The sequence below is a fragment of the Lemur catta genome, chromosome 11 (assembly GCF_020740605.2).
Source record: "Lemur catta isolate mLemCat1 chromosome 11, mLemCat1.pri, whole genome shotgun sequence".
NCBI lineage: Eukaryota > Metazoa > Chordata > Mammalia > Primates > Lemuridae > Lemur > Lemur catta.
This window is the reverse complement of record NC_059138.1, coordinates 40,019,908-41,139,089: the sequence shown is the minus strand read 5'-3', so window position 1 is coordinate 41,139,089 and position 1,119,182 is coordinate 40,019,908. Positions and strand designations below refer to the sequence as shown.

The 1,119,182-nt window shown below is 37.4% G+C and overlaps 16 protein-coding genes, 2 long non-coding RNA genes, 1 other non-coding gene and 2 pseudogenes across 40 annotated transcripts; 12 read left to right on the top strand and 9 right to left on the bottom strand.

The window, feature by feature from the left end:
• Positions 1 to 267: 267 nt before the first annotated feature.
• PHTF2 (putative homeodomain transcription factor 2) lies at positions 268 to 114,189 on the bottom strand. 3 transcript variants are annotated; one of them, XM_045565570.1, is made up of 18 exons: positions 114,010 to 114,189; positions 82,096 to 82,175; positions 50,376 to 50,432; positions 43,881 to 43,950; positions 43,102 to 43,260; positions 40,422 to 40,587; positions 39,332 to 39,496; positions 28,899 to 29,085; positions 26,598 to 26,753; positions 21,866 to 22,084; positions 14,466 to 14,594; positions 12,705 to 12,977; positions 12,340 to 12,471; positions 10,125 to 10,211; positions 7,652 to 7,807; positions 5,856 to 5,951; positions 3,461 to 3,586; positions 268 to 2,807 (listed from the first exon to the last, which is right to left on the bottom strand). In XM_045565570.1, the coding sequence occupies exons 2-18, from the start codon at positions 82,138 to 82,140 to the stop codon at positions 2,787 to 2,789; spliced, it is 2,244 nt and encodes a 747-aa protein (XP_045421526.1). In that variant the 5' UTR covers positions 82,141 to 82,175; positions 114,010 to 114,189; the 3' UTR covers positions 268 to 2,786. The 3 variants fall into 3 exon arrangements, with proteins under 3 accessions (XP_045421526.1, XP_045421524.1, XP_045421527.1); XM_045565568.1 differs by lacking the exon at positions 114,010 to 114,189 and adding an exon at positions 50,035 to 50,046 and having other exon boundaries at positions 82,096 to 82,323; XM_045565571.1 differs by lacking the exons at positions 268 to 2,807; positions 3,461 to 3,586; positions 5,856 to 5,951; ... (4 more) ...; positions 14,466 to 14,594; positions 21,866 to 22,084 and having other exon boundaries at positions 25,985 to 26,753; positions 114,010 to 114,166.
• A 192-nt stretch (positions 114,190 to 114,381) lies between these two features.
• On the top strand, positions 114,382 to 118,458 carry TMEM60 (transmembrane protein 60). The gene is made up of 2 exons (XM_045564688.1): positions 114,382 to 114,710; positions 117,758 to 118,458. The coding sequence occupies exon 2, from the start codon at positions 117,808 to 117,810 to the stop codon at positions 118,207 to 118,209; it is 402 nt and encodes a 133-aa protein (XP_045420644.1). The 5' UTR covers positions 114,382 to 114,710; positions 117,758 to 117,807; the 3' UTR covers positions 118,210 to 118,458.
• Positions 118,459 to 126,897: 8,439 nt separating this feature from the next.
• Positions 126,898 to 192,080, bottom strand: RSBN1L (round spermatid basic protein 1 like). The gene is made up of 8 exons (XM_045564059.1): positions 191,451 to 192,080; positions 165,452 to 165,568; positions 157,334 to 157,974; positions 145,079 to 145,216; positions 142,533 to 142,675; positions 138,906 to 139,073; positions 129,940 to 130,048; positions 126,898 to 129,854 (listed from the first exon to the last, which is right to left on the bottom strand). The coding sequence occupies exons 1-8, from the start codon at positions 192,022 to 192,024 to the stop codon at positions 129,213 to 129,215; spliced, it is 2,532 nt and encodes an 843-aa protein (XP_045420015.1). The 5' UTR covers positions 192,025 to 192,080; the 3' UTR covers positions 126,898 to 129,212.
• A 41-nt stretch (positions 192,081 to 192,121) lies between these two features.
• On the top strand, positions 192,122 to 214,070 carry LOC123647090. 2 transcript variants are annotated; one of them, XR_006738133.1, is made up of 4 exons: positions 192,122 to 192,377; positions 208,547 to 208,664; positions 213,488 to 213,681; positions 213,936 to 214,070. It is a non-coding gene; the product is annotated as an uncharacterized LOC123647090 (long non-coding RNA). The 2 variants fall into 2 exon arrangements; XR_006738134.1 differs by lacking the exon at positions 213,488 to 213,681.
• A 21,188-nt stretch (positions 214,071 to 235,258) lies between these two features.
• Positions 235,259 to 326,290, bottom strand: PTPN12 (protein tyrosine phosphatase non-receptor type 12). The gene is made up of 18 exons (XM_045564305.1): positions 325,923 to 326,290; positions 287,439 to 287,547; positions 279,736 to 279,812; positions 278,172 to 278,267; positions 276,463 to 276,501; positions 271,225 to 271,296; positions 266,526 to 266,585; positions 264,431 to 264,573; positions 258,895 to 258,961; positions 256,261 to 256,338; positions 256,066 to 256,164; positions 251,981 to 252,066; positions 245,772 to 246,748; positions 241,836 to 241,913; positions 240,495 to 240,562; positions 239,569 to 239,599; positions 236,654 to 236,761; positions 235,259 to 236,122 (listed from the first exon to the last, which is right to left on the bottom strand). The coding sequence occupies exons 1-18, from the start codon at positions 326,019 to 326,021 to the stop codon at positions 236,061 to 236,063; spliced, it is 2,349 nt and encodes a 782-aa protein (XP_045420261.1). The 5' UTR covers positions 326,022 to 326,290; the 3' UTR covers positions 235,259 to 236,060.
• Positions 326,291 to 326,584: 294 nt separating this feature from the next.
• LOC123647088 lies at positions 326,585 to 342,934 on the top strand. The gene is made up of 2 exons (XR_006738132.1): positions 326,585 to 326,950; positions 342,646 to 342,934. It is a non-coding gene; the product is annotated as an uncharacterized LOC123647088 (long non-coding RNA).
• Positions 342,935 to 357,170: 14,236 nt separating this feature from the next.
• On the bottom strand, positions 357,171 to 357,666 carry LOC123647087 (annotated as a pseudogene).
• A 67,113-nt stretch (positions 357,667 to 424,779) lies between these two features.
• LOC123647084 (gamma-secretase activating protein) lies at positions 424,780 to 517,192 on the top strand. 9 transcript variants are annotated; one of them, XM_045564295.1, is made up of 33 exons: positions 424,780 to 424,856; positions 424,941 to 425,217; positions 446,277 to 446,353; positions 447,329 to 447,385; positions 450,593 to 450,662; positions 450,971 to 451,024; positions 458,393 to 458,481; positions 461,416 to 461,485; positions 462,680 to 462,729; positions 466,510 to 466,614; positions 466,844 to 466,903; positions 467,858 to 467,901; positions 468,731 to 468,816; positions 474,169 to 474,246; positions 475,518 to 475,595; positions 479,086 to 479,178; positions 479,309 to 479,526; positions 481,124 to 481,193; positions 481,736 to 481,818; positions 485,298 to 485,351; positions 493,772 to 493,900; positions 494,719 to 494,777; positions 495,494 to 495,525; positions 497,879 to 497,940; positions 501,458 to 501,553; positions 503,829 to 503,899; positions 504,361 to 504,455; positions 510,799 to 510,918; positions 511,738 to 511,799; positions 513,013 to 513,114; positions 513,271 to 513,370; positions 513,779 to 513,880; positions 517,112 to 517,192. In XM_045564295.1, the coding sequence occupies exons 2-32, from the start codon at positions 424,974 to 424,976 to the stop codon at positions 513,868 to 513,870; spliced, it is 2,700 nt and encodes an 899-aa protein (XP_045420251.1). In that variant the 5' UTR covers positions 424,780 to 424,856; positions 424,941 to 424,973; the 3' UTR covers positions 513,871 to 513,880; positions 517,112 to 517,192. The 9 variants fall into 9 exon arrangements, with proteins under 9 accessions (XP_045420251.1, XP_045420250.1, XP_045420249.1 ...); XM_045564294.1 differs by having other exon boundaries at positions 517,108 to 517,192; XM_045564293.1 differs by lacking the exon at positions 517,112 to 517,192 and having other exon boundaries at positions 513,779 to 514,515.
• CCDC146 (coiled-coil domain containing 146) lies at positions 516,263 to 708,845 on the bottom strand. 4 transcript variants are annotated; one of them, XM_045564288.1, is made up of 20 exons: positions 708,704 to 708,845; positions 707,040 to 707,278; positions 640,855 to 641,021; positions 580,241 to 580,323; positions 576,794 to 577,003; positions 555,548 to 555,605; positions 552,472 to 552,648; positions 550,327 to 550,400; positions 549,235 to 549,462; positions 548,090 to 548,276; positions 537,508 to 537,603; positions 536,763 to 536,933; positions 533,853 to 533,941; positions 533,595 to 533,759; positions 531,733 to 531,957; positions 529,826 to 530,054; positions 525,596 to 525,724; positions 525,044 to 525,181; positions 518,072 to 518,320; positions 516,263 to 516,776 (listed from the first exon to the last, which is right to left on the bottom strand). In XM_045564288.1, exons 3-20 carry the CDS (start codon positions 641,008 to 641,010, stop codon positions 516,573 to 516,575), a joined length of 2,868 nt encoding a protein of 955 aa, XP_045420244.1. In that variant the 5' UTR covers positions 641,011 to 641,021; positions 707,040 to 707,278; positions 708,704 to 708,845; the 3' UTR covers positions 516,263 to 516,572. The 4 variants fall into 4 exon arrangements, with proteins under 4 accessions (XP_045420244.1, XP_045420245.1, XP_045420247.1 ...); XM_045564289.1 differs by lacking the exons at positions 707,040 to 707,278; positions 708,704 to 708,845 and adding exons at positions 653,349 to 653,426; positions 662,842 to 663,022; XM_045564291.1 differs by lacking the exons at positions 525,044 to 525,181; positions 525,596 to 525,724.
• Positions 613,963 to 620,207, top strand: FGL2 (fibrinogen like 2). Its single transcript, XM_045564303.1, has 2 exons — positions 613,963 to 614,660; positions 616,886 to 620,207. The coding sequence occupies exons 1-2, from the start codon at positions 614,048 to 614,050 to the stop codon at positions 617,590 to 617,592; spliced, it is 1,320 nt and encodes a 439-aa protein (XP_045420259.1). The 5' UTR covers positions 613,963 to 614,047; the 3' UTR covers positions 617,593 to 620,207.
• Positions 663,313 to 707,624, top strand: FAM185A (family with sequence similarity 185 member A). Its single transcript, XM_045564304.1, has 8 exons — positions 663,313 to 663,913; positions 666,120 to 666,229; positions 671,188 to 671,280; positions 675,794 to 675,932; positions 683,422 to 683,463; positions 689,189 to 689,284; positions 693,137 to 693,271; positions 706,703 to 707,624. Exons 1-8 carry the CDS (start codon positions 663,469 to 663,471, stop codon positions 706,813 to 706,815), a joined length of 1,173 nt encoding a protein of 390 aa, XP_045420260.1. The 5' UTR covers positions 663,313 to 663,468; the 3' UTR covers positions 706,816 to 707,624.
• A 1,474-nt stretch (positions 708,846 to 710,319) lies between the features above and the next one.
• Positions 710,320 to 893,586, bottom strand: FBXL13 (F-box and leucine rich repeat protein 13). Its single transcript, XM_045564287.1, has 21 exons — positions 893,430 to 893,586; positions 875,848 to 875,951; positions 875,294 to 875,384; positions 869,869 to 869,936; positions 869,103 to 869,257; positions 866,113 to 866,222; positions 863,012 to 863,179; positions 831,141 to 831,236; positions 827,542 to 827,674; positions 804,130 to 804,182; positions 798,484 to 798,584; positions 788,058 to 788,187; positions 770,669 to 770,767; positions 770,019 to 770,136; positions 769,752 to 769,914; positions 765,059 to 765,178; positions 764,179 to 764,305; positions 741,349 to 741,432; positions 727,354 to 727,488; positions 717,989 to 718,152; positions 710,320 to 710,620 (listed from the first exon to the last, which is right to left on the bottom strand). The coding sequence occupies exons 1-21, from the start codon at positions 893,502 to 893,504 to the stop codon at positions 710,428 to 710,430; spliced, it is 2,487 nt and encodes an 828-aa protein (XP_045420243.1). The 5' UTR covers positions 893,505 to 893,586; the 3' UTR covers positions 710,320 to 710,427.
• Positions 729,138 to 729,244, top strand: LOC123647811. Its single transcript, XR_006738351.1, has one exon. It is a non-coding gene; the product is annotated as a U6 spliceosomal RNA (small nuclear RNA).
• Positions 787,952 to 818,888, top strand: LRRC17 (leucine rich repeat containing 17). The gene is made up of 4 exons (XM_045564279.1): positions 787,952 to 788,117; positions 806,662 to 807,568; positions 812,195 to 812,350; positions 818,154 to 818,888. Exons 2-4 carry the CDS (start codon positions 806,797 to 806,799, stop codon positions 818,549 to 818,551), a joined length of 1,326 nt encoding a protein of 441 aa, XP_045420235.1. The 5' UTR covers positions 787,952 to 788,117; positions 806,662 to 806,796; the 3' UTR covers positions 818,552 to 818,888.
• Positions 893,587 to 893,673: 87 nt separating the features above from the next.
• ARMC10 (armadillo repeat containing 10) lies at positions 893,674 to 910,198 on the top strand. Its single transcript, XM_045564286.1, has 6 exons — positions 893,674 to 894,167; positions 899,680 to 899,828; positions 901,831 to 901,965; positions 904,134 to 904,310; positions 908,709 to 908,780; positions 909,724 to 910,198. The coding sequence occupies exons 1-6, from the start codon at positions 894,029 to 894,031 to the stop codon at positions 909,976 to 909,978; spliced, it is 927 nt and encodes a 308-aa protein (XP_045420242.1). The 5' UTR covers positions 893,674 to 894,028; the 3' UTR covers positions 909,979 to 910,198.
• A 4,195-nt stretch (positions 910,199 to 914,393) lies between these two features.
• Positions 914,394 to 950,929, bottom strand: NAPEPLD (N-acyl phosphatidylethanolamine phospholipase D). Of its 5 annotated transcripts, none has more exons than XM_045564285.1 (5): positions 950,882 to 950,929; positions 935,522 to 935,831; positions 923,944 to 924,590; positions 919,734 to 919,848; positions 914,394 to 914,591 (listed from the first exon to the last, which is right to left on the bottom strand). In XM_045564285.1, exons 2-5 carry the CDS (start codon positions 935,813 to 935,815, stop codon positions 914,463 to 914,465), a joined length of 1,185 nt encoding a protein of 394 aa, XP_045420241.1. In that variant the 5' UTR covers positions 935,816 to 935,831; positions 950,882 to 950,929; the 3' UTR covers positions 914,394 to 914,462. The 5 variants fall into 5 exon arrangements, with proteins under 5 accessions (XP_045420241.1, XP_045420238.1, XP_045420237.1 ...); XM_045564282.1 differs by lacking the exon at positions 950,882 to 950,929 and adding an exon at positions 949,812 to 950,107; XM_045564281.1 differs by lacking the exon at positions 950,882 to 950,929 and adding an exon at positions 949,884 to 950,107.
• Positions 916,684 to 916,813, top strand: LOC123647918 (annotated as a pseudogene).
• A 39,031-nt stretch (positions 950,930 to 989,960) lies between the features above and the next one.
• On the top strand, positions 989,961 to 1,001,546 carry PMPCB (peptidase, mitochondrial processing subunit beta). Its single transcript, XM_045564278.1, has 13 exons — positions 989,961 to 990,066; positions 991,058 to 991,198; positions 991,940 to 992,026; positions 992,442 to 992,571; positions 993,625 to 993,823; positions 994,214 to 994,293; positions 997,029 to 997,141; positions 998,338 to 998,481; positions 999,722 to 999,882; positions 1,000,797 to 1,000,882; positions 1,000,962 to 1,001,050; positions 1,001,199 to 1,001,274; positions 1,001,365 to 1,001,546. The coding sequence occupies exons 1-13, from the start codon at positions 989,968 to 989,970 to the stop codon at positions 1,001,427 to 1,001,429; spliced, it is 1,470 nt and encodes a 489-aa protein (XP_045420234.1). The 5' UTR covers positions 989,961 to 989,967; the 3' UTR covers positions 1,001,430 to 1,001,546.
• Positions 1,001,547 to 1,002,045: 499 nt separating this feature from the next.
• DNAJC2 (DnaJ heat shock protein family (Hsp40) member C2) lies at positions 1,002,046 to 1,030,103 on the bottom strand. 2 transcript variants are annotated; one of them, XM_045564276.1, is made up of 17 exons: positions 1,029,789 to 1,030,103; positions 1,027,805 to 1,027,995; positions 1,022,919 to 1,022,994; positions 1,015,731 to 1,015,829; positions 1,014,631 to 1,014,772; positions 1,012,857 to 1,012,937; positions 1,012,011 to 1,012,076; positions 1,011,420 to 1,011,511; positions 1,011,224 to 1,011,345; positions 1,010,653 to 1,010,802; positions 1,007,469 to 1,007,557; positions 1,007,327 to 1,007,396; positions 1,005,683 to 1,005,867; positions 1,004,795 to 1,004,895; positions 1,004,567 to 1,004,674; positions 1,002,477 to 1,002,631; positions 1,002,046 to 1,002,176 (listed from the first exon to the last, which is right to left on the bottom strand). In XM_045564276.1, exons 1-17 carry the CDS (start codon positions 1,029,850 to 1,029,852, stop codon positions 1,002,102 to 1,002,104), a joined length of 1,866 nt encoding a protein of 621 aa, XP_045420232.1. In that variant the 5' UTR covers positions 1,029,853 to 1,030,103; the 3' UTR covers positions 1,002,046 to 1,002,101. The 2 variants fall into 2 exon arrangements, with proteins under 2 accessions (XP_045420232.1, XP_045420233.1); XM_045564277.1 differs by having other exon boundaries at positions 1,027,805 to 1,027,906; positions 1,029,789 to 1,029,860.
• Positions 1,030,104 to 1,033,073: 2,970 nt separating this feature from the next.
• Positions 1,033,074 to 1,046,742, top strand: PSMC2 (proteasome 26S subunit, ATPase 2). Its single transcript, XM_045564275.1, has 12 exons — positions 1,033,074 to 1,033,243; positions 1,037,292 to 1,037,329; positions 1,037,898 to 1,037,979; positions 1,040,012 to 1,040,111; positions 1,041,381 to 1,041,512; positions 1,042,131 to 1,042,203; positions 1,042,583 to 1,042,678; positions 1,043,667 to 1,043,831; positions 1,044,730 to 1,044,817; positions 1,045,998 to 1,046,200; positions 1,046,295 to 1,046,391; positions 1,046,479 to 1,046,742. Exons 1-12 carry the CDS (start codon positions 1,033,174 to 1,033,176, stop codon positions 1,046,634 to 1,046,636), a joined length of 1,302 nt encoding a protein of 433 aa, XP_045420231.1. The 5' UTR covers positions 1,033,074 to 1,033,173; the 3' UTR covers positions 1,046,637 to 1,046,742.
• A 5,773-nt stretch (positions 1,046,743 to 1,052,515) lies between these two features.
• Positions 1,052,516 to 1,083,620, bottom strand: SLC26A5 (solute carrier family 26 member 5). 3 transcript variants are annotated; one of them, XM_045564271.1, is made up of 18 exons: positions 1,083,416 to 1,083,620; positions 1,082,794 to 1,082,933; positions 1,077,261 to 1,077,371; positions 1,075,990 to 1,076,156; positions 1,074,923 to 1,075,087; positions 1,072,887 to 1,073,039; positions 1,069,514 to 1,069,596; positions 1,064,506 to 1,064,653; positions 1,062,999 to 1,063,112; positions 1,062,091 to 1,062,168; positions 1,060,842 to 1,060,937; positions 1,060,528 to 1,060,634; positions 1,057,466 to 1,057,535; positions 1,056,368 to 1,056,460; positions 1,055,548 to 1,055,655; positions 1,054,578 to 1,054,778; positions 1,053,891 to 1,053,945; positions 1,052,516 to 1,052,900 (listed from the first exon to the last, which is right to left on the bottom strand). In XM_045564271.1, the coding sequence occupies exons 1-18, from the start codon at positions 1,083,565 to 1,083,567 to the stop codon at positions 1,052,707 to 1,052,709; spliced, it is 2,235 nt and encodes a 744-aa protein (XP_045420227.1). In that variant the 5' UTR covers positions 1,083,568 to 1,083,620; the 3' UTR covers positions 1,052,516 to 1,052,706. The 3 variants fall into 3 exon arrangements, with proteins under 3 accessions (XP_045420227.1, XP_045420229.1, XP_045420230.1); XM_045564273.1 differs by lacking the exon at positions 1,060,842 to 1,060,937; XM_045564274.1 differs by lacking the exons at positions 1,052,516 to 1,052,900; positions 1,053,891 to 1,053,945; positions 1,054,578 to 1,054,778; ... (3 more) ...; positions 1,060,842 to 1,060,937; positions 1,062,091 to 1,062,168 and having other exon boundaries at positions 1,060,524 to 1,060,634; positions 1,083,416 to 1,083,567.
• Positions 1,083,621 to 1,119,182: the final 35,562 nt, after the last annotated feature.

Here is a 1,119,182-nt window from a genome sequence, read left to right as displayed (position 1 = left end):
CCAATCATATAATAGAAGTATTAGAATGGTTAATGATCCTACTGTTGGTCTCTCATGCTGTATTCACGTGGCAAAATTGTTTGTTTACAAATACCACTATCCTTCTGACAACGAGTTTTAACATCTCAGGCCACAGCCAGTTTACTATATTCAAAAACAAACAAGTAAAAAAACATTAGTGATTAATAGCGTTTTGGTGATGAAAAGCTGTGTATGTATGTATTACTCTTTCATGTTCTGAGAATCATAACAAAATCTGAAATGTTAGAAGTTATAAAAAATTTATTTTCACTCCCCCCAAATCTAACAGTTACAACTAAAGTTTATGCTATTGTAAACAAAATTACCATAGAAATGTATATGACTTGAAAATTTTAAAAAAATTGTCAATCATAGAATGTTTTATTTTAAACTTGCTGTTCAAACTTTCAAATACAACACGTGGCAAAGAAACAACAGTTAACACACATCTGCCACAGTTCTATTTTTTGAACTGCCTTCTCTGTATTATGTGATATGTTACAATTTCTTTCAATTTTATACATTCAAGGTATTCTTACAGGCAGCAATGTCAGTTCTTCTGCTTTGAAAATAGTTCAGTTAATGTGCTGAAATTGCTTAAAATGACAACTTTTTCCTTTTAGTATTCTACTGCTGCCCACATTAATGACATAATTCAACATATTGTTAATATTAATAAGTCGTTGAGAGGTATACTATACTTAATAAGTCAACTCCCAACTCTAAGTTAAATTGAACTTCAATCTAAAACAAGCATTTTCCTAAACTATTATACTCAGCTACTTTTCTCAAAAATATTTCCATATTTCCATTCTGACATAAGGTTTTTTGTGTGAGATACAATAGTTTCATCTTTTATTCCTAACAGAACTCATGCTGTACTTTTTTTCTCAAAATATATTGATATATTCTGTGCAAAATGTTAAGTTCTTTATAGGTATGTACCATATTTTGAAAAAGTTTATAAAATATAATTCCTAAAAACAACCACAACATTAGACAATAGAAGAGGAAGAAACGTTATCAGACAAAGCCTAATTTTTCACATGAGAAAGTAAGTATGTTCTTAAAGCTCCAGTATTACATTCCTTGAAAAAACTCAGAATGCACTTTGGTCATATTAAACATATTAGAACATAGGCAAATAAAACAAAATGCTTTCTGTTGTTTTCTACACGAAGAAACTACACTACACAATGAGGCTGAACTGAGGCTGATGGAAAGGAATGGTAAGAGCAAAGTGATATGACATGGCTCTGTTCTCCACACATTCCTGATTTTAAGATTATGATTTGGGGATTAGAACTGCACCAATCAAATAAATTATTTACAATTAATTATTTTAAATTTCTTAAAACATGGTAAAAATGTGAGGATATTCAACATGATACACTTTGCACCAAGAAAATTCTAGATTGTTTCCAAATAAATTCTTTGTTTTAGAAAACCAGATGCTCAGCTAAAAAAGAAAAAAAAAATCACAAAACCATTTTATGTTTCATGTAATTCCTAAAACACTCTTGATTGTACAAATATAACAACTTAAATCAAGGCCCAATGTAAGATACTATCATATTCGCCCTACTTACCTAACATGCCAACATGGTAAGTTCTCACTGGACACTTGGCAAATTATTGGCAGGGAGGGGAGGTTAACTTTCTAGGTTAAAAGCATCTAAAATAGCCCTTATATAATGGGAGTGGGGTGGGGAGGATGCACCAGATAGATTTATAGGATAGATTTGCAAGCTGAAGCTGTCTTTTCCAAAAATTTGGATATAGTTTCATAACTAATAATCAGAGGAATATTTTATTGGTTGTTAACCTTATTCTTAGGTTGTTCATTTGAGTGTGGTATGAATAGCATACACTATAGTGTACCATAGGGAGAAAATTATTTTACTTGAGTAAACATAATGTACTTTAGTAATATCAATAGGCACTTCACTTGTGAGATGAGTACATACCTCACTCAAAAGGATACCATATCATGCCCTAGTACACTATAACATATCCCATATAAAGATACGCATTAAAAGTAATAATTTTTAAAAGTGCACATTTTGAGCATGCACAGTTGGAGCTGTGCAAACAGCCCAGTGTTTCAAATAAATACAATTATAACGAGTTAATTTTTATCAAAATATCTTACAGTATGGTAACCATTTACAATTATTGCTCTATTACGAGTTTTATCATCAAAGAGCACTTGTTGACCTGTTATGTAATACCGTATATATTAATACTGAAGGGTGCTTAAACTGCAGCTTAATTAGTTTAGATCCTGGCATTGTACCAAAATAATTCAAGAGAAACCCTGACTGAATCTTGATTTACCAAAGAAAATGCTGTATTTGTTTAGCTGAGTTGAATGCAGTATTCCAAAGTTAAAGAATTTTTCATCAAGTAAGGCAAGTTCACGGCATTGACAGAGAAACAGTGCTTAGTAATGGCTTCTATTTTCAGAATTTGTTATTTTTGCCAATTATTTATGAGCAATTACCAGGATCTCAAGTATCTGGATATCAGTTTCATCACCCTTTCAACAACTAAGTACATCAATGCTTAAAAATAAAATATAAAGACTAAATGTAAAAAAACAGTGAAAAAGTAAAATAAATATAAGAATTGCACAAGAAAGTCTGATGTAAACACTTCAATTTCCCAGCTGAGACTCCTGAAGCAAAGAATCAGTGACTGCTTTCAGGCAGCTTAGTCAGTACTCTTATTCTGGAAAAGAGGCTACATCTTTTTTTCCTGAATCGTCATGATTTAATCTTCCACAGCTAGAGAGAGAGAAAAAAATAGAAGTAGTGATCATTAGAGCCAGTTTTAATATCAAAACTTAAATTATATCATGTAATACTACCTTTTGTTTAAATTCCATTCACAAACAGTGCAGGTTCTAATATTTAACCCCTTTACCCTTTTATTTTTAAGAATTCACCATAAACACAAAGAATAAAAATCAGATTTCTCTTGCTTTCTTTTATTGGCAAGTGGCAATATGTATATACTACTTGTTTAATATGATTATCCTACACCTTACTTACAGTTGTGCATATATATTGCTATATAGATAAATAATACGACTTTTGGCCAAAAATAGAAATTGGGCTCTTTTTTATCACCTAAATTAGATTCAAATTATATGAGTAAAAATAAATACCTCTACTTATCCTACATAAGAAGTCCTATTTGTAATATATTAACAGTAAATACTGTTCCAAATTATTAATAGCAGTTCCATCATTATAAGCCATGAATATGTATCATTCTTTGAAATTAACTGTGAAATTATTTTCACTAATTGCATATAATCTTATCAAAATGACTCCATTATTGTGCATGTGAGATCTCAAAAGAGTGAGAAGGTAAAATAAGTGTTACAAAAATGCAACAGGGTACTGAGAAATAAAAAATATGTTTAAGCTCTTACCTTTAAGTTAAATCCAAGCAAGTCACTGATAACACCAGAAACGGCTGACAGGATGACAACCTGGGTGATGTTGTAAAGCAGCGGATTCATTGTAAGCCCATATAATCTAAAAGGACTGTCCAATTCCTAGCAGAAGAAAAAAAGTTAGCCCCAGATTCAACAAGAATTATTAGTTAAACTAATTCAGGGCAATATATGAGAATTTTAAAAAGTACTTTTCAAAAAATTGTAAGTTACGGATAGTTTTAGAAAGGATAAACTTGGTCGAATTTGAAATAAGTAAATTTTACTAGTAGTTTTAATGTTTTTAAGGCAAAAGTGACTTCTTTAAAAGAACTCTATAAATAAGTTTATAACTCTAATTTCTGTCCCAAATGAATGACAGAGTATGAATGAATGAGTAAAGTATTGGTCTAGTTAGCAGCTATAAGGTTAGAGAACATTTTGTAGTACAAAAGCTAGAATACAAATTCAAAGAGCTCAATATCTTTTTGAAGAATTAGAAATTTAATTAGCCAATTTTCTGATAATAGTAGTAATATGTAAAAACTCCCCTTTGAACCAATTCATTTTCAAATATGTGAATTAATCAATTAATTGACTGATTCAAACATTTAAAGTTCTATTATATGCCAGGCTCTGTGCTAGCCTGAGAAGATTCAGTCCCTGTGCTGAAGGATCTTACAGTTTAGTAGACATGCAAACAAAATAATTAAACTATGAGAGTCCCATTACAGAGATAATGTATAAAAAGCATTAGGGCCATAGCGGAAGGTGCTCCAGAAACTTTGTAGGTATTCTGTAAAACACATAAGAACATGGCATACTTGAATTGCTACAGGTTGCTCAGCATTGTTAGAGCCCAAGTACAAGAGAGGAAGTACTCTAAACTTACAAAGTTGGGTACTTAAACTTAAGTAAAGGGTATTCTTTAGGCAAATTGTACAGATAGACTAACACTAAAGGAATTTAAACAAGGAAATAGTGTATCACACATTCATGTGAGAAAGATCACTGGGCCAGCAACGCAGAAGATAGATTAGAGAGCAAAGAGACCAGAAGCAGGAATGTCTATAAGGAGTTCAGTGTATCAGAAGCTCATATGAGAGACCAGGGGCTCACAAAGGAAAAGTACTGATAGGGAAGAGGGGATGAATTAGAAGATATTTAAGAGATTGAATCAATGGACTTGAGAGTTTCTTGGCTGTGAAGAGTGAAAGAGAAGGTACAATCAACATTTAGTTCCAGGTTTCAGACTAGAAGACTATGTATGATCAGAAAGGGTAACACTGTTGTGCTTTGTATTAGTTATTTTTATACTTCTTGCTCCTCTGAGATCGTAGCTGCTCATTAACTCTCATCTTTGTAGCCCCCTCCTGTCTAGCACAGTGCTTACACTCTAAAGATATCCAATATACATGTATCAAGCAAACATAAAACTATCAATTCAAGGTATTTTTCCCATAGAGCATTTTGTTAAAAAATGGAGTTTGCCTGTATTATCTTGCTTATTATTTAAATGTCATCATCTTCCTCAGGATACTTAAAGGGATTAAGAAGGCCATTTGTAACTTCTTATTTTATTATATCCCCACCCACCTCCTCTGAACCCTTTCAATGCCTAATATACTGTGAGGTGTACAGTCTATACCTCATTCATACTTTTTAGTTGACTGAAGAATTAACTGTAACACTGAGATACAATAAATTTTATACCATTCTCTGAAACTTTATAAACTCTTAAGAATTCAACTGGTTATAGAAATTGAGATTTTAAAAAATATTTTTTTAAGAAAGAAAAGCATTACCAATACTGTACATACTAATACTCTAAAGCAGTGGTAAAAATATTTTATTATCCCCAAAGAGTTATTATTATGAGACCAAATACACCAAAGTTTTTTTCTCTTGCTGCTTTTAGAAAAAAAATACATCAAAATTGTATTCCTTTTGATTGTTACCAAAACTGATATCAAAATTAAGTGTTTATTGATGCTACATACTTATCATGATGATTATGTATTCCAACTTTTTAAGATAACTCAGGCCAAGCAGAAGACTACTGAGAAACAAAAAATGAAAAAATTCCCAAGTTAACATCATCTTCTTTTTTGATATCTATTTTAAGTTCCAGAAGGTATAAATTTCCAAAGATGCCAACCTCTACAATACCCTAGATATTAAAAGTCTTGATATGTAATTTCCAAAGAATTATTTGGATTAGTTTTACAATGAGAAGTAAAATATAAATTGCATGAATGCACCTAAATATAATTTGGAAACAATCTGAGTAATCGTGAAAACCAAACACAAGGTAGGATCTATAAAAAGAAGAGTAAATACAACAACAGAACAGCATATTGTACATTATATCTATTTTCAATTCTATTCTTACCTTTAGTAGTTTAGTAGCCAGTTTTAAAACATTATTCACTAGTGTCAGTTCCTCTTTTTTGTTAGGTTTTTTCTCCATTTTCAAGTACAGGTTTATCTTTTATAAAAAAGTAAATAAAAATATTTAAAATCATAACACATATACATTTTTTAAAGGACCTGAAAGATATTCACTAAAATATTAATAGTGATTCTCTAGGTACTGAGTTTATAGGTGATTTTAATATTCTTTACTGTATTTTCCAAATTTCCTATAATAAACCTACATTATTTTATAATAGGAAAATAACTGCTATTTAAATACTTTTCAAATGTAATCAAAAGCCAAACAAAAATGAAAAACTGGATGGTATTATTTAAAATGAGAGACATTTTAATCCCAGAGCCAAATCAACTTAAAAAATAATAATTAGGCCAGGTGTGGTGGCTCAAGTCTGTCATCCTAACACTCTGAGAAGCTTGCTTGAGGTGAGGAGTTTGAGATCAGCCTGAGCAAGAACAAGACCCCCATCTCTACAAAAAAATAGAAAAATTAGCCAAGCGTGGTGGCGCACACCTATAGTCCCAGCTACTTGGGAGGCTGAGGCAGGAGGCTCACTTGAGCCAAGGATTTTGAGGTTGCAGTGAGCTATGATGACACCACTGCACTCCAGCCAGGGTGACAGAGCGAGATTCTGTCTCAAAAATGAACAAAAAAAAGAATAATTAGAATAAATCAATTGGTTTTTGATTTCTTAATTTAAAGGACACTCAAAATATATTTGTATAGTTTTGTTATCCACTCTGTAATAGACAATCCCAGGATGCCTTCCCTGTCTACACTACGGTTCCTGTTTTTGAAAAATGCTCTAACCTCAAGCCTGTAGAAGAAGCCGGTCTAGGCAACTGTGCTTTATCCCACTTGATCCCACCTTTGCACCTCCAATCTGGCAGCCATGGCTCATTAGGCTGGGGTGTACTCCCAAACCAAAGCTAGTCAATGTACTGACTGGTGGCACTAACATAATATCTGCCAGATATTATACGAACATGAACGGAAAAGTTAGTGAAGTTCAAGCCAGAGCTCATGTTGAGGCAAGTCCAAACCACATGTGAGCCAAAATTACAGGGTAGTAAGTCTACACAGAGGCCACTGGAAGAAAGGTACAGAGAAGAGCAGAAATGAGAAACCATTAGCCTCAGAGCAAGTTGGAGGAAGTGGCTGACTTTGTCCAATTCCACAAGGCCCAAGTATACTTTCTTAGAGATCTTTACCTTTGCTGGCTACTCTCTCCTTTCCTTTTAATTGAGCATATTGAACAAGGCTATGATTCTTTAAAATCAAATTATCCTAACTAAAATATTCAACAAGTTCATTGGCAGTAAGTTGTTTTATATAATTCCTATGAGGTGGTGAGAGGAAAATATTTAACAAATTCATTCAAAATAAAATTAATAATCAAAATCAGTACACTTTATGCTTTCTATTGAGGACAAATTCATACGTATTCAAATGTGGCTCTGCTACACTGCAAAGCAAACATATCCCACCAATGGTTTAAAATCCATCATTTCTATAAATGGTACTTCCTTCTTGTCAAATGAAAATGGGACATAAAGTAGATTTGAAATCTGAATCAAGGCAGAAATACTGAAGAAAGGCTTGTGTCCCATCAAATTTTAAGTTTTGCTTTATAGCACAAATGACCTTCATCAAATAAAACATGTTCCTAAAAATCAAAGTAAATGAAAACATTTAAACTTAGTATGTACATTACATAGACATTAATTTATAGCATAATAGGCATGCATACTCACCTGTTCAGTAAGTAATATTGAGGTATTGCTGTATTTTTTACTTGTTTCTGATCCAAGGGTAACAAATCTTAGGAGAAAAAGTGTTAAGGAGATGCACCAGATTACCAGTTCCCAGTTGTAGTGACAATCAAGGAAGATCTCATGAACATGAAGCAGCTGAAAGTGAATGAAAAAAAGGTAACATGAAGCACCAATGTGAATGAAACAATTTCTTTTTAAAAGAAATATTTTACTTTATACAGATTGTTCATAAATATACATTTTAAAAACATTCCATCTTTATTATGAACTATTTTAAGCACATCAGAAGTATAGAGTATAACGTAATTAACATCAATGGGAGCCTCTACCCAGTTTTGTCAAATCTTAATACTTTGCAATATTTCTTTCAGATTTTTGAAAAATAAAATATTATAGATTTAGTTAAAACCCCTTTAAACTTTTCCTTGATCATTTCTCTGCCCCACCCAAGAGGTAATGAATTTTGTGTTTTTCTCTTCCATGAACATTTTTATAGTTTAGCTACATATACATCCTTCAACTATGTCAATTTTTATATTTTTAAAATTTATATAAATGTTATATTATTCACATCATTCCTCAGTTTGCTTTTTATTCCACTAAACCTTGTTTTCAAGATTTACCCATGATAATACATTTAGCTCTAAATTTGTTCATTTAGATGCCTATATTATAGTTTTAAAAAACCCTCAAATTTACTGGCCTACCCTATCAATTAATATTTTGTTGCCAATTTTCCTTATTACGAACAATGTTGCAATAAACATTCTTATGTGTCTCCTTGTGCAAAAACGTAAGACTTTTTCTAGGAGTTAATATCTAAGAGTTAATATCTAGGAGTTAAAATGCTGGGTCCTTGGATATTACATCTTCAACTTTATTAAATATAATAAATTTGTCTCTAAAACAGTTGTACCAATTTATACTCTCAGCAGTGTATCAATTGTGTACCTTTGCCTTCATTTTTGTTGACACTTGTTATTATCCCAAAGCAGTGTACATTGCCCTCATTTTTGTAGACACTTGTTATTATCTAACTTCTTAACATCTGTCAATCTGATGAGTATAAAATGTTCTCTTATTGTTTTAATCTTACTTTTCCTAATACTTAGGGAGAATAAATATATTTTATATGCTTATTGGTCACTGAGTTTCCTCTTCTGTGAATGACCTTTTTATATTCTTTTGTTGTTGTTGTTTTGAGACACAGTCTTACTCTGTTGCCCAGGCTGGAGTAGCTCACTGCAGCCTCAAACTCCTGGGCTCAAGCAATCCTCCTGCCTCAGTGTCCTAATAGCTAGGACTACAGGCATGCGCCATCACACTAAGCCTGCCTATCTATCTATCTGTCTATCTATCTATCTATCTATCTATCTATAGAAACAGGGTCTTGCTATGTTGCTCAGGCTGGTCCCAAACTCATGGCCTCCAGTAATACTCCTGCCTCAGCCTTCAAAAGTGCTGGGATTACAGGTGTAAGCCACCATGCCTGGGCCCCTTTTTATATTCTATATCTACTTTTTTCTATTAGGTTGTCTGTTTTATTTATTGTTTTGTAGAAGTTATTTATATATTCTGAATAACAATCCTATTTAAGTCATGTTTTCCCAGTATCTTTTTCTAGACTCTGATTTGTTGTTTATGATGTCTTTTTTAGCACATAAAATTTTAATTTTTATTTGTGATTAAATTAAAAATTTTGTTTTTCACATTTAGATCTTTAATCTTTATGGATCTTTAATCTTTATGGGAACAAAATTGATTTTTTATGTTGATGTTATATCTATTTCTGTTCATCTTGATCTTCTAAAAAATATATCATACTTTTAATAATGTGTCTGTAAAGCCACTTGGATGTTCTATATAGTCTATGATTTTTTTTTCTTTCTAAACATTATACCCTTTATTTCTTTCCTGTCTTTGCTGACTAGTGCCCTCCATCAAAATGTTGACTAGAAGAGGTAGAGAGGGTAACTTTGCCTTACTGCTTTATGTTTTATAGCACAGAGTGTATCCTAAGGCACTTGTGTATTTCCTGACTAATCTTGGCCACTGCGCATTCTTTTTCAGAGCATGTAGCAGTCAAGTCACAGTGACAATTCAGAGATTAAGAAATTAAAAAAAAAAATTAAATGTGAATAAATCAGCCATTTGTGGAACAATTTCATAACTCATAAGTTGTTCTGAGAAATAACCAGAAGGATTCTAAGCAAAAATTACTATATATTTATTCAACAGATATTTGAGCATATGTGTTCATTGCTCATGACAGAAAGATAATATGTACTTATTAATTCTACTGAAAGAAATAAACTGTAAAAAAAAAAATTTCAAAACTTGTCCAACTAGGCTTACTTATATTGTTACTTTGATTATTTATTATTATAAAGCTTTCTGAAATTTAATATATATATCTGGTTGTTTAATTTCCACAAGGAACAAGTTAACTCACCTGGGCACAACAGATAAATACAACTGAGATAGTCAACAAGAAAGCAGATGAAACTATTACATCAACTGATCGCTGAGGACCTCGACGCTGGGGGGGGAAGCGAGGAAAGAAAACATTTTTAAATATATTTACTAATTAGCACCTAATTTCCATACTTTCAATTAAGGTGTTGATCCATCACTGTGAGTTGATCATAATTTACAATGCTGAAAATGTACCTAATTTGTCAGACGGATTTTAATTATACAGTGTTATTATTTCTTGAGGATTTGCAACAGAGTGAAAATGGTGTGTAAGTACTGAATTTTTAGCATAACTTTCAAATATTTCATTTTGTAAAACACTAATTATTTATCCAACAAATATTTATTAAGCAAGCTCAGAACTAGGCACTTTGTTAGGTGCTAGAAATACAGTAGAGCAGGGGTCCCCAACTTATGGTGAGTTGTATAATTATTTCATTATATATTACAACAAATATAGAAATAAAGTGCACAATAAATGTAATGCACTTGAATCATCCTGAAACCATCCCCCCTCCCCAGTCTATAGAAAAATTGCCTTTAATGAAAACAGTCCCTGGTGCTAAAAAGGTTGGGGACCCCTGCATTAGAGAACAAAAAAGACATGGCCTCTCTACCTTTATAGGAACTAGTAGGAGAGTGAGACAGCAAGCTCATAATCACAGATTTTTGTGATAAACTGTGACGAATGCTATGAAGGAAAGGTATAGGGTGCTTTGAGAAAATTGTCAGGGAGACTTCACTGATTTGAGGGTTAGGAGTGTGGGCCTGGGAAGATCTTCCTAAGGAAGTAATATTTACACCAAACTAAAGGGAAAAGGCAGGATGGCACATGAGAGTGTTCTAGGCAGAAGGAAGAGCATATGCAAGAGCATAAAGCGGGAAGAAACATAATGCATTGAAAGGAATGAAGCAGTCTAATGTAGCTGGAATGCAGTAGGTTAGGGAGGAAAGTGTTTCAAAACGAGACGAGAGAGACAGGTGGGTAAGGCAGGACCTAGACCATGAAGAGCATTATAAACTCATGTTAAGATTTTGTGCTTTATCATGAGAGCACTGGAAAAACTCCAAAAAGTTTTAATAATTATATGGTCAGACCTGCATTTTTAAAAGATCTCTGATGGCAGACTGAAGAAAGTATTAAAAGCAAGAAATATGAATACTGGAAGGCCAGTTAAGAGGCAAGTGTAGTAGTAGCCCAATCCAGAAGATGATTGATAGTTTCAATGAGGGTGGTGGAAATGGAAACAAAAAGAAGAAAATGGATTTAAGATATATTCTGGAAGCAGAAAGAAGATGAATTGGTGATAAATTAGATGCCAGAGATTAATCAAAGATTAATCTAGGTCTGGGTTTACACACTTCCCTCATTGAAGCTTAAGCTTGTAAGGGTAGGGACCTTCATCTCATCGGTAATGAATGGCATGGATGGATTCTCACTAAGCCAAGTATAAAAGATTATATTCATCCCTCCATACAACACAAATGTCAGTGAGAAAAAAATAATCCATGCCAATTTGTGCTATTGCCCACTGGAGTTGAATTTAACAAATTAAATTAATAAACAAACATAATTTTTATTAGAAAATATAGGGACAGATAAATAGTACAAACTTTTTTTTTATTTTTCATTGTTATTTCAAGATAAAAGACATTAAAGATCTAGGTATGTCAGAGGACAGTTTGTCTCTGGGTCAACTTTACTAAAGATACTGACAGTGTTTTGAATAAACATCATTCAAAGTTACATTATTACTCCAAATATAATGGAATTCACTGCTACTTAATGCAACAAAAAATAATCCTGAGAAAAAGTGTTTTCCTAAAACTAATTCAGATGTTTTCCTTTTTCCTCCATAGTTTTTTTAGGAAAATTAGTAAAAAGATTAAAGGAAAATAATGACATTAAAAGAATGACAGAATAGCAAGCTAAAATTTTAAAACAGTAATAGGTTACTTCAATGAGGAAACTCATTGGTTACAGATTATTTTTTTAAATTCTTTTTTAAGTAGTGGGCTCCCTCTGCTGGCTTGTGATAACCAGTCCAGGTAGAAACAAAATCCTTAATCCAGCTTCTGAGTAAGTAGAAGCTGGTGACTACAAATCTAGAGACACATATATATTGACAAAGAAGTTGGAATTATCAGAGGGAGCTGGCATATTAAGAGTACTTTCATCACTACCATTCTACCTTAAGATAGGAACGGAGAGATAGCCACATTTTTATATTCTGTACTTTCTTCAACCGGAAATGAGGAACCTCAGATTTTCGAGCCCTCCTTGCAGATGTTAAATGTCCAAAGAGTTTTGCAAAAAGTAATCGCTAAAAAAGATTAAGATGAGGATTAATTTTCAAGTAGATTACCAAAGAAAAACAAAAATCAACAAAATATGGATTGTTAAGATTTTATTTGGTTAAGTATCGTAAAAGCAAAACAGAAAAATAATTAGATAAAAATGATTTAATGAAATACTAAAATATTTCAGGAATACTTGAATATTATGAAAATGATAAATTATTTTCTATTCAGAAGTCTGTATTAGTATTATACCCACCTGTTTGTAAGTTCTTTCTGCTACACAGAGCAAAAAAAAGAAAATCCACACAAGAGACACACGAACCACAAAACTTATTATAACCATAGAAAGAACTATGACATCTTCATTGGACCCAAATGCAATCATATAAAGTTCTGAAGCAGAATGTGCTGTGAGTTGTTCCAAGTCTGTAGCTTGAGAGAGTCGGAAAACAAATGGAGTTAAACCCAGGATTAGAGAGATTGCATTTCCAAAAATCTGGTATCCTATTCCTGGTATATGGTTGTTTACCTTGAGGGAGCCAGGGGGAGAAAGGAAGAAAGAAAAATTTATACATAAATTTTATCTATAGTAAAATTAATTCCTATTAAGCATTATTTTATTTACACGATAGTAATATGAAATCATTAAATTATGTTAGTTTTAATACATGAATAATGAAATCTGAATTCAAGTCTGAGAGCCTATTACACATAAAATGTCATTAATTCTTCAGTTTTCAAAAACAATTCATTATCAGATCTCTTAATTCAGTAAAACGATGATAAAAGGACCAAATCTCAGTCTTATCCAGATGTAGGGAAAAAAAATTACGTATCTCTATTTCAAAAGTTAGAAGTATTCACAAATACTGTAAAATTAAAGAGAATGAGATCTCATATCCACTTAAGTTCAATTTGTTAAAAAAAATTCTAGAATTATACTTATCTGGTAAATTTATAGCTTGCGTTTTTCTTTAAAGAGTCTAATATACAAATAAATGTCTCCCTAAACTCTAAAACCATTTTAGAAGAGAGATGAAAGAAGGGGGAAGAAATTAAATAGAGGGGAAAAAAGGTAAAAGAATTATAAAAATAGAAATGAAATAATGGGAAAATATAAGAGTTTCCAACATGCTAGCTTGGTAGAACTAAAAGGGACGTTGAATATCATGTAGCTAACTTTTTAAATTATACATTAGATAAATGAGACTATTTTAAGTTAAGTGATCTGCTAATTCACAGATAGTTAAGGTATAGAGTACCAACTAGGTGCAAGTCTCTGGAGACTCCCTAGTTAGCTGCGGTTAATTGCACATGCTGAGATATGTAATGGAAGTATTATTAATTCTAGACCAGGTTATTTTAATTCCTGTCTTACAAAAAGTATAGACAAGAGTTTCAGCATAATAATGTACCAAAGAAATTCAGAATTGCATGTTAGATCATGCCTAATTGTCCAGAGAAATCAGTAAATTTTACAAAGTAATTATCTGATGAAAGAAATAATTTAATAGAAAATTAAATCCATAGTATTTGTACTACTTCAAACTACTCAAGATTTTTTACCACTATTTGCATTACTTCTATATATTTAAGCAGGCAAGCAAGTATTAATATGAATGCAAATTTACTAGGTTTTTTTTTTCCAGGTTTTAAATACTAATACATAAATGAATCAGTAAGGATGATACAGAAAAGTAAATCTTCATCAAAACCTGTAATACATCTAGCAGCTCCTCAGTTTTATCCACTGAAAACAAAAGAAAGAATAATATAAAAGAGGAAAATTTTAGATTGTATCATCTATTATTGGCCAGAGGAATGAAAACACTAGTAGATGAGAGTGGTTTAGGGACAAATCACTGTTTAAATCAGATGAAACCAAATATAAATAACCTTTTTTCAGGGTGAAAAAATGAGGTGAGTAGGTTATTAATATAACATTGCAGTAATTATTTTATATTGGTAATCATTAAGTCTTACTATTTAACTAAAAGAATAAAATTTAAAAACTCACTCTGTTCATTATCATTCCACTGATTTCAAGTACAGACATGTCTGCTTTCTTACAGTCATTGCCTTCCCATACTATAGCACTTATTTTTTCTAATCCTGGGTGGGAACTATGGAGCCAGGGCAAATGACTCTATAAAAAATAAATACAGATTGGTAAATATACTTATCACATTTCATAAATAAAACATGTATATATGAAACTATATATATCTCTATATACACATACAATTTTACACTAAAAATAAAAATTGCTGAATACATTTATCATATTTTATAAATGGAATGTCACGAGAAATTACACATTGTAAAAATGTTTAAGAACTTTCTGTAACAGGTATTAGGCAACCTATTTACATACATGACACATTTTAGTATATTTAATATATTAACATATTAAAAATACAGTAAAATGTGTCAGCAAAAGTACTTAGTTGTCAATCAGTCTACATAGCTACCAGTATATAAATGCTAAAATGAGTATCAGATTGTCCATACTGATCATTGTCCAACTTATGATCATTCAATTAAAAAAGATTGACAGCTGAGATTTGAACCTCTTTGAAAGACTTGATGCAATCTCATCCTGAAAAAGACTCTTCCTTATATACTTACCTTTAATATCTGATTTAGTTACTTTTCTGATATTTTAATCAAGTATTTCCCCAAAGGATCAATTAAACTTTTCTTCCAGACAGAGCAAATATTGCAAAGCAGAAGCACACAGAACTAGAAATATTCTCCAAGGTAGAATAAAGTATCTCTCAATGTTTCAAGGAATAAAAAAAAAATGAAAATTTTAGTATGAAGGATCAGACGCTTAAGTTTGTTGGGGTTTTTTGGTTTGTTTTATGTTTATAATTATAAGAACAAAACTTCAAAATAGAACAGCTGGGTTAAAGATATCAACAAAATGAATGAAACACTAACTTTTATATAATCAGACTTTGAGAGGAGAAGTAACAGTAAAAGATTAGAACCAGATTGGGGACAATTTGTTTGTTTATATTACAGTATTTCTAAATTATAATTTTTGGAGTTTTCTTTTCTTTTTTTTTTTGAGACAGAGTCTCCCCCTGTCACCCAGGCTAGAGTGGGGTGAAGTCATCATAGCTCACTGCAATCTCAAACTCCCGGGCTCAGCAATCCTCTTGCCTCAGCCTCCCGAGTAGCTGGGACTACAGGTGTGAGCCACCACATCTGGCCAATTTTTTTATTTTTTGTAGAGACAGGGTCTCTTGCTCAGGCTGGCCTTGAACTCTTGGCCTCAGGCAATCCTCCTGCCTTGGCCTCCCAAAGTGTTAGGATTATAGGAGTGAGCCACTGTGACTGGCCTCTAACTTAATCAGTAGATCTCTGACATTCTAATACTCAAATTTTATAACATGTTTCATTAAAATAACTTCTAATAATAAACAGAAGAATCTACTCTAGTTACATTTATTCTCCGGAGGATAAAAATGTGACTAAAATACGGTAAAGAAATGTTTCTGCAAATTTAAGGAATATATATAACACTTTCCTCTAGGGGGAGTAAAGTTGCATTGATTCATTTCATCTGACGTTTAATAATAATTCAATAATATGTAAGAAAACAGAGTTGGGAAATTTTTATCTTTTCCAAAGATACAGGATTTTAATATACATTAACTTTTATAACATTTATTTCACTATTTGAGGGACTTAGGAGCTCTGAGATACTAGTTATTAACTACCAACTTAATTCTTCAAATGATGTTTCCTAATTTATTCCCAAACAAAATATTCTAGTTTAGGATAGAAATAATTTGCACCAAAATATATATCAAACTTTCTCTGGAAATTTAATAATTGTGAAATACAACAGAACCAAAAAGCCAGAAACAGAAAGTACGAGAAGATGAATGGAAAGAATGTTAAGCCTGAGAGGCAACAGATTTCAACCACTGATTTATAGATTTTTTTTAACTCTCAGTCAGTAACAGTGAAGTAAAGGTCTTCCAATTACATGAAGAAAGGAATATCAATACCAAGAAGGTCCATCTAGAGACAAAAATAGGAAATCAAGAAGTTCTTCACTGTCCTTCCAAAGTACTCATTTTGCCCCCTGCTACCTTCCCAGTAACTCTAACTGGCATTTGATATCATATTCTTATTTTTAGAAAGCCAACAGGCAAGAGGGAAGATAGCAATTAGAAACTGGTGAATTTAAAAAGGTTAATTAAAAGAACGCTATATCGTGTGTCAAATGTATACTGAAAAACAGTCTTGTGGAAATGTATACTGCTTGTAGTGTGCAGAGAGCAGCATGACATGAAACACTTTTTTAAAGGCTCAGGAAAAACGGAACAAAGAAAGCCATTTTATGATTTTATCACATAGGTTCTTCTAAATACATTTCTAACTAAAATTTAGAATTCTGTTAATGACTGTTCTTTATTCTCATCTAAAATCTCAACTGCTTTGATCCTCGTTTCATTCAAAACTGCCTGAAAACCTTAACACTTAGATAGTGGGATGTTTTATTTCAAATAAATTCACCATGACAACAACTTGACTGGTATTTCCAACTGTAGGAATGTAGTCATTTAAAGCTTTACCTACTAAAAAATGCATTTCACTTGAAAATGGCTTTATATCTTATCACATATTCAGCCATGACTAGAGGAGAAAATTTTTCTCCCGTAAAAATGTTTCAGTTACTATTTTCAAAGAAAATAAAACAAAACAGAACTACGAATTTGGAAATATTCTGATTAGAACACACTAATTCAAATACTCAGTGTTTCTTCATGAGGAGGGATTTTTATCATCTTTATGGTGGGCAGAGAAGGGTCCTCCAAACCTAACAGACTTTGGTCAAACAAGAAAAAACCTGGTAACTTTTCAGTAAAGGGAGCTACTTCCCATCACTCATCTATTAGTAAAACTAAAAACATCAGCTCATGTTTTAGAAAGTCTGAGAATAAAAAAATGTGTATTAAATCATGTCTTTAATTCAAAAGCAAAACCAATAGAAGCCTAGGATACCATAATTAGATATGCAGAGTAGAACATATAAAATGTTTATCTCACCAAAAAAGGAGCACAGTGGTGTAACAGAATTAGGGGCAATTTGTTCTATATAGACATCATAAAACAATTTTTAAAATCATTTAAGAAAGGCCTAATTGGCATGTTTGGAAAAAACTTAAATTTTGTTTCAGGCACTCAACTAGTATCTTTTGATGCCTACTATGTACCAGGCTCCGTGTGATACAACAATGAGCAAAAAACACATGGTCCCTGCTTCTATGCTGTTTATTGCTATCTCTGGGAAAATAGCTCATAGGCATTTCAACCTCAACCTCAATTGCAGTTATTAGTCTCAGTGACTTAGATAAATATGCAGATGACTCATTTATTACCTTATTCTCTCATGGATTGTTCATTGTTTTTTCATTTCTTCAATTCCAGGGGACCTTCAGCTACTCCCATGGCCACACCCCAGACTTTGCTTCTATACATAATTGCTCTACTTGGAAAATGAATCTTACACCACAACTTCCCATCTTATGAGGTTTCTCATTTTAAAACACTTGCTCCCTTGAACACACCACTTATCCTTCAATTTACTGTCTCTTCCTTCTCAATCTAACATGTCTAGACTCCCACCACATCCATCATTTCAATTGTTCTCTCATGTTCCTTGAATAGCAACTATTAATTGAGAACCTACTCTGTAACTCTGGGCACATTACTCATCTTAGAGCCTCCATTTTCTCATCTATAAAAAGAAAATAAATTACATTGCCATAGGTTATAGAGATTACATGAGATAATGCATCTAGATTACTTTGCACAGTGCCTGGCATATAGCAAATGATTATGATATGTTAGCTATTGTCATGATTATTACAACTACATTCCAGAAAATGTCTCCTAACTGTGCGAAATAGCCAAGTACAAATTCATGGTTTCAGATTCTAGCTGGACTCTCAACAATGTGGCAATGTGATTCTTTCAATGTGTTCACTGGCTTTAATGCATACACATACTCTCAGTCCTCTATCTCCACTCCCTAACAAATGATAACTTCAAGTCTTTACTACCATGCACAAGACCCCTATCGTATCATCTCCCTTCTTATTGTCAACAGACCCCCTGGACTCTTATACTTTACAGAATAGAGCTCATATGATAATAACTCTCTTATTGTCTTGCTGCTTCGTGTACTCATCCTCCCCCTCCTCCTATCTCAGCAGAAGATGTATTGCTCTTTTTGCTGTATGCTAAGCTCCCTAATTATGCTTCCCCTCCAAAATCGTAAGAAACCTCATTCTACCAATCAACAACTTTTTCTCCTGTACCTCTTCAATTCTTCCCTACTGATTGTCTCCTATGTATATAAATGTGCCCAAATATCTCACATATTGGGGAGTGGGGACCAAAACACTCTTTCAACTCTTTTTCCCTAACTACTACTTCATTTCCTCCAAACTTTCACTGCCACGGTTTTTGAACCTCATTCCCCATTCTCACTCCTCAACTCCCTGTAGCAAAACTTCTTTTCCCCTGATGCTTTTCCTGTGGCTGAAGCTAAAACCAATGGATATATATTTTTAATTGAAACATATTGGTCTGATACAGAATGATACTGACAGTTGGCTTTATCATATTTTAACTTTATCCCTTATTTGCACCAGATATTTAGTAAGTGAAATATTACAGGTAAACTTGAAACCTACTTTGTACACTTCCCTGCTCCATTCCCTTCCTTTATTCCCCAGATATATTATCCTAGATTTGGTGTTTATAATTCCTTCGCATGTCTTTACATTCCTACTGAATATGCTTTTAGCCATAAACAATATACAATACAGTTTTGCATGTTTCAAAACTTTATATAAATAGCATGACGTATGTATTGTTCAGCAACTTGCTTTTTTCACTTACAATTATATTCACAAGACTTATGTTGATTTATACAGCTCAGTTCATTCAATTTCACTGCTCTATATTGTTTTATCACATGGCATGATTTATTAATTCCATTATTATTGGCTATTACCTTTTAAATTTTCAGTATCATGTACAATGTAATGAATACTTTTTTATGTCTCCTTGTGACCATCTTCTAAAGTTTCCTTGAGATGGGATAAAGGGTTTTAGAGTATACAGAACTTCAATTTTAATACATAATGATAAATTGCTCTCTCCAAAGTAGTTGTGCATATTTATACTAATATCAGCATTTAATAAGAGTTCTTTCTTTATATTCTTGCCAACATTGAAATTTACCAGGTTTTATATTTTGACAGTCTTATCAGTATGAAATGTTATTTCCTTATTCTAATTTATATTTCCCTGACTACTATACCAAGTCTGACCATCATTACTTATATTTTTTATTAGCCATTCTGGTGAGTTGCTGTTCACATTCTGTTCATTTTTGTAGAGTCACTTTACTTATTCATCTGTAGGAGTTCTTTATGTGCTCTAAGCAATACAATTGTGATAGTTAATGTGTTGGAAATATCTTTTCCCAGCCTGTGGCTTGTCTTTTAACAATGTTTGTGGTTTAATTTGTAGCCCTAAGTTTTAAATTTTAAGATATTTAAATTTATTTCAAATTTATCAATCTCCCCATGTTGGTTGCTTATGCTTTTCATATCTTGTTTTAAAAAAGTCTTTAACATGAAGTAACAAAAATTTTTCTCTTATATTTTCTTCTAAATATTTTTAAGTTTTACTTTTTCACATTTATTTATCTGGAATAAATTTTCATGTATGAATAATCATGTGACACACAACCAGAGAGCCCATCCTTTTCCCACTGATTTGTAATGCATTATAAATTATAAGCATGTGCCTATTTTTGGGTTTTCTATCCTGTTCCATTGGTCTATTTGGTATACACCGATACCACATTATCTTAAAGTATTAAATTTAAAGTTTTTATGTTCAAAAGGGACAGTCCCCTGCTGTTATTCAAAATTATTTTTGCTATTCTTGATATTTTGCTTTTTAATATGGACTTTCAATCAGTTTAAATCCAACCAAAAACAGTCAGACAAACAAACATGCTGATAGGATTTTGATAGAAAAAGCAGTGATAATGGGCACTGACTGTGTCTTGTACATGCCATTAACAGAAACCCTTCCAAAATTTCATCATTAAATGATAGGTTTTGAGAAGTGCTACACTTGTGTCCCCTCTACCCAAATAGTATGTTGAAGCCTAAATCCCCAGTGTGATGGTATTTAAGGTGGGGCCTTGGGAAGAGGAAGACACCAGAGGTCCCTCTTTCTGCAATGTGCGGACACAAGGGAAGATGGCTGATGTAAACCAGGAAGAGGGCCTTCACCAAGAACCCAACCACACTGGCAACCTGGCAAACTTCCAGGCTCTCGAACTGTGAGCAACAAATGTTTGTTGTTTAAGCCACTCAGTCTATGGTATTCTGTTACAGCAGGAGGTTCTTTGATGGCTACCTTTTATAAGATTACGGGAATTCTCTTTTCTTCCTCCAGTTTTCTAAGCATTTACTTGGTTTTAATGACAGGATTTGATGAGGAGCTGGATAAGAGAGAGAAGATGTGGAAGAGTGAGGATTTTAAATGACCACCAAGTTTCCGGACTGGTGAGTGGAGGAGACGCCACTATCCAAGATTTTGAGTGTAATAAGAAAAACCGATTTATAAGGGAAGATTGATTAAATTTTAGGTACTGGTGGGACATTCAAATAAAGATATTCTATAAAAGTGTGGTGGCCAATCTGAGTAGTACCCTACTCAGATGTGGCTATTCCGCATTTGAAATGTGGCTAGTCCAAAAGGAGATGTGCTATAAGGGTTCACGCTGGATTTTGAAGACTTAGTATAAAAAATGTAAAATATTTCATTAATATTTTTCATATTAGTTATATGCTGAAGTGATAATATTATGGGTTAAATAAAACATTAAAATTAATTTCCCCTTTTTGAAAGTTTTTAATGAGGCTACCAGAAAATTGAAAATTATATATATGTGACTCTCATTATATTTCTACTGGATAGCATTACTATAGGTGCTTGGAGATACAAACTTGATATTTATGAGATGTAGATCAGTGAATATAATATCATTGGTGGAATTTAGACCAAGGTGTATATAAATCTGACCGTGAAGTATGTTAAGTAAAAAAAGGACTAATACACCTGAAACACAGTTTGACTTACAAAACTCCATTTACCAGCAACTTTTCAGGAACATACACAACCACAATATAAATACTGAGATCTATGTTCTGATGAAGCCAGACCACAGCTCACATAAAAAGAAAAAAAAATTTTAGGACTATTATTTAGTCAAGTGTAAGTTTTTTCTTCACCTCTGTAAAATTTGAACATATATTCAAAGGAGCTTGACTGAGAGGTCCACATAACCCAAAACTGTAAACCAACCTGATGAAAAGGGTCGTCTCTATATTCTTTTTTCACACATGGATTAATCTGAGGATTTTCCACATCTGTCTCACTGGTACAAGATGAACGGCATTCTGCACAATGTAACAAGTCTTCCCATAATACATCTTCTGTTTCAGATTCTGGCCTTGTACTCTCAGAATCCTGTCTGGAACTTGAACAGCGAGAGCTGCAACTAGTACCCGATTTAGGGGCATCCTGAAATCAAGATATTCTTTGACATTAATACAATTTATGTACCCTTTCCAACTCAAAGGATTCTATCAGAACCATATATTGCTACTTTTTGCAAAAACAACAAATACACTGTCAAAAGACAGTGAAAGAGATAGCAAAACATTAAAAATATATTCATTTTTAAGCACTAACAAAAGGCCCTCGTACCAAAATGTATTTGATTTCATATTTCAGCTCAGATGATACTTTGCATACAATGGTTGTGCCTATTTTCTCTTAAATTTTGATTTAAATTAATTTAAAATAATTTTTACTGAGTAAAGAATGGTTAATAGCCATCTTTAGAGCCAAGTATGTTCAAATCTTTGGATTTCTTTTTAGCTATTCTCTGTAACTAAGATCTGTCAATTGCACCTTTAAAATATTTTATATTACCCCTTTGTCTCTCCCATGCTATAGCCAGAGTTCAGACTGTATCATTCATACCTTCATTGTCATAAGCACCTCCTAATTGACCCCTGCCTAAAAGGCCTTCTCCTTCTTTCCCGAGTAACTTTTCTAAAGTGTAGCTGTTCTTTCACTTCTTTAACCAAAGTCTTTTCCTGGTTTCCCTCAGCTCTCCTTCAAAAAGTTCAAATTCCTTCACTGCAACATGCTTGTCTTCGTATGCGCTACTTTTTGACTTTGTCTTCTACTTCATACTACAACCTATTCTTCCAGTGATATTGGGCTAATCCCTAGCCCCTAAACATGGCTTGTTCTTTGCCACTCTAGCCTTTGATCATGTTCCTATCTCTTATCATTAATCCTGCTCTCCTTTAAAGAGACGTTGAAAATTAAATGAGCATGGTAGCTTTTAATCCAAACCTGGCACAAAGCAGGGACTCAACAAATGTTAGTTTAAGGCCACCTACCTAGAAGGATCACTTTGTCCCTGAAGTCAGTTATTATCATTTATCTTCACTTGACAATAAACTTTGCATTGCTTTCCAGAATCTAATATACTGTCTGCCTCAATTAAATGTCCATGTATTTCGTATTTGCAAATAGATCGTAACTTTCAAATGTAAGTACATGAAAGACGGATTTTTTTTTTTTTTGCCATCCTTACCACAGGTAACAAAATATCCTGAATAAGAGGTACATTATACATTATTGATAATTAATCTGTTGATATTAGACTGGGGCACCATGAATCCATATTTAGTGTATTGACAGAGTGATTCTGAGAGAAAGGCTGTTTGTTTAGGGAGAAGTAAAAATTTTTTTTAAAAGAGATGAACAGGAAAATGAATAAAGAAATAAAAAGAGAAAATAAAGGAAAAGCAGGGCAAAAATCACTCTGCTTTGTTTTAGAAACAGCACTCCAAAAATATTTCAGACTCAGTAATGTCAACCAGAGTACTTAAAGTATAAGAAGTTTTCATTATAACAATTGTCATTAGATAGCAAGGCACAGAAAATACTAAGTTTTCAGTAATCGCAAATTTGACATTTTTGATAAAGCTAGCTTATTATCTAGCACCAACTTATGATGCAGACTTGTTAATCAGATTCAGAAATAAGTTAGCAGGATTAAAGGCCTGTTACTGTTTAACTGAAACTAATGACTTATTTCAGGGATAAGGAAATATCTATAATTCTTTGTGTGTTTTGTCAGATAATGATTAGTAAGTGGGCCATTTTACAAATGGAAAATCTAAAAATTATTGCCCATAATTGCTTATATTTCAAATAGAATTTTACCTGCAATATCTGTGATGAACAGCTACTCTGAATTTTACTACAAACTGTTGAATAAAGTCTAAAAATAGGAAATTTTACAATTGAAGAAAATTGTTCAAATTAACCACATTTTGGTTTGCTCTGCTCATTTCAAATCTTTACACAGATAGCCAAAACTGAACATATCAAATTTAGAGGACACACAGTATTTATTTGAAGGGAATATGCATTTATAAAATAAATGCTTTGTGCTAAGCTATTTATGTATAAGCTTATTTAACCCTAACAATCTGAAGAGGATGGTCTTATCTCCCCATTGTATGGATGCACAAAAGACTCTTGAAAAGTTAAATATTTTTCCCCAGGTCATTTAAATGATCTTACTCCAAGCCCACAGTTTCTTCATTATGCTTCCTACCTACCAAATGTTACCTTTATTAGATGAAAAGCTAATCTACAACTGGGAGTAAAAATTGGAAAACACTTATAGAGTTGAACAAGGACAGGACAGAGCAGGAAATAGGATAAACGCTTAAAAGAAGCTATCAGTTCCCTAGGACACCTCCCGCATCCCAGATAACCAAGTAATCCCACCACTGTCCTTTCAACAGGAGACTGGAAGAAGTCAACCAGATACAGTATTTATTAATAGATAGAAAAAAAGGGCAAAAACAAGGGGATTAAACAAAAGTCTACACATTAAATGAAAAGATTTCCCACCTTACACCCAGAAGGTGCCAAACACCATGGCAGCCTGTTTTATTATCCCCCATCCTCATTCCACCAGAAGACTGGATGATTCTTCCTGAAAAACTAGAAGCCCCTAAAAAGTTTATTGATAGATACTGCCTGCCATCTGGGAGGCTTACAACAAATGGCTCTGTTCCTCACCTGTCATATCTTATAGTGAAGCCCACCAGTCCCACTCATGCACAAAATTCTTCCCCAAAGGATATTTTTTTCATTTCTTTTTGTTTATCAGTTGGAATACTTTTATAAAGAGAAATTAAAGTTCAAACTATTTTATCTTTGGCTCCTGAGTCCTTCTAAAAAGACCTTAGTAGTCTTTAATAGCTTTCTTGCTCTCTATCGTATCAAGAGGTTCCCAGGTAATTCTGTGTATTTCTTGCAACAGTCAGAAATCAGGCTTCAGCTATTTCTTCAAGAAGGCCTGTTTTTTTGTTTTGTGGATTTTTTTTTTTTATGTGATAAATGGCATAAAGTAGGTGCTAGAGATGCTTGTTCATTGTGTTTGGGTGGGCCTAAACAATTTTTTTGTGCCTCATTCTTAAAGAAAAAAATATGACCAGTAATTTGAAAGGAGTATAGCAATTTATATCATAAATAAAAATGTAAAACAGCACTACAAATCTTCTGTCTCAATTTTATTTATTCAAAAGAGACTTTATTTTGCTTTTTTAAAAATGTCCCCTTTTAAAGCTAGTTTGACTTCAGAGAGTCAAAATTTTTTAGAACTGAATGCAGCTTTTTAAATATCTTTCAGTCTAAGTTCTTCATTTTACAGATGAAGAGTTTGATGACCAGATTTTATTTTTATGTAATCTTTTATATATTAAAAAAGATTTAAAACAATCAATGCCTACCAATTATCAGCCTTACTTAGCTTGAAATCTAGAAGATTTTAAGCAACATATTTATTTAAAAGTTAAGATTAGTAGAATAATGTTCTATCCTTCAAGACTTTCAAAATAATTCAAAATACAGTTGCCAACCAAGAAGAACAAAATCATGGGGGGTGAGAAAAGTATGTCTACAGCCAAATAATTCATTCTATAGGAGAGGGCTCAAACAGCCCTCTAGCTCCCTTCCAGCATCAACTGACTTCTAATGGTATGAAGAGTAAGACTATGATTTCACAAGCTTAGTTATCGGGTTTAGGAGAAGGACACAGTACATCAAATGATGTGGTTTAAGAGGCAATGAACAGATAGACATACAGGCATCAGCGTCTAATGGCAGCCACTGAGAAAAGAAATGCAACCATAGTCACCAGAAAAATTAACTAGAGAAACAACCACAGAGAAGAGTGTGCAAAGAAGTAATTCTGCTAATTTTAATACTCTGAAGGCATTCATATTCTAGCACAGTGTAATACTGGATTTTTCATAAGTTTAACCTAAAATCATGAAGGAAAAAAAATACTGATATACTTCAAAAAGAGTAGAGGGTAATGCTAAGTGACATAAGGTAAAATTGATTTGCCTTGAAGCCAGATAATTTAGTATTCTATCCTTAGACTAGAAACTGAAAATTCAAATGAATGAAATTCTTTTTCTATTTAAATAATTTTAAGCTCAAGAGATATGACAAAGTTTGAAAAGGGTTTAGAGAAAATAAAAATCAATAAGAAAAAATGGAAACGAAGAAAAAAAGAACTGAATTTTAGAGTATGAAGACTTAATAACCAGTGAGAGTAATATGAAGGAAAATACTTAGAATAATAACTTTGCTATAATCAAGAATTATAAAGCCTTTCAAATTGTGAAAAACATGAACACAGAATCTGCAGATTATCTCACCACAATGGTCTTCTTTAAAAGCAAACAATGTATGAGTCTTCAAAAATAATGCACAAAATGAGTTCAAATATGTGATTCATTGTCACTATGTGTGCAATACATAAATCTAAAACTGCTACTCTATAAATTCAGATCATATAATAGTAGCAGATATTGATAGTAATGGGAAATATTTATTTCAACAGTAATTTTCAATTGCTGAGAAAAGTTATAAATTAGTAACATAGAAAATAGCTATGTAGGTATATATTTAAGGCCAAAGTGTATACCTCATTAGGATAATGTTTCTTATAATGGTGTGCCTTTCTATTCCGAAGAACACTTTCAGAAGTCCTGTCCACATGACGGCGTAGTGAGTATCCTGTCTCAGGACCTTCCTCACTGGAGACTTCATCAGAGATATTTGTTACCGTCCTTTGGGTATCCTAAGTTGGGAGTACACACAGAGGATTAAAATAGGTAATTTCTAACTGAACTTTTAGCTTTTAAACTGCAAGATTTTAAATTATATACACATGCATACATATATCTTCAAAATACCTTCAAATACCTCAAAGGGATTAGTACTACCCAACTTTCTAAAAACAATGTCTTAAATCAGTGATGATATTTTTAAAGTACATTTACTTTTAAAAGTATTTCGATAGCCATTTGTCAAACATTGCTCTGTAACATTTTTGTTCATAGACATTTGAAACAGCTAACAAAAATAAAAACATATAAAACAGAAGAAAAGCAGAACAGAGACCATTTAAAAGAAACTGAGAGACATGAAAGGAACTAATTATACTATTTCTTTCTAAACTGAAAAAGCCATCAATTATAAGACCCACCCTGCTGATTCAATAATGGCTTATGGGCAAGAGGGAGTGAATGATAGTTGCATGTGTGCACATACCAGATAGACAACATTCTGTACACATCAATTTGTAAGAGACATCTAGATTTTAGAAAGTCTGAAACTAAAAGACTCCAGAGCATATGTTTTATTGATATCTCACGTTCCTCACATAACTTTACTATGTAATACAAACCTAAAAATGTGTTTGAAAGTTGTATGATTGAAAACTTACCTATTGAGTGATTATAATGATGTGAGGTTCATATTATAAGAGAGCTAAATGCTTGAAAAATCAGAGTAAGGGACCATATTTCACTGCAGGCCCATGCTGTGCTGTAGCTACTGGTACTGAAATTATGTGTCTGTTCAAGTAGTAACACATACTTTACCCAAAATAAGTAGTAACACAAAGTTTACTCAAAATTAGACAACCCTCTTTTCTTTATTTTCCTTAACACAAAACATTCATGCTTACATTTGTAACAGAGGTAACATCTCTTAATTTGAACTCATTTTTTTTTTTACTGTAACAGATTTTAAAGAATAAATTATTTAACAAAAAAAATCAGTGAAACAAAGAAATAGAAGACATTACACTAGGTCTTGTTACAATGAACTCAGAGTCTCTCTATTATTTTGGAAAAGTAAACAAATAATTGTTCCCTTTAACAAACATTTCCTTAATAAGAGTTTTTTCAGATTAAAAACAAAACAGATGTGCTGAGAGCATAGGTAATGAATGTAGAAAAAACAAGACATTTTCATATGAAGAATATGAATAGAAAATTGGTTTTCTACTTCAGCTTTCTGAATAATTTATATGTTTCACTTAATGCAAATTCTTACACATATGGAAGTAGGGAAAGAAAAAGTAAGGCTTAACAAACAACAACTATAAAGTGCTTTAAACATTTTGGAAGATTAGAACCATCAATCAGTTCATAAGTACCAAACTATACTGGCAATCAAGTTTAACCACACAATACTTTACCTGATTTTCAGCTTCATTCATGTTATTTATAAAGGCTGGCAGAATAAACTCTGGAGACAATACTTAGTTTAAGGTCAACTATTAATATTAGATCTAAGTCACTTTGTTAGGTAGATAGTGAGGGACCTCTGACTCTCCTAGAGACAAAGGCAGGTGCCCCAAACAATTGCCACACCTGGGAGAAGAAGGAATGCCCTGCCAATCTGCCAGTCACAATTTAAAGCACCAACTGCAAAAGAATGCAGAGGATTCCCAGCCTATAGGCCAAGTACCACAGGCACAATAGGGTCTGGAAGGGGCTCAGAACAATCTAAGGCTAATTATCATGTCATTACCTTAAATCTGCACTGCAGTTCCCCCCACCACGGACTTTCAGAGAGGATCACAGGATAACCACATGCGCAATAAGACTCAGGTTATATAACTCCCAACTGCCTATCAAAGCGGTTCCACGGTGACATTTGAACCATAAGGAGGGCCCAACCTAGGCAATATAAAACAGGATCCCAGACCATAATCGGAGCCCTCCTGTTACAACAGGGGGCCCATTCACCATCTATGGTGAATGTATCTTACTTCGCTCAATAAACTTCCCCTGGTGCTTGCCTTGCTTTTGGTGTGTCTGGTCATTCTTCCCCCAAGAGCACACCAAGAACCAAGAACAGACTGCTGACCTGACAACTTCACATTAGCTAATATAAAATCACACAGGCAAATTATTTTAAATGTCACACTTACTTTGCTAGGAGCATTCCTCAGTGTTCCTGTATTCCAGGTTGTCTCTTCTGGTCTAATAGTTTCACACTGAGTTTCATGATTTTGTATTCCATCTTCACTGTTTTTAACAGTCTTTTTCCCATCAAGGGATACATAGCCATTGTCAGTTTCAGTAGATTTGTCAATTGAATTCTTTGCTTTCTTTGATCTAAAAAGAAAAATGTGCAGAAGCATGTTTGGACTTAGCTTATTTTGAATGGGTTATTGATAGAAATTATAATCTGTTAATAATTACATCTGATAGTTATTTCTCAGAATTTTAATGGCCACCCTATTTTCAAAATAAATAATTGAGAAATATAATATCTAACAGATAAAATAAACATGTAAATTAATGTCCTACTTCAGTTGATTTTACAGGTTTTAAGGTCTTACAAATAGCAATTCTAGGAGACATGCCCTAACTTATCAAAAAATTCTTAGTCAAAGTCACCTGGTCTTTGAGCAAAATCTAGGATCAAAATTTTGCCCATTTCTTTATGGTTAATAATATACTTTGAAGTTTTAGTTTGAAAACGATCTTAGTAATTTTCAGGTTAAGTTGCAATTAGTAGTTTAACTTAGTTTTAACACTCTACCCAAATACTTTACCATTAGTATGTATACATAAATATCTGATAAACTCATTTTAATATATAATTCATTTTAATATAAAATGGAGAATAACATCTTTTCTAACATAAAAATATATGAAAAAATGGAAAACTTTAAATAAGGTTCTAAATAATAGAAGAAGTAAAAGTGAAGACTACAATGAAAATAAAGAAATAACCTCTTTCACCCACTGAAATAATCTCTGGGAAAAAACACTAGTAATCATGCAGCTTATAAATACCCAAAGGGCTAGAGAATTGAGGATATTCATTTACAGGAATAATTTTTTTTCAATATATAAATACTACATGGGAAATAATAAACAAGATATTTTTTATTAATAGGCAAATGCTTGGGGAGTCCTCTTCAGAGACAACAGTGGGTGAAATAATGGTTATCCAAAAGAAATGGTTAGTAGAAATATAATGTAAGTCCCACACATAATTAAAATGTGCTCAATGCAGATTAAGTCTATCATAAAACATTTTAAAGCAATTATATTTAAATAAATTCCCTTGAATTTTCCCCAGAGGTATTAGTTTTGTAAGAAAGGAAAAATAAAATTAGTATATTACCTTCAATTAGGTCAAAAAACAAGTTTTTTTTAAATGAACACACACATACAAAACCCTACATTTTCTTTAACACTACACTTAACACAGTTCTATTGGCATCTCTATTTTAGAACTTGGCAGGACTTACAACTCACCTATTCTGAATGCTCACTTTGGAAACAAGGAATCAGAAGCACAAAGAGGTATAAGCGACCTTATTTAAGGTCACATGGCCAGCTAGAAGCAAAGCTAGCACTACAGTACAGACCTTCTGACTATGAAGTTGATTATATCTCCATACTACCTCCAACTGTCCACTCTTTGGGGAACTGCCTATTAGGATTTCTTAACACACTCTTCAAAGCCCAGAAGGTTTGTGTCCTATGCTAATAGGCCCTTCTTCTGCAAGTTTCCTAAAGGAGACAGATAGACCATATTTCCCATACACTCTACAGAGCACTGATGCTTTTTAGTCATTCAGAACCCATCTCCATGGAGTAGCAAGACTGGGAAGCCCAATCTGCTGACCTTTTTTTCTTTCTATATGATCCTCAGAAGCATGGACAGATCAAGGGAACAAAGAGCCACAGAATAGAGATCATTTAAGAGCAGCAGGGAGAAGGGAGAACATGAATTACAGCAGAGAAGAGAATGGGCAAAAATAGAAAACAAAAGGCATACAGGAAACTTGCGAACTTCTCTGCCTGGGGAAGAAAGTGATAGAAGCATCAGTTATTAATTGTTCCCTTTACCACATCTGCATTTTGAACATTATGCAAAATGAAGTTATTTAATATCCTGAAAATGTCAGAAACTCAAAGATAAAGAAGAGGGAGTGTGCTGGAAAGGTATGTATGAAGGCTTATGGAAATTAGACTAGGCTGAGAAGGAAGGGGGAAAGGCGATAAATGAATTGAAAGAAGAGTGGAAAAGCTGATAGAACCATTAATCAGACAGAATGTGCAAGAAGAAAAAAATTTATTTGGGAAGAAAGATGGAACATGCTGAGAAACATGAGTGGGCAATTGAATACATGGGCCTGGAGGCCAGTAGCTCAAAGCATAAACAGCGGATGAAAATTTGGGAAACCATGCCAAGTGAACTAGAACTCTACAGGTCAAATGAAAGATCTTTGAGTCAGTAAAAGCTGTTGCTTTAAGCATTTTTCTAAGGGACATGTGTTCTTTCCTTAACAGGACAGGGTAAAAACTATGTCAAACTAGGTAGAAGAGTACTACTAGTAGCACTCATTACAATACCTTTCAGCTACCTCTCACTTCCTTCCGTATCTCTGCTTCTTTCCAGTCATCCGTGGGTTGTTTCTCTCCCCACTATCTCCTCAAAGTATATGTAATACTATCAGGAGACATAAACAGTAAGTTATTAAGCTATAGTAGCTGCTTCATGCTTTTCATGAACCAAATGCAGATCAAGCTGCAATGGCAAAAGAAAATACTAAATGTAAGCACCACTCTCAGAGTTTACACAGTAGCTCAAAGTACAAACAAAGGCAGCCTCAGTGGCTGGTAATGACAACACTTGAAAGAGTATTATTGGAGTGGGACAGCAGGAGCACGCCAGTGAGTCAATAATGGCAGCCCATTTGAGTACAATATTAGGGCAGGGTGCCAGGTGCAGCCTGGCAGGGTCAGGAGATGGGCTACATACAGGGGATTAATTGAATAAATAAACACATTGACAATAATGGAATTGGGTTCTTTACTGATGGAAAAAGTAGATATAAACATAAAAAGGAGAAAAGATAGAGTGAACCCCTGGTATCGTATTTGAATTAGAGCTATCATTACAAATTCATGGTTTATAATATATAAGGATAGCTATAGAAATAAATATAAATGTTAAGGGATAAACACACATTTTCTTGCTCTGCCACTGAAAAGGCCTGGGGTTAGCAACACCCCAAAAGCAGTAAGGACACCTTGCACCCAGATTTTGGTTTCTATACACCAAAAAAAAAAAAAAAAAAAGTAGCTGATTCCAGGGCTGGGGCAGAAGGAAGTAAAAGTAGACCCTGAAACGTTTTTTTTGCACCAGAAAGTAAAGAAATGCTCAAAGAATGATAGAGGCATGTCAACATTAACAAGGAAACTGTTCAAAGGGACACCACTGGCTAAAGTTGGGTCAATCTGATCATCAAAATAAATAATGTAGTAACAAACTGAATAAAATAGAAATCTGTGAGTAAATAGATTGCTCAGAATCTATTTGTGAGTAAAGGGAAAGCTTCTTCTTAAAGTAGAATGCCAAATAATAAATGTAGAAGGAAGGATGAAGTTAGACAAATCACCATTTGGGAACCATCATAATAATAATTTGGGCAAGAATCATCAATGAATGCTAAAACTAGAAGGTGAAAGTGGATGAGAAATGAGTTGCAGTTGGCCCTCCATATCTGCAATTCCACATCCAAGGATTCAATCAACCTCTAATTTAAAATGTAATTAGGCTTAATATGATTGTAGTACTTAACATGTCCAGACTTTTTTCCTTGTCATTATTCCCTAAATAATACAGTATAACAACTATTTACATAATGTTTACATTGTATTAGGTAGTATAAGTAATTGAGATGATTTAAAGTACATGGGAGGATGTGCATAGGTTATATGCAAATACTATGCCATTTTCTATAAGGGACTTGAGCATACTCAGATTTCGGTATCCTCAGGGATCCTGGAACCAATCACCCAAAGATACCAAGAAATGACTGCATTTTTAGCCTTAACACATCTCAGGATATTTGTTGATTATTAAAGGAAAAATAAATTTATTTTGGAAAAATCTGGCAGACATCATCTTAACCAAGTGATTAATGTAAATATCACTAGTAATGGAACAAATCCACACTATTTGCCACCTGATAAGATGCACTGATTTGAACAAAGTGTCACTTTTGTGATATTCCTGTCAAAAATGCATAATTTAGGTTTAATCATAAAGAAACATTAGGCAAATCCAATGGTGTGCTGGTAAATGTTTAACAACAAGCTCTCTAGGGGAAAAAGTCCTTGTTTATGTATTTCCTGACTTCTATGGTGCCAATAATTCCACCATGGCCAGTTTCAAGTACCAACTGATATCACTGAACATAAAATTGGGAAGAAATATGAATATTCTGTTCTCACAAGTTACTTGGAGCTAGATCCAGCATACCACTGGCACAAACCCAAACTGAGGAACATTCTACAAAGTGGCTGCCCTGAAGTCTTCAAAAAATGTGAAGAGCATGAAACTCAAGGAAAGACTGAGGATCCATCCCAGATTGAAGGAGACTAGGAGACATGATCACTTGGCGTGGCAAATGATCCCAGATGACAGCTTTCTTTTATAATAAAGGACACCAATAAGGGCAATTAGCAGAATTTTAATCAGGTCTCAGGATGAAAGATACACGAGTGTTCTTTGTGTTGTTCTTGCAACTTTTCTGGAAGTCTGAAATTGTTTCAAAATAAAATTACATATTGAAAAAAGCACAAACTGATTTGTCACCTGATTAGGGCATTCTTTGAATTTGAGCATAAAGAAAATGCTAGAGCTAAATTCTAATTATTGCAAGAAATGAGGGTCAAAACCTGCCGGGCACGGTGGCTCACGCCTGTAATCCTAGCCCTCTGGGAGGCCGAGGTGGGTGGATAGCTCAAGGTCAGGAGTTTGAGACCAGCCTGAGTGAGACCCCGTCTCTACTAAAAATAGAAATGAATTATCTGGACAACTAAAAATATATATAGAAAAAATTAGCCAGGCATGGTGGCGCATGCCTGTAGTCCCAGCTACTTGGGAGGCTGAGGCAGGAGGATCGCTTAAGCCCAGGAGTTTGAGGTTGCTGTGAGCTAGGCTGACGCCACGGCACTCACTCTAGCCCGGGGGCAACAAAGTGAGACTCTGTCTCAAAAAAAAAAAAAAAAAAAAAGAAGGTCAAAACCTGTGGCTGCTCCAGGCCAGGTTTAGTTTTACCACTAATTGCTATGTGATTCACATTGCTATTACTAAGTGAAAGTAAGAACCTCAAAGAATAATATGAATTTCTCAAAAGGAACACAGGTTTCTAAAACTCAGATGTTTAAATAATTCATCCTGTTCTCTTGCTTTAGGGGGTAAAAATACTAAGGAAAGGCAGTGGAAGTGAGAGATTTACTTAAAAAATAAATATTGTAAAATTTTACAACATATATTTTAACGAAAAGCTACTTCAGGCTGCCTGCTCCAGGCCAAGAGTGGCACTGAGTCACTGTATCATGAATGTGTGTGTGCAAGTGAGCCACACTCCTGAACAGGAAGATCAGTTGCTTTCACTTCAGAGGTAGGCAGTGTGACCCAACAGCCAAGGCATGACAGGCACTGCCGTCATTTTGACATGTAGACTGGAGACACACAAAAAGAACCTAGAAAGCTCAGAGCAGTTGAAAAGAGCACTGGCCTGAGAGTCAAGGCCTCCCGGCTCTGCTGTTATTAAGTGATTCCAGTGTTACGAGGAACAAATCAGGATGAAATCAGTGAAAAGTTTTTTGTAAATTACAAACATTGTATCGGATGTTACCAGTTTTATTGGCTTGACCATGATCTCACTGGTGGATTTTGAAAAGCTGTTTACCAAACTGAGTATAATAAAGAGAAAACAGTTTGTATTTAATTGGAAGACAGTTCAGTCAGAACCTCATTTTGACATGGATAGGATATGATTCAAGCATAAAGCAAGGAAACTTGTCATTTAATACTATCAGAAAATGTGCAACTTCTGATAGGCTTTTTAGAATATTGAAAATTGATTATAGATTTTCATTTGCCACTCTGAGAATCCCTAAGATCCTAGGAGATGTTAGTTAGAAACAACTAAACTTGGTGATTTTCAGTATTCTTTTAAACTCTATATTCTACAATTCTTAGAGGAAAAAAATCTCAGATTCAATTCTGTCTTGGGTGTTGATGAAGCTTGTAGGAGTAACTAAGGGCTTTTCCTTGGAATATCCATTGATGCTGAGGGAGAAGGGCCTAGATGAAGGACCAGCAACCCAGACCTCACCAATCACCTAGGCAGTGAGCCATCATAAGGCCACAACTCTCCTCAACTCTGCCTTAGCTGCTCACCCTCGTATTCCCAGCTTCTTGAGTTTACCAAACATCTCTATTCAGAAAAATGATATAGGAATGATGTTATTAGAATTCCCAGAACCATCCTTCTTGTAAAAACACTGCATTATTCAACCCCTTGTTTAAATTCACTTTCAAGACCCAACTAAAATGTGAAGCCTTCCTAACTTTCCTAGGCAGAGATAGCTGTATTCTCCTTCATGCTCCTAGGGCATTTTGTTTCCACTTATAACACTGTATTTTAATGGTATATATGTGATTCTCCTCCAATAGCCTTTCATCTACAGCACTGTATTCCCAGTATGTAACACAATGCCTGGCCTATGATAGGTGCTTATTAAATATTTCTTGACTAATAAGAAAAAAAGTATTTCCTGCATTGGATTTTGAACCGAAAACATGTAAACAAACCAAGTGCAATTGGTCATGATCAAGGCTTAGTTTTATAATTAGCCTGCCACTTTGATCTTTGGCTAGCATGACCTGTGTAGAATTTTCTTTAAAGTACTATACTTCACATTCAAGGAGTACTGCTAAGTCAAAGCTACTCTTGGAAGGGAATGACCCTTAGACATATATGCAGTATAAGCAGGGCACAGTGGCTCACACCTGTAATCCTAGTACTTTGGGAGGCCGAGGCAGGACGATTACTTGAAGCCAGGCGTGTGGGATCAGCCTTAGCAAGAACAAGACCCCCATCTCTACAAAAAATAACAAAAATCAGCCGAATGTGGTGGCATGCGCCTGTAGTCTCAGTTACTCAGGAGGCTGAGGCAGAAGAATCATTTGAGCCCAGAAGTTTAAGGTTGCAGTGAGCTATGAGGACACCACTGTACTCCTGCCAGGGTGACAGAGTGAGACTCTATCTCAAAAAAAAAAAAAAAAAAAAAGAAATATGTGCAATACAATCACCTTAGTTCCTTTGTGAGCTAAATTATGCAAATAAAAATGCAAATAAATATATGATCTATATACATAAATCATAAAACTGGATGTGTTTTTCACATTGAAAACTAAACAAAAAGTTAACACAACTTTTAAAGGACTTGCTAGTTCATAACATTTCAAATCTATTGTATTAAACATAAAAACTACTGTGCATATTAACCATGAAAACTAATGTGTATATTAAAATACAGAGGGAGGTTCACTTGCTCCCTGCAGCTCACCTCCTGATGCACAGCCCAGCTCCTAACAGGCCACGATCAGTCTGTGGCCCAGGGGTTGGGGACCACAGGCTTAAACAACCAAACTATTTAAGCCATAGTCAAGAAAAGCCAAATTTTAATCCTTATACCAAAAATTTCTAAAGGGACAGCACACCACTTTAACTTATATTTTGCAGGGCATGCCATTCTGTGAAGAAAATCAATTTATTAAATCTTAAACTTTCCCTTTAGTGTTAAAAATGGTAAATACTAAATCTAAATGTGACAGGAATTTTAAAGGTAGGTGAATCAGGCACATAAGTTAACATGTGATCTGGTTTTATTCTGATATTACCAAGTCAATTTATATAAGTTACTTTCTCTCCTCAAAAAAAGAGCATAATTCCTGTTTTCTGTTTTTAGTGATATTGTGATGGCAAAACAAATTTTAAAGGACACGAAAGAAAATTTAGGATCTATTTGAATTTCAAAGTATTATACTGAAGAGATACACAATGAAGATATAATTATTTCTATTCAATAGAAACTAAAATTATGCCAATTAAGATAAAAATTCACTGAAATTAAAGTACTAAATCCTTGAGAAATATAATTAATTTTTATATCTTTTTAAATTTATATTTTCTTAGGCTTTGTTTCCTTAGGTTCATAAAGGTTTTTAAAAGTAATTCCTAACTTTTTCAAATGAGAAATACTGTGCCCTATTTTATTTTTTTATTTATTTTTTTTTTTTTGAGACAGAGTCTCACTTTGTTGCCCGGGCTAGAGTGAGTGCCGTGGCGTCAGCCTAGCTCACAGCAACCTCAGACTCCTGGGCTTAAGCGATCCTACTGCCTCAGCCTCCCGAGTAGCTGGGACTACAGGCATGAGCCACCATGCCCGGCTAATTTTTTTGTATATATATTTTTAGTTGGCCAGATAATTTCTTTCTATTTTTAGTAGAGACGGGGTCTCACTCTTGCTCAGGCTGGTCTCGAACTCCTGACCTCGAGCGATCCACCCGCCTCGGCCTCCCAGAGCTAGGATTACAGGCGTGAGCCACCGCGCCCGGCCTTGTGCCCTATTTTAAAAAGAATAGTTTTATCTTAAGAATGAAATGTTTTATCTTAAGAATGAAATGTACTTAGAGATGACAAATAGCACCTTTCCAATTTAGAAATCCAAGATTTTAAAATAGTGGTTCTCATCCTAACATTTAAAAATCATCAAAACACCATACACAAAGCCTAGACATTTTTGTGGTTATTCATTTATTTTTCCATCGGTTATGTTAAATGAGATACCTTAATAGAAGTATCCAGCTTTTTGATCTATGAAATAATTTTGTTAAGGCTCAGTTGATATTTCAGTTTAAGCCCTTCCTGACTTAACAAAGCCTGAGGGAAGATGACATCATCAAGATTTCTAAAATCAGCTTAGGATTTCTAAACTTAACATTTCTCTTAGGACCTTTCTGTACCTAATATTTAAAAACAGTCTCATTCATATGCTGGCAAACCAGCCCCAAAATAAGACAGCTGAAAATAGTACACTGTTAAAAATATTCAGATGTACAGTTCTCATGATTATAGAGAATAAATCCAGTGGGTTAGCCACTGTAATGGATACCCATATAATAGTAGTCTTGGTCATGGTCATCCTGCAGCCCAACAGGAGGAAAACTGAAGTCTGGATCTCATTTGACTACAGAAAGATGATAAACTTCCAAAGGTACCAACCTGTTAGTTTTAGGGGGATTCTGAACACTACACATAATATAGCATCAGTTTTAGACAACCAAAACAACTAAATGATTCCCAAAAAGCAAATTATATCCACTATGCTATTTATAACTGCTTATCTGAAAGTCTTGAGAAATGTTTCAGAAACTGCCTTTGCAGTGATTAAACTGTTTGCATCCTAATATTAGAAAGAAGAGCTATTTTTTTAAAAGAAATGACTAATGAGAGAGATATAGACAGAATCCAACACAAGTTAAAAAAGAAAAACATATTGTCTCTGAAGAAAGAAGTAATTGGAATAGCCAGGGTTTCAACTTAATCAATGCCATGTTACTGCAAACTATTAAGATTTGGAAAACTTTCCCAAAAATTACAATCAAAGAAAATATGCCCAGGATATAATTGCTTAGTTGCATAATGCATGATAGACTTTATCATAAGAGCACAATCACAAATTGACAAAATATATTAGTAAAGGAGTTAACAAACTGACAGAATAGTTATTTGCAGTATCCCTTTTCTTCATTTATTAATTTAGTACCTGTCATCAGTTACACTCAATATTTTGATCATAGCTTTTTAACAGTTCAGATTTATTATAAGTATATGTAAAATAGTAACATAACTCTTAAATGTTTTGAATTAAATATCCAAAATAATAATAATATAAGATTGAGTTAGGTTTAATTTATTTTTGAAGTTTGCTGTAATTATATTTTCCTATTTGGTTTGATGGCACAAACTATACAAAAAGCCCAGCATAAAAAACTAGAATTTCAAACTAAAGTATATATTTTATTCATTTAAATAATAATGCCTATGTGTTTTATTTCCAATAAATTTGTTTAACTGAGGCAGGGACTCAGAAGAAAAAAATTTCATACAGCTCATGACGTATTAGCCAATTTTGATCTATAATGCAGATAAAAATAAATTAACCAATTAACAGAAGTAAAATAGTACTTAAATATAAAAGAAATCAGAATCAAAAAATCCTAACTATATTTTGGTAGTGTGTATATATATATATATATATATTTATTCTTATACAGATGTATTTATACATAACCCAAAGTAAATTTTATCTTCTCTATATTTTCATTATCTATAGTATTATAATTTATCAAAACAAAATCCATAATGAGGCTGTCATATTTAAAGTAATTAATATTCATTACCTTAGACTGAAGTGCCAGAAAAGGGATAGTGCATCTCTATGCCATATATAGCCTTAAATAAATACAAACCCTGATAAAAAGAAAGCAGCATGCCAGAGATCTCTGAAGACAGCGCCAACGCTGTAAGAGGTGCTTGTACCATGGCTCTGAACTGCTCCTTCCTGTGTGTTATCTGTGGTACTAGAACCATCTCCTTCCCTATGTACTTCCAAATGGGCTGCTTTTCTTAATTTCCTTTATCAGAAGAGATTAAGAGTGGAAGGCAGCTTTAAAATTTTAACAACCATTTTCTCAGCAGTACGATCAAAATTTCGAAAAACATAAACACAGGAACTTTATTTAATACATAATAAAATTTAGATTTACTTTATAGTATTTAATCCAAATATCATGGTGTATATTCAAGACCAATTTCTATAAATGTTAAGGTATTGTTCCCTGCTCATACTGACAGGTCAGTGGACAGAAGATTGTAAGGATCACATTTCTTCCCTATTTGAATGCCACTTATCTGCAGATGAAGAAAGAAGAAAATTTAGACTGGAAAGAATTATAATCTAACTGATTAGCAACGCTGTTTATCTAATGTAGGTATTATCTTTTAAAAATGAGATGGGCTTAAATCTTAACACCCAAAAACTGCAAATGTCACAATCTCTTAGCAACAATATTCAAAAGAGGAATTGTTCCAAAAGACCCTTAAAACAGAACTCCATTGTACTGAGTGGCCAGTGAGACTTGCTATGTTTACTTAATCAAAGGGTAATATTAAACAGCTTCAAATAGTATATAATAAATGCTTTAGCTGAAATTTCTTCTTGGCTCTTGCTTTTGCCAAAGCATCTTAGAAACACAAGGTTTGTAAGTAGTGGGAATTATTGACAACTCTAGCTAACGTATATTCCCTACATTGATATTAAGTGACTAGAAATAAGCTTCAAGGAAAAAAACAAAAAAACAGACATGTGGTCTCAAAATGGCCGTGAGGCAAATATAAAAGCTAAATCACTTGGTTATTGATTCTGAGGCTCAGTGCTTTATTTGAAAGAGCAACTGTATGAGATAACATTTTACTCCATGAAGGTAAGAGCAGTCAAAAACAATCCTGGACTCAATATTATGGAAATCTATAAAAGGATCACTTTTAAACAGACAGTACCTTCTTCGTTTACCCCCTGTACTTAGAGAAGGTTTGGGGGTTCTTGTTGAAACAATCTGGCAGTGCACAGTTCCCAGGAGCAGCATCAGCCATATTGGCCCAATCACTTCTGTCAGAGGTATGCTATGTGGGCTAGAAGCGGAACAGAATAACACTATTGCAGCAACTACAAAAAGGGAAAAAAAATATGCTTAATTATAGATCTGATAGTCACTTCTTCAAAACTTTTAAAATTGTTTTTATATCACTTCTTGCCAGATTATTTTTCTAAATTTAAATGAGTTTAAAATGTACTCCAGACAAGCTCTTTCAGACTATTTTACTGTTTGCCACAGCCTAACCATGGTATATTTAGTAATAAACTCTTGGAGCAAGAGGATAATCAACATAGGCCAGGCATGGTGGCTCATGCCTATAATTCCAGCACTTTGGGAGGCGGAGGCAGGAAGATCACTTGAGGCTACGAGTTCAAGATCAGCCTGAACATAGTGAGACACCATCTCTACAAAAAATAGAAAAATCAGCTGGGTGTAGTGGCATGTGCCTGTAATCCCAGCTGCTTGGGAGGCTGAAGCAGGAGGATTGCTTGAACCTAGAAGTTTGAGGTTGCAGTGAGCTATGATCATGCCACTGCATGCTAGCTTGGGCAACACAGCAAGACAGTGTCTCCAAAACGAGAAAAAAAAAAAAAAGATGATAACCAACATAATCTCTAAAGTACACACCTCAACAATGCAATGAAAGTTAGATGTATATGAATCTAAGTGTAAGATCACAATTGAAAGAACCACACTAACTTCAAGTACATTTATTTCTTTGTTTTATAAAGAAGGAAGTCTCATGGTAAGTATAATGAGGCTATAAAGAGCTTCTTATTAACAGAGGTCTATCTCCTTAGAATTAATAATGTAAACTTACTTAGGCATATTTTCCAGGGAAACCACCCAACAATGCTTACCATTACTGCATGAAGGGGTAATCTTGTTTTTGGCTGCTCAGCATCCCTTAGACTTTCTGTACATAAACTCTCTTTACCTTTTAGGAGTCTCCCTTCTTTATCTGTCTACCAAATGTTTTTATTTCTTTTTTTCAGGGATACACATGTAATCTAGGCTTGCCACAGTTTCAATAACTCTGAGCATAGTAGCTAATAAAAAGATGGGTAAGTGATCTAAGGAGGGCCAATCAGAATCTTTTCCAGGGACTAACACAGGTGCTTGAAGAAGGCCTTTCTCCTAGATCACAAACACTAAAGACAATGAAAATATGAAATTGCCAGGGACCATCTCAGCCACTATTCAGAAAGAGCCAACCTAGGAGTGTGACTGGCAAGGAAGGAGAGTCAACAGCATAAAAAGCGAAGATATCACCTGAGCCTCTAGATCCAGCCATGCCTGAATCCAGGGCCTAGGAGTACCTAATTCTGTTTTGAAACAAGTGGAAAATTTTAATATTAGAAGATTTTTGATCATTTTGTTAAGTACCATCATTGTAATGTAGTCATGCAATATGCATATTTTGAAGAGATGTATTCATATTGATATATTCAGGGGTACAATGTCTTGATATATATAATTTACTTTAACAAAACAGATTTAAGTAAACATCCCAAAATGTTAATAATTATTAAATCAAAAAGATGGGTGTATATGGGTGTTAAGGTGACCATGTAATTTATCATTTAAACTAGGACACTTCTGAGAGTGAAATAGGGGCTGTTAAAAGCACCAGGACAACGTGAGTAAACTTGGATAGTTGGACAGTCCAAGGTAAATTAGGACATATGGTCACCTAGGTTAGACTTCAAACTGGGCTTTACCTACCATACTTGGTGACTGTGTGGCTTTGGTCTCTCAGGTCTGTCAGGTCCTATGTTTATAAGGTAGGCATAGTAATAGTACCTAGGCTGGGCATGGTGGCTCAGGCCTGTAATCCTAGCACTCTGGGAGGCCAAGGCAGGAGGATCAATTGAGCTCAGGATTTCGAGACTAGCCTGAACGAGACCCTGTCTCTACTAAAAATAGAAAAATTAGCTGGGTGCAGTGGCATATGCCTGTAATCCCAGCTACTGGGGAGGCTGAGGCAGGAGGATCGCTTGAGTCCAAGAGTTTGAGGTTGCAGTGAGCTATGATGATGCCATTGCACTCCAGCTGGGGTCTCACTCTGTCTCAAAGAAAAAAATAGTACCTATATTTCACTGGGTGGTTGTGAGAATTAAATGAGATCCAGAAAGCACTTAGTGTATGGTGTATAGAAAGAATTTCAATAGAATGAGGACAGCTCAGATCACAGTGGCAAAAGGTACAGAAAAAAGAAACCATACCTAAGGCATGAAAAATAAACTTGTATAGTTTGTATTTTTTAAAAAAAGACTGGTGTGTGTGTTATGGGGGATACATTTTGAAGAGGTTTTCTTTCCAATTTTTAAAAATCATCTCAATTTCTATTTTTCTTTAGCCATCTAGAGATTCAAATTTTCATAAAATTATATTGGAAAATAACTGCTTTGTTTTCTTAAACATTTTATATACCAAACCAGTTTTTGTGTCTTATTAACATACTCATACTCACTTTATACTCAGTAGTTGTTACTATATATTTAAAAAAAAGTCTTAGTAACCCTAAAAATATAACATGCTGAAAGTTAAAAGCAAAATGTATGTCCATCACTCAATTATACCTTGAAGAAGATAAAGTACAAGAAGCCAGAAAAAGATGACCTTTGATGTTACTTGTAACCACCACCGGAAGAAAAAGGGAAAAAACACAACTCGAACAATTCCCTTTCTAGTCAGAGAAGTCCAAGGACTTTCAGGCTTAGCCTTAGCAAATGCAGACCCTGGAAAAAAGTAAAATAAATGATATATATAGAGAGAGATATATTTTTTAAATCCAGAGTAGCAGAAAAGAATCAACTTCTATTCAATTCAGAGTATAATCTCCTCAGATAAAAAATTTCAATGTTTGGAAAAACAACACATATAACTTTATTCTGTACTATGCTATGAGTGAGAAATATCCAATTTTGAGTAATAGATGCTTTTAAAAATATCCTTCATGCTGTATTAACTAACTCAGGTACTTTGAAAAACATTATTAATTGAAATTAACAGCAGAATTTCCCCCACATATTTTACAAATATAGGACAATATTCAAATGTCAGTTCTAGTTTGGAATTACAAATTACCACTTTAATTTTTATAACCAAGTCCTATAGTTTAATAAGTAAACATGAGCTGTTACTCTTTTACACTTATTTCTTGGAATGATCTTTAGTGTGAGGAAAGACTAATCAGTAAGATTTAAATGCTTCCACTCTCTTTTTTATATTACTACTGCCTTCATTTAGGCTCATAATGCTTTTATTGCTGCAAATATATATGTATATAGCCTATTTTGAATTGTTCCATCAAGGTGAATGTCTACGTGTATTAAGCATTTATTTGTCCAATACTCACCTCTTACAAGATCAACATCTATGAGGTCTGGTTTCACATGAGCTGTTTTCTTTGGTTTATTCCTTAACCCCTATGATATATTAAAAGAAGTACTGAAATTATATATACACATATTATTTAAAAATCCAGAATAGCAGAAAATAATCAACTCCTAAACATTTCAATTTAAATAAAGTAATAATATACACAACAATGTAACACATTATACATTTGTTACAAATGGAACATAATTATAGTATTGTAATAAATTTGATTACTTTCCTAGAGGATATATTTAGGGATATGTGTAACATGCGAGGCCTGTTTATTATTAACAGTAAAATTATAATACAAAGACTATCATTATCAAGCAAACTCAGGTGTACAGCCTGAGATGGTCCAGAGGATTGCATTGGCCCCAGATTGACATTAGGAGAGTATTGAGGCTAGCTCGGGGAACAGTGGCCCCCAAGGGCCCTCAAGGTGTGATGCTGGGGGTGTTATTGCAGAAAGCAGTAGATCACAGAGCTGAGGACCAGATCGAGATGCAGACTTCTCGGCAGGTACCAATCAGCTGAGAGCCAGGATGATGCGTATCTCAGGGCTGCCACCATGTTCACATGCCAACCAACCAATGATCAGAATGCAATGCCACCTCATCGCCTCAGAACTTAGATACTATAACAAGGAAGAGGGAGAGGAAGAGGCAGTTATTGTGAATTGAATTTAAATTTGAAATTATTGAACACTGACTAAAATTAAGTTTCTACCATCAGTGTACAGAGTGGAAGTGAGGGGCGGAAATCAAAATTAGTGGCTAAAAAAACTATGGAAAAATAAGTCATTTTATTACTTAAGACTAGGATGTTAAGAATTAGAAGAACTTAAGCTAAACTCCTCTGGAGCCAAGTGCTAAGAGATGACACAAGTGTTGAGATGATTTGCTTATTATTCATTAAATTAAGCAAGTAGGCCAGGTACAGTGGCTCACATCTGTAATCCTAGCACTGTGAGAGGCTAAGATGGTAGTACAGCTTGAGGCCAGGAGTTTGGGACCAACCTGGTCAACACAGCAAGACCTCGTCTCTATAAAAATTAGCAAAATTTGCCGGGCATGGTGGTGCATGCCTGTTGTCCCAGCTATTCGGGTGGCTGAGACAGGAGGATCACCAGGGCCCAGGAGTTTGAGGTTGCAGTGAGCTATGATGTTGCCACCGTACTCTAGCCCAGGCAACAGAACAAGACTGTCTAAAAAAAAAAAAAAAAAAGTATATATATATATATATATAATATATATTATATATATATATATTATATATATATATAGCAAGTAACTGTGCAGTAAGTCCTTTCTTTGGTTCTAATCCAGGTAACAACCTCCTAAAGTAAAAGTCTGATTAAGTACTGCTTGCATCTAAAACAAAGAAAAGGATAGCATTTGAGGTCAGAATTAACTAAGATGTCTGAACCAAAAATATACCCTGAAACAGAGATGCAATTAACCTTTGGACTCCTTCAGATAGTCTGTCCTTCTGAAGTACCCAGAGACACACACACACACACACACACAAAAAAAAAATATGAAGGAGAAGGAAAAGGTCAGGGTTTAAGATAGCAATGATAATTTTTACATATAGTCGATTCCCATATTTGCAAATTTGCCTACTTGCTAAAATTTAGCTGTACCCCCAAATACTCAGAGTGCTTTTGCCCTCATTTACAGACATGCGCAGAGTGGCAAAAAAAAGTTTAGCTACCCAACTTGCACCTTCCCACAGCTGAGGTCGAACAAGGCAATGCTTTACCTTATTGTTTCAGCTCTCATTACTGTAAACAGGTGTACTTTTCACTGTCTATTTAGTGTCATGTTTTTCACATTAGTTGGCAACTTTGTTGTTTAAGATGGCCCTCCGGTATAAGTGATGCCTAGTGTTCCTACATATAAGACGACTGCGATGTGCCTTATGGAGAAAGTATGTATTAGATAATCTCTGTTCAGACATGATCTATAGTGCTGCTGCCCATGAGTTCGTTGTTAATGAATCAACAATATATACTGAATAGGTGTTTTTAAACAGAAACACATATAAAACAAAGTTATGTACTGACTGGTTGACAAAAGTACTGTGATCAAGGGCTCACAGGTATCTAACTCTGTATTTCCCTAGCAGCAATGGTTCAGTATTTGCTAATTAAGTGTTCATGGTGACTTCATAGAACATAGCTACCACAAACAATGAGAATCAACTGTATCTGTACTCTATTTCCCATTTTAATGTCATTATAGAGTGGCTGATAGATTATAAATCATTTCCAAGATTTTTCAAATTAGAAAGCCTTTTTTTTTTTTTTTGAGACAGGGTCTCCCTCTGTTGCCTGGGCTAGAGTGCAGTGACATCATCATAGCTCACTGCAACCTCAAACTCCTGGACTCAAGGGATCCTCCTGCCTTCTGAGTACCTGGGATTACAGGCTTACCCCACCACAGCCAGCTAATTTTTATATTTTTTGTAGAGATGGGGATCTCACTTTTGCTCAGGGTGGTCTCAAATTCCTGGCCTCAAGTGATCTTCCCACCTCGGCCTCCCAAAGTGCTAGAATTACAGGTGTGAGCCACCGCACCACACCTGGAAAGGCAATTCTAATGAAAACATACATTTAAACAAAATTTTGTTAATAAAGTACTATTTTGCTTTGGTATAAAATTTATTACAATGAGATTTTTACCTTTATTAGAGTCAAAAATTTGAGAATAGTAACATTTTAATTCATTTCTTTTATAATTGTTTCTCTAACAACTTGAAAATAACTTCATTGTCAATGTTTTCTGACTAATCTGAAGCTTAATTTACTGCTGTATACCTAAAATTTTTATTAAGATTCTTTTAAGAACTGAAGTCTTTATAATAAGAGAAACAGCGAATTGTCTTGATTTATGCAACTGTTGTTTTTCAAAATGCTCCTTCTAACTTGACCTTATTTATATGTGGTTCTTTTGTTATTTTATGTGCTATTAAAACATTTCTTTTCAGCTATATTGTACAGCCACATTATAATTGCCAGTTTTGGTAACATTTTTCCTTCCCTTCAAGGTAGCCTATCGGAATAAAGAGTTTAAAAAAACAAAAGCAGAAAAATTTCACTGATAAGTCTAATATTAATAATTTTATTTGCAAAAATAAAAGCCATTAGCACCAAGACATGAGCATTCATAAAATCTGATTTTAATTAAGTAGATTTTTAAGTTGGAAAATTTTAACTTGGTTAGAGGTAAACTACATTCACACAAGGAGCACAGCTTTCAGTACTACCATAGACCTTCAAAAAGTTTAAATGAACAAATGCAAAATGAAAACTAGTTTTTAAAAAAACAGAATGAGGAACTACTGATTTATGCACAAACTAGAAGGTAGAAACAAGCAGTAAAAATGCAATAAATCCCCAAGAATCAAAATATTTTCTTTATTGAATATACATTTAAACTTTTATAGTACACTCCTATAGTGAAATGACTCAAATGCAGTAGTATGAAATTTTGCATTTTTAAAAAATCTCTAAGTATACAGATAATGTTGAGCCAAAAAATGAAAAGGGCTGTTTAAGTTTAGAAAGTACTTCTCTTCAGTGACACAGACTTCCTGTGCTTTCATTGAAACTATTGTATACTTAGACTCTATCAAAGCACATAAATGTTAGTTTCACTTTCCAGAATTCCTGTTCAGTTCCCCAATCCCTTTTTCCTCTATAATCACTTTACAAGCTTTTTGGTGAAGCTTTGAAAGTGTAGTAGGTAATAAAACAGGGAAAACTTCCACATTTATTTTTAAATTTTGGTAAAGGTGATCAGCAAATGAAACAAAGTTTTTAGTTATAATTTCTAAAATGTTTAAGAAAAAATAACTTCCAACTTACAAAGATTTTATACTTTAGCAATATCAACTATGGGTCTTTAATTTGAAAAATAAAAATTTTCAAGAAATATATTTCCATATCTTTCTTTGCTTAATTTGTCACCACTTTGACAACTAATGAGAGAATCGATTATTACGTGGGATGAATTCAATACATTTGGTATAATGTTCTCTAAACAAAAGGTGAGTATTTAGGTTTTTTTTTTTTTATCAAATATTAACATTAAGACATCACAGTTATGCACCTCTCTACCTTCCTTAGAATAAACATAAAATTATTTGACGCTATAAATTTGCCTCCACTAGACTATTTAGCAAAAATGGAACATGCTTTTAGGCTTGTCAACAAACTGACCCTCTACATTCATAATAATAAAGAGTAAGTTTTAATACTGTTTTTAATTCTTCAATTACTATTACAAAGTATTACCTTTAAAGGTAAACATATTTCAGAATGAAGTTATAGGAACCAACTTCACTAAGATCATCCTGTCAGTGGCACCAAGTAGCAACTAACATAATCCTTCCTTACCCTAACTTCTATTTAGGCATTAAAATAGCTCTTTTAAAAAAGAAGAAATTACCTATGTAATGTAGTAGTTTGTGATGAATGGCTCCCAAAAACTAAAAAATTATTTTGGTATATATTTTTTGAGGTTTTTAAATTTCAAAAACTTCCAAATGTGTCAACTGATAACATATCCTCTCAGGTACTTAATGTCTTCTGTCCAATGAATTACAGGCTTTGTAACTATCAAAGAGTATAAAAGGCTTCGCGGCCTCTTACAAGACCTCTCTGCTACTCTTTATCTGCTTGACTATCCCCAACTCTCTTAATACCCTCTCCATACTATTTTCTCATAAATCTCCTACTTCTTTCCTTCTTTACTTGCAACTCTTTCTTTGCCTATCTATTAAGTGTTGGTGTTTCCCAATGTTCTGTTCTCAGCCCTTTTCTTTCATCCTTCAATGGAAATCTATTCATCCCTATGGCTACATCCATGTAGTATGTACAATATATAATAAACACACACATATACACACTTTATATAATAAACTGAGGACTCCCAAATCTCTCTCCCAAGTACCAACTAGATATTTCTAAAACAGAATTCCAAATCTGTTCCTCTTCCAGTATTATACCTCGTGCTGCTTTAGTGAATTTGAGAAAATATAAATTTAATTTTCTGCTTAAAATCTTCTAATGTCTCTTCCATTGTTTTCTAGATTATGTCTAAACTCTTGGTAAGGCAGCCAAACCCCTTCATAATCTGACTTCCATCTTCCCTTCTAGTTTTACTCCTAACCACCCTCATCTCCTTCCTCCACCTAACCTATTACCAAATCAAACTTCTTGAGGATTCCTGACTCAGTCACGCACCTTCATTCCTTTATGCATATTTTTATATGCTTTCCTTCTGTCCAGAATGTCTTCCTCATTCTTCTCCCCAATGTCTGTCAAACTCAGTTCCTGAACCACTTCCTCTATGAAGTTTTTCTTAGCTAACCTTCCCAGGGTTGTCTCTCCCTGCACTTTCCTATAGAGACTTAGACATGCCTCTCTTACTTGAATTTGTCTCATTTGTAATTATGCATCTCACCTATAAAACTATAATCTATTTCATCTTTCTGTCCCCATGACTTAATCCTATATTTAAGGCACACCACAACTTTGTTAAATGTATTAAGGTATAAAAATAGTTTAAGATTAAAATTGATGAATGGCAAAGAATTTGCTCTTTATTATAGATGACTAAGTTATCTAAAAACTAACAGATTTTTTTGAACAGATTTTTAAGTAACTATAGACATTGGTTTTCAATCTAATGTAAATCTTTCTATTTAAAACAGGAAATGTCAAGTAACTAAAGTAACATTCTCTAGGCCCAAATTAAATTTAGCTCGTGCAGGAACACACTGATTAGTATCTATGCAAATGAAAAATATAAATCTTATTACCAAAAAAGAGTGCTGAGAAACAACAAATTTAGTTTTAAAAGTAGTTTTCATGCTAGCAAGTTAGCCTATGAGAATATCTTTTTGGCATAAGAGAGATGACTGCATGTTCAGGAAGAAAATATCTACTACAAAAATATTTTAATTAATGCTTTACTTTCCTAAATTCTTTTTAAAAATGACCAACTTTTCAGCGACTCTTTTTGAGTCCAAGGCATTCTGTTAGTAGCACCAAAACGCAGATCTCAATTAAGCAGAGCAGCATTTGCACAGGATCACTCAGGCGGGAAAAATCCTGAAACACTTACCAGTTTAATAAACTGTACAGAGCAATGACAGCATCAAAAGGGAGGAAAAGCAAACTAGAAGTATAAGGTGACAAGTGAAAGGGGAAAAAAGCTGACAAAAAATAATAATTAGAAATTAAATTTAAAAAGAACAGAAAGATGCTAAAAAGCAAAAAAAAAAAAAAAAATCAGAAGTAAAGACACGTGACTATGCCATCCTAAAAGAGCTTATCTCTTTATTTAAAAGTTTAGATGAATATTAATTTACACCTTAAATGTATATGAAAAAATATTACATAAAATGTGATTAATAATCAGTTCAAGGAAGTATATTTCAGGATAAAATGAAATAAACTTGTTACCTTGATTTCTCTTTGTTCAACAGATTTTTCCCATATTTGTTGATCGTATGCTCCAATCTATGAAAAGAAAAAAAAAAGACAACACTACATTAAATGATCCTTGCTGGTACCCATTAAATAGGTACAACTCTGTCTGAACTACATGCAACTCAGTGTTCATTCAGCACAGATTAGATTTAGCTATCTCAGACTTCTAGAATCAATATTGTTATTGCAGTGGTTCTTACAGTATGGTTTCAGGACTAGCAGTATTATAATAGCATCACCTTGGAATTTCTTAGAAATGTAAACTCTCGCCAGCACAGTGCCTCATACCTGTAGCACTTTGGGAGACTGAGGCAGGAGGATCACTTGAGGCCAGGAGTTCAAAACCAGCCTGGGCAATAGCGAGACTCTGTCTCTACAAAAATAAAAAAATTAGCCGGGCATGGTGGTGTGTGTCTGTAGTCCCAGCTACTCAGGAGGCTGAGGCAGGAGCATCGCTTGAGGCCAGGAGTTGGAAGGCTGCAGTCAGCTATGATGATGCCACTGCACTCCAGCCTGGGCAACAGAGTGAGACCCTTTCTCAAAAAAAAAAAAAAGAAAGAACAGAAAAAGAAATGCAAACTCTCAGGTTCCACCTCAGACTTACTGAATCAGAAATATGGGAGTAGAGGATCCCCAAAAGCTGTGTTTTAAAAATCTCTCTTGATGATTCTGATGCTTGAAAACTACTGCCCTAGGGTATCTTTTATTTTAAATAAACCCAATTGCTACAGCTCTGCTACATTTGAGGAGAAAACTCCCAAGTGGTAAATCCTTTATGGAGTTTTTTTAAAGAAGAAAAATACTAATATTCCATACAATTAAAAATTCATAAATATGCAGACCACAATTACCACTTAAAGTTTAAATTGGAAAATAAAGTTGTGAAGTGATTGAAGACAGGGAAAAAATTAAGCAGTAGAATTTCTTAAAGCTTCTATGTCTACTATTCTTAAACGGTAGAAAGTTCTCTGAACTATACCTTCAACAGGGCAGGATAAACAAATCATTATTTATTCATCATTCTGACCCAAGTTCTTTGCTGTCAGTTCCTATTGTTTCCAGTTTCCACTCAATTCCCTATATCCAAAAAGATACTGAAATGGGTCAACAGCATATAATTATGATTGCATTATTTGCATTAACTGAAAATTAGAATCCTAAGAAATTAAAAATATTTCAGATAATCACACTTAGACTAGGACAATGACCAGAGATAGGCAAAGATATTATAAGGAAATTCAGGAAAGAGTACTTTCTGACTCATGACATAATCTACCCAAAAGTCCTTTTACCTTCATATTATTTTTAATCTCATTTTCGAAAAATGGCAAATCAAGAACACCAGAAGGTAGATATGAAGCAGGCAGAATAAGAGAGTTTATTAAATGTCTCCATAAGAGCTATCTTATTCATACTAATTTCTTTGGTCCTGTAAATCCTGTTTTCTTTTTCAACATTTTCTGTGATTCCATTCTTATTTTTAAAATCATGTTATGATATACTACCCTGAAGATTAAAATCTTGTAACACCTAGACCATGCTACTTAGACTGAACAACTCAATATTATGTAACTAACACTTTCATCAGTCTCTATAAAGCAGGATTAAGAAGTCCTAGGTAAACAACAACCAACTAGTTATTTCTAATGCTAGAGCTGACCTGCAGCGACTAGTTGCCCCTTACCCTCCTAAATTCTGAATCCAATCAATCATTTTCCTTAAAATCAAAAAGGTATGTATGGAAAAATAGATTCCATATGAATAATTCTGCTCTAACTTGATAATTCAGAATGACTGGGCTTAGTGTAATCAAAATTTATTTTTTTTAAATGTGTAACTATTTCAAAGCACTGTATACTTTTCATTGAAACTATAACCAAAACTAATAAAGAATAGGTACCAATATGTTTTAATAATTACTAATATTTTGGCAGTATTTTGTTTTGACAAACAAAAGTATGCCTAAATTCTCTTTAAAAGAGCTGCTAAAAAAAAAAAAAGCTGTGTTTTTATTTCAAGGTGACACAAGAATATGGACATGGAGATACACAACCCACAGACTAAAATCAGGGGAAATAAAATGATGCCTATGAAATGTACAAAATTAGAAATCCATGTCAGTCCCTGGCATAACTGGGTTCAGTACAACCCCAGCAGGGTACTCAATAGCCCCAGGTTTAAAAAGGTACAGAGAGTCTAAGAAACCCTGTAGTGAAGCAGTGGGTAAAAGTGGAAAAGCTTTTTGAAGGCTGTGATACTTCTCTTATAAATAGCAGAATACAAATCTTAAAAAGGGGTGGGGGTGATGGTGGATGGATGTTCCTATAAAAGCCAGAGAATAAAATGAATTGCTGTACTAGAGAGACAATTTTACTCAAAGATTTGACAGATGAGAGGAAGGACAACTTCTATGGTAACAGAATGACTCGTGGAGTCCTAATTCTTTTGTCCTAATTCTTTTTTAACTAATAAGTGTTATTTTCAATTATAATACAAGCAACTAAATGTCTTTGAAAGTGAAGGAATCAATTCTCTTTTGCAGCAGACTTCTGTTGTTTTGAAAATACTACCAGTATGGTCACTTTAGTTACATAAGCAAATAGACTACTTTCTTGAAGAAAACTGTGAGGATGCTGTTAACCTAAATGCAGGTACTTCAGATGTTCAGGGTTCTGCTTAGTGATGTATATGCCCTTAACTAATTACCCTGACATATATGAATTCAGACTGAATTGTCTCTAAAAATTGTTTGTTTCTTGGAATGTGTGTGTAGTACATCAGAGGCCTCATGAATAGGAGCCTAGAAAGCACAATGAAGGAATTCTAAAGACACTATCTGGCCTTAAGTCTCACTTTATTCCCAGCTGAAATCTGGCAAGACAGTGGATCAGAACACTTGTGGCTAGAGTCAAGCTATTCCCTGAAAGAAACACAATTCTATTGTCAATCATCATAGAGCAAGAAAAGAAGTGATACTTAGACTGGGGAAGAGAAGAACCATATTCCCAAGACTTAGGGTCATGGATCAAGAATTATTTCCAAAGCTGTGCTACCAAAATTAAAAAACAAATAACAGTATCTTTTTCAAAGTTTCTATTTTACATCTGACGCACATATACTTGGCAGACTTGACCAAGTCACATAAACTTGATAGCTATTTCTTTTTTGTATTTCTTCTATACAAAATTAAATCACATGTCCAAGTTCAACTATAGTTCTCTGTGAAAAGTAGGGAAGAAAATAACATTATTTTTTAATGCCATACAAAATATTAAAAGAAGCTCAGTAGTAACATTTGTCTAACAGAACAAGGATTTTAATCAGATAATGTCTTCAACTGAGAAAAAAATACTAAGTAATATTATATTTTGGCTACTTCTATTAATAAATTTTAGCTGCCTCCTAAATGTCCTTTCCCTTCCTCTCTTCTCCCAATGTCTCCAGTGTTTGGGTGTTTAGAAAAGTGCCTAACATTCTAAAGAAACAAAAGGATACATACTCAAAAAATGCTTTGTTGGTAGATACTTAAAAACAGAAATACCAGGGTAATTAATGTGTGAGTAGTTATACAGCTATTCAACCATGCTCTTCATAAGTGATGATCTGTTTCAAGGAGGGAAAAACACGTTTCGATCGTATTATAAGAGGAGATTCTGAAATCCTGATTTACATTTTGTAACCAATAGTTTTGTCCATGTTAAGAATGTGAAGTTCATTCTCTGATGCCTGGCTATGGTAAGCAATTTTATCAACGCTTTTGTTATTATTCCCAGAGATGCCCTGAATACTGTAAGACTTTAGTGCACTCTTGCCCAACCAGAACTGACCTTTACAGTCAGCTTTTTCTATTCCTAGTCCCAGAAGATCAAGCACATTGTCCTCTACAAAGTCACCCTGTATCTTCAACAGGTCTGGCAATCCTATACCAATCTCTTACAATACTCCTTCCTCATAATGACAGCAAGGACAATTCTAAATAATCTTCCTACAAGCTTTAATTCCTAATTACTGCGACCATCCCCATTCCGGCAGAATTTCTAGCCAGTTACCTCCTTGAGAAGATTGAAGCCATAAAATACAAATTTCATTTTCTGTCTTCTCCACCTCTAGTATCTATTTTCTTTTCTACTTTAGTTTTCCTTTCTTCTTATCTTTATAAATAAACTTTGAGCCATTATAGAGGTCAAAATTGATTAAAAAAAAACACAACTAGGGAGCAGTATCCTGAATGTGGTAATAAGATTAAAAAGAAAAAAAGCAGAAATAAGGAACTGAGATACTAGAATTTACTAATATCAAGCAGATTAAAATGGAATTAAGTGAGTATTCTTTAGATGTTTTCTGAAAATGTTTCTACTGAAGGCTGTTATAAAAGAAAAATGAACATGTTATAAATTTGAAATTAACATAGCTAATGCTATATTACATATATAAATGTATATAGCAGATATTTAGAAGGATACATGAAAACAAATAATAGTGATTATCTCTTAGAAGTATGAAAGAGAACAGTACTTTTCCTTTCTGCATGATATTCATCTCTATCACTTTTCCCCCCATAATAAGGAGAGGGAAAGCAGGTACTACTTTTATAAATCAGGATTCTAACCCAGGTCTGTTGGACTCCCAAGTAATTTGAACTAGTTATCTTAGAAACTAAACATGTTTCACAGTCCTAACACCAAATAGTAATTTTACAGAAAATCATATACTTCCTCCTACCATCATTCTAATTTTATATCTTTCTACATGCTGAGACAAAATGGGAAAGGGTGAAGAAGAGAGGAAGGCATGAGGGGGATGTGGAGGCAGTAAAGTCACAGAAAGGAAAGGTGAGAAAGGGGGAGGATTAGAGAAAAATATTGCCTTTGTCTAGACATCTGCCAAGGTCAGCTCTGGCTCCTACAAAAAAAATTTGTAAAGAATATGATGATATCAAAAGTACAAATGTTAACACCTCAATAATTAGATGGTGAAATGGGAAACAAGTATCACTTAGGAATTCTAGAAAAAAAATATCTTTGAAAAACAATTTGAAAAGCTACTCTTAGGCTATCCAATTACCCCTAGGCCATCACATTCAGAACAGCAGCCCGGTTCAGGTATCAAGAGGCTAACGAGAAGGTGTCTTGCTTCATGAAGGCACTTATCAATAGTTTAATTCAATTAAGTGCTTGGATAAAACAATAAGAGTTCACAAATAAACATAAGGCAAACATATTTTAAGCACCTAGTTTCCTCAACTAATGAACAGACATACCGTAACACAGTATGTCAAATTCGTAATTTTTCCTGACATCACCATGCTTAGTTTCATTTTTCTGAATCTCATTTAAGAAACTCAGAAAAGCAAACTATTAATTCTCACAAACACCAAATGCCATACAAAAAGAAAATACAGAGCCCCAATCCCTTCCTAGCTGGGTTCTTAATATTTGTTGACAGGAGTGGAAAAGATCATGGACTGTACAAGAGACCTGGATTTTTATCCTCCCTCCTCCATAACCAGTCTTACAGACTCGGGCCGTGAGGCCTCTGTATAATGGGGACAACGAAACATTTCAAAGAACTGAAATGTGAAGATAGCGTCTGGTTTATAGCTGGGGCACTATAAAAATATTAGTTCTTTCCTTTTTTGGCAAATCTTAATCTCTCTAGGCTTCAATTACCGCATTTTAAACTGATAAAGCTGAACTATATTTAAATTAGTTATGACGACATTTATACTAACTAATAATGATTTGGATGGCTACAGAGAGTTTTTTTATGTATCAGTATGGGAAAGAAAAAATTCAATGCTACTGTGAAAGCAGGCAGAAGCAAGGAAAGTATTATAGCTGGAAATGTCTGGACAAAAGGTATAAAGAAGAAAGCAAAATTAGGGGTGTGTAGATGAATGTCTTTTTCCTAATTAACAACCAATGAAATATTTTTGATAATTGTTTAATTGAAAACTGAGCTGTCAACACCCAAAATCTCATTTGCCCAGACTCCTAAAATATATGGATTACACTGTCATAATGATCTGTCTACAAGTTTAATAAAAGAGAAAATTGAGAAGTATGCAATATAATAAAGTTAATGTGACTAAACAAAATAGTGGATGTGAGAATAAAATGCTAATTACCAATGAAGGAAAATCATAACTATAATCCCTAAAATTAGGTTGTCATAAAGAACATTCCAAAAGTATTTCCAGTACTTCTGTTCATACTGCTAAAACATATGGAAGAGACATTTAGAGTCACTTAAAACCATTAGGATGATTGATAATACAAAAAATATTTACTCAAAATTAGTAGAAACTACTTATTTTATCATTAACTTTCAATTCCAAAGTAAAGTTCTTGATGCTTTAAATATCAAATAGGTTTTCACTGTTTTTTGTTCATAACTACTGCCTCTCAAAGAAATCTGCCCATTGAACACCTAGCAATATTTCTGAATCCTGTAATTGCTCCTAAAAAGCCTCATTTCTAACCTGCTATCTTGAATAGCAATTTTCATTACTACTTAATTTATATGCTACCCTATTCTATTCTTTTGTTTTTTTTTTACAATGTCCTATTTTAATCAATATATTGTTCAGTGTTTCCAATTGTCCATTACATACATGTACGTACACACACACACACACACACACACACACACACACACTCCCTTAAGTCAGAGTTTAGAGAAGTCAGATACTCAGGTGACTTTAATAATGAGAATCAAATGAGGAAGTTGAATCACTTAATTATACAATCTAAACTATGAATGATGATGTCAGACAAAAAGTGCGGCCTGAGAAAATATCAAGAGCTAGTAACTCTTTTTTTTTGAATCCGTAACAATTACCAAATCTCTAACTTTTCTGAGTCAATCTTTTCTTAAAACTCTAAAAAACATATGAAAGGCCAAACCATAGAAGCCTTTTAACCCAATCATCAAAAATATTCCCCTATAATTCTAAGGGGGGGGTACCTTAAATGGTTAGTATTCAAATTTAAGGTACCCTAATTGGGGAAAGAAGTCTAAATCACGGAATATTATTTAATATTAATTATAAGAAAAGAGTTTTCTTTGCAACCTCTTGCAAACCTCTTTGTTTCAACTGTGACTTATTTCTTCTGTTATCAATCATTATCAGAATCGTATCATAATCAAAAGTGTTACTACAGAAAAGTCAAGCTGCTTGAGTAGAAGGCAAATTTAAAAAAAAAAACTTTAAAAAAAGATTTGAAAGCTTTTGGCGGAGGGGAGACTGTGACTTTTTAAGGAAGAAAACAGATTTCTAGAAGTCAATCAATTTATATATCTAGCTAGCCTCTGATATGTGGATCAAAACATTGAAATTTTAAAACATTCTCATCTGTAGATACTAAAATCTAATTATCAAAGATCTCATTTATTATAATTAAAGCTAAAGTCACTTACAAAATCTTTCCACTATCATCTAAAACCACACTCTTCCGAAATTAACCCTAAATGTGTATTACAAGCCATACACATATAATCCAATCACAAATCGTGACCAAGTTCCTATTGCCTATGAAAAGCCAGTTAATGATATCGTAAAACATGGACTCAAGTTTAGAAAAAAGTCTTGAAGAGTATTCTTTAATTCAGTGAAGAGAAATGATTATGGTAGAATCTGTTTCTAAGAAATCACAAATCCAAAGAAAAAATATTCAAAAAGTTAGTCATAATTCAGACAGGATCAGGCACGTTCAGGATGGTATGGCAGTAGATAAAGTTAGTCATAATTCAAAGTAGAATCAATTAAGCATATTGTACATCAGTGAGAGATGGTCTGCAAAGAGCAATATTTGTGAGATAAGAAGTACAAGAATAGGAAACTTAACTGGATATGGTGGCATGGGCAATAAAGAAAGATGACAATTTCTGGCGTAAGTACCTGGCACTGCACTGGTACCATTAACTATGACATGGAATAAAAGCAGATTTGAAAAAGGCCATTGGAGCCATAAGACAGCCAAGAATTATGGCTAGAGTTCAAGAGAGTTGGGAAGGTACAAAATCTGGAACTCAGCAGCATAAACTAGGTGTTTGGATGTTATGTGACCAATTTGATCACTTAGGGAAACTGAATAGCTTAAGGAAACCAAGAACAAAATATTAAGAAGGATAAATATTCAAATGGAGGAGAAAAGAATCAAAATCAGGTAAGGAGACTTAGAAAAATTAGATACATAGGAAGAGAACTGGGATGATATACTATAATAGATGCCAAACAAGGAAAGAGTTTCAAGAAAGAAGGTAAAACAAGAAGAGCTAAAAATACTAAAACATTGTGAAGTGGTTAAAGCACTGATATATATTTCAAATAATCTTAATCTCATTTAAAAAGCAGGCAAAGTCAACCAGGTGTAGGTGCTCACGCCTGTAATCCCAGCCCTTTCAGAAGGTGAGGTGGGAGGATCGCTTGAGCCCAGGAGTTTGAGACCAGCCTGGGCAACATAGTGAGAAACGATTTCTACAAAAAATAGAAAAATTAGCCAGGTGAGGCGGCACACATCTGTAGCCCCAGCTACTCAGGAGGCTGAGGCAGGAGGACTGCTTGAGACCAGGAGTTGAGGCTGCAGTGAGCTATGATGACACCACTGTACTTTAGCCTGGGCAACAAAGTGAGATTCCGTCTCTTATTTAAAAAAAATAGTAGGCAAAGTCATTAGATGAGATTTGGAAGGTAGGGAGTTTGGGGAATGGGAGACAATACAGAAGGTAAGAAATAACCACTTGAAGAGACAGAATATACTGTCAACTAGATAGAAGTGATGAGGGATACCAGAAAGAGCAGATGCAGCTGAGTTGGTATTGGAAGCAGTCCGCTAAGTTGTTTATATTTTTCCTTTTACCACCAAGTAACAGCCCAATATCAGCAGTGGAATTTAAATATCCACATACACCCTATCACCAAATATCTACGCTATGCCAGGCATGACACTATATACTTGACAAGGTCCCTCATTTAATCTTCATGGCTTTCCTTCTCTTTTCCCCCTGCTTCCCCTGAACAATTCAGTGCTAATGCCATTAGATGGAGCAGAAAGCTGGGTGCCAGAGCCACAGTGAAGAGAGCCTGAGACATGGGGGTGGCTACGCATGGAGTATCAGTCCAAGCGGAACGTGGAGGGGGACTCTGTTGCGTGAAAGGAGTCAGAGCCTAAGCAGGGTGAGAAGGACAATCATGTGTGGGGTAACCCAACACACAGGGTGTCAAGCTCAATCAGGGTAAGGAGGACATCCACTTCTAGGACATTCTGGTGTGAGGTGTTGCAGCATAAGAAAGATGAAGAGGGTATCTGCATACAAGATGGGATGGAAGCTGAGATGCGAGACTGGTTATATACGTGGGGATTAATGTCTCAAAATTCTAAAAATGTTCCTCTGTGTTTACTCAGTATTTATAAACCTCTTAATAAGAGATTAGTTCAATAATTTAAAAATGCTATTTATAAATATGGGAATGGTTTAATAAATACATTATGGCATATTTATAGAATAGAATATTATAGTCATTAAAATTATATCTTTTAAAGGATATTTAGTGATATGAGAAAGCACTTTTGATAATGTTACATGAAAACGGGAGAGTAAAAAAAAAAAATGACCCTAATTTTGTTGAGGAAAAATCACAATGTTAACAGGGTAACTGTGTAATTTTAATTTTTATTATACTTACCTACATTTTCCACTTGTCCTATGATACACATGTATTACTTTTACAATTATGATAAAAACAACATTTAAAAAATCAAGAGGAATTGGAAGCTACTATCCTTGAGTAACGAGTGTTAGGCACTAGGCTAGGTGCTTATGAATATATTTACCCATGGAAAAGTACAGTGAGTAGAGGGTGGCAAGTCATTCAGAAAGCAATTGCCACTGCTCCCAATCAATTTAATAAAGTCTCATTATGAAAATAAACGATGCTTTTCCTAGAAGATATATAATAGAAACTTTCAGCTAAGAAGCTACATTTTTTTTAGCAAAACTGTGAGAATTCTAGTACTATAAAAGGGTGGGTAGATAGGTTAGATCCATCCACCCATCCATCCATCCTAGGACATCAGAAAAAAAGTGAGTTAACCAAAATGCTGAAACATACCAATCGCCCAAGAAAACAACAATATTCCATTCTTGTTGCAGAAGGGTAACTTAAATTGCATTAGGTGGTGATGGAAAGAATTCAACTGGTTCACACAGGAAAGGGAGGGAATGGAAAGAGGGAGCCAGGCAAACAGCTTCATGGTGGAACTGGGAGAACTCCAAGTTCTGGAAGAAGCCAAGGAAAGAAGGCTATCGTCAACTCTTCTGGCCTCTGCAGCAATGAGCAGGGGTTGGCCATATGAGAAGCAGCAGCAGCCATGGACTATTTCATCTGATTCCTCCCTGTTGTTTCCCTTCAGTTCTTAAAAGAGATTAAAAAGATTAACCCTCAGAGCTAGTAACACTAGATACAGTGTGATTTCAGGGGTTGCTCAACAGCCCTCAAATGTCATGCCACCATCTTTAATATTTAAAGATTTAAGGAATTAAATCTTTAATTTAGAGATTAAAAACACATATCTACTTGATTCAATATCTGATTCTCATTTACACTTAAGTAAAATCAGTAAATCAACCACTAAGCATAAAGGACTGAAGTTCTGCTATATTCTGAGAAGGGCTCCCAAGCATCGTGTGTGTTATTTGATCCTGCACATCCTCCTCCCCAACAATGATCCAAAGTAAGACATCTGACTCAAGCTGAGCCAATCAGATTTTCTCTCCATTCCAAATGTCAGATGAACAGGAGAAACACAGAGATGGAGGGCCAGCAGGGAGGAATAAAATTAACATTAATAACAGAGCCCAACAGAGAAGTTTTTAGAAATTCTGCTGCTGAAATTCAGCACAGCCCTGGTTTGCCTTTCCTTCCCAAGTCTTAGCTGTCTGCTGTTGGCACAGTTTACAAGTGTAGTGAAAAGTAGAAGCAGACAGTGGCGTTTTTTCCTGGCCCAACTTTAATGAGAACATTGCTGTTAATGCAAACCAATACCAGTCTGCATAATTTATGAAGATTGTTTATTTTCCAACTTGCTGGTACATGGCAGTATGTTCTGAATGGATTTATTAATCAAACTACTATGTGATTAATAACCTTTCCTAAAAAGTAATATTAGCAAAGATAATTTAACTTTTGCTTTTCTACTTAACCTAACCTGGGATCATGAATTATGAAGACCCTGATAGGAAAGAAAGGTCGTTAATTATCTTAATCATAGGAAAATAATACAAATATACTCTACTTTGTCAATCATAAAGTCAAAATACTTTATCCAAGGCAATATTAAAATTCTATTTAATAAACCTATAACATTAATTCCCAAGTGTTAAAAGCTTTTAGAGCCAAATCCATAAAATTTAAAATAATCAATTAGTAATTATTTGGATTTTTTGATAAATGCTATTTGAGTTATTATAGAGTGGAAATTATTGAAAATTATTTTAAATAGCTTTTGAAAAGCCAATTATTACTTAAAAATCAACAATTTGGTTTAAAAAAAGGGTTGACTTCTTTAGCTTCTAAATCAGAGAAACACAGTGAAAGATGGAATGTAAACTTTACTTTGTCTTCATTTTACCACTAATAGTGTTGTTCTTATTTTATATTCCAAACTTAAGGAGAAAAAGAACTCCAGAAAACATGAACTTCATCTTCTTATATTCATCAACATTGGCCATAATTCTCTTAGTCACACATGCATTTATAAACATTACATTTACTCAGTTAAATAACATTGACCGAAGTCAACCTAGTCAGTAAATGTGTAAGACTTATAATAGACTAGATAAATACACTTAAGTTAAAATACTAGTTCTATTAAAAAACAATAACTGCTGCCACCATTTATTGAGTATTTGCTGCTCCTTGGTAGCAGTCCAGGCAGGGAATGAGACACAGAGAACAAGTTTAATGCCACTCATCTACCTGAGAGCCCATAGCCAGGTGAGGGAGAAGTAGAAGAAACAGGCCAGATTTGGTTGTAAAGTTGGGAGCAAGAAGTGCAGATACTGAAGCCCAAAAGTAAGAAGTGCCGATACTGAAGCCCAGACCAACTGGGTTTAAATTCTGGCTCAACTATACAGTCACTATGTGACCTTTAGGAAATGACTAGACTTCTCTGAACTTTAATTTCCTCAGTTATAAAATCGGAATAATGGCAGTAATACCTATTTTATAGGGTTGTTGTGATTATTAAATGTATGATAAATACTTAGGACATTGTGTAGTACATAGTAAGTGTTCAATAAATGTTACCTGGGGTTTTTGCTTTTGAGACAGTTTCGCTCTGTTGCCCTGGCTAGAGTGCAGTGGCATGTTCATGGCTCACCTGCAATCTCAAACTCCTAGGCTCAAGCAATCCTCCTGCCTTAGCCTCCCCAGCAGCTAGGACTATAAGGTGTGCGCCACCATGCCCAGCTAATTTTTTCTGTTTTTGGTAGAGACAGCGTCTCACTCTTGCTCAAGCTGGTCTTGAACTCCTGAGCTCAGGCGATCCTCCCACCTTAGCCTCCCGGAGTGCTATGTTACCTGTTATTATTTGTCAACAAGTACAACCATGACACAGGAAGCTGTGGGCCAAATATTTAAACAATGTAATTTAATCTTCATGACAACTCTTTAAGTAGATAGAGATATCCCAATTTTAAAGAAAAGGACCATTTACAATTGCTACAAAAAAATAATAAAATACCTAGGAATAAATTTAACCAAGAAAGTAAAAGATTTCTACAAGAAAACTATAAAACACTGAAGAAAGAATTGAAGAGGTTACAAAAAAATGGAAAGATATCCCATGTTAATGGATTGGAAGAATTAATACTGTGAAAATGATCATACTACCAAAAGTGATCTGCTGATTCAATGCAAACCCTACCAAAATACGAATGACAGTCTTCACAGAAATAGAAAAAACAATCCTAAAATTCCTGTGGAACCACAAAAGATCCTGAATAGCCAGAGCAATCTTGAGCAAAAACAACAAAGCTGAAGGTATCACACTACCTGACTTCAAAATATATTACAAAGCTATAGTAACCAAAAGAGCATGGTACTGGCATACAAATGGACATATAGGCCAATGGGACAAAATAGAGAACCCAGAAATAAATCCACATATTTACAACCAACCGATTTTCAACAAAGATGCCAAGAACATTCAGTGGGGAAAGGATAGTCTGTCAATAAATAGTGCTGGGAAAACTGGACCTCCATATGCAGAAGAATGAAAATGGACCCCTATCTCTCACTATATACAAAAATCAAATTAAAATGGATTAATATAAGACTTATATAGGTCTTATATAAATATAAGACCTAAAAGTACAAAAGCACTATAAGAAAACATTGGTGAAACACTTCAGGACATTGGTCTGGGCAAAGACTTTTTGGGTAAGACCTCAAAATCACAGGCAACAAAAACTAAAAGTAGACCAATGGGATTATACACACTAAAATGATTCTGTGCAGTAAAAGAAACAACAGAGTGAAGAGACAACCTACAGAATGGGAGAAATTATTTATAAACTATCCATTTGACAAAGGATTAATAACCAGAATATATAAAAAACTAAAAAAACTCAATAGCAAAAAACAAATAATCCAATTAAAATATGGGCAAAAGATATGAATAGATATTTCTCAAAGAAGACATACAAATGACCAACAGGTATATGAAAAAATGTTCACCATCACTAATCATCAGAAAACTGCAAATTAAAACCTCGATATCACCTCACCCCAGTTAAAGTGGCTATTATCAAAAAGACAAAAAATAATAGATGTTGGTGAGATGTGGAGAAAAGGGAATGCTAATACACTGTTGGTGGGAATGGGCACTATGGAAAACAGTATGGAGGTTTCTCAAAAAACTAAAAATGAAACAACCATATGATCCAGCAATCTTACTGCTGCATATATATCCAAATTAAAGGAAATCAAGATGTCAAAGAGATATCTGCACTCCGATGTTTTTTTGTAGCACTATACACAATAGCAAAGAGATAGAATCAATTTAAGTGTTCATCAATGGATGAATGGATAAAGAAAATGTATATATAAGCAATGGAATATTATTCAGGCATAAAAAAGAATGAAGTCTTGTAATTTGCATGGATGGAAGTAGAGAACATTATGTTGAGTGAAATAAGCAGGCACAGAAAGACAAATATCACATGTTCTTACTTATATGTGGGAGCTAAAAAAGTGGGTCTCATGGAGATAGAGAATAGAATGATGGTTACCAGAGACTGGGAAGAGGGGTGGATAAATACAGGTTGGTTAATGGCTACAAAAATACAGTTAGATAGAAGGAATAAGTTCTACTGCTTGGTAGCACAGTAGAGTCACTACTGTTAACAATATTGTATACTTAAAAATAGATAGAAGATTGAAAATGTTCCCAATACAAAGAAATGATAAATGTTTCAGGTGATGGATATCCTAAAGGATTTGATCATTACACATTGTATGCATGCATCAAACTGTCACATGTACCCTATGATATGTACAACTATTATGCATCAATTAAAAATTTAAAAAAGTTTTAAAAATCAAACAGACATAAAGAACTTTAATCGAAAGTCAAAAGATAGCAAACAACAGAACCAGACTCGAACACAGGATGTTTGACTCCATGGGCCTTGTTTTCTGCTTCTTTTTTTTTTTTTTTCTGCTTGATTTTTAAGTCATCAGGATTCATAGAGTACAAATACGACCCGTACCTGTGTGTGGTACAAATTCAAATTGCTTATGCCAAAATGAACGGGAACATGTATTTAAAAAGCTCTCAGATATTGTGCTAGAACTTTCTAAAAAGTCAGCATTATCACTCACATTTTAAACATGAGGAAACTGAGTCTCAAAAAGGTTGAAATAACTTGCCCAAGGTCAGACAGATTTTGAGATACAGAAGTTGGATTCCACCTACAGGCACAGATGCCCATAGGTATACCATTACATAGTGCTACCTTCCTAAAATAAATATGAATTGTCTTTTCTCAAAACAATAACAATTTGTGGATACTGCTAGTCTTAGTAGCATAAACCATTTCAAACTACTTGTTTAAATAAGAATTAAGTAAACACACCTATTTCAGATATATCCATTCTTTAACTTGCTGAAATTTGTTTTTAATTTATTCAATTCCTAAGAATAGCTATCACTTTTTCTTTATATTCATGACTGTAATTAAAAGTCCAACTTTATTACTTCTTTTGCATATAAGAAGCTAAATGCCATCCTAGGAGAGTGGGAAAAGTTTCTACCAAGGCACTTCATGTGGCGGGGGGGGGGGGGGGGGGGGGGGGGAGGAAATGTTTAACATGAATGTGTATATTTCTGAAATCTTCCTCATCTGTATTAACTACTTTAATAAGAGGTATTGGACATGATTTATCCCCCAAAATATAACTTGTTTTAAAGCTCAGCCAACCTTGTAAATTCCTTGAATTTACTAAAACCAAAAGATCACATGCATAGAACTGCATAGATGTTCTACTGCATCAAGCTATAGATTAAACATTTACTTTATTATCCCTACCACCCAATCTAAGATGATGTTCAGAGCAAAAAGTAAAAGCTCTCATGTATTTCTTGTCAACTGTTATCTACTATTAGATAATTTTTTTCCTGTTATACAACAAAATTTCTTAGCTGCCTCACCTTGGATGGAAGGCAGTTAATGTTAATAATGTAAATGATAATAAGAACAATAATAGCAATAACAAGAAATAGCATTTATCAAGTGCCTAACATACTTTCCATGTATTAACTAATTTAATCTTCATAACACTATGAAGTAGATATTCCTGTGATCCCTATTTTATAGTTACTTAGGTTGTACAAGGTTAAACAGTAAGTAGCAGAACACAGGAATTCAAACCCAGATAGCCTGGCTCTACAGCTGAGCTCTTACCTACCAGTAATTTAGTTCACATTCCCACACAAAAACTACCCTATGTTTTCTTCCCTTGGTTCTGATCACTAAGAGGTGTCTGGAAAGGACAGCATTTAATCCCTAATCATTGTCAGATACTTCTGCCTCTATTGACTCTCCAGGGACTGTCTTGCCAGCAGGGAAGCTGTCAGAGCCTGTCAAAAAAGCAAATAAAAATATACAAAACTCTTCATGAAGTCCAACTTAGCTCCCAAAATATGTACAATTATTACTATCATCAGTAATCACAGGGTAATTATAAGGATTAAATGTGCTAACACATATTGAGCTAACAATAGTCACCAACATGCAAAAGTTCAATAAATGTTAGCTATTGCATCATCTGGATGAATTACCTAATGCTTCCTTTTCTGTCACATTGCAGCATGAGACAAGGAAAGAATGCATATGACTATTTGCATTCTTTTAGTATTCATCACAGGAAATACTCTGGTTTATCATTCCAAAACATAACCCTGACTAAATCACGTGTACATAATATAAATCAAGACTACAGCACCTTCCTTGTTTGCATATTTCTAACAGTTTACTATAAACAGCATGAAAAGCTGTAACATATTTTAAAGCAATTTAAATGCCAAGAATATTAACATGTACTGGTTATTTAAATATTTTTGTATTTTAAGAAATACCTAACATATTATGGCTACTCATTCATTTGAAATAAACAATGGGACTATGAAACATCTGAATTATTCAAAACTTGTTTGGCTTCCTTTTAATTACTTATCCAAGGTAAAATTAAAATGGAGAGAAAGGATAAACTGCTTCTGAGTGCTCAGGCCAGGTCCCCCAGAATTTGAATCCAGGGAACCTGGACAACTGTCATCACTGGTCAAGAAAAAGGTTTGCTACAATTGCAAGAGTCTGGTGGCCCTAAAACTGCTACTAAGGGTGACTACCAGTAGGCCTACGAAAGTTATACCTTTAACCTTCACTATGTAGGATTAGGGGAAACTGTGCAGAGGAAGAAATCAAATATTCACTTACAGTATTTGTTAAATTTATAATGAAATATTTAGATAAGACTGTGCTAAAGTACTAATCTTTGTCAAGTACATTGTGAAGGATTTGCAATTTTACACTGTACAGACCAGTATTAACTTCTATTACTGATAAAACAACTGAGGCTTTAAGAGATGTCAGGTTTTACACCTAGTATTTGGGGGCAGAAACCTAAGTTCTGCCTTCCAACTTGATGCTCAGACCACTGCACCATACTCTCTTATGTAAAGTATCATCTACAGCCTAGTATTTTTCTAAGTATGTTCCACAGATACTCAGGGGGAAAATATTAAGTCAAATAAATTGAGAAAATGTTTTCTCTACCTGCCTCTTAGATAGTCACACTATGCATTATTTGCACGGTGAAATTCTGTAATCATAAAACCCGTTTACCTTTGCCTCACTCAGTTATTTCCCAAAGTGATTTAACACAAAATCCCTTTATTCTACTAACACTTATTAACATCATGCAGGACACACTTTGGGAAATGGTACTTATAAGCTAAACTATTTGGATTAATACTTAATATAATAGTTAGCGTACAGAGACTATTTCACAGATTTGACTATTCAATAAATTAAACCAAGTCACTTGAGTAAGTGGCTAGCTTGGTGCATGGCACATCAAAGGTGCTCAATTTAAGAATGAAGAACTATATGAACTAAAAGCTTAATTTACATATTGTCTCCTGACAGCACTGTTATCAAATTAACAAACATTTCCAAGTATCAAGTATAAGGTAAGGCCCTGAAATAATGGAGATAGAAAAATAACAATTCTTACTCTCATGGATTAACAGGGGAGATTGATTATACTGTAAGTCAGGCTGTGATAGGTGCTAGAATAAAAAAATGCCATTGTAATACAAATGTGTAAGAATAACTAATATTATAAAAGAGATTCCTAAATAATTGTTGTTAGATGGAGCAGAATGAATTTAGCTTCTATCTATACCATGAACATCTCAGGATATTTATATCCAGGATGGTGAAAGAGAATCAGGATCTATCTCTTATTTTCCCTGTCTCTGCCCCTATAGAGAAAGGATTGCTTCCAATTCAAATTTGTTTCCTCAAGGAATATACTCAAATACTACCAGGGTAATGTCAAATAGACTCAAGCCAATCTGAATAAGCTCCTATTGTCAAGACAGAACTATCTGAGCATAATTAAGGACAATAACTCCAACAGGTAGAAACATATCAAGTATCTTTAAAGCCAAGAGTTCATAATGATAGTTACACAAACCAGCAACACAGTGTTGACTTTTGGAGGATGCTAGGTAACTACTGCCACATTACTTTGTAAAGTTGGAAAAAGAGAAAGAATCAAGAGAAAAAAAAAAGCATGATACTACTGCCATGAAAAGAACACACACAACTTTTCTATAGGAGCACTGGGAAAGGATACCTAACCCAGTTTCCAGGGTATTATGAAAGATGTGCTTGAGGGAAGATATCAGCTTTGAGTTTTAAGGACCAACTTGAGTTACTTTTAAAAAATTAAGAGTAGAAGTGGGCATACTAAACACTAAAGTGAGAAACAGCATGTAGAGACTTCAAATAGTTATATTTGTTGGAGGGATGGTGTTAGAGGTAAGAAAAGTTGAAAGCTGGAAGGGGAAAAAAGTGAGGTGGTAGAGCTAACTGGAATTAGATCAGAAAAATCCTTAAAGGCCTGGTGAAGAAACTTAGGAGTTTATACCATATACAAAAGAAAGCCTTTGAAGAGTGTTAAACAGGTAAGTAAGAAGGTCAAATTTTTGTTTAAGATAAATCAATCTGGTCTGTATAAGAAGAAACTATTCATATTTAACTAGAACAAGAATGAAGGAACAATGAAGGAAGGGGATCACAGCAGACTTCAGAAATATTTTAAGATAAAAGCAGCTCATATTAGTGGGTCCAAGTTCACATCTTTTCTGCCATCACTAATAACTGAAGCACACAAAATTGTGAACAGAAATCATCTCTTACTTGTTACTACCTATAAATGTAACATGCATTTTTACTGATGAGAAAATACCTAGAAAATACAGAAGAGGATTAAAATAGTTTTTAAATCATCTCTAATTCCACTATATATGGCTACCCTAACATTTTGGTATGTATTATTTGGGCCTTTATAAACTCTACATATGTGTACATGTGTTTACAAACTTGGCTTATCATTACACATGTGGGTTTACAACCTATTTTCTTTCCACTTTGCTTCAGAAGCATTTTTGAAACATTCTTCTAAAACTGTTTAGTCTGGTATCCTCTTATTTGAAATTTCTGTCAATGTCATGGCCAAAGAAGTGGTGGTTTATTATTTTAATTTGTAATTCTTTGATTACTGGTGATGTTAAACATTCTTATATGTGTGCTAGCATTCTCCTTTCTTTTGTGAATTACATGTTTATTCTGACATTTTCTATTGGAATGTTTGTCTTTTTCTTTTTATAAATAAAAAAACACATAACCGGTCTAGCACGGTGGCTCACGCCTGTAATGCTAGCATCCTGGGAGGCCAAGGCGGAAGGATCACTTGAGCTCAGGAGTTTGAGACCAGCCTAAGCAAGAGCGAGACCTTGTCTCTACAAAAAATAGAAAAATTAGCCGGGCCCAGTGGCACACCTCTGTAGTCTCAGCTACTCAGGACACTGAGGCAGGAGAATTGTTTGAGCCCAGGAGTTTGAAGTTGCAGTGAGCTATGATGATGCCACTGCATTCTAGCCAGGGTGACAGAGTGAGAATCTGTCTCAAAAATAAAATAAAATAAAGAATATGTACCTTTTTCTGGTCAAAAGAAAAACAAAGCAATAACAGTATGGTGATTAAAAGAACAAATTTAGAGGGTACTTTATGTGAGTTCCTACAGGACTTTAAAGATAATTTTATTGTAGCATTTACCATAAAGTATAATTGTTATTGGTTTACATTTTGGTTCCTCCATGATAAAGAGTTTCCTAAAGAACTCATTGCCTGATACATAGTAGGCCCATCATAAATGTTATTTAAATGTAGATGGGTACACATCCTATCAGAACATTATTTTTTGTAGAGAGTCTTGGTAATAAAAGTCATTAACCCATGTGTAATAACACTTTAGCTCTAGAATTATGCTGAGACCTTGAAAAAAGAAAAAAAAAAGAGAGAAAAAGAAGAAAAATAGTCTTTAATCTTAAAAATCAAACTGTGCTGGTAAAAATAAATGTAATGAATTTTCCCTATATAACATCAATGTAATGAGGCTCTACCTAGTAATTTTTTCTCCTACTTTACTACCAGCAAATAAAAATAAATCACATAACAAAGTGTCACAATGGACCAAAAAAGCAGTAACTGCAAACATATCCTGCAGCCTACCACTTTGAGATCAGAAAAATAAAACCTCGTTCCTCTGATTCCTCAAAGCTCTAAAAGAATTAAATTTTAATAAGGCCACCTTACTAACCTGCTGTTTCTATGTTTTTTACTTGTTTAGAGATTATACTAAGCTCCACAAACCAGATAAACCAAAGCTCTATCTGTAATTCTGATCCCATTATAGGGGATAGGGGAAAGACCAACAACAGAAAGCAAACTAAAGCAAGATTCCACTTAAAATGACCAGGTAAAATATATCCTAACAAAGATATTAATTCTGGGCAAAAGTTCAAATGGCAAACTTTTAGGCTGTACAGCTTTCTCTAGCTGTGAATCCTTGGTACTGAATCAACAGCTTTTATTTGAATAAACTCTATGGGCCACTGGGCAAAGACCAATTTAGCTTCTATGTTACTCTGCTAAACAGCATTTATAAATGTCATCCTTTGTAGAACTATAAACATACAGCAGTTAACAACAGTGTTTTAGTTACAGGCCTTTCAAAATGGGTTCATTTGCCTAATTTTAGGCTGCCCATGGTAATCTACCAATTTATTTCACCACTATGTCTGTTACCATGGTTAAAGATAAACTGACTGCAAGATATTTGGCATAGAACTGGCAAACATTATATCCTTGACTAACATCTTTATTTTAAATCTATTCATCAGAGAATGAAAAAGGTTAGAGCCTAGTTTTCCAGTAAGTCATAAAATATTTTTCTTTCCAACACCCCGTAGGTATAAGAAGCTTCATTTATTAAAGAACTTCAACTCTATTCAAATAACATAGTTTCTTGGATCTCCTCATACCTGTGTAAACAACTATTTTAATTTTTAGGCACTGTATCTGGCAACTGCTGTAGGCAAGTACTTCCTTTAAGTGGAATAAAAAAAAGTCATAAGCAAATGACTACAGCATTTCAAAGAAGTGTATATTATATAGAAATTCCAAGTTCTGATGTACCAAGGTATTTGCAAAACAAAAGCAAAACCCTTCTATTACCAAATACTTACCTTCTAAAGAGAACAAATATGAAATAAACACTAAGCATTTGGATGTTTATATAATGCCTGAACATGGTGAAATATGTCTCAAAAACCTTAAAAATAAAGAATTTTCTACTGATACTGTATTTATGAATTGAGTACTGCGTATAGATCCCCTTGGATCCTATAAACATTACTGTAAAACAGTCTAGAAGGTTATTGCTAGGGAACAGTGCAAGGTATTTTTTTCTGTGCTTCCATTTTCTTTACCAATGGGAATTGAATCTACTCTCTTAAGTATAGGTACTGCTAGTTCAAAAAATGAAATTCTATAAACTCATGGTACAGTTGACAAGCCTAGGTTTTAAAAAAAAGCAAAACAAGACCTGGAGTTCGTTTATCTTTCAACGTCTCAGTTTTCTCATCTGTAAAATACAGATACTAGAAAAGTTAACTTCTAAGTACCTTTCCCTTTATACATCTCTGATTCTTTAGTAAGGTTAGGTTCTAGCACAAGGTAACCTCAAACAATGATAGCCTCAATCAAAACAAAACCAAGCAAACAACAAAACCAAAAGAAATGAGGGTTTCTGAATCACGAAAAAAGCTATAAGCAAAATCAATTCATTGGAGTAGTCATTGAATTTTTACCCAAGGAAAAGATTTCTCTCATGTGTTTCTTTGGAGCAATGTAATTTGTTTACCTACAATTCTACTAACTGATAAACAACAAATCAAGATAACGCCACTGAAGTGAAAATTCACACAAAGGACAGATAAATCACAATGTATCATAGACCAAAGCCATAAATAACAGATAACCACAAATCAGGAAAATATTAGAAAATGGTCATTATTATTCCATTTGCAGTGTTAAAGAACTTTTGAAAAGAGTCAAAATTAAAACAAAGTTTCCTCATTTAAAGAAAGATTCCCAGAGAATTTACCAAACAGCATAGTGCATTCCTCAAAATTACCAAGTACAATTAGGTGGTGGTAAACTCAAACTATGTCTGCCCTTCTATTATCTATTCTATCTACTTTTTAACGCATCATTTGTTCTGCTCCTTCCCAAAACACCTCTCTTTACCATGATAACAAAGTACTTCAAAGGATCTCAAATAAAGAATGATACATGCTTAGGAAAAAACTATTTAGCGTTAGAATTTAAAGCAAAGGATAAGGGACAGACATTAAATGCACATAAGGAATTCTCAAAAATACAAAACAAACTAGACCACTTCTTCTAATGGTGTTTTTCCACTTAAACAGATTATAGAAATGTTCAATTTCAAAAAATAATTAACTAAAACTTTTATTAACCAAATACATTATGAATAACACTCCATATTTGGCAAAAGTGAACAGAAGTCAGAAAACCGCTATAGAAATATTTATTGAATGTCTACTGTACACCAAGCACTGTGCTTGGTGTTTACATATGTTATTTCATTTAATCATCACAGCAATCTTAAATGGATTCTCATCTCAATATTATAGGTAAAGAAACTAAGGCTCAGAAGAGTTAAGAAACTCACTCAAGGTTGGTAAATAAAAATAAAATCAGCTAACTTGGGATCACTCAGGAAAGCCAAACATATCCTCCAGTACAGAATCAATCTAAACTACTACATAATTAGCCCTGAATACAAAATCCTATAGTATTGAATACAGGGATGGTTTTTCAATAGCCTGTAGCAATTACAGAAAAAATACATTCTTCATATATTTGATTTCAATAAGAGTTTGAATTTTTAAAACTTCACACTTCAACTCAACTGTTACAATTTTATGACTGAAACAATAAATTAATATTTTATATACATTTAAATGTAAACTTTTATATATAATATTGTTTGGTCCTAATAGAAACAATCAGCATTTTAAGAGATAGCCAATAATTTATCATCAAGTAGGTTTGACAATCCTCCAAGACTAAGACACTGAGAAATGTAAACTCTGGTTTAACTTTCATGTACTTTTTTATTTAAAGAATATTTATTATTAATTATAATAAACAAGATAGCAAACCTCATAATAGTTAGATTAGATAAAGAACCCAAATACCTATGTATGTCATAAGAACTGAAAGCAGGAAATTATGCTTGATTCTACACAAACTCATTTCTTAATACTTCACATAGGAGGAACTAAGTGATTAACAATCTTAACAAAGATATGAAGAAAATACTTAGGATCCTGGTCTTCTCTTACTCAGTTCTTTACTGGTAGTCTAGGATACACCTACACAGAAGGAAATAAAGCTACAAATCTCCATATGGAATCCACTGAAACCAATAATGTGCTTCAGTTATACTTCTGCAGTGGGTTGGATAGTGTCCTACAAAAATTCATATTCACCAGAAACTCAGAATGGTTACCTTATTTGGAAATAGGGTCTTTGCAGATGCAATTAGTTAAGGATCTTGAGATCTTAACTTAGGTGGGCCCTAAATCCAATAGAAAGAGGAGAGGACACAGAAACAGAGGGAAGACAGGCATGTGAAGATGGAGGCAGAGTGGAATAATGCATCCACAAGCCAAGGAACAAGAAGGATTGTTTACCAGAAGCTAGGAGAAAACATGGGACAGTTTTCCCTCAGAGCCTATCTCCAGAAAGAACCCACCCTGTTGACAGTTTAATTTTGGACTTCTGGAATCCTGAACTTCTGTTGTTTTAAGTCATCCAGTTTGTATTAATAGTCATTTATTATAAAAGATCTAGAAAACCAATATAACTTCTTATAATATCTTGATAATAACCACTGAGTTAATCTATTTCATTATCACAATAAATCAAACCATGAGAATATATATGAAAGCAGTCTGGAAAAAAATGCTATTTAAATGTATGGTCGGTACTCTAACATCATCATCACCATCATCATTCCTGCTGTTAAATTAACAAATATGCATATGTAATACTAACTCTCCCTTTTTTAAAAAAGGTATATACCTCTCCAAAAACTCTCCCATCAGAAGTCACCTAAAAAATTTCTTAAATTAAACAAATGAATTATATAAACATCTTCTCAGTCTGTTTTTCACAGGAACTTTAGTATAGGAGGAACAGTGGCCTGAAAGTCAGCAGGCCTAAGTTTGGTTCTATCACTAATTTGTGACCATGATCAAGTTATTAGCATCTATGGGTATCAGGTTTCTTATCTCTAAAGGAAAAGGTTTAACAGAAACTAGATAATCTACAAAGTCAAACTCTTGACTACCACACAGTATAGTTTCTTTTTTCCTTATAAACAAATAAAACTAAAACCCAAATTATTTAGGCTACAGATACTCAAACTGGAGAGAGTCTGTGTGGGTTAAAAATTAAGAACTTTAACAAAAATGGGGAAGAAAAATCTTAAGTAAAAAGGGAAATATTAAAGCAATTCAACCAACCAATCTATTTCTACTAGGATAAGTCTTATTTTTGGTAAGTGACATTAAAAAGGAAGAGGTGGAAAACATGATCAGTGACTGAAAGCAAGCAAAACTGAGGTTTATAAATGCCACATAACCATGACTTTGCTATGTAAGTGTTAGACAACAAACATTAACTAAATACCCACTGTTCTAATACTGGATATTAGAAGTCTGACATTTTAGATTTTTCATTTACACGTAAGAATCTTTTTAGCCTCAGGAGAATCTTCAGAATCCATGAAATAAAGTACCCTGATAAGTTTGGGGAATATGAAGCAGCAATAACAGTAACTCTCATTTACTGAATGCTTACCCAGTGTGAAGCATTAACATTTTTCATATATCAATAATTAATCCTCAAATAAATACAAAAGATGGTATTATCATCCCTTTATATACATGAAGAAAGGTGGAATGTGGAAAAGTTAGGCAACTTATCCAAAAATTAATTAATTCATTAATTCCATGGTTCAAGACTTTCAAGAATAAGGATGCAAACCTCTGCTTTCCAAAACCCAAAACCTGTGTTCTTGTTACCTATTATGGTACAGTTCCATAAGGCAGTCACCCTCAGAGTGTTGTGACTGAAAGAGAGCATGGGCTTTTGATGTGAGTCCTGTTTTACACATGGGCTCAGTTTGTAAAAATTCATCAAGCTGACTTATATTCTGTGTGATTTTCTAAATATTTACTATGCTTCTAAAAAAAATACACACAGACACACACCCCCTCTATGCATTTAGTCAGACTCTTTCTTTTGCAAGTAAAAATTCAAATCAAACTAGTTTCAACAAAAGAAGGGGAATTTATTGCCTGATACGGCTAAACTATTCAAAAGTCTGGGTGAAGCTAATCTCAGGTGGAGAGAATCCGGGCACCAAAGTACCATGATGCCATGTAGTTGTCTTTATTCCCATTCCTGACCTTCTCTGGTGCTATCTCATTCTCTTTCTGTCCACAACTTTCTACATGCTGTAGTAACAAATCTGGAGGCTGCTCCAGACTTTCATCCTGCACAGTGCTCTTTCGCCCATACCATATTATAATATAAAGCATGGTAATTTAAAATTACATTAAAGATTTAATAGTACACATGAAAATATGGTTCAAGAAAGAAAACATAGAAGAGAAAATGTAATAAGCCCATTTGTCTACGGCTAACTACTTTTTAGTAGATCTTAATTTTCTATCTACAACTATAACCATCCAGAGGCAAAAGAGGACTGAATGGGAAACTATATCCCATCAGAAAACATTTCTGTGTGTCACCTAGGATGCTTTCAGCACCAAGAAACTAAAAACTTCAAATGACTGAAAAATAAGGGGATCTATTATCTCACACAATAAGAAGTCCCAAAGTAGGACACTTTCAGGGTTGATTAATCCTGTGGTTTGGTTCAATAAGTCTTGAAAAAATCAGGTTCTTTGCATCTTTTAATTCTGCCATTCTCAGACTATTGGTAAGCTCCTCTCATGGGAGCAAGGTCACTGTAAAAGCCCAGGCAGCAGAGCTTCACCCACCAACATCCAGAGATAGGAAACAGACCCTCTGTTTCATATCATATTGTATTAAATTAGTTAATATATGCAAAGCACTGAAAAAATGCCTGACACATAATAAACATTACAGAAATTTGTTATTATTATTATTGGTTCTGTTTTTAGGACATGAGAGATTTTTCTCTGAAGGCTATAAGGCCTATGAAGGAGAATGAATTCCTTAACAAAGTAGAGGCTCTTCCAACAGGGAAAAAAGTCACGTCAGGAATGGTTCTGGGTAGCAAACCTACTGAATCCCAGTCCTCCATACAATCTTTCTTCTCAACGGGCTTTTAACGTATTAACTGCCATATGAATTGTATTTGACTCACACTAGTTTTGAGCCTGGGGCCTCGTGAAACATATGTAACTTACACATCTCTTCACCTTGGGAGCCACGAGAACTATTTTTCAAGTTGCATATAACTCACGCACAGAAAACGATAAAAAGTAACAATTTTTTCATTAAATTAGGATCATTTTGTTTTTGAAGTTTTTATTCTATTTTTGTAATAAAACACCATGGCCCCAAGGGAAAAAAATTTTTTTCTAGCATGGCAGTCAATGTGTTAAAAGAAGAGGAGTCTGGAGGCATCTTGGGGCTTGTTCTGACACCATAGAGAAAGTCCTCTGTGGCAGGAAGGAATAAGCCAACCCAAGAAAAGCGAGCAAAAAAGGCAGACAGATACATCTAATGATGCTCTGGTCTGGAGAGTCAGTCAACCCTGAGGTAAGCTTCACCACTCTGTGTGGTTTAGCTTGAAAGCCAGTAAACTTCCCCTAACAAGACAGCTTAAGTTGGATTTGTCTTACTTGCAAAACAATATTGACTGATGAAGGAAGGATAACCAAAAAGGTAAATAACTGCACAGGTTTCTGGAGTTGAAAGCTGAGACTTAATACTTCTTAACCATTTGTGCAATCCTGTGCAGGCTACCACTCTGAAATACCACACGTGTACTTCAGGACATACACACACATGTACACACACACACACACACGCGCGCATGTGAATGCACAGACACATGCACGTTAACATAGCTGAACTTTACTAAAAAGGTAGAGAATTTAAAGTTCCCAACTATTTATAACTGACAACAGTTATCAATCAAGGTCATTACTCAGGCCTGTTTCTCATTTAAATTACTAAATGAATCCCACTGTTGGCTCATATTTAGAAGTCATTACACATATTCGTTAGTTTTCTTGCTGGCCACTGACTCCTTAAAGGCAATGACCAAGATCTAAGATCTATATCAAATAGTTCTTCCTCAGTTCTGTAGAGTAAGTTCACTATTTTACTATCTCCATACGATGTTGCTAGTGCTTTTCTTCTCTTTCAAACTGGGGAGTATTTCTAAGCCACCCTTCTCTTACATATTCATCTCCTGAAAATAAGACCTCATTCTCTCATAACTTGATCTGCACAGTCACAATACAATCCTATGGCTCATCAATTATCTTTGAATCCTTATCACTTAAGGTTCCTATTAAGATGCCTTCCAAAAGATAAATAATTCCTTTTCCTTGGAAACAAGAAACTAGAAATATGAAAGCAAAGTATTTTGTTCAACTGCTCACTATTAACTAAAGACTATTCTGGTTTCTCCCCTGTTGCCATTCTTGTTGCATTAACTATTCCTCCAAGTTAATAACTGAAAACTACCTTGTACCAATAGGAACTTTCAAGTTATTCATGACTATCATAGCTATAATAATACAAAATGAAGTTTAAAATTAGATATTAAAGGACTTTAAAAATCTCAAGTAAACCATACATAGAATAATTTATTAAAAAATACCTGATATTTAATTAGAATTTCTATATACTTCTATAATAACTTAAAATAATAGCTGTGCACAGTGGCTTACAACTATAATCCCAGCTACCCAAGGGGAGGTGGGAGATGGATCACTTGAGGAGTTTGAAATTAGCCTGGGCAAAACAGCAAGAACCCCTTTCTACAAATAAAGTGAACAAAATTAGCTGGGCACAGTGGTGCTCACCCATAGTCCCATCTACTTGGGACGCTGAGGAGAGAGGATCACTTGAGCCCAGGAGTTCAAAGCTACAATGAGCTATAATCATGCCACTGGCACTCCAGTTGGGGGGACAGAGTGAGACTCCATTTAAAATTTTTTTTTTTAATTTTCTCCTGTAAATTTCACATCTGTTATTAAAGCTCATGTTAAAACAGTCCACAAACAAAGTAATAGCCTTTGCAGCTAGTGTTCAGTACTCAAAATAAATATGTAAAAATGTTACCATTTTCCAGTGGGGAAAAGTGATTCTAAATTGAGTTACTACCAAACAAATATTCAATAAAAGGAAGGTGAATGTTTCTTGGTTTTTATTTACAGTGAGACTGCCCATCAAGAGCTGGATACTATTGATTGACAGTCACAAAACCAAAGGTTGTTAAAATATCAAAACCTTTTAAAATCATCTAATCCAAAACTTCTTAACTCAGGTTTCAAGACAGATATGTGACATTATGTGCTTATGTACATTATATACATTTTTCTCCAAATAAGATCCTTAGCTTTTATCACAATTTTAAAAGGATCCATAATTGAAAAGAGAACCATTATCTAGTCAATACAGAGAAGTAGAAATTGAGGCTCAAAGAAATAGTTATTTGCCCATGGTCAAATAATCAGCAAGTACAGTTACAGTACACAAGAGTTCTTTTCACTGCAGCATAAACACTTCTAAAACGATTTTTTCTAAGCATATATTTAAGAGAAAAACAAATCTGAATGACCTCAGAGTAGTGAGGAAACTCTCAGGCTAATGATAAAAGGAAATACTAACGGCAGCCATGAAGCATGACTTGAGAAAAATCCATTCAATATGGAACAGAAAGACAGAGGTTCTAGGATGGTCATTTCCAAGAAACTGATAGAATACCTAAATATGACTATTGCAACAAAAGAAGTTTTACTGTTCTACCAAAGACTTTGAAGAACTCAAAAAAAAAAAAAAAAAAACCTATCAAAAGGGGAAAAAAGTCTGCAAATACGGTAGTACATGACATGGCCCAGCTCTACACAAACATAATAATGTAAGCATAAAATGAATACTGATTTGACGAAAATTTTTAGTCACAGAGAGGATAGAGGGAGGAGGCTTAGGAGGAACTTACAAAAAGCTAAATCCTAATTATACAGTCAAAAGTCAACAAGTAACATCTACAATGAAATGACCAAGAAAAGACAAGGTAGGTACATTTAAAAACATAAAGTAAATACCATAAAAAACAGTGTTATTCAACAGGGCACATTTGCATTTTGAGCAGGGCAATTACTTGTTATATGGGGCTGTTTTCGAACACACGTCAGCAAACCAAGACCTGTGGGCCAAATCTAGATCATTGCCTGCTTTTGTAAATTCAGCTTTTTTGGAACACAGCCAGGGCCATTCATTTTACATATTGTCTATGGCAGCTTTTAAGCTACAATGGTAGCACTGAATAGTTGCAGCAGAGACCCATGGCCCTCGAAGCCTAAAATATTTACTATCTGGCCCTTTATAGAAAAAGAATGCCCGCCCTACTTTAGAGCATTTTTATGACATTTAATACCTCTGACTCCCATCCATAAAATGCTACTATCCCCCCAAAAGTAATTACGAAAATTAAAACCTCACATCCCACATTTACAGTCCCCCTCCCCAACTTCCTAGCAGGGATAAGAAGTGGTAGAACTTCAGGTTCAGAACTACTGAGCTATAGAGTTTAAAATGATTGCCTCTGGGGAGCAGAACTCAGAGATTGGATGAGGACAAGGAAGGGTAGTACTAGCGGCTGCTATTTTTTTTTTTCCAGTAAGCTTTGAAACATTAATCTTTCAAAGTATTCACATGTATTTCTTTAAGAAAATTAAATTTAAAAGCAAAAGCAAAAAAAGGTGCAAATTAAATTTAGTTAATGGTTCTGGCAACTGTCTAACAAAATATGTGATTACATTTGCTGGTATATTTTACAACATGTGTTATGGTTGCTCTGGAAAATTTTTTGTTTACATACATCCAAAGCTGCTAGGTAAATGACCCTCAGATAAGAGAGGTGTTACTGTGCTAACTTAATGTAAGTATAATATTTCAAACCCTCCAATCCCTAGAAAAGTCAACCAAAATATGTTTTATAAATGATCTTCAGTGAAGTCTGAAATGTTTAACATAAGAAGCCAAAAAGAGAAAATATTTGATAAACATTACTTCCACAAGTAGAAATTAGGAAAGAGAAAAACTTTCAAAGATAAATGTAGGAAATTTAATTTTTTTTTAATTTTCTTTAATTCAGAATTTTCTTTTATTTAGCTCTTTAGATAAGCAGTCTGTTTTTTAAGTTGATGAGAAATTTAAACATAAAGGCAACACTAATATAGAACTACAAAAGACTGTATTAATAGTATGTCAGCATCAATATTTCCAATTAAGTACCTCATATGAAAAATTTATTACTTATCTGTGGCATGGTCTACCCAGAAAATAAATAACACATACAAAGACAGACCATATTCTTAGGTTTGTCTAATCTTTAAAGTGTTTTAATTATCACTTATTTTCAATTCAACTAAATTAAAAATTGTCTGGTTTTCTCCCACATAGGAAAAGCTTTATATATTGTTAATAGGCACCTGAAGAATAAGGCATCAAAATGTTTTAAAAGGTGAAAACAAACATAACTCACTACATACTCAAAAAAAAATCTAAGATATTACATAAAACAACATACATTTTAAAGAATGTAAATACTCTTCAGAAGTATAGTTTATTGTTTTTTTTAAAAGGCATATATTCTTTCAAACTTTATAAAGAAAACATTACATTGGTAAAGCTTACTTTGAAATATATAGGATGATACAGGTAGTTTAGTTGTAAAAATTCTAAAACATCAAAATAAGCATTTACTATTTCAGTTTATAAAATACAGTCCCCACGGGTTTATTTTACTGAAAAGATTCACCTATTGAATTGTAAGGTACAAAAAACAGGTTAAAAATTGTTGATATAAAATTATAAAGCTATGCTAACCTTTCTTTTAAAAAAATTAAAGAAAAATTTTAATACTATAAAATGCTAATATATCTATAATCTTGGAATCTGGTTTATATTATAACTGACCATAATTAAGCTAGATATTTTGATATTATAGAATAAAAAGTAAAAAAAATATTTTTAAGCATCACCTTTCTAATTTATTTAGAGGTAAAATACCACAAAGAAAACTAAAATAATCTTCCACTAAAAGTCCTAAAATCTATTTTGTCATTATTTTAGGCAATATTTGACATAAATCCATAGCATAAATAAATATGCATTTTTGGAATTAAAACATTTTAAAAGTTAAAAGTTTTGACTATCAACTTACCTTCTTTTGATACCAGACTATAGCATCTGTGACTTTGGACGCCATTTATTCCACTGAAATCACACATTAGTCATTTTAGGCTGTGCAAGAGAGAAAAACACACAACTTTACTTCCACCTTCCAAAAGGAGACTGAACAGCATGCATAGGTAACACTCTGGTTACTTGCAGAGCAAAGGGTGTATGACTATACTTATATTACACCCTTCCTCATTACTATTTTAGCAACAGGTCCTCTTAAGTAAACAAAAATCAGTTGCCATAATAAAAGAAGGTTCTTTTAGCATGACTGTAACACTTGAATTTTCTTACAAAATAGGTTGAATTTTTTAAAAAATAAATCTTTTAAATATATCTGAGAATTTCCCAGGTTATACTAAAAATTTTTCATTTATAAATTCACATATAATAGAAACCAGTTCATTCACTCAGTCACAGATCAGTTTTGCTGTAGTTTTAGGAACTAGTGTCAATTACTATTGCTAGAGGATGGCTTAATAGAGATGCCAAAATTTATAACTGTATTTAATTTTCCCTGACACTCAGAAAACACAAAACTGAACTAAAATCAAATAATCCAAGAAGCCTAAAATTTATTTTTAATACCAAGCCAATATTAGTTAATAACAATAATAATTAATATTAAGGACTTCTCAGATATCACAGTTTGCTAATATTTAGAAATATACCCTAAGTCATTTTATAAGCATCTTTCTTGTGTTTGTCTAAGAGTATTGGGTACTAAACTTAAAGATTCCTTAGCCCTAGAGAGAATTCCAGACTGATTCCAATTAACTACAAAATACTCTTCTAGTCATAAGATGACACTGGAATGGAGGGCACTGCTGGTCTGGTGTTAAGAATGAACCTAAAACAGCTTTAAAAGCAAATACTGTCCCTAGAACTTGTTACAAACAAGGATCATCTAAGGCCACATAGGATCTCAGGGAAATTCTGGGGTAAAGCACCCTGCTGAGCCAATCCTAGCACATGCAGATCTGCAACTATAGAAAAGCTACCACTACAATTTGCCACAGTAAACAAAATACCAGACATTTTATATACCATTTTTGGGAGCATGGTATGCTTCTGGAGCATATTAGTATTCAAACATACTGAAAATCATTAGCAAGTTCAAATGTTCAGATGATCAACTTCTACACTTTAAAGTAGAATCTACTTAATGCCTGTATTTTTGAGAGTGTTATAACCAAATTATTTTATTACCTTTCCTAATATATTAATGATTCTGTCTTTAACTGATTAAATTCAAACAAATTATGTTTGAAATTCCTGAAAAATACCCTGACATAATGGAAAGAGGAGGAGAACAGAGTTAAAAGACCTGGCTTCAAATATTGGCTCTGTTATCTAGTATATAATATTAAAGAAGTTACCCTAATCTCTTTGAACCCCGGTTTCTTTCACTTGTAAAATAGGAATAACTGTACCTACCCATCCGTTATAGGATTTTTGTGACCAATAAAAAATATACATAAAATGCCTACCACAGTCCAGGACATATAGTGTTCAATTCAATTCTAATTATTTGTATTACTTTTATATTAAAAAATTCCCCAATCCAGGAACTGGGAAGTATTTATATTTCCTTTTTTAAACATGGCAAACGGTTTAGAGAGGAATACATGGAATCATGTTCTGTTGACATTGAAAATAAAAATAGCTACCTGATTATGTTAAAATCACAATATCAACTCTCAACTATATACACATGGATTATTTAGATATTTCAAAGTTCACCTCCACTTAAATTTCTCAACAGGTGTGGCCACCTTCATTTCTCTCACCAGGGTTTTTTTGAGATGCTCCCCCTAACTGACTTAAAATCTCCCATTTTGGTTTTTCTGTCCTGGAAAACTCTGGGTATGATTAACCACATTTCATCTTAGAGGTTTTCTTTCCCGTTGATTTTGACAGGGGACTATTCATTACAACACTACATCTTTATATTTGTTTGTCAAGACAATTTTGTATGTTTCCCAAATTGATTATAACCCACGTGTCCCATGCAAACTATGAAAAATGGTACAAAAGTATGAGAATATCAACTTTTCACTTTATCTCCTTTTTACTTTACCCAATCTTTATTGACAAAAATTCCAGATTATCTACCAAGATAAAGATCCTCTCTCCTAACCCCCAAGAGTGTAAATAATATACATTTCATATAAAAAATGGGAAAGGATTTTTTTATCACCCATTTTATTAAATGTATGACACATTTAATATGTTTAGGGAATATTTAAATGGTCATATACAAATAATAGTGTTTTCTGTTTAAAGAAAAAGTTTCAATGAAAATGAGAAAAACACTGACTGTCTCAGAATAAAATGATCCAAAAGACTTTAAAAAAATATGTTTTGGTTTACCAAGCTACACTTAAAAATAAATTTTAAAAATCTAAAAGTACACTAGATATATAAAGTGTTCTAAATATTTTTAATTATATTTATCTGGGTGTGCAGAAATAAAAATTCAATCAATTTTCTGTTTTTAAAAAAAGCTTTCTCCAGTAATGGTAAGGTTTGCTCTACAAACTCATTTAATGGTTTTTCCATTATGTCAACAACCTTTCAGTGACACTGAATGGCTCATACCTATTTTTAACACAGGTTTTACAACATGCTGAGATAGATTTCTGAACCAGACATCTGACAAAGCACACTCAAAGATACCCAAATTACACATGAGTACAAACAAGAATTAATAAATCAACAAATGATTTCATGGATAATAAAGGTTATTTCTAAAGACTTTCTGAATTCTTTGATTCTATGACAGTCCAGGAATATAGGTATATACCTCCCTCTTGTCATGATAATTCTGGTTAAATAACTTTTAACATTAAATTATATCACAGTTAATTTACAGAATAAAAAGCTTACTGTTGACCTTGAATAGAGAATCTTAATCTTTTCTGATCGACTGATCTGATACAAGGATGCGTATTATGACACAGAAATATTACAATCCTAAAACAACATGGAAATAATCTAATTCTAACTGCAGGTATAGTATTCAAATCTTGCTAGAGTTACTCTAAGCTAATCCAAACCTTGACACAGATTTAATCATCATACTTTATGAAAACATATGAAATTATTCTTCACTATATCAATTTCCACACAAAATACATTTATGATACCAAAGTCCAGAGTGGAGGGAAAGATGACTACAGAAGAGATAGTACGTTAAGTCTGCCTTTATAGAATCTCACTGTCAAATACAGTTGACCCTTGAACAACACGGGTTAGAACTGCATGGGTCCACTAACACGTGGAGTTTTTTAATAAAAGTTACAAGAGTGTACCTGCCTCTCCTGCTTCCTCTTCCACCTCCTCCACCTCTTCTGCCTCTGCCACTCCTGAGACAGCAAGACCAACCCCTTCTCTTCCTCAGCCTACTCAGTGTGAAGACAATGAGGATGAAGAAAACCTTTACGATGATCCACTTCCACTTAATGAATAATAAATATATATTTTCTTAATAACATTTCTTTTCTCTAGCTTACTTTATTGAAAGAATACAGTATATAACACATAACATAAAAAATACATGTTAATCGACTGTTTATATAATTGGTAAGCCTTCGGGTCAACAGTAGGTTATTAGTAGTTAAGTTTTTGGGCAATCAAAAGTTACACATGGATTTTAAATGCACAAAGGGTTGGCACCCCAACTCCCACATTGTTTAAGGGTCAACTGTATAATAATGCCAGGTGTATTTTTTTGTACAGAGCTAGTCAAAGAAATTGTCAGATTTTTAACCATTTCCTATGTTATAAAAAAAAATTGTCCATCAAATATTATGTAAGGTTACAATGTACTTCTTTCATTATTCTCAAACAAATTTCTCTGTTCCAGCACGACACTCACTAGGCTCAGAAAACAATTTATACCCACCCCTGACACTTTACTTGTACTGTTATTACCAGAAAAGAACCCCAAACTCTGTAAAATAATTTAAAGAGGTTTATTCTGAGCTGAGTGTATGTGACTTACAGCCCAGAGCACATGTTTTCAAGAGGTTCTGAGAATATGTGCCCATAGTAGCGAGGTTACAGTTTGGTTTTATACATTTGTGGAAAAAGGAATTACAGGTAAGATCATAAGTCAATAAACGGAAGGTGTACATTGGTTTAGCCCAAAAAGGCAGGGCATCTTGCAGTGAGGGAGGCCTATAGGTGGGTTTAAAGATTCTTTGATTTGTAATTGGTTAAAGAAATGAAGCTTTGTCTAAAGGCTTGGAATGTTTTTCATTTCATTTCTTTCTTTCTTTCTTTTTTTTTTTTTTTTTGAGGAGAAGGAGAGAGGAGTTTATTAATTTGCTGGCAAATGAGGAGGCTGGCAAACTCCCACCTTAAAGTACCAGCGTCCAGGACTGTTTTAACTTAAAATAAGGATGTTTGTTAATCAGAGACATTTATGGAAACTCCAGTCAGAATCTGTTAAGTAAATTGATGGCCTGTAGGTGTGGTTTAAGCTTTGTCTTGCATGGCCTTAGGCCTGTTAATGATTTAGGTTTCTTAATGTAACAAAGAGTAACTCCAATAGGGAGGGGGCATTACAAGGTGTGTTTGACCTCCCTTTTCCTCATGGCCAGCAACTCAGTTTTAAAGTTCTTTCTGGGATCTCTTTGGCCACAGGAAGTCCATTCAGTTGGCTGGGAGGCTTAAGATTTCATTGTAGTTCACACTCTTATTCCCATTCTATCCTTTGCTCCACTCATCCATCCTTCTAAATCAATTCAAATCCTACTTCTTCCAAGATGAGGCTTCCTTACAGGTGCCCATCTGGACTAAAAAATGTTGAAGCTTGATGTCTCTTTTCCAGCATTGATCTGTACTGTATAAATCTGTCATTTAAATAAAAATGCAAAGCAATACAACTATATAGGTCACTCCAGGAAACACTTCAGGAAAAAAAGGGGCATCATTCTTTGTGTCTCACTAAGTACTCAGGGCACTGTAATACATGGCAGAGGAAGAAGAGCAGAGAAAAAGCAATGACTAAGTATCAGGAGGACTGGGTTATATACTCAAGTTCTAATACTGAGAGGTGTGTGCCATTGAATAAGTTACTGAGTTCTCTGGACCTCAGCTTGTCACCACTGCCATCTAGCCAAATATTCCACAACTCAATAAAGGTTATTCCAGCGACGTACAGGAGTTCCTTTGCATTCCTTTACTAGCACACCCAAAAACATTAATATTAGTTAAATCGGTATTAATATATTGAATTTAACATAGTTGAAACTATTAAACAAAATGGAAAAGACTTATTTTTAAAAGGTTATATAAATCTCCTTAGGCCCTGACATTATCATCCTATTCCAACAACCTTTTGTCACCCTCCACTGCTTACAGAATAAAATCCATAACTCCTTAAAAATTGTATTTAGACCCTCTATAATCTGACCCTAACCTAATTACTCAACATCTTCTCATATATTCTGTATTTCAACCATGCCATACTTCCTGCATTTTTCTACCACTGTGCCAAAATTAACACTTCTCTTTCCAAAACAAGGAAGATTTTGACAAGGGCTCTTAAATTCCATTTTCTCCCCAAGTTTTTCCCAAATTCCTCCATTCAAGATTTCTCATCATGTTCTCTGTTCCCATAAGAGTAGTACCCCCTTATCTGAGGTTTCATTTTCTGTGTTTCAGTTACCCTCAGTACAATAAGATATTTTGAGAGAGAAAGATTGCATTCACATAACTTTTTATTATAGTATACTGTTATGATTGTTCTATTTTATTTTTGTTACTCTCCTACTGTACCTTATTTATAAATTAAACTTTATCATAGGTATATATGTATAGGAAAAAACACAGCATATATAGGATTTGGTACTATCCATGGTTTCAGGCATCCACTAGGGGTCTTACAATATATCCCCTGTGTATAAGGGGTACTACTCTACATTCAATATATCATTTTGTATAGATTTTGGTGTACTTATCTGTATGTGTCCACATCCCCAACCACAAGTTCTTTGAGAGCAGTCCAATGCCTTTATTATCTCTGAATTTTCCTATAGCTTTTTGTCTATATTTAACACAAATGTTTACAAACCAAATTAAAAAGTAGCCAAAATACCATCACAGATGAATGAATTTAAGGGCTAGAAGTGAAAACTCTACCTAACTCGTGTACTACCCCAATATACACATAAACACACAAACATACTCTTTCTTAACATTAAAAGGTACAAAGTTATTGTAAAGCATAATAAATATAGCTGGTTTACTTACTGACATGCCACTCAATCAACCAATATATAACTATTTGCAAATCTAAAGGTCCAATGAATACGAGTTAAAGTCAAGCCTGTAAAAACTAGTCTAACTCCATTCCTAAATGCTAAAGTTAAATATAACTCAGTTGCCTCCTCCACAGTTAAAGCAAGGAATTTTTGGACCTCGGAAACTGGGAACAAAGCTGCTCTGCCCTTAAAAGAGTAATAAATGCCAAGGTTCAAATCAAATTTTTCATACTGATACTGAAGCTAAACAAAAAGAATGCAACCTTCTACTAGTTTCAGGTAAGCTACTTTGTAATCATGTGACCTATAAATTGTCACAATTTCTAGAGAAGACTTTCATTATTCATCTGTAATGAGGATAATATTCCACAGAAATGTTGTGAAAAATAAACACATACTATGTGCTCAAAGTTGTTTCAACCTTAGGATAGAAAAACAAGAGAATTTTGTATTGAGGAAGTGTCAAGAAGGAAATAAACAGGAAGATATGAATGGGATATGATGGGATACTTTTGGAAAGGATAGTCAAAGAATTCTTCCCTGAGATGATATGAGAATTGAGATCTGAAGGACGAAAAGAGTCAGCTACGCTAAGTATTGAGGGAAGAACATCCCAGGCAGCAAGAACGGCAAACACAAAGACCTTGGGACATCGATGACAGTGGTTCAAGATGAAGTCTGAGAGGGAAACAGAAGCCATGCATCACAGATGCCATAGCAAGTAATTTTATTATAAATAAAACAGAAAGCAATTTCACAGATCACTTTAATGAAATGATGGGAATGAATTTTATCACCTAAGAAAAGTATAATTAGAGAACAAAAAGGTCCAGCCCTAAGTCCTCTACTACTCACAGAAAAGGTGGATTAAGAGAGGCCAAGAACTGAAAGAAAGCAAGTGAATATGATGTTACAGAATCTGAGAGAGAGGAGAGTATTTCACAAAGAATTAAGAAGGCAGCTAGAAGACCCCTGGGTTAGAGGTTAGAATTTCAATGGAGTTGAGGAGATGTAAGACAGATTGGAATGAGAAGACGAAATGGCAGTTAATGAAGACTACAAATATAAAAAAAAAAAAACTGACAACATAAAAATATAGCACTTCTATCAAAAATATTATAAACAATGTTAAAAGACAAGCAACTGACAGGACAAAAAATATCTGCAATTGATAGCAAAGGAATACTATCTGAATTATTTAAAGAATTCCTACAAATCAGTAAGAAAATGACAAACCCAACAGAAAACTGGTAAAGGGATAAGAAATAGATAAATCACAGAACAGGACATTATAAAAAGGCCAAATATGAAAAAAGAAAGTTTCACTAGTAATCAAAGACATTCAAATTAAAATAATTAGGTCTTTTTGTACTATAAGATTGGTAAAATTTTAAGTAAAATTCAGTTTCAGTGGGTGTGGGAGAAATGTGTACTTTTATTTACTAATATTGGGCAACATAGTGAGACCCTTTCTCTACATAAATAAATAAATAAATAAAATAAAATAGTACTACATGTATCTCTGTACTACTGCCTAAAAAAAAAAAAATAGTACTAGACGTATGGTGGTGTGCACCTGTAGTCCTGGCTACTTGGGAGGCTAAGGCAAGAGGATAGCTTGAGCCCATGCATTGGAGGTTGAAGTGAGCTATGCTCATGCCATTGCACTACAGCCTGGGCAACAGAGAAAGACCCAATCTCAAAAATAAAAATTAAAAACATTTTTAATAAAAAAAAAAAAAAAGAAATCCTGACCAATTAGTAACATTTAGATTTTTTATTCCATGATCACCAAATTTTTTCAGTTTTTTTCTATATTTAAATAGATTCAAGGCTTACTGCTGATTCTTTCACAATGGGCCATACCTGAAGTTATTATATTACTGTTTCATTTTGATTCATTTAAGGCTGACTTGATTTAATCATCAAGCAGTACTTGTCAAGAAAGTATCTGGAGTGCTATATGCCTTGATCTCTTATATGTTAGAGAACATCTGCTTGCTTCCTGTGTATTTGATTAACAATTTGGTTGGCATGGCAGAGACTGCTAATCAACTTACATTATTCTTTTACCCCACTGTCTTCTTAAAAAATTTTGCTGGCACATTGTTGTCCAAAATAAAGACCTTTCCTAATCTTTCTTGCAGCCAGGTGTAGCCATGACTATGTTCTAGTCCAGATACAAGCAAAAGTGTTGGGTAGAACTTCTAGTTGGGGAAAGCCCTTTTGTTCTTTTCCCCTTCCCATTACATGCTCCCTCCAATGCTATTTTAATGGCTGTCGCTCCAGCAGCCACCATGGACAGTGACAATGAGATTAGAAGCCAGGTGTATTCAAAGATAGGTAAGAACCTGAGTTGACTTCAGGAAAGCCACTGTACTGTTCTGGATTGACTACTTCCATACTTCTTGTACTCAAGATAACAAATCCTTATAGTTTAACCCACTGTTATTAGTAGTCAAACCAAATCTAACTGATATTTGGGCATAATACTTTGGGCACAGGCTCTTTCCATCAAAACTTGGTAAATATTGCTCCATTGTCTTCTGGAATTGACTGCAACTAAGAATTTTGCAGCCAGCTTGAATTTTTTTCCCCTTTGTGTAGGTCATATTCTTTTTTTGGCCAGAATGCTAAAATAATTCTCTATTTTTAAAGTTAATAACTACTAGGGTATGGTCAATTTTAATCATGTCATAAAATTTTTTCCTGGTATTCAGTGTGCCTGTCTATCTACACATACACATTTCATTTTAGAAATTCTTATCTGGATTATATTTCTGAATACTTTTTCTCTTCAATTTGTTGTAGTCCCTATTTCAGGGATACCAGTTATTCTTATGTAGAATAGTCTTTTCATAGCTACTTTTTTCTTTTGTTTCCTGTAGCATATTTATAGAGTTGCCATGCTAATTTTTAAAATTATGTTTAATAAGGGGAGTGCTATCCTGAGCTCCTATTTAGTCTAATATCCAACAGGTTCTCCTCAACCACCCTTAACACCTTTCTCACCTTAGTTGGGATCATTTTTATTTGTGTGCACACATATATACGCACACACACACAAACTTCACTTTGAGAAATGGGTACTATTTTTAATCTACTTTTCTATAATCCAAGACACAGGAAAGCAAGAGCCAAAATTGGACTGAGTATAGGCATGGCTGAGGTGCCATTTAATGCCCTGTACCAGGACCATCCCCCAGTCAGGGGGCTAGCCTATCTTCATGGGCTGTGGATCTTGCCCTTAACTTAGAGTGTCATTCACAATGGCAGTGCTCTCTGCCTCGGCTGAGGCTCAGCACGGCTGTACACAGTCCTCTCAAGGATTTTCTCCTTGACTTTTTGCTCCCTTCTCACTTCTTAGGTCTGCTTCTCTAAAGAATATCATTGAGAAACCTTAATATTTTGTAGGCTGCTTCTTTCTTTAGTTTTGTTTCTGGGATATGGGTTAGAATTAGAAGCCTTATCACACATAGCTAGTATCTTCTCATTCTTTCCTTGTCTTCTACTTTTTGAAGTATTTGGTATAGGCTGCTTCTTTCCTCTCCCTCCCCCACCGTTCAGTTTTTCCTTGTTTCATTTGGTTTTAGTGAAGGAAAATTCTGTGATCCTACTTCATTTTTACTCAGAAATCTCTATATTTACTTTTACTAACATCTGTTTTTTAAGAACTAGCCTCAATTTTTTAAGTTACTGACTCAACTAAAAAGTAAAATTTAAATATTCTAAGATAGGGTTCTAAACTAACAACAGTTGCACTTTTACTTCTGCTATTTCTAACAGAAGGAAGTAAAGAAAAGACACCGAGTTTCAATTCTTTTTATAAAATCAGGATACTAAGCAGAAAACACAGGGCCATAAATTAAGCTCTCTGTGAATTGAACTGTCACAACTACCTCCAAGAAAAAACTAGAATGCATTTTCCCTCCTCAAATCTATTCCTCCTTTACTAGGTATTTAATTTTCCAAGCAGGGGACCCCCTCTTGTCTCCTCCCCTTTCTCTGTAGCATATTTGTAGAGATGCCATGCTAATTTTTTTTATTATGTTTAATATGGGGAGTGCTATCTTGAGCTCCTATTTATTTGACATCCAATAGGTTCTCCTCCCACCACCACAAATTCTATCCCTGGTACATAGAAACCACTCAATAAATATAAAGGAATAAATTAATATAGCCTATTCGACATATCTCCAAACATCTCTCATACAATCCCTCCCTGGCCCCACTACCATAGATCTGTAACTAACTGATATGGTCTACTACCAGGACTACTCTAACAGTCTTTTATGGTTTCTTCATTTTTACCATTTATCTTTTTAAAATACTGACCTCATCACTTAAAAATCTCTACTGATTTCCCATTGCCTAAGAAGAGAGTTTAATCAGCACTGTATACAAGACCCCCTTTTTTACAACCTGACCATACATTTACTGCACTTCCAGTTAGTAGCATCCATCATCTCTACCTTCTTCCACCCAGGACCACTTACCTACCCTCCCCAACCTCTTATGTGTATACATATCCTACATTCTAGCCATGGGAGTTTACAAATATATAATTTCAGGCTTGTCTTCTAGTCCTGGTAATATTTCCTCTGTCTAAAATAACTTTCTCCTTGTTCTGACCTATTTGACAAGTTACTTTGACTCTTAAGGAAATTAAATTGTGAGAACATATAAGTGATGGTGTTCAAATAACTTTACTACCTAAGTATTAATTTGAGATTTAAATATTTCAAATTTTGAAGGGTTACATTGGCAAGATGGCTGACTAGAGACACCTGGTGCTCTTCCCCCCCTACAAGAAAGGTCCAAGTCAATGAATAAACACCTAAGCTTAGACTGGAGTGTTGAAGGGAGAGCATCTGGGAGTGGAGATGCACCTGTGGTGACTGGAAATCCAGGAAAGCAGCATGGAGGCAAACAGCTTCTGCAGCCCCATCTCCCCCATCTGGACTGGATCTGCCCAGAGTGAGGAGGGACTTCCTGTTCAGGAAAAAGGTAAGCAAAAAATCCCCACCAGCACCACTGCCACTGCAAACACCTCCAGTCCTTACTACAAAAGAATCCACAGTCCTCACAAGCCCTGAACTCAGTTTGAAAAGATGATGGGAATTCACACAGCTGCACTGCCCTGGATTAGGAGTACAAAGTGTGCACTTCCCAGTTCGACTAACTCCCTATAAGAAAACTGATGCAGCAGGGTACTACTATCTTCAGACCAGAGCCACCACTGGAGTGCACCCTGCTCTGGGGGACAGTAGGTACTGCACCTCTCCAGCACTAGGGCTCCATCTTCATCCCACCAAGCCCACACGGCCCACCTGGCCGAACACCACAACCCTAGCTGCATGAAGCACGGGCCCAGATCAGCTCTAACTCTGGTCCTGCACGGCAGGGAAACCAACCCCCCATCCCACTACTGCATTTCCAGCCAAAGGAACAGTCTAGTACTTCTGCCCAGGGTGAACTTAAGCTGTTTAAGCCACTGTATGTCCTCCAAGCGGAGACAACCCTGAACCTCCAAGCGGCTGATACACTCCTCAGGCCAGTGGAACAGTTATGTGTCCATGCTCAGGACCTGAAAAACAGCCCCACAGTGCCCACCCCCACCCCACCCCCTGCAGACATGCCCTGGCCCGCCCAATGGCCCTGCACCCAAATCAGGGCCTGAGAAACAATCCCTCAAGCCCCCACTGACAGGCACACTCTCAGCCCATCTGAGCTGCTGTGAGCCCCAGATCCAGATCTGAGAAACAGCCTCACAGGCCACTTCTAGCAAACACGCCCCAAAGCTGGCCAAGTAACCCTGCACCTGCAACCTGTGCCTACGAAACAGCCCTGTGGGCCATCTTCCACAGAAACAGCCACAGGCCAGCTGAGCCAAAAAGCCCTGTGGCCATCCTCCACAGAAACAACCCCCAGGCCAGCAACCCCAGCCCTGTGTAGCCATGTCAAAGGCCTGAGAAACAGCTCCATGGGCTGCCCCTGGCAGACACATCCCCAGGCCAGCCAAGTAGCCTTGTGCCTGTGTTCAGGGACAGAGAAACAAAACTGCCAGCTGCCCTTAACAAACATGTCCCCGAGCTGACTAAGTAGTTATGTGCCCAGTACGGGCCCCCAGAAACAGCCCTGAGAAACTGCTCCTGGCAAGCATGCTCCTCAGGCCAGCTTAGCAACTGCCTGCCCATGCTCCCTGCCAGAGTAACAGTCCTGTGGTCCCAATCCCAGCAAGCCCCTCCAAGTTGGCCAACTCACCATGTGCATATGCATGTGCCCTTGGCCTGAAAAACAACCCCACAAGCCCATCCCTAGCAAAGCTACACCACCACTGCCCAAAACATTCTCAGCCTAGGACACTGAAACACACACAAAAATCACTAGTGTGGATTACAGCTGAATCAATGGAGACTACACTACTGAGTCCACCTACAGCCAAGGCCAATGCATCCCACCAACCAACATCCCAAGACCCATTTACGTGAATAAGTCTCTCCATTTGAAACCTACTCCATAAAACCAGAAAACCAGACTTTTCTACCAGATGCATAGAAATCAACATAGGGACACATCAAACATGAACAAACAAGGAAATGTGACACCTCCAAAGGAAAACCAAAATTCTCCAGTAACATACCCCAATCATAAGTAAACATATGAAATGTCAGAAAAAGAATTCAAAATAATAATTGTAAGGACACTCAGTGAGATACAAGAGAATACAGACAACTGATCAAACTCAGGAAAGCAATTTATGATTTGAATGAGAGATTCAAGAATGAGACTGATATACATAAAAAAGAACCAAACAGAAATCCAAGAGCTAAAGAATGCAATGAATGAAATAAACAATACAATCTAGAGCTTCAGCAACAGACTAGATCAGACAAAAGAAAGAATTTCTAAACTTGAAGATAGGTATTTTGAAAGAAAGAGGCTGGGCGCAGTGGCTCGTGCCTGTAATCCTAGCACTCTGGGAGGCCGAGGCAGGAAGATCGCTCGAGGTCAGGAGTTCGAGACCAGCCTGAGCAACAGTGAGACTCCATCTCTACTAAAAAAATAGAAAGAAATTAGCTGGACAACTTAAAAATATATACATATAAAAAAATTAGCTGGGCATGGTGGCACATGCCTGTAGTTCCAGCTACTCGGGAGGCTGAGGCAGGAGGATCGCTTAAGCCCAGGAGTTTGAGGTTGTTGTGAGCTAGGCTGATGCCATGGCATGCTAGCCTGGGCAACAGAGCAAGACTCTGTCTCAAAAAAAAAAGAAAAAAAAAAAAAAGAAAGAAAAGAATAAAAAGAATGAAAGTAAGTCTACAAGACTTATGAGACACCATTAAGTGACCAAATATTCATATTATGGGTGTTCCAGAAGAAGAACGGAAAAGGAAAAGAAAACATATTTAATGAAATAATAGCTGAAAACCTCCCAAGTCTTGGGAAAGAGATGGACACCCAGTTCCCAGGTCCAGGAAGCTCAAAAAGTCCAAATGAGCCTCACCTGGGGGCACATTATAGTCAAACTGTCCAAAGTCAAAGACAAAGAATGAATTTTAAAAGCAGCAAGAAAAAAAAAAGTGTACAGTCACACATAAGGGAATCCCCATTAGACTAACAGCAGATTTCTCTCCAGAAACCTTACATGCCAGGAGAGAATGGGACACTATCTTAAAAGTACTAAAAGAAAAGAAAAAGAAAACCAAAAAACCTGTCAGCCAAGATTATGTCCAGCAAATCTAACCTTCAGAAATGAAGGAGAAATAAAATCTTTCACACACAAGCAAAAACTAAGGAAATCATCACCACTAGACTAGCCTTAAAAAAAATGCTCAAGGGAGTCTTACATCTGTAAGTGAAAAGATAACCACCATCATGAAAACATGCAAAAGTATAAAACTCACAGGTAGAGCCAACATACAAAAAAGAGAAAAAATCAAACCTTATAACTATAGAAAACCACCCAACTTCAAAAATAAATAAGAGATGAAGTAAGAAATAAAGGATACAGAAAACAACCAATAAAATAACAAGAGTCCTCACCTGTAAATAATAACCTTGAATGTAAATAGATTAAATTCCCCATTTAAAAGATACAGATAGTATTGGCCTAGGCAAAGAATTTATGAAGACGACCCCAAAGGCAACCACAGCAACAACAAAAATTAACAAAGGGGACTTCATTAAACTCGAAAGCTTCTGTACAGCCAAGGAAACAATCAACAGAGTGAATTGGTTCACATTCTGTGACAACCTACAGAATGGGAGAAAATATCTGCATCCAAAGGGCTGATAACCAGAATCAATAACAAACTCAAACAAATCAGCAAGGAAAAAAATCAAAGCTCCCATAAAAAAGTGGGCAAAAGACAATGAAATGAACCTTTTCAAAAGAAGATAGACTAATGGCTGATAAATATATGAAGAAATGCTCAAAGTCTCTAATCATCAGGTAAATGCAAATCCAAACCACAATGAAGTATCACCTAACCCCAGTGAGAATGGATTTTATCAAAAAGTCCCAAAACAGCAGATACTGGCGTGGAAGTGGAGAAAAGGAACACTTTATACACTGTTGGTAGGACTGCAAACTACTACAACCTCTATGGAAAATAGTACATAGATACCTCAAAGAACTAAAAGTACACCTACCATTTGACCCAGCAATCCACTATTGGGTATTTATCCAAAGCAAAAAAAGTCATTTTATCAAAAAGACATGTGCACTTAAATGTTTACTGCAGCATAATTCACAATCACAAAGATGTGGAATCAACCCAAGTGCCATCCATACATGAGTGGATTAATAAAATGTGGTGTGTGTATACGGAGTACTACGCAGACATAAAAAAATGGTGAATATCTTTTGTAACAACCTGGATTGACCTAGAGACCATTTTTCTAAGTGAAGTATCACAAAAAGGGAAAAACAAACATTGCATGTACTCTCTATTAAATTGAAACTAATCAATCAACACCCATGTGCATATATGGTAGTAAAACTCAATGGAAGAGGGTAGGAGAGGGGAGAAGGTGACAGGTAAAGTTACACCTAATGGGTACAATGCACACCACCTTGGTGATGTGTACACTTATAACTTTGATTCAAACTGCACAAAAGCAAAAGATGTAATCAAAATGTTTGTACCCCCATAATATTTTGAAATTTAAAAAACAATAAAAGATACAAATGGGCTGAATGGATTTAAAAAAACAAGACTCAACTATATGTTGCCTATAAGAAATTTACCTCACTTGTAATGACACACGTAGACTAAATGGGAAGGGATAGAAAAGCATATGTGATGCAAACAGAAACCAAAAGTGAGCAGGAGTAGTTGTACTTATATCAGACAAAACAGACTTCAAGTCAAAAGCTGTAAAAAGAAATAAGAACATTATATAACAATAAAGGGATCAATTCAGCAAGGGAATATAACAAGTGTAAACATGTATGCAGCTAACACCGGAACACCCAGATATATAAAGCAAATAGTATTAGATCTAAAGGAGAGATAGATCCCAATGAAGTAATAGCTGGGGACTTTAACATCGCACTGTTATCATTGGATAGATCATCTAGACAGAAAATAAACAATTGCATTTAAATTGCACCAGAGACCAAATGGAACTAATAGACATTTACAGAATATTTCACCCAACAGCTACAGAATAGACATTCTTTACATCAGCACATGGAACAGTCTCCAGGACTAACCATATGTTAGGACATAGAACAAGTCTCAAAAAAATTTTAAAAATTGAAATCATATCAAGTATCTTATCTGATTACAAGTGAATAAAATTAGACATCAGTAACAAGAGGAACATTCAAAACTATACAAATACATAGAAATTAAACAGCATGATCTTGAACAACCAATAGATAAGAAATTAAAAATGAAATTTTAAAATTCCCTGAAACAAATGAAAATAGAAGCACAACATATCAAAACCTATGGGACACAGCAAAAGCAGTATTAAAAGACAAGTTTATAGCAATAAATGCCTGCACTGGAAAACTAGAAAAATTTCAAACAACCAACCTAGCAATGCATTTCAAGGAAATAGAAAAGCAAGAACAAAGCAAATCCAAAATTAGCAGGAGAAAAGAAAGAATAGGGTCAGAGCAGAAATAAATGAAATTGAGACAGAAAAAATATACAAAAGATTAACAAAACAAAAAGTTGGTTTTTTGAAAAGATAAAGTTGACAAATCATTAGCTAAATTAACTAAGAAAAAAGAGAAAAGATCCAAACAAATAAAATCAGAAATGAAAAAAGACACATCACAATGAATACCACAGAAATACAAAGGATCATTAGGGACTACTATGAACCATATGCCAATAAATTTGAAAACCTAGAGAAAACAGACAAATTCCTGGACACATACAACCCACCAAGATTGAACCAGAAAGAAACAGAAAAATCTGAGAAGACCAGTAACAAGATTGAATCAGTAATAAAAAGTCTCCCAACAAAGAAAAACACAGGCCTAGATGGTTTCACCACTAAATTCTATCAAATCTTTAAAGAACATTTAATACCAATTCTTCTCAAACTATTCCAAAAAAGTAAAGCAGATGGAATTCTTCCTAACTCATTCTACAAGGCAAACATAACCCTGATACCAAAACCAGACAAGGACACAACAACAAAAAAGAAAACTACAAGCCAATATCCCTAATGAACATACACATAAAAATACTTAATGAAATACTAGCAAACCAAATATAACAATACATCAAAAAGATAAAATGTCATGATCAAGTTGGATTTATCCCAGCAATGTAAGGATGGTTCAACATACACAAATTAATAAAAGTCATACATCACATCAACAGAATGAAGAACAAAAACTATATGATCATCTCCACAGATGCAAAGCATTTGATAAAATTTAACATCCCTTCATAATAAAAACTCTTAATAAATTGGGTATAGGAGGAAAGTATTTGTTTTAAAATGGCCCCCATGTATAGCACTGAAGTGCTGTCTAGTGTTCCTAGGTGCAAGAAGGTTTTAATGTGTCTTACAGAGAAATATGTATGTTAAATAAGTTTCATTCAGACATGAGTTATAGGGCAGTTAGCTGTGAGTTTAATATTAACAAATTAACAATAAATAAGGTATCTTTAAAAGGAAACATATCAAACAAGGTTAGGTATTGATCAGCTGACAAAAATGTTGTGACTAGTGGTTCACAGGGACTTAACTGTATTTCCTCTAGGAGCAATGCTTCAGTATTGGCTAATTCAGTGTTTGCAATAACTTTATAGAACACAGCTACTGTGAACAATAAGAATCTGCTATAATTGGACTTACAGACTGAGCTTGTAATTAGTTCTGAGAAGGTATCTGAAAAGTTAATGGTGAAGTAGAAATGAGGGCCAAATAGTCTTTCCTACATTTTCTTCCCCTATGGTTAACAGTAGCCAATTTAAAATTAGAATATATGGCTTTAAATATGCCAGAATACTTCCTAGGGACAAGAGAATATTCTTGAACCTAGATCATTTTTAAAATGATGAATGTATGACTTGACACCAAATCTTACAATTTTATGTAACATCATTAATATACCCAGATCATCAATTCAGGGTTAATAAATACTGTTTGGAGGCTTTGTTCCATATTACTACTAACTACCAAGCCAACTGGCCTTAACTACCCAGAAATTGGGAAATGCAACACCATTTAACAGCCACTACCCCCAAAACATTCTTCTAATCTGAAGGAATTTTCAATAAATCAGGAAACCAATACTTCAATTTCTAGTCTATTCAAATCCGCATCACAGAGAAAAATATTTCATAAACATACTGTAACTGTTATTTAAGCCAGAATCATGAGCTAAGCCATGTATAGATAATTCTTTTCATTGTTGCCTAATCTTTTCAGCAATATAAGACACACAGAAGGTGCTCAATAAATAAAACTGTTCTAATTCTTTTTTCCCCTTCACAGATCAGAACTTTGCTATTTCCTCCTACTTTCCCACCTCCTCTTTTTAATATAGTCAGTTATGCTTTTACCGCTAACACTATTCCTGAAAGCTCTCTTTAAGGACATGGATGACTTCCACTTGCTAAATCCAATGGTCAGGTCTCAGTTGTTCATCTTATTCAAACTACTGGCAGTATAGGACACAGCTGATTATGTTCTTTCCTCCTGGAATACATCATTCACTTAGCTTCTAGGAAACCACTCTCTTTCAATTGTTCCTCCCTTGCCACTCCTTGGTTTCCTTGCTTGTTCTCTTCTTTCTGAGTTCAGTCTTTGGACATCTTCACTCAGTCCCTGGGTGAGGACATCAAATATCTTGGTGTAGATTACATCTGCAGCCCAACCTGTCTCCTATATCCACTAGATTAGAAAAAAATCAAGAAAGTTTCCCTACTTGAGGATTTCTTGGAGCCTTTAACGTGTTATCGTACATTATAAATATCCAAGAGGAGATTATGTACACATTATTTCTCACACTTGTTTAGAACAGAATCCTTTCCTAATGATGCATCTTGTGAGACATACTACTGACTAAGCCACTAAATATAGCAAACTTATCTTTCAAATAGTTCCAACTTCTCAAAGCACAAATTAATTACATAAAAATAAGCAAATTTTTCCTGAGTGGAGATAATAATTGATTTTGAGGTCTGCAAGTCAGCTCACTTCACTAGAAGAGAGCTTGCCTCAAAATTTTCCTTAGGCAGAGATAAATTTATATCTCTCTTAAATTCCATTCATCTATATTAGTTATATACTCTAAATGAACACAGAATAAGTGTCCCATGTCTTCTACCTTCAAACAATTTAATATAATAAGCATATGCTATCGTAAATCTTTTTCCAGACTATATGTGGCCAGCTCCTTCACCTATTCTTCACATAACATGATTTCCAGACTCCTCTCCATGCAGGTTCTCTTCCTCACCAGATAGCATCTAAGTAATTCCTGGAATCCAGCTGGTCAACAAAATAATCTGTTTGTCTGAAGAATACAAAACACAGTAGAGCTATAATTCTTTTAATAAAGATATGATCACTTGGTCACATAGCCTAAGACTATATTCACTTTTTTATTTTCAGAAATCATGACACCAGTTAACTCAATATTCCTTTCTGAAAATAAAGGTGTATTACACATACCCTCACACAAATATGTATACACTTAGCTTTGTCCACGGAGAGGGCCTAGAAGCAATGACTCCTCAGTAGCAATCAGCATACCTAGCACCCAGATCTGTAAATATCATTTCATAGTAAAAAGAAGCAAAACTTCTTAGAGAAATGTCTGATTCCAGGTCCAGTACAGGATGGTATCACGTGAATCTGGAATATCTTGTTGGGTCAGAAAGTAAGAAAATGCTCAAAGTATCATAGGGACATTGGGAAAAGGATAAAACAAGAATACACGAGTCCATATCTATATGAATAAATGGATGAATGAAGAGCGGAAGCTTTATCACAGGAAGGCCGTGGATAAACACAGAAGATATTAGAGAATTGGAAAAATCACCATTTGGCACCCATCTTGATAATAACTGATTCATACAAGAATCATCAATAGATGTTTAACCAATAAGTTTGAGAGTAGCAGAATACTGACATAATCTCAAAGTACCTCTCCACCGGTATTTATATTATAAAGACTAAAATAGTGATTTCACCATAGAGAAACCTAGCAGATACCTTCTTCACTAAATGACCAAAATGATCATAACCAGTAATAGGAGAAATTACAGCATTTTCTTCCTCATATACTGCACTGGAAAGTATACAACATTATGTCTGTGGTCTTCCTATCGAGAATACATAACCTGAACCTAATCATGAGCAAAAGTCAATCAAAATCAAAATAAAGTTCATTCTATTAATACAAAATAACTGGCCTCAACACTTAAAAAAAATGTCAGTATCATGAACTACAAACATAGGCTCAAGAACTGTTCCAGTATAAAAGAAACTAGTGAGACATCACAACAAAATGCAGTACGTGATGCTGGATTTTTTTTAGCAATAAAAGTACCGTGATAATGGGTAAAATGTGAACAATATCTGTAGATTAGAATGTAGTATTGTACAAATGTTAATTTTCTGATTTTGATCATTGTATTGTGTTTATGTAGGAGAATGATCTTGTTTTGGGGAAATAAAAACTCAGTTATATAGGAGTAAAGGACTATTATGAGTCAGAAAATAAGTAATATATATGACTCCATCTATCTATCTATCTATCTAAATATCTATCCAGAGAGAGAGACCGATAAAGCAAATGTAGTAAAATGTTAACATTTGGGTAATCTGGGTGAAGGATATACAGGAATTCTTTATATTATTCTTGCAAATGTTTTAAAGTCTAAAATTATATCAAAATAAAAAAGAAGAAAATATCATAAGCTTTAACTGAGTTTTAAAATACCTTTCTCATGTTAATTTGTTATATGCCAAAGTACTTATAAAACTTAATACACATAAAATACTTTAACTTAACACACATAAAACTTTCCTCTTGTAATTCAGTTTATTTTTTCATTTAATATGGTGGTAGTGGAAGAGAGATACAGGGTAGAAATAAGAAAACTAGCCTGTGCTTAAATTTAACCAATTCACATAATCCACCTCTATCAGAAGAAAAGCTAAAGGTCATTACCTTAGAATTTATCTAGACATATTTTAAACACACACACACATACACACAAAGTTTTGTTGTCAAGAACTAGGTTTATAGAATAAGAAAATGCAATTAGTTACTTACTTTTTAACTAATCACACATACCTATCTTTGTTTCCAGTGAAACAGGAATGTTGAGGAAGATGAACATAAACACATTCAGCCAATCAACATATGCTGTGCTCTAGTTCTGGCCATGCAAAACTAACACACTATAAAACTGTGGGACTTAATAACAGCAATATATACTTTTGTATTTTTCCATTTAAAAATGGTACTTTTGTATTTTCCATCTACATTATTACTTTAAAACTCAATATACGGGAATCCAACTTGTAGCCATGATGAAGTAATGAGGAACAGATCAATCTTTCCCCCATTAAAAGTAAAAAAATTAGATAAAATATGTGAAACATTTTCAGATCTTGGGCAACAGGAAGCACATCCCTCAAAGTGTGGAAACAAAAAAGTGAGCCCTATGATTGCTCAAGTGTGCTGCCTGCTGAGTTTCCAGGAAGCTGTGCTAGGAGGAGAAAACCAGAGCTTCAAAATATTCCCAAGCTGAGAAGACAGATTTGAGTATTCAGAGATATCAAGGCGGCTAGAGTTCCCAGGGCAAACCACCAGAGAGGAGACATCTGCATAAAGAGACCTCTGGAGCTCTGCAGAGGATTCCCCTTAAGTTTTCAGCAGAGTATCGATCAGCATATGTGTAAGAAAATTACCCGAAACCAGGGAAAGAACCCCCAGAAGGGAACAGGAAGAACAATTACCAAAGTTGATACAGGGATGAAAAGAATCCACAGCCAGAGTGGAGAAACCCTGTAATGATGAGTAACAGCTAGAATATTCAGAAGGGTATCGCCTCAATAGTAAGGCCAAATTAGCCTTGTACTAAAAGAAGCTCAAGTCACACCAAAGCTTTAAAAGCAAGCCTTGGAGAATTAAACTATTTCCAAGTTACTTAACTGTGTCCTAGAATAAAACTCAAAAATACTTAAAAGAATACAAAGAAAATACAGCTTCACACAACATAAAATACACAATGTCTGGCATCCAAACAAAAAGTAGTAGGCATGTGAAGAAAGAGGAAAATACAACCTATAATGGGAAGAAAAACAAAAACAGAAACAGACCCAGGAATGACAAAGATGACAGGATTTGTAAATAAGGACATTAAAACATCTCTTATACACAAAACATTGCTAAAAGAAATCAACGACTCAAATAAATGGAAAGAAATTCCATGTACATGAATTGGAAGACTTAATATTGTTAAGATGTATCCAAAGCAATCTATAGACTCAATACTACTCCTATCAAAATCTCTATGGCATTTTTTTGCAGAAATAGAAAAATTCATGTTAAATTCATATTGTATCTTAAAGGAACCACAAATAGCCAAAACAATTTTGAAAAAGAACAAATTTTGAGAACTCACAGTTCCTGATTTTGAAACATATTACTAAGCAATAATCAAAACAGTGTGATACTCCATAAAGACAAAAAGAGAAATAGAATACATATCCTAGAAATAAACCCTTGTATATGGGTCAAATAATCTTACAACAAGGGTACCAAGACCACTCAATAGGGAAAAAACAGTCTCTTCAACAAATGGTGCTGAAAAACTGGATGTCCGTATGCAAAAAGATTGAAGGTGGACTCTTATCTTACACAGTATACAAAAATTAACTCAAAATGGATTAAAGACCTAAATGTAAAACCTAAAACTATAAAACTCCTAGAAGAAAACACAGGAGAAAGCTTCATGACATTAGACCTGGCTATGACTTCTTGGATTTGACACTGAAAGTACAGGCAACAAAAGCAAAAATAGACAAATAGGACTACATCAAACTTCAAAACTTACATGCATCAAAGGACACTACAGAGTAAAAAGGCAATCTACAGAATGGGAGAAAATATTTTCAAATCGTATCTGGTAAGGGGTTAATATTCAGAATATATAAAGGACTCATACAACTCAACAACAAATAAACTGATTAAAAAGGAGCCAACAAGCATACAAAAAGATGCTAAATATCACTAATTACCAGAGAAGTACAAATCAAAACCATAATAAAAACAAAAACAAAAAACAGAAAATAACAAATATTGGTGAGGATGTGGAGAAACATTGTACAGTATTGGTGGAATTGTAAAATGGTCCAACCACTATGGAAAACGGTATGCACATTCCTCAAAAAATTAAAAATAGAACTACCACATGATCCAGCAATCACATTTCTGTGTATATATCCAAAAGAATTGAAAGCAGGGTCTCAAAGAGATATTAATATTAGATCACCCATGTTCACAGCAGCATTATTCACAATGGCCAAGAGGTGGAAGCAACCCAAATGTCCACCAACAAATGAATGGACAAACAAAATGTAGTATACACATATCATACAAAGAATATTATTCAGCCTTAAAAGCAGAAGGCAATCCTGTCACATGCTACAACATAGATGGACCTTGAGGACATTAAGCTAAGTGAAATAAGCCAGTCACAAGATGACAAATACTGTATGATTCCACGTATATGAGGTACCTAGAATAGACAAAGTCATAAAGACAGAAAGTTGAAAGATGGTTGCTTAGGACTAGGAGGAGGGGGAAAAAGGAGTTATTGTTTAACGAGTACAGAGTTTCACATTTGCAAGATGAGAAAGTTCTGGAGATCTGTCTCACAACAATGTGAATATACTTACCATTACTGACCTGTACACTTAAAAATGGTTAAGATAATAAACTTTATGTTATGGATTTTTTAACTACAATTTTTTAAAAACAGCTATTATAAATTCCATGTATTCAAGAAAGTAGAGGAAAGCATGAGCATGTTTAAGAGAGACATGGAAAAGACAAGATCGAAATTGAACTTGTATAGATGAAAAATTCAATGTCTGATAAAAAAATGTACTGGATAAGATTAACAGCAGATTAGAAACTGGCAGAAGAAAAGGTTAGTAAACTTGACAACATTGCAATAGACATTATCCAAAATGAAACATAGGGAGGGAAAAAAGACTACAAAAAAACAAGCAATGAACAGAGCACTGTTAGCTTGTGACAATATCAAGTGGCCTCACGTATGTATAACAGGAATATCATAATGAGACGAGAGAGAGAATGACAGAAAAACTATCTGAAGAAATAATCGCCACAATTTTCCTAAATTTGATGAAGATGATAAATCCGCAGATCCAAGAAGCTCAACAAATATCAAACATAAGAAACATAAAGAAACTGCACCGCAACACATCATAATAAAGGTGCTTAAAACCAGTGGTAAAGAGATAATCTTAAAAATAGCCAGAGAAAAAAGATACTTTGTGTATAGAGGAACAGTAAATTTTGTGTGAGGAGGGGAAAAAAAAGCAAATGAGAAGGTAGGGGAGCAATATCTCTAAAGTCCTGAAAGAAAAAAATTGTCAACCTAGAATTCCATCCCGGTGAAAATATATTCCAAAAATAAACTTAAAATACTTTTCAGACATAGGAAAGCCAAAAGAATTCATAATCAGCAGTCCGGCATTACAGTAAGTGTTCAAGGAAGTCCTTCAGGCAGAGGAAAAATGATACCGGATGGAAATCTGTACCTACGTGAAAGAATGAAGAGCCCTGAAAATAATAAATATGTGGGTAAATTTAAGAGCCTTTTAAAAAATTATCTTTAAATTTCTTTAAAAGAGAATTCACCATTTAAAACTAAAAAGTCAATAATATAGTATGGGATTTATAACGTATACAGAACCAAAATGAATGAACAGCACAAAGTTTAAGAAAGGGGAAACAGAAGTACACTTGTTACAAGGTTCTTATATACTATACGAAGTAGTTTTTTTACTCAAAAGTAGACTGTGGTAAGTTAAATACATATACTGGATGCTACAAAAAAAGAAAAAGAAAAGAAAAAGAGCTATAGATAATAAGCCAAAAAAGGATATAAAACAGGGTTGTAAAAAATAATCAAATAATCCAAAAGAAAGCAAAAAGCACAGATGGGATAAACAAAAAAATAGCAAGATGGTAGATTTAAACTTAACAACAATTTCAATAATCACATTAAATTTATTAATAAATGATAAATTAAAAGGCAGATTAGGAAACTGGATTTTAAAAAGCAACACCCAACTATATGGTGTCTATCACAAAGCCACCTTAAGCAAAAACATAAAAATAGGTATAGAGTAAAAGGACAGAAAAAGATATACCATGCTAACATTAATCAAAAGAAAGCTGGAATGGGTGTACAAAATAGATTTCAAAACAAAGCATATTACCAAGGATAAACAGGACTATTTCACAATGATTAACAAATCCAATTCATGAAGAGATCATAACAATTCTAAATATGCATGCACCTAGCAACAGAACTTCAAAATATATGAAGCAAAACTCAACAGAATTGCATGGAGAAATCAGCATGTCCACAATTACAGAGATTCAACTATTATCTCAAAAACTGATCAAACAAGTGGACAGAAAATCAGCAAGGATATAGAAGACTTGAACAACCCTATCAACCAACTTGACTGACAATTACAGAACACTCCACCCAATATTTTTCTCAAGTGCATGAGTCATTTACCAAGACAGATCATATTCTAGGCCATAAAACAAGTCTCAATAAATTTAAAATGATTCAAATCATATAATTTATGTTCTTTGACCACAATGAAATTAAACTGGAAATCAGTAATGAAAAAAAAAATCTTTAAAAATACCCAAATATTTGGAAACTCATCCACATACTTCTAAATAACCAGTGAGGTCAAAGAAATCACAAAGGAAATTAGCAAGGATTTTGAACATGAATAAAAATGAAAATACAATATATCAAAATTTGTGGAATGCAGTCAAAACACTATTCAGAGGAGAATTTTATTAAACACTCATTTTAGAAGAGAATAAAGGTTTCAAATTATGAGCTAAGCATCAACTTATTTTTTTTTTTAAACAGAGTCTCACTCTGTTGCCTTGGCTAGAGTGCAGTGGCATCATCATAGCTCACTGCAACCTCAAAGTCCTGGGCTCAAGCAATCCTCCTACCTCAGCATCCTGAATAGCCAGGACTACAGGTGCATTCCACCACACCTAGCTAATTTTTCTACTTTTTATAGAGATGGGGTCTAGCTCTTGCTCAGGCTAGTCTCCAACTCCTGGCCTCAAGCAATACTCCCTCCAGCTTTGGCTTCCAAAAGTGTGAGGAATACAGGCGTGAGCTACTGCGCCCGGCCATCATCAACCTTAAGAGTCTAGCAAATTAAGAGCAAATAAAATGCAAAGCAAATAGGAGAAAGGGAAATAATAAAGAATGGAAATCAATGAAATTGAGAACAAAAAATCAATAGAGAAAACCAAAGGATGATTCTTTGAAAAGATCAATGAAACAGATATAAAACAGATCAATAAACCTTTAGGCAAAACAGGAGAAAAAAGGAGAAAAGACACCAATAACCAGAGTCAGGAATAAGACAGAGGATATCACTATAGATATTATATTATAGACATTAAAAAGATAATAAAAGATTATGACCCATTTCATGCCACTGAATTCAACAACTTAGATTAAATGAACAAATTCCTTGAAAAATACAAACTATCAATGCTCACTCGAGAAATAAATGGAATAGCCTTTTGTCTATCAAAGAAAATGAATTTGTAATTAAAGTCCTTCTCACAAAGAAAACTCCAGCCTAGATATGCAAGTCATTTAGTATTGCTTGAAGTTTAAGATACATTGAGGGATCAAATATTTATCAACTATCACATGCAGACACTAAGGATATAATTTTGATATGACTATGTCAGTATTTCAGCAAAATCATTCTGAAGGAAGCTGCGTGAAGAATTGATTAGAGGCTAGGTGTGGTGGCTCATGCCCGTAATCCCAGCATTTTGGGAGGCCAATGAGGGAGGATCATTTGAGGCCAGGAGTCTGAGACCAGCCCAGGCAACATAGTAAAATCCCATCTTTACCAAAAGAAAGAAAAATTAGCCTGGTATGGTGGCATGTGCCTGTAGTACTAGCTATTTGGGGGTCCTAGGTGCAAGGATTACTTGAGCCCAGGAGTTTGAGGTTGCAGTGAGTTACGACTGTGCCATGGTACCCCAGCCTGGGCAACACGCTGTCTCAAAAAAGAAAAAATTGATTAGTATGAGGATAAATTAAAAGTAACAAAATCGCCGGGTGCGGTCGCTCACGCCTGTAATCCTAGCACTCTGGGAGGCGGAGGAGGGTGGATCGTTTGAGCTCAGGAGTTCGAGACCGGCCTGAGCAAGAGCGAGACCCCGTCTCTACTAAACATACAAAGAAATTATTTGGACAACCAAAAATATACAGAAAAAATTAGCCAGGCATGGTGGCCCATGCTTGTAGTCCCAGCTACTCAGGAGGAGGCTGAGGCAGGAGGATTGCTTGAGCCCAGGAGTTTGAGGTTGCTGTGAGCTAGGCTGATGGCACGGCACTCTAGCCCGAACAACAGAGTGAGACTCTGTCTCAAAAAAAAAAAAAAAAAAAAAGAATTTTAGCAATAAATAAGAAAATAGTTGAGAGATTTGAGAAAGCAAGTCTCTTTCCTTATACACTTAATTAACGGCATTGTAACCCTATTTCAGTGATATTTTTTCATTATCATTTAGAATAGCAAAATCCTATTTACTCACTATACCTGGTTTATGATTCTGACCTACTTTCTTCAGAAAAAAAATTGAGAATGTGAAGCTCTCTCTCTATATTTTTCCTTCTTTTATATGTGGGTGCAGTGATTCTTTATTCAACTCTGCCTGTTGAATCTTAGCTCTTTTTAGGGTTTTATTTGCTTGTTTGCCTTTTTCTGACTTTCTTTATTCTATTTGGGAACTGCATTTAAAATTAAAAAAATCTGTTCAAATTAGTCAAATAATTGCAACAACCATTTTTTGAGCAAATATTGTAAGCCAAGCACTTTATCAAGTGCTTTACATATCTCATTTAATTCTTAAAATCTTGCAAAGTAGGTGTCTCATTTTATGAATAAATGAAACTGAACCTCAAAAAGATTACATAATGAGTCCAAAGTCACACAATTGGTAGATAGCGGAATTGGGACTTGAACCTAGGTCTACAGAGTACCAAAACTCATGTCACATAACTTTCACAAATTTTTGGCTCTTACAGACACTATACTGAATGTTTTACTAAGTACTTTCATTCATGCAACAAATAGGAATGTCAACTACATGTCTTCAAAATTTCTGTACATGTACTTTTAACAGCCCCTTTCCCTTACTGTTTCTCAACTGGAAAGCTGCATACTATGTACTTTTTTTCCCTTTACTTCCTCTCATTAAATGTCAAATTTAATCATGCTATGATTTTTATCAGGTAGTGGTTCAGCCACAGCTATTTCCTGCCCTAGTTCCTGTTCACTACCTAGAATGAAGTCCAGTATGAAGTTCTTTCCTAGTGCTCTAAAACTATCTGTTCTAGGAAACAATCAGTTGTTCTCATATGAAAATTCCTCTATATTATGTGTCATTTTAGCAATTTCTATGAGGCTAACAAGCTAGACTAAAAATGCAGTTTTCCTAAATGTCATAAATATTTTCAACTTAGTCATGTGATTCAGGCCACCAAGTGATGTTCCATATTTATAAATTCAATGTGAGTATGTATGGCTCTGTGCCAACCTTACAGGAAGATATAAGGTGGAGACTTTCTCGAATTTGCAGGGGCAGTCCCAATTTAACACATTCTGTCCCACTATCATGTCTCAAGTAGGGGTTAACAAAAGACAGTCAACATATATGCAAAAGGGAGCTTGCAATATTGACTCCATGTGGCTACAGACAAGGTAAAGGGGTTCAGGGATGGCAACGGTCACTTTGGGATTCTTTTATAAACAATCCCAAAATTAATTAATTAATTTATTTATTTATGAGACAGAGTATTACTCTGTTGCTGCAGGTAGAGTGCAGTGGTGCCATCATAGTTCACTGCAACCTCAAACTCCCAGGCTTGGGCAATCCTCCTGCCTCAGCCTCCCTAGTAATTGGGACTAGAGGCGTGCACCACCATGCCCAGCTAATTTTTTCTATTTTTAGTAGAGACAGGGTCTTGCTCTTGCTCAGGCTTAGGCTGGTCTCAAACTCCTGAGCTCAAGCAATCCTCCCGCCTCAGCTTCCTAGAGTGCTAGGATTACAGGCATGAGCCACTGCACCCGGCCTGTCTATACTTTCATTGACTCCTCTTCCTATGAAGGCAGAGACTCTACAGTACTCTCTTACAGTAATATATAAGAAATAATTATTATATACAGCATATATAATAATTATTCCTTATCCAAAATGCCTGGGACCAGAAGTGCTTTGGATTTTGGACTTTTTCAGATTTTGGAATATTTGCATACACCTAATGAGATATCTTGAGGATGGAACCCAAGTCTAAACATGAAACTCATCTATGTTTCATTTATACCTTATACATACAGCCTGAAGGTAATTTTATACAATATTTTTAATAATTTTGTGCATGAAACAAAGTTTTGACTGAATTTTAATGCAACCTGTCACATGTGGCCAGGTGTTGTGTGGGGTCATGTTGGCAATCAAAAAGTTTTGGATTTTGGAAAATTTCAGATTTCAAATTTTGGATTTTTGGATTAGGGATTGTCAACCTACATATTTCATATTGTATTGTCATCATGTGTTCAAATATCCATCTCTCCCACTAAATGGATGCTTCTGAAAGACAGAAGGTTCTTCCAGCCCTATATACTCAGCAATATTCAACAGTGTCTATTATACAGTGATCTCAAAGTGTTACTAAATATGTACAATGCTAGATTCAGTTTATGGGTCTGCAGCATTATTTTCCACTGATTAGTCTCCTTCTACCAAGTCTCTAAGAAGCCAGTTTTACTGTGGTAGTAAAGATAATGGCTTGAAACATAGGCTTTGGGATCAGATTGCTTGGATGTGAATCCTACCTCCACCAACTCACCAGTGAAGAAATCTTGAACAAATGAGTAACCCTTGGTTAACTCATCTATAAAATAGGCAGGACAGTATTCACAGTACCTACCTCATAGGATTATAAGGATTAAATGAGATAATGTATCAGTAGTCCAACTATTTTTTGATCCTCATTTTCTCTACACGCCACCCTAAATTTTCTTTGAGTCAGTCTAGTGAAGGCTTTTTCATTATAAATTCCTTGTAATTTGGCATTAAATGGATAAGTCAAAAATATTTGTGGTTTAAAAATTATGCAGGTCACCTTGTTCATTTTTAGGGCCAATTGTCCAGTGCTCAGTTTAGGCTCAAAAAAAGTTTACTCTTGGAGGCATGACTGTAGTAGAATGCCTCCATTGTACACTATACTTGATTTGCTTAGAACATTTTCATGTTCTACCAGAAAGTGCTGAAAATTAGAACACAGACATTCCCCACCTCACTAACGCCTAACTTAATAATGTCTGATGCACCTAGACAACTAACCTGTGTGGGAGGCAGGCTATTTCTAGAGCAAAAAACTTTCCTGGAACCACTTTGTTTCTGGTCCCAGACAGGGCTCATTCTCCCCAGACCTCCAGATTTCTCTCCTCTAGAATCTGGAGGCTGAGCCACTACAACTGACAAGTCACACCTATCTCCATCTCTTAAAATTAGCAGCCTGTACACAAAATCCAAGTTAGGATTTCAAATGGTTATGCTATTTTACAGCTCTTTAGGCTAAAGTGCATAGTTTCCAAATTCTCAGAATTGTCCTTCCAACATTAAAAATATTATTTTAAAAAATCCAGTTTGGAAGAAAACAAATTTTACAAAAACACTGGAAAACAAGATCAAATACTAACTCTATATCTAAAGTGTCACAGGAAATAGAAAGGAAAGAAACGTTTAAAAATGTTTGGTGAAAGCTTACCAAAAACTGTAAGATCAAAGTATCACGCAAAGTAATCTCAGAGTAAGCAACTGTAAGAAAGCAACTGTAAATTACAAAATATTTAATATATTCACCGTGAATTTCAAAACTACTTGGCATGTAAAGTACATACTGAGATTAATAAATTGTTCCAGAGTCCATACTTCCCTGGCTAGTATATGTTAATATAAAGCAGTTCCTTGTTTTTGCTAGGCTAAAAATAAAAACGGTGACAGGTCAGTGACAGAATGAACCCTAAAGTTATACAAGGATGTGTTAAGTTAGAAAGCCATGACTCAAAGGAACAATACCAGAATGCCGGCTGTCAACACTAGACAGACAAAAATAAGAAAAGGTGAAGCATGCTGGTGGACCACGGTATTGTTCCAGCTGGAAAAAATAGCCCTTAAGGCCCGTGCATAGTATTTCAGCACCCAACCCGCAGTCAGCGTAGGGGTCAGAACACTAAACTGCCGCCTGCTGAGCGGGGGCAGGGCAGCGACCCTCCTTCCCAGCCTGCGCCCGCGCGCGCAGAGCCGCCGCCCCCTCCTCCAAAGCCCGCCCCTCCAGCCGCTAGCTGACCTCTCCCCGCCCGCCCGCGCTCGGCCACTCGAAACGCCTGCACGCCCTTCCAGGACCCTACGACCCCCAGAGCACAGTGCCAAGGGAAGGAAGCAAAGGAGAGGGGTCTGAGGAGGAAGCACAGGGGCGGGCGCGGCGGCACCAGTGAGGGCGGCGAAGCTGGGCTTCGGCCCATCACCATCAAAGCTTAGGCTCGGGAGGAGGGAAGTTGAGCCTCTGCCACCAGCCGGATGATGGGAGGGGGCCGCGGCTGACCGGGGCCCACAGGTACCGGAGGCTGCTGGGGAAGTCACCGGCGGCGGAGGGCGACGCGTTGGCCCCGCAGCCCCCACCTCCATCCCGCCGGCCGCTCTCCTCCCTCGTCCAGATCCATCCTCGAGATTCCGTCAGAACCCGACGACCTCCACACGGCCCACCCAAGCGCCGAGGTGATGCCGCTCTTACCGTAGGAGCGGGCGCCGCGCCGCTAGGAGGCGGCTGGGGTGGACGCCGCTGCTGCCGCCGGAGCCCGAGGAGCCACAACGAGGTTGCCGGCGGGCGCCCTGCCTGCGGAGCGTCGCCCCGCCCCCTGGCCCGCAGGATTTTGCGCCGCAGCCTGCAGTCTCCGCGCGCGGGCGGGGAGGACCCGTGAGGGGGCGGGGCGCCCAGAGGGGGCGGGGCCGAGCGCTGGCTGGTCTGATTGGCATCCCTGGGCCCAATGGGACCACGGAAACTCCAGGCTGAGCTTGGACTGACTTTCCTCTTAACCCGTGGCAGTAGAGAGGCGGGCCTAGTGGGTTTTTTTATTGCTGCCTTTTTGTCGAACCCGAATTAAGGAAAGGTCGGTTGGTTTGCACTGGCGGACAAACGGTCCAATTACCGCGGGGAGAGGGGCCTCTGAACCCAGATTGGCGTCCTCTGTACCTTATAGGGTAGGCTCAGTGGCGGCGAGAACCAGCCCCGGATGTGGGCGCGGCACTGAGGTAGAACTGAGAGATCCTCTACCGCGGCCGTTTTGGGAGGCGGAACTGAATGTTTTTCTTAATTATCATGTGACGGGTTCTGGATTTAATGGGGGGAAAAGTGTGGAGAAGGACAAGGATCCAAACTGGCGAATTTCCCGATCTTCGCGCCCCTGTCCACTCTCCCGCCAGCGGCGCTGCCAGGTGAGTCCAGGGCTCGGCCTTGGCCCCTACTGTGCCCCGGCGCTGGCCTCCCGGTGCCTCCGTGGGTTGTGCGGCCGAACACCCCCAACCCGTCGCACTCCCTGCCCAAAACGCGCACTCAGCTACCTGCCTGGCACCAGGGCTTCTGTGAGCATCGTGAAAGAACCGCGTTAAACTCCAAAATGTGTTGGGCCCACAGCCCAGAAGGGTGGGGAGTCCGTTTAGGGCGCCACGAGCCGACCGTCAGTGTTTGAAGACGAAGAGCAAGGAGAGTTTAGTTTAGGAGGGTCCTGAAGTTCCAGGGACAGGTAGGTTCCCAAGTCAGCCAAGTTGTAAGCAGAAGGCTGTCCCTTTGAAGGGCCAAGGTTGTTGGAGCACAGGCCTTTCGAAAGCGACTCATTATGAAGAATTATTTGTGGGCTCCTTAAGCACAATTGTCTTTGGGATGAGGCGAGTCCACTTGGAAGAGTGCCGGCAGTAGCGAGAGAAGGGAAGTAAGGGCAGATAGTGAGACGCAGGTGATGTGGGCAGGGCTCTATATTTCCATATGGGGGCAACTCCTAAGGTGTTAACAATGGATAAACAATCATGTGAACAAATACATAACTATCTTCCTGGTACCAGAAATAACCACCTTAAGTTGGAAAAATTTTAGTTGAGCAAATTTTTGTTTTGGAGTACTCGCCTCCTTCTGCCATGAGGAGAAAGGAGAGTAGTAGTAGGGAATAGATAGGACTGCTTAAATTGATGAGGATGTAAATGTAAAATTGGGGTCGTATGTCATCGTTGTAGCTCAGAATACAAGCATACATCCTTCAGTCATTTACATATCATAAGCGCACTTCCCCATTGAGGGTATTTTCGTGCAGATGCATACTAAACTTTGTTGCACCCCACATTATAAAGCTTATAGCTGCAATAGGATTATGTTCTTTGCATCCTTTCACTTCCAGTCCTAAAGAACCTGTGGTGGGTGCAGACACCCTTCCTATAACCAGTTGCTACTCAGTTCTTTATGAGAAAATATGAAGCTTGTCTCATGTGATGACAGATGGAAAGCTTGTGTTTAAGCAACTGTATTATTGTAAACCTGTTTTTCAAAGGTTCACAAGAGCAGCCAGATAGATTGGAGATCAGGATTGGGTAAACAATTTGTAGGATGAACGTCAACTATAGTTACTCATCAGCAGGCATACCTCTTCCCTTCCTTCCAAATTCAGTTCCACATCCCACTGTATGGTAGCCTCTGGCAGGGAAAGAAGACCAGCATGGAAAATGCCTTCCTGGGGGCAAAAGCACTGCAGTGTGAAGCATCTGCCAGTTAGGTAAACAAGTGCAAGTAGATGGGTATAAGGGCAAAGAGGTGAGTTAGGAGACTCATACCTAACTATTGAAATAAAACAAATGTGTACTTACTATGCACCATGATGGCCACCACTATTTATAGTAGTAGAGATGTTGCAGAGTACATCAAAGTACTAAAATATAATTGAGCACTCTAGTCTAAGGTATTTGGTTCAGCTAGCCAGTTTCTTTACCTTTGTCTTGTTTCTTATCTTCCTGCATCTTTACTCCTAACTTTTCCCAGCCATGCTTTTGTTCCTATTCCTACCATCTTCAGATCTTTTTCTATCAAGTAGGTCTCATCTTCAGTCTTTCATTCCCCAGTGGCTTATTTCGCTGAGCTTATAATCATAGATTCCTCCTTTCCTGAAATTTTCTCAATTTTCATATGTTCTCTCCCTTTCTCAATTTCACATCTTATCTTTTATTTTCTTTTCTCCAAATATCTAAGGGAATAAAGTGTTCTCAACTGTCTCCATTTCTTTACCTTCTGTTAACTCCTCACCCAACTGCATGCAGTCTGGCACATGACTTCCCATTCTCCTTACCCTGTTTCCAAATGGTCACAAGGGTTGCATAAAAAACTTGATTAAGTGGAGAAACATACTATAAACCTATATGTGAAGATTAAATATAATAAATGTTTAAGCTAAGTTGTAGTTAATACATTCCCAATTAAAATTCCAAGTTTTTAAGAATTAGCTTAGCAATTTTAGCATTGAAAAAACAAAAGGGCAAAATAGAAAATACTCTGGAAAAGATAACAGTGAATAAGTACTAAGCGTTCCAGATATTAGGACACATCCTAGAGCAATGGTAAGTCATACAGTATTAGTGCAAAGCAGACATATATATATCAGTGAGATGGAATAATGATACAAAAAATAGTCCCAATTATAGAATGTAGCATCTCATAATCACAAAAATTCAAAAGTTATTAGGTGGTCCTGAATACTAATTGGATAGCAAGTAGAAAAAAAAAAAAACTACATACCACAACCAAAAACATACAGTGAGAATTATCAAAAGGAAAAAAAAGAGAAATCTTAGACAAAGAAAATAGATATTTATAAGAATTTTAATGAGAAAATAAGAATTTAAGAATATAAGACCCATACATTAAACTATGTGAAAACCCAGTGTTACCAGTGCCTTCTGGTAATATATCAGTTAACCCAACAACCTCTTTATAATCTTAATTCTACTTGATGTCCTTGCAATTTTTTTTAACCATTCCCTCCTTATAAAACTCTCCTTTCTTGGCTTGATATCTTTTCACTACTTTGATTTTGAATGTTTTTTCTTTGTACCCCTTGAAATTGAATGAAAAATTACAGATCTGGAAATGTATGGGGAAATTAAGAATATCCCTCAGGTACAGGAATAAATAAAGTCATGAGTGCCTAGACTTGAGTGATAGCATTGAAGAGGAACAGACTGCTCTTGAGATATTTTGAATAGAGCTTATACCCAGTGGCTATACTAAAAATTTTATTGTACTTTGTCATGGGCTAGAATGAATGATGGATATAATGTCAGTGATTGCTGTAAGTTATAGAGGTTTTGAAAGGAAGAATGGTAGAACGTTTTTAAAATCAGGAAGTCAGTGAGTGGGAAAGAGCCAGCTTTGTTTCCTAGGAATGGAAGTGATATTTTTTTTTTCCTGGTATAAAACCAATCTTGACTTTTTTTCCTTCTCTTAGGGTATATTTCCCTTTTTTCGACCCTGCAACAGCTTCTTTAAACTGTTTAAATGAGAATGTCCTTGGCTCAGAGAGTACTACTCACCTGGCTTTTCACATTACTCTTCTTGATCATGTTGGTGTTGAAACTGGATGAGAAGGCACCTTGGAACTGGTTCCTCATATTTATTCCAGTCTGGATATTTGACACTATCCTTCTTGTCATGCTGATTGTGAAAATGGCTGGGCGGTGTAAGTCTGGCTTTGACCCTCGACATGGATCACACCATATTAAAAAAAAAGCATGGTACCTTATTGCAATGTTACTTAAATTAGCCTTCTGTCTTGCACTCTGTGCTAAGCTGGAACAGTTTACTACCATGAATCTGTCCTATGTCTTCATTCCTCTATGGGCCTTACTGGCTGGGGCTTTAACAGAACTTGGATATAATGTCTTCTTTGTGAGAGACTGACTTCTAAGTACATCATCTCATTTCTATTGCTGTTCAACAAGCTATCTATCATTAAAGTGTTCTGAATCTTTGCAAGCTTCAAGAATACCGGAGAACTGAGGGAAAATACCAAATGTAGTTTTATACTGCTTCCATAAAACAGGATTGGTGAATCATGGACTTCTAGTCAACCCAAAGCTTAATTATTCAGTATTTGAGTTATTGAGATTCTTATTATCTCTATGTAAATAAAGTTTGGTTTTGACCTCATTTGTCTACATGACTCTTGAATAAAATGTTTTAAGTATGTGGTCAATATTTAAAGTAAATACAAAATCTTTCATCTACATATTTGAATAAAGTTTAATATACCATCACTTTATTATGACTAAAGTAAATGCCATTTGTGCTTCTAAATTATGAAGAAAAAACCGAATTACTGACATAATTAGGGGTACCACTTCATGTTTACATTCAGAAAGAATCTGAGGGTTTGACAGAATTTTTATCTAGGCTAAGTTCACTGTTACCTCTACCTTCAGGTTGGGACAAATCATTTAGAGATAGTATGTTAAAAAAGCAGAAACTTGCCTCTTCCTAAAGTTAGGGGGCCCTTACATCCTGTTTCTATCAGGACAGGCCTAGTTTATGCCTGGTGTCCTGGGGTTCCAGGGTATCAGTGCCCCTTTCACTCTTAGAATGTACGAGGAAATTAAGAATATCCCTCAGGTGCAGGAATAAAGTCATGAGTGCCTAGACTTGAGTGATAGCATTGAAGAGGAACAGACTGTTCTTGAGATATTTTGAATAGAGCTTATACCCAGTGGCTATACTAAAAATTTTATTGTACTTTAAGGCTATAAGGAATGATGGATATAATGGTTTGAGAAATGGTCCTAATTTGAGAAATTATATGATCACCCTACCAAGGTACTTAGCTAATTCCAATGAAGCAAAGGTTGCAGTACTTATAAAAATTCCAAAGAGGGGCTGGGCCCAGCAGCTCATGCCTGTAATCCTACACTTCAGGAGGCCAAGGTGGGTGGATTGCTTGAGGCCAGGTGTTTGAGACCAGCCTAAGCAACATAACCAGACCCTGTCTCTACAAAAAATTTAAAAAATTACCCGGGTGTGGTGGTGCATGTCTGTAGTCCCAGTTACTCGGGAAGCTGGGGCAGGAGGGTCATCTGAGCCCAGGAGTTTGAGGTTGCAGTGAACTATGTCATGCCACTGCACTCTAGCCTGGGTGACAGAAGACCTTGTCTCAAACAAAACAAAATCTAAAGAGGTTGAATGGTCTTTTATAACCCAGGATCTTAAAAAGTAAGATGGTTGTTCTTGCCATATACAAGCCTCACTTTTAGCTCTGGGAGAAATCTAAAGTGGTATTCTGTTTTATAAAGATCTTACTTAACAAAGTGATTTCTGGCTGCAAATACAGAAGGTTGCTTTAATATAGCATTTTGGTCTGATTCTCTCTTGTAAAGACAAATAACATAAGTTATACAACACAACAAAGTAATACAGCTTAACTCCTTGTTAGGCATTTGAAACTAAAGAGCTAGCCTGAGTAAATCTATCAATTGCAAATGTTTTGTTGTCTTATAATTGGTAATATATTAGTATTTGGGATATGTAAAAAATAGGATTGAGAAGGATAGTTAACATTGGGAACTGAATATTCCAGCTTGATCAGATACTCCTAATTCAAATGAGAGATCCAAACTATTTGGTCTCTGGAATCTATAATTAAATTCAAAGTAGAAGAAAGCTTTCATCTCTGCAAGAAACTATCCAGGAGGATTTTGTATTTCAGGAATAACTATTCATGCATATATTATCAAAGTATAATCTCTCACAGGAAAAAGGAAAAGAAGGGACAGTACCACATGCAAACAATCAGCTAGGCCAGGAGTCAGCAAAATTTTTCTGTAAAGAGCCATATAGTAAATATTTTAAGCTCTGTGGGCCTTATGGTTTCTGTTGCAACTACTCAACTCAGCCCTTGTGGCAGAGAAAGCAGCTGTAGACCATGGCTATGTTCCAGTAAAACGTCACTTATGGAAATAAAATGTAAATTTCATATAATCTTCACACCACAAAATATTCTTTTGATTTTTGTTTCAACCATTTATAAAGCCATAAAAACCATTCTTGCCTCACGGGCCATATAAAAACAAATGGTGGGCTAGATATAGCTTATGAGCAGTAGTTTTCTGACCCCTGAGCTAGCCATAAAACAAACAAAAGCAGAAATTTTGTATGAGATTACTAAGAGGAAAGGTGGAACAGGTCTCTTCCTCCCCCAAACAGTTCTAACAACAAGGAAGGAAGAGAGAAATTGGGTAAGAATTATATGTAAAAGGCAACACAATAACCAACCTGTTTTTACATGAAGATCAATCCATTTTAATAGCATTTGAAGGGTCCCCAGAAAGTAGAACTCTTCTCTTATTTAATTTGGTATACTGCTACACTAAATAAACACTTGAAACAGTACAGTAAGTTATCATTGATGTGTGTCTCAGTAGTTAGAATACATTAAAACATTAATAAAAGACATTAAAGATAGAAATTATGCTTATAGGTGGAAAAAACAAAACATGGAATAAACAATTAGTATTGCAGAAAAATACCTTCCTAGGTTTGTTTTTAGTTATAGGATTCTTTCTTCATAATACAGAGGTGTTTACTAATGATGTTTAACAATAAACACACTGTGCCTCAAGAAAGAAACTTAAACATCAAAGGCTCTTATTAAAACCATTATGTTCCAGGTCATCATAAACATGTAACTTACTCTGTTTTGGATAAAAGATTTGTTATCAAAAATTCTGAGTAAAAGCAACCCATAAACAAAATAACTTTCTATAAGACTTGAAAATTTAAAAAGTAGGAAAGAGACATTCAAAGGACCACAGCTTATTCAGTAACATTTCATGAACACAGAGGCTGGATATGGCAGCCTCAGCCAGCCATATGAAACATGAACACAAATCCACCAATGGAGAGTTTTCAAGCATCAAGAAAAATACATATACAAAGCTTCAAGAAGTAGAACCCAAAGCTTGGGTTAGATCTTACTGTAATTTTACCTCACAAATTTGAGCATCTGGTTTCCACTATACTTTTACACAGTGCAGCAAATAAGAGGAACTAATATTGACTAATGAACAGAAGTGATGGCCAAAGGAGAAGATACCATAGAATCATTTTCACATAGGGGCAGGCATACCACTACGCACCTGAATCATCAAGAAAAGCAATTATTTCTCTTTATTTAGAGGAAAATTATCAGAGTACTTTTAGCATTATGTTAAGAAACAAGTCACAAACTGCTAAAGGAGTTTCCTTTAATGTTGACTGGTCATGTTTTCACAGTAAACATCATCCTGAGCTCAAAGCATTATTGGTGTCCTTATACTTAGTGACATAAATATTGAAGATACATAGGAGTTACACAATGTTAGAATGTGGGGGAGGGGTGCAAGGGACACCTCTTTATTCTAATGATTAAGAAACTAAAACGCAGATAAATGAAATTAGCCCACGGTCACTGATAAATGGAGTTTCACTTCAAATTGTATTTCCACAAATAGGTCTCCTATTGAAGAAATTTTAAAAAGCATCAATGGAAGATACTAGTTTTCAAACATTAAAGATAACTGCTGAGTTAAAAGTTTGCATGAAAGGGACCTAGCTTATACTTTTGATGTTTCGCTCATTTTGCTTTGCCCTGTATTCAAATCAGCCAATCATACCGTATTACATACAAGGCAATTGTCTTTTTTTTTGCTATATACTACAATTATAAATTTGTAATTCACTTATATCAGAAATAAGCAGAATGTGACAAGACTTGATTTTGAATTGGCAGCCCTGGGCAACATAGTGCACTAAGAAGTTTTTGATGTCTACCTACCTCGCCTTGACCCTATCATTAAAATTTTTTCCTTTATCTGGATGCCTATCCTTTGTCCAAAATAAGATGAATATGTAGAGGAGATAATTAGTGAGGAAGGTATGAAATGATTAGGTGACACAGCACACAACTCTTCTAACTATTCTTTTGACTATTTTCATTCTAAGAGCAGAAGCTAACACTTATAGAATGTCTATAATAATCCAAAGAATCTAAGTAAACATTTGGCATGTCGTCATTTAATTTTCACCACCAATTAACAGAATAGATATTATCCTCCCATTTACAGATGAGAAATACAGACTAAGTGATTTTCTCAAGGTTATGCAAATGTTATTATTCCCTTTTAATGAACCACAGCAATATTGCTACAAATGCCCTCAGTCTAATATCCCAGTGAAGTGGCTTTACAGGATTGTCTGTGAAAATGTGCCACCTTTATGTCATCCCACTCCTACAACAGGATGGATATAGACTAAATATTGCAGGTTATCATCTTGCTTCAATATTTTCAATTTTTACATGTATCAGTACAGGGAAAACCCACAAAAGTTTAAAACACAATGCCTCTCTGATAACCAGATTTTATCTTAACAATTAAGACTTAGAAATAGTGAAATTCTGCCTCAGACTATGAGATATTAAGTAGTTGCTCATATATTTGCCATTTTAATCATTTTAGGCATAGTTACCTTTAGTAACTATAATTTTTCAGTGTATCTCCAGAAAAAATTAGTTGAAAGAAAAGATGTTGGGTAGGTTTTACAGGTTTAATTGTTTATACAATACTCTCTCCAAATTGTCCAATGGGTCTGAAAATCTAATAGCTATCTTCTTAAACTTTATTCATAAGACTGTACTATAAAATAAAAGTTGGTTTCTTTATAGTGCTAAATCTAATTTTCTACACTTTACTTTCTGTTGCAATCTTAAAATTACATCATAATTAAAGTCAGAGACTGACTTTCTAAATTATAGAAACCTATTTTGTTTTACCCACCCCTATGGTACTTTTGTTCCTTCAAATATTTATTGAACACCAACCCTACTATATATTAGGTGTTGAGGACACAAAGTGATAAAGGAAATTCCTAACTTCTAGTTCATAGTTTAGCTAGAGTCCAACACGTACTTAACTAATATGTATATTAAATGGAATGAGCAAAGGGGTACAAGAAGGAGAGAGATTTGGTTCTACACCAGTTACTGGGGGAGGGAGATGAGATCAGTAAAGTCAATACAGAGGAGACGATGTTTAAGAACAGTTTTTTTTTTTTTTTCTTAAGAGACAGGGTCTCTCTGTGTCACCCAGGCTGAAATGTAGTGGTGAGAGATCATAGCTTACCACAGCCTCAAATTCCTGGGCTTAAGCAATCCTCCCATCTCAGCCTCCCCATTAGCTGGGATACAGGCATGCACCACCATGCCTGGCTAATTTTTCTTATTTTTTGTAGAGACAGGGTCTATGTTGCCTGGGCTGGCAACTCCTCGCCTCAAGCAATCCTCCACCTCGGCCTCCCCGCCTCGGCCTCCCAAAATGCTGGGATTACAGAAGTTAGCCTAAGAGAAGTTTTGAAAAGAGAAATAAGATTTTGTTGTATTCTCGTTATTTATTTCCCCAGCAAAGTAAAGCATTTTATAAGTACACAGAAGAAACAGTAAGTACTGCCATCTGGTAAAGCAGAAAATTGGACACATCAAATAGAAGAGATTGTGGTACATGATGGCTGGAAATGTAGTGCTATATAATAAAGGCTTTTCGGTGCTATGCTCAACATTTGGCCTTTATTTTGATGAAAGGAGGAGCTATAGAATACTTCTTAGTAGAAAAGTAATAATAATTTCTGTCTTAGGTTAATCTGTTGGTAACATAAAGCATGGATTGGAATAATGAGGGAAGGGCAAAGGAGAGCAGATAGCCTGGAACATTTTAGGCTATTTTAAGAGTTCAGGTGAGAGGAACATCTACTATGACTGTGATGTGCCAATAGTAGTAAATGAATCACAAACATTTCTGGAGTCAGCTCAAAATGTAATGTTGGACACAGAGAAAAATAAAAATCGCATTACTATAAGATGACTACATAAAAAGACAGTGATGCCAATAACCAAATTAGGGAGGAAAGGAACAGCTAATGCTTGATGGCAAAGCAGAAGAGAAGAATTTAGATTTGACCATATGGATCATTAGAACTTAAGTGAAAAACCAGGCTGACTGAACTCATGTGGTCATGAAGATGGCTCAGGGACAGAGTGTAGAGGCCTAAAGGAAAGACCATGGAGACTGCCTTACATAGTGGTAGACAAGTGAAGAATCCTTCCATAGAAATTAAAAAACAACAATACAAAGAGCAGGTCATAAAGAGTTTTAAAGTGTAAATGACTGGTAAGTGCTGCAAGGGTTACACAGAAATACTAAGAAGTGCAGCCACTAGATTTGGCAGTGAAAGGTTAACATTTGAGAAAACCATTTCACAGGTGAGTAAATGTGAGGATTTAAATGGAGTTCTAGTGAGATGAGGAATGAATGGTAGATGAGGAAGCGAAGGCAGACAGTATTTCCAAGAACTCAGGAAAAGAGATGGAACAAGAGCATTAACAGAAGCCAGACTCATTAAAAAAATTTTTTAAAGACAACAGAGTTGATAAGTTTCACATAAAAATCTGGCTCAGTTAAAAAACAAATAAATACAATTTCAAGAAAAGAAGAAACTTTGTATTGGGGGAGGGGGGAATCAAATTATCTGTCCAAATAAATTTTTCAACACTGTATTAAACAAAGTATTTGTGACTATAATATTGACTTGCCTCTCAGTCTGCACACTTAATAGTCTTAGATGGCATAAAAGCTGTGAACTTTATAGGAAAGCACAGATATAACATTTTTAAAACAGATGCATAAATTCTAAATTTCAAAAATGTATACAAGAATCCGGAGTTCTCATATTTTAATGGTGTAGTTTTGGTAGGCAGATCATAGTAATGAAACATACAAGTAATAAATTTTACTTTTAATTTCTACTTCAATTTTACTCATCCATATTTTGTTCTGAGCTCATTCATATTCCCTGATTGGGTCTGAAGTTCAGAAAGAGCTGGAAGTGAAGATAACCTGAAATGAAAGATAAGGTTTTTTTTCCCCTCCTTTCCCTGCTCTTAAAGTAGTGTTATGATATAAAACATCTATAAACTTACAGGGGAAAGATACCTCTGCTTTTAGATTCTTGTGTGCTTGACATTCAAAAAAGCAATAATTTCCATCTGCAATACGCACTGGGTTACAGAAAGAACTCAACAGAAAAGTCAGAAGGTCAAAGGACTTAACAGCTCTCCTGAGTTGTCCTCTTAATCATCTTATCTGAAGTGTACTGTCAGTGCCAAGCATATCAAACTATTTCATGAAATAGACAATGCATTCTAAAACTAGTAAAATCTTATTTACATATTAAAGTAGTTAACATCAGGTAGGAGAAAGAGTAAAAGCTATTCTACCACTCTGAAGACCTACAACCCTTCATGTCACTTTTTAGCAGCCTAAAAGTATTTTAAAAAGAATGGCACTTTTTTTGTCCTCCTTTCCTGAGACAGAAATAGTAATGCTTAGGGGGAAGAAGGGAAATATGTATCATGCCATTCGCAGCACCCATACCTAACTATAGTTTAGATAATCCTCAATATTCTCTGTTGACATAAATCAACTTTTGAATTCATTTTTAAGAGAAGAAAAAGATTTTCAGATTGGAATCATTTCAAGATTTTATGGTTTCTGTTGAAGACAGAAAAACAAGAACTTTTAAAGATGACAAAATTAAAGTAAAATGTCAAATTGAAGAAAATAATTACAAAACAAAGGTAAAAAGATTATGGTTATTTTAGTATTTATTGAAAGATGGAAGACAAGGAAAATACCTCTCAAACTGCAAAAACAAATCTTGCACCTTTGCTAAATGTAAAATGAATTTTAAGATATTTGCTATACAATGACAATGAACTTGTCCAAAAAATAAATGAATGCAAATTTACCAAAACAGCGCTAATTTATTATTTACAAAAATGTTCTTGCCTGCCATGAGTATTTGAGAAAAAACTGTTTTACACTCAGGAACATTAATGAAATACCTTAAAGACTTAACCTAAAAAATAAAATCTTCCCCACCCTCCACAATGCAATACCCCCAAAAAGTTACAAAATGGATTAAAAATGAATACACGTGGAAACAAACATAATATTGCCAACAATCTTACACACAAACACGCACATGACATGCACACACACACACACACACACACACACACACACGTTGTGCTAGATCAACCTAATCTTTATTTAAGGTCAACAGCCTTGGTGACAAGGAAGATAATGTATATGGCTTCAGTAAAGTTTGCAACTAAATAAACAAATGCTTAATTCTTTTGCTAGCTAACCAGCTAACCTGAGTGTGGGATATATATTTCTTAGATAGCTAAAAGGGTATAAACAAAATTGAGCAGGGCGGGGTGGGGGGGAGAAGCACTGTAGCAGACACCACTGAGGTACCTTAGGTTTTGTGTAAAGGTCTGTATATCCATTTAATAATTTACATAACAATTATTTATTCTATATAGTATATGACCATATAGAAAATATTTTAAGTGCTTTATTGTTCTGGTCCAAGAGACTGGAAATAAAAGCAAAAAACTTGTATTCAGATAAAGAACTGGAATGTACTCACTAGAAAACAATTAATATAATGAAATAATAAAATAGAAAATTTTTGTGTGTAATAAAGGTAGTCAACAACTCAGAGTGCATCTGAAGAGGATTTTAAAATTATAACCCGTAAGACAAAGAACATACACATTAATGAAGGCGATAACAAGGTTGTATCTTGAAATCTTGAGCCCACTGATTTACACTACACCTCCACAGAGATGTATGCTTTTTATAAAACAATTAAATTTTCAAATTATGGGTAAGTTTGACTAAGGGTTATATACGAAACTATACCTAAAAGTAACCACTATGGTTGTTTTAGATATGCCTTTCTTTAAGATAAACAGTTTAAGGCTCATGTATTTTGGAGGGATACCCTAAAGACATTTTCTTACAGTATACATCTATGTATATGCTACTGGAAATCTGGAAATAAAACACATCTTGTTAAATATAACACCCTTCAATTAAAAAAGAAAAAGCAGAAAAACATTTTAACCAAATCCCTTCCTCTTTCTCAATACAGTTTGTTAAGAACGTTTGTCTCCCAAAAACGTAGGTGCAAATCCATAAATTTAGCTTAAAACATAAGATTAAATAGGTGGGGAGCAGGATAAGACAGTGACATATAAAACAAAAACCCCTTCTTACACTGCCATGATTTATATCTTCCCTATCCCAAAAAACTTCCTATGTTGCAAACATTGATTTCCTACAAACCATCAAGATTTCCTGTATCTGCCTTCCCTTTTATTAAACTAGGGGTCAGAACTGCCATCATTACTATAAAGTAATTTTTATTTGTTCTGGTGAAATGGCTTCTCCCTAAGCAGAAACACAAGCAGTTTTGATGGGTACCTCAAATGAGGCCACAACAGAAACTACTAAAATGGAAATAGTAACAGCAGCCCAAAGGCAGCATAAAGAACCCCAGTTGAAAGTCATCAGCCAAAGTATGGGCCCAGAATATGTCAAAAACAAATAAAATAAAATAGATTTGCAATAAGCAGAATTCCTTCTATCAACATATACAAAGACTTTTGACTTTTAATTACAATAATGGAAGCAGCTGAAGTCCATCATTAAGAGATTTGTTTTACTCATCTTTAGTTAGGCAGTGGCAATCCTGTCTCCTACCTCAATTTACTTTCTACAGCTTCTTTTGAAAAGGAAGTACTCCGAGTTATTTGCCTTGCTGGAGTAGGGAGGGGGATCCTGAGAAAGATGAGGTACCACATAGTTTTCTGTTAGTTGTATCTGAATATGGCAGTGGAGTCACTGTCATTGCCCTTATTTTATGATTTTGTATTTGCCATATTTTCTCCCATTCTGTAAGAAAAATGTAAAAGAGGATTTTAATTGCTCACAATAAAACTTTCCGTAACTAAAGACTTTTTACTCAGCTACTAATAAGTATAGTACAAATCCTTATTAGTAAGAAAATTTTCTAAATTTCTTATTCCATACACAAAGAAAGAAAATTTGTTAGGCCTATGTAATCTGGCCACATAACTTCATTACTTAGAAGGGTTAGATATTATTAACATACCATGTTTAACCCAACTTTCTAAAACTGTTTCTATTACCTAAACTGCTTTCTTAATGTCGAACATAAATATTTTTAAATGTATTCCAGGGAGCAGGGCTAAGAAGTTTCACATATTCATCTTATTCAGCAATTTAAGAAAATTATGCAAAATATGATATACATATATACATTCCCATACATACACACACACATATATATGCTTTCTTAATTGAATCTTGGTATTTAAAAATGCCTGCACAGTGTGGGGAATTTAAATATTTATGAGATTTGGATACATACATTTGCACTCCATTACCACTCTAAATGGATATACCAGCAGAGAGAATATATTAAACAAATGATTTAAATGAATTGTCAGTTTGTCTTTGCAGATCCAACAGAAAACATATTTATTATTATGAACCTTTATTAAGTGGTTCACATTTCAGTATAAATCACACTAAAAAGGTTTTTTAAAAGCTATTTACACTACAGTGCTGACACGTTTAAAATGAAAAAAAAAATTGGTATAAATAAGCTCTATGGAAAAGCCTTAAATTGTCAAAAAAGAATTCTGGCTCATATTACAAAAAATATATATATATGTTAATGTCAGCTCTATTCTAAAACCTATAATTCCAACTCAAATGATTTTTTAAAGACTCCTGTAAGTTCAAACCTGCAATGTTTACAGTGCATCTGGCCCTAAGTGCTTGATACTTCACAGTTACGGACAGGCACTGAGGAATGTTACAAAGCTACATAAACTATATTTTGTAACAGACTTGGGAGCAAGTCCTTGGCTTGCTTTCAGAATTCATGAATTTTTATTACATTATTAAATTTTTTTAAAAAAAGAATTTTAAATGTTATGTACAAATTTAACACAAAATGTCATCATCTTTTTTATCTTGATTTGGATGTGATGAACTATGTTGCCTTGAATCAACTAGACTTATGAGACTCCCAGGGCACAATTCTTCCCTTAAATCTTTGTTGCTATTTTCAAATTTAGAATCCATGTGGATCTTAAATTCTGTAAATTGAACATGATCCAATTTTGTTTTCACATTCTTGCCATCCGTATTATTCGGTGCTCGAGTCTTTTCAGGAATATTAGCATTCACAGGTTCTTCCTTGATTCTTACAGATGCAGTAGGTTCATGTTTAATCTGCTGTAATTCATATTTAGAATGAAGCTTGTCTGAAAAAACAGAATCCAAGGAGGATTTTCTTACAGCACAAATCATGTTGTCAGTGTGAGGTCCAAGAACTGATGATGTGGAATCTGATGATGTGCCTATTTCATGAGTAGCTGTATTCTGGGAAGAGTCCTCCTCTGAGTGGTATAATTTGAGCCGAACATGCCATGCTAAACTGCATACAGCTGAAACTGTCTTGAACTGGTGAACAACATTCCTTGGAATAAAATAAATGTCATTATCGTACAGCTGAATCCTGGCATAGCGAATGCCTTCTCTCCTCAGTTGATTAAGTTTTGCATCATCAACCCACTGGACACACTAAAAAAACAGAAAGAAAAGAAATACAAATAAGCCTTTTCCGTCATAAAAATGAAACCAAAGACAATAATGGTATAAATTATACCTGGGACAGTGGAGGTTCATGTAAATCTAACTGCATTCGTTGAACTACTTCTAAAAAATCCTCAGCATGAAAACAAATTACATCTTTGGTTATTCGGGGTTGATCAGGCCTAAAAAAGAAAATGAGATAATAAAGTATCTGCCATAATGTTTCACTCTGTTAAGTCCTTATTAAATTCAAAGCAAAGATAGTTTATATTTAATACCAAAGTACTGTCTTACAAATAACGTTAAATTGTAATTAGAAAAACATTTTACATATTTAAACAAAGGGTTGACACCATGAGTTTCAACCAAAACACAGATTAAAAACAACTCATTTCATTTTATTAAAGCTATTTGTCACAAGATTTTGAAAAATTAAAATGATTTAAATGGGCAAACCAAGAAAATTGTTTCTTTTTAAGAATAAGGTCTATATTTCATAAATGTAAGTGCTAAAGTTGAAATATATAAAAATTAGAAGTAAATACAGGAAAAGGGAATCCTTTCTTTCCACAGAAGATATATATAACAGCACTGATGCATAAAACCCATAAATAACTGTTAATAAATTAAGAGACATTCATTATATAAGCACTAATAAACTGTTGGTGTACTCTGGGGTTATGTCTTTAAATATAATTCTAAAATTCTTAATTAGGAATATATGAATACATTTTTACAGAGGTACTCAAAAATGGATTTTGGAATGAAATTTCAAGCAACATAAATACAAAGAAAATCATACCAAGGCAAATCATAACCAAATTTCTAAAAACCAGTGATAAAAATCTGAAAATCATGTACTACATTATCTACAGGGAAAGAAGGATTAAGAATGACTGCAGGCCGGGCGCGGTGGCTCACGCCTGTAATCCTAGCACTCTGGGAGACCGAGGCGGGCAGATCGTTTGTGCTCAGGAGTTCGAGACCAGCCTGAGCAAGAGCGAGACCCCGTCTCTACTAAAAATATAAAGAAATTATACGGACAGCTAAAAATATATATAGAAAAATTAGCTGGGCATGGTGGCGCATGCCTGTAGTCCCAGCTACTTGGGAGGCTAAGGCAGAAGGATCGCCTGAGCCCAGGAGTCTGAGGTTGCTGTGAGCTAGGCAGACGCCACGGCACTCACTCTAGCCTGGGCAACACAGTGAGACTCTGTCTCAAAAAAAAAAAAAAAAAAAAGAATGACTGCAGACTTCTCATCAAAGACAACATAAGCCAGAAAATAATAGACTATATTTTTAAAGTACTGAAAGAAACAATCTAGAATTCTATACCCACCAAAAATATCCTTCAAAAATGTGAAATAAAATATTTTCAGACAAACAAAACCTGAGAGAATCTGTCACCAGAAGGCCAGCATAACAAAGAATGTCATATGTTGAAGGAATTCCTTTAGGCTGAAGAAAAATGATACTTAGATGAAAATACAGATCTATGCAAAGGAAGGTAGAGTATACATAATAGTAGATATGAAAGATATTTTATTCTCATTTTTTAAATCTCTTTAGAAATAATCCCTTAAAGCAAAAGTAATAAAATACTGTGGGGTTATAGTATATGTAAAGTAAAATATGACAACAGCACAGAGGCTAGAAACGGGGAGGGGAGGGAGCAATAACAGGAAGTATACTGTTGAAAGGTCCTTACACATTACAAAAAAGGTATAATACTATTTGAAAGTATGGGGGCCAGGCATGGTGGCTCATGCCTGTAATCCTAGCACTCTGGGAGGCCCAGGCGGGTGGATCGCTCAAGGTCAGGAGATCGAGACCAGCCTGAGCAAGAGCAAGACCCCATCTCTACTAAAAATAGAAAGAAATTATCTGGCCAACTAAAAATATATAGAAAAAAAATTAGCTAGGCATGGTGGCGCATGCCTGTAGTCCCAAGCTACTTGGGAGGCTGAGGCAGTAGGATCGCTTAAGCCCAGGAGTTTGAGGTTGCTGTGAGCTAGGCTGACACCACGGCACTCACTCTAGACCGGGCAACAAAGCGAGACTCTGTCTCAAAAAACAAAAACAAAAACAAAAAAAACAACTATTTGAAAGTAGACTATGTTAAGTTTAGAGCAAAGAAATGAATGAAACACAGAGCTATAGCTAGTAAGCAAACGGTGCAGGTAAAAATGGAATGCTAAAAATGACAAAAGGGAAAAAGGAATAAAGAATAGAGGAGGTAAATGAGAAAAAGACAGTAAATTTAAATCCAAATTTATTGTTATATGAATATTAAATATAAATGGTCTAAATATGCCAAATTAAAAGGCAGAGATTGTCCCCGGGTTAAAAAAAAAAAAAAAAAAGGCAAGACTCAACTATATACTATCTACATGGACCAATAATAATATAGACAGACAGATAGGTTTAAAAAAAAAAAGCATGGGAAAAGATACAGCATGCAAATACCAATCATTAAGAAAGCTGAAATAGCTATATTAACATCAGACAAAGTCAACTTCAGGACAAGCAACATTACCTAAGATAAAAAGGGCATTTTATAATGATAAAAGGGTCAATTCGTCAAGAAGAAATAATTCTAAATGTGTAGTTGCCTAATAGCAAAGCTTCAAAATACATGGAACAACCTTCAAACAGTATGCTAAGTGAAAGGAGCTAATCACAAAAGACTACATATTATTTTATGATTCCATTTATATGAAATGTTCAGAACAGACAAATATATATAGACAGAAAGTAGATTAGTGGTTGCCTGGGGTTGTGGAGGATGGAGAATTGGGGGAGGGTAATAGCTAAAGGGTACAGAGTTTCTTTTTGAGGTGATGAAAATGTTCTATAATTGACCACAATTATAGATGGTTGCACAACTCTGAATATACTAAAAACCATTAAATTGTACACTTTAAATAGGTTATTAAATCTCAATAAAGATGTTACAAAAGACAAAATACATGGAGTGAAACTAGAGAAACTGAAAGGAAAAATAGACAAAGCCAATGTTAAAGTTGGAGATTAACAAGTAGACAAAAATCAGCAAGGATAGAGAAGACTTGAACCCCATTATCAACAAAGTTGATTCACTTGGCATTTATGGAGCACTATCCCCCAAACAACAGCAAAATATACATTCTTTTAAGTGGACATAGAACATTCATCAAGACAGTCCATAAAACAAGCCCCAAGAAATTAAGGACTAAAACCATACAGAATATGTTCTCTGACCACAGGGAATTAAATTAGAAATCAAAAGCACACACACACTCAAAAAAACAAAAAACAAAAAACAAAAAAAAACCCTGCAAAAAACCCCTGAAATATTGGAAAATAAATAACACTTCTTAAAAACAAAAAACCAAGGATTAAAAAAAACAAATCAAACAGGAAATTAGAAATGTTCTGAACTGAATAATAATGAAAATGTAATATCAAAATTTGTGAAATATAACCAAGGTAGTGCTTAGAAATTTCATTTTAAAAACTCATATTAGAGAAGAAAAGTCTCAAAGCAATCATCTAAGTTTCCAACTTAAGCTAGGAAAAAGAGCAAAATCTTTTCTTAAAAATAAGAAAGAAAGCTTGCCACAGTGGCAGCACCTTTCATCCCACCTACTCAGGAGGCTGAGTCCGGAGGATTAATTGAGACTAGCCTGGGCAACAGAGAAAGAAAGGAGACACCATCTTAAAAAAAAAACAAAAACAAAAAACCGCAAGCAAAAACAATGAAAAGGAAAACAAAATACAACAGAAAAAAAAGTCAATGAAATAAATAAAATTAATCAACAAACTGTGGCAAGACTTATTAATATAAATACAAAAATCACTAACCGTATTAGCAAATTGAATCTAGCATTATATATAATGTATTATGTATAATCATTGTATTGTTAAATATTTTATAATGTATATACCATATATATCACACACACACACACACACACACACACACACACACACACACACACACAAAACCCTCCCTTGGTTATTCTGTATTATCATACATATCATATATATGGAAAACATATATACATACCTCTCTTGGTTATTCTGCATTATACATGTAATACAGAATAACTGGGGAGTATGTATGTGTGTACATACACGTTCTTTGACTCGCAATGGGTTATGTCCCAATAAACCCACTTTTAAGTTGAAAACATTGTAAGTCAACCCACTGTAAGTCAGGCCCCTCTTATTATGATATATACATGATTATTGATGGCATGTATATATGTAGCATGTACCTCATATATACATCATATATATACCACATATAATATATAGAGATGCTGCTCAACTTATGAGGAGGTTACATCCTGACAAACCTACTGTTAAGTCCAAAATACATAGTAAGTCAACCCACTGTAAGTCAGGCCCCTCTTATTATGATATATACATGATTATTGATGGCATGTATATATGTAGCATGTACCTCATATATACATCATATATATACCACATATAATATATAGAGATGCTGCTCAACTTATGAGGAGGTTACATCCTGACAAACCTACTGTTAAGTCCAAAATACATAGTAAATTAAAACTATCCTAAGTCCTTCAACTTACAATGGGGTTATGGTTTCCAGTGAATGCGTATTGCTTTCATACCATTGTAAAATTGAAAAATCCTAAGTGGAAACATCCTAAGTCTGAGAACATCTGTATAATATATAACATAATCATAATATGTATCATAAGTATAATAATACAGAATAACCAAGAGATTTTTAATCCCAGGAAAAGTAATGGAATTATAGAATTACAGGTTCTTAGGTTAAATGTATGTTTAATATTTTAAGAAACTGCAAAACTTTTCTATAATTCCCATAACGGTGTATGAAAGTTCTGGTAAATCCATGTCCTTGTTAGCTTTTGCTATTGTCTATTCTAGTGAGTGTGTAGTGTTATCTCACTATGGTTTTAGTTTGCATTTCCCTTATGGTACAATCATATTGAGTTTCTTTTAATGTGCTTATGGGCCATGTGTATATCTTCTTTTGTAAAATGAATGTTCAAATCTTTTGCCCAGTTTTAATTGGGTTGTTTATTTTCTTATTTTTAAAGTCTAAGAGTTCTTTATATATATGGATATAAATCATATACATATGACTGGTCTATAACTTGCCTTTTCAATCTGTAGCTTATCCTTTTTATTATCTTAACAGTATCATTTGAAGAACAGTTTTAATTCTGATGATGTCTAAGTTTATCAATGTTTTCTTTTACAGTTCATGAAATCTTTGCCTAATGCAAAATTTTCTTCTGCATTTTCTTCTAGAAGTTTTATAGTTTTAATGGTTACAATTAGTTCTATGACCATTTAAATTTTTTAGTATGGTGTGAGACAAGTCAAGGTTTTTTTTTTGTTGTTTTTTGTATGATGCTGTTGTCCCAACGCCGTTTTCTTAAAAAGAACCCTTTCCCCATTAACTCATCTTCGAACCTTCAGCAAAAATGAATGATAGGTTTATTTCTGGTTAAACGACAGTATAATGTTCCAACGATCTATACGTCTATCTTTATTCCAGTATCAACCTCTTAATTATTGTAGCTTCACAGCAAGTTTTAAAATGATAATGTGAATCCTCCAACATTGTTCTTTTCCGCTCCCCCAAATTGTTTTGCCTATACCAGGTTTTTTGTGTTTCTACAAGAAAACCTAGTGGGATTTTGATTAGGATTGAGTTAATTTATAGATCATTTGGGAAAGAATTGACATTTATATATGTGATCTTTAATTTTTCTCAACAGTGAGAAAACTTATAGTTTTAAGTATACAGATCTTGTGTATTTTTTTAACTTATCTCTACGCATTTCATGGATTTTTTTTAATGCTATTGTGGCTTTAAATTTTATTTTCCAAATATTTATAGCTTGTATGTAGAAATATAATTCACTTTTCTATATTAATCTTTTATCCGGTAACTTTGATAAATGTGCTTATTAATTCTAATGTTTGTTTTGTAGATTTAGAATTTTCTCTGTATATAATTATTTTGCCTTACCTTAACACTCTACAATTCATTCCTATGTATTTACTGAAAAGAAATGAAATTGTATGTCCACACAAAGACTTGTAAGTAGATGTTCATAACAACTTTATTCATAAAAACCCCAAACTGAAAACATCTCAAATAGATAAACCAACTGTAATATATCCATACAATGATATACTACTTAAAAATCAAGAAGAATAACTACTAATACATGTAACAGCATAGATGAATTTCAAAAATTTAAGCTGAGAGAAAAAAGTTATGCACATATACCATTCTATCTACATGAGATCCTAGGCTAGGCAAAACGAAACTATTAAAAACAGAAAATTAATAGATGTCTGGAGCTGGGGAGAGAATAGGGGAGGTTAATAGTCAAGAGGTATGAGGGAAATGAAATGTTCTACAGCTTAACTGTGTTAGTAGTAGGTAACATGGGTGTAAATATTTGTTAAAACATATCAAACTGTACACTTAAAATCAGTGTTTTACTGAATGCAAATTATACTTCAATAAAGTTGATTTTTTTAAAAACTGTATTTCTAAGAAGCAACCTCAGGTATATAAATCTGTGTAAATCTTGTCACAATAATGCATAGTTATATAATTTGATCAATAATTCACAAGCCTTGTCCTATTTAGCTGGAGATTTCTTTGCAGTAAAAACAATTCCAATCTTTCAAGTTGGTGTTAAACCTGACACGAAAATAAAGTCAAGAATCTATTAAAAATACCTCAAAACCTCTTGTATTCTTGAGAAAAAGAACAGACTCAAACACTAAGATAAAGAAAAAGAGAAAGGAGACAACTTCCTTTTGTATCATCAAAGCATAATAAAAGGATCATAGATCACATTCACATCAGAGCCACAAAGCCCTCCAATAGGAAAAATTACTTTCTTGTCATCTTTAGTATTAAGAAATTAAAGCAGCACTGATACAGGAATCAAACTGTATTTTGCAATAATGAGAAAAATTATATCTAGCAGTATCTCATTCCAAAATCTGTCTTAAGCATATTTTTTCGTTGTTTTGTTTTGTTTTGGATACAGAGTCTCACTCTGTCGCCTGGGCTAGAGGGCAGTGGCATCATCCTAGCTCACTGCAACCTCAAACTCCTGGGCGCAAGCAATTCTCCTGCCTCAGCCTACTGCGTGGCTGTGACTACTACAGGCAGGCGCCACTACACTGGGCTAATTTTTCTATTTTTCCATAGAGGTCGGCTCTCGCTCTTGCTCACTCTGGTCTCAAATTCCTGGGCTCAAGCCATCCTCCCACCTCAGCCTCCCTGAGTACTAGGATTACAGGCATGAGCCACCATGCCCAGCCTGTCTTAAGCATATTCTTAAATCTAGTCATCTGATATATTAGTTTGCCAATAGTCCTTTTCACTGTGAAATTGGTAGCCACAAAAGTAGTTTGTTATTCAATGAATATTTATTGAGACCTATGGTAGGTCTGTGCAGGACAGAACATAATCTATAACCTTGAGTTGCATATAAAGTAGAAGAGAGAGCATATACCAACAATAATTTAAAGGAGTATAAGATTTAAACACAAAGTGCTGAGGCCTTTTGAAGCAGGAATATTTATCTCTGAAAGGAAGTATAAGTATGTGGGCTGACTTTATTGAACACCATCTATAAATCAGATTTTACCCTAAGTAAATCTTCTTAATGCCACTCTTAAATCCTTTATACCAAGCATTTGAAAAAAACCTCACTAATTTGAAACAGGAGTTTGCAATGATTTCCACAGAGATAAATTTGCCTTTAATCTTTGACAAAATTAATATTTTAAACTAGATTATAGGAAGAGCATAAAAATTGTATGAGAACAACCATGGATATTTGAAAATTATCATTTAACTTAAATACAATTCAATTATAAATTACTATTGAATTACAGACTACTGTTTTCATAAGGAACTCTTAGGGTTGGTTACTTCAGCACTAGCTACACTGCGTATCTGACAGTGATAAAACTTCATTTATTTTAAAAAGAGAAAGCCAAGTTATACTGGCCTTTTCCCCCACTTAATATTAATTTATAAAATACTACTATAAGTTTTCCCTTTTTAACAAGGAGTCAATCCTGTATTAGTAGCCCTTGAAAATAACATTTCCTTATGTAGAAAACACAGGTTTTGTTCATAAAACCTTAGAAAGCTATACAACAATATTATTTTGTATATTCAGAATTAAAAATGGTTTCTTTTTACTTAGGAAGAGTCTCTTGCTTATTTCATATCTAATACAACTGCTAAGCAAAATAGCATATTCCAACTCAGGTTGCATACTCAAATGATAATCAATTTAGAAAAAATCTAACTGAGCAAACTTAATTAATAAAGCTTTGCTATATAAGTTTTATCAATTTAATAAATGGAAAGTTAATTAACATATGGAAGTACATCTCATGTATTTTAAAGAGAATAATCCACTTTTTTAATTTACCAAAATATTCAAAGTGAAGCCTGTAAGCAAAGCTGGAAAAAATGAATATGCAAAGGCAAACAAATACTTAATAAAGAGATACCAAACCTCAGAAAGGGCGCAACAGAGTAGAACAGGAGAAAGAGAAAGCATAAGAAAGAGTCTGAAGTCAAATCTGAAATCAGTCTCAGCTCTACCACTTGTTAACTATGTGACTGTAAACAAATTATTTGATTGCCCTGAGCCTTAGTTTCCTTATGGGATAAATATAGACCAAAAAGTAGTTGAGAAAAATTAAATGAGATGACATTGGTAAACAGGCACCAAGTGAGCCTTAGTTTTCCTTTTAATTTTTTTTACCTCTAGTCACTTAGAAAATGAAATTAATTCTTTCAGTCAATCCAAATGACTGAAACTACATTCTAGCAATTTAAAGTCTTATTTAGTACAATTATATAATTAGGATATCCAAATACTGGGGGAAAAACGAATTTTTTTTTGAAAGGATAAATTACTAAAAACTTTCCAAAGAAAAAGAATTTTTGAAGCCAAGAAAGCCTTTCATTAAAATAGCAATAGTTATATATACCACTCTCCACAGTGTACAGCCTTCAGCACTCCAACAGCAGCTGTAGTCTGTCGTTCAAAACCTTGTCCTATATGATCTGCATGAGCTCTTGTCCTGTCTTCAAAGAGCATCTCACGGGGCTCACTGGTTCGAGGTAGGTACTGAAGGTTTTTTATTTCATTGGTAGTTCTGGGTTTTAAAGAAAATTACATTTATATACTGAGGCTTACTTGCAAACACTCAAATTACATAATTCAAACAAAAGCTTTTAAATCTCTTGCCTTCAATGTCTAGTTTTAAAATGAACAAGAACAAACAAAACACACATACAATTCCCTCATTTTTCTATTATGCCCTTCACAAAAGTGGCAGTTGTAAGGAAATACATATTCAGATTAAGAAACTAAATTACCAATGGTGTTGTTAACTCAGGTTTCCCTATAACCCAGCATCTCCACCTGTGGTTTGGGTCTATAATCTATGTGGAACTATGCCCCTACTCATATCGCTTAGCTAACAGAATATATATATATTTCTGAAAGAAACAGGTAACTTTTAAAAATGCACTAACTGAACATTCAATTCAAGATATGCCAGGTACTAATCTAGGCACTGGGGCTAATGAATGAGACACTTAGACAGATGAGACCCCTACTCTCATGGGAGTTATATTCTAGTGAGAGGACTAAACAAATAAATAAATTATCAAGAAAACAATAGGCAATAAGTGCTTCCACAAAACATTCATGGTTTATTGGAGGTAGAAGGAAAATCTTAGCTCTTCCTTAAACCACAGTCATCTGCCACCAGCTGTGTCCTCCACTGCTCACATACTAGAATGCATGTGCATTCAGAAGCTGCTCCCTACTTAGTGTCACTCATTGCAGAAACCTCTCCAATTTTGTTATAGAAGGGGAAAAGGGTAAGAAGAACTTCTTCAGGTGGGAGTCATAATCTTACCTATTTTCCTCTATGGTTTTTCTGTTGCTTCCAGAGACAACTCTGGATTGCCTCCATACTTGTATCATCTTATTCTAGTCAGTCTTCCTAAGGGTCACTGTACTTTATTAGTTCTATAATTTCCCATCCTTAATCCCTACTATTTATTTGCTGTTCTTTGTGTACTCCCTGCATTATAGTCTTAAAACACACACACACACACACACACACATACAAATAATGCTAAAATATGTGTTTTTGTTCTTGGTGATTAATATTCTACATGTGTCAGAAAGCTAGATGTCATTGTTTCCTGTGGAAAGCTAACAGGCTCTCAAGCTCACAAATTTGGTCTCATTAATGCCACATTCTGATAATTAAGACGTATATAGCACTAAACACAGTTCCTGACATAGCGTTATTACCAGTTGGTCAGACTACTGTGATATGAAAACATCACACATACCATGGATGGTATATACTGAGGTGCATGGAAGGTCCTCAAGGGGCTTAAAATTATATCTAAAAGTTTGCATATACCTGCATTGTTTTGGGAAGAGACTTTCAGGTTATGAAACTGATTCATAAATTCTAAAAGAAGTTAAGAATCACTGAGAAACACATCAATTTTACCATTTACTACCAATTTATAAATTAACTTCAAAAATTTCATTCATCTAATAAATAATTAAGCACTAGGCTCTATATTTAGGTGCTAAAGACACATTAGTAACAAGCCCAACATAGTCCCTGCCTTCATACAACCTACAGTTTACTCAATGACTTTTGTCCCTGCTTTTTCTTTTTAAATTAATAATTACTGTAATCATCTTTAAGTATCCACAGAAAAACCTGTTATCTCCCACAGCATCACATGCTCCATTCCCATCAATGTTAACCTAGTGTACATTTTTCCACATCTTTCTCTGTGCTTACACAAATATACATTGACACAGGGACGTTATTTCTTTTCATAAAAATAAAATCATATTAGACACATTACTCTACATTTGGCTCTTTTCAATTGTCATGGATATCCATCCAGATCAAAAGACATTAAAAAAAAAACTCTATTGTGGCTATTTCACCATGTTCTTTAATAGGAATGTACAAAAACTATTCAACCATTCCCCTGCTGATAAGCATTCAGACCATTTCAAACTTTTTACTCACCACAAACAACGCTACAATTAACATTCTTATTTACCTTTAGGGCTTTTGTTTCTTGGGATAGATTACCATAAGTAGGGGTGCTAGATCAATGACTTGTATGTTAAATTTTATGAGCTACTGTCAGATTACTTTCACAAAATGATTATAGCAGCTCATCATTCTGTCAACAATATATAAAAGACTGCTTCTTCACATACCTACAGTCTATAGTATTACTACTCTATTAACAATTTTTGCCAATATAATGGATAAAAATATTAATATCTTAGTTCTTTTAAAATATGCTTAACCGCTTAAGGTCTACTTTCCCACTGGGTTGTTTACATTTTTCTTGTCAATTTGGGAATGCTCTTGTACATTAACTTTAGTCTGTCACCTGTTACACATGTTTTAGTCCAGTCTGTCATAGTTTTGAACTTTGTTGTTGCTCTCTCTTCTCTCCTAAATAGTATTGCCGCTACTTTCTTGCTTAGGAAGGTCTCTTCCAGGCTTCAAAATTTTATTCTAATATTTTGTTTTATCTGTTAGTTTAATTCTCTAACTTACTTCTTGCATGGGGTAGGGGCTCTACCTATGCTTTGTTTCAGATGGACTGCCAATTGCCAGAATTATTCATTAAATAAACCTTCCTTTTCCCATCTACCTCATATATTAAGTTTCCGATATATTCAGGTTTATTTCTGGACTCTATTCTATTCTAATCATGATCTACTATTTGAGCTTCACAGTAATTTTTAATATCTAGTAACATAAGCTCTCTGCCTCACTTATCTTCTCTTTCACTGAAAAGTTTTCCTTCCTAAAAAATGTTAAAATCATTGTATCCAGTGCTGGGAGTGTGGGTCCAATTGAAATGCAAAAAAATTTAAAGAACAATCATTTTTATCTAATCCAGAACACAGTAGAGCTTTCCATTTGTTTGCATCTTATTTTATATCCTCTATGTTTTAGTTTTCTTAATGTAAGTTCTGAATATTTCTCATCAATAATATTTCTGTGGGAATGACATTTTTCTATTCCTAATTACAATTTATTGTCATTTCCCTTCATTTCTCATGTCTTATTTACATTTGATGATTTATAACAAATTCTATCAGCATGTGTAGCTTTTTCTTTTTGGAAACAGAGTCTTACTCTATTACCCAGGCTGGAGTGCATTAGCCTGATTATAGCTCACTGCAGCCTTCAACTCCTGGGCTCAAGTGATCCTTCTGCATCAGCCTCCCAAGTAGCTAGAACTACACGCGTGTGCCCCTACACCCAGCTAACTATTATTTTTTGTAGAGACAGGGTCTCACTGCATTGCCCAGGCTGGTCTTGAGCTCCTTCCAGCAGTCCTCCCACCTCTACCTCCTACAGTGCTGGGATTACAGGCATGAGCCACTGTACCTAGCCATGGATAACTATTTTTAAATTTACACTCTAATCATGCTCTAAACTGTCCCTTCCTCCCTTCTCCAATTTTCAACACACAAACACACACAACCTAACAGACAAACACCCATCCCTGGCAATAAAAATGTGTATCCAACATACCTTTTCCTTTTGAAAGGTGACTTTGGCATATCAGCCACAGGGATCATTTGTTCTCCTGGACGTACCCACATGATGGGGCCATCATCACTATCTTTTCGACTCTCTAATTTTAGACTAGATAGTGTCCCCCATGGCAGTGTACACTAGAGACAAACAATTACATAGGAACCAATTATTTTCAAAATGTTATCTTCAAGTACATAGTCTTTAACAAGTACTTGACAAAACATACTTTCGTACATACCTTTATACTTAAGCATTTGAAATATATACTTATATTAAATATATCCCAATACATTTTGTTTTTTTTTTTTTTTTTTGAGACAGAGTGTCACTTTGTTGCCCGGGCTAGAATGAGTGCCGTGGCATCAGCCTAGCTCACAGCAACCTCAGACTCCTGGGCTTAAGCGATCCTACTGCCTCAGCCTCCCGAGTAGCTGGGACTACAGGCATGAGCCACCATGCCCGGCTAATTTTTTTGTATATATATTTTTTAGTTGGCCAGATAATTTCTTTCTATTTTTAGTAGAGACGGGGTCTCACTCTTGCTCAGGCTGGTCTCGAACTCCTGACCTCGAGCGATCCACCCGCCTCGGCCTCCCAGAGCTAGGATTACAGGCGTGAGCCACCGCGCCCGGCCTAAATATATCCCAATACATTTTGCTTCAAAAAGTTCTATTTAAAACACACCAAGAGAATAATTATGCTTGGATGGCTCTGTCCCCTAAACCTGCCAACAATATGATTCACTGTATTCATCACTTGTTATTCTATCTTCTTCTACCAAACATATGGGTCACATGATGTTAGTAAATTCACAAATTAAGCAGGTGCTCTCCATAAGAATCTATAAAAACAAAATGAGCTTAATAAATGGATACTTCTCGGATTACTAATAATCAAAAATCCAAAAAACAAGGAAAACCAAACCAAAATCCAAATTTATTTGTTTAGTAGTTTCTTGAAGAGGTTGTTGGCCTGAACCAGAGATTAAAATTATTATAAAAGAAAACAACAGAAAAGAAAAGAGAGAGAAAAATGAAGGGGAAGAGGAAGAGAAAAGAAAATAAGATGAGACTGAGGGCCACTGCCCACGGAATGGTGAGAATGGTATTTTAAAAAAAATTCAATTCCTCAAAAAGGGGAGGATTGTCAAATCAAATTTCCTTAGAAAGAATGTGTTTAGCTCAATTGCTTTGAAAATAAAACTGAAGGAACTATTTAAATACCATTCAGTAATTTTTTTAAAGTATCATGCAAATGCAACCAAATTCCATGATGTGACCAGTCAGGAAAATCAGAAAAGGAACAAAAAGTTTAAAAGGAATAAAAAGGAAAAGACAGGGCAATGGAACAGGGTAAAAGAGAAGGGGAAGAAAAAGATATATACACATATGGAGTAGAAAACTGAGTAAGCAGAAGTGAAAAAAGGAGGCCGGGTGCACTGGCTTGCACCTATAATCCTAGCACTCTGCGAGGGCAACGCGGCAGGATTGCTTGTGTTCAGGAGCTTGAGACAAGCCTGAGCAAGAGTGGCACCCCGTCTCTATAAAACATAAAAAAATTAGGCAAGCATGATGGCATGCACCTATAGTCCCAGCTACTTGGGAGGCAGAGGCAAGAGGATCACTTGAGCCCAGGAGTTGGAGGCTATAGTGAACTATGATGACACCACTGCACTCTGCCCAGGGAAACAGAGTGAGATGAGACCCTGTTAATCAATCAATCAAATTTTAAAAATTAAAAAAAAATTAAAAAAAGAAGAAGGGATGTTAAATAGATTATGTGGTACTAGAGATTAAACTGATCTTGTCACATTCTGCTGCTCACTTGGACCCTAAATTTCAGTGTAGTTTAACACTGACCTTAGAATTACTGATTAAATAATTAACTACACAGCTCAGAAAGATTTCTCTCTCAGTGGGATAGCCCCAGCAGCTCACAATAAGAAACATTTTCTGGAATGCAGACAGTGTTAAAAAAAATAAATAAATAGAAGGAATCTGGCTAGAAATTATTTAAAGAATTTAAAGGGGCCTTAAGCTACACTGTCCAAACATCTTATGGATGATGAAACTGAAGCCCAGAAAGTTTAAACAGCTTGCTCAACTGAGCTATGTATAGCGAAGGCTAAATTGTAGATGTTAAATTTCCCAGGCCAGTTTTCCACAATGCCAAATTGCCATTCCTTGGTCTTATACATTTTAGTTTAGTAAACATCCTTCCTGTACTTCTTAAATCCTCTGGTACTCAGTTTATAAAAAGCTGAAAAACCGATAGAACCTAATTTCCTAAAGTGGCAGTAACAGGTGTTATGCTTCTTTTAGGTCCAGCACTTAGCTTTGCCATTATATAATAATTAGGACCTGAGAAGTCACACGTACACACCACACAAGAATTACTTCAGTTTCCCATCTCTTCCCTTCCTTACCTCCAATGCAAATAAAACCAAAATTTTTCTAATTTTGAAATGGCCATTTATTTGTATTGCCTGTAGCATGAAAGCAGCACCCACAATTTAGACTGCTGACATCATTTTCTCTTACTTTTAAAAATGGTGAATTTTCCAACATGTCAAGGAACTCAGGAAAGTAATCTCCCACTTCTTCATCAACTGCTCCCACCAAGCTTATCTGTCGCATTGGGCCAGCTCTGTAAGTACCATGAGAATACGTTCTTTTTACCTGAAGAATACAGATTTTATTAAAAGTTACACGTAAGATAATGCTTATCACTATGTAACAATAAATTATTATACTGTCTCAGAATATTACATCATAATATGAGGCAAGCGAAACAAAACAAAAAAGCCTTTACTAGCAACAATAAGGACTTATTTATTTATTTATAGCTGCTTCTTAAACAGATTTCAAACATTATACTTTCTTTTTAAATTAAATCCTCTTCCTTCAGATCCTCATGCGTGCTAATAAAAAAATTAATTAATTAATTAAATCCTCATCGCTGTGATAAGGAATTTTTTAAAAACCTGTACTAAATCAAGTTATTTTACCTTCTCTAACTACTCCCACACACTACTTATGAAAACACAGTTCAGATAAACAGCATAATTCTATCTAGACAAATGACTACAACATAACTATAACATCTCCTTACAATACAGGAGTTCATTATCTGATTTATAATGCCACTGAAATTATATTCAAAAGTTGGTATACCAGCCTTTTTCTAAAGCAGTGGTTCATATCTTTTTATGGGGATTTTTAAAACTAGACCCTCAGAAAAAGTTAAATTTAACCATCACCAGTGGTTTGTATGCCTAAAAGGCCAACAGGGATGATCTTCCTTTCTAGATCTTATCAGATTAACTAGGACCCAGTTTATATCTCTATTATTAATTCCAATGAAAATCTACTAGAGACTGAGAATCAGGAATCCTAAGACCCAAATCTACCTTTGCTACCTATCAGCTATGTGACCTTCAGAAATCATTTACATTCCTTGAGCTTTGGTTTCCTGAACTGGAATGTTTAACCTTAGACTGCTGAAGAAAACTTTAAGCTGAATCTTATTTTAAGCAAAACAACTTCTTTTCATAAACAAACCAAACAAAATCCTAATTATTTCTTTCTCTGGATTAGCCTTTGTGGTCACTAAATTTAGAAGACCAATTTGTCCCAGTTTGCCCAAGACTATTCTAGTTTTAAAACTGAAGGTCTTGTATCTCAGGCAAATCTGGATGGTCAACCTTTCATAGATACAGATTCACATCAAAAGATATTCACATCAAAAGTTGAATCCTCACAATCATAGCTGGTATAGTATCACCACATAACAAAGTATCTAAGTGCCAACCCACATATTTCCATAATGGAACAATTTAAGACAGAATTGTATTAGTTATCATAATAAGCAAAGTGGTATAATAATGACAGAATTCCCTAATAAGTTTATTTACCAGAATTCCAAGCTTAAGTTTTCATAAACTGTCACAAATAAATTTCTCACAACAACACACCATTCCTTCAAGTCTGTGCCCCTATCTTGTACTCATTGTCTCATCTTTTTTCCTCTCTCCTAAAAGTTCCTATCACCTCCTATACCGAGAGAGCTAAAAGTTAAAACCTGACTCTACAACAGACTTAGAGCTCTAGATGTCTAGCTGCCTTAATAGCACCACAATAAGAAAATCAGTCAACAGTATGCATTTCTGTAATGCAGTCTAACAAACCTAAGGGTATCAATCTGAACTCCAGAAAATTTACCAGAAAATATCACATCAATTCTGTTAAGTGACCCTAACATATGTTTTAAGAGACCTCATGGCCATTAAGAAAGGGAAATCAAACAACTTACACTATAAAACACAAACTTTCCAAGTGCTTTGAAATATATTATTTGGCTTTTAAAAGTCAAATTAGGGAGGTACTATTACTATTTCCACTTATACAAGTAAGTTTTCTGTGCATAAATTTCCTTATCTAAATCACATACCTAAATCATTAACTAGTTCCAACAAAGCCAGAATCAAGTAAGTCCTTGCCACCAAGTTTGTTCATTCTACTGCATCACAGTATCAATAATGATCAACTGAATAATGTGGGCAGTTTATCATGGGAGGAGGAGGCAGGTGTTAGGAGAGGAATTTTCAGTAAGTTAATTCTTCTAAAATACTAAGCACAACTCAATTTATGAGCTCTCCCAAAGAAATGGATGCTTTAAATGTACTTTTAAAGCAAAAATCAAATGGACTGATATCTGCTGGACTTTTTTCCAAGGGAGTATTTGCAAGAGTTGAATATATGGATACAAACGAAATACCAACAAATAAAGAATGCTCTTTAATGTGAATGTTAGGAGAGATTTAGGAGTCAGAGACAATCCTCTCTGAGGAAATATGTCTGAAATTATAACAGTCAATTTATCTAGTAGGTAAAATGAACTCATAATATACATAATAGTTAATATCTCAAATAATTGAAATAATTGTTCTAAATTCCAAAAGCCTGATTCCATTCTACAAAAAAGAAAAAAACAAAAAGTATAACTATAGAGACTAGGGGATAAGTAACAATTAACAATCAAAAAACCAGAACTATTTATTAATAAATTTAATATTCAGTCTTTGTAGAGTAAACTTTCTGTATTTAAATGTGAATAAAAACATGTATCACTGAGCAACAGAAGTACTTTACTAACTCAAGTACTTTACTAACTTCGGCCTGACCACATATTGCCATTTTAGGTTAAAATGAAAATTTCTTTGATTGAAAGAGTATTATTGACCTAGTTTTCGTATTTCACTCAAGTTACACATTTATATTAATTTCCCCAAGTTTACAAATGTTGCTCTTTATTTAAAAATAAAATAAAGCACATGTCTAAATTAGTACAGAACTAAACATTGAAAATTTTAACATGATAGACTGACTAAATCAGAACTTGATTTTTCCTGCCATCCTATATCTAGTTTGGGGACTATCTAAGAAGAGGTTTTACCTTTTGAAGATTGTTTTTAAGTATGGTCCTAATAAAATTAAAAAATATTGCAAACAATTTTTGGGAGAACCTGAATTTTTAAAGTAATACGGATTCCACTCAGATTGTACTCTTAACTATCCTAATTAAATTTTTATAGTTAGTTCTTCCCACCTTATAGCAAAATACCTACAAATGCATGCAGATTATACGTAAAATTCACCTACACACATAACTTACTATCTAACAAAAGTACACGTCTCTCTCCCTTTTAACCAAAATGTATTAAAACTGTAAAGTAGATCCTATTTGCCCACTATTAAAACCAAAGGTAAATTCTATTAGAAAATATTGTCTTTATAAAAACTCTGCATTCTTAGCTATCACGTTTAAAACAAAACAGTAATTTTCTTCCAAAACATGTATTCTACAAATATTAAAGATAAAACTATGATAACCAAATTGAAGATAAAATATATTTAAAATTACATCTCTAAAATTAAATTGAAGTCATCAAAATTTTAATTTATAAAAGTAATTTGAATTTTAAAACATTATCATGTAACTTTTCATTATGTATCATTTCATATAACTTTCTAGTTATATAACTCAGAATTTTAAGCCCATACTAAATCAGTTGTAACCATTAACTTAATATTTTAAACATGACAAATTACACATAACAATGTATTCAAATTCAAAAAGTATATAACTCCTGATGAAATATATAGATGGCACTTAAGCTGTTAAAACAAAATACAAGAATAAAATTCACACTCTTCGCAAAAATGTAAATACTTCTTGATTTTTGGTGACACCTATTTTATTGCAATACTATACAGCAAATATCCACAATTCACCTTTTACATAGAATAAAATTAAATCTATAATATCATAAAAAAATAAAGCCTCAATTCTGTAAAAATCACCTATGGAGACTATGAAGGAGTCAAGGGAGTGGGGTAGGAGGAGGGAACAGGTAAGGATTGGGAGGAATTTCTAAATAGCCAAAATAAATGCCACAAGGACTAAATCATAAAAGTCACCTTCTTACATATGTTCATCTCTAAAATCATAAAGGATAAGAAACCATAAATTTAGAAGGGGAAGGAAGGGCAAGGGGCAAACACAGCTGTAGCTACCTTAGGACATCTGTATTGTAACATCATAATGACAAACCGGAACTAACAAAGAGTTACATTATGTTGCATATGTTCAGTAAAGAAGATTAAAAAAAAATGTTGGTACTTAAAACTATACGATTCTATTATATAGAAAAATCACTTATCTGGAAAACCTCACATCCTGATGATGCTGGATGTGAGCTTACTTTATTTACTCTTATTCACTTCAATAAACACTAACCAAACCAGTTTTCTGATACAGTTAAAAAATTAACCTGAAAAAAAATCAAAACATGTCACTGCTTTAAAATATACCCACTTCTTAAAAAAGAAAGGTACTGCATTACAAAGACTATGCATATGGCTGGTTTGTCTTGATTTCGGTGTAGATCTCTGAAAAATAACACAATAAAAGATAGGCATGATACTTAATTCTATATTTTTGTGAAAGCTTATATTTAAACAGTGTCCATTAGAAAAGATTTAACATTTTTAATCTACATCTCCTCTTTAACACACCCCCTCAAACCTACGACCACGATGGCCACATTTTCACTTATTTTTCTGTATATTTTCTATAAAGTTATGAAGAGAAAGAAAAAAGCAGCAAGTTGGACACTTACTGCATCCAATATCAGTAATAAGTGTCAATAACAAAATCTCAGAAGCTTCGGTTAACAGAAAATGAATTAAATTCTACTAATTAAAATTCTATTCATTATTCCTCATATAAAGTAACCTTAAAAAAAAATTCTATGATTCTGAGGTCTGCTTGCTACAAAGAGGAAAAAAAACCTTCCTAACAGGAAATTGACAAAAATAAATCTATAAGACTTCTTACTGTTTTCTCTTATTTTACTTATAAAAATTGCTGCAAAAAGGGATAAATACAGTAATATTTAATTAAAAAAAAACCATAAAGAATGACTCACTTGAAACAAGTTGCTATTTCCCAAAATGTGTTCCTTAAAAAGAGGATTCTATAGTCCAATAAGTTCGGAAAAGCATTCTTGTTTCAGAGGTTCACCATGCACACTGGTTATTAAAGTTTCTGACAAGCCTCACAGCAAGTAAATATAACTTATTTGGTCCAGCATTACACAAATTATTTTGACTTCAAAACCTGTTTTTCTTATAGCTGTTTTAGTATACCTATTAACATCCCAAGATATTAGAAGTTTCTCAAAATACTTTAATAGTAATCCATAATAAATACGGAAGATATAGATGTTTTTAGCTTGTAACAGCACCAATTTGAAGAAAATACAGAAATAGGATAATTATTAAAGCCAAAAATTGGAGGGATGAAGGTAGAAGAGGCTGTTGGTTCAATTCTGGGTATTTTCTTTTTTAGGGGATTGTGTGGAGAGAGGAGTCCCCTATTTTTAAAAACAAGGCCCACTCATCACATTCTTACTGAGGTAATCCAAACATCTGACATAAATGAGTGTGCCACAAGGGGGAGCCATTCCCCATCACATCTGGCATGTACTTTCAAATCAAAATATAATAGGTAATGAAATTTAATCATTTTATTTCAAAAATATCCATATAACTTTAACCAAAATTAGAAAAAATGTGTTATTATCAATTTTTAAAGTAATAGAGTAAAGGAAAAAAATCTTTTCTCGATTAAGGCATCTGGTGCCTTTCATAATAATATTTTGTATAAATCGGTTTGTAAGTATTTCAAGAGCATGTGGCAGGCACAATTGGTCAAAACGAAAATCTAGCACAAAGACAGGCAATGTTTCAAAGATGAAATATCAAATTGTCTTTCTTGGCCTAACAATGAATGACCCCAGCATGAATTCAACAAATTTGAGTTTTCTCCCCTCATTCTGCAGAGAAGCAGGTGTAACAGATCAGATTTAATAAGTTTCATTATTAAAATACTAGACCTTTATTCATCAGTTATTAATAATACTATGATATAAGTTACCTGAGAAATAATTTAGAACCATGACAAAATAAAGGTAAGATTTACAGTTTGGAGGTGGAGTGAAAATGGTTAGAAAACAATTGCTCGGTATTCATATTCTCATGGTTTTTAGTACAGGGTTCAGAATGCACACTGATTCAATATAGAGTGACAAGACAGAAATCTCATTTTGACATAGAAAACTCCTGTTTTACTTGCCTTGTTGTATGCCTAACATCAAGGGCATAGTAGCAAAATAAATGTCTGAATGAATATACTGAAATAGAGATGACAGAAAAATTAGAACAGATGTGGTAGACTGCAAATGGCCACAAATTCTTTCCAAGCTTGTATGCTCACTTCTGTGTAATGTGACTGTGCTACTCCTATCATCAAGAAGTCAAGTCTATTTGCCCACCCATGAATCTGGGTTTGGCCATGTGACTTCCTCTGGTCAATGGGACATAAGCAAACACAACACAAGAAGAGGCTTGTACACTGGGGTTTGCCTTCTTTCTATTCTATGGAACCCTGCAACTACCACCATGTGAATGAGCCCAGGCTAACCTGCTGGATGAGAGAAATGTGGCCCTCACCCCAGCTGACATGTACCAACCACACCCACCGTATAAGCGAGGTCTCCCAAGACCAATTGGTTTGTCAACCACCAGACATAAGAATGAAGTCATGTAGCCCCAGCTGAGGTGGCAAAGACCAAAAGAATTGTCCAGGCAACCCAAAGAATTATGAGAAATAACTTTTTTTAAGCCACTATGTTTTGAGGGTTTTGGATTATATGTTAAATGAAGTAACTAAGGCAGGTTACAAACCTTGGAAAAAGTCTGTATGTTTAATTCTCAAATAGGCTTTTATGATACAGTATGATATCATACCACTAACCTCAGGGCCACAACATTAGAGAAATAACATGATCTATTAAAATATAATTACATCTTAAATCCACAAGGTTACCAGAAAAATTAAAATATATATAAAAATACATATAAAATTCCACATGGTCCTTAAAACTTCAGGCAATTTGCAAGGATATAGATGAAGACAGAAAACAGTTATACAAGTAAAAAGAATTCCAAAATCAAAGACCAAAGAACAACAGGTTGTCTTAATCCTTTGTCAGTGTCCTTTGTGTATGTGCATATAACATAAAAATACCTATGTAAAATATATACAAACATAATATCTCAAATTAAAATGTATTCAAGGATAAAGCTGAACAGATACAAAATGAGTATTTGTGAAAACTACAAAGTAATATTACAGAGATAAACACTATCACTTATAAAGATTACAGAAGTGACTATATAATTTGTCATCTTTTAGTATATATAGAATTTAAGGCATATGATTTTGGTTGCACTGATGTTAATTTAAAAACCAAAACAAGGCCGGGCACAGTGGCTCATGCCTGTAATCCTAGCACTCTGGGAGGATGAGGCAGGAGGATCGCTTGAGCTCATGAGTTCAAGACCAGCCTGGGTAATTATAATGAGACCCTGTCTCTATCATTAAAAAAAAAAAAAAAAAGCCTGCCGTAGTAGCATGCGCCTGTAGTCCCAGCTACTTGGGAGGCTGAGGCAGGAGGATCGCTTGAGTCCAGGAGTTTGAGGTTGCAATGGGCTATAATGGTGCCACTGCACTCATGCCTGGGCAACAGAGCAAGACCCTGTCAAAAGAAAGAAAAGGAAAAAAAGAAAGAAAAGAAAGCAAAGAAAGAAGGAGAAAGAAACAAAGAAAAAAAAGAAAAAGAAAGAAAAAGGAGAGTAAAAAGACAAATGAGTACCATGATCACAGACTAGAAGATTCAATATTGATCGTAAAGATATCAATTCAACCCAAACTTATCTATACACTCAATGTATAATACCAATCACTAACCTAGCAGATTTTTCCATGGAATTTGAAAAGTTGATTCTAAAGCTTATATGAAAATGTAAAGAGCCAAGGAAATCTTGAAGAACAATAAAACTAGATATCAAGATTTATTATAAAGCTATAGCAATTAGGGCAAATAGAGAAACGGAATCTAAGAGAGCCCAGAAACAGATCCACACATATATGATCAACTGATTGGCTATGACTCAGGTAACACTGTAATGTAATGAGAAATGGGTGTCCTTTTGATAAATTACGCGGAGTACTCTGAATACTTACATGGGAAAACATGAACCTTTATCTTTACCTCGTATCATATGCAAAAATCAATTCCAGATGAACTGTAGATTTACACATGAAAGGTAAAACAATGAAGTTTCCAGAAAAAAATTTCAGAGACTATATTAATGACCGTGGTAGGCAAATATTTCTAAAATAGATCATAAGAAGCACTAATCATATACAAGAAAAAAATTATAAGTTAGATTACATTAAACATTAAGAACCTCTAGTCATCAACAGACAGCCACCTGAAGTAAAAAAGCAAGACAGTAAGTGAGACGAAGTATTTGAAATACATTTAGCTAACAAAAATATTCTTATCTGGAATATATAAAGAAGCCCAAAAAATCAACTAGAGAAAGAAAGCAATTAAGAAAATGGACAAAAGAATAGACCAGGTATTTTACAAAAGAGGATATTCAACAGGATAATAATCATATAAAATGGTACTTGGCACCCTTAGCCATCAAGAAAATATAAATTAAACCTCAGAGAGATACCACTTGCACAGTCATCAAAATGGCTAAAATGAAAAAGATAGACACAACTAAATATGGCCAAGGAACACTGCTAGTGGGGATGTAAACTGGAATAACAACTTTGGAAAACTGGCAGTATCTAGCAAAGCTGAATATCTGTATAGCTTTTGATCCTGAAATTCCAATCTTAGGTATATACTCAACAGAAACACATACATATGTGCTCATCAAGACATACGTGCAAAAATATTCATAGCAACCCTGTGGTAACAGTCCCAAACTGGAAACAACTCCAATGTGGTATATGCATACAATGGAATACCACATAACAAGAATATGAACATTGCTACTTACAAGATTGATGAAACCCACAAACATTATACTGAGGGAAAGAAACCATACACAACAATGTAAGTACTATTTTATTCTATTAAATAAAAATTTAGAAACAAGCAAAATTTATCAGTGGTTTTTGAAGTCAGGACAGTGATTACCTGAGTGTTTATGTAGTGATGTTGGGGGATAGACAGAGAATTGATTAAAAAAGGGTTTGGGAAAGGCTTCTGGCTACTAGTAATATTCTACTTTTTAAAATCATGGGTGTGTCCACTTTGTGAAGATTCATCAAGGTATACATTTATAAATAAGTGTACTTTTCTGTGTATATATTATACTTCAATAAAAAGTTCACTGAAGAAAGTCAGGCATGGCATGGTAGCACATCTATAATACCAGCACTTTGGGAGGTCAAGGCAGGAGGATCACTTGAGGCTAGGACTTTAAGACCAGCTTGGGCAACACAGCAAGACCCGTCTCTACAAAAAAATAAAAACTAAAAAAAAATCAGTCAGCAGTGATGGAGCACGCCTGTAGCCCTAGATACGTGGGAGGCTGAGGTGGAGGATCACTTGAGCCCAGGAATTCAAGGTTATAGTGAGCTATGATCATGCCACTGCACTCCAGCCTGGGTGACAGAGCAATACTCTGTCTTTAGAAAACAAAAATTCAATTCCTGGAGGGATACCACAAATTAGGTTAACAGACAGAATTTTTTTGCTGAGAGTACTCAAGGGATTAGAAATAGAACTGAGCTGGAATAAGTATGCTCATTTTTCTTCTCCTGCTTTCTCTTTTGGGTCTCATTCAGTTTCATAAAGCCAAAGCCTAAGGACAAACCCAAGGTTACCTCCCAGTCTGCAGACAACAATTTGCTCAGTCTCCTAAGCTCTTAAAAAATCAAGTGAAGTAAGAATTCAGCGTGGGGAAAACATGAAATGAGCAGTTCCGGGATGCTTTTCATATTCTCCCCCACTCACAGGAATGATAAAATCTGAAGGATCTTGTGATAAACGAATATGGTCCTTGCACACACAGTTTCCTTCAAGTCTAAAGCTAAAGCAGCAAAAGCAGCTGACATGTTTAGGTCACCAAGCTAGCAGATCACACAGATATGGGGCCAGAGTTAGAGGTGTTAACAAAGAGGATACATCTGCCTGGACTGTTTCCTGTTTGCAATATATATTACCCAAGAAGCCTGAAAAGGTGGTGGCAACCAGCGTAGGTGGCTCATCAAGGACTTGAGACCCACAACCTAGCACACACTAGCATGATTAATGAGTCCAGCATCTCATTTTATTTAATAACAAAAGCCATTTTCATGTTGTACATATTACATAGTTAAGATGAATATTCTTATCACTTAATACAAAATTAATAATTCCTATCCTTATTTGAAAAGCACATAATGTGATGGCACATCAACATAAGTATTATAACATTTAAATGATTACAGTAATAAATTTGCATATTATGACTGCAAGAAAGTTTGTGGTATTGTGGAAACAACTGGAATTGGGAGGCAAGAGGCCTAGCATAAAACCTGACATTTAGCACACATATAATAAATGACAAATAAATGATCTAATGCTGAGGGACACTGAGTATGATGTTTTCTCTGTGTCTGTTTCTTCATTGCCAAAATAAGAGAATTAAAGTTATTACATATAAAATGCCTAGAACAGTCCTTGACACAGTCAGTACTCAATAAATAGCAGACTCTATTACTAGATGCCAGTCCTAGTTCTGCCACTAAATTCAGGTATAATTTCAGACAAGTAAGTAACCATTTTGGAATTCTATAAAATCACAGGACTAATAATGGTTGCCCTATAGCTTCCTTTCCACTCTAAAAAAATATTTAAATTTCAATTCTCAAGCATGTTACATTAGGGAATAGTTCCCCCCCCCCACATTAAAACTTTAAATACTGCCTTATTTTCTAGATTATAGCATGCTATAGAATATACACTAAACATACTGTTGGGGGAAGGAGGATTGGTATGTGTGGACATGACTGAACATCCAAACTATCTTTTAAAGTAGAGACTGTAACTTGAATACCTATCAAAAAAAAAAAAAAAGAATATACATAGAATAAGGAAAAGAGCCCTAGATGAGAATTAAGATTTTGTTCTACTCATGGCATTGCTGATAACCTTAAAACAATAAGTTACTCTTCTCTATGTCTGTTTACTTATTTGTAAGCTAAGTTGAGACAAGTGGGGATAAATGATCACTAAGATCCATTTGGGACTTCTTTTACTTTTTTTCTCCTTCTAAACTAGAATGTTGTCAATTATTACTGTTTCTAGAAAACCAAAACCTATACCACCAATAAATGAGAGAATTGGCCAATCTCCTACCCTAAACAGTTCCTAATCTGAGGATAGGTGTGATGATGGCAGGGGCCTTTTACATGGGCCTGTATTCACTTTCAAGAACCAGTGGACTGGCCGGGCCAGGTGGCTCATGCCTGCAATCCTAGCACTCTGGGAGGCCAAGGCAGGAGGATAGTTTGAGCTCAGGACTTCGAGACCAGCCTGAGCAAGAGCGAGACCCCATCTCTACTAAAAATAGAAAAAAATTATATGGACAACTAAAAATATATATAGAAAAAATTAGCCGGGCATGGTGGCACCTTCCTGTAGTCCCAGCTAGTCGGGAGGCTAAGGCAGAAGGATTGCTTGAGCCCAGGAGTTTGAGGTTGCTGTGAGCTAGGCTGACGCCATGGCACTCTACCCTGGGCAACAGAATGAGACTCTGTCTCAAAAAAAAAAAAAAGAACCAGTGGACTTAATTCTGTCTCTGCTTTCTAGAATAAAGTATATTCTATTCTACACCATAGAGAAGGGTAGGAAATGGAAATTAATTCAATACATGCACTTTCCTCACATAATTATACAATAAATGATGATTTCTTTGTCAGTACCTACTATGTGAGGAACCCAGTGCTAAGTACTTTTAAGGCATTATAAAACTAAAAGGCAATTTTAGGTGACTTTCAGGAAAGAAAACTGTTTTAAGGACTGGAAAATACATGATTAAATTCATTTCATTAGGTCCAAAAGATAAACTCTTGCAAAAAAGGACAACAGAATCTTAATTATTCCATTAATTATCTTTAAGAAAACAACAGATAAGTAGAAACAGAAATTTAAACTCTGAAATTCACATCAAGAAAGTAATTTAATACTTCCAAATGGTTTCATGATACTCTTACCTTTTTATTTCAAACATATAGCAGAATTAGGAAAAAAAGAACAGAAACTTGTCTAAAATATATAATTAAAAGTTATTATTTTAAAAAAACTAAAAACCTCTTACCTGAGCATGAAAATTGGACATAGTTGTTGTCTCTATATCTTTCTTTCCCAATATCTCCATTTTCACTGGTGAATTGGGAAAATTAAATGAAAAGTAGTCTAAAAAGTCAGGTAAATAAGTAGCTGCCCCATGAACAATACCCATTACATAGAAAGCTGCAGAGTTTTCATTTTCACTGAACACTAGACCCACAAACTCTTCTGCAAACCTCTCCATCTCCACAGGAGACAGGTGGGAGAGTTCGTTACTGTAAGCATGGATAACCGATGCACCTCCATTAGGCTGGTGCTCAATGTGAATCAGCTGTTTGAATTCCAAAGTGTCCAACCTTTTGAGGTTATTCTGAACTCGTGGCTCCTTTAACGAGACAAATGGAAACTCACTGTTCTCTGGAATTTTGGAATCATAGTGCTTGGTATCCAAATTCTTTCCAATGTAATCCTTTATGTTATCATTTAGGATGCCTTTGGCTTCTTGATCTTCAACATCAGATAACAATCCTGAGCAGATGGTCTGAATAGATTTGCTATACATTTTTGGACGCTTCCGTTTTTCATTCTCTTTGTGTTTCTTTTTCTTTTTCTTCTTTACCTTTTTAATTTGTAAGTCTTCTACATTTGTTTTTGGTTTCTCCTTCCCACCTGTTGGGAAAAATTTTTTTTGAAACTCTATATTTCAATTACTTAAAAAACCATGCTTTAGGAACTGTTTTGTAATAAATAAGAAGTTTACTTCTAAAACTTCCAAAAATTTACCCAGAATTAATTTTATATTTGTGACTCATTTTGCACAGTACTGATAATGAAAATTTAGTCAGTCTCTCTCATTCACTATACACACATACACACACACATACAGATGAAGACTTATGACAAAATTACACCTATGGTGTGCGTGCTACCATTCTGACATAGAGTAGAGGCTCAATCAGTGTTTGTTGAAGTAAAGAGATGAATGTTTTAGAAAGCATAATCTTCAAATTTTAAAAGCAGAAATTCAGAAATGCAAAGTTGAACAAAGGTCAATATGAACAACACCCTCTAGATATTTCCCATTGATACATATTATCAATTTTACTTTACCTCAGGTCTTAAAAATTGCATCTACGTGTCAAGGAGATTTAAAAATCATAAAGGAAGGAAAATACTTGTATACTACAACAGCAACAAACACAGTAATTCCTTAGCTTTTTACTGAATTTCCTCCTTAGTAAATTACTCTTACATCTAAAATGGTCTATTTTAGGTCCATCACAGTTTACAAAATTCCCAATGAAGACTCAGCAAGGTACTGTAAAGGAGATGACAAAATCAGAATCATCTCTCATGTCCTAAGTTCAAATGATACCCATGTACTGGTAAAGAGATGAATAAAAAGGTAAAAGATGTGGGGCATTATATGCTTGTATATTAAAGAGCTTCTGTGAACAAAAGCAAGTAGACTCTGGGCTCAGAAATTTAGAAATCCAAAAAGTAAAAGATTAATCCACAGGCGCTATACAGCTATAAAATCTAAGTGTACATATAAGTATTTAACATAATCACAGTTATATTCATTTCTATATAAGAAAAATTTAAAAAGTACACATCCTCACAAGAAAGATAACTGTAAAAAGCCACTGAGCTAAGGGTTGGGAAAAGAAGGCATTCATTGTTTCCACCTGTTATTTCAGTTTCACAGATAACCTGCCATGATTGAAATTCTCCCAACCAGTTTCTTTTCTTTTCTTTTTTTTTGGAGAAAGAGTCTTGCTATGTTGCTGGGGCGAAAGCGCAGTGGTGTCACTACAGTTCACTGCAACCTCGAACTTCTGAGCTCAAGCAATCCTCCTGCCTCAGCCTCCCAAGTAACTGGGACTACAGGTGAACGCCACCATGCCAGGCTAATTTTTTTTATTTTTTGTAGAGATGGGTCTCGCTTATTGCCCAGGCTGGTCTTGAACTGCTGAGCTAAAGCGATCCTCCTGCCTCAGCCTCCCAAAGTGCTAGGATTATAGGCATGAGCCACTGCACCCAGCCCCAGCCACCTTCTTTTCCTAAATTTTTCCAACTTCACATATCTTTTATTCCTGTTTCCAGTGAGGGTATGTTCTATTTTCAAAAATAAGCCCCTCTCACCAACTCTAAAAACCATTGCTGAATAGTCTTCTCTTGACCACTAAACTTCTCATAAAGAATCATCTATACCCAATGCTTTTGGCCGGGCGCGGTGGCTCACGCCTGTAATCCTAGCACTCTGGGAGGCTGAGGCGGGTGGATCGCTCAAGGTCAGGAGTTCGAGACCAGCCTCAGCAAGAGCGAGACCCCGTCTCTACTAAAAATAGAAAGAAATTATCTGGCCAACTAAAATATATATAGAAAAAATTAGCTGGGCATGGTGGCGCATGCCTGTAGTCCCACCTACTCGGGAGGCTGAGGCAGTAGGATCGCTTAAGCCCAGGAGTTTGAGGTTGCTGTGAGCTAGGCTGATGCCACGGCACTCACTCTAGCCAAGGCAACAAAGCGAGACTGTCTCAAAAAAAAAAGAGAATCATCTATACCCAATGCTTTTCCTTTATTACCTTACCATTCTTATTGCTTAAATTCTGGTTCTATTTTCAGTATACTCCAATATGCATTCCCAGAATGCTGAAATATCAAACCCAATGATATTTTCTCGAATCATTCTTCCTGATCTCTCCAAGATTTGACAGAATTATCCAGCTCATACTTGATCATTTTTGACTTCCTTGGTAAAACTTAGTTTTTGGTCTAACAGCCATATAACTGTCTCTCATCCTGAATGCTGAAGCCATATTAACCTTTCTATAAATTTTTATGTATTGTTCTGATCACAGTCATCCCTTGGCTAAACTGCTTTCAGGGGCTCTCAATGCCTACCTATAAAGTATAATCTCTTCAGTCTGGAATCCAAAGACAGTGCCCTCAAGTATCTCAAGCTCTGGTCAAACTACACTACTTATAATTTCTTACAAAACATATCTAGCCCTACCTTATCTTTCTACTACTGGCAAACACATTTCCTCTCTCTAGAACACCTTTTCCCCTTGCTCAGTACTCATTTCTTTAACAATGACTATTATGTCATTTCTTTCAAAAATCATTTCACTCCTAATTCATAAAAATTGTCTGTTTCATTCATAGTATACCTCCATATAACATATGTCCTTCAGAACACTATATGAGTGAAAAAAATAATTTTTATATTGATTCAGAGTGAAATGATAATTCTTCTATCATTGTATCCCTCACAGTACTAATATATTGCTACACATAACACTTAATGAAACTATGAATGAAAAAATCTGTCTTACCAACATACTACCCTGAAGTTTACAGTTTTTTCCCTTGCCTCCCTTTCAGTCAAGTTTTTCCACATACAAATACCACTAAATAGTATCCCTGAAAACAACAAAAATTATCTCACGGTGACAGCAATTCTATAAAAGTGAAATTTAATGTTAATAAATTAGTATTAATAAATTAGTAATTTTAAAAATTCATAGAAGCGACAATTCCTACGTGTGCAATGAAGACGAAATTAGTATCATCGTGAAAAGCAAAAATAGAAAACTGTCGACATTATTCGTTGCATAGGTTTGTAAAGTCATAAAAGGCAAAGTGTTAATTCTCTAAAGAGTCTATCTGTAAGTAGTTAAGAAATATATTTGAATAATATTAACAAAGTCATACTTCCTGCCTAGGTATGAACTATCAAAACATCAGATTCAGGTTAGTATCTTAAGAACAAAATTAATAACAAAAAAGTAAAACTGTGGACTAACCAAATGGAAGATGAAAGAGTAATGTATGTAAGCAAAATAAAAAAAATCAAGAACAAAGATAGTTGTGAAATAAAAAACAGAATTTGAAGAAGTTTAAAGGGCACAGGTGTGAATAACAGCATTCCTAAATCCTATAACTGAATATACATGTAAAACTGCATAAATTAAATTGTGTGATTGTTTGCCAAAATAAACAAAATTTCTAAATAGATAACATACTTGAGACTGCTATCCTTAGAAAGGCCTGCATGTGAGGTTGGCCCTTAGCTAGAATCTGGGAACTTGTATTTTGGGAGGTTTCCCACCGTTCCCTGATAAGAATGGTTCACTGTACCTAAATGGTTTGTACAAACAATATAGTTTATGCTGAACAGTTGTTTTCTTCTGGAAGTCTGGAATTTTGGTTTGTGGTAGGCAGACAGTGCCTATGTGAACAAAAATGCCCAGTAAAAATTCTGGGCACTGAGTCTCTAATGAGCTTTCCAAATAGATAATGTTTCACTTGTGTTGTCACAATTCACCGCTGCAAGAATTTAGTGAATCCTATGTGACACCACTGGAAGAGGACTCTTGGAAACACATGCCTGGTGTCTTCCAGACATTGTCCCATGTGCTTTTTTTCTTTGCTGATCTTACTTTGTATCCTTTCACTACAATAAATGATAGCCATGAGTACAACTACATGCTGAGTCCTGTGAGTCCTCCAAGCAAATCAAGAAACCTGAGGGTAGTCTTGAGAATCCCTAATGGCCACAGGTAAAATGCATTCTTTACATTAAACCAAACTGATTTTAAGAGCTTTATATAATCTCTAACTCATTTCCTGTCTCTACATATGAAATGCAGTAGATGTATTTGTAGAAAATTTTTAAATACTTTAAGGAAATAAGACCATTTTGAATATCAATTTTCTTCTCTTATACGAAATAGTATTTAAAGTACATATTAAATATATAATTCTTCAACAGAACCAATAAAGGATCCTGATAAGTACCTGTAACAGAAAGAATAGAACTGCTATCTAAGTAATCTGTACCATCAAGAAATATAAGATTATGTATAAAACAAAAGTATAGGGTTGACACAGACCCCTCCCCCAAGCCACAGACACATTCACACAGTGGATCACAGGCATATGTAGTGGACCACACACACACAGAGCACTATAGATATACACATGCACAAAGAGTCAGAGCCAGAGACAGAAAACACAAGACTGGGAGTGAAAGAATCAGAAACAGAGAGAGATGCAGACACATATATAGCCAGAGAGAAAAAGACACAGAGACAGAACGAATCACACACAGAAACAGATACAAAGACAGCCTGTGTTGTCAATGGCTAATTTCTTACACACACACACACACACACACACACACACACACACACACACACACACACACACACACACATATATATAAAACCTTTTAAAATCACAAATTCACTGGCATTTATTTCTACCACTATCCTTAGTATGCTTTTTGTGTTAATACAGTGAAAAATAAAGGTTACTGAGAAAAACGGAATCTTATTTCATATCTGATATGAAATTAATATATAATATGTATATAAATACATTATCACACATAGAAAAAAGGTAGCAATAGGCTTACTATTTTTATCCTTTGGTCTCTGAGGAATGACTTTGTTTTTTTCACACTGCGATTGTTGTCGCTCTACCTGCTATGATTTACCTACCTGTGACCTTTACTACACTACCAATAACCTTGGAAACTGGCTTCTTTTAATCCCCACTCCACCTGCTCACCAGCAAACTTCTTTAATATGTTATAATGATAACACACTCAAAAATACTATAATCATAACATGTCTGTTCTTGTAACTTATTAATAAGCAAACTAAAAATGGCTGGAACATACATGTATGTTCAGGAAATGCAGTTAGTGAACTTAGTATAAAAGGATGAGACCCACTAAATAAGCTTATGTTTCAAACTTATTCCTTTAAACTATTTCTAAAAGGGCAAATAATCCAATTTTATCATTGAAAAAATATTTGCAAGATTCTTACACTAATAAAAAACTTTTTAGCATGCATAGAATTGTGTATATTAACTCCAGTAATACAAAAACTTGACACAATTTTTAAGAAAAACCTGGAGAAAATGAAACTGGTGAGGAATAGAGTTAGCATCTATTTTAGATTTTCAAATGCCATCATCAAACGATCAGTGCCTGTGTGGTCAACAGTTTGCAACAGTAGAATTATCAGAAGAAAAAATTATAAGGAAAGACTAAAAGCTGGAGGCCATAAAGTAAAAGGGGGCACATAGTAGTAAATAAAAGTATAACACTCCATCAAATTGAATCTGTTGTTGCTCCAGGACACCAACAACAAAGGAGGCCTTTCCCTGACCAGAGGCTCACTTGAGAAATGGCCACACATGCTGAGCAAATTGTTTCAGCTGGATAATAATAGATAACACTCATTGCTTTCTATGGGACAGGCACTATTTTCCAAATGAATCATGTTTTTATTCACTTAATTACTTATATAATACATGCTGAGGAGAGGACACAGTTTGGTTTTGTTGCTATTTGATCACAAAAGTTAATCTTTCATACATGTTTACAAGAAAGATTCATACCCACTTATTGATTATCTGTGAGCCAGATACCACACTCAGCATTTACCCTATACTTTCTTACATAATAATCATCACAACACTGTATGGCAGCAATTATTACTTACCTTCATTGTAAATACATCTCCCCCTAAATTTTCCCATGGTCATCCCAGAAGTCACAAATGCATTTCCAAATCTACCTCATTCTTTTTCTTATCATCACTAGTTTCAGTTTAACTCAGTTCAAAATAACTCCTAAATTTCTGTCTACTTCAAAGTCAAGGTTAATATTGTATATTCTTAGAAAACCTCCATTTTTAGGCTATTTTAAATTTTATTTGCATGTATAATCTCTACATTCACATAACTGACACTGTTAGGAATCTAGTATTCAATAGACAACATACGAGCTTTTTGTAAGTATTTCTAAGATAGGTTCTTTCTCAAGTGACAGAAATTTATATCACTGTACATTCAAATAGATAAGAAAGGAACTATTTGACTAAATCAGTAAAAAAATGACTGTTTTACTCAACTAAGTAAACAAAATCATTAATCATTAGCTGCTGTATAGAACTGGTGTGGTTAGATGCAATTCTTGCCTCAAAGGCTTACAATCTCATTAGACAACACAGATAAAACACATTGGAAAAAGGAACAGAACAAAAGGATCATGACCATTAACTAAGCAGCCATCAACTTAAGCTCTGAAATGTTTCTTCAAGGTTGAAAGAATATCATAGAAAACAGAGTTCTGAGACGTAGAAAATAGAGTTTATATAAAGTGCCACCAAACAACATCTGGAAACATGACAAAGAATGAAATGAAAACATAGAGTTTAATATTCTTTTTATCTTAAATAATATAAATTAACCAGTTATTCTGTTGCACATGCAGTGCTGTGGCCTTTTCTCCCTTATGCAGATAAAAAGACTTATCAACACATAAATTCAATATAAAATTAATCAAGGTCAATGTATTCTATTCAGCAACTGTCAACTTGACAGGACAGCTAATGAATTTGCTAGCTGTCTAGCAACCAAATGCTATTGATTCTTCTTACCTTGTTGAGGAATTTAAGACTGTCTTTACTTCTATTCTACCATAGATTCACTCTAAAAAAAGTTCAAATTCATTAATAGTTTCTGTATTATACTTATCATCCAACAGCTTACCCCCAAAATTCTTCTCTCCACCCCACCCCCATGTATATAAAACAGCAACTGAATGCAATTTTAACAATAGAGAAAAATAGGAAACAAAAAGAGGATATTCTTAAACACGCAAGAAACATAACTCTTCTGATTTAGCTCACAGTAAAATGTTCTCTCTAAATCCTAGACTATGGCATGGTGACTACACAGTCAAATATTTGTAAAAAGATCAATTCTTTCACCATCCCTATCATGCTAAAAATTGCTTCAGTAATTTTTCTTCATTTCTTCCTTTTGTTTTAGAATAAATATGGATAAAGACTCGTAATACAAACACAGAATTAGATAACTTATTTTAAAATAATTTAAGAAATCTAGTAGCTTAATGAAGCTTAACCTTCATAACTCTAAATAAAGATGTTACTATACAGATTAGAACTCTCCACTATTACATTTACTTTCTATTTCCTCATCATTAATATATACTCTGCAAAATTCAACAGCAAATAACATTTCTTATTTTATTCATTTAGCCAATAAGTATACTTAACAATATAATAAAGGAGAACTAAAATTACTGAATAAAACTTACTTTTTAGCAAAATTTTTACTTCTCCATTCTCTTTCTTGATCTCATTCATTACTTTATGTTTCTTTTTTTCTCTTTCTTTTTCTTTGTCTCTCTCTTTAATTTTGTCTTTGATTTTATCTGAAAAACAAAATAAATATTTAAAACCATTACAATTTTATTTTTCTCAATAAACTATAGTTTAATTTCTAGAATTACAATACACAAAGGAAATGAGAATGAGAAACAAATATACCTTTTTTTCTTCCTCTCAGGTTTTAGGAAATATTTCTAAATTTCCTTTTTTATTAAACATGAAATACATGCCAAAATTTATCATTATGCATTTCATTCTAATGATTATCCTTCACTTACTTCATGTTAACCTAAATATTAGACTTATTTCAAATCCCTTAAAATAATTGGCTAACTTTAACTCAAGAGAAACCTCCAGTTTGGAAAAGCACTAAGCTTTGAAACTGGGCATATCTAAATTAGTAACATAACATCAAAAAAATTACTCAATCTCAGTTTCCTAATCTGTAAAATGATAGTTGATACCTACCTCATAAGGTTATTATAAGGCTTAAATGAAAAAGAATATAAAATGACTATGCAGAGCCCGGTATATATAAGACTAGATGTTAATTCCCTCACTCTTGCACCTTTTAAAAAGAATATGACTAATCTGATTAGCTGGTGATATTGCAATACTAAAATAAAAGGCATAAGAACTCTAGAAATCACTTACATTTAAAAATTCAAGGCCAGGTGCGATGGCTCACGCCTGTAATCCTAGCCCTCTAGGAGGCCAAGGTGGGTGGATCGCTCGAGGTCAGGAGTTCGAGACCAGCCTGAGCGAGACCCTGTCTCTACTAAAAATAGAAATAAAAATTATCTGGACAACTAAAAATATATATAGAAAAAAATCAGCCGGGCACGGTGGCGCATGCCTGTAGTCCCAGCTACTCGGGAGGCTGAGGCAGTAGGATCACTTAAGCCCAGGAGTTTGAGGTTGCTGTGAGCTAGGCTGACGCCATAGCACTCACTCTAGCCCGGGCAACAAAGTGAGACTCTTGTCTCAAAAAAAAGAAAAAAAAAAAAAATTCAAGCTTTGAGCTTATGTATTTCATATCTTATTTCTTGTTTGTTCAATCAACTTCTTATGCACCCAGAAAAAGACAAGATATAGAGGAGAATGGAAGTTCTTGCCCTTAAAAAGCTTATGATTTATTACAAAGCCATGATGGGAGCACACAAAAACTGTAAAATATCTTGGAATATAATAGAGATTACATAGTGTATACGCATACTGAATAATCTCTTAAACAGTCCTTCCTACACTACTTTCTTTTCTATAAATACTAATCCAAACCTAATCACCTAAAGATTAGATTACTATCTAGATCAGCACTGTCCAATATAATGCTAGCCACCTATGTAAATTTACATTTTCTGGTAGCCACATTAAAAACATAAAAAGAAACAGGTAGAAATAATTTTAATAACATATTTTATTTAACTCAATATATTCAAAACATTATTTCAACATGGAACTGTTATTAAAAAATTATTGAGGTTTTTATATTCATTTGTTCATAAGATTTCAAAATCCAGGGTATATTTTACATTTACGACATCTCAATTCAAACTAGCTCCACTTTAAGTGTTCAACAGCCACATAAAACTAGTGACTACCACATTTAAATAGCACAGATTTTCAAAAAATTCAATCCATATGACTAATAAACCTATTTTTAAACTTCAATAATAATTCAAAAATACAAATTAAAAGATGCTATTTTCACCTATAAAACTGACAAATACTTTTTTTAAAGTGATAACACTTCAACCTGATGAGAGGACAGTTGATGATACAGCAAACAGAAACAGGAATTCACTAAGTCAACAAATATGCAGTCTTGAGTTTAAGAAAAAGGTTAAAGATAGCAGAGGTGATGAATAAGGTAGATCTTTGTCTGTTCGCATATAACTTAAATTCTACAGGATGTCCCAAAAGTCACCATACATAGGGAAAATGAAAAATTGTAGCTAAATGTACGTTTATTTACAAAATATTCATTATAAAATTTTACAAAACTTTTCCTTTGTATGGAGACTATTATGTATGGTGACTTTTGGGACACTCTGTAGAATAGATCCGACTGTCCTCACATTTCTGATTAGTTTGCTAGTCTTGCTTTCTGATGTTTAAAGTCCTTGAAATCCTCTCAAAGGCTGCTATCTAGCTATATACTCCAAATTGCTGGAGCTTAGAAACATAGGTAGGTTAGTATTTCCTAAGAAACCAAACATTTTCTTAAAAATGAACTATTTATCATTTAAAATTACAACTGAAGAAAAAACTTATCTGAAATGTCTCCATATTTCTTTTTCTAATCATCCATGTTAACCTTATACATATATAAGCCTAGACTTCTAGATCTTTCAGCAAGAACAGGATTATGATGGAAACAGTACCCTAGTATCATTGCTTACTATAAAACATTACTCCTAAGCAACATATATATCCCTTATTCAACTATGACAATCTTGATACTTGTCACAGTAAAAAGTAGCTCCTCACCAAAATGTTGTGACCATCCTATCCTAAATGATTGCCATGTATTTTGATTCCTAATGAAACTATATCTAGATCTCCTGTTAAAATAGTATTGATGGGTTGGGCGCAGTGGCTCACGCCTGTAATCCTAGCACTCTGGGAGGCCAAGGCAGGTGGATCGCTTGAGCTCAGGACTCGAAATCAGCCTGAGCAAGGGAGACCCCGTCTCTACTAAAAATAGAAAAAAATTACATGGACAACTAAAAATATACAGAGAAAAAATTAGCCGGGCATGGTGGCGCATGCCTGTAGTCCCAGCTCCTCGGGAGGCTGAGACAGGAGGATTGCTTGAGCCCAGGAGTTTGAGGTTGCTGTGAGCTAGGCTGACGCCACGGCACTGTAGCCTGGGCAACAGAGTGAGACTCTGTCTCAAAAAAAAAAAAAAAAGAAAAGAAAAAAAAAAAAAAAAAGATCATTCACCATGATCAAGAAGAATTCATCCCAGGGATGCAAGGATGGCTCAACATACACGAATCAATAAACATGATACATCACATTAACAGAATCAAGGACAGAAACCATATGATCATTTCAATAGATGCTGAGAAAGCATCTGACAAAATCTAACATCCTTTAATAATAAAAACTCTCAACAAACTAGGTATAGAAGGAACATACTGTGTTAGTCTGCTTGTGTTGCTATACAAGAATACCTGAAGGTTGGGGGTAATTTATAAAGAAAAGAGGTTTATTTGGCTCATGTTTTTGCAGTATGTACAAGAAGCATGGTTCCAGCATCTGCTTCTGGTGAGGGCTTCAGGAAGCTTCTAATCATGGCGGAAGGGGAAGAGGAGAAGGCATGTCACATGGTGAGACACGGAGCAAAAAAGAGAGAAGGGAGGTGCCAGCTCTTGCATGAACTAAGGAGTAAGAACTCACTCATTACCATGGGGAGGGCACCAAGCCAATCATAAGGGATCTGGCCCCATGACCCAAGCACCTCCCAATAGGCCCCACCTCCAACAGGGTGATCAAATTTCAACATGAGATTTGGAGGGGAAAAATACCCAAACTGTGTCACATACCTCAAAACAATAAAGGCCATACAGGCCGGGCGCGGTGGCTCACGCCTGTAATCCTAGCACTCTGGGAGGCCGAGGCGGGTGGATCGCTCAAGGTCAGGAGTTCGAGACCAGCCTCAGTAAGAGCGAGACCCCGTCTCTACTAAAAAAATAGAAAGAAATTATATGGCCAACTAAAAACATATATAGAAAAAATTAGCCGGGCATGGTGGCATATGCCTATAGTCCCAGCTAGTCGGGAGGCTGAGGCAGTAGGATCCCTTAAGCCGAGGAGTTTGAGGTTTTTGTGAGCTAGGCTGACGCCATGGCACTCACTCTAGCCTGGGCAACAAAGCGAGACTCTGTCTCAAAAAAAAAATAAAATAAAATAAAGGCCATACATGACAAACCCACAGCTAATATCATGCTTAATGGAGGAAAACTGAAAGCCTTTTCTCTAAGAACTAGAACAAGAGAAGGATGTCCACTTTCACCACTTTTATTCAACATAGTACTGGAAGTCCTAGCCAGAGAAATTAGGCAAGAGAAAGAAATAAAGTACATCCAAATTGTAAACGAAGAATTCAAATTATCCTTGCTCATAGACAACATATGATATTTAGAAAAACCTAAAGACTCCACCAAAAACTGTTACAACTGATAAGCAAATTCATCAAATTTTTAGGTCACAAAATCAACATACAAGTATCAGTAATGTTTCTATACACCAACAACAAACTAACTGAAAAATCAAGAAAGCAATCCCATTTACAATAGCTACAAAAAACATAAAATACCTAGGAATAAATTTAATCAAAGAAGTCATAAGATCTCTATAATAGAAACTATAAGACACTAATGAAAGAAAGTGAAGAGGACACCATGAGGAAAATGAAAAAATATTCCATGCTCAAAAATTTAAAGAATTAATACTGTTAAAATGTCAATACTACCCAAACAATCTACAGATTCAATGCAATCTCTATCAAAATACCAATGACATTCTTCACGGAAATAGAAAAAAGAATCCTAAAATTTCTGTGGAACCACAAAAGGCAAATAGCCAAAGAAATCTTGAGCAAAAACAACAAAGCCTCTGGAGGCATCACACTGTGACTTCAAAATATACTATCAATACAAAGCCACAGTAACCAATGGTACTGGCATAAAAACAAGACATAAAGACCAATGAAACAATAGAGAACACAGAAATAAATTCACGCATTTACAGCCAACTCATTTTCAACAAAGGCGTCAAGAACATACAATGGGGAAAGGATAGTCTCTTCAATAAATGGTGTTGAGAAAACTGGATATCCATATGCAGAAGAATGAAGCTAGACCCTTATCTTTCACCATATACAAAAGTCAAATCAAAATGGATTAAAGACAAATATAATACCTGAAACTACTAGAAGACAACATTGGCAAAACACTCCAAGAATTATTTTATAGATAAGAGAAGACTGACACTTTATTTTTTAAGCATTCTAATCACTTTTTTTGACAATCCCTGCAGCAGAATCTAACCACTTTTTTAAAATATACTACAGGCCAAGCACAGTGGCTAATGCCTGTAATCCTAGCACTCTGGGAGGCTGAGGCAGGAGGATTGCTTTAGTTCAGGAGTTCAAGACCAGCCTGAGCAAAAGCCAGACCTCATCTCTACAAAAAATAGAAAAATTAGCCAGGTGTGGTGGCACATGCCTGTAGTCCTAGCTAAACGGGAGGCTGTTGTAGGAGTATTACTTGAGTAGTAGGAGTTTGAGGCTGCAGTGAGCTATGATGATGCCACTGCACTCTACCTAGGGGTGACAGAGTGAGACTGTTTAACAAAAAAAAAAAAGGAAACTGAACCCCTCTCCTCATAATCGCCCCTTTCATACATAAAAAAGAAAAAATATATACTACATACTTTCCTGTTTTCTAAAATATAAAAAATATAATTGTCTTCTCATTATGACAAAAATTTTAATCCATTATCACTCTCATATTAATGACCTCAAAAACAGAAAAAATTAACTATTGAAAATTAAAAAATAGTGGTTAAGCCTCATTTCATTTTATTATCTTCACTTCATCCTCATCTATAATTTATCAATCCAGGAAAGAGAAATAATAGCTCTAACTTTTGGCAGTCACCTACAAGCCCATTCTTATTTGTTCTATGCTAAGAAACTAAACAGGGTCCATTAGTAATACACTGTATAGTAAAGTAAGCAGGTTCTCTATCTCTATTACAACAAATTTCACATGGTATTCTAGTTAATTACAAACATATTTGTCTCTTTATCATCTTCATCCCCACCAGCGTATACTCCTTGAGGGTAGAGAAGGCTCTCTTTCCCATAAATGCTCATTCAATGCATGAAACAGACTTTGTGATAAAGTGAGAAATTATTGTGTTATTTTCTATAGTACAGCAATGATTTTTCTCTTCTCTAAGGTGTTCTGGGTTCAAATTTGTTAATCATTCCTTCTTTCCTCTGTCATGCCACAGCAGAAAAGGAAATTCTTACTCCTTAAAGTCTCCTAGGAATAGTTTCTCAAATTTATTTCCCTTATTAACTGGTCTGCTCATTTCTAACAACAAGTTTTACAATTTAATGAAACTACTCCTCTATAACATTAGGGATCCAAGATTTTTCTGGGTAAGCCTAAATAAAAACAAATAAGTTTCCCCAAAAGACAATGGGCTAATTTCCATTTTATGTAGAGTTCTTTTTTGTTTAATTGACAAGTAAAAATTGTATATATTTATGGTGTCTGACACATGTATACATTGTGGAATGGCGAAATCAAGCTATTAAACATATGCATTATCTCACATATTTATTTTTTATGGGTCAGAATACTTAAAATCTACTCTTAGCAATTTTTAAATAGACAATATAATGTTAAATGTAGTCATCATGATATAACAGATCTCTTGAACTTACTCTTGCTGTCTGACTGAAATTTTGTGTCCTTTGACCAGCATCTGCCCAATCCCCAGACTCTAGTAATCACCTTTTACTCTCTGTTTCTTAGTTCAACTTTTTTACACTCCACATACAAATAAGATCATATAGCATTTGTCCTTCTGTGCCTGGCTTATGTCACTTAAGACTATGTTCTCCATGTTCATCCATGTTTTTGTAAATGACAGGACTTCCTTCTTTTTTAAAGCTGAATAGTATTCCATTGTGTATATATACACCACATTTTCTTTATTCACTTATCCATTGATGGACACTTAGGTTGATTCTACTATCTTGGCTATTATGAATATTGTTGCAATGAACATAGTAGTGCAGATAACTCTTTGACATAATGATTTCATATCCTTTGGATATACAGCCAGTAGTGAGATTGCTGGATTATTCGGTTGTTATATTTTTAGTTTTTTGAGAAACCTCCAAACTGTTTCCCATAGTGGTTATACTAACAGTGTACAAGGGTTCCCTTTTCTCCACATTCTCACTATATGTTCTCTTTTTATAAAGAGAACTCTTATAATACAAAAAAAAAAGAAAACTAGAAAAATTAAATGTTAAAAATAGAAAACAATAAAATACCAAAAGTGCAAAGGACATAAAAGAGCAAATTTCAAAGAATGTTAATGCTAAATAAACATGAAAATAAATTCAACCCTATCAGTATTCAAAGAAATACAAATTAAAAGAATATAAAACCGTTTTATACCTACCAAATTAACCATTTTTTAAAAAACAAGAATAGCTCTGGCAAAGGTGCAGTGAATTAGGCACTTCTACACAATGATAATGAGTGTAAACTGAAAGTCTTACTGTAGGGCAACTTAAAATGTAGAACAAGCATTAATACTGATCAATCCTGGACCCTACAATTCCATTGCTAGAATTAAAAAAAAAAAAAAATCAAGCTTGCAAAAATACAGTTATCTCTCAGTATCAATGGGAGACTGGTTTCCCCATGAATACCAAAATGTCGCTACTGTGATCTGCAGATGCTCAATTCCTTATATAAAATGGCACAGTATTTGCTATAACCTATACACATTCTCCCATATACTTTAAAACATCTCTAGATTACTTATAATATTAATAGCTAATACAATTTTAAGTGCTATGTAAATAGTTGTTACACTGTATTATTTTTATTTGCATTATTTTTTATTATTGTATTTTTTATTGTTTTTGAATATTTTTGATCTGTGGTTGGTCAAATATACAGATGCAAAACCCAGACACAGCAGGCCAACTGTACATATATATACACAAGGATCCTCATCCCATATTATTAATAATAATAGTGATAACTGTAAATAACTTAAATTTAATAATGGAGGGTTAGTTAAATAAATTTGGGTATACTCATATACTGAAAAATTATGAAGCCATTAAAAATCACATTTAGGCCAGTGGGTTATGCCTATAATCCCAGTATTTTGAGAGGCCAAGGTGGGAGGATGGGTTGAGGCCAAGAGTTTGAGGTTGTAGTGAGCTATGATGATGCTATTGTACTCCAGCCTGGGTGACAGATTGAGACTCTGTCTCAGAGAGAAAAAAAAAAAAAAAAATCATGTTAGGTGTTAGTAAGAGTCAACATCATGGGGAAAATCTTAATAATATGTTAGGAGAAAACTGCAAGTTAATATATATAAATGTAAATCTATACCAAGGATCCCAAGACCATCATATATATGTATGTATGTGCATACATATGTGTACATATACACATATACATACAGGGATCTTAAAAAAAGGAAAATCATTCAAAAGTTTATATAAACTCAATCCTCCCACATCAAATAGTCAAGAGATCATTTCACTCTCACACCTTGGGCAAACACTGAATTTCATTTTTTAGAGAAACTAAACAGGCTTCAATACTCAGGCACCCCACATAAGGCAAAAAGAATGGAACTAAAAACAAGCTAACTGTACTTCCCTAAAATGCTTAAGCTGACTTATATTTAAATAAAGAGCTTTGGGAAATTAAAAATAGCAAAACTGAAAAACTTACAAGGTTAGAACTCCCAAAAAGCAGAGCAACAAGACAAAGAAGTGGAAAATGGCAGAAAATAAGCTGACCTAAAAGTAAAAGGATCTATTCAGGAGGTCCAATATCAAATTAAATGAAATTTCAGAAAAAGAAACCAGAATTTTATAGCGAATAAAAATATCAAATGAATAGTAAAATAAATTTTCCCCAAAAGGACCAGTCTGATAGGGAATGAAAGATTCCATTAGGGATAAGTATAAAGAATGGAATCTGACACCACAGCCCCATCCATCCACACTCACAGGATTTCAGTATACAAGGAAGAGAAAAGATCCTAAAAACCTCCAGAGAAAAGAAAAAAGTGAAAAAACAGATCACATAAAAGATCAAGTAACTGAGGAACTGGACTTTTCAACACCAATAGTACTTAGATGCTAGAAAGCAACAGAGCGGCAGTGCCTTCAAAAATCCTGAGTGAAAAATAATTTTTAAGCTAGAATTCTATAATCTCCCAAACTATCAATTATGAGGGAAAACATATTCAGACAAGCAAAAATTCAAAAAAATTTACCACACATGCAACCTTTCATTGGAAGTTACTTCAGGGTATGCTCAAGTAAATTAAGTAAACAAAGGAAGAAGACATGAGATCCTGGGGAACCTGGCACAGGAGAGCAGAGAAAATACCAGAATGAAAGCTGTGCAGCTGGCTCAGAGGGTAATCAGTTCAAGGTGAAGTACAAGAATGGAGCACTGTAAAAACAAGACCTCTGGGGAAAAAGGGGAGAATTGGCATATTATCTCTTATCACAGAACACAGAAGTTAGGGTAGAAAATGAAGCAGTAAGTATATATATAAATGTAAAAGAGATACAATTTTTAAATACACAAAAACCAAGAAAGCCATACAAAAAAGGATCTCTTTCTAATCTGCATTGAACAGCATTTGCAAAGTAATTATAGGCACTGATTATTGCTTTAACTAAGGTATGTGAAATTATTAAAAACAACAGGAAAGAAGCTAGGTTGTAACAGAGGTAATTGTTATCTATCTTAACAAGAATACAATATATGTCTAAAACTAAATAATCAAAAAAGTAGTATGAGCATTTTATTCAGAAATTTGGAATTAAAAGTTGATGAGAGGCCACAGTGGCTCATGCCTGTAATCCTAGTACTTTGGGAGGCTGAGACAGGAGGATCACTTGAGGCCAGGAGTTTAGAACAGCCTGGGCAACATGGTAAGACCCCATTGCTATAAAAAATTTTTAAAAATTAGTCAGGCGTGGTGGTGTGCACTTGTAGTCCCAGCTATTTGGGAGGCTGAGGCAGGAGGATCACTTGAGCCCAGGAGTTTGAGGTTGCAGTAAGCTATGAAGACACCACTGCACTCTAGCCTGAGCAACAGAGAAAGACCCTATCTCAAAAAAAAAAAAAAAAAGTAGATGAGATAACTAAAAGAGTTATAGCTGGGGCATGGGGAGGTTGGATAGGGAAAGCTAGGGCTATTTTTATTATAAACCGTTCGATGCTGTTTGATTTTTTAAATTAAATTTTATTTTTTAAATTTACAAAGTCACTGTTTTTCAACCCAAAACACATAATGCCAGTCTAATCATGAGAACAGACAAGTCCCAATTAGGCAGCATTCCAAAAAATACATAACTAATACTCCTTAAACTGTCAAGGTCATCAAAAAGCAAGGTATGTCTGAGATACTGTCACAGCCAAGAGAAGCCTAAGGAGACATGACAAATGAATGTAATATGGTATCCTGGATGGGATCCTTGAACAGAAAAAGGATATTAGGTAAAAAATTAAGGAAATCTGAATAATGTATGGATATTAGTCAATAATAATATATCACTATTGGTTCATTAATTGTGGCAAATGTACTATATAAGCCAGATTTTAATAATTGGGGAAACTAAGTATGAGGTATATGGTAACTCTGTACTATCTTTGCAACTTTTCTGTAAATCTAAAACTTAATCCTAAAATAAAAAGCCTATTAAAAAGGTATAAAGGCAAAACAATGAAAAGAAAGGAATATAGACACAGATACACTTGTATGTACTTGTGTGTATAAATTTAACAATATATAACAGAAGAGCTCCAAAAGACAGTTAAGTAAAAAGAGTAGGTTAAAGAAGAAAGCATATAGTACACTGAGGCTTTTAAAAATAAACTACATAATCTTTTCTGCTGCAGTGTACGTGTACATATGTATACACGTAAATGTATAAAAAAATCTGAAAGGAAGAACACAAACAACAGGGCCTTCTAGGAAAGGAAGAAAAGGAACTACTGCTTTTTATTTCACATGCTTCTAAATTATCTGAAACTTCTACAATAGAAAGCAATTCATATATTATATATTATTTGTGTAATTAAGTTAGTAGCCTAAATCTCCTTCCTCAAAGAATCAATAATTATGTTCATTTTTCAAAAAAGCTTTAGAATCACTCACAGTATATGAGAAGGAAAGACATACAAGAGAAACACACTTCAAAGTAAAACACTGAATTAACATATAACACAATGTACATACTCACATATACACAGGAAAATAATCTTTTTCCAAAGGTTTCCTTTCATTAAAACTCTTCAAATGCTGTTCTGCATCACTTTATACACATTATTTCAAAGTTATATTATAGTTAATCAAGAGGAGAACAAAAGCAAAGGAGAAAATAAACAATTACATATGCATTCTGAATATGCATACACATGTACCTTATTTATTAGGTTGAATAGCTTTTAAGAAAAAAACCTCCACACCATATTTTGACTCATCAAACCACAGATTTTGGTATAAAGGAAGTTCTGTATATAGGTTAAATTTTTTTTAAATAAAAGTGTCATAAAAATCTACTTCTTAAGAAATGTTGATAGAATTAAATCCATTTCTTAAGAAACCTTGGTAGAATTTCATACTAAAATTTTTAACCACAATACATTCTTGTAGCACAAACCTCAAATAGGCTTCATGCTATCACAGTTTTGCCTGCCCTAGATATAAGCCATAAGTCCCACCATAATAATGCAGGCTATGAAATTAATTGGTCTGAACAACACTGATGTTCCTCTTCTTCCCCCTCCCAAACCCAGCCAGGAATAATGTATGGCTGGAAATGGACCAAAGAACAAGCAGGGGCCGGCTGGGTGGCTCACACCTGTAATCCAAGCACTCTGGGAGGCCAAGGCGGGAGGATCGCTTGAGCTCTGCAGTCCCAGAGGAGCCTGAACAAGAATGAGACCCTGTCTCTACTAAAACTACAAAAAATTACCCAGGCATGGTGGCATACGCCTGTAGTCCCAGCTACTCCGTAGGCTGAAACAGGAGGATTGCTTGAGCCCAGGAGTTTGAGGTTGCTGTGAGCCAGGGTGACACCAGGGCACTCTAACCCGCATAACACAGTGGACTCTGTCTCAAAAAAAAAAAACAAACAAAAACAAAACACCAAGGAGGAAGTGGAAGAAAAAGAAATGTACAGAATTTTAATGAGGAAGCAGAAGGGAAAGTAGTTACAAAATGGTAAGAACATAAACAGAGAAAGATGAAGGAGATGAAGGACATGGTAAAAAGAGAAAGGACTTCACAAACAGTAAATGTGGAAAGAAGTGATTTATCATACCCTCTGCCCAACACAGCTAATCAAGGCTACTCAGCCCTTTCTCCCTGGACCTTGCTGCAATATAACATTATTCACCTTCTCCTCAAAATTTCTCCCTAAATTTCAGTGAAACTGCACAATCCTATTTCACTACTCCCTCATTATCATAATCCTATCATTCTAACCTGCACATTTCCCTGGGACCTGTCCTAGGCATGCTTCTCTTTTCTCTATACTGCCTCTAAAAATGCACTCCTATGACTTACACTAACATTTCCTGGCAAATGAATTTCCAAACTAATCTCCCAATCCAACCTCTCTGCCAAACTCCATGCCCTCATCTCCATAAGATATATTTAACACCAAAATTACTATCCTTCTAATATAAAAGAGGCTCAAGTTCTCCTTCCAATTTCCTATTTATATTAATGTCACATCTTCTAACACCCATATACAAAAAAACTCTCAATAACTTTAAACTTCCTTCTTCAGTTTTCCTCTAACTTTAAATCACTTGACCAGTTCAGTCTATTTTTCCATTGAAGTATCTCTGTCCTCTTTTCTCTTTCCACAGTCACCACCATAGTGGATTCTCATTAGCTTTTGGAAGAAGGGGTCTCCCTACCTATACCCTCTCTCCTCTCCACCAATTCACTTAACAGAGTGACCAAAAAATACTCCTTAAAAATATGGTTTACCAGTTTGTCACTCTCTTTTGCGTAAAGCAAATTAGCAAACAGACCCAGCTTACCTCTACCCAAAAAAAAAAAAAAAAAAAAATCCCAAAACATGCCATTCAAAAATCTTCACTGGGAAGACTCACCTTCTTTTTAGCCTTTTTTTCCAGTACTCACCCACATGTGTAATAAGAGTCCAGACTGTTTATCATTATTTAAATGTCTTATTCCGATATTTTTGCTAATACCATTTAGTTGGAATGTCTTTGCCTATTCCAACTCTGCCTGTCAAAATTCTACACATCCTGCAAGATCTAGCTGAAATTCAGTTACTTGCATTAAATACTCCTTGATCCCTACAACTACAAATGATCGTATCTTCCCCCTCCTCCTTTTATGATTTCAATTCTTACTTTTTCTATAGCTTTCTCTACCTGCCCTACTGGTTTTGTAAGCTCCTTTGCAGTTATCATACTTATTCATCTTTGTTACCTCTATAGAACCTAGAATGAATAGTGCTTTGCATGCAACTGAATGAAGTTTCCAGGGAGCAAGGGAAGAATAGGGTTAAAGTTAAAAAGAAACAAATCACTAGAGAATAAGCATCCAAAGGATTATCAATCACACTAGACAAATAAAAAGCAATATGCAGAAAAAGAAACAAGATGAGCAACAATAAGGAATGTCTTTACATTGCAGCTAATTATCTCTCCAATCAAATTACAAATTCTGTAAGGGCAAGAAACATAAACAGTTTTCCTCTTTGCACCTCCCCCTTACCTCCAGTGCCAACCACACAATAGTCAATAAAAAAAAGTTGTTAAATCTACAAAAGAACAAATGAAACAGAGAGGACAAACTAGAGAAATCATGATGTAATAATAAGAAAGTAAATGCTTTTATAAGACTCTAGAAATAGAATATAGCGGAGGTAGGACAAGAAAAAAATGGGACATAGTGTTGGAAACAAGCACTGCCAGAAAAAATTTCCACAAAACTGATTTTTTCATAGAAAACAACTTAGAGATCTCACCTACTCCCCTCATTTTACAGAAGAGAAGACTGAAGCCCAGAGAATTAAAATGATTTTTACAGGACAGAGACTGAATAAGTGGCAAAACTAAGTTTCTCACCAGCTCTCCTAGTTTCTAGTGAAAACTTCTTATACCAAGCTTTAGACAGAAAAATCAATAACACAGTAAGAACTCTTTAGGCCACAAATGTTTCATGGTATTTAGCTAGTAAGAGAAAACTCCTAATTTATAACCTGTACATATAAACACTACTTTACTTTAGGCTCTTGTGCACCGAGTCTTCCCCGGTAGACATAGTTATATAGCAGGGGAAGAAATTATGTAGAAACCAGTTCCAGAAACTTAAAGGGAAAAGAAGAAAACACTTCCTTTCCAATTAAGGAATAGCTGAGATTTGACAGGCTTGAATTGAAGTACATGGTATTTAAAACACCTGACTCTAGCACTGTTTCCCAATCATACTTACGGACATTGCTAAAAGGGTGAATGGTACTTATGAACCTAACTGTAAAAACTGATACATGTTAAGAACTCTGAGATTTGAAATACTTGTGCAGATCTAGTCAATTAAGAACATAAGGACTTGTGAATCGCTGAACCAGGGAGAACTGGGGAGCTTTTCTGTTGCTTATACTTCTAAAATCAGGAGCTTGTAGTAACTGATCTCTGAAGACCTCTTCTTCTCTAATATTCCTTGATTCAGTTTCTATTATATTTTTTCATAAAGGGGAAAATTTAATACAATGACTCACACAGTAACACCATCCTATGTTTTATACAGTAATGCAAAAAATGTTTTCACCTGAAGATATTATGAGGAAATTCAAATTGTACAATACTTATCTCTTACTATTCAAGAATAAGCAGATTGCTTTGGTTAACATATTCTAGACTCAAAAAAAATAAAAACACCAAACAAAAAAATTAATTTGGACTCCTACCTAATTTTGTGTCTAAAAAATTCCAAATAGAGCAAAGATTTCAATACATAATGTTATATAAAAGGCTATTTAAGAAAATATTTTTATGAACTAGAGGTGGAAATAACTTTTCTAAGAAAAAAAGCCAGAAAAGTAAAATATTGATAAATTTGAATTCATAAAAATATAAACTTCTATTTGAAAAAAAAAAGACAGAGCACACCCCCTTAAACATTGTTCATGAACTAATGACAATTTAGGAAAAAAATGCAACAATAAAGGGCTATTATGCCCAATATACAAAGTTTCACAAATCAATTTTTTTTTTTAAGGAATGGAGTCTCACTATGGTGCCCACACTGATCATGAACTCAAATCAATTTTTAAAAAAAGAAAAATATGAGTCCCTTAGACTGGGCAAAGTACATGAACAAATAAATGAAATACAAAAATATGCTCAATAATCATTAATAAATGTAATTAAAAATGTCATTTTCAACAGTCAAAATGTCAAATATTTTGAAATCTGAAAAAATTCAGCATTGGAAAGAATGTAAAACAATGGGCAGTCTCACATACAATACAGCTCCTACAGCAAACTGTTTACCTTTCAAGAAAGCATTATGTATCAAAATTTAAAGGATACATACCTTTGACCACCACCTCCATAACTCAACTTCTAGGACTCTAACCTAAGAAAGTTATTAGACAAGTGAATAAATCTATACCTATGAAGTTTTATTTTAGTATCATGTATAATAAAAAAATCTAATGTACCACAATATGGTATCAGTAAAATTTATTATGGTTTATCCATATAATACAAACAGGAATACTAGGTAATCGATTAGAATTGATGATACAGTTTTACATATATCGATATACAATAATATTCTAATGTACCCCAAATGAAAAAAGCAGGTTGCAGAACATACAAAGAATCGAGTGTGTGAGCACTAAAAAAATCATATATGTGTATGTAAGATTTGTATACATGCAAAAAAGCGTATGTATAAAAAATTCTATACATGTAAATACTCTTTCAGATGCTTTTCTTCACAACTTTCCTATAGTATATTTTTTAAATGAGCATATAGTTTTGTAAGTAGAAAAATAAATTAGGCAATTTTCATTATGACCACAAAATAGTATCACGCAATTATAAAATGTCAAATGAGCTTACAAAGAACCTTCAACATTTGGTCCAAACCTCTCGTTTTACAGATAAAGACCCTTAGACTCACACAGGTTTTACTCCTTTCCTTCACAACACAAGTTGGTGGTAGAGCAAGAATTTGCTCCTAAGGCCTCCTGATTCTCAGTCCTGTGCTTTTTCTGCTGTATATTACACAACATGTATGTTTAAATTCGTAATTCTACCTACATGAAAGTATGAAAAACAGGTAAGATTTTACTAAAAATGATAATTTACATTATACTTAAATATGGCTAGCTTTGAACACAGAATAATTATACCCAAGATGCCACTATTCTGGAATTAAAAAAATATATATTCCAACTGGGCACAGTGGCTCACGCCAGTAGTCCCAGCTATTTGGGAGGCTAAGGCAGAAAGATAGCTTGAGGCCAGGAGTTCACAGCTGCAGTGAGCTATGATCACATCACTGAACTCCAGCCTGGGAGACAGAACAAGACTCTTCCTCTAAAAAAGAAAAAATATTCCCTCCTTTATTATATCTACTCATTCCCAAACTGTTGTTGGTTAATAGCTTTTGTTAACAAACTCAAATTAAAAACATAAAATATCCTCTTTGTATAATGTAGTGTTAAGCTTCATTATTTTCAGGTTAGAGTATACAGAATGGCAATTTGGATAACAAGCTTAAACAAACATAATTCAATTAGTATTACCCACACAGCTCAGTTGCTTTCTAGTTCTCATGTCATTAATACTTGCCTCTTATGCTTACTTGACAATCTGCTTATTGTCTGTGAGCTGCTTGGTCAACCTCTTATGCCATTATCACCTTTCTGCTGCTCTCAGTTTGAAATATCCACCAAAATTGACCTAACAATCAGCCATCTCTTCTGAGCAGGCAAAAGGGGCTGAAATGTACTACAAAACGTTCATTTCTAAAATATTTATCCAGAGATTGAGGGCCTGACCCAAAACAAGATACTCACGGAACCAGATTTCAGAGTTTACAGTCTAGTGATGATGACAAAAAAAGTGATCTAAATGAAGTAAAGAAAGTTAGGACAGAAGAAGAACAAAGTGTTACAGGAATTGAAGAAAACTGAGTCCAGAGAGTACTTAAAGGCCTCCCTTTCAAGCTGAGACCTAAAAGATGAGTAGACATTAGCTAGGTGTAGTACAAATGTAGAGGTGGGGATGGAAAGGTAATGGGTAAAGAAGCCTGTAGGCAGCAAGGAGCACTGAGGAGAAGCTGAAGAATTAAACAAGGATATGATCATCCAGAGCTTTATTAGACATTTTAAAGAAGCTTGAACGTGATCTTATAAATAGAAGTACGAATCATTTTATCACTAAAATCACTTCATTTAACTAATACAGTAGGCTTTAATATCCATGTCTCCAATTCTTCTCTCAGCCAATCCATCCTACACAATGCTACCAAGTTATTATTCCTAGAATACCAATTTGAGTATATTATTGCCCTGTAAAAAAAACGGTGTCTTGCTGTTGTCCACAAAACAAAGTCTGAACTCCCATCCTGGCAAAAAGGTGGCAGATTATGGTAGACTTTCAACTGCCATACCATCTTATCTCTCAACTTTGCACAAAAGCATCAATCCCACCCAAATGGTTCTGAACATATCATGCACACTCCTGATGCTACAAATTTAACTCACACTACATCCCCCCACCTCCAGTGCCAACTCCACCGACAAGCCTGTCTCCTTCATCTCCATTTACCTAAATCCCACTCTTCCTCGACATCCCAGTTTACTCCTTTGGCAAACAATCTCACAGTGCAAGATATGATTCTAGATAAGGGAGACTTAAAAACAAAATACCAAAGTTTGCATAGTAGTTTAGAGCTAGGGCTCTGAAGCCATACTATCTAAAAATCTGAAACCTAGATGTACTACTTATTTTATATTTAAATTTTGAGTTTCCAGATGGCATTTATGAAAGGCTAATATCTAACTAAACTTCAAAGAAGTTCTGAAAACTATGCCAGGCATGGTGGCTCACACCTGCAATTCCAGCACTTGGGAGGCCAAGGCAGGATGTCTGCTTGTAGCCAGGAGTTCAAGATCAGCCTGGGCAATACAGCAAGACCCCACTCCTAAAAAAAAAAAAAAAAATTAGCTGGGCGTGGTAGCACATATCTGTAGTCCCAGTTACTTGGGAGGTTGAGGTGTGTGGAGTGCTTGAGCCCAGCAGTTTGAGGCTTTAGTGAGCTATGATCATGCCATTACACTGCAGCCTGGGCAGCAGAGCATGACCCTGTCTCGAAAATAAAAAAAAGAAAGAAAGAAAAAAGAAAGAAAGAAAAAGAAAAGAAATTGGCATAGGCTTTTTATTTTTGGCCCATATTACCAATATTGTAACAGATTACCAACTGTAACTGAACTATTATAATCAACATTTATCTACAAGCACTCTGCAAACACTCTTCTAAAACTCAAACTATGGTGAATTGAGAATTCAAGAAAAGTATTTTACTATAAGATTCTGGTTACACAGATAATAATAAACTTACATTATTTACTTTGGTACTCTAAATCAAAACAGATTGTCAAACTTTAATCTAGATATAGGAGTAGCAATTTATTCTGAATTCCCTACCCTGAAAACTAATTCATTTTATATTTAGAAATAATTCTTTAATCCCCAATGAAATGGGTGATTGAGGCTGGAATCACTAATTGATAATAAAACCATTAAGTAAAAGATAGTTTGGGAATTGTATATTCACAAAACATCACCCCACAGATTACTAACTAAATGCAAGTAGAAAAATAAACCACTACACAATGGAGAGACCTAGTGATCAGCTAAATAATCAAAGTTAGCACCGTTAATAGTACAACCTAAATATGTAGGGCTCCTGATGAGATGCACTATGAAGTACAACTATGAAATACTCTTACCAAAAATGTTTAATCTAAACTTAATCAAGTCTATCTAGCTAGCTAACATCCAGTTTACAATAAATACAAACGATCAAGGTAAACATCCCCACAGTAAAATAATTATTTAAAAATTATGACTATAGGAAAATCTGTAAGATAGCAGGTATGTTAGACTGGTATCTTCAAGAAGTCAATGTCATACTAAAAAGTCAGTGTTATGTGAATTTTATCACAATTTTTAAAAATAGTTTTTTAAAAAGAATTAACCTAAAAAATATACAAGTAAATCTATTCCAGTTTGGCGATATACCAAATTCATGATAGTATAGGGGTTGAGTTTTATTGGCGATACATCAATTAAGGATAATTTGGGGTAGACGAAGAATATCATTTTTTTTAACATATACATTGTTAAAACCTTAGAAGCATTATTAGTTATGTAATGAAAAAAAATTCAGTCCTAGTTTTATTTGACTGGGGTTTTTTTTTTGTTTGTTTGTTTCAGTTTTTGTTTTTGTTTAAGAGACAGAGTCTCACTGTCACCCAGGATGGAGTACGGTAGCTCAATCATACTTATTATTACCTCTAATTCCTGGGCTCAAGTGATTCTCCCACCTCAGCTTCCAAAAATGCTGGGATTAAAGGTGTGAGCCACTATGCTTTGCCCAGTCTTAATTATTTTTAAGCGAAATTATTTATGTCTGGAATATGCTTTAAAATGCTGGAACAAAAAATAAATACGTAAAGATGGGAAGATAAAATATGAATTGTAAAGTGTAAACTGTTGAAGCACTATGATGGGTACACCCAGAATTCACTGTATACTGTTCTGATTCTTTTGTGTTAAAAATTTTCATAATGAACTGTTTAATTATTTTCAATCCAAATTCAAAAAAAAGTAAAATATACAACATAAAGTTTAATGTACAACCACAAATGAGACTGGGCACGGTGACTCAAGCCTATAATCCTAAGATTTTGGGAGGCCAAGGTGGGAGGATCACTTTAGGCCAGAAATTTGAGACCAGCCTGAGCAATACAGCCAGACACCATCTCTACAAAAAACAGAAAAATTAGCCAGGTGGCACACACCTCTAATCCCAGCTACTCAAGAGGCTGAGGCAGTAGGATTGTGTGAGCCCAGAAGTGTGAAGTTGCAGTGAGCTATGATGAGGCCACCACACTCTAGGCCAAGCAACAGAAGACCCTGTCAAAAACAAAAACAACAAAAAACTATGAAATGTAAATTTCTTTAAAAAAAAAAGTTACTGTTCATTCTAATACACACCACATATTCCCGAAAACGAGGATACCATGGGAATATTAGATAGGTTATACCTATCCATGAATACAGTGAAACTAAATGCCTCCAATGTATTAGACAGGAAAAGAAAGGTTGGGAACATCCCTTATAAAATCCTACAATATGTCCAGTTTCCATGAGTCTAACAATCACCCTACAGAATTACGAAAAACGTATCCCTATATAGTAGTTACGTATAAGCTTAAAAGGGCGAGTGATTTGATTAACGTCACACAAATAGGAACAAATCAAAATAAGGCTAAAATTCAAGATCTCCTTTTGAAAAATATACCCAAATACCCAAACAACAGGGAGAAAAAGAAACAAAAACACCTACTCCATCTCTGATAACTAAAAGATACTGTAACTATAACCTAAAATTAAATGTATACAGACAAAAAGCTGATGGAGGAATGGTAAATACCTCATTATAGTGGGGGAGAGAAAGAATGACAAACAATCCTCTTTAACCTGCACTACCCCGGAAAAGCAAGGAAATTGGAGGTACTGGAAAAACAAAACGCAGAACATGCAGCCCCCGCCCCACACACACTCCTAAGGGAAGGAGAAAGATACAGTCTTCAGCAAAACTGAAGCAGAGTGGCTCCAGGCTCAGGGGCATCCGACAAAGAAAAGGAGAGAAGCAAAACGTTGGTATGAAAACAGGGAGACTGAGTGAAAATTTATGAAATGAATGGCAAGACTTGTAGCTTTCTTCCCCAACCAAGCACTAGAACCCTGCCATGTAAACTTATTACCTCAGCCAACCCCCTTGCTATAGACTGAATTGTGTCTCCCCAAAATTCATATGTTGAAGCCTTAATATCCAATGTGACTGTATCTGGAGATAGGGCTGTTATGAGGTAAGATTAAATGAGGTCATAAAGGCACAGTCCTGATCGGAGAGACTTATAAAAGGAAGAGAAAGACCTTTCTTTCCATGAAAGGAAAGATCATGTGAGCACACAGGAGAAGGCAGCTGCCTGCAGACTGGGAAAAGAGGACCACTTACCAGAACATGGCCATGCTGGCACACTGATCTCGGGCTTCCAGCCTCCAGAACTATGAGAAAATAAATTTCTCAAAATACCAGTCTATGGTATTTTGTTATGACAGCCCAAGAGACTAAAACACTCCTCCTCTCTCCATCATTCCACCCACACAGAAGCAGAAAAATGAAGGACCTTTCCTTACCTGAAGAAACTGAAAGCCTTCTTACCCAACAACCCGAAAACAGAAATAAAAACATAGGAGTGCATTAAACACTAAGCCCTCCTCATGCATGTCCAATGAGCTTTCAATCAGCTTTGGTAACTCCCTCTTAAATATAAAGGAACTGCTAAGGATCACACAGATCTGAAGAAAGCCTCCAACTAAAAGGAGGAGACCAAAACAAACAGAAAAAAGTTAGAAGAACCAAAAACAATGGAGGGAACAGAAGAACATTTCAAGGAAACTATAATTAATATCCTTGAATAGATAACAGAAGATCCTGCACCCATGAAAAAGGAACAAAATGTTCTAATACAGAAAGACCAAGAGCTCTTAAAATTTCTTTTTTTATCTCCCAGAAATTAGAACAATAGATAATTTTTTGGAGGTCAGATTTCTTAACATCAACATTGGACACCAAGCAATACAGAACACTACCTTCAAACTTTTGAGGGAAAATAATTTTCAATACATCTCTCAACACCCAGTCAAGTGTAAGGGTGAAAATAAAATCCAAAAAATATATACTTCCCACTCACTCTTTCATGGTATTAGTAGAGGAAACCAAAATGAGGGAATAACCAAAAGGAAGGCATGGTATCCAGAAAAAAAAAAAAAATTCAACAGAAGTGAAAGAAATTCCCAGAATGTCAGCTAAGGGAAGTCCCAAGATGACAGCCATGCAGCAGGCCTAAAGAGGAAACAATCCAGGCTGAAGCAGAAAGGACAGTACAGAAGGGATGTCTACAGGAACAAATGGAACTGATAAGTTTATCTGACAGATCTGCCCATGCGGAAAATTGTACTGAGAAGCATTTTATGGAGCTGCTGGAGGGTACAGAAAGACTTTGCCAGAGAAAACTAAGCAAATGAAAAAAATGAGGCATGAAAAATAAAAGGTTATACAAGAAAATGAAATCATAGTAAACTATTCTCTCAGCAGTGACAAATATTTGGTCATACGATAAAAATCCTGAATATAAATTTAACCTAAAATTGTGGAGTAACAATATTAGAAAGACACAGGAGAGTGTACTTTGAAAAATCTTCAAATACTTATCCCTTTAAAAATCACTGACAATGGCCAGGGGTAGTAGCTCACCCCTAAGATCCTAGCACTCTTTGGGAGGCCAAAGCAGGAGGATCACTTGAGGCCTGGAATTCGAGACCAGCATGGGCAACACAGTGAGACCCCTCTACAAAAAATACAAAAATTAGCTGGGCATGGAGGTGCATGCCACCTGTAGTTCCAATCACTCAAGAGGCTGAAGCAGGAGGATCACTTGAGCCCAGGATTTCAAGGTTATAGTGAGCTATGACAACACCACTGCACTCTAGCCCAGGCAACAGAGCAAGAACCTGTCTCTAACAAAAAAAATAAACAAAAATGTAAAAATAAAATAAAATAAATTACCCAGGCATGGTGGCACACACCTGTAGTCCCAGCTACTTAGGAGGCTGAGGTGGGAGGATTGCTTGAGCCTAGGAGTTTGAGGCTGCACTGAGCTATGATCATGCCACTATACTCCAACCTGGGCAAGAGAGCAAGAGCCTGTCTCTAAAAAAATAAATCAATAAAATCACTGACATTTACATACCTCAAATTATTCGATTCTAAGAAAATCTTCTATTTTCCAATAGAGTTAAATTCTGTAACTACACTTTCAAGGTAAAAATTCAGTGAAATGTTCCAGTTTTGTCTTGGAATACCTCACAGGGTCATTCTAAGGGAGAAAAAGTTAAATGCAAAGCAAGAATATTAACTAAAATTAGAAGATCTATACAAATTTTATTGGTTACTGGAAACAGTTAAGGCACACTCATATCTAATGATATGTTTGTTCTGTTGTTTGCCATAATATAATCATAAATGTTAGATACCTGCAGTACATGTCCACTTTTATCAACTTAATAATTTATTCAATCTTACAGGAAAATGGGTTGTTTATTCCTCAGCAGTTACCTCTATAAGCACCAAAACCTGGTTATTTTCTAGTTTTAAAAATCTAAAATGTTTTGCGCTTTTTCTTTTTATAAGAAATAAATTTAATTTTTACTTAATGACTCAAGCTATCATGCAAGTGAACTACAGCAGTATGACCAGATGGCCTTAGAGATTTTAGGTGTATAAGGCATCAAGCCCTATTATTAGTATGCTCAGTTTATAAAATAATTCTCTTGCTCACCACTCAAAGTTATTGTCAATGATCCTTCCTCTATCAGGACTGACCTATCTTTAAATTTGTTATGGGGTTTAAAAAATTAATAACTATGATTCAGATTCAAATAGCATTTACTAAATACCCTCCCAGGTCCCTTCACGTACATGCTTTCATTTAGTTCAAATACTTTCTATTATAATGGTCACCAATGTAAAAATAAAGCAGTTCTAAGAACTACTTAAAAAAAAGCCTACTACAAATAAATACAAGAGCTTAATTGTTTAATGGAGTGGGGGGGCGCAGACCTTTTGAGTGTGTGAGAGTTTTGTTTTGTTGAGGGAGAATCTATTTTTCTTGTGTAGATGTCTTTATGGCAAACTTCCGGTTCTGACTCAGATTGTTCAATCAGCTATGTACAACTGAGGGGTGGTTACTGAACTATGTACAGTAGAATTGACGAAGGTTTTCACAAAAAGCACAGCAAAATGAACATTGTATTACAAACCAGGACTTCTATATTTTCAATTATATCTATAATAACGGTATTCTCACAATTTTAATACCACTATTTAAGAATCTTAATTGGTTAAAACAGAACTTCAACTTGGTTAAATCCAAACTTCAGAAGGATTTGAGTACTTCCCAAGAGGGGAAGATTTTCACCATTAAATTTACCATCAAGACACTGCAAAGCAAATCTTTTTCCTTGTTAGTTTTTCCTCAAAAAAATAGCAATTCTATCCCCCAAAATGAAAATCTTACTTACAATAGTGTTAATATCTTCTCACTACTTGAAGAACCCACACAGGTCACAAGAAAACATCTCCTCCACATCTTAATGTAAAAGCTATCATTGCTTATATTCAGGCTTAGTAATGTAAGTGATAGCCCTCATAAGGAGAATTCTAAATGTAATTTAAAAGACCATAAAAATTTCTCTTTAACAGCCATTTCACTTAAGGGCTATCTGTGTACTTCATATTTGTAAGTTAGACTTAAAGAATGATTACTTATTTCTTTTCAGCCATTCCAATACTCCAATAATGTAGTACTCACATTCACTTCCTCATTCAGAAAACTAAGAGCAAATGTGCACATTTACACACCACAAATGGGACTGATACCAAGCTGCATATGGATGGTCTTCCAGGCATCTAACTCTCAAATTTTATATATAACCATTAAAACGAATTGCTTTAAAATACTAACCACCTAAAATTCCTGAGTAAAAGTAGTTTAATTCCATCCTTAAAACCACTTTGTAAAAGCAACACCCTCCAAATCTTTACATTGCATCAGAGTACCTGATGGCTGTGCTTAAATGTCAAAGCTTTGCTCCACAGGCAAAAAAACATCAAGAAAGAAGTAGTACTGTTGCTACATGTTCCCGCAGCATTTTTTAAGTTGTGAAAATAAACCATTCCAATTCAAACAATTTTTCGTGATCTAAGCTATTACTAGGTCAGCAATGCTAAAACTGACATGTCATTTTTTCCTAAATAACAAAAGACTTTGACAACACTGTGTAGTAATGTAGACTTACAATAAAGATAATATGCTTTAAGCTTGTGATCGCATGAAGATCCACAGCTAAATGACAGGAACACCTATTTTAAAGAAATACTATCTGAAAAATTCTATGACTAGCCTACATTTAAAGAGGAAAACTGACCGTGCCTGAAAAGGACGCTCAAGAATTAAGCCTTTTTCTGATGCTAAAACATTTTACAGCCACTTGATTTGGAAAAAAAAAAAAAAAAAAAGGTCAAAGCTCCTGTTTTTATCATTTGGGGCAGAAAAAAAGAATATGGCTGAAAATTCTTTCTGAAAGGGTGGTATTTCAAATAGGACCATTCAAAACACTTAAGAATATGCAGCGGAGCAGACGGTGAAGGGACGGTACCTTACGAAACAGCACACTTCGGGCCCTGCACGCTACCTCATTTTCCTAATAGGGATGAAATGCTCAGGCCTCTGGTAGCTTCCAGCTGACGCCAAAGCTCTCCACACCCCTTTTTTTGACAGGATTTTCTGGTGTTGGAGACTATGTCACAAATATGAACTCCCGAGATCACGTCTAAACGGTGTAATAATCAAACAAGCATCGTTTACAAGATCAAACCCTTCTATCTCCCGCTCTAGCCTAACATACCTAGAAGGGTCCTCTACGTTGATTTCTACAAATTCTGCAGCGCATTAACTGGAAGGAAGAAACGGCATGGAAAAGAAGAGTTTCGGCCATTCCCCTCTCCGCGACCGCAATTACAGGCTCCATTTCCTGTCCCCTTAGGGACTGCAAAATCGCCTGCTGAGAACCGGACGCCTCCCGCTCTCTCCAGGCTGGCGCACGCGGCCGCCGCGCTCCCCCTTCGCGGGCCCCTCGGGCGCGAGACGCGGCGGGGACCCCGGCGCCCTCCCCTCCCCCTCTCGGCGGCGGCACCCACCTCGCGGCGGCTGCTTCACCTCGCCGTTCTCCTCCCGGGCGGCCCCGCTGGCCTCACCGAGGCCGTGCCTCCTCTTCTCCTTCTCCCGCTTCTCCTTAGGTCTGCGCGACTTGGCGGTGGCCGCGGAAGCGGCGGCCGGCAGCAGGAGATGGTGCGGCTGAGCGTGCAGCAGCGTAGGAGGGACCAGCAGTTTGCGCGGCACTGGCTGAGACAAGGAAGCGGAGGCTGACGAGGGAACGGCCGTGCCAACGGAGAAAGAGAAACTGCTCCGAGAAGAGGACGGGGAGGGGGCAGCCGACAGAGCGGAGAAGCTCCAAGAGGCAGGGCTGCCATAGCTCTGAGGCAAAGGTGCCGCCGGCGGCGGCGGCTGCAGCTGCCTGCTGTTCCCGCCGCTGCCTCCTTCTCCGTTCACTCTCCGCGGCGCCTTCTTCTCCTCAGTCCGGACCTTCTTGGCGGACAGAGAACCCGGTGGGTCCCGGGACGAGGGCTGCAGCTTGCCGAACGGTTCTTTCTCCGAGGTGGCGGCGGCGGCGGCACCAGCGGCGCCGCGCACTGGGCTCGGGGGCTCCGCCATTTTGCGCTCCTGTTGTATTTACTCTCCTCCGCTCCCCGGTGCGGGGCAGGGGGCGGGCCCTCGGCGAGGGGTGGGGAAGGGGCGGAGCGGCTGGGCTACCGGCCGGGACCTCCATTGGGTGAGGCACGCTGAGGGATCCATTCTTGGAACCAATGAAAGGCGCGAACGTGAGGCGACGGGGCGGGGTCGCCAAGCGGACCCTCTTTGGAGGTCAGAGCTCCGCGGGGCGCGGCTAGTGTTTCAGCGAACTGCGGGGGGGGGCGTCTTCCAAGTGGTGCCAGCTTGAACTCGGGTGCACTGTGGATGTCCGGGAAGAACCCCCACCGCGGACCTCAAAATCTGCGCTGGCCGAGGTAGCGACCGTCTCTGCCTTGAAGACTTTGTCTTACATGTTCCACTTTCTCTTCCTTTCTCTCTGGGGTGCCTTTGGTCTCTCCCTGCCTCTGCCGGTTCAAAAAGACGGATTTCTGGGATGCTCACCTCAGAGGAGAAAATTTTGTTGGGAATTAAATCCTTCCTTTTGTTAGTCGATAGTCGATTGGTGGGAGGTGCTCAAAATCATTTGGTGTGGTGACAAGGTATGTTCCTCTTGCTAAGACCTGGAACTCTAAGCTCTGAGGGAGATAACTTCCTGCAAACCTAGAACTTTCGGATTTTGAGCTTGAAGGTAAGACTCTCCCTGGGTTTGGAGACTTTTTTGAACTATTATGATTGGACTCTTAAAAGATTTTAATTTTATTATAATTATTATAACTTGGACACGCCAGGAAAAAAACGTTGGCAATGTTTATAGATGTTTGAAAAGCAAGATTTTTTTTTTCAGTTTCTGTATTTTAGCATTTAGTTGACACCCTGCATGTTTGATGTTTGGAAGCTTGTTTTTTGATTTTTAACTTTGAAGACAAGGAATTCGGGGAGATGAGTTTTAGCTTAGAAGGAATGTGAGGAGATGGGTTGCAATACAGTTGTAACCGTAGCAAATATGAATTTAATTGAATTCGATCTCACATGAAATCAGAAGGTCAAAAGACTGGATGGAAAAAGAAATCAAGTCAGGAAATGGACTCTTCGTCTTTCTTTTTCACACTATGATTGCCAGATAAAATACAGGATGTCTAGTTAAATTTGAATTTCAGATAAACAGTGAATAAGTTTTTAGTATAAGTATGCCTTATATAATTTGATAAATAGTTATACTAAAAACAAAATAAACCTATTCTTTGTTGATCTGAAATTCAAGTTTAACTGGGTGTCCCTTCCTCCCCCCAATAAATCTGACAACCATACACTAATCCATCCTTTCTATGCTTTTTTTCCCTATCCAACCTAGAACCTGTGATATATTATTAATATTGGTACCAAACATTTGCCAGCACCTCAATTTCTCACACTCTAATTCTCTTCATCTCTGTCTATGCTGCTAACCCCTCAGGTCATTACAACTACCTGCTTTTCTACGTCCAGGCTGCCAAGCATTGTCCCCTTTCTTCTATTTAAATGTTGAAATTCTTCGGGGTGTGCTTTGATCTTTATCTTACTCTTCATCCTTCCATGTGATGCTATTCATCACAATATCTTCAGTTATCTTGTAAATATGGAGAATTCCCATGGAGAATTCCCAAGTCTTTCTATCCTGCATTGACCTTCCTCCTAATTCCTGGTTCATATCCACATACCCAGTGAACATCACAGATACCTCAAACTTTATACCACCCATTCTCACCCTCTCAAGTATCATTCTCCTGCATTCCTTATCCACTTTGTACTTCAAGCTACAGACATGAGAATCTTCCTTGACTCCTTTTTTCCCCTCACTCTCTGCATTCAATCAATCACCATCTCTAGTCAATTTCCCTTCTCCATTCCTACTGCTGCTTCATGCCTTCAGACCTCAAAGTAGCTTGCATTTTGTCAATGATTTCCTTCCTAACTGGTCTTTCTGTCTCCAGTCCTCTATCTTCTAAACTATCCTCCATGTTGCTACCAAATTTATATTTCTAAAATACAAACTTGATTATGCTTGTGTCTCTTTAGTAATCCCCTATTACATATATAATAAAAGTCACACTTTTTAGTGTGGCATACAAACCATTCTTGGCATAACCCCAGTGCTCCTCTCTCACTTTCCTATGGCTTCCCTGTTTCATCTGTTATGAACTATGGATACATTCTGTTTCCTCTGCCTGATAAACCCTAGCAAAGTTCTCCTTATCCTTTAAGATTTGGGTCAAACATCTCCCTAGTAGCGTGTTTCCTGATCTGCCAAGCTAGGGTTGATCATTCCTTTGCACCATCATCATGCTTCCTAGGATTATTTAACATATTGTTCTCTGCTTCTAGCCTGTGAGCTCTTCAAAGACAGGGATAATTTGTTATTTATGTTCGTATGGATAGTATCTGGGGCATGGTCAGAGCTCAATAAATGTATGTTGTAAAAAAGTTCAGGTTTATGATCTTTAAGATGAAAACCAGAGGTTACAAACTTAAATGCCAAATATCTCAGTGGGTGTCTTAGTCCCTTTTGTGTTGCTGTAACAAAATGCCTGAGACTGGGTAGTTTATAAACCACAGAAATTTATTTTCTCACAATTCTGGAGGCTGCAAAGTCCAAGACCAAGGCAAGTTTGGTTGTCTGGTAAGGGCTGCATCTTCCTGAGGGGAGGAACACTATGTCCTCACATGGTAGAAGGCAGAAGGACAAGCAGGCCGAAGGCTGCACAAAGCCTCGAAAGAGCATTAATCCCATTCACCAGGGAGGAGTCCTCATGGCCTAATCACCTCTGAAAGGCCTCACTTCTTAATACCATTACATCGCCCATTAAATTTCAATACCTGAATTTTGGAGGGGATGCATTCAAACCATAACAATCAGGGCCAGGTTGAATGTAAGATAAGAGGAAGTATTGGGGACTGTGGAAACCTGGAATACATGCCTTATCTATAAGATACATTTGTGCTCCTCAGCTCTAGCAGATTATTTCCATATGGAAATGAAATGAAGTGGTCCTACTTGCTAAATATATGGTTGTTTTGTTGGGGATGGGGGAAGGTTGTTTGGTTTTTGTTTTTGAGACAGAGTGTCTCTGTGTTGCCTGGGCTAGAGTGCAGTGGTGTCATCATAGCTCATTCCAACCTCAAACTCATGGGCTTAAGTGGTCTTCCTGCCATTACAGGTGTGCGCTACCATGCCCAGCTAATTTTTATATCTTTTGTGGAAATGAAGTCTCACTATTACCCAAGCTGGTCTTGAACTCCTGGCCTCAAGCAATCCTCATACGTTGGCCCACTGCCAGCCATAGGATGTAAATTTTTTTAAAGTGAAGTTCCTAAGAAACAATGTAAGCCAAACAAAACATCTATGAGTCAGGTATAACCCACAGCCAACCAGGCCGACTTCTGGTCTAGAGAAGAATGACTTAGTTTTGTTAAAGTACCTTTACAGAGTTTATTTATTTTAATTCATAGCCCTACCTTTGTTGATTGCTGCAATAGATGCTAACCAAATATACCCAAACTTTTACCCATAATAAATATGTGTTAGCAGTGCTTAGAGCTGTCCTCTGTACTTAGAATCTGGTTTCTCTGTACATAAGTCCTCCTATATTTCTGAGCTGAACTGCATTTTCGTTCTGTAGGTATACTATCCTTGGGGCTTTTCCAGGTTGCTGACCTCCTTGGATGAAGAAGGCAATTCTCTTCTCTGTTTGGCCCTTGTACTTTATGCAACCATGTACTAACCTTAAAGACATTTCTTCTACCCTGTGGCATGGACATCTCAAAGCCCTACCTCTACCACATTGACCTCCTCATCTTTATGTGTCTTTCTCACTTGAATCAATCACTGGCCAGTTTTAAAAGCTGGTTCTATGCTTTAAAAAAGCCTAACCTTTTCAACTTTCATGCTGTCAGTTCTAATTTAGTCCATAGTCTAGTACAGGGGCCAGCAAACTTATTCTGTAAATAGCCAGATAGTAAATACTTTAGGCTTTGCAGGTCATGTGGCTTCTGTGGTAACTACTGCTTATAGCACAAAAGCAGTCATAGACAAGAAGTAAATGAATAGGCACGGCTGTGTTCCAATAAAACTATGAAATGAGGAGACAGGATGGATTTGGCTTGTAGGTCTTAGTTTGCCAACTCCTGCTCTAGGATTTTGATTTTTACCTTTGTACCATGTGAAAACATTGTTGAACATCACTTGCCACAGTCCCAATTGTTCACACTACTTCTGCACTGGCTTTTTCTTTGTTCCTTAAACATATCTCTTCATGCCTCAGACCGTTTTCCCATACTCTTTCCCCTGCTTGGAACGTTTCCTTCCTCCTACTGTCAACTCTCCTCTTTCAGATGTCATAAATACATTCCTTGACCATTTAATTTAAGGTGACTCTCTTTTTTATTATTCTCTCTCACAGCATTCTCTTTTTTTCTTTCAGAGCACCTATCACAGTTTGCAGTTATTTTACAATTATTTGTTTGCTTTCTATTGTCTCTGTCCCTCAGTAAACAGTAAACTCCATGAGGACAGGAACCATATCTTTCTTATTCACCCTTACTCACTAGTGTATCTCTAGAATCTAGCATAATGCCTTGTACACATTAAACACTCACCAAATATTTTTGGAATGGGTAAATCAGTGACTCAGCCTGAATTCTGAGTAATCAATTTGTTTTCGCCAGGAACTGAGAGAACAGTTCTATAGTAGTCCAAAGGTATATTCACAAAGAAAGTCAAAATTTTAGCTTTCTGCCAGGCACAGTGGCTCACATCTGTAATCCCAGCATTTTGGGAGGCCAAGGAGGGAGAATCACTTGAGGCCAGGAGTTCAAGATCAGCCTGGACAACATAGTGAGACCCCATCTCTATAAAAAATTTAAAAATTAGCCAGGTGTGGTGACACATGCTTGTAGTCCTAACTACTTGGGAGACTGAGGAAGGAGGATCACTTGAGGCCAGGAGTTCAAGGTTTCAGTGAGCTATGATCATCTTACTACAATCTAGCAGCTTGCCTGATAGAGCAAGACCCTGTCTCAAAAAAAAAAAAAAAAAATTAGCTTTCTGATTAATCAAGTTATACCAAATATGCATTTCTGTCAGTATTGCTGTTTCTTAATGTATTAGTACACTGATACATTAAAAATTCGTATAACTCAGAGTGCCTTTCTATGACTCTTTTCCAAAAATACAGAATAGCTCTAAGTGCAAAAAGCCTATAGATCAACAGTGAGAATACCCCCTCCCTCCACACCTAACCTTTTGAAAGAACTATTGGAATTAACAATAGAAAAGGAAACTTATACTTTAAACAGCGTAACATTATGCTACTATCCTTTCTACTGACAGATAGAACTCCTATTAAGTTTGATATGCATATATACATACAGTATATGATAAGAGAATACGCTGAACCATAGATTTATACATTTATCCAGCATCCACCAACACTGAGCTCTGTAATAATTACGTAAATCCTTTCCCTCACCTTGATGATAATATCATCATTATTAAACATAGGAAGTAGAAAAGAGCCTATTTTAGGTCCCAGGGTTGAGACAAACTACTATGTTGTAAATAGAGGTATTGCATACAGAAATAACTGAAGTAACTCTGGTTAAAAAAATAAAAGGCAATTATTAAGAGACTGGGTTACAGAAAAAAATTAAAGCAGCTAAATAGCCTTTGTTTAGCCATATAGTATCCAAAAATAAATAAAAGGTAGATATGGGGACACTGAGGGAGAATCGTCTGTCAACTTCAACTGCCACTGTCTGTATACTTAGCTCAAAAACATTTCAAACTCCATGTCAGCTCCTTTTCACAATATTTTATAGGTTCCTCCTCTTTTTAGACAATATTAAATATTGGAGGCCCTCAAGTGTCAATTTAAGGGCCTTTTTTCCCCCTCACATTATTCTTTTTCCTGGGCAATCTCAAAAACTCCCATAATTTCAATAAATTATTTTTATATTAATGGCTCCCCAATTTATATCTCTAAACCTGACTGCTCCTCTGTCTGCAACCTAACTACTTATCATCCTCCATGGATGTATCAGCACTTCAAACTCAACGTATCTATGGCAGAGATTGCCAGTTTCCTGCTGAGTATCTGTTTCTTCCCTTCTCCCTGCCTTCATTGAGGTTGCATTGTATCTACTAAGGAAAAAAAAAAGTAGGTTGCTTAACCTCCCTTCTCTTAGGGAAGGCAATGAGGTATCAGAGGAAAGCTTTGGTGATGCTTTCAGGAAAGCTCCTAGGCCAGGGGAAACTTGGAGTGGGCAAGGGGCAGTAATCACCAAGATTAGAATCTTTCAGCCCGTGTTTCTCTTATTCAGCATTTCAAGTAATTCAGGTAAACTGTAAAATCATAACCAGTAAAATCATTTTACAACAAATGTGACCTAACCACTTACTCAACCACAGTCGTCTTTACAGTTTGAATGTGTACTTAAGCTCAGGGGAAGGACAGCAAACTGGGGAAAAATAAAATTGAAAATTGTAAGTGAGGAATCAGCCACTGCCTAAAGGCTTCATTGGAGAGTCAGTAGCAACCACAAAGCAAGAAGTAGAAGGTAAAAAGAGTAAAAGGGGCCAAATAGAGTAAATAGGGACTATCCACAAATGTCTCTTCTGGGGTTAATTTTGCTGCCAGGATTTTTATGTGGAAGGACATCGGCTCATTTTGATGCCTATTTTAAGAAAGAGATAGGAAGCCTATAAAAGGTATGACAGGAGTCTTATTCAGTGATGTAAATTTCTAAAAAGAAAATAAGTTTTGTAGTTCTATCAGTTCTCCAGGAAGAGGGAACTATTTTAGGTAAGAACTGGGGGGTAGAGGGTAGAGTGTATTTATTCACACCTTGAAACCTAGATATGGCAAAGAGGGGTAAAGAAAAATGATAGACTCATAAAATGTCTAGATTGAAAACCTACCCCTATACCCAACTTGTGGATTTTCTTTACCATATTTATATTCTTAACTTTCTTTTTGAGCAGGAAAACCACACATTCAAAATAACCATTTTCAGCTTCATAGTTTGTGCCATGCTATCAGACCATCACTTGTGGGTAGGAAAATAATGTTTTCTGAGTGCCTTATAAAACTCTCATGTTTGTGGATATTTTGCATCATCTCAGTTTTTAAAAGTTTTCCAAGGCATTTGTAAAAACTGAGCTGAAATCCATGTTCATTCTGTCTCTAAACCAGTTTTCTTTTTAATATGTCCTATCTTACTGGAGGAAGCAGAAGTCTAAAGCATCAAAATTTTAAATTCAAACATTGATCAGGCCTTTTTAGAAGTTTCAGTTAATTAAAGTGTTATATTCAGAAAATCTACATGCAAAAAAGAAAATGGAGTGTTTCCCAGGGTACTGACAGACACCAGTGCTTTTATCTCTTAGAAAAGAGCATGTGCTGTGGTTTGAATGTATCTCCCAAAGTTCATGTGTTGGCAACTTAATCCCCAGTGCAACAGTGTTGAGAAGTGGGACTTTGAGAGATGATTAGGTCATGAAGACTCTGCCCTCATGAATGGATTAATGCCATTGTCACAGGAGTAGGTTAGTTATCTCAGGAGTGGGTTCCTGATAACCCACAGTTAGGAGAAGAGTACACCATTCTGTGCAAGTACTGCACATGCCAGTATAGCCAAGAAGTTACAAAACTATGACTGTCATAAAGTTATCATTTCATTATTTTAATTTTGCAGCTTCTACTTTGAAAAGCTGGTCTATATAATTTATGTACAATGTCATGAGGTAACAATAGGGTGATATCCTTAGTTGTATATTTTACCTCAGATTCAAGTACTGGCTTTTCTTGATTCCCCTCAGAATAATAACTGCTTCTATACCATTAGTTTAAAAATAGATGTATAATTAAAACAGCTAAACTAAAGAACCATCAAAAAAACAAAACCCTTTTTTAGTTAACTTTTTAAGTCTAACCCAAGCTATGATTAAGTTTCTTTACATTGTAATTCTTATTCTTAGGATTTTAATGCTAATCTTTTCCCTGTTTAATCCCTATATTTGGTTTTACTGAGTGGAAAATACAAAGTTCTATACTAATGTCGCTGGGAGTTTTTAATCTGTTAGTGAAAAGACAGAAAAGGAGGTGCAAATCAGGCACCAGGAATACCACCAAGGCAGGAACCCGGGGGTCAAGGTTTGCCAAATCCAACCTTGACAGCATAGATGTACAAGTAAAAGTGCAAAGCAAAGAGGATATGCTGTTTGTCAAATGTGTGATAGTATGGGCGCCCAGTCTCTTCAGCTTCTTTATAGTGAACTGCCAGTACGTAGGCATAGATATTAGAGGCACACAGTTCCTCTTAAATGTTGCTTGATGATGATGCCAAGTGAAGTGCTTCAATGATTATCATAGGAAGAGAAGCCTAAAATGATGCAACACCAATATAAACTACAAGGATACAATCAATCATAACATGGGGTACTTACAAATGAATAAATAACTCAGTTTGGGGATTAAATAACTCAGTTTGGGGATTAAATACCATTTCTGATTCTCCAGGTAGAGGCATTAAGCAGAAAAACACAAGTACATTAGTGGCAAATGAATTTTTTTTTTTTTGCAAATGTGAAGGACATTGTTACCCTATTTCTATCTGCAAACTAATGTCTGTGACCACTTATGACAATTGAAAGCATAAATAATATTTACATAAATTTTTATTGCTTCTCCCCCCTCAGATAATGTCATGTTTATATTAATAGTAACATATATAGCATAATTTTTTTTTTTGCTAGTCAATAATGTTATTATTTTCTACAGTTTCTTTATTCCTTGGTATACTGCCACATATGCTAGAGGTGCTTCTCTTACTGTATATTTGTGGATTCCCTTCTTTAGTTTATCTTCAACTAATTATTAAATAGTTTTTTTCTCTTATTTGCCACATACATTAAGTTTTTTAGTCAGTAAATATTTATTAAGCACCTACATATGGCCAAGCACTAGGCTAAGTACAAGAGACAAGGCAGATATGGCCTCTATCCTCATGGAGCTAACTTTAATCACAAGATCTGTTTACAAATAATGTTTTCCTTGGTGTTTTGTTGTTCAAGACTGTGATCTCATTTCTTACTGATTTATTCATACAACAAACAATATTGAATATCTACAGTGTGCCCAGCACTCTGTGACAATGTAATTGACAATATAATTGAGATTAGTGGGCAAAGATGGGGAGGGACTTTCTAGGCTGAGGAAAGAACAGTTGGAAAACGATATGGAGTAATAACTTATTCAGTGTGGTATTCTCCATGAGAAGTTCATTGTGGTTCAAGTATAGGGGACATGAAGTGCTGTAAAAGGAGAGGAGTCTCTAAAATGGGTGAGAGCCAGATTTTGCAAGGTGTTGCTCTTGACTGCCTTGACATGCTGAGGAGTCAGTGAACACCTTTTGTTAACTTAAGGGCTTTAATGAGGAAGAGTGAAAAATGTTCACATACCCATGTTTCACTTCCTGCTGATTGTTCACAGGCTTCTCGAGGTACTGCTTTCTAACTTTAGCTGACCAGTTCTATATGTCATGCAGAACCAATTTGCCTTTTAAAATACCCATATAAAACTTGAACACTATTTCAGTTATCACAGCTTTTTTTCAAACCAAATGATATTAGGGAACCTTGAAATTCTGAAATTAGATTTACCTTTGCTCTTACTAAACAGTTACCAGAATTCAAAATGTCTATTCATTTTACGCAACTAATCTGTTTAGCTCTCTTATTTATATTTCTATTTATGAGTACTCACATTTTTTATTTGAAAGCATAGAAATATTTTGAAAGTAAAACAGCAAAATTGTTAAATATTTTTATATTGGTTACAAAATGGTAATTAGGTACCTTCTTCCTGATTTTTCTCTATTTTTAAAAATGAGTATATCTTTTGAAGATTTTTTACCACATATACAGAAGCAAAAAAAAAAAACAAGAGAAAATAGTTTAAAATAGTGTTAAGCTAAATAAAGCCAAAGAATGTTTAACTAATGATTATTGTTATATGGGAGATCAAGTTAATACCCCATTCTTGAAAAACCTGAAAGTGAGGCCAGGCGCAATGGCTCAGGCCTATAATCCTAGCACTCTGAGAGGCCGAGGTGGGAGGATCGCTTGAGCTCACAAGTTCAAGACCAGCCTGAGCCAAGAGCAAGACACTGTCTCTACAAAAAATAGTAAAATCAGCTGGGCATGGTGCCGCGTGCCTGTAGTCTTAGCTACTTGGGAGGCTGAGGCAGAAGGATCACTTGAGCCCAGGAGTTTGAGGTTGCAGTGAGCTAGCTATATGATCCCTGCTACTTTAACTGGGGCGACAGAGTAAGACTCTGTCTCAAAAAAAAAAAAAAAACAAACCTGAAAGTGGAATCTGTTTGTAGTGTTAGAGTGAACCTTTCCTTAATTTCAAAAAGCATATATTAAGCACTTACCTTATCCCAGATCCCATTTTAGTCAGTAGAAATACAAAATGAATAAAACACAGTCCCTGTTCTCAGTGGACTTGTTATCTAAGGAAATGTTAAATTAAACTACATGAAATGGCATTATTTTTATAGGTCAAAAATGGTCAAATACCAGTTCAGCCTAACATATATATGTAAAGAGAGATTTGCAGTAATAGAAGTATGAACAAAGTGCTTCATGCTGGCCAGAGCAATCAGTGAAGGCTCCCCAAGGGGGATGACATTTGAGCTGAGTTTCAGAAAATGATTGGGAGTTCACCATGTGTTCACAGGAAATGAAGAGAATGAGAGAATGAGGGCATTCCAGAAATAGGAAACAGCTTGTGCAGAGTAGTTGAAACGAGAAAGAGCCTAGCACATGTGGGAAACTGCAAACAGTTCAGACTCGTTGGAATGCTGAATATGTTAGGAGTGACGGGAGATGAGGCAGGCGAAAAAAGCAGAGGGCAGATTGTGGAAGGTTGTTAAGCCAAAGAGCTTGACTTTATTCTTAGATCGATAAGATGTGTGTAATCCAGGGAGTGTGCAAGGCAGTCTGTCAGGGTTCAGAAAGAGAATATTATTACTTCCTTTGTCTTTTTTAAATTTCAAATTGTATAGGAGTTATAATGTATATAATTCTTATTACAGTACTGGACATAGTTTATAAATAAATAAATATACACATATTATGGTGTGTTGCAGCTTAAATTGTGTACCCCCAAAATTCGTATGCTTAAGTGCGAACCTCCAGTATCTCAGACTGTGACCTTACTTGGAAATAGGATCATTGAAGATGTAATTAGTTAAGTTAAGGTGAGGTCAAGTTAAGATGCAGTAGAATGGGCCCCTAATCCAATATGACTGGTGTCCTTATTAAAACGGGGAGTTTGAACACAGACAGACACACAAACAGGAGGAAGATCACTTGAAGCTGAAGGCAGAGATTGGGCGGATGCTTTTACAAGCCAAGGGACTCCAGAGATTGCCAGCAAGGCCGTAGAAGCTAGGGGAGAGGCATGAAACAGATTTTTCCTCACAGCCCTAGAGGGAACCAGCCATGTGGATACCTTGGTTAGGACTTCTATCCACCAGAACTGTAAGACAAGAAATTTCTGTTGGCCATGTACAGTGGCTCACACCTGTAATTCTAGTACTCTGCGAGGCCAAGGCGGGAGGATCACTTGACCTCAGAAGTTCAAGACCAGCCTAAGCAAGAGTGAGACCCTGTTTCTACTAAAAACAGAAAGAAATTAGCCAGGCAACTGAAAATTGAAAAAATTAGCTGGAGGTGGTGGCACACACCTGTAGTCCCAGCTACTCAGAAGGCTGAGGCAGGAGGATCACTTCAGCCCAGAGGTTTGAGGTTGCTGTGAGCTAGGCCGATGCCATGGCACTCTCTGGCTTGGGCGACAGAATGAGACGCTATCTAAATAAATAAATAAGTAATTTATTTATTTCTGTTGTTTAAGCTGTCTAGTTTGTGATACTTTGTTACAGCAGCCCTAGCAAACCGATACATATTCTAAAAGTTGAGAGACCCTGATTAGATGATGGGGAGCCTTTGAAGAGTTGATGTATGTTTAAGAGTCCAAATTATGTATGTCTTATCTGTATTCAGTCTCTATTTGATAATTTAACTTGAAATGATTTCTTGACTTCTCAGTACTAATTCTACAGCCTTAGTTTCATGAAAGACAATGTTTCTCCACAGACCAGGGTTGGGGGTGGGGTGGGGGTGGAGGCAGAGCTCTGCATCCCCTGGACCCCGAGGGTTGGGGACTACAGCCGTAATAGACATTTAGTAAATATCTGGTAAATTTAATGGAGGAATAAATGTGTAAATAAATGGATGCATGGGTTTGTTAGTGTGGTACAATTAATAGATTTTTACTTCATTTCTCCACTTTCCAAATTTCCTATTAATATGCTTGTATAATTGACTACATGTTTGTGTTACTGGTGTTTGTTTTTCAAGTCGGCTGACTGACCCTGTATATTTATATCTTCTCCCCCTTGAGATTCCATTAAAATGATAATAAAGAAAAAGAAAAGATGTAAAAATCACAACATGAAGAGAATAGCAGGGAGGCCATCCATGGCTAAGAGGTTACATTTCTGGAAGAAAAAAACTGGTGGAGGAATAGCTGGTAAATAAAGAAAGAGGGCGGGGAACAGTGCAGTCCAGAATATGTGGAGAGGGAGAGGGTAGCCAAGGAGACAGCCAGTCCTTTCTGCAGAACCAGGGAATATGTCAGAACAGGGAAGCACCAGGTCATACCAAGAATAAGGTATTGAGAGGGTGGGTACCAAAGAACTCAGAGAGGATCTTGTTACTATTCTGTCAGTTATGCAGGTGGCTTAGGAATGGTGAGGGAGAGGACAAATAAAACAATAATTTGGCTTTGAATTATTTTGGTTATTATTATTCCATCAGAGGCCTGCCTACCTGGAAGCTGCAGTTCCTTTAAGATGTGAGAAAATTATCGGGGCAGTTGTACAGGCACATACTGAGTTGCCTCATTAAAAAGGCAGCAGTGACTGGCAAATCTTAAGGCAAACCTTGCCTTCACATGGAGCACTTGTGTACTATTAATATACCTGATAAATTTAACTCTTGCCACTGCTTCATTTTTCCCTTGCAAGAGATTAAAAGATTAAATGTAGTCCAGGTAGCCATTCCAAACTAAATTAAATCTTAAAAATGCAACAAAAGGGAATTTATTAGTCTTATTTGCTGAGGTTCTAGAGAGTAAAACTACAATGGGTGAGAATAAGAGAGGAAAAAATTTTGGCTCAGTAAAAGAAATAACTTTCTAACAATTGGGGCAATACAAAGTAAAACAGGTTACTCTGAAGTAGTAAATCCCCATTTGTTGAGAAACTGTAGGCTAACCAATGTTATAAAACAACTGTCAGCCTCACAGCTCCAGGAAAGGTTATTTTTAGTATATATTAGGGGGAAAAGAGTTTTGTCTTAATGTCCCTCTGAGTTATCTACCAAGCAATTGCTCCTTAGCTTCACAAACACTTCTCTGCCAGCCCCTAGGTTTCTGCTGGCTACTGCCTAGAACTACAGATAGAGTGCTCACGAAAAGATATGCATTTTTGCCAGTATCTTCTCCCAATTTCTAGCTTCTTTTTTTATTCTCTTGACAGCATCTTTTGCAGAGCTGAAATTTTCTATTTTAATGAAATCCACCTTATCAATTCTTTCTTTCATAGATACTGCCTTTGGTGTTGTATTTAAAAAGTTGTTGCTAAATCCTAGGTCATCCAGATTTTGTTCTATGTTATCTTGTAGGAGTTTTAATAGTTTTTCATTTTACATTTAGGTATGTGGCCCATTTTGAGTTTATTTTTGTGAAGGGTATAAAAGGTCTGTGTCTAGATTCATCTTTTTTTTTTTTTTTTGCGTGTGCATGTACATGTCTAATTGTTCCAGCACCGTTGTTGAAAAGACTTATCTTTTCTCCATTATATTGCTTTTGCTCTTTTGTTAAAGATCAGTTGACTGTATTTATGTGGGTCTATTTCTGGGCTGTCTACTCTGTTCCATTAATGTATTTTTCTATTCTTTCACCAATACCACACTCATGATTACTGTAGCTTTATAGTAAGTCTTAGTAGTGTCAGTCCTTTAACTTTGTTCTTCTCCTTTAATATTGTGTTGGCTATTGTGGATCTTTTCCCTCTCCATGTAAACATTAGAACCAGTTTCTTGATATCCACAAAATAACTTGCTGAGATTTCGACTGGGACTGCATGAAATCTATAGATCAAGTTGGGAAGAACTAACATCATAACAGTATTGAGTCTTCCTATCCATGAACAGGGAATATCTCTCCATTTATTTAATTCTTTGATTTCTTTAATCAGATTTTTTAGTTCTCCTCATATAGATCCTGTACATATTTGTCAGATTTATAAGTTAAGTATTTATATTTTGGGGGGTGCTAATATAAATTACATTGTGCTTTTAATTTCAAATTCCACTTATATTTTAAAAACCATTTTCCCTTGCTTTTGCTGCTGTGTAGTAAAATCTTTTCAAGAGAGATACAGGTTGAGCATCCCTAATTTGAAAATACAAAAATCTAAAATTCTCCAAAATCCAAAACTTTTGAGCACTGACATGATAGTGACCTTTGCTTTCTGAGGATTCAACATATATAAACTTTGTTTCATGCACAAAATTATTAAAAATATTGTGTAAAGTTACCTTCAGCCCATGTGTAAGGTGTATATGAAACGTAAATAAATTTTGTGTTTAGATTTCAGTCCCATCCCCAACGTATCTCATTATATATATGCAAATATTCCAAAATCCCAAAAAATCTGAAATCCAAAACACCTCTGATCTAAAGCCTTTCAGATAAGGTATACTCAACCTGTACTCACTAGCGATAGTTTGCTACACAGCAATAGATAACTAGATTGTTTCTCTGCCTTTTTTCCCCCATGCCATTGACTTTTTAAAAACAATATCAAGTCAGTTATCTTATAGAATAATCCACATTGTCAACTTTCCTTGTGACCTCATTTACACAGAGACCCAGGAGAAACTTTGAAATTACTTTCCTCAAGGGCTTGATTAAATTCCTGGCCAAATGCTACTGTTTTTCCAGGCTTGATCTGGGGGTTTAAGGGGATTGTAGGAGTCCTGTGGGTACAAAGATAGATTGGATGCTGTGACTTCACTCAACTGCTAAAGTAGTGAAATGGGCAGGAAGTTGAACCAATTGGCCTTGGCTCTAATATTCAGTTATTTATTGATTCTTTTTGATCCACTTGTCTCCATCTCTAATGTATCATCTATCTGGGTTTCCTTCTTCCATTTTTGCTCCCTACCAAACAATTTTTCAACAGCTAAGAGTAATCTTTACAAAATGTAAATTATATTCTATTACCTGTCCCTTCATTAAACTCTTTGCTGGTGTCCCAGGACACTTAGATTTGATTTTTTATTAATTATTTTTAATTTATTAATTATTATTTTTATTTATTTAGTATTATTATTATTTTGCCCATCTGCTTATATATTGTCTATCCCCAGTTTTTAACAGGGCTTGGCATGGTCTGGTCCTTGCCTACTTCTTCTCCAAATCAACTTGTACTCAATAAGTTCTGGGTATGCAGACATTCATCCAGTCACACACAAATATTTCTTTACTACCTGTACTAATTTTTCCTCATGAAACCTAACATCTTGTTTTTTAAATAACCCCAGGTCTTTCCTGTCTCGGGCCTTTGTATGAAATAATCTCTCTGCTTAGAATGCTTTTCTTTTCACTTCTCATTACTTTTCTGTTGCATTTAAAGTATCTTTTCCTACTCCCACTGTAGAACCCTGTTCATTTCCTTCATAACTGGTATAGAGATTATACATGTATATAAAAATTGGGGGCTAATATCCCATGAGGCCCAGATCATGTTCATTTGGCTCATCACTATATACTTATAGCTTAGCATAATAACTGCTAGTACATGGTAGGAACTCAATGAATATTTGCGAAAGAAATGAAGACTCTGGATATATTTTCATTGAAATGATTGACTGATGACCACATTGTCTGAATAGCTTTATTATTTATATCTTTTTACATGTATGCTTTAAAAAAACATTTAAAAAAAACTCCCCTAACTGTAGTTTATGGGCTGTTAGATTGGCCACCTGACCTATCTTGATACTAGAAAAATGGGCCATTTAATAAATATCACAAATACAAAAACCCTTATCTGAAAGACTCCACAGCTATCCCTAACATCTCCTTATGGTGCTAGTTTTTGTAACAATCTAAACATATGAAAAGTTTCTGTAGTTCCAAATATTTGTCAGTTTACAGTAGTATGATTATAAGTCATGGCTGATAGAAAAAACAAATGTACTAAACTGGAAAAACAGGTTTTTGAGTCTATGAGAGTCCAAAGGTGGCAAAAGTATAGTTCAATGAGTAGCACACAAACAAAAACTGTGAGAAGAACAGAGATAAAAGCAGAGAAAGGGTAGTCCCATGAGAAATGTATTTTTGTGAACAATAAGCATTATATTCTTGACCAGGTGGTTGTAGGACAGACAGCTGTGTTGGCCACAAAGGAGACCAAATTAAAGAGGATGGATGGATTCTTATAAATCCAGTCCCACTACTGAAAAGCAACTCCAAGCCCTATGATGATAGGTAAGTAGCATCTTTATTATCCACATCCATGTAAATTCTTTTCATTCGGCTAACAGATTACACAGCAAACATAGAATATACATTCACAAAATATAGAACCTCCAAACTAGATACGAGAAACAAGGATTTAAGGCAGGGCATGGTGGCTCATGCCTGTAATCCTAGCATTCTGGGAGGCTGAGGCGGGAGGATGGCTTGAGGTTAGGAGTTCAAGACCAGCCTAAGCAAGAGTGAGACTTCATCTCTACTGAAAATAGAAATGAGTACAGGAGTTTGAGGTTGCTGTGAGCTAGGCTGATGCCACAGCACTCTAGCTCAGGTGACAAAGTGAGACTCCATCTCAGAAAAAAAAAAAAAGAAACATTTTTACAAATGGCCTGTCCTCTAGGATGGGGTAAACTACCTAAAGTAATTCCTGCATATTGGACTTTTACACAAGATTTAATTTGAAGAAAGGGTTCTATTACTTTAAAAAGTCTGAAAACTACTTGTCTAAAGGGTGGCAGAACTATACAATGACATGTGGATTTTTAAAAAGAGTATTTCAAAGTGCTTTTGATGATTTGCATAAAGCTAAAACTTATCAAATATTTCGTAGCCCACAGAGATCTAAAATGCAGAAAATATACACAAAAATATTTTTTGTATTAATGTATTATTTAACATATTGCTAACTTCTGGATTTTGCTTACTTACAAACAGGCTCTAAAGAGGTACATCTGAGTTTAGGGTGTTATCCCTGGCCTTGAAAATCAGTCACATCATACTGTTTTGGAATCTCAGGCACATGACTAATGTATGACTTTTATAAAGAAGGACTAGTGGTCCTTAACACTTGAAGATTATGTAGCTAGAATAGCACATGCTTTGCCTACAGTCCTCCCCACACTGGTGATACACTGTTATGCTGTTCACAGCCATGTCTTCTGTTGGTAGGACCCTGGCTCAGTTTGGGCTGGCATAACAAAGTACCATAGACTGGATGGCTTATAAACAATTTATTTCTCACAGTTCTGGAGGCTGAAAGTCTGAGATCGAAGGGACAGCATGGTAGGACTCTTCTGAGTTGCACACTGCAGGCTTCTTGTATCTTCACATGGCAGAAAGAGAGTGAGCTAGCTCTCTCTGGACTCTTCTGTTAAGGGTACTAATCCCATTCCTGAGGGCTCTACCCTCATAACCTACCTCCCAAACATCCCATCTCCAAATACCATCACATTGGGGATTAGATTTTAACATATGAATTTGGTGAGGAGGAACACAAGTGTCCATAACAGACCCTATTTCTTTTTTATCTTTCTTTCTTTTTTTTTTTTTGAGAGATGAGGTCTCACTATTTTGCCCAGGCTGGTCTCAAGCTCTTGAGCTGAAGGATCCTTCCACCTCAGCCTCCTGAGTGGCTGGGACAGCAGGCACACGCCACTGGCTGCAGGCTTCATATCCCATTTTTTATTTTGGCTCCACTCACTTCAGCCTCTCAAAGTGCTGGAATTATAGGCCTGAGCCACCATTCCTGGCCGATCCTCAAAAGCTTTGTTTATCTCCAGTAGAATTTTTTAAACTTTGTATCCTCTTTTACAGTTTAAGTTGACATCTAAAATATATTTATCATGATTTTAAATATTTACTAAGGTTGTCATTTCTAGTTTACTATAAATATTGGGGGTTTGGGGGGAGGTTGTTTTGGCAGGGAGTTTGTGTGTGTTTTTGAGACAGGGCTCTATTGCTTGGGCTAGTGTGCAGTGGCATCATCATAGCTCACTGCAACGTCAACTCCTGGGCTCAAGTGATCCTCCTGCCTCAGCCTCCCAAATATGCTGGGACTGCAGGTGTGTGCGCACCACCACACCCAACTAATTTTTCTATTTTTTGTAGAGACGAGGTCTTGCTATGTTGCACAGGCTGGTCTTGAACTCCTATGCTGGGAAGGTGATCCTCCTGCTTCACCTTCCCAAAGTGCTAGGATTAAAGGCATGAGCTACCTTGCCTGGCCAATGTTGATATTTAAAATAAAACTGTTAGTCTTTAAAAAAAAAAATTACTGTCTGATGTATATATTTTTGTTCAGATAAATTCCACCTCACTTTGCTGTGGAATTAGACTAGAGAGTTGCCACTAGGCAGGGTTACTATTTGGCCTGTATTTTTCTCACAAAGCGTTGGATCTGCGCAAGTATTTGAACAAACACATGATGGAGACTCAGTTCTTTGCCATGCTATATGAATGAGATGATTTTTTTCTGTATGTTTTTAAAGACTGATAATACCAACTGTTGGCCTGAACCATCAACAAGTGCCAACTTGGCTCCTCGTGCACTGTGTGTACCTGCAGCATATGTGAGCTACACAGTGCAACCCCAAGCAGTTGAGTGAATGAACCAATTGTGTATGGTTGTTTAGTATCATTCACTTAAAAATCGGAAGATGTCAGTATTGTATGGCTTCCTTTGTGAACAGGAATGTCCTGACTATATTTTGCTAGTGAAAAATATAACACAGGTGAATTATATATTAAAGTAGATTTGCTGAACTTTAAAATATTTATGGGCAGGGTGTGGTGGCTCACACCTGTAATCCTAACACTCTGGGAGGCCAAGGCAGGAGGATTGCTTGAGGTCAGGATTTCGAGACCAGCCTGAGCAAGAAGAGACCCCTTTCTACTAAACATAGAAAAAATTAGCCAGCTGTGGTGGGATGTGCCTGTAGTCCCAGCTACTCGGGAGGCTGAGGCAGTAGGATCGCTTGAGCCCAAGAGTTTGAGGTTGCTGTGAGCTAGGCTGACACCACACAGCACTCTAGCCCTGCTAACAGAGTGGACTCTGTCAAAATAGTAAAATAAAATAAAACAATAAAGTAAATAAAAATTTATAACTCTCCTATGTCACCTTTGGCTCTTTTCATATTATTTTACTAAATTGAAAATAAGTTTGTATGTCTCTGGAAAGGGGAACTGGGTAGCTGGAGACAAGTGTGGGAAGGAAACTTCTATTGGCTACCCTCTTGTAACTACTGAATTTTAAGTCATGTGAATACATTGCATTGCATTTCAAATTTAAAATACAGTTTAAAAAATAAGGGAGTTAAATAGTTAATTATGTAATACTTTAAAGCCTTTGCTTTCCAGAATTGTAAAATGTATTTATTTCATTTTCAATCTTTAACACATTTCTCTATTTCTTGAAGATTTATCTAATTTTCTAACAAGCAAACACAGCGATAACATAACAGCAACGTATGCCAGGCATGGTGACTCACACCTGTAATCCCAGCACTTAGGGAGGCGGAGGCGGTAGGATTGCTTGAGCCCAGGAATTTGAGACCAGCCTGGGCAACATAGGGAGACCCCATCTCTATGAAAATGTAAAAATTTAGCCAGATTTGGTGGTGCCTGTGTGCCTGTACTCCCAGCTACTCAGGAGATGGAGGCAGGAGGATTGCTTGATGCCAGGAGTTTGAGGTTATGGTGAGCTATGATGACACCACTGAATTCTAGCCTGTGTGACAGAGTGAGACCCTATCTCAAAAAAAAAAAAAATAAATAATAATAATAATAATAATATGATAACATACCAGCAACAAGGAAGTCACCACCAGAAGACATCAAAACAGTATAGTAAAGCTAGATTAGCAAGAAAGGGCCAAAACTAAGACTGAGACTCTACTTTTTATTTTAAAAATTGAAAGATTAGTACAATGGACAGTCACATTAATTAAATTTCACCACTTATGTGTTATATATACTGCAGTTGCTTTATCAGTATAATCTGTATGGGTTTTCCACAGTCCTGACAGGCTCTAGTGCTACCTAGGACTTTGATCTTGTTAACAACTTCACCAGTATGTCCTATTAGGACTTTGCCCTGTGAAACCCTACAGCATGTTATTCTCCTATCACAATAGCTGCTGGTGTGGTATCCTCAAACACACTGCAAATCTGAGAATGCTGCCTGCTTTTACAACTTGGATCTGGGCCCATTTATGGTGTATGAAAATCATGAGAACTCAACACTAATTGAATCGATCATTAACTCATGTTAGATGTGTTGTTGGGCAGTGCTGTGGGATTGGCCTAAGGAAACGGAAGAATTAGGGCTCCTTGGAGGAAGAGGAGTGATGGCCTAGTCCTAGGGAACATGAGGGAAGAGGCAGCCAGCTAATGGAGTTAAATGGGATGTGTATAACATCTCAAGACCAGGAAGGGAAAGGGGAGGGAACCCCAAGAGGGCAAAAATTAGCCCTTGAAAAACAAGAAAGGAAAGCAGGGTTTAGATGCCAAACATAAAGGGAAGTAGAACACAAAATGAGATTACTGTTAGAATATCTACATCTAAGTTAAAAACAAATTATCAGGCTGGGCGCGGTGGCTCACACCTGTAATCCTAGCACTCTAGGAGGCCGAGGTGGGTGGATCACTCGAGGTTAGGAGTTCGAGACCAGCCTGAGCAAGAGCGAGACCCCGTCTCTACTAAAAATAGAAAGAAATTATATGGCCAACTAAAAATATATATAGAAAAAATTAGCCGGGCATGGTGGCGCATGCCTGTAGTCCCAGCTACTTGGGAGGCTGAGGCAGGAGGATCGCTTAAGCCCAGGAGTTTGAGGTTGCTGTGAGCTAGGCTGACGCCACGGCACTCACTCTAGCCCGGGCAACAGAGCGAGACTCTGTCTCAAAAAAAAAAAAAAAAATTATCCTCAGGCTAACAGGTTTAAAGTAAAAAAAGTAATGCAGACTTTGTTCTTTCATCACAAGAAAAAAGAGTGTGTAAAAGAAATAAAGAGTGTGAAATGGAGAATAAATATTTGTCTCCATACGTTGCCCACAAGGTCTCCAGAAAAGCAGAAGGTACTTCAGAGAGGGAACTATTTCCGCTGGAAAAAGCGAGAGAATTCTTACCAATTCAGGACCATGCCCGGGGAATCTGATGCGGGATAAACCCCAAGAGGCCAGAACAACTGCTCACCACACTTTCTTCCCACCTCATCCCCCACCACACAGAGGAAATACTCTTATTCGGGAGGTGAGAAGCACTACCAGAGCTCCTCTCTGTTCTTGCTAACTGGGTCCCAAAGAACCCAAAATGTTTTCTTAAAAACATTCTTCACACTGATGGTTTTTGTTAAATACAACCCATTAAAAGCTCTTCCTGTTTTCTAAGTTATTTCTATTTAAGTACAAATTGAATTCAGTTGTTTCAAGAATAGTATATACAGAATTCTAAATTATAACCTCCATCAATTTCTAAAAAGCTTTTTATTTTATTTCATTTTAAAGGTGCTCTGGAGTGCAGTGGTATCATCACAGCTCACTAGAACCTCAAACTGCCAGGCTCGAGTGATTCTCCTGCCTCAGCCTCTCAAATAACTGGGACTACAGGATTGCGCCACCACGCCTAGCTAATTTTTTCTTATTTTTTGCAGAGACAAGGTCTTTCTGTGTCTCCCAGACTGGTCACAAACTCCTGGGTTCAAGGGATCCTCCCCTGCCTCAGCCTCCCAAAGTGGTGGGATTACAGGCATGAGCCACCGCACCCAGCTCTTAAAAGCTTTTTAGTTTAATGTTTACAAACTGGGTGTGGGGATGCACGCCTGTAGTCCCAGCTACTTGGGAGGCTGATGTGGGAGGATCCCATGAGCCCAGGAGTTCCAGGCCAGCCTGGGCAACAGAGACTCCGTCTCTTAAAAAACAAAACAAAAACCTATTTGCACAATATTTAGTCTCTACTTCCATTGCTATGTTTGTTTGCTTGTTTATGTACTCCCATGACTTAACTTTCTGTTTAACTTAAATTTCAAACTTGGGAACCAACTCTTCACATAGTTAATCATTCATGTCTAAATGTCTTGCATTTGATTGAACATGCCCAGTTCTTTTAACAATTTCTCATAGGTCTAATTTCATAAACCTTTAATCAGTTGCTGTTCTCCTCTGTACACTCTCCAAGTTTTTTTCTCTTTATACAGCATGGCACATACATAGTTTGTTCCAATTGAAGCCTGCCTAATGCCAAATAAAGCAAAAATAATTGCTTGCCTCCTTTTTTACACATAGGCCTTAAAACAATCCCATAAAGTATTTGTCTCTTATTTCAACATAGAGAAAGTTCATCCAGTTTAACACCAACCATAATTGTTGGATCTTGCTTGGCTTTGTTTCATTGTGGCTGTCATAGCTGGTATTTCCACATTTGCTGCAATTCAATAGCATATTAAAAGTTACATGTTAAATTCACAAAAGGGTTTCTTCCACATTCTTTATATCTTTAAAGATTGTCCCATGAACAGTTGGTGTAAATGTGAATTTAGTGCTTGGGGTCTCAAGAACTAAGGCTCGAAAAACTCCAAGTATTTTTGTGGTGGAAACTGGACAGAAGGATCCAGGTGGAGAGACATCAGGAGAGATTGCTGAAAACTGTGAAAGAAGCAGGCTGTCTTTGTTTTCTCTTGTCAGAGCTATTTGGCTGTAAGCAAAGGAAACCAATTTTGGCTAATGTAAGCAAAGGAGAATTTGTTGGAAGGATACCAGAGGATTTTCAGTTGGCTGGAGAACCATCCTTAGAAACTTAGCAAACATCAAGAATGCTCCAAAAAGCAGGACTCTCAGCCACGGTCTAAAGAAGAGGGTTAGCATCCACTTCTTGGGACTGTTACTTGGTTCTTCAGTCATTGGGAGTTCTAAACCCTGGACGCTGGATGTGAGGCACTGTGGGAGATGCTAAAGGTGTTAAGACAAAACCAGTGCCCTTTGGAACATTACAGTCTAGGAAGGAGAGAAATACACAAATAATGAAATATTTATGTTAAACATGCTATAAAAAAAGGAAAATGTGTTAAAAGCTGACTTCTTAGTTATCTGCTGGTTACAGAGAAAATAGACATTCCCAGTAACTCTCACCATAACTGTGGTTGCTGGTGAAGTACCTTTAGGCTAGTTTTAACAACTTCTCATTTATTTTCTTGTTCAACTTCTCCATTCAGATTCTATGATAGTTCTAGTCGGGTAAATGACAAAATGAAAAGCACCAGTCCTTGAAGATATAATGCATTACTTTACAAACACCCTAGGCTATGTAATATGTCTTTAGTGCTTGTTTTACTAGAGTAAAGGAAATTCTCACTTTCAGAGGATACCTCATCTATAATACATCATTTTCTCAGATGTCCTCTTGCTCAACACTTGCAGCCTCAGTGAAATAATGCATTGGTATGTCGCGTTCTGAGATGATGTGGTTGCAAATAATTAACCTGTAATAAGGCACCAAAGTTTTTATTTATCTGTGTTTATGTATGTGTACACAAACAGAGGACTATGAGGAGTTTTAAAAATCACTTTCTCACATGCACTCCAGTATGATTTCCTGAGAGAGAAAGTGGTAAATAACTCCTAGCTAGTATGCACGGAGTTATATTCATACATAAATCACAGCCTATTTTTATGGCCATTTTGAATTATTTTTATATTTTCAGTTCACGTTTTAAAACTTTGCCCATGCCCAAAGAGATAGAAGAGGGAATTATGAATGAGTGTATCAACATCTAGATTACACAAAAACAAAATGAGTCTATGAACGTAATTGTTAGTCTCAGCCAAATGAAAACTCTTACAGTAATGTGAAAATCTTCCTTATGTTAATAACATGAGGGAATCAGCCAATTTTATGTTTTTATTTTAACAATAAGGTTTATTTATGCCTTTTTAAATAGTGTACTTGTTTTATTGGTGTTACAAGTGAAGTAGAAGTAGTAGGAGAAGTCATTATATTTAAAAATTAGATGATCTGTATTTTAGTGATCCTAACATAACTGATTTCATTATTCTTGTATTCTTAACATTATTAAGCGAACACTTAACAGAATACTTTTGTAATTTTATTTTCTTCTTTTACCTATAAAATTGTTGGGTTTCTTTTCTTTTTCTTTTTTCCCCCAAATCTGGGTGTATCCATGGAAATATTAATACATCACACAGGTAAACATCATCCATTCCTTGTAATAACATGGAAAAATTTAAGAAACATTGCTCTTTAATACTCCCAGGGTCTTTGGAGATGGTTCAGAAATTACAGAATGTTGATGAAACTTGATTGGGTTCTTTGGGGATAGTGCAAAAATCACTGAATGTTGATGGAACTTTGTAATTTTACATTTCTTAAATTTAAAATCATTTCTTGGAGACTTAAAATTCAGGCTAGTGTTGGACTACCACAAGCATCCATGAACACTTCATTTTGATCATCAGGTGATATCTTCCATTCTCTTCCTCTTCAGGCCATTGTTCTTATGTTTGTATAGATGTGGTAATGCCTCCTCTCGGTACCAAAGTCAAACTCATCCAATCTGTCAAAGTATCTGATACCAGTGACACTGATTCCTTACACTCTCAATGACTTAACGGGATTTAGTGGAAGAGTCCCTTTAGCTTTTCCTCTTTTATCACGGCCCCCTTGCATTAAACTCTTGCATGAATCTCTAGGAGCTACAATGGGTGAGAGGTTACCATGACAGACTCACAATTATCCTTTCCCTCAGACACTGGGCCAGTTGCCTGTTCAGAGATAATTCTTCGTGGGTTTTGCATTTCTACACATCTGGTGAGTGAAGCACTGACTGCCCTTTGTTCAAGACTGTCTCTTCAAGGATGCTTGTGTAGCAGATAGTCTTAGAAAATAGAAATAGTATCTCCCAGAGTGAAGGAAAGCACGCTTATTTATTGTCCATTATGAAAAATTCAGGTTCCCTAAGCTGAAGGTTCCTCTCCTGTAATGCAACCCACTGTAAGAGCACGTATCATCTGGCCTTCTTTGCATCCCCCTGTGGGAATTGGGACTCTGCAAAGTAATGCCAAAACCGAACCAAAAAAAAAAAAAAAAAGCCCAGATATTCTGACTATTGCTATTGCTGTGAGTAACAAATTCTCTTTCCTTTCTGGCTGAGGAGTCTAACATCTACTAGCATCCATGTGACAGGCTAACTTTTTGGCTTGTAAGGAGGGTAAAATCTCAGCCCTATGAGGTAGATAACCTTTATTCTCCCTATTCCATAAATAATGAAATTGAGAGAGGTTATGTGATTTGCGTTAATATTGCACAAAGATAAATTACTAGCAGTAATTTTATTAACACAATCCATTTATTTGGAGGCAAACAGACATGAAATTCATAGTCACTCCTTGTCTGATTTTGTGGCTTGCTTATAAGAGCATCCTAAAAGTAATAAATAATTCAAGTAATTTTAGTAATTTAACTGAAAGTGAGAATACATCATGTGACAATAGCCAAAAGGTGGAAACAACTCAAATGCCCAGTGACAGATGAATGGATAAACAAAACATTGTATATCCATACAATGAAATATTATTCAGCCTTAAAAAGGAGTGAAGTTCTGATACATGCTACAACATGGATAAACCTTGAAAATTTTATGCTAGGTGAAACGTAAGCCAGACACAAAAGAATAAAAATTGTGTGATTCCACTAATATGAGGTACCTACATTAGTCAAATTCATATAGACAGAAAGTAAAATGACAGTTACCAGGGGCTGTGGGTGGGAGGAATGGGGAATTATGGTTTCATGGATAGAGAGTTTCAGTTTGGGCTAATAAGTTCTGGAGGTGGATGGGGGTAATGGTTGCACAGCAGTGTGAATATGCTTGATGCACTAAATTGTATGCTTAAAGGTGCTTAAAGGGATGATAAGTTTTATGCTATGTATACTTTACCACAATAAAAAAAGAATATGTAATGTAGCAGAGACTATTATGATCCCTGAGTATCCATTTTTCTTTTTTTCACTTTTAATAATAGCTCTCTTCTTTATTCTAAATGATGGGTGGGCACATGTCTGCCCAGCTGGAGACATTTCCCAGCTTCCCTTGCAGCTCAGTGTAGCCATTTGAAGTAGGTTGTGGTTGATAAAATGTGAGTGGAAGTGATCATTATTACTTTTGCTCTGATATCCTTAAAAATGAAACTGCTTACTCTCTAAACATTCTTTTGCCTTATTCATGGGCTGGAATATAGACATGGTACTGGTGAGCTACCTCAACCTCATGTGGTTGAAGACAACTGGAGCAGTTGCCTTTTTGCTCAGATATGGAATCTATATGCTAAGGCTAGTAGAGACACGTTGCCATCTGGGTCCCTGGCTGAAGTCATGGAGCAGAGTCTGTCTATCTTCAGACTGTTACAGAGGGGGAAATAAAATTATATCTTATTTAAAACAATGTTACAGCAACCTAGCCTAAACATTAACTGTTAATAACACAGCTAACAGTAAATTAGCACTTACATATCAGGCAGTGTATTCAGCTCTTTATACAGATTATCTGATTTAATCTTCTCAACAATCCTATGATCTAGATTAGTATTATTAACCTCATTCTGTAAGTGAGGAAATTGAGGCACACAGTGGGTTAAGTAGTTTGGCCAAGATAATGCAGCTAGTAGATGGTAGAGCTAGGAATTAAATTTAGGCAGTTGACTTCAAAAACTACCTTTCATTGATTAATTTTATTATGTCCCTTAACAGAATTTGAGATGCTTGGAGGGCTAAAAACAGAGGAATTTCTGTTCTACCAATCAATAGTTTTCCAGTTGTTCAGTTTCATGTTCAGTACCTCCATAGGAAAAATGAATTCATAAAATTGTTGATTATCTCCTTTTATTTATTGTTTTGCATTATAGAATCTTAATTTGAGAGGGAATTTTTAGATATTGCAGACATGGAAATTTTATGTATATTAAAATTTCCAAAATAATTTTGGAGACAAACATGGAGTTTTTTACTTTTGTTTTTGCCAAGGTAAGTAAAATTTTAAAAACTATTATTCATTCTCACTATTCACAGAAAAGACATTTTAAATTCAAAATAAGCAGGAAATTCACAGAGAAAAGAAATTTAAACAAACTACATAAATATACCTTCCACCAACATTCACTGCTTGAATTCTATCACATTCCACCAAGTAGCCGTGAGCCTGTGGTGTGACATGACTCACTTGAAAGAGAGTATTTTCTCTGGGTTTGCTTTAACAACAGTCATCACTGGGCCATTTGAAAGTCTTGTGGGGGAGTCTACAAATCAGACATTTCTTAAGAGAGGGCAGCAATTGCTGTAGCAGGACATTGCTTTGCACATCTAACTTCTTATAGTTTATTTCATTAAACTGAATTTGATGACATGGAAATAGTGTATACCTTATTTCCTCGAATATTTCCATCTCATAAAATTTCTCCTCATACCTGTTTTGGATATAAAATAAAAGGTGATTTTATGGTTTTAAATTCTCTATTCTCCCTACCTCTAGATCCCCACCCAGATAGGCTACCCTTATGATCTGTAATAGGAAAACGGATAGATTTGAAATTACTGTTTATGTTGTTCTCCACACAGGAACAATCAAAAAATAATTTCTCTCATTCTGCTATAGAGGCAAAAAATATTTTTTAAAATTCTCCTAATAGATGTTTGAGATGTATGTTAGTTTGGTGAACTTGTGCTGAACATGGAAATTCCCTTCCAGGCCAAGGAAGTATCAAAGATAATTATCACCTTAAAAAGGTAATTTAAAAATTCCAACATACTTCAGCTTCCTCACATACCACCAATCTGTGGGTACAAAAGGAGTGTTACATTAACTGTCATGATTCAAAGTCCACTGGCTCTGCTCTCACTGATTCACAGAAGACATTCAGCCCCATTTCAAAACTTCACATTTGTTTCTGGGAAGCCCATTCTGGAAAGTTTTCCTGTGGCTCCCACCAGAAGGCAGTGCTGCTTCTGCCCAGCAACAGGCTTCTGCAGGGCCTGCCCCAGCAGAGTCAGCGGAGCCCCAGCGGGGGATGCAGTGTAAGCCTAAGCTGCCTTTCTTGCTGCACAGAAGGGAAAAATGGTCATTTCTGTATAGTTGCAGCCCCAGATCTAGGATAATCAATCTATGCTCTTATTTTTATGTTAAAGCTTATTTTTGTTTTGGGTTTTCTTTTTTTCTTTTTAAGGTAACTTCCCAGTGGAATCCTCAGGATTATTTTAGGTGTTTGGAAAAAGGAGTTACATTTTATATTTATTTTTCCTTTTCAGAATTTAACAGTATATATTATTATGTAGCTATTTTGAGCCCTATTACATTTAAAAGCAGGCTAATTATCTTAACTTTGATTAATAATGACAGCAAAGGTATGAAGATTATATTTGGAATCAAACACTTGAATTCACTCATTCCTTCAAGATTTGGAGCACTGGTATGTGCCAGGTAGTGTTTCTATCTACATGCTAGGGACAAGAGAGTGACAATCCACAAATTAGCAGTAATTTATTTCATGTTATCAGCTCATTTCCACAACTATAATAACATCCTGACTTCAAGTTTTCTGAGTTTCTGATCTAAAGAACTGCTACCTTCAATAGCAGAAATCATTTGAGAGGAAGACGGGCCAGTGATGTATTTTCTCCTTTACAATTAAAGTAGCTGTAAAAAGAGGAAGGGGAATTATGAGGGTAAAGATAAAAAGTGTTGCAGTCTTCTTGCTGGATTTCCGATTGCGTGTCTCAGTCTAATTGATGCCATTTACACTCCACACAACTTCTTCCCTATACCTTCCCCAGTTCTTGACACTTTGGGACTACAGATGAATTTACTTTCTAATGCATTTTATGGCATTTGGAAGCCCTCCAGTGGCCAAATACTATACCTGAAAAAAATCCTTTTGCTGTGCTGAAGGTTTAGATGTGAAGTGTACTCATGTTTACAACTTACTTTGAAATCCATTTTTTAAAAATAGCTTAATGGATAAATAGAGGGATGCATAGATGGTTAGACAGGGGATAAAGAAAATACAGCAATGTTAATTGCAGAATCCAGGAGATGGGCATATGGGGTCACTGTATAATTCTTTCAACTTTTCTGTATTTGAACATTTATATAATAAAATACGGAATAAAATCTTTTTGCTAGACTGAAGATTGATGGCTTGTAGTTCAAATTATTGAAAATTTTGTTAAGACAACATTTAAACTGTCTTTCAATAAAATTATCTTCATTAGTGAATATGGATTAAGTTTTAAATATTTGAAAAGCACATCTGTTTCTTTTTAGAAAGTTTAGACACTGTTGATGTGAAATAGCTGTATGATTTGTTTTTTAAAAAAGTCTTCTTATCTTCCTAGAATACCTATTTTACAAACTCAGAAAATTGTTAACATGTTAACTGAATTCACTTTTTAAATGAGAGAGGCAATTGTTTGAGAATTGTTGACAACACTTTTTCTTAGAGGAGATGCATTGTTTCAGGTTCAATGAAGAGAACAAAAATCCATCCTTAATTGGTTTAAGCCAAAAGGGATTTATTACATGATATATTACAAAAGGTTGACAGGGTTAAAGAAACAGCCTATAGGCTGAGCTTCAGGAGTGACTCACAAATCTTCCCTATAGACCTGGGCTGTCACAGGACTGCTGCTCATGCCAGGATGTGGACGCCACGCCTACAGCCACAGGTTCCAGAGCCACATCACCTTTGCTGTAATACACCCCATCAAGAAGGATGCCTCATACCCTGCCTCTCCCTCACTCAATTCTGAATTCTTCGCTATACACAGGCGCCTCTAGTGGTGAATTTAAATCACATCCATAACCCTAGCTGCAAATGAGGCTGAGAAATACATTTTTAGCCTTCCAGATGTTAAAGCCCAGGAAGGCATATTAAGAGGATGATGGCATTAAATGAAAGGCTGCTGGGAACTTTTTAATGAACAGATCGGGCGGACAGTGTCTGAACACACAGATCAATATTACTACTGAGACTACTAGCCGCAATGAAATGAACCTCCCAGTGGGCGCAATGGGAAGTAAATGGCAACACTTATGAAGCATTCTTGTTAAAAATGTCAAACTTGAATCAAGGAAAGCCTCCAGATCTAACTGCTAGGTTTACAAGAAATAGAGAGATGGAGGCACATGTTACCACCACCAGAGAGATGCAATCTGCAAAATCCAGAGTGTGAGAAACTCTACAGGACAAGTGGCACAGTTTCTTCAACAAATAAATGGCAAGGGAGAAAAAAAAAGGGAGAACCCACATGAAATTTCAGAGACATATTGAGTAAATGTAGTGTGTGAACCTTATATGGATCTTGATTCAAACCAATTGTCAAAAACATTTCATGAGACTCTTGGGAAAATTCGGGTAATTTGTCGTATCAAGGAATTGTTGGTTTTTATAGATGAGTTAATGGTATTGGGGTTATGTCAACAATCACTCCAATCACTTTTACAAAAAGCTCTTTGCTTTTCCACATTGTCATACTGTACATTGTTTCTCTTTATTTTATGGCTGTGTTCTTTATACTGGAGAGAAAATGTATTGTGCAAGGCATTTTACTTATGTTAAATAATCCTTGTCACTATCCTATAATATTGGTAAATTATAGTGTTAATTGAGGCTTTGGAAACACCTATTACAGCCTTTCTGAAGTAGATAAAAACAAATGTCTATTTTTTTTTTTATTTCAGTAGATTTAGGGGGTACGAGTGTTTTTTGTTACATGGATGAATTGTATAATGCTGAAGTAAGGGCTTTTAGTGTACTTGTCACCGGAATACTATACATCCTACCTGATAGGTAGATTTTTATCCCTCACCCTTCCATCCTCCTTTTTAGTTTTCAATGTCCGTTATACCACTTTACCACATATACCCCTCGTTTAGCTTCCACTTATAAGTGAGAAAGTGTGGTAACAAATGTCTATTTTAAAGTACACTTAGTATGTCTACAAAAGAACCAGGAAGCAGGCAGTTGAGGGAAATAACACCCTAAGGCTGCAGTCCCCAGCACCTGGGCTGTGGACCAACACTGGTCCGTGGCCTGTTAGGAACTGGGCCACACAGCAGGAGGGGAGTGAGCAAAGCTTCATCTGTATTTACAGCCGCTCCCCATCGCTCACATCACTGTATAACCTGCACCTCCTGTTAGATCAGCAGCAGCATTAGATTCTCATAGCGTGAACCCTACTGTAAACTGCGCATGCAAAAGATCTAGGTTGTTCCTTCCAGGTGAGAATCTGATGCCTGATGATCTGAGGTGGAGTTGAGGTGGGGAGTGGCTGCAAATACAGATTATCAGTTTTAGAGAGGTTTGACTGCACAATAAATGTAATATGCTTGAATCATACTGAAACTATCACCCATCCCCACCCCCATCCATGGAAAAATTATTTTCCATGAAACCGGTTCCTGGTGCCAAAAAGGTTGGGGACCACTGCCTTAAGGCATCTTAGCTAATTGATGGGTAAGGTAAATTGTCAGATAACATCTCCTTTCAAGAAAATAGATGTCAGATTCCATTATATTAGATGTCCAAAGCATTTTCAAAATGTTACCTTGTCCCTGAAACTGTGAGAGGGGCAGTTGTCTCATTATAAAGATGAGCAAAAACCGAAAGCTTACCCCCAGCCAGGGTGAAATAAGTGTGAGAAGTACATTGAGAGTCTTGGTGTTATCAAACACACCAAAGGGGATGACACCTGGGCCATCAGTGGCCCTAAAACTAGTTGACTGCAGTCTTGACTTCCTAAATCTGCTAATGGGCTTAGGCCATGTATTCTGATCATTTTTTTCTTGTGGGAGGAAAAAAACCCCAAAAACTTAAATATTATGGTGGTTTGTGGCCCTTTGAAGTGCAAATCAACTCAACAAAATCTTATTCCTTAGTATATGACTTCTCTCACTAGGGATAACTTAACTTACAATTTTCAGAAACACTGGCTGAGGCCAAAAGATGTTTTATTTAGAATGCTTTGACTTTAAGCTAGGCATGGTGGTACGTGCCTATAGTCCCAGCTACTTGGGAGGCTGAGGAGGGAAGATCCCTTGAGGCCAGGAGTTCAAGACCAGCCTGGCAACGTAACATGACCCCATTTCAAAGGGGAAAAAAAAGAATAGTATGATTTTAAAATCATGTTTTACATTCTTGGAAATGGATACCATTATGTTGAAAAACTTTTAATTTTAAAAACTAATATCTTTTCTTAAAAGTACAATACAGATCCTTTCTTTTCAGATAGTGATTGAACTGCAAAATAAAAATACTGCCTTGCTTTCCTAAAAATGATCCACTGGATTTTTTTCTCCCAAGGAAAATTGTAGAATCTCTGCCTAATGGAGTATTGGTACTTAGGTGATTAAAGGGATGACTAGATAGCTTCCCTGGGGAATTGCACCCCATTTGGCTTGAGCTGTCTACCTACAGTGAGCTTAGCTTATTAACTGGTAATTGCTAATCTCCCCTAAACTTTGTGCTTTGTAAACAATCTAAAACATGTTGGTAAGCTGTTTTGAATTGGTTTTAGGTTTTTTTCCTCCCTTACTCTTGGTTATTTGGAATTGCTGTATAATTTTCTAGTTTGAATTTTAGATGTGAGTTTGCTGTTCTTTATCTTGAAATGACATTGCCCTGGAGAAATACCAGAAATGTTATCTATGCATGTCTCTGAAGTTTATATAACAGGAATCAAGCCTGAAAAAACTGCCCTCTTCACCCTGACTGCCTGCCACCTCCATTCAGACAATTTCCTTGCAAGTACTGTGCATCTGGGTTCACTTGTAAGCAGAAAATTGGGTCAGGCACTCAAGGAGCTTGCAAGCTAATATGGAAGATATATTTTATAAATAGCTAATTTTAAATGATATGGAAAAACTGTATAGAATGCAAGAGCTAAGGAGGCTTGATGGAAGAAGCAATTGATCCTGCCGAAGTTCAAGGAAGTGATATATTAAGAAGTAGGAAAGGCTTCATGAAGAAAGTAAAGTTGGTGTACTTTGAAAGGAATGTAACTCCACTTTTGCATTTGGAGAAGGTGGTGAGGGTGTTCCATGCAGGGAGTGGGTGGCATGTTGGGTGCAAGGCACAAAGGTGTAAAATTCCAAGATATATTTTGGGGCCAAGTTTCTATAGTTGAAGGTTAGGGTGGAGGAGGTAGTGGTGGCAGATAAGGCTAGAAAGCTTGGAGAGCCACAAAGCATGGCATGCTAAGTCTCCCTTCTCTCATGGTTACTTCTCTGGAAGAATTACTTAAATTGAGCTGTTACTTAAATACATAATGCCACGTAACTCCAGTTCTGCTTCATCTTCCGCATCCCTTCATTGAGTATAGAGGGATCAAAATTTGCCTTCATGGTAATCTTGGACAAGTTACTTAACTTCTATTCATCTATAAAAGGGAGATTGAAGATAGTGCCTATCTGGTCAGTTAAATGAGTTACCTACAACGGTATGTGGACACAGTAAGCACCATATGAGTGCTTGCTACGTAAGTTGTAGGCAGGATATAGCACTATCAGAAATTCTCAAATAATTCTTTTAAGGAATTAAAAAAAAAAGGATTTTAGATCTGTTTAGATTTGTGTTTACTTCTCATCATAGGCTTAAGACTTTTCACAACAAAAACCATTATATAGGCCGGGTGCGGTGGCTCACGCCTGTAATCCTAGCACTCTGGGAGGCCGAGGCGGGTGGATCGCTCGAGGTCAGGAGTTCGAGACCAGCCTGAGCAAGAGCGAGACCCCGTCTCTACTAAAAATAGAAAGAAATTATATGGCCAACTAAAAATCGATATAGAAAAAATTAGCTGGGCATGGTGGCGCATGCCTGTAGTCCCAGCTACTCGGGAGGCTGAGGCAGTAGGATTGCTTAAGCCCAGGAGTTTGAGGTTGCTGTGAGCTAGGCTGACGCCATGGCACTCATTCTAGCCTGGGCAACAAAGCAAGACTCTGTCTCAAAAAATAAACAAACAAAACAAAAAAATCATTATATATATCATTATAGCCTTATAAAAGGTAATTGCTAAAAGGACTATTAGTATGCCATTTTATTTTAGAGTTTAAATAAATGCTTTTCCAGACCCAGGAGCTTCTTACACAGTTTTATTAAACAAGTGGGTATATTTCAAATCATTTAAGGCTTGATTTAGGACTTTGGAAATTCCTTGGCTTTTAGTTATAGCCTTTTGACATTTTCACTGTTCATTACCAACTCGATCTGTGGGAAGGAAAAGAGGCCACATAGGGCCATTTTATACAACTATGAACAGTGGAAAAGTGACAGTAGATAGAAGAAAAGTAGAATTTACGTTAAATATTCATTGACTTATGACATATTCTAGTCTCCATTGTAATTGTTTCAGTTATACTTTCTACATAATAACCTGCAAAAAAATAATGGTTTTAAAATAATACTTTATGGTTTCTCACTGCAGATTAGGAAGACTCAGCTGGATGATTTTCTTCCATGTGGTGTTGGCTGGGACTAGCTGGGCATCTCCGTGGCTTAGCCTGAGCGTCTTTACATGCCTGCAGGATCTCAGGACACTGAATTGGCCAGGTCTCTTGGGGGCTAGACCCAGCCAGAATCAGCCCAGAAATACATCTGCTCATTTTATTGGTTAAAGCAAGGCACAAGGCCAGCCCAGATACTAGGGGTGGGAAAACAAATTTGACCTTGATAGGAGGAGCTGCAAAAACATTGTACTACAATTTCTAATCCACCACAGTAGCTGACCAGGTTAACTATAAAATTAGTGTTGACCAAATTGGTAAAGTTCTGGATTCTGACTTCTGCTCCCCACAATGTTTAAGGTCATTTTGCCCTAGAAATCGCCTTACTGCAGGATAGGAAGTAGACAGGAGAGAGTGAGGGAAAGCACATGAATAGCCATCATCAGGTTTCAAGATGTATTTTTTTCTGTTTTTTTAGAGACAGGGTCTAGCTATGATGCCGAGGCTGGAGTATGGTGGCTATTCACAGGTGTGGTCATAGTACACTGTGGCTTCGAACTCCTGGGCTCAAGTGATCCTCCTGCCTCACTCAGCCTCATGAGTAGCTGCGACTAAAGGTGTGCACCACTGAACCCAGCCTCAAGATGTATGCTTTCATGCCTATGGATGACATTTGACTTAAGTTACCAGCCCCTTTTCTAGTGAGTTAACTAACACACAAGTTTCTTATCCATTAAAGCCTATATTCCTAGCTTCTCTGAAATATAAAGGCATATAATAGGGTCAGTTATTAAGAGTAAAGATTTTAGAATAGGAGCTAGGTTTAAATTCAGGCTTTGTCACTTTGTGTGACTTTAGATGCATTATCTCAAGTCTGTAATTTTCAGATTCAACCATAAGACAGATAATATTTACCACACAAGATTTTTGTGAAGATTGAATAAGATAATATATACAGAGATCAGCAGAGTGCCTGGTATATGGTAAACATTCAACAAGGTTAACCATTTTTATTTGATAGGTAGGCCTGAGTATACATGAATGAATGTAAATTGAAACTTTAACATTTGCTCAAGCCTCTAGCAAAGTGGGTCTATGGGCCATTTAGCACTACGGTCTTCATTCCCAACCAGTAAAGCCACCCAAAAAAGCTTTTAGGCTATCAGCTTTCTCAATTTTGAGTATCTTTCCAGACTTTTTTGACCCATAAATTTCCTCTTGGTTTGCTTTCCTGCCCCCTTGTGGTAGATGGAGGAAAAGTTAGATGATATTCTAACTCCTATTGCCACTCAAACTTGTAAAAGATTTCAATATTTTGAATCCTTAGTCAAAGAATCCAACTTTCAAAAATCTTTGATCATGAGTTAAAGTGAATTCAAATTAAAGTCTAAATGGGGCCATGCGCGGTGGGTCATGCCTGTAATCTTAGCACTCTGGGAGGCCGAGGCAGGTGGATCGTTTTGAGCTCAGGAGTTCGAGACCAGCCTGAGCAAGAGTGAGACCCCGTCTCTACTAAAAATAGAAAGAAACTATCTGGACAACTAAAAATATATAGAAAAAATTAGCCGGGCATGGTGATGCATGCCTGCATCCCAGCCACTGAGGAGGCTGAGACAGGAGGATTGCTTGAGCCCAGGAGTTTGAGGTTGCTGTGAGCTAGGCTGATGCCATGGCACTCTAGCCCTGGCAACAGAGGGACTCTGTCTCAAAAAAAAAAAAAAAAAGTCTAAATGGAAAACTTCTATTAATACCTATGAATTTCAATTTATTTCTGTTACATGGAAATTGATATTGGTAGATGGAACAATTATTACAATGAACAACTCATTTTAGATTGAGAAGATCTAAGAATACTTTGTTATTCTGAATGGCAATAGAAAATTCCCTATAAACTGCATTTCGCTTTTCTGAAACAATGAAATGTATATATAAAGAGAATCTTAACTGTAAAAAACTTTCTCTTAATGTTGATACCAGCTAATCTCTATGGGACTCGTAGCTTAGTATTTAAAAAATTTTGGAGCTGGGCACAGTGGTTTATGGCAATAATCCCAGCACTTTGGGAGGCTGAGGTGGGAGGATAGCCTCAGGCCAAGAGTTTGAGACCAGCCTGGCCAACATAGTGAGACACTGTGTCTACAAAAATTTTTTTACAAAATTAGCTGGGCATGGTGCTAAGTGCCTGTAGTCCAAACTACTTGGGAGGCAGAGAGGGGAGGATTGCTTGAGCCCAGGAATTCAAGGCTGCAGTGAGCTATGATTACTCCACTGCACTCCAGCCTGGGTGACAGCAAGATCCTGTCTCAAAATAAAATAAATAAAAATGTTTGCATAGAAGCTACATGCAAAATATTATTGTGTACTTATGTCAAACACAATGAGAAAAGCTAAATACTTAGATTTTGTTTAATACAGTATATTATTTAAATGTTTTTTTCACATTCTTGTTTTAGAAGATGTTGGAAATATTCTAGTAGATTACATTAATATGCATGTAGACAAAGCCAAAATTTAGAAGGCACAATACTTTAAAATATCACAGATGTATGGAAAATCTGTACACTTGTGTACTTATTCAACTGTTAATCCTACTGTAGAATTTTTTGATCAGGAAAAACTTTTTTTGGTTCTTGATTTCCAGAAAAAAATATTTTAAAGAGACATTTAGACTATTTTTCTATTCACTTCATGTTTGGCTATTTGGGTATAAATCTGTAGTAGCTAAAGAATATGTTCTTTCTGAAGTATTGGCAAGAGTTCTAAAGTCACAAATACTATTACATTTAATCATGATAACAGTACATATATGCCAAGTTATCTCTAAAAAATGTAAAAATGATTGGAATCTTTGGAATTCTCTTCCCCCACTAATTCAACAAAGCCGAGATTTGTTGTAGTTCAGAACACACAGCCCCATCTCCCTCAGCTACCCAGGCATTGCTGTTTTTCTCTCATTATTAATTACTGATCATTTGCATGCTTTATAAGATTTATGCACCTTGAAGACACATAGAGGAAATGGGTTGCAACAAACCTGTTAAGAAAATAATTTATATTCAAAACTAGACCTACTTTGCACATTTAGCATAATATGCAAGGACTGCTTATTGAGTGGAAAATGCCAAAATGTTCATTAAAGCCTTTCAATTCTCCATCTGCCAGAATGAAAACATGAGCTTCTGGCCATTAAGGCTGTGTAACAAAGACCCCAAATTGGAAAATAAAATATTAAAAAATTTAAATTAACTCATATCTCATTATTTAGAAAGCTATTTATAGAGATCTTTCACCTCCTTGATTAAGTATATTCCTAGGTATTTTATTTTCTTTGTAGCTCTTGTGAATGGTGTTGAGTCTTTGATTTGACTCTCAGCTTGACTGTTATTGGTGTATAGGAATGCTACTGATTTGTGTACATTGATTTTGTAACCTGCATTTCTCTATCAATTCCAGGAATCTCTTGGTGGAGTCTTTGGGGTTTTCTAGGTATAAGATCGTATCGTCAGCAAAAAGCGATAGTTTGACCTCCGCTTTCCCGATACGGATACCATTATCTTTCTCTTGCCTGATTGCACTGGCTAGGGCTTCCAGTACTTTTTTTTTTTTTTTTTTCAAGGCAAGCATGAAAATGAGGTTTATTGAGGAAAGAAAGACAGGATTCTCAGGAAAGAGCAGGATACAGGTTTACAGAGTGTGATACATACACCACAGATGACGACTGGACCCACTGTCACAGCAAAGGGAGAGCAAAAGGAAGGGTGCAAAAAGAAAAGAAAAAAAAAGGCCAGCAAGCACTATGTTGAATAGAAGCAGTGACAGTGGGTACCCTTGTTCTAGTTCTTAGTGGGAATGCTTTCAGCTTTTCCCCATATAGTATGATGTTGGCTCTGGGTTTGTCATATATGGCTTTTCTAACCTTGAGGTATGTTCTTTCTGTGCCTAATTTGTTTAGGGTTTTTATCATGAAAGGGTGCTGGATTTTGTCCAATGCATTTTCTGCATCTATTGATGATTTTATGGTCTTTGTTTTTGCTTCTGTTTATGTACTGAATCACATTTATTGAAAATTTGCATATGTTAGAACCATCCATGCATCCCTGGGATGAAGCCCACTTGGTCATGGTGGATTATCTTTTTGATGTACTGTTGAATTTGGTTTGCTATATTTTATTGAAGATTTTTGCATCTATATTCATAAGGGATGTTGGTCTGTAGTTTTCTTTTTTTGTTGTGTCCTTTGCCGGCTTTGGTATCAGAGTGATACTGGCTTCATAGAATAAGTTGGGGAAGAGTCCCGCCTCGATGTTATGGAATAGTTTCTGCAGTATGGGTACCAGCTCTTCATTGTAGGTCTGCTAAAATACGGCTATGAAGCCATCTGGTCTGAGGCTTTTCTTTTGTTGGAAGATTTGATTACTGCTTCAATCTCGTTGCTCGTTATTGGTCTATTCAGGAGTTGTATTTCTTCCTGACTGAGTCTTGCGAGGTTGTGTGTTTCCAGGAATTTGTCCATTTTGTCCATTTCCTCTATGTTTTTTAGTTTATGTGCATAAAGATTTTCACAGTATTCACAGGTGATATTTTCTATTTCTGTGGTATCAGTTGTAATATCTCCTTTTTTATTTCTGACTGGGCTGATTTGGGTCTCTTCTCTTCTGTTCCTGGTTAATCTAGCCAGAAGTCTATCAATTTTGTTTATCCTTCAAAGAACCAACTTTTTGTTTCACTGATCCTTTGTATTATTTGTTTTCCATTTCATTTAGTTCTGTTCTGACCTTAGTTATTTCTTTTCTTCTGCTGGCTTTGGGTTTGGTTTGCTCTTCAATTTCTAGTTTGTTGAGACATGTCATTAGATTGTTAATTTGTGACCTTTCTGTCTTTTTGATGTAGGCATTTAAGGCTACTTATAACTGCGTAGGGCTGCTTTTGGTGAACCCCATAGATTTTGATAGCTTGTGTCCCCTTTATCATTCATTTCAAGGAATCTTTTGATTTCCATCTTAATTTCATTATTGACCCAATAATCATTCACCAGCAGGTTATTTAATTTCCATGATTTTGTGTAGCATTGGGTGTTTCTCTTGGAGTTTATTTCTAGTTTTATTCCACTGTGGTCTAAGAAGATACATGATATGATTTCTATTTTTTTTTAATTTGTTGAGACATGTTTTATGTAGATCTCTACAAAGAGAACTACAAAACACTGAGGAAAGAAATTGTAGACAACACAAACAAATGGAAAAACATATCATGCTCATGAATCAGTAGAATCAGCATTGTTAAATGTCCATACTACCCAAAGTGATTTACAGATTCGATGCAATCCCTATCAAAATACCAACATCATATTTCACAGATCTAGAAAAAAAAATTCCACACTTCATTTGGAACAAGAAAAGAGCCTGAATAACCAAAGCAATCTTAAGCAAAACACAAATCTGGAGGCACCACATTACCAGACTTTAAACTATACTACAAGGCTATAGTAACCAAAACAGCATGGTATTGGCACAAAAATAGAGACAGGCCAATGGAACAGAACAGAGAACCCAGATATAAAACCATCCACATACTGCCAACTGATCTTTGACAAAGCAGACAACAATATACGCTGGGGAAAGAAGCCCTATTCAATAAATGGTGCTGGGAAAATGGGATAGCCACATGCAGAAGAATGAAACAGGATCCCTACCTCTCACCACTGACAAAAATTAATTCAAGATGGATAAAAGACTTAAATGTAAGGCATGAAAGCATGAGAATTCTAGAAGAAAATGTTGGAAAAACTGTTATAGATATCAGCCTAGGCAAAGAATTTATGAAGACGACCCCAATGGCAATCATGGCAACAATAAAAATAAATAAATGGGACTTGATTAATTTAAGAAGCTTCTCTGGCCGGGCGCGGTGGCTCACGCCTGTAATCCTAACACTCTGGGAGGCCGAGGCGGGTGGATCACTCGAGGTCAGGAGTTCGAGACCAGCCTGAGTGAGACCCCGTCTCTACTAAAAATAGAAACAAATTATCTCGACAACTAAAAATATATATAGAAAAAATTAGCCGGGCATGGTGGCGCATGCCTGTAGTCCCAGCTACTCAGGAGGCTGAGGCAGGAGGATCGCTTAAGCCCAGGAGTTTGAGGTTGCTGTGAGCTAGGCTGATGCCACGGCACTCACTCTAGTCCGGGCAACAAAGTGAGACTCTGTCTCAAAAAAAAAAAAAAAAAAAAAAAAAGAAGCTTCTGCACAGCTAAGGAAATAATCAACAGAGCAAACAAACAACCTACAGAATTGGAGGAAATATGCGCAAGCTATACATCCAATAAAGGATTAATAGCCAGAATCTACAAAGAACTCAAGCAAATCAGCAAGTAAAAAACAAACATTAAGAAAAACCCACCCCATTAAAAAGTGGGCAAAAGACATGAACAGAAGCTTTTCAAAAGAAGATAGACAAATGGCCTATAAACATATGAAAAAATGCTCAATGACAATACTATATAAAAGTGCGGAAAGGATAATTTTCTCAATAAATGGTGACTGGTCAATAAAAAAAAATACCTCATATTGTATATGAAAAAATTAATTCTGTAGATTTAGATAAAAACATAAACCAAAAAATAAAGCTTCTAGAAACACTGTAGATCATTATCTTGGGTTGGGCAAAGATTTCTAAAAGAGGACACCAAAAAGCATTAATTAGAAAAGATTGATAACTTGGACCATTAATAGAGTGAAAGAACAAACCATAGGCAAACCCACAAGCATTAAGAGGCAGAATATATAAATAATTCCAATAAATCAATAAGAAAAAGACAACCAAAGGAAAAAACCTGCAGAATTGCTGAATTATAGGGTATGTGTACATTCAGCTTTAGCTGATGCTGCCAAATAGTATCTGCTTGAGACTTGAACAGGTAGTTCACAAAAGAGTATATCCACATGGTAAGCATGTCAAAAGGTGCTCAACAGCATTAATCGTCAGGGAAATACATGTTCAGATTAGGCAATGCCACTACATTACCTGTTAGAATGGCTAAAAGGAAAATTACTGGCCATACCAGGTCTTAGCAAGAATTTGTAATAATTAGAACCATTTTGGAAAACTGGCATTATCTACTAAAGCTGAAATATAACATGCATACCCTATAATCCAAAAATTCCATTCCTCAATATATATCCAACTGATAGATGTACATGTATGTACATCAAAAGATACATGCAAATGTTCACAGCAATATAATTTGTAAGATTCCCAAACACCAAATGTCTATTAATAGCAGAATGGACAAATTGTAGTATATTCATACAATGTAAAATCTTATACCAATGAAAAATGAACAAACAACTGCTACACATATGAAGATGAACAAATCTCAGAAGCTCAAGGGGGAAGCTTCTCAGTGGCTGATACTATTCTTTTGCTTGACCGAGGTGGTGCACATGGGTGTGTATACTTTATGATGATTAACATGATTTTTGCATACTTATGAATACATGTGTACTTCAATAAAGATATTCCAAAAAACTCCTTCCCAACCAAAAAAACAATCTTTACAAATGATTTTAGTACCCTGTACCATATTACACAACTCATTAAGTGTTAAGGGGCTAAACATTTTTTCAGTTATACTTGAGTTTAAGTTTTATTAGGAAAAGATACATTATAGGAATGTCTGTGTCTTGTGAGTGTCAAGCGTCCACTGTATGACCATTTCTTTATGACTAAAACATAAATTAAAACTTTCAAATTCTAAGGGATCAACATGAAGATCATTTAGCTTTAAAAATTTTTAACATGAAACTATATTACTTTCTCCTCCACAACAATCCCCCTTCTACTTAAATAAGGTTATTCCATGTTATTTTAGTTTCCTAATTTCTTCAGTCTTTTGTATGCAGAGGGAAAAATACATATATATTATAAAATATACATTATATTATAAAATATCATAATATATATATATCCATCAATTTCAATCCATGGTGTCAAAATTTAGACTTAGTATTTATGGATGGAACCTGTGTTTCAGTCATAGGATGAGAAGAAACCATTTCTGCCGTTTCTCAGCCTCACCTCTGTTTGGTGTTCTATTAGGATTTTGGTAGGCTAATAATGATAAGGATGAGAAGGATGCCTAGGGCTGCCTCAAAGTACTTAGAATTGACAGAACCATATTTTTTGCTGAAGATGCTCCCTATTCTTTAAGAGATTAAACTACATTTGTAGCCATGCCTTAAAGAGCTTTCAGACCAAGTCAGCAAGAAGACTGATAGTATGTCTAATTTCCTAGGAATGAGGAATGAAAAACCAAGGCAACAAGTAGACACTGTAAAATTGTTTTTGTTTTTTTTAATGACAGGTCAAATATTCTGAAACTTACATATATTCTGATAGTCTTCTAATCCCAGTTGAGTTCAAATATTAAAGTAACACACACAAGCTAAGAGAATTCAATATTGTTCCAAGGCACTTACTGAATCTCCATGACTAGATGAAAACAAGAACAATTGGGATGAACAATTAGACAGTATATAATATAAAAATAACTTTTTGCTTACAATTTACAAAATGTATTATTATTACAATCTTTGATCTCTGATAACCTGCAATGCTGGCTGCATGAATCCAGCAATTTTAAAATTCAGAAACTATTTTCTAAAACTTCAGGGCAAATAATTTACAAATAAGGTACACAAAAATTTAGACCATGCAGAAATTTCTTACATCTTCTGTTAATAATATTTCATATGATTGCAACTTTATCAAATTATATACCTACTTGCCTGATACATATACAAAATAATGCATACATGATAAAACAGCAAAAGAGTAGTCCATAAACTCAATTTATCATAAAAGTATTACTATATTAACATGTCTACAAGCAGCGTGTAACAGGGTTAAGAGACATTAAGGCAATAATACTTGAAGTTACAAAATAAACCATATATAATACTTTTTCCTAAGTGTAGTATAAGGCAGGTAGATGGTCCCAGCAAGAAAATATTAAGGTAACAATCTACACTGCTGTTAGTCCCACATCTTGAAGATGGAATACTATAAATCTAGCTTTCAGTGGCACTTGAATTTTCCAGTATAATTTAAAGTGTCTTTTAGCTCCCTGAATTATGTCCATTCTGAAGGTGGATCTCTTGGTCCTTTGGGTTTTCCACAGCGATTACCAAAACCTGTAGTCAAAACACAACAGCTAGTCAGTGTTCAGAAATACTTGCATACTACTAAAACTATGTCCACAGACATCTTCGTTTTCTGGAACAAATAAATTTCACAAGGGAACTTAGAATTTAAACCAAATAAAACTTTGCAAATACAAGACAATCATACATTTATTTTGGGTAATTGAAAATAATTGCTTTTTTAAAAATTTTTCTGCTAAAAATAAAACAAATTTTATCACAATGTAAGAAAAACATCTAAGATATTTTAGTCTAACACAAAAGATTTGCTTATATACTGCAGTTTTTTATTTTAGTTTTTAACCTCAGTGTGGAACAAAATAAATTAAGTATTTTACTTATTTCATGATTAATTCCAAGCAACTTTGATCACATTTTATTCTTGTCAAGTGTCATTTCAGAACCTGAATAAATCATAGTACATTGTTTTAAGAAATTCCTGGAATGATGGCAAATGACCTTTTCTCATTCTTGCCTGTGTTAACTACTTCAAGTTTTAAAATTATTTATTAAACAAATTACCAATATCTGTGGCTCCTGTTGGACTTTCTGATATTTGTTCTTTCTTGTCACTGAAAACAGGTGGACATTCTGTACAAGTCTCTGTGTGAATACCTCCTGCTGTAAGATCTAAAATGCAAAACAAAACCCTTGTTAATCACCATTCTTTGTAGCATCATGCATAGAACACTTTAATTTTTTTAATGTTGGCAATGAGTTAAAAGAGCAAATTTTCTATTGGTCATCATAACTTCAGAGACCCAGATAAATATAAATACAGGGGTAGTGAGCACAGAAAATCATGTCAGGTGTTCTTGCGGGCACCTAGAAATCTGTAGTGCAATGTAAAGATTCTCATTGGCCGGGCGCGGTGGCTCACGCCTGTAATCCTAGCCCTCTGGGAGGCCGAGGTGTGTGGATCGCTCAAGGTCAGGAGTTTGAGATCGGCCTGAGCAAGACCCTGTCTCTAATAAAAATAGAAATAAATTATCTGGACAACTAAAAATATATATAGAAAAAATTAGCCGGGCATGGTGGCACATGCCTGTAGTCCCAGCTACTCGGGAGGCTGAGGCAGTAGGATCGCTTAAGCCCAGGAGTTTGAGGTTGCTGTGAGCTAGGCTGACGCCACGGCACTCACTCTAGCCCGGGAAACAGAGTGAGACTCTGTCTCAAAAAAAACAAACAAACTTTATTTCATAAATCTAGATCTTGGCATATTATATTTCCTTAAGGTAGTTATATTAAATGCTTATGTTCTAAAGCAATAATTGCAACTGAAATCAATGGCAAACAAGTTCATAGTTAATTAATGAACTATTTGCCCCCCAAAACAGTAATTCTTCTTTTAAAGTTTTATGTTATTAAATTATAGTTTACTCATTTAATTACCAATGTGTAATATTAGTAACAAAAGAAATTAACTATTAATACATTCATTCTTTCACAACCTTTATCACATCCTCTACACCCGTGAGGAACCTTTCTGGAAACTTGGACTATAAGTCAAATAATAGATGATCCCTGTCCTCAAGATGCTTACACTCTAGAGAGGAACCAGCAAACTTCTTACAGAAAATAAAGCTGGAGAACAATAAAGCTAGAGTGAATATTCTAGGCCTCGCAAGGCACATCCACCTCTGTCACATATTCTTCTTTGGTTTTGTCACTTTGGTTGTTTTTCTTTCTAAACAGTTCTTTAAAAATGTAAAAGCCATTTGTTCAGCTCAAGGTCATAACAAAAAAATAAGTCAAGGGCAGGATTAGGCATGTAGACTGCAGATTGCCAACATCTGGTCTAGCAGGAGACACAGAAGTACATTATTATAGTAGTATGGTAAGTTTTATAATAAAATTATGCATAGAGTGCAATGGAGTCAGAGAGGAGAGGCATATAGATGAAACTAGTGGTGGTAAGGTATTCAGGGCCATCATCTAGGAAGAAATGATGATCCAGTCTAAATACCTCAATTTTCATGTTTTATGTTAAATAAATTTTTTATTAGCCTACAGTACCTAGTATTCCCAGGTGGTCTCCCATCTAGCCAGGCCCAACCCTGCTTAGCTTCCAAAATCAGAGGAATTTAGGTACGTTCAGGGTAGTATGGCTGTAGACAAAGGCCTCAATTTTCTCAGTGAAGTGAAGGTCATTTAAGAGTTAGTGGGACTGATAATTTTAGAAGTAAAGGTTTGGAAAACTCAGGGGAAATAGAAAGGGTACCAAATACAGCATATAAGAGAGGCAAATGGATGAAGACTCAAAGTTGTAGATTCAATCTGTAAAACTGAGTGACAGTCCCCAGTAACATTCAGTAATTCTGTGGCATAAAATAAAATAGTTTGGGAGTTAAGAGCAAGAAATCTGAGGATAACTTGTGACTAGGGTGATGGCGATGGTACTAGGTTGGATAGAGAAGGAAGAGAAACCAGAAAGGAGATGACAGACTTTAAGAAAATAGAAGATTGAGAGATCCAACAGTAGCAGTAATATAGTAAAAATGATAGTAAGAGCAATGCTACCATTTGAGTGACGCAGTGTTTGATACTTTATATATGTTGCCTAATTAAATCTTCACAACACTCCTCTAAGGCAGGTACTATCGTTATCTCCATTTCACAGGTTAAGAAAATGGAGGCTCAGAAAGATTAGGTAACTTGCCCAAAGCCACCTCATAAGTGATGGCAAAAATGGGATTGCAATCTAGGCCATCTTGGCTCTAAAGCTTCTGTTCTTTTCATTATAAAAAGAGACAGACAGTAATAGAGTTTATGAGATAGAATAGACCCATAAGGCCAAGATTGAGAATATAATCACAAAAGAGAAGAACTGAAGCAGAATGGAGGGTAGTGGCAGAGGCAACAGGTGAATTGAAGGCATTGTATGGACTAGGATGTTCGATGACTGACTTACATGGTCACTGACTTATAAAAACTAATGTAACTTGACCTATTTTAGCATGATAGCAAAAGCAACATGGCAGAAAAATTTTCTAACTTGGAATATAACACTAGTTTGAGCTACATAACTTTATTGGTCTTCACAAATAATGTAAAAATCCTAAAACAATTGAATTTTATGGAGCCAAATCCATCATCTAGGTAAATTTGCAGCATTTATTTAAGTCAGGCTCTAGCTTCTCAGAGTTTTTATAAACAATAGAAAATAAAATATAGGAAAATGTCTAAAAAAATAATTTCTTTTCCATTAGCCTGTAACTCCCATGATTTTCCAGATCAATAGTATCTGGTGGTACTAATTAACTTGAAGAATTATACTATATATATTAAGCTTCTACAAGAGCGGTCCTAGATATGATATTTCTACTTACAGAAATAACCAAATAAATAGCATGAACCATGATGTGCTATTATGTTATGGAAAGTAATCTATGAAATCTATAGCAAAAAGGAAAAAAAAAAAAAATCTCAAAACTTACCACATTTTTCATTTCCAAAGGTCATCAAGCCCTATAAGGAAGAAATTTAATAGTGATTATAGGTCATTCATTTTATTGTACTTATTTAATACAAATAATAGAAAGCCAGGTCTACTATGTGTAGATATATATCCCAAAAAATCAGGGCCTATCAGAGGGAAAGAAAACAATTAGGCCAAAAATTTGTAAACGTTATATTGTTTTTGGAAGTAAACGTTTCTGAATGAAAACTAAAAAAGCAGGAGATACTGCACAAAGGAACATACAGCTGCATTTTGCCAGCCATCTACCATATTTCATCAAATTGTGATATCACTGATTATAAGACAGCATTATTATGGGCTATTTTATGTGCCAATTAAACTATATCATAACAATGTCTTAAAATTGATTATAAAATATAGCCCAACTTCAGAGCTATTAATACATGGGGGAAAATATGAAAAATATTAATGTTAATAAAAATGGTATTTCCCATGGCCAAAATATTTAACTACCAAAACATTTCCTAAATGTGAAAGAAATCTCAAGTGGCCAGAAAAACTAAAGAGAGGGACTAGCATTACAATAGGAAGAATACAGCAATCTAGGAAAAGTGCTATGACCCTTGAAAATAATAACTCCTGCTCCTTTTATACCTCCAAAATGATTTGGAACATGGCATAATTTATACATTTCAAAAATAGCTTGGGAGAATAATACTCTGAAGTGATTGTTCTACGTAGATCAAGTTACCCTTTTTAAAAATTTCAGATCTCACATTTCATATAGGCTTTTCATCCAAAATCTTAACACAAGGAAATGCTGATCAAAAATTATAAACTATATTTAATGGTCTTAAGATGACAGTTATTATAACAAACTGTAAGAAAAGTTCACAAAAGAGTAAAAATATTAAGCTATAGCTGTTCCAATCCCAAACTCACTTCAGATTTTTTTTGTTCAGGCTGTTCCTGACTTTGAAGTTCACTCCATTCAGATCTTATAGGTGTATCTGAGGAAAATGAAATCTTAAAATTAACATCTTTAATTCTTCAAAATTTTTACATTAAAGGAATATACAAAAATTGATTGATTCTAAATATTTTTAGAAACTATCACTTCCATAATTTTTTTTTTTTCTTAAGACAGTGTCTCACTCTGTTGCCCAGGCTATAGTACAGTGGCATGATCATAGCTCACTGCAGCCTCGAACTTCTGGGCTCAAGAGATCTTCCCATCTCAGCTTTCCAAGAAGCTAGGACATAGACATGCACCACTGAACCTGGCTAATTTTTTTTATTTTTTGTAGAGACAGGGTCTTGCTTGTTGCCCAGGCTGGTCTTGAATTCCAGGCCTCAAGCAATCTTCTTGTCTCAGCCGCTCGACTAGCTGGGATAACAGGTATGAGCCACCACCTGGCTTGCATCCATAAAAATTTTGTAGTTTCTACTGATTCAAAAAAATTCCTTTAAGTTTCCTTTCTTAAAATTTAACTAAATGAATTCAGTCATCAGAGTTTACTATAATCTGTAGATAATGTGAGAGACTTAGATAAGTAAAATATAATGCTTTGCTGTTTTCAACATTTTTTAAAAAAAGATTTAAAATTTTTATCATTTTTTTGTAGAGATAGAGTCTTGCTATGTTGCCCAGGCTGGTCTCAAACTCCTGGTTTTATGTGATCCTCCTGCCTCAGCCTCCCAAAGTGCTGAGATTACAGGCATGAGCCACCACACCTAGCCTGTTTTCAACATTCTTAAAAATCAGTCAAAATTATTAACGTATTGGTAAAGTGTAACTCATTAAACTAGTGAGCACCATCACTGTGCATGAGACACTATAAATACATTCAAGCTGTTTCTGCAATCCTTCTTAGGGGGTAAAGGGAGAGGTATACTATCAATGTCAGTGATACCTACCCACAACCCAGCTTAAATGTTTACTTACCTAAACCGGCACCAAGTGAAACAATTAATGTCTTCATAAATAAGTGCTACTTTTAATGAATGAAAAGATACCAGATTGCAAACTTACAATCACATTTAACTGAATTCTAGTATTCTAATTCTAATGTAAATATAGCCCCTTTAGCAATCTTAGCAAGCAAAAAACATCATTTAAAAGTATTTTACAAATAAGGAATTAAAAGCATTTGTCAGTATCAATCCCAATTTGTTTTTGAATTTAATTATGTAGCTCAATAACTACTAGATTAAAATTAGCTATATTTTTCAGAGTTTAGTATTACAGTATGAAGTAAATGCAAAAGCAAAAGAGACACTCACTATGTTCACTTGCTAATACAAAAGATTCAGGAGTTCTTTCAGGTAGGGGAGGAGGTGAATCTTCACTAACATCAACATCTAAATTAAATACATAAAATTTAAACAAATTATTAAAAGTTAACATATTATCTAAAAATCAGAGAGCTTTCTTGACATTCTAAAAACCCTGTCACAAGTATCTAAGAGAATCAGTTTATAAAAATGCAGAAAATAAACAAGAAACCTTTTCTACTCAAAATCATTATCAAGAAGAGTTACAAAGCTTACTGAGCAAAGAAGAATGAACTCTATCACTACAGCACATAGAAAATGAGCCTCCCATGACGTTCCTAACACTCTACAGACAATACTTCATATTCCGAGTCTGAATGCAATCTTCAGTAGAGAAACCAGCAGCCAAGTGACTTCTCTACTGGGATTACTTGATGATGCTTGGAGTCTAAAAAGGAAAGCTTTGGTCATCTGACTTAAGCCATTGTTTCACAAACTGGATTTTGCTGCTTAACTCCTTTCATGATTTTTGCCATACTACATACCATCTGTCCTATTCACTTTTAAAACTTCATTAAAAAAAATAACAACAAAACTCACTTGTTTTAAATTTAACTACGTATTTCAGTCATATTTTAAATAGCAATAACAAACAGCATTTGAAGTGCTAGTTATTTTTCTAATACACATAAAAATATAGCTGTTAAAAAATTTTAAATGTTCACTTATTTAATGCCTAAAATCTTGCAAACAGTGGCACATGACTGTACTTTGATTACTCACTGAAGCCATGTACAAGTTTTGCACTAGTAAAAACAAAATTAACTCTTGGAAAAGATAATGGGAGCCTTATCATGGCTTAGGGTAAATGAGTGTATCAGATCTGAGTTTTTACTGGAGGTACAGAAAGAAAACACAAGGATACCATCCTGTGCATGGACTCTCAGGTGCGGGAGAATGGGATAAAGAAAAGGAAATGTGAGGATCCTGTATTATTTTGTCTTGGCCTTGCACACCATTCTTAAAAAATGAACAAAATATTGCGATGATACTCTGCTATTTTACCACATCTGACAGGGTACACATTAAAAAGAGATTGAAAAAGCCTTTTCAATTTTCAACAAATATGAGGTGAGTATGATTGCTCTTGCCCCTCGTACATTTATTTACAGCTGGAGACACAAGAAAATACAGCCTCTGGTCTTGCTGAGAGAAGAGTTCTGGAACTCTCTCTTGCCACTAAAGAACTATCTACCTTATTGAGTAGTGGCAGTCTGATTGAGTCATCATCGTATTTCTCCTTGCCCTCTTGTTACTAACAGGCTCACAGTGGAGAGATGGCTGTTGGAAGGAAGGGACACAGAATCTTGGCATTGTAGTACCATTTCCTAAATTAAGTGAACAAAGCAAGAAGGGCAGTTTTGCTTGTTTATATTAAGTATTTATCAAGTATCTTTCAGAAACTCTGTACTTTTTCCTCTCATGACAGTCCTCACCCTTAAAGACTTTTATTTTCTAACTATGCTCCTTGCTTTTCAACTGCACGTTTCTCCCTGGATTTCTGGACCACCTTTTCTTTGTTACAAACTTGTTTTAGGGGTTATCCAACCTGTGACTGCACATTTTTCATAGCCTTTTGCAAATCACATACTGTAGCCAAATCTGAGAAATCTTTCAGAAGGCCTAAGTCAAGATTAAAATCAGAATTCATAGTCAGGAAGTTCTGTCAGGCAGTAACTTACGCAAAAGGTTATTTTAGGTATCAATACAAAATTATTCAGTTATACTCATGCACTGCATAACGACATTTTAGTCAACAACAGGACCACAGATACAACAGTAGTCCCATGAGATTATGATACTGCATTTTTACCCTACCTTTTCTATGTTTATATATACAAATACTTACCACTGTTATAATTGCCTACAGTATTCAATACATTAACATGCTACATAGGTGTATATCCTTGGAGCAATAGACTGTCCTATACAACCTAGGTAGGGAGTACCCCCCATCCCAACTAGGTTTGTGTAAGTATACTCTATAATGGTCACACAATGACAAAATTGCCTGGTGCATTTCTTAGAAAATATCCCTATCATTAAGCAACATATCACTGTAATTCACCAATGAATTCTAAGACAAAAAATCCCTAATTCTGGTGCCAATGGTTCTACAAGATAAATAATCTACAAAGGCAATAAAAATAATCAACAAGGTAGATGTTAATACTTAGCAACACATTAATAGGGCTACTTGTAGTTATGCTGCAACAAAGAACATTTAAACAGGAAAATCTTCAGTTAATATCAAACCAATAGCATAGTTAGGTAGGGTGAAAAGATATCAGAAATAACATTTGCAGCTATTTTTGCTTTGAAATACAAAACTGAAAGAACAGTAATGAGCTGGTATATAGCAGAGATGTTTCAACTATCCCTGTACAATATGTTTTACTTTAAAGGAAGCTGTTCTATTATCACCAAAAGACTGGTCATATGGCAGTAACTCATAATGAGCATATCATATCATGCACCCTTCCTGCCCTCACTAAATTCTACTTCTAGTAATGGTTTTAAAAAAAAAAACTTCCTAGGTATAAGACAAATGCCTGATATACTTAAAAAGACCAAAATGAAAATTTCTTGTCCATATACTTTCTTGTATAGTTACAGCTGGGCAGTTATATTTCAAACTCTGAAGTTGAAGAAGAAAAGATACTAATAATTTAAAATTACATTAAACTGGTAAAGTAATATTTACTACATTGTTATCTTCTGAAGATCCTTCAAACAAAACACAGGAACATCAAGAAAATAAAATTGTGTAATTTAAGAAATTAGCTTACACTCATACATTCTCAAGACAAAAAATACAGTATCTGTGAGTTGGGGAAAATAAAAGCACCATAGTAAGGGTGGCAGTATATTGGGTCAGAAATTTAAAAGGACAATTATCTTTTAAGTTCACAGTACTTATTTTGTCTGCACATTAGAAATACCAGTCTGTATATACCAATCTGTAATACCAAAATTCGCTGACAGGTAAATGACCATTCATTATCAAAATATCAGTACATAGTTTTCATGTTTATACATCTGCTCTCAACTCTATGGTCTGTTTAAGAAGGAAACCATGATTATTTTTAGCAGAACAAAGTGGAGTTTCAAGGACCAATTTTGTTAAGACTGCTTAAAGAAGAGTCATTAATTAAATAATAGCTTTGATGACTAGATATGTATAACACTACTGAATGAATTAAGCTGCCTATATTCTGCTGAATAGCTTGTAATATTGTTTCTGGGTTAAACTCAGGATTGTAAGCACCCTTATTTGCAAGCATTTGTGAAGAGAGTTTAAAAAAAAAAGGTTATTTTGTTGTTATAGGAAAGATGACTAAAATAGCTATTTATGAGAAACATGGGTGAAATTAAATGGCTAACCAAGCCATTCTATAATATTTTTGCCACTGTTACTTTGAGTGATTCTATTTTCCCTAAATTATTTTGAGTTATTCAATCAGATAAATTTTTGTTTTTTCTTTAAGAGAAGGGGTCTCTTTCTCACTATGTTGCCCAGGCTGGTCTCAAACGCCTGAGCTCAAATGATCCTCCTGCCTCACCTTCCCAAGTAGCTGGGACTATGGGCATGCACCATCGAGCCCAGCTTAAAAGCTATAATACAGAAGAAAAAGAAAAGAAATTTTCTAGTTACAACAATTATGATATTTTGGAAACACAAAACCCAGTAATACAATGTGACCAAGTTAAGGTAACAATAACTAAAAGCTTATTTTAAAAAATTAGTATCTGAACCAACTAAATTTCTCGTAGGTTCTAGAATGTAGTGTGGAATAAAATATAATGAATTAATACAGCTAAAGTGCTTAAAACAGTGACTGGCACACAGTAAAGATATTTAAGTGTTAGACACTATATTATTACCTTTTTCAGCACCTGAATGTATAGTTCCTGCTATATCATGTCTAGCAATGAACATTGGCAATACTTTCCTAGTAGAAATGCTTTCAGTACTAGTGGCAGCAGAAACTGTGGCACTTGCTGTTGAAATGTTAGTTTTATTCTTGGTCACAGCACCATCACAGTTCCTTTCATCTGAGTCTGAGTCATCAGAGTGAAGAGGATTAGTAAAACTCAGGGGTGCTCCGAATAGAGGTGAACTGTTATGATGATCCACAAGATCATGGGTTTCAACTTGTGTTGTAGGGCTTGGTGTTGAACTCACAGTTTTCATAGTTTGATAGTGGATATCTGAGGATTTTCCTTCAGATGAATCAGGTATGGGGATGGCATTTTCTGGTCTATGAAATGACCATGTTTCATGTCCCTTCTCATCAAGAGGCAAGCAGTCTGGCCTTGGAGGTGTGTCTGAATTCTTCTGTGAATCTTCTGGTGGAGTAACTGAAACTCTGTTTGACTGTGTTGTACTGCAGTCCACACAAGAATTCTGAGTAATATCACCAACTTTTAGTTCCCCTGGACTTAAGTCCTGTGTCTTAGAGATTTTATCAGTTATGCAAGGTGAAGATGATTTAATTTTAATTGCATGTCCCCTATTCAAAAGTGTGTTCCCATCAAAACTTCTTGGTCCCTCTTGGAGAGGGACCTTCTTAATCTCAAAACTTAGATTTCGCTCCAATTTTTTATCTATCTGTTCAATAGTCGATTCATTTTTCCCTGGAAGTTCTGTTGATTTATTATAGTTTCTGTTGAGGTCTGTTGAATGTTGTTCTGATGAAACCATGTGTAACACTGGCTTTGGATGGTATCTGTCATTGTCCTGCCACACAGTAGTGACTGTTGGAAAAGCTGAGGGGGGAGAAGGTGTTAATATGGGTGGCACTGGATGAGGTTCTGGTGGCTGCAGTATTTCTTCTTTAGCATCCCCTTCTACAAGGCAACTGAAAAACAAACATTAAAAAAGGCTATTTTAAGAATGTCTTTTCTTTTGAAAATAAGTTGTTAGATGACAATTATGTAGCCAAACCTATTATATTAAAAGCCATTACAATCTGTGGTTATGAAGAAAAAATTATAACTTTTCAGACTAAGAAGATTTAATGTTATCAAGATTATACATATACTCCTTAAAAGTGAAATACAAGACTTTTTCTTTTTTTTTTTTTTTTTTTTCAGACAGGGTCTTGTTCTGTCACTTGGGCTACAGTGCAGTAGTGCAATCATAGTTCATAGCTCACTGTAACCTCAAACTTCTGGGCTCAAGCAATTCTCCCGCCTCAGCCTCCTAAGTAGCTAGGACCACAAGCTCATGACACCACACCCAGCTAATTTTTTTTTTTTTTTTTTTTTGAGACAGAGTCTCACTTTGTTGCCCGGGCTAGAGTGAGTGCCGTGGCGTCAGCCTAGCTCACAGCAACCTCAGACTCCTGGGCTCAAGCGACCCTACTGCCTCAGCCTCCCGAGTAGCTGGGACTACAGACATGTGCCACCATGCCCGGCTAATTTTTTCTATATATATTTTTAGTTGTCCAGATAATTTTTATTTCTATTTTTAGTAGAGACGGGGTCTCGCTCAGGCTGGTCTCGAACTCCTAACCTCCAGCGATCCACCCGCCTCGGCCTCCCAGAGGGCTAGGATTACAGGCGTGAGCCACCGCGCCCGGCCAACACCCAGCTAATTTTTAAAAATTTTGGGGAGAAAACAGGATCTCACTATGTTGCCCAGGCTGGTCTTGAACTACTGGCCATAAGCAATCCTTCCACCTTGAACTCCCAAAGTGCTGGGATTATAGGCATGAGCCACCACCATACCCAGCCCCCAAGTACAACATTTTTAATGAAAAACAGTAGTCCCCTCCCATAGCCCTCCAGTTAGCCAAAGGTATCTACTTTCAACTTTTTTTCACAGCTGCTTCTGAGATTTAGCTCCGTATTTCAAAATGTTTTCATTGTTATTTCTTGATCTTTCTGTTTCACATGTTCTCTACTGAATTCCTGCTATGGAAGTGTCCTTCTTTCCAATACTCTTATATTGTCATTTTTGATTAGTTCAATCTTGTAACTGTAGATATTATTATTCACACCTATGACACTGTGACTTAACATCTTTTCTTCTGTAACTTCTTGTTTTTCCCTTATGATTACCTTGAGTTTCTGATGGCTTAGTTCTCTATATCATCAGTAACTCAGATCTTCTAACTTTCCTGTACATTTGTATACCTCCTCTCAATAAGGACAAACACACCAGGTAACTACCAATACCACAGACATCCCTCTTAGAAACCTTGAGCCTCCTGCTCCAGTGTGGACCACTGGCTCCCTAGGCCACCACAGAGCCGACGTTCTTTCCAGTTTCAGACTCTCCTGTTTCCTAGATCCTATCTTCCTCTTCCTAGGTACACTCCCTTGTTTCAGTGACTTACATCTTATAGTTGCTTTTTAAGAACTATTTATAAGAGGGATTGCATATTTGAGTGTTATATTTTTGATATTATTTTTTCAAAAGGTATAGAATTCTAGATATGATATAACTTGCCTCCAGAATTTTAAAGTTCTGATTCCTATTCCTTTAACTGTGAGCTGTTTTTTTTTTTCCCTCTTCTCACTTGGAGCTTATTTATTTATTTATTTATTTATTTATTTATTTATTTATTTATTTAAGAGTCAAGGCCTTGCTATGTTGCCCACGCTAGAATGCAGTGAATGAATATTCCCAGGCAGGATAACAGCACACTATAGCCTCTAACTCCTGGTCTCAAGTGATCCTCCTTCTTCAGCCTCCCAAGTAGCTGGGACTACAGGCTATGCCACTGTGCCTGGTTTTCTCTCACAGCTCTTAAAGATTCTTCCTTTTTATTCTAGATGTTTTACAATTTCATGATGTAACTTTTAAAAATCTATTTATTACAATTTTATTTTTATCCATTATATTGGGGAACATGATGTACACTTACATTCTTTTTTTGAGACAGGGCCTCACCAAATCTCCCAGGCTGACCTCAAGCTCTTGGCCTGGCCTTAAGCTAACCCCCCACCTTAGGCTCCCAAGTAGTTGGGACCACCAGCGCACACCACCATGCCCAGATAATTTTTTTCATTTTTTGTAGAAATGGGGTCTTGCTATGTTGCTCAGGCTGGTCTTGAACTCCTGGCCATAAGTGATCCTCGCACCTCAGCCTCCCAAAGTGCTAGGATTACAAACATAAGCCACTGAGCCTGGCCTGATTTTTCTACTTTTACCCAGCCACTTTCTTATAAATTAACCATCTTAAGGCAACTTATTTGGGTTTAATACAGTTGTTTAAAAAAAGAATAAACAACACAAAAAATAACATTTCAAAAAAGAAACAGAAAAAAGTGAAGTAAAATAATACCTATTTTATGTGACATGAATTTCTCCCATTGCCTAATTTTCTACTTGCCATTTTCCCAGGGTCATAGTTTACCAATGTTCAACCACATTCTGTACTATTTGAGGATGAAACAAATTAGGTAGCTTCAAATGCCTTCATTTGGACAGACTTCAACAAATGTCCTCACCTATCCAGGATATTCCAAGAGCTACAGATTTTAGACTATCCTGGATAGGATACGTATGACAGTCTAGTTCATTTTCCCAGGCACCACTTAAAGGGAATAAATATTCATGTATTTCGACAAAATACAAAACTCCTTCATGGCCTCTAAAACATCACTATTTCCTGGTTTTCCTTTATCCCTGGATTGTTCTTTTTCTATGGCTTTCTTTTAGTCTGCTCTTCACAAATTTTGGTGTTTACTAGGGTCACCTCCTTGGTATTTTGTTATGTTATACCCAAAATATGAAAGATTTTATCCATGCCCAAGACTTCAATTATCAGTTATACACCAAACCTCAATAAACTTTTACCTCCAGCCTAGACATCAAAATAACTAAAGCACGACCACATTCTGTCTTCCTCTCAATCCTAGTCCTACTTAAAATTATTTGATTAGAGAGGCATTAGAAGCAAAAATCAAGTGTATTGTCACTGTCTCTGAAATATTAAATAGATTATGAAAAATTTACTAAGACACGCACCCTTTTGTGTCTCCACAGTAAATTTGTTGATAGCTTATAAGAAAGAAACAGCTAACGAGGTATACTTCTGACTCACTGGTTTAAGTGAATAAATTATAAAGAATTGTATTAGTTTAACAACAGAAAATGAAATGTGCTATTCAAAATCTACAATATGATTTCTTTAAGTATTTATAAATCAAAAGCATTTGGGTGATTAAGTCTAATACAACAAACATGAGCCTTGCTCTCTAAATTCTTTCTCCACTAACATGCATTTTAAACAACCAATTAACTTGTTTACTACAGCTATATGAAAAACAAAGTATACTGTTTTTACTTTTTATCATTCTTATGATTTTTTTAATTTCAGTTATATGCGGGAACAATTTACAATAGTTCTAAAACTCATCTCAACTTGGAAGTCACAAGGCACTCTGTGGAACACAATGAAATTCTGGCATTTGACTCCACTGCATAAAGAAGAAAAAAGACAACCTATGCATGTAATATAAACCACACAGGCATAAAACTTTGAGCATATATGCCCGATAAAAACCTGTCTTAAGCTGAATGGATATTTTTCTGTTAAAACTCATTTACTACTTCTCTATTATCTTTTTGGTTTTTAAAGAATAACAGGAGTCAAACTTTTGAAGAGGTACAGGAGAAAGGCTTAAAATTCAGAATAGGCTATTCCTATTTTTCCTATAAAATTAGGAAAAGGCTATCACTCTATGTTGTTAGAGGCAGAAAAACATATAAATCATACCTATCAGTATAGACTTTGAGAACCGCTATATTGGCTCAATTTCAAAAACCAAATTAAAGATTATTAGGGTAGCAAAAATGTTCCTTAATCTCCTTTAAGGCCAGTAGTTTCTTTTAGGACCCCAGAACTCCTAGGTGGGACAGAGAAGTTAGAGAACTAATAGTTTATAAGTTTCAGCTGGCTACCTTCCACAGGAGGCTAAAATGCCGCTTTTGGTATATACCAAAGTGGAAATAAATCAGGAAAGAAATACTGGAAGTTCTGTTAGTATGCAGTTAACATCTTAAGTATTTAAATGTTGAGACCTAACCTCAACTGTATATGCTCCTTAGAGAGGCATAGAAAGGTTTTCCAGAGACTATAACAACTACCACATCTTTAAAAAGCTACTACGACAGGTCAAGCATGTATGTAGTTATATGCTTTATATACATTATCACTAGTTGTTACAACGTTGAAAAGTAGTACTGTATCTCAATACAATGAGGTAAAGAATTTTCAGAGAAGTAGCTTGCCCAAGTTCATTCAGTTGGTAAATACTGAAGTTAAAATTTGAAATAAGATCTACCAATGTAAAAGCCTCTTTATACAAGAGTATTCTGCCTCTTTCCATACTCAGAAATATTCCTTCATGGGCAGTTAGAATCTTGTACGGTCAAAATGGGAACAAATTGCTCCTGTGAAGTTCAGGGTTCTGACCAAACCTTTAGTTACTGAGTAAAGTTGTAGACTTTTTCTTTTGTAAAGAGGAATGATCTCATTAGGGTGATCTCTTGGCATTAGTAACTCAAAGCCAAGACCCAACCCTAACCATCTCACCCAACTTTAGACAACTTCCACCAAACTTTTCAGGGGGAAAGAAAAGAAAGAGAAGGGAAGGGGAAAAGAGGACACAAATATATATAACTTTAACTATTATACATAAGCGTGGTATGAAAGCAAGAAAAATAGAAATAAACCCATCTTTGCTAGCAATGTAATTAAACATCTTCACATAATTTCTTCAACATGCATACAATTTTTGGCAACCATATTACTTATTCAGTCATCATGAGAAAATGTAAATCTTTAGAATAACTAAAATTTTAGTTATACCATGTACCAAAACATGGACTACAGTCAATTCATGGTCGTGTTCACTGTTCTGGTACAGTGTACTATTAAAATTTCATCCAAAATGAAACAAAAATTTTAGGTCACCAGTAACAAATCAGTTGCCATACATATACTGCAGCCTAAACAAAAGACCAATAATAAAAGTTATAAAAGTAACTTAGAAATATTCAGAATTTGTCATTTTAATTAACACTGAGTAAAAATAAAAGTAACCTTTCAAAGATAATTTTCAAAGATATACAATACCTGCGGGTCCTTGGTGGTTTTGGAGGAGGAGATTCTTGTTTATCAGGATCTATGGAGCTGACTATATTTTCAGTGTTAATTTCATTCTGCCAAGGGGAAAAAAATGCTTCACTAAAGTTAGCAGAAAAATAATTTTCCTTCCTCGTATTTCAAGTAATTGTTTCTGGGCTTTTCAATTTTGAAAACAATGCCAATTTTGCCAACTTAAAAAAAAAAACATGAGTCCTATATTTTGGATCCATATTTTAGCCCGAAGAGCCAAACTTTAATGAGCAAGATTTATATCAAAAACCAGCCCATCACCAGTTACTGAAAGATCAAGTGTGTACAGCAGCATTTCAACACATTTCAAATGCCACTGTAAAGAAACAGATTTCCCAAGAAAATAAATATCAAAGAAGGTACCTTCCCCCTACCAATTCCCCCATCCAAGGATCACTGCCACTAGAAACCTGACACGTACAGAGAGGGAAAAAAGCCAACGAAATAAGGCTTATATCCTTTACCTTTCCAAACCTTTTTTGGACTACCCCACTGTGATTCCCCATTACTACTTAGTACTTTTAAGCTGGTCCTAGGATTCATTTTAATCATTCTTTGCCCCACCCTCCCTGACACCATGTGTAGAGCCCTACTCCTTTAAAGAATACAGCCCCTATATCACTGACTAGCCAAATAGACCCCAGAAAGCCGGGGAGAGCCCATCCAGGGATATCCTTGGTTCTTGCTGGTCACAAGGACCAATGACATCATTAACAACATTGAAGTTCCAGATCAATACAAATGTAAGAATCTTAGGTTTAGGATTGCGAATGGAGGAGCTGTGGAATTAAAATATTCCCCTGAATTAGTTTCATTCTCAAAGCACTTCATATTTATCCAGCTAGGCTATGTTAATTCTGGGGCAGAAGGCAGGAATGCTTTTCATCCTTGCCTACATCTCAGAGATTAATAATTGTAGAAAAAAGCCATCTTTACATATATTATCAATTAAGTAACTCTCAAATTGTAATTGCATTTTATTTTGTAGTTGTTGTTTTCTTAATCAAAAGGCATTTCTACCATGCCCATCACAGCAGCTTCTTTATCTTTATAACTGTTACTTCAAGTATTTCCAAGTAAAAAATAAATAAAGATCTCAACTTCCCAGCAATTTTAAGTGCACCTGTCTCCTGATAATGGATTAGAAGACTTTTCTACATCTAATTACCTGATCAAGAACAACAGAATTATACCATAAGACTGAAAACCTTCATCTTTAATTAAAGACACCTATCATAATAGAGTCGTTTGTTGCAGGGATATCTACTATAGGTAGGGTGACCACGTAATTTATTGTCCAAATCACGACTCTTTTACAAATGAAAGGGGAACACTATTAATTACTACACCCAGACAACAACTATAAACTGCTACTGCCTTACACAAATCAGGACTTTTGGTCAACAAAGTTTTAAATCCTCAGGCTCCACCAGAATTTAGAGACTCTGCATCATAAGGATGCCCCTGACATATTACTGATCATTTGTTTATCATTTCTATTAATCACAACCATACTCTTATGATAATACTCATTAATATTTTGTACCAAAATGTATAAATATTTGCATAAAGTAGGTTAAATAAAAATTAAAGGTGAACCATATGAAACTGCTTCTATTGAACTATTTAAAAAAAAAATAACTCCATGAAATAATTCTGGAACATAAAGCATTTTAAAAAAACTTTTACCTCTGCAGTAAGTTTGTTAGAGAAATTGTAAGTGGAGATTTTTTTACTGTTTTTCAAAGCATAGCTTCTAAATGATAAGTATGTATTTCAAATCATTTCACTCAACCACACAGTTCTAAGATGATTTTCCCCAATTTTTTAAATTCCACATTTTCTCTAACTGGGATTTATGGTCTGCAACCATATACAGCCATACTATAAAAACAGTGATCTATATTTAAAAGTTCCCAGAAAACAAGATTTCTTAAGAGAAAAATATTAAAAACCTATTTAGAATGATAATCCATCTTTTCCATATCTATCCCTTTGTCCTACTTTTTTTATCCATCCATCCATGGAAACATACATATCTCTCAAACATTTAGTGTGTTTCTGCTATGTACCAGGCAATGAGATGAAAAAATAGGTTTGAAGTAACCACTTTTCTGCTATTGGGTAGTATTTCATCTCATCTCATATAAAGTATGACTTTTTCCTTGTATTCCTTAGTCATTTGTAAAGCTCTGACCCATTAGATAGAAGCAGCCTATGACAGAATTATAATCCTAGTGTGGATTTCAGGTTGTAAAAAAGGATGAACTCATGAAATAAAATCTTAAAATGATCAGGTAATGGGAAAAAGAAGATAAAAGAGTGATGCGATATTTATTGCACATTTCCTGGAGATTATCTAAATATAGTTAAAAGCTTTAAAAAATACAACACTGAATACTTCAATAAAAGAATTTTCTATACATTTTTAAAATGTAATGCTCCTATATATTAAAGGAACCAGTGGTCTAAAAACACTTATATTTCTAAGTATAAGATCCTCACCTTTGAAATTAATCTTGCATTTATGGAAGAAAATAGAAATATTTTCAATTAAAGTTTAAAGAAAAGTATATAGCCTACTCAGCTTTTTGAAATATTAAGTATCTCAATTTAGATAAAATTATACAAAATAATAGACATTCTATTGTATATTATAAATACTTGGCTAGATTCAGAAGAAGTTAAAACAGGATTTAATCAAATTAAAGGGAAAAAGAGATGGCAATGTAGGAGGCCTAGTTGCACAATTCCTGTTAATTAAGGAATAATAATGAGGTCACATACATAAATTTTAAAAACTTGAAATCGTCACTTGGCTAATTAAGAAAACACACAGTTCCTAAAACTCTTGGACCGATATTAGGTTATCTTATGTTGACATCAGCATTTGGTAACAAATCTCTCATTTGGAACACCAAAAAATTGCAAACAAATATCCTGGGAGATTGACAAAACCATTTAAGGGGGAAAAAGGAAAACAAAGGTTATAAAATTTGCAACTCATTTCCTCATACTTGGTGTATCATGTGATAGTTATTGTAGGTTCAATGATAAAGATGTAAAAAAAAAATTCTACTAAATAAACAGCTCAGCACCTTCAGGGACAAGGAGATTACATATAAAAAGGAAACAAGAGAACTGGTTAGAAAATAGAGGCAGAAATAAGAACACTTTGAAAATACAGTATTTTTATCAAGTCAAGTTTGAATATCCAATAAGATTTAAAAGATCTAAGATGACATTCAACTACAACAAAAAGGGACTTAATTGTAATCTTATAATTCTGGTTAATTAAAAAGTGTATTACACAAATAACTACAACTACAACCTTATACTATCATGACCAAGAACAAAACAAAATTCAAGTACAATCAACTAACTTACAATTATTTAAGTGGCAGTAGAAGGAAAGAGGAAAGAGAAGAATACAGTTAATTTTTAATTTATTATTATTTTTTAATTTTTTTTTTGAGACAGAGTCTCACTCTGTCACCTGAGCTAGAGTGCTGTGGCATCAGCCTAGCTCACTGCAACCACAAACTCCTGAGCTCAAGCGATCCTCTTGCCTCAGCCTCCAGAGTAGGTGGGACATGCCCAGCTAATTTTTTCTATTTTTAGTAGAGACCAGGTCTCACTCTTGCTCAGGCTGGTCTCGAACTCCTGACCTCAAGCAATCTTCCTGCCTTGGCTTCCCAGAGTGCTAGAATTACAGGTGTGAGCCACTGTGCCCAGCCTGTAGTTAATTTTTTAGAAAATAATTTATATTTGAAATAATAATGAATTATATGATTTTTGACATAAGATCTTCTTTCTACCCTTATTTTATTTAGAATATTATTTAACTTATATTGGAGTCATTAAATATCTATCATAACAGAAATACAAACAAGAAAACGAGTTAACAAAATCCAGGTTAAGTAAAAATAACTGTCTTGTACAGTTTCCTGTTAGATAAAACACAAGATGACAATTAAAAGCTAAATGTTACCTCTTGGTAAAAAGCAAAAGCTTACTAAAATTAATAGGCCAAGAACACCTACCACTCCATCAGCAATTTTCTGGGCTCCGTGAATTTCATACAGTTGTAGCTGTTTTTCAAACAGTTGGGCAATAGCTCTATGAACAAGCTCATATTGTTCCTATTAGGGAAATGAATGATAAACAAGGGAAAAGACAATTTTAAAAGCAAGAAGGCATTTATAAAAATATAGTTTATAAAGTGAAATAAACTATACCTTTGTTTGTACTGCAGAATGCCTTTGTGTTCTCATTTCTTGTATTAAATTAAATACATTAAATTCCTCTGGTATTTTCTAAAACAAAGAATATTTAAACTTTGGACATTTATTCAGAAAACAGTAAAATAGTCTTCAATTTTTCATATAAAACTTACATACATGCTGGTTTATTACAAACATTTACTGAGCACTACCTACCACATATCAGACTCTGTGCTTGGCATTGTGAATACATAGCTAATCTTGACCCTCAGCAGTCATGCTGGGGAGCCAGATCTGTGAACAAATAAATATCCAGCCAAAGCATAAGTGCAGTGTAGTGGGAATAAAGAGGCTATAACTGACTGATAGGTGTGTAGAGTGACAATTTAGTTGAATATTAAAAGAAGACTATCCCATAAAAAGTGAAGGAAATACACATAGGCAAAGCAGACTGAATGTATAATCTATTTGGGATTGAGAAGTTTGATGTGGACAAAGCCAGTAGTACTGGCTATGTAACGACCAGCTAAAAGAGCTAGGTAAAAATACAGAGCCCTGAGCTCCATCTTGGAGGACTGTTTGTGAAAGATCTTAGATGATTTTGTACATTTGAAATTGGGACTGCTGCAATAGGCAACCTTGACTTAAGACATGATAGTCAACCGACTTTTGTATCAGGGAAGATGACAGTCTGAAAGAGAGAAACTGGTGGAAGTTTAATGAAGCGGAATTACTAGAACTGTAATCAGCAAGAGTATCTTGGAGTGATGAAGAAGATGGAAGAGTTGAGAGTGATTCCCAGGTTTATTGCTTAGGAGTCTATATACATCAAAAGATTTTTCACATCAACATTAACCTAAGCCACAAGGTTATATTTATAAGAAGCCTAATTCAATTAAATGGGGATTATGTTCAAAATACACAACTTTTAAAATGACCAGATGTTTACTTTGTTTGCTGTCATTAAGTGCCTCTTCCCATTCCAATTTATTTATTTGTTTTTTTGAGACAGAGTCTCACTCTGTTGCCCAGGGTAGAGTGCCATGGCGTCAGCCTAGTTCACAGCAAACTCAGACTCCTGAGCTCCAGGAATCCTACTGCCTCAGCCTCCCAAGTAGCTGAGACTACAGGCATGTGCCACCATGCCCAGCTAATTTTTTATATATATATTTTTAGTTGTCCAGCTAATTTCTTTCTATTTTTTTAGTAGAGACAGGGTCTCACTCTTGCTCAGGCTGGTCTTGAACTCCTGAGTTCAAGCGATCCCCCCACTTCGGCCTCCCAGAGTGCTAGGATTACAGGCGTGAGCCACCACGCCCGGCCCCCATTTCAGTTTTAATCTTTGACGTTTATGCTAAAATGTGATAGAATCCTAGTTAAATTTCATTCACTTAAACATGTTCATTTGGGTATTAGGAGATGATTATAGTTTTTGAGGAACACAAAAATAAAATTTAACACCAGAAAGCTTTTGAAGGAATTGATTAAAAACTTCCCAATGCAGGCTGGGCGCGGTGGCTCACGCCTATAATCCTAGCACTCTGGGAGGCTGAGGTGGCGGATTGTTTGAGCTCAGGAGTTCAAGACCAGCCTGAGCAAGAGCGAGACCCCGTCTCTACTAAAAATAGAAAGAAATTATATGGACAGGTAAAAATATATAGATAAAAATTAGCCGGGCATGGTGGTGCATGCCTGTAGTCCCAACTACTCGGGAGGCTGAGGCAGGAGGATTGCTCGAGCCCAGGAGTTTGAGGTTGCTGTGAGCTAGGCTGACGCCACAGCACTCTAGCCCAGGCAACAGAGTGAGACTCTGTCTCAAAAAAAAAAAAAAAAAAAAAAAAAAAACAAACTTCCCAATGCATACAAAATGAAAATATTACAGAACTAGGAAAAGACTAAATATATATACAATGAGGAGACCTGTGTTTTTCAAATCTATAATGAGGGCTGAAATTTATCTTTGTGTCTTCCATAGATCAAACACAATTTCTTCAAAACAGCAGTGGGAGATACAACAATCCAAACAATAGCAACAGTAATAAGAACTATAATAACAATGTACAAAGCACTTGCTACATGCCACACATAGTTCTGAAGAATTTAACAAAGTTTCGTTTATTTCTTACCCATTATTACTATTGTTATCCCCATTTTCTCATGAAAAAAATTGAGGCATAATGGCATTAGTACTGTGACCAAGATCCACAGCTAGTAAATGACAGAGCAAGCATTTTAAACTGAGCAGTTTGGCTCCAGAGTCAGTATTCTTCAACCACTATACTATAATGTCTCTAGTAGGCATAAACATTTACTGAATGGAATACACTTATACCTAGAATAAATATAAAAGGCAATGAGAATTCTGTATTGGAAAAGTCAATGTACAGTTTGCATCCCTACTGCAGGTATTCATTCACCTAGAACAATACTCTTACCCTGTTTGCCCAGTGCATTATATCAAGGTAATATGCAGCATTTATATCTTTTCACTACCTTTTCTTTACACCTTCCTACATAGTAACGCTACTTCAGAAAAAGTAACATGTAAAACAAAATATATATTTAATATGTACTTAATTAATTTACTGCAATGAATCATAAAGTCATAATAGATCACTGGATAAAATGCTACATAAAAATTATTCTTACCCCAGCTTTCAGTAAATTCCACGTATAATCTATGGCACAAATGGCACCTGTTCTTCCACAGCCTGCACTACGGATATAAAGTTTGAAAAAAAAGTTTAATTTTTGTGATAAAAGAAATATAAATGTGGATGGACATGTTAATATTCAGAAACAAAAAATCATTGAAAAAATTTGACAATATTCTATTTATTTATTAAACAAACTACAGATTAAAGTGCGTGCATGGCAACATCCTTCACATTAGTTTTTGACAGTAGTATCCCCTTATTCACAGGGAATGTGCCCAAGATCCCCAGTGGATGCCTAAAACCATCAATAGTATTGAATCTTATATATAATACTATGTTTTTCCTGAGACATACATACCTAAGATCAAGTTCAATTCATAAATTAGGCACAGTAAGAGATTAACAACAATAATAATAAAATAGAACAATTATAACAATATGCCAGTACTACTATTCTTGTGCTTTGGGGCCATATGGGAGCCGGGAACCTGCTGCCTTCTGATTTCAAGATTCATCTTTTTTAAGCACCAAAGGAGGCAAGAAAAGCATCATTTTTCTCTGCCGCACCCCTTTTAATAAAAGGATTTCTTCTGTAAAATTTGGATTCAGTCAAAACGCCACAGTCAAGGGTCCAGAAGGCCACATGTGGCCCCAAGGCTGCAAGTCCCCCACCCCTTCGAGATCGCTGGTAACTGAAATTGAGGTAACTAAAACCTCGGATAAGGGGGACTACTGTCTATCTTTGTGTAATTTAATTTAAGGAACTTCCAAGAGTGACTCATAGAATACCTATGAGCCTTCAGTTTGGAAGTCTAATTCTACCTCAGAAAACTTTGACTAGCTAATAACATCTTGCAGAGATAAATTTATTCTATGTTCAAGATGACTCTTGTGTTCTAGAGCAGAGGAAGAAGAAAAGACAGTACATCATTTCAATGTGCAAAAAGATAAAGAATGCTACAGGCCCTAGAAATTGGATTGAGCACCAGCAGTGACTTCACTAAGACAACAAAGGCAACTGATGCATTCTCATCTCCTAAAGTATGAATGGGAAGCTGGAGAATGTACTGTAAAATGCCACAGGTTTTTCTCTTTAAAACATGACAAAAATACTTTTAAAAAACTGATTCTCAACTAGAGGAAGGCATATGTGCCTTAGGATTAAGTATTGCTACGACTAATTAAAAGATGCAACTGACATCACCAGAATAATTTTTAGGCAGAAAAAAAGTTGTGTAGCATTTTAATGCACAATTTTGAAACTTTTCAAAGTGCCAGTAGATTAAGTATGTAATCTAAAAATTCCTGATAAAATTACATTATAAGCAACCTAGTATGACTTTTAAAAGCTCTTACTAATAAACACAAATAATATTAATTTTTAGCTGTTCATACATTTCTGAATTCCATGTATTGAAATATTTCTAGAATTTAGAGTTATTAGGACTAAATGATATATATTTAAAATTTGATAGTTAAAAGTATGATATTACAAAGACATAGACAACCATATCAGTGAAACATAACAGAAAATTCAGAAACAGATCTCAGTATATGTATGTATTTATTACATAATGGTGAATTCTCCAAAGGGGAAAGATTAGACTGTTCAATAAATGGTACAGGGAATCACTACCAATGAAGAGCAAAAATCAGATTCTTACCTCATATCTTAACAATGAAAAATACACCATATGGATTAAAAATATAATGTTGAAAACTAAATCTATAGAAGTACTTAGAAATAGGCAAAATTTTTACACTATTCTGTTAGAGAAAGACTTTCTAAGCATATCTCAATGAACAGAAACCATAAATGAAGAGATTCACAAATCTGACTACATGACAATGTAAAACTTACATATGCCAAAACATAGGCAGTAGACATGAATAACTACGGTATTAACAACATGATGAAAGGTTAGTATCTTCAATATATAAATATATAAAAATAACTTGCATAAATATTAAAAGATAAATGCCTGTTATAAAATAATAGGCAAAACATACAAACAAGTACTTCACAAAAGATGTAAATGACCAAGAAAAAAAAAACTTGCCTGTCATATAGGTATTGCTAAAAAGCAAACAAAAAGATAACACATTATTGGGGAGGGTATAGAGAAACAGGCACTTTTCCATACTCCCATTGGTAGGATTAATTGCCATCAATTTTATGGATAACAAATTTTAAAATATGTATTAAAAAGAAGAAAAGTGCATGTCCTTTGACCTAGAAATTCCACTTCTAGATATTTATCCTAATAAAATAACTGCAGATGTGCTCAAAGATTTAACCATAAGACTAGCAACTAAAGTAAACTAAAAACAAAAATACTGACTGGCCACTGAGCATTTAAGTTGTTATTTAAAACAGCTGAAAAAGGAAGGGAGGGAGGCCGGGCTCGGTGGCTCACGCCTGTAATCCTAGCCCTCTGGGGGGCCGAGGCGGGTGGATCGCTCGAGGTCAGGAGTTCGAGACCAGCCTGAGCAAGACCCCATCTCTACTAAAAATAGAAAGAAATTATCTGGCCAACTAAAAATATATATAGAAAAAAAAAAAAAGGAAGGGAGGGAGAAGTAATAAATTAAAAGCCAAAGAATGAAGGTTAAATATATAGTACAGTTAAATTGCATTACAGAAGAATACTTATCCAATCTGGAAAGACATATAGTAAATGGGGAAACATTCTTTGAAAAAATACTATACATATACATACACACACTAAAAGGACACATTTTAAAGTTTTAACAATGGTTATCTCTAGCAGAACTGGTGGAAGGAAAAAGAATTTCCTTCCTTTTATGGATGTGTTTTCTAAATCATTAGTTAACATACTGCTTTGGTTGTTTAAAAATGTTAAATGGTCAATTTATTTTTTAATGGAAAACCTTAGTGAAATGGAAGTACAATAGAACAGGAAATAATTTCAACTAACTTGTAAAGAAGTCAAGTCAAATTAATTTATCTTTTAATTCCACAATTAAATAGATTTTTTTTCTTTTTAACCAGTCAACTACTTAATTAAATGGTCAAATACTGAATTAACTACAGAAAAAATTGCTTTAATTAACCAAGTTGTTAACTGATTCCCACATTTCCAACAGCAAGTAACTTTCCTTTTTACTTCACTAATTATAGGTACTGCAATCAGACCAACTGGATAAGAAAACTATCTTCAGTGCTTCATCTTGACTAAAGAAAAAAAAATCCTTTAACTATTTCAGTAATTAACAGTAAATCCTAAGTCTGAAAAAACTTCCTTTTTTTTTTTTTTGAGACAGGGTCTTGTTTTATCCCCCAGGTTGGAGTACAGTGGTATGATCATAGCTCACTGCAGCCTCGAACTCCTGGCTGGGCTCAAGTAATCCTCCCACCTCAGACTCCAAGTAGCTGGGACTAGAGGTACATGCCACCACACCTGGCTAATTATTAAAATTTTGTAGCAGTGGGGTCTCACTATGTTCCCCAGGCTGGTCTTGAACTCCTGGCCTCAAGCGATCCTTCTGCCTCAGCCTCCCAAAGTGCTGGGATTACTGGCCTAAGGCACCCTGCCAGGCTCATTTACTTTTAATAATAAATGTGGATGCAGATAACGTGTCAGTTAGAAGGATAAATTGATAGCAGTCTTATGAAATAAAAAAGTACTAGGATTGTAAGGCCTTTAGAAGAATCTAATGCAAACTAAAATTAAGAACAGAATTATCACCTTAGGATTCAAGTAGCTTTTACTATTTAGAAACCCATACACTGACCTATTCTAATGAAATTCCAAAAATTAGGTTTCAAAATACCCTATTATCACCCATATTATAATGACATCTATATACTAAACCCACTGCAAACATTTAATATTTTCTTGACTAATTCAATTTTATGTTATTCATTTTAAAAGGGCATTCTCCATAACATTCCTAATTCCATAATAGAAATTTATGCTTAAAAAAAGCAAAACCATGTGACTACTATATTTTATCTTTGTTTAGTTACACTGCTTAGTATCTTTCCTTAAGTATGTATTTCCTTATTGAGTTTCTTGAATACTCTATTGAAAAAAAAAGTCATCCAATGGAGCCAATACTTTCCTAAAAGCTTTCTAAAGAGAGCAACAATGAGTTCTATGAGCAGAGCCATAGGTTATAATCCAGAAGCCACTTGGTATACAGAGGTTGTCAGATGAGGCAGGGAAAAAAGGATTGTCAACATTTAAGGATCCAAGAGTTATACAGATGCTTATGATCTATCGGCCATAACAGGCATTCTTAATTTCCCTGACCTGACCAAAAAGTGTAAGGACTTTTTCCTCCCAACTGGAACATTTTTTGCTCTTTATTATTAAGAGGATTGAGTAGTAGCCTGATAGTTGGAGAAATGGCCAGATAACAGAAACAGCCCAAAATGTTTAAGAACAGTTGGGTATCTAAAACTGACTTATCTTAGAGAAAATATATTATAGAATTAACCCCCCTCTTGGAATCTAAAATTAAATACCCCTCTCCCCAAGAATTAATATTCTCATATTCATTCCCCCAAAAGTTAAAGGCAGGGTTGCCATGAATTCTTACATGTCCAAATGACTAATTTTGCAAAACCTAATTGAGCTTCAAACATCATTTGAATAAATGAACGATTTCTATAGAGCAAGTTAAAGTAGATGCATCTATACTTAGTACTTTCATTTTCACAGACTGAACAACATCAGTAATCATTTAGTCTTATATAATATGTATAATGAGGTAATCTGCCATAAAACATAATTTGATTAAAATGGCTAGTAAATGTGTATTAATGTTACCTTACTACAATGTAAGAGTGCTAGCTTCCTATCAGTAGCTATAAATAATATAATTTCATGATATGACAGGAAGTGGTGCAAATGTGAAAACTGATGCTCCTCAGGAATGGAAATGGGATTGAGTTTTTCATCAATTCTAAAATATACTTTAATCTATACTGTAACAGCTCTGAAACTGGTATATATCTTACCATCAATGGCTTCTTAAAATGACATTTCCCTTAAAAGTGGCAATGATTGTCCACTCTTAATGTATATAAAATAAAGTGTCTTAGAATTGATAGTAACTTAGATCAGTAAGACCTATATATGTATATCTATATACATTTTAAAAATCTCATGTCAATGTTTATCAGGTATGAAAATTGCTTGGTCATTATTTCAGGAAAGTCAGTTAAAAGAAAATATTACTATATTGACTTTAAAAAGTAGAGTATGATGGGCATGTATGAGATTATATGCTCTAGTTGGTGAATAATAAAGCGTATGCATAGCTTTCCATCATATGAATACCATTTCAAATAGATGATCTTACATTTTAATGTAACATTACTCTAAATAGTCTGTCAACCAGCTGAGACTACATCAATTTAAAAGGTCTCAGTCTCAAACATACTATATATCAAGGCCAGGAGAAATTCAGGATTACTTTCATATTAATGCAGAAATAAAACCTTATTTAACATTAAACAAAAAATATAGTATTTCTATGTTTGGGAAATTCTTTTGTACCTGCAATGAATACAAATAGGCACATCTTCATGTTCCTGATATTTCCTCATTAAGCTTATCATGTCCAGAATAGAATCAAATGATGAAGGAACATCATGGTCTGGCCAGTTCACATAATGAAACTGATACAGCCTACGAGATTCCTTCAAGAAAAACAGAAATTCAACAATTATGAAAATACATTTGCAAACTTTAAAGCTGCATATCTCAATTACCATTTCTAAGCTATCTCTGTGTGATATTTAGCATTGCTTACAAAGAAAAAGAAAAACCAAATAAATAATAGTCTACACTTTGTGACTGCTTACCACATGCCAAGTATGATCTAAGGGCTTCACAAGTAATAACATATTTAATCCTGAGAAAAGTACTGTTAATACTATCTATCCTAATTTTATAGATAAGCAAATTAAGACAGAGAGACAAAATGACCTGCCTGAGTTTCATAGGAAGTGACCAATGTGGGATCTAAACCTAGCAGTCTTACTTCTAAAATATGCACTTTAATCATTACACTATGTATACTACTTAATCCACACGATTGATTAAATGGATGAGCAATATCCCATAAGCATTATGTTAGAATTTATTATAATTAGTCTAGTAGACTATTAAACTGAAAAAGAACTTAGAAACAAACCTGTCCAATCCATTTGTCTTATTATATATCAGTGGTTCTCAAAGCATGGTCTGGGTACCCCAACCCCACTGACCCTTTGGTGGGGGGAGAGGAGCTGATGAGTTTTAAATAATTTTCATAATAATGCTAAATGTTCTTTGCCTTTTTCTTTAACAGCTAATGGTATGCATGCTTGTGTATTCATGTTTTTAAAAAATTTTGAATTTAGTATATACTGAAAGATATAACCCACATAAACAAAAGCTTTTTGGAATCCTCCATAATTTTTAAGAATGTAAAGGAATCTTGACATCAGAATATTTTGAGAACAATTATTCTAGGCGTTTAACAGAAAGAGCAGTGCTTGGAATCTAGGCAAAACTGTATTCAAATTCTACTTTTGCCATTTATTGAATAACTTTAGGTAAGCTATTTAACTTCTCAAAGCCTCTGTATCTTCATCTATGTGCAATGGAGTTAACAGTATCTGCTACTATGAAGTTAGGAGGATTGAGATGCCTGATACACTACAGAAATTCAATAAAGAACTTATTATTACCATAAATTAAAACACAGTAACCAAAGCATAATAAATGACTCATCTAAAGGGACGTGATTAATAAAGTCAGGGGGCAGTGAGAGTACTGGAACTGTCTGCTTATCAACAAGAAGGTAGCATGTTGTTGGTATGTTTACAAATGCGTGAGTTTGGGAAGAATGATGTACTTCTTGACGAAGATGAATTACTTATAATGGCTTAAAAATTAGTATATTAAAATAGAGAGATGAGGAAGAAGTTGACAGGCATTCTTTTAATGTCCATCAGGCTTTTCTTTGATTCTTTCCTAGGGACATTATCATTTTATATAGCTCTGAGACACTGAAATCAAGGACTTTAAGTATAAACAATATATATCTAAAAGGAGACCTAGCTTTGATAGTAATTTGTCTTTAAAAAATTGTAAAGTAGTAAAAGAGGGTAATAATTATGTAAAAAATGCAATAATCTGCTTACTGCAATAAGAGAAAAATATTTGTAGCAAAGAAGGTGTAAGTATTCCAAAAATAGTAAATTTAATTTAGGAATAGCTGTTCTAAGAAATAATTTATATTACCTTAATATATATAATAATTTGATAAGCATAAGTCTCAAGATACTGAATAAAACCTAACAACTCTGATGTTCTTCATTATTTTACATAACTAAAAATAATTTCCTTAACTATGTTAAATAAGATAATATACTATATATTTTCTCCTTGAAAACAATTCTTTTTTTTTTTTTTCCATTCTCCTTTCTAATTGTATTTCAAGTCTTTTCAAAACAAAACCCTGGGAATAGCCAGATTCAAGTATGCCCCTGGGCTTGGTCCACTGTTGCAGGAGTCTTAGGGATCCTCACACACATGCTTGAGTCATTCATTCACCAATGGAAAACAATTCTTAAGAGACTGTTTCTAAATGGGAAGTACCTACATTTTGAAATTCAAGTAAGAGTGTCCTAATGAAATAGTCTGTTCTTGCTTGTTCATCCTCCTAAATAAAGAGAAACACTTGTGAGTCAGTGAAAACATTAAAACAAAAACATAGACATATCAAAACAAACAAAATACTTGTATCAAAGTCCACAATATAAATTTTTTTTTTTTTTTTTTTTTTTTTTTTGAGACAGAGTCTCACTCTGTTGCCTGGGGTAGAGTGCCATGGTGTCAGCCTAGCTCACAGCAACCTCAAACTCCTGGGCTCAAGCAATCCTCCTGCCTCAGCCTCCCGAGTAGCTAGGACTACAGGCATGAGCCACAATGCCCGGCTAATTTTTTCTATATATTTTTAGTTGGCCATATAATTTCTTTCTATTTTTAGTAGAGATGGGGTCTTCCTCTTGTTCAGGCTGGTCTCGAACTCCTGACCTTGAGTGATCCACCAGCCTCGGCCTCCCAGAGTGCTAGGATTACAGGCATGAGCCACCGCACCCAGCCCCACAATATAAAATTAACCTTTAAAATTCCAAATGTACCTGAAAATTACAAAAACAACCATTCTAAGTCATCAGTTTCCTTAAGGTGATAGATATGCTAATTACTCTGATTTGATCATTCTCCATTGTACACGTGTATTGAAATATCACACTGTATCCAATAAATATGTATTATTGTATCAATTAAAATAATAATGATAATAAAAGAGCTAGCAAGCCATGAAAAGACATGGTAGAACCTCAAGTGCGTATTACTAAGTGAAAGAAACCAATCTGAAAAGGCTACATACTCTATGACTCCAACTATATAACATGCAGGAAAAGGCAAAACTATGAAGACTGTAAAAAGATCAATAGTTGCCAGGGTTTGGAGAGGTGAGGGGAAGGGATGAACAAGTAGAATACAGAATTTTTAGGGCAATGACGCTACTCTGTATGATACTACAAAGTGGATACACATTGTTATACATTTGTCTAAACCCACAGAATGTAAAATACCAATAAACCGTAATGTAAACTATTGAACTGTGGGTAATAAAGATGTGTTCATGCAGGTTCATCAATTGTAACAAAGGGACAACTCTGGTGGAGAATGCTGATAATAGGGGAGACTACACGTTTGGGGGCAGGAAGTATATGGGAAATCTCTGTAGCTTCCTGTCAATTTTATTACCTAAAACTACTCTTAAAAAAATAAAGTCTTAAAAGTCTTCTACCAAATATACCAAAGCAATACAAACAAACAAGAAACAGTGAAGTTGGAAATCAAAGAATGTTTTCTGTTATACTAAGAAACTTGAAAAAAAATGTTTATTAAAAAGCTTGTATAGACAGTAAAAATAAAAAAGGCATCAATTTGTTTATCTAAGTTTCTTTATATTATTTTTTTTAAAAGACAGAAATGTCCTGTTAACCAATTACTTAGTCAGGAGTCTATTGTCCAATAAAAGATTTGCAAAGTAGTAATCATCTCCAGAATCATGTAACAGAAATAATACAAACAGAATGTCACTCCTCAGTACTGACTATCATATCCCATCTTCAACCATTTTATCTTTCCGTAAGGCTTGATTTTCCCTACCTAACACTCAATTCTCAATTAACTGGACAGCAACTGGGAAAGGAAGGGGGAAGAAAATCCCAAATTATTATTATTATTATTATTGATGGTAACACAACCACTTTAGAAGTTTCTTATTGTCATTTAGTCGAAGCATTAGAATGAAGCCTTAATAAAGTTTGCCACTAAGTAAAATTTTTTTTGCCTAATAACTCATTAAACAAATTATTTTTTTCCCTAATAACTAATAGTTAAAAACTACAGATAGTTTAGGATAATTATCAAGAGCAACAGCATATGTTGTTTTATTAATAAAAACGATACTCACTATTATGCCTGCTTTAATTTTTTAAATCACAGTAATTTATTTTGAACTTTACTTTTATCAGAAAGGAGTATGGATGAGAATACTGGTCTAAGACTTAACTTTTCTGTAAAGGGCCAGATAGTAAATATTTTTGGCTTTTTGGGCCATGAAGTCTGTTTATTCAACTTTGCTATTGTGACAGACAAATATATAAATCAACAGGCTGTGCTCCAATAAAACTTTATTTAGAAAACAGGCAGTGGGCTAGATATGACCCATGGGTAGGATGCGGACATCTAATCCAAGTGGTTACATGCAGCAACATGAGACTGAGCTCCTCTTAGCCAGTCCTCACCATTTCACGACTTTACCTTCCACCTCATCCCCACAGCAAGTGAGCTTCAGAAAAGACTGTTATCTCTTAGTCTCTCGAACACTTTCATTGCCAAGTAGTCAAGTCACTCACTCTGGTTATTTTCACTAACATAATTTCTATTTATAAATTTCATTTTTGTTTGTAGTTAAATCAGTGGTAACAAATGCTGAGTTGTGTGAAACAACCATAAGACATACAAATTACTTTCCATTTTGAAATCTGTAAAGAAAAATTTTGTTTCTTCAGCATGGATCAATCCAGACACTGATAAATCAAATATCTTACCCAGAGAACTTTTAAATTCTTTTTTAGTCTATTAAAAAACCACCCAAAAAGTCAATTCATCTTTTTTCAAATTATAAACTATTTCATTCTTTCCTCTATTGATTATTTTAAGTTGTTTACTGCTCCTGATTCCCAGATGTTTAAAAATCTCAAACTGTTTTGTTGTTGAATGTTAAGCATTTGTTTTCACTTGAATTGTGAATGTTTTCACTTGAATTATGATGTTCACTATAGTTACCTTATTGCATTTAAATTTACAAATGTTCAGCATAACTACATTGCACAGAACTAGGTTTCCTGGGCTGTCCAGGGACCTAATATTATAGAATACTTTCTGCATTAGTGAGGGGGAGAGGTGTTCCCTCTCTGAAGTAGACAGTTTGGTGTATATTGGTTATTACTCATTCCAAATAAAATAAAATACTGAATTAAAAAAATTTTTTACACTTAACCTACCAACAGTTAATTCTCACCGGCACCTTAGAGTATTGACTGAATATTTAATCCAAAAAGTTCAACTGTGAGTTATAGTTAACATTACAAAAATCCCATTGCATTTATAAAGTAGACAGCATAATACAGCTTTAAATCTTTTTCTCCATCAACCTAAAAAGCACTGGATTTTGAGTATGCGTAAGAGGAATTCAGAAGTACAACTATGTCATAAGATTATGGAGTTCTTGAACACATTAATGACAAATAAAATTATAGAAATTATGTTTCATTTGACCATGGAAAACAAAGTAAAAAACAAGTAATTCTGAGATGGGGAATGTGATAGTCAATTTTTTTTTTAAGAGACAGTCTCACTATATTGCCCACGCTAGTCTTGGATTCTTGGCTCAAGTGACATACCTGCCTCAGCCTCCCAAGTAGCTGGGGCTACAGGCACATGCCTCTGTGTCTGGCTAATTTTCTATGTCAACTTGGCTGGGCCATAGAATGACCAAAATACCTGTGCAAACATTATGAGCTGTTTTGGGTGATATTAACATTTAAACTGGCGGACTTTGAGTAAAGCAGATTGTCCTCCATAATGTTGGTGGGCTTCCTCCAACAAGTTGAAGGCCTGAATAGAATAAAGGACCAGCCTCTCCTAAGCAAGACAGAATTCTCTAGCAGACTGCCTTCATCTGTAGCATCAGCTCTTCTTGGTTCTATAACAGACCGTTTTCGAATTAGAACTGAACCTCAGTTCTCCTGTTCTCCTGCCTACCCTGCACATTTTGGTCTTGATGGCCTCCATAACTGCATAAGCCAATTCCTTATATCTCTTTATATGCATGCGCACACACACACACTCCCACCCCCTATTGGTTCTGCTTCTCTGGAGAACCCTAATTCAGGCGAATTATTTAATTTTCATGTATGTTCGTTCAATCATGGTCTTTTTAGTTGAGCAAATAAACACTATTTCTTCTAGGTGATTAAGAAAGATGCTATCATGTGGCACCTAAAGAAAACTGTTGGTCCTATTTTAAAGTTCCCTTACATTTTACTTCTTTTTGTCCAACCCCTTGTTTTTCCTACTTCTCTTTCTTCCTTCATTCCTTTTGTTTTTTAATCCATTTTCTCAGATTTTTGCTATGTTAGTTTTTGAGCTTGAATTTAACTCATTTCCAGAGGTCTTAAACAGTAAAGAATACATTTTCAGTTTCTTATCAAATTATCTGCCATAAAGGATCAATCTTTGCCAGGATGATAGTTCTCAAACTCAACCTTATACATAATTGTAACAATTTTGGGAAGCATAACATAAACATGAAAGATTAACATGATACACTACACCTGCTTGACTCATCAAGGGTCTTTTCCATTTATGCAATTTGAAACAAATATACCAATTTCCAAATAGACCACTCAAAGCATACTGTTACACTCACTTTACTCATATAAGCATTAACTGTCAATCGATATACAAAGGCTAAAACAGAATTAACAAAATAACATACAAGGAAATTATATATTTATGAAAATTTCAGTCATCTCAAAAACTTCTGAATTTAAAAGGACTATAAAAATAAACACTATTAATATTTGTTTATTATAAGTATAGTACAAGTACTTGGCTTATATAAACCTTGGTTCATAACACATTATAATTTAATTATTCTTCAGTCTAGCATGCCAATTTTCTCATTAAAAATATTTATAAAAATAGGTACTTACACAAGAAATTTTAAATGGCGCAAACGTTATAGGGTCTTCTCCATACAAAGGCCAATAGCGCTCACATTTTTTCTGTTATCCAAAAAAAAAAAAAAAAAAAACCAAAAAAACCACACAACAATTAGTGAGTAATCCAATCCATATGGTAGTTTTTCTTACATTTTTATAAATATTTTGTGTCCTGGGGTTCAGCTTGCTACTCTTTCCCCAAAACAGAAACACTGACATCAGTAGGCAAGGAGCTAGGAGAGCTAAGACCTACCCAATTGTTATTAAAGGTAGGCTACTGTGTCCTCTCCAAAATTAGTCAAAAGAACCTTATTAATATAGTATCAAATGTTCAACATAAGGCTACCTGCCTATCTGGTCTACAGGGTAGACCAAAAATCCTCCTCTAGAAAAGAAAAATTGCCTTAAATAGTGTCTGGCATGAGGAGATCCATTTAGGGTTGCCAGGCAAGTTTTATTGCTTATAACATGACAGACAATCTCTACAGTATCTGGATGAATTCTCATGAAGTGTAAAATCTGTGAAAAAGTGGACAGATCATTCTACATGGCATCAGAAGAATGCTGCAAGTACTAATTTTACTGTTTTATTGACCTTTAATTTCTTGTAAAAATAGGAATAATAATCTTTATCTTATAGGGTTGCTGTATTTACTAAATAAGAGTGTATTTCAAATGTTCTATGGATGGTAAAATCCCTCTACAACCATAATACATTATTTTAACTACCCATTGTATTTGAGATTACAGAAAGTGTAATCAAATATTTTCCTCTCTTGCCTTCCCATTTTAAACAGGTAGAGAAAAATAGCAGAAAATTCAATTTTCATTAGTTTCTAATAATAAGACTTACCATTTTAGAAAATTAGGTGAGTGAAAAGCCTAACTTTATAGAAGATACAGTGTTTTCAGATGCTAAGAAATGATGTAATTATTTATCAAGACCCAATAAAAAGGAAGATAAGTGACCATTTAGCTTAAATAAATCTTTCAGCAGTGGGAAATATATCTGTTCATGAATTTCTAATTAAATTCTAAGAGTTCCAAATATAAATGCAGTACTACTCACAGGGCAACAAAGTATAATAGAACTGTCTGGTATGTCAGGTTAGAGGAAATACTACTAATATTTTAGAGGCTTAAAACCATAGGTAATCCTTAAACATAATTTCTCAAGAGAAGTTTATAGAAAACGATAACAGTAAACTATTTTGGGGAGCTTTTAAATTTTGTCTTCTATCTGGTAAAGTTTTAATATCTTGAAACAAACAGACAATTTATAAAAGATTCATTTAGGTAAGAATCAAAAGCTGTGTGAATAACTTGCCCTTCATTCAGATGAGCAGTAAGTAAGTAAGAATATTGGTATTTAGATTCCCAGTATAAAACTAATAACAATTAATATCAAAAACTATGTGTAAAGCCTCATATATGCACAATCTCTAATACTGCAAGGTGGGTATTATTTTCATTTCAGAGATGAGGAAACTGAAACTCAGATGGAACTGTCCTGCACCATAATCAAAACGCTAGTAAAGGGTAGGTTTATCTGATTTCATTATCTTTCCATTAAGTCATATTCAAAGCCAAGAGCAAAGTCCAAGTTACCCAAAAATTTCATAGGTCCTAATTCATTCACAATCTACTACTAACAAGACACTATGAATCACAAAACTTTAACTTCAAAAAATTTGTACCCAATACACCTTAATTTTTCATCAAGTACTACTACTGATAACAGTGTGAGCTCATTCATAGAATGAAAAAATACATCCTAAACCTTAAGAATAACTTCAAGAAAACATTAAGAGAATGAAATTAAAATTTCCTAATACAATGATTAATAATAGTATTGAAGTATATATTGACAATACTTAAACAGATAACTTGATTACTTAACAACTTCTCAGTTTTTATATTTTCTAGACTTAGATTTTTCATTTTCTGTCCAACATTACTTAATATTGGTAAAGATGTGGTTGAGAGGAATAAAAAGAAATTGAAAATAAGGTTTCTCAATTATTAATATTTCACATAACTGAGAGATATATCTTGCTTTTGTAATATATCTCTTACTAAGAAAATTAATAAAAATTTTTATAACTTAAAAATAATTTTAGTACATTAACAAATCACATTAGTATAAGAAAATTTCAAATAAAAATATTATATCATTTAAGTTTGATTTGTATGTCATGTGTATAGAAAGCCACACTTTTATTTTATTTAAATACCTATTCTCTGTAAATATTATCACTTACTAATACGAGGACTTAAGAATATATGCTGCAGGACAACATAACGGTTTTGAAACAAATTTCACTTGTACACAGCATAAAAATACCAATGTTTAAAAAGACAGTAAAAACAAACAAAAAATATTGTGGTATTTGTAAAAAGACTAATCAGAATAGTCAAACTATAAATTAATGATAATCAAAATTACTTTAACACATTTTTATTTGCTCAATTATATTTTGTAATACCACCCCACTTCAGTCCATAAATGGTGTTCTACTTACAACTATTAAATATTTGAAAATTAGCAGGTAACAGTATATAATCAGTTATTTTAAGTACAGGCATACCTCATTTTATTGTACTTGGCTTTACTGTGCTTTCCAGATATTATGTTTTTTGTTTGTTTGTTTGTTTTTTATTTTACAAATCAAAGGTTTGTGGCAACCCTGCACCAAGCAAGTATATTGGTCCCATTTTTCCAACAGCATATGCTAACTTCAGGTCTCTATGTCACATTTTGGTAATTCTCACAGTATTTCAAACTTTTTCATTATTATTAAAGCTGTTATGGTGATCTATGATCAGTGATCTTTGATGTTACTACTATAATTGTTCTGGGATGCCACAAACTACACCCATTTAAGACGACAAACTTAATTGATAAATGTTGTGCACCAACCAGTCATTCCACTGTCTCTCTCCCTCTTCTTGGGTCTCCTGAGACACAATACTGAAATTAGGCCAATAAATAACTCTACAATGGCCTCTAAGTGTCAGGTAAAACTAAGAGTTGCACTTCTCACTTTAAATCAAAAGCTAAAAATGATTAAGCTTAGTGAGAAAGGCACGCTGAAAGCCAAGAGAGGCCAAAAGCTTGCTAGTTAGCCAAACTGTGAATACAAAGGAAAAATTCTTGAAGGAAATTAAAAGTGTTACTCCAGTGAACATATGAATGATAAGAAAGCAAAAGAAAGCATATCAGCCTTACTCCTGATATGAAGAAAGTTTTAGAGGTCTGGACAGAAGATCAAACCAGACATAACATTTCCCTAAACCAAAGTCTAAACCAGAGCAAGGTCCTAACTCTCTTCAATTCTATGAAGGCTGAGAGAGTTGAGGAAGCTGCAAAAGAAGAGTTTGAAGTTAGCAGAGGTTGGTTTATGTGGTTTAAGGAAAGCTGTCTTTGTATCATGAAAGTGCAAGACAAAGTAGCAAGTGCTGATGTAGAAGCTGCAAGAAGTTATCCAGAAGATCTAGCTGAGATTATTAAAGAAGGTAGCTACACTAAACAGATTTTCAGAATAGACAAAACAGCCTTATATTGGAAAAAGATGGCATCTAGGACTTAAATAACTAAAGAAAAAAAGTCAATGTCTAGCTTCAAAGGACAAGCTGACTTTCTTGTTAGGTGTTAATGCAGCTGGCGACTTTAAGTTGAAGCCAGTGCTCATTTACCATTCCGAAAATCCTAGGACCCGTAAGAATTATATGTCAAATCTACTCTGCCTGTGCCTATAAGTGGACCAACAAAGCCTAGATGACAGCACATCTGTTTACAGCATAGTTTATTGAATATTTTAAGCCCAATGTTGAGACACACTGTTCAGAAAAAGACTCTTTTCTAATTATTACTCATTGATAAGCACCTGGTCAGTTACCCAAAAGCTCTGATGGAGATGTTCAAGGAGACCAGAGCTGTTTTCATGACTACTAACACAACATCCATTCTGCAGCCCATGGGACAAAGAGTAATTCTGACATTCAAGTCTTACTATTTAAGAAATATATTTTGTAAGGCAACAGCTGCCATAGATAGTGATTACTCTAGTAGATCTGGGCAAAGTACATTAAAAACCTTCTGGAAAGAATTTACCATTCTAGATACAATTAAGAATATTCATGATTCATGGAAGGAGGTCAAAATATGAACATTAATAAGAGTTTGGAAGAAGTTCATTCTAACCCTCACAGGGTTCAAGACTTCAGTGGAAGAAGTAACTGCAGATGTGGCAGAAACAGCAAGACAACTTGAATTAGAAGTGAAACCTGAAGATGTGACTGAATTGCTGCAATCTCATGACAAAACCCTAACAGATGAGGAATTCCTTCTTATGGATGAGCAAAGAAAGTGGTTTCTTGAGATGGAATTTCCTCCTAGTGAAGATGCTATAAACATTGTTGAAATGACAATAAAGGATTTAGAATATTACATAAACTTAGTTGATAAAGCCGTGGCAGGGTTTGAAGGGACTGACTCCAATTCTGGAAGTTCTCCTGTGGGTAAAATGCTATCAAACAGCATCACATGCTACAGAGAAATCTTTCATGAAAAGAAGAATCAATTCATGCAGCAAAGTTCATTGTTGTCTTTTTTTAATAAACAGCCACAGCTACCCCAACCATCAGCAACCATCATCCTGATCATCGAGCAGCCATAAATGTTGAGGCAAGATCCTCCACCAGCATAAAGATTGACTCAAAGGCTCTGATGACTGTTAACTTTTTGTAGCAATAAAGGATTTTTAAATTAAATTATGTACATTTTTTAGGCACAATGAAGGCTACTGAATACTTTAGAGTGTAAACATAACTTTTATATGACTGGGAAACCAAAAGATTTGTGTGACTCGCTTTACTGTGATAATTGCTTTATTCTGATATTTGCTTTATCATGGTGATCTGGAACTGAACCTGCAATATCTCTGAGGTATGCCTATATGTCATAAAATGTACTTACAAAATGTTAAAAACAAACAAACAAACAAAAAGCCCTTACATGCTTTAGAGTATTTTTATTAGAGTATTTTATTCCTCGTATTAAATAAAAGCAACAGCAGAACCCAAAAATAAAAGTATCTACTTTACTTAGGCTCAGACTATACTACTACTACTTACTACTACTACTACTAATAATAATAATAACAATAATAAAAGACCAGGAATATTTATCCCTAAAAATGAAATAATAATAAGAAGAGATATACATACCCTTCCCATCTCAAATTCTCTACAGGCCATTACAATGATCTAAAAGGAAGCAGTGGTGGGGAGTGGGATGAAGAAAATATCAGTTAAACACAATTTTACTTTTTAATAAAATACAAATTTCAAGAATTACTTTTCAACCTGAACAGAAGTATACTTGGTCTTTCTAAAAAAGTAGTTTTAATATTAAATGTATAAGTTAAAGAAATTATCAGAATCACACCTTCCAAATAAGGGCTGACCATATAGCAACAAATTAAATTGGTTCCAGTCAACAGGATTTATTTGGTTTGAATTAAATTATGTGAATCTTACAGATTTACTTCTGACTTTTGAAATTATATTAAAATATCACTTTTAGGATAGTTTTCTAATTAAATAGAACTATTAATTAAAATGCATTTAATAGAATTATCTAAAGAATGAGTGCATTTAATTTAACACCATCTTTAAACATAAAGTTTATTGTATCTGCTCCCCCTTTCCAACATTTTACAAGGCAAACTTCCAAACATATAGCAACGCTGAAAGATTTTTATAGCAAACACTGTATAGCTCCCATCTATATTCTACCATTAACACTTCACTATAATTGTTTTATCACATAGCCATCCCTCTATCAACCCATCTTATACATTTCAAAGTAAAATGAGGACATCAGTACATTTACCCCTAAATGCTTCAGCATGCATATCATTATCTAGAACTCATTAATTTTTATAGTGTTTACAGTATTTTCCCCTTGAGGTAAATTTTACATATAATAAAATGTACAAATTTTCAGTGAATACTAAGTTTTGACAAATGGCATACATCTGTGCAACACAAACTCCTATCAAGATACAGGATGTTTCTATCATCCAGAAAGTTTCTTCATGCTCTTTCTCAGTCAATCCCCAAGCACATCTAGTTTCAAACTGAAGTATCAGCAAACACTAACGACTGGAATTTTTCCCTCATTTTACTAATTTTTCAAAGACTAACAAGGGGTGCCAGTGCTTTAAAATCATTATAATGCCATAGAAAAATACTGTTACAATGCTCATAAGACAGGAATGAGAGCTCCATATTACTGATTTTCCACATACACACAACCAAACCATCACCAGAACAAATGCTTAGGTTCCCAGGGTAATACACATTAGTACAGAGTAGCTCTCTGCAGTATCCTAACTCACTTATTTTCTGGTTTTTATTGTTTTGGGGTTCTTCTGCTTTTTTTTTTTTTTTGAGACAAAGTCTCTATGTTACCCCAGCTAGAATACAGTGGCATTATCATAGCTCACAGCAACCTCTAACTCCTGAACTCAAGTGATCCTCCTACCTCAGCCTCCCAAGTATCTGGGACTACTGGAGTGCACCACCAGGCCCGGCTAATTTTTTAATCTGTTGTAGAGACGAGGTCTTGCTATGATGCCCACTTTGGTCTTAAACTCCTGGCCCCAAGCCATCCTCCTGCCTTGGCCTCTCAAAGTGCTGGGATTATAGGTGTGAGCCACCATGCCTGGTCCTATCACACACTCTTAAAATCTAGACTAGCTTGTGAGACTTTAATGATATCCTAAAAATCAGTTTCTGTCTTTTTAATAAATGTCACCTATAATTAAACATGTCATATGGCTAAAATGTCCTCTCATTCCTTATTCAGTAAAACATCCTATGTCATTACATACATATTTCTCAAAATATATTATGAAAGGTAAATTACTTACTACAACATGGTACTCCCATATCATCCTCCAAAAATCTATTACGGTGTTTGCTAAGGGTCCTTGGGTTGCCACATATGCTTTTGGCCCATACACACCCTAAAATGGTTAAAATCAACTTTTACATTTATTATGATTACCAAAAATATTTCATTACCTAAATCTTAAGGTTGCAAATTTTATTAGTAATACTGTTGTTTTCACTTAAAGCATTTCTAAATAATGTTTCTTTCATAGTACATAAAAGCATGGCAAAGTGTATTCAATTCACTTCTGCTTTTGGTGACTATTACACTTTTGTGTGTTTATTAGACATAGAGCACAGAATTGGTAATGAAGGATTACCTTATACTAATTGAAATAATTATTTACCTAGCAATTGAAAACAAAAACCCCAATACCTAGTTAACAAAGCTAGCTGTAGCAGAAATATAAGAATATAGTTTAATTCTAAAAACAATACTAAAACTAGTTAGGTTTTAAATAACAAACAGAAAATATACTCTAACAGGATAGCTGACTAAAATATTGAACTACCACATAACCGAATCATACAATGAATCAGTGTCATTAACGATTAAAAACTATAACTTTTAACAAATGTCCTTATAAAAGATATGTACATTGACAAGATCTGAAACAGCAAACCATTTATTTATTGTGTTTTGTTTAACCTATTAATTTTGGTTTTTACCACCATTATAACAGAATTGATTTTGTTGAAAAAGAAGTTTTTATTTAAAACAATGACTGTTCAGTGTTGGCATAGATATTAACTTTACCACATAAATTCTTACCACTTAATATTTGTCAATAAAATATCATATTAAAATATGTATACATAACATATATGAATGCCTGAAAATTATACTGTCATATGACTAGAAAGATTCAAAAGCACAGAATAACTGATGGAACAAATCAAAGCCTTATATTTAAACTCAATCAAGTGGCAGTTTGCATCTGTCTCTATTGATTATTATATAAGAACCTGACTGCTTTTGATCAAATGTATCCAAATAAAGGTTACCAAAAAAAAGACTATTTACTCTTGGATTTGGGTTGCCACTTAAAACAGTGACAGTTGCCAAAAGCTTTAAATTTATGTTCCATAATTTAAAATTAGTATTATCTAGTAATTCCAGCCCTACTAATTTATCCCAATAAATTATTCAAAAGAACAAAAGATGTTCACTGTGATATTGTTATCAAGAAAAATTGGAAACCACCTATATGGTTTCAGCAACAGAGAATGACCATGTATATCTGTGTACATAAACTCAGAAGGGTAACTGAAAAGATGACCTAGTAATAGGTAAAGTATTTATAAGCCTTCAATGTAAAAGAAACAAAACAACAAATATTATCTCCGTTACCATAAAATGAAGCAAAACTTTATGAATAAGGAGGCTAGAAGGAAAGCATATAAAATGTGCCAGGGCAGTGATTTTATTTTTATTTCTTTTGCTGTTGGTACCATGTTTAGGCAATCTAAAGTTTTAACAAAACTGGTATGCAGGATGACATTAAGTATGGCAGAGAAATACCGTTTATAATTAATACATACCTTAATAAAATTTGCATTGATATAGTCTGAATCTTGAGAAGGAGTCTTTAAAGTCAACTTAACTCTGCTGTGATCAACTGTAAGAAAAAAAAGGACATTCTATAAATTATGTCCTATTGGCACACAGGTATTTCCTAATAAAGCATAAGCAAAGTTATGTAGATAACTAAGAACATTTACTCTTGAAAACAATTAATGAAAATGGACTCTAGGCACTAGCAGGGTAATTTCTAACATTATACTGATAGGAAATAAATCTTAAGACAACAACAACAACAACAAAAAAAAAAAAACAGTGATGTAAAGCAGTGTATTAAATTTGCAATCTGAATCATCTCTGGAACTCTTTTAAAATACAAATTCCAGGGCATTATCCCAGGTTTACTAGAGCAGAGTCTAGGATATAAGCCTCTGCAGTTTTTAATGAGCATACCAGGTGACTGATAAATACTAACCAGTGACACACAAGCTCATTTGCCAAAATTCTTATTAGGAAATCTAACTTTCATACTTCACATGAAATTATAAAAATTAAGTAAATTGTGACAAATTAATGAATTGACATTATATATAAAATGTGCTCAATACTTCACTTGGCCAATAATATTTACTAATGGGTAATGTCATTCAGAATAAAAAAATTTACAATAAAAGTCCAAAAACATAAATTTTATTAATTTTGTAAGTATATATTTTTAAATTTTTTAAAAATAAAAGTAATATGTACATAATTTTTAAAAAGTAGAACTTAAAGGTATAAGATGAAAAGTAAGTCTTCCCTTGCCATTTAATTCCAGGGCTCTCTCTTTCCCAACAAGACACTAGGTTTAAAAAACATAATTTTACACATATACCTATATACTTTGAAAAACTACACAAATGCAATCATCCTACATATACAAGGTGTTCTGTACCTTGTTACTTTTCAGTTAGTAATACATCTCAGAATTTTTCCCACACTGCTGTACATACATCTGTTACCAGCATTGCTGTAGGGTAAATTCCTAACAAAGGAATTGCTATTTGCCTTCTAAAAGGTAAATAACAATTTATGCGATATAGGTGTTACTGATAAGAGTGGGTATTATCAAACCTTTTAATCACTGACAACACAAACAGTAAAAATATCTTGTTTTAATTTGCATATCTTGAATTATGCAAATGGTGTTTTAATATATTTACTGATTATGTACATTTCTTTTTCCATAAACCGCTTGTTTATATCCTTTGCCCATTTTTCCATGTATATTTTTTCCTACTAATTTCTATGAAATCTATGCAAAAAGAGAAACCTAACCCTCTGTTATAAGTAATGCAAATAGTTTTTTCCAGTTTCTGTTGAGGCTTGAAACTTTATTTAGAAATAATTTTGTATTTATAGAAAAATTATAAAAATAATAGAGAATTCCCATATACCTCTCATTGAGCTTCCTCTAATATTAACATTTTACATCACCACAGGACAATTATCAAAGCAGAAAACTGTTATAAAACTATTAATTAACAGACTATACAAATTTTACCTATTTTTTTCTATTAATAGTATCTTTTTTCTCTTCCCAGGGTCCCACATTACATTTAACTATTATTTCTCTTTAATCTCTTCCAATCTAGAAAAGTTCCTTTGATTGATCTTTTCTTATGACTGGAATGAGGTTATGCATTTTGATAAGAATACCACAGAACGATGTTCTGTCCTTTTCAGTACAACACACCAGGGGGTTGATGATATCCATGTAACTTGTGATGTTAACCTTAGTCACTTGGTTAATATGGCATTGGTTGGTGTCTCCATTATAAAGTTACTATCTTTCTCTTTGTAATTAATAAATATTTGGGGGAGATACTTAAGACTATGAAATCCTAAAGTAATAGGATTGCCTAAGATTTGTTGTCTCTGGATTAAAAAGGACCATAACATGTAATGTAACATATCATTACCATTATCATCACATTATGGTCCCTTCTAATCCATGAACAATAAATATTAAAGGTAGTTAAATACAAAAAGAAATGCACCGTGGCTCATGCCTATAATCACAGCCACTTGGAGGCTAAGGAGGGAGGATGGCTTAAATCCAGGAGTTCCAGACCAGCCTGGGCAACATAGTAAGAGCCTGTCTTAAACAAACAAAATAAAAACAACCAAGCTAAGAAAGGAAGGAAAGAAGGGTGGGTAATAGACATGAATAAAATTCTTAGCAAAGTCTTAAAGGACAGCTAATGAATAACTAACTAATTTTTCATTGCCCAACCCTCCCTTTTTTTGAGACAGGATCTCACTCTATTGGCCAGGGTAGAGTACAGTGGCATCATCACAGCTCATTGCAACCTCAGATTCCTGGACTCAAGCGATCCTCCTGCCTCAGCCTCCCAACAGCTGGGACTAAAGGCATGCGCCACCAAACTTAGCTAATTTTTCTATTTTATTGTAGAGACAGGGTCTCGATATATTGCTCAGGCTGGTCTTGAACTCCTAGCCTCAAGCAATCCTGCCTCAGCCTCCCAAAGTGCTAGGATTAAAGGTGTGAGCCACCACACCTGGCTTGAGGCCAAATATTATACATAGCACCAAGGCCCGGTTTTGCTGATTTAATTAATAAACTTATTTTTGATGTGATCTTCTTTGTAAATTTGTAGGAAGAGACATATAAGAAAGACACACTGGCTTCTAATAAAAATTATTCATCTCCTCACCATGTTTCCAGGAAAGAGAATGTTTACATGTTTATGAATGCTCTGTCATTTATTTCACTCCACCGTACATGCCACCCCCCCTTTACTTTTTTTATACTATTTGGGATAGGAAATATACATACAAAAGAATGCTAAGTGAGAATAGAATATTCAGCAGTTAAGAAAATGTTGGTTAAGTAACTATAAGAAGCTTTCTCTTACCATGTTTGCCAGTAATAAGGGGTCCCATTTAATTACCCTTATTCATATGTCAGAGTAGCCGCCATTCAAAGTATCTCAAAGGTAGAGTACAATAGTTAGTTTACCATTGGGTCCTCGGTAAATGTTTCTGGTAATTGTAAATCCAAATGAGAACAGTAGCTCCCAAATGACAGGACTGGTGCCAGGCTGGCTGCAAGTAGGCTAGGAATTTCTTTCTTTCTTTTTTTTTTAATTTTCTAAGATGGAAGATTTTAAGCACATACCAAAATAGAATAGTATAATGAATACTCGTATATCATCCATTATCCAGCTTTAATAATTATCAACATTTTGCCAATTTTATTTCATCTATCCCCAGTCATTCAAAAGCTGGGAAAAGCACATTAAAATACAAGATTTCTGGAGTCCTAGATCTTGCAGTAAGTTTAATTCAGTAAGTTCAAAATGGGGTATAGAAATGTTTTTTTTAAAACTCCCCATGAAAATTCTAAGATAGGCAAATTTTGTAGTCATTGCCTTATACTATATGTATAGTATATTACTGAGAATTTAAAAGTCAATATTATGCTACCTATAACATATCATGTATATTTTTAATATTCTTTATTGGTGCTCTTATTTTTTTAAATGTATTTGTTTATTTTCAGAGACAGGATCTCGCTCTGTTGTCCTCGCTGGAGTGCAGTAGCAAGATCACACATAGCTCACCGCAACCTCAAAGTTCTGAGCTCAATTGATCCTCCCACCTTAGCCACCCAAAGTGCTGGGATTACAAGTGTGAATCACCTTGCCTGACCTATTGGTCTACTGCTAAGCATAAACAAGAGTAGAAAAAATCTAAATATCAAAGAAATGAAAATAATCATTCCTTTCCACGGTTTTGCTGACTGCCTCTACAATCCCCCAAGAACCCAACTCCAGATACAGCCAATACTGGCTATACAAGAGGCTCTTTAAAGTAGCACCCTCCCCAACAAACATTAATAAACTATGGCAACAAAAAGAGAATACATAAACATTGTCACCTCCAAGAAAACAGAGACCTCTTATTACTAAATCTTAGCTCTAAGAAATAAAATAATCTCCATAATTAACATAAGATTAGGCAGGGTACCCAGATCTAAAGGCTAGCTCAATTTTAGCCCTTTCAAGAGACAAAACACAAGTCATCCCTTGACCTAATAGTACTTAGAAATTTCTCAAATCTGGGACTAACTTCAGTATCCAGAATACATTAAGAACCCTTATAATTCAAAAAATTTTTTTAAATGTACAAATGATTTGAATAGACTTTTCACCAAAGAAGATATACAAATGGCTAACAGCACATGAAAAGATGCTCAACATTATTTTTCATTAGGGACATGCAAATGAGAAACATGACACCTCTATACACCCACTAAAATAACTATAATCTACAGGAACAACAGCAACAAGTGTTGATGGGGATGTGACGGAACTGTGACCCTCATATACTGCTGTTGGGAATGTGAAATGGCCACTTTGGAAAACAGTTTAGCAGTTTCTTATAAAAGTGAAATATAAGCTTCCATTGACCCAGCAATTCCATTTCTAGGTATCCATCCAAGAAAAATAAAATCTTATGCCCACACAAAGACTTTTATGGAAATATTCACAGCAACATTATTCAAAATGTTTATGAACTGGTAAATGGATAAACAAAATGTGATATATCTATACAGCAGAATATCATTCAACAAAAAGAATGGACTGAATCTTAAAAACATGCTAAGTCAAAGAAGCCATAAAAGACTATGTATTGTATGATCACATTTATGTTAAATGTACAGAAATGGAACATCTATAGAGATAGAAAGCAGATTAACAGTTGCCTAGGGCTGAAGACTTCAGATCTTTTGGGGGTGATAGAAATATCCTAAAACTGGACTGTGTTATTTGTTGCATAAATCCAAATTTACTAAAAAATCATTGAAATATACACCTAAAATGGGTAAATTTCATGGTATATAAATTATATCTCAAATCTATTTAAAAATTATTATTTCTGTAAGCACTGGACATGTTTAACATGCAAAGGAAATTAATGACTTAAATTATTCTCTAACAGAGTACATCTATCTCTCAGTACAATTATTTTCAATATAATTTTCCAAATCAAACTAACTAGGAATTTACTGGAAACTTTAAATAACTTAAAGGAAAAAAGGCACTGCCACCCTGACTAAAGCACAGTGATTAAAAGCTTAGGCTCTAGGACAAGGTCTCTCCATTTCAGCACCACTGCCATTTCAGCCTGGGTAATTCTTTGTTGTGGGGGACTGTATCCTATGTATGTAGGTAGTGTAGCAGCATCTCTGACCTCTACCCATTAGATGCCATTAGCAGCCTGTCCACCTCCAAACTCCAGTTTTAACAACCAAAATGTCTCCAGACATTGCCAAATGTGCCTTGAGGTACCAAATCACCATAGTCAAGAACCAACACTTTGGATATAAACAGCTTAGGTTTAAATCCTTGTCCCACACTATAAGCTGTGTGACAAACTGTTTAACCTCTCTGTGTCTCAGTTTCCTATCTGCAAAATGGCTTATAATATTAAGTACCTAATAATTTTGTTGTGATAATTATGATAAATAATCTATCACAAAAATTGGCAAACACTATAATCAGGGCTTTTATTTTTCAGATAAAAAAATAAAAGTTTAATATCACTAACATTTCCCCCCACCCCTAAACAAAATTATAAAGCTTCCCCCTTCTATTCCCACCTTTCTCTCTGCCCCTCATTCCAACTATATTATACTCAATAGCACAAATCACCACGTGACACATCATGTATGTTAATTTATATTAATTGTCCTGCACCTTGACCAAAAGATAAGATCCAAACAGGCAAGGATTTTTGCTAGTTTGTGTTTTGCTGCATTGCCTGTACATAGTATATGCTCAAAGCTTTTTGTAAAATGAATGAATGAATGAATGAAATAACACCTGAAAAAAGAAACCTGTAACTGTTTAATATTTATTTCCCCAACAGAAAAAGAAACTGGAAAGATTATCACTTGGAGTGATACATTAATAATTTCAGAGCACTGTAAGATTACCTCAAGATTATTCTGCTTAATACAAAGTGTCCAGAAACCCATGCCATCACCTATTCTGACTGAGGTGGACTGGTGCTATGGTCTGAATGTTTGTGACTCCCCAAAATTCATATATTGAAAGCTAATCCCCACTATAATACTATTAAGAGGTGGAGCTGTTAGAAGGTAATAGGTAGGTCATGCCCTTGTGGATGGGATTACTGGTCTTATTTAAGAAGCCTGGGGGAGCTCGTATGCCCCCTACACCACGTAAGAATGCAATAAGGAGGCACTATTGATAAACCAGAGAGCGAGCCCTCACAAGAAACCAAATCTATCTGCTGGTGCCTTGACCTTGGAATTCCCAGCCTTTAGAACTGTAAGAAATAAATTTCTGTTGGTCATAAGCCACCCAATTTATGACATTTTTGTAATAGCAGCCTGAATGGACTAAAACAACAGGTGAAGAAAAGAAACTATATTTTATAAAAGCTTAATGAGTAGTTATAATACTATGAGCTAGGTACAATCTAAGCATTTTATATTAACCTATCTAATATTCAAAATAATCCTAAAAAGTATTATTATTATAATCTCCATTTCACAGATGAGAAAACCAAGGCATAGAGGGGATAAGTTCAAGGTCATACAGCTAGAAAGTGGTGGAGTCAGGATTTGAACTTCCAGAGTCAGAACTCTACCATTATGCTATCTTACTACTTGTTAATTCTGCCAACACTGGCTATCCACACATTCCACAGCTGAGAACAATGTTGAATAACAACAACAAAAAGATGAAGAATTACATTTAGGCAAAGAAGTCAATGAGGAAAAGAGGGAAGAAGACAAGAGAGGGAGAAGGTAATCGGAATAAGGGATATGAAGAAAATTTCAAAAATGGAGACTGGTCAATGGCATCAAAATATTATAGTTAACAGAAAAGAATGAACACTTTTTGAAAAAAGACCACTGAATCTGGGCAATTAAAAAGTTACTGGGAACTTTATCAAGGAAATTTTTGAGAGAACAAGCTTTAAGAATGAATGAGAGTTGTCGAAATGGTGTCACAGAACTTAGATAATTCCTGATACCGGAAGAAAAAAAAAGACTACTGGCAGGTTTAAGAGACAGCAGGTACAAGCTAAAGTTTTTATTTTATAAAATGGGGACACATTTAAGTACACGTCTGGAGCTGAAGTTATTTTGTCAGAAAACTATATATCTAAGAATATAATAATAATTATTATTATATAATGCTATTAGTCTAAGACATGCTCAGACATATATATTCAGAATGGTGAGAATAGCAGACACACAGGTTTTTGAGTCATCTTATGGTTCATTTTTTCCATGCATAATTAATCAATTAAGGTTCTTGTGACTAAATAACAGATAAGTCAGTATTTTTAGCATTTTATAAAATTTATTCAATTATCCATATTTTATTTTTATGAAATAACTTTTTTAAACAGAGAGTTCTGTTCTTACTTTGATTTTCAGTATTTAAAAGTAATTTAGTATTACAGCAACTGTGATGCTTAAAGGGAAAAAACTAAACAACAACAAAAATTACTATCAGAAGGAGAAAGAAGCACAATTACAAATTATAATCTTGTAGTATATGTTGAAAGAGAGGCTAATTACTACTTAACAATCAGACTCAGGAAGAATATAGCTAGTTAGGTTACAAAAGGCTAATTAGCATTTCTATTTGTTCTATCAAGGGCATTTCAGACTTACATGGCAGTATGTCCTTATATCTGTTCTTTTTAACATTTTCTTCTTTTTCTCCAGTGGCTGTGGGATATATTTTTTCTGTTCTATATTTAGTAGACAATCTTCTTAATCGCTTAAAATATAAAAAAATAAAAATTGAAGTTTAGAGAAACATTGATATTTTCAAAATTTTAATGATTTACAAAGTCTTCACTGAATTTTGCTGACCCCAAGTCCTCACAACTCATTTTCCTATTTCTCTAAGGTCTTAATTTCTCCGTCCCTTAATAATTAACCCCCAAGGACAATTTCTTTTTTAGCATAAGTGCAAACATGATTAACATTTATTTCAAATGAGCAGCAAAGAGGGCAACTAGAAGAGAAGAATTTAAAGATATGATTAATAAGCTGAGTCAGAATATTTAACTCAGTCCTTAACATACTCAAGTAATTTCTCTGTTAAACTAAGGGTCCCAATAACCAAGTTAAAATCATGCTTAAAAGAATTATGTACAGGTTTCTTTATTCCTTCTCTCAATAAACCATGAGCACCCATGATGTGCCAGGCTCTCTTCAAGACATAAGCTAATAATTACTTATAAGACACTGCAAAACAAAGTTCTTTCATACCAAATTGGAAATGTCCAACAAAGACCAATTCTGCTTATTCACTGCATTACAGAAGTGGTTTGTGGGTTAGTGACAAATTCTTACCACATATGGCAGTAGGGATGTTATTTGGGCTGGAATATTTCTGCATGTCAGTAATACACTTCCTGCTTTCAGAAGCACTGAAAGTCGGCATTGTGAATTGTTTAAATTCTACTCAACTACACTGCTGAAATTTAATTTCAAAGGAGCCTACTTTCTTTCAGGCTTAAAGCCATATTGAAAGCATTCTGGTGTTACTATTCAACAGATTATTAAATACAAATGAAACGAAAAAGAAGTCTGGCAAAATTTAACTTTTTCACCATTTGATTTTTGCTACTGGTAATGCTGATATTTAAGGAACTAAGAACGTTATGCCTTTATTTTTAAAAATCAGATAGAGCTTTAATACAAGATTCTTGCCTTATGCTTGTTATGATATACTTCAACAAAAATAACTTGAAATACTTTAACAAATAGGCACTTACATATAGAATAGTAAACCTTTTGCTTTTCTTTGAAAAACTACTAAATTTTATTATCACAATCTTAAAAACATTAATAAAATAGAAATTTTTTTTTCTTTAAGATAAAAAGACTAGAATCTTGTTGTGCACTGGCATAATGCCAAAGTAAAATTCCCAGCATTTATGATACTATTTCCTGTAGTAACAGAGTTCGCAAAATATGTGCATGTGTTAGGGGGAAAAAAACTGTATTCAAAAGTAAATGGGCTATTGGTGAGAGTGTGGGGAAAATCTAAACTTCAATACAGTGTTGGTGGAAAGGAATATTAGCAAAACCCTCAAGGAAGGTAATCTGGCTATTATAAATGCATATAACCCCTTAACCAGGGAATTTTACTTTTACAATTCTGTCCTCCAGATTAAAATGGCACACATGTGAAATGATGTACGTATGAAGCTATTTACTGCAGCATTGTTAATAATAGCAAAAGACTGCTAACAATCAAAAAAAATCTATTAATAGAGGACTGGCTAAAGAGATTTATATCATTCATACAATCAAATATAATATAGCTGAAAAACAAATGGGGAAGCTCTTTATATAGTGAGATGGCAATATCTTGAAATTATGTATTAAGCGTAAAAGGCAAGGAACACAGTAGCGTTCTACTGGTGTTAAAGATAATTAAAAATATATTTGTACTTCCTTGTACATATGCATATGAATAAAATATCTCTGGAAGAGAAACAAAGGTGTCTGTGGAGAAGGGAAATGGGTAGCTGTGGGAAACAGATGAGAAGACATAACTATACACTTTTTCACACCTTTTGGATTGTATGAATGTATTGCCTGTTCAAAAACTTGAATGTTAAAAAAGTAAACGGAAAGTAGAAAAGATTTCATTACTGCATGTTAACAAAGATCCTCAGTTACTTATATATATATCTGGCGTATATAATTAGAATTTTTGTATTTTCTCTGTTCAAAGGTTAAATATTTGAAAAGAACATTAGGTTGATGTCACTGAAAACCTATATAAAAGAAAAAAAAACTACAAAGCAAAGAGAAGAGTGGCTGAATTTAATTATAAAATGTAAATGTACTTCTGGAATACCTGGTACAATCACTGCAAGTATTCCTCTGTTACATGAGAAATTATGTTGAGAAATGTACAAAAGTTTTACATGAAATGACTTTCCATTTCTCATATAATGAACCCTGAGAACACTTTTGTCACAAATAAATACCTAATTTAAGCCTGGATTTTTATTTATCCAGTTTTCTTAAAGGCTGACACACCATCGGATACTTTCTACATCAAAGCTTAAAATAAAGAATGCTCTATTAAAATAAAAGTCTACCAAAGTAGTATGCTTAGAAATTTTTATGCCCGTCAGAGATACAAAGGTGGTCCACAAAACACACAAAAACTTTGTTGTGTACTGAAAAAAAAATTGACTTCAAAAAAATTCTACCCAACTGTATTAAAAAGACATATTCAAGTAGGGACTTATTTCCTACCAAAAAATGTCAGCTTTATAGTTAGCTGCTTGAATTAAAATTTTGGATCTTCCACTTTCTAGCTATATGACAATGCACATATTTAACCCCTCTGTGTCTCATTTTCTATAAAATGGAGAAAATACCCCTACCTACACTCAGCAAAAAGCCTGGCACATAAAATGGCTAAATAAGTGTTAATTATTATTATTGAGTCAACTACTGAAACTCTCTAAATGTTATTTGCTACTTCAGATTTATTTCTTTAAAATCTTTCCTAGATCAAAGATCAAAAGAGCCGCACATTCTGGGCCAATTTGTCTGCCTGAAACTATTGAGTATTATAAAGGAGTTTATCTGTCAAACTTGAGCATGCTTCAGATCACCTGGAGGACCACAAAGGCTTCACCCCCAGAATTTTTAATTCAGTAGGTCTGTGGTGGAGCATGATAAATTGCATTTTAACAAGTTTCCAGGTGATGTTGCTGCTTCTGTAGCCATGCTTGCTTTAAGAACCACACTGGTATAAGGTCTCTGGGCTCTAAAAGAAAGAGTACTGTAATTGATTAGCATGGAGAAATGGAGGTTGATTTTCAACAATTTTAGGTTCCTCTATTTTATATACATGTTGACAGTATCAAATAATTTTGAGAAAAATGACTATGGATTTTTCCTGGGAAATTGAAAAGGGTTAGGGTTGAAGAAGAAAAAAATGTAGCTATCAAGTAGCAAAAAAAAAAAAGATTGGTGGGAGGAAGAGACCATGGTTCAGCAGCAAGTAAGCACAAAAAGCACTGGCTGTAAGAAACAAAAAGGGGTTAAATAAAAGAACTAAAAAATTCTGAGCAATGGCAAATGAGAAAACCAAATCTCTTTTCTAAATCTCTTTTCTATCTTATAAAACACTAAACAATCCAACACTGTATGGATTATGGTAATGCTTTACATCAGCAGTGTGAAAGGGGGGGAACCCCACCATTGTTGCTTTCCAAGATTCCACCTGAAAAAATTCCCATGATAACCATCTTTCTGCAATCTGTATATGCTTTTTCTTTGCTTCTTAGTGGTTATTCCATTTGCACACCTCCAAATCTTATCTATCTTCACATTTTAAGCCCTAGCTCCTATAGAGTTTCTGATGCCCCACATCCAAAAATATTCTTTCCCTTCTGAGTTTTTACCTTTATATGTAGTCTTACAACACTCACGATTTCTTACTCTAATGATAAACATACAAAGAGAATACATCTTATTTCCCCTATTAAAACTATAATCTCAGAGTACAAAATTATTGTCAGATATCTGTAATGCCCTGAATCCCTAGGGAATTCTCTTATTAAATATGTTGAATAAATTAATCTTACAGTAAGATTTGATTTGGCCTAAAGCAGAAGGTTTTATTTTTTAACACCACATCAACATTAATGTCCAAATAGTTCTTGAATAGAAGTAGCACCAAAGCTCATTTAATTAGATGAAACAAAGTATCTACACATATAATTTTGTTTTAACTTCCTGACCATCATTCTATTGTCTCTAGTGAAGCTGTTATTAATACTAGCAAATAAGCAGGAAAAAACCTCTATATTATAGAGAAACATGCCATAATATACTAAGAAACTTTATTCATAAACACAGTGCTTTGTGACAGACTGAGAACAGCACTGAACTAAACACTAATAAATGTGTTAATAAAAGTAACAATTATTTCACATAATCCTAAAGCAAGAAAAGACAATAATTTACTGTCTGAACTGGGCAAAAATACAGTTAAATGTTATATGTACATAAGCATATGGATACCCACCACACCCTTTATCATGTATAGCTTTTTTTTAATACTAAGCAAACAAACAAAGGCCTTTAAGAAAGACATTGCCAATTAAGTCTACCCTTAAAGGTCTTTTAAAAAATCACATAAATAAACTCCTTAAATAACTGCACTCCCCTATTAGTTACTGTTCTAAAAGACAAGTCTGATCATTTTAGTCCCACACTTAAAAACCCTCCAATGGGTCTATTACCTACCTCCAAGGGGTCTACCACCTCCAGGAAAAACTACCAATTCCGTGGTTTCATTATAAAATATTCCGAATGCTGCCTAATTTCCTAGCTTCTTTTTATAACACTCTCTTACCAGGAGTTTGATGTTTCAGCCATATAAAATTACTTACCACCACCACCAACAACCACCACCAGTAATTCCTCCAGCTCTTAACCATCACCAGTTTCACAACTGTAACTCAATCTTGCTGTTGAGTTAATAGCAGGATTCTGGCTAAAGTGCCATTTCCTTTGTGAAGCCTTTCTTGAACCTTCCCTCCTTAACTCCTCAGCCTTCTGCAGTGAATCCATAATACACTGCTCCACTACCATTTAGAATTTCTGATGCAAACAAAATCTGAGTTTAATATTCACTTTGTTATAAAGTTCCAAATAAATTATTTTCTCTTTATTTCTTAAACACAAAATTTATAGACCCTAATCCTAAAATCAATAAATGGGATTCTCAAAGGCCTCCAAAAGTCACAAGCAATGTGAGTATCCTCTTTAAGACATCCTTTTGTGTGTCAAGATTTGAGTTCTTAAAAGGGTAGAACAATTTCATTGTTCATCTAAGGACTGAAGCTACTGAGAATATGTTGTGTGAAATTTGTTAAATATCTCCAGAGTCAAACAACTCTCTACTAGACTGTCCACTGGGTGTCTCATGGGCATCACAAACATCACTAACAGCACCACCGTTTAACAGTTTCTCAAGACAAAAACCTAGGACTCATCTCGGATTTGTTCCTTTACCTCATCCTTCCCTCATCAGCAAGTCTGATTAGATCTGCCTCTAAAATAGATCTAATTCTCTTTATATTTGCTGAATAGACTTTGAACTGAGAATACATGAAACAGACAAGTATTCATTTGTTGCTAGACTTTAATTCAGGACAATTAAGAAAACAACAAATGAACACAAATCAAAAAACTGAACTAAGATGGAAATTAAGCTAACTCAAATTCATTTTGGAATAAGATGGGATATAAATAAATTAAATACTGGAGCTTAAGATCTCTGATGCTCTGTTACTAGACCACATACCACTGCCCCAAATTCCTCAATGTCATAACAGTTAAAAAACAGAAGTTTCCTAAGACATTACTTTTAGTAAATATGCACATAAGAATATATAAATTTTAAAACTGTACCTTGTATCATAAAACAACAGTTATCTTAAGCTTAAGAGTCACACTGTAGCCAAATATTAAGACTACTTAACCCACAAATCATGCTTTTGTCACTGCTCTGAAAAATTTCTGAGGTAATTACTGGAGAATTCATCTGAATTTTAAAAAGTAGCAGGTTTGAGACAGTTGGCATTCAACAGTAATTGTTAAATGAATAAATTCATCTGGTTTTATACCTGAAAATTTTAATTATCCTCAGTCACAAAAACCACTCAATATTAATACTATTAATTTAACCCTACCATACAAGTTGCATGGTAAGCAAATCAAAATAAATTCTTTTAAATCCCAAATACAAAGTACTAGCAGCAGATAGTAAAATTAGAGTATGACCTCCATCCTAAGTACACTATACTATCTCTAACTGACTTTAAATCTTTATAAACATATGAAAAATATGCATACTACTACTAATTGTTACAAGCAGCTAAAACAACCAAAAGGTCTTTCAACTATACAACTGCAAAGTCTACCTTTAAGTGCAAAACATGCAACTCTCTGCCTTTCAAAATTCATCTTCCTATCTTTGCTCACACTTTACCCAGTGCTGTACAACTTGTCTGGCGTTCTTTTTTGGAAATACATGGCTATGCCTCCTCATTTGAAGCTACGTCAGGACTGATAATAAAGAAAATAACTTTTAAGTAAACAGGGGTCAGTCTCATGGGTCTTTGGGTAACAAAATGATTCTGTGCTTTGCTCATGTTTCAGTTATTCCCCTATTTGACTGCCAAGCAAACTCCTTGCTTTCTATGGTACTAGCTCAGTACAGAAATCATCTTGATGAAACATTTCCTGAGAAATACTGGCACACACACCCCCATCATCCACTTCCTCCTCTCTCTTCCTTATCTCTACCTACAGCCCTTTATGTACACTTCTAATCTAGGACATATCCCAATGTATAATAATTATTTATATATATCCATATACTTATCCTTGATAGAACATGAATTCCCTGAAGATGCAAACTATATCTTCTTATTCTATTAAGACCGGCCACTATCAACATAACCCCACACAAACAGCAGGGAGTCAATAAACTGTTTAGGTCTTCTTAGGTGGTGATGTAGGAGAAAATAGGTACAATTCAGAATTGACCAGTATACTTAAGAAACTATTTTCTCTCTCCTGCTTGGACTTCACAATGGAACAGCTCTGAGTCAGAGAGGCTGGAGTTCAATTCCCAGTTCCATCAACTACTAGCAAAGGAAATCTCCAACATAGGCTTATAATCCTCCTGAATGGGTATAGCAGTAGTCCTTAATTTTGAGACTTTGTTTTTAAATAAAACTTTGTACTATAAACTTTATATTTAAAAATACTAAATATAGCCAAATCATAAAAACTTTTAAAAAAGAGTAATAAAAAAAATAACCAAGCCTGTAATCTTTTCAGGAGGATGGCCCAGACGATAAGCAAATGATTTTCTTTTCTTAAAGAAAAGCTCCTGTCCCCTGGTGAGAAAATCACAAACTTGTAATGCCAGTTTGCCCTCTTCTTACCCTGAAGGTGCATTTTTATGATAATAAAAAGTAGAATACCACTTGAATTAAGGAGGGCAATAAAATTCTGTCACATATATTAATTTTATTAAAATGAAGATAACCTAATACAGTAAATGGAAAAGAAAAGTGTTCCCTGGTCTGATTATTTCATTTTTGTTTCAACTCACAAGGCCCTTGCCTTCTCTTCCATCTGTTTACTCATTTATCCTTAACCATCCTTAATCTAGACTCTCTCCATTTAACTCATGCAACTACTGGTTCCACTGATTTTCCAAATCAACCCAATTTCAAATATTTTGTCCTATTGTCCCCACAGTAAATGGCTCAGAAATTCCAAACTCTGGGTATTAAAACCATGGCTCCTGAATACACCTTCCTTCACCTGGTTATGTGTCTTGATTTTGATTTAAGAAAACACAATCACTATAGTCCTGTTTAGTCTTCACAGGGGAACACTCTGCCAAACCCAAATTCCCAAAGTATTCCAAAGCAACCCATCACTAATTATCTCATAAAATATGATATAAATATACAGTAAAAGAGAATATCAAGTTCTAGTTTTAACACATTAAGCAAAAATAACATCAATTCTTTCTCTGCAAGAAAATAAAACAAAGACCCCCAAGTAAATAGCACAAATGCAAAATTCCTATTTATCTTTGCAAAAATAAATATAGCACAGGAAAAGTCATTTTTGTAGTTTAAGTGAGCTCAATACTTATTTACCAACTTGATGGAAAAATGAATTATTTTTTGCAACACTAGAGACTACCACAAAGCTGTGGTCAGCGACCAAACTTTCTAAAGAGAGATTGCACTTCCTGGTGAACCTCTAACTCTTGAACCCCCTGAAAATTTCATTTTTTTCCTTTACTACTCTCCTGAAATTACTTTTGTGAAGTCACCAAGAATATCCAAAAGACATCAAAATCTTAATAACCTCAATTCCTATAAAGTATTTAACACAGATGATCCAACATTCCCACCAACAGCACACAATTTTACATTGCCATATGATCCCATCACACAAAACCATAACATGTATTGGCAAGGATGAGGAGAAGCTGGAGCCCTTGTGCACTGTTGGTGAGAATATAAAATGGTGCAGCCACTATAGGAAACAGTATGGTGGTTCCTCAAAAAATAAAAATAGAATTACCATATGATTCAGAAATTCCACTTTTAGGTATATACCCCAAAGAATTGAAAGCAGGGCCTTGAACAGATATTTATACATCCATGTTCATAGCGGCATTATTCACAATAGCCAAAACGTGGAAGCAACCCAAGTGTCCATCAACAGATGAATAGATAAACAAAATGCAGCATATACATATAATGAAATACTGTTCAGCCTTAAAAAGGAAGTCTTGACACTTATTACAACATGGTTGAATCTTGAGGATATTAAGGAAATGGAAGCCAGTCACAAAAATACAAGTATTATACAATTCTACTTGTATGAGGTACCTAGAAAAGTCAAATCCATATAGATAAAAAGCTTAGTATTCCATGGTGTGTACATATTTAAAAAAAAGAAACAAAGAAAGTAGAATGGTGCTAGAAGCTGGAGGTTAAGGGAAGAATGGGGAGTACTTTAATGGAAGAGTTCTAGTTAGTTGCACAACAATGTGAATGTACTTAACACCACTGAACTATACACTTAAAATTTTACCTGACCTATCCTATGCCAGGTACTGTTTTAGGTGGTACAGATACAGCAGTGAATAGGACAAAACCCTGCTATAATGTGGCACACATGCCAAAAGTATATCCTAGTCATAAAGTATTTATCATTTCTGCCTTTTATATCTATCATTTGTTTACTCATTTTATCCCATCACTACCAATGCATTATAATTCACTGTCTGACAGATATAATCTCCTACATTTCTTTTTATCCCCCCCAGTGTCTAGTATCTTCCAAATATATACTCAATAAAACATGGCAAGTCTTTTAGACATAATAGGCACTGATAACCACATTCAGAACATCACATAGTCAGTGAATTGGCACCCTATTATCACATTTATAACTCATGCAGTTCAATAAGTTGAGATAATACAGTTTGTATAACTGGAGAGTTTAAATTTAAAATGCAATTCGAAATTTAATCTTTGTGGTTTACTATCATATTGACATATGAAACTGATTAAAAAGTGAAGTATAACTTATTGAAAGTAATATCTCCTTGTCCTAAATAACATACCTGCAGACAGTTTTTGATTCACTTCTTTATTGTATTACATACAACATCACCAAGGAAAGCTTTCAATCTTTTACCATCAGAGGAAAATGTACAGAATAAAGGGGTCAGATAATACAAACATGTAAAAAACTCATCAACATGTAAAGAGTGATCTAACACATTATTCTGCATATAATCATACTCAGAGGCATGATTTATTACAGCTAAAGGATACAAAGTGAAAACAACAAAGGGAAAGGCATATCAGACAAAGTCCAGAAGAAATTAGGCACAAGCTTTCAAGAGTCCTCTTCCAATGCAGTCACACAACATCCACTTAGTTCCTGCAGCAGGTGTGACAACACATGTGAAATGCTGTCCACTAGGGAAGCTCACTGGAGATATAGTGCCCAGGGCTTTTACGGGAGGCCAGTTACATAGGCACTCTCTGCTTAACACGTGCCAAAATCCCAGACTCCCAGAAGGAAAGTAGGTGTTCAACATAAACCATATTGTTTGTACAATTTGGGCACAGTGAGCCACTCTTATCAGGGGATGATGGGAACTCTCCCAAAAGTCCAAGTGCCCAGACACCAGCCAAGGGCCAACCCTGCAAGCAGGACTTTCCAAGGATAGCAGTCTCAGGCTTGCTATGTTAACTCTTTTCTGCATACAAGTATAAAATGAAAAAGTAAAACCCCTCTCTCTCCTTCACATCCCTATCCTTTTAGGTAGCAACCATGTTAAACCTCCTTATTAATACATATTTTAGATTATTTCACAAAGATTTTTGCAACAAACACACTTGCATATACTATTTCATGCACATATGCAAATATTTTAAAGGAAAGATTCCTAGAAATTGACATGCTGTGTCAATCAGCATGTACACTATCAACTCTATTCGAAGTGGCAAAACTGCCTTCCAAAATAGGCTTCAGCAGTTTACCCTTCCATTAACACATCTAGAAACACCACTTTTTCCATATCCTTGCGAACATTTGCTATTCTCAATTTCTGAATTTTGCGATTATTATCAATTTTTGAATCTTACCAAATCTGGTGGATCATTCCCAAAAGTTAATGTTGGTTAATTTCAAATTCTCTGATTATTGGAGAGATTGGTGATTTTTTCCTGTTCGTTAATTATTTGCATTTTTCTTCTGTTAATTATCACACCATATGTCCATGTTTCTACTGGAATGTTCTTTTTATTGATATATAGAAGCAACTCATGGATTTTGGGTAATAATTCTCCATCTGTTAAATACATTGAAAATATTTCATCTTTATCTATTGCTTATCTTTGTATTACCTTTTGTATTATAGATGTTTTCAATTTTTATGAGGTCAAGCTTTACCCCTAAATAGTATTTCACTAGTCAGTTTACATTGGCATACTGACTCCCTCCAGATAAGTGTCCACTAAACAAAAAAATTTACCTAAATAGGGTAACACTTTTTATGTTTTGAATATGTCCCCTCTGAAATTCAGGTGTTGCCAATGTGATAGTTTTAAGAGGTGGGGCCCTTAAGGTGTGACTACGCCATGAGGGCTCCTCCTAGGGTGATGATATTAAGGCCCTCATAAAAGAGGCTTCAGGCAGCATTGCACTAGTTTTAGTTTTGGTAGCTTGCCCTTCCATCTTTTGCCATATGAGGATGTAGCAAGATAGCCCTCACCAGATCAAATGCTGGTGCACCCTGATCTTCAACTTCCAAGTCTCCAGAACTGTGAGAAATAAATTTCTGTTCTTCATAAATTACCCAGTCTCAGGTATTGTGATAGCAGCACAAATGGACTAAGACAACACTATCTTTTGAACTTGCTTACTTTAAAGTAGTATGAAGAAATCTTGTGATTTAGCTACCATTTAATATTACAAAGGGATGTCTTAGGCAGAGTGGTATTAGCTTGCCATCACTTTGTGAAGTGATAATTGTTAGCTATCAGCTAATTTCTAACAGGATGAGGCCATCAGTGTGACTCAATACTTCACTGTCACCTTGATTTCTCTGAGCCACATAACATGCTTATATAAGCCTACTTAATATGTAGCATAGGTATACCAGCAATCTCTGGGATTAAATTATTTTAGAGCATATCCCCTATAATCAAATAACATTCATTGTTTAAATTAGAAATTCTCTGCTGGATAGCACATTTCATGAATGACAAAGACCAAGTCTAAAGTCTACTTTTACCCATGGAGAGGTGACTTAGCATTTATTCTAAGAACTGATAATATTTTAACCAATGTTTTGCTGTCTTAATCCTTACAAATTTGCCAATAGCTCTACTATATTAGTTACTTCTACAAATGTTCTTGATTCCTTAACTGGTTTTCATCATTCCTGCCACTGTTTCTTTGCTCAAAGGGTTCTCTCCACCAAAATTCACCCATCCTTTCTGGGCTCATCTTAAAAATCCTTTCTTATTGGCCAGGTGCGGTGGCTCACGCCTGTAATCCTAGCACTCTGGAGCTTTTCCAAGGCAGGTGGATCGCTCGAGGTCAGGAGTTCGAGACCAGCCTGAGCGAGACCCCGTCTGTACTAAAAATAGAAAGAAATTACCTGGACAACTAAAAATATATATATAGAAAAAATTAGCCAGGCATGGTGGCGCATGCCTGTAGTCCCAGCTACTCGGGAGGCTGAGGCAGTAGGATCGCTTAAGCCCAGGAGTTTGAGGTTGCTGTGAGCTAGGCTGACGCCACGGCACTCACTCTAGCCTGGGCAACAAAGTGAGACTCTGTCTCAAAAAAAAAAAAAAAAAAAAATCCTTCCTTATAAAGCCTTGCATGATCCTCCTCCTAACAGTATGTGATTTTTCACTTTTAAGAATCCTCATTGCACAACAATGTGAATGTACTTAATGCCACTGAACTGTACACTTATAAATGATAAATTATGTTACGTACATTTTACCACAATAAAAAAAAAAGGTACAAACAAAAAAGAATCTGCCACTCAGTCCTAACAACAAACTGAAAAATCAACAACTCTTCTTAGATCCATAAGAGAAGTGAAGTCACAGGGCAAACTGCTGCCCCCAAAACTGGAGAAAATGACAGGCAAATACAGAGAATCACAACTTACAAAAGCAGAAACGCTAGAGCAGCAACCTCCATTAGAAAACTGAACTGTAACTGATGAAATGCTAGAGGCTCAGTGTGGACAACTGTGTGAGTTAAAACCTCCAGGTGGACCGAATTGGGGGGATGCCCCACACTTTTGTGAATTTTACCTCTGGGAGTGCTACCACAGAAAGTATCGGAGAAAAATTTCCTCATGCTTCTGGCAGGAGGAGGGAAAAGGGAGCCATTTTGCAACACACCAAAGCATTCAGTTCTTCTGAACAAGGTCTGCCTTAAGCAGAAACTAGTTAAACAAAGTTAACCTGCTGGGGTTTTAGCAGAGCTTTATAGACCTGAGGAAAGGGAAATATTGAACTCTAGGCCCTTGAAGCATCCTAGGCTGAGGAAGATGCTGAAAAACAGGTGTGAAGTTTACAGTCCAGAGGTACATGTTCACTAAAAGACTGAAACTTAATCATAAGACTATAGAACACAACCCTTCCCCCAACAGCTTACCACCACATTTCTAAAGGTCTGTTTACAGTAGTTCCTTTTATACACTTCATCATGTCTGGCTATCAAGAAAAAATTACAAGACATACAAAAAGGCAAAAAACAGTTTGAATAGACAGAGCAAGCATCAGAACCAGACTCAGATATGGGAGGGATACTGAAATTATCAGACTGGGAATTTTAAACAATTATGATTAATATGCTAAGAACTCTAATGGATAAAGTAGACGGCATGCAAGAATAGATGGGTAATGTAAGCAGAGAGACAGAAATTCTAAAAAACAACCAAAAAGAAATGCTAGAGATAAGAAAAGAAAAAAGAGAAGAGGAGAGGAGAGGAGAGGAGAGGAGAGGAGAGGAGAGGAGAGGAGAGGAGAGGAGAGGAGAGGAGAGGAGAGGAGAGGAGAGGAGAGAAGAGAAGAGAAGAGAAGAGAAGAGAAGAGAAGAGAAGAGAACACTGCAATAGAAATGAAAAATGCCTTTGAGATTAGGAGACTGCATATGGCTGAGAAAAGATTCTCTAAGCTTGAGAATATCTTATTAGAAACAAAAGACTGGGGGGAAAATAACCTAAAACAGAATTTTAAAGAACTAGGGGGAACAACTGCAAAAGGTGTATATATTTATAATGGCAGTAGCAGAAGGAAAAGAAAGAAAGGAACAGAAGAAATATTTTAAACAATAATGACTGAGAATTTCCCCTAAATAAACGTCAGAAACCAAACCACAGACTGAAGGAGCTCAGAGAACACTAAGCAGAATAAATGCTAGAAAAACTGCACTTAGGCATATCATTTTCAAACTAACCAAAAAAAAAAAAAAATCAAAGATGAAAAAATTGTTAAAGAAGGGAGGAAATCATCTTATCTATGGAGGAGCAAATATAAGAATTACATCTGACTTCTTTTCAGAAACTAAGCAAGCAAGAAGAAAGTGGAATGAAATATTTAAAGTGTTAGGAGGGAAAAAAAACCACCAGTCTAGAATTCTGAACTGTGCAAAATTATCCTTCAAAAATGAAAGAGAAATAAAGACGTTCTCAGACAAACAAAAATTGGGGGAATTTGTTGTCACAGACCTGCCATGTGAGAAATATTAAAGGAAATGTTCAAATCAGTTATTTAGGGAGAAGATAAGTTATAAAGGTCTAAAAACTCATATCTACATAAAGGAATAAATCAGAAAAAAAAATGAAGGAAAAATTAAAACTTTTATTTTTCTTAATTGATCTAACAGATAACAGTTTGTTGCAAATAATAATAGCAAAAGCATATTTGATTATGTATGCCGTGCATGTATACTTATGCTTATTATGAGATAATGCCAGCAAGGATACAAGGGATGGGAGGGAGGAATTAGGATTATTTTGTCATTATAAGGTAATCTCACTACCCATAAAGTGGTTTAGTGTTATCTGAAAATGGACTTGTATTAGTTGGAAATGATTGCAAATGCTAAGGTGACATTAAAACCAGTACAAAAAGAAATACAACTGATATGCTAAGAAAGGAGAGTACATGGAATCGTGTAATATGCTCAATTAAAACCGCAAAAGGCAAAAAAAGAAAAGAAGACAAAAATAGGAACAAAGAACAAGGGCAAGAAATAAAAAACAGTAACAAACATGGTAGCCATTAATCCAAATATATCAGTAATCACTTTGAACATCAATGGTCTAAATTTAGCAATTAAGACATTGTCAAAGTAGATTTAAAAACAAGACCCAGCTACATGCTGTCTATAAGAAAACCCACCTTAAATATAAAGACAAATATATATTAAAAGTAAATGGAGAAAGATATATCATGCTAAAACTAATCAAAAGAAAGTGGGAATAGCTATATTATTAATTTCAGATAGAGCCAACTTCATGGCAAGTGAAGGTTATCAGGGATAAAGGGCATTACATAATGATAAAGGGGTCAATTCTCCAAGAAGACATAACAAAACAATTCTTAGTATGTATATGTCTAATAGTGCATCAAAATATGTGAGGCAAAACTGATACAACTGCAAGGAGAAATATTTGAATCCAGTATTACAGATGGAGATTTCAACACCTCTCTATCACAAATGTATCAGTAATCACTTTGAACATCAATGTTCTAAATGTATCAATTAAAAGAGATTGACAATACAGCAGGCAGAAAATCATTAAGGACATAGTTGAACTCAACACCACCAATCAACCAGATATAATGGATATCTATAGATTATTTTATCCAACGACCACAGAATAAACATTCTTCTCAAGCTCACATGAAACATTCACAATGACAGACGAAATTCTGCACCATAAAACATACCTCAACAAATTTAAAAGAACAGAAATCATACAATGTCTGCTCTTGGGCCACAATGGAATTCAACTCAAAACCAGTAACAGAAAGCCAGGAAATCCCAAAATACATGGAAATTAAACAACACACTTCTAAATAACACACAGGTCAAAGAAGAAATCTCAAGAAAAATTTAAAAAATACTTTGAACTAAATGAAAATAAAAACACAACTTATCAAAACATGTGTGATGCAGCAAAAGCACTGTAGAGGGAAAAATCTACAGCAATGCATGCACATATTAGGAAAGAAGAAAGATCTATACATGACTCACTGCAACCACGTGATAAGAAACATACAGTTGACCAGTTAACATCTGTTTTCCACAACACTGGTAGGCTAAAAGCAGCCTGTTATTCATACTTTTACATACTGAATTAGTGCTAAACTCTTTCAACTGAGAGTTTTATGTTTCGGTGAAGTTGTTACATTGATAAAACAGACTTTAAAACTTTAAGAAGGGGTCATATTATTTAGCAAAGTACACATTAACTAGTAGAGTACTAAAGGCAAATGAACAGAAATAAGGTAACTGACAAGTTTGCAGAGATGGAGCCGCCACCTCCTCTTGATTAAAAATGGCTCACATACAGTATTTTGAAAATCTTTCCATATTAATGGGCACAGGGCACTAATGTTCTATCCCTACACAGGTATATCTAAGGAAAAAGATTCTGACCAACAGTTCAGAGCCAAGAGAAATGTTAACAAATTCTCTGGGGTCAAGCAACAATTTATTTCATTCAAAGTTTCTGCTAATCAGTCTCTCTCTCTCTCTTTCTCTCTTCCCCCCCCCCATTCCTTCTCTCCATCTCCCTCTGTGTGTGTCTCTCTCTCTCATCTCTAAGTTACAAGTGGATGATCATGCTGCTGGTGCTCACAAAAACTGCACTGAAAAAGGCAGCAAAACATAATAAAGAACACAGGTTTTACAGTTGGAATAGTTCTGCCACTTATTACCCACCCATGTGACCCTGGGCCAAGTTCAGTTTCCTCTTCTGTAAAAACCGGACTTGGATTAGCATGAGGATCTAATGGAAAGCACCTGGTGATACTTATTACAGTTTATTATATAAGCAAGGTATATAACATATATACACCATTATCTGTGTTGGCTGTTGAACACACTTTGTAAGCATATGACAATGATTAATTTATTTAACAAGATTCACAAAGCACCTATCATGTGACCACTGGCTAAGCACCAAAAGTATAAAGACAAATAAGACCCAGTCCTGGCCAATGAAAACCTCACAATCTAGTAGTAGAAACAGAAAACTACATAATTGCAATCTATTATGGTAAATATTAATAAAGACAGCTACAAAGTGCTGTGGAACCAAAAAAGGAGAAGTAGGTAATACCTTTATTCTGTCAAACCCAATCTATTTCCATCAACAGTTTTCTGCCATATCATGTTACCATTTAATGATTACCACTCCCACCCTCCCTGTCAGATTGATGCAACTCCACAGGGAAAAGTTCTGTATGGTATTATATTACCTACTAGTTGGAGTTTTATTGCTCTTAATGCCCCAGTCAAACTGAAGAACAACTCTGGCATCTGTTTCCTCACCTGTAAAATGGATGTAATATCTTGCTCATTGGATTGCAGTGAGAAGTATGAGAGTTCATTAAGTACAAACTGGCACCAACCCAACACTTGCAAGGTGTTTTAATCACCTTCTTGATTCCATAATCTCTGGGTTTTAAGCTAATTATGGTTCCAACAGTCAATCATCTTGCTTTAGAGGGAGAGCACAACAGTAAACAGTAGCACAAGGGTGGCAGCATGGAAAGTAAAGAAATATAAGGATCCAGGATTAAGAGAAAAGGAGAGAATGACAGTAAACCAAATCAACAGACCAGCTTCTTGACTGGTCTGCTTGCCCCTTCCCAGCTTCTCTTCTCCCTAAAATGCTATAGCAGGTTACATGTCAGGGCAACTCATATATACCACAGGATTTCATGGAAAAAGGCAATTCTCCCACTGTTTTAATAATTTTAAAAACCCATTCTCCCTATAAGCATTACCTAAAAACTCTTTTAATATCTTCCATTTTAAAAAAATCAATTAAAAAAAAAAACTTTTTAAAAAAAAGGCAAATTTACCCTACCCATTTCTCAGTGCTTTTGACAAGGTCATCCATGACTTCTATTTGCCAAATCCTGGTTTAAATCCAAATTCTTTTTCCAACTCCTGAATTCACTTGGCCTCTACAATACCCTCCAGGTTCTACTCCTAACTCTCCAGCACTGAGAGCAACCAGACACTTAAAGGTCCCCAATGTTCTGTGTTTCTCTCTCTCTGTTATTCTCAGTATATATATTCTTTATCCCAAGAATCTCACCTTCTATGAGTCTAATGATCACCAATACACAAAAAAATTCTGGCTCTATAGGGCCAACCCTAACACTAAATTCATCTGAGATCTAAATTCATTACTATCACCTCAATATCTTCCAGACAACTCCAACTCAAAACCTCTAAAGTTAACTACCTAACTTCTCAAACTGGTCTTTCCTCTTGTACTCTCTATCTCATCACTATCACTTAGCGTCCAAGGTAGCTTGGGTAAGTTTGTCCTCACCCTCCATTTTTACCAAGTCTTGTTAATGCTACCTAAGAATTGCTTTCCGAATTCATCCCTTTTCTTCATATTTACTGCCATTGTCTTTAGGCTCTCCTGATTAAACTACTGAAATAGCTCTCCAAATGGTCTCTGCGTCTGTCCTTACCCACTATAGCCTCTTCTCTACAGAGCAGCTGGGGTGATCTTGTTAAAATAAAATGTAAGCAATACAACATCATACCACCGAGTAAAACCCAAAAGGTCCTCATCTCACTTAGTGTAAAAGCCAAAGTACTTTTGATGGCCTTCAGGAACCTAGATGGTATGCTAAACTCCGAACCCTACCACAAATCTACTATTCTCTTTCTCATTCATTCTGCTCAAACACACTGGCTTCCCTGACATTTCTTCAACATCTCAGGTTCTTGGGCACTTACTCTTTCTGTCTGGAACGCTCTTTCCACAGATAACCGCATGGCTCACTCCCTCACTATTTCAAGTCTTGGTACAATGGCCTAACCACCTGATGTAAAAACATTTCCTGTATCTGACATATGATAGATTGATCATATTAATAGCCTATTTTTCAACCCTTCCTATCTTTTTTTTTTCTTTTGAGACAGAGTCTCACTCTGTTGCCCAGGCTAGAGTTGCCATGGCATCAGCCTACCTCACAGCAACCTCAAACTCCTGGGTTCAAGTAATCCTCCTGCCTCAGCCTCCCAAGTAGCTAGGACTACAGGGACACACCACCATGCCCGGCTAATTTTTTCTATGTATATTTTTAGTTGTCCATATAATTTCTTTCTATTTTTAGTAGAGACGGGGTCTCACTCTTGCTCAGGCTGGTCTCGAACTCCTGACCTCGAGTGATTCTCCCGCCTCAGCCTCCCAGAGTGCTAGGATTACAGGTGTGACCCACCGCGCCCGGCCAACCCTTCCTATCTTAAAACTACATGTAACTATGCATTTTTTTTTTACTTAAAAGGTGGCATCTATTTCCCTACCCCTTGAAGTTGGGCTGGCAATATAATTTGTCTTAACCAATAGAACGCAACAAAAGTGACAGCGTGCCAGTTCCAAGCCTAGACAAGCCTTATGTATTTCTCCTCACTTGCTTTTGTACTTCTGCCACAGCCACAAGAGTGCCCGGGCTAGCCTGCTGGGGAATGAGAAACACGTGGAGCAGGGACTTTCAAATAACCCCAATCATCCTACTCACAGCCAAGATGGATGTGCTGACAGCCAGCTGGCCCCCAGAAATGTCAATGAACCGAGTCAAGATTGGCAAAACTGCCTAGCTGACTACCCACAACATGTAAAAGCATGTTATTGTATGCGACTGAGGTTTTATGGTTGTTATACAACATTATTGTGGCAATAGATAACTGATACACAGCACTTGTTTTTCTCCCTACTCTGCTTTATTGTTCTTAGCATCTGACCTACTATTATAAATATTTACTTGTTTATTAGGTTATTAGGACTCTTGCCAATAGAATGTAAGCTCCATAGGGAGTTGTATTATTCAGGGTCTAGGATAGGGTCTGGTACATAATATTAATAGGTCTTTAATACTGGCTGAATAAAAAAAGGAGCATGATGATTTTAGTAAAACCACTGCGATCTATGTATCTTTATTAGATACCTTCTTCATCTACAGAAACTGTTAAACTTAGAACCAGCCTTTGAATCACTATTTCACAAAGCGTTAAAATCAAGACTTTTATAGCATAATATGATTTTAACAAGCAAATACACTTTTCTGTACGACTAGTAGATAAATTTTTAAAATTTAGAAACATTACTTGCATAAACTTTATCTCATCCTTTTCTAACTTTTGGCATGTGTTTTATAATAAATTTTAGTACAGTAATACAAGTGTATAACTTACAAATTAATTAATATATATATGTAGAAGGTACATACTGAGAAAAGTAGGTGATCAAAGCTTTGGAGATCACTGGCTTGGAGGATGATTAAGTGAAAACTCCTAAATATAATAAAAATGAGGTCTTTTATGATCTGCTCCCAATCTCCCTTTCCCTTAATAGATTTGCCACCTTCTACATAGACCAAGGCAAACAAAGGCCCACTAGTTGCCTATTTTTATAAATAAAGTTTTTATTTGAACACAGCCACATCCAACTGTTTATGTACTATCTATGGCTGCACCGTAACAGCAGTGTTCAGTAGTTGTATAGAGACCATATGGCCTACAAAGCCTAAAATATTTACTGTCTGGACCTTTAGGGAAAAGTTTGCCAACCCCCGCACTCTAGCCCAGCTGTTCTCAAAGTGTGGTCAGCAGACCCCTGGAGGGCCTCATGCTTTTGTGGTCTGTAAGTTCAAAACTATTTTCATAAAAATACTAAAACATTATTTGTCCTTTTCACTCTGTTGACATTTGCACTAATGGTGCAAAAGCACTGGTGGGTAAAATGCTGGCAACTTACCACAAACCAAGATAGGAATACCAAACTAACTAGTAGGCACTGTATTCTTCATCACCACACATTCATAAGAAAAATAAAGCCCAGTTTCTCTTAAGAGTATCTTCAATGAAGCAGTAAAAACTACAAATTTTATTAAATATTGACCCTCATGTACATGTCTTTTTAATATTTTGTGTAACAAAATGGGAAGTACACCTAAAACACTTTGGCAGTATACCAAAGGACAATGGTTGTCTCCAGGAAAAGCTCTTGTGCAATTATTTTCAGTTACAAGCTGAACTAGCCACTTTTTCCCATGGAATACCATTTTTATGGACAAACTATAGTTATCCAGATTTCATATCTGACAGACATTCTCTTGAAAATGAACAAAGTAAGCCTATCACTTCAAGGAAAACAACTGGTAGTACTAAAGCTTTCAAGCAAAAAGCAGAACGTAGGAAAAAACCTGAATTCACCACTATGAGCTTAACAGCTTGCCCATACTTTGAGACTTTCTGATGAGACTGGTGGTAATATTAACTTACATGATTACTTGATATTGTAAATAAAATGCATCAACATTGGGAAGTTCTAAAAAACTCTGTGAACCAGTATTTTCCCAGTAACAAATGTGTAACATTTCAAAATCACACACAAGTTAAAAAAATCTATTCAAAATGCAAGAAAGGCCAAAGTTTTTAAAGTAACAGAATAAGAAAAGTCAGTTGATATTATTTCAGATTCCACATTGCAACTAATCTTTAAGAAACTACTGTGTGTGTAGTTTTGATACAGTATCAAAAAAGGATACAGGCTAATAATACCCTCCTGCCTTTCCAACCTGTATGAAGCTGGATTTTCTTCATATACATCAAGCAATATAAGATAGAGCAACAAACTGAATGAAGCAGATGAGAATCCAGCTGTCTTCTATTTAGTCAGACACTAAAGGGATTTGCAACAGTGCCAATCTCTTCGCTAAATTTTTTAGAAAAGCTATTTATAAAAATATTTATATATAAAAACAGTTATTTTTAAATGAATAAGTATTTCTAAAACTTCTCAGTTTCAATTAATTTCCTGTGCTATCTTAATTAGTTCTTTTTTATTCTAAATTTTAAAATGGGAAAATTATGGAAGAGTCATTAGATTTAATTTGTGTAGGTTGGTCCACAGCCCACAAAAGGAAACTACTATGGCTATTTATGAGGAAGTATTCATAAGGAATGTTAGAGTGGTTTTATGAGTTGGTAAAATGATTTCCAAGATTTCTTTTAGTTCTGAGATTCTATTAATTCAAAATACAGGGATTCATATTACTTTCAATGACCTACCTTCTCTGTCAATACTTCTATTAGTGAGCAATAGAAAATATAAGAAAGCTTAGAAAGAAAATAAACTAATTTCAAAGGTGTGAAGTAGAAGAGTAAATCCGACATTCTGAACTTATCACTCTCTTATGCACAGGCAGTACAAACTGTGGTTCTGGAATGAACTACCTCTGTTACTTTAAGCAAAGCCAATACTTGAAGATAATAATGTAGGACTTTTTTTTTTTTTTTTACATCCTACACAGATCAAATGGCATACACTGCATTCAAGCAACATATAATCATTCCCCAAATAAAACACTATTTTCTATACATTACTTGTATTTTCCACATAAAAGCCAGAGCATGGGCCCCAGTCAAAGGGTGGTGTTCTTCAAGGATTTTACTCCACCACATACTTACTCTATCTTTAATTATTAAGATAACAAGAATATTTCACTCACAGTCTTTGTGAGGACTATTTGATATAATTAAAGCAAAGTGATCAGTATAGCATCTAGGATATAAGTGGTCAACAAGTATTACTCTAATATTTCCAATACCACTTATCATAACTCTATTTGCATAAATGTATTTATCTCTGTCCTCCTGAACTCCTACCAAATCATCATCTCCATGTGTGCAACACTTTGTGTACTTAGTTCACTAATATATTCTCAGTACCTAGGAGAACATCTGACATATAATAGGCATTTAATAAATACTTGTGACAGAATGATAGCAGGAACAGGGCAACCACTGTAACTGCTAGGGATTTTTAAAAAAAACTGACTGCCCCCAAAATGCTTAACATTAATGGTAATGTTGAGTGTTACTTAAATCCAAAAGGTACAGGAATGTCCTGCTTCATGTTACAGATAGGGACCTCTAAAAATACTGTTTTTAAGTCTCTTTAAATATACCAGAGGAACTTCAGGGGGTGAGGCAGGAAAAATTAGACAATTTCTTGTGCTTTCTGATAAAAAAAAATTGGAGAGGTTAAAGAGAAAGTGGGTAAAGAGGCTAAGTATGTAAAACACCTACATACTATGTGCTTAGCATTAATAAATGTGAACCTTCTCTCCTCTTCTCTCTTCTCAGCAAGTTCTTCCTTATGGTGACTCATAATCTGCTTTCCTCTTTATTTTTATTTTATTTTATTTTATTTTATTTTATTTTTAAAGATGGGGTCTCACTCTTGCTTAGGTTGGTCTCAAACTTCTGAGCTCAAGCAATCCGCCCGGCTTAGCCTCCCAGACTGCTAGGATTACAGGCATGAACCACCGTGCCTGGCCTGCTTTCCTCTTTTAACGCTTCATCCCATTCTGCCCTCTCTGAAGCTAACAATAAGTTTTCTTTCTCAGTAGGAAATAGCAAAAGAAAGAGCATGCATTTGAGGATCAAGCTCCAACTACATTACCTTAGGGACTTCTCTCAGGATGTTTTCTCATTTATAAAATAAAACCAATAGCACTTATCGTTCACAGGGTTAGCTGCTGATAAAATTAATGTTAAATGTCAGAATTCAAACTTTAAAATATTACAGGATAAAAATTTGTTTTAGGGTAACAGAAATTATATAGATACAGTATGGAATAACCTGATATGTAAACTCAGATTATAAAAAAGACCTAGAGATATTAACTGCAACAAACTTACTGTGAGCCAAAAGCAAAAATATTTTTTTAAAAAGTCAGAAGATCTGTTTTCTTCAAAAAGTAAGATACTCTAAGTTTCTAGATGCCACAGTTTGAAGGACAATGAAAAATTAAAAAGTATTTGGCCTATTGTATTAGAAATGGTTGAGAGTACTGAAAATGTTTGGTGTGAGAAAATGCGTTAGAAAATAGATCATCTGGGCCATGCATGGTGGTTCACATCTATAATCCTAGCATTTTGGGAGGCTGAGGCAGGAGGATTGCTTGAGGCCAGGATTTTGAGACCAGCCTGAGCAACAGTGAAAACCTGTCCCTACAAAAAGAAAGGAAGAAAGAAAGAAAGAAAGAAAGGAGAGAGAGAGAGAGAGAGAGAGAGAGAGAGAGAGAGAGAGAGAGAGAAAGAGAAAGAGAAAGAGAAAGAGAAAGAGAAAGAGAAAGAGAAAGAGAAAGAGAAAGAGAGAAAGAAAGAAAGAAAAATTAATTCGGCATGGAGCACCTGTAGACCCAGCTACTCAGAAGGCTGAAGCAGGAGGATCACTTGAGCCCAGGAGTTTGAGGTTGCAGTGAGCTATGAAGACACCACTGCACTCTAGCCAGGGCAACAGAATGAGACCCTGTCTCAAAAAAAAATAAAGAAAAGTAAAACAGATAATCTATGACTGCTTTCAAGTGTTTGAAACAACCTATTGAACAGGATAGAGGAGAGTAAACTACATTGATATGTATTGACTCTGAACCAGGCACTTTTGTATCCTTTTAAAATTAAAGATTCACTGAAAATGTTCTCCCAATTATTAAAACAAATTGTGTTCATCATAGAAAACAGGAAAATGCAAAAAAAAAAAAGTATAAAGAAAAATTATCCAGAAGTCCAACTTCAAAAGCAGCCTCATGTGGGCCTTGGACCTCCAGTGGGTCTGAGCCTGTGGCTGCAGCAGTGCACTTGCCCACCCAGGATGGCCAGCTCGGTATCTGTAATGCTGCTTCCAGCAGCCCTGCAGGACACTGTGCTTCAGCCTGACCAACTGTGGGGCACGTGTACTTCGACCCCTACCTCAGCAAAGATAAAAAGGATGAATGCTTGATTTGTAATATTCCTTGTCATACAGTTTTACTTTCAAAGCATACTGACTCAGATATTTAAGCCTTCTTTGTGGGCATAGATCGCCTGTCTATGTAAGAAGTACTCCAGAGAAACCTCCTGGATTTCAGACTTTTAAGAAAAATATAGGAAGAGATTATTAGCTTTCTATAGAGAAAAGATTTCTAAGTTGGAAGAATCCTTTAGGAAGTCAGTGCTGCAGACAGAACCCCTACAAAGCAAAGCTACATGGGCATCTGTTGCAGCTACTTCACTCGTCCCTGACAGAGGGAAATGGATGGAAGTTGGCCTTACTCCTGCCCCAATGAGAAAAGGAATCAACCGAAACAGATTATGGAGGAACCTGAATTCCAGGATAAGAAGGTGGAACTTTATTTAATAGGGAATAAAGAGCCACTCACAGCTTCAGTGGACAAACCCTAGTTCCTTGGCAGCTGGATGGAGCATGAGTCCCCTCTCCCTGCCCAGCTCACCTCCCCAACACCTGTGCGCTTCCAGACAGGACATACTCCCTTGTAGGCACAACTACTTCCCTGGAGCCTCCCCTGCAGGTCTCCACCACGCACCTCAGAGGCTGGATGCCTGCTTTTGTCTGTCCTTTGGTGCACTTGTGGCCTTGTTTTCAGAGACAAATTCGTGGCTTCCAAGTGCCCACAGCTTAATGAGGAAGAATTCTGTCCTATTAGGTCGGTCTTCTGGTTTTCCATAGCATCCAGGTAATTGGATGAGGACAGGGAATACTCAAGACTTACAGGCTAAATTGATTTACACCTCGCTGGGTATTAAGTTGCAAACTGTAGCTGAAGGACCAGAATGCAATAAATTAAAATTCCAAAGTGAGGTGCTAGCGCAGATATGAGCAAATATTTTCTGTAAATGGCCAGACCAGACAGTCTCCATTGCAGCTGTTCAGCTCTGTCCTTGAATGGCAGAAGCCATCATAGACAGTGTGGAAGTAAAGAGATATGGCTGTGTTCCAATACAACATTAACAACAACAAAAAAGATAATCATCACAACAAAAGATATTTAAGTTTACTTCTAATATTTTTATATTTTATTTGTTCAAGGGACCAACTGTGTCAGAGGCACTAGAAATAAAATAAGTAAATAAATATGGAGTATATATAATTACAAACTGTGAGAGTACTACAAAGCTCTTGAATCTGGGCTAGCCTTGTGACTTGCTTTGTCCACTAAAATGCTGGAGAAGTGACACTACGTGGGTTACAGAATATAGGCCTCTAAGAGACTTTGCAATTTCTTGGATCCTTGAGACCACCAAACTGTGAAAAGGCCTAGAATGAAAAAACAAGTGGATAGAGGACCAGAAAAAACAAGTGGATAGCCGGGCATGGTTGCGCATGCCTGTAGTCCCAGCTACTCGGGAGGCTGAGACAGGAGGATTGCTTGAGCCCAGGAATTTGAGGTTGCTGTGAACTAGGCTGATGCCACGGCACTCTAGCCTGGGCAACAGAGTAAGACTCTGTCTCAAAAAAAAAAAAAAAAAAGAAGATGGTCAACAGTGCTGAATGCTAAAGAGGGATCAAGAAAGATAGGTACTACATGAAGTATCCACTGGATATGTCCAGGAGGTCTAAGGAATAATGGCAAATGCAATTTCGGCAAAATGACAGAGCTAGAAATTAGCTTACAATGGGTCAAAGAAATGAAAAGGAGGTCAAGGAAATGAAGCCAGCCAATGCCTACCTAACTACGCTTTCAAGAAAGCTCACTTTTAGCGTTCATTTTACTATTAATAACAATTCCTTTGAAAGTTGGACTTTCACAAAGAACTATTCTATTTCTAGCTTTAAAAAATTAAAATAGTCATCTCCTTATCTTTCCAAAGAAAAAAGACCAAAGCATCTGGTATATATTAAAATATTAAAATCACATTTCTCTTATTTTAATGATTCATCTTCTATCTAAATTATAAAGTAATTTTAAAAATTAAACTTTTTACTTTTGTACAGTATCTAATAATGCCAGTAAATAGGTTTAGAGATAAATATTTGAACATGTTCAATTATTTCAGTTGCAAAATCCTATTATTGATAGCTACCTACTCTACATTTCTATTTACATTATTCTAAGTAAAGAATTATAAACTGCTAGGCATAAATTACAGAAGTTTCCTAAATTACACAGTACATCCCAATGTAATACCCATTTCCAACACACATTAATGAATCTTAGGTACAAACAGCCAACTGACAGAGTATATGGAAAAAGGTGAGTAGAAAAATAGAGAGGTGCAAAGGGAGGCACAAAGCCAGGCAAGCAGACACACAGGCACAGAGACAGGTACACTGACAGCCAGGCGAACACAATGCACAATACATAAATTTCAGATGATTGATGAACTAAAAGAATTATAATTAGACTAATTTTAATAATGCAAAATCTACTGTGAAGAAAATATATTAGTCTTTCAGATAGTGATATATTTCAGATGTATGTTCAGGGAGTGAATCATAGTGACTAGATACAATACTCTGATAAAATTGACCTTCAGAGCAGTATTTCCTTGTAAGAAGGTTCCGTATTTTAACAATGAAAAATTATAATTTAAATCTTAGGTATCATAAATATGTAGCTTAAGGATAATCTTAATTTTACAGTTTTCACACAGAAACCTTAATATTTTGCCTGATGTGCAGTGTGTACTGTAAATGTGGAATAATGCTCTGCCGGAGCCAACAAAATGTTCTCCCAAGTCACAAGGACTCTTTTTACTTCTTTTTTCTTCTCTGTAAGAAGGTGGGAGGAGTTCATATAGGACTAAAACCTTAAAATAGTAATTTTTATTTCAATTTTGCTTCAAGGATTCTGTACTAGACACTCTTTAGGCTACCTGCCTAGTTAGCAAATCATCCCTTCCTTTCTCTAAGAAAATATTCTTCCATATACATATGAATGAGCTCACCACTTTGGTCAACTCCACATTTTTATAATACACAACACCCATCTCACTGGCAAGCTGATTGGTTTTTTTCAGGAAAATGAAAATGAGATGTAGCAATTCTAGTCCTTCTGAGCTCTTTCCCTAGACTGGGGTAAAAGTGAAAGAGATAGGTTAGATTACCATAAGGGATGCCTTTATTCAGCATATGCAGCCCAAAAACAGTAAGAGTCAAAATATAGAGAGATAAGTTTAAAGAAGGTTTGCAGAGAAGCAAAGACAAGTATCCAAGCAGCCCCAAAGAGACAGAGAAAACTGATAAAACATGAGAACCATCGAAAGACACAGAGGCTGGCATAGAACAAACAAGTCACCTAGGTTACAGATGGCTCTCCATTTCTTGGTTCCCATCCTTCAAGCGGCTCAAGGACAGTATTTTATTGCAATAAATTATTTTTTCACTTAGGCTAGTTTGGAAGTAGGCCACAGCCAAAAATCTATAGTGACAGAAAAGTTTTTGTGATTTTCAGGATATTTATGCTCCACTCTTAAACATTTGTTTACTTTATTGACTTTTCCCCTAACTAGTAAGAATGTAAATGTTGGCCTAGGCAGCATCATGTCATAGAAAAACTGTCTGCTATCATGACCTGCGTCAAACTGAGCTCTGCTGCCTTTCTAACTGCATCACCTGTAATAAGCTCCTTAATTTTTAAGCAGTTTTAATATTCTTCCTATCACTAGAGTCTGACTTCAGGAGTAAAACCATCATATACAACGTGGGAAAGAATGTATCTAGAAAAGCTATTTACCACATTTTTGTAGCATTCCCTTCCTTTATCATTTTGGTTCTAGTCACAAATGTGTAGTCTCAAAACCTCTTCAGAGTCATCTTATGGAAAACTCACATTTGCTGAGCAACACAACGTAAGAAAGACACCCATCATTACCAATAAGGTGCCTGTGTCCTAAAGATTTACACTTAATGTAATTTTTTTACAGGGCACTTTTAACAGATCTGACAGAAGTCAATGAAAAATACTGATCTAGTCTTCTAAGAACCACATAAAGAGAGAGTACTACTTTATATATCTAAGATGAAGTATTAATAAAATTACCAGATTTAAGAACACTGACTATGTAGCTAGAACTTGATTTTAAAAAGGTACTGTTGTAAGATTAAACAACTATGCCAAAATAATAGAACATTAAAACCCTTCTCACGAAAACACTCAGGAATACAGAGGCCAATTTCATATTCATCTCAAACTTAGCATTTAAATTGATTTCCCTTTGGAAATCCCATTATTTGGGTATATGAGCTTTGCTTACTTTATACACTGCCACCCTGTTCCTCTCATCTAAAACCCACAGTTCTTATCTCCATGTCTTTGAAAGTGTTCTTTTTTTCCTACATTTGAAATGTCTTTTATTCACCTAGTCCACCTGACAAATTCTTCCTTCAAAAACTAGCTTAAATGTGGCTTCTTTGTAGAAACTGTCCATGATCTATTCAGGCAGATGTAGGCTCTCCTGCCTCTCTAGTTTAAATCCTGAATACACTTCCACTGGAGCAATATGACATCTTATCATTGAGTATCCTATACATATTATGTTAGGAGCTTTACATACATGTTATCTTGGTCTTTCCAGGTAGGTATTATATCCCCAATTTCTCTGGATAACTTCCTCATGATCATAGCAAGGCCAGGATAGAAATTAATGTCTGTATGGCTCCCAAGCTCATTATCTTTCTACTAGTCTAGAGCTTCTAAGGTATTTGGGACCCAAACTCCTTGAGAATCTAAGAGCTATGAACCTTCTTTCCGCCAAAATGAGCTTACACACAAAATATTATATATAATTTGAAAGGATCCACAGATACCCTGAAACCCATCCACTGTCCCAGGGAAAAGTCCCTATTGCTTCTCACAAGTCTGTTCAGTTAGTAAACTTCCTGAAGGAAATGACTGCCATCCTTTTGACTGCCATCTTTTTAACTGCCAACTCGAAACATAGTGCCTAGGGAATGGTGGGCACTCAAGTATCTCAATAAATATCTTCTGTATGAATGGATAGATGTTAGAGACTAAGGATGGATGACAGGCTCTTTGCATTCCTTCAGAGCCTACCAAGGTAGCTACTCAAATGTTATCAAATAGCTTTTTATATGCAGATTACACCTAAAAAAGAGTTATTACAGGAAATGTATTAACATACATCCCAAAGTCTCTGAGATTAACATGATCCTCAGTCCACATGCTCCAGGAAAAACTTGTAGAGAGCAACTACTGTTTGTTTCTTACATCTGCCATAAACCAGCCACAGACCCTGTAATATTATACAAACAGAAACAAGATTTTTGTGTGATTTCAGACGGAAAGAGATAATTGTCAAGGCTTGACTGCATGAATCTAACAAATGTAAATACTTCAGGAAATATGAAATGCTAGGAGAGAAGTTCAACTCATATTTGGAAGAGACTAGTGGTTTAGAACAATTTGCCTATCATCCGATTTACCTTAGCAATTTTTCAACTCAAATCTAATTAAACGTTTTTTATTCTTACGGCACTGAAAATTAAATTTTACAATGGAGAATAAGTGCTTTAAGAAAAACTGAGCTAAAATATTTATCCTAGAAAGTGAGAATGAATTACATTTTTGCTTCTAAGTTCTAGGTGAAAGTGGTGAAGTCATTCTAAATTTTTAGCTTTCTGATCTATAAAAGAAACATTTACTAAGAAAAGGAAAAAGTATGTTCAATGGCACATCCACAGATAAGCAAGATTTCACTCATCTAGTGAGTATGCTCAAGTACCAGGAATAGCTTATTCCAGAGGGAAGAGGATACAAACTACAAAACATAGGAGTTTAACACTGGAAAGGTAATGTGAGACTATGTTAAGAAGGCTCTGGAATGCTAAGCTAAGAAGTACAGACTTTATCCTATAGGCCTGTGATTCTCAAGTAGGGGCAGTTAAAAAACAGAGGGAAGGGAGAAAGGAAAACCAGGGAATCAAAATTGGGAATAGAAACAGATATATGATTACAGTTTGAAAAAAAGCAGAGCTTGGATCTCATGCTTTGAGTTGGCTTAGGCATTTAAAACTTCCAATAATTTTAATGGTCATCAAAGAGAGCCATGAGTTTTTTTAACTTGTACTTTTTGATAATGAAAATGAAATCATGTTTCTGATGTGGTCCTATATATATATATACATATTAAAGAAAATATACAACTAAGAAGTAACACGGGGACTCAATCCACATCTCCTGATTTAACAATCTGTATGGTTTCCACTAGCCTACAGATGCCAACCCTTGAAAGTGGTATTTTAGGAAAGTGAGTATGATATGTGGAATGGACTGGATGAGGCAAGACACTAGAGGCAAGGAGAGAACAACTATCATTTGTAATCACTCCCCAAATACCCACAAGTTCACTATTGTCTAACAGATACCAGTAATATGGGATCTGGATTTTAATGATTAAATCCAAAGCCAAACGTTTAAAATTAGACATTTTATTAAAAAGAATACTGTAAGATAATGTCAACAAAATGATACATGAGGTATAGGATGCACAAGTAGAGAAGTTACCTTAAGTGGTACTGAATCCCTATGTATACCAAGCAAGTGTCCAGAGACATATATGTACATGTAGCACTATTTTTCAAATTTATATAGAAATAACTGACTACTATAGATACAGAGAAGTGGTTATCATATGAACAAAAAAATTAAATCTAAGTGTTAATGTCTTACTTTCAGTTCCATCGTTTCAAAACCCTTTTTCCAAACTAAATGTCATATGTTAGAGGAAAAAAAGCTAACAATATTCCAAAAGTAAACAGTGAAACATTCTTCAGAATTACCACAAGGTAAGTTTTTAGTTTACTTACTGTCTCAGTGAGCCATGCCTGCAGTTACTTAAAAGTTCACTTCCACTTTTGAAATTGCAATTAATAAAATCATATTTATTTAAAAGGTCTGAATTCAGCCTAGCTCTTTACCTTGTATTTTCTTTTTCAGTGAATACTCCAAATACAACTACAGTTATGTGAGCACATCTGTGTGTAGGAGGGGGAAAATCAGTTTTCATGCTAGTCTAAAAGACAAGCCCTTAGACCATTTGAAGAATTCACCTTAAGAATAAATCTCTGTCTTACGGCATTAAGCTCACCTACAATTTCTGCTCATGCAATGGACATTAGTGCCTATTAAATGCCGGGCACTATATTAAGCAATGGGGATACAGAGATAATTAAGTCCCAGGCTCTAGCCTTGGAGGCTTTCAGTCTGGGTTAGACAGAAATGTAAATGTTTATGAAGCTAATGAAAGGACTGCTATAGACACAGAGAAGTGTTTATCATATGAACAAAAAAATGAAATCTATCTAAGCGTTAATTTCTTACTTTCAGTTTCATTCTTTCAAAACCTTTTTCCCAAACTAAATGTCAAATATTAGAGGAAAAAAAGCTAACAATATTCTAAAAGCAAATATAGTAAAGCATTCTTGAGTATTATGATGGGGTAAATTTTTAGTTTACTGTCTCAGTAAGCCATGTCTGGAGAGTTTCTTGAAAGCTCACTTCTACTTGTGAAGTTAGTTAAAATATAAATATGTTTGGCTAAACACCCATCAAAGGATGGATGAGAAAAGCATAACTAAACCAGTGGCATTGGGAAAGCACTAAGATTAGCTCAAATGCAAGGACTGGAAAATATTTCCTATCACTCCAGTTTTGAAAGACAAGTTAGTCATACAAAAACCTACAAGCCAACCATAACCACTTCACACCTTCTGGGATACCCATCATCAAAAAGACAGATAACAACAACTATTGATGAGAATGTAGAGAAACTGGAACCCTCATATACTCCCGATGAGAATGCAAAATGGGCAGCAGCATTGGATAACAGTTCCTCAAAATGTTAAACAGAGTTATTATATGACCCAGCAACTCTACTCTTAGGTATACACCCAAGAAAAGTGAAAACGTATGTCCACACAAAGACCCGTACACAAATGTTTGTAGTATCATTACTCATATTAGCTTTACTGAAAACAACTCAAATACCCATCAACAGATGACTGGATAAACAAAATGTGATATCCATACAATAGAATATTATTCAGCCATAAAAAGGAAAAAGTACTATTAATCCATGCTACAACATGGATGAACCTTGAAAACATTATGTCAACGGGAGTCAGTCACAAAACACCAAATATTGTATGGCTCTATTTATACAAAATGTCCAGAATAGGTAAATTTATAGAGACAGAAGTTGGATCAGTGGTTGCCTAGGGCTAGTGGGAAGGGGGAGGAATGACTGCTAATTGGTATAGGGTTTCTTTTTGGGGTGACGAAAATGTTCTAAAATTGACTGTGGTGAAGGTTGTATAATTTCAAAATATACTAAAAACTACTGAATACTTTAAATGAATGAATTTTATGTTACATAATTATATCTCAATAAAGCTGTTATTAATTTTTTTTAAAAACCTACAAGCCACAATACTGAATACTTACACAAATAATAAAAATTTACTTATCTAGACTCTACAGCATAAAATCTTTGCAGGCTTTCAATCTTCCCTCCCTTTCTGTTTTCAAAAAACAAACTTCTAATCAAAAACGTCAGAGGTCTTACTTAACAAAAAGGCAATGCTCTTGTTATCTGTCTTTTAAAATTATACTTACACAACAATCATTTCACACATAGATAAGAATAACATGAAAATTATTCTATATTTCTCATTTCTTTTTTTAAAAAGGCAGTGAGAGGGGAGCTCTCCTTCAACCTGTATCTCCTTCTAGCTTTTACCATCTACTTTCAAAATGTTAAAATAAATGGAAGGAAACTATACCCACATTCTACCTATTTTTTTCTCAACCCACTATAGTCTGGCTTCTTCCCATACCCAAATCCAAACTGCTTTATTCTAGTCACCAAAGTACTCCTACTTGCCAAACGGAATGGGTACTTTCTCAACTTCACTTTACCGGTCGTCCCAGCATTATTTGACTCTGGTAATAACTCCTTTCTTGAAACTCTCCCAGGCTTTTCTGATATCTCTGGTTCTCCTCGCTACCCCTTTGACCACACCTTCTCAGGAACAATCACTAGTACTTCCTTCTTTTGGCTGCTCTTTTAAAACTGACCTCGTCAACCTAAAGCTAGTCACTCTATATGCTTGTCAGAATAAGCTCATTTATTCCTATGCTTTCAACTATCTCCTACATGCTTATTTGATGATGCCTAAATCTTTAACTCCATCGTGTCAGAAATCTTGAGCTTCTTGAACTCTATCTACATTTCTACTGGATGTCTCACAGGCACCTCGGTTTTAATATGTACAAAACTAAATTCATCCTCTTCTTCCCTGGAACTTGCTCCCACAATCTTGTTTGGTCTCCTCTACTTGTTTCTCCAAATGGTACCTTCTAGCTTGGGTGATAGTTTACCAAGCTAAAAATCTTAGAAATCACATTACTAGTAGACTTTTTTCTCCTTTACTACCCACATCTAGTGAATCATTGAGATTTCTTTCTTAATCCTCATCAGATCCATTGTACACTCTCTATTCCTTCTGTCTTAGTTGACTTTAGGCCCTCAATATCTCACTTCTTTTATTTCAATAGCTTCCCAAATTCCATCCTTCATACTGCCATCAGAATCGACTTTCTCAAACACAAATGACTGTGTAAAATGACTGTTTACCTTCTTTTGAAAAATTATTTATTATTTTTTTTGTAGAAACAGGGTCTTGCTATGTTGCTGGTCTCGAACTGGCCTCAAGCGATCCTCCTGCCTCCACCTCCCAAAATGCTGGAATTACAAGCATGAGCCACTGTACCCAGACTGTTCACCTTTCTTAAAACATTCAGGAGCTCTCCAGAGACCCCGAGTAGTGATTCTGAACTTTTCTACCAGAACCTATGTGAGGGATATAACTGAAGGCTCACAATCAATCTCAAAAAGCAGGTGGAAGGGAGGTGGGGGCAGACACTGCTTGAGTGTTAGGCCAGCATGTCTACTTTCTTAACTCCTCCTTACTTTCCCTGCGACTCTAAGAGTTGCAGTGCAGAACTATTCAGAATTGTTACTATTGGTCTATAGAATAAAATCTAAACAGAGCATAGATTTAAAAATCTTCACCATCTGACCTCTACCTTTCCCAGCATCACTTTTAGCCTTTACCTTATATTATTAGCTCACTGGTTTTCAAAATATAGTTAAGGAACTCATCCCTCACCCCAAGATCATTTCAGGGAATCTGTGGGAGTAAAACCTAGGTCTGTCAGACATGAATGTGCACCACCCTACTTTCTGCATTTACTTGCCATGATCATAGTCTCGTCATTTTGTAAAGACTAAAAGTTGAGACAGGTGAGATCAAGTTCTAGATCTGCCACAAACTGGCTGTTTGTTAATTTGTCTATTAGCAAAATCAGCATGTTTTCAACATGGAACTGGGGGCAATAGTTTTACACAATCTTTAAGAGAATGGGAGCACAATAGGCCAAGGCCAGGAATAAACAACTCATAGAATAAATACTAAATGACAGGTGGAAAAATTTCTATCCTCAATGGTAATTGAGAAATTCAAATTAAAACAGGATACCAGCTGGGCACTGTGGCTCACACCTGTAATCCCAATACTTTGGAATGCTGAGGCAGGAGGATCACTTAAGGCCAGGAATGTGAGACCAGCCTGGGCAATATAGTGAGACCCTGTCCCTTAAAAAAAAAAAAAAAATTATCTGGGTGTCGTGACATGCACCTGTAGTCCCAGCTACTTGGAAGGCTGAGGCAGGAAGATTGCTTGAGCCCAGGAGTTTAAGGCTGCAGTGAGCTATGATCATCCCACTGTACTCTATCTAGGCCTGGGCAAAAGAGTGAGACACCATCTCTAAAAAAGTAAATAAATAAATAAAAATAAAACAAGACAACATTTTCAATATCAAATAAAGATCAAGATAATTATGATATGAACACTCATGTATTACTGACAGTTGTATAAACTGACACAACTTTTTCAAAGTTATTTATGAACATGTACTAAACGTTTATATCCTCTTACCTAGTATTACTGGAAAGATATATTATGCAATAATGAAAAATATATAAGTTTTAGCATAAACGTCAATCACAGGATTATTATAGATTAATAGTGGAAAATAGAATGAGCCCTAAACATTCAACCATAAGAAAATGGGGTTAAGATACAAACTAGTCACCAGGTAAAATATTACACAGCTACTTAAAATTATTTTTACGAAACAGTTATAATGAAAAACACTTATCAAAATGTTAGGTTAAAAAAAAACCCATGAATTACAAAGTATGTATGATACGTGTAGTTATGGCACAGAAGTATTGAAAACACGAACAGAGGTAGCCTCTGGATTATGGGACTTGAAAACATCTAGATAGAATAATGGAAAGAGCACCATGCTTTGAGTCAGAGGACAGTTTGAATGCTCACTCCAACTCTCCTAAGTGTAAGGCATTATTAATTATTATTCCATAATTTCCAAATCTGGAATAAACATTATTACTCTATAATGGAACAGGGTTATAATAGCAAGATTATCTCTAATGCTCACTTCTAAAACGTTAAGATTTAAAAATGCATTTTTAATCCACATCAGAATTTAAGAATAATAGAACAGTTAGAATCTATCTGCTGATCTTTTTTTTCCTTTCCATGCCAGAGGGACATAGTTCCTCTCCAGCCTTCCAGTCAAGGGAAAAAGCTGCACCAACTACTCGCAGCCTTAATTATAGCTATTGCTTATCAAGTCAGGAAATAAAAAAAGCAAGCACTATAAAAGAATAGCCTTAGTCATCAAATCTCCAGTGTAGAATCACCTAGCTATGCCTAGGTATTACAGAAGAAAAAGGAAACTCCTTTAGTCCTTGAGAAATGAAACCTCCAATAGGAATCCCTGACTCATCCCCAAAGCATGAACCCTAAGGCTAGTTCCCCCGTGCAGAAGTTCAGAGACTGGGCACCTGTCCTGATGGCCTGCATCACCAAACAATGCTCCTTGCTGACAGGATAGACCCAGGGATAACAAGATGACTAGCATGCAAACAAGAAATGGCCAGGGACCATACTACCTCTTCTTCCATAACCAAACTAAGACCATAAAACACTAATTTTACACATCTTAACTCAAATATTTTCTACCACCTTTGCTAGAAGGTAGTAAAAAAGGGACTCTATCCAATTATTGTAAATGACACCATTCAGAAGATACCAATATAATTAAAATTCTCAATAGTAAGAAGGGGAAATGTCCTCTCCTTTGACCTTTTCAAATCAAAAAATAGGTTTTCAAAAATACATAGGCTAAATAACGAGAATGTTTAAAAATAAGGAATACATTACTTAACCTATATTTTCCAGTCTTCAAAGGATATTAACAAAACTTTACTTTTATTGTCTATTATTGATCTGGGAAGCAGGAATCACACAGCGCCACAATACTATTACAATATTGTGTAAAACCAAGGATCTATTTTATAAGCCGTCAAAAATGTTAACGCTAAAGCATTACTAGACCGAAGCCTCTTTAAAATGTGAAAAACTACTTCAGTACTAAAAGTCATTTCACCTGCATCTTGAAAACGACTGTACTTTGAAATAAAAACTAGCCAATGTTTGCTGCTCATTCATTTTATGGATATTAACTGTGTATCCTATTCATAATCAAATCTCAGAGTTAAGTGATTATTCTTGGAGGTGTACTTTGCCTAGGATCAAAATTTTCCCTAGCTGATTTCTCATTTCCGACCCCCACCAAGGCTAAGGAGCAACCACTTCCCAAAGTCCCACTTCCTTTTCCATTCCCCAGACCTCCAGGGTTTCCAACGCCCCAGTCTTGCGCAATATCCGTAGGAGCAGCAGCCGCAACCACCGCCTCCTAAGCCGGGAAACAACCCTAGAGGGAACATTGTCCAGCAGAAAAATAAAAGGGGCGGGGAGGGGGGGTAAAGTAGGAAGTCGACTTCTGGTCCCACGCCTTCAGATCTGACCCCCTCAAAGCGATGTAGCTAGCAATTTCACGAACGAGACTTTTAACCCTCCCCTCCCCTCAAGCCTGCCTGCACAAGCAGAGGGCAGAAAGGAGAGGGGGGCCGCCGGGAAGGTTATCTCCTAGTTCAGGGCTTCGGCCCGTATCGTCGCCTCCGCCCCACCAGGACTATTGTTCCCAAGTTCCCCACCCCCACCCCGGATAGGAAGTAATAGTCACATCCCCTCCGCCTTCGGCAACATCCCCTAGAGAGAGTCCGAAGTAGATTTCCTTCAGGATGACCCCCCCACCCACATTTACCCCCTCAACCTCAAGTCACGTTGACCCCAAGACCCCCCACAAACCTGAGTCTCAGCAGAGAAGAGACGGGACAGGGGTAAACAGATATTAGGTAAACAGAAATTCCTCATGGACAATCCTTTCCCGAGTGTTGGAAATAATAATTACGAACCCAGAAACGGCAGAAGTCCTACCTTGCCCACTTTGAGACTAGCTTGAGCAAAGAGACCCCACGAGTTAATGCCAACCTCAGTATCTCCATTGCTCCGTCAGCCGCGATCTGTTCGCCTCCCTGGTCGCAGCTAGACACACTGCCGCGACCCTCCCGGGAGGAGCAGACTGGGCGGGGAGATGTGGAAAGGCGAGTCCCCGGCCTGCACCTCACTCGCCTCCGGCTCCCGGCCCGAGAAACAATAGGTGGTCGCAGGCGGCGGTGCACGGGCTCGGCCCGGCGGCCGCTCCCTTCGCGCCCCGGGCGCCCGCAGAGGGGGTCGCGAACACGGGAGAAGAATAGAGGCCGAGGGACAGAGGCGGTCCCACTCCCCGTCAGCCTCCGAGACCACTCGGCCCTCGGGGTCCGTGCGCGCCCCCTCCGCCCCTCTCCTCACAGCCGCACACAAAGCACTGGCTGCTCGGGCCGGCCGGGAGAGGCGGCGGTGGGCTCCGGCGCCGGCTTGAAGAGGCAACAGCGAGGGGAGAGACTCACCATGAAGTCCCGGGCGAAGTTGTCCTCCCCATTGTGGTCCGGACTCTTCATGGCCTGGACCCTCTGGATGAATTTCCTCAGGATCTCCACTTGCTCCATCCTCCTGCGTCCCCCCGGCTGCGGTCGCTGGCCCCCCCGCCTCCCGCCCGCCCGGCGCAGAGCCCGCTCCGTCGTCCCCAGATCGCTCCCCGAGCCCGTCCCTCCCTCCCGACCCCCGCCAACCCCCACTGCTCCCGCCTCCTCCCCACCGCCCTAGGCAGCGGCTGCGGTGGCACCGGCCCGGCTCCCGACACCACAACTTCCAGGAGCAGCTGCCGCTCTCCCACAGTACGGAGCGAGCCGCTGCGGCTAGCGCCAACCCCAACCCCCAGCTTGCTCCATCCTCCTTCCCCGCCCTCCTCCTCCTCTGTCGGAGACGCCGCCGCCGCCGCCTCAGGAACACGGCTCTCCGCTCGCCCTGCCCCCCTTCCCGGTTCTTCCTCCCCCCCCACCCCCCACTAGCAGCCGCAGCCGCAGCCGCCTCTCCCCACGGGCGCGCCCCCGCCGCCACCCAGATGCGCGGCCCCGCGCCGCGACTCCGCCCCAAGCGCTCCGCCCCCGCCCGCCCGCCTCCGGGCCACGCCCCCAACCCCCCCCCACCCCCCGTCCCCAAGGCCCGGGCCCGGCTTGGAAGGCACTTCAGCGGTCTGCGGGGCGACGGGACTCCACTTCCGGGGCGTGGCCCCACCCGGGGAGCTCAGCTGTCTGAGGGTTGTTGGGAGGAGAGTTGATTCCTCTGGATGAGGGAATGCGACTCTGAGTGGGGAGGACCTAGTCGTTCGGAGTAAGACTTCAGTTGGAACTTGCGGTCTCACCGCCTGCTAGGGAGGAAAAGCAGATTTCAAGAGTGCTTCAGCGCCGCCGCCAGCCCTGGGCTGGGACTACAAGTCCCGGCCTGCGGGAACCCAGGAGCGGGGGCGGGGGAGGGCACTGGTGGGAAGAGAGGCATGCTGGGAACTGTAGTAGTGTCACCTCCGCGTTCGTAGCAGGTAGGTGCTCGTTTTACTACTGGCTTGGCGAGAGTGGGCAGTCAGAAGGCTTTGGCACTTTGGGAGCCAGCTGCGGCTAAGAGAAGCGAAACGTCTCTTGAGTGAAAGGACTTTTGTTCTTTGGAAATCCCTTTAAGCCCTGGCGAGTGAGCGCCTGGTCTTGGGAGTGCCTCCTTCGCATGCGAAGCATGTAGTAGGGGCTCAGTGTTTGCTGAACTGAAGGGAATTTGTCTCCCTGCTTTTAGATTCCTAGCGCTTCAGAACTGAATGAGGGACTTTCCTCCGTAGTGTGGGCTTTATAAATCTTTATTCATCTTTGTCTTCTAATTATCAGAGTATATTCTGGTCTAACTCATCATTGCACAAATAAAGTGATTTGCCCGGGGTCCCCCAGCATATTCTTAGCAGAGCCAAAACATGAACTCTAGTCCTTTTGCTTTCACCTCATCACCATACTGACCCTCACGAAGGTAAACTTCTGGTAATGTGACAGAACAAAAGGTTTTGATCAACGGACATACTTTGGTCACTTATACCCACAAACAACATTTTTTACAAGGCAGATTGGTGGGGAAATTTGGTTATAATAAGAAATATCAGTGGTAGGACACTTTCCCTGATGAATGTTTAGAAGCACTATGGAATTTAATGAAAAACGCCTTTAAGAAAATAGGTATGAGTAGCAAGATATAATTTATTTACTTTTTTAAAAAAGGAAAATATTTCTCTTTCAAATAATGCAACTAATATATACCAATCCACTCTTCTCCTCAGAGAAGTACGCACTTCCACATGTGTCTTTCTCGGTCTTTTCCCATGCATTTATATATGTGTGTGCATGTAAAGAGATACAGTTTTGCTGTGTGTTTTAAAAATTCACTTGTAGGAATAGTTTAATTTCTAAGGTAAACTTTATTTGAAGCAAAAGTATTCATTATTTTACTTTAACCAGATACTGAGATTCAGTTTCATTTGATGTGAGAGGTGGTCAGAATCTGGGCTTGATCATGCTCACTGTAGATTCTACTTTCCCCTTAGAAATGGGAAAGAAATTAGACTGTAGGCAAAGAAATGGGTAGATGATCAAGAGTGCCTCCACTTTAATATGTCAAAAGAGCATACAAACCAGATGGTGATTGGTAAAGGATATATATGCTGGACAAGTTGTGTAACAGTCTAGTGACAGTCTGATATATTGTTGTGAGAACTGTTACTTGTTTGAGGTATTGAGACGTATTTTGGCTAGTGTTTTAGTCTTTTTTTTTTTTTTTTCTTGAGACAGAGTCTTGCTCTGTTGCCCCAGGTAGAGTGCAGTGGCATCATCATAGCTCACTGCAACCTCAAACTCCTGGGCTCAAGCCATCCTCCTGCCTCAGCCTCTCAAGTAGTTGGGACTACAGGTGTGTGCCACCTGCCCAGCTAATTTTTTTCTATTTGGGGGTCTCACTTTTGCTCAGGCTGGTCTTGAACTCCTGAGCTCAAGTGATCTTCCTCAGCCTCCCAGAGTGCTAGGATTACAGCCGTGAGCCACTGCACCCAGCCTTAGTCTTTTGTTTTTTTAATTATCTTTTTATTGGCAGTGTCTCTCTTACAACACTTGGGGTTTCTTGAGTTCTCAGCAGCTACCTTTGGAATCACTGTAGGTTACAGAAAATTAATATAAAGTACCTCCAAGGATTTCAACTCTTTGGAAAGGCTTAGCAGTGTTTTCCTTGGTACCTGTTTTTCTTCTTCTTTTCAATATATTTGGGTCTTGTTTCAAGCTACAGATGTTTTTTGAGCACCTCAAAATATGGAGGGTTATGCTGTGTGTGGAATATACAAAAATGTTTTGGGGATGACTCCTTCTCCTAAGGAACATATATGTTAGTACATAGTACAGGAGACAGGAAAAACAAACTCTTAGTTACTTTAAGTTAATAAATGCCAAATAAGTGACACAGACAATGAGGGGTTTAATAATTCTGAGAAAATTGTGGACCAGGCTGTTGGAGCATGAGGTGGTCACAGAGGTAAGAACATGAAGGATAAGTGAAATTAGGTTTGAACAGGAAATAGAACACTGAGACAAGAGAAGTGATGAAACAAAAAGCATGAGGACAGCAAAGCAGAAGTTTGAAGATTAATTACATAGGTATGAAGGCTCCAAAGTAGAAGACAGGATTCTGGAGAATTTTGAATGTCTTGTTAAGGATTCATACTTGATATTGTAGGCATCGAGAGGCACAAGAAATTCCTGAGGAGAGAAGTAAAATTGTGAAAATTAAGAAAATATTAATCTGGTACTTTCTGGATAAACTGTGAATTAATAGGGGAGAGAATGGAATGAGGGATATCAGGAGCCAATACATGAATCAACAAAAGCTAAAACTGAGAAATGCAAATACAAAGATATAGATGGAGGTGAAAGAGACTTTGAAAGAATTCACAGAACTAGATGACTGACTTAGAGGACAGAAGAAGGTTGAATTAAAAATGACTGAAATTAGTAGTCACATTGGAAGAGATCAGAAAGTTTAACACAGGCTGTTGATAGTATGGGCAAATGGGCCCTCTTATACACAGAGAAATTGGCACAGTGTCTTTGGAAGGCAGTTTGGCAATATATGTATCAAAATTGAAAAGGCATGCATGCTTTGACCAAAAAATTGCTCCTATAAGAATTTATCCCAGCAAGAGTAAGACCCCATCTCTACTAAAAATACAAAGAAATTAGTTGGGCAACCAAAAATAGAAAAAATTAGCCGGGTGTGGTGGCACACGCTTGTAGTCCCAGCTACTTGGGAGGCTGAGGCAGGAGGATCATTTGAGCGCAGGAGTTTGAGGTTGCTGTGAGCTATGATGATGCCACGGCACTCTAGCCCAGGCAACAGAGCGAGACTCTGCCTCAAAAAAAAAAAAAAAGAATTTATCATATCATATATAGCTGTAATATATAATACCTATATTACATATAGTTATGTTTATAGCTGTATGTAAATATACATGCTTATTTCAACATTATTTGTAATGGCAGAACAGAAAACAACATACCTGTCTATCAAAAGGGCAGTGCTTCATAAACAAAATAACATATGCAATGAAATTCTATGAAGTCTTTAAAAAAAAAAGAAAAAGAAAAACCCTATATGCAGAAATGGAATAGGCCTCAAGATCTACTTATTATAAATGAGAAAAACAAGGCACACATTGTGTTTGTGGTATTATCCCATTTATATAAAATTTAAATGAGGATAGAATGTTTGAACATACATAGAATTTTTCGGAAGAATACTTTAAAAACTGTTAGCTCTTGTTGCCTCTAGGAGGGCCTTCAGAATCTTTAGTAGAAAAGGGACAATTTCCAAGGTGTACACCTTTTATATTCTTTACCATGTGCATGCATTACTTTTCCAATGAAATTAATCTAATGAAAAATTTTTTTTTAGAATTTCAGTCCAGGCTGTGGGAAGAATGGCAATGTCTTTAATAGATATAGACAAATCAAGGGAAAAGGAGGCAGAACTTCTTTGGAAGATTTTTAAAAATGGCACATGACAGGCCAAACTATAAAAGGTTACCCACCTACACCAAGGTTCTCTTCTCAGGGAAATCGACTGCCTTGCCCATCCTCAGCCACAGCCATGTGATTGGGCACTTGACCCAAGTTAATCCATTTAGACTGGCCAGTGACCTATGGCCTGGTGTAGGAAGGTGGTCTGGGCCAATCATTTCTCACTCTTAGGAATCTGAACTTGGGAACCTAGAGAGAATAACTCATTAAGCAGCAAGAGCAGAGCTGAGTGTATGCCATGGGGTAGAATTAGGAATTTGGCACGCTGAAGCCTTGTGTGAGAGTAGAAAGTATAAAGAATTTGATTAGTCAAGAAAAGAACATTAAGCAAGCAGGGAGCAATATGTGGAGATGTCATGATATAACCCATGTGGCCAAGGGGGAGATAGAATATCTGGAGTAACCTGACTTCCTAATAACTTTCAGGACAGGTTTGGCTGACATTTATTCAACCAAAATAAATCTTGCTTTTCTTGAAACAGAATAAGGCAGTAATTAAGAGCATGGGCTCTGAAGTTAGAGAGATAAAGGTTCAAAAACTTGCTTCATTTCTTACTCAGAGCAAGTCGTTTAACCTCTCTAAGCATCAGTTTCCTTTCTGTAGGAAAGCCACCTGGTGCTGTTTTAATGAAGTATGTTTCAGTATTGGTATACTGCACATTACACTTGCTCATAGAAAACACAAAATAAGAACTGGTTAAACTGACAGAGTGAATGATTTCTGAGCCTTTTACCTTTTTACCCCCTGCCTGATGTAGGCTCCTTTCCTAATCACCAGCCATATTCAACCTGGGTAAATACTCAAGGAATGAGAAGAAACCTAAATATTGTTTTTTAATAATCTCTCTTCTTAGTACTTAATACTCTGTGAAGGTTTGAGTGGGAAGGAGTTTAAAACCAATAATCCAAAAGAGGTTCCAGGATTATCTACTTGTTTCATATTCACAGTACCACTTTCCCCCTTAACTCAGGTGAAAGTAAAGCTTTCTATCTGCATAGAAATTTTTACTTTTGGAGTATTTTTACATCTATTCTCTCATAAAAGCTACCTGTGTATGGCTTTCACAGTACTTGATGGCTCTTTGTGGGCTATTTTTTTTTTTAAACAACTCTGGGTAGTAATTTGATATCATTGTCCTCATTAATAGATGAAAAACTAAATATAACACAGGGAGTGAATATGATTAGCTCACTTGTAGGAAAAAAAAAATGTCAGCTGCATGGCCAGAACCTACAGGTCCTGAGTTTCTAGCTTGTTGCATAAACCACTGAGTCACTATACATTTATACCTGGTGTGATTTAAGTGAAACTACAGATGAAGTCTGAAACCATTGCTGAGATTCACCCATAGTACACTTCTAATATTAACTTGCCATTTCATTCTACATCCCTCAGTCCTCTCTATACTTTCTTTCTTTCTTTCTTTCTTTTTTTTTTTTCTCTTTTGAGCCAGGGTCTTGCTCTGTTGCCAGGCTAGGGTGCAGTGGCATCATCATAGGTCACTGTAACCTTAAGTTCCTAGGCTCAAGCAATCCTCCTGCCTTAGCCTCCCAAGTAGCTGGGACTATAGGTGTGTGCCACTGCACCTGGCTTATTTTCCTTTCTTTTTTTTTGTAGGGACTGAGTCTCACTTTTGCTCAGGCTGGTGTCAAACTCCTGGCCTCAAGCAGTCCTCCCGCCTTGGCCTCCTGAAGTGCTAGGATTGCAGACATGACCCACTGCACCCAGGCATATACTCTTAAACTGTATCTAAAATGGACTCCTAGAGAGGAAGTTATGGGAAAGTGAATAAGAAGGAAAGGAAATTCCTCTCTAGTTTATTCCTGGTCTCCCTTACTCCCTCATTCCTAGCCTAGTCACAGCAAAAAAACCATTAAACATTTTTAATCTGTGAATTTTTTGTTGAAATATGTAATCTAATAAATAGGGAACTGGTGATAAGAAAACATAACTTTTTAGTTTCCTAGGGTAGCTTAAGATTTTCAGAAAAAAGGCACATAAAAATGGAGACAAGTTTGAAAAGGATGAAATTTCTTTAATGTTTAATATATATTTCTAAGCTAAATATTTCAGAGCTTTTTCACATATTATCCTCATAATTGTTTATCCTCATAACTCTTAGGTAGGTCAGGTATTATTATCTCCATCTTTATAAGTGCATTAGAATGCTAGTAGGGATAATAATGCCTAAGCTTATAGAAATTACGTGATTTGCCCAAGGTCATACAGATAGCAGAACTAGAACCAAACCCACATGACTCTCTACTCAATGAAAACTTAAGAGTGTTACACAACAATGGCTACACACAATAGTAATAAATGCTAACTGCAGGAGAATGCAGTTAAATCTACCTACCCTCTCCTCTAATTTTTCTATCTCATACTTCTTATGCTATTTCATTTAACAAAGAAAAATTAATATTTTATAAATAATTTCAAAGTCAAATACTACCTGAGCATCTAATTAATTAGTGGTCTTTCAACACTGTGGCATTTAGTTTCTGTATTCAGGAACAGTTAATTAACAAGGCCCATGAAATATGATTGTGCCATATAAAATCCATTTACTATATTGATTGAGGTCAGCAGGCCAAACCATCAGTGAAACAAAACAAGCAAAAATTCACTTCATTCAGTGATCTAATATTTTAGGCTAAAAATAAACTGTGATTCCACTTACATGAAGGTATCTACAGTAGTCAAATTCATAGAAACAGAAAATAGAATGGCGGGTACCATGAAAAAGTTCTGGATATCCGTTTCATAGCAATGTGATTACAGGTATACTTAAAACTACTGAACTGTACACTTAATAATGGTTAAGATGGTAAATTTTATGTTTTCTACCACTAGAAAGAAAGAGATAGAGAGAAAGACAGAAAGACAAGAAAGACAGAAAGTAAAAAAGAGAGAAAGAAAGGAAATGTATCATTTGGAATGATGATGAAGTACTGGATGGAGATGGTTAGTGGTGATGGTTGCACAATAATAAATGTACTTAATGTCACTGAACTGTACACTTACAGCTGATTAAAATGGTAAATTTTATGTTAGGTCTCTTTTACTACAATAAAATAATAAAGTTCCAGTGTGATTTTGTATTTTTGTCACATTTGCTGTTCTGTGAAAAACTTTGCACTTCACATTTCTGTGTAGCCAACTAGAAAGCTGAGATTTCTTTTAGCCTCTCAGTTATTTAGTGTATAGTCAAACAAATAATTGGTGGTGTTAGGGAGCTATGCAAGTTTAAATTAAAATCTATAGAGGGAAATTTCATTTCCAAGATTTACTGTAGCGTTATGCAAAAATATTTTAATGCTCATAGAATTCCACAAGTCACTTATGTGATTAATATAGCATTTCAAGAAGCCCATTTCGTAGTCATGAAATTCAAGTTCATTCAGTAGTTGAAAATTTGTTAAAAGGCATTTACTGTTAATAGTTATTCATTATTCGTAGCTTTCAACTAATGAACACTTTATGATTTTAAAATTATTTTTAATTTCCTTTTAATATGCTCTACCAGTTGCTTTGTAATAATAAAAATATACTTTAAAAATAGTTCATTTCAAACTTTCAGGTATATATTTCATTTTTCAAAGAAATTAGCCATGTAATTTATTAAGGCAATTATTTGCTTTCTCATTGTCAAATTTTAAATAGTTCCATTATTTCAAAATTCTAATGAAATATTTGCTTATATCTTTCTTCAGTAGTAACTTGTCTTCTACAGATCTTTTGCTTATTTTTCTAGTTGATTGTTTGATATTTAATGTTTCTTTAGTGGATTCCAATTTGCTCTCTGTCTTTCTCCGGTTCTCCCTGACTGATCTTTCTGTTATTTGTTACATAAAATACTATATTAAGTATATTCATAATATGTCACAAATGCAATATCGTGTGTCACACAGATGAGACTAGGCAGTGATTTTATTTTTAGTGAGTAATTTGTGAGACAATATTAATCACACAATGCTTTTAACAGTTAAATTTTTTAATTTTGTATTTGTATGTTCTAGGGAGATACTTATGATTTCTACTAAAACCCTCAAAGCTGCCCAGACAGCCCTTTTATCCATTCTTGGTCAACTGCCATGATTTTACCACTCTCCTCAAGCCCTACATCCTTCTTCCTCAATCTTAGAATAAAAGGGAGTTATCAAGTTTTAACTGACTCAGTCTCTCTCCTTTCGAAGTGAAATCTGGAAATCGCAAATTTACCCCTATACTTACCTGTTTCTCTCCGATATTAGGATTCGTAATTCTTTTGAAAGTTAGCCTCTTTACCTTTTGACCTCATTTATACTTTTCTATCTTTTCCTACTCTTGCTATACAAATATTAATATCTCCTCTCCTTTATCTTTAGTCTTTTCCCCTTCACTGATTCTTTCTCCTTATCCTACAGAATACTTAAGATTCCCATAAACTACTGCCCATCTCATGGAACCCACAACAATCTGACTACTGGCACATTTCTCCTAAAGGACCTCCTGCTTGCCAGATCTCATGACCTCTTAGTTTATATCCTTCTTGACCCTTCTGCAGCATTTGACCCTTTTCTATAAATGACCTTCCCTCTTAAAATTCTCCCTTTTTTTAGTTTTTTTTAGAAATAGAAGTGAAATTAATATAACATGTAATTAACCATTTTCAGGTGAACAATTCAGTGGCATTTCATATATTTACAATATTGTACAACTACCACCTCTAGTTCTAAAACATTTTCATGACCCCAAAAGGAAACCCTATACCCACTAAGCAGTTGCTCCCTACTCCTTCCTCCCCTTAAACCCTGGCAACCACCAATCTGTATTCTGTCCCTGTGGATTAACCTATTCTGTATATTTCATATAAATTAAATCATACAGCATGTGACCTTTTGTGTCTAGTGTCTTTCACTTGTATAATGTTTGTTTCAAACTTTAATATCTTGCCATATTTGCCTCAGATTTTATTTAAATAAGAAAACATTCCATGTCTGGCGCGGTGGCTCACAGCTGTAATCCTACCACTCTGGGAGACTGAAGTGGGAGTATCACTTGAGTTCAGGAGTTCAAGACCAGCAAGAGCAAGACTCCTGTCTCTACAAAAAATAAAAAAATTAGCCAGTGGTGGTAGCGCACACCTGTAGTCCCAGCTACTCGGGAGGCAGAAGCCCCAGGAGTTTGAGGTTGTAATGAGCTATGATGATGCCACTGTACTCTAGTTGGGGTGACAGAGGGGGACTCTGTCCCCCCAAAAAAAGAAAAGAAAACATTACAGATAGAGTTAAGGTGCCTTTGTAGTCCTTCTCTTCTCTCCCCAGAAATAACCATTATCTTGTATTTAGAATTTTTATTGTCCCAATGCGTGTATAACTGTATATTAAGTAATGTCTTGACTTTTTTTATCTGTAGTAAAAAACACATAACATAAAATTTACTATCTTAACCACTTTAAAGTGTTGGTTAGTGTTATTTACTTTATTGTACAACAGATCTCCAGAACTTTTTCCATCTTACAAAACTGAAAATCTGTTTATTAAATAATGTTTCCCCATTTCCTCCTCCTCCTAGCTCCTGGGTAACCACCATTCTTTCTGTTTCTGTGAATTTGACTACTTTAGATAGTTCATATAGGTGAAATCAATCATACAGTATTTGTCTTTTTGTGACTGACTTATTTCACTTAGCATTTCTCAAGGTTCATCCGTGTTGTAGCATGTAAAAGGATTGCCTTCCTTTTTAAAGCTGAATAATATTCCATTGTATGTACATGCCACATTTTGTTTATCTATTCATCCATTGGTGGACATTTATGCTGTGTCCGCCTTTAGAGGGTTATAAATAGTGCTCCTATAAACATTCATGTACATGCATTTGTTTTAAGTACCCCTTTTCACTGCTTTGGGGTATATACCTAGTAGGGATATCACTAGATCATATGGTAGTTCTATGTTTAACTTTTTTGAGGAGGCACCAGACTGTTTTCTATAGCACCTGCACCATTTTACATTCTTACCAGAAATGTACAAGAGTCCTAATTTCGCCACATGCTTGCCAACACTTGTTATTTTCCTTAAAATTTTTTTTTCTTAATTTTTAGCCATCCTACTGGGTGTGAAATGGTACTTCATTGTGGTTTTGGTATACATTTCCCTAACGACTAATCACGTTGAGCATATTTTCATGTGCTTGTTGGCTATTTGTATATCTTCTTTGGAGAAATATCTACTCAAGTGTTTGCCTGTTTTTCAGCTAGGTTCTTTGTCTTTTGTTGAGTTGTAAGAGCTCTTGTATATTCTGGATATTAGACCCTTTTCAGATACGTGATTCTGTAGGCTGTCTCTTTCCTTGGGTTTTTAAAACACTACTCTCTGCTATTTTCCTCCTATCTCTCTTTCAAAAAGTAAATTATATTCAGCAGGTAACTTTGAATACCCAGTATATTGTTAGGGACTGTTTTAGGTACTGGTAACAAAACTACAAATATTATTTATTCTCTGACACCTTTTTATTTCTTTCACTGTCTTCCCTATTTCTCTTAATGCCTTAATATGATTGTATTCCGGAGTTATGTTGCCTTCTGTATGGAGGCCTCCTGTCACCTCTTTGTCTCCGAAAAAGCCTGTTTAACCTTCAAGGCCCAATCTGGACATCACTTTCTCTGGGAGCATTCTGTGACTTCACCAGGCAGAATCAATCATTCCTTCTTTGCTCCTATAGCACTTATACATTTAACACAATATTATAGTCTTTACATTTATAATTGTTTATATTTCTAGGTTGTGAGCTCCTTAATGTAGAGATCTTATCTTTGTAGCAAATAAATCTTTCCCAAGCTCCTAGTAAAAGTCTGGCATACAGTAGTTATTTAAAAAATATTAAATTAATTGTTAGACACTGCATTTTAAAAAACTTTTTATTATGGAAAATATCAAATTTATAAAAGTGAAGAGAATAGTAAAATGAGTCACCTTTAATAATTATCTACACAGTGTGTCAATTTTGTTTTATCTAAATCTCTTCCACACTCTCTTTCCCCTGGATTATTTTAAAGGAAATCTCAGAAATCATGTATTCATAGTTTTCTGACATTTTTAAAGGAAAGATTTGAACATTAAATATAGAACTTTAGTTTCCCTGAGGTCAACTAACTGGAACCCTCAATGAATTCTCCTCCAGTTTTAAAAGAACATGACAAATCATGAGAAATTACTTGCAGCTGGGTGCGGTGGCTCACGCCTGTAATCCTAGCACTCTGGGAGGCTGAGGCAGGAGGATTGCTTTGAGCTCAGGAGTTCCAGAGTAGCCTGAGCAAGAGCGAGACTCAGTCTCTACCAAAAAGTAACGGGGGAAAAAAACCCAGCCAGGCATTGTGGCACAAGGTGCCTGTAGTCCCAGCTACCTGGGAGGCTGAGGCAGAAGGATCACTTGAGCCCAGGAGTTCCAAGCTGCAGTGAGCCATGATGATGCCACTGTACTCGGGCTAGAGGCAACAGAGCAAGACCTAGTCTCAAAAAAAAAAAAAAAAAAAAAAAATCAGTAGGTTCTAGTATTAAAACAAATCCAACTTAACTTCCTGAATTTCCACACTTAGGAAAACTCAAATGACAAACTGATATTCATTATTACCCTGAGCTTAAGGTATTGCAAGATCTAAATTATCACAGGAAGAGCTAAGATCAACTATTTTACTTAGACAGGAAATATACTTCTCTGTGGTAAAGTTTTTTTAAAAGAACATTTTTGTTGAATCTTATTTCACCAGAAAATGTTTCATTGTGTTTAGATATGACATAGCTAGAACCCCAAAGTGTTTTTTAATTTCATTGAATAATGAAGTAATGTTATGTGAGGATTGTTCAGAATATTGAAAATTACCACTATATTTACTTCTTGTAATCTAATAAACATTTTTTGAACTCTTTCTACTTCTGACATATCCTTTGGGACTCTAGTTGAAACTTAGGAAAGTCTTTTCTGATACACCTCATGATTACCACTTTGCGACTGCCCTTGTCCAAGCACTATCATCTCCCACCTGCCTTTTACGATCATCTTCTAACTGGTCTCTCTGTATCAGCCCTTGACTGCCTCTGCCCCAAAGGGTCAGATCACCTCCCTCCTCTGCTCAAAACCCGCCAGTGGCTTCCCATCACACTAAGAGATGGCATGCAACATTCTCAGTGGAAGTGGTATTGACCACTAGGGTGTGGTTTGGAAAGTTGTGGGAGTATTGTTGGTTTTACCATGATTGAATGGCATTGAGTGTGTGTGGTAGCCTGGACTGCTAGACCATCCTACAAATTCCCTCACTATGAAGAATTGTCTGTCATCCTGCATGACTTCCTTTATTAAATCAATTTTGAGGTATCATTTATATACAATAAAATGCACCCGTTTTAAGTGTACAGTTTGATGAGTTTTGACAAATGAATACACCCATGTGACCACAACAACAATCCAGGTATAAAACATTCCTAGCACCACAAAAAGTTCCGTTATGTGCCTTCTGCATGACTTTTGAATATTCCTTTGGATATTCTTGAAGGTGGAAAACCTGTTTATAATTATCTAAGCCAAGAGCCTAACTCCATTTTTATATAAATAGAAAATACTTCAGCATGGGTTTAATGTACTCTTGATTTTCCAGAAATGCAACTATCATGTAAATTAAGGGAAGATGGTACTTTGTTAAAAATTTTACCAGAGGTTTGCCATTTTGGAAAATCATGTCAGAGTTAGCATCAGTATCACCATTCATAGCATTTGATACAAGAAGACAACACTCCTCTATCAGTCTGCGTATGCGGTGATTCTACATAAAAGTATAAACACCTATTTCATTATGTCTTTCACAATGTTCATATCTGCACATTTACATATTGAAATAGATATTATTATAAATTACTTTCATGTATTTCTCATTTATATTACAGGTTTTGCATTGTATTGGTTATTTTGAAGTTAAGTGTGTACATAGGTTATAATATTTGTACTCTTCATGTCTCTTCCCTGTCTTGTTTCTCTTATAGAACTTATTGGTCCCTGAACAACTTTATATTTTACTTATTCATTTTTTGCTTATTTGTTGACCTGCCCTTCAACCTCCCCCACATAAGATAAAATTTAAACCTCATGAACAGGGCTACAACATATGGGTTGGTACTGGTGAAAAAAAATTGTCCAATTTGTTAGCAAAATGGCATTTGTTTTGACATGCTACATAGTCAGCCCTGGACTCCTTTTCTTATTTTCTGGCCTGATATATTGTACTGGCTTCCCCCATTCCTTCATCCTTTTATAAAGGCAGCAGAGCAGCATCCCTAGAGTTTAAAATAGTGCCTAGCACAATAAATATTTATTGAATGAGTAAATATCTTTAAAACTCTAAGAGAGGCTTTTTGTGTGATTTAATCTGCACTTAATTTCAGCTAAAAGGCTGAGAAGCAATGTGTGTGATTCAATCTGAAAATTTGAAGATTTAATTTTTTTTACTTTTATATGGTTTTCTAAAGAATAATACAAAGTATATTACTTGGAAAGTGCTGTTTACTCTCCTTTATGCTGTAAAAGTCAGTTGATTCATAGTTATTTAAAGGTTCAGTTGTATTCTCTTCCTCATTAAGAGGATTGATACCTATAACCTAGTGTTATTTATAAGCCTTACCAATAAGGCACACTGATGTGTGTCCCACATATGGTATAATTAGCCTAAGTCATAAATTACTCATCAATCATATTGCCCCCAGGTGTTAGAGGCAATATATGGTGTCTTTCTTAAGACTAAAATTGAGGAAACACTGTTAATACAAATATATATCATTAATTTGAACTCCTACTGTTTCATAAATTGAGTTAATTTGCTTGAACTGAGCTAAAACGTTTACCCTTGCATGATCTCTGAATACAAGCAGATAGAGCAGTAGTTTAGGATAAATGGAATTACGAAAAGATGACCAACCTATTTAAAAGAACAACCATCTTGCAAGTAATCATTTGAAGTAATCTTTTATTTATTCAGCCAATATTTATTAAACAGCTATATGTACCAAGCCTGGGTCTGGAAATACAAGCATACATAAGGCATAGTCCCTACCTTTAAGGAATCTACAATTGAATACATAGGAATACAAGCAAGTAAACAAATAGGTACAATAAAATGTCATAGTTACCAGGATAGCAGTCTTACAGGGGACACAAGAGGATAGAGTGCAATGGTCATATCTACCTGTGGAATTAAAAATGTAGTCTTCAAAGAGAAAGATTCAAACTCAATCTCTGAAGTTAAGAATGGGATTGTGTGGGCTGAGCAGATGGCAGGTGACATGAGAATATTTTGGGCATAAAAGGCAACATGATCCAGAGGTTTGAAATGATCCACCTGGTTAGCAGAATTGTTTGGCAGGGTTGGAGCACAGACTACTACTGTGGGAGTGAAGTGAGATAAGGCTAGAGTGGTGGGCAGGGACCAGAGCATGGATAGCCTGGTACCGTGTACTAGAGGAATTTGAGCTTTATCTCTTAGGTAATGGAGAACCAGTGAAGGCCCTTAGGCAGAATAATGACATCTGCTTACTTCTCTGGTGTGTCAGCAATGGATTAGACAAGTAGAGCAAGAGGTAAACTTTTATATAGTACATATGAGCAATGTTGGGATCCTGAACTAAGAATGTAGTAGTCAAGGTGATGAGGAAGACAAGAGAACTGCTAGAATATAAGACATGCTGATCAGTTATAGACAGTGGCATGGTGAGAAGAAGGAATAAGGACAGGAGTTGCTATCTCAGATATATTCAAGATCCAGGCAAGTGACATAAATGAATGAAAGGAGCCTCAGTATCCCTTGTGGCCATTATGAGGACTACACGAACCAGGAGCTCATCTACTATTCATTTCTAGCCAGTTGTTTCATGCAGGTAGGGCCCGCTGTTACCTTATCTTCCGATTTTTAAAAAGAAGCCTAAATATGCATTTTATGTGAAATCTCCCAAATCTTAAATGTTGTTCTAAAGTTTTTAAAAGAACTGTCTAGACCAAATAAAAACAACTTCAGTAAATAAACAGGCAGATTGGAGCCTGTATTCTGGGATAATTCTTGATTTCTGCCTTAAATGATTAGAAATATGGTTACCCACTAAGAGAGTGGATGTATGGATATGTTTGTTAGTGACCAGATGCTGAAGGTGATAGGGATAAGAGGCAGAGTTGCATTGACTATGTTAGAGAGTACAATGCCATTTGAGACCCCCTTGGTTCTGTTTTGTTTGTTTTTAGTAAGCTTAAGCCTTTGCTCTGCTTTCTAGTATTATAGAATGTTACTGAGGAGTTATTCTGGTATTTCCGAAGAAAACTATCCTAGGCAGTTAGTAGGGAGAATTAGCCAGCTTCCTATGTGGTGAGCTCCTGATAGAATCACAGATGTTTTAAATAACAAGAAGGTTGATTTGCATAAAGCATTGAGGTCTCAGTCATGGTTATCTATTAGAATCACCTATGGGGCTTTAAAAAATACTGATGCTCTAGGCCCTGCTCAAAGTAAGTTAAATTGGAAGCTCGTAGTCCTGCTCCAGATCAAGTAAATCAGAAGCCCTTCCCAGTTGATTCTGCTGTATTTCCAAGGTCGAAAATTACTGACCTTGTGGAACTAGAGTCACCTTGAACCACTTGGGAAAAATAAAAGAGTTATTCCCATATTTATAATAATGATAATTGTTATTCATAAACTTAAGTCTGTAAGAAATAATGCTTTTGTCTACTTTCTATCATAGTTTAAGTTCTATTTTGTGCCTCCAATCCCATCAGGCTGACAAAAAACTTAACAGGAATATTTTAAGCCTCCTCTCCTCCCCCAATTATGGTAGATTCTGGTACCTTACACATTGCCAAGTTGTCACATGTTATCATCTTGTTCAGCTAATCAGGCAGTACAGCTGAGACAATTACCACCCCAGCTGTCATGTGTGGTGGCCTTCCAAGATAGCCCCTAGTGGTCCTCAGCTGATATTCATGTCCCTATGTAGTCTCCTCCCACGTCATACCTAGGTTGGTCTATGTAATAGAATTCAGGGAAGTGATGGTATGTGACTTCTGAGGCTATATCAAAAAAGACATGGTCACATCTGACTTGCTCTCTTGCATGTCTCACTCTGGGTGAAGCCAGCCACCTTGCATGAGGACACTCAGACAGCCTTATGGAAAGATCCACATGGCGAGGAACTGAGACCTTCTGCCAATAGCCAGCACCAACCTGCCAGCCATATTGAGTGAGCCATCTTAGAAGTGGATTCTCTAGCCCCGGCCAAGCCTTCAGATGACTGCAGCCATGGCTGATATTTTGAATACAGCCTCATGAGAGACTCTGAGCCAGCACAACCCAGCTAAGCTGCTCCTGAATTCCTTACCCACAGAAACTATGTGAGGTAATAAATGTTTGTTGTTGTTTTAACTCATTGAGTTTTCAAGTGGTAATTTGTTATACAGAAATATATAACTAATACAGCATGGCTCCTTTAGGTCTGAACATTGTCTTTTCCTTACATGATACCACAGAAGCACAGGAATTCTGCTGTTTCATGAGGCATTTGTAGTATGGAAATTATTGTGAAGTTGCCTATGGCCCTTTTTGCCCCAACATACCATGTAATTACTCCTTCACTGGACTTGCACCTTCCTAGTCTTTCTGCTTAGCCCCCAAAGCCTAAGTTTTCTTCTTTTCCCAGAAACAGAGACCTATTTTTAGACCTCCTGTCCTTTATCCTCAGCCTGGGGGTATTTTGTTTCTTTCTTGGGGAAGTCCTTCTCCTTGTCTATAGCTGTGATACTTTTGTACTTCAATCTTGTTAACTTCTCCTGGACTTTTGGAAATAAAAGTCAGAAAACTTGCAAGCCCTGCTTTCTACCATTTTATAATCCCTCCCATGAGACAGTGAACACGTGGCTAGCTCCTTGAATTGTGGTAGATATAGAAGGAAAAGGGAAATTGAAGGGAGGAGAAATCATTTGTGAATATCTCAAAATACTATCCTACTAGAATTATCAACATGCGTTGAGTGTTTACTGTGTGCCCCACGCTATACCAAATGCTTTACATATTTTATCTCATTTAATCCTTATAATAATCTATGAAGTAAGTACTATTATCATGTTTATTTTACAAACAAGACAGGTTTAGAGAGATTAAGTAACTTGCCTCAGTGTCACAACTTGTAGGTGGCAAAGCTGAGACTCTACCAGGAATCTGTCTGAACTCCCAACTTCTAGCCCTTGACCATCACTGTGCAGGTTCTTTCCATGTGTTTGGGGAAGAAAGAAGGTAGGTGGGTCTAAGGATGTGTTCCTTTGGCTTCTTTTATTCCCATAAATGAGTATTCCAGTCACACCTAAGACTTATCTGTTCATTAAAACATTTCTGACAGTGGCTTCCACTTGGCAACACTTTATAGTAGGCAGACCTACCCTGTGCACTTGAAAATTTTAAAACTACAGCTCTTTTAGAATACTGTTGAAATCATACATTTCATTTAGGTCATCCATCCATCCAGCAAATGTTTTCCAAGTGCCTGTGCTATAAGTACTATGTATGATGCTGAGGATACCAAGATAATTCAGTACTCACCTTGAGTTATGTGTGTGTTTGGATGAAACAGACATAAAAACTAATTACAGCAGTGAGATAAGCTGTGTACCTAAATAGGCTATGAATATTTGTTCTGGAATGCAAAAGAAAAATACTAATCTCAGCATAGGTATATCAGGGAAAACTTCCAGAGGCAACAAGCCTTCAAGGATGAGGGGGAATTCACCACTAGAACATTCTGGACAGAGGAAGTGGTGTGGGCAAAGATTCTTGACAATTTTGGAGAGCTGCACACAGTTGAGAATAATTGGAGAGCATGATATATGCTTGTTAGGGGCTAGATAATGAAGGAGCTTGCTATATCATGCTAACAAATAAAAACGATTAAAAATCTCACTCCACAGATATGCTTTGTTTGGTGTAGTGTTTTTTTTAATTGAATTTGAATAACTTAAGAAAACATATATTGTCCAGTCTTCTATCTCAGGCCCATCTCTCCATATTTAGGTTTCCTAGCTATCCCTGCAGATGTTGGCGTTTACCCTCTCCGCTACAGCAATGGGGAGTTACTGAAGAATATCTTTTTTTTTTTTTTAGAGACAGGTTCTCACTCTGTTGCCCAAGCTAGAGTGCAGTGGCACAATTGTAGCTCACTGCAACCTCAGACTCCTTGGCTCAATCTTCCTGCCTCAGCCTCCCAAGTAGCCAAGAATTACAGGTGTGTGCCACCATGCACACTAATTTTTAAAAATTTTTGGAGAGACAGGTCTATGTTGCATAGGCTGGTCTTGAGCTCCTGGCCTCAAGCAATCCTCCTGCCTTGGCCTCCCAAAGTGCTGGGATTACAGGCATGAGCCACCATGCCTGGCCTGAAGAATATCTTAAAACATAGATAACATGAATGTATTTGCTTTTTTAGAGAAGACGATTCTGGCTTACTGTGGAGGATGAATGATGAAGTCATATGGGAAGAGGTGACAAGCAGTAAAAGATGTAGAGATGTCTTCTCGGGCTGCTATAACAAAATACTGTAGACTGGGGAGCTTAACCAATAGATATTTATTTCTCACTGTTCCAGAGGCTGGGAAATACAAGATTAAGTTGAGGCAGATTAGTTCTTAGTGAGGGCTCTCTTCCTAACTTGTAGATGGCCATCTTCTTACCATATCCTCCAATAAAAGAGAGAGAGGGTACTCTGGTTCCTCTTCATATAAGGACACTAATCCCTTCATGGAGGCTCCACCCTCATGACTTCATCCAAACCTAATTACTTGCCAAAAACTATACTTCCTAATACCATCACATTGGAAGTTAGGGCTTCAACATATGAGGTTTTGGGGGGGATACAAGCATTCAGGCCATAATAAGACTTCCTGGGTGAGGAGACTGAGGGAGAAGAAGGAGTCATGAGTCCCAGTTTCCCACTGAATGAATGGTGGTGCTATTAACCCAAAATGGAGAACACAAAAGGTTTCTGTGTGTGTGTGTGTGTGTGTGTGTGTGTGTGTGTGTGTGTGTCTATGCATGAAGTTGTAAAAATCCTTGGGAAGGATTATGGAGCAATTACTAAAGTCCATTTAGTGGCTATCAGAAATACCTAGGTGAGGTTCACCGGAAGACATATCAAAAAAATTTTTTTAATTTTTTTAATTTTTATTTATTTAGTTTATTTCAGAATATTACAGGGGTACAAACATTTTGTTACATGAATTGCTTTTGTACAGATTGAGTCAAAGTTATGAGTATGTCCATCACCCAGATAGTATGCATGGTACCTGTTAGATGTGAATTCACCCAGCCCCTCCTGCCTTGCAACCTGCTGAATTTTACAACCATATGTGCACATGAGTATTGATCTGTTAGTTCCAATTTAATAGTGACTTCATGTGGTTGTTTTTCCATTTTTCTGATACTTCACTTGTAAGGATTGTCTCCAGTTCCATACAGGGTGTTACAAAAGACATTAGTTCACCATTATTTTTATGGCTGAGTAATACTCCATGGTATACATATATGACATTTTATTAATCCACTCATGTAGTATTGGACACTTGGGTTGTTTCCATACCTTTGTGATTGTGAATTGTGCTGCTATAAACATTCAAATGCAAGTGTCTTCTTGATAAAATTACTTTTTTTCCTTTGCATAAATACCCAGTAGTGGGATTGCTGGATCAAATGGTTTACTTTCAGTTCTTGAAGGTATCTCCACACTACTTTCCATAGAGTTTGTACTAGTTTGCCACCAACAGTGTATAAGTGTTCCTTTCTCTCTGCATCCATGCCAGCATCTGTTGTTTGGGGACTTTGTGATATAAGCCATTCTCATTGGAGTTAAATGACATCTCATTGTGGTTTTGATTTGCATTCCCTGATGATTAGAGACATTGAGCATTTTTTCATAAGCTTATTGGCCATTAAACTATCTTCTTTTGAAAAGGTTCTGATCCTGTCTTTTGCCCACTTTTTAATTGGGTTGTTTGTTTTTTTCCTTGCTGATTTGTTCTTTGCTGATTCTGGTTATTAGTCCTTTATCAGATGTATAGCATGCAAATATTTTCTTCCATTCTGTAGGTTGTCTATTTGCTTTGTTGATTGTTTCCTTGGTTGTGCAGAAGCCTTTTAATTTAATCAAGTCCCATTTATTTAATTTTGTTGTTGCTGTGATTGCCTTTGGGGACTTCATAAATTCTTTCTCTAGGCTGATATTGATAAGAGTTTTTCCAACCTCTTTTAGAATTCCTATAATTTCATGCCTTAGGTTTAAGTATGTTATCTATCGTGAATTAATTTTTGTGAGTCATGAGAGGTATGGATCCTGTATTGGTCTTCCACATGTGGCTATCCAATTTTCCCAGCACCATTTATTGAATAGGGATTCTTTTCCTCAGTGTATGTTTCTGTCTGCTTTGTCAAAGATCAGATGGCAATATGATGATGGTTTTGTGTCTCAGATTCACTGTTCTGATCCATTGGTCTAGGTCTCTGTTCTTGTGCCAATACCATCCAGTTTTGGTTACTATAGCCTTGTAGTATAGCTTGAAGTCTGGTAGAGTGATCCCTTTTTTTTGCTTAAGGTTGATTTGGCTATTTGGGGTCTTTTCTGGTCCCATATGAAATATAGAATTATTTTTTCTTGATCTGCAAAAATGACATTGGTACTTTAGTGAAGATTGTGTTGAATCTATAAATCACTTTGGGTAGTATAGACATTTTAACAATGTTGATTGTGCTGATCCATGAGCATATGTTTTTCTTTTTGTTTACATCCTCTGTGATTTCCTTTCTCAGTGTTTTGTAGTTCTCCCTGTAGAGATAGTTCACATCCTTAGTTAAATATATTCCTAGGTATTTTATTTTCTTCATTGCTATTGTGAAAGGTATTGAGTCTTTGATTTGGTTCTCAGCTTGACTTTTGTTGGTGTATAGGAATGCTACAGATTTGCATACATTGATTTTGTAGCTTCAGACTTTGCTCAATTTATTTATCAATTCCAGGAGTCTCTTGGCAGAATATTTAGAGTTGTCTAGATATAAGATCATATCTTCAGCAAAGAGCAATAGTTTGACCTCTTCTTTCCCCATTTTGATACCCTTGATTTCCTTCTCTTGCCTGATTGCTCTGGCTACGACTTACAGCACTATGTTGAACAGAAGTATTGATGGTGGATAACCTTGTCTGGTTCCAGTTCTAACCAAGAATATTTTCAATTCTTTCCCATTCAGTATGATGTTGGCTGTGAGTTTGTCTTATATGGGTTTTATAATATTGAGGTATGTTCCATCTATGCCTATATTCGTAAGAGTTCTTATCATAAAAGGGTGTTGAATTTTGTCAAATGCCTTTTTTGTGTCTATTAAGAGGATCATAGGGTCTTTGTTTTTGCTTCTATTTATGTGGTGAATCACATTTATAGATGTGTGTATGTTGGACCATCCTTGCATCTCTGGGATGAAGCCCACTTGATCATGGTGGATTATTTTTTTGATATGCAGCTGAATTCAGTTTGCGAGGATTTTATTGAGAATTTTTGCATGTATATTCATAAAGGATAGTGGTCTGTAGTTTTCTTTTTTCGTTATGTCCTTTGCTGGCTTTGGTATCAGGGTGATATTGGTTTCATAGAATGAGTTGGGGAGGATTCCTTCCTTCTCTGTTATGAAATAATTTCTGCAGTATAGGTACCAGTTTTTCTTTGTAGGTCTGGTAGAATTCAGCTGTGAAATCATCTGTTGAATTGTTCCCTTCACCATTATATAATGACCATCTTTGTCTTTATTTACTTTTGCTAATATGAGAATGGCTACACCAGCTTTCTTTTGGTTTCCATTTGCATGGAAAACTTTTTTCCATCCTTTCACCTTCACTCTGAATGAGTCCTTGTGGGTTAGGTGTGCTTCCTGGAGACAGTAGATACTTGGCTTCTATTTTTTTATCCATTCAGCCAACCTATATCTCTTGAGTGGGGAGGTCAAGCCATTCACATTTATTGAAAGAATTGATAAGTGGGTGGATTTCTGTTCATCGTGTTGAGTAGAACTTTATTGCTTCATGTTATCTCTTGAGCCATTGTGGTATCTGAGCTCTGACCTTTAGCTTTTCAGTGGTTTTACACTGGTGGGTGTCTATTGTGCTGATCCGTGTATGATACAGATCTGAGTACTTCCTGCAGGGCAGGTCTGGTCTTTACAAGTTCCCTCAGTGTTTGGTTATCTGAGAAAGTCTTTATTTCTCCCTCATATAAGAAGCTTAGTTTTGGGATAAAGCCCACCTGGTCATGATGAATTATTATTATTTTTTTTGATGTGCTGTTGGATTCAGTTTGCTAAGACTTTGTTGAGGATTTTTGCATCTATATTCATAAGGGATATTGGTCTGTAGTTTTATTTTTTTGTTATGTCCTTTCCTGGCTTTGGTATCAAGGTGATATTGGCTTCATAGAATGAGTTGGGGAAGGTACCATCCTTCTCAATGTTGTGGAATAATTTCTGCAATATAGGTATGAGTTCTTTGTAAGTTTGGTAAAATTCAGGTGTGAACCCATCTGGTTTGGGACTTTTTTTTGTTGGAAGATTTTTAATTGCTGCTTCAGTTTCTGTGCTTGATATTGGTCTGTTCAGGGATTCTATTTCTTCCTGACTGAGCTAGGGAGGTTGTGTGTTTCTAAGAATTTGTCCATTTACTCCACATTTGGAGTTTTTGAGCATGTAGATTTTTATAGTATTGAAAGATAATGTTTTGTATTTCTGTGATGTCTGTAGTAACCTCTCCTTTTTCCTTTCTAATTGAGCTTATTAGAGTCCTTTCCTTTCTAGTTTTTGTCAATCTAGCAAGAGGGCTGTCAATTTTGTTTATTTTTTCAAAAAACCAACTTTTGGTTTTATTAATCTTCTGTATAGTTCTTTTATTCTTGATTTCATTTAGTTCTTCCCTGATTTTAGTTATTTCTTTTCTTCTGCTAGGTTTAGGATTGATTTGCTCTTTCTTTTCCAGTTCCTTGAGATGGTTTATTAGTTTGTTGATTTGTAAACTTTCTGTCTTTTGGATGTGAGCATTTAATGCTATTAGTTTTCCTCTCAGGAATGCTTTTGCTATATCCCACAGATTTTGATAACTTGTATCCCTGTTATCATTTAGTTCAAAGAATCTTTTGATTTCCATCTTGATCTCCTCCCTGACCCAATAGTCATTCACCAATAGAGTGTTTAATTTCCATGACTTTGTGAAGTGGTGAGTGTTTCTGTTGAAATTGATCTCTAATTTTATACCACTGTGATCTGAGAAGATACATGGTATAATTTCTATTTTTTTTAATTTGTTGAGATCTGATTTGTGGCCTAGGATGAAATTGATTTTAGAGAAAGTTCCATGAGCTGATGAGAAGAATGTATATTCAGCTTTATTTGAATGGAATTTTCTGTAGATGTCTGTTAGACCCATTTTTTCTAGAGCTCTGTTTAAGTCCATTGCTTGTTTGCTTATTTTCTGCTTGGAGGATCTGTCCAGTTGGGTTAATAGGGTGTTGAAATCCCCAGCTACTATGGCATTACTGTTTATCATGTTATTTACGTCAAACAGGGTTTGCTTTACGTATCTGATCTCACTCCTGCGTTGGGTGCATAAATATTAAGAATGTCCACACTACCTAAAATGAGCTACAGAAGTAATGCAATTCCTATCAAAATACCATCATCATTGTTTACAGATCTAGAAAAAATAATTCTACGCTTTGTATGGAACCAGAGAAGACCTCATATGCCCAAAGCAATGTTAAGGCAAAAACAACAAATTAAGAGGCATCAGTCTACCAGACTTCAAGCTACAAAGCTGTAGTAACTCAAACAGCATGGTACTGACACAAGAACAGAGATATAGACCTTTGGAACAGGACTAAGAACTTGCATGTAAAACCAGCCTCATATTGTCATCTAATCTTTGACAGAGCAGACAAAAATATACACTGGGGAAGAGAATCACTATTGAATAAATGGTGCTGGGAAAACTGGATTAACCGCATGCAGAAGAGTGAAACTGGATCCCACCTCTCATTTCTTACAAAATTCAACTCACAATGGATAACAGACTAAGAATTCTAAAAGAAAATGTTGGGAAGACTCTTACAGACATCAGTCTAGGCAAAGAATTTATGAAGAAGACCCCCAAAGCAATCATAGCAGCAACAAAAATAAATAAATGGGACCTGATCAAGTTAAAAAGCTTCTGCACATTCAAGAAAACTATCATTAGAGTTAATAGACAACCTACAGAATGGGAGAAAATATTTGCATGCTACACATCCAATAGAGGGCTGATAACAAGAATCTATATAGAACTTAAGAAAATTAACAAGAAAAAAATCAAGCTGTACCATCAAAAAGTGGGCAAAGGACATGAACCGAAACTTTTCAAAAGAAGACAGAATAGTGGTCAGCAAACACATAAAAAAGTGCTCAACATCTCTAATCATTAGGGAAACGCAAATCAAAACCACAATGAGATATCACCTAACACAAGTGAGAATGGCCCTTATCAAAAAGTCCCAAAACAACAAATGCTGGCGTGGATGTGAAGAGACTGGAACACTCTTACACTGCTGGTGGGACTATAAATTAGTACGGCTGCTGTGGAAAGTAATTTGGAGATATCTCAAAGAGCTAAAAATAGGAATACCATTTGATCCGGCAATCCCACTACTAGGCATCTACCCAAAGGAAAAAAAGGCATTCTGTAATAAAGACATCTGCACCCGAATGTTTATGGCAGCACAATTCACAATTGCAAAGATGTGGAAGCAACCCAAGTGCACATCAATACATGAGTGGATTAATAAAATGTGGTATGTGTATACCGTGGAATACTATTCAACTACAAAAAACAATGGTGAACTAGCACATTTTATATTATCCTGGATGGAGCTTTAGCCGATCCTTCAAAGTGAGGTATAAGAATGAAGAAAAAAGCACCACATATACTTGCCATCAAATTGGTACTAACTGATCAACACTAAGGTGCTCACATGGAAGTAATATTCACTGGGCGCTGGTCAGGTGGGAGGGGGCTGGTGGGGATGGGTAAACTCACGACTACTGAATGTGGAGCACACTGCATGGGGGAAGGGCAAGCTTATAGCCCTGGGTTGGGCAAGGCAAAGGCATTATATGTAACCAAAATGTTTGTACTCCCTTAATATTCTGAAATAAAAAAAAAAGAAGCTTAGTTTTGCAGCATACAAAATTCTAGGCTGGACATTATTCTGTTTGAGAAGACTGAGAATGGGGCCCCAGTTCCTTCTGGCTGGTAAGGTGTCAGTTGAGAAGTCTGCAGTTAGTCTAATGGGTTTTCCTTTGTAAATTACCTGCTGCTTTCTTCTTATGGCTGGTAGGAGTGCCTCTTTCGTGTTTACTTTGGCCAGTCTAATGACTAAGTGTCGTGGTGATTGCCTCTTCACAGTGAATCTCCCAGTGGTCCTTTGAGCTTCTTCAACCTGGATATCTAGATTTCTAGCAAGGTCAGGGAAATTTTCCTCAATTATTCCCTCAAATAGGTTTTCCAACCCTTGTGTATTTTCTTCTTCACCCTTAGGGATGCCTACGATTCTTATGTTAGGCCTCTTTACATAGTACCATATATCTCGTAGATTTTGTTCATTCCTCTTGTTTCTCAGTTCTTTCTCTTTGACTATCTTGTTTAACTCAAAGGTATTGTCTTTACGCTCTGAGAGTCTTTCTTATACCTGATCCAGCCTACTCTTAAGGCTCTCCATTGTATTTTGTATTTCCTTGAATGAATTTTTCATTTCTAGAAGTTCTGTTTGACTTTTTTTAATAATTCTATTTCCTTAGTAAATTTTTCCTTCATTCTCTGCATTGTTCTTGTTGTTTCTTTGTGTTGGGTTTCTATTTTCTCTTGTTATTTCATTGAGCCTCCTTATAATCCGTTCTCGAAATTCTTCATTTGTCATTTCAATCTTTTCATCTTGGTTGATATCCATTGGTAAGGAGTTATTGTTTTCTTTGGGGATGTCCTTTTGTTCTGATTTTTCATGTTTCTGGAGTTCTTTCACTTGTTCCTTTGTATCTGGGCTCTCGGTTGAGACCTGGGAGTGCTAGCTGTCTCCAGGTCCCCAGGGATTGATCCCTGAGCATGCCAGGGAGAGGAGTGCTGGTCATCAGTTGCCTATGGAGTGTCCTAGCAGGTGTGACATACCTCTTGGGTTACCTCTGACCTGCTGTCTTCACCTCTTCCCAACAGTGTGTAGTGAGTTAGGTCCCCCAGCTTACTCTCAGTGATGGTGAGTAGTACTTGTGAGTGTGAATCAGCCATACCTGTTTGCTTGAATTGGAAGATGCTATGATGGGCTATATCCTTGTTGTCCCTGTCATTGGTTGATATTGTGTGACAGAGCCAGCTGCCGAGGTGTTCTTTTGTGTCAGTGGTAGACTTTGGTCCCCCAAGTGGAGTACTTGAGTGTCCCAAGCTTTAGGAGGGACCTATAGCTCCCAGGGGGTTTCTTGATGTCTACCACCTCCAAGGTTGGGGGAGGAGCAAGGCAGTTCGTGACTAGGTTGTGGGAACCAGAAAGGCTTTGCTAAGCCTTGTCAGGGCTCAAAAATGTCTTAAATGTTCTTATAAATATTGTGACATATTTATGTCATAAATCAGGGGACATGGTAGGACATGTTGGAATGTACTGATGGTAACAATAAGACATAATATTTAAAATGGAAACTGTTCTGGAAAATCTGGGATATATAGTCACTGAATATAAAAATTACTTGGTTTTTTCATCTGGGTTCCCTTTAATCAAAGGTGTCTCTGAATGAAAATGCTATCATTAGAATGTGCATGTTTAAGTAAACATCTCAGGTACAGCTAATCAACTACAGGTATTTCCTCATTCTCATCTTAAATAATAATTTCAAACTCCTTCCTACTATATTTTTCCACAGAGCTATTAATGGGAAGCCCCATCAGCTGACTTGAGTTTCCTCTCATTTTCCCAGCTCACATTTACTGGAGGTGTTAATAGGAAATATAATGTCTGAAAGACAGGAAGCAGGAAAGACGGGGGTGGTCTTCACGGTGGATACTCAGGCATTGAGTACCCTTAACTTCATGAAAATCAGTTCTGCAATCTGTAAAGTATCCAACGCACTCAAAATATAGAGTAAATACAAGAGGGAAAACCATATTGTAGCAATATCTCCCTGTTATTTCACACATATTAGTATGTTATAATTTTTACAACTCTTGTTAAACCTGATTTTATGCTAGAAATAATTGTCACAAACTTTCACAAAACTTTAAAAACACAATTAGCCTACCCAAAATTCAGTGAGATACTATTTAGAATGCAAAGATGTATAAGACATTATTCCTTCCAGGAATTTAATACTTAATAGAGGAAATAAAACACATGCATAAAAAAGAAAATAACATAAGCTACTATATTGTGTCAAACAAATAGTTCTAATGATAAGTATATACTTATACAGATAGTATACAATTAGTACAAATAATAAGGAAATAACAGTTTTTTAATCAAAGGAGCCAAAACAGTATTTGTTATTAAAATGGACTTAGATTATTTATAACATATACATAATATACTCAGAAATGTTTTAGTACTAGCCAATACAATAATACACTTATAATATTCAGAGTAATGACAATGAAAGATAGTCTTTTTTATATATTAAATATTATGTTATTACTAAATTCTAATTTATGAAGTAATCAATTCATAAGAAAGTCAAATCTTCACTTTAAAGTCATAAATTATGGAGCATATGTTTTAAAAGTATAAAATAAATAATTGTTTTTAGTATTACATCCTTTTTTTTTTTTTTAAAGAAATGGGGTCTCGCTCTGTCGCCCAAGCTGGAGTACAGTGGCACAATAGCAATCATTGCTCACTGCAGCCTCAAACTCCTGGGTTCAAGTGATCCTCCCAACGTCAGTCTTCTGAGTAGCTGGAATTTCAGGCAAAAGCCACTACACTTAGCCATTACAGCTTTTATAATAACTTAGATTTTTTTTTTCTTATTCCAAAAGCAATACATGTATACATGTAGAAAATTTAGAAAAAAAATCAAATAAGCAGTAAACAGTAATGATTTTAATATTATAAAGTAAATATTTTGACTCATGAGGTAGGCTAAGTTATTTGTACTAATCCTCCTACTAAAGTAACTAAAAATGCTGGAAAAATATAAAGAAATAATTTAAAAGCATTGAAGAGATGGGAAAACTGAAACCCAGAAAGGTTAGTGAACACAGAAGCCATTTGCTAAAGGCATGTACCGATCCCTAGCAAATTTCACCATTCATTTTGATAGACTTGTGGCTATCAAAGTGCCAGGCCAACACAGCAGGGAATCCAATAGACAATTTAGGCTCAAACAGTAAGTTGGGACTCCAAAAAAAATACACCTCTGGGCTAAATGTAGAGATAAGCCAGTGCTCAGTATGCCAGTTTGGATGTGCATTAAATGGATGGTTTCAAGGAACGTCAGGCTTTAAACTTGAATTAAGGTGGTACCAATTGGTAGTACCCTCAGTCCCTACCAGAGATAAATAAATTCTCTCAGGAGAAAAATCTTTGGTTTCAAATTATTACTTTCAATAACTTTCAAGTGCAGTGAGCAGTGCACAAAGATAATGAGGTGCATAAGGAAATCTGGTCCTATAAGCAAGATTCAAAGGAAAAGGACATTAAGAAACAGACCCACAAAGATTTCTGGGTGTCTGACACAGACTGTAAAACAACTATGCCTTCTGTGATTAAAGAAATAAAAGACGACTTTGATAATATCTTCAGGGAATAGAAAACTATCAAGTGATACAGCAGATTTGAAATGAATATTTTGACCAAATGGAATAAGTTTAACTAGTTTTTTCCCCCTGTGTTTAGACTTATTAATTAAATTGGTGCTTTTAGTTTTTTAGCATCATGTTTAGAGCCTAAATCAATTTACTATGGCCAAAAGTGTTAACCTTAATAGCCCTGGAGAATATAGGTGATATTATTATTATCGTTATATGTTAGAAAAACCATAGTACCTCAATGAATAGTCATTATTCAAGTCTTAGTATTTTAACTTACAACGATACTGATTTACTGTTCTTCCATTTGTACTAAGGTCATTAGTTCTGACATTTAAATCAGTTCTCTGACATGTCAGTCTGTCCAACTTAAGAATATGAAACCAAACTTAAACACAGTGAAAAAAAGAACTTACCACTAGATCCCTGTATCAGTTAGGATTAGCTCCAGCTATGAGTAAAAGACCCAAAATAACAATGGTTTAAACAAGGGAGACTTTTCTTCTTTCACTCATATAAAAGTCTAGAGCTAAAGTGGTCCAGGGCTGTTGTAGCTTCCATTCCCAAGATCACCTCATGTGCCAACTGGACTATTCTAGCTTTCACGACCATATTCCGGTCTGTCTGAAAGAGGAAAAGAAGAATCAGGGGAAAAGGACACATGCCACCTGTCTTTTAAAGAAGGTGTCCATGAACTGCCATACTCTGCTTACCTGTAAGAAAGAGAAAAACAACCCCTGGCATCTAAGAGCTGCCCTAGCATTCACAGTAAGGCCTTGGTGTTCTCCTATTAAACATACGCAATTTCAAAGAACACCAACATCCGACAGCACCATTCTCTGACCATGATAGATCAATATAAAAACAAGACTACCCCATAATTATGCCTGAACACAGACAAACACATGAGTATTATTCAAACTGCAAAGTGACCAAATATCTCCCTAGTCTGCCTATTATGGTTTGTTACTGACTACAGTTTTAGCTGTGTTTCTTTCATTCCTCCTGATAACATTTTAAGATACCCAGTTATAGAATTGCCCCTGCTCTGACAGCATCCAATAAAGCTCTGCTTCCTTCAACCCTCCCTAAAATCATCTAACACAAGGCAAATCCTATAGTAAAGCTTTTCTAATATCCTCTTTACTGAGACACCCATGGTTCCCCATGGTGTGTATTCTCCCTTGGTACAACAAGTGATAAACCCAACTTGTTCAACCACTACCCTATTCCTGAGGTCTTTGGGTGGAAGGCATTGACACCTATCCTTGGCGATAAATTAGTTATAGGACCACACTCAGTCGCACAGTTTGCTGAGAAAAGTAGTGTCTTCCTTGGGTTATTATGTGTTCACCGAAAATTGGAGTTTCTATTGTCATAGAAGGGAGGGAGTATAGGGGTCAACTAACCATCTCTTCCACAATCTTCAAGCTAAAGAAAGCCAAGAGGGTTTTTTAAATGCCACTATTTAAAATAAGTGTGTGCCACGAAACAAGAAGGTAAGTTTAGAAAATAAATAATTAATGTTTAATGTTTAACTACAGCTCTGTCATGTAATTAACTGACAGAATCAAAGAAGCCAAATTTTTTTTAGGACACAATTAAAATTTTCTTTAAATATTTCTTTGGGGAAGGGGACACCACACTTCTACACAATGAAGAGAAACTAAGTCCACTGGTCTTTAATTAGTTTCATCTCCTATGCCATGAATTCATAGGGAACAGGTCCCAGCACCTCAGGCTCCTTTCCATTGCTTCTCACAAAGTGTGAGATGCCTATTATGCCATGAATTCATAGGGAATAAGTTCCAGCAGCTCGAGCTCCTTTCCATTGGTTCTCACAAAGTGTGCTTCTCTAGATGGAGCAGGCTGGTGCTTCGGTTGAACCCAAGTACTTTTCTCTTTGACTTCATTCTTTTTCTGATCATTTTCCTACACACGTTTCAGGAAGCTATCTTGGCTCTTTGAGTGCTTAATATGCTCAGTACTCACATTAATCCTCATTAATCCTCTTGGTAAGAATCTTGCCCTTAACTTGTTTGTTTACAACAATTCCAACAGCATGCTGGGTAACACTGTAGACTCTTCCAGTTTTGCCGTGGTAACATTTGTGGGGCATGCCTTTTTGAACAGTACCCATTCCCTTCATGTCTACAATATCACCTTTCTTGTAGATTCGCATGTATGTGGCCAAAGGAACAACTCCATGTTTTCTAAAAGGCCTAGAGAACGTGTATCGGGTGTCCCTCCTCTTTCCCTTTGTGTTAGTCATTTTGGCGAATTACTGGAAGATGGCGGCTCCCAAAGAAGCCAAATTTTAAGTTCAATCTCTCTTTCAGAAGAGGGAAAGATGTCCCAAGTGAAGAAAGCATAAATTCTATAAAGGAGAGCAGGCCAGGCACAAAAGAGAAATCAACTGGACCAAAACTAAATACAAAAAACATGTTGCAGAATATGACATCCTTTGTAAGCTCCATCCCAATAGGAGAAAACAAACAAACAAAAATGATTGTTGATGATGCATGATGTATAAATAAATACTACTAATTAACTACAGTACTATATAAGCAAAAATGGAGGGAAGGATTGTTTTTTTTCTGGGAAATGGGAGAAATGTAAGTACCAGCCTCACAGAGGAGGTAGTATTTTAGTGTGCTTTCAAGAATGGGTAGGAATCTACTAACATAACTACAGGTTTTAAGGAAATAATAATAAATGAATAGATTTTTCTGCATTTGATAAAGTAAAGGTTGTCATTTTTGGAAAAAAAATGCTGCCAATATGATGAGGTTTTAAGATTAGAGTGAAGGCTGGGTGCAGTGACTCTCGCCTATAATCCTAGCACTCTGGGAGGCTAAGGTGGAGGATCACTTGAGCTCAGGAGTTCCAGACCAGCCTGAGCAAGAGCAAGACCCCCTTTCTCTACAAAAAGCAGAAAAATTAGCCTGTAGTGCATGCCTGTAGTCTCAGCTACTCAGGAGGCTGAGGCAGGAGGATCACTTGGGCCCAGGAGTTTGAGGTTGCAGTGAGCTATGATGATGCCACTGTACTCTAGCCAGGGTGACAGTCAGACTCTGTCTCAAAAATAAATAAATAAATAAATAATAAAATTCTAGTGAGAAAGGCAGTTGGTTCTAGTGTTGTCAAGATTTTCCTGTTAAGAAATTACTTTTGGGCCGGGCACAGTGGCTCACGCCTGTAATCCCAGCACTATGGGAGGCCGAGGCGGGCGGATTGTTTGAGCTCAGGAGTTCGAGACCAGCCTAAGCAAGAGCGACACCCCTGTCTCTACTAAAAATAGAAAGAAATGATTTGGACAGCTAAAAATATATATAGAAAAAATTAGCCAGGCATGGTGGCTCATGCCTATAGTCCCAGCTACTCGGGAGGCTGAGGCAGGAGGATCGCTTGAGCCCAGGAGTTTGAGGTTGCTGTGAGCAAGGTTGACACCACGGCACTCACTCTAGCCCGGGCAGCAGAGTGAGACTCTGTCTCAAAAAAAAAAAAAAAAAAAAAGAAATTACTTCTGATATCTTTGGGCCAGCTCTTTGTGTTTTTATTTTCTACAGGTAAGCTTATTAGATTAAAAAAAAAAAGGACAGAAAAAAAAATATTCCTGGATTCATTGCTTAAACAACAACAAAGTCATTGTTATACATTTAGATTCATACATGTTTCTTCAGAGATGCTTGTTAAAGTCCCTTCAAAGAAAGGGTCCCATGGCCTAATGAAGATACTCCTCTCCTGAGTTTTTTGCAGACCAAAACAAGGCAGAAGTGTTGAAAAAAAGTAGGAAGAGAAAGAACATTGCCTCTTGTGTTATGTTGGTCTGCCACTAAATGCAATATTAGATGATTGATTTCTACAGCTTCATGAATAATAATAATAGCTAACATTTTTTGATCCTTTATATTCATTATTTCATTTGAACCTCCAAACAACTCTATGAATTAGTTATCATTCTAATTTTACAGATGCCCAAGGTCATGCAGCGTATAAGGGGTAGAGTTGACATTTGACTGCAGGCATTTAAATTTTAGAATCTGAACTCTTAACCACAAGTGTATGATACCTCCAATTATAACATATAATAAATAATATAGCAATATATTATTTGTAAGTAAATGAAGAATTGAGTAAATATGATGTTTAAGGGCAATAAAAAGAAAATCATCTGTTTTGAGCAAACATTATATGCCAGGCACTGTACTGTGTGCTTTACTTATTTAATCCTTATATCACTTGCTATAAAGTAGGTATTCTTTTTTTTAGTCCCATTTTACAGATATGACAACTGAGATTCAGAGAGCTTAGACAATTTATACAGGGTAACCTCAGGTCTCACAGTAAAATTCATGCTCTTGATCACCATGTAGTGTTGCATATGGTTATATTTCATGCTTATATTTCAACACTGAACAAGATGTTTGCTATTTTTGGTAAGAAAGTTCTAGGTTAAGTTACCTTGTAGTTTTCCACATTTTTTATTTTATTTAAAACATATTTTCAGTAGGTGGTCAGATTCATCATATTGCCCATAAATGTCACTTAGAGAATGGAGAATGATTTTAATATTGTAATAAAATATAACATTAATATATATTTGTTTTTAAATTATCTCATATTTTAAGATATTATAAAGCTAAATATACATCATTCTTTAAATAGTGTTTTTTTGGATGATTCACAATACTATTCCTTTCTGTTAATGGAGATGTAAAATTACTATTTTTAAAATTCAGAATTTAAGTAAATTGCATTTCCAAGTCACAGCTGGTAAACCATGCCCCTCTAACTGATGTTTTCCTCATTTAAGTTTTGGATGTCACAAAATACCAGGATGATAGCATCTGAAAGCTGGACAAGACTTCTTAAATTATATAGTCCAACCTCCTCATTTTACAGATGAAGAAACTGAGGTCTCAAGAGGTTAAAATAATTTGCCCAATGTGACAAAACTGGTAGTGTTAAGGAGTGGTTAGAGGCCTTTCTACTATCTGCCCTCACCCCCAGCCATGCTAAACAAAATACTATCTAAATAATGAACATACCATCTGGGTGGAAATGTGCGTGCTATGTAATAGAACTTGAGGACCCTAAAATCTATTAGAGTTCTCCCACATCACCTCAGGTTTACTTAGATAAAAACTGTTTGCTGTGCAGTCATGGAATCAAATTGCTGTTCTCATGTCTCTCTCTTCTATATAAATTCTGGAGTCTTCACTATGTCAGAGCCAGTTGACTTCAAGTACAATTTCTATATTTATGGTGGTGGTACTGAGTCCACTCACAACATACTTATTATAATGCATATATTGCACTTACTCTGTCCACACGCATGTTAAGTATTTCATGTGTATTATTTGGTGTTACCAGGTACCCTATGAGATAGGTATTACTATTATCATCTCCATCTTAGAGATGACAAGACTGAGGCACAGAGAAGTCAAGACTGTATAAATTGTAAGTGGGAAAGCTGGGAGGACTTCAAACACAGGCAATCTGGATCCACTACACAAATGCCTCTTACAGTGTAACATTCATAGGTCTTTCCAGAAAAATTTTTAAGCATCTGTCCTCAGAATTTCTTGCATTACATATATCTTCTTGATTTTTAATTAACTCTTTTGCTTTAAGCAAAATAATTCTCCTTTAGAGGTTTTTTAACCCCCTCAGATCATGCCAGCGGTAATTCACTTTTGACATAAATTTTCAATCAACAAAATAAGTAAAATACAGTCTTTGGAAAAAAATTTAAACAATGTAAAATATGTGAAGAGTGAAAATCTCTCTTAACCTCCCCTCCAATTCTATTTTAATTTGATTTTTCCAGTTGCTTTCAATCTGTTTTCAAAGCTACGTTTATAAATGTTATACATATCTCTATATATATCTATACATGCACACATGTGTGTATATATATGAACACATATGTTTGTGTAAATATATGAAATTCATACTGGTTTTTAAAATATTTTAACACATAAAATTCTTCATTTTGTTAAAAAATTTTTTAAAAATTTAATCAATGAAATGTCTACGTGTGGTTTTAAAAAAATCAAATGATTGGCCAGGCGTGGTGACTCAAGCCTGTAATCTGAGCAAGCACTTTGAGAGGCTGAGGCAGGAGGTTTGGTTGAGGCCAGGAGTTCAAGACTAGCCTGCGCAACATAGCAAGACTCTGTCTCTACAAAAACTAAAAAAGTTAGCTGGGCATGGTGCTGCACCTATAGACCCAGCTGCTCAAGAGGCTGAGGCAGGAGAATCACTAGAACCCAGGAGTTTGAGGCTGCAGTAAGCTATGATGATGCCACTGCACTCCAGCCTGGGCAACAGAGTGAGACCCTGTCTCAAAAAAAAAAAAAAAAATCAAATACTAACAAAAGCTTTATAATAAAAACAGCAGTCTCCTGTCCTACCTTTCCCCATCTGTCCTGCCCTCAACAGTTGGGTTTTTTGAAGGTTACTTCCAAAATCACTTAACATGCTTATAATGCTATTTCTTAGTTTATCAATTTAAGACTTTGTATTAGCTATCTATGGCTTGTGACAAATTATCTCAAAACATAATGGCTTAAAATAACAAATATTTATTATATCACAGTTTCTGTAGGTTAGGACTCTGAGAGCAGTGTGACTGATTCTGGCTCAGAGCTGCAGTCATCTGAAGGCTTGACTGAGGCCTGGAGGACCCACTTGCAAGAATGGCTCACTCCCCTGGCTCCCCTGGCTATTGGCAGGAGGTCTCAATTTCTTCTTTTTTTTTTTTTGCCCCCTAGGCCTCAATTTCTTGCTAGCTGTTGGCTGGAGGTCTCACTTCCTCACTACCTTGTCCTCTCCACTGGGGCTCATGACATAGCATCTTGCTTCCTCTACATCAGGTGATCCAAGAGAGTACAAGGGAAGAGGAAGCTATGGTGCTTCTTATGACCTAGTCTTCAGAGTTACACACTGTCACTTGCACTTTATTCTATTTGTTAGAAGTGAGTCAGTAAGTCCAGCTCATACTCAAAGGAAGGGGAATCAATCTCCAACTTGTGAAGAAAGGAGTATCAAAGAATTTATATACATACTTTAAAACCATCACAGACTTTGTTTACTCTCTGGTATCTAGACATGGATTTAGCATTCTTATAACCCCACCCCTGTCTACTCTTCCCCATCTACCCAATAGACTTAGGTCTAAATATAAAGTCCTTGTTTGCATTATTATGCTTATATAAGTAGTGTTCATTGTAAGGCCAAGCAGGATCCTATGATTACATTTTTTTCCTTATGTAGTGTTTTATTTTTCCTAGAGTTTCTAATACTCTTTTTCTCCCCTTTATCATATCCCAATTATTTTTCCCAAATACTTCCTATCCTGTGCTGGGGTTTTTTTGAAGGGATCAGCTGGCTTCCTTCTTATCCATATCCCCTACTCTCAGCTGTTCCCTCTTTGGCTACCTGTCTTCCATCTTCTTTAGAAATCTATCAAAATGTCTAACCCCTTCTTCTATTCCTCTGTTGTCCTTGTCATTGTGGGTTTATATGGTGTTTTATTCCTTTACTATCATTTTAACGAGGCTTTAGTGTAATCAAATTATCGTCTTTAACTGGAAGACTACCTGATGCCTTTTAAAGGCCACACGCTATTTCACAATATGAATGTACCATGACTTACTTAGCCTTACTCTTAATAAAAGACATTTAAATCTTTTCTTTTTTGGTGAATGTCGTTATTTGTAGATCTTTAAATGAATGTAAAAGTGTTTCTATAGAATAAATTTCTAAATTTGTTATGTTAAAAAATATGTGGTTTTGTTAATTTTAAAAGATTCAACCAAATTGTTCCACAAAAGCTGTACCAGTTTAACCTGAAATTGACTTTTGACCATAGTTGTTCATACCTAGACAATAAGCATCCCGGGACTAAGCAAAAATCCTTCTATTTGCCATAGCCTCTTCATGAAAGAGTAGAAGGAAAAGATACATGAGCTGTTTCCACAGCAGCATAATGACAATTCCATCTTTAGCCTATAAACAGGAAGTAAAACCAGGATAAAAACATAACTTCCTTCATTTTCTTTCTCTTTTTTTATTTTATTTTTTTTTACCACGTCACGTCCTCTTCCTAGACTTCCTTCATTTTCAATGAGAAAAGCATAGCAAACATCCTCCCATCCAAATCCTGCACACACACACACACACACACACACACACACACACCTAAATATTCAGGCTGCCACCTGTAGATAGTCACATTCACAATTAAAATTCAGGTTTTTAACCAAATGGAAACAAGAGGCCCAGTGAAAACTCACAATGTATTTTAATGCTTGTGCTCAGACATTTTCATATCATATCTATATATCATATCTCTTCACACTCCATTGGCCAAAGCATGACATATGGCCACACTCAACATCAGTGGGTCGCACTATATAATCCTCTTTTAGGAATCCTGTACTTGGGAACACTCACTGCATTCTACTTTAGGTGACCGTATTTATGTTGTGGGTATGATGAGGAGGTGAGAAGAAAGGAACTGCCACAATTGAGATCTTACTCTTCTGATAGGACAAGTGCTTAAAGATAATTAGATATCAGTGTAGAAGACTAGAGGCTTTACTTGTATTGCCATGATGAAAAAAAGAAGCAGATTACAGTGCAGTGAGTCTGCAATCAGATTGCATGCTGGGCTGCTAATGGGCATGAGGTTTCTTTTTGAGTTGATGAAATGTTCTAAAATTAGATTGTAGTTGTGTTTGCACAACTCTGTGAAAATACTAAAAATCACTGGAGAGTATAGTTTAAAAGGGTGCATTTCATGATACATGAATTATTTTTCAATAAAAATGTTATAAAAAACAATTGCATGCTGGGGTTGTAAACTAGTACCTTCTATAATTTCAGAAACTATATTTTTCTTGGGTAATGTTAAAGAATAAATTCAGAGAAGTGATAGCTGATATTTTTAAAACTCAGTTTTACTACATTTTAAATAAATGTAATAGCATCTATGTAGTTTTTAAGCTGTTTATTATAGAAGGTTTCAAACACATACAATAGCAGGATAATATAATAAAGCCCATATACCCATCACTCAGTTTCAACAATTATCAATTGATCAGTTTTGTTTTCTCTATACCTCAGATTATTTGAAGTGCTAAGATATCATGTTTTATCTGTAGATATTTAGTATATTTATCTAAAAGATAATGACTCTACCATTTAAACATAATCACAGTGTCATTTTGCAGGGCCAAAAAACAATACTAACTTTTTAATCATCAGATATCCAGTCTTACTCTTATTTTCCTGATTGTCCTATAAATAATATTTTTGTGAGGTCTTTTTTTACTTAAAGAAAATCTAGTACTGTGAATTATTATAAAAGAATTATAGTATTCAGAGCAAGAAAATACATTCTTAAATGTACCTAAATCATTTCCTATAAAATGCTAAATATTAATATTAACTTATTCTCTATACTATTTGAATCTTCTAACTATGGCTATGCATTATTTTTCTTTAGAAACTAAATATTAAGAATTCTCTAGGTATTCAATTTTTGATGTCTTCTTATTCTCTTCTGTTAAAAAATAACAAATGTTACTTTTTAAATACAGTGAGAGAAAAGGCTGAAGCAAAGGAAAAGAGTTAAGTATACAATGCAGCCAAGAATGCACATATACCATTAAGCCCTATACAGCTGCTAAGAATGGGCTGCAAATTTTTCTCTAGACTTTCTAACAATAAGAGGGGAATAAGCTGGTGAGATACACAAGATGCCATTTCATGAGAGAAAAGCAAACAAATTGCTTCAGACAAGCATAACTAGTGCTCTTAATAAAGCTAGAAGAAAATTTCTCCTAAAAGTCCTCATGGAAGATTCTGCTTTGTAAAGAACCTGGAATCAACACTTGCTATAGTCAAATACAGGGTTTTTAGGGCTGTTTTATAGCATCCCTAAATATAGGCTGATGACAGCCACCAAAGTGAAATCAATAAGAGCAATACTGACACTAGAATGCCAGAAGCATGATGTGATCCTGGCATTCAGTTCTCTGCTGGTCTGACTGATTTTAGGATATTCGTAGGCATCAGAAATGCAGATGACTACAGGGGCCAGGCAGGTACTTTAAGGAGTAAAGCCTGCTGCCTGGGAGGTAGGGGTGTGTGAGTGTATGTGTGTATGTGTGTGTGTGGGGGGGGGGGGCAGTGGCAGGGTTGGGGGGGAGAGAATTGTGACCACTGGAAAACCTCTGCCCTAACTAAATGGAGCCACAGTCTTTTTTCAGCTCCAGCAGATGTTGCTATGTAGGGATGTCGGTACAGTGTTGCCAGATCTGCTATATTTGAAATCTCAATTTTTCAATGTTGGCTAAAATTTTTAAAAATACTATGTGGGTCAAACAAAATAATTTCATGGGCTAAATCAATCCCAGTTTTTAACTGCTTATCTAGAAGAATGGATTGATTTCATATCTTTCAGGTAATGCTTGCTTCTCTCAGCACACATACTTGTTTTAATTATTTTCTAAGTTGGTGATATGATTGACTTCTCTTGCAAAATAGAGTTGCTTAAATAACATGGGTTCCTGAATAGAAAGCCAAAAAAAGGAAGATAAAGGTAATTTTTTTTATTAATCATTTATTTTCCATCACTTGATCATTTTTTCTCAGTTTTCATGAAATGATCAAATGATCAGCAGAATATTAATTTTAGAGCTGGGTTTCTTTCATGGTACACTTGGAACTGACCCAGAAGAGGCCAAGCTTATTTCACAGAGGACAAAAATGACGTGATGTCAGTACTTAAGAGGGCATCTCCTTCTTGTTTTTGTTCTTACATTTATACTTCCCACCACTGATAGTAATGCTTGCTATTCTGTTATTAAGATGTAGCCAATTCAGAGTTCACACATGATGGTGGACTGGAAGATTTGACCCCTAATTTTATTAGAACCAACAAGTACTATGGAAATGTCTACACATGGATGCATGGATGCTCTCGTTCTTACATACTGGCTTCTATAGCTAAGCCCTTCTGACACATGCTTATTACTAAGGCTAATTTGAGAAGAATGCTCCAATAGAGTGATCTTCATTAGGGTTTTCTCAAGGACAACAAGTATATTTGATGAATTTACATAGCTCTTGGACTGACAAGGGTCATATTCCAAGATGACTTCAAATATTCAGTTAATCAAAATCAACTTCACATACTACATTCAGATAAAAACTTCAGAGACACAGAAGTATATGTCAGTTGTCTTTTTCTGTTGTAAATCCAGGGAACAATTTGAGATTTTAAAAACTTAGGTATAAAATCAAATGATTTATAGTAATAAGGGAGTTTTCTAGAATATTTGGAGTACATGGCATTACATTAATAGTGTACATATTTCTATTTGGAGCTGTTTGACATGTTTGGAAGTAAAAACTACAGTATGATAGTAGATTACATCTAACTAAACACACATCCCCAGCATCTACCTCTTGTGTTAGAGTATTGTTTGTCAAGAGTTTTCTTTAAATGTAAGCTTTAACATTATGTACCCAGACATAATGTTAGCTTTTAATTATAATAATTGGTAAATTAAGAAAAACTTTAATTAATATTTTTTTACAATGTATAATTATCTGTATTTTTTCCAGAAGGATTTGAAGTCATTTATAATAAAGTACAGAGGTATTTTTGTTAAAAAAAAAAAAACACAAGAGAAAAGAACAAAATCCAGTTTATGAATATGGTGGTGGGAGCAGAAGGTATAGCAATGGTGAATTGTTAACCTGAAAACTTAAGCGTGAATAGATGATAAAATTGAGTTAACTCTGGACTTCTTGGTTAAAAAGGGAAATACAAGTTGTGTAGTTTTTATTAACCCCCTAAATAAAAACTAACTGATAAGAAGAAATATCATCTGGCATTAAACTCTAAGGAAGAAATTACCAGACAGATGTTGTTAGAAAGGACATTAAACAAATAAAAGTATCATCAAATTGCAATCTTATGAAAGATGTCAAAATATTCTTTATGTGGTCATTTCAACATAGACTTTTGGCAGAAGTCCAAGAACATTACATTAAATAGATTTCTACAAAAGCTGAAGAAATGTAGATTGTCTTTGTACTTTTAGGGTGACGATAATGTCTACAGGGACAGAGTCAGTAATTGCTTTGCCTCTTAAAGCATCCCACTCAGTAAGCAATGAAAGAAATGTTGAATACAACACATTTTAAGACTCACAAACCTTCTGAGATCTTGTTGTCATTAATTAAGCCCGTATTACTCATGTCATAACATATGCATGTTAGGTGCCCCAGAATTTTCATGAATATCTCACCTTTAGATGGTCCTTAAGTGTTTACATATAATGTACATATCCACTTGGCCTAAGGAAGTGTTACATGTACTTTTTTTTTTTTTTTCTTTTGAGACAGGTCTTACTCTGTTGCCCAGGCTAGAGTACGGTGGCATCATCATAGCCCACTGCAAACACCCACTCCTGGGCTCAAGTGATCTTCCTGCTTCAGCCTCCCAAGTAGCTGTGACTATAGGTGCACACCACCATGCCTGGCTAATCTTTTAATTTTTTGTAGAAACGGGGTCTCGCTCTTGCTCAAGCTGGTCTTGAACTCCTGGCTTCAAGCAGTTCTCCCTCTTTGGCCTGCCACAGTGCTAGGATTACAGGCATGAGCCACCGTGGCCAGTAGAGTTATGCTTACTATTCATTCACTCTCTGAGATGTATATATATTGAATTCTGTATTCAATTACTTTTCTCATGCGATCTATAGATAGTTAATTTTTACCTATAGTAAGGTGAAGGTATACAGTTAAAAAGAAAAAAACTTAAACAAAACCACATGAGTCTAGTTTGGGAAGAATATTTTATATTGTTAATAATCCAAATAATTAAAATAATAATAGGCAAGGGATTAAAAATATTCAGAAAAATTTCCAGACTCTCATAAACTTTTATCTGGCTATTTGATCTAGCCATTAGTATTTCTGATAAGAGCAGGTGTTTCTGGTCAAGTTCATATGTATTTATTTTGAACTTTGACTTTGGGAACCCAGACAGCTAACATAACATGCCAGATAGTTTTGATCATAAAGGGTGATAAAAGATGAAAAGTAAAATGTTGAAATGCAAAGCCTGTATTAAACTCCAAAGTTTAAACCTAAGAATTTTCTCAACTCCTGTCCCTTGTTTTGTGGGAAATTTTGTGTGGCATTAGTTTGAAATAGGTGAGGAACCTCTCCAAAGACAGCAGAAAGGATGAGATTAACTTTATTGAGTCTCTCCCATGATAGAGATTATGAAGCATAATGCTTCTGAAATGCTGGCCATATTTTATAGGCACTACATGTTGGGGTTCCCTTAACTGAAATGCTTGAGACCAGAAGTGTTTTGCATTTTGAATTTTTTCAGTGTTTAGAATATTTTCATGTACACAATGATATATCTTATGGATGGGATGGGACCCAAGCCTAAACATGAAATTCATTTATGTTTCATATACAACTTATACACATAGCCTGAAGGTAATTTTATACTCTATTTTTAATAATTTTGTGCATGAAACAAAGTTTGTGTACACTGGACCATCAGAAAGCAAAAGTGTCATTATCACAGCCATCCACGTGAACAATCTTTGGTTGTTTGGCATCACTGTTATTCCTGACTCTGAATTTATATGCTATCAAAAAGCAATCATTTTCTTACATTTATTCACACATAAATACTTAATAGTTTTTAAAAATGACTTATCATTAATGCAGTGAAGAAATAATGTGTTCAAGATAACAGTGTAGGCCAGGCGCGGTAGCTCACGCCTGTAATCCTAGCACTCTGGGAGGCCGAGGTGGGTGGATCGCTTGAGGTCAGGAGTTCGAGACCAGCCTGAACAAGAGCGAGACCCCCGTCTCTACTAACAAATAGAAACAAATTATCTGGCCAACTAAAAATACATATAGAAAAACAAAATTAGCCGGGCATGGTGGCACGTATGCCTGTAGTCTCAGCTACTCAGGAGGCTGAAGCAGTAGGATCGCTTAAGGCCAGGAGATTGAGGTTGCTGTGAGCTAGGCTGACGCCACGGCACTCACTCTAGCCCGGCAACAGAGTGAGACATTGTCTCAAAAAAAAAAAAAAAAAAGATAACAGTGTAGCACAGTAGCATCACCCGAATACCTGTATCAGCTGTTAAACAACAGTAACAAAAACGGCAGGCTTTTTCAGTCTCCACCTACCATGCTGTGTTTTGGTTAAAATGTTACTGTACATTGTATTTGGGGGGAGGGGGATGAGAAGAAACATCAAAAGCACTTGAGGGACCAGGAAGTGGGTCCTCTAGGGATGAGGAGGCATTCTGCTGGGTGGCTTTTCAAAATGTTTCCTTCTGCCTCATTAATAACGGTTTTTGTCTTAGAAATCTCTCTCTTCTTGGTCAAGCAGTATAGTCCCAGCTTCTTGGAAGGCTGAGGCAGTAGGATCGCTTGAGGCCCAGGAGTTGGAGACCAGCCTGGGCAACAAAGCAAAACTCCATCTCTTGAAAAAAAAAGAAAAAAAAATCTTTGATGGTACAAACTGACATAATTTTTTATTTTGTTATGAATCCTCACTGAATGCTCTGTCCTTCAATAAGCCATCACATATTTTAACCATATCATCTATAGGTACTTTTTCTACAGTGTTAATGACGTCATCTTCGTGATCATTGTTATCATGATCACCTTGATTCAGAACCTTTTCAGCTATTTCACCATTGGTTAATGAATGAACAACTGGAAGCCCATTAATGATGTTAAAAACTTCTTTAATGTCCACTTCTTTCACCTTACTGATAGTCTCTGAAGGTATATTTTTGGCATAAGTAAGGAGATCAGACATCATTTTCTTCTCACTTGACATACAGAATCCTTCAAAGTCACCACCTTGTTTATCACCATCACTGCACATAGTCGCAGGCCACAGGTTGCACCAGGCATGCACAACTATGTCTTTAGTCACAGTGTTCCAAGTGTTGGCAACAGCATTTATGGCATGCTTCGTGCTAAACTCCTCCTGAAAACCTTTCACATCCATGCCTCTGTTCACTGCTGCTAATATGCTGTTCAGGAAAGTATTTTTGTATTTATTCTTCATTGATCTAAGAATACCTCATCACATGGCTAAATTAATAAAGTCATAATTGTGGGAAAGTATGTGGCATAAACATTATTTTTGATGAGAATTTCAGCTGGAGGATAAGCAGAACAGTTGTCAAGGGGAAAAATCTTGAAGTCATAATCCAGTCCAACTTCCCTGCTGTGAGCATGAGCTGCTGGTACAAAATGTTTGTGAAACCAATCAGAAAAGATGTCCCTGGTGATCCATGCGTTTTTGTTAGCATAACAATGGACTAGTAAGAAATACACTCCTTTAAGAGAGCGAGTACACAAGCTTTTGCCTACCTGAGCAAGTTTACACTTTTGCATGCCTGCTGCATTAGGACATCCCAGCATAGTTATCCTCTCCTTGGCATCCGTAATTCCTTTAGAGGCTGTCTGAACAGCTGAAGTCAGTATCTTTCCAGGGCAATAACACCAGAAATCTGATGTTTCATCAGCATCATAGACTTGTTCTGTTGTCATATTTTCATCAGGGATGACCTTGATAAACTCATCAATAAATTTTTCTGTTGATTCATGATCAGCAGATGCTTTATCACCACATATCTTTAAAATTTTAATGTCGTGTCTTTTCTTAAATTACTGCAGCCAGCTTGTTGAATATTCACAGTTCCCTTCAATTTTCGGTTCATTGTAATAGATCTTTGCATGTTTCATGATCAGCATGCCATTAAGTGTTCACTGCAAGACTGATGAATTCACTCTTTCAATACACAATCAAGATCTTCATTTTTAGTTTTATGTGGTGTTTTTCTGTTTTTCATTAACTTCTGCTCATCACTTTCAGCAGAGAACTTTAATAGTTCATCCTTCTGTTGCTTCAGGTCATACATGGTGGTCATTCTGACACCACATTCTTGCATTTTTCACACACCCCTGTCCAGTTCCTCCACCAGCTTTACTTCCTATGCTATAGATAAACATAAATCCTTCCTCTTTTTCCTATCACTGTTACCCATAGTGGTATCTCCAGGCCGTTTTGACATTTTTAATAATATGTCTACACCACAGAGTAGAGAATAAGCAAAAAAAAAAAAAAAACGGGGAATAGACAGGTAGATCTTGGCTCCACATGGGGCATTGTGGGGGAACCTGCTATTGGTGCATCTGTCCTGCAAACATGCCATTTTATTACCCTTTGTAGCTTGCATGGAGGAATCTGGGCATGCACAGGAAAGATATATCACAGCTGCAGGGGAATGGAAGGGTCTTTTTTTTTTTTTTTTTTGTGGATGCTGAATAAACTCTGTGTTGAATACTTGCATTTTGGCTGTGATACATCACTTGGGGGCATGTGTGGAATTTTCTACTTGTGGCATGCTGTTGTTGCTCAGAAAGTTTCAGATTTTGAAGCATTTTGGATTTCAAAATTTTATTTTTTGTATTTATTTATTTATTTTTTTGAGACAGCGTCTTGCTCTGTTGCCCAGACTAGAGTGCCGTGGCATCCTCCTAGCTCACAGCAACCTCAAACTCCTGGGCTCAAGTGATCCTTTTGCCTCAGCCTCCCGAGTAGCTGGGACTACAGGCATGTGCCACCATGACCGGCTAATTTTTTTCTATATATTTTTAGTTGTCCAGATAACTTCTTTCTATTTTTAGTAGAGACGGGGTCTCGCTCTTGCTCAGGCTGGTGGATTTCAAAATTTTAAATTAGGTTAACTTGTATATGTTCTTAAGTCCCGTCTACTACTTCTCATAAATGAGGAAACAGACTCAAGTCAAGTAACTTGGCCAATAAAGTACACCAAGTGAGTGTCGTAATGATAGTAGTCATGAGGAAGCTGTTTCCAAAGGGGGTTAGGCAACCACCCCAAAGTCTCACACTAAGCAAGTGGCAGAGCCAGGATATAACTCCATAGTCCAAAAGCAGCATTGTCAACCTAGAGAGACCACAGAAATACAGAATTTTAGAATTGAAAGAGACTTCACAGATTTTCTAGTTAGTTCAACCTTCTCCAGCACACGAATTTTACATATGTGGAAACTTAGGAAATAATTTTAATGTACTTTCAAAAGACGATAAGGTGTGAAATTATTCCTTCAGTTTAATTCTTCACCTAATGTAGACATTCACATTTTAATAAGTAAACGAGAGGAAACTGTGATAATAATTGTTAACTTTTTTGTGGAGAGAAGGATGTTGCTGGTAGTGGGATAATCATCAGTGAACTAAATGAACAAAATCTAGGTACTTGTGCTTTCCTGAGCTCTCCATCCTTGTGTCCCCCTTCTTCCCCATTTTCCTGTTGTATGCTTATGAACTTGTTGAGGGCAATGTGGGAATTTAGATAAACCATAAAGGTTTATTTTAGGAGTATGAAGTTCCTCCAAATTAGTCTATTCTTTACCAATTTCCAATTGGAAGTACTTTTGTTTTCTAAAACAATTACAAGAGGTTGCCTATTAAAAGAAAAAAAAAAAGTTGATCTGAAAACCCAAACTGTAAGTTTCTCCAGATAATCTGTTTCCTAGATCTCTTGCAGAATAAAAATCTTTTGTAGTGTGATAGTGTATTTTTTTTGCTTTGGGTAGAAATGAATACTCACGGTATTTGATCTTTAAAAAAGACAGCTCCTTTGACTCTCATTCAAAGCAAAGGTTATCCTCCCCTACTATCTCCAGGCATGGTGTTCGTGGTCCACAGAGCTGCTTTCTATCAGAGAACTTATTCCCCTGAGAGAACTACTTTCAGGATGGAGATTCCACAGACATCCTTTCTCTACCTAGGTCCAGTGTTTGCTCATCCTTACAATCAGAAAGTTCATCTTTGCATTTACCATATATAATTCCTACTGCATTTTCCGTGGCTCTGCCTGCTGTCCCAACTGGGACAAGCTGAAGAGAAATTTACTCACCAAGGAGCCTTCCCAAACTCTCAAGCAGATAATGCTCACTGGGGTGCTTACTGCCATGTGAGGTGCCAGAACAAATTGTAATGTGCCCACCATGCCCTTTAAGTGACAGTAATTGCACTCTGATGCCCCACTCAGACTGGCCACCCCATGAAATCTCAGTACCTCCAAATTATTCTGTTCCTCTCCCTCACATCTCCCATCAAAACAACTACTAATTAGGTATTAAGAGTGGAGCAAAGTGACTTTCTGGTGAAATACTTTTCATTTAGGTATAAATGATTGAAAAAGATTTTTTTCTGCAGCAGGCATTTACTTTTTAAAGCAAGCACCTATTGAGTAAGGAATAAAATGCTTATCACTGAAAGATATTAGTAGTTGGGGCTAATATTACTTCCTTTCAGGCCTGCTTAGAAGTAAGTTTAGAAATAACAATGAAGTGCTTAGCAGGTTATATTCATAAAGAAAATAATATCTATTATTAGTATTATATCTTGTGTTCCAAATTGCTTTTGATTCTATAAATGATATTTCTATGGCTTTATCTGAAAAGTGTTCTGCTCTCTTACAGTCCATGTTAACAGTTCTGAAATGCAGAGTAGACCAGTAAGCTCAATTTCTTAAATTTGTCCTGATAGGTCTAATTGTATATCCTTTGAAGATTTTGGTTGCTTTTTCCTGGAATCTCTAATTAACTAGTACTATATCTATAAACACTTATTTCTAATATTACTATAAAATGCATACATTTTAAATGTGAAAAGCCAAAACAGAAATGTTGCTGTAACTAAGCCCTAACCAATACTGATAACAAAGGAAGGATAACGTCATGATTAGTAAAAAAAATTTTTTTTTTGAAACAGGGTCTTGCTCTGTCACCTGGGCTAGAGTGCAGCGGCATCATTATTGTTCACTGCAACCTCAAACTCCTGGGCTTAAGCGACCCTCCTCCCTAAGCTTCCCAAGTAGCTGGGACTACAGGCACATGCCACAACGCCTAGCTAATTTTTCAGTTTTTTGAAAAAAAAAGAGATGGGGTCTTGCCCTTGTTCAGGCTGGTCTTGAACTGCTGATCTCAAGCAAACTTCCCGCCTCAGCCTCCCAAAGTACTACGATTACAGTTGTCTACCATGCCCGGCCAAATTTTATAATATTGTTTATAGATAATACTAGACTAATTTTTAAATGTGCCACTTTCCTACCTCATATTTAGAATGGGAATCACTCTAATCCTCTATTCTTTTGTATTTTTCCTAATATACTTATATATACTGCATTCTGTACCACCTTTGTGCTTGAACAGATTGTTTTTCTTGTCTAAAGTAATTACACTACTGGTATCCCACCAAGCATCTTCTGTTCTTATTCATCCATTTCCCTATCTTGACAGAAATTTTAAATTGGTTTGGTAACCACCCTACCCAGTTTGAGCTTACCTTAATTACCATGATTCAAAATATCAGTGGAAGTGCTAAATGGTAGAGAGTTCAGGACTGACCTTTTAAGACCATATTCAGTGCCCAAGTGCCAGTTAGCTGTGATAAGATGATGGAAAGAAGGAAACAATGAAAATGTGGGAAAATATTAGGAAAAAGAAAGAAGACAGAATGAGACAGAGCGATCCAGAGATCCAAATATTCAGAAAGAAAGGGATATAAATGGATAATAAGGCTAAATGGGAGAACCTGGAAAAGGAAAAGTCATGTCTGCAATATAGAGGAAGATATATGGTCAATAACATTTCAATCTATACACCAAGTCTTACTTAAAGCTGGCATACCAGAGATTTCCATTACTTCCAGTGCCTATTTCCAAAATATACTTTTAAGATAATTTTTAAAATTTACTAATAGAATTTTAAAAAAATTTTTTTCTCAAAAGTTAATCTCCTTTCTTTCTTTCTTTTTATTTTATTTTATTTTATTTTATTTTATTTTATTTGAGACAGGGTTTCGCTTTGCTACCTGGACTGGAGTACAGTGGGGTGATCATAGCTTACAGCAGCCTGAAACTCCTGGGTTCATATGATCCTCCTGCCTCAGCCTCCCAAGTAGTTAGGGCTACAGGAGTGTGCCACTGTACCTCACTAAGTTTTTTATTTTTTGTAGAGATGGGAGTCTTGCTATATTGCCCAGACTGGTCTTGAATTCCTGGTTTCAGGCGATCCTCCCACCTCAGCCTCCCAAAGTGCTAGGATTACAGGGATTAGCCACCATGCCCAGCTTAATATCCATTTTATAAGGAGAAAAATTAATAACATTTACATTTAGTTTTGGCTAACACATAGAAAGAGATTATTCACATAAAAGAATTGCAGTGTGATATGTTAGAACAAGCAGGAGTTTAAGATCCAGGTAGATTTGTGTTCAAATCGTATCTCTTTCATTGACTACCTATGTGACCCTAAGAGAACCACTGAATTCTCTTGCCTCAGTTTCCTCGGGTGCAAAATGAGGCTAAAATTGCAATCTTTCAGGCCTGTAATAAAGTTTAGAATAATGTACCTAAAGTGTTTTGAAGGTAGTATTCATAAAATGAATGAAAGCTGTGTTTATTAGATCATGTAGTCCAATTAGTCATGATATAAGTAATGCTTCTTACCTGGATCCCTGGCATTTTGTTTAGTAGCAGGGCCTGTATGTTATCTTATTTTGCATGCTTGGTATTTTGTCACTAAATATGAAATTATAATATTCAGAAAACAACCCACACCAAATAACTCTAAAATTTCATCTAATTATTTCCTTTTTGCCACCAGCACTTTGTCTTCTTTTGCTAATGGGCACCTTTACCAGGTGGTCAAGTTAACTTCACTGATGAGAAAAGCTCTCATCATGTGCCCCCTGATGTGATGCACCGAGGACACATCATCACTTGTTAAGCATTCTCGCCAAAAATACCTACGTTGATCTAATAATGAGAAGCTTCAAAGAAATCCAAATTGGAAGATATTCTAAAAACCAAATGGACTGTATTCTTTAAAAATGTTAATGTGAAAGAGAAAGTGTGAGAAACTTTTCAAGATTAAAAGATATGACACTAAATGCAACAAGGGATCCTGGATTGGATCCTGGAGTAGGGGGACATTTGCTATAAAGATTATTATTGGGAAATTAGTGGAGTTTGTATATAGACAGTATAGTAGATAATAATATAATATTGTATTAAGGTTAAATTTCCTGATTATGTAAGAGAATGTGTGTGTGTGTGTGTGTGTGTGTGTGTGTGTGTGTGTATACACACACAAACATATACAGCTAGGGACAGAGACAGAGACAGAGACAGACAAAGCAAGCACTAAACTGCACGTGTCAAACTGTTATAAATTGGTGGATCTGGGTGAAGAGTACCCATGAATTCTTTATCATATTCTCAGGACTTTCCTGTAAGTTTGAAAGTGTTAAAGAATTTATCTTGTTTTATAGAAAGCAGTTGATTTCTTGATGCAACTAGCTGACTTTTTAAGTAGAATTTACTTAGAAATGGCCAATAAATCCAAATCAGGCAACCTATTAAGATTACAGTAACATAATTGATGCCTTATTCTCATGAATGTCCTTGAAAGAAGTAATGAGGGTGATGAATTTTCTCTTATCCTTTTAATGGGTGGTTCTCCTAGGCAAGTACAAGATTATGCATAGATATGCACTTAAAAGTTTGCATTATAAACCTGAACTGAACTGATGATTAACTGGAAAGCAGTGGTTACAATGAAGGGTATTGAACTTCCATATGCAAAAGTTGTATCTAGCAAATAAAAATTAAACCTTCCTTGGGAAAAATAAATCTCAATTTAGCACATTGATCTTCAGAGCAAACTATGTATACATTTTGAGTAGTCATTACAAATATTTTAGATGTGTTTTCTCTGAGAATTTAAGAAAGTATCTCTCATAATTTTCTCTGAAATCTGGAAATAAGATTAAATATTACTTTTTGGTATTTGGTATTTCATTTGGTATTTCATCTTTTCTCAAAAGATAAAAGGGGGTCTTGAATGTTTCATGTTTCCCCTCTTTATTAGGAATGAAATTCCTTATAGGTATAATCAAAATATGCTATGTTTTCAAACAAAATACAAATGGTACTATTATTTGTATTTGCATCATTTCTATGTTTTCAATTTTATGTGCATACATTTTAAGCTATAATTTTGGATTCTACTTGTTTTTATTTTAAAAATCAATAAATTTCTTTTATAAAGGTAGCAAAAAGCAAGTGCTGATTTATTTAATATGTTATCCAGCTGAGAAATGGTCACAGGATCCAAAAAGCCCTGTGTCATGAAGTCAGAGAAATAATTCCTAAGTTGTGGAGGCTGAGTGCTTTTGTAAGTCTCTAGGTGGTCTGGCCGGATTTCCGGGTTGAATTATAACAATCTTTTCTGTCATGGGATGCCTTGCCCAGATTGTGCAATGAAACTATTAAAACCAAGCAAACCTGTTGCTCAACTACTTCAATCCTGTTTCTTCTGTATCCAAATCAGGTTATTTCCATGTAAACATAGTTTAATAGAATATTTACCATCTGACATTGTAAAAATTTCTGTGGAATTGCTGATTAAAAAAAAATAGTTTGAAATTATGCTGTGAGCCAGCTGAGACTCAGAAGGCTATATTGTCTTGATAAAATTTGGGTACAGCCAAGAACAGGTGACATCAGATGCAATTATTTGACAGGTGGTTCTCCCTTTCTCCTTCGGCCTACCTGGGCTACCCACAAACTCTTTATTTCTCATCCTATGACTATGCCACAGGTGTGGTGGGTGTGGCACATACCACTGGTACAATGCTGGAAAAGGTGCTTCCGCTTCCCACCAAGGCCAAAGACCAGGTTGGTCATTCAAATAGGAGTGAATGGAGTTTTTCTTGCTTTGGGGCAGAAGGTGGGAGAGAAAGAGGAGTATATGAATCTTTCTGACAAGAGAGCTTATTAAGTCCTAGTTTCAATTGTTCTAAGTTTTTATAGTTTTTACACAATGACTTTGATAGTTGGCCATTTATTTTCTTTGAAGTAGATTTACTTTTATGCTTTGTGTTCTGCCTTCCCAATCTATGCTGAGAAAAATGTGGATCAACTAAGATTGCACTCAATTTCAATTTGTACTTAATTCATTAACTCTTCAAGCATTAATCATTCAGAGAAAACTAAAACAACTATGATGACAGAAAATGGATTTGGAAAATTTATTTTTAAAAGGAGAGGGAAAGAAATTGCCAACCTTTCTTTGGGCAGTACTGTGCTATAACTTGCCATCACCAAGATCTGAAATTTCAGGAATTCTGTTGCAAAAATTGCTCTCGCATAAGATTTTTTTTCTTCTTTGCTTTATTCTATAATGTTTAGAGCCCACAGCTACATTATGAGAACATTTCAGGGTCTAAACCATGTAAAGATACCCAGATTATTAATCATATCTATGTAATAATAAGTGATTACTGAGGGCCCACTATGTGCCAGTCACTGTGTGCCAAACATACAAAAATAAGCTCCCAGTCAGATTGAGGGTATATATACATATATGAACAATATACAACAGTCACAGAGATGTTAAAAGAGATAACTACAAAAGTACAACTGCGACCAGAGAATGGAACAACTAATCGTGCCAGAGAGAGTCAAAAAATGTGGTAATATTTGATCAAGGTCTTAAAGGATGACTAGAGATTCATCCAGTGGGTCCACCCAGTGGGAGTAGGCATTCCAATCCCAGGGAACATTGTTTGTAAAAGCATGGAGGCCTGAAATGCCAGATAAGTCCAGAAAGTGGCCTGGAATCACTGGAATTTAGGGTGCAAAGATTAAGCATAACTTCCTCTCACCAGTTGGCTGCCTCTCTCAGCTGACTCTCACATTCCCCTCTTGGGATCCACTCCTGCTTCAGCTCCCAATGCAACAGAGCTTTCTCTCACCCAGCACCTCTGGTACTAAGTAGATAATTTCTGAGCTAGATTACAAGCATCCTTTCATGATATGGACAAATTTTGTGCCTCTGTCTGTGTATTAATCTCTAACAAAGCCAGTCCTGCTCAGTCTGATTACTAACTATGCATTAGGGTTTATTTCTAAAGACTTTTTGGCTATTTCCAAGTCTATCCTTAAAGAGTAGAGATTTATTAACATGTGAGATACTTAAAAGAATATATTGCAAGTCCTGAAAGTACTCCTGAGTGGTATTCCATAAATGTTTTCAGAAAAGCTAGCCTCTCTTGTAACCTTTTAAGATGATTCTTTGAAGAGATCTCTCCTTTGGATGTGCAAATTCTAATATATTTTAAAATAATCACATATTGTTGATTTTTTAGATATGATAATTATACTGTGGTTATCCTTTCTAAAAAGTCACTTTTTGGAGATATGTACTAAGGATAGTAAGTGTAAGGATAAAATGATGTGATGTTTGCTTTAAAATATTAATAATCCAGTGACGAGAGAAGAGAGCAATGGGGGGTAGTATAGATGAAATAATATTAGTCATATGTCAATAGACACATGGGATTCATTATGCTAGTCTATTTTTGCATATGTTTTAAATGTTGAATAAAAAGTGAAAAAAATTCACCTAACATTATAGTCACACTTCATCTTGTATTAGTGAGTGGGAAAAGAATAGTTGTTTTCACAAATATAAAAATTAATTTTTGGCTCATGCCTGTAAACCCAGCATTTTGGGAGGCTGAGGAGGGCAGATACCTTGAGACCAGGTGTTTGAGACCAGCCTGAGCAACATAGCAAGACCCCATCTCTACACACACATATACAAAAAAATTTTTTTTTAAATTAGCCAGGTATGGTGGCACATGCCTATACTCGGGAGGCTGAGATGGGAGGATTGCTTGAGCCCAGGAGTTTGAGGTTACACTGGGTTATGATCACACCACTGCACTCCAGCCTAAGTGACAAAGCAAGACCCTGTCTCTAAAAAAAAAAAAAAATTCATTTTTAAATGTCATAAGTTCATTACCACCTCCAGGTTGGAGGAATCTGAGTTCTTTATAAGGACTTGTAATACCTTTTGCTATAAAAGAATTGTAATACATATTCATATGTATCATCTTTTAATAACTCTAAAGGTAAGTAGGCAGCTAAACATATATTGCAGTCTAACAATATACACTAAAAATTCTTTTATCCCAGAAAATGCATCACTTCTTATTTCAGCTTGTTATTGTTTTTGATTTTACAGCACAATTATACTATGAACACTAGTTAGTAAATATTAGCAAACCTAAATATAGAAGTGTTTTCCTCTCTGTTCCAATGTGTCCCTTTACATTGATTCATTCTCTTTATAGCACACTCCTCCAACTTTTCAAAAAAAATTTTTTAAGAACTCCAGGCATTCTTGGACAGTAAAGATCGTGCTGAAATCAGATTTCTCTTTAATTCAAATTGTTTAGCCTATAAAGTAGCTTACGTAATGTGATATGTTCAGGTCCTCTCTAGCATATGTTTTGTTACAGGAATGGTGAGGTGACTCGGTGGGTCCTCTTCTTCCCCGGGAAAGCACACAGGCTTGGTGAGCTTACCTTCAGACCTCTGAGATCTATTGGAGATGAATAATTACAGTAGGTAAGGTTTACTCGCCCTATTTAACTCACCGCTGAACTCATACAAGTGTACTTTGTAGTGGTTCTTCTCCTTGCTCCAAATCCAGCTTAATTAACACACCCTAGTTCTTAACTTTTTCGTTTTATAAATCACCTCTGCAAATTCCAATTTATACATTTTCCAGGATGCTTTCCCCCTTTAGGTGAATATTCCCAAAGTGTGACCCAAGGACCACCTGCATCCAAATCACTTGGAGTGCTTGTTAAAAATGTACAATCCTGACCCCACTGCAGACATTCTGGATTAGAATCTCTGGAGGTAAAACCTGGAAACAGGGATCCTCATGTGTTTAAGACTGACAGCTAAGCTATGGAGAAAGTTTTCCATTGACTACAGAATGGCAGGACCAAGAACAATAGACCACCACCACTCTGCTCCTGCCCACTCCTTCTTTAAAAGTGTATTTCCTCAAGTTGTGAGATGCACTGTTGACTTAATGACAGCTCCTTGTACAAAAAGAATTTTTAGAAATATTAAATGTAAAAATATCTGTCAGTTCTAGAATCAAAGAAACTGGCATTATACATATGTTTTACAAATTGTCTAGTCACTTATCTTAGTAGTAAATTATTTTAAAATAGAAATATACCCTATAAAATTTAAATGGTTAGACATTCTCATCTTTTTGACATTTTTTTAAGTTGTGGGTATTTTATGCCACTGGGAAGATACCACTTAGGCAAATTGTGCTGGGTCCTCTTCAAGCTAGCATGATATAGGGATATGAAGGCCAAGAAAAATTTTATGGAAATCAAGTTCCAGATATTCAATTTCCCTTTACACTCCTTAAAACTGATCTGCCTGAGGACACACCTTTTCCATCTCTTCTTTTACATACTCCTCCCCCATGATCTCATATTTTAAAGAAGAAAGGCCCCCGTCACCCTAATTATACTATTGTATGTTACCTTGGAGTAGAAAAACCTCTGGAACCAACCATGATAATTAGAAACACAGTATATTAATTGGTATTAGTGTTGAGAAAGGGAGTCACATTAATATATGAGTAACAAATCCTTTTGCAATTAGGTGTTTTCCTAGTTTATTTTCAATAAGCAATTTGTAGATCTTTGCAAGAAGATCTACAATCGAGTTGTCACCAGATCATTAAAAAATAATTTTTTTTTTTGAGACAGGGTCTTGCTCTGTCACCCAGACTGGAGTACAGTGGCCAGATCATAGCTCACTGTAATCTCAAACTCCTGGGCTCAAGCAATCTTCCCACCTTAGCCTCCCTAGTAGCTGGGACTATAGGCACACTACCACAGCCAGCTAATTTTTTTTTTTTTTTTTTTTTGAGACAGGGTTTCGCTCTGTTTCCTAGGCTAGAGTGCAATGGCGTCATCATAGCTCACAGCAACCTCAAGCTCCTGGCCTCAAGTGATCCTCTTGCCTCAGCCTCCCAAGTAGCTGGGACTACAGGCACGTGCCACTATATCCAGCTAATTTTAAAATTTTTTTAGAGATAGACTCTCCCTATTGCCCAGGCTGGTCTCGAGCTCCTGGTCTCAAGTGATCCTCCTGGATCAGCCTCCCAAAGTGCTAGGATTACAGGTGTAAGCCACCACACTGGGCTAGATTTTAAAAAATTTTTGTGTACAGATGAGGTCTTGCTATGTTTCCCAGGCTGGTCTTGAACTCTTGGCCTCAAGCTGCTATCCTTCCTCTTTGACCTCCCAAAGTGCTGGGATTACAGGCATAAGCCATGGCCCCTGGCCTCAAAAATAAATTTTGATGATAGATTGCCCCAAAAGTTTTGGCATGATTCTGACAGAGTGCAAAGAATTAAGAGCATTGCTTCTATTCCCACCTACTAATTTTCTCAGCAAACAAATTTTCTCAGCATTTACTTTAATATTATAATAAAACAGAAAAAGTTGAGGGCATAAACTGAGAATGAACTGTGTTTCAATTTAGCAATAATTCATTCTTATCTACAGAGAACTAATTTTAGCAAAACCAGCCTGGCCCCATTCAGCTCATTAAGAGATACATTTAAAACAAAAATTTACTTTTCCTGTTTAATAATGACTTATCAAAATTTATAACATATTCATGTTGTTTTCATCAATAATAATTGAAATAACTCAATCCAGAATAATTTTTAAACATAGCTTCATGATCACAGGACATAATTTCAACATAAATACTTTTACTGTATGATAAGATAATTAATAAAAAGATTTTCAGGAATAAAAATATGTGATAATAGAATAAAATTCTTTAGTAGAAGCAGAATAGAAATATGAATTTAAGGAGAAAAAAGAAAGGTACAAAACTTCTGATTATTAAAGAACAGCTTGTTCATATATTTTTTAAAAATAGATGATGTATTTAGATTCTATTAGATAGATTTTTTTAAAGTGCTGTAATATTTTTATTTTAAAATGATAATATTTACAATACATTAGAAGTTACATTCTTTGCAACTTTTTAAACTTGGGATCAAAAATGTGAGATGTCAGCTTAATGTACAAGAGGATACAAAGCTTTACAAAATTCTTTTGGAAGTGTTTGCCAAGTAAAAAGTTCGAAGACCACTATTTTGGGAAACCCAATCCAGAGATCGGTGTGTAGAATAGACTAGAACAGGGGAAAATGAGGAGAAATTGGGCAGAGCACCAGTTAGGAAACAAATGATTTTTTCCAGACATAAGGAATTTGAACCATATTAAGTTCATAGGCATGGAAATTAAGAGAAACAGACTGAAACCAAAAACTACTAGGCTACTAGGAAATAAGAATTATTAGTGTCTTCCTTGCTTCATTTCAACTTAGGTTTTAAATACCATCAAAACTGAGTTTCTTAATGTTTTCCACCTGTTGACTCTGCCCTGACCTGGTCCTGAACTTCTTCCTTCCTTCCCCCAGTATTTGTCAGACATTCTGTGAAGTGTTGGAGCTTCTAAAATGGTAAACGACAGGTCCCTGGCCTCTGATAGCTTCCATTCTAGTGGGGGAGCTTACAGCTGAGTATGATGCCTAGAGAGAGCTCATACATGGCTGACACAATTCCACCCCGCTCCCCTTTGTGGCATGCTACAGGACAGGGAGCTAAACCCTCCGTTTGCCAGACTCCCTCAGATCCACACGTGACCCAGCCTCTGCCAAACAGACGTATGAATGTGATATTTGGACAACAGAAGTGGCCTTTCTGCTGTTTCCACTAGCAAGCAAGGATGTGGAGGCTCTGTTTTTTTTGTTGTTGTTGTTGTTGTTTGTTTGTTTGTTTTTGTTTTATGGCAATGTAGCAGAGGCCTCATGATTTGGTTTGTATTTCTTTGGGTGCCAGGGGTATCCATTTTGCTGGCATAGATCTGGACCTAGGCTGTGTGCCTGCAGCCAGCAGTTGGGGCAGCCATTTCCTTATTCCTCAGCTTTCTGACCATTCCTCAGTTTTCTGACCATGGCACAGGCCATAGTTACCTTGGTTGGCACTTCTGGCAATCATTTCTGGAGGCTCAGCCTGGAGACTATTTCCCCAGCTTTTCTAAGAATTTTGTAAGCACCTAATTCGGTATATTAAGTTCCCTTGGGTTTCAATTAGCTAAAATGGCTTCTTGTATTGGCAACCAAATCCTGGCTGATACAGATGAAGCCCTGAATCATTCCTCTGAGCCCTCCACCAGCCTCCTGTATTGTTCCCTAAGCCTATTTATTGTCAAACAGAGCTGGATCCAACCAGCCAGTGGTAACCCTGGAATGCTACATTGTTATTGAGTTGTTCCTCCCCTGTGAGCTTTATTCTCAGAACTAGGCTCTGGCATGACTTGTTCTGGATGGTCCTCCTTTTGGGGAACTAGAGCCTCTCCTGCTCTATCTGGCAAAGGCTATTTATTCATGAACAGATCTAAATGGTGGCTTCAGAAGTATTGAACCCTTTCTGCCTCTGTATTCCACTCACCTGCTTGGACCTCCATAGCTTCCCCTTGAACCTCTGTTGTGCCCTTTGGATAGCATGACTTACCTTACTGCTCCTCCACAGGGTGTCTCTCTATGATGGGTCATTTCCTTTAGAGCACTGCTTCTCTTTAGTTGCCCTTAAAAGTTTCCTTGGAATCTAATTCAAAATGCCCCAACCCAACCCTGATTGAGTAGGGGGAGGTGTGGAGGGAAGTCTGCATTTTTAATAAGTGCCACAGGGCATTCTGACCCACCAGGACCTTGCACTACACTTGGACAGCTCTCTGATCTCAATGCCCAGCCCATTTAAGTGGGTGGGACAGAGTGTCCTTACTCCTTCACTCTTCCCAGTGCTGTGAGGGTGAGAAAAGAGAGAGGTTAAAGACAGTCTGGAGATCATAAACTTGGGTGACTAGGATTATGATTGTAGCACTGGTTCACACAGGGAAATAAAGAAGGGAAACCAGTTTTGTAGAGGAAGATAATGAGTTCCATTTGAGACATGTTGGGTTTAACATCCAAGTGAAGAGGTTCTACTGTTGACAGCCAGTAATGGATTTGATGACTCAGGTCTGGAGGTTGATTAGTAGGATTCTCTGCTAAGACTTCAGAGAATCACTGCTGTCGCTAAATTATTTTTTTAATATGTTTCAACCATGGTTGTCCTAAAACAGACACAAAGCTATTAGTAGCATTACCACTGTGACATGGAGTCAAGTATACTTTGTATTTTCTCCTGGGTCATGTAAGAGGAAAAGTGAGAAGATTCATGGCAGGAAAATCAGCGTTACAGCTCTTCCCTAGGAGATGCTTAAGGCTCATCTCTTCCCACCTCCCTTAATCCTTACTCCCCTTCCCTCAAGCCCACTGAGAAATATACTTTGGTTGTATAAATTGGAGAAGGAAAAATTGTGTAGGATGAGGGTAAGAGAGGAGAATAAAAACTAAGGCTAGGAGTATTATCGTAAATATTTCAGCTGTACACAAACCAGGTTGGGTAAAACAATGAAGCTCCTGTAAATATCGTACAGATATCTGTTAAAGGGGAACTCCAGACTCTTCTTCCAAACTTATTGTAAAAGTTCTGTTTCTGTTCTCTCTAGAAGTTAAAGCCACAGTGGCTTTCAAGCTCTCTTTTCAAGTGAAATCTTTTGCAGAAATCATATTTCATGACTGTAACTGTACTGATTGAGTTCAAATATATACCGTTTACTTATTCTAATAAGTTGTTACCTGAGTTTCATGAGCAAAATGAGGCTATTTTGATGGAGATAAAAATATAAAACTAGAATGTGTGGGCAATGGTTATATGTAAGCAAACAAATTTATTTCCAATTTGTATTGGTTGCATGGTATTGATAAAATCCTGATCCTGCCGGGGGGTGGTAGGTCACACCTGTAATCCCAGTGCTTTGGGAGGCTGAGGTGGGAGGATGGCTTGAGGCCAGGAGTTCGAGACCAGCCTCGGCAACATAGCAAGACCCGATCTCTATAAAAAAAAAAAAATTTTTTTAAATCCTGATCCATTCAGAAAAGTAGTTGCAAATGCAACACTTTTTTTTTAACAACATGTTTTGCAATCTTGGGATTCTGTAGATAAACAGATGTGGTATGAGAACCCTAATTTTGAAATCTACACAAAAATGATTTAATTTTGTCAGTCATAGATATTCACTGAACACTTGGTTTATTCTAGAACTGAGATTACATTAGAGAACAAAACAGACACCTGGAATTTATAGCCTAAATTCTGCTAAACATAGGTAAATAGATAGAATTAAACAAATAATCATGAGTAATTAGAGGTGCATAAATTGTAAGTTGGAAGAAATTCTAAGTATGCTGTTAATATATGACAGGAGACCTAACCTTGTATAAAAGTGGTCAAAAATGTTTTTCCTAAGAAAATGATGTTTAAATTGAGAAATGGAGGTTGAACAGGCAAAGGGAAGGAGAAAAGAAAAGTATTCTCGGTGAATGGGTCCGTATGTGCAAAGGCCCAAAAGTGGTAGAGAGCATGGTTTATATGAGAAACTAAAGGTCTGCACGGCTTTTCCCCAAGGGAGCAGGGAGGGTGATGAGCTGTACATAGAGGCCATTGTAGGGACTGTTTAGCCAGTGCATTAAGGTAATTTGGAAAGTATTAGTGGATGTGTTTTTAATCCCAGAACTATATTAACCTTCAACCCTTCACCACTTGAGCTGTAAACCAAGAGGTGTTTCCCCAAGAGGCAGAGGGAGTGCTACAAAGAAAGCCAAGAACAGAAACTTCAAATTCTTGGCTTTTAAGTTTAAACCAAAAAAGTAACAGGCTGGGCATTAGAAAAATGTGGACAGTATACTTGCTGAGTAAGAGTATTGTACGGAGCCTGCATGGGCTTCCAGAGAGTTAGACCTGAGCATAGCCTCACAGATAAAGGTGATCCCAACTGGGTGGGGAGACCAGCCATATGTTTTCCAGCATGGCCAAAAAGTGACACTTAGAGCACACTAACCAGGAGGGTGCTGGTGAGGCCATGCAAACACTGAGGGCAGCAAATGATTAGAGGAGGGACAAGGGGTCAGTATGCTGGAGTAGGATTTGGGACCACCAGTTAATATAGTTCTTATATTATCCTGACATATGTATGTTATGTATTTGGGCATTACTTGAAAGACAATGGAAAGCCATTGAAAGATTTGAAATAGAAATTTGATGATGATATCGCTCTAGCTGGGTATAGAGAATGATTTGAAGAAAGTGAGAATGATCTAGAGGGAAACTGTTAGAAAGTTATTGCAATAGTCCAGGCAAGAGATGATGGTAGTCTGCGTAAGGATGGCAGCAGTGGAGATGAACAGAAATGGACAGTTTACAGGTATCTCTCTCAGTCTACTCAGGCTGTCATAACAAAATACCATAGATTGGGTGGCTTAAACAAAATTTATTTTCTCACAGTTCTGGATGCTGGAAGTGCCAGAGCAAGGTCTGGTAGGGTCGGTCTCTGGTGTGGGCTGACTTCATGGCTTGCAGATGGCCATCTTCTTGCCACGTCCTCACATGGTGTGGAGAGAGAGGAAGAAAAAGAGAGAGACAGAAAGCAATCTCGCTCTCTTCCTCTTCTTCTTCTTCTTCTTCTTTTTTTTTTTTTTTTGAGACAGCCTCTCACTCTGTCACCCTGGCTAAAGTGCAGTGGCCTCTTCATAGCTTACTGCAACCTCAAAGTCCTGGGATCAAGTGATTCTCCTGCCTCAACCTCCCAAGAAGCTGGGATTACAGGTGTGCACCACTACGCCCAGCTAATTTTTTCTATTTTTTGTAGAGACGGGCCTCACTCTTGCTCAGGCTGGTCTTCAACTCCTGGCCTCAATCAATTCTCCTGCCTCGGCCTCCCAGAGTGCTAGGATTACAGACATGAGCCACCGTGCCCAGCCACTCTTCCTCTTCTTATAAGGCCACAGTTCTGTGGTATTAGGGCCCCATCCTTTTGACCTCATTTAACCTTAATTACCTCCTAAAGACCCCAGTAGAGTCACATGGGGTTTTAGGGCTTCAGAATATAAATTTGGGAGGAACACAATTCAGTCCATAGTAATATCTTATACCTTTAGGAAATAGTGCCTGATTGGGTGTGGGGATGAAGTAGAAGACTGTAGGGAGAGTCAGCAATGACACCTAGGTTTCTGGCTTGAGCAGAAATGATGGTGCCATTTGTGGAGATTGGGATTACTGGAAATAGAAAAGTTTTGGGGGGAAATAGCTGAACTTAAATTGGTTAAACATGTTCATTTTGAAGTATCTATGAGCTATCAAAATGGAATTATCAAATGGGTAGTTGGTTATATGGACCTGGAATTCAGAAAACACATCTGGGGTACAGATGTTAGATTTAGTACTCATCTGCCTGGAGATGGTGTCTTAGTCTGTTCGTGGTGCTATAAGAGAATACTATAGAATATACCATTGATTATCAATTTCTCACAGTTCTGGAGGCTGAAAAGTCCAAGATCAAGGCACCAGCAGATTCAGTGTCTAAAGAGGGCCCACTTCCTGGTTTATAGCCCCTGCCTTCTCACTGTTACTTCACATCATGGAAGGGGTGAGGGAGCTCCCTGGGGTTCCTTTCATAAGGATTGGTGCCGTGAATCCTCTGCCTTCAAGACCTAATCACTTCCCTAGGAACCCACCTCTAAATAATATCACATTGGGGATTAGGGTTCAAAATATGAATTTTGGGGGAACATAAACATTTAATCTATAACAGATGATCATTAAGCCATGGGAGTAAGAGTCCTTAGGCAAGTGGTTCTCAAACTTAAATGTATTTCAAAATCACCTGGACGGTTTTTTAAAACAGATTGCTCGGCCGCACCCCCAGAGTTTCTGATTACTATTGTACTTTCAGGGGCAGCATGAACATTTTAAGGCTTCTGAAATATGCTGGCAAATTAATTTCCAGAGAGCTGCTAGCAATTTATATTTTTACCAGCTAAGTATGAGAAAGCCTGTTTCACTGTACCCTTTTGTGCATTGAATATTGTAATTTTTGAAATATTAGAAGCAAAAAAGTGATTTTATTGCAATTTTGTCTTGCACATCTTTTTTTAAAATTTTCATTTATTTATTTTTTTATTAAGAAGGGGTCTCACTGTGCTCAGGCTGGTGTCAAACCCCTGAGCTGCAGCTATCCTCCCGCCTCGGCCTCCCAGGAAGCTAGGACTACAGGCATGAGCCACCGCACCTGGCCACATCTTTTTTTATCAGTGTGATGGTGAACTTTTTTTCCCCCACATTTTAAAATGTTGTCTGCGTGTCCTTTGGTTTTTGGTAAAAACCTTTAAGTTTTTACTTATGTATATTTTAACATATTTATTCTTACGATCCTTTAATATACGTCATTGCACTTAATAATAGGCATATCTGGGAGCAATTTGCACTGATGAAGTGTGCCCTTAATGTGTATGAATCTTCACATTTAGGCAGGTCTTTAATATTTATCTATGTGAATATGATGAAAATACTCTGCTACTGATATTATTCCAAGTTGAGTAATATAAACATGTGCCCCATATAGTGCTAGAGATGGTTTCCAGGTATAAGTAGGGTGAGTAAAAACAAGACAGTCATTCTAATTGACTCTAGGCTGTCCTGTGGCCTTTTAAGGGGGGAGGGGCCCAGAAATTCTTCCTCTTCTTCTGAAAGAACACACTTACTGCTTTTAGTAAACTGGACATGACCTAATGTTCCATCTTACATGATCCCATTGCATGTGAAAGCCAGCCCAAATGCTTAGCCAGACAGTAGTGAAACTACTGATGATAAACTGGATCCTTCTGGGAGCTCAGCTGTCTTGTCTCTGTGTCTTTTTCAGTCAAAGCTGGGTTACTTTCTGACAGCCTCTTTCATTCAATGATGTTAGATGACTTGAAATTATGCTTCAATGTATGCTTCAAGTACTTTATGACTCTTTCCTGGCCTGCAGCCTCCCTTATTAATTTGTCATAACATCTGCCTTGGCCCCCTGTCATCACTTGTTTTGGCACCTGACAACCTCAATGCAATGAAGCTGGAATTAGGTCTGGTTTGATGGCTGTGAAGCACATGTTCTCCAGTCATCATCAAATTGCATGTATTAAACACCCACCCTAGAGTGAGTTAGTCATGGCTAGGGAGATTTTCCGGCTCTCTGAAGTAAGCATAGCCAGCAGATTTTGCAGATAAAATGCACAGGGCATGATATGGCATCATAACAAGGTCAACTCTCTTTACATTCAAAGGGCATGGGAGTTTACAGTATATTTTCACCGAATAAAGATTTAGAAATCCTCTAGCTCTTCTTAGATTGGGGAAAGAGCAGAGAATGGTGGAATGGACCCAAACTCTAAGTTCAGACAGATCAGTCTTCTGGTTGTGTGACCTGGAGCAATTTTCTTCATTACTCAGAATTTGTTCCTTCATTTGTGAAGTGGGGTAGTACATATCTTACAGAGCTATTGTGAGAATGAGGAAACATGTAAAACACACTGCAGGTGCTCAAATATCAGTTCCCTTCCCTTACTGACAAGGAGTAGCCATGACTTTATGAAAGGGATTTTCAGTACATGACTAGGACTCAGAGGGTAAGTTTTTCTTTAATGAGTAGCCTAATTCTTAGCTTATAATGGCTCAGCCACAAGGACTTGAGTAATTGTTTTATGGCTTTGAACTTCCCTTAGCACAGGGCCCCACCCAGCCCATATGAAAATGAATGCCACTGAGCAGCCACGTGTTGCTCAATTCTGAGCTCTCTCAACATACATTTGTAAAAAGGAACTTAGTGGCCAAGAATTAAATACGTTTGAATATTATGTACAAAGAGCAAGAATCCCAGTAAGTCCAAGGACTCTTGTATGTCATGTTCTTAGTGTGACGATCTCCCAGTTCTTTTTACAGTCCGTGATGATGGAAGATGGGGAAGTAGAAAGCCAGAGAATGTTCCTGTTTGGGGCTCCGTGTGAAACCTCGGGTGCAGTTTCCTGCCAGGCCTCCACTTTCCGTTTGCTGGAGAGTTTTCACAATCAAAGTTAACACCATAATTAGAACTTTCAAAAATCACAAATTAGATAGAAATGGCTGGGCTTTAGGCTGCACTGATGCAGAGTGAGATAGAACAACTCAACTTAGACATCTGATTGATTACCCATCATCCATATCCAGTTATTAAAATGGTATCATTAATGGCTATCAGCAAGACATGATCAGATTAGTCTCCTTGCTATTTACTTCAGATTATTTTTAATTCCACTGTTTTGATCAATTCAGACTGATATGTCCCCACACAACCTTCAAACCCTTTTAGTTCAAATTTGACAGATGTAATTGTTTGAATATATTTTCTTATAAGTATATGGAATAAAAGTATGATTCTTGGAATTTATACAAAATATGATGTAATTTAGAGGCTGGTTATTAACTTTATAAAAGAGATTTCTTCTCTAGTTGAAACTTCTCTGGTTCAACTAAGTTGGTGATAAGGTAATGGGAAAGATGGGCAGGGAGGCTTGGGAAGAGCTCTGTCCTAGATTCTAGGGCTGTTACCAACTAGTTTTGTCACACTGGTTACATCAGAGAATTCTCTAGTCCTCAGTTCCTTAATAGTAGGAAGTTGAACAAAATAATCGCCATGAGTTCTTCTGTAAATTTAAATTATAAGAACTCATCTATTATATAAATCAATTATATATCAACTCATCTATTATATAAATATAAATTTTCCATCTTGGAAATTCTGACTCTCTTGTGAAATTGTTAGTGGAGTCAGGAATTTCTCAAACTATTTCTCATCAGTCTTAGTCCTACCATTAAGTGCCACTGGTAACAGACTTCTAGATATTTTATTATAACCACAATAATTTAATATTAAATTCAAGGACATTTGGAGAAAAAGAAAGGTTTGAGTTAAAACCATGCCTAAATATGTCTCATAGGATTATGAATTTATTCAATAAGCTTGCAAAAGTTTCCAGCTAATGCAGTATTATGTTTTTCAACTTATCTCTATAAAGTCTATTGAGCAGTGCCTTTCCACTTTGATTCAAATTTATGCAAACTGACACAGTGAATACACTTTACTTCAAATCATACCTATCATAGCACACAACTTGAGTCCTAAATTTAAATTCATATTGTACTATGATTCCCTTGCCTTCTTCTGTTACATTAAAGAAGGATGATGATATTACTTAACCAGATTTTTGGACATTTAGGATAACTATTATTTTTAAAAAGTGAAAACTGAAACTCCACTAATAATAAGAATTGACTATAAAAGTGACTCACCCAATTTGGTGGTCAGCCTATTTTTTTAAAAATAAGATTTGAATGGAAAATTGAGAAAGCAAAGGACTATTAATAATGACAAGAGGTGGGTGTATGAACAGGTGTAGCAGATTGTGGTGACAGATATGTGAAATTATTGCAATTCTAAAGAACCACATCCCCATTTTTTTGTTACCTTCTCAGCAAATGGTGGTTTTATGATTCGGAAAAAGATGTACTGAATATTGAGACAAGACCAGTAGAATCTTTTTCATTTAAGAGGGTGGAAAGATTTCAACTTAAAATTTTAGGACTCAAAAATAAGAATGAGTATTGTTTTAATCTGAATTTTACACCAGTGAATGAGGTTAAACATGTTCATAAACATTTATAATGACCATGACCAGAAAGTCCTGGCCACTATTATTTCTTACTTGGGTGCCTGCAGCAGCTTGCTAGCTGTTTCCAATAATGATTCTTAATTCTGCCAACAAATTGACCTTCTAAAACACAAATATGATCGTGACCTTCTGCTGTTAAAACACCTTCAATGAATTCCCATTGCCTTCAGAATGAAATTCAAACCTTCAACATGAAATAAAAGATTCTTTATCATCTGACATCTGCCCTTCTGTTCAACCTTATCTGCCAGCACTCTTCCTCTCTCCAGTTTAACTCCTTGGTCATGCTGAACCAGTTTTACTTCTTTAAACTCACCTTGCTTTCTCATCACACTTTCATAACTCTGCATATACTGTACCTCTCGCTTAGAATGGTTTTCCTTACTTCTTCATGTGGAAAACTCTTACTCATCCTTTAAGACTCAGCCACCATCTCCTTTATTTATTTATTTTTTTTTGAGACAGAGTCTCACTCTGTTGCCCAAGCTACAGTGCCGGGGCGTCAGCCTAGCTCACAGCAACCTCAAACTCCTGGGCTCAAGCGATCCTACTGCCTCAGCCTCCCAAGTAGCTGGGACTACAGGCATGCGCCACCATGCCAGGCTAATTTTTTCTATATATATTTTTAGTTGTCCAGCTTATTTCTTTCTATTTTTGTTAGTAGAGACGGGGGTCTCACTCTTGCTCAGGCTGGTCTTGAACTCCTGAGCTCAAATGATCCGCCCATCTCAGCCTCCCAGAGTGCTAGGATTACAGACGTGAGCCACCGCGTCCAGCCGCCATCTCCTTTCTTGATTTGTGCTCACTTCTCCAATTTTGTGTTTTGTCAGTACGCTCCTGTTGCATTTTCTGATACCCCTCTGAATACTTCATCTTACTCTAAATCCCACTTCATCATTGCTCTGTAATGCAATTGTCTTTCTCAAAACTGAAACCTCTTAGAGGAGAAGGACTGTGTCTTGTTCATCCTTTTCCCTCAGCACTTTAGCATAATGCCTGGCACACAGCAGGCATTCTGTAAATGTATGCTAAAATAATCAGTGCAGAAATAGCCCAGGAAAGAAAAGTCCAACGTGGAGTAACTTTAAAATAGGATTAATTATGACAATTGTTGGTTCAAATTGTTTTTAATGCTATTGAAGCTGCTACAACCTACAAAAAACGGCCAAAAACAGGATAAGAAAAAAGAAACTCACAGTAAGCATTATTTTATATTTGTCCAAAAAGAATCACATTAAAATAACAACTTTTTCTGATACTTTTTTATTTTACTTGGAAAGAAAAAAAAATTATAATTCATAATTTCTCTCTCTCAGGCTGCATTTATCACTGGCATCTTAAATCTCTGAAACCTTATCAATCACAGTTAAAACAGAAGAGATAACTACTGTTTATACTTCATCAACTATTTCCATAAAGTTTTTAGAAATTTTACTTTTATGTTCACAATGTACTTCTGTGAAAAATGAAAGTACCCATGCAGGATGCTTTTGTAGGGAAAAACAATAGGCAAAGCAAAGATGAGCTCCATAAACTCAGACATCCAGGAAATATCACCTTATTTTTCTGTTTGCCTATAATGCTGTGAACTTAATTTTACATAAGCCCCAGTAGGAAGTTAACGAGAGATGACAGAAACTTAATCTTGGTCAATTCTTACTTCTCTTTTCTTGAAGTCTAGGGGCTAATTTAGTTCCCAGGTGTCAGAGGTGGGTGGAGAGAAGGCGTGTTTGGTCCTTGTTCTCATCATCTAACCAGCTATTTCTCAAGTGTTTTTCAATACACGCATAGGCAAATGACATGGTACAACTATAGGCCACATCCAGTTGACAGTCGTCTGAAATTGGCTATTGCAGACATCTGAAATTCTGAAACCAAAAGTGATAGCATACTGCTCTCTACCAGAACTGAGTGACAGATTTTATTATCTAAGCTCCAAAGCATTTAATATGCCCTATGAAAAGCTCATACCAATTCCAAAAAAATTAAAAATGTTACACAGGGTTAGTGCGTGTAATGGGTTCTAAATCAATTTGAACATTATTATATATGAATGGTTCAATGTATGTAATATTGTATTGTACAATAAAGTTAGAAGTAGATGATTTTTATTTATAGGAAATCATGATTGCCAAATAAATCCCATGGTTTTAAACACAAAGAAAAATAATAATAACGGCTTTGAAACATACAAAAATATCAGCCCACCCAGAACAAGGCCGCATGTGTAGCCTTGAATGTAACAATAGAAAAAAGGCAGAAAAATGCATTCTGAGGTTTAACAGTGATTATTTTGGGGCAGAAAGATCACTGGTGATTTAATTTTTCCTTTTGTTTTAATCCTTTTCTAAATTTTCTATAGTGCAGACATATTATTTTTAGAATAAAAATAAATTGCTTCTCTAATGTTCTGCCTTTGAAGGCATTGTCACTGAGACAGAGGGGTTTTGTGCATGTATGTGAAGTGTGAAGGTGATCTGAAGGTGGATTATACTCTAGTGTAGGAGAAACGCAAGTGATGATGGGGATGAGGAGGGCATGCAATATTGGAAAGGGCATTCTCTGTCTTGAGAGGGCAGCTGTTACTCATTGCCAGCTGACTATTCTAATATGAGAATACCACTTGGTGTCAATTTTTCACAAGAAGCCAGACATCTAGATTTTTATGTGAAATTTTTAAATGTTGCAAATAAATAATTTTTTTAAATTATCAACACTATTTCTGCTAAACCAAAGATGTCTCTAAGCCAGATGTAGTGTCCAGGCAGTGCATTTGTATGTCTGCTTAGACTTCCTGGTTCATCCTTGGATAAATTAATTTACAGTGCTTCCCAACATATTTGACAACAGGGCACACATGAAAATACGATAATATTTGTACAGAACACTGAAAGAAGCTTCTTGTTGCCTAGAGGTAACCAAATTGTGGCCTCTTAGTGACTAGGTCTCAGACCTCTCCCTTGAATTATCGAGGGGCTGAAGAATTAACTATCTTGGGCATCCTTATAACCCATTTTCAGCACCCACCATGACACAGCACATTCGGCATTAGAAAGCATGAAATAATGTCTGGAAGACATGAGACAAACATAGCTGTTGGTGGGTGGTAGAACAGGAAACAGGGATGTAGGGAGAAATCCCAGGACATGCAGAAGTCCTTGGTAGGAAGCCGGGAGGGTGGCCAGCTAGACTAGAGCACCTCAGTGAGGAAAGAGCTTTAGTCCTGATCAGCTGATGTGAGTTCCTTGAAGACAAGGAGTGTAGAGGTCTTTGTATCCCTGGGGCCTGGCTCAGAGGCTGACATAGAAAGTGCAAAAAATGTTTGTTGAATAAATGAAATGAAATACCAGGGTGCTGATTCAGTAAGGAGAGGCCTGACCTCAAGTTTCTACCACTGTGTGGGAATGGCCCAGACACACCTACCTCTCCTTCCTCTTCTCTCTACTCCCTTCCCTGAGGACTTTGTCTTATCTTACCAATCAAACTGGTTTTTCTTACAACCCTCAAAAAATACTCTTGGGTTTATTGTTTTTTTCCTATATTCTTTCTTTCTTTCTTTTTTCACAATAGGGTATGATGCAAGAAAGGAAATGCTAGCAGTATAACTGAGAGTACACAAAGATTTCTAAGGGGCATGAGGAGCCTAAAGGTTTAGTGGAATCAGTTTCTGGACCTTTGACTTTCCTCATTTTCCTTAAAACTGATCTGCCTGAGGACACCTTGTGGTGTCTGCTTTCTCCTTTCTCACCTTCCCTGGCACAATCCCTCCCTCTACCACCTCCCTCTTAAGATTTTACAGCAGCACATCGCCCTGGGGTGGAACAACCTCTGAAGTGCCAAACAAAAAGACAATTCAAATTATTGGTGTGGGTGGTGAGAGGGGAGCATAATTATAATAACTGGATAACAAGTCCTTTTGTAACTCAGGAGGTTTTTAGTTCTTTACTTTCAACAAAATTAAAGGAGGAACTAATTGAGTGGTCAGTTAGCAACTCATTAAAAAATAATTTTTGATGATACATTGCTATGTGATTTTAGTCGTGTAACTCTGAAGGTGTTCAAGTAATTGCAGGCCATTGCTATAATAAAACTCCTTCTGGTCTCCTCTACTCATTTATGTGAATAAGTTTTTTCACAACTTACATTAAAAAAGGGAATATAGTAGGCCAGGCGGTTGGTCATGCTTGCAATCCCAGCACTTTGGGATGCCCAGGCAGGAGGATTGCTTGAGGCTGAGAGTTCAAGGCCACCCTGATCAACATAGTGAGACCCCATCTCTGAAAAAAAAAAAAATTACCTGGGCATGGTGGCACATGCCTGTAGTCCCTTGGAGTCTGAGGTGGGAGGATTGCTTGAGCTCAGGAGTTAGAGGTTACGTGAGCCATGATCATGCCACTGTAGTCTAGACTGGGCGACAGAGTGAGACACTTTCTCTAAAAAAGAAGGAATAAAATGGAAGACTAATTCCAGCATTCTAGTAATAAGTAATATTAACCCACAGATACGTAAACTAATTGAAAGAAAAGGCCAATTATCTCATTACAAGATGCATTTACAATAAAATTTTAACCTTCCATACTTAACATTTATTTAAATATCTTATTTGTGCTGGTTGATCAATTTTGTCTATGTGATAACTATATAATGATTACATACAAAAGAAAAATAACAGCATTACAGAGCCAGAGGATATTTCAATTTGTATATATATTTTTATTGCAAAGAATTATGATAGAGTAATCAATAAAACATTTCCAAGCATCAAAATACGGCATATTAGGATAACATTTTTTTGGGAAAATGGAATGGAAATAAGAGTTCAAGGAGAAAAGGAAATTATGTGAAATTTATGACAATTAAAAATTTTGTTTATATATTTTTAAAAATGGTGAATAGCAAATCTTTATGCTATTTACATTCTTTTGATTATATTTAAGAGTGATATAATAGTTTAATTTTAAACATGTCAATAGCTTTCATACACCAGAAATCTCATCCTATTCCACTATTAAGTTCATGATGAAAAAGTTTAGATGCAAATTAAAAAATATATGAAGCAATATAAAAGTTTTTCAAATTTATCTTAGGGAGTAGGCAAGCAAAGTCTGAAGACCACTGATTCAGCAGCCAGGTCTTGGATCTTAGGACCAAATACAATTCTATTTACTTTTTCTACTGGTAAGAGATTCCATCTTCAGAATGTAATAATCTGCCTTAGTACTTCTTTAGTGGAGCAGATACTAAAGAATGCTACAAGAAAATCTCAGTAATTAGCCATTACTTAGTAATAAGAGGAAAACATCTAGAGTATTTAGCTTTAAATAACTTCTAAATATAGATGATTCACACAAACTTGGGATCAAAGATAACTTCCAGATTTCTAGATTGAGGTTCAGAAGATGATATTATTAATGACAGATTGGAAATACAGAAAGAAAACCAGGTTTAATGAGAACGTGTCTTAAGTCATATTCTAAGTGGGGCCTGAGATGGGGATTCTTGTTCCATTGATTTGTTGGTGGATTACTCTTAGGAAAAAGGTATTAAGGGAAACAGGATAGGGCAGGGGAAAAAAGCCAAGCAAGAATGTGTCTCAACTGGAGATCAGTTTCAGAAAAATCCTCTGGGAAGGCAGTAATTGTACCACAGAATTGATCCCACCTTGAGGCAAGGAGGCTAGCTTCCAATACTCCATATCATTGGCTGTGGTCTTCCTTGGTGGAGGGGCAGGAGAAAAGAAGAGGGGTGAACATAGTCTTCCTGGAGAGTCACCCCATCCATTTAGCCAAGGGGAGTTTTTCACGGAAAGTGGCACCAACAAGTACAGGGGGTTTGGGCAGCGTACCAACAATAGCCACTACATCATGGTACAGGCAAGGTGTTTGAGAAGATGTATTAACACAAAGCTAGAAATTCAAGTTAGGAAAATTTGTCATTTAACACATACTTATGAATTATCTGTATAAAGTTGAGTATTAAAGTTAAGGTGATCACTCTACAGAAAGGGATTTATGCAATTGAGAAATACCCATCTATAATCTATTTTAAAAAGTGCTATATTGTTCATTAATAGAAAAGTAAGTAAATATATGATTCTGTGGAGACAATTCTAGCCCAGAACTCTTCTCTGAGTTCTAGATCTACATTTCCAACCACACCTGGGATGGCTCCTAGACAATTTGTCTATATCATGCCCTCTATTCCAATACTGACACCATGATTTCCCTCCCAGAACCCAGAGCTGGTTTCTCTTCTCAGTCAATATCCAGACCCTCAGAGTTTCAGGCACCTGTGCCCCCTGCTCCTGCTCCTGCTCCTGCTCCTGTGGCTGCTGCACCTGCAGCTCCTCCTGGATTTCCTGCAGGCTGGGGCCTGAGACAACACAGACAAGAAAAAAGAAAAGAAAAGTAGGTGATTTCTCCTGTTTTCTCTGAGCATTAGGGATCCCCTTTCTTGAGCCAGAGCTAGAAGCCTTCTTCTGGAGCTCTCTTTCTCCATGCCCAGTTCCTGCTTCAGGGTTCAGGCTGCCTTGAGTCCACGCAGGAGATACTGGAGGGAATAGAAAACAGGAAACTCCCTGTTTGTTCAGGATGACTTCAAATTCTGGTCTTCTGTTCCAATCAATCTACTTGCTACCATTTCATTTTCAAAGTACTCAAATAGCTGCTACATGCGTTTCATCCATTTTATACCTACGTTTAGTGGGAAAGACAGGGTGGAGTCTTGGAATTGGAACCTCTGTATTCTGTATTTTAACTTCTTATTAAAGGATAAGCATTTTCCATTTTTGTCAGATAGTTAACGGATCCATCTCTCTCCCTCCGTCTCTCTTTCTCTCTCTCCCATCTTAACCATTTTTAAGTATATAATACAGGAGTGTATTATATACTAGGTGCACCTTGTTGTACAACAGATCTCTAGAACATTTTCATCTTGCAAAACTGAAATTCTGTACCCATTAAATAGCAACTCCCCATTTCTCCCTCCCCCAAGCCCCTGACAACCCCTCATACTGTACTCATGACTGGACATTTAGGTTGTTTCCAATTTCTCCCTATTAAAAATTGTGCTGAGTAGATGGTGGGAGAGTTTAGGAAAATCTCTCTTTTTGTGGGGCCTAGGCCTTCTAAGAAAATTCCTGTTATAAAAGAGAGACTCTCTCTTTTGCCAACTTAATTTAGTTGACACTAGTAGGCTTCAAGTTAAAAGAATGACCAAACAACTCTGTTACAATGCAATAGTTTGAATTTAGGGGCAGATGTTAAGTTGGCCTGTTAGACCACGACTGGCTTATAGCAGTGTAATTTGAGGATGCATTCCTGGCCATTTTGCCTGGCCATTGTTGATAAGACCCATGACGACGTCTAGATAGGCCCTCTGGCTCTCTCTTTCCAGGTTAGCCTGGCATAACAGGTTGGTGGTCAGTGCCATTATTTCATCTGCTGGAACCTGTAGAAGGTGCTGCTTTCCTCTCCTGTGGGTGTGAGGCAGAGACTGTAATCTCGGGAGACCCACAGACATCCAGATGCTTGCAACTCTCCCCACCATCAGTATACGCTTTACATCTTCCCTAGAGTGGTGAGAATTAGAACCTTTACTCCCTCCTGGGGTAGGGATGCTCATCTCTCAACCTACTGAGTCTGCAAGAGGTGGCATAAAACTTGCTTTTTGTTCTATTGTATATTATGAGTCTGCATTCTCTGGGTAAGGGCTCACTTGATTAGAGGAAAAAGAACCAGATTTTAGTTCCAACTTGTGTAGTAGGAAATTACTCTGATTTTCTTGTCTTAATCTCTCTATAGGGTCAGATTTATCTCCAGAAAGATGGTACCAATTTACATTTTTACTAAAAATATATGAAAATGCCTGTCTCACCACACCCTTACCAATAATTCTCATTTTTAATATTCATTAATTTGATAGATAAAAGATGGCAGTTTCTTTTTTAAACATGTATTTCTTTAGTTGCTAGTGAAATGGAACACTTTTCCATGTTCACTGCCAGTTGAATTTCCCCTTTGGTGAATGGTCTGTTCTAGTTCATTGGCCATCTATCTTCCCACATGTCTTTACATGTTATCTTTTAAAGATTTATTGTTTAGAAAAATCAGTCATGAAAATATACAGAAGTATAATGAAACTCTATTTTAGCTCTGAAATCATTTTACTGCATTGTTTATTCCTGGTTTACCTAGGAGAATGGTGGCAAAGGTCACATTAAGAGCTGAAATCCAGAAAGACTCCAAAGCCTAAATTAAGACCATGCCATAAGCTTTCTTCTAACTTTTGAAGTGCTCTTCCTCCTGCCCTGCCTGCCCTCTGGTGGAGGTGCTAATGAGCAGGCCAGGAGATCACCTAAGCTCTAAGGAGGAAGAGTGAAAAAGACCAAGGTAAACCTAAATGGCAAACCACTTCCAAATAATTAAAGAGCCACTGTTTGACTTAGAACAAACCTCTGTTCCTTAGTTTTTCCAACATTAAATGAGGACAGCAGTATTTATCATAAGACTATTATTCCCAAGGTGATAACTTTCCATAGGTACTGCTGTCCACCTTTGGTCTTGCTTACCTGGGATAATTCACACCTAGGAAAAACATTTTTCCCCAATTCTATATCTGGAAAAGAATGCAGGTTGGTATAGTATAAAAACCAGTGGACCAGGAACTGAGGGTTCTGTTTCTAGCTCTGGCACTTGCTAGTTAGTTGGATGTCTCTGAGTAAGTCTCTCAACTTCCCTGAGTCTGGGTTTCTTCATCTGTAAATTAAAAATAATATTAATGGGCCGGGCGCAGTGGCTCAGGCCTGTAATCCTAGCACTCTGGGTGGCCGAGGTGGGTGGATCGCTCGAGGTCAGGAGTTCAAGACCAGCCTGAGCAAAAGCGAGACCCCATCTCTACTAAACATAGAAAGAAATTATCTGGCCAACTAAAAATATATATAAAAAAATTAGCTGGGCATGGTGGCGCATGCCTGTAGTCCCAGTTACTTGGGAGGCTGAGGCAGTAGGATCGCTTAAACCCAGGAGTTTGAGGTTGCTGTGAGCTAGGCTGACGCCACAGCACTCACTCTAGCCCGGGCAACAGAGTGAGACTCTGTCTCAAAAAAAAAAACCAAAAAAGGTAATAATACTGGGTGTATTGTGAGGTTCAAATGAAATAATGGCAGTAAAAGTGCTTTGCAAACAATAAAGCACTCTTTAGATCTAGGGTAATATTAATACAGTGTTGACAACTCTTTTCTCTGAATCAACATTTAACTTGACTTGATTGTCTGTGTATTTTAGAATAAGAAATAATAATTTATCCTTTTAATCTTCAGCACATAAATAAAGCCTTTGGTCTCAGATCCATAGAAAAAGTAAACAGTATGTCCTGATGTGACCTAAGTCTGAGTGTGGACTCTCTAGATCGGTGGTCCCCAACCTTTTTAGCACCAGGGACCAATTTCATGGAAGACAATTTTTCCATGGCCCAGGGGTTGAGGGGATGGCGAGTGATGGAAGCAGCTGTAAATACAGATCAGATGAAGCTTTGCTCACTTGCCCGCTGCTCCCCTCCTGCTGGGCAGCCGGGTTCCTAACTGGCCACAGACCAGTACCAGTCCTCAGCCAGGGGGTGGGGACTGCAGCTCTGGATCTCACTTTCATTTTTGTTTTAATTAAAGAATTGAAAGAGTGCAAGGTTTAAAATTATACCTTTCAGAACTAGTCATTATTTAGTGAGTATATTTCAAAAATATTGCTCATGTCTTTAAAATAAATTATCAGTTTCTTTTATTGTTACCTTAGCCTAAATGTAAATTTATTGACATGGTGATGATAATAATATTTAGGGTCTTCCAAAAAAATTTCCTTGAAGCTGTGACAATTTAGAAGATTTAAGTATTTAAACATATTAAATGTTTAAGTTGTTTGTATGTTTTATTTTGTGTGGCTGAGGATAATTGTGAAAACACATAGAATTATGTAACTAGAAGAGTTCAGAATTCTGCCTTCCTTTCTCGGCTATACGCACAATCTCTTATCCTTCTTCCCACCCTATTATAGTAGGATTTACTAGAAGAAACTGAAAGAAAAAAGGTAGCTATCTGAAAAGAGATAAAACTGTCAAAGGTACCTGGTCCAAGTCACCATTATTCTTGCCTAGGTCTTTACAATAGCCTCCTATCTGGTTTTCCTACTTCAGTCTGTTCTTAAAATAGCAGTCAGAATAATACAATCCAAGTCGGATAATGTTGCTTATCTCCTCAAAAACCTGTAAGGGCCTTTACTTCTCAGTCCTCTTTTCCTGCCTAGCCCTCACTCCCTCAGTCCAGCCACACTGGCCTCCTTGACCACACAGCACACGTTAGCCTCAGAGCCTTGCTGTGAAATGCTTTTCCGTCAGGTATCTGCATGAGTGGCTTCCTCACCTCCTTCAGGTCTATTCATCTTCTTGGTGGGGCCTTCCCTGTCACCTTTTTAAAAATTGCAACTCTTACTCCATCCTTTTATCCCTTCCTTCTATACCACTTACCAACATCTAACATATAGTATGTTTACTTATTTCTTTTGTTTATTGTCTGTCTGTCCCTCTAGAATGTAAGCTCATGAAGGCAAGGTGTCTTGTCCATTTTGTTAAGTTCTGTACCCTTAACACCCACAAGAGTGCTTGGCTCATAGTAAGTGTTCAATAAATGTTTGTTGAATGAATGAATGAAACAAAGATAAGCCATGCTCTTATTTGGTTTGTAACACTGTAAAAATCGCAAAATTTTCATCTAAACTTAAAAAAAACTGTAAAACTTTTGATATCTTTGGATGATGGTATCTATTATTATCCAAAGTATTAGTGTCCTTTTCTTCCATACCTCCATTCTCACCAATACTTTGGCCATTCTGTATTTCTAGAATCAACATCTCCTTTAATCCATTACTGTGCTTTCTAGCATAATTGTGTAAACTACTCACAGTTTGTCATGAAAGGGGGAAAGAATTGGATAATAATGAAATACTTGTCTTTTGCTTTCTTTGACACTTTAATCTCTTGATTGTCTTAGTTTGGCCATCCATTTGCTGACTTCTCTTTCTCCCCCATCTCCAAAATACAGGTATTACCAACGGATCTTGCTTGGATTTCTTGTCTTGCTTTGCCTGTTCTCCATTAGCGATCTTATCCACTTTTATGGTTTCCATGATCTCCTTGTCTTAAATTACTTTCAAATTTGTAAGCCCAGTCTTGACATTTCTTACTGGCCCTAATTCTATGTTTCCCCAGCTGGGCCATCTTTCAAGTTCTCAAACCTCATATGTTAAAAACCAAATTTATCTTTTTCCTTTAAAACTGGCTCCTGTTCCAGTTTTAACAGTAACTTGTTTCTGTTAATGACCCTGCCTTCTTCTAAATTTGGAAATATTTCTAAGGCTTGTAATCTTTCATGAGTTTCTTCACATTATCAAGCCTTGTTGCTTATACTTCTAGAACATCTTTTTTTTTTTTGGAGATAGAGTCTCACTCTGTCACCCTGGCCAGAGCGTAGTGATGTCAGCATAGCTCACTGCAACTTCAAACTCCTGGGCTCAAGCAATTCTCCTGCCTCAGCCTCCCGAGTAGCTAGGACGAGAGCCGTGTGCCATCACACTCAGCTAATTTTTCTATTTTTTGTAGAGATGGGGTCTCACTCTTGCTCAGGCTGGTCTCAAACTCCTGAGCTCAAGCTATCCTCTTGCCTTGGCCTCCCAGAGTGCTAGGATTACAGGCATGAGCCACTGTGCCCAGCTGAATATCTCTTGATTCATCAAAATATCTCTTGATTTCAGTAGATTTGGGATGGGGCCTGAGATTCTGCATTTTTGTTATGCTTCTGCATCAAGCTGAATTGCTTGTTGCTGGTCCATTGACCACATTTTGAATAGCAAGAGCCTGATCTAGGATAACAATGGCCACCTGAACCTAGTCTTCCACTTTCTATTCCATGGCTATACCTAAGAAAGACTGAATTCTTTTTCAAAAATAGAGATTTGATATTGCCCAGTCTTGCTTTTTCTATGTCACAGAAGATTTGTGAAGTTACAGACAGATGATAAAAATTCAAATCAGCCATAATGATCAATTCAGATTTAATCATTAACAATTTGATGTATATTCTTTTAGTCCTTTCTTTTTTTGCATGTAAAAATGTATTCAGGTTATATCTGTATTTTTTACATCATAAAAGGATCATTTATCTTTCTTTTGTTGCCCAGTGTACAAATTTGCTTTCTATGTTTGAGGCTTTCTCTATCTTATAAAGTAGAATCTGCCTTCTCTATATGATAAAAGCACCTGATGTTCTTTCTCTTAACCTTCCTTACAACTGGGAACCAGGCACTTGCTGCAGCCATGCAGATGAATCCTCTTTAGACTGATTCAGGAGCTGGTGGGTCAAAGCAGCAGGGATGACGCAGAATCTGCTCTGGCCAGGGCACAACAGTGATGGCAGCTGCATCCGGTTTCCAGCCGCAGCAGAGACAGCTGTTGTAAGGCAGTATGCAGTGTCCAGCACCCAAGGAGTTGGCAGTGCAATCCATGGGGTCACTGCTTGGCAGCTGGAGTGGTGACTTCATGGGACCAGCTCTGCAGAATGCTTTGGGTATGGTCCTTGCTAGCATGATTCTCCTTCCCACCTTTGCTTCTTAAACTGGCTTAAAAGTTGACTTAATTTACTAGGAACAAACACTAATGATATTAACAATAACTCTTAGTGTTTACTGTTTTTCAGGCAAATTTCTAAGTGCTTTATGTGTAGTAACTGATTTAATTTTTACAAGAACCCAGTGAGGTATGGACTGATATTATTTCCATTTTACAGACGATGAAACTGAGTCACAGAGAGATTGGGTTATTTGTCCAGGGTCACAGACTATATATAAAAGGTGACTCTGAAACGCAAACCTCATCAGTCTGACCTACTTCTTCAGAGCCCTGACTGATATACGTGCTGTTTTGTAACCTAATTTTTTTCATGTAACAAAATTTCATGAGCATTTCTATGTCATTAAATATTCATTTAAATATTTAAAGTAGCTGTATAGTGTTCAATAATAAGGATGAATCATGATTTATTTAGACAACTCCCTATTGTTGAACATTAAGGATACCTTGGTGGCTAAACTTTTTAAAAAATATATCTTTGACTATTTCCTTGGGATAAAGACTTAGAAGTGGAGTGCTTGGTCAAGGTGTATTCAAATTGCCTTCCAGAAAGATTATTCCTATTTACACACCCAGCAGTGTATGGGAAGCCTTATTATCATTGAATTAATATTATATTAATGTTATATTTTTTCTTTGTGGTAATGCAAATGATATATAGTTTTCTCGTAAATTTGAAATTATTTAAACATTTAAAAATACATTTATTGGCCATTTGTCAAAAGTTATTCTGTGAATTGCCTTCTCCATCACCTATGGGATACAACTGAAACTACTTCATTTCAAGGCTCTTCCTACTCTGACTCCGACTAATTTTCTAACAAGTTGTACAGGTCCTAAATATTCACTCTACACAATCATGGGAATTATTTCATATTAGATTGAACTGTATGAATGTGCTATTTTTGTGGCCAAAAAACAAAAATGATCAACCACTGACAGTTTTATGTGGTGAAACCTTGTAAATCTCCAAAACTTTTGCTCTCGTACTATAATGCTTTCACAAATGCCTTTTGCCACTCTCTGCTTGGTGAAATGCTCCTACTTCTTTATGAGGCTCAGTTCATGAGTCAGGTCCTCTCTCCCCAATTCTCATGTCCCCCTACCCAAGTCCTCCTCTCACCCTCAGCTTAGGTAACTGTAAATCATCCCTCTTCACCATTTCCACTCTCATTCTTTCCTATCATAGCTGTGGAAAGATCCCAGGGCATTGTAGCTGGATAATAAGTTTGCATCAGCCTGGCTCAGGGTGAGCCCTCTGTTGCTCATCATTGGTAGAGACTATGTCGTCCTTATTTTGGAAGCCACAGTAATCAGCAAAGTTTCTGGCTTGCAGCAGATGAAAACTAGTAACTTCAGGGCCCAGAAAGTACCTTATTAGCCAAATACTACTTGCAATTTCCTTCCATGTTAAATAAGGAAGAGCATATGTAATACCTTCTAATTGGATGGTTGGTATTTTGTTTGGAATTGGTCCTCCTTATTTTGAATCCTCCATCTCTCTAATTCATTTTTTCCTATATTTTCAAATGTGGTAATTACATTGCAATTCAGTGAAATTATTTTATTCCATGGTACAGTTCTCAAGAGTGAATCAGCACAGCTCTCTAGCTAGCTAAATAAGTAATCAGCATAGTTTCCAAGGAATAGATTCCATATTTGTCCCTTTTAACCATATTCACCTTTTCTGTTACGTGGACTGTCAGAAACTTTTAGTGACTTCCATGAAACACTAATGCTATAGATAGAGTTACAATATTACAACAAGCTTCAAGAAACATTAAATGTAAAAATATTTTTTAAAAATTAGAAATATTTAAACTGAATCTTAATAAGACCAAGTCTTCTATTTATATGAGGGATATACTACACTATTAATCTAAGGTTCACTTATAGGAAGAATATCGTGGAATTATAAAACTTTAAAGGTGAAAGAAACCTTCAAGGTTTTCAGAATGTGCTCTTTGGTGAAAAAATACAAATGGGAGTGGGGGAAAGAATAGTCTGAGCTTAGATTTGGCTTCATGTTCCCTCTCCAGTTAATGTGAGTGATGTTCCAACTCTTGCTCATCGTTTCTGAACCACATGTCCTGTCCTAGCCATTCCTGGAACAAGTTCAGAAGAAGCAGCTGTAACACCAGACCTCCTCTGTGTTTGCATTCAGAGGGGACTGGGTGTTGCTTTATGTGCCCCTCCCCCTTTTCCCCCCAGACATCCAGACAGCTCTGGCCTTTTCTTTCCTGCTTGCCCATTAGGCATGTATATGCTCAGTATTTTGTATTTTGTAAGTGAGCTCCTCTAACCAAGGGACTGGTTCAATGATTAGATCCAAAGATCCAGAAGATATGCTTGAGATTTTTAAAAAGGGGGATGGGGCATTATAATAAAAAAGACAGATACTAACAGTGTTCGTGAGAATGTGGAGAAACTAGAACCCTCATACACAGCTTGTGGGAGTGAAAAATGGTGCAGCCAATTTGGAAAACAGTCTGGCTGTTCTTCGAATAGTTAAACATAGAGTTACCATATGATTCAGCAATTTTACTCTTAGGTTTACTCAAGAGAAATGAAAACATATGTCCATGCAAGAACTTGTACACAAATGTTCACAGTGGTGATATTCACAATAGCCAAAGAGTAGGAACAACCTAAATTTCCATCAACTGATGAATGGATAAATAAAATGTGATATATCCAAAATATAGAATATTATTCATCAATGAAAAGGAATGAAGAGCTCATCCATATTATAATATGGATGAACCTTGAAAACATGTTATATAAAAGAAACCAGTAACAAAGGACCACATGTTGTATGATTCCATTTATATGAAGTTCCCAGATAGGTAACTCTATACAGACAGAAAATAGATTAGCGGTTGCCTGCAATGATGGCTAAGGGGAGTGGAGAGTCTTTTTGAGGTAATGAAAATGTTCTTTTAATAAAATTGACTGTGGTGATGGATGTACAAATCTGTGAATATACTAAAAGCCATTGAATTATACACTGTAAATAGGTGAATTGTACAGTATGAATTACATCTCAATAAAGCTATAAAAAATAAAAAAGAGGTGTGTGGTTTTTACATTTAATTTTGTTTTCTAGTACTTCTCTGGCTAGCTGGACATTCCCATGCCTAATTTCAGACTTGCTTTGTCCTTTGATTCTGCTTGAAGTCTAGCCAATAGCTAATGTAGTAGGGTGGAAATCTGACTCACACTATAACTTAGACATTAAGGGAAAATATAAGTTCTTCATGTAGTCTACAATCATTCTGGCTTTCCTCCTGAATCCCCAACTGATGGATAGCAGGAAAAATGAATGGCATATGTAATTACCAGTGTCTGGAAAGGCCAGTACAGTGGAAGGAATGGCTGGGGCTGATTTACCTGCACCTATCACACACTATTCTTGCTATAACTATATTCACTCAAATGACTAATAGGACAGTCAGTGTGGTGCACCATGTGTATGATTCTGAATTCTTGTCTTGATTCTTCATTCTGTGCCTTGTTTTGGCCTCCATTATCTGTGTGATTCAAGACTTGCTTTGAACTCCTGGATTTGTGTGCTCTGTTACTCATGAAGGCTCTCTTGACTTCTGACTACTGGCTCTGTCTTGAGCACTGGTTCCCAGGCAATGTCAATGTCACTGGGTTTGCTGTATTCCCGTAGCTGGTCACAAAGGTTCATTGTTTTAGTCTCCGTCATGGCTTCTGATTCCATCTCTATGACCAGTAGCTGGCTGGGTGATAATATAATTGTTTTGTGGGCTCCTAAAGCATTAGATCTTAATAGAATACACAAAATTATTTCCTTCTTCTGAAACTATTTGTAAAAGCTCTCTAAAACATTTTAAATAAAATTCACCCTGTTTTTATAATTTTATATTGATGATGCTATGAGCACTTATTTTACTTTTAAAGCTGTTTTTGTTTGTTTTTTGGAAAGAGGACTGCCTGGCATTGATGCTTTGAACAGAGGGAAGTACAAAATAGTATTAGTTGTCTGAGGGGGGAGATAAACTATGATTATGTTTGCTTTTCAAATAGTTTTATCTTAACCTAATCAAATCAGTGATGTGACAGTTCAGAAAGGAATTCAGAGTACTTACTAGTGCTTTGAGTGATTTATATTCTAAAGGATTGTGACTTCTATAAACAACCAAAAATATTTCAAAATTGTCATTCATTCAGGAGTGAAACTTAGCATTGATATAGGGTCCTGTATTCTGAGTGCCTGGGAAGTAATTTTTACTACAAATAATACTTTATTTGGGGGAAAAATAGGAATTTTAAGAATATTTAACATAATATGAATGTATATTGAGTTTATAAAGAGATCAATTTTTTTTTTAGAAGACGACAAAGTTCTTTAATATCAGAAAGTTCTTCTTAGTCTCTACAGATATATTTTCATGAGGCTACAGATTTTGAAGAATATAGTACCAGGTGCTGCCCTTCTGTAGGAAAAGTTTACTCTGGTTCGTATGGCCTAATACAGCTCGCCCTAATCTTTTGCAGTCTCACCCTAAGAGAGATCAATTTGATTAAAATATTTGACTACTAAATGAATAAGGATTTGAGAATGTATAATAGAATAATAGTAGACTACAGGATTTTTTATTCAATATAAATTATCTATGTGCTATTTTATACATATGTGTACATATATAAATTAAAATTTTAGGGATATATATTTATTTATTCTTAGGTATAAGTATTTATGATGCCCCAAGATTCAGCTGGATATAATTATCACTTTAATCAAACTATACCTGTTAATTCATAAATGTTAACCTAAGATGTGAAAGGTTGATAATGACAATTTTTAGAAAATGTACTCTTTTGATTGTCTGTTTTCTTATTCAGATATTCTAAAGTATTAAGAGCTGTAAAAAATGACTGAGTAGGCCAGGCACGGTGGTGCATGGCTGTAATCCTAGCACCATGGGAGGCCAAGGTAGGAGGATTGCTTGAGCTCAAGAGTTTGAAACCAGCAACTCTACAAAAAATAGAAAAGTTAGCTGGGCATGGAGGCACGCACCTGTAGTCCCAGCTACTCAGGAGGCTGAGGCAGGAGGATCGCTTGAGGCCAGGAGTTTGAGGTTGCAGTGAGCTATGATCACACCACTGCACCCTAGCCAGGGTGACAGAGTGAGACTCTGTCTAAAAAAAAAAAATCCCAAGCCATTTGTAGCAACTCTAAAGCAGCTGTAGCAGAAATGCTAATACAACATGAGGTGAAATTACAGAGATCACTAGACCTGAAAAAATGCAACGATGATAGACAAAGAACAGTCGAGAAGGAAGAATGATTGGAAATGAGAAGAAGAATGAAGCATCAAAGGATTGATCCTCCTGCCTCAGCCTCACTGGAACTGGGACCACAGGTGCATGCCACCTACACTTAATTTCATGAGAACAATGAAAAAGGACTGGCTGCTGCTCCTGTTGCTCCACAGGAAGCAATGGTACTGGGCAACAAAACAGAGAGAAATACTCAAGAATGGTGAATGTCTTATCCTGGCTGTTTCCGTCCCAGTATCCTCAGTGAAGTTTCTTCTGATGATACAATAGAGATAATATTCTGGATGCAACATTACATAAAAAGGCATTATTTTGACTCCTTCCTCTGCCTTGAAAATAGTAATTTGTCTTCATTCTCAATGTACATTAGAATTTATATCACCTGAATAGAAAAGATTTCAAATTTTCACTCATTTAGTGATAGCATTGTTCTTTAGGAGAGAGTTGCCCGATAAGCAAAAAATGTGTGGGATGTTAAACTTTTGTAATTATTTAAAAGAAACAACTCCTAAATATGCTGCATTAATATAGTTGTAAATTGGAAGTTGCCATTTTTGTGAATGAGGAGCTTATAGAAAAAGAGACATGATTCTTGCCTGCACAAAATCCATTCTCCACATGTCTGACCTTTTGAATGATTGTTTTAAGAATATAAATGGCATCATTCCCTTTTTTGGGACTTCCCATTGCATTTAGAGTAAACTTTAATTTCCTTAACAAGTTTTCCAAAGATCTGCAGATTTTCCCCTGCATTTCCCCGGGGGCATCATCTCAGGCTTCCCCTTGCTCATACTGGCTTGCTTTCTAGTTCTTGAAAGAACCTAATTCTTTCCTACTCCAGAGCTTTGGGATATGCCCTTTACTGGGAATGTCCTTTTTCTAACCCTCATGAGGTTAATTCTCATTTATTCTTAATTTCTCAGCTAAATGTCTCTTCCTCAGAAAAGCCTACTTTGATTTCAGAAGTCTCTTTTACTTACCCTTTCCCTTCATATCAATTGTTACAATTTGTAGTTATGTGTTAATTTGGTGCTTCTTTTGTCTAAATTAGATTAGAAGTCCTGTAACATCGGAGATCATGTCCATTTTGTTTACCTCCCTATACTCAGTGCCTAGCATAGTGCTTGACACATAGTAGGTACTCAGCAAATACGTAATGATTAGATTACCAAATATACAGCAGAATGGACACTGTATTTTAAAATATAAATGACAAATTATCCTATAATTTTAACATTACAATGTATCGAATTTGTTCACAAATGGTTGTATTCCAAAATTTGCAAACTGGTTATTTGACATTCAACTTATATTTGTCTATAGAAAACTGTCATTGTTGGTCCAGGCCTGGGCCTGCTGAAAGTAACAATTGCAGATGTTGTGCAAGCTCACCTCCATCCAAATGGAGGACTTTAGACCTCAGTTTCAAAATCAGGATTCCTAGTTTTCAGCCTCCACATAATTTTTAAGGCTTTTGTTTTTATGAATTTAAGACAGAAATAATGTATTTAAAAGATGTTTAGTTTTCTTTACTTTCAATGTCTTTTTCGTAATTTAAATTTTGTATGAGGAGAGAGAAATGTTGTAAAGTTGTTCCCAGCATAAGGTGTAGCCTTAAGTAGCTGGGAAAATGGACAGCTTCTATTAGTAGTTTGGAATGAGATCTCTTTGCACACACTGAGGTTTCAGCACAGAGCAGTAGCTCCCAGCATATAACAGAAATGTGTTTGTGGCCTGGGGCAGTGTGGGGGTCGAGGAGAGGGAGAGATTCTGCTTGGAGGAGGGGGAAATTGTTCCCTTGTATGCTAGAGTGTTCCCTGCTGTTTAGTCACAGTGGCAGCTGCACAGCCCTAACTGCTGTTGGAATGCTGTGTCTCAAAGACCTCATCAACTGGCACAAAAGTGGCCACACAAAAATGCAGGCATATTTCTTAAAGAGCCCAATGTTAGTTGGGCATCATAAGAACAATTATTCATTGCAGCTTTCTCTCCTTGAGGTCAGTTAAAATCAAGTCCATTTTGCTTTCAAGTCTCTCCCAGACCTAGAGAAGCATATTAGGCTTGGAAAGGCCTAAGTGGCTAGCTTTCCCTTCCAGAACAGGAATTTCCTCTGCAATACCCCTGACAGATGTTCTCCAGCCTTTGTTATTGCGACAGGTCTCATTGATACATATTTCACTTCCTTACGCTGCAGTGAAATCTGCCGCCCTGGACTTTCACCCCATTTGTCTTTGTTCAGCTCTCTGGAGCTATGCAGGGTACGTCTAGTCCTTCTTCGACAAGACAGTTTTTCAGACATTTAAAAACATCTTCTCTTCTAATTTTTCTTTTTCCAGGTAAAATAGCTGCAGCTCTTTCAACTGTACCTTTTGTGGATGGTGTATTCACGTGGAAAATGTATGAACAACATCACTAGGCAGACCTGGGTTCTGTTAATTTGTTTATTCAATCATTTATTCCTCTTGATTTATTCCCATTAATAAATAGAACATTACAGTCATGATAAATGCTACAAAGGAGAGGTACGTGATTCAATGAGTGCATCCACTTCGGAAGGATTTGACCCAGGAAGGGGAAGTAAGCTAAGGCTCTCTTAGGAGGTCAAAGTTGAGCTAACAAGGTAAAGAGGAGAGGAAGCACTTTCCACGCAGAAGGAGCAGTATGTATAAAGGCCTTGTGGTTGGAGGGACATATGACGGAGGTAACACTTATCCTCCGGGATCTTTTAACTTCTGCGTAATTCCGTGCCCGGCCTAGCACTGCCTTTTAAAAGATTGCAACCTATATGTCAAGACTGTAGTCTGGGTTAGAGTGGCAGGGTATTGAGTTTCCATCTCGAAGAAGAAATGGAGGCTGGGCGAGGTGGCTCACGCCTGTAATCCTAGCACTCTGGGAGGCCGAGGCAGGCGGATCGTTTGAGCTCGAGACCAGCCTGAGCAAGAGTGAGACCCCATCTCTACTAAAAAAAACATAGAAAGAAATTAGGTGGACAACTAAAAATATATATAGAAAAAATTAGCTAGCATGGTAGCACATGCCTGTAGTCCCAGCTACTCGGGAGGCTGAGGCAGAAAGATAGCTTGAGCCCAGGAGTTTAAGGTTGCTGTGAGCTAGGCTGACGCTACCACACTCTAGCCCCAGGAAACAGAGTGAGACTCTGTCTCAAAAAAAAAAAAAAAAAAAAGGAAATGTGCTGAATTGATTAAGTCCTTGGTTTAAGATTCTTTATGTTTACAGACCACAAACAACTGTGGTTTAATATTGCAAGCAGTTTTCTTCTTTGTAGAATTAAAAGAATTTGCAAAATAGAAACTAAACCAATGTGCGTGTGTGATTTAAAATATAACCACTTACCAACACCACTCTGCATTTATTTCATACTTCAGATGCTTCTCATGCTGTGCTAGGTCAGGGACCATAAAAGACATATTAATGCATGTCTAGTTCTGCAATCAATAAAGTTAATTTAAATTATCCTCTAACAGGTCAGGTAAAAGATTAGTATTTAGGTCTGGGATTAACTAGTAAAAATAGGCCATTCTGTGATATCCTAAGGGACATAGCACAGTTCAGGTTTTAAGGTTCAAAGAAAATCTATTTTGAGAAATGTATGAGACAAATACTTCATTATGGACAGGTGTGTATTCCACTGGTGACGATATCTTTATCGTGAGTCCCCAAGACATTATTTCTCTATTAAGATAGAACACTTCTTTTCCTCACCAACTTCAGTCCTATCAATTGAATTTGTTTTCCTCCTATTCCTCTTTATTTTTGAAATATATTCTCCAGTCACATTTACCTTACTCCTCCTCCTCCTCCCCCTCCTCCTCCTCCTCCTCCTCCTTCTTTTTTTGAGACAGAGTCTCACTCTGTTGCCCAGGCTAGAGTGCCGTGGCGTCAGCCTAGCTCACAGCAACCTCAAACTAATGGGCTTAAGCAATCCTCCTGCCTCAGCCTCCCGAGTAGCTGGGACTACAGGCATGCACCATCATGCCCGGCTAATTTTTTTCTATATATTTTTAGTTGTCCGGCTAATTTCTTTCTATTTTTCTTTTTAGTAGAGACAGGATCTCATTCTTGCTCAGGCTGGTCTCAAATTCCTGAGTTCAAACAATCCATCCACCATTACAGGCGTGAGCCACCGTGCCCGGCCCTGCCATTTACCCTTCTTTTCTACTAAGTTTGCCAATAAGGTCTCTAATTTTATCAAAACTGGATTACTAAAGCATCCTCTTAGCTAGTCACCTACCCTAATCTTTTTCTCTTAGGTCTATCTTGCACTCTTTTGTCTGACTGATTTTCCTAATATAGACCTTTCATCAAGCATCCTTTTACTCCAAAAGTTTCAGTGGTTGTGTTGAATCAGGTGCTACATTCTAAAGGATCCCCGTGCTCTGATCCTATCCTGCCTCTTCATCCTTATTTCCCACTTTCCCCAACGTGCATCTGCTCATCAGGGTGGTCTCACTATCCTACATGTGAATTCCTGCTGTGGTTCCTGTGTTGGTTCCTTGTGCTGGTACCCATCCTCCCCCATCCTCTCCATTTAGCCACTTGCAGCTCATGGTTCAAAATCCAGCCCAAGCTCTACCTTGTCCATGAAACATTTTGTATTTCTTATTAACTGCAGTGATTCCTCACCCCAATACACACTGCACCATCCCAATTAGCAATTGATACATGTACTAGCATCTGTAAGAGACAAAAACTCAAATCTCAGTGGCTTCACATCATAGAAGTTATATTTGCTGTTCACTGATGACACTATGTAAGTATTGGTGCATTGGTGGTGGGGATGGGGTCGGGGGAAGGGGCACTGTACTTTTTGCAGCCATTTAGAGACCTAGGGTGATGGAAGCTCTGCCGTCTTTAACACAGAGCTCCCAGAGTTGCCCTGGGCATTAGCATTCATCTGGAAGTTGGAAAGAGAGTAGAGAAGGCACATCTGCTTCTTAGCCATCTTGGTCCCGAAGTGACATGTCAGAACACTTTTGCCAGTAAGAACTGCGCACAGGGCTCCACCTTGTGCCGGGAAATGTACCCCTTGGCTGGGTATCCGCATCCTTGGAACTATGCTACTCTGTGGAAGAGAAGCACAAATCCCAGGGGAGCAGCTAGCTATCTATGTTATAATGTTTTCCTGTATTGATTTCTAATTGCTTTATGTGTGTTGTCCTGATATCCGCAGCTGGATTTTACACTGAAAGGAAAATCCCACAAATATACGCAGCAAGACAAGAGTCTGGCATTTAGTGCGTGCTCAGTGAATGTTTTTGTTAAGTAACAGAATAATGTATGTAGCCTTTTTGTTTGTTTGTTCTTAATTCCTAAATTAAACAAGAAAGAGAAACAAAAACCGACAAATCCCTAGGGGTTTTGTCTTTGCCTTTTTAAAGAGCACTTTGCAATGTCTTCTTCACTTCACACATAGAAAGTGAAATTTAGCTGCATTGTCTTCAATTTCAGAATAATAACACTATTTTTTTGCTTCTGTAAACTATTTTTAATCAGTACATCTTATTTCTCTTTCTTTTCCTGTCTTTCTTATTATAGAAAAATTAACACATATACAAAAATAGAGAGGGTATTATAATGAAACCCCATCCACATATCACCTGGCTTCAACAATAATTGACTCGTGACCAGTCTTGTTTCATCTATACACTCACTTCCCTCCCACACTAAATTTTTTGAAGCTAAACATAAATATCACATTATTTCACGTGTAAATATATCTGTTTGTATTACTAATAGATAAGGACTAAAAAAATAAACCCACAAGACTATATCTCACTTAAAAATAACAGTAATTTCCTTAATATCACCAAATAATCCAGTGGTATTCAAATTTTCCCTAGCTTTTTAAACAATTGGGCTGTTCAAATCAAGATCCAAACAAAGTCTAAGTGTTTTTATGACACACACACAAAATAAAGAGGGCAGGAGAAAACATAGACGTGATGGATTTGTGTATGGCATAGTGTGATGATGGTGTGTTTCATTGGTGTGTACTTATTTAATATCTCCAAGCTCATTAAGTTGTATACATTAAATATGTACAGTTTTTTTGTATGCAAATCATACCTCAATAAAATGCTTTAAAAAAAAAACCAAAGAAACTCCACCATTAAGAAACTTAAAAATAAAAAGACCCAAGCCAGGTCTACATAATACATTTTAGACAGTAGACATACCTCTTAAATATTTTAAAAATTACAATTCTTCTCTCTCCTTGCCTTTTTTCCCTTGGAATTTATTTGTTGAAGAAACCAGGATATTTGTCATATAACAATTCTCATATTCTGCATTTGACTGATTCCATCCTTATGGTTTGTGTAACAGTTTAATGTACCTCTGCCCACTGCATTTCCTGCAAACTGGAGTTGGGTCTAGAATCTTGATCAGATTCAGGTTTGATTTTTCATCAAAGGTGGGGGTTGTGTGCAGCAGGCATATAATGTTTGGTTACCTCTCCTTTTTTTTTTTTTTTTTTTGAGACAGAGTCTCACTGTGTCATCTGGGCTAGAGTGCAGTGGCATGATCATAGCTTACTGCAACTTCCAACTCCTGGGCTCAAGTGATCCTCCTGCCTCAGCCTCCCAAGTAGCTAGGACTACAGGTGTGTGCCACCACACCCCACACCCAGCTAATTTAAAAAATTTTTTATAGAGACAGGGTCTCACTATGTTGCTCAGGCTGGTCTTGAACTCTTGGCTTCAAGTGATCCTCCCACCTAGGCCTCCCAGAGTGCTAGGATTATAGGTGTAAGCCACTGTGCCTGGCCTAAATATTATTTAAATACTCTATTTTCTTTATTTATAAAAGAGCAAGTAAGAATCATTTTCTACCAAAACAAACACAAAAAAGAAGGTATTTAACTTATACTGTTCAGGCTGTCTATTCCATGTTCTCCTATATGAGCAAGAAAAGAAAAAAAGGCAATATATTTTATATGATAAGCTTTTAAAATGTTCTATAATAAACATTAATGAATCCTGGAGTACCAGAGCTTAAGAGACCTTGGAGAGCAACCTCAGCACTTCATTTACTGGTTAAGAAACTGAGGACTAACCAAGTTAAATGACTTGTTCAACTTTCCACCTTCACATGACTAACCAATGGCTGAGCCAGGATTAATAACAGTTGTTAAATCAAAACCAGCCCTGGTCCCTGAGCTCTTTCCATTATACTACATAATGCTAAATTATTTTAAATGTTCCTCTATCAATTTTCCCAACACCTCCTTAAAAGCAGAGTATCATTGTCTGGAGTTAATAGTGAGAAACTTGAACTGCATGCTTGAAGACACACAAATGCCAGTGAAAGCAGCAAAGTGGAATCCATGTCTGTTTAGTGATGCTTGATTGACAGGCAGTAAATGTATATGAGCCTAAATGTATATGTGTATAGACATTAATGCAAAGGCATAAAGAAAAATGACAGCTAGTGTGCCTGGAAGTTCTTGACTAGTCGCACACATTCATATATGAAGGGTAGAATTATAGGGCAGATTTTATTTTATTTTTGGCTTTTCTTTTTTACTTTTAATTGTGGAGAATTTGAAATACACACAAAAGTACACAGAATAATGCAATGAATCCCTCTGTACCCATCACTCAGCCCCAATATCCATCAACCTAAGGCCAATCGTGTTCCATCCCTGCCCTTATCCAATCTCGTTCGTACTATTTTGAAGCAAATTACAGACATATCATTTCATCTTGACATATTTGAAGTGTATTTCTCTAGAAGACAAAAAACTCTTTTTAAGAACATAACCACAAGATCAATTATCATATCTAAAATTCTAACACAAATTCCTTGAAATCATCAAATAGGCAATCAGTATTCAATTTTCCCATTGTTTTGAAAACATCAACTTTTTTAGTTATTTTTTTAAAAATCAGGCTCCAATCCCACACATTGCGATTATTTCTCCTTGAGCTATATGTTACTTCTCTCTCTTTTCTCCTTGCAATTTACTTGTTGAAGAAAACATATTTTTGAGCTATAGCTTTTCCCACAGTCTGGATTTTGCTGCTTATATGCTCGTGGTGTAGTTACAAGGCGGCTTTAAACATTAAAGAAAATGTTGATGCATATTATCATTGGTTTTCACCTAATTTTGTTGGTACTATTTGATCACAGCTGGAAGTCAGGGGAAACCAGCATTTCTGGTGCATCCCAGCTGTCTGTGAGCACTCTGTGACTGGGTTAGGTGCGTTTGTCAGCATGAGCAGCTGCTGTCAGGCCGAGAAAGTTGGTCTCTACTGCCCCAGTCCTTTCCTGCTCTCTATCTAAATTGGACCTCTTGCTACATCTTTTCAGAACATCCTCTACTTTTCCTTCACAGCAAATGTCAGAATTAACCATAGCAGACTTTGACATTTTGTAGTCAGAAAAGTCAGGAGTGCACGAATGTAACTTGGTGTATAACTGAATTCTGTATAACAACATAAGCCATGATTTCCAGCTAGGAATAGAAAAATATACATTTGACAATTTGTGGTCATCGCTTCCAGATGGGAACTTTTTGTCTTGCTCTAAGAACCACAACAGATTCAATTCTTCCTTCCCCTTTTCTTCTCCCCTGGGGAGAACTAAGTTCCTGGGCCAGGGTTATCCCATATGGTTCTTTACTTGGTCCTCATCCTTAACTGAGGTTGGGGCTATTTCTTCATTTCACAGGCTTGCTATGTAAGCACCAAGGTCAGTCCTCCAAACAAGACAGTAAGGGGAGATTCAGAGGCGGCCAGAGTAGAGAATAGATGCCAGTAGATGCTGAGAAGCCACCCCTGGCACCCTGTTTCTTGCTGGGGCAAAGCCAAGGGAGGTAATTGTAATGCCCAGACTTATTTAGGAGCATCTCAAGTTTGGAACGGCACCCAGTCAACAGGACATCCGAGCAGTAGGTACTGAGGGGATCCTGGCAGATGGGCTGAGGACAGCATGATCACAGAACCCTGCACATTCCTGGATGGTGTGGGGAAACTGCTGAGAGGGTCTGAGCCCCTGAGGAGTTTGAGGGTAGTATGGAACCAAGAGAGACTGGGTGTGTGTGGACCTTGAGGCTGGAAGCAGGGACAGGAACCACGGACACCAGAAGTGGATGCCAGATACCACTTGTGATAAACTGCCCTCAGCTGATGCACGTATGTGGCTCACCAAGGACTATATGGACAACCTCACTACACAAGCCCCTCGTCCCCTGATGCTGGAGGATAGTTGAGGCTTCCTGGAGAAATTGGGTCATCCTCATGAAAAACGGAAACAGAAGAAGAAGAGCAGAACTTTGAATGAACATTCACTCATTTTATACTGAAAGAGTCTGAGTTATTTTCAAGTGGCAAGATTGAGTTAATTTCCCTTCCATCAGCAGAAAAGGGACACAAGAATTAAGTTGAATTCTGTCAGAAAAGATAAAGGCATATTCCAGTACATATGGGTTATGGCTATAAATTTTAAACCGACTACACACCTCACATTTATGTGTTTAAGTATCTGTCTTTCCTAGATTGTAAGTTTCATGAGGGCACAGACCAAGCCTTTTTTTGTTCTGTATTCTTGGCACCTAACCCAGTGCTTATTAGCACCTGATAGATCCTTGAGAATTTGTGGAATGAATGTTAGACCCACACATAAGAGTACCTTCCACAGTACTTGGCATGCAACAAGTGCATAGTAAATAATAATTTCTTTCTTCTTTCCTAGTGGAATGTATATTTCTCTGGGCATAGTCCATCTTGCTGGTGAAAGTCAATTCTGTCTTAGGTGGCTCTAAAGTTAAATCTGCTTTGGTTGTTTTCACGTGACTTAAGAAACTGAAGACGTAGTATTTGTCTTCTCTGACCCTATTCTGTATCCGAAGGGTGTACTGGATAAATAGCAGTAGCACATCTGCAGAGGGTACATTGAGTGAAAGATGGTGAATAGCAGTGGTGACTGCACCACCACCAGCACAGTCCTGGCCCTTCCTTAACTGCAACATGTTTTATCCTTTTGCTTCTCCAGTACCTGGGATCCGATCTGTTTTCATTCTCCTCTCATTTTTCCATGCCACTCTTCTGGCCTGCTCTTCCCCAGTCATGCCTCCTGCCTCCACCCCCACTTGCTCAGGATTCATTGTCTGACTCCTAGGACCCAGTTTACCTGGGGAGCTCTGAGCATTGAGCCCTGCAGTTCCAGAACTCCTGGCCAGAAAGGGGCCATACATCCAGGATGGTGCCCATTTCAAATAGAGCCATCTTGTTTTGAGAAAAACAAAAAGGAATTTTATAAAATATGTCAAAATGCAATTTGTTATCAATCATCTTTAAATCATTAATGTGTGTAGTCCCTCTCATTTATAAAAGTATTTGAAGCCAGCAGTGGTGGTACGAGCCTGTAGCTCCAGCTGCCTGGGAGGCCGAGGTGGGAGGACTGCTTGAGCCCAAGAGTTCGAGTCTAGCCTGAGCAAAATAGTGAGACTCTTGTCTCAAAAAACAAAAAAAAGTATTTGGGGTAAGCATATCTTAAGTTGTAAATTAATTCACTAACTATTAAAAAAAATTGTGAGCTCTGATTTTGACTTGGAAAATATGGACCCTATATTATAAGTGCTTTTCCCAAATTCACCTAATAAGAATTACCTGTGCTGCTTGTTAAATATACAGCTGTCCTCAGCTCTTCCCCTGGAGATTCTGGTTCAGTTGACATAGTGGTCCTATATTTTGTTTTTTCTTTAGATTATTCTTTTGACCTGACAAGTTTAAGAAAAATTGCCTTGTTTAAGACACAATTGCCTTGTGTCAACAAGGGCTGATAAGATAAAAACACATGAGGTATTTGAACATAAGCTGAGGAGAAGGAAGAAAGAAATTTCAGGGTGAAAAGGAATTTGATCCAGCACTGTTTTTCCCCTCAATATGAATATATCTGTGTGAATGCTGATGATCAAAAAAAAATTATGGCATTATGAGAAACTGATAATATTGATTAATGGACTAATAATATTAATGGTGGCAAAAGATTCTGAACTATCAAAGTAACAACAATTAAAAAAACCTAAGGCTGTGTAAAATGATACTAGTTAGAGTCATTTCAATGATCTCTTTACTTTTGTATTTTATTACCATTTAACACAAACAATTAAGTATTAACAATTAACATCAAATGTGTCTGATTAAGCTGTTTCATTTGATTAGAACAGTTCTCTCCTCCCTCTAAATACCTATTTATATCTTTATATAATCAGTCTTCATAGGCAGTTGTATATGTAGCATGTTACCTTCTCAACCTTAAAATATTAGAGGGAATACCGCACAGATAAGTCCCTTCCTTTATTCTTATTTTTTGAATTTTAAAGCACATACCTCTCAGAATAGCAGTTTGCCCATTTTATAATCTCTGCCTCCTTTGAGAATTTTGTTCATTTCTCTTCCATCCATGAATTGAATTCCACACTTCAAAATGTACTCCACTTGGTGAAGAACAGCACTTACAGAAAAGGAAAACCCCAAACCTTTGTACTTCGAGGCCTCTACAGGCTGAGAGCTTAGTCACCTTTCATTTCCTGCAGTCTCAGGGTCTCTGGGATGGAGGCATCCGGGAAGGGGAGCTTTCAGGGAGCTTGCCATCCTGGAGGAGGTTGCTGCCTGTGAGGGGCAGGAATAACCAGGTCTCTGGTGAGCCAGCGATGGGCTTTTGCTCCTGGACGACCTCACATGCTGGAGATGAAGAGGTGCCTTGTGGAAGCCAGCAGTCTGGAGACTTCCAGGTTTTCTGGTTCATGATCCTTTCACAGTGCCCATTGCTTAAAAAGTGAGATTATTAAAACTTATGATTCCCAAGGACCTTAGTTTTTGTAGCATGAATCTCTTCTTAACAAGACGCGGCATAATATGAAAGAGGGTTAGTAAGTAGTGCAGGTTTTCAGGCTGTTGGTACTCTCCTCTCCCCAGGGTCTGTGGCTGTGCTGTTTTGTGTCAGCGTCTGGCTTCTGGCCAGAGACGGCATATTTCTAAGTCTCTTGCACTGAAAACTGTTGTCATTTGAAAAAATTCCCAGTTGCTTCCCAAAAGTTCAGTACTTTTAGAGGTTTTGTAGCTGTGCAATACTGCCTATTAGTTTAATATTACCCACTGTCTGCCTGCTTTTATGTAAGTAACAGCATGTTGCTGCCAGATCAGATGCTGATGGAATTCAGCATTGAAAGGCCTTGATCATATTATCCAAAAAAATTAAATTTGGGTTTTATAGACTTGCACTGCTGCTGCCCATATTCAGCAGTCTCACCATTTCCCCTCCTCAGATGTCCCTCCAAATTTTTTTTTCTTACATCACTAAAGAATGAAAAAACAATGCCTTCAGTTTCATGCAACACAGATATTCATGAATCAAAGGAAAACGGCACTGATAGGAGAGGCAGATTGTATTAATATTAGAATTATTTGGGCCCTTAGCTTGACTTCCTTCCTGGTCGATGCAGTCCGTTCGTTCGTTTGTGTCTGCCTATCCATCTGTGAAAAGCAGGTAATTACACCTGTTCCTCATTTACCTTGGGGGATGTTACAGAAATTCATTTTGAAAGTCTATAAAGCTTTTTGAGCATGGAGAAGTGTAATTGCAAGAAAATACATTGTCATTGCAGTGGTCCTTGAAAATCTTAAGTAATTCTAGTCATCAATATATTGATGAATATACATTACTCAGTCTCATTAAATAAAAGTTGACTCTTCATGCTCTGTGAGTTTTTCCCAAAGTGTGTATGTCTAAGAGGAGGGAATTTGGGGAATGGAAAATCAGCCACAAATGCAGGTTTTAAATAATCCATTTCCTTTTAACTCACTTGTATCCAGGCTTTAAGCTAAAGGAGATGAGCTGAAGAAATGACATAAAGTAAGCAGCAATCCTAAACCCCACTGTGCAGACTCTTATATTTTTCTGACTCATGATCAAATATGATCACTTGAGCCAGAAAAGATTTCTTCAGGTCGGAAATGTTTGTTTCTGCCAAAAAAGTTCCTGTATAAATCTTGGCAAATCACTTAGACCTTTTTAATTGATATTTTCCTAAAGATTTGAAAGAAAATCAAAAGTCAATTTACATAATCCCTAAAATGTCAGTTGTCAATAATTAAGAGGCAAGGCTATCACAGATATATAAGATACACAAGTTTTTTCCAAAATATCATTTTACCTGTTATTAAATTATCTTTTGAAGAGGAAAGCAACAGCTGTTTCCTGAAAATTGCAAAAATTGCACTAACAGTGCTAAAATTGCAACAGCAGTGTGGGAAACAAGAGTGAGGAAAAGTACAACAAATATATGTATTAATAAACTCAGAAATCCAGAATGAAATGATTCTTATTTTCTTCTGTTCCACAGCACTCATCCCTGACTTCCCATTATGAAAATGAACAAATGTGTGTTAAATGCCCACTATGTGCTGGAATAGTGGTTCTCAAGTGTGATTCCCGAGGTCAGCTATGTCAGCATCACCCTGAAGCTTGTTAGAAATGCAAATAAGAAGCTCTGGGGGGCGGAGCCCAGCAATCAGTGTTTTAACAAGCGCTCTGTCAGGTGCCTCTTAGAACTGGAATTTCACAGGGTGCCAGGAGTGAGGGGCTGGGTGGGGCTTCCTGTGGCCAGTGTGGGTAGTGGCTCATCACTAAGAGCACAAAGCTTATCCCTCTGACTCATTAGAGGGTGCTCCTCTTGCAGAACCAGCTCAGGATCTGTGTTTTGGGAAAGGAATTATTTTCCTCTGGGATTCAGATCTCATTCCAGGTAAAATGCTCAATGGGAGACTTTCCAATTTGTGGTTAATACTACGTGCCATGAAAACAAAGCTTCTCTCTATTGCTCTCATAGTGCTCAGTTTCAGAGTATGAGGAGGGGCCCAAGATGGAGAGAAAAAGCACAAGAGGGCTGAAAAGGATTTTCTGCCTACAATTGCCATCTGTCATCTCTTCTACCCCTCCCACTGCTCTCTCCCCCTTTCCTTTTGACCTCCCTGTGCCCGGCATGCTCTCCAGTGAACACTGGCAGAAGAATGAAGGTGAGAATGTGCTAGAGTTGGCTCAGACAGAAGATGCTGCAGGCGATCGCCCAACGAGGCCATTAATCTGCGCCATTCCCATTCCGAGGGGTGAGTTGCACCTTAGCTAACCCACCCCACTCTAACTCCCTCTTCTCAGACAAAAAGCAATTTTTAGAAATAGAACTTGTCTTTCACTTCAACAGGATGTGACTATGATGTATGTTCTGATTTCAGCTGGTAGTGAGCTGGCTTCTCCTAGGAACCCCCATCTACCCAGTCCTTGGGATAGGATGCAGCCAGCTTCCTGAGGTGTATGACCTGGGACCCACAGAGCATTTCCGTCCTCCTCATACAGTCTAGCAGTCAGACTAGGGGACTAATCATACTTGGAATTACTATTTCCTACAAGAAACCTTCCCTTAGGAAGCTTTGTAACATTTCTTTACAACATCAAAGACTGGGAGAGAACACGCTTTAATTTTCACCTATGACTTGAAATTAATATGTAAATATACAAAAGAGAAAGGAAATTGGGTGGACTCAGGAACCTGAGACATCTGTATTCCAATATTAATTTGTTTCTGAGATTATTATTTAGCTGCGTACATGAGGGAGACTTCTGAATGATGGAGAGAGGCTTGGTTTATCTAGATTGCATATAATCAATATGCAAGGAATTAGGATTTTTCTGACACTGAAAGAAACCTTGACTGAGGCATTTAAAGCAAAAATTAACAACACTGCTTGAATCTTAGATCGTTCTATTCGCGTTAAACTACCCCAAAGAACTATCAGGCAGCTATCCAGTGGCCTGTGGGAAAACCTACAATTTGATTTTTGAGAGGAAATTGGGGGGTAGAAGAGAGTTTTTGAAAACTCTCCCTAATATTTCTTAATCCTTAATTCCATTTTCCTGGTTTGCTTTGTAGAATTTGTCTTATACTGCTACACAGGGTATCTTTCACTGTTAAAATTTTAGTGTTTCCTTGGTTACTAGAGTTGCAGGTTTCTCCTAAGCCTCTCTCCGTACATGAACTTGGTGACAGGGGTTGGGAAGTGGGTATCTTTTTTGGATTATTTTATTGCCACTATAGTTGAGAATCATAGCACTGCTTAGAAGCAAAAGAGACTTGGGGATCACAGTTCAACCTTTTATTTTAAAACAAGGAAACCAAGACCACAAAGGTTAAATGACTTATCCAAGGTCACAGAGCCAGCTGATGCCAGGGCTGTGACAAGAATTCAGGCCTCTTAACTCACAGTCAAGTACTGAGTACACTACTCTATTGCTGGCTTTTTTTTTTTTTTTAAGTACTTGAAATTCTTTACCCTCTTGAGACTCAGTTGAGCATTTGGCCAACCTGGTGTAGATGTCAGGCTTTTTCTTAAGCACATGGTTTTGATACTATCAAAGGACACCCGGACAGGGAATTGTATTATCTGCTCCCAGGGGTGGACACAGATTAGATGGACATTTGGAGGCTCGAGGCCCTGAAGAGAAAGGTGACACATTACAGGGTTCAGGTTGCCATTACTACTAAGCATTCTGATGGCTTCTGATTCCAGGCAGGAGAGGGGGATATCTCTTTCCCACTGGCTCTACTTTGTCTCCATATATTCTCTCCCAGCAGACCCAGAGATGGATCTTGACTAAAAGGATAGACATGTGGCTCATCTTTTTAAAGAAAAATTCTGTGATGGAGGAGGGAGCCTCAAAATTTGGAAAAGGTGCGGATTTTTGAGAATGAAGAGAGCTCAAATTAAACATATTTTAAAAAATTAAACATAAGGGGGAACATTAGTGGAAGCTTCAATAAAATTTTTAAAAGATCACCTACAAATCTCAATACTTCCACAAATTATTTTCAGAAAAGAAAAGGGGTTTGAAGCAGACTGATTTATGGCTATTTTGATGATTAATCACTTGGATCTTCTTTTGAATGTGCTGGGCTAGTTGCAATTTCTCTAAAGTCATCAGTATTATTAGCATTCACGTAAAGAAAGGTTCAGAGGTTTACTTTGGCACAGTAAAATCTTTTTCAAAAAGATTGTCTATGATAATGGTAATTTTTTTATACCTCAGGTCAAACCACATTCCCTTTGTATATTGTGATTCATGGTAAGATGAATAAAAAATAAACCACTATTGAAATAAAGAAAAAAGAAGCTACTTAACGAAGAAGATGATCTTTGAGTACCTAATGAGTCAGTGTGTATTCACAGAACTTTGATCAATGCTTGCAGGGACTATTTTGTTCTGAGAACAAAGACACCAAAGAGATAGCCACTGGGAGGAGAATGAAGGGAGGGAAGAGGCTACCATGGAGCACTGGAATCAGGAAAAATTTCCCAGCCCTAATTATCAAAGCCAACTGGAGGGGACAGCAGCTGGGGAAAAAAAAAATTTCAGAGCCACAAACACGTGAAAAGTACAGAAAACGTAATGTTCCTAGCAAGGAGACACATCTTTCATTAATGATCACCTACAACATGTTGTCAAAGTAAAATCTTTTCAGCAAAAAAAGGTTCTTGTAATTCAACAGCTGAAGGCCAGCATTTCCCTTCCCCCCACAACTGACACTTTCTAGAGCAGGGGTCCCCAACCTATGGCGAATTGTATAATTATTTCATTATATATTATAATGTAATAATAATAGAAATACAGTGCACAATAAATGTAATGCACTTGAATCATCCCAAATTCATCCCCCCCACCCCCAGTCTGTGGAAAAATTATCTTCCATGAAAACAGTCTCTGGTGCCAAAAAAGTCAGGGACCACTGCTCTAGAGAGATGACACAATCCCCCGAATTTGAGCATTACATCTTACAACAAAATATTTAATTTTAATCAAATTTATTTTCTTAGGGGGCATTCAAAAGAGTGTACTAACACTCCACTTTCAAGATGGTAATGTATTTACTTATTTGTGATTATTCAAGCCCCTCAATTAGCTGACTTGGTTCCTCCAGGAATTGTCCCTCCAGAGGTTGTGACAATAGATCTTCTGTGGAGGGAATTACTGGGAGGGCGTTCAGCTTCAGTAAAGGCGCCTTTCAGGGTAAGCGGGAGCTGGGGGCCCGGCTGCCAAGGCTTTAATGAATTGCTTCACATCTCTCTCGTGGCTTCTACTGTGTTTAGAAATTTGAAAAAAAAAATCTATGTACGGAAACACATGGCAGTTGGACATTAAAAGTCTGCTACACACAAATATCTGTCGTACATTTCTTATAAAATGTCTAAGTGCTGTTCATGAAATTCACAAAGGATTTCATGAAGTCAATGTGTACATGTTTAATGAAAATGTTTTTGTAATAGATATTTATTCCTTGTCATCAATTTGCCTATGAAATGAAGTCATATGATTGCTTTGAAAAAAGTTTAATTTTAGTAATTTTTTCCCCCTGAGACCAGTTAATGGAAGTTTCCTATTAAGAAGAAAGGACAGTCATTTAAAAGGTTAAAATAAGTTTCCATCATGCTTCTCCTATTATTTGACTATGGCTTATTCCAGGCAGTTTTGGAGAATTAAATTCATAGAGCCCAGGGTTAATAAGTAGTTATTTTCTTTACGGGTTTGCAGTAAAAGGGGGGAAATGCAATCTGACTGAAAATGCTTGCATCTTCTAACAATTCAATGTTTTAAATCAAATCTTCCCATGTCACTAAAGTTTGCTTTCAGCACAATAGGAGATATTTCCTTATGTCAAAAAAAAGAAAAAAAAAACTTCATGAGGCTTCAGAAACACAAATTTGTCTGATAACATTTGTTTTCAAAAATATTTTTCATTTTGAAACACATCACAGACTTACAGAAAAGCTGGGAGTGTAGTATAAAAAACCCTTTTTCTGAGCTATTTCAGAGTAATTGTTGATCTGATGTTTCATTACCCTCAAATACTTTAGTATGTATTTTCTGCAAACGAGAATGTTCTATGTAACCACAGTACAAACATCAAAATCAGGAAATTAACCTTGACACACCACTGCCACGTAACCCTCAGACCTGCTCCATTATAGGGAAAAGTCCAGGGCAGGATCATGTGGAACATTTAGCTGCTGTGTCTCTTTAGTCTCCTTCCATCTGGAACAGTTCCTCAGTCTTTCACTGACTTTCCTGACCTTTGGCACTTTTAAAGATTACAGTCCAGTTATTTTGTAGAATGTCTTTCAATTGGGTTTGTCTGTTTCCTCATGATTAGATTAAGGTTATTAATTTCTGGAAGTGGTTGTATCCTTTGATTTCCATTTGTCCCATTGCTGATGATATTCACTTAATTAAGATGGTATATACCAGGCTTAATAAGTATTTTGTGAGGTAGTACTTGGAAACTATCTGGATATCCTGTTCCTCAAACTTTCAATGTACCTATATGTATTTAATATATGGATGTGGGCCAGGCATGGTGGCTCACGCCTGTAATCCCAGCACTTTCGGAGGCTGAGGTGGGAGGATCCCTTGAGGCCAGGAGTTTGAGGCTGCAGTGAGCTAAGATCAGGCACAAAAAAAAAAAAAGAAGACAAAAAAACATATGTATTATATATTTAAGACATATATCTGTATATATGCAGATACCATATGTGTATATACAGATGTTTGTGTATTTCTATCCCTGTGGACTCACAGTTTTATTAGATTATGCTTCTTTATTATCATTGTTTATTTTGATTCTCAAGTTATCCCAGAGGTGGCCAGTTACCAGCTCCCTTACACTGGCCCCTGTGTCCTTCTGACATGTCTTCATCATTCTTTGAGCATTTTCTTGATTTCTGGCACTACAAGGTGTTCCAGGCTCATCTTATTCGTTCCTTGTGCCACGTGCGTTGATTGACATATGGGTATTGCTGCTCCAGGTGTTCAGTGGACAGAACTAGAGAATATACATGTATATGCACATATGCATACACACATTTACATATCTATATCTCCCTCTCTCTCATTACTTATCTATTGAAAACTATAAGTTTATGCCAATACCTACAATTCCAATCCAACACTACAGGCTTTTAGTTTTACCTCCTTTCTTTGTGACTCCCTTGCCTGCTGGTGAAGGATATGGCTCACATTATTGTTAACATATTTATTTAACTGATCCAACCGCGTGTAAGTAGTCAATCTCCCATCTTACCTGCCATCCTGTGCAGATGCCCTCCCCAACCTACTTGAAATGTGATAACCCTGGCTGGACTACCGCTCCTTACCCACGTGGACGCCCTCCTCACCCTGCTTGGACTCTGACATCTCACTCCTCGAGCTCTCTCCCCACCCCTTTGAGCTCTGACATTCAAATTTTGGTCAACACCCTGCTCTTAACCCCACCTGTGCAGATGCATACACTTTTTGCCTCATCTGATGGTTTTTAGGATGGGATTGTTTAAAAAGAGAAGGGGAAAGAAAACTAAGGGGAAGGGGAGGGAATAAAGGGTGGAAGGAGGAAGGAGAAGGAGGAAGAGGGAAGAACATTTATGTGTAAACCACAAGTAAGCAGATTAAGTTTCTGTTTGAAAATGATACAGTTTTAATAAGAGAAGAATCTAAGAAGCCACCTAAAATGGAGTTTCTGACTGACGTAGGATATAACATCCTTATATTTTCTTGGTCATTATAAGTAATGCTAAAATTTATGTATTCATCCTATGAAATGAATTATCACAAATGGCAACGTTCACATGATTATGTATTTCTCAGATGATTTCTTCATATTTTGTACATTCCATTGTTTGTTTTTTAATTTTTTTTTTTTTTTTTTTGAGACAGGGTCTCATTCTCTTGCTCAGGCTAGAGTGTCGTGGCATCATCACAGCTCACTGTAACCTCGAACTCCTGGGCTCGGGCGATCTGCCTGCCTCAGCCTCCCACGTATGTGGGACCACAGGTACACGCTACTACGCTTGGCTCTGTTTTTCTTTTTTTAAGGCTAGTCATCAGCTAATTTTTAAAAAGTTTTTTGTAAAGAGGGATTTTTGCTATGTTGCCCAGGCTGGTCTTAAACTCCAGGCCTCCAGCAATCCTCCTGCCTTGGCCTCTCGAATTGCTAGGATTACAGGTGTGAGCCCTTGCACCAGCCTCTCTGTGGTTTGCTAGAGCTTGTGGTTTACTAGAACTTATGGCTATGGCCTGGTTCAAACTTTTAGAATCAATACTTGCCTCCATTTTAGCTTCCTTTCTGGACTGAGACCCTTAGCTCTGGGCTATCTCCAAACCTTGCCCACCCAAGCCTATCTTCACCTGGTCCTCTCCATGGTGGAGAGTGAGGTAGTGCTCCAGAGGTGGAAAGATCTTCGAATTAAGTAGCAGAACCTTGCTATTCAAAATGCCATCTGTGGACCAGCAGCATCAGTATGACCTGGGAGCTGGTTAAAATGTGGCCTCTTCAGCCACCCCAGCCTGCTGAATTAGAATCTACATTTAACAAGATCTTCAGGTGACTTGAATGCTCATTGAAGTTTGAGAATCCCTGATTTGGCATGCTTTTAGCACAAGCAACAGAAAACCCAACACAAACTGGCTTATGTAATAAAGGAAATTTATTGACTCATGTAATTGAAAAGTCTGCTGATAGAATAAGTTTCAGGTGATATGATCCAGAGATTCTAAGGTTACCTGGACTTTGGAACTAACTCTTCCTTCTTATCTAGGCTTTTTTCTCTAAGCCTACTCCCATAACATTACTTCATTTTATTGTAATAAAACAATACAAATATATAGAATAATGTGTTTTAATAAGGATTCAAACAAAAACTTGTTATAGTGCTCTTTGGTCTATGTCTGAAATTTTGAAATGACCATCCTTAAAATTGAGAGCCTTGGTTGCAAGTAAAATAAAAGTATGACTCAATTGTTGTTTAAACAATAGAGAAATTTATCATCTCTAATATCAGAAAGGCAAGAGGTAGTGCTGGCTACAAAAATGACATGTTGGGGCTCTTTTTCTCTATAGTTCTCTGGACTCTGCCAAACTCCATCTTCAGTATGGCACCAAGATGGCTGAAATTCCAGGAATCATCTCAGACCTTGAAATATCTAAGGGCTAAAAGGGACCATCTTTTCCCAGGTCTCCTGTTTTAGGAATAGAGAAGTCTTCCTCAGAATCACTATAGCAGAGGTTTTCTTACAACCCATTGGTCAGAATTGGGTTACATATCATGACAGAGATTTCTAGTTGCTTCTGAATATTCATTGCATCCATGTTTCGTAATATTGTCCTGATTTTTATCTGAGTACATCCTTGGCCAGGTATATTTCCTTGCCTCCTTTGAAGCTATATTTGGTCATATAATTAAAGTCTGGTCAGTAAAACATAAGTAGAAATGCTCTGTAAAACTAGGAAGTATCCCTATAAAGGAAGTAGCAACTCCCCTTTTATCCTTCTTTCATTCCGATTTCTGGAATGCAGACATGATGGTTGAAGCTTTTCACAATCTTGGGTCATGAGGACAAGGATACACTCAAGGTCTCATGGAGCAAAAAACTGGAAGGAGCCTGGGTCCCTGCTAACTTCAGGGACCTGCCCTATGAGCGTTGGACTATGTACCTTCAGATTAATGAGAAAATCAAATCTGTGTTTAATTTACTGTTACTTTGGGTTTTCATTAACTTCTGGTGAACCTATTCCTAACTAACCACCTGAATGAGAGGAACTGAATTTTGGGGACTGATGAGGAACACCACATTCCTTATTTCTTTTAAAATATACTGAATATTTCTACCAAAAATAAATTACTATAGCAAAGCAGAATCTTCAATATTGACGTAAGAAGCTACCTCATGTAAGTGTTTTAGCATCTTAGTTAGAAAATTTAGATTATTTCCTGAGAAGTGCAGAGGAAACTTACTTATTATGTACCCTTTAGATTCTGTTGGGTTTTTGGGTAACCTCTGTTAATTTTAAGAAAAAATTCTTGGCTGTCCTCCCAAAGGAGTAGCCCCCAAAGTGTGAGGTTTGTTTTTTAGTTAATTCACTTCTATTTAATTTCAACACACAAATGTATTAATAAAAAATGTTCTTTTAGCACATTTATTGTTCCACTGAATGCAAATTTCAAACTTAATATCTTTAGTCATTTCCTTAAGATACCTGACAATTTGACTTTTGTATTAGATTTTGTTAAATAGGCCACTAACTCAAAATCAAATTCTACACTTGCCCATTTCATGGAGCTCATTCTTGGTCAGGAGAGTGGAATTTTTCATTTTAACATCTCTGTTAAATAAACTATCTTCCACATACAAATGATTCACTCAACCTGCATTTCTTATTCCTTTAGTTTCTTTCAAATCTAAAAACTCAAGATGAAATTACAAAGAACCTAAGCTATCTTGAGAAAACCATAGCTCTGAGCTTTGTGTTATCTCACTGTGGTCTCAGAATTCCACCCTAGTCAGGGTGTGTGGTATTTATCCACACACTAGACATATCCAGACTAGAAATCCTTAGACTCGAAGATAACTTAAGAGTCCTCTAATTCAGCCTGCTGGACCTAATCAACAAAAACACCAGTAGCAGGAAGCTACAGCTTCATTGTTAACTAGCTTTGCTACTTTAGATCAGATACCTTTTTGAGCCTTGGTGTCATCTATAAAGTAAGGGCTTTGATTATAAGATCTTTAAGTCTCCAACTCTATGCTATGCTCTGATTTTAATGAAGATGGTTTTATTTTTTAAATCCCCCCAAAGCAGAAATATGTCTACTTCACCCAAAAGCCAGTTCTAGTGCTGAATGATTCTATGAGGGAGCATTTAAATAAATAAGCTATGATAGTCTCCAGTTCTATTTTTTCTGGAGTTGAAGGATAACCCATCAGCATTCTTCTTCCATTAACTCTTCACAAATTTTAAGACAATAAGTAACACTTCCTCAGTCTTTTTTCTACACTCCAAAATTTAGTCATTCATATAGTACCTTTATGATTTTTGCCATCTTGTTTATTTCTCACCTCTATGCTGACTTTTTTTTTTCTTAAGAGACACAGTCTCACTCTGTTGCCTGGGCTAGAGTGCCATGGCATCAGCCTAGCTCACAGCAACCTCAAACTCCTGCACTCAAGCAATTCTCCTGCCTCAGCCTCTGGAGTAGCTGGGACTACAGGCACACACCACCACGCCTGGCTGATTTTTTCTATTTTTAGTTGCCCAGCTAATTTTTTCTATTTTTTTAGTAGAGACAAGGTCTCACTCTTGCTCAGGCTGGTCTCGAACTCCTGAGCTCAAGTGATCCTCCTGCCTTGGCCTCCCAGAGTGCTAGGATTACAGGCGTGAGCCACCTCGCCTGGCCTTTGCTGAGTTTTTTAAACTTTAATTTGAAGATAATTTTATTTTTATTTTATTTATTTATTTATTTATTGAGACAGGGTCTTGCTCTGGTGCCTGGGATAGAGTGCAGTGGCATCATCATAGCTCACTGCAACTTCAAACTCCTGGGCTCGAGCGATCCTTCTGCCTCAGCCTCCCAAATAGCTAAGACTACAGGTGTGTGCCACCAGGCCCAGCTAATTTTTTTATTTTTTGTAGAGATGGGGTCTCGCTATGTTGTTCAGGCTGGTTTAGGAGTCCTGGCCTGAAACAATCCTCCTGCCTTGGCCTCCCAAAGTGCTAGGATTACAGGCGAAAGCCACTGCACGTGGCCAGTTTGAAGAGAATTTTTATGTCATCAATGCTTGACTATAAAATTAGTCCTGCTTGGCAAAACTATTAACAGAAGTTAACTGCAAAAATAAAAACAATGGAAACAGTGAATTTTAAAAATTGGCAAACAAGGACATTTCTGTATGACAAAAGAAACAAGCTTCATTTCATATGAAATATTAGTTGCAAGAGCTCTTCATTGCTTCAGTGGCCTCCCTTTTATTCACTGACAATATTAGCCTCATTAGGCCTTTATTTATATTAAATCTTCATGCACTTCCCAGGTGGGAGGATTTTCCTAGGTATATGGTGGTGAGTAGTGGAGTTCACCTGAAATCATCCACTACCTCAGTTGGAGAAACATGTCTCTAGGGGAAAAAATCAAGACTATTTTACATTTAGTTGTAATTTTCAAATTTTAGTAAGCCTAAAAGAGTGTGCATTCACCTGGGGCTAGAATGCACACTTCTAGGCCTTGCCCAGGTCTAGAGACCAGGAGTCTGCATTGTCAAACAGTGCCCCGAATGACTTCAAAGCAAGTAGTTTTCAGACCCTAACTTTGAGAAACGTGAAAAAGCATTCTTTAGTATGCACTCATTCTTCAATAATTGTTGAGCACCTTTCAGGGTGCTCTGTTAGCCCCTGGTGGGAGGCAGAGGGGTTGTGCCAAGACTCAAGATACAATTTTCATGTCTCAAGGCAATACTGTATATGATTGTCAGATGAGGGGTACTAGCAGTGCTACTCTAAGTGCTTAGGGTTGGGAGGTTTAATGTAGGCTGCAGCTGTGAGAAGGCTCTGTAGCTCCAGGCTGTAAGGACCTGAAGATTTTTTTCTGGGAGGAAGGAGGGTGGAATCAGAGTTCTGGGAGCCAAGTCAGCCTGGACTGGAAGTCCTAGGTGAAAAGGCTTGAAGGCTCAGGTAAAGAGTAGGCACTTCACCTTGGGGCAGCGAGCTCCGTTACAGGGAGAGTAATAACCCGGTGTCGATGCTCAGCATAGACTGGCCCTGGCGGTGCCCATGGCATGCGCTTGAACGGAGAGGACGCTGAGCAGTGGCGAGGTAATGAAAACACTAGGGAGAGGGAAGGAGGTGAGAAGGTGCTCAAGATGACAGGCGCCCCTGGAAGAATGAGAGCATTTTTAAGGGCAAATCTCTGCAGAGGGAATCCTAGACCATTCAGCTTTCTGGAACTAGTGTAGGGAGCTAACAGGCAAAGAGCACCTAGTTCGTGTTAAGCTAATTAACTCTTTTTAGTGTCTCTTAAAATAGAATCACCGTCGTCACATGTTCCCAGCTGTCCCTTATTACCTAAACACTAATAAAACACCACCAGCCCGCAGCTGGGTAGACTATGCAGCTGTGGGGACCTTGAACCTCCTCCGGCGACCCAGCTCTCTCTAGCCAAGCGGTTTCCAAGCTTTGCTGCAGCGTGGAATCGCCTGGGGGGGGGGGGGAGAAGAACGTGCCCACCCTCCACATCTAACGTGCAGCAAAGTTTGGAAACCATTGGTCTGGCCACATCGCCGGGGAACTGAAAAAAAAAAAAAAAAAAAAAAAAAAAAAACAAAAACAAAAAAAAACCCAATTCCTTCCGCCCGTCTGTCCTGTGCTCCGAGGGCTCATGCTGTGGCCTGGCTCCCCCGCGGTCGGGCGCCGGGAGGAGGCGGCGCCCGGGGCTGCTCGGGCCGGGACGCAGCAGAACCGAAAGCAGCGGGCGGCGGGGGAGGCGGGGAGAGGACGGGGGGCGGGCGCAGTGGGTAGCAGGGCGAGGTGGCGACCCAGGGCCGGGAATGCCCACGGCGCGAGGCTCCCGAGCCGTCGGGTGGCCGCGTCCGGGCGATGGCCCTCCGTCTGGTCGCCGACTTCGATCTCGGGAAGGACGTGCTCCCGCGGCTGCGGGCGCGGCGGGCGCTGTCGGAGGCCGCCGGGGCCCGAGGCGGCGGCGCAGGTGCGGGAGGCGCGCGTCGGGGTTGGCCGCAGGGTGGGGGCGGGGAGGCGGAGTCGTCCACACCCGGGGGGGAGTCGTCCACACCCGGGGGGCTCCCAGGACCGGAGCAGCCCGCGGCTCCGCCAGCCCGCGAAGGTTGGTGCCCGAGCTTGCCTCTGTAGGGTCCCGGCTTTTTGGCTTTGCCACCCTCGCCCCCGGCCACTGGCTGAAGGTCGAGCTGGGCTGCACCACCTCCCCTGGCGAGGCCTCCAGCTTCTGGCTGCTGGGTGCCCGCGGCAATTCTCCCGTAGCAGAAAGGCCGGGGCGCTAGTGGGACCCCCAGCATCACCTCACGGGGAGCGCGTCGAGGGGCAGCTGCGGGGGCGGGCGAGGTCCTTCTCCAGGCTTCGTCCGCGTCTCACCTGCCCGGGAAGGGTCGTCGGCGGGATGGGGGCTCCGCCAGGATAAGGGGCACCTGGAAGTCGCGCGTTTTGCGTTTTGAGGAAGAAAAGATGGATCGTGGCCACCAAGCCATATAAGTAACAGTTGCCTGGTTTGTCCCGCGTTTGTGAGACGTCTTTATGCGTCTGTGTGAACAGTGTCCGTGATTGGGGGGACACGCCGCTCCGGATGTGCAGTGTGAGAAGGCGGGGGTCGGCCTTCGGGCTGCGGGCGGCGAGGTCGCGGAGAAGCACCGAGCCCCCGCGGCACCACTGAGCGCACCGCTTGCGCCAGCCGCAGGCCTGGAGCGAAACAGCGTGATGCTCCGTCTCCTGCCCAGCCTCCTCGGGGTGAACTGGAACACACTCCCAGCAGCTGAGGCTTTGGTCTGCCACAAAGATCCTTGTTTTGATTTGGGTGAGAGGGTGAAAAGTGACTTTTGAGCCTTCCCAGCATTGATCTACTTTAAAGAAGGGGAACCCTGTGATTTCCCAGTTTTGTTTTTGTTTTCTTTTTTTAAAGAGAAGTTTGCTGTAAATAATGGAGCATCTTCAGGGCTTAAATTCAGTTTCAAAGCAGGGTGGCCCCTGGGTCCCACCTGGTGCATGGGACACTTTAGTGTGGCCTTCTCCCCTTTGGTTTTCTGTAAACACTACTTTAGAGGACATTTTTTGGCAGGGGTTTCAGATTACATGTATCTATAAGTCTTTTCTCCTAAATTCCAGTGAAAGTTTTCCATTGCTATCTTATATCTTCACACTATTCTATGGCTTTAGAATTATTTGTAGGTTTCCTTGGCTTGGCATGTTAGTTACAAATAAGGAGTCATGTCAGTGTAGCCTACGCCTTGAATTTGCTGTTAGTGTCGTTATTAGTAAAACTTTGCTCTTTTGTGGGGGTAAGGGGGTGAGGGAGAATTTAAAGACTCCCCAATTTCTAAAAAGTCTTTGAAGGTTTAACTTTTTGAAATACAACAGGCAGCTTTAAGTCTGCCTTCAGCTACAAAGCAGTCCTTTTTCTGAACTTGCACCTTATTTTGCTAAATGGCAGGTGTCTGCAAATAAGTTAGATGAAGTGTGAAATGCCACACCCTTATGTTTCAGAAGTGGGTGTTGTGATTGAAAAGCTGTGTGCGACCAGTTGGATTTGGCTTCTTTGTATCTTTCACTCATCTGGGAAGAAATATAAACTTGTGTATTGATGTTCCACTGAACAACAGATACAACTGGGTCCTCAGAAGGTAAACTTACTGGAAATAGTAGCTTTTCTGATATTGGTAGTAGTTTACTCTTTCAGAGCAAATATCTTGACAAGATATTGGTTCTATTATACTAAGAGGATTGTTACCTCTGATAATCACCAGTGGGTGGTAGCTTTAAAAAACCCACAAGTTAATTCCTTTTTGACTGTAATATATAGCAGTGGCAGGGCAATCTGGGATTCTAATTTCTAGCAGAGCCATTACTACACACATTTGTGCAAATTATTTTCCTTTCAAAGTCCCAGCTTTTCAAATGTAAATTATGAATAATTATACCATTGTCTCCTCTCCACTTATTTGCTTTCTAAATGTGAAGCCTTCATATTTTAACATCAGCAAATACAATTGAAGATATCTTAGCGGTGCTAAGTAATTATTGTTAAATACATATGGTATATTCCTGGCAAAATATCCAGGGAGCTGAGTTAAGTCAGCTGTGGAAATTCTGTGCATATAAGGTACCATTTTAGTCAACAAGGAGTCAAGGAATAAGGAGACCAGATTTAGTTCCTGAATTTGTTCCTGGTTGTGCGGTGAACTTCAGGAATGGTCTCCCCTGAAATAAAAGTTGGTTAAAAATCAAGACATTAAAAGAATAACATATTAGCTATAAATAACATTGAAAAACCAAAATGAAACCATGTTCCCACTACCTAGCTTATAAATAGAACAATATCAAGACTTTTGAAGGCTCTTGTGTGCCCTATCAGATCCTATTTCTCTCTCCCCCAGAGGTTAACAACCATTTAACCTTTTGTTTTAACCTTCCTTTGACTTTTATTTGTAGTTTTAACCCATATGAATATTTCCCTAAGCAAAATATTTCATTTTACTTGTCTGTGAACTTTAATAGTAAACAGAACCATACTGTATGTATCCTTTTTGCCTCTTTTCTCAATATCATAAGATTTATCAATATTGACAGGTTAGCTGTAGGTCATTATTTTTCACTGTTGTATAGTATTCCACTGTGTGACTATATTACACAACGTGAGGGTGGACATGGAGATACACCACTTAGATTGTCCTTTCAAAGAAGGGCTTGTGCCAGGTGCTGTGAGTATGGTGAGCAAATAGTCTTCAGCTGTCAGCCCCTTCAGGGATTGCTGAGGGCTGCATCACCCAACTTTTCACTCCCTTTTGAGGTGGTATTTAAACGCCTGGCCATTTTGACTCAACATGGGACAACTCTGGCAATCCATTTCAGTTCCGGAGCTTCCCCTATGGGGGACTCCAAGTTCATCTGAGATTATGGGGCCTGCATTGCTGCTTGGCTTCTTCCCCTACCACAACCTGCTTCCTGTCCTTCCTCTTACAGTGTTAATCCCACTCTACTAAGCACTCCCTGATGAATATACTAGGTACTGAATTCTGTCTCAGAGTGCTTCCCAGGGAATCAAGTTTACTTACCCCTTTTCTAAATGTTTCTGGGATTTTCTATCATGGTCAATGCTTTTAATAACCACCTGGTACACACAGGCACAACTATCTCTAGGATGTATGTCTAAGAGTGGAGTTGCTTAGTCATAGGCTATGCACATCTTCACTTTTCCTGGGTAGTGCCAAAGGTTTTCCAAAGACGTATACTTATTAACACCCTCGTTTGTGGTGTGGCAATGTTTCTGATCCTCACAAGCCCTTGATAGTTCCAGATTTACAATTTTTTTTTGTTCAAACTAGTGGATCTAATTGTTATTTCATTGTGCTCTGAAGTCAAGCATCTGTGTGTGTTTATTGGCCATTTGAATTTCCCTGTCTGTGAAGTCTGTTCATTATTTGTCCATTTTTCTATTCTGTTTTTTTAAGTATTGACTTTTTAAAGGGGTTCTTTATGTATTCTGGATTCTACTTCTTTATTCATCAGATGTGTTGCAAGTGTTTTCTCTCAATTTGTTCCTTGTTTTCTCAGTTTGTGATGGTGCCTTTGATAAACAGAAGTTCTTAATTTTAATGTCTAACTTGAGTCTTCCTTTAAAGTTTACATGTGCTTTTTTTCTTTTAAAGAAATCCTTCCTTACTCAGAAGTCATGAAGACATTTTTCATTTTTAAGAGCTTAATAATAGCATTGATTTTCATATTTTTCAATCTACCTGGAATTAATTTTTGTGTGATAAATGATGTAGGAATCCAGTTTTAATTTTCCATTTTAATAGCTTTTTCAATGTTACTAACCAAATGGTCCTCTGGTCCTCACTGATAACAAAGCCACTTCTGTCACACATCAGTCTTTGTATGCATAGATCTCCTTTTCTGAGTTCTTTGTTTTGTTTCATTATCTCAACTTGAGATGACAACATCTTAATAACTATGCTTTATGCTAAGTCTTAATACCTGGTTGGGTAAGTCCCTCCACCTTAGCATTTTTCAGGAGTATCTTGGCTATTCCATGCCCTTTGATCTTTCACATATATTTTTGAATTCACCTGTCAGATTTCACCAAAAAGTCTATGAGAATTTTGATTTGAGTTGCATTGCCCCTACAGATCAGCTTGTGGAGAATTGGCATTTTTACAATATTAAATCTTCCCAACTATGAACAAAGTATAGTTTAGATTCTTTTAATGACTCTTTAGTAAGTCTTAGAGTTTTCTCCGTGAAGGCTCTGCACACTTTTTGCTAGATTTTTCTCTAGGTTATTATCATTGCTCTCACAGCACGTTTGAAAACACATTCTAACTATTACTGGTATATAGTGATACAATAGATTTTACATATTGATTTTTTGCATCCCAAATCAAAATCTCTTGTTGGGGTGGATTACATCTTCAAGAAACTAAGATCTGTGGCATGTAAATTTTCTAAGGTTTAAATGTCATACGTATTTAACCCTGGAAAAAATACAGGTTTTGTTGCCCGCTTTGATTATTCTTGGATTTATGATATACCAGATTGATTTAATCTTTCAGATATTGTAATCATTCATGTTTGCCAGGGAAGTGATATACTTAGCGGGTGACTCATTCAGGAGTAATGCTTTTTTTTGTTGTTGCTTCCTGTATTCCCCTAGGGTGACTTGGGGACTAGGAGGTTGCCTTGGGTCACATTGTTTTCATTTGTTTCATTATTCTCTTGCTGCTATCCTTCCTTTTTACTTTTCTTTCCCCTACTTTCCTAGTCTCCTTTTCTCATCTCTCTCTTTATTGCTGCTTAACTACTCCATTCTTGCTTTTTCTCATTTTATTCAGAATATGAAATATAAATCACATCATGATGTTTATAGGGTTTAGGAATTACAATATCTGGTCATGTTGAGCCTGAGGATTTATGTGAATTATTTACAGACTAGGAATAATCATATTTTATCACCTCTTGATCTATGTGTTGGGAGCTAGTTCAACGTTTTGTATACGGCTCTGTGACTTTTTCTTCCCAACTAGGGTTATTGAATAGACACAAAATACTTTTGATTTTTGTCTCCTAGCAGTTTGGAATAAAATTTACACATTTGACAAACATCTTCCTATACAGTGAAATCACTTGTTTCACAAATAATAGATTGAAATGGAGGAAAATATCTGGCAAACCAGCTTTTATGTCAGTTATAACTTGCCAATACCTTTAATATCTAGGAGGTACTCTTCTTTCTTTCCGAGGTTTGCTTATAAAAGTATCTATCAAGATGCTACATTTTTTTTTCTTCATGAGCACTAAATACACTGAACTGTAAAATTAAACCACATTTCCTCATTTGAAATTGCTAAACTTCCTCCTCTGGACTTTCCAGTGATGAATTGGGAGAAGAGTCAGAATGAATAAGCAAAGAGGTTCTTGAATACCTCTTCTAAAAGGGTGTGTTAAAACATGAGCAACCAAACTAGGGAGGAAGGGCTGATAGGTTAATACTGTGTGGTGAGACGTTGGTCTCTGAATTTCCAACATTGCCAAATTTGTCTATTTCAAATGTCCTTGAAATGTGAACGATGTACTTGACTGCAGGGTTATTCAAGTCTGCAGTTATTACCTAATGTATCCCTGAAAGCATTAATTTTTATTTCTTTCAACTCTGGCTACCATGGTTATATTATAAGCTGGTCCTAGTTATGGTATCTAATGAATGTTGCGTAGTGTATAATACAAACAATCATATACTAAGTGTTCAGTGGTTCTCAATCCCAGCTACACATTAGAATCCCCTGGGGAACTTAAAAACACATACACACCAGAGAGTCGGCCCCACACCAGCCCCCAAAAATCAGAATATATTGGGTAGGGCTTAGGGCATCAGTGTTCTCTTTCAAAGCTTCCCTGATGATTCTAAGACAGCCAGAGTTGAGAACCACTGGTTTAATGAAATAAGCATGTACCGTTTGCTGTAATCTGCATTTATTGGAAAATTTTTCTCTTAATTTTTTAGTGATTTGAAAATTAGATGTACTTTTGCAAGTAAATTGGATTTTGTTAGCAAGATTTCTTGTAAAGGAGTTGCTTATCTTAGCCGAAACTTTTTAAGTGTACTTTCGTGAAGGTCTCTCCCAACATCCTTATGATCTTGAAAGAAAAAAATACTTCTCAAAACATTGACACATTGCATTCCAGAAGTTTGAGTCATGTGTAGGATTGCAAAAGAACTCGTTAAAATTTTCTTTAGATGTCTACAAAATCTACCTTAAAAGGATTTTTGAGTAATTATCCATTTTTGCATTGTAAGCTTGATACAAGACACTGAGCCCGTTATTTTGTTTACTTTTTTCTGGGTTTGAGATCAGTCTGTGCCACTTTTTCACTGTGATATTGGCCAAGTCTGTTTACCTAATTGAAACTCAATTGTTTTATTAGTACATTAGGCCTGCAATACCTTATATGGTATGGATGAAATAGAAACAAGAACTCTTTAAATTGTGAAGTACTGTTTAGCAGTAAGCTAACTGTTTGAATCCTATTCTCCTAAGACACCAAATGATTATCCTTATTTTTAAAAATCAGTGTGCAGTGTCTGACAGCTCTCTCTCTCTCTATATATATATATATATATTTAGAAAAATGCGTATACCCATATATATAAAAAATCCTTCCCCCATCCCCACAAGATCCACAGACTTGCTTCCTGTAAGGTGTGGGTAAGAGGGATCTCAGGACAATGCTTAAGACCTCAGTGAAGCCTGCTCTTCTATCTAAATGTTTCCCAGCTCCAGTGCAGATGTCCAGCTCACCAATTATTATTTTCATCCTGTTTTTTCCTTTTAATTTTTTATTTAATTATTATTATTTTTTGGGAGACAGGGTCTTGCTGTGTCCAGGGGAGAGTGCAGTGGTGTCGTCACAGCTCACTGCAACCTCCAACTCCTAGGCTTGGGTGAGCTTCCTGTCTCAGCCCCCAAAGTAGCTGGGACTATAGGTGGGTGCTTCCACACCCAGCTAATTTTTCTATTTTTTGTAGAGACAGAGGTCTTACTATGTTGCTCAAGCTGGTCTTGAACTCCTGGTCTCAAGCGATCATCCTGCATTGGTCTCCCAAAGCGCTAGGATTACAGGTGTGAGCCATAGTGCCTGGCCATATTTCTTCCCTTTTAACTAGGAATACAAACTGAAATTTGCTCTGAATTATAGGATGTTTTGTATATGTTTTGTCTGAATATTAGAATTTGTCATAATGTAATATTTTAGCATCTAAAAACACTGGTCATGTATGGGGAAAAATAAATCAAGTTTAAGCAATTTGTGAGAAGTTTTGAGGAAGTTGATAAAATATGCATTTTTCCCCAATTAATGATAATTATTGATGCTGTATCTATTAATGCTAAAATCTTTTAAATGTAGAATTAGGAGAAATATCCTACAATTTTAGAAGAAAGATGATAGTTTATAAGTTAAATGTTTTGTGTAAAGAGTCATCATGTCCTTCACAAAATACAGCTTTCAAACAAAAAAGTACACAGATTATAAGTGCGCAACTCAGTTAATTTTCACAAAGTGGAACGCACTTGTGTAACTAGCACTCGGAGCAGGAAAGAAAACTTTAATAGAATCTCAGAAGTCTTTTATATTCCTTTTCAGCAGTCACTCATCTAACACTGTAGATTAGTTTTGTCTGTTTTTAAAACTTGTATATAAATTGAAACATACAGTTTGTACTTTTTTTGGTGGTGGGGGAGGTTACTTTGCTCAGTTAATTGTATGTTATAGCATGTTACGGTCTTGTTATATAGTATTCCATTGTTTGGATATACCACAATTCATCTCTTGATGGATATTTTGGGTTTCTGGTTTGGGCTGCTATGAACTGCAGTAGTATGAACATTCTTATGTGTCTTTTGCTGAACATATGTTTCTGTTGGAATATATGTACAAGTGTAATGAGTAAGTCATATATGTTCAGCTTCATTAGATACTGCCAAGCAGTTTTCCAATTTATACTCCCATCAACAGGGTATGAGAGTTTCAATTCACTGTTTTTGGCATCACATAATATTAAAACATAAGTCAATGATGCATGTTATAATTTTTAGTATAACTAATAAATAGCAAAAGAATATATAACTGACAAGTTAATAGGTGGGAGAATGAAATAATAAACTCTGATTAGTCCAGAAGATGGCAAAAAAGGGTAAAACAAATATATGATAGAAAACAAATAGTAACGTGATACATATAAACTCAATATATCTGTAAGTACATTAAATGTAAATGGACTATATACCCCAATTAAAAGATTAAGAATGTCAGACTGGGGGAAAAATCCCAAGTGGATATTCCTTATAAGATACATATTGTAAATATAAGGACATAGGATGATTTATAATAAAAGAATAAGAAAATTATACCACGTAAGCACTAACAAAAAGGAAGCTGAGGTAGCTATACTAATATCAAAGTAGACTTTAAAAAAATTATTGGAGATAAAGGACATTTTATAACAAGTAAAGAGATTGGCTAGTCCAGCTTCTGGTTTAAAAACTTCCATGTGATTTTTCAGACCCGATGACATGCCATTACAAAGGCTTTACCTGGCAGGCCTCATAGGGGAAAGCTGCCCTCTCCAAACCAGACTTGGTATCTGGCTGATGCAGGGCAGTCCCTCAAGGGAGTTGCAGTCACTACTCAGGCTTCCCTAGCTGGCCATACACTTACACATAGCTGCATTCCTAGCCCAGGTGCCTTCATTTGGAAGCCTCTTTTTATCAGGGGCCTCTGCTAATACCACCTTAGCAGAGGAAAATGGGGAGCTTTGAAGACACTTTTTCTCAGTACTTTTCCACTCCTAGCTCTTCTCCCTCTCCCTCCTCTCGGCTTCTGGATCTATAATACTGCAGGAACCTTTTTGGGGGGCTCTCTTGGTAGTGAAAGAACCCCATATCTGCACTGACCCACCTGACACTTGACCAATGGCACTGTTCCATGGAAAATAGGGAAGTCAGCACTTTTCTCTGGTTCAGCCTCTTGCTTATAGCATCACAGTAAGTGATTAAAACCTTGACTGTTATTTCTTTTTTATCTGATTGCTTTAAGTGACTACTCAGATACCTGGCAGATCAGCTGAGTGCCTAACAAGGATTAATCCACCGGGAAACTATAACAATTTGTATGCCTCTAGTAATATGGCCTCAAAATACATAAAGCAAAAGCTAATACATACTGGAAATTTATTGTAGTATAACATACAGAAAAGTATACAGTCAAGAGTGTGCAGCTCAGTGAGTTATTGCAAAGTAAGTATATCAGTATACCCAAAATATACAACATTACCAACACCTAAGAAAACTACTTTGAGATACCTCTCAATACTACTCCTTTCTTCTTCCTTAAAGGTCACTACCGTTCTCACTTAAAATAGATAAGCTTTGCCTGTTTTAGAACTTTATATAATAGAATTATCAATATATATTCTTTGTACTTAGCTTCTTTCACTAATATATTTGATATGTTTTTAAACATCTTCTGAGTATTAACTTGCTGCTATTATCATTTCAGATGTTTTAGAAAATGATTATGAGAGCTTACGTGTACTAAATGTTGAAAGAAATGGAAATATTATTTATACCTATAAGGTACGTGTGTATTCTTTTTTATTGCAGTAAAATATATATAACATATTTACTATTTTAACCATTTATATTCTCTTTACAGAGTTCTATATTTACCTTATTGAGGGGTAATAAGACTTACTGGCATTTAACTTTTGTTAAAGGCATTTAACCTTTAACATATGACCTTGTTTTTTGTGTGTGAGATTGAATAGGATGACTGAAATTCAGTCTTATGGGATGTTTTCTCTTTTTAAAAGAAAATAAAACTACGGGCACATTTGACACGGTACTCAAAATTTTTGAGTATTTGAACAATCTCATTTTCCAGAGGGAAAAATGCCAAGTAAAATATGTCTTAACCTAATTAATGTGTTACATTTTTATCTTTGAGAAATGTTAAATAAGATTATTCAGACTTAGATATGCTAGGACTTTTGAGGCATTATCTAACAATGTGTTTTCAATGTTGTTTTCTAAGGAAAATTTAACGTTACTGTTAACTTTAGTAGAGACACATGAAAGAATAATTTCAATGGCCGGTTTGCTTTGTATGGGTTTTGATTTCAAAATTTCAAATTCTTTTGATTTCAAAAATATTTTGCGTCTAAGGATGGTACCTTTAAGGAATTGGATGATTCCAAAAGTTTTACTTATAGGAATATCATGGACTTATTATCACCACTCCTATTATCCGTCACATATGTTCTCAAAGATATAAACGGAGATACAAAAAGATTTACTCCTTTACCATGCTCAGGCCTACTAGACGGGGTCTCCCAAATTCACTGAGCTGCACCTGTTGATCCGTTTTATTTTTTGAGCCCAAATGACTAGCAGAGTCAGGTTTAGTACCTTTCTGACATGCACAACAAGCTTCCTTTAAAGTGCTTATTGCTAAGATTGGTTGAATTATTGCAGGTTTGCTTTAAAACTAGTAACATTCTAACTTCCTAAACAATGACATTTAATACATATCTTGCTAATTTTTTTTTTTAGGGTGATAAGGGAAATATCTTCTTTGGATTATATGATTGCCAAACCAGACAAAATGAGGTAAAAAAAAATTACCATAAATCATAGATTACTCATTGTTTACTGCTTTTAGAGTTTCCTTTTTTCTGTCTCCTCCCTTTACATAAAAGTTTAAAATAATGTAGTATAAAATGAAGTTACAGGCCTCGCACAGTGGCTCATGCCTGTAATCCTAGCACTTTGGCAGGCCAGGAGGGGGAGGATTGCTTGAGGCCAGGAGTTCAAGACCAGCCTGAGCAAGAGTGAGACTCTGTCTCTACAAAAAATAGAAAAATTAGCCAGGTGTGGTGCATACCTGTAGTCCAAGCTACTCAAGAGGCCGAGGCAGGTGGATGGCTTGAGCCCAGGAGTTTGAGGTTGCAGTGAGCTATGATGATGCCACTGCACTCTAGCAGGGGTGACAAAGTTGAGACCCTTTCTCAAAAAAACAAGACAAAACAATAAAAAATAAAATGAAGTTGTATATAAGTTCCAACTTCATTTTCTAAAAATTTAGTTTATATTTCTTTCATTTTCTTCTCCCTTTACCATCTCTTGGTCCCATTATCTTAGAAAAACAAAAGTACAAGGACTCCTGGACCAAAATGTCAGTTGAAGTCTTTTAGTCCTTTGAGATTTAAGTAAAGTTGTCTCAAACCAATTATCCTATATTCTGTAAGAAAGTAGGAAGTCTGATGCCATCTTCGAGATATATGTGCTCCCAGGTCATCTCATAATGACCTCTGGCTCTGAATTCTGCTTCTGCATAACCTGCCCTTGTCTTGCTTCTCACTACTGCTCAATGATCTGAGTGTGGAACTCAGCCCCTTTTCTTTAATTTTTCCCCAAACTGCTCACATAAAGTATTGGTTGATGTGAAGGTTTCCCCTTTCCTGTTCCTTTGGCTAGAGAGAATGGGGGTGTGTGTGTTTTTGTATGCTCCTGTCAGCATTTCTGTTGTTTTCACTTCTTTAGCTCCAAGTCTGGGATATATGATGCAAAAGTAAACCCAGGAAATTCACTACTGTGTCATTCCTCAGGGCCTGTGGTCCCTGGAGGGTCTGCCATCTTTTCTCTACTTTTTAGAGTTGTCCTAGATTTGTTTTATATATTATGTCCATTTTTAAGATGTACTTAGAGGAATTAGGGAGAAATGAGTTGACTCTATCTCCATCTCTGTCTCTTTCTGAAGGTTTGACTGAAAAATCTTTCCTTGCAGTAGCCAAATGGGAAGCAATGTATTACTTTTAAGTAGGCAGGTTGCAAATACCTTTCCTTCCTCACCCTTCTCACCTCTTCCTCCACTCCCTTTCATGCAGGCCTTCCCTGTTAGTGCACACAAGAGTGGAGATGATCTAAGCTGGTTGAATAAAAGGGAACAATGGGCTTTACTGGGAATTTGGGATATGGACTCTTCTTTCTTCTACTGTGGCAAGCAAACCCACTGGGTTGAAACTGCTGTGGCTTTGGGGAATAGAACTTGCAGTTCCATTTATGGAGGCTTAAAAATGTATTGAACCCAGAAAGCTGAGAGAATGGATATTTCCAGCTTTGTATCAAGCCAATGCTGAAGTCATATTCCTTAGACTACAATTTGATGAGGCACTAATTGCCTTTTTGCATAAATTACTTTGGAGAAAATTTTTTGATGCTTACAATTGAAGAATTCTGATACTTGCATACCTTTTGGCCCAGAAATTCCACTTTTAGGTTTTGTTTCTATAGAACTGCCTGCACAAGTTCACAAAGATGTAAAAGGAAGTTCACTGGATTATTATAATACCTAAAAGTAGGAGGCAAACTAAATGCCCATTAGTAAATTCTTTGGAAATTGATACAGCCATTAAAGGATTAAGAACTCTGTAAATGTATACTGGCACAGAAGTCTCTTTAACACATACTGTTACACGAAGAAAAGCAAGTTGTCAGAATAATATATTCCATTTATGTTAAAAAACTTGTAAGAAAAATGATATAAATATATACTGAAATTTCATTTTAAGAGATCTGGAAGGCTACAGAGAGAACTATAAACATGCTTCCTTTTGGGAGGGAGTTGGAATTGACTGTATGATGGAGTGTTTATATCTCTCGAATTCTTATTTGGTAATATTTGCATCTTTTAAACATGGAGACTAGTTATTTTATAATTAAAATGATAAAACATTAAAAATTAAGTATATACATCCACGATTTTTCTTATAAGTTAGAACTCCTCAATTTAGAGCCAGAGTGAAAGGAAACCAAAATTTCTCACGTGAATTCAGTACATTTTTATTAACTGAAACTTCATTTTTTCTAATCAATTGCTCCCTGACTTTCCCAATATTTTCCACTAACTTTTGGTTTTAGTGTATTCTCAGTTTTTTTTTTTTTGAGCATGCATGTATTAATAACCTTAATACTTTTGCTATTTACTGTTTTTCTTTGCCTATTCTCTCCTGAGGTCTAAGACTTTTTATCTTTCCTTTACCCTCTGAGTGTACTTTAAGAGAGCTTGCCTAAAATAATTGATTTTTTTCCAGTTCCTCAATTCTGCACATCACATCCTCCTCCTTTCATGGCCATTTTCATTTTCCTTAATATTCAAGGAAATGGAATCTTGCAAAATTTTGAAGGTTTCAAATTGCAACAAGAAAAAAAAAGGATTAGTGATAGAAGACTACTTTTTGGCCCCCTATCTATGGAAGTCCTCTAGGAGATGCACTTGTGACAGTCTCTAAGACATAACTAATGATATAAGTTGTGTAATTTGATTAAAACTTTACCTACCTCAGTAATTATAATAGCTAACATTTGAGTGCTTAGTGTGGCAGACATTGTACTAAGTGCTTCATATAGGTTATCTCACTTGATCTTCCTAAAAATCCCGTGAGGGTAGGTAGTATGATTCCTATTTTACTGATGAGGGGATAGAAAGGCTGAATAATTTGTCCAAATACACAACTGGCAAGTGGTAGAGTCAGGATTTGAACCTGGATCTATTTGAGGTCAAGGTCTGTGCTCTTAACCACTGTGCTTGGTTGTCTCATGGCTGAGTTTCAGTGCCAAACATGGCCTACAATAGCAAACTTTTTTCATAAAGAAGGCTCTGGAATGTCTCAGTATGGCTAAACTAGTTTATTGATGGTTCTTTAGTAAAATATTTTGCCCCAGTGATACTTTGTACAGAGCTTAATGGGAGTTTATATTCATACAATTGTTATTTAATACGAAGCTCCAAATTAAAAAATATTTTTATTTTAATAGCATCTGTATACCTTTGAGAAAGACTTGCAGGTTGTCAGTTGCTCTGTCAACAGTGAGAGAACTTTGCTTGGTAAGTTGAACTCTTATTGCTATGTGTCAGTAACTGAACTTTATCTTTTAGGAGTTCCAAAGTATTGAATTTTTGCAATATTTGATTATTCTATAACAATGACTTTCTGGGAAAGAAATGTTCTTGGGAAATTAGGTTTGACATAAAGAATCTGTAGAGTATACCTATGAAAAAGAATGCTTTGTAGTCTACCTTAATCTTCCACTGACAGGTCTTTGAGCCCTCATTTATTTTCAGATATAAAATAGTAAACTTCAACAGCCACCCCATGGATCAATTGCTAATGAATTTTTTCCTTTTTCCATTAGCTGCAAGTTTAGTTCAATCTACTAAGGAAGGAAGAAGGAATGAGCTTCAACCAGGTAATGAAATTATAAGTGCATATTGGTAAATGAAGTTTTATTTTTACTACTTACTAAAATTTCAAGCATCTTTAGAAATAGCCTTATGATATCTCAGAATGAGAAGGCAAAGGTCATATCAAGCATGAACAAGGTTTTCTTTAAAATATCTTTTGCAACTAAACAGGAAAGTGCAGAAAATAATCTAACAGTGAATAGCAGAAGTATTAAGATGGTAATTATCACATGCAGAATAAATAAATGCTAAACTAGAAACCTATGGTTAAAAGCTGGTGTAAAAGTTTGGGAAAGTCAAGAATACCATTTTTTTCCTTATATCTGGCTAAGTACTGATTGGTACCAAACACATTGTGAATAGTCCCCAAAAGCTCAATTCCATTCATTTGCCAAGGCCCACTTTACAGGTTGTAGCTAGCTGTGTGATGGGCCCTTGTCCCTCCCCCTCCCCTTTAAAAAAAAATATTCTGTATCATTTCTCCGTCTATAACCCAACAATGTTGAGTGCCTGCTGTGGGTCAGGCACTATACATGGCACTGAGGATACAATGGTATGTAAGAGAGGTGTGGTAACCACCCTGGTGGAGCTTTCAGGCTAGTCCTGGCTTTCGATTGCAGATGCATACAGTTGCCAGAGAGAAACAGACTGTAAGAAAAAAAATTGACCCAGAAGATGTCTTTCCCCTCACCCATTTTTAACACAGAAACCTAGAAATATTTTTTCTCTTTAATGAAAAAGAGTTCAAGAGCTACAGGGACTAGTGGTGGGGTGGGGGGCTCCCATGGAGGACCTCAAAGGGGAGCCACTACGTAATCGGCTCTGGCTTTTTGTTGTCACTAGTCCAGTGGGGTCAGCTTTTCAATTTATCAAGGGAAGTCTGGACTTTGATATAGAAATCTAACTTGTAAATATTGACTCGCATATCTTTAGAAATCCTCCTCGGGCAATGATAACCACCTGCGGGCTGGAGCCAGCCTGTGGACTACCGTTTTCCAACTTCTGGTCTAGTAGGCCCCATCAGCCATGTACTGTTCTGATCCCAGGTGCTTTCCACCCATTCTGTTTGTTTGGCACTTAAATCCCTTCTATTGTTAGCATAGTTCCCATTTAGATGTGTTCTCCTATGGTCACATGGGATGGAAAAACCTTTGTACGTACTTTCCACATGAGGCTTATGAGGCAATTCCGGGCTTCTTATGACACATGTTTCCCCGCAGAGCCAGCCTAGCGTGGCAAGGGAGCCACAGCTGGGTCTGGATGGGACCTTCTTGGGCCTCAGCAAGAGAGTTTATGGGCGACGTCGGTGGGCAGGAGGCTTACCCTGAAACCTCATCGTTCACATTACTCACCCTTACCGCCCCCCTGCGTGAAATGCTGAGAACCACAGCAGCCTCCCTTGCTTCTGTGCCATGCTCCCCCTCTTATCAGCACCCTCAGCACTCTCTGCTCTTTTTAGAATTGGGAGCAATGCTCACTTCAGAGGAGATGGTGCTGGACTAGGTTAAGTTAAATATGATCTGGGACATTGGTGTCCTGACTCCTAAAACAAGGATATGGACAAAACCAGGATATGGCCCTGACCTATGGGCTAATGAACCCCTTTATCCAAGAAGGGGAAAAGCCTAGCCGCTTGCATTCCTTGACACAGGCTGGGCCTCTGCACAGAACCTTGGGTGGCTCCCTGTGCCGCCCGGTTCTTCTTGTGCCTTATTCCTTTTAGCCTTGAACATTCTTTGCTCTGGTAAACCTGGTAGTAACTGTATTTTTTGCATGATGTTGACCATCTATGGCTCATTGTCACACAGAACAGTAATCATTTGTGATTATATTATAAAATGTACTTTCACACCAGCTTTAAGTTTTATTTGATTATAACCTTATATTCCATATAGGTGTGCATCCTCAGTCTTGTAATTTTGATGTATCTGTAGTGAGATTATCTGCTTACATCTTTAAAAACATCACCATGGGCTGGGCACGATGGCTCATGCCTGTAATCCTAGCATTCTGGGAAGTTGAGGCGGGAGGATCGCACGAGGCCAGGAGTTTGAGATTGCAGTAAGCTATGATGATGCCACTGCATTCTAACCAGCAGGGTGACAGAGCAAGACCATGTGTGAAAAAAAAAAATAGCATGAACATTATTAGTGTATCAGATACCTCATAGCTTTACATTGTAGCTCAGCTTGTATGCCAGCCACTGTGGTGAGAACCAGCCCTGCCCAGGTGTAAATTGATAGTGCCTGACCTCAGCTGCTCTACCTACTTCTTTTCTGCCCTAGGCCCTTGGGAAAATCTGTTTAGAACCTTATACACGTACAACCCGGAAGTATGGTTGGGCATGATGCCCAATAGGGCAACCCATGACCAATGGGGGGGCAAGGAGCTGAAGGAGAAATGGTCCTACTTTCCATCCCTAAAGTGGATAATTCTGGGTACACTCCAAGCAGATCCAAGGTGGTTGCTAATTTGATAATCCCGCACTTCACCGGTATACTTTGCTTCCCTGTCTCATCCTCCTCAGTCCCTCATGCCAACCCCTGGCTAGAGTGATCCTAGGGTAATCTTGTCCCCTAAGATAACTTGTTAGTGTGGGTCTCCCCACAAGTAGGGTCTGAGGCAAGGATTTGAGTGCAGTTAGTTTTTTGGGGAAAGCCTGTTTCTGGCAGAGCAGACGGCCAGCACAGGGGTCCTGAGGCAGGGCTGCGCCTGGTAGACTCTCTCTTCAAAGTCAGTGAGGAGGTAAGTGAGGCTGGAGTGCACTGAACAAGGGGCAGAGTGGTGGGAACTGAGGCCCGAGGAAAAGGTGCGTGAGGTGCGGGCAGACCACCTACACCCTAGGAGGCCACTGCAAAGACTTGGCCTTCACCCTGAGCAAGATGGGAAGCTCTGTGGATTCCTAGCAGGGGAGTGGTCTGACTGAGTTTGTAAAAGGATCGCTGTAGCTGCGTGGAAAATAGGCTGCAGGGAGGACACGGGGAGAGCAGGGAGTGGTTGGGAAGCTATTACAGTGGTCCAGTGGCTTCGACTAGGGGAGCGGAGCCAGGGAATAAGTGGTTGTGCTTGGAAATATTTAAAAGATTGAGTTGTCAGGATTCACTGCTGGGTTTGAAAGGAGCATGAGAAAGAGAGGCAAGTCAAGGATGACTCGCTCCAAGGTTTTTTGACCAGAACAGAAAAGGGTGGGTGGGTGTGTGTGTGTGGATGGGAGGGGCAGGAAAGAAGAGTTTGATTTTGGACATGTCCGTTTGAGATGCCTAATGGATGTCCCTGTGGAGAGGTGAGGTGGCAATTTGGATGAGTCAGAAGTTCAGGTAAGAGGCTGGGGCTAGAGATACCTATTTGGGAGGCATCAGTGTATGGGAGGTATTGCTCATCACGGGAAGGTTTCATTTCATTCGGTTAAGATTTCAGATGTGATGCAATCAGAAAGCACTATGAGACCTATTATAATCTTTTGTCCTTTGAACAAATATATTGGAAATGTTTATTTCATCTGTCCATGAATGATCTTATAAGCCATTTGATTATAAAATGTAGTTTGCCTCAGGCATTAACACTCTGCTTAAAATGAGATTTTTTTGTTGCAAATGAGACAAACTATAACATCTTTCATTTAAACAAAGTAGGATTCTTTGATACACATACTTTACAATGTAGTTTTTATCAGCAGTGTTGCTTTTCTTGTGGCTGTGGCAGAGTTAATGCTTCATTAAGAAAATGGCCTTCCATAGGAAGCCCCCTTTGTCCTCTGCCACTTGGGAGGTGCATTTGCCACCAGGCACAGCAGATCCCCACTGGGCAGCAGTTGGGATGAACACATTTATCCAGGACCCTGCTGCCACTGATCCTCCAGCGCTTCCATGTGCCATCGTGGACAGTTAAGTGCCACAGATGCTCCGTGGAGCTGTGGTTTGGTTCAGGAGCTCCCGTAGCCAAAGCTCCTCCAGAACCAGCCCTGCTGGTCTCCTGCAACCTGTCACCATTTCACAACCTGTACCTTTACCTGCGTCAGGCCAGGTTCTTTTGCCCACCCTCCGTCCTCCTCCTGTCACACCTATCCCTGTGCCTGCATCCTGCTATCTCTCCTTCCCATGGTATCTAGACCCTCTGGGTCCTGTCTTCCCCTTCGGTGATGCCTCCCAGAATCCACTGATATCTTGTTCTCTAAATTCTTAATTTAGCAGTTCATATGGAAGCATGGGATTTTATGGCTGAAAGTGACTGCAGACATAATCTGGTTCTGTAGCCTGTGTTGTTTTTTTTTTTTTTTCTTTTTTTTTTATTTAATAAGAAGGACTTGAGGCCTAGGAAAGCTTGATGATTTGCTAGAAAGTGTACATTAGGTCAGTGGCAGAGCTGAAACTAGAATTGTTTGTTGTCTCTAGAATTCTAATCCTGAATGCTTCCTGTTTCACTGTGAAAGCATATGGTATGTTATTGGGAGCAATTCTTATTTGCAAAGGTTTACTCTTTGCAAATAGAAATTATGCTAGTTAGTTAAATGTGTGGGCTGTACTACAGAAGGGAAAAATTGGTGTAAGAAGATGGTTTCTGCCCTTGAAGATCCTTCTATTTTAAAGGTGAGGAAATTTAGCTGATAGCCGGTTATCTCATTTGCATAGAAATTCATGCTAAAAGGAACAAATATATGGTGAGTCCTTATTTTTCCAGTGAGGAAGTTTTCCCTGTCCCCCATCAAAAGTTTTTTTTTTTTTTCCAAGTTGAAATATATGAACTTTTGGGGCAAGAGATAAAAATAATAAAATATCAGCTTGTGCTATTTAATATATTAATTTAGTCACACACATTTAAAATAATGTAACAATAAGAAAATTGCTCCCCCCCATTCTCACCTTTCACAGAACATTTCTATTTTTTTTTTTTTTTTTTGAGACAGAGTCTCGCTGTGTTGCCCGGGCTAGAGTGAGTGCCGTGGCGTCAGCCTAGCTCACAGCAACCTCAGACTCCTGGGCTTAAGCGATCCCTCTTGCCTCAGCCTCCCCAGTAGTTGGGACTACAGGCATGCGCCACCATGCCCAGCTAATTTTTTCTATATATATATTTTAGTTGACCAGATAATTTCTTTCTATTTTTAGTAGAGACAGGGTCTCGCTCTTGCTGAGGCTGGTCTTGAACTCCTGACCTCGAGCGATCCACCCACTTCGGCCTCCCAGAGTGCTAGGATTACAGGCATGAGCCACCGTGCCCGGCCCTATTTTTCTTTTTTTTTTATAATATATTTTTAAAAGAGGAAGGGTGAAGAGAAAGGAAGTAACTTGTATGTATAAAATGCCATCTCTGTAGCAAGCACTGTTAGAAATGTTGTATGTATCATTTAATCCTTTCAAATTTTGTTTTTATTTCAGCATATTATGTGGGTACAAATGTTTAGGTCACATGTATTCCCTTTGCCCCTCCTGAGTCAGAGCTGCAAGTGTGCCCATCCCACAGACTGTGCACCGCACCCATCCACCCTGAACGTGCCTGATCTCAGAAGCTAAGCAGGGTTGGGCCTGGTTAGTACTTGGGTGGGAGCTATGTTTCTTCTCGAGTATCTTTTACACCAATGTCTTTCTTATTCCCGGAGGCATTTTTAAGTCATTAGCAGATTTCCAAGGCACCTTGCCTTTACCTTGGTTGTATGGTTCTGTCACTAGGATTTTCATCCTAAGCCACAAGTACCCATTTATCAGACATTTGATTTTCATTTGTTCTGGAGTTGTATATTTGTGATTCCACATGATAACTCACTCACTGTCTTGCTTTTTCAAGACAGTTAAAATATTGTAATATTTGAAAGGCATGTTTATGGAGATATCCAGTCCTCATAATTGTTAGGCCATATTCCAGAAATTGTCCTATCAATACATCTTTTTGCCCTTTTTCTTAAATTAAGCAGTATTGTCAGGTTACTTTCTTAAATATTGAAAACAGGCATTGATTAATTTCTAGACTGCTGTGCCATCCCCAAATTGTACATTATCATTCAAAATAGTCATTGAGAGAGCACCTGATCATATTAGAGTCTCTCTATTTTGTTTTTTAGAGACAAGGTCTCACTCTGTCACCCAGGCTGGAGTGTGGTGGAATCATCATAGCTCGCTGCAGCCTCAAACTCCTGGGCTCAAGCGATCCTCCTGCCTCAGCCTCCCGAGTAGCTGGGACTACAGGCATGAGCCACTGCACCCAGTCTGAGGGTCTTAATGAGAGCTCAAATATAAGGCAACTACTTCTTTTCTATGGTTTAATCTTGGGGGAGGGGGAACTTTGTTCTAAATTTAGGTATCTGTGGTGACTCCATTCTAGCCTGTGTCCATGGACTTCTCCTTAAATGTTATCTTCTATGACATTTGCTCAGATGTGACACTAAGGAAATAAGTGGTTCATTATCAGTGCTCTACCACCATCCCTGAGGGAAACCCAGTTTCTGTCCTACTGATAGGTACTGCCAGCCTTAGCATGTTCACCAGGAAGATCTTTATGTTTTCACACACAAGCAGTATTTGCTATTGTGCGGCAGAACTGGAGTGACACTGAATTGAATTGTGTTTGTTTAGACTGAGAAGCCTAGAGGCCCCTTGCAGCTCTACTAAAATGGCTGAGGGATGGGTGGGAACTTGTTCCTCACTCCGTGCACATTGACTTCTCCCTTGGGGTGTTCTCTGTATCTATTTTGGATTTTAAGAAGTGTCAAAGTCAAACTTATAAGTCAGAGTGTCAAACTTTAAGAAAAGTACCTTTTCTTGTGGAATAGCTAATATAATAGCTAACACATTTACATTTTCAAAGTTCAGACATGCCCAATTTGCAAATTGTAGAATCATGATAATTGAGGGGCAAAATGATGCCCATTAGAATCCAGTTTAACAGGCATTCTCATATATTGCCGGTAAGAACAAAGTCATATATGATAACCTGTTTCAGAAGCCACTGTGTTTTAAATGTGATGCTTTTGTGTAAACTTAGGAATTCTTATAACCTGAAATTTGTCTTCCCTGGTATCTGCTATTGTTTCCAGGGTTGCTCAGAGACTTCCCTTGTTATGTTTGCGTTTTTTGAATATCCTGTGGTTTTCATAACAAAATGCAGCTTCTTCAGGGCTCCTGAGGGTGTGTGTGGAAGGCAGGTCCTTTGCTGGGCTAATTGCTTTTTGGGGGTCCTGGAGTCACCACACATCCCTAGAGAGTGGAACTGGGAATAGCTTTAGAGTTTAAGTCACCTAGAGGGAATGTATGATGATGGTAGAATTATTTTGTTAGCTACAAATGTAGTAAGATTTACCAGGAAATTCCTCTTCCTACTTGTTTTGCAAAAGATAATGTGTGATATTCTAATCTTCATTACTAAAAGCCTCCTTTTCTCTGCAGGATCAAAGTGCTTAACTTTGTTAGTTGAAATCCACCCTGTTAACAATGTGAAGGTTCTAAAAGCAGTGGATAGCTATATTTGGGTACAGGTAAGTAGGCGTGTCATTTATCACTTATCTCATTAATCCAAAGGCATGAAACCTAGAGGTAATGGTGTTGACAAAGTATTTTCACACACATTATCACATTTAATCTTCAAAGTAATCTTGTAGGATGGGCAGCAGCTAGAAGTATCGGCATTTCCTTTGCAAACATGGAAATTAAGAACCCAAACCTAGTTCTTCTGACTATTATACCATCATTTGTCTGATAGTAATTATAATATTTTATGATAAAATATAGAATATTAAAACACATTTAAAGTAAGCTTTAAAATGGTTAATTAGATTAAATATCTGATTAACTGACTGAATCCCCAAATTTATCAACTTCATGAGTTGATACAGAAACATTGCATGTATAATGCAGGTGGAATAAGAATAGTCAGTCCTCATTATTTCCAAATTTCATATTTGCAAATTCTCCTACTCACTAGAATTTGTTTGTAAGAAGGCACAGTGCCTTCTTGTTTTAGCTCTTATACTATAAACAGGTATTGTGTTCATGGCCTAGTGCCATGTTTCAAATTTTGTGCTTTTTCTTGGTGATTTCACTGTTTAAAATGGCCCCCAAGTGCAGTGCTGAAGTGCTGTCTAGTGTTCCTAAGTGCAAGAAAGCTGTGACAGTGCCTTATGGAGAAAACACGTATGTTAGATAAGCTGCATTCAGGCATGAGTTACAGTGCTGTTGGCCAGGAGTTCAATGTAAGTGAATCAAAAATATGTGTTAAATAAGGTGTCTTTAAGTCGAAATGTACATGAAACAAGGTTTATGTATTGATCTCTTAACAAGAATGTTGCTATCAGAGGCCCGCTGGACCTATCCGCTTGTGGGTTTTGATCATAATTCCAAAAGACACAATCTTGAACGCCATAATCCTAAATGTTGAAATTCCAAAAGATCAAGATCCCAAGTCTAAATCCATAATGTTTAAAGTTCTAAAAATCACAATCATAAGATAGATAGTATACCTGAGTGTTTATGCTTGCAAAAAATATGTATGTTGTTGTTGCCTATTTTATTGTGTAAATTGACCTATGAAGTATTCTGTTGTGTTTTTATGTTTCTCAGATAAATCCTCTTTTAAAAAGCAAAATACATATGTATATATTTTTTTTGAAATGGGGGTCTTCCTATGTTGCCCAGGCTGGTCTTGAACTCCTGGCCTCAGCAATCTTCCTGCCTCAGCCTCCCAAGTAGCTGGCACTACAGGTGTTTACCACTGTGCCTGGCTAATAAATACCTTTTAAATAATTTTTAGAATTATATTTTCAGAATCATGTTTTTGAGATTTTGATTTTGTTGAGATTGTGATTTTGGGGATTTTGGACTTTAGGGATTTTGATCTTCTGTGTAGATTCCTATTTACAATGCAAAAAATCACCTTGAATGCTTTTGTTAGAGCTGTGTCTGAAGCCTGTCTATTTGTTTTTTGGCTTCTAGGCCTTGCTGTAGGGCTGCTTCATAACAGAAAAACAGCACCCACATAAATAAGACTTTTAGAACTGTTCTCACTGATTGTCATGTAAAGACTAAGGAAAGGTCTAAAAGTTAGCAGTTGCTGCTTATTAGCACCTCAGTCCACATCTCCTTCCTAAGCAGGCGTGCCCTGCCACCTCTGCAAGCCTGGGGGGCCACACCACCTCCTGGAGGAGCACCCCCTTATTTTGAGGCGCTGAGCGCTTGCTCTCTCATCGTATGTACAGTGTCACTCGTCTGTTTTTCCTCAACCCCAGTACACAAAGTATCTTGTCTGATGTGTGCAACTTCACGAATCTCGAAATAATTCCATATTATTTTTGTAGCTGAATTCTGCATTGCTGTCTTTTTTTTACGATTTTGATATTGCTATGAAGAATGGTATACAGTTAATGTTTTGTTTTTCAATTCTAAAAGGGAAACTCGACTATAAATACTAAAAAAAAATTAACCAGTTCTATTCCAACTTTTGAAAATCTAGGATACCAGGTAATATTTGATCATGAATTTTTCTGGTTTTAGTGAAGCTGCTGACTGTCTAATTGGGACATAAAAAGTTATGTCCTTTCATAATGGTTTCAAGTTTGGGGGGGGAAGAACAAAATTCACTGGTCTTTCATACCACAAAATGAAACTGCTGATTTATAGTCACCCTTTCAGTGATGGCAGAATTAAGTCACTGGCGTCATCCTATGACCAGTTTTCCCTCGTTATCACAGCCGACAGGCTCAGGCCTTGTGTTGCGGGCGGCCTGCTTTGTCCTGTGGGCAGGTACGTAGTGGCGGGCCTGTGTGGGAGAACACCCAGAAGGAGGAATGGGGTGGATTAAGCTTTTCCTTCCCAGTGGCAGTCATTCTGTGCTTTGAGGCTTGTAAATCCTTGACCATGTGCCACACCGTGACTCACTGTCCTTTCTTGGAAAGTCCCGGGTTGCGTTTTGCTTTGTCTCTTCGATTGTGAGACTTTGGAAGTTGTAGTGGGGAGAGTGTTATTTGGGTATCAAATTATATACCGGGTTTAGTTGCACAACAGCTAAACCTGGTATATAAGGTGTGTGCATGAAATAGAACATTCTATTTGTGTGAAATAGAATATTCTGTATGAATGTTGTTTGCCTTGTTTCTGATTGGCCGCAGAATCAAATATTCCAAATAGGAAGCACCATCCCTAGAAATAGCTTCAATTTGAGCCTTACTGTTTAAATGAAAGATGACAGTGCTGCACCTGAGATAAATTTTTCCCTGGAAAACTGAGGTCCTGAAAATGTTCCTCTTTCCTGCTTGCTTTGACCTGTGGTGTGTGTGTGCGCATGTGATTCCCCTAAACTATTTTGTGATTCCCAATTCCTTCTGTGATAGTAATAGTATAGTGATTATGCACACCTTTTGAAATATTTGTGCAAGCAAGGGAGTTGCTTATGATTTTGATTACTTTCCTTTCCACAGTTCCTCTACCCATATGTTGAAAGCCATCCTCTTCCAGAGAACCATCTGTTGCTGATTTCGGAAGAGAAATGTAAGTGTATTTTTGGGTGATATATGGGGATTTCATGAATGCCACATAGCTTCCCAGTGAAGTGTGGGACATGATTGAATCTTCTAATTGTCCACTGGCCATTGCCAAGGGTCCACAGACTTTTGATGTCCATTTGGGACCTAGAATTACTAGGGAAGGGCTTTTCCTTTGGCTCCCAAGTGTGATTCCTCAGGCTTTCCTCAGTTTCCTCATCCTGAGAATGATGGGCTCTTGTATACGTAGATTTGCAATTTTGTCACATGGTAGGATGTTTGTAGAACAGTTGCACAGGTCATGTTTGCCTTTAGTCCATCCTCCCTTGGGATATCTGTCACATCTGACTATGATAATAAGGAAAGAGGCTTGGATCGAGGGGAAGGAGGAGAAAGCTTTAGTAGCTAGAAGATTCCATGGCCCAACTTGAGGACACATACTAACTTGGGCAAATTCAGACAGAGGCAAGTAAGATCGGGGCATGTTGTTTTTAAGTTTGGGGAGGCAGGAAAAGACAAAATTCACTGGTGAGCTTATCTAGTAAGCTGTCTTTCATGTCGTAAGATGAAACTGCTGGTTTATAGTTGGAAGGACAGGCCTGAGGGGTTAGGTTTGTGTTTCAGTCTTGCTCAATTTTCTTTCTCACATTTTTGTAACCAGAACCAACAGGAGGTAAGTATGCCTGAATCTAAGTTGTTGCTGATAGAAAGGGACCATCTACACGTTGACTCAGTTTTCAGGGTTTTGTTAGTATGAAATTGACCTCTATAAAAATATCTCCCCCAGATACCTTGTGTAATAAGTTGTCTGTCTGATATGTTCATACAAACAAGCGTTTGGTATCTGGAAGTGGAAGATAAACTCTGCTAAATGAGCCCTATGTAAGACTGATAGCATCAGGCAGGCAAATGGCTTATTGAGGGAACCTGGGGAGCAGAAGGGCTAAATGCTTCACATATTGGTGATACTGAGGAGCAGAGTAAATGCTGGAGTTTACTCCACTTTAAAAGACTGTAAAGGGAGAATTGGAGAAAGGTAGTTTTTTCTTTTCTCTATCAGGAGAATACTCTCTGTGATGATATTATTTTGCAGCCAGTTGTTTAACCTGTATTGCTTTTATAAAAATTTGTAACTGTTAGATGAAAAGAGTACTTGTGTTTCCTGAAGGTTAAATTATCTCTTTGTTTCTTTTTTTAAAAGATATTGAGAAATATCGTATCCAAGTTACCCAAGAAGATGGAAATAGAGTGGTAAAGATTTGAAATTCCTTTTGCTTCAGTGTTTCTTCCACAAAAGAGCTGCATTTCTAGACTGTTAAAGATAGTCATGTTGTTGATACATAATGTTTTCTATATTTGATGTCATTCAAATTACAGACTTGCTATTGTAACATGTGAAACGATACAAATGTATATGAAGTTAATTATCCCCTTTAGCTATATCTCAGCCCCCAGCCTGTGTGGGTCTTTCCTCAGCTTTTACCTTGCTCATGCAAACCTGTGCAAGGTTAGATGCACATATGTGGGGATTTGATTTTTTACCAAAAGAGAACCATAATGCATACATTAACCTGCTTGTGTGTTTGCTTTTTCCTTACTATATCAGAAGTATCTCTATAGGTTACTAAATAGAGATACAACTAATTGGTTATTTTTTTGAATTTTTATGCTTATATACACATAGATAACATGGGATCATAACAGATATGCTGAGGTTTTATATAATGTCATTTTCTTTTCTTTTTTTGCTTGTTTTCTACATCTCCCTTTTCTTTTTACCTCTAACTTTTGTTCACAACCTGGAATGTATCCTTTTATTCATTTATTTTTTTAGACAGAGTCTCACTCTGTTGCTTGGGCTAGAGTGCCATGGCATCAGCCTAGCTCACAGCAACCTCATACTCCTGGGCTCAAGCAATTCTTCAGCCTCAGCCTCCTGAGTAGCTGGGACTACAGGCATGCGCCACCATGCCCGGCTAATTTTTTTTCTATATATATTTTTAGTTGTCTGGCTAATTTCCTTCTATTTTTAGTAGAGACGGGTCTCATTCTTGCTCAGGCTGGTCTTGAACTCCTGAGCTCAAACAATCCTCCTACTTCGGCCTCCCAGAGTGTTAGGATTATAGGCATGAGCCACCGTGCCGGGCCTGGAATGTATCCTTTTATACTTTTCTCCATACTTGTATAATCTCCTACTCCCACCTCTGATACACCCAGGGGTTTGTTTATTATTCACTCCATTCAACTTGGTGAATTACTGACAAGTCAACTAGAGTAGCTCCAATTCATTCTCTTTAGAAGTACATAATAGTTCCCAGTGTAAATATCCACATTTTCTTAACCATTCTTCTGTGGATGGATGTTCACTTGACTCCCAGTTTTTTTTGTATTATTAATCATCTCAAACATTTTTAGTCTTACAGCTTTATGTTTTGGTATATACATTTCTTTGGGCTAACTCCTCAGACAAATTGTTGGGTTGATGGGCATGTGCACTTAATAAATTTCAGCAGATTTTGCCAGAATACTTTGCAAAAAACTTGTAACAATTGACAATTTTACAAGCAAAATGTAAGAGTACCCTTTCCCTCTATCTATACCATTGATAAGTGTATTCACCTTTTCAAAAATTTCTAATTTGATTGGGTGTAAGTTGATACCCTATTATTATCTTAGTCTGTATTTCCCTTAATATTAATGAGTTTAAGCATCTTCTCCTATGTGTATTGCTATTTGATCTGCTTTCTGAAGATTGTTTAGTTGTATCCTTATCTGTTTTTCTGAGTTGTTTTTTCTTGATAATTTATTAGTATATTATTGATATTAAAGTGATTTTTCTTCAATATTTAGTCTGCATCAAAGTAGTCTTTTCCTGAAAATTTTAGTTTTAAAGATATATGAACAAAATGGAAATAGAAAATGGCATTTATTAATTATGTATGGGCTATTGAAAGTCTCAAATCAAAAGGCCTGGCTGGAAAAATTGCCAAAAGAAAGTGTGTGGCCAGAGCTCTGGGCTACCAGTGGTCACCAGTGGCTAAGTAGAGGAGAGCACCAGAGACAGGGACAGGGGTCAGAAGACCCCAAGAGGAAAGACCAAGGCTGAATCCCAGCGCCAGTGAGGAGAATTTAGAGAGAGTTTAATAAGCAAGATGGGGTCAGGAACTGGGAATGAATGTAGACAGAGGACTGGCTTAGTGTTGAGAGGGTTTGGGAGATGAGAGACAGAGACAGATCCATGGTGGGAAGAATGAGGGGACGCCTGTCAGTAGCCCAGAAAGGATTCTGCCAGCCAAGCTGGTATAGCCTTGGAATTCCTTCATTCATGTGTTCCCTTCCAAGAAAGAAGCACTTCTGCCCTCATTCTTAAAGGCTTGGATGACAGCTTCTTACAGCAGTATGCAATTCCACATATCCTTCACAACATCTCTGCATGATAGAGGTGGCATCATAATTATCCCTAGTTTTACAGAGAAGACAGCAACCAAGACTCACAGAGGTGAGGTGTCTTTAGAGAGGAAAAATGTGAGACTTGAACCTGGGTGTAATGAATATCACCATAATGTGATATTCATGTTCTCATCAGTATATGCCTTTATCTACCCCAATGCAACAAATTTCAGAAAAATCGAAGGATTTTCCAAGGTTTACAGACAGCTGCTGTTGGATCTTTTCTCTAGCATCACTTTCCTCTGGCCTCAATGTAATGGACCTGGGCAAGCAAGAAACAGAGAGATACAACCCATTATCCCTTTGTGCTGTGCGGCTGTCACATGTTCAAGTCAGCCTTGGTGGAGAAATCTTTTAGGATTAGAGAGGGTTTAGGCATGAATATGGACCATCCTGGCATTCCCTTTCCCACTTATTTTTTCTACCTATCTTCATTCTTCCCTCACTTATCTCAATGTAGATTACTTCTGCTTAATAAGCATTTGGAGGAAAAGTGAATTCTTAATGCCTCTGTGAAGTTATTTTGAGGTTAGCTAATGCACTGAAAGGGCACTGGCAGGGTGCCAGGACCCTGGGACTCAGGCCACGCTGAACTGAGTGTGCAGCCTAATCTAACTTCTCTGGACCTCAGTTTTCTCACTCCTAGAAAGGTTGCATTACATGGTTTCTGGAATGTTCTGATTCTAAGTTTCCAAAGTTCTTTGATTTTGTTACTTAGTAAACAAATATTTTACATGTGTAATATCATTGGTAATTTACTCTTGTACACCTTATTTCATTTTTTTTTGAACAAGCATTCCTTGAATACTATTATATACTAGAAACAATCAAGACATTGAAAATAGAAAGGTGCTGTAGAAGAGTGTATACTCACTGGGGGAGGCTTACAGCATTAATTAAAATGTAATTGTAATAGAAGCATGACAAAGCACCATAGGAATAGAGAGGGGAGGAGCTCTGCCTTCATCTTGGGGTGATGAGGGACAGCTTTGTACAGGAAAGCAATGCCTCAGTCAGGTCTTGAAGGATGAGTAGTTAAGTATTGAGAGATGGGGAATATCATCATACTCATTGTGGAAGACATAAAGGTAAGAAGCGTGGCCAAAGCCACATGGTTGGTTTATGGTCAGACTGGGCTCATTGCCTAGTACTTCTGCTCCCAGGCCTGAGTTTTCACTGGCATCACAGCCTCTATCTTAAGTAATGAAGTATTCTTGGCTGCAGAGGTCTGACTGGGGGGGTTATGTACAAACTAGGAAGTTCTGAATTTTCTATTAATGCAGCTGTTGATTTATGGGAGGTGTGGTCTTGCCTTCAGCAGTACCAGCCTGTCTGTTAAACTAGGAACAAGAATAAAATAGTATGTTGTAGAGTGTTTGGAAAGAGGAAATAATGGAATGATATGCCTTAAAACTTTTCTGGAAAGATTATATGTGTGTTGAAGTTGGGGGAGGTGCTAAAAATAAACTGTGGAAATATTTGTATCATACAGATAGATATGGAAAATAATTATGAACTTCAGATATGTTCTCCTTTAAGAGTTATTTATTTATAATTTTTTTTTTTTTTTTGCCCCTTTAGGTGATTAAAAATCCTGGCCATCTCTCAAGAGACCGAATAGCTGAGGATTTTGTTTGGGCTCAGTGGGATATGTCAGAGCAGAGATTATACTACATTGACCTGAAGGTGAAAACTAGTCCATGGACACTCCTTTTTATAGGAATAATTTTATTTGACATTATCATTACTGTAATTTACTAATCACTACATTTTCATTGATATGACAGTAAATTAAGGTTTATTAAAAATAATGAAAAGGTTTGCATTACTGTTTGCTTCTTGACTGCTTCTTTTTCTTTTTTTCCTAGCATTTTTGTCTTGTTTTGGTAATATGTGATTCTATTTTCTCTTTTAGAAATCAAGGAGTATCTTAAAATGCATCCAGTTTTATGCTGATGAGAGCTTTAAGTTAATGGTAAGTCTGGAGAATGATCGGGGTACAGGAAATTTTAAAACACATTGCCCCTTTTTTAAGAAAATTGCTATCATAAATGGCATCTTAGCATTCTTGACGTGTTAGTCATTTCTATGAGCAAGTAAAATAGTTCTTGCCATCTCAGTTCAACTCTGTAACAAAGGCAAATCATATAGGTTATTATAACACACAGGAAATCTCTACTAGCTGAATGCCTCACATTAAAGAAACAAGTGTAAGTTGGGAGTACTAGGAAGTAATACATGTGGTCTATTTATAATAGATAGCTTTAAGTGGTTGCAAGTTATTTGACTGAAAAGGACTTGTGAGGAGGGTGGATTTGAGAATAAAGAAGAAAAGCCAATGAGAGAGTATAGTTTAATTAATAAAAATCTAGCATTATTCCTGAAAAAGCTTTTTGGAACATTAGTATTGTTGTGAGGAGTCCCCAGTATTTTTATCTGTGATGGATAGTATGTTGTTGTTCTTCTTAAGTAGGACTAATATTGGAATCTAATACAGATTGTTATCACACCATTACAAGAATTTCATTGGCCCCTCCTGCCCTTTTGTTGGCTTACCTACTCTTCCAACGACACCCAATCCTTCCTTCCTTCCTTTCTTATGTGGTCATCTATCTTATAAAAGGCTACTGCTTCCAATTGGCCTATTATACGACCCATTTATGATATTCAAATCTCAGGCAAAGTTTGCCAAGCATTAGCCCTCTAAGAAATAAATACACATTAAGCTTATGATTGTATGTAAACTCCAGAATATTCCCAGTGAACTTTCTGTGCTGTGAATTTGGGTTATGACCTCTAAAAATAATGATGGCTGAATGGGCTTTTCATCGTCAGGCAAGCACAGCACTGACAGGCTTGCTCTGGTTGTCAGAACTGTCATCACTTAATGTCATTTTTGAGTTCATTTTCTACTGATTTTTTTTGACAGTTTGAAGCACCCTTGGACATATCATTAAGTGACTCAGGATTTCAGTAAGTTATTTATAGATTGTAGCTAATTTTTATAGATCCTTGTGGGCAAAATGATTATATTCCTAATCCATGCTCTACAGATAAGTGTATACTATGTGTGTGATACTTTTTATATTCTTGTTCTCTGTAGGGAATATAAATAGTTTTATTAAGAGTGAACACAGAATTTTCATATAGAGTCAATTGTATTGATTTTCTCAGCCATTCATTTCTGTAGGGCATCTCATTTATTATTATGTATGGATATGCTTTTCTCCCTGTGAGATTCAGTGACTCGGAGAGCTACGTTTAGAGTCAAGCCTTTTTTGTAGCCATCCAAGATTTCACAGGTCAATCCACTTGTAGCTCAGCTGAGTCTATTGCATTACTTTCTTTGGATTTCCTTTTTTACAGAGAAGGCAAGGTTTTTTCTTTTCTAGACTACTTTACGTGTAGTAAAGACATGAGACACTTTTGAAAAACAAAAGGCCATCAATGTGTAGAAGAAATGAAAGTCTTCCTGAATTGAAGCAATGATAATTCTAAACTGTTAAATATATCACTAGCTTTATTTCATCATGTATGAACATTTAGTTGTGTTTCTTTTGAAACATAATATTAAAAAAGTTAAAAAATCAGTTGAAAGTAATATATTTTTTTCTATATTGCCAGGACAATGCCATTTATGTACCAAGTATTAAATTACTGAATTTATTAACCAAAAACAGTTATCTACTTAGATTTCTCAGGAACATGTTTTGCTTTTGTGGCTATATTATAGTAGCTACATTCTTTATGAGGGGATGGATATTTTTAAATGCATTTGATAATTTATTCTTTATGTTCTTAGACTTGTCAACTTTGGATGTGATTGTCATCAAGACCAAGAGAAATTATCCAAACACCTGACTCTGTGTGTTTTTACCAACCATACAGGTACAACCAGTGTTGTATTTATTAATTTATTCAAATGTCTGTGAGTTCTAGACAAAGTCCTCATTTAGCCATATGGATTTTGAAAATGAAATGTAACAGGGCTACATTCTTATATTAGTGATCATGTGGATTTTCATATATCAAATTATCTTCTCCACTGATTTTATACATTTGCTGTCTGTATCAAAGGGGCCACAGTCAGCAGAGTTACTGTTATTATTTGTATCATTCTAGTGGGAGTGGATTTGTATTTAATTTACACTTTCTCACCTCCGTCTTTTAACAAGTGGCACACAGTGATCGTGATGCTTTCTGTGTCAGGCTTACTGATGTGTTTGCGTTCTAAACTTACGTACCTGGCTCTAAGAGCCATGCTAAAACCTACCCATCTAACAATCAGAGCTTGACATAAAGTTGTTAGTATACAGTATACAATATTCTGTTCCTTCATACCTGTTTATTATACATAGAGAAAATGAGAAAAAAAGAATACCTGAAAATGAGAGAAGAATGTGATTACATTCAATGAAAACTGCTCCTTACTTCGGTAATCATTTAAATAATCAACTCTGATAACTAAATATAATAGCCATTTTAATCTCCTAACTACAGTGGACATTTACTAGTTGAGTTGAGTAGTACTTTGGCTAGAACTGTATTCTTTTAAAGTCAAGTTATGTAGTATTTCTCCATTAAGCCAACATTTATTGAGCTCTTAATGTTTGCTGGGTATTGGGGATACAGTAATGAGCAAAACAGGCCTAATCTTTATTAGTAGTATAAAGGTTGCTATTTGGTGTGCATTTTGGACATGATATAAGTGCATGCATAATGTTTAAATAGAAGTATGATAAATATTATGAATGAGCATTATAGGAAGCCATGAGAGCATATGATAGAGGTTTAATTGAAGATACTTGTATCTTCAGTTGTTCTAGTTCAGCCCACCCCTCCTTGTTTCTTCTCTCCAAGACAGTTGATCCTATTCTGTCTTAGTCCTGAAAATTAGTCCTTTTCCCACCTCACTCCTGCATAATCCATCCCAGTTTTTGCTGTCCAGCCCAGGTCCCCTTGGCCACAGAGTCCCTCCATACACTAGTCCTGGGGAGTTCAAGGAAGAAAGTGAGATTTCAGGGGAGACTTGCAGGATTGTATGAACTCAGGCCAGCAGAACTGAGGTGTAGAGTAACCAAGGAGGGGAGTTTGCGAGGGAAAGCTGGAGAGGCAGGCCGGGGCCAGACTGCCTGGGACCTTGTGGATCATGGGAGGATTTTACATTTTATCCTAAAAGCTGTGAGAAGTCACTGAAGTTGTTTTTCTCATTATGCAACTTATTTTGAGAAATGTTTAAGCTCACCAAAAAGTTCAAAAGTAGAGCAAACATCCTTGTACTGTTTACTTAATCATATCATTTATAGTGTTTGCTTTATTATCCTCCCCATATACAAGTATCATTTTCTTCTTTTTGACCTAACCATTCACACATAAGTTGGAGACTTTATAACAGTTTACCACTAGATAATTCACATACCTCCTTTGGTTAAGGACGTTCTTCTACGTAATATCTGTTCCATTATCACTGAAAAATTAATTATGTTAAGCTTTATTTATATTCAAATTTCCATAGTTTTAAAAATGTCATGTGTATGCATCTATATGCAAATATACATACATATAACTTTTAAAGTCAGGATCTCATCAAGATTCGTGTATTACATTTGCTTATTAAATCTTTGCAGTCTCTTTTAATGTTAATGTACAACAATCCCCACGTCCTACCCCTTGCCTTTTTTTTCTCTTCACAACATTGACATTTTGAAGAGTCCAGGACATTTTGCCATCCGGAATGTCCTACATTCTGGATTTGTCTAGTTATTTCCTTGCATAGGCATTTAGCTTTTCCTCTGTCCTCTACATTTCCTGTAAATTGGAAGTTACACACAACTGTTTAAAGGTATAGTTAGACACAGTTTAACATTTTCAGTGAGAATACTTCATTAGGTGATAATTTCATTTGTATCAGATCAGGTGACATATAATGTCAGGGTGTCCTACGGTTAGTGACCCTGTTTGGTCATATGATTAAGTAGTAACCACTGTGTGTCCTTTATAAAGGTACATTTTAACCTCTGAATTAGTAATTTGTAGTGTGACACTTTGCCACCATGTGACTATCCTTTTCCCTAACAACTTTTCACCTGGCAATTTTAGTATCCACTGATGCTCCTACACTGAAGTTTTCTAAGCAGGCAATGACATGTGTAGATATGTATTTTACAAATTTCACTGTGGCTGCTGTGTGAAGAATGGATTGAGGCAAGACAAAAAGTGTGAAAATGAGCAGTTAGGATGAAGTTGTAGGTGAATGTTTGAGATGATAGTTGCTTAAACTAGAGTGGGAAATAGAGTTGGAGGGAAATAGATAGTTTGGAGATGGAACTAAGAGGACTTGCTATAAATTAGATGGAAAGGGATGGTTCTCAGATTTCTGGCATCAGCAAATAGGTGAACAGTTTTACCATTTACTGAGGTATAGGGGTTTGGGTGGGCCTGGAAAGGAAGATCATGAGTTTTGTTTTAAGCATATTATCTATGAGATCTGGAGCTTAGAAGAGGGGCAGAACTAGCAGTGAATAAACGTGAAAGTTGTCAGAATGTAGCTGGCATCTGAAGTCCTGGGAAGGTGGGTATAGGGTCATAAGAGAAGACATTTGAGAATAAGATCTGGAAGCATAAATATATAAAGGTTAGGTGGAACATCCAAAGGAAAAGAAAAATATTTGGAGAGAGGAAGGAGGAAAACCAAAACCAGTGTAATATTAGAGGGGAGCGTCACAAAGGAGACAAACAGGTAGTGAGAGGTGGGTCTGGCAGCACGAGGTTACTGTGAGCTGTTCGTGTTGGGGAATTGAGGTGAAATAGTGATTGTGCTGGGTTAGTGGCATATGGGGTTGAAACAGTCATAGTAGCATGTGTAGACATGAGAGAGGCAGCAGCCAGAGGGGAAAGTGTGATTTAGGGAATATTATTTTTTTAAGATGGTAGGGACTCTAGCATATTTCAATATATACAGGATATACTTGGAAAAGAAAAATACACAGTAGAGAGGACTCACTGGTAGAGTGAATTTGCTTGGAAGGCAGGATGGAGTGGGATCCAGGGCTCACGTGGAAGGAGCAGGGTAAATTTTTCTCTGGTTCTTTGCTTGAAATCTATCAGATATAAACAATCATTTTAGGCTTTCATTCTATGTGGTTTTTACTCCTTTTGATTTTATTCCCACAGGAATTTCTCATGAACAGTAGCAGCTGTAACTTATAAATGGACTATTTATGACATCTTATTTAATCCAATGTTACGCTTATCTGGCATAAAACGTGAAAGAGTCTGTTTTTTCCTTTCTCAGCGATGTCGGGGAGAGTAGAAAATGAGCCTTACTCTTCACAGTCAGCTTGGAAATAGAAAAAAATGAGCCTGTTTCAAGTGAGATGCTTCCAGATTTAAGGTGAAACAAGCCAGAGAAGCAACCTTTTGGTTTTTGACTAATAAGTTGTCAGTTCATGTATTTCCCAAATTACTTTTCAGAAATGATTATTTTACCTTTGTTAAGACAAAATCTACTCCAGCAAAGTAGGCCTGGAGAAGGAAGCAGATAGCCTAATCCAAACATGGCTCCCTCTAGAATAGCTTAATTCTTCTCCAGCACAGAGGCCAGAAAACGTGGTTCATGAGAGGAATGCAAATAGACTCAAGGCCTTCTATGAACTTGATTTTAACTCTTTACATTAGTGACGATGATATAATAAAATTTGACCTTCAGTTGTTACATCTTGGCCCATTGGGAGCTATTTTGTCCTTTCAGCTTTATTTGTTACATTCCTGAAAGCATCTTTGTCCTGAATTTCCCTGTCCTGAGAATTCCAGTTGGCTACCTTCCGAGGAATCGGAGCTCACAATCTGGATGAGGGGTGTGCCCATGAGCTTGATGGTGGGCAAAAGCGTAGCTGCTGTTGACAGGCCACTTGTGTATTATTGAAGATTATGCGTTCTTACACATTTTTCTAATAAGTCTCTTACAGTAGGAGGATAAATCAGTCTTTCTAAGCATTGACAGGAAAGAAAATATTCTCATTCCTTCCCTGACAGTCAACTCTGAATCTGCATTCATTATCATTTTAAAACCTTTGCTAATTTGAAAGGAAAAATATGGTGCCTTGTTTTAATTTTTATTTCTTTATTCCTAGAGAGTCTGAAGCTTTATCTTTTTCTTAAAGCAATTTCTTGCTCCTTGTGATTATAAAACATAAAAGAATGGATAAACCCGTGGTTTTTTGCTGATGATATGTTTGCTGTATGAATGTAGTCAAAGTGGTACAGGAGACTTTTGTAACTCTTATAATTATTATTTTGTTTATGCGTTAGTGATAGATTACTTTCATTCTCAGGAAGTCTACTGTAATTTTAAAGAAAAGTTATCACTATGTGCTTAGTAACCATAACAGTAATTTTACATGTAACAGAATTGTTACCATTTTATCTGATAAAGTTATTCTTTTTTGTTGTTTTGTGTTTCCAAGATAAATGTGCTTCTAACCATATATTGCAGTTTTAAATGTCATTAAAAATAGTCACAAATTATAATATTATAACAGAATGCTTATAAATGTCCTTGAATAGCCTTCTTAGGGGAAATGGGCTTTTTTTCCCCTACAAGATTCTTTGATAAAGGAAATAGTGGGGTATAATAGAGGAAAAATTGAAATCCACTGAAGTAGAGTGATGCTTGAATTCACAGCTGGTCAACTTTATCAATAGCTCTGGGACTAGACCCCAGGTTTCCTGACTCCTTGTCAAGTTGCTTTCTACCTGGCAATCTCCTATTTCAGTTAATCACATAAACACTAGCATTAGAAGTGTCACTTTAAGCATAATTCCCTCCTTTGTGGGCTATTGATGGACAGCTGCTGGGGACAGTGTACGGTTTTACACATTGAGAGGGGGGAAGGCTGAGGCTGTTCTGGAGTGGTGGGTAAGGGAAGGCAGTCAGTGCTTATCTGGAAAGGCCACTCTATGCCAAGAGCTCTTCTTTGGCCTTGGGCCAGTATCTTCAGTGACCCACATATGAGTGGGTATGGACTCAAACACCACATTTAGTCTTGTTGCCCCATAAGATAGATTACGCTTTGCCTTTCAGTCAAGATAAACAAGACTGGAAGCTTTCTGTAAAGAGGAGAAGAACATGTTTTTGATAAACTGGTTAAGTGTTAAGAAGTAAGGTTAAGTGGCTTAGGAACCTTACTTCTCTATGACATAGATTCTTTTTAACTCTACTAAATGCCTTTTTACTTCTAGGAAGTTTGTGTGTCTGTTACAGCCCGAAGTGTGCTTCTCTGGAACAAATTACATATTCAGTGTTTTACATTCATAAAGGTAATTTTCATTTCTTCTTTTTTACTTTTATTTAGTCACTTTTTCCAAGCAATAGCAAACTAGATAGATTTTAAGTCTTATTATCTTGCAGTCAATTTTTATCATTACATTTTATACCTGTATACCTATATAATGTTTCCTGAAAAAAGTTACTAATGGTGAATATTAATTATTTTTACATAATTCTTACGCTGGCCTATATCTTTTTCTAGGCCTGGGTACCAATCCTAATAGATGTATTTGCCCAAAGTGTGTTTGCTTTATAGTTATTACTAATTGGAAAGTATCTATAGATTTAACTTATGGAGTTACATAGGATAGATCTAAGCTATATTTATTCCATCTTACACATCTATGGCCCAAGATTTTGATACATCACAGGTGGGGAGGCAGGAGTAAAATGCCCAACCTCTTCCAGTTCTGTAGTAGATCACAGCATGCCATTTAATAGTTTTAGTCTGAACCATGCTAAGGAGTAATTATTTTGATCAATTAGTTCCTTAAAATTAGTATTTGTGTAGTACACACTATGGATGGAGTTACAATTTTTTAAATATGACATTTTTTCCCAATAATTAAAACATTTTATGCCAAGCCATACCACAGTCTGTTATTCTGCAGAAGTGCCTAACATTACCTTCCAAGGTTATAGATCAAAGTAAAAAAGTTTAAGAAGTTAGTAATAGACAAACCAAAAGTTCAGAACTAGACTTATATATTATACATGCTTAAATAGTCTAAGTTTGAGATTTTGTGGAAAATTTTTGTATGTTTTCTAATGATTAATGGTGAAAACTAGTAAATAAAGCTTTCCTGAAGATTAAGAGTCAGAAAAGTAGAAAGTAAAGTCCAATACGCTGAGTTTGGTAGATGGTCTACACTTCCTAACTAAAAGTGGAGTTTGTAAGCGACTCAGGGAGGTGTGAGGGTCTCGGTGACTGCATGTACGGCAGTGAGCCTGCGGGGGTGAGGCTCTGGTCTCTTTCATCTCTTGGATCCTTCCTTCCCTGAACAGTTCACTTCTTACTGTGGTCCAAGATTACATATAAGCCCAGAACAACTACTGGATTGTGACTGCACACAGACGATCCACCTTCAATGCCGGCTTCTGGAGAATGTGGGAAACTATGAAATCTAGAAGTCAGAGATGTCTGCTATATTAGTTTCATAGTCACTAAAAGATGAGAGTGTTACATAGACTCACCTTGGGTGGAGTTGCAGTTCTTTATTTCTTAACATTCTTTCTCTGGCTCCATGTTCTCTCTCTGCAGGACACAGCAAGACCTTCACTGCTGCTCTCAGGAGTGCTGGCTCACACGTGACAAAAGGCATTACTTTTCTCAACCTTGGTGGGTGATGGAGAGAAGTGCCTCTCTCTGCTCTGGCCGTTCCCTCTGCACGTGCCACGCTTCAGCCTTCACACGCCCCTCGTCTTCTCTGTGTGCCCCATTTCTCATGCCTCTTTGACACTCAGATTGTGATGACTATCAATGACCCTTTTGAAGCCCAGTGGAGGAGAAGGTTTTCTCTGGAACACACCCCTTCTTAACTCCATTGGCCTTTGGGCCTGTGGGACGTGTCTCCCTTTTTAGAGAGCCTAGGCTGTGAGCTCCATGTTTTGGCAGCAGTCTTAAAAGCCATTTGTTAGTATAGAAATGATACCTGTGTGTGGGATGTTCCCTAACTGCCTATGAGAAATAATCCATCATGCTGTCTCTTACTTCTAGAGAGGCTGGGGCTTTTGGGAAATTGTGCATTTCCTATTGCTAATCATGAAAATCTTCCAAGTCCCATTAATGATTTATGGATCAACTTGAGTGAGTTGCTTTCATTGACTAAATATGGTGAAGGGAACCTGAGTATTAGGTTTGAGCATATTAAAGGAGTCTGTAATGAAGAAAATCTAAAAAGCGTTTATCGTACTTCCCTACTGAAAACTGCTTTTTCATGCCAATTGGGATGTGGGGCACAGTTTAGCACAAGACTGAGGACTAGAACTATTACTTGCCTACATATGGGACATGGCACAATATTTAAGAAAAGAACACTTCAGGTTTAGAGCACATGATTCTTTGATGTCTTTTTCCATCCCTATTTCCCAGACTGTCTACTGTCATGACAAAGGTTTAGGAAAGTGCAATGTGAGAGAACTATGCAAAGTGAGAACTAAAACTGATAAGAAAGTCCATAAAAAGATTTTTATTTTGAATGATACTACTGATGTGGTTAGATATCTTAGGCTAAGTGGGGCCAGTATGTGGCAAATCTTAACATGATCTCTGAACCTGTGGGAAATGGCCTTGAGAAGCCTGGTTCCACTGCTTCCTGTGACAAGAGAGATATAAATGTAAGGTTTCCTGGGTCTGGGGCTTGACCTTACCAGCAATAATGTATCAGCGTCCCATCTCAAGAGTGATGTGGGAAACTTTCCACTAAGAAAACTTAGCATTTTTTTAGGGCAAAGGTATCCTCCTCCTCTTTTTTTTTTTTTTTTTTGTTTACCCCTGGGAATGACTTGAAAAGCGCAGGCATGACTTAATCTGTGGTCTTCAGAGTGTGGAGAGGGCAGAAATATGAAGCTTTGTGAAAACAGGCTGTGTTACATAAGTTATCTTTCCTCCTTAAGCATATTTTATGGGCACAAAATTGTACCCAAGATTAAAACTGTTCTAGTAGTAATTTTTCTGACAATATTTTTTTGAGTAATGTATTTTTTTGCTATTAATTGCATGCAATTTCCCTGAATTGTCACCCTGTTTAAAGGAGCTTATATTGATTGAAATATTAAAGAACAGTGTTTTGAAATTCTCCATGAACCCCAAACACTTCTATATAAGAAAGATACGTTTATAAATAAAAAGCTATCATTTATTTAATGAATGCTACATGTTAAGTATTTTACTTAAAAGATCTTGATCCTTATAGCAATTCTTCTTGGTGATATAATCCCCATTTTATAGGTAATGAAACTGGGGTTCAGAAAAGGTGAGATGTGTACCCAGGCTTATTTTGGTGTCATTTGTTTGAGGGATACTATATTAGTTTTTCTTATTAAATTTTATTTTTAATTGACAAGTTGTAATTATATATATTTATGGGGTACAGTATGGTGTTTCGATACACATATGCATTGTGGAATGATCACATCAGTCTAATTAGCACATTCTACTTAGTTGTTACTGTGTACCAAATTACCGCAGACTTAGGGCTTCATACAATACAAACATTCTATTATAGTTCTGAATGTCAGAAGTCTGAAAATGAGTCTTAAGGGGCTAAAGTCAAGGTGTGGGCAGGACTGGCTTCTTTTTGGAGGCTCCAGGGAAGAATTCGTTCCTTGCCTCCACCAGCATCTACAGGCTGGTCATTCTTGGCCTGTGGCCACATGACTCCATTGCTTTCTTGTCATATGGTCGTCTTCTCTTCTGTAGTCAAATCTCCCCTTATAAGGACTTTTATGCTTACATTGGGTCCAACTGGATAATCCAGGATACTTTCCCCATTTCAAGATGCTAATCACATCTATAAGGTCTCTCTTAACATACTCACAGGCTTTGGGGATTAGCACATGAGTATCTTCAGTCGAGGTCATGCAGCCCACCACACGTACTGCTGACATATTTACTACTACACATGTAGGGACTGAATATCTCTAGAGCCTACTCACCAAATGCCAATAGGAATCCCCTTACCCTTACCCCAAAGATGTGACACCCCAGAATACCCTATTATATTTTCAAATGTCACCTCTCCCAGGGACATAGTACCACCCTAATTAACTGGCTAAGTGGTAGAGCTAGGAGTTAACTAGTTCATTTGATGCCCGAACCCTTTCCCTATGTCCCACTGTATCATTATTTGTGTGCTTCTACCAAAGTATTGTCATAATAAGATTATCACAACCATTTGTGCCAGTCACTTTAACATCATTTAATCCATGTTGACTGAAAGGACACTTATAAGTCAACTGGTTTGAGTTTTATATCCTCTTTCCTTTCTTTTCCATAGAACGCCTTCTATGCAAATGATTAGCATGTGTTTCTTTCCTTCTTAGAGAAAGGAGGCTAGCTGGCTTATTTATAATCTAAATGTTTCATCTATATAAAATTCACTACTATCATGTGAATTTGTTTTTTCTAAGATCCTAGAAAAATTACTGGCAAGGGCTACTTCTGCCCTCCCATTCTCCAGAAACCTATTTTTTACACCTTGTCTCAATCTGGGTACAAATGTTCTTGGTACAAAAATATCTAGTGCAGGGACCGAAGGTATGAATTCTAGGCAGCTAGCTATGCAAGGAATTAAATTAGTACTTCATAAAGTGTCAGTGTGTCTGCAGAGATTGTTTTGATGAATATCAATTTAAAGTTTCTCTAAACAAGATGATGATGATGATGATGAATGGACAAACCTGGTGAACTAAATTTTAGAGCTTCCCCCAAACTGGCAGAAATTATGAAGAAAATTCCCATTATGAGCTATTCCCAGTCTTTCAGATTCAAGAATAATTCATGTTGCTTGATATTTTTTATTCTGATTTGTTCTCAGAGGTCATTTAGATTCACATGAAGCCACAATTCACTTAGAAACAAAACTACAGGTATAAATCAAGATAACCAAGGCTAAATCTCTGAAAAAATTAGCCATAGATAGAAATAAATGAGATCTGGCTAGTGAGATGAAATGTATTGGCATCAGACGGGTTGTTATTACATTGGTAAGAACTTTGGTGTTTTAAGAAGTTCAAAGAAAAATAGGGATAGTGTGAAGTTCTGGGCTTTATCTGTACCTGTATAGCTCTTACCACATGTAGATGACTTAAACCTTTCTCTTTTATAGACTATTATGTGGCTGTTTACTTACCTGGTCATTTCTTCCATCTGCTTAACATTCAACATCCGGACTTGATCTGCCACAGTCTCTTTCAGACAGGTATGACTTTAGTTTTTCTCTCATGGATATGGCCCATTTGGGTTTATTTTGACTTTGATATCTATGTTTGGGTGAGAGGAGGTTCTTTTATTTCCTGATTTTTTTTTCTTGTCTTTTGTTTTTTTGCCAGGAAATAATGAAATGATTGATATGCTACCTCAAAGTCCTTTACAGTCACTGTCAGGGTGCCTGGTCCTGGATTGTTGTTCTGGAAAGCTCTATAGAGCACTCCTCAACCAGTCGTATTTATTACGGTTCCTATGGAACACCTGCCTAGACTGTGAGAAGATGGCCGCCCTGCACTGTGTGCTGTCCTGTGGCCGAGGCCTGCAGGTCCTGGAAGGCCAGGTGCGAATATAGCTCACGTTTAAAAATTAGCAAATAGACAACACCGAATGTACTTTATTTAGTGGTTGAAAATGATCAGAAGTTATTTTCATTTGGTAACAGCTAGTGAGGTTTATGGTCTCTGTCTTAATTCCAATATATTCTTCTTTTGTGGTCCATTTTTATGGATCCTTACAAGACCTCAGGCTGAGGGTATGTCTGTTTTTTGAGTTCTCTCTTTTCCATATTGTGAATCAATGTGAAACTATATAAGTAACATTCCAAAGAAATGCTCAGTCAATAATGTTTCTCAAATATTTACTTTTTCTCCTGGTCTATATTTGGTGCACAAATGTCAAAGGCTAAAAACTGGTGGCAGATATTTATAACACTTTTAATAAAGATAGCTTATATTTGTATCACACATTATAGTTTACAAAGCACTTTCATACATTCTCTTGTCATTTAATTTTTACAGCTATCGTGTGAAGTCAGAGAAAATCCCCTTATCACACTTGGCTGGGACCAATGGGTGGCTGGTTAATTAAAAAAAATACAGTAGAAATTTTATTTTACACCAAAGCGTAAAAATGTACATTTAAGGCCTTTTGATGTAAATTAAGACCTTTGTGCATCAGCTAATTGGAGTTCGGAGTCATTTTTCTTACATAAAACCACTAGGAATGTGTCATCTTTAACTTCCTGTTACTTTTTAAAGATTTTTATTTCTAAGAACAATAATTTAAAGACCCTTCCAAAGCAATCTGTACATATCAGGCATTTTTTTACCCAGTCTTTTATATTTGTCTAACCTACATCTAGTTTTTTTAGTAAGTGTTTTAGAGACGTACCTTTGAGTCTTTCCAAAGCATTCAACTTTTATTGACCCAGTGACACTTTTTGCATCTGTATTTCACTTGTCTACAGTGATATTTTATTAAATTACCTAATTGTGAAAATAAGCACAACTAGCATACATAGGTTTGGAATAAAACAGCTTATTGGTGGGAACAGAATGTGGGCGTGCATCATGGGGAGGCATGGCTTTATGATATCCATCAGTTCTGAGGTCGCAAACAGGGAGTGTTGTCATTGCTGCAGCAGGTGAGGATGGCTATGGGGATTGAGAGAGCTGTCGATAGAGCAGGGACCATGCCTCCCTTGGGATGGCAGTGGAGTGACGCTCACACAGGTTAACTGGTGTACAGCGTTCACACTGATGGACTGAGCTGGGATTCACACCCCGGCCTGCTGCCTCCAAGCCTGGTGGTTTGTGCTGCTTTGTTTTCTCCTGTATCCCACAGCCCTTCCCACTGGTGCTTTGCTATAACGTGACCCATTCTAGTCAAAACAAATAAACATTGGTTTGAAGAAGATTTATTTGGGTACCAACCAAGGACATTTATTAAAAAGGTGTATAAAAAGGATCTCATTAATACTACTTTACCTACCCAGAATTGCATCATATATCTTGAAGATAGTGTAGAAGTGAATACATTCTTAGGCAATTCCAAAATAGATGCAGAATTTAAAAGATTCATATATATTTGTACTTCTTCGGTGGCAGGGGTGGCGTATAGATTTAAATACCAACAGAGTTCTGTCTTACTTTCTAAAGATTATTCAATGGGTTTCTGAGAACGTCTCTGCCTGCCATTCATTTGACCTCATTCAGGAATTTATAATTGGTAAGTGTGCTGATGTTGCACCTTAAGTTGAATACTTGACCCTTTTGCTTGAGGGAAAGCAGTAAATTGATAATGAATGCCTCAACCTGTCAAAACTCTGCTTAGGAGCACTTTTTTATAAAAAATACTCCATTGCAGTCAGCAGCTAATTAAATTTCATTCTCTTGTGGTTTCCTGAGAAGCAGTGGCTGTTCAGAGACTCATGAGATATGAGATAGGATCTTGATTCTGTGACCTTATTAGGGATTGTTTTTTTTCAGTAAAATATAACTTTTTTAGCCTGGTTTTGTTTTGGCTGGTTCCACATGAAGTGCTATAATGTCATCTGGGTAGATACAGTGCTAAATAAAAATTCTTTGAAATTATTCTGATTGTGAAAAAGCAGAACCTGAACAATTTAGTCAGTAGATAAAATCATAATGGTTAACCTTTTGAGGATGAGGGGTAGGCTATGAAAACTTTTGTTGGTTTGTTTGAAATAAGTCAGCTGCCTTCTTATTAAACCACACCTTTTTTTTTTAATCTTTCAAAAATATACTCAGCTTCTTCATATTGGAGTGTATATCCAGAGACAAGTAATGTGGACAAACTTTTGCCTTATTCCTCAGTGCTCACTTGGAATACAGTAAGTTTAAAACTTTGTATTCTGCATGCAATTAAAAATTCACGGTTATGGGTCAGTTGTAGGACATCCCCGTTACAGTAACCAAGGTTGTGATTTCGATTTCTGTTGTGACTGATAAGGAACTGAGCTGAAATTTTCTGGCAGAAAAGCAATGGTGAGTCCCTGCTTGTTGGCCAAAAATATTTATATGAAAAACAGTGAAGTTGACGGAGAAGATACACAGGGTATTTATTACTCTTCCTACTACCAGGCAGAACTAAACTTCTATAATGGTGTTTTTATAAAATGTTATTTTAATTTTCTTAGTGACTAGAGTGGGTTAAAATGTTCATTAGGTTTTTACAAATGAGGACTGGCTGGATCATTGCTGTTATACTTGGTAGATTAGGACTTTCCTGGCCCCTTTTCCCAGCCTCATAAAATCTGTAATAACTCTAGAGCTTCAAGATCAGTCAAAGGCAACAATCTTAGGCGCACTCACTCCATTCAGCCTTTTCTTCCTGTAGGTCTGGACTCCCTGCTTTCAGATTAGGAAGTGGTGAGCTAAAACACTGTTCGTGTTCTCTTTAGCACGGTGCAGTAAACCGAGCTTGGTTGAACTAGCAAGTGAAAACCATGCTTAGGCTGCGCCTGAGAAAGTTCTGCCTCTTTTCCTTTCATATTTAGAGGTTGGAACTGTGTGCTTGGTTTTGAGGCAGCGGTTTGTATCAAAAAGGCATTTAGAAAAATAAACTGAATTTAGGTAACACAGACATAGGAAAATATGTACTAGGATAAATTGTGAAACTTCCCATTTTGTATTTAGATCGTGTCTGAATATAGTCCTTAAAAAAGGTGTGTCAAGTGTGTTTGATTCACTTCTAAGTTTTTGGTATGCACAGTGGTAGTGTTTTCCTAAAGGCAACCTGTGTTTTTTTTTTTCTTTTATCATTAATAGTTATTAGGTTTTTGTGCCTAACCGTAGAATTATAAGGGTAAGACCTGAGCTCGTTCCTGCGTAGGCTGCTGTGTTCTTCTTTAAGAACGCTTGCGAATGTACATGCAGACTGTGCGGTGATGTGGCAGGAAGTCTGCAGGTTACACCGGCCCACAGTCAGGAAATGCACATCTCAGCTCCCTCCCCTCACCGCCTGCTGTCGAGTCCTGTGTTCAAAGTGTCCGGGAGGCAGGGCCTGGACCACTAGTTCCCAGGGTTGTGTTAAAACACTGAGAATGTGTTAAGTGAATGTGGTATGAGAATAGCATCCTGAGGACAATGACACCGCAGCACTTACGCACTTTTCGAGACTCTGTGGGGCAGAGGTGCCATTGTGGAGGTACACAGAGTGACATCAGGAAGTCCAATATAAAGGAACCCACAGTTCTAACCTCTGGGTACTGAGCTTATCTTGGGGTTTACCATGTCGCTTTAAACTTCTTGTGGTCAGAGTAGGTTACTTTAAAGTTCTCTTCTAATCCTGAAATTCTATGAGCCTATGCTTATCTTTAGCACTGGTGTAAATCATTTGTTTTCCTTTCTCTAATTCACAAATTGTTCTTTTTTTTTTTTTTTTTTTTTTTGAGACAGAGTCTCACTTTGTTGCCCGGGCTAGAGTGAGTGCCGTGGCATCAGCCTCGCTCACAGCAACCTCAAACTCCTGGGCTTAAGCGATCCTACTGCCTCAGCCTCCCGAGTAGCTGGGACTACAGGCATGAGCCACCATGCCCGGCTAATTTTTTCTATATATATTTTTAGTTGGCCAGATAATTTATTTCTATTTTTAGTAGAGACGGGGTCTCGCTCAGGCTGGTCTCGAACTCCTGACCTGGAGCGATCCACCCGCCTCGGCCTCCCAGAGGGCTAGGATTACAGGCGTGAGCCACCACGCCCGGCCTACAAATTGTTCTTTTTAAAAAAATTTTTTTGTTTTTTCTTTTGAAGCAGGGGTAGTGAGGAGCAGGGTTCAGTTTTTTTTTTTTTTCTTTTTGAGTCCAAGTCTCACTCTGTTGTCCTGGGGTAGGGTGCAGTGGCATCATCACAGCTCACTGCAACCTCAAGCTCCTGAGCTCCAGTGATCCTCCAGCCTCAGTCTTCCGAGTAGCTGGGACTATAGGCATGTGCCACCACGCCTGGCTAATTTTTCTATTTTTAGTAGAGATGGGGTCCCACTCTTGCTCAGGCTAGTCTCAAACTCCTGAGCTCAAGGGATCCTCCTGCCTCGGCCTCCTGGAGTGCTAGGATTACAGGTGTGAGCCACCATGCCTGACCTACAAGTGTTCTTAATGCTATGACCTTAATAAAAGGTTGCCACAATAGAAAACATTAATTTCGTCCCTCCATATGGAGAAAACTGACTTGGATTTTTAAGACACTAGAAAATATGGTACTGTTACATAATCCTGAATTATGCTTCTCAAACAATTATATCTATTGTAAAATGCTATTGTTATACTTATTTTTAAAGTGTTATTGGTAACCTAAAACTGTGGTAAAATTTTAATGCTTTTTAAGTGTATCTTCTGTTGCTGAGTAATGCTGAATGAAGCACATAATAGATTCCTGTCACAGGCTTTCTATTGTCACAGTGCAGAACTCAGCTTCTTGAATGTTCTGAAAAAATTATTTCTCCATCGCTGCAATGCCCCTTTTCACAAGAATATTATATATCCTTTAAATCTATGCCATTTAAATTCTAAACAAATGCCAATTTTTATTTCAATATAACATTTCCTTAATTATTTTCTCATATGCCATCTATTTTCTTAAGGAAATGAAAGCTGAATTGACCAGATGAGAGGCTAATTACATAATTAACATAGGGACACACTTTTCAAAATAACAGTGAATAAAGGGCAATTTTGAAAGTTTTTCTTCTTATTAAATTTCTATTTTAATGTTTACTGGTTAACACCGAGTGTCACCATTGGGACTTCCTGGTGTGAATTGCTCACCTTTCAGATTCACCGTGGTGGTAGCGCCACAGAAGCTCTTTATCGGGAGCTCTTATTTATGAAATTAAGGTGGACAGAAACATTTTCCTCTCAAGTCATGGAAGAATCCAATTGTTCTTGGTTACTTCTAGTGAGCCAGTGACCAACTATAAGACATTTAAGTGAAAGGAGGAGGAAGGAGTACAAATGACAGAACAGTTCGCCTTTATCATTACATTTGGTGCAAATGCAATTTGCCTCATTTTGTCCTAAGTAGAAACGTATAAAAAAATAAACCATTTGCTCTCTGTTTCTTCATAGTCTTTTCCTTTCCTTTAGAGACCCTGTCAACTATTCTGATTGTGACTTTAAAGAATATTTCCCTTCCCGAGACAAGAGATATGCTGTGTTCCCTGATATTTATATACTCCAAGGTTTATTTAAAGTAGAGATTAGCAAACTGGAGGCTGCCCTCAGCTTCTGTCTGTGCAGAAACACTTCCTGAAAGCTTGAGCTGGTGGCAGTTGATACATTGAACAGTTGTGTATATACATTTTTCCCCACTGCAGGAAATTCCTGGAATAACCCTTGTGACAGAAGACATCGAGTTGCCTCTTATGAAGGTAAGTCCCTTACAGCGAGTGACTAAAGCACAGACATATGTGACTAAATAAAGCTCTGCTGCCCTGAGTATTATGGTGGTTCCAGAAGGGATTGCAAATGGGCAGGGCAGGGTGTAGGGGCTGGAGGCGTTGGGCTGGTTCTCTGGGGATTCCTTCCTAAGTGGGTGAGTGGTCAGAGTATGATGGGGATTTTTAGACATGCTCTTTGAAGAGGAAAGTTTCCTGAAGATAGGAGAGAATTGCGGCGCTCAACCTAAACTGCATGGAACTGGCACTTGCCACTGTGCCTCAAACCAGTCCATGCTGGAGGAGTTCTTGTGAATTATCTTTAGAGAGCCTGGTAGCTGTTTTTACCTCATTTGCATTGTCTCTAACTCAAAACGTGCTGTGTGCACATGCACACACACACACACACACACACACACACACACACACACACACACAATTTCCCATCTTAAAACCATTAAGTAACCTGGGCTGGAATTATCTAATTTCCTTTGGTTCTAAGAACAGCTTTTCTGTTTCTCAAGCGTGATCTATATTGGCTCGTCACGTGGTCTCAGTCAAGCTCTGAACATTAAGCTGTAGCTATTAGTGTCTTTCTGCAGTCTGGTGGTTTCAGAAGCGTTCCAGAGGACAACAGGGAGAATAGGGCGTGGGGGGTGAGTAGAAAAGAATATGCATGTAGTTAAAAACTGGGGAGTGTTTTAGCCAAGCTTCCTTGAAGCTGCTTTGTTGCTTTTGGCTTTGCCTCCTGGTAATTATAGCTCAGTGTGGACTGGAAAATGTCAGCATCTGGCAGCAGGTGGCGCAGTGTGCTGCTGCCTTTTATTTATTAGATACATTGCATTCTTTGGGATCCATGAAGGATTGGCCAGCCCTGGGCAGCTGGGGGAAGGCCACAGTGTTTGAGATCACAGTGATGGACCAGGGCAAGAGAGGGCAGATTGGAGCTGGCTTTAGTGGTTCTAGGTTTTGATCCTAAGAGTCCCTAAAGACAGAGGGATGGGCTGTGTTTCTAGGCAGAAGCGTGCGACCGCTATGAAGCCCTGCTAATGTAGGAAGATGAAGGGAAAAGAAAGGTTTTATTAATAGTTCAAAAGGCGTATTAAGAGATTCCACCCTTTCACTTCATTGTTTCTGCCTTTACCAGTAGTCCTATCAAATCCATGTTTTTAATGGACAAACAACAATCTAATGAAAAAAAATTCTGAAAGAACTGTATAATTCTGCAGTTCATAATATATCAGCTGTGTATTTCCCCCTATTTCCCCTTGGTCTTTGTCATAGGTATGCATGTTTTACCTAGTAGTAATTGTGATCTAGAGATATTTGATAAATATTACAAATTATGTGTTTCTCATGTTGCTACATAAACTCTATAGGATTCCACAGGGTTGCTGTGTCTTAATTCACTTAATCATTCTGTTTTGGGACAGTCTCTAGCCCCCTTAAAAAAATTTGCTGTTAAAAATGATGTTGCAGTGAATATTTTATACATACAGTTTTTCTTTTGATTTGTTCCCCTAAGGCTAAGTACCCAGGAGTATCACTGGGTGAAAGACTACGACAGTTTTTATAGCTTTTAATTTTATTGCTAAGTTGATATTCAACATAAGTTGTGATAATTTACACTGTTACAAGGGATTTGTGAGTTAATCAGTTTTACTATAACCTTATTGACGCTGTGTATTTTCATTTAAAAAAAATAAGTACAAAAGAGTGATGGGAAGGTCCTCTTGAGCTTTTTACCCATTGGCTTAATCTAAGAATATGATTTGGCTTTGCTTAGGCACAAACTAGCTTATTTTTGCACTCTGCTTTCTGTGTGTGTGTGTGTGTGTGTGTGTGTGTGTGTGTGTGTGTGTGTGTGTGTAAAATGATGTGTTATGTCTTCCATGTTTTCTTCTCCTTTGACCTTCACTCCATCTTTCTCCTCACTTTTTTCTCTTCTCCCCATATCTTTAGCATTTGGCTTTGCAGTTGTTTCCCGTTAACCACTCCCACACATGTGTGGGAGCTCTTTGGCAGCTCCACGTGTGTTCATACGCTAGCGGTTACCTAGGACAAGTTTGATGCATTGCAGATCTCTTAGACCCTCGCCACACGGACATGATCCATCAGGGAAGGCAGAGTACACTGCTGGACTGGCCTTGCGCTCAAGAGAAGATGGTACTGGATTTAGTTTGACCTGCTGCCTCCACCCCCACCCCAGTCGCTCAGCGTGGGAGACTGATCAGCACCCTCTGGTTCACAGAACACCTGGCCCTGAGAGTGCTCATTTGTTTCCCCATCTCTCCTTGCACAGTACCACTCACTGTAAGCTGCTGCCTTTGCCTTTAACCTACTTCTTCTACCCCAGGCCCCAGCTTAATTACACCACATGGACCTGATTGCATTGGCACATCCCACCCTCTGCTGCTCCCTCCCTAGTCCCAGTTATGGGACTGTTCTTGTCATGCTTCCCTGGTAGGAGCTGGCTCTGGACACTCAACACTTGAATCGTAAATTCCCTTGAGGAGGTGTGCTTGCTGCCAGACTCTTTCCTTGAGGCCCGAGGGATCCCTCTTTACTCTGACCATACTTCCATTCTCCTTGGTAGACGAGTGCTGTGATAAGGAATCAAGAGAGGGAAGGGGAAAAAGAAACTATATATGCTCTTTCCTCCTATGCTCTCTGCAAAATTAGCATGAAGTGGAGCACTTTGTGAGTATTTAATATACACGATGGTCTGAATGTTTGTGTCCCTCTGAAATTTCTATGTTGAAGTCCTAACCTCCAAGGTGATGATTTTAAGTGGTAGAAGCTTTGGTGATTGAGATTAGGGCCCTTACAAAAGAGATCCCGGAGAGCTAGCTCACCCCTTCCGCCACATGGGGGAGGTAACGGTGAAAACACGGCTGTCTGGGAAGCGGCCCTCCTCAGACAGCAGATCTGCCCACACCTTGATTTGGGACATCCCAGTCTGAAGAACTATGAGAAAAAAATTTCTGTTTATAAACCACCCAGTTTGTGGCTAGAGTGGACTATGACATATATGAACACATTAGGGTGCATAAACCAGTTGAATTAGAAAATTGTTCCCTGAAAGACAAAAGATTTCCTCACTTTATAAATGGTTCCTGAAAGAATTTACGAGAAGTATATTGAAACAAGGTCCTTGCCTTAAAAGGAATGTCATCAAGAGTGACCTTCCCAAGAATGATTTTATCCCTCTAAACTATGGGTTGCTCTACAGAAGTGGTGACTTTCATTAAAGGTTAAAATTGCCCTTGATTTTTATAATAAGAAGAGATACTATTAAAACTATCCAACCACAGGAAGCATGTAAGGATTTTTTTTAAAAAAGGAAACAGGCTGGATATGGTGGCTCATGCCTGTAATCCTAGCACTTTGGGAGGCCGAGGCAGAGGGTTGCTTGAGCCCAGGAGTTGACCAGCCTGAGTAACATATCGAGACCCTATCTCTACAAAAAAAAATAGCAAAAAATTAGCCAGGCATTGTGGCATGCACCTCTAGTTCCAGCTACTCAGGAGGCTGAGGCAGAGGATCGCTTGAGCCCAGGAGTTGGAGGTTGCAGTGAGCTAGGCTGACACCACTGCGCTCCAGCCAGGGCAACAGACTGAGACACCCTGTCTTACACACAAAATGGAAACATAACTTAAACATAAAGATAAAGGAATGGACAATGGAGAAATGGGGTACTCCTACCAAAGTCTTTTTAAAGTTAGATACCTTTAGTGTATTTAATCACTTGTTTAGAGATTATTAACTACCTTGGAAGGCTAGAAAGAATTAAAGCTCCTTCCTGCTTATAGCCACTCACACGTGAGGGTGTCAGTGCAGAAGTCTTTCAGTGGCCTGATGCCCCTGAGCAACTGGGAAAAGTACAGGTGACACCTAGGTTGTTCTCCATTTAGAGACTGTCTGTATGCTGCTTCACTTAAAAAGTGTTTTTAAAAAGATATTCTTTTAATTGGACAGAGCATAGTTCATTGCTTAGTGAAGCACAAAAGACACTTTTTTCCCTTGGCTGCCACAATCAAAAGGTTTGTTAGAGATCCAAAGTATTAGCACAATTACAATCTAACTTATAACTTTTAAAAATTAGAATTGTTGCTTTGACCAAGGTATAACATGTCTGGAAGTGTCAGTTGGATGTGTGGGAAATATTAATTTTTCACAGTTTAGTTTGTATATATTTTGTGGGACAATCACTAATAGTTATAGTGAGTTCAGTTAATATCAGAAACCATAATTTTATGATGTCACAAAACAGCATTACTTATTATAAACAGACCATGAGGCTGGTGAATTCATGCCTGTCATTTCTGTAGAGATGAGGTATCTTCAATCTGCTTCCTAGATGATGAAATTTAGGAACAGACTCAGGACCCAAGGACTCCTATTTTTGTTCCCCTCCCACCAGCCACTAGGCTGTCCTGCTCTTACTCATAGTTGTGGTCAAAGACACAATGTTTAATTTTTAAGGTTGAGAGGAAGGGAATATCTTAGCAGTAGCTTTCTCAGGGCATTTGCTGATTTTTGAGATGGAATAGTTTACAGCCATATTTGTTGATTTCGTTAAAAAAAATCCAGTCCATTAAAAATGGATAATAGAGTTACCTAACTGGGCAAAGGAGGGGAAACTTTTGCTAGATATTGAGGAAGGAGGAGAAGGTCCATTTATATTCAGGAGACTTTGAAGTTGCAGCATTCATTTCCCTCAGTGGGCAGCATGAGGACTTCTTGTCACTTGTCCTGTGTGTGGATGTTCCTGTTTGGAGCATCTTAGTTTAGTATGGTGCCTTGCTAGCTTTATGTACAAGTAGACATTTTCTATTGTATTCTGCCTACGATGGAGGAGGTGGGTCGCTGTGTTTCTGGGGGCTGTAAGTAAAAGCTGATACCGAGATGGGATCCACTGAAGAGCCGGACAGGATTGATACAATACTTTAGCTCTGCTGGTTGAGTCCTGGCACACAGGATGAAGTGTTCTCTCTGAATTGGCCTCCTCTCCTGTACGAAGATGCTGGTTAATCAGCAGAAGTAGGACCAAAGCCAGAAGGCCTTTTGGAAATGAAAGGCAGATGTTTTTTTCTGGCAGGAACTTGCAGATGAGCCAGTACCACAGGGCTTTTTTTGGTTTGTTTTTGGATCCATTGGCAATCGAAATCATAAATGGGAAACAGTCCCTTGGTGTAAACCGTTGATCCTCTTGTGTTCAATTAATAGTTGTGATGGGCTACATTTGGCAATTATTTTGTATCTTCCTAAGAAACAGAATGAGGTTATTTCTGAAGAATAGACTTGGAATAATTTTCCTTCTTTCAAAATCAAACTTTAAAACTCTCCTTTGTGCAGGAAAATGCTCCTGTGTCATTCCTTGAGAATCTGGTTAATTCTAACACCAGAGTCTCCCAGAAGTAGCTAAATTCATGGGTGTTTTTCTTACAAAACATTTTTATGAATTATTTTCTTAAAGCACTATGAGCTCTTTTCAAGTAGCTGATGATGTGCTTCATGGGCTGCTGTGGCCTTCACCGTGGTGCCTGGTGTCCCGATGCGTACAGCACTTGGCATCCACCTGGCTGGCCAAGCGCTGGTTGGCGGCTAGAGTGGTTGTCTGTGCTGCCAGGCTCATGCTTGAGCCTGGGTGGTGAGATGCTGTGCCTTGGCTGTTAGGATGTGATTGTTCAAATTCCTACTCTCCCCTCCCCTCCATACTGGGTTACAACATCTAACATGGTAGGCTGGAGCTACTCTTATTCTCTGGGTTAATGAGCATGCTGCTGTTAACTTGGCATTTAGGATTCCTCAAAGATTGGCTTTAAGCTCATCTTTAACCACGTCTCCTGTTTTTAAACCACGCAATCACAAGTCTTCAGACAGCTGGTTCTTTATCAGCTTCTAAGCCAGAGGTATAGGTAGAGTAATACGTTTGAGGGTGGGAGGTGACTGGGATTACTCAGACATGCTCAAGCAGTGTTCTCAGTCCTGGCTGAACATTAGGATCACCTGGGGAACCTGTGAAACTCATGAGGCTCAGGTCACACCCCAAACCAATTAACTTACTTGGGGGTGGGACCTGCGTGGTTCTAACGGCAGCCGAGGCTGGGAGCCACACGCAAGAGGCTGCTGTCTTCCCCACAGAAAATGAAGTGCTGTTGTCTGTTTGCCTCTGATCTAAACCCACAGCCCGTGTCCTGGTCTCTCAGTCTTTGCTCACATCCCAAGGGGCCCACCTGGACTGTCCTCTCCTTATCCTTCGCTTACTCAAATCCATTTCCGTCCCCCGTGCAAGGCTTCCAAATAGACCTTCCAATTTACAGTGATCTCTGTGAATTCTTATAACTTAAAAAAATTGCATCAGTTATTTAGTTGATACCAAATAGTGACATATACATTTAATTGTTTTCTTTTGGTACTCTCTTAAATATTATAGATGTTATTATAATAAGCCAGTGGCCTCCCTGAAAGACATATAAATTCATGTGAAAATATTTTTGGGACTTTTGCCTAACAATATTTCTTACTTAAATATAGATTTTTCCTTTTGTTTTAAATTTAGATCCTTTTCCTTCTAACTCTGTGGTTTTAAACTATTTTAGGCTATAGATTTCTTTGAAAATCTGATGCAAGACCATGTCCCCAGAAAAGTGCTTATACAAACGCAGGCTGCCTGTTCCGTGCAGTCAGAGGGTGCTCCAGCCCTCTACAGCCTGTCCGTGGACCTGTGGAGGGCTCCGTTTACCTGTTTATTCTTGGCTGACACATGGATATGCTGATCAGTCTGATCATTACACAGTATATACATGTATCAGAACATCATATTGTAACCCATAGATACATACACTTATTTGTCAATTAAAAATAAAACTAAAAAGGAACCCTCCTCCCCAAAAGGTAATGAGGAAAGGGATTTTTAAATGGAGTGAGAAGGAAGTGTGATGCGTGGGGTCTTATAATGTCAGGACAGGGGCTTGAGAGGACGAGGCCAGAAGACAGGTAGAGGGCACCTAAGTTTCTCCCCTCCCATGTGCTGTCCTGGGCAAGGTCGGGGTGAACTGCATCATGGCACTCCTGTGGCAAAGCGGGCAGCATTAATAGCTTAATTGGCCGCTAGATGTCCCCACAACACCAATTCATTTTCTGGCTTTTGGCAATAGTGTGCCGGAACCCAGACCAAGACAGCAGAAAGCTGTAGTGACTTCCGGTCAGGGACCTAATGCTGCCAAATGTCTGCAGGATTTGTCTTATTATTTGTTTGTTTGTTTCCCTAATACAAAGGAGGGTGGATAAAGGAACATTTATCATAAATAAATGGAAAGGGAAAGAAAGGTGAGCGAGGTAGGTCAAGTGAGCAGCGAGACCTGGCTCCAATGTTTGTTTTTATCTCCCTTGGAAGGGGGACTTTCTTGGAAAGAATTTTTTCTGTCTCTGGGAGAAGGGATGTTGGCTGGATGGGCATTTCAGGCTTCAAAAACAGCAAGTGTTAATATTATCGTGTAATTCCCTTTACTGATACTCCAAAATCCATTTCAAACCAATTGTGACTGTCCTTTGACTAAAAATGTGAATGATGTTCTATTATTCAACATTAGGGCATCTTTCTTTATTGCTGTGTATTTTGTTTTCTTATTTCCTTGCAATCCAGCCAGGTGTGTCACCATAGCAGGCAATAGCTCACTTTGTTTTATAGCCACACATTGTACCCCTGGCCCCAGTCAAATCTTTTATAAATGCACATATTTTGGCAAGAAAGTGTGTATCATAAACCTGTCTTCATTGGCTTAAAAATGATTTGTGTCAGTGTATCCTTCAACATTAAATGTATTAACATTGTATTTTTTTATTTAAAAATGAATACAATTCATTCTTGCTTCAGGGTAGTACAATTATATCAATAAATCAAAGACTAGATAGAATGCCAACAAATTCTGGAGTATTGACAACTGAATGTAAAATTAGTTCATCTTTTTTTGATTGATAGGTTTTGAAAAATATCTTTGGAATTAAATAAGCTTAGCAGGAAAGTAAACCGAGTCCTCTTGCCCCAAATGTTATGAACATTCTCTGAGTGAGCATGGCACTGTTGACACAACCTAAGTCATAAAAATGGGTCCCTAGGGAGGAAATGACTTGATGTGTTTAACGTAGGCTTCCCTGCTAAGCCTTAACTGGGGGAGTTCTATGGGTTTTAGGAAATGAGCAGCAGTTCTGTGTTATAAAAAGAGGACAGAAAATGAAGTGCAAAGGCAAGACTCTTCCTGTTGGGATGAGAATGCCATTCTTCATGGGAAATACTCAGAAATGCTGCCACGTGAGAGCTGGGGAAATAAGACTTGGCGTGATACTTGCTGGGCAGTTTGGGCACAGGGCCTGCTGCTTAAGGTTGCTCGTGTTTTTGTCTCCTACAGGTGCACAGCTTTAAGGGCTACTGGGAAAAACTGAACTCCAACCTAGAATATGTTAAGTACACCAAGCCACACTTACACTATAACAACAGTGTGGTCAGGAGAGAATGGCACAACCTGATCTCTGAAGAGGTACGTGTGGGTCGGTGAGAACAAAGCAAGTGTAGCCAAAGGGTGCTGGATTAGGCACAGGGGATGCCTTTAAACTGTGAGGCTGGCTGACGTCTGCAGTACCCTTCCCAGTGGCTGGGCACTTTGACATTGTCATTTGTAGACAGGTGCTCCTATGATCTCTGTTCTCCTGAGGAGGAAACTGAAACTCGGGGAGGTTAAAGGATGCTCAGCTCATTCAGAGTAGAAGTACAATTAACATTCATGGCTTGGGTGTGTTCTCAGGTTACTTTTATAGTTAAAAATTGATTTACTAAATAAAAAAATCTAGGTGTTCCCAAATTAGTGGTTGCTAGGGGCTGGGGCAGTTGAGGGGAGGAGAGTGGATGTGACTATGTGGGCGTGGCACAAGGAGATCTTTGGGGTGATGGAATAATTCTGTATCTTGACTGTGGTGGTACATGAATGTGCATATGTCATGAAATGACATAGAATTACACACACATTGTGCCAATATCACTTTCCTGATTTTGATTGTATTATAGTCATCTGAGATATAAGCACTGGGGGAGACGGGGTGAAGGGTACTTGATGTCTGTAGAATTGTCATATATAGTTGAGTGTTACATATAACATAGTTGTAACTTCCTATGGAGCTGTAATTATTTCAGATAAAATGTTTCTTAAAAAATTTTTTAAAAATCTAGGTGTTCTGATTAACTGGAAAGTGTATTTCTTCTTTCTGAAGTTCTTACCTATATTGCATTATGTCCTTGATGTGAAAAAAGTCATCCACAAAACCTTCACCTTCCATACTCCTGACATGTTCTCACTCCTAGAAAACAGGAAAAAGAAGGTCCACTGCATATGTGAGGAATATTCTTGATGATGCAATAAAGTAAGTAAAATTAAAGGTTATTGTATCTGTAAGATAGTTAACTTTTACAGTTATCTTGTTGGCAGTCTTTCATGGAAGTAGCTTGCTTTTGTTGGATATCCTCAGCAAAATGATACTGTCAGCTTCGTGAATGCAGGCACGTGGGCCCTATTCTGGAGTTTGGTGCTGGAAATTCTAGAGGGAAAAGCTTATATGATAAACCTCAAAGACTTGCAACCTGGGGATGGATGATTTATAATGTATAAGTGGTAAAGAAAGTTCTTTATTAAGTGAACTCCTTAGGGGGAAGGGCAGACAGTAGGTTGATTTTTTTTTTTTTTTTTTTTTTTTTTTTTTAGTATTAGTGGGCTGGTGAGCTTGCTCTTATTTTGAAAGCATATTTTCCGGATAGATGAGTCATCTCAGAGTGCTGAAAGTATAGGCCCCATTCCAACCTCTGTTCTGTTTTCTGTCCCCATTATTCCCAATAACTGAGAGCTGCAATTGTTCTAAATTATTGCTGTTGTTGGCACTACAGGGTTTTGAAATTTTATAATTGCCTAATGTGGTTTTTGCTACATTGACTGAAGTTTTTGAGGTTTCCAGCAGCCTGAGAACAGTTTGTGCGGTGGTTTTATGGGTTTTCAAAGGAGAATATCTTTGTGTATGGTATTGTGGCTTTAATTTTTTTAAGATAAATGCTTTCTGTGTGACTAACATGGCTAATTTCTTTGTAGGGTGATTTCTAACCTAGAAGCGAGGAATTTGGGTAAGAAAAGACCTGTGATGAAGCTTTCTGGATTTCAGTCAGTGTGTCCTGTGTCACGCTGTTCATCCTACCACTGCGGGTTGGCAGGAAAACCACTTCCAGTAGTGCAAAGGAGGCAGCACTCTTTAGCATCTTCCTGTTAGAGTGGCCACACTGCTCTTTCCATGTCTGTCCAGGCACTAGGACCTTCAGGGACAGCCGCTGAATGTGCTTTTGCTAAAGGAGTCCCTGGGTGTTTGTCCTCTGGTTTTCATTATTTCTTATCACATAGTTGATCTAACTCACGTCCCTCTGGCTGTACCCACAGGAATTACTTTGGCAATTCCTTGGCTTGGTGCCGCTTTCTCTCCAGCTGTCTGACCATACAGGGTCTTTGACTTATGCACTCTTCATTTTGGTTAAAACTTGGGCACACACTGGGCTAAGTCCTAGGGGTACAAAGAATGAGGAGCCTTCAGGCAAACAGTGTGGCTCTTTGGGAAGAGCCGTGGGCTCAGGAGCCAGACAAAACTGGTCTTAAATTCCAACGCTGCCATGTGCTAACTGTGTGTTCTTGGGCAAGTCATTTATTCATTTCGTGCGTTGTTCTCCTCAGGGCTAGGTGAGGAGAAAATGAGAGTAAGTGGGTTAATGTGGTAGCACTCAGCGCAGTGCTCAGTCCATGTGGGTACTTGAGGTGGCTGCTTTGTCACTGGTGTGTGAGGAAGAAATGCTAACACACCGTTTTTAAACCAAGCCACAGGTACTAGGTAACCCCTAGGTGCTAGGTCAGGGGTGGGGATGGTTGAAGGAGGCAGGGAGGTTGGAAGAGGCTTCCTAGGTTGGAAAAGGCTTCCCAGAAGGGTGACATCTGAATTAAGCCTTTACAAAGAAGGGGGACTTAGGTGAAATGGGGGAGGGGAATGCTGAGGACATTCCAGTACAAGCATTTTCGTAGTTGTCACAGGAGCATTTTTATACCTCATAAAGTTCAGCCTTCACTCAATGTGCTGTTGTTGTATATTCCACTCCTATTTCATGGGCTTGGATGTTTTAGGTACATGCTGGGTGACCCTAGTGGAAATCATTTCATGCAGTGCATTGCTGCACGTCCTTCAGCTGTGCACACAGCCCGGTGAACTGTGATGGTGACCTTGTGTCCAGCCCAGGCTCACAGAGCCTGGGCTCACCGAATAGCTGGGGAGTGTGGGGGGCACCTGCCTCTGCCTGTGTTACCAGGCCATCCATGCCTGAAGCCAGGGCTCTGCCCTGCCAGACAGGTGTGTGACTGTGTGTGATTCAGGGTCCCCCTCCTTGCATTGCCAGGGGTCTGTTGTGATCTCCCCTCCTGCCTTGCTTAGAGCTCCTGCTCCGTGTGTGCGTCAGGACTGTTTGCAGCCTGTTACTGGTCATTCTCTCTTAATGCACTTCAGGAAACTCTTCCCCTTCCTTGCACGTGCTTTGCTTGTGTTAGTTTCCCATGAAGAACGCCGTCACTGCCTGAAACGGGACATTCTGTGAAATTCAGAGCTGTTGGGCTCACATTTTGAATTGTTTTATCTTATTCGTGAGGGTTGTATAGGATCCAGGTAGGATGCATCCCTGGGGGTCAAGAGGTATCTGTGCCCTCCAGAAGCAGTTGTTGGCCCGCCGAGCAGGGCAGTTCTGCCATCTTGCTTGGTGCTGGGCCTCAGGTTTTAGGAGAGGGAAAACAGCACGAGGGAGTGGGGTCAGAGGAGCATCAGGGCAGATCTTCCAGGAGCTGTTTGCCTGCCCCTCCGGTCTTGCTAGTGCAGTGCAAATCATGGTGGAGAAAGTGCCATTTGATTTAACCTTACATACCAGCTTTCCATCTTGTTCTAGCCACTTCTGCAGTCTGATAACTTGTGCCAATTAGTATTATTTGCCACAGTAATTGACTGGTCCTCTCAGCTCAATTACTCCCAAAGTCACTGAATTATAGGGGTCACATAATCCTTCCACTGAGCCCTGTCCCTCGGTTTATGGCCCCCTTAGGGTTAAGAGAGGGCTCACTTCCCTGTGTCACCAGTGGAGCAGAGGTTCTTAGTCAGTGGTGAGTTTTAGTGTTGAAGAAAAATCAAAGCTAGAGCCTATTGGTGTTGGGGAATGTGTTCCTTGTTTTCCTCCTTTCTTGGTCTTTCCCTCTGTCTCACAGAGCTTTCTGTGTACCACCTGAGTCACAGGGTCAGCTGTCACCCTCAGGGCACCCTCAGCTAATGAAAACTCTTCATCCTGTCGGGGAAGTGTTGTCTTCCCAATGAAACAGAGAAGGGAAACCCAGACTGATTCTTCTTCCTTCTAACCCATTTCCTGAAAACTATCAGAGTTTGACAGTTGCTCTGTTTAATTTCAGAGCCAAGATTAACGCCCCTCTTGCAGGAGGAAGATAACCACCAGAGGCTACTGATGGGGCTGGTGAGTGGTTTCTGGGCTCCTTAGGTGACAGTAAACAATGGGCCCCACAAAGAGGGAAGAGGGCTAGATTGCACTTCCTGTTATAATTTTATTCTTCGTTCATTCTTTCAACAAATAGCTGTTGCCAGTCACTGTAGACCCTGTGTGTTCAGTGGTAAGCAACACATACATGACTTCTGCCCTCTTGGAATACACAATTGAGTATGGAGACCACACATTTATCAGTCACATCAATCAGCATATAGTTACAAACCATGATAAGTGGTGAGAATTTTAAAAAGGAAAGAGCAATGTCTTTGTGGCATTTGTATTTGGGGTTTAAAATACAACAGAATTAAAGAATCACATTTCTCAAGAAGTCCAATTGGTAGGATCACCAAAGAACCATAAAGCAAAATAAAGAACAGAATTGGTAAATCCAAAATATTTTATATATTTTTAATACTGTATGAAGTTAAGAATGAAACAGTCTATTACCTTAGATATGGCAAGTTTAAAAATATTAGAGAAATATATAAATCTATATTTTTACCCTTAAAAATTCTTGTTAAATAGTTTTCTTTGCAAATAGAAATTACCAAACTTGATCCAAGAAAAAAAGAAACGCTAAAAGCACAATAACCATAAAATAATTGGAAAAAATGTTAAAGATTTTCTCCAAAGAAGGCCCCAAGTTATTTAATGAGTTCTGTGAAACTTAAGGGCCAGATCAGTCCCATGCTGTGTAAGGTATTTTTTGAAATAAGATAGAAAGCTTCTCAATCACTTAAAGCCATCATAACCTTAAAACCAAAATGTGACAATGATCTCTTTTTTTCTATGAACATAGATATCACAAGCCTAATTAAAATACTTTAAGTGGTCTCTTGAAAATACAACATGGCCAAATTGGATTCTTTCCAGGAAGGCTTAATATTAATGTTAGGAAATCTATTAATGTAATTCATCATATTACAAGGGCAAAGAAAAAAAAGATAATCTCTGTAGGTGCTAAAAGATGATAAAAGTCAAATTCCACTCTCGGAATATGCTAACTCAGTAAGACAAAGAATAGTCTAATAATAGTCAGCCTCCTTTGTAATGGACTGCTGGAGGCATTCCTGTTAAAATCACAAAGAAGTTAAGGATCTTTGATATTTTCACTATAATTTTTTGTTTTAAAAATTATAGCCAATACAATAAGAAACCAAAATAAAAAAAAAGGATGCTATGATTGTCTAATGCAACAAACAAAATAATCAACTGGGAAAATGGAAAATAATAAACAGCAAGATAGTAAGCTAGTGATTTCCATACAAGTATTTTCTTTTTTTAATTAAGATTAACCAGTTAGAAAAAATAATGAAAAACAATATTCCATTTCCAATCCTTAGTGTCTAGGTTTAATAAAATTATAACCAAAAAGCCAATGAAACTTCTCTTACAATTGACTCAGTGATTCACTTGGCAAAGAGGAGTGGAACTGGTGTCACCAGATGTCTGAACGTGTTACTGATCTGCAATAATAGAAACAATCAGTGTGTATACAAAAATAGTCAATAGACTCTAGTTTAAATTACAATCTTTAGTGTATAATAAAAGGTATTTAAAATCAACGTGGGAAGAAGGACTTTTTTAAATCTATTGGTCAGTGGTTAACCATTTGTAAAAGAAAATTAAGTTAGATTCCTCCTACCCCAAATACCACCATTTATACCATAAACCAACAGAAATATCAGATAGATTAAGGAGTTTAATATAAAAATTAAACTGTGTGAATTTAAATAAAATAAGCAGGTAGTTAAATAATATTGAAATAAGGACTTTAAAATATATTATTGAATATAGATAGGAAAAGATAGATTTGATGCAATGAAACTTAAACAGGCAAACAATAAATCTGGGGGAAAATTGCAACATATGTGACAAATGATTAGCATTTAGTGTATAAATTTTACAAATCAATAAGAAAACGATACACTAGGAAGGAAATGGACAAAGGCTCTGACCAATTTTCAAAAGGAAATGTTCAGAACCACCCACTGCTAATGTTCAGCATTGCTGTGATCAAATGACAAATAGCACAAGTGGGTTCCTCATTTTGGTTTTTTGCCTATCAAATTAGCAAAGATTTAAACATCATACTAGCAAAATTCAAGATACGGAGAGTTGGGATAACCTCATGAATTTGCAACCACTTGAAAATTAGTATAAGCACAGTGGAAGGCATTTTGACAGTGTCTTGCAAACAGTAAATATGTGATCCAATAAATTCCATTTCTAGGAATTTAGTCTGACAAAATAATTGAGGATATGGCAAACAACTTTTGTATGAGGATTTTTTTTTGTGGTATTATTCACAGTAGTAAAAGAAATATCCCATATGTATAAGAAGGGAATAAATAATTCAATTATAGTACTTTTCATAAGATTAAATACTGTGAAGCCGTGAAAACTAGTATGGTAAAGAATTTTTGATGGCATAAGGAAAGTATTACATGAAAAAACAGATTACAAAACATTAGAATGGGTGTGCACACCAGAAAAAAAGGAAAAATAACCCCTAAAATGTTAATGTACATGGTAGGATTATGAGTGATTTTAATTTTTTATGTTTATTGTAGAAGAGAGAAGCACAAAAAATATGTACTATTTGTTAAACAGAAGAAAAATTTAAATTTTTAAAAGCCAAATTAATTAGCAAATGCAGGAGACTGAATTGAAATAAGATATCACCGTGTCTTGGCCCTGAAGGGCATGGGCTAGGTTTTACTCAGGGTGTTACATATGTGAATATCCTAAAATATTAAGTAGATGATCTGTGCATGTATGATGTCTGTTGTACAATTCCCATGTTTACTGGTGCAGTGATCCAGGCCTCTTGCTGAGCAGAGCATCTAGGCAAAAAGGGAGAAGGAAGGAGGAGAGAAAAAGCAAAGGGTGGGGCAGGCTGGGAATTCCAGCCACTGAGTGGGGAGGCCCAAAGATGATCAGAATGGAACGGGCATAGAAACAGACGATTCAGAGGGGACAGAATGATTATTTCATTACCTTTACATGTCAAGGGGCTGTGTCGAGTGTCTCTGGCCATTGTGCAGAGGAAGTTACCTGATGCATTTCCTTTTACTCCTGCCCACAGTAGCACAGACATTCCACGTGTAGAGTTGTTCCTGGCAATTCCCCAGGGCTCCCGGAGTGGTAGATTTCAATTCTTTGATAAATCCCACAGCCTTTGACTTCTAAGTCGGTGACTTCCACTGCCTTCTTTGGAAGATTCTTATCAGGGCCTAGAGCCTGACTCTAAGTTGCTCACCAGGCTTTGGGTAAATTGTAAGTAGTTCCCCTTGAGGAAAATGCTGGGGGCCCCTGATTTGTGCTCACCCAGAGAAACATTGAGAATTATACATTTCTGTTGGTGGGATCTTCAGATCTAATGTTTTCCATATTGATAAGGAATGTTAATAAATGGATCTAATTCAAACCAGTTGCCAGGTGAGTGGGTAGGTTGTGACTTATCTAATGCATATCCTGTTTTCAGATGGTATCTGAGCTACGAGACCATCTTTTGAGACACCTACAGGGTGTAGAAAAGAAGAAAATTGAACAGATGGTTCTGGACTACGTTTCAAAACTGGTTGGTTTTGCTTTTTATTCTCTCTCTCTCTCTCTCTCTCTCTCGCTCTCTCTCTCTATATATAGAGTTATATATATATAATTCTCAGAACACGTTTCAGTGACCTCATTTGTGTGTTTTTCAAATTAGGTTTTTGGAGATCTCTCCCATTCTTAAACCAGTATATTTGGTGCTATTGACTGAGGAAAGAGACATAGAAACCTTAAACAAAGAGAACTTGGTTTTGAAAGTGGCTTATTGCCCTCGTTTCAAATAGTAATTATATACTCATGGAAGCATAGGACAATGAATTTAGTGTGGTTGCCAAATGTTGACATCTCATCTTGGCAACTCTCAGATCCTTATTAAAAAGTAATGATTTCTGTACATGGAGGTTTATGAAGACATGAGAGAACTTGAACTTCAATTCTTAATTAGTTCCAATAGCCCAACTAGGCCAGAGTCTGGCTCAATTGTATAAGTATAACCACATTAGAGTCTACTGATGAGATTAGCCAGTCATTACCTGGTAGCCAATCATTCAGATTGTGTGATCCATATTAATAACACTACTCTATAACTAAATAGAAGTTATGTGACTAGGTTGAATTTTAAGTCTGTCTTGAAAAGACGTATGCTTCAAAAAGCATATGCTTGGAATCTAGAAATGATATGTTTGACACACTTAAAAAAATTGCCCAAAGAACACTCCATTATTCCTCCAAGTTTGGGCAAGACCAGTGTGCAGATGAGCCAGTGGATGAACATAGATTTTTTGCATTAAATTCTGGATGATTACATTTGTTAGATATAACCATCATTTAATCTCTTCATGATTAACTTTAAAATTTTCTGCCTTTATTGCAGTCATTAGTGTCTTTTTAAAATAATATATTTGAATTTCTATAGTAAGGGTTGAATGTCATAGTTTTTAATATATTAGGAGAAGTTGGTATTTTCATATACAAATATTTATAGTCGGGTCATCAAATCTTTCTTAAATCTCCTCAGTTGAACTGTGCCAAGAAGCTCACTTTGTGAATGTGTTACTGATCATCCCATGTTGATATTAACTTGTTTTCTGTATGTGTGTGTGTGTGTTTTAACTCACAACACATTATTTAACACATCCACCTATCACCTCTTTCTGTTGACTTTAAATTTCACCTTCCAAAGTGTTAAGAAGAAGGGTTTTTATTCAAGCATTGTTTTTCGCCATGATTTTAGTTATTAATGTAAAAGTTTTAACACTAGTTTAACAACCTCTAGAACCAGTAGGCCCAGAAATGACACATGTGTCATCTCAGAAAATTCAATGTCCCTGACTTTCTGGCTCCGGCCAGATATCCCTGTCCCTGCCCAGCAGCAACCAGCCGTGCCGCCTACTCCCCTGGAAGAAGGGTGGCTGGGTAGGCTTTCCAAAACGTACCCAAGGGTACTGCAGAACCTGATTATATTGACGACGTGTTTACTCAGCTTGACTTCGGCCAAAGAGAAACTGAGACTCTGTGTCATTGAGGATATACAGTGTCTGCCTCTGAGTCTATGGAGAGTCTATGGAGATCCTTTCTGCTTTCCCCGTTCTTAGCCCATGTGTGCAGCGCTCCATGGAGACCGCCCTGCTACCAACAAACGTGTTCAGTGTAGAATGGGTTTCTTGATAAAGTGCTAAGGTAAAGAAGGTGATCTACTCTGATTGATTATGATCACGGCTTATTGATCACTATGTTCCAGTCAACGTGCCAATGAAATCTTACAACAAACCTATGAAGTACTTCCCCTTCATTTTACAGACGAGGACACCGAGATTTGGAGGGAATTAGGTAACTTGCTTAGGCTTACACAAATAGTAAAATAATAGACTGTGGACTTGATTCCAGTCTTACTCCACAGCTCATGCTCATGACCTCCATTCTGTTCTGTCTTCTTTCTTCTGACTGTCAGCCCTTGGCCCTTGCGGTGTAACGGGCCTAGAGCAAACCCGGTGGCTCTTGACCTTCACTGGTGGATGAGAGCTGTGAGAGTGAATGGTAGGGCCAGGGAGCCGGGCCAGGGAAGCTCAGCGGGGGCACTGCGGCACAGACAGAGGGTGCTCTGTTAGAGTCTGGCGTGTTCAGTCTTTGCATTTTGGATTCCAGTGCCTCAGAATTGACCTCACGAGGGCTGGTTGTGTGTCTGGGCACAGCCTGAATGCCAGCTGCCCTGAATGTGCTTGTCAGAGCCGTGGAGGCATAGCTGCAGGGGCCTTAAGGGGAAGGATAGGAGCAGTGGTTCATGCACTATCTTTATCCTCCAGCTGGATCTCATTTGCCGCATACTGGAAACCATTTGGAGGAAACATAATCTTCATTCCTCGGTTCTCCACTTGTACGCAAGTATTTCTCACTCTCTTTTATCATAGTGCACACAGAGCCAAAAAACCTGATTGTTGTTTTAGCAAAGCTCTTTTGAAACTTACTAGTTCAAAGCAATTCTCACCAGCCCCAGCACCATCTATCTTAGTTGTATACTCAGCATTTAAGGTTATGCCCCGTTATTCTGCCATCCTCTTTCCCTGGCATGTGGATGAGGAGGGAGGGACACGTGAGCAGTACTGCCAAGAAGGGGAATTTAAGTTAATACAATTTGTAATTTGTGTGCCTGCTGTCTGGGTAGATTCTAGACATCAGGCTGATGGTCACTGTTGTTTCATGAGGCTTTCTACAGAGCATCCATTTCACAATTAGCATGAATCCCCCCATACGTGATACTCAGAGCCACTGCTCAGGACACATGGGGTGTCGGAGGTGAGCTCCTTGGTTGACGTGCTGCTTTGTCATTTTACCCAGCAAGGGGCATGGCAGTGCTGCTGAATTTGCAGTCTTTCACATCATGACCAGGATTTTGGACGCTACTGACAGTTTGTGTTTACCTCTGCCTCCTGGTAAGTCTTGGCTCTTTTATCCTTTGGTATAATACATTTGTTCGTTCTTCTTCACATGGGCTCTGAACTTTGGCATATTGAGTTTACTGATGAGACCTGTGTGGGAGAAATTGTGTGTCTGGTGTCACTGTGAGAGATGAGCCCTAAAGTTGGTCTCTGCGGACCAGAGCTCCCCTGACAACTAGACGGTGCTGTAGCTTGGGACTGACTTCAGACAGCCTAGGCTGGGCCCCATACCACCTTCTAGGATAATTTGAACCAGTAGAACTGTGGCGGGGAGCTCTTTCTCTGATGTCTCCAGGCCTAATTTATCTGACGGAGATGTCTGACAGTTAACACTCAGAAAGAAGTTGTTTGGCTTGGTGCCAAGAATTGAAGTGATTCTTATGTGCTTGAAAGCTAGAAATTTCCCTTAGATTTTGACACTGGACCAAGTCAGGCCTCAAAACACCCTTGGGACATGTATATGCAGTCATCCATTTAATTGGTCATTTGTTCATTCAGTCAACAAATATTGGTTTAGCAACTATTACATGCCAGGTAATGTGCTAGAAATTAGAGCAGTTGTAAAGATTAATAAGCTCTAATTAGGAAGATGTGCATATTAAGTCAGTATCCATTATAAGAAATAAGATCCTGTTTGTTATAGACTATCTGCCTTGTGTTCATTATATATAAGTTCTTTTTTTATTGTGTAATTATTGTGTAAGAACACTTAACATGAGATCTATCCTCTTGACAAATTTTTCACTGCACAATACAGTATTGTTAACTCTAGGCACAATGTTGAATAACAGATCTCTAGAACTTATTCATCTTATGTAACTGAAACTTTATACCCGTTAAACAGCAAATCCCCTTTCCCCCTCTTCCCAGCCCCTGGCAACCACCATTATGCTCTCTGTTTCTGTGAGTTGACTATTTTAGATACTTCATGTAAGTGGAATCGTGGGATATTTGTCCTTCTGTGACTGGTTTATTTCATGTAGCTTAATGTCCTCCAGGTTCATCCATGTTGTCATGTATGGTAGGGTTTCATTCCTTTTTAAGGCTGAATAATATTCCATTGTATATTATTTTGGGAGGGGGACTGAGAAAGGGGGTTCAATTTCTTTTTCTTTTTTTTGAGACAGAGTCTCACTCAGTTGCCCTGGGTAGAGAGCAGTGGTGTCATCGTAGCTCACTGCAGCCTCCAACTCCTGGGCTCAGGTGATCTTCCTGCCTCAGCTTCCCAAGTAGCTGGGACTACAGGTACATGCCATTGACACCCAGCTAATTTTTCCATTTTTAGTAGAGATGGGGTCTCACTCTTGCTCAGGCTGGTCTCAAACCCCTGAGCTCAAGTGATCCTCCCGCCTCTGCCTCCCAGAGTGCTAGCATTACAGGCGTGAGCTCCATGCCCGGCCCCATTGTATATATGGTCTACGTTTTTATCCATTTATCTGTCAATGCACATTTAGGTGGTTTCCATATCTTGGCTATTGTGAATAACGCTGTAATGTACATGGGGGATACATGTATGTATCTCTGCAAGCTCCTGATTTCAATTCTTATGGATATATACCCAGAAATGGGATTACTGGACCATATGTTAATTCTATTTTTAAATTTTTGATACATGTATGTATCTCTGCAAGCTCCTGATTTCAATTCTTATGGATATATACCCAGAAATGGGATTACTGGACCATATGTTAATTCTATTTTTAAATTTTTGAGGAACTTCCATACATTTTCCACCGTGGCTGTACCACTTTACATTCCCACCAATAGTGTATAAGGGTTCTAATTTTTCCACATTCTTGCCAGCACTTATATTTTGTGCTTTTGATAATAGCTATCCTGAGAGGTGTGAGGTGATATCTCTTTGTGATCTTGATTTGCATTGCCCTGATGATTAGTGATGTTGAGCTTCTTTTCATATAATTTTTGGCCACTTGTATGTCATTTTTTGAGAAACGTCAATTCAAGTCCTTTTTCTTTTTTTTTTTTAAAGAGACAGGAGTCTTGCCTCAAGCAACCCTCCCACCTCAGCCTCCCGAGTTGTTGGGTTTACAGGCATGAACCACTGTGCCTAGCACTTTGCCCATTTTTTAATCGGGTTATTGTTTTCTTGCTATTGAACTGAGTTCCTTAAGTGTTGTGGAGTATTAACTCCTCATTAGATATATGCTTTGCAAATATTTTCTCCTGTTGCATAAGTTGTGCCTTCACTCTGTTGATTGTTTTTCTGTGCAGAGCTTTTTAGTTTGATGTAGTCCCACTTACATATTTTTACTTTTGTTTTTTGTACTTTTGTTGTCATATCCAAGAAATCATTGCCAAGGCCAATGCCATAGCATAGAGCTTTCCCCCTATGTTTTCATCTAGGGGTTTTTACAGTTTCAGGTCTTACATGTAAGTTTTTAATCCATTTTGAGTTGATTTTTGTGTTTGACAAAGATTAGGGTCCCATTTCATTCTCGTGCATGTGGATAGCCAGTTCTCCCAACATCATTTATCAAAGAGACTATCCTTTCCCTATCGTGTGTTCTTGGTGCCTTTGTTGAAGACTGGTTGCCTATATGTGCACGGGGTTTATTATTGCATATAAGTTCTAATGAGGGTTAAGCTTTATGATAGCTATAACTACACAATATGTGTCAGCTGGTTTTATTTAGTTCATTCATATATATCTATCCATCCATTCATCCATCATTAATTCATTTCTTTGTTTTAATTAAGCCAACACCTATATGGTGCCCATTTTGTGTACTTCACATAAAAATTAGCACATTTAATTTTCATAACAATCCAAGTGGTGGAAACGTAAATTGAACCACATTAAATTGTCAGTATTCAACCAGTTTTTGACCAATAAAAATGGCACTTTCATATAATCTCACTTAATATTGCTTCTAGTTTATAGATGGAAAACTAAGGCCAGAAAGGCTAAATAATTTGCCTAAAGTCACACAGCTATTAAGTGACAGAGCTAATATTCAAATTCAGGTACTCTAGCTCCAAAATCTATGCTTTTAACTACTGTTCTGTGCTGCCTGTTGAATTTTATGTTCCAGTTGCATTAGTCGATGTTGAAAGTGGCTATTTATGGGCCCAAAGAATCCCCACAGTATATCTCACTTTTATGAGATATACTGCATTTATGATATGTCTGCATTTATGATATGTCTGATACAGTTTGAAATCCTTCATGCTTCCTCCTTCTATATGTCTTATTTTAGAAGATCTCCTCGTAGTGGAGGTACGAAAGGAGTTTCTTTTCACTATAAAGGGATTCAAAAGTGACCATTCATGAGGTGAATGGATGGTTTACAATTATCCCAATGGAATATGAATTATCAGGTGGGTTTCGTGAAAACTACACATGGCTTTCTGGCTTAAATTATTTAATTATTTCTTTTTTTTGAGGCAGAATTTTGCCATGTTGCCCAGGATGGTCTCAAACTCCCAGCCTCAAGTGATCCTCCCACCCCAGCCTCCTGAGTAGTCTGGATTAAATTCTCAATTGTTAACAAAAAACCTTGGTAGGGGAATAGATTGAAAATTTCAGATTTATTCACCACAGATGTTCAAATCCTTTTTAAAATAAATGAAACTGACTTAGGACATTATTATGCCTAACCAAGCATAAAAATCCATTTTCTACAGAACTCACATTCCTTCATGGGGATAGGAAGGGAAAACATGGAAAAATGTTCTCCATAGCGATTGAGCATTATTATGAGTAAACTTAATGGCTTGGTGTCCATGGGTCAGGTAAGGAAGAGCAGTTTCTCTCTCCTTTTCCCTTAAGTGTTTATTTCCCTCCAGCGACATGAAAATAGAGGGGTGAAGTGACAGTGCAACGTGTGTGTGCGTGCCACCTTCATGTGTGTATAAATTCAGGGTGCTTACATGTGTACACGTGTAGGCATGCTCACTTCCCAGGCCTACTGCACTGGTGAGGACTGTTTGAGTGCCACGTGTCAGACACTTATGACCTGAATTGGTTAAAGAAAAGAGGGGAATGAAGACCACAAAAAAGAAGTCATGGTTTAGAGTGAAGGTATTTGCTGTTTAGAAAGGACCTGTGTTCTCGCTGGCTAGAGGTGGTCAGGAGCCCTGGAGGATGAGGACTAAAGTTGGAGGGAACAGATGCGTAGGTATAGCCAATTTGCTCTGGTGATAAGAGCTGACATCGGGAAAGGGAGCCAGGAACGCACTGAACTTGGGACTGTGCCCTAGAGATAGAGGATGTTGGGTCGCCAGGAATCTTTAAAACATGGACACAAGGCTGGAGGAGAAATTTGGAATCCAAGAAATCAATAAAATCAGTAATCTAGTATAAACTTTTCCTCAGAAATAATTTGTAACATTTTTTTAGTTTGGGAAGAATTTCTAAATGCATTTGAAAAATCCCATGTTGATTAGCTAGTAAAATTCATGATTTTTTTTTAGTTCAGGAAAGCCAGTAGACTCATCCTGTCAGCCCATTAACATATGCTTGTGGGCAGAGTCTGTACTTCATTTGACCCTTGATGTTACCAGGACTTAAGACTGTCCCACTGCGTGTGATTTAAGTGCTCAGAGAAAATTCAATGATTTCTCTGAATCCATGCCCTGCTCCCTGGGCATCATTCCTTTGCATGATTCTTCTCCATCATTCCCACATTCAGTCTGTCTCCAAGCCTGTACGTGTCACCCTGCCTCTGACTCTTTCCCTCTTCGTTCATTGTCGATGTCGTGTTATGTGTTCAGGCAATAGGCTCCCTGCGGGTCTTCATACCTCCTGTGGCAAACTGTTAACTCCAGTCCATTCTTTGCTTGTTGCCACATTAATATTTCAAAAGTAAAACTCAAATTCTCTTTCTGTCCTGCTCAAAAACTTTCAGTGCCTCCCCAAAGTCTCCTAAATTAATAAATTCCCTGCTGTCATTCAGCATTCAACCTCAGTCACATACACTGCAAGCACAGAACTGGTCACATTAAGAAAATGTGATTATTTGATAGTCTGCCTCCCCCGTGAGACTGCAAAGTGCATGAGAGCAGCATTTGTGCCTGTTTTGCTCATTATTGTACCCCTAGCCCCTTCCCCAGTGTACGGAAGGGATTTGCTGAATAAACCTCTCCAAGCTTACCCCTCAATCATTCCTCTCTCATACAAGATTCCAACTCAACTGGATCATTTAATGTGTCCTGAATTTGCCCCACACTCTCTCACCTTCGGGCCTCTGTTCATATTGTCCCATTAACACAGCTGCCAGTTACTGAGGCAGGATGATATTATGGTGAAAAGCCCAGGCTAAAATCCCACAGCCTGCACTCAAATTTCAACTCACTACTTGCTATTTATATAATCCTGGGCAAGTTTCTTAGCTCCTTGTGAATCTTAGTTTCCCCACCTGTGAAACGGGAGTCTAGTCATTCCCACCCCATGGTGATATGTGAGGATGAAATGAGCCAGTGCACAGATTGAGGGTCTCAGTACATGGTCCAGTACTGGCCACTGTTCTTAGGCTTTTTATAGACCTGGCTGTAGTTCTCAAAGCAGCCCAGTGGAGAGAGGTCCTAGTGATTCCACTGTGGGGATGGAGAAATAGAGGCCCAGAAGGTCTTAGTTACCTACAGCTGGTAAGGACTACAGCAGGATTCTCACCTAGATCTGCTCAGGCTGAACCTGGCTTTTTCTACTGTCTCCATTCAATGTATTCTCTTGCCTCATTTCTACTCCTAGAAGTTGCATTTATCCTTCAAAGCTCCCCTCAAATGCCATTGCTTCCAAGAAGGCTTTTTCTGATACTCTCCTGGTCTGATATCTTCCCCCATGCATGTTGCTTTTATCTTTTGTCATTAATAGTATAGGTAGCGCTCTAGGTTGGTGTGGGTAGCACTCCCCGTGAGACCCAGGTTGAGAGAGTGCCCACCTCTGTCGAATCCCTACAGATCAGGCATAAAAACTGTTCCCTTCTGGTCCAAATGTTTTTCCCTGTAGCAAAATGGTCCCCATCCCAATAATTAGCCTGGGTGTATGGTGTTTGAAGCTCTTCTCTTTTGCTATCTGACTATAGAACTACAAACATATTAAACTGAGAAACCACTTTTCATTGAGCAGAACTTGCCTCTTTTTGCCTAGGAAGGGACCCTAGGAGAAAGGAATATATACTTGGCACTTACTGTATGCCCAGCACAATATTTAGTTGTATTAATACAAAGAAGGAAACTTAGACCTTGTCTTCAAGGAATTTAGTTGACTGCAGGTGCCAAGCACTGAGCTAAGTGCTCTATTCACGTGATCTATTCGTCCCCTCCAGGATGCCGGAGATGCCGGCTGACTATTGCCCTCCTGGATCTCTCGTCCTAGGTTTTCACACTCTGCACACCATCCTTGGAGTTCACTGTCTCCCTTTGCACAACCTGCTGCATTACATCGATAGTGGATTGTTGCTTCTCACGGAAACAGCTGTCATAAGGCTCATGAAAGGTAAGAGACCCCGAGTTTGCCAGAGCGCTAGTCCCACCTGAGCACTACCAGGGCTGGCTTCCTGGATGTGTGACCTGTGTAGTCACTCGGGGCCGGCTGCACTCAGAAGGGTCTTATGCTCCGTTTAATGCTCTGCATTAAATCTTGATATTCTTAGTATTTGAACAAGAGCCTCCTCATTTTCACATTGCACTGAGCCCCACACATTACATAGCTGGTTCTGTGAACACAGTCCATTTCCTGTAACCAACCTATGGCCAATTTAAAGTGCCTTAGCCCTCAAGAGGCCCCAAGGGACTTCTCAGTGTACACACAGGTATTGGATTTCTTTTCTGTACATGAGGGCTAGGAGACTCCATAGGACTGTTTCTCAAGAAAGTGCCATGAAATGGCTTACTTTCAGATGACTAGCTTTGACATCTCAGAGTTAGACCTGAAATGCAACAAAAATGAGAGACACAGTGCTTATGTGAATTTGAACTTTAGGGTCTGTAGGATAATCACTCAAATTACTCAATTATGATATTTTAATACATGAGTTTTGTTAATATAGATTTTAAAGCAGTTGTCATTCCTCAAGGGTACCTTCTGTTTTAAGTTGGGCAGTAAAATTGCTTTGTGCCTGGCAACCTGTTACAGAAAAAATCCCTCTTTATTCGGAGAGTCACAAACCGAAGTTTTCAAAGTGTTGTTAGATTAGCTTGAGAATACAAGGTTGGGATATGTATTACCAGGATGAATCACTCAAATATTAATACCTCACTGCGGTATTAAAATGGATATTCCTGTTTTGTTTGCCAACCTCTAACTTTCTTGTAGATCTGGACAATACAGAGAAAAACGAAAAACTAAAATTCAGCATCATTGGACGGCTTCCTCCGGTAATCCCGAATTATATTTTATTTTCTCCCTAAGCCTTGGCATGACCCTCCTTCAATTTCTTCTTGCAAGAGGAATGTTTACTTGCTTTGGGTTAAAGTCAATTAAATTGTTTCACTTTTTTAGCTCTTTCCAAGAAATCCCATCCATCTCCACCCCTGTCAGCCGTTTCCCACTGGGCCTACAAACTGCCAGCTCTTCTGGCTCTGCGCTCGCCTTGGCACAGCCCAGGAAGAGCATTTAGCCATTTTCTCCTCTTAGGAAACCACACTAATATTTATATCTGAGTCCGAGAAGGAGCGACAGGGGAAACATGTGCTTTTGGCATTTAAACTGATAAATTTAAATGCAGGTGAGGTCAGAAGGTTCTGGAACTGCATTTCTTCCTACTGCATTTGTACTGTGGCAGGAAAACATTCCCAGGTCAAAGGAAAAATGAGAAACATGAGAGGAGGAGTTATGAAGGCACTCCTGTGTGTGTGTGTGGGGGGGGGATATTAGCTTACTGAGTCGGAAATATTATGAAAATATGAAATTCCAGTGCAAGGTTGTCCGAGCCTCTGATTCGGCAAACTCCCTGACCCTAAGAGCCCCAGCCAGTTCTGTCCGATGTTTACATACCTTGAGCGCTGTCCTCCCACGAAGGGCCGTCCTTGCCTTCTGGACCTAATGTCTTGCTCCGTAGCAGCCCCTCCCCTGCAGGTTTACTGGAGCAAAGGCAAGAATAGAAAACAAAGCATATTTTCCATAGCTAGATCTCTCTGGGGGAACATTGCTGAACATTTAGTTTGATTTTCTTTTCCCCCCAGTACTCTTAGGGAATTAAAATCTGCTAGGCAAGACAATGGCAGAGAAGTTGATGTACACATGCCTACACCCTTTAGTTTCCTGTCAAAACATCAGTTAGAGTTGGCATGCACATCTCCAGGTTTGAAGAGTAGCAGATAAACTCCGTTTCAGATAAAGAATTTGGCAACATCAGTGTATAAACTGCTTTCCTTGAGGTAGCATTTAAAGGAGTATTTATTCAAAATTCAGAAGCATATCTCATAGGAACATGGCCTTTCTTCAACAGTGCTTAATCATAAAGGGCCTGTCGTTTAGACTTACTACTTTAGAATAATACTTTTAAAATTATGAATAGATATAAGGTATGTTTATTTAATGCAGTGTGAGATATATTCTCCTCCACATATTTTCCAATTTGCATAATAGCTTATTGGTCAGAAGATCTGTAGACTTTGGGATCATCCTATGAGTTCTAACATCATTTCACGCAACCACGTGACACGGCTGCTACAGAACTACAAGAAACAGGTGAGTCTATGAGACACAACCAACTAAATGCTTTTTGGATCCTATATGCCCATTTCAACATATCCATGTGGGCAGCAATTGTAGCTCTTATCACTTTATTTAAATTTGTGCTCTTTTTGGAGAATCAACTTATACCAGAAGTGGTTTCCCTTTTAGCCTTGGAATTCTGTGATTGACAAGTCGTCATTCAGAGTAGAATTTCTACCTCTGAACTACTTCATTGAAATTCTGACAGATATAGAATCCTCCAATCAAGGTAATTCACTCCTCTGTTCTCAGGGTTTTCTACTTTTCTGTTGATACATCAGTTCGCCCCTATTCACTTGTGTGAACTGTTTCTTCCCAAGATACTTCTTACTTACAAGTAGGTCCTTATTGCAATTGGTTTTCATTAACAATTTATACAATTTACTACCTAGAGTAAATTACCAAAGGCATAATCACCTTTGAAGTTTTACAAGGGTTTAAGGGGTTTAAAGCCCATTTTCTTGATAGAAATGCTCTTTCTTGGTGTAAAGTTTAATAAAATTTAACACGTTCTCAGAATAATATAAAATATAAAACAATTATGATTTTGGGGAGCTATAGGGCACAAAGTTATAAATGTTCTATGGTTCCATAGTCGCTCTTCCTCCCCCACCCCCACTGTTTTTCTTTTCCCCAGATCTGTATGCTGTTCAAGGACATGACAATGTGGATGCGGAATTTGTAGAGGAAGCCGCTCTGAAACACACCACAGTGCTTCTAGGCTTATAGAAGAGAAAATGTAATTGGATCTGCTTCTAATATTTTAATCTTGCTCATTAACTTTATTCTTGTTGAGACTTCTTTAGCAACATTTAAAATTGGTAACAAAAATCTGAATATATTGTTGAGCCATCTGAATTTTGATTGGGTCTTTGTTCAGACAGAACTAAACTGCTGTACCTCATTCCAGTTGTGAATCACCATTGAGCATTCAAGTGTAGAGAAATGAATAGTCCAAGGAGGCAGACAATGGCATAAATGATGCTCTTCCTAGTGGCTTGTCTCCCTAGCTCTAGCTTAATAGGCCAAGAGCTAGTTTCTGTTGCACTCTTGACATATGCTTTAAAACTGTAGGGAACAGTGGTTGGAAAGCAAAAACTAGGTATGTCATTGAAATAACATATAAAAAGCAGAAAAATATTGCATAAGAACACTACTTGGAAAGAGGCTAATTTTAAAAAAAAAACTGAATTTGGACTAAATCAAATCTGCCATCTCCAGTACAGAATAATTTGTAACATACAGTAATTTGTGCTTAGTATTTAGAGTGGTGTTTGTGTTTTGATAGTTAAGATTAATCTGTATTTAATTTTTTATATTTATAAAAGTTTGATTTAGTAATATCTTGTCATTAAAAAGAACTCTGAAAGTTTTGGCCTGACTTTTCCTGTTTTTTGAAAATAGCCTTTTTATTTGAGCCAGGACTCATAAGTCCATGAACATGTTCCTCCAGTGGCCCTCACGACGCCTGACTGGTTCTACCATTTTCCTTTTTCTCTTTTCTACAGTGACTTCATTCTGACCCAAGGTCAGCCCATAACCCTTTGCTTTTCTCTCTTCACACTGAACTTGTGAAATTTTAATGATTATAAATATCACTAGCTGGTATGATCATTCAGTTTATTTTCTAAAGTCATTGTATTGTAAAAATTGTCCTTTCCTATAGAATTTCCCTTTTGGGTCAAACACTTCATGGGACACCAAGACTCAAAATCTTGGTGCCAAATCAGCAATGCAATGCTGATTCTTTCTCTTGATAAGGTCATTGTCTTTCAATCCCTGCTTTCATTCCTTTTCATACCTGCATTGTTTCAGCTGCTTCCTAAGGTCTAATTTATCCAACACATATTTGAGATAAACTTTAGTTTGATCCTGTCACTCTGCTCATAATCCTTCAAAAACTTGCCATTCTTTACAGATAAAGTTCAAACTCCTTGACTTACAAGGTTTCCCAAATTCCAGCCTTTTACAATATGAACACTCAGTCCAGCCAGGCCACTTCACTGGGCCTTGAACACAACTTTTCTCTTACTTCCAAACCTTGCTCAGGCTATTTTCCTCACCTGGAATCCCTCTCACCTTTTAAAATCTTATTCATGTTCAAGGGCCAGATAAAAATTCCCATTTGACTGTGGTCCAGGCCATTCCAGCACGTGGTGGTGCCTTCTCTGAACCAGTAAGCATACATTGTAATATGTAAGCATAAATCCTTGTGATTTCTAAAAAATATTTTTCTATTAAGTTGTTCACACCTCCTATGTGTGTATTTTTTGAATCCTCAATGAGGTTACTGATTCCTAGACACAGGAATGATGTTTAAGTATTATGCAGTGTCTCCTTGTGTTAACCACATGGCTTATACAGTGTTACTTATCAAGGGCACTCCCAAGTAGTTGCTTTTTAATGACTTCACAAAGCAATCAGGTTAGATTTAGGACTCATAGACTGAGAATGAGATTAAATTTCTCTCTAGTCTGGCAGGATGGGGGCTTGAAACAGATTATGTGTGATTTAGCAAAATGAAGGGATGGTGATATTTCTTACTCCACGTTGTGACAAAATTCATAACTACTACCACTACTAAAGATTGTTTCAGTGTATTAATGAATGAAAATCACATCTTTCAAAACTACATGAGAACCTTGTACATGAGCAAATATGTCAGAATTAGGAAAATACACTTGGGTGAAATGCAATAAAATTAGAGTAATGAAGAAAAGTAGAACTGGCCTCATTTTCAGTTCTTTCCACTCACATGTAAAGTTATAAATATTTTAACTGAGATTTTGAAAAATCTGGTATCAGAACTTTATTTACAATAATGTGAAAAATCTGGGTTTATAAGGAAGATAAATTTAGGGCATAACTATTTTTGCAGCAAAGGGATTCTTGTAAAAAGAATCGCCATAACATTACTTTAGAAATGACAAGCCTCACTACTGCTTTTTGCATGACTTAGGTTTACCAACATTGCCTTCAAGTGCCACTTCTCACTCAACAAAGTGAGTTATGCCTTTGTGATACTTGGGATATTTTCCTTTTCAAATATTCCGCATTTTTAAAATACATACATTGAACAGTATTTTTTCTTTAATGAGCAAAGACCACTCTGCTAGTTTCTGTACTTCATTGAAAATTGTTTTATTTTTAGTGCATTTTTATAGCATCTTGCCAACTACATATTTCTGAAATATCAATATAAAGAGTAAAAAAGCAACTCAAATATATTGTTTGACTTAATTGTAAGACAATTTTATGTCCTCAATATTATGTAAAATTTAGCTGGTGTAAAAGGAAACCATGTTCTACTGTTAATTGTGGTTACCTTATTTATCTGTAATTTTACAACTATCCTCACATTTTCCAGGTGTTGGGTACAAGGAAGCCTGTTTGAAGTCCTCTCCTTGAGAGCCTGGGACTGGTTCACATACTCAGATTTCAATTGGCTTTATAACAGGTTTCCTTATGTGCCTCATATTGGCCCCAGGTTCGCTGGGCTTAAAAGGAGCCAAAGCGCCATATGGTTTTGGCAAAGGAAGAGTGGCGTCTGCTTCTGGGATGTAGGCATTTGGACGCTGCTCTGCGGTCGTGTAAACTCCATTGGGCAGCAGGTGACTGTCTGCTTCCAGGAACTCCTGCAAAGAATGATTTTTCCTTTTCACTTTTCTGAAAACTCTGGTGAAATCACTTCATCCTTGGGTCCCAAAATACACAGCTGGGCAGTCTTTGGGGATTATCAGCCAGCACAGCCAAAGGACAAAAGAGTAGGAGGGTGGCGTCACCAAACACGAGCACATGTGTGCATGTTGTATCTCACTGGAACAGGCAGTACTGCTCTAGCATCACACTGTTCTGCGGGGTGAGGGTTTCTATCAATAAAAGACTGTTGGTGGGTCCTAAACGTTCTATGTTCCAACCTCAATTATCTGTTATCAAGCACTAATTATTTCCCTATTTTTGACAAAGGCAGGACCACATATTTCCTTTGGTAAGTCGTTGATGAGGAAATGTTACAATAGAAGAGAGAAAGGATTGAAGTGGAAGCAGAGAAGAAAAATGGCCAGCAGCTTGCTTTGAGTCTCAAGGTCTTTAAGATTCTGCCTGTGCCTCTGAGAAAGTCTCTTATGGCCACAAAAATAACTTTACACAATGGAGACAGGTAAATGACAGTGGGACACCACAGGTAAAATCTGAATGCCCTAAAATGTATAGTCCCAAACCGTATGGAGATTACAAACCCTGTGCTGGGGCATTCCTAGTGTATGCGTGGAATACAGCTTTTTCTTGGGTTAGGGAGTGAACGGTGGTCCTTTTGTGTGACATCACGTGACAATCTAAGAGTGTGCTGTATGTCCCCAGGATGCAGTCTCCTTGGAAGAGATGCCTAATTCCATTCTAAGAATATTGAAAGGTCACGGGTAGACAGAAGAACTGGGCATCCACCTTGCAGGTGGAGCCAGTGACAGACCCAGACTCAGGCCAGTGGTGGGAGAAGGTGGCACTGAGGCCCGTGCTGTGCAAGTTAAGCATCTGCAGAAGGCTGTGGCGATCGTAGTATGGCTGCAGGCCTCCCAGTGTGTTGTGGAGGCCACAGGACATGGGCATGGAAGAGTCAGGTGTGGTCTGAGCAGGGGTGTGAAGACAGAGACGGGAGACCTGTGCCTGCCTGGGCATTGCGATGCTGGGGGAAGGCCCGGAGGTGAGGCTGTCGGGTGGGCCCTGATGCTTTCCAAGTGTCCTTCAGGGAGGGCTATGGCTCTTTGGACTGCTGAACTTACCTATGTAATATAAAAAAAAAAAAAAAAAACCTTGTAATGACTATTGGGACTTTGTGTGTGGTAGAGTGGGAAATTGTTCCTATGTTGTGGGAAGAATGACCCCTGAAAGCAGCCTCGCCTGGCACAAATGCAAAACAGGAGCCAAAGCTTACCCGAGACTTCTCAGCAATGGCCAAGGCACACATTTCTTCATCTCGAAGGGCCTTCAGCCATTCTTTCTCAATCTCCTTATTGAGTGGCAGACCCCTCTCCATCCTGGAATTGCAAGAGAAGATGAATTCTTCTTTCTCCTTGACTTCCTTCTGCAGTTCAATGGTCAGGGCTTGTTTCATGGACAGCTCAGCAACCAGAGCCATCAGCTTTTCAGTAGCATCTTTGATCCTTTTCTGGTAGCCGTTCATCTAGAATGAAAGAGCCCAGGGCTTAGACTGTGTATACGTGCCATCAAGACTTGCAGGAAATGGCAGGCTGCTGGCTGTCTATAATGGTGGGAGGCATTCTTTCCCGAAGGAAGGGCAGTCTAACTGGGGCTTCATAGAAATTAGGCACTGGAAGAGACCGCAGATGGAGCCCAACACCCTGGTGTGTAAAAATAAGGACAAGGAGAGGAAAGAAAAAGATTTGTTATCTAATTGCTGGACTTGGATAGCATTGAGGGGAATAGTTTAAGGTCTATTTTTTTTAAGAGGTGAGGAGAGAGGAAAAAATGTTCTTGCCTAAGTTCTGACCTAATTTTGCCGTGTTATTAGCTTGTCACTTATCCAGGGGAAAAAATCTGGTAAAACAAACTCTTTGCTTATACAAGATAATCAGCCAAGGTCTTGATGTGAAATGATTTTTTAATGAAAACTATCACCTCAGTGTGTTAGCATTGTTGATCATAATTTCTGGGATGCATCCTTCTTAGGTCAGAAGCAAGCATGAGCTGAGCAGGGGACAATTTGGTCAATAATTTGAAAGGGGAGATGTTCCTGTATTGTTTTTTAAACTTTTCATGTCAGCTATTTAGCATCAATAGAGTTAAACAAGACTAACTGAAAGAAATAACTTCAAGAGATAGGAAAGAAGTAAAACTGGAACTGGTGGTTCCTGTAAGCTTCTTGCTTGCAGAAGGTGAACCTTTTAGTGTGGCCATAGCCATGGTGGGGAGGTTGAGTGGTGGCACCTCCACGACAACACTCACCAGAGTTCCTCTTACTTTGCTTTCTTGCTTTCTTCGTACCATGTCGCTATACTGACATTACATATGTATTTGGGTATAGTCTGTCATCCTGTAAGAATGTACTCTTCACGAGGACAAGGACTATGTGTTTTATTCATCATCATAGATCCATTATCCAGGGCAGTGCTTGGAATATAAGGGGCACCAAACAAAATGAAAACTAAATATTTTCTGAATGAATGAATTCTTAGTCTATTTTATTCTTCAGTCTTTTGGATCAGGATAAATTCAGACATGAAAATGAAATTCCAAATGCTACACCTAAACTTGAACACCTTCCTCTCCTAACAGAACATACACTCATAACTGCACATCTGCTCAGAGAAATGTTGCTGCTAGTCCTTTGCCTGCATCTGAAAATGTAATAACTAATTTTTATAGACAAACTTCGTCTCCCTAAGGATGTTGGGAATATGAATTTTTATGACTCTTCTACATTGAACTTTTCGGAAGCATGTTTGAATAGAAATGACTACCGTTTAAAGTTTCAATGATGAGTCATTATCTTAACGGGGTATAAATGCTTTTGTTACATGGATACTTTTTATAATGCTTAAGTCGGGGCTTTTAGTGTGACTGTCACCCAAGTAGTGTTCATTGTACACAGCAGATAGGTTCTTAACCTTCCCCCCACGCTTTCCTCTTCTTGGATTCTAATAATCTTTATAGCTCTGTGTCCACATGTGCCCATGAATTAGTTCCCAATTATTAAAGAGTACATAGGGTGTTTGTTTTTCCATTGCTGAGATACTTAGGATAATGGTCTCCAGTTCCATCCAAGTTGCTGCAGATGATACTATTTCACTCCTTTTTATGGTGGAGTAGTACTCATGATGTGTATATATACCACATTTTCTGAATCCATTCATGAATTGATAGGCACTTAGGTTGATTCCACATCTTTGCAATTGTGAAATGTGCTGCAATAAACATTCGTGTATAGGTGTCTTTTTGATAAAATGACTTTTTTTCCTTTAGGTAGACACCCAGGAGTGGGATTGCTGGGTCCAGTGGTAAGTCTACATTTCTTTGAGGAATCTCCATACTGTTTTTCACAGAGGTTGTACTAATTTGTAGTCCCACCAACAGTGTATAAGTATTCCTTTCTCTCTGCATCCAGTCTAGCACCTATTGCTTTTTAACTTTTTAGTAATGGCCATTCTGACAGGGGTAAGGTGCTATCTCATTACTGTTTTAATTTGCTATCTGATGACTAGTGAAGTTGAGCATTTCTTTTCATATGTTTGGCCATGTCTCTGTCTTCTTTTGAAAAACTTCTATTCATGTCTTTGGCCCACTTTTTAAAGGGGTGGTTTATTTTTTTCCTTACTGATTGAGTTCTTTGTAGATTGTGGACATTAGCCTTTTATTAGATGTATAGCTTGTGAATATTTTCTCCCATTCTGTAGGTTGTCTATTTACTGTGTTGATTATTTCCTTTGCTGTGCAGAAGATTTCTAATTTAATCAAGTCCCATTTATTTATTTTTGTTGTTGCTGTATTTGCCTTTGGGGTCTTAGTCATAAATTCTTTGCCTAGGATGATGTCTAGAAGAGTTTTTCCTACATTTTCTTCTAGAAATTTTATGGTTTCATGCCTTACATTTGAGCCTTTTATCCATCTTGAATTTTTATATATGCCAAGAGACAGGGGCCCTGTTTCATTCTTCTGCATGTGGGTATCAGTTTTCCCAGCACTATTATATTGAGTAGTGCTTCCTTTCCCCAGTGTATATTGTTGTCTACTTTGTTGAGGATCAGTTGGTTGTAGACAGGTTTTATTTCTGGGTTCTCTATTCTGTTCCATTGGTCTATGTCTCTACTTTTATACCAGTACCGTGCTATTTTGGTTACTATAGCCTTGTAGTACAATTTGAAGTCTGGTAAGGTGATGCCTCCAGATTAGTTCTTTTTGCTTAAGATTGCTTTGGCTATTCAGGCTCTTTTTTGGTTCCAAATGAAGTGTAGAATTTTTTTTTCTAGATCTGTGAAGTATGATGTTAATATTTTGATGGGGATTGCATTGAATCTGTAAAACACTTTGGGTAGTATGGACATTTTAACAATGTTGATTCTGCTGATACATGAGCATGAGATATTTATATCATCTACGATTACTTTCATCAGTGTTTTGTAGTTCTCCTTGTGGAGCTCTTTCACCTCCTAGGTTAAGTAAATTCCTAAGTATTTTCTTTGTAGCTATTGTGAATGGTATCGAGTCTGATTTGACTGTCAGCTTGACATTTATTAGTATATACAGATACTGCTGATTTGTGTACATTGGTTTTGTAACTTAAGACTTTGGTGAATTTATCAATTCTGGGAGTCTTCAGTGGAGTCTTTGGGATTTTCTAGATACGAGATCATATATTTAGTGAAAAGTGATAGTTTGAATGCCTCTTTCCCAAGTTGGATACTCTTTATTTCTCTCTCTTTCTTGATTGCTCTGGCTAGGACTTCCAGTACTATGTTGAATAGAAGTGGTGACAATGGGCACACTTGTCTTGTTCCAGTTCTTAAGGGGAATGCTTTTAGCTTTTTCCCATTCAGATGATGTTGGCTGTGTGTGTCATATATGGCTTTTATAATTTTGAGGTATGTTCCTCTGATTGATGCCTAGTTTGTTGAGGGTTTTTATCATGAAAGGGTGCTGGATTTTATCAAATGCTTTTTCTGCACATATTGAGATGATCATATGGTCTTTATTTTTGCTTCTGTTTATATGGTGAATCACATTTATTAATTTGCATATGGTGAACCATCCTTACATACCTGGGATGAAGCTCACTTGATCATGGTGAGTTATTTTTTTTGATGTGCTGTTGAATTTACTTTGCTAGTATTTTGTTGAGGATTTTTGCATGTATATTCATGAGAAATATTGGTCTGTAGTTTTTTTCTTTTGTTGTTGTTTTTGTGTCCTTTCCTGGCTTTGGTATTAAGGTGAGATTTAACTTTTGGGTGTTTTTACACTGTTGAGTATCTATTGTGCTATTCTATGTATAATGCAGTTCTGAGTATTTCTTGTAGGGCAGATCTAGTAAAAAATTCCCTTAGTGTTTGGTTGTCTGGAAAAGTGTTTATTTCTACATAATTTATCAAACTTAGCTTTGCAAGATACACAATTCTTGGCTGGCAGATGTTCATTTTAGAAGACTAAAAATGGGGCCCCAATCCCTTCTGGCTTATATAAGGTCTCCACTGAGAAGTCTGTTTTTAACCTCATGAGTTTTTCTTTGTAGATTAGTTGTTGCTTTCATCTTGCTACTTGTAGAATTTTCTCTTTCATTTTGATTTTGGCCAAGTTGATGACTGTGTGTCTTGGAGATGTCCTATTTACTATGAATCTTTCCAGTGTTTGATGACCATCTTGTGTCTGAATCTCTGGCAATACTAGGGAAGTTTTCCTCAATAATTCCCTCCAATAGATTTTCCATGCTTTTTTCTTTTTCTTCTCCCTCAGGGATACCTATAATTTGTATATTAATTTTCTTCACATAGTCCCATATTTCTGAATAATTTTTCTTTCTTTATCGTCTTCAATTTGACTAACTGGGTTAGTTTGAGAGCCTTATGTTCAAGCTCTAAGATTCTTTCTTCTGCTTGGTTTAGACTGTTACTGAAGCTCTCTGCTATATTTTGAAATTCCCTAAATCTCTTTCATTTCTTTAAGTTCTGTTATATACTTTCTTATGTTGTCTAGCTCTTTAGTGACTTTTGCAGTTTTTTCAGTGAATTCCTGAAATTATTTTGGCTTTATTTTGATGGTTTTCAACCTTTTCTTCAATTCCATTAATCTTATTTGCCATCCATATTCTGAATTCCATTTCCAACATTTCAACAATTTCCTTTTGGTTGGGGTCCACTGCTGTAGATCTATTGTGATCCCTTGGGGTGTCAAACTTTTGTTTTTTTTTCATGTTGCCAGAGTTCCTTTGCTGGTTTCTTCTCATGAATCCTCTTCTCTCAGCAGAGGGCTGATAGGGTTGCAGGGCACCTGGTTCTCCTTTGCTGGGAACTCTCCTACTTAGTGAGAATAGGAGGAGTCCCTAGTTGGTGCTTTCATTTCCTACTTTGGAAGATTGACCCGGCAGGCGCAAGGCAGGCACAGCGAGAGCCTGTAAGGCAGCTGTTCTGCTTTGTCCTGTTCCCTTGTGATTGTCACAGTTCAAGCTGGTGCTGGGTGATCTTTGTGTGGTGTTGTGGGTTGTTGCCCATGCTGTTGTTGGGAGCTTGAGTTGGGGACTGGGCAATACACTTTTCATGGAAGCTGACATGGTGGGGGACTGCTCTACCTTGGTCTCCCCCCAGAGGTGATAGTGGAAGCTGGGTGAAGCTCTCTAGGCAATGGTCGGGGTTGTCTAGGCTGTGGGTGTTTGCTCACACCAGATCCAGGTGAGATGCTGTCTTGAGGGTCCCTGGTGGAGCGTTGGACCACAGGTGGTTCCCACCAGGCAGAGCTGCAGGGCTCAACTGCAGCTGGGAGCCATGGGCCCAGGAGTAGTGGGAGCCTCAGAGCTGGAGCTGAGGCCTGGAGGCAGGGCAGGAGCTGGTTAGCAGCAAAGGAACCATGGAGGTGGAACTGTGAAGTTTTGTCATTTTTATTTTACTTTTATGCTTCCGCTAAGATGCCTTCCATTATTAGACTGATCGGTCCAGTGACGGTTGTGAAATTCAGAACTTTAACTCATAAAATAAGAAATGCTAAGATCTTAGTTGAACTCAGGAACCTTGCCTGAATTAGCATATCTGATGTTTCTTTAAATGTTTCCTGGCTTCTTTTTGCAAAATGAATTTCCTTTCTCTGGGGGAAGGGAAACTAAGATCTTAGCATTTCTTATTTTATGAGTTAAAGTTGTGAATTTCACAACTGTCACTGGACTGATCAGTCTATTAGAGAAGTCATAAGAATGTAAGCATAAAAGTAAAATAAAGATGGCCTGAGATTTACAGTAATTTCCTTTTAGGTGTGCCAAAACTGTTTGTAGGACAGGACTGATTGTTATTCAGTCAATAAATGGTTTGCTAGAGTCTAGTAAATACCAGGCACTGGGAAAATGAAGAATGAAGAGCAGTTGTTGCCCTCAGGAGCCTGCAGTCCTGGGCATGGGTGTTACCATCTCCTGTTCCCCTGACTAGACAGTGTGAGCTTCATAGGGTGTGGGCACTATGTCCCTTCCTCTTTGTTTCCGCCTCATGCCTGGCATGAGGGTAGCACATGGCAAGGTTTGGTAGTTACTGCTGACTGGCTGAAGTCCCTGTGTTGGTGGGATACTCCAAGGGCCCTAGGAGACAGTGGGCCCTCAGGTGGCAACTGTCCTGCTGGCTGTTCCTTTCAGTGGAGCTTCTAAGCAGTCCCAGCTCCCCCAGCCCCACCCTGCGGCTTTGAATCTGCAGTCCTGGTATCTTCAGTTTCTTAAATTAGGAAGCTCTATGTTACTGGCCTTTCCTCACTGGTGGGGCCTGGCAGTGGCTCCATCCCCATGGTGCAGTCAGCCTGTAACGATCCCCTTCCATTTCTGGGGTCTGGCTAAGTTCTGGATTGGAGCAGTTCCTACTCAGACTGCTGGACAAGTGAGGCCTTCCATTCACAAGGAAGTAGAAAGGATTTAACTTTGTGCATGAGATGCAAAGATAACAATTATCATATTTGAGTAGTTGCCCTGTTAAGTGAAACTTTTATATTGTCATTGAAAAGCTTGAGTTTTCTCACTATAAAGTGGATTCATTCAGGGAACAGGATTGAAACTTATTCTGGCCAATTTTCTGAGTTGCCCTTATATTTCTTTGTTTCCCTAGTCATAAAGCCAAATTATCCAGTGCTTCTCTCAATAAATCAAGCAGTCTGTGGAAGATGAAAGGTAAGAAGGAGTAGAGGCGAGAATGTGGGGGCTCGGGCAGACCTTCTTGGCTAAGAACAGTGTGTCCTGCTTGCAGGCCTGTGTTTTGCTGCAGAGCCTGTCTGTGAGCCGGGAGACCTGTTCATAGATGAAATCCTTCTCCAGTAACTTCTCCTCCTTCTTGGCCAGCTGCAGTTCCAGCTAGGGTTGAAAATAATTTCAATAAGAAACAAAGTCCTAAGACAAAATCTGATTTCCTAACGAGAGCACTAGCCTCCCACCCGCTACAGCTCTGGAAGTTCTTCCCACCATGGTGGAGGGTGACCCTCACACTCTATCTAGCAGCTAATGTGTTTCCATCAGGAAGACCAATTGCTCCTTCAAGCCACAAGAGAAGGGTGCTTTTAGACTCTTGAAACCAATGGCTTTTAACGTCTTTTGCCAAGTATCTAAATCAAGCTTAGACCTTGTTACTAGATTACAATGAAAGGACTGTATTGGTGGTTAGAATAATGAAGGATAGGTCTGTTGGCATAACATGAAACATACCACAGATATCTGTAAACCTGTATCAACAAGGGGCTGATGGATGCAGTCTTAAGCAAGAATATTTACCTCATCTAATTTTTTGATCATTTCTTTTTCGGTCAGATCTTTCCCTGGAAGGTGGCGAGCTCTGTTCTTGCCCTCAGGATTTATAAACTGTTTCTCCAGGTCTTGTATTCTGTCTGTGCATTGTGAAAACTATTAAATAAGAAAGAAACATTACCTTTAGAACTCCTTAGCTCAGTAAATCTTAAAACCACACAGCCCAGGGTCTTTAGAATCTCAGGTGAGGGTGGAAGAGAACTTTTTTCTTAACACTCCCCTGGCTGGGACCTGGGGTGAAGCCGTGTTTCTGCTTATTCATCACACTGCAATGGTGATGCCTATGCTCGACTCTGCAAGGTGTAGTACCTTCTGAGTCAGGGAAAAGGCTGACTTCCTAGTAGCGCTTTGATTGCTTCCCATTCTGTGTTGTATTCATGGGATGATGTTTGGTTGCAGGGCTCAAAGTATACAACCTTCACCTCCTCATTGCAGGTTGTCACGGAGACCAGGGTAGCCAGAATACAACATGCTGGATCCCATTTTAAAACCCTTTGCTGGCAGTAGGTTTAATGGCTTCTCAAAGAAGAAAGTTCTTAATTACTGGGTCAATCCAATGTATACTCTGTGAGGAATAGCTTGAGCTATTTGCATCTTTTCTGCTAAACCAGCAAAATAGTGTCTTATTTATCAACTATATTTTTTGAGTCAGTGAGACTTTGGAGGTGGATGAAGAAATATGGCTATCCCTAAATAGAAATGGTAGCCACACTTAGGGAGAGATGTGGATCATGGTGACAACTAAGAGGCATCAGTTACAGTTTTCCTGCTAAATAGCCCTATAATCTCAGGGCAATAATTTATATATTCTCAATTGTTGTTAAATGACAAGAAGTGGCTCGGTCTGAAAGGGGTTGATCCACTGAATGAGATAGTTTATTTAAAGTGTTTTACAACATGTCCAAGAGTGATACAGGTAGAATTCTAAAATTTTAATTTATGTTCCTCCTCTATATAAAAGGATTGTAAATGGTGTCATAATTGTCTTTTTCTTCTCTCCACATTCTTTAATTGCCCTTAGTGTAGAATTGTACATATATAATCAAGCATTTGTTGTATTAATATTTAATGTTACCTTTTTAATTAGGAAACTAAATAAAAAACAAAAATATGGTGCTTGCTTATCAAAGGGGTACCTAGATTTTATTTCCCCATTAGTATTTGAGCAAAAACTGTCCACTTTGTCTTTATAAAATAGCATTCTTGTGTCCTAAAACAGTTCATGTGACTTCCAAGATCCCTAAAATGGAGCCATTACAAGAACCAGGAGAATATGACTCATGATAATCCTTGGATTAGACTGTTGGACAACTGAAAAAAGATGCAAACCTTAAGAGAATTCTGAAAATTATGCAAAAAATGGGAAGAAGACTTAAAAAAAAAAACACCCCAAGCACTGCAGCTGTAACAAATAACAGGACATGACTGGGATCCAGCACCACAGGCCAGCGCAGAAACGGCTTGCCTCAAGCTAGAAATGTCACAGCATGTCCTTTAAGGGCACACATGATTACTGCTGAGTAAACAATCAAGTGCAGTATGAAGGCTAATTAAAAATTTTCTAGTCAACTGTTCTTAAACTTAGAATTAACTCTGGTAGAGTAGGTAACTGGTAAGAGTCCACATGTCTCAATTCACATGTAGTCAGAATGGTAAAGGTTCACCATAAGGCAGGGCATGCAGTGTCATAAAATGCATAAAATTTCTCTTGGTAAAACAAATTACATTTCACCCTGGATAACTGGTCGTCCTAGCAATCAGACAGATGGAAATCAAGAGCATCCAAATGGGGGCAGAAGAGGTCAAACTATTGCTCTTTGCTGATAACATGATCTTATATCCAGAAAACCCCAAAGATTCTGCCCTGAGACTACTGGAATTGATAAATTCAGCAAAGTCTCAGGTTACAAAATGAACATACACAAATCAGTAGCATTCCTATATGCCAACGACAGTCAAACTGAGAACCAAATCAAAAACTCAATACCTTTCACAACAGCAACAAAGAAAATAAAGTACCTAGGAATATATTCAAGGAGGTAAAAGACTTCTACAGGGAGAACTATGAAACACTGAAGAAGGAAATAGCAGAGGATGTAAGCAGGTGGAAAACCATACCATGCTCGTGGGGCGGCAGAATTAACATTGTTAAAATGTCTATACTACCCAAAGTGATCTACAGATTCAATGCAATCCCTATTAAAATACCAACATAATTTTTTGCAGATCTAGAAAAAAATAATTCTACGCTTCATATGGAACCAGAGAAGACCCCGTAAAGCAAAAGCAATCTTACGTAAAAAGAACAAATTGGGAGGCATCAATTTACCAGACTTCAAGCTATACTACAAGCCTACAGTAACTAAAACAGCATGGTACTGGCACAAAAACAGAGACATAGATCACTGGTTTTATATAATGAAATGACAAGTATTTTTTTCTAAGAATAATTAATTTTATCCATTGAATGGAAGTACTGATTTGCAATTAGCAAAAAGAATATGCTTACACAATAGAGAAGACATTGTTCTTATTGAATCTAAAGTCCTTTTGTGCTGCTGGGCATCTCACAGTTTAAGATGGGCAAAGAGGGACCTGAAGCTGCATTTCAGGAAAGAGCTGGAGAGAGCCAGACTATTCTGTAAAATAGAGTGAGGCAAGTATGGAGTTCCTGGAGGCAATCTTGGGGGGTGAGGCTGTGCAGGGAGAAGGGAAGTGAAAGATGGAAAGACAAGCTAGGTGAAGGTACTGTGTGGGGTACAGCACCTTGGGGACCGTCTCTAGTGACAGAAGGGCTCCAAGGAACTGTAAAGAGCATGGATGTCTGAATCTGAGTGAAGTTCTTTGCATTTCTGTAATGTAACCCTACACACCATTGCCCCAAATCTTCAATGAAGTCAGCTCACAGCCCAAGGCCTTGGCCGAATGGTCCTGTGTAGGCACAGCCCGAGGAGGAGTGAGTCCCGAGTCTGCACTGACATGATGCAGAAGTGGAACAGGCACTGTGTGTGTGGGCTGATGAGGTGATGCTTCCAAATGAACCCATTGTTGGAAGCAGGGCTCAGAGCCTGGTGAGGTTTGCAAGAGGCCAGCGGGACTTTCTGGCTAATTGATCTAAATTTGGCCACACATGTTAAAGAAATGAATGGGAGAACTTAAGGCTAAGAAAACACTGGAATCAGAACCTTGGCATTTTGTACAAACTGAAAGACGCCATCATCTATGTCATATACACCTATGCAAATGGCATACAATGTGAAGGCAGAGCCATCATCCAGTTCCATGAAGTCCTGTGACGCCCCTTGACATGTTTAAGTCAAAAAATAAATAAAAGGAGGGCCAAAAAGTGGCTATAGCATGAGCTGATGAAAAACATTTACTTACAAACCTAGAAAAAGAATGGAAGGCTTGCTCCCAGATTTTGAATAATTCTAATTATCTTGGGGGCAGAATTTTTTCTTCAAAATTTTTATACTTTCATAAAATTAAGACATTCAGTTAAAAAATTTTGTAATCAGAAAAAACCCAAAAGCAAAGATGACATTTTAGAAAAAAATGTTATAGATTTTTTCCTGCTACACACTGAATCAATGGGACAAAGTTTAGGCCACAAATTTTTACTTCTAATTTTCATTAAGAGAAAAAAACTCCAAATATTACATGTGAAGAAAGTAGCTTTATATTCATGTTTAATTTTTTGCTATTTCATATTTGAATTTTTTGGCTTTATTCCACTTTTAAAAATGCCATGTCAGAGGCCAGGTTACGCAGTTAAAGGAGAATCACAGGAGTTAATAGGAGTCTAACTATATGTGATCGCCAGTTAATACTAAGCAACAAACTCCTGGCAATCTCTTGCTGGGGGCAAGAGTATAAAAAATAGCAGAGCTAGATGGTCCCCAAGATCTTTCCAGCAAGCATCAACAACATAATCATGGTGAGCATAGTGAGAGCCTAGATGAAGTTCTGAGCCATGAGAAAACTGAGCCCAAGATAACTCCTAAGTTTCAAAAAAGGCAGACAATGCCTCATGAGAAAAAAAGACAGTTTGTATCATGGATGCCTGAAGCACAGATTCCATCTTAGAGTTGTGTTCAAAGGCCTTTTTAAATAAGACATACCTCATACAAACTACACACTAATAAAGGGGGGAAAAAGCAAATGGTCTGAGGAAGTGTCCCCTGACCACTCTCCCACCTGAATCTGGAGCAAGGCTATGTCTGCGTCCAGGGACCTCTTGGTTGGCAGTAATTTTCGGGTCACATGAATCTGTCTCTGTTTCTCGGCAATCTTCAGTTTCAGGAATCGGATCTTTTCTTCCAGGACATGTAATTCAACTTCCCCATTTAGTTTCATCCTCTCTTGGATATTTATTTTTTCATAAAAAATGCACACTTCTTCTTCTCGCTCTATCAGCTGAACGCCACTGTGGTTAAATTCAGAGGCAGAGGCTAAGTGGGCGTTGAGGCCACTGTTTTACGAGTCATAGCGGTTCCCTCTAGCTTTGGGCACATATTATACATCAACATAGCATAATTCTAGAAGACAATAGATATTTACCAATGGCTTTCTAGTTAAACTACATACACGCTCCGGATTTTTCTGGGGATAGGAGAATTGCTTAGCATCTAGACTTTGAGGCCAACCATGTAATTGGCGGGCCTGTGTCTCTGCAAATCCCAAAGGTTTTCCTAGGGTGGGAAAGAATGTCATTCCCAATGCATGAACAAAGTGATCCACAGTATGATTTTCTGCAGACCCCTTTCTTAGGCCAGACTCGCCAACCAAGGCCTGGCCAGCAGCACACAGGCAGGGGGCCAGGGATTGTGTTTCTGGTCTGAGTCTGCTCTGTATTAAGTTGCCAGGCACATTAGGATCTTTAAAAGTTGACTATTTCTTATGCTAATTTCCCTATAAACAGACAAAAATCTGTCCTTTGTTTCCTCCCCATATTCTCCTCTCAAGAAGGGGGGGTCTTTCCCTGGTATGATTACAAAGAATTTTCTAACTCCAGCAGCTCTGGTTTGTGTGACTGATCATGCCCCATGGATCTGAACAGGGCCTGGGAGCACACTGTCCAAATGCTTTGGTTTGTGCCAGGAGCCAAAAAGGAATTTTTTCCCCTCAAAGGAAAACCACCAGCTCTTTGAAAATGTGCTGTTCTTTGAAGGACCCTAAAGGTCTTCCCACGTGCTATGCATACACATTATCTCAGAGTTCGACCTTTAATTGCTCTTATGTATGACACTCTTCCCTCGAAACGTGTGCACATGGTTATACTTGGCTAATCGTAGCTCTGTATTTTCTCATTTACCTTTCAAAGGCCCCTCTCATGATCCTGAAGCCAGGAGCAACATTTTACCACGTTTTTGTACACTCAAATGCCTTACACAAAATAGCACAAAAAGTCTGATGAAAAAAAAAATGTGATAACAAGCTGTGCATGCTGGTGTGTGCTTGTAGTCCCAGCTACTTGGGAGGCTGAGGCAGGAGGCACACTTAAGCCCAGGAGTTTGAGACCAGACTGGGCAACATGTACTTCATCTCAAAAACAAAACAAATCTGATACCAGGTGTCATTACTCCAGGGCTCCACAATCTCACATTCCAATTTCTCAGAGCATAAGCAATTTGGAGGAAACTGCTAAAATAATAAATTGATTAATGATATAATTGCAGCGTGGAAGAAACAATGTCACTCATAAAGGTCATATTTACTTGCTGATAAAATGAACTTGGAGAATGCAGAATAAATATTATAAGACCAAAACTGCTACAAAAGTGGGTACAAGTTCCAAAGACTGATTTATATCAATTACACTGAAAGAATTTGATGTTATCAGAGGCATCCTGACTGGTAGCCTGGGAAAGGACTTTGATCTCCAAGCAAGCAACTTCCCAAACCCTCCTCTTTGTTTCTTTTATGAGAACATTTCTTATTTTTAGGAGAAATACATAGCCCCGCCCCTCCCCTCCAAAGGCCAATGAAGTCTGAATGCCAAAGGTCCATCATTACTCACTGTCCAGTCTAAGTAGAAAAATGGGTGACATTTCTAAACTGAATCCCTTGGTGCTCTATTCTCACAGTAGGTTCCTGGTTTTTACCTTTCATTTCGACACTGAACGGCTCTTTCGTATTTTTTGCGAAGCTGCACCATCTCCTCTTCCATGGTTGTGATGATATTGGCAAGTCTGTCAATGTTATTTAACTGGATTTCCTTCTTCTCTTTCATTTCCTGAAGTTTTGATACAATTTTGCACACATCATTTTGCATGCTCTCTCTGATGGTAACATTGTTGGCGTGTTTCAGCATGCAATTTTGTAGCTTTCTTTTAAAATAATGGGACAAGGGGTAAGGTTATGGTTTTCTTTAGTTTCTTAAAAACAATGAAGACTTCTGAAACACAAGCACTATCAAATTAGATCTTGCTTCAGTGTGTCCCTTGAAATGACAATAGTAGTAGTGACAACGATATTCATCCTGTGATGCTCTCCAGGCATTTTTATAATCCTCCCAGGTTTCAGATCCTCCCTCTCTCCAGATTAGGACAGTTTTCCTTTGTGCCCCAAGGTTGTCCTGACACCCTTTATCAAAGCAAGAGACTGTAGTCATTCCTTTATTGCTCCATCATTCTCAGGAGACTGCTCCCTAGAACAGTGCTCCCCAACCATTTTGGCACCAGAAAATGGTTTAGTGGAAGACAATTTTTCCATAGACCAGGGCACGGGGGGTGGTTTCAGGATGATTCAAGCGCATTACAGTTATTGTGCAGTCAGACCTCTCTGCTAACGGTAATCTGTGTAGCCACTCCCCAGCGCTAGCATCACCACCTCAGCTCCACCTCAGATAACCAGGCATTAGATTCTCATAAGGAGCCACAACCTAGATCCCTCGCATGGGCAGCTTACAGTAGGGTTTTCACTCCTATGAGAATCTAATGCCCCTGCTCATCTGATGGGAGGCAGAGCTTATGTAGTGATGCTAGTGATGGGAAGTGGCTGTAAATACAGATGAAGCTTCGCTCACTCCCTGCTGCACAGCTGGTTCCTTAACAGGCCACAGACTGTTACCAGTCTGCAGCCCGGCAGTTGGGGACTGCAGCTCTAGAGGACGGAGATGGTTATGTCCAAGAATGTCCGTTAGACTTAAGATGGTGCCTGACTCAGCATAGGGTCATAATTAATGCTGAATGAGTACGTGATCTCTATAAATGATATTTTATTTTCATGTGGGATAAGAATCTTATTAAGAAATTATATTTTCCTTTTCATTGCTCCCCTAATGAGGCCATTTTGTAATATCTTTATTAAAGGAAACTGGGCAATAACGGCCACCAGAAAAAGTTCGGGTTGTACTGACTCAATAAATCCTCATGATCATCTACTGATGCCTAACATGGGGGAAAGAGTCCAATAGAACGTGGCACATGGTAAATAATAAATGGAAAAAAAAGAAACATTTTCCAGATACTCTTCTGTTTTTACATGGATTAGTTCATTCAATAATAAAAAATCCTCTGAAATAAGGATTATTTTTATGGATAAGGAAAGGGAACCCAGAGAGACAAAGTAGCTTGTCCAAGATCACACAGCTCATAGGTGGCAGGGGTGGGATTGGAGTCCGGACAGCCACCTCTTTTCACCACTCTGCTATATTGCTTTATATTGCTATAAAGCACATGAGATGCTTTAAATCTACAACCAGCGGGTGCCGGTTAATAAACAATTTGATTGTCTTCTCTCTTCAAATAAAAATTATTAGATTTGTGCTTTTCTTTATAATCAGGCAAGTAAAAGTCATCATAATAAGCAAAATTATAATAATGTAGTTTTTCATTCATTTAAAAAAAGATGGCTCCCAAACAGAAGTAGAAGGAATCATGTTCAGATGCTTCAATTATCATAGTTTAGAGTTCAGATGAATAAGATAAACCTTTGAAAGGCCAATAATTATTATAACACTTACCTTTCTTCAGTAACTGCATTGTTTCTTAAAATTTCAAGTTCATTTAATGACATTTTATGCCGTTCTTTTATTTCATTTACTTTCTGATGAGCTTTGTGAACTAAGTTAACAAATTTGTTTCTTTCATTTTGAATAGTGTCGTACAGTTTAGCAAACTCTCTGAGTCTGTGAAAATAATAAAGCATTTTTTTAAGCTTGTGAAATAAAAATCGGTCTTTTGCCCCCAACTAAATAGGTAAATCATCACATATTTTTTACCTCCGATGAATTTCTCGTTTTTTCTTCTTGTGTATGCTGATTTCAAGATCCTTTACTTTGATTTCCTTAACAATGTTGTTATATTTTTGCTGAAATGTAAAAATCATGTGTGAAATAAACAACAACATATGAATACTCCCAGTTTCACTCCGCATTGTTCCCATCCATTAAGGAAAATTCTATCTTGGCCTAGGCTGGGTTGTGCATATGAGGGTGAGGGGTAGCGGGGAGATCGGAAATAGCCTGGCTGCAGAACTGATGCACACTGCTAGGACAGAGGGTCACTTAAGGAAGGGAAAGAAAGACAGGGGAGAAAAGGAAAGGGGCTTGCACAAGTTGGGTTTGAGGAAAAGTCTGGGGAACTTTTGAGAGAGAGGAAGAGTGACTGTGACCTGCATAGCTGGACTGGGTGAGCTCGGAGTTAGTTTATGGAAGATCGATGAGGGAGGAGGATTTGGAATAATTTTTTTTGTAGTCAGTTTTGATAAGCATTATAAAAGTCGAACCCTCTGTGGTATTTTGTGAGAGATTGAAGCAGCGATTTCAAGGTGCCTTTCCACTCTTTTGTATGTTGGCTGTGTTTTCCTACACGATAAAGCAGCATGTTGAGGCCAGCTGTAAGGAGGCGTTACACAGATCACACGTGAATATTTTAAAAGAAGGCAGTTATATTTCTAAACTTCTAAAAATATATCAAGGGCTAAATACGTTGGTAGTGTTCTTCAAATTTAAAGACACTGAATTGAGTCCTTCATCTGGGAAAAGAAAGGTATTCAAAGATGAAGTATTTGCTGGTAGAAACTAGAGAAAACAGTTTCCATCAGCCTTCTCTCAAGGCCTGTGAGAGCAAAACCCATTTAGCTTGAGTGACTCAAAAGAAACAAGGCATCAGAGAGCCAAGATGATGTGCAGCAATTTTATGTTGTTCTTATTGAGAATTGGGGTGAGGAAGAAACTAACATTTCAGTAATTGTGTATGTGAAGAATAATACATAAAAATGCAGTGTCATCTACTCTGTCTTGGGGGGTGATAGCAATGTTGGTTTTTTCCCTTCACTTTTTGTCTTCTTTTAGGAATGTAGATGCCGTGTGAAAGTAAGACAATAAGATTGACTGCCTGCTTATGGAAATTACAGCTAATGTTCAACAGACTAATTCCCGGTTCTAAGAATACTCAAAGGATAAACAATATTTTTCCTTTATCAATTTCCATATCGCAGGAAGTGTCTTGTACCTTATATGAATTAACTAATTATGAGGTTTGCTTTACATAGTCACACATAGGTAACGAATGTATCAGCTTTTGATATTAATTGAAATTGTCCAATTCGTAAAACAGATTAGCATTTCTAAAATTTCTAAAGAGAGAAGGAAGGACATTTCTAACTAGGAAAAACTCACAGGAGTGGAATCTTCTCAGCCCACACCAGGTTGTTTTGAAAGTGCTGTTCTGGACCAGGGCCATCCCAGACCCTGACCTTGGTGGACATGGCCTTCCCGCATCTCTGTGCTCTCCTCTCCTTGATTTGCTCCTGCTCCTCCTGTTCCCTCAGGCTGCCTTCCTTTCCTCCATCCTCCCTCGCCACTGTCTTCCCCTTCTTTACTCTAGCAAAACCCAACTAGCCTGTGAACTCCACTGGGCTTACTGTGGCCTTCATGATGCAGTCCAAACTGGCTAACATGGGTTAGGTGACCTTTATCTGACCTCTCCTGCTCTCCCTGTTTGACATCCCTTCCCCCCATCTTCCCAGGTGCCAACCATGCTGAACTTCTTTTCATTTCTCAGATGCTAAGGTTGGAAAACAAACAGTACAGGGGGATGTGAAGAGTTTGCTGTGAGTTGTGTGATACAGATCTCCTCAAGTCTTCTCTGCAAAATCTACTTAAGCTCATTGCTCAGTAATGCTTTGCTGTGAGTTCTTTCATGCTATCCCATGTAAATAATTACTTACAATGAGAACAAAGGTTGCACTTAGAAACAGACAACATCTGCATCACATGATAAATCCACGTATTCCATTTTAGTTATATGTCGTATCTTATTCATTTTTAACAAGGAACTTCTGGACATAATCCTTATGTGGGATAAACGGTGCTAGTGTTAGAATTTTCGCTAGCATGACAGGAGTGTTGTTTTTGCCATTTGTTTTATTGTTGTTCTTGTTTTGGGATGTTGCACTGAGTCAGCTCTGGCACTTTGTAGGAGCCCAGGAAAATCATGGTGTGAAGCATTAACTAAGGGTATCCCGGCATTAGCTTAAATGGTGGCTGGATGAACTTGGGAGGGAGAGCTGTTGAATGCCACCACTCTTGAATTGTTCCTAAGAGAATCACAGTGGAATCTGGGACAGTAGTGAATCCCAGAGGACATTTGCAGCCTATCCAGCTGCCAGCCCTGTCCACTGGAGGCACCTACCTTATTACTGAAATTGCTATCTGTTCAAATCCTCTGCTCTTTGTCAGCGATCCGTCTCTTTTTCCCTCTCGATTGTTGACTATTGCTAATTGAATCCTGGGAGTATTTTTCAGTGTATAATGGAGTCTCATTTAGGGAAGATTTGTAGTCACTGGCACTTGAAGGAGACTTACAATTACAGTCATCCCTCGGTCTATGCTGGGGATTGGTTCCAGGACCCCTTGACTATAGCAAAGTCCACACATACTCAAGTCCCAAAGTCCTGCAGAACCCACCTATACAAAAGTGGGCCCTCTGTGCAGGCAGGTTTAGTATCCCTGAACACTGTATTTTCCATCTGTGTTTGCTTGGAAAAAAGCCTTATCATAGTGAGCCCAGCAGTTCAAATCTGTGTTGTTCAAGGGTCGACTGTATAGCTTTCCAAAGCACTGCATTAAGATGAGGCTACCGTGAACTCTTCTAGTCATTAATGAATGGTTACAAAATGCAGTTACCTGAGCTTTCAGGAAATCCTTGGACTTTTGCTCCTTTTCATCAATTTTTATTTGAGTCATACGGACAAGGGTGAATACCAGCTCTTTCATGTTTTCTTGCTCCTTTAAAAGCTTGTTTTCTTCTGCAAGTTGCTGTTCTACTAACTTAGATTCTGCTTCTGATAGAATTTTCTTTTGAAAAAACACAACATAACTTATTTGTTTGAAAGAATACAATAAGGCTAGCATCTTAGACTACCTTTTCATTTACTGTGTAGAATTTATTTTATTAAAATATAAAACAAACTCACTCTACTGTCTTAGCTTAATTTTTTTTTCTTTATTTTATAAAATAATGTGCAAACCAGTGTGTTAACATGGTAGAACTTATTCAGACTGCATCTTCAAGTTTAGAAAAAGAGACATAAAAACATGTTTTAAAATACCTCAACTGTAGCTTGAATAAACAAAATTTGAGAGTTTTTTATTACACATTGGTGAAATGAAATACATGTTGTTTACTTTTAAAATAATTTTAAAATCTCATTACTTTGTATAACTTTTGCCAGTTTCAACACATCCTTTTTTCTCAAATTTAATGTGGTGTTGGAGGGCGCTTTGAGAGGAAGAACTAGGCCCACATTAGGCAGGATCATACTCTATTTGATGACTATCTTACTGATGAAGATTCATTGAGCATAGTTAAAAACACAGTTTTGTATCAAACTATTCTTAGATAGAAGCTTAAATGAAAGTTGATATTAACCTGTTGGGCCAAATTCCTCTTAGCTGCTTCAACTTCCTTGTGGAGCTCTTTCCTTCTCTCAGATAATGCAGAATCATCTTTAGGGATAGCTTCAATCTGGAAATCAAAATTTAAAACAGGCATTTATATAAGAAAGAAATCTTCAATGCCATGTAGTCAACCCCATCACATGTTTTGAAATGGTGGGCAAATTATGATTCTCAATTTTATAGGCACTGTCTATTATGCCAAATATTCTTTATAAAGTTATGGCAAACTAAAATATGAAGACCTGCCAAAAATCTATGATTCAGCAGCTGCATATATTTTATCATTCATTTAGAAATAAAATCAATCTTACTAAAAATAGCTAACATTTTTTGAGCATAGACCAAGTGCTTGGCAAGGTTCTAAGTACCTATATATATGATCTTATTTAATCCTTACGATAACCCCAGAAGGTAGGCAATATTATGTCCAATGGTACAGATAAGAAGAATTAGGCACAAAAATATTTAAGCAACTTGTCTCAATGGTGCAGGTGCAAACCCAGGCAGTTAGACTCAGAGCCCCTGACCTTAATACTACATTATACTGCCTAACTCATGACCTAGCACTTTGGAAACGTGCATATACTATGACTATTCAAATGACAGTTATAAAATGTGAGTTCGTTTATGAAATTCTATAGGTTAAAGAAAAAAATGAAGCTATTTATTAATAACAGTGGGAATAATTTGCTATTTATACATAGTAGTTTGATTAATAACTAGAAAGTTCTTACACAAAAGCTATTTGACTTCTTTGTTGATACCCTAAACTTCCATCATTATGTTTCTGTTGTATTGGCTTGCACTTCTGTCCTATGTTAAAGTCCTTCAGGGAGAAGGCAACATCTTATTCTATAGTCTTTGTTGCCCTATGAGGGGTGAGTTTGTTAGATTCTTTATGATAAACAAGAAATCAGAGGGGAAGATACTTGGCCGCCGATGGGGGAAGGGGTACCATCTGAGGCAATAGGAAGGGTCATCTTGGTGCTTATAGCCTACGTGACTTAGAGAAGACTCAGAGTTGGATTTTTTTTTTTTTTTTTTTTGAGACAGAGTCACTCTGTTGCCCAGGCTAGAATGCAGTGGCGTCAGCCTAGCTCACAGCAACCTCAAACTCCCAGGCTCAAGTGATCCTCCTGCCTCAGCCTCCGAGTAGCTGGGACTACAGGTATGCACCATGATGCCTGGCTAATTTTTTTCTATTTTTTAGTAGAGACTGAGTCTCACCCTTGCTCAGGCTGGTCTCAAACTCATGACCTCAAGCAATCCTCCCACTTCGGCCTCCCACAGTGCTAGGATACAGGTGTGAGCCAGTGTGCCCAGCCAGAGTTGGATCTTTATACCAAAATCACATGACTCCAATTTGATGTCATTCATTTCCTACTGTGACATCATGCACTTTTAGGCATCAAGATTGAATACTGGCTAAAACTTGTCCTAAAAAGGGAACGCCACACTGTTTAGTCATTTAAAGGTCACCTAGCAGGATCTTTCTGAGGGTCATGCTGCTATTTTAAAATAGTTCAAGTGTCTTTGGATACCCTCTCATCCACGAATGAGTGTATCTTCAATAGCAGTTTCTGTACCCTCAGGTGCCCCGTGATGTCCTGCTTCCCCTCCCTCTCCTACCACGGAGAGCTAGCTGTCAAGAAGCACACACTCGACACAAGAAGATGAGACGTGGTCTTGTGGAACCTACATAACAATATACAGAATGGATATTGTTTTAATGGATAAGTGCTTTAGCAGATCAAAAAAGGGAGAACTCAACATAGACTTGAATGATCAGGGGAGACTTTATGGAAGAGGTGAGAAGTCGGCATGGAGCAGCTTGATTTCTTCTGGAAAGTCAAGCCCTCTTGGATGGAGGAAGTCCAGCAAGTATCTTGGGGCCCCGTCCGGTTCTCTGCAATAGGTGGGCCAGGAATAAGCTGCTCCTCACGTTCTGCTCCCAAGTGTGGGCAAATCTGTACATACATGCTAAGTGGGACCAGGAAAGCTTACAAGGTTTTGACATAAAATGTGCTGAGAGCACACTCACCAGCTACTGTGTCAACTAAAGGCTCCTGACAGATTGTCCTGGTTTGAGGCCTCAGACATTTTGTTGTTTCCAATGTGTTGAAGTGCAAACCATACTGCAATGAATTGTATTCATTTTTGAACTCTGGCTAGCTGCTGGTCTGACCCCTTTTCCAATTCTCCATAAACCCAGCTCTCTAGTTTCAGGCAAGAATTAGGTATACTTGGTTTTGTGAAGAAGTCACAAGGGGAGCCATTGGTAGCTGAGCCTGCAGTTGCCTAGCCAATAGCCATGCTCTATTTGACCTTAGTAACAGAACTCCATTTGTGTTTAGAGTTGCAGTGTATCCGGGAGTCCTCAGACTGCTTTGCAGTTGGGGGTGACCATATGAGCCAGGAAAAGCCAATGAAATATAAGGGGAAGCCTGCGGAGGCGGGTGCCTAGAAAAATGTCTGTTTTCCTGTTAAAAAGGCAGAGCCAGCCAAGTCAGCTAACACGTGCCTTTTGCTCTCTGCCCTCTGCCTTCTTGTGTGAGCCTGTGCTTAGAGGTAGAGTAGCCATGGAGAAGAAATATACACATTAAGGATGACAGAAAAGGGAGTTAAAAGAATCCTGAACTTTTTGTTACGTAAAATTACCTGATGTGCCTATCTCTGTTCTTTATGTTATGTGAATAAAACAACTCCCTATTTAGCAAAGCTGCTGTAGTTGAGTTTCTGTAACTTGTTGAAGCCAACTTGCAAACCTAATTGACATATCTTTTGAAAGGAAACCCTCCTACGGTAATTTGGAAAATAGGCTGGAGTTAGACTAAAGTCTCCATTAATGCAAGAGGACAAAAGATCTATGAAGTATCAAAGTTCTAATTACGTGGTCTGAGGTGACAAGATAGATACCATTACTTTTGAGTCCTAAATTCCATATATCAGCAGGTTTTGTAAGCTTATTTTAGTTCTTTGGTTTGGTTTTTATAATGTAGCATTTCACACTTAAAAAACGTGTTTATTAGAACCAACCAAACAACAGAAATGGGTAAAAATTAAACATCTTCTGCTCCCTGCTCTGCTTCAAATGCTACTCCCCAGGAGTCACTGTTAATAGTTTTAGTGTCTGTTCATCCAGATATTTTCAATGCATGAATAATCATCAGTAACTTTCATAAAAGTTCTGAAACTAAACAGTTCTGTTGCTGTAAACATCCCAGTTAATTGATAACAATGAACCTTAGTTTAATGCTTTGATATTTTTCTAAAATATTCTAAACGTTCATGGGGCTTGTGTCTTGAGTTTCCGGGAGAGGCTCTCTGTACAGTCAGATGTCACGGGAGAACCAAACACTTGTCTCTGGGGGGAAATAAATTCTGAAGAACTACTGGAGCCCTTCATGCTTACCTTTTATCTCTTTCCTTTCTGGATTGCACGCAAGTCTGAAATGTTCGCTAGAGCTGGGAGTGACTGGCCTGACCCACCCCTATTTTCAAGTACTGCCAGCTATGGGCAGTGGCTGGGATAATTATAAATTGTAAGGTCAAAGAGGAAGTTAGTCTCTTACTGAAACCGTACTAGGACAAAAACATAGATTGTTCTTAAAATCAATGAAGGAAGGGGATTTTAATACATTTTAATTTCTGTTCATTTTACATTCTGTGGGTGCTAGTTTGTGAACTTAATAGCCAGTAGTGTCAAAATATATTATAAATATTAATAGCTTTTTTATTTATTAAAATCTGAACAACTTGTGAGCATTCCACTGCGAACTCCTCTTCAGTCCAGGGCCATTCCTTACATATTTTGTGGATCCAGACCAAACTACAGCAACAAGCCTCACCAGAAGACACAGCTTCCAATTAGTTTTATAGCATCCCATGCTTAAATGTAAGTAGATAACCAAGGACCACCATATAGTAGAGGAGAGTTTCTAATAAGAAAGAGACAAAGTCAAACAAACAAACAAAACCAGCAAAAAGTAACTTGAAGAAAATAAAGTCTACTTAGGAAGAAGAAGAAGAAAAAAGATATCCTCAGTGAGGAAAGGACTGGGCACTGTGGCTCACGCCTGTAATCCTAACACTTTGGGAGGCTGAGGCAGGAGGATCACTTGAGCCCAGGAGTTTGAGGCTGCAGTGAGCTATGATGACACCACTGTATTCTAGCCGGGGTGACAGAGTGAGGCCATGTCTCAAAAAAAAAAAAAAAAATCCTTAGTAAGGTACGAGAAGATATGGAATAAAAATAAGTGTACTATAAAAAAGAAACATTCAGAGAACAAAAAGCTCATGGAAATATGAAATATGATAGCAGAATGAAAGAATAGAAGGGTTAGAAGGAAACATTGAGGAAATCTCTGTTTTGGCAACCCAAGAAGACAAAAAAGAATGGAAAATAAAAAAGACAAGGAAATCAGAGGACTATTTTAGAATGTCCAAGATCTGCCTAAAAGGAGTCCAAGAAAGAATAGAGAAAATAGAGTGGACAAAATTCAAGACAAAGTATCAGAACTGAAGGACATAGGTTTCCATATACAGAGAACCCACTGCGTGCCCAGCACAGTGGACATCATGGGAGTATCACTGTGAAATTTAAAAATTCTGGAGGCAAGTAAAAGATCTCACAAGCCTCAAGCATGGAAGAAAAATGATTTCAAGTAAAGAATCACTAATCAGAAAGATACCAAGTTTTCTGAATAGTGACTACAGAAATTAGAAGACAATTAATTAATGCCTTCTTTCTGAGGGAAAATTATTTCCAACCTAAAATTCTATGACCAATTCAATTATTAATTAGGTGTATGGCTGGTGTGAGGGTAAAATATTTTCTGTTATGCAAGGTCTTCTGACACGCATTTTCTGGCACACAAAGTCTTAAAAAATTACCTTCCACTCACATTTTCTCGGGAAGCTACCAGAAGGCATGCTCCCCTGACAAAAAGAAAGTAAGCTAAGAGAGCAAATAGAAGAGATCCTTGAAATAGGGAATCCGACACAGAGAAGAGGTGGGAGGTGTTACCAAGATGGTGAGAGCAGGGCAGAAGCATGTAGAGAAATGGGACTGGTTTGTAACAAGGCAGAAGGTGAGAAAGAGAAAAGCAGCCCCTGATGCCCAGGAGCCGGCCTGGCACAGCCAGGCCCGGGTGTTCTGCTGAACATAAACAATTTCACAAAACATCAGCTTCAGACAAAGCCACTCTGTGATCACGGTGGATCAAGACAAATATAAGACCGCTTCATAACTGGGTATGAACACAGACAAAAACATGAACATTGTTCAAGCCACCAAATACCATACATTCTCCACATGCAGCTGCCTTTACCAGTTACAGCCCTTAGCCTCCGTCTAGTCTTTACTCTTTCTAGCTAAGATTCATTAAGATATTCAACCATAGGATTACTCTCATTTCCTGACAACATCCAAATTCAGGGCAAAGTCCCATTTTCTGAAACCATCCCCCAAATCATATAACCCAAGTACACATGCTATAAGTCCTTTCTAATACCCTCTAGTGACACTCATTACAATCTTCCATGGCATGTGTTCTCCCTTGCCGCAATGTGTAATAAACTCAACTCATTCAACTACAGGTGTGTGCCTGTTGGTCTCTGGCTAGAAGTCATTGGCAAGGCTCATGAGTGATTTCTTCAAAAGATTAAATCTAGCACCTCTTATATTATCCTGGATAGAGACTGAGCCCATCCTACAAAGTGAGGTGTCACAAGCATGGAAAAACATGCACAGCATGTACTCACCATCAAACTGGTACCAATTCATCCACACTAAGGTGCTCACGCAGTAGTAATACTCACTGGGTGCTGGTCAGGTGGGGGGGTGAGGGGCATAGGAGTGGGAGGGGTAAACCCACAGCTAATGGAAACGGGGCACACTCTATAGGGAAGGATACGCTTGTAGCCCTGGCTTGAGAGAGGCAAATGCATTTTATGTAACCAAAATGTTTGTACCTCAATGATATCCTGAATTTTAAAAAAAGATTAAATGAATGGGCTAGCAAATGTGTTTTAACATACTGAGAGCAAATTTATACAATTGGAGAAGAGTTTGGGACTGAACTAATCATAAGTACGCAGAAAGTATGCAAATGAAAAAATGGAATGTTTGTAAACACCTAGAAATACAAGATTTTGTAAGGAAGGGTAATTATATAATATTACATGGCTCAGGTGTGACTAGTCTTTACATATTCATAATAATGTAAACACCAAATTCTGAACTAACCAAAATTATGACATGAGACAACTAGGTGTGTGTGGAGGGACAAGAAATGTGTGTGTGGTGAACAGGGGTCTAAAAAAGATCCAAAGCCTCATCTTTTATATTGAGAAGTACAAAGATCAAGTCTAAAACTAAAAACTCAAGTAGCAGCATTGTAAGCATGTTACTTAGGGTATGAAAATATAGCAAAAGAATCAGCTGAAGGAATAGCACTTGATCAGGAAGAGGACTTGATTAGGAACAGGAAATACATGGAAAATTTTCCTTTCTATGGCCGGAGCAGACATCACTGATCAACCCCAGAGCTCCTATCTGACAAATTAGCACTGGGCCTCAGAATCCTTTGCAACACAGTCACTGTAGGGAGCTACAACCAAATGAATGGAGCCGACACTTGAGATGAAACCTATTTGCCTCATATGATCTTTATGATTCATCCCAGTTATTTCATTCCATGATAATGTGAAATAAGGATCCACTGAATGTCTTAAGCAGGTGAGTGATACATGAATGTGTCACTTGAGAATATTAATTTGGTAGCAAAACGGAGGACAGATGGGACAGGGAACGAACTGGACTCATGGAGAACAGCAGCTGGTGGGCAGCTGCAGTCATTCAGGTGGTGCATAGTGGGTACTGAGACAAGTCTCTGAGGTTCTTCAATAGGGCCTGAGGATGCCATCTTCTCCACAGGAATGAAATAGTCATTTCATAGTCTTTCCTAACTACAAAATTATCTTTAGCTTTTCAAAAAGTTTCTATGTATAAAGGAAGGGAAGCAGTATTTACTGAGTACCTTCTTGGTAACACACACTTTCCCATTTGTGATCACTCGTATTCCTTACAATAATCCCAGTTCAAAGGTTGGGAAACACCTAACATAGGAAGAAGTTCAACAGATCTAGGATGTAAACCTGACTCCTCCTGACTCAAAGTTAAATCTCTCCTCCATACAGTATGTTGTCACAATTGCCTTGAACACCAGAAGTGAGTCATGAAGACAGAAAAATGCAGAATCACTTTTAAATCAAGGGAAAGAGAGATGAAATCTCTAAAAAACCCAATAAAGAAAAATTATAGCATACATAAAGTGGCATAGTTCCTTGCTTACCAAGGATTTTGTTGTTGTTGTTGTCACCACCTCGGACATGATGTTATGTTTAGAAATAGAAAAACCTTACAGAGTCATGATATTCTAACCCTTAAAACATGATGGTGAATGTCAGAGCAAAATCCCAGGAATAATTGTCTTATTTCTTTTCAGTTTAAATTGGAAATCAATAAGAGCCATGTTTCAATGCAAAGGTGTACTGTAATGTGCAATATCATTACATGAGAGTATGTTGTCTTTGATTAAGGAATCTTCCAGGTTCCAGTTTGTCATGCCAACCAACATGGTCATTAAAAGCTCTGATGCTTTTGCCAAACTCCTGCAAAGTCTGCCTGCCCCTGGCAGGCCCATCTTCTACTGCCCATGCCTAGACTTGGCAAATGCCCCCAGGGGGGAAAAGGCCACCCATCTCTGCTCACCAGCAAGTGACTGTGCCTTTCTGAAATTTACTTTCCACAATTCTCATGTGTTTTTCAAAAATATATGATTTTTAGTTTATTTTTTTCTGGCTATTAGGGCAGGATATATGATCCATCACAACATTTTATATTTTAACTAAAAGTAGAACTAGCAGAATTACATTTTGTATTATTTTATGTCTCCTTTCTATGGTACTTAATCTAGATTTTCTGGTAGAGGCAAACTTAAGTCTTTTTAGTGTACGTCATCTTTTAGAACCAATCTTGTGATTTTTATCAATGTATAACCATTTTTGAGATCACCAGTAAGTATTAATTTATGTGACAAGTTATCTTACTACCTCTATTTAAGTTACCTTACTCTAATGGGAATTCTTTGTTAATTTACCATTAGAAATATATTTAACAGATTAATTTGACTTATTACTGTAATCAACAAGACTGGTTATTAAAAGCAGTGATAATTTTTATCCTATTGTTTAAAGAAATCTTCCTGAATGTTATTTGGTCAATAAACAAGAGTTGTTTTATCAATAAAAGCAACACTTGCTGGTTTTAAGAGTCTCCTAACTCATCACATTTAGGTTTCCGTCAATACTTTTTTTTTCCATCACTACTTTGAAAAGATATTATACCTACTATTTACTGTAATCTCACTATGACTGAGGTGGGCTGGCCACAGGGTCTGGGTTTGCCCAAAGTTCCAATTTAACATTTTAATGCCCTCAGCCTTGGGCTATGATGGAGTAGCTTATAGTAAACCAAAGCTTCCAATGAGAATAACTTGGAAAGTTGTGTTAAAAATATGTTTGAAGGCATTGGAGTTGCAATAGTAAATAGAGTTAAAGACTTCAAAGGTTCTAGCATTTCCTGGAAAGTAGTGAAGTATTAATTTATACTGGACTCTAATAAGTCAAGGATGACTATTGTAATCTTTAGGGTTAGTAACCATCCAAAGAATAGAAATAGAACACAAAACTAACTAATGCATATCTAAAATGGGGAAAACAGAACAATATAAAACTTTGATTAATCTAGAAGAAGAAAATATAGGAGAAGAAAGGAGCATAAAACGGACAGGACAAAGAGAAAGCAATAGTAATATAATAAATAAAAGGTAAAGTGTATTTACAATTACATTAAATGTTAATTTTTGGACTGAATACAAAAATTAAAAGGCAGAACTTATCGGGCCAGATTTTGAAAAGTAGATGCTATGTACGTGAGACACACAGAAAAAGTGAAAGTAAATGGATGGGAAATTAAATATCATGAAAAATCTAACCCTGAAAGACCTGGTGTAACTGATCTTATGAGACAATAAACCTTTAAGACAAAAAGCATTACTAGTGTTAAAGAGATTTCAGAGCGATAAAAATAAATCTACGTGCTGGAACTGCAATAAAACTATTAAAAATGTAAAAGAAACACAACTAACTGTTATATTTATTTTGCAGAAGAGTAAAAAACACATTTGGCCTCACTGAGATAGAAAAATTAAAATTAAAAAATTATGAGTGCCATCTGACAGCAAGATCAACTGCTAGCGATTTGTAACACTCACAACCCCAACCAGTTTTTTCACACCTTGCTTAAGGTTGGTCTTTCAGTCAGGACGGGCTAAATTATGCTACAGAAATACACAACCCCAAGTGTCATGGCTTCGAACAACAAAAACTATTTCTTACAAAACCTGTGGCGCATCAAGTTGACTCTCTAAGGCCACCATTGGCTCAGAATTCCCAGCAGCTCCAATTTTCAGCACCTCTGTATCATCATGTCCTTCCACAATCGCCACAGGAGAGGGAAAAATAACTAGAAAGTCTCATATTGGCAGTTAGATGTTCTAGGCTAGATGAGACATGGATCACTTCTGTCCACAATCCATCGGCCATGACCCTGCTCAACTGCAAGGAGTGTGAGGAAGTATAAGCTTCCCATGTGCCCAGGAGGAGGAGAGAACTAGGTATAGGTTAGAATCAGAAGAGTCTATTGTTGGAAACTCCTGTTTAAAATTTCTGAGGTCAGGAACCTCCACATAAGGTGCTGGAGCATGACAATCCCAAAGAGAATGGGAAAGGTTTCCCAGCTGCTTCATCTCAGAGACTGATCCCTTCTTCACCAAAGGAAGCATTGACCAAGGTTCTAGCACAAGGATGCAGCCCTCTCAAGGATTCTCTGCCTTTTCTGTAGCGCTTGGTCATTTAGCACAGGAAGTGCCATCTGAGTGAGAAGTCAGAGGCATTGGGACGAAATCCCCTCACTTGGGAACCCGGAGGTACTAAGCAAGTAACAACTGTTTTGAGCATCCTCTGACTGGAGTACACCTCTGACGCTGCACAAAAGTAGCCAGGTAGTCTGACACTGGGTTCTGGATTGCCCTTGGCTAGTTGGAGGTGCAGGCTACTGACCATCTATATTTACATAGTCTGCCATGACACTGTGCTGGGTCTCTTTTAACTGGTAAAGATAGTGATCCTCTTGGCCCTACCTTGTAGTGAACTCTCTAGCTGTTCTAGAACTGGATGACCCAGTTACTTCCCCAGGCCAGGCTGATGCCTGATCCAAACAAGACATTTCTCTAATTTGGGGCTAGCAAAAAGAGACTGAAAAATATTATAAGACTACAACAGGCTCGATGCATTTGAAAATTACCTTTTGTCTGTTACTTTTCTTTACTTGTCTTTCTCTACCGATAGCAGAAACAACTTCCTAAAATATTTTTGCTTCAAAAGATAGCACTGAGCTTAAAAATCAGATAGTGCTTTACAACACTCACCTCTAATAGAAGTCTTTGATGCATTGCTTGAGTTTGATTGAGAGCATCCCAGGACACTTTTAAGAGTAGTTCTGTCTTTTTTAAATTCCGAAAATCTCGCTCTTTCTCTCTTTGCTTACGAGAAAGCTCATCATGGTAGTTCTGCTTGTCAATGAGACTGTTTCGTAAATTGAGATCCAAGATTCCTCTGTTCCAGGTAAAGGGAGAAAATGGAAGTGATGTGTCATGAGCTGTCCTACATGTTTTTCAGATCTTACCAAGACAGCATGCTCAGTATGTACATATAGAACTATTCTCATGTTAGAATCACAAATAGTAAATAATGCCTAAAGCAATTAGGTTTATGAGTTGGTGTCATTTAGCACTGCAGTCTTACAAAACTCCCAAATGTAATGACAGATTGGCAGAGACAGAAGCCCCTGTTTCCCTGAAATTTTAATTAAAAATAGGACATAAAACTCTCCCAGGGAATCACATCATGAAATTACTTCCATTAGGAAAAAGTCAAGATTAGCTCAGAAATGCCATACATTTGTTGGTAAAATCCCTGAACTTTACAGCACACTCCAGTGATATAATTTCCCAGAGGTACATTTCAGAAACTTACAACATACAATAGATTATGTCCATAAAATTTGGTCACAGAGAATTGAAGAAAATGATGAGTAAAGGATGAAAAAAAGACTTCAAAATGCTTCATCTGATAATGTTTGTTTCTTTGTTTTATTTATTTATTTAGGAGATAGAGTCTTACTCTGTCATCGTAGCTCACTGCAACCTCAAACTCCTGGGCTCAAGTGATCCCCCTGCCTCACCCTCCCAAGTAGCTGGGGCTATAGGAGCATGCCACTACACCTGGCTAATTTTTAAAATTTTTTGTAGATGCGGGGGTCTCACTATTGCCCAGGCTGGTTTTGAACTGGCGTCAAGCAATTCTTCCACCTTGGCCTCCCAAGGTGCTAGGATTACAGGCATGAGCCACCATGCCCAGCCTGATATATTTTTTATATTATTGGTAAAAATAGATTTAAAATTCTTTAAGAATGTTTATTAAATCAACATAAAACTGTTTGGGATTGTTTTGAATCCTCAAATATAAATTGAAGAGAACTTTAGATGACAGAACATACATAAATACAACTAACCTTTCAGTTAGTGAAGTTGCTTCATTCTCTCTGGTTAATTCCAATAGCTTGATCAGTTGGTTATATTCTCGTTCTTTGACTTCAAGTAAGGCTCGTTTGCCTTCAACTTCCTTTATTACATCTTCCTTCTCCTCCACTATAGCACTGACTTTGTTTTCAACTTTCTTTAGGGAGTCATTTAGCTCTTTGAATTCCTGTTCCAAGACAATTTTCTTCTTTTCCAATTCTCTATAGGGGATACACACACATACACACGCATGTGCATTTGCCTTCCTTTGAGCCCATGCTGTCTTTACCTGTTCTTATTTCCTAACCAAGCAGCAGAAGAGCGAGGCATAAACCCAGTGATCCCAGAAGTGGGCATCTCCACTGAGCGCCATTAAGGGCAGAGATATGCCCAGCCTCCCTACTTTCTCCCCAGATCCCAAGTGCTAATATCTCCTGTGATTCTGCCCTCATTCTGACCAGCCTCTTGGAACTGACCTGAATCTCTCAACTTTGGTGCTGGTGAGCTTGGTTTTTAGAACTGTTAATAGTGCCTGGTTCATTTTCCCTTCTTCTTTTAAGATCAGTCACCAGAGCAGTCATATTATTTTTCCAAACTTTTTACATCTTCACTTTACCTTTTTTGGTTTCCTTAAACCCCAAGAATTTCCTCAAGGACCTGTGCATCCAAATGTGCTCTGAATGTCTAAGGATGTCATACATGTGACTAGGTGGCAAAGTGAGGAGGTCCCATCATTTGGGCTTTAGGCTGCTGGCTGCCTGACATACCTCTGGACCATGCAATTCTAACCAGTTCAAATAATTTATCCCTTGCACAGCTCTGTTAAAATCAATTGAAGTTCTCCATTTATAGGTTGGAAACAGAATCTTGACCCATAATTAAGACATAAATATTATGAATGATAGTCATTTGCTGCACTCTTTTCCTTTAAAGAACTTGATATACACAACCTAGACAGGGCTAAAAGCAGATATTTCTAGAACTGTAACAGTAATTTGATGTGTCCCCTGGTTAGTACTCTTGTTTTAGTGTATACCTATAACTTGGGCTGGGAGGGATTCAAAAATAAAAATATTAAATCATACACTTTTTTGCGTGTTATTTTTTCTATCTCTTTTGCAGTTTGTACAGGAATAGTTTGATGGTGGGCCACATCATCCTGGAAAAGAAATGGAATAGTGTTAAATGATGTAATCTTGAACCAGAAGCAATTAAGACAAGCAAATTAAATAGGAGAGGGAAACTACAGTGCGTAGAATCCTATCTGCCTTGTGTGCTTTAATTATTCCATCAAACACTCATAATGGCCTTGTAAGATAGATATGTTTGTTACCATTTTAAGGAAGAGGTAACTGAGTGTAACAAATGCTGTTGGTGCTCTGTAAGATTCCCTTTACGGAGGAAGAGATGCCCCTCGATTTACAATGGTGTTATGTCCCAACAAATCCATCATAAATTGAAAATATCTCAAGTCAAAAGTGCATTTATAACACCTAAACTACCGAAATCAGAGCTCAGCCTAGCCTACTTTAAACATTCTTAGAATGCTTAGACTAGCCTACAGTTGGGCAAAATCACCTAACACAAAGCCTATTTATAATAAAGTATTGAATATCTCCTGTAATTTACTGAATACTGTACTGAAAGGGAAAAGCAGAATGGTTGTGTGTGTACTTGAATTACAGTTTCTATTGCTCTCACACCATCATAAAGCTGAAAAATCACAAGTTGAACCATGGTAAGTTGGAGACGGTCTGTACACCCATCCCTCAGATGCTGCAGGGGTGACTGCTAACAGTTCATGCCTAATCTCCTCTCCCCTGCATTGCCACTGGCTGAGCAGAGCTGCCTTGTCAGGGAATAGGAGGGTGGTGGAGGGAAGACAGGAGCAAGCTGTGAGCAATGACTAATGATGTGGGGATATATCAGCCCGTGCCCCTTGCCTCTGGGGGGTGCGGTTCATGAATTCATGACTTCTCCACGGGATCAGGGTGAGACTACAGTTCTCCTGAAACTGCATTTTCCCCACTTCTTCCCCAGCTCTAGCCTGCTTCCCTCAGTCCCCTAGAGGATTCCCCTTGGAGCTCTCCCTCAATCCGTACTTGTCTTGGGCTCTGCTTCTGGAGAAACCTGCCTAAGATTCATGCTACGAGAAGTTAAATAATTTTCCCAAAGTTACACAGCTAGTAAGTGGCAAGGCCTTGATCAGAGCTAAGTTTGTCTAACGTCACTTTCCATTACGCTCTGTGGATCCATGGAAGCTTCAGTTTAAGTCTGAAGATGCTTATGTCCGTGGCAGTGTTCACATAAGAGTCCCTTCTTGCCTAGGAATCACACTGGATTTTGAGGCCTGGGGTGACATGTATGCGTGGAGGTTGAATATATCACTGCAGTGTGGCAGGGTGACACATTTCTGTGGGATCTTGCTCAGTCCTGAAGAAGATCCAAGTTTTTTGAGACTGAAGTTTGTACAATTTGGTGGGCCCTCTTTAAGAAAAAGAGTTAAAAAAATTACAAATGCTAAATTAGGTGCAGGGCCTTGGAAGAGGTTCATGTACGTGAAGGGCTTGAAGTTTAAGCTTCATTGGTTTCCTGGTAAGCCCCTCCCTGCTCAGTTCCTGTGTCCTGCGTAGCAGCTGGGCACACCCTGGCCAATGGCTCTAAGACTCTTAAGGCAAAAGAGGTCAACATGTGTCATAATTATCCTCTAAGCCAATGAATCTCAGATATTGTTTTTTAAACTCTAGGTTATTTAAATAGTTTTAAAGAGTTATACATTTTTCAAAATAAAATGAATTGTAATTCATGGTCTTCTAAAACATAAATATAGGCCTCTCATAACTTTTATGGTGAGAGGAAGTGAAGTGGAGTCAAACAGACAAGGATAAGGTAATACAAATATACACAACAGGTTAGGACATTTGGTTGCTCTTCAAGGAAGCAATTCCATTTTTGACACTCATTTCCAATACCGAAAAATGTTTGGTGAGGTCTGGAAATATTTTCCTCAGAGTCAGAGCTCCAAATTAGAGTAATGCTCCCAAACATCCTAAAGTCTTTTGTGAATTCCCAGAGCCTAGGTTTAGTTTGGTAGGATCTGTCACAATGCAGAACATTTCTGTTTGTGTGACAATACCCTTCTTTGTCAAACCTTCTAATCCTGATACCCAGGTATTTTCACATCCATGCAGGTACAATGTTTAAATGTTTATGAACTGTAAGCAGCACACCTTTAGGACAACCTGATATTCCATCAATTCTTCCAGTTCCTTCTTCTCCTTTAGTAATTGCTTTTGTTTATATGACAAATCTTCCCGTAAAGTTTTAATTTCTAATTTCTTCTGTATAACTTCCTTACGTAATTCTTCAGTGCTTTCTTTCAATACTTTCATCCTCTTCTCCATTTCCTTTAAAAGTCATGAAAATGATCAAGTTGTATAATCTGAGCAAACATGTCTCTACTTGAAAACTGAATTAAAATAATTTCACTCAGCATTTTGATTCTATTTGTTTTGAGGTTCGTGAATGATTTCTCGCAAAGTTAAATGCAACTTAGGATTTCTGACATCTGCAATAAAGGCATGACAATTATACTGCATGTATAATTAAATATTTTACATTAGATTTGAATTCTTTTTTTTTATTTCAGCTCATTATGGGGGTACAAAATGGGATGCCCCCCATCCCCCTGAGTCTGAGCTTCAAGTGTGTCCATTCCCCAGACAGTGCTCATCGCACTCATCACGTAGGTATGCACCCATCCCCTCCCTCCATACCCCCGGTCAGAACTTCAAGCGTGTCCATTCCCCAGACAGTGCACATCGCACTCATCAAGTAGGTATACACCCATCCCTTCCCCCTAGCCCCTCTTTTCTATCTTCCTATATTTTAAGTGTTTTTTCTGAGTTAATTTTTATTTCATACCAAAAAACATGAGTGAAAATAAAGTCTGTTTTTCTAGGAGCTTTGTGATTTGACAAAGTCTGATACAAATAATCTTTGCACATCTGGCTTATGGTTAACCTCAATCATATGGGAACTAAAGATAAGGGAATTCATATTTGGAATACCCAACTCTTTGTACTCCTTAATCCCCCACTTTCTTATTAATATCACTTCTCTAGATCATGCATATTCTCACAGATTCTCCCCAAATATCCTCTACTCCAGATTAAATAGATCTTTGTTTTCCAGTATGATTATCTGGGGAATATTTGCCTTATGGGAGAGAAGCCTTTTTATACTCAGAAAGTCTATACTTCACTTTGTAGTCCCATCTACTTGGGAGGCTGAGGCAGGAGGATCACTTGAGCCCAGGAGTTAAAGGCTGTAGTGAGCTATATCCTTCCACTACACTCCAGCCTGGGCAGCAGAGCATGACTCTGTCTCTTAATAAAAAAAAAAAGAAAAAGAAAAGAAAAGAAAAGAAAAGAAAGAAAGAAACAAAGGAAAAAGAAAGAAAGTCTACACATTACTAATAGAAACTAAAAATAAAATCCTAAGCTCCCCTGCTCCACTGACTTACTGAATGAACCCCCTCTTGGCCAAAGGTCTCCCCCAAAAACCTTAAAACTGAGTTCCTGGCCATGATGGGAAAGGAGGTCAGACACACTTCCTTATACCTCCTCCCTTTTGGAGTTTAGAAACAACAACTGACCAGCATTAATGTTAAAATAGAGATGATAAGACTGACAAAATAGATTCTTTATGGCAATAAGATACCAAGTTATTAACAAGACCTAAGGCTATGCGAGACAAGGGTTAAGTCATGTCTTATAATCCATAAAATCTAGTTAAACAGGTTTTTTTTTTTTTTTTTTTGCTATCATGGTGTCACATGACAGATAACAGACCAGCTGTCTTAAGCATTCCTTCCTACTGACTCTAAATGTTCAGGCAAGACTTAACACTCGCAACCAATTGCCAACTAAAGAATCCCTAAACCCACCTATAACTTGGAAGCTCCTGGTTTGAGATGAGTAACCTTTTGGGGCTGAACCAATGTATACCTTGATTTATGATTTTACCTGCAATTCCTGTTTGGCTGAAATGTGTAAAACCAAACTGTAACCCAATTGCTTCGGGCACACGTTCTCAAGACCTTTTGAGACTGTGTCTCCCCAGGCCACAATAACTCGTATTCAGCTCAGAATAAACCTCTTTAAAATATTTTACGGAGATTGGTTTTTTCTGTTAACTCTAATGACTAAGTGGATGAATCCATTTAACCTGTTCTGGACTTTTTGTATATCTTCCTCCTTCCTCTAATGTCAGAAGAGAGTACAATTAGTGAACCTATGATCTGGAACTAAAATTCAAAATGCTTTTCCCCCTAAAATCTGTAACCATCATTGCAAATGATGGTTAGGTGTACTTAAATAGAATTAATAGTAGTTTACCCTGTGCTAAATGGGTTTTTGTGGGCTGGCCTTGGAATTAAACCACCATCAACACACTTTTAAAATATTAGAAAGTGGAAGCAACGTAAAGTGTGATGATCTATTTACTTTCTATAATAAATCACAAAAAATGGCCACAAATTCTTTCTATTCCCCAGTATATCATGCCCCTCTGCAATGTGTCTTGATCATTCTTCCCATTAAGAAGTAGGGCCTATTTCTTTACTTGGCCATGTTGCTTGCCTTGATCAATGGGATGTTGCCAAAAAACAATTTAAGCAGAGACTCAAAAAGTTCTCACATGTTGGGATTTGTTCTCTCTTGAGGCTGAAAAACCCTTCCACCATCATGTGACCAACTAGTGACATGTGACCTTAGACCAATGAGCCTGCCAACTGGCTGACATATGAATGAGCCATCCTAGACCACCCAGCCCCAAGGGAGTCAGCTCAGACCAGAATAATTCAGAATTGTGAAAAGTAAGAAATAGTGTTGTTTTAAGCCATTAAGTTTTGGGATGGTTTGTTAATGCAGGAATAGATAAGTGATACATCATCTTCATAAAATTTTTTTGGTGATAACAAGATATTTAGAAACCTATGGGGGTAATAGTGATAGCAAAATAATATTTTTAAGTGCCAACCCCAGAATCTTTTTTTTTTTTTATTCTGGAAACAAAGTAGATATTATCCAAGTTAATTAGATACCAAATAGTAAAGCCTATAATAGGCACCACTTATATTTACTCCAGAAGTTATGCAGATATCCTCCCAGCATCATTCACAGTTAAGACTTCTCAATCTTACAAACGTTTCAGGGTATGATTGTTGTGATAAACATTAATATTTAAAAAAAAGGGATGTTTGAATCCAGCTGTATTTAACACTCTGGATCATCTAAGACTTACTCCTGGCTTAGGTATCCTCTCAAATTCTTTTATTATGAGCCTTTTTTCTTCGTTTAAGCTGTAAAAGAAAAAGAAAAATCAAGTTTGACAAGGTATAAAAGAGTAAGCTCTCTCTGTATTAATAACTTCCTATTTTTTCTCTTTAGAATGCCATTCCCACGATTGTCTGCCCGGCAACCTGGTGTCCATCCTTTGACAGCTTTTCTGACTCCCACAGGCCCATTTAGGTGCTTCCTTCTCCCCAGCACTCCCATGACACTGTGTACACCGCCCATGGGAGCAGCTATCTCTGCACACTGTAACTGTGTGGGAGCATGGCCCTCCCTCAGGACTCAGGCTCCTTCCAGGCAGGCTCCTTTATGTTCAATAACTGGCAGTGGGCTAGCGCCTGCCTGGATTACTACCACAAACTCCCAAATGATCTCCTACCTCACCCGCCTCCACCTTTGCCCATTAAAATCAATTCTCCACCCAGCACCATGGTGATGTTTTAACAACGGAAGCAAGATCACATCACTTCCCTGCTTAATAAATTCCCATCATACCTGGGCCAAAATTTAAACTCTTTTCCCAAGCCTACACGGCCCTGCATAGTCTACCTGTCCAACCTCACTGCCTACCACTCTCTGGCTCCAGCCACACTGGCCTCCTTGCCAAGCCTGTTCCTGCCTCAGGGCCTTTGCCCCTTTTGATCCCTCCAACCGGCATGCTCTTTCCGCAGATCTTCGCATAGCTCACTCCTTCCCTCACGCAGATCTGTAGCAGGTGTCACCTTCTCCTAGAGGTGCCTGAACATCTTATCTAAAACAGCACCAATACCCTTCACTCTTTCCTTGTTCTGCTTTGCCTTTCTCTATAGCAGTCGTCACTACCTGACGTTACATGCTTATTTCCCCGCTAGAAAACCTAGTTCCCTGTTTACCACTGCACCATCCTCTTAAAAAGTGCTCACACAGAGTTGGCATCCAAAAAATGTTTATATGAATAAAGGGCATGACTGAAATTAGTTTTATTCCTATTTTCATTATTTTGAAGTAAAATAATTCATATGCTAAATGAGAAAAGGGCAGGTATATGGAAATATATCTGCCCTCAGAATGACCTATCACATCCCATTCTTCTACATCCACATTGAAGAAAAATCTCAGGGAAATAAATCATGGAAGGAAAGACTCCATGGTTGTTCAGAGATGTGGAGAAGGGTTATTCCAAGAGCTCAGTTTCAGTTTTATACGGTAATTTCACTCTTGATGTATAATATTAAAGAGGAACAACATAGAATCAGAGAATGCTAGAGCTAGAGGAAATTTTCAGAGACCCAGATGTGGTAGGGATGAGGACATTCAAGGACAGATTTAGACTAAAAAGTATCAAACTCTGATTTGAAGGATAAGACCAGGTGGCCAGAACTTGTCTTTACTTCTATGTTATCACTGGCTAAGTTCATAGGATCTGCCTTTGGCCCTTGTGACAAATATATCGCCATGTGTTTCCCCGACCATTTTCCCTTCCTGGACACACAGGGGAACATTTCACAGCCTCCCTTTCATTCAGATTTGGGGCCACAGGACTGATTCTTGCCAAGGGAAGGTGAGTGGAAGTAAACATCAAATGTCTTCCACAGTCGTGTTGAACTTGGAAGGCATGTTGTTCCCATTGGCAAAGCTACAGGATGGAAGAGGCTACATGACTTGCACCGGACTGTGCTGTGAGCCAGAAACAAAATTTTATTATGTTATCCCACTGAGATTTTAAGATTTATTTGTTATTGTTGCATAGCTGAAGCTTAACTTCTTTGCTTATTCTCTATGCTGTTTCCACAGATTCAATTATAGTGATGACTTACAAATTTATATCTCTAGCTCAGAATTTCCCTGCAGCTCCACATTTTCATTTTCAGTTTCTTATTGGACAATTCCAGTTGTGTGTACCAAAGACTCCTGAAATTAAAACTCATCATCTTCCCCTCTGAAACCTGTTATTCTACTCTCTCTCTCAGAAATGGCATTTCAATTCACTTAATTTTCAAAATTATAAGCATGACAGTCATTCTTGAAGCCTGTCTATTCCTTGCTTCTTTCAAGGTTTTCTTTTTTTTTTTTTTCTTTTTCTTTAGCTTTATTGTGAGGCATTTGGAATATATTTCTTTGGATTGACCCTGTTTGGGGTGCATTGAGCTTTTTGAATATGTGGGTTTATTTCTTTCACCAAACTTAGGAAGTTTTCAGCCATTATTTCTCCAAATTTTTTTCATCACAATACCTCCTCTCTTTCTGCAACTCTGATGACATGAATTAGATCTTCTGCTATTGTCTCACGGGTGCCTAAGATTCTCTTCATTTTTATTCAATATTTTTTCCTGTTGTTCAGATTCCATAATTTCTATTTATCTATCTTCAAGTTCACTGACGTCTGTCATCTCTAATTCCATCTAGTTAGCTTTTTGAAGTTATATCTTTCAGTTCTAAGTTTCCATGTAGGTCTTCTTTACATTTTTACTTACTTTCTGAGACTTTCTATTTTTCATTCATTTCACAAGTGTTTGAAATTGTTTGTTGGAATATTTGTATAAAAGCTGCTTTAAGGTCTTAGTCAGATAATTCAAACACCTGTATCATCTCCATATTGCTATTTGTTGATTCTCTTTTCTCATGCAAGTTGCTATTTTCCTGTTCCTTTATATGCAAAAAATTCTGGATTGTACCATAGACATTTTGAACATTAAATAATGAGATTCTGGGTCTGGTTTGTGAAAAATGTTGATATTTTTGTTTTTAGCAGACTTTGTCACGTTCAGGTCAAAGGGTTCAGCCAACTTTCCAGGGGCTATGAGTTCAGTATCAGTTCAGTTTCCAAGACCTTTACAGTGCTATTCGGATCTTTCCTGCATGTGTGCAACCCATTGGCAAGTTTGGGATCTGGGAAGTGGACCATCTTATCTCATCTTATTGGTAAACTGGTTAGGGTCAGATTCACAAATGCACAGCTTTAGGGTGGGCCCAGAAGTTCAGAAGCAAATTAATCGGTTTACTTTTACAAGCTCTTTCTTCTCTGGGATCTCTTCAGCACTTTCTGAATACTTGGATCTTCTCCTTTTTGGACCTTCAACCAGGAGGGGAGAGATTTAGTTGCCCTGTGCTGTCTTGTACTTCTGCAGCTGTGCTCACATCTGGGGCCAGGCAGTGAGAGGACGAGGATGGACACACACACACACACACACACACACACACACACACACACACACACACACACAAGAAGCAAAGGAGATTTTCCCATTCTCTTGAGAATCACAGCTCCAAAAGTAGCAAAGGTTCCCTTCCTTTTTGGCTCCTGTGGGCTCTACCTACACGGGGCCTCTGCTACTGCTGCCTCAGTATTGCTTAGGGGCTGAGGTGTGACAGAATGGAAAGGAAAAAAAGGCCAAACAAAACAGGGGGTACGCTCTCTGAGCATTGAGTTCTTTGCCTGTTCCTTGAGCCAGAACCAGAGGGCTTTTCCTGGTGCTCTCTCTGTCCAGGACAATGCCTACTTTTATATTTCATGCTGTTTAGCATTCAGGCTAGGGGATACCAGAGGGGGGGAAATGATAAATTCACCAGTAGTTCAGTGGTGGCGAATTTTGAATTCTGATCTTCCATAATTTTCTTGCTACTGTTTACTTTTCAGAGTCCTCAAATATATGCTGTGCACATTCCAGCCAGTTTTATAGTTGTGCTTAGTAGGAGAGACAAGAGAAAGTGGGTTTGCTCCATCTTACCTGGAACCAGAGCTCATCAGATGATGTTTAAGGCCATAGGACTGGATGGGATAACTTCAGGAAAAATTATAGATAGAAATAGGAAGAGTACTAAGTACTGGTTTCTGAGATTCCAAAATTTAGAAGTCCAGCAAATGAAGAGAAACCATAAAAAAAGCAAAATATTTCTGGTTTTCATTCCTACATGTAAGAAGCTTTGAAGGCTATACTCTATCCTGTTAAGTAAAATGCTGAACAAACTGAAAAATCAACAACTCTCCTTGAAGTAAGGTCACAGGGCAAACCACTGTCCCCGAAGTTGGAGAGACAGTGAATACAGAGAATCACAACTCGCCACAGCAGAAACCCACAGGCAGAAACCTCTGCAGGGACCTGTGCTGGGCAGGAAAAGCTAAATTGCAATCGATGAATTTCTGGGGGGTCACTGTGGAATTCTGAGGGTGAAAGTCTCCAGTAGGACACAGTTTTGTGAGTCTTACCAGGAACTTAACCAGTTCTTCACAGTGAATATTGAAGAAAAAACTCCTTGTGTTCCAGGAGGGGGAGGGGAAAAGGAACCATTCTGAAATATAACAGAGTATTCTGTTCTTCTTAACGAGGCATGCCCTGAAAAATTATTTAACCAGAGCTTAACCTGCTAGGATTTTATCAATGTCTAACTTACATGGGGGGAGTGAAATACCCAACTCTAGCGTACTCTAGCCATTCTCTCCCTAACTAAGGAGGATTGAAGGGTCATGGGAAGCACTGATGAAGTTCACAGTTCAGAGGCACAGCCTCACTTGCAGACTGAGACCTAATCATGGGACTACAGAATGCTGCTTCTTCGTTCACACCTTACATCCATCTTACTAAAATCCTATATAAAGCAGCTCCTTTTACCTAACACATCATATCTGGCTATCACGAAAGAATTGCAAGGCATACTAAAAGCAAAAAAAGAAAAAAAAAAACAGTTTGAAGAGACAGAGCAGGCATCAGAACCAGATATGGCAGAGATATGTGAATTATCAGACCAGGAATTTAAAAGAATTTTGATTAATATGCTAAGAACTCTAACGGATACAATAGACAGCACACAAGAACAGATGGGCAGTGTAAGCAGAGAGATAGAAATTCTAAAAAAGAATAAAAAGGAAACGCTAGAGATAAAAAGCACTGTCATAGAAATGAAGAATGCCTTTGATGGGCTTATCAGTAGAATGGACATGGCTGAGGAAAGAATCTATGAGCTTGAGGATATCTCAATAGAAACTTCAAAAACTGAAAAGCAAATATAAAAAATACTAGGAAGAAAACCCCCCAGAACAGAATATCTAAGAACTATGGGACAACTACAAAAGGCATAAATATCCATAATGGGAATACCAGAAAGAGAAGAAAGTGAGAGAGGGACAGAAGAAATATTTGAAGCAATAATAACTGAGAATTTCCCTCAAATTAATGTCAGACACCAAACTACAGATCCAGGAAGCTCAAAGAACACCAAGCAAGATACATGCCCCCAAAAGCTACACCTAGGCATATAATATATAAATTGCAGAAAATAAAAGATAAAGAAAGATCCTGGAAGAAGCTAGAGGAGCAAAGGTAAGAATTACATCTGACTTCTTTTGAGAAGCCATGCAAGCAAGAAGAAAGTTGAATGAAATATTTAAACTATTGAGAGAAAAAAAACATCAACCTGAAGCTCTGTACCCTGTGAGATTATTATTCAAAAGCAAAGGAGAAATAAAGACTTTCTCAAACAAACAAAAAAATTGAGGGCATTTGTTGCCAGTAGACCTACTTTGTAAGAAATATTAGAAGCAGCTCTTTAGAGAGAGAGAAAAAATACATAAGTCAGAAACTCAGATTTACATAAAGAAAGAACATTAGAGAAGAAATAAGTGACAATAAAAGAAAAATTTTTATTTTTCTTCTTCTTAATTGAGCTAACAGATAACAATTTGTTCAAATCTATAATAGCAGCAATGTAATCAATTATGTATGCATATATATATTTATATATGCCTATATGTAAATGAAATGGATGATAGTGATACAGGGGATGGGAAACAGGAATAGGATTATTTCGTTATTATAAAGTACTTGAAGTGGTATAGTGTTATTTGAAAATGGTTTTGAATTAGTTGTAAATGAATATTACAAACTCCTACGCAACCACTAAAGCAAGTAAAAAAAAAAAAAAGAAGTACAACTGATATACTAAGAAAGTAGAGAACAGAATTTTATAAAATGCTCAGTTAAAACCACAAAGGCGGAAAAAGAGGGAACAACAAAAACAGAAACAAAGAACAAGAGCAACAAATAGAAAACAGTAACAAATAAGATATATGTTAATCTAACTATATCAATAATCATGATAAATGTCCATTAAAAGAGATAGTCAGAGTGGATCAAAGAAACAAGACACAACTATATGTTATCTACAAGTAACCCACTTCAAATATAAAGGCACATATAGGTTAAAAGTAAATAGATGAAGAAAGATATATCATGCTAGCACTAATCAAGAGAAAGTGGGAGTCATTATATTAATTTCAGACAGAACAGACTTCAGACCAAGGAAAGTTTATCAGAGATAAAGATGGGCATTACATAATGATAAAGGAGTCAGTTCTCTAAGCAGGCGTAATAATCCTTAATGTATACCCACCTAACAACAAAGCATCAAAATACATGAGGCAAAACCTGATAGAACTGCAAGAAGTAGTAGATCAATCTACCATTATAGTTAGAGGCTTCAATACCCCTCTGTCAAAAATGAACAGATCCAGAGGCGGAAAATCAGTAAGGACATAATCAAACTCAGAAATGCCATCAATTGGATATAATTGACATCTATAGAAAGAAATGCCAGAACTTTTTCTGAAAGCCAGTCATCATTGTAAGTTGAGATTAACAAACAAAAGAAATAGAAAATATTAGGAAGTACAGACAGTGAATGGGAACATATGGTTTTCTTCAGTTCTTGATGAGAAGAATAAAAAAAAACCTATTTGTGTCATATTTTTATTTTAACTGATAGGATGAGATGGCATGTTGCTAAAATGAGATTTTGGAATTTGCTTCAAATAGGGTTACCCTGAATGTTCGAAACAAAATAAATGACTTGATACAATTGCTTGTTTATTTTCTTCTTCCAATAACCTTATTATGAACTCTGTTTTATCTACCAGACTTCCGGGAGTCTGAGACAAATATTTTTCATTGTTCTTGCTAGTCTGCATTTAATGGCTATTAAAGTCCCAAAGAAGTTATAAGATTTTCCAAGTGTGAATGATAAAAACTTTAAAATATAGAAAGATTATCTATAAAGTAAAAGTGAGAATACATGGAGTATTATGTCTATTGGTTTTATTAAATAAGCAGATCCCACTAGATCTGGGAAAATGAAGCTAAAGGTGCAGGCACATCAGGTATTATTTTTTTATGAAATTGTATTTACAATAATGTAGATTGAGGTTAATGTGATAAATATGTCACATTGGATTTAATATAGGTTAGCCATCCAGACTACAAATTGAAACTGAATTTTTCAGAGCTTTAAATACTCATTCCTTTGCTTTTAGAGCTTTCACATAAATTGGCGATATTTTACGTCTCAGATATTTAACCTACACCTTGGGCATGCTGCCACCAGGGGGAGGTAGTGTGCTGCCATCTTCTGGTTATAAAAGCAACCTGAGTGTTCCTGAGTTTCAAAATGGTGACATAAAGCTCTTCCACAAGATATGACTTATGGTCTTTTCTTTAAATAAATATAAAACGATCTTTTCTTTTAACAAATATAAAGTGGCTAATTCTTTAGGATATTTAAAACATATTTCAGTCATGCATTCTTCTCTTTTTATTAAATACCAATTGACTTATTTCCTGTAAAACTGTGTATTTTTCTATTTATAGAGAAAGATCATAATCCTATCCTATCACACCATGATTGATAGTGTTTATTTTCCTTGTATCTTCTTTTTTTTTTTTTTTTTTTTTTTTTTGAGACAGAGTCTCACTTTGTTGCCCGGGCTAGAGTGAGTGCCGTGGCATCAGCCTAGCTCACAGCAACCTCAGACTCCTGGGCTTAAGCGATCCTACTGCCTCAGCCTCCCGAGTAGCTGGGACTACAGGCATGAGCCACCATGCCCGGCTAATTTTTTTTGTATATATATTTTTAGTTGGCCAGATAATTTCTTTCTATTTTTAGTAGAGACGGGGTCTCGCTCTTGCTCAGGCTGGTCTCGAACTCCTGACCTCGAGCGATCCACCCGCCTCGGCCTCCCAGAGCTAGGATTACAGGCGTGAGCCACCGCGCCCGGCCTTTCCTTGTATCTTCTAATAAAATATTAAATGTGAAAGTATGGTTGAATCCATTTTTATCTAACATTTAATTAAAATATTTTCCCAAGTTTTAAAAAAAACTTCATAATTAATCATTTAATATTTATTTTCAAGGTTTTCTATTGGGTGGATGTACCATAATTAAAATAACCCTAAATATTATTTATCATACACCGAACCTGCCATATGCCAAGTGCTTCATATGCATCATATCTGAACTTTACAACTTTGGTAAGTATTGTTATCCTCATTGTACAAGTGGGGAAACTGAGGACAAAGTCACACAGTCAAGGCTAAAGTGACATTCAAACTCAGCTGTCTCTAGAAAGCATTATTATTTAAATATTCCACTATTTTTTAGAATTTGCTTCCAATTGATCACTTTTATAAATAATGTTGCCATAAACAACTTTAAGTATTATATCTTTTTTCTCCTTTTGGATTATCAGTTTTGTGTGGTATTACTGGGGCAAAAAATTTGTGTTTGTGTACCTCTTGGTATATATTAACTCCTAACTCTTAAAAAATTTTATTTCAATAGATTTAGGGGGTACAAATGGTTTTTTTGTTACATAGATAAATTGTATAGTGGTGAAGTCAGGGCTTCTAGTGTATCCATCACCTAAATAGTGTGCATTGTACCCAACAGGTGATTTTTCATCCTATCCTCCTCCCTCCCCCCTTGTGAGTCACCAATGTCCATTATACTACTCTGCATGACTATGCATACTCATCATTCAGCTCCCACGTATAAGCGAAAATATGCAGAATTTGTTTTTCCATTCCTGAGATACTTCACTTAGGATAATGGCCCCCAGTTCCATCCAAGTTGCGGCAAAAGACATTATTTCATTCTTTCTCATGGTTGAGTAGTGCTCCGTGGTGTGTGTGTGTGTGTGTGTGTGTGTGTGTGTGTGTGTGTATCCACTCATCAGTTGATGGACACTTACGTTTTCATATCTTTGCCATTGTGAATTGTGCTGTGATAAACATATGAGTGCATATGTCTTTCTGATTGAATGACTTCTTTTCCTTTGGGTAGATATACAGTAGTGGGATTGCTGGATTGAATGGTAGGTCTATGTTTAGTTCTTTGAGGAACTTTCATACTGTTTCCATAGAGGTTTTCCTAATTTGCATTCCCACCAAGAGTGTATAAGCTTTCCCTTTTTACTACATCCATGCCAACACCTACTGTTTTTGCCTTTTTAATAGTACCCATTCTGACAGGAGTAAGGTGGTATATCACAGTGGTTTTAATTTGCATTTCCCTGATGACTAGTGATATTGAGCATTGTTTTTATATGTTTGCTGGCCATTTGTATATCTTCTTTTGAAAAATGTCTGTTCATGTCTTTTGCCCAGTTTTTAAAAATTTCAGAATATTACAGGGTACAAATATTTTGGTTACAAGGATTGCTATTGTACTACTTGAGTCAAAGTTACAAGTATGCCAATCACCCAGATAGTGTACATTGTACCCATTAAGTATCATTTCATCCATCCCCTTCTCCCCCCTCCTACCTGCTTAATTTCTGCTGAGTTTTACTTCCATTTGTACACATGGGTGCTGATTGGTTAGTTCCAATTTAACAGTGAGTACATATGGTGTTTGTTTTTCCATTCTTGTGATACTTCACTTAGGAGAATGGTTTCCAATTCCATCCATATTGTTGGACAAGGTATTAATTTTTTTATGGCTGAGTAGTACATGGTATACATATACCACATTTTATTAATCTATTCATGAATTGATGGGCACTTGGGTTGATTCCACATCTTTGCAATTGTGAATTGTGCTACAATAAACATTCCAGTGCAAGTGTCTTTTTGATAAAATGACTTTTTTCTTTGGGTTAATAGCCAGAAGTGGGATTGCTGGATCAGTAGTAGGTCTACTTTTAGGTCTTCGAGGAATCTCTGTACTATTTTCCATAGGGGTTGCACTAGTTTGCAGTCTTACCAACAGTAAGTGTTCCTTTCTCTCTGCATCCATGCCAGCATCTATTGTTTTGGGACTTTTTGATAAAAGCCATTCTCATTGGAGTTAGGTGATATCTCATTGTGGTTTTGAGTTGCATTTCCCTGATGGTTAGTGATGTTGAACATTTTTTTATACGTTTGTTTGCCATTAGTCTGTCTTCTTTTGGAAAGCTTCTGTTCGTGCCTTTTGCCCACTTTTTAATAGGGTTGTTTTTTTCTTGATTTGCCAGAGTTCTTTGTAGATTTTAGTTATTAGCCCTTTATAGGATGTATAGCATGAGAATATTTTCTCCCATTCTATAGGTTGTCTGTTCACTCTGTTGATTGTTTTGTTGGCTGTGCAGAAGCTTTTTAATTTAATCGAGTCTCATTTACTTATTTTTGTTGTTGCTGTATTTGCCTTTGGGATCTTCATAAGTTCTTTACCTAGGCCAATATCTAGAAGAGTTTTTCCAACATTTTCTTCTAGAATTCTTTTAGTTTCATATCTTAGGTTTAAGTCTGTGATCCATCTGGAATTAATTTTTCTGAGTGGTGAGAGGTGTGGATCCTGTTTTAATCATCTACATGTGGCTATCCAATTTTCCCAGAACGATTTATTGAATCGGCATTCTTTTCCCCATTGTATATTGTTGTCTTCTTTGTCAAAGGTCACATGGCAACATGTGGATGGTTTTTTATCTGGACTCTGCATTTGGTCTATGTCTCTATTTTTGTATCATGCTATTTTGGTTACTATAGCTTTGTAGTATATAGCTTAAAGTCTGCTAAAGTGATACCTCCTCATTTGTTCCTTTTGCTTAAGGCTATTCAGGCTCTTTTCTGGTTCCAAATGAAGCACAGAATTATTTTTCCTAGATCTGCAAAAAATGACATTGGTATTTTTATGGGGATTGCATTAAATCTGTAAATCACTTTGGGTAATATGGACATTTTGACAATATTGATTCTGCTGATCCATGAACATGATATGTTTTTCCATTCGTTTACATCATCTGCAATTTCCTTACTCAGTGATTCATAGTTCTCTTTGCAGAGGTCTTTCACCTCCTTGGTTAAATATATTCTTAGGTATTTTATTTTCTTTTTAACTATTGTGAAAGGTATTGAGTCTTTGATTTGATTCTCAGCTTGACTGTTGTTGGTGTATAGGAATGCTACTGATTTGTGTGCGTTGATTTTGTAACCTGAGGCTTTGCTGAGTTTATCAATTCCAGGAGTTGACAGAATCTCTTGACTGAATCTTTGGGGTTTTCAAGATATAAGATCATACACGTTATCAGCAAAGAATGATAGTTTGACCTCTTCTTTCCCCATTTAGATAACCTTAATTTCCTTCTCTTGACTAATTGCTCTGTAGGACTTCTAGCACTATGTTGGTAAGTGGTAACAGTGAGGATCCTTGTCTTGTTCCAGTTCTAAGTGGGAGTGCTTTTAACTTTTCCCCATTCAGTATGATGTTGGCTGTGGGTTTGTCATGTATGGCTGTTATAATTGTGAGATATGTTCCATCTATGCCTATTTTGTTAAGAGTTTTTATCATGAAAGGGTGCTGAATTTTGTCAAATGCTATTTCTGCATCAATTGAGATAATCATATATGCTCTTTGTTTTTGCTTCTGTTTATGTGTTGAATCACATTTATGGATTTATATATGTTGAACCATCCTTGCATCCCTGGTATGAAGCCCACTTGGTCATGGTGGATTGTTTTCTTGATGTGCTCCTGAATTTGGTTTGCTATTATTTTATTGAGGATTTTTGCATCTATATTCATAAGGTCTGTAGTTTTCTTTTTTTGTTTTGTCCTTTCCTGGCTTTGGTATCAAGGTGATACTGGCTTCATAGAACAAGTTGGGGAGAATTCCTTCCTTCTTGATGTTATGAAATAATCTCTGTAGGGGCCGTGTTATTTCTTCCTGTTTGAGCATTGGGAGGTTGCGTGTTTCCAGGAATTTCCCCATTTCTTCTACATTATTGAGTTTTTATGAGTAGAGATTTTTATAGTATTCACAGATGATATTTTGTATTTCTGTGGTATCAGTTGTAATATCTCCTCCTTTTTATTTCTGATTGAGCTTATATGGGTCTTTTCTTTTCTATTTCTGGTTAGTCGAGCAAGAGGTCTATCAATTTTATCTTTTCAAGGAGCCAACTTTTTGTTTCATTAACTCTCTGTATTATTTTTTATTTTCAATTTCATTTAGTTCTGCTATGATCTTAGTTATTTCTTTTCTTCTGCTGGGTTTGGGTTTGGTTTGCCCTTCCTTTTCTAGCTCCTTGAGGCAATTCATTAGATTGTTGATTTGTGATTTGTCTTTTTGATGTAGGCAGCTAAGGCTAGGAATTTTCCCCTTAGGGCTGCTTTTGCTGAATCCCATAGATTTTCATAACTTGTGTCCCCTTTGTCATTTAGTTTCAGGAATCTTTTGATTTCCATCTTGATTTCCACCTTGACCCAATTGTTAAGCAGTAGGTTAATATCCATGACTTTGTGTAAACTGAGTGCTTCTGTTGGAGATGGTTTCTAATTTTATTCTACTGTGGTCTGAGAAGATACATGGTATAATTTCTATTTTTTTTTTTTTTACTTTGTTGAGACATGTGGCCTAAGATGTGATTAATCTTAGAGAATGTTCCATATCTTAGAGAAGAATATATATTCAGTAGTTTTGGGTTCAATATTCTATAAATGTTTGTTAGGCCCATTTGCTCTAGAGTCATATTTAAGTCCAGTGTTTATTTTCTGCTTAGAGGATCCGTCCAGTTCTGTCAGTGGGGTGTTGACATTCTAGTTATTATGATGCTGTTGTTTATCACTTTGTTTAGATCTCACAGAGTTTGCTCTATGAATCTGGGTGTACCCTTGTTAGGTGTATAAATGTTTAAGATTGTTATATCTTCTTATTGAATTTCTCCCTTTATCATTCTATAACAACCATCTTTGTCTTTCTTTACTATTGTTGATTTGAAGTTTATATTTCTGATATGAGAATGGCTACACTAGCTAGCCATTTGCATGAAATATTTTTTTCCATCCCTTCACTTTGAGTCTGATGATCCCATGTGGGTTAGATGTGTTTCCTGGAGACAGCAGATACTTGGCTCCTATTTTTTTAATCCATTCTGCCAGCCATGTCTTGAGTGGGGAATTCAAGTTGTTCACATTTATTGAAAGAATTGATAAGTGGGATGCATTTCTGTTCCTCCTGTTGAGTAGAGTCATATTTCTTTGCATTACTTCTTAAACCATTATTTTATATGGGCTCTGAGCTTTAGCTTTTGGGTGATTTTACACCGGTGGGTGTCTGTTGTGCTGATCAATGTGTAATGCAGATGTGAGTACTTTCTGCAGGGCAGGTCTAGTCTTGGCAAATTCCTTCAGTATTTGCTTATCTGATAAAAATCTTTATTTCTCTCTCATATAAGAAACTTAGTTTTGCAGGATACAAAATTCTAGACTGGCCATTATTCTGTTTAAGAAGACTGAGGATGGGGTCCCAGTCCCTTCTGGCTTATAAGGCCTCAGTTGAGAAGTCTGCAGTTAGCCTGTTGGGTTTTGTAAGTTACCTGATGTTTTCACCTTATGACTCACAGGAGCGCCTCCTTCATGTTGCCTTTGGCCAGTCTGATGACTATGTGTCATGGTGATTGCCTCTTTGCCATGAATCTCCCAGGTGTTCATTGAACTTCTTATACCTGGATATCAAAATTTCTAGCAAAACTCGGGAAATATTCCTCAATTATTCTCTCAGATAGGTTTTCCAACCCTTGTGTGTTTTCTTCTTCACCCTCAGGGATGCCTGTGATTCTTGTTTGGCCTCTTTACATACTCCCATATTTCTTTCTTATAGACTTTCTTCATTCCTCTTATTTCTCTGTTCTTTGTCTTTGACTGACTTGTTTAATTTGAAGGTGTTGAGTTCAAGTTATGAGATTCTTTCTTCTGCCTGGTCTAGTCTATAAATACAAAACATTCCACTGTGTTTTGTATTTCCTTGAGTGATTTTTCATTTCCAGAAGTTCTATTTGATTTTTTTTTTAATAATTTGAGTTCTTTAGTGAATTTTTCATTCATTTCCTGTATTGTTTTTATGATTTTTTTGTGTTGGTTTTTCCATTTTCTCTTGTGTTTCATTGACCTTCCTTATAATCCATATTTGGAATTCTTTATCTGTCATTTCAATGTTTCATTTTGGTTGGTGTCCCTTGGTAAAGAGTTGTTGTTTCCTTTTTGGGGTGTCCTTTCACACTGATTTTTCATACTTTTGGAGTTCTTTCACTCACTCCTCCTTATCTGGCCTCTCAATCCAGTCCTGGGGGTACTAGGCATGGCTTGTGGGCCCATCCCCCCACCCCCAAAGTTCAATCTCTGTGCCAGGGAGAAGAGTGCTGGACCCGAGTTTCCTATGAGATGTTCAAGCGGGTTTGATGCTCCTCTTGGGTTGCCACTGTCCTGCTGTCTTCACCTCTTCCCAGCAGTGAGAATTGTGTTGGGTGCCCCAGCTTAATCTCCAAGATGGTGGGTGATACTAGTGAATATGAATCAGCCACGGCCTGTTTGCTTGAGTTGGAAGACACTATGATGAGCTGTAGAGTTGTTCTCCCTGTCATTGGTTGATGATTGTGTGAAAGAGCCAGCTGCTGAAATGTTCTTTTGTGCCTGTGGTAGGCTCTGGTCCCCCAAGTGGAGTACTTGAGTGACCCAAGCTTTAGGAGGGTCCATGTAGCTCCCAGAGGGTTGCTTGATCTCTGCCACCACTGAGGTGAGCAGAGGAGCAAGGCAGTTTGTAGCTAGGCTGCAGGAGCCTGAAAGGCTTTGCAAAGCCCTGGTGGGACTCAGTTGTTTTTCCTGCCATCAGAGGGAGCTCTTGGCAGGGGATCAGGACAAGCTCCCGACACTGGGAAGGCTGTTCACAGAGGAGGGGGCTAAATGCTTGAGTGTTAAGGCCCCACTCTTACCCAGTAGTGCAGTTTTTCTGCAGGTAGGGTGGGCACTCCCCCAAATCCCAGCTCCCTGGATCCCCACAGCACACTCTTGGGTGTGCTCCCTCACCACCCAAGTGCAGCTCTCAAACCTCCCCCTGGGCTGTGTGTCTGACCCACTAGCATGTGTCTCTGTGAAAAGCCAGTGGGCAGGGAGTTCCCAGATTGTGCACCCCTGTTCCACTACAAGTCCTCAAAGGAAGAGGTGTGGGCCCATCTGTCTGTGGGGACCTCAGCCAGAAGCACGTGCCCAAGTGTCTGCTCTTGATCTTCTTGGCACAAACTGCTCTCCCTGTTGTAATGAGTGGGGGGAGGGGCCGCAGCATCCCATCAGTTGGTGTGCCTGAGTGTGGGGCATTTGGTTGCCATGGAGCCAGGGGCTAGACCACTCCCTTTCGAATACCACCCCTTATCCAATGTGGCGGTTTTCCAGTGGGGAAGATGGGCACACTCACAGAGCCCCATTCCTCAGCACCCCACCACACTCTCCCGTCAGATATGTCTGCATGGGCTTCCTTCCCACCTGAGTCCAGCTCCCAGACTTGTCCCCTGAGTCCCCCTGCAACCATTCTCATGTCCGGGGAGCACTGGGACTGGCTTGCTTATCTGAGCTGCCAGCATGCGACCCTGAGAAACACCAGCAGGCAGGAAGTTCCCAAATTGTACACCCTTGTTGCACCACAAGTCCTCAAGGAAAGTGGTGGGGGGCCCCGCTCTCTGTGGAAACCTCAGTCTGGAGCCTGCAGGAGAGAAACTGCCATTTGTGAACTTATCAGCTCAAACTACTCTTGCAATTGTAATGGGCGAGGGAGAGGCTGTAGCTCCCCGTCAGCCTGAGCTCAAACTGCTTTCTCAGTTGGTTGCCGTAATTAGGGGAGGTGCAGGGGAGGAAGTGTCTGGATGGAAGAAAACCAATACTCTGGCCTCTCGTGGTACTCTCCTTCCTGGGGGAGCCCCTCAGGGACTGCCCAAACTCCTAGGGCTCACTAGTTCACCCCAGTATTCCTTACTTTTTGCTGTGCCTGGGCTCAGGGAGGATAGAAAAGCCTTCAATAAACTTAGTGGCTCACTGTTCACTGAAAGCATGTAGGAGGGGGATTGCCTACTTTTTAATGAGGTTGTTTTTGTCTTGCTGATTTGAGTTCCTTCCTTGTAGATTCTGGATATTAGTCCGTTTTTGGATGTATAGTTTGTGAATGTCTTCTATTCTGTAGGTTGTCCATTGACTCCATTGATTACTTCTTTTGCTACGCAGACACTTTTTAGTTTAATTAACTCCATTTATTTTTGTTTTTGTTGTATTTACTTTTAAGGTCTTAGTCAAGTTCTTTGCCTAGGCCAACGTCCAAAAGAGTTTTTCCTAGGTTTTGTTCTAGGATTTTTATGGTTTCAGGTCTTACATTTAAGTCTTTTATCCATCTTTATTAGCTTCTAACCTTTTAAACTCACGTTAAATTTTAAATCTGACATTTTCCAGCTTTCCTAAGGGAGCTTCAATGTCAAAGCTCCTTAGGATTTGCTTCCTTTCTGCAACAAAATAGTCCTAACTACAACCATGTCATCAAAGGTTTTTGGTTTTAAGGATGTGTGGGTGAAGAGACAATGCAGGAAGCCTTCACATGCTGATGTGCAAGAGGCTTCATTCACCATAAGGAGTAGAACCAGCATGAATGGGTGGAAGTTGCAAGCAGGTAGGTTTCTTAACCAGTCTGGTAACCACTGAAGTGTAGGAGCTTTCCAAAGTTGGAATGAGCTACTGTGGGATGCTGAGAGCTCCCTGTCACTGGAAGTGTTTAAACATAGACTGAATGATCACTGAGTGAAGGCTCAGATGATTCTAACATGTGGTTAGGGCTGAGAACCACCTTTAGAACTAATAGTTCTCAAACTCGAATGTGATGTCAGAATCATATAGGAAGCATATAAAAAATTCAAATATCACTTTGTGTTGGGGGGGTTGGGCAGAGATCATAATCATTACTTTTGGGTTTGAATCTGCCTTTTAAACGGTATCTCAGGTGTTTCTCTTTTAGTTATCTGAGCACTACATTCTGAGAAACCTGTTCTAAGCTTGTTCTAAGATATTGATTGCCACAAGGAAACAAGAAAGGTTTTTTTTCGTTTTTTTTTTTTAAGTTAAGAAGACAAAATCTGTTCTAGCTTTGTTTCCTTAGTACTAATCCTGAGTACTAATCCTGAGCATGCCCCTCTGTCATATTCTAATTTTCTGGAATTCTGAATTGCTAAAATCATCCCTCTTTTCCTTTCTTACCAGATCTGTTGTTTCTTGGTTCCCATTTTGCTGTCATTACTGGGCCAAGAATGGAAAACAACTAATAAGGCTGGGAGTGGTGGCTCACACCTGTAATCCTAGTGCTCTGGAAGGCCAAGGTAGGAGGATCACTTAAGGTCAGGAGTTTGAGACCAGCCCGATCAAGAGCAAGACCTATCTCTACTAAAAATAGAAAAAATTCGCTGGACATGTTGGCACACACCTGTAGTCCCAGCTATTCAGGAGGCTGAGGCAGGAGGATCACTTGAGCCCAGGAGTAAGAGCTACGATGATGCCACTGCACTCTAGCCAGAATGCTAGAGTGAGACTCTGTCTCAAACAAACAAACAAAAACAAACAACAACAACAACAACAAAAACAACTAATAAATCCTGCATAAGCAGCAAGGACCACAGGAACATCTAAGGGAGAGTAAATAGTCACTAAGGTCAGGGTCACTTCAGGACAGCACATGTGCAGCCTGGTGTCCCTGCCTCCATCTTCACACTGCAACAGACAATGCTAACTGACCATGGCCTTGCTTCTCAACCAACCAAAACTTGTCAGAATGTGTAAGATTTAGTATGAGAGACACAACGTATCTGTTCAATATTTAGGAATTACTAGAAAGCAGAAAAGCTGAAAGAGGTAACAAAGGTAACAAAGTCAAGGCAAGGAAAAGGTTGAAGAGAATATTGGAAAATCTTTTCAGAGAAGAGATAATTTAGAAAGATATTGACTTCCACTTTGTTTCAAAAATAAGTTCTCAATAGTATTTAACTACTTCATTTATTTATAACACATTTATTTAACTTATTTAAATAGGTTACATATTCTTTTCTGAACTGCATATTTATTAAGAGGTCATCAATGAATATAATCCTAAACCTGAAACTATTGTAAAGTTAAATAGATTTAATTATTAACCAACCATATAATTATACTTACTATTAGCATTTATTAAAGAATTTATATTACATAAAAACCCAAGAAAAGTCAATAAAATTACAGAGTAAAATCCTTTCTCTAAAGTATTCCAACAAGATGTTGTTCTTAGTAGTTGACAATGATTCAGAAGTTCCTAAAGAGACTGGGGTGGAAGGGTGCTAGTTATTTGGGCTTCTATGATCTAGACACTGAATGAGACTTTGTTGTGCTGGTCTGACAAACATCATCTGTATATTGGGATGAATAGTTTTCTCTCTTTGACTTAGTTTCTTTATTTTTATGTGGGGATGGAAATATCTACTTTTTTCCCGGGGGTGGGGTGGGTGTTGAGTGAATTTGTTCCTGTACCATGTACAGTCATGCGTTGCCTAACGACAACCTAAGGATATATTCTGAGAAACGTGTCATTAGACGATTTTGTCATTGTGTGAATATCAGAATGGGCTTACACAAACCTAGATGGTACAGCCCATTCCTCCTAAGCTGCAAACCTATACAGCATGTTACTGTACTGAATACTGTAGGCAACTGTAACACAATGGTAAGTATTTATATATCTAAACATAGAAAAGGTACAGTAAAAATACGGTATAAAAGATAAAAAATGGTACACCTGCACAGGGCACTTACCTTGAATGGAGCTTGCAGGACTGGAAGCTGCCGTGGGTGAGTCAGTGAGTGGTGAGTGAATGTGAAGGCCAGGATGTCACTGTACTCTACTGTAGGCTTTATAAACACTGTACACTCAGGCTACACTAAATTTATTAAAAATTTTTCTATGATAATAAATTAACCTTAGCTTCCTGTAACTTTTCTACTTTATAAACTTTTAAATTTTTTAAACTTTTTGAATCTTTTTAAATAATATTTAGCTTAAAACACAAACACATTGTACAGCTGTAGAATATATGTCTTTATATCCTTATTCTATAAGCTTTTTGAATTCTTCTTTTTTTTACTTTTTAAACTTTTTTGTTAAAAAACTAATACATAAACACACACAGTAGCCTAGGCCTACTCAGGGTCAGGATCATCAATATCACTGTCTTCCACCTCCACATCTTGTCCCACGGGAAGGTCTTCAGGGGCAGGAACATGCACAGGGCTGTCATCTCTATGATAACAATGCCTTCCTCTAGAACACCGCCTGAAGGACCTGCCCAAGACTGTTTTACAGTTAATTTTTTTTTTATAAGTAGAAGGAGTACTTTAGGATGATAAAAAGTACAGTATAGTAAATACTAGGCAATAGGAATTCTTCAGTTCCATTATATCTCATGGGACCGCCATCATATATGCAGTCTGTCACTGATTGAAATATCGCTAAGCAGCATATGACTATAATACTAAATATTTACTATGTCAAGCCAATGAAATATATAGGCTATAATTCTTTCATGGTATTTCTTTTGGTATCACCATCATTTTTATGAAATTGTGCTTATTAATTCTTGACCTGCTAACATTTGAGAATGCAAGGAAATCTGCTCAAGCTAAAGAATCACACATTACAAATCCAAAAAGAATACACACTAAACATTTCTGCAAATGCGCATTTTCAATGTTCTTGTTCATTGTAGGTCACTATGTACCATCCCCTCCCTGGCTCAGTGAACAATTTGCCTGTCTATACCTAAAAGGCAACAGTTCTGGGATTTTTTTTTTCTTGGCAGGAATACTTGGAAATTTTAAACAACTTAAATATCAACTGACTTATGTTCCTCTTACCCTTTCATGGAAATGTCAAGCATTCTTATATTCAATACTAATGAACAACCACCAATTGTTTTAATTTCATTATTTTCTCAACTGAAAGAGTGCTTACAGAGCACAGAAATAGCTAGGCTTTCTTTTTATAGCTCTCCAGCTGTAAAACAAGTTTAGATTGAAAGACTAAAAAATCCAGTTTTTCCCCCTGAATAGAATTCTTTTGATTAAATTTGCCTTCTTTATCCACCTCCGAATTAAAAAAAAAAAATTGGCCCCAAAGACAGGATTTAAAACCAAGAGCTTGCAAGGTCTTCAAGAGGTCACTCAAGTCATTTGCTTGTCTCTACGCAGGACTGAATTATATATATTTGTACTGTCAGAAATCTACCTACTCTTAAAACAGCCAGAGAAAGTTCTGCCACCTTAAATGGTAACAAATTCTAGGAGAGAGCATTTGGCTTTCTCTCCCATACCCGGGCACAGCACACAGCACACCACAACACAAAACCTGAATGGCAATCATTTTCAAATTTAATCTAAATAGTGTGACTTGCTGAATAAACTCTTCCCCTGACTTGCTACTCCAGGGGAAGAATGTTAGAGGAGATTTTGGAAATAACATTTGTCCTTTTAGCAATAAATGTCTGCTTTAGTTCACTAAATGTCATAAGCTAGATTTAGATATATAAATGTGTCTCCCAAAAGAATATAGCTTTCTTTCTCGATTCTGGGGAATAGTTTAGTATTATACTAGGAGATGAAGGTTGAAGATGTGGTCCTGTTGTTGCTATATTTGAACAGAGAGAGCCAGAGGTGACCCTCAGCTCATGGAGGCTGGTTTGGAAAGGTGTGTGGGGAGAAACACTCGCCACGCAGACTTGTGATCTGGTACGGCCACAGTCACAGGGCGAGGGGCTAGTCAGGGCAGGGAGAGGGCAAGAGAGTGCCAAGTCCTTGTTCTGCGGAGTGTGTTCTTTGGCTGCAGCTCTCAATGCTTTACGGCTTTTCTAACACTTGAAAAACATGGCAGAGATCTCTGCCACCTAAGCCTCTTTTCTAGAAGCTGTGTAACCTTGTTCAGGGACTGTCCATTCTAGGGCATCAAGGGAAGAACTAGCCCTGTAACCAACCATTGTCATACTCCTTGTACCGAAAACGACTTCCTAATTGAGTTTGCTATTTCTAATTGTAGTTATGTGGAAACAGCTTTGCTGGTATCTGTCTCAGTGTGCTTGAGAGAACTGTGTACTTACCTATTTAACCTGTACTGATTATGGCTCTCTCTTTCCTTCACTGCATTATATTCATTTTGATACTTGAGAAGTTGTTCTCTCATTTTGGAGACCTCTGTGGAGAATGCTTCCGGAAATTTATCAGCTTGCTGCAGGTGAAACTGCTGCTGTTGTATTTGCTCAGCGAAGCGTTTGGCATTCTGTAGCAGCTGGACCTCTGACTCTTGTGTGCTGGGTAACATGAAAACAGAGATATGCACAATGAGAAGTGTACACCCTTGATATGCTCAGTGTCTCCTTGGGGCTCTAGTGAGGACAGCTGCTCCCCATTCCTGGGTTCAAGTCAACTCAGTAGCATTTTTGTGCCAAGTCGAGTTGGCCCTCCATATCCATGGATTCAACCAACCACAGATTGAAAATGTTTAAAAAAAATTTCATCTGTATTGAACACGTAAAGACTTTTTCTTGTCATATAGCCTCTCAACCACTGGTCCCCAATCTTTTTGGCACCAGGGACCAGTTTCATGGAAGACAATTTTTCCACAGAATTGGTTGGGGGGAGGCAGAGCTCAGGTGGTGATGCAAGCAACGGGGAGCGGCTGTAAATGCAGATGAAACTTTGCTCGCTGGCTTGCCCGCCGGTCACTTCCTACTATGCAGGCTCCCCCTCTTCCTACCTTCATGGAAGATAATTTTTCCACAGGCAGAGGGGGCGGTAGAGCTCCACAGTGGAGTTCCGTGGCCTGGGGCTTGGGGACTGAAGCTCTAAATAATACAGAATAACCACTATTTACATAGCATTTACATTATATTAGGTATTATAGGTAATCTAGAGATGATTTAAAGTATACGGGGAGGATGTACATAGGTTATGTGGACACACCACACCATTTTATATCAGGGACTTGAGCAATCTGTGGATTTTGATTTTGGTATCTTGCGGGAGGTCCTAGAAATAATCCCTCATGGATACTGAAGGGTGATGTACTATATAGCATATAGCATGTCCCTGTATTCTGCTAGGTGCTAGAGGTAAATAAGGCTCAGTTCCTGGCCTCAAGAAGTGTGCAATCTAGCAGAGAAGAAGAGACATAAATAGGTGGCTGAAAGACCAGGTGACATGTACTACCACTGCTGTCTAGATCAAGACACTTGGAGATGACAAAGAAAGGATTACATTCAATGAGAATGTGATATTTGCACTTAACTTTGAAGAATGACCATGACTTTGTAGGAGGGAGTAAATGACAGGGGAACCTCCCCAGCAACCCTGGCTTTCCTAAATTCTTCTGACATGATTGTAGGAAAATCTTTTCTCCCTTAGTGAACTCAGAAAAGACATACATTTTTCCAGTGGCACTTTACTAAGAAACTAGGAAGAAAAATTCCCCTATGAAATAATGGACATAAATCAATTTACGGATTTCTGATCCTAACTTGGATGCCTGGCTAGAGCTGGACTTGAGTGTCACAGCAGAAGGGGATTCTTACAACCGTAATTATATGCTATGGCTTTGGCTCTGTCTAGGGAAAGGGGCTGAACATCTGGCAGAGGATGTAGAAATTGGATTTGGCAGAATCCCCAGTATCTTCTAGAACTGACCTATGCCCCAGCCCTACCGGTAGACATGATTCTTCTTTCCCAGAAACTGTCATATTCAGAAGCTACCTCTCCTATTCAGAAGCAAGCCCTTGCCATTTCCTGTTTTAAAGCCGGCACTCTAATTTTGGTGTAAGCCCCCCACCCAGTTTCCTCACCAAGAGAAATCTTCGGAGATGCCCAATGACTTGATTAAGTCTATCTCAAATGAAATTGCCAGCTCCACCCATTTTCCCAGGCTTGAAATGCCATTTGCTGTATAGCATCTAGCGAAACATTTATTGGGATATAACATGTTCCAGGCACTGTGTTAGGTACCAAATAGCAACAACAATGGCTACAATGACACCACAAATCATTTCCATTAGTGAAAGCTGAAGTTATTCTATTACAATTCAACTTCCTTGAATGTTAATATACTTTGTAAATCTAAAGTTATCTGATCTCCTTAATATGTCAGTCTTCAACTATTGGAATTGTAAGGTGTTGGCCCAGGCCACAGTACCTGTTTTCCCACAGAAAGAGGAGGACGAAGTGGTTAAGGTTGCAGCCAGAATACAAATGGCAATTTAACCAAATGTATATAGTGAATGAAATATAGTGTCAACAGAGGGGAATTTAAAAGCTCTTCTAACATGGTTTCTAAGGAAAACTCATTCAGTTTCAGTTCAATATTTCCAGCCTCTATCTCCCCACGTGCAGCTCTAGAAGCTGAGTGGAGAGTCCACCTCATCATGCCTTTCCCGTCCACTGGGCAGTGGGAGAGGGAGAGAGTAGTGGGTGTTTGTAACGGCAAGAGAGGGAACTAAGGGGTCAAGAGGAGGTAAAATGTGGGTAGTAGAAGGAAGTGACTGCTCTGCAACACAACCTGGAAGCAGGAAGAAATAACGCCATAGCCTGGGTCCTGCACTGCTATTCGTCACTGGGGCCCAGGGAGCTGAGCTGTGGTCCAGGGGAGGAGAAAGTCAAACCTTGTAAAGTTCCACTGGGTTCTAGAGAAGAGCTGTCCAGAGGGTGAGAACAGCTGCAGTGTTCCTTGAATCTACAAAGAGGCTTGGAGGGGTGTCCTGAGATCTGCATGGCGTTTTCTCCCAGTTAAGTGCAGTGTGAAGAGTATTGAAAAAAATTACTCTAGACTTTCCATTTCAAGCCTCCAAATCTCTGAGTTCTCCCTAGGAGCAAGTCTTAATGAGGGGTAGAAACTGGTGGACAAATACCCCAGTTTCCTCACCCTTCAGCGGGAGACTTTTTTTTTTTTTTTTGAGACGGAGTCTTGCTTTGTTGTCCGGGCTAGAGTGAGTGCCGTGGCGTCAGCCTAGCTCACAGCAACCTCAAACTCCTGGGCTTAAGCGATCCTCCTGCCTCAGCCTCCCGAGTAGCCGGGACTACAGGCATGTGCCACCATGCCCGGCTAATTTTTTCTATATAGATTTTTAGCTGTCCAAATCATTTCTTTTATTTTTGGTAGAGATGGGGTCTCACTCTTGCTCAGGCTGGTCTCGAACTCCTGACCTCGAGGCAATCCACACGCCTCGGCCTCCCAGAGTGCTAGGATTACAGGCGTGAGCCACCGTGCCCGGCCAGCGAGAGACTTCTGATGTGTGTTGTGCACAGACACTCACTCACAGGGCCCCAGTTGTGTGCAGTGTCACTCTGCAGATTAACACATCCCCCTCTGGATTCCTGCCATCCCTGTCTCACTTCTGCTCATTCTCATGATACTTTCTTATATCACTTCTCAAACCACTTGAACTCAAATCCTCGCGCCTCAGGTCTGCTTTTGGAGGAATGCAAGTATGGACAGGTCTTATCACAAGTAAGAAATTTAAGGATGATAAAACATGCCTCCATATTGATAAATAGCGTACCTCACCACGGTGTCATGCAGCAAGGTATACTTGGCTTTTAACTCCGCCATTCTGGTTCCAGGAAGTTTTCCCATAGCATGTAACTAGCAAAGAGAACATAAGGTCACTATTAATCACCACCCTTTTTGGGCTTAAGCAGGACATACAAAGGATATACGAATATCTTATAAAACCTTCCAGTTAAACATTAGAGAGGATGCACATGAGGCAGTGTGGCACGTTGGAAAGAGGCTGGGTGTTTGGAGGAAAGAGCTCTAGTTCTATTCTGCCCTCAGTAAGTTCTGTATTGTTAGGCAAGTCTTTTCACTTCCCTAGGCTGTGATTTCTTCATCTGGAAATTGAGGAAATTGAGTTAAATTCTTCTAATTCTAAAAAACCTCTATTTTGAGGTTTAGCAAATAGTCTGAATAGTGTAGGTTACTAGGATGGCTATTTGTAATTTGAGAAAATGAATAATTACTAAACACCTATCATGGGTGTTGCTCATTAGTTATTTCCTTTTCAAAAATGTTTTGTGAAGTAGAGATTATCATCTCCATTTGAAGCTAAAGCTTAGAAAAGTTCAGTGATTTGCTCAGTGTTGTACAGCTAGTTAAAGGCAGAGTCAGAATTTAAATGCAGGTGGTTCCGCTCCGAAAACCTGTGATCACTCCCTGGTACCACCGTTCCTCTGCCTCCACTGTCAAAGAAGCATGAGACGTCTACGCAGTACATAAAGAGGCATTATTTGTTCCTTTTTCATTTCTGATAAAAGAACTTTTGACTTACTCTCTGAATTAGGTGATAATTAGTTAATAGACATAACACAATATTAAACACTAAGGTTCTACCTTATTAAAACCATAATGCAATGACCATTTGTATTAGCTTTGACTTTAACTGAACTGCTAGTGACACAGTATCAAAAAATAGGACCAAAGAAAAGATTTGTGATGTTCACCACCCTGTTGTTCTTACCTCCAAAATATTTCTTGAATCCATCTACTTTCTCCTCCCTTCCCTGATCCCAGTGTCCAAGTCACGTCATCTGTCAGTTTGGCCACTGCAAAACCTCCTGACTGCCCATCTGCCTTCCAGGGAGAGCTTTTTAAAAATTAGGCAAAGTCATGTTCTGCTAGGTGCTTAAAACCCTTCAAGTGGAATAAAATTCCAGACCCTTGGTATTCACACCCCTGAGGTCGTGCATGACCCTACGACCCTCCCAGCCTCCTCCTACAACACCCTATTCTAGCTTGTAGTGCTTCTGCCACACTGGCTACATTCGATTTCCATAAAGACATGAATCTCTTTCCTTCTCCAAGGCCTCTGCATTAGCCCTTTCTCACTTTTCTCCCATTTTGCTCCAATGCCTTCTTCACACCTCAGCTTAAATATCAGTTCATAAGACCCTCTCTGACACCCAGATCTAAGGGAGATACCCACATACACTGCCCCCCCCAAAGAACTCTGTACTTAACATATAACGTTAGAATCCACAATCATAAATTTATTTATGTGATTAAAAAAATTCTTTACTTCCCCAGCTATGTAAGTCCCATGAAGAAGGGCCTGGGTTATCTTGTTCTTCACTGTATCCTCAGCCAGAGTAGTATCCTAGGCACTGGTCCTTGTAAACTTATATTCATTAGCAAATGAATACATGTAACTGTCAAAATGCATAGGTCTGAATTTACACAGTGAGGTTTCATGGTCTTTCTACCCAAATCTGGACAGAAAAACACTGGACAGTTAAATGCACTGTGAAACTGTTTCTTCTTTTGAAAGTGTTGGGGATCTTTCATGAGGCCCACATTAGCTAGTGCAAGGCCTGGGTTCCAATCCCCACAACCCTCATTTTTTATCTGTGGGTGAAATATAGTGCACAGGATCTTTAAGACCTTTGAGGAGGCTCTACCTCCCACTGCACCAAATATCTTAAGATGTATTTGTACATCATCTTGAACATAATTTATATATTTTTTTGTTTTGTTTTGTTTTGTTTTTGAGACAGGGTCTTGCTCTGTCTCCCAGGCTAGAGTACAGTGGCTTCATCACAGCTTACTGCAACCTCAAACATTTGGGTGCAAGAAACCTCCTGCCTCCCAAGTAGCTGGGACCACAGGTATGTGCCATCATGCCTGGCTAATTTTTCTATTTTTTGTAATGACGGGGTCTCACTCTTGCTCAGGCTGGTCTGAAACTATGAGTCTCAAGTGATCCCCCCACCTCGGCCTCCCAAAGTGCTAGGATTACAGGCGTGAGCCACCGAGCTCTGCCATACATGTAACTTTTGAACTGTTGAATTGCTGGTAGTAAGTTGAGTTATGTTACATTTTATAGATATTTAAACACATTTATTTTGGTTCTGCAGTTTTCTCTCTGTATTTTTGAGCCGATATATAGCTTATTTTGGGTCTCAAACATTTTTGTTGGTTTCTGAAAGGGTGTAGGCCATAGGCATGGTGCCTTTAAAATCTAATAAGATAAAAAAAAAAAAAACAAAACCTTTACACATAGAGACTCTTAAAGGAAAAAAGTTGCTGGGAAAATGTTATGAAAAGGTAAGTGTATAAGCATGTATTTGTATACGTATGTGTGTATGATGAAGGCCAAGTTGGGGCTGGCCTTGTAACTAGCCACCAGCCGGCTTCTGGAGGTGAACCACTAGGTAAGGAAATTGTGGGCTCATCTATTCAAAAACACATATGGTATTTAGTTTTGTTCTTAAGCTGAAAAGACCATTACCCCCTATCTACTGTTCCCTGTATAACAGAAACAGAAATGAACATAACATGTGCCCTGCCCTAGGTAGCTCAAAGTTTGAGGAGATAGACAAAAAGAAATTACAGAATACTGAAACTATACTCTATTGTTCTGTTGCTAGTAAATAGTTGGATTTGGTTTTTTGTAATTATTTCCTTTATATTGTAAGTTAAAGCAATTAAGTACGATTATAAATTATAGACCCCTCCTGGGGGTGGGACTTCCAGAGTGGTGGGGTGAAGAGCTTGAGGAATTCTCTCTCTCAAAGAAACATTGATTAAACTGGTAAAAATAACCTAAGACAACCATTTAAAGTCTCTGGGAATTGACCTAAGGGCATACAAAAAATTGAGAAGCATTTATTCAACAAAATCTACTGAAACTCAGTAAGAACAGTGGAGAAAGTGTGGCATTTGAACCATGAGCCGCATCTGTCACCCCCAGGCTCCATATTCTGGGCAGGCCTGGCAGACAGTGAAGTAAGAGCCTGTCTCCTCTGCTTTCCTGTTGCTGAAGAGCTATTCCAGGTGGGTGGGACAGCTGCTGCAGCACTGTCCCCCTCCTGTCCCAGGGGTGGCTGCAGCTGCTCAGCAGTGCCCATCCTCCCTCCCCAGTGTCCTGCTCTACAGGGCGTCTCTGGGCAGGGCACACAGGAAAGATCAAAGTTTCCCACAGCCCCAGCTCCTGCTCAGTAACAGGGAGGCTCTGACCAGGGTGGGGACTGAGCAAGCTGTGAGGACCTGCAGCTCTGCTTGACTTTATTTGGAACAGAGCATAGAATATCCATGCCCAAGAGCATAGTCAAAAATAATAGCTATCACAAGGGCTAACAGAGGAGGCTGCTAGCTTTGTGACATCAGGAGAGCCAGAGCAGAAGTTTAACAGAGAAACTGGGGTGAGAGAGAGTCAAAGTCACACTCGATACTGGTGGTCTAGGAGGCTGTGGAAAAGCCCAAGGTTGTGACCACCCAAGAACAACCAGACAAGGTATGTCCAAGCTATCAGTGCACTATAAACTCCCTGACCTTTGAAAGTGGTCCCCAAGCCACACACAGAGCCAATGGAAAGGATGAAAACCTTCCTGGCTCAGAGGGCTTAGGCACAACCTCAACCAATCAGTGGCTGACCCAGGGGCAACCCCCAGGAAGTCAAGCTTAAAAATAAAAACAAGGAAAAAATATCAAAGCAGGAACATCAGAGGCTGAGCACACATTGTGGGGAAATGCACTTCACAGAATTAGTCCAGCCAAGTCACTAAACAAATAAACATAAGAACAGTAAAAATACCAAAGTTACAGCAACAAGCAGCCTGGGAGGATCAGAATCCAGAGTTGCTACAATATATTTTCTAAAATGTCCAGTTTTCAACAAAAAATTATGAGACAAGCAAAGAAACAAGAAAGTGTGACTGCTACACAGTGTGATCCTTTGTGGTTTTTTTTTTTTTTTTTCCTCTTTTTTAAACACAGGGAAAAAATAGAGGCAGAAACTGCCTTGGGGAGAGTGCAGATGTCAGACTTAACAAAGATGTCAGAGCAGCTATTATAAATATGTTTGCAGAATGAAAGGAAACCATGTTTAAAGAACTAAAGGAGAATATGGTAAAAATTCGTCAAATAGAAAATATCAATAAGGAGAAATTTTTAAGGAGCCAAATTGAAATTCCTAAGTAGAAAATTGTAATAATTGAAAAATTCACTAGTGGAGTTCAACAGTAGATTTGAGCAAGCAGAAGAATCAGTGAACTTGAAGACAGTAGAAATTACAGTAGTTCTCACTTATCCTTGGGGCAGACGCTCTAAGACCCCCAGTGGGTGACTGAAATTGCAGGTAGTACCAAACCCTATATATGCTATGCACAAAGTTCTTTTACCTTCTTCACAATTTCACAGGTAGAAGATTAGTTCATACCACAGATCTTAGCAACCTCAGCACATGATTCTTTTTCTTTCCTTATTAAGTCAAGAACTTTCACCTCTTCACTTAAAGAAAGCACGTTATGGTTTCTCTTTGGCATATCCTAATTACCTCGTGCTTTGAGGCCATTATTAAGTAAAATAAAGGTTACTTGAACACAAGATCTGTTAACTCTTATGGTTACTAAGTGATTAACAGGCTGGTAGTGTCTACAGCATGGATGTGCTGGACCAAGGGATGATTCACATCCCAGGCTGGATAGAGCAGGACAGTGCAAGATTTCATCATGCTACTCAGAATGGCACAAAATTTAAAAGTTATGAATTGTTTATTTCTGGAATTTTCCATTTAATATTTTCAGACCATGGCTGACTATGAATAACTGAAACTGCAGAAAGCAAATTGTGGACAAATGGGCACTACCGTATATAATTTGAAGAACAGAGAGAAAAAGCATGAAGACACATGAACAGATCTTCACAGAAATGAGGGACACCTTTAAGTCCACCAACTTACATGTAATGGGAGAACCAGAGAGAAAAGGAACAAAAAATATTTGAATAAAAAACTTTCCAAATACGATAACAAAACACCAATCTACACATCCAAGAACTCAATGAATTCCAAGTAGGATAAACAAAAAGATATTCACACCCAGACACATCATGGTCAAACTGCTGAAAGCCAAAGATAAAGATAAGATCTTGAAAACAGCAATAAAAAAAACCCCAAAGCCAGCTCATTATGTACAAGGGAATCATAGTAAGAGTAACAGTTGATTTCTCATTTAAAATAATGGAGGACAGAAAGCTACGGAACGAAACAAACAAAAAAAAAACCCTAGCTGTCAATCGAGAATCTTGTCTCTATTAAAAATATCTTTCAAAAATTAAAGGGAAATAAAGACATTCCCAAGATAAGCCAAAATAGAATAATTTCTGGAAGATTTCCCTTATAAAAAATACTAAAACAAATTCTTCAGGCTGAAAGGAAGTGACATCAGACAATAACTCAAATCCACATAAAAAAACGAACCATATACCCAAGCAAATTGAAAACATATGCTCATACAAAAACTTGGACACAAATGATTATAGCAGCTTCATTTGTAATAGTCAAAAAAGAATCAACATGTCTGTCAATGTTGATATAGAATGTATATAAGAAAATGTATTCATATAATAGAATATTGTTCAGCCATAAAAAGGAATGGAGTCTTGATACCTGCTACAACATGGATGAACCTTGAAATCTACACGCTAAGTGAAAGAGACCAGACACAAAAGGCCACATAATGTGTTATTCCATTTATATGAAATATCCAGAGTAGGCAAATCTACAGAAAGTGTATTTAGTGGTTGCCGACAGATATGGCAGTTGGAGGGAAGTGACTATGAATGGGTACAAGGTTTCTTTGGTACAGTGGAATTATTCTAAAATTAGAACGTGATGATTATATAACTCTGTATATATACCAAAGACTATTGAAAACACTTCAAAAGAGTTTTATGGTATGCAAATTATAACTCAATAAAACCGAAATTCTTAAATGTAAATTATATTAGAAATCAAGATTTTCAGTGGTAAAGAAATAAATAACACTATAAAGTTAAAACTGAATTGTAAATATGAGTATAAACTCATGATTTAAAAAATTTCCTAGCTTTGTCCATTAAAACGGTCTAGAAACAATGCCCCCTCAGCAACAATGAGCACTCCCCATAGCACATTGTGGTCTTTAACAGCATTTCCACTAAAAGACACTAGGAAGTGTCAGAGAAATGACCAATTTCAGGTCCAGTATAGGGAAGATACAAAATGAAGCTGAGATATCTTGTTACGCCAGAAAGCAAAAACTGTATGTAGAATATGATCTTATTTTACATATGAGTATGAGAATATACAGAGATCCAGAAGGATAAGAACTAATATGTAAAAATGATGTTCTTTGGGTGGTAAGAATGTGTTGATGTTTTTGTTTTTGCTTGCTTGTATTTCCTACTTTTTTCCAATGCACATGTACTGCTTTTAATAATAAAAGACTATTAAAAATGTGCTTGCAGACTATTGCTGTAAACAAGGAGTCAGAACAGAATTTTGGACTAGCGGATTCTATCCTCAGATCCTAGTGGTAACACAGCCAGATTCTAGTTTTGACTTCGCGAATGCTCAGCTGTGTTTTCTCTAAGTTGAGTCCTATCTTTGCCAGCAATGGTGTGAAGCCTAATGGCAGGTGGGCCAGGGATGTATGTTGGCAGGTTGAAACACACAAGCAGCAGGAAGCCTGGAGAGGTTTCCTTTCCCGTTTGCTGTCTTCATCACGCCATTGGCCTTTGGTGCCTTAGGAACCCGTGAAGAAAGCTGACAGGGCAAAACACCGGATACATCTTTGCAGTTTCTACATTAGTTGGAGAAGCTAAAGTCATAGATGTTCAGAAGGACAGTTCATAAACTTTGTTATTTTGGTCTTCTCTACTAAAATAAATCTCTTTTAAAAAGAAAAAGACCAAACAAACTATAGAGAATAGATTTTAGCCTCCTTAAAAATAAAAAATAATTGGATGTTAACATTTATCAAAAAGTGACTTTTCTGTGAATTGTAAACTACCTCTTTAAGCAGGTCTATCCCTGTTTAGAAACTTCAGACTCAGTTCTAGCTGATGAAAAAGCATCACTCATAAGCAGTATCAGACATGGAAAAAAATGGTTGCATTTTCACATTGCATAATACAAACAGAAACCAAGTTTGTCATGTTTTAAAAATGCAGAAACCAGGTTTGTCATGTTTTAAAAATGCAGATTCTAAGGAATATAGATCGCATAAAGGTCAATCTTAAATTGTCAAAGAGTATACACAACGAAAGGTTAGATAAAATGTCATAGGTTCACACATAGGACTTCACAATGGGCACTTGTGTTACTGAATTGCCTTGTTGGTCATTGTGACTGGAAGGAAACATTTACTCTAGAGATAAAGTTTAACAAGAGTTCGTGATTCATGGATGACATGTAATAATAAGGAAAAAATTTCAAAAATTGAAATTGTAGAACATTCCAAGGAAAGTAATAGGTCAATAAGAGCTTTTACCAAGTGAACTTATCTGGAAGGGGGGTCAGCCTAAAGAAACAATTAGGTGCTTGTGTGGGTGTGTGCAGGGAACCTGGATTTGTCCAAGGTGGTCATGGCTATCAGCCTACCCTGTTCTTGTGGCTTCTTTGACATTACCTACTGGTTTGGCCTCACTCTGGGAAATGGTTGCCATGCTCTGGGATGTAATATAAACTTGAAAGCTTAAATCCTTACCATTCTCACCCCCCTCTCACCCTCTCCTTTTCACTGCTGGAAATAACATAGCCATTTCAAATTTTTTTCCAAGGGCAATTGAGCTCTCCACACTGCTTCATCACGCCTTTGACTTTTCTCCTTAGTTGTGATTAATCTACCAAGCTTTACCTTCCTCACACATCTGACTCATTCACAGAAAACACGAGGCCACGTATTCCTTTCCTCCTGGTGAAGGCCAACCCATCCACCTGTGCTCTCAAACATACACTCTCCCTTCCTCTTCCGGGCATTAAGTCATTAGCTCTAGCTTCTCTTCTGTATAATCTCTTCTTCTCTTTACTGCCTCAACGTAGTAGTTGAGTATATCACAAGTGGACTTTGGTTTGAATTACAGTTCAGCTACTTTTTAACCATGTGACTTAGAGTGATATTTAACCAATATGTGCCTCAGTTTCTTCAGTTGTGAAAGAGAGAAAAAAAGAGTCCCCATTCCATAAGACTGTAGTGAAGACTAAATGAATCTATGTACATATAGGGTTTAGCACAGTATCATAGTATAAAAATAAGGGCTTAATCAGCATCAGCTATTATCATTATCCTTCTCCTCAACCTATGAATTTGCTCATCTTTCTCATTTAACAAACAAACAAAACAAAACCCACCGTGGATGCTATGCTCCCATCTATCTATTACCCTTCCTTCTCTCCTTCACTTTTCATTTAATTCTTCTCAAAAGAGTAGTCTCTGCTCTTCCTGTCCACCCCTGACCCTTCCAGGCACTCACCAATCTGCAGTAACCAGACTGCCAGCACAATGCCAACTTAGTAAGCTGACCAAGGTCTTCCTCATTTCTCTGGGTGATGAGATTTTTCTCTTTATCACTATTTTTTAGTGATTTGATTATGTGTCTTGGTGTGGTTTTCTTTGGCTTAAGATTTGTTCAAAGTTTTCGTATTATGGGACATTTTCATCCATAGATTCTGATTACATATTATTAGGTATTTTCATAGAATAAACCACCTATATAACATGCATGCACAAGTCCCTATCACTTCTTATGGAGACTGCAGCAACAGCCGACTTCCCTGGCTTTAAGTCTTGTCCTCCTTGCGTCTGTCCTATATGCTGCCAGCAGAGCACTCTATCCAAATACAATTCTCACCTGGCTTTACACTCTTCAAAGGCTCCCATCACCTTCAGAATCAAGCCGAGTTTCCTTAACATGGTGTATAAGGATCTTCACTGTCTGGCAGCTGCTGCCCTCTCCGAATCTGTCTCCTTTCTCTCCCCCATCACCCATGACCATTTCAGTTCTGTGATACCAACTATAGCTCCTGTGATGAGTAGAATAATGCCTCCCCCCAGGAAGATGTACAAGTCCCAATCCCTGGAACCTGTGGGTCCCTTTCTTTACATGACAAAAAGGAATTTGCAGATGTGATTAAGAGCATGGACCCTTGAGATGGGGAGATTGTTGTGGATTATCAGGTGGGTCCAATCTAATCATGTGAGTCTTTAAAAGCAGAGAATCTTTCCTGGCTGGGTTAGAGAGGGGATGAAATGGAAGGGGGAGGAGGAAAGATCTGAACTGTGAGAAGGACTTGACCCACTGCTGCTGGCTTTGAATATGGAAGAAGTCATGAGCCAAGTACTGTTGGTGGCTTCTAGGGGATGGAGAAGGCAAGGAACTAGATGTTCCCCTAGGACCTCCAGAAAACAATGTGGCCCTGGCTACACCTTGATTTTAGCCAACTGAGGCCTGTGTTGGACTTCTGACCTATGGAATTACAAGATGGTAAATTTGTGTTGTTTAAGCCACTAAATTTGTGGTAATTTGTTATGGCAGCAGTAGAAAACTGATACAGTTCCCAAATCATGCCATGTCTTTGCATGTTATTTTCTCCCACCTGGAATTTTTTCTCTTTCTCATACACTTGGAGCCCTCTTATTCTTCCTTTAACACATCTCAGTGGTCATTTCCTGTGGCTCCTTCAAGTGACACTTCCAGGCAGAATTAATGACCTCTTTCTTACTACTACTTCTGTATTTTCAGATGCATCTACTATGCATATGTCATACAGTGTTTATCAGCATATGTTTAAACGTCTCCCCCAATAGGCTGTGTGCTCTTTGGTGATAGGAACTCTGCTGTATTCATTAAACTGTTGTTGATTTAAGTTTACCTTAAAACTAATGAGGTAGTTGGAAGAATTCATGTTCATTCACTCACTCCCATTCCAACATATCTGTCACAGAAAGCAAATGTAAATGGAGGGACAGAGTAAAGCAATTTGGCCTGTATGTAGGCCTGGAAGGGCAGAGAATGTACCAGGCCAAACTGGCTGCCTTGCCCACAGCTTCTCTTTCCCCCTGGGTGGTTGGCAAGGTTCACAGGATGAGCAGAGAGCTCTGGGACTGCTCCCTCCAGCTGTTTGTTCCTCCTTTGGTGGCCCACCATAGGAATGTGAGGGGGAGGCCAAAAGAGGTGAACGGGGCCTCTCAAGAGTTAAGGTAGCAAATGCAGTGGACATTGTGGATGAGTAATGCAGGTGCTTAACTATACGTATGATTCAAAGTTAAATTGCAATATTTTAAGATACATGTATGCCCAAATAAATAAAAAAGCATGCCTAAGTACATATGTCACTCCCTTTAAAACACCCACATTTGTCCCAGTGAAACTGCAACTGCTTGGAACTTGAACAATTATTTAACCCTTGTTTAAAGTTATTTCCTCCCTTCCTCCAAAAGATCCTGGGGAGAGATGGCAGCCGGCTGGAGTGGCTGTGGCCTGAGGAGGAGACAATGGGCCAGACTGAAACTCAGATGCCTCTTTAAGAACTTCAAAGGGTGAGCCAATGGTTAAGCACAAAGAACCTGATAGGCCAAAGCTATAAAAGGCATCCACATGAGGATTAGAACATAATCGAAGAAACAGAGTCAGGTCAAAACCAGCAGAATGACTAAAGTCATAAAACGGGAACCAGAGGAGTTGGGTGGGGGCCGGGTTGGGCCTTGAGTGGGTTCAGGCAGTGAAACCTGAAATAGAGCCAGGGCATTTAGATACAGAGAATCTCTCACACAAGGGTTGCCAATGTCTGAAGATGTCCACAGCTGGTCATTTGTTCATCTCACTTAGTTGATCATAAACCAAGCCACGGCCCTGATCCTGCCCTAAGAGGCTGTCATTGTAAATGTAGGAGAACCCAAAGAACAGCAGGCTGGACGCCTGGGCCTGGCTGCTCACTGCTTCCTACTGCTGAGTAGCTGTGGACACCCACCTTTTAGGCCCCCTCTCATGTGCTGAGAGCATCTCCCTTCTCAGTCTGTCAGTGTGTCCCAGCTCTGGGCTGTGAGGTAGGGGACATAAGTGCTCCCCACAACGAAGAAAGTTTGGGACCTCTGGTGCCCACCTTCATGTCTTGAAGATGCTGCTGCCCACAGTGTTCTTTCCAGTATTCACCAATTACAACGTATTTAGCATGGGGCATCCCGGGGTGCTCTCCACTTCCCCTTCTGGCAGGCAGATTGTGATGAACAGTGAAGCCTTTCATGACTAATTACAGAAGTAGTCTCTAACAAAGAACAAAAACTCAAAGTTGCAACTTGAACTTCCCCATTGATACCACAAAATGGAACCTAGGAACAGAACATGGGGATGTTTGAGTTGTATTCTTGCTAATTCACTGGTAAGGGGGCTTTAAATCCTGGCAGTATATTTGAACAAGCCATTTACTTTTGTCAAATTTATTCCCAGGTATTTTATTCTTGAGATTTTCCCCTCAATTTCATTTTGGATCATTTATTGCTAGTGTATAGAAGCCATTCAATTTTGTTCACTAAAATTATTATTTATCATGCAAGTAGAGATCAAACTTCAGAACTCTAATATAAGTCTTTTTATTTGTGCTGCAAATGTTTCATTTTGGGCAGAGTATCTTTGGCTCTTCTGTTCACTTGATATATCCTGAGCATCTAGAACACTGCCTGACACTAAAGTACTCACATGTATTTACTGAATGAGGCCACCGTATCTCATATGTTCCTCAATGACAGCACGTGTCCTGTTGTGTTGAAATCATGCCCACGTCTGCCCACCAGATGGGAAGCTCTCTGAAGGCAGGGATCATTCAAGTGCCCCAAGAACCTCGCACAGTACATGGCACACAGCAGGTGCTCAGCACATGTGTGAAGAATCTATCAGTCTGTAGCAGGATAGAGCTGCACCATGAAGGGTTGAGCATATGGCTGAAGGAAACCTCAATGTGTGGCTTTCCCTTTCCCGTACACACGTGATTTGGGCCAAAATGATCATCGAGGACATTACCAACACCAGCAGCCTGGAGGGTGCGTATATGTGTGTATGTGTGAAGGAAAAAGAACCTAAACTTGATATTGATGGTGGGAGATTTAGGGATTGGTTGGTTGTATGTGGAATACACACTCCCTATAGAATTTGGAATGGAATATTAAGAGTCTTTGAATAGAAAACTTCTAAACATTTCCTCCTGACAGCTTGCTATCCAGGGAAAGTCCTCAACTCAGCACGATCTACCTCCCAGGATGTATAACTTCAGTAGATTAGGGGGCCAAACTGAAGTATCAAAGAGATTCAAATCCTTGAGTAAAGCACAAAATCCAATACCTGACTATCTGAATCCTAACACTTTTTAGAGAGCAAAAGAAAAGATTTTTTAAATAACTACATGAGTATTATAAAGTGTTATATTTAAATCTAAAGTAAGATCCTCTGACTCTTAGTTTGTACACTAACATGAACCAGTTAGTCATCTTATAAATGTCTTTAAATAGCATAATTGACTTGTAAGAGAAAATAGCTATTACCCGTGGCAATTATACAACAAGATTATGCTGGAATTTCCTCAGAAAAGGGTGGGATATTCAGAAATTAGTAGTTTTCCAAGAAATCTGGTTTTTATGATACTTAAAGACATAGTTTTTAAGCTTGTCTTGGTTTTTGAAAAAGAGAAAACTGTATAACTAAGTTTAAATTTAAGTTTTTCACTTGATAGCAACTGTGATACCCAAGTAGAAATTTTTTAAAAGTTTAAAAAGTAGCTTCTAACAAACATTACACCAAACACAGCTGTTTCTAAGTTCACTAAGTTGACCATTACAAAATAGCTTAATATGTTTTCTGGCAAACAATAAATAGCCTCATTTCATGGAAATGCCACATTTCCAGTTATTACTGGTAGTTTGCAACAGTTTAAGGATATAGAACCATTTCTACAGATTTCTATCGGAAAAAGAAAGTAAATCTCTTAAAATATGTAAGATAGACCTTAATCCATGTTGTAATAGTATATTTCATGCCAGAGATTGCAAACTCGCAGTCAACAGTATAAATACACTCTTCAGGTGTTTTTAGTGTGCACAATTAAAAAAAAATTTAGGAAATTCACTGGTAACATTTAAAAATTGGTATATTTTGCCACAAAAATCTGAGTTTTCAGCTTCTCTTGAAAAATTATTAGATTTGATGACACTGGGTTCACATTCTAATGCTGCCACAATCAACTGGTATTTAGCACAGGCTGATTTTTCAGAAGTACTAAAAGAGGCTACCCCACTCATTCAATGTATGCACACATACTAAGTCTGAGACTGCTTCACTCAGTTATATTTTATTTGTGAATTTTGTAGGCTTTTGAGATTGGGACGTTGCTTCATAATTTATATGATAAGTTATATTAAAATTTATTTTTATAAATTTATATAAAACTTATAACCTTAGATAAATTATAAAGGTTATAAGCTATATGCGGGTATATGCAATACACACATTTGTACATACAGTCATATGCTACATGATGATGTTTCAGTCAATGATGGACCACATATATGATGATGGTCCCATAACATCATAATGGAACTGAAAAATTCCTTTTCTTTCTGTTTTTTTTTTCTGTTTGTTTTTTGAGACAGAGTCTCGTTTTGTTGCCCAGGCTAGAGTGAGTGCCGTGGCATCAGCCTAGCTCACAGCAACCTCAGACTCCTGGGCTCAAGCGATCCTACTGCCTCAGCCTCCCGAGTAGCTGGGACTACAGGCATGGGCCACTATGCCCAGCTAATTTTTTCTATATAGATTTTTACTTGGCCGATAATTTCTTTCTATTTTTAGTAGAGACAGGGTCTCGCTCTTGCTCAGGCTGGTCTTGAACTCCTGACCTCGAGGCAATCCACCCGCCTCGGCCTCCCAGAGTGCTAGGATTACAGGCGTGAGCCACGGCGCCCGGCCTCTGAAAAATTCCTATCACCTAAGTGACATCATAGCTGTCCTGACATCATAGCACAACGTGTTGCTCAGGTGTTGTGGTGATGCTGGTGGAAACATACCTGCTGTGTTGCCAGTTGTACAAAAATGTAGCACAGTACAGCGATGTCCTAGGCCTTCACATTCACTCACCACTCACTCACTGACTCACCCAGAGCAACTTCTAGTCCTGCAAGCTCCATTCATAGTAAGTGCCTTATACAGCTATGCCATTTTTATCTTTTATACCATATTTTAATTGTACCTTTTCTATGTTTAGATATGTTTAGATACACAAATACCACTGTGTTACAATTGCCTACAGTATTCAGTACAGTAAGTAACATGCTGTACAAGTTTGTAGCTTAGGAACAGTAGGCTACACCATGCAGCCTAGGTGTGTAGTAGGTTATGCCATCTAGGTTTGTGTAAGTACCATCTATGGTGTTCACACGGTGGTACTGCCTAACGATGCATTTCTCAGAACATATCCCCATAATTAAGCAACGCCTGACTATATATATGTAGAAAATGTCATTTAACTGACTGAAAGAATGGCTGCCCATTTCTTAAAACTTTTGTACAAACTTCTTGAAATGTCTTATTCCTTGGAATTCTGTCTGTCTCCCTTCTCTGTACCCTCCTGAGCTTAAGGCTGTATGACTGTATCACTTGAAGTTTAGAACTCAGTACTTTAAAATTTCAGAGACTTTGTTATTGTTTTTCCACTTCAGTTTCTGATAATTTTATGAAAAGATCATATAAACAAGAGTCTTTGTATAAACAAGATGCTTTGTTGACTAATCAAAATATTAAGAAGTTATTTATATTGAAATATTTTGCTACTTGGATACTGACATTTTCAATTCAATAAGACATACATCATGGAAGGAAAAAAGACTATGAGGACACTGTGAGAAAATGTGTTGGTCAGCTAAATTTTGTTAGGGCTGAAAAACAGGAAACGTTCAGTTAACACGAAGAACTTTGCATTATCCTTGCTAATGATCCCTTTGGTGCTGTACTTCATGAGCTTCGACAGAAAAGCAAATTGTAACTTGTAAGGGAAGTACAGACAAATTCTGAACAACTTATTCCAGCAGTTATCATTTCAGTAGAGGTTTAAGCCAAGTAGGAAGTAAACATGCAGTAATGCAGTCAAAGGAGACAATTATTTCCAGTCAAGCTCTAGCAAACTCAGGATTCTAAGAAGGGAATTACCAGGACAAATATAACTTATTCAGAAGTTGCATGGTTTCTGATTTTTGATAAGATGGAAGACTGGAAATTCCGCCAAGGTAGGGACCATGTCCATCTTTTTCACTACTGTACCCCTAAGGTCTCTAGCCCATATGGGACTCACAAATGCTTGTTCAATAAATGAATGATAGAGTATACATGAGTGCCTAGGAAATAGCAGTCATTCAATCAGTGTTTACTGAATGAAAAATTCATGAAATGAATTTATTCACCAAATATTTACCAAATTAATGAATATAGGAAAAGTACAAGTTAATTTTTCTCTTATATCTTGTTAAAAATTAATGCTGAAGGCCGGGCGTGGTGGCTCACGCCTGTAATCCTAGCACTCTGGGAGGCCGAGGCGGGAGGATTGCTCGAGGTCAGGAGTCTGAGACCAGCCTGAGCAAGAGCAAGATCCCGTCTCTACTAAAAATAGAAAGAAATTATATGGACAACTAAAAATATATATGGAAAAAATTAGCCGGGCATGGTGGCGCATGCCTGTAGTCCCAGCTACTCAGGAGGCTGAGGGAATAGGATTGCTTGAGCTCAGGAGCTTAAGGTTGCTGTGAGCTAGGCTGACGCCATGGCACTCTAGCCTGGGCAACAGAGTGAGATTCTGTCTCAAAAAAAAAAAAAAAAATTAATGCTGAATATTTTTATTTAGTTTTTGAGAAATTTTTATATAACATTTATTATTTAGGTGATTTACATGAAATAGGTATTAAATCCAAAATTTATGAAAATAAAGGAAAACAAAACTCAAGATGATTGAGAAACTTGAGCAAGGATGCAAAGCTGATCAGAGGCTTTGTCAGGATTTGACCACAATGCCATTCTGTTACTCATTTCTAAGTGAATTAGAGAAACTGAAAAATAAGTAGCATGACCTTGTTGATGGCATGGAGACAGTGTCAAACACATTTAAAGTTTAGGTAGTCTAGGTTGGCAGACATAAAAGACCATCTGGGTGTGGCCAAGATTCATAGAAGGATACTATGTCAAATTAATGCTGTGAGGAATGGTAAGGAGAAGATGTATTAGCTAATTTCACTGTCACTTAGAGTATAAAACCAAGAGATAATATCAAAATCAATTATAAAAAAAAGAAGGGACTCAGGTATTATATAATGATATGAATATAAAGATAACTATTATAACAAAAGCACAAACTTTCCTAAATTGGAGAAGTTATACTATTAATAAAGACAGACATTTACAAATATAAAGAAAAGACACATCTTAAAGTAGTGTTACTATGGGAAGAGGGAGGGACCAGGGTAAAAGGGGTTAGGGATGGAAGCTAGAAATCTTTGAATATACTTTGTTTTGTAGATATGATCTAGAATAATATATTACTCTATTATTAAATTTACAAGCAACTGTTAAAATCTGAAAACAAAATAAATCAATTGAACGTTATTATGTATCAAGTTGGAGCATAAATGCACTGAAAGGAACCATTCCAATTTGACTATAAATCCTAGGTAGATTTTTTCCTAAGGACAAAAAGACCTGTAACTGTATTCTGTAATCACATCACTGGTGGGAGTGTTATTCTGAAACAGTTATATACTGTGAGGTACAGTAAATGAATAATTATATTAGTATCATTGAAACCAGGATTTTGATGTAGAAAAAAGAGATACATCTGTAAGATTGAAGAGGTTAAGTAAATTCCCTATCTTACTCACTTTGAATTGGTAAGTAATATAATGATATTTTTATATATGAGATATATATTTCCCAGCTTTGTCCACTAGAAAGGTATAGAAACAAAGATCAATCTAGCAGCAATGAGCACCTCTTGTCCCCAGATTCTAGTCTCTACATACCATTTCCCACTAAAAGAAATAGGGATCCTTTGGAGAAGTGACTGATTTCAGGTTTGGAGCATGGACACAAATGAGCCTCGAACACCTTGTCATATGAGAAACCAAATAAGCTACCACAGACTACTAGAGTCACGTCAGAGGGATTCAGAGTCATGTTGAAAGGCTCTTACTGCCCCTAAATGGGTCAGGTTGACTGTTGGTAAGGTAATAACTACAAAGGACTAAATGAGTTCACAATTATACTTAAAAAGGAAAAAACTCTCACCTTTGGAGGATACTAGGGAATCGATTAAGCACTTTGAAAACTGGAAAATCAAAGGAATGAGTTGTATTTAACATGACTTTACTGCATGAACTCTACATCAGGGGAACCAAATAGTTGAGCAGAAGTTTCCCTTTTTAGAAGAATTCTAATTAATTCTGTATTAATTCTAATACATGAAAAAAATGACAATATTACAATATTGCCATTTTACAATCCCTGATGAATTAGTGGATCCAGGCGAGGATTATCAATGGTGGGTAATAATACCAAAGGGAGACAACTGGCATTATGTGCCTCCCAATAAAAGTTCATGGCACCACCTAGAAAGTAGTCTTTTTAAAAAAAGAGAAAAAAATTTAAATGTGACCTGGATCAAGCCTCTATGAACTAAGCCTCCATGAATGTAAAGGAAATACAGACCGTAGTAAGCAAAATCCAGACGGTGGGAAGTTTTATGGGAAAAATGACCCAGCTTTTAAACAAGAATTGTTTGCTATATTACTCTACCTCCTTCCATGTGGGCTAAAGTCAACTAATGACACTAAGAGGCTTAGCCACTAACCATGGGGAATTTACTATCTTTTAAATGCTAATTTCAAACAAATAGTCAGCATCTGCTTAATTATGAAACTCCAAGAGCATTCCCATTAAAATCAGAACTAAGGAAAGGGTGCCTGATATGAGCATGATCATTGATCTTAATTCAGAAAATGTTTACCAAGGCACCTATACAAAAAAAATGATGTATACATACGGGAAAGAAGGACAAATAGCCATTATTTGTAGCTGATGTAAATGCCTACATGAAAACTACAAAATTATTACAGTATGGTAAGGTGATCATTTATAAAATAAATATATAAAAATATAGCTTTCCGATTTAATAAGAAGTTTTAAAACATATTGAAGAAAAAAAATCCCATTCACAATAATATAAGACAAAAAAATCTGACAGTACACATACCAAGAAACATGAAAGAGCCATGTAAGAAAATTACAAGAGTATATGGGGAAACATAAAAGAAGATTTGAACATGTGTCCCAGGATAATAAAAAATAAATACTTCAAAAGAGGCCAATAATCTTCAAGTTAATAACTAGGAGTTTTTGGAACATAAAAAATTATAAAGTACACTTGGAATAATAAATTATTGAAATCTTGAAATAAGAGCAATAAATGTGAACTCTCCCTTTCAGATTTAAGATGTATTATAAATCCATGATATTAAAATGGTATGATAGTAGCATCAGAACAAAAAGCCATATCAATGTAGCCAAATAGCTCAGAAACACACCTTGTAAGTATAATTATAATATAGCATAAGTATGATTTCATATGTGATAAAATGTGCCATTTCAAGTTAGTGCAGGAAAAGATGGAATTCATCAACACATTGTACTGTAAGAATCCATCAACCATTTGTCAAAAAAGTAAAGTTAGGTCCCTCCCTCACACTTTACTTTAAAATAAATTCCAGAATATGAAAATTCAACATAAAAAATAAAACCACAAAATAGAGAAAAATATAGATTGTTTTAAATCTGACTAGTATTGGGAAGGAAACATAAGGAAAAGATTAATGGATATAAAACGCAACATCTAAAGACTTCCATATATCAATAATACTATAATTAGAAAATCAAATATCAAACTTGAAAAAATATGCAAATTTGATATACAATACAGATGTATAAAAAGGTATTACAAATGAAAATGAAAAAGAAAAATACCAAATAGAAGAATAGAGGTCATGAAAATGTAAGTCACTAAAAATAAATCCAAATGACAAATAATTATATGAAAATTAAAGAAATTAGTTATTTTTGGCATATAATACTGGAAAAGTTTTATAAAGAATAATACCCAGTTTTAACAAAAGTGTGGGAAAATAAACACATGCTTTTGGTAAGGGCTTAAATATTCATAGCTTTTTTTTTTAAATAGGCTATGTGACAATCTGTTCTAAACGTCTGAAAAGGTATATATGCTTTGAGTTCAGCAATTTCACTTCAGGGATTTTGTCTTAAGGAAATAATCTACAACTGCCCAATGATATAAATGTGTATGTATATGAATATGTATGTATGTGTACATATATTTGTATGTATATAAAAATGACAGGTACTGTAGCATTGATTGTGAGAGTGAAAATTTGAAAATAACTATCCCCTAATAAGGGAGTGGTTAAATAAATTTTAATGCCATTTTTCATTATGCACCTGTTAAAGTGATTATATAGATGTACTTTGACACAAAAAGGCACAAGTTAAAAACAATATACAACTGACAGTATCAAGTTTCAAGAATATGAAGCAATGGGGAGGAATATTGGAAATATATTGGAAAAATCCTTCTCTTAAAGTGGAAGAACCACAAACTCTGTGACAAAGCATTTCCATTCCTTAGTAAATGACTTGCCAAGGTGCATACACAAGTATACCAAGAGACATGTACAAGAATGTTCAAGTAACCTTATTTGTAATAGATGAAAATTGGAAACAATTCCAATGTCTATTAGAGATATAATGGATAAATAATATAAACATACAATAGAAAAATATACGCAATATGAGTAGCTGTCTCAAATACAATATAGAGTTAAAGAACCCAGACACAAGAGAATACATTTTGTATTATTAAATTTATATCAAGTTTTAAAAACAGGCAAAACCAAAGTATCGTGTTTAGGAATTCATGCTTAGGTGGTAAAACTACAAAGAACAACAAGAAAAGCATGGTAGCTACTTTAGAGTGGGTGAAGGGGAATAAGAGGAATTTCTGAGAGCTGACAATGTTTTATTTTTCAACCTGGGTGGTGGTTAGTTGAGTATTTGATCTGAATTATGCATATTTATTTTGCACACTTTAATGTATGTTTATTATACTTCACAACTTAAAAAGATTAAAAACTATTAGAAGATGATCTAATTTTTATAAAATTACACATACATTTATACATACATGTACTTATATATATTCAGAAAAATATTCCAAAATGTTAAAAGTAGTAGGATTACATTAAATAACAAAAAACAACCCAATTCAAAATGGGCAAAGGACTTGAATAGACAACTTTCCAAAGAAAATTATACATATGACCAATAAGCACCTGAAAAGATGCTCAACATTATCATAAGGGAAATGCAAATCAAAAGCACTTCATACTCATTATGACATATTATTAAAAAAGAAAGAAAACAACAAGTATTGCTGAGGAGGTGGAGAAAATGGGACCCTTGTACGTTGCTGGTAAAAATATAAAATAAAAAGGGTACAACCACTGTGGCAAACTGTATGGTGGTTCTTTAAAAAATCAAATATAGAATTACCATATTACCCAGCAATTCCACTTCTGGGTGTATACACAAAAGAATTGAAAGTAGGGACTTGAACAGATATTTGTACACAATGGTTCATAGCATTATTCACATTTATAGCATTATTCACAAGAGCCCCAAACTGGAACTAACCCAAGTGTCCATCAAGAAATGAATGCATAAACAAAATGTGACAGATATATACAAACAATGGAATATTATTCAGCCTTAAAAAGGAATAAGATTCTGATACATGCAACAATATGGATGAATCTTGGGGACATTATACTAAGTGAAACAAGCCAGACATAAATGGATAAATATTGTATAATTCCACTTATGAGGGGTGACTAAAATAGTCAAATCTGTTAAGACAAAGCAGAACAGTGGTTACCAGGAGCTAGTGGGGAACAGAAAATGGGAGTTATTGTTTAATAGGCAGAGTTTCAGTTTGGGGTGATGAAAAAGTTCTGGATATGAATAGTGGTGATGGTTGCACAACAATGTGAATATACTTAGTGCTACTAAAATATATACTTTAATTTTTAACTTTTTTACTTCAAAATACTAAGCCAGTACAAATGTTTTTGTTACGTGGATACCTTGCATAATGCTTAAAGTGGGGCTTTTAGTACACTCATCACCAGAATAGTGTTCATTGTACCCAAAATAAGTTTTTACCCCTCACCCCCTTCTTGGATTCTAATGGCCTTTATGTCTCTTTATGCCCATATGTGCCCATGATTTAGCTCCCAATTATTAAAGAATACATGTAGTGTTTGTTTTTTCATTCCTGAAATTCACTTAGGATAATGGTCTCCAGTTCCATCCAAGATGCCACAAATGACATTATCTCTTTCCTGTTTATGGCTCAATAGTACTCCATTTTTAATCCACTCATGATGTGATGGGCACTTAGGTTGATTCCACATCTTTGTGATTGTGAATTGTGCTGCAAGAAACATTTCAGTGCAGGTGTCTTTTTGATAAAAATGACTCTTTTCCTTTGGGTAGATATCCAGTAGTGGGATTGTTAGATTGAATGGCAAGCCTACTTTTATTTCTTTGAGGAATCTCCATACTGTTTTCCACCGAGATTGTATTAATTTGCAGTCCCATCAACAGTGTATAGCATTCCTTTCTATGTCCATGCCAGCATCTATTATTTTTTGATTTTTTAACAATGGCCATTCTGACAGGGGTAAGGTGATATCTCATTGTAGTTTTAATTTTCATTTCCCTGTTGATTACTGATGTTGAAAATTTTTTCATAGATTATTGGCCATTTGTCTATCTTCTTTTGAAAACTTCTGTCCGTGTCTTTTGCCCACTTTTTAATGGGGTTGTTTGTTCTTTTCTTGCTGATAAGCTTGTTTCTCTCATTCTGTAGGTGTCTGTTTGCTCTGTTGATTATTCCCTTTGCTGTGAAGAAGCTTTTTAATTTAATTAGTTCCATTTATTTATTTTTGTTGTTGCTGTATTTGCCTTTGGGGTCTCAGTCATAAATTCTTTGCCTAGGCCAATGTCTGTAAGAGTTTTTCCTATGTTTTCTTCTAGAATTTTTATGGTTTCATGCCTCATATTTAAGCCTTTTATCCATCTTGAATTTATTTTTTTATATGATGAGAGATAGGGGTCCTGTTTCATTTTTCTCCATGAGACTATTCAGTTTTCTCAGTATAATTTATTGAATAGGGCTTCCTTTCCCCAGTGTATGTGGTTGTTTGCTTTGTCAAAGATTAGTTGGTTATAGGTAGATGGTTTTACTTCTCGGTTCTTTATTCTGTTCCATTGGTCTATGCCTCTACTTTTATACCAGAACTACATTGTTTTGATTACTGTAGCCTTGTGGTATAATTTGAAGTCAGGTAATGTGATGCCTCCAGATTTATTCTTTTTGCTTAAGATTGCTTTGGCTGTTTGGGCTACACTTTTTGGTTCCAAATGAAGCTAAGGATGTTTTTCTAGATTTGTGAAATATGATGTTGATATTTTGATGATGATTGTGTGAAATCTGTAAGTCACTTTGGGAAGTATGGACATTTTAACAATGTTGATTCTATCAATCCTTGAACAAGGGATGTTTTTCCATTTGTTTGTGTCATCTGTGATTTCTTTCATCAGTGTTTTGTATTAATAGCTCTCCATGTAGAGATCTTTCATGTGCTTAGTTAAGTATATTCCTAGGTATTTTGTTTTCTTTGTAGCTATTGTAAATGGTATTGAGTCCTTGATTTGATTCTCAACTTGACTTAGTATATAGGAATGCTACAAATTTGTGTACATTGATTTTGTAACCTGAGACTTTGCTGAAAGTATTTATCAATTCTAGGAGTATTTTGGTGACTTTCGGGTTTTCTAGATAAAAGATCATATCATCAATGAACAGGGATAGTTTGATCTCCTCTTTCCCAATTTGGATACCCTTTATTTCTTTCTCTTGCCTTACTGCTCTGGCTAGAACTTCCAGTATATGTTGAATAGAATTGATAACAGAGAGCACCCTTGTCTTATTCCAGTTCTTAGGGGGAATGCTTTCACCTTTTCCCCAGACAGTATGATGTTGGCTGTGGGTTTGTCATACATGGTTTTTATTATTTTGAGGTATGTTCCTTCTATGCCTAGTTTGTGGAAGAAAACTGTACACTTAAAAATGGTTAAAATGGTAAATTTCATGTTATGTATATTTTACCACAGTCAAAAGAAGTAGTCGTATTGTAGTTATATGCATTTCTATAATTTCTAATTTTTTACAGTAAGCATTTTTAATTTATAGTCATTTTTTTAAATTTGTCATATGCCTTCTAGAATGTAGCTCTTGGTAGGATGTGGCACAAGAATGTTTTTAATTGTCATTCTAAAAATTTATATTCTAAGCCAGACACCCTACATAAGTATAAACATAGAAAGACAAATGGGAAAAATATTTATAGAAACAGATTAGTATATATTGGTGAAATTATCTAAATCATTTTCATGTACAAGGCACATGAATAACACATTTGGAAACTCCAAATTGTTTTGAAAGACCTAAGAAATTGTATTACTTTCTAAAATCCCAGAAGCATTGTACTAGGAATTTTAATGTGGGTAAACTATATTTTTGTAGCATTTTCTCTATAGTCTAGCTACAAATTAAGGGTATTAAAGAGATCAATCTGGAATAGATGGTTTGGAAATTAGGAGACCTAAGAAGCCTCAGTCAGGCTTGGAAAGGTCAGTTAGCTTTTCCCAGGCCTGTTTTCTCATCTGTAAAATGAAGGGGCTGATGTTGATAAGGTATAACATCACTTCCTGAGGTTATATGGCACTGCAAAAAATTAGCTTGAAATGGCTATATAAATATTAAAGTTGCTTTAATAAACTCTAAAAGCTATTTGATCTATTTTATATAAATTAATTCAACTCCCACCTGACAATATTACTTTGTAATTTGCTATAGTAATAGTGTTTTAAGATAAGAAAAACTCAAGAAATTATAATGAATTGAATTGTTATGGTAGCAAATAATTCCACAGCAAAATTCCTTTAAACATTTGGAAATTGTGTATGTTTGCTAAAAATTTACACTGTTTGTTAAGTTAAGCTATTTGGAACTTGGATGTCCTAAAAGTTTATTTAACTTTGTTATTGGGTATTGTAATATTATAAGCCAAAGTTTACTAACAAGAGCTTTTTAACAAAAATGCTTATTAACAAGATTGGCCACTGTCAAAATGATGGAAAAGGCATTTATCTTTGCCGCCCTAATTCTCTGATTCCAATGATGTCCCCTGACTTTTTTCTTTCTATATCCACTCTGGGGAAAAACATTAGCTTTGCATATAGACTTAATATCTTCATTAAACAGAACATATAGTCAGCTCCTACACCATGATTTACAATTTCTCTTCTTCCCTTTCCCACTCACTTTCCCTTGCTTCTCTCTTCTCTGTCTCTTTAATTTTTACCCCACTATCTTCATCTCTCTGGATTCTACTTCATTTCACTCTGCTATATTTCTGTCTTTTATGTTTGGGTGGGAATTGGAGGGGAAAATTAGAGAAGACAGGCCACATAATAAGCATCAGATGTTCGCTATTTGCGGAGCCATGAAGAAGTGCAACTTAAATGTGCCCTAGATTCTTCAAGTCAGGCCAGGCTCCTTTTCTGGTGCTTGCCTTATAAAGGAAAAAATTAAAATCTCCCAATATATATGTTTCTCAGTTGCTACAAAGCAGTTTCTTCTCCCTCCCTACCTCCAGTGCTTCCTATTGCAGAAGCAAAGAAATAAAAAGGAGGGCGGGGGCAGGGGGGGAAGGGAAAACAGCAAACATAAAAAGCAAAAGTTTTAATCTATTTACCTCCTATAGTTTTATATTTCCAATGCTGTAGGGCTATATCTTTATTCTGTGTTACAGTAATTAAAGTCATGAGCTGCAAAACGATGTTTCAATCAACAACAGTGGCCCCATAAGATTTTATCATATTTTTATTACTGTATCTTTTCTATGTTTAGATATGTTTAGATGTGCAAATATTTACCATGGTATTACAACTGCCTACAGTATTCAGTACCGTAACCTGCTGTACAGGTTTGTAGCCCAGGTACAATAGGCTATGCTATAAAGCCTAGGTGTGTGGAAGACTATGCCATCCAGGTTTGTGTAAGTGCACTCTATGGTGTTTGCACAACAACAAAATTGCCTAATGATGCATTTCTCAGAAACTATCCCTGTCATTAATCAACTCATGACTGTATTTATAGACTCTGTGCCACCTTTGTAGTATAATTTAGAAAAAAAATACTCTAAAAGTGGCCATTTCAGAGTTAACAAAAAGTTAACTAACAATGATGTGGCAAAATGGAAAGGAATTGAGGGGTTCACAAAAGATGTCCTTACTGAACCCCACACTAACACCAAATATGTTGCCTCTGCCCAAGATGGGCTCTGGCTTGAAATGCATTGCTCTGCAACTTAAAGCTCCACAAAGTCAGGGATGTGTCTGTTTTTTTACCCTTGTCATCCTCAGTGTTAGGACAGAGCCCAGTCCAATAAATGCAAAATAAGTATTTGTTGAATGGATGAACAGCTAAAAAGAAGTAGATCTATTGGAATTAATGATATAATTAAAGAATATATATTTATGTTTATATCTTGATCTGCTTTGCTATTATATGGCTTCTAATTGGTAACATTTAGAATCATAAAATGTTACACCCAAAAAGGACTTTACAGATCTCTAATCTGACTGTTGTATATTACAGATGAGAAAACTAAGACCTGGCTTCCTAAGGCCTTGTTAAGTGGCAAGAGAGTTAGTGATTCTTCACCAAGAACATGAACGGGTTCAGTGACTACCACTCTAAGGCTCTTTTCACTCTGTCACAGCTTGCTATTTTTTGAGATGTTCACAGTAATAAATGGAGATTTATTTTAAATCTTTATTTATATGTGACTGACACAATTTACATGTCTATTTTGTCACCTCTTTGTGCAACAGCAATTGTTGCAGCTGAACTTCGTATCAATTATTAAAACACATGTCATATTTATACATATAAACATGATAAAATAATTGTGTTAAATACACAGGCAGAAGAAGCTGTGACAAATAATGGTGGATAGTTTAAAATTAACAAAATAAGGGCCAAGAAATTTTACAGCTGTTGATAATGATCATGAAGTAGTTTTGTTCTGCCCTGAAAAGTTTTCACTGCAAACAACAGGAAATGACTCAAATGATAGATAATATCAAACTAGAAGCAGAACAAGAAATACACTAAATAAGATAATGCTATACCTCAGAATGCTATACTTTAAATCATGTTTAAAAAGATTTCCTTAGAAGAACTTAGATGAGAACTACAGATGGGTTTCAATGTTAATATTAAAATTGAAATATTTACTCCATTTCATAAATTTTCTTTAGTTACCAGAACAGCGGAAATGGCCTTTAAATTGACATTTATTGAGAATTCACATGCTGACATATGTATCTCATAAAATAAACTTAAGAGTCTAAAGAACAAATTTCAAAGAATGTAAGACAGGCATTTAAAAGATATGCATTCACCATGAAATTATTCAGTTAGCATGGAATTAGTAGTTTAATATTTTTTACTTTTCCATAATAGTTTAATTAAGCAGCACACTATTCTTATGAATAAATTGAAATATGAAAATAAATTCCTAAGCTAAATTTTATGATTAAATGTATGTTTATGTGGATTATATAACATATATATCACATGAAATTATATAACATTATATAGCATATCCATGTAATGTTATATATTATATAAATTCATATTTATATATTATTTCAATATGTCAAATAAAGACAGATAAACAAAACCCCAAGGAATGCAAGCAATAGAACAGGTAAAACCAAATTAACCATCTCAGCTTAGAATAAATGTTTAGGCATTCCCAGGTATTTAAAGCCATGAATTTTGTAACAACATACAGTCAATCTTCATTATTCATAGACTGTCTTTATGATTTGCCTGCTCTCAAAAATTTATGTGTAACCCCAAAATTAATACTTGTGGCTTCTCTGGATCATTTATGGACACATGGAGAGCAGCAAAAAATTTTGAGTTGCCAAAGCCCATATTGCCAGCTGAAGTCGAAGAAGGTAACTCTCTGCCTTCTTTTTTAGATCTCATACCATAAATAAGTATCTTTTTTGTAGTCTATTTAGTGCCATGGTTTTTTCACATTGTTGTGCTTTTTGTTGGTGATTTCACTGTTTAAAATAGGCACTGAGCATAGTGCTGAAGTGCTGTCTTGAGGTAAGCTCAAGAGAGCTGTGATGTGCCTTATGGAGAAATTACATGAGTTAGATAAGCTTCCTTCAGGCTTGAATTATAGTTCTGTTGGCCATGAGTTCTGTGCTAATGAATCAACAATATATATTCAATAAGATGTCTTTAAACAGAATCACACCTAAAATAAACTTATATATTGATTAACAAAAATGATAGTACCAGAGGCTCATAGAAACCTAAATCTAGGAACAATGATTCAGTATTTGCTAATTCAGAATTCATGCTGACTTTATATAAAATAACTACCATTCATAATGAAAAACGAAGGCAAAATTCAGAAAGCCACAATTTGATTTTTCTAATTTCTTTGACTTTATTGTTTTGTTTTAGGAATATGAAAAGAAACTTAAGGTCAATCTCCAATACAAGAAATAAAGGTAAATATATTTTGTTTCCTAAACATTGGTTATATAAAACTTTCTAAGTCTCTAAAAATTTATGGAGATGACAGTAAAGTTAGATGCCATGTTCCATGAAATTCTTGGATCCTCCATGATCCCTGGTTTGGTGTGGAGTACGTAACAAAAAGATCTTGTTGACAGATATTGACTGATGGACATTCCAAGACTCTGGTAGAATATTCCAGTTCTATAAGTTCTTTTTTTTTTTTTGATGTTTGTAAATTTCTTTTTATTTATTTATTTATTTATTCAGGATATTATGGGAGTACAAACATTTTGGTTACATGTAATGCTGTTTGTCCCATCCAAGCCAGGGCTACAAGTGTGTCCCTCCCCCCATACAGTGCTTTCTGCTTCCATTAGTTGTGAATTATCTCCCCCACCCCACCCTGACTGGCACCCAGTGAGTATCACTACCATGTGAACTACTTAGTGTTGGGCAGTTAGTACCAATTTGATGGCGAGTACATGTGGTGCATGTTTTTCTATCCTTGTGATACCTCACTTCAAAGGATGGGCTCAATCTCTATCCAGGATAATATAAGAGGTGCTAGATCACCATTGTTTTTTGTAGTTGAGTAGTATTCCATAGTATACATATACCACATTTTATTAATCCACTCATGTATTGATGGGCGTTTGGGTTGTTTCCACATCTTTGCAATTGTAAATTGTGCTGCTATAAACATTTGAGTGCAGATGTCTTTATTACAGAAAATGTCTTTTTTTCCTTTGGGTAGATGCCTAGTAGTGGGATTGCTGGATCAAATGGTATTTCTATTTTTAGCTCTTTGAGTTATCTCCAAATTACTTTCCACAGGGGTTGTACTAATTAGCAGTCCCACCAGCAGTATAAGAGTGTTCCTATCTCTCCACATCCACACCAGCATTTGTTATTTTGGGCCTTTTGATAAGGGCCATTCTTACTGGACTTAGGTGACATCTCATTGTAGTTTTGATTTGCCATTTCCCTAATGATTAGAGATGTTGAACACTTTTTCATATGTTTGGCTGGCCATTAATCTGTCTTCTTTTGAAAAGTTTCTGTTGCCCATTTTTATTGATGGGCTTGTTTGATTTTTTCTTGTTGATTTTCTTAAGTTCTATATAGATTCTTATTATCAGATCTTTATCAGATGTGTAGAAAGCAAATATTTTTTCCCATTCTGTAGGTTGTCTATTTGTTCTAATGATAGTTTCTTTGGCTGCGCAGAAGCTTTTTGATTTGATCAGGTCCCATTTGTTTATTTTTGTTGCTAGTTCTATAAATTCTCACCTGAGAATCCCTAGATACCCCCACTGAAGACTTGGGCTTCAGCACATCAAATAACTGTATGTTCTGTGGTCTCATTAATAGTGGATTAGTGGATTTGGCTGTTTCTGCCCTATACTTCAGTTGGTCTAGAAGCCTTAAGGATTCACATAATAGATATTTCATGGTAGGTCCATACTGCAGGGATTTCTAGTCTGAATCTCTTCATCTATGCCAGAATGAAGCACTTCATCTATGCCAGAATGAAGCAAGACATACCAAAGAACCTACCAACTATTATTCTAGCTTTAACTAAAATCAGACAATTCTTGATCTCTCTCTCTGGGTTGCTGATATCATGATTTTGTTTAAAGTTCTTCCCATGAAATTTATGATGAATAAGGACTAAGACCTCTAGGGAATATTAAAGTAAACATCATTTACTGTTGACATTTCAAATCAAGTAGTTTAAAAAGTGAATGTTTTAATTTTCTTATCAGAAAAGCACATACTCCCTAAGGAACAATCAAAGGTTCCTGAACTTAATAAATCAGAAACCACAAATATGTTAAATTAATAAGCTTAATATCAATGAAAAGATCTCAATACTACAAATAACAATTGTTGTTAAATTTATTTACTTTCTTTGGTACAAATAGAAATATAAAGGATTTCTTTAAAACTATATTAGGGGAAACAAAAATTTATTTTAGGAATCTGAGGTATAGACAATGCAGATTCTCTCTTAAATATACTTTGTATTAAAAAAAGTCCAAACATGTTGTGAATTTAGCCTAATCAAAGTAATTTTCATACATGACTTATAGAAACAAATCTTGCTACTTGAAAATCCCACCATGTTTTGGTATCAAACAATTTGTTTAGATTTAAAAAAAATATATCCATGAGTGAATATAATGTGTCAGTGCTGCATTGAGGGCAGATTTGGGATAGAAAGGAAGATTCTGATATTGCCATGAGGAATCAGTAGCCAATACTAGGAGTCAGGGCAGCTTAGCATAAAAGAATCCAGAAAGGCTTTCAGCAAGAGGGAGGAGACAAAGTCAGAGGATGGGAATTCCACAGGACTCAAGGACAAGGAAGTCAGCTCTTCAGGTTTTGATTTTCTGATGGCCTCTTCCTTCCTGAAATCACCTCCCCTGGTGTTCATGGCTCTCCTGTCCTCTCCTGGTTTTCGTCCTATTTCTTTGACCATCCTTTTGGTTCCTGTGATTTCAAATTGACATCTACATCTATTCTGTGCTGATTTTCATACCCAGAGGCCCAGCTGTTTTCCTAGTTATTTCTATTTGGTGGGCTGTCAATGATTAAAATTCAATGTACTGAAAATGGAAATACTACACTCTCCCAAACCTACCGTTCCCTCTCCACCATTACCATGACATTACTTAACTGCAATCAGAGTCATACTTCAGAGCTCTCCTTCCATTCTCCCCTCCTTCCATTTTTTAATGGCTCACCTGATCCTATGGCTTCTACCACTCCCTGGCAATAACATCTTCATCCCCTTTACCACCCTCCTGCCACCATGCTGGTTCACGTCTCACCTGGTGCCTGCTGCCTCACTACTGCCTCTCACCTAGAACACCACTTCCCACTAGTTTCTAGCAAAGATTCACTCCTAAAGGTCGTCCCAGGGGTGGAAAACAGGATTCTATTTTCGTTGCTCAAAAACCTTCAGTGTCTTCCCATGGATCTAAGCATTGATGTACGTACCAGGCTCTCCACACGGTTCTAATATATCTTCCCCATATTATCTTTCCTCCTATGTGACAGCGTGGAACAAGAGAAAAGACGTAAACTTTGGAGTCAGATGCAGATTCAAATTCCAGCTCTGTCTCTTAAAAACTGTTAAACCAAAACTAAAAACTGTTAAATGACCAGGCAAGTCATTGACTGCTCTGAGTCCTTTGCTCATCTGCAAGTGCAAGTAGTAATTGTAGAGATAGCACAACACTTTCTGCTCCCGTGGGTTATAAACTCATCAGGCGAGTTGAGCCTCTCTCATGTGGTAGTCACTTAGCATCTGCCTTGTAGTCACCGGCTAATGATTTTTTTAAATTGAAAACCCAGAGGATGACTTACTATGTGTCGATCAAACTGGTTAATAGAGCAGTTCTCTACCTTTACTTGGGGAATTTCCTATGGATCCTGAAAGGACAAGAGCCAGTTCCCCAAGTACATCCAAGCTTTTTAGGTGGAACTATGCCACTGGCCCTTGGCTAAGGGCAGTGTGCAGAGCTCAAGAATCAGCAGCAGTGCTTGGAAAGCAAATCTCCGATTTAAAGAACGACTCCAAAGTACAAGAGAGTCAGAAAGTTGCACTTCTGTTAGGTTTAGAAACTTTTAAAAGTGCTTAGGATTTCACATGCAAGTCCATTATGAAGGAAATACAAGGTCCTCAATGCCTCTTTCTATGAAGGAAAAAGGGATTTTTGTCTGGTTTGTTTGCTAGCATAGCCCAAGTTCCTAGAATAGAATCTCACATGCAGAGGGTGCCTAGTCAATATATAATGAAGGAATAAATGAATGAGTGAATGAAAGCAGCTGTGGCATGCATCTTACATATGCTATAGCACAGTGCTGAGCACACAGGAGAGCCTTAATACTCGACTAACTGAATATAAAGATTTATATCCTAACCAGTCTAGAGCATTTAATAAAGTACCAGAAACTAAACATCACTCCTATATATTTCCCTTTTATAAAATATTTTAACCTATATTATCACCATTCTCTTTCTAAAATTATCTAATCATTTATTTCTCACCTCACAATGGGGGTGTATCACAGCTTGAAAGTGGGTGAGGAGAGAGAAATGAAATTAGGAAATTAAGTAGATATTTTTAGCTGGAGAGTTAAAAATTGTCTAAAATTGGTTTGAATACATTGAATGGAATGAAGAAAAACAAATGATTTTTAAAATGCTGTAAAAAGATGGAGGAAAATGAGTCATAAGGTGTGTAGAATTTGTTTGACAAATGTGTTTGGAAAGAATGTCACATTTATATAATGCATTTTTTTTCCCCGTAAGCACTCAAAGTTTTTGTAACTGTCATTCCTGTATGAAGGAAGAATAGATAAATTCCTCTGCTACAGGTGCAAGAACAAAGGCTCAGTAAAGTTAATGATCTATATTTACAATCAGAGGTAGAGCCGGGGTTGGAAGCCAGGTCTCCTGAGTATTCTAGATACAGTCATGGGAGCTTGAAGTGAGCCTGCTACACTTCAAGAACACGAATAGGGTTTGGCTAGAATGAAGGGGGTATATGGAAAAGTCACAGGAAATTGGGTTAAAGAAACAAACATGAGATAGATTACAGAGTGTTTTAAGTAATACAATAAAGAATTTGGATTTTTATCCATGTCAGTCATTTTGAAATTATTTTTAAAGCAATAAAATCCTTCTTTAATAAGACATCTGACATGAGATGTTGATATGCATTAAAAGGAGGTGGTTTCTCCAACTGAAGCCGGTCCCCCTTCCTCTCCTCAGTCTCTGAGGAGAAAAGTTTGGAAACTGTCACTAGTGCTGACATGTTTTGAACAAGGCGATATACCAAGTGGCCTAGAGAGCAGGTGGGGACAGAAGTAAGAGGCCTGCCTGTCTGGCCTGCCATGGGAGGGAGAAACGTCAGAACAGAAACTGAACGGCTCAGAGATGCCAGTACAATTAGAGAATGGTGACGGGCAAAGGAGGCAGCTGCTGGTGTTGATGGAAGACAATGATGTGCTTTTAAATATGTTTTAGGCAATTGGATATTTATGTACACTACCCTATGGTTAAAGGAAAAGAAAGCAGCACTCTTTTCCTCTACTAGTTTTCTTCTTTTTCAAATAGATGAAGTCAAAGTCCATTGCAAGACTCAGAAAGGTGCACTTTGTTATATTTAGAAACTTTTAAAAGTGTTTAAGATTTCACCTGAAAGTCCAACGAGCAGAAAATACAGGTTCCTCAATGTGCCCTTCTAAGAAGGAAAAAGGACTGTTTCTATTTCAGTAACATTTCTGTTCTTCAAACAGTTTGGATAATCAGCACATTAATTATAATCTCTAAGAACTATTTTTCCAACAGAGTTAAGTATAATTAAATGATTTACTTCAAACATACGTATACCAAATTGTTTTCGAAATGCAAGACTTTTCTTGTGCTTTATAAATCATGAATGTGAATGTTATTGAGTATGTGCATCCGACTTGGCTACAATAATTCTGATGCATATTATTTTGATTGAGACTAAATTACAGTTTTTTTTTTTTTTTTGGCAAAAGTGCATTCGATGAGGACGACCTCTTCTTCCTGTGCGTTTCTGCAACTTGTGATGCAAACGCTCCCGCCCTTTTCTGGGAACGCAGAAAGCCTGACTCAGGCAGCTGCGGCTATTAAAGCGGCTGCAGCGCTGCTGGCTCCCTGCTGGGGCGAGCGGCGCCGCGGAGATGAAGCTAGCTGGCTGGTGCTGGCTGAGCTCAGCTGTCCTTGCCACCTACGGTGTTCTGGTGGTGGCCAACAATGAAACAGAGGAAATTAAAGACGGAAGAGCACAGGACACCTGCCCGGTGAGACTAGAAAGCAGGGGCAAATGCGACGAGGGAGGGGAGTGCCCCTACCAGGTGAACCTGCCCCCGCTGACTATTCAGCTCCCGAAGCAGTTCGGCAGGATCGAGGAGGTGTTCAAAGAAGTCCAGAACCTCAAGGAAATCGTAAATACCCTAAAGAAATCTTGCCAAGACTGCAAACTGCAGGCTGACGACAACCGAGATCCAGGCAGGGCTGGACTGCTGGTACCCGGCACGGGAACCCCGGGAGAGGCTGAGAATAACAGAGTTAGAGAACTAGAGAGCGAGGTTAACAAGCTGTCCTCTGAACTAAAGAATGCAAAACAGGAGATCGACGTACTTCACGGTCGCCTGGAGAAGCTGAATCTTGTAAATATGAACAACATAGAAAATTATGTTGATAGCAAAGTGGCAAATCTAACATTTGTTGTCAATAGTTTGGATGGCAAATGTTCCAAGTGTCCCAGCCAAGAACAAATACAGTCACGTCCAGGTATGTATAATAATGTTTTCTTATCATTTGTTCATAGATGTTATATGGCTAGACAGTATCTATAAACATTAACCTGAGAATATAAGTTAACTAGATGACAGATTCAATAAGCCTTTTATTCATCAAGGTGTACAGGAAAAACATATCTTCTCAATGTGACCGTAGAAATGACATGTGACCTAATTATAAAAATCATGATTAGTTCTGTAACCATAAGAAAGCACTTTCAAGATTTTATTTACTAATGCCAGACCGACACACAAGCAGAAGGAGGGGGTGGGGGCAGTGGGGGGGGGAGAAAGAGACTTTCTTAATGTTTTAGTACATTTAACTTATCTATCTCTTCACTAAGGTGTTTGAAAACAATAAAGATAAGGCAGTGTTCGCAGTTGTGCTTTGTTCATTGGAAATCAGTTTTTCTTATGGTTGGCATCGAGAAAAGGACAAGTCCCTCTTGAAAGATTTTGGAAAGTAATCTGTAGTTCATAATCCCACATATCTATAAAAATGAGAGATTGTATAGATGGAATAAAATCAGCTTCATGTGGGTATAAAACTTTTTGCTTTGAGAACTAGTGGCAGAAAAATGTTTTAAGGGGAGAGTTTTGGCATGCCACTTAAGGGAAGGAGTACATTTTTATTTCTATCTCTTTTACCTTAAGCTAGAATTCAAGGATATAAAAATAGAACTCATCCTCACCATCTAAGTGACTTGAATTAACTTTAATAAATATATGTGAAGGACCACAGACCTAACTACCTACTCTGCCCATGAACTAACAGTGACATTGGTTCCCCCAAACCATGGCTTTCCACCTGAGTTCCTGGGACTGCTGCAGATGGTCTTGTTACACTTTGGAAAGCCATCTCTGCGTTAGACCTCTACTTACCATAAATGTGAGGTGGAAGGGACATGTAGAGATCACTTTCACTGGAGCAAGTACCTCAGGCATGCTCCACCCCCAGGGAATCTGCCAGTGAAAGTGGGCCCTGGTTCCAACGAACACTGTTAACAACCCTGGCAGCCTGTACCTCCATGTACCCTGCACATTGCAAATCAGAGGTCCACATTTTAGGAGACATCACTGGGTGCACGTTAGATTTGATGGTGCGTAACAACATATGATGATATTAACAAGACTATTATTCTATTTTTCTCCTTAAAGTTTTTGGGAAATACCTGAATATTCTGAGTTCTAAATATACATGAATAGATTTTTGTGACTTATGGTATTCTTATATTAAAATTACCTTATCTGTCACAAATTTTTATAAAAATTATCTGGCAGTAAATACCTGCCTTGATTCCTACAGAACTCTGTTAACTGATTATTACACTCATTCTGAACATAATCACCTGCCATTTCTTTCTAGAAACCAAACATGTGAAATAGTGGCTAAATACTTTCCTGGGTAATTAAATTCAGAACAAGAATATTGATATATTATTGAAGAAAGATTTCACTTGAGCTTCTTTATATAGTTGTCAAGTAAATGTGAATTTATGATCAATGCTGCACATTAGAATTTTAATGCATCACTTGGAACATATCCTATCCAACTTTCCTACAGCAGAGACTATCAGCCCATTTAGGTGAAAGGAAATAGAAGTCTGTGTTTCCTCTGTATGCATGGAATGCAATTCTAGGATAGTTGGTATCATCTGAATTTTAAGACCAAGGAATATAATGTTTATGAAAATAAGCTTTGCTGCCAACCAGATCTAAGTTCATGTCCTGGCTCTGCCACTCAATGCTTGTGTGAACTTGGGCAAGCCACTGATCCCCTTTAAGCCTAAATATTCTCACCTGCAGATTAGTAAGAATACTTACATCATAAGGCTGATGTGCACATTAACTGAGAAAATGTTATCCAATCTTTGGTAGAGTGCCTAGACTAGAACATATAGGTAACCCTCACTAAATATAGTAACTTACTAAAACTATGACTTTTACTTATCTTTTTCTTGTTGTTTGTTGTTGATGTTGTCACTATTAGTACCAACCAAGAGTATATTAGGAGGGCCCTTTCTGCTTTTTAATGTCAGATTCTTGTTCTGAGGCCTTCACAAGCATTTGCTAAACAGATTCAAGTACATTTAGCAGAGGAAAGTTTCATTATTGCCATTGATTGAATTACCAAGCCGCTTTTGTACGTGTAAAGAATTCTTTGGATGTATAGTTTTTCTTAACAAAATCCAATGCCTTCTTTTCTTCCCCCTTCAGTTCAACATCTAATATATAAAGATTGTTCTGACTACTACGCAATAGGCAAAAGGAGCAGTGAGACCTACAGAGTAACGCCTGACCCCAAAAACAGTAGCTTTGAGGTTTTCTGCGACATGGAGACCCAGGGGGGAGGCTGGACTGTGCTGCAGGCGCGTCTCGACGGAAGCACCAACTTCACCAGGACGTGGCGAGACTACAAAGCAGGCTTCGGAAACCTCAGAAGAGAATTTTGGCTGGGCAACGATAAAATTCATCTTCTGACTAAGAGTAAGGAAATGATTCTGAGAATAGATCTTGAAGATTTTAATGGTGTTAAACTCTACGCCTTGTATGATCAGTTTTATGTGGCTAACGAGTTTCTGAAATACCGTTTACACGTTGGTAACTATAACGGCACCGCTGGCGATGCCTTACGTTTCAATAAACATTACAACCATGATCTCAAGTTTTTCACCACCCCAGACAAAGACAATGATCGATATCCTTCTGGGAACTGTGGGCTCTACTACAGTTCAGGCTGGTGGTTTGATGCATGTCTTTCTGCAAATTTAAATGGCAAATATTATCACCAAAAATACAGAGGTGTCCGCAATGGGATTTTCTGGGGCACCTGGCCTGGTATCAGTGAGGCACACCCTGGTGGCTATAAGTCCTCCTTCAAAGAGGCCAAAATGATGATTAGACCCAAGCACTTTAAGCCATAAATTGCTAGCGCTCATGCCTCCAGGTATTCATTACCTAATAGGGCAATCAATTATTTAAGCAGTTTAGAATATGCCTTGTTTTGTATTCTTTTTCCATGGCTCAGAGGTAAAAATTTACCTCTGAGTAGTAGCTTCTTATGCTGCAAAGCATTTGAAATAAAGCTGAAAAATAATACATTTTAAAGGAGTCCTTTTTTGCCATTAAGCTGTTATCCAGTGAAAACTTGCAAGCAATTGGGAATGTTGAGAATTATACATTAGATTTATAATTCTTTTCGTTTCTATTAATTGAAAACTTTTCTATTACTTGTATTGCTGGCTACAATTAAAAATAGTGTTTATTCAGCAGGCTAGATTCTACACAAATAATCTGAACTTAGGCTGTGACTTAAGCACATCTTTTCAAGCTACAATTATTTGGATAATCTTCTATCTGAGATAAACTGACTCAATTTATGGTATTTACTCTGGGTCAGGAAGACCCTATAATAGCATTTTCGTTCCCAGATTAAGGGAAATAATATACAGAATTAAAGCTGTTCATATATTATTGATGAAATGTAAAATATTTGTCATTTGAAATATTTTAAACTGTGGTAGCTTCGTGTCACCCATAAAAGCATTTAGGAAATAGTGTAACCTTAAAGACCATGGTTTAAATGTAATCCATTGTTTATAATTCAGATGTTTGATTGTTGAAAACTGCTTTAACATGAAAATTAGCTTCCTCTGCTTGAACAACAGTTGTTAATTTAAAATTGTTCACTACTGTGCTAGACTACTGGTAGGCTTTCTTTTGTGGGGCCAGGTGTGGGTGGGGAATTCATTTATTTATAGGCTATAATACTCTGAAGGCCAATTTTATATCCAAAGCAATAATATCATTAAGTGGTTTACTTCATAGAAAGCTAAGTTTTCTAGGACAAACAGATAAATGTATTTATTGAAAACATGAATTTTAAAACACACAGAATAGTTAAAATATTATATGTTGCAACCCTAACTGGTGGATTGACTATTTTACTATCAGAAATGAAAGATAGGTATTTATTTTTCTAACCAAAGTATCTGTAGCTTTTATAATTCATTAATTCTGGGATGCTAAGTATCATATTAAAAAATGATAAAAAATGTTTAATTTCATTATTATAAAAATGGATCATTTCTGAGAGAACAGCCGTATTCTGCATGTTTAAAAAAACTCTAGAGTAAAATTTGAAGTAACTCACTGTACTGTATGTGAGTCATAGCAATAAATCTTATCTTTAATTTCTGGTGTCTGTTTCTAATACACTAACCAGGTTTAAAATATACTTACAAAGATGCATCTTTACTCGTTATTTGAAAATGATTAAGGAGGACAGTTGCTTCAGATAACAAATTAATTTTTCAAATATTAATCCCTAATAGAAAGTTTTAATCGAAAAGAAGCAAGATATTCCTTTAAAAATATATAACACACAGGTTTTCAGGTAAACATGAAAATTAAGTTATTATGAATACTATTAAAAAATGTTAAAGAGAAATGGAAATAGAATTAAATGACCAAAATGTAAAATATAGATTTCAAAGACTGTGTATCTACTAAGTGGGATACCAAATGTAAATGATGTAACTGATTTTCTCTTTTTTTTTGCTTTTTAAAAAAGACTAAAAAAATTTTGATATTATACAGTGTATTTGTTTCCAATAAGGGCATTTTCATTTACTCTATATAATTATAAATATATGTATAAGTAAATTCTGTGATCAAAAATGGACTTATCACAAGATAAAGTTCTAAAAAATATATGCTCATATACAGAGTGTATATTGATTTAATGGGAACTAGGTATCATTTCAGGAGAATTTGGCAAATAATTCATTAATCCACGTAAATATTCAAAAGCTTGTTGTTCTGTCTTTCCAGATAGGGATGGATCCTTTCCTTATTCAAAGGATCAAAATTTTATTTTCCATTATACTTTTATGTCACTTTTCTAATAAATTCTGTAACGTAGAAATTGCTTTTCAGAATCATTTCATGTCACTCAGTATAAAATATATTCTAGACTTTGATACCATCTTTAACATGTTCATGGAAACAGATTGTATCTGAGAGAGTCTTTTGCCTTTAACATAACTATTCACTAATACATGCTAATATTAATAAATGTGGATTGACTATTTACAAACATAATGTTTAGAGTCTTATCTTGGTTCCATTTGATGGCTAATATTTGTTATGTTAATTAAGACTTTATTTCTAAATATTATCATTCTTTGAAAATATTTACTGAAACTGGATCTATAGAAATTCCAGGTGGAGCTGATTTACCTATAATTGTGAAAAAAGTCAAATTTTACTTGTAAGTAGTAACATTCCAAATGGATTAATGACACATCTGTCCAATAAATAACAAGCTTACATATACAAAACATAAGAAGTATCTGAGCAATAAAATTTGCTGGTCCTTACTTTTGAATAGCTACCCAAGAAAAGGTTTTCAAGGTAAAAGTGATAGGTAATATCATCACAATAAGCTCTTGTTTAAAATGGTTTTCTTTTTTACGTATAATTAGGTTTATGTTTCATGTCTTTTTAAAACTTTGTAAAATAAAAGATTTAGTCTTCATATCTTTTTATTCTTCAATGTGGAAACATTAAATATTATTGTTTGTAAGATATTTATGTATTTACTCTTATCTGAAAAGTTATCTGTAAGATATTTATGTATTTACTTAATCTAGACAATATCCTTGACTCTTTGAAGACTTTAACGAATACTGTTTCATTAACCGGAAGATAGAAGCAAATATTGGAACGCTATGGTCTTATTTCCCTCTAGAATACTGTTGAAACATCTAAAACACAAAAGTTTCAGTTTCATTTTGTGGCATTCAATTCCATTTCCTCTTTTTCCATCATCATTGTTGCTGCTCTGGTTAACCCTCATCATCTCCTTAGGATAATGCAAATGCTTCCTAATAGTAGCTTATTCCTGTCCATCTTTCACATCACTTGCAGAAAGATCATTCAAAAATACAATTTTGATCATTTTATCGTCCTGCTTAGGACTTTCAACTACTCCTATTTCCTGTAAGATAAAATCCATCAAATAACCCACTTGTCCACGAACTGATTTCTTCCATTACTCACACTCCTGCCATTCCAAATGCATGGTTATGCTCAAACCAACCATGTTTTCTCTCGGCTTCACTACTTTGCAAGTACTGTCCCCTTGGTCCTGATAGATGCCATCCTTGACCCCCACTGGGTCTTATTTTATCACCCATGATTAAGAGCAGGGACTCAGGAGCCAAACTTCCTAGTTGAATTTCAGTTCCACTATTTGCAAGCTGTATGATCACGGGCAAGTCATTCAATCTTAATGCTCTTTGGTTCCTTCAATAATAAGATAGGGACAATAATAGAATCTGCCTGATGGAGTTATTTAGAGGATTAAATGAAATAACATATGTAAAGCACCTAGAACATACATATGTATTTAAAGTGTTCCTCCCCACTCCCTCCTGCTGTTATCTCTTCTAGGCAGACTTCCCTGATGATATGAGGTGATGTTTGGCACCTCTCTTCTTTGATCATATACATTCTGTATATTCCTTATTATACATTACATCATTCAATAATTGTCTAGGTTCTCCCCTGAAATCAGTCTGTTTGAATAGGAGTAAAGGAGATTTGAGATGGGAGTATTGTTACTCCAAGTAGTTAACAATATGTTGCCTAGAGGAAGAGCTATAGTCTAAAGAAGCCAGAGGTATAATTGGGAAAGGAGTGGGTACCAAATCTAGGATTTGAATGATTGTGAACACAGATGAGATGTGATTGACGCCAGATAAGACCACAGCAAGAGAGGATCAGATACAGTAAGTTCTCACTTAACATTGTCAATAGGTTCTTAGGAACTGCAACTTTAAGTGAAACGATGTACTGCATAACAAAACCAATTTTACTATAGGCTAATTGATATAAACAAGAGTTAAGTTCCTACAGCATGCAGTACACAGGGGCAGATGGCTGTACCAGGCTGAACAGTGATTGTTCCACCTGAGTTCCTAAAGAAAAAAGCAGCATTTTTCATACTACTTACACTATATTGTAATTTTGAAATTAATTTTAATATAAAAATCCATGAATCTTTTAATTTTTTTAAAAAAATTATAGATTAGACTCAAGATCCCTTTGCAAACCACCTTCAGTTTCAATCTCCTCCCTCTCCCCAGGGAGCTGAGGTGGCCGGTTCCAAGCTCTCATTTCATTCTGTGTGTTGCCAAATTGCAACGTCTACGAAATCATAGCCTTGCCAGGTCTCCTTTGTTTACTGATTGGAAAGAGGAAATGAGGAGAAATGGGAGTACTTGGAAAACTCCAAGTACCCTGACTTTCCAAATGGAACCTTCCTTGCTCCTTGAAGTTGTTCCTCTCCCAGTGTTTGAAAGGGCTCTTCTCTTGCTGGAAGACACTGTTGCTTTCATTCCTGAGGAACCACTCCTAATTCTCCTTTAGACTCCTCCATCCCACTCCTCAGCATCTACAGATCTGTAATCAAGGCAAGCCCTGGTATCAATTATACAGTCAAATTGGAGGAGAAACTTTTGCTAATTTATATTAGCAGAAGGCTGGGGAAGACATGTAGAGACAGACTGAAGTTGCCTGACCAAGGAAGAAGAAACAATTTTAGATATGACTGAATTTATTGATATAAGCATATTTACTAGAAATTATGAATTTAACAGGCTAGCTTGAGCAGACATGTTTGTTTCTAATAGTTTGCTTATTTAGTTAACACAAACCTAGATTCAATAGCCGCTCATGCTCACTAAAGTTGAAAAGCCAGAGATGGCTTAGAATTCAAAGACTCATGGAGATAGAAATGCTGGGGTAAATTGAGCTTTAAGCCATTCAAAAAGTATTTATTGAGTGTAAACCACATGCCAGTCAGTCTTCTAGGAGGCTGGAGATATAGCAGTGACCAACACAGACAAAAATCCTATACTCATGGAGTTTCCATTTTACCAAAGGAGACAAATAAATAAATATGAAAAATACCATGGATAATTAAGTAGGATAAGGGAGTGCTAGAGAAGGGGGTGCTATTTCATACAGAGCAGTCAGGAGAAGCCTCTTTGTGGAGGTGGCGTTTGAACAGAGACCTAAAGAAATGAGCGTGCGAGCCCCGCAGATCACCAGGATGAGCGTGTTCCGAGCAAAGGGAGCATCAGACGCGGAAGCCCAGAGTCGAGGGAGTGGATGGCATGTTTGAGGGTCAGCAAAGAGGCCCATGGGTAAAAAGCAGAGCCTCTGGGGTGGTGAGGGTATAGGAGATCAGAGAGAGCTTGGGGGTGGGGGAGGGACAAGGGGTGGGGTGCCAGATCATCTAGGCCTTGTGAGCCATGGTAAGGATTGTGCCTTTTACTCCGAGTAGATAAGATCCTTGAGGGTTTTGAGCAGAGGCAGCTCATGATCTCATTCAGTTTTAAAGGGATCACTCTTGTTTCTGAGTGGAGAATAGACTGTAAAAAGACAGGGATTGAAGCAAGGATGCCAGTTGGATAGTATTTGCAATAATCTTGGTGAGAAATGATGAAAGGTTGCAGTGATATGCATCTATTTTGAAGGCAGAGGTGACAAAATTTGCTGATCAAAGGCCAGCCAGCAGTAAATAGTAAAAACAATGAGAGGTGTCGTAGAAAACCACAAGATTTTAGCCTGAGTGACTTTGAAGGATGGAGCTACCAATAACAGAAATGGGGAAATCTGCAGGGGGGCCTTTCCGGAAAGTGAGTGGGGTGGGGTGGGTGGGGCAGGGGGTTGGAATCAGAGGTCTGAACAGTCTAAGTTCAAACAGCTTTAAGACATCCAAATGGACATAGGCATAATGTCTGAAGTTCAGGAAAGACATTGAGGGCTCAGAAAGGCATTTGAGAATTGCTGGGATACAGATGGTAATGAATCCAAGGGACTAGATGAGACAACCTAGTAAATAAGTGTACATGGAGCAAAGACTTTCACAGAGGTGGCCCTGGGACAAGGTGACCGCGTAGAGGTTGGAGATGAGGAACCAGCACAGGTGCATCCCACCCAGTAACCGTGTCTTTTGAGGACCCAGGGATGCTTCTTTATGGAGAGGGCAGAGTTTTATTTCACCTGGAATATGTACTTATTCTAGATGATTTTAGATTTGGATTTCCTTTTCCTTGCTTCTGCCAGCAACAGTGTTTTGTTGCTTTACTGGATGTCTTAAAAAGCCACTGTGGTATTACACAGTGGCATTCTGCAAAATATTGCTCTTGACTTAGGAAGCCACTTCAGTGGTAAAAGAAGGCAATGACCTATTGAAGCCTTAGATATTGCACCTTTTGGGAGATACCACCTTGTGAGGTTGGGGTGTTGGGATGCAGTTACTGTGTGTGTGTGTGCATGTGTGCATGTGTGCACCTGGGTATGTATGTGCATACTCATATGCATATAGCAAAAGAAATGAACTAGGCCACAGACCAAACCTTTCTCATTCGTCAACAGTGTACTGCCCAAGTTTGAAGAATCATTTATGGTCATTTAAAACCTAGGGTACTACTTTGCTATCATTATAAACCTTTAGTTAGAGACTAGTTTCACTCCCTTTCTCTTTAGAGACATTAATGATCTTAAAACTTGTTTCTTTCACAAATGTTTTCAAGAAATTGTTCAAGTTAGAGGCAACCTAAATCTCATATTTCTAATAACTTCCAAAGTGTTAACACTGGAATGGCTATCAATGAATCTGACTGGCAATTTTCACTCAATGTTAGATCCAGCTTCAAGTAGAAATGACATACGAGTAGATTTCCCTTATAAACCACACACAGGACATGTGCATATATGTTGTGCATGCATGCTTATACATGTTATTTGTAACACATATGTTATAACACAAGGAAGTCTGCCCATCAAAATAAAGCAGATATGCAGCTCTTACATGTAGTTAAAAGTCAGTACAACAAAAATCACCACGGGCCAACGGCTAATTTTAATCAATGTTACATACAATACCTTGCTATAAAATTGAACTTTAGATAGTTTAAACTCCCATAACAAATTCTATGCTATTAATGCTGCTGTTATTCCTTGCACTATTCCTTCTTTATTGCCTCTCTCCTCTTCCACAATCCCAGAGCATGACTGCCCTTTACCCTGTCCAGACTTTGCTCTTTCTACAGTCCCTGTGTCAAGTCAGCAGCCTGCTGTCCCTGTGCCCATACTCAATTCTGCCTCTGCACTTGTACTCACCTAAGTCCCAGGGGGAAGCCAAAATTAAAACCATGATCTAACTAATTGGTGGTCCACATCTCACAGTATGGTCTTTCAAAAAGATCTTATTATTTTCTTAGCCATTTCGGAAGGAAATCTACACTTTACCTCTAAGAATATATAATCTCTATACTTTCCTTTTGAAACAAAATAATCACATTTTAAAATAAACATACATGTCTTTTTTTCTTAGCCCCTCAAAATAACTGATATTACTATTAAATATTGAATCCAATAAATATTTTACACTTTTGCCTACTATGTGCATAGATAGCATGGTGCTATATGCTTGTTACAGTATTTTGAATAAGACTTCTTAAAATAGTAGTTTTCTAAATTCTCAAAATCTGAGTTTCATTTCTAGTATGCAAGATTTTCTCTGGGTAATTAAGGAAAATGATACTGTGTATGATGAATTGCCTCTCTAATTACAAAAGGCCTTCTACAAAGGGCAACATATTTGGGAACACATGATCTGTTCAGTTATCTCTGGAAATTGGTTTTCTCATTTTCTACAAGAAACAAGCAATTTGTGTTTATGTTTAAAAGTTTATCAAAGAAGAGTCCACAAAATCATTTACTTGTATTTATTTCCCATTCAGTAATGGTAATATTTTTTTCAGTGACTCTAAGTAACCTATTTTTTGTTTGGGGATTCTTGCTTCTACATACCAATAATGCTAAGCAGCTGTCACTTGCTGAGTGCCAACCATGTGCTGAACACTTTCCTAGGAGCATTTCCAGTGATATCTGTTTGTTCTGATTAATGCTGCAGTAAGGAGGCAATGCTTTACACTCACTAAAAGTCTTCCTTGAGGAAAAAAAAAAGGCCCTTATTATCTATAAATTGCTTATCATTCATAGACCATTATCCATTTTCAGCCTTCCTGACATTCTTGGTAGTATCCCTCTGACATTCAGCGTGAATCTAGGAAGTGGAAAATGATTCCAATTATATCTCAGTTTAAGGTAAACATCTCTTTTTGTATCTTATCAAAACGATTATGTAATATTTTGTTGACAGGAGATATTTCAAAAATTAATATATTTTCAAATGTGTTAATGTCCCTACTTAACCTAGTGGTTAAAAATTATTTTCTTCCTTCAGCTAAGTCAAATTTATAACAACTCTGACAGAAAAGGCAAACAAGTCTCTACGCTCTCCAAACATTATTTTACTCCCATGGTTACATGGCAGAATTCACTGATGAGCATATTCTACTTCAGTCACAAAGCACTTTGTAAGTTCTTTGGAAGCTGAAGACTTATTATGTAAACCCCTAAGTTCTTATTTTCATCTGTTAGATAAAAATGACACGTATAAAATGTGTCATTTACATGAATGGTGTTGGTGATGGTGACTTTTTAATTTCTATCCTATACTGAGTAAAATTATTTAACATGATCAAGCCAACTGTTAGAAATTTAGAAAGGCCCTGATATCATGGATAATTATTGAAGTTGGGCAGGAAAAATCAATACTTTCATGATGATGCAGGGTTGGTATTTAACATACCGAGCTGCTAGTGTGGAGGTTTTCAAACTGTGTCCCCCGCGACCCTGAAGTTCTACAGACATATTTTTGGAATGCCAAAGGAGGCAGGGTTGGGGAAGAAACCAAGAGAATGTGTGATGTGTGAAACACTGCTCAATTGGAATAGTTCTGCTTTTATTCTATATCTTGGGGCTCCATCTTCAATTTCACTTTTAAAAAAACATGTTTTATTTTTCAAAACAACATTTGAAAATCATTGCCTCTCTATTGCATATCCTTTGGAGGCTAAGCTGACAAAACAAAACTGGAATAGATGCATGATGGTTCTAACTTGAAATATTTAAATCACTGAGAACACAGGCTGACTTGATGTGGGAAATGCATTCAGAAAAAGGAAAAATGTTTTCTGAGTTTAAATTTGCTTTTTAAAATCATGGTTCAGGAGTGTGATTATTTTAGTGGAGGGCTTTGATAATTACTGGATGCATTTGCTCTTTTGATAATCTTGGAGTGGCTTTCTGCAAGACAGTGAGCTAAGAGTTTGCAAGGAACATCAAGGTTAATATTATATGCTTCCTGCTCTTGAAGTTCCTAAAGCTACTATAGATTAGCTCAAAAAACAGGAAAGAAAATAGTAAGCGACATGAGGTAAATGCAAGTATGATGCAGACAGATGACAGAAGCAGAAATGATCACATTTTGTCAGGAAGTGAGATGCTTCCAGAAAAAAGATGGGATGTGAGCTGTCCTTGAGAGACAGGTAGAATTGTGGAGCACAGAAACGGGGAGGCGAGCACTCCTGGCCGAGGTGCAGGATGAGTAAAGGCATCACAGGGTGGAAAATCAGGAGCTAGTTAGGAAAACAATACTACATCTAATTCGGCTGGAGCATGGGCTCTGTGGCAGGGGACAGTAAAGTCAGGAAGAAGGGAATGGTGGAGACAGTAAGGGGATTTCACTGTGGTAATCCTTACGAAAAAGCAAGGAAAATTTCAAACCTAAGTACAGTCTCCCCTGCCACCTATTAGTCGCTCGGTTCTGTGCCTGGCCTGTGAGGTGACGGGGGGGGGGGGGGGGGGGGGGGGGGGGGTGGCGGGGGGGGGTGTTACTGGGTGGGAAGGAAATCTGGCAGGAACTCTGAAGACGGCTTTACAAAATAATGAAAAGGCCAAAGATATCAAGGGGAAGATGGGCTGAGATACAGAGAGGAAAACCCAGCCCGAGGGTGGGAAGGCAAGTCTCTGGAGGAGATTTAAAGAGGAGTAAGAGGGGTATAGGAGAGTCATCTGCTGCAATGGGGACTTTGGGGAAGTTTTGTCGCTTCATGTGCTGTGGAACTCCCGCCTCCATTTCCTAAAGGGGACTTCAATACAGCCACGTTACTTCCCAAGGCTTGCTGCAGGCAGATCTGTGTTTCCTTTAGGCTGTGCTGAGATGGATGGATCTTAAGGTGGGAGTGAGAAGGCTCAGGTTTATTCCAGTCACTAAGTATCTGTACAGAGCAGGGGTTTCCCCAGTGGTGCCTCGGGGGGTGGGGGGTGGGGGGTGGCGGGGCTGGCAGTGATGAAGGGGAGATGATGTAGGGGTGAAGGGGAGAGAACAGGGAGCCTTCAGCTGCCTCCTTTACTCCTATATCCACCACATTCAAATCTGTTTTTTATACATAGTGTTTTTGTGTAAGATTTCCACTAGAATAAAAGTGTAAAAAGCAATTGAAAAAGAGGGAGAAACCACCATGGTAAGCAGTGAGGTGCCCTGAAGGACGATGAGCTGAGAAATGTATCATCACTGTAAAGAGAGGCTCAGAGAATGGGAGTGACCAGCTGAAGTCTGCACAGCCGGAACGCACAAAGCTGGAACTAAGAACAGCTTTTACTGAACCACTTTTCCCCAACCTTACACTGATCAGCGAGTTTTCTCTCCAAGCCATCAAGATGTAAGATATTCTGAGCTTGTCCCTTCTTAGTTGTGGCTTTAAAGACAGCAAAATTCCTACCTTCTTAGCCTGAGGCTTGATGTCAGATAATTCTTATGTCCCCTTATTTCATACTTCTGATGCCACCCAGATGTATCTGTTTGACTCCACTTGGGTTTGTAGGGGTTGAAAATAGCTAAAGGACTTTCGCCTCCGAAGATAATGGACTTGGCATTAGGTTCTAAGCTTGCTGCTGCTATCTCCTTTCTGTTTCCCCTCACACCAACGTGTATATATACCAGATGGAACAAAGGTTAAAATATGATTACTCAAACCATCAAGGCACTAGGAGAAACACAGGAAACAAATTTACAACCTCTGAAGAACAAAGGTCTATTTAAGTACAATACAAAATCCTGAAGCTGTAAAAGATCAATAAGTTCAAGCACATAAAAATGTAAGTTTCCACATGGGGAAAAACCACCATAAACAAACTCAAATGAGATCCAACAAACTGAAAAAATTTTTGCATTGCATATATGCACAAAGGCCTACTTTTTAAATGTATGAAGAGTTCCTATGCATCTCTAAGAACAAAACAAAGTGCCCAATAGAAAAATGGAAAAAAAGAATGTGAACAGAATTCACAAAAAAGTACAAATGGGTCTTTGTACTAATCATGTGTGTAGCTTCTGCAGAGTTGATGCTTTAACATCTGCCCTATATGCATGGCCTGGTTACACCTTGTTCTGGACAACCCAATAATATAATATGCCTGAGTCACCTGCCTCCCTCATCGGTGTCCCCCTCCACCCCCAACACTTTTAAAAAGCAGACTAATCCAGAGCCTATACCCCCACCTACACTAATCACCACAGTGCCAGATACCAGACAACTAGGGACATTCCCTCTGCCCCAGAGCCCACTGAAATGATTCAAACTAGCCAATCCTAAGCCTGCTTACCCTGCCTCGGCTGTTCCTTACTTTGGAAACCACAATAAAGGCTTATGCCCAGAATCCTCCCTCTTCCTCCATCTCCTGACCAACCCTGGTACTTTCCCACGTGATGCCCTCCCCACCCCTGCAGCCTGGTGTGCCCCCTCCCTTGGAGCTGTGAGGAATAAACTGTCACTTCAGTGACAATCATCTCCTGATCTGTTGGCCTTCCTGTACCTCAAATTTGCTATTAATATACTATATTTTAAACAAATTTTCTATTAATATGCTATATTTTAAACTATATCTTAAATGTATGAAAAGAAGCTCCATTCCACTTATTTTAAGATAAATAAAGTCTGTAAAACGAAATAGCATTTTTCCCCCTATCGGAGAGACAAAGGTCAAAAAGTTAGATGGCACATAATTCTGATATGAGTAATGAGACATTCATTTAATGTTGGTGAGAACGTAAATTGTTACAAGCTCTATAAAGAGTACCTTGGCAATAGAAACAGAAATTTTAAATACACAAACCCATCATCCAGCAATTCCACTTTGGGGTATATATCTAAAAAATTTGAAAGCAGGATCTTGAAGATATATTTGTATCCCCACATTCATAGCAGCACTATTCACAAGAGGTGAATATAGCCAAGAGGTGGAAGCAACCCAAGTGTTCATCAATGGATGAATAGGTAAACAAAATGCGGTATAAACATACAATGTTATTCAGTCTGAAAAAGGAAAGAAATTCTGACACATGCTATAACACCAATGAACCTTGGTGGCATTATGCTAAGTGAAATAAGCCACTCACAAAAAGACAAATACTGTACGATTCCACTTACAGGAGATATATCTAGAGTGATCACATTCATAGAAACAGAAGGTAGAATGGAGGGTGGTTGCCAGTGTCAGGGGGAGGGGGAAATGGGGAGCTGTTTAAGGGGTAGAGTTTCAGTTTTACGTATGAAAAGGCTCTAGAGACCAGTTGCCCAACAATGTGCATATACTTAACACGACTCAATTGTGTACTTAAAATTTTATAGTATATTTTATCACAATTAAAGATTTTTTTTTAAATGAGCAAACTCATTAACCCAGCAATCCCATGATAAGGAATTTGTCCTTTCAATATGATTAGTTCAGTGTGAAATGATGCGTGTATAGGGTTATTCACTCTATCATTGTCTGTAATAGCAGAAGATTGGCAATGACCTAAATATCTTATAACAGGGAACTAGGTAAAGTAAGTGTGCTCCATTCATGTGTTGAAATACCATACAAGCAATAAAAAGAATATAAAAGTTGTATATGGATATCAAGAAAGTATGTATACTACTACTTGCTTGTTTGTACAAAGACTTTCTGTAAGGCTATATAAAAGATTGTTAATAATGGTTGCCTCTGAAGGGGACTTCAGATTGTAGAATGGGGTGGGAGGCTGGACTTACTTTTTTTTTCCTTTTTTATTTCAGCATATTATGGGCTATTCTGTACCTTTTGAATTTTGTACTGCATGCATATTTTATGTATTAAAATAGATATATAGCTATTCATATATATATTATATAAATATATAAAACTAGCCCCATGGTGAATAAACTTTATTTATCTGACTCCCTGATACTCTGTTCTTTAACTTCCCAGTCTGGCTTGCATCTCACTGCTTGACCACTGAGAACCTGATCTGGCTTGCCTAATGAAAACTTCAGTGATTGCCTTGCCTTAGATGACTTTTCTGGTGTTGATTCCTTTTAACTCATTTAACTGATGTTATTAATACCTGTAAATCCAGTTACGAGATGGCCAAATTCTCAACCTACTCCTCTCTTCTGTTTATTCCCCAGGGAATCTACCCAACAGACAACAGTGCCTTCTCTTCTTCTACCTATATATATTAATTGAAAAAGGTATTCTTTATTTTAATCCTTAAGCTTCCATCTTTAGTCCCCAATATGTTCAAATGATTCTTGGATTACTAAAGGTACTACGTTTTGCAAAATGCACATTCTCTACTGAGAGCCACAAACCTCCAAAAGCCAACTTACTTTCTCCCTCAAGGACTTTCTTTCTCAAAGGAGAAAACAATACCATTAAGTATTTTTCCTAATTTAACTTTATTTATTTATTATTATTATTATTATTTGAGATAGTGTCTCACTCTGTTGCCCCGGCTAGAGTGCAGTGGCATCACTGTACCTCACTACAACCTCCAACTCCTGGGCTGTGGCAATTCTCCTGCCTCAGCCTCCCGAGCAGCTGGGACTACAGGCGTGCACCACCACACCCAACTAGTTTTTCTATCTTTAGTAAAGACGGGGTCTTGCTCTTGCTCAAGCTGGTCTCGAACTCCTGAGCTCAAGAGATCCTACTGTCTCGGCCTCCCAGAGTGCTAGGATTACAGGCTTGAGCCACCATACCCAGCCCAATTCTTATTTTGAAAAGCAACATCTGTTCACATTGCCTATTAGAAAAATCAGTATCAAAGTTTAGATGATTGTGTTAATATTTAATCAAGTTGCTGTAACAGTAGCTAAAGAACTAATGAAAAATAAAGAATTAAAACTTTATTACATAATTAAAAAAAACCCATGTGCATGCACACATACCAACTAGGACCTGATTATGTCAGAGAAGGAATAGAAAAAGATAAAGGGAAGAGAGAAAACATACCACACAGACAAAGGGGCAGATGGGCCGCTGAGGGCAGAGTGTTTTCCTCATTCCCAGCCCTGGGCCTGGCACACTGCAGACGCTCAGTACAGATTTTCAGAATGAGTAAAGGAAGATAACCTCACAGATTACCTGTGAGGCAGTGAAGGACCAATTTTCATTTTTTCTCTTTACCTTTGCCAATTCTCTGTCCCTGATTTTCAACATTCTTCTGACTGTCACCACTAATCATGGCTTTTTCAGATAGTGTTTTTCTGACAACATCCCAGCTTCCTGGCCATACCCAATCTTCATGTTTATCATTTTAAAGGTGCCAAGAGAAAGGATATGCTAACAGGGGACCTTCTTTCCTTTTACTCTGACCACTTCTGCAGTGTACAGTTTTATTGATTGAATTTAAGGCTATCAATGTACTTTACAAAGTGGAATATGGCCTGTAATCTTGTAATCCTAATACAAATTTTTAATCTTTGTAAATAGACATGAGCCATGCCAATATCTCAAATATTTAAGTGCATCCCAGGCATGTCCCAAGGTCTTCTTCCATACTGGAAAGACTTATGATTTTGTACCCCACTGTTAAAGTAAAAACAACAATGGACCCTACCTGTATTGTTTAATAAGCTATCAGTCTGTTTCAAGTTTCTTGACAGCCAAATAAAATCTTGAAAAATTATTCTTGCAAGGCTGCCCGGATGTCTGAAGGAAAAGTGAAAACATGCCAACAATAGCAAGATTTGTAGAAAGAGTTTAGAAAGAAATTTAGTTTTTTAAAGCACAGCTTCTAAGTACAGCTGTTAGTGAACTGTGATAACCCCATTAAGAAAAGGATAGGGAAACTAATGGAAATATTTAAATAACAGAGTGTTACATATTTATCTTTATTTTTAATAAATAGCTTATTTTAAAAGTCAATTTGCAAAATCCTAAAATAGTAATGTTTAAAAATGAGAATGTCAAGTGGACAATGTCAAGTGGAATGTGTGCTAAGTTAGGAGACAGGGGACTGGGTTCCAGGTTCCGCCCACATGCATACACCAGGGCAAGTCGCAATCTTTCACAATCTTTAAGACAAAAATAATGGTGTCTCAAAATTCCTATTACTTATAGAATCCTTAGGAAAAATACATACTTGAAACTACTTTGTTAGCTTACCTAGGGTGGGAATCTTTTCATCTTTATAACCTGATTAATTGGGTATAAAAATAGAAAATGTTTCGATTCCTTAAAAATATTTTAAATTAAATGAGGGATTATCTCAAGAAACTCATTTGTAGCACCATAGAAGGTCCCACCTACAAAATGAAGCTTTAGGAGTATCAGAAAAGCACCAATATTTTCAGTAATTAATTAAAAGTTTATTTAAAAATCCAATAATTTATATGCTACCACCCTTAAGAGAACCAAATATATAAAAAATAAAACATCTTTTCAATATGTGAATAGTAAAAGATAATTTTAAAAGTATGAAATTAGGTAAGCAATAGCGATATCTTTTTATAAATATACAGTGGTAGACTGTGCTGTTAAATATATTTAAGTAGCAAGTCACAAACCTTTCAGAAAGCATCAGAATACTATCAAGAACCTCCTATGTCTAGATCTTTAGCCAGGGACTTCCCTGGTAAGTTCAAATCCACATACTGGGCATTTCCCCTCAGACCTGTTGCTTTTTCTAAATTCTCTATCAACAATGGTGCCACAATTTAGCCAATTTCTTAAATCAGAATTGCAAGCATCAATTTAGACTCTTTCCCTGACCCCCTCCCATCCAAACACTAAGTCTAGAATTTTATATTTCCTTACTATCTCTCCTAAATGTATTCATTCCTTTGTCCTCATTGCCACTTCCTTAGTGGCATCTTGATCACTGAAATGGCATTCTAATTGGTGAGGTGGTGGGAATGGAGAAGAGATGAATTTAGGAGACGTTTACAAGAGAGAACTGATAGTATAGAGGAGAGGTAGGTTTGGGAGAAGAATAATGAATTTAGTTTGGAGCATGTTTAGTCTGTGGTGCCTTGGGGTCACCAGAGGGGAGATATTCCAAGTATGTGCATGTATGGGTGTGGGCAAGAAAAACAGATTCACAGGGGACCCTGCGGATATGGATGAAATATCTCCCCTCTTGCCTTACTGCCTCAAAAAGCCTTTCCAGATCATCCCACCCCACAGTGACTGACCCTTCCCCTCAATTCTCATAACACTGCTTGTACCTTCCAGGTTTACAACCATGCACCTTTTGTTGACATGTAACATTTCAAGCTTCTTGTTCCCAAAGCTTCTAAAGAATAGGAACATTTTATATGCTTTATGTATATGAATTCTCTTGGTATCTAGCACAATCTAGCACACAGGAGGTACTCAAAACAAAGGAGTTAAAGGATAAATTTGATTTCAGTAGCTTTAATAACAATATTAACATCTCCTAGCATAGTGCCTGACACAAAAAGGGTGCTGTATAAATATCTTTTAAATGGATTAAGACTTATGTCCATCGTTATTCTTCACAAACTTCTTAATATCTCACTTCTTACCAAATCTGACATGCAACTAAAACTTAGATCCAAATACTGCTATTTATTACACATTTTTAAGAAGCACAACAGTTCATAGTTTTATATGTTAATATAACATGCTTTAGTGAAAAGGTCACATTACAAACATACTCCATCTTCATCTACTCACTCACGATTACTTGTAAACATCCACGCTCTACTTTTACAGTTTGATAGTCTATCCTGACTCACACTGTTACTTCCTTAGTGTTTCCCTACAACGTTCACTCTCCCCTTCGTGCCTCCCAAATGCTCCCATGCTTCCTTTTCTCTACCCCTTGGCTAAGTCAGTTCAAAGACTTAACAATGAGTGGCACAAGAGTTATTTTCAGGAAATGAAGAGAAGGGAGGAGCTGATTTGGCTCTGGGTAAAAAGCAAAGAGCCAAAAAGCTTAGGGAAGATAGTGTTTTGATTTTGGCTCATGGCATTAAGACAAAATTATGGCTTCTAAGTCTTGGAAAAGTTCAACATCCATCTGACACACTGACCCTTGACAAATGAGGTCACATTTACAAATCAGTGCTACTTTATATAAGCACTTATAGATTGGAGGAGAAATCCTAACTTGGGGCAACTAAACCATGGAAATTATAACTTATATTAACTCCGGATACGTGACAGCATCCAACATGATGCGCACTGGAGTGTATGTTGGTGCAAGCTTTTTGGAAAACCCATTGAAGGTCTCTACTAAAGCTTAATATAAACCTTGACTATGACACAGTGACCCCACTCGTAGATATGTACTCAAGATAAATGAGTTCATAAGGCATGCACAAGAATGATCAGAGAACTTTATTCATAATCATCAAAACAGGTAACAACCCATTTCTCTAAATAGGACAGAATGGACCAAAATTATGGTAATATTCACACAGTACGATACTATGCAGCAATAAAAAAGAACTTCTGCCACACACTGTTAATGAATCTCACAGATATGACAGTGAGCAAAGGAAACCAGACACAAAGAAAAATATACTGTATGATTCCATTTATGTGATGTTCAAGAAGAGGCAAACTAATATCCGGTGATAAGCCAGAAGAGTGGTTCTGTGGGGTGGGAGCCACAATTGGGAAGGGTCTCAAAGGAGACCTCTGGCTTGCTGGACATATATCCTGATCTAACAGAGAACATGGTGGGAAAAAGGATTAATTAAAGAGACAGGTATTTAAAAGAGACATTTAACCCTCACACTGACAAAGAGCACAGGAGGAAAATACGGGGAAGAATGATAAATTCAGTTCTGATCATGTTGGTTGTAGGCACATGTAAAAATTAGCTTAATATTTGTGAGCTTTACTGTATATTTGTTATACCCTTAATTTCTTTTAAATAAAAAGACAATGGGGTGGTATCAAATTTTCGATGGCCAAGAAGAGTCTGGGGAGCGCCAGGCCTCATAGTCAGGCAGTGATGGCAAAGCGGGGAGCAGGTGTCCAGCATTAACCCACGGTCCATTGATGGCAGCTGTGTGGCTTGCGTCCCAAGCAGCGCTTAACATTCATCCCAAAGAGTGAATTAACACAGTGTAGTTCCTGCCCTGTTAGGTCTTCTTGCTTAATGTGATCAGAATGTCAGTGGGAAACTAAATTTTCTATGCAAAATACTTTGTGATGAGAAGATACTCCATTAATATCTGTTAGCAACTAAGCACCAAGTGACAGGTGCAGCCTATGAATGCTGGAAGACTCGAGAGGTTGGAAAAAGCCCTGTAAGCTGGTTACTCAGGCAGTTTTCTAAAGGACGTGTGATTTTTTACTATTACGGTTGCTTTATAATTTGGCCTTGAGGTCTCTCTGTTGAGAGTGGCCATAAGCCAAAATAGCCACTCTCTAGGAGAGCCCTGATGGGCGGGGAGTTAGGTTCTCTTGTGTGGGTCAGGTGAGACACAATGAGGAGGTGAAAAGACAATGCATGAAATTAAGCCAGGATTTGAAAGGTTAGAAACAGATGCCAGGGGTGCAAACTGTGGTCTATGCAAGTATTTTGACTTTTTAGTTTGAATGGCACAGACTTTTAAGAGGCAATGTGACTAGGCGGGTTTGTGGATAGCCATGACCTTACATCATGTATTTTGAAGGCATGCCATTTCCCCAGGCATCTGAATTTATTCCCTCTAAATATGGGAGAGTCCCTGCCAATGGGAACAACATAAACCGAAGATCACGGGAGTCTAACTGAACGACTAGATTATAAAAGTAGTTTGGGTCCAAATTGCAGAATGCCATGAACGTCACACTGAACACATTCGTCAGGCAATATTAGCTGACAGCATGATGCCCATGCATTGCAACTCAGTGGTGCTGGGCCAGTTGTGCAACTAGCATTAACAACAGCAAACACTGTAAGCAGCTTCTGGTTCTTTCAATGTGATGCCAAGCTTCTGGGCCTTTGGAAGTGGATTCCTGACTGCTTTCTTTCAGCCGCCATCTGAACTCGTGCTATTCTGCAGATACAGCTTCTGTTTAGACAACTGAAGGACAACTTTACACAAAGTAGGTTAAAAACTTCTAATGCCCATACATATTCGAGTAATGTTAAAAGAAATACAAAATGAAGCTATGGATGCCAATTAGGAACGATATCTTAGTAGTGCTTATTATGGGAATAAAGTTGTCTGAAGCCAGTAATTTGTTCTGCAAGATTTTGCTGGTTTGAGGAACAGTTCTCATGTAATAAAATTGCTGATGTTGATACTACTCAAAAGGGTCGGTAAGACAGTTCTTTGATACTATTATTGAAAGCTCTTATTTTTCCACTTTAATCAGAGGCTTATCATACCCAATGATTAATAACTATAATTTATCCATATGTATTGAGAGATTTTTGAAATATTTAATAAATTATTAGACTGAAGATCAATATGCACAAGAGGTTTTCCTAAGTTATCTTTTAATTTCTTTTTGTTCTTGTTTTTTAGAGACAGGGTCTTTCTCTGCTGCCTAGGCTGGAGTGCAGTGGCCTCATCACAGCTCACCGCAACCTCAAACTCCTGGGCTCACGTAATCCTCAGCCTCCAGAGTAGCTGGGACTACAGGCAAACCACCATACCTGGCTATTTTAACTATTTTTTGTAGAGACCCGTCTCCCTCTTGTTCAGGCTGGTCTTGCACTCATGGCCTCAAGCAATCCTGCTGCCTCGGCCTCCCAGAGTGCTAGGATAACAGGCACGAGCCACCGTGCCCGACCTAAGTTCTCCTTTAATTTTACAAAACAACCCTTTTGTGCTTCTTTATCTTTGGCTTTAAAAAACTTGAATATCATTTTTCCTGTTAGCATAACTTTTGCTAGAAAGCAACTCAAGTTGTGATTTTTACTGTTATGGTTTCTTTATAATTTGCCCTTGAGGTCTCTCTGCTGAGAGTGGCCATAAGCCAAAATAGCCACTCTCTAGGAGAGCCCTGAAGGGTGGGGAGTTAGAGTCCCCTCTGTGGGTCAGGTGAGACACAATGAGGAGGTGAAAAAACAATGCATGAAACAAAAGAAATGTATTACTTACAGATCCCAGAGGTTTTGGGTGCAGATAGGGGCACTGAGAAGTCTGGAGATGGCAGGGAGCTCAAGCCGTGGGTAGCGGGAGGATGAGGGTGTTAGAGAGAGAGGGAGGAAGAACCTGTTCGACTATGCCTTTATTGAAATCCGTGGGCATTATCCCTTAGCTTTCCCGCAGGAGTTGTAGATTGGCTAGTTTAAAGAAAACACATGGCAGCGGGGGGATTTATTTATATGACTCTGGTGCTGACCCTTAAGTTTTACTACAGTTAGCAGCTGTGGGGTGTGTCGGGTTTGAGATCAGTGGGATATAGAAACAATACAGCTATACTGAAAACAATCACAAGGGGAGGGGACGTTTTAACTAGGCCAAAGGGGATAGGGTATGACTAGCTTTCAAACAACTTAAGTCAGACCTAAAAAATGGATGACTCTACATCATGACTGTAGTTGGTACAAATTCTTTGGCAGCAACTATATTCAATAGATTTAAGACACAAATTTAGCCTTATTTTTGGTTGGATTGAATTATTAAGGGTAGTGGTGTAAAAGTAGAAATCCATTGCAAAGTTGGACATACGATGGATTTTAGCAGAAATAGAGGACTCTGATAACTTAAAAATATTAAGACTAAAGGTATGAAATCATGGTTTGAAATATATAAAGACAGTTGTAGAAACAGATAAAAATTTGTGTGAATACAAATATTCATGCATCTCTTTCCTTCCTCTGACCACTGAGAGAGCCTAGAAGCAATGACATACCGGGAGCAGTGACCATACCCAGCATTCAGATCTTAGTTTTCAAACATCATTCTCCACTAACAGGAACCAGGGATCCTCCAAGAGATGGGCTGGTTCCAGGGCTGGAGCAAAGGAAATACAAGATGAGCTTGGAATACATTCCTGTGCCAGAAAGTAAAGAAGGGCACAAGGAATGATGGGAACATGTCAAAGGACAAATAAGCCTACTTGAAGGGTGTACACTGGCCAAATATGAGACAATTAAAGCATCAAAAGGAGTAATGATAGTAATGGATTATAATCCACTGAATAAAATAAGAAACTATAAGTCCACACTAATAGACAAACAGACCAATAAATAGGAAAGAAGAGAAAGTTCTTCCTTTCTAATAAATGTAGAAGGAATGATGGAATTAGAAAATCAGCACTTGGCAACCATCATAAGAATAATTGATTTGGGCAAGAATCATCATCAAATGTCAAACTACTAGGTGAAAATTTTAGGAGGAGTAAGACACTTATATAGTCTCAGAGTATCTCCCCTTAAGGTGCTTATTAATTTCAAACAGAAAAAATAATAAATAGAAGGGAAAGCTGAGAGTCACCACCTTAACCAAGTGATCAAGGTTAACAACACTAGTAACGGGACAAGTCAACATCATGTGCTCCTGATACGGGTTACTTGAGAAGAACGTAACATTTTGTCTGTGGCAGTTCCAAAAAAAATGCTTAACTTGAATCTAATAATGAGAAAACCTGACAAATCCACGTTGAAAGAAATTCTACAAAATAATTGGCTTATACTCTTCAAAAGTATCAATGTCATAAAAACTAAATAAATACTGAGAAACCATTCTAGATTAAAAGAGGCTAAAGAGATGACTACTTAATGCAATGTATAACCTGAAATTTTCTTTTGTTATGAAGAACATCACTGAGACAACTGGCAAGATCTGAATTAGGTCTGTAGATTAGATAACGGTATTGTTATCAGTGTTAATTTCCTTATATAATGGCAGTATGATTAAGTAAGAGAATGAACTTATTTTTAGAAAACATACTGATGCATTTAGGTATAAAGGGGCATCATGTCTTCAGAGAGAGAGAGGTTGAGAGAACCAGAGGCAGAAAGAAAATAATATAGCAAATGTGGTAAGATGTTAATGTCTGAGGAATCTGGGTGAAATGTACATGAAAATTCTTCGTACTGTTCTTGCAAATTTCCTGTATGTATGAAATTATGTCAAAATAAAAGAAAAAGTTAAAACTATTGAAAAATGTAAACAATTTAGCAATTTACATTTAGCATTTACCTACACACATATATAAAATGCTATCGTTTTAAAGATTACTTTTTTTATTGCATCCTATTCCAATTTGGTTTTGCTTCTTGGTTTTGAATAAACTCCGTTTTTGCTTTAAAGACTTTATAAGCTTATTTTTACTATGACTATCAAATTTCTTAGAATGTTTTATTCAGTTATATGTACATAAAGTTAATAGTCTAGAATTCAAATGTCCTCTAAACCGTTTTCTAAAGTACAGCTCTCAGGCACGGCAAGGTAACAGTTGCTCATGTAGTCAGCCATTACTTAAAATAAACAACTCTCCTCACATATGGGTATTTCCTAAATGTTCATCTTGCTTTTTAAAAATCAGACAATGAGAATATATAATTTATTATATTCTCCTTTTTGTTTCTTTGCTTATAGAAAACAGATTTCAGTACTCTACTACAGTAATTATAGCTAGGTAAATGTTTATTCTTTCTATCATTGTATGATACAAGATCTTTTATCTTCATTTCATGGAAGTAAATGTAGTATATACAATGATTTTAAAAAATCTCCTTTTTTATTTCATGTGCCAACTCATGAAAGGTACATGATTGACTGCATATACATGCAAATATTTATTATACTACAAAAGTTACGGAACCTACACTACTGCAACAGTTCGCAACTACACAAAACACTCTTAGAAGAAAAGGCGGAGATCCTTTTGCGTCAAAGTGCTTCAAACTGTACCTTTTGCCTACAGGATATATGTAATAAAGAATGTTGACAGTGATATTGGCTTCATCTGAATTTTTAAGTAGATGATGATTCAGATTTTACTACAGGAATATAGAAAGAGAACTGTACCTCCTGCAGAAAAATGAAAGCTGGAGTTTGAGATAACTCAACAAATCGCTCATCTTGAAAGTTAATTGTGGGTGCTACGGCATAAATGGGCTCTTGATCCTTTTCATCTTTCTCCTCTTCCTCTTCTTTTTCTGTGTCTGTGGTACTGTCTTCCATTTTTCACAATTCTAAAATAAAATTAATCCATATTTAGTGGTTTAGAAGTGCCTTCACTTATAAAGTAAAATTAATGAAAAATAATAAAAGTAAGCAAAGTTCAACTGGAATAAGCTATTCTTTAATGAAACTATAAATCAGGAAAGTAAGCTATAATCTTGTTATTACAGGCTGCTTTGTAATAAAGATATTCTCTATTGCTACATTCAAATCAATAATTCTTATTTTTAAAAAGTAGAGAACTGTTGCATTAATTGGAAAATAAAATATATAACTAGAATATAAACTCTATGAGGGCAGGAACTAAGTTTCTGAGTTTACTGACCATCATAGCAGGCACTCAATTACTATTTATTGAATGGATAAATAAATATAACCTTCACCCTTAAAATATAACACAAAGTTAAATCCAATTTCAATTAATTTGGAAAATACAAACCAGCAGCCAGACTGAGAAATGGGCATGAGCAGAGTTAAGGCTATGCAGAAACAAGCTCTTGAGGATCCAAGTCTAGGGAAGGAACAAAGACAGCAAGGGTTGCACTGGTGGCAGGGCTGGTGGGTGTCTGATCTCAGGCAAGAGACTCTTTGCTTTCCATTTAATAAAATGGAACAAAAAAATTGCAGTGAGAAAGCAAGTCAGCATCAGCCTAGACATTTATGGAACAAGTAGGCAGAAACCTCTGTAGCTATCCCATCGGGTTAAGCACACTTTGCTTTCGGATGTCTCTATAATCTATATCTTGTACGTACTTCTGTAGCTGCCCTTAAAACACTGTATTTTAATTTACTATTTTTTCATATTGTCTACCTTATTAGACTTCTTAGAATAGGAACTATATCTTTACCCATATACCTTCAACACCTAGAAAATAAACACCCTTACTAGAATGTGCACTAAAAATAATTACCAATGGAACAAACCAGTTCTGCTACTCTTCTAAGGTCTGAAGAATATTATAATTGCAAGTAATTTGCTTGACTTTTCAGAAATAAAATGCTTAATGCTAAATCAATGAAGTAACAATAATTCATTCACTCCTTTTGGAAAGTTAGTTTGTCTAAAACCAAAGTCCCATAGAAGCAAATCTGAGGTTCTTCTGTAATTGTTGTGGGCAACTGCTAATACCAGCTTTGAAAATTTTTCTTCCCCAAAGCATATTGACAGGGCCACCTACATAATTTGCAGGGCCTAGGGCAAAAAATAAATGTGAGGTTCCTTGTTCAAAAAGCAAGAGAAAGTGCTATTAAAGTTACCAAAATACAATGTTTTCCCTTTAAAAATATTTTATGACTCATCAAATGTAATAGGGATAATAGTGATACATAAGTAAAAACATAAATGTACAAATTCCAAGACAATATTTTGGTGTCATAATTTTATTTAAAATAAATAATAATAATATAATATCTTGATGATTGATCATAAGATTTTTCTGGCTCACTTTTCTGCAAATTCGTTTACTAGGTTATCAAAATTTGTACTTATTGCAACTTCATTTTCAATTGATATAATTGAAAGTGATGTTGATCATTCTTGGGAAATGCAAGATCATAAATAATTTTTGACAATTTTTAATTTTGAGAAGAATCTTCTTGCTGATACATCTGTTACTGGAATTGATAGGAATAGTTATAGACTGCAACAACATTTAGATACATTTCTGATAAATCATCTCAAAATATAACTTCCAGAGCTGACGACTGTCATGGAACAATTTTTCTAAAAAGATTTAACTCTTCATACAAATCATTTTCATGTTCAAACCAAATTTTAAATGTAAATTTATCCAATATTCATTTTATTGTTTCCTCTAACACTTGCTGTACCTTGAGGTTGTTGTGCAAGAATCCAAAAGTGGCTTTATGATTTGTATATGCACCAAAACACTTGCTTATATGCATTCTATTGCTGTGTGTTCAATTATAAAGAAGAAATAAAATTAAAAATGGCCTTCTTTATTAATACTTTGCTTATTTAATGCTGCATGTGAAAAGTGTTCTTTTCTGTAGAATGCAATGATATTTAAATTTAATTTCTATTTCTAACCCCATGGATATTTGATTTGTGATGGAGATTTTAAAACTGGAGTTTTAAACTCTGAAGAATTTTAACAACTCCCTGATATGCTTTATTTCAATGTTCATGTGTTTGCTTTTATTTTTTAATAATTTAAAAAAATTTCTGCATGAATGTCAGCAATTATAGTCCTTACTATATGTGCAGATGCCACAGGGACAGGTTCTGGGGACAAGCCTCCTACAGTGGGTCCCAGAGATGTCCCCATGCAGAGCCTCTTCTTTCTCCCAAGGGCATGACTGTGCTAGCTGCCCCTATTACTTTTGCTGTCACTGCTGCTTCTGCTGCTGTCGCCGCCATTACTGCTGCCAGTCTGGACCCATGTGCTGGGCCAGGTGCCTTGGGACTCTGCAGTACCCCAACCTGCTCTGAGGCATGCATTTGAGCACCAGGCCACCAGGCCAATTGCTCAACTGCACTGCCTGCCATAGCCACAGGCTCAGGTCTGTGCACACCGCCACTGGCCTATCTCTGCTGATCATGTGCATGCTCAATTGTCCCCATAGTTTTCACTTTACAGAATACAAGCTCAAAAATAAAATTACTAAGCATTTAAAGATGGTAACACCAGGACATTAAACCAACTGCACGGCCCTTCTGGGAGTGGGTCCTTTTGTGACTGCACAGGTAACACATCTATGAAGCCGGCCCTGTATATTAGCCATTGATTTGCTCATGTATTCAAGTGGACCTGTCAGGTTTCAGTGTGAAATGTCAGTTCTTGGCACACCCATGGCCAAAGAATGACCAGACACACCAAAATTAGGCAAGCATAAAAATGAGGTTTAGTGAGGAGAGAAAGATAGGATTATAGCGCAAGAGTAAGATATAGGTTTACAGAGCGTGATACATAGGCCACAGATGATGACCAGACCCACTGTTGCAGCAAAGGGAGAGCAAAAGGAAGGTCGCAAAAAAAAGGGGGCTTGGTTATGGTCTGGGTCTTGTTTTATGGTGTCCAGATAGGGGCCTTCTCATGGTTGAAACATCACCATGGAACCACTTTGATTGGACAACTGGGGAGCTGCATGACCTGAGTCTTACTGCGCATGTGGGTCCTAGGTCACGTTCTGGACTTTATGATACCTGTGCTGCTTGGCTCATGGGCTAGAGAGTCCTCTGCATTCTTTTGCAGCTGACGCACCAAGTTCTGATTGGCAGATTTGTAGACTATTCCCTCCTCCCCCAGGTATGGAGAATTAGGGTGGGGCAAGACCAAGATGGAGGCAACAGCACCCACTCTCAACCCCAGGAGACTTGGAATACCTCACTATCTACCTAACAGACCCAGAACTGTTTCTAAAAGGACCCTGTCTTAGCCCACAAGGTCTCCAGTGTTCCACTTTGGTGACATTGGGATGACTGCCCCTCTGGAGAGAGAGTTGGTAAGGTGCCTCCATTACATAAGGGAATGCCAGTTTTCATACTTATCCACAAATGCATTGAGATGTCTACATTAAATATGTACAGCTTTTTATGTGTCAATTATACCTCAATAAAAGGGTTTTAAAAAAAGAAAGGGAGAGTAAGTAGGAAAGTAAGAAAACACAACAGAGGCACATAAAAAAGTCTCATGTGAATTAAAACCTAAAATACTGATTAATCTAGATAATAGGGAGGAAGGACTTACGTAGATAACAAAGTTTAATAGATAAAACAATAAATATTCAAAGATTAGTTAATATAGAATTGCAAAGTCCATTGTGTTAATGTTACTATGCTGCAAGCAATATGACCTATGGCTGTAAATAAAACAATGAAATAATATTCTTAGGCTACAGTGATATAAACAACAGAATGTTTATAAAATGCCTTAAATTCCTGGTGAAGGAAGAACTACATTTGTATTGGGTATAGTAATTCTAGAGAATTTCCAAAATACCTAAATCAATTAAGCAAATATTTATTGAGTCCTTTTTTTTTGAGCAGAGTTTCACTCTGTTGCCCTGGGTAGAGTGCTGTGGTGTCAGCCTAGCTCACAGCAACCTCAAACTCCTGGGCTCAAGCAATCCTCCTGCCTCAGCCTCCCAAGTAGCTGGGACTACAGGCATGCGCCACCATGCCCGGCTAATTTTTCTATTTTTAGTAGAGACAGGTGGAGACAGAGTCTTGCTCTTGTTGAGGCTGGTCTCAAATGCCTGACCTCAAGAGATCCTCCTGCCTTGGCCTCCCAGAGTGCTAGGATTACAGGCATGAGCCACCGTGCCCAGCCTATTGAGTCGTTTTATGAAGACCAAGATCTACAAAGAGGCAAGCAATTTATAATCTAAAGAAGCAAGACAGGGAAATAACTAGCTCTATAGGGTAAGGTAATATAAGCCCAAATAAAAGGCAATGTTCACAATTGCTTAAAAAGCAATTTGTTGCTTGGAATTTAGACTCTAATCTCTAGGCATTTTTTGCACAGAGGAGTTATCTGAGTTGTAAAGAGATTGGTGACAGCGAGAAGAGCGGTTTGGAAAGGGTATGTATCTGGAGGCTGGCAACCAGCCGCTGTGCTACGGGTAGGAGACAGATAACAGCAGTTAGCAAACCAAACAAAGTTCTTCACCTCACAGGGCCCACAGACTGGTGGCAAGACAGATATTAATCAAAAAATCACAGCCAAATTTTTTAAAGTTATAACTGAAACAGGTGCTATGAAAGCTCGGACTGCAGAAACAGGGTGGCCACATACTGCGCACTTCCGGGGGTGCCATTGGCACAGCAAGTTCTGCAGGGCAGCAGCCCCCACTGAAGGAGCCAAGGCAGTACCATGCTATGCTGCAGGAGTCTGAAGAGGAGAGGATGTGGTCTTATGAGGCTTTCGAGAAAGCAGAGGACTTGACACGCCAGCTTTAGACACACAGAGAAGACGAAGGCCAGTGAAGGAGAAAAGAAGCTAAATATAAAGGGTTAGTCCCATCACAGAACATTCAACTCCTCTGTTAGTCACACTTCATCTAAGGGTTAAAATAGAAAGCCAAAATAGGAAGCTTCACAAAGAATAATGAAGCAATAAACATTGCAGGGTATGCCTTGTTTTGTAATACACACCACTACTTCCTCTTCTTTAAAGTGAAACATAGGTGATCATCATTTTGTTTTGATTTTGAACTCTTAAGGAAATTTGTTTTCTTGATAGTTACAAGAAGCATGTGCAAAAACCAAACACCACATTCTCCAGAGAAGGGGGCAGGATACACAAAGGATGTGATTTTTTTTGACAGTAAAATGGCAATGCTTCAAGAAAGATGTAGCAGGAAACCACACTATCTTTCAATATTACTCATCACTGAACAAGAACAAGTTTTGCTCATTTTAGAAATAGCAGGGAGTACTGTCAATTGAAACATGATATATTTCTCTCCTAGTCCTACACAGAACCTGAGCATCTTCTTTGTAACTTAGCTCTTCTAACTGACCTGGAAACATGATTGTGGTCCTTCCCCCAGCAGCCCATGGTTCTAGAAGGTTAACTATTAATACAAAACTTTCTACAGTAAGTCAGAGCCAAACATCTTGGAGGAAGGGAGAACTCTGAGACACTTCCATTTTTTTTTCTTGTTTTCCTAATTATTAAAAAACATAGAAATGTCAAAATAGGGTTATAAAACTTGTGGTATAAAATTGTATGACAGGTGCCTCTCAATCCTGTCAGTATGTCTCTGTGATTATATGCACATTCTCTTTTGGAGATAATGTTAACAGTCTGTGTTGAAGGTCCATCCTGAGAGCTTTTGGTCCACAATATAACAGGCTCAGAATAGCGGGCAGCCGACCTGACATGAGGCACACCTCAGATCCACGTAACGGACACAACAGTATCAGGTGTTACCAAATTGGCAGTCCTATTAATAAACGCAATAGATAAAATGCGATTATTCGCATCTACATCTTATATTCTATGTACATTATTCAATACTCTTTTTTACTATACAAAGACAAAATTAGACTTGAAACATTTTTTTAAGACATAGATACATGTTTTTAAAAAGAGGGGTTAAAAAGCTTTGTCATTCCAAGACCCAACAACAAAAAAAAACCCACAACTTTTTTCTGTTCCTAAAATCACAAAAAAGAAAAATACCCTCTCAAAAAAAGAATCCTACCAAATCCCCATTCAGGCACAGGAAAAATGAAAACTCCTGCAGTAAACACGTACAGATAAAATTTGCCTCATAATTGAAGTGTCAAAATAACGATGTGGCTTGAATTACCTTTAATTAAAAACACACAAAAGAAAGCAAAACTCTGAGAGAAGGCGCCAAGTGCGTATCTAGCCATTAAAGTCAATGTTCACATGTTTTAGGCAGTTAAATCTTAAATTATGTGCCTGTGTAATCAGTGAGGAATCTGTTAATTGCCCGCGCTCCTGGGGAACCCAAGGCTCCCTTAGAGAAAAAGCACCGCTCCCTCCGGGGGCTGGAAGGGTGCCGAGAGCGCTAGGCCCCGTCCCTCCCCATTTCTCGCTAGCTTCTTGCCTTCCTTTGCCCACCCCCACCATGCCCCAAGCACAGACCCAAGAAAAGTTCCTCACCCTTTCTTCAAAGCTTTTAAAATATTTTCCCCTTTTCTTCTCAGAAAACTGCATAGCCAAAATGAGCACTGTATTACTCATTTCTGAGTAGGTATAACGTGTGGGGTCATGATTGGGAAGCGCCAGACACGTGGCAGAACTGTCAGAGAAACAGACACGATTTTGTCTCCGCATACCCTCCCTCCCGGTCGCCCCTGCCCACGTGCAGGCACCCCCACCCAGTGCACCTCATAATGAAAACATTCATGTAACACTTCACAATTTAAACAAAGCCTTCCTTCAAATTATTTCACTTAATCCTGACAACCATGTACCATAAGAATTATCTCCATTTTGTAGAGGAGGAAACTGAAGGTCAGAGAGTATAAATGACGTGCCCAAGATAACACAGCAGTAAATGGCAGTATTTATTCAAACCCATGTCCCCTGGCTGCAAATCCACTACCCTTTCCCATTACACCATGCAAGAATCTCTCTGTGGTCTTAGCAAAGCCCTTTCCTCTTGGCCTTCAATAGCCAAAAGCAGGATCAAGGGTCCAAGCAGACTGACGAAATTCAACTTCTGTCACTGCAACAGTGTAAGGCTAGGACTCCTTTAGCAAAAAGCAAGCCAACACAATGTAAGTCAATTAAAAATAAAATAATTCTCATAGAGCAATGATTATTAGGCAGTCCATGAGGTGAAACAATGGGCTATAGAATTTGTTGCTACAGTTACAAACCAAAGGAAAGCCTTCATATAAACACAGTGTGGCAAGAAACACTGGTTTCGTATCTGCAATAATTTATAGTCATTCCGCAAGTCCAGGCAGACTTTAGAAATTCAAAGGGTGCCCAAAAGGCCCTATCAGTTCCCTTAATAGTTTCCAAATAATTCAGTGTGAGTCTCAGAGACTAAGAGGAGGTTTGGAATGCCCAAGTAGGTTTAAAGCTGACAGTCTTCCAGAAAGTCTGTAAAGCAGAGATTCTACATGTTTGAGTGCAATCTAGAGTCACACTGTAGGCCACTCCTCTTGCTTTCTACAGAAATGTGCACATTTTAAAAATTCCACTGTCCTCTGTGCTTGTATTTTTAAAAATGGTACCAAAAAGCACACTTATAACATTACAATAATTACAATTATATAGTAGTCTACATATCTTATCTAATTAGGCAATTGCTTTGCAACTCTGCTCGGTCGTTTACCCATTTCCTCTTCCCCATACCCTGGCCAGTAGGAATGTGGACCTACACTGGTCTGTTTGCTTAGCAAAGAACTTCATGACATACGAGCTACCATTGCTTCTAGGGTCCTCCCTTCTTCCACCTCCTCCTCCTAGTATTTCATCTAAGACCTGGATTAGTGATGTTGACTTATTCTACCAGGATGGCAGCACGGAGTAATGGAAATGACTACTTTGAAGTTCATCAATTTAGGCTTGAATCTTATTCCTCCCCTTCCTGTGTGACCTTGGAGAAAATATTCAACTACTAAGTGGCTATTTCCTAAACTGCAAGATGATTTAAGAGTTATCATGAAGATTAAATGGGACAATGCATGTGAGGTCTCAGCCCAGTGCCCAGCATATAGTCCTCAATAAATGTTAACCCCCTCCTACCACTACCTGGTTCTTTTGCTTCTCATATATAATGTTTCTTCAATCATTTTGACAGGGAACAAATAAACAGAGGTCACCCTGGAGATGGACCAAATATTTCAGTAATCTATGGGCTGGAAAAGATGGTCTGAGTCCTCCAGCATGAATGTGTCCCAGAGCATTCCTTTAGGCTTTGGTGCAGGAGACTTGGAAAACCTAATCTTCCAATCTCACTGTGAAATGTTCAGTCCAGGATAAGAAAGACTGTACAGGACATTGAGTATTAGAGCAGGAGAAAGGGAACGATACAATTAAATAAAAGTCCTTAAGGGAATACATGTTGACTCCAAGTCAGGGGAAGAGCTACCTTAGACAATAAGTGAAGTAGGCAAAGTTCCCCCTCCCATGTCGGCAAATTTCATAGCCTCCTCTTTTTGTTGCATAAGTATTTCCTGTTCTCAGGCTCTCACTGGCCCTAGGCAGATCTCCACTTTAGTTTTCCTCTCTCCTGGCAGCATCTCTTACTTAATTTATTTCCTTCCTTTAAGGGCAAAGGTTCTTACATTAATTATAGGGTTAGAAGAATATTTGCCAAGCCAATCCTACCTTTACATTGGAAGAGGAAATTCAAAATAAAAATAAACAAACAAGTGTTTCTCTGAGTTGGGGAACAAGGAGAGCTGGTGAGAAAACAAGTTGACATTAAGCCCGAGGCACCCTGTCCACCTAAAACAAGTCTTAAGAAAGGAAATGGTAGAACCTGGATATTCAAGAATATCAAGGGAACAACATGCCTCCCTTCCCAGGTGGGACTTGGAGAAAGTGGCAAGGTTTCAGAGCCACCACCACTGTCACCCCTTTATGTGATGAAGCAGAGAGGACTACCTAGGCAGAGAGGGGAATGGGAGAGGTGTGGGGGCTGGTTGGGAGCACAACACCCCAAAGCCCTTAAAGTTGTGAAGAACAGACACTGCTCCAGAAAGCTCTGTGGACCATGCAAACGAGAATCAGATGGGGATGCAGCATTCTCAGAAGACGCCAGCATGGATGCCCATGTCTGAGACCCAGGTGGGAGCACAACTCGGGAGGAGCCGGCATGGTCAGACAGTAACCACTGACCCGACAACCGTCCTGAAACCATATCTAATGACCCTGGACTTAGGTCTCATGCCCAGGAGGAAGAGAGGAAAGGGAATCATGAATTGACTCAGTTTTTTAAAGTCAGCTTTATTGAGGTATAATTTATATTCAATAAAACTCCCAATTTTAAGCGTGCAATCTGATGAGTTTTTACAAATGTTGACAGCTGTGCAGTCATTACCACAAACATTTTCATTGCTTTAAATAATTCCTTTGTGCCCCTTTGCAATCAGTCCTTCAACATCCCCCTCTCACCCCCATCCTCTCCAGGCCTGGCACTTGATAACCACCTTTCCTAGAATTTCATGTAAATAGAATATGTTATGAACTGAATGTTTGTATCCCCACAAAATTCATGTGTTGAAATCTAATCCCAATGTGATGGTATTTGGAGGTGGAGCCTTTGGGAGGTAAGAAATCATGTGGGTGGAGCCCTCATGAATGGGATTTGTGCCTCTATAAGAAGAGGCCAGAGAGCTAGCTAGTCCTCTTTCTGCCACAACAAGAAGTTGGCAATCTGCAACCTGGAAGAGGACCCTTATCTGAACTCAATTATGCTGCCACCCTGATCTCAGACTTCTAGACTCTAGAACTGTGAGAAATAAATTTGTGTTGTTTACAAGCCACCCAGTCTATAGTACTTTTATATACCAGCCCACACTAAAACAGAATTATAGATGTGTCTGGCTTCTATTACCTAGATTCATTTACATTGTTGTGGGTATCAGTATTTCATTGCTGAGTATAATTTCATTGTACAAATGAGCCACAATTTATTTGCCATTTACCAGTTGACAGACATTTGATTTGTTTCCAATTTTTGGCTATTATGAATCAAGTTGCTATGAACATTTGATCATGTGACTACACGTTTTCACTTCTCTTGGGTAATACCTACGAGTGGAATTGCTGGGTTGTATGTTAAATGTATATTTAATTTTATAGGAAACTGCCAAATTGTTTTCCAAAGTGGCCGTACCTATACTCCCACCAAAAATGTACAAGGGATTCCAGTGGTTCACATTCTTGCCAACACTGGTTATGGCCAGTATTTTTAGTAATAATTTTAGACATTCTAGCAGATGTGTAGCAGTATCTCAAGGTTTTAATTTGCATTTCCACAAGGATTTATTATATTGAGCATCTTTTCATATGCTTATTTGCTATTTGCATATCTTCTTGAGTGAAGTGTCTGTTCAAATTTTTTTTGTGTGTCTATTTTAAAAAATCAGGTTGTTTGTCTTCCTATTATTAAATTGTAAGAGTTCTTTGTATATGCTGGATATAAGTCTTTTATCAGATATGTTTTGTGAATACTTTCTCTCAGTGTATAGCCTTTTCATTTTCTTAGCAGTATCTTTTGAAGACGAAATCTATCAGTTTTTTTCCTTTTGTGGTTCATACTTTTTGTATTCTATATAAGAAATCTGGTGGGCATCAGGGAAGATGGCTGACCAGAGACACCAGCTGCCAGAGTATCTCAGAAAGAAGGAAAAGTTTTAGATGAACAAGAAAGAGCAAACAATCAATCATAGATTGGGTGTAATTCCAAGGGAAAAGTGCCAGAACCTGCAAGAGATTCCATGGGAAGAAGAACAGAACAAGAAAGAGCAAGATATCAGCAGAAGTCAACCCCCCAGCGGGTTGGAGTCCAGTGAAAAGGGTAGGTGGAGCGGTTTGTTTCTCCCTCCCTCACATCTCTGGCAGTCAGCAGGCTCCTGAGCTGCTGGAGAGACTTTCTAGCCTCATGAGTCCAAAAGCTGCTGCTGCCATTAAACTGGAAGCTTCTTGAGGACAAAGCACCAGGCTGCCAGACCCCTTGGGACACTTCCTGTCACCACAGACCCAAACCAAGATGGCAGATGCCATACTGTTTCTCCACCCATCATGCACCTTTGTCCTCCCCATGGGGATTCAGCCCCTCAGTTTTTGTCTTGCTCATTCCCACATAAACATTTCCCAACTATGGCCCAGACTGCAGGAGCCACAGGGAGTTGCTGGGTCCCAGGTGATCTGTGTGATCCCAGAGACTGGACATTCCGAGAGGGCTGCCTTTGGAAAGAGGGACAAAAACAACCAGAATGCTAGCTTTCCCCCATTCACTCTTTTCCTCTCCTTCCCCTCCCTTGCCTGTAGCTACCAAGACAGACACTTGAGCCAGGGCTCTCAAGAACTGCTGCTTCCCCTCTGCTGGGGCTTCGAGAGAGAGTGAGGCTCAAATCTTTCCTCTTAAAGACCTGCAGAGGACAGAGGGGTACTCAGACTGTGAGCTCCCTGCTCACCAGCCCTCCCCAGTGCTGCCTGCCTGGCTGCTCCATCAGAGCAGGGCACACCCTAAAGTTAAGAGACATCAATCTGCTTGAGCACCCCCACAGGCAAATCGGGACCAGCATGCTTCTCCCTGGCATGGTCAGGGATTGATCTTTGGGGACCCAGGGACAGGCCTGCAGCCCAGATCCTATACCCCAGGACTCAATCATGTTGCTCAGGGGTATGGAGGGGAGATTTGTGAACAAATCTTGGGAGGCATGGGAGCCCGAGTGGGCAGAACTAAAAAGAGAACATAGTGTGGGTCCCAGCCACAGCACACTCATGGAGCAACCTTGCCCCCACAAGAAAGCTGTGCTTTCAGCCCAAGGTAGGATCCTGGACAGGCAAGCTCCCAGCCTGCAGTGCCATTGCTAGGAAGCTCAGCTAGATTGAGTTCCTGCCTGCTGGCAGACGCCAGAGAGAGGCCATGGAGCAGGGGAAGGGGGAGAAGAGCAAAACCCACTCCAGCAGCCAGATTTTGGATTTCAGATGGACTCTGCCTCCACAAGCAGACTTTCTGGCTGGATGGATGGGGCCACCTCAACCCATCCCTGGTGGCTGTTCCTAGAAGGCTGAGAGTAGATCTTTCACCCCCACTAAAACAGCTACCTTATCAGCTTTTCTGGTGCCTAAGGGCAGGTTCACCCAACCCAGCCCTGCCCAGCCTCACTTCTTCACCCACCTCTGCAATGATAGAGAATAAGGACTCACCTGGAAGTTCCAGGACCCCACCCCCCACCTGGGACATTCCAGTGCTTCTCTTGAGGGGCTAGAGCTGGTCACAGGTTCCTAAAAAACATTGCATCTTGTTACTTCTGGCAAGCACCACTTACTGATAGGGCGTTCAATTTGCACAGACCTTTACAGCATTTACTGACTCAGTCATACAGGGTATGGTTGATTCTTACCTGCAAGCACCATCTACTGTCTCAGAGATTAAACTTTGTTCTTACTGATTCTCTGCCTTCTAGATCTGTTCATTTTTGATAGAAGCATGTTGAAGTCTGCAACTATAATAGCACATTCAAATTTCTCTGAGCAGTTCTATCAGGTTTTGCTTTACCTAATTTGATGCTCTTGTTAAGTGCATATATGTTAAGAATTGTTATGCCCCATTGGATAGTTGATCCCTTTATCATTACATAATGCCCTTCTTTATCACTGATAACTTTCTTGCTTTTAAGTCTGCTGTGTTTGAAATTAACATAGCTACTCCTGCTTTCTTTTGATTAGTATTAGTATGGTATATTTTTCTACATACATTTGCTTTTAATTTATATGTCTTTCTATTTCAACTGGATTTCTTATAGACAGCCTATAGTTAGGTCTTGTTTTTTTGATCCACTCTGACAATTTCTGTCTTTTAATTGGTACATGTAGACCATTCCTGTTCAAAGTGATTACTAATATATACTAAGCCTACACTTAACATCATCAATACGTTCTTGGAAACTGTGACTTTAAGCAAAACAACACATAATGAAACCAATTTTACCAAAGGCCAATTGATATAAACAAGAATTAAGTTGCCATAGCATATTTCTGGTCACAAAAACATTACCAAACTTCTAAATAAAAACCCCAAACGCTTCTAATATTAAACATTGAAATAAATGTGAGCTATATATAAATTTAAGAAATATTAATAAAAACAAGTAAGATAATTATTTACCTAATTGTTGGTGAATCAGTGAATGATGGCAGTCATAGTGGTTGTGGGTTAAATCAAGGAATAAAGGTTTGCAAAGAAAAAATTGAAAGGAGTACCTCCTATCACCATGAAGTTCAAAACCAAACAATAACAAATATGGTGGGCTGGATGAGCACTTTTGTACTGCATTGTTTATTGTTGTGCATTTATATGATTATTGTACATTTTATGAATTTTAATTTTACAATAATTTGTATTCATTTTCCGACACACTTATTTCAGATCAGGGTTGCAGGTGGCCAGAGCCTATCCCAGCAACTCAGGAGGCAGATCAGGAACCAACTCTGGACAGGATGCCATTCCATCACAGGGCGCGCTCACATACATACACATACTTACTCAAACTGGGACAATTTGGACCCACCAATTAACCTAATGTGCACATCTCTGGGATGTGTGAGAAAACCAGAGTACCCAGAGAAAACTCATGCAGACATGGGGAGTAGATGCAAACTCCACACAGACAGTGCCCTGGCCAGGAATTGATTTTTTTTCCCTCATCAACATTATAATGAAATGACATTGAATGAAACCACATTATTTGAGGAACTGCTGTAGTTCAATTCATATTCACCATATTTTTTACTATTTTCTATTCATTGCCCTTGTTCTTTGTTCTTATTTTTGTCTTCTGCTCTTTTTCTGTTTTGTGGTCCTAATTGTGCATTTCATATGATTTCATTTTCTCTACTGTTTAGAATCAGTTATAAGTCTTTCTTTTTACTATTTTTAAATGGTTGCCCTAAATTTTTGATATTTATTTCCAACTAATCCAAGTTCACTTTCAAATAACACTAAGTTGAACAACTCTTGAACAACATGGGTTTGAACTGCATGGGTCCACTTACACACGGATTTTTTTCAACTAAATGTGGATTGAAAACACAATATTCTTGGGATACAAAACCCGCATGTACATATAGAGGGCTGACTTTTCTCATACTCCGGGTCCACAGGGCCAACTGAGGACTGAGGGACTTCTGTCTGCAAAGATTTTGGCATCCACAGGGGTCCTGGAACCAATTTCCCCACAGATACTGAAGGACAACTATATACTGCTTCACCTTACAACAAAATAGTCATAATTTGTCCCTCTCAGCCATTATATCATTGCTGTCATTCATTTCACTTATATATAAGCATACATAAGCACATATATACATACCTATGCATAGATAATTGTTGATTTTTTAGTCTGTTCAGCTTTTGACTTGTTAGGCTGGAGGGACAACTTCCAAGTTCCTTACATGCAGAATCCGAAACCAGAAGCTCTTTTATTAATATTTCTTTTTGTTGCCTAATTGCATTGTATAGGAGCTACAGTACAATGCTGAATAAAAGCGGTGAAATAAAGATGTTCCAGAACTTAAGGAGAAAGCATTCAGTCTTTCATAGTTAAGTGTGGCATTAAGTGTAGATTTTTCATAGATTCCTGTATTAGTTGGAGAAGTTTCCTTTCTTTCCAAGTTTATGGAGAGTTTTTATCAGGAATGGGCATTGGATTTTGCCAAATACTTAAAAAAAAATCTATTGAGATGATCATATTTTTCCTTTGTATAGTCTGAGTGGTGAATTACACTGCTTGATTTTTATAGTGAAATCAGTCTTGCATTCCAGGGATAAACCCCACTTGGTCATGATGTATTATCCTTTTCACATATTGTTGATTTCAATTTGCTTATATGGTGTTAAGTATTCTCCTTCTATGTTCATGAGGGAGATTATCTTGTATGAATAGTTCTCTTTTCTGGCAATATCTTTGTCTAATTGGTTATCAAGGTATTACTGACCCTCATACAGTGAGTTTGGAAGAGTTCTCTTCTAATTTTTGGAAGAGTTTATATAGAATTGGTTTTTTTTTTTTTTTTTTTTTTTTTTTTACTTAAAGTATTTGGTAGAATTCACCTGCAAAGATATCTGCTTCACAGATGGAGTTTTCTTTTTATAGATGATTTTTTAAAATTCATTTTTAAATTTATATAGAGTAAAAACCACTCTTTTTGTTTATAATTCTGTATGTTCTATCAAATGCTTGTAGTCATGTAACCATGACTACAATCAAGATGCAGGACAGTTCTTTCCCTTTCCCCAAAATGTGAATTATTTTGTGCTACCCTTTTGTAGTCAAACTTTACCTCCATATGTAAATCCTGGCAACACTGATCTGTTCTCCATCTTTGCATTCCATTATATGGATGTACTACGATTTGTTTTTCCATTCACATTTGAGAGACATTTAGGTTGTTTCAAGGTTTTAGGCTATCATGAATAAAGTCTTTCATAATCTGAGCTGGCATTTGTTGGGATCTTTTCCCTTGAGAACTGGTCAGATTTTCCTGTTTCTGGTATGTTGAGTAATTTTGGATTGCATGTTGGACAATTTGAACATTATGCTGTGAAACTCTGAGTCCTGTTAAAATCTTTTAGAGATATTGATTTTTTGTATTTGTTTTAGTAAGCAATCGATCTGGTTAGGCTCAGATCACCAGTTCTGCCATGCCTTCAGGGGCAGTGATTCCAATATATAATTTTCAAGCCTTTTCTATGCACTTTGGGTCTTTACATTACACGCAATACTCAGAAATTATTCTGGGACCTTGGTGGTATTTTTATTGTAGTTCGTTTCTCAAAGCCTTAACTGTGCTTCTCTTCTCCATATCTGAGTGCGATGAGTGTTCAATACCCACAGTGGATGCCTGAAACTGCGGACAGTACTCTCTATCTGCAGTTTCAGGATATGTGTACTGTGGCCTATACATACACCATGGCCATAACTTTTGCAGTTTGAGGTGCAACAGCAAAACCAGCACAAATTTATTTTTCCTTCTTCACAATTTCACAGATTTGTTCTTACCATAGATCTCAGCAACCGTAGCATATGATTTTTTTTTCCTTATTAAGTCGAAAACTTTTATCTTTTCATTTAAAAGAGGCACTTTGTGGCGTCTCTTTGGCATATCCAAATTGCCAGCATCACTACTCTTGTGCTTTTGGGCCATCACTACGTAAAATAAGGGTTACTTGAACACAAGCACTGTGATACCAGGACAGTCGATCTGGTAACTAAGATGGCTACTCAGTGACAATCAGGCAAGTAGTGTAGGCAGCGTGGATATGCTGAACAAAGGGACAATTCACATCCTGGGCAAGATGGAGCTTGTACAGTGCAAGATTTTATCATGCTACTCAGAATGGTGTGCAACTGAAAATTTATGTATGTTTATTTCTAGAATTTTCCATTTAATAATTTTGACCTATGGGTAACTGAAACCCCAGAAAACAAAACCAAAGATAAGTGGGGACTACTGTATTCCATGTTTATGCAGGTGTGGGGCTGACCTTGTTACTTGTTCAAATACAAACACAGAATTGGGGATCACCTTCTCTAGTTCTCTCCTGTATGAGATGTCCCCCAACACTTTCCAGCTTTCACGGGCCCCCTTTGTTGTGGCTAGAAAGATCGTGTTCTCTTAGTTTTTGCTTTATGCTGCCATTCAGTTCCACATAGTTGAGGCTACCCTTAAGGTAACACAGCAAGAAAAAAGAGAAGGGTGTGAAGATTCTCCCCCCCCACCCCACTTTTTTACCAGTTCCTCTATTTAGAAGGACAGTGTTCTCTTTTATTCTTTGGTATCCTCGTAGCCTGGCAGTGGCAGTGCAAATCTGTGTTTGGAGCTGGCCTTGGAAGAGCAAAAAGAAAAGAAAAAGACATGGATTTCGCTGAGCCCTCTGTGTTGTAGGACTCCCTTTCTTCTTTACAGTTCTCAGCTTGGTTTGCTTTTGGGTGAAAGCCAGAAAATAAAGGAAGAAAAAAGGAAATTCAAATTCATTGGTAATATCTTATTTCTTAAACTGGGTGTTAGGTACAAAGATGCTCTTTTCACTCTTATTCTTTATACCTTATTAATACTTTATATTCATACTTCTGTATGAATTAACTACTTTGTATAAAAAATATGAAGCAAAAACAAGAGAAAATAAATAAAAATCAAAAACCTGGCCCATGACCATGGAAATTGGTAGGGCTCTGACTGAAGCAAATGCAGAATTGTTCCAGAGGGGCATTATTATAATCCAGAATTTAAGGGATTTTCACAAAAAAGAACTCCTGCTGAAGATCAGCTATGAATAAAAATTCACAAGCCATGACAGGAAATAAATCACCATGAGAGAGAGACAGAGTTCATGCACCAACAGAGAAATAGCAACCCCAAAACAGAACAGAATACCATAATTTTATGTAATATGTTTAAAATAATTAAAGAGATAAGAGAAGGTAAAGAAACCACAATAAATAAATAGGGCAGTTTAAAATAAGAGAAAGCAGATGTGTAAAAGAGCAAAATAAATCTTCTAAAAGCAAAAATACAGTCACTGGGATGAAAAACTCAATGCAGACATTGAACATTGGGTTAGCAAAGATTAGGAAAGAATTAGTGAATTATATGATAAATTTGAAGAAATCATCCAGACTGAAATACAAAAAGAGGGAGAAGCACAACTCATGTGAACACAAGTTAAGAGACGTGAATGATACAATGAGAAATTCAAATATATGTCTAGGTTACGAGCTCCAGAAGTAAAGAATAGAAAGAAGATGGAGAGGCTGAAGATTTACAAATTGAAGGCCTTAGATAAAGAAAGCATATTGACTCCTGAGTGAGGTAAGTAAAACAAAGGCAGAATATCAGTTCTCTACAAATCTTCCGGAAAATGTAAGAGGGAACATTTTCCTCCTAATTTTACCCTGATACCAAAACCAGAAAAAGATGTAAAAGAACACTTCAGACCAATATCCCCCATGAAAATATAATAGAAAAATCCTCACAGACGTTAGCAAATTTAATCTAGAAATTTATAAACAAGATAACATAACATGATCAAATGTAGTTTATCTGGGAATGAAAGGTACTTCAACATTTGAAAATCAATCATTGTAATACACCCCATAAATAAATTAAAGAAGAAAAACCATATGATCATCTCAATAAATGCCGAAAAAACATTTGACAAAATACAACATTTGCTCATGATAAAAAGTCTAAGAAAAAAGGCAATATATGTAACCTAAATATTTGTACCCCTGAAATATGCTGAAATTAAAAAAGAAGTCTAAGTAAATTAGGAATTAAATTCCTTTAACCTGCTAAAGGCCATCTGTGAAAAACCAGAGCTAACTTCATAGCTGCTGGTGAAATACCAAATGCTCTCCCCCATAAGATTGCAAATAAGATGATTTCTGCTTCCACCACTCCAATTCAATATTGTACAGCCATCTTAGAAAAGAAATACAAGCCATACAGATTATTAAAGAAAAAAAGGACTAAAACTGTCTCTATTTGCAGTTTTACATAGAGATTTCAAATAGGACTACCTACATAGTAAATATTTCTCAGTATTGTTAGTTATTAGTTTATGTTATTGAGTTTATTAATATTTCATAAGAATAATAGGTCATAAAATATATTTCTTTTTAAATAGTTTATAATTCAGAAAATTAAATTCCTATGGCTTTCCTCACTTAAACCGAATTACTGAATCCTGTTTTGTTTACATTTTCTTCTGAGAACTCTCTCATGCCCTCTGCTGTTCACTTATTGAACATAAATCATTAAATAAAATATTCGTTGACATTTATATTTACATGGTAAGAAATCTTTCACCGATTTGACAATTAGAGTCAGTCTTAGGAAACAATATATGCTAAAAAATGCTTTTAAATTTTTTTCTTATTATAAATGCAATATATGTTCACCATTAATAACGCACAAAACATGAAATAAGCACTCAATCTCACTGTTTAAAGATAGCTACTGTTACCAAGTGGTGTCTATCCCTCGGGAATTGTTTGTATGCAGTATAATTTTATATTAAATTTATTAGTATTACAGAACTGAGATCATAGTATACATGCACTTTTGTATTTGGTCATTTCACTTATTAGGGAATATTTCCCATATCATTGACTCATCTTCAAAATATAATGTTTAAATTGTTGTATAATATTCCAGTGTGGCCAGGCACAGTGGCTCACACCTGTAGTGCTAGCACGGTGGGAGGCAGAGGCGGAAGGATCGCTTCAGGTCAGGAGTTTGAGACCAGACTGAGCAAGCGCGAGACCCGTCTCTACAAAAACTAGAAAAATTAGCCAGGCATGGTGGCGTGAGCCTGTAGTCCCAACTACTCAGGAGGCTGAGGCAGGAGGATTGCTTGAGCCCAGAAGTTTGAGGTTGCAATGAGCTATGATCACACCACTGCACTCTAGCCCTGGTGACAGAGCGAGACCTTGTCTCACAGAAAAAAAAAATTCTGGATGTATACTAATTTATGTAATACCCTCTTATTTGGGGGAATTTAAATTGATGAGATTATAAGTAACCCTATAAAACAAAATTCATTGAACATCCCTAATTTTATGCTTACATCCTAAAAAGTATAATTTCTGGGTCACAGATAAACATATTTTTAAGCCTTTTCATGCTTATTGCTGAATTGAACTCTAAAAAGTTTTCACTAATATATATTCCCACCAGAAGTATATGTTCATGACCACAGAAATGGCTTTTTAAAACTGAACAGGTAAAAATATCTTATAAGTAAACTATAAATAAGGAGAAAAAAGTTATATATTATTCTCTATCTACTAAGTGAATAATTTGTTTTTTCAAAGGTGTCAGGAAAATAGAAGGTCCTTTTAGTAGAGTGATAAAAGGGCCAGACCTTCTAATTGCTTGATCTTAATGCTTCTGAATCTGTTTCCTAATCTATAGTGTAAGAAGAAGAATTGTCCTGCTAAACAGAGAGTTTACACTTTGTTTAGTTTACACTCTCATAAAACACCCTGTTTACAGTGAGATGACTCATATGAACATGTTTTGAAAACTATAATGTCATATAAATGGAAGGTACAATATTTTTTAGTCACTATTGTCATGTGGACAGACTTGATACTCATTATTTTTAAGTGTCTATAATGTTTTAATATCTTCTATCAATCTTAGTACAATTTTCTCCATTTTCAACCTCATATGACCAGAAAAGTAACTTTCCAATCAATTTTATTTGAATATATTGAATTATATTTGAATGTATTTCAGTTTTGTTTATTTGAATATAGTAAAATAATTATTATGAAACATAGACAATTATGGTTCAGTTGCCAATTACATTAACTTAGTTTGTCTCAGAAAAGGAAAAATTACCACAGAAACAGAATTATCTATTAAGGATTCATATTTAATCCAAAATCTAGTATTTTTACAAAAAATTTGAGTACATTATCAACGTACTTAAACCAGTGCCTTTTTCAAATTTCTTTTCAAAGTTACGCCTGTGAGTTTTCATAAAAAAAGATATCTTGAAGATTAGTCTGGATAATCATGACCACATGAAAAACACAAAACCAAGGACGGAACCACTATTCATTCAGTGGGCATTTCTGCACTAAAGGAAGAAGAATAAGGAGGGAGGAAGGACCAGGAGGAGAACAGAAAAGAGGAAATGATAAGAAAACACTGCATTTTACAAAATGTAATGGTTAGCAAAGAATGTGTGGCTTCAGCCCTTTAGCCCAGTCTGTCTCTTTATCAGTATAGCTCCCAGGAATTTTGGCCATTGCACTTAGCCAAGAGCTTCAATTTTTGAAGGCATCCAGTTTTAGAAATTACATTTTATGAAATGTCATTGCTTGCAGGTGTCTTAGCTAAAAAACTTAGGGAATAATTTATAGGAAGAGGTAGAGGCACAGAAAGGGAGAGAGAAACCAGGCAGGAAAGGAAAAAATAAATCTTTGTTTTTCTTTTTCATTATTTTATTGCCTATAGAATAATTAAATATAAAAGGTAAAAGAGACCGTAGACATTTAATGCAATCCTCTTCATCTTAAAAGTGAAGAAATGGGTCCAGGTGACACAAATAAACCAGTGGCAGAGCCAGGAAAATAATCTGACGCCCTGTCCCACACTCTCCACTGCATATGTTGATTTTCTCTCTTTTTGTTTTTTGTATCTTTTTTTAGTCTCCAAACCGAGGATCAGTGTAGTCAAAGAGATCAATGGTGCTCTCAAAACCAGTTCTGATGTCTCAGTAACATAGAATCAATGCTAAATACATTGAAATAAAAATACAGTACATTGCAATTTTGTAGACTATGTGAGCTGCGTTCCCATCCATTTTCTTATTTGATCCTTACAAAAACCCTTTGAGGCAAGGGAGGTATTAATGTCTTTATTTTAAAAGCCAGCAATTAAAACCCAAAGACGTACAAAGATTGGCATAAGGTCACTTAGGGTCAGGAAGGAGCCAGATTCCTATATTTGCTACTGAAGAGGGAGTTCCCTCAAAAAGCACCAGTTTGGCTCTTTACTTTCTTGCCAAGAGATTCTCCATCCAAGGAGGACTCCCCAGCACTAGTTTAGTGAAGCCTGGGTCTAACCACCCACAGAGACTTCTAGTTTGCACCTAGTTCTCATCTTTAAAAGCGCAATTTCTTACCCTTTGCCTTGGTCCTGGTCCTTCTTTAGGCTCCTATGTCTCTCTTTGGGTTTTGGCCTCCTGGGTCTCACTCCAAAGCTCCACCCTCTCCAAACAAGAAGTCGCGTCCTCAGTATCCAAGGTGACCACGCAGCGTTAGCTCTTGCCCTTTCCGCGCTTTCCATTGGCCAGTTGGAGTCCCTTGTAGATTTCCCCCCCCCCCCCCCCTCCAATGGCCAATGGGCTTGAGGCAAAGGGCGCGCGCCTTTCCCAGCCCAGTCTAATACCGGCCGTGCTGCAGGTCTACTCTTGCGCACTGCCTCCTGGGATATGTAGTTTATAAAGCGAACAGCCCTTCGACGTCCGGCCCCTTTAGAACTACCAATCCCGTCGGCCTTAGCGAAAGGGGCGGGAGTAGGCGAGGAGTCTCGGTCAGAGTTGATTCTTACAAGTTTTGAAAATCCAACTTGCTGCTGTGCCGCTGAGGTTTAAATCGCCTTGCTAAGGGAGCGGGCTTGCTCTTGCTTCAGCAGACCCTCGCAAAGTCTCCTTTTTGACTTGAGGCGGCCCAGCGGCCCAGCCGATTGACTGTGGCAAGTCACCCTTCTGTCGCTAAGGTGTTCTAAGTGAGGGCGAGAGGGGCCTCCCATGCTCACCTCCGGCTTAAGCTGGGGGCCTGGCTGCCTCCGGCTCCGCCAGCTCCGAGCGTGGGCGGGCGCGGGGCCCTGGACTTGTCAGGCTTGCCAGGCCAGGCCGTGCCACTCAGGTGAGGGCGAGCGATGGCCCGATTCGGAGGCCGAGGTTCCTCCGCCTGGCCCGGCGCGCCGGACTCTGAGGGAGTGGACGCTGCCGGTGAGCCCATTCGGTCGGCTGCGGGCGCGGCTCCCGTGCCACCTGGCCGTGAGGCCCCTGGACCCTCTCACCTACCCGGATGGCGACCGCGTGCTGGTCGCGGTGTGTGGCGTGGAGGACGGGGCGCGGGGCCTGGACGGCCTGCAGGTGAAGTACGACGAGGCTCTGCAAGAGATGGCCATCGTGTCTGACACCATCGACCCCCAGGCGTCCGTGGAGGTGAACGCGCCCCTGAAGTTTGGCAAGTGAAGTGACGTTAAAATGGGTTTGAGTTCCCGGGCCGCATAGCGGACTGCTTATATTTGGCGGACGTGCACTTTTAATTGTGCCCTTTGGACCTGGCTTTTTGACCTAATTTACACTTGTCCCCTTGGGAAGCCGCCTCTTTTCTTCTGTTTTACTCTGAGTTACTGAGCAGTATTTAAGAATTAGGTTCCTAGTTATAAAAATGTTATACGTCAAATGGAAACATGATTTATAATACTCCAAGTCAAATAACATTTGTGGAGCTCCTTGTGTTTTCCTCTGTCACTTTGTCGTAAGCAAACTGGCTTATTTTTCAAGATTGAGGTTCTTGATAATCCATCCAATGATATGGCAATCCATCTACATTTCCCCCTGTTCACAGCGTGAGAGTCTGTTCCAAAACAGCCATGTCTATAGGATATTCCGTATCTAACCTGGACCAAGTATTTGGTTTCAAATAGACACCCAGCTTCTTACTGATGTTCCCATTCTTTGTGGCCTAAGTTCTCCATGAGTAGCAAGTTTTGAAGAAAACACATAGTAAAACTGCTTGAGAAAATTTCAGTAATAACGCCTTCAAGAAGATATGTTTCCTAGGTATTTGGGTTTCGTGTTACTTCCCAGATGCAAGCCACTGTGCACTGTATGAAAATATTAATATATCGTGAGAGAGAGAGACCACATTCATATAACTTTTATTACCGTATATTGTTATAATTGTTCTATTTACTAATTATTGTTACTCTCTTATTGTGCCAAATTTATGAATTAAATTCCATCATAGGTGTGTATATAGGAAAAAACAGCATATGTAAGGTTCGGTACTCTCTGTGGTTTCAGGCATCCATAGGGGGTCTTGAAACATACCCCGTGCAGATAACGGGGCACTACTGTACTGTTATTGTCACCATTTCAGATGAGGGAATTGAGATACAGAAAGCTGCATAAAGTAATTATTTATTGTGGATGAACAAATAGAAAAAAATGGCTTCGTGAAACTTACATTATGGTGGGGGTAGATCAAGGAATATATGCCTACTCTCAGGTATAAAATGTTGGAGTTAGGATTTAAACTGACTGGAGTCCGTTCAACCACTATGCTTCTCAACTCTTAAGTAGCCTCAGCGAATGACACTCTGCTCTCAAAATGTATCAGTTTGGCGTGGGGAGGAAGATTTACCAATAGTACAAAATAGGCTGAATACTGCATTGAAATAGAGCTACGCAAAGTTTATGTCAGCACAGATGAAAATGGATACTATCTTTACTGGTGATTCCAAATCTCATTATTTTTTGCTTCCTCTTTTTAGAGCTAGAACTCCATTTCCAATTTACTGTTTCCATACATCGATTCCACAGGCCCCTCAAATCAACATAACTCAATTTTTTTCATACTTGTTCCTATAGTTTGTCTATGTCTATTACCTGTTTCAGTGAATGGGTGAGAATAGCATTAACTACCACTCAGTGTCTAGCCTTAACTTCTCCACCTACCCAGTAAGAATAGAGTATCTTTAGAATCTGTTTCCTTCTCTCTTTATCTAACAATGCTGCCCCTTTATGTGAATTAGGTATTAAATGTCAATGTTTTAAATATTTTTTGTACCTAGAGATGCCTAAGGTTACACCTTAAATTGACAGCCAAGGATGGCATATGTGATTCCTTATTTTCCAAACTTTCTTCATATATCACTGTTATTTACTTACAATCTTGTGATTTTAATACTATTTATTACTGGGTTATTCAAAGTTGTTCCCATTTTTAAAAATTACTCCAAATATCTTATGATATAACTGCATGGTCATATTTTCATTTAGGTATGAAAGGTTAGAAGTAGGATTTGAAGACTTAAATCATACTAGAGAAGAAGCTTCCATGATCTTCCACAGGGAGTACCTACAAGAATTGCAGTCTCTGCCTCTTTTATTTTCCATTTGTGTTATTTTCTCTCTTTAGACGATATAGGCCAACAGAAATAACTGCTCTGTTTCTAAAAATTGGCAGACAGGCCATTGCATTTGGTCCTGTTGTCATGGTGGAGAGCCCTTACCTTTAGAGAGAGACTATTGACAACTATGCTCTCTCCAGGATTCAGAAATATTATGGATATAACTGAGGAGCTGGATTTCTATAGTATACTAAAATGCTGTGGAGTTCATTTACTGTAGTGCTAACTTGTTTTTTCTTTTTTTACTTCTAGGTTTGAATATCAAGTCATCAGGGTCTGGCTGTGTAAAAGTTCAAAATATTGAATGTGATGATTGCAAAATTGAAACTGAGCAGGGGAACAGCATCTTGCAATCTGTGAAGGTATAAGCATTTTTCTAATTTTGTTTCAATATTATTTTTTTAAACCCTTAAACTGTAAACTATAATATCAAACTAAAGAGATTATTCTATTTTTCAGAATATCATAATTTATCCATCTTTCAGTAATTCTTTTTTTTTTTTTTTTTTTTGAGACAGAGTCTTGCTCTGTTGCCCAGGCTAGAGTGAGTGTCGTGGCGTCAGCCTAGCTCACAGCAACCTCAAACTCCTGGGCTCAAGCGATCCTACTGCCTCAGCCTCCCGAGTAGCTGGGACTACAGGCATGCACCACCATGCCCGGCTAATTTTTTCTATATATATTTTAGTTGGCCAGATAATTTCTTTCTATTTTTAGTAGAGACAGGGTCTCACTCTTGCTCAGGCTGGTCTCAAACTCCTGACCTCGAGCGATCCACCCATCTTGGCCTCCCAGAGTGCTAGGATTACAGGCGTGAGCCACCGCGCCCGGCCTCATCTTTCAGTAATTCTTTATAAAAATTTTGCCTTGAAATCAGTTCTGGTTTCAAATTACAGAGGTTGTAGCAACTTTGAAGGTTTCACCTCATATTTCTTTTAGATTTCATTTCAAAGTATACAGTGAAACTAATAGCATATTCTTGGTATTTTGAGATCTTATTAAAGAAATTTTAGTTTTTACAAATGATTTTCTTCTGTTTATTAAAGAATAAGGAAAAGTTTTTATGCACTATAACTGTGCTTAAAATATTAGGTTACTTTAATTACATTTTTAATGTACCAGGTACTTAAGGACTAAATAGAGCTATTTGTGCAAAACAACAAATGGTTCATCTTATTTTATAATTAGCATTTTTATATTTAATTTTCTTAAAATTAGATTGATCTCCCCTATAAATGATTTGAAATATGTCTTTGATAGGTTCTAGCTTATTGTTACTTCTAGCACTTCTTGCATTTGCATAGTCAAAACACAATACTTTTACGAACTTTGATAGCATGTGATTTTGTTGAAGAGAAGTCTACCTATCTTTGGTTCACGTTTGCAAAGCATTTTCATTTTTAGATTTATAAATACTATTAAAATGACTAATTTGATGCATTTTTAATTTTTACATTATTTTGGATTTTTTAATCTACTTTTATTTGCATCCATCCACACATAATCATTTCAAATAAATTTAGTTGCACAAACATCATTATAGATTAAGAATACTGTTACACACCCTTTTAGCAAGATAGGTTGATTCAGGTTTGGTTATAGAAGATAGCTTAATGAGGTCTTCATGTTGAATGACTAACTGGATGAGAATGCTATGGTTCCTTCTTGTCCTTAGAAATATTTTGTTCAATCACTGATGGTTAAGTTTCAGAAAATTAATTTAGAATATTATCCTCTGAAGACTTAGTTTGAGATTTCCAATTTCACAATCAAAATTAGAATCTAATGTACTATTTTCTGTCTCTTTGCATTCATATTTTGATTCGTCTGATAATTCTGAAAGATCTTTCTCTGTCAGTTTTCTTCTTTTTTGCCTTTATGGGCATAGAATAAAAAATGGTTTTTCAACCTTGCCACTATTGACATTTTGGGCCAGATAATTCTTTGTTGTGGGGGTGAGGCTGTCCTGTGCAATGTAGGATGTTAGCACCGTCTCCCGTCTCTACCTTCTAGATGACAGTAACATGCTCCTAAGTTAGGATAAGAAAAAATGTCTCCAGACATTGCCAAATGTCCTCTGGGTTACAAAATCACTTCCAGTTGAGAACCACCATTCTAGGCAAGTCCATCATTCTTCTATTTTCTTATTATTAATATGTTAGTCTTTTTTTTAGCATAGTTGGGAATAATTGATGAATAATGATGAAATAACTCCTATGATGACGAAATAGCAAAATGTTATAAGACATATGAAAAATAAGAATACTCTTATTCCATAATGTATTTTAGATTTATAGGGGTCCAGTGGACTGATACGGTAATTTCAAGATAAATGAATTTTATTTGATTTTTCAAAAGTCAGTAAATTTTCTGTTCATTCTTTGAAAAACTTCTAAGGAAAGAAAGTCATGAAAAAGTCAATCCTTACAAATAAAATAGCTCAAAAAAGAAAATGAAGAACTAAATTGGGCCAGTGGATCCTAATGGTATACCAAGGGTTGAGAGAATTATTCTTGAGATTTTAGGATTTAACTGATGTAAATTCACAAATGAGAACGCTTTGGTAAAATATCTGGTTTAAGTTTTAAATGTAGTACAATATCATTACCTTGAATTAGTGATCACCTGTTGATACAAGTTTCTCTTTCACTTATTTTAAGGACTTGAAATATAGTTGATCTATGTAATAAAATTTTTGTAGCAATAATAATACCTACTGTTAATGGGTCCTTATGATGCAGCAGGAATCCTAGCTAAGGCTTCATTTAATTATCTCCATTGAGATATCTTCCTTGAATTATCTCCATTTTATCAAGTAAGAAGCTAGGAGGCACCAATACATTGAAGAACTCACTTGAGTTCACATAGCTAAAAAAATTGAGTTGGGATTTGACCTTGGGTCTCCTGATTTCCAAGCTCATGCTCTTTTCACCTTTCTTTATTGTTCAAGCAAAATGTAGGGCAATACCACATTTATTCAGTATCCTTAGGGAGTAAAGTAAGTAAGTTTTTTAGGCAACAGACCCTCTACTAATTGAATGCCACACATTTACATTTTTTAAATGCAGTATAATAATTTTCTTTTCTAAATAATTTATAATTTATTTAAATATTTATTTTGACTGGTTTTATGTTTTTAAAAATTTTCTATTAATAATCCATTGCACATTGTGAATTAGATGAGCTTTAAATTATAACAGTAGCTCTTAATTTTTTGAACCTTAGACTGCTTGGAAAATCTGATGGTTGTCTCCTTAAGAAAAAAATGCACATGTATATGAAATTTTGCTTTCAATTTTGTAAGTTTCACAGACTTTCTAGAAATTCATGTAAGCTTGGTTAAGAATGCTTGATTTAAAACAGCAGGTGCTTTAGAGATAGTCTTTTCTAAAGTTCATCAATTATTTGGTTGATAAAGAGTATATTAAATACAATTTGACTTCAGACTCATGTTTCTATGGGCATGAAATAGTTAACTACGCTGTAATACAGATTTTTTTTTTTTTTTTTAGACAGAGTCCCTCTGTGTCACCTCAGCTAGAGTGCAGTGGCATCATCCTAGCTCATTGCCACCTCCTGAGCTCAAGCAATCCTCCCCTGCTGAGTAGCTGGGACTAAAGGCATGGGCCATGATACCCAAATAATTTTTCTGTTTTTTGTAGAGATAGGGTCTTGATCTTGCTCTTGCTCAGGCTGGTCTCGAATTCCTGAGCTAAAGCAATCCTACTGCCTTGGCCTCCCAGATTGCTAAGATTACAGGCATGAGCCACCACACCTGGCCTATAATATAGATTTTTTTAAAAGAATGATTCATTGTACTCTTTTCACTAAATTTTTTGAAATTTATTCCTGGGCTATTTTATGTAAGGTTTTACTGTATTCTCTCTAAGTAAAGCAACCAGAAACTATATGGTTGTTTTGAATTTTTGTCTCCCTACCTTTTAGACATTTTTCTGCAGTTGCCAGTCATGATATTGGTAAATTTGCTTTTGCTATTTTTCTTCCTCTTCAACTTCTGCTATTTACCTGTTCTTTATCTCTTTATAATTATATGGCAGAACTGAAGACATAAGTGATGGTTAAGGGAAAATAAACTATTCACAAAAAAAAAAAAAATAGACCAAACATCTAATGGCTCACATACAATTATAGTTCATTTCTCACTTGGTCCAAGTGTGTGGATTGCTCCTTTTCTTTCAGAGATTCTTAGTTCCTTCCATCTTCTGGCTCTGCCATCTTTCAGAGCATTGTTATAATCTGCATCCACCTGGTAGAAAGGAAAGAAAGCACAGAGCAGTGCCTATTCTTCAAAAAATGCCAACCTGGAAAAGGCACATTACATTTCCACTTACTTTCTATTGGTTAAAACTTAATAATACCTAAGAGGGTAAGGGAAGCTGGAAAATGTGGTCTCACCACAGGCCATGCTTTACTGCTTTTACTTTGGGAAAAAAAAGCAGATTTTGGTGGACCAATAGTAGTGTTTGATGTAGTTGCCAAGCACCAAATCAAGTCACTCTTTCTCTCTCTCACAAACACAAACACACACACACACACACTTTTTTAAAAATCTGGCAGAGGAGGCTAACTGGCTTGTGAGTGATGTTTTATTTGTGCTTGAAGGCATTTTCACTTCCAGTTTCTGAGGTGTGTCATACTAGAAGGTTTAACAGTGGGCTGTTACAATAAGTGTATTCTATCCTTCAGACCACTCCAGCCTTCAGAGTATAGATTTTGGAATCACACAGAGCTTGATTCTAATTGTTAGTTTAGATTTTTTTTTTTTTAAGTTATTTAACCTTTCTGAGTCTTGGCTTTTCTTCCTTTGTAAAATGGGAACAATGTAATATCCATCTCTCTGGGTTGTTGTGAGTATTAAATGATAGTTCATGTAAGGTAGGTAACATTGCATCTGGTGCAGAGAAAATGCCAAGTAAGTGATAACTATTACTGTTATTATTAATAGTAACGATGAGTATTAATAATGATGAATAGTAACTGACTATTGTTGTCATCCTCATCATCCTTAATATTAAGTTAGCTGGTCATAGTGATCTTTGATTCCCAAGCCCTTCTTCAGTGGAGCTACTGGAAGACCCAAGTATCTCGTCTTTTTCCCTTTGAGTCCAGGTGGCTTATTTAATCCTTTTAACAGCCATTGAATTTTTTTTCTAGTTGATGTCATTAGTCCAAACAGTGAGTTTCTATTTCTTTTGCTGTTATTACTGTTAACATTAATAAAGAAATGTTGAAATGTTTCATTAGTACAAGTCAAACTTATTCTCTCTTTTTCTCTATATGTATTTTTGTATTTATCTTTCAGAGTCAAAAATTGCATGTTCAGACAAAAGGAGGCAAAGTGATCTGTCTGGGAACAATTTATGGAAATATAGATATTCATGCATCAGATAAAAGTGTAAGATTGAAACTTTCTTTTTTTTAATAGTTAAAATTTTGTTTCCATTTGGCTCACAGAGTGGGGAGGTTCTATAAAATTTCTGATGTAATCTTTCCTTTTTAATACATTTTAGGTCATTAGTAAATTCAAATTCGAAATTGAAATGATAAAATATTGTACAATTTAAGTTTTAGTTTGTAGTTTAATACTTTTGACAATTATTTAGTTCCTAATCTGGAATCAATAAATACTTAAATGCTTACTATTTAATTTTAGTTCCAAAGAGATTTTTATTTTTATGATCATACATTAAAATAGGTCATTAAGTAATATCTCCAGTATTTGGATTGGATTTTTCTTATGTATTAGGTTTATTTGAGTATTTTCTAAGACTTGTTATTTCCCCCTTAGGCAAATTGAGGGATGTTTCAAAACTTTCTTATTTTCTGCTTCAGTATTTTCCACAAGGTGGCACCATTAGATAATTTACTGCTCTCTAAAAGCTTTTTTTTTTTTTTTTTTTTCTTTTCCTTTAATTTTATCTTTTTTTCTTTTTTGTAGTTGTCAGTATTTTAGTAGTTATGGGAAGATAGTTTGTATTTTTTAAGCAACTTCTTTTGTTGCTTTCTGTGATTTGGCATATTATTAAGAGTAAGGCTATAATTTTATAAATCTAAATTGTCAGTTTTTCTAATGTGATCAATAATGTTTTAAATCTTTGAGAAGAATCTAAGTTTCCTTTTACTTTACAATTATGCAATTTGAAAGGGTCTTTTAAAGTAAATTTGCTAAATTCTACAGTCAGCTTTATTCTTAGATAATTGGTGGGGAGGAGTTGTGAGCATATTTTGTAGGTAAATTATTGTTGGCATAATTAAACAAAGTAGATTAGAACACTAATTGTTTCTATTGATATCACTTTATTTTCCACCACCTTTCTCTTACAATCTATGGGAGGCTGTTTAAGCCCAAACATTTCAATACACCCTTTAAATTAAACTAGGAAAATGTTGAAAGATACCATGTGGCCTTATGCAGCAGCTCTTTTGAAATGGCATTTAGTTTCACTTCTCAGATAGCTGTGGTCTTGGAGGTACAAGAGGGAAATTAGACAAGTTTGTGGCACCTTCAAACTCAGTTCCTTGCATGATTGCTAATGTTATTTGAAATGACCTAAGTTACCAGCATATTATATATTTATATTCAAATATATTCAATTATTTGCTATTTTGAATATTTTGGCTACTGTTTCCTCTCATTAGTTATTTGTCCCAACTTTTATGGTTTATTGAATATTCATTTATTCCTACTTTCTATTACACTATTTTATTTCTTGCCTGATTCAGTTTTACGATGTACTTTATTATATACAGTGTTAATTTTTAATGCATATTTCTAAGTTGGTTTATCAAAAAACATTAAATACTTATGGAATCTGTTAACTTTTAATATATAACTTTCATAGGAGTGTGCTTTTAATATTTGAGAGGCAGCATAGTGAATTGCTTAAGAGCACAGAATTCAGAACCAAACTACCTGTGTTTGACTCCTAGCTTGGCAATTTACTAAGCTCTGTAATGTCAGACAACTTAACTTAGCCTGTGTGTGTCTGTTTTTTGGAAAACAGGATAATAGTAATGGACCTAACTCAGAGGGCTGTTATGAGGATTAAATGAGTTAATACAGGCAAAATATTTATAACAGTGTCTGGCACATAGCTAGCTTTAATATAATACTGTGATGCTGATGATAAATCTACCAGTTAATTTCCCTGAGACTCAGTTTCATTGTTCAGAAACAGATGGTAGTATTTGTTTTGTCTACTCAACAAGATTGTGAGAATTAAGTGAACACTATAAACAATAGCATTGTTATTTACATAGCTGTTTTTAAATTCTATCATTAATTTTAGTATCTTAAATTGGTTTTATAACTTAAAAGGGGATATAGAAACCCATTTCATCTGACTTTTTGGTGAATTAATGACATAGTTTTCAGTTTTTCTCCCTTTCTTAGTCTGGGCTACAAAGCCACCGTACTTCCTTAAGACTTGGTTTTCATTATTTTTAAGAAGTACAATAAGGATTATAAATAACACAATTATTTATAATAACTTTTAAGAAGTTATACATATTTATAATAACTAAATTTATGAAGAGTTTTCCTTTTATGTAGAAAAGAAAAATCAATTTAGAGCAATGCTTCTGTCAGAATGGTGTTGATTTTGGGGTCGACTTTTTATTCTTTCTTTAAATAGCTACTTCAATTAATAAGCAAGCTATACAGTTTAATCTAGGGAGTTTATTTATGATGCTTTTTTCCCATTAGCATGAATGACTATAAATCAGAGTCTCAATATTTTCCTGTAAACTGTGGTATCCTACGTTTAATTGTTTTAGTTAGAACCTGATATAGTACATTATATGTGGCTATTAGTGAATTTTGAATGTCTTTGAAATTAATGGAATGATCGGTTAACTATATTGTATCGTGGGGACAGTATTGTGGTTTCACATGCTTTCATTTGCTTTGGTGGAGCAAGGGAGGATATTTTTCTAGCTTCCTAGAAAGTAAAATATTTAGTCTTTAATGAACAAAGCAAATCCGTGGCATTTTCCAGATACTTATAAGGAGTATCTTGATGGCTTTATTTGGTTATGGGGAGAGTCCAATCAGAAGTGCCCCTTTGCCAATTTAATTAAGTTTCAAATATTCTTTAAATATTTATCTTTTGGTGTTCCCTAAAATAGCCTCACTATTTACAAAAGGCTAGAGTATTCTTACTTTGTTGCCTTCTTTATGGAAATACTTGGAGAATTTGAAACCATGAGCAGAAAGCAACTTTTCACAAAGAAATTTTGTAGGTAAAGGATAATTTTTTCAGGAATTTTATACCTTTACTATAAAGCTGAGGAAGGCAAAACATATGTACTTTCACAAATACAAATGTAGGTATCTATCTTTGACAGATTTATTGAAACTAGATTTAAAGTAAAAATTCCCATGAATTTATAATTAGCTTAAAAGAAAACTTCAGTAGATAAGAAGCAAACAGATGTATATTATATACTTAATAATTAAGTCCATTAAAAAAGAGAGTTATATACTTTAAATCCAGAAGGGAAAGTAATTCTCATTTGCTTGCCATAAGAACTTCTGGGTACTTTTCTTTCTCTTTTTATACTTTTGTCTTCTAATATTTTAGTATTCTTGAAACTCAATTCTTATTAGATAACATCTTGAACTCAACAATTTTTGAAGGACCTATTTGGAGTGGATGATACTGATGCCAATGGTTGAAAAACAGTGATGTTATTTCTTTAAACACCCTACTGTACTGTTTGATATTTGAAGTTGTCCTGGGACAAGACCATGGCAAGCCTTCCTGGTGATTGTTTTATGTCAACAATTTTATATTACACTCGCTTTATGCTTATAAAACATTTGTTTAAAATAGTATAAAGATGATTGGAATCTTTTACTAGATATCTTCATTTTACATTGTAAACAATATATGATACCTATTATCTATTATACATTTTACATTGTGGACAATATTTGATATCTATTATCTATCTATTATATACCTAAAGGGATATTGAATTTTGTTTGGGAAGCTTAAAGATAAAATATAAAATTCCTTCCATTTTGTTCAACTGAAAGCTATTGGCTTACTAAATGTAAAGTGGAAAGTATCTAGAAATAATAATATATTCACTACATTAACATACTCAAGGAGAAAAATCATGACAGCTCAACAAAGTATGTGTTAAAATTCAAACTCATTTGTGACTGAAATAGCAATAACAATAAAACAAATTTGAAATAGAAGAGAACCTCCTTAATCTGATAAGAGGTATCTAAAAGATACTTGTAGCAACCGTCACACTTAATGAAATGTTGTAAGCTTTCCTTCTGAGAACAGGAATAAGGTAAGGATGCCTGCTATCCCATCACTTCCATTAGCTGTTTTTCACTCTTGAATTGGAGGCCTGAGGCAGATGGTTGAGGCAAGAAAAAGAAAGGGAAAAAAAGTATTAATATAAGGATGGGAAGGGAGGAAATGAAGTTATCACTGTAGACAAGATTTATGCATGTAGAATTTTTAAAAATACAGATAAAATTAATGAGTTGAGTGAGGTTGTTGGATTAAGATCAAATGCAAAAGTCAATTAAGATAAAATGAAAATTATAAAGATACCTGTATAATAGCACTTAAATATATCAAATAGGAATAAATCTGACAAAAGATGAAGAATTTTACAAAGAAAATATCAAACATTATTAAGAGAAATCAAACAAGACCTAAATAAATGGAAGGATATATTTGGTCTAGTCCACATTCTATTATACAAAGAATGCACTATTGCTCACAATCTTGTAATTAGAGTCAGGGAATCAGAGTCAGTAAAGTGATTGTGTAATAGGTAGTAACTTTTTATATCATTACCCCCTAATTCCATAGGTATTATTTTGGCTTTTTACCAGTCTTTGTTTTATACTAAACTGATTAGAGTCTTTCTTTTACTAGACTGTGACTGTAGATAAACTGCAGGGAAGTTCTGTTAATATATCTACTGAAGATGGTTTGCTGAAAGCCAAGTATCTTTATACCGAATCGTCATTTCTGTCTTCTGCTGCTGGGGATATTACATTAGGAAGTGTTCATGGTAAGTTGACAAAGTCCTAATATGTCCCAGACTTTCTACATAGCATAAATTTTAAGAGATGACTCTTTCTCTATAGTTGAAAAAGGATCAGGAAACTGGCCTTCTAAATAATTAATTGCCGACTAACCATCTTTTTAAAAAAGCATAAAAATAAAATGACTCATAAACTAATTTAATTTTATTTTGGCAAGAGATGCAAGATTATGCTGTTATATATGAAGCTAATAGTTATTCTGGTTTTTTAGTGTGTTTCTTTATACAGGAAACAAATAACAAAGAAATATATGCAGGAAATGAAATAAAAGCAGTGTTAGACAAAGATAGGTTCTGAGTGGTTGCTTTTTATGTTATGGCAGGAAAGCTAAGAGTTAAATTAATGAAACATTTGGGTGTAATCTAATTATAGCAACTTAGTGATACTAATTTTGGTTAAAATGCTTTGTATGCATTTGTACTGGCAACAGTTTTTCTCAGCATCATGTCATTTTTAGTTTTCTTTGATTAAATACCCTCTTGTGAGTTCTAAAACGCGTCTCTGAAGACTAGTAATATTACATAGTTAATGTTTGAAAGAAGAGAGTATAATGGTGAGGTAATGTGGCAAAAGGCATGCTGGCATTCAGTGTCACTCAGCCTGCTTCTTAAATTTCCACAGAGCAGATGATTCAAATCCAAGCATTTTTTCTGAAATATATATAGATAGAATTAAGAATCACTTATCCTGGCAAGAAGTATAGCATATACACATCTGCTAAATGCCTTTTGGACTATATTCCAGGAAGTACAGACTTGGACTTTTTCCATATATAGTCCACTGATTTCACTTATATAGTAAAGCTAAATGTTGGTATCTATACACTTTGAAAACCCCCCAAATTTTAGTAGTGAGCACAAATTAGGTGGTATTAGAAAGCATGGTTTGTGCTTGCCATGCTGTGTAGCAATTTGGTAAGCTGTCTTCTGGTTTTAAAAAAATTCTTTTAAAAAGTACTCATATTCTTGAAATAATTCTTGAGCCTCAAATTAATGGTTAAATGTCAACCATTCTTGCAAGGTTAAGGTATTATTTGAGCCCAAAATAGCTTGAGTACAAGTAGAGCTGTATCCAGACAAAGCAAATGGTTTTGTAACTTATTCATGTATTTAATTTCTATTCAGTTGTACATGAAGTAGATCTGGTAATTTGCAACCCTTCATATTTAAAAATGACTTTTATAGAAGAATTGTATTTCATTATGGTAAGCATAATGAAAAATACTATACTTAATATATTTAGTAGCTTTTACTGGAAATACAATTCCTTATCAAGTCAGATGTTGATTAACATCCATGGCAAAAGTAGCTCCATTTTCTGCAGGGCTTTATACCATGTTTACACTAAATTCATTAATGTTTAATTTCTTTGCTTTAAGTCAGATAAGAATTTAATTTGGTACAGTTTATCATTAATTGTGTACATGATAGTAAAACAGGTGTACTTTTCTGAGGCAGTCTCAAAGTAATCTGGGTCTGTTTATTTAAAGTAGCTGAAATGGAAACAAACTGCTAGAGATAAAAGACTTAATTCCTTAGCTTTTGTAAAGCCTTTTAATATTTACTGACCTTCACTATGAAGTCAAGTACCTTTCCAAGCTGGTTTAAACCTAGGTCTTCTTTTGGACTATTGTTTCAGGTTGGGTTTCCGTGAAAGCAGACACTCTAAGATGGAAATTAGAATGCAGCAAATTTACTAGGGAGGTGTCTTGGGACCAATGCCATGTAAAGGAAGGAAGCCCGATTACCATGGGAGAAGTTGGACTGTGATGCAGTTTCAAGAAACCCAACAGGGAGCTCTAAAGCTGGAATGGTCCCTCAGACTTGTCTCAAGTTGGGGTGAGGGGAACTGGACCTTTATATCCCCAATCATTAGATGCAGGCTGTCCCAGGAAGGAGTGTGATCCTGGGCCAACGTGGCTCTCTTCAGCTGATGCAATTCCCAAAAAGAGCTGACAGCTGAGGGCTGTCGGCCAGCAGTACTTCCAAGAGCTGGGAAAATAAACCCTTCAGTTATGAGGACGGTCAGGATGAGCAATTACAGCATCCACTACAGTTATATTTATTTATTCATTCAATACATTTATTAACCACCTACTGTGTGCTGGATTTCCAGGCACCAGGAGTGCAAAGTTAGGCAGGAGATGAAACCCTATCCTTCAAGAACTCACAGTGGAGTGGAAGGACCGAATGTCCTTTCTTCCTTTTCTCAGTCACTGCTATCCCCTTTGGGATGCTACCTCCCACCTCATTCCAATTGTTGTCCATTATCACCCTCCCTCAGCACAGTGCATTCTTTTAGCTATTTCTCACAGCTCCTTTTGTACTTCAGAAAGAAGGAATAGGGGAAGGGAAAATTTGATACAGTTTCAAATTACAGTTATTTTCACAGAAGTAACTGTTAAAAAGCTTACATGTTGTTCAGCCCTGCTTTCCCCATCTAGTCTTTGGCCCTCACTCTGCTTTGGCTTTCTGGTATATTCAAGAGAGAAATAAGGAAGGAAACCCCTCTTCATTCCTAGTCACACCCCAGTGCCTTGACTATTTTTTAAATGACGCTTCAGACAAGCCTAAGTGTCTTGTCTCCCTCTCCCGTATCACCTTTCTTTCCATCCTTGTCCTAAGGGATTATGTGAACATGCTGTTGGAGTTTGGAGTTTAGGGGTGGGACGGGTATTAGAAAAGCAGGCAATAATTTAGTACCACATCCTCATAGGTGAGAAGATTAGAGTCATGACTGGTGAAAGTAAGTTCCTATGTTCTACTATTGGGATTTTAACAGGAAGTAATGTCTCCCGAGTATCCTCCCAAGCTGGAACTCTGAATGTACATTTCTGTGAATTCTTTGTTCTAAATGCTGATGGTTATATAACACAAATTAGGTATATATGAATATTTTGGCTATATTTAAACAAGCTGGCTTGGGAATCTTAAAACTTGTTTACATGGAAAATATGCTCCTACTTCTTAGCACCTGACTGACAGAAAACAAACTTTGAGACTATATGCATTCTAAGACCTACTTGTTTAGGATTTATTTAGTTTGGCTTCTTTTTTTAAAGTAACGCTTGAACTGTTTTTTCTTTTCCAGATGGAGTTGAAAAAAATCCAACATATAAATTTTATAAAAAAACCATTTTTACATAAACATAATGCAACAACTGTATTTTTGGTAGATTTTACTAGGTATATGATTTTGGGGCCCTTGTGCCAATAGGCGGGTGGGTGGTTGTTTGAAAGCAAACATGTATTGAGTGCGTAAATTGGCCAGCCCCTTTCATTTAATGGACAATTGGCTGTTTTCAAATGAGGAAGATGGGAAATGTCTCATTGTTTACTCTCAATTGCAAGTTAATCAGTAGAATAGCAAGGATTTGATCCTGGTTTCTTGCCTTTCTAGGAGATGTTTTTAAACAGTGTTCAAACAAATTTCTGTACATAGCCACCGTGAACTTCTTGATTGAGACTGCAAATTCCTTCATCACTTTGAGGGTTTCCTGGATCACTCTAGAGATGTTTCCTCTAGGCAGACAGCACTATAACACAGGTGCACTGCTTCAGCTGTGTTCTGTATTGTAACCCTGAGTTCCAGGACTATTTATTATGCCTTATGACATCTGACACAAAATGCATATGTTCCATACAGTGTTCAGGCTCAGCTCCATAGTGGCATTCAGGGACTGGACTACTTACATAAAAGTGATGTTGCTGTCTTAAGTGTATGGCTTCTAAGGCATCCATTGAAAGGAAGAGAGAGCATGAAGTTTATTTCTGGTCTGTATTTTCTATTTGTTTATATACCCTGATGGCAAACTAACATCTAACATATTACTGTTAGTGGTTTGTAACTTAGAAGGTGCTCATTAATGAGGAAAAGAATAATGAAAGGACCAATTTATCTTTCCTGGCCTTGCAAATTGATTCCGGTGTGTGGAGAAGATAAAAATCCATCCTAAATGTTTTTTCAAATGGAATTTTTAAGTATAGCTAATTGTATTTTCTAGATACAAAAATGAGTGTGGTAATTGAATAGTCATATTTATTATTTGTAAAGTTGGTTGAATCACCTCTATTAAGTATGTGTGCCTTGTAATACAAAATAAACTAGTTTATTCATTGACTCAAATATTCAGTGTTCTGGCACTGGGAATCTAGTGGGGAGAATAGGTACTTGGATAGTTTATGTTTAGATATAAAATTTTGCAACAGTTTACTATCTGATTTCCTTCTAAGTAATCAAAAATTAAATTTGGTTCTATGTGAAGTATATTTTATTACATTATGATATTTGAGTATGCTTTTTAAAGAATTCTATACACATGTATAAAATATACATGTATTTATATGTATTCTACTAAATATATTTTCAAAATATAAATTTAGTTTCCTGATTCTTAGAGACAAAGAAAAACTTCCTTAAAATGGTTTGCTGGGATTGGTTTTATTTATAACATGTAATTTAAACAAATTGATTAGGTTAATATGTCAGAGTATTTATGATAGTTATTTTAGTGAATTTTTTAATTTTATGCTATTATTTGGAATAAATGATTAATAAATACAACATATTTTAAATATTTAGATTCCCTAGGTAACTTAGAGTCTTATTTTAGGTTCTTTGGGAACATACCGTAATTGAAAAATTGCTAAGTATTAGTTCTCATATTTTCTCTGTACTTCAAAACTCCTTTGTTCCCAAAAGATTGGACAATATGTACATGCTTAAACTTTTCCCTAATTACTACTTTTGGATTTTAGAAATTTTCACAGAAGTAAAATTTACATTAACTATACAAACATAAGTGATAACTTTGATAGCACTCAGAATTTCACAAAGAAATGCCTCAATTTGCTTTAAGAAGGACTTTTAGGCCGAGCGGGGTGGCTCACGCCTGTAATCCTAGCCCTCTGGGAGGCTGAGGCAGGTGGATCGCTCGAGGTCAGGAGTTCGAGACCAGCCTGAGCGAGACCCCGTCTCTACTAAAAATAGAAAGAAATTATCTGGACAACTAAAAGTATATATAGAAAAAAATTAGCTGGGCATGGTGGCGCATGCCTGTAGTCCCAGCTACTGGGGAGGCTGAGGCAGGAGGATCGCTTAAGCCCAGGAGTTTGAGGTTGCTGTGAGCTAGGCTGACGCCACGGCACTCACTCTAGCCTGGGCAACACAGCAAGACTCTGTCTCAAAAAAAAAAAAAAAAAGAAGAAGAAGGACTTTTAGTCACTAGTGAATTTATAAATCTGCCTCATGAACTTAAAAGTCAGAAATAATATTAAATTTTTTTAAAAAGAAGCTTTTATCAGATTAAATATAATTTTATCAGATTAAATAAAATATTTTACTGAAATTCTAGTATTTATTCTTAGGTCTATGATGAAGTTTTGGTTTGATTATCATTTTGATGCTTGATGTTGAATCTGGACACATAAAACTTCTTTATATGAAATACTAAAAAGGAATTAGAGCTTTGTTTCTGGTACAGTGCAGGTTTTCCATCCTCCTCACTGTAGCTATTGTAGTCTATTAGAAATGCATGTCAAACATGTCATTCTCTTACATAAACCCTTTTCTACTGCTTCGGTGACCTGCCTAACCATACCTCTTCCCTCTTCTGACCCTATGCTTTGTCTTCTAAAATTACATAATCTCTTACTTTTTCCTGTACATATTCTTACCTGTTTTATACTTCTGAGTCTTTGATCAGAGCCCTTGATCATACTGACCATGCTGTTTATATTCTGCCTGAAATGCTGTTCCTAGCTTTTAAAAAAATCTCATTGACTTTTAGTAATCTTTCAGTACTCAGCTAAAGCATCCTCACCTCATCTCTGGCTTTCCGTTGACCCAGAAATTCTTTCCTAATTATAAAGTCCTCAAGAGCAAGGATCATGTTTTATTCACTCTGTAGTCTTAGAATTTAGCACTATGGCTTGCAAATAGTAAGAACCTCCGTTCCCATATCCCTCCCCTCCAAAAAAGAAAAAAAAAAAAAAAGGGACTTAAACTTTAAGAATATTTGAAGAATATTTGATTGCTCTGTTTGGACTACAAGAGTATATGTGTTATTTTAACCACAATTACATTTCTTTTAGTGAAGAAAAATAAACCAATATTTATCTTTAAATTGACTGCTTGTTTTTTTCCTCTGACCATGTTAGAATAAAGGGTTGCAAACTAGGAAAAACTATATATTTTCTCAAATGTTGAGATTTGTGGCAAAGTTTCATAACTTGAGAATAGTATAAGTACACATAGTTATTACTGACCATATGACATCTGCTTTATTGGCCAATATTTGTATGTGATGGTGAATCTATATTTACTGCATTTGAAAATTGGAAGAGAGTGTACACAACACACCAATGAAATATTTACTTAACATTTAACAGGATCTTCACAGCCTTGTAACTAACTTACTGACTTGAAAATAATTTTATGAGCTTCTGCACACAAACCAAGTTTTTGTTTCTACACATATGTACCCCTTCTTCATATACTCACATGAAGTATGATGGAATGTTAGATGTTTAAAGGAATTTTTGCAATCAGGCAAATGATCAAGTGCCTTTTTGGTTTTTTCCAGATATTCGTACATGTCAGTATTTATAAGGTACATGAAATGAGAGATGAGTTTATTTATCCTAAATTAATTCTGAGACAGAAGTTATTCCTTTACTTTTTAGTGTAGTCGGGAATTATTTTAGAAGAAGTAATATTATTGCTTACATTTTGGTGGAGTAAATATGAGTTCCTGGCTCCAGGAGTACTTATGCATATAAAAACACATATGAAGAAAATCCTACTACTTTTGGTATTAGAGGAAGGGGCTGGGAAGAATGGTTGTAATATCCCATACTTGTCCTGGAAAATATATTTTCATTGAAAGATAGAAATCTTTGAAGCTTCTTTTTGTTAGTTATACCTCCATATATTCATTATTCCTAGCCAAAACCACTTTAACTCGTGGCTCAGAAACTACTTTAATCTAACAGACATAGCAAATGAACTGAAAAATAAAAGTAATTATTTTTTCCATACAATATTTTAAGTGTTATTTGGTTCAAAACTTGGCTTTATGTGGTCCGATAAATACCTTGATGTTTAGGTTGAAAATGTATAGTGAGTACATTTGATTAATTTTTTTCATTTATAGGTTTTAGAAGTATCATCATTTTTCCTCTGTGTTTCAAGTATGGTGGTTTGTTTTGTAGCTGTGCTATAAAAGTTTTAGATTTTGGAATAGAGGAAGAGGTTTGCATAGATGCTTAAAGCTAGTTCTTTCAGAACTACAACTAAATCTCTAGATTTGTGATATTGAGAAAAATTGCCAACAATAACAACAGTTATTAAATAACATGATAGATATCTAACCAAGTTTTAGGGTTCTATATAACAGTTCGTTTCTAGATTATCCCTAATATATAAAATTATCTTTTCTTTTTCTCTCTTTTACAGGTAATATAACATTACAGAGCAAGATGGGTAACATCACAGTAGGTATGTGCTAAGCTTCTAGTTGGTAAATTAAATTTTGCCCACTTTTAAAAATAGCTATATTTGTGATACTTTATTAGAATAAATAAGTCTACAGTTTAGCTGATGAACTTGACAGGATCCTGATTTGCAAGTCAACTATAGGCAGACCCAATGTATGAATATGTATACTCAAAGAAAATTACCTGAGCTGGTATTAAGAAATAAAATATAAATTCCTTAAGTTTTTCAAATAATATTGTCTTTGAGAGAAATAAAGATATAAATTATATCCCTGTTTATTGGTCCCAAAATTGTGTTAACATTTGAAGACAACCCTGAGTATACCAGTAACATGTATTGAGTGCCTACTATGTGTCCGGAATTCTTTTAGGTACTGGTGAATGTATCGGTCAAGAAGACATAGTTTCTGTGCTCAGAGTTTCTGTGCTCAGAGACCTCATCTTCTCTGAATGCTAGGAAGAAAACAATAAGCATGTAAATGTCAAAAGGTAATTTCATTTCATGATAAGTGCAATGAAGAAAAGAAAGGGTAATAAGATAGAGATTGGGGGAAAAGAAAGCATCTTCAGTTAGGCAACCAGGGGTGGTCTGGAGAGGGGAAGTTTAAACTAAGGCCAGAATAATGGGAAAAAGGCACGTACAGCTCTTTGATCCTGGTGAATGATCCTTAACATGTTGTTGTAATTGGTTTGCTAGTATTTTGTTGAGAATGTTGGCATCTGTGTTCATCAGGGATATTGGCCTGTACTTTTCTTCTTTTGTAGTATCCTTCTCTGGCTTTAGTATGAGAGTAATGCCAGCCTCATAAAATGAGTTTGGAAATGTTCCCTCCTCTTCAGTTTTTTGGAAGAGTTTGAGAAGGATTAGTGTTAATTCTTCTTGAATTGTTTAGAATTCACCAGTGAGAGTTTTTTGATTATTGATTCAATCTTCTTACTCATTACTGGTCTGTTCAGATTTTCTATTTCTTCATGATTCAGTCTTGGTAAGCTGTATGTTTCTAGGAATTTATTTGTTTCTTCTGAGTTATCCAATTTGTTAGCATATAATTGTGCTTAGTAGTCTGTTATGATCCTCTGTATTTCTGTGGTGTCAGTTGTAATAGCCCCTCTTTCGTTTATAACAGTATTTTTTTGAGTCCTCTCTTTTTCCTTGCTTAGTCCAACTAAAGGTTTGTCAATTTTGTATACCTTTTCAAAGACCCAATTCTTAGTTTTGTTGATCTTTTCTATTGCTTTTCTGTTCTTTGTTTTATTTATTTCTGCTCTGATCTTTATTATTTCCTTCCTTTTGCTTAGTTCATTCTTTTTCTAGTTCCTTGAACTGTAAAGTTAGGTTGTTTATTTGAAATCTTTCCTTTTTCATAATGTAGGCATGTATGGCTATCAACTTTCCTCTTAGAACTGCTTTTGCTACATCCCATACATTTTGGTATGTTGTGTGTTTATTTTCATTCATCTCAAGATATTTTAAATTTCACTTTTGATTTCTTCTTTGACCCATTGGCTGTTCAGGCAATATTATTTTCTTTAATTTTCACATATTTGTGAATTTTTCCGGTTGTTCTCCTGTTACTGATTTCTAGTTTAATACCATTGTGGTTGGAAAAGATACTTGATATGATTTCAGTCTCCTTGTATTAGTTAAGACTTGTTTTGTAGCCTAATATGTGATCTGTCCTGGAGAATGTTCTGTGTGCATTAGAGGAAAATGTGTATTTTGCTGTTTTGGGATGGAATGTTCTGTACATATTTGTTAGGTTCATTTGATCTACAGTGTTGTTCAAATCCACTGTTTCCTTATTTATTTTCTGTTTGGATGAACTATTCATATTGTTGGCAGTGGGATATTAAAGCCTCCTACTATTATTGTATTGCTGTTTATTTCTTCTTTCAGTTCTGTCAGTATTTACTTTATATATTTAGGTGTTTTGATGTTCAGTATATAAATATTAATAATTCTTATATCTTCTCAGTGAGTTAAACTCATTATATGACCTTTTTTGTCATTTGTTAGGCAGGAACCAAATCTGCAGGTGGCAGATACGGGCCAGGAGGGTGGTTCCTAGCGGCAGAGAAGCCAGGGCACCAATCGGGGAAGGGACTGCAGGAAAACGCAGAACACCTGACAATCATGTATATCGATCATCTGGTAACATCCCACACCTCCTGTAGGCCCTCAGCTGGACCAGGCCAATCAAAGGAAACCACCTGGGAGTCCTTAACATCTTTCTCCACTCACGTAGACTGACCCATTCTTCTCTCTGGAATATATTTTCACTTTGTGTAGCTTCCTTCTTTTTGCAATACAAACTGTGTGGAATTGCTTCCTGTCTGTGGTCACTCCATCACGAACTGGGCCTACCTGTGATTTTTCTAAGCAGGGAGCCAAAGAACCAGAACAATAGTCCACCAAGAGGCCAGACCTGACATCATTTGTGACTGTTTTTGACTTAAAGTCTATTTTGTCTAATATAAGTATTGCCACTCCTAACTTCTTCTGGTTACCTTTTACATGTACTGTCTTTTTCCAACTCTTCACTTTCAGTCTATGTGTATCCTCAAAGCTAAAAATGAGTCTCTTATAGGCAGCAAATTGTTAGATCTTATTTTTTTTATCCTTTAAGTTACTCTATATCTTTTGATTTGAGAATTTAAACAATTTATGTTTAAAATAATTACTGATAGGTAAGAACTTACTATTGCTATTTTGTGAATTGTCTTTTGGCTGTTTTGTACTTCCTGCATTCCTTTCTTTCTATCTTGCTGTCTTTGGGATTTGATGACTTTTTTGTGGTGGTATACTTTGATTACTTTCTCTTAATTTTTTGTTGTGTATCTGCTATAGGTTTTTCGTATGTGGCTGACATAAAGTATTGTACAGTTATAATATCCTATTTTAAGCTGATACCAACCTAACTTCAAACACGTACACAAACTCTATACTTTTACTTCTCTCAGCCCCACATTTTAGGTTATTGATGTTAAAATTTACATGTTTTTAATATTCTGTATCCAAGAAGAAATTATTGTAGTTATTTTTAGTACGTTTTTAAATTTTTATACCAGAGTTGAAAGAGACTTACTTAACCACCATTACAATTATTAGAGAATTCTGAATTTGACTATGTGTATACCTTTGCTGGTGAGTTTTATACATTCGTATTTTTACTTGTTAATTAGTGTCCTTTCATTTCAGCTTGAATAACTCCCTTTAGCATTTCTTGTAAAATAGGTCTAGTAGGAAAATAGACTAAGTGTTCCTCTCCATGATTCCTTTATAAAGAAGAATAAGTATAGTTATGATCCTTTGTTTCTAGTTTAGATAATATAATTGATAAATTTCTTATCAGTCATTTGGATTTTGCTATATATATTTTAACCTATTTCCAAGCTTCTCTCAGAAGCTGAAATACTATTAAAAATTTGATTATGTATGTATCTTGATTTTCCCTGGATTTGCATTTTTAAAATAATATCTTTCTTCTGGAACACTAGGCCATCTTCCAGTTAATAAAAAAAAAGAAAAAGAAGAAGAACAACATCATCTCTTTTTAAATTTTTTCTTATTTTAAATATATATATATATATTTGCCTTTTGTTCAGAGACACAAAAGGCAAAAAAAAAAAAAAATTTAAAAGCATACATTACCAATATCTGTTTCTTTGGTTGCATGTAGCGTTAGCTGGTGGTTGACATCAGTTTTTTCCCTTTTGTGTGTGTAATTTTCCAAGAAAACTCAATGGTCTCTGTCAGACCAACAAGATCTTTGCCCAGAATTATAATGAACAAAAACTCTCTGTTGGAATCTACTTATTACTACCACTGTCTGGACTAGCAGTTTCTGTTCACTTATTAATCACCCTCTGTTGCATATTTCCCTTAACGATCTCTCTCCGATCTACAGAATTTCTCCTTATGTAACTCCAGAAAAATGAAATTATGTGGATGAAGCCTTAATTTTACTCTTGATAACTAATTTTAGTTCCAAAATTTGTATTATAGAAAACAAAAGAAAAATAGAGGTTGTTTCACTGCATAATATCTAAATATCACCTTTACTTTCTCTTTTGAAAACATATCTTAATTTTTAATTTTTTTTTTGACAGCTCCCAAGGGATGGGCCATTATCAGAGCTCAAGACTGATAACATGAGGATATAATTATTTTGTGGCTTAGGATGTAATTACTTAGCTCTTGTTTATTTCCCATTTGGGACCAAAAACAGAAGTGAAAGTATTGTTTATGAGCCACTTAGAAATCCTATTTGTTTGTTTTTTCCCCTTGGAGAAAGAAAAGAATCAAACTGATGTTTCACATACTTTACTTTGTTCAACCTGGGATAATATATATATTGTATAGCCAACCTTTTTTTTTTATTATTACCATAATGTATTTTTATTTGTCTTCTTTTAGGATTCAGTAAGAAGTTTTAAAAGGAGTTTCTGTTGGTACTTAAGCAGTGAAATAGTCATCTTTGTCCAGCTATTCTGTTACTTATCTACTAGTGATAGCATTTCCAAACACCAGTGTTTACTTTTGAAACTTGAAAACTAATTATATGGGGTCTGAGAAAGAACATTTTTCAGTATAGATTGGAGATAAATTATTATCAATGAACTTGGAGCTAGATTTTAAATATTTTATTCCAAAGTTCTTGTCTTTGGAGTCATTTAAAATTTCTTTTAAAGAAAAACGTTTGTAGATATACAAATGTTTTCTCTCCACATTTTATAAAAAGTACGATATAACTTTTACCATACTCTCTCCTTAGTTTCCACTTTGAAGTAAAAAAAAAGCTCCTGATAAAATATGCTTTTTAAGAGGCCTCTCTAAAAACAATATGCTTTGGCCTTCTCCAGGCAGTCAGATAGAATATTAAATTAAAGAATCAGTTGCCATGGGAGTAGAAGAAGGAAAAATCACTTAGCACTCACTCTTCAAGATCATTCTCTTACTTCCTTATTTCTAACTCTATTTTCCCTTGAACTTGAAATACTGGGGTCATGGATGAAACAGGGAAATTTGAGTGTGGACTCAGCACTACCTTAATTATGATTTTGTTACCTTGACGTAAGGATGTCTGTTCAATTCCAGAAATTTGAAAAGAAATATATATAAACAAGCTTCACCCACTCTTCAAATGATTCCTCTTCCCCATCTCTTAATGTCCCTCTAAGAAATGTGACAAAACCTTATGTAATCTTTTACTATTAGGAGTACTAAAATTTTAGTACTAGCAAATTTGCTAAAAGGAAAAATTATGAGAGATTTTGATTTTTGTTAACTTTGCTACTGCTTATATGTGACTGTATATGAGGTAGAATTCTTTGGTAATTATTGAAATTTTATAAAATTTGTTAATATGGTAATAAACTAAATCTATCAATGATGCTTAATGGTCTTGGCTGTCAAGGTTCTATTGCTTGCATACTGTCCTTCCTACTCATTAGGTTTTAGAGTAAATGTTTAGAGTTAAATTATTCAGGTTAAGGTAAATGTAGAGATTTTTAATTAGTTGTCTAGGTGTAGATTTCTAGATTTCTGATACCGTTTCCATTTTAATGAAAATGATGGCATTGTTAGGAGGAAAATATAAAACCTTGCAAGATTCTTTGCTCCTTTTCCTAATACTAAAGCAGAGCCTTTTATTTCAAGTTTACAATTCCATTTACTGAAGTAAGAATGATTATATTACACTTAAAAAGTTTTTCCTTCTTCTCAGGTTCATCCTCTGGATGTCTAAAAGCCTCAACTCATCAGGGTGCCATAGATGTTTATGTCAGCCAACTGGGGAAAGTAGAATTGAAATCCCATAAAGGTTAGCCAAATGGAATGTTTTATTTTGACATACGGTGTAAGGAAATTTACATAACACTTCAGAAACAGATGGTCAAATTATCTATATTGACATAGTGATTTCAAGAAAATGTCTTCTGATAGAACTTGATTTAAAGACTGATCTACTTGCTGTCCAGACCAGTGATCTTTACAACTTTTGGGACAGATGGCCATGAAGACTATCTTTCCCTTTGTAGTACAAACAAAAATGCTGTAACGTTTTGACTGTTACTGTGAAATTTTTTTAATGTTGCTATGTGGGTTTTTCAGTTTAGTCTTATGTTTGAAATAGAATATTTGGAAGGAAAACATTTCCATACATTTTTTTTGGAAGCTTTTCTACCAGTCTGTAAGTGGCACTTCTGAGGCTATCAATGTAGAGTAATAGTTTTCAAAGTGTGATCGTGAAATAAAAGTATCACCAAAGTGGTCCTCTAAAGTGATTGTTGACTTAGTCTTTTGAGGTATCAAGACTTATGTATAATGTGTCTCTCTCTATAATTTAATTTCTAATACAAATAACTTATTCTAAGAGTCCAAGTCTTTCATTAAAAATGATATACTTTATGTTCAACTGAAAGCTAAATATCTGTCTGTGCCTGTGCACACCAGCGTGCACGTGTACATGGTGACAAGTGGCTTGGGTGCGGTAACTTGGCCACAGGGGTTAAAGTGTCCTTGATGTACAAAGTTAAGAACTGTAGCTCTGTGTAAAAAAATTTAAAAATCGTCTAGAAGCTCTTACACATTGGCCAGAACAGGGCTATATGTATAACAAGGAAAGTATTTCCTTACAGGAGCTGGTTGTTCCTGCTATTAGTAATTTTTTTTTGCCGTGTTGATTTAATAGTTTTTCATCCATCTAGGCTCTCTTGTCAGAGTGTCAAAATAAAACTGCAGAACACAGAGGTCTAAAACTGAAATTATTTCTGACAACAGTTGTGATTTCTCAAGATCATATTTTTGCTTTAAAATAGGATAATATTGTGTACTCACTAAATTTCTAAGAGCTTCAATAATACCATTCAGGATAAATTGTAAAAGCCATATAAGTCATATAATATGTACTTTCTTATTATAAAGACCCAAGGAGAAAAAAATATATATTATTAACTAGTAACAGAGTAAAAACAAAGTTTTGAATGACCAGCTCTTATATAAAAATTATTTCCTGTTTTGTGTGGTGGCCAAAAAAGTAAAACAAATCAAACAAAAAATTTTAAAACTTTTGAAGATTGTTAACCTTCATTTAGTTAAAATATTTTTGATTATTATTCAGAATGTTGTTCCAGCAACCTATTGACATAGCATATGATGTTGCAAAATTTGATTAGGATTACAATTTTGTGTTTTCTCTTACTGGGACCATATTACTGGCAGAAAGCTTAAAGATAACTGGAAGCAAAGATTTCTGTTTTACTTCAGATCTCTTAATTCTCATTACACTTGGGAACAGTAACTTTTTAGAGTAATGGAAAGTTGTTCAGAACTCTGTTGCTTAATGGTTAGTAAAGACATCTGGAATCCATTCCAACTCTGCCACTGTCTTGCTGCAGGGTTCAGAGCCAGCCACTTGAGTCTCTTAGGTCTTCACCATTTTGCCATGTGAAAAAATATATATGTACTGCTTATTTTCTTTTTCCTTATGGAATGTTAATATAATGACCTTATTTATTCATTCAGAACGGTTATGCTTGAGGCTGGGAGTCATACCTGAATTTGAGTACTGACTTTTCCATTTAACATTTTGTCCTTGGGAAAATCACTAATCTTAATATAGTATGCCTTCGATAAATGATGCTGTTAGTATTAATATGCTTTTGAACTTTTAAGATGGCAGTATTGATGTCACCTATGAACAAGTTTATGCATTGAAAAGAGGTTGAAGGCAAAACAAGAGCTCCCCTTTCTAAAAAAGACCTTGTTAAAGATGGAACATTAAGAAAGTTTTCAAATCATAAGAAGTCTTCATTCACAAACAGTTGCAGAGTTTTGGTAGTGATGGTTTTTGTTTTTTAAAGATGTGGTAGGAGATGGTGATAGAACTCTAAATCTCACAAATTTAAAATCATGTTATTCATTTAAGAGCAGAAAAAAAGTGTTCATAAAATTATCACATTTGATAATTTAGAGATATAAAGTCCTAGAAAAAAGTTTTTTAAATCCCTGATTTTCTACTTTTGAAAGTATATTTGGTAGAAAAACATATATATTCTATTCATCCTGAAATCTTCCAGGATTGTTTTTATTTTGTTTCATTTTTTCCTAAAGCCTCATAGGCTGTTATGGGGAATTTCCTGTTAGTGGTTTACACTTGAACCCTGGAAAGCAATTTGTTTTTTAATAAACTAAACAAGTTGTAGTGATGTGCTTTCTTCCCCATATTTTTTTAAGGAGTTAATATGAGAGTTCATCAGTCTTACTCCAAACTTCCTCTTCCAGTTAGGAAGACTGAGAAGATATGAAATTACTTAAGGAAACTTAAGCTGATGTTAACCAGACTAGAAGGAAAACCATGACCCATAACTAAATGCATTCTAAAGGAATCTTTATAATATTCACAATGGATGTCATCTGACTGTCTTCATCCACAGAGATGGGGTTAATGCTTTATGGCAGGGGCCTCTTACCTACTTTATTTGATGAGAAACTGAAAAAAAAAAACCCTTCTGAAACAGTTTCAGAGGTGTGTTGGTGACTTTGCACTGCAACTCACAGAATTGTTTTGAAAAATGATTCCATAGCTAACAGAGTACTTTTTCTGATTTACGCCTTTAAAAGCTTGAATTACAACCAGATTGTAATGGAAATTAAGTTGAGGTGCCCAAAAGCCTGAAATCCTCTCAAAAGAAATATGTCAGTTGGCATTCAAATAATCCCTTTTTGGGTGTGCGGGTGTGTGTGTGTGTGTGTGTGTGTCTCGCTCTGTCACCCAGGCTGGAGTACAGTACAGTGATGCCATCATAGCACACCATAGCTTCAAACTTCTAGGTTCAAGTGTTCTTCCTGCTTCAGCCTCCTGAGTAGCTGAGACCCAGCTAATTTTTTTTTTTTATTTTTTAGAGATGGGGGTCTCACTATGTTGCCCAGGCTGCTCTCTAACTCCTGGCCCCAAGTGATCCTCCCAGCTCAGCCTCCCAAAGTGCTGGGATTACAGGCTTGAGCCACCACATCCAGTCACAAGTAATCCCTTCTTTACATTGTTAATTTTCTTCACATACAAGGCAACTGTGAAAGCACAAGAGCTCAGCATTCAAGTTGCGTTGTAATGACCAATGAGGACACAAGTCTTGCAGTATAATGAGGTAGCAGTGTATGAAATACCATAGTGGTTAAAAGCACGGGCTTTGTATTTATTGAGCTGAATCTAGGTTCCAGCACTAGCTTTAGTGGGAACTTGAGCAAGTTCCTATCTATAAAATAAGGATGATAATATCTCAAAGTTGATATACAAATTAAGATATAATATAACTAGGTATCTGGCTCTTAGTAAATGCTCAGTGGTAAATCCTGCCTATAAGCTACATATGTACTCCCTTTCTGGTATTGGATGAGCTGAACAGGGCTACTGGCAAAAGAAAAACTAGTAGTTCATAATGTCCTTAATGACCCATACTCTTGACACAAGTTACTGTGAATGCCTTGAGAGTAAGGAGACTTTGACCACCTGAGAGTAAGGAAAAGGCACTACTATTGATATTTAAATACATACTCTATGATAAGTAGTTAAAAGTGTTTCAGGAGCAATGCTACCCTTACAATCAAATTTATAACAGAGTCTGGTACTTTTGATTTCTTTGTATTAATAAGCTCTCCTCTAAATTTATTACAGGCTCTGTTATTGTGAAGGTCCCATCTTCTCTTCCAGCTTATTTACAGTTATCAGGGAAAGAGGTTGATGTGAACTCAGAAGTCCATGTTCAGGAAATGGCTGAAGCTCGTAAAGATGATGGTGTAACATTAACAGGTAAGGAGCCTGTATTTTGCTGTGTCAAATGAATAGTCATTTTCTATACATAAGTAGAAATGTGGCATCCCTAACTACAATTTTAGTTTTGTTTTTTTTTTAATACTTTTCCATTATCACATTCTAGTGTTCGACACTTTTTTCTTCTAGTTGCTTATCAGTAACACGATGCAGACATTTTGTTTGAAAAGACCTCATTAAATCATTTAGGAACATTCATTAGTTCCATCCTTGGATAAACTTGATTTTACAATTTTCTGGAAGAGCTGCTTTCTAATTCTTGAACTTAAAAATCAACTGAATACATATATTATAATGTGAGACTTAAAGCTAACTTTGTATGATTAAATAGGAATTTGGTTTGATGTGCATATCATAAACTTGCTCTTTTAATACACAAATTCTCAATCCCACAAACGTGAATAGCTTTTGCACACTTTTTATTACATCTGGCTGCACTGATGACTGATGCTAATTTTTTAAAAATGTTTATTGTTTTAATGAACAAAAAAATTAAAGCTGGTGAAGTTTTCCTTTAAATCCTACCAGACAGGTGTCAAGGACACTGAAACTGTGTATGTGGCTCACCCATGAGATACTGACTAGAAAAAGGAAATGTGTGTGGGGAGGCAGGGGGTGGTCTTCATAAGATCAAATCTTGGTTTAAATATTTAATATATATGTAATGAAAGTTGAGAAAGTAGTCTGTTAAAAATCATAGAATATTAACAAAATGCATAATAGAAATAAAAAACAATAAACAATACCTGTACACTCCCAGATCTAACTCAATGCCTAATGGGCAGGCTCTTAGTTAACATGGTGAAAATTTGATAGAAAGTACAGTTGTGCATAGCTTAACGAAGGGAATACGTTCTGAGAAATGCGTCAGGTGGTTTCATCGTTATGTGAGCATCATAGATTGTACTTACACAAACTTAGATGGTATAGCTTACTATACATCTAGGTTTTATGGTATAATGTACTGCTTCTAGGCTACAAACCTGTTGGCATGTTACTGTAGGCAGTTGTAACATAATGGTAGGTATTATATCTAAACAAATCTAAACATAGTTGCTCATAGTGGTTTCTAATGATCCTTTGGATTTCTGCAGTATCAGTTGTTATGTCTCCTTTTTCATTGTATCTAAACAAATCTAAACATAGAAAAGGTACAGTAAAAATATGGCATAAAAGGTAAAGAATGTTACACCTGTATAGAGAGCACTTGCCATGAATGGAACTTGCAGTACTAGCAGTTGCTCTGGGTGAGTCAGTAAGGGAATGTGAAGACCTAGGACATTCCTGTACACTACTGTAGACTTTATAAGCACTGTACACTTAGGCTATACTAAATTTATTTAAAAATCTTTCTTTCTTCAATAATAAATTAACCTTAGCTTAATGTAACATTTTGCCTTATAAACTTCAATTTTTTTAAATTTTTGACTCTTTTGTAATAACCTTTAGCTTAAAACATAAACACATTATACAGCTGTACAATTTTTTTTTTTATATCCTTATTCTATAAGCTTTTTTCTATTTTTAAAATTTTTTATTTTTTTTTTTAATTTTTTTCAGCATTTTTGTTAAAAATTAAGACACAAACACATACATTAGCCTAGGTCTACACAAGGTCAGGATCATCAATATCACTATCTTCCACCTCCACGGCTTGTCCCACTGGAAAGTCTCAGGGGCCGTATCACACACACAGGTGTCATCTCCTATGGTAACAATGCCTACTTCTGAAATACCTTCCGAATGACCTGCCTGAAGCTGTTTTACAGTTAACTTTTTCTTTTTAATAAGTAGAAGGACTATACTAAAATGATGATAAAAAGTACAATATAGTAAATACATAAACCTGTAGCACAGTCATTTCTTATCATTATTAAGTATTATGTACTGTACATAATGTATGTGCTATAATTTGATATGACTGACAGCGCAATAGCTTTGTTTACAGCAGCATCACCAAACACATGAATAATGCATTATTCTATGAAATTATGATGCCTATGAAGTCACTAGGTGATCAAAGTTTCTCAGATTCATTATAATCTTACAGGACCACCATCATATATGTGGTCCATTATTGACCGACATGTCATTGTGTGGTGTATGACTATATGTCAAATATGGTAAGAATTAACTTTTTGTGATCTGTTGGCTTGAGTTTGATAAAGAACCAACTGAGTTTTACCTATTTTTGGTCCCACTGATCTAAAGCAATAATACAAATTTGTTTAACGGTGCTCTGAATCGTAGCATAATCAAATTATTTACATATGTAAGTATTATTTACATATGTAAGTTAAAGTTATTTTGTCATATTTTCATTCTGTTACTCACAGAATCATATGCCTTTCTAAAATTTATATTTAGTTTTAAAACTCCTGTCTCATGACTTTCGCCATTATTTCTATGCATGTAACTTTCAAATCAATATCTGCAGACCTGATCTCTTTATTGTTCTTGTCCATTTCCATTCCATTAAACCAGTACCACCTCAAACTGATATTTGATATTTAATATCAAAATTATCTGTCCCTAGCCTAGCTCCTCCTCCTCCTATCCTCTCTATTTTTCTTTGTTTGGTCACTTACCCAACAAACATTTATTAAGTCAGGCACTGCCAGAACCTAGAAGTGCAAAGGTACTATAAAGTATGGTCCTGGCCTTCTGAGGAGCTTACATTCTTATGGGGAAAAACAGACAAACCAGTGAATACAATACAGTGGGACAAATGTTATAATAAAGGTAGGTATGTCGTACTGTGAGAGTGTAGAGGCGATACATCTAAATTAGACTAGCATTGAGTTTGAGGAAGTGAGAGAAGTCGCATATGACCAGAGTATACAGAGTAAAGGGGAAAGAGACCTAAAAGGAGGCTGGAAAGTTTGGAAGAGGTCAGATCCCATAGGGCCAGTTTGGATTTTATATTAAGGGCATTTCAAAGCCCTTGGAAGGTTTTAACCTGGTGTTCAAATAATGAAATTTGTATATTACAAAGATCACTCTGAGTGTTAAGTGGGGAAAGAGATTAGAAAGAACTATGGTAGATGAAGGAAAAGTTAATTAGCAGATTACTGCAGTAATTCAGGAGAAAGAGTACAGTGGCCTGGTCTCCATCGTGAGCTATCTTAAATTCAGCAAACAAATAAATAGATCTTCAACAAATTTTGGTTGAAGAAAAAGATGAATTAATGCTATGAGGAAGATGCATGCTTACTTACCTCACTGGTTATTATGAAGCTCCTCAGCTTATTTAGTTCTTTTTGTGTGTTATTTGTTATTAATATTATGTCTTATACTCTGGTGCCTAGTTCCTGTACCAGGAAAGGCCAAATTGCAGAATGAAGGGTTTATTTCCTGCTCGCAGTGCAAGAATTTAGGATTTATCAAGAGAGTCCTCTTGTAGAGTAGCACAGGATATACTATGAGGTTGGGCCCCAGATGGATCTGTACGTGGTCTCTGATACTAGATTCAATCCATTAGAGTAGTGGTGCACCCTCAGATGAGGACAGCAGCAGTCTCTCTTGGAGAGAGCTGTGAGTATGAACAGGTGATTGGGTTCAAGGGAAACTTTCATATTTCATTTTGACTCTAAAACTGTTTGGTGTCCAAAAGGCCACAGGCCTTAATGTATCAAGTGGATGAGATAATTTAAGACGCCTAGAAAATCAGGGCAAATTGCTTTTTTTGTGTGGAGATTTCCAATCTGAAACCCAATTTTGGAAATAATGAGCAGCTTTATATCAGCTGCTGTTATTAGAGGCAGCTGAGCTCAGCTCATCTGGGTCTTCCTCATCGAGCCTATGAGGCATAGAAACAGAAATACTCTCATTGCTAAGATGTCTGGATTTTATCTGTAGCATGACTTCTTCTGCATAATTTCTGCAAGAAGCCATGCCAATAAAAGTTAGTTCCTTAGGCTCAGGCTTCCCACAGGGTTTTGATGTGTCACCCCTGTAATTTTATTTGATTTCCTGTTCCATGTTTCCCTTGCTATTGCAAGTTGTGTAATTCTAACAGTGATTTACAAGTATTATGTGCTATTTTGAGGTCGAAAAACAGCCTGAAACTCTGTCAGGCTGAAACATTTACCTACTAAAAAGCTATGCACAAGTGTGTATTGGGGGGTGCAGTCTTAGACTCTTTATCAGAGCCTTGATTCTAAGTTTTGTGCTCTACCCATGTATGGCAAATTCAACATGTAAATGGCTTAGGTTAGATATTTCTAATAAGGAGTTGACTTCTCTATTAGGTTTTAGACTTGGTATATCAACTTAGATATGAAAACTGACTATGGTATATCAAGATATTCTCCAAGCCCAGATAAACATATGGTACAAAGTTCTTTTGTCTTAAAAGATGTTTAATGATTTAGAGAGTATTAGTTCTGATAAAGTGTGTTGCCAGTAAAAGGATTGGTGTTTATCACTGTCTGCAAAGTAAGGAAGCTGGCACTACTGGGTTTATTTCATTTTAGTCAAACTGGAAATATAAAGCATTTATTACTTTTATAATGAAGTCATTTGGGGTCAAAATAAACTACCAAGTCAGAAGAGAGTTCTCAGCTTGTCCTTAAGGCCAGAGTTATACACACAATGGTATTGTGATTTATAATGGAATACTAGGTCATGGGTTGGAAAAAAGGTTGAAATGGGACTAAGCACTCACAGGATGCCACTTTTAAAATCTAGAGACAGTGTTTTCTCTCCAAATGGGAAAAAATACAGTCTTTTGATATGACTAACAGAGATAACTCTGTTTTTAGAACACACTGAAGTTTTGGTTTTTTTCTACGCTTATAGCACATGAATTTGTCAGTAATGTAGATATGTTTCGGAACCACATGAAAGAAATTCAGTAACGGAATGAAGAATACTATAAGGTTTATGGCTGCCTGCTTAAAAATACTTTGACAGGGACTGGGCTCAGTGACTCGTGCCAGCATTTTGGGAGGCCAGGACAGGAAGGTGACTTGAGCCCAGGAGTTCAAGACCAGCCTGAGCAACATAGCAAGACCCCATCTCTACAAAAAGTAGAAAAATTAGCTGGGTGTGGTGGCTCATGCCTATAGTCCCAGCTACTCAGGAGGCTGAGGAAGGAGGATAACTTGAGCTCAGGAGTTTGAGGTTGCAGTGAGGTATGGTGACGCCACTGCACTCTAGCCAGGACAGCAGAGTGAGAAAACTGTCTTCAGATATTGTGCTTTAATGGTGTTTTTGTTTCCCTATCTTTTTGTTGAAGTGTAAGATCCTGGGAGTATCTTACACTGGGTATGTTAATTTTGTTAATGTTTGCCCAAAAAAGATCAGGTTTTATTTCAATTTATCTGCAAACTTTATCCATAAACGCCATATAGTAAATGCATTAGACTTGACAGGTTACATACGATCTCTGTTGCATATTCTTCTTGTTCTTTTTTTTTTTTAAATAATCGCTTTAAAATATTAAAAGCCATTCTTTCCTTTCAGGCCATATAAAAACAGGCCCCTGGCTAGATCGGGCCTATGGGCTATAGTTTGCTGACTAGACTGAGTCCCAATCTTACTTAGTACATTATGAATTCCTGTTGTAATGTCTGTGGTTGTTTCTTTTTTTTTTTTTTATCATTGTTTGTTTTTGTATTTATTTTAGTCATTCAGGAAATACTAAACCACAGCCAAATCCTTACCCTGAATGAACTCTTTCCAGCAGTGAAGAAAACATGACTTATGCACATAAAAGTTTAATGTAACATTTAAGAAATAATGCAACCATAGAATGGCAAATAAATACACAAAAAGATGTTCACTATCACCAGCCATTAGGGAAATGCAAATTGAAACCAGAATAAGATACCACTACATACTTACTAGAATGGCTAAAATAAAAAATACTGATAATACAAATGCTGGTAAGGATGCAGAGAAACTGGATCTCTCTTACACTGCTGATGGGTATGTAAAATGATATAGCCATTCTAGAATTCAGTCTGGCAGTTTCTTAAAAACAGACATGAAACTACCATTAATGACCTAGCAATTATATTCCTGTGCATTTATCCTGGATAAATGAAACTTGTGTTCACTCAAAAACTTGTACACAAATGTTCAGAGCTTTATTTATAATAGCCAAAAACTGGAAATGACTTAAAATATCCTTCTACAGTGAATGTTTATATAACCTGTGCTATGTCCATATAAGGCAATTCAACAATAAAAGGAATAATCTATTCATATACACAACTTGAATTGAACTTAAGGGCATTATTCTGAGTGAAAAAAGCCAATCTCAAAATGTTACATACTATATGATTCTATTTATATAATATTATTGAAATGACAAAACTATAGAAGTAGAGAATAGATCAGTGGTTGCTGAAGGTTAGGGAAGGAGGGGGAGGGTATGAGGTATTTTATTTTGCCAACCAATTTCCTGGTTTTGATAATGCACTATAGTTATATAAAATGTCACCATTGGGGAAACTAGGTGGTGGCTGCACAGGACCTCTCTGTACTATTTTTGCAACTTCTTGTGAGTCTATAATTATCTCAAAATAAGACGTTAGAAAAGTGGGGAGAGAGGAAGGGAGAGAGAAAAAGGGGAGCGAGGAGGAAGGAAAGAGAGAAAGAAAAACAATGAACTCTTCCAGGCAAGATGGAGTTAAAGGGACTGAGTTGCCCTCCTATCTGAAACAATGACGATAAAAAATTTTATAAACAGACAAAATACATGAAATTGTTTTCAGGGCACTGGGACATCAGAAAGTGAAAGAAAGTGATCACTGAGAGATGGCGAAAAATGAGATGAGCCCTGCTTATTGCCTTGAGTGAGTCTCTAAGCTATAGTACAGGGAGAGGTAACCACCAGGGAGTGTAGCAGACTCCTTGCGTTTAGGTCAAGATGAGAGTCCAGGGAGACTAAGACAGAGTTAGAGTTTGTAGGATAAAGTACCAGAGGGAGTAGAGCCTGATGTTTGTACAGATCCAGGAATAATGTCTGTTTTACCCACAAGACTAGAAAACAATCTTAACTCATAGGACATTGGGTAGAGCACTTAGCAGTGGGAAACATTTAGTCCTAGACTGAGAACCACTGTAGAACTGCCTAACAAATCATAAAAGCAAGAGATGAAAGACTTAAACTGTTTCCAAGTAACTTAACTGCATTCTTGAACAAAACTCAACATTTATAGGAATACAGAAGTATCTAGCACCCAACAAAGTAATGTTCACAATGTCTAGCAGCCAATCAGAGATTATCAGACATGCAAAGAGGCAAGAAAACATGACTCATAATGAAGTGAATAACTGATTGAAAACAATCCAGAACTGACACAGATGTTAGAATTATTAGAGAAGGAAAATAAAATCATTATTATAACTATATTCTACATGTTCAAAATGTTAAAACGTGGAAGATATAAAAAGACCAAAAGTGAATTTCTGTAAATGAAAACTACAATGTCTGAGATGAAAAATGCAGTTGATGGGATTAGACACTGCAAAAGAAAAGATGTGAGGAGGAAGAGTCTATAAGATTATTTCTTGGGCAGAACTGGTTAATTGTGTACTTGCTCAATGCCTAGAGTACTGTTGACTTTGTTATTATTCCAGGTATTTGACAGAAAAATTAATGGATGGGCACTACTAAAACCAGCTCAGAAATATTTCCTTACCAGTACAGATTGCTTGTTGAGCTATCTTGGGTTGCATTTTTGTTGAGAGAAGACTATAAATAAAGAACGTTGACAAAATATTTTGTCATGGAATCATACATAGTGTTAGAGATTTTGTTTGTGAAATATATGTGTTAAAAATAATAAAATTTCAGAGCAATTCTTTTCTTTTCTTTTCTTTCCCTTCCTTTCCTTTCCCCTTTCCTTTCCTTTCCCCTTTCCTTTCCTTTCCCCTTTCCTTTACTTTCCTTTCCTTTCCGTGTCTCACTTTGTTGCCCAGGCTAGAGTGCCGTGGCATCAGCCTAGCTCACAGCAACCTCAAATTCCTGGGCTCAAGCAATTCTTCTGCCTCAGCCTCCCGAGTAGCTGGGACTACAGGCATGCGCCACGATGCCCGGCTAATTTTTTCTATATATTTTTAGTAGTCCAGCTAATTTCTTTCTATTTTTCAGTAGAGACGGGGTCTCACTCTTGCTCAGGCTGGTCTCCAACTCCTGAGCTCAAATGATCCACCCAACTCGCCCTCCCAGAGTGCTAGGATTACAGGCGTGAGCCACGGAGCCCAGCCGGAGAGCAATTATTTTGATGTTGTTTCACAAGTGTGTGATTTCCTAGTCAGCTTTGTGAAGGCATTGGCATGTCTTTACATCTTTTGAACTTCCCTAAAATACTTAGTGTGATTCTTCCCATAGTGGGTGGTCGGTAGTGTTTGTAATTTTACAGAGGGAATCCTGCAACCTCCTGCTGCACTGAAGTTTAATCTGCTGCTAATAAGGCAGCAGCAGAAGTATCCCTCTGAACCAAATGTAAATAAAGGGCTTATTTATAATCCTCCTGTTTTAGGTTAGGAGTGGGAGTAAGGAGGGAGGCGGGAAGAAGCTCACTTTACCGAGAAGCCTTTTAATCTTGCTTTTAAACAAGAGAATTAAATACCACAAATTACTCCCTAGAGCCCTATCTTTGTTGATAGCTAGTGCTGATTACATCAGGTGCATTTTGGGTTGGATAGAATGTGGAGATTCATATGTTTGGGTAGATTTGAGCAGGGGATTAGAGAGCAAATTACAGAGTTAAACCCATGTCCTAGGTCACCTTTCCTCCCATGAAATGGAAGCCACACTGCATGGGGATAGGGTAGTCATTTTCCCATTTCTCGGTCAAAGAAACATTGTCTGATATTTAGTGGCAAAGGAAATAAATAAGGAACAAGGTTTCTGGAACCCCAGGTTCCAATATATGTTGCAAGACCTTTGTAGGAAGGAATTTGTAAACTTCACAAATTAGAACAGAGTCTCCACAGATTGAGGCCACAGTACAAAGAGATTTCAGTAAATTACTTACTGGCAAGATAGAGAAAGCTATTTTCAAGCCACCTAAATGGAATTTTATAAACTGTCCTGCCTTTTGAGTATTGTCTCTAAGCTGAAATTGCTCGTGTGTTCCTTTTGTTAGGAGCAGTAACATTGTGCTTGGCCTCTATTGCTGCAGAAGGAAATGGGTAGATAAGCTTCTCACTCTACGCACAAGAAATGCATGATTAGGAGGTGATGACTAATATATTAAGGAAGAGATCTCAGATATTTAGAAAGCCTTACTGTTATTGATGCTTTATTATTGGTGCTAAATGGTGTAAAAAAGGAAAAATCTAGAACAGCGGAAAGTTCAGGATTTCTAGTTTTTTCCTCCACAGTTTTTTTGTTTGTTTTGTTTTGAGACAGGGTCTTGCTCTGTCACCCAGGCTACAGTGCAGTGGCATGATCATCCATGTTTACTTGAATTACTGTTACCAAACCGAACTAGTGTCTGCTCACCTGGTACAGTAAAGCCAGACACTGAAAGGGAGAGATGCAGCAGGATAAAGAGGCATCTTTATTGCTTGGCACCAAGCAAAGAGTACAGGCAGCTGATGCTTAAGACCCAAACTCCCCAGTGGCTTACTAATCAGGGCTTTTAATTTTTTTTAATTTTTTTTTTTTTTTTTTTGAGACAGAGTCTCACTCTGTTGCCCAGGCTAGCGTGCCATGGCATCAGCCTAGCTCACAGCAACCTCAAACTCCTGGGCTTAAGCAAGCGTTCTGCCTCAGTCTCCTGAGTAGCTGGGACTACAGGCATGTGCCACCATGTCCGGCTAATTTTTTTCTATATATATTTTAGCTGTCCAGATCATTTCTTTCTATTTTTAGTAGAGACAGGGTCTTGCTCTTGCTCGGGCTGGTCTCGAACTCCCGACCTCGAGCAATCCTCCTGCCTCGGCCTCCGAGAGTGCTAGGATTATAGGTATGAGCCACTGCACCCAGCCTAATCAGGGCTTTTAAAGGCAGGAGTATACTTTAGGCAGGCAAAATTGTAAATCAATACATGGAGTTTATACATTGGCCTGGCTTAAAAAGGCAGGATATCCTGAAGTGGGGGGGCCTATGGGTCCTAGGTGGATTAAGAGATTCTGGGATTAGCAGAAAGGAATGTTAAGATGGGTATGACAGGCCCCTGGGGAAATTTAGAACAAAGAATGGCAGTCAGAGTTCAATTCTTCAGTTCCCCCTTATCTGTATTTTCCATCCCATGGGGGTTTCTGGAAAACAACTCAAGAACTTATGTTAAGATGCTCATCTTTAAGTTTCCACATGAAACAAAACACCTCATGACTGTTGCTCACTTGGAGGGCCATTGTTCTCACCAGGTTGCCCATTCACTTGTCTAGGTTAGCCAGGTGCCCAGAACTTCCCCTGAAGGGACTCAAGATTTTCCTTTATTTCCATGCTTGGAGGGCCCAGCAGACCCCTAAGAGGGGCGCTTGTTCTGTCTCATTACTAGAAAAAGAAATTCTGTATTACAGAAAAACTACTGGGTACCTAGAAATCCTGACCTACCAACTGCAGCACATGCACACACACACACACAAAAAAAAAAACAGCTTAAAATTGATGAAGCTGAAACCCTTATTGATGAAGAGTTAGAAGAAAAAGAGAAGTTTCCAACATAAGGATTTGCCAATTCGAATAAGGGATTTTAACTAGTTTATCAAAGATAATAAATGGGGTCGTGATGATACTGAAAATATATCAAGAGAAAAAGAAGGAACAACTCCAGATGAAGTCATTGAATACTCAGCTGTGCTCTGGGTAAGATGCAATGAGCTCTAGAAGGTAGACAAGATTATGGCTCAGGATGAAGAGGAGAGGCAAGAATTTGTTACCAAAAACTTGGCACTGGTCCATGAGGCTGAATCAGAAGAATGAGGACAGGTGTTTTGGGAATGAGGAAAGTTTATTACTTTGCCAGCAAAGGAGGAAAAATGGTAGACCTTCTCATCTCCAAATCCAAATTTCCTGAACATAAGCAGAAATGCAGAGCTTTTAAAGAATGGGTTCTCAGCTTCAGGCAATTACTGTGGTTAACTATTCTATCATCCCATCTCTGCCAAAGACAAAGCCTGAGAACTCAGCCAGCCACCCACTTAGGAGGCTGGTGGCAAGCCATCTGGGATAAGAACAAAAGGCCCTCTCCCTGCTCCTTCCTACCACTGGCCTGAGGCAGAGATGCAGGCTTCTGTTCTCAGAAAGAGTGGGGGAAGCTTCAAAGAGACAGAAAACATTTTTGCTGCTTTTTTTTCTGTCCAGGCCATTCCCTGTTACATATTCCCCACTCTCAATTTTATGCTTCCATATCTATGGGAGGAGGGGTGACTACTCTTACAAATTCAGAAAAGAATTTGCATCAGAAAAGCACTTGAAGCAAAGGTCAGATGGTATAACATAAAACACCTTTTCTTCAGCTGAGAATATCAAACGATACTAACAAAGGAAAAAACTATACTGAAGAAGAGGATCATTCTCTAATTTGTATTCAACAAGGAAAATGTTTAAGATGAATTGCAAGGACTATCTTCAGTTCAGATTTGACTGATATCTTTGATACAATTAGGCCTTTCCTTGTCCTAAACTAAGAAAGATTAACTAATAGCCTGACACCTTTAAAGGTCTGAAAGAAACATTTACTGCCTGTGCTCTCTGTGGGCTGCTACCTGTGAGGTTTTGTCTACATAACAAGACCACCTCTGCTAGGAAGTCTCCTCCTCTCCTTTCCGTAACCTCTTGCCAATATAACCTGACTTACCACCATAGCCTGCTTTTGGCCATGCTCTGAGCCTGCATTGTTTCTGTAACCTCAAGATGGTATATAAGCTTCAGCACCCCACTGGGTAAATCACTCTGTGGTTCTCTCTGAGTGCACATTAATAAAATTTGTATGCCTTTTCTCCAATTAATTTGCCTTTTGTGAGTTGATTTTTCAGGGAACCTTCAGAGGGTGAAAGGGACAGATTTTTAGAAAAAGACTACATAATGTATGATTCTGTTAGGTAGATAGTGAGGGATTCCAGGTCTCCTAGGGACGAAAGTAGATGTCTTGCCTTGGTGCAACTGCTCCACTTAAGAAGAAGGACAAGGGTGGGCCCCATGCCCCCATCTTGGTCCTGCTTCACCCTAATCCTTACAATATGTTGAGCAACTGCCATACCTGGGGTAAGAGGGAACACCCTGTGAATCTGCCAATCCTAATTTAGCATGCCGGCTCTAAAAGAAGGCAGAGGACTCTCTAGCCAACAGGCCAAGCAGCATAGGTACCATAGAGTCCGGAGATTGAACTAGAACAACCTGTATGCGTAGTTAAGGCTCAGGTCATGCAACTCTCAACTGTCCAATCAAAGTGGTTCCATGGTGACATTTGAACCACAGGAGGTCCCAATCCAGGCACTATAAAATAAGACGCAGACCATAACCACGCCCTTTTTCTGCCCATTCCCCTTGTTCTCCCTTTGCTACAACAGTGGGTCCGTTCGTCATCTGTGGCATATGTATCACGCTCTATAAACCTGTATCTTGCTCTTGCTCTATAATCCTCTTTCTCTCCTCAATAAACCTCATTTTCATACTTGCCTTACTTTGGTGTGTCTGGTCATTCTTCGACCATGAGCACACCAAGAACTAGCATTTCAGACTGAAACCTGACAATTCCATTTATATAAAATTTTAGAAAATGCAACTAATCTATAGTGACACAAAGCAGATCAGCGATTGCTGGGGAATGGGGATTGGAGGGTGACAGACAGGTAGGGCCATGAGGGAAAAATTACAATGGGGTACAAAGAAGCTTTTGGGCATGATGGATATGTTCACTATCTTGATTGAGGACATGTTTCACAGATGTTTACATATGTCAAAACTTACTACATTGTAGACTTTAAATACATGTAGTTTATTTTGCCAACTAAACTTCAATAAGCTCTTTTTTAAAGCTTCATTAAAAAATCAGACAGGTTGAGCATCCCTAATCCAAAAATATGTAATGTTCCAAAATCCAAAACTTTGTGAGCACCAACATGACACTCAAAGGAAATATTTACTGGAGTATTTTGGATTTCCAGATTAGGGATGCTCGACTGGTATGTATTCTGCAAATATTCCATAGTCCAAAACAATCTGAAATTTGAAACAATTCTGGTCTCAAGCATTTCAGCTAACAGATATTCATCCTGTACAAATAAAAAACAGAATAGCTTCCTTCTCAGAGTTATTCTAAGAAAATGAAAGGAGTAGAGTAAGCCCAGATAACCTCTTTGCAACTCTTTCCCAACTCAAGCTATTTTTACTAAGATTTTTGGTGTTCTAGGGTGTTTCTCAGTTTTAGAGATGTATTGTTGGAACCGATATAGTCAAATATTGCTCTTAATATAACTTTATACAATTTTACATTTTAGGACTCATGAATCAAGGAAACAAACATGAAAAATGGATTAAGGCTGATGCCCCAAAAGGCACTATAAGTCTTAGAAGGCAAAGCTGGTTTCAGTCCCTGAACCTGCAGGACTAAGTCTGGTTGAGTTGTATGTATGATTTTTAACAATAATGAGCAGATCTTGGACTACAAAAATGCAACGACCACTGCTGATATAAATGTTGAAAACAACAAAATTAGAATGAATACTGGTTGTTTAGGGGGCATTTTCAAAATTTGTACTTAGCTGTGGAATTTATTTTCTATTGCTCTGTAACAAATTACTACAAATTTAGCGACATAAAATAATACCCACTTACCACATAGTTCTGTAGGTCAAGAGCTCAGCATGACTAGGTTCTTGGCTCAGGGTGTCACAAGACTGGAATCAAGGTGTTGGCCAGGCTGAGTTCTGGGGGCTCCAAGGAGAAATCTGCTTCCAAAGTCATTCAGATTATTAGCAAAATCCAATTCTTTGTGAGTGGATATGACCGAGGACTCTATTTTCTTGCTGGCTGACAGACAGCAATCACTCTAAGCTTCTGGAGGCCACGTACACCTTCAAGCCAGCAATGATACATTGAGTTCTTCTCGTGCTTTGAATATCTGACTGGTGCTTCTGCAACCAGTTGGAGAAATCTCTGCCTTTAAAGGGCTGACTTGATTAGGTCAGGCCCACCCAGGATAATCTTAGTTTTGCCATATAATGTGACATAATCATGGGAGTGATATCTCATATCTCTTCATATGCATAATTTCTACTCCCACTCAAGGGGAGGAGATTATACAAAGCATTGGTGTGTGTGTTGGGGGTGGTTATCTTAGAATTCTTTGTACTATAGCTCTCATGTGACAAGTTTCCTATTTTGCACCTCCATGGCATCAATGTAAATTTAAGCTGTGAATAAAAGACTTATAAATGTAAAGCAGTTGCCACTGATTCTTATTATCTTTTGTGTAGTTTAAGACATATCACATTAAGGGGAAAGAAACATTCAGCTATTTTACAGCCTAATGTATGAAAATAGATTTTCACTTTTATAATATAATGGTATACTGTATAAAGTAATTTTATGAATTCCATTTCTTTCAAACCTTGTCTACTCCTGGAACATTTAAATTATACAATGCTGAATATACCTATCTATTCAATTATAATGTTTATGATTAGGATAAAATCAATTCTTAAACACTGATTTGTAATAATACTTTCCAAATATTATGATTTATAATAGTCTCATTTTGTTATTAATAATATTCCATTTCTTTAGAGTTCTGTTTTTTAACTTATTTATGAAACAAAAGGCTTTATGGAATATCTCAAAGTTTCCTTTTAGTTCACCGTTCATGAAATCAGAATGTGTACAAGTTTGAAAGATACTCACATGTTGGTATATTTGGTATGGTTGTGATGTATGTGTTATACTATTAAGTAGAGAAAAGTGTGAGGCAATGAGACAATTTTTATAATCTTTTTTCACCCTCGTGCAATTATATATTTTCAGGACTAAAAATAAAGTTGATGAAATTAGCCAACTACAGCCAGAAAGATCATGAGCATAACAGCAGTCAACTATATTTACAGTTATTAATGGAATTGTCCATATCTGGATTACATTAAGTCCCAAACAGAAAGCTGCCAGAGGAAAAGCAGCCATATTTTACTCTTTTGGATGCAGACCCATGTATATCAAATACTTAAGGGCCAAAGACCTAAGTAATATCTTTGATATTTTGAGTACTTTGCACTGAGAATTTGAAGATTTCTCTACCTGTCTAATCTACTTCTTGGTCTCCTGTCATAGTTCACTTTTTCTAACACCTACCCCTTTTATTTATGTAGCTATAAAATTTGTCTCCCCGGAATGAATGAATGTGTTTCTGCTCTTAAGAGAGCATGTTACTCAAAGAGTTTTGGCGCAAACCTCTGGCAGTAAAGCAACCTGCTGGGTTTCTAGAGAACATAATGTGTGTTTCTTCTTACCTTGGTCTTCCCTGTGCAGAAGTTATTCCGTTAGAAAGCAGTTTCCTCTTTTATAGGTCTCTCCAGTTGTGTCCATGAGACAGTTACAGACCATACTTCTGAAGCCAACTTCGATGCAGCTACCAGAAATCTCCAAATTTAGTTAAAAATTGTACTGTTTTAACAGTCATCTTAAGTCTCTTTGCTAAGGTCTTAAAACTTCCTACTGATTTCCCTGCCTGCATGTCCACTCCCAGGAACCTTTCCACAGCTAAGTGATACTACCTTGTTTAAAAAACTTTCAAAATCAACCTAAAAGGGGAGGTAATTATTAAATGCATTTAGTTAATACAAAGTACCCTATAATAATACTCTGTACAGCCCTTTAAAACTTTTCAAAATAACTTTCATATCCTTTAAGTTTTTATCCTTATTTCAAACTTGTGGGATACAAAAAGGAGTTAACCCCATGTAACAGGTAAGTAATTGAGGAAATGGATAGGTTAAAAGACTGATCTAATATTACTGACCAGCTTGTTTGTGGCAGTCAGAACAGGGTTGTGTTTTGTCCTGGATGCTTGTCAACCTCAGTGTTATTTATAATAACAAATAATGATAAAAATATGTGAATGAAAACTTAGTAAAAATTAATATGCAGATATGCAATAAATAATCTTACCTCCTAGCAGAAAATTGAGGGAACATCCTTTTTGACATAACATAGTTTAAAAATTCCTCCATAGTGCCAATTTGATTAAAAAGAGATATTTCTAGCCGGGCATGGTGGCTCACACCAGTAATCCTAGCACTCTGGGAGGCCGAGGTGGGTGGATTGTTTGAGCTCAGGAGCTCGAAACCAGCCTGAGCAAGAGCGAGACCCCGTCTCTACTAAAAATAGAAAGAAATTATATGGACAACTAAAAAAATAGAGAGAGAGAAAAAATTAGCCAGGCATGGTGGCACATGCCTGTAGTCCCAGCTACTTGGGAGGCTGAGGCAGGAGGATTGCTTGAGCCCAGGAGTTTGAGGTTGCTGTGAGCTAGGCTGACGCCATGGCACTCTAGCCTGGGCAACAGAGTGAGACTCGGTCTCAAAAAAAAAAAAAAAAAAAAAAAGATATTTCTGAGACATCGCAGAGACTTCCTTTCTATTCACAGATAGTTCTTATTTTTTATTTAATTTTCCCCTGACTGTTAAGATTTTGAGATTAATCCAGCATTAATTGGAATTTAGTTCTATTTTGTTGTTAAATGTCTGGAAATCACAAGAAAGCCCTGTTCCCTTTGCAAATATATGTCTATGTTCTCTATAATGAAGCTTCACAGATCCTTACGTCATCATCCTGGCTCAAACTCTTTCTTTGACTTACATGGCCATCTCTGCTTTCTCTTTCCTTTCTAAAGACAAGCTTTTAAATTCCTTGTCAAAAAAAGTCACATCTCTCAGGGTTGTTTCATACACCTATAACTTTAGATTTGATAAGCTCATAAAAACTTTTGGTTTGATTCAGTTAAATTTAGGTAGAAAATTTGCATAGTAGCATAGTACTTGATTTGGCTTCTTTTTTTAATGATTATTTAGACAGAAGGACTAATGATGTATTTAGAAACATCTGCAGTTGGAATAAGAATCAGAAGATGATTTGTTGCTTGTTTATATTGTTATTGAGTTAAAATACTTGCATCAAAAGAAGAAAAAGTTGCCAAGTTCTAGATCTTTTTGTTCTTCCTGCTTGAGGCCGAAGGTCATACTGCTTCCTCTTCACTACTGAGTAGAGACTCTTTCAGTGTCAAGTCTAAGGCCTCCTTAGATGGTGTTGTATCCCGATTCTCTTCTGTAAGAGTCTTGCCTTCACAATCATATCCAAACCAATGTGGAGGGTCATTAGAGCTATATTCCTGCTGCTGAACTACAGATGACATTCTGTCAGCTGCCTCCCTGTAATAACATTGATTAGCATTAGCTAGTTGCAGAAGTAATCCCTAGTTCAGAATTTTCAAACTAAACCAAATTTGGAGTTAGAGAACTCACTGTCACAAGTCAATTTCACTTCAGAGCTCTCCTGTCTTGCTGAGAGGGAGGGTGTGGGAAATTGTGTAAATAAATAGGGTCCCAAAGCCTAAGTAGCTCTCTGGTTCTGCCAGTTCAGAGATTGACACAGTGAATGGGTAAGGAAACTGCATGTGGCCATGGAGTGGGAACACTGAGGTCACTCTATTTACACTGCTTTGCAGAAAGTCCCCTGCCTGTATTTCCAGTTTCTTTGATGAGGGAGTAACCTAACCAGCCAAACCAAGGAAGACTGACCATGATCCAGGGCAGGAGCTCTTAACCCAGAGTTCACAGATCCCTTTTGAATACATGAATGAACTTGAGAAAGGTTCATGAACTCCCTGAAAGTCCATACAGTTTTGTCTATAATACACATTTTTTTGAGGAGAAGGTTTGTGACTCAAAAGTATCCATAACCAAAATGATGAAAAATACTGTTATAGTCTTTCTTAAGAGGCAATAAGGAAGGAAGCAAAGAAGGTATCAGAAAAAAAAGTAGGTCTAACTTGAAAACAAAACCGTTTTGAAGACAGAAACAACTTCCTTTCCTAGGATGTTGGTTCAAATCACCAGACTAGTACTAAAAAGAAATGAGTAATTGGCCACATCTATAGGATTAGAAATGAGTAACTATGATGTTTACCCATGAGGGGACTACTTTCTCCACAATTGCTCTTTGTTACATTGAGTTATTAATTGCAAAAGTCTGGAAACTGAGTCATTGATGTGAAGCTGGCATCACCATGCACTTGGAGTTAAGTTTGTGCTACATGGCTATGTGAATTCAGGTAAGACAATGAAATTGGAAAAAGCAGAGATACATCAGGTTTAAAATGCTGTTTCACTACAAACAAACCTTTGATGTATTGAAATGATTGTAATCAAACTCAACAGGGAGACAACCAGAGCATTGCTAATTCTCTTACCACATTGCTTTCTGGCTTATATATTTGCTCTCACACAAAACTTCTACAAGTTTAAAGAATAATTTGAGTAAAAGCAATTGTCATATACTAATTTCTAGTTTGGAGCCACCAATCCCTATGGACTAAAACTTTGCAAACAAGTTTCTTCTCTTTAGAGAAATATTTATTCTCAAATTTTAAATGATAAGTTTGTGGTCAAAGATAATGTTTTGCATTCTATTAATTTTTTTATCTTTTTTAGTGCTGTCCAACATTTTAAACCTCTTATACAATCTTTATGCTTCCTCTAAGCAGAACATTATTAAGCAAAAATATTAATAATAGGCTTATATCTTTTGTTTTCCCATATACTTCTCCTGATATTTCTCCCTGTTCAGTTCTTTGGAGTTGAGATTACCATATCTTTCAAGATGTTTTCTGAAGATTTTCCCCCCAAGGATTTACCACAACATAATACCGAATGTTGAGGGAGTATGAGGCATAAAGCATTGGCACCTTTGGCTTCATATGAGTAAAACACTATCCTAGGCAACACAGCACCATTGTTACCTACCCCTTACCCCATCTTTGCCTGTCTGAACATTATCCATTTTTCAAAATTCCAAACAATCCAGGCTCTTTTGTAAAGACTCAAACCCAATCAATCCCTTCCTCCTCTGAACATCTATAGGAAGCTAATCATAGAGTTAATTTCTTTTTAATACATAGCTTCATGGCATTAATTATTTATAATTTTAAACTTTGTTATTGTCCTTTTGTTTAAGAAAGTAGTAAGTTATTTAAGGGCATATTATTATACATTTCTTTGTATCCCCCTGAAACCTATCATTACTAGCCAAAACAAGAGATTTCATCAGCTTACACCAACAAGGGAAGTCCTTTAACCCTCTGGGCTTCTGCTGCTTTGCTGTTCTAGAAGAGGCATTCTTATGTTCCTATTTCTAATACCCTCCTGCCCCCTGCCTCCAAAACAGCAGAGCTCTGACACACATACTGCAGTTTACAGTGGTTCATAATGATTCGATGCCACTGACATTGACTAGTACAAGAGTACTACAGTTAACAGCAACAGTGGTCTTGACCTATCGGAAAAGGAAATAATTGTTTTAGGGAATAAAAGATTTGCAAGTACTAGTTGACCAAAGTCTATCTTACCTTTAGCTTCAGAACAGCAACAGTTTCCGAGAGTTCTAGATAATTGGTAAGAGGATAAGTAGTCTTAATCCTAAGTTTGGGGATGTGTAAATAACTAGGTCATACAGTTGGTTTCTCAGTCAGCAACAAGCCAGGGTAAATCAGATGGTAATTATGATATAAAAACAATTCACAAATAGTGGGGATTTAAGAAGATAAGAAAAAGGAAGGTGGGGATGTTCACTCCTCAATACAGATAAGGAAAATAGGGAGACTATTCATATAATACAATGCGATGGGATAGAATCACCATGCCCAACAGTGTGTGTATTTCTTAAATTTGCTTATTCCTTGGTTCCCTGCTCCCACCCTTGCTCTAGCTCATTGCTCTCCATCCCAGCCACAGCAATCATCAGTGAAACTACATATCCGTGGGTTCCTGACCGCTGGAGGAGATGCTGACTGACTAGAGGGGAACAAAGGATCAGGTCTCAGACTCACCCTTCCCCCCAGGCTCGAGTGCCAGAAGGTTAAGGCTTCCTCCAATCTGGTGTGTCTCTAGGGCCTGTTTTAGTCCTAGGTGCTTTCACAGCAAGGGTGGTCTTGGGGGAGAAACTGAAAATCTGGATCTGTCCTAGAGAAAATCTGGGATTAACTTTAGAGGCATTTGAATGCTAGTGTAGACTGTCTCCTACTCCACTTCTTCCCTACTCTTCAGAAAATCCTTAGCCCCTGAACTCGCTGTCCTCACCACCTCACCAGGACCTTTGGCATCCTCACATGGACTGACTCACCAAAGACTCAGGACCTTGCCAAGAGAACAGATCAGCATGGTGACTGCCAGGAAGTTTTTCTGAGTTCTTTATCACAGCATCCTATGTAGCTATGTGTTTGCACACAAAAAGAATGCACTTTTGAAAAGTATCAGGTAACTTGAAAATGTAGAAACTAAATGCTCCTGCCAGAAACATCTCTCTCTCTCTCTCTTTCCACACACACCCCTCTCTCCTTCCCTCCCTCCCTCTCTCTCCTTCCCTCCCTCCCTCTCTCTCTCTCTCTCTCTAATAGCTTGTTGCTGTAGTATGGTCAGCATATGGGAGCTAGGAGGTACTGTAAAGAGAATGTATACTTAGGAACCACTGTGTGTTATAAGGTCCTAAAAGAACACATGGGATCCTTTTAATACATTCCATTCTGCCTTGGACTGACTGAGTGCAAGACCTGTATGAAATGATCTGGGAATTGAACCAGTCTACTGAGTAATGAGTAATGGTTAGTCATCATTACTCATTTAACCTGGTGAGAGAGGTTTCTTTGGATCATGTGGAACAGTGATTTTCAAACATGATATGTCACAAACATTTGTTAAGTATCACATTAGATGGTTAATAATAATGCTGTCTGAAGTTTGCGATTTTTGTTTTTGATAAATTGAAAGGGATTCAAGGTTAACTCTGTAGTAACATTACTTGCCCTCACATTTCCTTCTACTTTCTTGAGTAGGCTAAAAGGCAGAGTGTTGGAGCCACCACCAAAGATTGCACATAATCAGCAACTTCTCTTACTATGCATCAGACAGTAAACTGGGCACAACAGAGCCCTTATTAACTCATCTCTTGGATGTTAGAGCTTTAAAAAAGCTGGAGAATCTAAAGACAAAAGAGCATTACAAAAGAGTAATGATTAAGATCTAGGTACAAGCATAGCTCTGCCTTATTTGTGTAACCTTGTGTGTGTTACTTAATCTGTTTAAACCAGTTTCCTTATCCATTTTTATGATGGTAGGGTATTTGTGAGGATTATATATGTAAAATAGGATTTAGCAGAGTATGCAGCAAATAATAATTGTTAAATAGCATTATTTTGTTTATACTAATAATAAAAATCAACACCTCCAGATCAGAAAGTCTTGACCTTCCCATGAGCTGCAGAGAAGAACTCTGAGAAGAGTTTTATTTCCTAGCAACACAGATATCTCAGGATGCCTGGGCAATAGGGACTGCCTGAGTTTATGCCACTAGTAACTGCTAAACAAGGCCTTCAAGGAATTTTTATACTGTTATTTGGGGCTGTGAAGGCCACCAAGACTTTCTCTACTGATCTCTCTAGAGTTGAAAGTTTTGGGCTTCGAACACAAAAATATCAGAAAGGTTCCTTTACTTTTTGCTAACTATAGATTTAATTGTTCTTTGGCTTCTCTGTGGTTCAAACCCTCCTGGGTTGTAGGGGCCACTGTGAGAGTCTTTCTCCCTGTCTCCCACTCTCTGTCCCACTGCATTGCCTTTCTTGCCATTCCCACAGAGTGCATAATTTGAGTGGCTGGCTGTTATACAACTCCTTCACATACAGACTGCTAGATTTTCTTGTCATGTTTTATGATCATAGTTGTTATTTATTCCTCCTTAAAATAAAGGAGGCTTTATCTTGCATACACATGGGGTTTGGGGGGTCACTTCCTGGAAGCCCTTCAGACTCTGGAGTTGGTATTTATAGAATGCCAGCTATATCTTAATCCTCAAACTCTCTTGCAAAAGAGCTACAGCCAATTTGCTCATTGACCAAAAGTTTGCTGCTCCTCTGGTTCAGGTAGGGTATGCTGAGCAGACCTCTGTGATTTGCAAAGTTGGTGTAGTATTTTCAGATTCCATTGAGTATAAGGAAATTAATACATAAAATAGTTTCTTATGAAAGCTGTATTTGGATTTTAAGGGTTTAATCAGACAATGTTTTCATGTTCAAAATGGAATCAGGTGTGTAGTCCATTGCTTTGTGATTCAGTTATTGAACCTCTTCCTAAGCAAGAAAAATCTCCCTATCCAGATGTCAAAGTTCCATTTTACCCAGACAAGACAAAACCACTGCAGTTGAGGGAACCACACTGGCCCTAGTTAGAGAGTGAACGTAGTTAAGGTATTAGAAATCACTGAGGACTCGAATTTTGAAGTGTCTACATACAATGTTCATTTCCAACTCCACCCAAGGATCTAAGTGGAGAAGGAAGCTGCTCTACAACCCCTACAGTTGACCCAAACAACTGCATGTGGCCAGGACTTACCACTTCTCAAAGTTTTGAGACCCAGGTATCTCAGGAGCCCCCTGGCTGATAAGCTGCACCCTCTCCTAGATGTTGGACATAAAAATAGATATTTCTGGAGTCCAAACACTGGGACTGTCCAAGCTACTCTGCGGTGAGTACTGTTCTTCTTCATTGCTAAACAAAGATCGAATCAAAGGATTCTAGGCCTCTTTCCTTCTGGAGCAGAGCAGGGGTAGAACCTTCAGGGGGACTAAAAGGTAGTGGTGCGGCCTCTTTAGACAAAGAGATGTACAGACCAAACCCAACCACCACCACCCCTGCCCCCAGGCATTAGGGCCAAGTCTCTGCCTGCCTTTGCTGATTAGAGACAGCCATGCTTGGTGGTAGATAAAACAGGCCTTTTGGCTGTCCTGGCTTAGACAGAGGAATTTTTCACAGATCCTGCTAGTTAATTAGAGTTTTGCATTGGGGTTTGGGGACAAAGCCCAGCTAGTAGTAAAGTCTTACTCTGCCTTGTTTTGTTTTCATTGCATGTTTTTATCTAGCAGCCTAGCAAGAGGACTGAGTAATTAAAGGCCGGATTTAGATATTACTGGATATCTTGGATCTTCTTGACCAGATACCATATTAATCACACTTCAACATCCCATATGTCTTAGTCTGTTCTGTGTTGCTATAACAGAATACCACAGACTGGGTAATTTAAAAAGAAATATATTTCTGCAAGTTCTGGAGGCTGGGAAGTCCAATATCAAGGTGCCAGCAACTGGCAAGGGCCTTCTTGCTGCATAATCCCGTGGCAGAAGGCAAAAGGGTGAGAGAGAGAGAGAGAAGGGGGTCAAGCTCATCCTTTTATCAGGAACCCACTAACACAATAACTAACCTACTTCCACAATAATGGCATTAATCAATTCATGAGAGCAGAGCCCTCACCACATAATCACCTCTTAAAGGTCCCACTTCTCACACTGTTGCGCTGAGAATTAAGTTTCCAACACATGAACTTGGGACACATTCAAACCATAGCATCATACCATGATGAGGTTTAGAGAGGCCCTTGTCAGAAAGTCTCTATTCATGCTGTCTAAAATTCCACTTATTGGAAGTTCAAGATTGGCACAATGCAATCAAAAGGCTAGAAGCTAACTCTTCTGAGTAATACATTATTCATTCACTGTCACCTTTCCCAAAGTTGGGTGTTTAATGATATAACAAGTTTAGCAGAGACTCCTAGGACTTTATTTCATGGTTATGTTCTTTAAATGAGGTTAGTATTAATAATATTCATACCAGAGTTATCTCCAGACCTATCAGAAAGGGCTGAGTCTCCACCACTCCAGAAATTTTCAAGGACCTGCCCCGTTCTCTCTGACCCAGCTTCAGCTGGCTGCCTTTCTCCCTGCAGGCCTGGACCCAGAGGAGTGGCTGTTTTATAAGTAATCTTTCTTTCTTTCTTTTTTCCATTTCATTTCAACACACACAGCTTTGGATGAGAAAGCATTTTCTTCTTCAGGCCTCAAGTGACCAGAGCTCCATGGCTCAGCTCATGGCATGGCTATTTAATTAAGAAAGTTCCTCTGTGAAATCTATATGCTTGGACTACATTATACACTTTATACTTTAATAATGTTGATTCTTAGTATTAGTTTTTCCAGCCTGCAGAACAAAATCTGACCTTCAAGGAATGGTCAAGGATTCTCATTTTAAGCATTTCACAGGTTACTTTCTCAGGTCAGTTAAAATATATTTTTGCCCTCACTGAATAAGGAAAAACTTAATTGTGAACTTAATCTGAATTTAATCAGATTATTTTATTAACCCCTAGAGAGATTTACTGAATGGACTATATTTTGAGAAATGAGTAGAAGAGCTAGAGATAATGTTACAAGGGGCAGAGTCAAGGCTTTGGACACCTGCTTGGTCAAGGAAGGGTAGGGGCTTAAAGTAGAAGGGCTACTGGAAAAGGGATATGAAACCACAAAGACCATTTTAGAAGAGAGTGTCCCTTGGTTCAACTCAAAATGTTGGCTTCAATTGGGGAAAAACTAAAATGAAACTTCCTAACACAGAAAGCCACTATGTATTACTAATGCCATAGCCACATATTACGTTTTCTCAGAAAGTAGTTCTCAAAGCTTTTCATATTCAGGTACCTACTTGGAAATCTGTCTGCAGTATAGCATCTTAAGGATCCGGAGTTGTCTGCAGCCTATCTGAAGATCCTCAAGGCTTTGGTCAGTAAGCAGGACACAACCAGAAATGTCCAAAATGTGCAGGTAACGGCATTTTGCTGACAACATCTCTATCGCTGAGTCAGTAATCTGAACACACGGCCAAAATAAGTACTGGTTATTCAAACAAATAATATCTCAGGCAAGAAAAATGCCTTAGTCAGTCTGGGTCACTATAATAAAATAACAGACTGTGTGGCTTAAACATCAAACATTTATTTCTCACAGTTCTGGAGACTGGGAAGTCCAAGATCAAGGTCAAGATCAAGATCAAGATGCCTGAAGGTCTGGTGTCTCGTGAGATTCCTCCTCTTTGTTTGCAGATATCTGCCTCTGCCTTCTTGCTATATTCTCACATGGCAGAGAGAGAAAGAGACAAGAGCACTTTCTCTTCTTCTAAGGACATCACCTCATCATGAGCGCTACAAACCTGTTTACCTCCCAAAGGCCCCACTTCCTAATACAGTCACATTGGGAGTTAAGGTTTCAACACAGGAATTATTGGAGCACACAATCATTCAGTTCATAACAAACAGAAATCAGGACACTTGGAGATTCTTTCACCCAGCTTTCACATGATGGGTTTGTAATTCAAGTTGGTTGTTTAACTCTGTTTCTAAATAATGTCATAACAGTAAAATGTCTGCCTCAAGTGGCGCCAATAGAAATTGCGATCTTGCTGTTATTTTCATTTAAGAGTCCTCTGGTTTGGATGGGAAACTTCATCAAAATTTCTTTAGTAATGCCTGTCACTCCAATATGAGCAATTTATGAAATGTTATAGAGATGGGATTTGGCTTTAAAGTTAAAATCCCCTCTAAACCATCATCAGTTTGGAAACATATGTTTATGTTATAAAACTACAAAATATATATTCCCTGAAGTTAACCTGCAGACAAGATCAGATTACTATGAGGAGTCTGGACATCTCTGATGGTTTGAATGTAAGAAAGAAGGAGTAACCTAAAAAGGGACAAGTAGGTAAGAGAGATGTTTGGAAGCAGGGGAGATGGAAGAGCAGAAGCCACAAAGACTACACGAATCCCATTCTGAGAAAATCTCCCAGGGCTTCCAACATCTCGCAAGTTTTCCCAGATGTCCTGCAGAGGTAATTCAATATACTTAAATTATTTCACTTACTCAGGGTCTAGCTTTTGAATTTATAGCTGAGCTGAGACTTGCCGCAGAATCAACTAAATTACTCTCCCCAAAGGAATTTTTTTCCAACTGGATTTAATTTCTTATTTTAAATGTTTGAACATTCTAAAAAACATAACCCATGAGGCTTGGCTCTTGTTTTTAACATAAAGTTAAGAGAATTACACAGAAAAGCCTTTCAGTTTGAAATGTATACTTTTTAAGTTTGGAAAAATAGATGTTGTCATTGTCTAAGCATGCCCTGTTTCCAGAACATGCTCAGGACCAAGGTTCAACATTGTAACTTATTCTCACAAAAATGCCTTCAAACATTTCTGCCATACTACGTGGGTCTCTGAGGGTCTGATGTCTTGGGGGGTTGGGGGGAAACAGCCCTCAGAATTGTAGAGGAAATGAACAATGAGGGAATGGAAAAGTCCAGGGCAGGTAGAGCTCAGAGTAGTAGGTTTGGTTTGATAATGGGAGAGCCAAAAATGAGCCCAACAGTTCCTGTAGATCAGAAGCTGGAGATGTTCAATGACTGAGGTGATGTTGTTGGGATTTGTGGATTGAGGGCTGGGAACGGGGATGGAGAAGGCTTGGCGGCATTCTTAATACCAGATACAAGGTCATGGGCCCAGTGCCACTGGGCAGGGATTATGTTATTCCCTTTCAGAGAATCAATTATCTTTAATTCTCTGAAAAAATATTTTGATTTATTTTTTTAAAGAAGTTATTTTACATTTTAGAAATAATATAAGCACGTTACTAAAAAAATAAGCAAAAATAGCAAAGCAAAACAAATTGATCACTTAACATAACTACTTTTAATATTCTGAAGTATTTTTTACCGGTTCCCCATCCCTAGCTCCCCCATTAACAGAACTGTACATATAGTAAATTAATTTTGTATCCTGCCTTTTGTTTTTGTTTTTTTTTTAAGAGGCAGGGTTTCACCAGCTTGCCTGGGCTGGCTGCAAACTCCTGGGATCAAGCAATCATTTCAGCCTCCTATGTAGCCTCCCAAGTACGTGGGACAATAGGCAGGAACCACGGTGCCCAGCTTGCTTTCTGCCTTCTTTTTTTTTTTTTGACCAATGCATTCCCATACTACTTCACAGTCTTCATCCTTATAATCTTTAATAGTTATACAATGTCCCATTTAATAGATATAATTTACTTTACCATTCCTATGTTTCTGGTCATTTCAGTTGTTTCCAGGTTTTTACTATTTAAACAACATTTTGATGACTGTGTTCATGAGTGTAGTCTTCTCCAATTTTGGATTGTTCCCTTTAGGATAGATTTCAGAAGGTGTACTTAATGGGGTATGCTATGGCTTGAATGTTTGTCCCCTTCAAAATTCATGTTGGACCTTAATCCCCGATGTGGCAGTATCAAGAGGTGGGGCTTTTAAAAGGTGATTGAGTCTTGATGGCAGCCCTCGTAAAGGGATTAATCCATTCATGGATTAAAGGATTGAGGGGTTAATGGATTTCTGGGTTATCTGGGAGTGGGTCTGGTGGCTGTATAATAAGAGGAAAAGGGACCTGAGCTACCTTATAAACATACTCAGCCCTCTTGCCATGGGATGTCCTGTGCCACCTCAGGACTCTGCAGAGTCCCCAGCAGCAAGAAGGCCCTCACCAGATACTCCCCCTCAACCTTGGAGTTCCCAGCCTCCAGAACTGTAAGAAATACATTTGTTTCTTATAAATCAGGTATTCTGTTATAAGCAACAGAAAACAGACTAAGACAGGGTATGACTAGTTTTGTAGCTCTTGTTTACATTGTTTCACAAAAGGATCATACTCACCTATAATGCCATCTGCAGCATAAGAACTAGTTTCACTGAACTCTTGCCACCCACTGGGCATTACCATTAAAAATTATGTAATTTGGTAGGTAATAATGATACTTCAAACAGTATTTTAATTTGGATTTATTATGTTGAATCTTTTTACACATTGCTTACTACTAGTGTTTTCTCTGGCTTGAATCCCAGTTCTGCCACTATTTAGTTGTGTGACGATAGGCAAGTTGCTTAAATTTTCTGAACCTCAGTTTACCTCTGAACCTCAGTTTGTAAAACCGTTACCCAAGATTGCCATAGGGTTAAATGAGATAATGTATGTGACCAGTGATTAGCATATAGTAAGCACTCAATATATAATAGCTATAATTATGATTATTCATCTCCTTTACCATTAATCTATGGGATCTGCTTTTCCTTTTGAAGTAGGACCTCTTTATACAAAAGAGAGCTTGACTATTGTCTCTTTCATGTTTGCTGAATCGTACTGTTGTTTTTTTCCCCCAGTTCATGTTTTGATTGGAAAGTAAGTAGTTTCACTAGCACCTCTAGTGGTGATCCCAAGAAAAAGAAAACTTCCTCAAAGATGGGCAGCAGGAAAAGGATCTGAATAGGCCACAAAATAAACTATTGGATTAATAACAATTAGTTTCATGATATATTAATTAATGAAAATCTAATGAAGTAGGAAATGACTTGCTTTGAAGATGAGGCCAAAGAAGAGTGCCCAAATTTTTGTTCTAGCTTTTTGATAAGCCTCTGAATCTTGGGAGGGCTTTCAAATACAGTAAAAATATTCGGGATATATTTGCAAGAGAAAGAGAGGTTCTTGGGAAATTATCTTCTTGAATATTGTGCTATATTTAGCTATTTCCTACAAACTCTTTTTTTTGTTAGTGAGAATATAGTTATGGTAGATTAAAAATGGTCACAAATACTTTGTGAGTACTCCCAGCAAGAAACAGAGTCTGTTTCCTCACCTTTCAATCTAGGCTAGCTTTATGACTTGTCTTATGACCAAAGGAATGGGGCAGAAGTCATATTCTTCTTTTGACCTAGGCCTCAAGAGGCCTTGCAGCTTCCACCTTTGCCCTCTTAGAATGTGTTGCTGCCCTATGAAAAGGCTCAGCTAACCTGTTGGAGGATGAGATGACATAAAGCAGGAGGAAGCTATCCCAGGTGAGGCCCCCTGGGCCAAACAGCTCTCCATGGAGCCAAGAGATGACTGCAGCTACATGGGCAACCCTGCGTACAACCACCATCAGAACCACCCAACCAACACCAGCCCAAATTGCTGGCTCACAGAATTATGAGCAAATAAAATGGTAGTTGTTTCAAGCCACTGAGTTTTGGAGTGACTGGTTACACAGCAACAGATAAGTGATACATTAGCCAACACCATGTGCCAAAAATCTCACCTTTTGCAATACATGGTAAAATATGATCCATTGATCATTTCTTTTCTTTATGACCATTTTGAAACCTCTAATTGATTTTCCTTATGGCCACTTTGAAACCTCTAAGCTGAAATAATTTCCAAACATGTTAGCCAGCTGCACTAAGAAAATAAAGGTTTAAAAGGGTAGGATCGTCATGGGGAATCCCAGAATCAACAAACAGCCTACTCCTCTCCCTTTACACTGCAAGTCTGTGGAACTGGAATTTAAGTTACTTCACGAAACATTGAGTCATTTGCCCCATGTCCTATATCATTCCACTCCTAATTTCCCCATCTATAAGATGACAGTAATTAAAACCAGACAAAAGTATTGTTAACTCTCATCTCCCAGTGTTATCAAGGCTCTAGATATTTCTGACAATAAACTTTTTGGGTGAAATTTTTACCATATTAGTATGAAAGAAATTCTGTGCATGCTCTGGGGCTTTCTCCCATCCCCTTCTGAACCCACAAGGTTGTGTAGTTTTACCTGAGCCCAGGACCTCAGGACACTTCTTTGGGTGGCCTTGGACCACCTAGTTCTCTCCCTTTTATATTGTATATTTTATATATAATAGCTTGTCATTCTCAAGAATAACTGTAGAATGTTCTGGGAATGCAACATCCTGGGATGGGGGTTGGGGCTGGACACTGGCTGAAACAGCCAGCTGGGCTGTTCCAGTCCTCCCTAGAAACAGGATGTTCTTCAGTTCTTTAGCCCAGAGAGTATTATGGACCCCAGGATATAAAACCCAAGGTGGGCTACTTTCCAGAGTCTCTCAGCTGCGGTGCAAGTGGAGCATGCACAGTTGAGACTTCATCCACCTTGGGCAGCTTTCCTGAGCCTTGGGGAACTGGCTCTCGATGAATCCTAGGCTTCGCTGTGCCTTGCTACCTATCCATACGTAATATATCTGCTTCATGTAACTTGCTGCATATGAGTGTGTTCTGTTCTCACCAGACTCAGACAAGCTGGTAACCAGTGCGCAGTGAGCCTGCTTCACATCATCTACACCTTCATATCAGATAGAAATGCAATTCTAAAGCCCTGTCCTGTTTTAGCTTACTTAACTCCCTCAAGGGTGCATTGCAGAAATAATTTTGTCATTATTGTTTACAGATTCACTTCAAAATTTCTCATTTCCCACCCCCTTTTCTTTCTTTTTAATCATTACTAACTCCTATCTCACATCAATATCATGAGGTCAAAGATGACAGTGTTAACAGGGCCTTGTGCACCGATGAGGGCTTTGAGCTAGGCCCATAGCAACCAGCTTTTTCCTGATTTGGAGCTACATTTGCCTTCCTTGTCATTTTAGTGCTGGCTACGATGAGGTCACAGCACTACTGACTGACCTTGGAAGTGAGGTGGTTGCAGGGAAGATCTGGCCTTCTAGGGATGGATAAGGTAACCATTCAAAATTCATTTGTGGGCTTTTGGGAAACCTGACATGGAATGATGAGCCAGACACTAATGTGTTTTAAGGCTTGTCGATAGCAATGTAATTGCAGCAACCTGGATGGAACTGGAGACCATTATCCTATGTGAGGTAGATCAGCAATGGTAAAACAAACACACATGTACTCACTAATAATTGGGAGCTAGACAATAGGTTCACACAGGCACAAAGAGATGTAAAGGACATTGGAAATCAAGAACAGGGGAGAATGGGAGGAGGTGAGGGGTAAAAACTTACCTATTGGGTACAGTGATGGGCACACTAAAAGCCCCAAGTTAAGCCTTATACAAGGTATCCATGTAACAAAAACATTCGTACCCCCTTAATATTTTGAAATAAAATAATAATAATATAAAAATAAAGGAAACATCAGTCTTTTTATCATTTAAAAAAAAGCAACGTAAGTGGAATACATTAGGCTGGACCACAGCCTTCTGACTTCCGGGTGAGGTGAAGTAAGGTGAGGTGAGGAGTATTCAGATTGGCCCAAATAATGGTCACCACATGTTCCACATGAGGATACTCATGTCTGACCCACAATCTGACTAGAACAATTCAGATGGTAAAGCGAAACCCTTCTATTCCTTTACATTGGGCTTTTGAAATAATCCACTCCCCTTCTTTTTTCTCTCCCTACACCTTTGATGCAGAGTTATGTATCATGACATATTCTTTGTTAACATCTCCCTCAGGCTGCAAGACAGCATCCACTGCACAGTTTATAGAAGGAATTCCCTCAGCTTCTTCTTACCAAAAAACAAAACCAAAGCAAAACAAAACAAAACCAAAGCAAAACAAAACAAAACAAAAGCCTCTGCCCTATTTTCTGTTCTCACTGGAGCCTCTCCTTTTCTCATTTTCCTACTTTCTTCCTTAGTTAGAGCCACTACAAAGCCTAGTCTCCATCTGTGCCTGCTTTACAGCCGGGACAGGTCCCAGCGAGCCATGTGCTGCCCATGTGTCCGTATGCTGTGCAGTCAGGAACCCCTGTGAGCTCTCCCTGCTCAGGCTTCAGAGTCAGCTGGTCAGTGCCGCTAGTGTGCTGGGTTCCTGGACCCAGCTCACTTCTAGAACCAGGTGATGCAGAACAGAAAGGCATCTGGTTTCCCTGGTTTTAAATTAGTACATTATTAAACAAAACTAATTTTGCTGTGAACTTGGCTGGCTTAATTTTGTCATGGTTTACCACAACTTTTCCCCTACTGCCTCCTCTTCTTTATTGCAGCACATTTAGCTGTGGAAGATTTAATCCACTCACCACACAAACTAAACAACATAGAAGCTGAATTTCTGGACTAACTAGAATGTAGGGCATCTTGAGAGTTTGGGGGATGCTGCAGCAAATAAAAGCTCATTGGTATGCACAATAGAAGAGAACAAGGTTGTTAATAACCTTGCAATTTCTGAGGATTTTTAAAAAGACTTTTTGGCTTTCTTTCTTCTTCATATTTTGCTAACTCCAAGCTTTTCCTGTTAATTTGTTTTGGTCATTACCTTCCATTTTAGAGACTTTCCTCTTATGTCTGGTAATCCTCAACTGCCTGTTTACAATTAATAGTGGAGGACTAAAAACGGATTGGAAGGTCTGAGTACATGGTGTGGGGCTTCTCTACTACAAGCTTCAACGAAGGATGGTCTAGGTGGGTTATTCGTTGGGAAACCCCTCATTGTCAGTAATTTTGGGTCTTTTATCTTGGGTTAATCAGGGTGCCCAGAGAAGAGGCTACCAATCTCTTGCCTGGAGGAAAAGATCTGGCCTCTAAGTTCTGAATGCTGAGTTGGAAAAAGTGCTTGAGTGTCTCTGCTCTCAGCATTCAGTCACTTAATTGGCCCACCAACCCTCTGTTTTACTATCTCTGGAGCAGTGGGTCTCTATCAGGAGTGATTTTGCCACCCAGGGAATATTTGGCAATGTCTGGAGACATTTTTGATTGGAAGTGCAGAGGGATAGGTGCTTCTCATATCTAGTGAGAAGAAGGCAGGGATGCTGTTAACCATCCTACAGTGCACAGGACAACCCCCCACTACAAAGCACTATCTTGTTCAAAATATCAATACTGTCAGGGTTGAGAAACCTGGATTTAGGAAATAAATCTCCAGGCTTCTGTTTGGGATGGGGAGGGACAGTTGCTCAGATAGGGGAAGGGATTTAGTGATCTATCTACTTCTCAAGAATCTTTAATTCAGTCTTATTTTAGCCCCCCTCTCAAGCCTATTCCAGAGCTACGTAGTACTGCCAAGTTTGAATATTGTGGTGTAAATCAGATTTTTTTCCCCAGCTTTCTCTACTATTGGCTTAGGATTCAAAGCTGTCTCTGATCTGCTAAAGTAGTCCATCTATTTTCAAGCTTCCAAAATTTTGTTGCTCTTGTCTCCTTTCCTGTTTTCCTTATCCACATGGGCTCTCACTCTTTATCTGCAGTTTTGGTAGGGTTTCCAGAAGAACAAAATTATATGTACATATTCAGTCTGCTGTATTAATCCAGAACCCAAGATCTCTATTGCTTGATATGGTGATATGCCCATGGCATATTAAGAGAAAAGGAGCTAGGTTACAATATATTTCAGAGAGTATGATTCTATTCTTTAAAAAACAAGGCAAAACATAAGCCTCCTATAACTATTTACAATCTCTTTGGGCATAAAAAAAATTCTAGAAGAATAAGTATAAAATGCCAACAATGGTTATATCTAGGCAGTAGTAGGGCAGCAGATCTTTACTTTCTCCTTTAAGCTTTTATATGTAGTCCAGGTTTTTGACAATGAGTACATATTTCATTTGTACACAGATGTCTAGAAAAATTATCAAACACTTGAAAATAAGACAGAAGATGATTATATATCATTGTAATGTCAAACTAGAACATTGTTTAACAGGCCCACCTAAGGAATTCTACAGGAAATCATGCCATTGTTTGACATACTATTTACTGTCGATTAAGGCCCCAACTCAATGAAGTTACATGTTATAATAACTTGTTATATTTTTGTCCAGGAGAGACATTATTAATATTTCTGGTAGTTAGTTTCTGGTAGAAACTAACCCCAAGGTTATGGTTTTATTGCCGTGTAGGACATTAACCAATTTTAGATCTAACTTAACAATCGTAATCCAACATTCTGTCATCATTTCCTATAAATACTAAGTTCATCAGATGCTTTAAATACTGGCTTTATCATTGTGCTGGTTTTCTCATTAATGAATTAAATAAATATTTAACACATGAGAATTATGTTCTTAGCTTTTGGAAAATTCTACTTTGACACAAATGATTTCATAAAACTATTTCCAATTTGGAGATAGAAAAAAAATCTAATGAATACTTCAAACATGGCAAAGAAAACAAGTTCTATGATGAGTCCAGCCCCTGGAGTGCTGTCCTGCCTGGGTTTCTTGGCAGTGCTTAAATTTGACATGTCTGAGCTCTGACTCCTGCACATACCTTTGGACAGCCAGCAATATTGAGAGACGTGAGCTTAAGGCAGTAAATGGCCAACGTTTTAATAATCTCATCTGACAGCTGGGAGCAATAAGAGACATCCAAGAGTTCCAAGATCAGTGAGCTTTTGCAGAATGCCTGCAAGAAATTCCAAGGTCAAAGGTTTTTTTCTTTTCTTTTCCTTCATCTTTACTCAAATATTGTGTACATCTATAGCCATCTTACCTGTAACAGTTTACTTGATATGTTAATATATTTTAGTCCCTGAAATACAGATTTTACATATTGATACCAAAAAAAGGGAAAACATATTATATCCAAAAATCTCTTTACAGCAAAAGATAATCACACACCAGCTTAATAGCTGAGTAATATTCAAATTCCTGCTAACAAAATTTAGTTTTCTAGAAGTTAGCACTAAGGAAATTTTACTTATATACTCAGTAATGATTAGAGTTATATTCAGCCAAATGAGTGGACAAAAAGAAATCTAGAGGTAAGACTAGATGGCAAACACTCTAGGGTTTGACAGTGGAATGTAATGGAAAGAGCATATTGTTTGGATTCAGACAGACCTGAGTTTCAATTTCATTTCTACCACTTACTAACTCTGAAATCTTAGCAAATCACTTAACTTTTCTGAGCCTCAGTTTCCTCTTCTTTAAATTAGGGAATATTATACCTACTCTCTAGCATTGTTTTGAAATGCCAAAATGTTCATCTGAAATGTCTAGGGCTAGAAAAAGGCCTGGAAATCATTGGAAATTCTTCCCTTTATATCAGCATTTCTTAACTTTCATTCCTACTTTTCATTAAAAAAAGAACAGAGTGATAAGAATCCATGAGGGAATAACAGTTAAAAGTTTATAACTCAGCAGTTATACAAGAACCAAATGATTCACAAAAGTAAACCTAATAGTCATTGTAAAAATATATTAATAAAGCAAGAGGAGTAGAAATTGGAAACCATGACGAATTCAAGATAACACTTAGAAGAATATTCCCTCTCTCAAATTTTAAGAATTACAACGATTTACATGTGTTCAGTCACTCTAAAGATTTTGCTTCATTGTGAAGCAGCTCAAGTTCTTAGCGTATTAAATCAGAGACCTCAGTAAATGATAGTTTACCATTCATTTCAGTTATAAATACTAGATTTTAGTAACCCTAGTGGATTAGGGTTGCTAGTGAGACATTCCTTATGTATACATAAAAATGGATGTCCATTGAACTACATGTCATTTTCCTCTCAGAACAGAGGAAAGGACCGGGGCTATTGGCTCAGTTCATGGCCATCTGGATGACTTTAGAGGTAAAATCACCAGTGGGCTTCTCTCCCATTGCTTATGCCAATTTTCTCTTGTCTTAGCCCTAAAGAAGACTAGAAAGAACAAGTTAGCCAGCTATTTTCTTTAGCAAGTTAATAGAACAAGGAAAATTTCCAAGAGTGGCAGTTCAGCATAGCAGATGAGATTAGAACTGTAGCAACACACAGAATAGGTTCAGAAGCATGGCTCTGCCACTGTCTGGGTTACTGAACCTCTCCAAGCCTCTCTGGGTAATCATATGGGATAATAACACCCATATCAAATGGTGGTTGTGTGCATTACATGAAATTATATACATATATATATATATACACACATACATACACACACAGACCTGATATGGCTCCTAGGAAAAATAGATTCTCTAATTATCTATGAAGTTTTAAATACAGTGTTGAGAGGAAGTATGCACATTGGTTAGTGCTTGGCACAAAGTAAGCACTCAATAAAAATTAACTAGTGTTTACTTTGGCAGCACATATACCAAAATTGGAATAATACAGAGAAGATTAGCTTGGCCCCTGCTCAAGGATGACACAGAAATTTGTGAAGCATTCTTTTTTTTTTTTTCAGTTAGAAGGAAAAAGTTCAAAAGATCTATTGTACAACATGATTACTACAGTTAACCAATGTATTGTGTACTTGAAAATTGTTAAAAGAGTAGATTTTAAACATTTTCAGTGCAAAAAAAATAATAAGTATGTGAGGTAATAGATATGTTAATTATCTTGATTTAAACATTCCACATTGTATACATATATCAAACATCATGTTGTACTCCATAAATGTATACAATTTTTACTTGTCAACTTTAAAAAATTCTAAAGCTATTAAAAAGAATAAAATAAATGTTAACTATTATTGAGATTTGCATATGACATCAATAATATAAAGATGCACATTTGTATCGTACTTTGAGAAAAACTAAAACATAGTTACTTAACCCCAAATCATCTTTTCCTGACCACAATAGCCAACAGTCATTCCTCCTTTGATCTCATGCAGAACTTGTCTTTTTCAACTGATTCAGCACTTACAGTATTTGACTCATTCTTGTATTGTACCTAACTTTGCATGGAAATCTATCTTGTCTAGCAACCAAGTGATAGCAAAAATTGAAAGGAGCACCTTATCAGGAGACAGCTTGGAGATTGGAGGTAAGCAGAGGGGGCATGCCCAGGGCGGTATAGAAGCGAATTTCCCTTGGAATGATTGGCATCCAAAGTCTCAGCTTGCAGATTCAATACACTTTTCAATAAGAATGCAATAAGTCTCTCTCGAATTGTCTCGAATTGTGCTAGCTTTTACATCCCTTTCTCAAGCATCATATTTAGAACATAGTAAGCACTCAATAAATACTAGTCTTCAAGAAAATTAAGTCAGTTTTAATAATGAATTCTTACGTTGGAAGGAGTAGGACAACATTGTTTTCTACTTGGAGAATGGATAGAGTTCGAGGAACCAGAAAAAATTTAAAGCAAGAAAGAATTTTAAACTGTAAGAATAACTTATTGGTAGATGAAACAAGCTTTAAAGGGAGATTGAAGGCTCTTAATGTCTGAAAACCCTCTTTGGTAGCATCTGCCAATGTCTTGGAAGACTTGAATCAGTTCTGCTTTATGTCTTTTTATTTTCTGTGAAGCCAACTTTCTCAGAGGGTTTAAATTTAAAAATAACTTTAAAAATGATTACAAGGTCTAAGATACATTCATGGTAGCAATCTCATCCAAGGAAAATCTGAGACACAAAGATTGGTCCAAGGCTTTATGCTAAATCAGTGGCAGATCTAAGAACTAAAGTCAGAACTTTTCCTCTCCTACAATTCATATTTTCCTTAAGAGACATATAAGTCATATTAAGTCTATAGACATGTTTCAACATAATCACTCATGAATTCCATTTCCTCCCCTAGAGATAAGATTATTACATGCACTTCTGGGTCCAGTGCTGTAGAATCACACATATTTCAATGTTGTTGATTTTCTTTTCCTGGAAAGTGCTACACTAAGCTCCTTCCAAGTCAAAATCGCTCACAGTAAAGATGAAGAAAAAATGCAAAAATTATAGTTTGGCTTCTCTCTCATGTATTGGCTAATTTTGCTGTGGGTTAACAATCTGGAAGAAAACTTTCATATCTCTTAGTGAGTTAAATCATTTTTCTCTGTGTCTTCTGAGCTGAGTCACAGTGCAGCGACTTAATGACTACATTCCTAAATCGGGTATGTATAGGAAACTGAGCTTCACTCACATTTATTGACTGTCATAATAATATGCTTTTGCCAAAATCCTGATTTAAACCACCTTGACAGGTGGCAGCTTCTAGCCTGAAAAAAGCCCACTTCATGGTGCATACTCTTAGCACCATCTCTTGACTGTTTGCCTCATCAGATCCCAATTAACTCTTGCAAAGTTGGAGTTTTTTCCCCTTGTTTGCCAATAATTCTGGAAAAATCTTGTGCCATCAAGAACCATTTTCTATGAGGAAGACCATTTTTGGCTGCTTCAAAGGCTAAAACTCAACTTCCACAATTTTAAGTTGTAAACTAAATACAAAGCCCCAGTTTCTGGGGCCTCATATACCCCATGAGATGTAAAGCTACACTCCACCAAAGATGGCCTTCTTCCCACTAGGCAGCAGTGCAGGCAGGAGAGGGCATGGCCTGGGCACCAAAACTGAACTCTGCAGAACTTAGGGCTGGACCCTCCTGCTGAGATGCTGCTCCTGCATTCCCACCTCCTGCATTCCCACCCCCCTGCATTCCACCTCCTGCATTCCCATCCCCCTGCATTCCCAGCCCCCTGCCTGGGAGACAGGGTGAGAAAGGCTTAGCTAAAGCCCAACCTCAGAGGAGCACACTGCTTTTAAATATGTAGAAGACTCTGTGAAAGGGAAAAGGAGTAAGGCCAAGGCCCAAAAGGAGTATTTCCAAAGATACTTTCATGGTGAAATTTGTTACAAAATTATATGGTGATTTAGCTTCAAAGCAGACTCCACAGTCTTCCCCAATTCCTCCCTGTGGAAGAAATGCCCCTTCCAAATTCCTATAGCTTTTTATGTTTTTATTTTTCTCACTTTCTACTCATATTATAGCTATTTACATAGCTGTCTTCTGCATTGATGGCAGCTTCTTGAGGGCAGAATACATGTCTAATACATCTTTGTGGCCCCAACACCTGGCATGCAGAACTAGTTCAAGATCAGAGAGTATCCACAGGGAATAAAGAATGCTTCTTAGCACAGGAGTGAGGAGAATGAGCTCCCATACACGGCCCTCAAAACACTAAATCCAGTCCTCCTCTCACTCTGTTCAATAATTGCCAGATGCAGTGCACAGGGTTGGCTGAGACTACAGAGTCCGGGGGCCCACCAGCTTGGCTGCCAATTTTGCCACTAGAAGTTCTGTGTCGCAGGATAAACTACCCAACCTCTCTATCACCCAGTATTCCCATCTGCAGCAGGGGAATAACATGGTACCTTAATGTGGCGCCTACCTCACAGAGTTGTTGGGGAAATTAAGTGAGTTAATATGAATAAAACAATGGAACAGTACATTGTACATAGTCAGTAAATATAATAGTAGCTAGTACTATTATTTGCATTCACTGCTTCTCTATACCTCTGACTGTCAAATTTTTAAAATCATGAATACAGTAGTAAAAATATTTTGAGTATACACTTTCAATAAATGTATATTAGTGTTTTTTGTAAATTATATATAGACATATAACTGTTTAAATGTATTGTAAATTATAAAGATATAAAATGTATGAAATAAAAAGAAATCTAAAAAAGGTTCTACAAGTTCTAATATTTTCTTGTCACAGTAAAATAGATTGTCTTGTTCATTTGCTAGAGTAAATGGCAAAGAGACGCCTACTCAACAGCATCCCTGTGGTCATCAATAAATCTTTGTGGCTTACTGGGTACATAGATCCTTGGCATTTGGTAAAAATAAGGGAATTATTTTTAAAATATAAAATATGACAGGTGTATAAAAAGAAGACAAAGGGCAAGCAAGGAAATAGAATGTATATTGGAAAAACTAAAGGAAAGAAGACCAGGAAAAGACCAAACAAAATATCTTTGAATTACATTTGCTAATTAAAATTTGTTGAAAAAAATTCCAGAACAGTTTCAGGTTTTAGATTTTTATCTCCAAAATAAAAATGAGCCAGGTTTGTACTACCCAGTGGTCAATCAGGTATTTTTCTCATGGCCTGTGGCATAACCCACATGTTCTCCATTTCTCTATGGTAAGTTAAAAAAAAAAAAGGAAAAAAGGTTGCTTAGTGGCCCAATTACTGACATTCCTCCAGGGGCCTCTGTGGGACAAGAAGGGCAAGAAAATAATTACTTCAGCTATAATAATCAACCTGAAAGAGTTGATGGGTTTCTAGTTGCATAGCCAGCAAAGAACTTTTTGGTTTTTTTCTTATTCTTTCCCAAGAAAATGGCAACTCAGAACTTCCACTCTAAGGACACCATCCTATAACTCTTCTATTATATTTAAGGATCTCTAAGAAATAATGAGTTCATAAATTATCAGTACCTAATCAAGGGAGGCTACCAGTCTAGTAGAAAAATACAGGGCTTGGAATCTGAAGTTGTGTCTATGTGACCTCGAACAAGTCATTTATCCTCAAGTTTCTTCATCTATAAGAGGTGAATGAAAATAACTCTCTACCTATCTCATAAGCTTACTGAAAGATATAAGGAAAATGTATACTCCAAAAGCACTTGGCAGATATAACACCCTATACAAATGCTGGCTTTTGTCTGTCAGCAGTGAGCCAGAGAGATTCTGGAATAATCCTGTCTGCTACGTTAAGATCTGGGAATACCACCTTCAATGTGATGAAGGCTTAGGTTGAAGAAATGTAGTTAACAAAGTTTAACTGGAATTGATAGAGAGGGTTATTAGAAATCATAACATGGAAATACATAGCTCCTGGGAGATGTGCCACAGGCATTTAGTTATGTCAGGTGAGGCACAATGAGCAAAGCCCAGGCATGTCACATAGAAGATGGATCAAAAACAAATTGGCCACTTAGCAAAAGAAGCATAAACTCATACTATTAGTAGAAAAGTAGAATTCTGATGTTTATTTTCCCTGCCTTTTTATTTTTGTCTTCAGACAATCTGACAGGTTTTCTTTAACTTTTGGCAAGTTTCATCCTACATAGGATAAACTAATGTTCTAGGGGCAGCTAAAGGGGTAGGAGAGGCCTCCTAAGGATTATCTTCCTTTTAACACGTCCTCTTACAGTTCTGCTCTGTGGATGCTCAACATGAAAATAACAGATGTGCACATTCATTTAGGAAGTTCAGCAGTGGTTCAGTTGTCTGAAAGTGGTTCTCCCTAGGGGGAGTGGGCAAGAAGCCAGAGATGGGGTGTGGGATATTCTCAGCTTTAGCTGTTTCTCAGATAAGAAAACAGGGTACCCGTGACTCCAGTATCCCTTGGAACCTTAAAGACTATGGGAAACTGACAAGCTGTCAAATCCCACATCCTTTGAAGTCTAAAAATTTTCTAATTCTTTTGAACTGCCTCTAAAATTGGAAACACACTAGTGTCAGAAGTGACAGAGAACACTGAGCTTATTTCTTTTGCTCACAGCCTTTGAAGAAAGAATAATGCCTGGATATCTTGGCAGGAGTTTGTGACTCCCAGTTGATTCCAGGTGCCTTGGTTCTCCTGGGGGTATGTTGTTCTATTACAAACTTTAGGAAACCATCCTTGGCATGGATAGCCATGCAGTGTAGATTTCTGTAGCAAAGCTCTTAATTATTCCAGGTTTTGTGGAGGTTGCTTTTTCCACAAGCTACCAAGTATGCATCTCTGCCCTTAATTCTACCAGAGGAAATCCTTAGTTTCCTCTCCCAAGACCCAGTAAAACAATTCTGAACCCAAGACCCTCTGGGATCTTCACCATAGACAGTTTAGTCAATTATTTCCTAACAGTAATCTGGAGTATTAGATGAGAAGAAAGACTTTCCTGAGCAGTATGGCCAAAAGATAAAGGGTCCAAATGTCTGGATGTTTCACCTCCCCATACAGGAGATTTTCAAGCTTCTGTTGCAACAAAGGCCAATGATTATGGCCATTTTGGAAAGGAATGCTCTGTTTGTGGCTTCCATTTCAACCCATAAACATAACTTTATCCCTGGAGAAAAGGTGGAGTTATTGAAATCTCATACTTTGATAATTCCTGAATGACTTAATCTTGGAAACCAAATAGAAATCAATGTTGGTTTTTTTAAAAAAAAAATTGTTGCTATGTGGAGTCAACACATTCTAATCCATCTTTGGCATTACAAGTCAGTATGTGCCAAAGGCTACTGGAATCAATTTTGGTTGAGCACTACGTGGTGGATTCTATCAACCGCTGAGAAAGATTGATGAGAATCTTACATAAACAACATTTTATAACTAGCTGGAAAATTTAGTGATTCGAAGTAAGTGTTTTAAGACCAGAAAAGAGTCACTGACGAGTAATCCAGTTCTTAGTTAGGGCACATGAACTCAACCCTTCCTACACCACTGGAGAGAAATGTCCAGAATGGGCTGGCTGTAGGCCATTCTCAGGGAGGAAGACTCTGACATGACTGTTGCTGAATGAGGTAAGCAGCCCTGGCCTTTCTGACCTGTGTATCTATGTAGATGTTCTGCACTAGTTCTAAGCGTTTCAATTCTCCAGCACGGATAGTCCAGGGTACACACAGGACTGAGAACTCTGAGCCCTCGGTTCCCACTTAAGACTCTGCCTGAGCAAACCCACATCTACAGAACACTAGACCTAATGAACATTCCTGGGTCAGGCAAAGCCAAATGAACAGCAACAGAGCTTGTTCTGCTATTCTCCCAGCATAAAGGAGGTATGATTTGTGCCACATGGCTGCCCCTTTCAGTCCTTTAGTCTTAATCCCTCTGCTCTACCTCCCTTCCTATTTGTAAATGAAAATAAATCTGTTACTACAGGTCAAGTAAAAAAGAAAATCAAAAGCTTACAGTCTATGGGAACAGATAACAAGAGGTTAAAACACACCAATTAAAGGAGAGAAGGGGCTGGCAAGGTGGCTCACACCTATCTGTAATCCTAGCACTCTGGGAGATGGAGGTGGGAGGATCACTTGAGCTCAGGAGTTTGAGACCTGAGAGTGAGACGCTGTCTCTACTAAAAATAGAAAAATTAACCGAGTGTTGTGGCCTGCGCCTTATAGTCCCAGCTACTTGGGAGACTGAGGCAAAAAGATCGCCTGAGCCCAGGAGTTTGAGATTGCAGTGAGCTGTGATGATGCCACTGCACTCTACCCAGGGCAAAGCAGTGTTAATTAAGTGCCTAAGTGGGTACATCCATGTGCCAGGTATTCTACTTAATTAATTGGGATATGGGAAAATGTGTCTAAAATTACAATCCCAGTGAAAAACAATGACCCATTTTCTTTTTGCCTGGTTTATTCTCTGATACTATTCTCTAGAATAACAGTAATTAACATCTGTTCAGTGTTACAAATTTTTGTAATTGTTCTTACATAAATTTGTTTAGTCAATTATAATTTAGATGCCCCTAAAAATGTATTCATTCAAAGGAGTAAAAATGAGTAAGTCATTTCTTTGAAGAGCATATTCTAAACTATCTCTTTACCATTAGGAGCAATCTGGCTGTTGCGATTGCCTGTTTTTAGTGATTAAACTCAAATAAATTATCAAATTATTATACTAAAAATATTAATTTAAAAAAATTAACTAATATATGTTAATTTCTTCTTTACTAAATAGAATAATACCAATCGTAAAAGGTAATATTTATTACACACTCTGTGTCAGGAAGCATGCTAAGTATTAATATTTAGATGTATTATATCATTTAATGCAACATAAAGAATATTTTATTATTATACTCCTTTTCACAAGTAGGAAATCTAAGGCCAAGAGAAAGAAAGTATTATAACCCACCAAAAGTCACACAGCTTGACAGAGCAAAAATTGGAAGTTCTTTCTGACTCTAGAGTAGATATTGGCAAATTACAACTCTTGTGTAAAATCTGGTGTGCTACTTGTTTTTGTATGCCCCCCACACTAAGAATGGTTTTTAATATTTTTAAATGGTTAAAAAAACTCAAAAGAAGAATATTTCATGACATGCCAAAATTATATGAAATTCAAGTTTCAGTGTCCATAAGTAAAGTTTTATTGGAACACAGACACTCTCATTTGTTTACATGTTGTCAATGGCAAAGTTGGGTAGTTGCAACAGAGAGACTGTATATGGTCTGTACAACTTAAAATACAAATTATCTGGCCCTCCACAGCAAAACTTTACAGAAATGTTAACAACAAAGCCACCTAGAGTCCTAGCTCCTGTCTGTTTCATCATTGTAGTCACTACAGGAGCAATGAATTGTGAAGCTAAGTGAATTGCTTAAGATCATGTAGCGAAGTAAGAGACAAAATCAGGATAAAAATTAGGACTTCTGACAGCTAGATCCACATTTCCTATACTATATCATTACCTTTGCTATCAGAGGGCTAATCCACACACTTCCATGTGAAAAAGAGCCTTGTCATTTAAATGGATGATTAATTTTTTTAATTAAAAGATAAACAAAAAGATAATTCTCTAATAAATTAATTTTATTATTTTCTTTGAATACTGACCATCATTTATTGGTTTTAGCCTAGAAATGTATGATCTTATAGCATCTCTACACACAATTTGGGTGTAATAAATACATACACACATTGACATATGTATATAATCTAATATATACTAAAATGTGTTTGTATATTTAATTTACATGCATAATCTAGACATGGATATACATTTACCTATATTTATATGTAAGCACTTGTAATCTAACAAATGCTAAAATTTTTATACATTTAATTTATATATACTGTACATAGATATACATTTATATACGTTTGCATGTAAACACACACATGCACACTTTTAATTGTGTACACATGTCAGTCCTTATAGTACAACATAATGAAGGCTGAATTTCCCCTACTTGATTAAGACCTTTCTTAATCAACTACCTCAACCTACTAACACCGATTAAATAAGCAGAAATTTTTGTCTAGCTTGCAAGATTTTCACTCACAGATAATCTGCATAAAAAAATACTCATTCACATGTATGGATATGACTTTAATGTATTTATAGCATATTTCATTCTTGAAAAAGAGAACTGGACCCATAAAACTGAAATGCAAAAAAAGTTAAAAAATATAAATTAAAGAAAAGGGAATGAAAAATGTAAACTAGATTAAGGGGGAACAAAAAGCAACAAAATCAAATAACTGGATTTATTCCATTGGTTCTATCAAATTAATAAGATAGAACTTCCAGTACATCTGTACTGTAGTATGGCATTTAAACCAATTCTTCTGCCAAACTTGACAGTCTGTTATTTAACTAAATTCATAAAATCCTCAAGGAAAAGATTTCTTAAGAAATGCTCAATTATGGCTATATCAAACATCTCTTCCAAAATGCCTTTCAAGATCAAATAATTTTAGTATAACATAATCATTGAACGCCTATTGCTCTGAGAAAACAAGAACTAAAGTTGGAGAAAGTAATTAAAGCCAGATCCCAAAAGTCAGTACATCTAAGGCTCTAGACAATCTGCATGTGCTGCGGTTTCCAGTAAAACACTAAAGTGAGGTAATTTTTCATTCTTATTATGTCCATGACTCTTGCAAAACTAAACTAGGGTAAAAATCTCTTCGTTTTTCTCATTAAATGCATTATAAGTTTTCAATATCTTGTACTAAAAAGAGAATCTCCCCTATAGTTATCTTTTATAAGTCATGAGAGAGAATTCCTTATAAATTGTGGATAATATAAACAACTCAACTTAATCACCTCATTTTACTCCTTTCCCTCTCTTTTGTAAATCCAGATAAGGAATTGTGTGATTGGCTTATATGTCACTTTCTCCTCCCCCTTCTTTGTCTGTTGTTCTCTTTTGAGACTTAATAATTGGGCTAAAGGAGGCAAGGAGACAGATTACCACATGCCTGGAAGTATGCACCTTGAAGGAGGTAAAACTGGTTAAAAGCCACAACACACACAGACACATGCACAGACACTTCAAAAGCAGGGAGGAGGCCGGGCACGGTAGCTCACACCTGTAATCCCAGCACTTTGGGACCAGCTGAGGTAGGAGGATCGCTTGAGGCCAGGAGCTCAGAGACCAGCCTGAACAAGATCAAGGCCCCTGTCTCTACAAAAAAAAAATTAGCCAGGCGTGGTAGCCCAAGCCTGTAGTTCCAGCTACTTGGGAGGCTGAGGCAGTAGGATCGCTTAAGCCCAGGAGTTTGAGGTTGCCGTGAGCTAGGCTGATGCCACGGCACTCACTCTAGCTCAGGCAACAAATTGAGACTCTGTCTCAAAAAAAAAAAAAAAAAAAAAAAAGTGATGGGTATTAAGAGGCTATATCATCACTATGGTAGGTTTGAATAATTCTGAATGATTTATAGTTATTGGACAAATGTATTAATAATTTATCATTGTATAAGAAATATAACCCAATATTAGAAATGTTAATATTTTAACTTTTAAACCTATGGTCTATCACCGTGTCAAAGATCTTTTGAAAGCCTGACACTATCATATTCGTGGATAAAACATTGTATAAATGCATGTTTAACACTTAAATTAATTGTGGTAAATAAATCATGCTTTAACTTTAGAGGATTCTTTTGTGTTTTTTTTTTTCTCCTAATAGGTTACATGCATCTAAATGTTTTGTAACTCTTTTTGTTACAATCTTGTCCAATATGGAAGTTTGTAGTCCTCTCTTGGATCTTTGTTTTGAAGGAGAGTGTTTGTTCTTTTTAATTCTTTACACTGTAGAGTATACTACTAGACAGATTTCTTAGGAACTTGCTAGAACATGAGTATCTGTGGTCTGAAATTAGCGGAAATCAACATTGTTGACACTAATGCTTCTTAAAGTAGATTTCTTTTTTTTTTTTTGAGACAGAGTCTCACTTTGTTGCCCGGGCTAGAGTGAGTGCCGTGGCATCAGCCTAGCTCACAGCAAACTCAAACTCCTGGGCTTAAGCGATCCTACTGCCTCAGCCTCCCGAGTAGCTGGGACTACAGGCATGCGCCACCATGCCCAGCTAATTTTTTTTCTATATATATTTTTATTTGTCCAGATAATTTATTTCTATTTTTTTAGTAGAGACGGGGTCTCGCTCAGGCTGGTCTCGAACTCCTGACCTCCAGCGATCCACCCGCCTCAGCCTCCCATTGGGCTAGGATTACAGGCGTGAGCCACCGCGCCCGGCCTAAAGTAGATTTCTTAATGGTGTTATACTTTTCCCTTAGGTATTATTACATAGTCCAGACACAATGAGACATAACAAAAATAATTTGAAAACACTTTTTTCACTAAGCCATGTTGTCAGTCAACAATTTAGAAGAATAATTCTCTATTTCTACTTTTCATTTCCATAAAACTGTACTTGAATTAGTTTGCTGACAAGGTACAAGACTTGGAACCAGTTATTTAAGCCCTATGGACCTTTAGTTTTCTTGCTTGTAACATGGGGGAGTTAGTTTGAATGTTTCTAAGATTGCTTCAGCTCCAAAAGTCTATAATTCAATGCTGGAGCATTGTTTGACCTGAAATCCTCTACACCCCCTAGTTTGTATGGTATTTTAAAACTCTCCTATTAGTCATGTTAAAACTTCTTACAAGTCCATGTCAAATTCATAGAGACAACTTCAAGTTTGCCACACTCTGTGAACTTAGCAGCTATCACTTGCATTATCTTCTACTTGTGGGATAAATCATTTTATCTCAGTAAGAAAGTTTCTTCCTTCTTCCCCTCCCTCCCCTTCCCTTCTTTCTTTTCCAAGTTTAGTCCCAAGTTTTCATAAGTGGTTAGGGTTTTAAATTCTCAAGACATATTTATCTGGAGCTTCCAAGGTGTTTCAATTTCTACATTCCTAGATTATTGGGTCCCCTCTTCATTCAATATATGCATGGCACATGATTTTGGTTTTATTTTTCTTAACAAGTATATTGAAATGCCTAATGTGATTTAAAAAAATATGCTATACCTTGCTAATAATATCTACTCTATGACTTCCTGCACATCACTCAAGACCAGGTCTAGGAAATTTACTTTTCTAATGATTTCTTGAAGTATCAATGGAGCACATAATCATTTATCCCATCCAAGTACTGATCTCATGTTTTCCATTCTGATAAAGTATGCTACCAAGTATGTTTGAGTAACTTAAGTTCCTAATTGTTAAGTACCCAGCACAATTTTTCAAGTTCTGCCAATTTTCATGACTAGATTAAGTAACATTTCTACCTACAGAACACTTTCTTTATATGAGAAGACTTTTACCTCATTGCTGTTCGTTACTCTCCTTGTAAAATGTCCCTATTTATCCTATGAGTCTGACACAGGAAGGGAGAGAGTAGACAGGGAAAAATGGGAAAACAAATCTCAGTCTCTTTAGGCTGTGGAGACCTCCCTAAGAGCCCAGAGGTGATCTTGGTTCAACTAAGATCACATACATGTTGTTACATTTCTAATCCATTTCTTTTTTCTACTGTGACCTTCAAAGTTTATTCAATTTATGCTTAATTTTCAGTCTTAATTCTTCAACAGAAGATCTTAATTATCTTACCTGAATTCCAACATCAGTGATTCTGTAACACTCGGACAGAGAAAGTTCTTTCAATTTTTTATGTCTGGAAAGTGTCACCAAACCCTAAGTATTTAATATAAAGATAATTTTGTGACTATAATTTAGTATGGAAGGTACATTTCCAATAGCCATTTATGCAAACAACATAAAAAAACCATTTATGCAAACGAAAAAGAATTTTGCTTCTGTCTTATATTTCTTTACACTTAACAAAGCATAAGATAATTTGGTTAGGCAATGTCATTAAATAAAATTTTGGGGTTGTCTCTAATGTTTTGCAAAATGTTTTACAGAATCCCAGAACCAGAAAACTCCTTAGGAGGTTATTATCTTGCCACCTGTTTTCAGATAAATGTTATCTGAATCAATATAAACAAATCTAACTTACAACTTTATTTTGAAGACATTTTATGTGGCTAATGAACACATTTCTCATTAAATTCTTATGTATGCCTAACCTAAACATCTAAAAATCTTCAGTTCATTTTGTAATGCTTAATATCTTGAAGAGGAAGGAATAGATCTTTATATAAAGACCTAGAGACAGATAATTTTTCACTTATAGAGCCCACTTCTTTTTCAGGTTAAAAGCTTTGGATTTTTTACTTAATGAAAATTAAATTGCACTTTCAGCCCTTAATTTTTTTAAGTGTATTTTTGCTGTCTCATTTCCCAGTACTTCTCCCTCAAAGTTGCTGGCACAATACTCAGATAAGTACTGATGAATGTTGCTTATTGATGCCATCCTCCTGTTTTGCATTCAGGATCATATTACTTTTATAATTCCAGAAGATATGCTTCTTAAACTAGGTGGACAAGAGTTTTTACCCATTCTATGATTCCAGAGCTGGCTGGAAGGGAAAATGCCAGAAATGACATATGGATTTGTCCTTTTCATAATTTTATTTGCAGGACTGGTTTATATTTTATTGATCTTAAATATACCATTTAGACCATAATTCAAAATGGGTTATGCAAATATTATATCCTGTTTTTTCCCCTGGTGCACAGATTAGGCCCTTCCATTAAAAAAAAAAATTCAGATCAAAGAAAAAGTCTTGATTGCGTAAGCCACTGTTTAAACTGAGATTTCTAATTTCATTTAACAGTTCTGTACATCACCCCAAAATGAAATCACTCTGTTCATTCTTTTCATTTTTTTCACTTTTATTTGCATTTATTTTATGCTGAATTTGTTCCCATGTCTTAAGTTTTTATTTGTTTTTATAGTTTCTTCTGGGATATCTTTTTCTTCTGTGCAAACTCATTCTTTTAATTTTATTGTGACTGTGGATTCTCTGCTAGGAACACATTATGTTTTCTAATTTCTTGTTTCCAAACAAAGAATGACCAAACCCTGTGGAGCCATTGCATGTGGTCTGGGTTCCAGATGTGGATGCTATTTTATTCACGTTAGAAGAAGTGGAAGAGTTTAGATATTCCCCCAATAGAGAACAAATTGTTTGAAAAAAAATCAAGAGATGGAAAGTTTGTCTCTTTGTCCTATACTTTATCCTATACAAAGTATGTTTTTGTATCCTATAGAAAATTTGTCCTATGAAACTATCTCTGAAGTTTTCACTTAGATTTTACTTTCATGTAGCCAAGTTAGAATTTTTTAAGATGATTTATAAATTAAGTGCACTTGCTAAGTTTGACATTTAACAGCATATATGCTCTTTACCACTTTATTCAAAATCATTAAAAATTAAAATATTTAAATGGAATGCCATGTCTCATTGTTCATTAAAACAATGGCCTCAAAATTGAATTGATCAACATCATTAGCCATTAGATAAATGCATAATGAGATACCACAACACATCTACGAGGCTGGTTATAATTTAAAAAACAGAAAATAAAAAGTGTTGGTGGGCCTGGGCACGGTAGCTCACGGCTGTAATCCTAGCACTCTGGGAGGCCAAGGCGGGTGGATCACTCGAGGTCAGGAGTTCGAGACCAGCTTGAGCAAGAGCGAGACCCGTCTCTACTAAAAATAGAAAGAAATTATCTGGCCAAGTAAAATACATATACAGAAAAAATTAGCCGGGCATGGTGGCGCATGCCTGTAGTCCCAGCTACTTGGGAGGCTGAGGCAGTAGGATCACTTAAGCCCAGGGGTTTGAGGTTGCTGTGAGCTAGGATGACGCCATAGCACTCTAGCCCAGGCAACAGAGCGAGACTCTGTCACAAAAAAAAAAAAAAAGTGTTGGTGAGTATGTAGACAATTTATAATCCTCATACACTGACACTGGAAATGTAAAATGGACCAGCCACTTTGGAAAACAATCTGGCAGTTCCTCAAAAAGTTAAACATAGAGTTATCATGTGACCCAGCAATTCCACTCCTATTTTTATACTCAAGAGAAATGAAAAAATATGTCCACACAAAAAAATTGTACAGGTATGTTCATAGCAGCATGATTCATAATACAATACATTTAAGGCCAAATGATTTTGACAAAGGTGCCAAGAACATATAATCATAGCAACAACAAAAACTAAAAAGATTCTGCACAGCAGAGGAAATAATCAACAAAGTAAAGAGACAACCTTTAGAATGGTAGAAAACATATGCAAACTATTCCTCTGACAAGGGAGTAATATCCAGAATATACAAGGAACTCAAACAACTCAACAGCAAAAAAACCCCCAAATAATCGATTTAAAAGTGGGCAAAGGAACTGAATAGACATTTCTCAAAAGAAGACATACAAATGGCCAATAAATGTATGAAAAAAATAATATCATCAATCATCAAGGAAATGCAAATCAAAACCACAATGAGATGCCATCTCACTCCAGTTAGAATGGCTATTAACAAAAAGACAAAAAATAACAAATGATGGCAAGGATGCAGAGTAAAAGGAACTGTTATACGCTGTTGGTGGGAATTAAATTAATACAGCCATTATGAAAAACAGTATGGAAGTTTAATAAAAAACTAAAAAGAGAACTACCAAATGATCCAGCAATCCCACTACTGGGTCTTTACACAAAGAGAAGGAAATCAGTATATTAAAGGCATACCTGCACTCACATGTTTACTGGAGCACTATTCACAATAGCTAGGATATGGAATCAACCTAAATGTCCATCAACCAACAAATGGATAAAGAAAATGTAGTATATATACACAATAGAATACTATTCAGGCACCAAAAAAAGAATGAATTCCTGTCATTTGCAGCAACAAGGATGACCCTGGAAGACTATGTTAAGCAAAATAAATCAGAAACAGAAAGATAAATACAGCCTGTTCTTACTCATATGTGGAAGCTAATAAAAAAAATTTAAGCTCATGGAAGTAGAGAGTAGAACTGTGGTTATTAGATGCTGGAAAGGGTATAGGAGAAAGGAGGATGAGGAGAGATTGGTTAACGATTATAAAATTACAACTCCATAGGAAGAATGAATTCAGGTGCTCTGCAGCACTGTAGGGTGAATATGGTTAACTATAATTTATTGTGTATTTTCAAAAAGCTAGAAGAGAGGATTTTGAATGTTCATAACACAACGAAATGACAAATGTTTGAGGTGATAAATATGCTAATTGCCCTGATTTGATCATTACACATGGTATATATATATATGGAAATATCACTCTGCATCCCATAAATGTGTACTATTATTATGTGTCAACTAAAAATACAAGGAAAAAAGAAAAGAAAAAGTGGAAACAACCCAAATGTCTATCAACTGATGAAAGGGCAAATAAAATGTGTTATATCCATACAGTGGAATTTTATTTGGTAATAAAAAAAGTACTGATGCAGGCTACATATGGATGAACCTTGAAAATATTATACTAAGTAAAAGAAGATAGACCCAAAAGCCACATATTATATGATTTCATCTGTATGAAAAGTCCAGAATGGGCAAATATGTAAAAACAGAAAGTAGATTAGTGGTTGCCTAAGACAGGCATAGGGAGTGACTGCTAACGGGAAGGGAGTTTCTTTTGGGAGTGGTGAAAATGTTCTGGAATTAGATTGTAGTGATGGTTACACTATTCCATGAATATACTACAAACCAATGAATTGTACACTTTAAATTGGTGAGTTTTATGGTATGTGAATTATATCTCAATAAAGATGTTTTAAAAAGTGAATTGATTTACATAATAGTTGTATAACTAAGTAAAAATCAGAAAATATTTCTGCAGCATCCTTCAGTTCAAGATGAATATAGAAATTGCCCACTTTTCAAATATTTTTGTTAGTGACCTTCAGACCCTGAAGACCAATAGCAAGACAAGGAGCAAGAGATGTCATCATCCTCACGTGTTAGACAAGTTATCATAAGGCCTTTCTGCTGTAAGTAAACACAACTTTGTAACTGATCAGCAACAAATCTAAGAAAGCAGGAGGGGATGAGGCCTCCACTAAAAACTGCCTCATGCTGGTTACTGGAGGCCAGCTTCTCCAAATAAGTGAAATACACTATGCCAGTCAACAAGATTCATTTTTAATGGTTTTTTGACTCACAAGCTGCTCAGATTAGTGACCTAAAGAACATCAGAGCCAGGTAGGTAAATATTCTATTTGGCACCACAAGGTTCATAAATGCTCCAAATTAGGAGGCATTCTCTGAGATGAGTGTTACAGCATTTTACAGATTTTCTTTATACCTTTAGAAAGTCTTAAATCTCAGGGCTGGAATAAATTCATTCATTCTTAACTCATAACTTGGTAAATATTTATTTAGATGTACTATATTGATCAGGGAGTATAAAGGGCAATAATATGCTGTGCTTGCTGTCAAGGAGCCCGTAGTCTGACATGGAGACAGACACGTACAACAGATCATTACAACCTGGTGAAAGGTAAATACTCTGCACAGTGGTGGTATCGAAGAAGGATGGTGGAGCCAGCTACTATGGGCTGGAGAAGACCTCATGGAGGAGAGTCACCATTGGAGAAGCACAAGTTGCCAAGAAGACCATGGAGGGAAAGACATTCTAGGCAGAAGGAACAGAATGTACAAAGGCATTAAAGTATGAAACAGAATGTAGGGAACTATACAGCATGGCATGAATGGATTTATAATGGATATTTTAAAAATTATCTGAACAGCTGATCATTGAATTCTTCTTAAGGAGGAAACTATATGGTTTTGTTGTTATTGTTTGTTTTGTTTTGTTTAATATCTCATTAAGTGGTTAGGATAAAAGTACCGGAGGCTGGCTGGTGCCAAGGTTTTACTTCTGGGAGGGATGGAAAAGAGTAGAGTGGGAAGATAAGACAAAAATAAGGAGGAAAGAGGAGCCAGCAAGATGGAGTGACTGGGCCTCCGTGGGGCAAAGTGCAGGTTGGTGCTTACTTTTTAGGAAAATTGTGGCATTATTGCAAAGCAAATCCTCCTTGGTCTCCTTCATAAGTCAGCCAAACTCATGAATGTGCTGCAGAGAGTTTTTGGTTTTATTTTCCCAAAGTATAAAAAGGGACTAAATTTTGTGGTTAGATGAAGCACAGAGGAAAGCAGCTAGTGTGGGAGCCTGGAAGAGTCCCCAGCATTGCAGGTTTATGAGAATGGGAGCCTCCAGGAATGCACAAGAATTGGGGGAGCACTTTGCTCCTCCATAGCCCATGGAATTGAGAGACCTGAATCTGAGGGGCCCAAGAGTCCCTAAAGGAAAATCGGCTGACATTACAGCTCCATTATAGCTCCATTATCAGGTTCACAGAGGCGACTTTCAAGACCTAAGCCTCACCAAGTCCCAAGAGCCTTATACATCATTCTAAGCAATCTGGACGTCACCCTATGAACAGAGTTAAACAGAACTTTCCCTCTCTATGGAATACAATTTGGTACATAAGTGACCATAATGCAAGAAAGAATGAGGTATATGTTTCAAGAGAGGTATAGGGACCTCACGGCAGGGAGCAACTGATTCCAGCTGGAAGGAAGAGGTGGTGATCTAGAAAAGGCTTTCCAGGAGGCAGGAGAATTTGAATTAAGCCTTAAAGCCTGAGTACAATTTTGATAAGCGAAACAGTGTCTCAGGCTGAGGAAATGGAAATTGCATGAACAGAGACTTCATTTGGAAAGGGTGAGTTGTCTGGGAATTAGTTCAGTTTGGGGTCACTGGGAATAGTGGGAGAGAAGATGGAACACTGCCAGGAACAGATAGATGCACACAAGACATTTGGGAGCAGACAAATCCTTGAACACTACATACCCCCACTCCAATTTTACATCTGGAATTGTTTAGCTGATGTAGCTAGACAATAGCAATGAAATAGTTACCAAATGTTGGAATGGGGTGTGCGTGTGTGTGTGTGTGTGCACGCGTGCGTGTGAGCCTACTATATGACTGAGTCACTATTACTCCTGGCTTAGAATATTGCCAACAGAAACATAAAACATCCTTCCCCTAACTCTTTATTTTGAAAAGATTCAAATCCACAGAAAGTTTCAAAGAATAGTACAATGAACACCTATATACCCTTTACCCAAATTCATTAATTATAAACATTATGCCACATTTGGGTAATTGCTGAGTGCATATATGAACATATATATTTTATTCATATATATATATGAATATAGTATTATATTTATACATATACATAGTTTTATATATTATCTGATTTTAAATACACATACACACACACACATACATATATATAAATTTTCCTGAACCATTTGAAAATAGGTTTCAGATATCATGATGCTTTACTCCTAAATATTCTGTATGCATTTCCTTAGGAATAAGGGCATTTTCCTATATAACTATACGGTATTGTGTACATATAGTATAGACATATATAGCATTACAATACCTAAAAAAGTTAACAGTAATTCCACATTATCTAATACAAACTCAATATTCAAATTTTTTTGTATCCAGGACCCAGTCAGAATTCATGCATTGCATTTGGTTATTGTGTCTCTTCAGGCTTCTTTTCTTTAAATTTTGTCTTTTAAAAAAGCTGGGTGTGGTGCCTATAATCCTAGCACTTTGGGAAGCCAAGGAGGGAGGATTCCTTGAGGTCAGGGAGTTCATGACCAGCCTGAGCAAGAGTGAGACCCGGTCTCTACAAAAAATAGAAAAATTAACTGGATGTGGTGGCATGTGCCTGTACTACCAGGTACTAGGGAGGCTGAGGCAGGAAGATAGCCTGAACCCAGGAGTTTGAGGTTGCAGTGAGTTATGATGATGCCACTGCACTCTAGACCCTGTCTCAAAAAAAAAAAAAAAAAAAAATGTCTTTTAAGACATTAACTTTTTCTGAAGAGCCCAGGCCAGTTATTATGTAGAATGACCCACATTCTGGATTTGTCTGGTTGTTCCTTATGATTAGATTCAAGGTAAACATTTTTTGTAAAAATACTACCTAAGTGCTGTTGCATCCCATTAGGAGGAATCTATGTCAGGCTGTCCCCCCTTAGTGATGCTGCTGGATTGCTTGTTCAGGTGGTGACTACCAAAACTCTTCATTAGAACAGATATATTTTCCCCCATTTTATTTAATAAGTTATCTGTGGTGTGATCCATTCAGACTCTATGAATACTCTGTTTCCCAACAACCTTTCAGTCAATAGCTTTAGCATTCATTGGTGATCCTTTCCTAAATCAATTATTACATTGGGGATTGCAAAATGCTGATTTTAAATTCTATCCTTCATTCTACATTTATTAGTTAGTATTCACTTAAACTGTTTTTTCTATCACTCTTTCCCTTTAATTCTGCTAAATATTTTGGGAAGTATTTTGAATAAAATAAGATTATTTTAAACATAACACTAACTGTCCCAATTAATTTTGTGTGTTACCTAAAAATAATCTTTTAATTTCCCAAAATTCCAGTTAAGGCATTTACAAAATGGAGTTATTGTTTTGACTGATGTGATCATGTTGCTTGTGGCCAAAAGATGACTCACTGAGGAAAACAAAAATACCAATACCCTGCCCCCATTATAACACTGAACATTGGACCATAATTCAAAACAAACCATGTTTTATATATGAAAATGAAGTGGATGAAAACTTGTTAAACAGAGCTCAACACACTGAAAGTAAGATTTATTCATTAAAACTTGCGCATGGCTTTTTTTTTTTTAAGATACTATGCTTTTAGAAACAGCCTGGAAATATGGCCTGGGCATTATGGAATTTGAACATTAGAATAAAATATACTGTAATTTAGGTGCCAGTCCCATTGCTACAAATCATCCTCATTTATAGCATGTTTCAGTTTGGAAGCTGTGAACACTTCCATACAGGCATACCAGAACAGTACATAAACATAAATAAACGTTATAATCTTCCCTGAATAGGATTAAAGAATCACTGTCTTGCAAAAAATCTATATAAAATTATGTAAAATTTCATAGTTTGTCCAACTTTTAACTCACTTTTCTTCATTTTTCAATCATCTTTATGAGCAGTAGCTTGTGGACTTTGAGGTAAACATGCTAAAATAAATCTCTTATCCACAGTTGTGAGATAAGCCATTGTAAAAGTATGGAGAAAAAAATTGGAAATATTGCATAATCTCTTAGAAACCACAAATATGATAAATGAGTAATAACACTATTACAGTATAAGGAGTTCATAAAAAATTGGCAAGAGTATTAAGATCCCAATATATAAATGAGTAAAGACCCTGAAGAAATTCACAAAGGAGGAAATGCAATCACAATGATAAGTAAATTACAGGGGGAAATTATTAATCTTATTAGAATTTTTAAAAATTCAAGTAACAAATTTTTAATTTCTATCTATGTTTGAATAGCCATATTGGTAAATAAGTATAAAACTGCCACAAGTTATTTTATTGCTGATAAATTAAATTGAATTAATTTATTTATTAAATAAAAATTGCTGCAACTCATTGGAAAAGCAATTGGCCAAAACAACAATAATAAAATGCCTTGTTCAAAAGGAGGGAAAAACTGAGGGGGGACAAAACCCCAAGGATTATGAAAACTTTTTTCTCTTATTCCTGTTTTTATACTCAAGCCTAGAATCCTACTTAAATATAGTAGGAACCATAGGTAATTTTTTAGCAATGAAGGAAGAAAAAAGGAAGAAAAGGGTGAACTAATGATAAATGAAATTTCTCAAGAGTGGAAAAGTTGAGGAGTTATAGTACACTCAGAATATTCTGCAAATATATGGCCAGGAGCATTGGCTCATGCCTGTAATCCTAGCGCTCTGGTCAAGGCAGGAAGATCGCTTGAGGTCAAGAGTTCAAGATCAGCCTGAGCAAGAGTGAGACCTTGTCTCTACCAAAAATAGAAAAATTAGCCAGATGCAGTGGTGTGTGCCTGTAGTCCCAGCTACTCAGGAGGCTGAGGCAGGAGGATTACTTGAGCCCAGGAGTTTGAGGTTGTAGTGAGCTACGATGACGTTACTGCACACTACCTGGGATGATGGAGTGAGACTTTGTCTCAAGAAACAAAAAATATTCTGCAAATATAAAAAGTGATTGTTTTCTTACCACTGGAAAAAATAAATAAAAAGTGATTGTTCTTTTTCTTTTTGTCCTCTAGTTCAACCTGTGACATAAAAAGTGATTATTATAAAGAACATACAGTAACAAACTTAGGTTTAAAAAGCAGAATACAAAAATAAATAAATAAATAAAAAGCAGAATACAAAATTATATCTGTGTATATGTGTGTGTATAGTGTGTATGTGTGTGTGCATGTGTGGTGTATATAAGATGAAAGAATACTCAGAAAAGTGAAAATAGTTTGATTTTTTAGAGGGTGGGCAATGGTATGAATATATTTTTCCATTATCCATATTTCTTTTAATGCTATTAGAATGTTTGTGAAAAATAATTTAGAATAATTTGGAAGAAAAAACTCAATACATAAGTCCATTATTGAATCTTTTTGTACATCAACAAAAATTATATACAATATTAACACCGGGCTTTATTTCTTTACACAGATTTCCAGTTAGTTTACCTTCTCTTCTAAACAAACTGTTAACAGCACAAATGCACCAATATTCAAGCAAAGTACTAAGCTCTGAATGTTAACATGTACAAGTCTTATATACACAAATGAACATTTTGTTTTACAAAACTGATGGATACATCTCTATCTTCATATTCCTTGGTCCATGTGTGAAGTCTGACCCTGCTAACTATCCTCTGCTTTTTGAAACACTACCTCCTTTGGTTCCCATGACATCACTCTGACCTCTTTTTCCAACTACTTCTCTGGATGTTCATTTCCAGTTATTTTGTGGGTTCATCTTCCAGATCCATCCATTCCCTGGATATGAATTGGTGACCTTTTCTTCTCCTCTATCTCTATCCACAACTTCAGCCATTTCTACATCTAGCCCAGATCTCTCCCTGAGCTCTGGATCTTAGTCTCTGACAGACACCTGAATGTGCCATAAGCACCTCAAACTCAGCATAGTTACTTTCAGAGGACTAATATTCAAACTGAACACCACAAGATTTTAATGGGTTCTTCCTACTCTTTCTACTAGCTTCAGTCGGGAGTCTGGTGAAAGCTGAATTGGTCATAATGGACCTTCCTTTGATTTAAGTACATTGCTCCTTCCTCTGCACTTACGATTCTCTTTCCAGGGCTCAGATTTCCCTATATGGGAAATCTATGAAATGCGTATAACTTAGGATATTTGGTATTTTAATATAAGATATTGGAATATGCACTGAATGAAATGAGATGGAATGGGGTGCCCAGGACTCTAGGACGACTGGGAACCCTGATGTAATTACTGGGGATATAGATCATAGGAAATCTAAAAAGGTGGTCAGTGAACACAGGAAGCTTCCTTTCCTGCTGCCTTTTTTTTTTTATGAGGATAAATGAGATGTAAGTTGTTGCTGTGGCAGAGGGGTAGAGGGAATAGAATTGGGGTTGGGGCAGGGGGAATTGTTGAAAATCCTTGTGCAAGTTTTCTGCTTTCAGTAATGCTTGAATAGGAATACACCTAATTCCTATGATTCCAGACATCCTGAGGAAAGCAAAACAAAGGAAAACAAAACAAAGATTCTGAAAGTCAGTCAAAGATTCTGAAAGACAAAAGATGTCTGTCTTATCTTTGTTACCCAGAAACAAAGGGGCCCATAGTCTGGAGAGATGTGCCCCGATACTAGTATTAAACGTGTCTAAAATGGAATTTACCACCTTGTCTCCAAGTTCTAATCCCTCTCCTAGGTTCTTTTCCTGGTTAATGGTACCACCATGTCCACAACTGACCAAATAAAAAACCTGGGCATTATCTATGTCTCTTCCATGTCCCCCTGTGCCCTGTATCCAGCCAACCATCAAGCCCTACTAATACCACCTCCTAAATACTTCCCATATCTGTCCCTTCTGCCACCATTATCAAAACCTCATTATTTCTAGCTGTCATTGCAATAGCTCACCCTCTCTTCAATAGATCTTCCATGCTGCCACTAGAGTTATCATACACAATAACTCAGAGTTTCTTGTACACAAATCTGTATGTGTCCAACTACTCAGAGTTCTTCAGTGGCTCCCACTGCATATTGGATGTAGTCTGAATCACTTTTCAGGGCACTCAAGGCCCCTCACATTCTGCCCTTCGCCTCCTTCTCCAGCCTCATCTCCTGCCACATCCCTTCTCTCCTCAGGGCATGCTTGACAGCACTGAATCACCTGTCAATCTCCCAACACATATGCCTCCCTCACACCTCCATCCTCCTCACTTGCCTTTTCCTACATTGGGAATGTCCTTCTCTTCTTTACCTCAAAAACACCTACAGAAGCTTTCATCTGAACCTCAAAAACTGAAAAGCCTCCCCTGACACCTCCACAGAGACAACAGAGATAAATGTTCACTTTCTAACTCATCCGTGCTGTAATGATGCAGTGCCCATCTCTCCATCACAGCAAAAAACCTCATTATGTCATAATTCAAATTCTTTAATCCACACAACAACACTTGAGGTAGGTAATATTCTAATCACCATCCTAAAGAGAAGGAAATGGAGGCACAGAAAGATTAAGTAACTTGCCCAAGGTCCCACCGTGTAGTGACACCAGCCAGGATGTGAACGCACACTCTGAACTCAGGCTTTTAGTAGCTTTTAACCATATAGTGCTGTTACTTTTCTTGTTGTTTTGCCACTAGACTGTACCTTGCGACCAGGACTGTGTCTTTCAGTTTGCTACTCCTCCAGAATTTAGTAAAGTGTCTGATACACAGCTGACGACTAAATATTTGTTGAATGAATTAGTCTATTTATAAACTTATATGCTTTATGGACTCAATTGTCTCTTATCTTGCTGGCATACTCTCAGAATTCTTGGATGGAATATATTTCCCTTTGGAATTGTTTGAATCAGTGTTTACATTTCATGTTTCTTTCTGAAAATATTTGCTCTGTTTGTGCTGCATACCACATTCTTTTAGGAATAAAGAACAAAACTTATATTCAGAAATATGTATTATTTCAATTAACACATCTTTCTAAAATCACTCGTAATGCTATCTTGTACAATGTTCTTGAAAATTTATCTTAATCTCTCAAGTGATCTTCACTTTTATACTCTAGTTAGCAATTATAATTTTATATAAAAAACTTCCCTTTTCTTCCCAATTATCTTTGTTTATTTCTGCTTGTTACTACGAATTTTGTAATCATATTTCTTTTTAAAATATACCAACCTCAGCCGGGCGCAGTGGCTCACGCCTGTAATCCTAGCACTCTGGGAGGCCGAGGTGGGAGGATCGCTTGAGGTCAGGAGTTCGAGACCAGCCTGAGCAAGAGCGAGACCCTGTCTCTACTAAAAAATAGAAAGAAATTATCTGGACAACTAAAAAAATATATATAGAAAAAAATCAGCGGGGCATGGTGGTGCATGCCTGTAGTCCCAGCTACTTGGGAGGCTGAGGCAGAAGAATTGCTTGAGCCCAGGAGTTTGAGGTTGCTGTGAGCTAGGCTGATGCCATGGCACTCTAGCCTGGGCAACAGAGTGAGACTCTGTCTCAAAAAAATAAATAAATAAAAATAAATAAATAAAAAAATTTACCAACCTCTCTGACCTAATTTTCTGACCTACAAGTCTAAAGGAAAGCAGGCTTTGGTCACCACACAGAAATAGGTCCTGTATATGTGATGTTTATGGAGAGAAGGAAAATTGGCATCTGTTACCTGGAAGTAGAGCAACTCGCCTTAAGGCTGCCTGCTTCCTACCTGATGGAGGTTGAGAGGAGGGTTTGCTGCCAAAGATTCTTTTTGAGGGAAGTGACAGACTTACATTGGTCATTTCTCTTTGCACTGTTTTTAGTAGGGACTTTGCTGGAAACAGGAGACAATGGCCTGTAACCTCTGTGAGGAGAAACCATTGTCACTAGTGATGGGACCAGCAGATGATATAAGGCCATGGCTGGACAGAAGAGCCTTGAGAGGGCTAAGGATAGGCCCAGCTGCATATGAAAAACCAGACTTCTTATTTTGTGCTTTTTGAAAATCCAAGGCAAATCCATTTGTCTCTGAGCTATTCTGCTTCCTTTTAACTCTCATTCTTCCTATTTCTTGAATCCCAAGTGATTTCCTGTATTTCCTGCTTAAGAGGTTTTGCTTCACTGGACTTAGGCTTTGTGTGTGTGTTCCATGCAGATGGGTGGTCTCTTGCGAGTGTATCATGAGATTAAGACGTGCAGCTGTAAGTGCTCCCACTCCAGCTCGGAGCATAGCTGAGAAAATGTAGAATTCAAGGAAGCCTTAAGTGTTTGGCTGAGAGGAAGGAAATCGTGCCAGATCCATTCATTTCACTCACTCACTTACTCAGCAAACATTTTGTGTGCCTCGTATAAACTAGGCATTATGCTAGGCATCCCAAAGCAGAATGATCCAGCTTCTGCCCTCAGGGAGTTTACAGTGCTGAAGGCAGACAGGCATAGAACAAATAGTACAACATAAGGAGCTGACTGTTGGCTTTAATGGAGGCATATAGAAAGTGCAGTGGAAACATAGAGGAGGAGATCCTAAACCTTCCCAGAAATTCCAGGAAAGCTTTCCACACTGAAATTTAAGAGATAAGCGAGAATTTATTAGGTAGACAAGTAAGGGAGAGGGTGTTTCGGGCAGGCAAAATGATGTGCAGAGATGGAAAACCAAGAAGAGCAAGATGTGTTTGAGGAACTAAAGAAGAGTCAGTGCTGTGTCTCTGGAGCATAGGTGAAAGAAGGGTGGGAGTCAGCCAGAAGTGAGGCTGCAGAGGTGAGCAAGGGTCACCTCAGAGAGAACCTGGTCATAGTCTATGTTATCCTGTGAGCAATGTGGAGCTCTGAGGAACTCTGGGCAAGGAAGTGACAGGCTCAGATTTTCTTTTAAGTTTTTTTAATTTACACAAAATAATTGTACATATTTATGAGATATAGTGTGAGCTTTCAATACATGTATACGTTGTATAGTGATCAAATCAGTGTAGTTATACTGCTCACCTCAAACATTTATCATTTCTTTGCAGTGAGAGCACTCAACATCCTCGCTTCTCACTATTTTGAAACATGCAATACATTATTGTTAACTGTCGTCACCTTACTATGAAATAGAACACTAGAACTCGTTCCTTTTATCTAACTGTAATTTTACACCTAATGGCAAACCTCTCCCCATCTCCCCCTCCGTGGTGCCCTCCCCAGACTCTTGTAATCACTATTCTACTCTCTACTTCTATGAGATTCACTTTTTTAGATTTCACATATGAGTGTGATCATGCAGTATTTGTCTTTCTGTGCTTGGCTTATTTCACCTAATACAATGTCCTCTAGGTTCACCTATGTTGTTACAAATGACAGGAGTTCACTCTTTTTTAGGGCTACATGGTATTCCGTTGTGTATATATACCACACTTTTTTTTATCCATTCATCCATTGATGAACACTTAGGTTGATTCTATATGAATCTATTATGACTAGTGCTATAATAAACATGAGAATGCAAATATCTCTTTGACATACTGATTTTATTTCCTTTGGATATATTAACATATCCAGTAGTGGGATTATTGGCTCATATGGTACTTCTATTATTAATTTTTTCTGGAATCTCCATATCATTTTCCATAATGGCTGTATTAATTTTCATTCCTACCAACAGTGTATAAGAGTTCTCCTTCTTCCACGTTCTTGCCAGCATGTATTTTTTTGTCTTTTTGATAATAACCATTCTAACTGGGGTGTGGTGATATCTCATTGTAGTTTCATTGTTCTTGCAGTTTTTCTCATTATGGTTTTGATTTACATTTCTCTGATGATTAGTTGAGCATTTTTTCATATACCTGTTGGCCATTTATTTGTATGTGTTCTTTTGAGAAATGTCTATTTTTTTTTAAATCAGATTATTTGTTTTTCTGCCATTGAGTTGAGTTCCTTACATATTCTGGATATTATTAATCCCTTGTCAGATGCATAGTTTATAAATATTTTCTCCCATTCTGTACGTGGTCTCTTTGCTCCATTGATTGTTTTCTTTGCTGTACAGAAGCTTTTTAGGTTGATGTTAATACCATTTGCCTATTTTTGTTTTTGTTACCTGTGCTTTTGAGGTCCTACCCAAGAAAATCCTTACCCAGACCAATGTCCTAAAGTATTTCCGCTATGTTTTCTTCTAGTAGTTTCATATTGGTGGATCTTACATTTAAGTGTTTATTCATTTTGAATTGATTTTTGTATATGGTGAGAGATAGGGCTCTAGTTTCATTCTTCTGGATGTGGATATCCAGGTTTTACTGCACCATTTATTGAAGAGGGTGTCCTTTTCTCAGTGTGTGTTCTTAGCACCTTTGTCAAAAATCAGCTGGCTATAAATGTGTGGATTTATTTCTGCATTTTCTATTCTATTCCACTGGTCTATGTGTCTGTTTTTATGAATAGACTTGGACTTGCATGCTAGAAGATAATACTGCAGTAGAGGTTAGTAAGGAAACAGTGTTTGAACTAAGACAGTGGCAGTTGGGATAGAGGGAAGGCAGGGACAGTTATAAGAGATAGTTAGACTATACCAATGATTGTTAAAGTTCTCACATGTGCCTCTTTCTTTCTAGTATATCATTTAGAAATATTTTGGGGGGACTACAAATATCTGAAACTAGATAGCTTTATAACACATATAATTAAAATTAACATGGAAAGCAAATGCCAATATTCAATTTGAATTGATTTTTTTTTGCAATTCAACTTGAAAACAATTTATATGCTACCAATAATTTAAAAGCCATTATTACTACTGTGAGGTGATCTAAATAGATAATACTCATCTTGAGAATTATGCTGTAATGTGGCAGAAATAAGATTAGGAACTAAATGACACTTATTTTTAAAAAAATATCTAGAGACATTAATGTCACCATGTGATTTAGATTTTCTTAAAGAAAGAATAAATCAATAATATAAACCCATTGATATTGTCTTGAAATGATCTCAACTGAGATGTCTTATTTTCTGATAATTATGGACAGCATGACCAATGTTTATGCTAGAAAAAATTATGGTCAAAAATATTAAAAGGCCCTATTAGCTAATGTCAAGATGCTTTAATTATTGTCATTATCATCAGTGACTACTTGCTCAGCATCTGCTTATCCAGGCACATGAAGAATGGAAGAAGGAACAATCCCAGGCAGGAGATATAATGTATGCAAAGGTCCTGAGGTAGGAAAGGATTTGGCTTGTTTGAGGAACTAAAAAGGCAGTGGTACTGGAGGAAAGGGAATGACCAGAGCAGGGGCATGAGATGATATTGGAGGAGTAGCCAGGGTCTGTTCAATTAATAGTAACTGTTCTTTCAAACTTTGGTCTCTCCCTGATTTGATTTCTCTGCTTTATTAGACACCGTTGATTATTCCCACTATATTCCACACCTTTGCCTATACTCACCTGGTTCTCTTACAAACTTTTTTACCTTCTTTCTTTTGTCTACTTCATGGGTTCATCTCCTCCTTCCAATTCTTAAGATTCTGATGTTCTGCTGTGTTCTTCCTGGGGATACATCTCTCCTCACTCCCCGCCTGTCACTGAGGACCTTGGCCACATTCACACCTCCATGTTAGTGACTACTCCAACTGCAGCCCCAGTCACCATTTCTCTCCCAATCCTTTGGCCTGAATATCCCACAGATTCTAACTCCATCCGATAAAACTAAAATCATCTTTCCCTCAAAACCTGTTACTTTGCTTACATTATCTATCTTTTTTGAAGTAGAACCTCAATCCACCCAAAGCCGATTTTCAGAATTATTCTTATCCTCCCACTCCACCTTTAGGTCCTCATTTTTCACAACTAATCAATTCCCAAATTCTTTCAGTTTTTACCTACAAAATATTCTTAAATATGTCATTTCCTCACTAGTTCTAGCCCCTGACCTAGTCCAAGAACTCCTCATTACTCCCTTTAACTATTAAAATACCTCCTACTTGTCTCCCACCTCCAGTCCTTCTCCTCTCCAATCTATGTCCCAGAGAACAATCCAAATAACCTATCTAAAATGGGAGGCTAATTATGACTATGACTCCCCTGCTAAGCCCTGTTTCATTGTCCATTGGCTCAAGACCAATCTCTTTGGTGTAGCATAAAATTCCCTCAATGACATCTCCTTTTTACAGTATATCCTAGCAAGACTAAGCTACATAGAGTTCCTTGAACAAGCATACATTTGGATGTTTCTGTGTTGGGCAGGCTGAATGAAGACAGCCTTTCCTCTGCTTACCTCTATCACTCACTACACCTGCCGCATCACATTTAAATTACCTACATCGACCCTTCCAAATTGGGCTGCAGAAAATGGGTCTTATTGGTAATCCTAGAACTCAGCCTTTTTTTCTTTCATTCAATGAGTATGTATCCGGTGCATGCTACTTCTCAGGGTTCTGGGAAAACAGCAGTGAACAAATCAAAGTCTCAGTCCTCTTGGATCTCAGATTCTAGTGCAGGTACTTCAGGAGATTGACTACACAACCAGGGCACTCAAGATCTAGTACTCATAATGAAAAATTTTGAAAATCTGTCAAATGAAAGAGTCTTGTTAAACCACTGTCTAAGCACACTGTCTGGAACATTCTTCTGACTCATTTTTCCTTTGAACAACAAATATGGCGGTGACTAAGGCAATGTAAGCAACAGACTGAACTGCCCTTGCTGTGGATCCTGTGGTCTTCAGTAAATGATAACTCTATTACCTAGTAGAAAACATTTTCCCATATACATGGAGATATAACCTCATCTTCAAATAATCCTCTGGGGTAGGAAAGGAATGAATAACATCCCATTTAATTAGACATTTTAAAAAATTGTAGAAGATTAAAGATTTCTAAAGATACCTTAAGTCATCACGAGTAAGCTATTTCCCTCACTTACAAACTCTATATTAGAAGAGGCAGACTGTCATATTTCCTCTTTCCCTAATATATACTTATTATATAACCTCCTAAACAACTTTTATCCATGGATGATACAATAAATTATTCACTATTTTCCACAAAAAGAATGACTAAGGACAATAAAATTATTATAAGAAACATAATTGTTTCCTCCAATGAAGTTATCTCTCTCAATTAAATATCTTTCTAGATTTCTAAATATCTAGATTTTTGCCTTTGCTGATAACTTCTTCATGAGTTTCCAAGATTTTCAGAATGCAACACATCTTCAGCCTCTGCAACCCCAAAGAGCTCTTCTACCTCTGAGGAGTGAATTTCAATTATTTTCCTGCTTATTTCCTGAGCTTCTCTACATCTGTATAAAGCTGTCTTGCAAATGACTCAAACTAAACATGCCCATTTTCCCAACCTGTAGCAAATGTGCTCCCCCAACTATGTAAGGGACACACAACTCAGGAAGGGTCGCCACCCTTTATCCAGATGCTTAAGCCAAAAATCTGGTGTCATCCTTGATCCCCTCTCTCTCTTCCTTATCCCCACATGCAGTCTATCTCTATCTCCTGTTGATTCTTCCTCCTCAGTCTATCTCAAATGTGCTGACTCTGCCTGGGGCCTATTGCCATCTCCTTGGCTTTAGCCCTAACACAGACCTTCATAACTTTTCACTTGAATGACGGCTTTATAATGAGTCACTATGCATCTATTATTCCCATGTCTGTAGAGCAGATAGAGTGATCTTGTTAGAATGCAAATCTGACCATGGTACTGTTCTAACTGACAATACTGAATGTCCTTCCATGGCCAAAAGGGCATAGACCAGATTCCTTAATGTAGCTTCCAGGCCCCCAGTGACCTGGCCCCTGTTTGCCTCTCAAACATCCCACCACTCTCCTCACCATCAAGCTATATCCAAATGTGTGCATTGCTTGATGTCACCACAATTTTAAACCTCTATGCCTTTCTCTGCAAGATGTTTCTTTGGCTCATAGAATACCCTTCTTCTCTGGGAAAAGGAGGTCTTCCTTGACCCTCTGAGTCAGGTTAGATATCCCTTCTCTTGTCTCCCACACTCATCATACTTTGTAACCACCTGCCCCATGCCTGTCTTCCCACTAGAATGTAAGTTACAGGAGGAGGGACCATGCTGTTTTGTTTAGTCCGACATCCCCAGCACTGAGTACAATGTAGTCAAATAAATATTTGTTAACTAAATGAACTGTGTGATTCTAACTGAAAACTCACCATTGAGAAGAACTGAGAATGAACACAATTATTAGAAAATATGAGAAACTTTTTCCCCCCAAAAGGTACAATTGATCATATTTGACCTTTGGTGAATATATGTAACATTCCAGAGTTTAAATCCCAAATGTTAACTCTGCAGTCAAATTTGCATTTCATCAGACCTACAATCCAGGCTGGTGTTTAGCTGCCCAAGTTGACATCTGGGCTGACTCATTTTAATTTGACTGTTTGGGGTTAGCTTCCACAGCTGTTGTAGCACTGAAATTGTCAATCATTTGCCTTTTAGATCAGAGTTTAACTGAACTAGAGGAAAAAAAAACGATAACCTTCAGAAGACTTATTTTTCAATATTTTAGCAGGAAAAAAACTAGCATTCTTACCTATAGATGTTCATTTACAATTCTCTCAAATTATATATGTTCTTCAGAAGAATATAAAAACAGAGAATGAAACTTGAGGCTATAAACCTAAGTTTTTGGCTTGTCCTCAGTAGATAAAATTTTAATACACAGTCTTTGAAAATAAAATCTGAGTTTTTCCCAAATGCTAATCACTAAGATAGGGCATTTAACCTTCACTCCAGGCACTTCAGGCTTGAGTTAAGTGCTGTGGTAGAATTATATTTTGATGTGTTTTGTAATATGCTTTGATCCTCTACTTCTTGTTACTCCATGACCCTTCAGACAACAGCTGGCCATTCTACTCGTATGTGTCAGGGAAAGATTCTTACAAAGAACACAGGAGAAAAAAATTCTGAGCCTTTAAGCTTCAAAAGCCCAAGCCCTCAAAGACTTGGGGCATAACATTTTCCAAAACCATGTAATCAGCTGGAACATTTTTTCCACCCTGAGATTAGATAAATAATCTTTGTCAAGAGAAAAGTAGAGGAATAAATATGAGAAGAGAGGAGAGGAGAGAGGGGGAAAGAAGACAGGGAGGGAGAAAGGAGAGGATGATGGAGGAAAGGAGAGAAGAGGAGAAAGAGGAGGGGAGGGAGAACCAAAGGGGAGCAAAGAATGAGACACTGAGAAATTCCCCACATAAGAGTCTGTTCTAGACCTTCCCAGGCTCAATACAGCTGGACAAAGAGTTGGGACCTCTGGATAGGTTTGGAGATCCAAAAGTAACTGGGTATCCATTCTACCTTTCCCTGGTAGGGTTGAAAAAAAGCAACAAGACATCAAAGTTTCCCCATGCTCATCACTGGATCAGTTAAGATCCAATGAGAAAAACAGAAACAACTGAGGAAATTTAATTCAAAACTGAGGAAATTTAATTTTAACAGGGAATTGGCTACATAGGTGGTAGAGAAACTGAAAAACCAAATGGGATAATGACAAAATCTAGAAATTAGCAATACTAGGAGCCACTACTGACCCTATGCTGGAAGGACAATAAAAAGAGACCGCATTATTGAAGCCCAGCGGCGCAGGTCCCCCAGGGAAGCTGGGATCACAGCAGGTCTGTTCAGAGGGAGTAGACCACAAAGGAAACGCAGCTGAGAAGATGACACAAAGAAAGGTAAAGGAAAATGCTGGCCTCTCCTTTCTACTGATCCTTTAATCACTCACAAAGACCTCGTAAGCATCAAACCCAACTTGGAATCCAGCTGACATGGGTGAGCCACTCTGTAGCAAAGCAAGGGGAGGGTAAGGCATGGGTCTGTGGGCAAACACATCTGTGATGTGGGCACAGGAAATGTCTGCAGGGGGTGTCTCAGACTATGGACCTAAGACAGTGTTACAGGATTGCCATGCTCCAGTGTGCCCAGAGGGGCCTCGAACCAGGCAGACATGACAACGGAGCCCGAAGACATGAAAGGGCCTTGGAGTTGGAATAAGGAAGATACATCAAGGATCCACCTAGACAGGAAAATAAAGACCAATGGGCCCTCACACATCTCAGTGAATTACAGCTTGGACACAAGATAACAGTGAGAAGACAGACACTGACCCCACCAAAATGAGCTGACTACATGTAATTGCTCCCCATCCCACTCTCGTATTACAATTGGATGACACGGAACAGAGGAGGAGACAATCTGGCAGAGTGGAGGCTGAATCCAAGATCATTCATAGAAAAGAATAAAGAAAGGAAAGTGGGCCAATGAACAGACACAGTACTTCACCTAAAAGAGCCCACTGAATGTTGGGGAAGAATGGACACATAACACAGATGTCTTTAATGCAGTGAGAAACAGAGAAATAGCTCATGTTAAAGAAGGCCCTGGCACTGGAGATACACACAGAGAAGTTCCAGTGCTGTAGGGCTTCTCAGAGAAGACCCTCACAGACAGGTGCTATTTAAATAGGGATTTAGTTAGCAGATGGCAAAGGGATCCTCATCTCTGTTGTCCTTCAATATCCCTCCCAATGCATTGATTTTCAAGAGAAACCTGTATGTTCCTTTCCTAACTATAGCCCATTAAAGTCTTTCAGAAACATGGCCGATCTCTTGGGGTCTGTTCTCCTTTTGATTAGTAAATGGGACAAGTCCAGAGTGGTAGGATAGGTGTAACCTGAGTGTCAACTCTAATGAGTAACATCATCAGCCTGTGGGACATGAGTTCCTTACAATGTGTCCTTTTGTAGATTTGATGGGCCATTTCTAGACTTCAGTCTTGAACCAAAGACTTAGATCTCAAGGCACTCAGGTAATCTTTTTTTTTTTTTTTTGAGACAGAGTCTCACTCTGTTACCCAGGCTAGAGTTAGTGCCATGGTGTCAGCCTAGCTCACAGCAACCTCAAACTTCTGGGCTCAAGTGATCCTTCTGCCTCAGCTTCCCAAGTAGGTGGGACTACAGGCATGTGCCACCATGCCCGGCTAATTTTTTCTATATATATTTTTAGCTGTCCAGATCATTTCTTTCTATTTTCAGTAGAGACAGGGTCTTGCTCTTGCTCAGGCTGGTCTCCAACTCCTGGCCTCAAGCATTCCTCCTGCCTTGGCCTCCCAGAGTGCTAGGATTACAGGTGTGAGCCACTGCACTTAGCCTATATTTTGCTATTTTTTAAATGCTGAAATAAGACTATTGGTTTACAAATAAACTTATTTATCACTATTCTAGAAACAATATCCCCAAACTTAACTTTTATAATCTAATAATGTAAGAAATAAAACTAATTGTTGTTCTTTCCATTGTTTACAAAATGGAAAATTATTATATTACAGAAAATAATAAAAGTCATTGAACTTTTGGAGTATTTTTTTCTTACCTCATTAGAGATGTCTGTTCCAGAGAGATCTACTGATACCAAGGAAAGGATGTATGCAATATGTTCAATTCCTAGGTGAGTCAAATGTTCAACATTTCGTAAACTCAAGTAGTTTAAATTAGGGCAGCTGAAAGAAAGTAGCATGAATTAATTTTAGCTTTCAATCACATTGTCAATTTCTATTTCTTCATATAAAAACTATCTTGGGAAAACAAATGGTACTGAAGCAAGATTTTCCCTTTCACAATATAAAACCAAACCTAAAAGTAGAAAATAATTTGACATTACTAAATTGGGTGAAAGGGAGGTAGATTGTTATATAAGACTTTCTTTTTGTGATTTACTTTCATATTGTAATTTATATTATAGTAAGAAAAAAACACATCAGATGCATACAAAAAATTAGCATGTTAAGTACCAAAATAAATGACCACTAAATGAGTGTAAGTTAAGTTCCTCACTTATCCTTTACAAGTTTGCTACAGGAATTATACAAGACCTCTGACAAGAGGGTAGTCGAGAATAAATGAACCAGCCAGAAAACCCCTTAGGAAATGCTGGAGTAAGGGTTTGCATGGAGATAATATGAAAAGTACAGAGAAGTCACTCATGTCTAGATATTCATTACTTCATGAATGACTCCATCTCAAACTTTCTTTTAGGTGAAATTAATAAGAAACATCTTAGATATAATCAAAAGATTAGTTCAGTCTATGATTTCAATGTCTTTTATTTGTTTTCACTGAATTTTGGACCAGCTTCTGCACATCTCCAATGTTCTCCAAATGTCTTGAAGTCTCTGCTTTTAGGTCTATCTCTCATCTCTATTACCAAATATACAATTACTAATGATATGATATAAAACATTGTTTTATCATACCGCTCTGATAGTTTCACAACAGAGGTATCACTCAGGTGCACACAGTTACTTAAATTTAGTTCTCTTATATTTATGCTCGCAGGACCATCAAGAAAATTCCTTAGTCCTACATCACCAATTCTGTGGGAAAGAGTGAGAAAAGCTTCACATGTGATTTTATATATGAATATATAGTATAGTATTAAAGTAATAGTCGCTATACCCAATATATTTCCAAAATAGCAAGGTAATCTATATAATGGTATTTTGTCAACATTTGGACAACCAAATTTTATTATGTAGCCTTTAATGTAATAGAAAAAGCATAAATGAGAATAATGGAAGAAGTATTAACAAAAATGTTATTTCTGTTCATTTTTTTTCATTTAATTAGGTGGCATGATTTTTAATAAGACAGATAGCTCTTAAAGTCTCTTTCTGTTTGGTAAAAATTTGATCAAGTTAAGCAGTCCCTGATATCATCTCTTGCAAAAGAAAAAGACCAAACTTAGGAGAAGGAGAACTAAGACTAACAGTCAAACTACTGCCAAAATGAAGTTTTCACTAAATACAAGGTCAATTTAGCTGGACTTGAAACCCAATGAGAGAACTTATGGCTCCTTTCCTTCTGAATCAGAGGAAACCTGATGCTGGAAGACCCTGACCTCAGCCTTCCCACTGTCTGTCCTAATTAGAAACACCTTCTATGTGTCAGTGCCATACCCCTACTATGTCAGTCCTGCTTTATAAATAGTTAGAAGTCTGCCCAGCCCATCAGTTTTTCTGTCTTCCACTGGAACCCTTATTTAAATAATTCTTGGATAAACAGTAAATTAAATAAGTATTATAAAACTGTATCTTTCCAAAATTAGTTCATATATTTAACATAATTCTAATTAATATCTCAATAGGATTTTTTCCTGAAATATGACAAAATTATTCTAAAATTTATCTAGAAGAATAAACTGGCAAAAATATCTAACTTAAAAGACAATAAGGAATACAGTACGGTGACTATAGCAGGTAACAATGTATTGTTTATTTTAAGATAGCTAGAAGAAAAGATTTTGAATGCTGTCACCACAAAGAAATGATAAATGTTTAAAGTGATGGGTATGGTAATTATCCCAATTTGATCATTATACTACAGGCATTGAAACATCACATTGTACCCCATAAATATGCATAATTATATGTTGATTATAAACTTAAATTTTTTTAAAAGACTAATAAGGAGAGTCTCATTCTATTAGATACTAAAACACATTCTAAAGGAATAATAGTAATAGATAACATTTATTAAGTGTTTATTATCTGCCAAATACTATTCTAAACACAGTACATCAATTAACTTATTTGATCCTAACAACAATCCTATGAGGTATGTACTCTTATTTTCCCATTTTGCAGATAAAACACTGTGCAAGATCAGATAGAAGAAAGATAAATGAATAGAACAGAAAAGATAAGCTGAAAACAGACATACATACACACATATTATAATCAAGGAGGTAACAAAAGACAATGGAAAAGATTATTGAGATAATGATTGAAGTTAAGCGGTTAAGGCAGTTAATCCCAAACCTGGCTGTGCATCAAAAGCATCCATGTTACTTTTTTTTTTTAAATATACAAGCAGAGGTTCCATCCCTAAAGATTCAGATTCAATAGCTCTGGGGTGGGGCTTGGGCCTCTGTAGTTTTATTCAGCAACTCAAATGATTCTAATGCCCTGGGATTTTTACTTTTAAATCATATATATATATGTGTGGAGTTTTTTTTTTTGTTGTTGTTGTTGTTTTGTTTTTGATTTTTTGAGATGGAGTCTTGCTCTGTTGCCCGGGCTAGAGTGCCGTGGTGTCAGTCTAGCTCACAGCAACCTCCAACTCCTGGGCTTAAGTGATCCCACGGCCTCAGCCTTCCAAGTAGCTGGGACTACAGGCGTACACCACCACGCCGGGCTACGTTTTTCTATTTTTTTTTTATACTTTTAGTTTTATTCAAAAGTTCTGTTGGATTTATCCCAAATAAGATTAAGGACCACAATATGACAGTCAGCTAAGAACTTCAATTTAGTATATGAACTGCTTAAAATTACATATATATTTTCAGAGTTAGGGACATATATAAAAATTACTTTTTCTGCTAAACATTTGCAAAGTTCTTCTCAACATTTAAATTAAAGGACACTATATTTCTATTTTAAGGTGTGTTTTCCCTAACTCTGAAAGTTTTTCTATTTTTAGTAGAGACGGGGTCTTGCTCTTGCTCAGTCTTGAACTCCTGACCTCAAGTGATCCTCCTGCCTCGGCTTCCCAGAGTGCTAGGATTACAGATGTAAGCCACCGTGCCCGGCCTCATATATGTATTTTTAATTTATCGTTTTGTCGCTGATTCCTAAGTTAATTGATTTGTAGTGAAAGAATACAGCTTGTTAATAAAACTAGTTTGAAAGTTGCTGGAACATGCTTTAAAACTTTGTACATGGTCCATTTTTTAAAGGACTGATGGGTATTTGAGAAAAATGTATGTTCTTTGACTCTCCAACTTACTATTTGAGGTATATCTCTTATAAATAAATTTTAAAATCTGAAACTCTGATATTAAACTTTCTCTGTCTTTTTACCCTACATGTTATACTTTCATCTTTTTCATCTTTGTTGTCATTTCTTCAGTGTGATCTTCCAGCTCTATATTTTTCTCCTCCATGAGTTCTAATATACTGATCAAAAATCCATTGAGCTTCTTTATTTCAATAACTATATTCTTTTATTTGTAAAATTTTGATTTGTTCACATAAATCTAGTTATCTTTTATGATATTTTATTGTCTGATCATATTCCTAATTCCATTGTTTATTTTGTCAAAATTTCATATATAGTTACTTAAGATTCTGTGTCTGATAATTGTACCTGAATTATCTGAAGGTCAAATTTATTTTGCCATTTCTGGTTTCTTTTCCTCATGGTGACTCCTATTTTTGTGCATTTGGCACTCTTTAATTGTGAGCACCTATTCTAAGCTCTTTACATACCAGATTTTTTTAAAAGTTGTGAGCACCTATTTATTTGATCTTAATCTCTAGCCAGAGAAGCTTTGTGCTAACTTCTTCCAGGAGCTTGGTTACTATCCCCTGGAGATCACTTTGTCCCCCTTGAAGTGGTCCAGACCCTGTAGAAGTCTTAGATTCTGCTTCCCTACTTTGAGTCTTGCTGAGAACTGATTCCTCAATGATAATGTTGACATCAACATTTATGCTCAGAGCAGCCCGACCTTTTATGTTTGCATGCTATTCACTATTGACTTCAGCAAGCCTGTTCATTAAGAGAGTGGTGCAGAATCAGGGGATTTCAGGCTACTGGATATTTCTCTTATTCTTTATGGGCTCAGCAATGTATTAAAAGTGTATTTCATCAAGGATCTGAATTGTTTTTGACAGAGTCCTTTGAAGTATCTTGTCAACTATATATCTGAAGCAGAAAACTTCCATTTAATTTAAAATTAATTAATCTGCAGAAGCCTGAGGGAAATACAAGAATTAAATTCAATTTCACAGATTCATACAGATATAATTATCTGTATAGACACACACACACACACACACACTCCATGTGTATGTCTGGTGTGTGTGCATATGTGTGTATCACTATTATCTATCACTATGTCACAAATTGACCCAGACTTTATAGTTTAAATAGCAAACACTTATTACCTCCCAGTTTCTAGATCTCGAGGATTTGGAAGTGGACTAGCGGTTCTAGCTCAAGGTCTCTCATGAGCTTGCAGTCAAGATGCGAGCTGGGGCTTCAGTCATCTGAAGGCTTGACTGAGGCCAAAGGGTCTGCTTCCAAGCTCACTTACATGGCTGTTGGCATGAGGCCTTAATTCTGTGCTGGCTATTAGCTGGAGGCCTCATTTCCTAGTCCATATTTTTCCCATTCTAATCCTTATGTTTCCCCTGACCCCTACTGACCCATGCTGCACCGCACCTCCCCCCCATTTTAATAATAGGGAACATGGGTTAAGATTGTGTAGCTTAGCTTATTACTCTCACTTGTCTTGTGTTTTCCCAAATGTTAGCCAGCTTCACAGTGGATCAAGTGCTATTTTGTTATCATCTGGCCCTACAAGATTGTAAGAAATCTACACAGGTATGAGGCTGAGATTTCCATTGAGGGAGAGGTTTCAGCAAGAATTTGATCTTTGCCATCCTGAAAATACCAAGATAGCAGCCCAATAGTGGCTCAGCTAAAGAAAGGGTTTGAGTAAGATTTCACCATTGTCCATTTGTCAGAAAATCCACACAGAGGAGAAATATAACCAATACCCAAGAGGAAAACCTTCAGTAAGATTGGTTCCTCATAAGCAAGTCAGAAAGTCCATATGGGAAAATAACCTGTTAACTGAACTAGTTGTGGGAACCTCACTAGGAAAGGTAGCCCATAAGTGTTCCTGTGAGTTCACTTAATCTTACACACAGATCCCTGATTCCCTGTACCCTGAGCTTTCCTTGACAATTTTCATGACCCTCATATAATCAGTCTGGGCTGGGTGGCCCTCCTTATAACCACAGAATTCTGCACTTACCTTTTATATTAACACTTGAACTCCTGACTTTTGCGCTTACCCCACTAACTATGAGCTTCTTGAGGAAAGGGCCTGGCACATACAATATAATCAATGTTTCTTGCATATATGACTGAATGACTCATTACCTTACACAATTTGCCAAATTCAGCATGGTCAGTTGCCTCAAAGGTGAAAGCGCCCTGAGGCTACTGTCTGTTACTCCTTTGCAGTCCACCATGTAAATGTGATTCATATTTGGAAAATTCTTACCCATAAATTTGAAGCATGTGTCAGTAATCCTTTTATTTCCTGTTTGAAATAAAAACAGAAGAAAAGACAAGTATTGTATATATGTAATGCCTCGAGAGTAAAAGTAAAAATTAATGCTGAACCACATTTTTAACATCACAGACCTTCAAATCGGATCTTTCTGAGGTTGCAAGTAGAAAGAGCTTTGAAAGCACCATCGGAGATATGTGGTGCTCCAGTGAAAACTATTGATGTAATACGAAAGCACTTTTCAACCAAAGCCTTTAGGAGAAAAAAAGATGATTAAATTATCCACAGGGTATGGAGCAGGCTTGGCAACGTAATGAGATTTTTTTTCTCTCTCAATATTTTCAGAAATGGACACATTATTAAATTGTCTTATTTTCAAAGAAAATAGATTTTTTCAATATATTTTATACCTACATTTGAGTAATACGGAAGAATTAGAATTAAATCATGTAATAAGAGTATGGGAAAAGATGAGAACATGTAATGCTGAAAAACATCACTACATTTGGCAGCTTGACATGAGAAACTAAACTTAAAGTTTGTGCTTAGGCTATAACATCACTGAACAAATACCCTAGCTGTGAAACAAGGTTTCTTGGGGTACTTAAGGATTCAAATATTTTTGGGGTATACGTATGTGTGTTTGCAAATTTTTAAATGATTTTCTTACTATTAAAAAATAACTAAAATGAAAAACTCATTCATATTTTTCAATAATTCAAGCCAGTAGAATATGTGTCCATCTAATGCGACTGAAAAGAAAATGTACTTTTCAAATACCTACTTTTACACAGTTGTCTGTCAGAGTTGGCATGTCATTGATGGTCAGATGCATAATTCCAGAGCAGCTATTCGCAATGTTCTTGAAGCCTTGAACTGAAATCTGGATAATACAGAGTAGGTGAAAATGATGGGAGAACTCATTAGCATGATATCTAATAAAACCCCAGGGTAGCAATAACTAAAGGTATGTCATAATTTTGTTACTATGTTTTAAAATTAACCATAAAATATGGCAGACACAAGAGAGAAAGAATCAATCTAGTCTTGATTTCTTTCTATATTATTTAATTTTTATTAAGGTGAAATTCATATAACTAAAAATTAACCACTTAAGCTGGGTGCTGGGCACGCACCTGTAATTCCAGTTACTCAGGAGGCTGAGATGGGAGGATCTCTTGAGCCTGGGAGTTTGAGGTCAGCCTGGGCAAAATAGCAAGACCCCATCTCTTAAAAAGTTTTATTTAAAAAAAATTAGCCACTTCAACAAGTCATTTAACCATTTCTAATGTAGTGCAACCACCACCTGTATCTAGTTCCAAAACATTTTCATCAGCCCAAAAGGAAACCTTGTACCCATTAAGCAGTTGCTCCCCATATTCGTCTCCTCCCAGGCCCTGGCATCACTAATCTGTGTTCTGTCCCTACGGATTTGCCTATTCTGAATATTTCATATAAATGGAATTATATAATATGTAGCATTTTGTACCTGGGTTCTTTCACTTAGTGTAATGTTTTTGAGGTTCATGAGCATTGTGACATGTATCAGCACCTCATCCTCTTTTTTTATGGCTGAATAATATCCTATTCAATGGATAGTAGACCACATTTTGTTTATCCATTCATCTGTTGATGGATATTTGGATTGTTTCCATCTTTTGGATATTTTGAATAATGCTGCTATGAACATGGCATACATCTATTTGTCTGAATATCAGTTTCCAATTCTTTTGGGTATATGCCTAGGAATAGAATTGCTAGGTCATATAGTAATTCTATACTTAACTTTTTAATGAACCACCAAAATGTTTTCTACAGTTGTAACACCATTTTACATACCCACCTGCAATCTATGAGGGTTCCAATTTCTCCACATCTTTGCCAATACTTATTTTCCATTAAAAAAAATAATTCCTAGTGGGCTTGAAGTGGTACCTCATTGTGGTTTTGATCTGCATCTCCTTAATGACTAATGATATGATCATCTTTTCATGTACTTGTTAACCATTTGTGTATCTTCTTTGGGGAAATGTGTATTCCTATTTTTTTGCCTATTTTTTAATTGGATTGTTTGTCTTTTTTATTGTTGAGTTGTAAGAATTCTTTATTCTGGATACTAGACACTTTTTAGATGTATGATTTGGAACTATTGTCTTCCATTCTGTTGGCTGTCTTCTCATTTTTAAAATAATGTCCTTTGATACATAAGAGTTTTTAATTTTGATGAAGTTCAATTCATCTGTTTTTTGTTGTTGTTTATGCTTTTGGTGTCATATCTAAGAATTCATTGCCATATCCAATGTCATGAAGATTTACTCTCAACGTTTTCTTCAAAAGAGTTTTATCATTTTAGCTCTGATATTTAGGTTATTGGTCCATTTTGAGTTAATTTTTGTATATGGTATAGGGTTTTTTTGCATGTGGATATATAGTTGCCCCAGCACCAACTATTAAAGAAAGTATTCATTCCCCATTGAATGGTCTTGGCACCCCTTTTGAAAATCAATTGGCCATAAATGTATAGACTTACTTCTGTACTCTCAATTCTATTCCATTGGTCTATATGGCTATCCTTATGCCAGTGCCATACTGTTTTGATTACTGTAGCTTTGTCATACCAATTGCTTTCTTTTCAATTAACATTATCCACATTAATGGAAACAGCAGTGGTAGAAAGTGTTCAAAATAATGACTGATTCAAAGATTAAAATATTTGCCTATGATGAATTACCTTAAAATAACTTGTTATTTAAGCTCCATTTCTTGTAACAAACGGACATGGATGGGAAATCAGATAGTGTTCAGATTCAGTAGTGGGAACAGAGACTCTACCCACACAGAAGAGGGAACTCCACTTCACAGTCATCTCCACAACAGCATGACAGGGAGAACGGGGAGCAGCAGCTACAGTGGACCTCTAGGGAAACCTCTGGAGACTTTCTGTGAACCACCTCTCAGTAAAGGTGACTGCCAAGGGTCTGTCATCAGAACCATCACCTACTCAAAAAGGACTAGCCAGAAGTTAAGGAACTTAGAGCCACATCCTCAGGACAACCAGTGCTCATCTCAAATATCATTTCCTCAGGAAGTATCCCTGACCCTTAGAGCAGGCCACGGTCTTGTTATATACTTAGAGCACCAAGTAATTATCATAACTACAATTCAATTAATTTTATGATTAGCTATTAAACTAACCCCAGATCCCAGAAGGGTACCTATAGCATCAACTGACCAGATAATTAAGTAATATTATTACATGAATAAATGGGAGAATGTATGAATGAATTCTGAGAAACATGTCTATTCAGTAGGTTCTCCTACCCAGCAGACAGTAATAATGCAAGTGCCCAGTCAAAAGCCAAGGGAATTTTGTAGCCATTGAAATAAAAAAGAAAAAAAAAAAGCCAAGGGAAGCCCTTGAAACCAGTGGCTGAGCATGCAGGCTTGCTTTGCTACAGATGCCAGACCTTTGGGTGAGATTATTCTTGAATAGTTTTTCTAAAGAGACTTTGGGAAACATGTTAATTCTAAAGTCTGAACAATGTATTTAAACTATGGCAGTCCATTATCATGGGGTGTAATACAGTTACTATGCATAATGTTTTAGGAGAATAACTGAGCTCATGATATAGTTTAAAAGAAAAATTGGTTGGATGAAGTAAATTTTTCATGAGTACTCCTATAGCAAAGTCCAGGGGAGATGAAAGAGCATATGAAACATCAACAGAGGTGAGAGGAATGATGGGTTTGGGGTTGTTAGCCGGCCTAGGTTTGAGTCTGGTTCTGCCTTTTTCTCACTTATAACAAAAGGCAGCTCAACCTCTCTGATTCTTAGTTTTATCATCTATAAAATGAACATTAAAATATCTATTTTAGGAGATTCTTGAGAAAACAAAATGAGGCAATGTATATAAAAGTGGTTAGTTAGCACAATGTCTGGCATGTAATATTGGGTACCACTTTTTCTGTTATCGTACTTCTGGGAACATTTTGCTCCCACAGAGAAGTAAAGAATCAAGAACTAGGGGTAGAGGGCCTTGAGAGCTCACTCTGGTGCAGTCCTCACATTGCAAACATATAGGAATGGTATTCAGGGAAGCCCTGGGTTTGGAGAACAGGTTCTTTATTCCTCACAATGTGTCCGCAGTGCTGAACATAGTGTTTGACACAGAATGGGTGCTCCTTAAGTGTTGAATGGATGAATGGTCTTGAGTCACACAGCAGTGGCAGAGCCAGGGCTAGAGGCCACCAATTCCCATTATGACACAGAACTCCAGGGATGAGAACTGCTGTTGGACACCGCTTCTAAGTTCCTTCCCTTTATCCCAGACCCTGGTCCATTACCCTAGCACTAGTATCTCTAATAATGGCTTCCATAAAACAAACAAACAAATTTTTCTTTCTTGCATTCATGACAAAAATTCCTGAGCAAGGGGAAAAAAATGATAGCAAAAAGCAGCCACAGCTGGGTGATTCCTTGCAACACAGACAAAAACTTGGTGCTATCAACTGGCAAGATTAGTATCCAGAAAGGTGGGGGCCCTCTCTGAGAAGGGGCTTTTAAGCTTTGTCCTGGCATGAAGTGCTCAGTTCCCCACATAGTTTATATTAGAATATCCAAAAAGATGTTTAGCTAACATTTTATGACTCAAATATTCCTGCCAGAACCTTTTAGGCCAAGCAACGATTAGCTGTCCTTTTTCCTCACTGAAATAATGGAGATATGAGTCTGAAATTAAAAATTCCTCTCCAAAGAAAAAAAGCAAAATATTTTACCATGTTAAAATTCCAGGCCTTATCACAGCTGATATCTGTGCATTTTCTGTATAGGATTTTGACAATACCTGGCATCTGATCTCTATTTAGTTGTGAAGTTATTTTGGCTTCTATTTTGACACCAACTGGAGCCCTGGTTAAGCCCCCATTTTTTAGGAAGTTGGGGAAATTGGCCTCGCCAATGATGTCCAACTTCAAGTCCTAGCAGACAGCTACTGCTGCTGATAGGGGCAAAGGAACTTTGGTGATCACAGGAAAGTTCTCTCCAGCTGCCTCTGGGTGGGTCTCACCCATCAGCATGGCCAGACAGACTTGTCTGTGAAGGAAATGAGTTGTCAGTGAGCCACACACTCACTGAAGCCCAAAGTGCTAATACGTACCAAGGACTAGCTCAGATCCCTCTTGGCTGCTCCAAGGTCATAAAAAGAAGGAAGGGACTTACCCACAGGGATGATAACATCTTACCAAGCTTCCATTTTCCACTCCTTCTCTACAATGTCTCTGAATTAGTTAGCTCAGCAACACAGGAAAGACATATCTGCAGAGCCAGACCCTCCATAGCAGCTAGAAATATCGATCTGAGATAGACATGGCCCATGCTGTGTTCCTGTACCACTTCCAGCTATTTCTCTCATTCTCACAGCAGTGTATCCAATGACTAATGGGTAATGTGATGACTTTAGTCATGTCCATATATTCTTCATGACCTCTTAGTGACCTCAAAGGAACCTAGCTTAGCAAGTAGAGTGAATTGTTGGAGAGAAAAATAATGCTTTTCCCAAAAACGTTATGGAAAATTCTGTTTTATTACATTCAAATGCACCACAAACATCTTCAGTAGCAACACTTCCCAGGGGCTGTGCTAAGAGAGTTTGATAGGCTCTCAAATATTGTGTCCTCTGTAGGGACAGAAATAGAGCCCTGGTTATTGTCTCTCTTAAGGTCTAACCTCTCTCTTTGGATGATCCTGTAGGACCCAGGTCTATATATTCCTCATGGCCATCCCCACCTCTATGGTCTTTAATCCTATCTGTTCACTAATGCACTTCTTCCTCGTAGCCCTCCCTAGTCACCTCAGATAGACCTATTTCTTCCTCTTACATCTCAGAGCACCAAAGCCCTTAGCTCTCACTCTCTGCATTTTGTATCCTCTGCCTTATACAATAGTTACCTGCACACATGTCTAGTATCCCTGACAAGGAATACTTAGCATCTTAGCCATCATTGTATCCTTTACTGTTTAACACAATGCCTAGCACAGAGTATTTTTTAATAGACCAAGTAGTTGTTGAACAAATTGTAGAACGTAAATTAGGCTTAGAAGTTCCAAGGGGAAGGCAGACAATGTGGTCAGTTGTTAAAGATTGCCATATTTACCTAAAAACGTTAGTCAACCAACACGCAAAAAAAGGTTTAATTTTCCAGTGTGAGCAACTAGGACACAAAATGAGTGAAGCCCACAGATGCCAGGCAGGCGTGCACACTTGCCAGCTCTGTGTGCACCCGCTGCACCATGACTCAGAGCTGCGATCTGCCAGAGCAGGCTGACCCATCCTTAACTTTGTCATTCTTGTCTAGAGTACACTATCTGGTTCTTTTCCTTCACCCGTGGCCAAATTGCTCATAGTTTCCCTGTATTATAATGGAGCTTATCTTGTTAATAACTGAGAGAGGATCACAACCATAATACTTCTTAAAACACAATGATCCACAGAGCTACTTGGTTTGTCTCGATTTATTGAACTAGAGGGTGGCTTTACAGCTACAATTCTAACCACATGCTTCACCTAGACCCAAGACCAAAATAGAGTTTTGTGAACAGTTCATGAATTTCTGTGTGTAAGTCACTTCCCAAGCAGGGAACAGAGAAGAAACTAAAATAAGTATGGTTTTCAGAAAGCATAAAAATTTTTTCAACCTTTTTTTTCAGGAGTGGGAAATATGATCTTAGTCCCCTGAGACTCATCATTTTGTCATCTGATTCTTCAAGAGCTAAAAATTGTTGCCAGATGTTTCATTTTTACTGCTTAATACAATAAACATCCTTATACATTTTGCCTACAAAGATATTAATTAAGCTGTGGATCTCAAACAATAGGTGTTGCTATTATTTATTTTTATTTTCAATATGGCCAGCATAGAGTTATATTCAAACTAACAATCATAACAACCATTTAAATCTATGTAAGTCCTATTTACAAGATACATGAAAAGGTTTTCATAAATTCTACAATTTTTTAAACATAGGTTGAAGCCTGGTTCAGAAAAGACACAAAGCATTCCTTTAACAGGGAAACTGAGGCACAAGAACTGACCCAGAAAAGCAGGAATTTCACTGTGATTTTTTTGACCCTTGACTGCTTTTCCACTCCTTATTAAATGACCTTTAAGACCACATAATATTTTTTCAAATACAAAATGCAACATTTTTTAAAACTATATGCAGTATAGAACTCTACAGTTTTATAAATGATGGTCTAGTAGTTACCAGCCTGGTCTTCAAAATTAGGTGGATCAAGGTTCTAATCTTCACCTAGACATTTTCTGTGTGACCTGAGGCAAGTTACTTACCCTGTCTTAGCATCACTTTCAGAGCTGTGTGGAGCTAGCTAATACACTTGTGAGAGCAGATTGTTAAGTGTTCAACAACTCTGCAAGCCCATTGTTAAACACAGTCATTTAAAAAATTAAATCATATAAACTTAAAATTAAATAAATTATATTAAAAAACAAAGGTAGTACACACTCAAAATATCACTTTCTCATTATTAAAAGTATTATTTTTGTTATTTAGATAGAGTTACCATTATCTATGTTCTTAAGGATATTTATGTCTATTGTAATCTCTATGGTGAAATTATTACATAATGGTGAGCCACTACACATCACTTCCCAACTTCCTATTCAGTGACCTGAATAGGAAGCTTAAAATAGGCCACGCTGACACCATTCACACTACAGAATTCAACCAACACTAAAAAGCAGGGCTGTTCCCATCTTTTGTTATTCCATGGAATAAAGGAAAATGGAATCAACCAGATGTAAATGCATTATAATTTTGAATTTAACTGTAACCAATTGGTTTTGATACATAATCTGCTCATTCACAACTGGTTTAGCTGGCCACAAAACTCTTTTTATCCAAATTAACCCTTATTTTTTTTTCATTTTTTTAATTTCAGCATATTACGGGAGTGGGTACAAATGTTTAGGTTACATATATTGCCTTTGCCCCACCCAAGTCAGAGCTTCAAGTGTGTTCATCCCCCAGATGGTACACACTGCACCCATTAAATGTGAATATTCCATTCCCTCCTCCCCCTCCCATCTGCCTGACACCTGATGAATGTTACTACTATATGTGCACGTAAGTGTTGATCAGTTAATACCAATTTGATGGTGAGTACATGTGGTGCTTGTTTTTCCATTCTTGTGATACTTCACTTAGTAGAATGGGCTCCAGCTCTATCCAGGATAATACAAGAGGTGCTAGATCACCATTGTTTTTTGTGGCTGAGTAGAACTCCATGGTATACATATACCACATTTTATTAATCTACTCATGTATTGATAGGCACTTGGGTTGTTTCCACATCTTTGCAATTGTGAATTGTGCTGCTATAAACATTCTAGTGCAGATGTCTTTTTTGTAGAATGTCTGTTTTTCCTTTGGGTAGATGCCCAGTAATGGGATTGCTGGATCAAATGGTTGTTCTACTTTTAGCTCTTTGAGGTATTTCCATATTACTTCAAGCTATACTACAAGGCTATAGTAATTAAAACAGCATGGTACTGGCACAAGAACAGAGACATAGACCAATGGAACAGAACTGAGAATCCAAATATAAAACCATCCTCATATAGCAATATAATCTTTGAAAAAGCAGACAAAACATACGCTGGGGAAAAGAATCCTTATTCAAGAAATGGTGCTGGGAAAATTGGATAGCCTCATGTAGAAGACTGAAACAGTATCCATACCTCTCACCTCTCATAAAAATCAACTCACAGTGGGTAACAGACTTAAATCTAAGGCAGAAAACCATAAGAATTCTAGAAGAAAATGTTGGAAAAACTCTTATAGACATTGGCCTAGGCAAACAATTTGTGAATAAGACCCCAAAGGCAATCACAGCAACAACAAAAATAAATACATGGGACCTGATCAAATTAAAAAGCTTCTGCACAGCCAAGGAAACTATCACGAAAGCAAACAGACAACCTACATAATGGGAGAAAATATTCACATGCTACACATCTGATAAAGGGCTGATAACTAGAATCTATATAGAACTCAGAAAAATCAGCAAGAAAAAAATCAAACAATCCCATTAAAAAGTGGGCAAAGGACATGAACAGAAACTTTTCAAAAGAAGATAGACTAATGGCCAACAAATATATGAAAAAATGCTCAACATCTCTAATCTTCAGGGAAATGCAAATCAAAACCACAATGGGATATCACTTAACTCCAGTGAGAATGGCTTTTATCAAAAAGTCCCAAAACAATAAATGTTGGCATGGATGCGGAAAGATAGGAACACTCATACACTGCTGGTGGGACAGCAAACTAGTACAACCTCTGTGGAAAATAATATGGAGATAACCCTTATTGAAAGACTCCCATATCTATACCACTACTCCCAGCTCTGTTCCAAGGACCAGACTTCTACTTCTGCTTCTGTTTTTACTTATCATTTACATCCAGATGTATCATAGGAACCTCAAATTTGGCATTTCCAAACTAAAATTCATTTATTCTTTTTCTCCAATCTTGCTCCTTCTTTGGTTATCTTGGTTAGTCACCACACAGAAGCACAAAATCCTAAAGCTGATAATCCTAAGAAATTATCTAGCCCAGACTAGCCATTTTACAGATGAGGAAACTGAGGCAGAAAAACCAAGTAACTGTCCAGGGTTGCACAATTGGTTAGCGGCATAGCAAGGACAAGATCCAAGGTCTTGGGCTCCTTTCATCATCTCACTGCCTTCTACTTTCATGGAAATAAAGAAAGAAGGGTGGGGGAGAGGAGAAAAGTGATAGGGAGGAGGAGGGGAAAGGGGAAAGGAAAAGGAAAGGGGAAGGGAAGGGAAAGGAAAAGAAAAGAACAGGGGAGGAAAGAGAAGAGATTATGAAATTTCTTCCCACTCATGCTTTGCTTATGCAATCTCCATCCAGTTTGGCTAGTGCATTCATTCCTGGACATGCCTGTGTGGCTTTCTCCAGCCTTCACCACAAATCCCAGGGGAGAACAAGTAAGGCCTTCCATGATCTCTCCCTCTCTGAAAGGGGAAGTTGTAATTTACGTAGCCTAGAAAGAACTGAAATGACCTTGGAGTCTTTCAGTTTGCAGTTTGTGCAGCCTACCTTTAAGTTTGTGGGTCCCTAGAGAGATTTGATAGCACAAGAACTGATAAACCATTATTATTGTACTGAATATTAGGATCATTTGAACATTCCTGGGTTGCTGTCCTTTTCATTTTTGTTGATTTGTACATAGTGATTAAAATACAATTGTTGAAAAAACACTTTCACTTTAATATTTCATAGTTTCCTAGGCTCTCTCCTTCCTGTAAATTTAGAGAATTTTCAGATTCAACCCTTACCAAGGAGAGATCATCAAAGCTTGCTTTAGCAAGTTGACAACTTCTCAGCTACCAAACAGGAATCCTAAGCTTCCACCTGAATCACCTGGCTGGCCATGCCCTGAAATTGGCTGCAGTCTCATTCATTCCTTCCTCAAACATTGATCAAAGTTCTATGTGCCAGGTTATTATACTGTATCCTAAGGATACAGATACACAGATATATAAGGCACCATCCCTGTCATCAAAAGCTCACAATAGGGAGGGAAGCAGACAAAAACAGATAATTGAATACACAGAGAATGCTTTGTGAAAAGTGCAGTGACAGCAGAACATACAGGAGAGGGGTCATAACCAAGCTTGGGATGGGTGAGGGAGGGGTTAGCAAGGCCTTTCTAGAGAAGGTTGTGATTGAGCAGAGCCTTGAAGGGTAAGTGCAAGTTAACCTGGAGAATGGAAGAAAGGGATAGTATGGGGGTGTCTAGGCAGAGAGCAAAAGGTGAACCTAGTGGAACAACTGAGGCAGGAAATGAACAGGGAGGCACAAAGGCAGAAACCCCTACAGCAAGCTCTCCTACTGTCTGGTTGAACTATCCTAAATGTGAACATATAAATCTGAAACTTAGTCTAAACTCCCCACTCTTTATCTGGCTTCTGCCATTCCACATGCAGAGTTGTTAGTTTCTAGGCATTTGTGTTTCAGCCTTAGTTTGGCTGGGTCTCAGCCTTCCTTCCCAGCACGTCTGTGGTTCTTCCGTGCCTGGCTTCCATGCCATCACCCGTTGTTGCACACAGTTGGAGATATATGAATCTGTAGGGAAAGTGGCCACGCCATGATGATGTCAGTGGGAGCATCCTTGACACAAAAAAAGCAGAGGATAAAGGAAAGGAGAACCAAAAATCATTGCCCTCCCAATTGGCACTTTCTCACGTACAAGTAGGATAGCTTTGTGCTGCCCTTTAAAACCCTTAATCCTATCCATATTTTTGAGATTCTGAAAGAAACAAAAACATATTTTATAGAGCTCTGAAATGAACAGGGAACTAATGGGGGTCATTTTGGAGCATTTTCTCTGGTGCCTTTTTATCCATTCTTTCATGGGGATATTTGAGGAAAGATTTAAAGGAAGCAAACCATACAGATATCTGCAGAAAGAATTCCAGGGAGGGGAACAGCCAGTGTGCAAACCCTAAGGTACGAGCTTGCTTGTGACTTTGAAGAACAGCAAGGAAGCCAGTGTGGCTGGAGCAGGTTGGCAAGAGGGAGAATTACAGGAAATGATGTCAGAGGGGCAATTGGAGGATGGGGTAGGTTTCTCAGGGCATTGTATGTCCTTCCAAGGCTTTTCTTTAATTAAGTGAATAGGAAGCCTTGCCAGGTGTCTGAGCAGAGGAAGGAGGCTGACTTGGGTTTTAAAAGGATGATTCTAGATATTCTGTTAAAAGCAGACTTGTAGGAGGCAGGGGAGGTAGGGAGACCAATTAGGAGGCTATCACAATAGCCAGGCAAGAGATGATGGTAATGTGGGCTGGGGAGAAGGTGAGGAGTGGTCAGATCCTCCTTAGATTCTACAGGAATAGTCAACTGCACTTCCTATCAGAGTGGATGTGGGAGGAGAGAGAGAGAGCAAAGAGTCAAGGCAAGGATGATGTCTTAGTTTGCTAGGTCTGCTATAATACAGTACTACAAACTGGGTGGCTTAAACAACAGAAATTTATTGTCTCACAGTTCTGGAGGCTTGAAGTCTGAGATAAAGGTGTTGACAGAATTGGTTCCTGGTGAGGACTATGCAGGAAGGATCTGTTCCAGGCCTCTCTCCTTGGGTTATACATGGCTGTCTTCATGTTCACATAGCATTCTCTCTGTACGCTTGTGTGTGTCCAAACTTCCCTCTTGTATAAGCACATCAGTCATACTGGATTAGGGCCTAAACTTAGTGCCTTCATCTTAACTAATTACACCTGCAACAACCTTATTTCCAAATAAGATCATGTTCTGAGGCATTACTGGGGCTAAGACTTCAACATGTGATTTTGGGGGACCTAATTCAATGTATAACAGATGATACCAAGATTTTAGCCTAAGCAACTATAAAGATGGAGATGCCATTAACTGAGATGGGGAAGGCTGTGGGTGGAGCAAGTAGTTATTTTTTAGAGCAGGGATTTTTTTAAAAAAGATATAAGAGCCTAAAATGTGTGATAAAAGTCTGGGTTGGAGATATAGATCATGCATATGATCTATATATAAACTTCTATATACACACATGCATATCTATGTATGAGCATGTATATGTATATATATGATTATGTATGTGTGTGTGTGTTCATTATTGTAGGTGATATAAAGCCATGAGACAAGATGAGACCACCAAGGAAACAGGTGTAGCCTGAGAAAGAAAGCGGATCAAGAACCGAACCCTGGGGCCCTCTATGATTAAGGGGTTGGAGAGAAGAGGAGGCAACTTAGGCACTTTCAAAAATAATGTTAGAAGTTAAGAAGATGAGCAAGACCTATAGCACAATATCATTTATGAGAATTAAAATGCACAATATGAGAATATAAGAATACATAGAAATTTAAGGAGCCATATAATACAAATAGAAGTTGCTTATATAGGGGGAGGGGAGCAGGAGTGGGAGATGTGGATAAAAGGAAATAAATTAAACAAGAGAGGGGCCTTGCTCAGACCAATGATGAAAGTGTGCCATGAACTAAGGAGTATGATTAAATACTAGAATATATATATGTGTGTGTGTATAGATATAGATATAGATATATTCTTTTGGGAATAAACCACATTTCCCACTCCTATTCTCCCCCCCCATACAAGCAACCCCTCTAATTTGTTTTATATGGCTCTTTAAATCTCTATGTATCCTTGTATTCCTATATTGTGGTTCTTATATTATGCATTTTAATTGTTATAAATGATATTGTGCTATAGGGTCCATATTATTCTCTACCCCCCAAGGAGTGATGTGTGGCCTGACTCATAGTGGAAACTTTTTGGATATTTATTGAATACTTGACTTAATACTTGACTTCACTTTAGTTCAATAAGTGAAACTGAGGAATAATCACATGAGATACTGGCAGTTTTCCTTTGCACATCAATATCCAACCCTCTCCCATCCCATGTGGTTCTGGGGGACTGTCACAGCACCCTGAGAGCAAAACACCATAGGAATTCAAAGCACAGGTTCTAGGGCACCTGCATACTAATCTTGAGTTTGCCATTTACTAGTTTGTCATCCTGAGTAGGGAAGTATACCCCACTTCATACCTCAATTTCCTTATCTATGAAATGGGTAATATACTAGTACCTACCTCATAGGTATGTCATGTGAAGGAAATTATTCGATAAGTATAAGATGTTTACAACAGTGGCTGGCACATAGTAAATGCTCGCTAACCCTTAGCTACTATTATTAGAGTACTGGTATTATTATTTTCCCATGGCTACTGGTCATTTGATTCTGGCCTAACCAATGAGAAGTTACATTAGTGGTTAGGATTTGTCTAGGAAGGGCATGTGACCCTAGTAGAACCATTCAGAATCTTCCAGGTACTCAATACTGTCACCAAATGTCTCCCAGACCATAGATAAAAAACAAACAAGGGAAAGAGTACTTTCTCTACATGATGAAACCATTTAATGTCTCCAAAAGTTCTTCCCAAAAGCCTAGATTTGGTAACTTTAAGGGAATAGTAAATATAAAAGCAAAGGAATTAAATTTGTTCAACTGATTTTGAACAAAATCAGAATTTTTGTTAAATAGATGTCAATCCTTTTTCTTCGGAAAATATAAAGAATGTTTTACACTCAGCCTCTGAAAGAAAATGTTTAATTTGAAAAACATGTTAACAGTGGCAGCCTACTGGAATGTGTTAGGCGCTGTATATCATTTAACTTCACAAGTAATCAAAGAAATGTAAACTGAAAATACAAAATGTCATTTCCAATGTCAAATTGACAAAAGTTTTTTATATACTGTAATATATTTGTGAAGATACTAGACATTATTTTATATTGATGGTAAGTGTAAGTTGACTACCTTTGTAGAGTATGGATAACCTTAAAAATAACTATATTCCCTGTTTCATTTCTAAAAATTTATACTAAAAAACTACATAGATGTATGCAAAGACATGGCTACAAAAATTTTCCTCACAAGTTCTTTATGATGGCAAAAAACAGTAGGCTAATAATGAATGGTTTATTTTTTGATATAATGAAATACTATTAATATATAGGTACTAAAAGTAAGTTACAGAAAAATATTTAATAAAATAGAGAGATGGTCACTTTATAGAATATTAAATAAAAGGTACGTGTACCATATAATCCATTTTAGCTTAAAAGAAGTATAGACACATAGAAAAAAGACTAGAAAGCTATACCCCAAAATACTAATGGAATTTATTATTCCTGAATGGTGAAATTGCTGGTATTTTTTCAATTTTTCTTCTTTTTTCTTGTATATATTTTCAAATTCTTATGAGTTTAACAAGTAACAAGAAAAAAAATCAAAGATTTTTAAAAGTAAAACAAGATAATTCAAAGTGACAAATGTAAGGCTAGAGGCTTGCAATGGATACTAAAAGAACTCACTGGAGGAGCCTTACCCTGATTTGGGGCTGATTATGAGCAGAGGCTTTTTTGAAAAGAAACAGCAAAGGCACCGCCTCAACTACATCAAGGATGATGACATGCAGGTACATTTGCAAGTTTTGATACTCATTAGAAAATCATTCGTGTTACTTAATGTACCTGGGGTATTTATCCAATCCCAAAAGAATGTAGAGTACTTCTAGAACATATGAAATTGATTTTCACTTTTCATTGCAGCTCTCCATCACTTTTTTTTTCTAAAAAGTATGGTTAAAATTCTTCACAATATTGAAGAAATAAACTTTTCCTTTTTTAGGCAGCAGTGACTACATAACAGTTTAGTCCTTCACATATTTTGTTTATGTTAATCCAGAGCTCTGGAAAGACAAGGGATGCTGTTTTATTCATGACAGTGCCAAGTTTGCAGCAGGCACGCAACAAACACCAGTGAAAAGCATTTAGGTGTAAGCGCCTATCCTCAAGTCTTTTTTTTATTAGGATCTTTTTTCTTGGTCAGATATATTAACATATAACTTCCTAGTGCAAAATTCCAAATTTATAAAAAGAAAATAGATTTCTAGTTTCCAAGATAGAACCTCTTACTTAGAGAGGGGAAAACCTTTAAAAAAATATATGTGAATCATCAATTTTCCTTCTTTGAAGCCATTTTTGTACCACACCCAGAGTTAGGGAGGTAGACAGAACCTTATCAAAGAACTTTAAGTCTCTCAGAAGCGTAACATCCAAGCTTCAAGGGTTCATTATGCAGCTACAGCAGTAGGCATTCCTAAGATATCCATGCTTCATAATGAGCCCAGTTTTTGCTTCCAGTGGGCCTAAAGCAGCTCAGTCTCAAATGGCACAATTTCTAGTGCCTGAAAAAGTGCCTGACACTTAAACTTCTATTGAATTATTAAAAGGACAAATGGAAATGGAAGAGGGACACATGAAAGAAACTAAGATTGTTTTGTATAATGATGCAAAATATTAACTTCATTGTGTTTTGAGACTTACAAATTAAGGACTAATTAGAAAAAGAATTCTGTTCTTTACGTGTTAGAAACTCAAATACTGAGGCCAGGCAGGCAATGCAATGAAACAGTAGCAGGCAGGTGTGAATGCATGTGGAGGAGAGGTTGGCAAACTGACTCGAGTGTGCTCCACCTTGAGTGGGAATGTGGCTGACTCAGCTCCCACCCACTGCTGCCATATGGGAATGCAGGTCCCATTAGGCCAGTTCTTCCAATTTTTTAAGAGAAGCTTGAAATCTAGATTGTTTTGTGAAAACTCCCAGGTTTTACATATTGGCTCAAAATATAAAGAGCAGTTTATATGTGTTTTGCATGCCTATCTGGGCAGTGGGTCATAGATTTGAAACCCCTGATTTAGATGCAGTAAAGTATCTGAGAATATTTATCCTTATGACATGTGTTTATGTGTCTGTGCATGTGTTGTGTGTTGTTGCTACAATAATTACCTCGTGGACACTGAGAAGAACAAGGAGGGGTATCATACTATGAGGAGGGTTTTAAACACTGATGAGAGCTAATAGCAAAGTCGTGGAGGACTTATAGTGAAGGGGGAGGCAAGTGTCAAGCACATAAGTTATCCCTGAATCTGCAAATATTTTTCTCTGTGATTAGGCCATCTGCGTTGGCTAATTGGCGCCCATCAAAGTTAGGCTCCTACCCTCCCACAGAGACTGGGAGATGGGCTGCTATCTTCTTTGATGATTATATATCAAAGGGATAGCCCCCAGGTCCTTGGGGAAGACATTCCTGGGTTGTAAACCACACAAGAATCTTTTTAAAAACATTTACATCTCAAAGGAGGCAGGGAAAGAATTTACAATTCCAAGTTTTCTAAAGCAAATGCTCTAAGAAAAGGGAGGTCGGCGGCCTAGAGTCAAGAAGAAACCTGTCTAAAGTTCAGTCAAGCTGAGGGGAGTTAAGGCCACTTCAGCCACAAGTTGTAGTAGATGTGGATGTTTAGCAAGCTACACTTCAGTAGGTCAGTTTTAAACAAACGTAAATGCTAGGCTTAGAGTATCCTCCCAGCCGCCTAGTGCATCAGGAAACCATGGTATGCCAGTGCTGGTGGCTACGTAAGAATTTTATCCATTCAAGAACCTGGAAGAGAGACCTGTGCTGCCCCTGGACTCCCTGCTTCCCCAGGGAACTCTGCCTGCCCAGGTATCTATCAACAGGTGCTAGTAAAATATACCAGTACCATGTGCCCATGAGCTTTCACCAGCTGTATAACCTTGGGCAATTTATTCAACCACCCTGAGCTTTGGTCTCTTCAGTTGTAAAAAGGCATAATAAATACATACTATATGGCATTGAATGAGAAGTAAATCTCATCTGTGCATAGCACTCAACACAATGCCTGACATATAGTAATGACTCAATAAATGGTAATTATCAATATTTCAGCAGTTCTCACCTGTGCTATATTATTCTTACAGAAGAATGAACATACTATAACATCAATTCAATAATATCCAGAGAGGTAGGAGAAAATAAGTAAAAAGAATTACAGCTTAAATCTATCAAAATTAGAGCAGAAGAAACTATCAATAAGGCAGTAACCACTTCCAAAGTGCCATGCTCTATCCTCCGCAACTTTACCCTCTTTTCTGCCCAACCTTCCTAATCCTGTTCTAACTTAAATATTTTCCCAGTAGATCCCAAATCTTCAGGTTATTTAGCCCAAAGATGTCATGAAATTTTTAAAATTACAATCTTTATTGTATTTCCTTTCTCATATTTATCACTTGTAGCATTTTACTCCCCCAAAAAACCCATGTGGGAGCTAACTAACTTTTCAGGAATCCTGTACAAATTCTTCCCCAAAAGTTTTTTCTTTGTTTGTATCTTGGTAGCAACTCCAAAGTTTTCAAGATTTGGGCTCTGAGATTAGAACTGTGCTCAGAGTGTCTCCGCAGAAGTGGTCTGTTCCCTCATCCAATGAGCTCTGCCTGTTTGTCCAAGTGACACTCCAGTGGAAGGAAGCCAAGAGCCTATAGTAGCGATCCTGAGGAAAATTTCAGCAGCTGTGGCCATGTAATTTAAAACCTCTGAAAAGTGTGCTGCGGTCCGTGCACAGCATTAGTATAACATGGGGGCTGGATGCAGCCCGTTCTCCGGAGGACTTCCTTGCCCGCTACAGGAAAGGGAAGACTGAGAGACAAACCTGGGTGCAGCCGGAGAGGTCCAGATAGATGAGCTTGTGGCATCCATTCCCCAAGTTCAGGTACTGTAAGCCTTTGTCTGTGAACTTTCTGCAATAAGCCAAACTAAGATTCTGTAAGTTGTAGAAATGCCTGAAAAGACAGGGCAAGAAAAGAGAGGAAAGAAAGTGATTATACTTTAGCTGTTCTCTCCAGTCTTTCTTAAGCCACTATGACAAAGAGAAGTAAAATTGTGAATTACTCTCTTCTCCTTGCAGATGTTCAACAGTTTAACTTTATTGTTAACAGTCTCCCTGTTGATTAAAGGAGACTGCAGTGGTATACCAGATAATGCATAATGACATTTGAAGTGAAAATAATTCATGAATACAAGAATATTTGCTTAAATTTTTAAGAAAGTTGACTGGGATAATGCTTTGGGGGGCGGTAGGGGCGGGGGTGCATTCATATTGTTTAGAAATTAGTTTTTGAAACCAAAGTTGCACAGTTTACTTTATAGTTGCTTTTAGTTTGTATCTTTGGAGCACTAAAATTATGTACAAAATGTCTACAAATACAAACCCTTTATAAACATTTAAATGCAGATTGTTACAGGAAAGTGAGGATTTGAGGCAGAAGAAAAAATTGAACAAAAAGGCTCTTAAAATGAATCTGATAAGCAAATGTCCTGAAAAATAGATTCAAATATGCATGATTTTGTAAGTAACAGTTTCATTATTATGGCTAAATAAAAACTAATTGATATACAGAACTTAAACATGGGTTAAGAACAGTCTGCAAATGAGTGGGCAACACATGAGAAGAATTAAAAACATCAGAGGCTATCGATCTCACTAGAGTTGGAACAGATTAAATATGGCATTACCACAATGACCAAAATGAGAGCTCCCAGAAAAAAGGAGGGTAATTGGTATGAGCTTGTGCTACCCTGCAAGGGCTTGCAATTTGAGGACACTCTGTGGACAATTTTCCAAGCCCTCCTAAGCGTGGCATTTTGTAAAAGTGCAAGGACTCCCACTACTGCCTGCTTTTGTAATGGAATTAACAAAATGCTCTTGGTTTGTGATCTACAATAGTTTAACAGCAAATTAGAATGAGCAACAAAAAGAAAGAAAAATGAGGAGAACATGCTTCTCTGCTCCTCAAAAGACTACAAATAAAGTTTACATTCACATAAATGGGAAATAAGATTTATAAACATTGACCATTAATCAGATTTATTCCTAAAATTTGCAGAACACATCTATATAATATAATGAGTCCCATCCCATAGAGAATTACTTGATTCAGAGCATACATGCCCATCTGGGAATGGCTGTGTACACAAGATTCAAGATTCGACAGAAAGAGAGGCAAGGCTTGGACTCCCTAGAGACTGGGTAGGCAGGGCCCTGCAGGAGAAAGCAGCACTAACATCCCAAACACGTCCCCTCTGTGGGGCCTCCAGGGGACTAAGAGTTGTGCCAAAGTTTTGGAAATGCTTTATCTTTCTCTCCCTTGAGTATACCCCGTGATTCAACTAAGTACAATTTTCTTTGGGAAGAGGCCAGGGGTATCATTTCTAACTTCAGTTCTCTAATTTGGAGAAAGGAATAGTGAGGCCCAACATGATGGAAAATACACAAGGTTTTGGAATCTGACCAAACTGGATTCGAATCCTAGCCCTGACACTTGCTGCAACTTCCCTAACTTTTCAAAGATTGTTTCCCATCCGTTAAGTGGAGATAACATTATCTTTTTTTAATCTTGACCAACTGAGGGGCCTCCAGTTTTCCTAAACCTCAGTTTTCTCATCTGTAACATGTATGTAATCTGATCTGCTTTTTCCCATTAGAGGTGTGACAGTTAAATGAGAACACAGATATGATAGTATTATCTTGAGGGTGATTTTTTACAATTAAAATCAGCAGGGACATGGTAGAAGGTTGAAAAATATATGAAAGTCGAGGAGTGGTGGTGTGTGCCTGGAGTCCCAGCTACTCAGGAGACTGAGGCAGGATGATCACTTGAGCCCAAGAGTCCAAATCCAGCCTGAGCAACGTAGTGAAATTCTGTCTCTAATTAATAAATAATAAGGATGTATGTATTGTTGTTACTACTACTTCAGGTAACATATTAATGGTTTTTATGGAGTTTGTACTATCTTCTTCCACTTAATGGAATGGATACTCATCTGACAAGAGTGCTGCATAGAAATGATTCCGAGGTTGGAAGACATCACATTATGTCTATACCCTGATCCAAACCTATTGTTCGATTTCTTTAAATTCATGTGATCAGTTAACAAATACCAAAAATGAGAATTGAACTAGAATCTCTTAACTTTTTTTGTGTCACAGACACCTTTGGCAGTCTGGTGAGACCCCTTCTCAGCATGTTTTAAAATGCATAAAATAAAATATATAAGATTACAAAGACAGCTAATCATACTGAAATATATAATTATCAAAATATTTTTTAAAAACCAAATGAGCATAATAGTAATATATGTGCTTCTTTAACATATTAAATAACAAGATCTAGTGGCATTTCTAATAACTACTATGACTGTGAAGTAGTTATGAGTATCAATATTTTGAAATATTTATAATAATATAATGTGATAAGGATATATTTGTGATTTATATGGGTTAAAAAGTCCCACAGACTTCTAACACTATTCTGGTTTTTACCTACATTTCAGTTAGAGCTTAGTGAAATTAGAGATTATTTTTTTTATTCCCCATTAAAATTCATGGAACCCCTGAATTCCACCCCTGACCCTTTGGGGAAATCCACTGACCCCCAGTTAAGAACCTTTTATGTAGACAAAAGAGGTTGTTCATTAGACTAAATGACTCCTGGATTGAAAGTCCCTGGATGGCTCTCTTCTAAGTGGAACCTCATGGGGACCCTCAGTTTGAAAGGAAAGCACAGGAATCGTGAGTGGCCCTATAGGTAGGCCTTTCTAGGGCTTTACGGTGCTGCAGACTTAAAGCTGCTGGGGACAGGAAAAGTATCAGTTGACGGTAAAATCACAAATTTTATGCAGTACTTTTTATTCTGTATTTTGGCCAAAAAAAAAAAAAAATTGTCCTCTCATGAGTGAGATCTGATTCATCATTTTCCCAGCCCAGAGACCACTTGATAATTCTAATTCCACTTTGAGGTTAAGTGTCTACAGCCTGTTTTTATCTTTTTCTAATTATTTGATAATGATTTCTTATGGGGGCTGGGTTCTCTCTTTGTGATTTACTTATTTTTCTGCTACCAGTATACTCTTTAAGAAATTATAGTTCTTGGCTGGGTGTGGTGGCTCACGCCTGTAATCCTAGCACTCTGGGAGGCCGAGGCGGGTGGATCACTCAAGGTCAGGAGTTCGAGACCAGCCTGAGCAAGAGTGAGACCCCGTCTCTACTAAAAATAGAAAGAAATGATTTGGACAGCTAAAAATCTACATAGAAAAAATTAGCCGGGCATGGTGGCGCATGCCTGTAGTCCCAGCTACTCGGGAGGCTGAGGCAGTAGGATCGCTTAAGCCCAGGAGTTTGAGGTTGCTGTGAGCTAGGCTGATGCCACGGCACTCACTCTAGCCCGGGCGACAAAGCAAGACTCTGTCTCAAAAAAAAAAAAAAAAAAGAAAGAAATTATAGTTCTTACAGAAACTACAGAGATTATTTTTTTCTCCTTTGTCTTTTTTCCACTAAAGAACTGAGGTAGTATGTGTTAGATCTCCAACACCTTAAGGACTTACTACTAGAAGGAATGTAAAATTATATATTTAAATAAAAATATTTCTGAAAAACTACCAACATGAGGCCTAATCTATAAAAGAAGGAATTTGCATGTGGATTCTTTTGAGTTGAGTGTTGGGCTCTTTAATTTCACAGAGGCAGTTTCAAGTAATAGAATTCTGTAGAAAATCTAAATGGGGTGATTTTGCTTCATATTTACTGGGTAGACCTTGAGATTGTCCAGTCTAGACAATAGCTTACTCTGTCTGCCCTACTTTGATAAGACTAGATAACATGATAGTCTCTGACAATAAGAAATTTCCAAGCCAATTGAAGGGTCAATTTATCTATAGGAAAAATCTTTAAACACCACTATAGCATATATGGCTCCATTTAAGAGCAACAACCATTAGCAGTTTTACTCAGCACTGTATGCCCAGAATGGCTCACACAGAGTAGTTGATCAATACATAGTGAATAAGTGAATGAATGTTGTTATTACAATTCAAGAAAAGGGAAAATCACTATGGACTTCTGGTAGATGCCATGATTTAAGATGTAAACGCAGTGGGATTAGCCAAGAGAAGAAGGGCACTCCAACCGCAGGGAAAGTGAACTATGCAGCAATCAAAAGCCTACAGTTAAGGACTTCTCTTGGGAAATCTGGCCAGATAAGTTTGATTGGATAATGTCAAGGGACAGTAAGGGAAGGGTCTAGACCTCAAGCATGTCAAGGACATGATAAGAAGATTGTTGCAGAATGATACTTCTGTAGCAAATTGAAGGGAAGCGAGACCAGAGGCAGAAACGGCCAGGATGCTGTACCAGATGAGGTGCTGAACGTGCCACCTAAGTTGTGGCAACAGAAATAAATAGAAAGGGTTTAGTTCAGGCAACATGTAAAAGCAAAAAGTTTCCTGGAATGGGCATGAGCTGTGGGAAGCCCTCATTTTCAACTTTAGAAAACCAAGTCTCTAAAGAAGTGAAGAAAAATGTTCAAATAAAAAACTGGCAAATCACTGTTGTCAAGAAAGGGCAAATTACATTTTTCTTCTGGCAAATGATTTCTTTGGAAAGAAACACTACAGGCAATTAAAAGAGAATGATAGCAGCAATGACCAACATTTCTCTGGTTATTTATAGTTTAAAGAACACTTTTGCATACGCAAGCATGTTTGAAACAATGGAAAATAGCAAAAATAATCATTACGAAAAGTATTTTTATCACAAATTACTGTACATTTTTTATATGACAAAAATCCTCAGTATCAAGTAGTATTTATTCTGAATATTCTCTCAATGGCAAGAACTAGAATGTAAAACCAAACAACATTCTTATTTTGGGTCTTACTTTTTTATCTGTTGCCCACTAAAGGTATAGCTTCAATTGTAAAATGAATGTCCCTAAAAAGTTATACATAGCTGTAGTATCACAGTAAATTTCCCAGGAGAAAAAAGTTATTTCAACGTATAATTGGAAAAAATACATTTGAAGTTTAAAAAAATTTTGTAATGTGAAATAAACTACTCCCAAACCATCTATTTTGTAAGTTCAGATTTTCACAAATGGATTTATGAATTTTATAATTTCTCTCCCTATATGTGTATATGTATGCACATATGTACATGTACATATATTCCTATACATAAATACACATATACATACTTATATATCGTAGTATGGAATGCCTAAAGAAAAGTACTGAGTGATGTTCTATATCACAGGACTGTAAGACCTTAAGGAATTTTTGATCCTCGATCCTCAGGGGCCTCACAATGGTGTCACTGGAGCCAGCTTGCACCAACTCATGAGAGTCAATTGTTAGCATCTCTCCCCAGCTCCACATTCAATGACATATTGGTAGCCTAAAATCAGCCATGGTGGAACTATTTACACACAGAAATCAGTAAACCCTACCAATCAAAGCTTCTCCTTCCCCCTCTATCCCAAGCAGTTGTTAAACATTTACTAGAACACTGCTGTTCTTGGAACATACTTCAAGAACTCCTGATATACAGAAGACAGTAATGCTAATAGAAATGCATATAGAGATAAAAACGATAAAAGAGAAAATGACAGCTTTGAAGGACAGGAATAACATCCTAAGATAAACTCTGAACAAATGGATAGAAGCATTAAAAAGAAAAATGCCTTCTTTGGCTGAGAAAAAATTTAAGTTTTAATGTTCAAAAGGTTTACCATGTTCCAGGAAAAATTAATTGAAGGAACACAATTAAGCTTGGAAATGTCTTTAATTTCCCAGAGAAAAGGAAAATCTTGTAAGCATCTTGGCAGGAAAAAAATAGGTTACCAACAAAGGAATGAAAAAGTCATGCCAGTTGTAGCCTTTCCTTTAATCTGAAATATCAAAGTTTATAGACCAACATTTGTGGGGTTTTAAAGACAAAACAAAGGACATAATTTAAGAAGTATACACCAAAACAAGTTGTTTGTCCTCCAAGATGATAGTCACCTTCAGAGATCAATGGCTGAAAATCTAATGCACATGCATCTTTTCTGAAAAAGCGTTTTTAAAATTATATTTCCAGTCATCATCAGATAAATCAAAATCAAGATTACAGAATAAGGAAATTGTGGGGAAAAAAGACCATCAATGAATGGACCAAACTAGAGTTAGCACTATGTAATCATTATAAATATGATTACAATATTGAGTGCAAACACTAAAAATCACTATTAAAAGGAAAGTTCAATGATTAGCAAAAACCACAATTAATATGTATGTTTATACATGGAAGTAGAAGTGGAGGGATGTCAATTTCAAGGGGAAAGTAGAGACAGAATTGAAATGTATTAGATCACTTGTCTAACACAGGAGTAGCCAAAAGTTATTGTTTCATCTTGACTTTAATAATTAGAGAAATGCATGTTAAAGCATGTTTTTTTAAAAAACATACACATAAAACAATGGTGATCTAGCACCTCTTGTATTTTCCTGAATAGAGCTGGAACCCATTCTACTAAGTGAAGTATCCCAAGAATGGAAAAATAAGCACCACATGTACTCACCATCAAATTGGTTTCACTGATCAACACCTAAGTGCACATATAGCAATAACATTAATTGGGTGTCGGGCAGATGGGAGGGGGAGGAGGGGATGGGTATATACATACATAATGAGTGCAATGCATACTGTCTGGGGGATGGACACGCTTGAAGCTCGGACTCAGGGTGGTGGGGGGGCAGGGGCAATATACGTAACCTAAACATTTGTACCCCCATAATGCTGAAATAAAAAAAACCCATACACATAGCCACTAGTTAGAATACACAACAGAATGTATAGGTACCTTTAAAATATCTTCAGATTATAAAAGTAAACAATATAGTTTATATGGCAAAAAACAGAAACACCGAGTACAATGCAGCAACATAAAAATCAAAACATAAAACAAAATGATAAAAATAAGACCATATACTCAATTTTTTAAAAACAGAAGTTAGCTACATGCTGCATATAGAAGACAAGCCTCAAATCTAGTGATACAAAAGTTAAAAATGAAGAGATATATAAGGTTATTCCACAAAAAACACAAGCCAAAGAAAACAAAGGTGACTATATTAATAGCAGATAAAAAAGAATTCAAGGCAAAGAAACGTCAACCAGTATAAAGAATATCATTTTATGTGAATAAATGCTATGATCTATAATTTATTAATCTTTGTGTATAAAATAACATCAAAATAAACCAAGAGAAGTAATAGGTAACAAATATATCACTATTATACTATAACATCAAGAATTTATATGTATATACACACATCTAAATACAGAAATTTTGTTCTCTAAAAGAAACTCTTTGTTTTAAACATTCATGGATGATTTCCTGAAATTAGTTATGAGCTAGTCCACCAAGAAATCTCAATAAATTCCAAAAAGTAGAAATAATTCAGTCCACATTTCTTGACCAGAGTGCCTAATTAAAAACAGAGAAACTTCAACCACTTGGAACCAAAAATTCTCCTCTAAATAATTACTGGGTCAAAGAGGAAAGCAAATATAGAATAGTTCATTCATAAAGTGAAAAACATACTTATCAATCATATAAGCTTTGCCCAAATTCTTATTTAGAAGTAATTTCATAGCCCTCTTTTTTCACTTTTAAAAGGGAAAAAATCAATTAAATCTTTAAATGAAAAATTTAAAAGGATAACTGAATCTCATATCCAAGTCCAAAGATGACCATTTAGAAAATATGAGAAAATAGAATCAGAAAAGATACCATTCACAATGACAATTAGAGAGATACCTAGGAATAACTTTCACAAAAATTATCTATATGAATAAAACAAAATTTTATTGAGAGATTTAGGAACTTTGAAAAAAATTTTAGAAGTGTACTTACATTCCTGAAAGACTAAACATTATAAAAATATAAATTAGTTCTAGTTTATTTTATCTTTAATTAGTGGTATACTGGTATAGCTAACAACTTCCTCTCCAAAAAAATGTATGCATATAAATATATGTAAGTTTACTATAAAATTTTATTTTACTATTTTACATTTACTATTTTACAGCTATAAAGGATGTATAGCATACAACTTACAAGTGATAAGATATACAATACTCTTTATTATAAATTCCATGTAGCCAATCAATTCTCACACAGTGTTTTCATTGACTTTTGCCAATGAAACTCTTATAAAAATGTATCTGGCCAACCGATGGTTGCAACTGAAGAATGAGTATAGTTCTAATATGACCTCAATTTTTTGTGCTATTCAGAATGTTGTCGCTACAGATACGACACACCTTTAAATTTAACCTGCTTTATTAATTGTTTTCTCCATCACTTTCTTTCTTTTTTTTTTGGGGGGGGGGACAGAGTCTCACTTTGTTGCCCAGGCTAGAGTGCCATGGCAGCACCCTAGCTCACAGCAACCTCAATCTCCTGGGCTCAAGCCATCCTTCTGCCTCAGCCTCCCGAGTAGCTGGGACTACAGGCATGTGCCACCATGCCTGGCTAATTTTTTCTATATATTTTTAGTTGTCCACCTAATTTCTTTCTATTTTTAGTAGAGACAGGGTCTCGCTCTTGCTCAGGCTGGTCTCGAACTCCTGAGCTCAAACGATCCACCTCCCAGAGTGCTAGGATTACAGGTGTGAGCCACCGCGCCCGGCCTCCATCACTTTCTTAAATCTAAACAATCAACAAAAACAATACATCAAGCTTTGATTTGTAATGTTTGCCATTTTCCACGGTGTAGAATACTTCCGTATTGGCAAGTTCCAAGCTACCAATGAGAGGTCACGGAAAATGGGGTTGGGAGAGATAAGCAGTAGCACACCATTCTGTAGCATTTTCACAATAGATACACTAGACATAAATAACCTCAAGAACATAGATAAAGTAACATATAGAAAAATATTATTATAGAAAGTGATGAATGTTAAAGTATATTTCTTGCTTATACAAGAATTTTAGATATATATATATGGAGGAATCACACATCATATGATAAAAGTTTTATTTGATAAATGATGTTTAAATAATTGGTTAGCTATTTAATAAGACTTTAAATGTAAAACTATTCTTAGTTTGTGTAATGTACAAAAACAGGCCTTGGGGCACATGGGTGGTAGTTTGCTGACCCCTGGTTTAGATAATTGCTTCATTCATCTACCAAAATAAATTCTAGATGGATTATATATTTAAGTTTAAAAAAATAAGAAAAAATTATGTAAATATATATTAAATGCCTGGAAGGATGAAGACCCTCTATGTTTAAAAGTAGCAGAAGAAATTTCAAAGGGAAGATTTGATAGATTTGACTAATAAAATATGGCAGCTCAATTAACAGGATAAACAGAAAATATGGTGTCATTTTTTTTAGGCTTGCACATTTGCAGGAAATGGTTAGAGTCAGAATATAAAGAAAATTACCACCCAGAATTTTCTGTTTAAGCTTTTCCAAATGTCTCACTGTTATTTTTCAAAGGATCTCAAAAGCTATATTCCTAAAAATAGTTCATTCTTTCACAACAGTTTGAGAAATGTTCTCCCAAAGTCAAATTTGAATCTCTCCCAATGTGACTATGTATTCTTTCTGATTAGTTTTTCCATAGTGAAAATAAAGAATAATCAACATAAATTTGTGATAGATTTGAATATTTTGTCAACTCTTTTGTTCTTCTGTCCCTTCGCCCCAAAGAAGTGCTGGTGAAGGAGAAGCAATATTTGTATCCAGTGTTGTCAACAGTCCATAAAGTCAAAAAACGACCAGTGTCAGATTCCCTGGAGCTGGTGGGGGTGTCAACAGGTAGCAAGAGTGGCAACAGGGAATCTGGGGCAGAAATGTTCAAAGTCTAGAGAGGCAGGATGTTGATACTGTATTGCAGAGAGGTCCCAGACACCAGACTGGAATTTAGGGGCCAGGCTCCAATACCCAGGAAGGGGACCAGAAAGAGACAAGCAAAGTCTGACCCAAACCACTGTGTACACTGCTACAAGAGTGACAACAATGCTGGCCAAGGCAAAAGACCAATTATTCAAACTGGGCCCACCAAGTAGGGAGGGTGCAGGCACCAGCTTGGGGACTTGAAAGCAGCAGTCCCCATTATCAGCATATCAGTGCCACAGTAGTGGGGTGTTAATAAAGGGAACACTGCCTTTGAGGAATGCCAGAGAAAGCCAGAGCTTCTTAGAGCATAATTATTTTCTGAGCCATTCAAACAACACAAGCATTACCTTGGCAGGAGTCTCATCGTCCTGTTGGTGATATTTGTGTTAGACAGATTGAGAAACAGGACCCCCGCGCAGCCCTCAGAAATGTGTCTCATTGATTCGTCCTGCACAAAAAACAGATGGAAGAATCTTATCAAATTCTAACAGGCTTTGCAACTTCCATCACCTCTCTTCCTCCCCCAGAAAATATATATGCAAGAGTCAGTCTCTTCATATTCTTTATCTGATATTAATTGAAAGGAAATTAAATAGAAGCCAACGGTTTTGCTTGAAGCTTCATTACTCTCTCCTTTTGCTTTTCTTTGGAAATAACGTCTTATCCCAATCATATTGACACTTCATTAAAATGTGAACCCTTGCAAGTTTTACTCCGCGATAGGAAATTTGAGCTCAAGTGTCAAACACTTCTGACTCTTTAGATGCAGGAAAATGATTAAAAACTGATCCATTTTAAAACTTACTAAAATCATGCTGCAAGACAGGAATAGTAAACACTCTCAACAACTGGACTTCAGTAAAAGTAAGTCCATATTTACAACACATATTTATATATAAGGGTGTGTGTGCATGTGTAATTAAGTTTCTGTGGTTCTATTAACTAAATATATTAAAATGCCTAAACAGACTTTTACCAAATTTATGGTAAGTTTGAGATGGCTGAAATAAAATACAGGCTATATACAAGCTGGGCATGAAATTCAATGTTGGGGTTAGGTTGGGGGAAGATCTCAAAGATTCAAGCATCCTTCCCCCCAGAGAGTGGAAACTAAGGTAAGACAATAGTGTGTCTGTGACATGAGAGAGACAGAAAAACAGTGCTTTCAAATATGGGCCCCAAATTGATACTTGTAAGACTAGGTAATTGCAAGCTTTGATTGCAATGAGTTGCTTCTCCTATGGTTAACTCTATAGAAAGTAGAGTGAGAAGCAAAGGTTTTTATTTATTTAATGATGATTGATGAATTTCCCCAGATATACTAACAAATCAACCAGTTTTAAGTATTTTGGGTTCATGCAATGTTTGACATTATATTGCTCCTGAAAAGAATATGCCAGTTATCTATCTGTCTGGAAGAGAATCACCACTAGGCTAGGTGATGTGGTTTGGAGAAGAATTCTGCATGGTCAGTATGGCCACCCCAACACCACTAAGGATAGAAAAGATTTATTTTTAGCAGGATCATTGATGTTTAACATTCCATTCCTTGCTATATCCAGAGTCATGGATATTTAAAATAATAAAATCCTGCAGGTCAGAGCATCTGCTGCACTCATATAAGAACTGTTTGATTTATAGGGGCAGCAAACTGTACCTTAAAGAGAACAAAAGTTTCCACTTTAAACTGTAAATTTCTGTTATTCTGCTATAGGAAAAGTTTTATGTGCCAATGCTGCATGAATATAAGTGCAGAGCTTTTGATAAACACTGTACCCTTACCACTGCCTTCAAGCTGCCAGCAATTTTTCTAGATACTCCATCACCAAAATGTAGAATTTAGACATGCATGGATACATAAAAAGTACACAGTACCCTATTTTCCAAAAAAGAAGGGAGAGAACAACCATAATATGTGACACTGTACTTTAATACACACAAAATCTGTCTTCGAAAATGGTCAGCATGCTAATCAAGTATCAAAGTGATTGTGCACTTGTTGAAAGACTTTGGCAAAAATGCAAATAAAATGGGGCAAGGAAAGGAGAGAGAGCTGGCTTAAATTCCCTTACAGAGGCAGCTACAGAGAAGATGAAACTGTGGGGACCAGGAAGAGGAAAGTAGAGTATGCTTTAGGCACCATAAAGGAAACTGACTTTCCTTTGAGATGAGGAGGCAATCCATTCTCTGCATTTTCCTGTCTGGAGGAGTGTCGACATCCAAACAAGTTCACATCACTATCATTCTCAGTATTTAAAAGAACTCAAGATTCGATCCCCAAACGTTTGAACACATAAATGCAAAAACTGAGTGTCTACATTGCAAAATGGCTTGTGAATTTGTCCACAATGTACTCAAATCCTTCTGAATGTAATATATTTCATAAGACAAACTCAGAAATGAAAGCCTGTCCCCCAGCCTATGTCTCAAAGGGAAAAACAATAGTAAAATGTAGCTGGATAAAATTATCATCCCTGTATATTATTAGACTCCAAAATTGGATAAGACTTTGATGTTCACAAATTCAACACAGATGGCATTGTTTTGACTTTCCTACTAGAAGGCCAAATTCAAAGAATATGATCTTTTACCCAAGTGTAAAACTAAAGCTCCCTGAGGGCAAGAACTGAAAACCAATTCATTTAAAATTCCCTTTATCACCTAGCAGAATATCTTTAACATAGTAGGAAATAAAAATATCCACAGAAAGAATGACTTGGTTGGCAAACAACCTCATTCTAACCACAGGCAGACATCTGGAGGACGTGGTAGTAAAGATTTTAAATCTCTCTTCATGAAGGAGCCCATGTTCACTTTGCTGGTGGAGAAAGAGTACGAGAAGAAAAAGTAGAACATTTTTTCTCTGATGTGGTCTTTGACATGTGTATCTATGCCTCCATTTCTTGTGGCTCACCCTTGAGGGCACTTTTGAACATAAAGAAGCAGCATATTTATGTAAAAGTATAATCCACTGAGAAGATGCTTAGTTTATAGTCTAGAGCAGTTCTCTATGTTCTGTTGAACAGGGATCAAACAACTAATTTAAATGTTTAATTTGTATACGGAGGTAAGGAATGGAAGAGTTCTAAGGGTTTTACTACTGTTATGTACACATTTTATTTATATAATGTCTACTATCTTTTGAAAAAATGTTTCACTGTGAAAATCGGAGGATGAATTTCATGGAAAAAAATTACTAAGGGAGGAGTTTTCAAAGAGCTCCCAGTTCTTAAACAGGAGATATACATGTAAATATAACAGAGCAGAAAGTATAAATGTTGAAGTACTGAGACGGCAGATGTAGCTCAGAAGAGGGCAAAATTAATTCTGTCAAAAAGTGAATGGAATTGCATAGGACTGAGGGGTTGAAAGAATACAAGGGTGACTATTAATGAGAGTGGGTTCTTTTGGGAGTAAGGAAAAATGTTCTAAAACTGGGTGTGGTGATGGTTGCACAACTCTTTGAATATACCAAAACCATTAAATTGAACACTTTAAATGGGTAAATTTAATCTCAATATAAATATAGATTTATTTATATCTCAACAAAGCTGTTTTTTAAAGGTCAATGGAAAAACAGTGAATGGAAAGGCTCTATGAAGTTGAAGAGGGTTTTAAAGAGTAAACAAGTGTTAGCCAGGTTGGGATAGGGGTGGTGGGTGAGGAAGGAAGGGTGGTTGTTAAGGTAAGTAGGAAAATAGGTTCAAGGACACAATGAAATGGTATGACATGCTCAGGGAACTTCAAGTGGTTCAGTATTGACCTAGAGTAGAAATTTGAAAGAAACAACTATAAAGATGAGGCTGGGAGGTAGCAAGAGGGTCTGACTCAGGACCATTTTCACCTGTGCCAAGGGTCTGGGCCCTCATCCTGGAGTTGGTGCTTAATGAGGGACATCACACAATCAGGCTCTGCATCCTAGTCCCTCCTGTCTCCTCGGAGACTTGCTCCATTGGTTGCTTCACCTGAGTCTCCACCAGCCTCTATAAAGCTGTTTCCATTTCCCTAGCCCTGTTTTCCTTCTACCACTCCCTCAGCCACTTTACTGGAAAAATCAGTTTATGCCTAATGCCTCACTTTCTCACCTCTTGTCCACTTCACAACTCACTACAATATCCACCTGAAACTGTTCTAGCAAAAATCAGCTGTCACCTTCTAATTCTCAAATCCAGGCAGTACTGTTCAGTCCTTTTCTGTTCAGACCTGTTCACTTTGCTCACATCTTTCTGAAACTCTTTACTCTTTTGCATTTTGTGGTATCTCTCCATTTCCAACCTACTTCTCTTATTCCTTCTTAATACCCTCTGCTTGCTTCTAAACTGTCAGCATTCCCCAAGGCTTGGGGGGAAAAAGTGAATGGAAAGACCTATGGAGTTGAAGAGTGTTTTAAAGAGTGAACAAGTGTTAGCCAGGTTGTGATAGAGGTGGTGAGGAAGGAAGGGTAGTTGTTAAGGCAGGTAGGAAAAGTCCCCTTCCTCTCGTACTCCCTCTCTCTAGGTTGATCTTACTCAATCTTTTAATGTTAATTATAACTTATACATCGATGTCAACCCAAGATGGAATCTCAAGTTCTAGCCAATATTGTCCTTTGCCTACCAGACATTTCCATATAGTTGCATTCACTAAACATTACTGAATATTTACTATATACCAAAGTTTGTGCTGTGTGCTATGACTGCCACAAAGAATAAAACACATCTCCTGCCCTTTGGGTCTCTTAGGCTAGTAGAGGAGGCAAAAATACTATGGTTAGAACTACTTTGGCTTACAGGAACCCAGAGGAGCAGCAGTGAACCCAGCCTTGGGAACCAGTGATGTCTTGGTAGAAGAGGTAATGTATACAATAAGCTTTAAAGCCTGACAAAGAGGAAAGTACCACTTGAGGACAAAGACAAAGGGCATTCCAAGCAAAGAACAAGAGCAAATGCAAAACTGCAAGAAGCAACTTAGAGCACCCAGCAAAGAAAGCTCAGCAGCTGTGATCACTGCAACTGAGTGTGTACACAAGAATTGGAGTTAAGACGAGGCTATGGAGGAAAGGGAGGCAGAGGCAAAACCACAGAAGGGCCGGGCGCGGTGGCTCACACCTATAATCCTAGCACTCTGGGAGGCCGAGGCGGGTGGATCGCTAGAGGTCAGGAGTTCGAGATCAGCCTGAGCAAGAGTGAGACCCCGTCTCTACTAAAAAAATAGAAAGAAATTATCTGGCCAACTAAAGATATATATAGAAAAAATTAGCCGGGCATGGTGGCACGTACCTGTAGTCCCAGCTACTCAGGAGGCTGAGGCAGTAGGATCGCTTAAGCCCAGGAGTTTGAGGCTGCTGTGAGCTAGGCTGATGCCATGGCACTCACTCTAGCCCGGACAACAGGGCGAGACTCTGTCTCAAAAAAAAAAAAAAAAAAACCCACAGAAGGTCTTCAAGGGACAGTGATATTAAAGAGCTTTGACTTTATCCAGCAGTGTAGGTAACAGAATGTGTGGAGTTGATGGAAGATGAGAGTACAGTGGTCAGATCTGTCTTTTAGACAGAGTGTTATGTGCTCACAGAGTGGAAGACAGATTGTGGGCAGAGGGAAAGACTGGAGACAGGGACCAGGAAGGAAGTGGCCAGAGATAACACGCTCATTTCCACCTTTGGCACAGCTGTTGATAGCCATGAAGACCACTAAAATGAGCCTATCATCTGTGCTGGGGCCCATTTTTCTGTCTCATACACATAGCATTAAATATAAGTACAGTTCATTTTTGTGTAACTGTTGAAGAATTTCTACTTGCCAGAGGCTCCAACACTGGGCATACATTTATAAGATTAATAATAGCATTATACAAATGAAGTAAAATTTCTTGCCAATGTTTATAGTACTTTGCCTTTTTCCACATTTAATCCTAAATGAGTGCACAGGCATGTATTCTGCATATTGGCACTCTAATGCTACAAGTCTGAATCTATTAATGTATAAACAACAGTAAAATAAGCCGCTTATACTCACTGTGAGTGTTGAGCAGTCAGAGACATTTAACTCTTGCAAGTTTTTACAGTGGCCTAAATCAAACAAGTTACACATCACTAAGCAACATATTACAAATGTTTTACCTTAAAGTTTTTCTATCCTACATTCAATGCAATGTATTCATTAGAAAACAAACAAAAACCTTGGAAAGTAACATACATATTCTAAGTATATGGCTTCTTTTCCCAGAAAAACAATTTCTTTTGGCTTCAAAATTAAAATATACACGTTTATTATTTGAGAATTATAGGAGGAAGGAGAAAAGAGGAAAAACACTACTTTGGGTAAAACACTATATAACTAGAACTTTTAGCTTAGAAGCACTTGAAGAAAGGCAACCTGCTCTTTTTTATTATTATTATTTTTTATTATTATTTCAGCATATTGTGTGGAAACCTGCTTTTTTTGTGCATGCTTTTTTGTTCATGTTTTAACATTTCATTATGAAAATCTTCAAACATACACAAAAGTGGAAAGAATTGTACAATGAATACCTATATACCACCACCTAGATTCTAATTTATATTTTACTGTATTTGCTTTATCATATATTGACCCATCCATTCATCTATCCATCCCTCAAACTATCTTTTTTATGCATTTCAAATTTCGGACACCAGCGCATTTGCCCCCAAACACTTCAACATGCATGTCTTAAATGAGTCAGCATGCATAATAATAAACAAATATTTGTTATGATTTTTAAGGTAACATTTACATAACATTTACAATGAATTGCAAATGGAGAAGTGGCGGACTGGAGAGCCCACTGCACAGCTTATGCTCTCTCAGGGAAGATTAGACATGTATACAAGCAGCTGGATGGCAAAGTGTTACACAATCAGTGCCCTCTGTCTGGACGGACAGTAAAAACTCCAAATGAGAGACAGAAGAGAAGCAGCTGGGGAGAACACACAAACCAATGAATAGGAGGAATGCCTGAGCCAAAAAAGGGGAAGGCATTCTAGGTGCAGGAGCCCCACCAAGTCAGAAAACTCCAGGCAAGGGAGTGATCCTGGCCCTCAAACTGCCACATGATGAGAAAACACATCTGCTGCTCATAACCACATAGCCCCACAATAGCAGCAACAGAAATGTTAGTAGTTATAAATCCATTTTAAACATTTCTTCCTTTGCCAAGAGTGGACTGTGTTTAAGCGATAAATGCAAACCAGAAATACTTTCAGAATTTTTAAAAAATGAAAAAAATTCTTAAAAAGGTGCAGATCTTACAAGTCATCAGTAATATTATGGAAAAAATTATATAAGTTTATGAGATATAAGTTTATGAGATAACAATATAAGTTTATGAGATAAATGTTATTATGGAATAGTTATTTAAGAGTAATTCATCCTTTCAATAAATATTTATCAAGGAAATAACAATAGTGAACAAAATAGACAAAAATCCCTGCCTTTTTGGAATTCACTTTCTGGTTGAGGGGAGGCGCTGACAGTAAACAAAAGAATTAAAATACTGTATCTACTTTGACAGATGGTTATAAGTGGTATGAAGAAAAATAAAACAAGAAAGGGGATTGGGAGTGGCCAGCGAGCGAAGGGGGCTGCAATTTAAAATCAGACCGACAGAGAAGGCTTCGCTGAGATGACATTTGAGCTAGCACACACAGGAGATGACAAAGACAGTGCCATTTACTCTGAGCATCTCTGAAGCACACACTCCACATGGTTGGTGATGGAGAGACAGTAAAGGAAAGAAAAAAATAAGCTCTGTAAGACAGCCATTCAAGTCCTACTCTTGTTTGTGCCTCTCAAGGCTGTGTAGAGAATTCCTTTAATTTCTTAAATCCAATGTGATGAAGAACTACAACAGGTTTCAGTTTTCATCATGCTGAGTCCTAACATTTATGAAGTGCTTCTGCTGGTTTGGGCACTGTGACATGTTTCACGTACATGAGCCTATTTCATCCTCCCAATAACACTGGGAGGTATCCTTGGTCCCACTTTACAGATGCTGGAGAGGACGTTAAATAATTAGCCTGGGTTCATACAGTTAAGCAGGGAGGAGAGCTTGATTCAAACTCAGGGAACAAACATTTGGCTTTTAAACCAGGCCAGTGAAAGGGTGAAAAGCCTTCTATGCCACTGTTCTGTGAGCACCTTTAATAACTGGAAGGCCTTTGCCTTAAAAAAGACTCCTATATTGGCCAGGCACAGTGGCTCATACCTGTAATCCTAGCACTCTGGGAGGCCGAGGTGGGAGGATCGCTTGAGCTCAGGAGTTCGAGACCAGCCTGAGCAGGAGTGAGACCCCTATCTCTACTAAAAATACAAAAAATTATCCAGGCATGGTGACATGTGCCTGTAGTCCCAGCTACTTGGGAAGCTGAGGCAGGAAGATTGCTTGAGCCCAGGAGTTTAAGGTTGCCATGGGCTAGGCTGCTGGGTGACAGAGCAAGACTCTGTCTCAAAAAAGAAAAAAAGAAAAGGCTCCTATGTCAGTAACACAGCCCTTTAACTTTTCATAGTTTTTTTTCTCTTCCAACCTAGGGACTCCACGTACCCCAGCTGGGTTTCATTGCTCCTGAACTGAATTAGTTAAGATTACCCAAACTTGGATTTCAAAGGAATACGTTCATTGTTCCATCTGTCACACCAAGTAACTGGGGCCAGCTGGATGTCAGGATGCGTGTGGTTACCATTGTAATCTTGCTCTGTTTTTGCAAAGCTGCTGAGCTGCGCAAAGCAAGCCCAGGCAGTACGAGAAGCCGGGTGAATCATGGCCGGGCGGGCGGGGGCCGGAGAGCCTCCAACCCAGTCAAACGCTACGCACCGGGCCTCCCCTGTGACGTGTACATGTACCTCCATGAGAAATACTTAGATTGTCAAGAAAGAAAATTAGTTTATGTCCTGCCTGACTGGCCTCAGGATTTGCTGCACATGCTATTAGCAAGAAACAAGATCCGCATATTGAAGAACAACATGTTTTCCAAGTTTAAAAAGCTGAAAAGCCTGGATCTGCAACAGAATGAGATCTCCAAAATTGAGAGTGAGGCGTTTTTTGGTTTAAACAGACTTACCACCCTCTTACTGCAGCACAACCAGATCAAAGTCTTGATGGAGGAGGTGTTCATTTATACACCTCTCCTGAGCTACCTGCGTCTTTATGACAACCCCTGGCACTGTACCTGCGAGATAGAAACGCTTATTTCAATGTTGCAGATTCCAAGAAACCGAAATTTGGGAAACTACGCCAAGTGCGAAAGCCCACAAGAACTAAAAAATAAAAAACTGCGGCAGATAAAATCTGAACAGTTATGTAATGAAGAAGAAAAAGAACAATTGGACCCGAAACCCCAAGTGTCAGGGCGACCCCCAGTCATCAAACCTGAAGTGGACTCCACACTTTGCCACAATTATGTGTTTCCTATACAAACACTGGACTGCAAAAGGAAAGGTTTGTACTTTTCTTTTTCATTTTCATGGATAATTAAAAATGTTCTTTGAACCTTATGATCCTCCCTACACCCCACCATGCCTTGAGATTCCTAGTGTCATTTCCACCAGAAATCTTTCCCCAATGACATGGAATTCACTCCAAGCTTTTCCGGAGTCCAGATTCAAGGTGGCTGGTGATTAGGGGACAGCACAGGAGGGAAGGGGGTGTCCTCAGCAGTGGCAGCCACTTAGGTTCTACTTATTTGCTCATCGCAAGCTGTGACTGCAGGAATTCCTTTCATCTTAAATCCAATTTAATTTATGTAGGTAAACCAGTGGGTAAGAAAACAAGTGCAAATGCCATCTATCTAAGCTGACTTACACCAATTAAAGTCAAAACACAATATGCATCTGTAGGGAGATGATAATCTCAAGGAAAAAACATCTGCAGACCAGGACAGGCAAGAGCACTCTGAGACGTAGTGCAGCGATAGTGCTTCTGCATTTATCATTTAATCTTAAGGTTTTTAATAAACACTTGATAACATCCTGTATCTTAATTATTTCCAAATCACCCAGAAAACAAAAAAATAAAAATCTAAATTTACAATATTTAATCCAAGAACTATGAAACTAAGAAAATCTTTCTAGAATATTACCTACTTCCTGCAAATCATTACTGGGTTTTACATCCCACACAATCTTCTGCTAGTACGGTGCAGGATTTGCACGTACAAGATAAAGTGGTGAACTAAGAAAACAGATGGGAGATTCTAGTAATGCTCTTGAAATGTTAGTGAAGACTGATGTTTTCAAAGTATGGTCTGGAACTGCTAATCTACCCCACAATAATAAACCATATGACAATGTCTATATGTTTCATTTCTGGCGTGGTTTAATAATTTATTTGTAATATTAAAGCCAGATGTCATTGAATTAGGGTTATACAGAGTGTGGTATCATTTCTTCCACCAATTTTGGGAGGTTTTGCTTTGTTTTGTTTCTGTGAGGGCAAGAGAAAGGAAAAGTTCAGAGACAAGGCCCTAGCTCCTCTCAAGAGAATGGTAGACAATTTGTTAACCTCAAAGAATCAGGCAACCTGAGCCAGGAGTAAACTTGTACACTTATCAGCAAAGTTGTGCTCAAGTCTTGCCTCTCTCTCTCTCTCTCTCTCTCTCTCGTTCACTTATCAGCAAAGTTGTGCTCAAGTCTTACCCCCCCCTCTCTCTCTCAACTCTAAAGGGGGCACCTGGTTTCCCACCACAGACATGTGGCACAGAGAGGTTTGCTTACTAAGACACTCTGTGAATTGTATATAATTTGATGCCATAGTGGAGCAGTTATTACTACATACAGCATCATAACCTGAGCATGCCATTCTGGGCTCTCTGAATTTGAAAGGGAGTGCTCATTAATGGAGAACCTACTATGTTCCAGGTACCTCACACATACACTGTCCATGACTTCCAGGATTGTAGTAATATCCCCATTACAGATAAGGAAAATGAGGCTCAGGGAGGTTCAGTCACTTGGCTAAGGTCTCACAGGTAAGCAGCAAGATAAGATTTGAAACTTGGTCTACTTGAGCCAGAGCCTATCAGCTCTTTATTTCACCCTGCTGTCTTCCAAAATTAATCTGATCATGTTCAAACAAGCGGCTGCAAGCATTAGAGAATTCCAGAAGTCAGTAAATGTAGTTTCTCTCTAGCCAGATTGGAGGGAATTTCCCTGATATTGTTACGGTGAATACTTAGTGCTTCATGTTGAAGAGCACGGTTTACTACAATTTCCTTTGTGACACTAGATTAAGAACTGGAATTACACATTTTTAAAACTAAAGCAAAGATCCTATCCTAAATGTGGGTTAGAATACTTGATGTTTCTGAGGTTCTACCCTCAAGCTAAAGTGAATTTGCACTTGCTGTATCAGGTGTCAAAGATAAAAGTAGGTAGGATTAGGTCCATTATCTGAGAAAAATACCATCTACACAAAATTTAAAACTTCTATAGTTAGACTATACTGTGCTATAAGAAGAGATAACATGTTTAGAAATATCTTTTTTTTTTTTTTTTTACTGCTTTTATACTCATGGGCAATTCCCTCCCCTAATAATCCTATTTCTGCTTTTGTCTTTTTTCCTTTGTTTTCCATAATATTTTTCTTTTTCTCTTGGCAAACATCAGCTTATGAAACTATGAATGTATTTTTATTGCTTGCTTTCCTCAACTTATTGTTTTCTACACACAACCTTTCAGAAATGCCCCATGAATTTAACATAACCTGCTTTAAAAATACATTATTTACTGGAACACAATATAAGTAAAGTTTCCGGATACACACAGTATATACAGCATTGGGTCATATATTAAAGGACAACTTAAATTGCTCCAAGTGTTAATGACTATGTGTTAATAATTCAGAGGCTGTACTTTTAGGTTATAAGAAGGGCAGCTTTGTCTTTTAATCTCATCAATATAAATGCCTTTCACTGTGGTTTATATAAATCTATTGATTCATTTGATCATTTAGTTTTCATTTTTTGTTATATTTTTGATTCCCATAAGTTTAAAGGCAAAGGTCTTGTGTCCCTTTGGTAGTGCCTGGCATAGGGCCATGTACTTTAGATTGATGATGATAATTGAGCTGCTTTTGTTTTTTCAAAGAAGTAATTTAAGCAACCTTTAAAAACACACAGAAGTTAAAAATCATGGCTAGAATTCAAGTATGACAATCTGAATTTAATCCACCCTAATTTTCCTTATTCCATTCTATAAATGGGTAACAAATGTCAAATACTAAGAATAAATTTTCAGCAATGTTCATCTCTAACTCCCTGCCAGAATAAAGTAATACAGTACTTTTGATTATCGTGCTCTACATAGACTAAGTAAGCCTAAATCATGCCATCAAGAGTGGAACTAACATTGATTCTAATGAATAAGCTAACATCTAAATGCTCTGTGGCCCTGAGACTTAACAGTTTACATGCATTATGTTATTTACTCCTCATAAACCTAAAAGGGTATGCTCACTTTAGAAATGATGAATTTGAGGTATAGAGAAGTAAAATCGCCCTTCAGAGGTCACACATGTAGTAATTCAGTAATTGCCACGGACCATCAGGCAATGCCATCTCTTACTTCAAGATTCTGAACACAACTATTAACAAAGAATTTATAAATGCCTCTGTGTGCTTCCTCCTAGTAGTGAATCCTCCTCTTAGGCTCTGTACAAGTATACCACGTATGTGATCACACAAAGAGAACTTGTACACTGATTTCCCTAATTTGGGAGTTGAGGTTTCCCAGCTGACTTGGAATGAGTCAGACAGTATGCATAGGGTACCTAACGTGTGCCAGTTCCACCACTCAGATGTCAAAGATCACTATGTATTTTTGCCTTAAACATCTGACAGCAAGAAAAAGAAATAATAGCTTTATTCACTGAGAAACAGGCATTTTGCCAACAAAACTTAGTCTTTCAAAGGGAATAAGTGTGGAACTAGTTGAAAGGCATGTTTATGCCATATTGAGGTAAATGGATTTGCCAAGAATACATGAAAGTAAGAGTTTTTAAACTGCTTTTAGATTCACATTTACCAGAATAATTTGCCATTTTAAAAGAGTCATTTTACTTCTAACAGCAGGCTGGAGAGAATTATGCAGGTAAATTGTCCTCAGCAGCCTCTGAAGTTAAGGGCACAATTTTGCCCCTGGCTTGAACAATAGTTAAGAATTTTTTATTTGCAATAAACAAGGTCATTTATGTCTCTTTTCTTTCTACTACCAAGCCTTCAAAGTAGTTCTGAGGTTGCTGACAACTAAGATAGCCTACTAAATGGGGAAATTACATGGAGAAAATTTCCTAATTTCCTCCTCAAAATCAGCAAGGTTTGGCTGAGGAAAGGAGAATCAAGTAAATATAGTATTTATTGAGGCATTTACCAAGAATGTCAGGTACTAGTAAATATGAATGTATACCATGTAGTGCCTGGTCTAGAAATAGAACTATTTTTACTAACGTGGCTTTTCTAAGCCACACTAGTAAAAGGTTTGATTTTCATTTCCTGGTAATACTTGTGGATCCTATTTTTACCCAGGGCTGTTGCTGACAACCCCAAAGTTGATTCTGCAACTCGTATCCTTTTTCCAACATCCGCAGGTCTTGCTTAAGCCAGGTTTCAGGGTGTTCTCATAAACATTTTTTTCTACCCATTTATTTGTGGCTAAACCCACATTAGCTTGTCCTACAGTGGTTGCTCTGTCATCTACCCTCACGTCCAGCCCAGCAGATGTGGGTTCACTAAGCAAGTCCTGATAAACGGGCTTCATTCTACAACCTAGTAGGTGCTGACTCCAGTGACAAGGATGACCTACAGGCCTTCATGGCTTTCGAGGGCCTGACTGAGGATGCTGGCTCTTATTCAGAGTGAGAGCCCCCCCTTTGGGGGATGCACTGTGCTCTGAAGGGATTTAGCATGTGCTCAGTCCTGTTCATGCCAATTTTCTTTGGCTTTAGATATCCCTTTCCCCTTTGTCTTTAAAATTTGATTCTTCAACTTCACAGGTCTAACAGTGATAGAGAAAATGGGGGAAAAAAAGATGATGAGGAGCATGATAACCTTAATATTATTAATTTTTCCAGAGTTGAAAAAAGTTCCAAACAACATCCCTCCAGATATTGTTAAACTTGATTTGTCATACAATAAAATCAACCAACTTCGACCCAAGGAATTTGAAGATGTTCATGAGCTAAAGAAATTAAACCTCAGCAGCAATGGCATTGAATTCATAGATCCTGGTAAGTTCCACTGAATAGCCCCTTAAATGAGTGATGGGTGTTCTGTGATATGTTCCTATGGCAACATTTATAGTACATATAATTTAGTTTAAAAAAACTAAATATTAAAAAGTACAAACTTTAATTAAACATGACAATTAAATTTAAATTAGAACTTGTTTGGCACTCAGAGAAATAGTTGTCAAAATGTTGCTGTGTGAAGCACATAATACTATATGTTACTTGGGAAAATTTATTCAGTTAGCCCAGAGGTAGTGTTCTATAGAACAGATTTAAAAAATAAGACTCTGTAGCAAGTTGTCAATAATATTCTAAATATGTAGTGATTTTTTTTTAAAGGGAAATTCAGATTTGCAATTTTCTTTGGTATTCATTAAGCCCAGACTTGTTTAGAGTAAATTTGAAACAAAATGCTAAGCACCAAGCTCAAAATTAACATAAGATGTGGGAACAAGAAGGCAGAATGGAAACCTCCAATGATCATCCCTCTGTGCAGGAACACGAAATTCAAAACTATTCAAGCAAGGAAAAACCTTCAGAAGAACCAAAAATCAGGTGAGCAATCACACTACCTGGTTTTAACATTACATCAAGGAGAGAGGCACAGCAGAGGGCAGAAAAGACAACCTTGCATTGCCTCCGCCACCCCTCCCGCATCCCTCCTGGCAGTGCTACGCCAGCGCCACTGAGTGGAGAGAGAATCTATGAGCACAGGAGAGGGAGACTGAAGTGATTATGACGCTATGTGTTGGAACTCAGGGCCACCTGTCGGAGGGGAACACAGCACAGGGTAGAATTCTGCTGCCCCCACGGAGGGAGCATTTACACAGCCCCGCCAGAGGGAAATCCTCCATCCTGAAACCTGAGTGCTAGCGAGACCCACCACTGGCTGACAAAAAGCAGCCTGGGGCCTGGATTAAATTTGTAAGGCAGTTGGGGCACAAGGGCTGCAGTCCCTGGGCAATTCCTGTGGCTGTGCTTGCTCAGAGCCAGTGGACTTGGGGTGCACATGACCCAGTGAGACCCCAGTGGTGGCAGCTAAGCCAATGCCTATGTCACCCCTCCCACAACTCCAGATAGTACAGCTCAGGGAGAGTCTCCCTCTACTTGGGAAAAGGAAAGGCAAGAGTTCAGAGAACTTGTGACTTGGGTACCAGCTCAGCCACAGTAAAATAAAGTACCAAGCAGACTCCTGAAGCCCCTGAGTCCAGGCCTTAGTTCCTAGAAGGCATTTCCAGACCTACCCTGGACCAGAAGGAAAACTGCTGTCCTGAAGGGAAGGACCCAGTCCAGGCAGGATTCACCACCTGCTGACTAAAAAGCCCTTGGGCTTTGAATAAACATCAGAGGTAGCCAGGCAGCAGTCACCATGGGCTTCGGCTGACACTGGGCTGGCTTCAGGTGTGACCTGGCACAGGTGGCCACAAGGCAATGTCCATGTCACTCCTCCCCCAACTCCAGCAACCCATCACAGACAGTGAGGGAAGAGAGTGAGGGACTTAGGCTGGTAATCCAGAGAATTCTCTTGTATCTTACCCAAGTCCACCAAGGCAGTACCACCAGGAGTCTTCAAGAGTTGCAGCATTACTGGGCTTAGGGCACCCCCAGTGCTGATATGGCTTCAGTGACCAAAGACTTAGATCACAGCACTCAGTTCCCTTTGAATATGTAGAAAGCCTTCTGAAGAAGGATGGGTTCAAACAAGCACAGACTGCAAAGATTAGAATAAATACCTAACTCTTCAATGCCCAGACACTGATACATTCACAAGCATCAAGAACATCTAGGAAAACATGACCTTATCAAACAAACTAAATAAGGCACCAGTGAGCAATCCCACAGTGATGGAGATAGGTAACCTTTCAGACAGAGAACTCAAAATAGCTGTTTTGTAAAAGCTCATTGAACTTCAAGACAACACAGAGGGAATTCAAAAGCCTATCAGAGAAATTTAACAAAGAGATTGAAATAATTTTTAAAAATCAAGCAGAAATTCTGAAGCTGAAAAATTCAATTGATAAACTGAGAAATGCATCAGAGTCTCTCAACAGCAGAACTGATCAAGCAGAAGAATCAGTGAGCTTGAAGATGGGCAGTATTAAAATACACAGTCAGAAGAGAAAAAAGAATGAAGCACGCCTACAAGAGCTAGATAATAGCCTCAAAAGGGCAAATCTATAAGAATTATTGGCCTTATTGGGGGTAGAAAGATTTTTCAAAGATATAATAGCAGAGAACTTTCCAAACCTAGAGAAAGTTATCAATATTCAGGTATGAAAAATTCATAGAACACCAAGCAGATTAAACCCAAACAAGTCTACCTCAATGCATTTAATAATCAAGCTCCCAAAGGTCACAGATAAAGAAAAGGTCCTAAGGGAAGCAAGAAAAACAGTAACATATAAAGAAGCTCCAATACATATGGTAGCAGACTTCTCAATGGAAATCTTGCAAGCCAGGAGAGAGTGACATGACATAGTCAAAGTGATGAAGGAAGATCAAATGTGCTCAAACCAGAGCCAGACATATTATATCTAATCCTAGATCAAGATCAATTCTCTTTTCCATCCTTCAAACCTCTTCTAAATTGGCTAAGCAAAGCCTCTGGCAAAAAAATGAGCTTATAAGTTAAGTAAATACACGGGATTTGAAAAGAACTGAGAATTACTGGAATATTGATCGGATTTGTAACATACACAATATATATGCCTTCACAATGATACTTCTTCAATTTGAAAAGTCTGAATTATAAAAATAATTATTAATACTATGAATAATGCAATGAAATATTATGAACATTAGAATTTTAACATAATAAAGTGAGAGTTGAGAATGAACATTCTGGAGCCACAAAGGCATATTTTAGTATTAACATCTTTTAAAAATATTACAAAATCATAACTTTTATAATTTCTCAAGGGGACAACAGTAAGCTACATTGCATCTTAGCCTATTATAGATAGTGCAAGCTCTGATATTGATTACCTTTGAATTGTGAGATCAAAAGCAATTTTCATTTCACAGTAAACAAGAATACTACAGACATCCTTCTCCCAAATGAGGTGATCATTATATCAGTAGTGTGCATGCAGGTCAGTCACTGGTAGCCAGTCTCCACAAAGCCAGGCCACAGAGTGAAGAATCGGGAGGTGGAGACCTTCTCTTGTCTCATGAGACCCAAAGAATCGCAGAAAGGCAGACGATGCCAAAGATTCCTGGGCAAGTGTCTAATTCTTTCTGATGTTGTCATCCAAAACCAAAATTGTAGCTTACCAACTGTCAAAAGTCTCAATGCAAACAAATTTTAGAACTGTCTCTAGAAGAGACTAAAATATTACTTATTATATGGCCTAAGTTAAATGTATTAAAATAGTAAATAATAGTGCAACAATGTTTTAATTGTAATAGAACTAAAGTATGTAAACAAAACTAGAGAAAAATGAGAAGACAATGCAGAGAGATAACAGTACAAAATAGATTTGCCTTCTAGTGATATTTTTCACATATTCCTCATAAGTGATATTTTTCATCAGTTATGGAATTCCCATAATTGCAGAATTCCTTTTCCATCCTTAGGATTCCCTGAAGGCCTTTCAGTCTTGTTCACCCAATGTATTTTCCTTGTTGACGCACAGCATGATTTGAACTATCAGTGGTGGTACTCCTTTGTTTTTTACTTTTGTTCAATTCAGTGCCAGAAAAGTATTTTCTACATTAACAAATATGTATTGAGCACCTACCAAATGCCAAGCACTTTTTCTTGGTATGTCTTCTGGAACAAAAAAGTATCTCAGCACTTAAATAAGGCAAAATGACCTAAAGGAGTTTTAAAATGAAAGACCTTCTATGTTCTTTCAAATGAAACACTACCAAAGTAGACTCACTTTAATGATTTTTACTGGTAAATATATAAATGCAGTGAGAGTTGCCAGACTTTAAAAGGCACGAATAACAGTCTCATAAAATGTCAGACATTATTGTAGAAAAGAGAAAGAAGACACTCTTCTAGGGGTTTTACTTTCTTTAAAAAACAGATGAAAACTGGCTTGCCCAAGTGCCTGAATACATACGATTTAAGTAACAACTATAGCACTTGCAGAATAAAATCTAGGAATGTGTACATATGCTTTCAATCTGAGGGCTGACTTGTTTGAAGAAAAGTAAATTTGTGAGATCACTGACTCATAGAATTTTAGCAAATAGAAAAAATATCCAATGTCTTCAAAACTATCATCATAAGCGCTGACCTTTCTTCCCTCACCCCCTTGCCCAAGCCATTGCTTTGCACCAAAATAGAAAATATTCTTTTGGGGGGGGGGAATTATGGGTTTTTTCTGAGAACAGATAATATGAAAATAGTAAATGGTATTTGTATGACAGCATATTTTCCAAATTCAAAATAAGAACACCATGTTCTAACAAGGGTATTTTAAAACAGTAATGAGATAATGTTTGAAAGAGAAACAAAATATTTGAAATTATATATTTCTAGGGTATTTGGTTAGTACATATTGCTGAAATAGGGATAATCTAGGTATAGATTTCTTTGCTTTTGGAGGGGGGAAAAAGCATTTTGTTGTTTTATTTTCTGTTATGTGTTGGTATTAATTATCTATGCTCCAGCAAAATTAAATGCTTATGGATTCAAAGCTGATAGCTACTATAGCTTGCCAAAATACAACCAGATGTTTTCAAAATGTTGGAAAAAAATTGTTTTTGGACTTTACAGAAATAGAAACCCTTCCCCCAAAATTGGGAGAAATTTGTTTTCTAGGCATTTTCAAAGTTTACTGATATCCTAGGGAGCTGTCAAATCACCACCAGATACATTTTTCATTTTTTTCTGCACTTACGTCTTATATTTGAAATATTTTCCTAATTAATGCCTCTTTTCTGTGGCATTTTCCCAGTAAATATAAAAAAAAAATATACATGCATCCAAAGTACATTTTTTAAAAACTTAAAACTAATTTTTCAAATAAAATATTGTATTCTAGTCAACCTAATCAAGGAAAAAGCTTTGAGTTAAAAATGTATTTCAGAATTTTGCATTTGGACACATATACAGTAGGAAAATATAACTAAAAATAAAATCTTCTTTCAACCCAGAAATGCTCTCCACAAAGGTAGTGGGGAAAAAACATTCATTGTTGAATAGGCATTAAACCAGAATGTGATGGGTTTCACAGGCAATTCACTAAGAGACTGAAAAGACAGAAAGGAATCTCACCCCTTTATATAGCTAAGCAGATACTACCCACCATATACACGTTTTCAGGATAAATAATAACTAGTTCCCAAGTAAGAGGACTTGTTAGCAGCTCTGTTGTACATAGTTCATCCTAACTTTACCTGGTAATTGGGCTGGCCATCTGTTAGCTTATTGGCTTTATCCAGAGAAATACAAACTTTTATCTTTATTACAGAAGGTAGTTTTGCAACTGGAAGCAAGGCCTCACCAAACTTAGGCTCCTACCCTCCCACAGAAGACGGGAGATGGGGCGCTGTCTTCCTTGATGTTTACATTTTGAAAAGATGGCTCCGAGATCCTTGAGAAAAACACTCCTGGTCATAAAGATGACAAAAGGCCTAACTAGTAAAGATATTTCAAAGAGAGGAGAATGTACTTATAGTTACAAGTTTTCTAAAGTAAGTGTTCTGAGAAAAACTAGGAAAGAGAAATCCTTTATTTGCAACAAGGATAATTAAGCCTAATTTTTAATCTGTATTTGTCCTAATGATACACCATACAGTTGCATTAACTCAATTATTCACTGGTTTAATAAACATTCTCTGTTTCTAGCTGCTTTTTCAGGGCTCACACATTTAGAAGAGTTAGATCTATCAAACAACAGTTTGCAAAACTTTGACTACGGAGTATTAGAAGACTTGTATTTTTTGAAACTCTTGTGGCTCAGAGATAATCCTTGGAGATGTGACTACAACATCCACTACCTCTACTACTGGTTAAAGCATCACTACAACGTCCATTATAATGGCCTAGAATGCAAAATGCCTGAAGAATACAAAGGGTGGTTTGTGGGAAAGTATGTTCGAAGTTACTATGAAGAATGCCCCAAAGACAAGTTACCAGCATACCCTGAGACATTTGACCAGGATACAGAAGATGATGAATGGGAAAAAATACATAAGGATCATACGACAAAGAAGCAAAGTGTAAGAATTACTATAGTGGGATAACATAGATATTGTCCTGGTTGTAACTAGTTTGTATTTGCTATACTGGCATCAGAAAACCATGTGTTTACATTTTGATTAACTGTGTTGCTTATTTATGCAGGGTTATCCAGCTAAGGAAGCTTTCTTTAATTATTAGTGTAATTATTATTGTGACAATTATATAATCAAGGTAATAACTTTCATCCTGCTTTTATGGAGCAGTCTCTACTAATACACAATTCCACACTGGTAACCTGCAGGAGTTGGGTCCTAATGATGGCATTAAAATTTCATGATGTCCTGTATAAATGTTTTTTACTGCTTTTTGGCAATAAAAAAAAAACTTGATTCATTTTTACATGTCTTTCGACAGCTGTTTGTACATACCTAAAAAATATAGAAATGCTTAGTCATAACAAAATGTCATTCCTTTCCCTCAACATCCCCCCTGCTTTTTTTCAGTAAGTCAGCTTATGCATTAGATAAATTTCCATTTCTGATTCCTATAAATTCCAAAATAAGGTCTTACTAAATCCAAATTCTCAACCACTCTTCACTGATCCCTGCAAAAAACTGTCAAGCTACACCTGAAGAATTGTCACAAGCAATAGAGAATATAAGAATTATACTGTAAGCTGGTTAGAAGATAGCACCCTGAGAAATAGTTATAGATGATGTGAATCATGAGTTCTGAAGATGTATAAACACTGGTGAGTGTGAAAACAGCACTGTGGGTTTGTTTTTTTATTTTTTAAGCAGGGTTCAGACTGGGAAGCCCTTCCTGCTAAGGTAATATGTCAAGGAGCAAAAAACAAAGGATTAAGTTAGAATTCAGGGGCAGAATTTGGGATGAAGCCAAAACAAAAACCAGGAAATAATATCAGAGGTTCTATACACACACACATGCACACACATTCATGCACACATATATATACATACATGTCATATATTTTATATATGACATATCATATATAAGATATATATCCAAAAGAGGAGCAGGGACTAGGAAGGTTAAGCCTTTCTCTCCAGGAGCACCCATGAGGGCAGGTGGCAGGAGAAAGTCTTTGATCCAAAATGTTGAAATCTGTATTGATATGTACAGGAAACCAAGAGCTCAAAGTATTGCCAGGGCTGTTGCTTCAGGAAATGACTCCGGATTGTGTTACCAATGGTTTGGGTGGAGACTTAGTGATACTGGTTCTCAGTGCAAATCCCCACATTGTTCACTATGAGGCCTTAAAGACAGCTGTTAAATTTGAAGCATGACCAGAAAGATATAACAAATTCACTTATTATTGTTCACGAGCTGCGGAATAGAATTTTAAGCACGTAGGTCCTGAAACAGCCAAGATTTGATGATGGAGAAAACCTGGTGTGACCTCAGTAGGAGACAGGATGATCACACCGGGGACAAGAAGATTCTGGAATAAAATGAGATAAAATCTGATTCAGAGAAAGGGCCCAAGTTCTCCAGTTTAACTTTTAATTAGGGATTTTATTGGTTGGTTTTTATATTCAATTTCATCCCCAGGGATCTATTTGGAAATAAAACTCTGGAACACACTGAAACAGAAATTAACCCAAACCATCCAAAAGTCAGTCAGTAGGAGTTGCAAACATCTCTCAGAGTCAAAATTGAAGTACGTTTTTGACAACTTAAGATTTGCTCCTTCTCTGAATCAGAGTTTACAGTTTTCAAGGAAGTATAGTTGATCCATGGAATGAATAATTAGACACTTCATCTTCTACCAAGTTTTTTTTTAACTTTCCTGCTAGTCTTAAGATTCTCTGATTTTTCTGAAATAAACAAGATTCACTATAAACTGAGGCCTCCTGAATCCTAAGCCTGAGTTAACTCTGAGGTAATGCCTGGTTATTTGAGAAAGATATTTAACATTAAGTAGCTCAGTTTTTTTCATGTACTTACCATTCCCTCCTCTGGAGCCTACACCTTGGATCAATTCATGTCTTTCTCTGAGAAATCTAAACAAGTCTCCTGCTCTGGCAAATAGAAGCAATTCAGAAATGAGAATCTACTTGCCTAAATTCTTTGAACTGGTACCCTCATCTGCCTTTTAAACATTTTAAGATAACATTCTAAAGTTAATTTTCTTCTAAAGCTTTTATTGACATAAGGATTACAATTGTTGTGTCCAATCAGCCAAAAAGCCCAAAATATCAACCAATATTTATCTTCAATCTAACAATCAGAGAACCAAAATTCTTGCCAGAATGTGTATAATTCTAGACATACCAATAGATGAACTGACCTTAGCTGGAAGGCAGGAAATGGAAAAGTTAAAACATCTCTGAGAATGGTTTTTATCTTTGATACACTCAAAGTTGCTGGAATTAAAACTGGTTTTATTAAATAACCTTTGGCAAATTAAACATATCACAAAGAAGATACAGATATAATATTTACATCCTTAAGGAAATCAAGGTCTATCCAGGTTTTCATGCTTGTTTCTATGATAAAGATACTTGTACTAAGCCCTAGTATGGTGGCTCACACCTATAATCCCAGCACTTTGGAAGGCAAAGGCAGGAGGATCCCTTGAGGCCAAGAGTTTGAAAACAGCCTGGACAACATAGCAAGACCCCATCTCTACAAAAAGTAGAAAAAATTAGCTGGGCGTTGTGGCATGTGCCTGTAGGCCCAACTACATGGGAGGCTGAGACAGGAGGATCACTTGAGCCCAGAAGTTTGAGGTTACAGTGAACTATGATCATGCCACTGTATTCCAGCCTGGGTGACAGAGTGAGACTCTGTCTCAAAAAAGAAAAAAAAGATTTACTAAGAATTACACTTCCAGATAAATACTAAGTAAAATATTTTAAAATAGATAAAATATCAAAAAATTTAAAGCAAGAAAATATTTTCAGACTATCTTGACCTCAGATACAAATATAAACATATATATATATATCTTACATATATAGTATATATAAGATTAATCATTATCTGACATAATGAACATATGGTCAATATGCCCATTGTATAGTAGAGAATTTGACTTAGGCATTTCCATCATCTGATCCTCTCTGTAGTCTCTACATGAACTACAACCTAATGTTGCCCATTTCCTCTCCATCCCAAACTTCCCAGTGTACCTTGTGCCTAAGTATGAGGAATTCTCTATGTGGAAGCAGGTAAAAAATCTAGGGAAGGTTATAGCTGTAAATGCCTACCTCAAAAAAGAAGATAGTTCAAGAGAATGAAAAGGCAAGCCACTAAGTAGGAGAAAATATTTGCCAAAAACACATCTGACAAAAGACCGTTATCCAAAATATACAAAGAATTCTTAAAACTCAACAATAAGAAAATGACCCAATTAAAAAATGGGCTGAAGATCTTAACAAACACCTCATCCAAAAGATAGGAGCATATGAGAAGATACTCCACATCGTATGTCATTGGGGAAATGTAAATTAAAACAGGAATGAGAAAACATTACACACCTATTAGACTGGCCAAAATGCAAACACTGCCAACAACAAATGATGGAGAGGATATGGAGCAACAGGAACTCTCATTCATTGCTGATGAAAATGCAAAACAGTACAGGCACTTTGGAAGACAGTTTGGCACTTTCTTACAAAACTGAACATACTCTAACATACAATCCATCAATTACATTCCTTGGCATCTACCCAAAGGAGCTGAAAACTTATGTCTGCACAAAAACCTGCATATGGATATTTATAACAACTTTATCCATAATTGCCAAAACTTGGAAGCAACCAAGATGTCCTTTAATAGGTGAATGGATAAATAAACTGTGGTATATCCAGACAATGGAATATTATTCAGCACTAAAAATAAATTAGCTAACAAGCCATTAAGAGACCTGGAAGAAATTTAAATGCAAATTACTATGTAAAAGAAGCCCATCTCTAAAGGCCACATACTGTTTGATTGCAACTATATGACATTCTGGAAAAGGCAAGACTATAGAGACCATAAAAAGATCAGTGGTTGCCAGGGGTTAGGGGAGGGAGGAGGGATGACTAGACAGAGCACAAAAGATTCTTAAAGGAATGAAACTACTCAGTATGATACTACAATGGTGAATAAATGTCATTATAAATTTGTCAAAACTCACAGAATGTACAACACTAAGAGTGAACCCGAATGTAAACTATGGACTTTGGGTGATAATGATGCATAAATATAGCTTTATCAATTGTAACAAATGTACCACTCTGGTGGGGGATGTTGATAGTGGGGAAGCTACGCATGTGTGGGGGAAGGGGAGATATGGGTAATCTCTCTGTCTTCCATTCAATTTTGCTGAGAACCTAAAATTTCTCTAAAAAATAAAGTTTATTGAAAAGAAGAAGATGGGCTTCAAATCAATAACCTCACTTGCTACCTTAAGAAACTAGGGAAAAAAAGAACAAACAAAACCCAAACCAACCAGAATCATAAAGATTGGAAAGAAGATAAACAAAATAGAGAATAGAAAAACAAAGATAATCAATGAAAATAAAGTTGTTTGAATATCCATATTCATAGCAGCAATATTCACAATAGCTAAAAGGTAAAAGCAACCTTAGTATCTATTGATAGAAAAATGGATAAACCAAATATGGTATACATACAATAGAATATTAGTCACCTTTAAAAAGGAAGGAAATTCTGACACGTTATAATATGAGTGAACCTTGAAGATATTATGTTAAGTGAAATAAGCCAGTCACAAAAGAGCAACTATTATACGACCCCACTTACATATGAGGTACTCAGTCTTTAAATTCATAGAGATAGAAAGTAGAATGGTAGTTGCCAGGGGCTAGGAGGAGGGGGAAATTGGGAGTTAGCACTTAATGGGTACAGAGTTTCAGTTGGGGAAGATGAAAAAGCTCTGGAAATGGATGGTGATGATGGTGGCACAACAACGTGAATGTACTTAATGCCACAGAACCTTACACTTAAAGGTGGTTAAAATGGTAGTTTTTATGTTATGTATATTTTACCACAATAAAAAAAAAAAGAACCAAAAAGTTGGTTGTTTGAAACAATCAACAAAATTGGCAACTCTTAGCTAAACTCACCAGGAAAAAAAGAAGGAAGACTAATATTAGGTCCTTTAATATGAAATGTCCAATTTCTAATCAAAACCTTAGTTTAGGCCGGGTGCAGTGGCTCATGCCTATAATCCTAGCACTCTAGGAGGCTGAGGCAGGAGGATCGCTTGAGCTCAGGAGTTCGAGACCAGCCTGAGCAAGAGTGAGACCCCCATCTCTACTAAAAATAGAAAAAATTCGCTGGGCGTGGAGGCGTGTGCCTGTAGTCCCAGCTACTCAGGAGGCTGAGGCAGGAGGACCGTTTGAACCCAGGAGTATGAGGTTGCTGTGAGCTATGCTGACACCACGGCATTCTAGCCCGGGCAACACAGTGAGACTTTGTCTCAAAAAAAAAAAAACTTTAGTTTATTATATCTCAGACAAGAAGCAGTACAGTTAATTAAAGTATACACCTAGAGAATTGACACAGTTTTGCCATCTTAATGATAGCTTGTTTATGCCAGGAGCGAAGAAGCCTGGAGAATGAGTAGTGATGAAATTGTGAAAGGCATTTTCCACAGCTTATTGAGTATTGAATATTTTTCCTTGCAAGAAGTGTTCCAAAGCCTGGAAGAAGTGGTAGTCAGTTGGTGCAAGGTCTGGTGAATACAGTGGATGACAGAGTGTTTCCAAGTCCAGCTGCTGTAGTTTGAGCAGCATTGTTTGTGTAACATGTGGTCAAGCATCATCTTGCAAGAGGATTGGCCTGTCTCTATTGACCAATCTCAGCTGCTTCATTGCAAGCACCCTCATCATTTCATCGAACTGGTTGCAGCAGACTTCCACTGTAATTGACTGACCAGGTTTCATGAAGCTGTAGTGGATAACACCAGTGCTGGACCTCCAAACAGACACCATTTGCTTTTTTTAATGAATATTCAGTTTTGAACTGTGTTTTGGCACTTCATCGTTATCCAAGCATTGTACTGAATGCTTAAAATTGTCAAAAATAATCCATTTTTTTATCACACATAAAAATATGGTATAGAAATGGTTGGCCTTTATGTTGTGACAGCAAAGAAAGGCAAACTTTGAGATGATTTCTCTTCTGATGCTCGTTTAATTCATGCAGAACCCATCTATCCAGTTTCTTTACCTTGCCAATTTGTTTCAAATGATCCCATATTGCTGGAATAGTGATGTCAAATCTTGCTGCTAATTGAGTGAGCATGTATACTACATGGTCATCACATTCAAAATGATTGAGCAAGTAGAGCAACAAATCTGCATCAAATTTTGCATTAAGCTTGAACGTTCCTCCGTGGAAACTATTCGGATGATTCAGAAGGCTTTCAGGGACAATGCATTGAGTGTAGCATAAATAAAAGTGGTACAAATGCTTCAAAGATGGTCGAGAATCTGTTGAAAGTGATCCACGTTCTGGAAGGCCTGCTACAAGCAGAACACCTGAGAATGTTGAACGCCTACAGGTTAGGTTAAGAGATGCCAAGAGAACTGTGTGAGGTCCCAAGGTGCCTACTTTGAAGAGGACTAAGTCCTCATTGTCCTAAATACAACGTTTCTTGTATTTTGCATCTTCTTCTCTACTATTCATATTATACAGCTGGATACTTTCTGGACAAACCTCTTATACGGGAACTTCCTCAACCCAATTAAGGGCATTTTTTTAGATCTACAGCTAACATCTTACTCAATGATAAGAGACTGAAAACTTTCTCCCCGAGATCAGAAACGAGACAAAGATGTCTACTCTCACCACTTATATTCATCAGCCTGAGCAATTTAAGAAAAGGAAATAAAAGGTAGAATGGGTATAGGGTTTCTTTTTGGACTAATGAAAATGTTCTAGAATTAAATAATGGCGATAGTTGTTCAACATTGTTAATATAATTAAATGGTTAAAAAAGCTAAATTTTATGTTATATAAATCTTATCTCAATTAATAAATTAATTAAATAAAAGCTTCTAGAGACACATGCTCTGCCATTCCTCAGAAACTCATTCCACTCCTCAAGTACCATTGCTATCATGAAAATCTTAGGTCAAACTGAAACCTTGAATGTTGCATCTTGAGTCCATTTTCTTTCTTCAGAAAAATGTACATTTATTTAATGGTATATTTTATATGTATATTTCATATGTGTGTACATAATGTGTGTATATGTGTATATGTACATATACCTAGGGAGAGAGGGAGAGACAGATAAAAACAGAGAGATTGGGTGGCTAACATATTAAGGTTTACAATTATTTTAGTAACTTTATTACTACAGAAGTAATAAATTGGTTCAAAATAGCAGACTATGCACATGTTCAACTTCTCTCTCCTGCCCAGATTCCAAGAAATGAATTCTTTTTTCAAAACTCTATAACATGCCTGGAAGACAAAGCAGGAATTGTCTTGGTGGATCAGAAATCAATAGTTCTTAAAAATCCAAAGGCAGATGTGACCAGATTGAACAAGGACTATGCAGGAGACAGCTGCTGTAAAAGTGAAACCCATATTATATCCCCATAAAGGATGTACCCCAGAAATGAAAAGATATAAAAATATTAATATTCTCATTAAAAATATGAAAAAAGGAGTCAAGAACAAGACAAGATTATTGTATTTTCCTGCTACTTTTCAACACTGCAAAGGAGATCCTAAAGGAATGAATGTTAAAAAATGAGAGAAAAAAAGAAAAAATATAATAGGAATAAATGGAAATAAAACTGTCAATATTCCTAGATGGTAGTCTACGTAGGAAACCCAAGAGAATTAACTGACAAACTATTAAAACCAAGAAGAGAGATTAATACATAATCAGATACAATAAGATCATACAAAAAACTGTATCTTTATACAGTACTAGCAATAACCAATCAGAATTATTCCATTTTAATTTTTTTCAATACAGAAATTTACAGAGACAATCAAAACTCCTTGTGTACTTCTCCCCCATTTCATTAAACTCTCTCTACCCACTTGCAAAACCACTATTTGCATCTGTAGTTTTTCATTCCCATGCATGCTTTTTATGTTATTAGGTGAAAATGTGTGTCCTTAAAAAAGTATTATTTCAAAATAAAAAGTATATATTATTTTGCACATTCAAAAACTGTATATAAAGGTATTAGATTATATATATCATTCTGCAACTTAATTTTACCCATTAATATTTTTAGACTTATTCAAGTTGATATATACATGTATATGGCATTCTTTTCTTATTATCTGGAGTCAGTATGAATGTATACTTTTAAAAAATATATTATTTCTCTCATTTCCAGAAATATATATGTGATAAGTAAAAAAATGAATCTCAAAGGACATATATGTTAAAGACAAATATCACAATGGAAGTACAAAGCAGCCAACTTGGAAAAAATTGAAAATAATCTCAATGTCCACCAATAGGAAGAAGGTTAAATAAATTATAGTACATCTATAATATGGAAAGTGATGTAATAGTTTTTAAAAAGAATTTAGTAGATCTGTATGTACTGACATGGAAAGATTTCCAGGACATAAAAGAAAATATAAAACAATATTACCCTTTCATGTTAAAAATTAAAATTATGTATTTTTAATCACATATATGTTAATGTATTTTAGAAAAACAGAATACTGATACATTGGGTGCCTTGGAATAAGTGAATGGGTTTGAGTGAGAAAAAAAGATGCTTTTACTGTCTATTGTTTGATTTTTTTAAAAAAGAGAACATGTTCTTGCATTTTTTAGTAGGTAAACTGATGATCCACTGATAGACAAATACTAGACAAAAAAAAAAGTGGTCAAGAATAGACAAATGACCAATTCCCAGGGCATATAACCCAGTAAGAGCTGACCATATTATAAGCTTTTTAAATAGTTACAATTGGCATTCTTATAAACTAAGACTCCCTGAAGTTTCCACTTTATTTATGCTTTTCTTTTTATTTGCTTAATTAGAATACAGGAAAGCAAGACAAATAGTTGTAATAAACATACACTTACTAACAGATCTGAAAGTTTTTGGTCGGAAAAGACAGCCACGGAAATTCAAACGCAGCACATTGAGACGCCACCTTTGCAAAGTAGACACAACGTATTTCTCTGTAATCACATTTTTCACTGTGGAAAAGTCAATCTAAAAAGGATAAACAAAAGGCATTAAGAAATTAGAAAGATATGTTTCATGTAAAAATTTTAAATATTTTAAAGCATCAAGTACTAAGAGCTCTTCATCACATTTCCAAACAGGAGACTGAAATGTTAGTTTGAGCGCTCTACTTGGTATAATATCAGTTCTCTATTTAGTATTAGTATTGAGTGCTCTATTTATAATTTTATAAATAAAATAAGGAATACACACACATATATTCCTGTTTGTTTCCAAAAATGATTTTAAGTTGGCTAATAAAATAAAAAATATAGCATATTAGGATAAAAAAAAGTAAATGCAAAATGGCTTCCTAACATACGAGGTAATGTCCAGTCTGTCTTGTGAATTGAGATATACAAATTAAAACAACCATGAGATATCAGATATCAAAAAGTATAGAGAGCAAAAAAATTTTAGAGCAAAAGGTATTCCATAACTACATACAATTTTGTGATTATAAATCAATCTACTCTTTACCCTAACAATTTTACTTCTAGGAATTTATCCTGCAGATATAATCATATACATGTACAAAAAAACAAGAAACAGGATGCTCACTATAGGACTTTAATAGCAAAAGAAAGGAACCATCCTAATATCTTTCAGTAGGAGACTGATTAAATAAACTGAGGGAATTCAATGCAATAAAACACATTTCAGAGCCCTCTGGGAGGCCGAGGCGGGTGGATCGCTCGAGGTCAGGAGTTCGAGACCAGCCTGAGCGAGACCCCGTCTCTACTAAAAATAGGAATAAATTATCTGGACAACTAAAAATATATATAAAAAAAATTAGCCAGGCATGGTGGCGCATGCCTGTAGTCCCAGCTACTCGGGAGGCTGAGGCAGGAGGATCGCTTAAGCCCAGGAGTTTGAGGCTGCTATGAGCTAGGCTGACGCTACGGCACTCACTCTAGCCCGGGCAACACAGTGAGACTCTGTCTCAAAAAACAAACAAACAAAAAAAAAAAACACAATTCAGGACAAAAAGCACAACTTAGAAAGAGAAAACCTAAAGTTACAGGGTCCAAGTGTGCTGCTCTCTGATTGGCTGATTCAATTCAGGGACAAAATTCACAATATCTAGAGGACTTAATGAACTCAAATCTTGCATGAATATTACTCCTTGATGCCAAGCTTTTTATGAGAATTGGGGCTCAGAGCTCAAGATTATATTATTTTAAAAGAATCTGGAGAGAAGAAATTCTATGCTTCCAGTTAGGGGAAAAGCAAATGGCAGACCTGATGTTCCTTTATAAATATTTAATAATTAAAAGCACACACTTTGTAGTGAGACAGATCAGTCTGAATCCCATCCCAGCCACTTAATGTTAAAACTTAGAAATTAACTTAACTAAGCCTTAGTTTTATCATCTGTAAAATGGGAAAAGTAATGATGCATAATTCAGGAAGCTACAGAGACAAACTGAGAAAATGCAAGTGAAGTGCCTAGTATAGCACCTGGCATATAGGCAGCACTCAACAAATATTAGCTACTATTATAAGTTCAGAAAACATGACAAAACAACACAAAATATGGAGTAAAAAAAAATTTAAAAATAAAGCATACAATAGGACTAAAATACACAACACATAAGCAAAGCCTATTTGATATTCTGTGTGTTTGCATGCATGCAGACACATATACACTCTGGCATTTTCTAATATGGACTCCTAGGATGGCACTTTTGTACTATCCTTGCCCTAGTGTTATTTTTGTACTATTTTTGTAAGCTGAAACATGTCTATGTTTCTTATTCCAGAGATACTGGGGAGAGGACTCAGCCAACAAGAAAAAAATAAGGGAAGAAGCATATGTCTTTCTCTTATCTGTTTCTTGGATGACACCTTAATCTCAACAAATATGATCATTTATGCCATAAATCAATGTTCAGTGGCAACATATTCCCTATTGTCTGAAGTCCAGTCAATAGCTGACTTCACAATCCCTCCTTATTGCTAATGATTAGAGGACTGATGATAACACATGCTCAGACTGACCTATAAACAGGGGGCATGGTGCCATTTTGTAGAAACTCTAAAACTTATTCAAAGAAACTAAGAGCAGCTGAGAAGGTGCCAGGGGCTCTAGTTCCATAAGTCAACTCAACATCTTCTGCATCCCATCACAGCACTGTCCCATTCTTGGTTGTACTGTTCTACTCTTGCTCTGGAAAGAAGAGAATTGACTCCATCTTACCAAATCCATGTTAGCTAACAAATTAGATATTCTGGTCTTAAGTTTATTTTTAGTTTAAGGCAGTGAGTCTCAAACTTTAGCAGGCATCAGAATCATCTGGGTGAATTGCTAAAACAGATTACTGATTACTACTCCCAGAGTTTCTGACTCAGTAGGTCTGGGGTGGAGTCTGAGAATTTGCATTTCCAACAAGTTCCTGGGTAATGCTAATGCTACGGGTTCCAAGACCACACTTTGAGAACCATTGGTTTAAAGTGATAAATCTCTTACTTATGTTACAGATGTTTGAGGATGTTACTTTTTCCTTTTGAATACCATAAAGAAGAAAAAATGAATCCAACTGGTCTAAAGGAGGAAAAATATGTACAATATTAAAATCAGGAAATATCTACAGAAGCCGGGCAGGAGTTAGAAAAAGCCAACACTTTTGTCTAGAAGTCTCACTGGATAAAGACAGGGAGAATATGAGTACATGGCAGTGAGGAACAATGCCAGGGTAGGAAGTTAAGTTTCTTTATGTTCAGAAATTTCTCTTTCCACAATTGTATGTTGCCCTCCATCTTATATTCTGCCTTTATTTGTGAGTGTTCAAATGTGGCACAATTATAACAAGCATTTTAGCACATACAATAGCTTTGTTCAGAAGGCAATGAGAAATTGAGATGTTCACAAATTTAAACTTTTAGCTGAAAATATCAATACTATGATACCAATGTTATTGTTTGTCAATCAGCCCTGGCCCCTCCATGCTCACATAAACCTATACGCTCATCAATTTTACATACCATCAACCAGGTACACTAGGTCATCCTTTCTTTTTTGTAGAACTACCCCCTCCAAATTACAAGTAATGAAAAGGCTATTACACACCACAAACTCTAAACTGTCTTTCCCACAGTCAAGGACTCAACAAATAGTCTGTGCTTGTGAAAAAAAGGCAGACAAACATTAATAATAAAACTAGGATGAGGTACAAACTATCCAATAAAATGGAGCTTCGTTTTGATCCAAAAATAATATTTAATTTGTATGTACCATTTAAATTTTAAAATACTAATAATGTATCTCTTAAAATAACATTATTATCTTTTTAATCTCTTCCTCCAGGCTTGTGCCTGAACAAAAGAAAAACAAATGCACTTGCTGCTAGCAGCCACAAAGTAGGGAGCAAAGAAGAAAGTTGGCTTTACAGCAGTCCATTCTCCTTTACAAACTAGAATAAAGACACACACAGTTCAATTAGTCTCTACTTACAGCATTCCACAATGAACTCATCTGTATCATTGACAGCCAGGCATGATTAACTTGACCACATATTATCACATCTCTCAAACTGAGGTAGAAGAAAATCTAAACACAAAAATACACAATTTTGTAGAATATGTGAACTTTGATATAACTCTTCCACTTAGCTTTTGTGTGTGTGTGTGTTAATAATGGTAATGTAATCTATACATTGCAATAGCAGGAGTTATTAAGTGCTAGAATTTTATCTGAAGAATTTTTTTTTTTTTTTTTTGAGACAGAGTCTTGCTCTGTTGCCTGGCCTAGAGTGCCATGGCATCAGCACAGCTCACAGCAACCTCAAACTCCTGGGCTCAAGCTATTCTCTTGCCTCAGCCTCCAGAGTAGCTGGGACTACAGGTGCTCACCTCCATACCTGGCTAAGTTTTTCTATTTTTAGTAGAGACGGGATCTCACTCTTGCTCAGCCTGGTCTCCAGCTCCTCAGCTCAAGAGATCCTCCCGCTTCAGCCTCCCAGAGTGCTAGGATTATAGGGGTGAGCCACCCCACGCCCAACCTGAAGATAGGAATTTTATCCAAAGTACTAGAACTTACCTGCTGATGCCTTTTATATAATATAATCGTTTTACTTGATAGTTGCAGAAGGATGGTGAGAAAGATAAACATATTTGTTTTATTTTCTGAATGAAGGTGGAATTCTGCTAAAAAATGAGTGATTTTCTCTAAATAGTAGCTGGTACATAGAAGGCATTCAATAATTGTTTGCTGAATTGAACTGGATTATTTTTAAAGTTATAGGATTCCTGGGAAAGATCAACAAAGCCACTTTGGCTACTATTTCTTGGGAAAGGGTAGACTAGAAAAATCAGGAAATTATTTTGATACAAAACATTAGTAAATGATAAAACAAATATTTCTTTAAAAACATTTCAATTTTCAAGAAAGTAGAAGAAATATCCAGGGCCTTAGTCCTTGTAAATCCAGACTGGTAATAAGGTGCTCATGCTAAGTTGCTTGGGAGAGAGGAACAGTAGAGATGGTTGCTGTTTTTCCAAATCTGAACAAATGGGCTATGAAGAGACCAAAGAAAGTCACTAGGCTTCTACAAAGCTGCTGCAGTCATGCTCCATATAACAATGTTTCAGTCAATGGCGAACTGTATATAATGGAGCTGAAAAACTCCTGTTGTCTAGTGATGTCATAGCCATTGTAAGGTTGTAGTGTATTACTTAATTTTTTAATAAATTTAATGGACAGTGTTCATAAAATCTACAGTTATGTAAAGAAATGTCCTATGTCTTCACATTCACTCACCACTTACTCACTGACTCATCCAGAAGAACTTCAAATTCTGCAAGTTCCATTCATGGTAAGTGCCCTACATAGGTATACCACTTGCTTATCTTTTAGACCATACTTTTACTGTACCTTTTCTATGTTTAGATATATAGATATTTATCATTGTTTTATAATTACCTACAGTATTCTGTACAGTAACACGCTGTACAGGTCTACAGCCTAGGAACAATAGGCTATACCACATAGCCTACATGTGTAGTAGGCTGTACCACCTAAGTTTGTGTAAGTACACTCTCTGATGTTCACATGATGACAAAATCACCTAACAACACATTTCTCAGAATGTATTCCCATTGTTAAGCAATGCATGACTATAATTGTAACAGAGAGGAAGGGAGAAATCCAGAATTATGAAAGAGTTATAAAAAATATCTACCATTGGCAAAAGAAAAACTAGGGTACCCAGCCTGAGAGAAGTGAAGTATCTCAGAAATGGAAAAACAAATACTGTTATGTTCTCACTTATAAGTGGGAGCTAAGCAATGAGTATGCATGGTCATACAGAGTGGCATAATGGACACTGGAGACTCAGAAGGGGGGAGGGGAGGAGGGAGAAGGAGAAATTACCTACTGGGTACAATGTATACTATTTGGGTGACAGGTACACTAAAAGTTGTGACTTCACCACTATACAATTCATCCATGCAACAAAAAACCATTTGTACACTCTAAATCTATTGAAGTAAATTTTTTAAAAAAAGGAAATAAAAAAAAATCTTCCAAAGAATTTGTAATCAAAGACAAGCTATCATGTGTGTTGGGATTTGAATTTTAATTATTTGTGGGATCTAATTTGAATTTATTACCTTTATAACAGATTTGATGTATTAACATACAAAGAAGTTCCAAGCTGGTAAAAACTCTGGGACAGTGGCATAAATAAATATCATTTTCTCTAAAGAGACACTTACTCAAGCCAGGCTTTATAGGATTTCCACAGATTAAGCCCCCCAAAACTTAGATCCCAATCAAAAATTGCAAAACACATGAAGAAAGAAACCCCCTCAAGAGTCAACAAAAATAAAAACAATAACTTCATAAATAAAATTGTCAAATAGTGATTATAAAACCTTTAAAGTGATAAAAACATAGAAAAATAAAACTTGAGGATGTTGTCAAAAAAAGAATTGGACAAATATGTATAATAAAATAACCAAATAAAATTCATGGGAATTAAAAATATAATTATTAAAATTAAAAACTCAATGGATGAGTTAGATAGCAGATGCAACTCAGCTAAAAAGAGAGTGAACAAACTAGAATCTGTGTCTGAACAAATGACAGAGGATAAGGTATAGAAAGATAAAGAGATGGAAAAATACAAAGGATGTTAAGAGACACATTACATAACATGAAAAGGTCCAACATACATCTTTATAGAATTTCCAGGAGGGAATAAGACAATGTAATCAAAGCAAAATTTTAAAATACCACAGATTAAAATGTTCTAGAACTGATGAAAGGCAACAATTCTCAGATTCAAAAACCACAAGAAGTTCCAAGCAGGAAAATGAAAAGATATTCATGGCATTCTAGTGAAATTGTAAAAGGCCAAAAACAAAACAAAACAAAAAAATCTTAAAGGCAACTGGAGACAGATTATCTCCAAAAGAATGGCACTTAGACATCAACAACATAAGGCAGAAGTCAGGAGAAAATAATTATCAATCTCAGACACCATATGCAAGTAAATTACAGCCCAAGAATGAGCCATAAGAAAAGATACTTTTGCCAGGCATGGTGACACATGCCTGTAGTCCCATGGAATCTGAGGCGAAAGGACTGCTTGAGCACAGGAGTTTGAGGCCAGACTAGGTAACACAAGGAAACCATCTCTTGCTACCAAGAAAAAAATTATTTAAAAAAGACACTTTAAGACAAAGACTAAGAGAGTTTTCCTCCAACAGACCCTTTACAAAAGAACTTCTAAAAAACACTGAAAGCAGAAGAAAGGTGTGAGATGCAAATAGCAGTAATGGGCAAAGAATCTAGTAAGAATGTAGGTAGAACCACTAACATTATAAAACAGGATAATGATGACTAATATGGGAGTATAAAAAGAAGGTGGGGAAAAACTACTAGATAATAATAAGACTCTAACAATGGAGAGAGTAATCAGAGTTAAAGTGCTCTAAATTTAGGTTATTACTCAGGAAGAAAGTATAAATGTTAATTTACTTTCAGCCTTATTAGTAAGTGTACATGTTAAAAACACTTAAGAGTAACCAGTAAAATAGTAGAAATAGAATGTATATCTTCTAAAACATGAAAGTAGGAAAAAGGGGGTAGATTTTAAAACTCAATAAAGGCAAGACAGGAGAAAAAAGCATATAAAAAGATAATAAATCATATAAAATAAAATGAGAAGAATGAATCCAAGTATATCGATAGTTGCAATAAATTTAACAAAATTCACTGGTTAGAAGACAAAAATTATCCCTAATAATGCTTTTTGCCTTACTGTTTTGCTGATATTAATATAGCTATCAGCTTTCTTAATTTTATTTTTAATTCACAAATAATAATTATATTTATGGGGTACAATGTATTGTTTTGCTATATATTTACAATGTGGACTGATTAAATTGGGTTAATTAATAATCCATTGCCTCACATACTATTACTTTTTTTGTGAAGGAAACATTTAAAATCTACTCTGCCAGGCACAGAAAGACAAATACTCCATGATCTCACTTATATGTGGAATCTTAGAAAGTTGAACTCATAGAAGCAGAGAGTAGAATGATGGTTATCAGATTTCTTTCATTTGTGTTCATTTTGTTTCATATTGTGTTTTAGGCAGATTTTTAAAGCTCATCTGATAGACTGTGACTACATAATAATTAAAGGAAAAAATTTACTAGAGATATATAACAATCCTAAACGTATAGGCATCTAATAATATAGCCACAAAGTTACAAGAAATGGACAAATCCAGTCATGATGAAAGATAGTATTAAAACTATCTCACTAGCTGATAGATCAATGTGAGGGAATAACTCTTACTTGGATTTCTCAGTGTTCCTGTGAAAAGCTCCAGCCTCCAGAGGCATAGATATCAATATGAAATAAAGAATGTTTAGCCTTCACTTCCTCTACAAACATTTTACTTTCCACATACCATCAAGATTAGATCTGTAGCCATCTGTCTAGTTAATTGCTCTGATCCAAAAGGATAATAAATCTTCTCTTACCTCCCCAAGAAGGTCAAATGGTTACAGTCTGGATTAGTCAAATTCCTAAAGTGCCAGGAAAGATCCCTAGTAATTTACATTTCAAGGAGAAATGTGGTCCCAGGGCCTTGTAGACACCTCTAGGTCATAAAAGCTGGAGATACCAGGGCTTATCTGGCCCTTGGAGAGGTGTATTACAAGAAGGCCTGCCTCTCTCTTTTACTTATAAGCATCCTTGTGATTTCATTGGGTCCACCCAGATAATCCAGGATAATCTCCCCATCTCAAAATCCTCAATGTACTCACATCTGAAAAGATTCTTGCCATGTAAAGTAACATATTCTCAGGTTCCAAGAGGGTAAGGATGTGGACTTCTTTGAGAGGACTAATGTTTTGCCTACTAAATACTATGTGAGGAACTAATAAACACTAAATTTAAAAGAGCAATTACCTCTCAGAGAAGAGAATGCAATCAGGGAGGCTTTAGTTGTATGTTATGTTTTATTTCTTAAGCTGGGTGGTGAGTATACAGTTGTTCATTATATTTCTTTGCATACCTGTAATATTTTATTTTAATGCCCCACTTGTGAATAAAATACCTAGGAATAAACGTAATTTAAGGAGGTGAAAGACTAGTATACTGAAAACTATAAAACATTGCTGAAAAAAATTTTAAAGACCTAAATAAATAAAAAGACATCCCATGTTCACAGATTGGAAGACATAATAATAACAATAAAAGGAACCAAATCAGAATGTTAAATCTGCCTATGAATAAACACCAAAAAAAATCTATGCCTAGAGAGTTTTACAAGAGTATTTTATCAAATATCCAAAGAATAGATACTACTAACAATGAAAATACTAAGATATCAATACTACCCGAAGTGATCTATAGATTCAATGTAATCCCTATCAAAATTCCAAAGGCTCTTTTTGCAGAAATGGAAAAGCTGACCCTCAAATTCATATGGAATTACAAGAGGTCCCGAATAGCCAAGACAATTTTGAAAAAGAACAAATTTGGAAGGCTCACACTTCCTGATTTCAAAACTTACCACAAAGCTACAGCAATCAAAACATCAAGATACAGGATGAACATATAGACCAATGTAATAGAATTGAGAGTCCAGAAATAAACCCATATATCTATGGCCAACTGATTTTCAACAAGTGTGCCAAAACCACCCAATGACGAAAGAACGATCTTTTCAACAAATTGTGCTGGGACAACTGGATATCCAAATGTAAAAGAATGAATTTGGGTCCTCTACCTCACACCATATAAAAAGTTAACTTGAAATGGGATCAATGACCGAAATATAAGAACTAAAATCATAAAACTCTTAGGAAAAAAATAGGGATAAATCTTCATGACCTTGGGTTTAGCAAAGAATTCTTAGATATGACACGAAAAGCATGAGCAGCAAAGGAAAAAATAAATTAGACTTCATCAAAATGCAAAACTTTTGTGCATCAAAGGACATTATAAAGAAAGTAAAAACTTTACTTTTTGTCTGTATGTGCTGCAGAGGGAAAACGATGCTAGCAATTAAATCAGTCATTGAAATGACCAAGAAGCCTTGCAAAAGTATTATGATAGAACAGGTGGCCTGAAAACTATACTTATAGTTTTGTACTTGTAGAGTATTTTCAAAGAAAAGAGGAGGTATTATGATTGGTCGTATGTCCAGAGATGTAAAAGCAACCCAGAAAAGAGAAGCGGCAGCACAGAAAAGCAGTAGAAGTACAGGGCCAATTCTCTGAGAGTGCAGGAGATAGAACAAATGAGTTGTGTAAGAACAACTTAGAGAAAGAGTGAGGCAGGAAGCAAAGCCCTAAGGATAGCACACTGTAATAGAACTAATTAAGATACAAAGTCCTTGATGAGACCACCTCTAAGTCCCCTAAAACACACATGAAGCAAACAGGAGAACTAAGAGCACAGCTTCTCATGGTAGACTGTGCCTTGATTCATTTGGCCTTTATTCCAATTCATCACTACTCCTTCAAAGGTTAATGTATTTGTTTCCTAGGGCTACCATAACAAATTACCACAAATTGGGTGGCTTAAAACAACAACAGAAATTTATTCTCTTGGTGCTGGAGGCTAGAGGTCTGAAATCAAGATGTTAGGAGGGCAGTGCTCCCTCTGAGGTTCCTGTGGGAGAATTCTTCCTTGACTCTTCCTAGCACCTTGTGGTTGCTGGCATGCCTTGGCTTATAGCTACATCACTCCAATCTTTGTCTCTGTCATCAATCACATGGTCTTCTTTCCTATAGTGTGTACCTGTCTCTCCTTTCTCTCATACAGACACCAGTGATTACATTTAGGGCCCATCCTAACTCCCTATGAACTCAACTAAGTATCAATACAGCTGCAAAAATCCTATTTCCAAATAGTAAGGTCACATTCTGAGGTTCTGGGTAGACGTGAATTTTGGGAGGACACAATTCAATGCAGTAGAATTACCAAACTTCTCTGATTCCGTTTCCTTATTTATAAAATGAGGATCTTTGATGAGATAATCTCTAAAAGCCTCTTCCACACCTAAAATTTTATGATTCATGGATAGTTAAAACTAGACTCCCACTTATATTGCTATTGTGTAATTTTTAATGTTAAGTCTAAAAGATTTATTTTTCCATATTGTGATTATTATTTTCATGTATGAATTCTAATAGGATATTAATTATAGCAAAAAAAGCCCATATCGAAATTGATCCTACCCATCACCTAGATGTTAAATTCTTGCATAAATGGAGACAGACTTTCATCTGAAAGATATTCTTGCATTCTTACCTACTTAGTCAAAAAAGGGGCTATTAGGGCCGGGTGTGGTGGTTCACGCCTGTAATCCTAGCACTCTGGGAGGCCGAGGTGGGTGGATCACTCAAGATCAGGAGTTCGAGACCAGCCTGAGCAAGAGCGAGACCCCGTCTCTACTAAAAATAGAAAGAAATTATCTGGCCAACTAAAAATATATGTAGAAAAAATTAGCCGGGCATGGTGGCACATGCCTGTAGTCCCAGCTACTCAGGAGGCTGAGGCAAAAGGATCAGAAGGATTGCTTAAGCCCAGGAGTTTGAGGTTGCTGTGAGCTAGGCTGACACCACAGCACTCACTCTAGCCCGGGTAACAAAGCGAGACTCTGTCTCAAAAAAAAAAAAAAAAGGCGGGGGGGGGGGGCTGTTAGAACAAGACCATATGATGCCTTTTCCATTTCTTTTTTTTTTTCTTTATTTTTTCATTTTCATTACCTTCAACGATCAAGAGCAGGTAGCCTTTTCCAGTATATGAGGATTTTGATGACCTTTCTAATATGTGGGGAATTATTAATTTTTTCACTAGTTCACTTAACACTTATTTGTTAAGCAGCTACTTTATAACAGTAATACCTCATTAATTCCATAGAACATTGCCCAGAAATATTTAAAAAGGCAGGTGTTCCACATTTCAATGTGGAATAAACTGTTACAAAGAATATAAGTGCAATTACTATGAACCTACACTTTCTTCTACAGAGTGGTGCCATTTGTTCTATAATATATATTGAAAATTTTAAAATGTTCATATGCAATACAGTTGGAAAAACTAGAAAATAATTCCACATATAACACACACTGTTGCCAACATAGCAACCTGGGAAGAATGTCAGGGCAGGGGAATGTGGATTCCTGAACCAATTCCAGAGATAATCACTATGTGGTTATTCTGTGCAAGATGTGACTCAGAGAAAAAGGGGAGTTTTAGGAAAACTGTATCACTGAGAATCTATGTAAGAGTGAGACCTCGTCTCTACTAAAAATAGAAAAATTAGCCATGTGTGATGGTACGTGCCTGTAATCCCAGCTACTCAGGAAGCTTAGGCAGGAGAATTGTTTGAGCCCAGGAGTTTGAGGTTGCCATGAGCTAGACACCACGGCATTCTAGCCCAGGTGACAGAGTGAGACTCTGTCTCAAAAACATAAATAAAAATACATTAAAAATTAAAAAATATATGGTTTCTTGGTATGATTATTTTTATTTACCACATATAAAATTATAAGACTCAATATGCTGGCCGGGTGTGGTGGCTCACGCCTGTAATCCTAGCACTCTGGGAGGCCGAGGCGGGCGGATTGTTTGAGCTCAGGAGTTCGAGACCAGCCTGAGCAAGAGCAAGACCTCATCTCTACTAAAAATAGAAATTAAATGGACAGCTGAAAACACATATATATAGAAAAAATTAGCCGGGCATGGTGGCACATGCCTGTAGTCCCAGCTACTCGGGAGGCTGAGGCAGGAGGATTGCTCGAGCCCAGGAGTTTGAGGTTGCTGTGAACTAGGCTGACGCCACGGCACTCACTCTAGCCCGGGCAACAGAGTGAGACTCTGTCTCAATAAAAAAAAAAAAAAAAAAAAAGACTCAATATGCTTTTTATGACTACACAGCCTCCCGTCCCCAACCTCATCTTCTTTCCCCACTAGTCTGAGTATAAGCCTTCGAGCCCAAGGTTTCAAAGTCAGGGTCTTGGGGAGCTTGACTTATAATGAAGGAACAGGAAACCAAAGCCATTAGTGCTATGGGGACTGAAGAGGACCAGGAAGTGCTTGCCTAGGGGACTGAGGACTGGCTGGGGAGGAGAGGCTGATTGCCCCAGTGGCCAGGGCCATAGTTTGTCTCTAGTTTATTCCACCATTAGATCAAAAAAGGTGGTTAGGAAGTGATTGTTACTAGAGGGCAAAGGAAAAATTTCCAGCCCCACTGAGGAAGAGGTAGGTGGTGCTGGTGGGGCACTGTATGAGCTCATAGTTAGCTGCCCTTCGTCTCCTCAGTTAGTTTTGGCTTCTGTGACCTGCAGGTTTCCTGCTAGTAGGAACAGAAGTGACAGCAACAAGTTCCTGTTGCAGAAATGAATGCCAGGAGTCCAACAACCCATTCTCCTTCTCTCTTCCTTTGGCCTATGAATCTCTCAAGGATCCAAGCATCTAGATTCTGGAAGCTGCGTTAGCAGGCTAGGCATCCCACCAGGTTATTTTGTTTAAGTATCATCTCATAACCCCTCCCTTTGCTCCCCTATGGCCTTGCAATTCCTGGATCCCTCATTAAGCAAGTAATTGCTTTCCTCTCCAGAACCAGTTTGCCCACCACCAACCATTCTGTGCAGGTCTGGGTGCTAAAATGTGGACAAGTTGGCCCACAAGGTGAACAGGAGACCAAAGCACCCTAGTAACCTCCTGGTAGGTCCCTATATCACATGTACATGTTTTTAAATGTCAGAGCAAACCTTTTGGGTCCATTCCACCACTGACTGTCTACCCACTTGTGTTCAGTATTGGTTTAGTCATTTTTAATATGGTGGACTCATTCACAAACATCATGGTTCACATCAACTTTATCCCAACTATACAAATCAGAAAACTAAAGATTAGGGAAATTAAATTACATACTGTAGGCCACACTGTGTCTTTTGTCACCTCAGGTTGCTATAACAAAATACCATACCTGGGAGACTTAAACAACAGACATTTACTTCTCACAGTTCTGAAGGCTGGGAAGTTAAAAATCAAGGTGCCAGCAGATTCAGTTCTTGGTGAGGGCCCTCTTTCTGGTTTGCAAATAGATCCCTTCTCACTGTGTGTTCACATGATGGAGAGAGGAAGCTCTGGTGTCTCTTCCTCTACTTATAAAGGCACTAATCCCATCATGGGGGTTCTGCTCTTATAGCCTCATCTTGATCTAATCAATATATGAATTTAGGGAGAAACAACACAATTCAATCCATAACACACAGTTATCCAGAAGTGAGATTCTTACTCTAGCTTTCTACATTTAGGATTTGTTTCCCTACACAATTCCCAAAGAAACTACTCTATTCTAGAATGGTAGATTGTTCCTGTCTTGACTGCAGTCCTGCCTAGAACAGAATGAATCTATTTATTTATAACACTCCTCTCAGCATAAAATTCAATCCTCACTATACAAACTATTTTGAACATTCTCACAAATGCTCATAAAGATAATTATTGGGCCGGGCGCGGTGGCTCACGCCTGTAATCCTAGCTCTGGGAGGCCGAGGCGGGTGGATCGCTCGAGGTCAGGAGTTCGAGACCAGCCTGAGCAAGAGTGAGACCCCCGTCTCTACTAAAAATAGAAAGAAATTATCTGGCCAACTAAAAATATATATACAAAAAAATTTGCTGGGCATGGTGGCTCATGCCTGTAGTCCCAGCTACTCGGGAGGCTGAGGCAGTAGGATCGCTTAAGCCCAGGAGTCTGAGGTTGCTGTGAGCTAGGCTGATGCCACGGCACTCACTCTAGCCCGGGCAACAAAGTGAGACTCTGTCTCAAAAAAAAAAAAAAAAAAAAAGATAATTATTGGATATTTTCCAATCACAACCTACTTGACAGTATGTAATTATGATTTCATTCATTCCTGCTGACATATTCTAGGAGATATTTGTGTCAAAATTTTGCAAACACCCATTTTCTTGAAGGAAAAATTTATTCAAAAGTAAATGTCAATTGTTTAATGAAGTCATTCTTTTCAAGTATTCTGTTCCTTGTGTAAACTAACCATTCCTTTTTGCATAACATCTAATGTCAAAAAATATAACAACACTTTAATTTCGAACACATAGAGGAAAATTTAACCACATCCTATGAGAAATAAAACTCCCAAAAGTAAAACACTTAATAACAAATCAATCTGCCCTCTTGGCTGAATTGTACATTCCATTTTAGCTGAATCTTTTAAAATTTTAAATATTGATATAACACCTGGACTAAGCTCTGGGAGGCCGAGGCGGGTGGATCGCTCGAGGTCAGGAGTTCGAGACCAGCCTGAGCAAGAGTGAGACCCCGTCTCTACTAAAAATAGAAAGAAATTATCTGGCCAACTAAAAAATATATATACAAAAAAAATTAGCCGGGCATGGTGGCTCATGCCTGTAGTCCCAGCTACTAGGGAGGCTGAGGCAGTAGGATCGCTTAAGCCCAGGAGTTTGAGGTTGCTGTGAGCTAGGCTGATGCCACGGCACTCACTCTAGCCCGGGCAACAAAGTGACACTCTGTCTCAAAAAAAAAAAAAAAAAAAAAAACACCTGGACTATTCTTAGCAACTATCTTGTTCTGTATACCTAAACTAGGGTGTTCTTTACAAGTTATTCTTGTTTTTAATATAGTATTTCTAATACATAAAATGATAGTCTAAAAAATGTAACTAATATGAGCTTCTTCTCATGTATATGGCTTCTTAAAGAAAAACTAAAAAATTAATTAATACCTAAGTTTTCCACTCTGCATTTGTCTTTTATTTCTCCGAAATTTAGGCCTACTCTCAAAGAAGACATAGTCTCTCTAGAAGATAGTAGCCTAAAAAGCATTCCACTCTTATCTTATTCCCTCTGGGCTGCTATGGATTGGGTGGCTTGTAAACAACAGAAATTTATTTCTCATAGATCTGGCGTTGGAGATCTAAGATCAAAGCACAAGTAGATTCAGTGTCTTGTGAGGGCCCACTTTCTGCTTCAGATGTAGTTATCAACTCGCTGTGTCCACACATGGCAGAAGGGGCAAGGGAGACCTCTGGGGCCTCTTTTATAAGGGCTAATTCCACCCTCATGACTTAATCACCTCCCATAAGCATCACCTCCAAATTCTATCCCATTGGGGATTAGGTTTCAACATACGCGTTTTGGGAGAACATAAACATTCAGTCTATAGCAACTATGTTTCCCAAATTCCATTAAAAGTCAAAATATTATTTTGAATATATGGATCCATATAGGTCTGACTTATCGTGCTTATAGCCCAGCATTCAAAGATTGGATACCGGGGACATACAAACCAGTATTTCTAAAAGTGTTCCTTAAAATATTAAAAATGTTTTATAGTAAAAGAAAATGATAATATAGCCAAATAAATTTGGAAAATTCTGATTAATACAAAGTAAAAATATGTTTATGAAACATCCAGAAAAGGCCAGAAAAGGCACATACCCATTAATCAGATTTAATAAATATTACCCTTCAGAAATCATATTCAAGAACTTTTTCTTGGCCGGGCGCAGTGGCTCACGCCTGTAATCCTAGCCTTCTGGGAGGCCGAGGCGTTGATCGCTCGAGGTCAGGAGTTTGAGACCAGCCTGAGTGAGACCCGTCTCTACTAAAAATAGAAATAAAAATTATCTGGACAACTAAAAAATATATATATATAGAAAAAATTAGCCGGGCATGGTGGCGCATGCCTGTAGTCCCAGCTATTCGGGAGGCTGAGGCAGTGGGATCGCTTAAGCCCAGGAGTTTGAGGTTGCTGTGAGCTAGGCTGATGCCACGGCACTCTAGCCTGGGCAACAAAGTGAGACTCTGTCTAAAAAAAAAAAAAAAAAAAAGAACTTTTTCTTTAGGACCTTCTTTTGTCCCCAGAAAGACAGTGACATTAATCATTTACAGTGTACCTCCTTTTTTTTCCTGGAAATTATTCTCCCAGCTTTCAAGATGCCACATTACCCATTCTGGTTCTTCTTCCCTGATTTTCCACTCCTGGTTCTCTGTTCACTACATTGTGTCCCTGTATTAGTTTGGCTTCTTCACAGAAACAGAACCACACTATGTGTCTGTATATGTATATATTTACTACAATTATGAAGGCTAAGAAGTACAAGATCTGCAGTCAGCATATCAGAGACCCAAGAGTCAATGGTACAGTTCTAGTCTAAGCCTCAAGGCCTGGGAACAAGGACAGCACATAGTGTAAGTTCCAGTCCAAGTCTGAGTCCCTTGCCAATAGAACACTCATGCTCCAGAACAAAGAGAAAGAGAGAGAGAGAGAGAGAGAATGAATTCTCTTTCTTACTCAGTGTTTTATTCTATTCAAGCCTTTGGTGGATTGGATGAGGCCCACCCACACAGGGGAGAGCAATCTGCTTTACTCAGAGTCTACTTATTCAAACATTAATCTCATCCAGAAACATCCTCAAAGACACACCCAGAAATAATGTTTAAATATCTAGGCACTCTGTGACCTAGTCAAGTGGACACATAAAATTAACCATCACAAGTCCACCCCTCGTCAACTTGGCACTCATACATATCTCCTTAAATCATACTCAATCTCCCAACAAAGACAATAACAAGGTCATAATTCTGCCTAACATGATACAACTACCCTGCATATAACTGATAATATACGAACTCCTTTCCAGAATAGGAGATAAAATACTTGAGTATGTTTACTCCTTGAATCTCATAGCTTGAATACCATGATGTAAAATTTAAAATTCTTAAATACTATGATATAAATTCCTCTAGTGGGTCACTAGGGGTAACAGTGAGTGGTACCACTTCCATTTCCAACCCTTGATTCCTGGACCCGTGTATCCTGGCTATGGGAGACACAGTATCATATATTGGATACTGGTTCGGAGCATATACAGCCTTCTGGAGAACCTTGTCCCAGCCCTGCAAAGTATTGCCCCCTAGTTGGTGCTGTAACTGAGTCTTCAAAAGGCCATTCCACCATTCTATCAAACCAGCTGCTTCAGCGTAGTGGGAACATGGTAAATTCCAGGAGCATGGGCCAACTGAGGTCTTTCTTTTGCTATGAAGTGAGTTTCTGGATTAGAAGCAATGATATATATGTTTAAAAAAATGACTTCTGCCCATTAAAATTTATAGGAGGCTATTGGTTTGGACTGCGCTCCTGAACTAAGCTCAACAGACCAAGCCAAAATGGAGTCACTCACGCTAAGGTTCCTAGTCACCAAGTTGAAACTAAGTTATTTATCTGAACTTCTGAGATATCAGTGGGGAGAGGGAAAGAGATAATAGCCAAATCCCCAAATAAGCCATTTTCAGCTCCCATGATAAGGCAGTCCCTCTGCTTTAACCTTCACAAGGAAAGTTACTTTGAAACACTCAATCCAGTTTTGTTCCGTTTCTGCTTTATTCAGCCTTTTTCTGCCAATAAAACCAAACTCCTTTGCTCAGTTCATTGGAATACTCATTCTATTTTATAAGTTTGAGATGCTCCCCAATTCTAAAATCGCAAATGAAAGCCAATTAGGCTGGGCATGATGGCTCATACCTGTAATCCCAGCACTTTAGGAGGCTGAGGTGGGAGGATTGCTTGAGGTCAGGAGTTTGAGGCTGCAGTGAGCTAGCCATTCTCCTGACTCAGCCTCCCACTAGCAAACAAACCACCCCATGTTCCACACAATACAAGAGCTTGTGGAACAATACAAACTGTGGATGGATAACTAACAAAAAACAAACTCAGAGAGGCATGTCACAGCTTAGGGGTATCAGAAAGAGCCCAGAAAGGGGAAGTAGATGGGATTTGTGTTCAACATTTTTTCAATATGGATAAGACTTTAAGCATCATGTTTATCTAATCAGTGAATTCTACAAGGCTGGAAGACATAGCTAACTCATTAAATATTGGAATCAGAACCAAAATCAACAAGATGAAATTAAACAGGAATAACAGAAACTGTTGTGCTTAGGTTGAGAATAGCAGTGATGTAAGGAGAACAGCTGGCCAGCAGTTCAGATAAAGACCTCAGCATTTTGGTTCAACCCAAGCTCAAAGACAGGCATTATCATGTACTAGGAGAAAAAAAAAAAAAAAAAAGACTTAGATTCAACAAACTCTATCTCAAATGCTAATTTCATCACTCAATTGCAATGACCCTACCCTCTGTCTCCTCAATATAAAATGGTATAGTACCAAATGCACTGAACGGTAAGATTAACAAGATAACACATGTTGAGCATGTCTGAATAGTGCTTAGAATATGGGAGATATTCAGTGAACATCGTTCCACAGCTATGTCCCTAGCACCCGGCACAATGCCCCCCAGCAGTACATTTAGTAGGAGAGACATCATAGCAGTTGGCAAACTAATTACTGAAACATTAATTTTTGTCTTGCTCTCTTTACTGTAGGAGGCCACAAGAAATGGGAAGACATTTAAGTTTTGTGTGCTAATATTTGAGTCCTTTCATGGCATTTATGCGTCAGGGCCAAAAGCAGAAGTTTCCAACCACCAGAAGCCAAACCAGCCCCACAAAAATACCCAGCCTTCAAGAGAGAAATTGGATCTATCAGTGGAAAAGTGTTGCTGGTGTGTGGGGGCTGGGGGTTGGGGAGATTGGAGGGGTTTCTGAGATTTTGGGAAGGGATGGAGTCTTATGGATGGATGGAAGGATGGAATCCTGTCCTACATTCCCATTCAGACCCTCCTAAGAGGTGAAAGGCCCTCTAAAGGGTGCCATCAGAAAGCCACAGCAACTGACCACCTTGAGACCTGCCTTGAGGGCCATGGTTCCCATGCCCAAGCTGTGCTCAGAAACTGTGGACTCTCCTGCCTTCAGAGGACTGTGTCAATTTGGGCAGCGAGCACAATCACAGCCACCAGTGTGCATTCCAGTCCAGTGCTTTTCTTGGATACCTGGGCTGTGAGATACTCTTAGACTCTTGCACAACCAAGGAACAGGGGCCAGGAGGGTATTAGAACTGAATTTGATGATTGAAGTTAAATTTACTGGTTAAATGGGTGGGGACATGCAGCAATGGACCTGTTGTAAAGAAATAAATATGACATTCATTTTCATCCAAGTACTAGCAAGTATAATTCATACACTCTATGAAGTAAAAAGGGCTTGTACAGTAGGTCAAACTCAACCCTACCACTCCCATTTCCCAAGCATCACTTCTTTCATTTCCAAAATAGAAAGAATTATAGCTAATTCACAAAGATTTGGGGAAGATTACATGAGATAACTTACAGCAAAAACCTAGCATAGTTCTTAGGGTAGTGTAGATGTATTTTATACAAATTTGAATTCTGCAGATTTATAATAGTCCAATAAAATATAAGTCTCATTATATGGCAAAATTTGAAATAATGTACATCCCACCTTATATTTATTCCTATGTAAAAATACATCTTGAATGGGTATCGATTACTAATCATTAATTGAATGTGGAGAATAAAAAGAAAAGCAGAAATCTAGGATGACCACCACAGTTCTAATTTGGGTGACAAGTGATGATGTCATTTACCAAAAAAGCCCTAGAATATGAAGGTTGGGGAGTAGTCCCATAAGACAGAGAGGTGGGAAGTAATGTGTTTACACTGGACATGCTACGTAGTGGATACTTTGAAACATTCAGATGGAGGTTCCCATTGAGTACCCATTCAAGTGGAGTTACCCTTTCTCAGAAGAGAAAGCTGGCTGGAGATAAATAGATTTATCAGTCATGAGTAAACAGCATATAATATACCGCATGTATCTGAAATCACTTAGGGATTGAGGATGGAGTGAGAAGAACAGAGAAGCAATGAAGGAGCCCTTACAACCACCATCATGGGGATATGTTATCCCTAAAGGAATCTTAAAAGGAATGGCCAGCAAGATGAACAGAAAACCAAGAGGGGTATTGTCACTGAGTCTGAGAGAGATTTAATGCTGGAAAAGGTGTCTTCTGTGTCAGGTCACAGAAAGGTCAATAGAATCATAAAGTTTTCACCAGCTATTGCGGGTCAATGGTGGGTCTAGCTAGCACAGCTTCAATGGGGGGTGGGGGGTAAAGAGAGGCTACATGAATGTCAGCTTTAAGGTAAGTGATACTTGCACTGGATGCTGCACTAATCAGATCATACTTGGAATATTTTTTTCTAGCTCTAGGCATTATTGAGTGTGAAGCACTGATTAGAGGAGGAAGCCATTGTATATGAGAATCAAATAGGCACCAAGATTAGTAATGGAAATAGAAGATAAATTAGAAAATTTTGGAAAACCCAAACAGATCAGCCATATTGTAGGGAGAAGAGAAAAATGAAACAAAGAGGGAGAGGGCAGAAATGTGGGATGGTGCACATTCTTTTAACCACAAGAGTGACAGGAGCCAGGAACACAATGGGAATCAGATCCTGCAGGATTAAGAGTCTCAGCACAGAGCAACCTCCACTCCCTGTCGCTCTAGCAAAGGACTCCTCTGTGATGCAAACAGCATTACAAGGAAATCCTCAAGCTATGAAGTGAACCATAACTGGTGCAGAGACTTCAATGACCTGGGAGAGTGCTTTCCACATAAAAGGATTAACTTGACCCTGGGTGCTCAAGAGACACCCTGGGTTGTTGCTTCTCCCACTCATTCTGATCCAACTCACTGTTGAGTAATAAATCATGTGGTTACATATTCACATTGTCTTGTATAGTTTTCTCTCACATTACTTTCTGAAGGGAAACCTCAGGATCAGGATAAGGAGGAAGCCCAGTATAAGGGTACAAAGGGATCCAGGCAACTTACTGGGTAGAGAGCTCCCTTGCCCTCTCAGAATGTGGGAGAAAACATGGTCCAACCCACTCTGTGAGGAACCTACAAACAGGGAATTCTTAGAGGATGGCAGCTAAGAGAGTGGCAGGGGTGGAGACAGGGAAGGTTGAGACTAGACACTGTCACAAAAGAACAAACAGTTGAGTGAACTGGGAATAGGTAACCATGAAAGGGCTAGAAAATAAAATGACAGCTATGCTTAAATAATTGACAAATTTGGTCTTATTCTTTGTGGATGCAGCAGAAGGATAAAATACTGGGAAGCCACTTTCTCTGCTCTGATATAAGGAATAACTTTCCAATTTATCTTTCCTAATCCTAATCTTTCCTAAAATGGAACAGAATGCATCCTAAAGTCAATAGACTCTCAAGCACAGAGAGCACTAGACCAGAGGCTGTATAAATATTACTGTTAATGGAAATGCTTCATTCCCCTGGCCTCATATCTCCCCCTGGAAACACTTCAGTAACACTCTGGGCCTCTCTCACCCCCACTCTCACTTCTCCCCAGGAGAAGAGTAGGAACATACCTGATAGGGGAAATGGGAGAAAGAACCAGGCCTATAACTCGGCTCCTGCTCCACCCTGCCCTAACCTGCATGCATCCTGATCTGCCCTCAGCAGCACAGGGGAGGCCTGCAGTTGTCCAGCTGTGCAGTAACTGAGGGGTGAGTCTATCTGATTCAGGAATGAAAGAATGAAGCACTAGCCTTGGTCACTGATTTTAAGACATAGTTTCCTATTAGCTGTATCAGATAATATTGCCATCTGCCTACTTCTCAATTGGTTCCAAATTCAGATAAGGAAGAGGGTGTTATTACATTGCTCTGTAAAACCTCAAGAATATCTGTGAGGAATATTGTCTAAAGTGCTCTATATACAGAATTCTGTGACTCTATGACTTTTCAGACACTTCTAGGACCTTCTAATGTAATGAATGCCTCTCTGACATTTCACACTCAATGAATCTAAAATTAAATTTCTCTTCCTCCAAAACCAGCCCACTCTCCCAACATTGCTGCACATCAAAGATACCATTGGCTTCACATGCATTGAGATTTAAAAGGTTAAAGCTTCTAAATGGTAGGGAAGCTGGAAACATACCTATAATGATTCCAAATCAATACCAACATCATAGAGTGGTGGTTGAAAGCCTGACTGTAACTGCCAAGACCTAGAGAGAGTGCAGAATAAAGAAAGCAACCCAAGGTCAATACTTGAGGTGCAGTCAGAGAGCTGGGGATTGGGGCAGGGGGAAAGGGCAGGGCAAGAAACCTATCATGAGGATAGAGAAATAATTCCCAGAGAAAAGAACCAGGAAATGGCATGTCACAAAAGCCAAAAAACAGCATTGACGGAAGAAGCAGAATCAAATGCAACTGAAAGAACAAGGAAGATAAGTAAGCATAGGCAACTGGATTTGATGATCAAGAAATTCCTGGGACCTCAATGAGACCAAGTTTGTCATGACGGGACTGAAAGGGAAAAATCATGTTTTATTCAGTCAGTCAACCAACATTTATTGAGCATCTAGAGGTTGTGAATTCAAAGCAGAGAAGACACTGTCCCTGTCCTCAAGACACATGTAGTCCAAGAGGAAAACAGAAAATAGGCCATTATATTACTAACAGAGTAAGAAGTGCCTCAGGGACTCTGGGAACAGGGAGGAAGGGTAACTAATCAAGGCTGAGGGAGAAGGCAGAAGACCAAAGATAGCCTTTGTGGCAGAGATGACAACTGAGCTGGGTTTAAGCAGGGGTGAGTCAGGCAAGAAAGAAGAGGGCCCTACACAGAGAGTGCATGATGGGAGAAGCATATGGCCAGAGTGAGTGCCTTCCACTTGTGTAACAGAGACTGACTCTGCATGGCTAGAGCCAAGGGCTACTGTGGGGCAACGAAGGAGCATGAAGCTGAGAGATAGTAAGGGGCTGAACATGAAAGGCTTTGTGCAGCATGTTAAAACCAATGGGGAGTTCAGGAGAGATTTTAACCAGGACTGTGACATAAATAAATGTGATGTGAGAAAGACAATTCTGGTGGGCAAATGAAAAATGAGTTGGGAGGTCAAAGTCCAGAGTAGGTGCTGGAAGACCAATTAAGTAGCTTTGATAATCATGTCACTGATAGATCATGAGTGCCAGAAAGAATGGAGAGGAGAAAGCAAGATTACAAGGAAAAAATAAAGAATGTGCAGTGGGGGCTGAAAGAGAAAAGTCAAAGATAATTTCCCAATTCTAGCTCAGTCAATTGAGTAGACGATGGTATCATTCACTTAGAAACAGGATACAGAAGAAAGAGAGGATTGGACAGGATATAGGAGAAAAAAAAGGTTGGAGAAAGGAAATGATGACTTGGCTTGTGCCTTCGGAACACTGAAGTAGAGACTGTTTAAAGCAGTTCTTGAGTGTCTCAGCAGGCAGGTGGGAGGTAGTGTCAAGAAGTTTGACCACACATAAAAGGGGAAAAATAAAATACTAACTCAAGAAAGAAGCAAGATTAAAAAATGTTTTCTAGGAAAGGAGTGAACTGAACACATTTATAGACAGGAAGGAATAAATCAAAAGAAAGAAATTGAAGATGATGGGGCAACAGAAAGCAGGATTGGCAATTCTCTCCTATTTAATGTTACCCTATAGTGCAATAAAAGGAAGGTTGTTTTCAGAATATAAAACACAGACTCGAGTTAATTGATAAACTGCTTCAGTGCAAATCACAAGCCACCCTGAAACAGATGGTAAACTGCTAAAATGAATTAGGCTCCACCAACCATTTCAATGGAACATTGTATGGTATATGGAAAGAAAAACACTTAGCAAGACAGGAAGCATGAGTCAGGAATAAGTGGTCAGTGATGTGAGTCATGCATTTAAGATCAGTAAAGAAGCTGGCTCTGCTCCCGACTTCATTATTTCTGAGCCTCCCACCCCTCCAATTCCTCAGCCTCAATGCTGCCTTGCTTGCTCAGCCCTCCACTCTACATATGGTTGGTCCCAGAATTCTGGTGATGCTTTAGTTCTCATGAGGGTCCTTTCCTTTTCATTCCCACAATGCTATCTTAGTGCTCACTCTTAGAGGAATCCTCTTCCACCTCCAGATTTCACCGAACCCCCTTGACCAACCCAGGGCAGGAGGAGGGGGAAGGAAGTAGGGTGAAGGGGATAAAGAATGGCTTCTAAGTCTCCTATCACATCACTGACTTGTGATGATCCCTCACTGTCTGCTGGTTAAAGCCCAATTCCTGAGGGGTACTCAAGGCTTCAACAACATGGTCCCAACCCAACTTTCCAAATTTATATCTTGTTAGTCCCAACATAAATTCTCCATTATCCCCTTTTCACAAATGAGACAACTTAGAAACAAAAAGATTAAGCAACATGCCTAGGGACATGCAGGTAGTGACAGAACCGGCCACTCAGACTCCACAGCACACCCTCTCAATTTCCATGTGGCCGCCTCTTTCTGGGGTGTAGTTTTTCATTTTACATATGCTAAATCATTTTGCAAGGGTGGTTCCTGCTAAAATTAATGAAATTTCTACAATTTAAAAGTCATGAAAACTTTCAATCAAAATCATTCATAAACTCTTTAACTTACATAGCATTACTGATTAAGGCTAAAGTGATGAAAGTAAGGTCTGTGGGTAGAGCAACCGTCTACCAAAAATAAACTGTTCCTAAAGCAATTTTTAAATGTTTTGTTTCAACTCCTTTTTCACCCACACCGCAACTTGAGCCAACATACACATAGTTCCTTGATAGAGCAATGTGGTTTTGGAAACTTCCCTTATCTAAAGCCCACACAGTACATAGCTATGAAACCTGGAACCACTCTCTGCTTTGGTGAAATAAGACCCCTGAGGTTATCAAAACATGGATTTGAAAAGTCATCAAGAATACTCTTTTGTTTTATCATTCCAAGTAATTTAATCAAACAGGCCTGAACCATCTGGTTCTTCTACAACATGGTACTAGTTTTAATAGCTATCCAGGTTTTTTGTTCCCCTAAGTGAGAAGATGAGTCATTAGCACTACAAAATCTAAAGGTGATTTTATAACTGTTTGCAAGTCCACACGCTATATATCTTTTAAAAACAAAAAGTCATTAGTTGTTTAAAACGAAAGACAACCCTAAAACAACAATTACGTTATTAAACTAATCAAGCAATTTTATATATTAAGACAACTGCATTACTTAACTACATTATTTAGACTTTCCAAATTCATCAACATAAGGCTTTTCTCTGTGTTGCTTGGCAAACTACACAGAAGGGGGAAAAAAATCCCTTCGTTTTCACAGAAAACAGTCTTTGCCAACCCTCCCACTAGCTCTCAGTTTGGCCAGCAGTTTGACCGATAGTGTATGAGCCCTACCATCTGCTAAGCAGCATTTCCTAATGGGTAAATGACACTAAGGAAAAAGGCTGCAAAACAGAACCTGACTTGTTTTTGTGAGTTGATGTAACTGAACCTAAGAAGCAAGACTACAGTTTATATCTGTTTTCCAAGTAAGTTCAAATTGTATCCCATTCCAAATTGCTGTTTTCAATTATTCCTTCAAAACATTAGGCAGCCTGTATCTACAAATCTCAATTTACTCTAAAAACACTTCCAAAAATTCTAAATAAAGTTCAGACCAAATTCACATTACACTTTGCTTAATCCATGAGAATTAATTAACCAGAGAAGTCACCAGATTAAATGCATTTTAAAAATGATTTTAAAAATTAATTTTGTAAATCTATTATATCAATAAATTTAACAAACCCAACCATTCAAGATATCAGTATTAGAAAAATTAACTTCCAGGTTTATATATAATACTATCATATAAATCCACTTTCTTATTACTTGTGCATTTTTAGTGGGCATTCTGCACGTTATTTGGGAAAACTTTGAGGATATCTCTAAAAATTATACTGTGTTTTCATGTCATATCAAGATCTAGTTACTTTAAAAAAAGTTATCCTGGTGTTTTTAAGGGTAGAACAACTAAATAGATATACAATGGTTCTTAATTATTGCTTTTTGTCTCACCAATAAAATATTCATATATATTCCATTTCTTTAGAATTCTCCAAGAGGAAGGATATATAGAAGCTGTAAGTTTAGCAAACGATACAGGAAAACCAGGTTCTGGTCTCAGTTTTGTATTTGTCTGACTTTGGGGATGTCATATAATTTCTCAGATCCTCAGCTGTCTCTCTTGTAAAACGTAAAAGCTTAGCACAAAAATCTCTAAGTTCTCTTCTAGCTTAATCATGCTATGGTTTGAACACTTTGGCAGACTACAAATCTGAGCCCCAAAGGGCTCTATTTTATTTCCCATGGGGCTGGGGATGGGAGAAACTGAGGTGGAAGAAGGCACTGGAAGCATGGTCACAACCCATGACAGGGTATCAGAAAGTAACACTTAAAATGCAAAAACTAGCAATGATTTTCATTGTCCTGAGCAACATTCCCCAGTAATTCTACGAGTTTCCCATATTCTGAAATGGGATTTTTCAAAGTAAATCTAAAGCTTTGATTAACCCAACATAAATCTTTCATATTAGATTAGGATTTGGTGGGGAGAAAAGGGTGAGGAAGTTTTAAAGGTCAAAGGCCAAGGAGGGCTGAAATCACCCAAGATCATATTGCTGGTAAGTAGCTGAGGCAAGATTTAAACCCCATTCTCCCTGAATCCTAATCATGGACTTTTAACTACTATACTGTTAAACAAAAAGATTGCTGATGAAAAAATATGCAATTTCGTAGCTTGTCAAACTGTTGAATTTTCCATGCACAAGTCTTTTTTAGGCCCTGGATCACATTATGAGATGGTTTGCTGACTCTGGGTGCTGGGGTTCTATATTAGTTGGCCTTTTTAGACCACAAAGGTTTGAGAGAGGGAAGGGGCATTAGACCAGAGTTCAGCTGCAGCATTAATGCACTGATTTATTAAACACTACCCTGCTTCTCACCCGCCTTGATTGTTCCTTTGTTGTTGTTTTGCTTTTTTACTGCAACCCACACAACAGCTTTTCTGGCAAGGAGGAATGTCCTTTTAAATAATGACTGATGACTGGCAGTTCAAATCCACATCCAGTCAGGCAGACTCTACTGATTAATTCACCCAAACTCCACCCAAAGTCCTTTTTCCCTAGCAATTAGACATGGCCTTCTGACAAAGTTATAGGCTAAAACATAGTGAAAATCTTGACTGTGAGGTTTTGGGGAAACTTTGGCTTTCCTAATAAATAAGGATCAACAATTATGTTGCCTTCTACCACAGTGTTTTTCCCTCCTTCTTCTGGCCTATTAAGTAAACATAGCACTGGAAGTGGAATAGCCATACCGCAACAATGAGACAACAAGCAAGAAGACCCTAAGGACTGTGGAGGGAAAAGATATAATGACTCCATTTTTACTGGCATTGTGGGTGACCAGCCTTGGACTGCACCTTCCTCTGCACTTTGTGTAATACGAAGCAAATAGCCCTTATTTCTTTATGTCTTACCATCAGTCATGTTCTTATATTGATAAGTAAAGGCAGTACTTCCTGATACATTTGAGAATTACTGGACGAAAAATCCATAAAGAAAAAGATGATTTGTTCTTAAAAAATATGAAGCCTAAATTTTTCCAAAACCTTATCCTTTTACTCTTCTGTTTCACCCAGCACTAGAATATTTTTGTAGTTATTGAAAGCTTACCTTTTATGCCTATTCATCAATAAATGTTTAGACATTTGACTTTCACAAACAAAAGGCTTGAGGAAAACATTGATACTTTCATTACAGATCTGTGCCATCTTTCTTAATGTTGAATTGGGACAGCATAGGGTAATTTCTTTTTTTATTGATACAAATTGTACATATTTGGGGAATACATGTAATATTTTAATACATACATACAATGTGTAATGATCAAATCAGAGTAACTGGTATATCCATCACTTCAAACATTTCTTTATATTGGGAGCATTCCAATTCTTCTCTTGTAGCTATTTTGAACTATACAATAAATCATTGTTAACTAGTCACTCTGCTGTACTATTGAGCACTAGATCTTATTCCTTCTATCTAACTGTATTTTTTTATTCATTAACCAATCTCTTTCCACCTGCCTCTCCTTCCTATCCTTCCCAGCCTCTGGTACCCAATCTACTCTCTATCTCCACAAAATTCAGTTTTATAGCTCCCATATGAGTGAAAACATGTGACATTTGTCTTTCTGCTCCTGGCTTATTTCACTTAATGTAATGACCTCCAGTTCCATCCATGTTGCTGAAAATGACAGGTTTTCCTTCTTTTTATGGATGAATAATATTCCATTGTGTATATGTACCACATTTTATTTATTCATCTGTTTACGGACACTTAGGTTGAAAGACAAGCTTGGCTATTGCAAATAGTGCCACAATAAATATGAGTGCAGATACCTCTTCAATATAACAATTTCCTTCCTTTTGAATATATACCCAGCAGAGGGATTGCTGGGTATATGGTAGTTCTGTTTTTAGTTTTTTGAGGAACCTCCACACTGTGGTCCACAGCGGTTCTACTAATCTGTATTCCCACCAACAGTGTACAAGCATTCCCCTTTCTCCACATCCTCACCAGCATCTGTTGTTTTTTGTCTTTTTCATAAAAGCCATTTTAAGTGGAGCAAAATGATAACTCATTGTGGTTCTGATTTGCATTTCCCTGATGATTAGTGATGATGAGCATTTTTTTTATATACTCATTGGCTATTTGTATGTCTTCTTTTGAGAAATACCTACTCAGAACTTTAGCCTATTTTTAATCAAATTATTTGGGGTTTTTGCTATTGAGTTGAGTTCCTTACATATTCTGGTTGTTAATCCCTTGTCAGATGGATAGTATGCAAATATTTCCTCCCATTATGTAGGTGGCCTCTTCACTTTGTTGATTATTTACTTTGCTGTGCAGAAGCTTTTCAGCTTAATTTAATCTCATTTGTCTACTTTTGCTTTGGTTGCCTATGTTTCAGAGGTTTTACACAAAAAAATCTTTGCCCAGACTGATATCCTGAAGCATTTTCCCAATGTTTTCTTCTAATAGTTTCAGGTCTTAGATTTAAGTCCTTAATCCATTTTGATTTTTTATATACAGTGAGAGACCGAAATATAATTTCATTCTTCTGCATATAGTTACCCAGTTTTCCCAGCACCATTTATTGAAGAGACTCTCCTTTCCTCAGTGTGTCTTCATGGTGCCATTGTCAAAAATGAGTTTGCTGTAAATGCATGGATTTATTTCTAGGTTCTCCATTCTGTTCCATTGGTTTATGTGTCTGTTTTTATGCTAGTATCATACATTTCTTTGGTTACTATGGCTTTGGAGGCTATTCTGAATGTAGGTAGTATGACACCTCAAATTTTGTTCTTTTTGCTCAGGATTGCTTTGGCTATTCAGGGTCTTTTGTGGTTCCATATAAATTTTAGGACTGTTTTTTCTATTTCTGTGAAGAATGTCATTGGTATTTTGACAGAGATTGCGTGAAATCTGTAGATAACCTTGAATAGTTTTGACATTTTAACAATATTGATTTTCTAATCCATGGGCATGGGATATCTTTCCTTTGTGTATGTCCTCTTCAATGTCTTTCATCAGTGTTTCATAGTTTTTCTTGTAGAGATAGTTCGCTTCCTTGGTTAAATTTATTCCTAGGTATTTTATATTTTTTGTAGCTATCATAAATGAGATTGCTTTCTTGATTTTTCAAACTGTTTGCCATTGGCAAATGCTACTGATTTTACTATGCTGATTTTGTATCCTGCAACTTTACTAAATTTATCAGTTCTCAGAGGTTTTTGGTGGAGTTTAGGTTTTTCTAAATAGAATATCATGTCCTTTGTTAAGAAGGATAATTTTACTTCTTTCTTTCCAATGTGGATGCCTTTTCTTTCTTTCTCTTGCAGAGTTGCTCTGGGTAGGACTATGTTAAATAAAAATGATGAAAGTGGACATTCTTGTCTTGTTCCAGATCATTGGGAAAGGTGTCCAATTTTTCCTTGTTCAGTAAGATGTTAACTGTGCGTTTGTCATATATAACCTTTATGTTTTAATGTATGTTCTGCTCCTTCTATACCCAGTTTGTGGAGAATTTTTATCATAAAGGGATGTTGGATGCTAAGTCTTATTGAATGAATTTTCAGCATCTGCTGAAATGATCATATGGTTTTTGCCCTTGATTTTGTTAACAAGATGTATCACATTTATTGCTTTGTGTATGTTGAACCATCTTCGCATCCCTAGGATGAATCATACTTGATCATGGTAAAGGATCTTTTTACTGTGTTGTTGTATTTGGTTTGCTAGTATTTTTGCTGTGGATTTTTACATGTGTTCATTGGGGATATTGGGATTTGGGATAGTTTCAGTAGAACTGGTATTAGTTCTTTAAATGTCTGGTACAATTCAGCAGTGATGCCATCAGGCCTTGGGCTTCTCTTTGATAGAAGACTTTTTACTACTGCTTTAATCTCATTACTTGTTATTGGTTTGTTCAGATTTTCTGTTTTTTCATGGTTCAATTTTGGTAGGTTGTATGCATCCAGGAATTTATCCAGGCTTTTAAATTTGTTGGCATATAATTGTTCATAGTAGCCTCTAATGACCCTTTGTATTTCTGTGGTATCAGTTGTAATACCTCCTTTTTCATTTCTGGTTTTATTTATTTGGGTCCTCTCTTTTTTTTTCTTAGTTTTGCTAAAGGTTTGTTGATTTTGTTTGTCTTTTCAAAAAAACAGTTTTTCATTTTGCTGATCTTTTGTGTTGTTTTCTTTTTTATTCTCAGTTTCATTTGTTTTGCTCTGATCTTTATTATTTCTTTCCTTCCACTAATTTTGGGTTTGGTTTATTCTTGCTTTTCTTGTTCCTTGAGGTGTATTGCTAGGTTTTTTATTTGAAATCTTTCTACTTTTTTTTTTTCTGAGAGTCTCCCTCTGTCACCCCAGCTAGAGTACAGTGACATCATCATAGCTCACTGCAACCTCAAACTCCTGGGCTCAAATGATCTTCCTGCCTCAGCCTCCTGAGTAGCTGGGACTATAGGTACATGCCACCACATCCTGCTAATTTTTTCTATTTGTAGTAGAGATAGAGTCTCACTCTTGCTCAGCCTGGTTTTGGACTGCAGATCTCAAGCAATCCTCCTGCCTTGGCTTCCCCGAGTGCTGGGATTACAGGTATGAGCCACCATGTCCAGCCATCTTTCTACTTTTTTGATATAGGCATTTATTGCTTATAAACTTCCCTCTCAATACTGCTTTTACTGTATCCCATAGATTTTGGTATGTTGTATTTCTATTTTCATTTGTTTCAATAAATTTTTTAAATTTCCTTCTTAATTTCTTCATTGCCTCATTAATCATTCAGGAGTCTGTTAAATTTCCATGTGTTTGTACAGTGTCCAAAGTTGTTCTTGTTATTGATTTCTAATTTTATTTCATTGTGGTCAGAAAAGATATTTGATATTATTTCAACTTTTTTTAATTTGTTGAGACTTATTTTGTGGCCTAACATATGTCCATCCTGGAAAATGTTCCATGTGCTGATAAAAGAAGGTATATTCTACAGCAGTTGGATGAAATCTTCTATAAAATGTCAGGTCTACTTGGTTTAGAGTGTGGTTTAAGTCCAATGTTTCTTTTTTGATTTTCTGTCTGGATGATCTTTCCATTACTGAGAGTGACGTGCTGATGTCCCCTACTATTAATATTTTGCAGTCTCTCTCTCTCTCTCCCTTTAGATCTATTAACATTTGCTTTATATATTTGGTTGCTCGAGTGTTGAGTGCATATTTATTTACAATTGTTATATCCTCTTGCTGAAATGACCCCTTTATTATTTTATAGTGACCTTCTTTGTCTCTTTTTACAATCTTTGACATTAAGTCTATTTTATCTGGTATAAGTATAGGTACTCCTGCTCTTTTTTGGTTTCAATTTGCATGGAGTATCTTTTTCCATCCCTTCACTTTCAGTCTATGTGTGTCTTTATAGTAGAAGTAAGTTTCTTGTAGGTGGTATATATTTGGGTATTTTTTAAAATCCATTTAGTCACTCTATGCCTTTTAATTTAATTCATTTACGTTCAGTGTTATTATTGATAGATAAGGACTTACTACTGCCATTTTGTTACTTGTTTTCTGGTTGTTTTGAAACTCTTCCTTCTTTCTGTCTTCCTTTCTGCTTAAGTGATTTTCTATGGTAGTATGTTTTAATTCATTGCTTTTTATTTTTAGTGTATCTATTATAAGTTGTTGCTTTGTAGTTACCATGAGGCTTACAAAAAAAATCTTATAGATATAAGAAGTCATTTTAAACAGATGACAAATTAACTTGGATCACAAAGAAAATAAACAAAGGAAAACCCAAAAAACTCTACACTTTAACTCCGTCCACCAGACATTTTGACTTTTTATTGTCTTAATTTATACCTTTTTATATTTCCTGTATCTTAACAAGTTGCTGTAGTTATTATTTTTGATAGATTTATCTTTTAGTCTTCATACTAGAGATATGAGTGGATTATACACCACAATTACAGTATTAGAGTATTCCAATTTTGTCTGTTTATTTATTATTACCAGTTAATTCTATTAATATAGAATTTAAACGTTTTCTTTTTGCATATTAGCATCCTTTTCTTTCAGAATATAATATCTGCAATAAAAAAATTTACTAGAAGAGCTTAATAGAAAATTATCCATTTGCATAAAAAAGATTATGGAACTTGAAGAAATAGCAATAAACACTATTTAAAACGAGGCACAGAAAGAAAAATAAGGCTAACAAAAAAATGAGCAGAAACTCAATAATCTATGGGACAATATAATTAAGTTAACTAATGTATGTGTAATTGGAGTCCCAAAAGGAGGAAAGAGACAGAAAAATATCTGAGGAAATAATGGCTGAAAACTTTCCAAATTTGCTGAAAAGTATAAACGCACAGATCCAAGAAGCTCAATGAATTCCAAGAAAGAGCAAAACAAAGAAAACTATACCAACACACATCGCAATTAAACTGCTGAAAAGTCAATGATAAAGAGAAAAATCTTAAAAGCAATAAAAAGAAAACAAAGACACATTACATACAAAGGTAGAAAATTTTAAACCACTAACTTATTTAAAGCAATGCAAGCTAGCATACAATGGAATTACATCTTGAACACAGAATGAATGAAATTTAAAAAAACAGCCTAGAATTCTAAATCTAGTGACAATATCTTTTAAAAATAAAGGTAAAATAAAAGACTTTTCAGAAAAATAAAAGCTAAGAAAACTTAGCAACAACAGACCTGTGCTTCAAGAAATGTTTAAGGAGGTTCTTCATGCTGAAGGAAAATAGCTCCAGATGAAAACCAGATCTAAACAAAAGGAAAGAGCACTAAAAATGGCCAACTTGTGGGAAAATAGAAAATACATTTTTCTGATTTTTTTAAATTTCTTTAAAAGCTCACTGAACCTCTCGCCCTATCTTTTTCCTTCCTCCTTCCCATATAGTTCTGTCCTGAAGTTATTAGGTTGGGCCAAGCAGAGTAGGCATCCGTGCCAGTGTGGGGGGAATGGGAGGAACTGAGGCAGCCCAGAGCAGGGTATCAGAATTAGTGTGCATGGAAAGGAGGGTATCCACTGGTGGAGCAGCCTGGCACAGGGTTTTTGAGCCCAAGAAGGGTGAGAGGAGTGTCCCTGAGGAGGAATGGCCCAGGAATGTTGGAGCCCAAGTGGGAAAAGAAAGGCAAACCAAAGAAGCATGGCTTATTGTGAAGTATTGGAGTCCAAGGCAGGTGAAGCCCAAGAAAAGGACATCTGCCCAAATCCCAATCCTGTACACTGATAGGACACAATGAGAAAAGCACAATAGAATCATGGCTTTGGTCTTTCTAACCAAAAATGCATAACATAACTTTACTCATGAGGAAACAACGAACAAGCCCAAACTGAGAGCCATTCTACAATAAAACTTTCCTAATCTTCATGTGAAGGTCATAAAAACTAATGAACGACTGAGGAATTATTCTAGACTGAAGGAGACCAAGGAGACATGATAACCAATTGCAACATGTGATCTAGACTGGGTCCTTTGGCTAGAACATTATTGGGACAACTGAAGAAACCTGAATTTGGGGGATTTTGATGGTTGACTGCAAGAGAATCCTCTTGTTTATAGGAAATACATCAATAATATTTATGGATGATAAGGCATCATGTTGGCTACTTACTCTCAAATTGTTCAAGAAAAAAACTTCTTTGTTCTATACTTACAACTTTTGTATAAGTTTGAGATTGTCAAAAATAAGTTATATATGCTAGATAAAAGATTATTGACTGTTTAAAGCAAAAGCAATAAATTATATTATATTAGTTTATAAATATATAGAAATAAAATATATGCCAATAACAGCACAAAGCACAGAAGAGAGAAAATAAAACCATATTCTTTTTAGGTTCTTATATGTAAAGTGGAATAAAATTATTTAAAGGTAATATGTGATATCTTAAAAATTTATACTGTTAACCCCAGACCAGCCAGTGATAAAGTAAACAAAGGAATATTTACAGTTAAAAGAATAGTTCATAGAATAAAAAAAAAAAAACCACTGCATAAGTGTAGGAAGGAGTGTGATGTGGCTTAGAAAAACAACTAAGAATGACATATTAATATTGTCCCATTAATATGACATAAAAAAGAAATAATTAGGGCAAGAATAATAGACTTTATTACATAAAACTTTAAAATTTCTATCACCAAAGGACTCCACAGGCAAAACTGAAAGCAAACATTAGTGTGGGGAAAAAATCTTCATGTATATTCCAGACAAAAGGCTAATATTGCCAATAAGTAAAGAGCTACTATAAACCAGCAAGAAAATTATAGGAATTACAATTTAAAAACAGACAGCAGGTAATTTGTAAAGGAGGAAATAATGGGCAAAAATACCCTTATCCTAACTCCATATAATACATAAAGAGCAAGATTATATTATATAATGTATACTGGATTCATACAAACCTGTAATATTGCTCTGTCAGGTAACAATGAAATGTCAAATTCTTCACCCTCACCTACAAAATAGTCTTCCGAAAAACTTAGTTCAGGAGAAATGGATGTGTCTTGAGCAGTGATTTTTAATTTTAACTTATCTTTCCATTCTTGCAGTTGAAGTTCATGTTGTAACAACTGCAATGAAAATAATTTACAAATTTCATGGAATTTTTGTAAGGTTCAAATGAGATGATAGATATAAAGCACAGTACTTGACATAATGACAGCACCAACTAAACATTATTTATCATCATTATTACACAAATTATAATTTCCCATGTGTATGTTTAATATTCTCTGAACCACCAAAGCACCATAGATCATTTCCATTAATTGTCATAAAACAGTGGCAAAGGCAGTCACCTTGAAGATCTGATCTAGTCTCCTTTTTTATAAATGAGAAAGCTGAGGCCCACAAAGTCAAGGCTCTCGTCCTGATAGAAATGGTATTTGGTGCATGGAAGGGAGGTAGTTAACAATGAGATAACAAAAAAGGGGAGTCAGAAGGAAAGCATTGGGGACTTGCCAGATTTACTGTTATAGGAAGTCCCCATTTTAACTTTTGGTACATTCCTAAAAACTGTGTAATAAATAAAAAGCTCTATGGGTAATAAGTATTCCATTCATAAACACACACATGCACAATACTGGTGTAATATATATACATATCAGAGCCAAAGGAGGAGCACACATGGAGCACTAGCACACACAGGTGTTCTGTGCCTCTGCTCCCAGCACAAACCCACCATCCTCACTCTATTTAAGTGAATGAAGAATGATTGCTAGGCCAAGAAATTGTGTACCTAGAAGAAAAGGTTTTTTCTAAACAACCATCTAAACATCCAATTAGCCAAATAAAACACTTATATATTTAGGATAATATAGTATATATCAACTACAGCAGTGGTCCTCAACCTTTCTGGCACCAGGGACCAGTTCTGTGGAAGACAATTTTTCCACAGACAGGGTGGGGGGTTGGGGGAAGGCGGAGCTCAGGAGGTGATGTGAGTGACGGGGAGTGGCTGTAAATATACAGGAAGCTTCACTCACTAGCTCAACACTCATCCCTTGCTGTGCGGGCCGGTTCCTAACAGGCCACGGACCCGTACCAGACCACGGCCTGGGGTTGAGGACTGCAGAACTACAGCATGCAAAACATAAGCTCAGTGTATGGGAAAGACTAAGAGAACAATACTGTCTGCTCTCTGGGATGTTCACCTTAAGGCAGGTGTAAAGGGGGATGACTGGTCATGCACAGTTATCTATTTTACTACCAGACAATCAGCCATCAGGCACAGAGGGCAGGGAACAAAACACTAGCATGGTGGGACTGAAAATTAGTATAACCTCTATGGAAAACAGTATGGAGATTCCTCAAAGATATAAATGCAGATTTACCATTCAACCCAGCAATCCCACTGCTGGGTATCTACCCAAAGGAAGTCATTTTATCAAAAGGACACCTGCATTCCAATGTTTATCACAGCACAATCCACAACTGCAAAGATGTGGAATCACCCTAAGTGCCCATCAATTCACGAGTGGATTAAGAAAATGTGGTATGTGTGTATATATATGTATACACACAAACCCCATGGAGTACTACTACTCAGCCATAAAAATGAATGAAATAATGTCATTTGTAGCAACCTGAATGGAACCGAAGACCATTATCCTAAGTGAAGTATCTCAGGAATGAAAAGGCAAATACCACATATACTCTAATAATTAGGAGCTAATTCATGGGCACACATAATCACAAAGAAATGTAAGGTCATTGGAAATCAAGAAAAGGGGAATGGGGTAGGTGTAAAAACTTACCTATCAGGTACAAATGAACACTATTTGGGTGATGGGCACACTAAAAGCCCCAAATTAAGCATTATAAAAGCTATCCGTGTAACAAAAACATTTGTACCCCCTTGATTCTTTAAAAAAAATTTTAAGTGGAAAAAAAAAACCCACTAGCTTGGTACACAAAGTGGTGAAAGCACTGAATGAGCAGACTAACATAATGGTACCCAAAGTGGAACTGTTTAACTGGCAATGTTGACAAGGCAACAGCTAGAGGACAGCCACCAAGAACACCAGCTCAAAAGCCAGAGATCATAAACTCCTAGAGAGCAAGAACTACGCTTTATGCATCTCAGTATTCTCTGCAGGTTCTAGCACTGTTTTAAGCAGTATGTGAATAATAAATCTTCTTAAATTCTCTTGCTGCATGTGTGGTATTGTCAGTCTCAATATCTGAATCAAGTTTAAGGGCATTGATCTATGGGACAACCACAAAAAAGGGGGATTTAATTTCATCTTATTTTTCTCTTTTATATTTATCCCGACTTTGTATGTCAAAGAATATTCATAAAATATTGGCAGTAAACAATGGAACTACAAAAAAAAATTCCAGCATGTTTCTATGTCTGATCCTAGTAGTTACTCTGAGTATTCTAAAACAACATTAAGTAATGATATACTAATAGCTGAAGCAAATTAGAGTATTTTTTAAGTTTGAAGGAGTTTATTTATGTCCTCTGTTTCAATTGCTTTAATTCCCAGTGAGTGTCCCAATTAAGAACGATCCTGTAAGTTTAGCAATTTAGTAATTTAAGGAATCATTTAGTAGTGAAACCGTAATTTATTAAATGTTGAAAAAGAATAAATAGCAATTTAACCTTATCTAGAAAAGGAATAAATTTATTCAGTCTTCACCATTTATTCCTCTATTATAATCATATCAAAGTTTCTCTTCCATTTTGGACATCTATTTATCCATCTAAATATTTGTTTTATTAATAACAATATTCTTAGTTTCTTTATCAATAAATTTTAAAATGTTAAAAGATTTCTCCTTGATATTCATAGTTCAAATGAAACAACAGAAATTATTAGGAAACATTTGGGGGTACCTGAAGTAAAATTTAAATTATTAAGTTAAAAAAACAAGGACCCCACCAAAAGTACAATATTCAGGATTTTAGTATTTTCCATACATATCATTATTATCTGAGGTAACATGAATATAACTGAAAATTTCAGATTTGTAAAAAATTGTTTTCAATATAGCATACCATTTCATCTTCTTTCTTTTGATTCTTACGTATTGCTTTTTCCCGCCATTTTTTTAGGATAATTATCAGCTTGCGATAATAGAGTATCTGCTGTACCCGCATTATTATATCTGAAGAAAATGTATTAGATTAGTATATATAGTTAAAGTTGTTCCCAAAAAAACAAAGTGATTTAATGTTCTATGATGTTTATAATCTGAACCAGTGTTGCATCTGATAGTTTTTGTTTGGCTTAATTACACTTGAAATTAATTACTTTTGACAACATTAGATAGTACTCTCGGGATTTTCTTAACCTATAAACATCACCTTTGCCTTTAAAAAATAAGACGTAATAACTGCAATAGAAATGTCAAGACATGTATCGTTTCTTTTTTTTTTTTTTAACAAGTCTGTTCTTCATAAAACTAGAACTTCAAAACTTACTCATATAAGAAATACAATCATAAGGTAGCATTCAGCTCCAGTGCCTTTGAATTTAATTATATGCTCTATGATTAAATGGATTACCTTATGCATGTTAACCACGGGCCAATAGCTCAAGTACGGGGGCCAGGAAGGAAGATGACTGAAGCAGGCTTGCGGATACTGCCCACAGAGGGCAGTGGGTTTTAGCTGTAGCCACTGTTTCCTCTCAGAAACAGAGGCCCAGTATTTTTCTTATCTTTTTTTTTTTTTTCCTTTTCTCAAAATAAGCAGGATATCTGGATTTTATACGACTGAAATTTAAACTTTGGAAACAAATCTTTTTAAATTTTAAAATATTGTGCAAACAGATGAAAACATGAGGGCTACAAGTTTTCAATACCATGGTTGGAATTTTAAAGCCTCTCTCTTCTCCCTTTCATCTGCCTTTGTGGGTCACTGCCCCACTAACTTTGCAATTTTGTCCTAAAAGCTAAGCTCTTCAGGAAGCCTAGAGCTCAACTAGTTTAGTTAATTAATAGTTCTCAAATTGGAATATTCTCACACAACTAGAAAATGAACAAGCATTTAACATTGCTTATCTGCTCAGTTCACATAATTCATCTACTGAACAACCTGTTTCTTCATTATGCTGAAGGTTTTTTGGTTCAGTCAGGAGAACTGAATAGATCAATTGTAAGTTCAGCTCCCAAACAGAGGAACAAACAAAACCAGATCCATCTACTGTATTATTTCAGTGACCTTTTAAAGGACAATTATCTTCAAAATTTCAACATTTTTGAATCAACAAGCAAAACAGTGGTTTGGAAATTAACGATTTCTTTAAAATATTAAGGGTTTTTTATAATTTATTTTAAGTTAAATGCCTTTTGGTTCAATTGCTTCCCACTAAAATAGCTTTCCATATATTCCAATGCTTAGGCTGATTTTGGTTTTTATCCTTTAAGTTAACAAGTATAAAGTAAAAAATTCTGGAAGGAATTACTATGCTGTATTAGCAGAGACTCATATTTGTATATCACTTAATATAACAGAAGATTATTTATATATACTCTAAATAATATCAATTTATAATATTTCTTAGACATTGAAGGCTTTATTACAGCATTACACAGATATATAATATAATAAAATGTTTAAATGTTGGTTATGTTTTATTAATTTTTTTATTCATTTTAATGGTACCATTTAGAGAATCATAAGTTAGGCTTATTACTAATATTTGGAATGTCTGACAATTCTCATGCAAAATTTTCACTTTTTTCACGATCAACATTGTGCAGAACATATTCTGACCTAAGGGGAGATGAAAGGAATAACATCCATGAAGTGCCACAATATGACTGTAACTTGGATATTTTTGAGAGATTATATAACTCTGAAATTACCTGATTTTATTATAAACAGGAATATAAATTCTTGTTGCATAAGCATAATAAATACTTTCTAAAAACATGCTCCTGTGTTATATAATGGTAAGTTCGAGAGGAACAAGACAAAAGGGCAAGAGATAGAAGGGGTAGAAATATGGAGAAGCAGCAAGTGGATGGTATTTGGGAAAAAGGAGAGAGGGTAGAAGGAAACAATATTGGCAGGTTCACATGGTGCAACCTAAGAGTGAAGGAGATTGGAAGGAAAAGGAAAAGAGACAAGAGATAGAATTAGAGAGAAACAAAGAAGGAAAGTGCAGAAGCAGGAGAAGCCCTGAAAGAAGGGAAGAAAAGTGAAAATAGAAACACAAAGGAGGAGCAAGAACCCACCACAAAGAGGGAAAGGCATACAAAAGCCAAAAGAATAATCTAGAAATGCAGAGAGGAAAAGAAATTGGTAGAGAAGTCTTTCAGCTTACAGTGCACTCAGGATATGGATTTTGAAGATTGTTATCACCTACCATTACAACCCTGAGAAATTCTAGTTAACCAGTCCCCAAATCATTACACTTATGTTAAAACTTTGGGAGGGTCCACTGTGCCTGAGGTACCAACAATAGGCAGTCAAAAGGAAATAATTCTCTGGTTTTCAGCAGCCATAAACAAGGCATTATCTGGAGAGCTACAAAAAAATCTAAACAAAAGGCTAGAATTTTTTAATCCCTACTTCTAAGATCACATACATGCACTGCCCACTCACTACAACCACCAAAGTCTTATTATGTAAGAGAAAATGTTTTTTCTTTAAGTTTCCTCATATATACATTAAATGAAATATTTGTAAAAAATATAGAGCTTTCTGCAAAAATAGTCAATTTTGGTACCCACCCATAATATACCAGCTCTCTAATCTATAAAAAAGCTGATAGTAGATCCTATTTATATTTATATATACATATACACAAAGACATATAGGATTGATTTTAAATATTTAAACTTTCTATTACAGTAAAATCCTTTGAGACAAATCTCATTAAGTATTTTAAATTAGTGGCTCTACTTTCATTTCATGACAATTTTCTAACCATAAAAATGATAAATTCTCTAAGTGTACAAACTATGCTTAACTGTTAGCTTTTTGATTCTTTGAATGAATGGATACAAAAACTAATGGGCTACTATGGAAGGATTTACCATTAAATATTTCTTTTTGATTTTCCATATAAACATGCCAGCGATGAAATACAGATTTTTGAAGTCTGAAATTGTAATATGCCACTGCTCTTTTCATTTTTTCAGCCAGGGCCTCATCTTCACGTACCCTAGGTATTGCTATGTCTCTCCAAGTGCTCCAAGCAGAAAATACAGAAAAATAATATTTTGATGTTAGGGCAACATATCAGTAAATAAAAAGGAACAAAAAGTGATACCCCCTTTATCCCCTCAAAAACCACAGCACAGAAAGAAACTTCTACAAATTGAATATGACCTGGAAAATTCCTGATAGTTTTAGAGGAAAATGGAGATTATATGACAGTTATATTTCTTTTTGGGTAAGATAAATAATTGGAGAAAGTCATGTTGTCATAACTTCAATTTATCAAAAGAATCACCCTAATGATGACTATTTTTTAAAAAAAGGAATCTAAACTCTAAAACATATCTGGCCCCAAGGGTTTCAGATAAGTGGATTATAGACCTATACTTTCAATTTTGAGGTTTTATTTTTTGAAAAAAGACAAAGTTATATTTTGAAGAAGAACATATTTTAACTAAGTAAAAGCTGGTTAAATATAAAAGAAATATATAATACAAAATGGTGGAAACATGACTATATAGATAAAATCAGCACAACTGGCCAAAAGTGAATGTTTCTTTGTATGGAGAATATCAAGAATAAAAACACAAAATAGTATATAACAATCATATTTTAACAACAACAAAAAAATCACATTCTTACCAAAAATGGGTCTTTACTAAACGTCCAGTATAAAATGTACATGCTTTTATCATCAATTCTGGAGTCATCTAAAACAGATAAATAATGCAAATAACATTAGATAAATGAATGCACAAGCTACCTCTCTGCAAGATACCCAAGAAAATGAGAGCAATGGATACCTCTGGGGAGGAGAATTGGGCAGTTGGGGAATAGGAATAGACTGAAAGAACTATATTCCATTTATATATTTTGGAATTTTATTGTGTACGCCTATTACCTACCTTTTAAAAGTTCAAAATCACAGCCCAAAATTTTCCCATTACATCTTACTTACTTTAAAGCATTTTAAGGTAAGTATTATGGCATTGTTATTATTAGCTATATTTAAAATAGTATAGAGTTGCTGGTCTGCTGGTCACTATTAAAACTGAATGATTTTATTTCCTCAAGGGTATAAAATGAGATTCTCTTTTCAACATACAGGAATTCCTCACTTACCAGGCAGTAATAGGAAAACCACATACATTAAAAGTCTAAACTAGGCCGGTACAGTGGCTCTTGCCTGTAATCCTAGCACTCTGGGAGGCCCAGGCAGGATTGCTTGAGGTCAGAGTTCGAGACCAGCCTGAGTAAGAGTGAGACCCTGTCTCTGCTTGTTGGTCCATAGATTTATATTGCTATATTAGAGACAAACATGATTTCAGGAGTTTTGCAGGCCTTTGCCCTGAAGGAATATGTGAACATGTTAGTTTGCATACCAAAAGCTGCCTCCCCTCAGGAGGGCATCTTAAAGGTCAGTGACAGCTGCTTTCCAAGGTGACACTGCAGTCTCTAAACCAGTGTTTTTCACCTGCTTTGAATGACATAGCAGGTTTGCATGGGATGGGAGCTGATCAAAGAGTGCCCACCGGAGCTAAAAGCAATTAGCCCAAAGGACAGTTCCTGCTTGTCTCCTGACTAACTGTCTCAATCCACAGTAACTAGATAAAGAAATATGGAGCCACTATATCTCTATTTAACTTTTCTGCTAAAATGATAGTTTTATCTTAGAACTTAGAAGTTTGTCTTAGAAAGATTTTGTAACGGTTTGCTCATGTAGATACACTTAATTAAGGGATCGCCAGAAGACTTTTGGGAGACTTTTAACCTAAAATAAACTACCTGTTATTATGTAAATCTGTTACCCCTGGCAACCAATCACTGTACCCATAAATAGTGATGTGAAACTTCACTAATGGCCTCACAGTTCACGGGAATACTGTGGGGTCTTCTGAATCCTCCGCTTATAAAGTCTATTCCTTATAAACTGTACTTTCGTCTCTGTGTATTCTTTTATTTCTATATTCTATTATTTTCTATTTTCTATTATTTCTTTATCCTTTGCAACGACCCCTGCCTGAGGGACCCAATTTTTTGCTGGGAGCGTAGCTAACTCCCCGCACTACTGAAAATAGAAAAAATTAGCTGGGCATGGGTGGGCCTGTAGTCCCAGCTACTTGGGAGGCTGAGGCAGAAGGATTGCTTGAGCCCAGGAGTTGGAGGTTGCTGTGAGCCAGGCTGACGCCACGGCACTCTAGCTAGGGTGACAGAGCAGGACTCTGCCTCAAATAAAAATAAAAATAAAAAGTCAAAAACCAATAGATGCTAGCATGGATGCAGAAAGAAAGGAACACTTACACACACTTGGTGTGACTGCACATTAGTACTACCTCTATGGAAAACAGTATGAAAATTCCTCAAAGAAATAAATGTAGACTTACCATTTGATCCAGGAATCCCACTACTGGTTATCTACCCAAAGGAAAAGAAGTCATTTTATCAAAAAGACACCTGCATCTGAATGTTTATTGAAGCACAATTCACAATCACAAAGATGTGGAATCAACCTAAGTGCCCATTAATTCATGAGAGGATTAACAAAATGTGGTATATATATACATGGAGTACTACTCAGCCATAAAAAGGAAGGAATTAATGTCTTTTGCAGCAATTTGGATAGAACTGGAGACGATTATCCTAAGTGAAGTAGCTCAGAAATAGAAAAACAAACACCACATGTACTCTTTAATAATTTAGAACTAATCTACAGGCACACATGTACAGAAAGAGAAGTAAAAGCCATTGGAAATCAACAAGGGGGAAGGGGGAGAGGGGAGAAGGAGAGGAGTAAAAACCTACCTAACAGGTGCAATGAACACTATTCAGGTGATAGGCACACTAACAGCCCTGACATAAGCATTATAAAAGCTACCCATGTAACAAAAACATTTGTATCCATTAATATTTTGAAATAAAAGAGAGAACAAGACTCGCAAAAAAAAGGGACTTGACCGGACCATGTGCCTTCTGATGTGATGCACCAAAAAGGACACAACACCCCTATGCAATATTCTTTTTTTCTTTTTTTCTTTTTTTTTTGAGACAGGGTCTCATTCTGTCTCCCAGGCTGAAGTGCAGCGGCCTCATCATAGTTCACTGCAATCTTGAACTCCTGGGCTCAAGCAATCCTCCTGCCTCAGCTGCCTGAGTAGCTAGGATTACAGACGTGAACCACAACAACCAGCCTGCAATATTCTTGTCACCATAAAAAAGGGTGGGGGGACTTCAATATAATCAAGCTTGTAGATTTAAGTACCAGTTTACAGGAAATACAGGAAACAGAGCAAGTGAAATGACACCAGAGGAAACAATGAGGACATGGGACAATTTACAAAACAAATGATCTATTTCTTTCAATCAACAAGTAGCATGGGAAAAAAATATGAAAGGCGAACTGTTGTCAATTATAAGGGACATTAGATAACCAAGAGCAATATGAAGACTCTCTATGGATTCTGATTTAAATAGAGCCATATATTAAAAGACATTTCTGAAACAATCTGGGAAACTCAAATATGGAATATATATCTAAATATAATCAGCATTAGATGATATTCAAGAATCACTGCTATTTATTACATAAGACAATGGCACTGTGTTTATATTCTCTAAAAATATTATTTCCTATTAGTAATGCACACTGAAGTATTTACTGGTAAAATAATATAATTTCTGGGATTTGCTTTCTAATACTCCACCAAAAAGGAAGGAGGAGAAAATAAATTAACAAAATTGGTAAAATGTTGACTATTGTTCAAGCTGGATGATGGATGATTATTATGGTATTCTTTCTACTTTCATGTTACAATTAAATTTTTGCATAATAAAAAAAATTTTAATGTTATTATATGTGCCTTCTATTCTTGTAATTAGTAGGCCCATCTGGAGACTTCATTTCCTAAGAAATGAGAGTCAAGTCTGTGAAGTTAGTTTCCTCCTTACAATAGTTGACCCTTTCATCTTGGAACACTTGAAACAATTAAACTATCTTTCTCTCTACTGTTATGAGAACAGTTCCTACTTTAATGGAAAAAATTACAAATGTTTGTGACCTTTAAAATTTTTTGTTAAAACATTCAAAATCCTCTTACTGCCAGATATAACTGTACAGGAAACTGTATAAGAAAGGAATATTAAAAAACTAAAACTAATATTTATTTAGTATACTATACTTTATATTTTTTAGGAGATGGGGTCTCCCTATATTGTCCAGGCTAGTCTCAAACTCCTGAGCTCAAGCAATACTCCTCCCTTAGTCTTCCAATTACCTGGGACTATAGGCACTTGCCAATACACCTGGCTTCAGTATCCCATACTTCAAAATATCAGAAACACTGAGGATTAAAGTGGTTTACTTCTTTATAAAGACAAGAAAAAGAAAGAAAAATTTTTCATTTTTTCTAAAGGTAAAGGAGAAATGAATTAATCTAGATCCAACCTAGGTTGAGCCCTCTAACTAAGCAACCCTGTGACACTTGGAAATTCACATTTTCATGTCTAACCTTAACAAATATTTTCCTCATTGCTTTTGCAAAGTCCTACCTCATTTCTATTTTTTCCAACTTATGATATTAAGGGGGTATCTTTTCTATGCCTTGGCAAATTATCATACTCTTTTCTAAGTTTGGATCAGCTTCCAACATTTTATCCTTTGCATTTTCAACATCATAAAATATCTCTAAGAATCTCTTTTCTAATAAAACTCTAGGTTTGAAATAGCTATGATGTCTCTTGGAATTCTGTGTAGTTTTTAAAAGATTCCCTATAGGCTTCTAGCTGGACACTGGACACAGCCTGATTTTATATTTTATAAGATCCTTGTCAAAATATTGACAATGAGGTTTACCCCTCTACATCAGTGATTTTTAAAAATTTTAGCATCTTTTGGCAATGGTTTTCAAGCTTTTTTCAAGCAAAATCACACTGAAAGCAAAATTAGAGTATAGGGATCAGGTGGAAGACCCAGAATCCCATTCCCTGGGCCTCCCCTTCAGCTCTTGAGATTGCCTCCAAACATCTCAAAGAACATAGCTTGTTGATATCTGCACTCCATGGTAGATCAAAGGTATGTGGTTAATAAAGTACAGTTAAGATACCCGCACAACATGATGCAAACCAACATGATCAGACATGTGGATTCTGCCCAGTATGTTGGCACCATTCCAGGCTTGGCAGAATCATCCTATCCCTCTATTGTTGTTTCTCTGTTCCAGACCACTAATTAGGATCCATTGTTACTCTCTATTCATCCTTCTAAATAGATGCTTCAAATTCTTCCTGGCTCTAAGCACTAACCTTGAACATGCTTTGATTCCACTTTTCAATACCCAGCTTCACTAGCAACTCCCAAACCCTGCCTGGGCTTACCCAGATGACAGCCCTGGGATCAAGAGGTATCACACACGGTCCCACTCACATCTAATTTGTGTTAGTTAGTATTTCTCTTCCCACGTGCCTTTTGCTCTTTTAGCTTCTCTTAGACACATGGTCTTTGTTCTAAAGTCTTTGTATCCTGATTACTTCCTTGCCCTCTTCACAGGATCAAAACTAGCTGCTGGAACTGATTGTTCCTTTCATTAACAATAAGGTCTGGCTTTTAAGTTAGATCTCACTGATGTTTTGGCCATGTCTTTATAAGCATGATTCCCTGTACCCTAATCTGAGAGGGCAGACAGCAGAGAGAATGGGCAGGGAGATGGGATGCGGAAAGAAGCAGATTAGAAAGGAAAGAAAACATCCTCCTTTAAAGCTTTCCATAATGCTGTTTTTGTCTTTATAAAGATGCATTCAAGGAAGAGGAGGAGAAAGGGAAAAGGGGGAAATTTAACGGAAAGATTTTATCAGAAAGAGAAAGAACAAATGCCTGTCTAAATGCTTCTTGGAAATTTGGGGAGGTTACCATGAGTACGGTTGTATGTGTATATGTGATATTCCTTCACTTTTCTGGTCTCCCAATATCAAAAACAGTCTGACCTCATACTTCCCATAAAATATAAAATCAATGTGGAAACTTCCATCAAAACTTAAGATATATATTTTAGAATTCCTGGTTACTAATAATTACCAGCTGATCATCCAGTCCAAAAAGTTGTTCCAGGTATGTTTCAGACAATCTTCGAATTTTTGGTTTCACTGATGGTTCAATGAACATATCCCTTTAATAAAATCATAAAATATGGTCAAAAACTAATTTCATTTTATAGTAGTTAATTCCCTAATTACATCAGTGATTCTTGTGGGTGGAATAAAAAGGAGAAGGGTCATTTCCCTGTGGGGGAAGCAGATTAGAATTACCTGGAGGACTTTTTCAAACTACCCCCCAAGATTGTGCTGTGCCCTGCAGGGAGAATGTGCTACCCTTTCCCCATTCCCAACCTGAAATACAATGGCCCTATGAATACATATTATTGATGAGAGTATACTATATTTCTCAAGCTGAAAACCAGTGGGCAAACTACTCATGTTTAAGTCTTTGGAACTTAAAAACCTATGAAGGGATACTTTAAAAATCTTGAGATTGGAAGCATTCATTGGCAAAACCTTATTTTGATACTATACAATAAGTATTTTACCTTCAAAATGAAATATTTCCCTATCATAAATCAAAACAATCCTTACCAAAGAAGACTTTCAAGGCCATTTTCAATTATAACCATGATCATTTCCTCTAAATATATCAGTGGATCCTCAGGACATGTAACAAGTATACCGCATAATAGCGCCTATGGAAAAAAAGGAAATGGAATCAATGTTTCTGAATTTGCATGTCATTACTAAATTGCAGATAGATTCTTATACAATTAAAAAGTCAAATAATATTAAGAAAAAAATAAAAAGTCAAATAGTGTGATAGTTTTTAAGTAAACATGCTTTTCACATACCCCCCTGTATTTATTCAGTGTTGATATTTTGCTAAAGTCAAATCAAAATACAGCTTACCTTGCCTCTTTCCAAAAATCCACCATAAATGACACAATCAAGTCACTGTACCATGTTTTGTATAATGTGAGAAGTATGTTCTTTATAGTCAATCTGAAGACATAATTGTGATGCTTTAGCTCAGTGGTTTCTACCCTCTTGAAGAATGAGAACCTATTTGTTTGGCTTTTTTTTTTTCAGTCAAAAATTCCTCAGACCCAACCATAAAAGAGATTGAGAAAATCCACCATCAAAATCTACTATGAATGCAAAAACTCTTTAAAAATGTATTTGTGGGCCAGGTACGGTGGCTCACGCCTATAACCCTAGCACTCTGGGAGGCTGAGGTGGAAGGACTGCTTGAGGCCAAGAGTTCAAGACCAGCCTGAGCAAGAGTGAGACCCCATCTCTACAAAAACTAGATAAATTAGTTGGGTGTGGTGGTCCACGCCTGTAGTCCCAGCTGCCCAGGAGGCTGAGGCAGGAGAATCATCTGGGCTCAGGAGTTTGAGGTTGCAGTGAGCTACAATGATGATGCCACTGCACTCTAGCCCTGGCACCAGAACAAGACTCTGTCTCAGAAAAAAAAAGAAATGCATTTGTATTTTATCATTCACATCTACAGAGTATACATATTAATATTTGGAAAATTGCAGCACAATACACATAGGTGGGAAACAAACGACTAAACAGTATCTAAGATACTGTTTAAAGTTCATATATGGAGCTCAGAAAGCTGCTGCGGTCTCATTTTCCTTCTCAAGGTACACCGCCCCCAAAAAAACTTCTCATTAACAATAACAGCGAGATATACAGTTATTAAAGATTTCTCCCCTTGAGACAGAGAAAACAGTTTACAGCACACATCCCACAGAAACCACCTGGAATTCTCCTTAGTCATTTCTTTTTTCCTTCTTGGTTCATTGTCTCCTGGTGAGGTCTAGTGTACATGTGTTGCAGGTCGGAGTATGCTTTTTTAGTCCTTCTCCCACATAGGGTCTACTCTTGCTGGCTTTTTCCTGCTCCTTTATTTCAGGAACAAAATAATTCCATTGCTTGGGTTATGCAGAGCACTTCTTCCCACCTCCATGGGCCAAGTGTCAGCAGATCTAGGTCTAGGGTCTTGTCTTAGCTTCTCAGCAGTTCTCATAGTGTTTCTCCAAAAATAAAAATGATAATTTCTCCCAGATGGACCATGCAAAATACAATTTCTCCTTTTGCAATAGCTCCATGGCCCCTCTTAGTGTGTAGGCCTCAGGCTGGGATAATGGCAAAATGGTAAGATATAGATCTCTCTCCCTCTTTAGCTCTGCCTCCTCACCTAACCTCAAGCCCAGTTGATCACAGTGAGCACTCAGCCATCTGCAGACTGACTTCCTTCTCCCACAAGCCAAGAGAATACAGTTGCACAGGAGATTAGTGGTTCTCACCACAGTGGCAAGCTGGATTTAAACAGTATGTATTACCTAAAAACCAGCAAGAGTGAGTCCTATGTGGGACCTATTAGAAGGGCTGAAGTCTTCTCTTACCTGGCCAGACTTCCAACAGCTTCTCACAGAGCCCTGAAGGAAAGCCCATCTGTTCTCTGGCACTTCTTTCTGTGCCTAGGTTTTCAGAGTATTGAGTTTCTGTACTCCCCACTCTGCGTCCCCTCCTCTTATTCTGGCACCCTGAGGACATCTACATCAGAATCACATGGAGAATAAATTGGCCTCTGAGGATTGAGCCTAGGAACCTTTTACTAAGCTTCCCTGGTGATTTCTATGCACACTGAAGTCTGAGAACGAGTGCCTTATGGAGTTCAGCTTTACAGAGAATTTTCAAGAAAGTTGAGGTCTGGTTAATAAATATCAGAAATTGCTTATTCCTTTGTATTTCCAAGCTCCACAAATCAGAAAGCTACTTTTCCTGAGAAGTTATCCTGCAGAAGTCAAGACAGGTTGGGAGGATAAGTCTCTGAAATGTTAAGGCATATGGAATTAGCAGAGTTAAAATGTACACTTTTTGCATAAGAAATATCACTGTTCATCTTTTCCCATCAGATAAAATAACACAGCATGAGGTTTTATATATTAATGAGTGAACACTACATAGCTATATGCCAGTAAAATAGCACAGTTAATAAATCAATACCTTTTTTCTGCTCATTGTAAATAAAAATCTCAAATCCATTAACTTAGTTTTTATTATAAGCAGAAGCAAAACAAGCAAATGTGCTCATAAGAATAATAATGTTTGACTCTCAAAAACATTAGCCAGGGCTTTATTATTGCTAATCTTCTTGGTAAAAACTTACACAATCAAGTACAAAAAAGATTATGACCTAATTATCTGGATTGGCTTTCTCAAGCCTGTAATTCACAAAACAATTATGCAATCCTTACTTTCTTTTGGCTCTGCTTCTCTAATCTCAGTCCTCAATATTTCTCAAATATTCTGAAAGATGTTCTGGGTACTGAGGTTTACCCAGGACTGTTGCTTCCACTCCTTCCCACTAGTACCTGTCTTTCAAGAAGCAAGATAATACAGTGGGTGGAGTCCACTGGGTTAAGTGTGGGATCTGCAATCTTACCCTGTGCAACCCCTGACAAGTTACTTCTCTGTTCCTATGTTTCCTTGACTGAAATGGGATAATAAAAGTTCATATGTCACAGGGCTATCGTGAAAATTAAAAACTGCCTTCACTAGTGTCTAGCACAAAATAGGCACTCAATAGATAATGATACCAAGCTAGCATCATATTTTTAATCATTCCACTGATAATTATCACCTCTAAAACTTGGACAAAGAAAAAATAAATTTAAAATATTCCCTTATACCACTTAAAGTCCAGTGTGATGACAGAGAGAAAGACACATACTAACTTAAACCAACCCTAATGGAAGAAGTTAGGACTAATGCATAGTTATGAGCCACCATGCATGGCCTAGCGGAAAATGGCTAGAAGAAAGAACTTGATAGAACAATAGTTCAAATATAAATAGCAAGATAGTAACTATCTATTATAACTCTGGGTGGACACACAACAATAGATGTTAGACACTTAAGAGAGAAAGTCTTATTTATCTTTTTAGATACTCAGATAAATACGGTTCAAAATAGGCTAAGGGCCTAAATAGTAATAAAAAATAATTGCTCCAGGAATGCATAGATAAAAGTGATTACCAAATGCTTGTGGGGCCTCAGCAGTTGGAGAAATTTCCAAGTGGCAAGGAGAGGGCAGGGAGCTTGCAGGTGGGGAAATAGAAAAAGCAAAGCCTAAACACTGTTGGAAGTCCCTTCTATCTCCCCAGCCCCTACCCCTAACTCCTGAAACAAGTCCAAAGTGACACCTCACAAATGATCACCATCCCCATCTGGGGTGGAGATGGAGTTGGCATGCTGTTCTGTGGGAAGTCTTAATTCGTATTTAACGAAGTTAAGTTAAAAATTTGAAAATAAACGGGCTTTTATGTCTTGTCAGCACTTTAAAATAGAGAGTGTCAAATTTTTATTTTAGAAACGCTATAAATGAAAAGATCCTGAAGATTACTGAAAGGGGCCAACTGGTTTCAACATTCAGAAGAGAACTCAGGAAGAGAAAGCTGTCCCTTTGGGCCAGAATTGACGGACTTTAAGGCAGACTGGACAGGTAAGGAGCTGTGGGGTGAGAAGAAGACAAAGGATTCTGATACTTGCAGATTGTGCCTGTCCCAACAGGGAAGCAATCTCAGCTGGGTAATCCCTAGATAAGTAAAATTGTCACTGGAGAAATAATAAATTCATATGCTTTTTGTTTCTTTAGCATCCCATGGATTCACAATTCACAGGCATGTGTGAATTGCCTGGCTGGGCTCAGGGAACTCAGCAAAGATAACTTTTTTTTTAGGGGGGGGGGCGGGGAACCAAAGCTTTCTTGCCCTGAGGTCCAGCAAAATGAATTAACGTAATCAGTTCCTCCCTTCCTAAACTGGCAGGGTGGTTCCTTGCTCACATAATCAGTAATTTCTAATTCTTGCATCTCTAACAAATATGTGCACCTATTAGTCCCTAAACAAAATATCTGATAATAGAGTCTATGTGCTTTAAAAACAGATGTATCATTTTTAAAACTTTGCTTTAAAAATCGTAATTTGTAGCTTAAGTACGCCATCTGCTGAACAGATCTAGTTTTGCAAACTCTTTTCATCTTTCCTAAACATTAAACTGAAATCAGAGCTCGCAATTGGAAGAGCACTTCCTTGCTCTCAGATACAATCACTAGGTATTAATATATATCTGATTAATACTTCTGTAGACACTATATTCATAATATCTAGCTCATCTTTTGTCCCTGTAGGGAAGACCCTGTTTGTCTGTAGACAATGTGCTGACTTCTGCCTGGTAGAAAATTGAGGGAGAAATAAGATTTCTAAATTTTTTTGATGACCTACTGTCTGAAATTCTACCAATACGGCTTCATTGTGTGGGCTCCTATTTCAATGATCTCTTTGAAAATACAAATGCCTTTGGGAAAGAAGATCTAAAAAAAAAAAAAAAAAAAAAAAAGCACAAAGCTAATTCCCACAGTGGTGGAAAAAGCATCTCAGAGTTCTCAGAGAGAAAAATCACGAATATAGTGAGAAAGAGGAATCAGAAAGCAATACTCCGTTTTCCTTCAATTCTATCCAGGTTCAGGCCCTGTGTATCTACATGTGGGTGGAGTCCACTGGGTAAGTGCAGGATCTGCAATCTTATCCCGTGCAACCTCTGACAAGTTACTTCTCTGTTCCTATGTTTCCTTAACTGAAATGGAATAATAAAGGTTCATATGTCACAGGGCTATCGTGACATGGTTTTAAAACTTTGAATTTCTAAAATATATTTTTTCCTGAATCTTAAAATAATTCACATAATTTTGTTGTCCAAATTGCCAAGTATTTGATCATTTAGTTTATTTATTTTAAATCTAAAATAAAAGTTCAAAACATACTTGACTCTGCGGTATAAAAAAACAGCCCTCCTTTATCTTGATATGTTTATATGTTTTCTACAAACAACAGATTCAGATTGCACGAAAGTCATATGAGATGCTGATGGTCTATGCTGGAAAAGATCAACTTGCTTCAAAGCTGAGGACATAAACCATGAAGGAAGAGATTATTCCCTGACAGAATCATGATGATTGAGCACAGTGGCTTCAAATTCATTTTTTACATAGAAAAACATCTTTCAAAAAAGACATGATAGGAATCCCAAAATATAACCCAGATAAAAGCAGAGTTGTTCTAGGCGTGCAAGGTGGAAATAAAGAGAGGAAGCAGAGCTCACACTTTGTCCCTAGTGCCCTTTCTCCTCTTGTAGAGCATTCCCATAGGGGTCCTTAGACCTCCCAGGATTCTGCAAAAAAGAAAATATCTTGGAAATCTATGAGTATGCAATTAGCTGCACACAGGCCTGCCTGAAAGGTGAACAAGAGTGAGAGGGTTTTATGCAAATGCCAGCTGGAACAGAGGATAGCCTATGTAGGAAATAAGATGTCCAGGAGACCTCAGCTATGTGATCAGAGTAAAAGGACACTCACCCAGGCCTCCAACCAGGCCAGCCAGCTGGGTAGCCTAGGATGAGAAACCAGTGCTTCCCAGCAATCAGTGCTTTTACGCTTTCTGTGCTTTCTTTATTTCTTTTTAATTCTCCATCAAGAAAGTTCATTCAAAAATGATATTGGAAAGCAAAAAGAGAAGCATTTTTTTCTGCACTTAGGCTATGATGTCATTATTTTGTTTTAATGTATGAACATTTTTTCTGATTATAAAAATAGTATATGCTCTATGTAATTCGGAAAATTCAGAAAAAATGCAAGAGAAGAAAAATCAACCATCATCCTGCCAACTAGAAGTAACCTCTCATAAAAATTTTAATTTCAGTCTTTCCTCAATGCATATATTTTTTACAAAATTAGTATCATACTATATATAGTTTTGTATTTTTTTGGCTAATTATTATTTCATAAACATTTTTTCATGTCACCAAAAATTCTTTTAAAACATCACATAATGAGTTTGGTTGATAATCTCTTACAAAAAGTATACCATAAATGCTTAATAATTTCTATTAATAAATCATTAGCCACTTAGGTTCTTTTTCCTATTATTAAAAATCATATGGTATACATATTAATTATCACTACTAACGGTAAAATGTACATATCTTCATCTCTATTTCTTAAAGGCAGATTTCTATAAAAATACAGAAAAGGTTTATACTGAAGATCTTCATACATATTTCAAAATTGCTTTCCCAAAGGTATTATCAATTTATATTCTCATCAGCAGCCAATGACAGTGTCCACTTCACCTCACTCTTGCCAACACTGAAATCTATTTTAAAAAGAGAGAGAGAGAGAGGACAGGGTCTCGTTCTGTTGCCCAGGCTGGAGTGCAGTGGTGCAATCATAGCGGCCTTGAACACACAGACTCAAGAGGTCTTCCCACCTCAGCGTCCAGAGTAGCTGGGACTACAGGTGTGCGCCACCACACCCAACCATTTTTTTTTTAATGTTTTGTAGAGACAGTGGTGTCACCCAAGCTGGTCTTGAACTTCTGCCCTCAAGCCATCTTCCTGCCCTAACCTCCCAAAGTTCTCGGATTACAGGAGTCAGTCACCATACCCAGCCTGAAATCTATAAAATTTTTATTTTTATTGATTTGATGGATGAAAAATGGTAATTTATTTTCATCTACATTTCATTTTAGGCTTCATTTAGATAGGGAGGCAGATATAGCAGTGACCAAAGAGAGAGAATCCCAAAGGGATGGTAAAATTCAGAAAGACAGAAGGGAAGCTACTTGTTGGACCTCCACTGGTATCCACAGAAGTCTCCTCTAGGGTCCTTCTCAGGTAACGCTTTAAAAAGTTTTGTGGTTTATTTAACAAACCACTCCAACAGTTAGTCCATGACTTAGGCTCTTATCATTTCTTTCATTTTCATAATACAAATCTAATCACTATTACTCCTGAAGTAAATTTTGAAGTAGGTATCAAATTCGTGAGAACAAGTGCCCCATGTGTGACCCCTCTGATTGCTGGGATAGGGGTGGCCAACCTGACTGGCCAGTAGACAGCCCCTCTACCCTTTGCTGTGGCACTCAGACTCCTCCTGAAGTTCCAAAAACTGTGCTGCAGTTGAAAAGAACCACCTTCTTAGAAAGAATAATCGTTTCTGGGTCAAGGGTAATTTTCCTTGGCTTATTAAATTTGTTAATGTATTCTAGACCTGCACTGCCCAATATGGCAGCCACTGATTACATGTGGCTATTGAGCATTTCAAATGTGGCTAGTCCAAATCAAGGTATGCTAATTGGAAAGGACACACTCAGTTTTGAAGACGTACGTGATTTTATATTAAATCCATATTGAAACGATTATATTTTGGATAGATTGGTTTATATAAAATATATTGTTAAAGTTAATTTCACCTATTTCTTTTTAATTCTTTCATGTGTTGTTGGACACCCAAATTTATAAATGCTCGGAGGACTTAGGAGACAAGTGTGAGCTACAAACAGCTTCAGCGTCACAGTTGCAAGTGGTTGAAGCCATTGAGATGTTTTCTACTAGCACATGGCAGAGGACCAACAAATATTTGCTGGTAGAATATGCTAATGTACACCCCCCCTTAGCTGACCACACTTGCCATTCCTCAAGAAAAAAGGCTAGCTGAAGTCAAGAGTCGAATCTGTTAAAAAATTAATAAATAAAAGTTACCTAATTTTAATTGAACATACAATCCAGCAGTCTTTAAGTGGGTGTGTGAACTTCTAGAAGCTGACAAAGGCTTTGCAAGGATTATGTGGGCATAAACAGTATAAAGGAATCCATATCCTCACCTTATGTATAGTCGGCCCTCTATATCCATGGTTTCTGCATCCATTCATTTGACCAATCCCAGGTCAAAATACTCAAAAACACTGAATCTGTACTGAATATGTACATACTTTTTTCCTTGTCATTATACCCTAAACAATACAGTATAACAATCATTTACATAGTACTTACATTATAACATGTATTATAAGTAATCTAGAAATGATTTAAAGTATACAGGAGGATATGCATAGGTTACATGAAAATACCATACCATTTTATATAAGGGACTTGAGCATCCAAGGATTTTGGTATCCTCAGGACCTGAACAAATCCCCCATGGATACCAGTGGAAAACTGTATTCTTTCCTAAAATCGATCTGCCTCAGGACACATATTGCAATTTTCTTTTCCTACTTTTCCCTTTCATAATCATACTCTCCCACTCTAGCATGTAAAGACCTGCATCTCATCCATCTAGAATCTTCCTATAAAGAAAACTGAGGTAGAGAGACTTAGAAACTTGCTCAAAATCACCCAATTAATATGAAGCCAAGAATCAAACCTAGGCAATCTTATAATAAAATGTAACCCTTGCATCAGATGCCTTAGGTTTCAAGTAACAAACTCAACATGGAATGTATTGGTTCCCATGATAAAACTTATTGATGTTCCTAGAAGCCTGATTTCTTCCCATTTCCCACTATGCCTTCCCCAGAATTCACTTCACCCTAAAATTTTCTCTCCTTGTGTACACAAGATAACTGTCAATGGCTCCCAGGGCCACATGTTTCCCCATCAACATCCAGAGGTGGTATATCTCTGTACTAGCATTCCAATCAGCAGCCTGATCTAAATCAGTTTGGATAACATTTTGTTCTCTCCCATGATTCCATACCATCCCCCAACATACACTTTGGTCACAGACATCGTGGCCAGTGAAATTGAAGGCACTGGTTGCTGCAAGCCAGTCAGGCTTCCACTCCAGAGAAGGGGATAGTCAGTTTTCCTGAAGCACTTTGGCTATGTGAAGGAAGAGGTGGGTTATGGAATAAGAATGTAGGAAAAATTTGGAAGGCTGGGTGTGGTGGCTCACGCCTATAGTCCTAGCACTCTGGGAGGCTGAGGCAGGAGGATTGCTTGAGATCAGGAGTTCGAGACCAGCCTGAGCAAGAGCAAGACCCCGTCTCTACTAGAAATAGAAAATTAGCCAGACAACTAATATATATATATATATATGTGTGTGTGTGTGTGTGTATACATATATATATATATATATATATATATATATATATATATATAAAAAATTAGTTGTGTGTGGTGGTGCATGCCTGTAGTCCCAGCTACTCAAAACACTGAGGAAGAAGGATCTCTTGAGCCCAGCAGTCTAAGGTTGCTGTGAGCTAGGCTGACACCATGGCACTTTAGCCTGGGCAACAGAGTGAGACTCTGTCTCAAAAAGAAAAAAAAAGAAAAGAAAAATTAGGATGAGGGAAGTAGATATTGTATAGGAAACTTATGAATGCCCAGTACATTCTACTCCTGGAGAACAGAGACAGAAAAGGAGGGAGAGAAAGAAGAGGGAGGAAGAGAAGAAGGAAGAGGAGAAGAGACGAGGAGAGAGGAGGAGGAAAAGAAGAAAAAAGGGGGTAATTATAGGTTTGAGACCCATTCACTAAGTGATGCTGTTGTGATCCACATCTTAGTTTTTCAGATAATGTTTTGAGATCCAACTGGATTTTAATCCCCTTGCATGAACAAGCCAAGAATAGCAGACTGTATTTTCCAAAATGGCCATAACACCACCTCCCATCCCCAAATGCTCTTTACAATGTGACTTTGATATGCCTCCTATCAAGAAATGGGTTCTGGCCAGGCACAGTGGCTCACGCCTGTAATCCTAGCACTTTGGGAGGCTGAGGTAGGAAAATCACTTGATGCCAGGAGTTCGAGACCAGCCTAAGAGACATAGCAAGACCTCATCTCTACAAAAAATAAAAATAAAATAAAACCAAAATTAGCTGGGAAAGGTGGCACACACCTGTAGTCCTAGCCACTCGGGAGGCTGAGGTGAGAGGATCACTTCAGCACAGGAGTTTGAGGTTACAGTGAACTATTATGGTGCCACTGCATTCTAGCCTGGGTGATGGAACAAGACCCTGTCTAAAAAACAAAGAAAAGGAAAGGAAAGGAAAGGAAAGAAAAGGAAAGAAAAGGAAAGGAAGAAAAGGAAGGAAGGAAAGAAAGGAAGGAAGGAAAGAAGAAAGGGAAAGAAAGAAAGAAAAGAAAGGAAGAAAGAAGGAAAGAAAGAAAAAGAGAAATGAGTTCTATGTTACCTCCCCTTGAATCTAAGTAAAAATAATGTTATGTTGACTACCAGCCTAGGTCATAAACAGTGGTATTACTTTTACCTGGTTCCCTATTAGGGAGGCTTGATCTTAGAACCCAGATACTGTACTGTGAGGAAGTCCAAACAGCCCATGGAAAGGCCCAAATGGAAAGCAGACATGCCCAAATAGAGAAGAACCAAGCCTCCTGATTCACAGACCTGGCTGAACTCCCAGCCAACAGCCAGTGTCAACTTGCTAGGTATGCAAGAGGAGAGAGCCATCTTAAAAGTGGATCTTCTATCCCCTGTTAATATACCCCAGGTGGTACACATGGAACAGAGATAAACTGTCCCTGCAAAATCTTGTCAGAATTTCAGATTTTTGAGCAAACCAAATGATTCCTGTTATTTTAAGCCACTAAGTGGCTTGTGTGGTTATATGTTCCATAGTAATGGATCATTGATACACCAAGCAAACAAAATGATTATACAGCCAAAATTGAAGCTGTCATTCCATCCATGCCTAGCTATATACATTCTGAGAAGGAAAAAAAAACACCCAGCCATGACTATATTTTATTTTAAATTTTTAAATTTCAAACATATATAAATAGTAACAACAGTATAATGAACCTTTAGGTACCCATCCCCTAGTTTTAACAATTATCACTAGTCTGTGATTCTTGTATAATCTATATATTCATCCATTTCCCCCACCTATTCTCATAAATTGTTGAAGGTAAAATTTACATGAACTCAAATCCACAAATCTTAGTGGTATAATTTTGACAATGGAAACATCATTTCCGAATTTGTAGAAGCCGGTCTTTTCAGATCACCTACAGGATACACCTAATACCTCTGCACTCAGAGGTCCCATGTTTCTTTCTTAACCTGCCCTGTATTAGACATTATGTGCAAGGCGACAGTCCTACTGGTGTCTTTTCAAGCAGGATAAAATCTCTCTTATCAGGTATCCTCCATCTCACCTTCTCAATCCTCATGGTTGTAGTTGTTGTTTATGCACTTTTTTTTCCTGGCAATTTTATTGTAAATATACTTCCGAAATTTTGTGATGACATAAATAAGTATAAACTTTCCATCTAAAACATTGCCCCAATTCAGCATAAAGTAGCTTGATGACTACATCGTCCCTCCTCCCATAGATATGGAAGGGTAAAAATTGACAGTGAGGAATGTGTAACAGAGAAAATGGCCTGGAAAAGGCTAAAAATGTTTTGTCTCTTCAAAACCCCCTCACCCTTTTTGAGAACTAAAACCAACATCTCTGCCCTCAGGCCATGGTTGGGAGGGGCAGGAGAGTGTCCTTTATTCTCTGTGCCACAGGAGATGGCTTGGGGAAATTGCCCAAAGGTCACGAGATCCATCTTAGCCAAAAATGGGATGAATCTCAGCAAAGGTCATGAAGTTATCTTAGCCAAAAATGGGATTATGGGATTAATCAGAACATTTAAAACTCTGTACTTCTGCTCAGAGGCAGGACATTGGTACCTTGAGACAGGAGTCTGCCAAACTCTTCATTTGTCAGCAAATTAATAAACTCCTCTTTCCTTCTCCTCAAAAAAAAAAAAAAAGTAATTTTAAAAGCTACTGTTTAAAATTTTTCTGTTTGGTTCTAAAGGACTGAAATGTAATTGACTTTTTCATTATCTAGTGGAACAATTTTGTTAGCTTTTTAAATCTACCTTTTCACTACGAGTGTAACAGATATAGTCAGAAACTGAATATACTAGGAAATATAGTATTATTGTCATTGAGAGCCCATCTGACAACTGAAGATTGGATTTAAAGGGGTACAAGTCAGTTTAATTGTGTGTTCTTCCTTTAATGTTCAGTTTCTCAGAGGTAGGCATGGATTGGTGAATATTTGAGCATTACCAGGGTTAGGTATTTGCCACATCAATAGGATAGAGGGAGAGACAAGTAAAGGAGATAATGGTACTTGAAAGTGATTATCATGATTTTAGCATTTTAAAAACATGTCTACAAATGTTTGACACTGCTCCCATCAAGAGGTGGAGTTTAATTTCTTCCCTTGAATATGGATTGGACTTAGTGATTCACTTCTAATGAACAGACTAGAATGAAAGTAATGTTGAGTAACTTCTGAGCCTAGGTTATAAAAGGTAATGCTACCAGGCTCTACTACTTGGACGACCGTTTTAGAACCCAGCCTTCAAGCTATGAGGAAGCTCAGCCACATGGAGAGGTTATAATCACATAGATGTTCTAGCTGTGAATTCCAGCTGAGGTCCTAGTCAACATCCAGCATCAACTGCCAGGCATGTAAGTAAGGACGTCTTTGAGATGACTTTAACTCCAGCCCCTTTGACATGCAAGTGCATGAGAGATCTTGAGCAAAAAAGTTCTATCAATTCCCATAACTGTGAAAAGCAATAATAAAATGTCTATTGTTATTTTAAACCATTAAATTTTGTGGAGACTCATTTTTCAATGATAGATACCTGCAACAATTATGAATCAAGGAATCTAAGGTGGGTAGAGAAATGAGGACACAGGAGTCATATTTGACAGTGCAAAAATGATTAAATGAATGAACTGGTGGTGTCAATCAGTTGAAGACATGATAGACTAGAAATCCCAGAGTGAGTGGGGTAGGAAGTTAGATGAAAAGTGAGATGAAGAAATACAGTTTTCAGAGATAGTACAGTAATTTGGGATAAATGATCAAGAGTCATGAAGCAGAATGACTAAGGAATAGTAAAAACAAAGATAATTGGAAGATAGGTCAGGGATGTGAAAGGAACATCCCTGTGGATGCTGAAGCCACTAAGAACAATGATAGGAGTAGAGGTAGAAATCAAGGTGGTGAGCCAGATTCTAAAGTTATCAAAGAAGCACAAAGAGTAACCAAGAGGCTGGTATATAATAAAGAGAGTGAGCACTAAATTTGACATTATGAACTATAAAGAAGCTTTTATAAAAAGGAGGGAAGAGATGTCATTTGGAAGTGGAAAGGGGGAGCCAAGGAGGACAGCTATCCCATCTCTGGATCCAAGGTTAACTGAGAAGTGAAACAAAAGCAGTTTCCATAGGACTTCACTTCCGACTCAGATGTGGAAAGTCATCATGGTCCAGTGATTCTGCTACAACTAGAAAAAATCAGATATGTTACAAAAATCACATTTTAAAATGTATTGGAGAATGATGAAACTCCAGAGAAGGGAGAACTTTCTAAAATGAGCTGACAATGCACAGCTGTTTTTTCACTCAAGACATACCAATTCTGCATATGGAAAGAAGACTGGGCTAGGGCCAGGCAGAAGAACTCCACCACTGAAAAGAGAAGCCAACAGGATTTTGGTGGTTGCATGGAGCTGACATGACAGATTAGAAACTTGAGGTGCCCCAAATGTGGCCACTTCTCCCATGAGACATTTGCTGACAGTGTTCCATGCAGGAGGCTGGGGAACTAAAACATCAACTTCCAAAAGGCAGAATGAGTCTCTCATAATCTCAGGGAAGGGACAAGAAGCCTGCCTCAAACATGCAGCTAGCCTAACTCTCAATACATTTGCCAGATTTTAAAGTTGAGGGCCTAGAGAGAAAGCCAAAGAGCTAAGCTCAAATACCTCTGAAGGGCAAAACAAAATCTCTTGCAATCTTTTGGGGTAAGGAGACACAGACCTGCTAGCTTCTGACCCTATCTCAGGAAAAAAAAAAGAAAAAAAAAGCCCAGCACTTTGGGAGGCCAAGGCAGGGAAACTGCTTAATGTCAGGAGTTCAAGACCAGCCTGACAACATAGCAAGATCCTGTCTCTACAAAAAATAAAAAAATTATCCAGGCATGGTGGCATGCATCTGTAGTCTCAGCTATTCAGGAGGCACTCCTGAGTAGGCAGTTTGAGCCCAGGAGTTTGAGGTTGCAGTTAGCTACGATCATACCACTGTACTCTAGCCCAGGCAACAAAGTGAGACCATGTCTCCAAAAACAAACAAAAAAGCCCAGAAAAGTTATATCCAAAAAACAGGGACAAATCAGATATGGATGGAATCTGAAGAAAACTGAAAACTGCAGTCCAGCCTCAACCCAGTTCAATCCCCACCTGGACTGAAGCCATCCAAAGCCATCAGCTCTTCACCTTGTAGAAAGTAAAGGAAGAAACTTCTCCATGAAAGAGTATATCATCTGGAGTTTATACTGTTGTTTTTTTTATATATATGATGTCTAATAAAAATAAGAAATTACAAGATATGTATAGAGGCAGGAAAATGTGATTAATAATCAACAAACAATAGAAGCAGACCCACAGATGATCCAGATATTCAAGTTAACAGACAATGATTTCAAAATAACAACCAGGCTGGGCATGCTAGCTCATGCCTGTAATCCTAGCACTTTGGGAGGCTGAAGCAGGAGGATCACTTGAGCAGGAGTTCAAGACCAGCCTGAGCAACATAGCAAGATCCTGCCTCTACAAAAAATAGAAAAATTGGCCGGGCATTGTGGTGTATGCTTGTAGTCGCAGATACTCAGGAGGCTGAGGGAGGCAGGAGATTCACTTGAGCTATGATAAGGCCATTGTACTCTAGCCTAGGCAACAAAGCAAGACCCTATCTCAGAAAAAAAAATTAACACCTTAAAGAAAACGGGAAGAGATAGATGAATAAAAAGATGCATGATTTTAAAAATCAGAATGTATAAAAAAGAATCAAATGGACATTCTAGAACTGAAATTAAGGTTTCATTTGATGTATTTAACAATAGATTGGACATAGCATAAAACAGAATTAGTCAATGAAAAAGATCCAAACTTGAACATAAAGGAAAAAATGGGGGGAAACGAATAGAACAAAAGAGACATGTAGAACAAAGTAAAACAAACAAACAAAAAAACCGAACATACTTACGATTGGAGTCCCATAAAGAGAGAACTGAATAATATTTTATTAATAAAATGACCAAGAATTTTCTAAAACTGACCAAAAAAACCCATAAATCAACAGATTCAGTAAGCCCAGAAAACCAAGCAGGATTTTTTTTTTAAGTCAACCTCTAATCAAGAGGTTTCCAGGGAAATGATATTTTAAGAAGACAATCAGGTTTTATTTAGGACAGGTAGGTGAAAATCAGAAGAGGGGACTGCAGGCATACATCACCACGCATGGCTATTTTTCTTCTTCTTCTTTTTTTTTTTTTAATAGAGATAGGGTTTCACTCTGTTGCTCAGGCTGGTCTTGAACTCCTGGCCTTAAGCGATCCTCCAGTCTGAGCCTCCCAAAGTCCTGGGATTACAGGTGTGAGCCACCACACCCAACCAAACCTGAATCTTAAATACAAACATTCCACTTTCTGACCCCACCGTCTACATTTCCAGTTCTCTCACCTAATAATTCCCTTTACTCCTCTTCACTTACCTCTTAGGAGCTTCTGCTTTCTGCCCGTATATCAGCATCACATCCTATTCTCATTTCCCACCCAGTCTTTAGAGTCCTTGGCCCATTCCTTCAGCTACTCAGTAGCTTAGCTCCCTTACCTACTGCCATTCCATTCTATATGCCTGGCAAATGCCTATCCTTGATGAAGTCAATTGGGTTATTTCTATACCTACATCTGATTTACTGAGTGCTACTTGAGAAAATCACACAACTGGGAACCATTCTATCTACATATTTTTAAGTGTAATTGTATAGCAGTACAACATGAATGAAACTCATTATAATTAATTAAAATACAGATATGTACAGAATAAAAAGTTAAAATTCTCCTTCATCTCCTCCCATAAAACCATCCCCAAACATCTGTTGTTAATAGTTTGGCATATGTTCTCTGCATGCATTATTGTCTTAAATACAGATAGGTATACACACAAACACATATACAAATATACATATATATGTATGTATGAAATCAGATAGATAGCTAGAGCATAGTGGACTCTTTGCTGGGCAACTTGCACTTTTTCTTTTTTACTTAATAATATGTCTTGGAGGGCATTTCTTCTCAACAGGTACAGAAATACTTTATTCTACGTATCTCATTCTCTTAGTCACATTTCCATTATTTACTGTTTTCATCATAAAAATGTTATAACGAATATCCTTGTACATCCTTCTGAATACATGTGCAAGTATTTCTCTAAAGTAGATCCTTAGAAGTGGCAACGCTTGGTCAAAGGGTGCATGTACTTAACATTTTAATAAATACTTCTAAATTACCGTCCAAAAAGAGGAGGGCTGCACCGAATAGCCCTCCCAACCACATGGAAGAGCTACCACACCCAGCTGGGCTCTCTTCTTTCCTTCCCTAGACAGCTCTCTCCCTCATTCTCCACATAACTTGTCTTTGCTTAAACCTCCTGCTGCACCGCCATCCCCATCCCCACCCAAATACACATGCTTGGCAAACAGCTCACCAATTATTTGTAGAGAAAACATAAGTCAACCAAGGACAACTTTCTCAGCTTCCTACCCTCAAACCTACAAAACCTACTATCAGCCCCCATCCTAACCTCCTTCCCTCCTACTATACTTAATAATAGCGGAGGTGCGCAGTCCTTCCTCCTGTCTAAAGGCAACTGCTTGTGAGGGTCCTTCCCCCCACAAAAGGCTGACTACATTCCAAGGTCTCATCTCAGCTTCCGCTCTCTCCTCAGCTCACCTCCATCTATTTTCTGTCCTCAACGCTCCTTTCAAACCCCAGGCTCACGGGCAGAATTCACAGAAATCCTTCAGGTCCTCATCTCAGGTAACCAATGCCCACTCCCTCCTTAAAACACTTTTCGCAATGCCACACTCTCCTGATTTTCCTTCTTTCCTCTCCTCTGAAACTTTTTTCTCACTCCTCCTGTGGCCCTCAGGTGCTTCTTGTTCAAAGCTTAAGTTGTTGGCGTTTGGGGTTTCCGTCCCGGGCCCAGTGCGCTTTCTCCCTGAGACATGTCACCCCCTCCCTGCTTTCTGCCACCGCCACCCGTCTGTCTTCTCTCAGACCTGCACCTTCAGCCCAGACCGCCGACTAGTCCAAATTCGACTCCTCCTCCCCACTCCACTCTTCTTACTCTCCACTCCTCTCCCACCCCCAAGGCTAGCTCCTCCCCCTTCTAGCTCCCCTCAGTCGGTCCGTAGCCACCGCCCTGTGCCTCCGTACCTCGCAGACCTGAGGAATGTAGTTCTCCTTGAAGTAGCTCCTCAGCCTGGGGTTGGCATTGCGTAGCGAGGCCATGGTCCGAGGCAGAAGTGCGCTCCGCGGGCTCACGCAACCCGCGCAGCAGGCGCCGCGCCAGGGCTGGGCGGGGCGCGTCCGGGCGTTGTCCTGGCAACCACAGGGGGCGGGGCGGAGCCTCCCGCTCCCGGGGCCCCTGGCCTGGGTAGAGAGGCGGGCCTGGAGCGCCGCGGGGTGGGCCTGGAGCGCCGCGGGGTGGGCCTCAGGAGATGGGGAGGGCGGCCAGCCCCGGGCGGCGCACCCCGGCGTCTCCGCGCGGGGCGCACGGTTCGCGCAGCTCCTCCCTGAGGCCAGCTCCCCGGCCCTCCTGTTGGAAGCTGCAGGGACGCGTCTGCCCGGGTGGAAGGTTTTACGATTTTTAACAGGGCCGTTTCCGGGAGGCGGAGCTCGGACCCCCATTTCCTTTCTCCCTGGCCCAGTCGCTCTGGGCGGCGGTAAGACTTCCGTGCGTTGGAGACCCCCGGCGCCCGCGCCCACGAGCCTACTGCTCGGACCCTACACTGCGCCCCGGCCGCGGTGGTAGTATGGGCGGCGCCCGGGACGTGGGCTGGGTGGCGGCGGGCCTGATCCTCGGTGCTGGCGCCTGCTACTGCATTTACAGGCTGACGCGGGGCCGGCGGAGAGGCGGCCGCGGGCTCCGGCTGCGTTCCTCACGGTCTGCAGGTGAGGCCGCCGGGTGCCCGGCAGGTGGGCGGGGACGCGACGCTGGGGCCATCCCAGGACCGGGAGGGGACCGAAGGCGCGCAAGCTCTCGTGGCTTCCGCGTACTCAGGGTAAAATAAAGAGCCAAACCGGAGGGAGAGGAGGCCCAGCGGGGGAGGGTTGATGGTCCCTTTACTTGTGTGGGTGTGGGGTCCTGAGCCGCCTCCCTGCCTCCACTTCTTTGTTCAAAATCCTGGGATGAAAAATTGCCTAAACTTTCCTGGTGGTCAGGCGTCACCGCGGAGGATAGGTTTCCTAAAAGCATGTTGATTGCCTCTCACTTTAAAGCTTGCGTGGAGCCTTTGTGTAGTTACCAAAGGGATTCCTCCGACTGTGGAAGGGCTCTTCCGGGCCTGAGCATAAAAGTTCTGCGTGCAGTTGCCCTGGAAGAAGGGACGCCAGAGGGGGCAATTCTGCTTGCACTCGGCCGGGCCTCTGAGAAGTACCTAGGAGTCACCATGGTCCAGAATCTTGCAACTTGTGTGTGTACTGGAAATTGGAACAGTTGTCTGCATGAGGCACAGCCCGCTGGCGGACAAGTGCACGATTAGGTTTCTGTCCAAAAGTTGATTGGTACATTAAAACTCTAAAAACTTTTAAAGTCTTAACAGTTTGCTGAATGTTCTAGAGGGATATTTCAGGTCGCGGAAGCTGTTAGGGAAATATTTAAAACACGAAGCACCTCTGGCCATCACGAAGCACCTCTCCACAACTATAGAAGAGAACTAAACAGTTTTATTGTTGACTAATCCACTAAACCAGATTGCCTCGCACATTACAGGCAATCTGCTAATGGGATTGCAGAAAAAATTCTAACCCCTTTATGTAGCTGAGCAGATACAACCGAATTGTTATTAGGTGGGTGTTCTTAAGACAATTTGTACTTAAGTGAGAGGACTTGACAGCACCATTTGCTACACATAGTTCATTCTACATTCACTGGTAATTGGTGTGGTTGTGTTAGCTAATTGCGTTTATCCAGAGGAAAAATAAGAGTTCTATTTTTATGATAAGCAGGTAGTTACAATGTGGAACCAGGTGCCTAGGCTTCACAGAGATGGAGAGATCCGGCTCTATCTTCCTCTAAGTTTACATTTCAAAAAGTTGGTTTCAACGCCTTTAAGAAAGACATTCTTGGCCGGGGCGGTGGCTCACGCCTGTAATCCTAGCACTCTGGGAGGCCAAGGCGGGTGGATCTCTCGAGGTCAGGAGTTCGAGACCAGCCTGAGCCAGACCCCGTCTCTACTAAAAATGGAAAGAAATTATCTGGACAACTAAAAATCTATATAGAAAAAATTAGCCGGGCATGGTGGCGCATGCCTGTAGTCCCAGCTACTCGGGAGGCTGAGGCAGGAGGATCGCTTAAGCCCAGGAGTTTGAGGTTGCTGTGAGCGAGGCTGACGCCACGGCACTCACTCTAGCCTGGGCAACAAAGTGAGACTCTGTCTCAAAAAAAAAAAAAAAAAAAGATTTACATTTATATCAAAGAGACAAAGGATTTTTAATTACAAGTTTGCTCAAGGAGATGCTTTAAGAAAAGGGAGTGGGGAAAGGAAGGTATCTTTCACTTTTGGCACTGGGGAGAATACAATTTTTTTTAAAAAAATCTATATTTGCCCTTACTATCTTAGTCTGTTTTCTGTTGTGTATATTAATAACAGAATACCTGAAAGTGGATAATTTATAAGAAAAGGAATTTATTTCTTATAGTTATGGAGGCTGAAAAGTCCAAGGTTGAGGGACTGCATCTGGTGAGGGCTTTCTTGCTTGTAGGAAGTCTGCAGAGTCCCAAGGTGACACAGGGCATCACATGGCAAGGGGGCTGAACATGTTAACATGCTAGCTCAGGCCTCTCCTTCTTCTAATAAAGCTACCAGTTTTACTCCTGCGATACCTCATTAATCCATTAACCCTTTAATCCATGATCCAATCACCTCTTAAAGGCCCTACCTCAGTACTGCCACATTGGGGATTAAGTTTCAACGTGAGTTTTGGAGGGAACATGCAAACCATAGCACTTAGAAAGCCTAATTTAATGTATTTGCCCACGTCAGAGATATTTCCATATAAGTACGTTGGGAAGGTGTCCTGGACTCAGGTATCTTTTCACTTATACTGACTCAACCTGATGAATACTGACAAAGTCTTTTAAATTTACCAGTTCCCAAAAATCCTCATTATCTTAGGTCAGGCAACTTACAAAATAAGTTGCTCACAATCCTTTCTTCCTGCAGCTACACCTTTATCTTTGAAGAAGACTTGAAAAATGCTCATTTTGTCAATCACCCTTAAATTTCAGAAGGTGATATCTTTTCTTTGTCTTAAGCTTTAAGAAATCTCTAATTCCTGTACCATTAAGAATGAGAACATTGAGAAAGATATACAGTCCCAATTCATCGAACAATCTAATGCCAAAACCTGACAAAGATAGCATGAAAAGCTATAAATCTGCTTCAATTATGAATAAAGATATAAAATCTTAAAATATGAGTAAATCAAATCAATCAGGTGATTAAATTAATAACATACTAAGACCAAATGGACATGCAAGGAGGCGTCATATTGGGAAAAGCAAAAGCTGCATGATAATCTTATAATAAAAAGGCATTAAAGTATTATCATTTCTGATAAAAACAGCAAGTTGGGAATAAAGAGAAGGAAATGTTATTCATAAATTGATGAAGAGCATCTTTCAAAATCCGAAAGTAGAGCCCTGTGTGGTGGCACACATTTGTAGTCCCAGCTACTCCAGAGAATCACTTGATCCCAGGAGTTCAAGGTCTGTAGTGAGCTGTGATGGCACTGCAGCAATCCAGCCTGGGTGACAGAGCTAGACCCTGTCTCTGAAAAAATAATTAAAAAATAAGATGTATAAACATTAGGCAAAATTATAATTTGTGGGTGCATAATGATTTACTTGGAAAAAATCCAGGAGAATTACATGAATAACTACTAGAAGCAGTAAGTTTAACAAAGTATCTTGAATACAAATAAATAATACTTAGTTCAATAGCTTCTTGTATACAAGCAATAACAATTCAAAAATCTACTTTAAAAGATTTCATTCGTGATAGCTATAAAAAAAACTTTAAAAACTGTGAGTACGTCTAGCAAGGAACCTATATGAAGATAATTTTACTGAAGGCCCTAGGACTACATAAACAGAAAGGCATACTATGTTTCTGGATGGAAAGATTCTGAACCATGACAGTTATCTTGAAATTTATCTTGCTATGATGTTATAATTTGTTAATCATTTTTTATTCGCTTTGAGAATTGTAATTTCCCCTTGATTTACTGGGAGTAAAAAGATCTGGATTCCGAGCCACTTCTATTAATCAGCTGTGTGTCCCATTAATAAAAATAATAGCTAAAATATACCAGGCACTCCCAATATTCTAGGTACAGAAATGCTTTGAGGTAGGCACTATTAACTCACTTTTAACAGATGAAGAAACTGAGGCTTACAGAGCTAAGACTCTCACCTGATAAGAGGCTTATTTGGAATTTGAACTAGACAAGCTGGCTCCGTAGCCTTGGCTTACTTTTAAGTACTGCACGTCAAGTGAAAATTCTGTGATTTAATACTGTTTCCTAGTAAAATTTTATTTGGCTATTTCTAAAGAATTTATATATCTATGAAACTTTTTAAGAATGGTTTCATGTAATAATGTATAACAAAGTAATACAATTTTGAAATATCTCAGAAGTATAAATAAATTTAGCACATTTCTGCTGTGTATGTGTGCGTGTGTAAAATCATACAACTTCAGGGCTGTATAAGAACCTCTGGAGCCAGTTATAGTATTCAACCAACCATTTTATTTACTGATAAGAAAACTGAGGCCCAAAAAAGATGTTAAGTGACTTGCCTGCAACTTTGTATTTTCATTTCTCTGGTTTCTGCTACTAGCTACCTCTGTGACTTTAGGCGAAATCTTAAATGATCCTTACTAAAGTTTCTTCATGTGTAAAATAAGAGGTTTGGGGGAGCCCCAAATTCTCTCCATTCTAAAAAGCTGTGTTTTTATCACTTTCCCTTATCAAGTGTTCTTTGGGTGAAACTGGTTTATAAGGTGTAAATGAGAGCAGTAATGGATTCAGGAGTAAAAGCAGGGCCCTGACCATAAGACTTGATAGTGAGAATCTGCTGGCTTTTTAGCTTTGAGGTTTTTTTTAACAGATTTCTTATTTGACTTCTTCAGGACATCATATCACTTACTGTTTCCCATAATCTATACTTGTCCCTTTCCCTCACATTTTGTTGTGATTCCTCTTTAAGCAATATAGTTATTTTAGTTACATGTTTATTGTAAAAAAAAAAAAATTTAGAAAGTACTCATGAGCATGGGGTAGAAAATAAAAGTCATCCATGCCATGTGCAATGGTTGACATAATGATTATAATCCCAGCACGTTGGGAGATTGAGACTGGAGGATTGCTTTAGTGCAGGAGCTCAAGACCAGCTTGAGCAACAAAGCAAGACCCTGTCTCTACAAAAAATTTTTAAAAATTAGCTGCCTGTAGTCCCAGCTACACGGGAGGCTGAGGCAGGAGGACCGCTTGAGCCCAGGAGTTTGAGGTTGCAGTGAGCTCTGATGAAGCCACTGTACTCTAGCCCAGGAAAGAGAGTGAGACTCTTGTCTTAAGAAAAAAAAAAGTCATTCATAATCCCAATACCCAAAGATAACCACCTTTAACAATTTTACATATATTTTTAAAAAGAAAAAGCACAAATGTGAGACCACATAACACCCATTGTCTCTCTTCCCCGCCCCACAGTGTGTTATAAAAATGGTTTCTGCACTTTTCTACAGAAAATGGCCAAAAAAAAAAAAAAAGTTTTTGTTCTTCCAGTGATTTCTAGACAGAGGATTTTTTTTTAAAGGTAGAACTATAAATTCTAAAAATCATAGAGCAGATCCAGCATTTGGCTATTCTAGCTCTTACTCAAAATGATGCCTTTTCTTTTGTCATCACCACCAGCAAAACTGTTATTCTAGCATCCCAGTCATCTTGCCTTTTTCCTATAAACCAAACAAAAATGCCACACTATAACAGGATTGGCTTACTCCCGTAGCTTTTCTCCTACCTGATGTGCTCAGAACAGGTCTGCTTAATGTAAATTCTATTCCTTAATTAATCTATGCCCAATAGGTTGGATAGGTCTACCTGGTTTTTAAAAAAGAAACAAAATGCTGTCAGCATTAGAAGTATATGGTATTGGCTTGCGGTACCTTACTAACAGACAAATACCAAGTAACCACTGGCTAATTTCTTGATGTCTATAAGCCAAAATTTCCCATCTGTAAATTGAGAATAATAATAGTATCTTCTTCCTAAGGTTGCTTGAGTATTAAATGAGATAAAACATATAAAGTGCTTAATACTGTGCTATCAGAATATATGTTTGATATTGTTTTTTAAATTTAAAAATCTCATATTGATTTTAGATAACTTTCTTCTTATGCAGAAGACTTAACCAATGGTTCATATGATGAAGTCCTAAATGCTGAAGAACTTGAGAAACTTCTTTATCTACTTGAGACAACTGAAGATCCTGTAATCATTGAAAGAGCTTTGGTCACTGTGGGAAACAGTGCAGCCTTTTCAGTTAACCAAGTAAGTACCCTTGTCTCAGCAAACAGGCTCCTTCCTCTCTTACACACTAACAGTAATTGTGACCCTAGATAAGTTACTTAACCTCTCAGAGCCTCAATTCCACATCTATACTGTCTGGCTACTTAAACCTACAATGTAATGTTTGTTTATTTCTGAAAAGCACAGCCTGATAGTAATATGATTATTAATATGATTCTAGATCTTTATGAAATTGGTCTCTGGCATCACGTTCATAAGTGTATCTAATCATCATTTAGCATTGCATGGCCTTTTATTTAAAATTCAGCAGTGCTTCAGTAAAACAATAAAAGCATCTCACATTTAAGTACATGCCTTAAATTGTATAGAGGTCTTATGGGTGTGGTTCTGATGCAGGTGGTCCCTGGACCACACTCTGACAACCACTAATCAGTATGAATGACTTCTTCAAGTAGAGACTTAATACCAATACTAAAGAGCTTAATCTGAATGCTTCCTGCTCCCTACTTCCTCCTTCACTCCCCAGCCTGGGAAAATAGTTTAAATATTTTTGTAACATTTTTAGCTAATGCCCTTTTTTAACATTGTCATAAACGCAAAATTACTTTGAATATATACTATATTTCAGTCTAGTTTTCTCCAGAATGGCAATGTTTACTGTGAAGCTCTAAATATTTATAGGGAGATGGGGAATCTTTGTGCATTATCTCCTCTCTCAGTTATATGTGACAGAATCCAACTTAAATTATTTTAAGCCAAAAAGGGAAAATATTGAGCTCAGCTAACTTGGACATCTAAAAATAGCATTGGTTTCAGGCACAACTGAATCCAGTTCAAGGTTGCAGAAAGAGTTACCAGAGCTCTCTCTCTCTCTACCTTTTGGCTTTGCTTGTGCCTGCTTTTCTTAACATATTGGTCTTTGTCTTTCTGACTACAAAGAGGTTTTCTTCACAGGGATGGAAAGAAAGCCCTGGCCTCTCAAGTCTTCATCCCTGCAATTTATGATCCAAAAGGTGGATTGTTCTGCTAGGATCAAGTGCCTACCCTTTAGGTCAATCTCTGGGGCAAGGGACCATGGCCCATGAGAGTGAGGCCTGGCTCACATGAGCATGCTACAGCCAAGCAGTGGGGGTAGATGCGAGCACCCATAACCAACAGTCCCACTGGGAACTGGGAACTGGGGATTCCCAACACACATGAACGTGTTAATGCCTCACAATAAAGAAACATGCTTACTTTTGTCATACCCAGAGTTTCCCAAACTTAGATGACCATGCTCCCCCTCATTTTTTTATGGAATATCTAATAACATCTTAAGAGATTACTGTTCCAAAGAAAACATGTCAGCAAAACACTACGTTAGTATTCTAAATCACAACAATTCTAGGCTGGGTACAGTGTCTCACGCCTATAATCCCAGCACTTTGGGAGGGCGAGAAGGCAGGATCGCTGGAGGCCAGGATTTCAAGATTAGCCTGGGAAACATAGCAAGACCCCGTTCTCTTAAAAAATTTAAAAATTAGGCAGGTGTGGTGGTGTGTGCCCATAGTCCTATCTACTCGGGAGACTGAGACAGGAAGATTGCTTGAGCCCAGTAGTTCAAGGTTACAGTGAGCTATGATCAGGCTACTACACTCCAGCCTGGGTGACAAAGTGAGACCTTGTGTCTAAAAAACATTAAATAAATAAATTATAACTCTTCCAAATTTACCTGTAATACAAAAGTCATATAACTCATTTCAAAGTATTAATAAAATAATTTTGTTTGTAAATTTCCTCAAGATTATAGTAGCTCTGCAAGTCTTTATTGTATATCTCCATATTATAGTTTAAATGATCATATATCTTAATAATTTTATTTTATGGTGAGATTTTTTTTAAAAAAAATAGGAATTAACATTTGTGTATAGGAAAGGTATTTTCAAAAAGTCATTAATTTTTTAGTTTAGTATTTGTGGATGCAAAGAAGTCAATGAAGGGGGATGCATATAGAAGTCATGGTCCTATTTTTTTTCCCTTGTAGGCTATTATCCGTGAATTGGGTGGTATTCCAATTGTTGGAAACAAAATCAACAGTCCTAACCCCAGCATTAAAGAGAAAGCTTTAAATGCATTAAATAATCTCAGTGTGAATGTTGAAAATCAAATCAAAATAAAGGTAAGTTGTCTGAAATCACAAATGTATAAGGTGTTCTATAAATGAAAGAGAAAATAACAAAAAGGTAACTAACAAAACTTTAGTAGATTATCCTTTATAACTTTATGGTCAAAAATTACCTTTAGAGGAATGGAGAATAAGGTAGAGGAAGGACGAGCCTAAACCAGCCAATAGGGGTGCAATTAAACTTTTGAAGTTGGTGTTCAGTTTAATCCAAGGCTAAAGGAACCAGGCCAGAGTCAGATAACATCAGCAGAAAGACACAATAAATTAGGAAATTATGTTAATTCAATTCAACACTTACTGAACTCCTCTGTGGTACAGAGTATAAAAATGCACATGATACAACTCTTTTTCTAAGAAAGATAGAAGGAGAGATAAGGCATGTCCATAAGTAGTTGTAATTCAAGAGAGAATGTCAGGAAATGCTTCAAGGAAAAATGTAAGTAATTATTGGGTACATAAAAAAGAGAGATCCTATCCAAAAGTTTCTGTAAGACGTGGAGTCTGACCTGGCTTTTTAGAATGTCTAAGGTTTCTATAGGTAGAGTTGGGGAAGGAGAGAATTACAAGATGAGGTGGGCACAGTTATAGGAATAATTGAGCTGGCCCATTTGGTCATCTTCTTACTAGAATTGTGAAATGATGAAAACATTCAGATATAATAAGGATGTAAATATTCTACACATTTTAGGAAAGACATGAGTATCTTACAAAAATATATGATTTATATAGAGCTAAAGAAATGCCATGTTTTTAAAGGATGGATGTGTAATGAAATTGTGACCAAGGAAAGCCAGTTGACTTGTAAATGTAATTAAGTTCTTGAAATCAGATTAAGAGTTTAATCTTTTTTTTTTTGCTTTACTGCTGTTACTTTCTATGGTAACATGGATACATTTGGGGACTTTTTAAAAATTAATAATGGCTTATGGGACAATTGGTAACTTCTTAGTACTTCAAATTAGGGAAATTTTTTTGCCAATTAGAACTTCTGGTGGAATTCAGATTTATTATAGTTAGGTAAATACCAATTATCTGTGAAACATAATTTTTCCAAGCTGGAAAGATTATGGCCAGAGACAGAAAATAGAATTTCAGATTGCCATTCCATCACATCGGGTTTAGTTCTCTGGAATACTACTGGCATTGCATTACTTTTTGCCAGTGGTGGTTAACAATATTATGAAGTGGTAGATTATATACATATACCTGGGTAAATAAGAATAACCTTGGCCGGGCGCAGTGGCTCACGCCTGTAATCCTAGCACTCTGGGAGGCCAAGGCGGGTGGATCGCTCGAGGTCAGGAGTTCGAGACCAGCCTGAGCAAGAGTGAGACCCCGTCTCTACTAAAAATAGAAAGAAATTATCTGGCCAACTAAAAATATATATAGAAAAAAAAAAATAGCCGGGCATGGTGGCGCATGCCTGTAGTCCCAGCTACTTGGGAGGCTGAGGCAGTAAGTAGGATTGCTTAAGCCCAGGAGTTTGAGGTTGCTGTGAGCTAGGCTGACACTACGTCACTCACTCTAGCCCGGGCAACAGAGCGAGACTCTTGTCTCAAAAAAAAATAAAGAATAACCTTGAGCCAAGTATAATTTTGCTCTGCTTACTTCTGATAGAATTAACTCTAAAGAAAAATTTTATTTCACATTATCCCCCCCATTCTTTACTTCTGACATAATGGAGCTCTCTAGATTCTACTGCCAAGATACTTAACCATGATACAAAATGCCTCATGCATCTTCCTCCCTGATCCTGATGTACCCAGACAAGTTGAAACAAAAGTGGACTAAGTTGGGAAGCCCCCAAGAAGAGGCCACTGGTGTTGAGAAGATGATCTCTGGACTTGAACATTGCTTCCCCACCTGCTGGCTGACATTGGGCAGGGAACTCAAGCTCTTGAAGACTTTAAAGTCTTTGTAAAATGGCCATAATAGCACCCACCTCATTAGGGTAGTCTTCAGGATTAAGATGCTAAGCACAATGCCTGGCGTTATCAAAGTCAGCTGAAAAAATTTACCAAAATTTGAGCACCAGATAAAAATATACTTTCTGAGGAGCCAGTTCCATCCTGAGGAATAGCCTACTCCACTATGTAGAAAAGTGACTGTTCAATAGAATTTTGGAGATTCTAAGATGCTCATTTTCCTCTCCCTGCCTTCAGATATACATCAATCAAGTCTGTGAGGATGTCTTCTCTGGTCCCCTGAACTCTGCTGTGCAGCTGGCGGGACTGAGATTGTTAACAAACATGACTGTTACCAATGACCACCAGCACATGCTTCAGAGTTACATTACAGACCTGTTCCAGGTGTTACTTACTGGAAATGGAAACACCAAGGTATGAAGCTGTTATAACTTGAAGTACAAAGAGCTATTACATCAAGCTTATTAAGATTGAAATTGAATTTCCAGGCCACCTGCATTACATTGATGTCCCTCAGAAAAGAGGAAGTTTAGTCAAGGCTTACGTGGGCCTACAAAAGTGTAATTATTTTTATCCCCTAATATTGATTGAAAATAAACTTGTGAAAATCATCTGTTATCTCACTTATCAGTAGATTGATGTTTATTTGGTTTTTGAGAATCAGTAAAATTACCTTTTACTGAAGTAAATTAGTGAGTTTCCCTCTACCAGATATAGGAACAGGGAGTCTTTGAATAATACTGATGGTTAGTTGAATTTTTTGCTTACCTCAGTGCTCACAAAACAATTTTTTTGATTTCAGCCATTATTTGTAGTAAATGAAGTGAATTGAATATAGGAAAGATGTGTCAGTGCATCACTCTGTCCAGTTATGCAGATATAGGGGGCAACAGGTAGTGTGCTAAAGTAGGAACTCAGGAGATAACTATGAAAATTTCTTGAGTAAATCCCTCATATTAGTATGCATTATTATCAATTGCCATTTTTCAAGGGGAAAAAATAGCATAAAAATAGAAGGTAGCCTAATGAGAAGTTCTGATAAGTTGAGTTGATTGTTCATCAGGATTTTACCATATTGGTCTGTATTCTCTGGGACAGTTGAGAGAAAAATGTACAAGCATTTTAGAAGGACCAAATGCAAAGTCATACTCTAAATATCCAACATCAATGCAGTTTTTTCTGAGGTTATCAGAATGGGGTTACAGAAAAGGCTTGCTGTAGCCCTGCTTTTATATTTCTGAAGTGTTTGTATATGGGCTTTTCACATTTCCATTAGCCAGACTTATTTGGATCTGGTCCAAGATGTACCCAAAGGCATTCAAAATTAAATGTAAGAGCAAGTACACTTCTAGCAATATTGCTCCATCTCCAGGCAATTTCCCACATGCATGCACCCATCAACATCTTTCTCTCCACTGGAGCGAGATGACTTCCAGCCCCTGAGGCCCCATGGAAGCTCCTTCCCTCTTTACCCCATGGTGTTTCCACTATAGAAAGAGTCCTCTGCCTCACTCTTCAGCTGCTTTACTCAAAACCTCAGGAGGAACACTGAGTTCAGAGCCAGACAAGTCTGGCCTTGGGGCTGTATATATCTGTCTCAGACATGGTCTGTGTTTTAGTATATTTTATGACTTTTTAAAAGGTGACTCACACCACAATAGTATGTTCTATTTTTGTTTCATTTTGTTGTGTTGTGTTTTTCCATTACATTGCCTAGTACAATATTTCTGGGATAGAAAATTTGCTTTTTTGGTCTGCCTTGATACATAGCCACCAATCACAACATTTATTTTCCATAAAAATTGAGTTTAAAGTTCCAACTTGCAAATAAACTTTTGGATAGTCATCCATTTGTTAGTGAGAAAATATATCCATTTTAGGTATTTCTTGGTAAATAACCACCAAAATGACTCTTAAAATATGTTATTTTGCTTAAGTCAATGATCTCAGTGTACTGTGATAACCTTTTGCGTACACCACTGATTGATAATGAAACACAAAAGTTTTATTTAGTTAAAGATTAACATAAATAAACTTTGTGCTCACTGCATCTGCAATGAGAGCAAAGAAAACAAATGGCTTAAAATAAATGTCCTAGTGTCACCACAAGATGGTGCATGTGACAAGAAAAAAAATAGAGGCCTTAATATGGTAGCATGTATACATATAAAACATAACGTATATGTTTTATGTATATACATGTTTTATATGTATATGTATAAAACATATACATTGTTTTGATGTTTATTTGGTTTTTGAGAATCCAAATGTTTTACATAATGTATATGTAAAACATATACATTATGTTTTATATGTATATATTAAACACATATACATATATTTGTTGGGTACAAATATTTGTTGTTACCTATAGTTGTACTCTGTATATTTCTTTCTCATGTTTAACTCCCTTCTACACAGGATAGCAACATCAAATTTTATTAATAGTATAGGATACTAAATAGCTATTGCTGTTGCCATTCCCTGGTTGTATACCTGCCCTCATTGACTACTAGTGGGCATTTTTAGATTTTATTGACTTCACCCAGGTTTATTTTATAGATTTAGAACTGTTATCAAAAGTTCTGCTCTTGTCCTTGAGGCCACATCAGAAAAATGAGGACAAGTGGTTTGAGGTAAAGGAAAGAAGTTTATTAATTAGCTGGCAAATGAGGAGTATGGCAGACTTGCTGTGTTAGAGTACCACAGTGCTGTCTATAAGGAGAAATACAGAGCTTTTAAAGGGGGGGCGGTTTCAGCTTCAGGCTCCTGCTGTTTAACTATAATTGATGGCCCTGATGGACCCCATCTAGGGGAAGACAGTCTTGTGACCTCTGCCTAGAGGATTCTGTTGAGGCATCTCCTGTGGTACAAAGAACAGAGGAAACTCCCCTGCCCCTCTGATTACTAGCCTCAGGCAGGGATGCAGGTTTTAATTCCCCAAAAGAGTTGGGGGGAGGGTGTTTTAAAGAGACAACTCATAAAACATTTTACCCTTTCTCAGGCCATTCCCTCTGTTATATGGCCATCCTGTTTTGTAACTCTTATATTATACCTGTTTTCCTAATCGAAACTTCATTAACATTGGGGCCAAGTGTTTTTCCCTAACACTGACTCTTGGTGTTGCTGACAGCCAGTCAGACCACATGAGATCTGGCAGGGACCTCCAGGGAGTGCATTAAAGGGTCTCCTTTACTCTTTAACCTTAAGAGGCCATCTGTGTGAAAAACAGTCTCTGCTTATGCAAGGAAAGTTTACCAGTGGTTACAGCTGGAGAGTGGGATGGGCTGATAGGATGGTGGCTTTTGTTTTACCTTATTCCCTTCTGCACTGCTTGACATTTTTATCATGACCATATATTTATTTTATCAAAATAAAATAGTTGATAAAACAATAAAATTAAGCAAAGCCTTATGTCCTCCTCCTTAATAAATAGTATGTGCAACATGATCAAAGGAATTATAAGTATATAGGATATGCACACAATTAAAGACAAGAAGAAAAACACCAAAACTTGATCATTTCTGGTCACGGAAATGTGGGTGAATTTCCTTTCTCCTTGTGCTTTTCTATATTTTAAAAAAAAAAAGGTCTATTATAAGCATCTACTGCCTTTGTAATGAAAAAATGTTTTATAAAATAAACATCAGGTTCTTTCCCAGATCTAATGAAGAGCACATTTGTTGCTTTTTCCTGACTTCAGTACCCGCTTTCTGCTCACTTTAATTTCAAGTATCTTATAGAAAGTGTGGTTTTGCACAGCCTTTCTTTTTAAAAGGGAAATTCTATTTGAATGTTTTTATTACTGACTTTTCAGTTATAAGTGATAAGAATGCTGATATTTTAGCTAGTCAGCTATTAAATAACATTGGTTTGCTTATTATTCATATCACTGTGCCTATTTAAATGATTATAAAACATTTTTCACATAAAAAGGATAACCTCAGACATTCATAGTAACCTACTAAAAAGAAAAGGGCCATATTGTTATTTCTTTAGTCTTGGTAATCAAACTGTCCCAAAATTTTCATGCTTTAAAAAGTGAAATGAACTGAGCTTTGAGAGATTTTTTTTTTTTTTTTTTGTTCCAAAGATCTTATTTCACTTACCAGTAATCCTAATAAAGATCATTTATTGGCCGGACACAGTGGCTCACACCTGTATTCCCTGCACTTTGGGAGGCCAAGGTTGCAGGATTGCTTGTGGTCAGGAGTTTGAGACCAGCCTGGGAAATTTAGCAAGACCTGTCTCTCCAAAAATTTTTTAAAAACTAGCCAGGCATGATGGCGCACACCTGTAGTCTCAGCTACTTGGGAGACTAAGGCAGAAGGATTGCACGAGCCCAGGAATTAAAGCTTGCAGTGAGCTATAATCACACAACCGCACTCCAGCCTGGGCAACAAAGTGAGACCCTGTCTGTAAGGAGGAAAAAAAAAGATCATTTATTTACCACGTTAAGCTTACCATGTGTAGGTGTGTATATGTGAGTCAGGAGTGGATTGTGAAGATATTTGTAATAACTCTCCCTATCTCCCTAACAGTGTAATTGAATAAAATAAGGTTTAAAATGACACTGCTCTGTGATAAGTGCTCTGGGAGTGGCCAAGTGTTATAAGAGTTCAGAGAGAGAGAGAGAGAGAAATCTTCTGAGCACAATGAATTGAGAAGGCTTCATGGAGTAGAGAGAATGTGAGCCGGGCCTGGAGGCATAGGCAAGACTTTAAAAGGAGGACATGGTGAGAGGACAGCATGCCTGGGAGAGAAAATTCATGCTTACTGGTCTGAAATAAACCAATATTCTTCTTATTTCAGGTTCAAGTTTTGAAACTGCTTTTGAATTTGTCTGAAAATCCAGCCATGGCAGAAGGACTACTCGGTGCCCAAGTAAATAGCTTACATATTTATTTTGTAAATACACCCATAGATTTAGACAGATCTGTAAAGATTTATCCTAACATGTTGTTATAACAGGGATTATCTCTGAGGAACAATATTACAGGTGTTTTTTTTGTTCTTTTTGCATATATAAATTTCCTAAATTTTCTCTAATGAACATATTTTGCTTTTGGAAAGTATTTTTTTTTTAAATTCTCCTTACAACAATAAATTATAATCTTCTCTCTACCAAATTTTGGGTGCACCTATGCCATCCTGTCTTTTATACTTGACCTGTTTTTGTTCACATGTATCAGAGTATCCACAGAAATAGCAGTACTGAGTCTCCAGTAGGTGCTAGAAGCTGGGCTGAGTGCCAGGACACACACACCAGTGAGCACAGCATGACATAGTACGTGTCCTAATGCAGTTTATGGTGTAGGGGAGAGACAAAAATATGTAACAAACAAACAAGATAATTGAAAGCTGTGGTAAGTGTTCTGAAGGAAGCAGCGGTGGTGCTGAGATGGAATGGAGCTCAGCTCCCGTAGAAAGAGGGGCTGCCATATTCATCTGCTTATCCCTGTTCCCAGCTCTGTGCCCTACACCGTCTGTGGGCAGTAAATGTTTGACTGGTGAATTAATGATTTACCATGAAAACCGTGTGATGGATCCTAAAAAGGAAATGATTGTTTCCAAACGACTATGTTCTGGGAGCCCAAGGAAATTGTAGTTTTCAACTAAAACACAAAACTTTTTTTCATTAGTATACAACATAGGGGTGTATAAGGTTTTATACATTTAAATTATGCAATTTTAGGGTTGATTTTCTATGAAAAGATTTTGAAAATGTAAAATATTTAGTGCAGTGAAATAAAATGTGAAAATGTATGTGAAAAAATGTTTTCATATATTATTAATATAAAATACTACTCCTTATTTCCTTTTTCAGGTGGATTCATCATTCCTTTCCCTTTATGATGGCCATGTAGCAAAGGAGATTCTTCTTCGAGTGCTTACATTATTTCAGAACATAAATAACTGCCTCAAAGTGGAAGGCCGTTTAGCTGTACAGCCAACTTTCACTAACGGTTCATTGTTTTTCCTGTTATATGGAGAAGAGTGTGCCCAGAAAATAAGAGCTTTAGTTCATCACCATGATGCAGAGGTGAAGGAAAAGGCTGTAACAATAATACCAACAATATGATGGGTTGGTCATATTCTTCCAAAGAGAAATGCAGTCTGGAAATAGCACACATTAAGCTTCTTATTTCCCATCTTCCATATAAGGGGATTCTTCCAGCTGCTGAATTTAAACAATAAATAATCACATTTCACCATTAACACAACTATAACTTGCCATGGTCTTCAGGTTTATTTTGGACCATTTTATTGATACCAAATGAATATAAAAGCTTGTACTGAAACCATTTATTTTTAATTTTGCTGTTTACTGACAAACTTTAGATATTTTCTCTACATGAAGTGGCAGTGACCTTTTTTACACATAAGCTACCCTTCTACTCTTTGAAGTGATTTGTAGTTACTCATCTGAGACAGCATTAGTGTATGACTCAGTCACTGTTTTTGAACTGCCATAGGAATGGCCATGTTCTTTTAGTGATGAGATTGTGAGCTCTGAGTCCACCTGCCAGCCTGGCCATACTGCTGTCAAGTCTATTCTAATCATCAGAATCTATTCTAATCACATCTAGTCAATGAAAAATGTAACCTTTTAGGAGAGGATGTTTCCTAGGACTCACCCACTCCCATTCAGTGTTCCAGTATGTAAAGATGTTGTTACATACAAAATATTGGGATCAATCAAAATGTCCATCTTTGGGCAGTTGATTACATCAATTACTCAGTCTTTAAAAAGAATGAAGCAGGTCTGAATGTGCTCATGTCAAAAGACATCCATGAAATGTGGTTGTTTTTTAAAAATATGTATAGAAGAATATACTGTGATCCCATGTGTTCTTTTAAATGAAAAATGTTTATGCTTATGTATCAACAGAACACTTCTAGAATAATACCCAAACTCCTGGGAGTGGGACTGGGGAATGAGGAAATGACTTGTATGTATACCCTCTTCTACTGTTTGAATTTTTTACTATAAGCCTAAATTGTATAATTTTTTTAAATAAAGAGAAAAAAATCACTCATAAGGTTATACATATTTTCTCCCTTTAATTAATAGTACTTTATTCATTAATTTTCATCCATATTTTACTTGACTAAAATTACAATATATGAAAATTTCTGTTGTTTTCAATAGTTTTTATTCTATAAGCTACTACAATTTATCAGTAGATCTGGATTCAGCCAGGTTTTGTAGTATTTAAGTTCATAACCCCTGACATGCTTAGCATTAAGTAAATCAGTATGCAAGCAGAAACTTTATTACTTGTGTGTTTAAGGCAAAGCTTTAAAAGTACTTTACATTTCATTCATAAATAACATGGCTACAAGACTGTTTCCATAAGAACGAAGTCAAAAATCCTCAAACAGAAATGTGTGTTCTTAAGCTTGTCCTGATACAGAAATCAAACTTTAGAGAAATCTTTTTATAGTAGAAAAAGTATTCAGTATAAGGTGAAAAATGGATATTCCCAGTGGGCTTGAGTAGTAATTGGTGACATGAATATAAGAATCCCCCGAAAGGCACATTTCTTTATAACAATTTTTAAAATCTGCCTATTTAATGAAAGTAATGTATTCAAAATGTAACACAAACTAGAATTTGTTTTCAATGTGCTTTAGCACTCCATCTCTTCTTTTCCTCTATTATTAGTTTGAATAAATAATCACATTCCCTAGAGAGCAGAGCACTGAGTCTGAAATGACAAAATGCTAGAGAAAAAGGGGAGTAATTTTTAACTATTCAGAAAGAAAAAGCACAAGTATGTCTTTACCTGTGTAGGTCATATCTTGGCTTTTATTAGGAGGGATGTCTCCTGATTGATGACGCACCCTGTTAGGCAGTGAGGCATAACAAAGTGTTCCTCAGTTACCACAGGAAGCTTCAATAAAATCTTACATATTGGTATGGACACTCACTAGGAAATTGACTTAGAGGATAGGATCAATTAAAAGATACTGCATTGTGGCCAGGCATGGTGGCTCATGCCTGTAATCCCAGCACTTTGGGAGGCCAAGGTAGGAGATCGCTTGAGCCCAGGAGTTCGAGACCAGTCTGGGTAACATGGCAAGACCCTGTCTCTACAAAAAATAAAAAATTCAAAAAAAGATACTGCAATGCAATTGAGAGACTGAATCGAGAGAATGGATTTGTCTTATTTTTCAAAATTTGTTTTCACTTTGTACATACACCCTTCAAAATGTAGATAAGTAAAAATGGAAACCACTCAATAGGGTGAGATTCCATAGAGATGAAGCTTGGTGTACTTCTTAATGAATAAAGTGTCAGTGTAGAAAGAATGTGAATCGTAATAAAAAATTACAGCTTGTGAGGAAGCCTAGGAAAATGAGGCAGGCCAGATGAGCAGAACTAGAACACAACAATTTAAAGTGCTTAGAGGCCCTCAGTTAGTACATGTGAATATAAAAATAATATGAAGGCCATTCATGGAGAAGAAATACTTAAGCAAGATACACTTGGCTCACTTCATAAAACAGAGGTAAAGATGAATTTTCAATTCAGCGTACAGCAGCAAGGAAGATGCTTGTTGGCTAGTATTCAGGCAACATGCCTCAAGGCTAACCCACCATAAACCTAACATCTTTATTCATATCTGTTTGGAGTAGAAAAGTTTATGCTTGTTCAGTTTTTTCATGACGGTTTATTTTATGGGGGATTTTTTTGTGCTTTAGTGCCCCCAAATCATATACATTGACATATATACACACACATTGCATATACATTTATTTCCTCTCGACTGATTCACATCTTTGTAGATAAAAATACTAAATTTTGATAACGATCATTTACATTTATTTTGGCTATTCCTCTCTGAATTTACAAAATGAGTGAGATAAAGTTGTTAGTCTTCAATGTTTAGTGTCCTAATAATGTTTAAATCTGCAATAGGAACAATACATTATCAAAAGCATTAGCCTTTTTTCAGCTTTCAAATGTACCTATTTATATTAGGCAGTGATATCTTAAGAAATCATTTTCTCCCTTATAATTCCAAAGTGCTTTTAAAAACTCACTTCATTATTTAGTCTACACATTTTTTGGAGGTAGGTCAAAATTATCCTCTTGTTGCATGTGAGGAAACTGAGGCACAATGAGCATCAGTGACTTGTTTCTGGTTACACAGAAAATCCATGATGAAAGCAGGATTAAAATTCAGATTTAGTGGCTAACATGGCATGCGTATGTATGTGCAAGTAAATTATAGAGCATGGCCTGAGTAGCATTTGGTATAGAAAACCCATTTTGACTATTTTGTATGAATAAAGTACTGACCGAGACTTGGATCAGAACAATAGGATCTAATCCAGCTTCCTCTTAGGAAGGTTCATCACAGTAATCAAGGGAATACAGAGCCCTTACTGTGACTAAATCTCAGGTCAGCTGACTCCCAGAATCACCATCTTTTAAAAAAAAAAAAATTGGTATTCCACCCTGGCTTAATAAATGGTAGAATCATGATTAGTGGTCATTTACTATAAAAATACAAGACATCTGAATCATGTAAAACATAAAATACTTATAAATCTTGATATATTTAAAGTTAGAGCTAAGAGACCAGAAAAAAAAATGAGTATAGAGAAAATAGAGAAAATTTAATTCAAAGCATATGGTCTATTAACATGTAATATCTACATTTATCTCTGTAAAATGTTTCATTGTGCTTAGCAGAAGGTCTGACTTTTAGATTTAAAAACAGAAAATTGCATAAATCATATTCCTACAACCATACTCTTTCTCGTCCTCTACCCAACTCAGAGGGCTTTTGATTTAGGGATTGTAGATATGCGATAGAATATACTGTTCCCCCTTTTAAAAATTTATCTCTATGGTGGTCATGGCTGCATTAATGCCAAAGAACTGTACACTTAAAAATGGTTAAAATGGTAAATTTTATGTTATGTATATTTTACCACAATAAAAAAATTAAATTATCAACTTTAAAAATGATAACTTAGCACGAACCCCTATGTCTTTATGCTTACCAAAATAAATCACATTTTTAACATTTGGCATATAAGCTAATCTTGATAGGGCAAGAACTGCTATGTTTATAAGCATGTGGAAGTCACTTTCCTAATGTGAATGTAAGAAAGATATTTGTATGTGTAGGCCTCTGAAAAAAATCTAAGTGGGTAGACAGCCTTGACTCCCCTTGTAGAAGGTCCTGAAGGATAGAAAAAACAAATTAATATCAGTTTTTTATACCCCGGAAAATTCTACTGGGGTATAAAAGTAGAATGCTTTAGTAAAAAATTTCCATTGCAATGCTTATGCCATGATACAAGATTTAAAATCCACATTAGCCAGTTCATTATTTAAATAACCCACCCTAAACCCTTCTTTCACAGTTTATGAGATGGTAATCATATTGGCAAACAAATTATTACACAAAACATAAAACACAAACTTGCAGAAGTTGTTTCCAAATGTAAAAAAATCATAATATTCATAAATTTCTTAGTCTTTTCATTTGTTTTCAAATTTATATCAGATGATGCCTTTTTCATTAAAAGCATCCGTGCTCTTATTTATTCAAAGTTTTCATCATCTGTATTTAGGTATCTTGATTCTCCATGCTTCAAGATAAAAAAATCTTCAGTCTTAAGTCCATATCTTTCTAGAGCTTCACTCAGTTTCACTGGAGGCTCTAAGTAATGCTAGCAAAGGGCAGAGAGAAGAAAAATGGAAAAAGATGAACAATATGTGTATTTGGGGAATATTTCAATAAGAGTTCAAACTAAAATAACCAACAAATGCTTAGTTAAAATGATGCCCTTTTTTTCATCGAAGCATTAGCAAATGAGTCTACCACATTTTCTAATACAGTTTGAGTCATTAAGTCAATAGAAATATTTATTGTTGGATAAAAATCAATGTACGCCAACACCCATGTGTCTCAAATTTGGTACCATCATGAACATCGTTGTATTGCATGAAATCTGATCACTATTTCACTATATGAAATTCTGATCTAAATGGGAATCCATGCCAAAGATGATATTAGAGAATTAAATGTTACCAACATTTTGAAAAACATAGAAATCTGAGACTGTGTAACTGTGATTGTGTATGTGTATATAAACAAATGCTAAAGCAAATGTTTTTGGCTGAAGAAGGGTTGTTATCCTCAAAATCTCTAGCCAAATACAGAAACCATAGTCTACAGAATGAAAGAGGGTCCTAGAGAATACAGCTTTGACGGGTGGGGTTTCCATATTCCCCTTTATTTCCTCACCTTTTCATAGCTCAATAAAAAGGGAAGACAGCACACAGTGTGACTGACAATGTTTTCACCCACTCAAGTGTTTTCCAAATATACTGAGACCATGTGAATATGGAATACAGGTATTTGTACCTTTTAATATCTTAATAATTTATTAATGAATGATAAATCATTTCATCGGTTATTTCTCTTTTGGTCTAAATCTTTACGTTGTATAATAGTTATTTTTTCTTTATTCAAAGAGTTTTTTCCTAGTTTCAATTTGAAAAGTTGTAAAATGTGCAAGTACAAACCAGGAATAAAAAAAAAAAAATCAGTCTTTGATCTAATCGCTAGTGGAAAATCTGCCTCTCCCCAGGCAACAAGTATCTTTTGAGTGCCTACAAAACATGCCAGGCTAGAGAACCAAACAAAAATCCTTGCCTTCATGGAGCTTCTAACACAGAGATAGATAAGAAATGAATAAGAAAATAGATACTACCTGAGTGGTTGATATGTTCTGGGGAGAACAAAGGAGGAAGGTGCTAAGTGCGGGGATGGAGATTTAACTTTAAATATAACAGAGTCTAAGAAGTCTCCAGAAAGGTGGCATTTGAGCAAAGACCTGATGGAGCAGATTGCATAGGGCATTGCAGAAAACTATGAGAGCTGAGGCTTTGACTCCAAGTGTAATGGGAAGTTACCAGCTCCTGGTGGCAGAGGAGTGTCATGATCTGCTTCAAGTTGTAAAGTCACTGCCCTCTATAGTGTTTAGAACAGCAGAATGGTAGCAGTGAAGGTGGTGAGAAGTGGTCAAATTCTGAATATAATCTGAAGGTTGAGTTGATTGTGTGTTGGCGGTGGGAACTGGATGGATGGATTGCATGAGAGAAAGAGGAATCAAGATTTTTGGCCTCGCCGGGCATGGTGGCTCACGCCTGTAATCCTAGCACTCTGGAAGGCCGAGGAGGGAGGATTGCTTGAGCTCTGGAGTTCCAGACCAGCCTGCGCAAGAGCGAGACCCGTCTCTACTAAAGATAGAAAAAATCAGCCTAGCATGGTGGCGCATGCCTGTAGTCCCAGCTACTCAGGAGGCTGAGTCAAGAGCATAGCTTGAGCCCAGGAGTTTGAGGTTGCTGTGAGCTGGGCTGATGCCATGGCACTCTAGCCCAGGCAACGGAGTGAGACTCTGTCTCAAAAAAAAAAAAAAATTTTGGCCTAGTAACTGGAAAGTGGGAGTTGCCCTTTACTGAGATGTACAAGAAGTAAGTTTGAGAGAAGATGAGGAAGTTGGATTTCAGATTTAGTTCTAGGTACCTAATAGACATCCAAGTGGAGATGTCAAGTAGGCAGCTGGATATATAAATGTGGATCATAGTGGGTAAAATTCTAAACTAGAGAGGTACAGAAGACAGATGGTATTTAAAGCCGTTAAGACTAGATTTCACCCCCAAGGAAGTAACCAACTAGAGAAAAACAGAGGTTGATGGACTGATTCCTAAGGCACTCAGTGTTTGGAGGGAGGGGAGATGAGGAACTAGCAACAGAGACTAAGAAGGGACAGCCAAGGCATATCCATCGGACTGCAGATATGCTGACCCCTGCGATTTCCCCAAATGTGGGAAACCCGACTGCATAATTTGTAGTAGTTGGGGACTGTGTTCACACTCTCCCCTAATTAAAAAAAAAAAAAAGACAGCCAATGATGGACTAGGAAAACCAGGGAAGTTTCTTGAGGCTTAATTTTAAATGCACAGGTTTGGTAATAGTTACCAGTCACACACAGGTGGTCTTTTTTCCTCCTTGCTCACTTCCAGGTTCATGACTGTGTTTAAAGGATCAAGGATGCCTTTCAACTGACTACTAAATAAGTTAAGTTTTAACTATACCTTTGTTACTCATTAATGGATAGATAACAGGAATCTACTTTTAGCCTATTTTTTATATAAGGAGATCACTATTACCAATAAAATTTAACTTTACATAATAGCCTAAGTCAAGATTTTTTTCCCCAAATAATTCCCTAAATAATTTTAGTTTAAGAGATTTCAAAATGATAAAATTCTTGTTAAATGATTTTTCTCTCATGCTCTACAAGTCTTAGCCAACAATACACATACACAATCACCCGACACTAATAAATTTCCTTGCTAAACTATAACTTCAGTGTAGAGCATGATGTTGTATGGATTTTGATAATGTTTTAGTTGGCAGAAGACCCTGTGTCTTTAATCTGCCCAGATTTAGCAGTATCTTTCTGAGTTTCTTCATAGGTCAATTCTTGACTGTTTCAACCATCTAGCAGATAACCCTGGAAGTAGGCAAGAAAGACTTTTGAATGACTGAGAGTTCTATCTCATAGTCTAAGCACTTTAGTCCACAAGGGAGATAAAAATACCCCACAGCTACGGGACCAAACAACTATATACCTGTAAAACAAGACAATAGGTCAGAGATCAATATGAGCAAGTAGGGAATGCAGACAAGCTCCCAGCACTCTGTACCCATCAATGGTCAGGCAACCAGCCCCAGACAACTCCTAAAGGGGTCGCTGTTTTACAATCTACTACAATAGAATACATGCAAAATAAAGACTTGGGTCACTTAAAAGTTAACACATACATTATGTAATACCTGAAATGTTTCCATCAAAAATAGTGATTTAAGTTTCAGTGCTTAAATACATCATCTAGGAAATCCACTCATCATCCCCCAGATAAATTAGGTATTGCTATATATGCAATTTTAGAGCGTTGCCAAGTTAAGGACATCCTTCATCAGCTTATTTTACAGTAAGTGGCTGTATAACAGCTTATATGCAAAAAGTTGTAAAGTGTTTAGAAATCATAGGCTAATTGTTCTCTCTAAAACTTCCATCTACTTTATAATATAACAAATTATTAGCTGTTGCTTTTGTTACTCAACTAACATCAAAATGTGAACAAATTCCAAATTGCTGAAGGCTAAATGAGTTTTTATTACATCTCTCATTAAGAAATAAAGATGGAGGTTAGATTTATAACAGGAATAGTTCTTAAAAGATGAACAACACAATAATTCTTGAATATAGGTTTCTGATCCTTTTCTCATTTTCCCCATCTGCGTAAAGAGCACAACTGTCTACCCAATTACTCAAGCTAAAAATCTAAGTGTTAATCTTGATTCCTTTCTTTGCATAGGTTTAATAAAATACTATTACTTCATCCAAGACACTGGTGTGTGTGTGTGTGTGTATATATATATATATATATATATATACACATATATATATGGAACATATACACACATATATGGAATAAGAAACTGCCACCAAATATAGTGGTATGCCACTGGAAACCAGTCTCAAACATCCCCCTTCCCTAAACACACACACACACACACACACACACACACACACACACACACACACACACACACATTTACATTCTCATTCACCTTCCCCACCCTTGGTGGTTAATCATTTATCCATTCTATTCCCTCTCCCAATAGTGTGGCTAAGAATTGCTGCATCACAGCTCAGGGTTGCTGTGTCACTGGATAGGAATTTTGATTGGGGGTGGGGGAATAGGCAGGCAATGTATTAGGTAATTCTGGAACAGGCTGCATCTCTGGGAGAGGGCAGGCCAGAAATGAGACAGGGGAATGCTTAAAACACAGCAAGAAAACACTGGGTTCCTGCAAAGAGGCCCTGGGATGTGGAAGATGCCGCAGAAAGCAAGTCAAATTCTAACTATCCATGTCTAAATTTTGCTCAGGGCAGGCCCTTGACCCAGGAAAGGAGAGAAAGCTTTATACTATCCTCTGATTGATCCCAGAACCTTGGCTTGTAGTAGAGCTCTAGGATCTAGCTACCCTAAGGAAATATCAGCTCTTCTATCTTAGTCTAGGAATAAAACCACATTTATCTCAATGCCTGGCACATAGCAGACACTGAATCGATGTTTACTGGGTGAATAACATATTTCTAGAAAGTTCCACACTGTCTGTCTAGCCTTACTTCTCCCATTGCTCTCTGAGCCCTCCATTCTCCCACTGAACTGACTCCTCACTGTTTCCCACATTTACCACCTCTGAGCCTATGCTCTGCCCTTTCCTCCTCTGGAAATGCCTCCCTCCTTGCCTTTTTCAGAGCCAAGTTCAAATGTCACTTGTTCCATGAAGCTCTCCTTGATCCCTCCCATCAGTGACCACTTCTCTGTCCCACATGACAGCACTTCCCCCTCCCAACATCTGTATCACGTACACGTCTTCCATCTTCCGCTAGAACAACAGCCTCCTTGAGGGGTCAGACATCATGGCTCATTTTTCTATTCCCCAGACTACACACACAGATTTTTGGTTATCGAAAACACATGCTTTGTTAACAATAGAAATAAGCCAAAAGAAAAACACACAATGAGGCTTTTTCACTGTATATAAATGTTGTTTTGCTAATTAGTATGACTTACCATCCTCATTCATATAATGACTATGATGCCTATGTATGGTCTGATTCCTCAGTCTGGTCTCTGAAAACCCCACTAGGGGACGGTGATGCCTCAGTCCTATCATTGGTCTGACACACAATCAAAGTTCTTTTTATCACAATCAAACTCACCTCATTTGCTAAGGCAAAAGTTCCCCAGTGAACTGCCACAGATTTCTTTGTTTGGACATCAATGTGAATCCTTACAGCTTCTTCTGGGTCTACGTGCTGATATTTCATAAACCACCTGATGAAACACAGCAATTTATTAATTCTGGCCTTTGAAATATACACTAAATTCTAATTACTGCTTCATTTAATCAACTTTTAAGATTTTACACAGGAATATGGATGTTTAAGAAATAATCGGTGTGGTTACTTTCATTTTCACTTCCCCTCCCTATTCCTTCATTTGATTTTGAATCAGCACACCTAAGAATTAAGCTATTTTGCCAACAGAAACAGCAACATGCAGTAGTGGTCCTGTCAACCACTTTTCAGCCACTGAACTCACACTGGATTCATCTAGGCGCACTGGACTCATCTACAGAAGTTTTAATAAATACTGCTGACTAGTGTGCACTCTCAGTGATTCTGATTTTAATTTTCTGGGGTGGGACCTGGGCACTGGCATTTTGTAAAGCTCCCCCTCCCACCCCAGTCGAGTCCAATGTGTAGCCAGAGTAGAAAACCACTGGATGAACATAAATAATGCAGGGGAGGATGAGCCAGAAACCAAGTCTGGAGGGCAGGTCAATGCTAGATTGGAAAACAAAGCACAACAAAACAGATTCTACACAGGATTAAGTCACAATAGGCAAAAGTGTCTCCCTTTAGTCCACTTTTCTACTGAAAAATAAAACAAGCAAAGTTCTTTCTTGTACAAATTGTCATACAATAAACAAATCTCAAGTAAAACTCCCCTCTGAACAAAATTTTGTTTCATGTATAATTTGATTTTACTGATGATTTATCTGAAGACTTACTGTTCATTTAAAAAGTAGATAATTTACAGTCCTGGATATAAATCAAAGAAACTGAATATAAATAGGTAAAGAACTGAAAACCAAAACTTCAACTGCAAAAGAACCTGAATGTCCTGCTGATAGGAATTTTTTTTAACTTACTAAGGCAAAAAGCAAACAAAACTTAGTATGTAAAATTTAAAGATCAGGAGCAAAAAAATCCAATTACTATTCAAGGAATTTTATTTACACATCACAAAACTAAACAATAAGGTGTTTGGTTTGGCAAGAAGAGAAGACTACTGGGTGACTGATGGAGATATTGTGGAAACAATGAAAGGCTGCCTAATGCCTTGGGAAGAACAAGGGCTCAGGAGGCAGAAGGCTTGAGTGTGAATCCCAGGTCTAACAGTACCTGGAATGCCTTAGAAAGTCTCTCCAAATTCTCTGAGCTTCCATTTCCTTGTCTGTGAAATACAACTTTAGCCCCATCTTGTAAGGGTGTTGTGAGGATTAAACAAGACAAAGTTTATGGAAGCATCAAGTACAGCACCCACTTCATAGAATTCTTCCAAAAGAGTAAAGAGTGGCAAAATCGACACTCTCAGAAGAAAGAATTATTATTTCTGATGCAAAGGAAAAAGTGTACTGTCTACAAGCAAATCCTTTGCCTTCCAAACCATCAGTTTAGAAGAGGAAATGCAAGACTGTCTTCACATTATATATATCCTGGTCTACCACTGCCAACTGACACTATATCGAAGACCAATAGATATGGATCCAGCACAGGGACTTCGCACTGTATAGAACACAGCACGGAGAAGTTCATCCATCTGCAACAGCTAGAGGGTTGTTATTTACTGTTAGGAGTTGCTGGGTCCTGTGAGAGCCTAAAAACAAAGCCACTGTGTTCTGAACAGCAGATTAGAGAAGCACTGTTCCGCCGTATCTCCTGACACTCAGAATTCAGGGCAAGATGAAAACAGTTTTTGGAGTTTCTATTATTTTTTTTAATCCTACTGCAAATCAAAGGGATAAATGTATTCCTTTCTACCCTCATGTCTATCTAAAATAAATTTAAAACCTCTACTCTGATGTAACCATTAAAATAAAACCTTAAAATCCTAATTGACTAGATAAAACCTGGTTACAGATCTCCAAAGAATGAAATGTTCCAAAGCGTGTCACTGAAAGTTGTTTTTGGTATAATCATCTGGCATCCATAGAGCACTCTCAACCTTTGTTGAATGGATAATCTTATTTCCAGAACTGTCAGTACTGACCAGAGAAATAGATTACACAGTAGAGGCTACCCCAACTTAACTCAGTAGGGGCAAATAATAGCCTCCTGTCCTTTCCTCATCTCAGAACCAAGACGGCTGCAATGCAAGCAGGAAGGAGGAATTATGTGAATAAATATGTGCTTATTGGTTGTATACATTTCATCATCACGAATATGTGGCAAATTTATATACTGCTACGTATGAAAATTTATTTTCATAATTACAAATAAGAGATACTCTAACATATTAAGAACACATATTGAACAAAGCCCAATACCATATGAAACTGATTTGTAACTGTTCTAAAAAAATACAGGTTGACTGATGTTTTGAGACATTTCGTTAGAATTATAATTATTTAACTGGAAGGTGAAATTCAAGTACTACTATTGATTTATAATAATTTTAATAATTATCAGGAACCAAAAAAGGTAAAAAATATCTAACCCCCAAAATAAGAAAACTAGCAAAAAACATAAAAGGGAGAAATAAGCATTAAAAAAGATAGGGGGAAAATTGTTTTAGTGAATCTAAAAAGATAACAAGTATGACAAAATCATGAAAAAAAGATCAGATCCATATAATTCATCTATGTAATAGAGAAATACTTGTTCTTCTGCTTGTAGGATTACCTAAATAAAATGCATTTGTATGTATCTGTACATATACTATAGAATAAAATAAAACCTTTTTTTTTTTTTTTGAGACAGGATCTCACTCTGTCACCCAGGCTGGAATACAGTGGCATGATCACAGTTCATAGCAGCAGCCTCCAACTCCTTGGTTCAAATAATCCTCTCGTTCAGCCTCTCAAGGAGCTGGGACTATAGGTGCACACCACCACACCTGGCTGATTTTTAAAATTTTTTTTGTAGAGATGGGGTCTCACTGTGTTGCCTAGGCTGGTCTCAAACTCCTGGGCTCAAGCAATCCTCCCACCTCGGGCTCTGAGAGTGCTTGGATTACATGCGTGAGCCGCCATACCCAGTCAAATAAAACATTTTTTAAATTACTCCTGATTTTGTTACTATCAGTGTTTATTTTCTCTTTACTTGTACACATAAACCAAAGTTAACTGAAATCTAACTGAATTCTTTGAAATCACTTCTCTTTTCCCTAGACAGTATTAAGGAAAACAAAGATAATGAATGAATCTCCCAGCTCTCCAATGACAGTGTGACCTTCAGCTTCTCTAAAGATAGATGATGTGTAGGTCAAGGTTGGATAATAAGCTGTGTGTGAGTAATGCAAAAATGTCACAACCAGATTAGCTTCAGTGCTGACTGAGATAAGACTATCACAAGGGACTAATGCCATAGACCACAGCCTTGTTTTTTCTCTCTGCTAAACATAGGAGAGCTATAGGACAGGGGATTGGTGCATTCCAGTCACAGAGCAAAAAGTGCTTATATAAAGAAAGGCCAGGGACAGTGGCCCACACCTGCAATCCCAGCACTTTGGGAGGCCGAGGTGGGAGGACTGCTTGAGGCCCCAGGAGTTTGAGACCAGCCTGCACAACATAGTGAGACCCTATTCTAACTAAAAATAGAAAAATTAGCTGGGTGTGGTGGTGGCTCCTGTAGTCTTAGCTACTTGGGAGGCTGAGGCAGAAGGATCACTAGAACCCAGGAGTTTGAGTCTGCAGTGAGCTGTGATTGTGCCACTGCACTCCAGCTGGGTGGCAGAGTAAGACCCTACCTCGAGGGAAAAAAAAATGTATTCTCCATGTCAAAGAAAGAACAAGAGTAAGGTTTGATTACTGGCAGATCAGTTAATTCTCATTACAAAAAAAGACAAGTATGTGAGATAATGCACATGTTAAATAGCTTGATTTAGCTATTACACAATATATACATATATCAAAGCATCATGTTGCATACCATATATACAATTTCATTTGTCAATTTAAAAATTTTAACTTAAGGTATTTTAAAATTTAAAAAGAGTAATTAAATCTTACCCACCAACCCCAATCAATGTATAATAAGGTTTACCATTAAAATCACAAATTACACAGTATCACAAAGTCATAACTACTTTTAAGTTCAGTTAACTTACCACACAGCCAGAATGTTTCTTTGGAAGTCTACGTACCTTGGTTCATAAGCTCCAATGGGAATAGCTGCAAGGTCAAAAGGTCCAAATCTTTTTCCTATCTCTTCAAAAGCTGGGCAATAACCAGTATCTCCTGCAAAAAAAAATCGATTCCAAGGCCCCAAGACAGACCAGCTGCCCCACAGAACCTTGTTGTCATCCATTAGAGTCCTTTTACACCAGTGTTGGGAAGGTGTAAAGACAAAGGTGACCTTATCGTGTCCGGGGACACAATTCTCCTCCCACCAGTCCAGCTCAATGACATTCTCACAACCACATTTTTGCATCCAGTCGAGGAGACCCAAAGGCACAAACCATCTCAACTCATTACCAAATCGCTCATTCAAAGCAATGACAGAACCGTAATCCAGATGGTCATAGTGGTTGTGGCTGATAAGGACTGCATCTATTGGGGGGAGTTCACTTATTGTGCACGGGGGACGCCGAAATCGCTTTGGACCCATGTACTGGGATGGTGAGGCGCGAGAGCTGAAGATGGGATCCGTAAGAAATATGAGCTCATCCATCTCCACCAACACCGTTGCATGCCCCAGCCACGTGACTCTTAAGCCAGCTTCCCGCACTCCAGCTTCTTCAGGGTCAGCGACAAAATACGGCGTTAGCACTGGGAGTTCTTTGTCAAGTTCCTATGTATATAAAGAAAGACAAAATAGCAGTTAGGAAAAAAGGTATTATATCATCACAGACTGTATTTTGACCTAAATTATAGCAAGAAGGGTTATTTTGGTAGAACTGAAGTCATTCAATAAACCTGCTATTTTTGCTTTTTCCTTGAAAATGCAAACTTCTTTCTGAATCTGACTTAACAATCCTGATAATAGAGTAATCTTTTTCATCCCAAATGCAATAGGCAAAGGGAAAATTAAATTGGAAACTTTGAGTACTGCCAAATTTATCAATTTTTTTTAAAGGCTTTCTTTGGTAGTGGCAGAAGCAGACTGGCCCAGATGCAGTCACTTTTGTATCACCATTTCCCTCGGCTGGTATGCGTGCTGCTGAAAACTGCCTCAGAAGCAGGGCAGTCCTTGGCAGCAGTAAAGAAAGCTTATGACCACTTATTTATTTGTAGCTCTTGGATCTCAGATATAAATCTGACCTTGAGTACATATAATTCAAAGTGCAGCACTGTGATGATCCTTGGGCAAACCACAGTCATAAACAGTCCTCCTCATTCCTTAACCTTCCAGTTTTCTACCATTGATCAAAACAAAGTGCAACAGGATCGGTGCTCATGAGAAGCTAAACATTTGGGGAGAGGGTGGTAAACAGATGTAAAATGACAACCACAACAAAGGGTGATAAGTATTATTCCTTGATTATTCTACATTTTATACTTGAATTAAGTTAGGCCAACAAAAAACTGTTTTAGGGTCACAGACCTGGCTTTTATAAAACTGTGCCCTGTTGTCATGCTACACAGCTGCGTTGAGGTCTCACAGGATGCTGCCTCATGAAATCTGCCACGCATGTATTTGGGCTGAAGACCTGGTACCACTTCTACTTTCCCACTTACCCCAGAAACATTTCTATCAATCCTCAGTAACAAGAAAAGCTCTTCTTCTCCAGAGCAACTGGCTTTATCATTTGACTGGCACTGGGAAAACTCTTAACATTTCATGCTTCTCTCTTTGCTGTGACCAGGAAGTTCAAAGTAAAAGCTGAGGCCACCTCCAGCAATGTGCAGGGCATGATGGAAAGTATTTCTGTACTGACTTTATTCTTGGCTTTATTTTTCTACCCTAATAGCACACTTGCTCTTATATGCTCATCCATTTGTTTTTTACTGCTACATGTATTTTTTGTAAGTTGCTAGAAATCAATTTTTAAAAGGGTGTGGTGTTGGATAAGCAATTAAATAAAATATAAGACATGCTACAGGCTGATATAAAGGAATGAAAAGCCCAGTTGCCAAAAGCATCATAGACACAGTGACTTGTCTTGGGTTCCTAACGATGAGAAATTCATGAGAAAAAGGAAGAAGGGTATTTCAGGCGGAGAAACTACTCAAGAAAACGCACACAGCCAAACAGGAATATGGTATTTGGGGGCAGGGGACAAACTAAATCTATAAAGGACTGGAACACAATAAGAGCCTTGAGTGCCATACTCCACCCACAGACAATGAGGAAGCATCTTTCTGCGCATGCACACACAGACATGATCCAATTTATGTTTAGATAAAACAATTCTAGAGTCCAAATGATGGCTGAAGGATATCACAACAGTTGCCAGGCTGTAAAGAGACGAGGACCTGAACCAAGGAGGCAGCAGTGGGCAGAGACCAGAGAGGGCAAATGGCAGAGATGCTGGTGAAGGAAAACTGAGAGGTCACTGGAAGAGTCTGAATGGGAAGAAGCCCTGCACGGGAAGAGAAGGAGCAGCACAGGTGGAAGATGACAAAGATTTCTCTTAGCCACTCTAAGCCTTAGTTTCCTCATCTGGAAAATGGGTATAATAATTATACCTACACGTCATTGCTGTAAGGACTGAATTAGGAGTGGCTGGCACACAATAAGCATTCTACAAGTATTCCAAAAGAAATAGAAAGCAAGCTCCAACCCTGACAACCAATCAGGCACCAATCCTATGGATCTCCTGCATTTCCACATAGCCACTACCCTAGTTAAGATCCTAAATGACATCCAGATACTTTGATCTTTCAACTGTCTGCCTGTCAACTCAATCCATACACAAAAGTCACCTCAAAAAATGTCTATAAACCCAGGCACGGTGGCTCACGCCTGTAATCCTAGCACTCTGGGAGGCCGAGGCGGGCGGACTGTTTGAGCTCAGGAGTTCAAGACCAGCCTGAGCAAGAGCCAGACCCCATCTCTACTAAAAATAGAAAGAAATTATATATATGGACAGCTAAAAATATATACAGAAAAAATTAGCCGGGCATGGTGGCGCATGCCTGTAGTCCCAGCTACTCGGGAGGCTGAGACAGGAGGATTGCTCGAGCCCAGGAGTCTGAGGTTGCTGTGAGCTAGGCTGACGCCATGGCACTCACTCTAGCCTGGGCAACAGAGTGAGAATCTGTCTCAAAACAAACAAACAAACAAAAAAAGGTTAAAAAAAAAAGTCTATTAAAGGATAACTCTCTGCCCTGCTGAAAAATCCTCACCGCTCTCCCCTCCCTGACTAAGCCTGTCTCACCTCCACAGCCCAACAGTAAGCTCTCCATGGACTGCCCAGTTCTCTCCAGCTGTATTTCATGACACCCCTCTACATGTGCTCTCTGTCCCACCTACAAGTGGACTACTTCACGCCCCTGAACTGAGCTTGAGAATGCTGCACGGAACTGATCTCACTTCTCAGGTTAAACTGTCTTCCTCCTCTCATCCCTTTGAGACCAAAATCAAATCACACAGCTTCATGAGGCCACCTATGAGTCTCCACAGCCGGAAGCACTCACTCCTGGCTCTCAACCTCCATGCCTCTCTGTTAACACATCTCCTCTGGATATTCTGGTTATATGTACATAGAATTCACCCCCTGTCTTATGCAACTTGGAATCATTCATTCACGGTGTCACAGTGTCTGTGTCTGAAACACAGCACATACTCAATAAAATTTGTTGAATGAATGAGTAAATAAATGAATGTCAATTTTTCAATTGGCTGTCAAATTTGGTAGTTTAGTGAATAACAACAAATGTCATATGGCATACTTACCAAGAATTAGGAGAAAAGGGAGATGGGATGAATATAAATTGAGTACCTACCATGTCTGGCATCATACTAGGCACATAATGATGATGATGAATTATCTAATATATCAAGTACTTTAGTATAACACAAAATAATATTAACAATAGCTACCATTTATGGAGTGCTTACTATATATATGCTAGATGCTGTACTAACTTCTTTATAAGAATTTCTTTTTTTTTTTTTTTTTTTGACACAGAGTCTCACTTTGTTGCCTGGGCTAGAGTGAGTGCTGTGGCATCAGCCTAGCTCACAGCAACCTCAAACTCCTGGGCTTAAGCGATCCTCCTGCCTCAGCCTCCTGAGTAGCTGGGACTACAGGCATGCGCCACCATGCCCGGCTAATTTTTTCTATATATATTTTTAGTTGTCCAGATAATTTTTATTTCTATTTTTAGTAGAGACGGGGTCTGGCTCAGGCTGGTCTCGAACTCCTGACCTCGAGCAATCCACCCGCCTCGGTCTCCCAGAGTGCTAAGATTACAGGCGTGAGCCACCGCGCCCAGCCTATAAGAATTTCTTAATTTAATATTGACCTATAACACTGGCAGTAGGTACTATTAACTACCTCTACCTTACAGATAAGAAAACAAAGAATTGGAGAAGCTACAGCATTCACACAAGGTCACACGGCTAGCCTCCCTGTATACTGCCTCCCACCATCACAGTTACTCCCATTAAATTTCATTTAATACACAATAAAAAAAAAAAGTAGCCTGGGGACCAGGTGGGGAGAATAAGGGGAAATGGATTACAAAAGGACACAAAGGAACTTCAGGGATGATGGATATATTCATTATCTTGATTATAGTCATCTTTTCATGGGTATATTCATAGGTCAAAATGCATCAAATTGTACATTTTAAGTATCTGGAACTTGTATTATGTTAATAAAACAATTTTTAAAATTTTAAGTAGCATCAGGTTTAAACAGTGCATCAAAATATCTGTAACAAAATTGTCTGAAAACTGCTGCATTTTCTTATTTGCACTAAGTTTAAAAGTCATCTGAAAGTTAACATTTGCCATTATCTGCTCACTACTGGGGGGAAACAAAACCTTCACAGGAATAACTCTGGCAGCCTCAACTTGTTCTCCAAAGCACTAACAGGTAAAGTGCTAAAAGAAGCCAGTCACAAAGGACCACATATTGTAGGATTCCGTTTATATGCAATACCCAGAATAAGCAAATCCAGACAGAAAATAGATTAGTGGTTTGGATGGGGAGGGGGAGGAATTGGGGGGTGATAATTAAGGGGCATAAGTTTCTTTTGGGGATAATAAAAATGTCATTAGATTGTGGTGATACTTGTGCAACTCTGTGAATATACTAAAAACCATTAACTTGTATACTTTAAATGGGCCAATTGTATAGTATTTGAATTATGTCTCAATAAAGCTGTATAAAAAAAGGTAAAGTAGTACAAGAGATCTGAATTAAGTAGTCACACTTTTCTTTATGTTCTTTCCTTCACGTTATATTGTTCCTATGTCCATCACAAAAGAGTAGTTTATTTTAATGAATTTTATCTCTAGCACTAGTATCCCATAAAACTCAAAGAAATGGAATCTCCAATTGAGATTCCAAAATGAAAAAAATCATTTTTTACTTTCTAACTTAATCACCAAAGTTTGAAAAAGCATGGAGAAAAGGGGGTGGAGAGGGGAGGGATTCTTGTTTATTTGAGAAAACCAAGCACTCACTTGCCATTTTCTTGGCTAGATCAAAACTTTCTTGGCTGGTCTTTCTTTTCGAAAGCTGCAAAAGGGAAAATCCCAAGACCCATAACTAACCAGTACACTAATGTTTTACTTTTCTTGGGAAAGGGGAAACATCCTAACATTCATTCAACCACTACTCTTTCCCAGGTGCTTTAAATATATTATGTCATCTAAATTTGTGAAGCAGACACTACTGCTGTTTTACAGATGACCAGACTCAGGCAGATTGGAGTCACTAAGAAACAGGTAAGTGTCCAATCAGGAGTAGAATCTAGGTTTTCCTGACTCAAAAAACCTCCTTTTTCACTAACCTTAACTCTTTCCATGGCAAAAATGATATTAACTTACATTAAAATTAAACAGTAAAACCCTCATTCTTGTTACTATCTTATTATTTTAAGACTATGTATTTGTGTGTATGAGTGAGACAGAAGAAGAGAAGGATTTTACTCAAATCTGTTTAAATCATGTTTTTAAAAGATCACTTTTAAAGATGTGTTAATCCTTTTCTTCTAATTGAAGGTATACATTTTTATCATCTTAAAAAACCTTACTACCTATATTATACTTTGCAACTCAGGTTTTTTAATTTAAAAAATAGCATTTTTCTTTTTCACATTTATTTTTAAGATACATGTAAACACTGAATAGAAATTTATCTATTACCAAAATAACTCCAATTCTATTAATTATTAATGTTAATATTTGACATTTTTGTCATGCAATGTGTATTAGGAATACAAGATCCATCAAAATGACTTAGTATTTTTGAACTCCTTCTTGATTACATGAGAAAATGTTCTCCATAAAATATTTGGAAAATACATAAAGAGTAGCCATCCATTATATCAACATGCATAGATTACAAGCACTGTTAACACTATGGTATCTTTACTTATAGTTCTATTTTATGCATGGTTAAGATCACATAGTATTCATATTTTCTAGTCTTTTTAAAAATGTATACTGACATTTTCACCCAGCACTACAACTCTATGAGACACATAGTAAAGTACTTAAAAATGAACTGAATAAATTCTTTTTTTTTTTTTTTTTTTTTGAGACAGAGTCTCGCTGTGTTGCCCGGGCTAGAGTGAGTGCCGTGGCGTCAGCCTAGCTCACAGCAACCTCAAACTCCTGGGCTTAAGCTTAAGCTGATCCTACTGCCTCAGCCTCCCGAGTAGCTGGGACTACAAGCATGCGCCACCATGCCCAGCTAATTTTTTCTATATATATTTTTTAGTTGGCCAGATAATTTCTTTCTATTTTTAGTAGAGACGGGGTCTCACTCTTGCTCAGGCTGGTCTCGAACTCCTGACCTCGAGCGATCCACCCGCCTTGGCCTCCCAGAGTGCTAGGATTACAGGTGTGAGCCACCGCGCCCGGCCAGAACTGAATAAATTCTTGATGAAATTGCTCAGAATGTAAAATTTTAAAAAGAAAAAAGATGGAATATAGGAGAATTTTTTTAAATTATAGAGAATGAACTATGAGGTCCAAAATAGAACTAAAATAACTAATAATCATTTTAGAATGAAAATATGGAGAGTGAAGGAAATTTTCAGAGAAATAGACAAGAAAATTTGCTAGAAATGAAGGAAATGGATTTTCAGACTAAAAGGATCCACCAGGTACTGAGCACAACAAATAAATTAAAAAACTACACCTTTTGGCAAAACTTCAGAACAGTGGTGCCAAAGAGATGATCCTCAAAGTTTCTAAATAGAAAATAAAGGTTGTGTACAAAGGATCAAGAGTAAGAGTGGCACTGAACTTCTCCACAGCAATACTAAAAAGAAAGTTACGGGAGTGGTGCTGTCAAGTCTGAGAGAAAACAGTTTCCAGATTAAAATTCTATACCCAAGCCATCAATCAAGAGAAGAAAGACATGTCAGACAAGCAAGGTTTCAAAAAACTTACTTTCCAGGTACCCTTTCTCAGGAAGCTCAATAAAAATGTGCTCCACCAAAATGAGAAAATGACGGAGAAGGGAAACAAATGGGATGGAAGACGGGGGCCAAGAAGGAAGAGGCAAAGGAGCCCAGAATGATGGTGAAGGGCGCCCCAGCACAGGAGCTGGCAGAGACCCTGCAGGGTGTCAGCCCAGATACAGCCCCACGCTGAGGGTCTTTCTCCCAGGAAAATTGTGTTGAGAAGCCACAGGAGGCAGGGAAATAACAGTGTATAGAAAGCCAAGCAGATGAAAAAAGAGGTTTTGCGAACATCAGTGATTGCAGGGGAGGTATGGAAGGAAAGGAGACAGCCATGGTGCCTTACTTGGTTCACCAATGAAAACTAGATAACCCAACAATAATGCAAACACTGAAATCAATTTAACCAAGGATCGTGATGCACCTATTCTAGCAGAATAGGGAAAGGTCAAGCAGAATCATGAAAGAGGACTGGGCATGGGGTTTGCAGAGCTGAGTTAAATATGATACTCCAGGGTGGAAGTCAGTAGGTAATGCCAGGGAATAGCATACAGTTCTTTTCCTTAGAAATATGAAGGTAAACTCTAGAGGAAACAGCTTAAGGGGTTGAAAGTTATTGCCTGTGGGGAGGGGGACTGGGTGGCAAGAGCTGGCTAGAGTACTCGTATTTTCTCTATAAGCCTTTTTCAGTACCGTGTTTTTTAAACTATGCGCATGTATTATTTTCTTTATAAAAATAAAAAAGCAACCTATAGCATACTATAGTACAAATATAATTGATGTTTCATACTTTCAAAGGACACCCTTTTCTTCAATATCACACATCTAAAGAGTGCATTATATATTCAGAGTACTTTTGTGTGTCATGTGAGCCTCAAAACAATCATAGTAACCTAAATTATTTTATCCTCACGTTATAGATCAAAACAAAACAACCCAGGAATTCCCTGAGGGATAGTGATAGAAATAAGGTCACACAGTCAGTGAAGAATCCTAAACTTGAACCTGTGGTTTCCAACCCCCTGGTGTCCCACTTTTTCTACCAGGACTGTGGTGGCAGCCTGTTCTGTGTTCTGTGTCTCCCACTCCAATTTGACGGCCCATGTGCACTTCTGCAGTAGTGATTAGCACAGCCTTCCTCAACTAATGAAACTCAAGAAGTACCTGCCCCCTTCTCCTTTGAAATTCTTCAGTTGTCTCTTTTCCCAAGGCTTTTGGTGACTGTGATCAACGATAACAGACAAGGTCACTGAGCCACACGCAACAGCACCAAGCAAAGACAGCATCTGAACAGGGTCCAGCCGGTGAACTGGCTCACTGCTCTAACGACCTGCATGAGGCCATGATCAGGAATGGTCCAAGTAAAGAAACACTGTTTTCCAAGCAGGCAGCTAAGTTGGGTAGCTATGCTTATGACCCATTTTCATTTTATTTTGACTTATTCTGTCAGTTTATACTTTCATCATGTTTATTCTAAAATACTTACGTATTTATATTCTTAAATACAATATACTATAATATGGTATGATATAAATAGGCAAGGCATGGTGCCTCACACTTGTTATCCCAGCACTTTGGGAGGCCGGGGCAGGAGGATTACTTGAGACCAGGAGTTCAAGACCAGGGTTGGCAACACGGTGAGATCTCATCTCTACAAAAAATTTAAAAAATGAGCCAGGTGTGGTGTTGAGCACCTGTAGTCCCAACTACTCGGGAGGCTGAGGCAGAAGGATCCCTTGAGCCCAGGATTGCAAGGTTATCGTGAGCTATGATCAAGCCACTGCACTCCAGCCTGGGCAACAGAGTGGGACCCTGTCTGAAGAAAAAAAGAGGCTGGTATCCAAAAGAGCTTAAGAACCATTAGCCTGGTGAGTCCTCAGAGATTCAATCCCACTTCTAGGGTATTTCTCAAATCATTAGAATGGAGAGATGTCTTTCCACCTTCACGTGGTCACTTACTTGTTGAAATGAAACAAAACTAAAGACATCATTACTAACCTCTGTATTTTTAGAAGGTGTGGCTCAAAAACTAGGAAGAAACTGACCTCAACATGTAGCCTACCCATCTTGTCCTCCTGCCCTAACTCTCCTCCTCATAGCTTCACAATGTATTTCTCTTCTTGCGGGGTTCTTTAAGAGAAAGGGGAAAGAAAGGGGAAAAAATCCTTTCTTGTTCCTTTGTCCCATCCTCAGAGCTAAAAACATATACGGTTTCATCTATTAATGTCCTGCCTCAATGCTAAAAAAATTCACATTAATCAATTCTTGTAACTAGGAAAAATACTATGAACATTCCTAGCATCAAAGTGATATCAAAGAAAAATGGGCATATTCACCAAGAAGATCTAACACCAATACCACCACCTAACACTTTCACCTATCCTCACCCCCACACCTTCCTGCCTCTTCCTACTGCAGACCAAGGCTTAAGGGATGCCCCCACTGTTTTCACACCACACCCCACTCATGATGTCACATTCCTTATTTCTCAACTTACTACAAAGACTGGCAGGACACGGGCTGGCAGATAAGAGAAGCCTAAGATTTGGGGGAAGGAGGTGGTTAAAAACTAAGAAAGGAAAAAAGGTGCTTCTACAATTGGGAACCAATCTCACTCATCTAATACTTCATGCCAAATGTTAATAAGTTTCATTCTAAGTAAAACTAGCATATTTAAAGGCTAGGAACCTATTGTCAATTTTCAAAGGTCCAGAGAGGTTATCTGAAGATTCCTTTCATGGCTTTGGCTGCCTTACCCAAAGACTGAAAGCCAGGCACTGTAGGCCATGCCATCACCCTTATAATCCATATTCCAAACACACATCAGGTTACTACTTTCTAGAACACATCATATACTTTCTCACCTTTGTGACCTTGTTCATGCCATCATCTACCTGGACAACCACTGCCAAAATACTTCTTAGCTTTCAAGGCCTAGCTCAAATATCACCTCCTCCATGAAGCCATCTCCCACTCTACCTGTCAGCATCCATCACTTCCCTTCCTATACCTACAAAGCACTCTGTCCCTACCTCTAGTTGCCACCAGATCACAGTTGGTTATTCACATATATAATTTGCTGCTGAACTATTAACTTTAGGGCACAGGTTATATCTATTCACTTTATCTCCCCAGAACTTAATCCTATGTGTTATCATATAAAAGGGCTCCACTGGGTAAGCATAGTGGCGCATGCTTGTAATTCTAGCACTTTGGGAGGCTGAAGTGGTAGGATCATTTGAGGCCAGGAGTTTGAGACCAACCTGGGCAACACAGCAAGACTCGATCTCAAAAAAAAAATGTCGTTTTTTTTTTTTAAGACAAGGGTCTCACTCTGTCACCCCAGCTAGAGTGCAATGGCATCATCATAACTCACTGCAACCTCAAACTCCTGGGCTCAAGTGATCCTCCTGCCTCAGCCTCCAGAGCAGCTAGGACTATAGGCATATGCCACCATTGCCCGGCTAATTTTTCTATTTTTTATAGAAATAGGGTCTAACTGTTGCTCAGGCTAGTCTCCAGTGATTCTAACCTTAAGTGATCCTCCTGCCTCGGTCTCCCAAACTGCTAGGATTATAGGCATGAGGAATCACATCCAGCCTCTACACAACATTTTTTAAAATAACCAGGTGTGGTGACGTGCACCTGTAGTCCCAGCTACTCAGGAGATTGAAGCAGGAGGATCACTTGAGCCCAGGAGTTTGAGGTTGCAGTGAGTTATGATGGTGCCACTGCACTCTAGTCTAGGCAACAAAGTGAGACCTTGTCTCAAAAAACAAATAAAAAAAGGGGATCAATTAACTAACTTGAGCATCAAAATACAATTCACAGCTAAGCCAAGTAAATATGTCCAAAGAGTAAATAAAGGCTGGGCCCAGTGGCTCATGCCTGTAATCCTAGCACTCTGGGAGGCTAAGGCGGGACGACTCTTTGAGCTCAGGAGTTGGAGACCAGCCTGAGCAAGAGCAAGACCCGGTCTCCACCAAAAAATAGAAAAATTACCCAGGTGTTGTGGCATACACCTGCGATCCCAGCTACTCGGGAGGCTGAGGCAGGAGGATGGCTTCAGCCAAAGAATTTGAGGTTGTGGTGAGCCAGGATAAAGCCACTGCACTCTACCCAGGGTAACAGAGTGAGACTCTCTCTCAAAAAAAAAAAAGTAAATATAAAGCACTCTAAAAAGCCAAGCGCTACCTCTTTAGAACGTGGAATGCTGCTGTGATTTCTCTCCATGATCAGCCATTTGAGAACATTTGGAATTGAGGGATTCTTCCATGTTGGCCAAGGGTTAACAAATCTCCCATCTTTTCCTTTCTTTGATTTGGTCACATCTTCCTCTAGTCTATAATCTAGTTTGAAGCTTTTCCTGGAAAACCTAGAAGAATCGCTTCCTCCAGAATTCTGTGCTGAATTTTGGCGTTTTCTGGCTGCTTCTTTAGGATATTGGCTGCTAGTCACCAGGGACTGGTTGTTCTCATTTTCATCCATGTCCTTTGGTGAAGAACTAAAAAAAAAAGGGGGGGGGGCGGAAATAATGAGTATAAAAGCATTAAAATGTATTATACAGTATTACTTCTTAGCCACTAAAAATTTCCCAAAATTTATAAAAATATTATGTCTGTTAGCTGAAACTTTCTTCCTGCAAAACACAATTTTAGAATATAGTATCACTGCTTGCTAAATAGAAAAGATGTTTGCTTTACCTATTAGCACAACTGCCAAGCCCTTCAAAAATCCCCTCTCTGCTGTAATCCGAAACAATATATTTCCCCAGACAGGATTTAAACATGAAATTTTCAATTTCAATGACATTCTGTAGAATAAAGCACTTTCACCAACCTATATTTTCATGCCTGCATTTTAAAAATATTATTGTTAACAACACATATTAAGGACTGCTTTAGTTCCTTGAGGATACTTTAGCAGTAATTCAAGTGATTTACATACAACCCCCACTAGGCCTAGTCATTTTTACATTGATGATAATCTGTTAACAATGCTCCCAGAAAGTGCAATGAGCCCAAATGCCAGGAAAGGAGGTAACACATTCACCGAGAAACATTTCACTTATATATTTAACTGATTAACAATATAAATTCAAATTAATTCAGAGTTAGAACTGCCAAGTGAGTGCACTATGTATCCTAGCTATGTGACCTTGGGCAAGTTTTCTACCCTCTCTGTGCCTCAATTTCTTCATCTATAAAATGGAGATGACAATGCTTGTCTCCTAGGATTATTGAGAAAATTTAAAAAGCTAATACAAATAAAAGACTTGGAAACATAGTAGCACACACACATATGCACACGATCACAGTTCAATGTTCGCTGCTGCTGCTGACCTTGTTATTACTGCTACTACTTCCACCACCACCACAACTGCTTAACTCACGGCACTGAAATCCTTGATCCTGACCTACACAGGACTCCAGATACATAAAAGTAATAAATAATATATTACGAGTATGAATTTATCTGCCATGATCTTCATTTCTTTCCTATTCTGTTAAACAAACATTTACTTTCTGTTTAATTAAATACATTGCCCACACATAACACACTTTATAACCCTAAGAAAATAAGCATAGTAACGGAAAGCCAAATATTTTTTTTACTACAATGGTATTTAAATAGAAATACAGTCCAGGAGAGAAAGGGAAAGAACACAAACCCCAGGTTGAACACATACACTGAACCAAAACTTGTTTTTCCAAACTGTCTAGAGCAAATAGTCTATAGTCTGGAGAATAATTGTCATGAACAAAAGAAACCACAGCTGACAAAAGCTAAAGTGCACACTGTTACCCAGCCATTGCTGCGTGTAAGAGAGCAAGAGCTAAGAGACTCTAACAAAACAAGCTTTATATTTCTGGCAAATAATTTACCTTGCTAACTGTCAATTTTGTAACCTGTAAAATACCTAATTACCTGTGGAAGTTTCGAAGGATTAACTGACATAAAGTACATAAAGTAAGTGCTTGGCACTCACAAATGCACATTCTTTTTTCCCTAATCCTGTTTAACTGGCCATACATCTAAATTCTTTAAGTTTTATAAGAACTTAAAAGTGATCTGTGGATCACATCTGTTAATCCTAACACTCTGGGAGGCAAAGGTGGGAGGATCACTTGAGGTCAGAAGTTTGAGAACAGCCTGAACAAGGGCGAGACCCTGTCTCTACAAAAAATAGAAAAAATTAGCTGGACCTGGTGCCTTATGCCTGTCTTCCCAGCTACTCGGGAGGATGAGGCAGGAGGATTGCTTGAGGCCAGGAGTTTGAGGTTGCTGTGAGCTAGGCTGACGCCACTGCACTCTCGCCAGGGTGACAGAGCAATCTTGTCTCAAAAAAAAAGTGATCTGGGTGAGTTATCTCATTTCTCATAGAATCATACTTTTCGGGTTATAATTAATCTTAGGCTGAGGACTTTACAAAGGACAGAAACAATAACCATCCATTTAAATCCCACTTCATTTAACAGATGAAAACATACAAGTTTAGAGTTTAAGTTGCTTCCTGACAATATGTCTAATAAATGGTAGAGCTGACCTCATGCTACTGCTCTCATGATAAACAGCTTATGAGATATATGTATGTGTCATATACATAATATAATTCTGCCAAATATATTAACAAATTTTTGGCTCATTGTTTTAAACAATCAGGGGATAAGGGAGAATGGAAAAAAGGGCATGCTAATTGAAAGACCACGAAACAGTCAGAAGTTTTTGGACAATATCTAGTAATCTAATGTAATTGGAACATAAAAAGCAAGTAAAGCTTGTCAGAGTCCAGACTGTACAGGGATAAAAGACTGGACCATAAGGATGGGACTACATTGTGAACCTGGACTACCACATTCAGGAGGCCTGGCTACACTGTAGGCAATGGGGAAAAATTGATCTAAAAACCGGTATAGTTAAGGAAGACAACTCTGGCAGCAGGATAAAAGTGAAAGACAGTGGCTAAAAACTGGAGCCTAGGAGACAGATTAGTGAGTAGGAAACAGAAGAAGCCTAGAACATCCATCCATAATGCTACATGTTTCACACATTTCTTATAAAGTAATGCTCCCAGCAAGCCCTCAAGGTAGTTATTATAAATCCCATTTTAAAATAGTGCAGAGCAAACAACCTATGTTTCAAATGGTGCTTCAAAACTTGATAAAGATATTTCCATTATACTTATTTTCATCCAATTTAAGACACCATGAATTATAAGGCACCTTGTTGTTTTATGTGCCATTAAGAAAGTAAAAATGTTATTAATTATAATTAGGTCACACATTATATGACATATCCTGGTATCAGTGGCATTAAAATATGAATAAAATGTCTGTCTTGAAATGGATGAAATATATAGCATTTTACATATGAAAATATACATTATGGAACAGGAGTAAAAGCATCAACCTTGGTAATTAAATATAATCAGAAGCATAATTAATTTGCTGATCTTCCTTCCATGAACAGCTAGTTGTAGCATATATAAAATAACTAAATTTGGACTAGAAACCTAGAATCCAGAAGCAAATTTAAAGGTTAACAAAGCCCTATGACAACTGAAAAAGTACAAATGTTCTTTTTTAAAGAACACTTTATTACAGAAAGGACAACATAAATTCCATCTAGTAATTACCAAACATACTCTCTACATTTCTTTGAAAATTAATTGCCTATTTAACAGCAGAATGACCTACCCCTGTGTCTCCAAACAAAGAGAGGTCTGGGCTGTGACATTTGGTAAAGACAAACCAGCCAAGTACAAATATTTTACTTTAACAACTGCACACATGGGTAAAATGCTTTCAAAAAACAAGAATTTTCTATTTCAAAAGCAAATGTTTCATGCTTTCTTTCTGTGACAAAAAAATCACAATAGTACAACATATGTTTGGGATTTTAACATACTCGTAAGTTTTAAAGTGGCAAACCATCATTCCTGGAGTGAGACATTTAATAGATACTGAGTGTTCATTACTTAACAACAAAGATGCTGACATTACATCTGGAAAGTATTCAGAACTGTATTTTCAGATATCTCTGACTAAATAACATTAAATTTACAATTTTATATTTGCTCTGTTTATTTTTATAGAAGAAAGAAGGGGCCTTTTAATACAATGCTAGATAACATAGCTAATGAAACTATGTCAATTCATTGAAATGTTTGCAAAGGGCTTTGGGAAAATTAAACTGTTTCCATCCTTCACATTCAATAGGATTTCAGGCGGGATTAGTGCTACTCCCACAGGCATTTAGGAGACTGGTGGGGGGCAGATATGTCCACTCATCGACAGTACACTGGATAAGAAAAGCAAGAATTTTCTGTGGCAGGTTTGTACAGAACACACATCAACCAGAAAAGTACTGCACTGTTTGTTATCACTGAATTCCATTTTTAACTCACTCTTTATTGACTTAACAACCAGTTTTGCTAAGAAGCTAAAGGAAAACAAAGCAAACAGCTTAATACACATTACCGTCTTTACTCTTCTACTGAACATAAGTTATGAGAATAATTATTGAGTGAAACTTTTAAGAATAATTATTGAGTGAAAAATATACTAGAATTAATGCACATGTATAATATACATTTATATATGTACATGTAACTCTACCTCACCAAGCAATTTATCTTCACTAGGGCAGAAGGAATATTAGTTGGGAGTTAGGAAAACAGGACTCCAATTCTACCATTAACTTAAGGTGTTAGCTTGCGGGGAGTAACTCAACCTCTCTAAACTTTGGCTTACTCATCTGTCAAATAAAGATGGTAACTCCTAAATATCCCCTTGAATGGCTGTAATGAGCAAATGACACCATTGGTTGGTACTTCAAAGTGCTATACAAATGCATATTGTTCTTATTACTGTTATTAATGTTCAGTAGAAGAGTAAAGAATATACAATAAATAGAACCTTTTGATCCAATTGAACTGTTTTTCAGGGGAAAGATATAACATTCTAGAATTTTACATATATTTAAAAACTTAGATTGCAGATATTTTTCCATTTTTCTTTCCTTAATAATTTTATGTAACAAAGGACTATAAATGTACATAAGTTCCTTTATACTTCATAAAAATCACAGTATTTTCTTGTGTTAAAAAAAAATTTAAATTTGTCTCAAAATGCTCATCTGATGATAGACAAAAAATTACCCTGACAAATAAATCATAAAGAATTGCTAACTAACCAAAAGTTTTTAAGACTCAGAATAAAGAATTTTGAAAGGAAAGAATATAAAACACAATTAAACTCTGTAGGATACAAATGACAGAACATGTTCTCTTTCAAAAAGTAGTCAAGGACAACAAAGATCCTTGACCATTGATTGCCAAAGACTTTGCAAATTTTTATTGGACAAAATTCAATATATTGAACTACAAGTCATTTCACAGGCTATTAAAAGACTTTAAGTCACCAAAATACATAAACATTCTGGGTGCCTCCTGTACAATACGAGATTTTTCCTATACGTAAATAAGAAAGCAAAGTTTTGGTTAGAATTAGAAATAATACCTGTAATCCTAGCACTTTGGGAGGCCCAGGCGGGTGGATCGCTTGAGGTCAGGAGTTCGAGACCAGCCTGAGCAAGAGCAAGACCCCGTCTCTGCTAAAAATAGAAAGAAATTATCTGGCCAACTAAAAATATATATACAAAAAATTAGCCGGGCATGGTGGCGCATGCCTGTAGTCCCAGCTACTCGGGAGGCTGAGGCAGGAGGATCACTTAAGCCCACAAGTTTGAGGTTGCTGTGAGCTAGGCTGACGCCACGGCACTCACTCTAGCCCGGGCAACAGAGCGAGACTTTGTCTCAAAAAAAAAAAAAAAAAAATTAGAAATAATAAAACAAGATAAACAGTGAACTTAAGAACAAAGCCCATTTTAAAATACCATTTACAGTATACAACTGGAATCCTTAGGATAACCAAATTAAAATGTCATATTATGTCAAATTTAGAAAACATGCATTAAATGTTTGTTGAAATGATATAATTCTTATCACCTCTTTAATGCCTGAAAACTAATACTGAACACAAAGTACAGATTCATTTCTGGTATAATCAATAATATCTCAATGCTATCCAGAATTATTTAATTATAAAAGTTGGAAGAGGATGAGGAAGAAAGAAGACTACATTGATGCCTATGGAACTTGAAAATGTATCTTAAATATGTTAGATAATCTTAAATATTAATTTACTATTCCTTAAGCTAAGATTTTAACAAAAATATGCTTCTATGTGGCTATTTTAAAGAATATGGCTATGCTTTCTCTCTGCTGTCTCTGTCTCATAATCAACTACACAAAAAGAAAAGCTTGCAGTTTAAAGCATAACCCACAAAGAAATGCAATGGAGAAACATGTCTTCGTAGCTCCTGGATAGAAAGGACAGGGAAAGAGGAAAAAGCATACTGTTTACTTCTTTCCGACTTCAGTTCTGCTTCCAACTTTTACTCTACTGAATTCACTGTAGCCTTTAAAAAGTCACTTAACATTGCTGAAACTCACTTTCATTCCTCTGCAAAATGAGAGGACAGGGCTGTACCTCTAAGGCCCTTTCCACCTCTAAAATTCTAACAATCTTTGGTTGCACCAAAGAGTCAACTCAGGCCACAGAACTGCTGTCCCCTTTAACTTGGCCTTGGCCCTCCCCTCCCAGTTTCCACTCCCTCAAAGGAAGGGCCAAGTTACAGGAGCTCAGGTGCAGCCACTTTCCCCAGGCTGGACTGGCAAGGGGTAAGCAAAGTGTTTTCACCTGAGAACAATAAAGTTATCGCCTGGAAGAAAGTGCAATTTCACAGGTTTATCAGGTAGACCAGGTTATTCAGAGCGTGAAATATTTCAGAAGACATTTCCTGACAAATCTGATATAAACAGCCATTAGATTTTTAAACTTAAAAGATTTCAGATATAACTTGTAAGGGCCTCTAGTTCAAGCATTTGTAAAGTGATATTTAACAAACATTGTTTGAATATCTGCTTTATCTAAGTTCTAGCTCTCCAGGTGCTGTGGGAATATGAGCCCCGACCTCCAGGGATTCAACATCTGTCAGGGCAAAAAAATTATAAGCAACCATATAAATTTTGGCTTAATACCATGTTTACATAAGTGTCAGCTCTGAATAATAAAAATGGCGTAGTTTTTAGAATAACGCATTTCCAAAACACACTGGCCCAAATTCTCAAGATGGTTGAGAGTGATTCTCAAGATTGTCCCTGAGTGGTTCGTATTAAATACTGACAGTGACGGTCCAGGATCCACTGGGTCAGTGACACTGAAAAGGCTCATAACCTTCTGAATTCGGCCAACAAGTTAAAGAGCCCTGATGTCAACAGAGAGAGTGACAGAAAGCAAGAAAGTCACCAAGGAGGCTACTTGAGCCCCTGATTCACTTACAGAAAAATCTGGCAGAAGGGCAGACACGTTATTCTGCCCTGGATGTCACGTGTGGTCCATCCTTCGTGAGAAAAGGTAAATGACAAAAACCAAACCAACAGTGGGGGCTTTTCCAAGGAAACAAGGCCAGAGCACTAACTGGGGTCCGATCCTGTTCAGCCATCTCTGACTCCTCAGCACAGTGTAATAACCTCAGAGTGAGGCCTGGAGACATCCCCAAAAGGTCAACTAATATTTAATAGAATCTTGAGCTTCAAAGGGACTTTGAGATCCCTCAGTTCAATTCAGTATCCTCTCTTTAAGAATAGTAGGAAGTATATAGTAAATTATAAAAGCATATTAAAAATGAATATAATGAAAATATACTTGAATTGGTTATCATGAAAAATCACATTACCAGGAAATGGGGCCCAAGGGATTAATTAAAAACATTTTAAAATAAATATTTCCCAGCGTTGCTCCTTGTCATCCTTTCCAAGCCTTAGTTTCATAATTCTTAGCCCTATAAGTCATCAATGACTGTAAGCTACCGTTTTATTGTGCTCGAAACACTGTTTAATAAGAATTAATGGGACATACTCTCAGCCCAGGAGTTCCAGGCTGCAGCAAGCTATGATCGTGCCACTGCACCCCAGTCTGGACAACAGAGTGAGTCTCTGTCTCTAAAAAAAAAAAAAAAGAAGTTAGTAGGATATACATACCATTCTAAAATTTCTACACTAATGAGATATGGGGGCTGAGGGCAATGGCATGAATAAACTGAAACAGAATAAACTCTAGACTATGTTTTTGTTCTAATATTTGAATAAGAGAAGGCCTGGTCTTCCTGGAACTCATACTGCTCTTAAATATAAAATGACGATTCTCCACAGGACTTGTACCCAACCCAGTAGTTCCTTGTGGCCTCACAAACACTCCTGGATTTCCCAGGAGGCTCTCATAAACCTTGATAGTCTCCTGGTTCTGAAAATGATAATCCCCTTCATCTCCCCTCACTGCCTCCCAGGAGTAAAAACTGCAAACTCAGGATGCTAATGTTGGCCACATCTAGACCCAGCACTTTGCCTGAGGCTTGAAGTCCCAGTTAACCAGGTTCTTTGCTTAAAGGAAAAATTTCCCACAATAGAAGCCGGAAAAACAGGCAAGCAAGGCCAGCTCTAGATAAATCATGAGTAACTAAGTTTGCCCCTAAAGCATTTCAGTGTCTTGCCTCTCCTACCCAAGTGACTCTACTAATCTCAGAGTTCCTCCCACCATCTTTTTCCATGGTCAAAACAGGTTGTCAAGAAATGATCTGATCTGATAAGGAACAACACGAAATCCTCCTTAGACTATTTCCTTCCAACCCAAGTAGGTACAAAGCCTTAAACCTGTGATTCTCAATGCTGGCTGCACATCAGAATTACCTGTGGAGCTTTTTAAACTATACCCAAGGCTACTGAATCAAAACGGCCAGTAGCAGAGTATTCTCCAGGCAGTTTTTAAAAGCTCTGCAGGTGATTCTGATATATAGGCAGGATTCAGAACCACTACTTTAAATCATTAGTCATCGGCACAAAGATAAAACAGACATTCAGGAAGGACTAAAGGGATCTTCTGGTACCCTAGAACTTTTGCTAGCCTGGCAGCTGCCTACTGTAAAGCCTATTCTTCCTGCTTGTCCTGCACTCCAAGTTAGAGTACATAATCCTGAGACTGTTACACAGTGCTAGGATTGGGAAGACTACATCACTAGGTACAAAGTTTGATAGGTCACAGAATTGTATTCAATCCATCTGAGTCACAAATTTGACTCTGTGCTCCCAGGAAGCCAAGCCAAGCCAAAAAAAAAAAAAAAAGGAAATACAGTCAGTAATGATTCACATTGTCTATAGCAACACACAGCAGCCTGTACATAATGATCGCTCAATAAATATTTATGGAATGAATAAAAAGAGCTTCAACTCCTAATTGCTCTTCATTGGGACATAGTTAATTGTTTTTGAAAATATTTCCTGCTGGGAGTCAAATAATAAGAGAAGCAAAAGTAACCAAAGGACAGAGAGACAAAAGTCAACAAAGGGCATCCCCACCAACTTTACTAACAAAAATAAAAACTGGAAAGTCTTGGGGAATAATTGAGTAGTTGCATTCTATGATGGTAAAGTGGTAGCACAGTGGTAAAGACTAGAAGATGCCCACCACAAAATCGAGTCTTCCTTTTCTTCTCAGTTACAGAACCCATTTTACTTAGGGTAACTATGTACCAGCCAAACGACTACATTTCCCAGCCTTCCAGCTGGGGACGGCCGTACTGGTGACACTTTGACCAACTGATACAAGCAGAAGTTTCGTATGGTACTCTGAGGAGTCTCCTTAAGGGAAAGGGAGACTCAATTCTTCCTGCATCCAGCAGCCTGGTGCCATCTTGAGCCAGGAGGATGAGGGCCACATCCTAGGAATGGTGCAGAGAAGAGCCAGAAGGACTTCAGGACCCACCATACCAAGCCTGAAGTGTTCAACTCTGGACTTCTTTCATGTGTGGGAGAAACACATTTAGGCAATCTTTGAAACCATCCCAAACTAATCCTAACTGATAAAAATTACTGTTAACTAGGAGGTTTAAGGGAACTATAAAAACACTAAAGGTAATAATCTCCCCAGATACAGCTTTCCTAATCCAAATGTGGGTGTACTGATCAGCACACATAATTGCTATCATTTATCAAGCACTTACTATGTACCAAGCACTTTATATATTTATGATCTCATTTAATCCTCACAACATTCCTACAAGGTAGATATTAATATTATCTTCCTCAGGTTATAGATGATGTAAATAGAGGTTCAGAGTTCAATAGCTTGCATAAAGTCAAAAAGCTGGTAACAGTTGGACCTGTGGATCCAAGTCAAGTTATCAGATGCCAAAGCCCATGTTCTTTCTACCAATCATGTTGAATCTACAAGGAAAATCAAATAAATTTATCCTGAGCAGATACCTAGGTTCTAAAATGAGGTAGCCTTTAGCCAACAGTTACAGCATCACTGACAAGGCTAGCCTTTTTTGCTTTAAACAAAGTTTTCATTTTCTTTTTTTCTCCTTTTCAAAGTAAAAGGCACTTAACAGACAATAAATACTAGTTCCCTAGTATTAGTTCCCTAATAAATATAATGGCCCTTTTAATTTTACATGAAAAATTTTCAAATGATGTAACTATTTTAATTTCTCATTTGTTCTAATTTAAAGTTACATAGAAAAGAATGAACAATAAATAAGTTCTATATTCCAGTCATATAAACAGAAAATATACATGGTACCTTGAAGATAGTTCCCTTGCTTTGAAAAGATGTCTGAGTTTATACAGCATATACCTAGCATTTTATCTTTCCAGTTGGGAAGAATGGTTAATCAAGTTCCATAGACACCTTCCGGTAGGGGGACCAACATTGCTGGTTTGCCTGGGACTTCCCAGTGTTAGCACTGAAAGTCCTGCATTGTGGGAACCCCCTCTCAGTCCTGAGAAAACCTGGACTGAAGGTTGATCATTCTATGCCTCAGGTTACCATATAAATGTACAGTTTTCTCTTCAACAAAATTTATAAAAGTGTGGGCAGTTTATACTAAGTTGAAGATGAAACATTATTATAAAGTATGACTTTCAGGTATTTGGGCAGCTAAACAAAAAGAAATTATAAAGCTCTACGTTATCATGCTTAACCAAGACAATGTTGCTGAGAATATCAAAGTTTCTTAGATCAAATTCTTCATTCTGATGATATTCAGTATGTGCACTAGTATTAACATTCACCCATTTAAAAAATAGGCTCCAAACAGCACATGTACATTTATATACAACAGAAGTCTAGTCTACATATAAAATTGAGACACTGTATGAGGAAAAGCCTAATTTTGATGTTTCAGTTTTGAGGCTAAACTCTTGTGAGGGTACAAATAATAAATCTGTAAGTTAAAGAGGTTGGACTGGGTACCTATCCTACAAGGTCCCTTCCAACTAGAGAAGTCATCACTTGCTTGACCCTTTTACTTTACAGGTAAAACAAGTCAGGCCAGAGAGTTACATCATGTTCCAAGATTCTAGCTCTGGCTGGTGAGGGAGACTGGACTATCCATTAGCCATGCTTTCAGCTTGATTATGCTTTACAAACCCTTAGAACCAAAAGATGGTAGGGTCAGCATGGGATAAATGACACATTTCACCTCAGGTGGCCTCAAGTTTAAAAAAAGGAATTTGAGTCCAGAAGCTCTTTAAGCTTTCATTAGTTACCTTAACCATACAATAGCACAACATTCTGGGGGGCAAAATATATATATATACATATGTGTGTGTGTGTGTGTACATATATGTTTAGAATATATAAAAAGCTTGGTTTAGAGAGCTTTCATGAGCTCTCTAAACAAACCTAAGAGAATAAGAATGAACATGGTAACTTGAAAAGGGAACAAACATCTTTGTAGTTTGAAGGACTTTCAAAACAAATTATTGCTGTCCTCCAATTGTCCTAGCATCAGTGTCTTACAAGCAAAACAAATACATGACCAGTGTAAGGAATACTAGTAAGTGAGAAAGTTTAGTGTTTCTTTATTCTGATAACTTTATTCTTATAACTGAGAGATTACAAAGTCATGCAGAAGGCCACAGGCATTCATTGTTCGATCAATATGTCCCTTAATCTGGCAAGGCCGCCAAATTAGATTAACATGAAAATCTGCTGCCTTCAAAGGGAAAGAGGGATTGATTATTCTAGGTAGCAGGCATAAACTGAGTTGTGTTTCAGTGACGATTTTGAATTATGCCCATCCATCTGTATGCCAGCCCTGTGCCTCCACAGCCAACAGTTACTGACTGTTCACAACCTGTTATTCAGGTGTAGGGATGCAATCTATGAATGTGTTGCTGACCAAAGCGCGCTAATCCACATCCCTCTACTTTGGCTTCGTTGGTACCCTTGTGTAACAAGAGTCAGCTCGGTGTGTGTGTGTATTTATTTTCTGCTGAGGATCAGGGCTGCTGAACTAAGGGACCTTGGCCAAATTGCTAAAGTGTCTGAGGCTCTCAGTTCCGTGTGTTCCTCATCCATGGAATGGGGTTAATAATGTCACATATTTTATGTCTATAAAATCAAACTAGAAATAAATAGATTTTAAAAAACCTGAAAGACCTTTGTAAATGATAAAGCTATAATACATTATTTAACCAGCTGAGTTGCCAGAAGACTGTATCTCTGACATAAAACTGCCCCTGGAGATATATCAGTTCATAGGTAATCTAATATTTAAATACACTATAAATGGTTATTAAATTCAAAAAACAAGTCGAGCAAGGCTATAAATTGCAGACAGGCAGAATTCTTCAGTATTATGGGTGTTAAAATGAAATATTGCTTGAACCTTATGCTGGAAATCACATGGGTGATTTTTTTCATGCCAGTTTTATTCATGTCCTCACAGGCCTTCAGGATAAAAGTGCTTTTTAATGATTAATTATGTCCACAGTTCACTTCTCTAATAATACTTCAATGAACACACTGTTTACTTGTATGCATTTCAATCTCAAATGCCCAGATCAACACAGCCCTCCCATATAGTCATATTATTATTTACATAGAGTAGAAACAAATGGAAAAACCCACTAGATCCACAGCTATCCACGACTACAAAGAAAAAGCAGACTGAAACAACAAAATTAAAGGCAAATATTACTTTTCCAAACACAGACTAAATGTTCATAAAAATCCTCTCAGTTTTCCAAGCTCACAAATACCCAAAGTAACACTATACTCCTTTCAAACACACACAAGAGTGACTAGCAATTAAAGCATAACCAAAACCCTATGATGGAATGCTTATGTTAAAATGTCCTTCTAATAGTTTTAACTGGACTAATTTAAAAATTAGAATTTTGCTATGCAGAATCTATACAATATAATTTGGAATTGTGAGTGAAAATAAGGATTTGAGAAACACACTAAATATTTTTATTTCTTGGAAACTTACCATAATCCTTGCACCAGGAAAGCCTGCAAACGTTAACAAAATAAAATCTTTGAAAATCCTGACCATATTTTCAGTTGACTTAAAACAGTTTTTACCTCTCAATCTCTCTCTTAAATTCTTATTTTAAATAAGTACACACGCCCTAAATTTCTTCTTTAACAGACCAAATATTTTCTTGTAGCAAAAGCAGACTATTGTGGGATATAGGCAATCTTTCTTTTTTTAAAGATTACATAACTTCTTTCTAAACGGATGTCGATGTCTGCAGCTAACTCATAACCAATGTAACTCAAAATAGAAATGAAACTGTTAGACTTCCATTTGTTAATAAAGATAGAAATTATTTCTTAATTTGCAGAGAACTGTATCTCAGGAATGACTTTCCAAATAAATTAATCAGAATTATCAAACAGCAAATACTTCATGCCAAGCCAAAGCCAACCAGGTGAGTCATGTTACAACTTAATATATAGAATAAGCTACAGTAAAGGCAAAGACAAGAACTAAATGACTTTGTAAAAGGCTGTTCATTTCTCGTTCCCTTAATATTTTTCAAGTTCCACTGAGGTATAATGCATCAGAACTCGGAGCCCGTGGAAGTATATTTACCTCAACTACCAGGACCATATGGAGTTCTAGTTCTACCCAGAAAAAAAAAAAAAACTATCAGAATACGTGTTCTGAAAAGCCTGCAATAATACCCATTTTAAGAAGCAAACACCCACAGCACATAAAACTCAAGAAAGCACCACCTTCCACCACCCCTCCGCACTTTGCCCCCCCCCTTTTTTTGCCTCTTCATTTCCATTCTGGGGTTAAATAAGTACCCTTATTTCAAGATAAAAGGGGAGAAACCTGTTGGAATGAATTTTTAGAAGATCAATACTATAGATGAAGCAGAACTAAGTTGCTCTGAGGAAGTTGTCAACCCATTCATTTACATACAATCAAAAGAAGATAACACCCACATGTTTTCCTATCAGTGAAGATGCAACCTGGTAATTTGCAGGGAAGATGGGATCTCAAACCCCAGAGGCAGCTACTCTCCCAAAAAGGAAGAAAAAAATATACTGTGGCTCTTCACCCCGGCAGCTTCGGAGATGCAGGCTCCGCAACTCGCGAGGTGCGGCAATTCAGATGAAGCCCTGTCACTCACAAGTGCAGCATCTCCAGGGTAAGCAGGGCTTGGGGACCCACTCGCAGCCCGCTCTGCTTCGCCGAAGAGACCGAACAGCCGCGGGCCGGGGCGTGCGGACTGCTCAGCCCGCAGACTGAGGAGGAGGCAGCAGACCCGCAAGAGGGCGGCGAGCGGAGGAAACCGCCTCCCGCACGGTCCCGGAGCGAGCACAGAGCTCCGGGACCCTCGGGCTCCGGGCCGCGGGCGCGCGGCGGAGGGGCGGAGCGAGGCGCGGGGACGCGGGAAGGGGCTCACCTCGCGCGGGGGGTGGCCGGGCGCGCGCGCCGCCGCCGCCGTTCCTCGGCTTCCAGCCACAGCGCGCCCGCGCAGCAGGAGGGGCCGCGGCGGCTGGCGCCCGCGTTTCTCCGCCCCCGGCCCCGCCGCGCCGGCTCCGCCGAGGGCGCTAGCAGCTGCAGGCAGCGTCTCAGCGCTCGCCGCCTAGGCATCTTTGGGGTCGCCGGGTCACTGGCTGATTGTGACCTTCGAATCTGGGATCCCGGCCAGCGGCAGCACAGCGCAGGCCGCCTCCCCGCCCCTTACCAAGATGGCCGCCCCCGCGGGCCGGGGCGCCGAAGCCATCTTGGTGAAGGAGGCGCGGCGGGGGCACGCGGCAACCTCCAGACCCTCCCCGAGGCTCGCACGCACTCTACTGCGGGGGCACTTCTGAGACCTTTTTGGCTCTCCTGTCCTAAACCAGAGGCTGACTTTCAGCTCCCATGAACGCATTCCCGCACACCAGCCACAACTGCTAAAACTAAGTGGGATGCTGTTGGCCCCATGTTGCACTCTCAGCCGGATCAGTCATAGACCAGAAGCACCTAGGGCCTGTGTCGCTAAAAGCCTGGTAGCAGGAAACTAAACTGTAATTTGAAGTGTGTACAGAAGGTATTGAATATAAATAGAAACACTGCCTCGTCACTGTGTGCTCCCTTACTTTTAAAATGGTATCACAGCTTCCTGGTACACACAGTTCTTACCTAATTTGCACCTGTTAGGTCCGGAGCGGAGAGAGATTCACACGAAGCCTCATGTGTAGCAAAATGCTGTTCATTTGGGGCATCTGGGTGCAGATGATTGGAGGCCAAAGAGCATCCACCCTGAGGGAGGGGAAGGCCTTGGGTTTTATAGAGGGTTTCTCAGCGGGGAGTGAGTACCTGGGCCAGAACAGCCGCTGCAATAAATTTTTTTTTTTAAACAACCAATTTCTGGGACCCCTGGGTCAATCTCACCCTGTAGGGATAAGGGAGGAGGGTAGTTCCATCCATATCAAGGGGGATAGGAATGCCGGCTGCAGCTGTCTGTTAGGTTTACAACCTCCGGGGACTCTCCAGGCTCCTGCGGCTACTGTTTCACAAACCTCCTCGGTTTTCCATTAACCGCATTCCGTGTCCCATACATACTTTTCGAGTTCCCACCTGGAACAAACCTAACAGGATCCTTTTTTTAATCCAAGGATAATGACAAAAGAGCATAAAATTGTGATTCTGAGTTTCTTGCTGGATTTGCTTCTTAAACTGCACCATGAAATTAGTCATTTCAAGAAGTAACTTAAGTACAGGCAGCTCGAAATCGAATTCAGCAAAGAGTGGTTGGGCAAAAAGATTTCTCAAGAAAAGTCTTCCTGGGGTGTGTCCATGGGTGTGAAAGAAACAGCCTCAATCTGGGGTTATCTTGGCAAAAAAGAAAGAAAGAAACAGGCCCTAAAGGGAGATAAGACTGCTATAAAACTGCAAACCAAACAGTGAATGTGCCCGTGTAATATTTTAGGAATGTGAAGAACTTCATGTTCAAGTATGGACTTTATCTCCTCAGGCTATCTTGCAGTTTTGACTTAAGTGTGATTAAGTCACACCTGGGCTGAGGTACACCTGGGTGAGGCTGAGCTTCCACAAGCTGAGTACTTGGTGTGCAATGGCAAAAAAAAAAAAAAGACAACAGCACACATACAAACCCAAAGGGTAAATTGAAGTTACTGCTCAGTTCTTCGTAGAGCTCTTGGCTAATGTACTTTAAAAAGATGCCCTTTGTTCCTCTCACTCCCGTTCTTTATTATGAAAAGATTTCAAGTATACAGGAAATAGATTTGCCTTTTTGTAATACCATTTTAGTAAGTTGCAGACATCAAAATACTTCACCCCTAAATAGTTCAGCCTGTATCCCCTAAGAATAAGGACATTTGCTTCATAATACAATATCACTGGCCAGGCGTGGTGGCTCACACCTGTAATCGTAGGACCCTGCAAGGCCAAGGCAGGAGGATCGCTTGAGCTCAGGAGTTCCAGACCAGCCTGAGCAAGAGTGAGATCCATCCCCCACCCCACCCCCCACTCTACTAAAAATAGAAAAAAATTAGCCAGGTGTGGTGGCATGTGCCTGTAGTCCCAGCTCCTCGGGAGGCTGAGGCAGGAGGATTGCTTGAGTCCAGGAGTTTGAGGTTGCTGTGAGCTGGGCTGATGCCACGGCACTCTAGCCCAGGCAACAGAGCGAGACTCTGTCTCGAAAAAAAAAACAAAACAATATCACTATCACACCTAAGAAAACAACAATGATTCCCCAATATTATATAATACTCAGTCCATATTCCAGTTTCCATGATTGTACCCAGAATGTCTTTTATAGCTGTTTTTTTCTGAAGTAGGATACTATCTAGGCTTAGGTATTGCATTTGTGTATTATACTTCAGTAAGAAGCAATGTAAAATATTCACTTGCTGTTTTCTATGCATATCATATGGATATTATGAAGAGACAAATGTTCACAGGGTGTTTTTCATTGGGAGCAGGTGTTTTAGATAAACACATCTCTGTGTACACCAGGAAAGCCTAGAAGGAATGTCTTTTAACACAACATTGACATTATAATTGAAGCTGTATTGTTAATAATCAGATGGTAATGTTTATGCTTTCTCAACTCCTGGAATACTACATAAACTATGGATTGTGTTGGAATCTCTGCTCAACAGGACTTCGAAAGCATAATTGGTTGGGGGTTTTTTCTAGACAACAAAAAGAAATTGTTTAGTATAATAATTTATACCATGCTAGACAAAACCTCTAGTTTGTCTTGCTTCATGTTACAGAACGAAATGAACATTGCACCCTAAACATCTTACTCATGGTTTAAATCTGGATCCTGACCTGCTGAACTGGGCTTTATTTCTGTTAGGGGGTGAGCCAGTGCACTCAGGTTCTGAGAAAAGATTTCTCCTGACAAAAATTAGAATAGAAGGAAGAAGTTTATTTACTTTTCCCAAGGTGGAAAAAGGACCGACACAGAAGTGAAGGAGGTAGAGAATATTGGGACAGAGAACCAAGTATTTAGACTTTTTATTTAGGGGGTGAAGAAGCCTTATGGCTGTAACCAAATTAACAGGGTACAGCTGTATTGGTTCCATTCTTTCTTCTTGGGGGTGGCTGATAACAGAAACTGAAGCTGGGGCAGGATGTCAAAGTCCAAGAGTTGGCTTCCCCGCCTTTCCTTGCAGACAGGATTATAAGGATTCTTGCTGGAGATGTGACTCCACCCTTGACATATGGCTGAGGCTTGAAGTTTGCACCCTGCTGTTCGTTCACTCAGGAACTCTTTAGACTGTAAAAAAGCAGATTCTCAAAGGGAATTTGGAAAGAGAGAGATTTATATCTCCTTTCCGTCTGTTCAGCTCTTTTCAGAAGTTGTGCAAAACAGAACTCCTACAGGGTGCCTGTTAGTGAGAGAACTCATAGGATTGATCTTTGACTGTTACTAGGAAATTGTGGGATTAGATATTTTCCTGTTAATTTTGCAAGGCCACCCCCTTCAATTTGTCCTTCCCTTCTATACCACCCCTAGGAAACCAGGCATTCAGCACATAATGATAACTATTTGTCTTCCAAGTTGTTACTTAATTTTTAAATATTAATTAATCTTGTAAAGAGGGACAAATTTACACGATTCCCTAAAAGTTGCTAGTGGTCAATGTAAATTTTTTTATGGAGACTACTACTATATTAAATAAGATTATTTTATTATTTTAACACTTCACAAAATATTAGGTGCTATTTAAATTACTTCTAGGGAACTACATTTAAAACAATTTCAGCATAAAGCTCTCACCTTTAAAGTGAGTTTTGTAATCAGTACTCTCCTTTCTTTTCCTAGCTCTAGTCTTTTTTTTTTTTTTTTTTTTGAGGGGGAAGGTCTTTAAAAAAGTAATCAAAGGCTCTAGTCTTAAAAATCACAGAGGGCTAAGAGAACTCATTACTAGAGGATTTTAATTCAATCTGTATTTATAGTAACACCTATGGAATTCAGTTATGAAACCAAGTAATTCAAAATCGAAGCTGTTGGAACTATCAATTATTTTGAGCCTTAAAGGAATGTGATTATGGGGCCTGAGTCAGATGACAGGCAGCTGTAACCTAGGCAACTGTAAATTCTGCTTCCCTGATTATAGTGTGGCATTCTTCCTTACCTGCATTGTTTTGTAAAATGTTATAAATGACGGAAGGGGATCTTCATTGCAGATTAACCCCCCACCTACCTTTCTCACACAAAGACTTCATAGCTATCATATTGTCTTAAGATGGAATTTTAAATACACTCTTTTAAATTGTAAAGGAAATGAAAATCAGCTATAAAGAAAAGAAAACAAACTGTAACTAATTAATTGATTGCAATTCTTAAACCAGCCTTGTATAGAAAATGTAATCTTGTTAAATTTCTTGTCTTCTTCCTATATAAGCAAGAGCTTAACTTGCAACTTCATAGCATTGACCCCATTTCTCTGGAGTCTGTGTGTCTTGGAATGCCCATTCCCAGCTTTTCGCTTGAATAAACTCTTTAAAACTGGATTATGGTCCTTTGGATTATTTTAGGTTGACACAATTAAATATTGTGTTTGCTCCCAGTCAAATAAAAGATTGTTTTCCTGACCATTAAGAATCTATAGATCACTCCAAATAGCAATAGGAAGGATCTTGGGCAGCTAAATTCTAATCACTGCTCTGCCATTAATTACTTCTTTGACCTTAGAAAATACCCCTCCTAACTCTCCAGTCCCCTTACTCTTACCCATAAAATGACTCTTAAGTCTCCATGCCTACTTGCAGTTTGTAATATTCTGTTACTCTATACAAAGGTCTTGGGGGAAAATACATGAAGGCAGGCTTCTCGTTACAGGGAGAGTCAGCAAACCAAGAGGCCAAATCTGATCTGCTGCCTGTGTTTTGTTTCAGTCAAACTATGTATTTTTCAGAACACAAAGTCCTCAACATTCATATTATAGCAATGGTTGCTTTTTTTTTTTATTTTGACAGAAAGCACATAACATAAAATTTACCAGCTAAACCATTTTTAAGAGTACAGTTCAGTAGTGGTAAGTATATTCATATTGTTGTGAAATGGATGTCCAGACCTTTTTCATCTTGTAAAACTCAAACTCTGTACCCGTTAAGCAAATCCCCCCACCCCCCACCCCTGGTAACCATCATTCATCTGTTTCTATGAATTTGGCTACTTCAGGTACCTCATATAAGTGCAATCATACAGTATTTGCCTTTTTGTGACTGGCTTATTTAACTTAGCATTATGTCCTTGAGGTTGATAACCCAAATAGTAAGTAACTGAGATGAGAGTCACAATGAGTTGAGATTTATTAAGCCAAAGTTTGAGGACATGCCCCAGGAAAGCACAAATTACAGAAGCATCTGGGACCTGTGCTCTCCAAAGTGGGGTTTGGGAACTCAGAATTTAACGGGGAAAGGGGAGTGGGCAGTGAGATAAATGGTTATATTCTAATGAGGCTCTGATTAATGCTCAGTAAATCTACATTTTACGTAAGATAAGATGAACATTGGCGGGGGGAAGAGTAGAGAAAAAAGCCAATTATGTAGCCATCTCAATGTCGGCAAAGGAGTGATTGATCTCATCTTGTCCTTGTTCTGCATCTGTGAAGATGGGCTTATACTCAACATTGTCAGTATGAGACTTAACAGAACACAGGTTTAGGAATTTATTATACTCAGGTTGCAGTCGTAAGGTTATGACTGGCATGCACCTGTTTTGTAGGAAGCTATATATCTTTTTTTTTTTTTTTTTTTGAGACAGAGTGTCACTCTGTTGCCCGGGCTAGAGTGAGTGCCGTGGCGTCAGCCTAGCTCACAGCAACCTCAAACTCCTGGGCTTAAGCGATCCTACTGCCTCAGCCTCCCGAGTTGCTGGGACTACAGGCATGTGCCACCATGCCCGGCTAATTTTTTTTTCTATATATATATTTTTAGCTGTCCATATAGTTTCTTTCTATTTTTTAGTAGAGACGGGGTCTCGTTCTTGCTCAGGCTGGTCTCGAACTCCTGAGCTCACACAATCCGCCCGCCTCGGCCTCCCAAGTGCTAGGATTACAGGCTTGAGCCACCGCGCCCGGCCTGAAGCTATATATCTTGAAAGTTTTAGGGGCTAACTTTAGGAGTTTCTTTGTAAGCAATCTGTGAGGACAGCTATCTGGAGGGGCAAAAGGCCTTTGTCGTTGTGGAAACCTCGCTTATGCATAAAGTTATGACACAGGGTTATGAAATCACATCATGTTATCCATTTGGGAAAAAGATAGTGGTACTGCATGACTCAGTTCTCAGGCTTAGCTCTCCATTTGGCATAATGAGCTTGAGGATCCTGAGATTGTATTTGTAGGTTCATGTATGTAGTAGCATGTGACAGGATTTCATTTCCTTTTAAGGTTGACTAATACTCCATTGTATGCATATACCACATTTTGTTCATTCATTCATCAATGGACATTTGGGTTGCCTCTACCTCTTGGCTATTATGAATAGCACTGCTTTGAACATAGGTGTGCAGATATCTCTTTGACACCCTGTTTTCAATTCTTTGGGATACATTCCCAGAAGTGAGATTGCTGGATCATATGGTACTCATCTTTTTAATTTTTTGAGAAACCTCCATATTGTTTTCCAGAGAAGTTGCACCATTTTACAGTCCTACCAATAGTGTAAAAGGGTTCCAATTTCTCCAGATTCTTGCCAACATTTGTTTTTGTCTTGGTTTTTTTTTTTTTTTTCCGGTAGCCATCATAATTGCTATGAGGTTCTATCTCATTGTGATTTTGATTTGTATTTCTGTGATGAGTCATGATGTTGAGCATCTTTTCATTTGCTCGTTGGCCATTTGTATATCATCTTTGGAGAAATGTCTATTCAAGTCCCTTGCCCATTTTTTAACTGGTTATTTGATTTTTTGTTGTTGAGTTGTAGAGGTTCCTTATATATTCTGAATATTAACCCTTTATCAGATATATGATTTGCAAATATTTTCTCCCATTCCATAGGTTGCCTTTTCACTCCGTTGATTGTGCCCTTTGATGCGCACAATTTATTTATTTATTTATTAGAGACAGGGTCTTGCTCTGTTGCCCAGGCTGGAGCACAGTGGTGTGATCATAGCACATTGCAACCTCCTACTCCTGGGCTCAAATGATCCTCCTACCTCAGCCTCCCTAGTAGCTGGGACTGCAGGTTCATTCCACCACGCCTGGCAAATTTTTCTATCTTTTGTAGAGATAGGGTCTTGCTATGTTTCTCTGGCTGATTTCTTTTCTTTTCTTTTTATTTCTTTTCTTTTCTTTTTAATCTAAAAGACTGAATGATCTCAATATGATCTTCAAAATGTAAAATCTAAGCCCCAGATAGTTAAACTTAGTTACTAATGCTGATTAGTTTCATGACTTTAAAAATAAGAATCCCAGCTTTTTAGAAATAATGTTTTCCATGTGGATTAATAACTGCAAATATATAGGGAAGAACTTCAAAAGTGAAGAAATTAGTCTACCATCTTTGTTATCTATTCCATCTTGAAAATTCTGTGCTTTTCTGCTTAGAGTGGATGCTCAAGGAATAAAAAAACAAAAAAAGAAAAAGGAAAAAAAAGAAAATTCTGTGCTTCCAAGAACGTGTAAGTATCCAGCACTGAGATAGCACAAGTGGGCATGCTACTTTTAATCACAGCTTTGAAACTTTAGATGTGTCATAAAAACAGAAAACAACAAAAATTAGTAAAAGAGGAAACTAAAGGAGCCAATGTGGATTTTGTGATTAAGAATTTTTAGCCTTCAGTTTTAATCCTTGTTAATTAGATTATCAGGAGAAATCCATCACTAAATTAACCAAGAGAATTTTGAGAAAACCCACCCTGGTCTTCTCCAGTGAGAGAGGACCCCTCTTTGACCCCTAAGTGGTTCAAAGAATATGATTTGGGTGAATATTCATGAAAAGATACCGCTTATGAAAAATCACTCTTTGTTTTGTGCTCTTAGATTTTTACTAGCATTATTTTTAATTCCCATGCAACCGAGTTACATGGCTATAACAGGATTGGAATTTAGAAAGGAGAATCAGACATTTTCCAAAATCTAAACGTTAAAGACTGAGTGTTAATGTTGAAGGCATTAATTTTCGTTTATCCCCCCTCACCCCAGGTAATTAAATACACTATATTACAAAGGTAAACGTCCTAAGTTAGATATCACTTTCCTAATGACTTGTGGAATTAGTTGAACTTCTTCGGTTCAGCCTATTGCCCAAAGAAACTCGACTCGATTCCTTCCCATTATGGTGATTTGCTCGCGCTGCTTTGTGAGATGTGAACTATCTCTGACGAGTGTTGCTATTTGTGGCATGAGGAGCGTAGCCCTGGTCAGGATTGTCACTCGCATATACAGGGCCCAAGGCAAGAGTACTAAAGAGCCTACAGCCCACATGTCTAATTATTTAAAGGTTATAAATCAGGCTGAACAACTGTTAAGTAAAGGATATTTAGGCCAGGCGCGGTGGCTCACGTCTGTAATCCTAGCACTCTGGGAGGCCGAGGCGGGTGGATTGCTCGAGGTCAGGAGTTCGAGACCAACCTGAGCAAGAGCGAGACCCTGTCTCTACTAAAAATAGCAGGAAAATTATATGGACAACTAAAAATATATACAGAAAAAATCAGCTGGGCATGTTGGTGCATGCCTGTAATCCCAGCTACTCGGGAGGCTGAGGCAGTAGGATCGCTTAAGCCCAGGAGTTTGAGGTTGCTGTGAGCTAGGCTGACGCCACGGCACTCACTCTAGCCTGGGCAACAGAGCGAGACTCTGTCTCAAAAAAAAGAAAAGAAAGAAAGAAAAAAAAGGATATTTGATGCTCCTACCTTGGCAAATATACCTTCACAAGGATGGACTGAGTTTTTTTTTTTTTTTCTTTAAATTTTAAAAATTCTTCCTTCATTTTTTAAAATTTTTTTCTTTATTTCCCTCCTCCAATCTGAAGGAAGGACTGAGTTCTTAGACTCCTCAGAGTTCTTGTTCAAGGCTTTGTTCTGTCCTGCGTGATGGCCTGGATCTTACCCACGTGGACCCTGCCCATTGTCCAAGTTCCATCTGTCTTAGTCCATTTGGGCTGCGATAACAAAATATCATAACCTGGGTGGTTTACAAACAACAGGAATTTATTTCTCACAGTTCTTGAGGCTGAGAACTCCAATATCAAGGCACTGGTAAATTCAGTGTCTGGTGAGAGCTCACTTTATGGTTCATAGATGACAACTTCTCATTGTAACTTCACATGGTAGAAGGGGCAAGGGAGCTTCTTCAGGCTGTTTTTATAAGGGCATTAATCCCTAATCACCTCCCAAAGCCCCCACCTCCTAATGCCATCACCTGGTGGGTTAGGATTTCAACATGAATTTGGAGGCAAACATTCAGGCCATAGCACCATTTATCCCCAACAAAAGCTGCCCCTTGGCCACCCCTGGGTCTAGGGGTGCATGCAGCAGTGGTGCTGCCTGACCTCAAGAGGATGGACCTGGGAAAGAGGTTGGTGCCAGCCCTGGAGGCAAACTTGAGACCATTTGGGCACAACCCCAAATTCCTGGGCACCTGAGGACTGGTTGGGGGAGGAGCTTGGCCTCCAAGCAGGCCTGTCTCCTTGGCATACGTGGGGAGAGACATAGCTAAAGGAGGCCAGAGTATGTTCTCAAGTGCAAGGCTTGGAGCAGGGACCCTCTTACCTGGGTCTAAGGGAGTTCTGCTCTGGGACTTCAGCATGTCCTGAATTGTACACAGAGTCATTCCAAAATCAGAAACTATGAACCTCTTGTATGTAGACATGAAAAAGTTTACTTCTAGTGCTCAGCCAGTCATGTGACTCTGCCATCAGTTAACACAAATTTCAGAAGGACTCCCCCAACCCTTTTAAAATTGCCAAACACATTTCTAGCACAATGTTAATTCAACTGGGATGGCATTTATTATGAACAGAGGGAGAACAGACTATTGCCTTCTTCCCTGCAAGGATCAGACCAAACTCCTCAGGCATTTCTGATTCTCCACAGACTGAATAATTAATGAGGGATACTTATTCTAGCCTTTCCCATCTTTCCTTGAATTCCCAAATCCTCAGGCACAAACAGCTATGTATGTACTGCATGCTTCCAATTTGAGGACTGTGATATGATGTATATGTATATTGTATGTATATTCATTCTTGGTTCCAGGCACCTAACTCCCATAGCTCTTGTTATAACTTTGGGATGATTTAGGCCTTAGAAGCAGGCCTCAGAAAACAGAATCTCTCTCTCTCTCTGACCTTCCCCTTCCCTTCTTTCACCTGACCAAGGCAGGATTCTAATCTGATTATGGATGAAAAGACCCTCATTCCAGAGAGGGTCCTGCCCCATACTCTGGAGGAAGAAACGTTGCACTGAGAGCCTAGAAGAATTTGAACAGACAGGCCTTCCTGGGTTTCCCCACTCAGTCTGTTAGTATTAATTCATACCCTCTTTGTCCAATCACATTTCTACATGGTTTCAATCATGCCTGTCCAATGAAGTCTCCACAAAAGGTCCAAGAGGACAGAGTTTGAAGAGCTTCTGGATAGCTGAACACGTGGAGGCTCCTGGAAGGTGGCTCACCCAGGAAAGGCATGGATGCTCCACACCTCTTTCCCCATATCTCGCCCTATGTATCTCCTCATCCATGTCCTTTGTAATATCTGTTATAATAAGCCAGTAATCCTGTTTCCCTGAGTTCTGTAAGCTGCTTTAGCAAATGAATTAAACTCAAAGAAGGGATTGTGGTGAAAGGGACGGCCTTACAAAAATAGGTGGGAACCCCAACGTGAAGCTGGCTGGTCAGAAGTTCCAAAGGCCTGGACTTGTGACTGGTGTCTGGGGGGGGGTGCAGTCTTGGGGACTGAGCCCTCAACCTGTGAGATCTGACGCTGTATGCACAGTAGTGTCAGAATTGAACTGTAGGACACCCAGCTGGTGTCTGCTGCAGAACTGATTGATTGATCGCAGGTGAGGAGAAATTTCCACATATTTGGGGGTCGTAAAAGATTTCTGTGTTGATTGTTGTTATTGAGTGAGAGAAGAGGGAAGAAAGCACTATAAGCGGATGTGGTTTTTTTGCTAACAGGAACTAAGAATGTTGTTCTCTGCGATAAATTTAATAATCCCCTTCACCACCAACCAAATATCCACTTCCTAATCCCCAGAATCTGTGAACGTTACCTTATATTGCAAAAGAGTCTTTGCAGAATGATTAAATTAAAGACCTTGAGGTGGACAGATTAGCCTGGATTACCCAGACAGCCGGGCCCTAAATGTAATCACAAGGGTCTTTGTAAGAGGGAGGCAAGAAGGTCAAAGGAGGAAAGAGGCAACGTGACAACAGCACAGAGACTGGAGGGGTGCAGCCATGGCAAACGCACGTGGGCAGCCTCTAGAGGCTGTAACAAGCAAGGAACAGATTGTCCCCTGGAGTCTCTAGAGGAAACTAGTCCTGCTGACACCTAGACTTTAGCTCAGCGACACTGATTTCAGATTTTCGTCTCCAGACTGTTGTGTTGTTTTGAATCATCAAACGAATGCAGTCTTCTTTAAGTAGTCTTGAAATGTAATATAAAACATATACAAATTATTTGTTAAATTAGCATGAATAGACATAGGATTATAGATCTAAACTCCATACTGTGACTCTTAGGTTGAGCTAGACCTGTGGCAAGACGCTTTACCTTTGAATTTCACAGCCACGTGTTATTGCTGTTACAGTCTCTCTCCAGCCTCCCTGTTCACCATGAAACCTGTACGTCGACCACATGCATATTCAAGCTCATGCACACTTTGTTTCTCCTGCCTGGAATTTTCTTCCCAGCCTTCACCCCCAAGCACTCTGATTCATCCCTCAGCACTCAAATCAAGAATCATCTCCTTCAAGAGGCTGTTCCACCTTCCCAAAGCACAATAGTCATCTCTGCCTTGGTGCTTTCGTAAAATTTTTAAAGCAGTTAACAAATTATAGTGTGATTATTTGTTTCCATTTCTGTTTCCCAAACCACAGTGTGGGCTACTCCTATGACAATACTCTGCCTGACCCATATTTATACCCCTAGCACCTACTTCTGTGCCTGGCACAAACATTCATGTCTATGTAATGTAGGGATAAGGCAAAAAGAAGGTGGTCAAGAGAGCCTAAGTGCAGCCATTTTGACTGATACCAGACCCTAACCATCCTGAACAAGGAAGTCTCCAGCAAGTCACCACCCTGGACCACCCAAGGATAGATACATTACTAAACTGAATGCCTTACAAACTCTTTTTGCTTACCTTTCTGTGACAGCAGTTTATGATTAATGTTTACAGCCTGACCACAAGACAATGCTGGTCACGTACAGAGTTTTTAAATTTCTAAAAACTTTGCCATTATTCCATAAGGGAGCCCCCTCCTACTTGGAAAAGGACCTCTACTCTGTCTGTAGAATGGGATCTGTTTTCTGTCCCTCCCAATAAACTTTCTGTTGCTAATTGGCTTGCACCAAAATTCTTTCCCACACAAAGCAGAGAACTCACTGGCAAGTTCAGGGGGCTTTCTTCCCTTCCTTGAGACACCCTCTGCATCACATGGACTGAATAAATAGATGAATAATTATTCCCTGAATTCTGAAGAGCCTACTTGAGGGTGAGCAGGGGTGGGAAGTAAGGAGGGACAGAGGTGAGGGACAAAGGCACAGGAAATGAATGGTTCAGCAAGACATCCAGAGTCCTGGAGAAAAAAACCAGGCTGATTTGTGTGATGATTTAATTCAAGGCTATCCTTGTACTCATTGTACATGCAATTTAGCATCTCTCTTGACCTTGCTTCAAAGTCAGTGTCTAAGTGGAGTTAACCGTATGAGCTACCTCATGCAGCAATCTGCTGATTAGGAGCTCTTTACTGGGGTAGATGGCAGGCAGCCGCACGCGATTTGTCAGCTCTGCATCCTTGCATGGCTCTATGCAGAGGCTGACAGCTTTAGAATTTTATAGTAGCTAGTTAACAACTCTGTCCTTATAGACCATTCTGAGTAACAACTCATAACTATCTATATTCAGTTTTCCTTCTTAGGCATAAAAAATACCCTCTCCCTACCCTTTGAGTACTCCAGATATATCTTCTTGTATCTTTTTCTTGAAACAAAGAACAAAGTACAAACCTACTCTGACAACCTCCTTTCAGCAGAAAAGAGGTTATCAATTCCCCACGCCTAGAAAACCTATGAAATCACACTTTTCACAATATATAGACTGATGTTAATTTACAACGTGTCTTTGATCATACATCACCTGTGTGTTCCTTTGCTATTTTATACTATATACTTGTGTTGATTTAGAATTTTCCATTTAAGATTTAGCTTTTTTTTTTTAATGTGCCACTTATGGAACATTTTCTACATGCCAGACAATAGCTAAGTGTTTTACAATTCTTATTTAATCCTTGGAACAAATTCAAGCGCTAAGTCTTGTCATACCCTTTTTACAGATGAGAAAGCTGAGATTTAGAGAGGCTAATTAACTTTTCTGGCAGAAGGCTAGTAAGATGTGGAGGCAAGACAGGCCTGTTGGATGGAGCAATCCTATTAGAGCATTCTCTTTCGTGTTTTCCACAATTCTAATGTGACATTATATTGCTTAAAAAATACCATTCAGTTATTAACAATAGCCTGGGTGGGGGGGAATTTAAAAATGTAATCCTTATTTTCAAAGTCAAAATTTCCATTGAAAAGCAAAGTGCTATGAACTGAATTGTGTTCCTCCCCTTCACAAATTCATATGTTAAAGCTCTGTCCCCCAATGTGGCTATATATAAAGAGAGAGAGTCTTCAGGAGGTAATTAAGGTTAAATGAGTTCATAAGTGTGGGGTCTTAATCCCATAGGACTGTCATCTTATAAAAAGAGGAAGAGAGAGTGAGATCTTCTACCCCTACCTTTCCTGCCAGGCATGTGAGGACACAGCAAGAAGGTGGCTGTCTGCAAGCAAGGAAGAATGTCCTCACCAGAACCCAACCATGCTGGCATCCTGATCTCCAGAGCTGTAAGAAAATAAATTTCTGTTTCATTGTGGCAGCTGGAGCAGACTAATACACAAAGGCACCACCATCAGGTAATATGTATTTACCATCTTGGTGGGTAGAACTGTGTAATCCCTGTGCAGAATTTCCTCTGGCCTTAAGGGCTGGCAACTAACCCTCTTGTAAAACAAACTAGTCTCTGTTTTAATTCTGACATTAGAGACAGCAAAGCTAGACCCCTAAGGACTCCCTAGCTGGGCCAAAAGTGAAATATAGGCTTATAATGTACATGTATATGTACATTGAGGGGGAAATTAGCATAAATTATAATGCCTGGTGGAAATTCAAATTAATCTCTGACCCGTAGTCATGTTCTGTGCCATTGTTAATTAAGATGAAACTGTGGATTATGTTTATTTATTCCTTATTTTGTTTTACAAGAGGTGTGTGGTACCCTACAATCTGGATCTTCTAGGAAAGGACAAGGACTTTTGAAAGGTTTTCCAAGACAACCACAATGAATTTAGGGGTTTACAGAAGGTCCCAGATTCTCAAGGACTGTTCTGAGATTCACTCTTACATTGGTCTTGATTCCTACAAGAAGCTACTTAACTCTTCAAAGAGCAAGAATCATAGACTGTGGTGGCTTCCACAGATGTCTATGAATAAGCCCAGCTGGTGGTATAAAAATTACTGGAGAAGTTTATTCAAAATACAGACAGAGGAGCTGGACTCCAGAAGAAGTCTCAGTTGTAATAACAACAATAATAATAACAGCTAATACCTACATAGTGTTTACTATGTGCCATACACTGTTCTAAGCACTTTACAAACGTTTACTCATTTAACTTGCTTGACAGTCTTGCCAGGTACATATTATTATCATCACCATATATCAGTGAGAAAACTGAGGCTCAGATGGGTTAAGGAACTTGCCCAGGGTCACACAGCCAGGCAGGGGTAGAGCCAGATTGGAACATAAGCGGCCTGGTCCTAAAGTCTGCACTTAACCTCTATGCTATGTTCCTCATATCTGTATTTTAACAAGTTTTCCAGGTGATTCTGATGTGCCATAAGGCTTGGAAACCCTGACAACCCTCATCTGATGTAGGAATCTCCTTCTCCTGCAACTCCTTACCTGGCAGTGTCTGTGCTAGGTTTGGAAGCCAGCCACTCAGGACAGCCTATCCTACTTTTTGAGTACTCCCAGGCATTAGCTCTTGCATCCTTGGCCCGGTGGAGACTAAGGCTGACCCTGGGAAGAAACATGATAGAAAGGAAAGAATGTAGACCTGGGAATAAATAAGGTAATATGCTGGAATTGGCTCATACTAGCTTGGAAGAGCTGTTTGTGTGCATCTCTTCCCAATCCTGTGTCTAATGATGTTATATGGGGAGCTTAAAATCAGAGACCAGGTCTTGTGGCTTATACCTGTAATCCCAGCACTTTGGGAGGCCAAGGCAGGAGGATCACTTGAGGCTAGGAGTTTGAGACCAGCCTGCCCAACTGAGACCCCTGTATCTACAAAACATTAGCCAGGTGTTGTGGCACATGCCCTTAGCTCTAGCTACTTGGGAGGCTGAGGCTGGAGGATCACTAGAGCCCAGGAGTTCGAGGTTGCAGTGAGCTGTGATCACTGCACTGCATTCCAGCCTGGTTGGCAGACCAAGACTCTGTCTCAGAAAAAGGAAGGAAGGAAGAATCGGCCTTGATCGGATTGAAGTATTTATATCACAGAAATCAGCAAACACAACAAAGCAGGGCTTCTTTTCCCCCAGACAGCCAGTGATTAAACATTTACTACCATGCCACTGGATTTATGGCATAGTTCCCACCTCAACCACCTATTGATTACATTGCGTCAGGCACATTCTTTAAACTCTCTAAGCCTCAGTTTTCTCATTTGCAACAATGGAACGAATAATAACTGTGGGAATAAAATGAGGTAAGAAAGGAGGAAGCCTTTGGCTTACTGTTGAACAAATGAATGAAGAACAAGTACTTTACAAATGTTCCTTTTTCTTTCCATTTCCCAAATTACTCCCAACTAAACGTATCAATCATATTTTTCCTTGTTTTCTTTTTTCCAAGCTCAGATTTCTTTCAATTGTTATTCATTTGTTGGTGTTTCCAGGCCCTTTTTTTATATTGTGGGATTGTCTCAGTTCATCACAACTCCAGCTCCCTGGGGAAGTATTTGGTGGTTTCTCTGAGCCCCCACGGGGATCTCACTGTGCTCTTGGTCTGGGCAGCTGCCCTCCTGTTCCAGCTCTGCCTGCTGCTCCCCCCTACCTCTCCCTGGAGCTCTGCATCAGGCACTTCTGCTGCTTCCATTACTAGTGGCACCAGCGCCCAAGAAGGGCAGAGTTCTGTGGCAAAGCCAGACTACCACTCCTATTCCCTTATGGTTGATTATTTTCCACAAGTACAAAGGGCGTGTTGCTTAGATGCCCCGCAAGGCCCCAAAGTCTTAAAGATTTTTTATGAAATTACTGTTTTAGTTGTTTTACTCCTATTTTCTCTCTATAGGAATCAGGTATGAATTTGTGAGTATGTGGGGTGGCGGGGGGAAGTGGGGTTGGGAACTGAATCAGGAGATAAATTCAAGTGACAAGCAAAACTTATGCCCAGATCATTCCTTCCCTCAACAATTAAGGCTTTGTAACTGGGCCAAGTTTAGAGGCCTCTTCTTTTTGGTTGTGTTCTCTCCCAAGAGGCTCATTTATCCATCAACCAGCCAGACACACCTGTACCTGTCTGAATTCCAGCGGTGAAACAAATAGACTTAGCCTGGGGCCTCCTCCCATAACATTTCTCTCGAAGAGTGGAACACCCTATTTCAGGTGCGGCTGGCCATGCAGAATGGAGAGGGAGGAACTCTTCTCCAGGATAAAACACTATAGTTTTATGATGTCCATATAGTGTTCATTCATCCAGGATGGAATTACCTTTTTTTTTTTAAGTCATCACATTATTGATTTATTTATATAAACAACTTGCAGCTATGAAAAAAACCACTTTTAAATTCCTGTTTAGTCTTCCACTAATCTCATATTTGGACAGTTGATTCTTTAAACATAAATGGAGAGCTTTTATGTTTGCACCATAGAAATCTTAATGTAGTGCATCAGGCCCATAACACTAACCTTTTGAGGGCATTTTAGGTCCCAGTTTTTTCCTCTGTCAAATATTTTTTCATGTGGCAAAAAGCCATTCAGTTTTTACTGAAAAATATAGAGAAAAGGCCTCTTAGGAAACTAGACAAATGTTAAGCATTTAGGATATAGCTGTAGCTCTAACCACTTTTGGCAACCCAAAGCAAATCCAAATGCTAGTGACACCCACATTTTTGAGGCCCCACATATATCTGTTCCCCTCTCTACCTGCTTTTCCATTAACTCTGCTTTTATCAGGCCCTTTGCAGCTACTTATTTCTACTGCCTTCCCTCTATATTTTGGATTCAGAATGCTGTAATGTGAATTTAACAGGAGCTGTTAGCTACACACAATCTGTAGCCCACTGTTGGGCAGGTCTTTCATGCACACCGCTCGTAGGCCTCTGCTCTGCCATGCCTAGCCCAACAGACAGTTCGGACTAGGATAGCAATTCTTGGTCTCCTCAATTGTGGGTGGGGTCACTTGACAAAAAATATGTTCATTCATTCAACAGATATTAATTGAGCACCTATTGTGCCAGATATTGTTATAGGTACTGGTGGTACAGACTAAGACTCTGCCCTCAGGAAGTTCTTTCTAATGAGAAAGATGATAAACAGGCAAACGAAAAATTAATTTTGTTTAGTGATAAGTTCCATTAGAAAAAAAATAAGGCAATAAGATGGAGAGACTGGTCTGGAGAGAAGGGAATTAAGAGGGCTGAGAGGGGAGGCCTCTGGAAAGATAGACATTTAAGCTGAGATCTGAATGATGAGGAAAGAAGTTACTCTGGTCAAAATCTCTTTGCACATTCTAGCAAAGGCCTGGATGCAGGAACAAGGTTGGTGTTGGGGAACAGAAAGAAGGCCAGAGTAGTGAATGTAAGGGAGTAAGGGGGAGAGTGGAAGAAAATGAAATTGGAGAGGTGGGCTGGGCCAGGTCATTTGGAAATTTGGCTTTTATTTTAAGTGCACTAGAAGGCCACTCTCGAGTTTTAAACATGGAAGGTGATTGGGGGTGGGGATATGATCTGGTTTTAACAAAGATCTGAATAGATTGATGTCAGAAGGCACTGGCTAGAGCTGCTTTATCCAAGACAATTGGACCTTGTCCAGTCCAGTCATCCAGAAAGTTCTGTCCCTCCACCTTTCTGTCATTTATGACTTTATAAGCATGCTTTCAGTGTTCTCAACTGGGTTATGACACAAACATTGCTTCAGAGGGTAGGGCTGAAGGTCACAGCCACCAATGATGATAGGAAGATCTATTAATAAAACCAAGGTCCAGATGTCATATGGCATGCAGGAGAGTCAGCTGGACGACAAAGGGAATCTCCCAGCCTTCTTCCCCAGACGACCCCACCCCATCCTGCAAGATGAAAAATCAGCCCTGAAGAAGGAAAAAAGCAGCCCTCCTGTTAATCAGGCAGGCAGGAGGAGGATGGACAGAGGTAAAGCCAGCTGCAAAGTTAACAGGGGAAGGAGGTCTTGCAGCAGCTGTAAAATGCCCAAACACCCCCCTCTTTGAGTGACTATTGCTTTCTCTCCAATGATGCTGACCCATTTTGTTATTCCCACCTCTCACTGGGATTCCTAGTTGCTAAACCACCCTCGCCCCACAGCAGCACCCAACTGCTATATTACCCCACTTCTCATAAAGCCACTGCGGAAACAGCAGCCAATATACAGCTGATGCCTGCTTCCCTTACGCCATCCTTGGGATCCTTCCGAGGGGACCCAAACCTCACCAAATACCCTGCCCTCCTCCCTTTTGTCGGAATGTGTAGAGTCAGTGAATCTGATTTTGTCAGACCACAGATTCACGCCAGGTGGTCTCAACACCTCAGTCTCAGTCTGTGCTCTCCCGGCTTCATTCCCCCTCAGGACCCTGAAGTGTGGTCCTGGTGAGGTGCTGGAATTTGGGGTTGTAAGTGGTAAAGACGCATCACTGCTCATCTCTGCGCTTTGTGCTGTTTGGCTAGAGGAGCAGGCAATGAAGCTGCTAGGGTTGCCAGGGAAGAGTGGGGCTGGGTCTCAGTGTGACTCTCAGAAGCCCATGACTTCAAACTCTCCTGCCAGGATTCCTGTTCCTATTAACAGTTTGCTGACTCAATGTACAATGTTTAATCCTTTTTTAAAAAAGACGACTCTAGGCTGGCGAGGTGGCTCATGCCTATAATCCTAGCATTCTGGGAGGCTGAGGCAGGAGGATCGCTTGAGCCCAGGAGTTTAAGGTTGCAGAGAGCCATGGTCATGCCACTGCACTGTACCTGGGGTGACAGAGTGAGACTCTGGGGCAAAAAAAAAAAAAAGACTCTAATTTTGTATAATAAGGCTCAATGGCTACCAGATGACATTAATTTGTAGGACCTCCACAGAGTTAGCAAAATAGCCAGCAAGACTGTTGAAGCTACTACCAGTTCCTGTCACTTCAGGAATGTTTATGCTTTCTTAAAGTATTGACAAACTTCACTGTTACTTGCAATAAGGAATCACAAATATAGATTGATACTAGCAGTTTGAGGCTTGAGCTTACTTTTTCTTTTTCTTTTTTTTTTTTTTTGAGACAGAGTCTCACTTTGTTGCCTGGGCTAGAGTGAGTGCCGTAGCATCAGCCTAGCTCACAGCAACCTCAAACTCCTGGGCTTAAGCGATCCTACTGCCCCAGCCTCCCGAGTAGCTGGGACTACAGGCATGCGCCACCATGCCCGGCTAATTTTTTCTATATATATTTTTTCTTGTCCAGATAATTTTTATTTCTATTTTTAGTAGAGACGAGGTCTGGCTCAGGGTGGTCTCGAACTCCTGACCTCGAGCGATCCACCCGCCTCAGCCTCCCAGAGGGCTAGGATTACAGGCGTGAGCCACTGCGCCCGACCGAGCTTACTTTTTGATGAATAAAAATGTTACCATTTTAACATTAATTATAGGTTGCTTGCATGATGTTGCTTCTAAGAACAAAAAAATTGGAATCTGTCGTGCTCATATATGTTACAGTAAGGAGTAAATGTGTTTGTTCATGGAGTAATAGGAAGATCATAGGCTTAGAGTCAGGTGGACTTCAGCTCACCTCTTCTTAATTCTATGACCTTGGGCTATTACTTATCCTCTCTGAGCCCCAGTTTCCTCACATATGAAATGGAAATAATAATACCTACTTTGCAGGAGTGTGGTGAGGTTAGTGATCATATATGCAAAGTCCTAGCACAGCGTCCAACACATGGCAGGTGGTCAGGAAGCAGTTGCTGTTTTTACTAATGTCAGGTTCTATCTAGTCTCCAACTCCTTAATTCTTTCTCCCCCCACAAGTCTGATGCCACCTCACACCCACTCCAGCCCTTGCTCCACACTGGGCACCTCAGCTCTGGGTCAATGTTTGGGCCAATGTTTAGGCCAATCCTGACCTCGATGTCCACTCACCCTGGCTGCTGGTTTTCCTGCCCACCTGCTTTTGTTTTGGGAACTGGACCTCTGCCCTGTTCCCATGAGCCTGAGTCTTGGTGCTCTGTGCAGTTCCAAGTCTCTCTCTTTGCGACCCGACCCTCTTGTTAAAGCTCCCAACCCCCACCAGGAAGGGATCCACTAGGAAGATCAAGGACAACAGTCCTGCTCACCAGGTCAGTCCAGCAATGCGGTCATACCACCAGCTAACAAGCCTCCCTGATTCCACTGCCTGGATTTCCAAGGATCTCTTATTCTGGACTTCAGGCCTTGTCCCTTACCAGTTGGGTTATCCTAGTTACTTTGAGTTAGCTCTTCCCTCACCTGGCTTGGATAGTGTGCCCTGCCTCCCTGACTGTACCTTTCTTCCAGTACCCGTTCTCTGAGTACCTCTCCCAACCAGTTGTCAGGTCCAATTCCTGAAATGCTGTTTATTCTTCTTGCCTATTCATATTGGTAGAAGTATCAAGACAGTAAAACTATTATACTAAAGCCTTTAATTGAGGACCACATTGAGATGTATAAAATCTGGTTAAACTTTGATCTGTTGACCTTGTAAAAGGCCATGGAGCCTACAAATGACAGGATTAAAGTACTCTGGAGTTGTAGGGGAGTCACCGCTTTAAATTAATCTGGAATGTTCATTTATTAAAGAGCTGAAGAGTTCAGCTTCTCTTAGCATTAAACAGTTCGCTGAAGATAGTTTCAGTTTAGATTGTGGATTAGTGTTATAATAGTACTAATTCTCAAAAAAACACAGCTGTCAGCTTGTTGTTGACTATGTTTGGGAGCTAAAAAGTAATAAGAAGCAGGCATAGCTGGTACTGTTTTGCCAACATTATCCTGGAGGTAAGCCCGACTCGGACTTTGTGAGCCATTGGGCCAGTCATCCTTTCTTCCTGATGAGGCATCTGGGGGAATTTTAAGTACTATGTGTTGTTGTTTTTCTAACTCTTCTACCTGCCTCGTGGCAGTAATCTAAGTTAGGAAGAACACAATTAAAAAGAATATTTTCTATGATAAAATAATGCATGTTTACTCTATAGACTTGGACAAATACATTAAAGTATAATATTACATAAAGAAGCAGATAAAATCACCATTCATCCCAGTATCTAGAGGTAAGCACTGCTAACATTTTTATGCTGATCATACTTGTAGTTTAAAAATAACTTTGTATACAATAACAATGTGTTTATTAGAAAATAATATTTTGGGGCAAAAGTAATAAAAGTAATGACTGTTGCTTATTGAGCACTTATTATATTCCAGCTACTGTACTGAGTGCTATAATATGTATTAACCTATTTAATTCTCCCGACAGCCCTGTCAGGTAAGCTGGTGAGGTAAGTAAAAGTGTGTTCAAACCAGGCAGCCTGTTTACAGCATGTGCTCTTACCCAGCACAGTCTTCTTTTTATACAAAGAAGGAAATTGAGGCCACTTGGACTCCCATCGCTTAGAGGACCACTTTTAACATATTAAATTTCAAGAAACTGAATTCAAAAACATCAGAAAGTATATTTTCTATGGTTTAAGGAGAAGGCCAGCTATTAAACACGATGCATTTTATCAAAAACATTTCTTAGTCATGTATTTACATTAAACATTTATTAAAACATTTATCAGTTCTTTGCATATGGTGCTGCTCTAAAATTTAACATTTTCTCTCACAAGCAGAGTGATGGCATAATAACTAAGCTTTTGTCCATTCCTTTTTATTCCATAATGCATTGCACCTGTTATGACAGCAGGCCCTGTTGTGTGTGACACTGAGCAACAGTGACTAGGGGAGAAAGTCTGAACGCAGAGGAAAATGAAGAGAAGAAACACTGGTGCCTACTAAATAAGGTGGAGTTGAAGATACCTGTGTGACAAACTTCCTAGCTCCACAATTTAAAACTAGTATCTTCTGGACTGGATTAGTCTTCCATGGACTATTGCAGTCACCATCTCACTAGTGTAGCAGCACCCACTCTGTTATCCTTTGACCCATTTTCTATGTACAACAGCTGGAGTTTCCTTGTACAAATTTGGGCGTGTCACTTCTTAGGATGAAGACCAAGCTCCTCACCTGGCCAAGGAGATCCTGCTCACCTTACTCCCACTTGCACTCTCTGGCTTCCACGAGTTCGTCCTCTTCCTCCCTCTGACAGCCTCTGCTGTACCCTCCTGCATCGCTGCCTCCAGTGATTCTTTTCCCTCCTTGGCTTGGACTACATTTCTTCCTATTTCTTCCCAGAAGCCTTTCCGGACCTCCCTGAATAGGCCACATTCCCTTTCAGTGAGTACGTAAGGTGCTGATGACACACACAGAAGGCACAGCTCTCCCTCTTATACCTGTCACAATCTCAGCTTTACACTGTGCATTTGACTGTTTATTGGATATCTGTCTTCCTGACTAGAGCATGAGTCCCATGACAATAGGCCCCATATCACCATGCTGGACACCCAGGTCTGCCATGGTGTCTGGCAATGTGAATAAATAACTAAATAAATCCTTACTAGAAAGTTTACTAGCTTCCAGTTTTAAAATAAGTTGCCCATTCGAATCACTGTGTGATTGATGTGATAATAACAATAATAAGAATAACATTAAGGAAAAATAGTCTCGAAAGACAAAGTAATAAGCACACAGCTGATTTTACTCTCCAACAGGGAACCGATCCAACATGGAGGGGTTTAAGTCTGGGATGGAGCCTTGGTGAATGGAGGTGATACAGGGTTTTAAAGCCAAATCCACACATGGACCATAGCCTAATCTAATTGTTTTCCTGCTTGATCGAATCCAGACGGTATAGTTGTCACAGACTGCAGACAGTGACCATTTTGCCATCAGGGTGCTTTTCTGCTGATTCTAACCAACATTCTAAGGAAAAACTGTCCCTATTCTTTCTTCAAGGGTCCTTACTGCTTGCTATCTTGAAATTTCTTTTACCCTCCAAAGCTAAGAGTCCTGCAGATCCTCACGTTGACGATTCATCCATACAGACGATGCTTTCTCATTTTTACCTGGCTGGGACAGTGGTTTGTATTCACCTATAAAATGGGGCCAATAATATCTTCCTCAAAAGATTATTAAGAGGATTATTAAGATAATTTGATGAAGGAAAATAGTAAGTGTATAGTAAACTTAATAGAGACAACTTAGATGGATATTACTGAAGATGGTGTTGGTGATTCAAATGATAAAATTCTTTGTTTGAGGACCAGTATTTCAGGCCTCACTAAGTTGTGCTATGCTAGTAAAGAGTAATCCCATTTCTATATTGATTCTCTAAACCAGAATAGGAATGATATCTTACGGAGATTCTCCCTGAACTAGTTTTTCTTCGTGATGTTAAATGAACTAACTCATGCACTTAGTGTCATAAAATTCAAGTCCAAAGTTGTTCTGAGAAATGACATTTCTTACACAGTTATCTTGTGAGATAAAGCCTTAGCATAGTGGAGTCAATAAAACACAGAATTTGGTCAGACCTCTGGGTTCTTTTTAGCATCTCACCTTGATCTCTTGCAAGATATGTGATTTCAGGAAGTGTAACTTCTCAGAGCCTCAATTTCCTCATCTGTAAATGAGCAGTGATAATATTAGCCTTATCACCAGATTGTTATAAAGGCTAGGAGAGAAGGGTGTCATGGAAAATAGTAAACTCCTATATAAACTGAGTAATTATGCTATGGGCTAATATTTGTGCCCTCCCTCCAAATTCACATGTTGAAATCTTAATTCTTAAAGTGATGGCATTTGAAGATGTGGCCCTTGAGAGGTAATTAGGTTTAGATGAGGTCATAAAGGTGGAGCTTTTAAGAAGAGACAGGAGAAAGCTAGCTTTGTCTCTGCTCTCCTCCTTTCTTGGCTACAAGAAGAAGACAGCTGTCTATGAATCAGGAAGCAAGCCCTTACCAGACATTGGATCTGCCAGCACCCTGACCTTGGATTTCCCAGCCTCCAGAACTGTGAGAAATAAATGTCTGCAGTTTAAGCCATCCAGTCTATGGTAATTTTTGTATAACAGCCTGAACTAAGATGAATTTTTAGTTGCACATACAACAATAATACCAGTTTTACATACAATAATTGAATAAAAAATTGGGTCTAGCTCTCCATAGAAACACGGTCATCTTAACCTACCCATTGGCAATAAGTTGGTCACATGCACTTGATAAAGCTCAACATACTACAGTGTTATGGGAACTAAAACACAAATGTAAAAGATGACCAAATGACTGTTATGAGGCTTAAAACCATAGCACTGGCATATTTTTCAAGATAATGTCATCTCTCTAATCAACCAAAAAGGAATGCATTAGTCTAATACATGAATGTAATGTTCCTATTGATTAAAATTAAAGATATTATATTATTGCTATGTCAATGCCATTCTAGATGAAATATTTTAAAAGAAAAATACATATACATATACAAAGTCTTATGTGAGATAAATGCAAGTAATTCGTCTAAAAATAAGTAAACACGTTACTATAACATTTAATCCACATTTAGTTTAATGTGAATACTGGTTTTAAAGGAAAGTCTCTAGGTAGATTGCAGATGAGAAAGCATTTGCATTCTCTATGTACATATATATTTACACATAGATGGCATATATTTTCCCAAAGGAAGTTCTATTTATTTGCTGCAAATAAAGGAAACATTTTGCTTTGTCATTCCCCTCATCTGTTTATTTTTAATGTGGAAAGAGATTTCACGAATCATTCAAATTCTCTTTCTATGCCTGAGAAAGGTTCTGCTTATCTTAGACACTGAATGATTTGAGACAAAGTGACAGGCCCACTTTTTGTATGTCTTTTAATATTCTTGGTAGCTAATGTCTAGAAGCAAAAAGTGTGTGTGTAGACATTGCAGCCTGATCCTCCCTGAAGGAAAATCCTAATCACCAATTTCAAAAGCCCGAGCTTTACTAATGAGCTGAGCAACATTTCAAGCCGCAGCTATTATGTTTTACTTTAAACCAGATTTCCTTACAATTCGAAAGTACAAAGAATCAATCTCAGTGCCCTGAAGACTCTTCAGGCTATTGTTTAGTGATTAATCATGGGAGAGAAAAAAAACCCGATTTTCAACTTAATTGGTTAGAGGGCAACCTATAGACATAAAAAATGCAATTCACAGCCTGCTGATGAACAGCTATGCAAGAAAGGCACACGTTGAAAACACCATATACACTATAAGGAATATATAATGCAGAATACTGCTTAATTCACACGAAACCTTGCTGGTCTTATTTGTTTGCTCTATCTTTTCAGTTTCTATCTGCTGCTTCAGTAAGTGGAAAGAACCTGTAGGCAGAAGCCATTGAAATACTCTTTAAACCCTGTGCCACACTTTTATTAAACATGCCAGACCAGATCACAAATGCTGATGCTAGTAAAATAGTCACAGTAGAACAAGGGGGATGTTTAGGTTGTCTTTCCAACACTTTTAATTAGCATTATTATAAAGCTTTGGGGGATCAGTTATGGTTTGCCTGCGTAGCCAGCTTTTGTTATATGTTAAAATGCAGCTGAGAAACTCTCTCTCTACCAAGACTGAGAATGGTAGGATCTCTGATTCAGAAGGAACCCTGTATCTGTGAGGGTTCTGGCAGAAAACAGAATTGCATGTGAAGCGTTTAACTGGAGATAATTTCACGGCAAGATGATTTACAGGCATGTGGGCAGGGTTAAGGGATCCAAGAAGGGATGAGGAAGCACCCAGAACTAACAGTGTGGTTGTTGCTATCCTGGCCCTGAAGGGCAAGGGCAGGAAACAATGTTGTGAGTGCCGGGAGAGCTGGGGCTGTGGAGCAGGGACCACCTTGAGGGAGCTTAGTCCTACCCAGAAGAAGCCGCAAGAAGAGGCAGGGACAAAGCAGAAAGTACCTCCATTTCTCTCTTCTCCTACCCTGCATCCCTTGGCAGTGCCTCCCACTGGATGAACCTCAAGAGAGCTGGAGGTGGGGAGCTTAGATGATGCTGTTGGTAAGCTCAGCTTTCACCTGGGTGCTTGGATCAGATTAGAGAGGGACAGAGAATGGATCAGGGGAGCAGGAGGGTGAACAGAATAATCAGAACAGACCCTTAAAGGTCCACAGGTCTAGTGCTTCTCAGACCTGTCCAGATGGCAAAGCACATGGAGAGTAGCTGATTCCTTGAACAACATCTTTAGTCTATATATTGTTTTTTTCCTTTCTCTCCCCTTCTTTCCTTTCCTTAGCTGCACACCTACAACATGCTAGGCCATGCTAGAAGCAGGTAAATTTGGAGATGCATAAAGCATCATTCCGTGTCTTGGGGGAACTTATAGCCTAAGGCTGGACTGGTAAGGAGATAATTTCAGTATAATGTGACATGTACCAATTGATGCATGTGTGCAGTCATACATTGTAGCATTGTTTATAATAGCAAGAAATTAGAAGTAAACTAATTGTCCATCACTTGGGGATTGGTTAAAAAACAATGGAGGATCAATTCATTGGAATCCTATATAATTGTATATTTAAAACGAAGAAGATCTTTATGTTTTGCTATGGAAGGATCTCTGAGAGATATTGTTTTTAGCTGAATGTTAAATGTAATATGCTACCATTTGTGTAAAAGGAAGGAAGGAAGGTGGGGAGGGCAGGAGAAAAAGGGAGAAAAACAATATAGAGAATATACACATATGTTTGCTTGTGTATACTGGCCAATCTCTGGGAGGACTCATAAGTAAGTGGTAATTCGGTGGAAGGGAAATGGCTGGCCAGGCAGCAGGGGGAAAAGGAGGCATATTATCATTTACTCTCTTGAAACTTCTGAATTTTGAACCATGTGAATATATTACCAATTGAAAATTCAACAAAATATGGTAACTGCACAGGGTATATGGAAGCCGAAAGGAGGCATCACAGAAGCTGTGCATGACTGGTGGAGACTGACAGGAGATGAGGCACGGGCTGGCAAGGCTGGGTCGTGGGAGCCTTGTAAACGAGTTTGAGATTCATCCTGAAGATGATGAAGAGTCACTGTAAACTCTTGGGATAGGATGGGTCTAAGGGATGTGAGAGAGACTATTGTGCTAGTCCTTGAAGCACCAATACATTTAATTCTGTCAGATGAACCTGGAACAATTGAGCCAGCAGGAAACCCAATTGTTTGATAAAATTGACAACAAACAAAAGACAGTTTCCTAATAACATTTGTTAATATTTTGAAAATACTAAGCTACTAAGGTTTGCTTGCTATTGGTTCATTCACTTTGACATGTTTCAGAAAAGAGTTCCTGGAGAAACATTTAATCCTTTAGCTTAACATGGGACTGGGAAAGAAGCCTGTGCTGATTTAAGGGCAGGGTGCCTGGTTCACACAGCACTGCTTTTCTGAGGGGCACAGGGTGACATCCACAGATCTCATCTAACCCACACCCCCTGTGCCCCAGACCTGACTCTTGACTCAGGAGTTGCTAGAGAAGGGACCTCTGATGTTAGAACAAGCCTCCCACCCTCCAGGCCATGGAGCTTTTCCTCCTCTGAAAGAGAGTAGATACTGAAGCATCACTGGATTTAGAGTTACAACGTTAGTTTCTTGTCTTGGATTTCTCCCTTACTAATTATATGAACCTGGGCAAGCACTTAGTCACAGCCCCTATTGCTATACTTATAAAATGGAAATACTTATTTTTCTACTTCACTAGTACATAGATGTATTGCAAGAAGAAACTGAGATAATGTATGTGAATGTGCTTTAAGAACAATAGAGCATAAAATACATTTGTCATTATTATCAAAAAGTGAATAAATAGGATGGGCGCGGTGGCTGACGCCTGTAATCCTAGCACTCTGGGAGGCCGAGGCGGGCGGATTGTTTGAGCTCAGGAGTGCAAGACCAGCCTGAGCAAGAACAAGACTCCGTCTCTACTAAAAATAGAAAAGAAATTATACGGACAGCTAAAAAAACATATATATATATACAGAAAAAATTAGCTGGGCATGGTGGTGCATGCCTGTAGTCCCAGCTACTCAGGAGGCTGAGGCAGGAGGATTGCTCGAGCCCAGGAGTTTGAGGTTGCTGTGAGCTGGGCTGACACCATGGCACTCTAGCCCAGGCAACAGAGTGAGACTCTGTCTGAAAAAAAAAAAAGTAAATAAATAGCCACTGATGACATAAAACAGACTGTCCAGTTCATGAGCCCTGACTTCTTAGGTCATCAATTAACAGCCAAAAGCAAAATGAAAAACCTACAAAAACAAAACAAAACAAAATTCATCTTCTATGAATTTCCTTTATTTATGGTGAGATCACTTTTCAACACATTATAGATGTTCAACAAAATACCACAGACTGACAGTGGTTCATGAGGCTGATAGAACTTTCAGGTTTATATCGTTATGACATTTATTCAAGCACAGTTTATTTACTAAAACTTTTACTTACAAATATTTAGTCTACATTTAGTCCAGATATATACTCTGAATTAAATAAGAGTAACAACTGGAGAGAGAGAGAGAGAGAGAGTATAAAACATAAGGGGAGAAAAGAAACAGGGATTTTAGAATCAGAATGCCCTCAATTATGTCCATAGTACAGACTTTTACTTATTTTGTGCCTTGGGTAGTGGCCTAATGCCCTGAACCTCAGTTTTATCATCACTGCAAGATGAATGAAGAAATGCCAGCACTTTGCCATAACTATTGTCTTTTCCTTTTCTTCCTCCTTCTGGTTCTTCTCAAGAAGCAAAAATGTAAGTTAATGAAACATAGTTTTCTAAGTGCTTCCACTTAGAAACACATAAAGAAATACAGTGTACTTACTATTACCATATTATTATCATGATATGACTATACACTGGGTTATAATTATGCAGCCATTGAACTTAAACGATACCTAGAGAGGCTTTCCCTGCCCACTGCATCTGAGTGTGTCTGCAGCTCTGCACCCCTTGCCATTTCTCACCTTGTCTCATAGCACTCATCACTACCTGCTATGTGTCTTTGTCAGTGGCTGTCTCTCTCCAGTAGACATGATGTTTCATGAGAGTAAGGGAACTTGTCTGCCTACTATGTTACTATAGCCACAGAAGCTAAAATAGTACCTGTACCTAGTAGGAGCTAAATATATCTGGATATGAATAACAAAGCTAAAAAGGCTCGTACTATTATAAAATCTCTATTGAATACAGACATTAATTTACTGGAATCATAGGAAGAATTCTTGTTGGTGCACAGGGTATGTCTCACTTTCTGGGGAAGAGACCTTTTGCTTGGTGCCAATGGACAGGAGCTGGCGGCAGTCAGGGAGTACCATCAGCATAAACCTCAGCTGGGACTTTGAGACCTATCTGAGCCCCATGCAAGTCATGGTCCAAGAGAAAATGTAGGCATTATCTCCACTGCCAGCTATACTCATCTTGAAGAAAGACACCAAATTCACACATTCATTCATTCGTTCAACAACTGCTGAGCTCTGCCACCATGGTACCAGGCCTGGTGCTGGTGTTGGGGACACAGAGGAAGATGAAACAGGTGTGGTCTCCACTTTCACAGAGCTCACAGCTCATCAATCTCACAATTGATAGGGAACCATATAGAAAATGAATAAATCCATAAACATATAAAATTGTTATTTTTGAAAAGTACTATGAAGGAAAAGAGGGTGTACACAAGACAATAATGGGGAATGTCATTTGTACTGGGTTCATCTTAGGGCAGGTCCCCTAGAAGCAGAGCCTGAAGTGGGGATTCCTCAAGGGAGTGCTCTCTGGAGAAACCTGTAAGGGACGGAGGGCAACAGAATGGGGCAGGGGAAGAATCTGGGCAAAGATGTGGTTTCAGGAGAACTCTGACGCAGCCTGACCTCATGGGGATCTCTGGAGCATGAATGCACGTCCCAGTTTACCCCACTCAGACATGAAGGGGCTGAACCTTTTTGCCTCACACCAGTTGATAATTGCCTTAGGTCACCTTCTGGGAACAAAACAACCTTTCAGGCATGTTTCAGCAAGACAGTTCCCATCAGCCAAAGGCTGTGCTCTGGAGAAAGGTGCTGGTGTGCGTGGTTAGCGGCAGCCACACCTGCAGTGGCTAAGGGTGGATGGACTAGCTCAGAACAGATGGTGTAGACATAAGGAGTATCTGCCACAGAGTGTGTATGGAGGCTTCTCTGAAGAGGTGGTTTTGAGTTCAGTCTGAAGGATGAGTAAAATTTAGGCAAAAAATAGTATTCCAGGCTGAGGGAACAACATGTGCAAGGGGGCCCTAAAGGTGAAGAAAAGCAAAAAGAAGATGAGCAAGGCTGGAAAATTGTGAGTTACAGGAAAATGGGTCAAGATTATCTTGAGGAAGGCCCAGATCATTTTGGATTTTATCCTAAGGACAATGGGAAACCACTGAAGTGTTTTGAGCAGAGAAATGAAATGACATGATCCTCCTGTTAAAAAAAAAAAAAAAAAATATATATATATATATATATATATATACATACATACTTATTTTCTTTCTTTTTTTTTTTTTTTTTTTTTTGAGATTTTTTGCTCTGTTGCCTGGGCTACAGTGCAGTGGCATGATCATAGCTCACTGCAACCTCCAACTTCCGGGCTGAAGCAATTCTCCTGCCTTAGCCTGGGACTACAGGCGGGTGCCACCACACCCTACTAATTTTTTAAAAATGTTCTGTAGAGATGGGGTCTCACTATTGCTTAGGCTGGTCTCAAACTGCTAGCCTCAAGTGGCTTCCCAAAGTGGCATGATTACAGGCGTGAGCCACCGTGCCCAGCCTCCCCTAAATATTTTAATATCACTTTGGACTGGTCAGGAATGAGTTAGAAGAGGAAGAGAGAAGATGCTGGGAAACCAACTGGGAGGTTGGTTCGCAGTTGTCTAGGCTGTAAGCAATGGTGGTTTAGATGAGGGCGGAAAGGGGATGGAAAGAAAACAATGGACTTGGGATATATTTTGGGGGGTAGAAGTAACAGAATTTGGTAGTAAATTGTCTATAATGGGGAAAATTTATATTTTGGTCAGGGAATGGTAGATCAAGATGAGAATTTATATTTTTACCATCTTCCCCTTTGATATGCAAAACACAGGCTTAGAGCCTAGTGTTAAGTGGTATTTTCTTTTCTGTCTGTCCCTGGTAGTTGGTAGAGTATATTGAAAGGGACTGACAATAAAGCAAGGTAACAAAACAGTCACTCTGGAATGCCACGCAAACTTCTTGAGATTAAATTGTATATTTGTTTTCTATTGCTGCATTGTAAATTAATACAAACCTTGTGGCTTACAACAATATGTTTATTATCTCACAGTTTCCATGGTACTCTGCTCAGGGTCTCACAAAGCTGCAATCAATGTGTCAACCAGGGCTGGGGGCTTTTCCATGGCTTGGGGTCCTCTTCACAGTTCATATGGTTGTTGGAAGAATTCATTTCCTTGCGGCTATAGAAGTCTTAGTGGCTTCTTGAAGGCCAGTAAGAGAATCCCTTAACCTCTAGAACCGCTATCAAAGCGGTCACCTGATTAGGTAAAGTCTACCCAGGACATTCTCCTATTTGATGAACTTAAAGTCAACTTATTAGGAACTTTAATTATATCTGAAAAATCCCTTCACCTTTGCCATATAATGTAACTTAATCACAGGAATGAGATTCCATGGGGAAGGGATTATACAAGGTCTTGGGTCATTGGGGGTCATTTTAGAATTCTGCTTATCAAAAATTGAAACTAAAAAGTGATCAATAATAGCAGAGTTTCATGCTAGCTTATGGATTTAGTAGGATTTTTTAAAAAATACCTTTACCATTAAATTTCTACTTCAAGATGAGAGCTCTCTACTCAAATTTGGTGAAACCAGCCAGGGGTAAAAAGGGAAAGATGCATACAAGAGAGACCCAGGCAGATAGATAATCAAACTGACTTGACTAGCTCTTCTCCCTAGAAATCAACACTAAAATGATATTCTAGGTGACTTAATTGTAAAATCATCATCCCTACATTTTTTTAATCTTCTATTGTTTTTTCAGATACTAGATAACTGAGCAGATATTGGAAATAGGTTCAATCTACTTCTGTAAGAATCTATGGCCATGTCTCAAGAATAGCATCTTGAGGCTGGGCGTGGTGGCTCACATCTGCAGTCCCAGCTACTGGGGAGGCTGAGCCAGGAGGATCACTTGAGCTCAGCAGTTGAAGGTTGCAGTGAGCTATGATTGGGTCAGAGCGTGTCTCAAAAAGAAAAAGAAAGAAAAAGAAAATTTGTGCTGAGATCTGTATTGAAGCTTTCCCACATTAAATTAGAATCTGCACTCTGTCCCCTTCCTCCTGCTTCCCCTTTACCAAGCCCTTCACTGAAATTACCCCAGTCAGACTCCACCACAGACAGGTAGAAACTCCGGGAAAGGGTGTGGGTGAGTGGAAGCCAGGGGCAGAAACTCTCAGCACACATCAGTCCAGTATGGGTCAAGACGCATTAAATGGAAGAACGATGGGGAACAAAATGAGGAGGTCAGTCATGACTCAAGCACCCCAGAAAGACCACTGGGCACAGAAAGATCTTCACAGTGTGGGGGCATCTAGACCAGGGGGAAACAAAGGTGATGAAGACAGAAAATCAGATTTAATTAGTATCACAAATGCTGGGCTTAACTTCCCGTGAAAGAGATATAGTGGCTTCCATGGGGGTAAAGGGGAGTTTTTCAGAAATTACTTGTCTTCTACTAATACTTAATTGTAGTTGATTCCTGATTAATAAGCACAAACCAGAAGCTTGAAGGATGTGAGGTTGTTTGTATAAAGTGCACCACATTTTCCTCTGCTTCTGTCCTCAAGGACAAATCAGCTAACCAATAAGCACATACTCGCACAGGGACACATACCCACTCGCTCAAACCCAGAAGCATTCAGAACATAGAAAAGTGCACAAGAAGGACTTTGACAACAGACATGTGGGGGCCGTGGGCCACATTCCCAGGGATTCACTGCAGCCTCAGTTACCATGGCAATTATACATTCAACTCAGGGCCTGCCTCCTACTCAGTGTAACCTCCATCAGGAGACAAGAGACAAAAGCGATAAAGCCGAAGCCCTTCAATGAGTCCAGACTGAGCACAAAGGCTGCCGGCACCACGGCCGCATTCAGGGAGCTACCCAAACTGTCACATTACACATCTCGTAGCACACTAATCTCCCCCTCCTCACCAGGGACCATTGTAGAAAAGGCTGGATCAGGAAAGCTTTATGAAACATGCAAAGATTTTTTGCTCCAATTCATTTGCAATTCCCTTTATTAACTTATTAGTTATGGCCAGATGAACAATTCTGAAATTCTCTTCCTATTTCAATTTGTGTGAGAACTCCTGTGACTGGCTGCATGTGTGTGTGTATCTGAATGCGTGACTGTGGTACATAATGGTCAATAGATAGAATGCAGTATTCTTCCCCCACTTGTTCCTCCCTCCTGTAATAGAAAACATTTGTTAGAAATGTAACCTCATTTTTGCTTTTAATTAAACTTTTTATTTTGAGGCAACTGTAGATTCACGTGCTGTGATAAGAAATAATACAGAGAGATCTCCTCTACCTTCCATCCAGTTTGCCCCAGTGGTAACATCTTGCATAAACTATAATATTGTATCACAGCCAGGAAGTTAATACTGATACTATCCACCAATCTTATTCATATTTCACCAGTTTTACATGCATTCTTTTGTGTGTATTTAATGCCATGCAATTTTATCAACATATGTAGATTCATGCAACCACTGCAATTGCAATAGAGAATGATTCCATCAAGAACCTCTCATGCTACCCTTTTATGGCCATGCTCACCTCCCTCTCTTCCCCCCGCCCTAGAGAGCACTAATCTATTCTCCATCTCTATAATTTTGTCTTTTCAAGAATGTCACATAAATGTAATCATATAGTATATACCCTTTTGAGATTGTAATTCCCTTGAGGTCCATTCAAGTTGTTGCATTTATCAATAGTTCATTCCTTTTAAGTGCTGAGTAGTATTCAATGGCACGGTTGTACCACAGTCTGTTAACCATTTACCTGTTGAATGACATTTGGTTGTTGTCAGTTTTTTGCTATCATGAATAAAACTACTATGAATATTTATGTAGATATTTTTGTGTGAACATAAGTTTTCATCTTTCTGGGATAAATGCTCAAGAGTTCAATCACTGGGTTATATAGTAAGTGGCTATACCACTCTGGAATTTTACATTCCCACTGGCAATGTGTGAGTAATCTTGTTTTTCTGCATCTTACACAGCACGTGGTGTTATTGCTGTTTTTCACTTGAGCCATTCTGCTACATGTGTAGCGATATCTCATGATTTTAATTTGCATTTTTGTAATGGTTAAGGATATTGGACATCTTTTCATGTGCTTATTTACCATCTGTATTTCTTCTTCAGTGAAATATCCGGTCATGCCTTTTGCCCATTTCCTAACTGGATTTTTTTTTCACTGTTTTGAGAGTTCGTTACATATTTAGACACAAGTCTTTTCTTAAATATGTGGTTTGCAAATATTTTCTCCCAGTCTGTAGCTTGTCTTTTCATCTTCCTTACAGCATCTTTTGTAAAACAAAAGCTTTTAATTTTGTTTTATGGATTATGACACTTTGGGTGTCATGTCTAAAAACTCCCTATATTCTAAAGATTTTAGTGTTTTTCTAAAAGTTTTATAGTTTTACAGTTTAGATTTAAGTCCATGATCCATTTTAAGTTAATTTTTGTATGAAGTGTAAAGTTTAAGTTGAGGTTCACTAGGATGGGGGTGTTGAAAAGGCTATTCTTCATGAATTGAATTGCTTTTGCGTCTTTGTCAGAAATTAGTAGGGCAAGCCAGGCATGATGACTCATGCTTGTCGTCCCAGCTACTCGGGAGGCTGAGGCAGGAGGATTGCTTGAGCCCAGGAGTTCGAGGGTGCAGTGAGCTAGGCTGATACCACTGTACTCCATCCTGGGCAACATAGTGAGATCCTCTCTCTAAAAAAAATAAAATTAGTAGGGCATATTTGTGTAGGTCTATTTCTGGCTTGAGATAATCACAAAATATTTAGATGAAAATGACAAAGCCTTAAGAAATTAGAGAGATATTAATAAATATGGAAGACAGATAAAGTCATTCAGCATAAGGGTAGTTGCTATCCTTGAAAAGAGAACTCATTGAGTAGAATGTCAGAGATGTGTTCAAAGATAATTTCCCTAAAATGAAGGAAAAAGTGAACCTGTAGAATGAAAAAACATTGTGTTTTTGGAAATTTTGATAAAAATTACTTGACACAACAATTACTCAACACTAAGCAATATCTTAGTTACTGAACTTCAAGAATAAAATAATCTTCAGGTATTCAGACAGATAAAGCAAGCCACATTTAAGGGTGGGCAAAAAAAAAATGTGCCTAGCCTGAGACTTCTCTGAAACAACATTTAATTCAAGAACATAACAGAGCAATGTTTACAAAATTTTGAGAAAACGAAAATGTGACCCAACAATATTAGGCCCAGACAAAATACCATTCAAGTATAAAGATAAAAGCAGACATTCTCAGACATGAAAGAATTAAAGGAATATTGACATACATGATGAAAATTTTAAAACAACAAAAGTAGTAATGAAGTTCAGTTAAGAAATTAATAAAAAATTAAAAACTCAGGAATAAAAAAGTCACAAAAAAAGATTAATGATCCCCAAGCTCTAAATTTGTGAGGTTAGACAAAATAAAAAAAAAAAGGATTGATGATAAACATTGATCCATTTAAACACTATTACCAGTACCAAATAATTACGGAAATGGTGGATACAGAACAGAGTATGAATGAGATTTATTTGAGTAAGGCAAAAAAACAAAACAAAACAAAAAACCTAAACTAAAAAAAAAAATCAGGAGGTAGAGAAATAAGTTTGGAGGAAATGTAAAATTTCAAATGCCTTTATCTTTCAAAGCTAGTAATCAAGAGCTATTGTTTAAACTGAAACACATTTAAAATCTCTAACTTAAGAGAGAGCTTTTAAAAAAATACATATTTCAACTAAAAACAATAGGTCTTGACTTCTAAAGAGGTAGCTTTCAGGAAATAATACCTTGTAGTAAAGAACTATTTGAAGTTCAAAAATTCCTTTTGTTTCACTTTAGTTTTTCTTCTATTAAAGTAAAATTAAACACTGACTAATAATAATACCATGGAATCAGTTTTAATCCTAATATAACTTAATAAATATTAAATGTAATGCTGATTTAAATTATTAATAATACTGAATAACACAAATTAAATTACAAACTTTGTTATCAGTCTAGTTCCTGGCATATTCAAGTTGATTAATTTGAGGAGGGCTTAATAAAGGGACTATTAACAAATGTAGGGGCAGGTGTTAGAGAAACCACAAGGGGGAGAATTCCAGAACTAGCAACAGCCGAGACCTGTACCAAGTTAAGACCAAAGGTAGAAAGGAAAGAATTGGCCCCCAGAATTCAGAAAAAACCGCTGGATAAAGAAGGCTGGGTCTTTGGTAAAGACAGGCATAGAACGCTCCAGAAAGACACTGGGGGGTTACGTATGTCTGCCTCACATCACCAGGATTCCTGTGTCCTGATGGTGTCTCTCATTGGCTCAACTCAACTAAAAGCCTCATGAATCCATACAGTCTACGCAGGTCAGTGGTCCAGAGCACAGAGGAGAGTGAAAAAGGATGAGGAGTGAATCTGGAGACACAAAAGGAACAGACACTTTAACAGATTAAGTTATTTTTATTATCAGTGCTGTCTTCTGAGCATAGTTACAAGGACCCAGAGGGCAAGTACCAAGTCTTATTCAATTATGTGAAGGGAGAATGCTAATGGGTACTGTTGGGGTTATAGGGACATTTTGGTAATTGTCAAGCATTTTGATTTCTTGGCCCTACTCTGGTTATGTTCTAAGATAGTGACTGTAAATAATAACTAACAAATTAATAACATTGATTATATTAAAAGTTGAGTATCAATTCTTGATAAAATTTCCCAGGTGATTCCTGTGATTATACCTAAATATTTCTGTATATATGTATGCACATTTGTATTTCTTTATTGTTAACATACATTTGTTTTAGAAACATGAGGGAATAACCTGGGTCACCCTTTATTACATAATGGGGGCCTGTGGGCTGAACCTGTGAATCATAGCAGAGGGGACAGGTGGAGAGAGATGAGTCCGGAAAGATACATGTGAGTCAGGTTGTGAAGGGCCCTGTCTGCCATGCTAAGGAGCCTTTACTTTATCCTGATCAAGGGGAGTTACTGGAGGATTTTTCATAATGGGACTGCCACGGTAGGAGTTGCATTCTAACAAGATCCCGTAGGTAGCAATGTGAAAACCTGTGACAATGAGGTTGCAGCAGATTGAAAAAGCAGGAGAGGGCTGTATCAATTAAACGTGGAAAGTGGGAAAAAGAAGGAGCTGAGGATGACATCAGGGTTCTGATTTGGATGTCTGGGTGAATGGAGATATGACTGGCTGTTTAGCATCGCAAACATAGGAAGAGATTCAGGGACAACTATTTCCCTTTTGAACAAGGTGATATTGAAGTGCCAATGGGATATTCTAGTGTAGTTGTCTAGTAGTTGATGGTTAAGTGGGCCTGGAGCTCAAAAGAGAGGGCTGGGTTGGGCAGACATGCCCTTAAGTTGAGGGAGAATGGGTAGAAGAAGGGGCCCAGAACCCTGGGGAACATCAACAAGTAGGGCAAAATAGTGCAGTGTTTCAGAGCACAAGCTTGTTCTTTTTTTTTTTTTTTTTTTTTTTGAGACAGAGTCTTGCTCTGTTGCCCAGGCTAGAGTGAGTGCCGTGGCGTCAGCCTAGCTCACAGCAACCTCAAACTCCTGGGCTTAAGCGATCCTACTGCCTCAGCCTCCCGAGTAGCTGGGACTACAGGCATGCGCCACCATGCCCGGCTAATTTTTTTTTCCTATATGTATTTTTAGTTGGCCAGATAATTTGTTTCTATTTTTTAGTGGAGACGGGGGTCTCGCTCTTGCTCAGGCTGGTCTCGAACTCCTGACCTCGAGCGATCCACCCGCCTTGGCCTCCCAGAGTGCTAGGATTACAGGCGTGAGCCACCACGCCCAGCCACAAACCTGTTTTTAGCAGGGCAATCTTAGGCAAGTTATTTCATTTGTTTCTACAATGTAAAATAAGCATAATAATTGTAGCAACCTCATAGTTAGAAAAGTGCTTGCTATTTTTAGTTTCCTGAAAGCAAGGGTTCCTGAACTTTTTGGCACCAGGGACCAGTTTCATGGAAGACAACTTTTCCACGGAAAGGGTGCGGGCTGGGAGGTGGAGCTCTGGCGGTGATGCCAGTGATTGGGAGCAGCTGTAAATACAGATGAAGCGTCACTCCCCCGGCCTCCTCCCCAGCTTCCTAAGTTTCATGAAAGACAACTTTTCCACGGATGAGGGTGGGGAGCAGTGGAGCTCTGCAGCCCTGTCCCTAACAGGCCGCGGGCGCTGGGGCTTGGGGACCACAGCCTTAAAGGATCTGTGAATAAAGAGGAGTCCAAGAAGGTGAAGGAGAAGTAACTAGGAGGAGGTGGAGCTCTCGAATATAATGAGAAAAGAGAAATTTCAAAATGGCCAACAATGTCAAATCCTGCCAACAGAACTGTCTTTTAGCAATTAAGTGACCTTACCAAGGGCAATTTATGTGGAATGGGATGAGTCAGACTGAAAGGTTTGAAGAGTGAATAGGGGCCAACTCTGACACGCCTTTTCCTCCCCTCACCACGTTTGTCTCGACCAATTAATTAGAAGCTTCCTTTAAGGACAGTGAATTACGGATCTTGCTCCACTGTTTCCAATCAATTCCATCGACCCAGTGGGATAGTATGTACCATCAGGTTATCTTTAACTCCGCTATATTTGTGCCTTGCACGTCGTAGGCGATCGATAAAAGGAACTGACGATACACGGCTTCTACAGACTCGCTAATTCTTTATTTGGTACAGACCGCTCAGAATCATGATCCCATTCCTTCCAAGTCTGCTTCAAAGAGTGTCATTCCCACCGTGGCCACAAGGTGGGCCCCGCCTCCTGCTCTGGGACCTCGGGTCACGACCCCGGAAACACATCCTCCACTTTGTTTCCGGCGGAGATGGCGGCGTCGGCAGCTCGAGCCGTGCTGTTGCCGGCGTCGCGGCGGCGGCTCTGGGGTGTCTGCGAGAGGCTCCTGCCTAGCGGCGCCGCCGGGCGGGTGAGCTTCCCTTCCCTGGTCTGGGCGCCGCCCGGGCCTCTCCCGCCGGCTCCGGCGCGGCGGACCTGAGCGTCGGCGCCACGGAGCCCGACAGCGGGCCGGCCCGGGCCTCCTCGGCCGGGAGCTGCTCGACTGGCCGGGGCCGGACTGGCGTGGGCCATCCGCCGCGTGACCGGCCAGTGACGGGGGATGACGCTGGCCGTCGGCCCTCCCCCCAGCTTTTGAGGAGTCATTAGAAAGAGTGCTTGTTGACTGACCACTAGGAATGTGGTCGCAAATTGCGTGAAATTAAAAAGTGATACGGTTATCGCCCCGGGGTTTTGTTTCTGCTTAAGATTGAGCTTCATCCTCCGATGGGCTTCCCGCTAATCCGGTGATAGCTAAAATAAAATTTTGTATTTGCATTTTTCTCAGGAGTGAGCCTCTAGCTTTCTCCAAGGTGTATGGGACCTTAACTTATGTGTAAAGGGAAAGAAAAACTGCTGAAAGGCGAGTGGTCCGTCGTCAACAAGCCAGTCAGCTGAAGAGTGTATTTTGAACATCCACCCATCTTCTTTTTCTACCCTTTTCAAAACTTGTTGCTTTTCTTGAACAGTGAAAACCGAAGTCTCATTTCTGTGTTGTGTGTAGGTATTTTTGCATCGTTCTTTACTTTTTTTTTTTTTTGGCTTTTTCCCCCTGCTTGTTTTCTCCATAATGAATATAAAACATTTCTAGGAGAGGTATTGAAGTAAGGTCAGTTTCTCTCCAGGTAATCATAACTGTCCATCTTACCTAAGCGAAGGGCATGTTTATAGTTATGTTGCTGGCTTTAGGACAGTGATTGGTGAAGGAAGTTTCTAGGCCAGGCAAAGGGGTGGATCCCAGTGGAAAGGAGGAAAGATGATTTTATAGAGAGTCTGTTTGAGATGGATTGGTTTTCTAATGGACATTTAACAGAACATTAGTAATGTGTTTTGCTTCCTCTCTCCCACTCGCTACCCCCAACCAGCCATTATATTTTGGAGGGAACAGATTGAGAAGTACACAGGCTGCTACACAAGTTGTTCTGAATGTTCCTGAAACACGAGTAACACGTTTGGAAAATGGACTCAGAGTGGCTTCTGAAGACTCTGGGCTCTCAACGTGCACAGTAAGTGATTCAGGCAGCCTTCTCTGAGTGGCCCCTCATTTAGGAGAGAGCAGATGGTTGATTTTCTTTCATAGGCTGGTGGTTGGAAAATGGTGGCAGTTATTTTGCCTTGACAGGTTTCTATGAGTTGTGAACCTTTCGCCCAGTGATACTTAGGTGCTAGGCACATGTGTACCATGTTTTACTGTCTGCCTCTGGTTCTTGTAGCCTATTACTGATTATTGTTAATTAGCATTGATAATGAAAGAGGTGCGTTTGCTGGGCTACTTTGTGCCAGGTGTTTTTACATATGTTGTCTTAATTGATCTTTAAAACACTTCTTTGTAGCCCAGCCCATCACACCTGTTTATAGTGTAGGAAGCAGGTTCAGGGAGTTAGTGGTTTTGTCCAAGGTCACACAGCTAATACGTGACAGAGCCAGGATTTGAACCTAAGTTTTCTGAAAATCTCTGATGTTCTTTATGCCACAGTTACTAACTGGGTATGGTAATGAGTTGGGCTAAGATTTGGGATGCTCAATGAAACTGGCAGGTAGATATTTATAGCACCCCGCAGTAGCCTAATGATCAGAATTTTTAAATCTTATAATCTTATAGTACATGGGAATGAACTGTCAATCACTCAGGTAAAGAAAACCTTAGTGGTAAGACCAGAAAGCGTTTGTCAGAAAAAGGAAAGACTTCCTCCCCACCCCACAAAGAAATAAAATCTTCTATTTAATTTTTCTTCGATTGCATTAAGGTTGGGCTCTGGATTGATGCTGGAAGTCGTTATGAAAATGAGAAGAATAATGGAACAGCTCACTTTCTAGAGCATATGGCTTTCAAGGCAAGTTGTAAGACTTTACAAAAATGCATTTTCTTATGAGTAGTAAGCACAAAGTCTCATTCTTTAAATGTAAGGAGATACAATATATACACTAGGAAAATACAAAAAAAAAAAAAAGAGGCAAGGAGAGCTGTTTTTATAATATAGCATGTTTTATTTTTATTTTTCCAGGACAATACCTGAAATAATTACTGATAATTGCTTTGTAAAATTGAAACAAGGATTTTCTATTGGGTTGCGAGGGTCATCTGAATTTATACCATTTCTAAAGCCTGATGTGCTTTAGAAACCAAATTTGGCCCTGCATGAAACTGATATATTTGCTTTTGTCCTCCAAATTCATTATCTGAAGTGTTCAAAATAAATGAAGGATAAAGGAAAGTATCATAATTTGCTTTTCCTCTTTCATTTCAAGGGCACCAAAAAGAGATCCCAGTTGGATCTGGAACTTGAGATTGAAAATATGGGTGCTCATCTCAACGCCTATACCTCCAGAGAGCAGACTGTATATTATGCCAAAGCATTCTCTAAAGACTTGCCAAGAGGTATTATTTGTACTGCAGATATTGTAATTTTCACGAGGGTTCAGAAGTAATTATTTCTATGATTTTTGTTGCAAAAGAATAACCCTTAGAAACGTGAAAAAATGAACCAAACTCTGGGCAGGGGTACAGCTGATCTTATTTTTTTCTCCAGATATGACAAATGATTATTTTAGGCTTGAAGACTTGTGCAAATAGGGCCCTAAGACTTGATTTAAATCTGCTTCCTCCAGAGCCATACCTATGTAGTAAAACATTTATAATTGTTCTTATTCTTTGCTTTTATCAAACAACTGGTCCTGAGCAAAATGAGCAAATATCCACTTCTAAGTTTATTGATGATTGTTTTTATAGCAATGATAGAGATTATTTTTGTTTTGTAAAAATAAAGTAGTTATTTTGACAGCATAGCATAGCAGTTTGTTTTAGTTACCATGTTTGTAGAATGTTTTGAATATCTGAATTCAGGCCAGGTGTGGTGGCTCACGCCTGTAATCCTAGCACTCTGGGAGGCTGAGGCGAGAGGATAGCTCGAGGTCAGGAGTTTAAGACCAGCCTGAGCAAGAGCGAGACCCCTTCCCTACTGAAAATAGAAAGAAATGACCTGGACAGCTAAAAATGTATGTAAAAAATTAGCCGGGCATGGTGGCACATGCCTGTAGTCTCAGCTACTCGGGAGGCTGAGGCAGAAGGATCGCTTGAGCCCAGGAGTTTGAGGTTGCTGTGAGCTAGGCTGACGCCACGGCGCTCTAGCCTGGGCAACAGAGTGAGACTCTGTCTCAAAGAAAAAAAAAAAAAAAAAGAACAAAGGGCTAGACCAGGCTTCTTTAAAGAGTTGTTCATTCTAGCCCACACTTTCCTTCTGTACCACAGGGGTTTATATTTTACGTTATAAATTTTAATATTGTCTTTTTAGGTATGTCAAATGTAATTTTCTTCTCAGGTTAATTTAGTCAGTGTTGAGTAATGATTGTGTCATGGTTTCTGATGTTGGCTTAATAGATTTTTAACAGTGGAAGTAAGACTCAGTGTTTCTTATGTTTTGTTTTCAATTAGCTGTAGAAATTCTTGCTGATATAATACAAAACAGCACATTGGGAGAAGCAGAGATTGAACGTGAGCGTGGAGTAATCCTTAGAGAGATGCAGGAAGTTGAAACCAACTTACAAGAAGTTGTTTTTGATTATCTTCATGCCACAGCTTATCAAAATACTGCACTTGGACGGACCATTTTGGGACCAACTGAAAATATCAAGTAGGTATAAATCTCAGAATTTTTAGGGGGAAGAATTTATGAGTTGTGAAAATTAACATTTACAAACTTTCAAAAAGTATTTTTCAAAAGTTGTTTTTTTCTCCCTGATAATCTGAATGAAATTGTAGTTAGCTACACTTTAGTTCCACCCGACTCCCAGGTGTCTAGGCTCATAGCTACTTCTTGAATTAACAAGTAATGGTATCAGATTTGTGTTTTTCCTTGATCTAAAAAAGTTGAAGTTGTTTGATACTTGTCGCCTATATCCTATTTCTGACTGCATTTAACTTTCAGAATACCTTTAAAGTCCAATTTTATCTCGGATATGTTATATAAAGTTCTGTGCTTTTTTGTTTTCTTTTAAAATTGCTTTACTTATTCCACTTACAGATCTATAAAGCGTAAGGATTTAGTGGATTATATAACCACACATTATAAGGGGCCAAGAATAGTGCTTGCTGCTGCTGGAGGTTAGTCAATTTACATTTCTATAAATGTTTTAAACACAGTTGTTGGAGTGATGTGCTTATTGGTTTGGTCCTGTTGGGAGATATCCTAAGAGGTTTTATTTACAGAGCAAATTACTGAATTTAAGTATGTTGTGTAAGCCGTTGTGGTCCCCAGCCCCCACGCCATGGCCTGGTACTGGTCTGTGGCTCATTAGGAAATGGGTGGCATGTCACCGCCTCAGTTCTTCACTGCCCTCCACCCCCACAACACCCCACTTCACCACCCTCTGGTCTGTGGAAAAATTGTCTTCCATGACACCAGTCCCTGTTGCCAAAATGGTTGGGGACTGCTGGTAAGGGGAATGTGGAGCACTGGAACCAGATTTTCCCTCTATTTTCTTTTTAGTAGGTTTCATTTCTAGAAAAACTTAATGCACTGTTCAATACATAGGTGTACGTACATAGTGGAATTTACTTGCAAGAAAAGGGCAAATGAGTGAAGTGGGAGACAATTATACTTGGAAGATAGTGTTCTACAGTTTCAGAATCTCTTGAGATTTTAAATTATTTCTTGAGAACCAACTTCATCCTTGGTCAAGCATGGATGGAATGGGTATGTTGTTCAAATGTTCATTCCTTCTTTGATTTGTTCAGTCATTTAATAGTTCTAATTATTGAGAAGAAGCAGCACATAGGGAGCCATGAGAATGTTTAATGGGAATCCAAACATGCAGGTGGCGTCAGGTTTCCTTGGGGTCATGTTTGAAGCCAGTGAAAGGCGATTCTGCCAGATATCCTGGCAGTCTGAATTTAGGCAAACAGTACATTTTAATTGGTTTTCAACTTTCTTTTCTGTTTATTTAGAGCAAAGTGAAGGTAGATGGAATGTTCTTTTGTGTTCTTGTAAATTTAATTTTTCTCTATTTAGAAATTATATTAAAATTTTAGTTGCTGTGGGTAGATTTTGGAGCTAATTACCTGGGGGTAATGGAAAAGATGAAAGTGAAGGTTGAATGTCTTGAAAATGTCATTCATAGTAGCTTCTAGCTGAATCTGTTAAGTATGGTAGGCAGTGCACTCTGAAATTCTCTTGAGTAACGTTTCTAAAATGACTGGCGTTGATAGGGGCTTAAACCTTTGAAACTGCCTTGGAAATGGGAAGAGATTCATGGTTAGATGAGGCCTCAGCAACTAAGCTGTTTGAGACCTCTGTCCTTGTTGGTGGCGTATGTACAGTGATTTCTGTTTTGGTTCATGGGTTCATTTTGACTTTGCTGAAATTAGGATATCTTACAGTTAATGGCCTGTCATAGATTAATTAGTATTTTATCGTGTTGGCACATAAATGATGATGTGCCTTAAAAATGATGGCATCTTAAATTCAATGAAATAGGTTAGTTTAAGTCTCTGCTGACCTGAGTTTTGGTCTTGGATCCTTGCTTCATTTTTAAAAAATTGTAGGTTGCCCTGCCTTTTAGATTGGGGTAAGTAGAGGTGGTGTGGAGGAAGAGCTCAATATCTGGCACGTCCAACCAGGAGGGTTAGTAGGTGAAGGTAATAAAACAATGGGAGCAATTGTCTCAGGTACCGAGAACTGTGCATGTTTACTTTTTCACTCTGTGCTTCTGGCATCCTTCTACCACCGTGGTCTTCATAAATGGTTTTGTCACCCTCTGGATTGATACCCAAGGTGGCTGTCCTACATAGTGATTCTGAAAACAATGTACTATATCATACACTGTCTTGTTTTACACCGCAGATTTGTTTGGAAAATGTGGATATAAGTTGTGCTTTTATGTTTTAATAGAATGTTTCATTTAAAGAAATTGTATGGCAGTCTTTTTTTTAACACATTAATTGCCACATGAGTTGTATTTAACTCACACTAATGTTGAGCCCAGGGCTTCATGAAACATACGTAACTCTCGTCTCTACCTTGGGAGCCAAGTGAACTATTTTTCAAGTTGCATATAATTTATGCACAGAAAACAATAAAAAATAATTTTTTCATTAAATCAGAAAGGATTTGAAGTTGTTATTCTATTTTGATAAATAAAACACTGTGGCCCCAAAGAAAAAAAATTTTTTTTAGTGTGCCAATATGTTTAAAGTACGTGTATTAAATACATGCCTAAATTTGTTTTATAAGTTTGTGTTTAAGAATCCTTCACTGACTTAATCTATTTGGTTGCCAAGTTTGGATAGTAAGGGATATAGATTCCAAGTAAATCATAAGGTTTTGATGGCAAGTAGTGAGCATTTGGATAGCTATGGATGTATTTAGAAATGTAGATGATACTATTTTGTTCCTGCGTTCTGACAGCAGAGCTTAGAGAATGAAGCATATCTGTATATCCAGCTTTCTTTAGATGAGATAGAGCCCATATTTCTATTTTCTACTTTAAAAAATCACTGAAAGTTGACTTTTTTTTGCTAGTTTGCATTCTAGAAAGTTTTACAATTCAATATAACATGATTTTGTATGAAGAGTGGTATTTTCAACCTGTCTTAATATCTTCAGCTGTGAATACTTGGTCTGTTGATGACAACTGTGAGTTACTTTACAAAATGAGAAAGCAGTACAAGCCCAAACCTTGCAACATCAAGGAAATGAGTGTGCTATGTGAGCTTACTCTTAATAAATGGCTTTTAGTGAGTACAAATAGTTCATGTGTTATGTACATTACGTTATACTACCTATAGTTTACTGTAAACTGTACTGCTGGTAGATGTGAAAATATTTTCCTTCAATTTAGGTGTTTCCCATGATGAACTGCTTGAGTTAGCAAAGTTTCATTTTGGTGACTCTCTGTGCGCACACAAAGGAGAAATACCAGCTCTGCCTCCCTGCAAATTCACGGGAAGTGAGGTAGGGAAAGCTTCCTAGCTAGTATTTAGCTTTATGGGTTTCTTGTCTTGTGTTTATACATGTAAGTGTACAAAATGTGCATATTTCCAATAGGTGTAAGATGGAAGAAGTCAAAGCCTTAAATATAGAAAAAAAGAAAAGGATAGACTAATTTTGCTTACAGTCTTTCCTATTTCTTACTGTTTAACCACCTGTTTTTTCCTTGCTAAAGAAGCAAGGTGTTTTTTTTTTTTTTTGGAGACAGAGTCTTGCTCTGTTGCCCTGGCTAGAGTGCCGTGGCGTTAGCCTAGTTCACAGCAACCTCAAACTCCTGGGCTCAAGCAATCCCCCTGCCTCAGCCTCCCGAGTAGTTGGGATTACGGGCATGTGCCACCATGCCCGGCTAATTTTTTTTTTTCTTTATATATTTTTAGTTGTCCAGCTAATTTATTTCTATTTTTAGTAGAGAACGGGGTCTTGCTCTTGCTCAGGCTGGTCTCGAACTCCTGACCTCGAGCGATCCTCCTGCCTCGGCCTCCCAGACTGCTAGGATTACAGACAGGCGTGAGCTACTGCACCTGGCCAGAAGCAGTGTTTTAAGATCAGTGTTATAATTTGCTTTTTTGTTGGCACTATGCCCCTTTTTATATATTGTAAAGTATAAAAGTAACCTTTTAATTAAAAAAAAACCCAAATTTTGACTTTGACATCAGGTTTACTCTTGGCTAAGTTCTTGCCCACAGTACATTTCTAGGGGTAGCTGTTAGAGCCAGAACTTGCAAGGAGTCTGCTACTTGTCACCAATAGCTTTAAGCCTCCTTAGGGGCTTAGGTTCCCATGTTCAGTATGATGCTCAAAGTAGTATCGGGAAAGAAGTTTGATGCTGGCAGCTGCATAGAATTATAGGAGTATAAAAATAAACCTGTAATGTCAATATTAGTTTAAATTTAGATAGATTCAGATGGATAAACACAAAAGATTGATTTCTTCCAGTAAGATAATGGAAATTTTTGATGAGGTAAACCATCTGGTGGCTGTCTTATAGCATTTCAGTTGGAAATCTTTTGGTGAAAATAATTTTCCTTAACTCTTGAAATTAATTTAGATTAGTCCTAGTGAGTTTGAACTTTGCAATTAATAGGACTGGTAAATCTGTTTCTTTCTTGTTAATAAGCCTATTATAGAGTGGTAGCTAGATTTTGTTTTTCTTTAACTAGATTCGTGTGAGAGATGACAAGATGCCTTTGGCACACCTTGCAATAGCTGTTGAAGCTGTTGGTTGGGCACATCCAGATACAATCTGTCTTATGGTTGCAAACACACTGATTGGCAACTGGGATCGCTCTTTTGGAGGAGGAATGGTAAGTGATTTTAAAATAATTTTCTATAATAAATGGCAGATTTTTCATGTTTTTCTAAATGTAAGTTCTTTGTAAGAATCCTCCCCCGACCCAAGTGGCAAAATGAAGCTTTGTACTATGAACTTTGACTTAAAATATAAACTGATCCTGGATTGCATCTGGGCAGGAAAAAACTATTTCTTTTTCCTTTGCCACAAAGTTTATTAGTGAGATAATTGGGAAAATTTGAATAAGAAGTAGTAGTACTGTATCATTGTTAATATCCTAATTTTAATACTACAGTAGGCTCTCTGTATCTGTGGGTTTTGCATCTGTGGATTCAACCAACCACAAATGGAAAATATTCAGGAAAAAAATGGATGGTTGCATCTGTATTGAACATGTGCAGACTTTGTCATTATTCCCCAAACAATGTAGTATAACAATTATTTATATAGCATTTACATGGGTTAGGTATTATATTAGTAATCTAGAGATGATTTAAAGCATATGGGAGGATGTGCATAGGTTATACGCAAATACTACACCATATTACTTGAGGGAGTTGAACATCTGTGGATTTTGGCATCCAGTGGGGGTCTGGGAACCAATCCCCCACATATACTGAGAGATGACTTTATGGAGGTGATGTAAGAAAATTAATTTCCTTGTTTTTCAGAAGTATTAATGTATTTAGGGGCAAAGAACTTTGTATCATATCTATAACTCTCAGCTGAAAAAAATGTGTAAAGACCAATGATAAAGCAAACATGGTTAAAATGATTATAGTTGTTAAGAGAATTTGGATAAAGGGGATTCTTGGTACTATTTTTGCAACACTTCTGTAAGTGAAATTATTTCAAAATATAGTGCATAGATTTCTGTACTCAAAGATTTCTTCAAAATACATTACATCTAAATATCTTAGGCTTCACATGCAATGCATTAAATAATTTTCAAATCTTTACACATACACAGACAAGAGCTATGCTGTTTTAGAAGTAGGTACCAGATAGTGCAGTAATTACAAGGAATCACTGTTTTTATACATCATGAATTTCTCCAGGGGCTGCATTGGGCCAGTGAGATAAAAACATAATTCTTAGTCTCATTGAATTTTAACTTTATTGAGATGTTGCTGGATAAAACTGGGCAATGTCACCTTTTAGGGCATTCACTGTTTCTCACATATCTCATTGTTCTTTCTGGTAATTTGGACATGTACACTTAAAATTCTCTTGAACTATTTTTTTCCTTACAGAATTTATCTAGCAAGTTGGCCCAGCTCACTTGTCACGGCAGCCTCTGCCATAGCTTCCAGTCATTCAACACTTCCTACACAGATACAGGATTATGGGGACTCTATATGGTTTGTGAACAAGCCACAGTTGCAGACATGCTACATGTTGTTCAAAAAGAATGGTGAGAAAATAGCTTTAAGTAATTTAAATTTTGCTTAGAATTCAAATTTTAGGCTAATTTCTCCTTTATACTTTATGGTGATTTTTTAATGGTAATTTTAGCTTTTAATTACAAGAACTAGGCTAAGCAGTAGCAATGGTTTTAAAGATTACAGATACTATAAGTCTCATGCGAAGCTGATTTATGCCATGGAGAGTTTTAATGTTTCAGAAGCAGGTTACTTCAGAAAGAAGATCCTAAAAGTTTAAAAGCCAAACTAGAGACTGTTCAGAAAAATATCTCTGAAAGTAATCTGGCTTGGAAAGGCAGTGTTATGAAGGTAAATCTGAAGTTGCCATTATTAAAAGAAAAATGTTTTAATCAAAAACTAGTATATTAAGTCAGTAGACAGAGGCAGAAAGGTTCACAGCTTCTTGAAAAACTTACTTAGCTCTGGTTCCATTTGTCCACTATTCTTAAGTGGCTTACATCTCTAAATCTAACTGGGATGTAATTATTAATTTAATTATTAGGCTTAAGTTAGACTCAACTGATACTTTTGAGAAAATGAAGGACCCACAGACCTAACCCTTAGCATACATAACAGCCATAACAGGTGGGGATTCATGAAGTTTCCAGATGCTTATAGCATTTCTCAAAATGTGGTCAGCCTATTTGTATTGAACCTTTGTCTGCTAATGAAAAATGAGACAAATTTATATATCATTTTTGAAAAAAATACTAAGGAAAGTAAAGAACCAGTATTTTAGCTTTCACTAAGCATTGGGATTATTAGTAATTTCAACTTTTTATTAAGTTGAAATCATAATTTTATGTTGTTAATATAGAATACAGCATTATTTTTCTGTAGGTCATTGAACTGATAAAACATTTTCCAACGACTCAATAAGATGATTTTTCCAAATGTTTTTTAGGATGCGACTCTGTACAAGTGTCACTGAAAGTGAGGTTGCACGAGCCAAAAATCTTTTGAAAACAAACATGTTGTTGCAGCTTGATGGTAAGAATAAAAGACATAGTTCTGTTTTCATATGGTTGATCTATATTCCAATCCTTAGTTTTTCCTTCTGTTTAAACAGGTTCAACTCCAATATGTGAAGATATTGGTAGGCAAATGTTATGCTATAACAGAAGGATTCCCATCCCTGAGCTTGAAGCAAGAATTGATGTAAGTAGTCCTTAGATATGACTGGGTCTTGTGTAAAAAGCTCCTTGTTACAAAAGCTGGAAATAATGTATCCTACATCTTGCTTTAGTTTTTAAAAGATCCAGGTTTAGAATAAAAGCTCTGAACGATAGTGTCTTCCCTATTTCAGGCTGTGAATGCTGAGACAGTTCGAGAAGTATGTACCAAATATATTTATGGTAAGAGTCCAGCTATTGCTGCTGTTGGTAAGTCTGGCTCCTTTTCTCCTATGTAGAAAGTTGGCCAAGTACTTTTTTTTTAATTCAGTTTTTAACTGTCTTCTTTTTAATCTTTAGGTCCCATTGAGCAGCTACCAGATTTTAACCAGATTCGGAGTAACATGTGTTGGCTTCGTGATTAAAATGCTCCTGATCAAAATATTTTGAACATACATATTTATAAAACTAAGAAACCTGCAAGTTTTAAGCTATCAATCCCTAAAGAAAAAAAAATAAAAATGAACATATATATTTGGGAATCTGAATGAAATGCTGTGTCATACTTTCAAAGGATAAGACGACTTTGTGCTCTGACAAATTATATTGGAGGAAGCATACTTTCAAATTATTACCATAAGTATAATATTAAGAATGAAAATTTGGGCCAGGTGCGGTGGCTCACACCTGTAATCCTAGCACTCTGGGAGGCTGAGACGGGTGGATTGCTCGAGGTCAGGAGTTCGAGACCAGCCTGAGCAAGAGCGAGACCCCATCTCTACTAAAAAAATAGAAAGAAATTATCTGGCCAACTAAAATATATATTATCTGGCCAACTAAAATATATATATATATAGAAAAAAAATTAGCCGGGCATGGTGGCGCATGCCTGTAGTCCCAGCTACTCGGGAGGCTGAGGCAGTAGGATCGCTTAAGCCCAGGAGTTTGAGGTTGCTGTGAGCTAGGCTGATGCCACGACACTCACTCTAGCCTGGGCAACAAAGTGAGACTCTGTCTCAAAAACAAAAGAATGAGAATTTGTACAGTATTTTCAGTTTTATTATAAAAATGCACACACAACAAAGATTGTCATTAAGTCATTTCTTGGCTCTACTTGCATTCAGCACTTGCTCTTGAGCAGCTTTCTTTGCCTTTACCATCTCGACGAGTTCCTAGGAAGGGAGAAAGGTATGATTTAAATTAAACTGTCAGAACTTAAAAATAGACATAGCTAGTATTTGGTATAAATATGTAAAAAATTCAAATTGGAATCTATAAGATACTATTCAAATCATTGACTTTGTTAACTGCCGGGGCTAGAAACTGTAATATTGGCCCCATAAACTACTGGTATTGATATAAGCAATGGTAATGTACATTATTAACCAGTTACTATACATAACCAAAACGTTAACAATAACATAAGTTACAATTCAAATGATAATGTAATCTATAAACTCTAAATCTACAACCTTATATCGTTTCATGCAGTCCTTCTTTGTCCTGCCAGGCACAGCTTCTGCTATTTTTTCCCATCTTTCAGGTGTATTTACTGGGTATGTTTTCAAAGCTTGTTCTAAAAGCTTCTGTTCTTCTGTTGTCCAAGGGGTGAAATCTGTGTATGGACCTGTTTAAGAAAAATTTTTATTTAAAAACTCATCCTGATTGGTAGAAAATTATCTTAGAACACGTTGCCAGGTGAGTCTTGGTGCACAAGTATCTGCTAAATGGCCATTCCAATCTGGGATGTGTTATTTTTGAACAAACTTCTACAGATGAGAAATACCAATAAACCTCCTAAGTGTTAATGAGAGAGAGAAAAAACTTTAGATAACTCATATCCCAGAAAATTAAACATTTCAAAGGCTTTTTTTTTTTTTTGACAGAGTCTCGCTCTGTTGCCTAGGCTAGAATGCCGTGCCATCAGCCTAGCTCACAGCAACCTCAAACTCCTGGGCTCAAGCAATCCTCCTGCCTCAGCCTCCAAAGTAGCTGGGACTACAGGCATGTGCCACCATGGCCCACTAATTTTTTTCTATATATGTTTTTAGTTGTCCAGCTAATTTCTATTTTTAGTAGAGACGGGAGTCTCGCTCTTGCTCAGGCTGGTCTCGAACTCCTGACCTTGAGCAATCCTCCCGCCTCGGCCTCCCAGAGTGCCAGGATTACAGGCATAAGCCACTGCGCCTGGCCTATTTTTTCCCTTTTATAGAACATTGTTAAGTCTCTCATAGTATTAAACTGAAATTTGGGGATGATAAACCACACTGAGAATACAGGTGAAATTGGGGGACTATCAGAAGACAAGAACAGCTTACATAGAGTCAAGTCTATTAGTTAATCCAAAAGCATATTTCTGAGATAAGTTTAAGAAAAGTATTGGTCGCTCATAAATACATGAAGTGAAAGAACTTTTTTCACAAAGCAAACTTTTTTCAAACTAATTTTGTCATATCCCAAAACATACATAACAACAAAGAGTCACATCCCAGGCCGGGCGCGGTGGCTCACGCCTGTAATCCTAGCTCTGGGAGGCCGAGGCGGGTGGATCGCTCGAGGTCAGGAGTTCGAGACCAGCCTGAGCAAGAGTGAGACCCCGTCTCTACTAAAAATAGAAAGAAATTATCTGGCCAACTAAAAATATATATACAAAAAAAATTAGCCGGGCATGGTGGCTCATGCCTGTAGTCCCAGCTACTCGGGAGGCTGAGGCAGTAGGATCGCTTAAGCCCAGGAGTCTGAGGTTGCTGTGAGCTAGGCTGACGCCACGGCACTCTAGCCCGGGCAACAAAGTGAGACTCTGTCTCAAAAAAAAAAAAAAAAAAAAAAACAACAACAACAACAAAGAGTCACATCCCAAAACACACATAACAAGTTTCACAAGTTAATAATTCCCCATATTAACAGATGTACACTGATACTTTCTATTCAAGAACCACTAGATTGATCTCATGACCCAGATATGGGTCCTGATTTGAAGTATGAAAAACACTGGTCCAGAATAATCAAATTAGCTAGAATACCTGACAATATTAGCACACTAATAGTTTTTAACTTTTTAATTTTGAAATAATTTCAGAAGAGTCGAAAATCCTGGTATACCGAGAATCTCCAAATGTAAACATTTTACTGTATTTGCTTTTCTTTCTCCACCTGTAAACATACTTTGTTCTACTAATACAGTGAAAATAAATTGCAGACATGATGTCTCTACTCCTAAATATTTCAGTATGTTTTTTCTTAAAAATAAAGACATTTTCTTAAATAATTACAGCACATTTTTCTAAATCAGGAAATTACCCTTGATAAAATACTGTTATTTCTTCACTGGGTCATTAAAATCCTCTTGGCATCTGAAATGAAAGAACTGCAATTCTCAGTTATTAATGGTTAGCTGAAGTAAATCTGTGGCTATCCTGAAAATGCTTGCTTTACACGTTCCAGTCTGTCAAACATTTCGTTTTCCAATCACTCTGAACACAGACTCTAGACCTTGTATATCTTCAAGTAGCCTGGGTACAGGTTAGCATTTTCTACTTTTAGAAAAACAAAATTTAATTACCTTCAAATCGTTCTGAAGGTGTTGCATTGTCTGCTTGAGGTACCACTCCATGTTCTTTTTTAAATTTATCAAATGCCTTTTTATTTATGTCATCTTTTTGATGAGGGTCTGAGAAATGAAAAATTTAAAATACATAACAGATCATCTTTCATTAAATTACATACATTATTTTTAAAATATGTATTCAAAGTATTAATAACAAATTGATTTCTCAAAACTGCAACTCACCAAGTTTTTGGAGACTCTTTGCTTTACTGATAACATCTTTGGCGGTTCTTTTGACTTCAGAGGAAGAATGTATGTTCATGTAATTAGCAATAACTTCCCATCTATAGCAACCGATAGTTTAATAATATTAAGGAAAAACAAAACACAAAAACCATTACATTTTTTACTACAGAAGGGTTATAGTATCCACAGAATGAGCTCCAAATAAATTGGAGGTTTAATTATGCTACTGCTCTAAATTACTATTGCCTAGACTATAGTTTGTGCTTTTCAGAAGTTGATAAATCAACTATATACAATCTTTAAGTTTGTACAAAAATTTACAGATTCTGTGTACAAATCAACAAATAAAACTGCACATTTGTGTATACTGTCAATGGAACACTTCTTAAGGAGCTACATTATTCTGAAAATAGAGCCTTAGTTTTGTCACCTATAGAATGAGAGAAACTGGCTCTCTAAGGCTTCAGTTCTAAACTCAGACTTTGAAGTAAGCTCCAGCTTGAGGTGGGAAGCAACAAAGAAAGCAAGACTGCAAAAGAGGAACTACAGAATGCAAAATCTTGTCCCTAGCACAAGCCAAGACAGATTAAGCCAACATAGTCAAGGTTTATGTCTCATGATTTTCAATTTCCTCAGAAATTGATGAAGCATCTTGCTGTATGTATATGTGTTGGTGTAATGGATAAGATTAATAGGTTCAAAATGCACCTTGCTGTTCACACTTTCCAGTGTGGCACAGAATTTAGTGGAAGTCAGTCTTGAGAATTTAGACTCGAGCTTATCTCTGGAAGTTTCTGCTTTAACCAATGCTGCTATTTGAATGTTTGCCTATATTATCTCCAGGCTCCAGTATGTGATGAAGAGAATTTTCATTAAAACCAGTACCTGGAATTTGTTCCAGCAGGGAAAAGATTCACAGCTTTAATTAGTAACTGCAGATCATCTTCTGACCAATTTTTACTGCCATTTCCACCTCTGCCAGTTGATTTTTCTGCATTCTTTGATGCTTGTCGCATACGAGCTTCAGCTTCCTCTTTCTCTTTTCTAATTTGGTCATTTATTTCTTCTATCTACACAAATATGATAGGTGAGTCAAGGGCTTAAAGTTGTCTTGCTATTCTACACACCCTTTCTGGCTGGGGCTTTGTAGTCCAACTCTCAATGTCACTCTCACTCTGACTCCATACTCCTCCCAGCAATCCCAAAACCAGCATAGGCTTTTCACTCTGGCTCTTCCTCCTCTAGCTTCCGGGCTGCACAGATCTGCCTGAGGGACCAAGAACCTCCCACCACCTGACCTGCCCAGTACTCATGTCATGTGACTTCCAGACACCCTGGACATTACTTGGCAAGTCTGTGGTCACTGGATTATTCACCCACAAGGCCATTTCAAACCTCTCTTTAAATTCATTTTCACCCTTTCAGCAGATAATCTCATTTATTCTCCACAAAAAGGTAAAGGTATAGCAAAGTGGCCTCTGTTTTATCTCGATGTTCTACCCTTTACATTGTTCCTTCTAATCTACCTTCGAACATGCATAAGTAAAAAACAAAAACTTTTACTTGCCCTTGTTGCTTCTGTCAGTCCCAATAATTCTTCTAACTTCGAAAAGTTTTTTCTTATTCCTATCATCACTTTCATAGTTTGAGCCCTTACAATGAGATTCTTATAACTAGCTACTTTACATCTTTTGGATGCATTCTGCCTACAAATGCCAGATTAATAATACGGTGTTGAACCTCAGTTACTCAAAGATCTGCAGTAATGGAAACTGGTCATTATGATATTAAAAACCTGCTTAATCTGGCTCTACTTTCCATAACCAACTTCATTTCCCACCCCTCCTCCCCATAACTTTCTACTTCTGTCTCTATTTTATAGCACATGCTATTCCTCTGACCTTCATTTTAACATGATCCTTCCTTCCAGGCCAGTTCAATCCCTTCACTAAGCCTTCCTTGGCCACTCAGATCTGCAGTCTGGCACTTCCTATCAACCTACAGGGTTTATTGTGGGCTCTCCATCTTCTAGTCCTTAAGCTTTTTCTTTCCAGTATAAATGTGCAGCATAACTCCTTTGTGGCAGCAATAGCATTAGGCATTTCTCCAGGAAAACCTAGGCATAGTGCTATATATAGTAGATACCAACATTTGTTGAACTGAATTGAATTTCTGGGCCTGTTTCCTTGTCTGTAAAATAAAAGGTGTAGACTACTAGATAGAACAAAGATCTCTTGGTTCTAAATGTTATTATCCTATGAAAATACTCATGGAATAATCAAAATAATTATTTTCCCTAATAATGACTTTGCAAAAACTAAGACGTGCTAAATAACACAAACACTATGCATGGTAAAAACTATATACATTAAATCCAATTTAAATACTATAAACAAAACATAATGGGAGATACAAAGAGAAATCAGATACTCTTTGCTCTTAGTAACTTATATGGTAGGCAAAGAAATAGTGAGGTCAAAGCAGAATTAAATGCTAAATACAGGTAGAAATGATGGGTTCTTCTATTACCTGTTTTTCTAGAGCAGCCTTTCCTACTTCTTTTGTACATGATGTGAGTGTTTCATTCAAGCACTGTAAGCTAAAGAAAAAAACTCATGAAACTTTATCCTAAGGTCAAGAGAAGACGTCAACAGCAGTTCCATTGGTATACCTTGCTAGTTCAAGCCGATCACAAAGTTTTTCCACTTCTTCCATCATTTTAACCCGCTCTGCTTCATTGTCAGAAAAGTGATTCCAGGTCTAGAAGTACAAACACAAACATTTCCATCTTATATCTGCTGACACTCAGAAATACATCCATCAACACAATTATTTATATTAATACAAAGCATGAGCTCTCAGAGTTCCTTGACGTGAACATACACAATGGCCTTTTGCCCGTCCCCAGCTGTATTTCTAGGATACGTCCCAGAGCTCTCCCCAATCAGCTGGCAATAAAAAACATTATACCGAGCAGACTGAGATGTAAAACAGAAAAAAGAAGATGCTGCAGAATGCCTAGGGATATTATAAAAGCCAGAATGATTCCTCAGAGAACACTTAAGGATTAAGAAATTATGTATGATAACTCAAATTAAAGCCCTTTGTTTGGCTGACTGTTCTGTCTAGCGTGTGCTCAACTATAAAATCTACTGGAAATTTTAAATGTGAAATTAAAGAGAAATACAATATAATATGCTAAGTAACAGGAGGCATTAGCAAAAATTTTGATTAACTGAGGATTATGCTTAGAATGGAACAGCATGATGTACGTGGACATGCAAGAAGTAATTGGAAAGTGCTTCCCATGCTTTAAGCTGCTGCTGACACTATGTCTTCTGTTCCTCACTTCTCCTTGCTTCCTTAACCAATGCAATCTGGCTCTCACTAAGGTTCCAGTGCTTCTTTGCTGTTGACACTTCCCTACATTTCCAAAAACACTACTGATATTCTTCCTATCTGTCTGGTCACTCCTCCTCAGGCTTCTCTTCCTCTATCAGTACCTTAATATTGGTGTTTGTCATGGTTGCATCTGCTCTCCTCACTCTATTTCTCCCAGGGTGATCTCATCTACCTGCAGAGTTTCTAGTGCCATCGAGATGTGGATGAGTCTGTGACAATCCTGCTCTTGAACTCTAGACTCATACACCCAATCACCTCCTGAGCATCTTCATATGAGTGTCCCAACAGGCTCAACATGCCCCAACCTTACTCATCATTTCCCCCCAGCCTTTTCCTCCTCCTTTGTCTTCCATTTCATTGAACGCTACCAGCATCCACCCAGTATTCCATGAAGTGAACCAAGGCATATATAAACCTCATCCTTCCTGTATTACTTGCAACACACCATCAATCCCAAAAGGCAGCAAATCATTCTACTTCTTAAATATCTTTTCATTTTCTTGTCCATTCTCACCTCTCTACTTTGAAGGCCACAATACTGTCAACTGCATTGTGGCAAAAGACTCCTAAATTGGTCTCTCTGCTCCTAGTCTTCTCTCAGAACCCTGACCAAGACCAACTCCAGATCAGCTTTAAACTCATTAACAAGATCTATAAAGTCTTTCAAGACCTGGCTCCTCCTTACCTGTTCAGGTGCCCCTGTCTCATTAAACCTCATTTCTCTGCAGTCTCTACATTCTCAATACTCCACCTCTCTCATCTCTAATCATGTGTTAGAGATGCTGCTTCACCTGCCTGAATACTACTAGATCCAGAAAGCCTTCCTTGAGTATCTTTTTGGAAACTTCTCATCCTAGTATTCATCTTGAAGTGTTTGAATTTCCTGCTTGTCATCTCCCATCACTACTCAGTGGATTCCTTGAAGGCAGGGACTGTGTCATCATTATATCCACAGTTATAACTGCTTGGTACATCGTAATTTATCTGATAAGTATTTATTATGAATGAAGAAATTAACTTATGAGAGAAAGGGGCAACAAAACAAAGTTCACAAATGTCAGAACTTTTATCCTCATTCATGCATAATCTCTAAGAACTTTTCAAGCTATTTCTGAATAACCTTTTTAAGGTTTTTATTGAGTTCTCATTATATGCTGAATGTCCCAAGTATTACATGTGAATTACCTCATTTAATCTTCACAACTCTATGACCAGGTATTATTTCAGCCATCGTTAGGTGAGGAAAGTGAGGCACTACTGAGGTAACCTCCCACAATTAGGAAGAGGTGGGTGGAGAATGACTTCAAACCCAGATACCTTGCCCTGAGCCCACGTTTTCACCACTTCTAAAAAAACAATCTTCTAAGGTAAAATTTGAGAAAAATGTCTCATTTTTTCTATTTAGATTTTTCTCTTCCTTACCAAAATGCCTAAAGAAACAACCAGTGCTTATATTTTTATTAAACCTCTTTCAAAGCCTGCAGATGGAGCAGGTTAAACTGTATTGTCTGAAGATTTAGGATGGCATATATTAGACTATACATGTGTCTAGAGCCTTCTGGACAGTCACATGAGAGAATTTTTCTATACATATTAAACATTTATATATGTACTAAATTTAACTACAATGATACAAAATACTCTGTGTGACAATTTCTACCTATAGCTTGGAATCTCGCTGATTTATTCATTCAATGCTGTATAATAAGGAATAGTACTGCTCTCTGACTTTATCAGTTTAAAATGTAAGAACATCTCTTAGACAAAATTATACTTCAACCTTTAGAGGGTTTTTGGTCAATATTTTTTAGTGGAAATTGTATTTGCACGAAAACTACCAGTACTCCCCAAATGATATCCCTTTGTTTAGATAAAAATGAAAGCTTTCACAACCTTAAGTTTAACTTCTAACAGAACGTTTTCTAAGATTAAAATTAGTTTTATATCACTAGGAAGCAACCAGCTAAAACAAAATTGTGGCACATTCTCAGAAAAATGATCTGGTTTCTCCAACAAATCAATGGCAATTGGGGGGCCAGGGAGAGAAGTAGTGATGACAGGGGGCCTGTTACAGAATGAGAGTGTCATAAAAGACACAGCTGAAGCTTTTGCATTAACCTTATTTGAATCCTAATTTGAATAAACCAATTTTAAAAAGATATTGCTGAGATAATCTGGGAGATCTGAATATGGACCAGGTATCAGAATATTGAGCAACTTTTTTTTGTTTAATAATGGCAAGATGGTTATATTTAAAAAAAAACTATCAGGGCTGCATACTGAAATATGCATGTGAAATTCAGCAAAAGTTAATTTAAAAACAAATTTACTTTTTAAGATAAAATGTGTACATCTGTTTAATTATATTTGCAGAGTATAAGAAAAAAAATATCTTTTACACTCAATCAGTAACTTTGTTTACTAGTGCCTAGTGTTTGTTCAGTCTGACATACCTTGCATGAGTTTCGAAGTTTTTGCCTTTCCTTTTTAATGGCTTTTTTCTGGATATCTTTTTCCTTCTTTGCCAATAAAGCTTGCTGTCTAACTTCCTCTTCTTCTTTCTCCTTAGCTAACCGAGCAGCTTCTAATTCAGCTTGTCTTTGCTTTAAAAAATGGGGAGTAAAATCATTTTAATAAGAATATTAAAATTTCTAAATGCTCTATCTTATTAAAAAATTCAATGTTTTAATAAATTATATTAGAAAGGTGACACATCAACTTATCGAAGACTAAAGGTTGAACTGGGAAAGGCAGCTGGTAAAGATCTACAAACATTTATCAGAAAATGTAAAACAGACATATTAGAAATAAGCATAGTATTAAAGGAACTTATATGACATTATATTTTTGCTCAATAAAAACTTGCTGGTCAGGAAGATCTAACTATCAATTGTACCAACTTGTCATGATTCATTCACAGTAGCACCCAATTCTCTGCTTCCAGATTACAGTTTTTTAAAATAGATTTGAATACTAACGATCTTATAAACATTTAAAGTTCATCTTCTTCAAATGTAATCTTACTTTTTCTTTAGCTTCTTGCTCCTTCCGTTTGGCTTCTGCTTTTGCTTTTTTTTCTGCTTCTTTCTTGGCTTTTTCTTCTTCCTTGAATTTTTTTATCCTTGGATCACAGCTATATGCATTGTCTACCAAAACAAAAAGTTAATCTTTTGAATTTCTAACATTTAACAAACTTTAAACAAAAATCAATTATATTTACCAACTAATGTTCTTATTCTGTTCATTTCTTCTTTTTTTCTTTGTGCCCTTGTTGCTCTGTTCTGCTTTTCAATCCATCTCCTCTCATCACGACTATAAAGCAGAAAATTAAATTATAAACAAACTACTGCTTATAGATGGTATAACAGGAAAATGTAATATTTTATAAATTTATATGTAAATAATGTTTTAGAAGGTTAAAATGTTATGTCATTACTAACATTAAAGGGTGATTCTATTTAGTATTAATTTTGGTTATTTTTTTGGACATTCATGTCAAAAAGAATTTCCCTACACACATAGTAAAAACTAAAATAAAACTTAAGCAACCAGAAGAAAAAGAATTTGCTAAATTGAGCTATCTGACAATCACATTCCTTGGCAATTTCTTTCTTAAGTATATCCTAATCAATTGGTCTGGCCCCGTCTAGTTTAACTTGTGAGAAGGAACTTCAAAATACAAAAAAACTCATTTAAAAAGGATATACAAAGAGAAAATATGAAAGAAAATACATGTGGTGTATTTTTACATCATCACAGATACCAAAGAACCAAATAAATATCTTCCTTTATTAATGATGTGCATACATACCATTCTGCTTTTTCTTTTTCTTCTTCATCTAAATAAGAAAACTCTCTCCAAGAATCAAAATTATACCTAATATAAAAAGAAATAAAATGAAATCAAGGCAGAACAAATGAAAATTTCTTTTAAAATTAAGTTAGATGCATATCATTTTAAAAAACAATAATGACAAACGGATGAGTTTGTTTTAATGGATCCCTTCCCTCCATTCTGGTATTGAACTAATACTAAGTTCAAGTCCTCATCTTCTTTTACTTAATGACATTTTGTCATCATCTGTAAGTCAAAATCATACCTCTCTGCTATCTCTTCTTTGTTAGGGTTTCTCTCTTGACTAGGACTTGCTCAAGTTTTCCCTGCCTTCACTTACACTAGCCTATCAAGTCTTAAGGTAACCCTAGTAGTGGTTTTCATATCTTTGATATGTATCTTCAAAAGGTAAAAACAACTGATAGAACTAAATCTTGTTATTTTTGCTCTACAGTGATTTTATGTTTTTGTATGTGTTAACTAAAAATTAGTGAATCAGTTACAGAGACAAATAGTACTGTCTCCTTCCTCACGTACTCAAGTACTTTCAGTATGAAGACAGCTAAATAAAAATGTGTTTATTTTTAGTGAATTCAAATGACTCTCCAATTTTCATTTTTTCTGCTACAGTGTGCTTGATATCTAGAAATCTCATTAATAGAAAAGACTGAAAATAATCATAAGAGCCTAAATATCACACAGGAGATACACAAGAGTGTTTTTGTTCAGTGAAGTTTCTGCAGTTCACTCATCCCTCAATTAAAGTACTTACTGAACACTTATCCTCTTAGAAAAATGATATCATAAAGACAGTACACTTACCAGAAAGAATAAAATGCATCTACATCTTCAAATGATGAATTCATATCACCAAGTTTAGGGACATTTTTTTTGTTTGACCATCTGAAATATCAAAAGAAAAATTCTACTCAACAATTTTGTACAAAAGTACAAAAGACAACCTAATTTATTAAAAACAATCATAGTTTTTACTAATCCCCTCCAGTCTCCCTTCCTTACAATCTCTCCAACTCAAAACTAGAGCTGGAGGTCAACAGTGGGATGTGAAACAACCCAAGTGTGAGAAAAGTGAGGCCAAGGATGGACCGGGCTGGCGAGAGAAACAATGGGACAGTCCTAACCACGTTAGCTTCAGTTTGCCACAGCAGCTGCCAGGCAGGCTAAGAAAAACAGTAGCTAGCCCCTTTCCCCAAGCTCATTTACTCCTACACCTAAACAGGCAGCACAGAAGCAACCAGTAGGCCGAGCCCTTTAAAAACTGTTAATATCCACAGAGGGAACTGATTTCCACCCCCTCATCACCACTACCTTCCCCCTTAGAGCCAGACTTCTAGGTTCAGCACTTTACTCATCACCACTGAAAAGGATCCTGAGGCTGTTACTGGCCCGTGTTTTCTACTCTAAAAAATCATTACACAAAAAATATACTACACCTTTTCTACCACTTGAGCACTGTTATTATTAGGCAGCACCAAACTGTTAATCAAAGTTCTTAAACCTGGATGCACAGTAGAATCACCTGGAAGCAATAAAAATCCCTACAGGTATTCAAACCAATAAACCAGAATCTCTTCAGGTGGAACTCAGGCATCAGGAGTTTTTCAAGCTCTCCAGGTGATTCCAGTGTGCAGCCAAGATGTGCTTTAAGGAAATCTGCCAATGCAGATGGAACCAAAAATGTAAATATTGGCATACACTATTTTAAAACAAGCTTTAGGCCGGGTGCAGTGGCTCATGCCTGTAATCCTAGCACTCTGGGAGACTGAGGTGGGAGGATCGCTTGAGGTCAGGAGTTCAAGACCATCCTGAGCAAGAGTGAGACCCTGTCTCTACTAAAAATAGAAAAATTAGCTGGGTGTGGTGGTGCATGCCTGTTGTCCCAGCTACTCGGGGGCTGAGGCAGGAGGACTGCTTAAGCCCAGGAGTTTGAGGTTGCTGTGAGCTAGGCTGATACCATGGCACTCTAACCTGGGTGACAGAGCAAGACTCTGTCTCAAAAAAAAAAAAAAAAAAAAAGAGAGAGAGAGAAAGAAAAGAAATTAAAAAAAAGCTTTAATGAAATAAATTATATATGGTTTAATCTTCTCAGTACCGCATGCTAATTGGGTGTACCACTGGAGCTGCTATATGCTTTAGTTTTAAATATAAATATTTTGTCAAAGCTTTACGATAATCAGATGCTCAAAAAAAGAAAAGCTTTTCTCAATTGAAAATGAGTCAAATAGAGTAGTGTACCCCTTGATAAGGAAGAAACAAAAGAATGTGAAATTACTGTCACCTAAGTATCATACTACATAAAGTCAGAGACTGTTCTTTCCTCTAAAGGAAATTAAAATAAAAAATCCCATAAGTTGTAAAAGAATTTCACTATGAAAAAGGTAGAACTTATATTTAGAGAACAGAATAAATGAGAACAGTAAGTTCACCAGGAGGGCTCAATATTGTAGAGGGGGAAGAGACTGTGGAAATAGCCTATAAATAAAACTATTATCAGAGGAAAAAAGCAGAAACCTGGAAGACTGCAAGAAGCAAGCTAATAGAGCACTATGATCAAAAGGCGTGTGCCTTAACTTACCTGGAATTCCTTTCAAACACTGGGGAAAAAACTTCAAAGAAATTATCCTTTGCTTCACTTTTAGAAGGAACTGAGTTATCAAAAGTAGGATCCACACTGTTAAATGCTCGTCTTTTCACTGGATCAGATAACATTTCATAGGCTGAAAAAAAAATTATAAGATCACATCACCATGACTTTATTTTTTTGGTGAGAAAACAAATATTCCCCTCCTTTTAAAAAAGGTTATTAATTTTCATATTTAAAAATTTTGTGTGTTTTGGGGTAGGAAGGATTTTACTTCAGTAACAACAGCTCTAGCACTACTGGATATAATCGGACTTAACTCTCCTTCTTTAAGTACTTCTTCTGATAAATAAGTGACAAAACAATAGTTAAATAATCACCCCTCAAGGGAGCAGATGACTCAGGGGAAAAGGAAATAGCTAGAAAGTTAACTGTTAGATCCCAAGGTTGTGAAAGATTGAAGCCGTCTTGAGTACCATGTAAGAGAATGCGCCAAGAAGAGTAAGTCTGAAAAGTGTGAATACAGTTTTTTAAAAATTAGCATCAACTAAAAATCACATTTAAGAAAACATTTAGAAATGGTGGTCACCTATATTAATTTGCTTAATGAGGATATGGTTATGTAAATAGCAACAAATAGTTGTGGGGTCTGTACTATGATATGATATAATCAACTTTGTGATTTAAACTAGCAAAGCAACTGGAGAACAGTTTAGTTCCACAAAGCATCTGATATGGAAAAAGATCTCAGCATTCTCATCATTAAATGTAACACATATGAATTAACTGCAGGATGGAGTTTTGACAAGAATCACCTGGGGATCCTGTTAAATTGCAGATTCTAATTAGCAAGTTGGGGCAGGGCCTAAGATTTTGGATTTCTAACAAGCTGTTAGGTGCTGCTGATGCTAAAAACCTCACTTTTTGTAGTGAGGCTCTGGGGATATTACTAGAAATAACCTGAAGTAGCTGGAATGTTTTAAAATGTCACTGGACAATTGAAGGAACTACATTATACATAGGAAACCTAGTCCCAGCAATTAATAAATCAACAATTACTATGAGAAATTCCTGACTCTAAAGTATTTTCTTACCTTTAGTTATGCAAGTGAAGTAATCATTATCTCCTTCTTTTATTGGTTCACCAGCTGCTTTCCGTTTGTCTGGGTGATGTTTTAAAACCATTGCTTTATCTACAAAATGAGTCCAATTTAGATAATCTGTCACTTTAGGCGTCAAAACTAAAGATGAGCTAAATATAGACCATTTCTAAATTATAATGCTAATTTCAGAATCTTTTCTCCCACAGTAAAATATATACTTATTAAATGTGGAAATTATAGAGAAAGTGAAAGAATTACTTTAAGAATTAGCCAAAGTGGCAGCACCCAAAGACAATGACTATTAACATTTTGGTTGTACTTCCAAAGACTGTTTTTTCCCCTTAAGCATATACTTTAAAAAATTTAGGTGTAATCATATCATATATACAAATCTATAGTTTTTTTTCAACTTAATGTTTTAGCTTTTCCATTTTCCAGGTTTTCTGCAAACTCTTCAAAATTTTAAATGATTGCTACAGTATTTCAAGTTTTATCATAATTTCAGTATTTCTCTACTGTTAGATATCTGGATCACTACAAATTTTTCACTACTGTAGATAATGCCAATTTAAATAATTTTAAGTACAACTATTTTTCCATATTTAGGATTCTTTCTTCTTAGGATATATTCACAGAAGCGAAATTAGTGAATGGAAACGTAGGAACAAGCTCCTTTCCAGACGTTATGCTACCTCATACTCTTATGTGAACATCCTTCCTTTTCACCACAGCCCCGCTAGCACTGGGTCTAATTATTTAACATTTGTGATTAGCACTGGTGCTCAACAATTTCTTTTTTCTATTTTTCACCCTTCAACTGGAAGGATGGGTTGTCTTAGTTTTCTTTCTTAGTCTGTGTGAGTTACTTTCAATAAATACTGGCTAGCTGTTACCATCTATTGAGCATTTAATGTGCCAGGTGTGTTTACGAGTTAATCTTTTCAATAACCCTATGAGGAAAGTACTATTATATTATTTGCTCCATTTTACGGATGAGGAAAATGAGGCATAGTGAGGTTAAGTAACCAAGACTTTGCAACCTGCTCAAAGTTCTAGCCAAACTGGGCTCCAATCCAGGCAGTCTGACTCTTCAGCCTGTGTTTGTATGCTGCCTCTCCTAATTCCCTCAGATCTGTTTATTGCTAATGTTTTTCCCCCAACTGTTTGCTTACACTTATGTTTTAGGAAAAATTCAGTCATTTTTACATACATTTTTTGATCATTTCCTTTATAATTTCTTCCAGTACTTATAATACTCCTAGTTTCATTAATATTTTCTATAGTTAGATTGAAAACAATTTTTTTTAATTTTTCATGACCTGGAGCCACGCCCAAGAAGCCTTGAGCAAGTGGACTCCTAGATTGAAAATTTTAAAAAATCTTTTTAATTTTCTTGGAATTTTAAGATAGGCTAGGAAGTATCTAAACTTGTCATTTTTCAAAATCCTAATATCATCTAATAATCTTTCCCTTCTCCACTGATTTGTAATGTCTCCTTTATCATAGTAAATTTTTATGAGAGGTTGTTTTGGTTACTTATTCTTGCCCTGGGATTATCTTTAAACTGACCATAAGTTTCTAATTATTTGATGCTAATTTCAAAAAACTAATAATTTTTGCATATTTTTCTTGCATCTAGACACTTAACTCTTTTGGTTTTCTAGATAGATCCTATATTATCTACAAATAATATATTTCTTTCCTTCTTTCCAATAGTTATCCCTTATTTAATAACTTAATTCATTGACCCAAACTCCCAAAATCACATGAAAAATAATCAGCACAATCGTTCCCCCCTGGATTTTAATGGTAACAGCATTAATAACACACAGTTAAAAGTTTGCTGGCTGTGAGCCTGAAATACTTACCAAAGTAGGGACTTAACTACATTCTTCTCAAAGTTCTTATGAAAAAGGAATGGGTGTTAAATTGTATTCTATGTACTTTCACTATCTACTTAGGAAATCAATTCTTATCTAAGGTATAAATATATTATCTATATTAATCATATCTTATCTAAGCTATATTAATATATTTCCTAAATTGGATTCCATCTAATAATCCTTCCTTCTCCACTGATGTGTAATGCCTCCTTTATCACAGTAAATTTTATGAGGGCTTGTTCTATAGTATTTCAGGCTCATAGCCTCAATTTAAAAGGTCAATTTTATAAAAATTTCCAAATTCATTGCATATAATAGTGGTCTCATTTTAAAATATTTCCTATAATTGTTTTCATCTGTTGTGTATTTCACTACAGGCTGAATATCCCTCATCCAAAATGCTTGGGACCAGAAGTGTTTTGAATTTCAGATTGTTTTTGGATTTTGGAATATTTGCATTATACTTACTGAGTGAGTGCCCAAATGCAAAAATCCGAAATCTGAAATGCTCCAGTGAGCATTTCCTTTGAGCATCATGTCGATGCTCAGGAAATTTCAGTGTGGGGCATTTTGGACTTTGGATTTTTGAATTAGGGACCCTCAACTTGTATTTGTTTCTTCTTTTTTATAAAACCTATTTTGGGATATTATCTCTTCTATAATATTTCTTTCTCCATCTTTCTTAGTGCTATTCTTTTAAACCTCTGAATTGAATGTTTATTTTATTTCTTCCCTCTTTACAAAAAATAGGTGAAGGTAATGAACTTACTTATGGTACAACAGTTGCCATCCCTTAAGCTTTGATACATAATGATCTTACTTTTGAGAAAAAAAAGTCTATGTCTATTAATATAATTTTTATTTCTGCCTAGGCTGAAGAGTATGTTCAATTTCCCAAGTGATTTGGTTTCTTTCTTTTTTTGGTTTAATGTATCTATTTTATTCAACTGAGATAAAATTTACATAAAATGCCCAGTCTTTAAGTATTAAAACTCATTCAATGAGTTTTGATAATGGTATATATACAACCATGTAATCACCACCAAAAGAATATACAGGCCATTTCTATCACCCATAGAGTTCCCCTGTACCCTTTTCCAATGGACTCTCCTCCACTATCCACTGAGGCAACTGAGTTCTCATTCCTGTCACCACATATTATTTTTGCATGTTCTTAAACTTCAAGTAGACAAAACCTACAGTATGTCTTTGTGTCTGGCTTCTTTTGCTCAACATCTTATTTTGAGATTCATCCACATTCTTGTGTGTATTGGCAATTTGTCCTTCTTTAAAATTGCTGAGTAGTATTCCATTGTACCAAAATACAGCAGTTTGCTTATCCATATTCCTGTTGTTTAACAGGGTTTGGGTGTTTTCAAGTTTCTGAACACCCAGTTTAGATGTTTTCCATTTTCTGGATATTCTGAATAAGGCTGCAATAAACATTTTTGTAGAAATCTTTTAGTGGTACTATTAAGCTTAGTTATTTCTATATATACCACAAGGGTTCAGAAACATTGACAAATACATTTTTGTTTTTTTGAAGTCCAAGGTTTTTCTTCTAGTTAAGTGTATCAGTTTCTCCACTAACACCAGGTAAGAGGTATTTTTGCATTCTAGTTAGTTCAAACAGAAAAGGAATTTATTGAAGATTACTGGGTAGCTCAAAGAGTCTACATGAGAACCAAACCACCAGGCTTGAAGACTCAAGAATCAAATCATACTGGGTAGTTGGGAAGCATGATGACCCTGCCACTGCTGGGCGCAATCATGGTACCTCACACTGCAGATCACAGAGTGCAAGCTACAACCACTGCCAGGACAACCAGTGAAGGCTTTAGGTTTCTCTTTGCAGTGCTCTTCCACTCTTGCAGCAAAATGGATTTTGTGCAGCATGGCCTAACTCACAATGTTCTCCTTTGAATTGCAATTGTGTGCTGATTAGTGAAACCTAAATCACATGCCTACACAAGCACTCTAAATCTCAAGATATCTTATTTAAAATCAGGGAAGTTTTCTTCTTTATTTGAAATTATCATTTCTGTTACATTGATTCTGATTTCTTCTTTAGGGAAATCTAGCACCTCTTTATTCTTTCCCTCTGAATCTTGGGAACATTCCTCAGGGTTGTCCTCTGTTTTACTGCTTTCTAATTGTACATCGACCTTGGTGATTTTAAATTCTGCTCTCATGTTTTTAGTTTCCAGGTAACTGAAAGGGGTGGCCTTGCAAAAAATAACAGGAAAATACCTAATCCCACCATTTCCCCAGTAATGGTTAAAGAGCAATCCTACAAGTTCTCTTAATAGGCACTCTGCAGTTCTGTTTTCACAACTTCTGAAAAGAGCTGAATGAAGGGAAAAGAGATGTAAATCTCTCTTTCAAAATTGCTTTTTTGAGAATCCGCTTTTACAGAGTTCCTGAGTAAACAGCAGAAGAACGATTCAACCATATTTCGAGGACAGAGTCACATCTCCTATCATAATTTCTTCTCTGAGGAAGGGCAGGAAACCAACTCTTGGACTTTGATATCCTTGCAGTGTTTGTTATCTACCTGCTGCCAAGAAGAAATAAAGGAGCAGATGCAGCAGTTTCTCGATTATACCCTGCCATTTTTACAACCCCCTTTAAAAATCTCTGATAGCTGGTTTTCCATAGATAGGAAAACCAGGGGCTAGCACATTCTTCCTCTTTCCACCTCTGTGCTGGTCCTTTTCCCTTTCCCCAGGGAAAAGTAAATCAACATCTTCTCTCTACCCTAATCTCTGTCTGGAGAAATCTTTCTCAAAACCCACATACACCAGCATCACCACCCTAACAGTAATCTCTGCTTATTTTTCCCTGTTCTCTTTCTGCAATGCCTACTCCATCCCTTAATGCAGTGTCTTCATGTCTCACTAACAACATGTAATATATACTTAACATTTTTTTTAACCTTATGAAGAAGTCTTCTTAGAGGTGGATATTTAAATTTTTTGGATAGTCTCTTAATGCTGCACAATTTTTTCTATATTGATTTTTCTGCCTAATAATCTTTGATCGCCCCTGTATATTAGAGGGTCGTTATTAATTATCCCATGCTCTCTGTCCCTGGGTGGTGGGGAGAGGAAGGGAAAGACACAAGATATTACCCAATTTTGAAAAATAAGGTAAAGGGAGCCAAAGAACATTGTCAGTTTGAAAGGAAACAAAGGTAATTTGGGAACAGCTGTTGTAACTTAATTGAAATTTCAGACTCTACCACCCCCATGAAAGACAGTTTCTCAGGTGCTTTGACGGTACATAAGCAAAGGAGCTCTTATTGTATATTCATATTGCTATTGTACAAAAAGTCTCTAAATATGATTTTTAATTTTTAAAAAACTTGATATAAAAGTTTTCAATTTCAAATATAACAAATATTTTAAGCTAAAATTATCAAATCTAGAAAATTCAAATTACCAAAGACTATTTTCATGCAAAGAATATCAAACCTATATGCATCGTTTGCCAGTGTGACAACTTTTAAGAACAAAATTACATAAATAATTTAAATGTCACCTTTAGTACTCAAGTACTTTCTTCTACCCATCATTCAATTTTTCTAGTCATTTATTCTTTTCAGATAACACAGAGAAGAAAAAAAAGAACACTTACTTTATTTACCCTTAATTAACTTCCTAATTTTCATCATAGTCATTCAAAATATATTAAACAAAAATAAAACTTTTTTTGTTTGTAATAAGACACAAGAACTCAAAGGATCTAAAATGCTATCAGACTTACATTTTTATTAGATTTGTGCTAATTGTAGATTTGCAAACACAAACTTTGCATTTAAAATTTTGGACTACACTTTCAGAAGGCAGTAAACAACAACTGCTTTATAGTGACCGAGGGAAGAGAATGACAGTTTCCTTCTGAATAAATATCGACAGAATATTTAACACGGGTGACAGTAAGTAAATTATAACTTCCCTTACTGTAAACAATCTCTGCACTGGTGTTGCAAAACTTCTGGCTACTGAATACATATTCAAAAATTAATTTCTGTTATGCCAATAAAAAGAGTAGACTTAATAGAAGCAAATGGATGTTCCCTTTAAAATGTATTGCATATTTTTAATCTTCAGAGAAAGAAACAAAGAATTCCTTCACCTTAAAACACCAACTATTTTGATAGTTCTAAAGCACTTCTAATTCTTTCACAAATTTATATATATCAAGACATATTTGGTATTTGTATGCTATCCTTTCATATAGTAAAACTGTACAAACATTTTTATACTGCAAGGGGACTTTTCTGGCATTTATGTGTATTGGAATAAATATTCACATACATTAATATATGCTGTCTAAAATCATGCCAGTCTTTTAAAAAATCTAATAGGACTAAAATGATCTGATAAATTCCTTCACTTTGTTAAAAAAGTATTTCCTGTGATTTTCCTAAATGTAAGCATTAACGGGGAAAATTCTGAGTTTATCTAGTATCCTAAGTCTTGACTAGTACTTTTCAACATAAGAGTTCTTCTTGTCCAGTCATCTTCCTCCAGGTACAATACTTTCTCAACTGGCCTTGACTCCCTACTTCTTTCTCTTATGGCCACAATCTTACCTCCTCTGACCTCAATATCCGTTCTCTAGAGTGGAAGGCAGAACATTCTCCTAAGATAAAACACAGAAAACTAATCACCTTCACCTCTTCCACTAAACTTCACCAATCAGGTGAACTGAATGTGTAAGAAATTATGTCCACAGCAATGCAAAGGATAGGAGCATTAGGGATGTTATTTTATAAGGCATATGAAGACTAGATTACCAACATCTCCCCTGCTCCCCTCAGCGCTCCTCAAAATTTTAACCTTGTCAACAAAAATAACAATGAAGTATCAGATAACTCTTTCTTGGACAGAGATAGGGTGGTATCAACAAGGGTGTGACGTAAGACTACAAAGTAACATCGAAAAATCTAAGTAACAAGGCAACTTCCACTAAGTACAGCCACTCATGCTTCCAAAGAGAGGTGAAATATTTTTTAAAAGCTTGCAATTGGGAGAATGTTCTTTAACCTGACATACACACACACCCACCCACCTTGATTTCTTATGCCTAATGGGAAAGTCCACAGATGAAACTGATTGCTTTTTCCTGGTTCTGAAGGTAAAGGACACTGTGGTTTTACATTGTTATGACAATTTAACACATGCTGTTAAATGTAAAGTTATGGCTATAGACTATGATACCGTGTATTTTTCAAAAGGATAACATTTCCTATACCAGATATTTGATTATTTCAAAATAACTAAGTACTTACGAGCTGCTTTGATCTGTCTCTGTGTAGCTTTGTATCTTACATGGCCAAGTCCAAGAACTGCATAATGATCTTGGTTCTGATAAACACATAAAAGGGAGTTAAGTTTGAAATGGAGCAATATATCATTTCCCAAAGTGATGTTTCCGTATCAGGAAACCAGTGAGAAGTTCTCTATAAAATGGTTCTGTGGTCATGTAAGTTTGGGAAATACAGACTAATGTATAAACTTCTTGATGATTTGTATGCACATAAGGTTAATAAAGAAAGGCACAGAGAAGTCCTGCAACTAAAAAAAACCAAATAAGCAAACAGAAAGCTATAAAACCCAGCATTTTCTAAACTAACTTAACCAAAGAATGCTTTTTTCTCTTAACACCTATTGCTATCCTATAGCCATTCTTAAGGAATAATATAGGCACATTTCAGAACCAAAGGGAGCATTACAGTAGCCCCAGTAGATTGTGCCAATGTACAATAGTATAGAACCAGAAGCCATGAGGCGTAAAGAAGGTAGGTTGGGTGGAAATTTTGAGAAACTGAGGGATGAGGATTTTTTGGATCGGAAGCACTGTTTTCATTTCTGCTTTGGTTAACATGCTAGCAAATTTAGAAGGTGAGGCAGTAACTGGAGGGCTCCCTAAAGAATTCAAATGGCATCTTTTGTCTTGGAGAGGAAGGTTAGCTATCAAGTGGAGAGGAAGGGGAGTTGAGGGCATAAAATATGGGAGAAAAAAAGTTAAACAAGGCTGAGTGGCTTTCCTTTAAACTCAGGATTACAAACTTCACACGGATGGGCTCCTTATTATACCATGCAATCATACTTTGTCCCAGTCAGCTCACTGTTCCACTCCCTAAGATGGCTATTTTATACCTTCTGTCTTCCAGTCTCGCCTCAAACTGCACAAACCATTCTCCACTTTCTGGCTGATAGCTTTGCCTCCTGCTTAAATAAAAAATTGAAACTACCCCAAACTCGTCAAATTGTATACATTAAACATGCATAGAGGTTTTTTTGTATATCATTGATACCCCAATAAAACTTAAAAATATTAAAATTATCCTACTGAAATTCCAGCATCTTTCTACCACTCTACCTGCATCTGTACATCTTTTCCTCTTCCTTCCATTCACAATTGAGAAAGCCTCTCCCATTAAGATAAATTACTGCATCCTTCTTGGTTCTGAACCCCATCCTAACTCTACTCAAAGATTAGCATCCTGCAGCTATCTCCTAACTTTCAACTGGATTATTCTCATCAGTGTAAAAAGTTGCTGCTCTTTCTCATCTTTGAAAACCCTTCCAGTTACTGCCCCATACCTCTGCCCATCAGAGTTAAACTGCCTGAAACAGCTGTCCACTCAACATTCTTACCTCCCTCACAGTAATTTTTCAACCCACTCCAATCTGGTTCTGCTCTATCCACTCTCATCCAAGGTGCTATGAAGCTGTTTTCTTCAGTATCAATTTCCATCCTCACTTGACGGCAACTTCCAATGGCAACACAGCTGACTCCTTCCTTGAAACATTATCTTCCTTCAGAGTTTCTGTGAATCCACTGCTCCTTGTTTTCCTCCCACTTTCCAGTAACTTTTTTCAGCCACCTTTACTGGCTATTTGATGACCTTCAAAGCTCAGTCCTGGGTTTTTTTCTCTCGCTCGATACTTGCTGTCCTAAGTAAGTGCATCCAATCCCAGGCTATAATATAGTATTCTGTACGTGCTGATGACCCCCCCACCAGGTAGTGCAGACTTCTGCTCTGAGCTGCAGATGCGCATGGCACCTCCACCTCTCTAACCTCCTGCCTTGGTCACCCATGTCCAAATACAAGACTGGCTGGTGTTTTGGTTCCTTGAAGACCCGGGCTCTTTTCCACCTCGGGGCCTCACCTGCTGTTCTCCCCACAGGGCAAATTCTTTCCCCACTCTTCATGTGGCTGCCATCTTCTTATCCTTCAGGTCTCAGCTGAATGTCATCACCTTATTTAAAATAAAGAACCTTTTCCTCCATCGCCATTTATTTTGTTGTTGTTTCCTTCAAAGTACTTAAAATTGGGCAGTGCTTAAAACTCTCCAATGGCTTTCCACTAACTACTCCCTGCCACCCCTCTCTCATTCACTGTGTTCCAGCCACTTGCCTTGTTTCAGTTTCTCGCACATTCCAAACTTCTTTCTGCCTCTGTACAAGCTCCCTGCCTAGAATGCTATTCTCCCTGATCTTTGAATACCATGCAGATTTTAGCTTAAATGTCAACTGCACAGGCCTTTCCCACCTACTTAATCTAAAGTAGTCACCTGGACATTCTATCACATTATCCTATTCTAATTTTTTGCCCAGCACTTGCTGGTCACATTTTCTTGATTGTTTACTTATTCTTTGCCTGCTCACTGGAATATACACTATGCAGGAACAGTGATATTGTCATGTTCAGCACAGTATCCTCAGCATCTAGAACAGTGTCTGACATGTAGCAGGTGCTTGATCTATATTGATGAATGAAACATTTAAGTGAACGAATGAATGAATCCTGCTACCTTGCTCTGATGTCATCTACTACTTTCTACACCAAAGACCTTCTATATCCTTCTTTCTCTTTCTCTCTCTCGTAAATCTCAGCATTCCCCAATTCTATCTTCTCCTGACTCTGCCTTCTCAAGTTACTATCTTTTCTCATTTTCTTTACAAAATACTCTTTGAAAGAGTATTTTACACTTAGGTCTCTACTTAATCACCTCCTAACCCTCCTCAACACACTGCAATCTCTTGCCTTCCCAATCATTTTAATGGAACTGCCTTCAGTGAGGACACCAGAGCTTCTTGTTTGCCAAATGCAGTGGCATTTTATAATTTCTCATGTTACGTGATTAACCTCTGAAGCAGCGACACTGGTGATCCTTTTTTCCTTCTTGAGACTTCCTCTTCCCTACGGTTCTGGAAGAATATAGTGCCTGATGTTCAATAAACCTTTGTGAACAAATGTCTTTTTTTCTTTCTACTTCTTTTACCCTTCTTAGTATCCTTTGCTGCTTCTCCTCCCCTGCCTACCCATTAAAAATCCACGGTCTTCAATGTTGAGTCCTTTTCTTTTGAAATTGATAACGATGATGGTAGGGGAATCAGCTAACACTTTCTGAGTGCCCCTTTCCCCCCTTTCCCCTTCCCTCTTTCTTCTCTCTCTTTCTTTCTTTCTGGAGACAGAATCTTGCTCTGTCCTCCAGACTGGAGTGCAGTGGTATGATCATAGCTCACCGAAGCCTCAAACTCCTGGGCTCACTGGGCTCAAGTGACCCTCCTGCCTTCAGTCTTCTGAGTAGCCTCTGACTATAGGCATGTGCCATAGTCAGAGACCACAGGCATTAGCACTGGCTAATTTCTTTATTTTTTGTAGAGGGGGTCTCGCTATGTGGACAAGGCGGTCTTGAACTCCTGGCCTCAAGTGATTCTCCTGCCTTAGCCTCCCAAATTGTTGAGATCATAGGTGTGAGCCACTGTACCAGGCCTACTTTTCTAAGAGCTTTATACATATGCCTTATCTCATTTGGTGCTCCAAATAACCTATGAGACAGGAATTCTTATTATCCATTATTTGTTTTAGCATTTATCATGCACCAAGTACTAAGTTAAGTGCTTTATATGCATCATTTCACTAATCCTCACTACAATCCTTTGAGCTGTTAATATACTCACTGTACCAACACAGGAAATTAGGTACAGATATGTCCAGTAACTTTCCAAAGGTCCAAGTGCACTAGATGGCAGAACCAGATTTGAATTCAGGCATTCTAACTCCACAGCATACACATATTAAGTATTATACTAGTGCCTACTTAAGCACTTATTTGTCTATATTCTTTTCCCTGGCTGATGTCATTCAATTCCTCATAGCCTGAACTGCCACTATGTACCAACCAGTGACTTCAAAATGTCTTGGTTCTAACTTCTTTTCAGAGTCACAGACCAATTTCTAACCATGTACTTGACAACTTCACCAGTATAGTACTAAAATCTCACTCTTAACATAGCCAAACTTGTAGACACAAACAACACTCCCCACAAATCTCCTCAACCTGGATCTCAGTGTTGGTGACTGACATCACCCTCCAGCAGGTCACTCAAGCCAGAATGCTGGGAGTCCTTCTGAATACCTCTTTTTTTCTTGTGCCACACAGCCAAAGTTACCAAAGCCTGTCAATTTGACCTCCAAAAACACAAATCTGCCCCCTTTTCCTCAAAACACAGCCACAGGTATAGTTCAAATCTTCATTCACAGGCTTCGATTAGAGCACTAGCCCTGTTAACAGTGAACTATTCACTTCCCCCTCCAGTGCCTCCCCCATTTTCCAAGCAATTTTCTGTACTGCCACGAGAATTACTTTTCTAAAAATTATCTCAGAAATTTTGATGACCTCCTACCACCCCTAAAATAAAATTTTAACTCCTTCCTTAGCATGGCATAAAAAGGACACAATAGCATTTGGTGTAGAGCCCTTTGCAGGCCTAATTTCTCACCACCATCCCTCAAGTACCCTACTTTACCCTTTAATCCCCGAAGAGGCCACCAACATATTCTTTTACCGCTTTGTGCCTCTGCATATTTATTCCTTCTGCCCAGAATGCCTTTTCTCCCTTCTCTACTTCACTGTCACTCATCTTTTTAAGACCAGCTCAAATATTATCTTTTCTGTGAAACGTTCACAGGTTTTGCCAGCAGAGATAGAATTCTATAGCCAGTGCTTTCCCATTCAGGGTTTAGCAAGAAACAGGTGCTCAATTATGGTTCTCTTGCTGAACCATCTTAAGACACGGTTTATTAATGGAAAACTCATGGGAAGACCGCCTTTGTCTAACAAAGTATCTGAATAAGCAAAAGATCAAGATATTAAATACCTTCCAGTCTTTGGGATCAAGTGTTTTCAGCATGGGAAACTCTTCTAACTGCAATTCTTCATCTTCTGATTCCTCTGATAACTCTTTCTTATCCTCCAGTTCCTGAAAAGAGGCAGAAGCATTTCTGTTTCTCCTCTTAACAAAAGCTTCAAACCATCTTCCCACAGGTTCAACTTGACAGAGTGTAGAAGCTGTGATTGAAAGTGTTAAGAGAGGCTTCAATGTATTGCATAGAATAAATCTGTTTCAAGGCAATAAATTTTTTTAGGAAGTAAGATCAAAATACTATCAGAATACAATTTTAAAACCATCAACTAAGAAAATAATTGCAGTCATCTATCCAGTTTACATGTGGGTTAGCAAGAAATTACCATTTTCTAATATTCAATCGACCTCTTCCAGTTATCTGACAAAACACTCAGCAATGTCAACGATAAATCAAAACATTTCTGAGGATATGAGGAAGGTGAGGAACATGAATAGATGTTGCAAACTGCTTTACATTTAGACCAATAATCATAACAAAGCAATAGTGATAAGTTGTTACTAACAGCTAGCCTGATCAAAAACAAAAAATCTAAAAACAGTTTAAACTATCTTATTTATTAAAATCCCGAATAACTCTTAAAAATTTTAAGGATTCACTAGCCAGGATTTGTTCTGAAAGACAATTTGCCAAGCAGCTAATGAGATTCACAGCTGTGCTGTTCTGGAACAAGCTCTTGATCTGAAACCACAAGCTCTGGGTTTTAGTCTAGGTCTGGCAACTAGTGGCTATGTGACCCGAAATGATTCCGGGATGTCTTAACCTGCAAAATGGGAACAATACCTATCTCATTAAGTTCCTAGGAAGACTGAATGTAAAATCATAAAAGCACTCTGAAAATCACAAACTTGTAGAAAAGTCATTATCTATTTCTGAGAAGTAGGGGTAAATCACTGTACATCTGTATACTAGCACTTCAAAAAAGGTAATGTGGATCAGGAAAAAAAATCCCTGAACATCTTAATTTTAATTTCATATTCCGTAAGAAAGCACAAAGTTTTTTTCTGTTTAGTAATGAATTAACTCAGATGAGTTTTCCTTTGTACTTAATGGCCAGTTTTCTAAAAAACTGATTTTTCATGTTGTAATTAGTTTGGGAAATTAAGATTTCCTCCACCTTATACAGGAGAAGCTTTAAACACTATGTCCAAGAAGTACTACCTGTGTAGTGTGGGTGCGGCTTTTAAGAACACTGCCTTTCAAGCCTTTTCCTCTACTTATAAGATACACAGCGACAAACAGACGCAACACATGCCATAGGATATGTTCAAAATCACATGCAACAAGCGCCTGTGGGAATTAATGTAGATCAATGAAACTGGAGACTCTAAGTTTATAATACCTACGACTATCCTGGGCTATAAATCTAAGAACCTACATAGGGCAAGTTTTACCTGTAATGACTGCCTTTAAGTCTGTATGTGCAGAACTTTCCAGTTGCACAGGCAAAGGTCTTTTAAAACTTAGTATGACATGCACTGTTTGAGTTTTGACATTGGAAAACCTAAGCAGGAGCAAACGTAGAGAGGAGAAAGGTGTTTAACAGAGCGTTAGCACCAAAGCTTTGCACGACCCCAGGCACATGCAGTGCTCGCTGCGGGCAGTCTCTTCGCTGTAGGCAAGGAGGTGCTTGTTGGGCACCTTTCTGGGTTACTGGGGGGATTCAGTCCCAAACTGCTCAGCCCAATCCATGAGTCAGCAGCCGCGAGAGAAGGAAGCAACCGTGGAGGCAAAAGGAAGACGCCCCTCACCCTCCTTCCTTCCAATCTAGGGTAGGATTACTTTAAAGCACGGAGCAAAAGGGCGCTCGTCATGGCCCCACATGTCCCGGAGCTAGTCGCCAGGGTCAAGGGTAGACAGATCCCAGGGTTGCAGAGCCGGAGGACTGAGGCAGAGGCGGCTGAGGAGGGACAGAACCCGGGTTGGGTGGGCACTTACCGGAGATCAGCGAGTGGGTGACGGCTGTGCCTTGGCCGTCTGCGGCGCTTGGCAGGAGCAGCATGATGGCGCCGGGTCTAGCCCTGCGGATGCAGCGGTTCCAGTTCCAGGCGGAGGGCGCTTAGCGTCCCCTCCAGCCCTACCTCTCAGTCCGAGCCTCGCGCCTTGGCTCTACGATGCCCAGGAACCGGCGCATGGAGACGAGCAATAATCACTTCCGGGATGGATCTTTCGTGGTGCGGTCGCCAATTCCACCCCCAGCCTCCCCCGCCAACGTGTGCGGCAGCTTGGTTCCTTTATTCCTCAGGTCCGGCTGGACACCAACGCGCACGAAAGAAGGTTCCTAGACGGTTCCGTTTTCTTGTAAAAGAATCAGTTTTCCTCGTCCTGGTGCAATACATAGAACATAAATTTTAAAAGCAGCTCTTGTTATATTCTTTTTATTTTTAAGTTCCTACTATATATATTAGTCTGAACCTAACCAGGGATTTTCCCAGTAGCTCTACTTGTCTATTAAAAAAAAAAAGAAAATACTCTGTATGAGCTAGTATTGACAGTATAATATATACATCCATAGGGAATTGTGTATGTAAACCCGTGATACATTTGTGTTTACCATAATAATAATAGCAGCTACCATTTTTTGTGCTATTACTAAGTAATATACTTGCATTGTCCCTTCGCAATACTCGTTTGGAGAAGAAACCTCTCTCTAGTATTAGGTTCTATACCAAGGACAGCAATTTTTTACCCTGCTTTAGTGGAATGAAGTTTTCTTTCAAGATATCCCCAATTATAGGAATTTGGGACTTAATTGTTTAATGTATAGTAAAATCAATTGTATTTCTACTCTATGCTTCCTTCTAGGGCTGTGGTCAAAAGCAAAAACTAACGGAAGGAAACCAGTGGATGAAGGCTTGCCTGCAAAAGCAGCATCTGGAACAGGTTGGGCAAAATAGACCTGATGTACCACTCTTTAGCAAGGAGCACCAGAAATTAGTAAATTATTCTCTAGGAATGACATTTTCACATTAAATACATTGAATTAGTCCATATAGCTGCTGCATGACAAAACTGCCCCTTCAAAATTGACATTTTGGGAGCGAAGCGGCCTTGATGCTTGTGACATAGGCGCGTCTTCTTTCAACTGGAAAAAAAAAATTGACATTTCAAGCCGGCATGGTGGCTCAAGCCTGTAATCCTAGCACTGTAGGAGGCGGAGGCGGGGATCGCTTGAACTCAGGAGTTCAAGACCAGCCTGAGCAAGAGTGAGACCATATCTCTACCAAAAATAGAAAAAGTTAGCCAGTCGTGGTGGTGCATGCCTGAAGTCCCAGCTACTTGGGAGGCTGCAGCAGGAGGATCACTTGAGCCCGGGAGTTTGAGGTTGCAGTGAGCTATGATGACACCACTGCACTCTAGCTAGCCGGGGCAACAGAGCAAGACTCTGTCCAAAAAAATAAAAAATAAAAAATAAATTGACATTTCAAAAACTAAATTAATCATCTTCCCCCCAAAGCTCTTCCTGATCCCTTTCTCTATTAATGCAGCCACTGTTAAAACAGGCTCCAAGGTGCAAAGTAACCTGACTCCACTTTCTTAATATTTTTTCCCCCTCACACCTTCCATCCATTCTCACCATCACCTCTAAGGTCACAGGGTTTCTTTTAAATTGTGCTAAAATACATATAACATGAAATTTACCATCTGTACCATTTTTAAGTGTACAGGTCAGTGATGCTCAGCATAGTCACATTTTGTTTATCCATTCATCTGTGGATGGACTCAGGTTGTTTCTATCTTTTGGTTATCGTGATTCATGCTGCTTATGAACATGGATGTACAAATCTCTCTCTTTTTTTTAAACATCACTCTTCTTTATTTGGGGTTGGGGAGGATACAGCTATTTTTAAAAATATGCAATGTGTTAATTTTTAAGTGAAAAAATACTTTTAAACATTTTAATTTATAATATGGTAGCATCTGTAACTACAACTCACATTAGCAAAAGCGTGAGGCCCTCAATCATTTTTAAGAGTATAAAGTGATCAAGGGATCCTTAGGCTAAGAGTTTGGGAACCACGGACTCAATTTAATCTTCACAGCAGCTCTTACGAGGTGGTGCCATTCTCTCCCCGCATACGTGAATAAACTGAGGCCTGGAAAAGGAAGGCCCTCGGCCCTGCGCCTCTCCGCCAAGCAGGAGCCTCGCGTTCCAGCTGCGTCCCTCGAGGTTCTCGGGCAAAAGCCGCACTGGGGAGTCCACTCGCCTCGCCGAACCACATTTCCTCGCGTGGGAAGTGTGGACAATGTTTTCTACCTCTCGGGACTCTACATCAGGAAACCCTATGAGTATATGATGAGTCACATCCCATTCTATAGAAGCGAAAGCGGAGGCTCAGAGACGCCAAGCGCTTTGCTCGGTCCTACGACTTAGCGTCCCGCGTACCGGGCACCCTGGAAGCCCAGACGCACCGGGTCACAGCTGCCCATCAGCTTCGCTACAAATATCTCTGAGACCAGGATTTCAGTTCTTTGGGGTATGTACTGAAAGGTGGAACTGCTGGATCATATGGGAATTTAATTTTCCGAGGAACCACCAGACTGCTTTCCACAGTAGTTGCACCATTTTACATTTCCATCAACAGTGCACAAGAATTACGTTTTCTCCATATCTTCTCCAACACTTATTTCCTGGGTTTTTAAAAAATAATATCTATCCCAATGAGTATGACATCTAACTGGTTTTGATTTGCATTTCTCTAAAAGTGATGTTGGATCATCTTTTCATGTGTTTGTTGGCCATGTGTGTATCTTCTTTGGAGAAATGTCTATTCAACTTCTTTGCCCATTTTAAAAATCAGATATTCTTGTGTTGAGTTGTAGGATTTCTTTATAGATTTTGGATATTAACTTACCAGAAATGTATTATCTTCACTATATTTGTAGATCTAGACACTACTTATTGTGTGTCTAATATGCCAGGTATTTTACAAACACTGTTATTTAATGCCTCCAAAACCCTTTGCGGTAAAGAGGAAATTAAAGTTCAGAGATTAAAAAAGTTATTCAGGGCTGCCAGTAAATGAATGCCTAAATCTGGATTTAAACTCATCGACTGAGCCAGGGTCGGTCTTGGAACTTGGGGGAGTACAGATGGTGAGGGGACGGGTACACCGACGTTTCCTCCTCACAGGCAGTTGGTCCTACAACTGCCGGGCACCCGGGGGTTCCTCCACGGCTCTGCTCCGCCTCTCGCGCGCCAGTGCAGACGGGCCGCGAGCCCGGATCTATTTCCGGTGGGGAAGGGACAGCGCAGGCACCACCGGAAGCAACGGAGGTGCTGTGTAATCGCTAAGGAGGTGAAGCACTTGGATCTCCCAAAATGCCGGATTACCTCGGTGCCGATCAGCGGAAAACCAAAGAGGATGAGAAGGACGACAAGCCCATCCGAGGTCAGTTGACAGGGGCAGGAGCTCGGAGCCGGGCGGACACCCTAGTGGCGAGGCGCTGGATTTCTCTTCCCGGCTCTGTGCTCTGGCCCTTTTGTGCCCCTAGTGATTTAGTGCGGGGGCCAGCTGGGTTAACCTGCCTGTCTTCTCAGTCTCCTTCAACCCACTACAAGCTATGTATTCATCTCCTTCTGGTCGAAATGTTTATTCATTATCAGCTCTCAGGTCTTGAAGAAGTCACGCACCCTGCTTGGCCTTACAGGCCGTGAAAAGTTCCCTGCCTGGACGTGTTTGATCACCTGATCCTCTTTCCTGTCTCCCTCCGACCCCCAGCCCCTGCAAGTGTGACAGCTTGGTGCTATCACTTGCAGCCAGAATCCTGAGAAAAAATTTTCTTTTTTTTAAACAAAAAATTTATTTAAATAGTACATCCACACCGTTCAAAACTCAAGAAGCGGAAAAGATAGTTGAAAAATCTTCCTCCTTGCCCCCAGCTACCAACTTCTCTGCGGAAGCAACTAATGTTGCCATTTTGCTGCATATCTTCCTAGATATTTTCTAAGCATATGCAAGAAAGTCTTTTTATATATTCCCTGTTTTGCATAATTGTAGCATGCTGTACATACTTCAATATCTTTTTACAATCTTAATATATCTTAGATAATTTCATATCATTGGTGTTGTTTGTCTCTGCATTTACATAGTATCCCACTTTGTGGGTGTAAAATAATGTATTTATTATTGATGGACATTTAGATTTTTCTAATCTGTTGCTGTTATAAAGCAATGAATAACCTTGTTCATGTACCTTTTACCATATGCACAAGTACAACTTGTAGGGTAAATTCTAGAAGTACAGTTGTAATTTTGACAGTGCCAGATAACTTTCCCTGGAGACTATACCAGTTGATACTTTCACAGTGCATGAGGTATGCACATTATTTTGGGATATGATTTCTTCCTAGTAGCCCGGTTTGTATTCTCATCTTTATGCTGTCTTCCCTTTTTGTTCCTTATAAGCTATTTTAAAGTATTCTTATGGTATTTTTTTATGTCTCTTCTCTTACTCTTCCTTTTCTTAACTTCAGCCTCTCCTAGCACGGTTTCTTCTCCATTTACACCCTCCCTCCAAAGAGCATTTGCTTTCTACCTTCATCCCACTCTATTTCCCTTAAAAGTATTTTAAGATCGTGAAACATCAGAGGTACTCATTGGAAAACTTAGTCGTGGAGATTTATCATTTGATCTGTGCACTGTGATCTATGTGTTTCTCTGGGTTCATTGTCATTCTGTAAAACTATTAATAAGTTTATTTCTTGGGTACAGTTATAACTAACATGTATACAGAATTTTATGTGTTTATTCATCCATCTCTTATTTGATCTTTACAGAAACACTGTGTGGGTAAAACTATTATTATCTCTGTTTTTCAGGTGATGAAACTGATACGCAGAGAGATTACATGGTTTTTCCAAGGTTACCTAGCAAATACATGATCTTTTTAGGCCAAGCACCTAGGTCATTTGAGTTTCAAACCCATTGTTCTTTGGCTCCTTGTTCTTGTTGTGTCACATCATTTTGAGCATCTTCAGTAGTTATGTTGATGATCTCTGATCACCTCAATTCTGGTGATTTCCATCATCACTGAACCTCAACCACCTAAGGAGGTGATCACTATTAGACTTTATTGTTAAAGAAAACTGCTTCACTTCTAAAATACGAAACTTTCCACGTGTCCTCCCAACACAACTTTTTGTTCTTCAGTCTACACTACTACTGAACCTTAACCTGACCTCTCTCTTGATCCATCTAATTAGTAACACCTCCAATCTGGTATCCTGCTTCCCTGCTCAGACTGTTTTCTGTTTCTATAGTGCACTGAGAACCTACTATTTTTGCCTGTTGCACTTTCTGCTTGCTCTCCCCTCTTGAAATCTGGAAATTTCATTATTTCTTGTCTTTTTCTGCTCATAGGCTGTCGACATTGTTCAAACAAATTATAAAACCTTATAGATTAAGTTACTTCCAATTTAAGCTTTCAGACCGTAACTAGGTTCTCATTCTTAATTAGTGTTTTGTGAATGTCATATTGACTCTACTTTATTTGACATAGTGGTTATTTTAAGCCTTTTACACTTTTCTCAAGTCCTCAGTTCAGTCCCTTTCTTCCTGGCTGATGACTTTTTGCCTGTTTGCTGAGGAGATTGAGAATCCACTCAAGTTCTTTTAGCTTCTCCGTCATCTTCTGTTTTTTAATAATTCTTGCTTTAGAGGAAGTGATAGCAATTTTTGTCAAGTCTTCCCATCTGTGTTCCCAACCTTATCCCTTCCTCCTCTGGGACTTTGTTTCATCAATCACTACCTCTCCCATTTGCTTTCCTGTAGAATTTCTCTCTTTTGTTTTTATAAATATGCTAGTATCCATTTTATCTTAAATACACATAGTTGAGAAAAATCTTAATACTTTCCTGGCCTCTTAAGCTACAACTCATTTTCTTTTCTTTCTTTTACTGCCTAAAAGTGGCAGAAAGACAAGCTTGGAAGTCAGCAAGACCTATGTTTGAATCTTGGCTTTGCGTCTTACTTACTGGCTGTATGGTGATAGACAAGTCATTTAAGATCTGTGAAACTCTGTTTTTCCTATCTCTAATGTGAAAATAATTATATTCCTTTTACAGTCTTTTATGGGATTAAATAATACAATGTATCTGTATCTCTACTCACAGTCTCTTATATAGTGATCATCTCAATAAATAGCAGCTGTTATTACTATTCTGCCCACTGTGTCCATTTCATTACTACTTATTTTATAAGTAGTAAAATCCTATGTGAGGTCTTGTGACTTTTAACTCACTTCACATACTAATATGTTCTTCATAACATATGAGCCTAATTGTTCCTAAAGCACAGTTCCTATAATATTGTCAAAAGCTGCAGTGGCCTTTATTACCCCAGTCTTGCATTTGTGGTTACCTTACTAGGGCCCCAGGCCTCCATCTACATAATTTCTTATTACTGCCTAACATGTAAACTGTATTTCAGCTGAACTGATCTAGCTGCTATTACCTAAGCATGCTTTTTCCTACCTCTACTCATACTTAGTAAAAACAAAACCAAAAAACAAAACAAAACCAAAGCCTGCTCTGCCCTGTGAAAATAGCTTGTCTTTTCAGATTGAAAAAAAAAAATGTTTTTCTCAAAATATTATTGTTAACTGTTGTTATTCATGGTACACATGGTTTATAAATTGCTGCAAATACTGAACAGTTGTGCCTAGGGGAAATATGTGTACACACATCTCACATAGATTATAATCTTAAATCCTATAAACAACTCATCCTGGAAGATTCTTTTTTATTTATTTTACTAAAGAGAAAACAAAGTTCAGAATTGTTAAGTGATTTGGCTGAGGCTACCCCACTAAGAGATTACAGAGTTAGGATTCAAATCCTGTCCAGCTGGCCCTGGAGCCTGAGCTTCTTGGACTATACTCCATTTCCCCTACTGCCTCCATCCTCTGGTCATCTCTGTATGAGAGTTGAAACAAGAGGGCAGAGTGACTTGTTCTCAGCCGTGAACTCAAATTTTTTGCCACTCTGTGCATGTTTGCAAATGACCATGACAGTGCATGAATATTTATTTGGGGATTACAAATGAATTTGAGCAACTAGGAAAATTCATAAATGCAGAATTTATGAATAAAAAGGATTGATTATAAATCACTTGAAATCCTAGATAACCACTATTAACTTCTAGGTGAAATTATATTATAATTTAACCAAGATCCTTAATGGATGTGTTTTTTTATATATACTATATAAAGTACATAAAATATGTAATCGTGTACATTGTGTACTTTTTAAATCCTCATTCCCCTCAATTAGGTAAAAATTCCTTGAATCCAAGAACTATTTGATGAATGTATTTATATCTTCATAATTTTGCTCAATTTTTGGCACTCAGAACAGTTTGAAATGAATAGAAAAGTTGGTCAGTTCAAGTTTTTTTTTAATCTCATGTATCATCTCTCTTTGTATCTTCTCTCTTTTAGCTCTGGATGAGGGGGATATTGCCTTGCTGAAAACTTATGTAAGTCTTTTCACTGTTTACAAAGTGTAGATATTTTATGTTTAAATAAAAAGTGTTTTGGTATTGTCCTTGCAGAATAGTTAGAAAAGAATGTCTAGCAGTTCATAGTAATCTTTATTGAAAAAAGTTACCTACCTAAAGTTTCTGTCTATAGTACAATGGAATATTTAGCATGTCTAAACTTATATGTTATTTTTATACCATTTGTGATTAAAGTGTGGTACTATATTGAAAGATAGTTGAAATAATTTATATAATTATTTACTACTTTAAAAAGTATAACTGAATTAGTTCTGAAATGGAAAGGTTTAATGCATAGAAATGGGTCTATAGTTCTGCATAATTTCAGGCCTGATTTTTATTTGTTATCTTACATGATATGGGTTGTCTGTTTAAGGGGAAATACTGGTTCAGTAATACTTCTGAAAATGATATACTCCCTCTCTACTTTCATTTCACAAGCTTTGGGGCAATAATAGCTATTAAGATTGTAATTTAAGTATTTTTATCTAGCTTAATAAAGTGTTGGTATCTTGATATTCTAATTAAACTGATTTTCATCACCTAGGGTCAGAGCACTTACTCTAGGCAGATCAAGCAGGTTGAGGATGACATTCAACAACTTCTCAAGAAAATTAATGAGCTCACTGGTATGTATTTTTTTTCTTTTTTTTTTTTTTGAGACAGAGTCTCGCTTTGTTGCCCGGGCTAGAGTGAGTGCCGTGGCGTCAGCCTAGCTCACAGCAACCTCAAACTCCTGGGCTTCAGGGATCCTACTGCCTCAGCCTCCCGGGTAGCTGGGACTACAGGCATGCGCCACCATGCCCGGCTAATTTTTTCTATATATATTTTAGTTGGCCAGATTATTTCTTTCTATTTTTAGTAGAGACGGGGTCTCGCTCTTGGTCAGGCTGGTCTCGAACTCCTGACGTTGAGCAATCCACCCGCCTCGGCCTCCCAGAGTGCTAGGATTACAGGCGTGAGCCACCGCGCCCGGCCTGTATTTTTTAATTCCCATTTCCTCTTGATACTTACCAGGTTCATTCTCCCACATACAGCAAACCAATCACTGTGAAGACCAGTTTTGCAAAAGAGGAAATATTTATTCACAGGGCAGCCCAGTGAGGAGGCAGGAGAATAGCTCTCAAATCCACCTCCCTGAAGAAAAGGCTTAGGGATATTTATGGGTTAGGGAAGTGGGGTGGTCTAAACCATGGGGAAAAGTGATCGGCAGTGGGGAAAAGTGAAGTAATCAGTGATCTATGCAAGCATGGTTGGGGTTCATGGCTCTTTGTAGGACACATTTTCAGAAAATGGCAGAATTAGTAGGATCTGAGGGTGGAGTTTTAGGCCCTCTGACATCAAAAGACTACCTCTCGGGCATTTTTACAGGCCCAATTGAAAGGTCAGTGATTTCAACCTATTTGAACTGGACAGGAGTTACCCCCAAGTTCCTGAAAAACAACTTAAGCAACCATTACTATGGTGACATATACATCAGAAATATTATCTTTAAGGAAGCCAATGAAGGTTAAGTTACAGCTTTTAGTGTCATGGCTTTTAGCTACATGGGAGTTACCACATGCAAGCAGAGCAGGTTAAATTTGTTAGACCTAATAAAATCAGCTTCTCGGTTTCACTGTATTTATGTATGTATGTATGACTGTATGTATGAAGGAATGAATAAATGAGACAAGGTCTCACTCTGTTGCCCAGGCTAGAGTACAGTGACATCATCATAGCTCACTGCAATTCTAGACTTCTGGGCTCAAGCAACCCTCCTGCCTCAGCCTCCTGAGTAGCTGGCACTACAGGGGTGCACGACCATGGCCAGCTAATTTTTTATTTATTGTAGAGATAGAGTCTCACTATGTTGCTCAGGCTGGTCTTGAGAACTCCTGGCTTCATGTGATCCTCCCACCCTGACCTCCCAAAGTGCTAGGATTACAGGTGTGAGCCACTGCACCTGGCCAGTTTCACTCTTTAAATGAATTGGGTAAATGACATCAAAAGAGTTTAAGTAAAAATTTTACTCCTTCATGAATCACAGATTTTGAAAAAACTTACTATCCTCCCTATCTGTTAAGAAATTGGATCTTGTTTAACAATCTCTTTTCAGTGCTGTTTACAACCATGTTTAATGCTTATGTAATTAAGAAACATTATTCTCTAAGCAAGTAATGTTTCTATTGGTCAAAGTCCGGTTCAATAAACTCCAATAAATAAGTCAAAAATTTTTTTGAATAAAAATATGAGCTCACCTAGTATTGCTTGCAGTAAGTGGGCTGTGTCCTGGTAGGTAGAAACTTTCCTTCTTGGGAACTTGAGTGGCAGGCAAAGTTCTACATTGTCTGACCTGCACAGAAATGTCAAATATGGCATTACATTTTTGGCTTCACAATTGCTTTATGGCAGTGTTTTTCAGCTGGGGTGATCCCCCTCCACCCCCCGGGGAAATCTGGCAATGTCTGGAAACATTTTTGATTCTCATGACTTGAGGAGAGAGGGTGATACTAGTGGCATCTAGTGGCTTGAGGCAGTCCTAAATAGCCTACAATGCACAGGACAGTCCCCACAGCAAAGAATTATTCAGTCCAAAATGTCAGTGGTGCTGAAGTTGAGAAAGCATGTTTTAGGGCAATGCATTAATTTTAGTGAATTTTGTCTTCTTTCTCTGTGTAGGTATTAAAGAGTCTGACACGGGCCTGGCCCCACCAGCACTCTGGGATTTGGCTGCAGATAAGCAAACACTCCAGAGTGAACAGCCTTTACAGGTTGCAAGGTACGGACAGTGTTCTGTGGAAAGTTATTTTTATCTGTATTTTCAAGTACTTTTTAGAGGGATAATGCATAATGCAAAATTACATAATGCATAGATTAGTAGGCTGCTTACAATTTCTGTTATTATACACAGTGCTGTAGCGAACATTCATGTTAAATATTTCTCTGTGTATGTGCATACATTTCTGTAGGCTAACTTATAGAAGTGGCAGTTGGGTTGAAAGCATTTACAATTTTAAAAATTTGTGAAAATAACTGGTTTGACCAGTTTATACTCTTACCAAGAGATTTTAAGGCAAATGTCCATTTGATCAATGTAATATGTGATTATCAGTTTTTATACTTTTGCCATTTGGGGGAAAAATACTTCATTTTAATTTGCATTGCGCTGATTCCTAGTGTGATAGCCACTTCTTATACTAATTAAACATCTGTATTTCTTTGACTACTCATGTTTTCTTGGATTGTTTTCATGTTAATTTTTAGAAGCATTTTATATATTGTACACATTAATCTTTTCTTAAATATGCTACAAATATTTTTTCCTAGTTTGACAATTGACTTTTAACTTCCTGGTACATTTTGTTGTATGAATATTTTAAATTTTAGGAGATAAAATATATTAATATTTTCATGATACCTTCTGAGTGTTAATGTTGCATAGAAAAGCCAAGCCCAGGCTGGGCATGGTAGCTCACACCTGTAATCCCAACACTTTGGGAGGCCAAGGGAAGAGGATAGCTTGAGGTCAGGAGTTCAAGACCAGCCTGAGCAACATAGTGAGACCCTGTCTCTACTAAAAATATAAAAAATTAGCCAGGCATGGTGGCACATGCCTGTAGTCTCAGCTATTTGGGAGGCTGAGGCAGGAGGATCGCTTGAGCCCAGGAGTTTGAGGTTGCAGTGAGCTATGATGATGCCACTGTACTCCAGCTGGGGTGATGGAGTGAGACTCTATCTCAAAAAAAAAAAAAAAAAAAGAGACAGGGTTGTGCCAGGGGCAAGAAATCAAGAATTTAGAGAACTTCCTAACGATGAAATATTCGAGTTTAATTTTCCAGGGAAATGTATCTTTTGAAAATTTTATGGCTTGGCTATGGTTGAGTGGACCCTTAGAGTTGAGCATAGAAAAGGATCTTTAACAATGGCTCAGTTTCTGCAGTTATAGTTTCCACCTGTATACTGCATGCCCAGGAGAGAGTCTAATTACTTGAATTCATTACTAGTGGTTTAGGTTCCTTACTCTAATTGAGCCTTTTGAATGTGTTAGGTGTACAAAGATAATCAATGCTGATTCGGAGGACCCAAAATACATTATCAACGTGAAGCAGTTTGCCAAGTTTGTGGTGGACCTCAGTGATCAGGTAGCACCTACTGACATTGAAGAAGGGATGAGAGTTGGGTAAGATTTCTATTTATAATAAATACTTTTCTGTCATTAAAGATACCATGGCACATTCATATTTTTGGCTTTGCTGTGAATGAGTGAACCGAGTGCCTTGAATTACCAAGGGATAATCTAGTAATGTATTCCAGTTGAAAAATCCTTTCTTCTGCATCTGCTTCCTAACTTCCCACCAGCCTCCCCTACCCACTACTGCCACTATTGCTTTTTAGGATTGGCTTCAAATGTCATCAAAGTAAGTGCAGAATTTTGGAGTTGAGTTTACCAGTCCATTTAAGTAACATGGTATAGGTTGGGGAAGAAACTGCTTTAGGATAGTTATGATGATGAAGTGAGTTAATGTCTATGGAATACATAATAATTCCTGCAATAAATTTTTAAAATCTCCCCTTCTTGAGTCAAGGGTTTATTTGCTGTTTTGCAGGTTATTTGCCTTTTCAGGCTGGTGCTTTAGTATCCTAAGATTTAATGGTCTCTTTGTGTCTCTTTGTATAACTAGGATCTCTGTGTCTCTCTTGCTTGTTTAAAGTATGGTTTTAAGAGTAAAACACGAAACATAAAAGCACTTTGAAATCTTAAAGAATGCGTTAGTGAGAATCTTTTTTACTTCCTTAGTGTGGACAGAAATAAATATCAAATTCACATTCCACTGCCGCCTAAGATTGACCCAACAGTTACCATGATGCAGGTAAGAAACTATGGGAAGGAAGAAGAATGGCATGACTTTTAGTACAATTGTATCCATTGCAGAAAGTTTGAAATCTTTAACTAATAAGCTGTTAATATCTGGGTATAAATCAAAGAGTTGCTAAAACTTTTAAAATAATTTTTCAGATGAGAAATCTTTATTTTACTAGTTTGTTGCTCTATTAGTATCAAAACAAATAATATAGCAGGTAGTTCTAGGACACTGGCAGTGTATTCCATTTTTATTAAAATTCTCACTTGTTATAAGTCTGATTTTGGTTTTGGTTTTTTTTTTTTTTAAAGTTTTGGGTCTATTCTGAATTTTGACTAATATTCAAAAACCTGTGACTATATGTTGTATATTTCTGTCCCTCTCTTAGGTGGAGGAAAAACCTGATGTCACATATAGTGATGTTGGTGGCTGTAAGGAACAAATTGAGAAATTGCGAGAAGTAGTTGAAACTCCACTTCTTCATGTAAGTAGCTGAGAGTTGCACCTTTTGTATAAAGATGTAAGAATCTTTTGTGTATTGAGCACTAAAATGGCTATATATTAGATAGCTTTTACATTTAATATTTTCGTTATTAATGCTTTGAGAAGGTGGAGAGTGGAAGTGTGGAGAGTTGGTAAATTTCAGAAGAGAGCAAGCAAAAAGAATTTAGTGGTCAAGTGTAAAGAAAGATCTGCTATTTATAGTGACAAAGGAGATGGAGGTGTAACTTTTAGCTGTATGTTAAGTATGTTACAGGTTATTATAGAAGAAACTGAGTGTTCAAATGACATCAAGAGGAAATGGGCTTAAGTTGAATCAAGTTAAACTTGGGGGAGGATAAAGGAAAACTAGGGTATTGAATACCAGATAATATTTATATTCTTTAAACAATAATTTTTTTTAAATTAGGAAAATATTTTAAGACTGGATAGTAGAAGCACTTTTCTTTTATTTGGGTTTTTTGTTTTTGTTTTGAGACAGGGTCTTGCTGCATTGCCCAAGCGCTGGAGTACAGTGACATGCTCATAGCTCACTGCAGTCTTGAACTCCTAGGCTCGAGTGATCCTCTTACCTTAGTCTCCCAAGTAGCTGGGATTACAGGCATGTGCCACTCTGCCCAGCTAATTTTTCTTATTTTTTATAGAGACAGGATCTTCTCTGTTGCCCAGGCTGGTATCAAACTCCTGACCTCAAGTGATCCTTCTACCTCAGCCTCCCAGAGTGCTGGGATTACAGGCGTGAGCTATTGTGCCCGGCCTACAGAAGCACTTTTAAAAGCCATGCAGTCTTATGTATCGATTTGAGTCTAGCTTAGATCTATGTCATAGAATAAGTAAAATTTCTTATTTAGTAAAATTTCAAATATATAGATTGTGGACCTAATAATTTTGGTTTAAATATACTGATGTTGAAGTAATCTTATTTTTGTTATATATAAGTGACAAGCCTAAAAACTGTGTCTCTATCACAGCCAGAGAGATTTGTTAACCTTGGTATTGAGCCCCCCAAGGGTGTGCTGCTCTTTGGTCCACCGGGTACAGGCAAGACACTTTGTGCTCGAGCAGTTGCTAATAGGACTGATGCTTGCTTCATTCGAGTTATTGGATCCGAACTTGTACAGAAATACGTCGGTGAGGTAAAGTAAATTTATCAAAATCAAAGAGTATGTAGCTCTGTGAAAGATTTGTAAAGTATAAATGAAATTAAAAATGGCAATTCTACATTGAGGGATTGAGACCTCTAAAATATTTTGAGTGATTGATTATAATTAGTAGTTTAGAAGCCCAGAAGCCGCCAGCCTTCCCTTGTGATCATTTGGAAATAGGCAGCCACTTAAAACTTTAATCAGTGTGCTCTGTACTCAGGAAGATGACATTTTCTACAGATGGGGTTTTTTTTTACAGATGTGATTTCTACAGAAATGCCCAGCGAATGAATTCAAAAGTGTACTTTCAGGGGCAGTGTTTTATGTTCTAATGAGAAAATGAGAAAATAGATTGTTTATATATACATGGGTGTATATATACACACACATGCACATACAAATAGATATATATTTAGGAAATAAGTCTAGGGCTGTATATATTGTATCTGAAGTCTATCAATGATTAGTATACTTACAATAAGAATTAGAAAAGGAGCTGCACGAGTTAAGATGTATTTTCATTCCCTAATCAGAACTTACAAGTCAAATTCAGTGATCAGGAATTCTAAGTGAAAGATCAGATGCTTTTATTTCCTCAAGTTTTACTGATTAGAATGGTACTTTTACTTTATTTAGTTGTTATTTTGACCTCTTCAGGTCATAAAGTTATTACTTAAGATACAGAATTATGAAAATTATTTAATATTGTTTTAAGGCTAATAAGATTAATTTGATGGAATGGGGAGCAAATGAGAATTTTTTTTAAAAGTTTATGTGATAATGGGTGAGAATACTGTTGGGAATAAATATTGAAAAGTTTGAAGCATAACATTATATTTTAAAAGATTTTAAAACCAACTCTGGATTAACAGATCATTTTTCTTATTAGGGGGCTCGAATGGTTCGTGAGCTCTTTGAAATGGCCAGAACAAAAAAAGCCTGCCTTATCTTCTTTGATGAAATTGACGCTATTGGAGGTATGAATGATATTTTAGAGAACTACTTTAGGATTGGGTTTCATAAGAACTCTAAAGTGGTATGTGTTAGAGTTCCTTTATGTTAATCTTATACAAAATTTTCATTCCAACTCTTAAGAGTTCTAGCACATTGGAACTACAGATCTAATAAACAGTAGGGCTAAACTTTAAAGGAAAAAAGAAATCTTACATACCATTGCCATTTTTCAAATTTTCATCTTTGTGCTACAGGTTGAGTATCCCTTAACTGAAATGGTTGGGTTTTAGTTTGGGATTTTTTTTTTTTTTTTTTTTTTTTTTGATTTTGAAATATTTGCATTACCTGGTGGAGCATCCCTAATCTGAAAATCCGAAATCTGAAATACTCCAATGAACATTTCCTTTGAGCTTCATGTTGGCATGCAAAAAGTTTCAAATTTTGGAGCATTTTGGATTTCAGATTTTTAGATTTGGGATGCTCAAGCTGTATCTAATTTCATTCATACAACATATATTTCCACAGTTTAACAACTCCTAAATTGAGATACATCATCTCTTAATATAATAAGAAAGCACTGGGGCATAATTTAATTGGTGATGGGTTTTCATAGTGCACATAATATTCTTATTGGTGTCCTGGATTTGATGAAATAAAGTATTAGCCTTGCAGTCTAGACAAGTTATTTTAACTAACCTCAGTTTGCTTATTTTACAAAGGGAACGATAATTCCTGCCTTATTTTGTGAGTTTTTGAGAGATTCAAATTAAGTAATAAATGTAGTACACTTTGAAAACACTAACCTGTCTGATAGCCATTGGCTATTGTTATAGTCTATAATAGTAATACTCTTTAGTAGCTAGAGAGTGTTGTATGTCTAGGCATCCATTGTTATTTAATGACCTTAATGCCATAGAAGGTTTTTGGAAATACAGTGGAGCCTATAACACTGTTTGGATACTGTGGTTAGACTACCTAGAATCTTGCTTTTAGACTGGATGGACATTGCTGGGTTTGGACATTGGGCAGTTAATGTTTTCAAGGGCCATAATTTGGCCACAGTATAACAATTTGCTTCAAAGTGGGATGTGCATTTGTGCTGGAGGGCATGGTTTGAGCTGAGATTTACTATAGTATTCTCAAGTTAAGTACAGTGTTACTTTGAGTGGACACGAAAGCTTATCTTTCCTTTTGTCTTCTCAGGGGCTAGGTTTGATGATGGTGCTGGAGGTGACAATGAAGTACAGAGAACAATGTTGGAACTGATCAATCAGCTGGATGGTTTTGATCCTCGAGGCAATATTAAAGTGCTGATGGCAACTAACAGACCTGATACTTTGGATCCAGCACTGATGAGGCCAGGGAGATTGGATAGAAAGATTGAATTTAGCTTACCTGACCTAGAGGTAAGAAAACCATTTCATTTTAGAAAAGATTCTTGAAATTTTATCTTCTCATGATGTTTTTCCATCTTAATATTTGTCAATTCCCTCATTTTAGGGTCGGACTCATATCTTTAAGATTCATGCTCGTTCAATGAGTGTTGAAAGAGATATCAGATTTGAATTGTTAGCACGACTGTGTCCAAATAGCACTGGTAAGTGGAAGGGTCTTGCTTATATTTGCTGGTCTGTCTGTTCAGGCTGCTTTAATTAAGCCTGTTTATTTTCTTTTTGTTTGAAAGGTGCTGAGATTAGAAGTGTCTGCACAGAAGCTGGTATGTTTGCAATCAGAGCACGGAGAAAAATTGCTACTGAGAAGGATTTCTTGGAAGCTGTAAATAAGGTCATTAAGTCTTATGCCAAATTCAGTGCTACTCCTCGCTACATGACATACAACTGAGCCCTGAAGGCTTTCAAGTGAGAACACTTCTTATAATTGGAATCCTAACCTTATATAGACTTGTCAATAACCACTTCACAAAAAAATAAATGGCTTCAAAATTGTATGCTTTTTTCCCAGATCTCTTTTCTCTATAATAAAATATGGTATCTAATGTTATTAGGCAGAAAAGCTTGTTACAATGTATATTGACTGTTTTTTGACCCACTACCATTTAAGGGTTTCATATCATAAAGTACATGCTTAGACTGTATATGTTTTAGACATATGCTGGCTGGGTACTGTATATATATTCTTATTATGTTCTCCCATCTATCCAGTGAGGACGATCAAATGGATCTTGATCTAATGGGTATAAAAACTTACCTAATTTACTTGTAGTGGCAGAGCTGGGATTCAAGTCCAAGTTTGTTAGCTCCATTACCTATAACTCCTATTATGCTGTTCTGTCCCTCATCAGAATAGCTCTAGACATAGGACCACATGCATTATGATAGTTTTACCCCTACCATGTTGAATAATAAAGCTTTGGCCAAAGCTCTTTTATAGTGGAAGAAGCATTGTGTTTTGCATTGCCACTTGACTGGTTTCAAACTAATCAAGAAGAACTGGTGATTTTAATAAACGTTGAAGTAGTGCAGGTAAAGCAGGAAAAAAATGTACATATAATTAATTTAGAAAATCTGGGATTGGCTTCATATAGAGAAGTGATTATTTTCATTTTATAAATTAATGGTTTAAAATTTTGGTAAAGTTTCTGTTAGACTTCTGTTCTATAGTGAGGTATTTTCAAAATAAAGGTGGTATTAAAATCCTCAACAGATCTCTTTAAAATTACTTCTTGTGTAACCACCACCAAATCCCATCTTCCACCACAATTACCTCTTCCCCCAATACTGAGACCAAAGCCCAATAAGGAATATTTTTATTGAAGTTCAATAGTAATAAATAAGTTACACAATAATGAGAGCTGGATAAGTTTATAATTCACAAAAGAAAAAGTTGACAACATAGAAAATGATATGTTGCTTTGAAATATTTAAATTTATGAAAGTCTTCAAGTAAAAAAAAATTAAAGCCCTTCATTCATAAAATCCAACCAGCATTCATTCTTTCTTGCTTTTTCAGTTTTGTAAACTTGATCAGAAAAATTCATCTTTTTTTCTAACCCTGCCCTAATCTTTCTTGAGGGATGAAATAGAGCAAAGTATTTTCAGGTTATGCTTACAATAAAATATACTCAAGTAAATGACTGAAGATGTATGTTTTTGAATGTTTTCATTAAATAAATGTAAGCATTTAGAACACACTCTGAAGTCTTTCCACTTTTTCATATAGCCACATGCCCATATACACCAATTCTAGACAAATTGGATATGTTGAGCTAACATATATAGACATAACCTAACATATATAGACAGAATAATCTTGACATTTCAGGTAGGTACATGATAAAAATCTAACTGGCTACACATCAAAAACATGATGAATTATTTGAAAAATCTGGATGTTTCTGCCTAGGCACGTATATGCAGATAGCATCAACATTGTCTACATTAGCATGTTTGTACCTCGTTTAAAAAGATAAAATATACATTGACTGGTAACTCCCTCCACCTAAGATGTATGTGTGCATGGATATACATGTGTGTAGGTGCACATAAATACACGCATATATCAGGGTTGATAAATCAGGATACAAAGGGTTTATGACTTTAGAAGAATATGCTGTAGAGTTTCTTAAACAACTTTTTAACACTTAAAAAGTGATTAGATTTATAAACAATTTTCATGATGCTTCTCAGTTTCACTTATTACGTAAGGTGAAACGCTATGTACTGCAGTACAATGAAAAGCCTGGTAAGCCTTTTGGGAAGGCAAGGTAGATTTTTAAAGTTCTCAACCTTGATTGAATCTAAGTCAGTAGGCAGGCATGCTACCTGGTGCAGTGCTTTTTTCTCATTTTGTTGTTGGGATTGGAGGGGTTTCAAAACCATTGCATGCATTTTGCTTGGCTATATGTTTGGAGAATTAGATAAAACTTTTTATCAGTTCTCAAACTTTTATCAGCATTCAAAACATACTATCTAGAGTCTAAACATACCGAACCTCAACCTCATAAAAGCATTCCTGAAAGGTACACTAAAAAAGACCAACAGCATTTTGTACTCACTAAAGCCTACAGGCTCACACCAAGGAAATTTTGTTTGATTTTAGAATTTAAATTGATTTGCTATCTTTAAAGGGGCTGACATGATAGATAAAGCCTTCCCCACCACATACTTTTCCCTCCCGTTCCCTCCCTCATCCCCACACAAGGGCACACCCCCCCCCCACCCCCCCACCACACAGAAAAACACACCTACCCGCCCCAGGGCAGATTCTCTGGGTTTGCCACCCTCTCTTTTCTTCATACACACAAGAGGGCAGACTCATTTTCTCAAAATGTATACCTGGAGGCTGGTACTTTCTCTGCTCAACAGGTAAGGACACAGGAATAAGCCATGCAGCGTGGATGTTTTAGATGTTACCTGAAAACCACAAAATGAGCTAATTCCCAGGGCTTGAAGAGGATCCATACCCTTCATTGTTTCTCTGGGTCCCACTGCAGATGAGGCTGGCAATTGGGATCCCATTATCAACCGCCATAAGCTTATGCACAGTCAATGTCTATAAAATGAATTGGAGTTTCCTGGGCCCTGGGTCACAGTTGTTTTCAAACATTCCATTCATCCATGAGGCAGAGATTCAAAGGACTTCTCTTTATGAGACCTTCCTGAAAACAAGGCTGTCCTGTATTGCCATAAAATAAGGCTAGTCCAGTCCCTATAAATGTCAATGTAGATTATGCCCATTTTGATAGGACAATATGAATCTGAATTTGGATAACACAGAAAGGCATACACTAGCAGCTATTAGGCCTAGAAAGAATAGGTGGGCTTAGACAGCAATTACTTAAAAGGTAAGAGAGAAGACTAAGACAAAAAAGGTCAGGAAATATTCCACTGTATGAAATTATTCTAACATTCTGACATATTTACATATAGGGGAAATGTTATTTTTTTTGAAATGCACTCATGTTCTCAGATGCTAAACAAACTGCTAACAAAAATATATTTTCCCACCTTCAATAAGACTTAGGTGCTTTTTATGTACACGATAGAATTCTATTCAAAACAGTGTAAAAATTAAAGAACAGGAAAAGTTAAATACAAACATGCAAGCCATAGACATAGCTTTTTTGTACACTACTTTCAATCTACCAATCACTGGAACTTGCGTATGTACTGTATGGAAGGCATGTGTTGAAGACTAGTGCTAAAGAATATGCAGTGATGTATTTTATAACATTGTTTAAAATCCTTAAATTCTATTAAATGGCTGAAATGACATGGACGCTTTTACAAAAGTTTCTAGTATAAGCTGAGTTTCTACAACTACATGCTCTTTCAGAAGGCAGTCTATCAGAATGCAGATGTATCTGGTCTTGCGTGTGATGATTGCAAAGGAAATAACTGTATGGAAATCTAACTTCACTCTAGAACTAAATAAATTATTGATTAGAAGGGAGGGGTCTACTTTGAATTAAATTAATAAAGACACTGAAAAACCTGATAGGAGTGAAAGCAAACAAACCATAGGGTTTGGTTGCAAGTAGGCCATCCTAGCATAATTCTACTGGGATCTGACTACTTTTCTCCTGGCAGTATCTCCTTCATGAAATCTAAAACAAGGAGTTAATAAGAAAACATAAAAAAAGACAAACTCATTATTAACAGGAACTCTTAGAAGAAGAGGCTTTAGACAGGTTGGGTAATGCCTATGTTTTGATTTGTAGTAAGCTGGTAGTTAGATATTAGAAACAACCACAAGAGCAAGAACTTTCAATGACAAATTGACATTGCCATTCCATGTTTCTATAATATATCAACTATAAGGAATGATTAAGATAAGCATTTTACTCATAGGCCAAAAACTGAGTTTGATGAATTAACCAGTAACTCTTATGGACTTTGAAGGAAGATATTAAATTAGACCTGGGGGTTAGCTTTCTTAAAGCATGATCTTCAAGCCTACTTTACCATGAGCAAGAACAACAAAGGTGCTAGGGACTTCCCCTGGTCACAGTTCCAGGCGCAGTGGCTCACGCCTGTAATCCTAGCACTCTGGGAGGCCGAGGCGGGCGGATCGTTTGAGCTCAGGAATTCGAGACCAGCTTGAGCAAGAGCAAGACCCCGTCTCTACTAAAAAATAGAAAGAAATGATTTGGACAGCTAAAAATATATGTATAAAAAAAAAAATTAGCCGGGCATGGCGGCACATGCCTGTAGTCCCAGCTACTTGGGAGGCTGAGGCAGTAGAATCGCTTAAGCCCAAGAGTTTGAGGTTGCTGTGAGCTAAGCTAACACCATGGCACTCTAGCCAAGGCAAAAGAGCGAGACTCTGTCTCAAAAAAAAAAAAAAAATACATATATGTGTGTGTGTGTATATATATATATATATATATATGTGTGTATATATATATATATATATTGGACCAAAAGACATTCAAACTATGAAAATTCATGAGACTACAATTATGCCAAAAAAAGTTGATATTGATAATTAAGTGGAAATAATAAAACATTCAACCTGCCTTTTTAGTAAGAACTGTATTTAAGGATGACCAAATAACTCAAGTTGAGGGGAAACTATAGTTTACAGACAACAACCAAATCCTAAAAGAATAAGAAATGAGAGAATTAGAAAAAAATCCACAAACCTAATAAAATTACTGATTTAGGCAAGAATTATCACTTGATGTTAAAACTCCTGGGTGAATGGCTAATGGGGAACTGGAGACTCATTCAATGTCAAAGGAGCACCATACAGATAAGTCTGTAGTCACAAAGGAGAAAACCAAACCAGAGGATCAGACTGTCATGCCAATCCAGTGATCTATTACACCTTAGCACTGTTAACGGGAGGTCAACTAGATATTACATGTTTGCTGATATGATGCAACATGAAGCATGTTTCTTACCTATGGTATCTTCTACCACAAAATGTTTTAACTGGAATTCATGAAGCCTTTAACTTCTAGGTTGTAGGTAGTTTAGGGAATAAAGAAACAAGCTAAACAACACCATTTAAAAGCAATTAGATAAATTCACAAGACGGGATTCTACAGGACAACCGCCTCAGCTTTAACAAGTCAATGTTATGAGAAAAGGAACTGTGCAGGATTACAATAGACTTAAGGGACTTAAAGAGACATGACTAGTTGCAATGTAAAATCATAGAATACCAGTTTGGACAAACCAACTGCAAATTTGGGGACAACTGGGAAAATCTGATTAAAGTCTGAGGTACAAATATTCTGTAATTCTACACTTTGGGAAGGTGAGGCAAGAGGATTACTTGAGGCCAGGAGTTCAAGACCAGCCTGGGCAACACAGTGAGATCCCATCTCTACAAACAAACAAACAAACGAACAAATAAAATGTTCTGAAATGAGAAAGTAGAGATTGTTGATTAAAAAAATAGGTTTTAAAACACGATATAGATATGATCTTATTTTGGTTTTCATTTAAAAATTTAACCTCTAAGGATTCAAAGCTATACATAATTGTCTTTTTAAATTATTACTGTAAATCTGTGATTTTGAAGTTTGATTAAACAGTTGAAGTAATGAAAAAAATGTAAATAAATGTGCATAGAAAAAGATCTGGGAGGATATGCATTAAGGTGTTAACAGTGGTAACCTCTGAGTGGTGACAGCATATCCTATTTATAGGTAAAGTACTTAAACGAAATAAATTTTAAGTGCTTGGCTTAAAAGGGTAATACTAGAAAGTAACAGAAAGGTCACTGCACAATAAATGCAGGCAAGACGCCAATTTATCTTTGAAATATTCAACTAAAAAAAAACACAAGTAAGATACATCTTGCTATGCGTCATTCACCCTCCAAATCAAGCCTTGACTACTAGGGTTTACCCTTAGGAAAAAAAAAATCTATTGTCTAGTATTTAAAATGTGTAAATTAGAAATCTCATGAGAAGCTCATAACCCCAGGGTGAGGTCCTCATCTATGCCTCTGGAGCAGCAGGAGTGGCATTAAGCTCCAAGTCGTCCTGGGAAGGGAGTGCTGAGGCTTCTTGTTCAGCCAGTGCCTCTCGAACTTGGCTGCCTAGAACTGCATCATGAATGCTGTGGAACAGCAGCTCCCATAAGGCAGGATTTTCAAAAAATCTGTTTCGAGTGAGGTCATTCACAACTTGGGCTATGAAAAGAAGAAAAGGAAATTAGTCCACACGCTGGATTCGATCTTGAACATTAACAAAAAAAGGTAACATTTTCATATTGTTTACATATTAAAACGCTATAGTAAAAGTCTCACTCCAATCCCTCTCTCCATCACATCACACCTCCAGTCCCAGGAAGCTACTTTAATTACTTTCTTGTATATTCTTCTAAGATTTCTCTATACAAATATAAGTAAATATAAATATATATTCTTATCTTTCCCCTTTTCTTACCCCCAAAATAGCATAGTATATATAATAGTATGTATATTATTCTGGACTCTTTTACTACATTTTTTTACATGGTATTCTATTGTATAGATGTACCCTAGTTTAACTTAGTCCCTTTTGTTTGGTGCTTGAGTTTTTTCCAGTCTTTTGCTTTTATAGACAATGCTGTAATGATCAACCACATACATTTGCCATTTTGAATGTGTGCAGCATATTGCTGGATTTGCTACGATAAAAGGTAAATGCATTTATAATTTTGAAAAATAATGTTAGTCTGCTCTCCATAGGGGCTGTCCTATTTTGCACTCCCAACAGTAATGTCTGAGAGAGCCTGTTTTCTCACCGTGCCTACATAGCATATTGTCAACCATTTTTGATTTTTGCCAATCTGACAGGTAAAAAGTGATGTCTTTATGTAGATTTCATTTTCAAGTACTGTTTTAACCAAAATATAACATAAAACAAAAATAGCAGGCAAGGTATTCCAAAACCACTGCCTGGAGAAACAAGCAATCTGAATGATTTTATGTAACTGTAATATGTCTGTGGCAGCCACTAAATAATAAATAATGCTTACTGGCTACTTTCCTCCAGCTCCAGTTCAGGAGGCCTGCCAAAAGTATATGTGATATGAGACTATAAGTGGCTAATTTCAAAGCTGGCTGAAAAGTGATTTTTCAGAAGAATAATTTTTATTTTTATTAAAAAATTAAGGGAAAAATTTCCACTGTACTCACCACTGCATCCTGCTAAATATACATAAATCCCGACATCTCCATATTCCTTTACAATCTGTAATAATGTTGAAATAAAGTTTAGTTTATCTTGAATCTGTGACAGATAAAAGTTCCTTTTTTTTTTAAAAGTTCCTTTTTAATCTGTATATTCTTCAGTGATATAAGACACTCTAACTCATTCACTTGAGCTACTCTGCTTCAATAATTATGCATTTTTGAGATAATTAGTTAAAAATAATTTTACATTTTTTTGTTTTTTATACAGTGATTATTAGGGGTATCAAAAATTGTGAAATTTTACTTAGGTGTAATAAAAGTATTATAGAAATGATTTTTTAAGAAGAATCTTCTTGTAGAGATAGATACTGAAATATTTACAGATGATATGATGACTGGGATGTACTTCAAAATAAGAGAAAGGAAAATAGATGTTGGGTATAAATGAAACCAGCTTGACCATACACTGATAATTATTGAAGCTGAGTGATTGTTATATGGGGATTTATTATACTCTGCTCTTTACTTTTGAATATTTTTGGAATTTTCCACAATCAAAAGTTGAAAAAAAAAACAATGAAGAAGAATTTTAGGAGTTGGAAAGGGACCCTAGTTCAACTCCCTGATTTTACTCCTGGCAACCCTGGGTACAGAGATATTAAATAATGACTTGTTCAGGGTGGTGCTTACCCCTGCCAGAGTTTTTACTCCAACAGAATCAATAAAATTGACTTGTGTAAAATCCAGAATGATGGTGTGGACATTATCCCCTGGGGGCATAAATCTTTGCAGTTCTTCAGGAAATGTGCTTTTGATGACTATTGGGGGATATTTTACTTCACCATCCTCTTCGTCAGGCTTGGTACCATTTTCTCCATCTACTTCTGCATCCTATGTCAAAAATTAAACCAAAGCAGAATTCAATGAACTACTCAGTTTTTGGTTGTGACAAAGATTTATAATGGAAAACCAGCCCTTCAATTCTCAAACTACTGACTATACCAGATCCCTTCTAAAATATTGGTCATATTCCAGTCTTGTAATATGACCAGAAAAGAATGTATACACAGCATTCAATTTTAGCTCAATTTTTCTTCTCTTCCTCCTCCTCTCTTTTTTGTCCAATAAAATACACTCTCCTTAGTCATGTTATCCATTTCTCTCTAACTTCTAAAATAGTCCCATTAACTTCAACCTGACAGGTCACAGGTCACATAAGCCTGAACAGCAAAAGCCAGCCTTTGAGCTTTTTTACTATCAGCTGAATAAATCTATGACAAAATGCTAATGGTGAAATTTATTAAGGTACTGTGTGATTTTGATTTTTTAAAGCAATGTTTTCACTACTTATTTCAGAAGCATCCTCATAGATGACATTTAATATGTAAAGGATACTTAGATTGTTTCTAAGCTTTCCTATTTTATTTATTTATTTTTGAGACAGGGTTTTGCTCTGTTGCCTGGGCTAGAGTGCAGTGGTGTCATCACAGCTCACTGCAACCTCAAATTCCTGGGCTCAAGGATTATAGGTATCAGCCACCTCACCCCAGTCTTAAACACTCCTATTTTAGTAACTTCATGCTGTGTTTAAACTTCAGTAAAGATGGCGGGCACTGCGGATCAAGAGAGAAGGGAATATTACAATGAAAAGACCACTCACCGCCTTGACAACAGTCGCGTTGGCCACATTTGCATTTCCGACTTCCTTAGCGTACTTCCTCATGGCCTTTCTTCTCGCTCCCATGATGACTGCTGGGTTCACTCCAGTCTTCACAGAAGAGCAATATATGCAAAACCACTTCATGTCTCCAGGGACACACCCAAATTTCAGGCCTCCTCAAATCTCCCCATTTAACTGCTTTCCTAGCCATGTTCTCACCCCAACCCTGGCTACACCTTGTCCTCAGATGTCCTGAACTGGTTACTCTCTCATTAGAAGAACATCAGTAGCTTTTCTTATTCTCAGTCTTTATTCAAGACAAACAGAGGCTAAAGTATTGAAGAGAATTTTTAGGGTGGTCTTTACCAAACTTAGATCCCTCAGATTCTTATATTTAAGAGTCACTGTGGGTTGATGGGGAGGTTTTCCTACATACGGGGCGGTTTAGGGTTGAGTTCTAATCATGCCAAAGCAGCCCACATGATCCAAAGAGTACGAAACCTAACATTATCTTTTCACTTTCTTTTCTTAAAATTTTTTTGAAAAGGTAATATGTACGTATGATAGGAGAGAATGAACAGTGGTGACGGTTGCAAAACAATGTGAATGTACTTTATGTCACTCACTGTATTATACATGTGAAAATGCTTGAAGTGGTAAATTTTATGTCTCATACGTTTTCCCACAATTTAAAAAAGAGAGATGAGAGAGAGAAAGAATGAATAGTATAAAAATACTAAGACAGCTAAGTGACTCTCACAATCCTGTCAGTCCACAGTTCCCCTCCTCAGAAATAATCACTCAATTTCTCGTGACTCACCTTTCTTTTTAATGCATTGCTATACAAGTCGCTATTCGCATAGTAAATTGGGGCATTTATTTGGAATATTTTTATTCCAGGAATTTCTTTCACCTGAGGAGTAAAATATTAGTGACTTTAACACATGGAAATATTTCAGAATCAAAAATGCCAACTGCCTCCCTCCTTCAACTTAAAAATTAACACAGAAGTTGCTAAGGGCCCTCTTTCAGGGTTTAGTTTAGGTAAAATGATACACTCTAGGAGGAAGAGTTCTGCGAGGAAAGCTTTTAAAAATGCACATCTTCCCATTTCTTTTAAAAGTCCGTCTTTATTTTTACTATTAAACACAAAGAAGAAGGAACTGAAAAATATTCAAAAAGACAAAAGAAAATAGACAGGCGAGGGAAGGCTGCTGCCCAGACTGTGAGAAGCAGGCAAAGCAAGTGAACAGAGGTTTACTTTGGTTTGATTCACAGAATGCAGGAAGGAGCCAAATGGACACTTCTAGGATGCAGTTTGGAAATGAGTAATCCAGCATGCAATTCTTTGGATTAGTGAGTCTAGTTTCCTCATTTCCTAATACCTTATTGTGAGTCTGAGGATTTCTTCACAAGCATAAAGCAAAACAAACAAACAAGACTCGTTTTAAAGATTTTGTAAAAGTCTTTGAGATTCCACAGAAGAAAAGAACATTCAAAATCAAGAAAATTTGAAGACATAATTTTAACCATTAAAACAAAGTGGGAGAATTCCACAGTCCCACCACCTGTACTTTACATGGTTAAAGTTACTATTTTATCATAAACACATGAGAAGAAAACCATGCACATACAAACCATCCTCTCGGTTTCAGTGTTTTGCAAATAAATACTTTAATTCCAACAATACATATTTATCCCCATTAAAAATGAGGAAAAATAAATATTAGGAAATTGAGTAGTTAATGCATAGTAAAAACTATAAAATTGAATCCAGACAGTCAACTGGAGCTGACTTCTCACTTTGAGCACTATACTTCCCTCCCTTCACCCCTACTTTTTGTCCTGGGTAAAACAGTACTTAGCCAATCAAATCACATGCTCACAACCTTTTAAAATGATTAAAAAAAGGTCCTACCTCCTCATATGCATCTATATCAATATATACATCCGTGTCGGGAAGCTGTCCAAGGACTTTGTAGCTCGGACTGGAGATAGAGAGTATATTAAATACCATTGTGTTGAGGTGTGGTATGATTTAAACATAAGGTTTTGTATGTTTACATCTCATGTAAGGATTTTCTAGTGAATTCAGGAATATTTGATCCTTATATAGTCCCTTTGCAGAAGGGCTTCATGTATATCACATTCCCAGTGTTATTCCAAGCCCAACATACCCCACACCTCATGCCACATACATGTACCACACATACTCATATACCACATGCACACACCTACACACAATATATACCCAACAACCCCAATATACACACCACATACCACACACACATGCATAATACTACACATATACCACACCATACACATACACTACATACCACATACACAATGTATACACACTATATACCACACACATATGCATATATACTACACACACATCACATACCACATACAATATACACACACCCACCCACACCACATACCACACATAAACACATGCATACACTCCACACAGTACACACACATCACATACACCTCACACCATGCAGACTATATGCATCACACACACACACCCCACACTGACCCCCATCACACACACCATACCACACAAACAATCTGGTCAGGATGAAAGACTCTGGCATTTTTTTTTTTTTTTTTGAGGCAGAGTCCCGCTCTGTCACCCTGGCTAGAGTGCCATGGCGTCTGCCTAGCTCACAGCAACCTCAAACTCCTGGGCTCAAGCAATCCTCCTGCCTCAGCCTCCCGAGTAGCTGGGACTACAGGCATGTTTCACCATGCCTGGCTAATTTTTTCTATATATTTTTAGTTGTCCAGCTAATCTCTTTCTATTTTTTTAGTAGAGACGGAGTCTCGCTCTTGCTCAGGCTGGTCTCGAACTCCTGAGCTCAAACGATCCACCCGCCTCGGCCTCCCAGAGTGCTAGGATTACAGGCGTGAGCCACCGTGCCCAGCCTCACTACCATTACTAATATCATCATTTTTACATGTCTGTCATTCCCAGGAGAATACAATATCTATGAAGGGAAGGGCCATGTCATATTTACTACAATATCCCTAGAGTCTAGCATCTCTCTGGGAACATAATAGGCTCTCAAAAAAATATCTATTCAATGAAGAGTATAATTATTTCAGTATGTCAATATGTTTATAATACTGACCAAACTGTTACCTCTTCGGGGGCAGAAGCCAAACCTCCATCTCATTTATGGCACCCTTGGTGTCTGCATGGAAGAGGCATTCAGGAAGTGTTTGCTGAATGAAATGGTTGTCTCTTAACTATGCATGCTCTGAGGGAAACTGAGTGTTTGGAACAACAGGCCAAAGCTAATGCACTACTACTCATATCCTGAAAGTGTGTCCTAATTACAGAAAAAGCCAGCTGAGAATAAACAAGTATCCTGAATGCTGGTTGTCCAAACTCTAAGCTACAAAGACCCATTAAAATTACCAACATAGGACAGAACATAAAAAATCAACTTTAGTTAACTATCATTACATACAAGAGTTCTTTATCTCAGAGGTTTGGTGAACATTATGGTTTAAAAATATCTATATCCTTTAACAAGCCACAGTCTAGAATTTTTGAGATTATTGTTGTTTTTTGTTTTCTTTACCAAATACGATTTTATGGTTTCTTGTCATAATTTTTAAAATTGGGTAAGTTTTTTTAGAAAATATTATACTTCTCTTTCTCCCTCAAATAATGTTCTTCATAACAAAGGGAAAAGCTTTTAGATAGTAATGGGCAACAGTGTTAGAATTTTTTCATTCTTAACCTGAGTTTAGAATCCTACATGTTCTTAATCTCACATTTTCCTCTCATGTCATTTTTAATGATGAAAATGCTCATTTCCTACTCCAGAGCACGGGGCGCATCCCGCTGTTCTGCAGATAAAGGGTCAACATCCCCATCCAGCACCCTTTCAACACATCACAGTAAAACCTTTAAGAACCATTATGTGATGTGCAACTATAGGCAAAACCAGACTAATCTCATTTTCATTCCTCTTTGTGTGAAAGAGGAGAGGGCACTGTTATTGGTTGAATGGGTAGAATGCGTCAGATGCTGTGCTAGCTCTTTGCATGCCTTGTTCTTATTTAAATCTTACTGTAACTATTTGAGGTGGCAAGTATTAGTTTCATTTTACAGATGCAGAAATCAAGGCTCTGAGAGGTTGCATAAAATCACAGAATTTACAGAAGGTATGGCCAGGACTTGAACCCAGGATTGCCTGAGTCTAAAGTCTAGGCTATTGCTATGACACATAATGTTTCCTTTTTATCTTTATGGTGATTTCTTTATTGTAAATAGTAATAACACTTTTATTTTTTTTTTTGAGACAGTCTCACTCTGTCACCCTGGGTAGAGTGCAGTGGTGTCATCATAGCTCACTGCAACCTCAAACTCCTGGGCTCAAGTGATCCTCCCGCCTCGGCCTCCCAACATGCTATGATAATAGGCATGAGCCACTGCACCTGGCCAACGGTAGCCTTTTAAAGGTTATTTTATACCTTCCCTAGCAGGCTCAGTTCAGAAGAGATGCCATGGGATAATGGTTCAGGGTAGAAGACGGGACAACTGGAGAACTGCATATGATAACGGTGTCAGAGTTTGCTTCATGTCATCAAAACTCATGTCAGCACCTGGTGCCAAAACAAATTGCAAGAATGTGGTTCACTCAGAAGAGGGTAAATAAACCAGTGTAGCACTGGGCTGGGAATGGCACAGACGATGATGGAAATTAGGCTCTTTTAAAAAAAAATCATTGATGAAAGTATAAATTGTGACACAGTAGAGCATTTGGCAAAATTATATGGAATTTTTTATTTGGCATTTTGTTTATTTAGTCAATACGCTGCATGAATGTTATAGCGCCTACTCAGGCTAACTTGAAAAACGAAATGGCTTCACTTTCACCAATTCAAGCTTCAGTCTACACTTTAAGTCAACATTGTAGTCTCAGCCAGGACACTCACCCCCATTCCAATCTGGGCACTCACCTCTGTGTTCTGTAAATCACCGTCAACAGAGCAATGATCACAGCAGTAATCAAACCGTAGTCCAATCCCAGGAACAAGGAGGACACAAAAGTTGTAAGCCAGATGGTCTAAACAAAAGACAGAAAGCTTTATGGAGAATCATGTTAAAACTTCCATAAGAATTAAACACACACACACAAGCTACTTTCACCTCACCTAACTGGATACTGCACATAACCACTGACTGCGTTAACTTATCTTTCTCACATTTTTATTAGCACTAATCATATTTGCTGCTATGACACATTAACCTAATCATCACCTTTGTTACTTACCAGCTCTATTTTGCTGGTTCTCCAGAAAAAGGGGAGATCTGAGAACTGCATAAACATTCCCTTCAGGTTGACGATCACAATGGCCGACAGCACAGCCTGAAACAGAGCACAGGCCGCATGCCTCTCCTCATGTCCCAGAGCCCTTTGCTGGCTCATTGTCCTCCTGCTGCCCTCCCCACGTCTTCTCCCTGACCACTTCCTACGTGGCACTGATAATGTCTTTGGAGCCATGAATACCTGGATTTTCAGGACTTGGTTAGCTAAAATGGGCCTTGGAAAGCCAGGCTTATATCCTAGCAGCAAACCTGCATGATGGTCAAGAGGTTCAGAATTAAACTTGGTATTCAATGAATTATTTCATCCATGGTCTTCCTATATTATGATTTTCTTTTTTTTTGTTATATGTATTTTTATTTATTTATTTTTGTAGAGATGTGGTCTTGCTATGTTGTCCAGACTGGTCTCAAAGTCCTGGTCTTAAGTAATCCTCCCACCTTGGCTTCCCAAAATTCTGGGATTACAGGCATAAACGACAACCTACTCTACTCTCTATTGTTCCTGATCTCCACTGGATTAAATATATCAGCAAATAAATGTCTTATGAGTGTAGGTCATTTCAGATTTTTAATGAAAGCATCAAGTCATAGATGGTCAAAGAGGCCAGGCACAGTGGCTCATGCCTGTAATCCTAGCACTCTGAGAGGCCGAGGCAGGAGGATTGCTTAAGCTCAGGAGTTCGAGACAAACCTGAGCAAGAATGAGACCTCATCTCTATTAAAAATAGAAAAATTAGCTGGGCATTGTGGAGCACACCTGTAGTCCCAGCTACTCAGGAGGCTGAGGCAGGAGGATCACTTGAGCCCAGGAATTGGAGGTTGCAGTGACCTACAATGATGCCACTGCACTCTACCCAGGGTGACAGAGTAAGACTCTGTATCAAAAATATAAATTAATTAATTAATTAAAAAAATAGATGGTCAAAGAGAACAGGGACCTGGGAGGTTAGCCAGTCCAAACTACTTTGGAGATAAGGAAACTGAGACCAAGAGTTGAAATGGCTTTCCCAAGGTCCTGTGGGCATCTATCAGTAGATTATGGAGCAGGATCTTGGTCCTAGCTTTGGCCCTTTTTCATACCACCTTGCTAGTGTTACAGTAAAAATCCCTAGTATAGCCACAAAAATATAAAGAAACAAAACAACAACATCTCTACACATGGAAGAACCTCACACCAAGTCCACATTACACACCTGGGGTAATGATTCAAAGAGGAATCCAGTGGCTAATATGACCAGCAGAATCATTAACGAGGCCAAACAACCTGCAAGCTGAATGAGAGAAGACACATGGAAGGGGCTTTTAGGAGACTTGAGCAAGAGGTGGGGTACAGGTTGGTCTTATTCTTTGGATAATCACTGTGGGAAGATCAAGAAAATACGGATCCAATGCAATGAACTATTACACAACCCTATACATAAACCATTACATAAACTTATAATTCCATCCCATTCTCTCTTTGCAGTTTTGGTTCTTCTTATGGCTTTTAAACAGAAGCTGAAATGCTTAAATATCTTGACTGAAATGCCCTTGTCAGATACATGGCGAAGGAAGTCTGGTGTCAACCTGGGACCCATAAGGGTCAAAAGAATTCAGATAAGGGTTTGTTGTCCAATATAGTAGCTACTAGCCACATGTGGCCATTTAGGTTCTACAAAATTAAAATTAAATAAAATTTAAAATTCAGGTCTTGGTTGCACTAGCCACATTTCAAGTACTCAAGAGTCATGTTGCTAGTGGCTGCCATATTGTACAGTGATATTTCCATCACTGCAGAAAGTTCTATTGGATGGTGCTGGCATCCTGCCCACACTCAGTCTCAGGCTTTCATGACAACATCCCATGTCTGAACTTTGAGGTTTACTGGTAGCTGAGTGTTGCATAACTTTCCAATTTAACTGGAGAATATACCTCTTTCCTATAGATTCAGTTCCTTGTGATTCGCTTCAACCAATCATGCCTTTCTCTGATTCACTACACAGCTCACTGGAGCATGGATCTGCAGGCAGAGTAGCTTTGTTTGGGTTCAGAATAGAATCAAGAGATTAAAATTTAATCACCACCCAAATCACCAGTTCTTAGAGGCCTGTTATATACACACCTGTGTCTTCCCTCCGGTTCCCTCCTGAACAAGGCTTCGAGACAAGGAGCATGAGATTGAAAAGGTCTGGAAGAGTGAGCCAATGGAATTGCACAGTCCCAGGGCAATGAGCTCCTTTTCCATGTGGAAGGAAAACACAAAAGAGATAGGTTGCTCTTCAGGAAGAAAAGCATGATAGCCCATTTTAATACACATTTTCAGCCGTACAGGCTGTCTCTTCAATCTCTTTTCAGTTATAAGAATTTGTTTAGCATCAGTTCAAAACAGGAATTACGGCATATTTTATGGTGGTGGAAAAAAGCTTAAAATTTTTACTGTTAGAGATAAATGCTGTGCTTCCTGCCCAGCCCCTCCTTTCCAAACACACTCCCTATACAAATAATGCTTTTTTTTTTTTTTTAAAGAAAACTGCAGTAAAAGGTGACAGATTCTTTTGTTTTGTTTTGTTTTGTTTAAGAGAAAGTTCTTTTTTTTTTTTTTTTTTGAGACAGAGTGTCACTTTGTTGCCCAGGCTAGAGTGAGTGCCGTGGCGTCAGCCTAGCTCACAGCAACCTCAAACTCCTGGGCTTAAGCGATCCTACTGCCTCAGCCTCCCGAGTAGCTGGAACTACAGGCATGTGCCACCATGCCCGGCTAATTTTTTCTATATATATTTTTAGTTGTCCAGATAGTTTATTTCTATTTTTAGTAGAGACGGGGTCTCACTCAGGCTGGTCTCGAACTCCTGACCTCGAGCGATCCACCCGCCTCGGCCTCCCAGAGGGCTAGGATTACAGGCGTGAGCCACCGCGCCCGGCCAAGAGAAAGTTCTTGATGTATAGGACTATTGGCATCTCTTAAATGTCTGGACTATTACTCAACAAGTATATGCCAGTGTCTTCTTGGGGCAAGTGACTCCTGTTCTTAGGGGTATTTTGGGTATTTCTAGTTTGATCATTGTATTTCATATGAATGTGGAACATCTAGTTTCTCCTTAGAAACATACAGGGTGTTAAAACAGACATTGTCATGCCAAGATTATAGCTCACGATGTTTAGATTAAATACCTTATTTGTGGCTACATTGCAAAAACAAGGCAGCAAAGAGAATACTGTGGAGTTTGAGTGATGAATCATATACCCAGAGTTTAATGAATAAAGATAAGCCTTCCTGTGGAACAAAAACGGCTCTGAAAAAATATTTTACTTCCAGGCTGTGAGCTTTAAAAATAGGGATAACATCTAAAGGAGTTTGACAAAGTATAAGCTTCAGATTGGAGATTTCACCTTTCCAGGTGGACCCCTGCCCATTAGGTGAGGTAAGACTCTGTACATCAGGGTTCTGATTATCTAATGCTCATAAGTAATGAAAAAAAATGTAGAATTGAATAAATACATGCTTCAAATACATCCATCACCCAAGTAAGTTTTTCTACCAAGATCGATAAACCTAGTTCATGTGCCTTCCATAACAGAGCACGATGACTGTACTGCTATGGTTCCATCTGCAGGAAATTGATGATTTTTACCTGATTGCCGTCAACCTGATAACCATGTTTATTTGCCAAGGTCTTGGCCATTGAGATGGTCACTGAAAATCCAACGATGGCTATGGCAATGGCATCCACGTATACGAGGTGGAAGAGGCTGGTGTCCGGATTGGCTGGAGGCAGTAGCCTGAAAAGTCAAGCTGGCTTTAACTCGGGTGTTGTGACCACTGAGAAAAAACACGGGACTAGATGGGAGCAATTTAGAAGGACATTGTCTACAAATGAGGTGATCAATGCTTGGATCCTTGTTTGCTCTGGTTTGGCAAAAAGAGGGCCCTCCTTGACAGAGAGAGGTTCTTTCCAGGCCCAAACTGCAGAGTGTGGCTTTCTACCTGGACGGGTTATCAGCAGAGATCAGACGCTGTTTTATTTATAAAAGGAGTAACCTCATACTTCACGGCACAATGATGGCAGGTGTAAGACACAGAACCAGGAAGAAGAGAGGATCAGAGAAGTACTCAGATGCCACAAGACACTCAAACTCAAGTCTTGGGGTGGGAGGGTGTTGGACAAGGGCTGTCTTAGAGGAGAATTACTGTCCTTGAAACATTAGGTACACACTTCTCTCCCTTGTTATTTGATGTAACATCTTCCCATGATCTTATCCTTTGAGTTTCTAACACAGAAAAGGAACAGCAGATTATACGCCTGGGCATCCTGTGTATCTGAAGGAGCCAAAAGTGCGACTCCTGGAACCCCAGAGTGGGGAACCCAGCTTCTGTGGTCCATTCTTATAGATTGGGACCCGTGTCCTAAAGAAATAGAATAGGGATTCCTTAGAATGCTATGGGGGAAGGGGATAGGGATTTTCAAAGGCATTCTACTCCAATTAAAGGCACTAGGCTAAATAATAATCATTTAATTGATACACAATAATAATTATTACCATAACAACCATTTATTAGGTATTTCCTCTGTGCCAGGTTCTGTGCTCATTTAATTATTTCCAATAGTCCTGTGAACTAGACACCATAATAATCCCTATTTTACAGGTGAGGAAAATGAGGTATAGTGAGGTTAAGTGATTTGCCCAAGGTCAGTTTATTAATATAACAAAACCACCAAGAAACTGTCTCTCTATACGTATTTGGTTAATATGTCATAGCACAGGGACAGAAGGGATGTTTCAAGTTATTGGATAAGGAGAGGGCAGGGAGAAAGGGAAAGAAACCTAACATCTATTAGGGCTAGACTATGTGCTACATGCTTTGCATAGGTCATCTCATTTTTCCTCACAACACTCCTATTGGATAGGTGCCATTATTACCCTAATTTTTAGGTGAGAAAATGGATGCTTACAGATGTTAAGTAATTTGCCCAAGATGTAGCTGAGAGTCAAACTTAGGGGGTCTGACCATAAAGTTTGTCATCTTTCCCTTGCACTTTGCTGTACACACATTAGCTGAGAGGGAAGGCCTCACAGCAGGTTTTGGCCTGAGTAAATAGGATATAAAAAAAGGATGTATTTTGGAATAAGTTAAGTATCCAAAATCAAAAGACATACATTGCAAAGGATATATTGCATGACTGGGATCTTTAGCAGTAAACTGTCACTTTCTGGACACTGCAATGTGTATGTTTTTATGTATGTATATAGATAAGTGTATAGATAAGTGTGTATAGTATAGCATATAGCATAGTGTATAGTATAAGTGTGTGTACAGATAAGTGTGGTAGTCTGCTTTCAAATACAGCCACCAACCCATCCTCTCTCATATTTGTACATGCATGCTGCTCCTCCCATCTAGCTGTGGAATTTGTTTTCCTTCTGGCTAAACCTAGACTGGCCTTGTAATGTGCTTTGACTGACAGAATGTAATAGAAGTGAGGCTATATGAGTACCTTAAGAGCCCTGGCAAATTCTCTGTGTTTCTTTCTTGTTGTCCTGAGCCACCATGGAAAGAGGTCTGGCTACCCTGCTAGAGACATCATGCTTAGAGATGATGCCAGCCAGCCCTCAGCTGTTCCAGCCACTCCAGCTGAGGTATCAGACATGTGAGTGGAGCCCTCTTGGATACTCCAACACCAGTCACATCTTCAAACATCTGCAGATGCATGAGAGACCCCCAAGCAAGACCAGCAGAAGAACCACACAGCTGAGCCCAACTTAGACTAAAGAATTATAAGCAAATTAATGGCTGTTGTGGGTTTTTATTTGTTTGTTTGTTTTTGAGACAGGGTCTCACTCTGTTGCCTGGGCTAGAGTGCAGTGGCATCATCGTAGCTAATTGCGACCTCCAACTCCTGGGCTTAGGCAATCCTTTTGATTCAGCCCCCTGAGTAGTTGGGACTACAGGCATGCACTGACACGCCAGCTAACTTTTCCATTTTTTGTAGAGACAGGGGCCTTGGTATGTTGCTTAGACCAGTCTTGAATTCCTCACCTCAAGTGATCCTCTCACCTCAGCCTCCAAAGTGTTAGGATTACAGGTGTAAGCCACTGTGCCTGGCCTAATGGTTGCTGTTTTAAGCCACTGTTTTGGGGGTGGTTTATTATGTAGCAATAAGACAGATAACTGAAACAGTATGATTGTACACAGATAAGTAGGTAGGTATTTGTTACCTACTTGGTTTTGGGCAAAGTTCCAGAAAGATAAGGTTTCTGGGTAGCCAAGTTCTAGAAAGGTAAAATTTTCTTTTCTTTTTTTTTTTTTAAGTTCTCACATATAAAAGGAAAGCAACATCTGAGTACAATGCAATAGGGAAAGGAAGGTATTAAGTAGAAATTATGATGACATGTCAATTTTAACCTATCAGTGTGTGTGTGTGTATATTTGAATAGCTTATTACTGTTATGCAGCCTATCAGTATATTTTTAAAAGGAGTACTCTTAAGTGTAATCATTTCACATTTAATCAAATTATTTGTAAATAGTAACTGAAATGGATTATCTGTTGGATCCAATCAAAGGCTAATGTCTATCACATTACTAACTTTGTTAGCGACCCAGGTGTGAGGTAATGGAAAGAGCACACACCTGGGTATCAGACGACTGAGTTCTGGGTCCAGGCAGGAACTCACCAGTGAGTCACTAAACCTCACTCACATCTCTCAAATATCACCTTCCCTGATACCCTACCGAAAACAGAAACTCCAGTCTGTCCTATCTTTTACCTGGCTTCTCTTTTTTCTCATAGTACTTCTCACTATTTATCTGCTTATTGTTCAACTGTCTATCTCCACTAGTGGAATATAAGCTCCACGAGGACAAGCACTGTTTAGCTTGTGTATTTGTTTTTGTTAACTGCTGTGTCCCTGGTATATAACAGGCATTCAATAGACATGACGAATAAATGAGAATAAATAAACTTTTCTGTAAAATGAGGATAATAATGTATATTGTCAATAGGGTTATTATAAGCATCAACTGAGATAATAGATATAAAAGTATTTTATAAATTGTAAGTCCAAATCTAAAAGCAAGGTGTTATTACCGTGTTACAGCTTTACATTAAATCATTATAAGTAACATGTTCATCACACCCATTTATTGTTTTGACATTTCAAAGTAGAGTGCACACTTCCTCCTTCAACACTTGCTCTGGAGTGTGAGCTTTGGCTTAAAGAGCAACCTCTGCTCCCTCCGTGTCCCGGAAGACTCTTGGATGGGACTGGAGGGCAAGGCCTGAAGGAAGATGCCAGGTTCCATCCATGTCCAACATCTGAGAAGATGTCTGACTCTGTCCTTTGGGAAAGAGAAGCGGATGGTGAGAGATAGAGACAGAGAGCCAGTACACAAGATGGGGAGACAGAGACACACCAAGAGATACAGAGAGATAGCCAGAGAGTGATGGAGAGGGACAGAGTGAAGTAGTCACTCTTGCTCCTTCAAATATAAAGAGAATAATACATTTTAAAAATGCAGAGTTAGATAACATAAAGGAAGAAGTAACAATGATTTGAAACTAGAAAACTCATTGAAATAACACGCCTCAGAACTTTCAGTTAACATGTCTTGAGTGCTTACTGTGTGTGCCGGGTGCTACCCTAACTGCTCCACATACACTGTCTCCTGCAGCCCTCACAGCTGCCTGAGATAAATTACTATGTCCACGAGGCAGGAGAGGAAACAGGCTTTGGGAGGGTAAGTGACCTGCCCAATGTCACACAGCTAGTAAGTGGCAGGCTAGGATTTAGGCTTTTTTGCTTTTGCTTATATCACTCAAAGAGAGATTTTAAAAACTGTTTAAGAAAACAAAACAAAAAACCACTTGCCACTGTTGGTGGGATTGTAAAATGGTACAACTGCTACAGAAAACAGTATGGAGGTTCCTCAAAAAAATTAAAAATAGATCCAGTAATCCTACTTCTGGGTATATATCCAAAATAACTGAAAGTAGGGTCTCAAAGACATATTTGCACACTCATATCCACAGCAGCACTATTTGTGACAGCCAAGAGGTGTAGGCAACCCAAATGCTCATCGATAGATGAATGGAGAAATAAAATACATCATATACATGCAATGGAATATTATTCATCCTTAAAAAAGGAAGAGAGTACTACCACATGCTACAATACAGATAAACCTTGAGGACATTATGCTAAGTGAAATAAGCCAGTCACAAAAAGGCAGATACCATATGATTCCACTTATGAGGTACCTACAGCAGTCATATTCAAAACAACAGAAAGATGAATGGTAGTTACCAGGGTCTCAGAGGAGGAAGAAAGAGGAAGTTGTTGTTTAACGGATACAGAGTTTCAGATTTGCAAGATAAAAAAAGTCCTTATAATGTGAATATACTTAACACCACTGAACTGTACACTTAAAAATGGTTAAGATGGTAAATTGTTTTTTTTTTTTTACAATAAACACACACACACACACACACACACACACACAAAACCCCTAAAACCCTCTGCTTTTTGATATGTAGAAGAAAAAAGATTATTTTTCATTTTAAGAACACTAAAGCAGGAGTTAGAAACAACAGGTCCATTGATTATTCAAGTCACACTGTTACTTAAAATAATATTTTCCTACCCCAGAGGAAGTGTTCCAACGACATCCACATTGTAAGATTCTTTCAAGTTGAATCCAGCTGAAATGCCAGTTCCCATGACCACCTAAAACAGACACAAATCCAAGTGCACCTTTAGAAATGAATATTCAAATGCCACAACAATAAGCTTCAAAGAATTTGTTAGCCAAGCCAAATTTGAAAATCTCATTTTTAACATTCCAATTTAAAAAGAATTATTATTCTTAGCTTCCAGTAATTCTAACTTCTCTTAATGACTCTACCCCACATAATTAAAAGGGACTCTACAGTTTCTTTGTGGGCTGGAATTTTCTTCTTTCTTTATTCTGTTCCCTGCTGAGGTGTTTGGCTGGTTGAATGCAACTAGAAAGAGGCCATAAAACCTCTCAGAAGTTGACCTTGCCTTTGGGGGAGGTGAAATGAATCTCTGGCCAAGATATTATGAATAAAGGATAGGCAAATGTGTATGTAAATGGTGGTACAATGTCAGCGTATCATTATAAAATGTACGTTTGGATTTAGAATCCCCTGCTGACCCTGATTCCAGAACGGCAGCACGAGTGTGGTTAGAGGTCTCCACCAGCACCCCATAGTCGTCTTCGCCATTTCAGCTAGAGTCAGGATCAGAGTGGAAGCACATGTCACACTGTCACTGTACATAAGGGCATCCTGGATTGTCAGGCCATAGATTTACTTGGAGTGGGAAGTGCAACCCTTAGTGAGCTACAAGAAGAAAACCATAACAGATAATAGAAGGTGACATAGCAATTTGTTTCATCCCCAGGAACTATTGCTGTTAGAGTTTTCTGAGTGGGTTATCCAGGAGAGAAGGAATAGTGGCCGGCCAGGGAAGGGTGCCAGTCTTTCACAGTGGCGGTTGCTGCAGGAAAGCAATAATAAGGCAAGTTTATTATCAGAAACAGCAGCCTAAGAGACCGACGGCATGGGTATTTTGGGCCCCTTTAATGGAAGGGCCCTTTTCTGTTTGTGGCAATTATGGTTTTCCACCTTAATTGCATTTTTTTGTGCATTTCAAACTGGTAGAGTACCTAGAATATTAAAACCCACAGGATAAGTATGGCTCAAGTTCCTGGAGCCAATTATTTACCACTGAATCAATTTTATGCAGTGGTAAATATTTAAATCATTGTTTTCCTATCAACACAGAGATATTATAAAAGAGAACTCAAAACTCAAAAAACATTTTTATGATAGAAAAATAAATTTCATGCTTAAGAACAGTCCCCAGGCTAGGCGCGGTGGCTCATGCCTGTAATCCTAGCACTCTGGGAGGCCGAGGCGGGTGGATCACTCGAGGTCAGGAGATCAAGACCAGCCTGAGCAAGAGCGAGACCCCGTCTCTACTAAAAATAGAAAGAAATTATCTGGCCAACTAAAAAAGTATATAGAAAAAATTAGCCGGGCATAGTGGTGCATGCCTGTAGTCCCAGCTACTCGGGAGGCTGAGGTAGGAGGATCGCTTAAGCCCAGGAGTTTGAGGTTGCTGTGAGCTAGGCTGACGCCACGGCACTCACTCTAGCCTGGGCAACAGAGTGAAACTCTGTCCCCAAAAAAAAAAAAAAAAAAAGAATAGTCCCCAAACTTTCCAATATGACTTCTTTCTCCACTGTGCTAAGGAGCACTTAGGTAAGAAGTTTAAAATCACTGGTTTAAGGTATTATTGGAAGACTATAATTACAATGATAGAATTATGAAAAAACCATTCCCCTAAGACACAGGAAGGACTTTTTAAAGGGAACCGGGAAACAGAATTAGTAACCCAAGGTGGGAGACGCAATCTTCATCATTTTCTTCATAATTATAGCTTGCCTGCCTTCTTTCCCATGCAAAGGTACTCAGAACCTCGTGCTGTACCTCCAAGTGGAAACAGGAACTCTGCGCTCAGCCCCAGTGAGAGAAGAGGTTTTAAACGTGATAACCTTTTTTTTTTTTTTGCTTGTTAAAAGGTAATATTAATAATACAAAGTAGATAAGACCAAGGCATGGAAAAGGATGGAAAGGATTGGCTTCCTGATGAACTATACCAGCCATTAGTTTTCATAGCTGGAACTTTTTGCTAAATTTGGATCAGACACCCATACTTTATATTTTTTATCCTTGTGGCTCCCACACATGCACAAAGGAGATAGATGGAGGGGGCCAACCATAGGGACACTTTGGATATTATAAGGTCTCTAGGGAAACAGTGACATCTGTTGGACACTGTGCAAACTTCTAGCTGGAGGTAGTTCACAGTTTGAACATCAGTTTACATTGTGTTCCCTTCAGTAACGCCGTATCTTTGAAAGCTGGGTGTTGAGTGATAGCTGTAATTAAGAAGCAGGAAACATGCAAAAATCCATGTGCATAGGAAATGAGGGTAGCAGTGTCCAGTCTGATTCTGAGCTGTGAGGATTTGTGCAGTGCCCACCAGGCACACACATTCCAGGAATAAATAACAGCAGTTACTTAAGACCATAATAAAATACTTTTTATTCCAATTCATGTCCATATTTTTACAAATAGCTACTAAGTTGTTAGTCATAAATACATATTAAGGTGTTTGGACCTAACAACTTCGTAAATGGAACTGTGAGGTATTTCTTTTGGTTTAGGATTGCTAAGGAACTGAGAAAGTTTGGGAATGTTTGTCTTTTCAAAATGGAAACAGCTTTATTTTTTTCCAGATTATTAAAGTAATATGTGCGCTTTACAAAACAATTAGACAATAAAAAGTTGGGAAAAACAAATGCTCCATAATCCCATCACTCAGGGATAATGTTAAAATTTTCATGTATGGTCTTGACCTATATTTTAAAAATCATCTAAGTTTCGATGCTTTTTCTTTTCTTTTTTTTTTTTTTGAGACAGAGTCTCACTTTGTTGCCCGGGCTACAGTGAGTGCCGTGGCATCAGCCTAGCTCACAGCAACCTCAAACTCCTGGGCTTAAGCGATCCTACTGCCTCAGCCTCCCGAGTAGCTGGGACTACAGGCATGAGCCACCATGCCCGGCTAATTTTTTTGTATATATATTTTTAGCTGGCCAGATAATTTCTTTCTATTTTTAGTAGAGACAGGGTCTCACTCTTGCTCAGGCTGGTCTCGAACTCCTGACCTCGAGCGATCCACCCGCCTCAGCCTCCCAGAGCTAGGATTACAGGCGTGAGCCACCGCGCCCGGCCAGTCTTTTTACTTTTTTTCCAGTGAATTTTTAAGAGTTCCCTTTGACAAATTCTAACCTCCTTCCGGCAGAACTAAGAGAAAAAAAGATCCTTTAACTCCCTGTTCCTCTTTCATCGACTTCAAAATCCCTTACAGAGACAGGTGTATGGGGCTGTTAAAGTTGAACATGTCATCGCCTCGAGTTGACTTACCGCAAAGAACTCTAAAGGAATGGGTGCTGGCAATTTCTCTTTAAATCTTTCATTAAACTCCTTGCCACCCAACAGCAAACCGAAAACCATCAGACCGACGCCTAGAGAACACACGTTGAGGTTTTTAACATTCTGCAACACAGCAACTGTACTCTGTAACACAGTGAACACTGGGTGTTTACATCAAGAAATCCCCCTCGAGGAGACACTCTAGTGCACTCATTCAGACCAGCCACCCTCTTTATTGGACATTTCTAGTTAAAAGTTCTCAGGCTGAAATCTCTTTGTTGTTTTCACCAATTAGGAGGCATTTGACCCCATCATACATACAACTTAGTAGTTGTCACAGATGTCATTTTTGTCAATCTTACAGCATCAGTGACATGCTGATGTTTCAATGTAATATTATAAAATTTAGAAAAAGAACCCTGAAGCTGAGTCCTGAGCATTAGGAAAGAATTAAGGGTTGATATCAATAAACTACCCCATAGGCAAATACATAGAAAAGCTTCTAGGAGCTCAAAGAAGGAGAAATTATTTTTAGCAGATGAAAGAGAAATCAGATGGACTTTGAAGCCAAGAGAGTGCCAAAGTTTGGAGAGTTAGAGAAGAAAACCACTTAAGTATATCATAGGGTTATGGTTTGGGTACCTTAAATATATTCAGTTCCCATTCAAAACAAAATAAAGTAGACTTCCTACCCATCCTTTCCTATCAATACCTAGAGCATACTCAGGTGTACTCATATATTGTATTTTCTTTGTAACAAGGCATTTCAAGAAGTCTCACAGCAAGAACTGTGTTATCAGCTATTGTGGGAAACTAAGAATTTAGTTATTTAGGGAATATCCTACAGTTGATTCCATTCTAGTCAATCAAGGACAAAAAAGTTAATTCCTCAAAGTGACTTTCCTAGACCCTTAATCTAAATAGGTTTCCCAATTCAACTTTCAGAGCAGCCTGTACCTTTTCTTTATAGCACTTAAGACAAATTGTAATTAATTACATGTTCATGCAATTAATGGTTTACTAACTGTCCTCCCACTGGGCTGTAAGCTCCAAAGGGCAAGGGCTGTACCTGTTCTGCTCAGTGCTGGCTGTCTGTGTCTAGCACAGTGTCTGGCACATTAATACCTGCAAAGGCAACAGGCCTTACTTTCCAAGGATGGCTTTAGCAGCATCTCAGAAGTTTTGATATGTATCAATAATACTTCCAGTGTCAATTAATTCTAATCATTTCCTAATTCTTCTTTATCCATGGGTCATTTAGAAATGTGTTTTTTAAGTAATACGTTCTCAAAACTTGCTTACAAAGGTGATTCTATGTCAAACACTTTCATTCATTAAAATAAAATTTATGATGGATCTTAAAAAAAAGAAATGTGTTTTTTGGTTTCTAATTGTATGGGGGTTTTAAAGGTATATTTAGTTATTGATTTCTAATTATATTTCATTGTGTGAAAAATCCTGAATTTTTAGAATCTGTGATCAAACTCACATAAGTTTTAACATGATCAGTTATTATCATTCCTCCCCAAGTGCTTGCAAATAATTTATATTTTCTCTGAGTTGGGTAGTCTATATATTTTTTGTTAAACTGGTTAATTATGTTTGTTCAGTCTTTTATAGCCTTATTTTTTTTTTTTGTCTGCTTGAGTTAGCAGTTTTTGAGAGAGATATGTTCTACTATGCCTTTAAATTATTTATTAGTTTCCAAAAAGAACATGATTTGGTCATAAGACAAAGCTCTCTCTTCACCTGGAGTGATGGTGCAGTTACCAAAAAAAAGACCTAGCAAAAAATTTCTTGTGAAGTAGGTGATATCACATATTAATAAAGTGAGATTTTAAGGTTTAATCTTCTTTGTAGTACTTTTCTCAGAAAACCTTAGAATAACTGAATCTTTCCCTTTTATGGAAATTCTTGGAAAAAAAAGAACTGTGAGCCTTGAAGGTAAAAGAGATACAGAAGAGAAGGTGGTGGGGAGTGGGGGGAATAAAAAGAGGTACCAGGAAGCCAGGAAGTTGCTTACTTACATACACCACTGAAAAGATCCCACTGTACCGCTTTGTCTTAACTCCGAACAGGTATTTTAACATGGAGGTGAAGACATGCACAGCTGCTGCAGTGGTAAACCCACGGACCAGAGGCTCTGTGAGATATATGGCTACAAATCCGAACCTACAGACACCTAGGCAAAACTATTTAATGACAAAGAAACAAATAAATCACATGATAGGTCAGGAAGTTATGACCAACAAAAAACATGTTTAAAAATTCTTTCTGGTTCACTTTCTAACACTACAAACTTTTACCTGCAGTAGGTAAGTAGCTAACAAATCAATCAAGCAGCTTGGAGCCCCACTGAGCATTGGCCACACTCAGGCCTGCCCTGTCCATGGAGCTGGGGGCATAACTACCATGCATGAATCCTGGCTGTTCCTTCCAAGCATAGGGATGTCCTCTTCCCAGGACTAACCAATCCTGCTGTTTCTAGTTTGCCTTGCTTTTGGGTTTTGTAAAGTAGCCAATCAGGCTGGGCATGATGGTTGTAATCCTAGCTCTCTGGGAGGCCAAGGCTGGAGAATTGCTTGAGCTCAGGAATTAGAGACCAGCCTGACCAAGAGCAAGAGACCCTGTCTCTCTTAAAAATAGAAAAATTAGCTGAGTGTCGTGGTGCACGCCTGTAGCCCTAGCTACCTGGGAGGCTGAGGCAGGAGGATCGCTTGAGCTCAGGAGTTTGAGGCTGCAGTGAGCTATGATGATGCCACTGTACTCTACCCAGGGCAACAAAATGAGACTCTGTCTCAAAAAAAAAAAAAAAAAAAAAGGTAAATTGAATCCCCCTTCTCACTCCCCACTCCTTCATAAAATATATATATATATATATATATATATATGCCAACTGAAGCTTGCTTACTAGTCATTCCTGGTGGTAAATGAGGCCTGCAGTGGGACTGGTGTTGCTGCATGCTATGAACCCTGAGCTCTGGAGTTCTGCTGGCTGTCCCTGCCTGCCATGTAGCAAGACCAGCTGAGATCACTCAACAGGTATTTATTACATTAACAAATGAGAGCCCATTTCCCCATCTTTGAGTCTTACCTGAATGATTCCTGAAAGTAAGGTCACAGACATGGCAACTTTCACTCTCAAGGCATCTCTGGCTTCTGTGCCATTGGTTGCATTTACTCCTCCCGGAATGACTATATCATCTGGTACTAATCGAACAGCCACACCGCCAATCATCAGGCTTATAACTGCAAAAGGACCTGGAATAATGAAGCACAAATGATGCCTGTTTAGGGATCCAAGGAAACTACCTTCAGAGTACCTGGTGTGGTTGGTGCCAGTAAACCAAGGGACACAGGTGAGGTCAATAGTCATCCTTGAAAGAAGACTGTACTGCCTTCCTGTAGTATCCTGCCTCCGGGGTGCGGGCAACTGTGTGTGCAGACTGTATTTTCCAAAATGACCACAACAATATCTTCCATGCCACAAATGCTCGTTGATATCTCCCCATCAAGAGGTGGAGTCTAATTCCTCTTTCCTTGAATCTGGATGGGCTTGTGACTTGTTAATAACCAAAAAAAAAAAAAAAAATGTAGTGGAAGTGACACTGTGTGACTTCTGAGGCCAGGTAATAAAAGGTGATGCAGCTTCCACCTGAGAGCTGTAATACTTGGGCTGGAGCCCTGAGCTCCAGGTGTAAGAAAGCTCCAACTAGGCCACATGGAGAATTCCTGGGACTACATGGAGAGAGGGAGAAGGAAGAGAGGATAGAGGGAGGAAGAAGGGAGGTGGAAGTCCAGACTAGCACTTCCCAAATCATGACCTACAGGAACTGTGAGAGATAATAAAATGCTTGTTGTTTTAAGTTGCCAAATTTTGGGGTATTTGTTACCCAGCAATAGATATTTGAAACATCGTGTGTTTGATGGTGGTAGCAACAACACTATCATGAAATCCATATGCATTTGAAAAACTAAAGAGAAAACATGTACAATTCAGAGACTAAAACGTGATGAATGAAATACATGCATAGTAATTAGGAACTTGAAGTACTACTATTAAAAGAAAAATCAGATGCAAGTTATATTAAGAAATAAAGCATGTATCTCATTTTACAGATTTCAACAATTGCTCTTTTCCACAAGAAAATGGTCTTTTTAAAAAAATCATTCCCAAGATAATAAGAAAGTCATAAGTTCTAGAAATCTTAAGAAGGATGTATTTTTTTTAAAGCACCTATTGTGTATACAGTAACAAAAGTTATTAAGCAGATTTTTAATAACCACCATGCTATTTCTTTGGCACATTACAAATCTTGGAAACCCAAAAGAAAAGGTACTAGAATATCAAGTACAAGCTTTTACCTATGGATATGTGTCTGGAGGTTCCAAAAAAACAATACATGATGACGGGATAAAATGAGGAGTACAGGCCAAATACCGGAGGTACGGCTGCCAGCATTGCAAAGGCTAAGCCTGTGGGATGAGACCAAACAGAAATGGGGAGATCATTAGAAAACAGAGGGGTTACATGTATTTTCCTTTTAGTTCTTTACCTCTGATGAACAAGTGAAACCTGCCTTTCTTCCACCCCAATCCCACATGTAATCCCACACTGCTGCTTGCAGAGTCCGAGCTGAGACAGTCTTCCTGTCTTTTCCTTTTTGCCAGTGGGCAGATATTTTTTCTGCTTTATTCTTTGGCAAAATAGATAAGGGCAAAAAAAAAAGCTTACTTAACAGGTGCAGTTGCAATCTGGTGTTGATGCACAAATGCTGGCTCCTCTACTAGGGCATTTTTGTCAGTTCTCCGGAGACCCGTTAGCAATAAGGAACTCCCGTTGTACTATTCCCTGGCTTAGGTAATGCCCTCTCCCCTGAATCTTAGATCCCCCCCCCCTTAGCTCCTTATCAGAAGGTACAGTCTTTCAGGATCTTTCTGCTGGCATATGACCATCCTGTAGGCAGTCTTCTTGGGCAGGTACCTTTCAAATGAGCCACGCCTGGTGACCTTCCAAGGTACCCAGTTGTTCAATGGGAAAGCTTGGCATTTTACCCCAAGAAACTTGGGAAGTGCAGGTCACACCCTCTGAAGAACTCTCTCTTCATTCTGTTGTCCTGAACAGTTCACACCATCCTTTACCTGTAGACTTTTTTTAAATACAATTTTTTAGAGCTGCTAGACTTTTTTTTCACACAAGAATCAGGCAGCGGTCTCTGCAAACTCCAGGAGACATTGTCCAACGCTCAGAGTTGCCCTCTTGCAGTCCTTCCTTCCTTGACTTTAGGTGAAGTGGAAATGCATAGGACTTTAGCTTCTCTAGAAAATTCTCATTCCAAATCTTATGTCAATCTTTTCATTCCCTCGTATATTTTGTTGAAGTGATGCACTAAAGAGAGAGTCTGGGCATCTTTAACTCATAGTTTTGCATAGATTGTCTTGCACCCCCCTTTAGAATGTGCAGGCAACAAGCACGCTTTGTCCCCAGCTTTCAGGACTCAGCCAAGTTTCTGGGACAACTGGAAAACTCACTTAATGCACTGTTATGCTGTGAAGAAAAAAAACCTTTAGCAAAAAAAGAGTTAGGAAAGCGGATACCTACTTCATACATAATAATATGGTCATCCAAATGTTGTCTTTTTAAAAAAAAAATTTATTTCTAGCAAAGAAATGCAAGCATACAGTTTAAAAAGCCATGTGCCACTCAAAGGCTCTTAGGAAAAGCCAGCTCTTTTCTGCGCCCTCCTCTGCAGGTTCTGCTGCTCACAGGCAATCACCTCCAGCTCTACTAGCTGGTTTTCTGCTATTTTCCTCCATTTCCCTAAGTCAGCAGTTCTCAATGGAGAGTGCTTTTGCCCCCAGGGGACATTTGGCAATTTTTAATTGTTATGCTGGGGAGGTGGGGGGGTTCCTACTGCAGGGGTGGAGGCCAGGGATGCTGCTAAGCATCCTACAGTCGTCCTATACCAACAACCTAAGTGACGCAGCATTGAGAAATTTTGTTCTAGATAACATGTCTGGGTTGCTATTTCTTAATTTATCAATTTTAGATACAAACCATTAACTTTCTATTATGTCTACCTTGTCAGCTTTTCATTAGTTATGTCATATTATAGTTATGTGACTTTTTCCTTTCTAGAAAGTTTTGGGATCCCTAGTATTCTGATATTGTACTATGATATGCCTTGTTTTATTTTTCATTTATTCTTCTGGGTACTTAATGATTCCTCTCAGTCTGAAAATCAAGGAATCTCTCAGTTTTCAATTCTGGAGATTATTCTTTGATAAATTTTTCCCTTCTGTCCACTCTCTTCTTTCTTTCTGGAACTTCTACTTAGATGTATGATGGACACCAGGATTGATCCTCTGGTGTTCTTATCTTTTCTCCCTTATTATCTGTTTATTTAACTTCTTCTACTTCCAGATTTCCTCTACTTTATCTTCCAACTCTCCAACTGAATATTTTATTCTAGCTATCATGTTTTTTAAATTTCTATGAGCTCTTTCTTGTTCTCTGAGTGTTCTTTCTCAAAATAGCATCCTGTTCTTGTTTCATGGATTCAATTATGTTTTTATATCTCTTTAAGGATATTATGGTTTTAAAGTTTTAAATTTTGTCCTCTTCATTACTTCTGTTCCCAGTGAGTTCCTTTTTGTGTGTGTGGTTTGGTCTCTGTTTTTCTTTTCTTTTTGTTTTTTGAGACAGGGTCTCGCTCTATCACCTGACTAGAGTGCAGTGGCATCATCATAGCTCACAGCAGCCTCAAACTCCTGGGCTCGAGTGTTCCTCCTGCCTCAGCCTCCTGAGCAGCTGGGACTACAGGCCCACACCACCACACGGGGCTAATTTTTCTATTTTTTTGTAGAGACAGGGTCTTGCTCTTGCTCACTGGTCTCAAACTCCTTGCCTCAAGCAGTCCTCCTGCCTCAGTCTCTTAAAGTGCTAGGATTACAGGTGTGAGCCATTGTGCTTGGCCCTGGTCTCTGTTTTCTTGAAGCCTCATGTGCATTGGCTCATTTTGTATACTGGTGGGCCTTACTGTAGGGCAACTGGGTGGCCAGCCAGCATTTTCGTTGGGGGACCTCAGTTGTCACTACAGGTCTTTTATAGGATACCATCTGCCGTGGCCTCTAAATCTTCTTGCAGGCACTTTGCAGCTGAGCAGGGCAAGGGAGCAGCCTTTGTTTGCTCATAGTTCAGTGTGCAGACTTGACTTAATCCTCCTGACATCTCTCAGTATTTTCACCCTACCATCCACTGCGCAGTGTAGGTGTGGGGACCTGAGTGCCTACGTGCTACTTATTGCACAGACTTTCAACCAGTTCTCTTGCTTTTAGTCATCTAACTCCCAACTTTGACAATACTTGAAGTCTCCAATTTCCCAGTGTTCTGTAGAGTAGGTACCTACATTTCAGCCTCCTCCACTCTGATAATTCAGTTGTCACTTGTCCATCTGCTTGCTGTTTTTCTTTTTCTTTTTTCTGTTCCACTGTGTCTCCTCTCTCATATTCTTTGTCCTTGCTAGTTTATACCATATTCCCTTCCCAGACTGTTGGGATTTCAAGCCAATTAGAGATAAAAGCATGCATTCAATCCTGCATGCTTAATGAAAAATCTTTTTAGTAGTTTAAATTATTTATCAATCACAAGAAATTTATTTTCTATCAGATCTCTATCTTTGCTATATTTTGTTTTTCATATATATCCATCTTCATTAATTATGGGCAGAAAAATACCTTTTTTAATACAATTTGACTGTGGGATGATCTATGCCTCAGCAGTGTTTGACCTACTGGATCATTCCCTGTTTTAAAATAATTTCTTCCTCTCTGTAATTCCACACACTCCTGGTTTTCCTTTCTCCTTTCCAGATAATTCTTTTCTGTCTCTTCTGCTGGTTCCTCCTTCTCTATTTGGCCTTTAATATAGGAGAGATTAATCTTGGCTCCCTCTTTTTTCACTCCACTCCACACTCTCCCTAAGTGCCCTGGCCTATTGCCATGGCTTAAATGCTATCCATAGGTTAAAGATTCCCGAAGTGCTATCTCTAAGTCCATACCTCTCTTTTGAGCCCACCACATATTAAATATAAATATGAAATATCTACTTGTCTCTCTCACAAGGATCTCAGATTTAACATGTTCAAACTTACCCTTTAATTCCATTCCCGTGATCTTTGTCTGCAATTGGTACCTCCATCCCCCAGGTGTTTGAAACAGAAACCTGGGAGTCATACTTGACCACTCCTCTTCCTCCCCATACCCACATCCAACTCGTCAGCCACCTTAATGTTAGTCTCGGCATGCCCTCCTCCCTCGTTCTCCCTAAATGAATCCAACAGCCAGTCTTGCCGATCCTACCTACACAATATATCACATATCTTCCCAATTCTTTCCATTTTTACAGCCATCATCCTAGTTCAAGATAGAAGGTCTACTGGTTGAAAATAAGTTTGTGAAATGACTATGAAATCCCAACCAGGCAAAATCCTGAGGATTTCTCTGAGTATGAGTTCACAAAGTCAAGGCAGTCATTTCCTGCAGCGTTTTCAGTCCAACTTCACTGCATGTCAGTTGAGCTTCTGTTTCCCACTTCAGACACTAGGTCCTTATCTGCACCTTCCCCTGCCTTTCCACCTGCCTTCAAATCTGTCCCTTTCTCTTTGGTGATGGCACCAAAATGGTTGTGGGAAACTTTCATAAACCTGGTTTAAGATTTTTGTTTAATAAATTTGGTAAATCAATCACTTGGAAAATTAAAAACTCAGCTAATTGACATTAGAGGAAGAGACTGTTTTGACAAATTAATTTTTGGGAAGCTGGCTAGAAGGGAATAGATTTTTGGCCAGCTGGCCTAGAGCTGCTCAAGCCATTATCACCTTTGCTACATTGAGACACTGTCACCTCTAACTGGTCTCCCCACACCTGTTCTGGTCCCTCCCCTCCCTGCAACCAAACCCATTCCCCACACAGCAGTCTCAGTGACCTCTGACACAGAGAACCCAAGTGAAAAACACCCTTGACAGCTCTTCACTGCACTCAGAATGAAATCCAAAAGTGGCCCGAGAAGGCTCTGCAGGCCTCTGTCTGCCTCGCCAGCTACTTCCCCGGCTCCCTGCATGCCCAGCACACCGCCTTCCTGTTAATGCTGCGAGCCACACCCAGCTCTTTCCCTACTCTGTGCCTTCACACATGCTATTCCTTCTGCCTGAAATGCTTTTTCTCTCATTCTCAACCTGCCTCAGGTCTGAGCTCAAATCTCACTTCCTCAAAGAGGTTTCTGTGACTTCCTTACTTAAATTAGATTGTCTATTATTATCTTATAGTAACCTGTCTTTTCCTTCCTAGTGTTTATCATCACTTGTAGTTAAAAATCTATATGTGCTTTTATTTGCTTCATGCCTCACTCCCTGATTGGTTAGTAGATCCATGAGGACAGGGAGAGCTTGGCAGGTGCTTAATAATTGTTTAGATGAATAAATTAATGAATATTTTCTTAAGTTCTTATATCCCATATAAAATTACAGAGCAGCAAAGGAATTCAGTGTATCGTAGACCCTTGTAATTAGGACATGGACTTGGAAGCCAAGAACCTTAACAACAACCACAACAAAATGTTCACTGAGTGACTGACTGACTTAGCAAGAGGTAAGATAATGCCCAATCTATGTTCTGATCTGCAAACAGTATCACCATTTTCTACTATCAATATCTCTGGGACTTTTTAAGGGTTAAGTGTTTCTGAAGAATCCCTTTAGACAGGTAAAGATTACTAGAATGATATGATGAAAACTATGAATTTATAGTCATGATGAAATAAGCAGAAACAAAGTCAAGCAATTGTTTGAGGAGATGGTAACAAGGAAAATAAAAAAAGAAAGAAATATATTCTACTAACCTTGAGGAAGCTGAAGTACTCCTGTACTTATGCCTGACACCAAGTCACCCAACACGTACTCCTTGAATTTGTATGCTGGTAACCATTTCGTTATGGGTAGGAACATATAAATGATATTTCTTATTTTCTTAGGAGTACATCTGGGAGGACAAAGAAAAACAGAGGTAAAGTCATATGAGGAACATCTCTGTAGGATTCACACCAAAGCGTTTTCCCTTCCTCATATCCAAGAATAAGAAAAAATTCACAATTGGTTATTCAAGATGTTGCCAAATGGGGTATAGGAGTCAGGGTGGGGAAAAAGACAAAGTGGCTGGAACATTCCTGGAGACAAAGGGAAGAGATGGGTATTTTGAAGATGGGTAGAGAATTAAAAAGTGAGTTGTTTACACAGATGTAAGGCATAGTAGGAATTCAATAAACATGGTGAAATACATGATGAAGCTTGTGTTCAATCAAATATCTAACACTGACTGAACCATTGTGAACAGCTTTGCAAATCACGAGGGCTCACCATTCATTTTTACTCCACTTCACTAAACAGATTTTCTTTACACATTTGACCTTGCTTCTCTCATAACTGAATGATACAATAAAGGAAATAGGTTAAAATACAACATACGTGAATGCCTGTTTCAGCTTATCCGCAATGGAATCCGAAACCTTGTCCTTTGTGTGTAGTCTTTCCTGGAGGACCGGATGACTAAAGATAGGCCTTTCCACATAGTACCTCTGGGTTGCTGCAAGGATTTCATTTTCTTCAGCATGATCCATAGTCCTCTGAAATTATTCATCAACAGCAGTAGACAAGCATTTCTTGAGTGTAACTAAGGGAAAAAGAAAAACGCCATTATTTTATCTTATTATCATATTTTGAGACAGTATCTCACTTTGTTGCCTGGGCTGGAGTGCAGTGGCTTGATCATAATTCATTGCTGCCTGAAACTCCTGGGCTCAAGCGATCCTCCTGCTTCAGCCTCCTGAGTAGCTGGGACTAGAGGTGTTAGCCATCATGCCTGGCTATATTTATTGTTTTATTTTTTGAAGATACAGGGTTTCTCTGTGTTGCCCAGGCTGGTCTCGAACTCCTGGCCTCAAGCAATCCTCCCATCTCAGCCTCCCAAAGTGCTAGGATTACAAGTGTGAGCCACCACACCTTGCCAAAATCCCATTTCAGGTGCCAAAATCCTACTGATGACTATTTCTAAATACCTCTTCTTTACAGTACTCTAAGTTCTTCTGAGGCCTTTTCTGGACACCTCAGAGCACCTAACATGTTGTTCTGTGTATAGTTCGCACTAATAAATAAAATAAAATAAAAATCAACAAAAAACAAACGTGACTTATTTTCTCCGAGGGCAATAAGTGGGTAACAAAAACTCATATTAAGTTGAATGGCTAAATACCACAGTCAGTTGCCTCTAGGTCCATGTAAGAGGAGTTGTAAATCACCCCAACTCTGACCAGCTATATGTCAAGGAAACAGAAAAAAGGGCAAGATTAGTCTTTAAATTGATTCCAACTTTCTTGAAGCTATATCAGCCTCCCTTCTGATTTTGTATTTATGTTTGATTACTCCTTAAATTATTCTGTGGTTCAGAGCTGAGGCATATATGTCTCCATGAAGGAAGTTCCTGGTGACTTTTGTGAAAGACTACAAGTTAAAAACATTAGTGCAATATTGTTGTTTTAAAGTTGATTATGGGCCAGGCACAGTGGCTCATGCCTGTAATCCTAGCACTCTGGGAGGCTGAGGCGGGTGGATCGTTTGAGCTCAGGAGTTCGAGTCCAGCCTGAGCAAGAGCGAGACCCCGTTTCTACTAAAAATAGAAAGAAATTATATGGACAGCTAAAAAAATATATATATAGAAAAATTAGCCGGGCATGGTGGCACATGCCTGTAGTCCCAGCTACTTGGGAGGCTGAGGCAGTAGGATCGCTTAAGCCCAGGAGTTTGAGGTTGCTGTGAGCTAGGGCGATGCCACGGCATGCTAGCCCGGGCAACAGAGTGAGACTCTGTCTCAAAAAAAAAAAAAAAAAAAAAAAAAAAAATTAATTAAAAAAAAATAAAGTTGATTATGTTGTCATGCATTACACTATTAAAATGGTTGATAATTTTTTCCTTGCTACATAGAGAATACTTATGTGAATAAAAAAATGATTAGGGAATAAAAATACAATAGGTTTGTACATGTGGAGATCTATACAAGAATGTTCACTGCAGCTTTATAACAGAGAAAAATTGAAAAAACCCAAATGTCTACTTATATGCAATAAAAAATACATTTTGGTGTATTTGTAAATTGAACACTATGTAGTAATTAAAAGAAATGAACTAAATCTGCATGTATCATCAATAAATCTCAAAAACTTAATAGTCAATAAAAATGTAAGACCCAGATGGATGTTTAGAGGATGCAATTAAGCAAAGTTTAAAAACTTACTTAATACAAAGCAATAGTATATGTTATTATGGATATATATGTGTAGAACAGCATAAAAGCATTCACGACAACGCTAAACACTAAGATCAGGATGGTGTCACCTCCGGGGAGAAGGGAAATGAGAAATGGAAAGGGATGGTCAGAGGGCTTCAGCTAACCACATCTGTATTGTTCTAGTTTGTAAAAAAGAACTGGCACGGCCAAAGCTAAATGTTAAGATGTGATTAAGCTGGGTAAGTAAACTGGTGTTTGTTACATGATTCTTTGCACTTGTCTGGACATTAGAATTATACACCCTATAAAAATTCAGTGCATAACAACAACTAAACCCAGTGTTCCCAACTGAAGGAAGCTAACAGCAGAGGAGTTGGGGGATAATGTGAATGCACAGCTAAGTGTGTGATGATTGTGGGATTCTGTGGGGGGGTTACTAATGGGGTCAAGACAACTCCCTTATGGTGAAGTCAGGTTTTCACCAACTGGAATCACATTTAAGTTAAAATCAGGTTTGTGTGATTGACCACAAAACATGCAAAATAAATACCTGCGTCCAGGGAGGTTGAAAATTCAAGAGCCTAGAATAAAAAATGCTAGCAGCAAATGCAACCAAGTGTCATCAAGGATGATATGAAAAGGCTGTGGTGTGGATATTTTTGTTCCCTCCAAAACTCATGTTGAAACTTAATTTCCAATGCAACAGTATTAAGAGGTGTAGCCTTTAGAAGGTGACTGATTATGAGGGGTCTGCCCTCATGAATGGCATTAGGTGCCCTAAGAAAAGGGCTTGATGGAGGGAGTTCACCCCTTTTCATCCCTTCTGCCACGTCAGGGCACAGCGTCCCTCCCCTCCACAAGATGCAGCAACAAGTCACATCGTGGAGGCAGAGAGACGGGGCCCTCATCAGCAGGTACCTTTATCTGGGACTTCCTAGTCCCTAGAACTGTGAGAAATAAACTTCTATTGTTTATAAATTACCCAGTATGTGGTATTTTGTTATAGCAGCACACATGGACTAAGACAGAAATAAGTCTGGAGAAAGAACTTTGCAGCTGAATCTGACAAATACAGATTGTATATAGCCTTTGTTTTAGATTAGCAAGGTTAGTTGGCCACCTCTCATCTTTTTTTTTTTTTTTTTTGAGACAGAGTGTCACTTTGTTGCCCGGGCTAGAGTGACTGCCGTGGCGTCAGCCCAGCTCACAGCAACCTCAAACTCCTGGGCCCAAGCGATCCTACTGCCTCAGCCTCCCGAGTAGCTGGGACCACAGGCATGCGCCACCATGCCCAGCTAATTTTTTCTATATATATATTTTTAGTTGTCCAGATAATTTATTTCTATTTTTAGTAGAGATGGGGTCTCGCTCAGGCTGGTCTCGAACTCCTGACCTCAAGCGATCCACCCGCCTTGGCCTCCCAGAGGGCTAGGATTACAGGTGTGAGCCACCGCGCCCGGCCTACCTCTCATCTTTTAATGGTCATTCTAGGTACTCACCATAATATAAGAATGGCTGGGCTGATGTATGTGAGTGGAGTCTGGCACATCACAAACCCTACCACTGGCTTCCACCTGCCCCCAACTCCTTCACAACATTATATGACAGCATTGTAGAACACATCACGCAGCTTTAAGCCTCTGTGCCTCTGCACAGAGTTCCAATTCATTCTGATAGGCAATGTCATTTCTTCCCCCTCACTGTCCTTCTATTTTTCTCCATACCTTAATCACTCTATCTTTCAAATCCTTGTTTGCTTTCTGCTTCCCTGGGAAGTCTCCCTTCACCTATCATCATTCACAGAGTGGGCCTAATAAACTGTTACTTCAAGTACTCTTCCATTCTTCTCCTATTGTAAGTATTGGTCTCCTCTTCTAGATTGTAAATTCCTTGAGACAATACCATATCCTGAATTCTCAGGATGTAGCTCAGTCCTTATCTCTTGACAGGTGCTCCGTAACTGGTGGATAAATGAAATCTTTGGATTGGTATATCATCACTGTTGATAATGTATGCCTAGAATCTCCTCAAGTACTATTAAAAAACACCAATGCCTGGGCATTACACTTGGCCAATTAGAACACAGCCTCTAGGAGGTGGGGCCCAGGCATTTTTTAAAAGCATCCTAAGATAATTCCAAAGAGCAGTTCAAGTTGAGAACCATGGGTTTTTAACCTAAAGAGACAAAGAAATACATATAAAAAAGATATAAGAAAATCACAAAGAAACACTTGAAAGTAAAAGCCAATTATAGATGGTTAGGAAATTATTGAAATTTAATAAATTTAAGAAAATTAATGAATCAGTGATATGATTAAAGCAAGATGAACAAAAAATTTTTTTGAGACAGGTCTTGCTCTTGTTGCCTGAGCTAGAGTGCAGTGGCATGATCATAGCTCACTGCAACCTCAAACTCCTGGGTTCAAGGGATCCTCCTTCCTCAGCCTCCTGAGTAGCTGGGGCTACAGGCATGCACCAGAATACCTGGCTAATTTTTCTATTTTTTGTAGAGACAGGGTCTCGCTCTTGCTCAGACTGATCTTGAGCTCCTGGCCTCAAGCAATCCTCCCATCTCAGCCTCCCAAAGTGCTAGGTTTACAGGTGTGTGCCACCATGCCTGGCTTGAGATTTTTTTCAAGTAAATTTTACAATATATGATATGATATAATAATATAACAAATATAATATGGTATAATATAATATGCTTACTGAAAAGTCCACGAAATACTTAGCCTAGATTTCTCAGGCAAAGTCTTATTTCTATGTTTATATTCTCACAACAAAAGGAAGTTGTTGGGCAGTGCAACATCCACTGCCCTTCAGGCAAATGCAGTTTTAACTGTCAGAGCCATTTCATTGAGGGTTTAAATCAGGAGCAAACCTCAAACAAATTTGTGTCTCAAAACATTAGGTGGACTTACAAAGCATTAGGTCATGTATTCTCCGTAAAATTGCCAGAGAAAATACAGGGAGTCCAGTTAAATTTGAATGTCAGATAAGCAACAAATAATTCTTAGTATAAGTATGTCCCAAATATTACATGGGCTACATCTATATTAAAAATTTATTCTTTGTTTACCTCAACTTTAACTGGGTATGTTGTGTTTTTCTTCGCTAAGTCTGGCAACCATAACTCTCTGAAGGTTAAGAGGAGACAGAAAAGGGATTCTCAAATATTTGAGGTGCTAGAACCCTGGCTGTAATCTGTGACCATCCTCCTTGAGATACCTGTTTAGCAATTCAGAGATGTCTCAATTGGGAAGAAATAAAGATGTTATAATGAAAGGCTGTCCTTTTGGGGGAACTTTTCATTCTCATCAACAATGATTAAATAATTAATGCCTTGAAGGCTATCAGTAACCACCTTATCAGAGGCAGAGAGGTGAAGTAACCAAGGAACCAACACTAGGAGATTGAATGACCAGACTCTTATACGACAGATAATGAACTTCCAGAGTGCTGATTGAAATGATAAATAACCAAGCTGTAAAACTACTCAAAATCCTTACATGAGAAAAGTCACTTCTAAGATGGCCTAAAAGGACAAAATCTTCTGGCAGGTCCTCAAACAAAAATACTAATGACAGAAAAGCAAATGGACCTAGATGTTCAAGTCCCATTTTCCACAGCTATTAAAGAAGGGATTTTAAGATAGTTTAGAACATCTTTTGTCATAGATTTTTAGATCTGAAAGTAATCTTGGAGATCATCCAATTTAATCCATCACTTTGTACGTGAGAAAATGGATTCATCTACACTCAGGGGTAAGTGACTTTTTCAAAAATATTCTCAAAACAAACTTGTTTTCTATTCAACGTCTCTAATTTAAACAGCGTAGGTATTTATAAACAAAAATTATAACAAAATGGTAGTTTTAATTCAAACTAAGAGCCAAAATAAGCTGCTTGCCAGTAATGGAGATTCACTATGGTTTTGTGGCAGATGCAGTCACAATCCGAGTCATGGCACCAAAGATGTCAGGGGAGGAGTCTGCCCTCGGTTCTTGGTGTGCTCTTGGCCAAAGAATGGCCAGAAACACCAAAGTGTCAAGTTCAGACTATTATCATGGTCCTCTGGTTTTTTTCTTGGAAAAATTACCAGCAAGGCCAATACAACAGAGTAACTGCAGGCAGGGAGCAACTTCACAAGAGCAACTCTTTATCACAGAATAAAACGGGTCTGTCTCCGAGAGTGGAGAGAAACAGACCAACTCACTTTCTACTGACTTCTCGGGAGTGTTTCCTTTTATTAGCCCAGTCTAGAGGTAGGTTCTTGGGAGGTGTAGTATGTTATCAAATGATCAACAAGTGTCCTCAAAATTTCATCTGCCTAAACAAGCTCCCTCCAAGAAAGCCCACCCGAGCGCCGGGTGAACCACAATGCAGATTCAAGCTAATGGCATATTAATTACCCTTACGTTACTCTAGGTCACTTTCTAAACCTTATTATGCCTGGGCTGGGGAATTCCTAAACATTCCCTCCTTCCCTAGGTGTAGCAGTTGCTCAGGATGGTATTAAGGGTGGGGCAGCACCAAAATGGAGTGCCCGCCCTTATCCTTCCCAGCTGGAGCAACTGCTTGAAACAGCAGCAAAATAGGGCACCCTTGTCCTGAGAAGAGTTGGAGATCCTAACTATCTACCTAATATTGGTGCTCCAAATTGGAGGTCAGAATTGGGGTCTAGCCCTGGTTCTGTACCTCAAGCGTCTGAGCTGCTCTAAATGGTTACAGCAGGGTTGACTAGACCAGGGTTTTCCGTGCCTAGAAGCAGGTCAGAATCACCTGGGGAGCTTAAAACCAGTTTCCAGACTCTCTAGAGATTGATTTAGTAATTCTGAAATCTGTATTTTTTAAAACTCATGGAGTGAGACTGACACACAAACAATTAGGAAAATAGACCGTGAGCTCCATGAGAGGAGAAACCCAATGCTGTTCATTTCTGTAGCATACCTAGGGCTCAAAAATGCTTGTTGAATGAATATGGAAAAATAATTTGCTTCTCTGGGTCTTAGTTTACTCATCTTTATTTATTTACTTTTAAACCACAAAAAGCTGGATATACTTAGTGTATACGCCTTGATGAGTTTGGAGATAAGTCTACACTCGTGAAACCATCATCGCAATCTATGCCATAAACATATCCATCACCTCCAAAAGCTTGCTCCTGGCCTCTTTATTATTTATTATTTTGTGATAAGAACACAACAGAAGATCGATCCTCTTAGCACATTTTTGAGTGTACAATAGAGTGCTGTTAACTATAGGTACTATGCTGTACAGATCTCTAGGATTTGTTACTCTTGTATACTTTTACTTTGTTCCCTCTGACTAATAACTTCCCAATTTCCCCACCTTCCAGTCCCTGGAAACAACCATTCTACTCTCTGCTTCTACAGTCTCTCATCTTTAAAGATAATGTTTCCAATGACAACATTCCAAGAACTGTATTTGGCAAGTTTTTTTGAAATGTCAATTAAATCTCTTTGTGCTTAAACTAGTTAGAATGGATTCAGTTGTCTGAAACTAAGACCCTCATAAGTAATGTTTTTCTTTAAGTTTTGAAATTGCATATTTTTCTCTATGAACTGGAGGTATCAGAAGAGAGTGAGTCTCAGGGCACCCATCCATCTATTCAAAATAATCAGTTTACACATTTGTAACTCTAATAATGCATATACCTTTTAATCCCAAGTATGCAAGTACACGCCCAAGTTTACTATTAATATATCTTTCATATACCTTCTTTAAGGGCATCGACATGAACTAACAAAAAGATAAATGTTATTTATCATACAATTTTTTCAACATTGCCCAGAGCAATAGAACACAAGCTTTTCTGTAATATATATAGCATATAGCAACAGCCTCATGATTTAAAATCCAGAAAAAAAATATTTTCACTTGTGACTTTATCAGCCTTTTCCTGAAAACAAATTTAAAAAGCTTTCCTCTTCTTCATACTTTTGGGACTCTTAGCCTAACTAGAATATATTATCTGCTTTTCCTTATTAACTATCATTGATTAATTATAGTGGCCCAATATAGTAGGAAGAGCAAAAGGCGCTAAGATCTAAGCAAACTGGTCTTGAATGCAGACTGTAGGCTCTGAGAGGGCAGGACTGTGGTTTCTGAGCCCTGAGTGCACAGCCCGTGTGCAGCAGTCTCCCAGACATTTGTTGACTGAACACACTCAGCGTGAGTGGTGGGGCCAAGCCTGCCGAAGCATTTAGCCTAGTCCTCTGCCCACCCTTTTCCTCTTCTTTATATTTGTCCTTCTCCCCTTAACTTCCTCTGCCAAAGGGCTCTTAGATTAGTATCGAGAGAGGCAACATCATATGCTAGGTTTTGGGTTCAGAAGGACTGTGTTTGGAGGCTAGAATTGGCACTTAAAAGCTGTGTGGTTTTTTGCAAAGTGTAAGCTTTCCATGCCTCAGTTTCCTTATCTGTAAACAGCAGCTGGGTGTATAGGCTGTAGAATCATATAGACCTCAGTTCAAGTGCTGGTTGTTCCACTGTGGTGGGACATCTGGCAAATTACTTGACCTAAGTAGGGTGACCATAGGTCCTGGCTTCTGCCTGCTGTTCCAGAGTAATTATTGTTTCCAAAAGTATCCTAGATTGCGTAATAAATTATGTTCCCTTCAGAGTCTTCAGCTATAACACTGAGATAAAAATAACACTGCATTATAGATCTGTGAGAAATTAGAAAATGTTTCCAAAATAGGGCCTGGCACACAGGAAGTGCTCACTAAATGTGAGTTATTACTACTACTATGGGCAGGGTTCCTAATTTCATTCCATCTCAGGTTGCTCATTTGTAAACGAGGATAATGATTTTCTTATATTTTTCTTTTATTGCCTTTTTGCATTACTAATATATTCACAAAAATTCATATATAAAAAGAATTAAAGTGAAGTCTCACTTTCATTCCATGGCTGGGAGGCAACCATAGTGCCAGTTTCCTGTGTGTCTTTCCAAAGGTATTTCATAGCTACACAAGCAGATATGAATATATATTCTTTTTCTCATGAATGGTAGCATGCCTAATCACTGTTCTACCTTGCCTTTTTGACTTAACAATATATCCTGGTGATCCTGCCATATCAGACCAAAAGACCTTCCTTATTCTTTTAAATAGCCACGTAGCATGCCATTATATGCATGCTCCATAATTTGTTTAGCTAGCACTAATACTGCTGCATTGAGGCTAAAGGTAAGAATTATAAAGTACTTAGAGTAAAGTCCTTATAATTCAATACATATTTGTCTCAATACATATTATTACATATTAAATCAATCACACACTTATTTCTTTTTACCTGTTCCATATCTCAAGGCCTTGGATCTTAATTTATTCATTCAATATAATCTATGGAGTCTCTACATGTTAGACTGTAACATGTAAGTTGGTTACACTTAGAGATCAATAAGCTATGGTTCATGTCCTCAGGAAAATTGTCACCTGATGTCTGCATCTGCAGCAAGCTACATCCTTATAAGGACTTTCTATGGGTGGGTAGAATCATATAAAACAATGGAGAACACAGGAAATTTTGGGAATGGGACCAAGAAATTGTTGGCAAGGAAATACCAATGTTTAGGAAATGAGATCAAGAGCCTTTGATATATAAAATGTGTTACTTTTTTTCATTATTATAAAATTAATATATGACCACTGTGGAAATTTGGAAAATTATTTTCCCATGCCTAAATGCTATTAATATATATTAAATGTATAATATAAATGCATATATATGCACAGATATACTATATATATGATATATTTACATGGCTCAGATTTTTTTTTTTTGAGACAGGGTCTCGCTCTGTTGCCCAGGCTAGAGAACAGTGGCATTATCATAGTTCACTGCAACCTCAAACTCCTGGGCTCAAGCAATCCTCCTGCTTTAGCTTCCTAAGAGCTGGGAGTACAGGCTCAAGCCACCATGCCTGGAAAATTTTTCTTTTTTTTTTTTTTGAGAAAGAGTCTTGCTTTGTTGCCTGGGCTACAGTGCCATGATGTCAGCCTAGCTCACAGCAACCTCAACTCCTGGGCTCAAGCAATCCTCCTGATTTAGCCTCCCAAGTAGCTGGGAATACAGGTGTGTACCACCATGCTTGGCTAATTTTTTCTGTTTTTAGTAGAAATGGGGTCTTGCTCTTGCTCAGGCTGGTCTCAAACTCCTGAGCTCAAGTGATCCTCCTGTCTCAGCCTCCCAGAGTGGTAGGATTACAGGTGTGAGCCACCATGCCTGGCCTAATTTTTCTACTTTTTGTAGAGACCGGGGTCTTGTTATGTTGTTCAGGCTGGTCTCAAACTCCTGGCCTCAAGCAATTTTCCTGCCTTGGCCTCCCCAAGCACTAGGATTACAGGCATGAGCCATCACACCCGGCCTGAGATGCTGTCTTAACAGTTTTACTTTTTTTTTTTTTTTACTTAACATTGTGTCATAAACATTTTGTCAGGTCATTAAACAGCTTCAAAAGCATAATTTTTAATGGCTGCATACTATTTTCTACAGACATGTATCATGATTTAGTCAACCACTAATTATTATTTAGGCTACTACCAATGTTTTGCTATTATAAACGGGGTTTTGTTTTTTGATCTGTGAGTTTATGTGTGTCATGATAATAAAAAGTAGTTCATATTTAAACAATGCTGATGCTGATTATAAATATTGGATAACTTATAAAGTGAGCACATAAAAACAACAAATTGACTTAAAATAATATGAATGGTAGACATTGATGTTTATTGTGAATCACAATAAATAAAAATAATTATAGTAGTTAACATTTATTGAGATTGCAGTTAAAGAATCACAACATCCATGGAAGGTAAAAATTATCCACATTTTTCAGATGAAGTGTCTGAGGCTCTGATGGAGTGAAAACAGCTGAGATTGGAATTTAGATCTGGATCATTTCAGAGGCCATGTTCATATCCTATGTTGCCTCATTAAATGTGTATCAGATTAATTATGTCAAAATGTTTACCTAATATTATCTAAATTACATTAATTATGGGCATGTATTCCCACTTGTTATGCAGTGTTATTTATGAAGCACAGTGGTCTTAAGATTAGAAGCGAGGCTGGAGGTCGAGGAAAGCTTCAGAGAGGGTATTGGATTTGAAGTTGCTCCTGAATAATGGGGAGAAGCAAAAGGGTAGGCATAGGATTCTGCACAGAGAGGTATCAAGGTAAAAATTAATAGGATATGTTCATGGAATACCAAAGTACTGGTAGAAATTGTGCTTTGGTTGGTTACAGGAAATGAAACTGGATAGGTCGAGTAGGATCAGGTCTTAAGGGCCATAAAAGGCAAGCTGCAGGTTTCATTTTGAAGCTGTGTGCTCCTGTTATTTGACCATATCCCAGTCCTCCTTTGTCCTATACAGAGGTACTGATCAAGATTGCTCCAAAATGGAGAAATTATTCAATTCCATTAAAGAAATTGAATCCCTTCCAGCACTAATTTGCTGTGACTCCATAAGTTGATAAATTGCAAAATTTATTTTCCAACCAGAAGCACCTGAAAGATCATTAATTCTCACAAGATATGCCTCCAGAATCTTCTTTGGGGTAAAGAGCTCAGTAACTCAAATCGGTGCTTAAGTGTGAAAGACAGATACTTTAATAAGAAAAGGTTCTCTTCTTTAAGTGAAAGTGGAAGGAGAATCTACTGGCTGACCAGTCATTTCTTTCTCTAAAATAATAACTTTTGGTTAAATTAATACGGACCTGATAAAATTGCAAGTATTATGGAAGGGCCGATAATAAAAAGCAATAGTTTTTCACCCCACTTCTCCCCAACTCTAGTACTATTCCCTGAAGCAATCATTTTCTTCAAATCATTTTTGTTATTAGTTCTTCTGGTAGGTTTATTATTAACTCTAAATCAGCATTTCTCAAAAAGAGAAATTGGCATTGCAGATAGGATTTGAGATTGCTCTGTGCATTCAGGATCTCTGTTCCTGACATTAAATGCTAGTAGCACCCTCCAACCACTATGATACATTTACAAATCTTTTCTAGAATTGAGCACTACTGCTCTAAGTAAAAATAATTATGATTGTTTTGATTTACAAAATTTAGACATTATTTATGAATGCTTGCCATAAAATAAGACCATTTACGTTTCCTTACTCATTCTTATTTTTACTAAGTTACATTAATATTTTTAATTTGTTTACTTATATAACCAATACAGGCGAATTCACTTTCCCTAGTCTGTCTCCTGGAATTCTATTAGACGTTTGTTGGAGCTTTTCATCACTGTCTTTTAATCTCTCATATTTTCCAGCTTTTCTTCTTACTGGATTGGTTATAGGTGGTTTTCTCAGATTCAGCTTCCAGTTCACTAATCTGCCTTTAGCTCTAATATGTTGTTTAACTAGTACATTAATCCTTTTTTTTTTTTTCTTTTTTTGAGACAGGGTCTCATTCTCTTACTGGGGTGCTAGAGTGTAGTGGCATCGTCATAGCTCACTGCAACCTCCAGCTAACTCCTAGGCTCAAGCAATCCTCTTGCCTCGGCCTCCCACATAGCTGGACTACAGCCACACACCACCACGCCTGGCTAATATATATATATTTTTTTTGGTAGAGAAGGGGGCCTCACTATGTTGCTCAGGCTGGTCTTGAACTCCTGGCCTCAAGCAATCCTCCTGCGGCAGCCTCCCAATGTGCTAGGATTACAGGTGTGAGCCACTGCTCTAGCCTTGAGCCACCATGCTCATTAATTTTTTAAAAAACATTCAATCTATATTTTTCACTTCTACATTTACTTTTTGAAATATGCTTGTTCTATGTTCATAGTATGCTATACTTTCCTTTTGTTTTCAATTCTCTTCATTCTTTTGATAATTTTTAACACACATGATCTTGTTCACATATTTCCATTGTTTTAAATTCTTGGGGATCCAATTATTCTGATTGTTTGCTGATACTCCCTTATGGTTGTTCATATGTTTTTTTAAATTTCGAGTTCACATGAAATGGGTGAAGAGGAGGAGTGATTCTATGGGTGTTCCATGTATACTTAAGTTGTGAAAGTCTCTAGACACTTTTGTGTCTACTCTGCCAGGGGTCTGGTTGTTTTAGTGGGTCCTGGACCTTTTCACTGTTGTTGGTGTTTGTTTAATATAGTAGTTTGAGGTTTTTGAACCACAGAGGGAGTATGATTTTGAAATCAACCCTGAGTGAGGCACAGGCCTGGTGTTTTGATTGTTCAAGGGTGACTTTTTTTTTTTTTTAACTTTCACTCAAGGCCTAGAAGACTTCTTTGTTTCCCTAAGTAGTGGTTAGAGTTTTCCTCATACTCTATTAGTGACTAGACAGGTTTTTAGGGCTCCAGGTTTACCCAGTGTTTCAATTCTAGGTTCCTGGTTTGGTGTGGGCCTGAGAACAACCCCATCACTGTACCCCAGCATCTGTATCCCCCAGAGAAAGTCCCAAGGGTTGTGCTGTGTGTGAGATTTCACTTATTGTTTTCTTAAAAATGTTTTTTTCCTGCATTGTCTGGCAGCTTTAATTTCAAGGGTAACTATTTATTTAAACATTTTTCTTGTGTTTTATCTTTCCTTTTTGTTTGTTTGCAATGGAGGGAGGTATGAATGAGTCAGCTTAGTCTTCCATGTTGCTAGAAGTCCCATTATTACTATGACTATGTGAATATTGTTCATTATTGGTTCTACCTATTGAATGAAATTTACTTAATTCTTCTTAATATCATTCTTCTAGGAGCTCACCTGCCCTAATTTGTATTAATTTTTTCTAGGTCTGGTAAACATCTGTCAACTAAGGATTTATTTTCATTGTGATTGTAGATTAGTTCCACTCTAATTCCACATCTTCCTCCTTCTTGCTTTACACCCTCATTTTGCTATAGTATATCCTCAGGCAATTGCTTCAGAAAAAGGTACTTAGAAGTAAATGGCCTGAGTCTTTGGATGTCTGAAAATGTCTTCATTTCACTTTTATAATTAATTGATAATTTTACTGGCAATAGAATTCTAAGTTCAAAATCATTTTCCCTTATACATTTGAAGGCACTTATTCCATTAGCATCTAGTTCACTCAAGAGAAGGCTTTTGTCAATCTTAAGTAAATCACTTTATTTTTCCTTTCAGGAAGTTTTAGTAATCTCTCTGTATCCTTAACTTGGAAATTTTGTAATGATTGTGTCTCTAGATTTTTTTCATTGATGGACCCATTAATCTCACACTTTTCCTCAACTATAGGAAACCTTTTTCTAGTATTTCTTTTCCTTTGCATTTCCCTCTTCACAGAATTTTTCTAGTATTTCTTTGCCATTCTCTCACCTTTTATTTTATTTTCTCTTTCTAGAGTTTCAACAGACTTACTGGATTGCTTCTCTGTGTTTCTCCTCTTTTCCAGTATCTTCTCTCTCTCTTTGACATTTGGTTTTGCATTCTGAGAGATTTTTTTAAACTTAATCTTTTAGCCCTTCTAGTAAATAATTTTTATTTGGTAATTTTTTATTTCAAAGATCTTTTTTATTTTCTTATTGCTCCTTCTTAATAGCATTCTGTTTTTGTTGTATGGAAACATCATCTTTTTTAATCACTCAAAGGATACTCAGATTTTTTAAAGCTATTTTCTTTTCCCTGAATGATCTCTCCTCTGGCAATAGCAATTGTTTATCTTAATGTTTCTTGGTTATATATTTTCTTTCTTTTTTGTTTTGCTTTTTTTGAGACAGGGTCTTATTCTGTCGCCCAGGCTGGAGTGCTGTGGCCCAATCATAGCTCACTATAACCTCTAACTTCTCAAGTGATCCTCCTGCCTCAGCATCCTGAGTTGCTAGGACTACAAGCATGTGCCACCATGCGCAGCTAATTTTTTTTTTGTAGAAACAGGGTCTTGCTATGTTGTCTAGGCTGGTCTTGAATTCCTGGCCTGGAATGACCCTCCCACCTTGGCTCCCAAAGCCCTGCGATAGGCATGAGCTACCATGCCTGGTTATATATTTTCTTTATAAATTAAGGACTTCATGCATTTTTCTGGATTATTTGTGCCAATTTCGTCCACTATCACGTATATAAGTATTTCCAGAATAGGACTCTTCCCTGAATGAAATGGGGATTAGGAGGCTTTCTACACCAGCTTTGTTGGTGGCTAGCTTCACTTTAGGGTGAGGACGCTAGAGCTGGCCTGCAGGCTAGGGCCCACCCTCTTTCTGAACGACAGAAAGAGGAAAGCTTTACTCTCTGGTGTCCCACTTCACTAATCTCTCTGCTTTTGGACCCCCTGCTCTTGCATGCTCTCTGTCCCTGTTGACTCCATGCTCACAGCTTCTCTGGGATTCTTTCTAGAAGATCACTTGTATCCCCATTGTGGTCCTTTTTGCCCTAATTCTTGGTTCTGTTTCATCAGTAACTTGCTTCCAAACATTTTTTTCTACCCCATTATCTTCAGAGTTCTTCCCCCTTTGTATAATTTCACAGCCATTTAAAGGGAGTTCCGGGGTAGAGAGGAAGCAAATGCTTGTGCTGGGTCTGTCATCTTTAGTCTTTGACTTATTATTGTCCATTTTGTAAATTGGGCAGTCGTGTGCTAAAATTTATCAAACACATTTTTAATATAAATATATAGATGTATGAAGAAACTTTTGAAAGCATTTACCATAAAATGGTAAACAGAGGTTATGTTTGATGGTGGAATTATGAGCAATTTTATTTTCTTTTTGTTTCTCTGCATTTTCTAGGATTTCCACAGTAGACACTATTACTTTAGCAACAAACATAAAAGTGTTAAGTGCTGATAATAGAAGCAATAAATACTTTTTGTTATCCTCTCAGGAGAGTAGTCTGCAAATATAGGAGACTCTTGGAATTTGAGACAAAAAGTGAAAATTATGTTCAGAGACTACTGAGAATTCCGAGATTTGAGAATACCACTAATCAAGAGGGATATAGGTGAGTTGCTTAACTGATTCAAGGTGTCAGGCTTATATTTTTGTTACATGCTTCATATATGACCCTAGGAGGCAGGTACTATTTTCTTCACTGACAATTAAATATATCAGGACCTTTAAGATTTGCTCCCCCTTAATAGTTCAAACCAAAACCCCCAAGCATCTACTAAAAGAATCACAAATCAATACCACTACAAGGGGCCAGGTAGTTAATGAAAATGACTAACGTGGATCAAGTAAGTTTGTACCAATCAAGCCCAAAGTGGTCAGCTGCTGCTTAGCTCTCACTGAATATTGAGTAAGGCTTCTCTTTAAAAATTTTCTTTAGATAGTCTCTTCAATAAATGGGGCTGGGAAAACTGACTATCCACATGCAGAAGAATAAAACTGAATCTTTACCTCATACCATATACAAAACCCAACTATAAATGTATTAAAGACCTTTTTATTTATTTATTTTTTTTTGAGACAGGGTTGCTCAGGCTAGAGTGCAGTGGCATCAGGTATAGTTCATTGCAGCCTCAAACTCCTGGGCTCAAGCCTCCTCCTGCCTCAGCCTCCCTGGTAGCTGGGACTATAGGTATATGCCAGCATACCCAGCTAATTTTTCTATTTTGTCAGAGGCAGGGGTCTTGCTATGTTGCTCAGGCTGGTCTCAAACTCCTGACCTCAAGCAACCCTCTCCCCTTAGCCTCCCAAAGTGCTAGGATTACAGGCATGAGCCACTGAATCCAGCCTAAAGACTTAAATGTAAGACCTAAAACTGTAAAACTACTAAAAGAAAACATAGGGTGAAAACTCCATGACATTGGTTTGAACAATGCTTTTTCTGGATATTACCCCAAAAGCACAGGCAGCAAAAGCAAAAATAGACAAATGAGACTATGTCAAACTACAAAGCTTCCGCACAGCACAGGAAACAATTAAAGTAAAGAGACAACCCACAGAATGGGAGAAAACAATTGCAAACCATACGTCTGATAAGGGGTTAATAACCAAAATATATAAGGAACACAAAAAACTCAACAGCAAGAAAATAAATGACTAAAAAATGGGTAAAGGACCTGAACAGATGTTTCTCAAAAGAAGATACACAAATAGCCAAGAGGTACATGAAAAATGTTCAGCATCACTAAGCATTAGAGAAATGCATATTAAAACCAAATGAAATATTACCTCACACCTGTTAGAGTGGCTTTTATCAAAAGATGAAAGATAAAAAGTGTTGGTGAGGATGTGGAGAAAAGGGAATTCTCATACATTGTTGGTGGGGATGTACATAGCACAACAATTATGGAAAATAGTATTAAGTTCCATAAAAAACTACAAATAGAACTACCATATGATCCAGTAATCCAATTTCTAGGTATATATCCAACAGAATTGCAATCAAATGTCAAAGAGATATCTGTACTCCTATGTTCATTGTAGCATAATACACAATAGCCAAGATATGGAATCAACCTAATGTCCATCAGTGGGCGAATAGATAAAGAAAATGTGGCATATATACACATTGAAATACTATTCAGCCTTCAAAAAGAAGGAAATCCTGTCATTTGTGATAACGTGGATGAACCTGGAAGACACTATGCAAAGTAAAATAAGCCAGGCACAGAAAGACAAATACTGCATAGTAGTCTCACTTATATGTGGAATCTAATAAAGTTGACCATATAGAAATAGGGAGTAGAACAGTGGTTACCAGAGGTTAGGGGAGTGTGGTAGGGAGGGAAGGAATGGGGAGTTGTTGGTCAAATGGCACAAAGTTTCAGGTAGACAGGAGGAATAGGTTTTGAGATCTATTACATAGCAAGGTGACTATAGCCAACAACAATCTATCGTACACTTGGCCTTCTGTATCTGCAGGGAATTGGTTCCAGGACCCCCTGCAGATGTCAAAATCTGCAGGTACTCAAGTTCCTCAGTTGGCCATCTGTTATCTGCAGAACCCATGGATACAAAGGGCAGACTGTATATTTCAAAATAACTAAGAGTAAATTTTAAATATTTCACCACAAAAAATGATGAGAGGTGATGGATATGTTAATTAGCTTGATTTAATCATTGCACATTTTGTGTATATGTATATATCAAAACATCACATTGTACCCATAAATATATACAATTATGAATTGTCAGTGAAATGTTAATTAAAAATTTTTTAAAATAAAAATTTTCTTTGCATTGAGGTTTCATGTACACACAGTGAACTTACAGATCAGCATACGGTTTAATGAGTTTTACCATGCATTTCAGACTACTATAAACAGAACCTTTTATCATCCAGAGATTTCCCTTGCTCCCCTACCCGGTCAATCCCTGCCACGCCATACAACCACAATTCTGATTTCCATCACCATAGGTTAGTTTTGCTTATTCTAGAACTTCACATAGAACATCCAATTTTGAAAGAGATTTGAAACTACATTTTTAGAACTTTCTCAATTTTTAAATGTTGGAAACCAATACAAATTTTTATGAAATAATGTGCGGACCCAACAAAACACGCAGGCTAAACTCGGCCCAATAGCAACACAACCACTTTGTGTCTGGTCTACAGTATAAACTAAGATACATTTTGTATAAATTTATTAAGATTTCTCTCATGATTGTTGGTTTTGGTACCACCTGACAGTTTTTATTCTTTAGCAACAAGTAGAACATTCCTTAAAACAGGAAGGGCAAGGCTTATCTTCAGGGCAACAAGGAAGCAAGGAGATTTTTCACCCCCCAACCCCTCTCAGACAGAATCTTTTTTTTTTTTTTTCTTTTTTCTTTTTTTTTTTTTTTTGAGACAGAGTGTCGCTTTGTTGCCCTGGCTAGAGTGAGTGCCGTGGCGTCAGCCCAGCTCACAGCAACCTCAAACTCCTGGGCTTAAGCGATCCTACTGCCTCAGCCTCCTGAGTAGCTGGGACTACAGGCATGCGCCACCATGCCCGGCTAATTTTTTCTATATATATTTTAGTTGACCAGATAATTTCTATTTTTTTAGTAGAGATGGGGTCTCGCTCTTGCTCAGGATGGGCTCGAACTCCTGACCTCGAGCGATCCACCCGCCTCGGCCTCCCAGAGTGCTAGGATTACAGGCATGAGCCACCGCACCCGGCCAGAATCTTATTCTGTTGCTCTGAGTAGGGTGCCATGGTGTCAGCCTAGCTCACAACAACCTCAAACCCCTGGGCTCAAGCAATCCTCCTGCCTAAGCCTCCTGAGTAGCTGGCACTGCAGGCACACACCACGATGCCCGCCCGGCTAATTTTTCTATTTTTAGTAGAGATGGAATCTCATTCTTGCTCAGAGCTGACCTCAAGCAATCCTCCTGCCTCAGCCTCCCAGAGTACTAGGATTACAGGCGTGAGCCACCATGCCTGGCCTAAGAAGCAAGGAGAAAAGGAGACCAAAGCCCACTCCATAGCCAGCCTTGGGGGTTATGAACAAAGAGGCTGATTTGGTGAGAAAAGGAAAGTTGGGCAGGGGGATATCAAAGAGGTGTAACAATGAAGAAAGAGAACACAAGGGTGCTGTTGTTTTGACTATACAGTAAGAAAACCCATCTTCATAACACCTTATGTACCTCACTGAAAAGGCCCTTTGTTAGCACCACCCCCAAACTCCTGCCCACACCTGCTCCTTTCTTTTCTGATGTCATTCCTTTGACTTCCCACCTTGTCACTATGCTCCAGCCACACGGACCTCCTTGCTGTTTTTTTTTTTTCCCCACATACTGCCTCAGGGCCTTTGCATAGGCCAGAATACTCTACTCCTAGGCAGCTCATAACTTTCTCCTTCATCACTTTCTGGTCTGTCTGTGCTCAATCTCACTTTCTCAGGGGAAGCTTTTTCTGAACATCTTATTTTAAAATTTGCACAACCAACTGCTCTACTGGCTTCTTTTCAGCTGTATTTGTCTCCATAGCACTTATTCCCATCTAACCTACACTATATTTTACTTCTTTATTTTCTGTCTTCTCTCCTTGTAAGCTCCATGAGGTCAGGGACGTAAGAATTCATTAGATATTTGTTGAATGAATGAGTGAATCAAGGAAGGAAGAAAGAATGGAAGAAATGAACTCCTGCTACCTTTGGAGATTGTTGTTAGAAATGTTTAATAAACAGGAACTAGCTAAGACATTTAATCATTTCTAACTGCTTTGCAAAATTTTATTGTTTTCAGGAAGTAAAGGTTTAAAAAACAAACTAATGATAATCCTAAGGATCAGTACAACCCTAACCAGTCTGTCTTAAAAGATTAGATGTGTGGGAGGACAAAGTTTTATATATAAATATATAAACGGCCTTTGAGTTCAGTAACAACCAAGTTTCTCATTAAAGTTATGATGATAAATCCATCTTCTCCTGATATATTTATTCCTACCTTAATTCATTTTAATAAGTAGGTAAAGAGTAAATTATAAAATAATTAAACAGCATGCCCCAATACTACTAAATCTTTGGGAACACTGATCAGCAATAAACATAAAATATGAATCCAATCATAGATTTTATTTTTTAATGGCCACGAGTACAGCCAGCTTTAGGTGGTTGGGGAGGTGGAGATTGAGCTGGATTTGCATATCTCCACTGGCTTTTTGACATCAGGTAAGGGCAGCTCCTCTGAGACACAAAGGGAAAGAACTGTCTGGCAGTAGATTTCCACTCCAGAAAAAAATATTCTCCAGCCTAAGATATTATTTAGAATTAAGTCAGGCCCTGGGATTGGTCAATGCTGGCCAGTTCACCCACGGAGACACCACTCCATGTACTGTGCAGGAACCATGGGCCACAAGCCCACACTAACCAACACAGAGCAAGTGGGATATGGTGATTTGCATTTTGGAAAGCTTGACAATAAGCTTGTAGCAGAGATAAGATCAATAGAGAGAGAAAAGAAAGAAATTAAGTATAGCTCCTTGTAACCCATGTGCCTCTTACTATTGTTCTATTTTTCCTCCTAATGCCTTTCCACTTTTGGTCAACTCATGTCTGTCTCTCTTTTACTGATCGGACAGTCACAAAAAAACAGTGTTGTTTGTCTTTTAGGTATTTTGGGATATGAAGGGTAGCAGGAGGAAAAAGAAGAGTGGGATAAATAAATTTCATAAATTACAACTGAGTAAGTTTTATCTTTAAGTCTAAGAATAATTTTCCAAGTGTGAACATCTACAGAACTTACAACATAATGGCAACAACAAGATTAGGTCCCAAGAAATGATTAAGGTAAACAATGTGCTTTTTTCCCTCTCCCAGTTCTGGTAACTCAATAGTCTTTAACTACTTGAGAAGGTGTGAGGATCATTTTTTATCTCAGTTTGGACACAGATGCTCACATTTCAGCTATGATCAAGGTGATCATCCCTATCCCTTGCTGACACCTTTCTTCCTCACCTCAACAAGTCATAGATCACTTCTAGGAGAAAATATCAAGAGGCTATTAAACACTGGCATGGATACCCAGAGAAGAGATATAATCGTCTCTGGGGACCTTTAGGAACAGCTGATCATCTCGTGTAGGCACAGTTACACCTAATTCAGTCCATCAAAATGTACTGGGTGCTGAGAACTCAGCAAAGCATTGTGGGAATACCAAAAAAGGTGAGAAGGCACAGCACCTTCTTTGAATAAACTGAAATGGCTTCATCTGGACTGCTTCTGAGAAAGGCATGTTTAGGTTTGGCTACCACTGAGAATATGTACTACTGGGCCAGGCTAGGTATAACAGGGACTTTGTGGGCCTGCATTCCATCCTCAGACAACACAATCTTAGAATCAGTTCTTAGTGATCATTTAACCCAGTGATTCTCAATCTTGGCTGGACATTAGTATTTCCTGGGGGCACTTTTAAAAAATAGAGATGTCTGAGCCTACTCTAGTCTAATTAAATCAGGATCTCTGTTGTTTTTGTTTTTTTTTTTAATAAACTCCCAAGCAACGCAAATACAATGGAACTACACATTAGTAGTTGAGAATTACTGGTTCATGACACTTTCATTTTATACATAGAAAATTAAGGTCCAGAGAATTTAATTGACTTGTGACTTGCCCAAGATCATATGCCTAGTTAGTGGCAGAGCTTGGATTAAAACCACGATCTCCCTTAATTTACTTGTCCAACAAACATCTATCAATGACATTCTAGGGTTGCTGGCTAGACACCTAGTTGCCACTTAAGAACAAGTTAAGTCAAAGCTGGTTGATATCTAAGGATTAGTTAGGTTGATCCTGATCCAAGTTAAAAGGTAGGAGTAAGATATGATAGTTGTGTCATTCTCTCTTACACTCTTCTTCCAAATTTTAAGGAATCCTTTGATCCAGGTGAAATCCATCACTACCTCTAACCCACTCTCCCATTTTATTAGTTCCAGGGGCCTCTACTTACCCAGACCCAAGGTGCAGCACAGGAGTTGGGGGACAGGATCTCCAGCTGGGAGCTGTGGTGCAAGTGTGAGCAGGGCTGAGAGCTGGAGAAGGGAGAGCTCGCTCCTTGGCCCTACATACAGAAGAAGAAAGGGGAGTTAATCAGCAGTGCTGATTTGTTCTTTGAAAGAAGCTACATCCAAAATATTTCTTAATGCTGTCCACTCATTCCTAATACCAATCCACTTCCTTCTAAGACACAGCTACTGCTATCACAGTGGTTTATGCTAACTATATAATATAAATAAATGTATATATATATACACACACACAATCTTCTTTCTAAAGGTGAACTGCTAGGATGAGAGAGAGAGAAACCAAGTTTAATTTTGAACTCAACCATTCCCATACTTAGTAATTCATGCATACAAAAGTTTGCATGTGAGAAATTGTGCACACTGGGGCATCAGTACTGGGAGCGGATGCTCGCAGAAGCACTTCCCTTGAAAAGAGCAAGAAAAAAAAAAGGAACTCATAACGTTCAAGATAAAAGTTGATCTAGCTCCACTGAAAACTTAATAGACCAATCTGTTTTTAGTGCTTCACAAATAATGCAATTATTACTTTCCATGTACAGAACACTTACTCAAGAGGCCAGAGAGTATATATTGCATTTGAAGGTAAATTAAATCATACCCACTCAGTTTGTGGATTTACCCATGTCCTTGCTTCATTTCCATTTCCCTCCACCTGCTTATCCTCTGACTAATTCCCTGACCCATTCCAAAGCAAGGTCTCATAACCTGGGCACCACGAATTCTTGGAAAGGTATGCAACACTTTGATTGGCTGTGCATTATTTTTGGGATAAAGTCCCCAGCATTCCCCAGATTTTGAAAAAGACTGTCCCCTCCCTTGTAGTCTCCTAGAACACAATGATTTTTCAAGTGTGAAGTTTGGGAGAAGATAATGACACTCATGATTATTGGTATCTAAAATGAAAAATTGTATAAAATTGGTTCTGGAACTATCCTCCAAAAGAGAGATTGAAAGACTTCATGAAACTGGAACTATCCTTCAGAAAAGAATGGACTTAGATAAAACACAGTTGGGGAGGCACCGGAAGATTACATTTATCCACGCTGTTTTCTTTCACACAGGATTTCACTAGTCAGAAACCAAAGGAAAGGAAAATCATCATCTCATTTTTCTTGTCGATTTTATTTTTATTTTTTTTTAATTTCAGCTCATTATGGGGGTACAAAAGTTCAGGTTATATATATTGCCCATGCCCCCCCATCCCCGAGTCTGAGCTTCAAGCGTGTCCATTCCCTAGACAGTGCTCATCGCACTCATCACGTAGGTATACACCCATCCCCTCCCCCCCAGTCAGAACTTCAAGCGTGTCCATTAACTGTATAAACTTAATGGTAATGCAAACACCAGGGAAAATGGACATTTCTTATTTAGTTATGCTATTTCCCAGAATACTGTTTGCTTTGGATTATTAAAATGCAGACTACCTGCAATGGTAGAAAAACTAGAAAATGATTAAGATACCAGGGGACACACATGGCATTTAGAATGGGGTGGAAACTCAGCTGCTTTTGATTTTCAATTACATAGTGCACACCTGCCTCTATACCTTACAAGTCAGTCCACTGTTGTTTTAATTAGAAAATTCCTCAATCTTCCATTGTTCTTTAGTTCTTAGCAAGGTGCCTATATACATGGAAGGCACTCAAATACTTGTTGGATTGAGTCAATTCTTTCGGTATCGGTCATAAATTAATGAGGAACGTGTAACTCTGTATAGTTTCAGAGTAGTTAAAGAGAGAAAAAAAGCAGTGCTAGACAACAGAATTGGGGCTTCAGGTGTTACTTAATAGACTAGAAAGCTTTCCAACAGTGCACTTAAGATATCAGCCATAGCAACCTTACCTAGGAATTCACTCTAAGTTTCTTTCTAATGCAAATTAGTTTGAATTTCTCTCTCCCCCTTCCTGTTCCTTGCCTGAAAGTCTTCTGATACAAAGCAGCACTACAATAATTAGGATTGCCTGGCAAAAATGTCTTTTAAATTAAAAGTAGGCTTTTAATTCCTGTTGTATAACTTCAAATTCCCCTCCATTTCTATTTGAGTTAGTCCCTAAACTTACTTTAACAATACATTTATATGCAGCACACATTATTCCCAGATTTCAGATAAGAAAAAGCTAAATCTAACCCCTTCCCCGAAAAATTGCCATTTTTGTTGTTCTAAGAATCTCCTCTAATGTTTTTTAAAATTTAGACCCCAGAGTGATACCACAGTACGCATCAAGACAAGGCAAAGAATCTTCCCCACCTCACAGCGTATCTGACTGTGGCCTTCAGTGCTAGCAGATCCTTGTAGTTTTCTCTACTTTAGTGGGCTGCACGTTCACTAAGAATGACCAGGATGTCCCCCCGTCCCCCGCCAGGGGCCTGGCCCAGAGTGCCACGAGGCATAGTCAAAACAAGTAAATGCGTTCTCCGATCAATTATCTTTGCTAAATACAAGCACTGCTGACAGCTTTCAGAGTCCAGTGTCAGAACCACTATTACGGTAAAACACCTGCCACGATAAGTGATTAGGAGGGAAATAGATTTTTAGGCAGGAGCCCGATACCAACTTACAGGGCAGGAAGGCTCCAGCAGCCCCTTCATTAACGGAGAAGACGGAGGCCGTAGGTTCAAGCCTTGCCTGGGCGGCGAGCGGAGGGCCGTCTCCGAACCAAAGCCCCCTCGCTGGGAACTCCGGGCGGTCACAATCCCGCAGACCCACCCTGGCAGAACTGCAGGCAGCGCCTGATTCTCTAGAGAGAAGGCCGAAGGAGTTACACAGGGGGTTTTGATTTGTGTAATTCGATTTGGATGCAAACAGGCCTTTGGAATTAAGGGGTCTTGCTACTGGCCACAGCTGAGCAAGGCTGAGAGTGTTCTGGAAGCAACGTCAGGGCGTGTGAGAAACTATGCAAACAAAACTATGAACAGCAAAGGGTTGGGTTAGAACCAAAGGGACTTTCGGAGGCAAACGTCTAGTAAAAGCTCTATGCTGTGGCTGCAGGGTGAAGGAGCGGTTTGGGGGAGGTTTGCAAAGGAAAGCACTTCTGGAGGCTTTATCCTGCCAGGTTTTAGAGACAAGGCAAGGTGAGGGCAAGTCAAATTTGTTGGCTATTAGTTTGAGGAAAGAGTGGGAAAGAGAGACCGAGAGACGAAGCCCGAGACATAGGCAGAGAGAGAACCACTAGGAGGGGTGGGCCCGCGGCCGCCCGCGCGCACTCACCGGCCGGGCTGCCGGGCTGCCCTGGGCGGAGCCGCAGCCCGCCGCGCTGCCTCCCCGCTGCCGCCTCCGCGCTGCCTCCCCGCGCGGCTCACGGAGCAGGAGGCCGCCGGGCGGAGGAGGCGCAGCGCCCGCCCCTCCCGGTAACCCGAGCCGCCGCGCCCCGCCCCGCGGACCCTGCGGCTTTGCGCAGCCCGCTCCCCGGAGGCCTGTCCTCGGACGCCTGGAGCCTTCTGCGGTGTGCTCGGAAATGAACTCCTCGCTCGTCCACCCCCAAGGTACTGAACTGAGCCCCGCTCTCACCCCTACCGCCCACGAGTGTCTCAAGTTGGGATTCGTGTGGCCTTGAGGTGGCAAGTAAGCGACAAGTTTAGACAGTCGAGGCTGAAGAAAGCACAACATACAAGCGATAGTATTCAGGTGCGAAACATTGCTTATTATATTAAAATGAAAACACCCTAACATATAGTTTCAAATACGAGCATTATCGAGACTCAGAGTGGCACGGGAACATTCGGAAACTTAGGAAATGCTGACGATGTGCGATTTTTTTTTTTTTAATTTTAAAAAAGCTTTGGTGAGTGCCTTTGGATAACACTTTACTTGCACGTATCGCCTATTTATTGTACAAGGCAATGTGTGATGGGTTCTTTTCCTCGCATTCAAGTTATTGTAGACTTTACAAAACCGCCTTTTTTGAAGTAACATGTTACTTAGGAGAAGGGAATATAAATGGCGGGAAGACGGAGAATGGAAGGAGAAGCAGGAGAGGGAAGGACTGAGGAAGAAAAGGAAGGGAGGGAGGGAACGAAGGAAAATCCTGTTTTGCTGCTAACCACTTAGGATGCAAGAGAGCGCCGTGGCGGAGTGTTGGGGTCCGAGGAGGTGAGGGGTAGGAACGATTTCAGTATAAACACTTTCCTCTGACCTATGTCTTAGCAAGGATTGTAGTTGGATCAAAAGGAATCTCTTTTTTTCTGCTGTGTACATTTCTGCGCGTGCACACTGTTGTGACACATGTGACGAGCTCGTTATTTGACAGCGGTACTAAAGCTGACAAGCGCGCCCGGAGACCCCCATTGGCCCCAAGCCCAGAACCCAGGCCCGGGGGCGTCCTCGGAGCGCGGGCGCGGCCCGGCGTGGAGACGAAGGGCTGGGAGCCCGTTCTGCCCCACACGAGGGCGCGCCCTGCAAAGGCACCAGACTCCTCCGCGGGTCCCGTGCTGAGGAACTAGTGCTACCTGGGCACGTTGCGTAAAACCAAATCTGGTTTTCTTCTGGTTTTTGAATATGTCTGGGCAAATCCTAACAGAATGAGTTACTAAGAAGGAGGTGGGTTCCTGGGACATGTATTTCTGGTGTCCTTCATTTGCCACTGGCCTGTGCCATCTTATGAGATCATCTTGTCCCATACATGTCTTGTAGCCCAGTACTTGTTAAACTAGAATGTGCATATGAATTCCCTGCGGTTCTGGCAAAAAACGCAGATTCTGATTCAGTAGGTCTGGGGTGGGGCCTGAGATGTGCATTTCTAATAAGTCCCTGGGTGATGCTGGTGGGCTGGTGGCAGACCACCTGTAGGCAGGTGGGTTATAAACTTTCGTGGGTAGTACCCAGGTACTTGATACAATAACAATAGTAGTAATACTCTTAACACTTGTTCAGTGTTTACATGTACTAGGCCTTGTTCTGAGCACTTTCCATGGATTAACTCATATCACCACCACAACTTTGTGAGTTAGGTACCTAGCTTGGAGATGAGTTTACTTTCAGTTTTAGTCCCACCTACCCCACACCTTTCCCATCCTTGGTGGCTTAATTTTATTTTTTGTGTGAGAACATTAACATCACAGAAGACATACTCAGAGAAGTGTCTTCCTGCCTTGTGCAGGACCCATTCTACCCAACCCTCTGTGCGTAAACAGCTCCTTGACTTTCTGGCTTATTTTTTCCTGTGTTTCTTTTTGTAAAGCTCCACAGGTATTTGTATGTGCTCTTGTTTCCCCTTCTTCCTTACACAAGAGGTGGCATCCTTTAGAAGCACTTTTGCACTTAGCTTTTTTCACTTACCAGCGTCTACGGAAATCACCCCATATTCCCTTGCAGAGCTCTTCCTCATTTTATTTTACAGGTACATATGCTCCATTGCATGTGTGTACCATGGTGTGGTAAAATAATCACCCATGTTGTATAGTTACATAGTTTCCAATATTTTGTGGTTACAAATGATGCTGTAATTAACAACCTTGTGCATGTATTATATTTTAATATTTTTGGAGGTGTATTCCTAGAGTAGATTCCTAGGAGTGGGCTGGCTGTTTGCTGGGTCAAAAGGTAAATGCATATGTAGTTTTCTTAGCTATTACCACAACCCTGTCCTTAGGGCAATGCACTAGAAGGTCTACATTCCACAGCCTTTCCAAGGTTGTATTGTCAAACTTTTGAATTTTCTCAATTTGATGGGTGAGAAATGGTATCTCAGTGAGGTTTAATTTGCATTTCTATTATAGTAAGTGTACTTGAATACCTTTTTATATGTTTAAGGGTTCTTTTCTGTATCTGTTTTCCGGAATTATCTATTGTCTTTTGGTCATTTTTCTACAGAATTTTTGGTCTATTTTTGCCTTCAATTTAAAAGATCTTTGTATATTAGGGATACTGGCTCTTTATCTGTGATACATGTTACAAATATATTCTTTCAATTTCTCGTTTGTATTTTGGCTTGAAAGCATTATTTTTGTGGGTAGGAATAACTGTTAATTTTTTAAGATACACACACCCCTGTGTACTTAAAATTCTTACAATAGTTCCATGAATAGATATTATTTCTCCAATATTACAGACAAACAGACTAGTATTAACTGGCTTGCCCAAGGACATAAGGCCAATAAATAGTATAAAATAAATTTTTTGTTAAGTACTTATGTAGTCATTTATTATTTTAACAACTGTCAGTTTTTCAAATACTATGCAGCAGGCATTGAGACTGCAATGATAAATTGCTCTCATGCAATCTACAGTCTAGCAGAGGAGGAGAGGACAGAGTTTGGCCAGATAATCACAGTAATAAAAGTATAATTACAAACTTAGATAAATACTCTAAAGGCAAAAAAAAAAAAAATCCAGATGTATGAGCACATTTAAATAAAAAACCCAATCAAAATGAGGAAGGGGTGGGGTGCCAAACATTAGGAGTCAACTAGATAAAGGGTGGATGCAGGGTGGGGAGGAGTCTGTGCGTGCAAACAGCCTGTAAGTGGCAGTAGCATGGTACATTTGAAAGACAAAAACAAGCATGAAGAAGGCCCCTGTGGATCGAACACAGAGTAGAGGGGTGTAAGGTAAAGCTGGAAAGGAAGACAGGGCCAGATCAGGTAAGACTGGGTAGGTCTTGTTAAGAATTTTGGTTTTTGTTCTAAGAGCAGTGTGAATTCTTTGAAAAGTTTGAGCAGGAGGTGACATGATAATATTTGTGTTTTGAAAAGATCAATCTAGTTGCTGCTTGCAAAATGGATTGGAAATGTCTAGAATGGATGCAAAGGAGGACCAAATGCTGGTTACTGTAGTAATTCCTATCAACAAGTAGAAGAGGCTGAGAAAATACAAACAGAACAGTAAGAGGAAAACTGGAAGAAGTAAAGGACAAGGCCATCACTAGATTTTACAGGCATTATAAAGACCTGGCTTTCCAGGGAAACCAAATTTTAAAAAGTCGCCTCCTCTGGCAGAGGCATTCCTATAGACACAGGGGTTGCCAGTGGACGGTGGCTTTGTGAAAAGAATTAGGTATCCCCTTTCTCTGGGAAGATTCAGCTCTACACCAGGGTGTTGGTCAGCCCAGTTGTGGGCTGCATTTCAGCTCCCATCACACCCTAAACCAGGCGTCTTGGTGCAGCATGAACTGCGCAACCGGGTTCAATGTCCCTGGCCAAGGGAAGAGAATGTAACCAGATATGGTCAATGGTGTCAAAGCAAAGTAATAAGAGAACTGACCGATGTTTATTGGATTCAAGAACACAAAGATCATAGGAGACCTGGAGCAGAATCTGTCTGATGGAGTGATGGTGAAAGTAGTCAAATTTGGAGTGAACTGAGAATTGAATAGGAGAAGAGGAAGCTGCTAACTTGTGTAACTAAAACCTACAAGGAGTTTGGCTGTGATGAGGAAGGGGATGTGTGGTGTTGACAGTTTCTTTTTGTTTATCTACTTGTTTGTAGTGAGGAGAAGCTTGAGGATGTTTAAATATTGATGGGTAGGATGCAGCTTATGGAGACTTGTTGAACATACAGGAGAAAAAGGGATTATTTATAGTAAGTATTGGGAGATAATTCTCCATGGGCCTTTTACATTGCGTACATCTTGTGACAGCTTTTGTTCCAGATTATCTTTTTAGGGATGTTTATATAGCAAACATCCTCGAAATATAGAGATAATGTCTCCCATCAGAAGAGAGGGCAAGTTTGTTTGCTGTTGAGGATAGTAAGATAATGTCTACCTCCAGAGCAAAGGTTGGGTAGGTTTGTTAGCAGCCCCTTTAAAAGATTGGGATTCCCAAAGCTCAAGGTTCCTCAGCTGTGACGCAAATCCACTGTGTATACAATATGCACCTAGGTCTGTTTCCACGTCACCACTACCCCTGTCTTGGGATTTAGGAGAGGAAGACATGGGTAACCAATTTGAACATGAGCTTATGCTGCTTTCTCTGCTGTGAGTAATTAAGTCCTTTGTTTCTGTCCCAGGAGTCTTGTATCTTCTACTAGCATCTTTGAAACAGTGGCAGACTAACTCATTAGTTTGCAAGACTCAGACTTGCAAAATCTCAGACTCTTCACAATTCTTGGCAGTGAATTTTCTGAAAAGGTAAGAGAGGCTTGAATCCAGAGCTCTATGGAGGAATCGGCATTTGATTGGGAATGGAAGGATGGTTATTTTAAGATTTTCTGTTTATCACTAATTTTCATCCATTTAATTATGATGTGCCTGGAAGTGGCTTTTTTTGTATTTACCCTGCTTGAAGTTTGCTGAGCTTTTTGGATCTGTGGATTTACAGATTTCATCAAATTAAGAAAATTTTTAGTTAGTAGTTCTTTGAATAAATAAATAAATAGGGAGTTCATCTGTGTGTGAAGTTGCCTGTTTTTTGTATCTCAATATATTGGATGACATCTTTGTGTTTCCAATCCATTTTCTTGATTAAATCTGGCTGTTCTGATATTTATCAATTTTTAAAAATTTATAAATTTGTAACATGTTTTGATTTCTTTTCTCACTTTAAAAATTCACTTTTGTACCTAATTTTGTATTCATAATTTTGAGTTCTTTTTCTTAAAGTGATTCTACCAAATTGTGTAAGCTTCAGGCGCCACAAAACCTGGATCTGCCCCAGTAAAAAGCAGGATGGAGGTAATAATGAGATGAAAATGTCACCCAAGGAATAGGTATAATGTAATACATTGTTTATCTTTGGCTTAGACAGTTCCTAAGTATCTCTTTCAATTGAGCATCAGGTCCATTTGGTTATAAAGGCTCACGTACCAGGGCAGCATGAGGCAGGGCAGGTAAGATGTGCCATCCTAGGTACTTAAACTATCAAATGCTGAGCATTTGTGTGCACTATGGGTATGAAACAGGTATAATAGACTAATTTTTAGGTCAAAAGTTTTACATGAAGCTAGGCCCTGGAACCTGTGTTACCAGAGTACCAACTCACTGTCTGATCCATCCAAATAAAAGACTTCAATTGCCATTGCAATAAGTGAAGGTATTTTGCCCAAATACGTACTTCAGTCTTTTAAACAAAAACCTGAAATTTTACCATTAAAAACTCATTTTTTTAAAATCTTGAAACATTTTTGGAAGTTTAGCACTACTAATTAAAATATAAATCCCTTGGGGAAAAGTTATAGTTTGTTCAATATTAACAATTTTTGCATGTTAGTGTTTTTTTCTTTCAGATCAAAGAACTCCCTTTAGCGTTTTTTGCAATATGGGTCTGGTGATGATGTATTTTCCAGATTTTGTCTTTGAAAGACTTTATCTCTCCCTCAAATCTGAATGACAGTTTTGCAGGATCTAATATTCTTGGGCTGCAGTTTTTATTCTTTGAGTACTTTGAAAATGTCATTTCACTCCCTTCTGGCCTTTAGGGTTTCCATTAAGAAGTCTGTCTGTGGCCAGATGAATTGGAGCTCCTTTTATATGTTACTTGCTTCTTATCTCTTGCTGCTTTTAAAATCTTTGCTTTGTCCTTAGACTTTGAGAGTTTGATTATTGAGTGCCTTGGGTAGTCTTATTTGGGATGAATCTGTTTGGTGTTCTAAGACCTTCCTGTACCAGAATATTTATCTCTTTCTCAAGTTTTGGGAAGTTTTCTGTTATTATTTCTTTGAATAAATTTCTACTCTACTGCTTGCTGTTGCTCAGCTCCCTCTTGAACATCAGTAGTTTTTAGATTTGGTCTTCCGAGGTAATTTTTTACACCTTGTAGGTAGTCTTTGTTCCTTTTTCTTTTTTCTCCTGTGTATATTTTCAAATAGCTGGTCTTCAGGCTCAATGATTCTTTCCTCTGCTTGATTCATTCTGCTGTTGAGAGCCTCTAAAGGGTTTCTCAGTTCCAAGATTTGTTTGATTTTTTAAAATTTAAATCTCTTTGTTAAACTTCTCTGATAAATCTGAATTCCTTTTCTGTGTTATCTTAGAGATCACTGAGTTTCCTTAAAACAGCTATTTTGAATTCTTGGTCAGAGAGCTCACAAATTGCCATCTTGTTAGGATCTGTCACTGGATTTTTGCTTTGTTCTTTTGGGGAGGACATGGCTCTCTATTTGCTGATGCTTCTTGTGGGTACACGTCTATGTGTTTCCATTGAAGGATTATTCCAGTTTTCTCTGTACAGCTTGTTTTGTTTTTTGTTGAATATATTTGCTTAGCAAATCTTCACTGCTAGGTCGCTGCCTCCTTTTTGGCTCTAGGTGGCGCCTTAAGCCCAGAATCACCTTGGCTCTAGTATATGGTGGGACTATTGCCTGGGGGGGGGAGGTCCCAAAGGGATTATCCCAGCCGTGTGTTATAGCTCTGCAGTGGCTAGGGGTTCGAGCCTGGGGAACCGGAGAATGTACCTCGTATGGCCACTCTTATTTGGCGTCTCCTTTGGCCGAGATGTGGAGAAGAATTTCCAGGTTGGAGATAGCAGTCCTGCCTCTCCCATTTGTCTTTGCCTGTCCTCTGGGACATTCCTCCCTTCAGGCAGTCACCATGTTACCCATGGGTGAAGGCAAGGGTAGGTCTCCTAACAGGGAGCCCAAGCAGGTGGGGAAGCTGGTTGACCACCTCAATTTCACTTTTTCCAGAGCAGGAACCGTGAGTTGAGGGGAGATTTCCACGTGGTCGGTGCCAGGCAGGATGGGGGTAGGTGTTGGTGGGTTTGGTTCTCCTACTGTCTGCTTGAAGTTTGTCCACTTTTCTGTGGCCCCGGAAACTGTGTCAGCCTCATACTTGAGCTCTGTGTTGTTTCTGGAGAAGATGTCAGAGCTGTACGTTTGTTTTTGTGTTTTTTGTGGGGCGGGGAGAAGCCAACTTGCCTCTAGCCACCATTTTGGAACTGGAAGTGCATACTTTTCAGTTTTTGTGAAATGAGTATGTAGATGCCTACCACAGTGGCTGGCGTTCAGTAAATTTCTGTTCCCCTTTTCTTCTCCAGTATGAGCTGGTTAATCTGTAGGCATGGGACTCAAGCTGGTCATCTGGGGTGTGGGAATTTGGGCAGCGTTCTGGTTGCATGCGGGTATGTCTTAAGGAGAGAGTCTCAAAGACAGCTTTTCTCCTTTGCTGTTTTACCAAGCTCCAAACATAGAAGGTACTAGACTGTAGGTATTCTGTTACAGTTAGAAAATTAAAGGCAGAGCAAAGAATCAACTTTACATCAACTAAAGTATCAGTGTGAAAGAAATTACATTAGAATTAGGAGTGAGTTCTTCTTTAGCCTTTAAGGAAGCTGTTTAGTTTCTGTTTAGTTGATTGTAGAGGTGTTAAGAAATGTCTAACTTGTCATGACATGTCTACTTTCTATGGATAGTAATGATAAGGGGCTATTGTAATCACTTTGGTATAAGTTAGTTTACTGTTTCTAGGTTTACTGAGGCAACATTTCTTACATTTCTGTGCCTTTTTATTATTCATTTATATATCTCCATATATTATCCTACCAATACTCTCTCCATAAAAAGTTATGTTTTCCCGACTTAACTTCTCTTTCTCTGCTGTATTGGCATGAGCTCTGGGACAGTGGGTCTGGACACAGAATAAGGTAACAAGACCCCTGGAGAGTGGCAGACTTTCCCATTGTCATTGTGTGGTCTCCCATGTCTACAAAGACAGCATCAGTTTCCATCTATGTTGGATGAGAAAAAGAAACAACTATAAAAATTCATTTATAATAAGTACCCAAAGGACAAAATGGAAGATGCAGTAATAATGACAAACTCACCTCAACTGGAATTCTTTCAGTAGCAGCTGATTTTCTTTCCTGAACAATCAATAAATGCATAACTACTTTTTGTCTTTACTACTATATTTTATATGTGAGCAGTTTGTAGTTTACTTTGGAGACATGTGAATCCTTAGTAAGATTCTTGTCAGGCAATTTAAAATTATTCCTCAGCTGTTGTCTTTGACCTACCTATTAATTCTAGTCTCCTGCCTTCTTTTCTTAACTTACTGGATTGGTCAGAGTGGACTAACCTGAAAGTCATCTGCTTAAAACCCTCTAACAGCTTCCCAGTGAGAGCCTCCTGGTTACAGCTGCATTTTGTTAGTATTAGAAGTTACTCTGCATCTCTCACTCCTGACTTCCCCAGCAACACTGGCCCCCATCTTTTCAGGCTGCTTCTTGTAAGCCTCTCAAATCCAAAGGATCTGTGGCGGCTCTGAGAAGCCAAGCTAGTTCCTGACTTTGTGTTTTTGCACATATTGCTTTAATTTTAGAATATCTGTCTCCACTGAGTCTGCTTGACAAATCCTACTTATTCTTTTCTTTGGGCCATGATATTTGGATCTTCACATGAATATTGAGAATAATATAACAAACATTTTTATATGCACACAAATCAGCTAAACCTTAACATTATTGACTATTAATATTTTATTCTGACTTTTTAGAAAGAAATAAAACATTTAAGATAGACCTTATGTCTTCCATGTACCCCTCTCTGATCTTACTCCCTTGCCTGAGGTAACCACTATCATGAATTTGTGTTTACTATTCCTACACATGCTTTTATATTTTTGCTATAAGCAGTACATAGTATTTGTCTGCAAGTTTTAAAATCTGATAAATGTCATCATACTATATTTGTAGTTTTCCAACTTGTTGTGAACAGGAGTACTCTGAGTTTATTCATTTTAACTGCCATATAGTACAGTCATGTGATGCATAACACTACTTTTGGTCAATGACATGTGACACTTTTGGTCAATGACACATGTGACAGTGGTCCCGTAAGATTGTAATACCATATTTTTACTGTACTTTTTCTATGTTTAGATACACAACTACCATTGTGTTATAGTTGCCTGCAACATTCAGTACAGTAACATGCAGTACAGGTTTGTAGCCTAGGAGCAACAGGCCATACCATATAGCCTAGGTGTGTAGTAGGCTATGCCATCTAGGTTTATGTAAACACACTCTATGATGTTTGCACAGTGACAAAATTGCCTAATGATGCATTTCTCAGAACATATCTCTGCTGTTAAATGATCCATGTTTGTACTTTATTATATAGATAAAGAACAATTTATCCATTCTCTTGCTGATGCACACTTAGGTTGTTTCTATTTGCAAATATAAACAATTCTGCTGTGAACATTCTTGTACACATCTCTTTGTGTGAGAGTTTCTTTACAATAATTACCTAGAAGTAGCTGGGTCATGCTGTATACATTTATTAATATTTAACATTGCTAATATTATTACGCTGCTCTCTATAGAGGTTTGTATTAAATATTAACTATATATTCTTATTTTCTGTATTTGTGATGCTCTGGCATTTGGGGCCTCGCTGACTGGGAAAAGTCTGCTATCCAAGGGCTGGCCAATTCTTAGAGATAGCAAAGGACTCACCCAGGAGTGTGCCTCTCACATGCAGACTAAGTCCAGAGTCCATATTCCCAACCATCTCCCCTCTCTGGCTCTTACACTCCAGCAATACTCCTTTGCCCTAATCACCCCAGGACCAAGTACCAGACAACTAGAGACTGCCCCTAGACCCCAGAGCCTGCTGAAATTATTCATACTAGCCAATCCTCAGCTTGCTTACCCTCCTTGCCTTTCCTCTGGAAATCACAAT

Excerpts from the sequence above, each read along its gene's own strand:
- LRRC17 (XM_045564279.1), top strand. The coding sequence starts at position 806,797 with ATGCGTGTGGTTACCATTGTAATCTTGCTCTGTTTTTGCAAAGCTGCT. Across the intron at positions 807,569-812,194 it reads ACTGGACTGCAAAAGGAAAG|AGTTGAAAAAAGTTCCAAAC; the intron begins GTTTGTACTTTT and ends TAATTTTTCCAG. Across the intron at positions 812,351-818,153 it reads CATTGAATTCATAGATCCTG|CTGCTTTTTCAGGGCTCACA; the intron begins GTAAGTTCCACT and ends CTCTGTTTCTAG.
- FBXL13 (XM_045564287.1), bottom strand. The coding sequence starts at position 893,504 with ATGGCCTCGCTACGCAATGCCAACCCCAGGCTGAGGAGCTACTTCAAG. Across the intron at positions 770,768-788,057 it reads ACCTCTCCGGCTGCACCCAG|ATTTCAGTTCAAGGCTTCAA; the intron begins GTTTGTCTCTCA and ends TGTATTATCCAG. Across the intron at positions 710,621-717,988 it reads TACTGCAGACAGATTTCCAA|GGAGGCAGCTGACAGAATGT; the intron begins GTAGGTACCTGA and ends ATGTTATTACAG.
- FGL2 (XM_045564303.1), top strand. The coding sequence starts at position 614,048 with ATGAAGCTAGCTGGCTGGTGCTGGCTGAGCTCAGCTGTCCTTGCCACC. Across the intron at positions 614,661-616,885 it reads ACAAATACAGTCACGTCCAG|TTCAACATCTAATATATAAA; the intron begins GTATGTATAATA and ends TTCCCCCTTCAG.
- PTPN12 (XM_045564305.1), bottom strand. The coding sequence starts at position 326,021 with ATGGAGCAAGTGGAGATCCTGAGGAAATTCATCCAGAGGGTCCAGGCC. Across the intron at positions 279,813-287,438 it reads ATATAAGGACATACTGCCAT|TTGATCACAGCAGAGTTAAG; the intron begins GTAAGTCTGAAA and ends TTTTTCTTACAG. Across the intron at positions 252,067-256,065 it reads AGAAAATTGCTGATGGAGTG|AATGAAATTAACACTGAAAA; the intron begins GTAGGTGTTCTT and ends TCCCCTTGGCAG.
- ARMC10 (XM_045564286.1), top strand. The coding sequence starts at position 894,029 with ATGGGCGGCGCCCGGGACGTGGGCTGGGTGGCGGCGGGCCTGATCCTC. Across the intron at positions 899,829-901,830 it reads CAGCCTTTTCAGTTAACCAA|GCTATTATCCGTGAATTGGG; the intron begins GTAAGTACCCTT and ends TTTCCCTTGTAG. Across the intron at positions 901,966-904,133 it reads AAAATCAAATCAAAATAAAG|ATATACATCAATCAAGTCTG; the intron begins GTAAGTTGTCTG and ends CCCTGCCTTCAG.
- NAPEPLD (XM_045564281.1), bottom strand. Across the intron at positions 924,591-935,521 it reads GCATTCCACGTTCTAAAGAG|GAACTTGACAAAGAACTCCC; the intron begins GTAGCGCTTGGC and ends TTATATACATAG. Across the intron at positions 919,849-923,943 it reads ATTGGAGCTTATGAACCAAG|GTGGTTTATGAAATATCAGC; the intron begins GTACGTAGACTT and ends GTGTTTCATCAG.
- PSMC2 (XM_045564275.1), top strand. The coding sequence starts at position 1,033,174 with ATGCCGGATTACCTCGGTGCCGATCAGCGGAAAACCAAAGAGGATGAG. Across the intron at positions 1,037,980-1,040,011 it reads GAAAATTAATGAGCTCACTG|GTATTAAAGAGTCTGACACG; the intron begins GTATGTATTTTT and ends TTCTCTGTGTAG. Across the intron at positions 1,043,832-1,044,729 it reads TACAGAAATACGTCGGTGAG|GGGGCTCGAATGGTTCGTGA; the intron begins GTAAAGTAAATT and ends TTTTCTTATTAG.
- CCDC146 (XM_045564288.1), bottom strand. The coding sequence starts at position 641,010 with ATGGAAGACAGTACCACAGACACAGAAAAAGAAGAGGAAGAGGAGAAA. Across the intron at positions 533,942-536,762 it reads AGGATTTCCTGAAAGCTCAG|CAAAAATATAACAACATTGT; the intron begins GTAACTGCATTT and ends TTTACATTTCAG. Across the intron at positions 530,055-531,732 it reads GTTCAGTGTCGAAATGAAAG|TGGCGTTCAGCTGATAGAGC; the intron begins GTAAAAACCAGG and ends ATTTAACCACAG.
- DNAJC2 (XM_045564276.1), bottom strand. The coding sequence starts at position 1,029,852 with ATGCTGCTCCTGCCAAGCGCCGCAGACGGCCAAGGCACAGCCGTCACC. Across the intron at positions 1,015,830-1,022,918 it reads GAGACAGATCAAAGCAGCTC|ATAAAGCAATGGTTTTAAAA; the intron begins GTAAGTACTTAG and ends CTCATTTTGTAG. Across the intron at positions 1,014,773-1,015,730 it reads CTTCACTTGCATAACTAAAG|CCTATGAAATGTTATCTGAT; the intron begins GTAAGAAAATAC and ends TTTTTTTTTCAG.
- LOC123647084 (XM_045564295.1), top strand. The coding sequence starts at position 424,974 with ATGGAGAGAAAAAGCACAAGAGGGCTGAAAAGGATTTTCTGCCTACAA. Across the intron at positions 447,386-450,592 it reads GCCAAACCAGACAAAATGAG|CATCTGTATACCTTTGAGAA; the intron begins GTAAAAAAAAAT and ends TTATTTTAATAG. Across the intron at positions 479,527-481,123 it reads TGCAGGTCCTGGAAGGCCAG|ATTATTCAATGGGTTTCTGA; the intron begins GTGCGAATATAG and ends TACTTTCTAAAG.
- PHTF2 (XM_045565568.1), bottom strand. The coding sequence starts at position 82,140 with ATGGCGTCCAAAGTCACAGATGCTATAGTCTGGTATCAAAAGAAG. Across the intron at positions 40,588-43,101 it reads TGTACTTTATCTTCTTCAAG|TTGCTGCAATAGTGTTATTC; the intron begins GTATAATTGAGT and ends CCCTTTTTGTAG. Across the intron at positions 29,086-39,331 it reads GCTGCTTTCTTTTTATCAGG|ATCAAAGAAAGCAAAGAATT; the intron begins GTTTGTATTTAT and ends TTTTCTTTTTAG.
- PMPCB (XM_045564278.1), top strand. The coding sequence starts at position 989,968 with ATGGCGGCGTCGGCAGCTCGAGCCGTGCTGTTGCCGGCGTCGCGGCGG. Across the intron at positions 994,294-997,028 it reads AGTGCTTGCTGCTGCTGGAG|GTGTTTCCCATGATGAACTG; the intron begins GTTAGTCAATTT and ends CCTTCAATTTAG. Across the intron at positions 998,482-999,721 it reads GCTCTTTTGGAGGAGGAATG|AATTTATCTAGCAAGTTGGC; the intron begins GTAAGTGATTTT and ends TTTTCCTTACAG.
- TMEM60 (XM_045564688.1), top strand. The coding sequence starts at position 117,808 with ATGAGAATGTCCTTGGCTCAGAGAGTACTACTCACCTGGCTTTTCACA.
- SLC26A5 (XM_045564271.1), bottom strand. The coding sequence starts at position 1,083,567 with ATGGATCATGCTGAAGAAAATGAAATCCTTGCAGCAACCCAGAGGTAC. Across the intron at positions 1,064,654-1,069,513 it reads GTTGGAACACTTCCTCTGGG|GCTACTGCCTCCAGCCAATC; the intron begins GTAGGAAAATAT and ends TTGACTTTTCAG. Across the intron at positions 1,054,779-1,055,547 it reads ACGCGACTGTTGTCAAGGCG|GATGCAGAAGTAGATGGAGA; the intron begins GTGAGTGGTCTT and ends TTTTTGACATAG.
- RSBN1L (XM_045564059.1), bottom strand. The coding sequence starts at position 192,024 with ATGGCGGAGCCCCCGAGCCCAGTGCGCGGCGCCGCTGGTGCCGCCGCC. Across the intron at positions 165,569-191,450 it reads GGTGAAGCAGCCGCCGCGAG|ATAAAATCAAAGACAAAATT; the intron begins GTGGGTGCCGCC and ends TTTGTTTTTCAG. Across the intron at positions 145,217-157,333 it reads TGTCCAATTTTCATGCTCAG|GTAAAAAGAACGTATTCTCA; the intron begins GTAAGAGGTTTT and ends TGTATTCTTCAG.
- FAM185A (XM_045564304.1), top strand. The coding sequence starts at position 663,469 with ATGCTCACCTCCGGCTTAAGCTGGGGGCCTGGCTGCCTCCGGCTCCGC. Across the intron at positions 675,933-683,421 it reads TACATTAGGAAGTGTTCATG|GTAATATAACATTACAGAGC; the intron begins GTAAGTTGACAA and ends TCTCTTTTACAG. Across the intron at positions 689,285-693,136 it reads AGAATTGAAATCCCATAAAG|GCTCTGTTATTGTGAAGGTC; the intron begins GTTAGCCAAATG and ends AATTTATTACAG.